Genomic DNA, 1113782 nt, shown 5'->3' on the forward strand with positions numbered 1-1113782 from the left:
TATGTCCCCCAGCTGTGTGCACCGTCCCGTCTATTGCCAGACGTGGCCGCCCCCGCCCCGAAATGATACAGTTCTCCTCCATCCCCTTCTGTGCTCTGTATCACGCTGCGTATTGCCAAAGATCCCCCACAAAACCATACAGCTGAATGCTGTGCTGGGTATTGCCAGAAATTCCCACCAAAACCACACAGCTTTTTTTTTTCTTCCCCCAGTACTGTGCATAATTCTAGGTATTGCTAGAGCTCCCCCACGAAATCATACAGATTTCCCACCCCCCCAATAGTACACTGGGTATTGCCAGAGGGCCCCCCTCTGCACCCCCCACCCCACATATTTATTTAATATGCATTGTTCTGGGTATTGCCAGTGATTCCCTAACAAAAATGCTGGGTTTCCCCCAGTATTGCACACTACGTATTTCCAGAGAGCCCCCCCAAAGTGAGATAGTTGACATTTTTGCAGAGTCAGGCGAAGGCTGTCCCAAGGCACTCTGCATCCAAACCTTGATCCACAGCACACACACACACCCCAACCAGTTTCTGAGTGATTGATAACTTTGCACAGGAAACAGAAACAGAAAATGGTGTGAATTCAGGATGAGGGGATGGGTGTTTGTACTTGGCATTTCCTGGCGGTGCTGTGGTCTGCTGAAGCTTAAATTTCATTCAGAAGTAGTTTTTGTCTGTTTCTTTGGTAATTATTTCCATTACAGGGATTCTGTTTCAGAAGGGAAAGGGTTTGGCAGGGGTTTATCAGTGCATGCTATGCTCAGCTCTGGCTCTGTCATTTGCTGTGACCATCTCTCCTGCTTACCTGCAAACCTTCCGCATCTGTGGTGTTTTCAGAGGGGAGGAGATGGGCAGCAGGAGGAGAGCAGAGGAGGAAGATTCAGAAGCCATATTTTCTTCAGTGGAATGGCAGTGATTTTCTCTCCCCCTGCCTCAGCTTAGGGATCACTACAGCAGAGCCCTCAGGGCTTGAGTACTTACCACTGTTGTGCTCTGACTTTTCTGGAAGAGGCTGCGGCTTTGAGTCCATCCAGGTTTACCCCACGCAGCACGGGGTGCCAAATCAGTGGATTACACTGCAGCCAAAGGGCTCCTATTTAGGCGGCATTCGTAGGCTTTCCTTTGACTTTCTGTCCACAGCCCAGGTTGTGCCTGCCAAAAATTAGTTGGAAGTTAAAAAGTGCAGTCCTTACTAGGCAAAACTGTTTATCCCAACAGGGATTTTACCAGTGTAAGGGTTTAAGGACCTGATTAGGAGTTCTCTGCCCTTGAGGGCACCACCCTTTGAGGTGTGCAAAGAGCAGAGAAGGCACTTGCGTAAGGATTTATTTAAATCAAAGCAAAAAAATTATAGGCCCTGAAGGAAGTTCTTATCCAATTGATTGTTCATTAAATCATTTCCCAAAACAGGTGGAGTTTGGAGGTTGGTTTCAACTCTCATAAAAACAAAGATAAAACTTCAAGGGCTACATTTCTCTGAATTTTTTGTTCCTATGAAAACCAAAAACCAAATCCCCACCTGCCTTGACCTTTTGGATTCTGCAGTGACATCTGGGCTCAGATACTTATCTGGCTGCTCCAGAAAAACCTGCAAAATATTCCCCTTTCAGCAATTGATTCCTAACTTTACTGATCTAATGCAACGGACAGGTAGGCAGGCTCTCCTCTAGTACTGAGACTTACCTCTTCAAATGATGGCTCCCTGGTATCATAAGAGGCAATCTTAAAGTGAGTCTCAACAGGTTTCATTACATGAGAAAAGTTATTAAACACTATTGCAATCTCACAAAAGAATAAAAGTAATGGATTTTTTTTCAAAGAGAAGTTTGCATCAATATTTTTCTCACTGATTCAAAATCCTCTGCAAAAGCTGATATGTACACCATTTTACATTTAAATTATGTTTTTACAGTAGTTTAGGGTTTACTTTCCTGGAAAATGACAAATCTGAAACTGCCTCCATGTCTTGGAATTGGGGGAATTCTATGTATTCCATCCTCAGAGCAAACATGCAAGTAAGATACAAAACACACAAGCAGAATACTGTGTCCTGAGGAGCACAGATGACTCCAGATCTCTATGAGCTGCTGAGGGAAATTTTAGAATGGCAGTGCTCCCATCACAAACCAGAAGTGTTCAGGCTGGATATTCACAGTGGTCCCCTCAGGTCTGAACTTCTGGAAACAAATCTGTAAAACCCCAATGTCAGCACGGACAGCTTGGTTCAGCATGCTGTGGTACAACGTGTACAATGACCCACTTTTCTCAGAGTGGCAAATCAATCATTGCATTGTCACACATCAGTTTAGGAGCTGTAGTGGGGGAAGTAGCTTTGTTTCACTTTAGCGGTTTGTGTGGGCAGAGAAATGGAAAGATGCTATGATGGAGATCCAGAGAACAAAATTAAACACGGTTAAATGAGAATCCATTTCCTGCATGCAGTATCTCTTTGCCTGCGGCACGCTGTCTATCAACAATACACAGGTACAAATTGGCCTGGAGATGTATCTTTAACTATCCAAACAGAGAAAACTGCATTAGCAGCATGCTGCTCTGCTGGACTGGTGCCATGTGACTGGGGAGAGTGTACATTAGATAGGAGAGCTGATTCTTTCCCAATGACTGAAGTACTGTGGTGTGATTAAAATAACTGCTACTGTATGAAGAAATTGTAAAGGGACATTATAATACTGTGGAGTTAAACCAGATGGGTGTTCTGCAAATCTTGCAATATTTACCGTTACACATAGTGGGCGCTGTCAAGGTGAAAGGGATAGGATCAGCATCTCTGGTTTGCATGGAACAGTGCGTAAAAGATAGCCTTTATCTTTTTTTTCCTCCTGTTTGAACAGGTAATATTTTTATGCTGCCTTCGTCAACATATGGGCATCACTCCTGGGAAAGAAATGAAAGTCTGTTAATTTATTTGATCAGACATGAAGAAATAATAGAAAACTGAAACGAAGACTCACATTTGTCATATGTTTGAATTAGTGGAAAGCTGAAGAAAGCACAAAAATATTGCAAGGAGTTCAAAGATGAGAGGGTTTATTGAATTAGAAAAAATATTAATAGCATTAATCATTTCCAAAACAGGCTTCTTAACATCTATAATGACTATATAAAGGATTGGGGAATAAAAATCAAAGAAAGAAATCAGAAATAGAAAGTCACACTTTTTTGTGTTTAGAAAGAAAGGGATGAGTTTTCACTGATTTACGTCCAGCCAGCCTCACAGGAATGGTTAACCTGTGGGGAAAATAGCAGGTGAGGATCCAGCTCTGAAAGGATAAATCAGCGTGAAGTACAGAGAAGCAGCTGCAGTTCAATTATAAGTGATGTGAGGTATAAACTTCCAGGTTAATTCAAGAGCCCTAGTTCCTGTTTAGCTTTGCATAAAAAGGAAAAAAAAAAAAGGATGCTGAACTTGGAGTTTCATAAATTGTATTATTGCAGAGTTACTTTCTCGTAGCCTCAGGACAGATGCATTCTCGGAGTATGCAGTGAGGCTTTGAAAGTCTTAACAAGGCATCTGAGGATCTGCTGAGAAACAGAGGTGGAGGGCAAGCAAAGCAGCTGTGATAAAAAAAAAATTAAAAAAAATCAATGTAATGATAGCAATGAGCTGTGTTGTTTGATTTATGAAGACATAAAAATGGATTAACCCAGAGAGGCAGTTAAAGCAAAATGTATGAAAAATGTTGATGGGTGATGCAGACTCTAGGTACATATGTTGTAAGGTCAGAGATTACTGAAAGTATTATTAGGATGCCTATCTGTAGCACTACCAGCATTATATGAATGAGAGTATCTGAGCACTGATCCTCCAAGATGTCCTGGCTGGGCAGTGTCCCACAGGGTTTTGCACAGGGTTCTTTCGGAAGACCAATAGGTTTATTTTCGTGTGGTCTACAAAAAGAACCTCCACCTTAGGGTACCCTTAGGCTAAATCATTTGGAATAGACACTTGGTCACATGCTGAAATATCTACTGGAAAACTTCAACTTAATCTTGAAGTCATCCAGCTCTTTTGTCTCCTGAAATGGCCTCAAAATGACTGTGTTCTGTAGAAGTGCATGTAAGTAACTGGTACAGTGGAGGGTCAGACTGAGTAGCAATGAGTTTCTCTCTTTCAAAAGCAGCTGTAGTTCAGAGTCCTGTGGTATGACCTTGCTAGGGCTGTGTGTGTTTAATTCACAAATCCTCTCTTGTTAAAAGAAAAGAAGAAAAAAAAATCTATTATCAGTGTAGCAGTGAGCAGAGCAAGCATGTTAATGAATGGAGCTGAAGGATGAGTATGGAAGACCCCGCTTATTGTCCTGCTTGTCTGTTACCATCTAAGTAGCTCACCAGGAATATATTGTCTTTGCAGAATTTAAGGTGGAAACTAGTGAGACAACAGACTTATGAACTTCTATTGTTGATGAAAAAATTGTTTATAGGCTTCAATAATATTTGGGTTCAATGTATGTCTTGGGAACATCAGTTGCAGAAAAGCAAAAATCTCTTTGAATGGGAAGGCTCTATCCAGAATCTATGTTTTTAACGCTATTATGCAGCTTGCTAGCAAGATAACTGCAACTGTCAATTTTTTTCTACACAGTAAAGTTGACTCAAGGACAGGCAGGTTTTGCAGGCAGCATGAACTCAGGCTGAATATAAGCTGCTGTAAGGAACAGCATGGGTGCAGTAAGCTGGACCTAGACATATTATAGACACAGTTCATAGGAGCAATCTTCTTGTCTCTAATAACCTTAGCTGCCAGACCCATTGTGTTCCAGAGAACTCAGAAAGTCAGCATCACAATAGGATATCTACTTTTTTAAAGGCCTCAAGCATTACAACCAAAGCATCAGACTCTACCTTTTCCACTATAAATAAGTTGGTGAGAATGAATAAATTTATTGAAGGTGGAACTTCCACTGTTCCTTTCCCCCTCTTCCATTTCACTGCTGCTTTCTATCAAAGGAGTTAGTGCAACATGCTCCTGCCTTCCTGCATGGATGTCAAAAGGATGTGTCAGAACCTCCTTGTGAAGGATAAGTCACATGTGTACAGTGGTCTCAGTTGGAAAGGCAATAATGGCTCTATAACAAGACATGACCTTTTAATATAAACCCATTGCAAATGGTGTCCAAAGCCAGACCTCTGAAACTGCTCCACAATGAAGACCAATCCAGCAGGCTGCAAAAAAACTTTCCGAGCCAATCCCGGGAGAGCACTTTAAAGAAAAGAAACATCTGTTCTATAAATGGTAGAACCAATCTCCAAATCTGTTTAAAGAAAGAAAAGAAAGTTAGAGAGGAACATTTGCCAAACCTATATTCTTTCAGAGACAGACTCTTTTTGAGTGCAAGTTATAAGATGATATGCAAATTTGTATGTTCTGTCCACCTTTTTTTGTTCATAATATCTTACAACAGCTTGTACAGATGTGAATAATTACATTCCAGGGAGAGAACGTGTTACAGGAACAAGTAACCTTACTTTATTTTGGGCCTCATACGTTGCAATAGAGAAATGCAGTTTGCAGACTGCAGCATAGTTCTGGTTTTGCCATTCCTCTTTTTTTCATAGATTCGTGTTTTGGAGGGGGGCTTCTTATTATCATTTACTCAAATACAGGCTTGTGTGAAGCTCTCTGGATTTGAGTGTGGACAAGCCGTACATTAGCTAATACGATTCCGTGAAAAAGGGATTCCATAGCCAGTGCCCCAATCAAATGAAGAAGCGTCAATATTAGTAAACCTTCCAAAGAAAAGGATAAAATCAGATACCCACAGTGACCCCACAGACATGAGTGCTAGTAAGATCAATACATATCCATAAGCACTGATGGAAATAGCTAAACAACAACAACATATCTAGGCCACTGAGGTTTGGCAGTACAGCACACCCACAAAGTATCCTCTGTTTTCTATAGTTATGCTTTCCATTCCCTTACTCTCCAATCAAAAATCAGTGTCATGAGCATGAGCTACTTGTCTGAAACCAGTTTCTTGCTGGAGTTCATCTCGTCTTGATGTCTGGTCTAAAAAAGGTTTCTTGGAAGTGTAAAGATGCCGTCCAAAAAGTTGAACAAGCAGTAATCCAAACCCCTGCCAGCTTACATCCTTAATGCAACTGAAATGATTTTCATTCATCTTTTCAATTGTCATCAAATATAGATCCACTGTAGCTGGGCACAACTCCACTGACGTAAATGACCGGGCATTCACTTTCTTGGAACTACACCTACTTGGATCCAAGTCAAAGTTTTGCCCATGCAAGAAGGGATGTGACCGAATACCACAAAAATGCGGTTGTTCATTTCTACAGTGTTTTGCTACTTTGAAAGACTGTGCCGTTATCTTTTCTACCCAGATTTCATGTTCATGATGCATATCTTTGTGCCATCAAGGTCTGGTGGTTACAATGCACTGTGCTCATAGCTACAGTATTGGAGGGTTTAAAACATTTTAGAATTTCAGCATCAGTTTTATGTTGATTTCAGAAGGAGAATGGGAGAAGAAGATGCCAAGTTCCAGAGAACAATAAACACTTCGGTCCAAATTCTCCCTTCGTCTGCACTGTTGTAAATCGGAAGTCTCTCCATCCAGATGACAGGTAGATTTGAGTCGGTATAATATAGGACAGAGTCGAGCCCTTTAATTTGGAAGAATACAATTGCTTCCTCTGGTCCATGCCCAAGAAAATATATTTAAGATACACAATAGATTGTAGAAGAAATTTTAATTAACAGTTTTTTACGGGAGTATTGGGTAAAAGCATTCCATTCCGGACTGAAAACTAGGCTTTCAGAACTGAGCCGAAAAGGGGAATGTTTATCATAAAATGACTGGAAGAGGAGTACTATTAAAATGTGTTTGGAACCTTGAACTGCTCTGTTAATCCACATGAATTTATAATTCCCAGTTTTAAAATAACTAATGATGTCCAAATAGATTTTAGCATCTATTAAAGGTATCATCTTAAGACACATTGTTGGGGAAAAAGGAAACTGAGAATAAAGATGTAAGACTAATTCATGGTAAAGAAATACGAGACCTCATAATTCTTCCCAAAGTATCACAGTTAGTAAAATATTAATTCTTTTTCTACAGCAGAAACACAACAGAACAACATTATTCTCCAGCGGTCAACATTAATTGCAAACTGATGGCCACTTCTGAACGTGGGAGTCTTCACTGGGCCACATTTAATTATGTTAACTGCCGGCATGTCAGCCTGCCCAGCCCCGCAGCCCGGCTGGCTGAGCCGCCGTCTGCGGCACCGGCCGGAGCGGCCGTACCACACGGGGGAGTCTCGCTGCCTGCGCGGAGAACTTCGTGTTGCATTAATCACTCGCTTTGAAACCTGATTTCTCTGTACTGCAGCTTTGTCAGTTTGTCTGAGCGATAACACAAGACCTGCAACACTTGGCAGGGCAGAAAACAAGGCCTAAACCATGATGTTTCTATAAATGAACTGCTTATAAGTAAGGTGGATAGGATTTTGTTGGTGGGGAAATCTGTGTCAAGCACGATTCTCTTTATCAAACACTGTTTAAGCCACAAACTTGCCTGGTATTTCCATATAGAACACTAAGAAGGGTTCAAGAAATATCAGCCATCAGGTGATAAAATACTCCAGATTTTATTTAATCGTTTAGGAAGGCAGGGGGTGTGGCAGGTTCATTGCATGGCATGGCAACACATTATCTTAGCACAGCGAAAATGGAACAACATTGCTGCAGCAGGATTAAGGCATTTCAAGAACACATTTTTCATTGCAGTATATAGCACAGCCTTCTACCATATAGTTACAGGAAAAATGGGCATGGTCCATGGTGTGGGCAGTCTCTGGGTACACCTAGGTTTTAAGGAGCCTGGTATCTTGACAAAACACACCTTTTGTGAAGTACAGGCTATGAGCCGTGGACATACAGGCGAAAATCATGGACATACAGCATGAAAATCATCTGAGGGGGTGAACCATCCTCATTCCACGATTCCATCTCAACCCAGTGATGAGGCTCCTGAACAACGCGCAAAGGGAAGTGCTGACAAAGATCTCTCAAGAGGGCACAGGTTTTCCAGCACTGCATCAGACCATCCTAATGAGCTTTCTCTTGGATTTTTATACATTGTTCTTATGACCTTACCATGCCACACAGGAGACTTACTTTGCCAGCTCATTGTTACCTGCTACTAATACAGACTGCTGCTAGCACAATATACTATTATCCAGCAAAACAACAGGTACTGACAAACACTGTTTAGTGAGTATCGGCTACCAATTTGAGAATGCCAGGGTTACTGCTGAACAATACCAAAAGAGGTCTCACTGGCTTCTTCTCTCTCCTCCATTGAATGAGCTGTTAATAGACAAGCTGTTATAAAGAAAAAGAACTAAATAGTTTACAAGCTTACATTTGAAGGCCTGTGAATTGCATTAGCTGAGCCAGCTGAGTAAGAGCCAAGGCAATCTCCCCACGATTGTAGAAAATGTGGCATTGAGGCATGTGGAGGGAAAGAGAGAATGACAGGGACCAGGTTTACAATATGCAAAGCCGGAATAATTACTGCTTTCTGTGGCATAGAATTTTTAGCTGAACTACGATATGGAATAAGCATCTCCTTTAAATGCACAAGTATGTGTGTGTGTTCATATTTTAATGCTTTCTTTTATGCAAATATTATTTTACAGCTTTAACAGAAACTCTTTGAAGTTAATTTTTAATTTTTCCCCACTGGACCTTTCCCCCTCCTACCTCTCTCTCTATGCACAGGCCACTCTCAGTATGAGCCATGACCATGGTTCTTTTTTATTACTCACTGTTTTCTTTGGGCCTAACAGTTATGAACAGGAATGTGAACTACTTCCAATTCAATTACCTGGACAATTATTTGGGATCAGTGAAACTGGAATGTGCAGCTGAAAAGTTTTTGGAACCCCCTGGTTACCAGCCAAGAGACTGACAGAGTTCTTTTTAATTTTTTTTTCTGTTCTTTAACTTTACCAGAGACGTAAAAGTTTTGAAAAGCAAAAGAACAAGACAAATTAATAATAGAGAAACAGAAAAATTGAAAAGTAAAGAATGGAACCCTCAAATCATTCATTGTAAGACATTCAGTGGCAGAAAAGAATGAAAGAAAGATGAAGGAAAGGACAGTTAAAAAACAGCCACCACTGAACAATGATGATTCAAAATTTCTAACTTCTAAGGAAAGCTCAAAAACATTTAAGGGTGTCAGATTTTCACAGAAAATAATTATTTTGGATCAAATACATTGTTCTAGAGAATCAGGTTAAAGTTTTCAAACTGCTTACAAGTTTTCATCTTTACATTGTCCTCCCAATTTTATACAGTCTTTGGTTAGAAACAAGCCAGGCGACATCTCTAACCTATTGCAATGTCAACAGACTGAAATCCTACAGTAAGAGCTGAGGTGTCTGGTTTAATACATCCTTTACAAACAACCGGAGGAGATCAGGCAATTGCTGAGAGGATATTCAGCAAACTATAGCTGTGGCTTTTGCCATAACCACCAGTAATGGGTAGCTGGGTTTGATACTTCATTTATAGCCCAGTTAAACCAGACAGAAATCAGCCTGACAGGAAATACATTTCTGGCTTTTTAAAAACAGACCTCTCGGTACATTATCATATAAATTGTTCACAAACTGGACTAACCTTCGTCAGTGATCCAGGTAACAGCTTTTCTAGTCAGACTTGAATTTTACCCATTAAACTTTGTCTCAGAATCTGAGTACCTTTACCACAGAGAAACCTTTCAGTCATGCTAACTTAAGAGTACCAGCCATCTGTTGCTTACATCTGAAAGGAGAGCATTAGTCTATCTATACTCATCCAACATCCCTCTACATGAGGTGAGAATTTCTGCCACTGTTTTCAGGCCACTGGCAAAACTCATGTTGACTTCAGAAGGGACAGACTAGTCAGTCCTGCTGACTTGTTAGCTGCTCTCTTTGGCTTCCAGTCCTGCAGTAACAGTGTAGATGAATCAGCTTCTGGAATTATACTCATCGGAGACCAGACCAAGTGGAGATTATGCATTTTCAGATCCTTGATTATGAAACTTTTTCAAGTACTTGCTGAGCAAAATTCCCTTTAAAGGCTTAAGAGAAACCAACCTGTCAAGGGCAGTTTGTTTCAGTAAAAGGCTCAGGATTTATCTAATCAAACGGGTACTGGCCCCTTTTGTTTTGGTGGGTTGGTTTTCCTGAGCTGTTCAGTTTGGCCTCCTGTTGGATCCTTTCATTCAAGTTAGTAGTTTCCTCAGGTTGGCTGATCTTTATTTCTACTTTTAATATTCTCTATTGATTTTATTGTAGTGCACTTACACGCTGTTCAACATTCCCCTATTACTGTAAATAAAATGAGATAAATAACTTGGCTTTCTTTTTGCATTTAAAATGTTTGGCAGCATACAACTCCACCCTTAATGGACCATTTCACCATGTTACTGCCAGAATGCGTGAGGGCAGCTCCTGAGATCTGCATGCCCCTCACATGTCACTAGTATACATGCTAGTTAGATAAAGCTAGCTTGGAGTCTGCTGATATTACTGGCTGGCTTTATCTAGCAAGCAGAGGTACCAGTAGCATCTGTGCATCTGTTGGATGTGCAGATGGGGGCAGCTGCCCTCTGAGACACTGGCAGTAATAGCAGTGTCAATACATGCATCTATGACCAAGCAAGATATTGCTTATCTGCAGTATATGTGAAAGTCACTGAGGCTCCTGTTTTCAGATCAAGTAGGTGTTATTCCTATCTATCACTTACAGACTTTGGCTTAACTGGCCACTTAAATAACAACAAGATACAAAACACAGCTTCATCTTTCTTTCCTCTTGTTACTGCTCTGTGCAGGTGTTCCTCTGCCCTGGGCTCTTTCACTGTCCTCAGGGAAACACCCAGCACAGTCAGAGTATAGAAACTTCATTTCCCTTTGCTAGCAAAAGTCATAGAGCATTCCCAGGACACACACTCCCTTCAGACTTCTTAGTTTTGGTGCTGTTACTGGCACAGTTGGAGGTCAAAGCAACTGCTGACAGCCTGAGGCAGCTTCTCAAGTGGAGCCTGCAGCCTGCGCTGGGATTTGCACCATTGATGTTTGCCGTCAGTGCTGGTGGTATGTGGCGGTGTGGGCTGCAGAGCAGACCTAGCCTGAGACACCAGCCTTGAAATGGGCCTGCCCTGTGAGCAGACACATTACTGTAGCTTGTTCTAGCTAGTTTGAGTATTGATAGCATAGCAGCTGACTTCAGCTGCTTGAATGAGCTTCAGGATCTGCTGGAGGTTCTAGAGTTCTGCTTGAGCCAGCACGGGACCATCTTCATTGTTATTTTGCCCTGCCCAAGACAGATAGGTCTGAGTTCTGCCTCCATGAGTTCCTAAGACTGACTGCACCAGGTCTGAGAGGCTCAGTGTTGATGTCCTCTACCTCTGCCAAGGTTAGATATTTCAGCCTTGCTGCAGGCGATGTTTACTCATCTTAAAGCCCTTGCTTTCACACATAGGTTCTTTCCTGTTTTGTCTGTAAGCTAGGACTGAAGATCAAACCTGGGCAGACGTTCAGATCAACACTGCCAATAGACAGCTTTATTTGATCTCCAGAAATACACACCCTCTTGCAGATGTGTCTTCCTGCTGTGCTTTACATGGCTGCAGCCAATACAGCCTATAAAACAGACCTTCACATGGGGCATGTTCACATCCAGAGATGCTGAAACAGTGCCAACATTTTCTCCAATGTCCAAAATATTAAAGAGTTTAGTGTGACTTTACTGGTTTTTACTCATTTTTACTTAAATACACACCTGAGATATAAAAAAAACTGTGTTCTTTTAAATTCGATCTTTTAAAAATAAATCTATTTCAGTTAGGTATTACAAACCGTTCTGAAAAAAGCTGTGGAATATCCTTGTAAATATTTTGTGAAAACAAGTAATTAAAGTAGTCAAAATAATAAGTAAAAATCCCATTACTTGAAGAAAGCACATAGAGTAATCAACCAGGGTAAAACCAAATAAAATTAATGTAAGTTAGAAACTCACGTATATGCTGTATTGTATTCTTTGGACTGAACAGAAATGCATGCTGTGAAAGGGTGTTCTGAACTCCATTAAAGAGTAATCTTTGTACACAACAGTAGTGCTGTGCAAATAAATGTTGTAAGGCAAAATAAATAAGTTTTGAGAAATGAATGACTTCTGCAGTAGTTTGCCAATTAATTAGAACAAAGAGGGAAGTCTAGCAGACAACACAAAGAGATAAATAAGGAAGACTTCAACTTGCCATAACAGCTTTTGCTATTCTCTCTCTACTTTTTGCAAATTCTCCCTCTTGTAAACTTTGTGGGATTTTCTTTGGAGGGGGAAAGGATCCAAGAGGATGCAGTAGCAATTTTGCTCACTCTTAAAATGTTATCTCAGGGTCTTACCTCAAAAAAGGTTAATTGTAACTTGATCCTTATCACAACTTGTTCTAACAGGGTGATGGAGTGTGAATTGGAATGGAAAAAAATTAGAGAGGATTTAGCTAAGTTGCATATACTCAAACAGCAAGATCTGTTCCCCTACAGCAGTTAAGGCATTAACCAGTGCAATTTCATAATTATTAGTTACCATCTCTTAGAAACTGTGGAGGTAGGTCAAGTCCCATAAAACTGGATGAGGGCAAATATAGTACTTGCTTTCACGAAAATGGAAAAAGAAATTGCTCAAGAAATCATGGACTTCTCATCCTAACTTTAAGCAAGCTATAACTGGAAAGAATAAATTACAGATTTTAACATTTGTGAATGATACCATTTTGGGAAGGACTAGAAATACTATAGCACTACAATTAGAACTAGTGCTCTTGATAAACCTGGGAAATGATCCCAATTCAACAAGGTCAAATTCACTCAAGTGAAATAAAAAGAACTACATATAGGCAGGAGAAGCCAAATTCTCCACATACCAAAGAGGCAGCAGAAGCCTGGAAGATCTGAAGGTGATAACATCCACAGTAAATGAGAAGTGAGATGTACTTGTAAGAAAGCAAATCTTGTAAAATGTACTAACAGTAGCGCAGCTTGTAACATACCAAACTTTGTTACTCTGCTGAGCTCAGAACTATTGGAGATTTACTAGTTTATACTGAATCTGGCTTAAGTACTAAGTATTTTAAATAAAAGGTTCAGTCCCACTGGGCAGGAACAGGAATAAAAAGAAACCTGTAAATGCATAAGCTATGAGAAAAGTTTGGAGAAACTGAGTTCGGTTTATTTACACAACTGAAGGGAGTATGGTAACAGATTTCCAGTGTATAAGAAGCTACTAAAAAAAGATAGTAATTCATTATCCACTGAGGTAAGGTCAAGGAAAACTGCTTTAATTTCCAACAAAGGAGATTTAAATTATCTTTCTAACTATAAACCTAGGTAAGCGCTGGAACAGACTGTCTGTAGAATCTCCATTACTTGGGTTTTTAAAGAACAGATTAGATAAAACAGGTGTCAGCATTGCTGGGCATACTTGACCTGCATACCTCTGCAGAGGTGGACTTACACCACACATCCTTTCAGGTCCTTGCTAGCCCTGTCTTCCTCAGCTCCTGAAATGCTGTAATTGCATAGTTTTGTAGTTGCATATACACCCTAATTTTAACTAAAAACAAAGACACAACAACAACAAAACAACAAAAAGAAACTTGAAAATGTGGATCCTAGCATTTCAAAGATCAGAGGTAAGTCAGTCAAGTCAATATCTTTTTGCTTACTCTGATGATTCCAGATTCAGCTGAGTTTTAACAGAGGTATGGGACTTAGAGGCATAGAAATGCTGAAGGTGGGGAAGGTAGAACTGGGGAATAAGCAATACCTATTCTGCTACCCACCCTCTAAGAGCCTTCCCTGTATCTTAATCTCCCAGAGAAGCTGGGAAGCTCTCCTTCTTTTTTTTCTACTCCCTGCTTTTGCAGGGAGAGTCCAGGAAGGGACCCGATGAGATGCATGATCAATAACATTTTTTGGAGCTGAAAGGATCACACAAAGGGATCTCTTTGATCATCATGGCCAGCATTTCCGTGCTCTTCTCCAGCACCACACAGTCTATGATTCCAGACAGAGGATCCCCAGAAAAGAGTTCAGAGGGTATGTAAAGGTAGCAAGAGAGGACAGCAAGAGAGTGTCTTAGGCAGATTCCTCCCACACACTGGGAGAACCCATTCCCCACGCAGTGGTGTACTAACACAGTGTAATTTGCAGGGACAAAAGTGGTAGATTCAGCAAACATTGGGAGGTAGTTTAATATTGCTTCAACTATCCTCAAGTACTATTTTTTCTCTATGTTCAATTATGTTGTGGATTTATTGATAAATAAATCAAGTCTCTGCTTGCCATTTGCACACTGAGGGAAGCCACAGTTGAGTTGCAGAATTTCAGGAATACATTCATCTAAGCATGCAAAATTCTCTGTAGTCTTTGAATCCTCTTGCAGATAAACTACTCTTACCATATTTATGGTGTACCAGCTTTTCAACACTTAGTTTATAATCCATACTCCTCAGCCCTTTTGCAAATAACTTCTATTTTGCCCTGAAAGGCAGTCTATCTCAGCTCATGCAGCCTATGTGTTTGTGCCTGTCTGCATTATTTACGTCTCCACTAAAGACATTCCTCTTTTCCATGTTCTTATAATGGTGCCTATCATGCAATATTGGGACCGCTACTTGTTGTTGCTCATGAGAGTTTATCCTCTGCTTCCATCTTTATGGTATAAGCTTTCAGCACACAGTTTTGAATTGTTGGCCCTCCAGCAGAGTCTCATTAGCATTCCCACAGCTTCACGTGCCAGCAGCAGAGGTCCATTTCACACATGAGTTATCAGAGGTGTCTGGTGATGTTTTGAGTTTGATCTGAGCTTTTCTGAATGATGCTTTTTCATTTTGAAAACTCATGGTGTCGATATTTACTTCTAACCCATCATAGTTTTCTAAGTTCCATCGAGCAAGACATCAAAGATAGAGCCTACGCCATATTTTTCTTGCTCAGTTACACCGAAATGTAGATTCTCTTCAGACAAGCTGTAAGTAGTGATTCCTAAATATTGACTCTTTAAAAATATCTGTATTCCATAGCTGAGGTAAGAAGAGAAATATATTGCCCTCTTTTTCTTCCCCACTGTGTTCTGACCTCAGCTAAGAAAGATCCTTCCCAATCCTATCCATGCTGAGGCTCAGAGGAGCACACCATGACATCAGGCCAGCACTGGCTACCCATTTCATCTCCTCTGTTAGCTCTGTGACAACAGCTTAGTGCAGGTGGCCAAGCATGCACATGAGAACCACAGGCTGTCTTAGTGATTAAACTGGCAGGAGGCAATAACTCCAAGTCCTCCTGCAACCTCTTATTTTGTCATGCCCTGCAGAGAGATTGTAGCCATATTTCCATTTCTAGCACAGCACCTTGTGGTGAGCTGCTTACACATTAAAGTAATGCCCAATCCCTATAGCAGAATACACCTGGGAAAAACTCTCCTCCCAGGAGTTACAAGGGAAAGGCTCTTGGGTTTTCAATATAAATGTTTTAGTAAGCTATACAACCCCAGAGGAGGAGTTTGCTACCCAATTCAGTCTGTTGGTACTTTTGTCTGAACTAACCAACTCTGCTTTTCACTGTCATTTGTAATTACAGTCTATTAATATTTTATATTACTTTAAAATCAGGTTTTAAAATATTTAAATTAACTGGGGCTGGTGAATTAGATAGCCAGAAATGCAAAACTGAGCTTGTCTAATCCTCTGTGCTGCTTTTTCCAGCTTTTAACTATAGCCCAAACTCTCTCATTTTCTGTAGGATAAACCAACAGGAGATAATTTTACTTGTGACATAGGAATGGTTAGATTCAGTTAGCAATGTTTTATGTTTTCTTGCAATTATTTCAGCTAACTAAAATTGGACTAACCCCTCTGAGTATTCAGGCCGCCTCAGTATGAAGTAGAATGGGTGGGCACCACAGAGGATCTGCCTGAGCCTTGTAAAATTTCACAGTTACTACTGGGATTCATCTGTAAAATGGGAACCTGTTGTGATATATCCTGTAGTCATGCTGTGTGATGTGTCCCATGCAGCACTCCCTGTATTTCCTAAACACTACTTCAGCAATAAAAGGATTCAGTGAATTCTCAGAAGACATCCCTTCCCATACTGTGTCTAGTGACCACAACAGGGCCTACAAAGGATGTTTCCAAAGTATTTTGTATCACAGATATGTCGTGGCAATTGCCAGTATGTCCCAGAAATGTGCTGCATCCTATAGTGACTACTTGTAGGAATAATCTCACAGACTGCATGCTCAAACTTAAGTTTGATAGACATAAAGGAAACTTCAAGAGCTGAATGTTAGTACTTATTAATGTTATATTTCATTTTACCACAGGCTTTGGTAGTGTCCATGGAAGATTTTGGATGTACTGAAATGATTCTGCAGGCTGTTCGTCATAGAATCATGGAAACCAAAACAACAGTTGAAGTCTCTGAGAATTTTAGGAAGAGTAAATAAACCTGTTGAAAGTGTAAGACAACTGTTTTTTCAACAAGTGTGGAAAGAAGACAGCTTAGAGGCCTTGGGTGTAAAAGGTGAGGGAAGCGATAATGCTTATCAAGAATTGGGTTTTAGGAAGTTTTTTCTTTTCTTAAGAAGCTCAAACAAGCCATTGCCTTTAAAAAATAGCTACTAGTCTAAATTTCAAACCAGATACTGTCAGTTTTATTCAACAAAGCTGTCCGTTCATCTACCAGCTTGTGCAGTGAGTGGATCTTTCAGGAGAGGAGGAGAAGAAAACAATCATGGAGGAAGGTACATTCCTGTAAGCTCCATTACCATTTATAGAGTTACCTCATATTCTTTTTAATAATGAAGTGCAAGGTAATATTACAGAAGCATTTCTGGTATGAAACTCAAAGATACTGAACACTAAAATGCAACCGATACCTTTCAATTATTTTTGTAGAGCTTAAGCCGGTGTGAGGCCTGTGCATTGTCTCACACACTTGCAGCTCCCAGGAAAAGAGGAAGTTTTGGGCAAACACATATTTAGGAACTTTTCCTTAAATCCAGTTCTTTCACTAGATTGTTACCTGATGTATTATCCATAGGCTGAAGCAAGCTACAGTTTCCCCTAGCATCTCACTTAAGCCCTAGAAATAGGGTTTATTTCACACACAGTGACTAGATGGGAACAGGGAACAGTATGATTGATTTTCACTGTGACAAAAGCCACCTGGTTCTCCCGGAGAGAGGACAGGGAAGAGGAACCAGACTCCCTCTTAGCTGAGCTCTTCATCTGTTTCTGCTTTACTAAAGATTATCTAAGGTCATTTTTCCCCATTTTGACTCTGCAAGTCATGCTTCGCATTCAAAGGAGATTTGTCTCAGGATTGTAATCATGGCATAAATAGAACTATGCAGGGTCTCCCTGAATCTGCATTCACTGAAAAATCCCATACCCAGCATGTCTATGAGGAACCATTCAACCAGCTGACTAAGTGCATAAAGCATTTGAAAACACTAGCCTTATCTCCTCAAGAGTCGACAGCAAAATGTATGGCCATGTTGATTTTTCTGGCAGCTCTAGAAATAGTGCCTGCTGAGCAAATAAGGTCAGAGTGGGTGGGTGAAAATAGATTGTTCTCAAAATTTGGCACATAAAACTTTAAAAATGCTTTATGAACAGAAATCTTTCTCTCAGGTCTCGATACTGCAAAAGCTCATGTGGGTAGACCTCTCAAGCTCATAAATTCAAATATCTGTTTATACTTTTGCAGGGTGGGGGTTTCGGCTAAATAAAAGAAGGTGAAACTTTAGCCATAGGAAGTTTCGTATTCAAAGGAAGGTATCTGTGCCTTTCTGTTTATTAGTTTTCTTGTGAGCAAAATACTAACTAATATTTTTCATTTGCCCACACTTTCAAAACTTAAGAAGCAGTTCCTCTAAGGCACTTGTTTTGATTTTTCTACTTAGGTATTCTAGGAACTTGCTTAAATCATTTGACGTTTGTGTTAATAACATAAAATCTTAGTGATCTGAAATCTTTATATAATTAAGCAAAATAATACTGCTCCCTACATGGAACTAAAGTAGTTCAGGGAAATTCTCAGTGGAAATAGGGATGACTCATTCCTCAAGCAACACCAACAATTAAGTATACATAAGCTATCAGTTCCCAATTGGAAAAAATGGGGACATTTATATAATAAAGGGCTTTCTTAATCTGTGTGGAAAGATGATAAGGTATTTGTACCAGCTGAGACTGTATTCAGGAATATGTTTACCAGTACTCAAGTTTATTCTCAAGAGCAGCATCCAGTGAATAAGACCATACTGGCGGTAATTTTAAGCCTCACAGATTTATAAAATCATTATGTTGTCAGTCCTTTCTGATGCCAAAGTCTGCATGCTGTGCATTTAAATTCTAGGATGAAGGACTGAAAAAAAAATATCTACATTTAGGTATTTAGAACCAAATAGGAGTTGTGATTTGGGCAAAATCCAAAGAAAGAAAATCTTCTAAAGAAAAAGAAGCCTTAGATGCTATAAAGTCTGTATCTTCCTGGTAGAGGTATATAATTTTGAAACTCTGTATGCTATTCAGCCTCTTCCTTTGGCATCAGCATGCCCACTTCATTTGTCGTGGCTTGAATCTAAGGTCTAATCACAAATATGTCATTGCATGCCTTGTGCTGGGTGATGGCCATTGTAAGCAGCAACACAAACCCTTGGATGCATTTAGATCACCTCTGCCATTTGAGTTTTTGCCTATCTTGCTGACAAAGAGAATCCTGTGTGGAGGAACTCAACAATTCCTAACTTAAAATGCCACCAGGGTTCTGTTCCAAATTAATCATGTATTGGCACCTGTCTCTGCTCCAGACCAAAGCTAATCAGCCAGTTTGCAAACTGAAGACTATGTGGGTCCTTTGTATCCACGAACAGGTGGCAGTGGGCACAAACAGGCTAACAGCGCTGCTTGGTGCCCTAGAGGCCTGTTTTTCCCCCAGCACAATTTGGAATCCCACGTTATTTCTCTCTTGTGGTATTATACCATTTTCCACTGAAACCTCATATTCTTCTCAACAGGTGGGGACCAAGGCTGAAGGAGAGGCAACTAGGGTCACAGAGAACGCCATGAGGGCTGGAACAGTCCTTTGGCTCCTGCCTACCAGATCTCCCCTCTGCACAGTGGGGCAGCAGCATTGCCCCACTGCATGGTGGTGTGAGGGGAAACACTGCACTGTGAGACTTTGAGATACTACAGGGATGGGACTGCACAATGACCAGAGCCAGGCACCTTTTTGTAACCTCTCTACCGCAAGTGCTTACATCTAAGAGCTGCTCAGCTGGTAACAACAGCTTTACTGAACCTACGGTTTTATGAACACCAGCACATCATCTGTTCTTTCATCCTTTGGTTTTTTTAGAGGCAGCTTGTCAGGAAGCACAGTGTCTATTAAACATGCAGCTCGACAGATATGGCTCTCTTGATAGCTAACTTCATTACATGTGTGTGTCTCTGCTTACACAATACAGCCAGTTACACTGCTTCTTTCCTAAGGAGTGAGTTGCTTTTTAAACTGATAGAAGATTTGATCCACTGTGTTTATAGCACATATTGGATGAACCCTAATTTGCAGGAAGTCTTTACAAGTGCAAAACCTTGCTAAAACACATATTATTGAATGGATATCTTGCTGTGCTTGGATCAATGAAGCTTATACTGTGGCTTAGGCCTAATCTTACGACAATTCAGCAATTGAATCCCCTTATGTTAGGCTACTGGCAATGTTGCAGGATGCATTTTGTATCTACTGATTAACTGTGTTCAGTTTGTGCATAAAATGAAAAAGAAATCAATGAAAACACTTAGAAAAAATAAAATAGAGAGAAAGAGATTGGACATATCAAAAAGCAAAAAGAAGAAACAGCCTTGTAGATTCTGTAGTGACATGACAGATTTCCTGGAATTAATATTTTTTTCCTGGTATCCTGGAACGATTCTTAAGTAATCACACTGAAAATTTAATTTTTAAACATTTAGGGCTTTAATTCTTAAAACAGCAGCAGCTCTGGACATGCGGTGGCTTTACATAGGACCACTGCAAAAAGTCCACTGGAAAGCCTCTGGCCAGCAGACAGGACTGTGATGCTTGACAACGTGGATGTTTCATGTTTCTGAAACATGCAATGTTTCAGACAGGTTACCTAGGATCATGCAATTGTGGAGATAGGTACAGGGATGGAGATGTCTAATTCCTACAGCTTTCATACACAGCAGTAGTCAGTGAGAGGAAAGCAGCATCCTTACGCTACTGCTAAGGGGAAAAACCTTCAGTCACATCTCATGCCTTATTAGATACTGGGAACTACACAGAGGCAATCCGAGTGTAATCCACAGAAAAATAGGCAATGGTAGTTCACACTGCTCAGGGAACTACTTGTTATGAATGTGGACTCTCCCTATTTAAGTATTTTGGAAGTGATTTTCACTGGTGGATTCATCTACAAATGGAAAAAAAAGTAGGCGTAGTAGCCTAGATTTTGATCTTGCAAAGCATTCCCAGGTCTGTCACTTGGTTCTTGCTAAGTGGCTTCATGCAGCTAGGGATATATCTTAGCATGTGTATTTAATGCTTTTGAAAGGTTCTTAGCTGACAGTCTCAAAGGATGATTCCTGGGCATATTCTGCCTTCAGATATGTGCAAGCTACTCCTCTTGATATCAGGTTGAACTACCTTTGCTTATGAGAGATGTAGGCATCTTGCATTTTACCCCTGTCTCTCCTCTGTTACTTTGACATACTGGCAACCCTGAACCTTTCCCTTTTTAATTATTATTTTTAATTCTTACATGATTCTTACATGCTTGATCAAAGTGTGCCTACTGGAAGTTAGTGCTGGAACTGCAGCTGCAAGAATGCAGCTTGCTTCCTTGTTTAAATCTTTTTCTTTAGACTAGCCTCAGCATCCCTTGATGATTTCTATAATTCTCCCCCAAATGCTTCTGCTGAGTACATTATTCTGTATTTGTCTATGTTCTTACACCTTGATCTGATGTGGAATTATCTCACATTGGATTTGTATTCTGGTGTCTGGTTTTGTACTTGCATCTCTTCCACTGCTTTCCAAATGTGTCTGACTTGCTAAATTGCTGTTTGGAGACTATTGCTTCCCCTCCCAAAGATCTGGATTTGCTTTTGTTTCTTTGATCTTTGGCCATCTCTTTTTGTCCACAGCTCTAGCCTTCCAGTTCCCTCTGTTATATTCTGACACATGGCATCTTTATTCAGCACCATTCAGCTTGAGCTTGGGCAAAAAAAGCAGGTACCTAGAGTAGCAGTCATTGGTGTCAGAATTGCCAGGGCTTGGCTGTGGGTTGTCACTCTATTTTGCTTAGCCCAGAGCCTTACTGACAGCTCCTTCTGATGCCACAGGAGAGGACAGGGCAGGACAAATGTGGGGAGAGGCAGCAGTAACATCCTCTTCGCTCCTCCCACAAAAGCAGAAGGTTCTGCCTTACTATGCACAAATCTCTCCTTGCTCCTCAGTCCCAGCTGTTTCCTTCAGAAAAGCAAAAATCAAATTTTCCTGCACTTCTGAGAAACCAGGAGCTTTTTTCTGATGCCATCAGACTGAAGCATGTCTGCTTTATACTTTTCTTAATATTCCCCCACTCTGTCCCTGCCCCCTTCCATTCCCATTGCTTAGGCTTTGTCATGGTTTGAATCATCTGCTCTCTGACAGTAATCAGATTAAAATATTAGGTTTCTACTTTTGAGATTTCCTTTCCTGACACTCACAGAAAAGAACTGCAAGATGAGGTGGTTCCTCAAAAATTGCTATCAGAAAGTTCTATATTTACCCAAACTAAGTTGAAATTAATGTTGTCTGTACTCTAAGCATAACTTCCACAGGTTATTTTACTGTTACCCTTAAAAGACAATGCCAACAAGCTCTTCTTATGCTGTGCTAATTTTCTAAATTCTTTTCTATTTAATTTAAGCTTTTAGCCTAACCATAGCCTTCTCACTCTTCAATCTATTGCTCTCTGCCAGGAAATCTGCAAGTGTTACATTTGTAACCTAACACCACACAAATCAGAAAGGATCTTTTGGTTTCCAGAGTTATGCCCAATGGTTAATAACTGCAGTTTGTAGTGCCAGGTACTTTTCCCTCTGATGTTACTGTGAACATGCAAGCAAATTCTGCTTTTCTGACTAGTGGAAAAAATCAGATAACCCCAAGTGGAAATCACAGTAAATCTGCAAAGATGCTAATGTGCTAAGAAGCTGGTCAGGCCTTAGATGATATGAAAAAAGGCTTCTATTTCCTAAGAAATAAAGATGCAGGTGAAGAAGATGAATAAAATCCTGTGGATAAAATGAAAAGTAAAGAGCTTTCTCTTGTTTCCAATAAAGTGCTGCTAGAGGGTCTCCCAAGATATTTCTGTTAGATCATATATTTTAGATTCCTGGAGTTTAGTTGTTTCAGCATAATAACGAAATAACAGAAACTGATGTCACAGCATATTGTTTTGCCTTGGTATCCACTGTCTGAAGTCCTTAATCTTGACCAAGGTACTACATCTCATTATTTGTAGTACAGTTTTGGTTCACTTCTTATCACAGAGCTAATGGATTCATTCAGACTTGCAAGCCTGAGAGAGCTGGAGAGGTGAGGGCTGGCAGCCACCCCTGGCAGAGATCTATGACACGGGTACAACTCAACAGCTCTCCTATAGTTTGATTTTGAATATCATAAAAGCCCATTCTCTGATAACAGATTAGTGCATCATATACTTAGTGTAATAGTGTACAAACTCTGATTAATAATTACTTCTTTATCTGTAAATGTAGCTACATACACACAAATCTGTTTATAAATTAAACAATGCTGACATGAACGTGATTATGTAAGTGTATATGTCTTTCCTTTAGTGCATAAAGAGTAATTTTTATTGTGTTTAACTGCAACAGCCACATTTTTATTAATTGGTTATAAATTCCCTTAGCACAGGACTTCTCAATTATTAATAATTGTTTTTATCCTCGAAGAAACAAGCCCATTAAGCTCCAGAGTGTTGTCTTATTACCAATGTACATCTGCACATAGGTTTAAGCTGGGGAATGGCTCAGCAGTGCTGAGATGACAGGCACAGTCAGCCTGGGCATCTCCTCCATGGTAATATTTATAAGCAAAAAGCCAACAATCAAAAGGTGAAAGGGTAACACAAGGTTTCCTTCAGGGTTGCATCCAAACCCCAAACCACATCAATGGTGGGATCTTCCTCTTCCATTTCCCAAGCAACCTTTTTACAGGTCTTGATTCATGCATGAACATTTTATGTCGGTGAGTTGTGTTAAGTGATAGCTGGGCTGCAGTGCTTCTTCCTATTCTGTTGGGGAGTGCCCTGGTGCAAAAGGGAGAGTGTATTTGCCCCTCTTTGTGGACATCCGACTTGTTGGGTGCAGACTGGGAAATACTATTGCTCAGGCATCCTAATGCTTGTGAAGTCTACAGATTTCTGACTGCCCTGCAGTGTGCCTAATTATTTGCAGCACAGGTACATACAAGGTGGCATGGGGGTGCAGCAGATTTCCTCCTATTTCTCTGTGCAATAGGTAGTAAGTGCTGAAGTGATGTTAAAGTTCTGGCCTTTTCACCCTGTCCAGGCAGTCTTCTGCCACTGAGCATGAAAACTACAATCAGCTGCTGTCCTGCTGCATACCACGCACACTTTTATTTATAATGGTCCCCACCATGTTCATCCACCAGCTGTTGACATCAGTTGACATCAGTTCCTTCTCATTTCTCATCGCTGTACTCTGAGTCTAGCAAAATCTTATTTTTTAATCTCAAAGATGATAGTTTTCAGAAAGGGTTTCATAAGCAAGAAACACTCCTGAATTTTCAGAATTAAGTGATTTCATGTAATTCTCACCTTTCAACTATTGCTTTCAACTTTGCCTTTCATTCTTTTGAGTTGCACCTTGTCATGTTCCAGTTCAGAAAACATTAAGTAACCTTTTCCTAATGTTACAAGCTATCAGTAGAGTTGCCTGCCTGAGTAATGGAAGTGTTTAATTTAGAGGGGTGGGGAGGGGGTGGGGGGCAGGCAGGAGGGGCAGCGTTATCCCCTGAATAATACAAAGGAAAGGAATTATGTCTAGAGGCAAGGTCCCTGGACTGGGACTCAGGGAGCGTCCTTCCATCTCCACTATGGGGATTTTTTTCTACTCTGTTTTCTCTTTTAAGCTTTCTATATCTCATCTACTTAGGCTTTAAGTTCTTTAGGGCAGGGGCTTTACTATGCACCAGCGCAGTACCTGAAATCTATGGGGCCCTGAATTTTAATTGGAATATCTGGGTACTACTATAATTGCAAAGAAAAAACCCCAACAAACCAACCAACCAATCAACAGAAATAGTAATACTGACTAGTAGGAACTAGTTCTTCTGAATTTTGCTTCTAGCTCTAGTCAGTGGCTTAGTGTAGGAAACAGGCAAGCCACACAGCCTCTCTGATCCAGACTCACTCCTAGAGGCACTCTGTTCATCATCTCAGCCTTTTACCACTGTCTGAAGTCGGTTCTTTCTTGATGTTTACGCACCGGTACAGTGTATGCTGAAATTCTCATCTACCTCCTAGGGGTGTTATTAGGTTTAAGACATTAATATTTATAAGTACTTTTATATGCTTGGATGAAAGTAGCTATAGATATACAGTAATGCTTTGCATTAATGTCAAGGCTTAACATTAATAAAGCACTATGGAGAGGGAAAGGGGGCCTTGCATATAAGATACAGCCTCCCTGGGGGCACCATGAGCCAAAGGGGCATCCCAGTCCAGGGACCTTGTGCTAGGCAAAGCCTGTTTTCCTGGAGCTGAATGAGACAGGAACATGCCGGTGAGCAAGGCTGACCATGGTGGGGAATGTGCTTGCCACTCAGAGCTACAAGTACCACATGTAACTGTCCTACCAAACTGCAGAGCTGTAATCATACAGCTACCACACTTCTGCAGCAAGAAGTCTAAAGAGATTTAATTACTCTAGTATTAGAATTGGGTAATTATATCTAGTCAAAGTGTTTTGGCACTGAAGTAATAATTAACCATGTAGTAGTGCACTGGTTCTCCTAACAGGCCTACAGTCAGTCTTTGCAAAGCTTACTTCCTCCTTCTTTATTAATATGCATTTGCAACAAAATCTATGCCACTGACCTTATGTCTTAAGGACCATCTGGGTATAGGAAAAGATGCAAGTCAGAACCCCAGAGGTTAAACGTATCTAACTGCACAGCAAAAACCACACTATTCAGTCTGGGAACTAATTTCAGTTCACTTTGAAAAAGAAAAATCTTCATTACATGAAATGGTTTTTAAATGCAAGATTATCTATTTAGAAAACTCATTTAAAAGATTTTGTTATTTCTGAGTTCCTAGTCTATTCATTTCATAAAAACGTCAGGTGACAACCGTATAATACAGGAACTACATATACGATAACAATTTATTTGTATTTCACATTTCAAAATTTCTCCTTGAGAGCACTATATAATTAAAAGGCCCTGTGAAGAAATTCCCAGTGTAAACCAAGAGTCCGGTTCCTTGAGGCCTGAAAGATGCAGCAATAATATTGGGTAGATGTGGACTTAGGATTTTGAGCAATGTGCTTTGAGAGAATAAAAAGAAAGGGTGAAAGAGAAGGCAGAGTTAACAAAGCTGCTTGTCTGTTTGGGGCAAATCCTGCAGACACAATATATTTGTAAGATGCTTTGTGGTTACGCTGAGGTGGACCCATAGGTCAGTTCAATTAATTTAAATACCTGGGATCATCAAAGCTTTGTGAGGCAAGTAACTTGCATGTGTTGGCTGTGTGCTTACACAAAGTGTTTGGAAAGCACTGAAAGATCAAGTTGAGCACTTTTCTACTAATGGGATCTATCCACTCAACCGTGTTATCCATGTTTTATAAGAGAGACTGCTCTGAAGAAGGTGACATTCAGAAAAATCAGAATTTGAGCAGATCTTAGGGGTTCATGTCACGCAAAGTATTAAATTTTCATTTATTTCATTTCATGTGAGTCTGGATAGGAAGAAAGCCTCCATAAAAAAAAAAAAAAAAAAAAAAAAGGTTTTACAGCAGTTATTAGGTCTCCTGAATCACTTAGAATCCCTTCAACAACAGAACTGGGCCAATCCCAATCTCTTTTGTTTTATTTTGGGTCTCTAGAAGCTTGTAATGAAAAACGGAGAACTGCTCTTATTTCAGCAAGCAATGCAAAACCACACTGAAACCCTCAGCCAGGGAAAGATTAAGTCCTGCGTCCAGGGGTACGAACTCTTTTACTAGAGAGTAACCTGAGGCTGCTGATAACAGTAGTAATTTGTTCTCCTTTAGCAGGTCTGCCAATTAAAGATGGCATTCACGCTGTTATTGCCATTGTCAGAGATATAATATTAAAGTTTGTTTTGTACATGTAGCTGTTCAGAGAGTTGTTCAGAGACTCAAAGTATTCTGAACCTTGACAATGAAATAAAAGCTACAGAGTTAGAACATTCTTGAAATAGCTATGTAATGTAAATATGTTTAGAGAGAATTTGCACAAGTTACGTCCCAGTGTTGCACATTACATTTCTGCTTGCAAAAAAATATTCATTTGGAAGAAGAACAGAAAATATCAGTACATTCAGTGCATTGTTCTACTGAGGAAAAATAACTTATTTAATTAAAGTGAATTGACTAATTTGAAGATGTCTGGAAGCTATTTCTGGACGATATTAAGGTGAAGGGTGAAATGTATGGTTTATAGGAAACATGGCAAATAATATCTTCTCTGACAATTGGCTAGAAGTATTTGATATGAAACATCTGTCTCTTAATGAAATTGTTCCCCAAAATAATGATTATAAGGTGCTTCAGGAAATATTTAAGTCTAATTTAGCTTTATTAATAGTATTCTAGGTTAATGAAAAGCATTCCCTATGCAGCTCCATATTGCCTGCTGTGTTTTTTCTTACTATATATCTCATGGCATAAGAATATTAAAAAAACCAAACCACAAAAAACCAACATGCTACAGGGAAATAATGCATTTACAAGCTGGTGGAACAGTGTTAGCATAGAACAATCTGGCTACCTGCTCCAGCACTCCTCTCTGATGTATGTGACATTAGCAGCAGAAAACAAGTACAATTATTTGTGAAGCATTATCTGTATTCTTATGGAGAAAAAAAAAAAAAGGGAAATATCCCAATCAAGGAGCAGAAACACTGAAGTGCCATTTACCACCATAACTCCTTCCTAATGGAGATTTTTTTGCTTGAAATACTGCATACTGCATTATGTCTCAGCACTTTTTAAAGAACACCACCAAAGGTATCTGTAATGCAAAGGAACAGCCATTGATATGGTAATCAAATGTAAATGTCATAGTAGGTTACCTGAGATTATGTATTTTACAACACAATTACATCCCCATTAAATTAATACAGGAATCTTACATTAGCAAGTCACACTCGGTAGCAAATACCAACTAAATGGTTGTCTGTTACAGTGCAGAAAAATGCAAATTTTGACTGATGTTGAAATGCACTACTTTGTTTTAATAGAAAAACAATAAAATTCTGCCTGATCTATTTTATCTTTCCCTTATCTAATTTCTGGGTTTACAACCTGGGTACCTACTATACCAATCTATATTCCAATATGTGATAGGAAAAAACCCCAACCAATCAAACCTAATCACTGGGAGAAAGTATAAGTTTTCATGTCAAAAGGGGAATTGTTCGAATGATTTATGTTTCTAATACTATGCCCTCTTTATCTGCAGCACACACCTCTAAGTTCCAAACTGAAAGAGTTTCCTGACAGGATTTTGTGTTGAAAATTTTTAAGTGGAACAACTTATTGTCCTGTTCACAGTCTTGAGTCTACCTCTCAGCATGCCACAAGGTTTCCTACATGAATGATTTTTTACTTCCGGTTGACAGTACAGAGCTATGGGCATGTGGCAATGAACTTACCAACTGTAGTGGGTTACTTGATACAAAGGACTGGAATCCCTTTTTACTTTTTCTTCCTGCAGCAATCAAAATTCCTACATTCAGCTTCCTGACTTGACAAGAAAGATGGAGAAAATCCCATATCCTCACAAGAACTCCAGGAGGAATTAGCATTCTAAAGGTTTCCACCCAGAAGCTGTGTCCTTTTTCCAGAACTCTCCAGGACAAACTGGTCATTTGTTTAAATTCATTATGTCTAACTGGGCTCTTTAATACACTGGGACACATTCTCGCTGCCTAACCTTAAGTGCTATTATAAGATGCGCTGGATGCTTTCACCTTTCTCCAGTGACTGAAAAAGAGATTGCTGAAAGTCATGGAGGCCAATACAAAATAAAAAAAAAAATGTGATGGGAAGTTGGGGCCATTTCCTTGGCTGTGGTAGCTCGGAACAACTTTCACAAAGTCAATACCACTACAGTTAGTTAAAAGTAACATTCTGAGCAAAATATTTTGTTCCATATTTTCATCAGCCTTCCCAAGCAATAGAATCTTTGTCTCCTACAACATAGCCTTCATGGTGGCATACAACAGAATTAACTATAGCTATGAAAACAGCACAGATTGATCACTGAAGTAAAAAGCCTTGCTGCTTACAGAGACAGACTTGCATTAAGTATGCACAAATCATAGGCTGAGTCAGAAGAGCCTTTCCTATACCTATTGTCAAAGGCAAAGAAACAGTATTTGTGTAGGTTCAGTTCTCATCATAGATATTAATGAATCCAAGTTCTTTTTGGATTCCTTTCTACAACCACAAACCTTAGGTCAGTCCTTAATCTCATGATTTGACCTCAAACTTAGAAAAAAAGAGTTGGTCGTGTAGCATTTGCAGCTGGTTGCAACATAATTTGTAGTAGAACTTTCATTTCTGCTTAATTTATTGATGGTGCTCACTTATATCTTCTGTACCACGATGGATTGCACCTCAGTAAAAAGGGCCAAACCGAAATGGTATTTGGATGAATTATAAAGATTTAGACCCTGACCTGTGCATATTCCTAAGACTCAATGGCTTCATCATTCAGCCATTGCTAAATTAAACATGAAGAGCGTAGGAAGTTGTGCGTAGCATATGCAAATGTGTTTTATATAGAACATGCTAACTTTGGCTATTTTTTGGTATTGTTTGCATACCCCAAGAAAGTAAGATGAATTCATACATATTCTCTGTGGGTGCAGGAATTGCATGCTCATCTAATAAAGGAAACTATATACATTAAAATTCAGTTTTCTTGGAATTTAACCAAATTTATCTCTGTGAAAAATTTAGTATTTTCATATATATATATATATATATATATATATAATTTTTTCTTCCAAGTACAAAAAATAATCAATCCTCATTACAAGTCCATCTTACGAGAGCCATTATATGAGTTAAATAGTAGCAAAATGCATAAATTGCATGAAAAATTCTGTGGTGATGTACTTGTATGATGAAGACTGAATGTTTGTAAAGCCAAAGCTGAATATGTTTATGAAACAGAGAAAGTTTAAATGTCTGTTCTGGAGCTGAAAAGAATTGGAAAAAATCTCTTGTATGCTGAGAAAGAGGTGAAACAAAGAAAATCTGAAAGTTGCCTCATACAGTAACATTACATTTAAGAGCATCTTCAGAAAGAACCAAGTCAAAACAAGGATTATCAATACAAAGGAATCATCAGCAAAGATAGAATTTTATGGGCCACCTTCCATGCTTAGACAAAGAGAAATAAACTCGTAAGTAGGAGGCTGAGAGATGATTATGACATTAAATGGAATAATTATGCTTTTACTTCCACATGTAATCAAATGGAGAAACAAGCAAGTCAAACTCGACAGCCTTGCTTCTTTTTCCCTTTGTCAGTCACTCTGATGAGGAAATTAAAAATTTACATGTGATGAAAAATAATAATTCATAAGTTATTCCTCCATTCAGTGTCAGAACTGCTAAATTGTGTTTATGTAGGTAATGTGAACATCCGGAGCAAGGATCATGAGCAGGGTCTGGATTTGTGAACACACACAAACGGCTTCCACTTAAAGAAATGTGAACATACAAAAAATGACTGCAAAAAGGATAAAATATATGTGCAAATGGTCATTCATGAAAAGCAACATTCCGTGATGACCACAGAATTGTTACCGTGGCAGTGAACATTGCAGCTCTCATCTTCCTTCACATACTGCTTTTAACCCAATCTTAATTTCAAGTTTCATTGTCCATAAAGCCCTGACCAAGTGTTTCAAGGTGACACTGGAAGGCTTTGTGTATCTTTTCCACCTCTTTTTGGTGTATGTGTGTTAAATCATTTTTAACTTTTGCTAACAAAGAGCTTGTATTTTTTCTATTTCTGTATGAAAACCTAGCTCTCTATTTCATACAAGCATGTACACTTTTACTCATTGTATTTGACCTAAACCTTTCTATTTGTATTTAACACTTTATATACATATATAACCATTTACTATATCAAGATACTATAAGTTAATATAAGAAGCATTTACATTATAATGAAGATGCAGCTATTTCAACCTGATTGACCTTGTTCCAGCTTGTCTTTCAATTCCTTAATTAAGAAGGTGCAATTTTGTTTCTATAAAGCACCTAAGGAAGATGAAATTCTGAGCCAGAAATAAACTAAACCTCTTCTGGAATTTATAAAGAAATCTCTTATCATATTCCAATGTGAAAGGTCATTGATTTACTGCCTCTGACTAATTATAATTCATTTGGAAAACAGACTGTTTCTTGCCTTCATTAATATTTTCCATTAGTATAGGGATAGAGGTCTGTGACTTGGACAAAACAAGAAAGGTCATAAATATAGAGCATCATTCTTTTTCTCTTTTGAGAATCTACTGAAGTCCTGAGAGACAAGGTGCTTAAGAATGTGCTTAAATGTCCCCTATTGGTAAAGCACATCAGCACATTCTTCTGTTTTCTTGGAGATTTAGGTATCTTTTTAGTGTGCTGAGGAATCTTTCTAAATTCTGAGATAGAGCACAATTTGTACTGTAGGAAGACAGGGAAATATAAACACAAATTCCAGCTTTCTCATAAAAAGGAATCTTAGCATTATTTGTTGACTCCATTTTGCAGGAATGAAAACAGACCGGTTATACATAATTGCAAAATGCCTCTTTGATAGTGGTGCTTTGCAGGGAGGATGGCTCATTGATATTTCCTTTTCAGAGTCTGATAACTATGAAAAGTCCACCTTTGCCTGATGGATTGTCCTCCAGTCACTCCATTCGTATGAGTAACTCTGTCTATAAAGAAGATGGTAACTTATGCAAAGAAGCTGCCAGGCTTCCCATTAAAATGGTAACGAGATCAGCATTTCAAGGAGCAAAGGATATGCTACAGCTGGTTTATCTAATCCAACCAAGCCCAGCAGTGTTCAATAGGTGATGCCAGAAAGGTGTTACAGATGTTGTGACAAGTTTAATTGTTAAGGTTCTATTACTTTCTACACAATTTAATAAGCAGTTTACAAAAAGTAATGCAAGGCATTAATTCAAGCATTACAGTTGCAGTTTGAAAATAAAATCGGGACTGTAAGTGATTATGTGTGTTAATAATAACATTACCAATGCAAACTAAGGACAAGCAAGTGTAATGTCACCTGGTGTATGATATTACAGATCTGAGTGAAAGCCCTTAGAAATCAATGGCAGGAAGTCTGTCCACTTTCACGTCAGCTTGCTAAATACTGAACAAATGTGGTTAATTCTGGAGGGTATTTTTGTCTGTTTTCTCCTGGAAAACTGCACTGTGGCACTTTCAATTTTTCCCCAAGAGTCAATTAGGAATGAATGCAAGAGGAAGGACGTTTTGCTGAGAGAAAAGTATCTTCATCTTAGATGATTACAGATTTATTTACTCATTTCATTAGTTGACAGTGCTCTGTACGGATGTAGTTAAGAAAATATCAATCACTGTTTAAAATCCAGTTTCAAGCACTTGTCTGCAAATAGTTAACAGGCAAGATGGATGACAGAAGATGGAGGGGAAGACTGTGTGGCAGGAAGTGCCATGGTTCTGTAAAGCCTGTTTGCAACAAGAGTTTCCATCGCACGGCCCATGCCATAGGCTCTACGCAACAGTGATTTTCTGTAGAGCACAGAGGAGTGACCTTTGCGGTGGTGCTGCACATAGCAATGATGAGAGCTTCCAAACATCATGCGTTTGTTTCTAGCAAAAGGACACCTTGTCAGCCACTGTCACTGAATGACACTGAATGACGTGTAATTCATCCTTGCCACTAGATGACAGCACAGCAACACACTTCTATAAAGTAACCAGTATTTTGCTACGGGTTAAGAATTCCTGGAGAAACAGGTTTCAGGAATTTTAGGACTAGCCCCATGGCAAGAAAAGACTACAGGAAATTTCTATGTCTTTGAACTTTCTAAAGTCTTTGGACTCCATCATTCAACAACAAATGACTGTTGAGAAGGAACTTGGATGACTTCTGTGCTGCTGAGTAGGACAAAAATCCTCACATAAAACTGAACACTCTGCATCTGGATGGTTTCCTTATATTTGCACAGATAAAGGCAGAAAATATGAGAACACGAGGGCTAACAGCTTTCAATGTCAAAACACAAACTTGACTTTTTTTCTTTCCAATTCAAATTTCAATTTCAAAATTCAAATGTCTAAGGTAGATGTTTTGTACAAGAAGAAATAATTTGCATACCTTTCAGATCACACAACTTATATTTTAGTTTAACAGGTCTTCTCTCAATGCTGATCTGGTGACTCCAGTGACACAGTAGTCTATATATGGGAAAACTACAGAAGTCTGGTACTGATGGATGTTTTTGACTGGAAAACACCATTTTGCCGGTAATTCACACACACTTCTTGACACACTCAGCAATTCTGCTAAAATACTTAACTTTTGTCAGTTGTTCTGAAAAGAAATAAAACTGATTGATGGAAAAAATCCATGGGTTTTATTTAATAAATGCCAATTCTGGAGAGTTTACACAAACAAAGGTCTTTCTTCTCTTTTTCCCAACTCCAAGTTATGCTATCCTTCCAAAGTAAGTGTCTGTAGTTTCCAACAAGGGAAAGGAGAGAGCTACCTCACAAATAGGTCCCTTCTCCAAACTGAATTAATCCAGCCCCCTCACTGTGTACGCAGTGCAGGAAGGTGGACTACAGGATCTATCAAGGTCCTTTCCAAGCCCACTTTTCTTTCTTAAGTCATTGTAGTCCTTGAGCTTGAACTAATACAATATTTAGCTATGTTAATCCACTCCCACAGGAGGAAGATACAGGAGTAATTCAATATTCCCATGTCACAAGACAGAACTTTACACCAGACTACCACAAGAAGGGTCTCTCATGGTGGAATAATCTAGAAGTAATTAACTGTTCCTTCAAATGAAGTCTTGGACTGCTCTCCCACACTTGTGCAAACACCCTACCTTCAAGATATTCTAGGGTCACTCCCAGTCTCTTTTCTCCTCTCTACCTTTTCCCAGAAATTTCTGAAGATATTTTTTTGCCTGTCAAAAAATATGGCACATTCCTGTGAAAACTTTTGCTTTTGACAAATCACTGTTTTTCCAGGAAACACTTTGTTTCCAAGTCTTTTCCAATCAACATCTGGAGAGAAGGTTTATGGTTTTCTGTGTGGCAAAAAGAAATATGGATTTAATTTGAATGTAACAATTTAAAACCTTAATAAAAATATATTTTTATCTTTATCTGTCCTATCTTAAAGGCGTACATGTCTAATACTCAATGAAAATACCATTTGCTCCTGCTTACCTCCACTTTCAGTCAATGTCCCTGATAATTAGTGCTACTGCATATGAGTGTGTGTTCACCACATACAGGTTGGAACACAACAGGACTGTAATATATTAGCATTTTGGGACCAATTCTTAAACATGTTTACAATTTTCTTCATAATCCTGCTTTCTTTCAAAGGGCAAGGGGAAATTACAGCCCACTGAGAAAAGGAGGAGAGAATAGCTGTGTGTGGGCAGAGAATAAGTATATTGCAGGATTTTGTGGCTTTTTCTTTCATCTACTTCTTTCTATTTGATAATACAGCTGGTGGATACCATACAGGGAGTACTTTATCTTTGCAAAAAATGTGTAGGAATAAAAAAAAATCAAACATGCCATTAATTGCTTATAAATATATGCTCTCAACCTTAGCAATCAGCCTTCAGGATTTCTAACCTCTAAGTTCTGTTCAATTCCTTCATTTGAATAAAATTATCAACTTATATCTTTTCTAGCATGATTAAACACATTGCTTGCAGGCAGGTTATGATTGAATAGGAAAAATCTGCATTTTTTGAAATACACAGTCTGTGTTTCTCTCTCTGTGGGTGTGTCTATGCATATACATGCACTCATAATCTTACACACATGTGTGTGTGCACATGTGTGCATGCGTGTGTGTATGCATGCATGTCTGTATATAAATGGAGGTGTAGGGAGCAGGAAAAGAGTGAGAGAAAGAAAAGCTAAAGCGAAGTTAGATGGAGTCATCTAGATGTTAAGGCCAGATTTTTCAAGCTTCTGCACCAGTTGTATCCACTGTGACATTCAGAAGAATTCAGTACTGGATTTCTCAGGGAAGTTTAACACCTGAGATGCTGAGCCTTTCTCACTCTTCCAACCACATAGCTTAAGGAGCTCAGCTGGAGGCTGTTATTTCTTACCTAGAAGACTTGTGTTTTAAAAGCAAGTAGGAACTAAAAAGAAACTCTCTCAGCCTGCTGAAAGCTTTTTCTTTAGACAGTCATGCCTTGCATACAAATGGTTGCACCTGCAAACACTATAAGCATATTTGTGCAGGCCTGTTGAAAAGCTGGCCATAAAAGTAATTTTCCCCAAAGCCATGGCCATAAAAAAAATTCCTTACCAAAATGTTACATGCTTTTAAATCTGTTTTATTTTCCTTACTTAATATTTACTGTCATTCCCCCTCCTACCTACAGCGTACCAAGTAACCAATACAGCTGTGCTTGCAAAGAGACATAAACATTCTCTCCGTTATGATCTGACACTGTAATGTGTTCTGATATTGCAATAATAAATGAGAAAATTAAGCGCCTATAATACAACATATCAGTATACGATAGGCAAAAACACAGGCCTGATGGCAGAAAGGAAAGTATCTAATGTCTGCTAAATGGTAATTGGGCTGAGGTGAGCACTGTTGCTGATCGTATGCCTGCCTGTGGCAACTGAGTCTGAACTTCATTTTTCCTTCACTTGAATGCTTTAACACTGACAGAACAACACTGGAATTTCAGCCAACTGACTGGTAAAAGAGGGGGAAATTAACCCTTCTCTGACTACATATCATCCAGCTGATCTTTTCCTCAGTCTTTAGCTTTCCTCTGCCTGTGGCCAGTTAAGTAGGAGACTCCTTGTCCTTCTAGAGCAGGATATTTTATATGGGGTTGCTGTTCATCTTGCAATTACAGTTGTCAATCAGCTTCAGGAGCTACACTGTCAGTTATGGTCCCATAGGGCCGAAATGCAGAAAAATTCCATGTTATCATTTTTACTTGCACTTCTATCATAAGAATCAGAAGTTTATCATGCTAATAAAGTTATGGTAAGAAGAATGTTATCAAGGCATGACAAATTCTAATGTCATGGAACCCACACTGTTAGGCAGTATAGAGTTTCTCTTAATTCATGGATTTGCATTACGCCACTGCTGAGAGACTCTACTGCACTGCCCTGTAGAGAAGCTTGCAATATAAACAGGCAAGACAGACAAAAGATAGGAAAAAGCAGAATCATCATTATAAACAGATAGACTGGGTCTCCATGAAATTAAGTGTTCTACCCAAGGATGCACAAATTGTCTGTGGTGGTGCCAATTTTCTGTATTTCGTAGTCTTTTGTAAACCTCTGTGCTACACAGTCAACAAGTTTTTTCAAGTTGCCTTTTGAGCTGTCTTTCATATCGTGATCTTATGCTTCGAAATAAGACCATGGCTATGACAACAAATGTAATATAAGATAGTATACAAAGCCATTGTAATTCTTTTGGCCTAATTCTTTATAGGACAAGTTCCTCTTTGATTCCTACCCTATGCAGGAAAATAATTTTAAATGTTCCCTAAAATAAGACTAGTTCTCAGAATTTTAGTCTCAGTAAAGTTTGATCTTTGAACAAGGAGCAGATGAATTTCCACAGCTTTCTTTTATACACTCTCTATGCTACATTTCCCCCCCTTTTTTTTTTTTGTTTTTATTAATCCAGAACTACTGCAGCTTTAACTGAAGGATGAATTTTTTAAAATATAATTTGTCAGCTGAGATGCATACCTTTATGTAAGTATGGCTAATTTTAAGTTCAAACTGACATCTATAGTCAGAATTTTTCTCCCTCCATCATGGGACAACTGGACACTTATTGCACACTTGGTTTTTAGCCTTCAGTCTGAAAGCAACAGTATGACTCTCAGGCAGTTCATATCACATATAGTAATAAATTATATGAAATTAATTTTTCTGCACTATATATGTGAAATACCATAGATAACCTGATGCTTAATTTAATCTCAGTAAACAGAACAGGTTTACCTTACTTAGTGATCATGGCTTTTTTGGATCAACAATAAAGCTAGCTTGCAACAGAAAATTTCCACTGTGAGGAAGTTTGATGGCTTTTACAACACTTCCCAAGCCTGGGAAATACTGAGCAGCTTCATTTTCTGGTTCAGCTCCCTCACAATTTTGTCCACCTGGCCTGAAGCACAGTGGAGATATACCAGTTTACTCCCTGAGCATCTCTTCACACATTCTCGCTGGCTTTGCAACCTATTGGTTCACAAGTGTCACTTCTGTGATTCTGTCACCACTTTAAAGGAGTAAATGATCCTTTTTTAGTAAATAAAATTTAGCCATTTTTAATGGGACTTTTACAAAGATAAAAAGAGAGATAAAGTTAAGGACTAAGAGTAGCCTTAAAGATGTATTTGGCAGCAACAAAGCAAAGATTTCAGTAAAGTCATATATGCTGTAACACTGCTGATTTCAGGAAAATTGTGTCAAATAAGTCTGACCCATTCACTTTTCTCTTTATGTGAGGGCTAAGAGATGCTCAGAAAAAGACAGCCAGAAAGGACTATAACAACCATAGATAATTAGGATAAAAGGGACTTAACCACAGAGATGATCTACGGCTGATTAGGAAGTAGAAATGGCTTTAGCTGGATGAGAAAAATCCAGAATTTGGTACTTCCATGGATTACACTCAAAATTTTTTGGAATGGCATCCATAAAGTGCTAACATTCTTTGATACACCAAATGTGTATTTGGGTATGGTGGAAAATCAGTTGAAAGGACTAAGAAAAGGTGGTTACACATATGGGGCAATGCTAGCATGACAGATGGTATTTGTTTTATTTATGTCTTCACAACTGTATTGATGTTCTTTTAAGAAGCTTGTCTGGGTGGAGCCTTGCAGAGAGGTTGTGCAGACTCTTTCCTCGGGGAAGCTGTGGAATATGTTGAGACAGAAACAATTCCAGGCTTCTTGGGACAGGCAAAAGCTACAAAGAATGAAGTTGATGGTTGAAGCTCATGCAAAGACACTGCAGAGTCAGGAAGACTGCAGTCTAGCAAATGTCACAAAAGATGAAGAGACCATCCCAGCGACAAAAGGAGAACGGAATTTACTCAGTGACTTAGGAAGTAATTTTGTTCACTGGAAGGGATCAACTGTAACGAAGTTCTGTCTTCCCCAGCTGTTCTAAGTAGTATTTCATTAAAAAGTTTAATTTCTAGTATTTCTTCAAGTAAATGTGGGCTTTTCTGAACTGAAAACCATTCTGTCTGCTCTGGAGTGAAGGTCTAGGTGCATTGAAAACAGTGTTGTGGCTGACTCACTGTCCTGTCACCAGTCAAAATATAGAAGGTGTTAAACCAACCTATTTTAATGCAAACACCTATTAAATATTTTCTAACTTCCTGAGAAAACAGAAAGCACTGGAATTCCTCTAGCAATAATGAATCCTTAAATTACTATTTTGGTCTTTAAACTGTTTTTCAAGAACAACAGATTATATTTAGGAAAATATCGTCGGTAGATACTGTGCTTCAGGAAGACTTACACTTTCCTAATAGAATTTTATTTTTGCTAGATGTTTTTAGGAAACAAAGCTCCTTTGGCTCAATTGAGTTCTCTCTTTGCAGATAGTTCCATCTTCAGGTAATTCTTTGGAGCAGATCACTAAAATACTCTTTATTCTTGTCAGTTCTTCAGATAACTTAAATGCTCTAGGTGTTTTTTGGCAACTGTAAAATAGAATTCCTTTATGGTGAAAAGATTTTGTTTTTTTCAGGACATTCCCAGGAGAACTGGATCATTCAGCTGTCAGTTTCTGTTAAGTAAGCAGCATATCTTGGACCTGAGTGCAGAAGTCTCTCATTGCTACTACTGCCTATAGCATAATGCAAGCAATTTACACTTCCCATTTATGTTAATAGTGATTTATTAGAAATTCATCAGAACAACTGAAGCTGGCAGAATTCCTCATAATCACTAAATAATTAATAACTCTTCCACAAAGGTGACCTAGGCTCAGCATGCAATACCTATTTTTTTTGGCTTACCATTGGAGTTTCTTGTTCTCTACTAGAGTAAATAACTAGTCTCCTTATGCCAGTGCCAGGGAAGAACTAGGTATCTTTCAAAGCTATGTTGTTGAATAAGATGCTGCCTAACAGTAAATGTCAAGGAGAGAAAATAGTTATTTCCTAATCTCCACTTTTTTCTGACATTTTCGCCCCTCAGAACTTTATAGATGTGTATGGCTGGCTCTCTACTTCAGGTCTCTTTTCACAAAATACAGCAAGAAGAAGTGGTAGTGTTGCCACTACCTTTTATCTAGTTGATCAAGGGTTAGAGTGTGAAGGATATGAAAAATACAGCCTCAAATCTCTTCTTAGCTTGAGCAGATTTTAAGACACATATTCATCTGTTTCCCAGCAGTCTGTTTGATTTTGAGAGTTGGTTTTGACTATTGTTGTTTCCATTTGACATGACCTATCTGAAATAATATGCTTAATTAAAAAATATAAACAGTCATTGGAGAAAGAACGTAGGCCTCCTCACTTCCCAGGTGGAGAGGCAGATTGTAGTTGCACTCACTATTTCATCTCTTTCTATAAACACATGTATTGAATTTTTAATTAATATTCAATTTTCCATGCAATGTGCTACAAATTCAAGAGGTGAGTATTTTCTCTTAGAATAATCAATAATTAGGTTTTGAAGACAACATGATGGAATTGGCAGGGTCAAGTCCTCAGGAAAAGAGAAAACAGTATGAATCAGTCATATCTTCAATTTGTGCAATCAAACATTTCAGCAAATTTGAGACAGACTGAATTGTTCAGTTATGACAAAAGGCATTTCTGATCATGATCAATTACTACTTGACTGTTTATGATCATGATGAATTACTGGTGGACAAGTTTTACATTTATAGACTTCAGGTGGCAACTGAGGAGTGAATCTGAAGGTTAAACGTGATGTGTCTAAAGTCACAGTTAGGTATCTAAGTCCAGTAAAGCACTTTAGAAGATCTTGCTCTTAGTGAATTGTTATCAGGTGAATAACTAGGGCTGTAAAAAGGTGTCATTCTGTGCTTTTCATACTCTCATCTATGAGTAACTTCAATAATTTCAATTGTACCAGTTGACAGAAGAGGGGCACCTTTATTTCAGTTCTATAGAATGGGAATTATAAATTATTTAAATTTTTAATATTTTATATTATGATTAGAATAATGTCTAAAACCACAATAATTTTAATGAACAATGGAGATCTGGGATCTGTTACAACTAACTATACAAAACGATACTTTCTTTTATAGTTGTGCAAGTGAAATAATTTGTGCAACTGGGATTATAAGGTATTGATCAGCACATCTAGTCCTACAGTATTTTACCTTTTTTTGTTTCATAAGTGTCCATAGTCCTTCACAGTAATTTTAAAAAGGAACAATGAAATGTATTCCTCCTTCCAAGAAGTTTGAAATACTAATTCTGTTCATTTGCCAGCATAATAATGCTGAAGGAAGTGCTGAATTTGAGCCTACCACAATGATCAGAGGTTTTTTGGTCTGTCAGACAAATCAATCTTAACAACGTATGTTCATTTATTTCCACAGCCTCTAAAAGTCTATAAGGATGCAATACATATTTTCTTACTCTTACCAACATAATGACAATCACCAAATATATGAAATTGTAATGGTTACACATTTGAGAGGACACATACCTGGCTAAGGGGAATTGGAATATTAAAAGAAAAAATTGTTAGCATGGGAAATTATTGCACAAAAATAAATCTGTTGGGCTGAGGGATGTCATAAAGAGACAAAAAGAGGCCAATGGTGACCTTTTAACATTTAAACCAGAAGACTGCCTTATTTTAACTTGTTTATTTAGGCAGAGGAAAAGAACTCTTGTTTGTTCCTCAGATAACCTGGTTTTTATATGCCTCTGTGACATTTCTATATAGAAATCACAAATAAAAAGATGATCTGTAACTATATAATGATAGAACATACATCTTAACAGTGTGCCATTCATATAATGGGAATTACTTTGAGTGACCTAAATGCTCCTTTAGTGCTCCCTTCATCAGTAGAGTGGCATATGGAGCTACATGGCACCAGGGAGACCAAACAATAATCTGTATCATCAAAAGAGAGGGAGCTCTGTTGAAATTATTAAGTTGCTGTCCTGAGTAAGTTTTTTCCACCTTCAGTCCTTCTTTGAGACTGTGATCTTTAGCTATGTGCTTCTCAGAGGTGTCTGGTTCTCTCTAGCTGAGTACAAAGGTACCTAATACTTTTGGTCACCTTGAATTCTATTCTATTAGACTGTCCTTGAAATCCCCCAGAGAAAACAAACCTAGCTCCTCATAATTGCTTTGGATCAAAGACTCTCATAAACTGGAACCACCCTGAATTCCTGCACTGCACCTTTCTAGGACTGACAGCATCCCATACATAAGGTAATCAAAGCTGACTGCAATACTGCAGATAGAACTAGATTTTATACACTACATCTTTTCATTAGTATTCTATGTCTCTGCATTTTCCACTTTCTATTGATGCATTTCAGCAAGTGTGGGGTTTTTTCCAATTCACTGGGATGATGACTTCAAGTACTTATTGACAATAGCCCTTATATATTCTTTTTCTGGTCAGTACTCTGCACAACTTTTCTATTTAATAAGTACTTCCTAGTTCCTTACACAAGACCAAATTACCTGTATTGTTGGAGACCCTGAATGTCAGTTGCTCCTAATTCAAACACAGTTTATATCCCTTGGTAAAAGCCACTGAATGCCCCTGTGGTTACCCAGCTAGGTAGCCTTCCATTATATGCCCACTGACTCATAAGACTTGCACATCCTGACACCCCTCGTTGATGAGCAAGGAGACAAAGAGGAAATCATCTCCCTTTGTCAAACAATGTCTAGGTCTCAGTGTTATTATTACTGAGCCTGCACTCTTTCTCCCTTGCTGTGACAGGCAATTTTTTCTTTAAAGAAACTAACATCTAAACAGACGAGATAAAGGATGGAGAAAGGAAGAATATATTACCCATTTTATAGATAAGTAACAAAGGTACAGGGAAAGTAAGATACACTCCTGTGGTCACACAGGAGGTCTTTCGCACAGACATGTTCCAAACAAAGCCTTCACTCTTTGGTGAGAAGTCTATGAACTGCGAGTAGCAAGGATGTTAAAGCTCTTTTGTTAAATCTCATTTTCTCTTTTAAGCAACTTACAGCAGGGCTTTTCATGGGAATCTTCTATGATGTTCTAACTAATCACCTTCAGACAAATCATTGCAGATTCAGTACCTGTATTTTCATGGGGCTGGCAGTTGACTTAGTTGTTTGTCCCGTCTTTTGTTGTTTTGTGTACAAGGAAACCCTACCTGAATTCCTCCTGGTGCTTTGTTTTGTTTTTATTAAACTTCATTGTTCCCCTATTGCTGGCCAATGTCCCCGGTTATATTAATACTGTCTCTACTATGTGTGCAGTAGGCACCTAAGCCAACTGGCTTGTGCACATACTGAGTAGAGTTAATGGCTTCTGGGGCAGACTGGCTGGATCTGCACTAAATCTGGGCTAAAGTGAGAGTGTATAGCTAGCTGAGTTACCACTCTGTATTGTGTGGAAGGAATACAACTTGTCTCAGACTGTACTGTGTCTACAGAGTGTAACACCGACCCTTTAATCTATATTGGGGTGTCTCTGTCCAGCAAACGAATTGGTTTTATTCAGAATGGGGTTAGGCAAGAAACTAGTATGTTTATAATGGGGACAATCAGAAGCTTTGGCTTAGAGACAAACAAGTGAATCAACACAGCATTGCAGCTAATGCTAATTGAATCTTTCCACTCGGCACAGGGATTACTTTTGGTTGATTCTAGCATGGCCTTTTCCCTGAGATACTCACAGATGTCTTGTCAGCAGAAAGGATTAGCAGAGGAAAAGCATGGAAATCTGGTGGCACCAATGTCTTTTATTCCCTTCTCAATTTGTTCCAACTTTAAAGCATGGCCTGAAAACTACAATTAGGAGGGACAAACAAATTCCCAAATACCTTAAATAATCTGCATTGTTAGACATCATCTAAGCCTCCAGGGCTTTCTCTATTCAAGAAGCCATGGCTACCAGCATGGGTCAAGACCACAGGTGGACAGTACCATTGATATAAGGATTATTTACTTTTTAAAAGATAGGGAAAAACAAAAAAGTAAGTATCTATAGTGAAAAATAAGAAAGAATTTGAAAAACAGAGAATGTTAGTTAAAGCCTTACAAACAGTTAACAAAACATGGCCTTGGGAGAAGGAACTGACACCATCAATATGTCAAGCTGGGGCACAAGATAAGCTCAAGAGGAACCAAATGGTTAAAGAGGCTAAAGAGAAAATTACTGGAACTGTGTGTGAACTATCATAATCTGCATACTATGAGATCCACCCTTGATCAAAGAGAGCCCCCTGCTAACAAAGCCCCCTCCTCACAGAACATGTATGGTGAAAAAAAAGAACTCTGTACCTTTAAATGGAGACAAGGCTTGTAAGAACCAATGAGAATTCAGTGTGACTAAATGTAATTGTAAGTAATTGTTCAAAGTGTATAAAAAAATTTTCTATATGTTGAGGTGTGCTAGCTCTGTGGATCACCACCTAGTAACCACCTCTGCACAGATGTGCAATAAACAAATATCTCAACTCTGTGTGTGAATCAGCTCTTGCACGCTGGGTGGAGAACGCAGATTTGGGATAACACCATGGACTTGATTCAGAATACAGTTTTATTTGGGAATGGTGAGAAGCAGGGATAAGTATAACCTGTGATATAAAGACAAAAATACGTACAGCTGTGCTTTTCTCAGGAAACAGTTTTTGTCTTGGAGGCATGGTTAAAAATGGGACTAAATTTGCATGTGTGCTTATGATCCCAACAGTGGGTCAGGGCCTTTCTGTACTAAGGAAGCACAGAACAGAAAAGCAGCCACAAAGAGCCTACATAAGAGACAGAAATTACTTTTCTGTTCCAGGATTAAGTGTATTCATCATATCATCATAGATAGAATTTTTGTGGCTTGGTTTCCTTTGTTTGGTTGCTTTGCATTAATATTAAAGGATGATTTGGGGAGGAGAAAGAAGGTCTCTTGAGAAACAGAAATGCAAAGGAAAAAACCTTTTGTTTGCAAGTGCATCAGACCTTATAAAAGTATATAATCCATGGATCATTGGCACGATCAACTGTAATGGCTCCAAAAGAGCCATTGTGTTAATGTAGCTGATGAGCACGAGCACTGCCTCTGCATACTAAAAATCCTCATGAAAATTTTAACAACATGCAGATAGTGGATAAGTACAGCATATAGTTGTTTTCACAATTGAGAACACAGTACTATAAGTTTCATAAAAATGCAGTAGAAAAACTAAAGTATATCCACCAGCAAAATGTAAATCTATTAACATCTATATTTTTTCTCAGATAAAGTAACTGATTTTTGACAAAGGAAATGAAGTAGGTCTCATTTATCTGGACTTCATAAAGGTTTTTGATATAATACCATTTGGGAAATTACTAGTTAAGCAAGAGAAGTTGGGAATAGTAAAAGAAATCTATAGTAGGCAAGGAAATATCTAAAGAAGAGATAACAATTTAAAGGGAAAGCATTGCGATGAAAAGAGCATGCTAATGAAGTTCTTCAAAGACCAATCTAATATTTTCATTAATGAGTGTGACACAGAAAGCAAAAATGTGGTAATGACACTTCCTGAAAACAGAAAATTGGGAGATACAATCATTACAGAAGAGGACCAGAATATCATGTGGGACAACTTAGATGATTTGATGATCTCAGAAATACAAATAGAATGACTTTTAATATTGCACACTGCAAAGTCATGGGTTCGAAGGCAAAAAGAAGAATTTTTGCTTTTATCTAGTGGATCTCCACAAAAGGAGATCTAGGAGTCTTAATCAGCTGCAAGATAACTTTAAGGACCAAGGCAATATAGTAGTGAGAAATGAACACATCATTTTAGGATCCATCCATCAGGAAGGTATGGGAAAGAGTACTGCATTTAGACAGTGATGTAAGACCTTACCTTGAATACAGCAGAAAATCACAGGCTGAAAATAAAGGATTACTAACGTGATTAGAGAAAATGTAAAGAATTTACATGTAAGACTTGTTTAGACAGCAAAACAAAGATTGACAAAGGTTCTGATTAGTGTCTGCAAATGCAGAGAAGTAAACACCAGCCATAGAGAGTAGCTATTTAATGTATTGCCAATCATGGACAGTTTCACATTGGCAATGCATACATTTTAGTTGGAAATTAGAAGGATGGTTCTAGTCATTTAAGGAGTGACATACTGGAACAACTTCCTATAGGAATAAGTGCCAAACACCTAGTGGTTTCTAATACAGTATGTGAACAGTTTGTGAATGGGATGAGCAGGAGACAGTGGTGGCAAGCCCACAAAATAGGAATCGCCATGCCAGAACGTTATCCTATGAAATAATATATTTTGAATACTAACCTTACTCACTCATCTCGGAGTGAAAAGTGTGATCTTGGCACATGATTATGTGATCCAAACAGAAGATTACTAACTCAGACTTATGTCATATCCTGTATTGCTTTCCACAGGAAATGGCATTGCTTTCCGTGAATCTCATTTATGCAGGGACTGAACCTCTGCATTCAAGAACTTCTGTAATTTAAAACAAATGTGTAATTCTAAGTAATTTTATGTGTAGCCCTCTTTTTTTTTCCTTTTATAATCTTTGTTTAACTTTTCAGCTTCTACAATTTTGTAGCTAAATATTCTGTTTTATTGTGTAAAAAGTCTGTTTATTTCCAAATAATCTGGCTTGAGCTTTTTGAAACTCACTAGCTTTTACTTTTATCCAGGAATGATTAAGACTGAATGACATTAACTAAAAAGAGAGATGGACAGAGACAGAATTTACAGTCTCAAAAGAGTATTCTGATGTTGCTGTTCATTAAATTATATGCTATTAATTATATATTTACTGTGTTATTTTGCATGGTAGGGAACAGTGGGAACTTGCTTGCTTGCTTGAAATTCTCCATTTTTTACCTTTTTCTGCTTCCTAAGATTCATCCTTCTTCAATCCTTTGGTACCTAACCTTTCTTCCATGAGGTCTCAAAGATGTCTGTCAGATTCTTCTCAGCCATTTCCTTAAGATCCTTTGGTTGAATATGATTTGGACCTTCTGAATCATAAATATTTAAATTATCAAAATATTCTTTTACCTGCTTTTTATTAATTCTGCTGCTAGATATTCCCCAAGCCTCATTAATATTTATTCCACTAAGCTCCATGCTTCCCTCTTCTTTTATATTAAATACTAGGAAAAAATGTAGATGTTGAACAATTCTTTTTCTCTCTGGCCAGTATCAGCTGACCTTTCTTTTGATTTAGGATGATCTTTGTTTTCTTTTATCCACAGTGTATTTATTTTCTTCATCTCTTCTCCCAGGTTACACCCTTCACTTGAATTTTATTTCGCCTTCTCCCTTCCTTATTATTTCTATTGTTCTGTATTACAGATGTAGCTGCTTGTATTTTTAGCTCTTATCTATTATGTTCTTTTCCTCCTGTCATTTTGTAAATGGACTGTTTTGCCCTACTTATGACTAAGGGACTATGTAGAACTTGTATATTTAAATGTGACTGCTTCATAAAAATACTAAAGTATGTACTTTATATATTTTTCATATACACAGCTATATAAGAATAATGTCTGTTCAGTTTTGCTAATTTAAAATAATGGAATTTGAAATAGTAATTTAAGGAGGGTTGTTAGGTGCAGATGTTTGAACATGAACACTGTGTGATTAAGTGCTGGCATCACTGTAGCCTATCGGAATTTTGCCATCAGCTTCAGCTGGGTTAGGATTTTATTCTGATTCTGCACTTACACAGAGATTTTACCTTAAGCCTAGAACTAGACCCATGGACTTAGTAGAAGTTGCAACGCAGTAACATTATTCCTCTGCCTAAGAGTTTGCTGAATTGGGGCAATATATTCCAGGTAAGAAATATTTTCACACAGAGAAAAAATTATTGTAAAATTAAGGTGTTTCTTATTTGTTGTTAATCTTCATTGATACAGGTTGCTATTTTTTTTTGATTTTGGGGTAATGTGTAACAAAAAACCCCTAAAAAATACTACTGCTATACTATAACTGCTGTTACAGTATATTTGTATATGTATATAAGTTTTAAACAATGATTACTCCAGAGAAACAAAACTTGCATCATGCAGATAGTTGGAGTGTCATCTAAATGTAGGGTCCAGAGAGGTTTGCTAATTGTATGGCATTTGGCAGAAGGTCATGTAATTGATGCTCATGTGTATGTGCAAGTGGGGCTGAAAGCTAAGGTGGGACTGTCACATCATCTGCAGACTTGTCAGTTAAGGCTGATCAAAGAATGTAGCATCTTTTTCTAGTCTGACTCTAATTTATTGCTTGGGAGTAGTTTTTTGAACTGCATCCTGAGTTTTTAAGGATGTTGTTTTCTTATGTTGAGTAGTTAGACATCTCTTTATAGATATGACAAAAAGGGACTTACTCTTCCAAGTTCTTTGTGCCGTTTCTTATTGCCAACTCAATAGACTGAGTTGAAATTCTGAATTTCTTAAAAATTAAGGTTAACATGGAAAAAACAGACACTATATTAACTGCACTGAAGCCAAAGTTCGTTGTAAATATCCATGGGTCCAGCTGTAGCTTTTTCATTGTAAAAGCTACCTTCTTAACTATTTGATTCAGAATCAATAATGATAAATAAAAAAAGACCTTCAGACACTACATAAAAGGACTATATGTAGAATGCATTTCAAAGACTCAGTCTGCTTTTACAGGTTATTAATATGGATTGTGATTACTGTACTTTTGTAATTCAGCTTCCATCTGGTTTTACCTTATGTTCTAGAAAATGCATGTTTGGATAGAGATCTTGAGTATCTGTCTTATTGGCTAAGCTGTTAGAAGCTGTAGAGCCAAAAGAATGAATGTGAAAACTGACTTGCTATGAAGGCTGATAAATAGAGATGCAATAGCATGAAAATTATGGTTATGAATAAAAAAATTATCCTCAAAATCATTATTATTTTATATAGTTTATATCATCATAGTATACAATTTTCCACTGTCACTTACTCCTCACTTCTGAGATTCTTCACAGACAAGTAACTGATACTTTCATGTCAGAAATACCAGCAATTGTTCAATAGCTAAAACAGGCAGTTGCATGAGAAATGGCCAAAACAATGAGCTGGAGCTGCTCATCTGAGATCATTTTGTTTATATTGATGTCTTGCCAGTGTTTGCATAGAATAAAATATCTTAGCCAGTTTGTAGCATGGAAATAAATATAAATGTCTAAGGATGTACTGTCTGTATCCTTTCCCAAATGCTGGTGTGCCAACAGGACACTTTCCAATTTGCTTGTCTTCTTTCTTTAGTATGTAAAAGCCCTTTTCTACCAAAATAATTACAGTCATAAACAGACAGATTATTGGGGCCCACCTAAATATAAAGTGAAGATTGCTAAGTATTTACCAAAGGTTTGTTGCAAAATGCCAGTGATATTTAAGTAAATCAACAAATACGACTGCCATCATTAATAAATAAACTCATATGAAAAACGGACTGAATCACCAGTACTTCTCCAGTGTTGTGCAGCTCTAACTCCACCAGTGTCTCTAGTGTGGCAATGCATTACTGTTACTTGCTAGGTGTAATACTCCAGTAAATACAAGGAAGGCTCAGAGTCTGCTTCCTTCTACCAGACATATGGCACAGTTACCAAACATCATTGAGCATTTGGATGTGTCAGCTAAAGGTCACAGATTACACCTGCTATTGTACCATAAACGGCTTGCTTTGCAGCTTGCTTTCACTGGTTTTACACTAGTGCAACTCCACTGAGTGAACAGTCATCTATGCCAGGTAGCATGAGTTGAATTACAAGCCTGCCAGCTGCCAGAGTTTCTCTGTTCCTGTAAGAGGAGGGAGTGGAAACAAAATGATGCCTGTAATTACTGGGTGCTACTCTGTCCCTATCACAGGCTCTTTGTTAGAGCATAATGTTTAAAACATATGATCAGACACTGTGCTCTGGTTCTGGACCATTTCTTCGCTGCATGTCTCTTCACATCTCTGGAAAGTGGGATGGCTTGTTGTTATACAAAGAGGGGAGAACCTGATGCAGGTGAATTCTTACAAATCATCCCTTGCAGACCCCTATTAATATTGAATATTAAATACAAAGCAGATACTATAAATGTTGTGCAGCAAAAACGTACTGCGCATCATGTTTGTTGTATGTTTGTTTGTAAGTGGAATATTTCACTGTAGTAACAGTTCTTTGTTATTTGATACTATCCATGTTTGAAAACAGAAACAGTATTGGCTTCAAACTTCAAACCCTCATTGCAGCTGCGTTATGTCCAGCTCATTACAAGAGATACTACATGCAACATGCTTCCTATTGTGCAAGATTATGAAAATCTCCTTTCTGCATGAAATTCTTCAGGCTTTTCTAAGTGACCAATATGGGTGACCACATTGGATATTTCAGAGAAAAGTGATTTTCTCAAGTGAGTTGCAATATATACTATAAAAGGCTTCTATATATTCTAGACAGAAAACAAATCTAAACCACTTAAACCTGATCAGAAAAATTAGGTTTTTATCATTCAGACTCCAGTGATATCTTTTTCACTGGCTTGTTTTTCTGAAGATGGGGTACAAATATTTAAACTTACTCTAAATCTTAGAATTTTTCATCAGATTCTGTTCAACTTACTAAAGTTTGTCCTGCACTGCTTAAGTTGATGTCAGTGTAGAGCTCAGTTATGATTTTTCTATATATTTTTCTTTATATTTAGTATTTTCTACAACCTTTGAATATTCACCCCAATTAATATGACAATGATAGCTGCTCTGAGTTTTGACACAATAAACAGCACGTTACAGGCTTATACTGCTATTTTGGTAAATATGTCTGTGATAAGCATATTATTTGGAAAGGAGACAGTGGTGAAACATAACTGGTATTTGTTTATTTAAAACTTCTTGAGGTGGACAATTTGCCGATAATTAGGTTTTTATTTTCTGTAGAGCAATTTTTTCAATTGATTTAAATTGGGGCCCTAATGAATGCCATTATTCCCTGGGCATGACACTCAGTCAAAGGCCATACTAAAGTCAAATATTGACAACGATTTAAAATTATATATAAAACAACCACCTCACTATTGCCTAGGGATTCACACTGCAAAAGCAAAAATCCAGAATAGCTAGTATTTTCTAACCTATCATTCTAATCTTGGTCTTGTGTACTTACACATGGGGAGGTAGTACACAGGTAGTAGGTGTAAAGAACCTTGTCATAAAAACCAGTAATGATCATTCCAATCTAATTTTAAATGATCTTAATTTTAAAATAGATATTTCTGTATCTTAGGATTCTTCAGGTATAATCCTTCATAGCATTCAATGGAATGCCTGCATTTTTTGTAATTTTTTGTAATAGGGAAAATACCTGCACAGGGATAGGCCTTATATCTTATGCTAAATATATTAAGATTCAAATGACATCTTATGGAGAAGAGACTGAAACCAAGAGCCATTTATTAAACATCACGTAAAAAATTTAGAGCAGCCAGGGCTAGATTCTGCTCCCTGTGGAGGTAGATCATCATAAAGTGTAGAAGTGAGAAAATAAGCATTAGGAAAAAACATGGGGCCTTTCTTTTTCAGCACAATAAATTGGTTATCATTTCTCCTCAGTGCCCAAGCATGGGGCTGCACTCATTTGAACATTAGCTTCAAGATGGAATAGTCTTCTACTGACTTTTTATGTATCCTATTATCCATATCCCATTCTCATGCTACCCAGTGTATTGTTATGGTGTTAACAGATCAAACTGCAAGCTACTTCTCTTTCAAGCAAAGAGTAGCTACCTGTGCATTTTAAAAACTGAGTAAGGAATGAGTGAGGACTTGAGAGTCCTTCCCCATCTTACAGGAATCATAAAATATATCAGCTAGCATAAGCCTTTTTGCCTACTCACACTACCTGAGTGGAATGCCAATCTAGGTTAAAATTCTGCCTATAGCTTTTAGCCATTCTCCTCTACCAAAATAAAAGAAATGTTTTCTTCCACCACTTATTTAGGCAAGCATACTACATTCCATTTAAAAGTTCCCATGTGGCCTAACATTTGTGAGACTGGAATTTATCTGAATGTTTTTGTTGCCATTCTGTTGGCAATCAGTCGAGGCTTGCTGTCTTGCCAACTAAGGGATCTTAATGGTACTGTTTCTTGAGTAGCACCATTTTTCTCTCTAATCCTCTACTTGCTTCTCATGTTAATTTTGCTTTGCTTAGAGGTTTCTTGTGATAGCTGTGCAGTTTTGCTTTGTACTCTAATCTTTCTGCCAAAAAGTATGAAAGAAAAACAACAATTTAAAGACCTGTGAATTTCTCTACTGAGTCATTGTATTCTAGAAGACGAGTGATTTCATAATGGATCCAGTTAGGAGGCTTATAAAGGACTGAACCTAAACCCCCAGTACCTTCGTCTTCCTCTTGAATTTAGCAACACAGCTTTTGATTAATTTATACAGTGTGTATTTTTATAAGGTTAGTCTCAGATGATTCAGTTTGCTTCTGGACAATTGCTAGAGAGCACAGAGAAGAAAGCCACAGAGTAACGATGAAGGCAAAAGCAGAGTGGCAGCCTATGGCTAATTACTGTAAATCATCAATAAAATCACATACCTTTAGATTCTCCCTCTCTACAACCAGCAGTAAAGGCACGTTTGCTTATATCGCAGTTTGAAGTGCTTTCCCCAAAGGAGGGATGTTCAGGGAAATAATGTGACAAGACTGCTGAAACTGCGGCATTGAGTACTGCAGATTTTTGTCATTTATTGCACAAGGCCATGCTTCTTCTGCTACTGCCTTCCTGCTTGCAGACTACATGCCCAGATTAATGCCAGACATAAGAACCATATGCTACCAGAGAAAACTGGTCATACTCTTACGTTAATCAGGGACCACCTATTCAAAACTCCATAGGTTTCTTATTGAAAGAAATATAAGACAGGATCTTACATGCTTTGTTAAAACACCCAAGTATTAGCAAGAAGTCATATTACCAAAACTATCATTAACGCTAAGGTATTATGCATATAATTAAAACAAACCAAAATCTCAGCAAACAAAAGCATACTGATATCAGAGCAACCAGTCAACAAATGAGGGTCAGGCTGTAGTTCAACTATCCAGTTAATTAATGCTTAAAGTAATAATTTACCTCTTCTGAACAGTTGAGAAAACTGACTGGTTATAGATGCCAAATAAAGAATTTACCAAATGAGTCTTATCTGTGATTTATACTGGTTAAAAAATGGCACCAAATCCAAGTTTCTTAACGTTCAAATCATAATTCTAAAACCAGGTGTAAAGCTTCCTCTGGTAGAATTCAGCTTATACTAAAATCTGAAATTGTACTGCGTATCTGTACTGTGGTAATTCTGTTGTGGAGGCTTACCCTCCCCTCACAGAAGTGATACTGTGATACAGATTATAAGAACAGCTTGGTTGATGGGAAGGTGAGTACTACTGCTCCCAGTTTGGCCTTGCCTTTTCTGATATAGACAGCATGATGTGTGACCAGGGAGAGACTGTGATACTCTGTGGACTCCTTCGTCCCCACCAGCAGCCCCACAGAAGCAACTGTCCTTGCAACCGTTCAGAGAACTGTCGAGAAACAGTAGTTTGATGACTCCCATTTACCAAAAATTACAGTAATAATATCAGTTCCTTAAGACATCAAAGGTCAGAATATGCTGTAATAAAAATGAGTATGAGACAGTATTTTACTATTGTTTAAAACTCGTTACAGTTTTTTTCTAGCATCTTTCCTCTGTTGACTGCATATGTGCTCACAGAGGTATGTGCATATACCGTTTAGGAAACCTACAGTCACTTTCAGCACCTTACAAAAAGAAATCACCAGAGAAATCAAATAAAGAAGAAATCTAAAAATATTGGAATATCCCTTACCTACTAAAATTGCAGCATAAAGAGGAAAACACGAAACATTTAAGCTATCAGGGGTGTGAAAACTCTTCAGCTTTCTCAGTTTTCTGTGGTTTGGTCAAGTAAGATTGGAACTGCATTTAAATAGCTGCTGGCACAGCTGTTTTCACCACTGAACGTTTTTCATAAGCACCTAGAATTGTCAAAAGATGAGTTATGTGTTTGTTGATACTTTATCATACTGTTCTCAAGGTAAATTTTCTTCAGATAATTTATGGATTCAAAGGAAAAGTTCTAAGTTGGGCCAGCAGAACTTGATTAAAAACAATAACTGATTTAAGTCAGTTTTATGTGATTTAGAAAAAAGGTCCTTAAATGACATTGTGTCACTGACACATGGAAATTTTATAAAAATTACTCACTGCAAGTGAATCCACAGCTATAAGTAGTTCTTCAGCATTTGTGCAATAGCTAATTTAAAATACATTTGAGTAAACCTATGACTGTTTTTGTTAATTCCAGTGACATACTTAAATTTAGAGCATTTTCCTACATAAAATGGAGCTCTAAATCCACTTATCTTATGGAATCTTCAGGAGGAAAAGATAATTTGAAGTTTATCAAGGTGCAACCACTTCACGTAAGAAATTTAAAATTTTGTCTAAGTTCTTTAAATCTGTATGAACCATATTCCTCACACAGAGCTTGTGTGTGAAGACTAGAGCTAGTTTGCAAAAGAACAAAGATTATAAGAATGCTTACCTATGCTGCTTTAAGTGCTGTTAGTATCCCACAACTTTTCTGCCTTTTGTTTCTTCCTTCCTAGTAAAGCAAAACACTTTATGAGTAATATACTTGGTACATTTTAGAACATTTTCTAATTTCTTTTGATATGTGATGTCATGGCATGTGCCAAAACAAAAGTAATTTCCCCTTGATTTTGAAAAAAGTACTCTACTTTGATGTATGCCCTTGATAGCATCACAGTATGAATACTCTTTGCATTAATATTCCCATCCATTGTTTAACAACTTTTGAAGATAACATATGTGCTGCTCAACCTTTACTTCTGTGTTTAATTATTGTAATATGTGTTTTAGTTGCTGTGGTTCCTCACAAAATTGCCTAGCAGATTTTGAAGGTTAAATGAGTTTTCTGTAATACATGAGACCTTCCTTGCTTTCTTTTTTTGTGATAAAGATTCAGTTCTTTTTATATTAAAATTATTTTGCTTAATTTTTTGTTGCTCCTTTAGTTAAACAGGCATCATAGACCATCTTTTTTTCAAGCATTGCAGAAAGAATTACAATGAAACCCAAAACAAACTGAAAATCTTTATTGTTTTCAGAAAGCAGTAATGAACTGTGATGGTAAGAGTAAGGTGAATGCTGAAGTCCTTATGTACAAACCAGTTTCTTTTTCTTCCTTTTACTCTGATATTCTATGAATTGTCTCCTGACAGTCTCTGAGGTTATTCATCACATGGCATCTTTGGAATAGCCCCTCTGTCCACTCAGGCAAGCAGCATTCTGAGAAACCATTATGCTCACAGTATATATACCTCATATACCTGTGATTTAGCTCACTCAGTGTGTCCTTTCCCAGTAGGTTATGATTGCAACATAGGCCAAGTCATACCATTAGTAAGGTCATTTAATAACCTAAACAATTCACAGGCTTTCCCATAAACTAGTGCATCAGTACTACTGATGCCAAACAACTGGAGTTGTTTAGCCTGGAGAGGAGGAGGCTTAGTGGGGACTTTATTGCTCTCTACAGCCACCGGAAAGAAGGTTGTAGACAGGTGGCTGTAGGTGTCTTCTCCCAGGTAACAAGTGATAGAACAAGAGGAAACAGCTTCAAGTTGCATCAGCGGAGGTTTAGACTGGATATTAAGAAAAAATTTTTCACTGAAAGGGTGGTCAAGCACTGGAACAGGCTGCCCAGGGAGGTGGTGGAATCATCATCCCTATAGGTGTTTAAAAAAACACATAGACATAGGGCTTAGGGACATGGTTTAGTGATGGACTTGGCAGTCCTGGTTAAAGGTTGGATTTGATGGTCTTTCCAACCTAAATGATTCTATGACTATACTAGCTTTTTTTTTTTTTTTTTTTTTTTTTTTCTTTTTTCCATTTTACTATCATTCTTGGAGTTATGAAACAGTAGCCTTCTGAGATGTACTTTCTTCTCAAAACTGACAGCTGATATGTGTGGGCTCTTCTTTTTGCATATCACATATTCTTACAGTATCATATTCATGCAGTCCAGATCTTTTCAGGAAGGAGTAGATGACAATGACATAAACTGTGAGGAAAACTAAGCAAATCTTTTACAGCTATAGGCCAGAGTTCTAAATCAGTAACTCTCATATTTTACAGAATAGATAATTTTTTTCCTCTTTGGTTACCTGCTTTAAATATAAGTTCCATAATAAACATATAGAGTAAGTAAAGAGAGGAGGCATAAAGCTTATGCAACCAGTTTTTCCCTTCATTTATGTCCATGGGAGTGATTTTAGCCACATCATCAATCTATGTTTTCAGGCTAGAGACATTTGCTAAGTGACAAAACCTGGGGTTAGAAAGGTCCTGTATGTTCTCAAGGCTGTACAAAATGAATTTTTAAGAAGAAAATTCTGTCTTCCTGAATGGCATACAAGCTGCTTTACTTAGTGCAGAGGTTGGGGAGGGTGCAAATTTGCATGAAGTTCAGTATCTTTATAGATTTATTTGCTACATGTTCAGCATATTAACTCAAACCAGTACAACAGTATATTTCAGGTTTTTTACGTGAAGAAACTTGCTCCCAAGATTTTATACTTGTTTCTTGCAATTCTCTCATTTGACCTGGCTAAGAAATTTAGGCAAGAATTTGAAATAATTAAGCACAGAATGGAAGAAGCTGAAGAAAGCTAAAGAAAACGTGAGTCTGGATATAGCTCTTAACACTTCGTGTCTCTTGTGTAAACTGAGTATCTTCAGTTGCTAGAAATATTTGTGCAAAAAACACATTAAGGAGCTTCATTGCTCCTTAGTTTCCACAAAATCAGTATATCTGAAAGAGAAGTTTCCCAGTACCAGACTGGTCTTTGCTCATTCAAAGTACATTATTAACCATCTGAAGAATTACCTAATTTATTTAGTCTGTACTGATTAACTTCATTCTTGATGGAGACAGCTGCTATTGCATGTGATGACAAATGAGACTCCCTGCTATGCTGCAAAGTTTTCTGACTAAATTGGCTGGTTTCCTACTAGTCTCAATGGCCACAGAGAGCAAGAAACAAATAGATGAAAGAAAGACTCCTAATGAGTTAGAAAAATATTAACAGTTCTCATTTTTTTCCTTCTTCTTTACCAGTTAGTTGAGGGTTTGTAATGTAGGGGTTACTTTGTGGTTTGGGTGGGTGGGGGGTTGTTTGTTGGGTTTTGTTTTTTTTTTTCTGTTCCTACAATCTGAATTCAAGTTATCACAGCACGTCAATTTGAAAATCAGTGTTTATATTTTATTTATTGTATTGTATGCTATGACATATGTCTATGAACCTACATCAATTAACCAGTTTCTTGTTCAAGATATGAGTGTTGTTTGGATTATCCTTTGAAATTTTATTCGTGGCATGCTGTAATTACACCTTGCACATATATTTTGTGAGGTTTCCCGTTGAACTGAGAAACTGTGCATTGCATTCACAAAAACCAGTTTGTTGTGCTCACTGTATTAAGCATGCTGTGAGAGCTTGTCCCTTGCACTCAAAATGTAAATTGGACATAGCTAATTGCATCTACTGCTGGTATTTATGTTCAGTGAGTGCAGATTTCTGGTGGGAAATATGCCTACGCTTCTCCTCATGCTTAGATATAACTGAGTCCTTCAGATATGCGTTCTTATTGGCAGGGTTAGACTTCATTGTCAGTGCTTCTTATGAGAAACAAAAACACTTTGTACTTGTTGATATAAACCTGCAAATGCCTTTCTGTGTTGGATGTAGAATAATTCTCATTACTTTCTGTGCAAAACCCATTTCCCAAAATCTTAAATGATGAAACTCCACCCTTAAAGTAAAACTAACATTACACTGTTTGTAGACTCTTTCAGTCAAGAGAGAGGTACAATACGTAACGTAAAGAGAGGCTGCAGTTCTGTGGTCAGCAGCTGCAGCTGCTGAGGTACTGAAGAAAAAAGTTCATAAAAGGATGTGGTGATCTTATTGAAAATACAGAATCATTTGTGGATGCCTTGTGGGTGCAGTCAGGGGAAATGCACAGGGTGTAAACTCAGCAGACATCTGGTGATAACAAGCTACCAGAGAGGAATTAATGACTGGCTTCACAGAAGGGGCTGTTTTGGTTAGATGCAGTATCGTTGTTACTCTGCCAAAAACATGAATACTGTTCCCAGTTTTGAGGAAAAGAGAAATGACTAACAGTGAGTTAGAAGAAACGGCCAATTGGTCTTAAAGAAGTAGTTGTTGAGTTGACCAGTGGATAATACATTGTGGCTTGAAGAAAATACTTGGTGAGAGCAAACCTGCAGCACAGAAAGAAGTAGCCATGAAAACGGAACTGTATTAATGCCTAAGACCTAGCCTCCTTAAAATAGTGGTAATCCAGAACAGTATATTCTCTGGATTCCATCAAAATAAAATGGAAAGATAGCTTTAGGATTTCATACTAAAAAAAAGAAAACAATGAAAACTTACAAAAGTCCTATGATACTTTGTTACTTTTCTGATGGCTATACACTATGGTCTCTTCTTACAGATGTTTGAGGATTGTGGATGTCATTTCACATAGAAAGAAGAAATAGACACAGACTTTAAATCTCAGAACCCAGCAGAAACAGACTGTAAGAAGAATCACCTTGTTATATGAAGGACAACAAAGCTGCAAGATTTCGATTTACTAATACCATTGTTACTTCCATAGAACTACTGTGTTCCTATTTCTGGGATACACAAGAAACATAAAGGCAAAAGGCAGAACTTTGTTTGAAAATACACGCTATGTAACATCACAGCTCTACGACTTGTAATTTAAGATAAAAACGGTTTCATAATGGAAACCACAGAATTCACTGAAAAATAAACTTTAATTCCCATGCATCACAGAGCCAGACAGTCTCTCACATATCACTTTGCAAGAAAACCAGTTTCTGTAAGGACTTAATATACTGAAACTGTGAGATTGGCAGAGACAAGCTATTAAGGGCTCATGTTTCTGCTAAGGATTAGAGGGAGAAAAAATATTGTTTCTGTATAAGTATAAAGCAGCTCAGTATAAAGGAACAAAGTGAACTGTCCCATTGAACAAGTAAGAAGTAGTGAGCTAAAAGAACGTTTCCCTGGGATCTCTACTCAGCTTTTCTTCAATAAGAGATTTCATGCTCAGTTGAATGTAAGAAGCAGATTATCTAGAAACACACTTCAGTTTTACTTATGCATTGCATTTGTTTTTCTTTGTTAATAGCAGAACATTAAATCTATTTTTGGTAAGCATAGGCTTCTGCCATAGCAGTAGCCCACCTCTTCATGTGCTTTTTACATATTTTAGCAGTTGCAAGTATTTATGTAACACACAATCTCTGGTTACAGACAGAGATTGCAGCTTTAGAAATGGAGAATTATGACTGGAGCTATTCAAAGAGATTAGGATTTGTGGTTTGTTTTCAACACTGTTGAATAACATTCAGGGTGGGTTTTTTTGTTTTGTTGGTTTTAAAACTTTCTGACATTTAAACAGATTTTCTGATGTGCTGCTTTACTGAAGTCTGCGTTCTTTTCAGCATACACTTCAGTATAGTTTTTTGTTTTCACAGTGTGACAACAGTAGTCTTGAGTTTTTATCTTTGTTTTCAGACCTCAAAAGGGAGTGTTTTTTTAATACTATTTTAAAATACCAAATAAACAATGGACAGTACACAATAAAAGGATAAATGAGCATCTTTTCATCAGGATGTGATGAGCACTTAGTCTTACACAGTACCCTTTGACTTGAATGGAGTTACATCTGCAAACGGCAGTTAAACTCTACATAGAAGCCTGACGGTCTTTCCTTTTACTACTGTTATAATCTCCTTAAAAATTAATGGCAGTAAAACATGACATGATGGGAAAAGTAAGATCCTTAGAGGGTAGGATGACCAGAAAAGTCAAATAACTTAAAGGCCACAAAGTGATACAGATTAGGTTTTGAAGTGAAGAGACAGACTTCACTGTCTTCATGTTCCTTAATGACAGAAGTGAGTTAATCTGGGGAAACAGTTGCTGCTACTTGCCTGCTATACTATTATATATCCATTCAGGTCAGTGAGATCAATGATACATGAGGAAAAATACCAAATCAGTGCAAGGTAATAAAATCAATCCACAACTGTGATGTTATTAAAAACACTAGGAATTAATGAAAGTACAAAGTAATCTTCCGACAGTCAAGATTTACTACAAAGAAATTAGCATTCACAATGACCTGGTAATTTGAGGGAAAGGTCTGTCTGCCATCCAGGGTGTAACTGCAGAAGATAATAATTAAGAAATACACACATGACCATGTGTTGGCAAAATCCTTCACTTGTACTAGGTAAGTGAATGGTATACACTATGTTTGCTTTCGTAAACAAAATGAGTGCTCAGTATGTTTCTCAGGACTGACTGGATATAGGAAGAGCAGCCAGTACTGGATTATGAATTGCATAATCCTAGAAGACAGGTGTATGCACTGTAAAAGGGACATATCTAGTGTAGCTTTGCACACAACTGACACAAGGAAGCTGTCACTGTGCAGTGTCACAAAGGGCTGGCAAAATGTGTAACAGCAGGGGGAATTAATGCTGTCACTTCAGCACAGAGTGATTCTTGGGATTAGGCATGGGACTTTGATGTATGCAAGTACAGATACCAAGGCATTATCCATGGCAGTAGCATCAAAAGGCAATAATGGCTCTCTGTTGGCATTAAATAATAATAACACTTGATACCACATTCATGGGTTGGTGACAACAGTGTCTTCAATAAGCGTACCTGATAAGCTATGATATTTGCAGTATTGGTCATTATTTGTGGCAGTGTTCATTAATACAGCAATAAGAGGAGTGCCTTGCATTAATTCTCAGGGGTACTGGCTCCAGCAAATACATCAAACCTGTCTTCCATTTGTTATACTCATTTCCTTTAGAATATAAAATAAAGTTCAAGGTTTGGGCTTGAGCCCAGCATATCTGATTCCCTGAAGCACTGGAATAACAGTGATGTTCAGCAACTTTATTCCTCTGCATTGGATATACATAAAAGCAGTTATGTAAGAGAGCTTTGTTAGATACCAGACTGAAAATGAACTCTCCTACAAACTGAAGCTCCACTAGAAACCTGGCTTTCTACTGTAAGACCTTGCCTTCACTAATAAAAGCTCAGTCCATGTAAACTAAAGCAAGATACCAACCACAATGTTTCCCTTTAGGAAAGGGATGGGGGAAATAAATATTTAATGGTTGAAGCTCTTCACAGTGCTAGATGAACTCTTCTGGAAGGTGCCCGCAGCTGCACAAGGCGATGTGTGAGTGATACTGAACTGAGGTGCTCCAGTATTCACGGCTTGGGCCAGGGGGTTCAACAGGGATGTTACCACTGATTGAAATGAGGCAAGGAGGGATAAAGTCACACTATTGTTATGTAGAAACCAACAACTGAAGCCACATGAGAGGAAAGGTAAAACTGATGGTAGGGCCGCAACTCTGCACCCTGTGTGAGCCATGAAGATACATAGGCAACAGCGTAAGCATGGGACACATACCATGACACTACTTCCCCACTTCTAACCGCGTGATCTACTGGTAATACTGAGTCAAGGGGGCGCATCCACACAAATCTGCGGGACTTTCCTCTACCGGCTCGCTTTACCCACAGCTGAACCCAGGCACAGCAAAGGCAGGCTCCTCAACTCACCAGCTGTAACCTGTAACCTAAGGCTAGCTGAGGGGCGGCCACCGCAGCAAAACAGCCTCTCTCCTCACGATGAGGGAGCGACTCTCCGCCCCTGCTAGGGCCGCGCGCGACAGGCGGGAACACCCCTCTGCCAGCGGCGCGTGGGAGACGCGGGAACATCACCGCACCCGCGCGCACACGTGCCGCCCCGGCGGCCACTACTGCCGGGCTGGCCCCGCCTACCGGCTGGCCCCGCCTACCGGCCCGCCCCCTGGCTGCTGCAGGCCGGCGCGCGGCGCGCCCCGCTCGGCCGGCGCCACGCATGCGCCTTAGGAGAGGGAGTGTAAGTTTCCATTTTGTGTTCTTGTTGTCCTCCTCCCTCCCGGTTGCTGCGCCGCTGAGTGTGCCAGCAGGGAGGGGAGCGCGGGCGGGGGGGGAGCGCTGCGCCCCCCGCCTCAACACCGCCTGCTGCGCGCTCCCTGAGGTGGCTGCCGACGGCGCCGCGCTCTGCTCCCTGGGCGGCCGCTGCACCGGGGCTGGGGCTGGCTCGGCGGCCCTTTCTTCTCCCCTTTCCTCCCGGCTGGATATTGAAAAAGCATCTCGCACTGGTTTAAGTGTTTATTCGCTGGAGCGCTTGGCCATCTCCGCTCGCTCGGGGCTGGCGCTTGGCGCTGCGCGGACGGCGCGGACATGGCGCGGCCGGTGGCTGCGCGCACGCCCGGCTTCGCCGTCCGCGTGGTCCGGGGCGGGGGGGGGGAACCCGCCTTCTGGGCAGAAATGTAGCGGGTTAAAGCAAATTCCTGCATTTTCGTGCTCCAGCAAAACCAAAATAGTTGTAATAGCTTGCCTGTGTTAGGATCACGCTGACTGTGGCCAATCACTTAAAATCATTTTAGGTGCTTTACGCGCTTTGTTCAAGTGATCGATTCGGTGCTCTTACCGCCAGTTCGTAAAGGAATTTTGCTGCACCTGGGCAGACTGGGTGACAACATGATACACCTAGTAAAGGGAGTTGCGTTTTTGTGAGGATAGCGTGTGTCCAACGAACAGATTAATTTTGCAGATTCATCATAAGTCAGTTAGGAAATGAGAAAAATCAAGATGGAGAACTTAAAAAAAAAAAAAATCTCTTAATTCTAGGCAAGAACTGAAAATAATGTGAGCTCAGGAATGTTCAGCTGAAAGTTGCTTTTGAGATGAAGAGCAGCTGATGCTTAAATTATTTTTGTGGGGTGTAATGTAATTACAAATCTTAAATGGTAACATTCCTAAAGAGGAAAATAGAAAGTTCAGTTCAAAGAATAACTGCACACAAAATGTCATCTGCAAGCAGTTTTCTGAGTAATTAATTTTCAAATGTTGAATGCAGTTGATTCAAATAAGATGTTCTAGAGCATGTGCTAAGATCCTGGCTACTTAATTGTAAATTTAATAACTGAAATGCCTAATGGAAAAATGGCAGTAAATACTTTGCATTTTTCCTTAGGGCAAGATGTCTTTTATCTCCAATAAATAGTAGGCCCCCTGATTTCATAACCTGCTTTCATATTTCCTCTCAAATACATTTTTAGATATTCTGAGTAGTTTTAAATCTTTGAATGACAGATGAGTACCGTTCTTATCTTTAAAAGTTACATTCTGTGTGCTGAAAAGAAATTCTGTGCACACACAGAGGTTTTTTTCCCTGTGAATGCTGGGCATAGTGTGCTGGTAAAAGTTGAATTTAGTTCACTTGTCAATTTTGCCACTTATTATGAAACTTTTAGTTGTATATTTTCTGGTTTGTTTATCCCCCCCCCCCCCCCCCCCCCCCCCCCTTGTATCTTTTCTGGCTTGTTTATTTTTTTCCCCCTTTCCCCTTGTAGGAAGTTTGGGCAGAAGTCTTGTTAGTTTCATTCGGTTTGAGCTGTTACATTTCCAAGTATAGCAGTTCTGATGCAAGTTCTAATTAAATCTCTTCAAAACATGCTGTTTATAATTATGCTAATTTAATTGATATTATAGTCTTGAGAAAACTTAGAAGAATTAAGGCAGCAATATGTGAAAACTGTGGTGCCTACTTGTTTTCATTTACTTATTTATTAAACCTTTTTTTTTTTAGTTGTATCCATTTTTCAGATGTTTGTGTTCAGCTTGTAATTTTGTTACCTTTGTTATGGCTTATGGCTCATTCTCTGAGTGCAATGGAAACAGAGTGTTAAACTAAGGGTGTAGCAAGAGTCAAATATTTTAGACATGCTTTGAGTTGTATGTTTGCAGTTTCTATTGACTTCACTAGTGACAAAATTGATTTACGTGTTGAGAAAATTGGAGGATATAGAGAGGATATTGGAAATGATGGCTTGGGTCAACTCATATTCATTGTCTTGCATATTACAGCTGTGTACGTACTGTATAGAATTACCGTTTTTGTGGTTACAGTGTGTAATCCTCTCATTTTGTCATGTCAGAGGAATCCTTTTATGAATTTGTAGTAAATAGAATTATTCAGTTTAGTACATGTCAAAGTCATTCTTTCTTCAGTGTATGCAGCTTTGTTTGTCAATTATGTTTATTTATATAATTCTATTTATTTATCATTCCTTTTCTGCAAAAGTAAAAATATTGCCATGTCTCAACCTTGTCAGTGGGTTTGTGCCTAGAATGTTATTAATGTTTATATAAACAGCTTCAGACAAATTGGTAATGTTTACTACAGAGGCCTCAATGTTACGTCTATTAAATCTGCAAGATAACTGTTATGTTCTATAGCTCAAACTCTTATATTAGCATGATTCTGAAATGTAATTGATTATTTCCAAATAATTTTGTGTTATGTAGGCAATGTTTTATTTACTGCATTAAGATTAATTGTTTTTAAGTGGAATTTAGGTTGACCAGTATCATACCTATTATCTCCTTTTTAAAAAATAATAGCTTAAATGTCTTATTTGCCTTACTATAGATTTTTTGCACTCATATTTAAATTATTCTGACAGGGCTACATGGTTTTGTTGCTTTGTTATTTCCATAAGTTCTAAAGGAAAGGTGAATGCTTTAAAGAAGGTCTTAATAAATTATGTTCATTCTTCTTGTCTTTCTTACTATACCAGTAATTGATCAAATAAAACTGTCAGATTTATTTGGCAGAATGTGTTCTTTCTGCAGCCTTGTAGTTTATAAGTCATGTTTTCTGAATGCAATGGTAAAGTTTCTATGTAACTGGATTTAAAAAAAAACAACAAAAACAAACCAACAAAAAAACCCCAAACCCAGGCCTAACTCAATCTGGGTTTGGTTATTTGGTGATAAAATTCCTGCTGGGTTCCTTTGGGTGGTTGAGTCTCCATGAGGGAAATATGATTATCCTTAAAGCCGCTACAGGGTAATTCTGAATATGTCATAAATACTCACTGTCTGAATTTGAAGCCTTTCATTTCTGAGTGTAAGTTTTTATAGCAAAGTAGTTACCTCTTTATAGAATAGTGTCCACACAAAGTAGAGATAAAATAGGGTTGTATGAGAGGCAGCTTCATAATATTCAGCATTTAGAAAGCTTTACTAATTAAAATAAAATCTTCATTAGATGAACTTGATTCCCATGCTTTTTTTGGTTGTCTCTGTAAGCTGGGTCTAGTCCTGTTTATGATTAACCCATCACTTTTTATGTTGATGCAGTCTTATTGGTGAGTATCCAATTAACATTTGCCTGTTCTCTCAAAAGCCAGTGAGTGACTCAGCTGCTGGAAGAGCTTCTGCAGAAGTCCTTAATTAAGACTGATTCTCCCTTCCCTTCCTTAAATTTCAAGACAAGTATGTTAATTGTATTCCTACAAGGAACAGATTGGAGAGTTGTTAGAAAGAGCACTCCTCTACAAGTGCTTGTGAGAAAGAATTCCCTACTGTAAAAGGACCCTAAGTGGAGGTTCAACAAAATGTCATCCCTCAGGGAGATGTATCAGAGTGGGAGAGCTGAGGTTACCTTCAGAGAGGAGAAGGTATGCAGATAGGTCCCCGCAGATGGTTGTGGTAAGAGCGAAGAAAAGGCTGGTTTTGAATGTGCTGGACTTTGCTATTTTAATATTTTAAATACCACTCCACCCCCAAAAGCAGAAATCATGAACATAAATCTTATAGCTAGACAACACAATGTATTGAAGGTCTATTTTCTGTTTTTCTTGTTTCCTCTGTCTTCAGGTGAAGTACAGGAGACAAACATTGCAAACTTCATGATTATTTTAATGGATAATCAGTTTTACTTATGATGATCTGCTATTGTGATATTCCACCAGTCTGGATATCATTCTGTGGAATTTCACAGATTGGGACAGTAATCAGATGATTCATTAGCTACATTTTAATAGAATTATTATTTATACTGAGCCAGAGAATTTATTTTGATCGGCAAATGGAACTTGAAGGAATCATCTGTAAACCTTAGTTTGGTTAAAATTTAGCTTGAGGTAGTGTTGAAGAGGTTTTTGATGAGCATAGCAATCATTCAAATATAGGAAAGCTGGCATTCTCAAGGCACATCTTACAGTAATCGGGTTGTTAGAATTATGAACAGTATGTTGCTGACATTTCTAAGGAAATGCTTTGTTGACCAGACTCCTTTTTACTGCAGTAGTTAAGAATTTCTTTTTCCTCCTGTCTTGTTTCTTATGTATAGAGTGGTGTCACAGACCAAGTCGAGTTAAAAAAAAAGGCAAGTTTTCATAATGAATAGACAAAACAGCTAACACTATTTTTAAACTTAATTTTCCATTGTTGATGCTTTATCCTTGTTATAGTCATCTGCTGATACTGGACCTTTCCACTTCTACTTGCTTTCTCAGATCTTGTGAGTTTACTTCAGTTTGCTTCTGCCAGTTGTTCTGTTTAAGTTACCAGATTTCAGCTTCCTTGGAGCAGGAGACAGGCCAGACAGTGTTCCCATGTACATTTCAAGTGAAATGTTCTCCTTGCAAATATTTGTAATGAAGACCAAGGAGTAGAGAATGTGTATTTTAAAATACTTAAGGTAAAAGTAAATTAGAGCACTGACTTCTGAAAAAGAAAAGGAAGAGCTTGGTAGAAGGAATAGCTGTATAAATAGCGGTGTATGTCTGTTGGCCCTGGTGTCATCCTTCTGGCAGGAATCCCTAGACTACAGTTTATTCTTGCTTTATATGTACACAGCACAGAAATGGTGATTGTGTTATAAAGATTCAGAATACTGACTTGTCTTCATGTAAGTGAAAGCCGTTGAACACTAATTCATTTGGCAGTATTGTCTTCTGCATAAGAGTCACCAGTACGTTGGATCTTAGAAAAACTGCACAGAAAAACACAGTCCTGTCACATACATCCCCCCCAACAACAACAAAAACAAAAGGAAACATGTAGAAATCACTGAAAACTTAAAATAATTATAATTATCAACATGCAACTCCATAGCAGAGTCAAGCATTGTTATTTGCTGAAAACCAAATAGATTATCATGGCCAGAAGCCCCTGGTAATTTTTGCTTTCTGTTTCTTCTTGGAAGGAACTTGGAAAAGTCAGGTCAGGCGTATTTTAATGGTCAACAGTGAAGAGATAGGCAAAATACAGAGTTTGGATGGATCATACAAAGCAAGGTAGGGATTTAATGAATCCAAGATTGGTCGTTGATAGGTAATACCTGGTTTTCCTATGTTAAAAAAAACAGGCATGCTGCATACTGTATTTCCTTTGGGGATAAAGGGATTGTTTTGTGCCATGAGAAATAAGACTATCCTTGGATGGTAGAGAGGTTTGGGTAATTCTAAATCTGATTCTTCAAAAACAAACCTTCATTCTCAAACATTTGAAATTGCGGTAGAAATTTTCAAAATTATATAGTGCTTCTAAAGGCCTACTTTTTTGGGAAGTGGTGTGGTTATTCTAGTAGTAAACTTGAAAAATGATAAATAGGCCTTGTTAAAAGCTATTTTTAAATTTGTGGGCAACACTAAAGAAAATGTTCTAATTGTGAGATGTAAATACATTTTTTTATTTTAACAAGAATGTATGCTTTTCCTCTCATTAGTTTTCACTGCAATACGGAATATTCCCAGAATAGCTCATAGATTTGCAGTGTAACACAACCAGCTCGGCAACTACACTTACCAGCTTCACATTTTTAGATAATCCAGTGTACAGATGTTCTGTATTGGCCTGTTACTTGATCAAAATAATGTTGTGGCTTAGTGCTTGAATAGTCAAAAAAAATTATGTTAAATCTGAGCATAAATGGTTTTTAACATTAGCATTTGCACAGATGTAACAAGGTCTTTAGTTGCTAAAAATCTAATGTTTTGGTAGGTATTGGCCTTGGGAGGTATTCTGTTTTTTAGAAGCCATTGCAAATAACTTGTTGGAATAGTTTACATGTGTCTAATTTGTTTGCAAAATTGTTTCTGAATTTTTAAAGAATAAGGCTTTAAACTGGCATAGTGCTGACATTTGGCACTAAGCATGCATATTATTTGTCCTGTTCAAGGTTATTATGCAAATACTGAAAATTAAGTACCTTCTAAACTGTTTTGCTGGATTTGTGTGCAAGTCTTAACTGAGAACTAAGAGATAATGAAGGCATGTTTGAAAGTGCTAGGTAACATACAAGGCTCAAATTTGCATTTGGCTTGTATTAAGACTGGGAATCAGTGTTCTGTTAGTAAGAATGATGTAACGATTCCCTGAACTGATAGGAAATCAAGTATTTTTTTGATTTGGAAATGGCTCTTAAAAGGCATTTATGCGTTATTAATTTTCTAAATGGTCACTGAGATGAAGTGGTGCTGCATTTTATGTTGTCTTCTGTTGTCAATATTTTGGGGGTTGATGCTGTACCTGATTCTTACCATCTTCTTGATATTCCACTTTCAAAAAACCCCCACCATCATTATTTTTATATACTTTACCCATGATCTTTGGCATCTCAATTAATCAAAACCAGTAGCTTCATTACATGCTTATTTAATATACAGTAGCAGATCAACCAACCTGACAGTCTTTAGATCCGTATGTGAAAGGACTTTGAAATTACACTTGCAGGGAAATGTATGTCTCCTTTTTATTTCTTGTGCTGGGACATCTGATGATTCCAGGCTTTCAGTCTCTTCTTGAGTGCATGTTGTGTTATTAAATATTTAAGAATTATATAGTTGTGATGAATACTATTTCAGACTAGCAGAATTTTATTCATTGCAGAGAAGTTTTCAGGTCAAATTTGACTTTAAAACATTCAGTTTTAGAAGATGGGGGATGGACAGAAGGAAGCTTGCCTAAATCTAAGGTTTATAAATCTCTTAAGTCATATTTCTTATTAGGCAGATGTTTTGCTGAGGAAAATGTGCAGTCGTGTTTAAAATATGATTAGTTTCTTGTATCTATGGAAAAAACAAAATACAGACAAGAAAATCTTGAATGAAGAGCTAAAAGTTTACACAATATTTCAGTAGATAATTTTACAACCCTGGACTTCAGCCTCCATTGCTATGCAAGCTTTCGTAGAAGCTGTATTTAAAGACATCATGAAACTGCAGCGATGCTATTGTTTTGTGAGATGCTGATTGTCAAACTGTTGTGCCTGTTTGTGTGCTGCTGCATGCAGATTATCAACGAATGGTTTTGGTTCCTTTATCATTACAGATGTAATGATAGATGTAAAGATACACTAGATAGTGTAACAGTAGTCATTGGCCTGTCAAAACCTCTATTATTTATGTAATAGGTATTATTAATGTCTATATTATTTTATAAGACATTATGAATTTGTTTATCTTAACTTGTCCTACTAAGCACTGAATTGGAAAAGGAAAAGTATTCTTGGCAGTTGCACTGTAGCAATTAAACTGGTCAGAGTGGGATGGTAAGGAGTTACTGGTCTGTAACTTTGTAACAAAAATCAGGATTAGTTTTTGCAGTTACCTAAGAGGTTACTAGGTGCAGGATTTAAAACAGGAAAGATTTAGTGGTAGTTGGATATTCATGCAGTACAGTGCAAAGAATCTTAATGTGTTTTTTATTTTGAAATCAGGATACAATTTGAAGTACTGTAATGCTAGACAAAGTAGTGCATTTTAGTATACATACTTTTATGAGTAGTCAAATGAAAAGGGCTTTCTTAGCAAAACAAGTATTTTTAAAGTGTTTGTGTGCCTAAAGATGTAGACAGGTGCTTGAAAATTTGAAAATAAAATATCAAAGTAGAAAGAGGCATCATTCTGTGTTTGACAGCTGTTTTTAATGTATTTTTCTACTGTAATGTTGGTTTTTGAGGTAGACTTAGCATGTATGTGAGCGTTCTTTGTTGGTACATTGAAAATAGGAATATAAAGGCAGCATTAGAAAAGATAAAATCATCCGATGTTATTCCTTGAATGTTTTCTGTTTATTCCAAGATCTAAATCTTAACTAGTTCTCAGTTTTATGTGTTGAGACTGTATGATGCAACTACCAAAAATATTTTCCAGTGTTGTAAGAAACCACCTATTGTAGAGCTGTTAATTCACTAATATTTTTGTACTATACTATCTTTTGAAAACATATAATGGAAACTGAGATACCTTGGGGCTGATGGTGATTAGATGGTCCTCTAAGCATCAGAGGATGAAGTCACATATTAATCGTTCAAATGGTAAGGCTGTGACTGCTGTTGCCAGATCAAATGTATTGCTGCTCTATGGTACTAGCATCTAGAAGGATATAGCCATACAGGCAGCTGAAGTGATAGTGAGTTTTGAAGCTGCGCTAGCATGGATTGAGCCCATGCAGAAACCACTGCAGAAATGTTCAAAGTCAAGGGTGGGAAGAGTAGCTTGGTAACGGGAGTGAGCTACATCTGCACTTGTAAGGCTAGCTTCTTGCTATGTAGATGCAAGAAATACTGAGCTAGTGCTTTAGTGTGGATATAGCAGTTTGTCTAGAGATACAGGGGTCTTTCTAGAGATACTTGTGTAATCATTTAAGTGAGAAATGATTAAAAAAACCCCTAGATTCTAAACTGCTTGCTAACAGCATAAGTACTACTGTTTTGTTTGTTTGTTTGTTTGTTTGTTTTAGGACAGATAAACCACTACAAAAAGGAGTTACTAACAGAAGCTTTAATTTATTTATTTATTTATTTATTTTGTTTTTAGTATCATAACCAGCTCAAGGAATTCCAGGTCAAACAACTCCATCTCAGCTGCTGTTTTCCTTTCCCATGTGTAATGCATTTGTTATACTGGTACAGCTGTTTCTTGGATCATGTGGTGAGTCAGACCAGTGGAGACATCTGAGCAAATTGACTATACAAAAATGGGTTGTTTTCAACCTTGACAAACTTGAAAAGTTTGTTGCTCCAATTCATTCTACAGCTTACAGACAGTTGCTCGCACAAGCTTATGCAAGGTCTGGCGAGAGAAGTGGGAGTTGCTTAAGGTGGAAGAATTGCTAGCCTTAACACCCAGAAAATTGTGTTTGGAAATGTGGTATAACTGAGTGCCTCATCCTCTGAACCAGATTTACACTGGAGTAGTATGAACAAAGTGCTGCTTTATTTGTGCATTGCTACAACTGAGATGAAAAGCAACAATTTCTAAACAACTTGTTTGCACTAGCCATATCTTTGCAAATACTTCCATAAATTCAACAGGTTCATTTAAACCATTTTGATTATAATCAAAAGTTGACTAGATACCTCTTCTATTATTGGATTTCTGTGTTGAAAGGTGGCTACTGCTTCTTAGCTTTTAATGACAGTGGGATGCTTACAGTCAATTTTAGAGATAAGCTGAATGCAGTAATTTCTTTGCAGATACTATTTACAGACTTCCAGCTATATGGGCACTGCATCAAAAGTGGATCTATTGAATATTAGCGTCAAACATGGGTATGGCCGTATTGTAATGGATCAGTAGCTGAGTTGCATTACTGTGTACACAAGTACTGACATAGAAATATACATTAAAATGTATCTATTGACATAAAAATATTGTACAGAAGTTCAACAAAAAAAAATATATTAGTGTGTATTCTGAACAGGTCATAGAAGTTCTGCATTGTAAATTTAACTAATCAAATAAGCATGGATAGATTGTTGGCCTACACTGTGAGCGGATCAACAGAGTTTTTCTTGGATATGGTTTCTGAATAATTTTCCCCTATATACCTTTAGCAGCCAGCACAGTATATTTATTGAATTAAAATAAAATAAAAAAAAAATTAAAAACCCCACTACCTTAAAGCCTACAGCTTGAAATACCTGTCACTATAAAGATTTAGTGTTCATAGGAGAAACGTCTTACGTTAAAATTTGCCTGACAGTTTAGGAGACTTTATTAGAAGTTAGAGTGGATGTCAACAGTGAAGTCTTGTCTCTGCACCCCTCTGTTTAAGGTAGATGTTGCTGCTTAACAGATGTTGCTGTTAGTGTTCTTTCCTATTGAAAACAATGAAACGTGTAGTTGTCCATTTTGATTTTTAGGGATGTTAGAAAAGATCTTGAAAGGTGTAATTGAAAAAAATAGAAGAGCAGTTTTAACTAATAATCAGACAAGGGTGGGGTTTCTTCAGTCTAATTTTTTTCTAAATTTGTTTAAAAAAGTCTTGAAGAAAAAAGCGGGTTTTGACTAATCTTCTCCTGAAAGTGCAGTTCAACAGAGTATTGCATCTCTTTACATCTTTTTATAGAAAAATTATTTCTTCTTTAATGAGGTGAGTGATTGAAGTAATTTTTTTTTTTCCACTAGTCTCTGATGAACATCCTATAGATTGGAGCTTTCCTAGCTGGAAACTGTAGTAGTTAGTGGTAGATGTAGGCTTCCTTCTTCTACCCCAAACAAAACAAAACAAAACTGGATTTTACCTTACAGCAGAACGGTAATTTCCATTTCAGGTAAATAAATTTTAATGCAATTACATGGTCATAAGTTACTTCAATACTTATTTACAAATTTTTCAGCTCCTTTTAGATTACTTTCAGTGTCTGGAAATCAGACCTTATTCAATTTTCAATTTCTCCAGTGTTCATTTCCAAGGGCTAGGTCCTGTATGACTGTTTGCAAGGTCAGAATGCTTTACATTGTCAGACTCTGTAAGTGTCTGTACACAGTGATCAGCTCCCTCCACAAACTCCCTGATAAGCTGAATAAGTTAAACCCCCTTATTGGGAAAAGATGAGGACCTCAGATAGCTGTAGCAAAAGAGAAGCTCTAGGATAGAATCCACTGTGAGCAAAGGAGAGAGAAAAAGACCAAAATAGTCTGGCAGAAGAGGAATGTGATTGTTGCCATAATAAAAAAGGATTGGCTGGCCTACAACAAGTTCAGATAATGAATCAGTGACACAGAAATGGTGGATTGCTGTTCTGGAAAACTGTCCTGTTCGTGATCCCACCTTAACGTGTTAGCTCTCAGCAATGCTTGTTTTTAAATGGTTTACAAACTCTTCTGTTGCTTATTGTCTCAGAGGCTATGTCAAATGTTGATATTTGTTCTTAATGATCTGAGTGTGGATCAGGTGACCACCTAAAATTCTGTCTTTAGAAACACATTTGGCTCACCTTGCTGCTTCTAGAGATTACAAGGGTAGTGGTGGTTTTACAAGGAAACAACCAATATACAAAGTTCATTTGTGAGCCATGCATAGTTAGAAATATGTAGTTAACAGCATTTACTTCGTACTTCCTTTCTGGCTGTTCTGATATATAAGTGGTTTGTTAAACTGAACCTTGTAAATGCTAAGAATTTAAGCTTTAAAACCAACTAGGCTAGAAGTAATTTCAACTACAGCTGTTAGATTGAAGCACATTATTTGACAAAGCTATGTTGTCCTGTTGCATCTCTTAAATAGAGTTTAGTCTTGAGTAAATACTAAATTAATAAGGATATCTGTTCTACTCACTGTTCTTTTCTCAAAAGTACCAAAGCCAAACTAGAGCATTTTAAAAGTGTCTTTGTTTAGTTTGTTATATTTTACTGTCATGCTATGTTTTCCAGCTTGGGCAGAATCCTGTTGTCACTGTCAGTGTGGAAGGTCTAATCTGATAGAGGTTGCACATTCTGAATTTAAACAGGGCTTTCAGCTCTCTGTTAATTCTTCTCATTTCATCAGACATAAGTAATACAACTATTTACAGTAAGCTGTTTTGGAGCTTGCATAAAGTATAAGGTTTCTTTCTTTATTTTTCCAAGTATTTCAAGCGATGGTCAGCTTTGATGGCTGATAAATTGTTTACAACTCTTCTTGTAACATCTGTCCTTCCAGAAAAGAAAGTATTGTCAGCTAGTTTCAACTAAGGCTAATTTGTGTATAGTTCTGAGAACTCCTCTTCTTTGTAGCTAGAGATTTTTACAAGTCAGCACTGCTTGTCAGATTATTTAGGCTGCAAATCTTGATATTTTTTTTTTCTCCCCTCATTATCTCTGAAAATCTAAGATAATCAACATAACTGAGAAGCTTTAAATAGCCTACTGTATGCTGGGTGATCAAGGAGGCAAAGGCAACTACTGGGCACTCCTAGAAAACCCAATTTTTAAAATGTTTGTGTAACTTTAATTGCTTTTTTCTTTTAGGTGTCAGCTCTTCTGTGTAACTGACAGAAACTTGCATAACTGGCAGAAGGGGCTTTTCTCTCTAGAGCTGAATTGTACAGCTTTAGCAGTAAAAGTAGAATTTCAGAGGAAATTCTCTTGAACCTAGGACTTCTAGGGTTGTTGGCTATTTAAAAAAATATTTGAAATGCTTTTGTTTTGGTAAAATGTTGTCTTTTTTTTTTCCTTAAGTAGTTTTGTCATCTTTGTTTCGCTACATGGCAACTGAGACAGACTAACATTGTGCAAATCTGATTAAAATTATCTGTGCTGTTTCAAAGGTCAGGCACACACAGTGAATTTGCTTTCAAATTACTTTGTTTATTCTGTGTACGTATGCATCTTGAGCTCTACAAAGGTCAGGAGAGGAGATTCATTTTGGAATTTAAAGAAGTTAGGTTTTTACTGCTGGTAGCCCTTGTTAGTTTCATTTGAACTAATGAAAGTTGTTTTCCTTTGTTGTTTTTTTTGATGTCAGTTTTGTTTCTGTAGTGGATCTCATTTGTAACTGAGGTCCATTTAAAAAACCAAACAACAGTATTAGTAATGCATGTTATTTTTTCATATTTTATGGGATCTTAAAAATTAAGTACTGTTTGCACAATTAAACAGTAGCCTTATTTGGGTTTTGATTTCTTGGCTTGTTTAATTCATGTGGCAGACTAATATTTTCCTAGCTAGAATAGTGTATTTAAGAGGTACACAATATTTAACTGTGTCTTGTCACAAATGGTTTAATAGGGGTGGTGGTGCAATCCCTTAGAATTTCTCACAGTCCTGCTTATTAATGTTCAGGTTGAATAATATAATCACAAAAGGATTCATGTGTGTCAGTGAAGCATAACTAGTTGCAGTTTTCCATCACAGAACCAATGAAAATTAGTAATAAAGTGGGCGTCTATTAAATAAGAAAGAAACTGCTTCTGTAAGGTGCCTAATTTTTGTCCTAAAAATGGCTGTTATGTAAGTCCCCTTACATTGTACTTCTGTCTGTTAGACATACTGGTAGAAATATTTTTGTTGACTTTTTAAATGGTAACTCATACCAATAAAGAGATTTTCTAAACAATAATAATGACAATTTTTCACTTGAACAGAAGTGCCTTTTCAAAAGTTTACATTCCCTTGGAAAGTCTTGAGTTGTTTAACCAAATCAGATTTTTCTGTGAAAAGTATTCTGACATTCTTTCTTTTCTGACTTTAGGAGATTAAATCTGAATGAGACAGAACATGTTTATTGAAAGAACATAATACCAAAACATAACAAAACTCTATGTTTTAGTGCACATTTTATGCAAAGGATGGACATATTTTGCAGCTATATGAAAGGTTAAAAAATTGTTCTGAGTCTCTTTTTATGGGTAAAAGAATATAAATCTCATCTAGGAAGCTGCGGCTCTTTCAGTAGTAAGTAATAGATGTCTTTCTAAGTAGAGCACTAATCTTCCTTGCCAAAGATTAATTTAGTATATATTTAATCTGCAGTTGCTTTGGTTCGTGTGCATGTAACCAAGCCTGGATATTAGTAGCAACAGATTGGTCTCACAGATTTCTTTTTAGTTTAAAAAATTGCTGTAGTAAATTGGGTATTTGGCCAGGCTGGTTGACTCTAATTTCATATGGCAGACAGTGGACTGCTGGGTCCATGTACTTTGAAAGACGCAGAAAGGATGGTGAGGCCTAGACTAGTAGTGTGTTTGCTTGTGGGCATTTTGCCAAGGTGCTGCTACTGCTTTGAGGCTCTTCTTTTCTTGCCTACTTCTTACTAATTGGTATAATTTGTAAGCTTCCCTCCACTGATTCATTATTGTTGGTAGCAGGCACTGTCTTTTCTGTTTAAATAAGTGTATTCAGTGAGAGAGATTTTTGTGTCAGCTTTTCCTCAGTTTTGCTGTTTCAATCCTAGTCCATTAAATAGCTCTAGTATTTTATACCTATATGTATCCTTCCCAGTGCTGCAACTGAAACAGTAGCTATTAGGCCTTGACAGTGTGATTTAACAAAACAAAAAAATTGGGTACTTAAGAGTATTTTAAGTATAAATTAAAATGTAAGTGTTTTTGTAACATAAACCATACAGAACTATTGAACATGTTTGAGTTACTTGGAACAATTTCTATTAAATAAAATTTTATCCTGTTTTTCACTTTCCCAGATATCAGGAAAAAAATTGCCTTCAGTATTGTGACATTAACGTTTTTCGTGTCATGTAAATTCTGCTGTGTGGCTTGCTTTTGAAAGGCTTGATTAGCTGGGATAAAAATCTCAATATGATATATGCTATAATGGCTCATCTCCAAGTGGTGAGTTTGAGTATCAAAATTAAAGACCAAGCATCAGTATCTAATTGTAGACCTATGTTAGTTCAGCTGAAAAGGGAGGAATAGAAAGGGGGAAAAGGTAGAGTGAACAATACTGTTCTTTAGAGGAAGATTAGTAATGCTTACATTTGAGAGGGATATATAAAGCCTGATATTGCACATAATCAGAATTAGAGATGGATTATTATCCACAGGATCTGGCTTATATAAGTACTTTGGGTACTACCTGCAGCTTCTAAGATTACTTCCTTATTTTTTCCAGAATCACACTGTAATGTAGAACCAAATTCATAATAATATGCATAGCTTTACAGATAAATCCAACATTTGTACCAGTGAAGATCATCTAAACTTTGATATACCTAAAACGATTATCTTGAAATGTTTGGGTTTGGTGGATTCCAGTGCTATTAGGTACTAAGTGTCCAGTGGCACTCCTGTGTCAGTGGGAGTACCTAGAATTAGAGATACTTAGTCCTTTGAACGTTTTTGTTGTTATTTGATACTAGGACTAGAGTAATGGTTTTCTATGCTTATGGCAATTTGGTATATGGGTGTGCAGTCAAATGTTCTGCTCTCTGTGTGCCATAGTGGGCACTGTACAATTATGTACTCTCCTGCTTTTGCACATTTATTGTCATTAGAAAGCTTATATTGGATATTTCCCTTGTGATGTAAGAGTTAATTCCTAGATAGAATGCTGTAATGTCAAATTGGTGTAGTTGTATCTCAAAATAATTAAAAGAAAATAAAATTCTATTTGATCTTTAAGTTGGAAATACCAGTGAAAGACCAGAATATAAGAACTATGGTAGATGCATAAATCCAGATGCCTGTGAAGCAAATGTGAATGTGTGAAATTGACTTGATTAACACTGGGGTTTATGCCAAATAATTTCTTTAACCAAAATGATATTTCAACAAAAGACCTTTGCAGTTGCTTGGAGAAGTAAGAGTTACTGATTGCATAGATTATTATTTCTGAAGTTTCAGTATTTCTTTGAAAGTTACTGCATATTGTCATTATCTTTGCATACACATGGATGTAGTAGGATGGGACTGCTTTGCCCAAGTTACTTGTAGCATTAATCAGCATTTTGAATGGGGAAATAGCAAAACTCTTAACAGTATAGAAGAAGGGTGAATGAGCCGTTGCTGTTTAACCTGAAACTGTTGGCATGTTCTGATGGATTGTCTCAGCCTGTAAGCTTACATTGGTTCCCCTGGGCGCTTCTAATTTATGCAGTATATATACTGCAGGTACATTGTGCAAGCATATGCTGGGACACTCTTTGCTTTCAAATTCTTGTGGGTATGTATTGCAAACAGTGGAAACTAAATATGAAAGCAACTAATGTTTTCTTAAATGCAAAGAATACAAGTGACTAGCTATTCATGCATGTTGCATCTGCACCTATGATGTGAAATACCAGTGGCTGGTATGGTCTTCTGGCAACAACACCCCTGCTTTTGTGCCTGTAAATTTTTGAGGCTGAAAAGCGGCTGTATTCCTACTTTTTTTGCTTCAGAGATGTTCCATCATAAACATAAATAATGTATGTAAAACATGGAAATAAATGATGCTGAGTATGAGCATTACTCATTCTGTCCATATATATTATGTGCTTATGCTGGTATCCGTTTAGGGTTCTATGCTCATAATTACTGAATTAGTTAAACATTTGTTGAATTCTACTTTGTTTTAGAGTATGTAGACTGTGTCTTCAGGAAGTTTGAAGAAAAAGCTGGAGAATACAAAGAATAAAGTATTGTCAGTGTTGAAAAACATAAATCAGAAAAAATCTGATAACATTGTTTAAATAGTTTCTCAGAAATGTGTAAGATTCTCATTAGTCCAACATCAGAAGACTAATGAATATTAATGAATGAGATCAAAGACATTTAGAAATCAAAGCAAGTAAACAACAATTATTTTTAAGAATTATATAAGGTTTTAACTGCACTCAACTGAACAGCTCCATCAGAAGTTTTTCTTGAAAATATTTTTCCTGAAAATTTTTATGTTGAACTAGAAAGGCAATTATGTAATGTAAACAAACCAGAAAAATATATACCTCAAACCCTGAAATATATAAAATGTTTTGAATGTGGTGTATTGAAATACCTATAAATTCAACTGTGGAATCTAATAGGATGGGAATCTGAGCTTGGCCAGAGTCCATGATTTGAGCTTGCCTCAGACTGCTAACGCAGATTGGTAAATATTGAGAAGGAAATTGCTTTTGGATGTCTCCATCTTCTGTTGTTTTCTTCCACATTTCTAGTGCTTTTGGAGGAAAGTTACCTGTGCTGAAACTTAGACATGGTGTAATTCTGTTCAAGAAAATAGTCTTGTATGTCATTGAATAACGATTCTGATGGTCAAATTCTGATCAGAATAAGACCAGAACTATCTTCATCTCAGTATCTGCTTTTCCAAATGTTACCTAGGTCCACCATGTAGCATCATCTATATGCCACAGTTATTTAAACTTTGAACTTTGCATGCTAGTATTATTGCATGTGGTATTTCATCATTACCTTATAATGCAAGTGAATCTTCCAAGATTTAAGGAAGTAATTGGAATAGGTTATTAGATAATACTTTTAAGTTCTCTTTAAATGTGTACTATAATTCAGTTAGTAAGTCTCCTATGCCACAAAAATAATAAAAACAATAATTTCTGTATGAGGTAAACTTAAACAAAATAATAGGTCTAGGCATGACTGAAGGTATATTTTCTTTCTATTTCTGCAATTAAAAAAATTTGCATCTTCTTTAAAAACCTGTGAGGATATTAATCCATTTACTCCACAAAGGTCATAATGGAAATATTGGTCCAAAGGCACAGAGCCCCAGCTGCAACACAGGAGAGTGTTCTGGTCATAAAGTACCCAGTCCCTATGGGCAATAGTAACATGATTTGACAGTTTGTGATTCCTACAAACTTTAATGGTGATGTAGGGCTCACAAGAGGATTCTTCAAATACTGTCAAAGTAACAGTTTCATTTTGAACCTAGATATAAAGCTAATGGTATCTAACAGCTTTTAGTGTCACTGAATCAAATTCCTCAAGTAGAAAGAATGGTTGACATTCTGTTTTAAAGTGACCGTATGTTTGACCCAGTTCTGCGATCGTGGTGTCATCACAATTGTATCTTGCTGCTGAGGCTCTTGGAGTCTGACAAGCGGAACAAGTTGCTTTAGCTCACATAGCTCATCTGTCACACTGAGCAGCTTGCAGATTTCTATTATCTGAATGAAATGTGGAGAGAGTACTTCTCCCCACTCTCTGCCTATCAGCATAATCACCAACCTGCTCACACCCCGAGTAACAGAGTGAAATGAAATGCTAGAAAAATAGCGAATAAAAAAAAATATTTCCAGAGATCCAAATGTAAGCCACATTTAATAATTAAAAGGTTTGTGGTTCAAAAAAAAAAAATAATTGTCCAGGAACTACATGGAGGGCTTCGTATTGTGTGGAAAGTTAATTTCCAAAGAAAGTTTGCCATTACATTATCTGAAAAGAAAGATGAAAAAGCTTTTAGTTGTGTATTTAAGATCCAATGCTAAGAACAGTTTTATTGTTCAGTGGGCCAGTGACAGTCATCTCCATTTTCATTATGAGTGCTTTCTTAGAATTTGAAATGGTCAAACTTTTATGGAGATTTTATTATATTTTCCCCAAATAGTGCAGCTAGAATTTTGTATACTAGGCCAAATGTTGCCATAATCTCAACAGTCTTTGAATTTCTGTGATGATATCGATGTTAGGGCTCTGAGTTTGTGTAGGTTGCTCTTTGAAGCTCATATGTGGCTGGCTTGACTGCTTTACTTTTGCAGTGACAAATTTTTACTTGTCATTTTGAAAGTATTAACAAAAGAAGCACAAAATTTAATGCTTAGTAAATGTTGATTAGAGGTTTTTCTCATGTCAACCATAGCAAGAAGTTTTTCTGGTCCTTTATGATATATATATATATAGTTTTAAAAATACTTTTACTAGAGTAAAATTTCAAAGTACGGTAACTGTTACAAGTTACTTTATCCAACTTAGAATAATCAGCAGTAACGCTCCATTGAGGGTTATTGAATTAGCCATTATAGTAACCACAGAAAGTACATAACACTTCAATTTCTGTTTGCTTATGTTTGGTTATTAAGCTATGATGGAAATTCCATTTAACCAAATATTTTGATTTACAGTAGTACAATATTTAACTTACGTGAGTAAAACTTGAAAAATAATTGTTTCATTGATCCTTGATTTTATCTGTTGTAGCTACTTAATAAATTTTTAGAAAAGTTTGTTGTTCTCAAATTAGAAGATTTTTAGTCTTTTCTTTGAAGTACTGACTAATGTTTTTTACTGTCCATTTTTCTGGTATGAACACTGAAGGTAGATCATATTTAAGTATTGTTAATAGATTTGTATATTTTAGAAATATTTTACAGCTCTCAGATATAAAAACAGTAGTAGTAGCAATTGATAAAGTTAAATCTTTAGGGAAAAATATTATGGGTTGAATTTTAAATGGCATTGACCTGAAGTGTAATAGTTAAGACTTGAAATACTTAAGACACTTATTTTTTTTTAATCATTACAGGTGTTACAATAATGAGGTGATTCACACATAATCACAATATATTTTTTTTTTATAATGAAACTTTCTGCTTTGGTCTAGCCTTCTGAATTAAGGCATTATTCTTCCTAATGCATACGAACATATGTAGTTCCTCAGTACCCCTAATTTTGGTAACTGAAACAATGTGCACATTAGTTGGTAAGCTAGCAAGTTTGTGACTTAAAATGTGTATATTCTTATTGGTTTTATATTTTTTAAATGCTTATGTGAGTTACCTATTCTAATTCGCATCAACTTGCATCCAGTTAGATGTGCGCTTGACTGATATTTAAAAATACTTTAACTGCAAAACTGAATACAAGCGTAATTCTAATATGGAAAAGTAATCTTGCTATATTGACATGGATTTGTTCTCTTGCTGTTTAAAGAGAATTAATTTTCTTTGAATCAGCTGTCTCTGAAAACTGACTATATGAAGTACTGTGCATACTGGATGTAATGTTTACAGACACAGAATGTAATTTCTGTTTAATTATAGTGCTTGTGGAATCCTTATGACCTTTTTATTTAAAAGATTATGCTGATTATGTTTTATCTGTTGCTTCCATAAACACATAGCACCTTAACCAGGTCTGCATTGTGCATGTCTTAAAACGTCCCTATGAGGATAAAACAGGTTTTCTCTAACATGGCAGTAACAGGCTACTTCAGTGGTGGGTTTGGTTTGCAGGCGTTTTCAGAAACTAGACGCATGTTAGAACTGATGATCATTTGAGGGTAATAGGCATCAGTGGAGAATATGCTGTTAAAAGCAGACAAATTGGATCTTTGCTTTAGCTAGTAACGACCACAAACTGATTTCTGTTCTTAATAATAAGAGCAATTGTGGCAGTCCACAAGCAAATTGTTCCATATGTGGCACTGTCCTGGTTTCAGCTGGGATAGAGTTAAATTTCCTCTTAGCAGCTGGTGCAGTACTCTGTTTTGGATTTGATGTGAGAATAATGTTGATAACAAATATTTTTAGTTATTGCTAGGTAATGTTTATACTAAGTGTTCAGTTTCTCAGGCCTTGCCAGCCAGAAGGCTGGAGGGGCACAAGAAACTGGGAGGGGACACAGCCAGGACAGCTGAGCCAAACTAGCCAAAGGGGTATCCCATACCATAGAACGTCATGCTTGGTATGTAAACTGGGGGGAGTTGGCCTAGGTCTGCTGGTGGCTGCCTGGGGACTGACTGGGCATTGGTCAGCAGGTGGTGAGCAACTATATTGTGCATCACTTGGGTTTTTTTCCTCCCTTCCCCTTGGATTATAATTTCTCTCCCGTTCTCCCTCCTTTTCATTCTAATTATTATTATTATTGGTATTTAATTTTTTTATTTTAATTATTAAATTGTTTTTATCTCAACCCTTGAGTTTTACATGCCTTCCTGATTCTCCTCTCCATCCTTCTGGGGAGCTAGGGGAGAGTGAATGAGCGGCTGCATAGTACTTAGTGGCTGGGGTTAAACCATGGTAGGCACATGTGTCAGCATTACCCTCTGGTATTTGAGATAGATAACACTGGGGGAGAAGCCTGTTAATAAAGTTTTATTCCAAGTGATGCTGTACAAAATTATTCAAAAGAAATACACCAGCCGATATTTTCACTGTGGAAATGATGAGGTGAACCACCACGAACTAATCAAAAATAGGACTATGGAATGTATGGCATATGTATGAATTAAGAAGACACAAATATCTTTGGGCTTTGCAGCTTCAGTGGAATAGAAAGGGTCGTTCTGAGGTGATGGATGGATATGTGGTGAATTGCACAAGATCTGAGAAAATGAGGATTGCATTTATCATATCTAAGGGGAATGTCAAAGTGTGTGTCTGCCTATTACCCATCAGTGGTAAAATGATTACAATATGCCTTTGGGAGATACCAATCAATATGACTGTTGTAAAGCTCGACAACAGCTGACAAGAATCCAGCTGATGAGTTCTGTGGATGGCTTAGAGAGCTATGAAACCCCCCCCCCCCCCAAAACCCAAAGAAAAATATCCTCTTTGTACCCCAGATCTGTGTGGGGAAAGTTTGAAATAAGTCTCGTAAAAATGAAATGGGACATAATGTTCTAGGTTTGAAAAATTAGATTAAGATGTTCAGCTGAATTCCGTTTGCCCGGTCATTATAGACAGCACCTGCACTCAATATCGTAGTTCAGAGCATAACAAAGAACCAGAATGACTTCTGGTGATTTTGAAGACTGATTGTAATGTAACTTGCCACAGTGTGGTTTGTTGCTAAAACCATTAGTTGTTAGCTTCCTTTAAAATAAATAAATAAAATGATTCCTTCAGAAAGCCCATTAGTTTGCTCAAAAGAAGTAAACGTAGGACTTCTGACCAGAACGGATCAATGGCAATGTTACAGATGTAAAAAGAATATTCAAAACAAGCTCTGAAGTAAAATGTAAGTGAACAAAAACATTTTTAAAAGTCAGCAAAAGGCTGCTGCTCTTGTAATAAACTCTTCAACATAGGCTAAAGTGTATTTTGTATCTGTTCAGGTTTTTTTGGTAGAAGACTGAGACATGAATCAGATTTTCTGTGCATGAGAGAGGGATTTATGAGAGGATAACCCAAAGGCATGCTAATAAAAACATGGATATACAATTTATATGTGCACACTTAACGGTGTCTCTAAAAATGTTCAACAATAGTGAAGATGTATGCACCTGAAATCTGCATTCCTATTTCCTAAATCCTCTGTTCCTAGCTAATACATACGCAGCATTGTCCCTTCATTTGACCCAATTTTGGAGTGCATATTTTGTTCCTTATATAACCAGATCTTGCTAGTCCAAATAACTTGAAGAATCATTATAATTCAGGTGCAGCTGTGAAGTTAAAAGAGGGAAGATGGTAGAAATGTTTTTTCTCAGTGGAGCAGTAACGAGGTGAACCTAGGAGGTAATTCTCCCTCACTTGATTTTCTTCTTCCAGGAATACTGAAGAAAAGACTCATAAAAACTTGGTTTTGGACAAGTTCGTGTTTTCTTATTGTTCTAAAATAAGATTTAAATTGCACATAATGTTACTAGGGTGATGTATAGATTCATAGTAGTACAGATCAGAAGAGACGATTGAAGTGTTTAGTTCTGCCTCCTGTGTCAGAATGTAAATTTCACTCATTTCTCATGATGGAGGCAAATAACTTGTGTTAGGCTGAAGTGTACCTGCTGGAAAGGCTGTCTTCATCTGAAGAAACTGAGCATGGAGTGAGTGTCCACTTCCTTTGGTAATTGGTTCTACTAGTTTGTTAATAATCTTCCAGATGAAACTTTGGTTTGTACAAATTGATTTTTTTGGCTATGTTGGGTTGTCTTGCTGACAAACCTAGAATCATAGAATCACTTAGGCTGGCAGGGCAGTACCCCTGTAACTTAAGAGGAAATAGGTACTGGCCAAAATTGTTTTAGCCTTGGCTTCCCTCTCTATGTACATGACTACTGAATGATGTTAGTGTTAACAACTGAATTATGGCATCATTCAAGCAGTACGGAGAAGCAACATCATATTAGTACAGACTTTTTTCATACAGTAGTAGCTGAACAAAGTGAAAAAGGTTATTAATATATAGGCCAAATATTCTTTTCTTACTGATAGGCAGGTCCTTACTTTCACATATGCATGTTTATCCTTTATGTAGCCTTGAAGTACGGGAAGCCAGGTGTCTGTCTTATCATACAAAAATCCTGAGGGATAGAGGGATAATATAAAGAGAGGTGACATGCTGAGGCTTGCCCAGTCTTGGAGATTGACAGCCAACTTCTGCTTTGTTCACAGTGGTTAAGTTATTCTGGTTTAGTTATGTTTACGAAGATTAATGCTAGTGTATTTAAAAATAAATGCACTGGTACTGGTTTTGATCCCCAGCTGAGTAATGCCAGGTGGGGGAAAAAGACTAATTAAAAGTGGCTTTTTTATGATGGTTCTGAATTTGCATGAGGATTGCTTATGTAGTAGTATGCATCAAGCCGTTCTACAGAAAGCAGGAAATTAAGGTACATAATACAGCATAGCTGTGGATTTTCTACTGTGTCTTATGTGAATAAATACCTAAAATTTAGGTAGGAGAGCATAATAGATGTCTCTGTATAAGTATCATAGTAATTTTAGTGTTTGCTTTGAAGATAATTCAGCATTCTGTACTTACTCATAAATGTGTAACTTAATTGTTCTTTGATTAATAGTTAATGTAGAAATAGTTTTTTGCTAAGAAGAGGTTAGATAATAAATCAGGCACCATGGCAGAGAGCCATTTTCATCAATAAACTTTTTTGGACCAATTCAAATATTCTATAATCTTATATTTGTTTTCAACAACTTTTTTGCAATTTGAGATTGTCTGTTGTCAGTTTCAGAAATTTGAACTGTGATAATTAAAGCAGCCTGCAACATAAAAGAAAGATTTAGAAATTCAAGTTAGTCACATTATGCCATGAAATTTAAATTGCTATGAATTTGTGGTGTCATAAAATGTAAATCACTATGATCAACTGTTTAAACACTTGTTAAACAACAGATTTGTAGAATGTAGAAGAAACTAATGTATGCTATGCTGCGTATGAATTTTGATTTTTCTTTTTTCTTTTTTTCTCCCTGACCATGTTTGCGTTTTATGATATGGTAAATTAATTTTTAGTATTATATGCATAGTTAAGCTGTTTATAGGTAGATGAATAAAAAAAAGATTGGAGCAAATATTTGCCATGAATAGAAGTATTTTCAAAGTTAAAGTTTTAAGAGAAGCAAGAAAATGTACTTATATATGTGACAGCAGCAATTTGTAGATTTACAGCTGTTTGTACCTGTGTAATCTTTAGTTTAACAGTAGCTATCGCGGTACCTCTGGTGTTGCATGCCATAGGTGACCTGTGAATCAAATATCCTTATTCTCTTTATATTTATCTTTACTTCAGATAGTTTTGGCTTCCATTTCCTATACACACAGAACCATCCCGGTTCTTTCTCCTGTTCTCCTTCTCCTGTTCTTTATTTGGGTACAGAGTGAAGACGTATGTTAGATTCCTTTCAGTGTCTGCATCCCTTAGGTGGCACATCTGCATAGCTGCTGTCAGATGCTATTATGTGCATTAATTGTTAGACTTGCTTTTCCATGGAGGAATACTTGAAGATGAAAAAACTCTGAGGAGAATGTGCTTAATTCTGCCCTAGTAAGAGCAGATTTCTTAGAAACTCTTCACACCGTCACTGTGAACTGGTGAATATGAGCTGCTGTCTCACCCCTTTAGCACTGAGCTGAGGTCAAGCTACTATGACTTGCCCCTCAGCATAAGCTACTAATCTGGATTTGATGTCAGATTAACAGAATCATGCAGGTTTTCTTTGAACTGAAAAGGCAGCGTAGATATGCCTTGAGTATGTTAGTAGGATGTTAACATACAGACTGGCTGAGCAGTAAAGAGTGATGGAGTATGTTGTTGAACCTTGTACTTGGTGGTAATGGAATTGTATGTGTTGGTCTCTGTCTCAGTTGAAAGCCAGATTGCTTTGGTTTTGAGCCCTGAACAGACATGGTGAACTGGATCAATTTGTCTTTTTGTGAGAACATGTGGCCTGAATTCCCAGTCCTCCGAGCATTCTTGGTTTGAACTGCAAGTAGTCTGGAGCTCCAAAGGCAACTGAGAAGAAAGGAATGCAAGTGTCTTTCCTTCTGCAATTCTGTGTTCAGTTTGATAGTAGAGGAGTTGTTAAGAGCTACAACAATTCTCTTTCCTGTTGGTAGGCCAGTGGTCATTTTCTTTTAATGTACGTTTGTGTGTGTGAATCCTCAAATAACAGATTAGAGACACCGCAAAATCAGAAATATTTTTGGACAACTAGAACTAAGAAAAATCTCGATATCTGATGTAAGAAAGGGATTGATAGCGTAGGCAGAATGGAAGGACTATACTTGACAGTGTGTAGCCGCCATAATTTTGAATTCTGTAAGAATTGGCATCCTGAGACAGCCAGGCGTAAAAAATTCAAGAACATATTCTGTTGTGTAAATTTCTATGCCATGGAAATTGTTGAAGGTGTTAGCACACATAGCTGCTCAGCCCAACATTTTAAACCTAAAGATAACATATATTTAAGTTTGAATAGACTAATGAAATACCATTGTAGTAAGAATGTAATGGTGCATAACAGGTGCCATTGGGCTGCTATGAAAATTATAGATGACCCTTAATTTCTTAGAGATGTTGAAGGATTAATGTCCAGCTGCTCTTCTCATGCCATTCATTTAAAAAAGAAGGAAAAATCCTTCAAAGGACATGCTGTGACTAGACTGTTGGTGAAAATGAGTGATGTGAGCAAGTTTGTTTTTCCAGTAAGCGGTGGGGAAAAAAAAAGCCTGCCTTTTTTCTTGAAATATTAAAATAAATAGTTGTAGCCTAGCTAGAAAAGACTGAAGGAATCAAAGGGAAGAGAGAACAATACTATGTCAAAATGGTGTCCGGTGTTTAAGATGCTGGTTATTTGGAAACAAACAATCCTAAATACTGATTTATCAGTACTCTTTACAGGGAAAAGCCCAAAACACATTAGTCAGGGCCACAGGACACCAGATTGTATTCAAATATAGGATGCTGACATACCTAGAATGTATGAGAGGTGGGACTTGTTGTCATGTTACTGAGGATGAGTTCCGTGTACTACCAGTTTTAAAATAGTCTCAGATTATCTAGTAGTTAAAGGAAGTAACCTGGGAAGGACAAAAAAGGATGGAGGAAGTGGTTAAAGCAGGAAAAATTAAAACAAAATCTTAATCACTGGCACATCACTACCTGGCAATAATGGTAAGGCTTATTAGGTGGAAAGACAGATGTGTTCAGGAAAAGCAGTCCATTTGCAAAGCAGCAGACTGTGTATTCACATTGTTTTACTGCTCACACTGCAGTGGATCTAAATTTGTATTTAATTTAATACATTTAAAGATATAAATTTATTTATATATAAAATTATATATATAAATTATATTATATATAAAAATAATATAAAATATATATATAAAATAAATTTAAAGATAAATTTAAGTATCTTTGTCATTGAGAGGCAGCAAAAATTTCCCCACTACCTGTTCCTATATGCTTTTCTTTTAATTTATTGTGGACTTGAAAGTTGGAAACACTAATAGTTGCTCAAATCCCACAAAAGAATGGGAGTAATCCTACCCTGGAACAAAGTAGTAGTGTCCAGTTCCTAGAGGAAGAAAAGTGAGTTCTCTGAATGCGTTTATACTTCAGCAGACTAATTTAGAAATATCTTGCTTAGTGAAAGCAATGAAGACCTATTTTCCAAACTGCATCCATCCTTCATGTATCTGAGATTTCTAAGACAATATTCTGTATTTGTTTTCTTTTGAGGTGATTGATTTAAATATTTTTCTAGGACAGTTGTTTGGGAAGGCATCACTGTTTATATATATTTATTGAAAATATAATTGCATTGAACAGCATGGATTTAATTTTTTATAATAAATTATCTGATTTTGGAAATAGCTGACTTTGGAAACCTGACTGTCCTGTAGAAAGTAGCATTATAGAATTGGACTGTATGGTTAGTATGTCCTTTTTAAAGAGGGAATATTTATAGTAATAGAATGCCAATTATATTATTGATGCACCAGAAGAACTGAAAGGTGATTGCTTGAATTAAGGTGACATTGTGTGCAAGCGTGATCAAATTTAGATTCCCTCTTACCAAACACAATTGGTAAGCCCTTAGAATCTCCACATAAATACTTGTGCTTTAAGGTCAGTCCAGACCTCATGGATTGCTTTTGCTTTCCCTGATAAAAGCAGATGCAAGCATGCCAAATTGCTTTGCTCCAGCTTAACCCTAGCACTGTTTGAATTCATAAATGCTACAAAAGGAAAGCTTATAAACGCATACAACAGTGAAGTGGAAAAATGTCATGCCTACCTAATCTATTTCCTGGGAAGGGAGGAAGAATCTTTTTATTCTTTTACTGAGACTTGGGGAATAAAATGAGGACTGGATGTTATGCTTATAATCAAGAATTGTCTTTCATATTTTCTGTTTGTTTCCAGCATTTTCTGTTGTCTTTCTGGTATATTGTCTCTGAAATGAGACAGTAAAAAAAACTTTTTTTTTTTTACTGTATTGGACTAGAACAGTATGCTGGATTTAAATTGTTTTTAATTTTTTGTACTGTTTTATACAATAGCTATTGAACAGCAGTTTTTCCGAAGTTCTTGATATAAGGATAAAGTGTTCAAATGATAGCACACCATTTACTTGATGAAACAAAGCAATGCTGCATATAGTAACTAATCTACAGTGGTACTAGAAAGGGCATCAATGGGAGCTTTGCTGTAAATGATAACAAGTAGTTAGTTTTAAATAACCTGGTCAGAAATCAAATGCTCCTAAAAGAGTGCTTGAGGGAAAAGCAGGTTTTCACATTAAGAGGGTTCATTGAAAAATGGGGGGGGGGGGGGGGGGGGGGGGAATTATAGGGAAAAGAAGAAAAAAAGTGAATCATTACATTATTTTAAGAACACTTGTCCATTTGCTGTCCGTGGTTCTTGTAACATCAGTAAGATGAACTGTTGAGAAAAGAAGTAAAACTGAAGTAGGAGCAGGTAAAGTTTGAGGCATGTTGGTACTGCATCTTTTTGTATGGATAAGTTTAACAGGTGAATGAAATATTTTTTTTCCATTATTAGTTTCTGTAGTGGTTTTCTTATATCATATTGTCTTAAATACTTTAGATACAGCCAGGGTGATACTGCAGTCACATGTTAATTTTTAATTCCTTGTTCACAGTTGAGGACTGGTGGGTTCTGAGTTGCTTCCTCAGTTTTATGTATTATGGAAAAATATTATTGACACATCAGTCAAAAGATGTGCAATGCCTTAGTCAAGGACAGCAGTGATGTCATGTACTTTCTTCCTTTATAGAAGAGAAGAAAGATTTTTATCAAAACCAGAATATAGCTGTATGTAGTTTTTTTACAAAGATTTCCTTAATATTTTGCATGCAGTGTCGGGATTTTAAAGATGTAAATTTTAAATAGGTGAATTAAAAAAAAAAAAAAAAAAAGGTTTTTCCACAAGAGCCAGTGGTTTTTGTCCCCTTATGGAAGAGTTCTTTCTTATTTCTCAGTGTTGGTATAGAAGCAGTGCTTGGAAGGATTTTCTGGTTTCTCAACTAATCATTTTTGTCAGTGCATTTGCTGCATAAGCTTAGCAGGCATTGCTCTTCAAACTTCTGAAGATTAATGCCTTTTACATCTTGAAATTTGGGATTACAGCTTTCAGGCTGTATACAACATAGATTTCTAACTTTAAAGGTTTTCAGCATACTACTTGCCAAATTTATGTTAGAATTTAAGTGTGGATTGAGAATGAGATAATAGCAGTGGCAACCTGGTTTCCAGGTGACTGTATCATACAGTCTTAAAATTCTGTATATCGTGATAGGACTAAAATATGGTGGCTCCATACAACCTGAAATGTGATTTTTATACTGCAAGTCAGATCATGTCACATTTCTGATCTGGGAGGTTTAGATGATACTGAAAATGCAGCTGTCTCAGGATTACTGTTCCATTGTTATACCATTATTTCTTGGCTAAGATGGAAATATTTATTGAAATCGCTTATGGATGTTTTTTTCGAAGTGAAACAAAGCAGTTAACCTTCATAAGTTGTAATTCTGGGAAATGTGTTCACTTTTTCTGAAGGTGGTTTAGTGGTGGTGTAAAAGCCTACTTGTTATCAAGTTAGTTATTCTACAAACAGAATTTAGGCAATAATATGTTCCTCAAGTTTTAAGTGAGGATAACTAATATCTTGTGTCTTATCAATGACTTACTTTATTTTGTCATAAATATAATACAAAATGACTTCGTCATAGAGTTGAACTTCAGTATCTAATGGGTGTTTAATCATTGTCTTTTGGAAGGTGGTACTTACACTGGAATGCCTCTCATTGTAGTTCCAAGCCTGAAATAGGGCAGGTAATTCTTAAGTTAAAATAATGTTCCAAAGGCTATAAATTCTTAAAAAATATAATCAAAAGCATTTTAGTAGAGAGTCTGTCAGCTCAATGAGATATCAACAGGATTTTATAGGATGCAGATGGCAGAGGAAAACCTAGTATTTCACTGCTAGCATGCATTTTTCATTTTCTTTCCAATGACAATCTGGTTATTAGGTTGCTTGTTTTCTCACAAAACATAACATGTTGCTACCTAATTAGATTGCTTTAAAGCCCATTGGTAATGCTGATGTACTTCTCATAATCCTTTTCTCTGGGTTGCTTTTGTTAAAGGCTAACTTCTTGGTCTTGGGGAAAGAAGCCTGTTCACTAGGCTAAACATGAAAGATGCATTATGCTTGATGTTATGCTTGATGTTCTTGGTAAAAGTATAATGTGCAACAGAATTCTCTATACTAGGTCTCTTGAAGCCATAGCTTCTGGGCAGAAATGGCAAAAAGATGTTCAGATTACAGTTAAAGGGATTCCACTTAATCATAGTTGGTAAGAGATTAAACTTTAATCATTCAATTAAAGCTTTTGGCTTAACTTTTTTAACACAAGAAGATCAGTAACAAAGCTTGGTCTGAGTTGCTTGACACTGCAAAACAGTATGCTATTTGCACTACCTTGTTGAATGTTTTGTAAAGGAATGGTTTGTATTTAAGGTAGTTGAAAAAATAACATAATAGTAGTTTACTTTTTTTTTGTATGCCTAAAAATTGTCTACTAATGAAACCTACATTGTCAAGGTTTCATCCAATGGAAACTGCTGTACAATTTTACTATTTAAAAGTTAACTATCACACATCTGTGTGAGAGCAGCGGGACCAAAAGGTATTATAGGAAATTGTTTATTTTAAGGTGCTCAAACTCAGTTGCAGAGAATTGAAGTCACCAGGAAGATTTAGCAAAGAGCTTTGAATACTTAGCAGGAAAACTTGACACATTCAAGTCCCTCCATTTCACCTACCCACAGGGTAAAGACAAAACTAATGTTTGAAACCAGTCAACTGCCTTTTGAGTAGAAGCAGACCCAAAACTGAACTCAAAAGCCTAGATATGGCAGGACATCATTTGACAATAAGCATGAGAAAATAAATTTTTCCTTTTGTAGGAGGGTCTTATTTTCTTCAACTATACTTTTTTTTTTAAAAAAAAAACAACACCCAAAACAAACAAAACCCCCCTACCCTCGGCTCTATAACCTCTGGCATGTATTTATTGTTTTATTTAAAATAATTCTGAAGGAAAAGCCACTGAAATACATCAGCCTGGCAAGGGAATTTTGTTAGGAATAGAAACAGGGATAGTACATGTCAGTGCAGATGTTAGGCACCCTTTAAACTAATTCAGTTAGGAAGACTGTCAAAAGGTTAATGCAAATCAATTTTTAAAAAAGACATTCTGTATCAAGCACTTCTGAAATTGCGGTTTTGAACTCCTAGTAGAAATTAAATAAAGATTCTAATTTTGTCTTTCATACTGTATACTGTCAACATAAAAGGCTGACTTAATTCAATGAGGGTTCCAATTTATATCTAAAAGTTGTAATTTTCATTATTGCTACAGAGCTTAGGCACTATTCCTGCTTATCCATGCTAGATGTCTATAGTACCATTGTTGTATGATGATAAAGTTTAATATCTACATAATCATACTACTGCAAATGCACAGTATTGTATGTTACAGTATTTCCGATTTAAGAATAGAAATTTATAACAATTTAAATCAGTTGCAGTATTTTTTATCACTAAATAATTCAGTGATTTAATTCTATATTTAATTCAATAATTCTACATTTTAATTAATTAATCTTTAATAAATTACTCTTAAATAATTTTCAAGAAGCTTCTGATTATCGTCTTTAAAGCCACAGCATATTTTGTGTCTGAAACTGTTGTCCTCCATCTTCATTTTCAAATGGAAAGAGAGTTTCTTGGAATCTCTGCTAATCATCTCAATGGAATAAGATGAGCAAACTGTTCCAGCTGTTCTCCTGGAAGACCATGTCTGATAGCTGTCCCTCCCTGCCCTGGGGACACATCTCAGGTAAGCTGAGGTGAGCGGTTTCAGTGAAGCTGAGTGGTCAGGAGTGGCTTCGCTGTAGAGAAACTCAAACTTGGGTTCAGTGCTACAAGGTGAGGATGTCATTTTGCCATGTCCTTGTAATGAAATGTTGTAGTCTTTATTTTGCCTCTCAAATGTTGTTACCAATGGGTAGAACTAAGCAGCTGTGGTAGCTAATTGATTCCTCTTTTCCCCCAATGTTAGTGTTCTGTACTCTGCATGAGGGAGCATAAATTCACATGTATGGTTTAAAATATAGGTAAACCTGTTAACCTGAAGGTAGGGAAACCTTATTTTTATTATAATAAAAATGAGGTGTTGGGTAAGACAGTGGTAATATGAACTTATTGATACGTTTTATGCTATTTAACCCAATGTTTTTAGAAAAATTTATTTTAGTATTTAGTAGAAATTTAGTAATTTCCTCTAGGTAATGCTGTAGTAATGCAAATCTCTGTTGCTGCTGTTCGAATAGTTTTACAAACTGAATTTTTTCCAGGAAAATCTTTGCTGACTTCCAATCCTGGACAACACTGAAAAGTCCTAAAAAGGACTTGCCCTTTTCTTATATATTTAAAAACTAATTACAAGAATAAAAGCTTAGTGATGAATACAATATTTTAAATTAATTGGAGAGTATTATCATGCATATTTTGCCTCTCCTAACTTAGAAATGTTTAATTTTTTTATTTTTTTATTTTCCCCTACCTGACAAAAGCTACTTTAATTAAGCAAACCAGATAACACTTCGGAAGTGTACAGAATTCTGTTTGGTCCTATTTAATATGAGTATTGCTCCCTGAGTGTGTCTCGACTTCCTCTCATAGGACTGATAGATGCTTAAATGGGAGATTCTGTTTGTAGTGGGAGGCAGTGACACTGATTCAATTGATTAGGTTGTTGGTTCTGTCTGATCTTGTCCCTTCTAATGTCACAGAACAAATCGCCTTGCAGAAGAAAAGAAGCATGCCCCATCTGCTTTTATTGAAAGCTGTTTCTTCAGATCTGTCATGTTATGGTATCTTGTTTGAGCGGTTTTCTTGAATAATCTTGTTCAAGCCAAACTTTCAAAGCAGTTTTACATTGCGGACTGATCTTAAACATGGTGTTTGACTGTGGATGAGTATCAAAGGGCCTACTCACTACAGCGTCAAAGGGTCTGTCTATTGCTACTAACACGTGTTAGATTAAGTTACACATGTGCAGGTATCTTACGTTGGCAAGAGTGTTTTGTAACAAATCCCTTTTTTCAATCACCAGATGAAAAACCTAGCAAACTTGTCTTGTCCCATAAGTGAATTAAAGAAACAGGTTTAATAATGGAGATAATCAGAGTATTTAACTCATTCGCTTATTTAGAAGTTCCAACTTCCCTTTATCCCAAACTGTGAAGAGGAACATTCTTTTACACGCTATATTTTAGGCATTGTATTTTATGGGTTTTTGAATTGTATGTTGTTTAGATTTTAAAATAAAGAATTCTTAGCCCCAGCCTTTTTGGAGGGAGAGGTTTACTAGAAACATTCCGTAGCATGCTCACAATATATTGAAAGAGAGAGTGATTAGCTATAGCTTCTTCTTTCAATTAAGTACTACTTGGTTTTGTTAGTATTCAGAAAATGTGACAACAGCTTTGTCTTATGAATCTTTTTGTGGTATTTTCCCAGTATGTTTTAAATAAGCTGTATTGTAAATGATATAAGGACAAATCTTTTGTTAGAGGTGGTATCTTCTGTTCCACTGCTGACCCTTATGGAAAAGGTAGCTTTGACAGTTTTTTCTCATTATCAGCTAAGTAATTATTTTCCTCTTCCCACAAGTAATACATTGTACCTTTAGAGTCATTTTAAAAAAGGGAGGGAAGGGAAAATATGCTTTTGATACTATTGGTCTAGGAGTAAGTGTTGGGAGATGAAATCTCCTCTCCAAAGGAAAACATCTGGGGAAGAAGTGTTAGCAATTTCAAAGATAACTTTTTGAACAAATAGATGTATAGGTAGCCCTCTTTGCTTGGGAGGGATCAGTGTGAGTGAAAGCTGAAAAAAAGGATAATGATCTATGGACAATCTGTCCACTGAAGCATGGTGCAGAATACCATGCTACGAATTGAAGTTCTCAGAGCAAGCTACCATGTGGGTATGAGGTGTTTACTTTTATGAGAACTGTATTCTAATAAGAGCTTTTCCTCAGTTTTGTAGAATAAGTAGGACATACTTGGGATGTAAAAATGAGAAGTTGGTTTGCTTGGGAATGCAACTATTCTGAGCACCCTTGAAGGGTTTTTTCATTACAATGTCAGTGTTTTTTAGTGTTCTGGTAGGCACAAACAGGTAGAAGGAGCAGAGGCAGATAACTTTGGCATTGATATGAACTAGAGTTAATAATATATTACTGTACATCAAAAACTTTTTTGAGAATGTTTTCAGAAGATATTTTGATGAGTTCAGGGAGGAGTTGGTGGTATCATTAAATAAGTTGACAACTTCTGTAACCAGCTTTTTGGTATTATAGCTCAAGGGAAAGTCAATAAACTTTGATTCTCAGCATTAATCAAATTTTTTTTCGTGGCTCCTTCTGCAGAAGGCTGCAGTAATATAATATCAGATGGCCAAAAGCAATTCAGAAAGTCAGTGTCCCACAGGGTGACGTACAAATGTAAAAAGACTGGGGGTGGAATAAATAATTTCTTCTGATCTTGTTAGGGATGAAATTATTGTGGAGAAGCAAATGTAATTTGCTGAATATTCTAGGAGGAAGAGAAGTATGAAGCCCCTTTGATTACCAAAGGTACTCTTTTTAGTGTTTTCCTCTCACGTATTTTCCTCACACAGTTTACAAAGGTGTTCTCATTGCCACTTGGTTTGATAGTTGTAATATACTACTGTAGGTCAGCTGCTACTCATGTGTTTTGGTTGATTTGGGATAATCAGATATTAATCTTCATCTTCCCCTGTCCTTGACCTACTGAGAAATTACTTTAAATGTTTCAGTAAGGAAACTTACATTGTCTTTCTGATTATTTGGTTATTCTGATATTAATGTATTCAATTTCATGCTCCCATGAGAGAATATGAGTAAATCATAATAATATAAATGCCTTGTGGAACAGTATAGGCCAAACTACTTGCAAATTGACCTTAAAACACAAAAGCTTTATCAGCTTCCTGTGAAAACACTTTTTCTCTGGAAAAAGAAAATTAAAAGTTGGTGTACTGAATCTTTAAAATGAGACCTTTCCATTGGTAAATGAAATGCATCTTGATATATCAGTTGCTTAGAAAAAAAAGTGAAAGTGGAATACCTATATATACACATATCTTTTAAATGTATTTTGGAAACCCAAGTCTTATAAAGTAGAGAATCCTAGAAGCCTATAACCTTTTCTCACCCTTGTTTGGAGGATTCAAAGAGTAACAGTCCTGAAAATGGTAGCTTTTGATGTGATTTGATACATTTTCTTCCCTTTCATTTTTAATATTTTTTTTTCCACTGGGATGTGCAAATACAAGAAAATGATTTGAAATACCTAAACTTCATCCTTAGAACTTTATTGGCAGAACTGTAGCAGTGATTAAAAAAATACAAGCCCAAAATGAAGAAAGAGTTGGTGTGCTGCCTCTAAACAGAAAAGAATGGATGAGTTGTTTAGCGCACATAAAGAGAGATTCTTGCCTGGCCCAAGCAGAAAATGCTGGAAAATGTTACTCTTCCTGTACCTCTACCGCACAATCTGCTACTGTGCCAGTCCCTCTGGGAGTGTGCAGCCTGTCCCAGGATGGTGCTGTCTTTACGTAGCTGGTTTGGGGGTGGTGCTGAAGGAGGTTCTTCACAGTGTGGTAGAAGTGACTGTTCCAGACCCAACCAAAATTACCTGTTGGCTGTAAACAATTTTTGGCAAGCCCTGCTGCTGCCTAGTGCCTTCACCTGAGAGCTATGCTATCTGTCGGTTGACCCAGAAGTCTTTTATTCTGCTCCCCAACCCTACTTCTGCTGGCACAAGCTGTGAATTATAAAAGCGCAGTAGAGGCAGTATTCTAGAAGCATTTTGTCCAAAGTGAGATTGTAAAGTCTCTAGAATATCCTGTTGGAAATGTTCCTAGCTACACAGCTTCCTACCAAAGACTGCAACATAAAATCATCATCTGCACGGTTATTTAAGGCTGCCCAACTACATTCTGTTCAAAGTGTCATGTAGAGCAGTAAAGCTGATCAGGTGTGATTTAGCAGCTGTGGTCACATAGATCTGCTTCCAGTCACTTGAGCAGCTAGCAATTAGCAGCCATTGCAGAGAGTTAAGTTTTAGTTTCAATGTAAGTCTGCCGTGAGGACTCAAACACTAATAACTATAGGCACATACAATTCTGTGTAATTCTCCAACTTTCATAATGTGGGGTCTGATGTGCGGTGTTTTCTAGTTAAAGCCTAAAGTTGGTTTGAGCTGTCAGTTATTGTTATGGAAGAATAATGTTCCAAATGGTTGAATTTAAGGGTAAATCTTTCAGATATACCCAACTGACTGAAGTGCCTAAATTCCAGTTTTGGAAGAGGCTTCACTTTCAGTAAGGTTAACACTTTTACCTCATGAATTCAGTGGACAAGAGACTGAATTTACTGCTTGGTGGTTGGTTACTCTGTGGTCATTATTCAGGTAAACATTTGCAGAGCAAGCTAAGGTAAGATGCTTTTGTTTGCACTTCTTCACACTTAGTACACTCTAGGAGACATCCAGAGAATTAGTAGATTGTATCACGATTATTCTCACCTTTGTTTATCAGTAATTTCCTGGTGAAGACAATCTTAGAAGCTCATTAGAAGAAATGTTCTTCTTCATTAGAAGAAACACATGAACCTGTTTCACAAAGCAATTACAGGTTTAGATGATGCAGCTGAGCATGTCTTATAATTCCTGCTACCTGCCTTATTAGATGTTTGAGAGTTTGGTGACCTGCAGTAATTAGATTGTGTGATCTTTCAAAATGGGGATAAGGCCAGTAGGTCACTCAGGTGCTTTGGTAAATGGTACTTTGTGATGTTTATCTTGTAGAACTGATATTTTCTGGCATGTAATAGAGAAAATCTTTTACTACATGTAAAACTGAACCTAAACGAGGTACTTGGAAAGTTTCTTCCTTGTGCTTTGTTCTTGTTTTTTCTTATTTCCCTTTTGGTAGAAACTGGTAATCAGAATAGCAGACCTGTGTCTAGTAAGAGCTGTTTTGTATAGCTGTAAGCAGTACTACGCTTTGAAGTGCTGACAAGCCTTGCATAAACCATGATCTGATTTTTCTTGCCTTCTGGCAAGAAGGCAAGATCATGATGCTTTATTATTGAGGCAGGTTCTTGTGTAGTGTAACTAAAGGATGAAAAATCTATCACATTGTTCTTAAATTAAATTTCTATGGGTTTGATAGTCCCAGGCTGATCTGGTGATTCTCTACCGCAGAGGCTTCAGTGCGCTGACTCACAAGTGTATTGAGCCAACATGACAGGAAAATGCATAATTGTTTCATGCCTAAAGAAAACGTGAAAGTTAGAATTAGAGGCGCTGACTGAAGGCAAAAGTAAAGAAATAAAATTTACCTCACTTGTTGATTTTACTTATTACATAGTTGTCCTGCCGAAATTCTGTCCGTGATAAAACTGTTTGTGTTAAACTTCTGTTGTTGTGGTGGTTTGGTTATTTTGTATCACATTCTTAGAATGTTTTGTTTGTTTGTTTTTTCCTGAAGACACAATTTCACCTTTCCCAAGCATGTATTTTACACTTCAAAGTGACAGTTAAGAGTATATCCTTTGGAAACTTACTTTATTAGAGCATTAACGATGTAGTTGAGTCATTGAAAAACGTGGGAGCCATGGGCACATGGGGCTTGCCAGCTAGGATTTTCTATTTAGTAGGGAGTAATGGGATTTTTTTAGTGCTCTTGAGGCAACTGTTGGTAATGTTTACCTTGGCAAAACAAGGTATTGCAAGTGAAATAAGCCGTAAAGATAGTAAGTAATGATGTGAATGAAAGTAATCATTAATGGTGCTTATTAGTAGATGACACAGTTGCATGTGAAACAGATTGCATACAGAACTGTCCTGTATACTATACTTCCGAAACAGCTGATGTCAGTTGATATGTAGATAATTAATGGGTTTAATGACTTCATGCATGCTTTCTTGAAAACTGACATGAGAAGTCTGTAGTTAGAGTTAATAGTAGAATCAGAGAGGATTATTTTGCGTAGTGACTTATTCCTAGGTATGTATATACAGATCACTGAATTCCTATTCATGGTGCAAATATTTGTGTAAGTTCAAAATCCTGAATGACCAAGCAAATAGTTTGAAGTAATCTTCCACAGGCAGTTGGCAGTATGACTAATAGAATTACATATGCGTAAAATTGCTTTTACTGTAGGAGCCAAAATGCAGAATAATAGCTTGTCAAACTGTCATTTGCAAGTGAGATCATAGATTTCGTAGTCCAAATTAGGTTGTATTCTTTTTCTTTTTGTCAGGTCACATTCTAATAACCATATTGTGCATTAAACCCTGTGATTATCTGAACACTTGACAGATGGTAGGATGTTAATTTATATGTAAGAGACAGTGATTGCATGTGCAGTAATGGTATTCAACAAAATATAAAATGTCAAAATCCACTTTTTTGTTGTGTTTTTACTTGCCTTATTTCAGCAAGGTAACTCTAGCAGAGTAACTTCTTTTCATAGCTAAACATGATTCTTTTACTGGTGTTAACAGGTTTTGGAGTTTAAAATCTTTTATATTGAGACATGTTTGTGTGTTGGTCTAGACTACAAGAAAATTGTAAAGCACAGTGAAAATGAAAGAATATTACGTTTATGAGTCTAAAGTTTTTCATATATATATCGCTCAATTTAAAGGAAAATTAGATTAGTTTTAGGATCACTTAAGAATTAGCGTCATACTGATCAATTGGTTTTCTGACAACACAACTGTCCTAACTAGTTCAGAGTTCTGTTAAATTGTTATCAAAATGAGTAGTTAGTTGCTCCTAATATCTTCCTTAAATATTATCTTAAGTCATTTGTGTTGTGGAAAACAATCTGTTTGAGCCCAAAGGATTTTAATGATGTGTTTTTGCAGTTCGCTTGTCTTTGGCTGACAGATTATTATTATGCATTTATAATCGATCACTGTTGTATTTAGGTAGTCAGTAAGTCTTGACTTATGGAGGAATAAATTCCTTATTAATGTTCCTTAATCTCTAATAAAATTAGTTTTCTGTGAACTGTGTTTTAGTAGGCGGAGAAAGGAGTCATCAAGCCCTAAAGAGTGATAATTGCTTTGCTTGTATTTGTGTCGCAGTATTGTATTGTCACTCTCAGTGTCTGTGTGTGAAGTATTAAAGGCTGTGAGTTGGTACTTCAGGAATGGAAACAGCAAAGATCATTTTTTATCGAGTGTATGAGTTATAGGAGTGTTTTTGCTGGCTTCCAAGCTTGGGGAAAAAAGTTTGTCATCAGTGTCATTAATATGCCTTATGTAAACACTTATTCTAAAAAATGCTAGCTCTGAAGCATAATATTCTTTAGGAAGAAGGACATGTACAAGAATTTTATAAACAAAATAGGTTGCACTTCTCTTACAAGACTGATGCTTTTCTCTAAATGTTCTAACCTCTTAGACGTTACGAAGGTGTGTTCAGCCATGAATGCTTGTGACATTTTAAACAAACTGCAGAACAGTGTAGTATGTGATGATATGTATGTTATGTTATAACAATATTTCTTGTAACCTTTTCCAAATACATGGAAAAGCATTGCTTTTCTATTTTGGTAATGTTCCAAGTATGTAATGCAAAAGAGAGAAACTGAAATTTAAGTAACAGCATTGTTGCAGCCATTCAGATTTTCTGCATTTTTGTCTGCCGTTTCCTATAACAGCCCTATTAAGGTATATTTAAAATAGAAAATGTAATTGCTAAGATGAGGTTTTGCAATACTAAATAATAGACCTAAATGTACTGGACCTGTTTCTCAAGCTAAGCTTTTTTTTAGTATTTCTTTTTAGAAAACATGCTCCTTAATTTGAAGTAAAGTAGTAGTGGCTTCTTTGGTAGTTTTGTATTGTATTCTTGGGCTCAAAGGTGTTGGCATGTGGTCAAACAATTATTTGTATATTTTCCATTTCTGGATAAAAAAATATTTTAATGTGCCATCAGTGAGCTCTTAGAAGAATTTGCTAATGGTTTTGTGGCCTTAGTTACTTGTTCTCAAGCCTTTTGTCATAGTTATTGAAGCACAGGCACAAAAATGGTTGCTAGAAGATACCACAGAAATACTTGGAAGTATTCCCTGAATTAGAATACTTGCATTCAATAGCTGATTAAAATACGTTATGTAAAACTTTCTCAAAAGCATTAAGAAAAAGAGCCCATAATATGATAAAGAGTAATTGTATGAAACACATTAGCTAGAGCTTTAAAGGTGTGCTGGTAACAATGTTTATTTCAATGGTTGTTGACAATGTAAATACTCATATTTGTACTAGAAGTGTTGCATTTTGTTTGGGTTTTTTTGGTACCTATTTTCTGCAAGACTGAATACATTCAGGAACTTTATTTAAAGCATACCACCGTAGTTGTAACGTGGTATTTTAATACTGTCTATTTTGTCTATGTATTTGTCTATATACAAGTGACAAAGTATTGCCATTAACAATATTATTGTTGTTTGTTGTTGAAACTTTTGATACCAGGGATTGTTATCAGAAGATTAAAACTTCTAACAAAGGCCAAAGTATGAAGTTCCCACAGACTCTCCTTTTGAAATTCTTGAACAAAATCTTTTTTTATTTAAATAATGAATCATTCTAGATGCACTCTTCTTTATATGAAATCACCTTCCATTAAATTAGCTTTAGTAAGGATGTCAAATGAAGTATTAAAAATGCACTGAATGATCTACATTCAATTTTTGTATTAGCAATTGTTTGTGCGGGTGGGGGAATTATGCATACCTAGTGGATTATAGACTTTTTTCCAGTCCTTAAATGTTTTAGAGATTGTGAAGGCTCAATGAAACATCAAAGTTGTTGGAATATAATCTCTTATGCAGCAGCAGCTTGTAGTTATGCAACAAAGGAAATAAAAATCGTTGTTCTTACTGAGAATATTAAAAGAAAGAAACTGAATATAAGTGCAGGCATTAATGACTTCAGAAGCAGAAGACCATGATTTAATTAAAAAGAGCAAGCAATCTAAAAGTAATGATTTACAGGTGTTCAGGGGAGGAAACTTGGAACTACTTTTAAATTTTATATTTTGCAGATTTTTTTTGTGGCAAAACCTATTTCCTTTTGAGATAGCTGAGTGCTTGAAAGTCCAAGCATGCTGCCAAGACTTTTCCAACGATGATGGCTGTAAGAAAGAATGTTGGTCCTGGAAATGCTGCATCTTTTCAAAATCCCCTTTCTACCTGAATAACTTTGGTAACCTGTTGTAATGACTGCCAATTACCTCATCCATTCAGGTTTCATATCTAACCTCAGTTCTTGGAATGAACTATTTCCTATCGCACTCTTGTCTTGAAGGAAGGTAAGAATCAGGGGGCTACATAGTATGTAAAAATAAGGTACAGTGAAATGTTTTAATATTTGCACGGAAGCTATACTGGAAATGAGCTTTACAGCTTTGCAGTCAGAACTAGATTCTGAATTGAGAAGAATTCTGGTGCACTGGCAGACTCTGAGGAACTCTTCAAAGTAAATTGCAATGTATGTAGTTACAGCTGACAAGTATCTGATGAGCTCTATAAATGCATGGTAATAATTCTATGCACAGCTGAAGGAAAAGACATGTACTATGTAGCCTTTTTGTTATTTTGGTTGTGATTTGATATCGTGTTGAATATATTTTCAGTGCACCTAAAGTCACTCAAATAGTACTTATGGATTGACATTTTACTTGACAGAGAGGTGTGTTTTCAAATAGAAATTACGTTTTAAAGTACCATTTGAAATACTAAGCTTGTTTGTATTTCTATAGTATATCCATCTAAGGATCTCACAGCATTTCATAAGCATTAATGAATTAAGCCTCACTGCAAGGTAGGTATTATCCCAATTTCACAGATTGCAGGGAGGTTAATTAACTTGCCCAGAGTCACTCAGTGATCTGTGATGAAATTGGTTTCTATTTAAAAATGGATTTGCAGTCTTGAGCTTTAACCATTAGGCTGTGCTTCTGAAATAATTTTTGTGCTTGAAAATCATGTTTGGCTTATTATCAAGTTATAATAAGCTTTGTCTATGCACAAAATAGAGTTGAAGTGACCATATCAGTTTTAAATTTATCTAGGTACTTAGCAAGTTTTGAGTATTGTCAACTGAATGGAGTTGCATTTGAGCTGGGTTTAAAAGAAACTCGTAGTAGATGAATAAAAAATAGTCTGTGCAATGTGTGTCTATGTGCAAGTTTGTGCTAGTTTATGTCAAAGGATTTGTTAAAACTGGCGTTCCTGTTTGGTCTGAGTTTTTAATAGAAATGTTCTAATTTCACTTAATCTAGTTCAACACAGATAACACATAAATTGAAAACTGAGGGGAAAAGAAATCTGTCAAATAAAAAGTCATACCGTAATATGTTCTGTTGGTTCTAATTATTTAAGTTGTATAACCAACACTTCTAATTTAAAAACATATAAAAAATTATTTCCTGTTAAATGCTTTCACACATTAATGAAAGGTACAACTTCAGCTGAAGAAACTTATTAGAAAAAAATTTATTTCTGGAGGAATCCATCTCTGTAGTTTTTCTGGCTTGATAGGAAGGATAGTAATTTGGGAAAGAGTACTTTATTTTCTTTGATTTATAGCCCTGTTTTTCCTGCTCTTATACTCAACTATGCAGATCTAGTAGTAAAAGTGATGATGTTTGAGTCTTGAGAAACCTGCAACTTCTTCAGACTCCTGGTGGTGGTTTTTTGTGTCCTTTTGACAAGTCATTTAAACTCCTTTTAATATAGTTTCTGGATTTGCACAATCTGCATAATAATTGTAAAATGCTGTGAAAGTTTGAAAATTGTTCTGACCAGGAAAGTATTATTTTTACTATAATAGTGTTAGAAGCTTCTCAAAATAAAATAACCTTTATTTCAAACTTTAGATTCAGTCTAATAAATCCTAGTTAAATGCAATTTTGTTTAATGAACGAGGCTGGAATTAATCACTCATTCTTTTTAATTAGCAATGCTTGACTTTACGCACCAAAATGTCTGATTTGTAAAGTTATTTCTTTGCAGTTAACAAATAAAATAAAATTAAGGCATAAAGGTTTTTTTGAAATGCCATATAAATTTCTCATCGTGATTGGTGATTACCAGTAATGCAACACCTAGGTAGGGCATATCGTTGTGGCACAAGATGACCTTTTCTTCAAGCATTGCTGCTTCTAAGGTAATGATAAGTGCATAAATGAGTACTAAATTTTTAAATAGGAAAATCATGTGATGTGGCATTCTCATCTAATTTAAAAAGATTTTTACAGCTTCAAATGCAGTAGATTTTTAAACATCCAGGTTAATATGTTCAGAAGATTTCTCTTTTTCAGAAATAAGATGACCGTTGAACCTTTCGATACTTCCTATTCTCTGTCTTTGCTTTCCCATACCTTGTTTTTGGTTCAAGACAAGCATGTATTTGTAGTTCACCAACTCTATACTGGTTTTCCTGGAGTTCTTTCTTTATTTTGGTCCAAGCAATAAGAAAGCTTCTAAGACTTTTCTTAAAGTAGTGGTCTACTTAGTGTTAACTGCAAGAACTTAAAATCTGTCTCTTCACTTTCTAATTTCCATAATGGCACTGTGGCCTGTAAGTGCAATATAATATAAATAATACAACATGCTAACCAGGACAAACTGTTGATTTAATAAATATTCTACCAATACATTAGTCATTCATTGCATATAATTACTTGGCCATACAGAATAGGGGCAGCTGTGATATGGCTGGTGTTAAAGTTAAGATTTTTTTAATAATGTACTTCATAGCTTACTTTTTCAGGTTTCCTTCTTTTTGTATGCTGCAGAAAATTACTTCAATCAGAAGTGGATTGACTAGGAAATGTTTAGTCTTGCTGCCAGTCAGGCTTCTGAGAAAGTAGATTGGGTTGTTCAGTTACACAGATGTAAAATTAATAGCTGGTAAAAGCTTCCTGTATTTATTAGACTATTCTTATTCGAATGTGATTGCTGCTTGAGGCATGGAACCACAATGAGAAGTGGCTGTACATAAACACAAACTAACTTCCCAGTCAAGTGAGAAATTTCAAGAACGTGTTGCAAACAAAAACAGTGCCAGCCAAAGGTATCCTCCAAGATTTGTCTAATTATATTTGTACTATACTAAATAGAAGAAAGAAGTTATCCATTGCACCAGAGTATTTAACCTTGTAGTATTGGTAGTCTTGGTCATATACTACGTTCTTGAAAACATAAATTTGGGTCACTTCTGGTATGTAAGGCTACTTTGGCAAACGGGATTGATTTCTTTTGGACTTGCAAACTGGTATAGAGCTGATGCACTTCACTGTTGAAGAAAGTGTCCTATCAGATAGAAAATTGTTCTCAGTATTTCTGTATCCCACAGGCATGCTTAGAACAATACTAGCAGGGAGTAGCACCCAGCTTTTCTGCAGAATGGAAGTTCAGTTTCTTCAGTTGATTTATTTCTCAATAGAAATAGATTTTACATTGTATTCTCAGAAAAATTAGATGCAAATGTCCAGGGAGTATATCTCAAGGTAACACTATGATTAGGACAGTATTTATTAGTTGTGTATTATGTAATAGCAGAGGCAGGAATGTTCTAGTCAATTTGTTCTCTTGGTATTATCTTCAGATCTTTTGAACATTGAGGTGTTATTGTCTATGCCATAAAAATAGGACTTCATACTCTAGATCACTTAGATGCTGTTGAAAATTTACCTGAGGTTTGTGTAGACATGTTCGTATGTCTGTTCAAGTCAGGAAATGAAGATTTTTTTTAACTTCATCGAATGAAGGTGTGTTCCTTGTGTTTTGGTGATGGGTATTTTTTTTTGGGGTAGGATTGTCTTGGTATTTCTCCCTAAGTGTTTCAGACCAGACTCAAATATACATCGCAGGCCTTGGGTGTGAGTGGGTACGTATTTGTCAAGCTGGAAAACAGTGATGGCCAAGGGGCAATTAAAACAGCCTAATTTTCTTGTAATATGTTGGCCACAGATTCTGACAGACATGTTAGCCAAGTAATGCTGAAGCACTACACAAGTTGTTTTCATGTAGAATCTGTCATTCTATAAGTATTGCAAAAAATAACTGAGGCTGTAATTGAGATTTTTTTTTTTTTTTTGGGTAGATCTTGGTAAGTTATTTCACGGTTTCTTTGTATTTGCTGGTTAAATACCAATGGTCCCAGTTTCCTGGGATTTATGGGCTAAGAGTTCAGGGACAGGGAAGAAGTTACCTTCTTCCCCTGTGTTTGCAACAGCCTTAGGGTTTTCAAAGGTACTTGAGCCTTTCCATATTTTTTTCTTCATGTTAATGCCTTTCCATTGGTAAATAAGACTTACTAGAGGTAGTAATGCAGTTCATCTGAGCACTTGGGCTTGGGAGAGCCTATACCTAGTTTCAAAGGGGCAAGCATCAAAAGAAACTATGGGTTAATGCTAACTCTGAAAGTTTTTACCTTTTCTCCAGTTAATCTCATTTTGTTACATGCCTGTGGATTGTCAAATGCCTAAGAATTTTTCACTTAAAAATTCTTGCATGTAATAAAGGGATTTGTTTTATTAATACTCAAATTTGTTGTGGTTTTGTCTAGTGACTCAGAAATGATTTTATGACAGGAATTACAAAGCATAAAAATCTACTAAAAAGAGGTTTTGACAATTGAGAATTTTGGAAGAAAACTGATTTCCTTTTTTCTTTATAAAAGTAACTAGGGAAAATAGCAGAGTTCATACTATAACTGAAGGGCAGAATGTGAAGCTTCTGAAGGTATGACTGCTCAAATGGCTGTTGAAGACAGTAATTTATGAACAGGAAAAATGTTTAAAAGGTTTTTCACTGACTTGCTTTGAGCATAATGTATTACAGACAGCTATAATATAGGGGGTAGAACATGTTACTGCCTGATTTCAACATGTGAACAAAAAAAGTAGGAAAAATTCTGGGTTTTTTTGTCATGTCCCCCACCCTTTTTTCCATGGTCCTTGCTTTCTACGTTGCTGTTGTGCGCTCCATCAAGTACTTTAGTGAAGTGCTCTGAGATCTGAAGGCAAAAAAGTGTGGATTTTGAACTAAATAATGAAAATAAGGGCTGAGAAACATCTGACTCCTACTCATGTTTATAGTTGGAATATATTAATCAAGTGTATCAGTGACAGAAAACTCAAAAGTAAAAGGGAACAAAAAGGTGCTATTCCTTGTAGTTTGGCTGTGCATCTAACTTAATGTAGGAGTTATTTTGTGTTAATAAGAATGTTTCCTGCCTAAAAGTGGTGTTTAACACAAATGAAAACCCCTTCTAACTATTAACAACTATGTGCTTCAAATTAATGTTGGCTTATACCAGCTGTTACTGCCTCTCTGTAACAGCCTTCACAGTGCATCAAGTTGAGTATATACATAACTCTTTGCAAGGCTGTAGCTGTAGCTTTTCAATAAATGCAAAATGGTGAACTTTTATAGTTCTAAACTTAATGTTTTTGTAAACCAATCTATAATTTCATTATGGCAGGGGAAATTGTTTGAATTTTATGATAAGCTGTATAAATAATGGCATTTTCTAAATCTTTTTGAGGAGAAGAGATAAATTTGGCTTCTGCTAGCACTGAAATAAATCTGTTTTGCTGTAGGTTTTGTGGGTTTTTTATTATGATTATTTTAACAGAGCTGGGTGTATCCCTGCATACCCTGACACCCTGTAATTTGAGAATGTTCAATGAGGATCTTGTGTTGTTGCTGCCTTTCTCTCCCTGTACTTTTGGTTTAAAGGAGTAAGGCATCAGCATAGGGGGGAAAAACGCTTGTTTGCTTACAGGATCTTAGTAAAAGACAGCGACTACGATTATCCTACCATTATTCTTACTTTGCCATATGGCTGTTTTGTAACTCTCATCTATCATGTCATATCTTTTGATCAAGCCTCTAACATTTTCTCCTCTTTCTGGGCACATAACTTAGCCTGGTGAGTTGACTAATTGTCCTTGGCCTCTCTTCATATTCAGAAGGGGGGTGGGGGTGGGGGGGAAGCTGATGCGGTGTGTGACTTAGAGGATCTCCAGAGGAGCTAGCAGGTCTCTGCTGCCTTGGAGGCTATAAAAGACAGTTATGCATGACTAAAGCTACAGAAGCTGCTGACATACTTTAATGTCACAAATTTCACTTTTGTTAGAAAGCAAGGAACATGAGATTTTTAAGACCAGGCTCAAACTCTTACAAGTTTTTATAACAAGTCAATACTCCTTTGTCAAATAGTTTTTCTAGTTAGAGAAACTGCTTATAAACTTCAGTGTTTGAGTTCACTTGTACCCAGATTTGCTGCATGTTTCAACTTAATGTATGTATTCACATAGTAGACATGGTATCAAATTTTGCATACTTGAGAGACACAGAAACTTGTGAATTGGACTTGAGTCCTGGCATTTCACTGAGGATTTGCTATTCTGATATTAAGTTATGATGCATATAAGGAGATAAAGTTCATAGTGAATGTTCAGTGTAGTAGAGTATAAAAAAAGTAAAAAAACCAAAACCCCCCAAACTTCCCAGTGATGTTTAGACCTGTTCTGAATGTAGTGGATTGGTGGTTATTTTTTGTTTGTTTGTTTAAGGAATGATCCAGCTTTTTTTCTTTAGCATGACTTTATTTTTGGAAGTCATAGTAGGGAGAAATTGGAAGCATGCAAATTGAAGCAATTCCAGTAATGCATCTGAATAGCAACGTTAAGATATATAGTCGTGTATAGTTCATCGTCTTACCTGGCAGTGTTGAAGGATGGTAGTCTTCTGGGAGACTTACTTTAAATTAGTAAATTAGCAGTGGGGTTTCTGGATACTTGCAGATAGCAAGATGTTAATCCTGGTGGGTTTCTTCTTGTGCATATAGTGTCATTCCCCCTCCACCCCCCGAAGAAGAGCACTAAATAGAAAAGCATGTCTTTTCAGTGATTGGTGAAGTTGTTGGTCTGAAGTGAAGACAAAATTTCTCCAACTTTAAACCGAGTGATATTAATAGCCTTTCTTTTGATTGGCAGGAAATACTTTGATCTGTCATAACTTCATTAAAAAGTGTAAGACTAAAAATGAAATTCTAAATGTTGTAACTTTTTTTGTGCAAAGACTGAATTACTGATGATAGAATATACCAAGTATTTATTTTGAGACTAGAAAATTAATTGTTTTTGTTAAATTCTGTTGGGACTAAATCTTACTTGAAGTTGTGGTACATGCAGTTTTCTAAGACATATGTAAATGAACTCATTAGTGTACAGTCATAATGAAATCCTATTTTGGCCCTGGGATAATTTGTAATTTCAAAGCACAACATGCCATTACTGATTCTTAAAACTATTTTTCCATTTCTTTAAACATGATATTATGTCTGTGTCTTCTTTCCATCTTTATATATGTAACACCCAACATAACTAAGGTGTTTTCTTTTTCCCACTTTATATTTTTAAATAAATGTTCAATCAGACTTCAAAGTTAATTTTGCAGTTAGGCCAGTGGAGAGAGAAGAGTAATCTATGGTGAGAGGCAAAAGACTAAGGATAGAAAGCGTACTCCCACCCCGATGCTGGTACTATAGAATTTATGGCCTTATCCCAAGGGAATTACTTGGGTATCTAAATATAAGCAAGTACATAGCTACTTGCCAAATCGGCAGTGAAGTGGCAAATAGAATATTTTAGGTGGTGCTACATTCATTTTTATCAATTTGTTCAAAATAAATCTGAACCTCCTACCTTCATTTTAGATTTTGTTGTCACTAAAATAAAATTTCAATGTATTTTGAAATCTGTACTTGGCATATAACATATAAAGTTTGTTTGCTATGTGTATACTAGTTTTTTTATGGTTTTACAGAAATAGTTGTACTGAAACATCAAAATTTGTTTTTACTATTACCCTGCTATAGGACTGTGATTTTATTTACCTTTTTTTCTTATTTCAAGAAAAGTGTCAGGGGAAAAAGGTATCTCAGTAGCTTAAGAAGCAAAACTAGGTACAAATGGGATGCATAAACTAAGTGTTTCACAGGAACTTTTGGTTCCTGCTGCTGCAGCTGTGGTGTATAGGATTTGCTTGTACAATATTTGCTAATATTCTAGAGCAGATCTGAAGTAGCAGAATGCATGTCTTTACCAAAGGTGGGTTTTAATGTTTTAAGGTACGAATATAAGGGCAACTGTGTCTTACAGTTTTTGCTTGTACTTTTTCCGTTTACCTGTATTGCTGCTTTTTACAAATGTATGTGTGAGATAATCTAATTTATGTAATTGGAGCTCACAAAAAGGTTTGCTGTGTCTTACTGAGAATATTAGTGTGGGGAGGTTTGAACCAGGCTTTAAGTTGATATGTGTTTAGCTTTCCTTTTGTTGGCCTACCTTGAGCTAATGTTGCTCTTCTCTTTCTTCTTTAGCCCTTAATTACAGGGTTCACTCTAAAAACTAACAGAAATACCCCCAAACAAAACCCCAGTTGTGACTAGTTTTATGAAGTCATGCTAATCCAACATTAGAAAAGAAAAAGAGGTATGAATCAAATTCAAGACTTGAAGTCAGTGTAAATGATCAAAATCTGTAAATATGGATGCCTTTTATCTGTTCCTTATTCTATCATTATATACACAAATTGATCTAGAATTATGATTTATAATTATGGTAGGTATTGGGTTATAGAGAACCTTTCAAGACCATATATTTTCCTGAAACTTGCTACATTAAAAAAAGAAAAACAAACCAAAACCCTCCAAAACCCCACCATCACCTCCAAACAGCCACCCCACCCCACCCCTGAAATAAACCCCACCCCAACACAATTATGAACTATTTATTTATTTGGAAGCAAAGAAACAATTGAAGTATGTACTGCAATCTGTCTCATTTTACCAGAGGTCTCGACCTCTCTGGTGTAATAGTAATATCAGATGCAAGATTCTTTACAGAAAAAGCAAAAATTAAAAGCATTACGTATCTTGTGGTTCAAGAAATGATATTGACTGGCATTAAAATGTTCTTTGCAATGTGCAACTTTGTTAATAAAAAGTATTTTCATGTGTCTAGTGACCCCTGGATAGCAAGTGTATCTCATATGTTACAAATATCCTGTGTCAGATCAAGAATAAGCAGCTGTTTTATTTTAGTTTGCATTTACACAATTTAAATACTTTAACCCTGCTTAAACAAATGATGAAGTACAAGTTGCCAGTGATGTTCATAAACTGTAGGAATTTTTACCTTGTGTCCTTAAATCATCTGTTTGTCTCCCTTATTTAAGTAGCTTATTAAAGGTATATTATTAACTAGAAGCACAGCAAGTATGACACAAAGACAGCCAGCCAGTCTGAATACTCGTCTCTTGTCTAGGCTATATAGGCTCAGCTTTAGAAAGGAAAAGGAAGAAACCTTTGTGCCAAATACCCTGTATAAATCTGGGAAGAGAATAAAATCTGAAATGACTTGAAATGCCCCCTTTTTTTGGAAAAAAAAATAATTACGCTTTCTTCAAGGTCCACAGTGTTTTGATTTGTGATATTGCAAATGGGATGTGATTCCACGCTGAAAATCTCTGAACAGGATGAATAGAAAAAAATCTGTCATCTTGACCTTACACCTACTTTTCCTTAATTCTGTGAAATACAGTTGACTCTTTAAAGGCAACTTGATTAAAATAACTATTGGAATCAAAACTGGGAAATCAAACACTGAATTCAGTTCCTGGTTGTAGTTCATGTTACTTGTAACCCTGATGTGGAGGCCAAATTCAGCTGTTCGTGTCTTTGAATATGTGGTAATAGATGTTTTAGTTTAAATTACTAAAGTGTAAATAAAATTAATAGTGCAGAGTAGTGTGGTTTTTTTAAGTATATCTAGAGTGCTGGAAATGAAAGGGCTTTATAAGATGAAATATTCACATAAATGTTTTAATTTCCCTTGTATTTAAACCTTTTTATTTTCTTATTTGCAGTAGTGCATGCTGACAAACTCAGTTACACTGTATAGTTTACCTAGGAGTAAATATCTGCAAAATATAATAAAGTGGCATCAGTCTTATGACTAAAACTAGAAATGATTAGAAAACACTTTTCAAGATACTTGTGTGCTTATTACAATTACTGCATAGAGCTTAGAAACTTCAATAAAAAGGTAGACAAATTCTGAATTCTAGCAGGTTTTCTGTGCAGTTGGGCTATATGAAGACAAAGTTGTGAGATGGATTCCATTCTGGGTTATAGCGTTTTACTGCCTGAATTAGTGTGTGGAAGCCCCATAGCCATTTTACCAATTCTCTGCCTTTTATCTTCAAGAAGCCACTTACTGTTTTTCCAAACTGAGACTTCTCATATATAAAAATGTAGCACTTCTTATTTCATTAATACAAGATTCAATATTCTGTCTTGCCTGGATTTCACACAGTAGTGAAAACTCAACTTTTTCCATTTGGTTTAGATCGGGAGTAAGGAAAACATGACTGTCAAACTCCACTGTTACTTCCTCTCTCCTTTTTCTGCTCAGCATTCTTTCCAGGGCATGACTGTATATCTATCTATCTATCTATCTACAAGCTCGTCTTTGTTACTGTTTTAGTATTCTAAGAGATTTGACCTAAATGTCATGACTTCAAATTTGTCTGGAAAAGACCTAAAAGGTTAGTTATATTAAGTAACTATACCTCCAGCATTCAGTGTTGCAATTTTATTAATACTGTCATTTTGTGGGTTTTGTTTAACTGTAGTTTATGAAATTCTAGATGAATCTTTCACTAAGAACTGTGGAACATAAAATTCCTGATCTAGATGGGACTTTTTATATGAATGAATGTGATTATACAAATGGCTGTTGATGAGACTGGACTCAATTACGTATTCTAGGAGGTCCCTTGTGTTCCCGAGTTGTATAAGTTGGTCTCTTCTGCCCTTTATTGTGTTAACATAACTTTGTTGTTCTTTGCTAAATCACATACCCTATGTAATTATGCTGTGTTTCTATCAGTCCTCTCCAAACTCAGGGATCAACGTCAAATAAATGTGATGATGACCTCAGAGAGTTGAGGTCCTGTGAATTTTTGTGGGCATGCACTTGACCAAACATCATCTACTTAAGATCATAACCAGGTTTTTATCCTGACAATGGTGCATATTTGTCTGTGCAAGGAGCTGATACCCACAGCTGTTTGCAGTGATGGCTCTGAACCATCCTTATCTGCTCTCTTTGTTGGCAGCTTCACAGCATGAAGTCTTGCAGCCCTTCTCATTTGGGCAGGGTAACCACCTTGAGGGAATAACCTCTTTAGTTCCATTTTGTGCTTATCACTCCAGGTCTTGATTGCTTCTAGGTGTTTGATTGCTTCTAGCTCTCTTCAAGGGGACTTGCCTGTAATTGTGCAAAATTGGGCAAAGAGAGTTGAGTGTTAATATGTTGAGGTAACGTTGATAAATCAGTGCTGCCTTAGCAACCATTGTTGCTCAAGTGTTTTATATTTTAAAAAAATAAGTAATTAAACGTCCAAGTAGCCCTTGGACAACTATAAAAGCATCAGTGGAAGAAAAGTAAGTTGAATGAATTAATGAGTTTTTCAAAGTTATCTGAAAACTTTTCTCTGTGGAGTGCTTGCGCAATGTGACCACGCTGTAGCACCCTGCTTGCCCGGGAACAAGGTGACACTTGTTTCCTCCTATAAGGTCACCCTCACTGCCATAAGAGTGTGTCCTCAAGTGATTAGGTATAAAAGGAGTAAGGTATTCTCTTGGGGCTTCCAAAGTTATGTGTGTTAACAGGCTGGGGGAGGAGGAGATATTTGAACTTCACAATATTTTTTTAGTTTACAATTTTTCTGTGTTTTTTAAAAAAGCTTTCGTGATTAATGGACATTTTACTTGTTACTTAACAGGAGATGGATGTTGTACTTTGCACTGAGGAACAGTATACTTTTAGTGTAATGGGAATCAGTTTATAATAAAGCTTTTTTTCTCCCAGGAAAGTTCTTAGCCTTCAACAAACTTGTAGTATAATACTGATTATTTTTTTTTTTTTTTATAGTACGATTTAGGTTAAGCTGTTTAAAATGAGGGTTGAAAGTAAGGTTTTTGTTTCTTGAATCCAAAACATCCAAGTCTGTCTTGTGGGAGGAAGCTTCTCTCCAACTGAAATCCTGATGCAACTAAATTTAAGATTTGCAAGTAGCTTTTGTAAAGCCAGTCCAGCTGTTGTGGTTTAACCCAGCTGGCAGCTAAGCCCCACGCAGCTGCTCACTCACTCCCCCCTGGTGGGATGAGGGAGAGAATTGGAAGGGTAAAATTGAGAAAACTCATGGTTTGAGATCAAGACAGTTTAATAGGCAAAGAAAAAGCCCCCCCCCCCCCCCCCCGCCCCCGCACACACACACAGAGCAAAGCAGGGAATTCATTCACCACTTCCCATGGGCGGGCAGGTGCTCAGCCATCGCCAGGACAGCAGGGCTCCAGCACGTGTAACGGTTACTTGGGAAGACAAATGCCACCAATCTGAACATCCCCTCCCTCCTCCTTCCCCCAGCTTTACATATTGAGCAATGACATCATATGGGATATCCCTTGGGTCAGTTGGGATCAGCTGTACTGGCTGTGCCCCCTCCCAATTTCTTGGTGCTCTGTAAGCGCTGCCCAGCAATGATGAAAACATTGGTGTGTTATCAACGCTGCTTCCAGCACAAACCCAAAGCGCAGCCCGTACCAGCTACTGTGAAGAAAATAAACTCTACCCCAGGCAAAAATGGCACACTATCAAACTCGACAATTTCACAGCGGTTGAAACAGAACCTGGGGGAAAAAAGATACCTAGAAAGAGGCATTCTAGAAGGTGGTGAGGTTATAGATAAGGATCAAATATTTCAGATGCTGAGGTTCCAGAGTAGTTAGAATTAAAGGTGCTGTATATTTTTTTGTTATATGTATAGTATAGGGTTTTAGTTTAGTTGTGCTGTGGTTGTAGATTTTGCATTAATTGCTGTGTATAATGTTCTGGTGTATTAAAAATATGGTCATAACACTCCTTTAATGTGAATGAAATTGCATTTCAATTACCATGATATTTTTTACCCTTTTTTTTTTAATGTATTTCTAAAATCTTTCAATTTAATGTCAGCAGCCCCAAAGAAAAGGGAGTAACTTTGTGTCTTTAGAAATTCTTGATTAAACACTCAGGCTTATTTTAATTTCACATACAGAGAACTATTTCTATAGGCCCCAGCTCAAGTAATCTCAAAGTGAACAATATCTTTTCATAGACTTCTATTGGCTTTAGGTCAGTTTCCTATAGAACCTGTTTAACATGCAGTGTTTTGCTTTTGGTTTCTTGGTTGCTCCGCCCCCACCCCCCAAAAGGGGCAGACCACCTTTCGGTATGTAGTTTATTTGAAGAAGTGTTAATAAATTAAAATGTATGGCAGGGTATTTGGTGGGTAGATTTTCTAAAGCTGTATGGCATCTAAACCAAGATATTGTTCAGTGCAAAATTATATGCATTTTAGTTTCTCTTACGTGACCATTATACTGTCTGAGAGTTACCTCCATGTATTGATTTGGGACATATGCCAGTCTCTAATTGTTTCTTACAAATAGCAATTGTTCAGAGTGCTGACTCCATTCTAGTAATTCTTACCCTTCAGACTGCGCTGTCCTTTGCCATATTCTGACAGTCTCCCTGAGCAGTTGGAGGGGCTGTCTACTTGATTAGTCCCAGTCTTTTTCCTACCAAATTCTGTCTTGTGTACTTCAAGGATTTTGAAACAACTTTTCTGTTGCTAGCAGGTATATTTTTTTACATCTTAGTCTGTGTAAGCATGTTGTGGATATGAGTTAAGTATTTTAAAACTCTTAAATATCTATACCAAGTGGAAGCATTCTATATGTCACTTTACATCTGAATCCTCTTGTGTACTGTTTTCTTTTTGCAGTCTAGCAGTCCCTCACTCTTTTGGACATATTTATGCTGTTCTTTTACCTGGAGGAGTTTTCAGTTAAGTTTTATGCTGGTTACTTGTTTTCTCATCACTTTGCCCTCAGCACCCCAAAATAAGGAACTACTTTTCCCCCAATCCCTAAATTTTCTTCTGCCACAGCTCACACTTTTCTGTTTTCGTTCCGCTTTCATACCGTTATTTGCAAATAGTTAATTTAAATGTGCATTAGTTAGGAGAAAGTCTTCTTATTTCATAAATCTCTCTATATGCTACATATATATATACACACATATATATTAACGTAGTTTGTTAGAAGAACACATTTAGATGACTTGTACAATTCTGCTTTATGTTATGCACATAGTCTGGGCTGTGGGTTGCTTCCCTCACACTACCTGTGTAGATATTGATATAGGTGTCTTGGTCCAGTAGATTTTGATATTGTGTTTGGCTTGTTTAGCGAGTCAAGAGCCTCCTTGTTCAATCAGATTTTTCAGCCATTGCCTTGAGAATAGACACATAACTCTAAAATAGAACTTTTGCATTTATTGATGCCAGACACTGTTTAAATTGTACTTTTCTCTCTGTTTACTGCCACAGGTGGGACTTGAAACTAATTTACATTCCAAGTTTAAATTGGAAAACTCTGTTCTGTGTGAAAGGGGAATAAGTGAAAGTTTCTCAGGGAGACTTAAACTGTACCACTGAAAGTTAAACAAAAGTTTCTCTCAGTTTGGCTTGGCCATTAGCACTACTGGTAATTAAAGGGGTTAGGGTTTTGGTTGTTCTGTTGTTTTGGCAGGGTTCTTTTTTGTTTTGCCATATTCCACCCCCACCCCCCTTAAGATAAAACCTTTCCGAAGAGCTTTTAACTCAACTGCAGAAAAATTTCTTCTTTGGTTAAGTCTAACCTAGATTCTAGAATACATTTCTTCAATCAAGTGTGACAGACAGCTGTTTTAAACTGAAGATTATTTCTAGTCTTTAAAGTAGCCATGGAGTTGCAAATATCACAGTAGTGCTGAAGAATAAAGGAAAGATTGGGGTGATAGTAGTGGATTTAAGTTCAGCAGCTACAAGCTCAGGTCCTGGCTCTTGCTCCTTACTGACTTCCTGCTTGGCACAAATCATTTTGGTTTTGTCCAGTAATTTGAGGATTTTTTTCATAAATCCCAGTGGCTTTCAAAGTCAAAGGAACTTAGATGTAGAAGTTACTTTGAAAAATCTTACCTTTCGTTCTTCACTCCCATTTAGAGATGGATGATGATAACTCCTTTTCTTTATTTCCTTTTTTTAAATTTACATTATCTTCACTGGACATGGGAACTGCACTCCTGCACATGGGCAATGACCATCCCAGTAGGACTGGGACAGTTTGAAAGTTCCAGAACTCATAAAAGGCTATATGGGATTCATTCATGGAGATGGACTATGGTATGTTAAAAATTCCTTGAAATCTTAAAAACAGCAAATGAAAGACATTCGATTTTTTTTTTTTAAAAGCACATTTGTATACATGTATAATAAGTTGTTATTGTGTCAGCAGATTTCTTAGAGGTATGCTGAATATTAGCATGGTTGAAAAAAACCCCAAAAGGACTTAAAAGTTTGATACATATGCATGAAAAATGTCCTGGCGATTGTCATCTCTGCATGAAAATTTCAATGAGCAGGATTTTGTTTTAGCTCTTCTCTAGAAAATTAGAACAACAAAATACAAACCAGCAACAAGAACTAAACTTGTCTGGTTGAAAAAAGTATAATAGTTTTTGTAAGTATTTGGTTGCCTTAAATGTCTTGTCAAGGACCTAGCCAGAATTGGATTTCAGTCTAAGTTAATGGCAGCACTGATAATAAGAACTTTCAGCAAGGAGCAATAGTAATAAGCCTGATTCCTTGGCATGTCAAGAATTCCTGGAAGTACTGTGTTTCTCTGAGACATAGTGACTCCTACAGTCATACAAAAATGTATTTGGTGTCCTCGGAAGACTAATGGGTTCAAATCAAAATAATCCTGTATGATGCATAAAAAACCCTGCAGACTTGAAATAGCCAGCTGGTTGCGCCAGCTGGAATGGTACAACTTTCAGCCGTGTACCTACCCGTCAGCCTGTGCTGTTCTGTTTAAAAAGATGTCTTCCCAACTGCTTTATTTTTAAGGCAAAATAGATATGCACTTTGCTTGTTGACAACTATAAAATCACTTTAATTTATTTTTCAATGTAAAAGCTATTAAAATTAGATAAGGCTTGTAAGGTTTTTAATAATGGGTAAAGAGATTTAAAACATCAAGGCTTTTAGCAACAGAACAAGTAGAGGTCTTATTTATGATGATGCACAACAGCTTTGTTTGTCTTACATTGGCTGTTTCTTGGGAAAGCTATAGATTAGGGTATGTCTGCTGTCTAGATTATGTGTGTGCAAAAATTAGTAGTACTGCTGGATAATGCTACAACCTCTTGCTAAAAAGCCTGAAAACTTATTAGAGGATTTTAATAACATGGAAAACTATCTCTTGGCACCAGATAGTAAGTTGATTGTAGTAATTTCAGGAAATGTATTATTTGTAGAATTATTAGAAAACATGCATTCAGTCAATCTAGCTCAAAGCTGTAAAATGCTATAGATGTCACCAAAAAAATGAAGGTTAGGAAGGTTTTCTTTTGTGGGGATGAATAGCAAAAAATCCTGCTGGAATACTGTGTGTGTAGATTCCTTAACTGTTATATGCAATGAACAGTTAAATAAGTTGCAGTGCCTATGCAGCTTTGCTGTCTGATTTATAGTGCATTTAATTTAATTCACTAAAGGTGACCTTTTTGTATTTCACTACAGAGACTCAAGCTTTTCTGGCTCTGATTACTGAGGCTTATGTTGGAAATTCCCATGGTGAAAGGGACATGACTATCGTACCCACGTCATTATATGACCAGACTTTTGAGCATTTATTTACCTAACTTGACACTGTTTTGATTTTCTCATCAGAGCTGCTCACTTCTAGGGGCTTGAATAAAAACTTAGCCACATTTTTACCCACTGTGTGAAGCTACCTTAAATAACAGCTGCTGCATCAGCACAGTGCAAAAATCTTTTGGACTGTTGGTGAGGACACAGGATAGTGAGTTGACGCTGTGCCACTGCTGTTTCTTTGGATCTCTGACTCTGATCTACAGAGGAATTACTTTGTGATATACATACATACTCATAGCTTTGAATATATAATGTGAAACCTATTCTCTTGGGAGAAACAGAGGAATGATGACTTGCAAGTGTCAATTTTTTGGAGTGCATTCAGTGGGTAGATTTAGGAACAAACTGACCCTTTAGATCATTCTCACAGTGCTGCAAGTTAGTCCTTTTAGCAGGGGAGTGTGCAGTGTTAAGGCTGTATCTGTGCCTTTTGCTTTTTTTTTTTGAGTGGTGTGGTGGTAGTGGTAGTTGTTGTTGACAGTCAGGTGTCTTGAGGAAGACCTGGAAAAACTTATCCCTCCAGAAGATTTCCTAAGGGTTGGAAATTAAATAATTACTTAGACAAAGAGGGCAAGGCTTCTTTCTTTTTGTCTTTGCCCATCTCTCATACTTCAGGATGTAAGAAAGAGAATCAAGACAGATGAGCCTTTGACTTGGACAGACCATCTCCTGTCTAGCTCTAGGTTTTCTTTGTCCTTCCTTGAAGTCACAGGTCTTAAGTCAGTCTTATTGGAAAGATTTATTGAGTAAAACTGAGTTACTTTTCCTCAATACTAAATTCCTAAAGTAAATCTAGGCAGTTACTGTCAAATACTACTACCTCTTTTTTTTGTTTCTACATAAGTTGTCATAGAATAGCACTAATTTTGTTCTGTGTTGAGCTCAAATTTAGTATTAGAATTCAATCAAATTGACATTTTTCAGTTTCCCAATAGAAGTTTGACTCCCATTTGATGTTTAGACACAAGTTCAATCTGTGTCTTTGCATATTAATAAGTATTCTAGAAAGGAATCTGATTTTCACAGCAATAAATTTTAACGACTTCTGTTTGTACAGCATTAGAAAACATCTGGTGTTATCAAAACTCACAGACAAGATGAACTTGCTAGAGAGAAGACTGTCCTTTTCTGCTCATAATGGCCTCAACTGTTTATTTTACCCTTAAATAAAAACACTGTTTTGTGTATGTGATAATATTAAGACCCCTGCATTATTAGATTTTGGTATTACATAAAATTAGAGGAGCTTCTTTTGCTTACACAATGATTGGTGATGTTTTTTTTGGTTTGTGGCAAATAGACATCTCCAAGTGAAAAAGTGCTGTGTAAAACCTGTTTCTTTTAATATGTGGGGAGCTCTTCTAGTGTATTTTTATAGCTGTTAGACTGAAATGCGTCTTGCAAAAAATATCAGAGAAGCATAACAGTTAAATGCATAGAGGTTTTTTTGGAAATGCCATAGATAAAATTTTGGAAAGTTACTGTGCATGTTTGCACCCATGCAGTCCACCTGTTGATCTCTGTCACCTGTGCTAATTTGGTTTGTACCTCTCTGATTTTTTTAAATATGTACGAATATTTAAAGAAGCAGCGAATAGGAAACATCTGATTCTGAAGACTCTTTATCATGTGTGCCTGATTCTCAGTCTAGAGTGTAACTGTCTGTCTCACCTTTGAAGAATGAGGATTATAGTGCAAATTCAGATGAGAAGCAGGATGGTCGTAAATAGGGTTTAATCTCCTTCAAATCCACCTGAAATAGAAATGACTGCAAGGAATGGAAGTGACCCTAGGGGACAGAAGTAAAAGATAAACAATGTAGAGCTATACACCTCTGCATAATGGCACTCCTCACAGTAGTTCTTTCAAACAATGGTTACAGCTTTTCAGAGTAGCATCGTCTTCACCAGAATAAAAGAGATCTTGGGCTTTTTCTTTCAGGATGTTGCTCTTCAGCTTCCACAAGTAGTGAGCTAGGTTTGGAGCAGTGGTGCTCTGAAGCTGGTGCACTGTCCCCTTGCTCCAGTGGTTAGCTAACAACCTGGCCTTGCAAGTTTTCCGTCAGAAGATGATGATACAAGTCAGCTAGTTCTTTGGTTCTAGCCTCTTTCTAGTAAAAGACACATGCCTCTCCAGCTGTGAGTGCAATAGCTTCAGTAAAGGAAATCCTTGGTTGCTATTTCCAGACCTGCCTCCCTAGGTTCACGGTGTTGTTTTCTGCTCTCTTGGGTTTAAGCTCGTAATTGCTTTTTGGCCTTTTAAAGTTGTGGGTTTTGTTGTTGTTGGATAGGGTTTTTTTTGTGGTTTGTGGGAGGGTTTTGTTTGACATGCCCCCACCCCCCCACCCCCCCTTCTGAAGCATCGACAAAGCTGCAGGGTGTTAAATCAATGAAATGCCCCAGGCTTTACAAAAACACTTCTACCACTTAAAACTTTATTATTTTACAAGAGTAACTTCTAGCATAGGCCTTTAGGAGTGATCCAGCGACTGGTAAGCAGCTTCTGCTGTTTCAGCTACAAGTGTATTAAGGAGCTTAAGTGCTTATACCATTTAGGCAAAGAAAGTTGGCTTAGTAAATTAATATAAAAATAATCAAGTAAACATCAGCAAATCACACGAGCTACTTTCAGAGCCCGGCTAGTAACATTTTGGGCTGTACAGTAACTTTTTATGCTGTACTTTTGCAGAATAGAAACAAACCAGGTGCTGTCTTTGGAAGTGAATGTGCTCAGGACTGTTGAAGCAATTGGTCTATTTTTGGAAGAAGCATCAGTACCTTGTGCAGAGATACATGGTGAAAGAGAGCAAAATGGTAATTTTCAGAAGAAAATCCAAATGGTATTTTACATAATTTATGTATTTTAAAATTTATAATAATAAGAAAGTATTCCATAGTACTTTTTTTTTGCAGAGATGAAGATCTAAAATTTTATTACGGATACAGCTAATGTTAAAAGAACTTTGTTCAAGGAAGTCTTCATGTTTTTTATTGAGCACTTAGACTGACATATCTTGCCTATTGTTACTGTTAAATTAAATTTCATTTTGACAGCTGACCACCATGTCACTCTTTCAGGGACTATTTTGTTCTTAGAGTGAATGTGACATAAGGAAAATGGTTTATCTATGAATATTATTCCTTGTAGAATTTTTGTTCTTACAAATACGCTTTAACAGGCTTCAAGATTCTAGGGAAGACTGCTTTTTTCATTCTCTTGACATTTTTTTCACTGTGAAAGTTGTGAAGTGTTGAAAGCATAGATTTTCCTTGATTAATGTAGCCTTTGAGATTCTCAGCTTCTTGGCAGCATGTCCCTAAAGGTTCTTTTCTTTTTTAATTTCTGCGCCTCCCCCTCCCCCCCCCCCCCCCCCCCCAAGATACAGAGGAGTAAACGGGTATATACTTCCCAGGGAAAAGAGATGCTTGAAAACAGCAAGGAAAACTAGTCTTATCCCTAGATTTAAAAATAAAGTTGCTCCCCTCTGTTCCCCCATCGCTATTCCCCTTCACTCACACATTTTAATGGACTGTTTCCTTGTTAATAGAAAAAAATGAATTAAAATACCCATATATCAGGGAAGCAGGATGACTGTTGTCTGTGTAGGGCATTGTCATAGAAGAAGTTTCTTGAAAGAGGAAGAAAAGTGGAGATGTACTGGTGCTGAACAGTTGAATAAAAATAATACGTTTACTGACTATGAGGTATTTTTAATTTTATAGCTATAAGGAATACCAGATCTGTGAAGACAATGAAACATAATTACAGAAACTTGATTTAGTGTAGCAACAGTTGAGTCTCCATTTATGTGCTCTTGATTCTGACTTGTCTGTAGACCTTTGCATTTAGAGTGGTTTTAAAAGATGAACCAAACTTCACTGACTTAAAACCGTGCCTTTTTGCTTTAAATTAGGAAGCAAACGCCAGTATCTGTTCTTTTTGCATGCCGAATAACATGCATATTATCAAGTAAAATGATGAAGACAGTGTGCGTGGTCTGTTTTTAACTCGCTTTAGTTTGTGAAAGATGCTTCAAGTTCTAGTTTGCACTTTATGGGTTTGACTGTAGGAATGCCTAGTGTTAAGCCAATGAGTATATACTAAAATACTTTCAAGCGAAATGCGCGATGTTTGATCTGCTTGTTTGAAAATATGCAGTAGTATTTAGTTTGAGAGCTGTAGGTGTGAAGTGTTTCATGTCAGGTGATTTGTGAGTAATGCTGATGAGGAAGCGAGAGCATTTGGCAAAGTATTTCTTAAGCCCCTCTAGTGAACTGCTAATAAAAATAATTCTTAGCTATTGTTGCAGGATTAATTCAGCTTGTTAGATACCATATATCATTGCTGTGTTGAAACGAGCTGATATGGTTTCTGTGGCACTGATAGTGATATGTTTAGTAAACGTGACTAAGAATTTAATTGTATAGGGCACTGAATTTAATTAGCCAATAAATTTGTCCTGATAGTGTCTTCCATCGTAAGTATTTAGATGGTATTTATATATCTGACCTGCGTTCAGAGTTTCCTCCCAAATTCCTTGTCCCTGAAAGATAAAGTGTACTAACATATTTTTTATGCAGAATTAATCTTGCTTCAAGATTTCTTTGGTAGTTAGATGGTTAGGAAGTGTTTGAGCTTAGGCCTGAATTTAGACCTTCCTTGTGCAGGCCATTGCTGCATACAGACTTGCAGAGAGCAGCAAACGTTATCAGTACCAAAGCAGGTATAACATCTATTTTCTTGAGTCTCTTTTTCAAAGCACTTGGCTGTGTATGAAGAGAAGCATTCAGATTAGCGGCTTTAGATAAGTGTGTGATATTTGGGTGAGGATCTCAGCTGCAGAGAGCTGAAGCTAATTGCTGGGGGTGTTTGTTAACCAGGTTTGATTAAGAACTCATTCCTCTTCAGTACTGCCCAATTCACACAAAGGTAGATGGCACGTGGATGAGCAGCAGATTGCCCCACAGATCTCTTTCTTTGGACATACTTTTCTGGCATTTGTTGCTCCTTGGGCAAGAGAGGCAGAATGCTGGAGCAGGGTGGGTTTCTGATGGCTGGCTGATGTTGCGTGGATGCTCATTTTCAATACCTGGAGAACGTACGATGGCAGGTTTTTAAGCTGACTTGGCCCTTCTTTCTTACGGTTTGCTGTCCTCTGCTACTGGGTAGGCAGTGAGCCTGACAGGGAGAGAAACCTGTGCTGCAATCCCAGCAGGGCTTTTGTGGGAACAAATGCAGTCCTGCAGAGCCCAGCAGCAGTGTGGGTGGCAGTCTATTGTAGGGCTGAACTGAAAGATAAAGTTTAAAGGAGGAAGCTGTACTTTCTTATGATACTGTTCAGGCTACGTGTAGAATGCAATTATCACTGTTTTGATCTTTCAGATGACTTAGTTTTATGCTTTTAAAACCTTTTGTCAGTCAGGTATATTCATGCTTGGTTTTGATTTGCTTTATTACTGTCAGTGTAGGCTAAAGGATGACCATTACTTTTACTATTAGAATCAGCAGTGCAACTGCAGAGAAAAAAGCCACAGCCATCGAATAGACATTAAAGAAATGTTTCTTGGTTTGATGTTCAACTTGTTATGCCTTTTTTCTCATTGGGTCAAAATCTTCCTTTGTTCTTCTGAACATTTTAGGAATTAGGCTACATAGAAATGACACTTGCAGCTGAACATGGGGGTACCTGACTGCAGCTGTCCCCGGAGTAGAACTCACCAATGACATGAATAAATGAGGAGGCTTTTCATATCTGTGAGGAGCTTATGAAGCAGCTTGCACTCTCTGGCAATTGTTGCTTAATTGGTTGAGATTTAAAGAACCTTAAGACAACATTTATTTGTAACTTTTATACCCCAGTTTTCTTTTTCATACTTCTTACCTGAGAGCATTCTAGGATTAATACACTGATGTTCTGAAATATAAATAGATGTGTAAGAAAATCACTCTTAGGCAAGAGCTTTTTATATATATGTGTGTGTATATATATATAAAAATATATATATATGCAGAGGGTTGTGTATATATATAAAAAAGAGGGAACTAGGTTTATTTAAGAAAATCTATATCACTTCAAGTTTTGGAAGGGAGCAGTTTGGGGCTTGAGTCTAACTGAAGTCTAAAATTCAGAAGCTATTATTTATCATATTCATAACTGCCAGTCTTTTAAAACAGAGTTCTCTTATAACAGATTATATTTTTTTTAGAAATAGATTTTTTGAGAAGTATATATTTTTTGTAAATAGATCCCCCACCCTTCAGTATGTAATGCTTTAATGTAAACCTTTATCTGTATTCGTTTTTTATAGATAGGCTGTATATTCCCCCCCCTTTTTTTTAGTAGCTAGGATGATGTCATTGTGCTGGAGCATGCCTTTCCTCCCCACCCTCCCCCCTTGTTGGAGGCAGAGATTTGTTTTGTCTGCAGGTATCATCAAGTGATTCTATTTGCTCTCTACAGAGCCTTATGTACTCTACATAAGTACTTTGCCTCTATAGGCAAAGACCCTCCTTGGGGACAGGAAAGTTTGTGTGGTCTGTGTGCAGAAATGTGTGCTTAATTTGCCTCAAGATGTACAATAGAAATTCCCCAACACTTTCCTGTGTTAAGGTTCCATCACACACAAGTGCTTCTAAGTGTAAGAGATTGTAAAAGGGGGGAAAAGAATTGTATCAGAGCCCCTGTACACTGGTAGATGAATATGAAAAGTAATAGGCATTAGAGTATGTTTAGTATGTTTTCTACTTGTGTCTCGAGTTACTAAAGCTGTTAAGTAGGGTTTTTTTCCAAACTGTTCTAGGAAATAAAAAAGTATTTTAAGAGCTCTTATGTAAAATATCAGCTGTGAAATAATGAGGTCTGAATAAGTCTGTTTCACAAGCTGCATTTCTCAAGGTTTCTAGAATATTGTTATGGCTGATGGATAGGTTCTCTCTTAGCAGAGGACGTGATAAACCCTCCTCTCTTGGTCCCATTTCAGTGTTGGTTAATAAGAACACAACTAATTCATCCTCTTTCTACAGATTTCCAGTAATCTGTTATTAATGTTTGTATTCAAGTAAATGTAACTAAAGCTGACAGATGTAAAACTTGTTGCATCCACATCCCAATGATGCAGTGAGGTGTAAAAAAAAATGGCTCAGAACTGTAAAGTATAGCCTTTCGTGAAACCTAATGACAGTGTCTAACTTTTTGATGAAAACACATTATTGTGAATGTCAGTGCACAGAGAATTGTTTAGACAGACTGCTATGATTGCTAAAGAAATATCAAAAGCAATAAAATATAGATCAACAATCTTCCATTGGTTTTTTTATAATTTAAGTATGTTATCACTTGTATCATTTCATACAGAGAATCACATTCAGTATGACAGGCGATTCATTAAAAAGAAGTCATGGTAAAAAGGTTTGCTTTCAGTATCTTAAAGACTTAATACAGATGCTGGCATATATTTTGTCTCTAAAACCCAATATTATGGCAATTTGAAATGGAAGAAACTTTGAATTAGTTAAACTATTCTTTTTTTTTGTGGGTGGAGTTTGAGGCTCCAATTAACTTCCATTAGTAATTAAATATCCATTTCTGAACAGAATTGATTTGGACAGTAATCATACTTAGCAGAAACACTTTATTAAAGGGAGTGTCTGGTTGTATGTATTTTGCTTCTGCAAATTAAGCAAACCAAAGGAGGCTGCTTTCTCTTCATCACCAATAAAAAAAAAAGTTTGCATTTATGCATACTGATTATTTCTTCAGGATTTTTTCTCAATTCCATTTAAGATATGTTAAAGTGCTGTTTATCTAATAAATTACAATACAGTGTAATTATATTTTTAGAAAGGAGAAGGTTTATTCCTTTAAAAATAATAGGTCACTGTACATGAGTTAGTAAAACTCTTTGAGCTCCATTGAAGTGGAAAATAAATTGCAGATCTTTGATCTCATTCATTTAAGTTGTAACTTCACTAGCAAATCTCCGTTAAGAGGTTAGTAGGGTGGAGTCATGCAAGCTGCACTACTTAAGGTCTGTACAAGGGAAGGAAGTGTTGAACGATCTTGTTTGCACGTATTCTGTCTAATCAATGACTCTTTCCTGAAGCCTTGAATAGAAGGTTTGCAGAAATGTCTGTTACAAAGGGTGTTTAGAGATAAGAACATCTCTGGATGAGTTCAGTAATGTTGACTTTTTTGGGGTAACTGTTCCCCATTGTCTGCTGCTTTGTCAAGAGGCACTTGTCCTATTATTGATGTCAGTGTCTCTCCTTGGTTAAACAGTGGTATTCTCACTCAAAAAGAGAAAGCAGAACTCTAGGATCAAACTGACTGTTCAGAATACAACAGACTTGTTCTAAATATAATTATATGAGAAATAGGGAATGTTTACAACCTGTTTGTAAAATCTTGACAAATTCTAGTAAGTCTTTCCTGTCTTAGCTCCATCCAGTACCCCCTGTCTTTTCTGAATGAGTTAGGTTATCAGTAAAGCAAATGAAACAACTACATAATTAATTGGTCTGTTCTGCTGTAGAAAATGAAATGCTGCTTTAAATAATAAGCAAAAAATACTATAGGATACCAATTTTAACATACTGTTGTTGTTATTTTTAAAAAGGCATTTAACACTTCCATTCAGTGATAAGTTTATGGTGGGACAGGAGAAAAACTGAAAAGAAGTTTGAGCCAATCAAATTCTATTTTCTCTTAAGAGTTTAACATAGTGTAACTGTGGATTGTCTTTTTGTGACACAGTGTTGATTAGAGTGTAGTTGATTTAAGTTTTCACTGTGTTGCATCTGTGGAGAGACAGAGATGGCTGAAAAGAATATGAAGAATCTATTATTTTATTAGTTCTTTTTTTTCAGTGAAAGTGCTAGTTAGGCCCTTTGGCTGCCTGAACATAGATGCAGAAAACAAAAAGAGGTAGTGCAAGAAAAAGAATTTGTGTATGGGATTTCATCTAGTGAAATACAAAAAAACTCTGCATCCACTTCCCTGCTCTTGCAAAACCAAAACCAAATTCATGAGAGGTAAATAACAGTAAAATCTTAAAAAATTAGGTTTTAGATGAGATTTTACATTGGTTATGTTGCGTGCTGCCAACAAACGATGATTTTTTTTTTGAATATTCAACTTTTATAACTGAGTCGTGCACAGTACTTTGTTCTGTCATTTTGAATTTGTGTTAGTCTTCAGTTCAGTGAGCCCTTTCTAATGTTAACAAATGGGACTCAGTATTGTGAAATACTATGAGAGTATTAAATTTGAGGTGGTGGTTTTATTTTCAAATTTCACTTATGACAGGAAGCATCACTCTCATATACAGAACTGTTGGTTTGTGTTACTACTTTTACGATAAGCATAATTAATGAAACACATTAAGTCCAATCCATCTGAATGCTGCTGGTCCAGTCATCTTTTGTTCTTGCTCCCTTCTCCCTCCTTTCCTCCTCCACCTTGCTTTATCTGGATAGCTCATTTTCGTTCCAGTCAGTTTTGCATTGCAACAAGGTCAAACTTCTCATTCTTGCTTTTAAGACTGGACTGTGTATGTTCATAGATAGTCTCTGTCTACATTGATAATCCCAGGTTTTTTCCCATGTTCTCCAAAGCCTACTTTCCTTACAGAGGCTGGGAAAGAGTTCTGAAGTTAAGTCAAATACAAATTTGTATTTGTATTTTTTGTTAGAAAAGTGGTCACAAAGAAATGCTTTAAAAATACAAGTTCTGAGTTTGGCAAAAATAATCTGCCAACAGAAATAGGATATGTATTTTTTTTTTTCCTTTCTTCCAGATGAACAGGGTCTACAGAATAAAGCGTAATAGGGGAAGAGGAAGGCTGAGGCCACCAGCTCACCTGTGCTCTCCCATTTAAAAAAGCAGTGACCTCTAATTCTTCCTGGCTTGGATAAACAGTAATCACTCTCTCCTTTTTAGCACCTGCCTCACTTCTAATTTATATTGAGTAGGGGCTACATATTAAGTACATGAAGATTAATACTGAAACAGAGACTAGGGATGTGGTAGGCTTTATCTGATGACTGTATTGGCCTACCTATTTAAATGCTGGTACTTGTTATGTATTATTTCATTATTAAAGCTATGTTTAAATAAAAAGTAAGTACTTGTCTCTAAACCTATTACATGGACAAATTCAGCTAAACTACAGAATACTACAACATACTTTTCTGTATTCCGTTTCTTTAATAGCTCCAGAGAACTTCCCCATGCATCTTAAAATCTGTTACTGGATTGCTAAAATGTAGCATTCTTAAATTCTATACTTGTGTGGAAATTCAAATTTGAGAGAAATATTCACTTTCAGTTTGTGTGTGACCACAAGTTTATATGCAGATATTGTGCACTCGGATCTGGTTGTGATGATTCCCATCCCTTATATCATCTGACTTTTGCTTTTGTGAAGTTCTACATTTAGATATAAAGTGGAAGCCTGCACAGTACTGAACACAGCACCCAGCTGTCTCAAAAGCAGGGATTATTAGAAACATGAAACCTCCATCAATACTTCTGTTTCCTCTGTGAATATTTTAATGCCTGCATCCTATTTTTTAGGTTTTGTGCATCAGTATGACCCTTAATATCCAAAAGACTTTGTTTATGTTCAAAACCATGGTTATTGACACCTTCTGCGGGTTGTCAGCTGGTAGCAGAAAGTTCTTCATAAATACAACCCCTTCTTTTTCTCTCTGTTATTTTAAAAAAACCCTTTCTCACATTTTATATTTGTATTTAAAACCCCCCAAATTCACAACAACAAATTCTGTCTCCTGGTGATAAGGTCAGAAATGACTGCTATCACACAAAGAGCTTGAATATTGTTGAAGGGAGCCAGAAAAAGAGCTTGCATAATGAGAGAACAGATTATGCCTTTAAAGGGTCAGTGAAGGAGACTTGCTTATTTTTTCAGGATCAGAGAAAAGGTTTTAAAAGATAGATGTGGTGGAAGAGTAGGCAGCCAGGTGAAGGGAAGCTGTAGAAAATGAAAGAGGGATAACTCTGTTAAGGAGTTCAGATGTTAAGGAACGTGGAGGAAGTTCTAGGCTAAAGTTATGTATTGGAAGCTACAGAAAAGATGCATTTAATGTAGAAGGTACGGTAAAACAGAGTGCAGGGATGATGATATGCCATTTCTAACAAGTAGCTTGCACTTGTGTTCATCATTGTACCTGTAATCATTGAAAAATCAAAACTTTAAGGACAAAATGTTCAGAAATAACCTTTTGTATAGGTAATAGTATGTCTTGTCGGTGAGCTGCCACATATATGTTAAGCTTACTATTCCCAGTGTGACTTCCATTAATGGAAAGAGGAGGAATGGCTTTCATGAAAACTGTCATCTTTTCAAGGATGTATTGTTTTTCTCATTGACAAATGTGGCCTTTGGCATTCACAAGTTGCACTTTTCATAAACACAGTTCATTGGCACAGTTAAATGTTCTGATGTTTGTAAGAAGTAAGATGGTATCGGGCAAACTAACTTCAAGAATTACTTGAATTCAGGATACCGTAGACTTTCTGTAATGCGAATAGTGTTTTCTAGACAAAAACATCATCAGACTTTTTTACTTTTAATGGAAATGTTTCATTTTGGAAGCCTAAATTGTATTTGATATGTTAACATTATTTTCTGCTTTCTTCTACATGAGCTTCCTGCTTAAATTGTGATTAGGATGTTAGTTCAAAGATACAATTCATAATGAAGGCTGCTCAGCATAGTAGATAGGAGGCTAAAATGCAGCTCCTTGGCCCCAATTCAGCAAAATTTTGCTTTTAAGCTGCAGTAACTGGTATTTGTAACAGACTATTACACAGAAGTACTTAGACTATAGCAGATTAATTATAAATAGATTATTATAGCTTTCTGAAAATCTATTAATTTAATCTGATATTGTTGTAGATAATTCCAGAGGAATATATTATAAGCCTGTGTTTTGTTCTGTAATAATATCCAAGCAGTAGCATCTACTGTTGTGGCTATTATTCACTGGCAGGTAAAGTCATTCGACTTCAAGGGTTGTGCATTTATTGTGCTTAAGAATCTGTGTTTATGGGGGTCTGCAAGCAAATTCTGTCTTTTAAGTGAATATTGGCAAAATAAGCATTCCCCAGAAATGCTAGATATCTGTCATTGTAGACTTGAGATGTGCGTGTTGGAAATAACATTTTACATTTTTGGAGTAATGCAGAAAGGGCAGTGGGAAATAGGGAGCTCCATACTGTGTGTTGTGTTTGTAGAGTTATTCTTTTCTGTCACTGTGGGTGAGAGAAGCAGGAGATATCCATAGGGATATTTTAGAAACTGTATTTTTAATTAAAAATGGATATGTTTCTTACTTGATTCAGTGTGGTGTTTTTGAATCCTGTTAGAATATTTAAGATGAGATGTAAAACATTACCTTGTAAATAGCCATTCTGTAGTCCAGGGAGAGATTGTCCTTGAGGAGCTGGCTGCATAAAATAGGGGACACTTTTTAGGATGGAGCTCCAGTAGGGCAGAGAACATTTTTTTTGGGGGGTGGGGTCTCAGGATTAATTAAAAAAAAAAAACAAAACATTTTCTGTGCATATGTTTAACAGCTGAGAAGAATCAAACACTTCATGTGTTGTGGCAGGAGTGATGATGCTAAAGAGTTTGTATTTGATAACCTCTGAGAATTATGGAAGAGAAGGCACAGTCAGGTCTGTCCTAGGAAAAGGATTGCAAAACAACGAAAAAGGATATGAGTGGTCAAAACCAGCTGGAGACTAGGGAAGACACACAGAACAGGAAAGAGCAAAGACTGGAGGAAATTAGAGCTGTGGATTGGTAGAGGTGAATGAACAGTACTGCTGTAGAACAGGGTATGTTTGCTTAGACTACAATGATTAGCAGTTGTGTGACTGGCAGCAGAGTTTACTCTTGTCTGTTTTAGAAACTAAAGGCAAACTCCATTCTGAAACAGCAGTATTAAATAATACAATTTTGTAGTTAAAATGGATTCACAATTTCTTCGTCAAACTTTCATACTAATATACAATCATAGTCAAACAGTAAGTTAGGTATATTGCTTTCTGCAATGTGAAATAACTGTTATGAAACAAATTACCATTTTTGGTTTTAGTATTTATTGTCTTGTGAAGTAAAGAAAGCATGCACTATGATTAAATGTGAGAGGGTATATTACTGGATTTATTTAGATGATCATCTGTAATATTATTGAATTAAATTTGGTGTTGGAATACTGGTTTAGGTCTCACTGTAGGATTGCAGTTTATCCTTTTTGTCTAATGGAAGTTAAAGTTTTGGTGATGGTCAATGTTGACCTGCAAGCCCTTGGCTAAAGTTTGTGCTTGTTTGTTACTTTTATGTTTTAGGGATCTTGCAGTCTTTTTCTTCTAGTTTTCATCTTGTTAATTACAGTGGTGTCATAGTTTTCATGAACTTGTATCAAATGAAATTGTATTCCTGATTTTTTGCAAAGGTCTTTATTTTAAATGCTTTTTCTTCTACTCATGTTCCATTTGCATTACAAACACAAACAGGCTGCTCACTGTTAGAAAGCTATCAGAGAAAGAAAATGGCTGCAATGGCTTTAGCCTGTGTGATGCTCATGAATTTAATGTTCTTTAGCTGTCACTGTTCATTTTAGTTTTTGATTACTTTGTATATTGTCATCGTTATAAGGTAGTGCATAATAACTTAATGTCACCTGCAGGAATACATTTACAGGAGTTAGTTTGTGCTTATTTTATCACATAGGAAGTTGCAAGTAACATACAAAATAAAAAAGCATAAACAAATAGTCTTGAGTTTCCATAACTGTGGTAGTTTAGTTGAAATAAAATGGGTTACAGTAAAAACACAATTCTCCGCACACACACCCCACCCCAAAAAAACCCCAACAAAACCCCCCAACCACCACCACAACAAAACCCCCACAAAAACAACCACAAACTCCACCTGTTCAGTTGTATTATTGTATTTTATGTATCCAAATATATACATTTTGGCATTAGTACATAAGGTGTTGGATTTCAGTTTAGCAGAAAATAGCACTGGCCAACCCCTCCTGTCATCTTTTCGTAGGTACAATTCATAACGTTTGTTATGAAAGGAAGGAATCTGAAAAATGAACAATAACAGCCAGCAGTATGAGTATATTTCAAATTACTGTATTGAAATTACTTAAATTACCATATATTTTAGATAGGGAATAGTTGCCTAGTTTCTTTTATTGTACTTAAAATCTTTGTGCCTTCTCAAAATCTCCAGTGGTTTCTGAAAATCTAATTTACAACAGTTTTTAAATGACATTCTTAAATCCTCAACTTTTATGGACACCAGTAAGACTTTAATGGCTATTGACTACTGAAAGTGTATTTGAATTCAATATTAAATCTTCTGTTTTAGAAGGACATTTATGGAGTGAAAAGAATACTCTGACTCCTTCCCTCCTTATAATTAATAATTTTGTCATGTGCCTTCTCTGTGCCTCTTCAGTAACCATGACTCACCTTAATACCAGTGTTTGACATTAGAAGCCTCTCCAGAGAGGAAGAAAATCATTCAGAAATGAGCTGGATAAAGGTTATGAAACCAACACTTAAAATTCTAGTCCTGCACATTTTCCTTTACCCCTAATTAAATGCCAAGAACAGCAATGTTGAATTTTCAGTATATTCATATGCTGAATATACCTTTATCAGAGGAAAAGTGCCTACAGGGAACTGAAACTTTATTCCCAGCAGTCACATCCTCTTGCTTATATATTTGGAACGTGGTTTTTCAAAAATGGGAAGAAATCTTGGACACTGAGTGTCCTGAAACTACATGTTGAAGTACATATGTAATATTATTCTTCTCTTACCCTTTCTTGTATGAGTCAGGTTTTTAGCTTAAGTTGTCTTATTGAGTTCAGTGGTACTATTTGTATAAGTAAAGGCAAACGGCATGAGTCAAGTTTGTAAAGTTCGGTCAATACTGCATATATGCATCACTACTTACAAACTTCTCATTTGTCATCTCCCCGAAAGCTCCAGGACTAACTTGAATATCAATCTGAATGATACGTGGAACAGTGTATTAATTTTCTAAATTATAGAGACCTTTGAATTGTGGGGGGAAAAAACCTTTGCACCCCAACATTCTGTCTTATCTTAAGCTCTTCTGTTTCTAAAACTTCTACAAACTATGTAGACTGGGAAAAAATACTTTTTAATCAACAGAATGTAACGTGCTTAAGTTACATTCTCTTTACAGGTAGGAGACACTAGCATCTGCAAAGCAGTGATAATTTGCAGTGTTATCATTCTGACTCGCAGAGCATGACCCTGATGAGGTCAGGTCCCTTCAATTAGCAAGATGACGGTGTTAAATCCCATGCTGTTATGCTCTTGTTTCCAGGGTCTAATACTGATTTACAGAATATTACATAGGTTGGCCATTAAAGTCTAATTCCTTCAATAAAAATTTAACACAAAGTTCTTTTCCTAATTTATAAAACTATCTAGGTCTTTTTCTAACATTTTTTTCTCAGCCTTGTGTGTGTCAAATTAATACTTCATAAAAGTATAAAAGGTCTCTGGATCTTTGGTCTCTTGTGTTGGCTTTTTGGTGAACTTTGAATAATAGTTTTTTAAATGATTTTACTCTCATGAGTGGTAAACAGGTAATTCAGCTTAACTGAGTACAGGTGCTATTTTTGATATTTAGTGCTTACTGGAAAATTTCCAAATTTTAGCATCTCTAAAAGCTTTAGAATCCCCAAAGTGCTGTAAAACTCTGCTGGTACCTGTCCAGGATAACTAATGTTTGTTTTTTTTTTTCTCCTTTCCTGTGAGAAATCCAGGCTACCCTGTAACAACAGAGGACTGGTCAGTTAAATGAAGATCACTGTACGCTGCTGCTTTTGTTGACCATTTCACTCGGTAGTACTGCAGTGATGATGATGATGAAGAGGGGAGCAGGTGGGGGTTCAGTATTCCTTATTGATGTCTGAGCAGTGGTGATGGTTCTACAGCAAGTAGAAGTGTCTGCCAATGAGCAATTTGTTCTCTAGCAGCCACGTAAAATCTCTGAATGTATGTTTTACTTCAAAAAAAAAGATATTTTTTCTGTAAAATCTCTGCTTTCTTCTAATGGTGTATTTTAAATTAAAAAATGGCACAACAATACAGCAAGCCTACATAATCACAAAATAAACCGTACCTGCTTCTGTGGAGACACATCTCTATAGCAAGGGCTGTGGCTATCAAGGATTTATAGTCGTGTTCCTGCTATGCTTTTTTTGTGATCTTTGTCCTTGCATTTCACTCAAGTTTCTTGACGTCATTCCTCTGCTGCCACCCTTTCTTCACATCTCTATGCCCTAGAGTTTGCTGGGTGGTCTGCTGTGATTCCCACATCATCATTGCCTCTGGTTTTGTTTTTATTTTTGTCTGTCTGTCTTTGTTGGTCCCTGAACATCAAGACCTTCTGACAGTCTGTTTTTAATTCATTGTTGCTCTAAAAGGAAAAGAAGTGTCAGGAAGAAAGGTTCTGCTCTGAACGGTGGAGTGTCTCTAAGAAAGTGGTATGCTATTTTGAAAAAAGGAATTAAAACAGTTAAAAATAAGAGCTGTCGCACTGAATCTACACCTAATGGACCATTACTGCAGTGATGATATTGGTGCTTCTGTCTCATAAGGCATGGAAGAAGAAAGCACACTGACCAAAAAAGATGTTTCTGAATATCTCTATGGTAGAATTTGGATGGAATCAAAATAGTTAGCACTGTATGCAAAGGAAGAAGAAATATTCGGATCATATGCTAAGTTCTTTATCACTGGGTGTTTAGTAAATTCTTTTCACCCATTAAGTCAGAGGAAGCAGGAAGGAAATTGTTAGGATTTTACACTTTTGTGAAAGGCCAGAATTTTCACATTTCATTTCATGTAGCTGAATCCTGTTCTGTTCATTAGCAAGCTCTTCATCCAGAACAAGAAAAACATATGCATTTTAGGAGTAGAATTAGGTAATACTGTCTGAAGAACTTTTGTAGGATACCAGGTGCTACAAATGTGTGTATCTCCCATCATGTAGAAGAGCTGCTGTTGTATGATTCTCTTCTTATAGATCAAGTGCAGATATTATAACAACTTTTTTAGTAAATGGAGTATGACAGAGCAATGCACTGTGGGTCACAGGGCAAGTAAAAGATAGAGCAAGCATAGGAGGAAATGGTTTCTATACATGTACTTCCTCTGTACAACTTTCATTTTTGAGTTTATTAATGATAAAATTCCTGTATTTGTTGAGATCAATGACAGTCACATACTTAAAATGGAACCAAAGTTAGCCTTCTAAGTAAAGTTTGTCTTTCTGTGAAGGGCCCTTGAGTATCTCTTCTGCAGGCTCAACCTATCTCTCTTATGTCCTGAAAATTGCATCAGTTTTTAGGATCCCTTATCTGTCCTAATATTACTTCTCATATCTCATTTCCTCTTGAGATGCTAATGCTGTCTCTGACGCCAGCTTCTGTCCTGTACTTGCTTAATGCTATTCCTTTAGCCTAACCAATTATTCAGTTCAGAAGTTATCAGAAGAAAAGGATGTTAGAATTGTTAGGAGTAAATCTATTTACTTGCAAGGCTACAGAATCTGTTTTCCTTAATGCACTAGGAATTGAAGAGACAACTTTGATTTGCACTTAGCTTCAAGCTACCCTTTGCAGTCACCTCCGAACCTGAAAACCCTGTCATTTAACTGCTCTCAGGATGCTGCTTTCTGCATTTATTATCATGATGTTCTTAGCTTTTGCACTAATTCATAAGTACGTGCTTTTGTTTCTTTGACATAGAAAGTTGAACATGGCTCCATGAACAGTAGGTGTACTCAGATCTACTGACATTCTCAAGAAATTGTCTGTATGTTAGTGGTATAACTTCTCTGAACTCCTGAGGTGTTTACAAGTGTGAATTAGGAGTGGTAACCTACGTTACTCCATACAAACAAGTATATTAGTCCTTCTTTGGTCCTATGTGTCAGCTCAGCTCTGATGTCCACTAGTTTTAGTGAAAGTTAAATTATTATATAGAATTAAATTTACTGGTAACCATCTCTTGTGCTTTTGGTCATGCTGCCCTTTGCACTTGGTAGTGACGCCCCTTAAATGCATTTATAGCTACTGAATTATGTATGGGAACTTGACCATATCTTTTTAACTGTGATATCTCAAAGATTTTAACAATTAGGTAGGCTTCAGGTTTTCTAATACTAGTGCTTGTCTGCAGCAATGATGTTACTTCATAGTTTCCATTAAACTTCTCATCTGCCTTTTGCAGTCTCTTGAGTGAGCTGTCCTGCTTTGACCCATGTTTATAGAGTATTTATTCCCTGATAAGGTTTATGATACTAAAAATAATAACATGGCACCCCAAAGGCAAATTTTAGTCAAAATAAGAATTTCCTAAATTGATAGAACATCTAATAGGAAGACTATTTTCAAGAAACACAAAAAGCCATGATAGAAGAAAACCTTGAGAATTATGAAAATTTGGGAAATCTGTTGGTTGTGGGTTTTTTTTTTTCCATAGGCATGGTTTGTAAAATAACAATTTCAGCTTATTTCTCAGTTCCTGCAATTCAGATAGTATTTGACAATAATAAATTGAAATAGCAAGGATGAAATCACACTCACCTAAATAGATAAGTCAGAACAAGAGGCAGTTATTGTAAAATTATGCTGTATGTACAAGCTTTTTTCTTTGCATGTACACAGAACCAGTGCTATTTTTTGTCTCCTTCATGGTTTGGTTTTCAATTAAATGCCTATTAAAACAGGTAGATAAACTGGGCAGACACAAATATCCGGGCTCATGTCTTTACTTGGTTTCCCAGTTATAACATCTATGAATACAAAACCCAAAATTTTGGGGTTTTAGCCAAGTATACAGATTTTTTGTTTTAAAGGTTTCTCTGTTTCTCGATTCTATGAATACATCCACATTTTTTTAGTTTTTATAAGCATATTGTAATCCTAATTTGTAAATTAAATCACCCTGTTTATTTTGAAACACCTTGCCCAAGTGTAGTTATGATGTTCTGCCCCTTGTGTCATTATTGTTCAGTGCAGTGGGAGTGGTGCAGCATTACTGCTGCTCTTTGTCTCTTAAAACTAATGTCATTTGCTTAAAAATCAACTCTACTGGTACATGAGAAAGGAGGACATCTGTCCTAAAACTTATTAATGCTGATTTTAGATATTCTTATTTGAATATGTGTTTCTTTTCATATTGTTTTACTTTTTGGTCAAATGATGAGAAAAGAGCTATACTGCAGTGTCATTGCTATTGATACCTTAGGAGTGTTTATACTCAGTTAAAATCTGAAAAATCAAGAAATAACTCTTCACCGGCTAATTGAAATACATTTTTAATGTAAAATTTGAGAAAGGCTTTGATTCTGCAACTAGTGCTCATATTAATGTATATGTGTATCTGTGTTGTGTTCCAAATTTCTTTCTGATTTTGCCTTCAAAATTAGTAGCATGTCTCCTTATATTTCTCTTTTTCCTACTGGATATTTTTTGGCTTACCAGAAGGTGTTTAATTGCAAATTAAGCCTCTCTGGCATGCAATAAAGTAGAATTCTTTTTATTATTAAATCTTACCCTTTGATAATGTAAAAAGACCGACAACAAACAACTGTGATTATACACATCTATAAAGCAATCTTTTAGTAAGATGAGTGAGAGGTGAAATAATGAAGCGTGAGAATGTGGAACAATTTTCAAACCCACTTAATTTCATTAAGTATGTACAAGAAGGAGGAGGACGACAAGGGCTGGCATTTTATGCAGAATAAGTATGAGAGAATTTTTTCATAAATCTTAACAAAACATGGATGGTCAGGTGCCGTGTATGCTTAAAGATAAGGAAAAACCCTATAGCGTTTGTCTTTTAAGCTCCTGTAAGTGATTTTGAAGAAGTTGGGGGAGAAGTCAAAGGGGAAAATGCTGAAATTAGCCTTGGGGAGGATGGGGGGAATAATGATGAAAAACCCCTGTACTAATTGATGGTGTACGTGGTGGGGAGGGTGGGAACCCTGCCACTGAGGCATTAATGAATTGTGGAACTAACTTGACAGAAATTAGTGTGTATGTTCCCCATCCCCCTGCCTTTTTAGGCTGTATTTGAGGCAGTTTTGTGCAACTCGACTGGCTTTTAGGCAGCCCTTTCTCCAGCAGAATTTTATAACACGATGGATTTTAACAGTCTTTCACAGGGTTATATGGTGAAAATCAGGCTGTGTCCAAGGGTGTGTGTAGAGCTACTGTGGAGTAACTGATATGCAGTGGTAATGGTACCACAATTTCTTTGTTTCTTAATTCCTCTTCATATTACTGGTCATGTGAGTAATGCTGCTGATTTAAATTGCAGTCTTGCACAAGTAGACTGACTAGCCTGGCAATAGTTTAAATTTCTTAGACATAAAAGGTAGTAACAGTACTTCTTCCCTGAAAATCTGACATGCAAGTTTCTGCAGGATTCCCTTCCACTACAGCTGAATAGCCAGTGGATGTTATGGCTTGGTGATGACACAAAAATGAATGAATTTGAGAAGTTGATATAGGTCAAATCAATTTTTTTTCTCCTCTTTCCTCCAAACTTCTCTTCCCTCTGTGATCCTAAATAGCAGAATGAAGAAAAGAACGGAGTATTGCATTTGATTAAAACTCACAAAGGTTATTCTGTTTGTGGGAGATAATCTTTTATGATGTTCTACTTATACAGACCATGATATGCTTATTTTAGTGATTCTAAGATGTCTGGATACTTAACATTTGCCTTTCAGTATTGTCTTTTAAATTATTTGTGTAATGACAGCTGAATTCCTCACTGTTGCTTGTATGGCTTATCTAATTTTTGTGCACACAGGCACACACATAATTGTATTTTTATCCCTGTTAGTGTTTCTATTTGTGTTTCCTTTTTTTTTTTTTTTGGGAAGATAAGTTGGGAACATGCAGTTATCAATTTTTATTCAAGAGTCCACACTACTGCTGCTATCTTAGAATCTGTTGATCTGTAGTGAAATTAATAGAGTAGATTTAATGAGGTGAATTAGAAGGTGTATTAATTGAGAGAAAGAAGCATTCTGATGCATGATAGATGCTAATGCAGGTGTTACCAGTACAGTTTTTGCCCAAATGATTCCTGTCTTGACAAGCCTGGTGGATGCGTTGTTATTTGAATATTGAGAGTACTACGAACTGGCAGTCTGTAGGGTCATTGATATCTCAGCTGGCCAGGGGATTGCAGCCTTTCATTTTCTAATGCTGGTTTATATAAGCTTCTGTAACTTATTTATGACCTGGTTGTTTGTAGGTTTGACTGTTTTAGCCTATCCTATCCTCTGTTTTAGGGAGAAGGGAGGAAAGTTACTTCTAACAGACAGTCAAAGCATAAATAGTGTCATGGCCCACTGGGAACCCCTGGTTCTTAAGCCTCAGTAAGGGCTTTCAGTTCCTTTTGCAAGACAGTCTTGATTCTTAGTCTGGAGTTTAGTTATTTGAGAGTGTGACTTTTATATCAAATCTCTGTGAGATGAGATTCATTGGGAAGCATGCACAGCTTGAACTTCAGTCAAAAACCTGCATATATAGAATTTACTCCTTTTCATAATCACCTACAGAGCCATAATTTGGAAGTGTTTTGGGGACAATTGATTTGTTTAATCCTTTTTAAAGTCATGTTTTAGTTTATAAGAAAGAATGTTGTAACACAATTGTTCTAGTAACTGCTGTATTGATACCTGCAGAAATACTGATTCCATTTCTTGTCTTAACCCCAAATTTTTCTGACTATAATTAAAGTTACAATACACTGTGTATCTTCCACAGTAATTCAGGTGCAATTAGTTTTCATATGTGCTTTCATAATCTGCATTATGGCATACAGGAGTGAATCTGTTTTACATTTGATCAGTAAATCAATAACTAGCACTGAATCACTTCCATAATTAAAATCCTGTCCTTTAAAAAAAGTCTTATCAATTGTGTCTATACACAATCAAAGTGTGTATTGTGCATTGAGTACTTTTCTCCCCTTCTCGTATGGTAGTAGTAATGGTAAACTGACAGATATTCTAGACGAGGCACAGAGTCTGATATAATTAATGTATGGTTGCTTTGAGCTTTTTTGCAAAGAAAACTTGGGCTACTAATGAAGTCTGTTCTCATCATGTAGAGAACATTTTAGTCCTCAATTTTTCTACTCCAACTATCTATCTATCTATCTATCTATCTATCTATCTTTTCTCCTCTTTCTCTTTCTCCTGCACTTTCTGGCACTCTCCCTCCTCCCTCCCTTCCCCCCCCCCCCCCCCCCCTTATTTTTTTTTTTTGTAAAGCTATTATTGTTGGAAAGGTGCTGAAGTGTTCTTTATGAAGCCATTTGCAAATGCCTTTCCATGAATTTGCTAGCAGGGTATGAATAGCAGTGCAGCTGGTGGTCTTCCTACCCCCTCCAAGGCTACTGTTGCTATTTCAGTTTTAATAGTCTTAAACAACAGCATTCTATTTTCCATCTTACAGTGCAATAAACTCCAATTTTGTTATAAAGCTATAGCATTCCATTAAAACTAGTTATTGTGAATGCTTGCTTAAACCCAGTTTGGTAAAGCAGAAAATTGTTTCTAAATCAAGTAAATCTCTGCCAGCCTGTCTCATTTTATCAGTGAGCACTTGAGAGATTTAGTAGTTTCAGGAATGTTCTTCCATTACTTGTACAGATCAGTGGAGTTGCAGCAAATTGATATTTATGCTGGAGTGGGGATGTAGGTGGAGTCCTTCCTATGGTAGGCACCGGGGATGGGGGCTGGCTATGGAACAATTGGTTATAAGCTCTTTCTTTCATTACAATACTAGTAGAAACAAGCTGCATTAGTATATAGTATCTCTCCTACTTGATTTGAAGTACTTAAGTCATTTTTAGAAGAGGAACTTTTAATTTCTTGTAATAAATATTTTTTGGCGTTTTCTCTTACCTTTTCCTGTACTTACCTGTTGTAAGAAGTCTGGTGGCTCTTTCTCCATTTGCCTGATTTATAGGAAGAGATTGTATGCATTTCTTATAGCCAGTTGGCACACAGAAATCAGAATTATTGGTTGCTTTGGGCCATTTTTTAACATGTCTTGTATAACTACTGAGTTTAGGAATAACAGTTTAGTAGTGGGGAGACGTCCCTTTTCTATCTAGCAGAGAGCTAGAACATTTTCTGTGTTTAATTTGGTAGTAGTTATTCATAATAGGAAAGATATATATGACAGACTTTTCTGCTGGAACATTAAGAAAAACTAGGAAAAGTAAATAACAAAAGCATACTTAGAAAACTTCTAACTGTAGAGAATAACTATTGATGATTATGACCAGGGCAAAATAAAAAACAACCCTCCAAAAATACAAACCTAAATTGTGGCTGTTGGTGTAACTGATTGTTACTGCAATAAAAGGAGTGGAATGATTACTTTTATTAGATGGACAGTCAAGTAACTGTGAAAAGATGAATGAAAAAAGGAATTTCTTTAAAAAAAATAATTAGCATAATTTATGGAATATCTTCCATTAAAATTGTGTTACTACTGCAGTTTGGATTATCTCAGTTCATTGGTATTGCTTTGTATTTTCCACGTTCTTTACTGTGAAATATTCTGTTAGAATAATTATTTTTTTTAAAAGTCCCATGTTTAATCCCAAGCAAAATCATAGTACATTACAGATAAAAAGGGAGAGAATGTTAACTCCAGGAATGCAATCTATAAAATCACATAAAAGCCAGTATAAAATGCAGTTTATGTCAATCTCTTCATCGGTAATACAGGATCTGAATACCTAAGGTTGGCTTGTACTCTGAGGTTGTATTTGTGGGATGGATACCAAGGCAACCTTTGCAGCCCTCTGCCAGGCAGGATTCTGAGGAAGAGAGCTCAGTGCTGAGAGGTGCTGGACAAATAAGTCTTACTGAAGCCTGTGTGAACAGCAGCGATTTATCATGTAATGGTTCCGATTTTGAGGTGCTGATGATCCCAAAAGCTTCTTGGATCAATGTCTTGTAACAGCAAACCAGGCAGAAATGCAGTGCAAGCACTTGGTTTTGAGTGCATTGTAGCATTAGGGTTCAATAAGAGGAACATAATTTTTAAAAGTATCAGATACTAGCTGATTTTATTTTAAAATAATATTAAAGCTTTATATTTATATTGTGTGACTTGCCAAGTAGTACTGAATATGGTGCTTCTTGTTTTACAGATTAATTATACAAAAAAGTCTGTTAAGAAGTCAAGGTCCAAGGAACTGGTAGGTGGAAATGTGTAACTTTTAATGTTCTTGTTATTTATTTCCTGGTTTCTGAGCGCTTAGCCCAGTTGGTGTCAACTTTCAGGTTTTACTCAGAGAAAGGAGGTGGAAAGTAGAATTTTTAAATAATGGAATTATTTTAAAAAGTTTGGCTATTTGGTGTTTAAGAAAAATATCAAGGATTACGTCCTGCTGTACATTTGTGAGTACAATGCAAATTCCACAATGTTGTGACTTGTTTTTGAAGTCCTTGTAAAGATAGTGCTAAAAATAGCCTCAACTGTTTTTTCTTCGTATTTGTCATTATCACTCAGATAAGTCACTCTGAAGTAGCTATTGGTGTGCTGCCTCGTGAGGCTTTAATGATGACTTTCATTCAGTGTAAGCTGTCAGTAGGTCAGAGGTGCTTCATATCATGGATGGAGTTATGAAATTTCCTGAGTTTATTACCCTATTAAAATTAATTTTAAATGTCAAAGTTCCTAATTTGTACAAGGAAATTTAATTTAGGAGCGTCTTCAAAGTAAGACACAATTTTCTCCTTGAGTATCAAGTGAAGTATCAGATAAAAATCTAAGACCTTTACAGCATATTGTATTCATTTATTTATGTGTTTTAACTTCTGATAGTTTGCAGAAGTGGGTGCAAGAAATAATAATTTTGTAGTCTTTTATGACTTGACTTTTATCTTTGGAGAAAAGGTCTATCCAACTTTAACCAAAAATACTGATTATTTAACAAAAAAAAGCACCAACATTCTCCGCAAAGCCTACCTGCCATTTTTTTCCCTAGAAAATTGTACTTTACTATCCGCTGAATGACTCATTGTTTACTTTGACCCAGTTTGTACTCCATTCTGTAATATTAATTTAATTTTTCTGTCTTACAACATTCTGGCCTGTCTGCACTAGCCCTTGGCCTCTGTGCTGGTGTAGTACGTATTAGTTCATCTTCTTAGTGTATCGAGTGTTTTCCTGGTCAGGTGTCTCCTGAATGAATGTTTTACAGCAGGTAGAGTATTACAGACCAATTAGATGGCAAGGCTAGATGGTAGTCCAAGTCTAAAATTGTCCACATGAGGAGGAAGGTTATCAGCTAATGATCAAAGGAAATGTTTTTCTGAGCCCTTTCAGTGTGGTTCTGTTTCTGAAGCTGGACCCACAGCTGCCTGTAAAACCTAAAGCTGAAACTTTGATAAATAGATTTTTCTTAATACTAAAGAAACGCATCATTAATGATATCAGATAGCATAGGTATTGGTTTATTGCTGTCTGATTAGTTCCTTGTGAGGGAGTATGAGATTAACAATGAAGGACAACAGACATGGTACATTAGTTCAGTGTTAAGGTTTGAGGGAGAGTAATTGGGAAGTAGCTTGCTGGTTTGTGAAGTTTAAATGTTAACCTCCCTCACACAAAATAATGGTTGTCGTCTTTATATCCAGTATTGCTAGATCACCATCGAGTTTTGAAGATAACTAATGTAAAACTAACGACAGTGCCTGTGAGACAAATAGCATGTATAATGTGTCTCAAATATTCAGATATCATTTGATATCACACAATTTTTATTTCAACAGGAAATTACAGCAGCATAGGAGAAAAATAATTTAAGAGGGTTTTAAGTCACAATGAATTTTGTTTGAAACAAACCTCTTAGTGGTTCGTACCTGCATCATAACTGAGATATGTAATGCTCACCAGAGTCCCCTCATTACTGTAACTTTCTATCAGTGCATATTTACATGTCTACATACTCACAACCCACGGTGAGCGGTATCATTTTCAGAGATGCTGGCGTGTATCTCACATTGATCATTGCTATACTTATGGGTCCTCAGTAGCTATGCAGAAGCTCATTAGTCTATACTAGATGTTAGAATTCTATATCGTATGCCAAAATCCTTGTTAAAACAGACTCAAATTGCTTATATAAAAAAGGGAATAATGTTAATGGTAATAAAAATTTGATTACATCATACATTTATTTAGAATTTAAGTCACTGATTTATTCAGCCACTTAAACGTTAGCCTTCTCAGCTGAATCTGTTCTCTGAACAACTGTTCAAAAAATACTAGTTTTGCTTGTTTCTTGTGACCCCATGGGAAAGAGACTCTGGTTTTTGTTCTACAATGTGAACAAGAATGCAAATTATCTTAAATTCAGGTATTGGTGTAAGAGGAGTTAATATTGGGAAATTGAATGACTTTCTTGTGCTCCAAACGTAGGTTTCAGGACAGTTAATTTCAGAATGGCGTATCTCAGCAGATGTGTAGAATTTATAATAGATTCTGTCTTCACTATGAGCCATAATATATGGTAATATAAATATTCTAGAAGTGTCAAGAAGAAGGGAAAAATTCTCAATGCCAATCAATAACAATTTAGCTGTGTTTCCAGATCAGTTGTATTCTGTGGCTTGTAATTTTTCAATAAATAGACAATAATGCTTTACATAAGCATTGTCATTTCTTTTTATATTGATTCACCTTAATAGTTCCTTCTAGTTATTAGCATTACTATTATTTGCTTGACAGTACCATCTAGCGAATATGGCTGTTGTCATAAGATGCAGTGTAAGTTTCTGCTTGCACATATAAGGTACCTTGCCAATAATACTAGAAGAGGGACAAAATATTATCTCTCTTTTACAGATGGCATGCTTAATGTGAGCACCTACTTTAGCTTCTGGGCAGAATTGTACAAATGCTGAAAACGGTGCTGCTACAACTACATTGTCACTAATACTTGCAACAGTAAATTTGAATCCATTTGGATTATATATATGTAAACTGCAAAAACATCTCTTACTTTCAGTTGTAAGCATACTGTGTTGCAAACAGGTTCTATCATCAGACTTGTGTTATTAAGAGGTAGGGACAAAAGAATCTTCCAATTTGTGTTTTTTTCATCCTCTGTTCAAAACATCGCAGGTACATGGATAGTTAGAGCCTTACTTTAGTAGAAGGCTTTATGTAGGAAAGAGTTGAGTGGAGACGTCAATAGTTACTGCAGAAGCCTAACTCCTGTGGTTAGAGTAGCTCATACTTCCATTTCTCACTCTTCCTTCTGAGATTTCTTTGCCACTTATTTTTTTCGTAAATCTAGTTGTTGCTCTCTTTATGTATTCCCAGAGGTCTGTCAACTTTTAGACTTCTGAGTTGGTAGTAGGTTCTTAAAAGTGAAGTAGTGATTGGTTTTGGGTGGGAGGTGTTGAGTTTGATGGTGTATTGTTTGTGGTCCTTCACTGCCCTGTGTGTTGCTGGGTTCTTTATGCATAGCCTTGATTGTCTTTTTATCTAGTATATGAACAGCAGATATTTAAATAAGTTTTCTGCCATAGGATCTCATTTATTTTTGGAGTTGTGCACCAAGGTGTTTCAACACAAGTCTAAAAATGGGAAAAGGAGTTCTGCAGGTTGAAACATGTTTGGACTCTTCCTTGGGGAGTTGTTTTCTTTTACCTTTGTACTCTGCTATGGAAGAACTCAATAGCTAGTGACAGGTAAGTGAGCTGAGAAGAAACACAACGTGGAGGATGATGAGTGATTTATCTCTGTAAATCCATGTTTGGAGTGTTTTATTCTTCTGCTCCTGGTCCTAACCAACAGGAACTAGAACTGCCTCTGTTGCCTCTTCCATTGCTCAGGGCTGACCATGCTCCTGCCTTCTCAACAGAGGCAGCTTTTTTTCATTGAGCCAGCCTGGGAGTAGCCTAGTGCTTGGCAGGTTCAGGGCAGCTTAGTTTGCTCCGCTTCTGCTCTGAGCGGTGATTGCAGCCAAGTGGCATAAAACAGTCTTTAAGATTTTTTTGGGGGACTGGATGTAAAATATTAACCTTTCTTATACCCACTCAGCAGGGGGTTATAGCTTGAGCTATGACTCTCTCTGAGGTCACAGATAATACTTTGTTAATGTAACTGAGCTCCTGTCCAAGGACAGTATCTTTGTTAATTTAAGAACTTGCCTGCTAATCAGAAAAAAAAAATGATGACTGGCTTTTTATTCATCAGCATCAAAACTGTCCAAAATATTTCTGAATGAGTACAGTGTGTGTACAGTTTGTTTGCTTCTTTGTACATTGCTCAGTGTACTTGTGTACTAAGTATGACTTGCAGGCGTCGTCCATCTTTCTTTTTGAGTTGGGTAACTGTCTGCAGCTCTGTTGATTAGTAGTTGTATTTGTGAGACTGGGTATTGTGATAGCCTTTTTCTGTCTTGTCTGTCCCCAGCTCTGTTTATCTTCCTCTCTCTTCCTACCTCCCTTAATCACGTGTAGATTTTTCTCAGCTGTGTTTTAAAATCATTCCCTGGTATTCAAGTTGTTGGATTAAAAGGTATAGTGATTAAAGAAGAATATAAAGAATAAAATTAAACTAGTCAAGGAAGTGACTACACTTTATACGGTGTATTCACACAGATAAAGACAGACTGTAAAAATTGCTGTGGTTTTCCTGACCACTGTTGCGATGTCCTGAATTTTGTTGATACAAGTAATTGTATCTTGATATTGAAGGGCAAGTATTACATGCTAGCTGAAACAACAGATTCTTTTGGTTTGTTCAGTTTGTGTATTTTTAATATTGTTTAGTATAGGCTGAGTGAGAACCTATACTCTTAGGGGTGACACAAATTAATTCTACTCCCATCATGAAATTTCTCCATGGATTTATCACAAATTGCTGCAGCTGTGAGTGTTTCTATGCCTCTCATGAGAAGTATGAGATTAAATTATGTCACTACTGTACTATTTTTAATTAATGTAACCTCCAAACTAATAATTTCCCAGTGCCGGTTTCTCTTTCTTTGGTCAGTAGATTAATTAGTTAACGTCAAATTAATTAGTTAATGCAGTCAATGTTTAAAGCTTTATAAAAGTGATAAGAATGAGTAGTGCAGATTCTGTGTGTGTTATGGAAGTAGAGGTTTATGTTTTTAACAGGAAAACCAGAAGTTTCATTTTCACATTAGTCACTTGACTACTACTTGTGATTTGAATATGGAACGTGCTTAGCTACAGCAGCAAGGGTGAGTTTAAATACCATGGTACCAATAGTTGGATACTGAAGTGATATTTTTCTACTGATTTGGAGAATAACAAAGGGAAACGGGAAAAACTGACAACTGAAAGGAGTTGAACTGTGCTGGGTGCTAAGGAAGGAGCAATTCTATTTCTTTTGGAAATCAGAGGTATCTCATATCTGTAGTCTTTCATGTATCAATAAGGTTAGTACTGCCTACTGTAATGGCTGGAACCTAGGGGTTGTAACAGAGACACATTAGATTGATAGATCCCTCCAAAGAAGCCAAGACTGAGTCTGAATGCTGGGGGGGTGGGGTAGGGGGTGGGGGAAGGAACAAAAAAGAATGACTCAAAACTACTTTCTGTGAGAAAAGAAACACTTATAAATGCTGGTTTGCTTTTACACTGTCCAAGTCATAGTCATATGATGTTCTGAATACTTACAAAACTGTCAAATACATATGTAAACTCTGTGCTCTTACCTTACTTGAGAACAGTGCTTAAGTGTGTTCTCTTGTAATTTCTGAAAATATGCCAGACTTTAAATACATGTCACTAGTAAAATTTGTCTTTATGTCTAAGTGCTTAAATTAAGACCTCTAAGCGTAATGGGATAGGTGTTCACTCTGTTAAATCTACAGTACTCTGAGGCCCCTGGAGATTAATTTTGTGCAAAATGATTATCACCACCAGCAGCAGTGCTCTTAACTACATTAGCAAAACCAAGGTAATGAAACATAATGCAGATTGATTTTAATAGAGGAAATAACATGTCTGGAAACTTTCATGATAACATGTTAGTTCTGGATTATGAGATAGGTTATTCAACTTTTTTTTTCTTCCGAAGAGCTGCGTTTACTGTTCCCCACAGTACTTTCTAGGGGAAAAAACCCCAAAATTTGGGAGTAGGGGGAAAGACAAAAAAAGGCAGAAAATATACTGCAGCAACGTATGTTGTTTACATTTGGCATATAGATCACCTGAAGAATAACCTTTACTCGGTGTTGCAGAACTTGGAGATTATCCCTGCAAATGTAAATATACTTTTGACAAACAATTTGTGTATGAGCTAGTTGCTTCTACATTGCACTTTGAAGCTGTAAGTTGTGAGATCCTCTGTTCATCTAATCATCTTAACAGTCTTTCTCTGCACTTCACTTTTCTTCAATTTACCTGTCCAGGACTAAATGGAGTGAGTGTCAGAAGAGCTGACAAATTCTGTAACAAATTTGCTCTCAAACCAATTTTTCCCAATCTTTCAGGGTTTGAACAAAGTGAGTTCTAAACTCGTTTAAGTAATGTTTTTTGGGTATGGAAGATTTCCGCGTACTTCTAATTTTGTTTCTGTGCTAAAAGAAGTTAATTCTATTTCTTGTTTACTTGGTGTGTGAAGTGACATGTATGAGTTTAGTCATGAGTGTTAAACTGATTTATCTAAAGAAGCCAGGTAGGCAGAAAGGATGAATCTTCTGTGCTTAGGGTTTTTATTTGTCTTGCTGTCTTTCAAAGTCTTACAACCAGATTGTTGAATTAATTCACTGTTTTGAATGATCTTTCTCATCTCTGGGCCTCAGTATTAACCCTGCCTACTGTACCAGAAACAGAAAAGAAAGGAAATTTTATTAGTTGTTGCAGCGTTGCCATTTTGCTTGTATTGAAACTCTTGCTTATTTTCTATGCTTGCAGCTGCTGGCTGGGCACTGCAGACAGCATTATTAAATTATAATTATTGCTCTATATTATGGTACAATGAGATGCTGTGTCAGAGGTGTTGATCACTGAGAACATTTTCTCTTCAGACGTTGGCAGCAATGCAAGTCTATTTAGGTAATTGGCAAAGTAGTGGAGTTTTTTGTAAGTATAAGTAATTGTTGTATTGCTACTAATCCCTGCTTGCTTAAAGAATGACTTCTGAAGTAAAGAAGTTCAAGACTGTGCTGAGGATCTGGGTCTCCTTTTGATATAAATAATGTGAAATCTTATTTTTACAATTTCTACATGCGTTTACAAAGTGATTGTTGCTATTTTAAAAGTTGCTATGGTCTTTTTCTATGTTGTTTATGAACTAATGAAGTAGCAAATTAATATTAAGTATTACATTTACTACTCTTAGTATACTCTATGATAGAGGCTTTTAGAGCATTGGTAGATCTTTCTGAGCTCTGAGAGTGAGAAGCTGTGTAACTTCAGACAGAAAGTTGTCACTCCGTATGCTAAGTCAAAGCTCTCACATAAAACTTAGGCATTGTAGACCTTGTGTAGCTAGCAGGTATTGAATTGGCATATTTGTAAGCTTAGCCAGGGACCAACCAGGTTCAGTGGCATATCAAAGATTACAAATAATGAACTTTATGTTATGCCTGGATCGTAGTCTTAAGTCCTGCTCAAGGTAGAGCTGACTTTGACTTCAAATGAGATTCTTAGAGCCTTGTCCACTAGGTGTAAAAAATATCCACAGCTGGGAGATTTCATAGCCTGGCTGGGCAGCATGTTGCTTGGAAGGGACTTCTATGTATCATCTAGTCCAAACATCTGCTTAAAGCGTAATTACTGCCAACAATAGATCAATTCAACCAGGAGTTTTTTTAGTTCAGTTTCTAAGGATGTTGATCTACTACCATGCTTAATGCCCAGCTGAAATCTCCCAAGATAGAATTTGTGACCATTGCCTCTATTATTGAACTTATTCTCAAAAACCTCCAGTGAATGAAATTTCCAAACTGCTTGGGTAGTTTTTCAACCTCTAAAAAATTACTTTCTAGTTCTTGAATATCATCATTTTTAGGAAAGACTTTCTAGCCTCAGGAGAGGGCGAGCTGGTGCAAAAGCTCAGAATATTGTACTCTTTCACCAGCTCAGGAAATTCTTCTCTCACTGCTTCATTTGCATAAGTATTTTGCATGTTTTAGAAGACTTAAGTAGAGATTTATGCTCTATTGCGTGTATATGAAGCTGATTCTAATTCAGTTTGTGTTTAATACTTTATTGAATACTGTTTGTGTCTGAGGTCAGTTTGTATATAATTCAAAGGCTTAAATACCTGGTTTGATGTTCATTAGTGTTGCTTCATGTTCAATTCTGTCAGCTAATAGAGACATTCTTCCATTTATCTTGGCTTCTGTTTATTCTAAGTATTACTGTTTACGAGTATTTCTGAATGTAAAATTTTTCTACCACACAGAAGTATTTCTATGGAATTATTTCATTTTTTAAAAGTACCTTGTAAGTGCCAGTGCCCAGTGGAGAGGGCTATATGCTTGCACAGTGCTTACATGCATCTATTCTTCGAATAGATTATATTTCTTTAAAAAATAAAAGAATTTCTCCAGTGATAACTTGGGTATACTTTGAATTTTGTCAGTATTTCCTGTATTTCATTTAATCTTTTCAAATGCTATTATCCATGTGATGTATTATAAGCTTCCAGGGAGAACAGAACATTATAGTTTCTACATGAATAACTTGTAAGAAAATGACTAAGTGGACTTGTTTGTAGACCTAAAGCATTGGATTTCAACTCTAAAAAGAATATAAGAACAATGGATCCTGGTTAACATTCTGTGAAAGTCGGCAGCTTTGATGTATGTATTTGCAGATGTCTGCAGAACACAGATAATCAGTATTTGGAAGAGGGGTGCAATTTAAAGATCTACTTGACCAGTCATAATTACAGCATTGTAAGAACAGAGTGGCATGGAGAAGTAATAAAATGGTCTTTAATCTCTTACACTGTCAATTATAATCTGCTTGTCGTTAAGAGAAAATATTTTGGCGGCTTTAGTATACTATTCATAAGACTGCTAGGTGGGCTTTTCTTAAGTTATAGACTTTACTCTGAGATAATAAGCATATACTGCTTAGGAGTTTCTTCAAAGAGGAAAACCAGCTAAAATTGTGCCTTTTTTCTTGGTTAGAAGTTCATCTGTCACTGGGGTTTGGCTGTTACTCTGACTTCCTTTTTTTCATATTGAAAGCAATTGGGGTTTAATGCTTTTTATTTTATGATGTTTTAGCTGCCTGCATTTTATTGAAATACTACAACGTCCTGTGTAGCATTTTAAAAATTAACACGTTTGTCTTTTACTTTAGAGAAAGCCTCTCCATTTGGTGGTTGTGCCAGTTTTACCTAATTACTGCTTCTAAGAACTCTGAAGAACAATAACTGTACTGCATTTTGTAACACTGCTCTTCTGTTTTATTTTTTTTTATTCTCCAATCTGATTTTTTATTAATTACACTGAATAGAAATACCTAATTTTTCTAGTTTTTAGGGTTTTATTTGTATCAACAGAAAGTGTAAAATGTCACATTAAATGTTCAGGAGAAAGCAAAACTTACTAAAATGTTCTAGAAGGGAAAATAATGACCTTACAGAATGGGACAAAATCATGCACTATACCATGAGACCTACTGGTAGATTTTAAGTTGTTTCACTTTCCATTACACAATGAAAGTGTTGATGTTCAGAAACACTGTGTAAATTCCTCAGCCCTTTACAAGGGAATACCAAAAGGTAGCATAAAGCAACAACTTGTAATTTTTTCTCTGTATAAGAAAACCAACTCCAGTAGAGCTTCATGTATAATAAAACAGGTACTTGACATGTTGTATGAACTATGTAGTGCAATCAGAGATTATTTTCTTAAAGCAGAAGATTAAATTTACATATTACTGCTAAGTAATTCTTCTCCATCGTTTTTGTTTTCGAAGGAAAAGTAAAATTCATAAGTTGCTGCCTAATACCACCTAAAGTGCCAGTTTCTTCAAAGTTAATTGTGAAATTTGCAAGTGGCTGTTTAATGATGGCCATGGCACTGTTCCTTCTTTAAGGGGTAGTAAAGCATGTATGGTTAGGAAGAGGCAAGTACAGTCCAACGTTGCTGACTGTGATGTGGAAAATTGTACTACGAATGCACCCTGCAGGAACAGTCATGGCAGCAGCTGTGGAAAGGGGCAGCACTGGGGTTTATTCACAGGGGTGGGTACTCTGGCTGTTGATGCACATACAGAAATGTTGAGTGTCCTGGTTTCAGCTTGAATAGAGATAATTTTCTTCTTAGTAGCTTATGCAGTGCTGTGTTTTGGGTTTGGTGTGAGAATAATGTTGATAACATACTGATGTTTTCAGTTGTTGCTGGGTAATGTTTATATTAAGTTGAGGACTTTTTAATTTCTTAGACCTTGCCAGCAAGAGGGCTGGAGGGGCATAAGAAATTAGGAGGGGTCACAGCCAGGACAGCTGAGCTGAATTAGCCAAAGGGATATTCCATACCATACCATGTCCTATAAGGCTGAGGGAAAAAGGCGGAAGCGGGGGATGTTCAGAATGATGCCGTTTGTCTTCCCACATAACTGTCACGTGCTGCAGCCCTGCTTTCCTGGCAATGCTGAGCACCAGCCTGCTGGTGGGAAGTGGTGAATTAATTCCTTGCTTTGTTTTCTTGCTTTGCTTATGTGCACAGCTTTTGCTTTGCCTATTAAATTGTCTTGATCTCAACCCACGAGTTTTCTCACTTTTAGTCTTCTGATTCTCTTCCTCATCCTGATGTGGGGGGAGTGAGTGAGCATCTGTGTGGGGCTGTGTTGCTGGCTGGAGTTAAACCATGATGCTGAGGATGTTTATCACACAGTGAGGATCTTCTACCTCTTGGACCAGTTGTTTTTTATACTTTGAGGTGAGACCTAGACTTGTGAGACAGTTCTCAGGCCCTCTGGACTATGTCCATAATTCAGCAGGAGTAATGGGAGCCATAATTTCCAGTACAGTGAGTACAAGTAAAGCTAAGTGGAACAGAAACAAGTTCTGTCCAGAAAGCTGCAAGAGTTAATTACATGCAACTGTTAACACAATTCAGTATTTTTAGTCTGCTGGATATTCTATTTACTATTACTGTTTTCTCTCTGATTAAATGAATAAATAATTCTTATGCCGATGATTCTTTAAACACTTTAATGATAATTTTGTCATGAATGATATTTTCAGCAGCTCCCTGCTTTTATAACAATTGTGGTAATATAGATAGCACCATAACATAGTAAAGGAACTTCAGTATTTATGAAGAAGATAAAGTGCTTGAAGTCTTAATAGCTGCAGTTTAATTGCGCTGATAGTAAATGGGGAATATTCTGAAAAGCGTTTTGAGCTAGAAACTTAGCAAGATTGGGAATTACTGGTGGGTTTTTCCTTCTCTCACTTAAAGAATGACTTTGCTTTTCCATTTAGTTTGCTTTGTTTCTACATAGGCCAAATACACTGAAAATTGGGATATGGTGGGATAGCATCTTGTTTTTTGGTTTGCAATTCAGGCCATCAGTTAAATATAAGCAGTCTTTAAAACCTCATTCAATTTTAGTAGCTTTTACAGTAATGTGAACAGAACTATTGTCAGCACCTTTGCTGTGTTATTTAAAGCGCTGACACAAAGGAAGCCTGGGCTAGATCAAATATAGATTTTTTTTTTTTCTTTTTAAAACTGCCATTCTCTTGTTTCTATCATACTTTGATCATTATAGTGAAATAGTTTCAAGCATATTCTTTTCATTGACTGACTTATTTTTCTTTCAGATACAGTTAGTTCAGTTGCACCAGTGCTATTCAGGAAAAGATGGACTGATAGTAACTCTTCCATGTCTCTCTTGTGACTGTGCCAAAGCACTTAAGACCTTCCTAATCTTGCACTGTGAGATAAAAGCTTTAACTTTCTTTGCTGTTGCCCTGATGCCAGTGCAGCTACCTCACCCACTATTTTCATTATATCGTTACTCTCTGTTCCCTTGCTGATTTTCCTTTTCTCCTTGTGTCAAATTCAAACGTCTAAATTCTTTATATTAATTTCTGGTTTGCTGTATTTACAGCTTTGTTACTACTTGCTCTTCTGCATCCTAAGCATTTTGGGCTTTCTGCTGTTGCTTTATTTCTCTACTTGCATTTTTGCATTATTGTCTTTCTAGATAGTGCTTTCTAAGTAGATCTTTTATGTTGCTACTTTTGTCACAGTTTTCCTCACTATCCAGATTTTTTCTGTTGAACTCTTACTACAGTAACCATTTTAGACTAATTATGACCATCATAGTTATGATGCAGTGGCTTTCCAGAATCTGTGGTTCTCAAGTGGAACCCACTGTTATTTTTTGAAATCAGAGGGTAGTGGAAGTCTAGATGAACTGCCTGCTCAAAGTTAAAACTAAAACAGATTGTCAGGAGCTTTTCCAGTTTAACTCTGAAAATCTCTAAGGGTGAGAAATTCTACAGCCCCTCTGGGCTACCTGTTGCAGTACTTAATTGTTCTTGTGAAAAAAATCTTTCCTTACATGATCAGAATGTAAGGAAATAGGTTTGTACCTATTGCCTTTTGTCCTTGCTTCTTCAGGTGGAATTTGGAGAGTTGCTTATTGTCATTGCATAACTGCATGAAAAAATGTGTAACACAGGATACCCGTTAATTTTCACAGATAAATCTGTTTCCCTGTTTCATAGTTCAAGCCAAACAGCAGCGAAGTGATTGAGTGCAACCTAGTTTGCTAATTGAATTATTAATTTTGCCTACTTTCACTGAAATAAGATCATTAGCAGATCTAATAGTTGTTGACTGCAGATACTAACAGGTTGCAGGGAGTTTTCTTATGGCACTTGCAGAGTTGACTAACAACCAGAGACACAAAAAAGAAACTTGCAAAACCATAAACCATTGCTATGAATTAATCTTCATTTTATTGGATAACTTGAAAAATATGTGAAAAATAATTTCAAAGAATCACAGAAAGGTCAGGTTTGGAAGGGATCACTGGAGATCTAGTCCACATCCCTGCTAAAGCAGGTTCTCCCAGAAGAGGTTGCACAGCCTCATGTCCAGGTGGGTTTTGAAAGCCTCCAGAGGAGGAGACTCCACAGCCTCTCTGGGCAGCCTGTTCCAGTGCTCTGTCACTCTAAGGTAGTTTTCTTCATATTCAGATGGAACTCCCTGTGTTACAGTCCGTACACATTGCCCCTTGTCTTCTTCCTGGGCACTACTGAAGGGAGCCTGGCCTCATCGTCTTGACACTTGCCCTTGAGATATTTCAGGAAGAAATAAAAGGCATACGTTCTTGTTATCATTTCTTCTTAAACTTGCAGTTGTATGTGAAATTATACCATTTAAGTTGTGAGCAATTTCTCAGTATCTGACATTCAGGCTAGATTTTTCATTCCATTGATTTCAATGGACTCTGACTCAAACCACTATCGGTATGAACTTCTGCCGTGGTTGTACGTATTTCTGAGTCCTTTGGTGTATATCCCCAGCAGGATATCTGTTGTTCATGCTCCCCAACACCACCTCTGGCCTCCTTACTGTGATATTAAGTCCAGTTTGGAATATTTTGAGTGGCGTTTTGCCTAAAGCATAAGCATTCTTTATTTACTGTAAGAGTGATTTCAGTGATTCTTACTATCTGTCTTGATCTGAATGAGCACCTGAAGAGTCTGGTAGTGGTTAAAATGGAATATATGTTCTTAATTGGTGATAAGGGTTTATTAGCGTCTAAGTAGAAGTTTACTATATGTGTACAGATAGCTTTTGCCAATTAATTTAAACCAATTTACATACTCCATCTGACAGCCTGGATACGTTACGTTGTTGTATGCTCGTTCTCCATACATTGAAGCCTGTTGACACTGTCTTGCTAAAAAGTGTCACTGTAGCAGGAAAGCCTGATGGAAAACAGAAAACAGCAAAGAAAATGCAGGTTTCCCTTAAGGCAGTAACTTTTTTCTTTTATTTAGAAGCCTTTTCTGACAGGGCACAGAATGCTTTACTAAGCTTTCAAGTTCCTTCTATTTTTTCTTCATGTGACTTCCCATGTTCCACACAAGGCATCCAGAGATATTTATGTCTTTTTCGATTTCATTAAAGCACTTCCTTGGAGGAATAGTTCCTTTTCTTTTTGTCACTCTTTCTACTTGTCTTATTTTATATAGAATTACAAAGATGGGGAGGTAGGGGGGGTGAGGTGTTAACACTACTACTTTTTTCAACAGGAACAAAATACGTGTTTTTTCAAGACTCCTGTACTTAAACAGGATCAGAAAATGTAAGTAAATTTGACACCTACAGTCATTTGGTGTATAGACAAGCAAGACAAAAGCCTTGACATACTTTAACATGTAAATGCAAATATTATCCTGAAATCTGATCACTCATAAATGTGTGTTGATCTGAAACATTCTTCAAAACTGTAGAAACTACTTATTCCTGACTTTAGTGCCCCCTTAGAATGCCTTCATCAGAATCACTCCAAAAAGAGAGTCTCTTCACTTTGATATAACAACACAGGAAACAGGAATGTCACTGGCAGGAGTGGTAGACCTATGGTGTTGGGAAGATAAATTAGAAGGCAGTGTTACTTAGACTAGTTTTATTTATATTATGTAAAGATTGACTTCCATATGTATTTATTTTAAAAATAAGTTCCCCTCAAGAGGCCATCAGTAAGGATATGATGAATTTTATCATTTGGGTGGTGGTGGTGGTGTTTGAAAAAAAGAATTCTGAAGTGGTGCTTCAAAAGAACAAAAGACATTAAAAATATTAGTAATAAACTTAGAATTGTATACTAATAAGCCATTCTAACATGCTTGTCTTAAGGCTTTTTTTGAGATGGGTAACTTTTGATTAGTGTTGAAAAATATGTGTCTATACAACATTTTTGTGCTGTTCTGTCTTGTTCCACAATACAATGGCATGATTCCTCTAGACCAAAGAAGAAATGGTGCACTGGTGTGACTATTTCAGAAGTGGTTTTCAATTCTAAATTTACAGCATCAGCTTGAAACAATGTCACCATAGGGATTTGAAAAGCAGACCAATAATTAAAGAAATTCAAACTGCTTCTGTCATCTGAAACCATGTGAAATGTGTGCACGAGAAAAGCTATCTGAAGCTCAGAGATCAGCGGTATTCTAAAGGCCTAAGAGAGATACACCTCTGAATTTTAATGCAGTGGTTTTATGTATGACATAAGTTTGCTGGCTTGGAGGATTGTTTTTTTATAATGGATAGAAATACTTTCTGTACTCTGCCTGTGACTGCAGATATGTTAAAATCCTGTTTGGTAAATTGATTTCGGTGCTTTGGGTGAAGGCCTGTAAGTGATTCCAGGTTAAAAGGTTTTGGCTGATTTCCATCGCCAGGCCCTGGGCTAAAAACTTTTATCATCCTTTAAAGTAAAACAAACAAACCTGTGAGTGCTTTTCCAAAGAAACTAAATCGTCAGTCCACTGTAGACATAATTTGTTTTGCAAATAATTTATTTATTCTTAAATAAAAGAAATGCTAGTTGTTGGTAAGAAGGCTGCCTAGACAAGGATTTCCACTTATGGGATTCTTTTTTTGTGTGTGAATTTAAATACATATCACTGTTTAGAAAATATCAAAAGTGGCAAGTTTACCAGGGAAATAACAGAATGTAGACATAATGGCATATGTAATGAAAATTTACTGAACAGTAAAATAGATATTGATAACAGATTTCTTTCCGAAAGACAAATGACACATGACATAATGGAAACAAGAAATGATAGAGTTTTGTGTTACAAATAAACAACTCCCTTGAGAAACTTGAAGAATCTTGTTAAATGTGGGTATTACTTCTGCTGTATTGAAATGCACATTTTTACTACTTTTCTTCTGCTTTTCTTATGACAGCATATTTATATTAGGAAAATGTTTTCTTTGATTCTTCTGAATGCAGCTACACCACTGAATATTCTTATGTTGGTATAATTATTCTTCCCTAGGTTTTACTATCCTGTAATGCTGATTTATGTCAGTAAAAAGTAACTATTCTATGGCTTTTATGGATAGGATCAAGTTAATACTACATCACTAATTAACATATTTCAACTTAGAAAACTCTTGAATTGTTTGCCATTCTGTTGGTGGGTCTGGATAAGGGAAAGTTTGCTGCAATAGCACCCATAAGATAAATGCAACTAAGAACTGTACTGTTGCTGCTACAGTTTATTCTGTCCATTACCTGTATGTAGAGTGTGCTGTTTGTGAAAAGACAATTTTCCTCGTAAAAATTCTTGCTGAGCTTAGAAGTGTGGTCAGTGGTTGCACCTCGTTTCTCATAACTGATGTAGTTGGGCCAGTGCAGACCTTGTTTTATGTATATACAGTTTATATAGCTTGCCTGAACATCAACTTTGAATTCTAGCCAAAACTAAGGTTCAGCTCAATTCCCTGTGTTCTTTCTTAAGCTAGACTTCTAAGCCTACTCATTCTTGTATCACAGCTTTAAAAAAACAAGAAACATTTAAGGTAAAAGAGGGTAGCTGAGAGAAAAGGCTTTGGTCATAAAGGTTAAGAAATGTTTAGAAACACTCAGCAACGTCTAATTTGAATAATTTTGAGAAGATGTCTAAAAGCTTTCTCCTTCTACAATGTTTGCTATTTCATTCTTGTTCAGCTTGGCTCTGCCAAGCCTATATGTATTATTCCTAGAATAATACATTTACGCCTAATGTATGTTGTGGATTATGGGAAGTTTTGAAAATATCTTAGGATAATTTTGCATTTGCTCCAAAGTTCTGGAGTTCAAGATCGTGTCTGTGACAGGATCCTCAAGAGCTTGAGGAATACTAAGACCTTCTGCCGTTGTGTTCCAAGAAAAAGGGAGAAAAACTACATCATCTCCAAGCACACTTCAACTGTGACTACTGGGCTGGTTTAAGCTTACCAGCCATAGACTTGTAAAATTATTTGTGTAAAATCTGTTTGTATAGGTACTTATATGTCTGCTTGAAAGCCATGATGTAATAATTATCTTTGAAACATTTGGATTGAGATCCTAATAAGGGCAGGGAAACAGAAAACGAAGGCTGCAGTGTTGGCCTTACATTACCCAGCCGTACTGCAGAACAAGATGTTAAGTGCTGTTCAGATAAGCTTTCAGTGCAACAGCAGAACTGCCAGAGGAGGTAATAAGTTTGCTGAAGATCTTGACAGCAGACTATAGTAAATGGCATAGATGGTGTAACATTTCACTGAACATCTGTCAGTGTTTTAAGGGAGTGGATACTTCCATGCCAAATGGGTAAAACATTTTTGTCTCATCTTAATAATAGCATGTTTCCTTCTTACCAACTTGACTGAGAAATTCTGAAAGGTGGCTTTCCTTTATTTAAGGTTTTGTGCTTGTTTTAGGAATGCATGGCAACTGGGTTAGCTTTACAGAATTGTCAGGCATATACTTTTTTCAAATTATTTGAGCACACTGCGCTTTATGGTGTAGAAATTCAGATATATGGCTTAGACATTTGTGTATTTAATGATGTTGTATATCATATAGTGTTACAGGTGTCACAGTGATCTAGGGGAACTGGCTCATACAGGCTTCCAAAGTTCTAGCAGTAAATTCATGCATGAAATGTTTTAAGATTGAGATAAGATTCCTCTCACATTAAGATGTCATGTATTGTTTCTTTTTAGTGTCTGATCCTTACTTTTGCAGATCTTGGTGCAAAATGCCAGTTGCTTAGTAGAGGTTATTAAAATACTTAAGTCAAAGTCAACATTTTCCTTTCCAACCACACCACTGTAGGTCTTGCAGTGGTTCACAGAATATTATTCCTTCTTAGAAAAACTGATTAGACATTGCTTTAAGCTTGCATTGCATCAAAACACTTAAAAGATGTAGTTATCAGATTTCTGTGAAATCTCAGTTTGTTTACAGTTGCCGATGCATAAGATGTAGGTGAAGATTAATGGAGAACCAGACTGGTAGGAATTAGAAGTGTCTAGCATTACATTACAAGCACGTTTACATTCTGTGTTATTCCCACAGAAGATACAGTAGGCATGCTGAACAAGTAGAACAGTTGAAAAATATTCAAACATGCAAAAACCAATAAAATGCTGTGTGTTTTTTGCAGAGAGAAAAATCATGAGGTTCCATGTTTAGACTTTCTAATTCTGCATTTGTGTCTGAAGAGCCTCAGCTGTTCTGAGAGTGGTTTTGGCTTTCTTCAGTTTTGGGATGGAATGGAGCTCCTCCCTAAGGAAAGCCCTTTGGATCTTCTTCAGGAGAGATTCTGAGTTGATATCCTGGCCTTCTGTTGGTTTCAGAGAGCCAGTTCAGGTAGAAGACTTAAAGTATCTACCACTTATTACCTACCTGTTCTCCTAGTTCATTAGCTTGCATACGTGGACTGTAGGATCTGTATTTCCCCTTTGTTCAATATTAGTGCAAAGTATTTTTATCCTAAGAGTAAGGTGGTGCTTTAGCAGTGCTGCTGTTATTACTAATAATGCTAAAGTTTCTATATGAAAAAAAAAACAAACAAAAAAACCAACAGGAAATTCGAACTGTTTGCAATATCTTGTGCAGAATCCAGTTACTAAAAATCAGCTATTACTCCAGCCTGCAGTACTTAATTTTTTCATAGCAATTGCTAAGTGAACTAATTTAATCCATTTCCCCTTGCTTCCTCTCCCTCTTCCCCAGACTGGGCATCTTCTCCCATCTCATCTTTGCTTGACATATGATCTCTGCTTCTACTCATCTTTGGGATGACAGATGTGATGGACGTGCAAGGAGTTCAGAGTTATTGCCAGGCTTTAAGTCTTTTTTGGCTAAATATCATGCTTTAAAACACTTCTTTCTTTGTAAATTATTCTTCAAACTACAAATAACAGCAATGAAAAGGTTCATTAAATAGTTTGAAAATGTGTAACACCAGATCATGCTGACTTGCTACGCACAGGATTTCATTTTCATCTAAAACTAGCTAGGAGTTGAGTAACTTACAGATTTTTCTTCTGTATTTTAATTATTATGATCCATGTTTAATGTGTCTCATCATGCCTTTGCCAGTAATGCAATTTCTTTTTGTTTTTAAATGACCCCTTTTATACACTGTGCTACTGCTGAAGGAGCTCAGTCCTTTACAGGACGCCTGCCTTGGGAACAAGTTTTCAGTGTTCTCTTTTTCATTCTCTTGCTGACAGGCAATGTAGACTTCTGAAATATCTTGGTAACTTGTTGTGTGTTGACCTTTGGTTTGTAATGTAGGAAACGTATTGTTTCTTAGCCAGGCAGGTAAGCCACACTACAAAGGAACAAGTGTGTAGCAAGTGAGACCCAGAGTAGGGACCTAACACATAAGGTTGGCCAGTTCTGTGCTGCCTGTGTGCAGAGCTAGTGAGATGTGTCTGGTCCCTGCTACCTGGAGTAGGATTACTGGGACATATGTGGTGTGGAAATAGCCAGATGAAAGTAGTGTAGCTTGGAAGGTTGATGGCCACTGCTGCAGCCTGTTGTGAGGAACAGTGGTGGCTTTAGCTGATGTGGAGGAGTGTGAGGGGTTGCAACCCTTTCCATACATTAAGAAACAAGCCAGGAACCTCTGGTCTGTGCAGCAAATGGATGTGGGAAACTAGTGGGAAACTATGGTACTTCTGGGTTGATGGGGGAAAATACATTTGTGAAGGATCCTGAAAAGTAAATCCTGTTTTTAGTGGCTATCTATGTATATCATTTATATCTATAAGGACTGTCAAGATCAGATCTGTTGCTTTGACCCTTAAGATAGATTTGGAAAATTTCCTCTTTTTTAGTGTTCGTTTTAGTTTTGTTGTGGCAAATTTGTCTCTGTGTGGGGTATTTATTAAGAGGAAAATTGGTTCGCAAGTTTATCTGGTACAAAGAGGTAAATCGATCTGCTTTTCTCTTTGACTACATGTTTACATAAGGTTAAAATACAACAAAGAATTAACTTCTGCTCCAGATGGTCAAAGTGCCAATTCAACATTATCTTACTACTGGACATTTCTGAATCTGTTTCCAAAAGAAGTGATGCAAATAGGTGATGCTAATGTAGTTCAGGCAGCTGAATAGAATGCCTTTTCTGTGTGTAAATGTGGGTTTCCGTAGTAGGTGATAATAGTGCTTTTTGCTCACTGTTCCTTTTTGCTGCATGTAAATGCCAACTGTTGTTATAATGGTTAAATAAATAAATAAACAGTGGCCTTCATGTCAGTCCTTAATACCTTGCACTTGCAATGGATGCTCCTTTTTAAAAAATGCATGATATAATGTCCTTAATATGAGAATATTTTTCAGTGTTCTTATTAATTTAATGTACTTTTACAAATACAAGAAGCTTACTATTCCTATAACTGATTCTCAGCAATGACAAGTTTAAACATGCACACAGAAATTTGATTCAGTTAAAATTTGTCCTTCTCTTTTGTCTGTGACCTACACAACTAACACCAGCAAATCTTTTCCAGAGAATCTGTGTAACTGAAGGATTATTTTCTTTCATCTATAAAACTTATTTTAGATTAGTAAAATATTAAAATTCAGTTTTTGATGCATTGAAATAAAACAATCACCCTTCAGTAGCTGAAAAAATTATTTGAATGTTTTTTATGGGGTTTTGTGTGTCTTTGATATTGCAAATAATAACACAGATACATATTTCTTAGATTGTTTGTTTTTACATTGGTATTTGTGGAGGGAAGAGGTTATTTTAGGCCTTTTCATGTTCAAAGCCCTGTAAGTTCTGGTGTGCATTCAAACCTTATTTTTTAAATCCTCTAGGGTTGCAGGCATTGATGTAAATTTGTACTTAACATGTTATTTTCGTTCTGAAAAATAGCAACTGCTTGTTTGGACTGCAATAATGTTCTGAGTTTGCGAACGGCTGGAAAGCCTCCAGATGCTAGTGAACTGCGGATATCCCTGTGTTTGCCTTTTTCCTCCTTTTCTACTCTTGACATCTGAATGCTCTATAGCCATCAATGAACTGGCCCTCATTACAGCCACAAAAAGATAAAGTGTTGTGTGGAAAAACTAGTCTTGAAGTCTGTGACAAAGCAAAGTGCTGAACTCAGGTAACATGAATCTCAATCTAGTGACTACATGATAAAATTATGCCTGCTGAATAAGGTCTGGAAAGGAATTTTCTGTGAAATGTAAACTAAACAAAGTTTTTTCATGGTTTTTTTTTTGTTTGTTTTTTTTTTTTTTTTCTAAGCAATTTCAAACCTCAGAGTTATCTGTAGCATGAGTCAAACTTTCTGCTGTGAAAGGGGCAGTTCAGGAAGCAAATCTCTCCAGGGATGCTCTTAAACAAAAGCATTAAGTACTTGGTGGTTTCCCCCCCCCCTCTATTTTTGGAAAAACTGTATCTTTGTTTTGTGTCATTAATTAAAGGAATTAAAAGGGGAAAAAAATCAGAAAAGGAAAAAAAAAAAAAAGCACAACTTGAAGCAGTCACTGAGGAGACTGTAATTTATATTGAAGATAATTGTGGAAGGTGGTAGAGGAGAGTTCTTAAAGATTCGATGCTACTGCCTGTTTTCTCAGACTTCCTGCAGACTGCTGATGACAGCTGCTTCATTGAGATTATTGGTTGTAGCTTTTATTATGGAGTTTTAAAGCTACTTTATAAATAATGTATGAACACACCAAATGGTAGCATATCTATATCTGTGGTTTGTTAACAGGCTTATAGGAATATACTGACTTTACAAACTTACAATACTTAAAGCTAATCCTTAATGAAAATCTATGCAACAAATTTCTCCAAATTTCTTTGTCTCCAAATTGCACCTTGATATTCCGATGTATAGATTTGGAAAATCTCCTCATTTTTAGTGTTTACTTTAGTTTTGTTGTGGCAAATTTGTTTCTGTGTGAAACTCCTGTGGGTGAGTTTTCAATGGGAAGCTTTGCACAAAAACAATGGGAAATAGGTGATGTGGCGAGAATCTCCAAATTCCTTGGGTATTTTTTAAAAAATAAGGTTTTGTCAAGTGAATTTCTTGTTTTTACTTCAACTTGTACTCCAGCTGGAAATTCCTGTACTTTTTGATTAGGTGGTGGAGACAAGAACAGCACAGCTTCAAGAGAATTTGGTGCCACTTGGTTCTGGTAGCAATGCTGTCTTTCTATGTGGACTGTTATTCTTTTTGTTTGGCTTCACATATTTCTTTTGTTCCTTTGTATATGTTTGTGTCTTTGTGGTCTCACTTGTGTAATTCTGTACCTTCAGGTCATTCATGTTCTTTGTGGGTTTGTTCTACTGCCAGTTAACTGTATAAAACTTAGATCTCTCCTGCAGTTGCAGTTGAGCGAACCATTGTAAATCTTTTTTTTTTTTTTTTTCTTTTTTCAGATGTGAATTCCTAGGTATAGTAATGTTGTTTGCTTCAGTTACAAATCCATTGGATTCATAAAATGTGAACTCTCCATCAGCAGTTAACCATGTTGGCTCACTGTAGGGTGCCTTCCTGTTAGTGGGCTGGGAAAAGTCTGTTAGGATTAGATTTAGGTCTGTTTTCTAAATGGTAAGTATCTCTTTACAGCTATTTTACATCTTGAATTTAGTGTCTGTTAAATGCATAGGATGCAATTAGCTGTGATTTTTTTGTTGTCGCATTCTGAAAGGTGTGTAACTCCTCTTTCTCCTTTCTCCCCCTGTCCCTGTAAACCCCTCAAAAACCATATAAACACCCTAAACAAACTCTAAACTCCCAAGAAGATAAAAGGACTTTAGACTTGGGACGACTCTTAGAAAAACTTATTCTCAGTATCTTCTTTACTGAAGATAGGTGCAATCACTTGTACAGTATCATCTCCTATTTGCCTAGTGCAGCACGGTTTCACTGATGTGGAAATGTCTGATGGAAAAGAAATTCAAGATTGTTGTCTTTTTACTGCATTGAAAAGTGCCTAGACTTTTACAAAGCTTTCAGAAAATTATTTGCAGTCCATTTAGGGAAGCTGGCAGAGCTATCAATAGATAAGTCAGGTCTTTGCTTGTCTGAGGTATCCTTGAAAGTAAAGAATGTGAAAGGCTGAATTTTCTACTTGAGTTTAACAGCTGCAGTTGTTCCAGAGTGAGCACTGAAAAAACTGCTGCATATTTTTATCCAGATCTTCATTGCTGAAATGATAATGAGGGCTGCTGAGGGCATTTATTTTTTATAACATAAAATGATAATTTTACTTTTAAGATAACACATTGATTTAGGGACCACTTCCTGATCTGAGCTTTCCTTAGTTACTCTGCCTCAAAAATAACAATATTTTCAGCTTTTGAGACTCCAGGATAGATTAGATCTTACCTCTTTATTTTCATGATCAGTAATCAGGCCCTATATTCCCTGTGGCCCTGGAGGGAAGGGAGCATCTTAAACTCTGGGCCTTACAAGTTGTGTGGATCCAGTGGTTAACCCCACAGTAGGGAGGGAAATGTGTGTTGTGTTCATGTAAGCACGTATCTTATTGTGCTGGTTTTGGCTGGGGTAGAGTTAACTTTCTTCACAGTAGCTGGTACGGGCTGTGCTTTGGCTTTGTGCTGGACGCAGCGTTGGTAACACACCAATGTTTTCGTTACTGCTGGGCAGCGCTTACAGAGCGCCAAGGGCTTCTCTGCTCCTCACCCCCCCAGCAGCGAGGAGGCTGGGGGGGCACAAGGGGTCGGGAGGGGACACAGCCGGGACAGCTGACCCAAGGGCTGTCCCACACCATATGGTGTCATGCTCAGCATGTAAAGCTGGGGAAGAAGGAGGAAGGGGAGGGATATTCTGAGTGATGATGTTTGTCTTCCCAAGTAACCGCTACACGTGCTGGAGCCCTGCTGTCCTGGCGATGGCTGAGCGCCTGCCCGCCCATGGGAAGTGGTGAATGAATTCCCTGCTTTGCTTGCGTGTGTGTCTGGCTTTTGCTTTACCTATTAAACTGTCTTGATCTCAGCCTGTGAGTTTTCTCACTTCCAATTCTCTCCCTCATCCTAACGTGTGGGGCATGAACAGCTGTGTGGGGCTTAGTTGGTGTTGGGGTTAAACCATCACACTTAAATGTTGGCCTCCTTCCCACTAGAAGGTCTGTTATGCAAACTTGAGAGCTTTGTGTTGTGAGGAAGGGAAATTTGAGGTTTTGTGCTGCATTTATCACTTGCATATGTTCTTTCTCATTTCTAATTATAAAAGGCACAAATGAACAGCTGAGCGCCAGGTGAAGATTTCAGATGATTTCAGGCTTATCCCAGATTGTATGTCCATCTTTTAAACCCTATGGATTAAGCCTTGCACTCTATTGGGAAGCCACAGAAGATTAAAGTTTTGGCCCAGACTTCAGTTTTAGCAGGGCACGATGAAGGCTGTTTCATCTGGCTGCTTTTTTCTTATTTCAAGTAGACCTCCAGATACTTCTCTGGGTAAAAGATGAGTGTGATTTGTTTAAAGGTTGTGGTGTGGAATTATTTGGTTTTTGAATTTCTGGGTTTATATGAAAAAAAATTCTAATGTAATTTAGATTGAGATATGATCACCCTAAAAGGAAGGACAAGCATGGAAGTGTATGGTATGAATTATGTATTTCCATGAAGTTTTTGGTTTAGGTTGGACAAGGCTAATATGCTTCAAGTTGCTCAAAGATCTCTTGCCTTTGGACAACTTGATTATCTTAACTGGAAAAGTACAACTGTGGTGAAAGGTCTGAGATTTGTAAAACTCTGTAGAAGATCCTAGAACAGATATATAAGAAGAGATAATGGGAATGAAGTATATTGACCCTAGATTCTGCTGGGGAAGGTGTCTGTCTAGAAATTGTCAGTCAGTGTGGATTTAATTCCCATTAATCAAGGTACAAAACACTGCTTAGGGGAAATAAACTGGAAGTGTTTAATCTTCAGAAGAAAACCCCTCTTCCTAAGATGGACAATTTAAGAAAACTATTAAAATACTGTCTACTGTTCAAATGGTCTACAGGCTTTATCTTCAGTTTAGATAAAGTAGAAGTCTTAGGAGGGGTTGCAGAACTTTCTGTTGTGTTATCCGTTACCATAAATTCTAGAATCCCATACAGAGGTGTAATGAAATCAACCCCAGCTGAAGTCCACTAAAATGCTTAGTAATTACCTTCATCTGTTCACTTTCTTCAGTCTCTTCCCTACCTTTATTTTTACTTTTAAACTTATGTGAATTACCAAAGTTCAGTAAGCTTTTTCCTCTTCTTCAAAGTTCCAGTTTTAAAACTGGTATTCCTCTGGTTTGCTTCATTAGCTTTTTGGCCATGAGTTTGCTTTTCCCTGATCCAGTGTTATTTCCCATTCCTTATTTTACATGATCTGAATTTTATTAGATTAGAGTGCCCTCATTAGAACCTGGGTTCTTCTCATGTGTGGTTTCTCGTTGGCTATTATGGTATTTACTGGGGTGATGGCTTTTTAAAGGCTCTGGATTTCAGTAATGTCCAGAGACTACCTTGAGGTAAAGTGCTACAAACCATTTTGCCTCTCGATTCTTCTCACCCAAAGCTAATAGTTAAGTGGGTGAAATGTGAAAGTGGACTGTAAGACCTCCCCAAGGATTTTGCAGAAATACAGGGAAAAAAAAAGTAGGATCCTTATAGTGAAAAACTGTTAAAGATTTGGAGTATTCCCCTCTTGGAGTGAATGGGACAGCTTGAAGGATGGAATGTAGCAGATATAATAGTTCATGTGTCACCTGTTTCTCGAGTACAATCCTGAAAAATGGTGTGCTTAACACGCTTTGTAGTTCTTAATGTTAAATTAAATAACCAACAATGATGTTACAATTTGCGTACAGGTTTCACGTTGGTAGGAAAAGGATGGACCAGGAGTATAATAAAAGTTGACACTGCTCTGCCTTCTTGCTCTATGAGATGTCCTCCAGCTGCAGGGCTACTTCCATTAATGTGGAGAAATCAGATGGTATCTTTTTGTGCTCTGCTTTTGGAGTTTTTACTTCTGTTTGTATTCATATTTTTGCTGGATTTCATTCTTTGTTTTTGCATCCTCCCCTGCTTTCCTTCGTGCTATTTTTTTTCCCTAGCTGTAAAATATTTAATGATTCTTAAAGCTGAGGACAACTTTGATTGACATAGTCAATGCAGAGTGCTAACAAAGTTCCGAGAAGTTTGGCAATGGTTAAAAAAAGCCTGTGTGGGTGAACAGTTTTCTGTTACAGTTGATGGTATTGCCACTGAGAAAATAATTGGAAAGATACTCTTTTTAGATATTAGAAGTAATCAGATGTTTTGGAACATCTCTGCTATTGGAAGTGTGGGGGAGGAGGGCTGATCTGCACCACTTTCTTCCCTTTGTCTGTATAAAGATAATGTAATGATAGCTCTCACTACCACGTCTGTAGCCAGTGGGAGAAGATGGTAATGTGCCTTTTGCCCAGAAGCCCTCCAAGTACAGTTATCATTCAGTGTTTCTGATTATTTCAGTGTCTGCTCATGCTTTTTTAAGTACGCATGGGAGTAACATAGACTTTGAGAAATAATGCTGATTATTTAAAAAATAACTCATGAGAAAATATCTCTTTCTGGGAATTTGTGTTCCAGTAGATTAGCATTATTGATCATTCTTCTCTCACGTACTCTACAGATGATTATAGAAATCTGAAGTTGTTATTCTTTTCTTGTCTGATGCAATTACTAGTGTAAGGAACAATCCAATTAGAAGACAACAAGGATGCATTCTAATTGTTCTAATGAATTATGTTAATGCTTTATGCTTGCAGTCAGGTTTAGTAAGAAATCATTTGACAAAGTGACAGCTTGTCTTATAGGGCTAGCAAATATAACTTCAGTTTTCTCTAACTGAAGTCTACTGGCAGTAGACATGAAGCCCTGTGTTAGGTTTCCAGGTGCACTGCAGATTGTTAAAAATCTTTTCCCGTCTAGTATTTGTAGTACCAGTAAACCGTTCTGTGTTTAGTTGTCAGGGAAAGCAGGTGACTTGCTAACTTATCCCATGCAGTTCCTAAATAGTGTAGTAGGACAAGAAACAGTCATTCAAGCAATCAGACCACTTCTGAGAGACTTAGTACTAAAATATTTCACTTTAACCTAGCCCATCCACTGAGTCTTTTCCAAGATATCCAGCTGTACTTGAGACAAGGCGCACTTGGATAGTGCGCAGATGTTTAATCTCTGTTCAACTGTTTTTCATCCTTTTCATGGATTTTAGAGCCATGCAGGACTGTGGAGTTAAACCTCTGCAATAACCACGTGCATGCTTCTGATGCCTATGGAAAACTGTCAGTGCCCCCCATTTACCTAATGACTGGGGTGGTATTACTGAACACAGTGCACGTTACCATGTAAGGGTCACAAAGTGCCTGCAGACCTGCCAGGCTGTAGGATAATTAACTCAGGACTGGGTTCTTTGCTTAAAATGAGTAAGATCGTGCTTATGGTAACATGAGAATGACCAGTATACATTAAAACCACATGAAACAGAGCAATTGATAGTGAGAATGTGGTTGGGGAAAGAAGGTGTCAAATGGATTTTAAGTATATTCTAATCCTCATATTAGAAATTTCTCTCCCCTGCATAACAGCCTTTCATCTGTCTGATGATGTTTTCAATTTATTTCCTTTTGTTGACAACATCTTCTGGCCACTTAAATCTAATAGGTGATCTCTCTTTCTCCAGAAAGCAATGGAGTATTCAGTTCTCACTAAACTGATGTCTGCATTCACTCGTAATTAGATGAAGTACTGAAGATGGCACTACTTTTTTGTATTATTATTGTAATTCTTGTTGTTGTGATGATGATGATATCTCCAGGTCATAGTTGAGTGCCTGCATGATCTATGATGAGTAGCGTTCAGGGTCTATTTTACTTCTAATTGTTGGTAAAAAAGGGTAGCAATAACTCAGACTATTAATAAAGGCTTTATGATATAATTTAGAAACCTTTTGCCTAGACTTCTGCTCTTCTATTTTTTATTTTTTTTGTTTAATGGAACACAAAGTATACTTAGAATTATTTCAGCCGTGCCTGAGCTGCTTAGGGTTAGTAAATATGCACTAAGTAGTTTAAGACTATTAAGAGATTTTAAGATCATTTAACTTCTCTCTAAATACTCTGTGTTCAAACTTTAAACTTGACAGTTGGAAGACCTGCCCTGCCTAAACAGAACTAATTTATTTAAAGAGACCTTTAAAAGTTAGAATGGGGTGAAAGTTTGAATGGCAGTGAGTCAAAATAGAAATTGTAGTTACCCTATACCAGGTTATTTCTATGCATTAGCTATGAGATAGTGTTACATATAAGAGGGAAGCTATTTAAGTAAAACCAATATTGGTAAAAGATACATCTGTTTTTCTGATGGCTAGATGAAAAATTGCGCTAGGTTACTGTCTGTCTCTATAAGCAATGTGGCACCCTGCTGTTAAGTAGTCTCTAACTGTGTATGAAGAGATACCTTGCCCTTCATTTGCTTAATCTAAAATTCAAATGCTCGTTGCAGTGTGCAACTGCATTAGCAGTACTTAGACAAATTAAATGATTCAGTATGGTAGGTCTGAAGAATCTAATTTCCATGTGGGGAATCATTTTTATCATCTGGCAAAAAGACAAAATGTGAATTTTACGTTGGCTGCTTTTTTGTAACATTTGTGTTGCGTGAGGTTTGCTTTATTGTTAATCCAAACTCAAAACATGGACCTGTAATTTAGCTCATAAATGCTTAACTAGTGTTACAGATTTTAAATGTGCATAAGATATTAATCTGTTTACTCTGTTTTGAACTTCTTTGCACACATGCTACTCTGAGCTCTGCTAGAGCAATTCTTGTATTGATGCAGTTCAGAACCATGCTTTTATTTGTGATTTGTACCTAACTACCTCTGTAGTCCCATTATGGTTTGTAACATAATTAGGCATGTGCAGCATTAAAAAATATATACATGGTAGATATGGTACCTGAAAGATACCTGTGGTGTATTCAGTTTTTCAATAACTTTTTTCTCATAGTCTTCTGTTGCTATGAATATTTATAAAAAGACTAATTTATCCCATGAAAAGTTTTAGTCTATTTCCAGTAATGAATCAGGCCTTTCATAGTCTTTATTAATATTGTTCTGAAATCCTGAAAATTCACAAACTTAAGAATATGGTATCTAGGCTGCATATTCACCTATCAATAACGAGTATTGACTAGTGGAGTTGGGTGAAGTTGCTTCTAGGACAGAAGTGAATTCTGTGTGTGGCTGCCAGCAGGTCACTGCCTCAGGCTCCTTGGGTGGATGAACGTGGGCTGTGAAGGAAAGCTGCAGGGAGCTGCTGGTAAAAGAACTTTCCCCTTTGTTCATATTTTCTATGTAACCTTGAGAACCTTAGATGTCATTCTTTTACTTCACTCCTTTTGGACAAATCTGGGCTGATTTCAAGTTAACAGAGGCTTTGCCACTGATTCTAGGAGATCTGCAATTCATTGCTATGTGTAGCCTGTTAATGAATTTAGACTGCAGAACAGTAGGTTTTCTGGTTTGTTGTTTGTTTTTTTTTCTTTTTTAATTAAAGGGAGAATAAGGAAAAAGTTGATAGCTGCTTTATGCAGAGCTAAATCTGAAGTTTTTTTGCAGGCATGCAGGGAGGTGATCAGTGCTACAACATGATGCCAACAACCTATTGTAAATCCTTTATAGGCTCTTAGAAGGCTAGTGCGTAATTAACCTTTGCTTGAAATTATTCTCTTAACTAAAGAAGAGACCTCCCCAGATAAGCATGAAAAACATAATGGACATTTCTAGATGCTTTTTTTCCTGAACATTTTATGGATTATTCCCAACAGGAATTGAAAACCATCAGGGCAGCAGCAGCCTGCTCTGGGAGGGAACTGGCTGATAGTGTATTTGAGGCTTTGGGATTTCTGTACAACCTTAGATTTATTTATTTATTTTTTTTTGTTTTGTACAGGCCAAAAGTGTGTTTGCTACTTTATATTGTGTAGCAAAATACAGTCTGAAATCTCTGGTGTAGCCAAGACATGCTTTTAGCTAAAGAAACGTTTATTCAGGAAAGAAAAAGCATGAAAGTAAAAAACCATTAGGTAGTTCCAGGAATGGGATTAGAGTAGTGGGTGTGGGACCACATGCTGACATAAGCTATATATCTGTGAGGTGATCAAGTTATTAACCAGAGACTTCAGTTGTAGCCTTTGGGCAAATATTTGTTGAAACATAAAGGTTTTGTTGTGTTTAGCCTGGTTCCTTTTAGCCCATTGTAATCTCAGTTTTTCGTCTGGTGAATTCAAGCCATCAGCACTTTCAGGTGGTTTTAATATGTGGCTCTGGGCTTACTGGAAACCATCCGAAGTACAGGAGAATGTGACTTGTTGAGGTTTTGCCTTATTTGGCCAGGATTCTGAGCATTAGTCTTGTTTTAAAACTCACATTTCTCTCTACTAGCGGAGGTATAGCTACTTACTGAGCTAGACTCAGCAGGACTCCTAGGAGCTATAGGTTCAAAGTTCAGCCTACAAAGTTATGGTGGGAAATGCTTTCCTGCCGTGGCTGTGTATGCTCAGGGTGCATTGTGTAGGGGGTTTTGAGGGTGGGGCTTTTGGTGGTGGTGCTTTTTGTCTTTTTCTAAAAAAAGGTGTATAAAGGTGGTGAGAGAATAGATAGAGGAATTATTTTAAAGAGGGTGAATGGAATTGCGGGCCTTTCACATGAGAAGCAAGGCATGTCCCCAAAACTGTGGGAAGATGAGAGAACAGGGCATGGTTATGTCTCAAGGTGATAAAACTTTCATGTTTATTTTTCTTTGGTTTACTATGTTCCCTGGCTATTGGGCTTGCAGCAGACCTGGGGATACAAGTAGGTCTTCAGTTTTATGTCTACTTTTTGGAGAAAATGTTCTTCCACAAGTACGGTCATCTTGCAAATGCTGCAGTTTGATATCCCACCTATTAGGAAAATAATGGTCCGGGAAGTGCAAGCGAAGTCCTGCCCTACTGGAAACAAGAGGAATGCTGACTGTTTTCATGGGCCAAGCTTTACATCGTTCTCACAAATGAATACTATAAGCTCAGTAGCCTTTTTTTGTGTTGTTGGCTTCTCTTTACAGAAATTTCTGAAATGCAAGAATTGAAGATGAAAATCTAAAAAAGCTGTGCCATAATCAAGGCAAGGATCAGACCAGTTCACTGGCCTAATCTGTGGGGGCATTTTTTGTGAGTTTTGCTTTCTTCAGTATTTATGGACTATTCAGCACAAGCTGAGTACCTTAAACAATGCACTGTTGAATATTGCAACAACACTCAAATTTGTGTTCAACAATTTTCAAGAAATTTTTATCTTCCCATAAAAGATTTTTAAAAAATGCTGGGGAAAAAAGGGTAATACTGGAAAAAATGTTAAAGGTAGAAAAAATATTTATTTGCTTTTGTCCTGCAGACCTCTCTAAATCTTAGGTTTAAAGATTATGGATGCAGACTGTCTTCCAAAACTTAAGTGTTTTAATATTCCCATCCTTTTGGAATTCCCTAAACACTCAGTTGCAAAAAGTTGGGGTTTTTGTGGTGTGTTTTTTCTTTTTTTTTTTTTTACTTTCAAGGATCAGAATGTTATCATAGTTTCATAGTGACCATATAGTCATTGTGTTATAAAAAGACCTATCATGAAGCATGACAACAAATTATTATGAGGTTCTTCCAAATGGTTTTGAAATTTCTGTATCTCCCAACTTTCCTAAATTTTGCCCAGATGTCTGATAAACACAACATTTCAAGCAGTATGCCAGACTTGGCAGACACTAAATTCAGCAGAATGTAAATTACGTTTAATGTGTTTATATATCCTCTTGGCATTTTTCTCCTTCCTCAGACTCAGCACACTGTTACCCCAGTGAGTCCCATTTACTAGTAGGCTGGAATTCAACTTGATGAGATAGTTTAAAAAAAATCTCAAGCAGCTTGCTAGAAACTTTTGATATTACAAAAATTACTTGCTACTTTATTTCTTTATGATTTTCTTACTTTATTGTGTATTATAGTTGGTTTTTTTCATGTCACTAAACTGTGGCAGTATCTGTTAAAGTATCCATCCTAAAGTCTGCTCTAGTGGAAGCTGCTCTTAAATGACTTTTACTGGAAGCTGCTACTTTAAGGCTTGTGTGCATAAGGATTTTTTTAAAAATAAAAGTTTCAGTTTTCAAACAACTATTCTGTGTTTTCAACTTGGTCTAAGCTCATCTCACTCCCACACAATGGTAGAACTTTACAGATATTTGAATTTCTCAGTGTATTTTAATTTTTCACATGTTAGAGAGCATAGGTTTGACAAGCCACATAATCATAAATTGAATTACTGTAGCGCTGAGTAATCAAGCTGCAACAGGACCTGCTTTGAGAGCTGCCTTACAAAACTACAAGGAAAAAGTTCTCTGATCCAGTCCTCTAAGTGGAAGGCTTGAAACAATCAGTCCAAGAGATGGGAGTATGGAAGCATAGAAATAAGGTGTTTGGCGTGCTGGGCAGTTGTCTTAAATGACCAATCCCTTAACTGCTGCTAAGGTTTTTGTAGGTATGTAGGCAAAGTGAACTTAAAAAAACTGAAGAGGAAAAAATTATTATTTTTTGTAGAGCTATTAAGCAGCGCTAACCCCTGAATTGCACTGTATTCTTGGATACACTGCAGGTAATTCTCTCCTTTAATGATTTGTGGACATCACCTGAACAGAAATGAAGGTTAAATCCTGTCTGACTAGCTTAACTAATACAGACCCATTAGCTGTCACAGATGTGTATGATTAGTCTTTGGTTTAGCAATTACAGAAAAATATTAAATACTCCCATTTAGTAAAAGCAATTTGAAGTGTCGTCAGGTTTTTACTGCTTCATTAGAAGAATGTAGTTTTGCATATCTTCATAAAAAAAAAGCAAACTCTGTAACTAACAGAATGACTAAAGCATACAGTAAAACTGCTTCTGTAAGTAGTCTTTGGATTTCAGTTTTCTCAGAGCAAGCTACAATTGTGAGCCTTTTCTCAGGAATGAAACACTGAAAGATCTCTGTGGCTAAATTTAAACCTTGTAGCTGACATATTTGCTGTGCATATAGGTGATGGACTAAATAAATGTCCTGGATGGGTTTGGTAAGTTATGTTTGCTCCTACCTCACAGTTAGGAATGTCTGATTGGAGTAGGGAGAAGGTTATATTTTAGGTAATGGTAGTGTTTTAGTTGAAATTTTTTGATGCAAGATGTAGCATTAAAATAGTGACAAGTTCAAAAGACCGATTCATTATGAAATATTTCATAAATCAGTTTGGTTTTTTTTTTTTTTTAAATCATCTGTGGCAGGTAGCATGACAGGCTTTCAGGATAGTTTTTAGCCTTTAGGCTCCTGTCTCATACTTCTGTACATGTTTCTTGGTGTTGTGGAGCTGTATTTGTTCTTACTGGGACTTAATAAATAGGATGCACCGATGTCAGTAGGAATTAAAATCAGTCCACATTGAAATTCAGATATCCTAGATATAGAATATATCTTACTATAAATTACTGGTAGGAGTATAAATCTTAATGTTATGGATGTGTCCAAAGGATAAAAATATAGATGCTAATTTTAAAAATCTACAATACTTTGAACAAACAAATCCTTCTTGTTACTGCATTTTTTTAAATGATGGAATATCAGTCCTGTTATGTAGACGTGCTTATGTAACAGCTTATAAATAATATATACAAACTCTTTCATAAAGAAGTTATAGCCTTTATTCCACTGGTCTTAGTAACTTGCTGAGAAGACAAATTTAGGGAAAAAAACCATATACAAAGATAAATGAATGTCTCCTCACTTCAATGTTTCAAATGCCAAATCCATCTAAAAAGTTCCTGATAGATATATAAAACTTGTGCTTGCTGCTTTGATTTTTCTATACTTTTTCTTTAAGCCCTCTTCATCCTTGAAGATACATGATTATTAATGATAATTACTAATTTATTGCTCTAGTTCATGATGAAAAACCCACCACAAGAATCAAGTTTCTTGCTACTTCTTGTTTAAAAGGCTGTCCTGGGTTTTGCCCTGTAAACCTGAGCTTATACCTTTGGGTTTTAAATCCTATGTTCTTTATTCCAAAGAATCAAAATGGTGGGCACTGAAGCCACGCAACAGAATAAAAATTCATGGAACTGAGAACCAATGGAGTTTTAATATCATGAGCTGAAATCCTTCATGTAACCTTTGACGGTTACTTTTAAGTATCTTTCATGTGTCTATCTGCTTTAGTCTTAAATAATGATTCTGAGACATGCTGAGGAACAAACAGGTGTGATATCAAGGAAGGTCAAATAACTGAAATATTAGTATATTTCTAAAACATACCTGAAATATGTTCAAGTATAAAGCTTAATTAGTAGATGGCTAGGCTTTTTGTTAATGTTCGTCAGTCTCTTTAAAATGTTGGCTTGACAACTAGTGTTTATACCCACAATATATATGTGTGTGTATATATACATCATATTTAAATTGGCCTCTAAAGTTGCCTTTATACTTTCAAATTTGTTAGCTGGAAAAATATGGGTATGCTTTTTTGCAGGATAAAGAGTAGAAGGTTTTTAATGGGATTAATAAGGAAGATGAAATATTTTGGTGTTTCCTTTTATGTGGTGAGGATGATTTTTTTTATTAAGATTTCTTTTAACAGCTTGGATTCTATAATTATAATGGCTTTTGAAAGAGCAGTATTAAATCTGCTAGCCATGAACGGAAGAGGAAAAAAGTAAGGAAATGGTAAAAGTAAACAAAAAAAAATCCAGCAAAGAACATGCACGATAATCTCTCCAGAGATCTGGCGCCCTGTAAAATGATCCCTTTCTGTTGGAATGGGTTTATTAGATATCTCCTTCTAGTTCAGAAAAAAGAGAATCAGCATTTATCTTCCTTCCCTTGTTCTTGGCAGTGGTGAATATTAAAAGCTACATGTGACTTGGTATTTGTCCCTAGTGTTGGGCCATGGAGGCCCTTCAGGGCAGGGCACATGGACTGCGTTGTATGCACAGAATATTTGGGACAGGAGGATCCATTCTTGCTTGATCTTTAGCCACTAAGACAGTAAACTGTTGAAGTTTCAAAAAAGTAAAAGCAGGAGTCAAAAACAAGCAAACAATTGCTCTGTTGATGTTGTAATTCCAAACGTTAATGTGGTGATGTTGAAGATGTGTTCCTGAAGAAACCTCTCTGTCTCAAGGAGCCTGTCCCAGTGTTCTGACTTTCTTTGAGGATTGCTGCTGGAGTGATTGGTTATTGCAGCTTCTCTCCAGACTTGGTTTCACAGAATTGTTATGAAATTATCCATGAATTAGTTTATTCTTATTTTTCCTTGGAGTTACTTTTGTTACCTTCTCAATCTTGGGAAGATTTTTTTTTTTATTTTTTTATCTTTAGTACAGATCCCGGTTTAAATGTGGTGCTCAGAAACTGCTGAAACTTGTCAGCTGAGTATTTTGCTCTGGCATTGCTCCCAGTAGCTGATATTAAGGCAGTCCCAAGTGGTCATTTCAGGGCATTGTAACCCAAACTCTGGGTGTCAACTCTGACATATGGCAGTTCTAATCCAGGTACCAGTGCTAGACTGAACATTCTAGGGTGGTCATGAGTAGTCAAAAAAAAAAAAAAAAAAAAAAGGAAGGAGGCCTTGTATTCTAAAATACTGTGTCCCTACCAACTAGAATTTATGCTTTCCTAATACCTAATGTTGTGCACATTGTTGCTAACTTTTTGTTTACATTTGAGAAAGGTGCTTTGGAAGAATACAGAACAGTGTATGAATTCCCTTACTCTTCTGATTCAACAAAAGTTGACCGTAAACACTGGAATTACATTTCTGAAAGAAAATATTTCCTCTTCATAGATGCTTATGTTACTTTTATGAAACCAAAATAATTTTATTGGATCACAGTAAATCATATTGATGGCAACAAAAGAATAGACAAATTACTGATGAGGAAATGACTGTCCCACAAAGTGCACACCTGGATAGATGGATTTAATGGAATCAGTGAGTTACTAGGTAAAGCAATTTCAAGTGTTGTTAAACGCTCTGTAAACTGACAAAATGCCACATTAGGTTAATTCTGTTCATGGTGGCTTTGTACTTATGCTCAGAGAAACCTTCATGTCACTAATTTAGAGTAACAGTGTGGATTGTTGCACGTACTAGTCTCCTAAACATTGGCATATTTCTTACCCCAGGCTTGTATTTCCTAATAACTCATTATCAAATCACATTTGAGAAAGGGACTGCTGAATTACTTAGCTAGAATACAGTCATAGGTTTGGCCTTATTCATGACCTTCACCAAATAATAAGAGGCAGCTGCATACATCTTGTGCATGATGGGAATGTTTAATCTCCATTCTCCTGTAATGGAGTAGTGTAATTGAGAGTGAAATGCATAGGGTCATATTGTCCCTTCCTTGCACACTACAAAATCACTCTGATCATCGTCTGCACTGAGCTATATGGTATGGATTTTTTTCTTACTCTTGGAGCTAAAATACTTGTGTAGCTAAAATAGGTCCTAACAAGGAGCTCCTAGTGGTATACAAAAATGAGAAATATCCTTGCTTTTCTAGTCTCCAGAAAATGCATTGGTTTACTCTATAGCAGTGGGAAGTTAATATTGTTTCATGTAACCCTTTTAGAAGATTGATTAGTTCTAGCTGTGCTATCTGTAAGGATAGAGTTGTGGCTTGTTCTGAAGAGGAGATCTAATTAAAATTCAGAATTCATCATTTTTGGGCTGATACTTAAAAGAAAACCTGAATGAAAAGACATAATGTTGAAGCTTCTCACCAAACAAACATTAGTTTTGTCAAGGTTTTGCTTTATGGTGAAATTTGTGTATCTGAAAATACGTGGTATTGATTGTAAAGCTTTCCAATTACAATACTGTTTACTAAGTAGATATTTTGGAAACTGGAAATTCAACAGGTAGCTGATAATTGATGCTATAAATGTTACTGATTATTGCATTTTTTTTTCTTTGGTGGTTTTGTGGCAGAAGTATGTACTGCAAAGTAATGTACGCTTTTGTAACTATATGGGCGGGGGAAGTCAAATAGAAATTTAGGTGCTCCCCAAACTGAACTATTCTGTTCTGAGGAGTTCAATAAGATTCCCATGGAGAATACACCTCTTCCCACACAACAAGCGCTTGTGGATTAATATCTCCATTGAATGATTTTGCGAGCCTCTCTATTAAAGACCTCTAATTTATGTTTTCTTTTTTCAGGTAAAGATTAGGCAATAGAAGAAGCTTCCTGCAACCTCCTAATGTAAGTGTGTGTTTCTCATATGAACATCCTGCTCTGTTCACTGAGACATGAGACCCATCAGTGATTTCTCCTGACAGCAATGAATAACGAATAACAAAATCTATGCAACACATATCCATTCCAGTACCTATTTAAAAAGTGTTTGGAAACACCTTGGGGCAGGGGGTGGGGAACCTGACCCCAGAATCATGTAATAGGAACCTCTGTGGGTCTCTAAACCTACATGTCTTGTCTTTGAACTGGGGGCACAATTTTGTGCATCAGGACTTGTTAAAAACAGAAGGATTACAGTAGATCCAGTAATGTGAAACAGCTTTAGATACTCAGGACACAGGCTATATATATGGCTTTTTGTTTGAATAAGATTAGGCTGGAGAGTCCAACCCCCAGCAGACAGAGTTGGGGTGAGGGTTATTTCGTGATCTGTGATTGACCTTATTCCTCTGTATCTTTTGCAAAAATGTTTTAATCCCATCACAGCAGGAGATTTTATGAAGCCAAGAGGCTTGGCATTAGTAAAGAGAGTACCCAGCTACGCACCCTAACCTCTGAAGAGAGCTTGACTTTCTGCTGAAGTGTATTGTCAGATATGCTCAAATACAAATCTACTCCTGCTCTCTTCTGCCTTCCTTTCTGTAGCCTTCTGCATCTTCTAATTCTTCACCAAGCTAATGTTATTTAGTGCTGAATTATGCAGTTGGTGTGCCTATGAGAATTCTAAAATTAAAGTTTAGTCAAACCAGAGTCTCTCCAGACACTGAAGCCTTCAATTTTTTACATTCAAATGTATGTGGCCATAATAGGACCCCAAGTGGTCATGCTAGTGAGCTGGTAACTTAATAGTAATTCCCTAAAGAAATTACGTAGTGAAATCCAGACCTTTCAATACTGAACTGTTAGTTTTTCAGGAAGGAAAAATCTCAATGGTTTTAAAGCTAAGAGAGAAATCTTAATATTAAACTGCCTTCACTTCTTACAAGGAAACCACCATGATACCTCTGATCTGGGAAGCAAAGAAGGTTCTTACATTTGGGTTTCATTAATCTTATTATGGTGCCCCTCTTTGATAGGATTGTGGTTTGTTTTGGTGGAGTTGGAAATGATCCAAAAAAGCTTGAGGTAAGAGTATGTGGCTAGCAGTACAATGTATTGAAGTATCAAAGCCCTGGGTATCATCAGTTAATCATCTATGGACCCAGCTATTGGGGGTGGGGGGAAGTATGCTATATTCCTACTCTGTAAATAAAATTCTTGGCTAATATAGAACTGATCTAGTTAAAGAGGAGTCTCACTTGATTTGTCATTTCTTGAGTACTTTTCAGGCTCCAAATCCCTAAAGATTGAGGTGGTTTAGCAATAAAAACCCACCCACCCACCCAACCAACCAAAACCCCCACCTCCCCCCCCACCCCCAAAACCCCCCCCCCCAAACAACAACTCCAAAACCAAAAAGCCCCCAAACAAGCCTAAACCAAAACAAAATACCCCACCCCCCTCCACCCCCACCTCCATAAATGACCATTACAAAGAGGGGAAATTTTTTGTGTTGGTTGTTTTCCACCCCCCAACCTAAACAGAACATCTAAAACAGAACAGACTGAAATTTAAACAAAGTTTCGGGTTAGGTAAGAAATACAGCAAGGCTAGTTAGGCACACAAATGGATCCAAAACTCAATAATCTTCCCATGATGAACATGAACAGGTTAGGACAAAACTTCTTCAGGCTACCTTGCAGTTCTTTGGTTCTTTGATCATCTTGGGTGAGTAAAACAGAAATGACCTGGGTTTATCCTGCCGTAGGTTGAAAATATGAACTAGATAATATCTAGAGATACTTGCCCTTTGACTCACTGAGTGGCATAAACTGCACATGCTGCAGGAGAGTGGGATACTGAACTTCTTCCCTCTTCCATTTGTATTTTTATGAAGACAAAGAATTATCATCAGTCAGTTTAAGAATAAACCTATTATTAAATGTTTAACATGAAAGGAAAAATGGTTCATTTGAAAAGCAATGGATATGTTTTGATTGATTGTTAAACATTATGTAAAAAATTGTTTTGCAATTGCTACTTGTGCAGTAGTTTAGCTGTGGAATGAGCAACTCGAGCAATTGATGCATTGGTAGACACATGCCTAGTAGAAGAGTTCTAAATTATTTGCTGATAACCAGCAGCTCTCACACGTATTGATATTCATCCCTTTTCCCTTTATAAAGCTGTAGATTGTCATTATCAGCTCTTGAAGTAACTATAGCTTTTTGATGATAGGGAGAAACGGCTTTTTAATTTTGTGCTTTATTCAAGGAATTTCTGTTTCTTTAACTGTGACCAAGATTTTTTTCTTTTTTAAACAGGTTGCTTAGAAAAAATAAACTAAATTTGAAGTTATTCCCCTTTCCAGAAATCTTTTTTTCTTCTGATTTCCCCCTGTAAGCTATGCTTTTACTCTAGAGAACTGAGATCTTGTCCAGTGGAGGGATACTCCAAGCTGACCAAATAGCAGGAGACATTTTCCTTTTAGTGATAGAGAGGAGCAAATACATGTGTATTCCCTGATCCCAGCTTTACAATTACAGTGGGAAAGTGGCAGACACTAGAGACTGAGTCTGTTAGAGCCAGCTTGCTCCCCAAAGGAGACAGAGACACAGCTGAATTCTAAGAGTAGGATGGGTTGGTTTTTGGGTTTGGGGTTTCCCCCTACCCCTTCCCCTTTCCCATGGAAAGGGGCTGGAAAGCGATACAAGTACCGTTTGCAAATGTTTTCACCATTTACAAGGCAATGCTGGTCACTGGCATTTCTACATTTATGTTGGAGATGTGCAAGGGTCAGGGGCCTCTAAGATGAGCAGCAGCAGATTTTCAGTGAGCATCAATATTGCTTTGCCTAAAATACCCAGTGAATTCCAGATAGCCCAGTGTGTTTGGTTTAGTCTGGATTTTGAATGTGTGGATATGATGGTTCAAATGAAGTGGCCTAAAGTTATTAATCCATTGAAATGATCCTCTTCAGCTGTCTTGATCTCAAAGTACTCTTGACAGATAAGAAATGTGCTATTCCTTATCTTATAATCAGATAATCTCTAGGGTACATCTGGAATAGTTGTGTAATATAATAATTTTTTCTATTTATATAAACTTTAGAAAATTTACTAAACTCCTGATACTTTTTTTTTTTTTTAAGTCAGAAAATGATGATCGTATCATTTTGGATCTTTGCAGTATACTGTACATAGCATAATGCTTCTGAGACAAAGAAGTTATAAATGAACATTAGAGATTTTAATACATTATGTATTTGACATCAGTTTAGTGAATCAGATAAGAGATGCTTGTGACTACAGCTGCTTGCTGAAAATAAACCAGCTGGTATTTGTTTGGGAAATGTTCAGAAAACACCCTCTTGTTAATGATGCGTTGCACGATCTGGCATCTGATAAACTAATTTATTGTCATCTTTATGGTGAAAGTCACCACAAATCATTAAAGATTTTAACAATCATTCAACTTGTTAATACTTTCTAAAATACACAAATTATGGTAAAAATTGTTCTTAACTACCTCATTCAATGATGGTAACCCAAGACCAATCTCATAGTAGAATCTGTTAGCACAGACAGTAGTAAATGTTAACTTCCAGAGGTAGTTTCCCTCTTAAGCAAGCAGGTGGCCATGGTTAGTGGAGTTTGTTTTCTGTATTGTGTATAGTAGGATACAGCGGAGTTACTTTTTCTTTTTAAAGGAATCCTGTAATTTAAATTATTTTATTGATCCCTTCACTAGATAACTGAGGATCTGGAGCCACCTTGACTTGATTGTATTTGTTTCAGTGAGACTTCTTATAGTGAGAGTTCTTCTTACTTTTGAAACTGTATATGTATGCCCTTGAACATTTGATAAAAATTATGTCAAGCTCCTTTTGAGCCTTCCTAAGGATACAGTTCCAAACGTAGCTTGGAGTTCCTTAGAGGCTTGTCTGCATGCCAACATTTTCCTTAGCCTATTCTGCTGTTGGTCAGGACTCAAAAAGTAGTATTCAACTGTTCTTGATATCTCGTATAATTGGTAAAAATAATATTTTTTTTCACTTTTAAAGATGTGGGATTCAGGGTGATGTCCAGATGACACAAGATAAAAATTCTAAGTTTTCTAACATACAACTTCATTATACTTGTGATGGATAACAACTTAAGATTGTATGTTTGGTTTAAAGCACCCAAATTATTGAATCAAAGCCTGTTAAAGTGGAAGAATCATTAGAAGAGAAATGAAGGCTCTGAAATAGATGGGACAAGATTTATTCCTTCACTGAAATGAGTTAGTTCAGGCAATAACGTTTGGAGATGGAATCTCTAAGTCTCATTTCAACTGTCACTATCCTCTTGTTAGGTCCCTCAGTTCAGTTTGGTGTCAATTTTCTCTTTTAGTGGGCTTATGAGGCAGCAGATAGTGATGTAATGCTGGTGATTTAAAGACGGATGGATGCGAAGCCTATTTTTGGAAAGGCCAGACATCTCTCTCTCCGTCTTTCTATTTGCACAGTAACTGTCTTTCAAATGCCTGTCACCTTTTAAAGTTTATATCACTTGTTGCAAAAGTTGTCATAGTGGTTTATTTTCCATCGTAATTATTCTCTGTGTAAAGCATTTCTTCCAACATTCTCTTTGAAGATGACCTTTCTTTAGCTTAAATTCATGCCCTTTGTTATATTTGACACAAGCTCCTGTAGCCTCATCAAGTATACCTTTTGTTCCTTTATAAATTGGCGAGATCTGCTCTTAATTTCTTTTTCCAAAGGCTAGACCTCATTCCTCTAAGGTGTTTTTTTAATTATTATTATTATCCCAGATCTTCCAGTACGTACATGACTGATCTATATTTTTATTTTCGCATACTTCTCATAAATCAGTAATTGGAAATGTCAGCATTGTTCCACATGGGCTTTGAGTCTCATATATATGAAATAGATAATGTTCCTCTGACTTACAAATTTTTGTACATGAAACCATTCAAAATGATATAAATAAGTACTATTTGTTGCATTTGAACTCACTGTACTGTAAGGTTAAATTTTCATTATTTTTTTTTCCTGGTAGCTTTTACTGAAAAGATTTTTCTGTATAATTGGCACCTAAAGAAATGATCCCATTTATGGGCATAATCTGCACTAGAAAAAGTCAGTTACATAGCAAAGGCAATCTAGATTTTTTATCAACTGAATGGCTGTACAAGTTCATCTACCTGCTTTAAATGTATCTGCACAGAATGGTAGTTTGTCAAGGTAAAACTGTGTGAATTTTCTCTCAACTTTGCAGTAATTGGTTTAAGCTTTTTTTTGGTTCTGTAGGAATGAATTTTCTGTAGGAAGAGTACAAAATAAATCTTCAAATTCTTTGTTAGAACTGTTGCTAAAAAAACTTTTAAACTATCTTTTATATTTGAGGGCCCAGTTAGCTCTTGTTATAAGGAGTCCTGATATAATACATTCACAGTAACTAGATGTATGGTGTCCCTTCTTCCCTTATGGTTAATACTTTCTGTAATATCAGAATTGTCTATCAGATTACTGGGAAGTACTTTTATCTTTGGACTCTTGGATATCTTTTAATAAAAATATTTATTTTTTCCTTATTTTTTCCAAAGCTTAGCTGTCTGGACTCTTGAGAAGGTTGTGTTCTGTAATATAAGCTAAAGCTGATCAGGTTCTGATAATGTACTTTATGTAGGACGTAAGTCATCTGACACTGACAGGTTACTTTAACACTTAACTAAGTAATCATCTTAATAGTACTGTTACCACTTACACACAGTTTATTAGTTGTAGTGTATTTTCTGTGCCTTTATTACTCCTTTAATGTGCCTCAGAATTCTATCTGTATCTATACAATTTCATTGTTTATCTTCTGAAATCAACTCAATAAAATTTTCTTGGTTTTGATTGTGCCTTGCTGCAGGGCTCATTGCAAGCATCTGTTGATTTCTTTTGCCTTCCTGTAATGGAAGGGGCCAATTTAATAATTGCCACATAAAATTAAGTTTTGCACTGTACTGTATGATAGAAAACAGGCTTTTAAGCAAACTATGCTCAAGGTTGATTAGATAATCCTATTTTATTTAGAATTCTTTGATTTTTGGAATAAACTGTATGGAAGGATTATGGACTTTATTATAAATGGTTTTGAAACTTTTAATAAAAAAATATTGTTAGTATCTGTGACACATACTAGTTTTATCTTCATCAGCTACTGTAGAATTGCGGTAGGTTGACCGACCCTGGCAGGACACCAGGTGCTCCCCAAGCCGCTCCATCACTCCCCTCCTCAGCTGGACAGGGGAGAGAAGATACAACGAAAGGCTCCAGGGTTGAGATAGGGACAGGGAGGTCACTCAGCAATTACCGTCACTGGCAAAACAGACTCAACTTGGGGAAAAGTTAATGTATTTTATTACCAATCAAATCAAAACAGTTTAACATGAGATAAACCCAAACCTTAAACACACCTTCCCCCCCACCGCTCCCTTCTTCCTGGGCTTAACTTCACCCCTGTTTTTCTCTCCCCGCTCCTCCCCAGCGGTGCAGGGAATGGGGCTGGGGTCAGTCCATCACACTCTGTCTCTGCTGCTCCCCCCTCCTCAGGGACATCAAGTCTATGGCATGAATACTGAGAATGCAGAAGTACTGTTAGTAGAACATCTTCAACATTGAACCACGTTGTTATTTTCTATTTATGAGGCACTGAATTTTACTTGGATGGTTTGAGCAAGTACTGTCTGTCAAACCTTGGCCTTGAACAAGGTACTTTATTTCCGTGTCCATTGTTTGACTACATCTTTGTATATGAATTCTGTGCATCCATGAACGTGAAGTTGAACATACTACTTAATTACACAGATGTATTGAAAAGGGAGGTAATAATGCATTTTACTTTTTTTTTTAATGCAACACTGGATCCCATATCACTGTAATTTCCTAGTTCTGTGAATTAAAGGTCATTGTCAAAGTGTACTGTGGTGAAAAAGTAACAGCATGTAGGAGTTAGTAATGCCTCTTTTATGGAACGAGACAATAACATAAATGCCTAAGGAAAAAAATGTCCATGTTAAATACAATAGATTTAAGGATTCTTTCTGAAGACGAGGAAGAAAAATCTTGACTCCAAAAGTTTATCTACACATACACACATATGTGCACACACAAAACGAAAGGTTAATTCTTAGATCTTGCCTTCATCTGTGGCATGCATTTGTGCTGCTAATGCAGTAAAATTCAGTGCAGCTTCTGGTGTATTTTTGTCATAAGGGTCTAAATAGGGTGGAATGAAGCCATACTGGAACGTTGATTTGTGTGAAGGAGATAATAAAAAGTCATATGAGAAGTTTCCCTAAAATTTTGTTGTTTTCCAGTATATAACAATCTTCACTGATTTTGACTAAAGCTTTGTAGTTTTGCCTTATGAGAACAAATATGCTTTCAAACTATGTTAATATTAAAAATATTTAACTTTCTAAGTCTTAGACCATACTTACCTGAAATCTGGTATCCCTAGCATGGATCATTTTCCTGCATTTGCTCACAAAAAACAGCTGGCAATACCTCTCTGAGCAGAGCAGGCTCTGAATACAAAATATTAATAAACCAGAAACATTTAGTTCCAAGACAAGCAGTTTTTTAAAACTGCATTATGTATACTTAATGCCCAACTGACCTTCTCTGCTGTTTCTTAAATCTCTTAAAAATTCATCTAATTTCAAAGCCAGAGTATTAGCCCATTTATATGTAAATTGCCTTTAATTCTTGCATTGATTTGAAAGACTAATCCGAAAGATCCTTTACCACAGGTGACCTTTTTGACACTGTACTTCTGGGAAGACTGTAAAGTGGTTTCTTACGACCTCACATCCACCTGTAGCATAACATATGCCTACTTCAGTCTGTATAAATCAGTTATAAGAGAGTGGTTTTCAACCAACATTGAATTATTAACAAAACTGTCCTGGTTACAGTTATAGTTAAAATAGGTCCTATTTAAACCAATTATTATTTTCTGCTGGCGTTCTTATTTTAGATGTTAAACACAGTTAGGGTGTTCACTGATTATGCCCCTTGAATAATAAATAATAGTGTAATCTAGCTCTCAAATGACAGTCTCCAAAGACTGTAAATTTCAAAAACCATTTAATATTTATTATTTGCCAGAATTTCATGTCCCCACAAGAGCTGCTAGAACAAATATGCTAAAGCTGGCTTCTTCTGTTTCCTACAGTACAGGTGAAATGTTTCCCTTTACAGAAGAGCATATAGAAAACTGGGATTATGATGTATTAAGGATTATAAATATTTTTTCATCCATTCAAGTTCCAGAAAGTGACTCTTGTTCTACATCTGCTGCAGTATACATTTCACTGCAGAGAGTAAAGGCTCCCCTGGCTTGATGGTCAGTCTATTATTTACTGTTTTCTCACTGTGGCAGGTTATTACCAGGAGGCTCCATAATAATCCTGCTGAATTACTGCAGCTCTTTATTGCTAATATAGAATGTTGAAGAAAATAAATGCTATTTTTGTTTCTGACTTCTCTTTTCAAATATTTTTTTCCCATCAATTAAAGCTTCAGAAGAAAAATTATACAATGATATAACGTTAAAGATTTTTGCCTACTTGCATAGTCATCAGTAAGATAAAAAATGTTCTGATGTTCTGACGATGTATTTTAGTTCAGTTATGCTGAATCTTTTAGACTAAGAAAAAACAAAATCTGCCTTTTAAAATCAATTTAGGCAATGAAGTATACCAGACAGTGCTTTTATATATTATTGTTGTACAATACGTGAATTTTTTCTTGTGTTGTATCCTTCATATACGAAGACATAAAGTACTTTTACACTGAGTTATAATAAAGGAATAATGCTTTGCCAAGTTACATACAGTCATGGAAAATGCAGTAACATTAACAAAACAGTGTGGGGATAATGAGATCCAAATTGGCCTCTGTCTATAATTATCACATACCTTTTCAGTCATATCAGGATAAACACATATTAATGGTCTTTGTGGGAGGACTGGCCTATCTGCTTTTTGATGATTATGGTGGTTTTTTTTTTTTCCAGAAGAATGAGAACAACAAGACATCAGAAGTGGTGTTTTCTCAGTTGCTTTTAAACACACAAAAACCCCCAAACCCACCTACCCACCATGGCTTGCACGATAACGTAAATTGTTTCAAGGAGAACCTATGATAAAACCACACACTAGAAATGGGTGCTGGAAACAAAAAAACACTTCCTGAGAGACATTCTTAATAATTAAACTACCTACTTACCTGCTGGTTTTGCCATAATTTGTTAATTTTATCCTAATTTGCCTTGGGGAGATTCCTACGATTAATAAGCCATCCATCAGTATTGGGTATAGGGTTTTTTTCCTTCTGAAATATTGCTCAAGCATTTAGTTACCAGGAGTAAATAGTTTTATCTCAGAATATAATGATCAAAAGAGGTTCTATTTAATATAAGTAAACATGCGGGAACACTAGCAGAACATTCTTGGTGGAAAAAGAAATTAACATTTTGATAAGACTTGGAAAGTTTGGTAGAATTGAACCAATGTATGTTGAAAAATGTATAACACACACACTGCCAAAAAAAAAAAAAAAAAAAAGCCCCCAAACCAGCTACCTGAAACCTCAACAGCTGATGGGAGAACATCCTAACGATCTTGTTTTGTGTTGAAGGCCTCAGTGGCAGTAGCTGTGAAAATTACATGCACAAGGGAAGTGGAAAAGGATATACATTAGTATCCTTTTCTAGTTTGTTTCTGCATGTGGTTACCTCTGTTATTTACTGTGGTAATACACTTGTCTGCTCCAAAATTAAAGATAACTAGGTAATTAATGGAATAGATGTAGGAAAGGCTACTGAAAATTAGCTGCTCCTGTTGACAGATGTGGTGTTTGTGGCTGAGCCAAGACCAAGGACTAAGATGTCTAATCTGAGATTGGTAATTCTGGAAATTTTTCTTGGTTTGAAGACACTCATGAAAAATTTGCAATGGTAGTGTTGGATTTAATACCAAACCCAGAAGGTAGTGTCTATGGAGAGGTTACTTAGTTTTCCTGTTGTTATACTTTGGTATGATAAAAAGTAAGACATTATTTACTGTTACAGAATTTGTCAGCTTTTGGGTGGATTGAACAGAAAAAATGTTTTAATTTGTCTTATGTTGGTGTAAATACAAACCTAAATATATGTATGTATTTATGTATATGGGCTTATTATCCAGAGAGCAAAATGCAAGAACAGTAGTATTAACAAGTGAATAAGAGTAAGGGGGGAAAAAGGGTTTTGATTAGTGCTGGTATTTAAATATTCTCATTATCTATTTACTCTGGCTGCTTAACTGTACTGTTGATATATTGTCTTCTGGAACGTACACGAGAAGGATGGACAAGCAAAAGCACAGAAATACACCAGCCTCTGAGTGTTTTCCGAATTAGTGAAAAATGTGTTGCACTATGATGAATGGTAATACTTTTATAGCATTATTACAGTTTATTACCACTATGAATCCATACCGCTATGAATACCGCTATGAAAACAGCATTTCTGAAAGCTATGACCATTTTCCTTCCCCCAGCTCTGGAGCGGGGCTCTGTTTAGCTGATAATGAAATATCTTGGATTTTGATAATCAGGTAGCAGTGCAGAGAAAAAGATTTTAATTTTCAGCTGTTTCAGATGGAAAGGATTTAGCTTTATGTTTATATGGATGCAAAGATTTATAAGGTCTAGCTATTGCACATGCAAATGCTTGTCTCATATTTACTATGTGCCAAATATATAAAATTAACTTTATCTTTTTCTGTGATTATTTCATTAGTATTTCAGTTCAAGTATAGAGAGGTGTTCTAGTGTAAAAGTGGGAAGTGGTGTTGCACTATAAAATTAGATACTGCTTTGAACAGATGTGAAAAATCAGCTGGAGCTTCCAGTATCCATAATTTGAACTCCTTGCATCCCCACTTGACTGTTGCTGGATGGCTCTCTTCACCACAGAATAAAACAAACATGTCTCTATAGTGCTACTTTCAAGTAAAGTCTGTGTTGCAGCAGGTAGCATTTAATGGGGTGGGACTCAAGACTTTATGGAAGTCAATTCCTGAGGAGTGAATTTATGTACAAACCTGGGAGGATCAGGGAGATTGATAATGATATATTCACAGGGTAACTGTCAGGAGGGACAGGACTGCAATACCAGGGATAAATGAAGATCTTGGCTCAGCAACATAATACTTCACAGCGTGATGGCAAAAATAAGATGACAGAAAAGATTTATATTGATCAAAAGAAATACTAGCCTTGGGCTAAAGGAACAAAGGGATTAGCGAAAGGTGATGCAACTGGCATTCAATGACTAAATTTGGACATGATTCAGTGGACATACCTTGGAAAAACTGTGAATTCATGTGTCAAGGAGAGGGTTTGATGGTTGTATTAGTGCTGAACTATTCTTCAACTGGATGTAAACATGAAAGAAAAAAGGGTATATAAAGGGGCATGTGAGATTATGTGCTGAGCTCCTTTCCAGTTTTTCTTAGATACTGTGATGGTATCTCCATTGTTACAGGTTGAGGAAGGGCTGCATTAACTTCTGAGTGCTGTGGGGACAGCTTTCTTCTGACTGTGCTGTGTGCATGTAGGATGGTGTCATGGTTTAACCCCAGCCAGCGACGAAGCACCACGCAGCTGCTTGCTCACCTCCCCTCACCCAGAGCGATGGGGAGAAGAATCGGAAAGGAACATAAAACTCGAGGGTTGAGATGAGAAGAATTTAATAGGGAAAGCAAAAGCCACACACACAAGCAAAGCAAAGCAGGGAATTCATTCACTACTTCCCATGGGCGGGCAGGTGCTCAGCCATCCCCAGGACAGCAGGGCTCCAGCACGTGTAACGATTACTCAGGAAGACAAACGCTATGATGCTGGATGTCCCCCTCTTTCTTCTTCTTTCCCTGGTTTGCATACTCAGCATGACGTTCTATGGTATGGAATATCCCTTTGGGTAGTCCAGGTCACCTGTCCTGGCCATGTCCTCTCCCAGTTTCCCGTGCCCCTCCAGCCCTCTCGCTGGCAGGGCCAAGAACCTGAAAAGTCCTTGATTCAGCATAAACATCACCCAGCATCAACTAAAAACATCAGTGTGCTGTCAGCGTTGTTCTCACACCAAATCCAAAACACAGCACTGCAACCAGTTACTAAGAAGAAAATTAACTCTACCCCAGCTGAATCTAGGACAGATGGCATGACTTACTGCCCACCAAACGTATGGCTGGACTTGCCTTCATAAAAGATTTGCCTTTTCACCAGGTTTAATGTGCTATGTTAGTGCGCTTATGTTTTATGAGAGTTACAGACATTACAAGGAGAATTGGGGCCCTTCCTATAAAGACATACATTACCATTATTCCTACAGTAATTTCTATGGCTGGAGTTGCACCTTTTTACAATAGTAATTCGCTAATAAAGTGGGGAATGTATTTTTTCCTTTTGGAGGAAAGGGACAATCGTATCCTGTTGCATCACCTAGGCGTGTAGTGCTATGATGTCTTGGCATTCCTCAGCTGTTGGGTGATGGATGGGGTCAGTGCTTTCTCTGGTCATTTAATAAATGAAGTAGTACTCTCTGCTCCCTGTAAGTGTCTGAAATGAAGGGCTCAAGACTCTGTAAATCATGCTTTCTGACTTCTGCTATGTATCAGAGGAGCAACAGCAGCATAGTAAATAAGTGTATCAAAGATAAGGTTTAGCTAAATTCAGGCAAGTGAGCTGTAGGTGAACAGCCCTTTCATTGCTGTTGGATAATCAAGCCTGAACTGTGGCAGGGAGAACATCAACATGGGGATGAGGAGAAGATTGACAAGTGTGTTTGAAGTAGTCTTGTTCAAAGGATACTCTGAAGTGGTCTACAGGATGTATAATTTGGAAATCCATGCAAAGTGAGATTTGTCTCTAAGCTTTTATTGCACTGGAATTTCTGTCCTTTTTTTGGTAGGTTTTTAGAAATTTGTTTCAGAATTTGGTGGGCTCTAAACACTGAACTCCCCCGTTTTCTACATCAGCTTCAATAGCAATAAATGAATGAAGCCATGTTGGTATTGCCCGAAGAGATCTCCTCTAGCAGAGGGGAAGTCTCTTGTGAGGGGCACATCTCCAGTACCAGGTTTGTTTGCATATCAGGTGAATGGCAGTAAGAGATGGGAATGTGGAATAGAGCTGACCTGTAGCTTCTTGAGGGGTTGTCTTTTGTGAAAATACCTTTTCCAGTCCTGTAAAAAGATACGTATTTCTGAGGTGAGAGTTGGTCTAATGATGGTAGTTAGATCTTAAGGCTTTCTGAACATTGTCCAAAAACATATCAACAAGCTTTGAGTATGAAAATTTTGTGGAGCGAACTGTTTCATGTTTTGACTCCCCTTTGCCCCCATGCCCTCGCTTTTGTTTCCTTGTAGAGTATTTAAATTGAAAATATTCCTGCTTGGAATTTTCTTTTTCCTAAGTTTTACAGCTTCCAGAGTCTTCAATACTGGCTTTGTTTTATCCAGTTCTTAATTTCTTCAACACATCTATCTTCCTGTTCAAAAGTAATCACAGGAATTTTAACAATCCTTTATAGACCTTATGTTAGGTGATGACTGATGGTCTGGTACTTCTGGTCTTTGCTGTACACAAGCATTCAGGAAAGGACCTTTGAAATGTTACCTTTCTAGTTTACAAGAAATAGTCTTGGAATCTTGATATGTTGCATTTCTTTTCCCATTTAAATTTTGGTACTAGATCAATTGCATTGTTTTTTGATGACATTCCATTTGGAGCCTTTTTTATTATTCTGCAGAAACTTTCTTTTCATGACAAGTGTATCCGATTTTCAAGTTTTTGTTTTGGTTTTTTTTTTTTTTGCTTCTTCTTATAATAGATAATCCAAATGCTATGCAATACTGGGAGAATGTTTTTAGCCTTCTGCAAATAGTATTTACTTGTGTGAATTCTGCAAAGTAAATTGTTTTGCTTGTCCAATTTTTCTTGTGTAATATGTAGTTAAACTAAAGTTTAAGGGTCACTTGTTCTTCCCATCTGCAGCCTATTTTATAGTTTAGATATAGTAGCTAGTTTTGGGTTATTTCTCAGTATGTATAGAGCTGTAACCATGAGACATATCCTTGTCTGATTCGTAAGTTCAGTTTATCTTTTTCTTGTGGAAACGAAGAAAAATACAATATTTACTTGTTTATATCTCTAGTTAAATATTTTCATCTTTCTTTAACTTGTGCTCTGGCATCTTTTAATCATTCCTGTATGGTGTGCTGGCTGAACTGCAGAAGGAAACCTGTCAGACCGGTCTAATAAAAATAACTTGATACTATTTCAGCCTTATCCCAAACATGTTTAGCTTTACCAGGCTATTCTGCATTACATGTAGTTAGGAGATTTGGACTATGTTCCAAATCTTAAAGATATGGTTATCTAGCTCTGGCTGAGCAGCAGTTTAGTCCTGGGATTTGGATTGTAGGCAAGGTAGCTGTCACTAATTAGCTATCACTAATTGCAATAAAGCTGCTTGGGATCAAGGGAAACACCTGCATTTCAGTGTCTTTTTCTTTTGGTAATAAATCTGACCCTCACAGTCTGAGAATAGATTTCTGGTTTGATTTTTTGTGTTTTAGTATTGTTGATTTTGTTGTTGTTGTTTTGGTTTTGGTTTGGTTTGGGTTTTTTTTGGTGGTATTCATATCTCGTGGTATCAGTTTCTTTTAATAGTAAATGTTTAATGTCTCCACTACTTTGATATTTTTTTCTTCCTTTTGATATGATGAAGAAGAAACATTGCAGTGTCTTTACTGCTTTCCCTGTCAGGCACTTTTTTGCAGCTTAAAATTGGTTTTCCTTGATTGCATCTTGTTGGGTGATATTTGGGTTTGCTGTGGCAGAGGGAATACATGTTTCATAAAACTGTTTCCAGTTTTATTCTAATGTTCACTGATGATGGAGGGCACGCAAATGAATAGTTACACAACCCAGCATTGCTCTGGTTTTCTATTAGGCATAAGGGAGGTTCAAAGTAATCAATGTCTGATCAATGGAGAAGGACCAAACTGGCAGAAAAAAGACATTTTGAACAGCAATAAATGAGACCATTGTCATTGTAGGAAAGTAAACCAAATAGAAACTAAAAAAAAAATAGAGTTGTGTCCTTTTTGTTTGAGCTCTTTTTGTTTTCCTCCATGACAAATATTTATCTGTTTCTGTGCTTTGGTATGTTAAGGGGCTAACAGTAAGACAGGCAATTTTGCTCATATGTGTTTTAGAAAAGATTTATTTGTTCGGCATTTTTTTCTTTTGAAAATCAGGTTTTCTAGAGAATCTGTAAAAGGTGGACTGGTTAAAAGGAAAATGTCTTAAATTCAGATCTAATCCTGTGGTGGTTCATGGCCAATTGAAATCATGAATGTTCCTTTGAGATCTTAAGCTGTAATCTACTATGGAAAGTCTTTCTCATGTTGTTATGTTTTGGTACAATGCTAGGTATAATCTTGTCTATACAACTCAATTTAATTTTTTAGAACTACATTGCCAATGAAATAACATTAGCTATAAAAATATTTTTAAAATAACAGATGTTTAATTCTTGTAATCTATTCCATTTCTTGAAGTTTCGAAACTGAGTAATTGTCATTGACTTGCATTTAAGGGGAAGTTACCTGGGACATCTCGGCTGTTCTAACAACTCCCCACCACTTGCAGGGGACCTGTTACTCTGCTCTCCCCGCTCTGGCAAGCGCTGAACCTATCTCTGAACTAATTCAACTTGTAATGGAACACAAAGTGCACACTATGCTGGCTCTGAGTGTGCTTTCTGAAGGGCATGCTGGCTGCCAAAGCTGAGCAGAGGGAGCGAGTCTGGAAGGTCGGGGACATGGAAGAGGAATTCCAGAGGCAGAGAAGGATTCCCCTTTTAGAGGCAAACTGAGTTTGTGCAGCCATTCTTTGTAACTTCATTCTTTAGCTGTTCAAGTAATGTTGGAGTGCAAATGTGGATTTGCTAAAGGTACTGAAAGGCAAAGGACTTCTTGTAATACATGTTAATTTCTATTTTTTCTAAATATGAAATTCCATTGCTCAGTTTTTCAGAAAGCTGATGTGATTATATGTAAGTTGTGGGTCGATTTCATTTGACACTATCTGTTTAAGAAAAAAATAATCATTTCCTTGCTAAAATTAATTATTGTTTCCTGCTTTTTAAGCTGCTGCTGAGCAGATTAAATCATGTAATTTCTTTTAACCTTTTTTTGCAATGAAGACAATCTAAGTGAATGGATAGTTGGAGGGGAAAAGGCTTTCTAGACTCCTCTGTCAGTGTTATCTTGTATTCATTTCATTCTCCTCTCAATATCACAATGAAACTACTTCATTGTGTAATTTCCATGCACCTCTTTTTGCCTTTTTTCTTCCCTTCCCCCCCCCCCCCCCCCATTTCTAATACGTCCTTGCTGTTGTATTACGAAATAATCAAGGAACCAGTGTATGTCCATGAAGGATATTTTAAATTCTAATGTTAAGGGTCATTAGTCGTTTTTGTTGTTATACCTGTAAAGCTCAGTTTCTGCATACAGGAAAGACTGTGGGGCAGGAATCCATTTGGGAAAGAACTCTTTCAAATTAACCTTTTGCTTTTCTGTAATTTGCCAAATGCAAATTACAAAGAATACTAAGTCAAAATAGTTCAAATATATTTGAATTTTCTGCATCTTCCATAGCATTTGTTTTGAGAACTCATGCCATAAACATTTCCCACAATTTATATTCCTTCTATTTTTACAAACCTTTTTTCTTCAATTTTTTTTTAGTTTTCTGGTTGCACATTTTTTATGGAAAATTACCTTTAAAGCCTTTTTTTTTTCTTAATTTTTAAAACAGATATTCATATGTCTGCCTATCTAAATTAGTTATCATGTTTTTTTCCTGAAGGCAGAAATGTATTTGTTCTCAAATGAAATTAGACATTACTTAGTTAATCACTAAAAGGAGCTGCATGCATGAAAACTTATAATTTACTATTATTACTGTATTATTAATAACAACAACAATGCCACAGAGGTCAGTTTGTCAATGTCATGAATGGTTATAGATTCTGATGTTTTTAGTAACATTAAAGTTTATTAAATACAACTTTCCTGTTCTTCAATGCATTCACTGTTTGCTTGGAACCAAGTGATGTGGATTCCTCCTGCATGCTGCTGTTAAAGGTTAAGCTGTTTTATTGTTCAGTTATTTATCTGCCTGGTTAACTGCTGGTGGCTGTGGCTCATAAGTGAACAGATTGCAGTTTCCATATTAGCTGAATAATGCTGATGCAACGTGATGTTTTGAGTGAGGAGCGAAGTTTCAGCACAAGACTTGGTCATCACCTTGTAGCATTACTCCTGTCATGGACTGAACCTTGCTCTTTGTCTCTGCTGGAAGTCAGGGTGGATGTGTACTAAGACTGGCTGCCGAGCCACTGACTCTTCTCCAAGTAGAGAAATTAATACCTTGCAGTCTGCCTATATTCAGGGCCAAAAAAAGAGACTTTTAAGTAAAAACTCACGTATGTTAGATAACTGTGTGTCTAAGAATAAATGTTTACATTTACATTTTTCATAGAACTCTAAAAATAAAAATCCAACAGGAAAAAAATCTGTCGGAAGTCTTCAGTCTAGCTTAGTAAGCAGGAAATTTAGTAAGTGGTTACAAGTTAAATATCTGCTATAGTATAAGCTATCAAATGTAAAGTAGTGTATTGAGCATTAATTGACCTTAATTGCTTGTGAAAAATCCCCATACATTCTTTTCAAGCTATATTAGCAATTGAGTGCTGACTACAAGTTTACTAAACATAAGAGGCAGAAGAGAAGTGATTTTATAGGTAGGCAATGACATTTTATTTTGGCAATTTAAAGGAGAAAAAAAAAACCACAGTTGTGTGTAATACTCTCCAGTTCTTCCAATGGAGTGGATTAGCGTCTTTGTGTAGTGGACAATTGTTAATTTGTGTTGAAAGTTTACAATATTAGGCATTTGCCTGTATCTACAAACGATATTACTGTTTTGCTTCTTGGGTACGTAAATACTTCACAAAGGACTTGATACACCTAGCTACCATTTTGTATTCCACTGTAAATAAAGGCATGTTATGCTTAATGTACTTTGCATTGTGAAGAATAAGAAATAGTATAGAACTATAAAAGCGTACACTTTTTGTAAGAGGTAAAAATTGCAAATGTTATTTTGTTTAAAATTGGTTAAAATTATACAGAGATAATATGAATGCATAGCTTTGATTTGTGGAACGTGTATTTAAAAATACAGTATCAGACCTCAACATTTTAATTCCTAATTTTGAAGGAATATGTAAGAAAGGGATAATATTAATATGAATCTGCTGTAAATAAATTGGGCACTCATTGCATTTGCTTAGTCTTTAATGGATGAAGCCAATATCCTGTAGAAATAGCAAAGCCTTGCTTTAATCTGTGGACCAGTATGCTTTATGGAGATACTATGTCTTGGTTATTCCAGTTTGCTAAAAGATATGGAAAGCTGCTTTCCCCTATTGTGTAATTCTACTGCATGGAAAAATTCTCATTTTAGAGTCACAAAGAATTAAAATAAGAATTCCCATCCTCTTACAGCAATTTCTGCTTTAAATGTCCATCTATACAGTTTCCTCTTAGTGAATTTCTTAGTGTCCTTAAAAATGGCAACTCTCAGATCCTGTTCTCTGGAAGGATCATCAGTATGAACTCCTATGAATCAGTAGAGCCCAGCATGGTGTTAATAAAACAGTTTAAATATTTATTATGTTAATATTAACAACTTATTCTAGTATCACCTGGTTTTACTTGAGAGGGCCTGACTGCATTGTGATTCTGTGAAGGTCAGGACTTTGGCTAAGAAGGATCAAAGAACTTGCTGTGCTCTTCAGATGTTGAACAAGAATAAACCCACTAGATCGTGCTAATACTTGACATTTTTCTTCCTGAGAAAGAGGACTCTTATCAGAAAACACATCTGCCTTCATACAGTCTGAAGCATAGGAAGACTCTCTTCATATTGATTATGTTGGTTTTTTATTGGTTTTTTTTTTTTTTTCCTTCCTTGTTACTGATTGCAGAATTTGTTTCTTGAGGAAGAGAAAATCATAAACTTTTCCCTGTATTTACCACCTGAACATCTAGACTACTTAGAGTTTCCCCTTCCAGAGGATTCTTCAGAGCACTTCTGGAAATTGTAGCTAATCACTTTGGTAGTGTTCTTGCAGTAACGTGATAATGTGATGTAAATAGTGGCACAAGTAGAAGTTTTATTGACTTAAACATAACAACAACAACAACAAAAAAAGAAAATTCAACATTACACTCATTTTGCAACTTTTTTCTTATTTATTTCTATGGCCTTTTGATAATTTATTTTGAAACCAGTGAACTTTGGATCAAACAAAAAGTTATTTGCCTTCCATCTCATCTTTCCTCCTGTCTAAAAAGTGTTTCTTTCCCTATCACTGATGATCTTTATGTAATTTTATATACATCCTATCCTATTTGAGCAAAGTCCAGAGCATCTCGTAGTGCTGCCTAGGGAAATTTTATTAGCATCAGGATAATATTAAGAGGAGGAATCAAGCAATTAATTTATTTCAAGGTAAGATCAGCATATATGACTGGATATTATATTACTATGTGTAGCAAAATTTCAAAGTTAATTTAGACTATATGAAGTAAAGTCATCCTTTTTCAAATGCATGAGGAGAGATGATTAAATTCCAGATTCCAGTGTAAATTAGCTTCTAAACATAGAGGTTTGCAGCTTGAATTGAATCAGAGTGTTTCAGAGGTTCAGAGTGTTAACTATTTGCTGATGGCTTTGCTCGATTCATTTCTGGAAATGATATCTCACTGGGGCTGTCCAATTCACAGTATATAATGGATTAATGGTTTGGAACTTTATCTATAATTCTTTGGCTTTATGTTTAAACAGTTCATAAACTCTTGATATCCTTTTTTCCCTCTTGAATTCATTAAAAAAATACCATAAAGGAAAGCTAGCCCTTTCTTTTCTTCGCATTTTATTATTTAGAAAAATTCATGGTTATATCAATATTCTAAACCACTGTAATGTAATAATTTAAGGACTTTGGGGAAGGAAGAAAACAGAAGCCAGTCTTTTGTTGAGTTTTTTTCTGTTAAGAAGAGCTAATATGGGCAAATTCATCAAATGCCTGATGGATAGGGTGGTTACCTTTTAAAGGCTTAGAAAGCTAATACGCCTTTCCTTTGCAGCTCTTGCAGACCATGTAATACTGTTACCATGGGTATGGCAGGTGCTTGAATACTGTATAGGGTAACCATAGTTTTTATTCTTTGACTTATTTCATTAACTCCTTAATACTAACCCTAATTCTAAAATGTATTCTATGAAAACTGTGGTGTCAGTATTTTGGGCTTGACAGAGCTAGGTCTGTCCGTGTTTCCTGCCATCAGCTCTTGTCGAGCGATTTTGTATGATTATATCCACAAAGAATTCTGCTTATCTGCCAATGCAGTGCTTTCCCTCTTTATGCCCTCACCTTTGTTAGTCCTTATTTGTTGTCATATCTAACATTTCTGTTTCAATTCAGTTGGCTTAGATTATGTGAAACAGCCTCCTTCATGAGCGCAGTGGTACATCTAGGACAGCATTCTGTCTGACAGCAGTAATTTGAGATGCTTTTTAGGGAGAGTACCTGGTCCCTGTCTGTAGTCCATACTCCTTGTCCTCCTAGCATCTGCAGTAGTCATCTTTGCTCTTTTCCTAGCAGATCTAATTCTGGTTCTTAAAATAATCAAAGCAGTTTCTAGTATTTTAAAAATTATCTTTGAAAATTCTAACGTACCTTCACTCTTTCCAGTTCTATTGGTGCTGTGTCTTCTCAATGGCAACATACAACTTTTCTGCTGATCAGTCTTTTGTGAACTTATTTTTATTGGTCAGTGCTCTCTGCTTTCTTCCAGGATGCTTCCTACTCTTTCAGATCATAAATAAAGCAGAGGAGTTAAAGTATGGCCAACAAACCTAAATGTAAATGCTTTTTCTATGTGGTTAAGTGAGAGGGAATGGGTGAATACTGAAGTGGGAAAAAAATGGCAGGAAGAAGTATTCCATTTAATTATTCGTATTAGGTACACCAAGATAAAAACTTCTTAAGCATAGAATGTGTAATCTGCATTCCTTTGGAAAGCTTTACCTCATTGTAGAAGGTATTTAGTAGCTCATAAGTACTAATAAACATTTTGAAACATTTGACACTTCCAATTTTCATGTTCCATACCTCTTTCTTTAAAAAAACAACACCCCCCACCCCCCCCTCCCAAAAAAAAATCCAAAACAAAAAACACCCCAAAACCCAAGGGCAGCTGACTTTGTCCAATATACACCATATTTCCAACATCAGCAAGCTGAAGACAAGTGCCATATCTGTGGAAGCAACTCTTGGAATATTTAGCTGTTGGTGTGTAAGTACATTAGCTTCAAGCCAGGGAGGCAAAGGGCCAACTGTGGTTTCCCAGCATTCCCAAAAGCATCAGCTCTTGTAAGGCAGTAGTTTTTGGCCTCGTAACAGCAAGTATGAGCTATTCAGTGGCTTTTGTGATCTTAGTTTTCAATTCTTGAAATTGTACTTTGGCAAATAATCTCCGTCATTAAGAAATTAAGAAAAAAAAAAACCAAAAACCCCACGCTGGATATATTTTTCTTAGGTCCAAATTAATAATGTATTTATCGAAATTCTCTGTTCAGAGATATCTGCGTTTCACCAAGTAATTTTTACTTTTTACTCAAAAGCTGTATAGCTTTTTTTAATTCTTTTTTTCCCTCTTCAAAATTCTAAACTGCTGGGAAACAATGTGAATAATTGATGCCTTTTATTACTCATTGTTCATTGCTCTTGCATAAAGAAAAAAATATCTTCTATAGTTTGCTCTCCTGTGTACTAAACGGGCTTTAGGCATGCAAAAGATAGCTGCTATAGAGACTACCATTTCTGAGGAGGCTTTTCATTTTCTGAGTACCTTGATGTATCTGCATTTTTAATTAACAAGTCAACAAGCACTAGTGTGGCAGTAGTAGAGCTGAGGTGAAACACAATCAGCCAAAACCATTTTAATGAGTGAAATCTAGAGATTAATCTGTCTTGATTTAAAATGAAAGTGCTGTTCCACTTCCTTTAGAAGATTCGGCTGTTTTCTTTCTGAAATGTTTTAGAGACACTTTAGAATTTAGATGTAACAAACTTCTATGCTGGGAGCTTAGTCAATATTTGGGGTTTGTATCCAGCACAGATTTGATGTCAAATGAAGCATAACATAGGGCATTGCAATTCTTCTTTTCAAATGTATTAACACTAGTTCTGGTTCCGCATAAGTTAATCTAAAAAGAACAAGGAATTGATTTTAAAGGCCAGCTTGAGACATTCCCACTGGCATGTACTAGAACCTGTTCAGTGATGGTTTTGTAGGCTGGTGTCACAGTATTTTTAATACATTTTAACTTTCCTTTGGCACAAAGATACCCTAAATGCTAATAGGTTTCGTATTTTCATGTAAATAGCAGGATAAATATGAAGCTGTGTAACCTTGGAAGTAGAATAAGGAACAGGGTGTCATCTAAATTCTGTCTCCAGCTTTGTCACTGTTAAGGCTTTTGCCATGTTATTTATCCTTTTCTGCCTTGTTCAGTAACAAAGGGATAATGATGCCAGCTTGGTATTGTAAAGTGTTTTCAAGATGAGAAAGATTTATAATGTGGTGGCATTGCTTTTCTAAATGTGTTACTGGTAAACTTCAGTTCTGAAAACAACTTTTGATTTTTTGGGAGGAAACATTCTCAAATCTGCATCTTGCATGCAAGACTTGGGGAACGACCATACTTCCAGAGATTTAATTAGAGCTCTATTTAAAAAATACTGCTACTGCAAGACAGAGGGTGATCTCTCATCACATTGCAGTGAATTAGTCACTGGTCCATTTCTTTTGTAATGCTTTTTAACTTTTAGTGATATGTTAAAGATTCTGAGAACCTAATGTTGGATTAATTAATCATACAAGGTTTTAGTTTGTTTAAAGAGAATATAAAGGAATTTTAAATGTAGCTGGAGGTGGCTGTTGGTGGTTGGTTACTCCCTAGCTTGCATTTGTCTCTGCCATTCTTTTTCCATCTTAAGCAGTGATATAATATTTTGCTTTTAATGCCAAGTGGTATATTCTGGAAACGGGAGTGTCCTTTAATTTCACAGATACATTTATAGTTTAGAGAAATGCTTTACTTGTGAAGAGAATGGGTAGATGGCACTTACCCACAACTGTTAGTTCCAATTTAACAGCAACATCGGAATAAATATGGTTGGATACCATGAAGAAAATATTGAAATGCTTGGTCAAGTTTTTTCTAGATCCTGATAAAGATCAGACTGTGACAGTTGAGGACTGTGATTTGAGGTAAGGTGGCAAAATTCTGTGCACGTTTAAAGCCTTTGAGCCATTCAAGTACTTTCTTCAGTGACTTGTCTTTTCCCCATACACATTGTTCAGATAATCTACTTCTAGAGGAGAGTGAAATAAAAGCATAACATATAAGACATTTGAAGTTTGTCACTTGGTAAAGTGAATACATCTCAGCATATTTCTGTAAAATATAATCCCAAACATTAACAGAAAATAGACAAGACGTAGCCACTATAAAATGACATCTTTGGTTGCAGCAAGAAGTTTGACATAGTACGTTAGTGATTCCTGAAGTGGTAGAAATGGAGTACAAGAAAGTGTATTGGTATAGCGATTTTAATAAAAAATACTATTTTTTACAGACAACAGAATTCATGTGGTGCTTTTTTTATAGGGTATCCTTCGAGTAACCTTTCCTGTTTTACACTTCCTGCTGCCAGTCTCAGTATTGTAATGTGTTATGCCAAACAAGGCATTCTCAAATACCAGGTATATGGATCCATAAAACCCTAGAATATCTCAAGTGGAAGGGCCCCATAAGGATCATCAAGTCCAACTCCCTGCTCCTCGTAGGACTAGCTAAAAGTAAATCATATGACAGACACCTGCAGGGCTGTGCCTCCTAATTTGTACTGTTCTTTTTTGTTTTGAAAATGAAATTGTGGTGAACAACGAAGCTTCTGTAAGATCAAGTGTTTCATGGTGTTAGCACTTGTGTTCAGTGCCCACAGGCAAACTTTATTAGACTCAATTAAAAGAATAGAAGCCGGAACTTGGGAATTAGTTGTTTTGCAGTGGAGTTAAGTCTGTTTTTTCCCCACTTTATGACTTTGTGGAATAATTAAGTAAAACCCAAATGCTCAACTGTGATGCATTGGAAATAAAAGGCACATGCACAGAAAGGAGAATGAACAAACTTAATACAGCATAAACACAATGTTATCCTCATCACACAATGAGCTTTTTTTTAATGTCCTAGACTTTACCAGTTCATTCCTATCATGGGAACACAATGCTGTTATCAATGCAGCATTCCCTAGCCTTCTTTCCAGAACATCTCAAGTTCATTATTCTCCGTTAAGATATTTAGAAGCTAAATTGAGCAATGCCATTTCATTATGAAATATAATGATTGGAAAGAGGACAAATGGTCATATCCTGAATCTTGTTTATCAGTTCATTCTTTATTATAGTATAGCAGCAATTGCATATGCAAAGTGGAATGCTAATTACATTCTGCAAACAGTGTAGTAGTTTTATCAATATTATTTAGCTGCATAATGCACACAGCCCAAACTGTGGTACAGCAATAAAAATAATCTTTTTAATTTGCTATTAATAAATCTACAAAATGGAATGATATTAGAATTTTCAGAACAAGTGGTTAATTGCAAACATAATTTGTATGTTACTGCTGTATTTATTTGTTGACAATGGTTACAATTTTTTGCAGAGTTTCTCATAGTGTGACATGCCAGGAAGCTAGTCTCAATCTGTCTAGATTTTGGTCCAGATATCTCCCTTCTTCAGCATCCTGCACTAAGTTGGTTGTGAAGCTGTTGTCTGGTTTTGAGTCTTTTTTTTTATTTTTTTAATGGGTAAGTAAAGAGAAGAAGGTGGAAGAGACAGGGTAGGATGTTGCTTTTTCCCATGCACTAGAAGCGTTGTTTCATCTGCTTTCTAGCTATAAAACAGATTAGGTCTGAAAATGGTGATTTATCAAAGCTCATTTCTCTTGCATCTCTTTTAAGAAGTATTTTGCTGTCATGAAGCACAGTGTTTCTGACAGTGCAGCAATTCAGCAGTTTACTCATGCAGGCTGTTTTTCATGCCGGCTTTTGTGGGAGGAGCAAAATGGAAGAGGGCTCTGAAAATCTAATCAGTTGGTAAACAGAATGAGGCTTAATTATCCAGTCACTGTGTGTTTTATTAGGAAAAGAAGCTAGGTGGTAGTTAAATATACCTGTGTCCTGGTTTCAGCTGGGATAGAGTTACTTTTCTTCTTAGTAGCTGGTTGCAGTGCTGTGTTTTGAATTTGGTGTGAGAACAACGCTGACAGCACACTGATGTTTTTAGTTGATGCTGGGTGATATTTATGCTGAATCAAGGACTTTTCAGGTTCTTGGCCCTGCCAGCGAGAGGGCTGGAGGGTGCATGGGAAATTGGGAGGGGACATGGCCAGGACAGGTGACCCAAACAAGCCAAGGAAGAATTCCATACCATAGAACATCATGCTGAGTATATAAGCTGGGGAAAGAAGAAGGAAGGGGGGGGACATCTGGCATTATGGTGTTTGTCTTCCCGAGTAATCGTTATGTGTGCTGGAGCCCTGCTGTCCTGGGGATGGCTGAATACCAGCCCACCCATGGGAAGTGCTGAATGAATTCTTTGCTTTGCTTTGCTTGTGTACGCAGCTTTTGCTTTCCCTATTAAACTGGTCTCATCTCAATCCACGAGTTTTACATTCCTTTCCAATTCTTCTCTCCCATCCCTTTGGGTGAGGCGGGGGGGGGGGGGGGGGGGGGGGGGGGGCGGGGGGTGGGGGCGGTGAGCAAGCAACTGTGTGGTGCTTGGTTGCTGGCTGGGGGTTAAACCAAAACAACCTGAAAGACTAGTAGCAGAAAGCTCCTCCCCCAGTTCAATCACTGCCTTACTGCATAATAAACCACAATAGAGAGGTGAGAATTATTCATTCATGGCCAAGGCTTTGTTCTGCAAAGGTAGCTGGAATCAGATAATCAATATAATTGTTATTGCCAGATGTTATCTTGTTAGGGAAAAGTACAACTGATTAGGTCTCCTTTGTACACAAGGAAAAATTTATTGCTAACTATAGGAAAAAAAATTAAGTTTTAAGGCTGCAGTTCAGATGTGTTGACTGTCTCTTGAAAATAAGTGGCAAATCATCTCTTTATATGTGTTTTTGTCTGCCTTTGAGCTGACATTGCTTTCACTGTAACCTCAACATTCCCATTGTTGTTTTTATTAAGCTCGGTGACATTCTCTGCTGATCATCATCTTTGAATACACTCTCCAGTAAGGCAAACAGAGCAACAAGTGTTTCCTTTTCATCTTTTACCTTTACGTGGTTCAGCATCTTACTATTTTAAAACTACATTGTATTGACAATAAGCTGCTAACCTAAATAATAGTTTACTTAAATAAAGCTGAGCACCTAAATTACCTCGCTGCTTGTATGTTCATCTCTTCATTGGTAACTGAATACTAGATGCCTGAGTTAAACAATGTATATCTGGGCTACTTGCATTTCTCTCACTCCTGTTGTTTCTGGATTGAACAGTCACAATATGTCAAACTTTCAGTCTCCACCTATTCTGGCCTTAAATAGGTATCATTTAATTCTTCCGTTATAGTGGTTCCTAGGGATAAAGGAGTTTTAGTATAAACTGTAATTGCTTAGCAGGTCTGATGAGGTATTGCGTACTGCAGTTCTCTTTTGATAGCTAGAAAAAAAAATGTAGGAAAAAACAACATAACCTGTGGAAATAAGAAAACAAAATTGTAGATGACAAGTCACTGTGTATCAGCTTCAACTCGAGGGACAAATCCAACTTACTTTGGCTACTGTTCCCTGTGCTTGAACTGTTAAAAAATGCCATAATTTCTTTTATGATCTAAGGCTTCTCCTTTCCTTTGTTTTGTACCAGGCGGCGTTCTTGGTTGGAGATTTCAAAGATAATCAGTTATCTACAATGTTATGGCTTAAACTGGTGAAAGCTATTAGTTGCATGCTTGCATTCATGTTTTGCTTAGTCATTACATGTGTACTGTTCATGCCCAATAATGCTTTGCCTGTTCTATCAAGAAGAATATGCAGCAGCATAGGTAAGGACCCATAGTCTTAATAGTCCTTTGCCTGGTGTCAGTCATCGGTTTGCTCCTGACATTACCTCACTCTCAATGGAGTTAGCAAGCAACGACATCAGATATTTTAATCCTATATCTGCATTCTTGCTTCTTGATCATTTACTAATTGTTTTTGTCTTGTTTGTCATCTTAGAGAGGAGTTGCAGTATCCTGGGGTTTTCAGTTTTTTTCACATGAAAGGTATATATTTGAGGGTTGAAAACTGCGTCTGCTTTACTCTTGATTCTCACCAAATCTAATGCTTAATTGTGCTGAAGTTGTACTTCACATGATTCAGAATTTAGTTATCTTGACTGAAACTATTTTTTTCCATCCTGCTTTTTCTACTCAGATAAACTGAAGATTATTGCTGTTGAAATGTGTGTGCTTTCTGTTAAGTCACATGAACCCACAAATCTTTTTGCTAAGGTTTGAAAAGTCAGACATTAAGAGGAATCAGAGAAAGGGTACTGGCTGGTCAACAGAAAGTTTATCCAGATCAGTCTCATGGTTAGGCTTATTAGGCTTCCTTCCTGCTTTTTTGGAAGCAGACACTGCAATTTCTTTTTATTTGCTGTGGCTGTAGACTCAGAGAGAGTACATGCATTAACCAAGAAAATTATCTGTATTCAGTTTATGAGTTTAATCCATAGTTTTTTTCTTAATGTTACTACATGAGACTTCATATCTTTTTCTTAGCAGAACTAGCATCTTGCATTCAGTTGTCTGTTGTGTATCTTCGAATTGATCCAAATTCACGTATGTATATTTAAGTGTATATACACGCCTGCAAATACATCTATAAAAATAATAGTATATTGCTCTGACCATTCCAAGAACGAACCTGGTAGGGGGGGACTCCTAAAAGTTTTGCCAAGGGTCATAATTTTATTTTGTTGCCTTCAGGTAAGACTTGATTGTATCATAGGGTTTCTTTGCCTTACTTACTCTGACTTTTCTTCCTGGTATGCCTGGATTTTTTTATTTTTTTTTTAGTTTTTAAATACTGGTAATAGTAGCATTTGTGGTGAATGGTTTCTCTTGAAGGAGAAATTCCTGTCATGAGCAACACAGTGTAATCAACCTGTAATGGATCTGGATATTGGGATTTATTTAAAGAACAAAAAAGACCAGAGCTTTTACCCTCTTTGTTTATCACACTTGTTCCCTGCTGGCAATGTGTTCACTTGGTCTTGACATCCCTTCCCAGCTGGGACATCACTGCTGCTCTGAAAGGTTGGACAGAAAGTTCTGAGTTACTGGTCTTGGGCGTTACTGAGCAAGGTCCCTGGGCATCCGCTGGCATTCATATCCATGCACCTGTCTGATCTCCAAGATCTTCTCTTGCCTCCAGAATCATTCCTCAATCCAGGATCTTAAGCTTCTTTTTCCCTGGCCCACTTCTGAGACCACTGCTTCTTTTTGGGAACCCTTCTTTTCAGCTTCCTCTAGTTTCCAGAACTTCAAGCTGTCTGGTTTTCCCAATCTAAACATAGGCATGCAAAAGCATGTCTTCAGCCTTTTCACTGGAGGTGAGAGAGTATCCTCTAATTAAGAGAGCTCACATGTAGCTCTCTTAATTAGAGGATTCAGGACACAACACTTCTATTCCACTATTTAATAAAATTTTGAGCCAGTTCATAATTGTAAGTTGTTGTAAGTCACAAGTGTCAGGTTCCTGCTTGACAGTTTAAAGTTCAATTTTTGACATTCACTTCTCAGAAACATAAGACATTCAGTCATCTGTTGCTTGTTAGCATTCACAGTGGAAACTGTTTTTTCCACACGCAGAAGTTCTGTATTTAAGTTGGTAAATCATCATTTTCCCAAAGCAAGTTAGACTTTGCTGTTATTTTTTTGTTGTTGTTGTTTGGGTTTTTTACTTTTTCTTTTCTGTCTCCAGAAGTGCATATCTCCATATGTTGTGTTGTTTTAATAATTTCCAAACAGATTGTAGTGGAGGGCAAAATTTTTCCCCTCACTTTCTGATGGCTTTCATGAATGATAAAATATCTACACAATCCCACTTTGTGACTAGGGTTTGGGGTGAGATGGGACTTTTGTATCTTTTTAGGCCAAGACTGCAACAACATAAGTATTAACTGGTTAGACCTGGGGTGGTTTTACATATTGATTTTTCACATTGCAAAAAAGACGCTAGTGTTTGTATTTAAGAAAGAATACTTGCAAAATATGTAGAAAAATGGGACCACAGCTGACATAGAAGAAAGATTAATATTAGCTACGTCTGACTATTTGGTATTCCATCTTAGCATTTCATTAACATTGTAAGGTTGTTTTGCATTTGGTTTCCTAGGGAATATGAAGCTTAATGTTGAAAGATGCCTAGTCTGGCAGTTCTGTCCTTTGGAGAGCTTAGAAACTGCTTTTCCTGAGCACTGACTCCTTTCAGGGTCCCTGTTTTTGGTCCTGTGGTGATTACTCAAACGAAACTTGCTTTTCCTTCAGCAGCCATCAAGATAGGCAGTTTTGCCTAATTTATTTTTTGAGGATTTGGCCTGGAAATAGAGATGACCACTTGGAAAGTAAAAGCTTTCTGAGTTTCATCCATGCTGTCCTGCATTAGGCCATCCTTAAGAAATGACTCTTTGAAATAGAAGTTTAAAATGGACACACCAGAAATTATTAATATTAAACATTTATTAATGGAAGTATTCCAATATCAAAATAGTCTGATGTTTCTACTTGGGCTGCTCAGTAAATCTGTGAGATTTAACTTCAGTTCCAGAGAATGTATTTGACATTATAATGCGGATGAAGGTAACCACTAAATGTAAATGTTGTAGAATTCTTTTAATCTTTTAACTTGCTCTTAATTTTCCTAAGTATTTTACCCTACAGGTTGAAATCTAGCATTCATAAAGTCCCCTGAAAATGCCAAGCGGGAATTCTGTTGCTGGGGTTTTTAATCTGAAAAGTATGCAGAAGTTGTGAAATACAGGCAGGTTAATATTCTTGTTCTAACATTCCCATTTGCTAATGTTGTTAATTTTTGTGACCTTGCTCAGCTGATAATTTATCTGTGCATTAATGTGACTTTTGCATTTCACTGTGTGGGCAATGGACAAGAATTTTGTGGTGCTGAAGCCTGTTCACATTGGTAGGACTATTAGATTTCTGAAAACAAGAAATTGAATGATGTAGTAGGTGATCCAATTCTGTTAGGGTGCTGAGCAGAATAATAACCCTAAACTATACTAGAAGCAACAGCATTTAATCCATTTTAATAAAGCATTTTCTGAAGTGCTGAGCATCTGTTCTGTTAAATAGTAAGTTTACGAAATTTAGTTCATAACGTACTTTAAGTAATGACTGTATTCTTAAATCATGATCTCAGAAAAATGAGGGAAGTTGAAGAAATCCACTTTTTTGGGGGCAAAATTTATAGCCCTAGTTACAAAATACTGGTAATCTTTTAGTATAGGATCCTCAACCTGAATAATCAGATTTGTTTAAAAAACCCGAAATTTTATCAGATAATTCAGAAGTATGGCAAATACTTCCTGCTAGTCTTTGATTTGGTACTTGATGCTGATACAATTTTGAACAAACAGTGTATATCTTCCTTGCCTCCCTTTCACCTGTTTTTAAAGACAAGGTGGTAGCAGTCTGTTTTGGGGATTTTTTTTTTTTCTTCCCCAACAGTAAGCTTATAAACAAGATAGATAGCCCCCTGGTTCAGGATTTTAGAATAACAGAAATTCTTTGTCATGTAGGTAAATTTTGATTCTTCTAGAGAATCTGAAGTCTGAGAGCAAATCTGCTAAGGAGTCAGTTCCCTCCCTTTCCTTAGAACTTCATTTAGCTACATCAATGGAAACCATATATCCCTGAGCAGCTGAGTTTTGGACTTCAGTCCACAGTTAGAAAAGCATGGGCTTGTGCTTTGTGGTAACCTTGAGTCAACTTGTACCTCCTTATTTCCAACAGTTACATTTAATTAAAAGACAGGGAAATTATATCAAATAGCTTGCTAAAATTACTGTCCAATATAAGCACTTGCAAGTTATTATATACAAGACAGAGCTGTGTTTACTGTTCAAGTAATGGCAATTTTAAAATAAATTGACTATTTGTGCCCTTGATTATTGCTGAGGCAGCATCAAGCTTTTTGTGTCTCAGAAGTTGTCTTATAAAATACGTACTTTCAGAGAATGTTCTACAATAGCCATCAACTGACCATGACCTGACAAGGTTATAGAATACGAATCTTGTAGTTTTAAAAGAAGGAAATTTTTCAGCTCAGTAAGTTTGATTTTGAAGTCTGAGCAGCTACACTACTTGCTTTAGAGCAGCTGCCAATGACTAAGGAATTCTGATTTCACTTCCTTCTTTCTAATTACTGATACTTAAAAACTCACAGCAAAGTAAGCAAACCAGAAGAACTGCAAGTTCACGCAGAACTGCCGGAGTTTGGTCTCATTGGTAGAACAGCTATGTAGTGGGGTGGTCTTGTGACTGGAGGGCTGAAATCTATGGATACAGGATGAACAGACTGGAAAGAGGTGTACAGGGGGAGTACATCCTATGGAGAGGCATGGACTGAATGGATGGAACTCTGCTTTAAAGCAGGTGATGAGCCAGTTGAGAGCTTTTTAGGTAAAGATCATTCAGTAAAATGATCATAGGTAAAAAAAATCTTTCTCCTTTATAGTGTACTAATTTGAATAATAAGAACTGGAAATACTCAGTGTCAGTGAATTGTTTTTTAAAGCACCTTTTTTCTCAGCTCCGTTGAGACTAGGAAACTTTAAAGGGAGTAATCAATATATTATGAAGTATTTGCATATAATATTGAGCAACCCATGTACTAGAATTTAGAAGACTAATGTAAGGTATTGCTTCCCCTGCCTCAATATAGCTAAATAACAGGAAAAAAAGAGTAAAATCATAGAGATAGGAAAAAGCATATTCACTTCTAAGAACGAGAGATGGCAACAGATAAATTAGAACAACTGTGCTCCTTAAAAACTGTTTTTCATTGTATGTTAAAGGAGGGAAAATGTGAATAGGAGTGACTGACCAAATAACTTCATGAGGTCCAAATTCCTCTTTAGAATTATGCTATCTTGACTTGAGAAGGGATGTTTTGGGGTTTGTATGTGAGATGTGCTTTGCCCATTTGGAAAAATGTCCTATAAGACTAAAATATTTCCTAGAGACCTGGTGGATGGCATCTCAGAAATAAGAGCTAAGTGTTTGTGTTTTCTAAATTTTGGCCAACGTTTTTAACCTCAGGTGCACAAAAGATCTCGTGTCATTCTGTGCCTTCGTAGAAAGGATATTTGACATATGACAGGTCAGAACGCATAGAGTAGCAGAATTAATTTGTGTTAATATGCAGGAAAGGGGCTTTCTATATTGCAGATAAGTAGATTTGTAAAATGCAGGTTATGTCAACCAACATGGCAGAATTTCTCAATATACAGACAGAATAGGTGGTAAATGCATGCAATGCAAGCAAAGATTTGGATTTCAGAAACTTCACCTTCAGCAGTGATACTGAAAAATAGCATGCTGGTTGGTGGACAGAAAAGAACAAATTATTATTATTATCCTATCAGAGTGAGGGTCTAGATTTTACAAATCCTGAAAAATAAGGTGCTAAAAGATACCAAGTTACTACATGTATATTTTTCTAGTTAGTACAGAGGACAAGAAGAGGAAAAAGTTTTGTTGTTATTTTTTGTCCATTTTTTTTTATTCTAAAGCCAGTGGTCCTATGAGGAACATAAAGCGGCAAATGTGCAGCAGTAACACTGGGAAGTCCTCTTTTCCTCTGTGAGCAAAGGACACCATAGCTGTAGGGAGATTCTTCCCATTTTGAGTCATCCAAGACTAATTGGCACCAAAAATAAGTTTTCCCTGATTATAAGAGATTGCAGGGTTGATAAGGTCTACCGCATCAGTTTTCTAGGCGCTGGAGTTAGCTGATTTTGACTGCTTAATACTTTGATTTTTGGGCCAGATTAAAAAAAATAATGTTAAATGAAGATTAAACCTCCTGTGTGCTCCTGTGAATCAAATGCAATTTTCAGAAGTGTTCTGTATCCAGTAATTCTCATTAACGTTCTTACAGGTCTCTTTCAAGAAAACATGGGAAGATAATCTGTACTCTGGAATACAGCAAGCTGGAAAAAAAATAGGTTTTTTAACATGTTTTTAAGTAATGAAATACACTTGCTTTATCAAAATAAACAAAACAATAATAGATAGAGGCATGGCTAGTATTTAAAAGAAATTACAGGCCTGTCTGATAATAAAGAACTGTTCAAGAGCAATTCATCCTTGGGAAATGATTACCTCTGTCATCCAGCCAAGGTCAGTGGCACATTCAGTTAATAGTTACATCAAAGACAGAAGCATAAATTAAAAGAATAGCTCCAAGTCAGTTTGGACAGAAAATGAAAAAATGTGGGTTTAGGGTCTCCCTTAGCCTTTTCAGTTTTTCATAAGGTTTTGCAGTCTTTTCTGTGGCAACTTTTGTTGGTAATAATTCTCTCCCAAATTGCTTCATGAAAAGCCCAGAAAAATCAAATCTTGGTTGAATTCTAGTAATTCTGAGATGCTGTAGCCAGTAGACAAATGTCTGATTTTGTGCACACGGTATGTCGGTAAGCCTGGAAATAATCCTACTAAAATGAATTTGCCTACTACTAGTTAATACTAAGTAATAGAGGGAATTTCTGTCCTCAAAAGCAGAACATTTGCAGTGCTGGAAGCATGTACACGTGCACATGCCCTGGCAGTTGGACAACTAGTGCTATCACAGCCTATTTATACATAAATGAAAATAGTAGTTTTATTTGTATTTAAACCACAAATGTTTTAAAAGTTAAAATATGAACTTGAAGGGTTTAAATGATGCCTTCTCCTTTTGTGCCCTCCTGCCCCAATAGTCAACCACAAACCCTTACCACTGCTTTTCTTGCAGTTTAATTTATAGGTTCTAAGTAATCTTTCTCAGTAGGTTTTGCGTTGAAGTCTAACTTCTGAACTTTAATATACACTCCAATACTAATATTGTTTCATTGGCGAACAATTGGCTGAGACATGGTAATTTGATTTTAAAACTGTTTGCTCTTGCCTAATTTAATAAAAAATGCAAAATAGCAACAGAAAACGTGACTAAAAGAGGCCTGAATGATCTTAAGGCAAAATGATACCCTTAACACATGAGAAACATTGTTTCGTGTTGCATGGGACTGTTGGGAATGCTGGCTCTGTCTGTAGTCTTTTAAGGAAAATAGACTGTCATGTTGACTTCACGTTGACTAATGTTTTCTGTTTCTTGGCAATTGTCTATGTTTTCCCTTTGTCTTTCTGTTGTAGCTATTAAAATTGGAGACAGTCTGGGGCAGAGAGCATGCTGCTTTTTCTGTCTAGATGTAATGTAGTGACTCTAGACACCTGTTCAAGTGCTTAATGTAATAATGTTTAATCACACAATGCAGGCAGGGGCTTCTTCCTAGCTATAGACTTCTCTGTTTTATGTAGCATGACTTGTGGGGAGAGTAAAGTTTTAGGCTTATTTTCTATTTGCTTTGAATTTACAAATAGGTGTTTTTTAGAAGTTTCATGAACTTTATGAAGTAGAATGAGGTTTTTTTTTTTTTTTATATTACAATGGGTATGATATAGGGATAGGAAGGAAATGCAGCTACGTTAATCAAAGCTGTCAGCTCTTGTTACCAGAGCACTCTTTGTATCAATTTTTAAAGTATTTAATAAAACATAAGGTCTGTTTCTCCTCTTTCTAGTCTGTACTCGTCTAACTGCACTGAAGTCAAGGGAAGGTACTTTTCATGTATGCCATGGTAATGAGAAGAGAACGATAGATTCTCTTCTGCTGAAGGTTTCAGCATCTGGCAAGTGATTTCTTTTCCTAGGTTGAAAAAGAAATCAGCAGTAGGTAATGGCCTCTCTTTAAAACTCTTGATGCACTGTTGGCAGCTTTTCCTGGCTAGCTCTAGGGCACTGATTATCTTTGATATGAATTTTGGGCCAAATTCTATGTACATTTATTTCTGTGAATAAGATACGGCTCTAATTCGATTTGCTTCTTTAAGGACTGAGAAGATAATTTAGTCCCTTGGTTTTATTACATATTCTCAATTTTCAGTTTCATACGTGTGTATTAAAAACAAGTGAGATTGCTTGGGTTTGCATGAGGCTAGGAAATGCAGTGCCATCCTTTCAAACCTCTGAAGTTTATGTTGTGTACTAAATACATAAGTATTTGTGCTGGGTTTGCAGGGTGCAGTCCTTCCTGAGGTAGACTTTGGCAACTGCATAATTAAGACAGCCCCAGAATGCAGCAGTTAGCTTGGAAAACAAGCAAGAATATTGCACTGTATTGAAATGGAAATTATAAGGGTGCACCTTAGCCAACTCAGGCTATCTGACTACTGTAACTACAACAGGGAAAAGAACTTTGTAGTTCTCATGGAGGAAAAATAAAACTTGTTTAACTGTGACTCTATGAGAAGACATTGAGTACAGGCACCTCTAAAAATTAGTACTGACAACTTTGCAGGAAGAAATAGAAAAGTGTTATGGAAAAGAAATAGGCAGGAAACATTTTAAAACTAATTAGAATGGAAACCAGTTTTGAAGTCTGACGCAGAGAAGTGGTCTGCTGACCTTTTTTTTTTTTTTTTTCTCCTCCATTTCCCGTTTATCAAAGAGATTTTTCATCACACTGCACATCTGCAGCCTTTAGAACAAATTCTGGCAAGGGTACCGTGGTGGGTTGACCCTGGCTGGATACCACATGCCCACCCAAGCCACTCTATCATTCATAATTCACACATAACTTAGAATAACACATAAGCAGGGACTGAAAGATAATTATCTGCATAAATGATATCATGAACAGGGAATGGATACATTTCAGCATTAGCCTCTGGATCCAAAGCTCAGGTCTAATACTTAAATTTAAACATTTCAATAATTAGAGATGTATCCTCGCTCAAAGAGAACATTTTACCATTCTAATTTTTGTAATGTGAAAATAAAAGTTAAACCAAGCACACTCTTTAGCTTTTCTTACTGTTTTTTGTTCTTGCCTTGTGATAGATAAGGTCAAGGTTTAAGCCTTGCCTAAAGGGCTGCTAATCTGTTTGCTCTTGATCTCTATACCTGATTCCAAGAGGACAGAATACTGACTCTAAGGCTGATAGGTTTCTAGGTTGTTCTTTTCTTTACTTTTCAATCCCTAAAGAGTACAGGGCCTCCTGCTAAGACAATTTTTTTTATATTTTATCCTGTAGTAAAAAGTAAGCTGCATTTTAACAAGATTTCTCTTTTTAAACAAATGAAGATGTGCCCTGAGCAGAGGTATTTATACAACACTGTAATCATTATAATGTTTCTCTTCATGCAAAGGGAGACATTTTAAATAAGGTCCTTTCGTATTCAAAACTATGGAATCATTAGAGTGGGAGGCTAATAAACTTCAATTTTAAATTCTAAAGGAGTGTGTGGGGTGGTGTGTATGTATGTGTTAGGACTCTTGCTAGTCTTTGCTGTTTTGCTTGCTAAATGTGGGCAAACTGTTTTTTTGGCTCTCAGGAGGCCTGCCACACTTATTTTTTGCTGAAGTGGTATTAGCCATTGGACAAATCATCTCTCACTCTTGGGCCTCTGTTTAGGAATCCATCTCTTCAGCTTGTGGAATTAGATAGCAAATTCTTTTTCTCTCCAGTGTTTATGCTGAAGCTGCTGCCTAGCATTTGTCATTTGTCTAGGATCTTAGTTTTGGTTTAAAGCGGAGAAATTACCTTTTTTGTCTCCGCATCCTAATGAAAGGAGCATAAAGCAAGCAGGATCCATGTAGTATTCTTCTGGAGATGGCTCTCTGGATCAGTGGACTCTAATTTTTCCTCCAAAACTTAAAGCTGGATGTGAGTAGGTAGGTGACAAAAGAGGCATGTAGGTAGTAAGACAAACAGTACTCTGCTAAGTGCTGGTTTCTAGCAAGAGAATTAGCAAAGCTACTTCTGGTTCCCCTTTAAGGGATTTGGAGCCCACAAGCTTATATGTTGTTACTAATCACTGCTAGCTGAAGATATTGACAGTTTTCTGGATTGGCAGTATAACTTCTGTGTCTTATCCCAAAGATGGCTACATTTCCAGAATCAATGAAATTATTCCCATGTAAATAACCTGTAAATTGGGTTTTATAGCTTGTCAAGAAAGTTGGGTTATTTGGAGGTAATAGCCTCTGCTTTTACTATGCCTTTCTTGTTGCAAGGATTCCTATCAGGTAAATCATAACTGGGCTATGAATGTAAGCTTTTTCTTATACGAAACTTGATTTTCCTTTTAGACTTTTTAGACTTATCTCAGAATGCATTTACTTACACAGATCTGTAAGAATTGCATGCAACTTTCTTCCTAACCAGACGTAGAATGTATTTAGTATATTCTAGCATAACCTTGTAGTAAGGCTGTTTCTGGAGTAACTTTCTCTTGAGATTCGTGGAGGATTTTATTAGACTTTTGATAGGACTTGCACCAGCCCTGTAGTATGTGGAAATGCATTTCAGAAGTTGGCAAAAACACACTTTTATTGTGTTTCTTTTTTTCCCCAGAATCATATACCGGTGCTCTAATGGAATATAAGTGAGCATGCTTTGATCTACATTAAAGATCAAAAAAACACTGCACTTTTCTGTTGGTTCTGAGTTGGCATGTCCTTTTTTAAAATTTTCAGAGGTTTTCTGTTTAGAATAGTGCTTATATTTTAGATGGCATTGAAATTCACCAGAAGTCTCAATGCAGGCAATACAAGGTTTGACTGTTGTTGGGAATAGGAATGGCTTTTTTTAAAAACAAACAAATGAACAAACAAACATGCATAAGTGCATTTCTGAATCAATATCTGAACTCTAGAAATGTCACTTTCTCCTGCCTAGAGAAACACTGTGACATATATGATACTGGCAGTGGCAGCTGAATCTCTATGAAAATTTAGAACTTGTATGAATTTCAATGGGAATCTAATCTTGAAAAAGACAACTGGAAATGGAAGGTCACTGCGGGTTGTGTACATTCGGAGTTGTATAAACTCTCCAAGGATTAATTAATTTTTCTGGTACTGGTAGTAATTTAGTAGCTGGTAACTTGATGGAATACCAGACAATACAGATGTTTAACCACCACCCTTGTTTGTTTTCTCTTGAATAAGCTTTGTTCTTATCAAAATAAATTCAAGCTAAATAACTTTGGAAGAGACTGAAGAGAAAAAAAGCCAAATCTTTATTTACTTATTTACAAAAATATTGAACTTAGTTTTAAGTATTGTCTACACTGTAATCAGCTTTTTAAACTTCATTTTATACCTGATTGCAAGTACAGACATATGTATGATTAGGGATGACCAGCCTTCCAACAGCCATCCTAAACTCTTTAAGTTATATTTTGAAAGCAAATGTAGATCACTGTTTTTCTGCTTGTGGTGGCAAATGTTTCTGGCACCGAGAAAAGAGGCTGCATACCATGATTTTGAAAAGGTACAAAGATAATGTTGATTAATGTGGGTTATTATGTGAGTACTGGACTAGCATTCATAACAGAATCAAAGGTGTAGCAGAAATTAAACTTGCATTTAATTTTAATTACAAATCACCTTATTTACTCAGTCCTCTATCACACCTGTCTGCTTAATGATCATTATTATGACACTAAAAGCACCAAAATATTGGTGAACCTGCTATGTACAGCAGTAAGATTGTTAAAGGAACTATTTCTTAGTTTAGAGAGGTATGCACCAGTGTGGTCACCTTACTCTGGCTCGTAGAGTCACTGGACAAAGCCATACGACTTCCCCAAATTAATTCATGGTTGAATTAGATCATTCAGAAGAGCATCCGACCTTTATTTGTTAAAATTACTCTTTCTTTAATTTATTCAAATAATAAATTATTCTTAAAAGAAATACAGCAAATAAAACATGCACTTAATTTCTAATCTGATCTTTTTTAATAGTTACCACTTTCCATCAAGAGAAGCTTTTATACCTTTGTGTTCCTAAATTGTGAAGATCTGTGTGGTTCGTAGCTGCCTTTGCACTCAAGACACTCATCAAGCTTCCTTTCAATAAATGAGAGAGATGGAGTTGTATGCCCTTTTGCAAAGTGTGTTTTCTAATTGATTTGTTGTGTTTGTCTCACTTGAATATTCTCTAATATATCCACCTGATTAAAAAAAAATATATACCAGCTGTGGCTGTACCAGTGCCAAATACAGAAAGTAATTTAACATCCGTTTATGTGCTTGGGATTTCCCTGTGTGCACATCCAGTGATGATGCTGAAGCTTTGCTGCAAGGTCTATGAGATTAATTCAGATGACTAGGTCTCTTCTAAACTGCTGATTCTCAGCGTAGATTTCTGATATGCAAATATCACAACATACTTTTTGTTAAACTTTATGTTTAGCACAGCCTCTACTCTTCTTTGCTCAGCTTTCCCAGTCAACCCATTTTCTTGCCTAGCATTGGTGTCCTGCATTCTAGACCATTTTTCAGTCTGTTACGCCCAAGCCTTATCTGTAATGGATTAAATTTCCTTTTAAATACCCGTCAAAATGTTAGTATGGGGTTAAATGCCAAAAGTGTTCAGCTAAAACCAGATGATTCTTATTTACAGTTATTTACTGATGTCTCTTAATGATTCTTTTAAAAAATACATTTTGTGTATTTTATGTTGACTTTACATAATTCCAATTTCTTAATGAAAATTGCGTGGGCTGCTAAGTTGGTTTTGGAAACGTGTCATTTTGAAGATGTAGCTTTTTTTATCAGTTAAGCTTTCAAATGCATTTAAAAAACCGCAACTAAACTAGATTCCAGATATCTGACTTTATTTCCCACAAATCCATCTCAAATGGCATTAGTTTTACTTTATTTAAATTGCTTATTAGTAAAGTCGTATATCAACCATTCCAGTATTTTGCCATTAGCTGATTTCAGACTAATAACAATATAATTGCCTGACTTGCCCAATTTGTGGATTTTGGTTTTGTGTTTTTTTGTTTTTTTTTTTTTTTAAGCTTAGCAATGTTATCTTTTTCTGACACTCTTGATGCTGCTTGGCTAGCTGTCTCAAAATTCTGGGATGTAAGTTATCCAGATCTATTTAATTTCAGCAACTGTTAATTAATTCTCTCCCTAATTATTGATGTAGAAAGCACCTCACCTTGCAACTGCATCATCTAGCTTTTTCCTGAAGACTAATACTTAGTGAATACTCTTGGTTTTTTCTGTATTATTTCCATTAATGCTTTTGCCACAAACAATTCAGATATACAGCACACTTATAAATTCTGTGTTCTCAATGAAATCTTTCTTATTGTCCAAAACTCTGCTGACCATTTATTTTTCTATATTTTTCTTTTTTACCTGGTCAGTTATGCAGTTTCTTAGTTCTGACTCATATGTATTGCTGGGAACAGCTTTTCATTTTTCCATTTGTTATGTATCTTTTACTACTCATCTAAACCACATTAGTTTGGTTTTTTTTAAAATCAATCTGAGCTAGTTTCTGTTTGACTTATGACTTTCTGTGAGCTTGTAACATATGCCCGACTTAATACACTCCAAATCACTTGGTCTTAACTGACTTTTGTAGTGAATGATTTACACATTTTTTTAAATCCAGGTTTCTGTAGTTGCTTAGTGTAGTGAAGATTTACTTGGTTTACTCTCACCATTTTTTGTCCTCTTGCATCGTGTATAGTTTTGTACATCTGAATCTTAACTTCACTTACAATTTTGGAGAAGTGGTAAAGGCAAGATGGTGATGTTTTCTGAATGGTCTTCCAAGAACTTTGTTATCATATTTCTTTCTTTTTTTTAGTCTAGGATTAGTAGATCAATCTATTTCTTTGACTATAGCACATTTATTTCCATTTCTTAGCTTCTTGAACAGAAGTGTGCACAAATATATGCAAATGAAAAGGACTGTTAAAAGTTGGGCTTCATTTGAGATGTTAGTATTGCCAGGCGCTAGAAGATCACAGAACACCATGGATCATCTAATGGAATGGAAACAGTATAAGTTCAGTGGAGCTGGTGTATATGATGAAGGACTCAGTTTCCTGTCAATAGTTTAGAAAAAAATCATAAGAAAATAACTGTAACACGTCCTTGTGGACAGACCTTCCAGTGCTTAGGGAAAATATTTGTGTATATTCCATAGAAAGAAATCAGATTTTATTAACCAAGTAAATAAATCTGGTATAGTCTACCTTGTTTCTGCTGTAAAGTATACATTTGATTTTCATAGAAAAATGGAGTTTGATTTGGAGGTGTATAGGTTAAGCAAGGTATTATTAATTTGTACTAAGTATTTTTGGCCTAAGTATTCTAAATACATTTAGAAATTTATTTATAGTGTCAAAAAGAAATAAATCTAGAAATCTATTTATAATTTTTTGAGAAGACATGCCTGTTAGATGAAGTATTCAACTGCTCTGATTTGGAATATAGATTTTGAGGTAGAAGTTGACAGACAGATTGAATACTGGAACAATACTATCCATAGATTGTGAGTTTGAGTGTAAGCTTGATAAACATGATTATTGTATGATTCTTTCCTCACTTGAATAATTGCCTGAGAAGAAACTGTTCCTGGATCATTTTGGTACAAAAGGACATTTGAGGATAATAAGGTTTTGGTTTAGAGAATATTTATTTTTATTTTTCCAACTGATACTTGGAGACACAAAATTTTTGCTTGGCTTTGGTCTTGCTGCTCTTGTATATGAACATTTTTCTGCTATAAAACTCATGTAAAACATGCTGGCTGTAACAGTGAAAGAGTATACATATTGTTGAAAGTTCATCAGATGACATAGAAAATTAACTACTATCATCTTAGGGTTACTTTTGATTGCAGAAATCACTCTTTGCCCTGAATAGGCGGTTCAAATAAATTATGCAAATAGATTATGAGTTAGTGGAGTAAGTAAATTAGAAGGGGATTAGTAGTGGATGCCCTTTATTCACCAGAGGAATGTCAGAGAACTGTATATACCACTTAAGTATTAAATTTTCCAAGTTCCATGTTATTTCATATTGCTGTTTTGATATAGTCAGGTTGAAAGAACAGCATGAATCTCAAGTGTGTGGGTTTGAACGGAATAGGTATATGCATATATAATACACTTTTCATTCATCTTCAAGTTTGGGGAACTTATACGTTATTAAAATCGGTTAAATCTGGGTCAAATACTAGTTTCATGTCTAGGAGATCCATGCCATTGATGGATGAAATACACAAATAGGATATAAATTCTTCCAAATAGTAATAAATTATGGAAAATTCACCTAGTTTAACTTTATGTAAGTGAAGTGGCATTAAATGATAGCAGGGAAGACTAGATCTACAATATTGATAAGTAGGATTTCTGCAAACATATCTTAGGTCGATTCTAGTGTGATGGAATTTTTTCCTTCCAGTGAAGAGGCTTTGGATTGTGCCTTTAGTAAATTAAATCAAAATAAACCAAGAAATTGATTTCAAACAATGTTGATTCAGAAATAAATAAGTATGGCAACACATATCTAATGCATTCAAGAATTGTATGTAAATACATACTGAACTTAGGCTTCCCTGGTTATTTACATATTATATACGCTACAGTATAATAGTTTTAAATGTCTTTAAATGCAAACTGCTGCTGAGGTTTGATTACTGATTTGAAATAATACTTCACTTGTGTTTGGAAAATAAATTCCTCTGGGGAAATCAATATTTGTCATGTCAGATTCCATACCTAGGTTTTTTGGGGGGCAGGGTTGCCTCTGGGGAAGAGCTGATCATTCATATGCTACTGTATTAGCAAGATCTATTTGTGGAATAAAGGATTGCTCAGTCCAGATTCATCTATCATCCTGCTCTCTTCTGTCTTTTCCCTGAACACCCTGCACCAGGGTGGGTAAATTCTACATTCTGAACTTGAGAAAGTAATAGCTCTGGCTCCTGGTGCCTTGGCTTGTTTCCTATGTGCTCAATAAATGTTTGACTGTGTTTGTGTTCAGTAGGGATAGGGAATACCTGTGTATGGGAAAGATAAAGGGGATTGTAACTAGCTGGAGAAACATGCTTTACTGCGGTTTTTCTCCAACATGGAAATAATGACAAAATGTGTGCAATAGAATAGCCTTTTTTTTTTAGCTTGTGTTGCTGAGTGGGTATAAGCATATATGTGTGTGCACCAAGTGTCAGTAAAATAAATATTCTAATAACATGCTCTGTGTCAGAATTGTCTCATGAAGTATGATGCTCCAAATAATTCATCATACATATTTCTTCATTAAATAAAAGGATGTTTTGCAAATTTAGCCAGATTTTTTTTTCTATGGACATGTAGAAATTGAAGGAAAAAGAATTTACCCTGCCCAGTAATTGACCACACTATCCTAGGGTAGGCATAAGCATGGTTCCTTCATTGTGCCTTTCAGAAGGTGAATCTCCTGCAAAATGAGGTTATTGCGCTCTGTTTACCCCTATGTACAGAAGTACGAGTGTTCACTATGGGGCAATGTGGCTGCTCCCCACATTGCTTTTCAATTTGAAATCACATTTCAAGAGATGCAATTGCTTCAGGGACTTCTTGTGAGTGTATGTGACTCTTTCATCCAAGATTACTGTTGCTAATTCTGCAGAGCTTCTCTATCAGTAATGCAGAGGTTCCCAAAAGCGTACTTGCCTGCTCTAATAGTGCAAATGTCTGGGGCACAGGCACAAACTCAGAAGCTGCATCTGAGGAAATCTAGAGATGTAGTATCCTGTGCTGTACATTCTGAAGAGTTGTGCTTATCAAAGTCCTTTGTAAAAGTAATAATTTTGAGTAAAGTATTCAGTTGTAGGAATACAGATTAGCCATTGTGATAGCGACCTGTATACACTTAGTTAAACATCAGTTAGAACAATGAATTACAAAATACCAGACCTACATCTTAAAGAGTAAGGCCCAAAATTCCATTCTTTAAAGTTAACATGTAGGTCACAGCTTGGAACGCGTGTGTTGCACATAGAACTGGAATATTTTGGTACATGTTTCTATGTAGCAGTTGAGTTTCACTTCCCATTTACCTAAATGCAGTAAGAGTGTGTTACATGCAAGCAAGACAACAAAAGAAAATCTCCAAGTGTTTTAATCACCTGAAACATCGTATTTAGGAAATGTTCAGCATTTTGGAGGTGGGTTTCTGTGCTTTAACGCTATAGCAGTATGATGCTGGAAAGTCAACTCCTATGTTGTATCACTCATGCAAGGGCTATTGAACAGGTCAAAGGGGAATGTATAGAGTGAATGTTGGATTGCTAAAGGGTAGAAGCTTCACTCAACTTGTGCAATGCAAACTTCATGAGCATATATTAAAATAAGAATAATTTATCAAGATTAATGCTAAATAACCTGATTTAACTCAGGTTAGATTGTTAATACAATTACTTCAGAGTTCACAAGAATAAGAATTAGTTGTTAAAACTTACTGTCAAAGAAAATCTTCCTTTGGAAGTGATTACCTATCAAATTACATTAATTTGTGAAGTTTTGAATTTTTGAAGGTTTAACTGATACAAGACACACAATGATATGTCTGGAAATTCGCATCTGTTGATACTTTGTTTAATCATATAGCAAAAATGAGCTAGTTTACCTATTTCTACTGCAGAGAAAGGTTTTCCCAATACCATTATAAGAGGCAAGTTGGGAGAACTTGATTGTGACAATATGAAAGGAGCTTTCTTCAGTGCACTTGTAAATACTTTCAGTGAAGGGCATGTGGGTACTTATGCTTGTGCTAATCATGCAAGGAAGCAGTGGAAAAAGATTGGAAGTGGATGGGGGAAACACAACCTTCCATATTTCTAATGATTATTAGAAAGCCAATGTGTGGCAACATGCCATCTAAGAAGTTAAGGGAGTAATACTTATCTAATATTAAGAGCCTGCTGCCCCATAATGCTTGCAATGTTTTTGGTGGAGACCTGATGATTATTTTTTTTTCTTCAGTGATCTTTCATAATCTACCTTTTTTTCCATATTGAAGAACAAGTTTCTGGAATTGGTTGTGGAATCTCCATCCTTGGAGATTCAGCTGCCCAAAATCATGGCTAAAATGATCTAGTGTTTGCCATAGTTACACTTTTGTGCCAAGTTTGTATAGCTACTGCTTCTCTCTGCACCTTTGACTAACAAACTTCTCATGCTGGGGGTGAGAGGGAAATGCTTGCTTCAGCTGGTTATATTGCTGTCAGAAAAAGGAAAATTATTAGCTAATAGAAGTTTGAAGGTAAGGTGTTTTTTTTGTTTTGTTTTGTTTGTTTGTTTTAGCCATGTTTTCATTTTTGGTTTTATGCTTAATGATGAAATTCTTTGATTTCATATAAGTTTGACTTTGGAAAGGGAAATACACTGCCAGGTGATAACATCTAGGTTTGAACTTTTAAAATGTCTGCAAGTCATAACCTTGAAATATATTAAGAGTTCTGTAGTGCCTTTTTATGTGGTGTTCGTGCGCTTGTGTATTTGTCGCCTTTTATTGAAATTTGGTTTCTTGACAATTAAGTACTTATTCAACACAGAAGAAAAATAAGAAAGATTTCTATGGATTTTTTCCCCCTTTCCTTTTGTCCAAAAGCTCATAAAGAGAGAAAAGCATGTCACTTTATAGGTTTAAATATTTTTTTTCTTTTCTTTTCAGTAGAAAATATTAACTAATTTTAAAGACTTCTGGTTTCTGGATTATTTTTTATCTCTTCAAGATGCCAAGACTTAGGTTTCTCAGCTACAATTTATCTTTATTGCCATGACCAGATATTATGTGACCCTGTACTTCAGTACATTCTAACAGATTGTAAATAAACCTTTTCTAAATTAGTGAAAGAAAATTAGAAATTTTCCAGGGAAATCCCTTGCTAGATAGCACATGTGTCAGTGCATTTCAAGCTGGAGTAATTTTCACCAGCTTCCATCAGCGTTTTTGTTCAAAACTCAAATAAAATGTGTGCTAAAGGCAAATACAATTATTTTAGGGCACATCTCAAACTTTGATCAAGTACCAAATATTCCACTGTTGAAACTGTAATGTCCCAAATTATATCAACAATGGACTAGTTAAATAAAAAACTAAAAGAAGCATCTGAAATGATGCACAATAGTGTGAAAACCTCTGGAGACATTCTGTAAGCAAAGTGAAATAGAAATGACTACCCTTTCAAGTACTGATAATATGCAGAGATGTTTGTCTTCATCACTAGCTGAAAATGTGGCATATCACTATATCACTATGTAAATTTGATTTGAGTCCTAATTAAATATTTAAAAGATGTTGGCTTTCTGTTGCCCTTTTGAGAAGATGGAATATTCTAGGTACAACATCTTCTGGCTTCATATTACATATTACTGTAAAAATTGTTATAAATATGTAAGATTTGTTGACGAAGTATAGTGAATGTTGATTTGAACAAGGAATGTCTTCTAAGTACTCTCTGAAGACATATATGTTGAGCTGGAATATAATAGATTTCCCTTGATATTTAAGACCATTGATAATTTTACATAGATGCAATTAATTAAAAGAAAATATTATTTTCATAAAGGTTTTTTACCATTAGCCTCTCGGGAGTCTAATTTTTCAAATGATCAATAAATATACGATCACTTTGAAATGATTTAGTATTCAAAAATTTCATGTTAATTTGTATACATTATGCTCTTTCAGTACTTGAGTTGTAGGAAACTTCTTGAGCTGAAACTTGCAGGATCTGGTGCTGATCTTCTGTCGCTAGGTGTAACTCTTCTTGCTTTTAATAAGCCATGTACCCCTCATCTAAATGAAATCAGGACTTCAAACTGTCCAGCTTCCCAGAGTCTACTGTCTCAGGTCAGATGGCAGGGCTGTTTAGGGCTCATTCTGTAAGAGCGGTGCTGTCGGAGGGTGATCGCAATGGTCTCCCTTGCCACGAGAGTGTATGTGTGCAGTCTGGACAAGGAGGCAGTTTTCACTGGAAAAGAACTTGCATATAAACCCTCACAAAATGGGCCATCACCTCCTTCTACAAGGTGCAGAGGAGCTCTTTTTGGAAGAGGAAGGCAGCACTGGAGAGCATGTTTAAGAGATATTATTTCTTCTTGATCCCCCTGCGCGTCTAGCTTAATTTCTGCCTGATTTATTTTCACAGGAAGTAGCAAAAGGAAAATGTCAGCTGCTGTTATTGTTGAGAATTAAAATTGAATGCCTGTGTTAAAAATTGAAAGGACAGCCCCTTGATACATTTTTCCCTTCCCAAGTCTTTTATGATAATACATAGTGAGTGTTAACAGCAGTAGCAGTTGGACCATTTCAAGCAATTGAAGAGAAAATTCAGTAGAAGCCCTGCTGAATTTACCAAGCCTAGGCAAGCTTGGTATTTTATTTTTCTAATGGAATTTTTTTAACCAAGCTTTGTTCGTTAACACATGTGCATGGAAATCAAAGATTCACAATGAGATCATAATTCATTCTTTGTATATAAATGATACACCTACAAACTGCATGGAGAGAACATTATTAACAGCGCAAAAGCAAGCAGTCACATGAAAAGGGTGTTAGTATTAAGGTTGGTATCTCAATCGAAACTCAGCTTCTCTTGTGCATATGCATTATGATGAAGTCTTTAGGATCACATAATACTTTTCCAGAAGATTTCTTCCTTACTCAGTACTCAAGATGGACAGTACTCAATTAATGAGCAGCTATTCAAGATGTTGTTTTTTCCTCAGTGTTTGATATGTGACCCTATGTCTTATTTACAGCGCATTGTTCAGACCCTGTTCGGAAGTCAGAATTATTAATTTTCTCATAGGCTTTTCTGTGCTGCTCATCACTACTGTATCTAAGTGCTTCACAGGTTTTAGATTAAATTTATCTCTACAAAACCCCAGTGAGGAATGCGGTATTATCTCTATTTTACAGATGGAAAACTGACAGAGATTAAGGTCAGAAGAATTCACTAAATTTGAATGCACATTTTAAGACATAAGATTGGATTTTTAGAGCCCTTCAGATCATATAGTACATCCTGTGTTCAGAAAACAACACTCGCTACTTCATCTTTAGGTGTGTTTTTCTTGTGTCTAGATATCTTCCCCTGCCTCTCAAGTGTGTAAACTGCAAATCTACATGGCACTCTTGATCGCTGAGGAAAAGTTTGATTTATACCTTGTGTAGTATCACACAGGAACTCTGAGCTTTCTCTGAAAAGGCAAAACTTCAGTGAATCACCTGCAGAGAAGAGGCAGTGGGTCCTGTTGGAAACTCTAATGTATGATTTTGTTATTAAAGACTGTTCCTTAATGTTTGCATTTAAATTTGGATTATACAAGCTATCTGAATTCTCATCCTTGTCAATTTGATTATTTGATTTTTGCAGTGGAGAAAGATTAATTGGGAATATTGAAATTTGTGATCCAGTTAATTTGGGGAATAAATATTACTTGAGAAACCATATTGCCTGAAAGGTAGTACCATCTTTTCTATAATAAATTATGGTTGGACTTGATGATCTTAAAGGTCTTTTCCAACCTAAATGATTCTATGATTCTATGACATAGTAACAGGATCTTTGCAAGTGTACTTCCATTTATTTTCATCCTATATTCAGATTTCTTTCCTCTATGAAGACATTCCGAATAGCAAAAGATTCATGAGCAAGTCTAGCAAAATATTACTCCTCTGTTTAGGAAAACTTTAATTGGTGATCTTTATGTGTTATGTCTACATTTTGTGTAGCAAGTACATTTACATGTACCTGATTTTACTTGTATTTTCTCTGTTGGCAGTTTTTTTTATGCTAGTTCTTTTAGGCCTGCTGGCTGCTAAAATAGTAACATAGATAATTCAAGATAACATCTTAGTTCTTCATAGTCATTTAAAACCAGCAATATGGATTTGAACAAAGGCTAAATATATTGAACTGTGAGTCTTTCTGTTAATTTTGAAGAATTTTAATTTGACTAGTTTGGCCAAGAAAAAAATATTTTATTGTGTCCTTTTCTGGCAATTTTTGCTCTCCTATCTGTGCTTTGTTTTCTTATCCATAAGGTGAATATTTCTATGTATTTTTCCAAAGCTCTTTGAAATCTTTAGCTGACAATAGAGAAGTGAAATCTTTCTTGTGCTCAGTGTGGTTCTGCCTATCAGAACAGTGGCTATGTATGTCGTAATTGCCTAGCTAGTTATAGAAGTACTTTCTTTAAATATCTTTTTAGCGTTAGCCTACATTTAGCTTCTTATTAGACTACATTCCTCCTGTTGTGCCAGGAAGGCTACTCTGTGTATAGGAAGTTGGGAGGTTTTGTCCTGGCTATAAAGTGCACTTGAGTAAGCCAATACATCTGTTATAACAACAAGAGAAAATTAATTTTTCAGTAGTTTCAGTCAAAATCTCTTTTGTTTACAGTTGTAACCGTTTCCAGGCTGCTTAGAACCAGCTATTCCCAGAGCTTAATGGTATTTCTGTAGCATTCATTACAGAACAACTGCTTGCTGTTGAGGAAAAAATGACTGTGAGAACTTTGCTTGGCTATGTATAATTATCTATTGGGTAGCTTGTGTTGTACATATGTATCAAGTAAATGACCTTTTAAATAATAAAGACCAGGCAAATTAAATCAATTATTTAAGAGGTGCAATGATAATCTGAAGTTTTCATTAGAAATAACCAATTTATGCCCACCTTCTGTGAAATATTTGACATCGGTACTCAAGCTGTTAGGCCTGCAAAGTAGAGGGCTGTGGAACCAAGTTAGCAGTCTGTTTTATGAGTTATCTGTCCAGTGGAAACCAATGCACTCTGAGGAATTCACAAATAAATCAGAGCTTCAGGTTTGACAAATGGCAACCAAATTCTTGAACCTACAGAGGGATCTCCATTTCAGTTCTCTGCCAGTTTGCTGCACTTCAGCCTAAACATTCATCCTGCAGACTGTAAATTAAGATTTAATCATGTCTGTAGATTCCTAATTACTCATGAGTATCTTACTAGAAAATCTTGCTGGCAAGGAACTCCAAAGCACTTTCAGTAGATTATACAGAAATTTGTTCCAGAATTAGTTCCAGACCAGTCATCTGGCACCCAATTCTGATTTAAAATGTTAACAGGTTTACTGACAAATGGGAACATAATACTGTCTTAGTTATTCCAGTTTACTGTGTGACCACAAATGTGTGGGTTTTTTTTTAAATCTTGAAAAGTTAAAAGCAGTAACGCTAAAACATTTTTTTTTGTCGATGCCTGAAGTGATGCAGAGTTGGAAAGGAAGTCAGAAATACAGCAAAAACATACAAAATTGTTTGCTTATTTTATGGCTTGATTATGTGACTCATGCAAATTGTGTATGATGAGACTAGGTCAAAAAACAATCATATAGGCTATTGTCTAAAAGAAAAAAATCAGGAACCTTAGGGTAGTTACAGATAGATTAAAATGAATATTTTTTCAGGATATATGAAGTAAAGAGCAATCTGGAGAATGATATGCATTTACTGTTAAATCTTATAATTAGTACATGCTATGTAACGTACTTATGATATATGACCATTAAAATAATATACTTGTAGAGATTCTGTGTGCTTAAAAGTTTTCCTGTGTTTAAAGAAAAATTTTAAGGAATTCTTAATCTTTTACAAAAGAAGATGCTGGCCATTATATTTAAAAATGCAGGTTTAGGCTCTTTACAACAGCATCTTCCCCTCTGGTTTTGGCTTTTCTGTATTTCTGCTGCAGATATTACAGTAGAGAAAATACCTTATTACATCTATGTTTTTGAAAATTGATTTTAAGAATATTGAAAATATTATCTTTGACTTCTTTTGTTTGTCTAAATTAATCAAAAGACCAAATACTGGACTGAAGTCCTGATTCTGAAAGTAACCTACTGAAGCTAGAAAACTGTATGATACATTTTAGTGGTTAATTTGCTAAGAGCTCATGTCTACAGTGGAAAAAGACTCATAAAGAAAGCAATTTAAGGTGAACATATTTAAATATAACATGTGCTTGGGAGATGCATGCAACAATGATGGCTATTTCAGCAGGTAGTGTAGTAGTCATTGTCCTACTCTAGATAAGGCTTATTGTAGCATTACAATGTTGCAGAGAAATTATTATCCTCTGTTATTCCTATTTGAGAGCCCAAGTTTCACTACTGTTACGTCAGGACACAACACTAAGGCCTATTCTCCAAAGTCCAGATGGTTGAATACAGGGAGATGGATTCACTTAGACCTGTTGCTGTAGCAATGTTTTCTAGAAAACATCAAAACCAAATTCTCCCTAGCATGATTGTGTCCATGGCAATGTTCCCAACAAAAGTTTAGGCTGAAGTGGACAAAGCCTGCATTGACCCTTTTTTTTATAAGCATCTGTCACGTATGTTTTGAGGTCTGTGTCCATTAAAGGCTCTGACAAACCTCATGTTGGCTTTACAAGGAAATTCTACTCTCTTGGTTGAGAAGGAGAGGAAGAATAGTCAGGTCTTACTGCTAAAATCTAAACACAAACCTCTTAGGGTTAGGATCTCACTGGACTAAATCTAATGCATGTGTGTATTAGATGACAGGAACTGCAACCCACTTTTTCTCAGCAGAAAGTATCTTATGAAAAGGAGTCATGTTCAGTAAATAGATGTATTTTGATATAACCCTAGTAGGGTCGATTTTCTGCTACCAGAACATCTCCTGAAAAATAATCACATAAGACTGGCTTATTTTTGCCTACATTTAGTTAAGTCATCGTGTTCAGAATTATCTAACCAACCACAGTAAACTATAAGTAGGTTCCCATCATGCTTTATTGCTGGTTTAACAGTGAGTTTGGTCCCTGTTCCAAAATTTGCTTATTCTTCCAGCTGACTTGCAACCAAGTTATCACTCAAGATTACCATGCTGACCGAGTACCTCATAGGGCACTGTACGACAATGCAGAACGCTATGATCGCTGCCACAGGTATCTTTGACAAAGACAGGGAAGCAGCCAGAAATCCGGAATGTTATTTGCCATTTTTGGAACATATGGTCAAGTATACAGAGGGCATTTGTGGAAAATCAGAGGGAAAATATGTGCAGAGAGGGAAAGCTAAACCTAGAAAAGTGTACAACCTCCTTCTCTCAGACAAGTTCCTTTCCTCATGACTACCTTTCTTCAAATGGTTTACTAAACTATACAGTCTTTTTCTTTTCTTTTTCTTTTTTTTTTATAAAGAGTTACTAACCATTTTGTGCATTTGCAGCTATTTTCTCTTTTCTTTCCACCATTGCTTGCTTGCAGTTTGCAGTCCTACTGGTTTAATTGAACCAGAAATAGTAAGAAAAAGTCATGAGCACTTGCATTTTGTCAGTGACTATTGTACAAACATTTTTTTTTTTTTTTAAATCTAACAAATTTCAGCATGAAAAAAGCACTTCATCTTTGAATTCTGTAGACTGTTGTTAGGTATGTACGTGTACATGGTGGTCATAGGATTAGACTGTACAGTTATAACAGCCTTGTTTTGGGCAGTGGCCTTGACCTGCTTTATCATGATGGGAGCATCTTTTTCCTGTCAACTGTTGGACATGTTGCTTGTCAGCAGTCAACGTGCACCTCTGGGCTCGCAACTCATCACATGCAGAAATCTCAATTAACCACAGCACTGCTATTACTTACCCGGCTGGGATACTCTTAAGGGCCATGGGGGAGGGCTCTTGTTCTTGGGTGTTGGAGGAAAGATGGCACCATAAATCCTTTGAAGCAAGGCTTCATGAATGCCAGTGCCCATGGAACAACCTGGTTTAAATGGCTTTATTTTGGAGAGCACGTACATATGTAGGGTGGTAAAAATGAAAGCTAATGGAATGTCTTAAAGATTCCAACATCGAGCATTAGACATAAATGTAAAGAACCCACTATCTAGTATTATTAACTATATATAAATGTAAATCTAACAATAAATTTTCACGAAATGACTCTCTTCATCTCTATGCCTAAGGAATTGCTCAGTAAAGTACAGTGTCTGCATTTTCCTCTAAATGTTTGTGTTACATTTATTAATTCAGCAAGATAAAATGCTTCTGGAGACACTTGGGTATCACAGGCATTGCTCCAAATGTAACAAATTTGTAGTATTACAGAGGCAAATCCACAGTCTAATATTAATATGTTGCACTCAGAATGAAATTAAGTATGGTAATGCTAATCCCAGACTTTTTCTTAATGTTTGTGTCTTATTTTTCTTTACATGGGCAAAAATTCCAGTCAGAAGTCATTGTATATGTGTGGCTTTTTTCTTTTCTTAGAGTTTTCAGAAGTCTCAACTGCCTCAGTCTTTCTGTTGATAATTTTCTTTTTTAGTAAGGCTGGATTTCTTTTAACTGCAGTCATTTAACTAAAGTAGTTTCATCTGAAGAGGGCAAAACTTTTTTGCATCTTTCAGTTTCCCTGGTGGTAAGTATCAAAAAGTTTAAAGGACAAAAGAATAAAATACAAAAAAACTGATCTTCTAAAGTGTAAAGTGAATGCATAGGGTTTTTTTAAGTGACGCACCTGGTTTCTCAGTGGCATAACTTAAAATATTCTGGATTGTGTCTGGAAACTCACCATGCAACATCTTTTGCTCATGGCACACTTGCTGTCGTCTCACCTCGTGCCAGCCCAGAGCTGTGTGGACCATCCTTCTGCCATAGCACACTCTGTGCTCTCCCTTTCTGATTGTGCTTTGGTTTATACCATCACAGAATTTTGGTAAGAGCCATTTCTTTCTTCTCCCCATGGACTTTTACTCCTTCAATCTTTTCACTTAGCTCCCTGCAGCTTTTCTGCAACTCTGTTGGGCCCGTTTCTTCTGTCCAATACTATAGATGCCCAAATTGCATTCACTCAAAGGAAATAGTAAGCCACTTCAGGGGAAGGCTTAGTCTTGGTGTGTATTTCTAAGCCCTATAAAGTGGCTTTATGTAGTGCTATATAAGTAATAAATAAGAATGCTAAAACATGACAGCTTTTTCTTCTCTCCACATTTTTAAGGCCACTTTTTTCCACTGAAGGGTATAGCAAAAGAACTTTCCTAGTTGTTCCATCATGTCAGCTCTCTTAGTTTGTAGCCTCAAAAGAAATGAGCTTAAGCTCAAGTGTTTCAATGTGCAGTGTGCTAGTGTCTATAGCGACCTTCCTCCCCCATCTCTCCTTTCACCAGTGTAGTTTTCCTTACACTTATATATCTCAAGAAATGTCACATTCTTTTATTGTTCCTTTAACATGTAATGTAGCCCTAGGTAACCACACTAGAAAAAAGGATTTTCATAGTATAATTTCTGCCATTTGCTGCATACTGTGTAGCATTTTTTTAAATTTTTCCTTTTCTGCCTTTCATCTTTCTGCTTTAAAAAATGGCATGATTGATATTAATATTTTTCCCTGATAAAAATGTATTTTCCCTTGATCTTAGTGTTGGTAATACATTATTCAGTGTTCCTTCTTAATAAAAGCCATTGGTTGTTCCATTACTCACAGTAGTTATTACAACTCTAAAGGTCTCATTCATCAGAATGACTTGCAGAGGCAAAACCAAAACCCGGATTTCTCCATGCATCAGGATAATAGCTATGGTGCATGCAAGTTATTAGACAATGTTTAAAATATAGTGTGAGTTTGTTTTGATTTTTTTTTCTAGGAGATTAACACTAAGGAAAAGGCCATTTATTGTATTGCATATGTACATTTATACATATTTTGCTCTTTCAGTAGAAGTCAATGAAGGGGTTAACCCAATGATTGTATCCCTTTTCATAAAATGTCTTCCTTAAAATCACTTAAAATCACTGATATAGTACATGCGTTTTGAAAAATTCATAGTTATCAGACTTTTCTTTGGATTCATGTCATCTTGAATGATGGTGGAAGGAAGAGTTATAATCTTGAATCATCTCTGCTAATATGAGGAAGACAGCACAGACATCTGGCAGAAAAGATTGTGACACTCTAGATCAAGTCTTGGGGTTTTGATTCTGTTTGAAAGGTAGCTTCCGTAATATTGTGGTGTGTTAAGTTCATGCTTATGTGTTCTGGCATAAAATGGACATAAAACAACTCCAGTATAATGCAAGACAGGAATTTTGTTTTATGTTAGTCATCATAAAAGTTTTTTTGAAAAAATCAAAGTTGCAGGTATAGCTAAGTTGTCAAATAGCAAATAAATTATGAATGTGATATTTGGAAACACGTCCTAGTATATATAAAAGTTGAGCTGTTACTTGAGTGCAGAGGGACAATGAGCTTCCACTGGCAGAATTATTTTCTCTATATGGTTAAATGCTATGAGTCATCTTCTAGTGAACATGATATACATATGGGCAGTTGAAGAATGAAGAGTGTGTTTAGTGCTTTCATGACTCTTCTAAGGCCTCATTTTTCTTTGTTTAATACATTACACAGTTTTTTTTGCCTCTACAAACCTCTTCATTTATTGTGTGTAACTTTGCACTCTTTACCTAAATTATAAGAAACAAACAAGTTGGCCTAATTTGTATTCTAAAATGCTTGCTATAGAAATGAATTTGACAACTACTTCTACGGCATTTAAAAATATTTATGCTCTCTACATCTGTTATGGATGGTATATCTCTTTTTGTATCTAGCTTGATACTGCATTTGTTGATTAACTTGTCAATGTGATTACTTTACAGTGTTGTTACAGAGCTGTTCTCTTCCTTTTAGATGTTTGTATCTTGGTCAACAAAAGACCTAGGTGTCTGGAAGTTTTAATTGTTTTGGGGTGGGTTGGGGCCTTTTTTTTGGTGGGGGAAGCTGTTTTTTTGGGGGGAGTGTTTGTTTTTCGGGATTTTGTTTTGGTATTATTATTTTTTTTTAAATGAAGATTTTAAAAGTCATGGCAATGACAGAAAAGATGACTAGGAGAGAGGAAACGGAGTATAGGCTTACATACATGCACCTGTGTGTACCCACACATTAGCTTATCAGGTGCAGTAGATAGGCTGTTAAATGCTTGAAAAAGAACAATTTTGAAAAATAATGTATAAAGTTTACTTTAACAATAAATAAATAAATAAAAGGGAAAGGGAACCAAAGCAAATGAAGATCCAAAGGGAGGTAACAGGAAGATGTTTCAGTAGCATGTAAGGCTCCCTTTAAAAAGTAACTTGTCTATACTGGCATTTAAAATGGATCTGAGTTTTGCTTTATTCTGGGGGCTGTAAGTTCAGATCCCAATACAATTACTGTATGCTAGTATTGTATTTTATCTGTAGCTATTAAATACGCTAGGAGTGCTCTGTTTTCATTTTTTGCATCTTCCATTTTAATATATGATGTTGAGGGCTAGACTGGTTGTGCAAAGGGTGTTGAGACAGATTTAGAGGTATGCAGCTTTACCATCAGGCACCACAGGTGAAGACATATATCAACTCGGTGGTGGTGGACAAAGTGGGGAAAAAAAAGAGGTCTTGTACAGGAATAGTCAAACTGTCTGTTATCAGTACGGTTTTAGTCACAAAGCCAAAACACAGTACCACACAGGCTATGTGAAGAAAGTTAACCCCATCCCAGTCAGATCCAGTACAACTAGGAACAGACCCAGTAAGATTTGGAATATCTAGTTTTCATCAGGCCCTACTCAGGCCTCCTTCACATTCCTGCTTGAAGAAAGTTAACCCCATCCCAGTCAGATCCAGTACAACTAGGAACAGACCCAGTAAGATTTGGAACTATCTAGTTTTCATCAGGCCCTACTCAGGCCTCCTTCACATTCCTGCTCATGGTGCTACTGATGTGAACTCGAGCGTGCTGTGCTCAGGGTTGGGTGCTGCTTGGTTGGTAAGCTTCGTGTAGACACGTTCTTGGGTCCACTAGTGTAACCCAAAAGCTACAAACAAGCAACAGGAGAAGAGCGCAAAGGAAGGGATGATTCTCCTGGTGGTCACAGTCACACCCTAGGAGACTCATCCATAACAGCAATACCAGGGCTTTCAGGTGCAAGGCTGTAAGATCAACACTGAGAGAGCAGAATGGAAAAATACTGTCCTAGAGGGACTGGGAAATGCTGCTGCAGCTTGGGTGAAAGGGACCAGCTGCAAGGGGAGGAAGGTGGGCTATGGGATTGAAAATGCTGACCCTTAGCATCACACGCGTTAAGGTGCTGAGGTACTATGCAAACAGACCACAGTCTATTTTACTTCTGGGTATTTTAGCTTGATTGACCATGCTAAGAAAATAGCAATATATTTAAACAGTAATAATTTTGATGTTTTGTTCCCTGCTAGATTAAGCAAGGGAAGCCACGTGTAGTGAATTCAAGTCCATCATAATCTGTATATGACGTGAGAAATCGGTCCTTGTCAACATCGCCAGGACTGGTTGCATGCATCACATTTAATGGGCTTTCTGTTCAGTAGCTGCTGTGGGTGGCGAAAATGGAAAATAATCCACACAAGCTTTTCCTTTCAACCCCATGTAGAGCACTTAATACCATCCCCATGGAGAGAATCTAGGCTATGGCTGTCAAAGATACTTGAGCACCTTTTCTAGTTTTGTAATTCTTCTTGGCTTTTTCAGTACAGAAATAGCAGTAGTATGCGATAATTTGGCTCACTGAAAGGGAGAGGGATTTTTTTTTTTTAATTAGAGGCCATTTTCTGAAACTGGAAGAACTCAAAATAAGTAGTTAAATCTTGTACAAGGGTGGGAGGGGAGAATGCTGGGCGATAAAGTGGCTCTAGGGACAAAGGCCTAGTAGAAAAACTGAGTGATTTTAGAATAAAATTATTTCTTATACTTTGATCAAAATGGAAAAACCTGGCTGCTAGGAACAAGGACATTCATTGCTATGTGCTTGAGTTAAATAAGTAATATCCTGAATTGTGTAGATTTCATCCTCACAAAGTGGCAGTGATGGGAAGGAATGAGTGAAAAATAATAAAGCATGAAGAGAGGGGAGATGGCATGCGGGGCAGTTCTTCATTGTACCATCGCTTCTTGAATATGGTGCAGAATTCAGCTAAGTAGAAATATCACTTTCCACATAATCAAACCTTTTAGAGGGAAAAATGCCAAATGTGCATTTAAGGATACAGTTTTGTAGGATAGAGAGCAGCTTAGAAAATGTGATTGAAAAATCTGAACTTGGCCATAAATGTCATTTCCTGGCGAGTTACTTTGTTCCCTTAACTACAACGTGTGACACAAGTTGTCTTACCTTGCTAATAAATAAATATGCTAATAAAACAAAAAAAATACCTTTTTTTTGTAAGATGTTAAAAAGATCAGCTAACTTGTTTTCATTTTGCCATATAAATTTTCACAGTTTTTACAGTGACAATTGAGTAGCAGAACCATAAGTGTCAAAATCAATGAACGGGTGACGTTAATATGGTAAAATGACAAACTAAAATGTAAGAATACTCCTCGTAATGTTTCTAAAATATTCGTTTATATTAGGACAGAGATATAATGGTATTGTAATTGTTTTTCTTGAACATACACGTTTTAAGTTAGCAGCCCATTTTGCACTGTCTTGTGTTAGCCCCTTTACTATTGGATTTGTCGCTTTCCTAGAACCAGTGCTCACGTGATTGCTCAGCAAAAGTCTTGAGCTTGGTTCCCAGCGGGTGGTGATCTCAACACCTTGTCATTAAGACAAGTAATGGCATGATAAAGAGGCATGTTGGAGTACCAGCATCATCTCAATTAAGCATCCAGTGGGGAGATCTATGGAGGCAGGAAGACAGCCTTTATAGTGCCATCACTCCTTACAGTCAGTACAGAAAAAGTAGTTCCCAACAGTATTCCAGGCTATTGGTCTCTGACTCTAGAGATGACATGTAACAACCAGACACCTACTCTGATGTCCTAGGGACCTGTTTTCAGGTGATCTTAATCTTCTCTTCAGAGTTCTCCCTGTGTATTTGGCAGCAATGATTCTACAGCTTACGTTATTTAAAAATTGAAGCACAGAACAAAACCCCTAGCCCCCAAACCCAAATAAACTTGGAGAATTGAGAACTGTGTTTCAATTTCTTCTCAAAAACACATTAAATGTATAAGTAGTAATTATAAAGGCTAGGCAAATGCAATGTGCCCAGTTTTGAAATTTTACAAAACTGTAAAAATATGTGAAAATATTTCAGCGTATCTCAACATTTTTCTTAATTTTAACAGTCTTATTTTTCAGGGTACAATGTAGAATGCCAGTGTAATATTTTTTTTCTAGCACAGGTTATACAAATTTGAGATCTGTTCTGGCTGTAAAATTAGTCTACTTGCTGTGTTAGCCTTTAATACTATATTCCTACCTACAACTGCAAGAACACAGCTTGAAGGAAATTTAATTAGGAAAATGAGGCAGATGAAATAGGCAATGTAATGTATATGTGCAATACGAAGAAGAGTAAATACACTTTTCATCTGAATAGTCAGAATAGCAACTGTGTTAAACTGGGCTGAAATTTTACCAGAAATGGATTTCTTTCATTTTCTAACATTAGTATGTAATTGTTTTCCTTATTACTGGGGATTAGAAAGACTACTATCATTAAAGAAGGAGCATCTTTCACCAATTATATTTAGTTTCCGTTTTAGGTGGCAATGACCTCCTCTTTATGTGAAAAATGGAAATCCCTGGAGGCACAGACTTAGTGAGGCGATTTCCCCAATCAGCTGGGAAAAATTGTGCGAACGCTATTTGCATCTTATGACCTGCATGCATGCATCTCTACTGTATTGGTTTCTGCTTGTTTACAGGCCATTCAAGCAATAAGCAGGTAGTATTCATATGACTAAAAACTTGCTCTGCTGGTAGCAGTTTCCTGCCTCGCTGCACTCTGGAATATTCCAGCCTTGCTGCAGTGTGTTGCTGCACAGACACAGATTTTTCAGCTGTACCCATTACTCATTTCCCTAATATATTTTTTAGCATTTGTATTGGTTCTGAGCACAGATAATCATGCTTTTCAGAAAAACACAGAGGATCACAAGGGCAGAAAACAGCTTAAGTAATATATAATAGATCATGAATAAATGTTTAAGAAAAAAAAATTCCCATAATCCCTTTTCAGAATTTGAGAGAACAGCACTGGAAACCCTGCAATATTACATAGCACAACCAATACAGCTGACACAATTGTTTGAAACACATGCTGTACTTAGTCCGAGTCAAGAGATAGTAATACATTATTCAGATATATTATTGTATAGGAAGCAAATAGAAAAGGTTATAATGTATTAATTAATCCTATGCGTGAGATCTAAAAATGTTCTAATAATTCCGGGTCAACCAAGTTGGGCTGTAACCTGATTCTTCAAACTGTTGCTTGGTGAGGTGTGAGGCCATTGCTTTTACTTTACTGAACCTTTCTGGACTTTTTTTAACAAGATGGCAGTGAAATAAGAAGCATGTGGTAGGTGTATTATGAATACATAGATTCTGTGATGCACAGAATCTGTGTATGGATCCATTTAGCATTTGCTGAAAATGTATTTCTAGTTGTTTTTGAAGCATTGAAGATATTCATTGTAGTAGGTTTGCATGGAAAGGTTTTAGTAGCGGGAAGGCTACAGGAATGGCTTCTGTGAGAAGCTGCTGGAAGCTTCCCCCATGTCTGACAGAGCCAGCACCAGCCGGCTCCAAGACGGACCCGCCGCTGGCCAAGGCCAAGCCCATCAGCGACGGTGGTAGCACCTCTGAGATAACGTATCTAAAAAAGAGGGGAAAAAACCTGCGCAACAGCAATTGCGGCTGGGGAGAGCAGCGAGAATATGTGAGAGCAACAGCTCTGCAGGCACCAAAGGCCAGTGCAGGAGGAGGCAGGAGGGGCTCCAGGCGCCAGAGCAGAGATTCCCCGGCAGCCCGTGGTGAAGCCCACGGTGAGGCAGGCTGTGCCCCCAGCCCAGGGAGGTCCAGGGGGAGCAGATCCCCACCTGCAGCCCCGGGAGGGCCCCGGAGCAGGGGGATGCCCGAAGGAGGCTGTGAGCCGCGGGCAGCCCGCGCTGGAGCAGGGTTGTGGCAGGGCTTGTGCCCCCGCGGGGACCCCCGCTGGAGCCGGCTGTGCCGGAGGGACCCCCGCTGGAGCAGGGGCAGAGGGTGAGGACCCTGTCCCTGAGGAGGGGGGAGCAGCAGAGACAGAGTGTGATGGACTGACCCCAGCCCCGTTCCCTGCACCCCTGCGCCGCTGGGGAGGAGGAGGGAGAGAAAACCGGGGGTGAAGTTAAGCCCAGGAAGAAGGGAGGGGTGGGAGGAAGGTGTGTTTAGGTTTTGCTTTTTAGTTCTCATTATCCTGCTGTGATTTAAATGGTAATAGACTAAATTAACTTTTCCCCAAGTTGAGTCTGTTTTGCCGGTGACGGTAATTGCTGAGTGATCTCCCTGTCCTTGTCTTGACCCTCGAGCCTTTCGTTCTGTCTTCTCTCCCCTGTCCAGCTGAGGAGGGGAGTGATGGAGCGGCTTGGGGGGGGGCACCTGGCATCCAGCTAGGGTCAGCCCACCCTATCCATCCATCAATACTGGAGAGCAATGATGACCTAAACTCTGTGGCTAATAATGTTGCACATGTTTATCTTGGCAAATGTTTAATGTATTTATACAGGATGTCAACTCAACTGACATTTTTTTTTTTAAAATCTGTCTTGAGGTATGAAAAAGCGTGTATGGCATTCTTCTGATAGGGCCATCAGATATGCATTTTTCCCAGTAGGGTTAATTTTAACATAAATCATGTGATGAAATTATGGTCAGTAGCTGGTAGGGTCTAGATGATGGTGAATATCCTCAAGAGACACTTCTTATTTACGGTGTTTCTGTGGATTGCAGACATATTCTCTTTAGGTTCATTGGAGGTTACACTAACAGCCTATGGTTATATAGGGATCTGTAGAGTCGTGGTCTTGATTTCCAGTTGTGAATAAGGTTCTTGGGCTGAGGGAATTCTGCCACTTCCTTGCGTGCCACAGGTTATCTGCTGGAGCAGTACCTACCAGCTATAGTGCTGTGCTCAACTTCAGGTAAACTCAAATGTCACTTTTGGAGTTTGGGTTCCATTCCATCATTCTGGTTCATTTTAACCACTGCTTCATGGCACTAGCTCTTCCCATTTTGAGATATTGAAAACTTTCTCATGAATTTAACATCTTTTGTTTGCAGATGTTGAATTGAGCTGTTAAGGCCAGATTAGTAGTCTGCCGTTAAATCTAAATAGGAATCCAAATTCTGAGCGTTAAAAGGGGAGAGAGAAACAAATTTTTATCATATGGATAGTAGGATATTGGGTAGGATAGCAGGATGTTTATATATATAGTATAATATTTAGGATATGTAAATATTTAAGTCAAAAGAAAAGATCTTCATATTGGTTTTCTTGTTCAAATAAAAATGTGGTAATAATAAGCTTATGAACTCTCCAGTATGGCCCCTTTCTGTCACAAATCTACTACTTGCAGTGGTGTTTTGACTAAGCAAAACTTTTACCTCAGGGGATGCCCTTGCCCTTAACATGAAGCCTTTAACACAGCTTTAACCTTGGATCTTGTAATTATCAATATTTGTTCCATTCTGAAACTAATTTTGCAACATACACTTTAGAGTGGGATTTGGTTATTTTTAACAGTGAGTTTCAGAGTCCCCATTAATCTGATAAAGACCCATAGGAGATCCTAGTAATTTTAGATAGATAATTAGAATAGAAAAACATCAGCTCATCAATTTTCAGCTTTCCTGGAGTCTAAGTTGTTGAAGCATGGGACCGAGGCCTTATTTCCAGTGTGATCAACCTTATCCTGCTGTGGTTTATTGTTTTTTGCTTATGGCAGCAAACAGCACTTGGTGATTATCAAAATCTCAGGTTCTCTGCCACCTGAAATTGAATTTCAAAGCATCAGATTTTAAAATCAGCATCTGTTATTTTGAAGCCTTGTTTCTGTGTTTAAGTCTGTTCTGTGTCTCTAGACAGTGCTTTGAGTTATCGGTAGCCTGGAAGACAGAAGAAGAAATGATCATTAGTACTTTTGTTTCTGTCCAGTGTATTGCTACATGCAATGGCAACTGCGGTGGTACGTTTGATTTTCCAGCTACCGGAGCAACTAGCTTACAGTTTCATCACTGGATGGTAGTCCTGGCTACTTAACGTGTTTCGCTCCTTTATCAGAAACACTTCATTGCAAAGAGACCCATGTCTCTCTATGGTATCATGTAGAACCATTCTTGTATGTTTTAATCAGAATGAGAAACCCCTACAGGGGGTGTTGCTGATGGACTGCTTAAGAGAAATGAGGAAGATTGGTTGAAGTTTGTAATAGTTATTTTTTTCAGACATCAGCACAAGACAGCAGGTGTTTCCTCTGGTAAATGATTCTTCCAGTAGCTAAAGAGACTTGATTTTTGTATGTTGTTGCTTTTCAGGTTTAGTGTATGTTAAGGGACACATCTTCTCAGACATCTAATCTTCTGTTGACTTTATGGGAAAGAATAATTATATAATCTTTTCAGATCTTTGAATCAGGGATGGTTAATATCTCCCCTCTTCTATGGTCTGTTCAAGCATTTCCTTTCATCTGTGATTTTCAAAAATAAAACAAGACATGGTGTCTGCTTAGAGAATGGTTATTGCTTGAATATGTCATCTGACTGGTTACTGTATCCTATACTAATTTTATACATGGTTTTCTGGTAGAAAACCTGGCTAGATGCATCTGCTATCCTTAATCTAATTTAGTTAAGTTCTTCTGTGGAATCAGATTGCTAAAATGCCAGAACTTACTTCCAATGAACAAGCACTTCTCAGACACTTTCAAAGTGTGTGCACTTAGAGGGCGTTGTTATATGTATGCCCTTTTGTTGGAGCAGATACAAGGAGTGGGTCCTTAATTATGATAAATCTTTTAGACTAAGAACAAAGTTTGTGTCTTACCGAACACAGTAGGCTTGCAAGAAAAGAACTGCCGCAAAAGATCCTCCATGACTTTAACAGTATCTTTCCTCAGCTGAAGCAAATTATAAAACTGAATTTTCTGATTAGTCACTTCGTTCAAGTGAGGTAGTGTTAGTGTAACGCTTTCGATGTGTCTGAAGTATTGTCACATGAAATCTTTGTTACTTCATCTTTTACCCTGCAGTACCTTGGATATTTCTGATTGATGAAATACTTTAAATACTCTAGGGCTTAAAGACCTAAAATAGACACTGTTAGGATTGTGCCTTAGCTACTTAAGAAGGATTTTTATTCTCATCAGGACGAGTGAAAACTTCAGTGAATGAAAGTGGAAATCTTTGGCTTTCTTTCTGTAAGAGAAAATGTTGCACACAACTATTGATTGTCTTCACATTTCAGTTGCTCGAACTAGAAAGCATGCATGGAAAATGAGTAAATGTACTTTCCTTAATTTGTCAGTATTTCTTCAGTTGAGGTATTTAGGGAGGGATTGATTTAGAAAATGTGCCTTCTTTATTTTGTAAGTCCTGTGGGCATTGATTTGCATTGTGGCAAAGGGCATGTGGAATACTGTTCATGCTTCTCCGAGAACATATGACCCAAATGTATACAATGCAGAACAAATGAAAATGAGAGGGAGAAGTGACATCCTCTGTATAGAATTTTGTAGCCCTGCCAAAATGATGAGAAAAGGGTTTAAGAAATTATACGTAAGAGTTTTTCTTTGGAAAGAAAGCCTTTTCCACCACGCCTTCAAAGATGTGATACTTGTAGGAAAGCCTTGCCAACCCTTCCAAAACACCCAATGCCCTGGTGAGCCCAGGAGATGCTTTCTTTCAGAAGCTGCCTAAAACAATTTGGCTGTCTTATTCCTGTTGTTTGGAAAGGCAAAGTGAGTCCCTTAATTATCTTAACTATTGTCTTTTTCAGACCCTGAAGATTAACATTTATCATGCTGAGATTTGGGCAGCACCTCATTAAGCCCTCCGTGGTCTTCCTGAAGACTGAGCTCTCCTTTGCTCTGGTGAACCGCAAGCCGGTGGTCCCAGGACGTATCCTTCCAAGCAGCGCCTTGATGATGGGTGCCGGCGCTCTGGGGAAAACGGGCAAGCTCGGTGCGCTTTGAAGACCAGGTAGGATGGTGTGTGGGTTTATTCTGAAACCAGGCAGTGGAACGTAATACACTTGATCGGTGTTGCAGAATTGCCGAAAATGGTTGCTTAGCAACTGTGACCTCAGAGGTGAATTTCTATTGACCTTTTCATCACAGAAGATGTATAAACAACCAGGTGCTACTAAAAGCATTTTAAAGTGTATCTGAGAAAGTACTGTTTAAATTTCATATTATGCTAAATAGCACATCCTGCTTCCTTTTTAATAATGTCACTTATTTTTAGATGTGGTAACTTCTTTACAGCAGATTTTCGAATTCTCCTAACTAAAGGTACACAATTTGGCAAATGGCAGCACAATCCTGTATAGACTCATAGAATCCTTTAGTTTGGAAAAGGCCTTTAAGGTCATCGAGTCCAACCGTTAATGAAGACTGTTATGAAGACTCTTATTTTTTGGGGACAGATTGATTAATTTAGGTAGGAATAGATTAAATAAACCATCTGTATAGTGCGCACATTTTCTCAGGAAAAAATGAAGCCTCATGTTGCAAGTAAAGTTCTCATTAGAAACTGTATAGGAACTTGATTCTGCAAGCTCCTAAATGTACCTATTTAGTGTATTTTGTAGTGTGGCATGTTATTTTCCAGTCAAAACTTTGCTGCTGTGTAACTTGTGCTGATTTCAGTGGCTGGAGGTGGAATTCTTCAGAAATACTCAAGGCTGAACATTTCCATTGAGATCCATGGTAAAATTTTAGTAGGGAGTCAGTTAGGCAATGGCTGAATGTATTTTGGGAAAAGAAGAGTCATCTGAAGCTTATTAGAAGCTTTCTTGTTCTTCTGTATTTTTATGTTTTCTTTCATAATTTAATGTGTAATTTATAATTTGTAAGTTTTAATATATTTTGTTAGACCCGTAAATGTGTTTTGTCTAAAACGTGAGACCTTTCTCTTCTCCTGCCACTTCTGTAGATTATAGTTGTTTGATACAGAATCAATATAGAACTTCTCTCTACACCTGCTTTGAATGGTGTCTGTTTGTACCACTAGTCAGACCACCTTTTGGTTATAAGGTCTACGCATCTTTATGCATTTATAGAAACTTTAAAATATTCCTATCTTACCAATATATTGCAGTGAATTAAGTGAACAGTTCTTCTCAACTTCATGTTTCTGAAGTATCTGATGTAAATCAATGTCATTTATAGATTTGTCCTAAAAAAAACCCCAACATTTTCAAAGCTTTCTAAAGACGGTATCACATCAGTGACTCTAAGATGCAGAGCCTGTAAACACCTGAGCAGAATGTTGGTATATGCATTGTCCAGATCAGAGAGTAAATAAAATGTTATCTGTACTGTGTGTGGAAGTTTGAAGAAAAAAAAAAAAAAGTTAATGATTTTTTTTAATTAATCAGTTAAGTGAACAATTGAAGCTGTTGTTAAAAATAAGAGTTATTTCAGATGAAAGATCCTTGTTTTAAAGTTTTGTGAGCACCTGGCAATGACAATTTAAGGAGCCTATAAAACTTAATTATTACAAGCTTCTTTCCTTCTTAAATAATTAAAGATTATAAACTCTAGTTGTACAGCTATTGCTGTTTGGCAGATAATTTTTTTTGCTCAGGTTTAGCTTTGTTATCCCATAATGAGTACTGCAGCATATTTTATAGTGTCACATTGTTTTAATAGCTCATGTGTTGTAATATATGATGTAGTCTTTGTTTCTCCATTGAGTAACTGTTCAGGTAATAAAACCCCAACCCTTTCCCTTTCTCATTGCAGTAACAAAAAATTAGAAAAGATCTTGATGCAAAGGCTACAATACAGTGTGTAAAATAGAGCAATTTGCAGTTGTAAGCCTTTAAAACGTCTGTATAATGCAGCATTCATCTTGAGACCTGGCAGTAACAAGTGTATTTTCTTTGTTTTATTGCAATAATTTTATCTGCCTCATCATTGGCACACTTGTGACATCCCTTTTCATTTCTTTATTCAAGTAGAAAATAAAATTTTAATGTGTGTGAATTAGAGAGACAAAGGAAATCAGTTTGAAAGCCAGCTCACTCCAGGTGGTGGCTTTAATTAACTGGTAAGGTTGAAATTCCATCTTGAAACAGAACGTAGGATTGGAACTGTGAATTTGCTTTAATAGTTTTAAAATAAGGCTATACTCTGGAAAAAAATCAGTCAAAATTGTCTCGTGGAGTTCAGTGTTTGTGATTTGAGCAATGCCAAAGCATGCTTGTTCAGTTAACACATTACAGAGTTTTGTTTTGTTTATCTCCAGCTGCCAATCCCATGCATTCAGCTTGACACGTGAAAGTCAAACTGTGCTAATAGTAACTAAGAGCAGGAATAGGAATAACATGCTATTCATGGTAAGGGAAGAGTTCCCCCATTCCCGGTGAGAGCCGCCTCATTTGCCTCAGCATTAGACTTCTGTCTAATGAGTTCATGGATACAGGAACTTGTTTGTAATGAGATTCCTTTGAGCAGTTTTTGCAGATTCTTGAACAGGAAGCAACTTGGTTCTCACTATTGAGTAGGGGATAGCTGGCATTAAACTGGAATCTCTGCTGTGTAAGCAAAAATACATGCATGTGTTTGACAATAGTAGCAAACTTGTTCACCTCTTTTGGCACTACCAAATGGAGAGGGACAGGTACACGTGGTCAGGGTGCAGGATTAGTGCGTGTTCCCCTCAGGACATCCAGTCCCTTTGCTGTCACCTAACAGGGAAATGGTTAAAGGCTCAGAGATGTCTGACCAGAGTCTGTCTGAAGACATCAAGTCACTCAACAGAATGAGGAATGCATACCTGCCCTGTTCTTGCACGTAGGTCAAAGGAGAAGATTGGGGCTTGCCTGCCCCTTTCCACTTGTCTTTCTTAGACTGGCCAGGCATGTGGTATTTGAGACAGTCTTGATTAATGATATATTGGATGTCGGGGTGTGTTTTTACATTCGTTTTCTCTTTTGTACAGAAATGGTATGATTTTGTTTTATTAATGCCTGTGAACTGTTATGGAGCCAAGAGTCTAGGTGGGAATACTGCATGCAGTGCACATCTTAGCAGTCAGCGTGGGAGTGAGGAGGAGGTGAGCTGGTTATTCTGTAAGCTTGCTGGGATTTGTACACTTATGCAGGTACTAATAACATTTTCTATGAAAAGCAGAGTCCGTGTGTCCTCTAAGCTCTTTTACCTTGCTGCTTTGCAAAGAGTGATTGTGAAAGAAGTCATTTGTGGCTCCCTTGAACAGCTATGTAGTTGTTTCAGAGGAGATAGGTATTCACTAGCTGGAATAGGGCAGGGAGGGATGTATTTGTAGTCAGCAAATGCATTGTTTCTGTCACACAAAAGGCACAAGATAAACCGTATCATCTCATGTAACCAGCATGAGCTAAGCTTCTACTTGTTTTCCTACTTATTTCATTCAGAGCCTTGCTGCTTCCATAGTTCAGAGCAGAACTGTTGTGTCTTTTAAAGAAAATCCATCTGCTCTTTGACATGGACTTTTTGCTCTTTAATACGGTAGAAAATACCTTGTGAATGACCTACTTTATTGTTGTTTTCCTCACCGTATGCCGTAACTTTACATGGCTTTGCTCATTTCTTCAATAAGCATGAACTTTCATTAACACCGCCTTTCTCATTGCATTGTGCAGGATACTTGCTTTCATCTTGTGTTAAAGATGAAAAATTAATTTGAACATTAGTAGAATCCATTTGGGGACTATGACTTTTTATTATAAATACAATTATTCATTTTTTATGTCCATTTTTTTTTTTTTTTCAGTAGACAAGGTATTGATCTTTAGATTTGTCTTCAGGATGCCAGAAGAAGAACTAGCACAAAAGGAACACGGCATTTGTAAATTGATTGAATGCAATATGTAATGATAGAGACAAACATCAGATCTATGGCAATACTATATTATACAAAGCATTTTTCTACAGTTTATTGAACTGGTTATTAAAAAGAACAGGCTTTCCAGCTGGGAACAATGAGCTGAGGGTTATCAGGACCAAACAATTTTATAGAAATTTGTGGTGAACAGTTTGGCTCCTTCACTATGTGCACATATATGTGTGTATAATAAATTAGAATAAACATTTGACAATAACTTTTCATCTGGGATTGATTATGAAAAGCTTTTTCCAATCAAAAAAGTAAAACCAAAACAAAAAACCAACTCCCCCCAAAGGCACTGTTTAACTGTTGTATACTGAATTTTGCTGGACTGTGTGGTATTGCTATTTCCACAGAGATCTAGTGTTTCTCACCAGAAAGTACTCTGGTTGTGGGAACAGACCATACATAAAAAGTCAAAGCATGTGATATTTTCTGGCAACTTCATCACTATATGAGGTTAATGGTCATAATTTGTTGCCGAGACAGCGTACTGTATTGTGAGTTACTGCAGCTTGTTCCTTTTATTAATGAGTAGAGAAAACATTAGTTGAACCAGATGCTCCTTCAAAGACTTGATAACACCCTATGCTGCCATGTAATTGTTCTGGATCTGTTGCATGGGTGGGATGGGATCCAGGGTCAGGCAATATAAGAATAGCATCTGCTTTGCTGTACGATTTGTCTGTTTGTGAGCTTCCCTGTCATATGCTGTCAGAATTGCTGTATTACTTGAGACTGACATATTCTGTATTGTCACAAATGTTGTGACAATGCTTTTCTTAAAAGATTTGCAGTTAAAAAGAAATAATCCTTTTGATTAGTACTGTTTATTAATATATTTAAAAAAAATTAATTTAGTTAAAAGTCCTGACAAAATTTCCATTGAAGATAGCACACTGGCTCTGGAAACAACAGTAGTATTCTCTTACAAGTTTGGTTGGAAATCATGTGGTTTAGTATGTATATGAAATTCTAATTCTTCATAAAGTTACAGAGCTGCTTTTTATTGTGATTTAGGTATTTTGTACATTGCACATTTATCACATCTGTATTTATGCTATGTAATTATGAATTTTATAGTTTTTAGCCTAAACAAGTGTTAATATTTGCCATAAAACTAAGATTTAGAAAATAAAATTCAGTTATATTGCAGAATATGTAAATTTTCATTTACATATCGCAATAATGTACACTGCATTGTTACAACTTCACATTACAAATATCAAACCCTGTGGGAAAGTACTCTTTAGCGCTTATTACAGAAGCTTTGTATGCCTTACTATTATTATTAGTTTGCTTTAGTGCAATGCTAAGGAGCAGTCATGCTTCTTTTAGCTCTTTATCAAAGAGCTAAAAATAAGGGGGTTTGGTAAAGACTCTGTAAGCTAAATATGATGCTAGAGATAGCCAGGGTCTCACGTGGAGACAGAAAATGTTTGTTACCCTGTGGAGTGAACTACTTACATGATTTTCCCAAAATGTATAGTTAAGTCTAGAAGACAGTACTAGGAAGAGGATAAAGTACCTTTTCTGGTGTAGAAAAGACCTCCTGAATGGAAGAACAAATGTAAATGATGGATCTTTTGTGAAAATGTGGGGGAAGTATAGACTTTATTTCTTTATCAGGAATGCTAACAGATTCAGACTTACTTTCTATATTGTCAGTGTTTGCCAAATTCTTTGTGAGATACCAGTCTGAAGCTGTTGACCATCAGTGGAAGGTCCCAAGTTTTTTTTTCCCCCCCTCAAATCCCAAATAAAGCTGTTCCATAACTTTTCCCTTTATGATCAGTCCTGGTCCCTCATCTACTTGCACAAATGAGAGTAAGAAAACCAGTTCCTGTGCTTAATAATTTTTCGCTAAATTAAACTATATTGTGTAGAGGGTAAGGAGTGGGACTGGACCTTGGCAGCAGCCAGTGAGTATATCAGCTTCACTTCTCAAGCTACCTTCTGGGAAAAAAGGTTCTCTTCAAACAACCCAAAGAATGACTGCTCGGCTCTGTGTATGCAAACCACTTGAATTTAGTGGTGATAGAGAGGCCAGTTAATTATCTCAGAGCTGCAGTCATTTTGTTTGCGGTCTACAAACAAAGGCATGGTGGTTGACTCGCATTAAGAAATGCTGCTTCTGAAGATAATAGATTCAGGGCTCTGTGCACAAAAGCTTATCTGTCTCCCTTATTTGTGGGGGTGAAGTTCAACTGTATGATTTGGTCTGATAAAAATTCTCTCCCTTCCGATCTTGTCTGACTTGAAAGGTACTCACTGTTGAAGGAGAATGTACTTCACCATAAGGATTTATTTATTCTGTTTGCATTGTTACTGTTGCGTTAAATATAACGGAGTTGATGAAAATCCCATTCTAAATGCTTTGTGCCAGTTTTTCAAATGGAAATAAAAAAAAATAATGAAATCACAACTAATTTTTGCTGAATTGCAAATGGAGTAAGTTACCAACTAATTTACTCATTTGCATGCATTCCAGTTAGCGATAAGAATTTCTCAGATTGTAGCACTACCTACACTGGAAGAGATATTAAAAAGCTGTAGCAGTAGCTCCTAGGCTGGAGCATCTTACCAAAGGCCATGGAGGGATGAGCAGTGTCTTAGTGATGTGTTCAACTGACCTTCAAACCTAGCTGTATGGATAGTAATGAGATCTCTGAAAAATAAGCTCGTAAACTGTGTGTCATAATGGGTTCGATCTGTGCAATTAAATTTCTTGGCTACTTTGCTAACACATGCTGAAATGCGGCTAAAAAATTCTAATTCCATTGTCATCTAATCCTTTTTATTCACCTGTTTGTCATCATCGTTATTTGGAACTTATAAATGACTTAAAGAAAACCATATTATGAATGAACCTCTCCACCGCTTTGTGTGTTTCAGGGGCACTCACGGTACAATTTTGAGGGTGTGCTACTCATGTGTGTCCTCTAAAAGTGGAACTGCTTGTCCTCACAAGCTCCAGGGACACGCAGAAGAAATTTTGAAACCTAGTCCATGAGTCCCTTCATTGTGGGGGGTTAAGTACATTCTGCATACTTACACTGTGCCCATAAAGAACACTGTGGAAAGCCTGTTCCTGTCATCGTGAAAAAATGTAAACCATCTAAATTTTAGATCAGTTGACTGATGATGGCTATAGAAGATCAAATTTCACAGAAACTGCCTACTGTCTTCCCAATGTTGTGATTTTTATTTTTATGACATAATTGTTGAGACCCTATTTTGTATGAAAGCAGCTGATTTTTTGATGGTTGAAAATACTTGCTTAAATTTACATTCATATTTCACTGAGTGTTAGGTTAGTTACAGCCTCCCATTTTGTCATTTTTACCTTCATTAACAACTTGCAAAGCATGTTAGCATTTTCACATTGACTTAAAGCTATAGTTTTGTAGTAACTGACTTAAGTGAATTTACTTTGAGGTTCCTCTCACTGGAGTGACAGAGATATCTGGGAAAAAAGTTTACCCATTCTTATTTCAGCATAGCAAGAGACCTGGCTAAATGTTTAGTGAAAAAGCCTCATCCTAAGGAGCTGGAAGAAGTCAAGTTTAAAAGACAGGGGCAAAGCTGTGTAGAAGGAAGTAAAATAAAAAGGTAGCAAACTTCTGTATGAAAAGTGGCAGGGAAACTGAGGTAGGTTTCAGAAAAAGTAAAATGTTTCCTTTGAGATGTAACACAATAATTGGCATTCTTGGTTATAAAACTGTGAAGTCCTGTTCATAAGTAATGAATATTTTTGGTCCAGGAGATGTTTTCTAGTCTAGTACAGAGCAAATTTGTAATTGGTGTGGTTATGGAACGAACCTGTAATTTTATCCTTTTCATCACACCAGGAAACCCAAACAAACTCAACAGCCATAAATGGACAATAGATAACAGATACAAAGGAGGTGATTGCTGCTGTTGCTGTTTTTCCACTATAGAAAATGTAAGTGCTTGCATCAATAGCAGATAGCCATGTGCTTTGCATTCAGGTACCAACTACCATGAGCTTTCTAAAAGAAAGGAATAAAAAGATAATTTTTTTTCCTCAGTACATAACTGGATTTAAATTCAGCTTTTTTCACTCTTGTTTTAAGTAGTTTCTGGGTAATGAAGGGGGTGACAGTTACAAGCCATTCTCGTTACAGTTTGTGCATGCCTAGGACCTTTTGTCCTCAACAGAGCCATCAGAATGTGGTATGCAGCACACACACAGTTAACTAAGTCTGGGCAAGGTATTGCATGGATTGCTCTTATGGCAGAATATAATTAAAAGAGATGATTGGAATACATGGTTATTCATAATAGATGTCACACAATTACCATAAGTAATGCAATACATCCAAAATCTCCATTTGTAATGAAAATAGATTTGCTGGAAAGTCAATTGGAATTTTCATTTATTGCTTATTGTTTCTAGCATATTGGAATATTTTGTGCTACTCAGTGTAATACAACTATGTGTTTTTTTCAAGTAAATAGTTTTCAGAGGCATCTGATACTAACGTCCTTCTGCAGCTCCTGAGAGGAGATGTAGAGATACAATGTTAAACTGTCATCTCATCTATTTGCTGTGAAGAGCCTAATATGTAGCATTTTTCTTGTGAAACATACCTTAATATTCCCTGGTGTACCATAATTATAATCTAATGAAGATATTTCATAATTTCAGAAGTAATCATCATCATATATTTAAAGGACTTGTGTTGTGGTTTAACACCAGCTGACAGCTAAGCCACCACTCACTCATTTCCCCAGTGCGATGCAGGGGAGAATGGGAAGGGCAAAAGTGAGAAAACTCATGGACTGAAGATAAAGACAGTTTAATAGGCAAAACAAAAGCCATGTGAACAAGCAAAGCAAGATGAAGAATTTATTAGCTGCTTCCCATGGGCAGGCAAGTGTTCAGCCATCCCCAGGAAAACAGGGCTTTGTTATGTGCAGTGGTTACTTGGGAAGACAAATGCTGTAACTCCGAATGTGTGGGCCCCTCTCCTCCTTCCCCCAGCTTTACATGCTGAGCATGACGCCATATGGTGTGGGACATCCCTTGGGTCAGCTGTCCTGGCTCTGTCCCCTCCCGACCCCCTGTGCCCCCCCAGCCTCCTCACTGCTGGGGGGGGTGTGGGGTGTGTGTGTGTGTGAGGAGCAGAGAAGCCCTTGGCGCTCTCTAAGCGCTGCCCAGCAGTAACGAAAACATCGGTGTGTTACCAACGCTGCGTCCAGCACAAATCAAATCCAATCCAGCTGTATACTAGCTACTATGAAGAAAATTAACTCTGTCCCAGGCAAAATCATTGCAATCTCCAACAGTGAAGAAGGGAAAAAAGGGCATGCCATGTAAATGAAAAATAAGCAGGAATGCTCGCTAAACATATAGAAATGAAGGAATAGTGTGCTGTGGTGTGCCTTCCTCATACCTTCACCAGGGCATAAATAATGCCATAGGCTAATCTCTTCAGACTACCTGGTGCAGGTGTCAGTCCTTTGAGAGGAAATCCAATTTACTCTATTCTCCCAGTAAGTGCAGACACAGAGGTCTGAAGAGAGTCCAGTCACCAATACAGATTTATTAGGAGGCAGCTTAAGGAAAACTGTTCACAAAAGGAATATTTTGAAAACAATTGCTTTATTCTGAAGCAGTACTAGACTTCTGGATACACATGCAAAATAACTGAGTTATGAGATGCAAGGCCCTGACTCTGTTGAGCTTTATCCCTTCTTTTATCTGTTGTTTTTTAGAGTTCTTCCCCTTCTTTTCCTCCTCTCCACTCCCGTAGCAGTTAACTCATGCCCAGTGGTGTGCTTTCCTTCACTGCCTGCTCAAGGAGGTAGCACATACAGTATCTCCCACTTTGCTGCATGCTCAAGGCTGCTTGGTTGTGCTCCTTCAATTGTTTAGGAGATCTTTGCTAATTGGGTAAATTATGTATTAATAATTTGTCTTGTGTAAAGTTATAGATGAACATAGTAGACAATGGAGGCTTTGTTGTAAAATGATGCTACAGTAGGAAATGAATGCATAATTCAGTGATACAGGTGTTTTCACTTTATCTCTCATACAGTATCTAGATTTCTAAGGTTGCACATGTGTGTAGTCTGCTGTTCATTTTCTAATGTATTTTGCTTTTTGATGTTCCTTGTAACCTGTGACTTCTACTGTTTCTGATCAAAACAGCAGAAGTCTTAGAGTGAGCTCTTGAGCAGATGTTCATGTTGTACAATAAAAGTTGAGAATTCCCCTACTGATACTCTTTAGTTTAACATCATATTGTATGCAGATGAGTGACCTCTCTACAGAAGCTGCTAAAGAACAGTTAGTTTTAGTTCAGAATTTATTATCTTTATCAGTTAATAATTGGAAATGCATTGAGATGACCTCATTGCTCCTTGTTTCATAGAATTAGAAATTGTGTGTGACAAGTATGAGTTTGAATAGGTGAATCTGGAAATTCTGCTTTTTAGCGCAGTCTGGTCTGATGAACATGTAGCCAAATACAAGGTTTTGCTCTGATGTGTACGTAAAAATGCAGCTATTTATGAATGTTTTTTGAAAATGTGTCATTGTGTGCTTCTGTAGTTCTTTGTCTGCCTCTCCCAGGTAGAATTTGCCTGGTTGCAGGGAAAGAATATATGGCACAGATTATATATTTATATCATGCCATAGAAATTAACATTGCCAGAATTCAGGCATTGCAGTTGAATCACTATAAGTGCACATTTCAGCAACACTTTCTTAGGCTCAGTTTTATTAATCTCATTTGGTATTTAGTTCACATTGCTCATTCATACTCTGAGGATAAAGTTTAGCCAAAATATTGTAATGATATAGTTGAGCAGATAAATGGCATTCCAAGTCAGGAAGAAACCCAGACCTCAGTTGTGAAAACAGTGCATTTCTGTTGATGCTATTGAATTCAAAATCATGTGTGATATGGGGAGCAAGAGGAAGAAGGGAAAAGCAGAGAAAGGGGAGAGAGAATTAGATTTATGTTTGCCATCTTAATTTTGCCCTTTCAGGTGCATCTGGGTGCTGTTTGTATACGGTTACACAGCTGCTTCTTCGGCACACGTCTTTTTTCTTCATGTTTGGTGGTGGTGGTGAATAAGCTCATGAAGAGTCTTGATTTCAGAATCTTTAAGAGCTCAAAATGTAGTGAGACTTGTGATAACATTACAAGGAATATAAAAGAAGTTGTCAGAATGATTTTGCCAGAGGAAGCTGAAAAATGACTTGATCATATGTCTGTATATAGGAACAATTTTTCCAGCAATATATAAAAGTCTTAGCCTAGCAAAGGCATTAATAGGAGATGTAGCCATACATTTAAAGCTAGAGATACATGAACTATAAGCAGTGATTTTTATTTTATTTTTTAAGTATTGAGAGTAATTCAGTGACTGAAAGAAACTGCTGGAATTGAGGTGCATTTATTATTATTTGGTACTTTGAAATCAAGATTGGACTTCTCTTTAAGGTTAATAAGATGCTATTATCTTCATGGAGGAATGATAATGATGGAATCTGTTAGCTGGAGGATATCAGAATAATTTATCTCTTTCTCACTGGCTGAATGACATGGACAGTTCATGGGACAACAATGAGCTGTGACTTTTTTTTCCATTCTCAAGTCTTCAAAATGAAATCTCATCTTCCTTACAAGAAAGATTGATATAAGAAGGAAGGAAAAGATTTGCGTTAGGAACTGAAGTCAAGATATTTGGATAACCTTTCACAGAGGAGGTGGGTCTTACTTTTGAAGGGATATCATTTAACTTTGAAATCAGTAGTAGAGAATTACAAACAAAACAGCTTTATTGACCTGCAACTTGAAATTCCTGCCAGGAGCTTGGAAGGGAACATAAAGTTGTGTTGTTAACTGTCTATTAATAGCTAATTTAGAATTTGTTACACGTCTGCCTAATTTGTGTATTATTGGTTGTACTTCTTTACATCTACACACCTAATATAACTTCTGTTAGCTGTATCCAGTGTGTAGCAAAATTGAATTAATTTGAACTGTATCTGAAATAAAGATCAACGTTTTGGGATTTTAATTTTGCCTATTCATGAGGACATAGCAGGATACCTCTGCCAAGCATTACCTATCTGTTGAATGTCTGGGTACAAGGACCGCCCAGCAATGTTGAAAACAGCCTGAAACTTCCTTGTTAGAGCCAAATGCCTTGTGTCTCAATGTTCTATTGACATTTTTGGCAGAAGGTCCACCTATCATGTTTGCAAAATGAAATTACATGGTATGCCCCCATGTCTGCCCCCAATTACTTTAACTCCAGGTAGTGCAAATGAAAGACAAAATGAAAGCAAATTTTTTAACATACTAAATTTTGCATAGCCCTATTGTGGTGGAGGGAAATTATGTCAGGAGCAAGAACTTTATAAGCACTTTGGAATAAGTTCAATGTATTTTTCAATGACTCTCCTTAAAAAAAATTAGTGAGAGACTTCAGACATGGCTGCTTATATAGAATTGCAGAGGAACTAGTAGAGTATTGTGAGAATGTTTGTTGTTTAGGGTATTCTCTTTCTGCAGTCATTTTGAATGAATGTAAAACATAGAATTGCCACCCTTCTTAGGTAGTAGGAAGACTTTAGAAAAAAAAAAAAAAGGCAAAAAAAGCCAACTAATTGGTATCCAGTCATGTGGAAGGATGCTAATGACATCTCTGCTCAATTAACGTTTCCTTACTATGACCCTATCAATATTAATAAAGTAAGTTATACTTGCTGGTCTTTCAAAAAAAATTCTGAATCTGACCTGGAGAACATTCATCACAAAAATATTGTGGAGTTGTATAACCCTATTTTTATCTTACTCTGAAAACTGTGATGTTAATGGAACACTGCTGACTCAGCATGATATTTCGGTGATGTTATTTTAGCTTAGCAAACAGTGAAAGTCTCACTTTTTTCTCTCCAGTTCCTTAACAAAATAAAATGCAATGCATTTAATATCGATTATGACTTGCTTATAAATACCATATGGTACTGAATCATTTTTTTAAATGTGGAGAAACATGCTTCTTACATGAAAGTTAGGCATTAGCTGAAAGGAACCGGTGCAATCAGATGTTTGCAGAAAGCAAAACCAAGAAACAGCTTACAATAGCTTTTATGTATTCAGTTGAAAGAGAAAAATTGGAGAGAATTTTGAACTAAACTGAACTGCTTTCCTTAATGTTTATAACATCTGGCTTGGTTTTTATCACGTGGCTCAACTAGTAATCTATGCTTGATTTTTACACCATTAAAAGTTGGAAGAAATATTTTAGTTCAGTTACAGTCGTTAATAATAATGGAGTTGGTGCAGATCTTATTCAGACTGGAGCACCATAGAAAAAAAAAATAGGACTGTGCATGTTAGAAAGCATATCAGGCTCAGGTTAGCCTCTGAAGATGGGAATAATGCATGGAAATAATGAATTTTATTTAGGGAGCAAGGGGCTGTAGCACTGTGTGCAGATATGTATTTCTGTGCTGTGCTCCTTCACTTGCATGTAAAGGTCTCTTCTGATGATTTTTTAATAACATTTGTTACTACTTTATATATAAATCTTAAACTTTTTTGATCCAATTTGAAGCTGTGGGGGCACAAGAAGTCAAGTTGAGATTTTTTTTTTCCTGTATGTGTGAATGGTACACCTAATACAAACCTCTAGTAAGGGTCTAGGTCAGACTTTATTCATCCTTAAACAAGAAAAACCTGATCCATTTATATGGCGCTCACAGCAGTATTGTTTGTTTTAGTCTAACTCTGATATGTAGTGTGGATTCTTTATTCTAGCTGATGACTGTATGTTTTTCAACAGTCATCACTCTCTTAGAAGCCCACGGATGTATCTGCTCATTCGTGTGTTTACAGTGCTTGCAGAGTAGAGGATAGTCTGTAAACCTGACTAGAAATGCAAGGGGGTTTAATACTCCTAAATTAAATAACAGGATGCATAATGATGAGTATTTTGATGTGAAATTGATGAGTCTGACACTGCTAAATGAAAGAGAAAAAAAATAGTATTTCAACCAACCAGTAGAAATACAAGGGCCTATTCTGTGCAATGGTTGGATTGCTGTTGTGCCTATATATATTCCAAAAAGTACAGCTTTTGAGATGTTCCTTTAATTCTCTCAACATTTGGAGGGTGGGGTCAGGGGAAGGGCAGCGATGTGCGGTCCAGCTTTGAGTATGTTCTTATATCCTCCTTAACCTTTAACTGTCACATTGGTGGTACCTGAATGAATCTAACTTTGTACCTCAGCTGAAGTGTTGTCCATAGGGGATCATTTTATATTGCCTACAAGGTATCAGAGTAAAGAAGATAATGTGATTTGATGATTGTGTTTTGTCATGATTGAAAAGGCACAGAGCGATGCTCAGTTTGTCTTTTTACATAATGAAAACCGAATCAGAATTGTCATCTGATCTGTCTGAGGATTCGGCAGCAATAACTGTCTTCCGTCTCATTACTTCCCCTTCCCTTTTGAAACTTTTTAATCTTTGCAAGAAAAATTGGGAAGTGTTATAGATCTCAAGTGTTTGTTGTGCCCATTTACTTACTTATGCACAACTAAAGGGTACATACTTCTAAAATCTCTTCACTGAAATGGTGATTTTGTGAGGAGATGAAATGGTTCTCATTTGTCATAGAGACCTCCTATGTTCTTTATCACTGCAGATCTGAGGAGAAAAATAATGATTTACCTAATGTAATTATGTCTTTAATTCATATGGTGGCTTAAAATGGTCAAGTTTTTTTAAGCCATTTATGGTTGATGGTTTAGATTTTAAAAGCCATTGCTGAGATTATGATGAGTGACTCCAGTGATGATTGTTTCCACTTGCAGGTGTGGGGAGGGCAGTTTCTTTAACTTAAAAACCATCAGTATTTGTCCCTTTGTAAGCAAGATGTGTATTCTTATTCCTTATGCTGTACCAGTTGGTCAGTAGTCACAGACTGTTGTCCATTTCTACCCCCAAAGAAGGTAGCTTAGCAGTAATATATTCTTAATCCAAAGGAATTTTATAGTTGGAATCCAGATATTTGGGATTAGGAACATATGGCATGTGAAAACATGTATTTAAAAGTGCTTCATTTAAAATCCAGTAGATTAAAAAAAAATAATGCCAGTACGAATACTGGACAGAAAAGGAAGAAAAACAATGTGGAAGTATAATGTGTTTTGTTTTTCTCATGAGAGACAGTGCGTGTTTGACTGTCCTACTGTTCTATGGCTGAGAAGGTTCCCATGGGTTCCTTAGTATTAAGTGCACTGAAAGCCAGCAGACTCATAGAAACCTAATGTTATTCCAAATCTTGAATCTAATTTTTGTTCATTGTCAGTTGAGCTGCTGCACTCTGCAAAGCTTCTGCTGTCAGAGACACAGAATTCTGAGTATCTGTTTAAGAAGGTCCTCTGTGACTTCCTAATTATATTTCATGACAGTCCTGCTTTGTTGAGTACAATAATGAAATGGAAAACTTTCAAAATTAATTTTAATATAAACTATAATATACACAACACAGTGATAAACCTTGAAAAACTGCCATTCACACTAATTAAATATCATTACCTTTGCTTACTACTACATTGTCTGTATTTTGTTCGTTAAGTAAAGGGAAGCAGAAGTGTGCTGCATATACTGAAAGCAATTCAGTTTGCCCAATTAGCAAAGTTTAAGATTGATTTCAGAGGCACATTTTATCTTAGGGTTTTATTTGTTTTGTGCCTTTTGATGTAAAAATGGTAGCCTTAAAATGTTTTTCCCTTTTATGTTGTTGAGACTTAATTTAACTCTAAAACTTTCTATGCAGATTCAGTTGAAATTTGTTTTAAATAGCCATGCCATAGAAAAACAAAAAGGCAGTCATCATCTTTCCATTATGCTCCTTGGAATTAGTGATGCTAGGCACACTGAATACGGAGGATGTAACATTGGGTGCTGTTTTCTTTTAGTGCCTTGAATCTGCTCTGTTAGAAACTGATGCCCAGGCCTGGCCTTCGCTGCTGTGCAGTATTTGGTAATGGGGATGTGATGGTGCATTTGGCACTGACAAAAGGAAGTAGAAAAGTAATTAATTGGACTTGACTCTGCAGATGACAATGCAGTTCAGCTCACTTCAGAATATAAAAATACCCCACATGATGGACGTTTGGAATTAGTTTCTAAATAACTTGAAAATGTCTTTCGCTGGAGCTGTAGAAACACTAAGGAATAACTCCAAAACTGGAAGGCTGTTATTCCTTATTTCCCTGTTCCCTCCAATACCTTTTGGCATCTATGAGAGATTCAGTACAGTGAAAGAACAGGTAATCTGAAGGAAAGAATATTTTTTTCCCAGTTCTTCAGAAAACAAAGATAGATAGCTTAGTGAAAGGAAGATAATTAAACTTAAACTCTTTAGATTATCTAGGTCTATAAGATGGCAGTTATTAACCCAATTAACGTCTGAGTTTGTTCTCCAAAACTGTATTGATATGGTTGTTTCAACTATATTTCTGTAAATTAGCGGTGCCAACATACATGCTTTGCCCTATAAGTGAGGCTAAGCTAATATGCAATACAGAGAAGGAAACCCTATTATTTATTCAGGTCAAGTTCAAGAGAATTCTTAAAATTTTGCTAAACTAATAATTCAAATAAAATATTTAAGAATAAGTAAGTATTAATTGCTTTTTTGAACTGAACTTCCAAATCTGTTTTCCACCTATGAAGTCATCGAACTTAGACTGTGAATTCACAATGACATGTTCTAGGGGGAGGAAGGGGATATGCTTTTTTCCTGTAGTGTTTTGTTGCTTCTTCAGTTTCATAACTGAGTTGATTTTGATTGTTTAAAGTTACCTTGCCCATCAGCGGTTCAAGCTAGATAAAGAACTCTGCTCTCATGAAACCCCACCTGCAGTACTGTGTTCAGCTCTGGGTCCCCTACTTAAGATGGTCATGGACCTGTTGGAGCAAGTCCAGAGGAGGCCATGAAGATGGTCAGAGGGCTGGAGCACTTATTCTGTGAAGACAGGCTGAGAGAGTTGGGGTTGTTCAGCCTGGAGAAGAGAAGGCTCCAGGGAGACCTTATAGCAGTCTGCCAGTGCCTAAAGGGGAGCTAAAGAAAGCTGGAGGGACTTTTTAGAAGGGCATGTAGTGATAGGACATGGGATAATGGCTTCAAGCTGTAAGAGGATATATTTAGACTAGATATTGGGAAGAAATGCTTTACCGTGAGGGCAGTGAGGCACTGAAAGAGGTTTCCCAGAGAAATTATGGATACCTCATCCCTGGAAGCATTCAAGGCCAGGTTGAATGGGGCTTTGAGCAGCTTGGTCTGGTGGAAGGTGTCCCTGCCGGTGGCGGGGGTTTGGAAGTAGATGATCTTTAAGGTCCCTTCTGACCCAAACTGTTCTATGACATGGTATGTTTTAACTGAGGAACACACATAGCATCTGGTGAAATCTAATTAATTTACTTCTTTTCCTGTACATAAAATACTGTAATGAATTAAAGAGAATCTGATAAAAAGGTTGGCTTGGTCTATTAATATTAGACCCAAAGATTCACTTAGGAAGCAGCCAATTTGTAGCTAAGAAGAAAGTTGCATTTTTATAAGGCTTTTGTAAGCTGGTAAACTTCATTAATCTAACAAAGGTCTTGTCCCTACTTGGATTCTTTGTGGATTTTAAACATATTTTTCCTTGTATTAATCTTTCCACTTCTCTGCCTATTGTGTGTGGCTCATTTAGAAGATTGTGGTTGAGTGAAGATGCTCAGTACAATCACAAAGGCTATGATCTCTTTAAAAGTCTACTTAAATCAATACATAGCTTCTGATGGCTACTTAATGACTGCCTTAGAATCCCTTATTATTTTTCTTTTTCTTGTCAAGGAAAATGGTTTTGATGGGAGGGGAAAAATAAGAAACTGTATTTATGCGAAATAAGTCTTTTAGATTACTGGCCATAGGTAGCTAGTTAGTAAATATTTACACTGATAACCTGGGGTGACCATAATGTTTTTTGAATATCTATGAAAAAAATAGTACTCTTTTAATGTCACAGTTGAATATGCTTCTTTCTTCTTTCTTATGATGGTTATGATCCACTACAACAGGTTTTGCATTGTGTTGAGATATACTTTAAATTGTGGCTTTGAAGAAGAAAATATTGCTGACAACAAAATTTCTCTTCTTTTTTCCTGCCTGTTTTCTTACATAAATAATTTATCTTCATCTTGTGTATGGATAGCTCTAGTCAATAATCAGTTTCTTATATCATTATGACCCTGTATTTGAACCCTTCATAGGAACACTGAGAAGTAACCCATAGTAATGCAGTAGAAAATATGATAACTTTCTTAGGCTGTGAAGGAACATTGTGTTTAGGTGTATCAAGTAAACTCATTTGTACATCAGGATTTGATAGAGCTAAAAAAAATATTGTTTGAAGTTTCAATGTATTTCATTGTCATGAATGTTCAAAATCGTGAGCCTTCTTTTAAATGGAGATGCATCACATAGACTCTAAAATCTAAATGATATGTGCTAGTTTCATTTGGAAGTATAATTAAGGTGTATAATGTCATTTAACTGTTTAATGAACTCTGCATAATGTAATGGAATACAAATATTTGACCTTCCTGACAGTGACTGATGGATTGAAGTTGCACAGCATGATATCATTAGAATGTCAAATAATATCATTATTCATGATTATCAGGAATTATTCAGGTGAAATGGCAAATGTAATGGAAAGCTATTATTTGTGTGTGGGCCGCAGATTGACTTTCTTTGTCAGTGCCAGTCTCTTGATGATACAGGGGGAAGATACTCAGATTTATTGAGCTACAAAGAATTAATGTTATAGGTTAAACAAATGTCAATAATATCAGAAAAGTATTTTCAGTAGGTCAGGTCATGTATTAAGTCTCTAAGAGTAACTACTAGTGATAGTTTTTACTTCTACTTTTACTTCTGCTAAATACTGAAAGCATCTTAGGTTACAGACTGTTTGCAGCATAAGAATATATATCACTAATCATAATTTTCTGAGTGATTTTCTGATTAGTAGAAAGAAAACATATCATACAGACTGTTTGCAGTAGAAGTTACATTTGACTCTCTATTCTCAGAAGCCTAAATGCAGAGTCCAGGCTTTTGTTCCAAGAAGTCGTTGGTTAGAATTTAAACTAAAATCACAACTAGGTATTTTTCCTTCACTAAAATCCACAGCAAATTGATGGCCTAGGTCAGGAACTACCATAGACTTTCAAACAGGCCATCCAGACACCTAAAGCTGAGCACACACTTACGCAGTTTGTTGAATTATGGCCTATAGAAATAAATGATGAGTAACCTGCATTGATTTGGATAATTAAGATCTTACACCGGAGACATGAATGAGCTGTGAAAATGGATTTTGCCTATCAGGACAAAAACTGTAATAATGTTTTATGACATTCTTTCTGCTAGGTCTGAGTCATACCAAATGATAATTTTGAGGTCCTGACCTGCAGATACCAGCCACATTGTTCTTGCCAGTAGGAGGTGGCACACTTAAGAAGGGCCTGAAGGATCAGCTGTTATGTTCACAGTGAAAACAGGATGAATCTGCAAATTATTTGACTGACTGCACAGGACAGCTAATTTTCTCAGAATTCCTGGAGTCGCCATAGGATTTGTAGGGGTCAGTAATGTGTATTTGGTATACAAATAGGCTTTTATCAGTAAGAGGTAGCCTGTAGATAGGCCAGTGCCTGCAGCATGGTATGGCCAAGGACAGAACAAACACGTGGTGAACAGGAAAGCTGTGCAGTGAGGGCTGCATGCCGTGCTGCAGGATCACACACCACTATATCATTTTTATATTAAGATGGGGTTGTACCGTGGTTTTGGGTTGTATGGTAGGTGTTCATAGCTTTAGTAAGGGATAGGTGTCCCTGCTCACTTCCTAGCACAGTTACTTCTATGCTTTGAAGCTTTAAAAAAGCCATGATGGACCATGGTAGATGGCCAAGACTAACAACCCTCCTAATTCCTATAGACACTTAGGTAAACGCATGCCATCTGAAGATACCCAAACTACTGTCTTGGTGAAGTACTCTTACAGTTTAACCACCTACAGCATGGAGTTTTGTAAGATTGGCTTTTGTCTTACTTCACTGTTGAATTTTGCAGTTTCTGTTCAGCTCTGTACAGCCTCAGCTGAAATGTCTCTTTTTTTTTTACTCACCCCCCCCTTTTTTTTCTTCTTCCCTATAGACATACTCACAGTAATTTGAAGTGCTTCTTGATTTGTGTATTAAACCTAAGTCACAGTCATAACAATCTGATTTACCTTTTGGTCATGATGTATAAGTTGTAAAACCAGGCTGAAGATGGCAGCTTGGGAATTTCTGTGGAAGCATGGTTTCTCTTAAGTCCCTGTACAGAAGGCCAGGTGATTTCCAATACTTATTGTCAGAGTGTTAAAAACTTCTGAATCCTGTTTTGTTCCCTGCTGCTCTGGGCTTCTACCTCAGTCAACAAGTTTTCAATCTCACCAGAACTCCCACTTCACAAGCTGTCAAATGACTGCTCGAGTGGTAAATGGAAACCTTAAACATGTATGTGTGTGTGTGTGTATGTGATTTGAAGTATAACTTATTACCAGGGAGCTGAAAAGTAGCCTAACCTTGAATATGCAAAAGATGGTGAGACATAACCCTTCACCCATTATGAAAGTCTGGCAATGGGGAGGAGAGACGTTATTGTTGCCATCATTGTTTTCTTTTTAAAAAACTAGAATGCAGTTCCAAAGTGATGGAGTGTGCCAGTTGTTCATCCTTCCAGCAGCAGACAGGGTGGACAAGTGTTTTTACATACTCGGGGAGCTGCATGTTGTGGCTTTGTAGCAGAATGGTAACAGTGTTTATCAGATGCTTGCAAGTTATGTTGTGCATATACACAGTGTGTTGCTCCTCCAAATACAGAAGATCCTGACTTTGCAAAGCAGTTCCAAAAGAAAAATTCCAGTGCTAGCAAACTGCAGAGCCTAGGGCTCTGACCCCGGTCATGTATACGATGTAAACAAATTCCTATGCAATTTTCAAAATTGTGTTTGGTTATCTTACTGCTCTTATCTTACAGAAAAGAATAAAACAAACAGAAAGAAGCAGTAAAGGTGGTGCTAATTTGACCTTTGTGTACTGCGGTGAATGGTCCTTATTAATTTAAGCTCTTCCTACTGATTCAAATGAGGTCACGCAATAAAACTAGCTTTGAGTAAAACTTTGTAGGAACAGACAATGTATTTATATAACAAGAATAACATTTTAAAGTTTTATGAAATCATAATAAAAAATCTTACTACATATTACTGTCTTTGGTTGCACATTTAAATCTTCTAAATAAAAGGAATGTCATATGTGTGGGGTCAATAAGTTACAGTTTCAGAGATTCAACTGTCTTTCCTAAGAGTATCAGTTTAGACTAAATTTGCAAGTAAATTAAGTAGAAAGCATTTTGTATGTGAACAACAGTAAACATTTACCATGTATGTATCATGATAACATTTAAATGTTATCATTAATCTTCAGGCTGGAAAAGTTCTTTGCCCAATTTTAAGCAGATTTGGCAGAGTGGCAGAGTGTATGTCAGATGTAAGTAGGCAGTAGAGTGGAGGAGAGTTACTAATGATGATCCAAAGCAAAGATTTTACAGGGTCTTGCCTTTTATAAGGCAGTAAAGAGATCATGCTAAACTGATTCCCCAAGGCATAAATCCACAGGAAATCAGTTTGATTTTGTGAGGTGGGGTTTTTTTTAATTATTTTTCACTGCTCATAAAACTCTTTGTTTATAGTATCATTAATGATACAGAAATGAAGAAAGCATGTTCCTATTTAGAGATTAATAGTTCTTTTCTCTTGAAGTCTTTGAAGTCTTTGAGTAATACGTATATAATATTGTAATCACACTATAGCTTAAAATATACCTGTATGTGAATGTAATTAATATATTTAGGTGCTCCTGGTATTATCAGGCATATGTTTTATTTTTGAGAATCTACAGCACTAGTACAATATAATTTGATTTAGCCAATTCCATTCTCAGGTTAGTTTTTTGCTTTAGTCCAATGCTTGTGCATATGCTATTTTGCTTGATGAGACAGGGAAAATTGAAATGGATTAAAGTGAATTGTAATGAATTATAATTACCTGTATTCATAACATGTATTGAAGAAGAAATAGCTTTGTGAGCCATTAGAGTTATAGGAGAAGATCTGAATTCTATAAGGGTACAAAATTTATATTTAGCTCATACTGAATGATAAGAGAAACTGAGTGATAATATGAAAAATAAGCATGAAAATTACTTTTAGTCTTTTATCTTTTCAAGTGCAAGTGACTGTGGTTTTGCATAGGAGTATACATTTGCTCTAGACTTTACTTGAAAGAAGACTAATCATGCCCAAGTATCCAACGTTGTGTCTTTTTATCTCTTTATGCTGAGTCTCTTAACTTCTTTTCCTTTGGCTATGCATGCCAAACAAACAGCAAACAAAAAGAATAGCCCTAATTTTATGATTACTTGCTCACTTCAAAACATAGTAAGATAAAAATTGCATCTCATCAATTCTTTGTGTATATTATTAGAGTCAAGCCATGTGTTTAGCACGTACTTTGTACTTCAATTGTTAACAGCTATGGAAATTAAATTTTTAACGTTACATATGCTTATGGGTAGGACATGAATTTCCCACTAGAAACTGTTTCTCAGAAAAAAATTTATGGATTACATGCTTATTTTAAGGTTAGTAAAACAGCTTAATTAGAATGAGAATTGTCATTTATAATCACAATTATTTTTTTATTTCAAATCGGTACCCTGTTTCAAAAGAGCTCTTGTCCCAGAAAGACAAGACAGATTCATATGTTTAAAAAAGAAATGGCAGAGCCAAATAGGTCTTGTCACTTTCATATGTAGAAATCACTGACCATAAACAAAACTGATGTCCTTAAGGCTGTTAGGTTTCAGCAGGTGGAATTCTTTTTAAAACTATGCCTGCTATGTCCCATCTTGAAGTCTTAGTCTTTTCTACTGTCCTGTAGGGATTCTCAGGTCATTTATAGTGAATTCCATTGAACAATAATTAGCTTTGATCTAAAGATGTTGTTTTCCTGTATAATAATAATAAAAAAAATAATCTCCAGTCTCCTAGGACTTACTTTCTTTAGTTTGCCTTCCTGCCCTACCATGTATCCAAGTAGAAGTTTCAGATACTTATTACGAGGCTATTTATATTCATGACTGTTTGTTTCTATACAGAAACAAGAAAATGAACTTTTGAATAATACCTTCATTAAAATAAAATCAAAATAAACTTTTAACAAGTCCGTTGTTTTGATGTAAATATGGAATAAGGAGAACACTGCTTCGTCTTAAGGATGCTGGTATTTTAATTCAACTTTTTTTCTTTGTCTTTAGGGAATGTTGAATTTCCAGCAGTGTAGGACTGTGTATTGTAGACATGAAGAAATATTAGAATGATTATGTATGTAGTAGTTCTCATAAACACCTTTTTAGTCTAGTTTGGGCTTTAAAACAAGTACTGTTGTAATGGCACATGTAGTTCTGTTCCTGATGTAGTAAATTTTCAGAAAATCAATAACAGCATAAAGACAGAATTAGTAGCTACCTCAAATGTCTCCATGTGAATGTAAAGGCTGTCTTATCTGTAAGGAGCTGATGGCTATAAAATGAAATGCGTTTAAATACATGGCTGAAGATGATTAAAATATCATACAGAACCAAAGCACTTCAGCTGTAGATAGTCATTAAATTGACCATTAATAACTTGTGATATAAAGGAATATTACTGTGTTCATAAATTTTGTATGCAGATTTTATTAAGCTGGCATGTTATATGAATTGATTCCCTGACATCATCTAGCTGTGGCTGCATAGATAATAGTGTCTCGTATGAGTTTTCTACAATCTGGGAATTCTGACTGATTGTTTCTAGCTAGAAATTACGATTTTGTTCTGGATGGCAGATCTTTCAACCAGCTGGCAATCAAACCCCGTAATGATAATGTTGTGTTTGTAATGGCTATAGTTTTAGGTCAGTATATGTGTCACAGACTCCTTTTTTCCAAGGCTTATAACCTGGATAAAAACATGTTCAGACCTGACCAATACAGTTACTATATTTTTAACCTGCTAATTAATCTTTCTTCCCTCCATTCTTTCCTTTGCTCATTGAACTATGGGATTCCATTCTGTACGTAATATTTATTAATTAAAATGTTAGCTTACCAGGCCCTATATTAGAAAAACATATCAATAACCCCCTAGCATTTTAGAGCTTTTTACTGTCTATTTAGTAGTCGATCTATTTTAGGGAAGACCATGTCATAAAAAGTAAAATTTTACAGGGATTCGTTACTCTAGCATGTCCAGATAATTTCTCTAAAAGCAATGGAGTATGCCTGTGGATGCAAAACTTGAGAAATCTTGTCTTCCCAATTGTCACTGATGTAGTATCATTATGGGGAAATCAAGGGAAATAAAACAGATGGGTGTAGTGTAGGTTCAATGACTTTTTATACAGATGCTCTGTGCTAAAGATATGTCTTTAAAAAAGGAATCCTAATAGGGGTATCTTGTAGCTGCTTGATTTTTACCAGCAAAAAGGTATTCTGGCATTTCTCTCCTTTATATCAGCAGTAGAATTGTTTTTATAAAAAGATGGGCCTGTGAGCTTAAGCATGACTCAATGTGTGTCCAAACAGGCCCTTCTGTGATAATAGTAAATGCATTTTCAACAAGCTAATGTATTTATTGCAAAAGTCTGGTTATTCAAGAAGCTGCAGTATAATAAAGAATGGATAATGAAGCATCTGAAAATGTATCTTGTATGCCAGTTTAGTACTAGTGTTATTATCAGACGTATTTTGCTACTGGTGGGAGATCTTGTGTTTCGGTATAATGAAAACTGAAAATTACAAAACATTCACTATCTGTTAAATAGAAAGCATCTCTTTCATTTTTTTCAAAGTTAGTTATATAGATTATTAACCAGAAGTACACTATTGAATGTAATATAATGTACAGTGATTTATCTGTGTTTATTCTGAAGGTGAAATTTAGTTTTTCCTTAATAATATGTTCAAAGCAGCTTCGGTGTGTCATAATTATGAAAATTTTAACCATGATGTAATTTGTATCAGTGGTTCTGAGAGAATAGGATCAGTAAGTTTGATGAGGAAGTTGAGAAACAGAATTTTGGAACGCAGCATTCGATATGTTTTAGACTTGATGTAGTTAAAAGTAAGGATGTTTCACATATTGGAGGAAAAAGAAAGCTGAGAAAACACTAAGGGCTTTGTTCATTAGAGTTGTATGCTGCTGCTCATGCTTGACCTTTTCACAAGAGAAATATGAAATAAAAGCTGAAAATAGGACTACCATACCCACTTCTCTTTTTCTGCCTATTGTTAAAACACCTATCTCACCAGGCTACTTCCAACAAAATGAGCTTTCCTTTGGTTATTACAGCTGCTCAGAGAAGTGGGTAAGCTCCAGGCTTTAATTATTGACTCTCAGTCTCTGAAAATAAATAAAGAAGCCTTTTCTATTAGCCAGGACTTTATTGCCCTAGGTAGTATCAGGATTTCCTATGAATTTTGTAATTAGACTGGAAACATTATGTTTTAGAAAGCATAGATCTGAAAAGGACATCTTATACCACTTAGTGGTATTGGGTTTGTATGGCAAGTTTTGGTATCGGGGGGCTACAGGAATGGCTTCTGTGAGAAGCTGCTGGAAGCTTCCCCCATGTCCGACAGAGCCAGCACAGCCAATACGGACCCGCTGCTGGCCAAGGCCGAGCCCATCAGCGACAGTGGTAGCACCTCTGAGATAACGTATCTAAAAAAGAGGGGAAAAAACCTGCGCAACAGCAATTGCGGCTGGCGAGAGCAGCGAGAATATGTGAGAGCAACAGCTCTGCAGGCACCAAAGGCCAGTGCAGGAGGAGGCAGGAGGGGCTCCAGGCGCCAGAGCAGAGATTCCCCGGCAGCCCGTGGTGAAGCCCACGGTGAGGCAGGCTGTGCCCCCAGCCCAGGGAGGTCCAGGGGGAGCAGATCCCCACCTGCAGCCCCGGGAGGGCCCCGGAGCAGGGGGATGCCCGAAGGAGGCTGTGAGCCGCGGGCAGCCCGCGCTGGAGCAGGGTTGTGGCAGGGCTTGTGCCCCCGCGGGGACCCCCGCTGGAGCCGGCTGTGCCGGAGGGACCCCCGCTGGAGCAGGGGCAGAGGGTGAGGACCCTGTCCCTGAGGAGGGGGGAGCAGCAGAGACAGAGTGTGATGGACTGACCCCAGCCCCGTTCCCTGCACCCCTGCGCCGCTGGGGAGGAGGAGGGAGAGAAAACCGGGGGTGAAGTTAAGCCCAGGAAGAAGGGAGGGGTGGGAGGAAGGTGTGTTTAGGTTTTGCTTTTTAGTTCTCATTATCCTGCTGTGATTTAAATGGTAATAGACTAAATTAACTTTTCCCCAAGTTGAGTCTGTTTTGCCGGTGACGGTAATTGCTGAGTGATCTCCCTGTCCTTGTCTTGACCCTCGAGCCTTTCGTTCTGTCTTCTCTCCCCTGTCCAGCTGAGGAGGGGAGTGATGGAGCGGCTTGGGGGGGGCACCTGGCGTCAGGTGTCAGGGGTCAGCCCACCACAATTCTTTATTTGGGAAAAAGTATATGTGGATGTATGCATGCACACACACAAATGAACACACCCTTAATATTCAGAGAATTTGTAATACCTACCCAGAGTAGTCAGGCCTTCAGTAACATTTGTTACTTACATAGCAACTAAGAGCAAATTTTATGAATTATAAAATAAGGACTATCTCTAAAGTATGATATCAGTGTAGAATGCTGTTAACTGTTTAGGGAGAGATCTTGGTGTGAAGTAGCAAGACTATCGTATAAAATATTATCTTTATTTTCCGGAACAGAAACCTAGGTTGATTTCAATTGGAGTCACAAAAATACAATATTTGAATCTTAATAAAAATACAGTTTCTGTGGTATGAAAGTATGATTTATGTTGTATGAAGATATCTCCTGCTGATGAATTTCATCTTTCATAGAAAGTATAAGTGTTCCTTAACAGAATTGTTTTAATTTTCAGAAGTACTAAAATAAAATGAACCAAAATTTTAAAGTTTAGATGTTTTAAGCTTATTGTAAGGTGAAAGTTCATTGGACAATTTACCTGTAGGAAATGTTATCGAAAGCAGCATCTTGAAAATGTTTTCACTGTAATATTGCTCCTTTTTTGCAATAAGAAGTTTGTAAACAAAATAAAATTGTTAAGGTTGCTTAGAAATAGCAGATTTTCAGAAAGGTGCTGAGGAAGCTCCAGCCCTTGTCAAAAGGCCTTTCTGTCAGTGTGCCTGTGTGCCAGTTTTCTACTTAGATGTTTTTCTATAAGAAATATTCTGAGTTATTTAAAAGCAGAGACTTGTTATAGAAACAACTTTTAAGGTGCAAAGCAGTGCTTGCTTAGCTAGACTCATAGGTAAATAGTTAAATGTTTAAATCTAAATCAAAACTATGATACAGAACAGGGCCATTTTAGAGGGCAGAGATGAAAACTACAGTGAGATGGTACGGCAGTAAGAAACTTTCTACACGTAAGCTCTAATTTTAATTATTTTCCCATTTTAGACTTACCACATTAGCAGTAGAGGCTGATCGTGGTGTTACTGATCACTGATCTGATCGCTGTGTAACATCACTTTGAGTGCATCGGTGGGTACTCAGTGTACGCAGCTCAGCTAGGGGCTGCCGTCATCATTGGGTGCTCTGGGTGAATGGGGGTGATACGGTGCTTTTGGTTTTGTACATCAATTATTCATAGTTGTAAGATGCTTAACGAAATTAAAAAACATTACTAGTGCCAACCTCCTTGTATAATTTGGCTCTGGGATGCAGGCTTTTTCTCCAAGCTTCTTTAGCCTAAAATAGACTAAACCTTCTTATCGGCTCACTTTGCTCAATACAGAATTTCCTGACATCCAAGTACACACAGAGGAACGCTCACAGACACATTGCCATGGCAACGCTAAAGTCACCTCTCAACTGACTTTATGGTGCTTTTCTGTCCAGTTCTTTCACACTAGTATCACTAATAAATAAACTGAAAATTAAAATACAGTTTCTCTCAAAGCATATGTTTGGTAGGTAATTTGTGTGTTGCACAGTCACCCTGTAAGAATCTGCCGGACTCTGCATTTGTTTATCTAACTTACAGTTTTTAATTTAAATATGGTAAAGTACAGTCATCTAGTGAGATTAAACTACAAGAAACTAATGAGAAACTGACAGAGAACACTTAAATTCATAATCCAGCAAACAAAAATTTAGTTGGAAGTGAATTAAGATTGTTCAAAGTTAAAAATGAAAATATAAACCCCAAACACTCTTATTCTAAGTCATAAAAGCGAGTAAATCATTAATGATTGGGAACCTGTACCACCCTACACATGCTTCCATACATTTATCATCTGTTTGACAGATACTGCCCCACCTTGTTAAGGTTTAAGTATCTATTGTTGATTATATAATTATATCTGCATTCCTAAAGCATGTCCTTATTGTGTATTGATGGAAAAATTATGAGGCTGGACCGCTTTCATACTCTAGTCTGAGTAGCATACAATAATTCTGTTCTGTGTTTCCCAGAGAGTCTGTTTTATGTTTTTCCCATAGTCCTGGTAGGAAAATGAATGAGCTTTGGAAATACGGGTGTTGGAGCATTGGCAATATTGCCAGACTTGTGTCAGGGCACGGGTGAGGGGTTGCATGCAGAGGTCTGCAACACGTAGGGACTTTAAAAAGTTGTCCTAGGAATATCTCTTGCTTTTTGGTGAAGGCTTGCTACTTGTAATGTTCTGGGGGAAAAAAATAATTAAAAAAGGAAAAAAAAAGTGGGCTCAGCAACCAAGAATTATGAGTTTGTATCAAACTAAACCATCTAGAGAATCTACTGTAGTCAGTGATACAAATAAAAAAAGGAAAATATCAGGGAACCATCACAACGTTTTGGATATATCTGAATGTAGAAAAAGCTGCTGCTTGGTGTTACAGGGTTTTTTCCCTCAGCTGTATTCTTTCTTTCATACCTTTCCTCTTGCTTCTCTTTCCTGGAAAGGAGCATTCACACGCTTGACAAACAGTACACAAACAAGTCCCACTGAACCCAACAAGGTTAGGCAGGGCTTGTGAAAAGGATTGTGTGCATTACATATTTTTTTTTCCCAGGGTTGAGGTGGATGTTTGTTGTGTAGCAGCTCCAGTGAGAAGGTTTAGATTATGCCACTTTGTAATTGGTAAAAAATGCAGCTCTCTAAGCTGTTTTGATTTGCTCTTTTCCTTTCTTTAAATGCTAAGGGAACTAAATGCAGCAGTGTTGAAGTGTTTGTCTTGGAGTAGTGCATGAATAGTGCAGAGTAGCTTATCTCGCACTGGTGTGACTGGGATGCTGAATCCCATGTACTCTCCTTATTGAATATTAATCACAGAATGGAAGGATTATGAAGATTTCCAAATAGGGCAAGAGATACACATGTATCAAATACATTTGATTGAGAAGCTGATAAATATTACAAAGGATGACTGTAATTTTTCATTCCTCTGATGTGCCAGAATGTTTCCTGCCATACAAGTTGTCTTTGATATATTGAACTGATATCAGAAAGTCTTGTCTAATCCTTTCATTTATGTTGAACTTTGCAAGTAGAAACACTGAATTTTAATTTAAATTAGCTCTTTATACTCTCTTAAAAAAGCCACAGCTAACTAGCTGAACATGAACTAGAAATTTTATTTTTGCAAACCAAACTGATGTGTCACTTCAAAAAATTATTTCTTGTCAACAAATCATATAGGTGTCAGAAAGTCAAAATTTGCAATTTGTTTGATAACCTTTTTTGTTCAATATGTTGAATTGCAGTTGTGGAAACAAGCATAAAAAGGTTTGGGAGCCTGTCACCTAGGGTGGTGTTTTCTCTTGCTTGCTTATTTTTGCTAATTCAGCTAGCCGTCTGGTGCTCTGTCTAGCTGTTTGCAAAGCTACGACTGAAAAGCCAGGAGATGTTGGACATGAAAACAGACCCAGTAAAATACCTAGACAGAAAAATGGGATGACTGAAAAATTCAGGGACTAAGACAACAGTAGCAAAAATCCTGGTCAGACCCTAGAAAGTAATGTTGAATGGTGGACAACAGTAACCATGCATGTAGCTTAAAATAGTTGACTAGAAAAAGATATTTTCCTTCTTATCTTTTTACTCATAGAGAATAAAATGAAAATTTTCCGAACATTTTTGTTTCAATTCAATCAAAAGGGTTTGCTCTGTTCTTGAACATAAAATAATATTTAAAGTAATAACACAAATATAATTTAAATTTTAAAACAGTTAAAACATTTATTTCTGAAAATTCAGAAATATTTTGTTAAAAAACATTATTTTAGTATAACTTTTCAAAGAATGCTTAAAACCTCATCTCCTTGAACTTTTCCTTTTTCAAGAGTTTTCACCTCCGTCCTTTGCTGACAGATTTCTCCAGCGAGTCATCTCTGATGAATTTCTATTCCTATATCCTTGTGCTCTACCTTTTTAGCATTTGTGTCTGTAGATACCTGTATTATTGCTGTTGCATCTGCTCTGGAGGGGCTCTAAGAACGTTGGCCCATGTATTCTCATAAATACTGGGAGGGAAGGGGAGAGAAAACGTACACATCACTCCTTTTGGAGTGGAAGGAAAAGAAGAGATGTTTTCCCACACAGAAGCCGTTAATCTTTCTTCAAGCCCATTAATGGGAGAGAGATGCATTTTCTAGATGTTGGAAGGGCATTGTGTCTCTAGAGTAGCAGAATCCCAGGAATAAGAATCTCAAAATTGTTTCCATCCTTCCCAAACAATTCATGATGCTGACAGTGTCTCTTTGAGCATTCCAGCTGGAAGAGCATGTTTGAGTATCATTAAGCTGAATTGTGCTAAATCTCTTGTTGCCTCCCAGCAGATAGCAAAAGGCTTCGTGGTAAATTTGTCCAACACTGCTGTGTATGCCTCCAGCAGGTTGTTACATGGCTTTGATAGATAGGATACAGGTAGGAAAAATCACCATAACATCTGGGAGAGCAAGAATACAGGCATAGATACTCTTCTGGAAGAAGGTGACCACCTATAGGTGCTGACAGATGGTGAATAAACAACCTTGTCATGTGATTTGATCAACTCATTATGGTTTGGACTGCATAGTGCGGTGATACCAAGCCAAAAGCAATCTATATTTGGTGCTGATTTGAGAATACCTGGTATGTTGACTCAATCTCCAGTGTGTAACTTGGTCTACTTCAGCAGTCATGAGGGATGGAGGAGAATGTTGTTCTGTTTCAGACGTTTTGTTGTCGTACTGTTACGATGAATATCAAAGCGGGTGAGGCAATGAGGTTGTTCTTTGAGGAAAGGTGTACCTTACAACCATCCTGCCTAAGACAACAATGGATTGCTGTGGAAAGTTCAAATACAAAATAAAGTTTTATCAAGTCATAAAAAGCAATGTGATGGTTAATAAGAAGGCACAATGGGGAGAGAGAAAAAGCATCAGCAGAAATCTTGACTATCAGAAAGATGTACTGTCAATATCTTTATACTCTGTTATGTTTTGTATATTTAAAATTTAAGAATTAAAAACAACTCTGCAACATAATAGGTGAAGAGATCTGTGCTTATGGAGAAGTTCTATTAGATGATTTAATAAGTATTTTTAAAATTTCTGAGAGTCTGACATATGGGAAATGAAGGCCGGAGGGACCTCATACCTGAACTCTTCAATTCTAAAAAGTATTCTTCTTCTACACAGCATTTTTTACATGGCTTATTGATGGTAATAAATTAGACTTAATAATCCTGATTTATCTACTTTTCTTGAAAAAGCAAGACTTTACTGTCGGTTTTAATAACATGCACGTATTATTAATGACACTTGCTCTACATAAGATAAAGAAAAAAAGAAAGCAGCCTTTTGTCTTGTATGCTTTAGCATTCAATGAGGTGGATGCTAGATGCCACTTTTGTGGAGGGAAGCAAATAATATTTATTCAAACTACTTGGTTTTCCTGCAATTTATGAGATATGATAATTGCTGCAATTTTAAGATCAAAAAGCCAGTCCTGTTCATTTGAACACTAATGTGTTTGGGTGTGTGAGGACTTTCTATTAATCTGAATTGTACAAATGCTTTAAAAAATCCCAAATTTTTGTAATATGTTTGAAGGAGTGCATGCAATATGATGGTTCTCTGTGTGAAATTAATATTGTGGAGAGTTTTGTCAGTAGGAGAGAATTAAGCACCCTGGAAATCCATGAATTGCCAATATTGGAACAAAAGTATCTATGTGCTGAACTTCACTTTATTGCATCTGAAATGAAGAGGATGTATGCATATATATATAAATATGCAGTTAGAGATTAAATATGCTATTATCAAGAAAAAAACTATTAGAGTATTATAAGAAAGTTTCTAATTCTAATGAATGAACTCTAACATGCTGGTAATGCTGCTTCATTGAAATTGAAAGGAAAAGATGATAGGAAGAGAATATTTGCAAGTGGTATCCATGGACTAGAAATAAATGCAGTCAGCAGTAGCGCTGTACTTTAATCTTTGTATTTTCAAGAGTCTGCTTTTTAAAATGTCTCTCCATTGTGGGTGTCATACAGACATCCCATTGCTATATCCTGAAAAGCAGAGAAGGCCCGATAGTTTCTCTGCGGTGCTGGGGGAGTGCCTGCAGTCCCTGGGTGTGTTGCTGTGCCTGTGAGGCCACGCTGGGTACGAGGATGAGGGCGCGCTGGGCGTGCTTACGCTGTCTGATTTGGTGACAACAGCTGTGAGAAATGCTTTCTCCTCTAGCTGGTTCTGAAGTTTTATCAAGCTTGTGCTTAGGACAGTTTACTATTGCTAGCTGCTCAGTGCATGCCACTTCACTTCCCGAAAAAATGTTTTTATGCTGTGATTGATCCAGTCTTCCCTTTGTGAGTAGCTTGCCATGAGATCTGTTGCCCAGTCCACAGTCTTGCTGTTAGCACAAGGCAAACAGACTCTTCAGGGTGCACATCTCAACCAATATTGTGTGACTTCCCGGCACCTTCCAAAGGGTTTGTAAAGCTACTGGGTGAAATAGTAGTTTGTGCAGCATGGCCAGTGACAGACTTGCTAAGGTGATGTAGTTGGGACTGGAGTCTGTGCCCCGGGTTGCTGTGGACCATATATACTGTACTTTGTCATCAACACAGTCAGACGATAGGGCTTTTGCATATGCAGGTTTTTACGTATCTGCTTTCACACAGTCTTTTTTACTATCTAACCATTATCACATGGGCTATAGCAATGGGCTATTGAATACCTTTAGTAGTATTCCCCCTAGGAAGTGCTTTCACTATGGATTAGGTCCATAGACTGTTATCCTAGATTCTGTGCCTGTTAACGTTTGATCACAATTAAATATCTAGAAAATGAGCCCCACTCAGCACAATCAGATTATGGATTAAAACAATAAACTACAATCAGACAAGAGTGAAAGCATGTGCATCCAAGTCCTTGTACAGGGATGTTTCTCTAGATCATTCTGCAGTAGTTCACAAACTAGGTTCAAACATGACAAATTAGCAACCTAAATTTATAACCCATTTGTTGATTGCAGTTAACTACAAATTTTCCACAGTATTACCTCATTCCCATCTGCCTATTTGCCAGTATATTAAAATATCAACTGTGTGAAACTACTGTAATTTTCTGGTGTCCTTAAGCAGGAAGACTACAGAACTCAAATGCCATTCATGTTTTTTTCTGAAAGGAAAGCTCTTAATTGGTGATAATAAAACCTGGAAAGGTCTTCTAGGCTGAAGAACATTGTAAAAAATAACTAGGGCTAATCTGGGACAGAAAACATCACAATGATAGGACCCCAGTAGTTGTATAAACTGGGTACCAAAATATTTTAATATGCATAGGTTTACTTTTTGCAGATAAATGAGGCATCTTTTAATGCCATAAAATCAGGGGGAAAAGTCCTGGGAAAAAAAAGCCCTGGGAGGAAGAGAACATATCTGCGAGGCTTCCTATAGAGAAGCAACATCTGGTAGGTGTCATACTTTGGATAAATTTTCTAGGAAGCTGTGTCACTGCAAAGCAATGGCAAATGGGCTTTCCTATGTATAAGAATTTCCTTTCCAGCCTGAGATAAAGCCTTACACTCCAATCTGAAGAAAGAAAGAACATCTGGCAAGGTTTAAAACTTGGGTAACATAGAAACTCTGAGGAAGGAATGGGTTAACTTCCTACAGAATGCATCCAGGAGTTGTGGCTGATATGTAACACCATTTTTCTGGAGCACATGCAGTGATTCAAGAACATATTTTTGTCCCTCTTCTGTATGTCATATTTATTTCATGCATCTATTGTATTTATGCTTTATAAACTGAAGTTATTGGTCCATGTTTCCTTAGTCATTCTGATTTAAGAGGGTTACATATGGGTGACTTTTAGAGACAGTAAGGCATGAGAAAAAGTGAATAAACATGTTCAGTAGTTGGTGTTGATTTCTACTATAAAATCAATGAGAAAGAATAGAGTCTAGAAAAAAGGCAGAGAAAATCTGGTTTTGATAATTGAATTCTCCTCAAAGATATGCGCAGATCATGCAACTAGTAAACTGTTATTATCCAAGATGAGTATTCAAGTTCAGTGGCTTATTGAATTATATCAGTTCACTGAATGATTAACTTCTCTGTTTTATTACCAGTGCATGGCATAAAGCTAGTATACAAATAAAAAAAATCAAAGATGCCATAGAGGTGATGTATTTCCTCATTTCTCTTTTGTGAACTTTATTGTTTAGGTAGAAAATCCAGTAATTTTTCTTTTGCAGCTGCAGTGATTTTGGGGAAGAGTTAGAGAGTTCCACTTGAATGCGAAGATTTTTATTCTCTGGTGGGAGGTGGCTGTTCTTTAGAAAACCAACCCAGAAACTTTACCCAGTAGGTGTCTTGCTTCCTCTCCTCCTTTAGAACGCAAAGAACTAAAAAAATTACATCTAAGAGATATTTTTATTGCTACTGCCTTATGTATGAAATAATAACACCTTTCCTAAGACTCTTTAACAAATGTGTGATCAGGTAGAGGCTGTGCTGCAGGGTGTGAAGAAATGAAGGAGTGATGATATCAGGAGGTAAGTCACAACCCAGATTTCTTGCTGCCTCGTGGTTTTCTTACATGCTCACTCTCAGTGGATTCCTGCACTGATATTGAACTGAAAAACTGCAGGAATATAAGCCATAAAATATTTTGTGTGGATTTTGAAATTGGAAAGCATTTAAGATCAGTTCTATTATGTTCTGCTTTTTACTTTAGAAGACATTTCTGTAGTGCCATATAAATATTTGAAAAATACCAAGTGGAAATGAAGTAGTACTGGCACTTGGTTTGAGACTTGTATATTCTAGAAGACGAAAACAGCTGATCTGTATTATGAACTGAATTATATTTTTCAAAAATCTTATGTTCCCTACTATCCATGTGGAAGTAAGGGTGAGTGAGTTATGACTGTGACCCTCAGTCTGAAGGTTAGTCCCTGAAGCTCCATGCTGGCTATTCACAGCATTCGTTTGGGGAGCCAAGATAATAAGAAGCAACTTGTGGTCCCAGATTGATTCCTGGTCTTGGGAATCTGATGCATCCCATTTCCAGCTTTTTACAGGCTATTTCCTCAAGCATTCTACTTCGTTTTCTTCAAAATGAGATATAGAAAAAAGAATTATTGAATTGCCATTAATATCTTCTTGTTTTAATTTCCCTGAATCTCTCCTGTAACTTTCATGGATTACAGTTATCACACACCTTCACAAAACAGGCTGTTATGGCTATATGTAAGGAACAGTCTGGAAATTTTGCCTGCGGAGCTTTTGACAGATATTTCAGGAGAGTTTTTTGATCTGTGTGACAGTTAGGAAGATGTGTGGCTCCCTCTTCTCTAGTCTCTTCTCTAACCTTCCACACACCCCAAATTTTTTAAACAATAGAATACATTTGTGTCAGCAAAAATGGAATAATCGAAGAGCTGACTGGCCAAAGAAGAGATGTAATTTCTGGATAAAATTTTGTATGGTTTATGTGGTTTAAGAAAATAAGATATATCCTAAGGAAGATAATTTTAAATCTACTGGGAAATGGCCACATACATCCTTTTTTAATTGTTTTTTCAAAAATTATGGTTCAAGCATAATTCCATGTACTATCAATTAAAAGAGTGGAAAATGACGAATTTGCAGGGCTGCAACTGGGATGGAGGAATGAGTACTACTATTTGCAAGTAGTCTTTAAAACTGAACATTTCAGGTGAAGTCACATGCTTCAAAGTTAAATGTCGAAACCTTTCATCTCCTTAGGAGACATAATTCCATACAGAAAGCAATGCCTTTGTAAACAGAGTTGAAGAAATCTGCTTCACCCTAGCAATACAATCAGTGAGTGGAATTAGAGTTGTAACGCAATGGCCTAAGAGAATTATTGTAGTATAATTTAGAAAAAAACTAAACTATAATTTCTTTTAATTCTCTCATAAGAGTCTAATTAAAGATATTTTTTTCTTGAAACAGACCTACTACTGGCAGTACAGTAGGAGTAGAATGAGTTGGTGTGAACATTGCGTGTTACAAAGAGCAAAACATTTTACATTTTAAAAAAGTATAAGTTTTTGTGGGTTTCTCTTTAGTTGTTTAAACAAATTTGACTTTAAAAAATTAGTGAGTTTTGAGAACTTAGAAGATCTCAAAATGTACTGGATTTCTTAAAATACCAAGTTACAGGTATCTCATTTGGGTGGTGGAAATCTCATCTTTTACAGTACTTTGATGAACTATTTCAGATATGACCTTAAATTTGAAAGAAGGAAAATAAGCTATTTTGGTGATAATAAGGAATGTGGTATCAAAATACACAGCACTTTATTTTTAGCCCATTTCTGTTTGATAAGTATTATTGACTTTAGTGTTGAAATTAAAGCAAGCAAACAGTTCAGTAGTTTGAGCATTAATGCCCAGTGGGCCCGTGACTTGTACTGCGTGTGGAGTGCGCAGGTATGGGGAAAGGTGTTGGTTTGGTTGATTGTATGGAATGTAATAGATTTTTATTAAAATTCCATTAGCTTACTGCTGTTTCCTTGCAGTACAAATATGAGGATCTCACTTTTTATAGGACTTTGTTTAATTTCTGGTGTCTTTTGCGCTTTGTTGGGGAAGTTCTTGGAGGATTATTACCATCCCAAGCATGACTGTTGTATTACTGCAGAGAAGCAAACCATCTGAGAAAGTGATCATCTCATTATTAAGGCAGGCGATAAGGTCTTCAGAAAGCTTGATTCACTTCCCAGTTCTGCTGCTAATTTCCATGTCAATTTACCCTTGTCCCAGGAAATTGGGAATTGTAGTGCTGTTCTCGCAAGGCTGTGCAGATATTTTCTGATACCAGAATGTTTGTCATTTGACACCTCAAATAGCATAGGAACATTAATGCTTGTAAAGACGTTCTGAGATGCTCATTACTACCCACAACATTGTCATTATAAGCATTCTTAATTAGCAGGAAAAAAAAGATTATAGAGTTAAAAATAGCATGGCACAGTTTAACTAGAAATATGAATGTTCTTTGAATCCATTCTTTCAACCAAAGCAAAATCAGAGAGAGATGCAGATCGTGAACTACCTTATGATTCATCCCCAAAGCCTAATATTAATAGTGCCCCATGTGTTGTAATTTGTTCAAACTTTGCTTTTAGAGAAGAGAAAATATATGTGCGGGTGTTAGATATGTTCTGCTGCTCACTGCAAAAATGGAGTACTCTGGTTTGTATTGGTATAGTTAGGTCAGTTCTTATTCTTAGATCCATATGGTACTCTTTTAAAAATTAGAAATATTCCTGAAGAGTAACTTTTAAAGTAAACTTTCACAGATGGGTTTTGGTAAGATGTCAACAAACATGACCTTTCAATCTCTAGTGGAAATGGCAATAAAAACCTAGCCTATCTAATCTGCCTGCAAATAGCTGTAGCTTCACTGATCTAGTCTAATCAAAGGAACAAGCCCACAGGGGTTTAAAGGATTTCTTGCTGTTGCTGCAGCCATTAATTTAATTGCTAGAGTACAGTGAACTCTCAGAGTACAGTAAATGTTTGGATCTGTAGGGAGATAAACAGCTGAACCCTTAGGAAAAAAAAATCTAAAGCAAATACGGTTTTCTCTGCAATTAGTGTTGTCTTAAAGTATGTTTTAAAAGCAGGCCTCAGTGGAGCTGACATGAGTTATCATCTGCATTTCCATGTGATGTACCTCTAGTTGTTCCAACATGTCCTGCAGTAATTCCAGTGAATGGGTTGAAACTACCAAGTGGAACACTGAGGTAATTTGTGCCACTAGTGCACGTGGGGTGGGTAAGGCTCATTCCATCATCTGCCTTGCTGCTGCCGTCCTCCTCCTCTTAAAATTAGAGTTTGAATTTTGAGATGCTTTTCCCCCAAGAATATATTTTCAAGAGTGCTACTGCACTTTTAATTGAATTTAAAGCTTATTACTAGACAGGGCTGTGCTTAAATTATTAGTAGAATGTAAAGAACTGATGATATGGAGAAAAAAGGACTTCTTGTTGAACGGAAAGTACTTAACTGTGCAGGTCTCAAGTAATTCCAGCTTGAGGAAGGTTTCTGGATTTTAATTTTTTGTGGTGCTTCTCAAAGCAATCAGGGTTGCCTTACTTTCAGTCTCAAAGATACTTTACTTTTGGTATTAATATTAATAGAAACATGGCTTTAGCAATGGTTGTATATAGTGTATTTTTTGTTTAATCAAGAACAGAAAATTAATGTTGTTTTCAAGAAAAAATGTTCCTATGTAAAAGTTTGTGAGCAATTTACTGGTCATCATAGTTGGGTGCTTTCCTTTTTGGCAATGCACATTCCCACTTATGGAATGATGAATCTATTTCATTTAATAATGAGAATTGGCTTGAGGCAAAGCCAAGCTTAGAATAAAACAAAAAAGATTCTTGTTGGGTTTGAGTTTAAATTGCCCTCTACCTGCTCTCCATCTCTGCTTTAACATGTCTCCTTGTTTTGTTGTCCTGCTGGCAGATGTAGGACTTGGGACAGCTACTGTCAAGCCTGGAGAGTTCATGTGGCAGAGGAGGGTAATATTTGGATGCAAATATTCATCTGTTCAGTAGGATAGTTCACCACCAAAATGATTAGATTTTAAAATCATTTGTAGGTGGAGATGCGGGATCCCCAGTACAGTTGTAGATTCTTCACATGTTTATGTGTGATTTTCGGATGGTTAGATGAGCAAGGGTTTATTTTTAGTGTGTGAAATATGGTTGTGAATTCTGATTAATTAAGGAGTTACGCATACTGGAGATCTAACGTAATTGTAGCTTGCAGTGCTGCAAAATATTTAGGAGAAACGAGAGTTTTCATGATACCTTTTTAGTGTGAGAGTACAAATGTATTAAGGCATGCATCTGTCTGCTTTCTTTTTAACGGAGAATTGAAGACCTGGTTTTGGTTTCCCTTTCTCATCCAGAAACCCCACTGGCTTTTCCTGATGATGAAGGACAACCAGTTTAGTGCTCCCTCCTAGCTTCGCAATGTCATACAGATCATTCCTTGCCGTGTACCTTAAGCAATTTTATGAAATGTATTTCTCACTGGGCTTGGCTAATCCAGTGGAAATGCTAATGAGAAGGTTTAAAAAAAACTTAAAAATTGTCGAGTTCATTTATAGATCCAATGTGACTACTGAAATGCAGGAAAATTCTAGGAAAACCTGATATTGCCTGACTCTTAACTGTGATCCAAATTACAATCTTTTGTGAATGTACACTTGAAAGAACTCCCAGCTTGCCAGCAGAACTTCCACACAGTGCTATTGTGGAGCCTCCATTGAATCATGCACGTTTTTCTTTAATGCAAATGACTTTACAGTTTAGTTATTCAGTGAGCAGCATTGCACCAGTGCATCCCAAAATGGGGTTTGGAAGCTTTCTTTGCAGTACGATGCAGTCCTCAGGGGAACATGCTTTGTGTATCTGATGTGTCACACTTCTATAAAAATATGTAAAAGCTAAGGGTAGGCTTTAAGAAGTGTTTAGAAACTAAAGATGCAGCTGACTGTCCAACAACAACTTCAGAATTAATTTGGTGCATATATTTTTAATGAAGACCTTTTCTAGTTCTGTCTGACCACAGGCAATATTTTCTAAGGAATAAAAGAAGCACTAAGTGTCATTTAATGCCTGTTAGCGACTTCTTAACCCATAATGTGTACTTGCTTTCTGTTTCTGTTGTGCTGCTTCAGAAGGGAATTAATTTCTATATGCTGACATGGCAATCTAGGACTACAGTATCAATATACTTAAAATCAGTCAGGTATAGAAGTAAAAAAATTCCAACAGTGACCTCAAATTTAAAACAAAAGCTTGCTCAGGCATACGCTAATTAAACTGTTCCTGACTGTATGTAATTACATCATTATGTACACAGTCCTGTTTCTGTAATTTGGATCATTGGAGGGCAAAGTGTCAAAATCTCTGTAATGATGTTTAATTTCATTTTAACATTTCCTAGAGGAATTGCTCTGAGTGTATTTTGAAACCACAAAAATTAGAAAACCCCTTGAAGTTTGTGTGAACTGTGTAAGTTACAACTACTTTTCTAAATTGGTTTCATAATGCAATCATTAGTTGCCACACCTTCTGATCTGTCTCTGATTCAAACCAACATGCAGGACTTCAAGTAACCTAGTTATTTGAAATTTTCTCAGTACTATTAGGAACCTAAATGGGATGAATTTATTTCATTTTTCATGTGAATACATACTTTCACGCTTCTAGTTTGTAGTCACTATACAGAAATTTTATGTGTTGGTGTGAGTTTTTGCTTTGAAATACAGTATAGGAAGTGCAATTTGACCCTTTATTTAAGTCTGTACAACAGTCTGTTGCGGCTTTTAGTGTCCATGCTGTGCTCTCATTTGTTCAGTTCAGAGGGCGGTATTTGAAAAAAATATGTACCTTGAGAGCTATAAATATACATGTGTTTTTTTCCCTCTCAGTCAAGATTTTTTTTTCACTTTGCAGGAGTGTTTTTAAAAGTAATCATAATCCTTGAGTGATAGTTCTGAAAGCTCGCGATCAGTTACTACTGGACTACTATTAAATCTTCAGATATTTAAAGGTACTCTTTCTTATACTTGGATTCATCATGTGAAATTAGTAACTCCACCGTTTTGGGTTTTGTAATAGAAGATTTCATCTCTGTCGCTCACATGAGTCTGACCATTGAATTCAATAGGCCTTCAATCAAGATGTAAAATAGGATTAAAAGCAACACTGAATCTTACCAGACATGAGGTCAAGTCTCAAGTCTTCCTGTGACTGTTTTTGACCTTGAAAATATTTTTGCCTCTTCTTACCTCATTATTTTTTTTTTTGTTTTAGCAATAGTGAAACGATAATCACAGTCAGTAGAAGTTCCAAGCACTCAGATTTCACATAGCTTCTGAAACAAAGCAGTGGAAGAAGAGCCAATTTCTCCATGGATGATAGTGAGCTGAAAGCAGCAGGATTGTTAGCTAGGCAGAATCTAAGCCTCTGTCTCTGTTTCTCCATATAACAGGACAGAATAATTGTTTTACTTCCTTCCCATGCTTTTTTAAAAACATATTCATTAAATCGTAAGCTTTTTGAGACAGACCCTCCTTTATTATGCATGAAGCGTAAGAAGGAGCTATTTGTAGTATAAACTAATATATACATTAATAAATAGATTTGGTTTAAAAGATGAATAAAACCTGTTATTTCTTTACCAGACATGTGCTTACTCTGGAAGCCAAAGAGATGGTTTAAAATTTGTATACAAAGTCTTTGTATTTCAAAGTGTGTAGAAAACTGGTTGCGGTTCTCATCAAGAAGAAAAGTTACCTAACGAGTCAGAATACAAGGTAGCTTTGATTCCTTCAAGAATACCGCTAGCTGGCCTTAGCTCTGTCTATAATTGACCTTTTGGGATGTCTTTTTTCTTGTTTGTGTAGTGGACGGGGTGAATGTAATGCCAAATTATTAACTAGCACAACAAATGAACAGACCAATAACATTTTAACTAAATAAGTTTTTAAAAAATAAAACATGATCCTTTTCACAGGCTTGATAATAATATATGTTCATTGTAATTTAGTTCCTAGGGACGCAGACTGGAAATCAGGAGTGATAGTGTATTAATTACAACATAGACACAGAACAAGATGTTCCTGCCCCAAAAAGTTGAGAGTGCAAATTGCATATAGTTCCTTTAGTAGTGGTGTATTTGAACAGTAAATGCCCATTGTCCCCTGATCTTTCTGTATATGGAGATTTGCACATAGAAAGAGAGGAATGGAAAGAAAATTACTTTACCCTACCAGATTAGAGACAAACCAGTGCTTATGGGAAGACAATTTATAATCTAAGTGCCAGGAAGACGTCTTCATTTACTAGAACACAGCATAAAAGTGGACAAGAGATACTGCAGGAGAAACAAGGCCTTCCAGGTTCCTTGTAAACATACTGTACAATGTCCTAGTAACTTGTTAGATCAGAGAGGACTGCAGGTTTCAAATGTGAAGAAGACAATGAAATGGCTATTAGCTAAAGGGAAGGCAAATGAAATAACATGGGCTTTTAAAACTTAGAAAGGTTTTGACTGCTAGGCTTAGAATAATTAAAGACTATTTCATAGTGAAAATACTAGTAATACAAGGAGGCAGGAAAGCTTATAAAGACTTTATAAGGAATATTTAGCACAAAATGAGGAGTAGATGAGCCAAGTATCCCAGGATGAGAATAATTAGAAGAAAGCCAGCAGTCTAAAGACAAACAATTGGAAACTGGCATACGTCCAGCTGCTATAAAGTCAGGTTATTCTATGGCAAGAAACATACCACTGTATTCTGAAATTATAGTCAGCTTATCTTAAGCAGCAGCTTGTATCCAGGCAGTGTCTGGTGTTCTGTTGTGAACAAATAGAAACCATATCTGACTGGCAGAAGAATCAAAGATAAATTCATATGCGAAGGTGCCACTCGTCAGGAATTATTTATTTCAACAGAAAGATTCTTCAGGATGCTGATACTGTATGTATTGGGGTGGGGGGGAGAGAGAGAGAGAGAGAATGTTGGAATTAAACACCATAATCTTATATAGCTTCTTCAAGAACAGGCTTTGTAAAAATGTGGAAATGCTCTGCAAGAGGAAATCTTGTTTTCAGCAGTGTTACCAGCCATAGAGTATTTGATGGGTGTTGGGGGAAGCTGGCAACAACTTCATACTCTTTCAAACTGTACTTAATGAAGTATGTACTTTTAGTACTCTCATACAGAAGCTTATTATTCACTTGAAGAAGAGGTTCAACAACATGAAAGCATCTCTTCCTCCTCTGCTGCTTCCAGAGACAGTTTCTGGTGTGATGCTTCCAAATATATTTGGCCTTTGACCTCAAAGCAAGACTTACATTGCTATTCATATTGTCAAGAACATTCTTGTATGGCTGTGGGGAAGATGTGAAGAGTTATAAGCACGTGGTTTCAGTTGTGTTACAGATAATACAGGCTGATCTGACATACTGATCTGACAGTGTCTCAATAGTCTTTTCCCAGCTTGTTATTATTTCAGTTCTTAAAGCATAAACATCAATTTGGAATACAGAAGGGTGGCTGAAACAATCAAGTTATTAAAGGAGTTGCCTAGCAGTAATGATCTGAAAAGAACGGGACATTGCGTGGTGTAGAGGAGGAGGCTGAAGAGAACATGATGATTTACAAAATTCATGAGAGGCATAGCAGGTTTTAAAGAGAAAAGCTAAAAGCACATATTTTCCTTTGTTTACTTCTTGCTAAATATCTGTATTCACAGCCTTTCCTCTAGACTTTAACCTGAATGTTGTTATATGGTGCTCTTGGAATATGTCCTCACACAGCGTTTCAGATCATTAATAAATCCACAGTACATGTTTTTTCCTGTTTCCTACCACCCTCCCAAACCCCCTGCCCCTTATCCTTTTGTTTCTGTTCTTCCAAGTAACACCAATAGCAACATTTTTTACAAAAGGTTCAAAATAGAATTGTTCCAGGGGTATATTCTCGCTTTTTTTTTTTTTTTTTTTTTCTTCCCTCTTTAAAAAGCAGTTGCTTTCTGCAAAGCATATCAAGAACAACAAGCTTGCTGTCAGGTATCAACATTCCCTCGCTTTGTTAGTTTTGCAGCCATAGACAGCACATATTGGAAAAGCACATGCCACATCACTGAAATGCCTTACCTCAGGGCCAGCTGCAATCCACTTTTGCATGTCTGAGCTTGTTTTCAACTTGTTTTCCTTTCTTACCATGATTATTTCTACTTCGCATGACATCCTTACAGGCATTACTTTAAAATATAACACACAAATGCACCATTCTCAGAAATCACTCCGGTTTTTAAGAGTGTTTTATTCAAATATGACAATCCTATCATTATTTTCCCAAAATGACAGCTGCTTAGAGTCCTTCTTTCTCCCGTGTCAACTTTGAAAGCTGTAATTATAATTTCAGCAGCAATAATCTTGTTCCAGTACAGTCGATGCAAGCATATGTATCATCCTGTAAATCACTTTAATAACAGTGCTTTTTTGTTTAGAGTAAGTGAAGCTATTATTATTATTACCAGAAAAATAACGGGTCTTATTTGCTGGACACAGCTTGTCATACTGTGTGAAGTCCAACCACAACTAATGAAGTCTCCAAGGGAGTGTTATCCTTCCAAGATAACTCAATCTCAATCTATATTTCTATAAATACAGAAAATCTAGAACATAACTGAAATTGCAAAGCCAGTCAGGAATTAGGAAATACGAGAATTAAGGTAAATTGTAGCGGTATTTTTCATTCCTATGTATACGTGCCATCTCTAATTACATGATCACACTATTTCTTTTTTTAAGCTCTCTGCATCTTTCAGTATGCAGAAAGAGTGGCGCTAGCTTCAGGAACAGCTGTTGAGAGTTTTGCTTTCTTGCATGATTCACTATATTGCCTTAGTTTTTATACACTGTACTAGGACTATCTGCAGTATTATTTGCTTTATGGACTTTCCGTGACACCTAGCACAGCTGTATGTATGAACTTCACAAATGTAATGAACTTCTGCTCATGCTGTCTCTGCTGGGAAATGATGTGATGGTGTTTATCCTCATTTATCCAGGTGGAGCTGAGGAAGAGTGGGCATAAACATCAGCTAATTTGGGAAGCCAAATCTGAGCCATGATTTTTTAAAGCTCTGTTTTGTGCAGCCTTTTTACCTACAAAGTTAATCTCTTCCTTTATTTGCAGCTATGAGAAAAAAAAAAAAAGCAGTAGTTCTGCAAATTAGGACTACACCAAACTAAGGAGTAATCAATGAGAAACCAAAATGAATTAACTTATTTTGCATCACACCCTGCAGGTCTAGATTCTGTTGCCCTTTCCTAGATAGCATGATCCTCCTGTCCTCTTCACTTTAGGTAGTCCCAATCCTTTTCTCTCACGGCCAGTTGGCTACCTGACCAGTTTTTTCTTTGGTTGATCCTTTTCAAAATCTTCACGCTTAACTCTTTCCCTTTCTTCACCACTAATTCTCTTGGTCTCTGAGCTCTTTAAGAAAATAAAGCAGCTTAAATATATTTATTTTTTGTACTGAAGTCTTTATCCATAGGTACACTTATACCAGTTAGTTTAATTCTCCTTCCTGGTCTGGGCCAGTTTTTAGTGGCAGTAGAAACAGTACTTAGGAGTTCCTCCACCTATGAGGACATGTGGTGAGGGTAGCATACAAGCGGTTGTATCTCATGAGAGGTATGTGAGGAAGAGGAACCTGTTGGTCCTTTGTAAGAACAGAGCGGGCCCTTTCATGTTAGCACTAAAAGCTGTGGAAGCATCAAGCCTTAGCATATAGAGGCTGTATGGTGACGCTGTATTTGACTGAGAATGGCACCTCAACTGGCTTTTGCACATCCAAATGTAGAGGGATTTTTGACAAAGATGCCCAGTGAGCTGCTCCTTCCCACTACTTACTCCTAAAGTGCAGGAGGGTAATCAAGGAAAAGGTCACCAAACTTTTGTAATAGGTAAAAATACTTATTGACCCCAAAGCCCGTTGTCCGTCCAAAATGGCTAAAAGGTTGGTTAAATGCCAGCTGCTCAGAAACAATGGTGTTGGGCATTAAACGAGGATTTAGCTGGATAATGATCCACATGCAAAACAGAAGCACATTTCTAACAGCTCTTCACTAAGGAGCAAATGTTCAATTTTTTTTTTTATTTTTTTTTTTATTTTTTTTTTTTATAATAGGATTGTAGGGGAGGGAAAATTACTTTGGGGTTGAGACTGGAAAAGTCTGGGTCCATTAATTCAGGGACTCACTGTATAAAGAATGCCTGCACTTCCAATGACGTATTAGAACTGTAAAGGTAAATATTTTATTATAGCATAAAATCTAGAAATTGGTAGTTTAAGGAACATAGTCAACTGAGTCTTGAGCTTTTTTTGGCATAGGATTAGTATTATAAGCATTAATTTATTAAAAAGTGACAGATTTTTTTGTAAGCACAGTTCTGCTGAATGTGTTGAGTAGTACTGTAACGGTACATGCTCCTTTAGAATCGGTATGTGAATCACATTTACCAGTAGCATAAAATAATCCAATTAGTGAATGTATACAAATATTCCATTTTGCAAAACAGAGCATATACAACAATGAAACCTGGCTTTAATCTATTTGTTGCAGAAAGCACACTGTTTTGTCTGTGCGTATTGGACATTAAATCAATGTCCAGCAAAGATGATCTTAGGGTTTTTTTCCCTGCAGTCACTGTGATATTTAACACCCAGTATGTGGAGAGCAGGCAGCCAGAGTAACTTGGCTGAGCTTCTGCTAACTTTCTCTGTAGCCCTTTGTGAGCTTCAGTGCAAGCTCATGTGTCCATTGGCATCCCTGTGTATGTGTGTGGAAAAGAGGGGAGAAGAGTGTGTGTGTTTGTGTGTATGCACGTGGTAAATTTTCAATATACCATGCAGTGAACTGGCAGTATTATTTTGATAGGAAAAAAAAATTCTGGAAAAATACCAGGACGGTACTTGGTTTCTAGTGTGACCTTGGATTATTTTACTTAGGTTTTCAATACCTAGTTTTTTTTCAATTTGTAAAACTAATAATTCTAGTACGCTTGCCCCATATGTGCTTGCTTAATAAAACAGTGGTTTTCTTTCATGTGAGGTTTGTTTAATGTGTTCATAATGGTTCAAGCCCACTGTCGCTTTGCATATTAGCTACTCAGATCATTGCGATATGGAAAATCGAAAACTTAGATTTTATTTTCTGATTGCATAATTACTGCAGGAAACAAATTCTAAAGGGCATTTTAAAAGTAAGACACTATTTAAAATAAATTTAAAGTCAAATCACTGATCTCAATTGTCATAAAAATACCTGCTCAAGTTACAAGATGATCCTGTGTAGGCAAGCTTTGGAATTTAGAGCTTCGGAAACAATGGAAAGAATTTACAGTCAAAACCAAATTTTGGCATTTCCCTCTGTCCTTTTTCCAGTGTGGTTGCCTATTTTCAAAGCAACTGACCGGAGGGCTCATCTAGAGACATTTCATTAGATGGTAACTAGGGTATTGTTGTCTGTGTTGTATTTATTTGGTACAAGTAATGGAACATTAATCAAATATTCTTTGCAATTGACTGTCCTCCATGGTGGGAATACTGAAGAAATAGCAGGATTTGGGAGCAAATTGAGATGATAAATTAGTTGAATGCTTATATTGTCTGCCCTAGCCCGTTATTCTAAGTGATTCTATGTGATTTTTTTTATCTTTAAATGAGGTAGGATTGTTTTTACTGTTTCTGCAGATGTGATTGTCTTTGAGAAGAGCATCTGCATTTATTTCTTACAAATTGCTAGTCACAATTTTTTTCTGCTCTTGTAGTTTTGCATATAAACAAGTTTGGGTTTGGTTGTTTTTTTTTTTTTCTATAAAGATACAATAACGTATGATGCTACTTGTCAATCTGTATTGTACAAAGAAATATATCTTTGTGAGCTTCCAACAGAACAAGCTAAATCAAATTACTCTGTCATGAGGAATTTTAAGACAGTCTTAACTGTATTTGCAAAAATGTTTCGGAATTGGTTTTGGTTTCAACTGCCCAAAACAGAACTGCTACACATATAACATTACTTCTTAAAATGGTCAGTTATTAAATTTACCTTCATTTGAAGAAATGTATAGATGCAAGTTAGAAAATAGTTTCGTAGTTCTAGATCTTTAACATAAAAATAACAAAGTCTTTAAATGTTGTCAATATCTTTAGAAGATACTTGTAACATTTTCCTTCCGAGTGTTTTCCAAGTTAGAGCATATATAGTGTATGTATATATGTATGTTTTTCTCATTACTTGTTTTTCTGTGAATGAAGATACATATTTATAAGCTCTTGCAGCATCTCAAGTCCTTCAATAATGGCAAAAAACCCCAACATTGCTACTAAATAAATCTATAGAAAGCAATGTTTTACTTTCTTCTTTTGCTTTAATAAGATTGTGTACACTCTTTGAAAATCCCTATAGGATAAGTTTGGAGTGGTGTGTAGCTGCAAGCGCTTCAGACCATTTCAGGGAATAGTTCTACAAGACCTCTGCTGGAAGAACCCGAGTCCCTTCCTTGGACTGAGTGCAATAATTATTAAGCTGAAATTCTGCTTAAGTAAATACCCTAACTATTTGAACACCTTCGGTTCCTTCTGGAGGTGTTTTGTTTGGCTTGAAATACTGAAGTAATCATTTAAGGAGAGAGAAAGAATAACTTCTTATTCCATGGAGGATTCCTGGAGTAACTGACTTCCTTCAGTGAATGCAATAGAACAGCATTAACTGTGAGACTGAGAATACTCCAGCAGCAGAGTAATCTATAATACATCTCCAGGGAAGTAAAGCGGAGGAAGATGAACACAGACCTCTGGGCTCATGGAAGGGCATTTTAAGCTCTGAATTGTACCATTAAAAGGGAACTGGCTCTACCTTCAACTTTTTTGAAGCACGCTCTTGTTTTGCCTTTGCTTTTCTTACAGATATCCACAATAAATATTTTATGTCAGGTTGAATTAACCATCTTGTGCTGAACTGAGAAAGTCTTGTGCTGTTTCATTGCAGTCTGATGGGGAAAAAACAGGATAAATAATGGAATAGCTTAATCAAAACCAGTTTGGGGTTCTTTAGTGTGTTGTCTGCTTGTTTTTTTTTTACTTTCCAGTTTCACTGTTCAGCCAGAAAATCAATTATTCACACTGTTCCCCTTATTATCGAAACATGACCCTATTCATGACCCAGTTTACTTGCAAAGAATCCATTCACAGTGGTACACTGCCCAGCAACCTCCCATGTATTGCTTGTGCCATAAGTAACTTGTGTGGGAGAGAAAGCAGAGGGCACGTAGCTGTTGTAGTTAATGCTGTGTTGCTATGCTTTGTGATGGGAAACATGGGATCTTACTTTTTTTTTTTTTGTTTTTTCCAAGCAGGCAAAATAGTAACCTGTAAGCTGTAATACTGAAATCCAAGATAGTATCAATAGCAGTGCCCAAATATTTTTTTCAATGCGGTGTGTCAGGCAATATCAAAGACATTTAAAGAAAAAGGTGAAACTTGTCTGCTGACCATAATAAAGTCTGTTGCTATCAGGAAAATGAAAAGAAACATGATCACCTCAGTGTATGAGGATGTACAGTCACTCAGTGTACTTCAAAAATGTTCTCTCTGTCTTCATTTATCATCATTATAAAGCATTTCCAAAAGAGTGAATTTACCTTTATCAAGTTGTGAAAGGCATTTGCCTTCATGCATCCTTACCCATGTAAATTAAAATGTTTTACTTTGGTATTTTGAGTTGCACATGTGCATTATTCTTCATAAAAGTTTAACTGACAAAATATGGGTGCAGTTTTTTTAAACTAAAAATAAAATACTTTAAACATAAATGAAAGGTTTGTATAAAAAGACTAGAACAGAGGGAAAAAGTAAAATGTTGGACATGGTACATTAAATATAAAATAATGGTTTGCGTTATGCACTAGAGTTCAGCACTAGGAAAGGATGCATATATAGCTTTTAAATAATTTGCACAGTTTAAGAAGATATTTTTACTAAAATCAGTATCCAGAGTCCCAGCGGGTATAAATAATTGTCCTTCCATTAACCTTGAGGTATTTATACCATCTGACACTTTAGTGATGCAAGAAAGGAGCTGCTCTTGACTAGAAAGTGTTTGATAGCAAGGCTGGATGTATTGGATGCCATGCAGCATCTTATATATGACTGGAGTTTTGCTGGAACTGTTTAACCTACCAGTTTACCCTGACATCCATCAAAATATAAGGAAAAGGGTTTCAATTCTTTTGGACACATTTTTATATTCTGTACGTTAAGTTTGGTGTTAAGTAGCAGAAGGTGTTTGTGGTTTGCGTGTCAATCTCTTGTGGGCTTGGCAAGAAGCCACATGCAAGCTGATGAATCCTGAACTTCAACAGAAGTGATAAACAATCAAAATAAACCAAAAATGCCTCTCTCTGCTCAAGGAGCTTCTTCATACAGAAGGCAAATGATAAGTGGTGATATTTCTAATCATTATGTTTTTGCAGAAGTGCCATTGATTAAAACTAGGCACGGAAGTTAGGATAGATACGAAGTAAATTGCTTGTTTTCATGTCCTGTGGATGCCTGCGGGCAAAAGTGATTTTTTTTTTTTCAGTTTGATTACTCTTTTGCTGCTTGTGTAATATAAATTACAACTGCAAAATGAGGATGCTGCTAAGGTGAGCAGGTACATCTTCAAAAAAGTGTTCCAGTTGTAAAGTGAGCAGACTGGGTTATATGAATTAGCTGACTGTTTTGGTCCTCTCTTACACATAACTGCAATGGGATAACCATATTCTGGTGGGTTTTCTCATGTCTTTATTACTAGTTTTCCATTTTCTTTTATCTTCATAGACAGCTTTGTCACCTTTGCTCTCAGTCTATGTCTTTTCTAACTTTATGGTCCATTCAATGAAGTTTCTATTTTCCCCAACAGATTTTAATGGCGTTTGGAGTTTATCTGGCTTCTCCAGAAAGGAAAAAATACTCTTTGTTTTCTGTAACTCGTGTGCATATAACATAAATCGTATGTTTATTTTATGTTGTCCTGCAACATTTAGGTGCTCTTGTGATGTTAGAGGCATGCTGTGCCTCCTCTGCAGTAGATTAGTTCTAACTGCTGCTTCTGCCTCATGGAACAGTTTTATTTCATTAGTTGTTTTCAGTATTGAGACTGTTTTTTTAGGTTTGGTTTTGGGGTTTTTTTTGATAACTCCTTTGTTTGCCACTTTCTATTCATAACCAGACTTACACTTTGTGCATTGAAAGTGTAATTTATATGCCTGGAATTTACATGATTTTCACTCAGGTAAAATAAACTTAGATGAATGTCCTTAGCTTGCATTTCCTTTCCTGTTAGCCCCTCTGAAATCCTCACTTTGAAAGAATGGTGTGAAGGACATGTAGCTTTGGTAGAGTCTGAGTGTGTTCAAAGATCAAGACTGATGCTAGGGAGCAATACATCATCTTCCCCAGTGTTCATTTTTGTTAAAGAAACTTCCTCCCTCCTCCCTTTTTTGCAGCTTCTTTATCCTATTTTTCTGCCACTTTTCCTTTGTCCTATGTCCTGTAAGGCTGTTTCAGCCTTTCCAACAGGTTACAGGAGAGCTTGAGAGTTCCCATCGCATTGCAAAGCTGAGACATTAGATGAACTGTACTCTGAAGAGCTATCAGTGTTCCTTTTGCTGCTGAAACGAGTTAGGTATATCTGATGCTCATAAATGACTTTCAAAATTGTGTAAGGAAATGAGAGCTCTTTTTCTAAAAATGAAAAATAAAATAAAATAAAATATGGCAGCATTAAACTATTTTTCAGACCATTGTTGTCAGTTTTTCCTGCTTTATAAATGTATATATTTACTAATGAACTGGGTGTTTTTTCTACTAGTTCTGTCCTCCAACTAAATCAGCATGGTCCTTATTTGTCTCTACTTTCTTTGAAAGCAACATCTTTATTCTACTGTTTGCCGTTTTCCCTTTGTTGTCTCACATCTACTAGTGCAGAAATTGTCACATCCCCTAATCAAAAGCAAATTTTAAGCCCTTTTCATGCAGTGAAAAAGGTAAATTTCTTTTTCTCTCTTTTTTAAAAAATTCAAAATATATCCATCTCATGTAATGCAGAAAGGTAAACTGGAGGATTACAAGACATCTTTTCTGGCATGACCAATTCTTCCCTGTTTCTGCTATGGATTCAAGTTGAATATTACTTATAAAATTGCTGCTTCCTGTTTCTTTCACAGAGGCATAACAATGATGAAAAAGAGCTTTCTTTATTTCGGTATTACCACTACAGACTATTTCATACCTCTGTGTATCTATACAGAGAGATATATGCTGTGCAACAATTAATACTTTCATAAACATGAGGACAAAAAGAGAGTTTATCATGATTCAGAATGAAGGATGATGACTGAATGCTTGGCAACATTTTTAAAGAAAAAAAATGAAGCAAAGATGACAATGAATGTGATGATGTCTTTGTCAGGCTAGCTAATGCATGTGTTTTCAGTGTGAACCTCGTGGTAGGAGGTAAAATAAAAGGTGACATTTAGACTGGTGACATGATAATTTCACTCCTGCCCCTAGAGCTTGAAATTGCATCTTTTTATGTATCTGTGATCCGTTACTTCTGAAAGAAACATGTCTTGGAGTATCATGCACTGTCACGAAAATCTTGCTGTAGGTGTGAAATGAATGTGTATGTCTGTATTTACAGAGAATCTATAAAATTATTCTTCCATTTTATAACAACAGGCTGGAAGCATGAGAAAAAGTGCTTAGTTTTTGAAGGGACAGCAAATGTTCCATAATGGAGATAGCTAATATTTGATAATATCAGGATCTGAAATGTTAAATCCCAATTCTGCATCTTGATGTGATACAAGAAAGGGAAACATAGACATGTACTAGACTAAAGATGTTGCTTACAAAGAAAAAGAATAATAACAAGTATAGTGCTGCTCTAGCTGAGGGACGGAACTGATTGAAGTGTTTGTTAGTATATGTATTTATACAAAAAGTACTATAGAAAGGGAAAAAATAGAAATGTTAAGCTGAAAATTATAATCTGAATAAAAGAGGAAAAGCTTTTAGTGACTTTAATACTGGCTGCTGTTAGGAAGCTTAGAAGAAATACAAAAACATACGGCTTTCCAGTAGTAGTGCAAATTATTTTGCTTCCTGTGTTATATCCTCTCAAATACAGTCCTTCCAGGGGGAAAAAAATAAACACCTAAAGCTAAAGAAGCAATGGGTTTGAATTTATAGAGGAAATCCACATTCTTTAACTGTTTTCTATCTGTTCAGCTGGTATAAAAAAATATATCATTTCAGAAATGTAGAAATTTGTTTTCTTTAATATAAGCAAAAATAATTTCTGTACCATGTATGAATATAGATACTGCAATTTTTTTCCCTTCCTTACAGCCCATATTAACCAGTTGTTTCATGCCCTGAAAAATGCACACAAGGCAAAAAGAAAGGAAGAACAAAAGATTTCTGATTATAGCTGGGTCGATTCCAATAGTATCAGGGGGATGAAGTACATGAAAGGAGTAAAACGGATAAAAGTGATTGGATATGACATCTGGGATGCTAAAGAAGTGCTAGAATAATTATAAGCAGTGTAATGGTTGCAAGAAGTAAGGTCTTGCTGGGGAAAAAAACCCTCATATTTTGAGACAAAAGCATGTTTTCAGCTCTTTAGTTGTGGTTCACTTACTGTTATATATGTCCTGATTGACCTGGTATGCTGTTCTCCCTTTTTTTTTTTTTTGCACAGTATCATTCATCTTTTAGTTTTGTTTGGAAGTCTTTCTGGAGTTCAGTCTTAGGAAATGTGGTGGCTGATTGGAATAAATATCTAATTACAAACTGATTTGGCTGCTTGGTACCAGATCTTACAGATATTTTTCTCCTAGATTTTGCGTGTGTTGTCTTAAAATTCACATGAACAGATTGAGAAATCTCTTCTCAGATGCAGAAATTTCTTCTGTTGTTAGGATGAGTTAAGATATTTTGTCTTTAGAGATTTTGTGGCCCATTAACACTAAATGGTGCTAATAATGTAGTTTTAAATCTCTCCTTTCTGTCTGAGGTACAGTGGTATAGCATGCTACTGTAACATCAATATTGCAATGTGCCAGTTCCTCTAAAAGGCAGTTAGTAGGGGAATATTTGGACTTTTGAAAACTACTGTCTTTTTCACTTTTATGAACATGATCTAAAATTGTCATGTCTACTTTCATTTAATGAATTTTAAAATGGTAAAATGTCTATAAAATAATGTTTTCTTTGCTTGTTGACTGAATACAGAGATTGTACTAAAGCTGACACTCCTCCTTCAAGTTACTGTAAGGTTTAGTATGATTATAAGGGAAGAGTTGCAAAAGATGCAGCAAGTCAGGATAATCTAATCTGTATCTGAAGAGTGTTCTTAAGTTGCCCAAAGTAAAAATGTATATACTGCTTTTAGTCAGTCTTATATTTAGGCTGTGTCTTCAATGACTTTAGTGCACAGTGCCCCACTGTTTGTAAAAAACTACTCCATGGTAGACTTGCATATAAAATTAGACACCTACAAGTATGAGGCTAGTGCCTAGATACTGCTTTTGAATTTTGGGTCTAAGCAAAACCACCTTGCAGTGTGGAAGAATCCAGATACAAGCATTTGTGCAGAATGCAAGGAGACATATCCATTTGTGATGCTGTAATTTTAACATTTACATCATGCAGTAGAAGGACGTTTTGGATGTAGATTTCTAGCAAATAACGTCAGTGGACATGAGTGTACAACGGCACCTGCGCAGCTGAGGAGGTGCCCCGGGGTGGAGACACGTGAAGAAGAGCGGTGGGTCTTGCTGATACACACAGATCTGAGCTCTGAGGGCACGAATATCAGACAAAAGATGTGACACGCCTCATTTAATGGCCAGTCACCTAGGGTGCTAAAAGATGGAAGATGTGCAAGGAGGAAGCAACAGCAGCCCAGAGGAACATGTTGGCAGTGTTTCCAGGGGCAAAGGGAATTGGTCTTTGGACAGAAATGAGGTTCAGTGATAGCACTGAGGCTTGCTTGGAAAAGAAAGGAAACGACTGACATGGTCTATACAGTTTTGTACAGTTTTATGGAAGCAATACCTATTTAGTGTAAAAGTGGGTATAATTTACTGTATTACATGTTGCTACACATCTGTAGAATGGAGTGAAATGACTGCCACAACATGATTTGTTTCACCAAAACAGACTATCAAATGCTGGAAAACAGTCTTTGGTTCATATCGTGTGATCAGCTGTCCAGCCTACTTAAAGAGCAGAAATCATTGTTGAGGAATCAGTGTCCTATGAAACACTGTGCCCACCAAACCCACAATCTCTTAATTCATGGACTGTAGGAGTTATTGTAGTAGAGCCTAACACAAAATTTTATTTAAATCTAGAAAAGTACTAAAACAGGTGTGAAAACTGAGTCTAAATAGAGTGATGGTGTCAACTCTAGCTTCCTAAGCAGCAGAATTCATAACATGTATCTCTATTGTATTCAGCACCTGAAAATATCACTTTCTGGATTATGTTAGGGAAGTGGTGTTTGCCCAGACACAGAATTTTGAATTTGAAATTAGAACATTTTTTTGTTTGGCTGCCATGACATCTGTTTCAGCTGCTACAGTACACATGGCTATAGTTTATTGCACATTGTTTGGAGACAGTTTTAAATTGTAGGGCAGGTGTGTATTTGGAGCATTTTAAGTCCTGTTGTAAAGCTTTCCCTGCAGGTGTACATCTGGAACTATGAAGCAGGTCATATGGGTGCTAATGGTATTCTAGTTAAAGAGGTTTTATTATTGTTTTCTGGGAGGTATTTTTTGGTGCTGCTTCACTGAGACCTTGTGAGAGGAGACAAACATGTAAATGAAGTCAACTTCTCAGACCTTTGGGATCTGTTACAGCATGAGTTACTCTTAACAGATAATTAGCTGGGGCTGTTAATCAAGTTTAACAGGTGTTGAGTAATGAACTGAGACAGGGCATCTGCTGTGACCGGCCTTTCACTCTAATCTGTTTAGGGAACTTAATGCCAGTTGGAGCCCAGAATGCTTTATAGTGAGATCCAACATTGCATATTCCTGATGCTTCCACCAGTTATATAATCATCAAAGAATGGTGATATTTGCAACAGAAACACATAAGGAATCAGTCCAAGATTCCCAAAGAGGAAGCTATTAATGAATACAAGTTCTTAATTTTCTTTTTTTCTGAAAGCATTTCTTTGCCTGAGTTGAGTAAGCAGCTAAACTATTTTTCGTGTTTATATCTATTTGCCTTCAAAAATGTCATGAACTACATTTTAGAGTACTGCTTAACTCAGATCCCACAGAGCACTGTTGTCAGAGTGGTAGCTAAAGATTTAGCCTTCTTTCCAAGGCCTCTTTGCAACCAGAACTTTGCAGCTTCATACTCTGTTCTATGTTAGATGATTTTAATCATTTAAGAGATCCAGGCTTTAGAATTCATTGTCACCAAGTAGCAGCTTCAACACTTTCACCATTGTATAAGCCTCTACCTTGACCATTAAGCTGCATGGTTTTGCCACCAATCTCGCTGCAAAGTGGGTGGTGTCAGCTCTGACACAATGACAGGTTTGGGGCTGATTAACAGGGCTGCTTGTCAGAGCACCCTCCAGGCCAAGGAGATGGTTGGATGGGAGAGGAATCCAGCGCTGTCGAGTGGGCTCTGGGAGAAGCACACAGTACGGAGAGCTCCTAACGTGCCATGTCTGACCAAGGCACCTGTGTGAGTTGTGTGTGTGTGTGTGTGTGTATGACAGACACTCTGTCACATCTGCCTCTGCCCTGTACGTGTCTCATGGTTGATGTGAGACAGACAAGAAGCCCCAGTGTCCTTCCTGGAGGAGCAATGACAAGGGCTGTCATACGGGTGAATGAGATCCATATGCTATCTGAATAGGGAATGAGTTCGCATGTTTTCATGTGTTTGATACCACTCTGCTTGGGTTTAGTTGATGTAGCCTTTCACACCTCTTCCTGACCTTTGCCCAAAAGGAAAACATAAACCAAATTTTCATTTCTTTCCAATTAATAGATTAATCAGAGATGCTTCAAGCAGGAGTTAAAGCTGGCTCATATTGTTGTGAGTATTGCAATTCTGTGACTCTAACAAAGTCTGAGGCTTTTAGATCTGTTTTGCCATTACATGTGGTTGTACTTGTGGCTTTTTTGCCCCAGGGGTCTTCTACACTTCTTAACTTGTGCCGATCATTATGTACCTTGCTGATCAAATTCATAGCAATGTTTCCATCTATTAAGTAGTTAGCACAACGTGGACTTGTGTATCAATAATAATTAATATTATGCAAAGAGTAAGTATGCTTATTACATTTGGATGATTCAGACTGTGTAACCCATGCTCCTGGAAGAGGAAACAGCAACACTTTCTACTGTTGGCCATGTTTGGCACGTGCCTTTTGGTTGGTGTGAGAGATTATGGTGCTCTCATTTATATAGGACAGATTTTGATCACAGATCCCTGAAGTGATCATGGGGATTAGAAAATCCTCTGCAATGTTTCCTTACATGAAAAGTAAAATTCTGATCCAGTGGTCTCAGCAGCCAGTTCCCACTAACCGCAGGAGATTAGGGTCAGGGGAAACTGAGTTGAATTGATACAACACAAAGCAACAAGTGAGGTGCGAAACAAGCACAGAATAAGTACATGGGAATTCAGAATGAGGGAGATGAAGATATTGCACAGCTATAGAGAGAGCAGGAGGAAAACTGAGTACAACCAGAAATCGTGCTAGGAAGAGGAGGGTCACAAAGACCACAAAGTTTAGGCAAATGGAGTCTGGAGAAAATTAGGAGAGGAATATGGACTAGCTAGTAAACTGGGGATGGGGAGAAAGCATCCTCAGTGTTGTAGGTAGTGGAGGACCAGAAACAGAGCCAAGAGGCAAGAGAATCTGCAGTTGCTGCTTTCTTTTCGGTAACAGGCTTATATAATATCCGATGTGTAATTTTGTCTTCTAAAAGTTTGCCAGTGTTGAATGGTGCTTGGTTATTTTATTAGAGAGCTAGCTTTCTATATGTTTTTATTAAGGACATATAATTTTTCCTAATGGGAGCCATTCCTTTCTATTATGTGCATTAAAAAGTATGGTAAAATTCCTTGGGAAAGCTCTTAATATACATGCAAAGTAGCCATTATCCAGAGTAGCCATAACTGAAACATGGGTATCTGATATTTCTCTTTTCCCTACCTTCAAAACTATGAAAAGTGATTAGAGCTTCTTATAAACTTGTTGCTTGACAAATTTCATTTGAAGAATCCTGGTTTGTAGCTCCATGATCCACCACAAAACCCTCTGGGAAATTGCATGTAATCTCCTGACAGGTGTGATATTAACCTGTGCCATTATTGCAAGTAACAATTTGTAGGGCTGCTGGATGTGTTTTTGTGGTCTCTAGTTCATCTTCAGACCTTGTCCATCTCTCCTGCATTGCCCTGTTTAACCTGAGGAAGGATTATGGTTCTGCATAACTGTTTTCCATCTTAATCCATCTGGATAAACATGTGTTCATTTAATTCTGCTAGTAAGAACCTTTAGCTTTCAGAAAGTACAAAAATAATTTTTTGCATTTTTTTCTCTCATCTTGGGGGGAAAAAAAATTAGGAATAGGTGTCAAAGCTTGGGATCTCTCTTCCTTGGTGTTATTTTTACCTACATATATAGTACAGGCTCTGTGGACTCCCTTCCTGCATTCAAAATTAACCTGTCTATTCCTCTGAGCCCTTAACCTTTCCTCCAATAGATAAATCACTTCCTGGAAATGTCTGAAAAGTGTTTGAATGTTTTTCCCCCCTCAGCCAATGTCTTTTCTACAAATGCTTTTGTTAAGTAAAGGAGGTTTTATAATTCAGAGGTCTGCGATTCTTTGGCAAGTCTTAAATGATTAGTCACCAATGCCATTTGCTTTCCCTTGTTGGGTTCTTTGCACTCAAATTTTTGTTGCTTTCAGAGTGCTTTAATAACAGACAGTATTATGTGATTCCTGTCTTCTTGTGAATGCATAGTGAAATTGCTTTTGTAAGTAAAGTCAGTGTATATTTTCCATCTTATTTCTTACAAGATAACATGCAGTTTCTTTGAAGTTAGATGGTACTGTGTATCACTGGAAGGTGTGTAGACTCCAGAAAGTAGTTTTTGTTGTCCAGTCATTGCTGCTAATTAACCTGCTGGTGGAATAGAATACTTAATGTTGTATTTTTTTTCATTCATAAAGCAGGAGGCAGCTATAGCTGTGTTGTATTTCCTTCAAATTCTGAGGTTTTTGTGGCAAAGACAGAGCTCTTCAAACTTCTGCGGGTTTCTCCAGAAGGACTTTGACTTCTTTTGTGTTTTTTTTTTTTTTTATTTTTTATTTATTTGGCTTTGATATCTTCCTGAGAAGTATGTAATGGACAAAGTACAAATGATATAAATGTGTAGTAGCAGGTTGTCATTCTGATCCCAAAAGGCAAACTGCAGTGTACATAAGGATAATGCCTTGGTCTAACAAGGCTATGAAAACAAACTGAACTTCTTTTGTATTCCCCTGGATTTCTAACGTGTATTTTTGATTGTGCTAGTTCTGTCATGGAATCAGAACAGTCACAGGAAATGCTATGACGAAAGTGCTTCCATATAAACTTTTCAAGTATTATTTCAGTAATTTTAGGAGTGTTCCACTATTCCCACTCTTTTTTGGAGGCGCAGAGCTGCCCAGTACCAGTCAATGGCTCAAAGGAGCAACAAAGTATGTTAAATTAACAGTGTTGTTTCAGTCAATAATTACAACATTGTATAACCTTGTGTAAGTTTATCCATATGAATTTCTGAGCTGATATCTCAATATAGATATAAGCGCACAGAGCAACCAGCCAGAAAATCACTTTCCTTTCAACCAGTATCTGTTGCTGCAAATAATGATTTTTAGTTTGCAAAGTTGGTCGATTGGAATCATCTGACTCTAGGTGGAAGATGCAGGTGTTTTTTTCTAAAGGTTTCTGCATTACACATTGTGTAAACCGAGTCTCAGTGACTCTGTCATTGATGGTAGGAGTATGTGCTGATTTGTATGGTTCCATCTAAAATGTCTGCATTATCTGATTAGGTTGAACATCTGATGGACAACTGGAAGCACTGAAAACCCCAGGCTTATTTAGCAACAAGTGTTCTGCCAGTGGCTTCTTGTATAGAGGAGGAAAGTGTAATGGCTGTAGCTTGGTTGCAGTGCAGCTTCTGAGACTCTGGAAAAGAATCTTTTTCAATTAAACTGGGGCTGAGCAAAAGGATCTTTTTTCCTGCCTTTAAGTTGATCCGCATCTGACACGTGTCAGCTTCAAAGCCAAGATAAAGACATAAAATCTTATTTTGGAAAGTCTTTTGGGAGAAGAATTCTTGAAATAAATATTGGATAGGAAAAATAATAGTTGCAGTGCTTCAGCCAGACTTGAGAATCCATAGAGCTTGACGGAGGAAAATTGGTGGTAGCTCGAACCGCTTTACTGAGCCTGCTTTGAAGTAATTGTAGTTGGTGGGCAGTCACAGGAGTGCTGACTAGTACTGTAGGTATCAAAAAGATGCCTCCATTTCTTCTACTATTTACTGTATTTATGTTACTAATGATCTTTGACACTGCAGAGTTTGTTTCAGACTGGTTTTCTGGACTGCCTTGAACTCAATATCTGCAGCTTCAGAAACTGTCTCTTTTCTACATAGTTGTGTGGAACCGAGTGTATCCTTTTGCAGTGGTTAATACGATGCCCACAGCAATATTCTCCCCACACCATGTTCAGCTTATTTGTACTCAAAAATGAGTTTACAGTATTCTTATTTCTTGCCTCCCGTTCCACTCCCACTCATCAGCCAAATCACTTTTACTTTGAAGCCAAGCAGAATCATAACTATTTTAAAACAATGTTTTAGTATTTTGAGACCTTGTTCAGGTTATGAGAAGATGGGGCAAAATTTGTAACGTAGGAACTACTGTTAATGACTGCAACACTAGTGTAGGTTTGTTTGGCTTTTTTACATGGCAGATTTTGCTTGTTTTAGTGAAGCGAACCATATTGTATTTTCCAACAGGAAGGAAGTTTCCGTGGATCTTGTTTTTTATAATTCTTATAATAGCATCAAACTGAACATTCTTACAGCAGAGACATCTGTTTTTCACAGTTGCCTTCTGTAGGAAGAGACTTTGTTTTGTTTTTAAATTCTTAGTTCATGTATTTTAGCAGATGATCATATTTAAGCCAGATTCTGATTGTCATCAGTATAAATTGGGAATTAACTCAGCTTATTTCACATCATCTCTCCCAGTTTATGTTAGTGTAAAGGAAAACTGAATCTAATTAATTGGCTGTTCTATTTCTGTGTTTAATTGTGTTGTCAAGCATTATTTTAAGAGAAATGAGACAATACAATTGCATATAGCTCAGAAATCTCCAGTATTCTGACAGCTTATCAGGTTTTATTTTTCTGTCTGAAAAAGTGACTAGAAGACTTCACTTTGGGTTGACAAACAATATGTGGTATTCCAGACTTCCGTGTGAAGCCTTGAGTATGTTGACAAATTCTTCCAATCCAAAAAGATCTTTTAAAAGTTGTTATAAGATTTTTTTATTTCTTCTCTCTGGTGGTCAGTTCCTTATGGACTTCATAAAACACTCAGGTTTAATTTTAGGTGGAAAAAAATCCACTTTCCAGCATGTTGCAGCTACTGCAGTATGTCTCCTAAAATGCGTATCGGTTGTGCTTCTACGGTGACAGTATGGGGCAATGTGTGTACTCTTAGAAATTATATTCTTTAATATGTGCAAGCAAATGTTTTGACTTCTGAACTTCTTCAAGGCAAATTTGAGAGTCATGCTTGGTTTCAGTGTGTGGAAATGGAACTATATACCCAACTGTATTGGGCTCAAATTGATCTATTTCTCTTTCTGGTTTTATTTAGCTCTTGGAATGGAAATAGATGTCCCTAGTAAATCCTGAAGCTTTTATAGCTCTAGTTTTATCTCAGACAAATTATTGGAAAATGCACAATGCCATTGATCTGACTAGAACTAATAGGAGTTTTAAATAGCAAAGAAAATAAGACCTTTAATGCTGAAAACCTCTTCCTCTCTTCTCTCTTCCCTTCCTTCCTGCCCCAAAACATCAGCAAAAAGAGCTAATAAATGCAATTGATTTATTTTGAAGTGCTGATTGTCTTTTTCACTTTTCTTCTGAATAGCAGCGTGTCTGTGGCAGCCCTGGCTCCAGATGTCTGAGAGACAAGCTTTAATGTGTTTCAGAAACTCCCTGTTTGATTGCATTTGTCTGGGGAAAAACGTGGAATAAGCTTTGTCTTAGCTGCTGAGAACAACCTCACAAGGAAGGAAGGCATTTCTGAACTAGGATTAACAAATCTTTTTCAATATATTTGTAGTAAGCACAGGCAGCATTGGTTTTCTGCAGCACATGCTAATTAACATCCCTTCAGTTGTATCTTTTTACTGCAAGTGCTTGGGTAATATAGCAGAATGCAATAAGCCATTAAGTCTGGGTTTGAATAGCTCTCTGTCCCAAACATGTTACATAAGAACTGTGATGTTTTGCTCGCATAGAATAAATATTTCAGGCATGAAATATTTACTTGGTGGGCTTGGCTATGTCTACGAATGCTGGCATTCCTGTGAACTTGGAAAACTGCACCCATCTTTTTTGGAGTTATCCTTGAAGATTTGATTATAGCAGAAAATCGCTTAAGGCCAAATGCTAAGGTGCTCCCGTATCGTGTTTTCATTTCCATTTGTATAACACTTTGCTGGAACCACTAAATAGACTTTAACAATAAATGTGACGCTAAGTACAGTGGTCAGTGGTGCAGTTCAAACTATGCATGCATACCTGGGACAGAAGGTAAGTATCCAGCACCTGGCAGTAGTTTTTCTTGGATGGCCTGCAAGGCATGGGTCAGTATAGAGTGATGCTTTCCCCTTTAGTACATGTTCCAGCTCAAACCACCAGTGATTTACAGTCTTCATGAGTCTGTGAATTATGACAACATTGTCATAATCATCATCATAATAATCACAGATTACTTATTCTCCATGATTCTATTTAATTTCTCTTTGAATCCATTTATGCTTTTATCCTACACATTGTTCTGTTGAGTTGTGTTCCCCAACTTAATTACATGCTGTTTGAAAAATTTCCCACCAATATTGAGATAACAGCTTTTTCATATAACGTTGTCACTTTCTGTATAATGTAGAGCTTTGGGAAAGATGTTTGGGTCAATGTTCCTGCTTGTGTGCAGATCTGGAGAACAGAGGATTAACCTTTCCTTCTCTGATTGTCAATACTTTAACTTTTGAATAAATCAATTTTAATTTAGGCTGCATTTCTATGCTTTACTCTTCTATATGCATTATGAGACATAGTGAATGACTCAGAGGAATGATGGGGGACATAATAGTTGTAGGTAAATTGTTAAAACTCACAGTCAGGTGAAGGGTAATGAAGGGACAGTTCCACATGAGCTAAAATAGTAGTTTTGGGTGGACATGTGAGTAGTGCATCACTACTGATTCACTGTGGATTGTGGAGGGGGATGTACGCCGAGAATTCAGTAAACTGAGAAAACTCAAGGCATATAATGGGTAGCATGATGTGTGAGTGCTTTTCTTTCTGGCAACATCCTTTAAAGCACTTTGAATGGAAAGAAACTGCAAAGGATTCCACCTGTGATCAATTTTTCAAAAAAAGGACATTCATAGCAGAAATTGTCTAACCTCACCAATCTTGACTTTGCAAGGGAACAATTTATTATAAATGCTTTTTAAGGTTAATCTTGTTCATGTGTGTCAGGTATAATCTAACTAATTCTGTGTCTTTGGCTTATGTGCCTGCCACATTTAATTGCAGCAGTTGGAATGGATTTCAGGAAACCATATTCCCAGTGTCAAGTGGGTTACTTTTTCTTGTTTGTTAAAAAAGAAAAATCCTGGGAGTTGGATCTTGGCTTTAAGAGGATCAGCTGTATTTTTCCTGCACTGTGAGTTTCTCCCAAGGTGGCTCATTTTATTTGTCCTTTATTTGATTTTCAGTAGAAATTTAGTCAAATGTACCCAGAAAAATTAAGTCAAAGTTGCTAAGGAGATTTTTATAGATATTTGATAAGATAGTGGAAGGTATGTGTGGATTTGCATTGCAGAAGAATAGCTACTGGGTGCTAAGCCTCTAAACATGTTACAAGATACAAGATTTGATAGACTTGCTTTCCTAGAAGCAGTTATCTTGAAGAGTTTGCTCACTGTTTTTTCTGAGGCAAGTAAATTTTTAGATTGTCTGAAATGGAGGGACTGAGGAGAGGGCAATATGTAGAGGGGTGATTTCTGTATATCTCTGATTAGGAAAAGCACTGATGCGTAAATGTAATGACTGAAAGCCTGCACAGGACCTGATTTGTGATACTGAGGAACCTGGAAAGATCAGAAAAGAGAGGTTTATTCTTCTTTATTATTGTTTTTAAATCAAACCTCCTAAGTATTACCCTTAAAGCTAGAACATGTGATCACAAACATGTTTAGAATAACTATATCCTTATAATTATTGAGATAGTGCAGCTTCAGAGCAATACACTATCTTACCCTGTTCTGCATGCATGAGGCTTTTCTCATAGGTGGGTTTTGTCCATGTACTAAGTGAAGAGATGCATAATCTTTACTGCTGGATGGCTTAGATTTTGATTAGGCAACAGATAGGAGTGTAATCATGGTCTGCCCCTGAGCTGTATCACAGGAATGGTACAGGAATGGTACAAGAAAATTGTCTTAGTTTTCATACATGTTTGTCACAAGTCTTGATTACTACCTTATTTACTCACTGTATTAAAATCAATTTAAATTTGCTTTACTGCATATGGACTTTCTTTGGTGGTTTATAAGTGACAATTCTTGAACCATATTCGGCGCTGGCTTTCAACCTGTGCCCAAAAAATTCCAGTTTTCCATGAAGAAATCTGTATGAATTTTTTAGCTAATGTAAGAAAGAAATATTCTTTCTTTTGATACAAAGCTAGTCAATGAGTCTTGTTTAAGTAATTGCTCCTAACTTTCAGCTTTTCCTCTTTCATGTTTTGGTTTATTGGCACTGTAGTAATAATTTCTTACCTCCCTTCTCACCCAGATATGAATGTGGTTCATATGACACTGTTGTGACTTATTCAGTGATGTGTAACTTACACCACTCTGTACCTTGTTTCTGTGTCCTCTGCTCAGAGGCTTCCCAAGGGTCTTGTTAGATTTTTCCAGTTTAGTGATATTGGTGTATGATGTACAATCAGCAGTCTTTTCTGGGTCTCTCCTTTATTGAAGGAGGTTTGCTGTCCACGCTTCTGGATCTTAAGGCCTTGGAGAACCCATTTTCTTGGTATTTTTTTCTTCTTCTCTCTAAATAATGGCTTGTATTAAGTGTAGGTGCAGAGGAGAAATAAAATTGTTGTATGAGAAAACTGGCATGTTATAGCCCCTGACCTTTGCTGGAAGTGAAATACTGCAGAACAGAGTAAATCAAAGCTTTGGGAGGTGAGATATGGAGAGAAGACCTTTCCTGGCTTATAAAATATCAAGGGAAGTAAACAAAAGCATTTTTTCCTTGCTATTGAAAGCCAGAATGTCCTTTTTCCATTAAGAGTGTTTTGCTATTCTTTTGGAAATCTCTTTTAATTAAGGCTGTATAGTATGTTTCCAAGGATATGAAAGAAATAATTCACCATGGCTCCAGCAGCTACTGTTGCTTTCTGATGAAGAAAAGCAAATATTTCTTATCACTTGGAGAGGAAGCAACGATTAGAAATAGGCTATAGTTAGGAATCAATTCATCTTTCTCTGGGCAGTTTCAAAATACTGTTGACTATTTTGCTGTTTTATCCAAGGGTGTGCGGATACTGTACTAAGGTACCATGGTCCTCACTGTGCTGGGACATTTCTGGCAGGAGCTGTCCAGCACATAAACTAACAGGCTCGACTGAACCCTTTGAAAGGTTTCTGGGATGCTACAGGCATGTTTGCAGTATCATCGCAGCACTCAGTGTAGTCTATTTGACACAGAGTAAGGGCATCCAAACAGGACCAGAATTGTTATTAACCCCCCAGCTCATACAGCTGCCCACCAGCCCAGAAGCAGTGTCCGTGTGCTTTTATCAAGAATGAATAGAGTCCAGCTTCTGCAGTGTCAGATTGACAAAGAATATTTTTAGAGCTTCCTGTACTAACATAGGACTCTACCTGGAGTAATTCTTGGCCATTCCTTGCCCCAGACAGAGCAGGAGGTGAAGTGAGAGCCTTGACTACTGCCCCAGTGACCCTGGAACTGAAGAAGAATCTTGTGTGTGCTCCTCAGAAGTACAGCAGGGTTTCAGCTCCTGCCCATGCTGCTCCAGGACCTGATAATGCCTGTACAGGCCTCTGCCTGAATCACAGTCTTCCCCTTACCTCACCTTCACAACCCGACCTGAATTCCTCTGTCTGCTTTTTGGCGATTATCTTCGTCCCCTCCCCAATGTAGGTTCATCACAGGGGAAAATTGCCTGAGAAGAGAGAAGGTGAGCTGCTAAATATGACAGTGCTAGAAAGTCAAACAAAAAGAACCTTTTTGAATTGCAAAAGGTGACGTCCTTGTAAAAGGCTTCAGTCTGCTTTTTGTTAAACATTTCTTTGAAGAACTGTCCGTCTCATTCACTTTTTCACTGCTTACAAAAAGGAGCAATGACAGCACAGGCTCCAGGTGTCTGTCAGGAGAGCAATAAAAGTTTCAGCTGTACCCAGCGTGATTGTGTTTGATAGGTAAAAACAGACAGATGCTAATTCCAAAACTTGACTTTCAAGTAGACATTTCTTTGTATGTTAAGGAAATGAGAGGTATATGTGGCTTACAGAAATAAGTCACTGAGGTTTTATATCCTTAAAAGTATTAAATTTATCTTTCACTTTATAATGCTGAGCAGAATTTCTACCAATAAGGCATGTGCATTTATTTTCTGCAGACACTGCAGTTTTACTGTCTCCCTTCAGAACAGAAACGTTGGAAATGAGTCAAACATAATTCACTGTACATATGATGACTACCTTTGAAATAGCACTAATAGCTCCAAGAGCAGGATGTATCTGGTATCATCTCTGATGTAAAGACCCTATAGTCAGTGGGGTTAAAGTAGACATAATCCAAGCTACTATGTCTTTTCCTCTGTTCTCCTTCTCTTGCTCCTGTTATTTTCCCTTTTACATTTTAACTTGTGTTTTAAATGTGTTCTGAAGCTGCTTTTGTCAGAATTATTGCTTTATTTATATAAAGGTTAGGCACAGGACTGAACACAGTCCCCAGTTGTTGCTTTCTCTTCAGGGCTCCAGGAAAACATCTGTCAGGAATTGATGAAGAACTGCTGGACCAGGTAGATTCAACAAGTGTTTGGTGTGAATATGGCAGCTAGTTTAATATTTGAGATGCCTTATTTGTAGTGCAAGTAGTAAACTTTAGGACCATCCTCAAGTGGCAGAGTGAACTGGCCTTCAAGTTCTTGGTGGACCACTGTTAATGGCAAAAACCAATGTAAATAAAATATCTCAACAGAGAAGTAATCAGCTTGCATATAACTAGATGAAGTTATTTGTTTACTTTTAAGGGTATTAAGAATTAGATATGAGAAAAGGCAGTACTTTTTTTCCCAGAATGTACACTTCTTTCCCAGCACTATGTGAACTGAAATTATGCTATTCTGTATCATGTAATTGAATGAAAATTTAAAGTTGATAACTGGCAATTACATTGATTCCCTTTCTATTCCTTGGATATTCTTCAAAATGACAGTGCTTGTGGCAAATGTCACTTTATTAACCACAGTCACACAGCACCTTATTTTCAGTTATAAAGCATCATGAAAGTAGTCAGAGAAGCAGATAAAAGATCCGAAGACTTGTTAGGATGGGCAACTGCAACACCATCACCATGAAAATTACCCTAAATTCATAGTATAGTCTAGGTATTTTAATTAGTTTGCTGGTGAAATAAATGGGGACATATGTTGCCACAGGAAAGTAGCAGGAGATGACAATCCTTTAAACCCTGACAGGTATTGTAGGCGTCAGAATGAATAATGAAAAAAGTGACAGTAATTAAAACATGTTTACTTAAGATGACAATTACTTGAAATATGGTTGCATAGTAAAGACCTCATTATGATCCAGACTCCATACATAAAAATGATACTTATGTCAAGGGGTAATTAATTTGCTTTGGTAGGTGAGTGATAGGTCACTTGTGGTCCTGTCTCACCTTGTTTACATTGGATGGTTCTAGTAGTGGATATGGTATTCTGCTTTGTATGCTTTGAGATTCAAGATGATAGTTTTATTTCTGTTTTTAAATGGAAGTTTCTTTATGTATTCTAATCGAAGACATGGTCAAGTCTTGAAAAGTATATGGACTTTCAAACAATGTGTTCTCTTGCATAAATTAGATTTCCTATAGCTGAAAAAGTTGTTGCCATCTATTTGCATCTCCTGTTTTTCAGGTTTTATGTTGGTAGTGTGGAAATAAGAATTATAATTGAAATATTAGAGAGTTTCAGGAGAGCAAGGTTTTGAGTGATGTAAAAAACATCCAAGAAAAGTTGTTGATATGTTTTATCTTCCCTTAATAGACAGTTTGCATTGTGCTTGCACTCAGAGAGGAGTTCCTATGAAGTCTAAGTACTTTGAGGTTTGTCCGAGACTCATGGAATCACTGGACATGTAACATTTCACAGTGTTCTAAGAGTTCCAAGTATGATTAATTTTTTTAAGACTTCAAACATCAGACATTGCTGTGGTGGCTATCAGTCTTTAATGTTCTCAGAGCCTTGTCTGAGGAGGCGACACAGATTTATATTAGTGAAGAATCTCAGAAGAGCTGAAGATCTTAAACTATTTTTACATTCACTTTTGTGATGTCATTTTGGTTTTTTACTTATTTGTAGGTGCTTAAAAAAGCATAAAAAGCCAGATGACCACTTCATTTCCCTCCTTTTCCCCCATTCCTACCTGCCATCCAATGTAATAATTTTCTGCTGGAGTTTAACTCTTCGTGGCTATAAAAGGTTGGTCATGTGCAAAAATTGAACCTTATTAAGAATCCCTAAAGAATTTTTATTTTTTAACACATTTGAAATACACTGTGTATCATACAACACAGTACAATAATGATAATATGCATTGCAAAGTACAGCACAATACAACATAGTAACTGTATGATGCTCATGTGTTTAAAATTTTGGGGACACTGCAAAGATTTAATGCAGTTCATGTCATATTGCAATATACTGCCTTCATTTAACAGATGTGCCCATGTGACCAGGAGTTGTGTCTTCTCAGTGATAAATCCTGACAACAAAATTAATTGTTGTTAGGGAAATAACCTCAATAAAACCTCTTTTTATACCATTCAAATCTAAGCGTGTTTTTAAAAAGAGTATCTGGTGCTAAAATAATATGTCCTCCATTCCAAATGATTAATATCTTATTTCTCACTATCGCTTAGCAATGAAAGATTCTGAAATGCCAAATTGGTATCAGAAACATCTCTCCTGCTCAGTCTATAATGTTGTCTCATTTCTCTTGTGTATATTAATTGTTAATCAGTCATGGTAGTGTGAATTCTGATAAACAAATTGAGCTTTCACTGCTTCAGTGAAGAACTAACAGATCCTTTTAATATATCTTGGGAATGTAAGCATTGCTTTACAGTATTATGCTAGTGGTCTATCTTGTCCATTCTCCTGTTTCTCTAACAGTGCTGAAAATGAAATGCTGAAAGGAAAATGAACCAATTAACTTACAATAGCATTTTGGAATGACGTGGTCCTTGGTAGAGGCTGGGAAGAAAAATTCTAACACTGTGGCTGGCTTATAGCTCTTAAAATGTATGCACATACAGTTCTTCTCCTCCTTACTGTCCTGGCTTTAGAAATATCTAATCTGTGTTTTGTTTCTATCAAGTTACTGTACCAAAATTTTGAGACCATATCTTCTATGGGCTTTTTATGCCATGGGGGAGGGGAAGGGGAGAGGGTGTCTGGGGAGGATCTCATCTAGTAATTTAAATAATTGTTCTTCTTTAATAAGAAGAATGCATTAGGAACATCTCAGCTATATTTTATGACCTCTGACTATGTCTTAATTATTATCATCTTAATTAATATCTGCACTATTTTAGACAAATTTTGACTGAAGATCATACTTCTGACCCTTCAGTACTTATTTTCCTTAATAGTCTTTTGTATGGGACTTTGAGGAAAAAAATGTATTTTCAAATAATTATTTCAAACCATGTTCCTTCACGCTAGTATCCATCTTTCAGATATGGCACGTTAGTTGTACATTTCTACAAGCTTTTTTCTAACATGGTAATAACTATAACTTCATAAACAGAGGTAATTGCCTCCGTAGCATGACTTTCATGAATACAGATTTTAAGTTCTGACTTGTTCTGTTCAGGCTTTTGTTTGCCAGTTTCCTGCTCTATTATCAATTGTTGCAGGGAAGAACAGAGTTTTCCTTCACATTCCGTGCCATTTGAAGCAGCCTCTACCTCCTAAATTGAAAGGCAAAAATTGATCCCAGGATAAAAGATAACACCCTAGGTTTCCAGGTCTCTGAAGTTGACTGTAGCAATGAGGGTGGAAGAATGTTGTCACCTTTTATCTCTTCTGCAAGGTGCACAAAATACAGGGTAAGGACAGGGGCAAACCAAAACGGTTGGAAACAGAAGTCATATTTTTAGTGCCAGAATATGGATTACGGATTTCAGTGTTTTGTGAATTTTTTATATAAGCTTCAATATCAGCTTTTCCACCAGTGTCAGGTTATTTGATCTGACTGCTTACTAATGTTTCTAACACTAAACCATTCTTTCTGTATGTGTATTTTAAGGATGAACAAAAGACAGCATATATATCATTCCTATTCTGGACATAATTTCAGCAGTTAATAGAATAGGTTAAGCTTTTATAATATTTTATGCAATTTTAAAAAACAGTTTTCTTACTAAAATATTATTTCTTTGATAGAATTTTATACTTTCTACCTCAAAGTGACAGATTTACTATAGACAAAGCTCACTGTACTAATATAGACAAAGGAACAACATTTTGATCTTAACATAATAACAGACTTTCTGAGCAGTTTATTGCGGGTATAGCTCATATTGATCAAGCTTGCAGTGCATTTTCTAATACTTTGTGAAATGTAAAGCTAATGTTTGGTAGAACCAAGTATTAGCTACGAGGGAGTATACTATGATCAGTACTTACCCTGTTTCTACATTCATTCCTATTGATTTAAATCATTTAGTTCAGAGATTTTGAATTCCCAGAACTACTCCTTGACCTGCTATTGAAGAATAGGGTGGATTTGTCTTGGCAACAGAGTTGGAGTTCTTTAAATACCCATTAGCTTTAGGTTCATCCTCATTTTACTTAGACACATGTATACACATGGAGTAATTTTTTCACTGTTAGCTTACATTTTCTGGATCACATCTACTTATAAAGATGTTCTTACAGAAAGCAAATACTTCTTACTATCGCACTAATTCCTCACTAAGGTCTAATTGATTGGCTTGTAGTTCCCAAGTCTACATTGCAGAAGGTTTTATCCTATTAGAAATCATTCCATTTTCTAGATGGCAGTACTAGCTGGCAAATTGCTTAACTCCTGTTGCGTGAAAGGGAAAACTGTCTTTGATGAAACTAAAATTATTGTGTGACATGCAAAACTGACTTTAATAGGATATTAATCCTCTGTGATTTTATGATTCTTTTTATTTTGGTTTAACTTCTTGTGCTTGGGGTTGGGTTTTTTTGGGTTGCACCACCCCACCCCACCCCTCGCTCCCCAGGAATAAAACAATTCTTCATGGCAATTCTTAGCATTAACAACATTTAGTGGGCTTGATCTGATATGAAAAAGAGCCAAGTCTGTCATTGAATGTTTTTCATAGTGTTAAATAAGCAAAATTTCACAGTAAGCAAAATCAGACATTTGGCCCAAAGTAATATTTAGCTGTTTTCAGAGACATTCTTCATGATTTCCACAGCCAGAGCATGGCTTCTGGGAGAAAGAAAGGAAAGCTCAAATTGTTAAGCCTGTGTTTTCGTGGAATCAAGAAGGAAATTAAAAATAAAATCGGCACTAAACCTATTTTTATTTACCAGTTTTAAAGGCAGTAGGATTTGGGTTCGACTTTTTTTCCTATAGCTTTACCAGTCATTTACATTTCCTATTTGAATAAAGACTCTCAAGGGCATGCACAGATCTCGGTCTGTGTTTGAGATTCCCACTGACAGCAGTGGGAGATCTGTGTGTGAGCCAACAGTGGTTTATGGCCTGTAGTTACTCTGTGCCTTAAAGGCACAATACACTTCTGCCACTTAACATTTAATTTACATATTCATAGTACATAGGGTTACCCAATTCTTTCCCATAATAGTTCCTCAAAACATGCAGGAAGGGAGACTAGCTGCTCTTATAGTGCCCTATTGACCAAATCTACAGAGGAACTTGGACCTTCTGATGCTGAGTTGTCACAGTGCTTAATTGGCCTCTGGACTTGATGTAAGTTAATGTTCGGGCTCCTACAGTGTTCTGTGTGGGAGAGAAGGATATAGCAGCCACTGTCTTTGTGAGCTGAGCTTATTCATGCTGAACACTGAAGAAAAAGTGTTGTTTAAATCCTGCTTTGGGTACTTAAACATTTTCTCATGTATTAGGTAATGTACATACTTGTGACAGAGAATCACAGACCAAAACCTCTTGAAGTTGAGCACCCATAGCATCAAAGGCTGAACTGGGAATGCCCTCTCTTAGAAAGCAAACTTGAAAGAGGGATAGCAACTCCTCCACACAGCAGAGGAAGGGCTCCTTTGGGATGTTGGGCTTTGTCAAGCTGGTCCATCCTCAGCTCTTGTGTCTCAGGAATGTTCTCAGTTTACCAGAACATCTTCTGTTCTACCAAGAAGGCATGCTTCACTGTTTCAGGTGAGTCTGTGCCTTTTGAAAAGGAAAAAAAGTGAGGATGTATTTATAAATTTATGAATATTTTCAAGCTCAGACAACCAGAGAGAGGGAATGGAAAGTCTGACACCATAGTCTAGAGATTGGAGAATTTAGTTATAGGCAAGAATCCCAGGATCCAGCCTCCACTCCAAGGACTGCCTATGCATTTTACATTAAATGAGCACTGCAGAAAATGAAACTTCAAGTGATATTGCCTGTAACATTTAGCAGCATCTGCTTTTGCTGATTCACAGGGATTTGATTGATGTGTTTTAAAATTGCTTTGAGGTAGCAAAATCCACATGGAGTAGGAACGCAATAATATTAAACAGAAACTTGTGGCCAGCTTCACATGATGGACTCCTAGCTCTGCAGATATCATTCAAAACTGTTCTAAAATTACAAAATGACAGTTTTATACATGGAACTGATTTAGAGATATCCAAAACATCCCATTCAAACATCTTGTTTTCATTTGCTTGTAGCTTTACCAGGTATTATTTTCAGGGCTAAACTCTCATGCATGATACAGACATATTTTAGATCTTAGGCTGAACGGTTTCATTGCATGTTTCCCCTTTTTTTTTATTGATTATATTACAGAATTAGGAGAAGTTATTAATCTATTTCCAGAAAGAATATTACGAAAAATGTTGGGGTTTAAAATGTTCTGTTGGCATTTCCTTTGGAAAATCTTTCTAGGCTCTGTGGAATTCTGATATTGAGCTGTGTCAGCATCTCCTAAGGGACAGATTGAGAAAAGTCTTATTCAGGCGTTCACACCCCTCATTCTGTTTGAAAATAAAGATGCAAAAGGAGGGAGTGAAAGAAAGAGCACTGAAATTAAGTGTAAGAGGAGTTGAAAACCTAATCCATACCCACTGCATGCCTTTGGCTTATAGGCGAGAAGAGGTTTTCTCACTGATGGAAGAGCTAGAGTAACACAAAGCACATAGGAGCTGTTTTAATTTTCATGCAGTCCTATTTTTTTTTCCTGTTATATTTCCCTGCAATTTCTGTATGTTTTCAACCTCTGCTAATAAAATAACTTTCAGACCCCATGTGATACTTCTATGGACAGTCATTGGAAAAAATAGCTGGTTAATGGATTTAGCTGTGAAAGTCACAGTATTATGGAAACCAGGAATATTCATAGAGCGACCTGCCAGATAATTTGTTAAATAGTAATGGAAAATTACAGTCAGCAAGGTGGTCTCATTATCTTTGGTACAGAATTAAATCAAGCATCTGGCAGCAACAACTCTTCCAACTCTGTTTGTTTGGGATTTTGTGATATAGTTCTAAAAGTTAATGGTGAAGTTTCATGCAGACAGATACTGGAAATATTCTTTAAACAAATGACCAAGACGTTTAAAACAATGCTATGAATTTTCTCTATATATTTTAATTATTTGAGCCTTACTGATATAGAAAGTATATCTTCAGTACTACAAATGACCAGTAATTCCTTTTGCCAGAGGAAAGTGAGAAGAGGGATGTTTATATTTGAAATAGAAAGTGGGGAATGGGGAAGGAAGAAAGCCCTACCAGTCAGTGGTTGATTCTGACTGGGGAATTGTTACCCATTAGTACAGTTTCCACATGCTGGGGAGTCTGGTTAGAGCCCAGCTTTACTGACGCCCTGGAAAGAGAAGGGAAGTGTCACAGCACTTTCCAAACTACCAGCTGCAACAAGGTCTCTTACTATCACATACCAACATACTCTTCATGCCAGTCCCTCTACTGCCTTCTCCTAGTCTCTCCTCATCCTCACTCTTCTCTCTCCTTCTTCCTTGGCTGCCTAACCCCTTACCAGAACCAGCCACAGCTGCACCTTGTCTACACCAGCCAACCCACCGCCCCTGAAGCCAGCCCACAGCTGTATGTTATCAATATTAATTAACCCAGCTTCATTCCTCTACAGGGAGATACAGACCTTAAATGGGGAGCAACCCTGAGCAGAAAGCTATTTTGTCTATTCTTTGGTAGAAGTGGCTATGTACCAACTTCCCTGGACTTCTCTTGCTTTTAAGTTGAATCAAGGAATGCTGCAGGCTCTCTGGGATGCCCTGAGGATCTCTTGGGAGCTCTCGGTCTGTATTGTTTTTTCTTTAAATCTTGAGCTCTGCTCTGCACGTTGTTAGAAGGCCCCCTTTGAAACAGCTGTGTGATAAGAGCATCAGTGCTTGGGATCTGTGTCTTCCAGTCTTTGCCTTCCTTTGATCATTTTGCTAATGCTTGCTTACCTTTAATGATCAGCTTCTGGGGCTCAGCAACATTGTGTACCAAGATCTCCAGATCAGTGGTGAAGCCCAAGCTCTGAGTAGAGACCCTTAAGGAGAGCTCTGCTACAGGTAAAATATAAACTGTAAAGGTAAACCCCCCAAAATAAAAGCAGAATCAAAGGGTGGGAATCATAGTATGGTTTGGGTTGGAAGGGACTTTTAAAGATCACTTAGTTCCACCCACCCCCCCTGCCGTGGGCAGGGACACTTTCCACCAGACCAGGCTGCTCCCAGCCCCATCCAACCTGGCCTTGGGCACTACCAGGGATGGGGCACCCACAGCTGCTCTGGGCAGCCTGTGCCAGCGCCTCGCCACCCTCAGCATAAAGAATGTCTTCCTTATTTCTAATCTAAATTCTGCCTATTTCAGATTAAAAGTGTTACCCCTTGTCCTGTCACTACAGGGCATGGTCAAAAGTGTCTCCGCCTTTCTTATAGGCACCCTTCAAGTATTGAAAGGACACAGTAAGGTCTCCCCTTCTCTAGGCTAAAAGAACCCAACTTTCTCAGGCTTTCTTCATAGGAAAGGTGTTCCAGCCCTCTGATCATTAAACTGTGACTGCATCTGTGATTGAGGCATTTCTTGAGCCTCTGGGGAACCGTGACTCTTGGGAAAGCTATGAGCTTTCAGTACACAGTAAGCCCTTGCTTCTCATAAACATCCAGCCTAACGCTAGGGATGTGATTTTTGACTGCTGCTTGGCTGGCTTTCAGGAGATACTGTTGCATGTGGCAGCCTAAAGACATGTCTATTCTGATAAACAGCATTTGTATTTCTTTATGACTATGACATATTCAGCCTCTGCCAGCCTGTAGAAAAGGGAATATGAGTCTTGTTTTAGCCTCCCACTATGGCCCAAAGTAGAGCACGCTGTATCTGTGACACTTGGTACAGCCAGGAACAGCGAGTGAGTTTTGAAACAAATATGTTTACAGCCAGCTTTATTTGAGATGAAACTCATCATTGACACAACATAAAGCTTGCCTGTGAGATGTCTTTTATCCAGTCCTTTCATCTTGTTAAATATAGTTCAGTGTTTTCTTTTTTCCAGTGAACAGATGATTGCATTAATTTAAAGAATAACAGTTGGCACACCAGACATGCAAATGGAGCAAGACTGTGGAGATAAAACAGGGAGTAATTGGTCTGTTAAAAGAACTTGATTTTGTCCATTTAAGAAACTTAATGTTATTCATTAAGTATAAGCTTGTAGCCACAGGTACTGTGTCTTTCATTCACTTCTATACAAGCGTGCTTAGAGATGGCTTGGAGTTGTGCTTTAGTAATGAATGAGACAGTCTTCAGTGGTTTAAAAGTAGATATATTAGAGAAGGTGGAAAGTTTTCAACTTTCATCCTCTGCAATCTCTGCCTGAATGAGTTCAGTTTAATGAGAAACTGATGTTGTACTAGTACAAATATATTTAAAAAAACCCCTGAAGTCATGCTAAGTTTAAGTCAACTCTAATTTTTTCCCTGTAGGAATCTGATGAAAGGCAATGACATCAGCCTTGCTAACAGCCCTTCCTTCAGCTTATTGTTAATGATTGCCATCAAAACAAATGCAGAGTTGGTGAAATTCCAGTGGCTTATAAAGTGCTGTACCAGAGATAAATTTTGCCCAGTTTAGATACCAGGAATACAAGCACTCAGGCCCATGTCATGTCCAGTGAGCCACTTACTGCACTAAAAGATGTTTATTCTTGTTAGGGCAATGGGAATTCAGTTACTCTGTCCTTCCCTCTTAGAAACAACAGTACAAATTGACAGGTTTTACTAATTTCCTTTGGCAGAAATAGTACATCTGTAACATGCCTTTTTTTACCACATTTTTAACGTTTTGCCTATGCCAAGAGAAATCCACATTTTGCGGGAACATCACTGTGCTAAGTATATGTTGTAGAAGTAACTTCCTGCTGGGGACACATCTGTTGGCTAAATAAGAAAACAGATACAGAATGCTACCTATTCTACTGCAGCGTACTATAAACAGGTAACAATTAACAAAGGCTAATTAGTTGTATTTTACTCAGGACATTTTACACAATCATAAAACTGCCTAAAATTATGGAGAGCCCAGTAACAATGTTACTAAGAGACAGTACTTGGAACAAACAACATCCATTTTCCTGATTTCCTTTATTTCCTGTTCTACAAAGCAGGGAGAAAACACTTCCCTGGCCACCTGAAAGCATGCTTAGATTCGTCAGCTGAAATTTGTTATTGTGATGTTATTGCTCTAGTTCAAGCTATTATTGTCACCTGAAGATGGCTGATTGCTGATGGGGAACAGGGGGGACTGAGTGTGCACACAGGTGGGAAGTCAGATGCATTGCCCTCTGATCTCTTTAAAGTGAGTGTCCTGAGTGAAGGAGAGTCAGAGATGCGGTTTGGTCAGCCTGAGGGGGATCCAGTTGCTGTCCCCCACCACCTGGATGGGGCTGGAGAGAAGGTCTAGTCAGACTTTCCTCAGAGGAGTAGCTTGAAAGGACAGAGGACAACAGGCACAAGTTGCAGAGAGGGAGGTTTTGGGTTGATGTCAGGTAAAACATCTTCCTCAGTAAAAGTGGTTACAGACTGGAACTGAATCTGTGGGATAACCATCCCTTGATATATTCAACGCTTGGGAAGGCACTGAGCTATGATCTAATGATTATTATATTGTTTCCTTTTTAGCTACTACAGTATTTGTCAGGAGATTAATCAGATGAACTCCACAAACAGCTTTTGTTTGCTGTTTGAAATTAGGAGGACTGTAGGTATTCTTCTTGTGAGGAAGGTAATCCTATAACTGGAGCCTGTATTGTAATGCAGGTGTGGAAGATGTAGAGTTAAGAGATCCTGAACTCTGGAATTTCCTCATCTAAGAATGCTTCACTTTGGTATATTAGTGTTCTGAGGTAGATTTCTGCAAAATCTTAGAAGTTGGGGAGGTTTTTCATCCCATAATGTTGAGGTGAGATTGAACTGTGTTACTGTTCTGTTGCAGAATTTTATTTACCATCCTCTGAACTCTTAGTTCATTTACGTGTAAGTAATTTTGTTTGCTGTAGTGCTCAGTTCTCAGGTCTTTGTGTCTATTTGATGACAGTGCACTGATTAAACAAAAAAATCATAAAGATTATAAAGACAAAGCAAAACTTTTTGTAAATTGAGGTGCTTACATAATTACCACAGCTCACAAGTAGATTTCAAGCAGCAGAGCTGTCACACCTGTGTATTAAATAATTATCTACCTCACTTAGCAATTACTGCAAATATTAACCAATAGTGCTTTCTATAAAGAAAAGGAATGCTGAGAATGACAGTAAATAGGTTCCTAATGTATCTTAATTGACAAACATTTTTGAAGTTCAATAACCTCCTTGCAGAAAAAAACACCTTTTGGTTGATTTCATGCTCTGCTTTGTAAGCTGTTTGAGTTTACAGCTTATGAATAGTTTTGTTTCTGATGTAAGTTTTTTTAAAACAAATGACATAGATTTCATATTTGACAAAATGAATGTGTGGCGGTTTGAGTATTTTGAGAAATAAATGTTATTGTTATGCTTTTCACTTTTTCTTTTTTTTGTAACACCATCTGTTTAGTAAACATCAAAATGGATTGATATGAAACTTAAAAAGTTCATAATGACAACAAAATAATGCATGACAGATTAGATAAGAACAAGTCATTAAAATGGCCTATAAAAGGACAACCATCTGTAGCACTAAAATAATCTTTCTGTTGATGACAGTAATAAATTTCTAAGTCAGTGGCAATTTTGGATTTACAGCATAAATAGTAATCATATGAACCAAATAATTGCAATGTATTTTTTGTAATTAATGAATACTCTTTTCCCCCCTTATTACCCTTATGAAAAAACAGATTTTATACAAAATATGTGTGTATGCTTAATAATGATTTGTATATTATCTCCCAAGCTCACAAAAAGCAATTATAAATTCATTAGAAATATTATATGTAACTCTAAGTCTGGGGAAAATAACTTTATGTTTACAGAACATGTGTCTAATGTCCTCTGTCACTGTGAAAATCTTAACATAATGCAAGAGTGCAAAATGCTGAGGGTGCCACTTCGGTTACAGATACAGATGCACTTTGATTTCCTGTTGGAGAGGCCAGTGGGTGTTGTCTGAGCAGAGAACAGCCAGCATGTGACCCAAGAGGGGAACATCTCTGTGTTATTTTAATTAAAAGTGTACCTGTTCACAGTGGTTTGATTATTTGACCTCTTCAAGGGCATGTTATAGGGAAGTGTCTACTTTTAGTTGCATCCTCTGTCTGGGAACCAGCACCGGCTCCTCTTGCACCAGGATGCTGTGGTCAGCTCTGATGATTTGTATCTTGCAGGAGTTCTCCACTCCCTAACAGATCGATCCTGTTGGGCGTTGATTTAGTTCCTTGTACATGAAAATTTATGTTCTCAGACTTAAAGCAACACTTGTCATTCACTTCTGATGCAAAAAGGCATTCACTGAATAGAAAGTATTACTTCTGCTTCTTTTATTAGGCTTATAGTTAAAGCTTTTCATCTCCAAAGTACTTTAAAAATGCTAATTAACCTTTACAAAACTTCCCTCCCTTTAATGGTAGGTGGCACATGAATGACTCCCTGCAACATTATAATCCAGCCATTTTTGTAATTAGTTTTGAAGTATAGCGCATGAACTAATTAGAAAATTGTGCAACTACTAGACACCTGTTGGCTACAAATGCCTGGGAACTATCCACAAATGTTGCATAGTTTCAAGTGATGTTGTAGTTGTGTACCTCATGGAGTAATTAATTCTCTGTATGCCTTGAGACAGGTCTCCTGAAGTCAGCAATGCTAAGAGTGCTCCTTGAAAGCTTTTCTCTTTTTCCAATTCTCCCCACGTCCCCCACTTCAGCTTTTTCTCCTTGCTGAAGAGCTTTGAGGTGATGGCACTGGAGAGCTATGCCAAGCAGCAGTGCATTTTATTAATCTTATATGTATTGTACACAAGTAAAGCTGTGTCCGAGAGCCTTGCCTGACTGCTGACAGAATGAACTGATGTCACAACTAAGTGGTATATAACTAAGTAGATCCTACTTGTTTGTCTTGGGCCAGATCACATCCCTGCTTTTCAAGCAAAGATAGCCTAAAGCCACCAAAAAGTATGTAGAAATATAAGCATGGATAGACTCTTTGAAGTTTATCTTTCTGTTGTATGAGGGAGGTTTTACATTTGTATAAAAGGAGAAGCACTGTATGTTCGTGTTGAGTACTTTTTGCCTGTATTTTTCTTCATTCTCAGCTGTAAAGCAGAGATGAAACTTGCAACAAATACTGAATGCTTAGAGTGTGTGTGTACCTATGTGTGCATGTTTGCATATGAAAAAGGGCTTCACCCTGTCTATTCTTGCTACTGAGTGTACTCTTTACTTTTACAATAAATCTCCTTGGTATTTCTCAAAGACTGCATTGCTACCAAACCACGGAACTCTAATTTCAGGTCAGAAGTCCATTTGAATTGACTAAGCAATACCCTTCGTTTTGTGACATAAGTTTAATTAAAGACAACTATCTCCAATCAAATAGTTCTAGCCCTGGAAGACAGAGCAAGCAAACCTTGATTCATGTTGGGGGTCAGAGTCTTCAAGGACAATAGTCTATTTCTTCATGCTTTTCATGTTTTCTGTTCAATGCACAGCCAAGCAAAACAGCCTGAAACTGGAAATCGAATGTTTCACTTCTTCAAATTGGTTTGCTGCAGTGTCACAGTCCCCCTGTCTTACTGACACTTTCAGAGTCAGTGATGCTGTGATTTTTAATAGTTTCACTTTTATATATCAGACTTTTAATAGCATATAAGACAAACTCTGTTGTACAGATAAGCACAGCTGAATTCCAGTTACTTCCCATGGTAGGGGTGATGAAATTGGTTGCCCTTATCCACACTGCGGTATTGTGTACAGTCTCTGCCTGGGAGAAGTCCATTTATAGCCCTTAGAAGTGTGTGGCTCATGACATGCAAGAATGTAATATCACTTACTTTTGTCTGAGTTGAAGTTAGTAACCTCCTCTGATATTCTGTCCTTTGAAGAGAGACCCAATTGCCTCAATTTTAAATTTAAACAATTTTGTTTAATCATGTTTGTAATTACTATGTCACTTCTAGGTAAGTCAGCATACGATTGTATGCAGCACAGAACTATCATTTCCAACATTTTGATATTACCCTTTTCTTTGCTGTCCAAACATCTTTCCAAAACTCCAGTGACAAAAACTAAATCCGTAAACAATATTATTTCATACTAAAAACAAAGTCATTGCCATTCTCTTAAAGACAGAGGACTAAACTGTTTAGAATTTGTTTTGAGAATTTTTTGTGTCAACTTCCAACAAGTTTGTTGTTTTCCAAATAATTTGAGTAGTTTTGTGTATCAATGAATAGCTGTGGATGTTGCATCCTTTCAAGCATACACTGAACCAGTTACTCAATTTTTGGAGTTCTTTGAAATTTTGTTATTTTTTTCAGCAAAGGAGGAAAATCCCCATTCTGTGTTGGCAGAATTATATTGGCATCTTTAGAAGATGTTCAGCTGGGTGACAGAAAATGACTCGAACACTTACCTGCCAGTTTGTGTAGAAGGATTATGTTCTCCTGAAATTCTCTATTTCACATAGCAATCAGGCTGTTCCTCTACCTTCTAGCATCAATTCAGCAGAAGTTACTTGGATTTCAGGAGCTCCCCAAACTGGTAAAATCGTGCTGCTGGGAGCAGTACTTACCCTGAAGGTAGAAGGGTTTGCTATTATATATGGTTTTATTTTTTTTAATATAATGATTTTCTTAAGATGGTGATTCTTCTGGCTGTGAAGACTGAGGTTTCCTGTACCTGTTATATAAATTTGCTAAAAAATTTTTGGTAACTTAATATTTCTGTGTTTTTGGTTTCCATACCTTCAAAGGAAAAACCAGTATTTTTTGCCAGAAAATCAGACTCCAATCTGCATTCCCCTTAATCATTCACTCTTAACATTGTTCCACAAAGTGTTTAAACTTGTCCTCATCCTCAAGAACTTAAGGATCAAAATAAATATTGAAAATACAATTTTTTAAAAACTTGAAATAGTATTTAGTCCCATATAGCTGTACTTATTCACACAATATTTTTTTTTAATAGTGTTGAGTGCCTTGGTCTTATGTTGGTCAGTACATTTAAAAATATTATCTTTTGCTTAGATAGACCTTAGATGTATTTATCATACTGAAATTATAACTGAGTAATTTTTTTAATCTTGTCACTACCAATAATGAGCTGTGGAGTATATTAGAGATGTGCCACAACAACAACAAAATTTCTTTTTTAGTAACTGTAATTTTTAATTCTCACCTGCTATGGCTGCACTAATTTAATGTCATTGAATTATGGTTGATTGAAATTGTAAACTTTACCATAGAATTTAGTGCTTTAATATTATTAATGAATTCAGTATTGGATTTTTCTAAGTACTCACTGGATGAGTGAAGCAATAAATTAAGAGCTGTTTAGTATATTTCTTCAGCAATGACTTTGTGGAGGGTTCACTGGAGCTGATTTTTCAGAAAAGAGTTTAACTAAGGTGAATTCTTTTCCTTTCTTGTTTCCTTCTGTTCCTTAGAGATGAGCTATTTGCTGTGTTGGTCAAAAAGGGCAGGATGATAATGCTAGGTGTTCCTTAGGAAAGTATAAGCATTTGAGAAACTATGAAATCTACTGGAACTATTGTTAATTCAGGATGTAAATTGTCATGGTCCCCTTACTATATACATGTTGTCATTTTTGATGCCCAGCAAAAGTTGCAGTTTTTTGTGTTTGTGGGTATTTTTATTTATTCATGCCTAAATTTCATTAGCGGTTGTGATTGGAATTACTTGAATTTGTTTTACAAAGTTTTGTGGCTCGATCTCCCTGCTATCTAATGTATGTTTGTGTTTAATGAATTTTTCAAGATGACAAAACCATGTAAAAAATAGTGCATTTGATTTCTTGAGAATGTGCATCCTATTGAAGTGATATACAGCTTGCTTGTTAAATGGGTCTGAATTCTAAATTCATATGATTGATAAATGAAGTTATATAAAACTGGTGTGTTCCAACACATTTTTTTTTAATGATGCTTAGTAAAACCCTGCCCTAGGTATTCATGGCACTGAAAATGGAGGTAGTACTTGCTGGTACCTGCAGACAGTACTCGGCCTGTAAACTCAGGTCATACTCAGAAGTTTCTAATACTTTGTTCTTTCCACCAACTTCTCTTAAAGGCTTACTAGTAAACAGAATTATAGGTACTTTTCATATGGTGAATCTTGAAAGTGCAAGATCAAAAATTGGCTGATTTTTTTGTGTTACGAGTAATCCTTTAGCATTTTTCAACACAAGTAAATGTTATAGGTAAGTATCACTTTTACTAATTCAGTCTGTAGTATATTTGCAATATGAAGCTTATTAAATTATAATTTAGTTTTGCAAACAGGTAAATTAATGTAAAATAAGAATTTGTTCTTATGCAATTTGCTCATATCTCTAATCAATCAATTTAGGACTCTCCTCAACTGTTTTTCTACAAATTTTTGTGGTGCTCTGCAGTCTGAGAATTCCTTTTTTCAAATGTGTGCAGTCCTTGCTTTGACAGATGTGCACAGAGGTCACCATGCCCTGTGTTGCGTACTGACTGGGATTTGCTTACTCTAAAAGCTGCCATTTCTGCAAATATGCAGGTGCTGACACTCCACACATTCTTGGGAACTTTTTCTTTAATTATGTTGTTATTCAAAGAAAAAGATTAATCTGCTTTAGCCTGAGGGTAGGCTCAGTGAAGATGGCATGATCAAACTGGGTCACTCGCTTACTTGCTTGTTTTATTTTTTTCTGGGTTTATTTATACAAAGACCCTTTGGCATTCTTGCGCAGGCTGAGATCCCAGTTCACCCATTAATTTTCCTGAGACAAGGAAGCTCAGGTCCGAAGCCTGATGGCAAATGCCTGGGGCAGCTGCATGCCAGCCTGGGTGTGCAGAGCAGGGCTTATCTAACCCCAGGCAGAAACTGCCCTCACCTTGCGCATTTCCTAGCCAACTAGTTGCATTAAGTGGTAACAATTTTTTTCTTGTGTATGATTGCTGTTTTCCTAAGACATACGAATCATGGCATATTTTTTTATTCTCTTGAATACTAAACAAACAAAAATCCCACTTACTGATTTATACTCATTTATCTTTTTGCCTACACTGTCCTTTAGCTTAACAGCTCTTCCTTCCTTTTGTCGTCTTCTATTCCATCACAATCACTTATGTTACAGGTATTACAAAACTGAGATCTTTGTCAACTTCTATTCTTGTACACTAAACAAGCCTGAGTTTTCCAATAATAAGATATATTGAATATATACTTAAGTATACAAGAATAAATTAAAAAATCAGCATTGCTCTTTCCTAGTCTGCAGTTAATGTTATCTTGTGTATATATTGGAAAGTCACTTAAACTTCCTTAAACACAATGTCAAAGGCTATAACCTCTGTCCTCACTGCCCCCTCCCCTTAAAAATAAAAAACATATACAACATTTCTTATTTGATTAAGCAGATGTTTCAGTGTAAAATAAAAATGGAAATGCAAAATACAACTTCCCAGTCTGTGGAAGTCATTTTGACTAGTTTCTATACTAGTTTAGAAGCAGTTGTTAGAAGAAAGCTGGGTGTCAACATACTTTTGTTTGGTTTTGGTTGAGTTCTTAGAAGTCTCTTGTTTCTTAGAAGAAACAGAATTCATCTCTCAGAAGGAAGACTTCTTTCAGGGTGACTGAGCACTGGAAAGGGCTGCCAGAGAGGCTGTGGAGTCTCCATTCTTGGAGACACAAAAAACCTCTTGGACGTGATCCTGGACAACCTGCTGTAGATGACTGCTTGAACAGGGAGGCTCAGCAGGGGTGGATAAGATGTCCTCCAGAGGTCCATTCCAACCTGAACTGTTCTATGATTCATTGATAGAACATCAGGTCTAGCTTTTCTGCATGTGCATCAGCATTGTCCACTGCAGTGTGCATCATACAATCTGATAGCGTGCCTGCATCTGCCCTGAAAACGTTGATTGATTTCAAATCAATGCAATATGGTGGGTTTTTTTCTGGCCACAAAACCTGCCTGTTCCATGACTGGTGTCAATATCAATGTTTAATTTGCAGGGCTGATAAAGGTTCATAAGGAACTACTATACCTGTCAGGAAAATTTCAGAAAGGGGTAAGTTCTCATATCTTAAATTCAGGCTTCATCCGTGTTTGGATGATGCATTCTTACTGCTTGAACTCAACCAGAAGACTTTTCCACTTCAGAGATGTTTTGTTTAGACTTAAAAAAATAAATTGTGAACTCTTGCAATGCTTCTTGATTTGGAATTTTAAGTGAATCCAAATTGTTCTGCCACTTGTAGAAAACCTGTCACTTAACCCCCTATTGTGACAGTACACAGCTATGACTTCAGAAACACTTGTACTAGCTCTCCAGATTTCTGTGCTCACTCTGTAGGAAAGTCTCTGTCACTTGTAAAAGTGGTTTTCTGGTTTGGATGATTTCCCTCACCGCTGCCTTCTTTTTTTTTTTTTTTTTCTCCCCTTTTTATTACTTTCACTAGTTAGTGCATACTCATGTGTGTGGAAGATCTTACCAAAGCAAATGTCAAGACTCCCAGATATCTCAGATATGACCCAAACTATCCACAGGAAGAATACATAGATTTCCTATTAATTGCTGTTGTTTAGCACAGTTTATGATGAGTACTAAGTATAGTGTAGGGGTGTAAGAGAAAGGTCTTTTTTTTTTTTTTTTTGAGAGAGAGAGAGACTGGGACTAAGAAATGTGAAAGGCAATCTTGAAACATGGCAATATTTTAACAGGATAGAACTGAAGCCCATTTAAACTTTGCCTTTTGCTTTCAGAGCAAATCTGAGTTTTTGAGCTGAGCACCTTTTCCAATCTGGTTCTGATTATAAGACTGCTAAAAGAGAGCTTTGTAATAGGAATTGATTGCAGCTTTAACTCAGGAGCTGTTACTTCCTTTCCGTAATGCTCTTTGCTCTCCCCTTCAGTATACTCGTTATTAAATCATTCTATCATGCTCCTCGTTTGATGCAGGCACAGTTGTGTAACTGCTGGCCCATAACAAAACATTTGTGGCACAGGTGGTTCTGGGAGCGTAACAGTTCCTCTCAAACAGTCAGCTGCTCTATGTTTTGATGTCTGGAAGACAGCTTTCTTAATTTCATTAGATAGGAGGTGGTCCAGAAAATTAAAGGTGCTGACAATTCTAAGCAGCTGATTATAGGCCAGAGTTATTATTCCTTGTAGATTCATGACAGCAACGATTGTTTACATTTTTTTAAAGATTAAAGATTCAGAAAAACAATGAAAATCAGTTAGAGCATTTAATATGAAATGAAGAAGGCTTTTATGCTAATAACATTCTTTATTCCTTTTCCCTCTAGTTAAGCTAGATTTTATTTAAAAATCACCAAAAGCAATATTCACAGTCTGGTTTTAAGAAAGAAGAGGAATATATTAAAATGGAGTAGAACTGTGAGCACTACAATTTGCAAATCTGATTCTTCTTTGAAGGGAAGCAGGCTCAAGGGAGCAGAAAGGACCAGTGGGTGCAAGGAGGACAGGCTCCTGTGCTGATTATTTCTTCCTGTCTCACTGATGGAGAGGCATTGTTGGACTAATTAATGCATTGCTTTTAGCCTTTCTCATTCTAATTTTTTTAAGAGAACTGCAAAGGATGTTATCCTGTGTGCTTGAACCTGAGACATGAAAAAAGATCTTTGAGAAGGGAGGATGATAAGGGATGCAAAAGGAAAAGGCAGTCACAGCAGGAACTGATGTCTTGTGCTGTGGTTAGACCTGGATTTTTACCTGAAGCCAAGTGCAAGTGGTTTGGCCAGGATACCTGTAAGGCTGAGGATGGTGAAGACCTTGTAGGCTGTGGTGCCATTCAAGGTGGAACAAACAGCTGGGACAATAGAGCATCCTTCTGTTCAGTCTATCAGTTTCCCTCTGTGCTACTGAAATATAGTTTTAAAGACCTCAAAAAGGTCCAGCTGAGGGGCAGAGAGGCCCATTTCCTAGTCACTTTGTCTAGTCTTGACTTCTGATACATTATTTCCATCTCTGAATGTAAGAATGGCTAAACCACGTGAGATCTTGGGTCCATTCAAGCCAGGAAACTGTCTTTGAGAGTTGCCAAAGCTGGTGTCTGTGGAAGGGCACGAGGGTATGACAGGCTGCGCACCTGGTGGTACTTACTCCAATGCTCTCTGGCACCCAGCTGATCACAGTCTAGGGACTTTGTGAGCCAGAGTACGTCTGTATGTGTTACAGCTGACAATGAATTTCTCTTCGATGTTCAGGCACTCCTAGAAGTCACGATAGCTTTTTACAATCTTCACTATTGCAGGACAAGACTATCCATAGCTCAGCCATGTGGAACTGCTACCTAATAGCTTAGCATCTCCCCAGTTCTTGTGCTGGAAGTTATCGTGAACAGTTGAAATCAATCTTTCCACACCTCTTACAAGTTCCTACATGTCTGGTGTATCCTCACCCAGTTGTCTTTTTTTTTTTTTTTTTCTAAGCTGAAAAATCCTGATGTTATTTAGTAATTCTTCATAAGAAAAAGGTTTTATACCTTTTTGCTTTGTAGTCTTTAATTTTTTTCTAGTATAACTATGTCCTGTTGCATTTGTTCAGCATGATTTTGGTATCATCCTTTTATCCCTATGGTTGGACAAATCAGTTTTCCCCCTATTTCTATTTTCATCTTTTCTGTTTGTAACTATCACAGTAAATAAGTATTATGCTCAAGAATCTTCACCCGCATTTCTGTGGCTGAATTTATCATAAGGGAGAAGTTATGACTCTCTAGTTATCACACCAGCATGTTTCTACAACCCTTGCCTGGTCTACTGGAAAGGCTTCTGTTTCACCATGGAAGCCTGTGGACATAAGGATGCTTATTGCTTCTGCAATAGTGTGGGTCATCTTTTTGGTTGCTTTGTTTTGTGTTTCATTGTTTTGGTTTGTTTGTGGTATTTTGTTTTTTTGTTGTTTTTGTTGTGTGTGGTGTTTGGTGTTTTTTTTTTAAACACAGAAGGGGATGACAATATTCATAGTTTTCTGGCTTTAGCCTAAGGGACTCTTATATGTAACCTTTATGGTGCTTTATGAACTTCTATATGCCATACAGACAAGCACACGCTCTTTAGCAGAGCGTGTTGACCACAAGTCTGAGGACCCTTGATTCAAAACTAGTTACAACTATTGTTTAATAAGTTGCATGAACAGCCGTCTCTAAGCTTCATGCCCTGCTTTCTTTATGGTGTAATATATTGGTAAACATGTTTCTTAACTTCAAAACATGTTTGTTCTGCCTCATTTATTTGCAGATAACTTACTGTCTCTTGGATCTTTAGCTTCTTGTTCTAATGATTGCTTTGAAATATTATTTTAATGAACCTATGAAACACATCATTGTATTCTTTTTTTTTTTGTGGTTGGACTGCTAATGATAGTCATCCATTAAGTAAATGGTTTTGTAAGCAATACAAATGTAATAAATAAAGTTAGTCAGTTCTTTTTTACCACTTTTCTGCTGATAGGCATACCACATGCTGGGAAGGTAATGTTTCATGACCAGAATAGTTCAGATTGTAGGCAGCCTGGGAATCTTTGTATTTAGGTTCAGTTAAAGAGCTTCAAAGAACACCGCAAATTATAATTTATATGCTCTAGAATTTAAAATTTTTAATCTGGTTGACTGAGTCCCTTGGGAGGCAGCCCTGAAGGGCCAAGGAGCCCAGGCAGGCTGGACGTTCCTCAGGAAGGAAATCTTAAAGGCTCAGGGGCAGGCGTCCCGTGTGCCGACAGACAAGCTGGTGGGGAAGACAGAGCTTGGGCTGGAGCTCAGGGAACAACAGGAAAGTTTACAACATTTGGAAGAGGGGGCAGGCAACTCAGAATGGCTATAAGAATGTTGTGAGGTTATGCTGGGGGAAAATCAGAAGAGCCAAAACCCAACTAGAACTTAAGCTGGCTACTGCTGTAAAAGACAATAAAAAAAAAATATCTATAAATACATTAACAACAAAAAGAGGGCTAAGGAGAATTTCCATCCTTTATTTGGATGTAGGGGCAAACACACAGTGACAAAGGCTGAGGTACTCGGTGCCTTCTTTGCATCAGCCTTTAACAGTAAGAGGCCAGTCTTTCTCTGGGTACCCAGCCTCCTGAGCTGCGAGACAGGGACGGTGAGCAGAATGAAGTCCCCATAAACCAAGTGGAAACGGTCAGCGACCCGCTGTTCCACTTTGACACGCACAAGTCTATGGGGCTGGATAGGACCCACTCAAGGGTGCTGAGGGAGCTGGTGGAAGTGCTCACCAAGACACTTTCAATCATTTATCAGCAGTCCTGGCTAACCGGGGAGGTCCCAGTTGACCGGAGGTTAGCAAATGTATCATCCACCTACAAGAAGGGCCAGAAGGAGGATCTGGGGAACTACAGGCCTGTCAGTCTGACCTCAGCGCTGGGGAAGGTATGGAGCAGATCATCTTGAGTGCCATCACACGGCACGTACAGGACAACCAGGTGATCGGGCCCAGTCAGCGTGGGTTTATGAAAGGCAGGTCTTACCTGACTAACCTGGTCTCCTGCGACAAGATGGCCCACCTAGTGGATGAGGGAAGGGCTGTGGATGTTCCCTAACTGGACCTTAGTAAAGCCTTTGACACAGTTTCCTACAGCATTCTGCTGGAGAATCTGGCTGCTCATGGTTTGGATGGGTGTGCTCTGCACTGGGTAACACACTGGCTGGATGGCTGAGCCCAAGGAGTGGTGGTGAATGGCGTTACATGCAGCTGGTGGGTCATTGCAAGTGGTGTTTCCCCAGGGCTCAGTGTTTGGGACAATTTCATCTAATATATTTATCAGTGATCTAGACAAGGGGATTGAGTGCACCCTCAGTAAGACTGCAGATGATACCAGGTTGTGTACCCAAGGAGGACTGGAGGTAGGAAAAGGCTTCTGTTTCAATGTTTGAACCCCATCTTAAACTGCTGAGAATTAGTTTGAGACCTTCAGTGGAGGACACAAACTGTCTTATTTCAGCATGTTGCAGTGATTCTTGCTCTTCCCTATAAAACATCTGGCAAGGTCATCATTACACATAACACGCTGGATAGATAGATTGTAGAATATAGCTGGCCTGGCACATTCTCATCACACCCCTTATAAATGGCTATAAATAACATTTATTTGACCTGCAAAGGTTAGCATTACAGGTAGATACTTTTTTTTTTAATAGAGGTATCAAAATATTTGGGTTACAAAGAGTTTAGCATTAATCTGGTTTTCCATTGCCTTATTTTAATATTCCTAAAATGAGCACTTAGAGAAATAATATCAAGGTGGATAGTAGAGATGGATATTTAGAATAAAGCCATAGTCTCTGCCATTAGAATAGAGCCATAGTCCCTGCTGTCCTAAATGGGGAATTTTTTTTTTTAATGGATAAGTGTTTTCTTTGATTTCTTGAGAGATCAATAGTAAACGTCACTATGCAAAAGTTCTAGGGATGTGCCAATGGCATAAAAAAATCAAGCTAGTTGTTATGTTATAAGGGTTGCTTGACCTAGTAGAGACAATTCCCTAATGAGAATCACATTGCTTGATTTATTTTTTTAACATATTTTAATTCTCTAAGGATATCAAAATTCTATAATTTACACCTCTGGAATGTAATCAGACTTAGTCATGAGAAGGCCAGGTTTAGCCACGCATATGGAAATGACATAATATTTTACCAGGTAATTATAACTGGATAATTTGGGTTGAAAGGATAGGTCAGAAGTCTTCTTTGAAATGTTATTAATTCACTGAAGAAATGAGAGTTACTATAAAAATTACTGTTTTATCTCTCTTGGAGAAAGTAGTGCCTTTGCACTGCTCTGAGTAGTTCATTAAGACTTAAGCCAGACAGGACAAGCAAGAGTTCACTTCCCCCAAGATTTTGAGGGCACCTGCCACTGAGGATGAAAAATGAATTTACTAGTGTTTTATAAGGTCTCCTATAATCAGTGCTAATTTTGAAGTAGATAAAGGCAAGCGTTGACAGCAAGCATGTTTCTACTGCCCCAGCTGTTTTGTTTTTTTTTTAGCAGCATTTTAAAATTATTGCCTCAAGCATTCATTCAGGGAAATAAGTACAGAGGTGAAGGAAAATGGAGATTTTCATGACTTCCACACATTAAGATGATTTGGGAAAATTATCCCATTTTCTAAATGTCCCACCATCATGAAATGCACAAAAGATTAGGATTTGCTTTGATTGAATAGCATTTTTCTTAGGCTTTGACTGTGTCATGCACTCCAATGTCTGCTTGACTGGGGACTGAAGTAGAGTGCAGGCTGCAGTTGCTGTCTTGAAGTTTTTGAATTATGGAGATTTTTTTTTAAAAAAATCTTCTTTTAGCTTTTAAAATTCAGGTGTGTATATATTGGCTTAATAAAGTTAAATACAAATCTGAGGTGGCATTTTGATTTACTTTCTACAGGTTGATGCAAATTAGATTAATATGTTGTTCTGAAACTTCTGTATTTTGGTGAAGAGAGAAATTAAGATGAAGTCAAGTTAAAACAAATCTGATAACTTTCTCGTGTACTGCATGGAGATGTTAGGTCCTGGGCATGTCCTAGTAACAAGAAATCATTCAGGATCTTATTCATGGGACATGGATACAGGCTAAGCTCACAAGGCAGAAATTTTGGACTGGTTAGGAGATACTTGTTGCTGTGTGAACTTCTGAATCACTCAGTTGTTTTGCTGCAATCTGTGAAACTCAGATTTTTATTTATTTATTTGTTTGTAAGTACAGCATATAATTCAGATTCAGAGAGATTACCCCAGGAGGTGTGTTAATAGTGGACAAGTGTCCTAGTCACTGGATTCAAACATCTCTAGAAAAAAAAAAAAACAAACAAACCAAACCTGGAGAATATTAAGATACCATTGAGCACTTTTTGCCTTGGGTTTTAGAATGACCATATTTCTCTGATTCAGTTGAAAACTACTAGCTTAGAATTGACAGCAGTACAGGGACATGTGTGCAGAAATGTTCAGTGTTTGCTAATAAACTGGAATGCATGAATACAAGGCAATAAATGCACTTCACTGAAGACCTTTCCTAAATGATGATTAATTATTCTTTTAAGGTGAGTTCGGGTTTTTTTTCTGGAGATATGCTGAACTACTCAACAGTAATTTGAAGTTGGCAGACCACAGACACTTTCCCGTCTGCCCTTCTTCTGCTGGCCAGCTTTTGTTGGAACATTGTGGTTATCCCATTTGGAAGTGAAGTGGGAAATGTTGTCCTTTAAATTCTAGCTGTCGTGTCAAATTAGGTCAGACTTTACAGCATGTCATAACACAAAGTGATGCAGCATGTTATAAACAGTGTCTGCTAAAAGTGTGAGCGTTATATTGCCAGTTGTACATTATTTGAGAATGAAAGTGACTTTCCACTTATAAATCTTCATTGGATTCATAGCTCTTCTGAAAAGATGAATAGTGGGAATTACTGGGTCCTGCAATGTTGCAAATCACTTGTGTTGTTTGACTGTTCTGTTGAAAAATCTATTGCAGTCAACAGCACCAGTTTTCTAAAGAGGGTTGTGGTTTGTACAGAGCACTGAATCACTTTATAAAGTAATTTCTGTGCAGCAAAGTTAAGCATAACACAGTTTGAAACCCCAAAAATATTGCAGGTGGTTTTACTAGTTTACTGAACTACAGAAATGATTGAATTTCTTTAAAAAAGGTAAAGAAAAGGTAGGCTTTTTCTTGCTTGTAAGCAAAGGTAGGCTTTTTTCTTGCTTGTAAGCAGAAGATTGTGAAGGAGAACTCCACCCATTAGAAAAAATGAGGTATTATATTACCAGTCTGTTAGACCAATCTGCTAGGCATGCTGGCAAGAGAAATCAATAACATTGCACTTCTGAGCCTGGAGTTCTGTTACAAGAAAAGCCGTTCACAGTGTCAAACCTGGGGAAATGAATTTATGAGAAAAAAAATTTTAAAAAAATAAAATATCTTGTTCTATCTCTCCTTAAGCATTCATGAGATGAGAAAAATGGATTGATGTTCATTATCTAGAACTGTTTTGGCTAGGTTTTATACAGAAGACTCATATACTATACAGCTGACTTTGAACAGTATTTTTTTTTTTCATTCTTCACTAACCTGGATGTGAATTGAAGTGTGAAATCTGTATCCGGGAAAAGGACCAAATGCCGTGCTGCACTTGAGGCATGCAATCCTGATGTGTAGGTCTCCTGTTAGATATGGAAAATCGGTCTGATATAGTATTAGTTGGGATTCTTTGTTATCAACCGTACGTTGTGCTGCATGCGATACAATCACAGGTAGTGCCTGCCACCAGAAGCTGGTCAGGAAACACACAGTGCAAGAGGCAACAACATGAGCGTGCGAAGAAATACCAAGGCCAATGGAAGAGTATTGGTCAGGGTGCTCTTGGTGTGCTCAAAATCTGGAGTGCATAATGCCAAATGTCACAAAATATTTCATGAGTGAATAATTGTGCTTCAGTGTTCCTGGCCTGCCTTGGGTGATGGCAGATGACCCAGCTACAGGTACTCTTCTTCTTCTGTCTGGCAATAGACAGCGCAACCTACTGGCTTAAGCTGCTTGAAGTGCAGCTGAAAACTGAGAGCCTGTCTACTTGTTTGTCATGGTAGTTTAGATAAATTTTAAAGATAACGTGACAGGATTCAGAATAAGAGCAGATAAAGAAGTTCTGGCTAACAGCCTCTATCACTTAATACTCCGATAAACCAGCAGCACCGACTCACAGCTGGAGGTCAGGCTGCTGACTGCATGATGCTGCTGTTTACCCGGCAACAACATTTTGCTCTACTTCAGAGTGCCGCTTGCCACTAACGGCTGTAGCCATGTCTTTCCATAATATGTCTGTGGCACTTCTGTACCTCAAAAAGACTGTTATTACTGTTAAAGGGGAATGGAAATGTGTGTATATGAACCAGACAAACCTGTGTGTGCACCCACGCACATACACCATGCACTGTAGGTGTCATTCCATACCGCAGACTAAGGAACTGTATAATATACTTTTTTTTTTTTGTTTTCTATTTTGGACTATAGTTTCTTTGCATCCCTCTTTAGCCTAGTTACAAAAGGAAGAAGCTAGCCCTGGAAACGCATATTATTATTTGTATAATGATAAAGTTTAATGGTTCAAGTATTTGAATTTCATCACATTTAAGTACCTGGAAGGAGATTATCTCATGCTTTGAAAATCATACCATCTAAAAAAGGCAAAGTTCATGAAAGACTGTGAGAGGAAAAGGCAGATTTAAAGGGTGAACAGATTTCATCAAGGTTAAAGAGCAGCTTCAAGACCTTCATGGCTTAAATGAAAGGAAAGTTCTCCCAAATACAGTGAATTTCTCTGATTTCCATGCAAATCAAAGGCATTTAGAAAGAATGATTGTTTGAACTTATTTAGCTCAAGATGTGCTTTGTTCCTGGCTCCTGTTTCCATTGAATTTTCAGCTGCTGCTAAGGTGTGAACAGCCTCCATGGACAGTCTTCAGAGCTTCCCTCCATCAGGAAACTACTGGCTGCTGACAGGGCTGTTCAGTGAAAGAAAACATGAGTTAGTCCTTTGGCAGTTTTGTGACTTTTAGCCTTGAAAATACTTTGTGCAGGTGATACTATTAGATAAGTTTTATCTGTTATGTGCGAAATGTGTGGAAGTGACTCAAACAACATTGCTCAGCAAACTCACCAAAACCAATTCCCTCTAGCTCTACTTGAGACAAGACTGGACAGGTAGGTAGGATCAAAAGGTTGGAAAGATAACAGTCAGCAGGTCAGCTTCATCTGCTAGGGACTTCTCTCTGTTTATTTTCTTGGCCAGACATAAATGGCTGAGGAATCCCAGCATTTCCTCTGTTGACACTTCCAAGTGGCCTCACTCCATTTTGTAGCTTTATATGCCAATACATTCCTTAATAGATTCACTGAGGAACAAGTAAATACTTCAGCCTTATATTGTGTTTGTGGAACCATAACTGTTTAAGAGTAATGTTTCTAGGTCCAGTAAGCCAAAATCAAAAGATTTTTGAAACAAGAGAAACCATGCTTGAACTGGAATTAAAATACTTGCATGAAAAATCACCCCAAGGAATGTAACAGTTACTTGCAGTAACTGATTGGCAGTGCACTACTCTGCCTTTTCATGAGGAAAACATCCACTAACCACATTGAGATTCCTGTTCTTAGACATTCCAAATAGAGTAACAATTTGTTAAAGTTAAGAGCTACAATGAAGAATAAAGAGATGAGAAGGTAGAACATCCTGATCTTCTTAAGTTACTGGTGGGTGGAATGGAAGATCTAGGGACCTTTCCAGATGCATCTGTTTGACAGCCCAGTGCAGATAATTTCAGCTATTCATGTGATTTACACCTGTTAAGAACCAGAGAATCATCTATTGATGTGTTGCATGCAGATTTGGGTTGGGCTTTTTTGGTTTGGTTTTTTTTATTATTATTATTATTGATTTTATTTATTTCATTCAGATAGGATTTTTCCTCTTACCATGAACCAGAAAGAAAAGAAAATTGTAAGGAACTGTGAAGATATGGTGTGAGCTGAGAGAGTTCAGTGTGCTGTGGTTCATGAGTAGAGCTGAATGTTGAAGGAGCCACACAGCTGTTAGAAAAAGACTGCTGGCAAGCCTTGCTGAACTTTGAGAGAAAGGGCATAACTGTAACCTGTGTGCTGGAGTTTGGGAAGCTGCAGAATGTGGATGGAGCAGAAGATCTAGCAGAGCTTGTAATTTAGTGTCTTGAGTGTCTTATAAGCAGGTCACAAGCATTCTGTTCTTTCCCACTAGCAGATAGGGACATTGGTACCCTGTGGGTTTAAACACACCTTGACTCAATTTTCTGACTAAACACAATGACCCAGTATAGATTTGCTTTGAAATTGTTGAAGATTTTGTACTGACTTAGATCCTGTGATTTTTCCAGTGAGGTATCTTACCAGTATGTGGACTATTTACTCTTCTGGAACGTTTTTCTTCTGCAGTTCCCTGAACTGAGAGTAAGGACAAGAGGATTTAAAAGAAACGTGGTGTGTGGTTTTTTGTTGGTTTTTTCGTTTATTGTTTCTTCTTTTCTTTTTTCTTCTAATGCGGTATTTGTATGAAACACTAAGAGGAAGCCATGTGTGTTGCAAGCTGCCAGCTCAGCCCTGCTACGTTTAAAAAAATTGTGAAAGATCTTGCTATTCTCTTCCATAATCATAAACGAGAGAAATGCAACAGAATGTGGCATGTCTGGGAGAGAGCCAGCAGAAGCTCCAGGGAGGGGTTTTGCTCATCTTTCATTGCACTGTACAAGGTTTCTCTTGCTGTGACTTGACATGAGTTTGCTTTTTTGGTTAATTCATGCTGGCCCTAAGTAACTGTTTATCACTCAATGGGATCAGACCTTTTATGAGCCATATTACTCACAAGCCAGAGTTATATGCCCTACATGTACATGCAGTATCAAGCCAGACCTGAGGTATACTATTTTTTTCCACATTATAACTCACAAACCTTTTTTCATAGAACATTTTATGCATATTTTGAATCCAGAATTGGCATCATCGTTGAAAGCAGATATTTTTATGTAATTATTACACTTTTAAGCTGTTCCATTTATCATATTCTAAAGTTACGGACCAGTTCAAAACGTCATCATTTCAAAAGGCTGTTGCCTTGGAGAATTCATAGCTTACCACATAATACTAACAGTGTACCCAGAAAAATGACTGTTTCCTTTTCATCTCCTCAGGATCTGAGATGTAGTGATGATATGTGATTCTGAGGCTGAAATGAATATAAAAGAGAATTAAAGGTGTTTAATGAGCACATCTGAGTAGGAAAGAAAAAAGGCAGAAGACTCTATTCACCTTGCAACATCTGAAGTAGGATGGCATTATCCAGTTAGCTGTCAGGAAAGGCTGCTATTGAACATGCAGCTTGTAGGCAGAATCTTGTAGTACCTAAGAATTACTAAAGACCCCTTTAAAACCTCTGAGTTTCATAAGGGGAATGGTACCTTTTGTCATGCATTTGATCTGAACAATTTTAACGTGAAGTTGATGAGGAATCCAAGGCTTCCAGAATAAAGTAATGGAAGGATGAAATGAAAGATTCGTAGAGTTGCTCAATTTATTTGGTTAGTGAAATCTTTTTTGTGTGTGTCATATTTAACTTGGAACTTAGATTAAAACTGAACTGTGTCCCTATAAACATCGCACTACAAACCCCATTCATAGTCTCTATCAATAAAGATGCCAAAGAGTTTCCAGCTGGAAGACATTCCCAGTTTTTACCATGTTTTTAGTGCAGATACAAATGCACAGATTGCTGCTGATTTAAAGCATGTGGAAAAAGCCCATGGAGATTTATATTTCTTTCATGACTGAATGCTGGTACTTGGTGTTATGTGGAAAAGCAGTCACTTGGTTTAATAGTTGCACAGCTGGTGTTATCTGAAAAATAATCATTATGATAGAAAGCACACATTTTTCATGTTTTTTTGTCAGGTCGGTCAGAATATGTTCTGTGCTAAGTCTACACACTTCATCTGACATTCCTTAAATTAATATATTAACATATAATACTTTTAAGAATGTCAAAGTTATAAAATGTGACTGTAATTGAAAATATAACAGAGTATGACTGTGTAAAACAAAGCAATTTGCAGGACGCATAAAGTGAGAAAGTCACTATGATCCGTGTTTAGAAACAACATGACATTATTGTCTGGAAAGCAAGTGACAAATTGCAAGAATTAAAATTACGCATAACCAAGTCAGCTTGGTAATATGTGCTGATTTGAACATCTTTAAATTACAGTGAATAGGAAAATATTAATTTGAAGTGCAAAACAGCTTGATTACCAAAGCTGGATTTTTCTTTGCTCCTCTGTACCCTTTCAGGCCTTTTAAGCAGGCAAGGAGAGACAGATCAATGAAGTCTTTAAATGAACAACAGTCTCACTTCTGAGGATCTGGATAATTGTTGGGTGTCCATTATTTCTATCTGCAGTAACTGGACAGTTGATCTTTTTATCTTCTTGCTGCTAGAGGCAGGGGTCGGACTGCGAAAGAGAAGTTTATTTTGTCAGCCTTCTCCTTTTATTATATGTTACTGGACAACCGACTAACACATAATTCTGTTCCCTGTGGACTTCCAACAACAGTAGGAAGGATAAGGAGAACGTTAAGTGTGAAAATAAAATGATCAGAGCAGTGACTGATGAAGTTATAGGTGGTTCCTCCTCTTGTTACTTTTTCAAATGGAGAGGTTTAATCTCCCAAATAAGGGGATTTTGTGAGATCCAGAAGGAAATGTTTCTGTATCTGAGTTTGAACTATATCCTCTTAATCACATCATCTGTGATGTGAGTGGCTCCATGGTGGATTGAAACTCCTCACTGTTACAGATGATCCTATGTCAGCAAAGGAAGGTGGCAAGTTAAGTTCCATGTGCTGGGTCTGATGCTTTCACCTTGGCCATTTCCCATGCACAGTTCCTACAGGAAACGAGATTTTGTGGAAGGAGAGGTCCCATAGTGTAGGAAGTAGCACACTAATTCTGTACTCATAAAACCCTATAGATTTTACCTGAAGCATAACCCTTGATGTGTAAATGATATTGAATATAATCTGTTACTATCAGAAAATCCAAAGATTTGACTTATGAAAACTCATAATATTTATATTGCTTGCTTTTGCGTTGCCATGACATTTTAAAGCTCTTCCCAATATTTAAAAGCTTAACCCCATACTAAAGAGGTTGCATTTTTGCCATGAATATTTCATACCAGAGAAGAGTACAGTAAGCTCAATTCAAATAGAATAATTCAGGATTTACGTGGACGTGCTCCAGCATATGTTATTGTTCTACTTTAGTTAGCTGCTTTAGTAAAAATCCTATGGAAAAATCACCTTTCCTGACATTAGTAGAATTTTCCATGCACTCATAGCTAGGGTTCTTTCAATAAAGTAGCTGTGACTACCTACCCTTACTTTTCATACAGGCAGCAAAAAATAAGGATAATGGTGGAAGACAGAACTTGTAAGTTGCAAGACTGTCAGCTATCTTTAGTTCCCCACAGTGCAGCCAGGAAAGCAAGTGTTCATGGTACGAAATGGAAGAACTCTTGAATGTGTCTGTAATACTGAAGACAAATGCATTCGTTCAAACAGTGCATTCAAGAAGTCCGGTTTACAGAGATGGCTCTTTTATTTTAGTGAGTGTTTCTTTGTGAAGATAAATAGCATTCTGCATTACTAAAAAAAAATGGTGTTCAGTTGCCATGGTGGCTTCGATTTTGAAATTGGGTAGTAAAAGGCTAGCTATTTGCAAATGTAACTCTGTCTTCTCTCCCTCTGCCCTTGCTCCACTACTTAACAATTTTCAAAGTGAATCTGGCTATAGAGCTAATTGCTGATTTTGCATTAGGGTTTTTTTTTACCATGTCTAGTTCACCCTCTGAGATGCTACAGACACAAATGGAAATGGTTTGAAAGGGAAGGAAAATTCATCAGAATTAATTCTGATTTGTTTAAGCAGTCCTTTTCAGCAGTATTCATTCCTCTTGTGCTGTTTGTATTAATTAATTTGCCTTTTCATAACATTTTTCAGTGCCCTTCACACCCGTTTTCATAAAAGTGTAGTCTTAATTGCTGAGTACCAAGCCATGATGAACTGTGCAACTCTGAGCTGCTCTGGTCTGACAAGGTAGATGCTGTGGTTCTCCTTACCCCTAATTCTCATCTCTACTCATTGGAAATGGGGATGATTTGGCTTCACCATTTCAATGGTCTGCACTGTGGTATGCCCTCCTATAGCATAGAACTATTTCTCTGAGCTCCAGGCAGGAGCCTGAAGGAGCTGATGCCAAGTAAAATGCAAGTGTGTTAAAACAAAGTTGTTACATGAGAGAAACCAAGCTAACAGACTTCATGCTTAAATGAACGGATGTTTTTGAACAGCTGCTTTGTTCCTGTATTTATTTTAGGGTTCATGTTTTTTAAGTCTTTTATTTTTCTTGTGTTTTTGCAACACAGCAATATCCTGCTATGCATGGATCAATCTGAAATACTGTTATTAGCCAAAAGAAATGTAACTTGTTTATGAAAAGAAACTTGTAAACTTAATGCACTGTTTTTCTATTCAATTATAAGTTTACTAAATAATCCCTCAGTGACACAATGAAGTGCATGTTCATTTGTAGTATTTCTCAAATAAAATCTCAAGTGAGCATATTTTGTTTATTTATTTTCAGGACACTGGGCGTTCATATACATGGAAAATAAAGACCCAGTGTTTTAGTTTCATATCAGAAACAACAGGCATCAGGAAAAAAAACCCTGGGTAGAAAAATATTTTCTCATTTTAGAATGACTGTAATCTCTAATACTGTATGTTTTCACTGTGGTTTCACATGCAAAACTCTTCTAGAATTTTGCCAGAGTTTTAAGGACGACCCCATGCTTTCCACCTTCCCAGTTGTTAACAAATGTATTCAGCTAGCATGGATCCAGGTAGCAAGTTGCTTTTGCTTGTATCTGCAAGATGTCAAGAGAAGACACTTCCCATGACATGATGTTTATTTACTTTGCAAAGGTAAGTACATCCCCTTGTCCCTTCTTGTTGTGTGCTCAGCAGCATCAGCAATAGGATCCCTTCTCTCGCATCCGATCCAGGACCTCAGGCCTCCTTTTAGTCGTAGCATTGGGCTTTGCACTAAAGCTTTTTATGCTTTTAAAGTGAAAGCTGGTTTCTTCCGCTGTATTTGGGGCCTCGCATGCACTAGAGAAAGAGCAGCATTTTGCCCTTTTGTGTTTATGTGGTGCATTTTGTCTTTATAGATCCTAAACCACTTTACAAAATTCATAGGCTGGAAGGGACCTTGAGAGTGTATCTATTTTATCCCCCTGCCAAAGTGATGCTCAGCTGAGCCTAAGTTATACCAGACTGATCCTTGTCCAGCTTGAACTTCTGCAGCATTTCTAGGCTTATTATTGCTGGACAATTACAGGTCTTTTCAAATCTGAGGGTTTTGGGTATCTTTTAAAATTTCTTCTGCATTTTGGTGGGGGTCTTCACTGTAAGGATAATCTTCCTCCTCCTACCTGTACTGGTTTAGGAAATGAAGGTCCAGACCAGACTGGAAGAGAGCTACATGCTCAGGTTCATTCTTATACGTAGTTCTTTTTCAGTAATTCAGGTTACACAAATACTCTGTAAATCAATCCAGAACTTATGAGCAGTTAAGTCAATCCAAAACTTGTGTACTTTGCTGGACAGGGCTTAAATATCCAATATTGCAATCCTTTTCAACTCTTATTAAATTTTTAGTTGTGTATTATTAGCTGTATATTATTTTCAGAGCTTTCTGTCATGGTCACTATGTATATAACTTTATCTATTATTCAGTAAGGTCACTGAATCTGTTTACACTAATCTGTCTTGAGTATTGTAAAAAGGTTTCAGATTGCTTTGGGGTTATCTGGTTTTTGTTTCATACGCAATAGTTTATTTCTTTTTCATAAAATGTGGGGGATTGAAAACACAAATAGATTGATATTCAGGCCTGTTTAGTTATGGGTATTGATCAGATCCAAGGTCTTTTGAAGAAAAGCCTCAAGAAGTTTAGGATCAAGAAGCCTGTGTAATAACAGCAAGGGCCATGTGAGCCTTGTTCCTCTTTGTTGTGCTGCTGATACTAGTGTTGAAAACTGATCACAAGTAGCTTGTAAAACCCCATTACTGAAGTACAGCTTCTGATTTCATTTATCCTGCTAAAAGCTACTTTGCTTTATGCTTTAGCGTTTTGGAATATAGTCACAAAATTTTCATCTTAAAACAGTTTTACGTTAATAAGATATTTTATCCACCTGGTATGTAGAAATGTATTTTATATGTTCCTGAACTTTCTGATAAATGTGCAATGTGAAGGAAATTTGGTTTAGAATTGAAGTGATAAGAGTATCTTACCTGTTTCCAGACAGAAAGAGATTGAGGCCTCTGAGATATGTGTTTGTGTGAAAGGAGCTGGTGGGTGCTAAGCACAGCTTTCTGATGTGTAAGCAGTTTTAGGCTCATGGGAGTGTCAGCCATCGCTCAGGGAGGCCAGGCAGAAATTATGTTTGTGCTTTTCAGTGGGGAAGCTACCTGGAGCCCACAGATGGACTGGTTGAGCTACTAGACCCCTGGTAATTGCAAAAGGTTTTGGGCTGTAGAGGTTAACTGGGCTTCCTGGAGACTAGGTGCATAGGCAGCACCTGGCTTGTTTATTGGTTTGCACCACTGCATCCCGGGATACATTAGCACTGAAATTACCCAGGAAGCCAAGAGAAAACTAGCAGACAGTGAGGGAAGGGTTGTCATGAGTGAAAACAGAGATATGGATCCTGTAAGGACTAGAACCAGCTGGAAAGGGAAGGCTGGGAAATGTTTTTGGTATTTTTTTCTTTTTCAGTAAGTTATTTAGGTTGCAGACTGATTTATATCACTGAGGCTTTTTTATCCTCATGGGGACATGACATCACTTTTATGTTGGCTGACTCATTTGCTGGGAAAAAAAAAAATCCAGTCTCAAGTTTATACCTGTGCATGTGCAGCTAAATTAGTGAGGAGCTCATTCTGCATGCTACAGTAACCCAAGAAATAAATTATCATGTGTTGAGCTTTACTCTAAAACATGATCTGAACATAAAAACCCTAGCTGCTTATAGCAGGTCAGAGATTCTGAGCTAGATTAAATTTGCGACTGTATGAGTATGGGATTGTGTGGATTTAGGATGGTATAGGGAAAGGGAGCAAACCTTGTGTGGAAGATTTTATAAAGCCAGTCAAGCCTAATGTTAGATTATTACAATCCTTTTCTAGTGCATAACAATGTTCTCCACCCACCCACCCCCCTTTTTTTTTCCATAGAAGCATAATTAGATATGAAAACAGTACAATAAAAACATTGTGTCCCAAGCTGCCAGGATTGTGTTAGGTTTTCATTTCAAGCTTGTAGTGTATTATAGCTGCCTTGGTTATATGCCAGGTTAACTGAACTGTTGCATAAGCAAATATTTTTAATTATTCTTAGCATTTCTAGTTGTTTGAAGACTCTTTCCTTTTTTTTTATGCTTAAAATTAGGGCATTGAATCCTGACCTGTATTTCTAGTGAAAGAATTCCAAAATTCTGGAGTGCTCTGCCACGGTCCCAGTTCCCATACTCAGCAACTGGGTACTCTGGTACCCCTCTTCTCTCTTCACTTGAGGAGCTTAAAACCCAAATGGCAGTGCCTGACTACTGCACCCATGTTTGAAAATGTGAGTCTACATTAAAAAGCAGTCATAGTATAAGGACCACCAGCAGAGTTTTGAGAGTGTCTTAAATTACCATCACAGCAGTTATGATTAATATATTTGTCTCTTTAGGGTTTTTGTGGCACTGATAATATTTGCTGTTCTCACTAAGACTCGATTAAATGAGTGCCTAAGACTGACAGGGAGTTTGTCTGTAATGACAAGTGCTTGACTGTAGCAGAAAATGATGAGCTGCCCCAGGGAGACATCACCACCCACTTGAGCGAGATCCATGAAGGGTTTATGACCCGTTTGAATCCTGATTGAGCATCACTGTCTTGACCCTCGGGGAGCCAATTGTCTGGAATACTTGCTCTGTCAGTCTGAGCGATGTGCTCAGAATCCCTCTGAAACCTGTACGTCTTGATTGTGTGTAATACACACACTGAATTATCAAAATGGTATAAAGATTGGGAAATGCTTTATCACGGGGTATCGGTATGTCATGGTTAGAGAGCACGCTGTTTTACTTGTCAAGTAGAATGTACTGTCAGCTTAACCCTTTCAGGAATAAATTATTTCAGATCTGACATTTAACATATGAAGGGTTCCTTTGAGGCAAACATGTCTTATAGGTGATTACGGAATGCAATTGATCTCTTGCGGGCAGAAAATCTGTGCCCAGAGCTCTAGGGAAGCTTGAGGCAAAATTCACTTCTGGGGGTAGTCAGGACCCCTCTGCAGAGCCCACGGCAAGGCCCGGGCTGGTTGCCAGCTTTGGCCTGTTGAGCAACTCTTAAGTTAAAGCCAAGCTGAAGGGGGTGGCAGCAGTCAGCATGGCCATGGCCTTTGTGGGTTTTCTAATCATAAACAAGGTTTTGTAAGTCCACGGCAAGAGTGGAGCTGGAATCCTGTCTCTGCAGTGGGGAACCTTGGTAAGAGGCAGTTCAGGAGGGCTCTGTAGGCTGAGCGTGCTGTTGTAATCTTTCACCCAATCGTTGCAAGCAGACACCAAGGATGGCAGTGCCGTCGGTGCAGGTGCTGTAGTGTAGCCCCTTGGGTGCTCAAGCTGGAAGCTCCTGTGTTCTTACAACAGTGCACAGGCAAATGACAGCTGGAAATTATTTTCTCATTAGTAGCATTAACAGTGGCTGCTAGATAGAAAGCCAAAAGCGCCAGGTTGGGTGGTTGTTCAAAGTCTCTGACTTCTCCAAATAATTTTTTAACTTTCAGAAAAATTGTCTTTGTGTTTAGTGGAATACTGAAGAGTTTATTGGGGTTTTTTGGTTTTTGTTTTGTTTTGTTTAATCTGAATTACTTTCCTTGCTGCCTCTCCTTAACCTGCCTCTCTACTGTGTCTGGGTAGGACAAGCCTGCCATCACAACTTCATCGCAACTTGCTTATAGAAAGACCAGGAAGCTATTCAGGGGTAGTCTTTTGCTCTTATTTTTGTCATTGGCCATTTAAATCTAAAGTGCTCTTGCTGTACCAAACTGAGGGTGGTCAAGTTTTAACCTCCTGTGAAATAGGAGGGTGGTTCTCTCTTACTAAATAAACCATTCCTCATCTGCTAGGCAGTCTTTAGATTATGTGTACATGTTGCAGGGAAAAGGAAATAGTCTGTTACTGCAAGGCTTTTAGAAACAAACAAACAAAAGCCAAGTAGACCCAAAACCCAAGTAACAACAAAACTTGAAAAAGAATCTTTCCTTCATTCTACTCTCATCCTGCAAAAGCAGAAAACAACATCTCGGGACCAGAAATGGAAAAAAAAAAATCCTCCTTTGTTTTATAGTTAGTATTTCACAGCTAGCTAATCTTTATTATTATGGCTATTGAAGCAATTGAAGAGATTAAACAGGATTAACTGTTGTTTTTCTACTAATATAAAGATGGCTTCTTAATTTCTAATGCTCTTTTCCCTATGTAAATTATACTTTCATACCTAATTCCAAGAAAATTGTGGTGGGGTATGCATTTATGTCTGTGAAGGTACTGTTGCTGTTAGCAACATTTTTTTAAAATGACCAACTAGCATATGTAACTAAAACCATGTTAAAAAACTCATTAAATGTTAAAAAAGGTTAGATAAATTAAAGGAAGTAGTAGCAGAACTCTTGTATAACTCGGTACAAGAGAACATCAATATTGCTCATTGAACAGTCTATTCTTCTAATTTGAAAAGAACAACTATTTGTCATGGTTCCTGTCCTTGGGCTGGCAGTTATCTAATTAAATGCATATGAAATTCAAAAGCCTTTACTGAGGGACAGTAATTTTCCTTGGTTGTTTTTAAAGTCACCAAGATGAAAGAAGAATTACATTGAACAGATAATGGATGAATTTCTCCATTGTGCATTAAGGTCTTGGATTGACTAATCATCCCACAGTTATTAATCAATGTGTTATCTTATAGTTTGAAATTAAAGGTTCTGTTCTCATTATTGCTGACTGTAGGTAATAGTACTTCCAGTCCTTGATTACCATGACACTACAATGTACTGCCTTGCAAAATACCACAAAACTAATCAAAAATAGATCAGATCTATAAAGAGCATTCCCAGTGCATTATATTTACATGACTCTTCAGTATTTTTCACTCTACTATTTTCAGAACACTCTTTGTAATGATCCTGTAATGTTTTTCACATTTATATGTGTATGTCCCTTTTCCCTTACCATCCAAACACAACATGCTGGTTTGCATTTGATGATATCGAAAGATAGAGCCACTGCCAAAAATTTTTGCTTAAAGGAGAGGATTCCCCCGGTTATGCCAGCATAATTGCAAGTGGTGGATTGTTCCAATTGCCCAGTAAGTGCATATGCAATATAGGTAGTAAATTAGCATTTTAGAATTACGCTTTCTGCACTGAATATAATGCAGTGATCAAAAGGAGCTCGTAGGTATGAATTAGCTACCGATGTAACTTGTGAAGGTAGCCTGGCAAATTGAAAGATAGCAATACGTGAATGTATATATTTCAGTACAATTAAGCATATATTCCAGTATTTCTGAAGACCCGTTTTTAAGCACTGATTGTACATAAAGATGAAAAGACATTACAGCAGCGGATGCGAGGATAGATTCATGGCAGAGTTATGTTATTTACACCCCCTTAGTGGGTTCCTGTTTCTTTACTGTCTCTTGCCCTTACTTGTGCCCTAGAAGTGGAAATCCTGTGAAACTCCAGGCGTAGTGCACTTGAGAACCTTCTCTTATGTGACTAAAACTGAAGTTATTTTAATTAGAGAGCAAAATAGTCCCTGATTCTGTAATTGAAGCTTATAGGGGCATCAGACAGATGCAAAGATCTGACTATTCATGTGCAGCTGTGGAACTGGGATCTTAGAGAGTGGGATGTTATGGTTAATTGCAACCGAAAATAGCATCTGCAAAAGGGCAATGGCAACAATAATAAAAACTGTACTGAATCCTTATTTCTGACCTAAAACAATAAAGTTAAACAAGCCTTTATCTGTAGCACAATTATAGTGAACAATCCAGAGGGTGACGTTGGTTTCTTAGCATATCTCTGAGATTCTTTGGTTTGAATTAGACATTAAAAAATACAGTATAAAATGTTTCTCATCAACTTCAAAGATAATACGCTGTTTAAGGATCAGAATGCTGTTTCTAACCCAAATTATCATTTAGTGAACTGCCAATAATGATCTCTTCTCAGGAATGTTTTAGTATTGAAGCCTTTTGATGGCAGAATAATTCTGCTGGTAATAGATTCCTAGTCCTATTTTTGGTTTTGTCTGCATCAGTGTCATGTTCAAAAGCAGTTAAATAATTCTAATTTCCGGACTTGGTGTGAATACACACTTCCATTCCTTCTTTAAATACTGCGAAAGGGCATTAAAAAGTCTTTTCATGAATAGCGGATGTGCTTTAAAAGCTAAATATTTTAGAGTTCTAGCTTTCAACAAAGGTGAATGATGATAGACTTCGTATGTAAAAAAATCAAGTGTCCATTGCATTGGAGGAAGACTGGAAGGAGCAGGTCATTATGCACAATCAAATGTAACAACTTTTTTGTGTTATATTGGGATTTGTATCATCTACTTTAGTAGGTAACTGATTAGTCTCTGCTGTGTCTTAGGTTATTTGCTGTAATTAAATCACAAAAAAGTGCTCCTTCTTTTTTCTGATTTCAGTGGTCTTTCACTTGCTTATATCCTGGCTGTGCTTGAGCCAACACAAACACAGAAAAAGCTTTGAAAGAAAGTAGTTCCCAACACACCAGAGCTAAAAACTCCACAGTATTAAAATTATACTCTGCTGGAGTCTATAATGTCCTAGAGAGATTTCATTGTTTTGTACACTGAAGTTTGTACTGAACTCCAAGTTCACACATCTGATAAAATATTAAAGAAGGACAAATGTAGGGCTTGCCAAGCTCAGTTGCTGTAAACTTGTCCGTGCATATTTGGCCTTTCACGACTTATTGTGCATCTTTATTTATCGTTTCTGAATGAACTGTATTGTCATGAAGATGACATTGTACTTGGAAATATCCTATCAGGCAAAGTCAACCCCTGAAATAAGTGTTATAATAAATATGCAGAAATGTCATTCTTTACATTAGCCCAAAGGTTTTGTATAGCTTAAGGATATGTGCAGTAAGCTAACTATAAAAATAGAAGCTTGACAGTGGGGATGAATGTGTGTGTCAAAATAATATTACTCTTTCTGGGAGGATGGCAGAAAAAATGACACTACATCCACCAGCATGATTTTTATAGATCTGCCTCTTTGCCAGATGTCACCTTTTATAAACTACTTTATAAAAACATGACAGCGTAGTGAAGTAGTGTGTTTATAGCTTGATAAACTTTTGTAATAAAGTTTGGATTGGCTGAAAATTAAAGCCTTAGAACCTACTCATTAAGCATTTGGGAAGCTTGCTCTGACTTAAAAAGAAAAATATTAAAGAAATATGCAGAATGAGTCAGTAGCAGTAAGTGGCCGTTTTCAAGAGAGTATGGCTTCTGGTAGTGTTTACCAGTATTGCCATGCAATAACCTATCCAGATATATTACTGGGATTTTAGGGAATAAACTTGCATTACTTTAAATGTAAACACACATAGACAAAATATACAGTGTGTATTAAATTATATGTTTCCAAAGAGTACTATGAGGACATACAGGATTATGCCATAAATATCTCCCCAGCACACAATTGTTTTATTACATAATAAAGGTCTGTATATTACCCTCTGCTGCACTATGCGACACATAATTCAGATTTTTCATGACACGTCTAATTTATACAAGCCTCTGGCTCTAGAAATCATACAGGAATAATACCTTATACTTAAACTGTTACTAGCCTGAAAGACTTCCACGCTGGAATTGCTCTCCCGGAATGAACACTGGTCTGTCGAGGCTGGGGTCGATGCTCTGCGTGCCTCGCTAACTGCAGTGCGGAGAGAGAAGTCCCCTCCGGTCTGTAGGAAGGTTTGACGGGCACCTTAAAGGCAGAGATGCAAAGACCTCCTGCGTATGCTCTTACCTGTTAGAGAATTCCTGTCATACCTCCTTCCTTGCCTCTGCACGTGGGGAAACTTTTAAAGCTCTTCTGCCAAACTTTAGTTCATACATATGGATAGGTGGTGAGGAGAGGCCATTGGCAGCACCTGCAGCTGTGTTTTGTGCATCAGCTGCCATAATACAGAGGCTCTCATGAAACAATATGAGGTGAAATCCTTTGTGTGTACATAGTTTGCTTATAACTGGAAGTACTGATGCACTGAGAAGTAGAAACGTGACTGCTTAAAAGAACCCACGCTTACCTGGTCAGCTGCATTCTTTTGAGAGATGCAACATTACATATAAATCATCCTGTAACATACAGGATCTTCTGTATGAGATGAGCCATAAGCAAGCTGCTTTTTCACTGATTATTTCTATATCTGAGAGTTTTGCAGCACTGTGAAGCATGTTCAAAGCAATGTTGAAACGACGACTATCTGCTCAGCTATGTTTGAAGTTCTTAACCTTTCCCACTTCTACCCACCCAGAGAAGCACTTTCTTTTGTATCTCGAAACTAAAGGCTGTATTTCTCTTAGGCTATGTAGGTTTGCCTTTTGTGGTGAACACACACACACACAAACACAATTTAGAATCATAGAAAAATAGGTTTGAAGATCTCTCAACGGGTCTTTTAGTGTGCCCCACTGTCCCAGGGCAGTATCAGCCTGTGTTGGGTTATGCTGATGCTCTGCATCTCAAATGTTTGGTTAACCTTTTTTTCCCCTCCAGATCTTTGGTGATGGAGGCTCCACAACACCTCCAGGAAAATTTGTTGCAGTATAATACTATTCATCTGGGGATGTATTGGGGGGAAGGTTTCTGGTGTCTAACCAGACTGTCTTTTCAAATTTCAAGAAACTATCTATTTGAGGTTGTTTGGGGTTTTGTAGTTGTTGGTGTGTGTGTGTGTGTGTTTTGTTTTGGTTTTTTGTTGTTGTTAAATAAGCAGCTAAAAGAGAGAAAAATGTACTATCAGATTTTACTATGCATGTTTTGTAGTTCTCAGGTACCCTGAGTAAATGTGCAGTGCGGCAGCTAAATCACAAGTTTGCTAAACAACTTTAAGCTAAAGTTTACTCCAGTATTTAGTATTAAGAAAATTAATCTAAACCAACCTTTTGTTCTATAATAAGCAGTCAACAAAATATTTCCCTGAAGCACATTTTACCTAAACATTTGTAGCAGTGAGGATATGTTGCTATAGAAAACATTAATTTAGTGTGGGTTTGAAGCTGGTGGATACTCTGATTTATTTGTACTTAGACTGGGAAGGCACATAATGTGGTGCACACTCTGTGCTTGCTTGCAGCCTTCTGGCACTGAAACATTGTCAAGGATGATACCTGGCTTTGGGTAGAATAATGTAGAACTGCTTTTATTGATGGTAATTTTTATATTGTCAATTCTTCCTGCGTAGTTTTACTTACATGCACTGTGAAGCTCTTCAGTATTGAGATCTCCATGTTGTTTAGCCCCCCAAAGATAGACTGTAGATGAATTGTTGAAGGCGGCATTGCAGGTCAATGTGCCAGCTGAAACCCTGGCCGAAGCCACCCTTTTTTGAGTTGGTTTTTGGTTTTGTGCTGTGGGGTTTTTTTTGTTTGTTTGGTTTGGTTTTGGGTTTGTTTTATGTGGTTTTTTGTTTGGTTTTTTTTTTTTTTTATCTGATAAAGGCTCTCCCCCATTTAAAATACAGACATCACAAGTTTCTAGCATCCTAATGGGTGAGAGTTCTGCTTTGGATTGCATAATAGGACAAGTGCCTTTCTTACATTATTGAAGGTCTCTTGCAGGTGTAGTCATATGGTAGGTGCTTCTCTAAGTGTGAAAGGTCACATGGCAATATGGAGGGGACAGGGTACTGGGCTTTCCCAGGGAAATGTTCCTTACAGCTGAGCCCACATGAGCACAGTGTCCTGCTGGGAGATATCATCTGTTGTGCTATGTACACGGTGGAGAAGATCCCAAATGATACCCACCCCAAAATGCATGTGACCCATCAGGTAAGAGGGGTTGCATTGCTAATACCTAAGATGCAGGGCTTGTTGGGAGGGGGAGCACGGCAAAAGGTTGAAATGAAGGAGTCTTATAGTTTAGGACTTTGCTCAGAAAACAGCACAGAGACTTCCTTCTGCCCTTCTTCTCAGTCAAGAGCAGTCACAAGGCAGGTAGGTGGTTCCAGGGCACATCCCTTCTGTACTGATCTTCTGGACCCCTGGTCTATTGATAGCTAATGTGTCTCAGAGTACTGCTGAACATTTCTCATCTTAGGAAAAATGTAGGTTGTGCTAGAGACAGTTCTATTCCTTAAATTCTCTGCCCTATATAACTTGACTGCACAGATTTTGACAATGGTAATAGATTTTTGGGGAAGACACCTAGCTGTCTGGGCCCAGTGTCCCTTATCTGTCTGTGTATATATGTTGTTATTTATGCAGTGCAGTAACTGCTCACGATACTTATCAGACAGATAAATAACACGGCCTCTACCTTAAACAGGCAAGTGTCTGCATTAATGGAGAAATATGGGGTGCTCTAATAAATATCTAAGTAGTCATTAATGGTTGCAATAAAAATAAAGGAAAACTACGGAATTAGAATGGGTTAGATCTTAAGATATATTTTTAATGTGGTGGGGGTTAGTTTTGTTCCTTTAGGACTTCATATAGCTTTAAACATGTGATCTTAGAATTAATCGCTGATCCTGAGAAGCAGCTGGGAAGTGTTAGAGGCTAGTTACTAGTTAGACCTTTTGGCTTTTACTAGAGCGACACCAGAATTATAAACAAGGCTGGTCTCATCCTTCTCTTGTTCTGGTGATCCAAGCAGAATAAAGTATGATGCGGGTGGTGCTCTTTTGGAAGCAGTGTGCTCTGAGCAAGGCTATGACATGCAGGTATTCCAGCAGGGTGGGTGTTGTGCTGAATGGAGACTGATGTCTTGTTGCAAATGGCTGGGTGGATGTTGGAGTTCACCTACCTGTGCGGCAGGGCATGGAGACTGGAGTGCATACAGCTGAACTGCAGTACTGCAGGTGACAGTCATAGTGAATCATTGTTATAAATACAGTCAGCACAATGGAAGCGTTCAAAGGTAACTTAGGTACGTCACCAGTGTGAGGCACTGGACAACCATACCTGACCTGGCTTTGACTGCTAGTCCTGCACACCTGGGTTTTGTTTTATCCAAGTAGCTGTGGTAGCATGGAGCTCACTGTGGTCTGTGCAAACAAATATTCAACTAATTCCCGGTGCTGAGCTTTGTGCTATTGTGGCCAAATATAGCTATCCTGAAACTGGATAGTTCAAACTACACCGGGTTTTTTTGGCTCCACTGGTTTTCTGCTGATTTAGTAAACTCTGAGAGCTCCCTGAGGAGTCGTATCAGCAGCAGGGTCAAGTGGCCTGTGTATTCTCATGACAAATTAGTGACTGTACAATTATATGCAAGTTCCAATATACCTGTAAATTTCTATATTCAGACGCTGTCACTTGTAAATTAAGGGCTTTCCAGATGCGTGTGTTTTACTGATGGAAGGAGCTTCTTGTGCTTCAAATGAAGTGCTTGAGCAGCACTGCCTATTTTCTTCTGGCATACTTGTCTTTTCTTGATCCTTCTTCTGTCATGTTGCCTGTTGTGGGTCTTAGAGTCTTGGCATAATAAAATCCTTTGTGGAAAATGTCATGTTTCTATGCATGATTCCAAAGGGACAAGACTGCTCAAAATTTGCTCTTTGCTTTGTTTAGTTCTAAAACAAAAACAAAAGAAAAACGAGGGGGGGGGGGGGGGGGGGGATTGGGGCAAAAAAAGCCTGTGATAATTGTGAAAACTGATCAAAGTTACTATAAGAGCACCAAAATTACACTATGGATTATGTAGCCATTTCCGGGATTCTGTATGTATATCTTCTTATGTGTGTTAATTTGCATGAAACTCAAGCTGAATGCATATAGTGGGGCATAGGTACTTCTATAAGCATGAGGTTTAACTCTGGTTCTATGTGAGTTTTGGCTCCCAGCTGTTCCCTCTCATTCTACTCAGCTCCTGCAGTCCATACCCCAGCAATGCAAGTGTCTCACAGAGACTGCAAAATGCCCCAAGACGGGGCTTGACCTAGTGGGTTTGTTTCCAAAGCTGCATTTAAAGCTCAGGGGAATTCAGCAGTGTTTTATTTGGCTAATTCTTGTTCAAGATATTGGCTCCCTGACAGCACTGAATGTAAGCTGTAAAGGTAAGGAGTGATTCTGCATCACATACCATGCACTGTTTTGTTTCATTCCATTTATTCAATACATTGTCCTTTACGTTTTCACACTCTGGTCCTTGATGGTTCCTGATAAAGCACAAAGTGAAGTTTTGTAGCTGATTTGGGAAATGGAATTAGGAATAGTTCCGTCAGTTACATGATATGATGATTTGATCTTTTAATACATCTGCTACTTCATTTCTCCAAGTTTATTTTTTTTAAAAAAGCTGAGATTTCTTCAAATTCTACTTACAAGTTATTTTTAGATTGCTTACACTCAGAAATATGAAATAATTATAATCATAAAATGCAGTGAAATATAGCAAAAGGATTATATAGCCTTCCGTTGTGTGCCTAAACATTAGTCATAAAAGATTCAAGCCAAACAAAATATGTACACATCCATTTCCTTTTTCACATGCTGAATTTTTTAAAATTCAGTTTTATTGCGTGTGTCTTAAAGTCAGTTTTGAAAACAGTAGTTTTCTATGACTTGTAGCCAATGAGACCTATGTTTCTGGGTCATTGTCAGGTAGGCATGCTCCACTTTTGGAGTTTCTTATGCTGAGTAAGTTTCTTCTGAAAATTAATGGGACAATCTACCTTTGTCTGTTATAAATATGTCACAAAGATACTTTAAATGCAATTCATTTTAACCCACAAACTTCACTTGTTTCCCTCAGCAGAAGAGTTCACTCACTCTCTTTGTCTTCTCTCAGTTTTGGAGATTTTGTAGAGAGAAGTTGAGCTTGAAGGCATGGAAGCAATGCAGCAATGAAGAAGTGTAACTAAAGGTCGCAACTCTTGGAGGGTGGGGAAAAAGCAAGCAAAATTTAAGGTTTTTCAAGATGCAAATATAGTTTATATAGAAGAAAGGTGCTTGATTATCTTTATTAGGCTTAGCATCTGACCCAAAGTAGGTCAGCAGTAAGATACTGTATGGAAGTGTGATGAGATTATAGAGAATTATCCCCAAAGCAGGATAATCTCTGAATTAGAAAAGCCTATGAAGGAATGGATTAGGAAGGGGTGCAAGTAGAATGTTTCTCAGAATATTAATAATAAAACATTTTAGATTAATGTTTCTGATGAAGCAGATGATGTTCTTCTCAAAAGTGAATAGTTTTTTTTCAGATGAGTATTTAGTGCTTTGTGGCAATAAATAATTACTTGGTTGAGAAAATCCTGCCAGAAAAAGAAGGATATTGTGATAGAGGGAAAGCTTTAACAAGTGATTCATTCACCTTTTTCACCTCTACTTTTACGGTTAGGAAACTTGTCCCAGGGATGCTGTTCTCTGACTTTGTCATTTTAGGAAAAATTTGAGCGAAGATTACAGAGATGAGTACAGGATTATGTACATACCATGTGTTATGCATCATTTTTTCTTACTGGTTTAACAAATACTATTTAATGGTATATATATTAATGAAAAATACAGCCAGCAAAATGCTTCATCTTTGCATCTTAACAGTAGCTGAAATAAATAAGCCTTGTTCATGTTACAAAGATCTAGGCTCTTCTGTTTTTGCATTTTTTGGCAGCTATAGACCGGGCTTTCTTTTGAATACAACTGCTTTAAAATAAGTAAATAAATAAATAAATAAATGTCCAGGAAGTAAAAGAAGCCATGTTAATCATGGCTGTTTACAATTTGAAAATCTGAGGATCTTGGCAAATAACTTATTTTGACTTCCAATAGATTTTTTGCTTGTGCATGTGTCTGTCTTTTTACAAAGAAAGTTAGGTGCAAAAGATCAAAGTACCAATTTTCATTACTGTTGTTTTCCTGACTGCCCCCAAATGATGATTGACGTATGTATTTTAACAGCTTTAGTTGAAGGGTCCAGTTAACTGCATCTGGCTTTTATTCTATGATGGGCCAAGGTAAATCATCTTTTTCTTGTAAGTATAGCCTATCTATTTTTTATTTATTAATTTATTTATTTGTTTTTAGAGGTGTAGGGAAATTTACTTAAAATTCCAGTGGCCATGTTCAACCTATCTGAAAATATGAACCGTGGACTTACCAGACCTATTCACCATAGCTTTCACAGGAATAAAACAAACACCCGGCGGTCTCCATTTCTGCTGTGTGTGGTTATTTCAGATGTTTAAACTTGGCTACATGATACAAAGACCACAATTGTTTTCCACAGTGAAATAATTGTTTTCTGTTAATGTTATTGAAAGTGATGAAAACTATTTTACTCATGGGAGTGTTTTTTTCCTAAACAGCAGTAACTCTGTTCTTTTGGAAATATCTTAAAACTGAACTGTAGAAATAGCAAGCTATTCCAGTGTAGGTGATTCCAATGTTTTTATAGGGTCTGAAAGAGAGCAACAGGGTACACTTCATGGACTTCTTGTAATTTCAGGAATTTTAGTTACTGAAATTAGTTTTCAGATAAGCCCAAAAGAAATATAGGCAGGGGGAAGCTTTCTGACTTAGAAGAAAAAGAGTTTGTAATTCACCCCAGTAATAGGAAACTGGGCAGCGGGCTAGGAGGAACATTTAAGAAGGGATGCAAGCCTCTTTGGTTTGCAGTTCAAGTAACTGTTCATATAAGAGCCCTGGAAATCCATCACAAACAGATTTGAAAGGGAAAGTTAAACCGTCTCAACTTCAACCTCAGACAAAATGTTTCTTCTTAATCATTATGAACTCCTGCCATTAGTGCTGAGGTGGGTGATAAATAGCCTGTCAGAGGTCTCTGTCCAGCCGTCTGCCTTTATATCTTTGGTATTGCAACACGTTAAGTTTCCAATTCTTTCTGGGGAGCCGTGAGACCATAGATAATCTGTTTGCTTAAGTGGCATTCGTATTAATTATATTGACAGCAAAATGAAGTATCTTAATTTCCCTGTATCGATCTGAGGATTCTTTGGAAGCCTCCAGGGCTGGGATGGCTTTCTATTGGACCTGGACTTCATGCTGGAGGTCTATAAAGTGGCTGATGGTACAGCCTTTTGCTGTCCTCCTTATATGTTCTGATTTCTCAGTTGATAGATGTTCTGTGTGTGGACCAACACTGGTGCATGACTTTGTGTGTTTAAGGGGTGATTTTGTAAGGCACAAAATAAAAATTAACGCATTTATATCAACCTCAAATGTCAGCCAAAATCTCTTGAGATACCAGTGCCGCTCAGTGTTTGAAAGACTGTGAGGGAATCTCCAGAAAACTACTCAACTGGCCATGTGTGTCAGACTTCCTTCCCTGAAGGTAGGAGGCTTTCAAATATCCCATTGTTAGCAAAGTTCTTAGTTTATTTGTAGTTAATCATGTGCTGCTGTTTAACAGTACATAATAGACCTAGAAAACAATCATGCAGAAAAGACGACAACTGTCAGTTAATACACTGATGAATCAAGTTTACCAAAGGTGAAGCAACTTAGACTTCCAGTGGAAAAGTATGAATTACATAGCTTCTGTGCACAGAAATTTCATCCTTTTGCATTTCAGATCTGTGGTGTTTTGTTTTCAAACAGTGGTTCCTCATTATTCTTGCAGTTTTCACGCCGGTACATGCTGATGCTGTTCTTTCACATATTTAAACTTTTAAAATGTGATTAAATTTTACCTCTGTGGCTCAGAAAACCTGTTTATTTATTTTAGTCCAAACATGAGAGGAATTTGAAACCAGGGCTGAGCTCGATTCAGCAGTGTTTTAAAAATTATTCAGATGTTATTATGTTGTTACTATTTTCAACAGGGTGAGTTACATAATACATGTGGTGCTGTGCCAAACTTTACCTGTAGTAAGTATTGCTAATATATGACTGCCAGGCAGATACATATATGTATATATATTTATATTTTTTTATTATTATTTGCAATTCTGCTGGTACTTGCAAACGAAGTCCAAAATGTGTTTGGATATTTTTGTTTGCAATTCAGTGTACTCTGCCACAAGTAGGTGAAAATAAAAGTCTGAGACACTTCCATTTAAGAAGCAGTCACTTGGCAATTTGGTATTCTGCCTCAAGGTTTTGGTAACCCATATTTCAGATTTCATTGCAATGTGCTCTGTGATGTTGTTTCACATTATTTTTGTTTCCTGTTAAAAAAAAAAAAAAACAACAAAAACAAAAAAACACTGCAGTATTTTTGTGAGCCTTAAAGGTGTCTTTCCAATAAGAGCTGGCAAATCTTGGCTCTTCGCTGGAATCTAGGCATCGAAACCTATCTTTTTGAAAGTAATCCCATTGAATTGGCATCAGATGCACTGTGAAAAGGATGCAAAGACCAAATCTATGAAAACTGTCAAGACAATATATCACCCTGTGGGCTGGAGTGTCCAGCAGTGCACAATTTTTTCCATCTCCATGAGGAAGCAAGGCTGTGAAATGCCATATACATGCATTAATCTGACTATCACTTTATGGTTATTTTCAATTTGAAAGCTGTTGCAAATTTACTCCAGTGTTTTGGGTTGAGGTGATTTCTACCTTCAAGCAGGATTTTTCTTTTTTGTTTGGGTTGGGTTTTTTTGTATATACACATAACATCTGAGTGCAGCAGCAAACCTCTTGGAGTCAGGCCTTGTGGTTAATTTTATCCACAACAAACTCACACAAGAGGTCCCCATACCAAAATTCTGGTAGTGCTGCTGCCAGTTCATAACTTTCCCCTTTTCTACCTGCATTAGCCTGCAAGTTTACCTGTGTTTTCTGTTTTACTTTGATGTCATCTGACTGGGTGATACGCTTTTAAATTCAGAATGGATCTCAGATGGATTGCTTTTAAATGTTAGAGAAACAAAGTGCTATCTTCAGCCAGACAAGAAAATAAAATATATCCTGGGGCAAGTGCTTGAAGTACCAGTAGGAAGCTGTATGAGAAGAATCCATGTGCGTTTCCTAGGCCAGTCGTTTTGGTATTTTCAGTGCCCTGGAAACAGGCTGCTGTGAAGGAATGCTGGGGGAGTTACCCTGGTGGTTGCTAGCTGTGGGGAGAGTGGTCAGCAGTGAAACCCAGGGTGTAGTGCTCTAGCAACTTGTTCTAATTACGGTTTTCGTTTTGTTTCACTCATTTTATATGAAATGAGGTATCTGTTATACTTGGGGTTTGTTTTTTTACCATTTTGATGCAGAACTTTCAGTGACGTGTAATTATATTAAAGGTGAAAATTACACCTGTAAAGTGACACAGCCATTAAAATTGGCTTGTAAATTATTGCAGGAGGAGCTATCCTCTAGGCTTTGCTTAGGAAAATGACATGTGGTTCAAGAGGTGCCCTTGTTTGATAGTCTTAGCAAACTGGCTTTTTTTCAGACTGCTGTTGTGTGTATTAAAACATTTGGAATTAGCTTTCGATATATGTAAAAAAAATCAAGTAAAGTTTGACTATATATGGTATATTTTTGAGTAGTATCCTTTAAATATTATACTTTTTACCTGCTTTAAAAGTAGCAAAGACAACAAAAAAGTATTTTAATATAAAATTTTGTTTAATTATCTATGGGGATACCACTGAAAAAGTTGAAGACACAGCATAAATAGTAAATAATGTTGCTTTACACTTACATAAGTTGCCTTGTAAGTTCTTCACCTGCTTAAGGCATTTGGCAGTTTATTTCTTATTTCCAGAATATTTCAAGATGTGAATTTTTTTAATGTTCAGAAGAAGAAGGGGCATAAAACATATTGTTTTGAAACTCCAAGATGAATGGAAAATTGGAGACATTGTTCCTTTAAAGCACCAGCTGAAAGACTCCATTAACTGTGTGGCAACAGCACACGGACCCACACGGAGCACAAGTGCCAAGGAGATAGCTGCAGCCTGCAATATTGTTATTGGCAGGTTTCTGAATAATTTCACAAAGGCTCTTCAGGCCAGGAATCTTGTTAGTGGAACCTGGTCTCACTTCAGTCTTTATATCTCCAGCATGTAAAAATCAGTTGTATCCTCCTAAGACTCCGAGTATTATTTTTTTATTCAATTCACTAGCTGTGATTGACAAGGACCTCTTCATGAATATGTTAAGAAAGAACTGTTTCCTGGATATTATGTCCTTTCATATCTGTCATAACTAGAATATTCATGATGCTGTTTTTAACAGGCCTCCTATTTTAAAAGAAATATCACGGAAACATGTTCTAGTTTTTTATAAAGTCCAGGGAAAAATGAATGCCTTAGGGGCTGATAGGTAAGGGGTTTTTTAACAATTTAGAAATACAAAGTGACAGCTAGCAGAATATATATCAGCAAGCAGAAAGCCCTTAAATATCACAGTCACGGACCTAGAATTGGTACACTGATAGGAGTTTTCTATTTATTTTTGTGTTTTCTGATGGCTGTAGTTTCGTAATAAATGTGTTGTACATTTTTCCATTTAAAAATGCAATTAGGAAATCAGGTTTTCATCATAATTTTTATTTCTGGATGCTGACAGTAAGGGTTTTTTTTTTCAGTCAAATCCTGCCAAAATTTAGACATGCACAGGCATACATCTTTGTTGTACAGGAGCACTGGGCTGGTGAATGCCAACTGCTGTTTGATGGTTCAGTGCTGGCATCTCTAACAGTGGGTTTATAGAATAGAGGAGAAGGCAACAAAATTGAGAGACTGAAGAGCAGCCACCTCTTCCACACAGAAAGAGGCATATGCAAAAAAAAAAACCCTCTGGTTTTTTAGAGAAGGTTGATTTTTTTTTGTGCAAGATACTTTCTAAACAAAAATATAATTTTGTCAAAACAACTTTTCTATTTAATAGAAAATATTTACTCAGTCAAAAGACTACTAATAATAAATAGAAGATAATATTTTGAACGAATTTCATTTTGACTTACAAAGTACTTGAGTTCCAGTTTTTGAGACTAAAAGACAAAATAAGATCCCATTTTATAGTCAGAATTGCAGTTTTGACTTACAATTCTGTAAAATTTGTATTTTTGTTATACTACTACAAAATAACAGTAAAATATGACTTACAAAAAGACATGCAGCTTTGACCTCAGTCTAAAGTAAATGCATTAGCTTTTCAGATATGTTAAACAGTTCCTACGGACAAGTCTCTCTTATTTGTCTTCCCTGAAAAATGTTAAAACTTTTACTAGGGAAAAGAAATCTTTTTCTAGGTGATTCTGATGATTTCTAGTCCAAGAAACGTTATCTGTAACTGAAGAGTTCAGCTGTGCTACATACATTTGTTAATTTTCATCCTGGGAACTTGCAGTATATTTCCAAATTGGTAATGTAGACGCTTAGAAATGTGTTACACAGTTATATGTAAATGAGGGAGTGATTTTCTCCATTGCTGTACCTGAGGCTGGAATTGTTAGGGTCTTACTCAGCTCATTATTTCCTGAGGAAAAAATTGGTCTAAATAACGCATACTTGCAAGTAACTCTTTCCCAACTCCTGGGTGCCATTAGTTTATTCAAAAGACATTGTTATCCTTTTTAAATAAGAAAAAAGAAACTTAATGTTTGTAAAAAGCCCTGAATTTGTGTTATTAGAGAACCACTCTGTTTAGTTATTCTGTGGCTAATCATAGGCATCATTAGCCTTTGGCTGGAGCAGGCCATCTGCTGCTGTGCCGTGAACAGGTTCTTCTGGGCTGCAGAAGTGGCTAAGGCTCTGTGTGTGCCTGGTGGAGTTGCATCTGTCACCACGATTTCACGCCACAAATGGGGCAGCCCTGGTGGGTCCTTCTATTAATGTAATAGGAACGAACCTGGGAACAGCACTGTTTCACCTAGGTCTCTTGCACAGCACACGTTGACATTTAGCCAGCAGGACCTTGCTTCTCCCAGGAGCTGAGTGCTCCTGTCCCCTGCCGAGCGCCCCGAGCAGTTCCTGGGGGTCGGCAGGAGCGGAGGGCAGTCGCTGCAGAGCGCACAGCACGTTGCAAGATCAAGCTTCATAAGCTGGGGTGAAATTGAAGACGCTGACCTACAGGTGAAAGGCTCTGTATCCTATTAACAATCTTAGTATCATACAATCCCCCAAAGTAAATGATACCTGATCACAAAGCATGGAAACAGCCCTTCTGAGAAGCAAGTGCAGGCTTCCTGTGTGGATCAGCAGGCTTAGGAAGGTCACGCCTGTCTGTCGTGGGTGGTGAGTTTCACTGGGTATTGTCTCTGTCAGAATGAAAAACGTCTTTTGCGAGGAAAAATGAGATGTATGTACCCCACATTTTTGGTTTGTCTTCAGATATTTTTTTTCTCAAATCTTTTGTTTTCATAGGACAGTTGTGTGGCTTATGAGAGATGGTCTGGTTCACTTTGAATGTACGTTGATCCCTGAGCAATGGGAATTGCTGTAGGAGGTAAAACACTGGATTGTGCTTTTTGCCTCCCAAGAGGTTTCAGGTGGGATTGTTCTTACACCTGCCCATAAAGTAAATACATCGCAAGTTGTGGAGGCTTCGCTTTGCTTGACTCAAGTGATCCAAGCAACACAAGGGAAATTGTAAGTGCTTATGTTTGATGTGTTCCCTGTGTGGACAGGTTTTCCACCCTCATGTTAAGCAGGATCTGTCCTGGCATAAGCTGGATGAGGTTGACCCGGGGCCTGCAATGCAGTGTGGATGTCTGAAGGATGCTTTTATCAGAGATATTAATATTTTTATTTCTGGTAGCTAATGGTCTTTTAAAGACTTTATGAACATTTTACCCCTTTATGTCACTGTTTTTGCATCATAAGTGACTGGTGATTCATTGAGATATCAGCACAGGTTTACAAGACACTTCCACAGGCGTCATTGAACTAAATATTAAATTACCTTTTCTTTGCTCTTTGTAACCTCTGTCTGTAGCTCTTATGGCTAAAGGGAAAATGGCAAAGCAGAGCTTGGATGAGTTAAATCTGGATGCTGTCTGTCTAAAACATGATTAAGTAGAAAAAAAGGAAAGCAATCAAAGTGGTGTTTTAATGCCAAAAGCAGCAAATAAAGAATGTTTCTGGCTTCTGTCTTAATCCATAAAAATCCCACAGCCAGAATGTATATGGAATAATCCTATATGAAAGAAACAGAGGAAGAGAGGGAAGCCACATTGGTTTATAACAATCCATGGGTGTTAAACTATGTCATCAGCACAATAAAAAAAAAACACCCAAAGACAGAGAAAACAAACAAGTAAAAAGCCCAACCAAACCAAGTTAACATATTTACTTGCAGTACTGTATGTGTGGACTTCTTTTTAGGTCTACTGCAATAACAATTCTAGTTCTTGACTGACATGGCAAAAGTTTGATAAATGAAAAGAATTTTGAACTTGTGTACTATTGCTTCTGGTCTCATTTGAGTTAAAAATTTTCTCCTGCTTTGAATAGTTAATATAAGCTAGTATTAAATGAGTTGTATAGTAATGAAAGAAATAAGAATGATGAGGAACTATATGTTTTTGTGAAGAGACTGCAACATTTGGGCACTGAGCAGTTGTGGAGGTGTAGGGATAAAACAGTTTCAGTGGTGTCACAATACTTACAAAAGATAATTCACATTCCAGGTAATACAGGCAAATGCCCTTTTGTTGTGTCTGCAATTCACAATGTTTATATGGAATGCCAATACTCTAGCATTTGTATTTATTTCTTCTTAGACCTGTGGTTTTCTGAAGCTGCAGACACCCTGGTGCAGTATCTATATAAAGACATATAAGCTAATTAGAAGTCTGTTTGACAAGTCTGTGTTTGAGAGTATGCACACCCTAGATAGTTAAGAAGTGCTGACGTGAAGGATGAGGGAGGAGTGAAGCTGGTGGTTGAAACAGGAGAGACCTCATTGAGACAGCACAATGGTGGGAACAGGAAAATTGGGAGTTGGGAAGGAAGGAAATGCATTGAGAGCTGTTGGGAATATGAAAGGGAAAACGTGATCGAATCATCCTGAAAGATAAAGCTTGAAAGGCTTTTTGGGGTGGGGGGCTCTTTTACTGTGTAGTAGCTCTTACTGAATTGTGCAGACCCTGTTGGATCATGTCTTGCTGCACTCCCACAGTGACCCCTACATGCAGTTGGGTGGATGCTGTTGGAGAGAGGCTAGATGTGTTTGCTGCTGATGCTCCTTTCCATTTTGGATCTGGAGGAGTGACCCAGAATGATGGCACAGTGTTCCTGCGGGATATAACCCAAATGGTTTTGAATGACAGTGCCTTGCATCCAGGACAGCTGGACCTCACTTCCCAGCAATATCTGGGTGTCCATCCTGAGCCTGACTCCAGGAAGTATTCCAGTGCTATATTTCTGAAAAGAGATGGAAACATTTATTTTATTTTTACATACTGCAGCATTTTCCTAAAAATAATTATGCGAGACGAGCGGGGTGGAATGTGAGCAGTCAATTAGAGTTGAATGTAGCATACGGTGATATCTCCCCTGTTGTCTCTGAATAGAAAACAGGAAAACATCTCACCAAATAATTTTTATATCAAATGATGCAGCTCATCAACAATAACAGTCATTCCATAAAATGTTCACCTAAGTCTTATGTTTTGCTAGCTACCGTTTTAGGAGATGTTCAAGAAAGAGTGTTCTGTATCTTTTGTGCAGCACCTACAATTCTGAATAATTAGAATAGAAAGACTTTCAAGTTGGCTTCAAGTTTTAGGTTGTTATATAAATAAGTTCACAGGAATCTCAAATGCTTTACATAAATCTGACAGCAACTATAAAAGGCTTTTGAACATTTTTGTTGCCAAAGTCCCAGGGATTGCTGGAATCTTAAATAGCCTGTTTTAAGCTTCAATTCAGAAGCTTTTTGTCATGTTTAATAATATGGTGAATAATTCCTTTTCTGTTCGTAGTTTCCACATTTATAATCCACAAGGATCTTTGCAGCATGGAATAGATGTTTTCCCGAGCTCTGTTAGGGGTCTTTCCTACCCCAAACTCAAAACTTGCTTTTCAGGTTCTCTTTGCATTAGTCTTTCTCTATGTCTAGCTTCTTCTAAAGAGCTGTCATTAGAAGATGCTAAAATGAAAAGGTTGTCGGTTGTCTGAAGGATCTGTATTTGAAATATCAAAGTATGAGACTAACGGTGATGATAAATACATTGTAAAACCAGATGTGCAACACACAGCTTTATTAGAGAGAAGTCTGCAAACAGCAGAATGGTGGGCTCTGTGTCTCAGACTCAGTCCAGGGAGCTGAGCTCCACTGAGGTGCACCAGTACATTTTTAGGGTGACTTGTATTGTGATGCAACATGATAATTAAAAGCCATGTACGTCCTGGAAACGCAAAGTACAGACGTTCACAGAGGCTCAGAAATGCCAGTGCCCGTTATCCGCAGATGACACGGGATGTTGTTACTGCTGTCACTGTCAGGCTGGTGGTTCTTAGAGCTGCAGGGTCAGGATCTCATTTCAGTTTAGTAGAAATGAGGGGAGCTTTGTCTGTTTTAGATACATTTTGTAGTGCCATTCTTAATATGAGTAACACTGTTCCTGTGCCTCAGCCAGGTCAAATTTAAAAATTGGCCTTATGCTAACTATTGCAGTTCCTTCAGTTCTGTGCAGGCTCTTAAATTGCATCAATGTGTATTTGTTGCGCTCCTAAACCAAGTTGCTAGATATCATAGATAAGCAGATAGGTTCTCTATATAATTTTCCTCTTGAAATTTGATTTGCAAAGATAGAGTTCTTTGAATATTTGTGCCTTGTTTGTAAGTTCTGGGAATATTAGGATTTATGTGTTTATGAAAATACATCTATATTTGAACTAAGCAGTTTTTCTTTGAAGTTCCATTTCTTCCTCTTCATCGCTACTATGAAGAAATGTTAATTCTCAGTGCACTGTGAAGGAATCATTTGTTAACAAAATCATTTCAGAAAGTATCTTGCTGTATAAATATGTGGAATGGTAAATGTTCATAAAGGCATATCTTATTAGGGCTGTACACACCAAATGGTTATTTATTCCTGATAGCTGAAGTCCACGCAAAAGCTTTCTACAAACCTTGGAAATAATCATTCTAGCAGATGTGAGTATTCTGAGTAGTGGTTTTAATCCAAAATCATGTAATTTGCCACAGGCATTCATTTTGTAATCAAAAACTGTAAGAAATCTTAGAATATTGAAACATATATTTTTAAATTGCTCTAAAAGAGAAATGTATTTAATTAGAAAACATGGAATAAATGGAATTCTCATTTTCTGATTGAATAAAAAGGTTTATCTGTACTATTTTGATGCCTGTTACTGATTCTGCCTCGGTGATATTAATGCCCCACCTTGCTGAGCTTTCATCAAAAGACACAATAGGGTTGTTTTCTTTTTGTGAATGGCTCTGCTGTTTTGCAATAAAACATCTTTCTGCCATTTGTCATTGTATTCACCACTCGCCAGTGTAACTCTTTAATAAGGTTATTTTATTTGCTGTTGCACACTTTCCGGGAACAATTTTTCAGGGAAAATTTTGGTTTATTGTAGTTTTTCTAATTTCCTCATTTGATTTTGCAGACTCAGCAGACAGTGAGGTTGTCTTTCTTTTCTTCCCATTTTATTGTATGGCCTTCATATTACATGGTTCCTATTATTTTATGACACTCTCTGACTTCACTTTGCAGTTATTTCCAACAGATTTAACATTTAGCTCCACATCCACTTTATGGGCCTGTATAATGTATGGATGGAAATATTGTCCCATTAATTTTTAATGAATTGGCTCTTTATCCAGTGCTATCTAATAATCAACAGAGTGCATTGTCATACTGCAGTGCCCAAGAAACTTTTTAATATTCCTTATTGCATATGTATATTCCCACATTCTCTCTTACTCGCACGTAGTATACATTGGCTCGATCACATTTGCATTATTTAGTTGAAGATTTACGTTTCACTCCTAATACTTTGCGGCTCAGGGTGAGCAGTAAATTGGCAGAGGGATGTAAAAAATTTTAAAAGTTCCAGTGAACAGTGGATGCTCACTACTGTTTTGTTCTCTGCTTTTTTCTGGAACTGAGAATTACTAACTCAAACTGAAAATTAAACCAAATCTGTGCATCTGTGCTGATTTGTTAAAGTCTTGGTGTTTCCAATTATTTGGCTTTCTTACTGGAATTCTTCTGATGTCCACCAGTTAACTGTAAAATCTGACACTGTGGAGGAGGCAAAGTTTTGCTGAGTTAATTGTAGTTCTGCAGATGTGTAGGCAGAGAAACCTTGAGTTCAGGGTAAATAACTGTTCACAAAATTATTTTATTCTGTCTGGAAGCTCACTGCATCTGCCAGCAATGAATGAGCTTTTTTTTTTTTTTTTTTCTCCTCAAAAAGGGAATATTTTAAGTTCTTCAGGTATGTAACCCTTTGTTGGGCCAGAAAAAGGTGGTAGTTCCCACTCTGCACCTATGTGTACATACTCTGTAGGCCTGTGCAGGTGTAGGTTTAGTTCTTTTAAAAGGTGAGAACCAGCAGTTTTGGAGGAGGAACTCTCCAGTGGCAGAACCAGCCAGCACAACTGCCAGCTCTCTGTGAGCACGCTCCGTTCTCTTTCCAGAGCCAGTTTTCATGAATCTTGCTTAGCCATGAAACTGCCAAAATGGCTAGTGATTGCAACTATGCTGTAGACAGTTGTCCATGAGAACATGGGGTGAAGCAGGGAGTTAATTAACAGGGATCATACATATGCCCCCAGATGGTCACAGCCTTCAGTCACTCCTGGATTTGAACCAAATATGGCAATGGAAGCATTTATGTTATACGTATTTGATTTCTGCCAATGCACATACAGTAAATGTAAATACCCCATTCAGGTTTCACGTTGAGAATAGGTTGCCTTTTATAATTGGAGTTGAAAAATAAGTATTACAATGTAATGTACTGCTGCCAAGTCCCTGAATTCAGTCTTGCATCTTCTCTCTCCGCTCTGATTTTGGTAAGGAAAGTAAATTACTTCAAATCTAAGCCTTTAGTGTATATAATTCAGTGTGAACGAGTACCTGCTGCATCAGCTCTTAGACTGTTCTTATGCTGCTCTCACAGGCAGTGAGATGAATCTATAATTATTAATAATAATTAAATAATAAGTAATTTAATTAATAATAATTAGATTAATAAGTAAATTCTTAGCCTTTCTTCCATAGCTGATCTGAAGGCAATCTCAGTTTGCTCTCCCATGCTGCTGTGGACTGCAGAGCCCTGTTGTCTCATCTCCTCTTTGCATGTTGCTGAGGCATGCTGTGCTTCTGGCTAGCAAAAGTAAGTGGCCTTGAGGCATGCCCACGAGGGTTGTCACCCCCCCTCTTGGTGCTGATGGCAGCATCTCAGCATGTCCCACTGTGTGCTCTCTTTGCCCATAGTGGAGGTGCAGGGCCATAGGAAGTGGTGCTGTGATTTGAAACCCTCCTCTGACTGTTGTGAGCTTGTTAAAGAAATAGTTTGATTTTATCACTGTAAATTCTATATGTAATCATGTTCTGATAATCATGGGATTTGATAACTGATCTTCAGATACAGACAATTCTCTTGAGAATAGAGATATTAAAATTACCAGTTGGGTTCTGAATGTTTCTGAGAGGTATTTGTGTCTGTTTCTTTTGTAAGAACTAAAGTGCCATCTGTGTGTCACTGTATATATAAAGTCCTTTCCCCGTTAAGTAAGTGGCTCTTAAAACTCAGGAGATAACATTATTTTAATTGCTGCCTTGAATGGATGCCGACTGTCATGATTAATGTTGACTGGATTCACAGTGCTATTTGAATCATCAAAGCGCAGGTTTTGTTGCTTAAACAAAGGCTTTTCAGTTCTAATTTCCTAAAATGCTTTTTAATGCTAAGGTTTCTTTATGAAGAAAATAACGACGAGAAGAAAATTACTTTACTGGTAGATTTTCTATGATAAAAATATCTATACCAGTTCCAGCTAAAGTTGGGAACAAAGATAGCTGTGTTCCTTAGGACACATGGTATGTGGGGAACCCTTTTGGTAGTGGCTCAGGCTGTCAGAATTTGAATTACTTTTGGTTTGCCCTTGTGTTCAGAGAGTTTTGTGCTCTTTCAGGACACTAAGGTAATATGAAATGTTGCTGAGGTTTTTTTGGTATCTACTGTTAAAATAGATATCACAAAATAACATTCAGCTTCAAAGAACAGCTTTGTAACTGAATTTTGACTGTAGGAACGAGACAATAGCAGCTGAAATAGAAAAAACACAAAAGTAGTTCATGGTTTTCTGGCCCAAGAGAAACACAATCTCTCTGGATAGATCTGTATTGCAGTCACTTCTGTAGCTTGCATAAGACCTATATTAGCTTTAGACTAGTTAAAGAGAACTGTCATTGGTGTGGCTTAGGCAAGAACATAATAAATCCTAGGAGCAGTGGTGGGCAACCCTCGCCGGGCACCCGGGGAATGCAGCTACCCCAGGAGAGTGCCCAGCCCAGGCAGGCTGATGAGCTGCAAATCCTGCTGGCGATTCACGCATCTCCCTTTACAGTTGTACTTTCACAGCTCCTTAGCACGTGGCTTGTATGGTTTTATCTGGCATCTGCTGTTTCTCATTCCAGTTTCTGTTCCTGCATGTAAATCATTCAGGGGAGCAGGCAGAAGGAATGGGGAACCTTTGCAGTGATGTGGGGTTACATCTACTTCTAAATTCAGAGCTAGTCCAGCATCTGGAATTTAAGAGCAAATCTAAAATCTGCAAATTTATCTATGGTTTGTCTTAGGGTTTTTTAGAATGAAAAAGAACAACCACAGCTACTGCATATTGGCTGTTTCACAAAGAAACAGTTCTTTCCAGCAAAGCAGATAAAAGAAAACTCTTCAAACCCACTGGAATACATTGTCCCCTCCTAAACAGAATTGTTATGCTATCATTATCCTTCCTGTCTCTCCCATTTTGCCTAGTTAGGCATCTGCTGCTTTTATATGACCAAAAAATGAACGTCAGGTCTGTCATAATAGCAAAAAATTTACTTGGTATACATGCCTGTATATTAGAGTGAATAAAGATCCTTTGAAGATGGTATTCTTTCTTTGAAATTTTGTTTCATTGGCCAAAGAGCTGGCAGTCATAAAGGCTGAGATGACAGTGAAGCTCTGATAATGCAGCTATTGATTTCAGCGGGGCTAGGATTTCACTCCAAGAAAGAAGAATTTGGCTATCATTCTCAAAATGGGATGAACATGTGATATTCTCCTGCTGCTTAGTACATAGTATGCTCATGTTGTACAAATTTAAGCCTGTCTTTCCTGGCTTTATTTTAAATTAATCTATCTCAAGGTTTTAAATTGTTGTATGCTCTGTTATTATCTGAATGTTTTCCATAGAAAATCCAAACCAGCATGTCCTTAGATTTCACGGAGACTCTGCAACCTCTATTTTCGGGCTAAAAACTGTTTTAGGGACTGTGACTTGGTTTATTTTTTGGCATTTTGGATGGAGGCTTTATGGTGGCATTATTTCTGTTTCAGAGCAATCTGCTTGGTAAGTACCTGCTGTCTGGTTTGTGTCGAATTTCTGCTTCCTAAGGTTATCCCATTAGCTTAACTGTTATCCCATCAGAAGGAAAAGGACAGTTATTGTAAGAAGCTATGTGGACGCTGTATCTCTCTTTAGCAAAGAAAACAGTATTGAATGAGAACGAGAGAGAAGTCCCTGAGAATACGTAGCAGCCATTTCTGACTGTATGCCTTCCCATGGGGGGAAGCCTTTATCCAATGCAAGTCCTTTTTAACTCCCTCCTGGAAGCCATATTTAACTAACTCACAAAAAAATATTAAAAAATAATTAATAATTTGATAATTGTGTCACCAACTCGACAGTTTTCAAAGTGAAGACAGATGATTTCATGAGAGATGTAAAAATCTCAGTTGCATATGCTTATTTTCATACGTGATGCTTTATTTCTTGTCTTCCCCATCCCATGATCTCCAACACCAATGATGTTTTCCCAGACAGCACTAGTTTCAGATTTACAAGTTACAGTAAGGAACAGCCTCCTTTATTGCTTTCTTAAACTTTCTTTTTAATATGCCCCATCATCCTAAGAATGCCTGTAAAAACTATGGCAGGTTGTACAAATTCCTTTTAAAAAGAAGAAATATAAGAATTCCTTTTAAACGGACTCAATTTTTCCACACGTGATTACTGGAGGTTTTGTGTGTCATTTGCGTTCACAGAGGCTAATTGTGTATGATAATGTATCATTTGCCCACTTGCATATGCAGTTGGTGGTAGCTAGCAAAATTTTAACTCAGATATATTATTTTTGAGAAGAATGGCAAATCTCCATTTGGTCTCACGAGGGCATGAGCTAGGCTGTCGATAGGCCAAACGAAGTTTTGTCCCTGGCTCTGAGGGCCACCTGGATGTTGGCAGGTCCTTGGGGTACAAGCTCCGTGCTGGGGTGCAGGGTGGTTGTAAATATCTGCCTGCAAGCATCAGCTTATGCTGCCTCAATTTAAATTAGTACAGTTTTCAAATGAGCTGGCAGCATTATTTTATCAGAACAGCTGTCATTTTTCTTTTTTTCTGTTGCATATACAGACATTTATCTTTACTCTGGAACTTTGGCTCAGTTTGTAAATTCTCAGGAGGCAAGCAAACCCAGAAACTTCCAGAGCAAGGGTGTGTTGAACCAGAAAAAACAGGACCTGCAGCTTTGAGAAACTGAATCTCTCTCTTGATAAGAGCTGAAGCCCTGGGGCATACATATATGTAGCCAAACCCACAATAAATATCAATGCACAAATGTGTCACCAGAAAAGGAACTGAGAATTCATTCTAGGAGAAAAGATCTGCAAATCAATAACAAAGGGGGGGGAAAGAGAGATTTAACAAGAAAACTAACTGCGTTTCAACACCACCCCTGCCCCAACACTGATGACCAGGAACTGGGGTTTACATTAATAGCACTAAAGAGATAAGTTGAGCTGCAGCTTGCTCATGCTACCTCTATTTTTCAAACTATTTAAATGCTATGAATATAGAATTATCCTAATGAAAGGAAATTATATTTGAGCCTGGATAATCCTGCAAGTCAATAGCTAGCACAGTGGCAGAAATAATGTTCTGTTTCTCTTACAGATGGGTATCTTCAGCACTATGCTAGGTTTTAATTCAGCGGGGCTGCCTGTTGTAAAAATCACCGTACATCTGCTGTCATCATTTCCAATGGTATTATTTATAATTTGCATGCAATTGAAGATTTGACAGATGCTTTACAAACAAGTATGTTGAAATGGTTGCAGGCATGTGTAGCTTATCAGAGCTGACATGCTGAAGGGAGATGGAGAAGCCCGAGCCAGCAAATTCAGTGATGGTATTTCCTTGTGGTTTCGTAGTCCCAAATTGTTGGGTTTATTAGTTGAAATAGGAAAGCTAGGTGCTTTTAGAGAAGCTTTGCTTGGGAAGAGGGGAAAAGCCTATGCAAAAATGGGGAGTATCTATACATATATAAAAAAAATAGCGTGAGCAGGAGAAAGTAGAGACCTTTATGAGTATGTAGCTGAATTATATGGGTCAGGAGGACAGGGGTGTGAGAGCAAATGTGTGAAGGGAGGGAGGTGATATTCAAGGAAGCGGAGTGGCCCACATGTTGAGCAAGTGCAAGTATGTAAATGGAGGGAAGGCAAGTATGTATTTAGAAATCAACGGGTGTGTTGAGGAACTCAAAGATTAAAAAAATGCAGTGTTTCTTATAGCCTTGGTCTAAACTTAGGCATATATGTAAAATAGATTTAAAAGAGCTGGGGCCGATAAAGACAAAATGAAGGTATCTTGCTGTTACTTGTCCTAGGAGAGGTATTGCATATGTCTGTAACCTGGTCCTCTGTTCCTACAGAATTTCCTTTCAGATAAGTGTTATATTGGGATTTGGGATCAGAAACGCACTGGAAGGGCTCACTCGAAAGGCCAGCTTCCAGACACCACATTAGTCTGGTTTTCTTATGGATAATGAGCTTGCAAATTGTAAATGCTTTTGTAAAGGTCCTGGCTTTGTTGGTGAGAGAAGTGGCCACAGTGGACGAGTGGGCTGGGCGTCTTCCCCCTCTGTCCTTTGTGGCTGCCTTTTAGGAAAGGGAATGTACATCTTAAAAAAAAAAAAAAAAAAAGTTCTAGATTTGCATACTATTTTACATATATGCTTTTTAAAATTGGATGTGCCAAAACATTAAACAAATTATGAAGAACTCCTGGGCTGGAATGACTTCTCATGTTATTCTTTACTGACTGCTGCCTGTGTGGCCAGAATCTGTATGCAGCCTGGGCACCTCCCGAGCCTGCCAATTTCTGCACAGACTATTCGTGTAACATTGCCTTTACAAAGGAAACTAGGGTTCTGCCTTATTTAAGCGCTTTCCTATCAGTGAAGTACTATCAAAGATCAAATATAACCTGATTCAGGATTTCTTCTGGTCATTGTAACCCAAGATTAAAGCTAATTACTTGATAGTATCAGTCAGTCAATCAAACAAGCCTTGTAAAAATCAATGCAGCTCGTAACATAATAATATCCCTTGTCCATGCTCTTTATACATCGTCTGCCACCTTAATTGGTACTGATGTAGAGCCACACAATGGTTCAAATCTGGACTGATTTGTTTTAGCTGTGACACTTTACCCAGCTAATGCAGGGTCATTAACATCATTTTTCCAGTTACTGACCCTGGAGCAGCTGTTCCTAGTTTGCTTATGAAAATTGTCATTACCCTTTACTTGTTTTTATTCTTCAGCTTCTTTCTGGATTACTCTTGACAAGAAGCATCTAGAGCTAAGTCTTAACCAATTGGTGAGCTTATTTTTCTAGCTGAATCTGAATTATTTTGCAGCAATGAAGTTCTTATGAAAACTAAGCAAAATTAAATTTCTTGGGTGTATGACCTACAAAATGATGATACTACACTTCATAAGGTTTATAGATCAGCAGCAAGTGCCTGGAAGGAGACTACTGCTTAACTTATTCACTTCTTTGTCCCTATAATGCATATTAATACAGAATCTGATAGTAGTTGTGTGGCCATTCAAAAAGGTGGAAGAGAAATTATTTTAAAAAATCCTCATGAAACCCTTTGCATTAACCAGTTTGCCGTCACCCAGTGTGCCAGGCGATTGCTCAGAGTATAGCAATAGCATTCTCCAGACTTTTCTGTGCCTCAGAAATTTATAAACTCTGTCACATTTAAGAGATTTCTCTTCCTGCAATATGAACATTACTCCAGGGATTTACAGACTTAGCAAAAGCTTTGCAAATAAATGGGATAAATTCCTTAGGCCAAATCCAAGTCTTGCTGAAGTCAAAGGAAATTGTGACAATGATTTTGAGAGACCAAAATAGGGTTTAGCATATAGCTGTACATACACTGGGAGCTGGTGGCTACTGAAAGAGGGTAAATGAGTTTATCAAGAAAAGTGAAGATATATCTGATTTATGTTGCTGCACGAAGATTAGATGGTATCTGCCATATTGACAAAATGGGGACTGGCCATCAAATATATTTCTGTAGAATATGAGCTGAAATAAGATACTTCATGCTCTGTGAAAACTCTTTGCTAGTTGTCATTTAATACAAGACATGATGTTAAAGGACAAGAAGTTGTTAATTAAATATATTAGCTAGGTCTTTTTTATTCAGTTCTTCTAAATGATCTTCCAGACAGAGCCACGTATTACCATTGATCCCTTTTGGTAGCCTTTTGTTTTGGTAGCATAGTGTTTTAGGTTTTGGGGGCTTCATTTTCTAAGAAAATAAGTGTATGTCACATTAAAATGATAGATGACGTCTTACAGAGTCTACTGAAGGTTGAAATACTGTGGTAGTTGCTAGTAGGGGCGGTGCTTATACAAGAGATCTGAAACATTATTTAAATATAGATATACATAAAGGAGTTTTCCCTTTAGATTTCTTTAAATATCTGTGCCTGCCAGTTAAACAGTATTAATGACCATACTGGAAACATATGGCCCTCAGATCAGTTCGGAAAAGAAGTGAATGCAGAGTGCAATGGACCACGCTGTCAGCAGAGCTTCCAGCACCTCCTTCCATGCCCGCAGGCAGAAGAGCTCCCAACACACTCCCATAAAGCAATGTTGGTTCTCCTTCAAAACTCTCCTTAAATATCTCCTTTTCTATGGCATATACACCAGAAATGTAATGATTTCAGGTTATTGAGAGAGGTGGTTAATAACTAGAGACTACTGTAGAAATGCCAGACAGCAGCTTTTTATTCTGAATTTCCATCTATTAGGGTTCTTTGCCTTCTGCTGGATTATAAGATTTTCAAGCAAGATGGCTTTATATTTTGCTTAAACTGTGTGTAGTCTGGGGGATGAGGCCCATGACTTGGCTGCCACATACTGTGTTAATGTGAACAGCGATGGTGATGGATAATCTTGGGTCTGTCACTTCAGTGCCTCACCTAACTCAGCCTTTGAAAAGGATGGCATAGGGAACCTGCTAACCCCTTCGTGAGGATTATTAGCAGTGAATCCTGCAGGAATGTGGTGAGCTGCTCTCTGTGAATGCTGTCAGGTTGCATTAGGACCTTCCTTTCCCCCCTCAGCCTCAGAGAGTCACAGTCAGGGGGTTTTGCCCCTTGTAACAAAAGGATTGAAAATTACAGTAGTGGCAGGGTGGCCATCCTCTGTCCTTCACACTTACTTGGTGGAAGCAACCAAGGGGATTTGTTTCTTTAGATATGCACAGCACAGTCCCAAGATTTAATCATGAGACATAACAGGGAATAATTCCATTAGATACCTGCCTTTTCTCGGATTTCGGTCTTACTTCATCAGGGTCTAATAATTAGGTGCAATTTACAGGCTTTAAAATAAAAGTAAATATAGCTGGTATTAGTTTAGCATTTAGCTATCTTAAGTAAAGAAAAACAACCTCAAAATAACCTTCCTTTATGTCTCCCCAGGCTTGTCTACCACATTTCATTCTCATATTTACACAGGACGGGAAAAAAAAAAAAAAAAGCCTGCTTCAAAACCTTTTCATCTGAGTGTCTCTCAGCATGTTATTCACCATATCACAACAGAAATGATCACACCCCTCAGATTTAATTGGCAAATCCCATTGTTATGAGGCCTCAACATATACTAAAGTATCTCTATTTTGCAGTGAGCTTGCAATGTGCTATTCTCTGTTGAGAACAATGAATATTTATATTCTACTCTTCTCTGGGAGATTCAGGATTGTTTTGTGGTAGCTGCATCCTTCGGGATGCTTTCATTTTGTTTTTCATTTGAAGCCTTAACATTTTCAATGATTGTGAAAGTGTGTCTCACCAGTTTCTTCTGTCACTGTCAGGTCTTGGTTTCTAGACTGATGTTTATGGTGTCTTTCTGGAAAAAAACACCTACTTTTTCTTTGATATTGTTGTTTAACGTAATGAGAAACTGGAAGATGAATGGTGACAACAACGAAAACCATCTTAAAAAGTAGTAATTTTTATTAAGTAGCACAAAAATAAAAAGTTTAGTTCTGGACAAATGATATCACCACCTCCTACCAATGTTCCCATAGTGATTTTCACAGCTGCTTGCTATCATAAGTATAATTTAGAATCTTGCCATCACTGCGTGATTTGTGAAACCACTTTGGTAGAGTAAGTGCAAAGAGAAGATACACGTTTTACCTTAAACTAATCCCAGAACTTTCTTTTAATAATGGAGAAAAAAAAAGTGCAATGTACAAGGTATCGTACAGAAAATATTCACAATAGTCAACTACATCTTTAAAGAACCTCTGTATTGTGACTGGGAATATAAGATTAAGAATAACTCAGAAGTCATGTTAAATACTGTGCAAATGCTAGAATAATCCCAAACCTATCTACTACAGACAATTCCAATTTTATTTAAATTCCTATTTGCACATAGATACCATTGTCCTTTCCAAGGGCTACAAGGTTTTACTATTGATTTTACGGGTGGGGTTGTCAAGAGTATTTGTAAAGCTTGAATTGATTTAATGTCAAAGTCCAAATACCACATTACTCCTCTGGAAATCTAATTAATTTTAATACATGCCATTTTAACATATTTGTAGCGAATGCTGTTAACTGATACCTGTAACTTATAGTTGAGCTGCATTTCCTAGGGTAAAAGAAATGAGGTTGTCTTGATAATGGCAAAGAACACTTTTTTATTTGGCTCAGGATTTGCAGTGATTTTGAGTTTTATTCTTGTGAGTACTTAAGGATGGAATTACATCTGGATACTACATATTCATAGTGTCTCTTTTCACGTGGATTGCACAGCATATCTTGCTAGACTGTTTACAAAATAGTATTTGTATGTAGTAAACCTACTCTCCAATTAACTAGGATGAAAGCAGGAAGATAATAATTTGTGAATGTGTTTGATAAAGTCAATTCTGGAGGAAAGCTGCCAAATCTGAAGAAAAATGTAAATACAGATAGTTGACAGAGGTCAGTGTCTCCATATTACTATTGTGGAATCTTACGATACAGGGACTGGAACTTTGTTTGAAAGATAGTCAACTCACTATAGTTTATTGCATAAATACAACATAGACCATTGGGTTTTGAGACTTGTTAGAGAAAAAGATCACAGTAAGACTGTATTTATATCAGAATCCTTGTTTCAAAGTGAAACTCTGAAATTAGTGCCTAAGTAGAAATTTTCAGCCTTATAGTTTTTGTGATGGCAGTTGCCTATGGACATTTGATGCATAATAACAACATAGGTGGAAACCAAAATAGAAATTTTTAAGATCCTTCTTCCTGGAGCTCTTTTGTATTTATAGATTAAATATCACTGTATTTTCTAAAGTATCAAAGTTGATCTTTTAGATTATCCATTTATAGTCATTAAGACAAAATTTCTGGTTTGCCACAAAGTTAATTATAAGTAGATTTTTAATTACTCTGAAGAATGTAATGTGAAATACTTTGAGGCAGAAGGTACCATGCTTAAAAAAATAATAAAGCATTTGGAAAATTTAGACATGTTTTTTCAGGCTGTTGCATCTAAATGGCGTACCTAAATCCCACAGGCAATTAATGGTGTTGTCTGCCTACTTCTCATGGCATGCTCTGAAAATGTACACCTCTTGCATAATGATGCAGAGATACAATAGTAAGCTGTCATCATCAATAATATTTATTTTTTCTTTAGAGCTGATCATACATACTGACAATTAAATGATTTTTCTTGGAGACTCCATGCTGGTGGAAACTATGTGTGTATTGTTTAGTTACCTCATTGAGAAAAGGTCTGCATACATCAATATTCATTACCCTGCATGCAGCAGACCCCCATCATCAGCTTTGGTTGGAAAAAGTAGATAATTTCCTTCTTTTGGCCAACATAAATTACACCGAATGGGGGGGCAAGAGAGAAAAATACTTAGTTACAATGTTGTTACTTTGAGATGAGTGCCCAACATCACAGTCCTCTAAAATGTATTCCTCTGTTCCCACAGTGCTCAGCTACTGTCGCTGGTGCTGATTGCCTAAAAGTGAGAGTGGAGCGGTGCTGCTGCCAGCGTCCTTGGTGCTGCTGTGCTTGGTTAGCTGGTCACTTGTGACCTCAACAGATGCTTTTGCTTTTTTGGGCAATGGGAACTTTGTAAACCAACCCTTCTCTTTCTAGTAACAAATAATATAACAAAAACAGCTGAAGCAGATCTTTTCCTGTTTGTGGCGTAAAAGTCACTTTCTATTAATATGACCGCATTTGCCAACTCTTTGTTTCTTTGTGGTTTTAATCTCTTTTTTTCTAAATAACATCATCAGGCCCATCAAAATCTTTTGATTTTCTCCATATTGAAACAAGGTGGCTTTAAAATAGTGCATATAAAATTTCAAATGAAATGTAGATCTCATTTCCATATCACTGTTTTCTTTACTCTTTTTTTTTTTTTTTTTTTTTTCCTTCAGAAAATAGTCAAGGAGTCATTATATTTTCCAGCAAGCTGTCTTGTACACCCTGAAGGGAATATTATAAGATTAAATGCAGAGTAGCATTCCTCTAGCAAGGTGAATGTTTCTCATTACAGAGATCCCTAGTTGATCTCCTAAATATAATTCCCTGTAATAATGTGAAACTTCTGAATTATTTATTGTTTCATATTAGATCAGGAGTATAATTTCTGAAAATAAATTTATTGTCATGAGCAAATCAGCTTATGAAGGTTATCTATAACCAAGGAATGAAAGAGAACAGATGCTGTGTTTTTCAAGAGTATTGTATCTACTTTTTGGCTTTTAGGAGGAAGCTCTAAATGTGGATTTAAAAATTGATGAACCATGATTCTGTTAATGTGCGTGCTTGGAGTCATAACACTCTGTCTTTACTCTTTTATTCGTTTGAATAAAAACTTGTTTGAGTGAAGATCCACGATTGTCTGTGACCATCTCCTCCTGTCCATGTTACAAGGATTGCCTGGGCATTTGGAGATGTAAATGACAGCACAGAAAGTTAACTTCTAGCACAGCGCTCCTAATGCACCAGCTAGAGACGGCTTGGTGATGCCACTGATACTTTACAGCCAGTGAGGTGACTGTGAGCTTTTAATCAAGTCTTCGCAGGAATGACAGGCATCTTTTACTTCATGCAGTCCCCACTCCTCCAAATGCAGAATGCGGTGGGTCAATGTGTCCCAAGCTTCCAGCTCCATCAGACGTTCCCTTGCCTTGCTGGTGCGCCTTCTGCTGGGATCCTTGAAGTGGTCTTTCTCGGGTGGGTGCTCCCCACGGTAGTTCCTGTTCAGTGCTGGATCTATTTCAAGTGCAGCTGAAATAACAAAGGGGAAATACTGCTGAGTGGCAGGGCACTGGTCTTCATAAAGATGGAGGTTCCCATTTAGCTTCTCCCGGTTACAGAAGTCAAGGTGCTTAGGGAAATTTGAGCATTGGAAGGAGCATCTTTATGATGGGTACAAACTCCTCTCTTGTTTTCCCTTGGCCGTGCTTTTTCCCCAAGATGTTTACCCTCTGTTTGCATTTCGGTGTACGTTTTCAGTCTCCCCATACCTGAGGAACGGATGAGCGAGCAAACAGTGTGATTCCTGTATGCTGGGGGAGGTCACAGACTAGCACAGAATTTGGGGTTCTCTTTGCAGAAGCAGAGCTTGCCCTCTGTATGTGACTCAGCACTAGCAGCCTGCATTGCATTGCGTTTTCTCAGGGTGTTCCTCAAAGCAGTTAATAGCTGCTTGTTAACAAGTCACAAGTACAACTCCTTCAGCTCATTAGTAAAATAAACAGTGGTGTGCAAAATCAAACTGTTTTTTGGGCTGACAGGCAGCACTGAGAAACCTATAAAAACTTCCACAGACTGAGTCCTACCACAAAACCTCAGCTATTTTGCAGATCAGGCATTTACTGTTGTGTATCTGATCAGACACTTAGGAAAAAATGTTAACCCTGTTGGATTGAAGGACTCAGCAGGTAAAGTGTCTGTCTTCTGTCTGGGACGAGGTTTAAGTCACAGCTGAAGTTTCAATTAGTAGGACCTCGTGGTTTCCTGCCGTGACTCTAATAGATAATGGTTCACATTAAAATGAACTAAACATAATTGAGCACATTTTGGTGCAGATGGCTGTCTTTGTTGAGGAGATGGCCACCTGGTGACTGTATTATTTTTCACCCCTGAAGAATGGTTGCTGAGGTCAAGTCTTCAATCATTGGCAGGGATGTGGAGAGGCACTTGTGCTGTGACTCTGTGTGCCACCTGGCCTCTCTAATTAAGGACTACCATTTTCTGCTTTGATAGCCCCTCTACCTTGGTATAAACAAAATTCAGTATGATTACAAACATCCCAAACTAATGAATGCTTTCTGGATCAGAGAAGGAAAACGTGGTGATTTTTAGCTTTGTTCATTCTGTTTTGTAATTAAAAATACAGAAGTGAAGAAAAAATGTTTTGTTGTGCTCCTGCCTTGAAGTATACTTCTGGGAATTGATATAAAGTTGAAATCGTGCCTGAATCATTGCATCCGAGCTAGAGCAAGCAACTGCAGAACTCGTGTGTGCAGCAGTTTCCTTAGCTGACTTTTAACTTACAAAAGATACTTCCAGGCCATTCGTGCAAGAATTTTGTTACAAAATGTTTTAATTATGAACAATTAAGTAGTTAGCTAAGAGTCAAAAAATGCATTCTTTCTTGTGCATCTAATTTCTCACTCTGGTAAAGCTTTGAGTACAAATTCCAACAGAAGAGTTTACATAATGCATGTGAAAGAACTTTCTTTTTAATATTAAAATACAAAATTATAATTTCAGCACCAAGCTGGGAAATGATTCATTATTTGGATAATCAGAGAAACAAAGATGCGCTGGCTCGGTTGTATTATGATCCCTTTTGTGAGATTCATTAAATGGAGCCCCTGACTTCTAGAATCCATATCACTGTTCTCTGTCTTAGGGGGATTAAACTCTGTTATAGATTATATTTCATTCAACCATAGTGGATTAGTTGCAGTTTCTACCTTTTAATTAAACAGCTGCTGTAACTAAACACAAATTTGAATTATTTAAGAGTCCACAGTATTTTAGTCAACTCACAGTGCTTGGATTTTTTAATTATATGGAGCTATAAATTTTTTATGATGAAGGCTTTAGTCAGATCAATCGACAGTCACTAATAACACACCCTTTCTAGAAGGCTAAAGTGTTTTCCCAGAGCTCAAAAATATTTAAAGTAAATTAAAAACCAAGGCTATCTAAGAAAATGTCTGTCACCTAAATTTGCTGTGTGCCTTTTGACAGAATGTTAGGGGTGTTTTTGTTCGTTTTAAAAGTATTCAATTGCCCTAGTGTGTTGTCCAATTTACAATGTCTGTCTCATTATATCCAAGTGTAAACACTGCAGTAATGTTTAAAAGGTGGTAATTGTGCTAGATTAATGAGCATCATGCTCAGATCAAAACATTACGATGCTGGGGATTTCAGTGCCAAAATTAATATACGTTTAGGAGTTTTGCATTGTATGAATAACTGCAGTGAATGCACAGAATATTTCTTTATGACATAATTAAAACAAATCAATCAGTCAAGTATCTGTTATCAACAAGAATTAATTTGTACAACTGAGCTAATTCCTTACACATGGTTAAGGTTTTTATCTAAGCCATTACTTACTTTTTCCTTTCTTGGAATTAAGAATGGCTAAATAACTCAAATTACACTTGAAGGCTGTATATCCTAAAAAGGTTCTTAAAGCAATTACAGAAAAACTTACTTTTTTTTTTGCTTTCCATCATGTAAGCTTATGCTACAGATTGTACATCTGTCTTTAATTTGTTAAGACACTAATTGACATGAAAGAGGTTCATGGCTGAATTTCTTGGACTAAAAATACATGGTGTGAACAGTATTTCACCAGTTAAAAGGTTGGTATAGAAATTCCTATGTCTGTGCACATATATTAGCATTTAATCTTTTCAATCCTTTCCGATGGTGACCAGCAGAACGAATGGAAAGGGATGTATGCCAGTAGACAGTTGATTGTACATGTCTAGAAAGACTTCCATTAAAGGCAAAAATGTCTAACTTCTAGGTAGCAGTGATGCCAAGAGCATAAGTGGATCTATTTGATCAATGTAAGGAAACTATCGTGCAGCACTTGAAAATACTATTGACAAAATGTGATAAACACCATTGAAGCCAAACAGAACGTGCCTTAGTTATATACATTACCATCAACATTTGTGGTGTGTTCATCAGTCGAGACTGAATGGAAGTGCTCATAAAGGAATTTATAAGCTATGGTATATGTTTTTAAGCTCAACGAACTCTTAAGAATGGTTTTGTTGTCACCAAGGAGAATAATAGTTAAACTTGGGTGTTCTCTGGTTATAGTGCCTCGCTTCTACAAGGCATGAGCAGAATTCAACCATGAGACTGCAAAGAGTCACTGAAGTTTAAGAGAATGTAACTTGCATTCAAGGAAAAAATCCTCAACATGTGTTAAGCATTATACTTAGAGCAAGAGCCAGGCTCAATTGTTACTTGGATGGGAACAGGAATAACCAGAAAAGGAATAAGAGAGAGATTGTTAGAATAAATACGAAAAAGAAACAAGATGGTTCTTTTTACTAAGTAGTTAAGATTGAGATAGCTGGTTAATCTTAACATGAAGAATGGTTGGAACAGGTAAAGTTTTTCTTAATGGCTAGTAAATGAATTCCATTTAAAAAAAGAAAAAAACAAAATGGGTGAAGGTATGCAACTCTTGTATGTATTAGGATTTTGGAGATTACACAAAATGCTGAACTTTAAGTCTTACAGTAAACCAGAAGAAACCTTATTTTTAGGATGTGAAGTTAATGCTGAACTGAGTGTGGATAAAGAAAGCTATCAGAGGTAGACACAGGGAACATGCAGGCGATTGAGGGGCAAGCGTGAGTTAGAGGAAACATCTGAATATTCAGTGATGAAATTTTAATCAGAGCTGCCCAGAAATGGTTCTCAGGAGGTGTCTTGTAAATAAAGATGAACAAAGAGAGAAGTAGCCGTAAACTACAGATGGTTGTCTATGAGTTGGTTCAAAGACAAAGTGGGTTCTCATCAAAACCAGTTGTGTAGGTTGGAGAGTGAATGGGAAGAACTGTGCATAATGAGAATAGTCCCTGACCTTTGTGGTGGGGAGTCTGACCTTGCTTTGACTGGACACAGGCAAATCCCTATAGTAACCAAAAGCCTTATTAATGTCACTGGATGGGCAAATACTTATCTGAGGTCTACAGCTTGAGCAAGCAGAGCCTTTATCAGTTGTTGTTGCTGAAAAGGACTTTTGTGTCAATGCAAAGTGAGAAGACAATGAAAATAGGCAACATTTGCCTCGGTTATGTTTTTTAATATACTTCTTATTATTGTTTAATGAGTGGGTTTTGCCCTTGTTCTGATTACCTAGTTAATACAAATACATCTATGTTCTAGTAAGATATGAAGTAATTACTGAAATGTTTGCCATTATTGCTGTAATATAATTTAATTTATAATTTTTAAAAATTCTTTCACGAACCTAGCAGACAGTTTTCATTTTTTTTCTCTAGCATTAAAAGGAAAACAGAGTAGCAGATGTGATGAGTATGATGAACTACATTCTTTACAAGTTTATTTTTAATACATAAATCTCTCAGAAGAGCTAAAAATAGCAACTAAAAATCCTTCTGTTTTGTACTGGCTTTTTTATTTTTTTTCTGAAATGCCATCTTGTACAAAACATGTCAATAGTCTGTTGTTTTACAAAAGAATAATAATATTTCTGTCAGGCTGAGATACTGTTTATTCAGTTTTGTCTCAGAAAGATAGATTTCAGACAAATTCTCCAGTTTCTGCAAGGTGGACTTTATCATAAAATGATTGTGAAGCCTAATGGTTTTAACCTCTATTAACCCTTCAGTATTCTGAATCGAGAAGCTCTGGAAGGGGGTGCCTCATGAAGGTCTGGGAGGATCCAGCCTGTGGGCTGTGTCACTGTGGAATTACAAGTAGTATGTGCTCTGTTTCTTTAACTTCAAAGAATTACGAAGCCGTATTTTTCGCATCACTTCAAAATCTTAGTGACACACCTTTGCTTATACCACCCACCCACCTCTTCTTGACCCAGTTTTACTTTCTGTAGTTTGTTGAACTTGAATGTGCTCCGAGGTCCCGGTAAAGTTTAACTATTTCATCAGTGAGGGATTCTGTTCTCTTCAGTTTTACTTGCTCGTGTAGTAGAAGTTGTAAGAAGGCAAATGAGAGGATGTTTCAGGACAAAAAGAAACGGGGAAATTATTTTGGGTTTCTGCCATCAGGCGAGGAAAAGTGATTGCTCCAGGCTTAGTTATCTGGGTTCTTGACTGTTTAATGTATGTTATGTCTAGAAAGAAGTTAGAAACTTATATGGCCCTATTTGGAAAGCATGTACAGGTTTTTGACTACAAAGTAATTTCCTCAAGAGAAAACCTCTTACTTGATATTCTCAAATGGTTCGAATGTTTTTCCGTGTCAATTTGCTGATACATCAGAAAGTAAATGCAGAGCTTTCTTAAATCGACATAGAAACTAATTTTATTCAAATTAGTTTCAATTAATTTCTGTCAAGAACAATAAAAATCAATAAATACTTGGAATATTAAAATAAAAAATGTCATAATTTTCACCTGAGATTACTTTGTGGTTGTGACGAGAGAGCCTGGAGTTTGAGTTAAGGGCTTGAGGGCTGTGCAATTTATAAAATTCCCTGGCAGTTCCTTGTAAACTCATAACTGTAGGGAAATGAAACCCAGGGTCCAAAGAGTGAATTCAGAGTTATCAGTTCACGTTGCCCTAGCATGGGGGGTGTCTGCACACTTGGAAGTTTATGATTTCTATGCTCAAGAACCTCAACATGTGTGTGGTCTCTTACAGAAAGGTGAAGTTTAGTGCTTGGATTTTAGTTTTTTCTCCTGTTGAAAAATGAACACAACTGGGGATGCAAAGAGTAGAATAGTCACTCTCACTCCCTTTTTATCTACCAAAAGGGTTTCCACTTTCTCTAGAACCAAAGGGAAGGTATTGGCTTTCTACTTGAAATGCAGATCTTCCTCTGTAATTCAGAAGAGTTGTTATTGAAGGATAACAATAGAGGAACTGAAAAAAAAAACCAACAAAGTGCTTTGGTGAGGATAACTACGAATTCAACCAGCCTCTCTGTCTTTTTGGAAGTACATTATCTTCTGACCCTCTGACACAGGGGATGCAGAGAAGACATGCATCAACTGTGACCCAGGAAAATTAAACTAATTTCTGTGATATCCTTGCAAGATTTCTTGCATTTCTTTTAATTGAACCTAATACTGTGTATGTGCACTTACATGAAAAGCTCTTTGCAGCATGGACAAAGTAGCAATTTAAGTCCTCAGGAAGTCACAGACTGCTATTTCACCCTGGTTTTTTTTCAGAGACACGCTGCACTATGGTGCTTGTGACCTTGTAGATTTGTCCTGTCTTCTGGCCTAATCCTCATGGATTTTAATTGCCCAAACTCTGAGCATTCCCATGACAAAAATGCGAATGTTGCTGTGGTTGTTGTCGAAGGCAGAATAATCTTGAAATCGTGCTACCTACAGCTCGGACAGTGTGACAGTGTTTTTGATCTTGAACTTTTTCAGCTGGGTATGAACATGCCACATTTACATTTAATGGCTGTGATTTCTGGCTAAACTCAGCTGATGCTCACTGCGGTGTGGTTTCACTGGTGTCAGAGCAGCTGTGGAGAAGCTGCACAGAGTGAGCCAGCCGCACCTCATACATGTGTGTATTTTTCTTTAAAACAGTAAGTGCTGAAGCCTTCCTCAGTGCTGTAAAGACTGCAGTGGCTGGTGCTCAAGCTAGCTGTTCAGTAGTTCAGTTAGGGTTAACCTAGTGCATTACCACAACAAGTGCATTTTGAAAGGAATGCCAGAAAGAAAAACAAGAGAGAAAGATGACTAAATATTGTTGGCACTTGAATAAAACAAAAAAACATAGAGTAATAATTTCATCAGTCCCTGCAGTCATTCTTGAATTTTTAATATTGCGCTGTTTATTCTACCTTTACATTGCAGTCATGTTGTTTACCAAATAATTTCAGGCCATTGTAGCTGAAGAATGATGGCTTCCCAGCGTCACATTTTCCAGGCATCAATATGTGGTAGGAGCTTCTGGCTGGGTTCTGTTCCTGGTTGATTCATTTGATTGTAGGCTGTCAGGTTTGGGGGATGTTTTAAATAGTTTTTTCAATTGTGAGGTTACAAATGAGTCATTCTGAAATGTTTCCCTTTTGGTGTTTTTAACATCTGGGAAAAATAAACCTAAAAAGGTCTTTATGGTTTTTTTCCTTACTCTTTCTATTACCAGATCATAGAAGTGAAAGTCCTTTTACAATTATTTTCAAGGTGTCATTAAGGCTCTGTAAATCAATTTTTTTGGCAATTGTATAAAGTACAAGCTGTACAGACATTTCAAAGGCAACATCATATTATTAAGCTTGGGTTGTACGCCCTCATTGAGGCAGCAGGACCCAGAGAAGCCTGTCTGAGGCTCTCTTCTGCCTGAAGGAGCATAACTGAACCAGGACAGCCATCGGAGGTTCATCTGGCCTGGCTCTGAAAGAGGCCAGCAGAACAGGGCAAGTAAATAGTCAGGTTTCCCCACAATACTCTCCAACTTCCAGCATGGACCTTTCTTTAATCTAGTAGCTGAGTTATTTATGTTGTTATCAGAGAGAACAATAAGGACCATACACCATACCTCTGGAAAAAAAGGGAAAATTGCACATCTGTGTTCACAACAGGAGGAGATGCCTAACCAAAGTCACTGATCGTACCCAATTTAACTCCACTGTCTTGATGGGAGACATGATTCCACTTGTGTCTGTATTAGACACTGTTTTCACTTAGTTGCTCTTGACACTTTCGCTTACATTTCAAATGTACAATGTGTGTAGGCTGTATTTTATGCTTCTGCTGCAGTGTCTTTTGCTAAGAGAAATCAGAGTACTGTGGAGATGGATAGCTAAACTGCATAATCTCCCTGTAGCATACTGTATCCTGCTACTTGTATACCAGGTCCTATGTTCCTTGCTCAATTTTCACAGTCTTTACAAAAGCAATTTTCCTTTGACCTATATAGGTGTTTGCTTGAGTGAAAAAGGAGTTCAGATGCCAGATTCAGCTCACTCGTGGCTAGGATGACAAATAGACTGAGAATGCTATTACATTTGGGGTTATCGTGTGGGAAAGGTACATTCTCGTTTTGCTTACATATTTAATTTGTGAGCACTCACATCTAATTTGAAGAGAAATAGATATACGTTAGCTGTAAGGAAAATAAGCATTAATACTCTCCTTTCTGAGTATGCATGGGACTGTGAAAATGATGCTACTTCAGTAAGCTTTCTGTGGAATCCATGGATCAGGATAATTTGCTGGAATATTTTTGACCACCTGTGGCAAGAACCTCTGGACTGTTGGCTCTGTGCTGAGCATCCTTTTATAATCGTGAGAGCAGATAGCTATTCTAATATCGCAGTTGAGTCTTAGATTTTCAGAGTAGAAAGAGCCTTTAAGATAAGGTAGTCTGTTCTTTTGTGCAACACAGGGAGTGGATGGATCAATGTGTTACCCTTCAAAGAGAAACTGCTTGATCTGAGTTTGTTTTCTAGGCTGCAGCACAGTACAAAGCATCTCTTTAGATGAGTTTTTGGGCAATTTGTACTTAAACTTTTGTGAAAGAAATTATGCATGCAAGTAGAAATCTATACACTTTGCCTATGTAATTGGAACAGTAACATAAAATTACATTCAAGGAGGAAATTCATTATCATGCAACGTAATCAGGTACTGCAAGCTCCTGGTCATTAGTTTTAACATTTAAGATGGAGAAATCGTAGTTCAGGAAGTTGCACAGAAAGAGCAATCTCAAAGAGGGCTTAAAAGTATCTGCAACTAATCTAGCACAAAGAATTAAGTGTTTCTCAAAAGATATTGTATATAAAAAAGTGAACACTGCAAAGGAGTGATGGACAACAACCAGGCATGTAAGTCCATCATGAATCCCCATGATAGCAGAGAATCATCCCTAAAAGAACCTTAAAGGTCATTGATAAAAATCTTAAAAATCAATTTTTTGAGCGTCATGGAATAACTGAAGGAAAATCAAAGTGTACTTAATATGCTGAGGTTGCTTAACATTAGATAAGGCTGTTGCACCTGAATATAAAGTATGCTGATGTCTGACAGAGGAATATTCCTGTAAACCTGCAAATACATATTTAATAATCAAGACATGGTGTTATACATTTACCGTATGAACAAACAGCTGCCACATAATGTCCTCGGTACTGCTGAAGGGAGCCTATGAATTCTTCTTCATCTTTCTGATTAGAATGAAACCAGACATAGTCATTATAACTGTCTGCAAATGAATGCTTTTAAATATACCTACACTTTCTCTGGCTCAGATCTTCTCTGGCTTATTTTCATCTTTATCCATATCTTGGTCAGGCAGAATAAGGATTTTTTTTTTTTTTCTGTGATAGTTCACAAGTACTGGGGACCCTTTCAGCTTAAAGAGGATGGACTGACCTAGTTTATAGGATGTTATTTATCTCTAAGGGATTTCTCCTTATTTGATACCTGCCATATTATGAAGAATTCTGTCATATATGCTATACTTTGATCAGAAGTCACAAAAAGAGCATAACATTTGTTATCTTTTGGGGAGAGACTGGAACTTTTGTTCTTGTGAATAATGTAGGTAGTTAACAGTAGAATAACAAATACTGGATATAGCAGGAAGCTTTAACACAGACTATAGAGAACCACTTAAAGGAAGAATCATCTTTCTGTCAGCATCTCTAGGCATTTTAGGCCTCAGTTCATCAATTCAAATGGCTTAAATATAGGTGATTTCCAGTTGGAAGAAGGCCAGTCATTAAAAAAATATTAAGCATAAACAATATTTTGCTTTGTCTACTTCGAAATATTTTATGTGTTTTTCCTAGGGCAGTAGAAGCTACCTTGTATAAAATCTCTGGTTTAGCACTGAACATTAACACTTCTACTAAAAATATTAGAGATTTATGAATTGCCTTATCTTTATGCTTGAATTCCAGATGGAAATGCAAAGAGGAACGGATAGGATCAGACGTTGTCCTCATGATCTTCCTTTCTTACTTTTCTTTTTTACTTACTTACTTTTTTACTTTTCTTACTTTTCAGAACTTGCTCTCCCTTGTTCTATTTGAGCCAACTCTCAACATTTTAGATAACCCACTCCTATTTTTTCCAGAACTATCAGAACTAATAGCTTCAGGTACAGTCAATACAGTGTCTTGCAGCTCCTCTGGAGACCCTCAGTTTTTTAAAGAATGGTGCAGTAAGTAGTTGCCTTGATACAGTTCTGAACAGACTCTATGCATAATCCATGAGGTTTTAAACGATCCTGTATTTTTTGTTACCGTTAACTATTTTGGCTATCCCTGCTAGTCATACAGCTAGTCCGTGCTCTCTGATTGTGGTTAAATTACTTTTTCAAATATGCCTGTTGGAAACTTAGCTGGGCTTTTCAGAGCGGGGCAGCAGAGCCAGTGCAGTTTCGCTGTGCCGGTGGCACGGCTGTGAAGCTGTGTTGTCTCCTGCCCTGTGATGGGGAGACAGGTCCCTGGAGCAACACGTGAGCTGATGTTGTGCCATGGACATTTTTTCCTTCTACAATACGTGTTGGGGAAGAGATATGTCTAGGTATGAAGCTTCTTTTTTTGCTAAACATGCTAGCTTGATGTTTGAGCCATGCGTAAATGGGAAGTTTGCTCCTGGGAGAATGTGTTACTTTTTGTTTGCCCAAGCATCAAAGCTGTTTGGTGGTTAATGAAGTGCCGTGTCAGCAGGACCTTTAGGAATGGGAAGTTTAGAAACAATAGTAACTCTGTTGGTGCGTGTTCTCCTTGTCTCCTCAGCTAAAACAAGCTTCAAATGAGTGATAGCTATGGGGGAGGGGGGGAGGAAAGTCCATTTTTTACCCACCGGTGCATCTGGTGGGGTCAAACACATGGGAGCAATGGAGGTTGCCAGAAAATTCATAAGCTCAGAAACACCATATATATCAGGAAACAGTTAATATTAAAAGTATCGAGTCAGTCATTGACGTTCCTTATACCATACAAGTCCTCAAATAAGTGAGATATGGAAAGAATTTAAAGAAAGCAAAATAAAACACTGGTCCATTAGCACATGTAACAAAGTGAGGAAAGTTATGCTTTTGTATTCACCTGTAACCCTATGAGGGAATGCCAGACAATAATTCATCTCTAGCTGCCACATAAACATATCTTCAACAAATATAGTGTTAGCTTCCCAGAAAAAAAAAAAGACTAATCTTTAAGACAACAATAAAAAAGGGCAAGAAAGAGAGAAAGAATGTTGATATGAGTAACGTGCAATGTATTGTACATGCTGGATTTTAAAACCAGTTAGATAACAAAAGGCATATATACCAAAGCCAAGGTTTTCAGGAAGAGGAGCCGAAATCCTACTTGTATCTCAGAGTTTACTAATAATTGCTTTGTGCTTCTGAAAATCAGGCAGATACCTGAGTCTGTATTTAGGAACTAAATTTTAGGGTTTATTATATTTTTTTAAGTATCATGGTCTTCATAACTCCACACATTACACCTCTGTGTAGCTGATACAGAGGACTCATTTGAGTTGAGCACTGTCAGTGGCCTGTTGTTGTGGTATTAAGCACTTTGAATCATAAAAGAGATGGAAATTCCTGATGAAGTGGTTATAAATGTGTCTGTTTCAGAGATTGAATGATAATGAAAAGAGCAAGAGAAAAAAGTCAGGCTGACCTACAGCATAATGTCAGGGTAACTCCGTGCCAGACTGATGTTACATCCAGGAAAGACCCTGGGCACATCCATATGCTTTCAGGAATGTAAGTGGCGTGAACAGCTTAGCTAGGAAACGTTTCAGGTGCTTGGAGTACAGTTCTGTTTCTTTTGATGTATCGTAGTGGTTTGAGTATTTAATATGGGGGAAGTTCAAGAGTGCGCACTGACTTCCCACTACCATGGATGCATTGAAAACTCCAGCGCTCATCTGTTTCTTTTCACCCCCCTGACAGTCATCTTTCCCTTCCCTCTGGTCCGGCCTGTTGCCAGTCCTCCTGCATGGTTCAGCATATCATCTTCTATTTTATATCTTCTCATCCTCTGCATCAATGAGAGATTTCTGAGGTATAAATTTTTGTCCCCTTTATTCAGCCAGCTTGATGCCTCCTGTGCATCAAAATGTTGGCAAGAGCCTCAAAAGTAAGCAAGGGGCTGTTGCCAAGGGATTCTCTTGAAGAAATTGGCCTGATGCTACCAAATGTGTCACACTGGTATGGTATGCAGGCATGCGTTTAATAATACATGTGTAGGATAAGTATTTACTCCTTAGATTTGAGATATTTAGTTACCCAAGTTTATTGTGTGTAGTCATTTGCCACCAGCCACGTAAGTATAACACAGTCTGTGCCTATTTTATTTTATTTTTATTTTCTTTACCTCTGAGGTGTTGTCCTGCCCTTTCTTGCTTAGCTGTCATTTCTTGGCCTTCACTCCTACAAACAGAAAAGCCTTAGTCTTCCAGGTGTTACTGACCAAACCAGTTACTATTGGTATCCTGAAATTTTTCTAGCAGCCAAACCCACGCTAACCATCAGTAAGTACTCTTTCTTGCCACATTCTATGCTAACAACAGTGCCCCACAAGTGGAGGGTGGAGGAAACTAATTCATATCACTGATTTTGGCTGTTTTCTTATGTGTGCATTACAATCCCAAAATTTCTCACTACGTATTTCACCATGAGCATGGAAGCAGAAGTGTTTGCAAGAGCAGAGTGAGAGATGCTTTAGTGCAGGTGTTGCTCTTCCATGGTTTCTCAATCTCATGTTTTTACCACTGATAGTAAAAATGCTGTTATTGCCATGCCCAAGGTTTCAGCCGGAGCACGTGACGTCTTGTTAGTTGTGCGGTATTATCACAAAGTGACCCTGAATCCAGCGCAGAGGCTATCGAAGAGCCTGCTTGCTTTCTGCTCCCTGCTACAAAAACCAGCCGAGGTGTGCACCAGAGCTGCCTGTCCGGGCTCCACAACCTTAAACCGTTTTTGCCAGAACAAATGCTCTATGTTAAGGTTTTCAAAATGCATCGACTTAAGGAGTCGTACCTAACACTGCTTTTTTCTTCAGAAGAAGCCTGTAGAAATGCTTTTTTAAAGGAGAAATCTAATGATCTTATTGCAGGACTTTGAAAGATAATAGAGCTGTCTACCGTAAACTAATGTCTCTTATCCAATCCTGTTGAAAGATCACAAATCTTTATTCGATGTGAGCTAGTTCTTACGTAAATTGTAGTAAATAATACATGAACGTATAGTCCAGCTAATGTAGGACTATGCAGTGTTTGCTTTTGAAGAATTGTACGCACTTCCCAATGCAAAGGCACAAAGGAGGAAGGAGGAGCAGTTAGTATTTCATATCCATGCATTGCAGGAAATAAAAGTTAACAGCTCTAGTAAAATTCATATGCTAGACAACTGTAGAGCTGAAGAGACAGAGAATCCCAGAGGGTTAACTCCTCCTCACCTAAGCAAAGTAAATTATTTGACTTTTTGAAATGTCTTCTGAAATGTAATAAAATCTGAAGGGGGTAAGGAACTTCATCTCATTAATACAGGGTCCCAGCAAATGTCATTTTCTAAGCTGCTTTGGGAAATGGGATTCTTTTCAGATTTCAGCGAATAGTTCACAGTCACAGTGTATTACTTTAGCAGCACATTTCTCTTCCTCACACATTACATGCAGCACAGTTTAAACAGTAGAGTGAGCTTATTTTGGCTTCATTCCTTTATACGAACAGAGAGAATTTTGATTTGCTATATATTTCACTGCTACTGTAGATACCCTCTCCATCTTAAACGGTAGTTTATTAAGATTAAGTGCTTTCTTATGTAGATGTATCGAAAGGACCTTTGATTTGGTTTAAATTAAATTTGATTCAATTAAAATGTAAGATAGATTGAAGCACTTTCGTGAAGAGAAAATGAAAAAGGCTCTGTGAAAGAGAACCAAAGCTACAATAGACATGGAATCAGGAGATTGCTATCAGGTAGGCAGGTTTTGAAAATTGGATACCAGAAACATTACTTTCAATGAAGAGTCTAACCTTTTGGTAGCTGGGTGGTGTACACAAAGGGTGAATCGCATGGCTTGTACCCCAAGAAATTATCCAAAGTTACTCACTGACTGGGTCTGCTCTCGTTAGCATTCAGCACCACTGCTTGGGCATGAAGAGAGAAAGAAGGAAAGAAAAGAAACATGAAAGGAGACATTAAAGGAGGGGAATAAGACAGGGAAAAAAAGAAGGATTTGTGAAGCATTATGAACCCACTCCATCTTTCTTTGTACTCTCCTCAACCCACATTAAATCCATATACCAGGCCCCTAGAATGTCCTCTGGACAGGGCAGAAGAGGATGTGCGCAGCTAATCTGCACTGAAGTCACTGCTGGAGACCTCTGAAAAAGCTGCCTTGTTACTGAACCTTTGAATGGTCTTTCACGCTCACCTGGAGGGGTTTATGAGCTGCCATCAGAGTATGGAGCCACTGTGAACATTTCACTAAAACAATGGTTCACTAAATCATTTGCGTCAAGCGCCCCAGACTGTGCCAAGGGTGTGTTACAGCCTGGAGAAAGGAGCTGAGCCTCCCCCTGAGCTGGCCCTGACTTTCAGCCCTGGTGAGGACACTTTCGCAGGTGGGAGTCCTTATCCGCTGCTGCAAAGCCACCATTTCTTCCCACACAGACCGTGTCACATTTAAGCAGCTTTTGGTCATTTCCAACGTAGGCTGAATTTAAATCAGCAGTCTTGAAATAGGAAGAATTTTATTTTATTGTGAACAGCCAGAGCTGCTTAGCCCTCTGCAAAAAGTTTAGAAAAGCTTTTCTTTTTTTAAGCCCCTTTTTTGTTTTTCTTTGCATACGTATGCGTCATTTCAAACCTGGAATTGTGTAAAGGCTTTTGCATTCAGTGGCATTATAAATATAAATGTATATATATAAATGTAAATATATATATGATGCTTAACCATAAGTCACTGTATGCTTATAAATCACTATGATCAACATAACAGTGACTTTGGTTTAGCAATACAATACTAATAGGCCACCAAAGAAACAGTTTGTTTTGTCAGTTATTTATAAAACTTTCTCATTTACATAATTGAAATTCTTAGAAATGCTTGACTATTTTTCTCAGACTGTCAAAGTTAAATATTTAAATTCTCAGCACTGCTTTAAAGATATTTTTTTCTTCTTCCTAAAGGCAGAGTCACAAATATCAAGTTTATTGTTAAAATAGTGATCTGTAAGAAAGCCAGTTTCAACATTTTGTCTTGATTTAGTGAATCACATTTAGGTATTTTGCAGTCTGTTTGTTGTGTGATATTACATATCAAGTGTAATCATCTGATCATGTTGGCTTAGATTTGACATTTTTCACATTTGTCATTTGAGCTTGCACAAGTTTTTTCTTTGTGCTGCTGGGTGCAGTTAATAAGGGTTTTCCTGTAATTCAGCATTAGGAACACAGCATCAATTTAGTGCCATAGTTAAAAATAGGTATTTTAAAAGAAACACAGTAGGATTTTTACTCCATTAGCAAAAGGAAACAGTAAAATTTCATTTTAAAAAGGAGTCGCTAGATTCAGTTACATGTAGATATGCACACTGTTCTTGGAATAAGTGCACAGATACATGTCTTTTTTAGGAAAACTCCTAGTATGTTTTCTGAATGTACATTAGGAAAAATAAATAGACTGTAGAAAAATGTATTAGGTATTATATAGGTCCATAATATATAACGCGCGCTTCTGTTAATTGATGTAGCCAATCTACAGTATAATAGCTGCAAAGGAACTGTTACGGTGCATGCTGTGAAGGCATATTAAAACAATACACAATAGTAATTTAAATTCTAATAAGTCCTTTAGCATAGAGCAGTATTGGATCCAAGAGTATCTCTACAGTTTTTGTATCTCAAAGGGATACATTGTATGTTTTAATTCTGCAGTATTAGTAGAAAAGAAATTATGAGCCAAGTACTGCTAGAATATGGACTATACTATGTGTGTGCACATTGATTTGGAGCTGGATAATATGAGTTTATTTTAGGTTAAAGCAGGTTGAATAATCTTTGTGCTTTTCATATAAACATCTAAACAGCAGTTTCTGTTAACAGCACCATACTAACTAATCTGAAGAGTCTTTGCTGATTAAAAAACAGTTGTGTATGATTCTTTTAAACAACTGAAAACCTACTTGCCCGTGTCATTCAATGCATTTCAAAAATGTGAGATGTCCACAGCTGTTGACCTCAGTAACACTAGATAAAGAATTTTTCAATTACCAGAGACCAAAACTCTGTGGCTAGTGTAAAGTCAGACACAGTATGTCTGGCACAAAAGGAAAAATGGGCACTGAACAGTGAGAAAGAGTTATAAACAAAGGTAAATATAAAGGATGTTGTTTCCCATGTATAATCATCTGCACAATAGCGTGTCTTAAAGAATGTGATGCCTAGAAGCAGTGATCACAAATTAATCAAATATCACCTGAAAGGTAGAGCTAGGTCTAAAAAGGACAGAGCTAATAAAGCAAAAGGTGAGATAAAAGGAAGGATTGCATGGGAAATGCTGTTTGTTGATTGTAATACAGCAATAAAGATAAGGATGAAGCGTGTTTTAAAAATTGCAGTAAGTTCATATCTCACAAAGAAATACTGTGATATATTTGTTGTTCATACATTAAAAAAGAAAAAGAAGAAATTTCTCAAAGAAGAAATTTCTCTTTAGAGATTTACGCTGTAAACCCAAAGAACTAATCCTTTTACAGTAGCGCCATAAAGGAAACCTCCTAATCCTTGTCCATGACTGTGTATCCCGTTATTGTATCAGTTCAGAATTTTTTTACAAACTCCCCTGCAGCCAGAGTTGTGTTGGAACAATATAATCTTGAACATCTTGAAACAGGCCATAGAAAAGATGCTCTTTCAGCATATGAAACACTGTATAGACCCTTTGAAAGTTCATCTAATGACTTTCATTTTATACTGAAGAACTGTTGCTACTTAGCTGTCACCTCCCATTTGTCTTGATTTTACCACAGCAAAACTGAAAGTTCAAAGGTGTGTATCAGAATTTAGAGCAGTGGCAATTCTTTGAGCTGTTTCAGGTGAGATTTACAGATGTGTTTTCCTGGAGCTCAATTTTCACACTCTTCAAATCATTAATAATTAGGTATGTTGTCTGTGAAAAGCTTAGTTTCAGAATAATTTGTGGAGCAGATGATCTTGCCTGTATTTGACTTCATTTTGCTTTTACTGAGTGGGAAGAGTTCAGTTAGCTGGATCAGTTTTAAGAGGACAAAAGATAATTTGTGCTGGAGCTCGAGTCCAATCCAAGGCGACAGTTTCAGAGTTCTACTCTGAAATTAAATCTAATCTCCATATTTGATTTCACAGGAAAACTGGCCCACATCTACTGGAAACGTGCCCTAGTAGTAGCAATCCTGGACAAGAATTTTGCCTAGCTTGAACAAGCTAATTTCTGAGCTATGATATTTGCGTCAGCTTGGAGAGAAGGGAAAGGTCTTTGCTGGTCTCTCATGGTGCCTGTCACTTTCCCTTGCATGCCTTGTCTTTCCTTCTACAAACTCTTAACTTTTGATAGGAGCATTTTGAGGGGATTGACAGAAAATGTGTTTTCCACAAATGCTGAACGCTGAGCAATCCTTTGTGGTGCCTTTTTGTTTCTGTGCTGGGGACAATCCACAGCATGGGTTGTCTTTCTTATGTTTTAAAAAAAAAAACCAAAATGCATCCAAACCCCTTTGCAAGTTAAACTCTGTTGGGCCATAAGAGAAGGGACAAAGGAAACAGCTATATCTGCTTTATGCTGCCCTGCTGCTACGCCAGCTGCCAAGCATTATCCCCTCTGCCTCTTAAAAACAGCTGATAGCACACCTGAAGGGGAACGTGCCAGTGCTGTCTATCTGGTGAGCAGCAGAATGGAGAAGGGATCACCATGGCAGCAGTGTTATTAAGTGCAAAGCCTCTTTTCAATCATTTTCACTTTATACCAGCTCCCCAACAGTATTCTTTTCCCCTGAAGGTGGCAACTGTATTGCAAGCTGGCTGCAAGGCACAGATGCCCAGGTCAGAAGTGCGTTGCAGAGTTAGCTTTGAACCCAGTAAAAGCCCCGTCTTGTAAGATCTCTGCTGCTGGCTTTAGGCTGGTGCGGTGAAGGATGTGGGCACAGTTTATGGGACTGGTGTCAGCGTACATGACCGTTGGGTTGCCTTCCCCACCCACGTAATGTGATGTTTTTTTTCATGTCTGGTGATTGCCAGTGCCTCTTTTTTTCAATGAGACACAGCAGGGAATAAGCTCATGAGTGAGACACCTTAGGAGCTAGCTACATGAAATGCACTTAGATTTCTCATAAAGTCCTGGAACTGCAATAGGTTTGAGATAATTACACCACTATTATGCCTGATTCCTTAAATATACTTTAAGATTTCATAAACAAGCATAGACTCCTCATGAAATAATAATGAAATAAACATGGCAGATGCATATTTCCATTTCAAATTTAGATGAGGTGCCTTTGATTTCACTTCGTCATTATTTTTACTAAAATACAGTATATGTAATTTGGCTGTTTAGATGCAACACGCTTCACTGTACATTCTGGCCTACTCTGTATATATTGCCTGAATGTTACTCACACTCTACTCTTTGTGTCTCATTGCACGTTTCAGGAAGACTCTGCTGTGTCTGCGCGTGCATGTCACACTGCTGTTTCTTAGTTACTCTTGAACATTTTATTAGCTCAGACTTTAGACTGAGCAACCTAGGGGATATGTGTTACCAAATCTACAGGAATGATTGATCTCATCCTGTCCATACTTCCATACCGTCACAGCCTGTACCAAAGTACAAAACAATGGGCTGTTTGGCTCCATCCCTTAGTGGGCTTTTGCTCATTAATCAATTTTTTTATTTGAGCTCGACTAATAAAAGAACAGGAACTCAGCAGTTGCCTGTGTTGTTTTCCTCTTCAACAGGTTCTGCATCTGTTTCTATGTCTTGATTTCTTCTGTGGTAGTGAGTGCTGTGAACTACTGCTGGAATTTAATTTTGGCACTGCTCTCTGAACCAGAGGACTAAGTATCTTGGGGACTGTAAAAGGGAATATAAAATGCTTGGAATGCCTCGTCCTCTATTGGCTAGGGTACATCTTTCACCTAATAGTTTTAAAGGTGGCACCATTGTTGAGCAAAAAAGGCAACAAATTGCATAATAACACTACCACAAGCAAAGCAGCTCAGTGCTGGTCAGACAACTCAGATTCAGTATTTCCATGTGATTCATCTTAATACCCGAACTGAAGCAGATAGAAGGAGAAAATGTACTGTTGTTTCTAAAAATGAATAGTACTGTAACTATTTGTATTTCAAGGAATGAATAATTGCAGTAGCTTAGTGTTTGATAGCTCTTGGCAAAAGCCGTTTTCTTAAAACAGTAACTGGTATTGCCCAAGGAAAATAGAAAGAAGTTTCTGAAAGAACCTGCTGAAATGTACCTGTTGCTCTAACAAACTTTCTGCGTATTTATGAGTAGAACAGAAAAACTTATTGGATGAAATTTCCTATTAAAAACATGGCAATGGGATAAGCAAGTATCCATCACCAGTAAATATTTAAGTAGCTCAGTATGCAGTGCTCCTGTCAGAATCATGAGGCATGGAGCTCACCTAGGGATTCTTTAGATTTACTAGTGCTTGAGAACAAAAAATTACGGATAATTTTCCTTTCATCTCTTCTTCCCCATTTATATCTCAAGGTCATCATCATCCCCTTAATATCTCGACCTCTCCCTGCAGCAATATGCTAAGATTACTCTTATTTTCTTGGAGGTAATGCTATGAAATTACCTACAGTCTTTTGGTAATCCATGCAGTCCTGTGGATGAAATCACGTTTTTCCTAGATAAATTGCTATCCATCAGTACACTGCTTTTCTGCCATGTTGCATGAGGTTTACTGAAAACTCTCTACAATTTCTTTTTTATTGTACCGTTAACTTAGTTTTGTTTTTTAATGTATTTTTATGTATAGTTATAAGCTGTGTCTAGTTGTCAAGTATCAGAGATGGCTTCATCCTGTGAGGACTGAGAGGTCTTTAAAACAAGTTGCAGTAGGTTTAAAGGGGGGGGGAGAAAAACACTCAGTTTTTTAGTAAAATTAGCCAACTCTAATTTCACATTTTAATAGAACAATTACATCTAGTTTTCTACCCTCGCAATCAAAACAAACAAGTTGGTGCCAGTATTTAACTGGCAGATATTCACATAACAATTACAAAATGCTAGAGAAAGTGCTCTTCTTGTTAGTCGACGAACAAGGAGTTCTATTAGAATATGGAAAACATTGTCCTCTGTACAGCACATTCTGCACCTCTTTCTTTACCTTCAGGATTTCCCCCCCCCCCCCCCCCCCCCCCCCCCCCCTTTATCTTTACTGATTTCCAGCACTAATTTCAGGAAAAGTATGTTTAACCTCATGAATAAATGGGTATTCATGTTTAATAATGGGTATGAGGCTATATATAGTGCCAAACAGCATGAAATGCTTGTAACAGGAAAGGTTAATGAAGACACAGAGATATGAAGTTATTTGCTAATGTCACACAGTAAAGTTTATGACAGAAGAAAGAAGTTGAAGTAAAATCTATTAATTTCCTGTTAAATATCTTAATCATGGGATTATTTCTTTTCTTTTAGGATGTAACATAGATCATGTTGCAGTAACATTTTTAGGTATTGACTTTTAGGTCATTAAGCAGTTCATGTTTTTGGAAGGGCAGAACAAAAAGCACTCAGCTGGCTTTTTGGCATCCTTAGTGAGAGCCAGCCTCAACACTTGTAACTGGAACAGAATTTGTTTAGACATACAGAAGCATGCAAACCATGTATCTGGGTTTTCCGCCCATCAGGAAACGTATGTCAGTCTCCATTCAAAAAATTCCTCAGAACTTTGTGAAGAGGCTACTTAATCACGTCTTGTTGTGGGCAACAGTGCTGAGTTCTGCTGAGTGAAAGCCAATTGCACTTTGTTACTTTCTTATTTTGTATTTATAATCCATGACATTGATGATTTCCATTACTTGTATGTATACACATTCTCTCTCTCATTTGCACGCATACATGCACACATGTATACGTTCTATGTTACCGCACTCCCTGTTCCTAGTCCTCTCACTTCTTGCAGGTACCAAGGTGCAAATGGATTTTCTGATGGTCTAATTATCCCTGGTTTTGGTTCTCCAATATCTTACCAACCTGCCTATTTCAAGAAATTGCTGTGAATGGAAATTAGCATGATTCTGTGTAGAGGATCTCTTTGTCAGCCCAGGCAGAAGGAAGGCATGCTGGTTTCTTTTTAACACCCTGACCCTGCAAATTTAGTGATGGAAGGCACTCAGAATAACCGAACCGGGTGGGTGGGAGAGGAGGGGGAGTTAAACAAGCTGGTAGTATCTTCCCATGCTGTTTTACAGGTTGCTTGTTACGTTGGCCTTTCCCCAGTTCTAACGTGACATGGAGGATGTGTGTCCAGAAGGTAGTGTCGTGGCTGCCTTTTGCTGTGCTGTTTTTAAAGAAGCTCTTTCTTTATTATTCTTTTCCTTTTTTTTCTTTTTTCTTTTTCAACTGGAGAATCTTGAGGCCCTGTTTCAGTTTTCAAGGCACTCTGAAATGCCTGGAAAGAACCAACTGAGAAAGGTCTATAGTGGTTCAAGTTGAAATATGTTATCTAAGTGAAGATCGTAGTTGCTGTGCTCTTGCTACTTTAGATAACTTCTTATTTAAATAGACTTAGTAGGTTTTAATAGGCTATTTTGCTGCCCTTTCAGATTTTTACTTTACTGCAGGTTAATATCTCATTTTAAAAAGTGAGTTTACAAATAAAGTTGGCTGATTCCAGAGCATCTTTGGCTCGCTTCATGCTTGGTAAGCCATCAAAAAAAAAAAAAAAAAAAATTGGTCATGTTTCCAGCAATGTCATACATTTATATGACTGCCCCTATAAAAATATGATTAAAATGCTTAATAATGCTGGGGGTTTGCCCAAAGCACAGAATTTCTTTGGCTTAGCACATCTTCACAGTGACATATTTGGCTTTCTCATGGTATCCTTTATGCAGACTAAAGGTAAATACATCTTAAGTGATTGATCAGATGGAATCTGTACTCTTTGAATGTATAATTTTAACAGCTGTAGTTCAGCAGCACGTGCGTGTATGTGTGTGTTGATATACGTGTAGGCATTTATAGATAGCACACACGTATGCTTTTCTGTATGTTCTCCTGATGCACACATGGTAGGTTGTATACATATCACGTCTGACTGGATATGCTTCAACTTTCTGTCTGGTAACAGGCTGTTTCAGGTTCTCTTTAAAACATCTGCCTGCCACAGAGATTTCATCGTTTCACATCCAAGTGAGGGATTTCACTGCTCAAAGAAAATACTGAATCCCAGTTTAAGGTACAGTGTTTTCCAACACACCAGATCTTAGCTTGAGCTTTTCAACGCTAGTATCAGAGATTTCTGAACAGCCTTTCTGGACCTGGCAGGTGTGGAGAAAAGGGACTTTAAATTGTGATATTTCCATGTAAAGTGATTACTTTGAGTCCTTCCTTCACAACCAGGCATGCTGAGGTGAGAACAGGCACAAAGAACCATTTTCCCAGAGGCTCCTGTTTCAGCGTGAATGGCCCACAATGGCTTTGGATGAACATAGATCCACCATACCAAAATCAGCATAAGCAGCTGGTAAGCTCTGGTAAGATCAAGAGTGCAGAATAAAATAAAGTAAATTTATGGGTAGCTTTTGTGAGCTACACCTTTCAGGAGCTTCTGACAAACTGTCTAGCCAGCACCGTAGCTTGCTGCTGGGAGGTGGGACATCCTGCTGGCCCATGTCCCCCTGGAAGGCTTTCAGCTGGTAGAGCCTCTCTGAACACAGCTGGGAGCTGCATGGGGCTCCCCAGGACCTGGCATTCTGGGCCCCGCTTCAGCAAATGCTGCTGAACACTGTCAAAGGTCCAGGTGAAGACAGCAGGAAATTCAGTGTTAGAAAAACACTCCCAGATTTCAGTGTTGTAATGCTTTAAATATATGCTTACCGCATCAGTGGGGTTTTTTAACAAGAGATGCAATCCTACTTTAGATGCAGTCACACCAGCTTAAAACCTCGGGGGTTTTGTTGGATGATGCTCTTCCTTATGTGGAGAAATGTGATATTTTAAAAGCACGTACCGTAGAGATAGGGTGTATTCTCATTTACTCTCCTCTAGCTACCAAGCAATGCACAGTCAGAACAGCCGGAATGTCTGGTGCTAAACAAGGAGCAATGTGGTTTCAAACTTTTGGTGATAAAGCATTCTCACTTCATCTTCCTTTGCTCGCTTCCTGAATCCCTGTAGTTCACAATGTATTCACAAAAGAACGGAGGTTACACGGCCATGGCTGGAAGCTCTGGGGATTAATTGTGACGAGCAGCCTGTGTATTTGTTTTCCTTTGGAGCCTCTAATAGACGGTGCTGCTCAGACCCTCTGAGCACCTCCGCAGTTGACTCTGAAGACGTGACTGTCACCCCTGCCATTGCTGTAACGTGCAATTGTATAAAAGGAAGTCGACAGAAGTAATTTGGACCTTTTCCCTAAAAGATGTCAGCTGGCAGTCTTTGTTTAAACAGTGTGAATGTTATTAACCTTGGTCTTTATTTCATTTGTAATCTTAAAATAAGTCCAACTTTGAAGCAATTTTCATGGAGAACTGAAGATTAGGTCTATATCACGAGTAGTCAAATTGGATATAATCTGCTGAGTGGCTTGTAAGGCGGTTCAAGTTCTGTGTGGTTATTAACCATGTGGGTTTTTCATCTGGATCATGAATTAATGACTCTTAACAGAAATACACATAACATATATGATATATGTGAATTGTCCTTGGTAGATAAAATTTGGTCGATGCAGGTAACACTTGTAGTGCTTTGTCCGTCTTGCTAGCAGTTTTAGGAGGTTATATTGTCAATTGGCACAGAAATACCAGAGCCTTTCACAGAAGATTCATAGCAGCAGCAAGGTCCATGTTCTCACTTAGCACTTACAATGGAAATTCAGTATTGCAGAGGTCTTGCAGTGTCTTTTTACAGAGGCATGAATTTTCATCCTGTGTCTAGTTTATGTAATGGTGTAAGCAAAGATTAATTTGGCATGTCAGAAGTGGAAAGGATAGCTACATTTAGGACTATAATCTTCTCTTATAACATATTAATGACAGTTTTATATCTCTGTCAGAAGGAAAATGTACCTCTTAATACTCTTAGTAGTGGAATATATTTTATTTATTTTATTAGTAAAACAAAGAACACAAGATGTGAATTGGAATTTCAGCCAATTGTCTTAAAATTACATAGTGTAAGGGTATAATTGTTACCTTTAAAAAGCTAGCTGCACTTCTTAATGATGCCTAAAGGTTGTGGTGCCACTTGAAGCAATTACTATTGTGCCTTTTGCTGCTGCCATTTGGCATTAATGTAGCAAAAGGCCTAAGTGCAAAAGTCAGAGAAAAATATCAATGCATTAAATAGACTGTTTCTTCAGTTGTAACTACTGGGGAGGTAACTGCCTTCTTTATGAGACAATGGGACTCCAAGACCAGTCAGAATAAAAAAAGGCTTTCATTTCCTTGTTGGAAATCCTTGGTTTTCTGTATTAGCTTGACTTCCTACAATAGGTGGTAAAGGCCAAGATAAAATCAGTTGTTAAAGAAATATTTGCTTAACACCTTAATGAATCGATCCACATTTGAATATTACAGATGAAGGCTATTGTGAAGGTTAATCCTAAATTGCATTCAGGGTTTTTGAGAAGATGTAAGGTAATTTCATTTATTTTTTAATCAAATCTTGGAGAATTCTAATATGGCTGGCTGGAAGACACCTGTTCCAAGGTGCACAAAAACATGATATTGTGAAATCAGCTTCATTTTCACCGGAATGAAAAGTTCTTTTGAAAGGTTTTAAAAATACAGGAGCAAGTAATCTGCTGCACTTCAAAGTTACTAAGTGCTTAGGGCATTCATTTGGCATGAACCAGCTTCAAGCCACTGAAGGAAACAGTGTCTGGGTTTGAAGTTAGGTTTTCTGCATCCCAAATGAGTGTTCTTAATTTTAAAAGGTATACTGGTCTTTTTTTTTTTTTTTTTTTTTTTCCCCCTCTATGTTGTCTATGTTGTCTGCTTAATAAATTTGTTCTTCTACATGCTGAGCATAGGCAGTTAAAGAGGTAGTGCTTTCTTGTTGCTGGTTCTTTTGGTAACAGTCAAATAAGTTTTTCAAAGTGAAGCCTGTTCAGATGAATGGTTTTTCCCATCCCTTGAGGGATTTTCAAGCTGACTTTGTTGACTTTGTTTAGAAGACTTCAGTTGCCACACTGCCATGTGTGTAGTGTTGTGGACATCCATAATAATACAATAGCTTTGTTGAGGAGATACTGATTCCCTTTTGCTCCTTCAGCTTCCTCAGAAGGTCTCTCTGAGCTAAATTTTCTTCTGGTATGCCACGCTGCAAATACACGCAAGTAGCTGGAATACCATCTCTTCATTCTTTTGGCCTTGAACCAGAGTTTCCAAGCTGTTAGGGAAAAAACACCAGGGATGGGATTTTTTTGAAGCTGTCAGGAAGCAAAAAAACACCCATCAGGAATTATATTCACTCTATAGCTGAACTGTATTTTTTCTAGGGTGTGAGTAGCCTTCTGCACTGCATAATGCTGGGAGCTGGGCAGATCTTCAGTGTGAAGCCTGTAATATCAACTAAGCTGGAGAATAGTTAAGTGTTACAGATGGTAGCATCCTTACGTGAGCTCTTTTAGGTTTTTTTCCCTTTTCTTTGTGCTACTGCCTTATGTGATAGAAGATGGCTTCAGAAATAAGTCCCTTGTAAATACATATTTTAAAATCCTGTCTTGTTTGGTTCCTTTCAAAAATAAATGGAAAATAGTCAGTAGAACACTTGACAAAATTTTAAGCTTTCTATTCTTAAAGCTTTCCCCAGGCTACCTTATGATTTCTTAAGTGGCATAGTTCAGTGCTGATTATGCTACCAGTTTTGCAGTACCTAACTTCTAACAGAGAAAATTTATTATATAGCTGAAAAAAATGCATGTGGGCACTGCTTTTAGCTGCCATATCTATCACACAGCTATGCCACGTCAGTTTAATATTAACTCCTAGTAGTTCTATATTTTGTGTATAAAGTGCTGATAGCAGAGAAATGCTAAGCTTATCAAGGTTTTTGTGTTGCTTTATCAACATTGCATAATGTCTGAGGAAGGAGAAAGAATAGGTCAGTAAGAAATAGGACTGGACCAAACCACATCATCTGGACTAGGCAGTGTCAGGGTTATTGGCTGTGCAGGGGGAAGCCAGGGTATTGCACAAAAGTGCAATCATGGGACAGGTTCATGCAGAACATGTGCATCACCCCCTCTGTCGGAGCCATGCCTGCACTCTCTTTGGTCCAAGTCAAAGCTGGAAATCCACTAAGCTACATGCTACACAAACAAAAAGTGATTTAGAAGAGACTGGAAACTAAGCATAAGAAGTAAACATAGCAGGAGAACGGGGCATGGAGGTAAGATGTCATTTGGAAAAGAGGTATGGCACACGAATGGCAGAGCTGAAATAGACTCGGGCATCCTGACACCCCCACTAACATCCAGTCCTTTTCACTGCATTGCTTGTGAAAATAGCCTGCTCTGAAAAATGGCAGTGGGTGCATACTGAAGTAACCTGTGCCAAGCTAGATGTTTCATTTTATTTTCATTTATAATTCAGGAAACACGTTTTGCAGAGAAATGTCTCAATGGTAATAGTCATTACAAGCAGTGTGCGCTGTAGGATTCTCATTCTGGGCAGAGAAATACTGTGCTTGCACTCTGAATCTTTATTCCACTAAACAACTGACTTAAGTCAAGCTCTGAATTGAAATTTGAGATTACAAATTAGTTTACAAGCGGAAGAGGCCAGGTAAATGGAGAAAAGATTTCCTTTCTACAGGACAGGTGATGCCAGTGCAGTCTAAATATTCAGAATTCTTGCTCTGATATGTTCTTCTGACTACAGTGACACCTGCTGAGATTATATTGGATTCTTATTTTACAGTATCCTTTTTTCTAAATTAATTACCTATCTCTAATCAGTCAACCATGGCTGCTTTTTGTAAAGAACATCTCCTATACGAGTCTGAACAAGTGAATTAATGCCAATTCATTTCCAGTTATATTATTTAAGTGACAGAATGATAGTTGGGGCAGTAGTATCTCTCTGTGTCTTTATGAATAGTCTTTTTTGATCCTTGATGTCCGGGGGGGGGGGGGGGGGGGGGGGGCGGGGGAAGAAGCAGATAGTAGGAAGGATGCCATATACCGTCTGTAAAATGTTTTCTTGTGATTGCGTGCTCTTCTTAGGAAGGGAAACTGGAGTACTAGGTGTCAAGAGGAAAATTTAAAGCAGTAATCTCATGGGCTTGGAAAATGAGCATGGTATACGTGACATGTAAAGGCTCCCCTTTGAATGTTGTCTCATTACAGGTATCCTCGTCTTTGCAAGTAGGTGTTTTAGATATTTTGAACTTTTCTATATAAAATAGTTTACAAATCATTACTTGCAGATATTTTTATTCCTATCAGGATATAGTCCAATTTGCAGAGGTTTTATTTGTTGCTGCTTCTAAAATAGGGTTTTGAATGGGGCAGTTGCTACCTTTTAAGTCCAAAATGTGACCTGTTTGGGCACAGCTGGATGCACTGCTGCAGAGCCAGCCAACAAATGAGGCTGTGAGTGGATGGCTCCACCTGGGACCTAACCAGGGCAGCGAAAGCAGAGGTGTTAGGCTGTGCTGTGTTAGGAGCACTGCCAGGAGGAGATGGAGTGGGCTTGGGACGGGGAGGCAAATCAATAAGAAACAAAGCCTTACTGCTGAGGCTGTACAAATAATAGAAAGTGACAACACAAGGTGATGAAAAGGAATATACACACTTATGTATATATAATTGTAAAAAGCCTTGTTAAGAAGCTGGAATTTATTGTCATGCTGCCACTAAAATGCACACTTAGAATTCAGAACAGTCCTCTTGCCAGCAGAAATAAACTGTGCTCTGGAACAATTAGACCGTACTTTTGTGTTTAGTATTTACAAGGCTGAATTAAGCTGCAGAATTAATGCTTTAACATTTTACCTTATGGTAGTTTAGTCTAAAATCATAAAATAATCGCTGGGTTTATACTTTTTTAAATTTCTTTTTCTTTCTTCTTTTTTTTTTTTCCCCCTGGCTGTGTAAAAACAAAGTGAGAGGTTTGCTTTGTAAATGCTGATATGCATATATTCATGTCACATTCATACTGTTGCCCATCAAGACATCTAAGACTGGAAGAACATCAGTATTACCATCCGAGACCAGTGATGGGTCAGGTAGGACTGGTTCCTTTGGGGACATTTTCCTTTCCTGTCTTCAGAGGACATTCTGCATTTACTTCTTATTCTCACAAGCATTGAACACCCTTCTGAACCTCTGTGTCTGGTGGAATGCTTTGCTTACAAAAGGTCCAGAAATTGTTATCTGGATAGAAACCATGTATAGAAACATATAAGCCTGTGCAGAAAGACAGATTTATTTCTTGAGCCACGATATTAAGTGAATTCCTATTTACTATTAAAGTTAAGAATGAAAGAGAGATATGAATCTTTCCCTGGGAAAGAGAAGATGTAAGGAGAACTGATTCAAACAAACTGAGGATAAGGCTGATATTCATTCTGGTTCTTACTTAAATTAAAAGTAATACTTGGGAAACAAAGTTTGAACTGGACCTTTGTGGGACTGTTGTACTAGACACAGAATTCTGTGGCATCTATTTTACTCATAGATAATAAACTATTCCTGTAGTATGGTGAGTTTTAATTTACTACATATGTCTAAAAAACCACTTGTTTTCAAAAAAATATTTTAGACATGTTTTGTTACGTACAGCTTTTTTTTAACAGCGGTATATATATTTGTGTGATGGTATTTTCCTAGACAGACCTATTTCCTGGTTTATTGACAAGGTATTCTTTTTCATCAGTCTTTAATATGCTGACACATATGTATCTCTTGCTCTATGCACCAGCTGAGTTGTTCTATCTAAATGTAAAGAGTTTTCCTGGCTAGAATACAGTGTACAGGATGAGCTAAGTCTCTTGGGTCTTGCTCACAATCATAAGCTGACACTGATAGCATTTTGCAGATGGTGCTTGGATGGACAAAAGAAGCGAACATATACAGATCTAATGAACGTGCTGAATTGGTTTCTGTTCAGCATTTCTCACTGGACTACCAGAGAAAGGAAATTAAATCAACTCACGACAGCTATCTTGCACATCTCACCTGGGAAGGTATGCATGAGGTAGGACAGGCACTGCTTAACATTAATCAGTCTCCTGAAGTCATTACATTCATGAGGAAATGTAATTCACATGTGATTACTTTTTAATTTACTCTGTAATCACATTCCAAGTGAACAGGGCAAGCTTAAAATGAAATTTAAAAGTCAAATACTGCTTTGTATTAAGAATTCACAATTTTTATATGCACTTAGGTTAATAAAGATTTTACAATAACCATTTGTGACTGAACATGTAATTTTTTGATAGAAGCTGGTGCCATACTTTAGATAAAATGTATTTGATTTTTGTCCAAGCATTGTAGTGGACCCTAGGAGTTTCAGGATTATGTTTCATGCTAAATTTTCATCTTGTTTAAACTTTCTTTTTTAAATAATAGAACAAAACAAAACGGCTGTATCCCAGATCTCAGTTTGCATGAATTAATGCATTTTTAATTTCTGCTTTGCCTTTGAGGCAAATTATACATTTGTTGTTTCCATCATCAGCAAAGGCAGGCAAGATTTTGTTACAACAGAACTGAGTTTATAGATTAAAAACGTGGATGTACAATCACTTCATGGTTCCTCAAGAGTTCCTTAAACTTTTGTTTTGATCCTAATTTCAGTGAATCAGTTATGAAATTCCTGTATGTCATAAATGGAGCTGGGAGCTTTTCAGAATAACAAACCCTCTTGAAATGATCTGAACTTTTCAGTCATTCTTCGTTCTATGCTTGTCACTTTCATTTCTACGGAATTTTAATTTAACCTGAAGTGGTCAGAAGATAGTTCAGTGTTACTGCATCTGAGTATTGCAAGCTAGGAAGATGTCTGGGGTAAATCAAAGCCAATTTTCCTTGGCTTAGTTTGAAAGGCAAAGTGAGTTCTTTCATGTAACGCTGGATTTCTGCTCTGTTGGTGCAAACCCAGCCCTCTGTCCCAGGCAGCCCTGCGGTGGTCTGTGAGTGACCTTGTTAAGGTTTTGCAGAGTGTGCAGAACGTGATGGTGTGTCCCAGAGAGCCCTTATCTTCTCGTTTCTTTGCATAGAGTAGGGGCTATGTCAGCAACAGAGAGAGGGCAGAAACCATGAATTCACCCGTATACACTCACCAAGCTGACGGTTGAGAGCTAGAGCTCACCCTGGCAGTTGCTGTGGAGTTGCTCCTTTGAGCTTTTAGGTCCAGAAAGTTAGGAGAGGCACACTCCTTTAAGCTGGACTATCCAAGCTGTAGGTGAGAAGTGGGCTAGAAGGGTCCTTAGTATCGGTAAAGCGTTGCGTTTATTTTGTTCTGGTTGTGTCCCTTAAAGGAATGAGAACAAAATCCCTTTTTTTCTTCACAGTTGGCTCCGTGAAAGTGATGATTTGATACATATGTTCTAACTGATCCCTTGGCAATGAAACACTATGCATTAAAAAAGGTAGCATCCACCTACATACAGATACATGTGATATAGGATTTTGCTTCATTTTCTTCTACTAATGGCAGAATACTTCCTGCACTCTATTTCTGCATAGAGGGAAAGGCAGATTATGAATTAAGCTGGAGGAATTTCCGAAGCATGTGGTACTGTTGCCTCCACCTTTCATGAAGCAAGAAAGGATGTTTTGCCACTAGAGCTCACAAATTTCTGAGTATACCAAAGGTCCGATGCCCTTTGGTTTGCTTAGCAGCATCTTCTGAAGTGAGAAAACTAAAAGCTAAACCTCATCCTGTGGGTCCTCGCTGGTTTGCTGTAGTCCTAGGCCTTGTCATCAGAAGATGCTGGCTCTCTCAGAGCATCACTTGCTTCACTGGGTGGTTTGCACACCCTGTGTCACTTATGACTGTGCCAGTGCCTTCACATGTATCACTCATAAGGGAGGTATCAGAGTAATTGGGGATATTGCTTAGACCTTTTAATGGGAGTGAGGCTAGTCTGAATATCTCTCTGTTGTTCTGCTTGCTGCTTACTAGTGGTTTGCGGGTTTCTGATCCCAAAGGCTGGAACACATCTGCAGAAAGGAGACAATGCTTCTAACATGTAAAATGTAACCACAGATTTTTATCTTGTGAAGTATTTTAGTCTTTACCAACATCCATATAAAATAGATCTTTTGGTAGTATTTTTTAGTTGACTAACAAAAACCTATTTTGAAGGCCCAGGATATAATGTGGTCAACCAGGTAGCTAAGAACTGGTTTAAACTAAGATCTTTAAACTTAAAGTTTAAACTTAAATCTACTAAAAAGCAAAATAAATTTTTACAAATCCTGTGTTTGAAAGAGAAATGCATCCATGCTTGCGTGACTCTTCTTGTACTCTTGAAGTCTTTGAGTCCTTCATGTTTAACAGCACAAAGTCATGATAAATGGGCCTTCAAGTCAACTTCTAGGCCTGAACTCCTTGGGAAGTTTTACTTTCAAAACAGAGACTGTCAGTTAAATCAGACACTTTGTTGTATGTGGGCATTATCCCTCGCTGGCTGTTCATGTGACTTATGCTATCATGATGTGTTACAAGCTTCAGTAGTGAAAAGCTTCTGTAAAAGGACAAGTAGAGGCTTTATATATTTCTAAAGCAGATAACCTTCATAAATAAGAGCACGGAGCATGCTGTTGCTAAATTACTTCTAAAATATGGTGAGATAGTTGGAATTAGGTTTCCCATGTGCTTGATCTCTGCCCAGCTCTTCGTATGGGTTTATGGAGCATGAATAATGAAAGAGACTTGTACACTAACATCTGGAAAGTCATAAAAGTATATTTATCACCACCCAAGATAGCAAAGCTAAAAAATGTTGTAGTCCTTGTATGAGTAGCAGTAGTAACTGAGGAGGTGAGTTTAATTGATAAAGCTCTCTAGAGTATCTTCTGAGCTATGTCTCTTGTCAGATTATTAAAACTGCAATTATAATCAAGATAATTATTGTGGGGTCTTTTGTTCTCAAGGACTAGGTGAAACACAGGTCATTTTCTGCTAGTCTTAGTCAGGACAACCTCTCAACTGATCAAGGTGGGGTGTGGGGCAGGCAAGAGGTTTTACAGTAGCTGCTTTGCTCATCCTTTCTAAGGAAAGAGATGGAAATCTTTCAGCAGTGTCCAGTAATATGTAAGAAATGGGAAAAAAGCCACCAGCTTTTATATAAAAAATAAGGTCTGCGAGGAGTTGTGGTCAAAATGTAATTGGAAAGCACCTAAAGTGCCAAGATGCCCATCCCAGAGATTATATGAATTACCATAGAAAGTAAAGAACAACAAGTCTTCAGGTCCCAGTTTTTGTGCCAAATCTCAGTCCTCAGAATGCCTCTGCAACACCATATCTTTGCAGTGAGATCTGACATATCTCAGGGGACATGGGGGAATGATCACCTACTGAATCACCAGGGCTGAATCACATTACCAGTGCTTTGTCAGCCCTGGTACTGCTGTGCTGGAAACCTGCCTTGAGATTTCTCCCATTCCTACATATGTATTGCACTCAAAGTGAAATGGGCTTTGTTTGTTTGGTTTGGTTTAGTTTTGTTGGGTTTTTTTTTTTGTTTTTCCTTCCCATCAGTTTCCTGGGAAATAGTTAGCTAGAATTGAAGAGTTTGAAAATATTAACCACTTATTAATTGCAGGGGACTTAATGAGAGTTGCATGACTATGGCACTTTTTGTTTTGATGAATTTGGAGCAGTCTTCTGCTAACAGTGGAGCTGATAGAATGATCTCCTCCAAAGCCTTCCACTTTCTGATGCACCGCATCAATGAGGCCAGTGCTGTGGTACTGTGCTCAGCTCTGGTGCTCACAGGATGATGAAAAATAGTAAGACTGCAAAAATCACTTTTTTTTAAAAAAAAAAAAAAAAAGAACAATAAAAATGAGTCAAGAAATGGAGAAAATGCCTAAGAGTGCAGAAACCATTGTTCAGCCTGGTCATTTAATCAAACGAAGGCTGAGAGATGCTGTGGCTACCGGGTGTAAGTGTTGTTGTGAGGAGAAAATATTGCATGCTAATGGGCTTCTTAGGCTTACAGAATAAGGCAGACAACTTACAGGAATGGAAACTAAAGAACCAGCTTCACTGGTTGGAATTGTCCCGCCAGGGTTGTTCAAGTTTAAAGCTGAGGGTAACAAAACCCAAAAGTTTGTCCCGCAATTAGCTGAGAGACAAAAGCAACAACAACATGGTTTCTTGCCAACTTAAGCAAAAATACACAGGCAACTGAATTTGTTTTTTCTTTTTTTCACACAAATAACTTATCTGCTTCTTAAAATAGTCAATGAAAAAAATGTTTCTGTGGTTGGCATGAGCAGCTGTAGGAAAATATTCCTTATATTTGACATGTTAAAAATAAATCTTTTGGATTTTTTTTCCAGAAAAACATTTTCTTCTGAAATCAGTCTGATTTAATTCAGCAAGGACTATCATTACACATGCAGCACCCCAACTTGGAAATCATTTAGTACAGATTGAAGGGGACAGTTCTGATTGACCTAATAAAAATGTGGTGTCATGTCAGATGGTTTGGCTTGGTTTTTTGCTTTTGTTTTAATTTAAAAAAAAAGCTTTTTGTTTTATTATTTTTTTTTTTTTTTACATTTTGGCTTGTTGTGAAGTTATAGGCTCTCTGCTTGTTTCTCTTTTTTTTTTTTTTTCTGTTTAGCCAGTGATCTCAAGAATCAACTATTTAACAGCTCTAGACTTCCCTTTCTTGTTTATTTTAGTTGTAGAAAAAAATAGCAGAGTAGAAGATGAATATGGATATCAGCATTTTCTCTAAGAGTTTCACTGTCATTCGTAAGTAAAATGTCAAAAACGTTGCTTTCCTGTTTCCGCTGGCCTGCCTGGGCTGCACTAGCCGGTATGTACTCTTTCCACTGAGATTAAGTAGCTGCATTTCTTTTGGGGCAGAACACCATATTCCCTAATAAAAAACATCTGGTATAGTTGAAGGATAAAGCATGAGATGACCTAAATGTGGGCTGAAAGTGCTCCTGAGGGGATACTTCTTCCTTTGGTCCTTTTGATCTTTTTTAAATCCTTAGAAGTGGCAGCCCAGCTATATAAATAGTTCCCACTCCTAATTAACAGCTCTACCTTGAGGATGCAGGAGTGTATAGACTTTGCTAAGTCTTAAGTGAGACGGTTTTGTGTTTACCTTTCATTAGGTCAGTGCCTCTTTCCTTCACAGAAACTCTTTTCTTGGAAGGAACAGTCACAGGTAAATGTCAGTTTTTTAAGAAAACTCTTTTCATGCAGTTAAATTTGATTAACCCAAATCTGCTTCAAAAGGGCATTTTCAGTGATTACTCCACAGCTTGGCAAGGTGTCCCCAGCAATAGGTCTCTCCCAGTTGTTTGACATTGCTGAATCCTATCAGATTTATATGCAATCTAGTTATATAGGGTACCGGAACAGAGAGAGGAGCAAAGTTGTGCTGCTCAGCAAAACTGTCCAGAACTAGGAAAAAAAAGCTGAAGTGATTGATTGTGTGAAGATTTCCACAAATGATACCAAAATTAAAACATTAAGCTAATGACTTTAAAGAAAATTGCATTGCCATATGCAATTTATTCAGTAAAGAGAAAGCAAATGCGGTTTTACTAATAGCGCAAAAAAAGACTGAAATCAAACTGAGCAAAGAAACCTTATTTCTTTCCTTCTTTCTCTGTCTCCCTCTCCCTGGAGCTTCAAAACTGAGTGGCTGTCAGAGTTTTTCATCTGTTTGACCTGTCACAGGAGAGGTCAGCACTGATCAGTGACTCTACTTTTTAACAGACGGAGGGCTGTAATTGAGAATAATTCCTCTGCAATTTGGTAGGCAGGGGTTGTTTCAAACTGGCTTTCAAAGGCAGTGCTGGAATGGAAATGTTAGAAACTGTGGAAGGGAAGCAGATTTTATCTGCAGGCCTGCAAATTTCTTTTTGGTTTTGTTTCTGTTTTTTTAGCCCTTACGAAACAACTGCAGAACAGAAGCACTCCCATTTTACACAGCAGTGTTTCTTAGAGAAATTACTTGAAGTGTAATTAATTTTTACCATCTCCTGGGGTGCCCTGTGGCTAACATGAGAAGGAGCCCAGAAATGTAGTATTTGCTCCGAGTGACAAAGTGCTGATTGTGCGGGCTCAGATGCCCTGGGCTGGACATGTGGTACAGGCAGCTGATGCACAAATGACCAAGCAGCTGCTCTACCATGGGCTTATGCTTAGCAAGAGGAGACATGGCTGCCAAAGGAAGAATTTTAGGGCTTCTCTGAAGTAGTACTTGGAATAAATGAGTTTATTGGTTCAGCACTGGGAGCCCAGGCAAAGCTAGTCCTGGTGCTTCTCAAGCACAAAAATGGCATCAGCACCACAGCAGAGGCAGTTGTGCTGACAGGGTGAAGGGAACTGTGAGACTTTGTGGAAGATGATGCTTCTGCACTGGCCTTTGTCCAGGGGTGAGTCTATGGGCACAGGTGGAAGTGCCCTAACCCAAGGGCTGTAAGAATTGCAAGTGAAATGCACAGATCAGCGGTGAGTGCCTTGTCCATACACAGGAGGTAGACAGCAGCTGTGCCAGAGTTTCACGGTGGCTGATAAGAAGCCCGGGTTTCTGCTCACTCAGGCTTCTCCGCACCATGCTCCATCTCCTTGGGCAGCGCAGCCCTTGGCCAGGCATACCCTGTATCCCAGCCAGTCCCGTGTCCCACAGCCATCATCTTCAACTGAAGGCACTCAACTATAGTGGCCTGTTTAAATATTGATGTGATTTTTGGATGGCTTTTTAGATGATGAGGTTACAGTATCTTCAAGAGTTCTAAAGGACACATTCAGCTAAACAGCAGTCTATGGCTTTCTCATTGTCTAGGGAAAAAAAAACAAACCGGCTTTTCCTTTAGTTAAGAATCTACAAAACTTTGATGAATGGAAACATTCAGGTTGCTCAATAATGCAACAGCTCTAAGGTCCTTTTTTTTTAATTATTTATTTTTATTTTATTCTAAGTACTGTAATATTAATTTGGGTTTTTTTTTTTTGTTTGGGGTTTCCACAACAGCTTACTTCCTCGTGAGAATCCTGTTCAGAGTGGCTGTGGATGTTGAGATGCGTATTCATTAGTCACTGTCTGATCAGGCACAAAGGAATGTTAAAGAAATACAAAGTAAAAATTGGAATGTTTGATTCTCTTTAATCTTTCTCCCAATCCCACTTTATTCAGCAAAATAGATAAGTTTCTTCGCCATGTTAACACTGTGGAGAAATTTTTCAAACTTCAGATCATTTGAATACAACTAGTAGACTCCAAATTCTGAATAAGAAATATATTTGTGCTGCAGTTATATACCTTTACTGTATTTGAACTTGATTATGTAAATTAATACATTCAACTTGATTATGTAAATTGAGTTGATTTAGATCACAGCCTAGGCTGAGTACAATGACTATTTAGGGTTATTTGGCACGCTACAGTATTATTCCCTTCCTCTCTGCTGGATATGACTGCATACTCCCAACAGGCCAAAGCTCAATTAATTTAGAAACATGATCAAATTTTGCAATCATTACCGGATGTTGTCCACAGTCTCTAGAGACCACTGATAAGAACAACAATAGACTAAGACATGGTAGTCCTCCCATCCAAAGTCTAATTACAAAGTTATACACTTCAGGTCTCAGAGGACAGCCTTTTAGCAGAACTTCAGCATCTATGCATTCTCTTTTTGCATTATATCTATAATTTTATCCATCTGTTTGTCTTTATTTTAGAAGGCATGAGAAGCAGAAGTGAAAGGTATAATATCTTGAGTCCAGTGTGACAGTATTAAGGACTTATATCATTGATGGATTGGCTGGTGTGATTTCTGTGAGTGTGTGGGTGACTGAGAAATCTTTTTTATCATTTGTAAACAGGCACAGAAAGGACAAGGAAGTGGTTCAGAATTCTCACCACTTCATTTCTGGTGGTGCCCTCGGGACAGAAAAACATTTCTTTGACCTTGTCTAGGATTTACTTGCTTCCAGCAGACTCTAATTATGATCACTTTCATTTTTTTTTTTTTATTGAATAATAATAAAAAAAAGGCAGCCAGAGCTCTGGGGCAGATATAGACCAATATGATCACATAGCTCAAATAAAAGGAGAAGCTTTACTCTTAGAATTTGAGAAATTAGCTGAAATCACAATTTAAATATCTGCCACCTCTGAAGTATTAAGTTCCAGGCAGCCTTTATTTATGTTAGTATTTTGTTGGTTTAAGGACTTCTTATTGATGTGTGATAAAATTCTGGTTTCCTTAAACCTTAGCATTCGGAATATAGTATACTATTTTTAATATTTGTTATCTCTAAATTGTCAAACATTAATTTATACCAAATTTATTACCTGTCTTCAGTACCACTAGGTATGCCAACCTTCCTCTAGATGGAATAATGACCTGAAAAACAACCAAGTTATAGTTATTTCTGCTTTTTTAGATGTCTGTGATCTTCTGGAAAAAAAACAAAACAAAACAAAAACCACAAAAAAAAAACCCAACTGGTACCTGCATGCAGAATTTACACATTTTTTCTAGAATTTAGAGGTCAAATACGAACTAGTCCAGTCACTGCAGCACAGGCATCTAACAAATATTTACACAGTCTGACTTCAGCTCCATCTGCCCTGGTTAGCAGGTTGGACTCCGTGTTGCATACATGCTTTTCTGTAGAGCGATTCTGGTAATCCATTCCATAGGAATAGGACAGCCTAGGAAGGCTGAGTTCCCAAAGAAAAAAGTGAGTTAGCTTTCTATGCATTGGCATTGTAAATGCATTAAGATGTATGCGGAGGATAGAATATAGCAGATTTTGACTGTCACTTCTAGCAGGTTTATCTGTATATGAATAGTTGCTTTACTGTTCTTATATTCAAACTATGTTCCAAGCTCCAAAATATACCGTTGTTTAAAAATTGATTAATGACAATGAATGTAATTATGTGATTTTTCTTTTCACTAATGAAGTAAAATTGATTCAATTTTTTTCCATTCTTTTTTCTGTTTTTTCTCTAGGTTTTGGGGAAGGATTAGGCAGAATTACTGTCCTGTAAAATGACGCATCCAACTAAATGTGTGTGCATTCATAGGAGAGTTCTGCTGGTAACACAGACTTAGCATACATTTCCATCAGTGTAAATGTAGAAACAACTGGGCTACCCGAAATACATAACAGAAGGAATGGAGCAGAGCTTCACTTGGCACAAATGCCAATTAGTAAATTTTTCAATTTTAAAATTTATAAACAAAACAAATTTTGAAATATTTGATCTTGTCATTTTCTAAAATATTTTCCTTTTTTAGAATAAGATTTCTTTTAAACCATTTCCTTAAAAGTTACCCAATTTCTTTAAGTTTGAGGCTGAAATGTAACATTTTAATTTTGTCAGAAGAACTTTTTTTTCCTATTTATGGTCTGTCAATAAATTTTAATCATTATTTTCATTTTCAACTGGAACTAATTTTGGTGTTCTCCCATCCACCCCTGTTTGTTTTTTGGGTTTTTTGGTTTTTTTTAAAATTTTTTATGATCTAAGTATCTGCCTTGTTTTTACTTCTGATTTCTAATGTGTGAGAGTTTATTTTAGTATACACATAAATTATATTTGCTCTAATTAAGTTCCTTTCAATAGCTTTATGAGAGAAAAATTTTCTTCTGGGGAACATGTAAACACAAACCCTGTGGATGCCTAGTTCTGAGGTCCTGCTGTCATGGCAAAAATGTTGGTAAATACAAAACATACCATTTGGCCCACCAGTATCTCCAGAAGGCAGAGAGACAAATGTGTGGGATGTCAAATCATCCTTGGGATTTTGCACTGCAGCGTTAGCTAAAGCTCTGTTATTTGTTCTAAGTATTTTTATTGGTAAAGCCCTACACAGAGGTTTTATTTATAGTTTCATCATCTTTATGCTGAAGCGTGAAGGAACACAAGCAAAAATAATTTATGTTAATCTTCATAAAAATCTTGGCCAGTGTGGACATACCACTGATCTCGGTGTTATGGAGGGGTTTGGTTTGATTATTTTGTTTTTCCTTCCCCCCAAAAGAGGCATTAGTAAGAAATGATAGCTACATTTCCTCGGTGGTTATATCCTAAAAGGGTTCCACTAAGTACTCTGAAAAAATAAAAGTTGTTTTTATTTCATTTGTGGGTTTTTGATAGTCATTTTAGGGGAAAATTTGCTGAAGTCCTATTCCACTCAACTGACTTCACAAGTTAAGCTGGAAAAGAACTCAAGATACTACTTGAGCCATAAATGCAGTCACTCCTGTGATGCTATTAAAAAAGTCTCTGCCTAAAGAAATCCATTGATGCACTATATTCTAATTTACAGTTCTCTGACTCACATTTGTAGCTATCAGCACCAGCTGCCAACACAGTCAAATAAATTCCAGCAATTCAGGGTATACTGATTTATGATAAGATCCCTTAGAAGGATGCTCAGGAAAAGATACTGAAAAAAATAAATGTTACTGTATATTGCAAAATGATCTTGTGTTCATTCCATTTTCCAAATAAGATTACCAAATAGGCAGTAAAATTATGTCAAGATCATCTGCATTAAAATGGCTATTAAAAGTTAAAGGTGCCAAAGTACCTTCTATAATTTTTCCCTGCTGTTTGTAATAGCACCCTGTGAGGCTTGAAATTGGAATTGGATTGTCATCTGAAATGTTACTGTCTTCTCGTGGTGCTTATGAATGCTGTTGCTGGGAAATGTGTTGAAAAAGACATACTGCAGTAAAATCCACTCCTTTACAATACCATTGTGCGTGAGGCAAAGGCAATGGTAGGCCCAGCACCCCTTCCTGTTGAGATGCGTTACAAAGGGTTTCATCAAGTGGATCTGTCGCTGTTATCTCTGATGTGTACACCAAGAAACAAAATGTTACAACCATCTCTTTTAGAACTGAATCACTGTTTTTTAGGGTTTGTGAATACAGTCGTCATAAAATGGTTTCCTTTGTATAGGAAGAGAAAACAGTGGTTGCAGGAAGGAAGGTTAGATGAACGAAGGTTGGTTAGGTAGACAGCAACGTGCTGAGGGGGGGCAGCACCCTGTGTCCTGAGCAGGGTGATGCACAGCAGGGAACAGGAGTTCAAGGTGCTTCATGTTGCAGTTCAAAGACTTTCTTCCGCTGAATCAGCCTTCATTTCTTTTAGCTGTGGCACTTGTAGTGGTGAGATACCCTGAAATATTGAAGGGTTTATAGGCATAAGAGTGGAGACGAAGTGAACCAGTATCTTCCAGTATGGCCATTGGTCATAGCTGTTGGTGGCCAGCACAGTGCACGGCACGAGGAGGTACAGGTTCCAGATCTGTTCATTTTGGTAAGAATTGCTGTGGTGACACTGGTGAAGCCAAGGCTGGTTTGGTCCTCTGTTTCCCGCCCCATACTCCCAAACAACAACCTGTTGTTATGATGCTGTTTGAAATAATTTTTTAAATGTTATTTTAGACTTCAAAGGAGTTATTCCATTTTTGCTTATTCTGATTTGTTGTTTCCAGTTTAAAACTGTTTTCCAATTGCTCGTTGTAAAAGAAAAGCTTTTTGTAAAAGACAAAGCTGAGGTGTACAGCCTACAGTAGCACTGATCTGGCATTTTCCTCCAACACTCGTTTTCATGAGAATAGGCTGGACCATTCTGAAATCTTGATTACTGAAGGAATATGGATCTGTTGTGCATTTAACACAGGCAAGATTTGATCTTCCCCCTTATTTCCTTCTGCAGGGTAGTTTTATGTATTTCCCCGTGTCATATCCATCATACCGTACTGGGAGAGTTACTTGCTTTTTCCACATTTTATACTACAAAGTTGCTGCACTAATATGGAATTAAAGGCTCTGTGTGTGGGAAAGGCTTTTCAGTAGGGCTCCAATTCTGACTGAGAGTTGTCTGCTGCTGTTACTATCAACAGTGAATAACAGCTGTGTTATGGACCCATGTTCATGGGTCTAATTCTGCAGAAATTGAGATAAATGCTCAGGTCGGGTAATTTGTGGTACTTAAGAGTGTTTACCATCTTTGACTCTTTGGTCACTAGATTCATGCCAGTAAGTTATCTGAGACCTAACCTGTATCCGAGGGGTTACTCGTGTGGGAGCATTTGCAGGATCAGATTTTGTGTTTGTGCTGTGAAGTAATAAATCTCCTAGGGAAGAGTGTCATTTTTTCATGGTATTTTAGACATAAAATCTGTTTGATGTTTAGGGTAGAAAATTTGATTAAAAATCGGGAATTAAAAATTTTAGTACCTCATAATTTGATGGTACCTGTCAACTTCCAGCCCAGGCTATGCATTTCAAATTCATGGGATGTTTACTTGAAAATAAATGACAAAATTATGTCGTGTGTGGGTTGGTTTGTTGTTTGGGGTTTTTTTTGGGGTTTTTTTACTTCAGAATGTAGCTTTTGTATCGCTTTATGGAATATTTTTACCAACTCCTGATAGCCATCAAAAGTGGATTTGTGTGTAATTGGTTTAACTGAAAAATAATATGCTAAGATGGAGATGTAAGTTGTGGCTTTCCACGGTAATACCTCAGTTATATCGCTTTGGGTTATTCCTCTGTTTACAGAGTACTTCAAAACCACCTTCCTGACTCTGGTTTCTGAACTTATTTTTGCTTTTTACGCTATATGCATCAAAGATATTTAAATGCCACTTAGTGCTTTGTAAGCCAACACTAATATTTTGTGTTTTGCAAAGGCAACTGCGAGGCTACTTATTTTCCTTTTTAAAGTCTTTTACAGTTTCTTTACATATATAGTCTTAGAATACTCCCCATGTTGTCTTCACCACTGAAATGCTTCTGCTACCAGTCTGACCATTTTAAGCTCAGCTGGGCTGAGATGTTGGTGAAATTACTGACCAGAAATAAAAACTGACAGATTTAATACATTTAATGACACTAGAACATCCCTGCCCTCCATCATTAGGCACGGCGATCTTAATATACAACAAATGGTATCATGACAGGGTCCAGGTGGAGTAATTTCAGCTGAGAAACTGCCCTTGAGCTTGCCTGAAGACAAGACAGTTGTCCTAACCTTTCTGCATTACAGCTGAGGAGGGATTAGCATCCTTTTCCCAAAAAGTGAAATCATGTGAAAATGCGTATCAGGGCTGATAGCAGCCTCGGCTGGGATTTACTGCTCCTCTCATAAAGGAAATCATAAGTATGTCTGGGCTTTTCCAGTGCAAGTCACAGCAAGGTGGTCTTAAATAATTGAAGATGATTTAGGTAGAAGTATTTTCCTTTGCACTGAGGTAAAACTGGTTGCTTCACATGCCCAGTTAGTGTGTCCTAGCTGAAGGGATGTATCTCACAGCTGGACACTAACTTCCCAGCCTCTGCCTGAATAGGGTTATTACCCCAAGAAAAAGTGGCTGCTACAGTGACTCAGGGAAAATGAGAAGCTTGTAGAGCAAAATGGTTCAGCTGTACCAGGACAATGCTGAAGATGGGACTTACCAAATACCTCTATTTTAAAAGTTCCTGTAGAAATGTAGTTTTCAGCAATGTAACGTGGTGCTTGCAATGACAGTGTACAAAGTAGCAGAAATTTTTATAAACCCAGTCAGTCTAATTTGCAGCACTTGCAGTTCTTTTTCGTACATTTTCTCAAGTCACACTCTAGAGAGGAAATGAGGGGAGGAGCAGTTGGGCAAACCAAAAGCTCTGGTGTCATTTCATGAGGCAAGTGTGAGGCAGAAGGTTGTTGGTTTTTTTTTTGTTATTCACTTTCTTAAAAACAACCCCCCATCCAACTTTCTTTTATGCACCATTTCCTTTCACTGGGCCTTGACTGGTGTAACGATATTCTCAAACTTTAATTAAAAATTAGAATTAATATTTTTGAATTAGGCTTTTTAACTGATAACAGTGTAACACAACTGCAATTAAGCTTCTCCTGCTGCTTTTAGCTTCTGCTTGTTTTAAAAAGGGTTTCTTACAGAGTGACTCAATTTATATGTATCTGAGTGCATGCTCTGTCAAGAAAGGCCTGGCAATTTGATTTGGTCACTACATTTCTGGTATGACTCATTTTATCACCTCTGTAAATTCCACTGAAAGGCTTTGCATTGGTCATATACCTGTATTTACTGTGAATACAGTATACCCTGTGGCATTGCTCTCTAACCCATCAGCTAAGAGCAATTAAATTATACCCTGAAAACAGGACAAATAAACAACATGAATATGCTTCATCTCCCAAATCTGAGAGCAGTTGCTCTCCTGCTGTCTTACACGCTCACGGCATAATCTGAGAAATCTTTTTGGCTTTTCAGCCTATTTTTAGTGTGCTGTTTGTTTTGCATTTATCTACATAACAAGTGTGGGAGATTATATAGAAGAGAGGAACAGAGCGCCTTGACCTACATTAATTCGAAGCTGGGTAGCAGCAGTGTTTCTGATTTGATCTGACAACACCTGGTTAAATTGATGCATTATCTGTTCTAGCTGTTACTTTCTGAGATGATGCTCTGTGATCTTCCCTACCTGTCAGTGCTCTTCCCAGCCTCAGTTGCTCAGGGCATATTTTTTCTGTGGGAGATAGTGGATGACTGTTTAGGCCCATGACCCTTCCCCAAGCTATGTAGAGAAAGGGATTCTAGCTGATCACAGGCAGAAATAATTTCCTTTCTCAAGTAGCAATGCCACCTGTGTGAAAGCTTCTTTTCTTTTGTATGAACTATTCTGGAGCTTAAGACAAAGCGAGCTGAGAAAAGCTGCGTAGCTCTGCTGTCCTTGTCCTTGCTGTAGCGATCTCTTTGACTGCGTAGGCAAGAGGATGGATGTGCGCCTCCCTTTGGATTCTTCCTGTATCTTTATCCCTTTCTGATAAGGTTTGCTTGCTAGCCCTTTTTGAAATATTCAGATACTAAGTCTATACGCTTCTATGTTTCTTACTATTCAGCAGCTGTCCTTTAGCCAGCTTTATTTTGGTCACACTAGCCACCCATAACCTGCTTTGGAGAAATGGGGATGTCCATGTTGGCTCTGCAAGAACCCTAGTAGAGTGAAGCTTGCCACTGGTTCCATTGCCAGAAAAAAGAGAAATAATCTTCACTGCTTATATGCTGGATGGGCTGTGGTCCCAGCCAAAGATAAGATATAGGCAGACAGCTGAGAGTTACAGAGATGGATTATATAAATGCCTTCTTTCATAAGAGATAAAATGCATGTTCCCAGTTCTGAGGAGTCACCAGGTTGTGAGCGCTGCCCTTTGAGAATGAAGCTCAACATTTCTTCTGCAAGTGCTTAAATAGACAGTGTATCAATCTTAATCTTGCCCTAGTTTAGCTTTATGTGCCTTAACCACATTTGATCTGTGTGAATGTGCTGTTTATTGCTCTTAGAAAAGACAAGGATAGCGTTTGCCTTGTGTTGGCATATCCATGTACCTTTGACTTTTAAGATGTTCCTAGTTTGTTTTATAAAGCATCTGTCTATGCTATTGGACTCCTGTAAATGTAAACACTACACAGTGCATCATATCAGATCAACACCCTCCTACACAGTATAAAATACTGCTCCATCTTAATGAACAACTCTCCTCCTCATTTCACAGCCTTCACCTAAAACTACAGCAACAGATCAGCCATATAGCATGTCTTAAAAGTCAGTTGATGTGGATGAAGGGATTGGAGGGAGAACTGGCTTTCAGCATTTGGTCCTTTACTGCAGACCTCCATGTATGCTCATGAACTTTCTTCACCCTCCAGAAAGTCTGCAAACACTTCTGCCTCTTCCAGACCCTCTGCTCTCTCTGTGTGTCTGCTATATGTCTCATTGCCTGCTCTTTTATTCCAGATGAATGCCGCCTCCTCAGCTCTTTGTGTGTTTCTCCTTTCTACTTGTGTGACAGCTTCTGGCTCCTCTGAACACCTGTCTTTGTAAATCTTCTTTTTCCCTACAAAACTCTCCTTCCACTGATGTTCTGCTCCTATCTGTTACCCATCATTCTGTACCTCTCTCCACATATTTATTTTTGTGCTATACCCTTTTATGTATCTCTCCTCTAATCTGTGCAGTGAAAAATCCAGTGCTGCTTTTTCTATCGATAACTGTGAAAAGAAGTGAAAACTATGGAGAAATAGGATAACAAGTGTGGGGATCCTCCTCGCCAGTCTTGATCTGTTGCCCTTTTGCCGGTCACATGGACATCTCCACTGTTGATAGCCTTGACACTGACCTAGTTAAATCCAATTCCCCTTGTAAACATTCTGTTTCTCTTGTTTGAGTTTATGTCTTGGTGCGCCTCTTTTGGACAGCTAAATTTTCGACTAGCAAAGACCTTTGTCTGAATGTAAGTTACAGCATTTGTCTGTATCATACATACACACATTCTCCCCACCGCACATTCCCCATCTCTTGCCCACAAATGGACATTTTCCTATATGGCCTTAGGGAGCTCCGTCTGCCTTCCCAGACGTTTCTTCTTTTCTGAGATGCATTGAAAGTGTGTACATGCTGCTGATTGTCAAGTGGCTGCCTGAGCCTTGGGACTTCAGCGTAAGTCAGCATTACTTTCTGTTCAGCTATTGTGCTTTGGGCAATTTCTAGTGCTTTTGGTCCTTCTAGGTTGGTTTTGTCAAAAAACATCTTTGGGTTCTTCAATAATTGATGTCACAAGCTAATCCTCCTGTCTTCAAGATCGGCTGCCCAGACTACCTATTAATACAGTAATCGCTGTCCTGGCCAGGCATGTATTGTATTTAAACTGTTGTGCAATTGATAGCAGCTTAAGGCTATGCTAGTTTGTGTCTTGCTGCTGCAGCTTCTTGAAAGATTTGTTACCGAGAATATCAACAGCTCTCAAACTTTTAATGAGGCTGTACAGTGTGCATTTTTTCACCCTGCAAATTTTCAGCCCAATGTTCCTTACCATATTATCCTCAGTACAGCCTATGAAAGGATTTCTTTATATTAAATCCAGTCCCCCTGATCTGAGCTATGCTGTGTAATTTCACTAATGTTGCAGTCAGATTCTCTAATGCACACTTAAGGTGATTAGAAATAGTTTAGTGTTCTTTCTCTGTCTCTTACCCTCTTTATTTTTTCTGTCACTGTTACCCGAAGGAATTAAGAGCAGAAACTGTATGGAAACACTTCCCTTGTTACATCATTGCTTCACATCATCAAATTCCCTTTATAATATATTCAATACCCTGTAATTATTCCCACTGTAACAGTAGGAACACACTTTTGGTAATTCCAGTGCTCCCTTTCACCACTAAAGTAACATTAGTTTTGTATTTAATATGACAGTATATCTAAGTTTAGTGTATCCCACAGTTTTACAACATTGGCATTCAGTGTGCTGAGATTATCCATTTTCAACTGCTGCATATTAATGTTGGCTTTGTGTGTATGAACTTCTGTTTTATGAACATGCTGCAATGCACTGTGCTGAAATTTGTAGATAGGCATAACATAGCATTTTGGCTATGCAAGATAAAATTTGAGAGCGTAGTAATAGCACAGCTTTCTGACAAGTGTAAATGCTGCTTGGAGAGAGTGCAGCAGAAAAGCTGAGGAGACAACCGGGAAGATTTTTCCCAACTGTTAGGGGAGGTCAGCAAAAGAAGTCTTAATCCTCGTGTCACACACTGGCATTTCTTCTCTTAGTTAAAGGAATTGCTAGGAGTGCATACATCTGCAAAGACTCCTGTTCAACCTGTAGTTTCAAAGTACTGGTAAACATTTAACCCAAATCCAATGGAACAACAATTATCCTGTGACAGCGCTGTTCAGAGCAATGTTGTAAATCTTGCTCCTTTTCAGCAGCAGCCTAGTGGAGTCCAGTCTATGGGAGGGATGCATGGGTATCATTAGAGACAGCAGGGTGTAAGGAATAAATGTGCCTGGGGTTTCACTTTCAACTCAATACATCACTAGGTTTCTTCACCATTTGTTTTCTCAGAAAGTGCCTTTTCAGTCTTTCACATGTGGCAACTGTTGCAGAATGCTGAGGAGTTCAAGCTTCTCCGTGACTTTCAGTCTAGTAGAGTAAATGAAGACCACCTGGATTCCACTAATTCCTGAAAATTGCATTGCTCTTCTTGCTAAGCCTGCTGAACGTTACATAATAAATCTGATATCCTGGCTAACTTGCAAGTTTCAGGATTACATTCTGTTTTATCTAATTCTTCCTCCTGCACCATAATTACTGTGTTCCTTTTTGCTTCCCACCTGAGAATATACAGACTGGGTTTTTGGTCCTTGTGCTGAACATTTCTAGCCACCATCAGTGAGATTCTGTAAGCTCTGTGACAGTTACTCTTGCCGACCCTAGAACTGGCTGAGGGTATTGTGGTTCTTCCATGCACAGTCTGCAGAGCACTTGCAATCAAAGGTGTTATGGAAATGTAATATACCCCTCAGAAATCTAAGCATATCTATAAAATTGGTACAATTTTATTTTTCAATTCATTGATAGGGTATAATTCTGGCTATCTTTGCCTATATTTCTCACTAATGGCTCTTTTGGGGCAATACGACTGGAAAAAGACAGGATAAAAAAGCAACATCCATGCCGTCATCCACCTTGTATTGGTACTGTCTTGACTACCAGCCTAATGGCACACGCCAGGCATGTTCCCTACCTTTCTTGTACAGAAGTGGTCTTTGACATTTCTAAAGGTTTTCAACCACTTTTCCCACCCAGGTGAGTTGTATTGCTTTGGGGTGAAAATTAAACCATGGAAAAAATAAATTGTAAAATTTGATTGACAGAGCTTCCTTTCACAGTCCCCGTGTTTCCAGCTCCTCCTCGCAGGAAGCAATTGTAAAGAACAATCTCTACCTGGCACTTAAAGACCTAGAAGCTATGTTTTCACCCTGACTGCAATTTCCAGTCCAGGTTGCTTTGTGGGATCTTCAAATCACATTGTGAAGGCTTAGATCACATTGGCTAACCTCAAGGATGTTCAGCTGCCACAAAAGTTGATTTAACAATTTTTCAAACATTTCCCTGATGCTAGCCTCCTACTAGAGAGAAAATGACATCTTCTCCTTATTAAATCTGTGCATTCCCTTTCCTATCTCTTTCCCCTTTCTGTGTAAAGGTAATGTCTAACATCAGCATGGGCAATGTATTAAGCGCTTTTTCACACAGGGCTACTAAGACCATTTCACTGTTTAGGTCAAATGCACACCTTCACCTGGTGCTAAGAGCATCCTGGCTTATAGTTCCAAGCACTACCCGAGGGCCTGATGTCTGATAAAGTTTGCTTGATGAATCCTAATGTGTCAAGATAGTCTTTCTGGTTTGATTTCTGCACGGCTGTTGGTGCTCTTCCTTAGGAGCTTTAAAACAGCATGCACTTTTTTTCTTTTTCTTTCTTTTTTTTTTTTTAAAGCAAGAGGAAAATATAACTGTTCAAACACAAGTGTTTTCTCAGAGAACAGTATCAATTGTTAAAGAAGCACCCTCTGACCTTTAAGCTTCAAATGAGTTTGTGTCCAATTCTGCCAACAAGCTGGAGAGTACAGATGTACGGAAGCTGAACACAAATACTTATTTTGGTAGGGAATAGAATAATGCGTGCAATCATTTTGTTTTATTTTCCCTTGTTATTCTTGCTTTTTTAACTGAACAGTCACTAGTTACAACTACTACTAAAACAGTACCTTTTATTGGGAAAGTAAGCTGGACCTGCAAAACATTCCAAATGATATGATTAGCAGAGTGATCAGCTGGAACACCTAAAAAGACAGACAAGAGGATGTCCCTTTGTTTTGGGTATGGAGAAAGTATTGCTGGATTCAGGACTGGCATTGGAATAGATTTGGAGGAGAAAATACCTCATGTGATACAGGTGGGGTTGCAAGCTAAATGCTTTGAAAAAATATTATGCTAGGAATTGTGTTATGGTGAATCTACCCATTGGACAGTGGCTGGAAGTTGTCTCTCTGGGTGTTTGAGATACATTAGTTTCTTATCAGCCCTTGTACATTTCTTAAAGTGAAGATCATGGCTTGTGAAAAGTTCTTAGAGTTTGGTGAAGTCCAGAGAGCTTGAAAAAGACATTTCGAAACAGCTAAACTCAAAGGTGAAAGAGTGATTTCCCAATGCATATAAATAGATGTAAACATTAATTTTTTATGACTCTTGGCAGTAAGGTCAAACAGGGTTTCTTACTCGGTGTTTCGATTGTCCGCTAAGTTGTCAGTTCTGACAAAGAAAAAAGGCAGCTGGAAATGAGAGGAAACAAAAAGCAGATCTTGTCTTAGCTCACTGACATTAAAATGAAAGGCATGCATCCTGCAAGGGAAAGCAGAGCTCTGCTACTACCTTGCAGGCTGCTGAGGTAAGTTGGGAGCAAACATCACTAAAGAATGTTTATTCACCACTGCTTGCAGGTAGTTCTCTGGAGGACTTTCTGTACAAGGTGTAAAAATCCAAGCAATATGACCTTTCCTGAGATATCTTCACAGAGTACTCTTCAATATAAGCTCTAAAAGCAAAATAAATAAATTAAAGGAATCCCTTAACATAAGCAGTTCTGCACCTGCTAAATCATCCCCTAAATCCCTCCAGGGCACAAGTGTTGGCATACATTACCATGTCTATCAAACAGGAGTACCTAAGGCCTCTGTATGGTTTCTTCTTAAATTAAAGCTAGTTGAGTCACATCACCACCTGTGTTTATAAACTTCTTTTAAGCGTATTTTCAGATATATTGAACACTTAATGCTTGCAGTGGCTGCTCAGCATTAAAAGGTTGCATCTTCAAGTCTTTTTGCAATTCCTTTGTATTAAATGGACCCTTGTGACACAGTCTAGTAGAAATCAGGAAATCCAGTATGGTAAATGTTTGTTAGCTTTGCATTTATTATTATTCAGAAAAGTTTGAAGATAAAATAAATACAGTGCACTGCTCTGAACTTTCGTATCTCCTTTCATCCATGCACATACCTGCAGTGACACTCACACAGTGTTTCTCTGAAGGTGGTCTCCCCTTTGAAGTTAACAGAGGAGCTCTGTGTACATAAACTCACAAGCTGTTATCTGCACTTGCAAATGACTGATTTCTGTGGCTTATGGGATTGGATCAGGGTTGTAAGTGAACTGGTTTGGGGTCCTATAAAAATGCATGGAGGAGACTGCAAATATGAGCATCTTTGCTTTGTGCCTCTTTTTAAGGAGACTGCTGCCCTTTGGAGTTCATGCCAGATACCTGTGCTGTGCCTGAAGGCAGGGAGCAACAATCAGTGGAGCCAGAGGCAGTTTCAGTAGGTCTACACAGGACATGCCTGTGGCTCTAGGCTCTCTCAGGACACAAGGAGCAAAAGAGGTCTTGCCCTGAGAAGCAGAAAGCAAAAGCACAAGTTCAAATATGTTGAGACTAAAATTACTTTAAATTGCTGTTTCCTTCCCCAAAGAAGAGGTCAGGTTTAAAATGTTATGCAGTTTGTGTAAAAAAATAATAAAAATTGTTGTAGGACTTTTATTTGGAGTGGATGGAGCTGTGTATTACGGGCACCATTTCCACATGCACTCACACATACATGTCGCCATGAAAGTAGAGTGAGCATTCTTGAAATTCTGGCTTAGTCTTGTTTTCAAGTGTTTTCTAGAGCTGTGGAAGTAGTTGGGTGAAGAGTGTGTGAGTCTTTTAAATCATGGAGTAGAGAAAGAAACAGTATTAGCTACACAGTCTTCTGCCCCACTCTTCAGTGTATGGCATAAGGAGCCAGCCCAGGCTCTGAGAGGGCTGCACGACTTCTGTCCTTTGCCAACAAAAATTACAATTAGATTGATCCTTGTTAGAGGGATGATACCATCTCTATGGTAGTTCGTATTTCCCATTGACCTGTTTCATATTTGTCTTTGTATGTAGATTGCAGACTACAAAAAATGCAGGAATTGTGTTTTTCTGTCATTTGGTGCCTGACATGATGCTTTCTCCCACATCAGGAACAGCAGGGGGACAGCAGAGGTGGAACGGCAATGAGCAGGGCTGTAAAGATGGGATGGCAACAGGTTTTATTTGCTTCTGACTTGCACTAGATTGTGTCCCACCAGGTGAAGAGCTGGAAACTACTTATGTGTATCCCAGAAATATTGACTCTCTTGCATTCATTTTCTGATATATTTAAGGTAGAAGCCCATATAGGAGAGCACAAGAAGTCCATTAAATCTTTCTCCTCCCCTAACTCATATAACAAAATCAGACAACTCCATTAAAATCAAACTTGGTTAGGAAAAAGTAAAAAAAAAAAGAAAAAAAAAAGGAAAGAACTTGAATTGTGATTGTGTGTACCAAGTCCCAGCCTAGAGCAATTTTGTATAGTTTAATTATAAATCCTTGCAAACTGGGACTAGTAGCATAGTAGCAGTGATACAGCCTTAGCTGTGGAACAGGAGCATGAACAGTTTCATCAACATAAATAAGAGCAGTTGAACTAATGGAGCAAGGTCATAGTAGACTTCTTTTACTGAGTCTTTCCTTTTGATCACTGAAAAATACTAAAGTACAGATGGGATGCAACCTATTTGGCTGAAAGCACCTGTATTCTAAATAATTAGCGTGACATTTACAAGAGTATTTGCTTACTCTCTTCCTCTTTTTTCTTTCTTTTTTTTTTTTTTTGACCAATTACTTCCAATAATGATAGCAAGTAGATTTCTACTCCTGACTGAGTTAGTGATTATAATGTCAAAGGGGCTTGTGTAATGTCTTCTGTGTCTTAATAAACCTGTCAGCTGAGGTTACATTGCTTTCTAATTTTTACAGTGCAACATGCTGCTACACAGCTGGGGAGAAATGGCAGACTCACATGCACGCAGCCTGTTGTTGTGTGTACTTTATTATATGATTGTGTCCTGATCAAAACATACAAAATGTTTAAGCTATAGTTTACAGATTAATTCTACACCTTAAACATCAGTCTGCTGCTGCCTTTTTTAGTGCTTAGTTTTGACTCTTTGATCTGTATTGTCAGCCTTTTGCATCTTTTTTTTAGTTTCCTTGGTGGTGCCTCATTTTAACATGTGGAATAGAAATTCCACTTGCAGCAGGGTGAAAACAATTACTAATCATTAATATTAGCAGATGGGAAATCCTAATGAACTACTATGGAATATGTATATCTTGATTTGTGTCTCTGTGTGAATGTGCTGTTTTAGAGCAAGCTAAAGCAAGAAGTTGTGGGAGGAGAATCCATAGTTCTGCAGATGGCTGGAATGAAAAATCTCATTACTTAGGTGGATGCAGTGGGAGCATTAGATTAATGGTTGTACTGTGAGTTCAGTCCCTTATATTTACTGTACGTAATGATTTGCTTGTATCTAAGTGAGGCCTTGCAAACAGGTCTGCAGAGACAGTGCATTCAGATAATAGTGGTTTCAACCAGGCAACTCTCCCTTTTACTGAAATTTCCAGATCAGCAGGGACCCTTCAAAGAGGAATCCTAGGCAACTGTTTTCCAGACATCCTGTACTGGTGCAACAGTTGCATTTCTCAAGTTTGTGTTTTAGAAGCATCTGCAAAGGGGAAAAGCCATTCTCAGGATTGCTTGACTCTTCTTGCTAAGAATAGAGCATGACCGAACCACTGTGGCCTTCCTCCTCAGTCGTGGGTTGTTGTGTATTGAGAAGACCTGGCCCTTTCTGGGCCTTTGTGGGTCCTCTCTTCAAGATTTCCTATGGCCTAGGCCCGTGGTAGCAAAACCTTGCTGGGAGCCCTTGTTGGATAGACTAAGCCCCCTTGGAGACCCCTCAAAACTACTTTGCAGGAGCAGAAACCATCTTTTTGTTTTGAACAGTGGGTAACACAGTGCACTCCTGAGCTGTCAGGAGGGTGTTGGGATGCTTCAGAATGGAAAATGCTAGCAATGGTGAAGTCATCTGTCCTGGAACAGGACCACGCAACAGATTCACTCTGAAGCTACCAAGTTTCAGCCATCTTGTTCAGACAACTGGTAAAGCATTTGTCCTGCTTTTTCTACTGTAAATGTAGTGGTATGTGCACATGATACTATCAGACTGAACGACTGGAAAAGAATAATTCTCCTAAATGAAGAAACAAACAACCATCACACGCTGTTTTCCCTACTGAAAATGGAACACAAAATATTTGCTGTGCTGTCTAATGCACAGTCGACAATGATGTAAACACAGTGATAAGAGAGTGCTGAGTCCACCTAGCACCTGGACAGGCTGGAGGGCCACAAGTTCCCAATTCGGTCAATACGCTGCTGCTCAGGACATCATCCTACATCCTGCATCCAGGATGTTTTAGTATGCCTCCCTCTTTTCATAAGCACAGTTTCTGTTTTCTCCTGGCATGTTTTTTTTCCCCACATTCCTGCCATTTATGGGTTTCCTATTTCTTTGTCTTCTCCCCAGGAGGGATCACCTTGCCTGAGGGTGTCTTCTCTCCCAGGCACTGAAGAGAGAGGACCAGGTCCTCCCCATCCTCTGCAACATGCATCATTTCCAAGTTAGGATTTAATTAGCCCACGGGAAAGAGCAATGGTACCTATAGCAGGGAAGGTGCAACTGAGTATATGACGAAGGCTGATATGACCCAGTCCAGGACGTGCATTCAGCCTGCAAAGGGGGCTGGATTCTGCACTTCAGTTATTTGTGACAAATGTGAGAATTATTTTTCCCTTCTTATTATTACATTTTCCAATTTGCATTGCGCAGAGCTAATCAATTATTAAAAGTGGTTCAAAATCTTCTCAAGACATATGGGGATTATTGGCATCTGTGTGTTTAAGTAAGCAGGTATTTTACAGCTTGAAAATAGCATGTGTCTAAGGTTTTAATGTAACAATTTAGTTTTGAAGAGCTGCAGCAGCAACACAAGTGTCTGTAACTCACCTACCATATGCTGTGGTGTGAGGGGACAGCAACAAACACTTATGTTTCATATCCTGTTTCTTTACTGGAGCTGGCTAAAAATGCGTATTGAAATGTGTTTGGGTTTTTAAAATGGAAAATGATATCCGTTTAAAAATAGTTTAATAAAAATCACCATTTTAGCGGGCTGAGATTAATATAGAAATGCAAATTGCCATGGTGTGTACTGTACAAGCTGGGTTAATGTTCAAAAGCATTGAATCCAGTGAATGCCACCAGACTTCTATACCTCGGTCACTTAAGCACTACTGGCAATTCCATCTGGAAGCCATTATTCCATTTTCTATGTTTTTCAAGGTTTGTGAGTTTGCATACATCGATCATGATTTAAAGTATTTGTCCTTTATTTAGTTAACAAGAAGGCACAGCTGTTTGCTTGCTTCTCCCACCAATCTCTTTTGCAGCATAGCTGTCTCAGAGGACTAAACTTACCTTGAGTCTCTCTACTCATGTAATTCACCGTATGTTTCAGGAAGGCATTTTCCCAAACATTTGTGATGGGCAACTTTCTCCTAATTAAAAAACAAAACAAACAAACAAACCCAACAAAAATAAAACAACCCACCACACAAAAAACCTCACACACAAATAACAGGGTATACCACTTAAATAAGGTCTGCACCAAGAGGAATTTAGGGGTTCATTTTATCTGATCTTGCCAGGTTGATTAGGATGTTGAAGGCAAAATTGTCCAGTTTTGACTTGAAGCCTAACATTAAGGTATAAATGATGCCATTTTTATTTTGGTAATTTATTTTCCTGCTTCTTTCTTTCCAAGTAAATTTTTGGAGAATTTTAAGGGCATTGGCCCAAATACGCGCAGCTTAGCTGTGACTATAATCTGCTTCTTAGAGGAATGCTGGCTGACAAAGGCTGCTAATGTGTCACCTTCTAATAATCTGATAATTATAAATGATGCAAACACGAGCGTGGGATAGTTGAACAGCAGCACACAGCAGGCACTGCCTGCCTGATGATTACAGCACAAGAGGGCAGGGGGGTTGTAAGCTGCAAGTCCAAAGGCCACCATACTTTAACCACCTGAGGCATGCTTTAATTACCCTGAAAGGCACAGCCTGTCATGTTTTATTGCTATTATGAGTATATTATGGGAATAAGGTGTTATTTATCCATCAGAGAACTCACTGTAGATTATATTTTGCCTTTTATGAACTTAGAAAAGAGGTTGAGTTTTGTCAGTAAATCTGGTGTTCTAGTCTTTCAGGGGGAAAAAAGTATAATTTGTACTTTAATTAACATTTTTTTTTCTAGATTGCAGCCTGTTTTGCAACTAAGAGAGTGTTATTGGTTTGGAATTGATTTTGGTGTCATATGTTGTCATTTGACAAAAAACAGTTTTACTAAGCTGTTTGACATTAGAACAGCTGGTAATGTCACTTTTGTTAATGTCTTTAACCACATTTTTAACAAAACAGCAGATGCTCATCACAAAAGCCATTTTCCTCTTCCATCCAAATGTGTAAAATCAGCTAACTTACTGCTTCAATTAAAGCTGAGCCTTCTAAGCAAGGGAACTGACCTGAAAACAGACAACACTTTCATGAATGCCCTTTAGATATGTATCTGGTTAACATAAAGATCACCATTTACACCTATGAAATTTCTTTTTTTGGAGAAATATCTTCTCCAGTACATATGGCTGCTGCAAAGGGACCTCAGATTTGTTATCTCTGAATTATGAAGGATCTGTTTCAGTGCTGAAATATTCAGCAGCTGCAGAAAAAAACTTGCCATTTCTATGTATACAGAACTATTTTTTAGCATTATTGTGTCCTGTTTATTAATGTAAGTAATATTTACAAATGAATAGCTCAACGGCTAAGAGAAACTGTAATCTGGGATGTTATATACCTCAGATTTTAACATATGTAAAAATATTTCTGCTTATAAAAATATGTCTGCATTTTGTCTGGTCACATAAAAGAGGATTTCCAACCAGAGCTGCATGTAAGTGCATGCTAACAACTAAGAACTGTCCCAGAATCTGCTCATTTCTTTTGGTGAGTGCAAATTTTATATCTGTTTTATTTATGGTGAAAAACAAAGGTACTATGCATTTAGCAAATACAGTGAATGTAGTCCATTTTTTATGTTATTCTTTGAAATTTCCCAGACATCAAAAGTTCACTTACATTAGGTTTCAGTTTGCCTTTTCGTCACGGTTTAAACCAGCAGCCAGCTAAACACCACACAGCCACTCACTCACTCCCCCTCCCACCAGTGGGATGGGGGAGAGAACTGGAAGGAAAAAAAGTATAATTCATGGGTTGAGGTAAAGACAGTTTAATAGGACAGAGAAGGAAAGGAAAATAAATAATAATAATATACAAACCAAGTGATTCATAATGCAATTGCTCACCACCTGCTGGTGCTGCCCAGGCAGTCCCCAAGCAGTGGCTCATGATGCCATATGTTATGGAATATCCCTTTGGCCCTCTGGGGTCAGCTGTCCCAACTGTCCCCTCCCAGTTTTTTGTGCCTCCCCAGCCTACTCACTGGTGGGGTGGGGTGAGAAGCTGAAGAGGCTTTAACTTAGTGCAAACACTGCTCAGCAGCAATTAAAACACCGGTATGTTATCAACAGTATTCTCATCTGAAATCTGTGAAATCTGAAAACACAGCACTGTACCAGCTGCTAGGAAGAAAAGTAACTCTATCCCAGCTGAAACCAGGACACTTTTGCTGTCAAGGTGACAGACTCATCCTGTGTGTCATGTTTTAGCAACACTTCATAAAATCTTAGCTTGGATGGTGAAATGGGAAATGGCTTAATAGGTGAATGATTTAAATCTTCCAGGCATTTTAATAGGAAGAAGCTGAAATGAACCTTTAGAAATGGTAGCACGGTAATTTTAAAATAGTTTTATTTTTTTAATATAGGAATGTTATCTTCTTCTTTCTTTTTTTTTTGTTTTAAAATATTTTATTTTTAGCTGAAGGTCAGTTCCAATAATGTAACTGTTACTAGGCAACAATTAAAAATGTTATCTCTACAGCTTTTAAATTATGTTTATTACATAGAATATGTTAAGCTTACACATGCTTACTACAAAAAAAGAAAGTACTGGATTCTTCTTGGATGTATGGCGATAGCAGAAGAGACAAACACCTCACGACCAAGAGCCATATAGTTCGTATTCTGAAATATACCTTCCTTTTAAAAAATCTCTATATTTATAACAATCCCTGATAATATAAACATGTTAAACTTTGTTACAAATTGTTGTTGACATAAATAGTAAAATTATCAGAGGTTCACTTGAATGCTGAAAGCCTTTTTCTGTTTTATTATTTTCATGATAATCTTACAGATTCAACAGTATTGGCCTTGTACTAGAGCTGGTTATATTGTGCTCCAAAATTTCTGCTGCTGTTTTCTTCCATTTGTAGCCAAGTTACATCCCTGTCTGCCTGTTAGCTTTCTCTGATTATTTTAATAAATGCATGTGCTAGACAGGCCAGCTGTAGAAAAAAAAAAAAAATATTTACCAGCTAAGGCACAATACTTACGGAAAGGGGAATTTGTATTCCTAAAGGTGACCATTTAAGCTTTATGCTGGATTACAAAATATACACATTTCAGTTAAAGAAAATTTTCAGGTGGGCTCCAATTGAGTGACCAGCTGCAATAAACTGAGCCCAAATTTTGGGTTCTGAACACTTACTATGAATTTTATCCAAACCATCTACTCTTTTACACTCTAATTCAGTCCCTGAAAAATTATACCTGTTCTATCCTTTGAAGATACCTTGCTGAGCAGCTAAAACTATAAAGCTAAATGATAAACGGCTGATTTAATAATGTCACAGGCAAAATTACAATTGATTTACTGTGTTTAGAGTTTCACCCACTTAGACAAATGAAAAGTAAAATGTTTTTGGCTGGATTCTCTGTTTATATATTACCTTCTTATGGATTTTCATGAAGTAGAAAATACTTCAGCAAAATTCCAACTACAGGTAAAGAGAGTTTGTGTTGATCAAAAACTGGATGTTTAGTACCTCTTTGGCTATTTAGGGAAGTAAAATACCAAAATATGCAAGGTGAAAGAGTTTAATTTGGGGAAGTTGCTGTAAATTACATGTATTTCTGAGATTTTTCAGAAACTGCAGGTCTAGCCATAGAACTTCAGCAATTCACTCACCCTTTACTTTATTTGAAAATTGGCTACATGAAATTAAGAATTGGTCAGTTTTTGTTCCAGTAGTGTTTTGCTACACTGTACCGCTACTCTCTCTTACTTTCAATGTGTTCTAAATGTTTTATGAAGTAGTGTGAAAATGCTCCATTTACTGCAGGTCATGTTTCTTTATGTGTATGTGAAGAGCCTTTAAGTGAAGGGCAAAGTGAAATAATTCTTCATCTAATAAATTACAGATAGTAGCCTGTTTCAGTGGTTATACAGTAACACAGAGCAGGTGAAATTTGAATGTGTGTTAGCAGATTTTGTGTGACTGTATTATCAGTTTATCAAATTATGGTCCTTCTGGAAAGAGTCTAGGGCCCCTTATTTTCACATTCCTCCTCTGGAAAGTTTCCCTCAATAGTTATCTTCCTTACTGAGTACAGTTTATTCCACTTGTGTCCAGACTATTATGGCTCAGTTCTTCATCTCGTCTTTCTCTGGCCCAAATAATAGCCCTGAATGCTGAACAGTTTTTTCTGTTCAGTAGAGATCACAGTCATATATACCTTTTATACCTATCTTTTCTACACAAAATGATATTCCCCTAAACAGAGCACGTTTAGTTGTTCAGTGATCCTTGAGCTGGCTTTCCTGAGTAGGTTTTTCTGCTAGGTTTTAGGGCCACATAAATCACACTCTTCTTGCTCTTGGAGCCATATCCATGACTATTTTCCTCTGCTGCTTTAATTAATTTGAAGTATTGGGACAATCACTAGTTTTCAGCCAATTTCCAAGAAACACTTCTTGTTCTTGCTCTGAAATAGAATTTGCCCAAAACTTTTTAGATGATGCTATGGTGTACGTGGTAGCTCTCACTGCTTCCAGCCCCTGTTCCATCCTTTTTTCCCAGATAAAGGATAGTCAGTCTGTTCAGGTAAAGAATAGCTTCAAGGTACCCTTTAACATTTCCTCCAGCAATTTAAGGCTCCACACACTTAAAATATGCAAAATGTGTAGTGCAGACCTATGCAGAGGGAGCTAGATATGGATTTTGACACACTGTGGCCATTTTACTATGCTTTTGTTAAAGAATCCCTTTCACTCTCTAGAGAGTATGACCTAAAAGTTAATAATAATCCTTCCATTGACTTCAGCTTGTGCCAGATCAATTCCTGATCACTATCTATATGCTACAGAAAAATCCGATTGAGTTTAGTGATGGGTTTTAATTTCAACATCAATATTTTTCTTGAAACCTACAAATAAACGGTATTTGAAAGTGGGAAATGAAATCCCTAAAATACATCCTCCAAAAAAGTCCTTTATTAGTATCATCTATCTTTCGGTAATAATAGTGACTCAGAAGTCATGATATACTGAAGATTAGTAGGCCCAAGACAACCTTGAATAATGTGTTAGTTCTATTCAGAGTGGTTATTGAATGCAAGCTGACAGAAAGTCAAGTTAAAATTTGCCATACATGATTGCCAATGTTTTCTTTTGTTTTCAAAAAGTTTACCTTTCTCTTGGAAGTTGAAATCAACTGAAGTTGTTTCATTGAATTTGGATGATAATTCCTCTTTTAAAAGTAGTTCCTTGAGGATAATTTGGGTAAATAACTGTTAAGTATCTAGAAAAAAGATTTCTGTAAATTATAATGTACATGCCAAGTGTAGTTGTCAGTAAGCACTGTCTTTCTGACTGATTACCTATGCTGTGTATAGTTGAATCATTGAACTATTAAAACATATCAAACACCAAAAGCATGAGCTTGGTTCTAAAAAAAATTATGTAATTTACATAGTGCAGAAAATTATTTTAAAAGCACATACCAAAGTAGCAAAGTGGAGTTAGGAAATTCTTAAATTAAGGTTGCATGTGCAATTGGCTGGAAAAGACTTCCTCTTGTTCACTACTTGGATCCAAATGCAGAATGGAAGCAATGGAGAGTGTGGGGAGTCCCATTTTCCTTCCATTTGGATGCAAACCTTTCATGGCCTATTGTGGTGGGGTGTTGCTGCTGAACAGGATGACCCACACAAAGAGGTTGCTCTTGCAGAGTTTGTAGTAGATGAAGCCGCAAAATTCCAGGAAGTGCCTACTGTAACGAGCATCAAGGAACAGACTAGACAACATTATTGCTGTTAATTTTGTTGCTTAATATGCTACTGGGAGAAACTGGTCTGTTATATGAATAAGCATTGCATTAAAATGGTATAGCATGACATAAATGACCACAGCTAGGATTTTAAAGAAGTTCAGGTTAGCTGAATTTGAGCAGACATCTGTATGGATGGCAAAAGAAAGGTCCTGGGCAATACTGAAGATGTGGGGTAAATGGAGTTAACAAAGATTTCTTGGAATCTTCAAATTTGTGCAAAAAAACCACCCCAAAACAATACCAAGTAATTTTCCTTAGCTTGTTCCTCAGAAAGACCTTCACCATTATGGCCAAAAAACTTTAAAAAACAACTAACAAAAATCTCAAGGCATACAAATTAGAAAATATCAGTCCAAATTAATAAAACTTGTTGACATTACAAAGTAACTGCAAACAATGTGGAAACTGGCATTAATAAGAAGAGATGTTCCCAGCTAGAGGTGCCTTAACATTACAGTCTACTTTCTGACCTGATAGCAGGTATCCAGTCCATGACAATAGATGTGTGATGGAAACAGTGGTATAAAGATTTTTACGACATCAGTCCTGAGGAATGTTTTGTACTGCAGCCCTCAAAAAATGCACATTTGCACAACTGGAGTAGAGGCATGGTACAACAGGGTGGTGCGGGGATAGACAAGAATTGTCAGCCACCATTGCAGCCAGAATCTTCATACTATGAAACTGTGGGTACAGACAATGACTGTGTGGAGAAAAGAGACAGCAAATTCAGGAAAGTCCATAGCTCCTATGTAGGCACAAGGTTGAGTTTCGTAGAGTGTGTAGGAAGGAAGGAAAGAAAATGGTGGGACTGCATGTTCCTAGTGCAGACTGGGTGCTCTATCAAAGAATTAGATGTACTGATTTGGTCTTTCTTCATACCATTTCCCTCGCAGGGAGGGTGCATGTTGCAACGCTATCTGTTGTGTACTGGGCTGATGTGACTCCAGGCTTGTGGACTTGAAATGCTCTTGGGGCTCCTTTCTTTGGAAGACTTGAAAAGCAGTGTTTCCCCAGGACCCACATGCAAGCAAGCCAGGGCTCTTTGCAAAGAATATATATATGTTGCTTTTCAGGCTCCAGACTTCTTCAAACGTTCATAGCCATGTCAGTTACTGCTTTTAAGAAGTTATTCAATCCATCCTTTTCAAAGAGTTTCTATTGCAAAGGTCTCTATTAAAGGTGACAAACATTTTCACTTGGTAAAAATGCAACAGAAACTGTTATGAGCAGGGCAAACTGAATTCTGAATTGTGATAACATGAACTATACTGGATGCTGTTGTGCATTTGTCATGACATTTTTGTGATGTTCTGTTTTTCTCAGCAATAGCTAGACTTAGTGCTACACTGAGGAGTGCAGAGAAAGACAAATGCCTGTGTTGAAGATGGTAGGGCGAAGTGTAATGAGTGCTGCTTGGGAAAAAAAAGGGGCAAAAATAAATTACTTTTCTGAAAAAATATGAATATTTGCATTATTGTGCAGAAAATGGCAGTGCTAAGGTGATATTTTACTCGTCACCTAAGAGAAAATTTATTATATTACAGCTGGAACTTCCCAGTCACTCCAAGTAGAGTGCTGCTACATGAACATACCGTATCATCATTACCTACACAGTTTAGGCCCAATTAATATCAAATTTTGCACTTCCGTGTTTACAACCTTGGGTATATCAGAACTTGTTAATATGGGTCTTTGGTGAATGACACAACAAATAGCTTCTTTAGCAGCTTGTATAGCCAGTCTGTATTTACTGTCTAAATCTTCAGTATTTGATTCAAAGTATTTTGATAGATTTAACTGATAACTCAGCCTGCAAATGCTCTTCACTGAAAAGACAAATTCCCTTTAACTGCTCAGTTAGCAGTACCAGCAACAGCTTGCTATCCTTCTGTACTTCAGGAAAGTAAAATAAATTACATATAATTTTTTTTGAGCTGAAGTTTTCCTTGATCTGTGTGAATTTAGAGTTATTTTGTGAAATGACAAAGTTGAACCAGAAAATACCGGTTCGTTTAGCTGAGCGCATTTGAGCTGAAACCTTCCTGGTTCAATGAACTTATCTGCATGTGCAGTGACACTGGAACTGTCTGATCTGGCTGAAAAAAATGTTAACATCGCTTTCCCAACTGCTGCTGCCTGTAAGCCATAACTTTAATTTTTGCCAGCTCCAGTGCAGATCAGAATCACATAGAATCACAGAATAATTCCAGTTGTAAGGGGCTTCACATCTTCAATGGGATCTTCAATTTGTCTAAGCTTCAATGAGAGCTCTTCTCTTTCTAGACGGCAGAGATCTAGGAGTTGAAGGAAAGGATGTTTTTCATTTGTCCTGCTGTTCATGGCATGAATTGGGGATTTGTGGGTTTTCTTTTGTCTTCACCCAAGAATTGTGAGTATAAGTGATGAAGGGAATGAAAGACTTGTGACACCCCACAGGAACAGGAGATAACAGGGTTCCTGAAGAAGGAGGCAGTACATGTGTACCTAGAGATGAGTTGGAGTCAAGGACTGAGAGATCCTGGGATGGGCTGGAAGGTGGTTTGTGTTGAGGAATGAACATTGTCATCGGCACAGGGGAGAGAATAAGAAACCCTTCCTGGTGGCAGAGAGAAATGTGAAGCTGAAACATTCCTTGGAAGGAGAAGAGGAAGACAACTGAAAAGGCAGAAGGGATACGAGGGTGTTAGGGACATGGTGAGCTACCTCTGTCCTGGGAAGGAGCAGAGAAGGAGGGACAAGCCATTCCCCAGTTATGAAGGAGGGGTTGTAGACTTCATGCAGTGTGGGGAAGGAGGAGCTGACTAGTTAGGAATCAGCATGGTGCAACGGATGGAAGCACAGAGGAAGCTCTGGGCTGAGTGAACTCATTCTGTGGAGCTAAGACTCACTGCTATCCCATATTTCTTATGATAACTTTACTAATAATGCCAACCCCTTGATACTGTCAGGTGAACCCTAATATACCATATTCATTATATTGAATTTAGACCTTTGAATCTGAATTCATGAGTGTATTACTTCCTAAATCTAAAGCTGGTGTCTTATTTTGCTTGAATAGCACATAAGACATTTTTGCATAATGTAGCTTTCTTGTTCCAAGCTTTCAGCTAAATGCTGCAAAATAATGACAACAAGAAAAGAGTTTCTGCAAAGAAGCAGAAGTATTTTATGACAAAAGCAGCGTTTGGAGTAACATTCTAGAAGAGCACAGACACTTTTTTCCCCCTTGTCACTCTCATTAAGGCTCTGAGAGACTTTTTTGTACCGTGTCTCACTGTTGGAATACCTGTCTCCAAACAGCTTTCTGTAGTGGAAAATCCAATTTAATCTCAAACAGTTTTATCAGTTCTGCACTACTTTTTTCTCCTATAGGAAAATAAAATAAAAAGATCATATGTCAACTTGACTACAAGGTGTAAAGCTTCTGAGCTTGCATTAATAAATTTATGCATCAATTATATGTTTGCACATTAATATATGTGTAGCTGAAGGCAGCCTCTTTGTAGGCTAAGGTTTATTTATGCTGCATAGAACATATTATTCCAATTTCCAGCATTCTTGAAAGGCAGATTTTTTTTCCAGAGATTGTCCAGCTTTTAGGTCTTCATGAGATGAAACTTAATTTCTTTTTTAGGGATAAGCAACCTGAGAAATTAAATAAAATGTCTGCCCCGTAATGCTGTATACATTTATTTACTTTAATTCAAATGTTAACTCATTTTTTCACTGTGTGCTCCAGCTGATGGAGAGGGGTTGCATATGCTCACTCATGCTTTCTACAAACTAGGGTGGGGTTGGAGAGCCCAAAGGCAAAGGAAGGACTTGTAGAAACCTTTTGGTTTAGCCCTGCAATTCAGAATATATTTAAACCGGGGGGATCTGAAAATTGCTTCCTCCTGCTTCTTTCTGAGTTGAAGACACAAACACACCTGCCAAGGCTCTTGCACACATGTGCAGCCATCCCCAGGGCTCTGCTTGTGCTTAATTGCCCTGACCAGCGTCACCTGGGACCTCTACCAACACCCCCTCAGCTTGTTGCTCTGAGGGCTCCATTTTGATCTCAGCCCTGAGTCATGCTGTGTGTGCCTGTCTCTGGCTTTGAAAGGGTTCTGGATGATCACTTGCTGTTTCCAGGATAGCTGATGGACTCTTGGAGGAACCTGTGTCCTGGGTGCTGTGTGAGGGTGAGGTCTCTGGAGGGGCCCTCACTTCACCCTCACAGTGGAATGGCTGCTCCTTGCTGGTTATACTGGCCTCGCGCCAGTGACTTGCCTGTGGTACCTTACTACCTTCAAGCACATCGCGTCAGCTCCAGATTTCATATCCTTCTCAGCATCCTGGGTCAGGTATGTCTGTTGGCTTTGCAGGTTTCTGTGCAGCTACGCTTGCCCCTGTGTGCTGGGGCGGTGCTGCAGAAGGCTGGAGGGGCTGCCGGAGGAAAACCCCTTTGTGGCTGCTCGTGGGCTGGTTTGGGGGCAGCTGTGGCACCTCTAGGGCTGGGAGGTTGGTTCTCATCAGGGTGAGTTTAAGAAGGAAGGATGGGCTGGTAACGCAGCCGTGTAGTCATACTCATAGGAGAGAGAGCTTACCTTGCTATGAAATAATGCCCATAGCTAAAAAGCTTTTGGCATTGTAAATGATCACATCTTTCATTTCAAGGTATTTTCTCTTTCCTTCGGGCAGTGTTGTACAGCTCTATTCCTCAAAAAGTGATGCTAGTTAATACTGCATCAAACACTTGAAAATAGCGCTAATGCAGCTTTAAGAATGAAAAGTACCCCAAAGTCAGGAAATACCAAGGGCCTCGCTGCTTCTGGAGCTGTTCACTTTGCTATCCTGTATGTTCTTACATATTTTATGATGTATTGAGGTAGCACGCTGCTAACATGCTTGATAAGATTGTGAAGGAAAGAAAAGGGAACAAAGAAAAGCATGTGAGGCTTTGGTTAAAGTTTTGGAGCTGCTGGAATTTGTCAGTTCTTGTAATAAATCTTGCACCAAGACCAAGTTGTTTTATGTTTTAATCACCTGTTTGGAAGTGGATACAAGGCTTTCTCTGGAGCAGCTGCACAGCCTCGGAGCCAAGGCCGGCAGTGCCCGGGGCTCCGCTTCCGCAGGCTGTGGGGCTGGCATGGCCATGGCGGGAAGCGGCCGCTGTGGGGGGACACAGGCCCTGCCCAAAGCTCTGGTGAGTGTGAGAGGAATGAGCCCCGAGAAAAGAACTAAGAAAATTTTCAGTCCCAATAGTGAGTGTCAGAAGGGGCCTGAAGCATGAGATTGATTTTTTTTTTTTTTTTTTTTTTTTGTCAGTTTGCCACTGGTGCCTGCCTGTTAATACAGAAACTACCAGTGGCCTGTGCTGGTGTTCCCTCACTGGGCTTCCCCATTAGCAGGCTGAGCCGAGAGCAGGAGCAACAGAACCTGACCTAAATAGTGGTCAAAAATGCTTAATAAAGTGAGCTTGGGGCCATCCCAGGGATGTGGGAAGCTGGCTGTAGGGTGGATTATAGCCTCTGTGGTCCTAGACGGTGCTGGGTTTCTGTGCTAAGCCCAGCTGCAATGGTGGTGCATGCCTGCAGCTGTAGGAAAAAACCTCTTACGTAGATTTTTGTGATTTTTTGGTAACCTGGGGCAGGGGATTTTGCTGTGCAGGATGGCTGTGGAATTGTGCATTCAACAATGGCACCCCAGTGTCTGGGTTGTGAGGGGCCTTTTCACGCAGGAGCCCGGGGCTCACCTGCAAATGGCGCCCTGCGGGTTGCATCTGCAGACTGGGCAAATCCTGTACAGCGGTTGCCAGGAATCGGAGCCTTCAGCTGAGTAAGGGTGTTATGTTATTTTCACTTCGATATTAAACTGATAATTAGTATTCTGTGTGACCATGTCGGCAACACTGGATGTACTGCATTTGCTGAGAGTCCTTGGAAACATCAGTGGTCTTTTAGTTCATAATCTGAACTACATTTGAGGTAAAGTGATCTTTGCCTGTGATACAAATGTTTATTTCCTGCCTCTACTGTTTGTAAATTTAATTTATAATGATCTGCTGGTGGTTATTATCAAGTATAATGTGCTCCTTTGTAGAAAATAATTAGAATAATGTATTAGGGTTAGTTGTGAGTCTTCTTGATAATGTGCATGTGGGCGTATAGTTAGTCATTGGTTTTGATACAAAGCGAAACAGGAGGTTAAAACAGCAATGCAGATGGTGCAGGCAAAAATACTCAATGAGGATTAGTTGGTTGAATCTTCACATTATTTTTTTTTAAAATGCTGCTGTAAAGCATGCTGTGTGTTAGAGATGTGCTTTTACATATCACTCTTGAATGCAGTGCCCGATTTGAGAAATATGTATACGTGCCTAAGCTGCAGAAAAGGCTATCTGAAATAAGGGCTGGTGACAGATAGATTTGGTGTAGTAACAACCTTGATTTTCACAGCTTTAATGGTAAATCTACTTCATTTATTGCTATAAATACTGTGTATGTTAAATGATCAGTTAGGAGACTTCTAACATAAGAGCACTTTACAGTTCTTTAAAGGTGATCTGAACCCATAAAGTCTTTGAAAAAAAAAATGGTTTAAGATGTTTTGTATGATTGAAGGGACTAAGCAGAATAGCATTCTGTATGGTCCCTGAGTAACAGTACTGTTTTCATGATGGTAATTGCCCAGTTGCTGGGTGTCGCAGGAATACATTTATTGTCCTTTGACATATATAGCAGAAGTAGAAAGCAGCCATTGACGTGGATGATATAATTGTGTTTAGATGTCACATCTGAAAAAGACTGAGTCAAATGAGGGGCCTTAGTTCAAGGAAATGCATCTGTATGTGTCTACAAGTAAATGTATATATGTCAGCTTCCTTTTACTCCTTTGGCCTTCACGGTCACCTGCAAACTTAGGCTGTGATCCTTCTCCCTTCTCTGCATGGGTAGATTATAGAGACATATTTCACAGGAGCAGATCAGAGCCCCCGGTGGTATATCTTGGTATATTACTGTTAACACAGTAGACCTTATTGCCCTCTTGTTTCCTGTCTCCTGGTAATAAATGTTTACTTGATTGACTGAAATTACACTTAAGTAAAACTTATAGTAACTAAAGTAAAAAAAAAACAAAACCAAACGCAAAACCTCACTGTCAATTGGCACCTATTTTGAGTTTTCCTGAACTCTTTCAAGTAATATATTTATTTAAATAAAGCCATAGTTTCTTCTTCTCTTTCTCTGTTCGAAGGGTTGATATCTTTCTCTTTTAGCCTTATAAACATTTGGTGCATTGGGAAATGTAATACACTTCAGTGTTTAGGAACATCAAAAGAGATGTGTTCGCACCAGTGACCAGCACTGAAAATCAAGTAGTATTTGGGAAAGAATCTGGCATATCCCTTGGTGACTTATCTGGGAAGTGTGAATGGCATTTAATAAAACAGATTTTCTAGCAAACGACAGGCCAGAGCCTTGAAGCAAAATGTACTTCGGCCCTATGTCAATCATTCACTTCCCTCTAGCTCAGTGATTTATCCTATGTAAAAATGTTCTTGAATTTAAAACTGGTCCACACTGCACCAATGGTAACATGTCAAATCCCTCACTGAAGCAATATCATAAAATTTGAAAACCTGAACACTAACCAGAGTTGGGTTGCTCATGACTGCATGGCCTACCTGCCTTCCTGCAATTATTGGCAGACATTAAGACTAGTCTTGATGAGATATTACTTTGGATCTTCCTTAAGGAAATAAGGTGGTTGTTTCAGTTTGTGGAGTGGTGGTGGTGTTTGTTTTAAAGAAAAAATATCTAAAACCAAGTAGTCATGCCATGGAAGTTGATGGCAAAGTTTACTTTGACTTAACCTGCCCATAATTTTGCCTGAAGACTTTTGCACAGGAAGGGTAGCTCTGAATTTCAAGTTTAGTCTCCTGTATAGTGAAAGACATATCATTAATGCAAAGGGTTTGTATATCCATAGAAAAGTTCTCTTGGAAAACTGAACATGCCATTTACTGTAGGAAGAGAGAAGTTGTGATAATTTCTGCTTTTGTGGTTTGATCTACTTTGGGCATATCTTTCCTTTCTGGGATTGCTTTGAGTGGGGTTCTGTCTCTTTAGCTGTATTCCCATGGAAATCCACAGCCAATCCAGAAACATCTCTTTACCTTTGCTGCTCCCCTGTGCTTACTGGTTTTAGCCCTTGATTTTTAAGTTCATTGCACTTACCGCATTCTCGCTTATATTATTCCTAGTAACAATAGGCTTGTTGTCTATTATACTTCCAAGCTTAAAATTCTAGTGTAGACAAGATGCTTTTGAATTTTAGTAGGCACTGTGCACTCTAAGAAAGCGTTAGTAGTCTGTGTACTGTTTGCTTCAACTAATGACATTATAATAAAACCATAGTTTGCCTTATCTAACCTAATCTTTAACACATTGGATATCTATTAACCAGTGCGTTCCTTTCTCTTTTCTCCAAAAACTGTTGTTCACAGAACATACTGTGAACTACTACATAGCTAAGTGGGAAACCATGCTTCCCATTTTAGCTTTCTTTTTGACATAGCCCTCAATGTAAACATTGTTCTAAACACCTTTTCAGGTTTTAAATCATACTGCTACTTACATCAGCATGCTCTATCACAGAAAATAACACCTTACTCTTTCAAGATCCTATGTTTTTTTACAGATCATATTCATTTTCTGTGGAAAAAGTAATGCATTGCAGAATATTGTGACATAAAGCAAGTTCAGTTGTGTTTTGCAGTTGTTAATTACCCTTACAAGGTGGATAAGAAGTCTTTGGGGAATTCCTTAAAAGAGAAGTGCTTTGCCCTTGGGATGTGTATTACCATATGGAAAGCAGGCTTATGTTCTTAGTTAATTATCTTTGTTGTTTCAGTTCATTTAAAGGAAATGTAATAATTTGTTGGTTGTTAGTACCTGTGTATTTTAAAATGGGAAATTGTTAGAATAATAAAGACCCCAAGGGGTTGCTTATAGTACTCCAGAAAGACATTTTCAATTATTTCTTCGCAAGGCATTAATTTTTCTAAGTGGAACTGACAAAAATATTAAACAAAGGTGATATACGGCATCTTTGGGAAAGTGTGTTTCATTATTATTGCTATTTTTGTAGGTGGTTCAAAACTTTTCTCCTAATAATATTCGCGTTCCTATTTCTTCTTTCTGCAAGACTGGAATCACACTGAATTTGATAGTTTTGAGCAACAAATATCAAAGCAATAATTGAAAGTGGGTAGGGTGATAGTACTTAGTCTTGTCTCATGGAAATGTGAAGGTCATGGAAATAGGCAAGGGAAAAGCTGAGTATTATAATAAACAAATGGATATGGGTATGATCCTATTGAACAGAGAGCCTGGGATTATTCCACCTGGCTGGTGACAGGATACTGCTTCTGTCATGGTAAAATAGAGTTCTTTGCTTTATAAGGTGTTAGGAGGCTCTTTGTTATTCAGAGGGCAGTGCACATCCTGCAGAGCTGTGTGGGAAGCCAGTGATTTGTTCTAAAAGGCTCACATCTGTGGTCAGGACTGAGGCTACTCTTGTTTTGCTGCTCCTGCTGTAATTATTGCTGCAGAGTTCCATTAACTTTTGGCAATATGTGGAAAAGCTTTAATTTTTATTCTTTAAGGTAAAATTAGGGTAATTTTTTCCTCTCAGTCAAACTAAAATTGTAGTTTATTATTATTTATAATTTGTAGCTTTTGCTAGTCAAGTATTTTTATATAAGCTTATGAAAACAAAGGGTCAAATTGAAGAGGTTGTTCCACTGATTTCAAGTAGTTGCTTTGGATTTACCTCTGTGACTGAAAGCAAGAAGCATCATCTAAATAAAAGAGTGATTATTTCCAAAGCACTCAGAAATTAGTAGGTTTATTGCATTTCATTCTCTAGAATAAAACAAAATCAGCTCTAAGCATTTATCTCCCAAGCATTACCTTAAGAAATCATTATGACTCTCCAAAGCTGAAATCAAGGATGGTTGGGAACCTACTACATAGATCGGAGATTTGTATACCTACTCCAACTGACAACTGCATTGCAATAGAAAGGATAGACCTCATTTAGGAGGAAAGGAATTGAACAGTTGGCATCTGCTGCTTCCATGAATGCTAGGAATCTATGAATAAGATGTTCTGAAATAGAAATAAAGACTGAAGGGGAATTAAAGCACCCCATTACTTTCCATGTCACTGAACAGGTAGATTGGTGCTGTGCACTCTTTAGTGGTCAGTCAACTCCTCTGTACTGGGTACTGGAAAAACAAATAGACCCTTCTTTCAGCATTCACAGGCATGAGTAAACATGTTCAAATGTGTTCCCAGGGGAGTTTCTTGGAGTTTGCAATGGACTTAATCTAAAAAATCCTTACTTAAATTCTCTTTTCAAATTGCAGCAATTTTTTTTCTCTGCTTGCTACAATTAGCTTGCTACAGACATTGCTTTAAAGTGTAGATCAAAAAAATCACCTAAGAATGTCACCACCTTTGCCAACAAACCAGTCTTGTGTGTATCCTGAGCCAAGCATGCTGCTTTTGTCACATTTGTACTTGCTTTGTATTCCAGTTAGCCTCACAGAGCTGGGACTGCACAAGTGTAATTGAGGGCAAGATTTGGTCAGGAGAATCTTGTTGCTGCTGCTGCCTCTTCAGTGTGAACCAGAAAGAGCACAGATTGACTTTCATATGCCTGAGGTTTAGTTTGCAGAAAGCTGAGCAAACTTGCTCTGGAAATGCCAGTCACCCTCCAGAGGAGAACTGTTATCTAATTTGGTGAAATGGCCGGTTCTGACAGCATTAACTAGCTTGGGTCAGATAGTGTCTAAAGCCAGCATCCCTTTGCAGTGGCTGTTGCCATTAGGAAACTGTGCCCTGTGCCAAGGCCAGCAATTCTCATTGACCTTTTTGTGGGGATGCTTTTTTTCAACATTTGTATGGGCCTTGCTTCGTTGGAGCAAGGCTGAGGTGGGGCGGTACAGGTGTTTCACTGTAGATATGGGTAGTAAGGCATCTTTAGTGAAACAAGTTTTACTTGGTGTTTCTCCCCTCTGATTATTTGTCACATCAGGTTACTAATATCCTTCAGAAGAGTGCAAATAAATTTGTGGAATGGAGATCATTCTGCTGTCTTTATGAAAATGGATGTGTGTGGTAGTATAGATTACGTTTATGGAAGTTATGTATTTCATGTTCCCAAATCCATGGCTTATCAAACTAAGATTTTGCCAGACTTGTGGGGCAGGCATGTGAGCTTTATATCTGAAGATAGACACATCTGTGGTTTTCTTCTAGTCTTTTAATTAAGTGTCTTTACACACCAAGAAACATACTGGTTTACATTGTGAAGCTGTTGCTTGCATGATTATATTGCTGCTCAATTTCTGTAAAGTCTACTTTTGAAAAATCAATTGAATGTAAAATTATGTCTGTATTAGACATGATTCTCACTTGTCATGAGCTCTGATTTAAGATTGACTGGTGGTCATTTTACAGTGCTTTCCAGATAAGGTGGCAAAAGATAAATATGCCTTCTGAGCTGTTATTTCAAGCATCACAGCTACAAGTGAGAGTGACAGTAGCTTGCAGTTTACGTCACTTAGTACATTCTAGCTTGTGTGTGATAAAACAAGCGCAGTCTGAGGTTAAACACTGGCCTGCCTTTCTGACTTGGAGAGAGCAGCCTATCTTGGTGATTAAAGATTAGAAGATCTCAACTTGTCTAAATAGTTATTAGTCATCAGTTTGGTCGTTTTATAATCCTTTCTTCTCAATTAGGAGAATATAAATTTATTTTCAAAAATTATTTGGCCTCTTGTTTAGAAGTTTGTCAGGTGTTTACTTTGACCAAGATGATCTCATTTGATCTGTACTAATGTAAATGGAGAAAATAAGGAAGGAGAAAATGGAAACAGCATGTTCATTTGAATGTGGCCCTAACATAGCAGAATGGAAGATGGGTTGGGTTTACAGCCAGGAATAATAAAATAGGGATTTTGTTTACTGTACTATTTAATATTTCTCCCAGGTAACGTAATGGGTTGGTGTGTGCCTCTGGTCAGAAGCCAGTGATATGCTGAATGATGCCCAGGCAGCAGTTACATAGTATAAATGCTTCTCCGTAGCAGCCGCCTTCTCCCCAGTATGGCCATAGCTGGTAGGTCTGTCAGGATCATTACTGCTGAAGGAAAATGTAGCAAAGTAGCTTGTTGGAGGTCCAGCTGTGAACAGCTTGGGCTACTGGTTCAGAGTGTGGGAAGTTAGTCTGAGGTGAAATGTAGTCCTGGGTAGATACCTAGCAGATAATTGAGCACATAATTAGCAACTATATGTGTGACAACTTAAACTTTTCTATAGGCCAGAAATTGTAAATAAGCAGTGTATGATATTTTTTTCTAGCTCTCCCTACAGAGATGAGGTCTCCTTAAAGGTTAAATGACACTTAGTGTTGTTTGGACTGGCATCACCTGGAATCTGTCTGATGTTGGAGGCAGTGGACAGAAGAGAAGGCAATATAGCCTGTCAGCTTTGCCCTCAGTTGAGTTCAAAGAGTGAGATGGAGAAGATGAGTGTCACTCAAAGGCATCTGGCCGCTTATCTGTGTGGACTAGGGGAGCACAAGGGTGTCCTTGCTGTGTGCTCAGCTGCCTCTGACAGCCTGCAGGTTTTTCACTTTAGAGCAAAAAGCATAGTAGCAGCTCCAGGAATTAACAGTTGAGAAGTTGGTTCTTCCCACCCCTCCTTATTTTCTTGGCAGATTGTCTATAGGAGGGGGAGGATTTGGGACAAAAGATGTATCTGAGGTGTTAAGCTGTATCACTGAAAAATGGGCAGGAAAACACCTCAACAAGCTGTGTGAGGAACTCAAAGGCCATTTAGCTGGAAAGAAGCTGCAGGGTGTTCTGAGCGCAGAGTACATAGGAGCTGAAGAAATACAATGAATTAGACTTTAATGAGCATTACACAAATCTTCCTAAAGTATTGATTAACTAGGCATTGGGACTTTTGAACCTTAAATGCCTGCAAAAGCATGCAGGATTTAAAAAACTCGTCACTACTCCACAGAATAAGAATCAGGTTCTGGGTAAAATGACTGAATACGGCAAAGTCTTTGGTACAGCTATTTTGGGCTACAAAGAACCTTTCAGTGCTCAACAATAGCATCGATGTTGGAAGCCCAAGAAGAAAAAAGAACAGAAAATCCATATATTCTGAAAATCATTTACATGGTGTTTAAGCTTCGCTGGGAGAGAATGAAAAGATCGAGATAAAACATGGTGCTGCACAAGAAAGCCTTTCTCTCATTTACATCTTCACCTCCTATTTTGAGAGATGTTTTAGAAGCTAGGACCATGAGAAGAAAGAGACATAATGAACAATATGCATGCCTAGTGTTTTCAGACCTCAGTACTTCATGTTCTTGGGGCTCTGATGATTTTCATAGGCTTGTAGTACTTTCCCAGTCGTGCAAATGTGCTCAAATCAACGGTGCTCATGTCTGGTGATGAGTGGTGTGTAAAGATGTTAAGGTAGTCCCACTGAAGAGACATCAGGAGAAAGCATTTTTAAGGTCATAAACTTAGTTCCAGCCACTAAATGATTTTGGTTGTTTTTACAAGACTTTAAGAATTAAGACAAAGGAGATTATTTATTATTTATTATTTGATATTTGTTATTTATTATTATAAGATTATTTAAAGTAAATTTATTAATTTTGACGTTCAGAAATTCATATAAAGTTATAGATACATATATATATCTGCATGCCACACACCAGGAAGTAGGAAAAATCTACAGTGGATGTAAAAGAACTGAGTGCTAATTAAGAAGTCTATGACACCTTGGCCAGAGAAGACTAGCATCAAAGATAGATCAATGTTTTTTGAATTTCCAAACACTAATGAACAAGTCTTTTTCTGCTTCAAATATTCACATGACACCTGTTACATTTAGAAATGTTCAAAGAGATGGAATGAGACCGAAGTCTAAAGGATACAATTCTGAAATAAAATATTCCCATCATATGAAGAAAAGGAAGAAAGGAAAAAAAAAAACAAACCACCAAACAGCAAACAACCACATAACACGAAAGAAGATTGAATCAGCAACAATAAAACTTTGAAGAAAGTGAAGTAAAATCAGCAGAAGGTGAACCCATACCTGACGGATGGATCTGTCCAGTGAAACACTGCAAGGCTTGCAAAACATGCTTAGTTTAACAAAGAAATGCTGGTACAAGGATAATGACTTGGGATTGGCCCAACACTGGAACTAATGATGCTGGGATAAAGTGTGCTTGAAGCCACAGTTTGCATGGTTAGTATCTTTTTGATCTTTTTATAAGCATCAAATTGCCATATAGACCAAATATTGTGTTTGTGTTTACAACTCCTGTACACTTAGGAAAATCTCATTGCTGGTTGAATGTCGTTGATCTGCTATTTCACCATTGATTAACTTGGCCCAAGATGTGTATGTGCCTGATGAAAATTGTAAGATAAGTAATCATGAGAAAATATAATCTTGATTAATCGCAAACTAAGCAAAAGCAATTAAATATTTCTTTTTTTCTTAATTCTGTCTCCTCAGCACTTCACTGAATATTCAGGGCTTTACTGTTAGTTTATTCACCTGTAAGAAACTGCACAAAATGAGAATCACTGGATTGTCCAACAAAGCATTAGCAAAACATGTCCATGCTTCTGTGTGACTTGCAAATGTCTTTTTCTGGTGTGATTTGCTAGGAAGGAGACTATGACAGGGATAGTGTTCCTAATGTTGGAGTATATTTGCAATTAACAGTTTTCACGTCTAACTTACATTCTATCTTTCCATGACATTTATTCACCTGCAGAAGACACTTTTTCACTTGTATATTCTAACAGGAATGGTATCTTTTAATTGTAAACAAGCAGAAGTGAATTACTAGCAGTACAGAAACTCACTGCAGCGAACAAAAAAGGATATATATATATATATTCAAAAAGTTTCACTTAACAATGCTTCTTCATCTCTGTACTAGACCTCCTGTGTTTCAGCCATGCTCACTTTCTCCTGGGAGCTTTTGAAACTGTTGTCAGTCTGTAAAATTAGAAAGGAGAATGAGTTAAAACTTATGTAAATGCTAAAATTTTCCTATTACGAATCATCTCTGCCTCAGTGGATTATCTACATATCCATCCGTTGCCAAATATTCAGAAACCTTTTCATCCTGTCACACTTTTATTCTCATACCTCTTTAGTGCATTTAACAACTGGGAAGTTTGCCTGAATAGTGCTGCATAAGAGAAAGTAAATTCTCACAGAACAGATGGAGAAAAGGTGAAGTATAACAGTGTCTGAGATGTATGTAATGTTGATGTGCAGATTCAGTTCCTACCCAAATAAACAAATGGCTGAATTGAGGTAGTGAATGGGATATTTTAGCAGATGATTAGATTATTATAATATTCAAAGAATAAACACTCCTACTCTTCTGCATGTTTGAGCCTGTCACATTTCACTTAGGATGATATTTGGGAGGATGTATGTATAGGAACACACAAGTTATTGAAGGCCAGATTCTGCAACAGGCTCCAGGATTAGGCCTGCAATTTATTAGAATAAGACAAAGCCTTTCCTTTAGAAATGTAAATTGTTTCATAAGAAGAGGTAACAGAGCAGCTCAGCAATCCTTTTCCATTAAGTACAAGTCTGGATTAGTTATAGCATATGACAGAGTGTAGAAACAAGTAAAACTCTGTAGAGGTGAGAAATTAAAACATCAGACCTTTGCTGGAGTCTATTTATGAGGATGATTTCTGAGCAAGAACAACATAGGCCAGAACAGTAAACCTTCCAGTAAACCATACTGCTGGGACTTGTGCTGCCAATATTTTAACAAGGACTAGACTATCACAATAGTGTGAATAAATAAATAAATATCCTGTTAGGACTGCATCTCAGGGGAGTGAAACAGTGAGGTGGTGACGTATTGATTCAATTATTTTGCTAATTAAACAAAAATTATTGCAGATAACTGCAGGCAAGGAAAGAGACAGCAGAAGTGCCCTCTGTGGAAAATGGTGACACTTTGCACGATACAGATGTTGAATGTCCCGAGGGTGCTACGTGACATTCATTCAGTCTCATCTGTGTCTGTTCCATGTGTGGGTGAAATTCTTGGGGCAGGGTAGGGGACAAGACATTTTGTTTGCTCATAACTCATAGCAAAATAACCATGAATTTACAGGAGTATTTTTCAGAAGTCTTTGTGGCCAAGATTGCTAAGCAGAAACATTACTATGACACAGAACTTGTCATGAGTACACAGTTAATGTGGATGGCAGTTCTTTCAGATATACACTCAGAAAATGCCTGCCAGGACTTTATTCACCAAGAAATACTAGTCACTCATTTAAGATGACTCATTTGTTAAACGTGTATTTTAATCTGCTAGGGTATTTAAAGCAGTAGTACATTCTAGATGATCAGGCAATTAATCGTCCTTTCTCACAGTATGTTTGATTTTATATAAAGAAATGTTGTTAACAGTGTAACAAAATTCAGTTTCTGTTGCTCAGCATTTGAGTGGAGTGTAACGTTTGAGTTGTGTAGACATTCTAACTTAGGACTGCACGTTTCTGTCCAAGGAACTGATCTATACATACCAAGTACTGAAACATACTTTTTGAATGGGGTTAAAGTGTGTTTTCAGCAAACCTCGGTGGGTTTGCTACATCACCTGGGTGTAGGTATTTTTGTGCAGAGACTTGATTCAAAGCCCATTGGTTAGTAAAAAGCTATTCTGTCCGAGTGTGGGGCGAGATGTATGTGTATAGAGAAGTGATCCTTGTCTGTGCATCAAAGAGGTACAAGCAGGTCCTTGTGTGATGTGAATTAGCAAGCCTTGTCCCTTTTCACAATCAGATATGCTGTTGCTGTTGTCTTTTAACTAGGTAAAAGCAGTACCTGGCATACATGCACAGTGCAAACATCAGTCTGTGGGCATGTGGAATTGCTACAAAAGTAGAAGACATTTTCTACTTGTTTTCAATTCTCTCTTACAGTGACATGCTTGAGGCATATTTATTTTTTTTCTACATGTAAGGTGTGCATTTTCTGTACTGGTGGCAAACAGCGTGGCAGCTTTGCCATAATGTGCCTGATTTGTCTTAGGACATAGTAGTTATTTTCTTATCAAAAGATAATTCATGTGTATTATTAAGACAATGGATTTGACTTTTCAATGAGTTTATGTCTTTAAGATTAGTTTTCAGAGAATGAGTCAGCCATATGTTAAATCAAATTTAACATCCATTATGAAACACTGAATCATACTTTATATCTCTGTAATGATAATAAATTATCATCTCTCCCATGTTCCCCTCGTTTGTACTACTACTCATCAATCTTGCTAATATCACAAAGATTTATTAAATGAATAATCTTCAAACTATAGCTATTCTAATATTAATAGCTCCATTTTATGTTGTTTCTCTTACGATAATTCCATTTGTGTTTAAGCATGCTGACTTTAAAAGTAATAATCCTTTTTATAGTGAAATTTAATGAATAGAAAACCAGTAAATCAATAATAAAGTCCTCCTTAATGAGATTTTTTTAATTATACCAATACATTACAAAATACAGTAAAATTCTGAATGCCCTTCATGTGTAGGAAAATCACAGAAGTAACAAACTACAGAATAAAAGCTGAGTTAGTTCTTAGAGGGAAGAGATATTGAGATACAATTGTGAATAAGTGCAGCTGAATAAATAAATTCATACTATGTCTAAGAGTATCCCAAGACTGTAGTGTGATGCTCGGTGAGTTATGACTCAACTCACTTTAATGTAAACCCTCTGTGTTAAAGATACATGCTGGATGTTTTGGCTCTCATGATTGCATTAACATAGAAATCCTTGTTACATTGGGGTCATATTTGGCCTGTCTTAATTTTTCTTCTCCAAGAGTGTTTAATATTGTTTTGCTATATTTCCATGCAGACTGAAAGTAACTGTACAGTGACTTTGTAACTGTATTGCCAGGAGATGAGTGTGGAGCCGGAGCAGGTTTGCACAACAGCTGAGTCTTAAGCCATCTAACCCAAGGGTCTCCTGTGAACACCTTCTCTGTGGCTTCCTTCAGTAGGGAGCGATAGCTGCAGCCCTCTGCTAATAGAGAAAATTATCTGCTCTGTATTTAAACCTCACAGCTAAGTAATGTTTTAAGCTGTTGCGTGATTAGTACAGTTTCTCACTTTACATAAGTTTGGTTTAATGTCGAAATGGTAATTTATTATTTTTTTAAATAAACAGTTCTGGTTCCAAACTAGAGAGCTGGGGTTCACCCAGGTGAATTAGGTGATGTCCAGGTGACCTGCAGCATTTTCCTTTTGACAAAATAAATAGATCTGAGTAAATGAAGAGTGGGTCTATTGGTTAAATTTGACAGGAAATCCTTAGTCTCTGGGACAGTGTGAAGGCAAATCTGCTTTCCCCATGGATGTCTGATGTGCAGAGTGCCACACAGCACTCAACAAATCCTGAACCTCTGTCTGCCCTGTCATTAGTAACCAAATAACACCCAGAGGGGCAAAGTCTATTTCTTGGGTATGCTGCTGGTGCAGGTGTGAAGACCTAGTATTAGAGTTGGGGTTGGGAGACCAGAAGTGTATTTTACTGTCCTGCCTGAGGTTCTTGTTAAGCTCTCAGCATGGGTGAAAGGGGCTGTGCTCGCTGGCAGCTACTTATTCCTCCAGCTTCAATATTTTTGCTGTGTTGAAGTTTCTGAAGCAGCTGATCTGGAGGGCCTGTGAACAATGTGTCTCAATAATCCAGCTGAGATGTAATGAAAGCATGAATGAAAGCCTAGCACCCTCCTGAGACAGCCTTGGTTGTAGCCTTACTTACTATCCTCTGCAGATGTAGAAGTTTTTGTCATGTAGCTAAACTGAGAATCAAAAGATGGGCTGATATCCAAGATGACCTCGAGGTCATGAACCTTCAAACCAGACACACTAAAACTTCCTTTAAAAGGCACCACAAAGGATAAAGTGTAATTCAAAAGGTATCAGGCACCAGCCAAAATAAGCTCATCATTCTTTAAATCTAATTGCAGGGCATGTTTTCCTGATACCCGCAGCTAATGGTCATTTAGGTGTCTCGTCATACAGGAAATTACTTCTCTTGGGTCACCTGTTATAGGAAAATAAACTGTGGCCTTATCAGTATAACAATAGTTTCAAATTATACTTCTCAGTCATAGTTCCTAATAAAATGCTAGAAGCACACAGCAGACACTTGTGAATTTAGGTCTGAGAGTCTCCGTAGCACATTTCTGCAGGGAAAAAAAAACAACCTCAAAACATCTTACTCTGCCTGTGTCAGTGAAAACACCAGGAAGGCAGTGTGCAATAGGGTAGTGCTGTAGTGCGTGAAGATAGAAAGGAGCAGTAACAAACTAGTCAGAGACCTCAGGACCAAGATTCAATTCCCTGATCAGACAATAGACTATATATGTCTTAAAGCCTATGCTACTGTATACTTTTGCTTTTCTTTTTTAATTCAGATTTTAATGAGCAAGTAACACCAAGTACAGTGTGGCTGTTATCATGGCTGGAGTCTTCCAGTTATATTATTGTATAAATTATAAAAAGAATTCTTCTCTATGTGTTAATCTTGTTCTTTTAGCTTTATGTACTCTCCAGATAAAAATGTCTTCATAAAGGTAGACATTTTTCCCTTAAAAAGGTTTGTATATTAATTCTACTGTCATTACATAATTTTATTCTGAGTGTTAATTGATGAACTAAATTCCCAAGAACTGGGACAATGAGATTATCGTATCATAGCAGTAAATGGTGTGAGTTCTTGTTTTGCGGGGTTTTTTTAAGCAAAATCTAATGGAGCAGTTTGTGTATAGCTTACCTTATAACAAACATAGCAAACAGGCTGCCCATTTCTAAAAGCTGAAAAGCTGCTTCCTTCTTACCAAAAGGAATTTAGGAGCATATAAGGTCCCTTGAGCTGTTGCACTGTATACCCAAGCATTAAAGCTTCTCACTTGCCATTCCACTAGTCTCCCAAGTTTCTCTAACTTCCTGAAATCAGACATTTTAGATGACTTTGGCCTCTAGGGCGCTCTCATTTTAAGAAATAATCTTCCCCTTCTGGTCCTCAGAACTACCTACTGGAAATCTCATCATCCATTTAGTTCAGCATGTATTAAAAACTGGCAATTAATAGTCTGCAGTTATAATCCAGTGAGTCTGTGCAATTAACATCTGGGATTCAGCACATACTTTTGCTGACTTTTTAATTTAAGGACTTGGAGACAGTAGATCCCCTCTAGGAGAGGTGAAACAAGCAAAATCTAACCTATACTTGGAATTCTTAATCAGTTTCCTGTTTTAGAACCTATGCCGTTACTCACTGGCTCTCTAGTACCTTGTTACTTCTGAGCAACCATGGCTGTTTCTCATTTTTAAATGCTTATGGCATTTTAACATGTGGCAGCAAACTTGTTTTAGACCACTTGAGCTGCAGTGGTCTAGTGGAGACAAAGAATGTGGAAATGGGGATTTCTAGGCTCTGTTCTCAGCTTCTTTCAATAGCCAGCGGGTGATATTGGTGCTTTTGTCCTTTTGTGAAATAATCTGAATGCTATTTGTGTCCCTGGTGTGACAGATATAATTAATAAACAAACTTATCCTGAAGACCTGTTAAAGGATACTATGAAGATGAAAAAAACCACAAAACTGACTACTAAAGCTATAAAAGCCTTTCTTCAAACCTGCTCATAGAGCTTAGTTACATATACATTTAGCATTATAGTAATTTCCTGTTAAACAGAAAGGAAAGGGGGAAAAAAAAGAAGAAGAAAAAAAAAAAGAAAGAAAAAACCAAGATTTTGCCCGTGGGTAGTGTTCCATCCTGGAGAATGAGGGAACTTTATTTCTAGTGAACAATAGTGGAAATTGTACCTGATTATTTATTTCATAATAGAAGAGAAAATTATATAGGTAACTCCCTTCCTGAAAGGACTGTTCTAGAAATCACTGTAAATGCCTGAGCAGTCAAGTACTCAGCCATACCTTATCCTGCTAACATATAATCCTGTCCCTTCACATCTTTGAAAGGCAAGAGTACTGCTCAGAACACGGTCCTATTTTTGTATTGTATAAATGCATAAATACATTTAATGCATTGAAGTAAAAATGGACATTTGTCCTTCATTCACTGCGTGCGTAGATGCAAATTGCACCTGTGATACTTAAAATCCTGCTGACTTTCCCACAATGCTCACAATTCGTAAATCCCTTATTATTCAGCTGCAGTGAAATGCAGTGGCAACAAAGTGTCATTTACAAAATGATGCAGTTAAGTTCTCTTAGGAGTAGTCACTGATGACGATTCAGGTTTCTCGGGTTAAGGTCTTAACAGTTTATTAATTTACCAGTGTAATGTGTCTTTCTTTTGGGAAAGTTGTTTAATTTCAGTTGTGTATTTGTAGAGAAACACAGATTACTGCTTGGCATAAAATACACTCCCCACCACCACCACCTTGGCTATGTCTCTCTTGCACTATTTCTTACATACTACATCTGTTTTTCTGCAGGATTTAGCATTGAGGATGGACTCAAGGCAAACTATTTGCAAGGGTGAGAACTGCCAAGTTGCTGTATTTCAGTATGGTTTCCTTCTCTTGCCTGAAATATTCCTGAGCACTGTGGGAAGACCTTGTCAGAATATGTAAAGGCATAATTCAGTCAGCCTTCACGTTATATGTGTATGTGACACAGAATGGAATATGTAAAAAAAATAATCTAGAGTTGGGCAACTACTTACAGACATTCAGTGATTTTACAGGAGTGTATCTAGAAGCTAGAATATTGTATAGAAGGTATGGATTAAATATTTAAGGGTTAAGAGGCAAACTGTATCTTTAGTCTCTCTGCTTGGCTGCAGGCATATGGGTGGTACAAGAGAAGATGAACTCCGGTGGTTTTAACTCTGAGGTTTTGTAGTGCAAGGTTTCCCATGACTCATCTACGTGGGCACAAAGCCAGAGATTCCTTAAATCAGTGTAGAAGGGAGTTGGCTGGAGCTGCAGCGTTGACCGTACGGACTGCAGGTGGGGTCTGGACTCCACTGTGCTCAAAGCCATACCCACTGCTATGGGCTGGGGTTAGGTTGCCCACTGCTGTAGTGACTCTGTATAGAAGACACAACGATGTTAGACAGGTAGTTGATCTCTCAAAGCACCTACCTGTGCAGTCAATTTGTAATTCTTAAGCAGAGCCCTAGAAATAACAGGGAGAGTATATTCAGTATAATAAAATCATTTGGGCTTCCAGTTAACTGGAGAGCTGCCCTTTCTTGGTCAGAGGAAGTCCTTAGCTCAGGACATGATAATTTCTTTGCAAAAGAGGAGCTCCCTTAAGCTATTATTAAACTGGCCTAGTGGTAGTTATGACTGCCTTCAGGTTTTCAAGAAGCATGAGTTGGCCTCCAAAGCTTACAAAATTATCTTAATATAATAAGAGACTGAGAGGAAAGGACTAACTTTGGATTTATTATTGTTTGTCCTTTGGTTTCTGAATATTTTGGGTGTATTAAGATAAATTTTCAGGCTTTTCCTGTCCATCAGGAAGATGGTGTCAATAAAAACAAAAGCCTTTACAGGGGATAATAGAACTATCTCTATCAGAGACATGTGCTTCTACCAAGAATGTATGGAGAAATAGCATCCTTGTAATGACCCAAAGAATGCTGTCACCTGGCTCATTGCTTGTTCTGTTTTGTCTTTCACCTTTGTATTTTAATTAGCTCCTTTTTCCTCTCTTGTTGTGACTTAGTTTACATGCCATGGAACATTGGAACATGCATTTTATTTCAATGTTTGTAACAGCATGGTATGCATGCAAATAACACTTTAGTAGATGGTATCTATTTAGCAGTTGTAGATGTGTGACCCATTTTCTCATCTTAATCTGTTTGGAGCGAATGGATATGTGTAAAATGATTAAGAAAATAGCAACGGAACCATTATCCAGTTAGAAAGGCAGAGGTATTTCAAAACCAGAAGCTTAAACTGAAGGACCTAAGGACCTAACAAATGACCCCTGCTCCTTTTGTTGGCCCTATTATGTTACACATTTTTAAAGTGTGCTGCATAAAAGAAAACCTGCCTTTTAAGAAAGAACTCAGTGATTGAGTTGTAACACCTTCTGCTTATGCATAGTTGCATATTTTAAAGGACTGAGGATGAGGTACAGTTTTTAAAGGCTAGAAAGAGAAGGGCTGGCTGAGCAGTATTTGCCTTGGAATTTAAGACTGAAACCTCAGATTTATAACTTGCTAAATGCAGCATCTAACCTAGTCCCTTGCTTTAACTATTTACGCAGTAGCAAGGTGATAATATAAGCAGTTTTTCCTCACCCTTTCCCTAGATGTTAGTGTTTGTAAGCCACCTTCAGCATTTACCTCTTTGTTTGGACTAGACAGAGAAACACAGGGAGCTTGAACTGAGGTCAAGAGCAAAGCCCGTCAGCATCCGTTTTCATGATGGGACCAGCATTGAAGGAAGGAAAGTTTAGCTTGTAAAGCAAAGTATTTAATGCAGCTTTGAGTCTCTGTAGAGAAAAGTAATGGTTTCCATAGCATCACCAGAAATCCCTGTCACAATATGAAAGAGGATGTTGAACTCTAGGCTCGGGGTTCATCTGGCTTAGCAGTGGGCACAGAGCTAAGGCACTTCAGTCCATAATGCTTTCTCCATAGACAGTGGCCAAAAAGACGCACTTCCACAGTATGAAAGGGCCTCTTAGACTATTGAGGGATGCCGGTGTGAAAAGGCTTCTCTTAGGTGCCTGATTTTAGAGGTGGAAAGGAGCGGGCAGTTTTATGAGCATATAAAAAAAACTCAGATGCAAACGATGCTACGGTGTTTTTGACTTGTGCTCCTGCCACATGGCAGCCTGGCTGTTGAACTCCTTTGCTTCATGGTTTTACTGAAAATGTACCCAGTTCATTTCAGTTGAGCTGTGGTTTCACAATTAGTGGTAGCTTAGTGGTTTCTGCCCTTGATGTCCCCTGGCTCCTGCTGTTAACTTCATGCAACCCATTGTGCTACAGCAGCACAACATGGTGACCTGGGTAAAGGGACTTCCCTGGTGGACTACAGGCCATCATGTGGATACCCAGCCTCACAAATACAGGCTCAAAATGCTTAGGGGATTTTAAAGCACTTTTTAAAAGGACAACTGTGTGAGCAAAGAGGGGTAGATGAGGAACCTCTCTGTAATGAGAGGTGCAAGTGGGTAAATTGATTTCCAGGGTTAGCTGGCAGGCTGGTGGCAGAGCTGACAGCAAATCTTGGTCCCTGGCTGTCATGGCTTCACCCCATCTGGCTGAAACCAGGACGATGGTGAAATCTTTCTTCCTCCAGTAACAGGAATACGCAACTTTGTATTTTCATCATCTTTGACATTAGCAGTCTGTATGAATAGTTCTGGTTATTCTCTTTGCTTTTCTGTTCGTGTTCTGCAGAACTTTGAGAATGGATTGGAATATCTTTTCAGTTTAAAGTGACTTGTTCTCTGTAAATCTCTGCTCAAAGGCATGCTGTGAATGCTAGTTAATCTAACATTTCCTTCTGGCTAGTGTGTTTTAATTACAAAATGCAGAGCGCTGGAAGATGGTTTAGGATAACTCTGATTAAAGGGTAATTCTGTGCATTGTAGCTTCCATTAGACAAGCAGCAGGGCACAATTTTGGAGTGTCATAACCTTTTACATTTCATCTGAACTGATCGCTAATGTAGATATAAAAGGTCACATAAGGTTTGACCTCTTGAAATTCTAAATGTAAGAACCAACACCTAAGTGCCTTTGTTCTGAACTTTTTAGTAAAAGATTAGTTTGTGAGGTACCAGTTAGCTCAGTGGTGCTGCATCAGACTGCAGAAGGAATGAGAAGGACAGAGCTAGCACTGTTGGGAACATGAACTGCTGAGGAGCAGGAGGGCTTGAAGATGCACAGAGGACAGCATCAGGCGTAGTTACTTTAAGGACTAAATGCCAGCCTGGAAAACTGCTACAGACAGAAATAGAAATAACTTTTTAGCGGTGCTGCTTTTTCTTTCATTCTTTTTTTTTTTTTAATATATATATTGTCTTATTATGGTATAAATTCATGCAGATTGTAGTGTGCAACACAGAGGATGTGTCATTGAACTGCAGGTAAGCATGAGACTAACCAAAGTACAGGAGAAGGCACTTGGGTTGAAAACCTTATGGCAAAGACTGGGATTCTTTTGTTGGGGTGTGCATGCACCTGCCACAGTAAGACATTTTTAAAATTAATTTTTTTAGATATTTAGAAATTGCAAGAAAAAATAGTAAACAATTTTTATTTTGCAGCTGATCTTTTTAAGCCCTGCCAGTAGCAAAGGCATGAATAGTCTCTGGGAAATGACTGCTGTTGATAACTTTATCCCTTTCAAATTGCTTGTGGTAGGGGTCAAGCCTAAGGTCTGGAATCTTATCTTCTGGGGCCCCTGAAGGAGCAGGTGGAGCCAAGCCCAGCTACTGGCCCCTCTGGCAAGGGAGGAGGTAACAAGTTATTGAACCACCTAAAGGGGGAGGAACAAAAAGAAAAGGGACATTCTGTATGTTCATTGATGTGTGTGGATATGTGACATGTACATACAAACCACTAGTTAGTGTCTCGTTGGGTGTTGCTCTGTGGCCTTTCATTGAAAGTAGTCATTTAATATTTTTCCTCTCTGGAAAATCTTAGACTTGTTTTATTAGTATGTAATTTTTGATTTATCAAGTAAATATGTAAATAACTGGAACAGATATATTATTAATGCAGAACACTTACTGTGTAAGTCACTGAAAGTCACAGATGTGTCATAAAAATAGATGGCAATCAATAATCACAGGAAAATGTTATTTGTTTTTTGCAAAACTGCAGCTATAAACTCCTTTTCCTGCCAATAACATGTTATTGCCAAAGCCCTGCATAGGTAGCTCAGAACAGACAGTATCATTCACAGTTTTAAAGAAATCGACTTCAAGGAGCAGACTTTCCAGCAAGTACAGTACTGTCCTATATTACAGAATAGGGCTATTTTAAAACAAACCAGAAAAGGTGACTGCGCTCTGAAATAAGTCCTCTTTGCATGGAAATTAATATTGCCTTTACATAATGTATATACATCTTTTGGCCACTGTTTTCATTATTTTTCTCATATAAATAAAGGTAATGTAGGACAGAAAAGGGGATTTACTGGAGGTTGCTTATTGCTGTACAGCTAGAATTCATTAAAGCAGGCTTGCAAGCCAAGAGGTATGTGTGGTATTTAAGTTACTCTGTGATTGCATCATTTGGTAACTGGAATAGCATTCAGAAAGCTCATCTACGTGGAAGTCACTTCACCTTAATTACAAAGAACAGATATTAAAATAATTCCCTTTAGCAAAAAGGAGTCAGTGTTACAACTCTCGAGCTATTTCCGTCTTATGCCTGTGCACCTATCTGCAGATTTGAAACTGTCCATCTTGTGACTGTCCTACTTTCCTCAGACTCAGTGCCCTAGTCCAGTATTGATAGGACTCCTATGAATACATTAACTAAATATGGTTTTTGAACATACTGGCTTGACTCAGTTGACGGCTTTGGATTTTCTTCTGTTGTTTTGGGTCGGCTTGTCTGATGCTCATGGGTTCTTTGTAAAGAAAAGGGAGCTTGGAATTTTGGTATGTACTAGGAATCACAGAAAACAGGTGTGCAGGAGACCCCAGGGAGAAGCTGCAGACACAGCAGATATGAGGTGCTGAGTTGGGGCATTGATTTGGCCAGGCTTCAGCAATCTCTGCTGCCTCTGTCAACTTTACCAGGTGAAGCAGAAATTTGCCACTTTCCAATGTCTTAAGTAGGTTATTCCCACGCGTGGGAGTACGCAGCCTTCTAGAGCATGCCCAGGCAGGACTTTAGGGTTTGACCCAGTCTAACTTTCTGCCAAACAAGAAGTGTTGGCATGTAGCTGTCACCTTGTTTTCATAGGTATACGGTTTCTGTGATTTACAAATCATGATGTACAAAAACAAAAAAAAAAGCTGTTGTGATGTTCTTCTGGCATCTTATTTCTTTTCACAGATTCCTTATTACATTTTGACAGGTGTCTGACAAAAGAAGCTGTCAATACTGTGATTTAACCTCTGTGTACCACCTTCAATTCAGTGCCTAGGACTGTGAAACAATAGATCTGAGCTGAGCTGTTGAAGCTTCAATAAAGTTGGACTTAATTTTATTTTTTTTAAGAGAAGCTCTGTGTGTAGGATTTTTTTTTTTCTAGTGCTCAAGATAGAAGCCAAATTTGTTCATATTTTCTTGATTTGTAGGTTTTATGAGAAATATTCTCCAAAAAAAGTCAGCTCAGACCAGCCTGTCATCTTGCAAAGAATTCATTAGAAGAGATACAGTTGTTTTGCTACTTCCTTATGTAACAGTAATTGAATTCATTATGAATATCTAAGCTGTTGATACCAAAACAATATTATGGAATGTTACATGGATAAATCTGAAGCCATTCAAACAGGTATTTTTTTAGACAACGTAATCCCTCAGAAACCTGCAGCGAGTTAACTCCAGCGTACTTGGGGTCTGCAATTTTCTTTTATTTTGTCCAAATAACACAATTTGTGACTAACAGTGTATATGCATTTTGGTTTGTTTATCACACGCTGGGAAACACGGTAGTGCCTCCCTGCCCCTTGAGTACCTCGACTTAAGGAACTGTGCAGAACTGTTGCTCTTCTGTGCAACGTCAGAAAGATGATGTTTAGGAGGGGCTCAGCAGCCTATGTCACAGCCAGAGTCAGGAGGGGGACTATACACTTGATAGCTGCAAAACTAAGGTCCTGAGACTTTCCTGTAGTAGAAGCCTGGTGGTATGAGACTGAGTCCAAACCCAGCAAGTGTCTGGCTCAGATTTCCAACCTAACTTCCAACGTTACTTCCCACAGAGTGCAAGGCCCTCTGTGCTGATGGAGGAGCACCTAATACAAGTCATTAGCATTCCTGGAAATGTGATACCTGCCAAACTGAAGTCTGGCACTTCCAAAATATGTTGCCCTATGTCAACTCTAAGGTATCAAAGATGATGTTGTTGTCACCCGACAGTGCTGCTGGGTGTTGTAGAAGGGGCTGTCATCTGGGCTTCATTGATCACACTAAGCAGCTTCTTTACTTTCAATTACTCGTGGATGTCAGGAGGAGAAAGAGAACACTAGAGAGGTATTATATGTAGTGGCACTTCAAAGGTGATTACTCTTTCTTCCTATCAATCATCTTAAGGAAATTCTCCTAGTGCACTTGATAATCCTATTTTCCTTTGAAGAAAAGAAACAGTCTTGATTCTAAGCTAGCCATAGAATTAACAGTGTCATTACACATTTTTGAACTCATTAGAGTATACTTAGTATGCCTGAGATGTAATAGATTTGAAAAGCAATTTCTCCAGTGATGATATAAAGTGGATAACAATTTTTTTCCAAAACAAATTGCAGATCAACTCATCATTCTTTTTTCCCTAGATTCTTATGTTCAAATGCTTCACAGTTGTACAGTTGTGTGACTCATGAGGGGTTAAATTAATATACAGAAATTATAGAAGTACACAATATAGCAAATAGCATACATAGCATATATTTTGATTGAATGCAAATTTTTAAAGATGATTTCCTAGCCTGTTGTGGTGATACGGTTTTCTATTGCTTAAATCATGGTACCTGAACACTTAGATTAAATTCAAAATCCATAGTACAGCCAATCTATACAGAGAGTTTTGTTTACTTTGAAATCAATATATTTGATAAGTGTGGGGTGGAGAAAGATTTGAATCTTAATAAAGATAAGGGATTTATTGTCAGCCCTTCCTAATAGGCTATGCCTGTTTTCCTGATGTTTTTCAGACAATCTGCTTTTTTGAGAGAGACAGCTGAGTTGTCTCCAGCTAGAACATTCAGGTGATGCATGAGGTGCAGATTGAAAAAAAACTTTGCAAAGGACTAGTGATTCCGATTTGATGGCTCTTTTCTTACAACAAATCTCAACGGAGGCTGCTGGACTTGCTGCAAAAATAGGGTGCCTCCAGCAGACCTACTCGGTCATGTGTTCCAACTTTTCTCCCCTCTTCATTTCCTTTATTTTACAATGTTTTCTCAATTTATTTTACAAATCTCAGAAAGCATGAGCCCCTTGGGCTTCGTAGAGACCAATGATGACTGTGTAAGTGAGCCCATTTGATTTCCCCTTGGGCTTGAGTACTCATCTGACAGAGCAGAAGCTTCCCAAGGGGTCAAGAAGTCTGAGAGGGAAAAAAACCTCGGACAACACAGAAAGCTTCAAACAAATCCCCTCCACTTCCATCCCCTGGGCAAAACATGCAAGTCAGCAATGTTCTGAGATGGAAAAGGAGCAGCTTCCTTTGAGAGATTTCATTTGTTGTTAGTTCCTTCTCAGACTCTGGGAGGCTTGAACACTACAGTCAGGATCTTTTACTAAGAGTGTTTGCTGTTCTGTCTGAGTGCAGCTGCTGGGAAACATTTTCTTATTCTTGCCTCAAGGCATTAGTAAGCTGATGGAAAATACAGCTGACTGTTCCATGATATGACCAGAATCACCAAGATTGCTAGTTTTGCTGGGATACCTAATCTGTCATAAACCTCCATCTGATTTACATAATTTATCTGTAGAGTGGTACCACCCACCTGGCCCTTCCTTTCTAAAGTCTGTGATTGCTTGCCTTTGTGAGCAGGGTATTAGTATATCAGACTGACATGCTGAGACACAGAGATTAGGTGGGTTTCCCAGTGTCATAGTAAGGAATTGGAAAGGCTGTGACTAGCACTGAATCTCCATCCCCTGCTTCAACTGTTAGATGTAAAGTCCTAAACAAAGGACAGTGTATGGAGAAAAATCAATGAGCCAGCATTCTTGACAGCTTTTGGTTGTGACGTGTTGAGCTGTTATAATACGAGCACATCACACCCGTTGGGCAGAAATGTGAGTGTGAGATCTGCAAAAGGTTGCAAATGTTCTCAGTGTAGCATAATTATAGCCATCGCAGTGTTGAACTACAGTGAAAATACAGGTTGCATAACCTGTAAATTCTCACATATTCCCTATGCTGGGGTAGGTTCTGGGTAAAAATAGGATGGCACAGGATAGAATGAAGGTATTTGGATTGCTTCTCTCCTTGGCAAGCTTCTATTTGTGCTTTGGTCAACTAACAACAGTCAGAAGTCAGGCTCAAACCCTTGCTGTTGATGAAATGGCGAAAAATGCCTTAACCACTCTCTGATGCATCCTCTAAATATCTAAAATCCATTGTTTTTCAAACTGTTTCATCTGCCTCTAATTGCTGGGAGCAGCCCTTCCTCCAGGGCTGGGGACAAGGTCCTGCACCCAGTAATCAGTGGCTGCAGTAGCTAAGACTTATTCTCTGTCCCTGTGATCTGCTGCTAGAAGTGCCTAATGTAGATTCTTCGAGTCTGTTTGAATTCTTCTGCCTCTGTCTGTCTGGGGAAAAACTTAATTTTTCCATGGTTTGATAAACAATGAATGAATCTGTTGGGGCTTTGTTAACAGGTAGTTGGCACTGAAGGTGCGTGGGGTTTAGCAGAGAGCCTATTCAGCCCATCTGCTGATCAGTGTTCCCCCAGCTGCCTCTGCAGGAAGCGGAGGAAGATGCTGAACATCCTGAACTTCATTCATTTGTCCCATTGGCATATCCCATATTAGCAGACCCTTCTGTTACTTAGGGTGATCATTCCTGGCTATATGAGTGTAGGTAGAGGAAGTCAGACTCTTGGCTTTCAAGTATGTTTAAAGCTGAAATCTTACGTACAATCTTTAAACTTCTTTTAGAGAGATATGTGGATATTAACCATGAGTATGTACCACAAGGTAGGTAAAACTACCTACCTGAAGAAAATGTGATTCTGTGATAGCCAGGATAATGATCACCTCCATCTTGCTTTGAGCAATTAGTTAAATACTTCGTGGGCAGTAAGCCCACAGAGGGTTCGTTCCTTGCTTCTGCAGCAGTCCAGAGATACACGACGACAAAGTATATAGTAGTAAGCAAATGCCTGTATGACCTGCCATCACATCCCGCGTTGTGTTGGAGTTATTGCCTAAATACATATGAAAATATCTGTCTCTTGATTGGAATTGGAATTTCAGAGATAATGATTACTTGCTGATCACAGGCTAATAGACTAGGGGGAAAGCCCCTGCTATTTAAAGTATCAAGTGTTTGATACTGCTTCAAATGATGGGGAACACACGTGATCAGAATTACGTACTTTGTTACACTTTGGTGTTCTCGTCCCATTGAGACAGGCACACAAAAGTATATGTTTTTCTTCTGTGCCAGTGCTGAATACACTGCTGTTTGCCCTTTCTCAGCAAAAGGTGAGAGATGCCTTAAAATAAAGCACTTAATCATGGGCCTTACTATACAAAATACTGGTTTTATCTCTTCTTTGGGTCTTTGGTACTAAAATAACAGAGCTTACAATTGGTTTGGGACAACTGTTTCCAGAATAATTATAGTTGCTACCTTTGCTGTTAAATTAATGCTTTCTCTGAAGCTGTGACTATAGTAGTTTCTGGTTTAGGGTTAATGAGAAATCACATTTTAAAAATATCAGAATAACTTTTTCTTCCTATATTTCACATTTGGGAATTAACCCAGATTGTATTGTCAACATAATATATCATTAAAATAATGACACTAAATGATAGTTTACAATGTTCAGTACACACTGAAGTGGAAAAATATAATTAGCACATCTCTGCTGCAACTCTTTATTAGTTGGTATAATACCAGCATACATTCTGGTAAAGACCCTAAATCGCAGACTGTCAATGAGCCCTGCTGCTGGTAGATAGTTGCAGCCCTTGGCTGAGAATTACCAAGTTTTCTGTGCCACTCACTTTCCCCCCCCCTCATAATCAGGGGTTATATTTTGCTGTGACTCCTTGATGGCTAGAAAATGTTGCAGGATTCAGGGGAAGCCATAGAAATGAGTTATAAAATGTGGTAGCACCAATAGTCAGCTTTTTTCGCCATCTTTACCCTTTTTTTTCCTTGTCTCTTCACCCTTGAATTAGTGCTTATTTAAAAGAAGTGATAGTGGAGTGAGAGGGTTGGGGGGTTTGGGACAAGACAAAATTGACATTTGAGAGCAGATAAATAGATGAGGGATTGAGTAAAGGAGAATGAATGGACAGAAATGTTCTGGACAGATAGAAATGGAAGAAAGAAAAGGAATGGAACCAGAAAGGAGGAGACAGGATAACATCTTCAAAAATGAAATTAAATAAGGCCGCCTGCTCCCATGAGCCTCGTGGTGCCCCTGAGCTGCCAGCCTTGTGTTGTTATTTTACAGAGTTTATTTGTGTGACAGGATTCACAAGTACAGGTCTGACCCCAGTCCTACAGGAAGCAGCAGATTTGCCAATGAGCTCAGTAGGACCAGTGCTTGCCTGGTCCTGATAGATAAAGAAACTACCTTTTAAGACACCATCACCTTGCATTTAAGCACAGAAGTGACATTTTTCACTCCTAGTATCAATAACAACTTGCTACCAAACCAGAAGGAAATTACTTGTAAAAATGTAGTTTTCTCTTTTCTCTTATGCATTTGTCATTGTGCAGTGAGGTACTTAAACACAATGCGTAGGCTTAAAATTAGCTTTAGGCATAAAATTGGTACTATTGCTGAGAAGGTACTACTGAGAAGGTAAGCCAGCATTTGGAGTCTAGTAGACTGTTTCCTCAGGGAGGAGAAGCTGATGACGCAGTCTGCTGTTTCTTTGCTACCATCAAGTTTATTCAAGAAGAAAGCACCCTGTGACCTGATTCCCCAGACACCTCAGGCAGCAGATAACAAGACTACTTTGTCTATGGGGCTTCTTTCTTCATTAGTGCTTTTCTTAAAGGCTCCATTTCTGTTCTCACAGGGCAACTTTTCCAGTTCTGTTCTTACTGTATAATTTTTGGGATGTTTCTCTCTAACGCTTGAAAGGTTTAAGGTGTTTCTGTTCTCTTTCTCTCTTTCTACTTTCTACATACATAAACTTCTCATAACAGTAATATCTAACAAAACGTTTTTGTCCATATAGGCCAGTTCCTAAATAAGCTTTCCTGAGGTTTGGATTTGGGTGGATGAATCAGTATTGTTTCAATTATTCCACTTTCTTACTGCTGCTTACATCTAGTCCAAATGAAATGGAGCTGCCGAATGCCTATGTCTCAAAGAGGTTTCACACATAACAGTAGTTTGCTGACTCAGTTCCTAGGTTTGTTGTGTAGAGGGAGGCATTTTCTTTCTAGCAAAGTATCAAACAAGAGGCGGGAATCCATTAAAGTAACAGAGAATATAAAAATGCTAATTTCAAAGTGTATTACTTAGAAAGAATTCTCCAAATGGCTATGCTTTTGTAATGAATCCAGCAAAAAATCCCACAGCAGGATGATACACTAGTTTGATGTTATTTCTGTTGTTGAGAAGCCTGCTTATGTCATCTTAGCATGGAGTTTAGGATACAAGCCTGTGTTGGTTCAGATATTGCTCAACTATATACTGCTTTTCCTTGATGCATGTGTGAACTGGGCCAAAACTCAAGTTTTGGCAACATCTATGCGGCCACTTTTGTGCATTTTCAGACAATGCAGAAGGAGGTGAAACAAAGCACAAAAACTGGCTGGTCCTGTAATTACATGTATGTGACAGGCCTGGATTGTGCGTCTGTTTAGTATTTTGCTACAGCAAATCAGTCCTGGTGTTCCCATATCCTCTTGCTGGTTTTCTGTATCTCCTAAAAATCACTGAGCTGGAAATTTGTTGCTTCCATGTTACTGGTATCAAAATGATAGCACAGTTACAAGGCCTGTTTCCAGCCATGGTTGGGCATTTCTGATTTAGCTGAGGTTATTTTCATGGCTCATTAGGACAGTGCAGAAAAAGACAGATCCTAAAAACAAGCATAAATGCTTATATTCAAATCAATACTGTGAACCTGAAGAGCCAGTAAATATGTTGTTCCTAATAAGATGACCCTGAACCTTCAGAAATGAGCTGGAATTGTACAGCCTCATTTTCTGTGTATAATAATGGACCAGAAAAGCAAATATATTGCTCAAGTCTCTTTCTGTAGCTTGATCACATCAGACTATCTTTCTTATTTTCCCTTTTGCATTGCGGAAAACTAATTTGAAATATAATTATGTTGCCGCTGGATATCAGCGTGGCTGTTTGGCTCCCTATGAGCACAGTGATCACCATTTGCTAGGTGACATTGTGCAATATTATCTCCTCATCTATCACGGTCTTTTTCCCTCTCATACTTGCACAATTCAAGCTAATATCCCAGCATCTGCATGGTGAGCCTATGTGGATAATGATAGTTGTAGGTCTATGCTTCTTTGTTTTTGTTTTGTTTTCTTTTCATTCCAGGTCAGCAATGATTGCACAATGCTACCTTAATACATGAAAAAGGACAAACGTTTATAATCAACCTGTGGTTTTATCAGCACAGAAATAGGAGTGGTTTGGGTTTTTTTTAATAATGCTTTTAATATTTTATGGAAAGGATTTTTTAAAAAAATCATTTGAAAATGAAAGCTGGCTTGTTTTATTCCTTTTTTTAAAAAAAAAAAGTAATGCCAGCAATGATGGAGGGATATCCCATTTTGGTCTGTGAAAACATAACTTACTTGGCATGCTAAAAAAATAGACTTTTTTTGTTTTAAGAATGTAACTTAGTGACATCTGTCTATGCTTTCCTGTTTTCTTTTCTTACTTTATTACATGTAAGCCTTGATATTTTAGGGTTTTTTTTTCTGCATACAGTGCTCCATGACTGGGAGCTTGCATGAGGACCACTTGCTGTGCTGGTACTGCTGTGCACAAAAAAGCAGCTAGATGGTGTTGTGTATGGAGCATTGGTAGCAGGGAAGAAGGCTGTGAATCAGGGGGTTTCAATGCCTGGAATACATTAACATATGGGGTTCCCCTCCTCAGTTTCCAGGGTTTCTTGAGAAAAACAGGATATATTTTCACTTGAAATGACACTTGTTTTGTGTCCATGCTTCTGTTTGAAGAGATTCTTTCCACATGATTCTCATAAGTGATTTGCACTGAGTTTAGGATCTTTAAACGCAACTTTCTCCTCCTTCTCAGGAGATGAAAGCCATGCTTGAAAATTCTGTTTTTGAAAAAGAGTTTCTGCTTATGATGGGTCACTTGATATGGTTACCCTAAGAATCAGCCAAGCCTGTTCTACAGACTGAAATTTTACCTTTCTGAAGTTTCAAAAGTATGTCAATGTGTGTACTGAATTTTGCAGTTGGAATAAAACAGCCTGCTACTCTAGGCCTTTCTGGGTCTCTGGGGAAAAAAAAAAATAAAGACCAAACCCTCAGATAAAATCATGGGGAAGTCTCAGGAGTACCAGCCTGTAGTTCATCCTCTGCCCTTGGCAAAACAATACTGGTTGTCTTGGCAGCTCTGTGTGCACAATGTGTCCAATGATGAGACCCCATCTGGGCCTCATTGCCACAGATGTTTGGTTTGTATCTAGTTACTCCAAATTATGACCATTGTTCACTGGAAAATGGAACACCTTTCCTTCTGAATTCTGCTTCTCCTTAGCATCTGCTGTTTTCTAGAACTCATCCACACTTGGTATAGGAGCCATTCACAATGGCTTTATCAAATATCACAGCTTCCCTATCATGATGACTGAAGCATGTTCTTGTGTCGATTATACAAAAACATCTGAAAGACTCTCAGAGGTTGTCTAATCTGTTCCCTGCCCCAGGGCAGAATCACCTATGACTTTATCACCAGTGCCAAGGTCCCACAGCCTCTTAGGATCTACACCCGAGCCCTACTGGGCATCCCCCAACAGAAAAACTTTCCTTTCTCCAGTGGCTCCTTCATGCAACAGTTCAAGCTCGTTATGTTTTCTGGCCACCAGACATGGAGAGAACGGTGCCTTCTGTTTGCAATAGATAAATATATATATATATCTCAAGACTGTTGTGTTCCTGTATTTTCTTCTTTAGGTTCCTGTAGCCCACTACCAGTAATGTCATTTAAAATTTTTATCTAAGGCCTCCAGCACTCTCCTTGGGCGGAAAAAATTGTAAAGGTCTCGGTGGTCACTGATGTGTGATGGCTTATCATAAATTAACATCATCAATATAGATGTTGTACATGCTGACCAAATCCTGATAAACAGAAGAAGAAAAATCCCTTTACTCTCAACTTTATTTATTCTGTCCTCCCCATTAAAGATTTAAATGCTCACATCTTCTAGACCTTCTTTCATATAGCATGAAAGAAGTAGCTGCCCTCACTGCATTTTCTTTGCCAAGTGAGATTAAAGATGTGCAAGATCTTTTTAATTTTGCAATAAAATCTTTCTAAGCTCGTTAGGTCTTTCTGTGGACAGCTGATATGCGTTGGTTGCTTCAGTTGTGCCAGGCTTCTTTGCTTCCATTAGCAGATGTATGAATTGAGAGCCATTTCACTTTCACTAGTGTGTATCTTCTACTTACAGGATATCATGCTTATTTGCTGTAATGCAACTGGAAATCTTTCCAATCACAAAAAACAGGAACAGTAACCTACTCTATGCAACTCTCTGGAATGTTTGCTGCTTCAGTAACTAAGTAACTTAATAGTAACTTAACACTTTAACTTGCACCACATCATCTGCTGTATTTCCTAGTACTAGCATCAATGTTTTTTCCACGCCTCACCCCATCCCCTGCCCCAGTACCAAGAGAGGATAATGTGCTGTCCTTGCTGTTCTTGCCAACAGCAGAGTAATTTCAATATGCCATTCTTCCTTTGGCAGAACAGAAATAGATGACACCCATAAACCAGACCTCTGCATCAGTCCTGAGCCTTTCTCCTACATCCCTGGCACCAATAAGATTTATTATTCTTCTAAATATCTCCTGGCAGGCTACTCAGAGTGTTGGAAAAATTGTAATAAAGGTTTTCAGTCTAAGCATAGACAGCATGCTTCACTGCTCAAGAAGAGTGAGGAGTTAGGCAGAAACACAAAGGAGAAATGTATGGTAAAATTATGGATAAGCAAGGTGTTGTGTGAACCCTAAAGAATGATCAACAGTCTTGGCTGAAATGGCCAGCAAACCAGTTTTCTAAACTAGTGCAGTATCTCTACACTCCCTAGTTATTACTGAATGTCTCATCACACCGTCTCTGTGGAGTCAGAAACAGCCCATACAGCCCAAGGAAGACTATATGTAGGACAAGTAGATCGTGTGATATGGTATTTAGTGCTCATCTCCATGTCTGTCCTCTGCACTTTAACCAAGAGATCTTCTCTTTTCCCTCTGCCATTACCATGTTGCTCTGTTACTAAGGTTGTATTTTTACTTGTTGACAAGACATTATTTCTTTTATTTTAAAAGATAAAAATCATTCCAGGAAGCATCTGAACTTTCTATCAAGAAAAAGTAATTACATATATTCTTGGAGGCTCTAGAACTTCCAAATACAGATTCTGGAGCACTCCAAGCAAAATCTCAAGCTGTTCTTGCCAGCTACTTCTCTAGGTGCTGTTAATGACAGTTCTGCTGATAAATGCAGTGCTCCAGAGCTGTTATATAAGTGGAGTGTGTAAGTAAAGCAATTTTGTAGTCCTTGAGTCAGAAATTTTGTCAAAATTTAGGATCTCCAGCATTTATTTCACTTAGAAGTTAAGATTGGTGCTTGATCCAGTGGATTCTTTGTTCCATTGCAGATTACTTGGGGGGGGGGGGGGGGGGGAAGAGCCAACACTGCACTGAAGGAATCAGCCAGAAATAATTTTGCTGTTCATGCTAGTATGACCCAAAATTTTTTCTTTTGTTTCAGGTTCACTGAATCTGGGTTAGGTTGTGCTTTCCTTTTAACCTGTTTCTGACCTCTCCCTCTTTCTCCCTCTGTGGATGACAACAGATTTAACTAGTTTTCTAAATATAATTTTTTTGTTTTGGTGGAGGCGTTCAAGGGCTGGAACCTGGTACATTTTTTCCTTCCATGTCTGTAAGTAAGCTCAGAGATCCCCCACAACTATCCCAAATGAAAGGCAGCTATTGTGGCGATAAGTCTCAGCAAGGTTTGCCACAATGTGCCATAACATTAATAGGTTGTACTCCTGGGTTATTTTCAGTACTACTGACACAACATTGGGTTAATATATTAATTTTATGGGACTCCAGAGGGAAATGAGAGAGAGGATGAGAAAAACCTTAGCAAATATGACAATATGTTTGTTCCCACTAATAAACCTCTTTTAGGTAATGGTATTAGAGACTGTAATACTCTCTCTGCTGAAATAAAACAGTTTTCTTGTTTCCAACTGATGTAGCTTGAACAAACGATGTAGCTGGGAGAGCTTCTCTGACCACCACCAGCTTGTAGGCCAGGGGGTGTCTGATCTGCTCAGAGATATTTGTTCAAGAGTGCTGCAACATGTAGGGTCTCTTTTTTGTCAGTGTGAAGGGAGCTAGGACATACAGTACTGTGTGAAATCCAGTAGGGATAAAATAAGGTTTCAAGGGGTGTGCAAATATTGTCACCTTTGTAAGGCAGTCTTCAAGACAAGCAAGCATCAGTGAACAAACAGCCAGATGTTTACTGCAAGCTGCAGGCTCCCTGGCATATATGATTAATGGGTTCTGTTTTAGAAATTACCTTGTCGTGTGTCATTTGAAGGGAAATCATAGAGGGAACAAGACCTTTAATAACACTCCTAATTAGACAGCGACTGTAGCTTCCAGTGTTTGGGAGAAGATGCATCCTATTCTCAGAAGAGGAGTATGGCAACGTTTTGCCTATTCACACATCTTCAGTTTACTCAGAAAATATGGATGTTCCTATTCTCCAGTGGTGTTGGGCATTTCTCTGTGGATCTTCACACTCCCCAAGTTAGTCACGGCCCTCTAGGCACTTGTGTTGGCTTCTCCCATAGCCAGTATTTGTACAAGGGGGGAGTTTGAGAAGGTCCTTCTTTGATCAACATTTGTATCTCCCCCAACATCTGTTTGCAGCCTGAACCCTGAATTGCATGCTTCTCAGAGAAGCTGTCTGTTCATGGATGGAGTAATACATGTCTTCTCGCATCCCATCATATGTTTTCTCACATCCCAAATGTGCCTGCAAGTCATGCAGTCAAGTGGTCCCAACAGCTCTCAGAGGCTGCAGCTGCTGAATGTCCCTAGCCTTTCTCTGTGTGGTGTTATCTCCAACTCTCTCCTCTCCTCCTATGTGCTGATTTCCTTGAAATAGCTATGGTATTTTTTTTTTTAATGTTGAGACTTCCTAGCTAAGGTTTATCAGACCCCATTGCTCAAAGTCAAAATGTTTGGGGATGGGAAAGGCAGGGAAGAGAGGCTGGTGCCCAGAGCAAGGGACACAGAGCAAGTTTATTGCCTGGGCTTCCTCCCCAGAGGAGATCAGGAGACTACCACTTCTCCAAAGCATCCACTTAGCAGTTAGATCACATAAAAAATTCACATGCGACTTACAGTTTAAGGGAAGCACTTTAATCTTTTTCTTTTCTATTGGGCAAATGAAATGGACTCAATACTTTAAGAAAATAATGCAATTCTAATGAGATGCAAGCTTTTATTCATGTTTCTTTTGTGTGTAATACTAATAGCCAGTGTTCAAATCTTCCATAGAACTTTTTTTCAGAAAAAATTCATTTATTAGTAGGACATGCATAATTTCTAGATAGCTGTTATAGTTTTCCCAGTTCAGTTTGTTGAAAGTGGTGTCACACTGCTCAAGGTGGAGGAAAGGCTGAGGATTTTTCCCTTGGAAGTCAATTCTTCCTTAAAACATATTTACGCTATCTTAAGAATATTAACTATTTAATCATATTTCTTAATTTTGTCAAAAATTTAAAGGGAATTCAACTTTTTAATCATATAGAAAATAATCCTGGGTTCTGCAGTTTAACAATATTTAAGGTCAGGGCTTGGGAAGTAAACATTTTGTCTGCCTTGAAGTGCAGTGTATTTAATACTCTTTGAATTGAAGAAATGCTTATTTAGAGTAAGACACAATTTCGATTTGATTTCAGTGAAAATATGGAGCTAACATATAAAGTAGTCCTGAATTAGGGATTGCTTTCCAACTGTGTGGAAAAAAGTGTTGTTTGTTAAGGGGTTATTCTTTCTGTGCTAAGAGAAGCTCAAATGTTACAGTATTTTCACTTCTTTTAGCCCACCCTTTATGAAGACAGCCCATTTTGCATGATAATGTAGGATTGAATATATAGATTTTTCCCAGTATACCCTGCTGGCATCAATATGGAGAAACCTCTAGAAGGAACCCAGCAGAAATAGCTTATGTGCTGTGATTTGCCAAATTCCTTTTGTAGTATAGAAACATAGATTACAGGGATAATTCAGATATTGAAGAGGACCTTCTTTCTATTAGAATATACTGGTGCACATTTCCCAGTTTCTGCATTTTCTCTTTGCTTAGTATCCAGCCCTTCACCTCCCCAAAGAATTGACTCAGAAAATGTTATACCTTCTGTGATACCTTAAAGATGCATTATGGAAAAAACAGAAAAGTATAAAAAGTAAAAATAGGTAAAATTAACACCTTTGTTGTCCGTCCCTGAGATGTGTCTGTATTTGCTCCTCTGTCAGTGGCAGCTGCTTCCCTTAGACTGCAGTGCAACCTATTTTCCTTGGTGAATATCATTGCAGCTTGTTTACAACAGGGTTGAAATCAGTGGCACAATGGTATAGAGAGCGTGCTGAAAAGCTTTGCTGTGTGCTTTTAAAATGCATGGTAGATATTGTTGTTTAGGATGGAAGGAAATGACAGAATAGAGCAAAGCAACTATGGCACATTAGTCATAGTTACACTCCTTCATTACTGCTTCAAATTGAAAAATGCCAACCACTGCACAGCTCACTGAAGTAAGTTCAGAGAGAACTGCACACATTCAAAGGTCAGAAAAAGGAAAATTATAAACCATATTGTTTTACTACCTCCACATAATGATTTATTTTTTCTTTGTCTTACTTTTGAAGTAGAAAAGATAGTAGGATTGTGCTAGGGAATGATTTTTTTAAAAATTAAATTTACTTGCAATGCAACAGCTTTTTTATTTGAGTTGAAAGCTTGTCAAGCAGGGCTGTATTTACAGGCATCCTTTGGGAACTGTGTCTCACAAGGTGAGACTTGAGAAGCTTTGGAGACTGATTTCTGGATATAAGGCAGGATAATTTAGCAGGATAGTTTGAGTATTTGCCTCTCCTAACTGCCTTATTTAATTTACTGTTTGTTTTTTTTTAAAATAGCTATAAAGCCCTTTCATTTTATGTCTTACATGATTTCTGTGTTGTGGGAAGTCATTAATTTGCACTCTTGGAACCTTTCTAATTTTATTCTAACAAATGTGTTACAAAATTCCACTATCTAAAATTTTTTCTGATTTCTTGGACTCTTGTGAGAGTGTTTTTTCTTTTTGTGCACGTTCTGTTATGTGGCTGCATGCTCTGGGAATGGATCTGCATAGAAACCTAAAACCTATATATATGTGTGTGTGTGTGTGTGTATATATATATATATATATATATATATATATATATAAACTGTCCAAAGAATATTTATGAACTAAACATCAATTTGTTGTTTTGGTTTGGTTTTTTACATTACATTCTTCTGGTGAAAATGTTTTGGCTTGTGTGAACTTCATAGTTAATGGGTCTCTGTAATTTTGTCTGAAATTTGTTATATATCAACAAGTTTCTGTTTGTGCATACAAAACCAGAGAAACATAAAATGCCTTCTCTATTTTTGGTTGAAGCTGTTGTAATAATCATGACTGTGGCATAGTCTTGACTTATACTCTTCTGACTGAAGCAAAACCAGAAGATTAAAACATGGTCACTCATGGACAATATCCCTGTGAGGTTCTGATACTGAATAAAATAGCAATAACTGTTATTTCAGGGAAAACAATATGGGTAACAAATGGTTTAAGCATTTTGAGAGATTCCTGTTCAAAACCAGTGCATATAACTTTATAAGGTACTTGTCATTCCTGTGAGTGTGGTAGATTTTTAAGTGAATAGCTTTTACCATATTTTTCCTTAAAGTGTAGCTAATTAGTCAATCCTGCATTATTTGAATGCTCTTGGATGGATTTAACTGAACTGTGCCCTGGTTTTTTCAGTCGGGGCTGTTCAGACCTGAATACAAGAGTAGAACTTTTTTGGCAAGGAATTGGCAGGGAAAAGCTGCATGCTTTGTGGAGATTCAGCTTATTTATGGAGAACAGGATTTGTTTAAGTTTAATATTGTTGTCAGAAAAGCCTCTTCTTGTTTACCAGTCTCACCCTATTTAATATTTTTTGAGTGTAAGGTGCAAAACAGAGAAAAAACATAATCTAGCATGATACAATTTGTTAGAAATATGAATTGTGTGGCAGTGCTCTCTTTATATAATGCAGTAGTCACTGATAAAATAAGGAATTGGAACACACAAATACAATGTAGTCAGTTTATGGGTTTTTTTAGCAGAAAACAGTCAAGACAGTTGTTTTTACAAAGTAGAAATATATAGTGAAAACTTTTCACAGAGTTTCTTCGACTAATTTTCATTTTAAAATCTACTTCTGTGTTAGCAGAAGGTGTAGAGGACCAGTTAACATCAAAACCCCAGAAAGATTGAAATGAGATGACAAGGAAGCAAGCATGCATTTTATATCTCCAGTTAAGACATGAAGCCTATGAATTTTGTAACAACATGCTCTCATTTTTGAGATGATTTTAATTCATAATGTAATTTATTCAGCACTGAATTTTAATCAGTACACAGTTTGTTGATTCTTATTGTGTGAATTTGTAAAAATAACAAGTAATTGTGTGCTGCATAGTAAAAGGACGGTATTTTGTTGGATCAATAATGAAGGATTCAGTGATCCTTAGTTAATCCCTAGATATCGATTTGGTGATCTAAAGTCATTTTAGGTTGATTTTTCTCAGGCTTTACTGGAGTGCTGTCCTCTGAAATCTTGGTTGTACTCCTCGTGTTATATCAATATGTATTCTGCATTAAAGATATGTCAAATGAATCAAGTAATTTAAGTGACATTTGATTGCCAAGGTAGTTGTTTGGCTTGGGGTGGTTATTATTTCCTTCTAATCATAATAATTAATTTGCTATGAAGTTTTATCTTTTTATGGTTCAAGCAAGGTATAGAGCTTCCAAGAGTTATGTTGCAATTTCTTGTTGCCAGTGTCTGTCAACCATAAATAATTGTGACTGTCTTGATTTTTCTTTACACATCTAGATAGATTGCCCAGTGGAGCAGAGAATACCAATTTAACACTATTTAGGACAGTATTGTGAAGTATGTCTTGAGCTGTGAATTATGACTCAGGAGATGCCAGCTAAGTTCAAAAAGGATGTTTATAAGATTGTGAATTTCTTAAATACGGTTTCTGTGTATCGATCAGTTTGGTGCAAAATGGAAAGGTTGCATTTCTTTGTGGCCTTTCAACAGAGCAGAAGTTTTCCATATGTGAAAGCTTGTTAGAGCCAGACTTCCTTCTAGATTCTGCCTGCAGATTGAAGCAGTTAAGAATGAAAGAGTTTAAAAGAAGAAAGTACAGGGTCCCAAAATGTGAAATAATCAAATTGGGTTTTACAATGGGAAAAATACTAGCTCAGGTTAAAACCAAAACTGAAGAAGTTTTGGGGTGCCTGAAAGAAGAAAGATTGGACACTGACTTCTGGAAAACTTGTGCACAGCACTTTACAAAATGCAAGTCTGAGGTGTCTTTAAATGAGCCCCGTAAGTTATACAAGTGCTTCTCAAAAGAGTTTTCATGGTCATAGCTTTGACTCACAATGCTGCTTTAGTCAAGTACGCTGAAGCCAGTAGCTTTAATTCCAAACAGTGAGTTACCAATTACTGTTGAGTATGGTTGCATGAATTACCTGCTCTCATTAGGTCCTTAGAAGAGGCAATCCAAAAATATTTTTAAGGTACTATATAATAGGATTTCATTAGTTCCTAATGCTCTGAAGGCATAGTAGGTACCTTACGGAGGAGACATGAAGACCCACTTCTTCATCCTTACTATTCATAGTGAGGCTACATCTGGATTACAATGTTGGAACAAGAATGGCAGCAAACATAGTTGTGGGTGTAACAGTAAGGCTGGAGATGACAGTTGCAGCCATAATATGTACGCAGGTTGGTTCTGATCCCACACTGGCATTAAGTGGGTATGGTTTGTCTCGCCATTTGAGTGGTTATGACTAAAAGCACATAGAGATTCTCGCGCATGCATGTTTAAAATCATCAGACTTAATGAGCAGTATCTGTGAAAGGGATTTTGAGCAGCGCCTCAAGACTGATTGACTGCTAAAAGGATACAAAGTTCCTACTTCCAGAAACTTACCAATTTGAAGGTATTAAAAACTTGGCCTCTGTAGTATACGAACAAGTTATTTTGCTTATTTAGTCAATTGAAACAGTCAACCACCTATACCCAAAATGGCTGGATTTTTTTCTTGGAAACATTGTATTTACAGAATTATCAGTCTAGTTTATGTTGCTGCTATTACAGTTAGTGCAACGTTGGGTACATAAGAGGAAATAGGTTACTCAGATATACCTTGGAAATGTGAAACTATTTAAAAATAGTTTGTATCTTTATATTTTACATGATCTCTACAATTTCATTATTCAGATTGGACGTTCTTGCTTGAGGGAGCTACTATAAGCAGCTGGGTTGTTAGGAGTATAAATAATACATATATAACTATCTTTTGTGAATTATCTCTTTGATCACATAAAGTCACAAGATTTTGAGAACTAAGATATTCTCTACCTTACCCCTAAAATTACTAGGTACCGTTGCCTAGTGTGAACTCTCTGTAGTTTATCTGCTGCCTGGAGCTGTGCTGGTTTAGTTGAAAAAGCTCCATAGGACCTGACTGAAAACTCAGGCAATTCATTGAAAGCCTTTCCAGTGACTTTGGAGAACTCTCAGGAAACACTAAGCATGATGGTAAATACTCAAGTTTTTTAAAAAAAAAAGTGCCAAAAAACCACACAACTAAAAAAAAACCCCAAACAACCAAAAAACAAAACAACAACAAAAAAACACACCAAAATGAACAACAACAAAAAAAAAACCCAACCCCAAAACCAAACCCATAGTCAAGCACTAACTAGAAAGCCTAGTCCAGGATATTGGAATCCAGTAGTACTTGAGACCTGTACTTATATATGTGTGCAGGGATTCCACTGTTGGGAATGACAGTGTAGTACGAGAAATCAAATGGTCTGGTGCTGTCAGGAAAGCCCCAGCAGTCCGAGACAACTTTTCATTAACTGTTGCCCAATAGACATCTGCTGAGCATTGCTTGTTTAGCCTGATTAAAGAAAGCCTTGGGATGATATTTGGCTATATATTTCTGTTTATGTGTAAATATAATGAAATGGTAGAAAAAAATTAATTGCTTTTTGGCCCACTTCCCATTTTTGTGTAGTCTTTCCCTGGCTCTTTGAAGTCAGCCTCGAGACCTAATACTCCTACTAGGGAAGTATCGTAAGCTATAGATTATTATTGCTGAAAGAGAGACACAAAAAGTGAAATTAAATTAAATTTCATTAAGATTGGTTCTAGAAATTCAGCATCTTTAGCTATAAGCTCAAATCAGTGTCATGTGTTATCCATTACCATTCTATTGGTTCAGTTAAGTTTTTGCCAAATTGTTTTATGAAAAGAGAATAAAGAATGTTTAGATAATTGGTGTCTCATCTTGAGAAACCCACGCTGAGTCTGTGAGAGATAATGTGATGTCACATGTTCTTGACTGGAAGAGCATCCTGTTTAGTTTAGTTCTGAATTGGATGTCTTGGCATAAAAAGAAATCACTGTCATGCCAAGGAGAACAGTGCTGAAATTAATTGCCTTTCAAATCAAATCTGGATTTGGAGATGGAGGTCACATTCTGGCTTTAGATGTTCTGCAGACCTTTAATACTATGAAAGTCTCACCAAGGTAGGACTTTTTGTAAATTCTTGGAACCTACTCAAATCTATTACTAAAATATCTCACTTCGCTTTCACACCTGAAGCTGAACACCCTTCAACTCTTCATGGAGTTACAGATGATTGAGCCTAGAGTGTATTTTCTCAGTCACCAGATGTAATTTTGTGCTGGCTTGAAGAGGAATGGGGAACAAGGCATGTTCAGGGACACCTGTCTGACATTTTGTATGTTATGGGAGGGTATCTACCTATTCTGCTCTACTCATTGCAGACTCTTACAATATTTGGATCCCAAATGTTCCTGGCAGGTGCTAATGTGCTTGTTTGATAATTTTATTTTTTTTTTAATTCCACTAACTTTTTACTGTGTAAAATCCTAGACCATGTAATAGTTTTAACTTTTGCTCATGGACTTTTAAGTTGGATTTTAGAAATTCTAACTCGCTTCTAGCTTTAAGTGATGGCGCAGGGTGGTGAGATGAGATGTGGCAGATCTGAACCTCTGTCTGGGGAAGGAGGAATGCTGTTCCTACTCAGAAGTTGGATTCACAAGTGATGAGGCAATGGGGAACTTAGGGTCTGATCACCGAGGTTTGCATGATGGGCAGAAGAAAAGGCTGCTGATTGCTGATGCTGGCATCCACCTCGTTCTCCCATGCACCTGTACAAGTGCCCTGCATTGCACATTTCTTAATGAGTCACTGACAGTTGTTGCTTCACTGGGGCAGCAGCACATTATTTAGTAGGCTCCACTCTTTCATTTGCTGCAAAGGAAGCTATTTAGGGTGCGCTGCATTTTCCATAGCAATGAAGGGTTGCTAGGACTCTTACTGCCTTCTGGTGTCTGAAATACAGCTCCTTGAGCTGGTAACTGGAAAGAGCTTCCTTCACTGCCTGGCATGGCTGTACATGTGCTGCATTTGGATATAGTTCTTCAGTTTTCTTTTCTGGGTAGTATAGGAGTTTAAAAATGCAGTCAGCAGAAGACCAAGCAGGCAATTCTACAAATCCCCAAGATTTACTGTGTGACATACACATCCCATGCCTGAAGCTGTCTTTGGCTTTCTCAGTCAATTTGCTGACCAGTGTTTGTAACCATGTTTATTCTATCTGTCTCCAGATTGCCATTCAGTGTGACTAAACTGCTTGAATCCTAAGGTAGGATCTGGTACTGAAGTCCCAATCGATGTTTGTGATCCCCTCCACTTTGGGGGCAATTTTTTTCTGGACATCTTTTACTGTGCACAGAGAAACAGCAGGCAGAGCAGATGTAATCTGAGGACACATCAGCTATTAAGTGCAAAATACACATATACAAGAGCTAGGACAAATGTGCTGCATGGCAACACATTGTATTTATGTACAACATATGTATTTATATGTACATATGTATAAGCACAACATAATGTATTTAGCATTAGTATGCTTACTACGACCAAGCAGACACCGAAGAGTTTCTGTTGGCCAGGCAGGAGGGAAGGGGAAGTGTTAAGCTTTGTTGTCTCTTGGTAAAGGCTGATCCTCAGTCTTGCTGAGTTGACACCTTCTCCTTTTTAGCCCATTTTTTTTCTTATAGTTTTATATATTTTCATGGCAATATTTTTCACTTCAGTAGCCAATAATTATCAACTCAACAGTTACGCTTCAGTCTTTTTACTCTTCTTACCTTACAGCTCTTTAGTTCATGGTCTCTATCCCAGCTCTGCAACAGTTTTCTCAATAAAAGTGGACCAAGGTCACCAAGTGGTGTTGTACCAAAGTAGTCCTGGGCCACACAGGTATTTGAAATCCAGCCCTAGGTTACATCTTTAGCTGAAAGAAATATCTGGGTAGCTGGCTGGCTGGCTGTGTGTGTTCTGTACGCCTTCTGTGCTGGGCAGGGCACCTTTCTGTCATATAGTTAAAATATCTCTCATTAGCTGAGTTTCTGTTCTCAAGAGTTGGTTCTTTGTTCTGGAATAACCAAAACTACCTGGAAATGAGACAGCCTGTAAGTGCTGAGAAGTTGCAGATGTGTTACTGGAGAAGGCTGCACAGAGTCCAGGCAGCACAGGAAGGTGCACAAAACTGGGTTGAGAGTGGAATTAGAAAGGCTTGAGCATAAACAGCAGCTTTGCCTGTGGTCAACCTGTCTAGCTTTTCAGTTTCTTTGTGAAATGGTTTTAATAATATATATATATTACAGAGTAGACAGTGAGGATTATGAGATTAATGTTTTGCTTATTATTTTGTGAATGCAAAGTATCATCTATCTTCCAGATGAAACTTTAGGACTAATGTATAAACCTGAAGAGTAAAGATGCTCTTACAAATTTGGTATTAGCCCTCATCTTAACATTTTAATTCAAAAAAAGTAAACTTAACTGTATATAGATTTGTCTTCTGACCACAGTATTTAAAAAGCATAGAACTTCATACCATGTCATTCTAAAAATTGTTTATGCTTAAAAATTTATTTAATGGGTTCCAATCATGTAACATGCAGCTGGATGACAGTTTTCAATCTTTTGTATCAAGTTTGTATTTTTATTTTAAGATTTGAAAACTATGTCAAAGTTTTAACATGTTAATTTGCGGGAGCTTTAATTTTTGTCTGTTCAAGGTGAAAACTAGTGGTGAACTTCTAGAATTTCTCCTAAAAGGAAGATTTCATTTTGCAACCCTCTTCAATTCTTTTAAACATTTAAATAATTGTGATGCCAGAACTGTCCTGTCTCCCTGTGACTGACAGTTGAGACATGTAGGTAGAGCAGGTCCATAAAGATTGCTTTCCAAAAGGCAAGGTGAACTGCTCTCAATGTTACTCAGTGTGGAAGGAAGCCAAGTGGTGCTGGAAGCAGTTTCTTGTTTCTGTGCTGGCCATAAGATATTTTAAAGCCAAAAGAATTGGTAAGGCAACATAAGCCTCCTTTGTACCAGAGTATGGGTATTCAATAAACAAATACTGTTTATTTTTTTACACTAAGTATCAGTGAACTAGAAGCTTATTCCATAGTTATTATGATATATTTCCTGGGTGTTATGGATATCACCAATGTGTAATTCTACTTTTGCAAAGTTTTATTTGTTCACAAATAGTCCACTTACTCTGTAAGTAGATTACTTTATGCTTAAGCAGCTACTTTTAGTATTTGTGTAGAAGAAAAGAAACCTTTAGAGTAATACCACTGGGCTTTTGAAGATTCATAATCAATGTGGAATATTATCACTGTGCATTACTAACCAGGTTTCTTATTGCTTTTTCTGATTAGAGGATTTGGTTTAAAAATACTCTTTTCCATCTAGAGACTCATGTGTCTAGAAGAGTGTTTGACAGGATTACTCCCCCCCCCCCCCCCCCAAGGAAGGGTAAAGTGACAAGGAGATGCACACTAGAGATGTCAGTTCATAGCATCCTGAACCTGGAATTGCTAATGAAGTCTCTTCTGTGCCTCATAGACGATATGCCAGTGCATTTCAGCTTCAAGAGGATAGAAGTACAAAGCAGTCAAGGGTACCTTCCTTATCACATAAGAAGAGAGGTTAAAAATACAAAAGAATGAGACTGTAATTCTGAATGGGAGTGTTCTATTATTCATAAAGTATTTTGTTTCTGTAGAGAATCATATTATGAGATGACATTCAGATCTTATTACTCTTTTGTTACTGTTGTGCTATGCAGCTGTTCCGCATTAGGGGGCTTCTATTGCTTTGCAGAACAATCCCTTTTTAGTATTTATTTATATTTTTAGGGTGTGGTAAGAAAAGAAAACTTGTGCTCCCTTGGATTTTTGGCTGTTTTTTAAAAAAAATGCTCTACTTCTTCTTGAGTCACTAAACAATGTGATTGGATATAACAAATTAATACCAGAATTGAAGTACTATTGTAGTAAGAGATATATAAAGACAAAAAATGTTTTCCTTCAAAGTGCTGATGTGCTATGCATTTATAGCACTCTTCATATGTTGTTATACCATTCTGCATTTTAATTGTGACACTTCAGAAGTATGAATGTTTTCCACAGCTCATTTGTATGCAGTGTAATATTTCTTACTATGTCTTCCTAACTGGTAATTCTTTGTGGGACTTGTGTTTCAAGTGGGGCACAAAAATCGCCTCTGTACAGTTGTATGATGGCAATTATGGCTTCCAATTAGTAAGGAGAGGTTTTCTGCAAAAAAATCCATTTTTCATTTTGTCTGAAGGAAATTTGTTTCTTCTCAATCTGATACTGTGATTACCCACTGTATACCCAAGTAGAAATTTGGACAAATACTTCTGAGCTATAGTGCCCTGCAAGTCAGTACAAAAAAAAAAGATAATGATCTATGGAGGTGACTGATTTAGATTCACTTAACAGTCCTTAATGGGAAAAAGCATACCTCAAATTTTTCTCTCTAGTGCCTGTATCAGCATTTATTGCAGTGCTATTTCAAAAAAAATGCTATTTAATGCTTGGTGGCAAACAAGACCACACAGCAAGTCTCTTTGTAGCACTGGTGAATGAAAAATAATTAGTTTTAGATATGCTTTCCTTCCCTGCGAAAGAAAATGTAACATTCTCAACGTTGCATTACCTTAACAAATTTACTATGAAGGGTCAAAGGCTGCAATGCCTGTGATTAAGCAAAGACTGGCACAGGAGGAAATAGTAGCTTCAGCTTCTTCATGCCACTTAGTTTTTCTGCAGAGAAAGCTTCGTTTATAGTCCCACTGGTGAGCTATTTGGATACAAGCAGGGCAAATCATGCATAAATGCATGATTGTGGGTTCAAAGTTGTGTGGATGATAGAAATAGCAAGTAATAAAAAAGGCAGTTAAAATGCTGTAAAACACAGAGCTCCTGCAAGTCTTTTTTTACATATGCAAACACGTAGATTATCTGTCCCAAACCCAGAGATTTTGTCACATAAGCTAACAACTGTGATCTCTGTGTGACATTAAATAGCCAATATTTACAATTTATCAGGCTACTAGAAAGGGGTACGTTCTTACACAAGAGTTTCAAGCTTGTAAGTGGCATGGCCTGTGTAATTGACAGGTTTCAAGAGGAAGAATTTCCATGCTGCAGTACAAACTTTTAGTGTTTGAAATGAAAAAGTAACTTTGTGAGCCTGTAAAAAGTAAGGTAGGAAATACAGCATGCATTTTGACATGGACACTTGCACTTGTAAGTACTGCAAGATTTGGGGGGGGGGGGTTAAGATGCATGAGTGTTTACAGGATCAAAGTCTAAAGTAGTACAGGAAGAGAAACAGCAATTTTCTGAGTCCTTGTGATCTCTATTAATAGCTCTCATCCCTGATGAGTGCAGGGATTTACATAACAGAGACAAATACACAAGAATCTCTGAATAAGAGCACAATATGCCCAATCTGCAGTCCTCTGAGAATAGACACTAGACTAAACAAGATTTTACTGCATGCAGTGGGCCATAAGACCCTTGTTGTTTGCCACAATGTTTAATTTGTTTCTTTCCATCTCCTTGGCTGATAATTGAAATACTCAACCTATGACTTTTAATAAGCTGCCAGTCCCAAGGTTAATAATAGATTGAAGTTCTGTAGATGCTTTGACTTCTTGTGTTTGTAATAGTCTGCAATAGAAAATGTAGATCAAGACCTCAGAAATCAAATTGACTAATTTTAGAAAGAAACAACAGCAACAGAAACTGTTATTTACTATTACTGTTTCTCTTCGCACATTTTATCTATCTTTTTGTTAGGTAAATGTCTATACAGACATATATTTATCAATCTAGACATGTGGGTAGTTCCTACAAATATATCTGCTGTTCTGCTTGCTTTCTCGCGTGTGCGCTTTCCTCGCCTACCACCACCACCACCCACCCCCCCCCAAAGCTTTTTGTCCTAGAGATTCAGAATGTAGCTAGGTGTCTATGGCAACTTCATAACTTCAACATTTTGGGGGTTTAAAATTTAATTATTTTCTAAAATTAAAATTATGGCCTGTGACAAAATAATTGGGGGGAATAAAATTCACAACCTGTTTCTAAGTTTCATTAAACTTTAAATGATGCCCCAAGTGCTCAATCCTTTGGTGTAAATCAGAAGCTAAGTCTTGTAGAAATGTGATCCAGGAAAGATAGGGACAGAAAGCAAGCCTGACAGTGTTATTAGTCCACTTCTGCATGAAAATGATTGAACAGGAATTAGAAGTTAGGAAATTAAAAAGGTGTAAAATAATTTAGTACTCAAGCAAAAGCCAGCCATGATTTTTTGTTTGTTTTCAATTATTACATGTAACGTGTGGCTTACATTCTTGAACTTTTTAAGAGTCGACCATTACTGTTGACTTAATAAGACTCGGAAGACTGTGCAATTTAGAAGACTAGAGCAAATCTAATGTTTTGCAGCTATTTTAAAATTGTAAGTTTGACTTTTATGATAAAATAACAGAGCAATTGATGTAAAAATTAATTAATAATGCTAAAGAAATGAAAACAAGGTAATTCTTATCACTGTAAGTTTGCAGCAAAGGTTCTTATGAGACTGGTTGGGTGGACTTCTTAAATTTCATTCCAAGTTGTGCTGCTAAAGCTGATAATACCGGTGTAAGGTTTCCAGGTATCCTTCAACTTGGTATCACTTGTCACTTTTAGTATTTTTATCAGTAGTCAGGATGAAAGCACTAGATTGCTACTGTTCAGCTTGGCAGATGATGCAGACCAGGGTGAGGCAAGTAACAGAGAGGATGACTTGCTAATGCTGAGCAATCTAGACACAATACCTAATCTAGGTGTTAGAAATTAGAACCTACTCCTAGAATTTGTACTGCCTTTGTAAGCTCATGCTGTGGTTTAACCTCAGCCAGCAACCAAGTACCATGCCAGCTGAGAGCTAACCTGCACTCCCCCACACCCCCCAGTGGGATGGGCAGGAGAACTGGAAAAAGGTAAAACCGGTGGATTGAGATAAGGAGAGTTTAATAATTGAAATAAAGTAATAACAATAACAACAACAAAAATAACAAAAAAGAAAAAAGAGGAGAGAGAGAGAAATAAAGTCCAAGGAGAAAACTAACAAGTGGTGCACAATACAATTTTCACCACCTGCTGGCTGATGCCCAGCCTGAGCAATGACTGGCCCCTCCTGGCCAACCCCCCCAGTTTATATACTGAACATCATGTTCTGTGGTATGGAATAACCCTTTGGCTAGTTCAGGTCAGCTGTCCTGGCTCTGCTCCCTCCTGGCTGCTGTGCACCTCCTCGTTGGCAGAGCATGGGAAACTTGAAAAGTCCTTGACTTAGAGCAAACACTGCTCAGCAACAACTAAACCGTCAGTGTTATCAACATTATTCTCATACTAAATCCAAAACACAGCACTGTATCAGCTACTAAGAAGAAAATTAACTCTATCCCAGCCAAAATCAGGACAGGCAGTCATCTAGACTGAAAAGAAGCAGATAATTCCAGGAAGCAATTTATCCTGGTTACCTGAGACAGCCGCCACAGGAAAATTGCGTTCTAGAGAAGACTCACTCTTTCCCCTGAGGATAGCTTTAAACTAGATTTTAACACATTTACACTACCCTAATATTAGATGGCTGAAGTTAGGTGAAGTGAGCCCAAGGTATAGCAAGAAATGAGCGAGGGAGTTTGGCTCTCACGCTATCATATTTAAGGCCCAGGAAAATTTGCCTTGGCTCATCCCAGAGCATTTCTTGGATTCAAGAACAAAATAAATGTTTTCTTTTTTAGCCTTTTAAGAACTTCTGTTTGCAGGAAGCTTCCTGGGGTGGTTACTACATTTTCAAATGGCTGTTCTCAGGTCCTTGCCCTGCCCTCACTAATATGAATAGGTTTGCCATTCCAAGTGCTACTTGGGCAAGACTTGCAGTAGCTCTTGACCACTTGCCCGTATTACTGTCTGTGACAACAACATTCTCTGATAAGAATCTACGTTGCCCCAGTCCTTAGATGCCCATAACAATTCCCAAAGAATATTACCCAACAGGTGCATCTAAAGAAGATATAAAAGATAGTTTGCCTACTCCTAAACCTGTGGGTTTCTTTCAAGTAGTGTCTAAAATTCACTGACAGGAAACAGGTTTTAAAATTAACTATTGCGACCCTGAAGGAATGGCAAGGAAACCTGTTTTTTTTTCTAATCACAGTTAGGCATCTGGCTACTTTAAATGTCTGCCCCTGCACACGTGGCTCTACTCCAGAGTAACTGCTAGTCACGGTAAAGGCACTGCATACATTGATGTGTTTGTATCATCAGAAACACAGTGAGTATGATCCAAATAAAGAAGCAACTAAGAAGCAAAGATGGGGAACTGTACTTGGAAGTTATAATTTTCTTTCTGTTCTGATCCCCATGCAATTTATTCTGAAGTCATTATGTAAAGAAACTGCAGGCTTTCAATCAGAAAGGCAGCTGTAAGGAGCATTCATTAGAATAGCAGAAAGAGTAGTGACACCAAGGGTATTTGCCTGCCCTTCTTCTTTCCTCCCACGGAGAGCAGGAGCAAGCATGCCTGTGGCTGGTTCCTACCTTACACCACTTCAAAGAAGATTCTTTGAAAGTCTGTAACACAAGTCTTCTGTAGAGAGCTAAATATGCAGATAAAAGTTAACAGAGTGCACTCTGTAACACAGAATACTGGACTCTGGTGTTTATTCTACAAACACAGAAGCCCCTGGGAAGCAGCAGCTAATGCAGGTGGAGCACTGGCAGCCAAACCAGGAAAGCCCTGGCCACTCTTATGGGCAACGTTGGATCATGCTGGATGGATGCACAGCCTCTGGCGTGAAAGGCTTTGGGGAACTTTTTACTGTTAGCTTTTTGTAACAAACTTCACCGCTTCTCTGAATGGAGCAGTTTAGAGGCTTACCAGATGGTGCTGTGGAGTGGTGGTTTAATTCCTCTTGCCCTGAGCTTTCTACCAGTTTCACACGAGCTGCCTTTCATCAGTGGGGAGCTCCAAGTATGAACTGCTTTTGTGGGACAGCAAGTGATCTCTACTTCTGTGTAACAAGAAAAGGGTGAGGAGGGTGGGGTGGTTCATGGGTTTGAAAATGAAAGGCAAGTCCATGGCAAGATGGAGACTCAGTGACCGCACGTAAGGAGGGGAGGTGATTACATCAGCATGTGGGGGTTTCCAGACCTCATTGCTATACAGTAATTTTCTTTCCTTGAGCGCAGGCTAAGTCCCTTGTATTCACTGAGGGCAGACAGTGTGTACTTGTACAGTTACTGTGAATCAGCTGATGTGTGGTAGCTTTGTGTGAGACTGTAATTATTTGCTGTTTGTATGTTATAGAAATTCAAATAATGAGCAAATATTGTATGGGTCAAGGTATAAATGTTTTTTAAAACTCATGTTTAGTCAGCCCTTGATGCTAGGTAGTCAGGCAATCCAAGTAGCAGTCAGGTAGAGAGGTGGCAAGTTGTGCTGCCCTAGAGCCATGTAGACTTATGTGAAAATGTCCTACTTATGCAAATGGATCATAAAAAAAGGACAGAGTCTGGCCTCTGGCACATTTAATAGCATTCTTAGGCTTTGCCAGGCAAGTGTTGCTTCCTGCCTCGTGCTTTTGATAGATGGAAAGATACTGCTAATGCATTTTTAACTCAGTATTGTAGTGAAAATGTCACTGACTGAAATGCATTCTCTTTTCCATGCATGTTGGCTTCCTTAACGTGTCAAATGCTGCTAAGTAGATAAAAGGTGTGTCTGCAGTGAGATTAATCTCCTCCTATTGTCCTGCTTATGGACTTGGTTCTTTCAGTGTCCAGCACTTCAGTTACCAAGTAATCCATTGTGATGCAGATTCTCTGTTGTGCTAGAGCTTAGCTTGACTCTTTGAGGGGCAGAAGGGACAAAGGTTAAAGCTGGAAAACAATACAACTCCAGGCTGTGGTGCTCTGGCTCCCCAGACTCCTCTAAATTATGCACAGCAGCAGAGGACCAGTCTGGACTTGGGGATAGCTAAGCAACAGCACAGCGATGCACATACACAGCAGCAGCCTTTAGAGATAGACCTCTAGTGCCTCAGTAATGCTCAGGGCTTCCAGTGGCACTGCCCAGGGAGGGTTAGAGCTGCAGCTGTGAGAAATCAGCATGGCCATGGGACCACTTAGCCACATCACTGTGACATTGCATGGCTCAATTTGGGCAGGTGTTTGGGGTAAGCACCCCTCTCCACGCCCGTTCTGGAGGTTTGTGTGACCACACGGGACCCTGTGTGCTTAGGGATCTATGCTGTTGTCTGCTCCCCGTTGAGCTTGTGCTGGGCATGAGCAAGTGCCTGTGATCTGTGTCGGTGCTTTCCTCTGTTGTGTGTCCTCTGTTTGGTGTTCCTGACTTTATAAAAATGTGGGCTTTTTTTTTCAAAGTAGATAAATATGTTTCTAAATGCATTTCCTATTAAACATCTCCCTGGGGATTATTTAAGAACCTACCCATCAAAGCCCTGTTTATCTCCTTTCTTGGGCAAATGTTACAGTTGATTTTTTTCTGCATACCTGTGATGTGGCATATTTTCTGCAGTCTGTCCTTTTCCTGCTTAAGTCCTCACTTGTGTATCACTCACAAAGATGTTTCATTTATGAAAATAAAGGCCTTACATCCCTGGTTTAGGGCAGACATCATTCTGCAGACCCTCCCAGATTCACAGCACTATACCAGCACTACCAGCTTTTGATTTAGCTGTAGCAGAGCCTGTCTAATCTACTGGGTTGTGCTGTCACGCGGGGGCCTTGTGGGGAGCAACTGTGGGGAAAAAAGGCAGGTGATGTGTGAATATTCAAACTTAAGCATTCACTGAAGCATTTTCTTGACTCGGAGCCCTCAAATCTCAGAGTATGTGATCTGTGTGCTGTGTGCCAAGCAAATATTTACTATTACTCTGCTGTTTCTTGGAAAACATAGAGAATTCACACATTACAAAAAGTAGCATTTTTTTGGGAAGAGTCGTCGCTGAAAGATGTGCTCTATTAGTAGAGAGGTATGTTTTATACTGTTATAATTTTGTACCAGTTATATTAGGGTTCAGCTCAGAGAACGTTTTCTCAGTAGCCTCATGTTGATTGAATAATCACCTATGAAGAATATTCTGAGCTAAACTCAGGTTTAATACTAGCCAATTTATTAACGTTTTATGAAAACAGACTTCAAGATGTCACTGTTTTAAAATTAATTTGCCTTTCTAGTTACTGATTTCAAATATCTTCCTTCTGCGCTTCTAGTATCTTTTGTTTAAGCATACAGTACAGAGTGACACAACATGTTTCTGACATTATCATCTGATGTAAACAGCTAAACTTTGGTGCTGATTTGCTTTCTTGCACTTTTAAAATGAATCCACATGGATAGGGTTTACATTGCAAACACTACTGGGCTTTTCAGTCATCTGCTGCATATTTTGCTGAGTGAGATTGTGGCAGATTTTTAGCAAAGGATCCTTAGGAAACGATGTTTATATGCTTGTGCTGTATATCTGTTTTGAGCATGTGTTTTATTTCTTCTCCTTCTGCGTTCCTGTCCCCTGTCTGCCCTGCATGGTTTTTGAGCAGGGACTATTTCTTACTTCATCTGTGCAGGACCTAGCACCTTGCCTCTAATTTTGCTTTTAGGGCCCGAAGGGATTGGTATTTTATAGTGGAGATAAAAATAACTGATGTTGATAATGAACCATCTTGTCCACCTTCAAACCAAGGGAAAAATTGGATTCAGATCCAAGCATCCCCTGGAGCCTGCCCGTGCTTTGAACCTGTTAACCAACTTTGACAGGGAAGTGGTCTCAAGTGGTGGGAAGGGAAGGGGGATATTATGTTCTCAGGGGTTCCCTGATAACTGAATGGAGACATTTGGGTGCAGGAGGCAGGCTCCAACTGTCCTCCGTTATTTCCCCTGTTCTCCCAGGGAAGGTTTGAAGCCTGATCTTACAACAATAAACCAAAATCACAGAGTCCTCATGAATGAGGACCAGACTTGAATCAAAGTTTGCAACCTCGGGCACAGCAAGGTTGGCAGCTGTTGTAATGCAATCCAGAGAAGCCAGCCTGCTCCTGTTCAAGCCTACCTTGAATCTGCTAATAAATCAAACTTGGGAAAATTCTTTCTCAGTATAAGGAAAAAGATCTTTTTAGTAATCTATAAAGAAATTCCTTCTTCCCTTTGCCTGTAATTCCATAATAATTGGTACTTTGGAGGAGGGTCTAACCTTTAAGTGAAAGCAAGCCTGTAGTGATTTTTAGGAGCACTGCATACCTGCTGAATTGTGAAAAATACAGGGATTACTATACAGGTCTTAAACCTTAGAAAAAAGCTTTGGAGTTGTATAGGCAGCTTAATCTAATCTAAAGGCTGAGCATGGTTCTAAATGTATTTTCTAGTGAGCTCTGTACTTCTAGACGCAGTAGAGAAAATTGCTTGACCAGCTAATGGGATTAGTCAACCTCATTCAAAGGGTTACAGTTCACTGTGGACTAGGTAATCGAGTAAGATGGATATTTCTAATATTCATTGCTTTAATTTTTATGTTTTATTAAGTATGAAAGGCTCTGTGGCTGCTTGGAAGAGAGCTGGAAGGTCTCCCGAGGGAAGAGTTGTTTAGGGTATAATGAAACAGAAAGATAGTAAAAAGAGGCAGAGAAGAAAATATCTGGAGAGCTTCTGTTGTGCTAGGGGCTTTTGTGCATCTATGCATATTACTCAGCTAGACAGTATTATCTTACTGCGATGGTGTCATTGAAGAAGGGGGCAACAGTGATTTAAGAAACTAGAACAAAGGTTTATGGAAATAGTAATTATTAGAATTATCTCAAAATACAGCTGTTTTTCCCTATTTTCAACTGTTGTAGTGCTTGGGGGAATATGCCAGGTGCAAGGACCACATGCTGAATATTCCTGCATATGATTAAACCAGCCTTTAGGATTAGCAGGCTTGTTGTCCTGCCCCTTCTTGCTTCTTCTCCACCATGTCTTCTCTATGACCTTGGTGTCTGAACAAAATGGAGGTGTAAGTCTGTCTGTGTCCTTATTGCCTCTGGCATGAGTGTCATTTTGCAGTGCAGGTGATGTCAATATTTCTCTGCAGGGCATGTGACTGAAATTGTCGTGCTGCCCAGATTGTATGGAGCCAGCTGAAAAAGACTTGCCCTGACTCAGCCAGGCTGTATGACAGTCATTGATATCAGACTGATATCCAGTCCTGAGCTGTCAGTCCTGCAGTCCAAAGTATTTTAAGTCTTTTTACAGTTTGGTAAGCTGTCAAGGTTAACACCCATTTGGACAGGGCTAACTGTGAGTGAAGAGAAGAAAACCCCATATATAAAATGTTTCTTTGTCCTGATAGCAGTATCCAGAGGGGAATAAACCTTTCTCATGTATGCAGTGGGGATGGCCAGAGCTGTGGGAAGTCATGGCAGGCCTGCAAGGCCAGAGGACTTCTTTGCAGTTAGCTGTCTCTGTGCCTTCCCAAAGCTTTTGGGTGGGAAAACACCTGTGGCTGGCTGAGCAGGAGGGCTGTGTGTGCACTGAGGCACTTGTGCAGTGCTGAATGAAGCAGGCTCCCAATGAGAGAGAGGGCAGACAAAAATGTACATTTGGTAACGTCTCCAATGGAACCTTATCCAAATAAGAATTGAATCAAGCTTGCTGCAAGCCTTAGGGAAAAAGGAAACAGATTTGAACAAAATCTGTAAGTTACTGTTAGCCTTAAAGGCATTAGAAGTCACCCTGATAATGAATATAGAGAAGTTTCCAAAGATAGCGAGGAATTAACCCCATTAACCTGAAGGGAGAAAAAAAAGCACGTGTCAATAAATATTTACTCTCCTTCTGGTATTTGAAAGTGTTCTGATTTGCACAGCCAACTGAAAGCATTTCTGTGGGGATTTTGTAGAAGTAATATTAATATTAACTTTGTGTCTTTGTTGCTTTATTTTATTTCTTTGAAACAAGTAGTAAATTTACCATTGCAAAATTGAGATTTTTTTTTTTTCAGTTGTAAAATTTATCTCAGCTCATTTTTCATGAAAATTTGCCCCTTAGGACTAGTTTGAACAGTATCCCAGGTGTTTAATGTTGTTCACCTAATGAAGGCACAACTCATGAAAACAACTATTGAACTGTGGTACACTTCATGAATACTGAGGAGGCATTCAAATTTAAAATGCATGTAGTAGTAACTGGGTCTATAAACTGCTGCTCCTGAAGCCTCAATGTTCTATGCATATTTCTCCATATGAACATTTTTCACTTGCATGTTTTTCTGTTTTCAAAGACAGTTTGTATGTCTCCATTTAGCTTCATCAAGCCTGAGAGAGTACAGTTATAATTAGTTTGGCCATGGAGGGCTTGGCAGATTTTTTGTGAAAAACTCTAGTTCATAACATGCCTTACCAGTCACATTTCTGTCCTCATAAATAAGAGGAGATGGATCTTAGTGGGATGCAAATAACGTAGGAGAAGAGCTAAAGAGCAAAGAAAGAAGACTTTTATATCCAGGTGTTGGGGCCTGCTGAGCATTATGCATTGTTAAAAGAGCACATTATGTGAAGATGAGGCAGGAATATGGTTGGATTAGGAAAAACCTGCTGAAATGTGTCAAAAAGGAAATTAAAAAAAAAAAAAAAAAAAGCCTGACCCAGTTGCACCCCTGAGAGGGAAAGGGAACAAAATCAAGGGATCTGCATAGACACTGAGCACTGCACTGTCAACCCATCCCTGGGGGAACAGCTTCTGTCGAGGCAGAAGAGCAGTAGATCTCCTGCACAAATGTGATGTCAAGGTGCTCCAGCAAAGCTGTATGGTCTGGGAAGAGAGTATGACTAGTGTGCATGCCCAAAAGATGTCTTGAGGTGAAGCTGCTGTTGAGATGAAGTGTCACCCTTACAGGAGAGCTGCAGTTCTGTCAGTTATAGCCTAAAAAAACCAAAGTCTGTGTTCTAGATTACTGAAATGTAATAGGCATGGTTGTCTGCCACTCTGATGACAAACCCACTTTGTTTATTTTTCCCCGTAAAGCTTCATTTTGCGATGCCTGGCCTACAAGCCAGGGTGGGGGGAGTGGGGGTGGATTCCACACTCTTCACAGAGCTGCTGTTGCTTAGCTCTTCTAAACATGCGTATCAGCATTTACCAGATGCAAATCATAGTTCTTTACAGATTACGCAACTTGGATAATAAAAGCCAATGTTTTTCACTTTCTGTCTGAAATTTAAAACAGAAATTTGCAACTTGCCAACATAGCAGGAAGCATTAGTGTTCTCATTTAATTTGCAGAATTGTTAAAATTAGGCATATTTGCAAATTTAGGCTGGCCAGAAAATAAGAGTTCTGATCTAGGAAAAAAATGTTTGATGTCCTGCTATTTGTTGTTACTGACATGGCTGTTGAATTTAGTTATTAAAAATCACTGTGAACATGTAACACAGGACAGAACAGTCAGGATACTCATAACATGAGACAGATCTTCAAATGAATGCTCAAATCACCATACTGTTGCCTGATCTGAGATCACTTAGATACTGGAATCTTTAAATTATTATTATTGTTGTTATTATTTTAAAACCAGAAATTGTCTTGTAACCCTGAAAAATCTTTTTTTAGTACAGCAGTATTTGCCTGTGAATAAACACCAACTACAGAAGAAAAATAAAAAAAGAATGTCAGATAGCTCTACTTTCAACTTTTGCTAAATCCCAAAATAGCTCCAGACCTCATTCTGTTCTGAGATCTGCAGTGCACATCTCTGCTCTGATACGCTGCTCTTTCTGTATGTCCTGTATTTTTAGTGAAATCGGTGGGAGTTTACAGTACGTGGGACTGCAGAATCCTCGATCTTCCTTGCTGACCTGAGACTAGGTTTGGTTTTGTTTGTTGCTTGGTTGCCAGCTGGGGTTAAACCATGACAGGTGGTTTTTTTTTTCCTCTGTGTTGAAAATTAACGTGCTGCTGTGATACTAAAAAATGGCTGTGAAAAAATTCATTCTTGGAGTCTGGTGGTCAAAGATGAATTCCTGATCTTGGGTTTTTTTTTTTTATTTTTGGTTTTATATTGAAGGCACAATGTATGAGCACTGTAGATGTGACAATGCATTATGTCACCCCTGCCGTGATCCCTGTGGCTGAGATACAAGCAGATTTTTATTTAAGGAGCCCAGACTTTCAGATTTGAGATCCTCTGGACAGCTATAAGTATTTTGTGCAATATGTTGCAATGGTGAAATGCGAAATGGAGAGTTGGTGAAGAAGTCTTTCTTACAGATTAAATTTCTTAGCTGTTGTGCTTGAAAGCTAGACACTTAACATCATTTTAATGCAGTTTTTTGTCTGTATTAATATTATAAATGTCAACGTTGAATAGCATAAGGTCACATTTTACTACTCTGACCAGAAGTGTAATCTTCCAAGATTCAGTTTTATTACTGTTATAACAGTCATGCTGGATAAGGTCACCAATATTTCTTTCAATATGAAGTAATATATGAAAGCATAGTTTATACCAACTTTATTCTCTGCAATGTGGATTTGTGCTATAAGATGTATTGACAAAGATCTACCTTAGATATATTTGCATGTAACTCTGGAGCTGGTGTAATAGTGTGTTGGTTATGCTCATTAGGGCCTTAGTCTTTGCAAAGAAATGAACCTTTGAGGCTTGTGCTCTCCGACTTCAAAAGAAAAAGGGCGTTTTCTTCAGCAGTATAGATATTTAGTCTGAAAGGTGCAGCTACACACAGCACAGCATGACGAAAATGATCTAGCTTTTGCATACGTACGCTTCGGTTGAACAACAACAGTCACCAGCAGTGCCAGATTTCAAAGGTAAATACATCAAGCATATATATCAAAACCTGTGTGCACCCTGCCTGCTTATAAAGAGATAGACTGCACCAATCTTTAAAGCTGAATTAATTGGACATATACCTGAGTATTTACATTGCCTGACTTGGTGTTACAACTGCTTTTATGGGTTTTCCAAACTGCATTTGTAAAAAAGGCAATAGATACCCTTGATTTTTCTGAGTGAGGGACTGTGCTCCAAGTGAGGCCATCTTTCTTGCCCTCTGTTGAAACTCCAGCACTAATGATTTTCTTCTGTTTCGGATTTCTCTGTTGTTGGTTGTTTGGGTGTTTTTAAGAATTCTTTATGAATTTTTATCATGTGAGGATGAAATGATACTCAACTTATTAACTTGTATGCCTTACTTCCTTAGAGAAAAGTCACCAGGTTTTGTGGAAATTGAGAGAGAAAAAAAACGCAGAGGTCAAATGGTTTTGCAACATCCAGTGCTGTACTAAATTATCTAAGGCAAAAGTATTAAATAGTAATATATTCCTTATTGCACAGAGCCTGTTTGGGGATTATATGGAGCAGGATGGATGGATCCCAAGGTCCTTTCTTCTCTACCTTTTTGGTGGGATTTTTTAGCATTCTTTTAGCTAAAAAAAGTTCTTATCTCAGAAAACCTTTTTGCTTTGCTTTATCTCAAGGGTTAGCATTTCTGAATAGTAAAACTACCTTGTAAAACCAGAAATCCAGAACTGTTTCTGCCTTGTGCATGTTTGTGTGGAAAACAGAACAATATCAGTGTGGCACTCCTGCCATCAGTCAAGATCTTTAGCTGTTGCAGAAGATTTGTGTGCCCCATGCTGAAGCAACTGGGTTTCAAAACTTGTTTGATAACTCTAAAGGGGCTTTTTCTGTGCGTGCATCTATTTCTGTAGTTAAATATACAAAATGTAGTATGTTAGATTTTTTTTTTAGTTGCACTTTTCTAATGGCATGTTTTTTGTGCTATGAGATAGCCCGTGAGCACTGGGAGGATACACTAGGGTACTGGTAAGGTATATCACACAAGGTTGAGGGCTGCATCCCTGCCTTGCTGCATCCTCCTGCCTGCAGTGGAGCTGATGCATGCCATTGACTGTCCATGTCTCTGCTCCCTGGGCACAGCCTCCCATGAGTCAGCAGTACAACCAGCCATGCTTTGTGGGTTTTTTTGCATGTGCCCAAAGCAAAGTGAGTGATCCAGATGTGCTATCACCTATGCTACCTACACAATAGATATGTTGTGGGAGAAGGGGGGTGCAAATGTCCCAGCTGCTCAGCCCAGCTTTTTGTCCATCAGTGTTAAGCTATATTTCAGAAAAATGTTTTGAAGTCCTGCTTGAGGAAACTTAATCAAGATAAAACCATTTTCTTGACATCTACTTCCACAGTATTTTCCTTGCCATAATGTGCAGATATACTGTTTTGCATTGTGCTTGCCATTGTGGGAACTTTTTTTATCTGATGTGTTCAAAATGATGTTTAATTACTTTAGCCTTTACCTGTTTCTGGAACATCTTTATAGCATGCAAACACAAGAAACAGGTGTGTACATGTAGGTAAGTAAGCTAAACCTCCAAGTGAGTGTTCTGTGGTTGTTGGCAAGTTTTTGTTGTTTGGGGTTTTTTTATAGATCACTGCCAGTCTCAGAAATGTTATCCTCTAAAACACAACTATTGTGTGGCTATATGAGTTAAGGCAAGAAAATATTTTTTTAAAAAATTATGTGTTAACATGTTCACTACTCTAGCAATCTGTACTGCTTTGTCAAAACTAATTTACTTTTGTCCTGAAGGTTGTCCTAGAGTACACTTGGGGAGCTTGTAGAAGTTCTGATATTGGAGTTCTGAACAAGGAAACACACTTTGAGTTTCAACGCACGTATACATCTATATATGTATAGCTTACACAACTTTAAAGGAAATCAATTAGCAATCGACTATTGCAGAGCAATGGTGATAGCATCTGGAAGTCTGGATAGTTTTCTGAGTCTGAGCAAGTCTTTTGAATTTTCCAGTACTTATTTAGGTTCAAAATTACTGGGAGAGGAAGAAGCTCCTCCTTGCAGGATTTCATTTTTGCAGGATTTCTGTAAGTGCAGATAAAAATGTAGAGTGTGTAATTAAAAAGAATGGAGGGATTATCAAATGTTTCCAGATCTAAGACCTGTAAGACGGAGTTGCTGACGTGTGGACCCCATGGCTTTGAGCTCTGTCTGATCTTGTTGACTTTTAAAGTGTGCTGGAAGACTTGTCCCTTCCCTGTTGCTTGGGTAGGGAGGCATGGCTACTGGGTTCAATTTGTAGTACTTCTTTCCTGCTCTATCCTTGCTGGCTAGAAGGGTCAAATGAAACCATCCAGGACATCCAAGGGCAAACACACTCTTCTGAACAAACTGAAAGAAGGCTAAAATGTAAAATGACACATCTGCCCATTCTTTCTTGGAAGCAACTGTGCTTTTATTCTATTCAAACATTGGCTCCCCATTCCTCCTCTCACTGGAAAACATTAAATTACTGTAAATAATATGTGTTTCATGCATTTTGTAATGCTTCTGGTCATAAAGGCTGCCAGTAAGTCTAGTGGCTTACTTTTAAATGTAGGCCCCTTCATGTCTTGGCTGCTGCCACTGGAGGCTTAGGTGTCAAAGTTGTGCTACATGTGTGGTGTCAGCTCTGCCTGTGAGCACAAGCTAGAGCTCCATTCTCCATTCTTTTAATTGGTATTAAAGGAGACAGCAGCAACCTTGCAGCTGGCATCTCATTTCATCAAAGCAGTGATAAACTTTATATTCAAAAAAGCTCTCACTTCAAAATCCTTTAGTTTTGGTGACAAATGCTGGGGTATATTTGCATACAAATCATTTTTTTTTCCCAGAAAAGGCTGATTTTTTTTTTTTATAAAGCTTTCTAAACGTAATTTGTCTGAAAGTTTTATGAGCCAGTTCTTTGTTTTCATATGCAGTCTGATGAGCTTCTTCTGGAACAGAAGAGACTGAATCAACATTAAATTGCTTTTCGGTTCCTCTTTTGAGGACATCCTGAGCATGTTTTGCTACAGAACAATTTCCCTTCCCTCATATAGTTCTTTGGCTTCTTATCTCCATTGATAACTGCTAATCTTGCACTTAAAAATTAGTAGAACAAATATAAATGGCTCTGGCGTCATGGCTGCAAAGGTGTAGGTTTTTTTAAATTGTTCACTGTTTGTTTAGGGTGTTTTTTTTTTTAAGTTTGATTTAAAAGATTGAGGTTTTTATTTAGTTACTTTCATTCCCGTCTTAAGAAAGTGGTAGTCAAATGGAATTTTTATTTACTTTTTCTCTTTCTGATGGAAAATGTGACTTAAAAGGCCTTAAATTCTACCCTACTGAAAATCTATCCTATAGAAGCACTTTTATCTCTTGGTGACTATTTGCATGGCAAAAACATCTCAGCCTGATCTATCCTATTCTTGGACACCATTTTATCTCCTCTGCAATCTACTGTCTGTAGTGGAACCAACATTCTTTTTATCACCCAAGGTCTGATCTTCAAGCTTTCACCTTCAAAAGCACAGCCATCCTTAGGCAGACTGGTAGCTCAGAATGATTTATAACTGAGGAGAACTTTGAAGTTCCTATAAACAACTGGAAAGCAGTGTTTTCTGCCTTTTTTAGTTATACTGCTTTTAGTTTGCTTGCTTCCACTTAGGCATCTCTTGTGTCTTCTGTTCTGTATCAGTGACATGCAGCCAGGAATGACTGTGCCACCAGTTTCTGACTGGCCTGATAAGAAACATAAGATAGCAATGCAAAGCCCAGGAAAAATGATTCGCAAGTGTTTTTCACACCAGTGGTAAGTAGCAGCATGGGGTTGCATGTGAAATGCAGACAGGCACATTCAAGGAGACTCTGTAGAGAACATGTGTTTAATTTCCAGAGCAACAACCATGCACATCGCTTTTGCAAGAGTGAGTTTTATAACAGTGTACACAGCCATCACTGACATGTTGAGAGGTCACTGGGTGATTCACATCCAGCAGCTTAACAAGAGGAAGCTGAACAAATGACAGTGGAGATGCTTTCATTTGGAGGAGTACCAAATGTTCCTGCTTTTTCAGCCCCTAGATATGGGATATCTACTTTGTGACCTTCGGAGAGAGAAAGACATCTATGTTTCTCAGCAAGACGGCTTTGATGGTGGTCATAAACCCCCAAGAACGCTGTGTGCTTGTAATTTAGAGAAAAACCTGAGCGATCTACAAATTTACTTACTGGAACAAAGTTTGTGATACCAAATGCAACATCAGTTTTTTCCCTTGCATCAAGGATGCAGTTGGAGTACTGTCATCTTTCTTTGGTTTGGCTTTTTCTTTTTATAAACTTACTTTCTTTTTTTAACATTGAAAACATGTCAGATTTAAACCATTTTTTTTCTTCACTCCAGGGAGCTGTCTGCTAGCAACAAGGACAGTGACATACTGTTGTTATCAGCTTATATTATGATGACACTGAGAGGTCCAAACCAGAGATCACAGCCCAAATCTTTGGGGGTATGTAGGCGTGCTGTGAAGTGCTAACAGCTACTCAGACCTTGCTCCAGGGAGACTTTTAGGCCTGTGATTAATTTGGAGTGCACAGCGGTCTTGCAGATTTCCCACACTAGTTCCGACAGTGGCAAGAGAAACACCTATTAATGAGGGTCAGGTAGGATGTCAGGGTTTAAGGGCTGTAAAAGCAGATGCTTGCCTTGATGGACCTCAGCCTAAAGCATCTGATAACCTTGAACCCTGTCCTCACACTGTACAGTGCTCGGGGAGCTTCCAGCAGGTATTGAGGTTCATGTGGATGTTTCTCTTTGGGCCTGTGCAACTGTGTCTCAATAAATTGGAGGAGGGAGTGGAAGGGAGAAGAGCAGCTTCAGGTCTCTACTGACCAGAAACTCACAGAGGGAGACATAGGAGATTTCACTTCTGAAAACATCTTTTCATACCCCTTGTTCTGTTGAGTTTTTTGTTGATCTCAGAACTGCAAGACATTCAGGGTCTTCCCTTGCCAGTTCTGAGACAACACCCACTTGCTTTGGAACATTTGTTTTTCCCAGCACTGACCCTGGACTAGGGATGAACATCTTTGGCTACTTTCAGTAGTATCAGCGAAAGAATCAGACATTGGTGGCTTTTACTAGTAACTGACATGCAGCAGACCATTTTGAGATCTATATTTGCTCTTGGAGACTCCTGTTTCTGCAGAGCACTGGTCTGATTACTTGGCTCTTTGTGTGTGTCTTCTGTGCCTCCCCACAAAGGCTGACCTCTGTGAAGAGCAGCAAAAGAGGATCTTCATCCTAGCAATTTGGTGAAGGTGATGGACTGATGTGGAAATGCTCTTGGCAGAAAGCCAACGTTGTGTCACACAACTCCCTGCTGCAGTCAGCCCTGCAGGGATTTTATCATGCTGTATGTGATGGGGTTCAGTGTTTATGGAGTGCAAGGGGGCAAACAAGACAGGAAATGCCTTCTCCTGCTCTCCTCCTTGAGCAACTGTTAAAGAGCTAAGCGTATGCTGGGTCTGGATTTGCAAATCATTATAATGACAGACTGTGACAATAAAAAGACCCATGAAAATAGATCATGTAAAGAAGTCCTGGATTAAGGAATCCCCTGGTACACTGGGACATGATAAAACCCCAGTAAGTCAATAATCTGTGCATTAAGAACTCCTCTGGTTATGTAAAGGAACTAAACCAGTCTGGTTTACTCAGTGAGCCAGAGGAAGTGGTAGCTTGGGTGTGTAATAGCATGATAAAGAGTGCTTGCTCTTCAGTAGCCCTTACAGTCTAACTTGATTTACAGATTAGATCTCTGTTATGACAGCAGAAAGACTGTAATGATGCCAATGACCGTGTCTGAGAGAGTCTCAGTTGTGTCTTTATTCCAAGTCCACAGAAAGGAAATAATAAAAACAGATAATCACATTAAAGTAATGGTTTCAGATGACACTCACACAAAATAAGGTTATTCAGAGTTAAACTGCTAGTTTGTCTTCTTCATTCTCATGTTCTTGAATATTGCAAGAGTCCTGGATGAGGATATGAATTTATGTACTGTGCAGGCTGAAATGCCTAGCTATGATGCACAGAGCTGGGAACAATGAGCGTTAATGACAATGATAGTATTAGAACAACATCTACAGAAGCAATCATGATTCAGGGCCCTGTTGTTATCCAAGAGGGCTTATTATGCAAGTGAAAAACGGCAGGAGAACTGCTTTCTGATTCTCTTCTCCTTTATAGCTTTCATTGTCTCTGGTGCTTTGTAAACTATGTTTTACCATTTCTGCTTGAGTTTTATTTTTGTATTAAAAGGAGGGCTTAATATCGGTAGTTCTGTGATTAACTACTCTACGGCTGTTTTACATTTCCTCAGCCTTTAAGTATGACTTATCCGAAGACTGAGTCCCCTGGCAGGTGAGGGAAAATGCACCTCTGGGAGAATTTTGCCCTAACACATGCACTTTCTATGAACGTTCTTATTGATATCAAGCTTTTTGTGTTAAAGCAGATATGAAATAAGTTGTGAAAGTTAAGTAGCTAAAGAATAGTGGCTTAAAATAATTTCTTTTCCTGTTAGACTGCCTCTGAGTCTCTGTTTAAACACTACGTAAGGTCTTTGGTATTTCCACCCCACCTTTCTCTCTGCTGCAGCTGAGCGAAGGCTGATTCCCTGCACTGCTACACTGGTTGTTTTAATCCCCAGATACATAAACTGCAGAGGCTATTGCTATATTCCTCTTCATTTTGAAATACTTCTATCAGTCCTCAGTTAAATTTCCCTTGTTTACCTTTTCAGGTAAACCATTCACCAACTATTACTGTTTCGAAGGGTCAGCACTTCTCTCCTGAATGCATGGAGGGTTATGTGCATGCTCCTGGGCTTTACTGGTGAATAATGTAGAACTTGGGATGTCAACAGTACTGTTTCCAGTAGGTCCTGCTAAACAGCAAAGTAGCAATAACATTTGCAAAAACAATGATAAACTTTCACTTGCAAAGTCATCTTTCTACTACATCTACTTCAACTGTGTGTTAAATGTTACTGCCAATGCAGAAAAGGTAATCATCTAGGTTCTTCATCATGGACTTCTTCAATTTTAAACATTCAGAGGAACTGATGGAAATACACTGAGAATTATTATTAGGTGCAGCAACAAAGATGTAGTCTTGCAGGGCGAGGGCACTACGATTTGCCTTTCTGCCATGCAAATGTGCTCAACGGCTCTTTCATAAGGCAGATAGAAGGTTCTTTTGTTTTCCAGACTGTTACTAAAGGTGCTGATGTTATTACAGAGGGCTAAGCCGTTCCTGCAAGAGGTGTAGAGAGCATTTCTTCTTTGCAAGAGAGTTTCTTTCTCTTCTTTGTAATTTAGGCCCATTGTATTCTGATGGAATAGTTCCTTGGAACAGCATAGCCCTTCCTGTTGCTTTAGAAGCAATTTCAGTAACTAAGTGTGCAAAATATGCCATGAGAGCTTCCAACTTAAGGTAAACACAGCTCTCCATTAACTTTATTTGGAGCAGTTGTCTGAATGCCCTAACAGAACTAGGTAGAAAACCACTTCAAAGGAATTAATGGGAATCAGGTGGTTTATTCCATTTACAAACTCTGAAAATCCCAGCATATGTTACAATATTCTTTGAGGAATACACTTAGTGTAAACCAGTCTGAATTATCCAAATTCAGTTTTCCAGGGCTCCCTGTTATTCATGTTCCTCATTATCTATCAATTACTTTCAAAATTACCTTCATTACCTGAAACCTTGATTATCCAAACATATTCATTGTCCCCTGTGATACTCTGATAATTGATCTTGTACTGCATTCCTCCAGCTGATGCTCCACTGGTTATGAAATGAAGGCACTGTTTGTCTGGCATGCGCTACCACAAGCTCATCTTTCTGTGTGCTGTTTGGCATAGGCTTAGTGCAGAGCTATAAAGAATACGCACAAAGCTCTTGCTCATCTGCCATCAACAGGTAGCTGGAGAAAGTGGACCTGTTATCAGCTTCCCCAGCAGTAGGTCCAATGGAACCCTCCTTGAAATAACTTAATTCTGGAGAAAACAGAATAGGATGGGAGGAGTGATACTTCCTAAGCAGCGAGGTACTTCAGCGCTGCCATGAAGTACTGCCTTTTCACAGTTCCAAATCCAATGGTTTGCTCTGTTGGTCAAACCAATTTATTTTCAAAATTAAGCAAGATAAATCCCAGGGAGGTTCACCAAATATTTATCTGTTGGGTTGTGGGTTTTTTTGGTGTGTCCTGCCATAGATGCCCAGAGGAGCAAAAAAGATTGTGCTTTCAAGTACCATAGACAACAATGTCAATAATGCTTATGGTTTGTACAGAACCTTAATTCCCAACGCATTCTATGGTGTCTTTCTACCAGGTTAAATCTTGTTTCCAATAAAACTTAATGCCTGGAATATGGCATCCAATGAATTACAAAAAAGTAAATTTGTCATAACTAATATTTAGTAATTAATTATTCCCTAACTATTGTTCCTGAATCATGAGCTAGAATAAACTTCATAACGATCACATTATTTTTTATATAAAATGATGCCACAGCTTTAATTAAGATTCAATGCTGAAGAATTTTCTCACAAGTTGCTGCTTGTTCTCAGGTGCAGAGGCTGGATCATGAGCTTACTTCCTCTGTTTGAAATGAGGCTTTCCAATGACATGTTGCAATTCCAGCAGGGTTAACTTTGGTAAATTCAGTTCAGTGCAGTCTTCTGGTGGTGCAGATCATTTGGACAAGACTTGTAGCTGCTGAGCTGCTTTGCATGAACGTATTAGTTTCTATGGCAAATGCCATTGCTCCAATGTTTAGGCAGAAAAAAATGCTCTTTGAGTGTTGCACCCCAGATGTTGTTGGGTGTCTCCTGTCAGCTTCAGGCATGGCTGTTTATTTCAGCGGTCTCATACATGTATAATTGGTATATGTGCATAGATATCTTCATGTAATTATGAATAGTTTCATTATATACTTAGAAATATGATATATCGTCTGGAGGAATATAGACATAGTACTTTTGGGTTGTTGTACAGACGTATTTCTTTTACATGATCTTCTCAGATCATCGTAGCAGTTGTAGATGAAGTCCTTTTGTATTGTAACTTCTACATTTCCAATTCAGCCACTGGTTATTGCTTTTGAGTCTTCTAAGATCAAAAGCTTAACGTGATTCTAGAATGTGATCATGATTCCTAGTACAAATGTAAGTTTAGATCTGCAGTAAATTTCCACCAAATGAAACTTGGATCAGAGGCATGTTTCTGAGCCACGAATTCTCCCATGGCTATTCTCACTGTGGTTCCACTTAGGCACCTGCTGTTGCCCAAGGCTGCCCCTGAGGTCACTAGCTAGCAGAAAAGGATGAATCCTACAGTAAAATACCACTTGCTATGAGGAACTGAGCTTTCAGTTGACCTACTTGACATACCCTAAAGGCATTTAAAGGGAATATCAAATATACGAAAGACTTGTTTAAAATGAAAAGTGAACAGTTCCAAATCCCACATTTCCCTGCTGTGGCCCTCTGTCTTGTGGAGTAGCTGTGCTTTGAGTAGCAGTACTTTGTACTTTGGTGTGCTATCTAGCATGGTTTAGACTATAAGCCATTTCTATATTTAATGTATTGCCTTTTTTTCTACAGAAAAAGTAAAATAATATTTATTGTTCCTTTCTTGGAACTATTGCATGTTTCATTGACATGAAGAGCTATTTTAAGTAGCTTCAGTGGGGTGAGAAGATCAGGTAGAGTAAAAAACCATGCTATATAAAAGCTGCATTGTGGTCTTAAAACTTATAGTACAGAGAGATCCATGTCAAAGATTTATCCTGATTGCTCTTGGTTCCACTGGAACCACTAATTCTCTGTTTTATTGAATAGATCTGGTCTTCTGTATTAGTGTAAACATGTACTGATCTGCCTTATCAAGATCAACTATGTTTAGATAATTTTCTTGTCTTAATGACTTATTTTATTAATGCTGAGATGTGCCATAGCAATATTTAAAAAATGCAGTGTATGTGGGTTTAAGAGTAAGAAGCAATTTTGAAGTTTTTATTGTAATTTCATTGCATTTTCATTGGTTCTTAATCATCTTTATTGTTCACAACTAAGTTTTCTCCCAAACTAACAAGTTCTTCCTGTATTGTACCAAAGCAGCCTTCTAAAATATATTTAAATCCAGTTCTACATGTAAAACTCATGGAAGAGTGGTCCTCCAACTTTTCCTATTATGAGATGATCACTCTTAATCCAAATAGCCTCTACAGATTTCCTTCCAAAAGTGAGTCACTCTGTCCCAAGTAAGATTTGTCCTGGGGGGTAGACATCAGTTCTTGCATTACTACGGTTTTATGTATCTCCTAATTCAGAGGGTTTAGTGGGGACTGAACGCATGTCTTGATGTATTGTTGCAGAATATGTATTTGATTAATTTTTAAAGGCTTTCTGATGTCTTGCATGTGTATACGCATGCACTATTTCAGCTGTTTTCACTTCCTTCTTAACTCCTCCTATAGGCAGTGTCTGTGGAACCATGATTGTTTTCTTCGTATAGAGAAATTTCTCCCATAGCCTTAAAAATGCGAAGAAATGTTCAAGGGCAGAAAAAAAGATAAATGACTGGCAGTTGTTTTTCATTTATATAAATTTTATTACTCATGCATTCTCCTGTGTTTTTTATGAGCTGTGGGACTACTTTCTGTTAGCAATTAGAGCTTTTGAACAAAGAAAACTTCTGCTTAGATGCAATGATGAATTCGATACCCCTGCCTACACTCCTCAGTTGAATCTGGGGACAACATTGTGGTGAGTTTTAATACCTGAAGCTTCATCTGACTGATTTTCTCTGCTTGGGGCACTTGATGCAAATTCATGTAAAACAGAGTGTAAGAAAAGAATAATCCCTCATCCAGTTCCCCACAGTGCATTACTTCTGCATTCCCATCAACTAGCTTATGGATGTGCAGAAGGGGTCTTTCATACAGACACATGAGATGGTTAGAAATAATCACTTATTGCAGACTTCTGCAGCTGGTTCTTCTGGCCTCTGAGCTCCCAGCAGCCACACCAAGGTACTGTCTTCACACCTCAGTGAGGGCTAAACTGGACACTGAGCAGCCCTCTCACTCAAGGGACACCCTCTCTACGTGTCTCTCAAATGCTTCCTGCTGTTAGAAAGAAGCGGTCGTGGTATCCATGGTGCTATAGTCTGTACTAATCCCAAAATGAGCAAATCTCTGATCTCCAAGGTGGGACTTCTTGGTGAGAGTTGCTTTGTAAATGATTAGGGTGTTTTCAGCCAAGATGCTGCTGTGCTTTGAGTTACTCGCCCAAGCTTATGAAATACATGAAGCAATATTAAGTATCCCTAGGTACCATAGTCTGGGTCACTTTTTTGTTTGTTTTTAAAAAATGTGAACCAGTTAGTCAAAATATTAATACAAAAGTCAGTTTTTATGAGTTTCCCAAACTTAATTTATTAAGGAAAAATTTTATCATTCACTAAACTGCTTTTTGTATAAAAATGTTAGAATGCTGAAACAGGTCAAGAGTTTTAAAAGTTTATGAAATCTTATTTACTACTACTAATCTTTAAATTATATTTTTCAATTATTTTTGTTGAGATTTTTGACTCTTGTGCTGTTGTGAGAGGGAAGACTTTTTAAAATCTTATAAAAGATCTCCTGAACAAAAACAGTATTTTCAACCCAACATGAGCTATGGATTCCTGACCATGACACATTGAAAATAAATCATTTTCCTAAGTTAAACCCTTTTGTAAAGAATAGTTTAGAAAACTAACAATATGGTCAAATGCAGGAGCTTCATAAAGAAGTAATTACTCTTTCACTTTTAGATATTCTGCCTTTTTCCCCTTGTATTTTGTTCTTTTAAAGCCTCACATATTAAGAAAACCTGTCAATTTTAATGTTTTTAACTGGTTTCTCAAAAAAAAAAAAAAAAGAAAAAGGAACTTTATTCCTATTGTTAGAATGTCAATACCTGGAGAGCTTTTAATTTTTTTTCCTTTATAAATCTTTGAATTGTTCTGTTTGAAGTTCAAACTCAGAAATAAAACGAAAGTCAAAACCGAAAGTGTTTTCTATATAGCAAACTAATGCACTTAACCAAGAAAAAGCTGTGTTTTGTTCTAAAGCTTGTCACATAAAATGAATTTTGACTTCTTTTGGGTTTCCTTTTGGTTTTCTTACTGTTTTTTTACTCCCCCAATGGCCACTTTTCCAATGTTTCAGAACTACAGAACATGTGTACCTTGATACCTGTGTGTGAAAATTTATAATGGGCATCTTGTGGGGTTGATCAGAATCCTGTTGAAGGAAACACAGAGCCTGGATTAGACCTTAAATATGGAATTACGATAATATAGGCTTCAAAGTCAAAATTTGTGTAAAGCAAATAAAAATTGCTGCTGTGCCTTGGAGTTTCAGCCTCCACTCTGTATTAGTGGAAGGAAAACTGCATTTGAAGTAGTCAGCTTGCAAATGTTGGCCTTGTGTTTTGCTTTTCTTGCAGAATCTGGGCCCTCTTTGTCTGATCAACTTGAATTCATTGTGTGGTTAACAAATGCTCACTTTTCAGTAGTGACCCATAATCTCCAGTGTGAGCATATCCTTCAATACTTGGATGTAAATGTGTACAGAAACACATTGCAATAAATGCCTCTGAATGCCACTCTCAAAGGGCTCCAGTTACTATGGTCTAAAAAGTCAATGAAAGAGTGAAAGAGCTTTACAGAAATGTGTGCAGCCTTGACTGTTGGGGGCTGAGAGCTGGCACGTGTTTCATCATCCTTGCTCTGCTGGTGTGTAGAAACTTGTCGAACTGTGCCTGCTTGGCCTCTAGCCTGAACTTTTCCAAACAGGTTACAATCTTAACAGACCAACAGGCATGGCTGTTAATTTGAAATATGGATGAGGCTTACAGGCTTTGGTGCATTAATCTACCTACCCCTGGTTGTGCAGGGAGTAGTCTATTGTGCCAAATATATAAGAACAAGTGATTTTGTTGAAATCGTAGGTCATCCCTGGGTTTTATCTCAGTTTGAGGGTAATGGGTCTGATCCATTTTTGCTTTACCACTACTTTATGGTTATGCACTTCCACTAATATACCTGCAGTTCATCTACTATCTACTGGTAGTCTTTGGAAAATACTGACATTTCTAATTGTTTAATGAATCTTTAATGGAGCTTTTAGTGCATATAAGGGTATGTATATCGAATTGTGTAAGCATATTTAGGTATTAGGAAAAAAGTAAAGCTGATGAGAGACTCCTGTAAGACTTAGAGAGGAATATATGATCACAGATTATAACAAGGTGTAAAAGTTTGCCACACTCTAAAATGGAGAAGTTGATATACTAAATTGCACATACTCTAATGATGTAGACTGACTCGGGAGAATCTGAAGGAAGTAACAGCTGTGCACATCAAAGCTTAAAAATAGAAACTTCATCAGTCAGTAACAGTTCAGAATGAATGAAGAAATCACAAAATTATTAATTATGATGGTTAGAGAAAGGAAACAAAGTTCAAATTTTCTGAAGGCAGAATGCTGTCTTCAATCATGCAGCATGTCTACTGGGTATCAGCCCCTTGTCTTGCTGAACCACCCTGTAAAACTGGGATCTGTTGCCCAAACATAGGCACCTACTGCAATTTCAGATATCCTAAGTTGAGTCAGGCTTCCCACCTGGTTGACAGATATGACACAGGGCATACGGAAGACTTCTGCCCTTCTGGAGTGTCAGCTGGATGCCCTGAGGCATCTCAGATGGCAGTAGATGCTTCTAAGGAGTAATTGCATGTAGACATAAGTACAGAATCACTTTCACTTGCATCTTTAATACACAGTCACCTGAAGCACATTGGTAGTTCATAGCAGTGTTTGCAGTGGGTAATTGCAGAAAGCAATGAACAGTGTATTTAATTTTAAACTTAGGAAGAATTTTGAGGTTCTTAGAAAGAATAGAGAACTTAGATTAAAATCTGACCAGGCTATAAAGTTAAACACTATCCTAATGTTAAAAACTGTAGTTAAAAGTATAATTTAAAGTTGCAGCAAATGGTTGTTTTCTTAATGACCTCAAATCCATGGATTCATTCTAACATTTGCCTTTTTATATATTCATAGTTAAATATAACTTGAATGTTGTCCTAATTACATTCTCATGTTAATTTAGCTCTGATTCAGAATTTCTATCATTATTCTTTGTAGAATTATTTTGAAATGATGGAAAGTTCAGTAAAGATGCTCTAGTGTGTGATTGTGCCTTTGAATTATTTATCGCATTCAAAGACAGAAATATGGTTAAAATCTAGTTTTAGTTGTAAATGTGTCTTGCTAATGTAAGGAGGAATTGAAAATCCGTTTTTCAGAACAATATGGTTTATGGGTGCATCATTTGATATTGCAAGAGTGCTTTGTGGCCCCACATGAGAAGAAGGTCTCATGGCTAAATAAGAAAACATCCATTGTACCAACTGGCAAATGCTATCTGAGCAGATAAGACAGATAAAGTGTGGAACAGGAGAGGGAGAGAGAGGTACAAAGACAACTTGCCTAAACGACAGAGCAGATTAGTGACAGAACTAAGAAGAGAAAACAGATCTCTTGTCTTGGTCACAACCAGCACTTACACCATGCTCTCTCCCTCTGCTATGTTCTATGGAAAAAAAAGCTCTTGCAAGCAGTGTTTAGCCCATGTTTTTCACAATGCATCACAGTAGCAAATAGCACAGTGTTAATATAGGGTTATAGAAACCGTGATTAATGCAAAAATTCATACTTGTGGCTGTGGCCCTGAGCTAGGTAGAGAACAAACAATCGCTGGTGAGGCGTGTGCAAGTCTGAGAGTGGAGAAACTGCTGGGGAAAAATCCTTAAGGAGAAAAGGAAACTTGTCTTAATGTAAGCAGCAGTTTTGCTAGAGGTAAGTGAGGGGAAATTCTTCATTTATAAATGGTTCGTTGACCCATGATAATAAAGCAGTGCTGCAGAAGAAGGATAATTATCTACTTAAGTATCAGATGCCCTAAGGGTAAAAGCTTCCCTTCTCTCCTTTTGAAAAATGAACTCAGATTAAACAAATGTCCTTTTTCCTGTTTTAGTGTTGACATGGATTTTCTTTTTATGAGTAAAATTAATTAGTTTTTCTATTCCTTTATTCCTGGTATGGAAATCAGGTCTGCCAAGCAAGTTTCCAGCTATTCCCTTGGGCCCCAAGTTCAGCCAACAGCATCCTTTATGGAGGTGCTTTGTACAGTGTGCTGGGAAGGCACAAATAAATTACAGGAGTTTTATTATGTCCAGTAGCTTGCCAAGAGGCACAGCGTTTTAGAACTAAAACCCCACAAAACTAGGGTTTTTGTTCCCATCCAGGATTGGTTTATTTCCAAGTTCTTCCTTTCTAAATATATATTTCTCCTTTCTTAAATTTTAATACTGTAAGTTGTAATAAAAGAAAAAGAGAATAGTGATGGTATAGCTGATGCTGTACTGAAAACCCCTGAGGGCCAGATTTTCAAATTAACACCTTCAGCTGGGGCCAGTCTTCCCTTGTTCTGTTGGGAGCTACTAGCTGTGGAGCTTGCTTGAAAAATCTGCTTCTGCTTTAGCAAATATCCATTACAATCTTGTCTGTCCTCGTCTTGACTCTGAAAAATGGTCAAAACCTGCCCCTACTTCTTCCAGAAAATGTCTGGTTTTCTCTCCAATTGGGATTAAAAATGAGATTCCTATGATAAACTTGGTGAATGTAAACATGTTGCCTCTGTTTATGGAAATAAATATTTTTCACATGTATTAATCTTTATTTCAAATGCCTCATGTGGTTCCTGAAAATCAGGTTGATGTAACCTTTCTGTGAACCTGTTAACTTGAGAACATCTCCTAGTTACCTTTTCTGAAGTATAGAGAATATTCTTGAATAACTGCAAACTTCAAGATGCAGTGAAAATAAAGATTACTTTAATACAATGGCATGGAACTTTAGTTTCTTCAAATAGTCCTTTGAACACTCGATTCAATACTGAAAAATAAGAAGTTGTTAATTTTCATAGCCTTTGGTCTTGAAAATTCAAGTGGTGTTAAAGGTGATTTTAAGGTCTTTATTCTGCAAACACAATACTGTACATCTGAGAAAAAATCCTGTCTGCAGGGAATTGAAATAAGAATCAAGTCCCAAGTACTTGCTTGTTGGATTTACACAACTGAGTCTCTGGCTAAGAATTCTGGACCCTATTAATAATGTTACGAAACTGACGTTCAAGTGAGGAATCATAGCAAATGTTAGTTCCTGTGAAGACAGCAGATCAGATGACTGTGAATAGTGCCTGTGTATTTCCATTGTTTACTTTATAGCTTCCTTTCACTGACTTATGAAGAGCAGTCACCAGGGTAGAATAACATCAAGGTATATTTACAGTGTGGTGAACACCACACTTAAAAGGAAATAGTCTTAATTATCTTAATGTATTTCTAAAAACATGTAATATTTATAACAGGTGAGCGTTCCTTGTGATTGGTAATTAATGTGATATAGAAATAAGCATTCTGCTACTATAAGCATAGTGTGAGCTTTTCACATTTAGGTACCTAAAATTAGAGGTGTAAGAATAACATTTTTGAAAATACATACCACATATGCACAAAAGCATTGCAAAACTGCTGTTTCAGATCACATACCCAAACCCATCTTAAATTCCTTTGGCTTTCCCCCATTTTTAATCACAAAAGGAAATGTTTCTGACATTCAGAGGTCTTAAATACAGGTATCTCTCCATCAAAGTGGTAACTCTGAGTCTCTGAAAACTTTGCTTTCCTTTAGATGTCTCAGTAGCAACCTAAATTTAGTTATTTTGTCCATATCTGAGGGAACTTCTGAACAAAACATCATATGATTATCCGTATTTAGCCTTATATTTTAGTTGCTCTTGCTGTAATCCTTGGAGAGGAAGAGTTTAGCCAGTTCAAAGGTGATCAGAAGCAGGTTACAGGCTAGGGACTGAGACCCTTGTCCTTCTGGACCACTCAGACTTGCATTTGTGCCTTGACAATGCCACCTTCAGATGTCCTTGTTTGTCCTCTCCGGCCAGTGGAACGTTTCCGTGACTTGTGTCCTGAGGAAGTCGCCGATTTATTTTGTACAGCGCAAAGGGTTGGCAATGTGGTGGAGAAACACTTCTGCAGCACTTCGCTCACCATTTCAATTCAGGTTCGTAAACCAGTCAACTAAAAAAGGTTTAATGGTTTGTTTTATCAAGCTTTCAACCTTCTTCCCTAGTCCAATGACAAAAGGACTTTCAAACTTCAAGGGGCAATAAATGCAAAATAATAATAATAATAAAAAGTAGTACAATAACTGCATTGCAGTCTGCCAGATTTGCCATTGAAAACTAAAACACAAACCAGCAGATAAGTGTGGATAATTAGTAAGTGCAAGATTTTGGAATAAGCCTGCAAATTCTCCCAAGCACGATGCTTACTTGTGCATATTTCAGCAAATACTCTTCATACTCTTTCTTCAAAGAAGTGCTTGCAGGATTGACCTAGAGAAGGCAGCCACATCACCCCATTCAGCAGGTAACCTACTGCTTGTGATAGAAACAGGTAATTCCTGCTCACAGCCATTTATATGCAGGCAAAGAGATGTAGCCATCTAAATCTGTTATCGGTCTTGACCTTTCAGTTATTTGTGCTGGGTGTTTCTATACCAAAAAAGAGCTCTGTTTAAAGCAAATCAGGAATCTAAGCTCATTTCATTAGAATAAGAATTTAAGCAAGCCTGCTTTGATTAAATTCTCACATGTCTGGTTTTATATTCACAAGGATCAGAAATCTCTTGCTACCTATTAAAAAATATGATCTGAAAGAATAAAAAATAACATCTGTCGGTTTTGTGGTCAGATAAAGACAAGTTTCTAACATTGCCGTGGCCTTATATTGAAAGGCGTCTTGTCCAAAAACTGTGTTGAATGGTCCCCAGGAAAACATGTTAAATTAGCATACAGTGAAATTGGATGTAAATGATTATTGAGTAAGATTTCTGAATTGCTGCATGATCCTTGTTAGCTTCTCTAACCCAAGACTTCTCCCTTTGCTTACAGGATGGCCCCGAAGCTGGACAAACGGTGAAGGTGAGTGCTTATTATGCAGAATACAAATTAAGAGACAATTAAAAGCACTAATAAAAGATCAAAGCTAGTCATCTGCAGACCATTGCTGTATTGTTATTTTATCCCTGAGATCAAAAAATCCCAAGTGTACAATAACTGTAAATACTTTTTATTGAAATTGCACAGGATAATGTTTACAAGGGTTTTTTTCTAGGTAAAAATTTTCAATCATGAAAATATCTTTTCTAAGCTGCTGGGTGTATTTATGCAAGGAAAGCCTTGGAAAAGAGGCATCTGTTTAAGTTTTTTTGTTTGTTTTATGGAGAAAATATTGCCCTTCCATTCATAATCTCTTTGTTTGTCTTTTTATTGCCTAATGAGTTGTAGCTAATTATAGCAACAGTTAAACTGAACCACATTATGAAAATATACCTTTTGTCTATTCCTTCTCTCTATATATTCATATCACATTCTTGTTGCTGAAGTTCAAATGTAATGGAGCCAGTGAAGCTTAAAAACAGATTTTAAGTGTTCTTCTAAAAAAAAAGACAGTGGGGTGGAGGGGAAGAGAAGGATTTATGATTATACTCTCAACTTGAGTAATAACATAGATAACATCCAAGATGGCTCTCCAGCCATGTTTCACTACCTCATAATGCAAATGCGTGTGTGGTTAGATTATATGCCTGAACATTAGACAAAGGCTATTTTTTACATTTGGAATCAAAGGAAAGTCAAATATGGCTATGGGTTAGCACTTTGTAAAATCAAATTAGATGTCTCAAAGCTGCTGTTTGGGTTGATTAAGGCAACTGTAACAACCAAATGATGGCGTATAAGAAATATTTTACTACTTTCCAACTTGCTGTATTGACCTTATTTTTCTTACTCCTTTTTGTTGCCTGCTTTGAATATTTAACAGAGAGGTAATAAAGAGACGAAGAAATTAGAAAATCCCCAGCCTTTGGGAAGCTGAGGAGTGATGAAGGAATGTAATGCAATTCAGTTCTGTACTGTGACAAAACAGATTCCTCTGCTTGTGACTTAGAGTGCACTGGGTGGGTTTCACTGGGAATGCCTTTTGATAGGTAAAATACTAAGTTTAACTACTTTCCAAAGCAAATTTTGTCATTAACACCGATGTGTTTTAACTAGTAGATCACAGGATTTATTTTAATACTTTTGGCAATATTTTTTTTCTGTGTAAAGAAAAGGTTTATAGGGATGTTTACCTTAAAATATGAAAAAAATTACTAATACAAATAAGCAAAACTAGATGCAAAACTCCCATCTTCTGTGATTGTGACCAGTAATGTACACTCATGTAGACCTTAAAAAAGCAAGAAAATCTGTATCATTTTGTATTTGTACTGGAGACAAAGTGCATTAAGTGTTAATCTATCCAATATATTGCAGGATGGTAGCCACCCTTCATGCTTCCTTCTCACAGTTTTAATAAGCAATGAGATGAAAATGGCCTGCTCTTACAGCTGTGAACCCCTAGACTCTGTAATAAAGAGTGTGTATTCATAAATCAGAGGTTAGCGTTTGCTTTTCTCTACTTTTCTGCGTCATTGGTCAACGCTGTAATTTATCATCATCACTTTGGGATGCTTATCATCCAAAAGTGCCAACAACTATTTTCTTCAGAGAACTTAGAGCTTTCAAAACTTGAATTAGGGAGGAAATTACTATGATCAAGATCTTCTTTAAAGTGAACAATAAGGTAGATACATAAATAGCTGGTTCCATTTAAACTGTTGTGAATCAGAAAGTTTGAAAAAAACACCTATGTGATCTACAAATAATTTAGGAACCTTAAATTCAATGTGTCGTGTCTTTCTGTATGTATTTTTCTTCATGTATCAGAATGCAGAATAACCCAATCTTCCTGTAAGGAAAGTTTTAATTAAAATTTCTGGAACAGACTAAACATTAGAAAAACATTCTAAATAGTAAGACTAGCAAAGCATCACAATAAATATCCAAGGGAATTTGTGGAGACTGTTTCAGTAGGGTAGGCAAGCATATGTCAGGAGCTAATTAGGTGTAGCTGATCTTGCTTTGCACAGGGTCACATACCAGATGGCTTCAAGAGTCCTTTTGATTCGTATTTTGTATAATTTTGTAATAATTTGTACAATTTGTATAATTTTGTATAATTAGTACATAATTCTGTATACCTGTATAAATACAGGCTACTGTATCTGCTATGTAGGAAAATAATTACAGGAAGCAGGGGAAGTGTACTGGCTGTAAATGGGTCAGTGCAAAGCTTTACTACAAAATGGGAGGAACTATTAGGCTAGCTGAAGACAAAAACTGACTGAGAAATTTTATCTGAAAAAGATTAGGAAATTTTCTTTCTTTGTCAAGAAGGAGGAATGGTAATACATGTTCAAGACTAATATTGGATCTCAGTTTGAGTATGAGTTTTAGGTCTTTCTTTGCTATGGAGATGTCAAAAAATGTTATGCGTAAAGCATGCACCAGGTTTAAAGATTACCCTTTCAGTCTGATTTTGGATAGAAATCAGTAAGATTGCCTACCAATGTTACATGTTCATTGTGCTGGTGTGAAACCTGCTGACGTGTGCAAGTTTCAGTTAGATGTACCAGGTACTGTAATGTCAGGATACTTCAGTGGTGCCTCTTGGACTGAAACCTTCCTTGTTATCTAATGGGAAGCTGTTCATAGTCTAAAATGTATCTCCATTATTGCTGTACTCTGATCCTTGTGGATACTGTACTCCTTTGAATCTAAGCTAGCAAAGCCTGCAGGACAGTGTTCTAGGGAAGCTTATGGTCCTTTCAAATTCCCCCATTTGTGCAGCCTGTGTGTTTGCATTGGATGGATCTTTGGAGTAAATGATACCTCACCCTCAGCTCACCAACATTTTGGAAATGTAGGTGGGTCTTTTCATACCTGTTAGCAGCTGGAAATATACGTTTGCTAAGGAATTCTGAACCATGTCCCAGCTCTCAGACCATAAAGTAATACAATGTATTGCTGCATAATCTTTTTCATAGCCGTCAACAGACTATGCCTATTCCAGCCCTGTCATCTATATATGAGAGGGAGAAATGTCCCTCTCCAAAAGTGATCACAGGCTTTTCCACACTGTGTTTTATGATGAGGTACTTGCACCAACTCACAACAAAGAACCTGAGCATCTCCGAGTTGTGTGTCAGCAAGTATAACCACCTTCCAGCGTTAAAGACTCTTTGAGCACATTTTACCTAAGAAAGGAAGGAAATTGTGCTTAAGTTCTTGAAGAATATTTATTTCTGTAATTTTGAGCTCTGTTTTTCTTGGAGAGCACAAAACTTATGGTGTCCTTGTGCCAGGAATGGAGGGTACGTTTCGTGCTGGTTATGTTTGAGAATGCCTTAAATATCCAGGTAATTTCATGGATCAGGGAAATCAGCTCTGCATCTTAATGCAGGGCTCTTATTGCTATGTCAAGTGAGTGACGTTTCAAGATTTCCCTGGTATATTTTATAGCCCTCTTTTTAACATCAAGTCAGCAAGTGCTCTAGCTGCCTTGGTGGATGTATAGCGTAGTGTAGAATAAACTTTCAGGTTTACCTTTTATGTGAGATTCAATCACAAGAAACTCCATGTACTCTGTACTCTGTAAAAGCCAAACAAATCAAGCTGGCGGGAGCATGATGCAACTAATTTATCTGTAGAGACAAGATAATATTGCACAGCAAGTGTCCATTGCACAAACACATACGAACACATACTCTATTTTGCAGCAGTGTCAAAGTCTCCAGCAGCTCAGCACCTCCACTGTTATCCATGAGTAAGTGCCTGTTTTCCAATTACAGGTTCACGTAAATAAATGAGAAAGCGAGGCTGAGGGTGGCAGTGTGGGTATATGTGCAGAAATTTATTTTATGTCAAACATTCCACTAATTATTTTACACTGAGAAGATTGTCTTACGATTATTTTTTGATGTACATGTTTTTCTTTCCCAGATGGTTTTTTAATGCTGTGTTAAATCAATCCACCTGGCTTACATTCTTTAGAAATCTTAACCTGAACTGTGGAGTCTAGGGTTTATTTAAGCCCACAGCAGACTGCTTTTTCATACTATTTGTCTACTTATCTCTGGACCTGAAGTACTAGACTTCAGGTCTGAGTCTTTAAAATTAATCAGATTGCATTGCAGACTGATTGCATCAGAAGGATTAAATTCACTAACTGAAATACTTCTGATGCCTCAGCCTGATTTCCCTGCAAACTGGCAGATGTGAGTCCTTGTTTAATGAAGTATTGGAAACCACCTTTTGCTCTCCTAAAAGAACAAAAACCTGACATTTGAGAAATGCAAAGATTTTTCTTACCTCTAAACAGATATAAAAATTCAAGTAGGAAAGAAAGAGAAACAAAACCATGGAAGAAAGAAACAAGGTTATGAAAACCAGATTGTACTCAAGCATGTGAACAAATGGTCTTGTTTGCTTTACTCTGAAGAACCATGATTGTCTTGAAAGCTTGTGGGATGTCCAAAAATGATTTGATGAAGAACAGCAGTCTTTTTTAATTGCTTTGAGAAGCACACTAATAGTATTTGATTAGAGAATATGTAATATTGCAGATAGGTAATTGGTACAGCAAATTCAGTAGTCTCAGTGCTGCTATGTCTCTTGAGCTCATGATTTTCTCTCTGTTTTTGTACGATACTTAGATTGGGATGGGTTTTGGTGGGATGTTAGTGGTGTGTATTTTCAAAGCTAGGATTGTACTGGTGCTTACAGAAATGGTGAAGCAGCACAGGCATGCAGATAGTTTGTCCCTCCTCCCTTGAAACCTTTTGCTAGCTGTTTTCTACTCACGCTAAACAAAAATTCTTGCCCTTTCCTTCAGGGCTGTCTTCAAAATCTGCCTTGTGTTGGTCTAATTCTCCATTCAGTCCCATGGCCAGACCTATGTTTTCTGAGATGCACTTAGTATATTATTATTATATAGTAGTATATACCATATAGTAATAGTATAACCCTAGAGTCCCAGTTTCCTCTTTGCTTTGTCAGGTTCTTACTCCTGTTTGTTATATTTAACATTCAGGTTTTGATTGAACTCTAAGTTTTCTAGGAAAAGCATTGTATTTCTTTTCTGTTTGCCATGGTTATACTCCAAAGAGGCACTGGTGGATTTGTAAACCCTCCCTTAATACAAATAATAACATACAGGACCTAGAATGAAAACAGTTCTTAAGGCCCTCATAGTTTGTACAGATCAGTTCCTGTGCTTAAAACATGGTAACAGTTGACGAAAGTAAGAGTGTCTGTGTCCAATATACACCCATGCAAAGTTATCAAGGTTTTTCGAAGACTGAAGGAGATGAAAGAAAATTGGGAATGTGGAAACAGCTTAGTGATTGATGGACGTGGCACTATCCTAGTTGAGAATACCAAAGGCTCCAAGGCACTGATAAATTGAAATGATGACCTGGATAATGAAGTCTGGTCTAGAAATATCAGGTTGTGAAAGTTCCCTGAAGGGATGGGAACAGAAATTTTTGAAAGATTCTCTTTAGCAGTGAATTATGGTTCTATACCTGGATGATTTTGGATTTCCAGTAGTGAATGTCATGACATGCTGTACCACTGACTTGTAAAGTAATATCATTCTCTGTCCCTGGACAAACACAGAATATTCTGTATGCACTAGAGTGTAAATAAAAAACTCCAAAACAAAACAGGATTACAAATGTGCAACTGTAAAGGAGGGAAGTAAAAGAAACTTCAAAAGATGTAAGTTGAAGAATGGTAATGAGAAGGAAGACTTTACTGTTGCATGCTAGCAATTCTACACTTCTTTCCTGCCATATGGATTTCTTAGATGAATATTCTCTTTATACAGTTTAATTCCAAAAATACCCCCAGAGCTAGTCAGAGTTATTGACACTGTCTAAATTAAACTTTAATAAGCAAGTAAGTGAGCTCAAATGCTTGTTTAATTTGCTTTAGTGTACAGATATTAAAAGTCACGTGTTGGCCACATCCACTGTCTAGTTCTTCCCTTGCTGGGCACAATCCCCTTCAGCAGCAGACCTTCAGAGCACTGGCTGCTGGCGCTTTTGTCCTCCCAAAAGTCAATGGGTGAGAGCTAAACTGTGGGTAGCACATGCAGACCTGCAAGGTGCTTGCATGTCCGTTACGTGGAGAGTGTGTGCATTTTCAGGAACCTCCGTGGGAGCACAGTGGCGCCTGCCCCAGTCCCCAGCAGCCGCATCATGCATCAGCAGAGCCCTGAGGACCTGGGGAGGGCTGGGGCTGCAGGTGGCTGTGCCAGCAGCTTTTCCAGTGGAAAGTGAGCAGTCACCCCATGGAGCCCTGCTCATGCTGACACAATGCTTTAGGCTGCCCACAGTGACCTGACTGATTACTGCAGGGAAGGGTTAAGCAATGCCAAGGCTCCCCATGCTCTGCCCTTCTGTGCAGTTCCAGGAGTGCCTGCTCCTGCTTTGACAAAAGCATTTCAAATGTACTACTTTTTTTTTTTTTTTTTCCTTCTTTTTCTGGTATGTGTTCAGATATTTACAATTTTCATGACAGAAGAATCTTGAACAAATCAGTGATATTTTTTATAAACATTTAAAAATGAGAATATTTTTAGCAGAAAGGTGGAAAAGTTTTCCTCTGAAAATGTTGTAACAGGGTATTTTGACAACAAAAATGTTTTCTTTATGAAAACAAAACCTCTTTTAGAAATGCTTTCTGTTTTACTGAATTGGCATTTTTTTGATAAACCCCAAAAACAATACAGGGAGGGGTGTTGAGAAATCCATGAATTGCTCTACATGTTGCTCTTAATTTGCCCCACAATGACTGAGATTAGGATCAAAAATCCCATGTTTTAATTAGAAAGTATCTTTCACTTCTTTGTTCCCATGTTACAGCAATATGTTTTGCATTTAAATTATTCTCTGTCTCAGGGTATGTACAATCAATCAAATGCCACTTTTGAGTACAGGTCCTACAAATGCACTATTGTACTGTAAATGTAAAACCTCTGGAAATCCCAGACAATGTATGAGGTCTGAAATCATTAGTAGCACAGTCAAGGCTGTCTGATTAATTTTTGTGTGGTTACTGTATGAATTTCTTTCCAAGCTCTATCTCATCCATAATACTTTTTGTCAAGCTCATATCTTATAAACCTCTTCATTTAACAGGGAATGCTTTCTTTCCTTTCTTTCTTCCTTCCTTTTTTTCTTTCTTTTTTGTTACAAAACTTTGCTTTCAACTAGAGTGCAACACACCAAGAAATGTGCAAAAGCTTTCCTGTTTAATTCAGATGTGTAACTTGCTGCTGTTCAGTGGTTTTTAGTAGGTGAAAATTGTTTATTAAGCAAGTGTGGCAAAGTTAGATTTCAATTTAATAAGTTTCTGACTAACTCTTTCTAAAAATTACTTTAATGCTTTATAACTGGTTATTGTGTGCCTGTGCTCTGACCTCATATGATTTTGCACAGTTGTCTTTGTGTTCTTACCTACCAACTACTGCTTTTGCCTCCTCCAAAGAGCTGCCATAAATTTATTTGTATGCCGGTGACAGATTAGAAGGGATGTCAAAGGGTCCTGTACAAAACAGGTTTCTTCATGCCAATGTGTGCCTTCAATAAGCAGGCATTTAACCACACAATTGAACTGTTTTTTGGTCGAGTTTATTGGGTGTTCTTGCCCAAAGGCATCTTCAGTTGACTGATCTGTGTTAACCTGTTGTGCCTCAGTGGTCTGGTTGGATCCAGAGTCTCCCAGGGAAGGGCAGGATCACTGTGCTTTGCTCGTGTTAATGACCCAGTATCAGCCAGACAAAGGGAACCTGTTTATTAGAGTCCTTGGCTGCCTTCTCAATGCAATAATAAAGAAAATGTGAAGCTGGCTCCATTTTTTTTTTCCCCTTAAAGTCACCTCCCCTTCTGAAAATGAAAGAATTGTCTACTTAAACCTGTCCCTTCAGCTCCCCAGAGAACCTGCACAGCTTGAATGAGTTTGTTGTTAAAAAATGTCAACAGGGAAAGAGCGTATGTAATGTTTTTGCGTGTGGTTAACAAGGGAATGGGGGCCTTTCCTAGCCCTGTGTTCCTTTATCATGTGAAAGAGTAGGTGGTTACACTGTCCTGTAAGCTACTGAAATTCTAAACACATCTGAAATACAAGTATATCTGATCTAGTCCACGCCTTTTAGTCTGTTCTGGCAGCACCATGTTAGCCCATGGAGGACTTCCTTTCAAAGAAAGAAAAGCCTGTGCTGAAATGATTCAGAAATGGAGAACTAAGGTTAAAATAATAGAATAAAACTTGCTCAGCAAGCTCCAGACAAGATGACAGGGTGAAGAGTATATAATATTTTTACTGGTTTAAAAGTACTAAAAGAAAAACACATCAGTCATTCTGGATACTGCAGTGTTGTGGTTTGTTTTTTTTGTTTTGTTTTGGTTTGGGTTTTTTTTGTATTAAGCTCATTACAAGCAAGAGCTTCCTGCAAAAGAAAGCAAAACCCCTCTCTCAAGCCTCAGTTCCCCATCCTCCTGAAAGCTGCTTGGGTGCCCTCTGGCAAGACCACTCATCCACAGGGCTCCTGCTCTTTCCATAATGCGAAGCTGTAGTTTGAAGAATGTGAAATATGCCTTTAAAATCACTCTCTGGGAGCTTTATCAATGGCCCCTCCTCATTTGCTTAGCGGTAGGAAAAGCACATGCTGTCTGGTGATGGAAATATTGCTGGAGTAGCAGTTTCTGAGGTTGAACCAGAGCAGATGCCAGTGCACCTCTTGTGTGGTGCTCACCATTTTACGTTTTCCTTTCACTTGCTTTAGTGATGGGAGCGAAAACCTGCAGCTTATGCAGTGCTGCTCACGTGGTGACTCCGCAAGGCAGTAACTCAGCTAGTTACGTATTTCAGAGGTCTATGACTCCACGCTGCTGTTTTCTGTTTTACTGTTTCGGTGACAGCTACTGAGCAATGCTCTGCTGCTTGCGCTGTGGTGCTTTTTTAGGCAAGTGTTAGCAAAAGCTAAAGAAACACTCTATACCTTCCCTTTTGCAGAAATCCGAATGCCAATGTCTCTGGATGGTTTGCATGCACATATATGTACCAAATGTTAAGAAACATGTCTTTAAAAAGAGAAAGGAATAATCATGAGACAAAGTATGATTCTTACTTAAATGTAGGCTGTTATTTCGTAAAATCGGGTTGGTAGGTTTGTGGGTTTCTCAGTTTTGGATCACATAAAAGAAATTGGCATCCACGGATGCAGTTCAGCACAACTGCCAGGCCTTTCTGGAGAGAAATTCTCTGCTTCACTAGTAGATAAATTCCCAGCGAGGATTAAGTGGTTTTTTTAAAAAAAATTATTCTCTTTCTGAAGTAGCTGCTGCTGCTCATGATTTTCTTTCAATACATAAACACTCTGCAGCCCCTTCATTTTGAAGGTAAAAAAAATTAGAATTGCAACTTCCAAATAGAGAATTCTGTAAATAAAACCATTTCTGGGTATTTTTTTTAAATTTCTTTTCATATGTTAGTATTTCAGATTTCTAGGAATGATACCAGAGTTAGCATAAATTGGGGAAAACCAAATGAATCTCTTAACAATTACACTGTCCCCTTATCTGAGATTACAGACAGATTTGAGGAGAGAAGCTTAGATTCCCTGCTTTGACACAGTTACCTACTTTAGACGTAAACTGTTCACTTTCAAAGGGGAAAATTCACCTGTAATAATTAGCCCACTGAGTAAAATTCATCCTGAAGCTTGCTTTTTTTACCATTAGGTCTACATACATATTCTTCTTTTCCATCACAGACTGTTTTTTTCTGGAGTCTGAGGTGCCTCGGTGCCCCTCAGGAGTTTTCAGTCCTTTGCTAGGTGCAGTACACTGGTAATTCAATTTTACCAACCAAATTGTTGCGGCAAAAGTGATTTAAAGAAGGGCCAAGTCATTATTCCTCTTTTGTTGAGTGGATGAAGAGGCTGGGGTTGGTAATGGCACTGTCCTTTAGAGGCAATGCCCTGCTCTGGCCATGCCAGGAGAGCTCACCTCTGTGCACGACATTGTGTTCTTCTCAGAGCTTTGCATTTGCACCATCTTGTTTCTGTCCTGAGCTTTTCTGTCTCCTGTGACCTCGGACATGGCTCCACATGCCCAAGTGGAGAGCCCTAAGAGACTGGTTAGTTTTTCATCCTTGATGAAACCCATTAAGGTTATGTCTACATGGACAGATGCAAACAGGCTGAGGTTGTTAGCATGGGGCTGGGTTCAGGCTAAGAGGCTGCCTCTGCTTCTGGACTGGGAATGATATATGCAGTCAGAATAAATTTGTTTCTGCCTATACCCATGTGCAAGGACCAGTGCTAAGTGTGGTACGTCTGTGCACACATCTCTTCTAAATAAATCCTGCCCTGTAGCACTTCAGAGCAAGGCTCTGTGGCTAGGAGCAGCAGAAATCCACAGCCTGTGGTAAAGGTAGAAGTTTGGAAAGATGTCCTGTGTTGTTTGCTAGATTGCTCAGTTCTTTCAAAGGACAAAAATGGTTTCTCCTTTGGTTAGCTCCTAGATTATTATCTCTGAAAAATCAAACCATTTTCTTTTCCATTTATTCTTTTTGTGAGTTACCTCCTTCATTGCTATCATGACAATCTTCATTTCATGTTGTCTGCCTAGCATCGCTGATCCAAATTCTGTGAGAGGTTGGAAGAAAATAAACTAGACTGGAGGGAAAGCGCTCTTGTGAATGACTGTCTTGATCTGTCTTGTAAAAATGTTAAAATCTGAAACGTTTAATTTCTCTATCTGGTTTTATGAATGTTTAATTTCTCTGATTTCAAGTCTAGTTATAAATATTTGAAGTGAAGATAATGCCTAGAGGTAGCACTTGGGTTTTTTTTTTCCTTTTTTTTTTTTTTTTTTAAATGGATCTACGAATGAACTGTATTAGTTATCCATTGGGAAGGTATAGAAAGGACAATAATACAGTGAGGTTTTCTCATCTGGCCTTCCAGCACAGCTCAGCTGGAGAGAAGTTATCATTAGCAGGTGGTTGGTCTGCCCAGATTAAGAAGTGGATCAATTTACACCGTATTTAATGGATGCTTTTTTCTGCAAATAAGTAATCTCTGAACTCTATAAAAGCCATTCTTTCAATTGTGGCCTTTTGGTGAGGCCATTCTGAGTTACATTTAGAAATATGATCTAGCAGAATATGAATCTGTAACCTGTCTTCAATTCTCTGAGTCCCATGGAAGTAGAACAACTCTGGTGTCTGGAGCTAGATTATTCTCTGGTATAAATGGTTCCGTTCACTTGTGAAAATATGTGGACTCAATCAATAGAGCTTTTGCCATTTCTACACAAGCATTTTTGACCCTACTGGTGTAAACAACTCTTTGATTTCACATAGTTTATAATTTAAACCTAAATTATTAGTAATATGTATAAATCTAGTAGTCCCAAATGCAAAATAGTATTTTGAGACAATAACCTATGAAGCACAATTTGATATAGCAGTGGGTGTTTTTTCTTTAAATATTTTCCACTTCACCTGAAGAAGTTCACTGTTACAGTAGTAACTATCAAGTTTACAAAAAAAAAAAAGATAAAAAATACCAGAATTTGTTAGGTTCTAATAAACTCCCCTCAGTGCATATACATTTAGTATCTTTCATTAACATTAATGAGAATTATGTATGCATCCTGGGGAGAATAGGCCCTATTGTTTTATTTCTTTTCCTTGTTTTCAGTGTTAAATCTTGTCCTGCAGTTAGTTCTATAGGGCAGACATGCATTCCTGCTTCTCCGTTATTTGTTCTACTTAATATATACAGTTTGAGCACCTCCTTTTGCATAGTAAAAGTATAAAGTTCATAAATTAAAAGAAAAATCTAGCAGAATCTGTGGACACATGTAAAAACAAGGGATATGCAAATTAATGAATTAATAAATTGCTATTGATTAACAGTAAGGCCTAATTAAATAATAAATTTCCACACACACAATTACTTGTTTCATGTTATTAAATGATCAAATCCATAACTAGTTTGGAAGCTCAGCCTCTTCGAATTAAATGAGGTGTTCAGGAGAGCAAAGTTGTGTTTTGGAGCAACAGAGGCAGGGCCTAGTTACATGGATTTATGATTTAATTTTCTATGTAATCTAATATAAGGTAACTATTGAGTTTCTAAAAAAAAAATAACTTTGATTAGATTTTGTTGACAAAAATAAATACAAAATATAGGATAGTTCATTCATTATCTGTAGCATATTGAGAGAAGTGACTCATGGATATTTCTGTACCTGAAAGGCCCATTTTTTCCCCATTTCCTGTGCTTTTAACTATATTCCACAGTAGTCAGTCATCCTCCAGCTCCATCCAGGTGTAGTACAGTACAAAGATCCAAAATCCGGAGGACACAGAATTTAATTAATTTCATATAAATAACAACTTCACCATTCTGCATTTCTGAGGTAGACATCAATATTTCATAGAGAGCATTAAGTATGTGAAGGTCCTGGGAAAAGCGCATCGAAGAAGGGAAAGTAAGCAAATAAAGCTCTTCAGTTTGACACACTTCCACTTAATTGGGAGTTTTAAGAGCAGATCATGGGAGCAGGAAATGAGTCCTTCAGCTAATTCTCTTCCGCATATAAAATGCTACGTGCCAGAACACTGCTGTCCCAGGCAAGAAAACTCTTTGGGTGTAATTCCTCAGCCCAGCACCTTGCCACAGCAACACCCTGGCAGCACCTGTGGCTCAGGTGTTGCCTACCTGGTTGGCTCTATAATTAAGAGAAAATTGCAGGACGAGCAATGGCATCTCATTCATTAGCTGTTAAAGCTGCGTTTTGTTTACATTTGCTGGACTAGCCTGGCAGCAGACTGAAGCAGGGAGGCAGATTCCTTGGCTTGTTGTAGGAAGCGCTGAGCCTACCTGCGCAGGAGTCTGCACATCTGTACGGACCTGGGAACGCATTTGGTTGCAGTTGTGCTGGGGAATGCTATCGCCAAGCCAGCTCACTGCAGCTAGGCTAGTGGTAGGACTTTAGAAGAGCATATTGCCTTGGGCAGAGCATTATTCTAGGTTGGCTTTACTTGATAGAGCATCTTTGTGTGATGCTTGCAGTTACAAATCCTGGCCTTCATTTGCCCAAAGCCAAACTGCTACTTTTGTGGCAGAGAGCCAGCTGAGCGCTCATTCCCCTCCCTGCGAGGACAGAATGCCAGTTGGTGCTGTACACTTGGTGACACGCAAAGTAACAGCCCTGGCAAAGTGGAGTGACTGTTTTGAGGTACGTCGGTTCACTCAAAACTCTCTGAGCTCAGTGCAAGGATTCAGGACTCTGGGGAGTTTGAACTAGTTGTACATTGGAAGAGCCAAGGTTGTCCTTTCTTAAGAACTGGAAGGATTTCCTTTGCTTGTTCATTACATAAAATGCATGGACCTATATTTTAAAGCCCTCTTCCAGTTCTTTCCATTTTTTTATGATTAACATGTTGAATTTCCGTATGAATCTTTCTAAGTGTTTGTGAACACCTGGATACATAAGCAAAAAATGTTGTTCTGTAGTTGCCTGCCTGTTTGACTCTATATGTAGCAGCAGATTGCAATGAATGACATCCTGTTCCTTAATGGTTAGGGCTGTGTTTTGCTTGTGTTGGGTTGACTGGACCTCAGCCGGTCCGGGCTGGCAAATGGATGTCAGTTCTGTTCAGCAGGATATCTTCTGATCGCTCCAGTAAAACAAGATGTGTGTATAGAAGTGAAAGGCAGAATATTTGCAGTAACTGTTGAGTGGAACATGCAAACAAATTCCAATAGGCAGGCAAAGACAGGTTGCAAACCCTGTTGGGAAATGATAAATTGCTGTTAAATGTTATAATTATCCCATGACATTCAGGACTGAAACGTAACTAAATTTTGCTGAAAACTTAAAAAATAATGGAGAAAGGTAATATGATTTAATAAATTAGCCACAGAGTAACTGAAAAAATGAGAACACAACAGGAAATTAATGTTTATCTTATACCAGTATGTAACAGGCTTTGTTAAAAAACGTCTGAAAGTGAAGAAGAATTTGTTAGATAAATTATAATTTTAATTGCAGACGTAATTGATTATACTCAGCATGCTCATTAGGTTAAGGGAGAATATGAGTCAACTCTCAAGGTCATTACAGTAATAGATATTGTAGGCATGTAATTTGTGATAAGCTGGTTCGTGAACATCTAATTGCTCATTCATGGCAGTGTGTCTGGCACTTTTACTCCCCAAACACCTCTTTGTCCAATTTATTTAACACCCCTTAAAATATTCCAGGGTCAAATTTACTACAGGAGGCATCAAGCAGTGCATTTTCAACCTCCAAATTATTACACTGCTTTACCCTTTTTGTGCATCAAAGACAGAGCCTGCATTACTAAAAATTAGCGGTCTGGTACTAAGCTGGGTACATAACAAGCAGAAATACTGACCCACAGAGACAAGTTAGAATTTCTTACAGAAAACAGCTGTTCCCTGCCCTCTCCAATGGCAGTTATACACTGGAGTAAGATGGCAAGAGATGTTTTAAAAAATGCGCTGAGTAATCAGAACTTTGTATTGTTCCTTAAGAAGAACATACAATAATAGTGTTTTGTGAACTCTGTCATTATTATTTCATTTCAATACTTTGACAGATGTTCCTTAAGAAGAACATACAATAATAGTGTTTTGTGAACTCTGTCATTATTATTTCATTTCAATACTTTGACAGAAAGTCATTAATATTAGCTGTCTCTTTGGCTGAAAATCAATTGGAATGTCACTTAATGGCTCTTACAACCAGACAAAATAGAAAAAAACCATTTACAATGTATGTCTACTGTAAGTAACTAGTGTACCCCACTTTGTTATAATGGTTTATATTCTTAGCTCTCAGAGAGTGAATTATTGTCCTCATTACTGAAATGCAAATAGTTGGTCGCTTGTCCAGGACCAAGCAACAGCGCAAGGGTGGCTCTACAAATGGAAGCCAGATGTCCTGAACTGCAGGTCAACACATTTTCTGCCCCATCTCTAGAGTTGTTTCATCTTAACACAGGATCAAACTGTTCTGGTTTATTAATCAGTACTATCACATTACATAACATTGCAGAGTGGTGAATGAGGTGCAGTGGGCTGACCCTGGCTGAACGCCAGGTGCCCCCCCAAGCCGCTCCATCATGCACCTCCTCGGCTGGACAGTGAAGAGAAAATATAACAAAAGGCTTGAGTGTCGAGACAAGGACAGGGAGATCACTCAGCAACTATTGTCATGGGCAAAACAGACTCAGCTTGGGGAAATTAGTACAATTTATTACCAATCAAATCAGAGTAGGATAATGAGAAATAAACCCAAACCTTAAACACATCTTCCCTCCACCTCTCCCTTCTTCCTGGACTTAACTTCACTCTTGGTTTCATCTACCTCCTCCCTGCAAGCAGCACAGGGGTGCAGGGAATGGGGCTGCCATCAGTCCATCACACTCTGCCTCTGCTGGTCCTTCCCCCATAGGGGGGGGAGAGTCCTCACCCTCTGCCCCTGCTCCAGTATGGGGTACCTCCCACAGGAGACAGCCCACCATAAACCAGGAGCTGCTCCAGCACAGGTAGTCCATGGGTCACAGTCACCTTTCGGGATGCCTATGCTCTGGGGCCCTCCTGGGGCTGCAGGTGGGGATCTGCTCCCCCATGGGCTCCATGGGCTGGGGGCACAGTCTGCCTCACCTGGGGTCTTCACCACAGGCTGCTGGGGGAATCCCTGCTCTGGCATCTGCAGCACTTCCTCCCCCTCCTTCTTCTTCACTGGCCTTTGGTGCCTGCAGAGTTTTTGCTCCCACATATTCTTATTGCAATCTCTGGCTGTGAGTGCTGTTACACAGATATTATTTTTTCTCCCCTCTTTTTAGATACGTTATCCCAGAGGTGCTACCACCGTCACTGATGGGCTTGGCCTTGGCCAGCAGCAGGTCCATCTCGGAGCCAACTGGTGCTGGCTTTGTTGGACATGGGAAGCTTCCAGCAGCTTCTCACAGAAGCCACCCCTTTAGCCCCCCAATACCAAAATCTTGGCACATAAACCCAAAATATGGGGGAAAACAAAGTCCTTCCCATTAGTTCAGTCTGCAGTGTAAGGGGAAAATGCAACTTTTCAATCATATGTCTTTGGCTGTATTCCAGGAATGAAGGATTTGGCATTTTTTTCAGAATTGCTTTTAAAAAAAAATAAATAATAAGGTTCTTGAAGCAGCATAGCTTTCCTTTATAATAATTTCATTTTTTGCAAGATATTATTTTCACTTGACATGACACAGTCTGTAATTATCTATTGCTTATTGCTGAAGAATGCAATAGGTATAGCCATAGCTATTTAATTATGTACCAAATGAATTTTAATATGATTTCACAGCCATTCTTTGTTAATATTGCTGGAAGATTCAAAGTTTCAAGTCCCTCTTTGAAAAGTGATTCTATCTAGAAACGTCAGTTTCAACATACTGGCTCTACTCTAATCTTAGTCCTTGGTACTACAGTTTTACTCTTTAAAGAATTGTCCTTAATGGTGTATGTTCACTAAACCTCTCCTTTGCAATATAGAAATTACTATGTTCACTGACTGTCTGATTGATATTGCCCAAAAAAACCTCTGCTTACCAATATATATCAATCCCTATAACCACCTTGTAGATTGACCCGTTGAAAAAAATTGTTATGCAAACATACTGCCATCTGTTGTGTAGTTATTCTTCAGTAATAGAACATAAACTGGATATAAGTCAAAGTAATTTAGTAAGTCGACAAATGTAAAATGAGACTTGGTAAATATAGTGCATTACACTGAGTTTTATTAATCATTGTCATTGGGAGGAATATAACAGGTATACCAGTCTTTTCAAAGCCCTGCTTGTTCTGTTTCATCCATCAAATGCTGATGTCAGAGTTAGTTATGAGGAACATGATGTGAATTACAATAATTAATTTTAAAATAAAGATTTTAAGAATTTTGTGGTTGATAGAAAGCCCACTAAAAATTCTGGGAAGATCTAAGCAATTTATAAGAATGTCAGTAAGTCCTAAACATCTTAATTTAATGAGGTCATAGTGTTCATTCATGTTTATACTGGTGGTTGTGCTGCATCTTCAAGTACATGTGGAGTTATCATTTACTTCAGAAGTGGAGTTAATGGTACCCAAATAAAACAGGTGCCTCCTAGAACTAGGTGCTATTTTTGACGTAGAGTATTACAATAAACTCTACAGAAGAATGAAAAAAATTATTAGCTGGATTCTTGTTTTATAACTGTACTTCTCAAAATGGTGTTTAGACATCCTCATAATTAATGAAGAGGTGTTAAATGAAGCATTTTCTAGTATCCTATCTCTTTGCTAATTTCCATTTTTTTCATTAAGAAAAGATAAATTGTATCTAATTGTTGAAAATTATGTAGGTCATTATCATGAATGAAACTGCAATTAAACTCAGTTTTCGCTAAGAAAGAAGAGGTTGTCTTGACATAGAGTAGGTGTTCGTGTGCCTTGCTTAGCTGGTCTCCTGCCTTCAGGCCAGTATTGTATTAGGGTCAGGTCCTACATCAGACTGAAGAGCTGTATTTGACTAGGACTGTGCTAAGAGACTTTCAAGTGCTCTCAGGAACTGGAGTCCAAATCACAGTGGTCACAGTCCAAGTGTATATTCACTGTCTGATAGCAGTTTTAATTTAAACAATCAACAGGGAATAACCCTTTTATCCTAAGCCGAGATTACCCTTTCCCCATGGAGAAAAAACACAAGCCCTGGCAGCTGGCCACGTGCCACTGTGGAGTGGAGATGGGATGATCTGTTCCCCTGAACCAGCAGCTCCCCAAAATGCTGTGGGATCCAGAGCCAGCCTCTCGTCTGAGGCTGTGCACAAAGACCCAGGTTTTATCCCAAAGGACTGATAATTTCACTGCAAATGAGAGGTGACAGTGGTGAGAGAGCCCTGCTTCATCCTGCCCCTGCCCCTCCTGCTGCTGGGAGTCATTCTGGGCATCTCTCCCTCCTTGTGCCAGCAGCCTGCCAGGGCAGTGGGCAGCAGGGTGGGAAGCTTCTGGACTAGAAAGAGAAGGGAGCCCCACAGTGATCCATTAGAGTAGGGAGATAAAATCCCTGAGGAGCAAAACTGTGAGAAAAGGATAGGGAAAGACAATGACCCTGAAGAACAGGCTGAGCAAGATTCTCCTGTACTTGCTAGGTCTTCAATTTGACCCCAAGTAATATTTTCCTTTTAAAACAAACAAAGCCAAACAAACAAAAAACTCCCAAAACTCCCATGCAGACCAAACCCTCAGTGTCAGCACAATGATACTGGCATAAAAGCAGTTGTGGGAAAGCAGCTCTGATGCACCAAAAAGCTGAAGAGCTGATGTATGACCAGGTGTGCAGTCACACATGGTGCTCACCAGCACGGCTTTTGGCTCAGGTGGGAGCTGTGTTCACCCCGCAGCTCTCCAGCTCCGGGGCTGCTGGCGTTTCTGTGTGCTTCATGGAACAGGTCAATTTTGGTGAGAATTGAAGAGGGCTATGGGGAAACATTAACTTCTTACATTACTCAAAATGCTGTATGTGAGAAAATGTAAAGAAACTAAATTTATTCTATTTTCTAGTTAAAATAAATAAACTAATCTAACCTTTAACTTATGTTAAACTACATTACAGTTTTCATATTAGTTTCACCTTAGATTTCACTCTGATTATTGCAGGCTTGGCTGCACTCACTGGTATTTTCGGCTTCCCATCCTTTTCCAGAAATACATAACGTGAAGTGTTTTGCACTTTAGACTTTTTCCTATTTATTGTTCACATCCAGTTGGATGTACTAATAAGCATTAACATACAAATAATTATCATCGAGATTTAATATCTGTAGAGAACAAATGCTAATACATCAAATATGAAAGAGGCTTTTAATTCAAAAAAAGAAAAAAGATTGAAAATATTAGCTTTTTATATATAAAGCATTTGTAGTGATTATAAATTCTATTGAGCTTTGAGTTTGCAATATCTCTCATTAATGTTTAGCCTCAAGGAAGAGTTTATAATAAAGGGACTTACGCAGACAACAGATAAATAGAAATGATACAGCCAAGAGGGTTGAAGAGCCCTGGGTGTGTTTGTTGTCATTCTACCATGCTGATTTCCATCAGAGGTGCTGAATATGCTAAGAGTTGTATAGAAGATGAAGTGAAATGCAATATGCATTGATAACAGCTAAGGCTAGAATGCCAGGAAATTATTTTCTTTTTTATTTTCCTCTAAGTTTCTTTTTCTTGTTATTACTTCCCGTGGGATGGAAGAGGTTAGCCCTGATCCTGCAAAGTCAGCTGGCTGGCCTAAACCTGCAGATCTCAGTGGAATGGTAATTGGGAGGAATCTAATGTGCCGTAAAACAGAGGTCAGTGCGGGTAATCTAATGTCCCCTGCTGTAAAAACTGTGAGTATCTTCTACAGATTGGAAGGAATTTTTATCTGTGTAGGCACTGCGTGCCTCATGGCTTTGCTGCTTCTTTGTACTGGTATCCAGGTCTCCCTGTGTGCAACTGGGACTTTAACGTGGAAGAGGGATAAAAGTATATCATCTTTGTTTCTAACAGGCAGGATGAGCTGATTGGTTTGCTTTAACATGGTAAAACCACCACCACCACCCCAAAAAAAAAAAAAAAGACTCCTCCCCTTGCTGCAAGCAGAAGAGTAATCTATATTGGGCAACAGATGCTACAAGAAGTATGAGTCTTGGATGGGAAAAGGCTTAAGGCACAGTGAAGAGTGGTACAGGGTTGAGGATAGATGGGAAAGGCTGGCATGATCCTGTCTACAGATTGGGTTGGATGTGGCACAAACTCAGCAGAGAGCTGCGGAGGTGGAGCTGTGGTATTTGGGCAAGATACACGACCATTTTAAGCCAAATCCTTAAGTAAGCTAGTCCTGGGATGATGGGACTTGGGAATGCTGTGTGCATCTGAGTTGAATATTCATCCCTAAATAAAATCTGCTAAAAGCAGTCCTCAAATGAAAAATGAAAATGCACCAGAAGTAAGAGCAATATCAGCACTTTGTTTTCACAGTGTTTGCAATAAGTGCTTTCAGTGTTCTGTGGCTGAACTAGGAGGTTTTTTTCTAAATAGACTATTTTTTTTAACAGCCCAGTCAATAGATGCTAGTAACCTTAATCTCTTTCCTGAAGCACCATGCTATTTTATGAATTGCTCATAGAAATTAATCACTGAAATATTTAAATCTTAATTAATTAATTACACCAGAAATGTACAGCCAATGCAGTGTGATGTCTGTTAGAAAAATGACTTAATAGGCTTTCAGTCCTGTCATTGTTCTAGCTTGTCAATGGATTACTTATGTGTCATTTGTTAAACAAGATAGGTCAATAAAGTCCTTTAGTTGTTTTTCAGAGAGTGAGCATTATTTCCAGATAATGTATATCTAATACTCTTTTCACTTTAGTCTATCTGTATTGGCTAGTGTGGGTTATTATTAATTAGCCCTTCATAGCAGATTAGGCAGGAAAGATCATAATGCAGTTATAAGTAAAGGTTCACAGAGGCAAAATTCTCTAATTAGGAAGTATGGCTTAGTGGTGAGCAGCATCTTCAAATGGATTGCCATCTGTTAAATTAAAGCTGATTTCCTTCATTTGCTTATATAATGTTTCTAAAGAAAGTGGCTCTTTTTATTTATGGAAATTATATATTCCCTTTCATTATTTTCTCTTAATTGATTTTGCATTCCTGTAATTAGTAAGCAATGAAAACACACAGTGCAGGAGAAGAGCCACAGTAATGGACAACATGACCTCGTACTAATTGCCATATGAACTGTGGAACATCATTCTGTTTTAAGATGTTACTTTTGATGTATTTAGATTAAATTAATGTAAATTCAAAATCCTGTTTCTAGGGGAATAATCTGCATCGGTTTGTGTCCTTTTTTTCATACTGGTTACAGCAAACTCTGGAGTAGGCCTAGATATGTAGCCTTTTGCATTTTAACCTTTTAGACTAAAAGACAAAGGTTCTTGCTTTTGCATCTTTTCAAAACTTACTGATTTGGTTTGTAAACGAATGAAAGAATTAAATCCTGGGTTATTTAGGTAAGCATAGCGTATTGGGGACCAACATAGGGAAGAAAATTCTTGTTAGAGAAGTAGGTCTTTGTAAAAATTTCCCCAATACTCAAGGATGTCCTTGGAATCTTGGAGATTTCTTGACGCCCTTGGAGTCCATAGCTTTGCAGGTTTGTTCCTTTGCACAGGACTTTTATTAAAAGAAAACATATCTAGAGAAATTCTCCTTGAACTCTGCAGTTCTGAAGCTGGTACTCTGTATTTTCCACTTTTCTCTGATTCCTCTTACAGAAGCTATTTGGTCCTGGGGGTAAATGACTGTAGAGGGAAGACAGTTAATACTTAGCATTTGATAGACTGCAATGGTAGCGGTATAGACACGCCCTTCGTTCCCAGGGAAGGAAAACACTGATGTTATTGTCAGTGTCTGCAGTAACGAACTCAGAAGTTTGTATCTAGTCTTTGGTAGCTTCTGTTTGAAGAATAACATCTGTGGTGGCACTAGACAAGTTACAAATTATAGTTAAGTCAAAGATTATATCTCCAATTTCTGCACCTATCAATTGTCATGTGGAGATATAAAGAAATCTTTTTTCCTCCCCCGAGATAATATAAATCATTAGATGTACTGTTAAGAGGGATTCAGCTTCTGCTGTGGCATCTGCCAGTTGCCAGTCCCACAGCAAGAGATTGGCCCTGATGGATTACTTTGACCACTTGGGCAGGTGGTGGTACTACTGGTATGGAGGGTGTCATAGGGTGATCCATTTCAGGGAGCTGCTGTTAAGATGGGGCGTGCTGGATGCCTTTCAGAAAGCATAGAAAAATGAATTTCATTAAAAAGCTTACCTTGTGCTAAAAATTCCCCAGAGCCTCTTCCACTGCATATTCTATGGTTTCATGTGGGCTTTCCAGTGCAACCTAGATATGGTAATTTGTGCATTATGTATTGAGAAACAGATCAATTAAAAACATAGAAATAGAATTAATCAGATGTTCACTTTATTTATGAACATATGTTCTGTGTTATATTTCCACTGGGATATCTAATGAAACTAAGTCAGCAAAGAGCAGTTCCTAACATGCTCCTTAGGTGTTCTCCCCTTTCTGTGATTTAGTTCAAAACAACGTTGTTTCTACTTTATTTGCATTTGTTTATAATGTGGTACTTGGAAAAGTTGTAATAGGCAAGGTGGAATATGGATAGAGGAACACTGCAGAAGACTCTGCAGAGCTCACAAACATTTCCTTCAGTGAAAAGTTTGAAAGGAAGAGAAGAAAAAGACTTAGTGAGTTTCATTTAAAAACTCAATATATAGTCCCTGAAGGTACCCTCAAGAGGATAAAGGAATCACTGAGAACAAGTGCTAGATTGCAATATAAAATTATTCCACATTTATGTCATCTCACCACATCAGGGTCTTTAAATTGGATCACTGAAGTTAGGCCTGTTTCAACCTGTGGACAATGCATTAACTGCAGATTCTTTTTTTTTTTTCTTTTTGGGTTTTTTTTCTTCTTCTTTCTTTCTTTTTGTGTCAAGATTTGATGGGGGGGAAATGCAGAGACCTGATACAGAACAGTGGAAACATGTGAAAAGGCAAATAAAAAAGACCTTTCTACTGGCAGTAGAAAGAATGCATAAAAATATGAGTATAGTTAGTATCTTCTCTAACACTTTTCTCAATTCCAAACACCCTTTGCCTTTGAAATAGGCAAATGGACCAGAGAGAGAGAAATATACTGTAATTTTCTTCTAATAGCCCTAAACTCTTCCTGAAAATGCACAGAAGCAACTCAGCAATTTTAGTGCCAGATGGATTTAAACAAAAAATGCGTATTAAGCTTTCTTTGTTAATTAAAAACCAAATACCAAGGCTTAGGTTTACAAATGTCTCCAAACAGGGTGGTGTCTTGGGACAGGGTGCTGCTAATGCACTAAACATTGGCCTTATATATCGTTTTGTATAGAATGTTAACAAGGCAGTAATCACTGATGTTATACAAGACTGAAAAAAGATACAACAGCACTAGGTAAAACATCTCAGCATGTATTGTAGGGAACAGTCCTGGAGGGGTAGGGGTCTGGACAAGATGGTTCAAGAATTGTGTTCTATGTCTAATGCTTGAGCTTGCTATTTGAAGTCTATTGCATTTATGTCAATTTAATGATGCTTAAGCTTAGCACCCCAAGCAAGAGGTACACTGAAAGTGCTTGCACATACAGCAAAATTCAATTAGGCTACTTTCTACAGTCCACAGCCCAACATATACTGCAAGGCAAAATCTCTGTTGGATTTGCATGTGAGCATCTCTGTAAAAATTATTTAGGTGAGACATAGTATGGGCTGCAACACTTAACTGACGCTCCTCATCTTTCTCCTGTAGGCCCAGAAGTGTTCAAGGTGATAGAAGTCAGAGCTGCCTGTTTGCTATATCTCAGATAAAAAGAGGAAGCTATTTGATCAAAAGGAGAATTCTTATCATGACACATCACTTGTTCTGTTTGTTTATGTCTCTTGAAAATCACTTAATGGCTTTGTTAAGAGTATTGTGTTTGCCTGCCAAGGTTTTTGTAGCGGGGTGGGGGCTACACAGGTGGCTTCTGTGAGAAGCTGCTAGAAGTTTCCTGTGGGTCCACCAGCAGCGCCAGCCGGCTCCAAGGCCAAGCCCATCAGCGACAGTGGTAGCACCTCTGAGATAACGTATCTAAAAAAGAGGGGAAAAAACCTGCACAACAGCAATTGCGGCTGGCGAGAGCAGCAAGAATATGTGAGAGCAACAGCTCTGCAGGCACCAAAGGCCAGTGCAGGAGGAGGAGGCAGGAGGGGCTCCAGGCGCCAGAGCAGAGATTCCCCGGCAGCCCGTGGTGAAGCCCACGGTGAGGCAGGCTGTGCCCCCAGCCCAGGGAGGTCCAGGGGGAGCAGATCCCCACCTGCAGCCCCGGGAGGGCCCCGGAGCAGGGGGATGCCCGAAGGAGGCTGTGAGCCGCGGGCAGCCCGCGCTGGAGCAGGGTTGTGGCAGGGCTTGTGCCCCCGCGGGGACCCCCGCTGGAGCCGGCTGTGCCGGAGGGACCCCCGCTGGAGCAGGGGCAGAGGGTGAGGACCCTGTCCCTGAGGAGGGGGGAGCAGCAGAGACAGAGTGTGATGGACTGACCCCAGCCCCGTTCCCTGCACCCCTGCGCCGCTGGGGAGGAGGAGGGAGAGAAAACCGGGGGTGAAGTTAAGCCCAGGAAGAAGGGAGGGGTAGGAGGATGGTGTGTTTAAAGTTTGGGTTTATTTCTCATTATCCTACTCTGATTTGATTGGTAATAAATTATACTGATTTCCCCAAGCTGAGTCTGCTTTGCCCATGATGGTAATTGCTGAGTGATCTCCCTGTCCTTGTCTCCACCCATGAGCCCTGCGTTATATTTTCTTTCCCCATCCAGCTGAAGATGGGAGTGATACAGCGGCTTGGGTGGACACCTGGCATCCAGCCAATGTCAACCCACCACAATTCACAATTTAAGGCATTCTTTATTTTTCCCCATGCAACTATGTACAGTTTCATCTACTGAGATTTGTCTGCTCTGCAGTCTCCTGCACAACTTAGAGCATGGTTGACAGGCTTTATGCCATCACCTGTAGTGATAAATGTTAAAATTATATCTGGTAAATATGGCACCATGTGGTACCAGTTCAGCACTACCTTTATTTTTTTCTTCTATAGAACAGCTAGGTGGAAAGAGACGAGCGGTTTGCTTATGTTGCAGCTGCTCCCAGGTGATGGCTCTGTTACCACCTACCAAGTGTAACAGAGAACTGACAGAGTGACTGTCACCACACTCCTCAACAGGTAGACAGCAGTGGATTACTGCGGTTTTTTTTAGAACAAGGGCAAAATCCAGAGTTAAATTCTGCTGTTAAAGGAAATGCGGGTATTTTCTACTAAGCTATATTGTATAACAAGAACAAGGAATAAAAATCTGTCATGTAAGAAGTAATGCAGAGTTATCCTCTATGTGCAGCATAAAGATATTCTGTAATACAGATTCAGTAGGCGAAGTCTGATAGTCATCCTCTGCCTATCTGAGATTTCTATATGCCTAGCTCATGTAATTTTACCTGTTTGAAAATGTTGGCAGTAATTAATTTTTGACTAAAATGCATAAGCATATCCTTTTGCTTTACTTAAAAATTAAAATGAAATTATTACCAGGCATTGCCTCTGTCATAGCAGAAGCGTTATAATCATGCTTGCAATTGAACAAATGTCGTCTTATCTTAAAATAAAGTATTTAAACAGCATAAGAGAATGCGACAGGCGAGTGCAATTGGTGCTGGAGGTAGATCTCTGTTGAAGGAAAAACTTTAATGTTTGGTGAAATCAAGAAGTGACAGTGAGATAATGCAGGGATGCAAAGAGAGGTAAGATGGCCAAAATAACAGGCTAAGGCAAGATCTTTACAGGGCCTTGGGGACAGGTGTAAGTGGAGGAGATTAAATTTGCCATGGTCTTGGACAATGCCCCAACCCAACAAGACAGGCAGCAGTTGCTGTCTGGTGCAGAAACATACCTACCGCGTGTCCTCTGTTAGAGCGGGTAGCAGCTGGGGTGCATGCATAGGATTACCAGGGAAAGGGCCACAGTTCCAACGAAGCTGTGAAGAAGAAATGACAGAGAAATTTAAAGTTTTTCTGAAGGCAAACTGAAAAGATCAAAAAGTAGGAAGTAACCCAAGAGAAGGTAGTCTTATACTGGCAAAAGAAGGGCAAGATTTCAGAGAGCCACACAGACTAGGAAGGAGATGTTATTAGGAAAAGATGGCTAGAAATACAAGGGTCATGCTTCCTTTTCCAAGAACTCTTCACATAATCATTTATGTAACAACAAACTGTGTTTGTGGCCAGAAGGGCTTTTTGGATAGCCTGTTGCTCTGTAGGTTTGCTGAGATCTTATTTTTGCAGATGGCTAAGCAGGAACATGTCCCTGAATATTGCATTCACTCCATAGTGTCTTAAAGGCTTTTGTAGAGAAACCGTCACAATGTATGTCAGAAAACTAACTACACCAGAATGTTTTTAGCTTTACGCAAGAAAATACGCTTTTTGATTTTGCTACACATAAAAAGAGGAAACATAAGCCTGTTAGTAAAAGGAGGAACAAAAAAAAGCATGAATTATTTAAATATAAAATTGTAGCAAAAATTCATTTGACAATAGAGCTAACTTAATTTGCTAACATACGGAAATAATCCACTCTTTCACTTTTTCCTCTAGATATTTTCTTGCAAAGAGTGTTTTACATTTTTAGTTTATTATTATTATTATTAAACATTGCCCATTTGTTATAATAATATGTCAGAACTTTTATCTGCAGCTATTTTTATTTTCAGATTTCCAATACTGAAATTTAAAATTCCAGTCAAATTAATGATATGCTGAAGGTTGTCTAACAAAGGGTATTCCCTGATATTTTTTCCAGAACACTGGTATTTCCAAGGCAAATGTGAGAAGAGAGATTTGTCTGAATAGTCAATTTATTGTTTCATCTTGTCACTAAAAAAATTGGCAATGAGTATATTGCTAGTCCTAAGTGCTGCGTATTCACAGAGGACTTCACGTCAACTGATTTTTAATGATAGAGCAATCAATAACTTTTTCTGGTTTTGCTGATCTTGCAGATAGTTCACGCTATTGAACAGATACCTACACTCCCTATGGGTTATTAATGCATGCCAAGATAAAGTAGTTTTTCACCTCAATAACAACATCTGTCTGCAAAGCCTTCGTGGTTCATCTGTGTTCTACTGTTTTGTTACTTTATGGATTTTTAAGTTAATGTCATCTACTTGTGTCCATTTGAACCATTCATTTCACATGGGCTTGATCCAAGTATCTGGTGATTTGCTGACTTTGTGGAAGTCTTTATACTTAATTTCCATTCTAAGGTAGTTTATAAAAATCAAAATGCTAAAAAATTTGTATTGTTTCCTTTGTTCACCAAAAAAATGCCAGTCTTTTCTGGGTTGTGAAGCCGCTTTGTAAGTGCTATGGGAATGAAGTTTTCACTCCAAAATTCTCTAGACATTTGTCTAGAGATTCATATATCAGTTTAATATTGTGTATATTTTATGTTGTCTTTGTGCAAAAGTGAAGAAAATTAAATAACATCAGAAAACTGGAGCCCACATGAAAATGTTGGGCTTTATTCTGTATGTATAAAGACTATCAGAGATGGGTAGTTCTGTCACATTTATGGATTGCACCCTAAAATCCTGGAACAGAGTCTTCTTTCTCTGCCATTTACAGCTGGTGGTACCCTTGGGAACTTACATCGTTAGCAGTAGCAAGGATGAATTTATCATAGTAGCTTCAGAAGGTCAGTCTTAATCCAGAAACTGGCTGTTTCTTGCTGCTTCTTCATTGCATGCACAGCATGCCCAACAAGTGACAAAAGACAGAAACTGGGAAAAGATCACTAAGAAATAACATAGGAGCAGTGTGGTGACATGTACAGCCAGGTTGGTTCACACCAGTGATTGATTGACTGATTGATTGAAGTCTAGCAGTTTCTCACCAATAATGGCCAATCTCATGTGCATCAGGAGGAAGGTCTATAGTAGGTAATAATACACTAGTCAGCCTTCTGGATATACATTCCTTTACTGCTCTTTGATGTTGGTTTAATCTCTAGAGGGTAAGAAAGTTACCACCGTGGTTCTTTCCAAGCAGTTTCTGGTTTGCAGCCGTGGCTTTTGGGTTGGTTGGTTTGCTTTTTGGGTTTGGTCTTTTTTTGTGTTTCAAGGTTTTTGGTGTTTTTTTATGTATGTACTGCTACAGCTCTTAGCGCTGAGGTTATAGGCAGCCTTCAGGTTGGGATTTTGAAGAAGATTGAGAGATTTAGATGCACGAATCTCATTGGGAGGTATCATTGAAAATCCCAGTATTAATAAATAAGCAATACTAGGAACAAAGTTGTACCAGGACAGCCAAACAGCTTTCTATGGGTTGTTTTGTTTGGGGTTGGGTTTGCTTCTCTTTAACTTCTGAATTATCCCACCACACTAGCACTGTGGAGAGGATGTGAGCAGGTAGTGTAGCACACGATAATACACTGCTAGTGGCACATCTGAATTTGTTTCTTCTCTTTCCCATGTCCAACACTGGGAGGTCCCATTACCTGATTCATCTGCCTTCTTATAGAACAGATTTTTCTGATATAGGTAATATTTTCAGTTAGGAACAGAAGCCTGGGTGCTGAGATGGTTCCAAGCAACTATGGGGCAGAATTACTGCATTTCTTTTGTCCTTCAGTCACTTACTAGGAGGAGTCAAACAGCCTGACATCCAGCAAGCATTGCACTGCCTGCTGCATCCTTGGGAAACAGGAAGAAATAAGTGATGCTCAAGCAAACATTATGTTGCAGTGATGCAGTTGTGCTGTAAACCTCTTCATCTGTCCTGTGTGTTAATTACACTGCAGAGCTCCCCAGCGAGGCAGGTCAAAACAATATATAAAAATTATTCCATCTGTCAGAAAACAGAGCCACATCTTTGGAAAAATACAGTGCTATCATTTAAAAGCACCATGTGAAAATGTAGTAAGAAAAATCTAATGGCTAGTTAAAAGATGGGGAAGTAGGGTGTAAATTAGCTGGGCCGATGTTACTTCAGTTGCAATTTGCCCAGGACCTTGGTGCCAACCTGTCTGCATATACAGAACAGAGGTCTGGGATGTAATTTGGGATGATCAGGAGTCAGAACTTCAGTCTTACGGCTTTGGTGATGGTTTCCAATATCTTTCTACCTTTTTAGTTGTAACTATTACATTTTACATCATTCACCTATTAGATGTTACTGTGCATATAAATCTCTGAGTAGAGAGCTGGGTAACAAATGACTCTTTCTGGTTCTGAAGAAAGCTGGATGTGACCGATGTTTCACTTCCAGCCACATTAGGATCCAGGGGCCTTTCCCACTCATTTCCAGGTTTTGGGGTTTTTTTCATTTGTTTGTTTGTTTTTTTATCGCTTGTACCTTATCAGTGCCATATGTAAGCTCTAGGGATGTGTAGCAACCTTTCACCCGCCCTGCCATCCTTTTCAGGGTGAATTAACATTGTTCTGCATGAACAGATGAGCTAATGAGCCTGAGTCTTTCAGGAGTGGTGAAGGTGATCGAGCAGTTCTCCATGCTATGTTCTTTAATTACTGCAGACTTCTACATTTAGTCCCCATAAGCACTAATTGCTTCTTATGCCACTGAGACAGGCACGAGTGAATAAATAAATGTATTTTTGGCCCAGTTCAGGCAAACTTGCAGCATAGTAACTTTGTTACTATGAGGGATCCCAAGAAATTCGATGTGCATCATGTGACAGGAATGAAAGCTGGAGGAATTGGCCATCTCACAGGACAAACCTGTGCCACTGATCCACAGCTATGGCAGCATATACTCCCTGTAACCCCGAAAACCTAGTAGCTTCTCCTCAAGGTTTCAGTGCAAAAGCATTTGAGATGTGATGGGTTGTACAGCTGCCATATAAGATCATTCACGGCAGTGTCTATGAGAGGGTGACGGAATTCTGTGCTCCAGGGGCCAGGATGGGGAGTTTGGCTCTTTGCAGCAGTCCCAATGACCAGATTTCTATTCTTGGACTTCATGGTGGCTTGTTACTTGTCCTCAATCAGTCAGTGGTTAGTAGTGTGACTGTGGGCAAGCCTTTTCACCTTGTTATTTCCTCTCCCACCTGTTGTCTGTCTTGTCTGATTAGGCTGTAAATAAAATGTTTCTTCAGGACAGCAACTTGTCTCTTAGGATATATTTGTTCAGCAAGTACAAATAAGATCAAGGCCCCATGGCTGGGGTTCTCTGTGCTCCCACAACATGAATAATAAATAATAGCAGAGGTAAACTGATTGTGTTAGTACCATTTATGTGCAGAGGTATTATTGAATAAGACAATAAAGGTATTCAGTGGGAACATTCCTGAGCATTGAAGTAGTATATGATGATTTCAAAACATATTTTATTTTGGATTTATGGGGCAGATGTCTTTTTGCAATTGATGCAAAGATTGCTCTTCACACTGCATTTGTGTGGTAACAGCAGTGCATTTAATCTCACATATGGAAATGCTGTTGTTACTATTTTAGCAAAAGTAAAAAAAAAATATAATTTTTTTTTGACATAAACACAAAAGGACTCCTCACCATCCAAGAGGGTTTGACAGTAGTCAAGATTTAAACTTTTGAGTATTGTGAGTGCTATCTGCTTCCACAGAAAGACTGCCTTGTTTCCCTCTGGGACTCCTGATCCCAGCCACACACTACAGCTATGCATGGCTGGATGTTAATGTTGCTATGTACAGGCTTTGAAGTGATTGAACTCCCACCAGAACTTAGATTTTAATCATCGCTTTGATCTGTGGCTGTGCTACAGAATCAGTTACAAATGTGTCTTGAATCTCTAAACCTAAAATTGTGCAGGCATACTGTGTGTCACCTATTTCAGAAACAGTGCAAAGATGGTATTTATGAATCAAGGTAAAATACAAGGGGAAATGCATAGAAAGTTATTAAAGACTCTTAAATATTCTCTAATCTGTTTGTTCTGTACTGTTTCTTAAACTAGAAATAAGAAAATGCTAAAGACATTGCCGCTTTTCTATATGTTTACTTCCAAATTAAGAAAGAAAAATTAAGTTCCTCATAGGACAGCTGTCAAAGCATTGATATTGTTGAGTATATTTACTTTTTTATAAAATAAGGATTTTTCTCCAAGTGTTTATCATCAGCCTGTGTCCACTTGACTGACTTCTGCAATCAAACTTCCAGCAGTAACTGCACAAACTAAGTTAGTTCAGTACTGATTATTTCCTTAAAAGCTGCTGTAGTGTTCATTCTTGTCTCTACAGAAATACTTGCCAAAGACACATTTGATGACTTCAAGGAGGTCAGTATTTTACTATTTTCCACCTCCACTATGGCTGATGAGCCAAGTGAAAATTTGATATCTGATCAACTACAGTAGAGAGTGAATGATGTGCTCAGGGTATTGCTCTCTACACAAATAAAGCCAGGACAAAAACATATTTTCACAAAACTTTTCTTATTTACAGTAAGCATGGGTATTACTTAGAACTGCAGCAGGAAGAAATATTTAAAACAGACTTTTCAAATTAATTCTTTTCTTGGCAAATTCAGTTATTTGTTGTTACTAAGCATATTTGTGTTTCAAACAAAAAGATTATTATTGCATGAAGGAAATTTCATGTCTGTAGTTGAAACAAGGTGGAAAGACATGAAAGACATGCTCAGCAATATGGTAATGTTATTTGTTTTCAGAGGTTCCTTGAGTCATAGACCAGAGGCCATTCTGGATGGTAGACAAGCATGCAATTTAACATTTTAAATAGGGTTATTTCTTCCTTCACAAGGTTTATAGTCAAAAGCCATCAAATGGATAGATATGTTAAAATTTAACTCTTCTGTAAATACTGCGATGCACCAGTGAGGTGAAACAAATAAACAAGGGAGGAGAACAGAAACAGGAGGCTGGATACACATGCGTCTACTGAACACACCTGACATACTTTAATGAAGCTGGGTGACTGCTGCATGAAATCAATAGCACAGTCCCAAATGGCTTTAAATGAGACACTGGTTCAGCACTTCTTTTCAAGATAGGAATTCTGGTGTTGTATCTGCATGTTCCTTTACTGATTTCTCTGAATCAAGCTGGTTTTTGAGGGAAAGAAAAAAGATTGTTGGGCAGCCAGAATATCTGTGGTATAAGCATAGACCTGTACTGTGAGACATCCCTTCTGTCCTGTTTAAAACTAAATCCTGAAGTTAAAAGCGAAAGGAACAACTGGTTTCAGTGTACTCTGAAGAACACCAGAGTAAATCCTGTCTAATTCTGTTGCTTTAGTGGATTTATTCTGGATTTTCACTGCTATACCTAAGAGGCAAGACCAAATTTTGGGCCACTCACTAGGGCTTCAGCTGAAATACTGGCCACAGCAAAAAGAACAGAATGAATATTTCAGCTGGTATCAAATAAGCCTTCCTGTTTTTTAATATGTATTATAGTTCTTTTGTCTTCATCTTAATAGAATTGGCATTCCTTTAGTTAGAGTTTTCATCCTTTATTTTGCTAAATACCTTTATAAGTTTAGCCATATCATCCTTGTTGCCCAAGTGAAGAGAAACCAGTTTTGAGCATATTCACTCATCTGATTTTGAAGAGAATGTAGCATCATTGTTCTTTAGCTGAATCTATTTACTCTATAAAAGGGGGAAAACAGAAATAAGGTTCCTCCTAGCTGTGATACTATCTGGCACTATGTGCCTTACAGTGTTCGTTTATTTACTCAATATATTAATCACTGATTTCTTTTTTTTCAATCTTCTTCACTAATTGACTTCAAAAGAATGTTTCACTCTCCACTATAATACTAGAAAAAGTAATAGTTGGAAACCTGATCATTATTAAAATTTCTGTTAGCATATTCAAATACAACTTGCTTTATTATTAAAAAAATATTAATATTATATTAATATTGCAGCAGCATTTGAAATCACTGTATGTGCTGTAGAGACACAGCTTCAATTCTTTTGAATGCTCCACTCCTATATTGAGAAGTACTTTGATGAAATATGCAACTATACTTAGACTTGAGCTTGAACAGGCAAAGGATGCATTGTTATCTTGCTTTATGAAGAGACACTGGGAGAGAAGTGACACGCTGAAATTTAAAGAAGAAGCCACAGGCAGAACTTGAAATAAATTGATACTCCAAAGTCCTGGCCCAATGCTATGCACTGCATGTCTTGTCATCCTTTCCAGATTCACTGCTTCTTTCACTTTGAAAAACCAATTAGAGCAGACCAAAATAAGTTGCTAAGATCTGTCACGTGGACTTCTGCAGGACTGACTTTTCTTTGAGTGTCTCCCAGTGACTGTGAGAGCCTCCTAACTGAGGACACTGGATAACTGTAGGGGTGGGAATAGCTCTTGATATTTATCCTTCCTCATCATGTCAGAAAGACTCTTGTTGCCCTCAATTAGACCCCGATGTATCTGTGCCACCGCAACCAGAGAGCGGGGTTTCCTGGGGAGGTGGTGCAGCTCCAAGCTGTGCTCACTTTTCATCTCTAGAAATTGAAGTCTTGCAGCAGGAAGCACCGCCGAGTGTGGAATTTTGTTAGTCCTGCTGCACCTATTGCAAACACAGCGGGGGAATGATCTTGGCTGTTGTCAGTACCCACATAATTTTGCTCTTTTCCAGAGACCTATAGGGAAGACCATAGGGCTTATCTCTGGAAGGTGAAAAGTTCACCATTTTCATTAGAGAGTGAAAAAAAAAAATACCATTTTGGCTACTTTGGCTTAAATGTTTTTCAAAAAAACATTATACCTAACAGCAAACTGTCAGTGGACAAAGAATTCAGAGGGCTTTTATCTTCCATAATTTAATTTCATTGTATTTGTAGACTTGAAAGTGGATTCTGGCTGCTAAGGATTGAAAGGCATTGCCCTAAACTTGAGATAGTAAGCTCAAGAAGTCTTTCAAAGAAAACAAACACACATGCACACAAAAAGCAATATAGTTTAAAGGTTAGGATTTCTTCTCAATTTCAAGGTTTCTTTGTATCTTTTCCCTAGCATGATTGTGTTCCCCATCTGCCAGTGTTTACTGCCCAAATATTCTGCTCCTATGAAAGTCATCTGGCCTCCTCAGGTTGAGCTGGCCTTTCACAGATTCAGGTCTGATGGACTTCATAAAAGAACCCTGTTGAAGATGAAAGAAGAGAGGCTCTTTAGAAAGAAAAAAAACCACCCACCAAACAGGCTTTTGCGTCCTGGTTGGTCCTTTGTTGCAGTCAGCATTTCAGCTGGCCCAGGCAGCGTGCACAAAATTGTAGGATCTCTGCAAAAATGTGGAAAAGAGCAAATATCAGGAGGTGTCTTGGAAAGTAAAAAAAGTAAAAGAAAAAAAAAAGTAAAAAAGAAAGTATATTGCTCATTTGGGCTGTAGTTTGGTACAATCTGTCCACCTTTGCTCTCAAATGTAACTAGGCTCATTGGATAGCATGCTGGACACTAAAAGGTTGCTACCAAGTGTTCAGATTGGAAGCTGATCCTTTACAGTAAAAATGCAGCTGTGCATGACAGACTGAATTTGTTCACTTGTCATAGAGAAGGCAGCAGTTGTGTTACAGTTTCCCATTCTGTACAAATAATACCTAAACAACAGTTAGTCACGTTTGTATTCAGTCAAATACAATCAATAGACATCTGTTTGTACATGAATGATTGTACACTGGTACCTGTTTACTGCTAATTAAGCTTCATTAGTGATTAGTTTGTCTTCAGAAGGGGAAAAAAACCCTCTGTAATTAAGGGCTAGCATATTATGTGGTCCCATATTTCCCTTTTCAGAACTTGCATTCTAACAGGACCATTAGTCTGCAGTACATTTATCTGTATTTAAGTGTAACTACATTTCCTTGAAAAGACCATCTGTTCATAAAGACCATCTTTTTCAAGCTCCCTGCAGTAAACTTTAGAGAGTGGTAGAATTAACAAAGGACTGTATTTAAATGAAAATATATGTGGATTGAGACTAGGTAAAGCTGTTCTGTACACATTAGAATGGTTCTGTGTTGGAAAGATTGTAATTATCTTCCTCCTTTACTTTTACAGAATTTTTAATCTGCACTGAACTCTGCCACCTTTGACTGAGTAATTCTTTTCTGTCTACCTACACCTCAATGGAATGTACCAAGTGGCAAATTACTTGAGCAGTGATTGTGGTGAAGCTGGGTTTACTTTGTAGAAAATGAAGCACTTTTTCATTTTGCTTGGGTTGATCATAAACACTCACATTATAAACCTGCAGTGTAAAGGTCTGGATTGCACCCTACCAGAGTAACAGAGTGCTGCTTTATTCTACAGATCATCCTATTGTAGTCAGGTGCTATTCAGTTTTAAAGTGGTCTGGATGAAAAGCAGGTTGGTCTCCTTTAAATAAACAATTCTGTTCAATTTAATTCTATGCATAAACTGAAAGAGTAGACTAGACTGAATGTCAATGAGACAAAACTCCATCACATAAAGATATCTGTGAAAGAATGTGAAATGCCCCCAGTGAGGTTAGCAGTATAAAAAAGGCACAGAAGTGCTGTAAATGGTGGTGGTGTTTTCATATTACACAAAACAGATTGAGTATTCCTGCTACTTCAATGTAGATTATGCAAGTACAGCCTTTCATGACCTGCACAGACATAACCATGGCAATAGAGAGCAAACAAGATAACATTCTTATCCAGAATTCAGACAAGAGGATAAATGTTAACTCCACACAAGAGTTTAGATAAACAGGGTTTTTTTGGTGTTTAACGTTTTATTTCTTATATCAACCAAAGCATGTACACTAGGCTTTCTTAGAAACCTAAGAAAAACACAAAATAGCTGCAACCAGAAATAATGAACTGAGCAATGCTGACGTACATGGAACGTGATTATTTTTTTCCCCAAAGATGAAAGAAAGATTACAAAAGAAATTCTTGTCATTAGCTAATAGCTTTTTCTCAAGCAGTAAAATCAGTGTAACCAACACTAGGAGAATCCTCTGGCCATTAGCTCTATTGAATTGTCTCACAGAAGTGAATTACTGTATGTCAGACAAACAAATTGCTGTTGTATGGAGCAGCTAAGTGACAGCTCTGTACTGTGGGAGTTATCAAACTTTCAATATCAATATGACCTACTGTATACTCTTATCATAAGCATATGCATCTGCTCTGTGACAAGTTACCTCTGTATGTCAGAAAGACTGCCAAAAAATTTTATTGTCTCTGTTCTCCACATACTATTCTCCAGAGGAGCTTCACATAGTAGATGAGTTATGCATAAATGCACAAAGAGTTTCTATTTTATTTGGAATTATTTCTTGCAACAAAATATGCAGTGTTAATGAAAAAAAGACCTGGGACAACTTATTAACAAATAGTATATCTCATTAGATTTTATGTGGATTGTGTTTTTACAGGCTCTTTTCAGAATATTAATATGGATATGATTTTTCATGTGAAAACAAAAGACATTAGTGTTATGGTGTCTGATCCAAAGCTCTGGTATGATATCCAATAGTCTTTTGTAACATTTGAACCGGATCCATGCTTGAGCATACCAAAGCACAGTTGATATAAAAGTTTGCTAAGGGCAAAAAAGGCCTGTTTCATGCTTCTAAAGGAGGAAGCCACAGTAAGGGTATGTAAAGATTTTTTTCCTTAGCTATTTGTGAAAAGTACTCTGACAAATAAACAGCTGTAATTCACAGTCATGGAAGACAGTGCAAGCCCTTTAGCTACCTGTTCTTTGAGGTAGTTGCAAGTGAGGTCTGCTTGAAGGTCAGGGGAATGCAAAGTAGCCTTGGTCCAAAAGCCCTGAGACTGTGGTAGCATCATCGTGATGCAAGCTAATAAACCCAGAAAGCTTGGGCCATCTACCTTATGAAGGTGGTCCTGGTGCTTGAATCCACACTGGCCTTCTGGGCATGCAAATGATGAATTCCTGTCTGCCTTCAAAAGACTGTAGACAGAATCATAGCTGGGGGGGGAGGGATGTTCCAGGGAGAGAGGCTCTGATTTGTCACTTTTATGAGTGGCAGGAGGTAATTTTGCCCTTCTGAACTGGGACCGTTTTCAAAGGCTTCTTTTTCTCTAAGTGGTTTGTTAAGCTATGGAGTATGGTAATTGAAGTGTATGTTAATGAGGTGCTATATTGCTTTATATATTAGGCTAGAGAATAAACCATAATCACTCTCAGATTTCCTCTGATACCCTCCACCTGTATGTCAGTAATATGGCAGGAATGCAGAGATCCTAGCGTTGAAGAAACAGTATTAGGGTCTTTGGATTTGTTCAGATTTTACATTTGTATTCTGAAGATACATAAACAAAGACATGGAAATTGGAAATTATTAGGGCTTTTTTGTTGGTTTGGGTTTTTTTTAAGAATGGCATAGTTAGATCAAAAGTAGAGAGCACAGGGTAATGATCCTTAAGAAGTGCAGATGAATCTATTGAACTTAGAGAAACCTATATCTGAGTATGCACTGTGGAAAAGCCCAGGGAGTACTGAAATGAAGAAGTGTATGTTTTTGAAAATTCAGTTAATTGTGAGGTTGGTAGGTCCAACTGTGTATGCTGTTGTTCAGTCTGTGCCTGCAAGGAGTGTGTAACCAAGTGAGGTTTAGTAGGAATGTGTCCTTGAGCTTGATTTCAGTTGCTCAGCATCACTAAAAGCCACATCCTTTTTCTGACATGAATTACAAAATCTAAGTTGGCTTATACTATACAGCCTTTATATCAGTTATCAAACTATTTGTTTTTCTTTATGGTGCTGTTCTGCCCCATTGTGCTGTTGATGATCTTGAGAGCATTTTCAGTTGTGTCTTTTTTTGCCTTCTTGGTTCTTCAGACTCGGAGATAACATTTGCTTAATGTTTCTGAAGTCCTCTGTCAAGTGGCTCTGCCTTCAACTACAAGTGTGATTCAGTCAAAGATTTCTTCACACTTGACTTATTACAATTCCCTTTTCAAAAGACCCCCTGTTTTTCTGTATCTTGCCCAAATGGGCTGCTCAACTTACACTGCTGATTTTCATGCTGTTCACATGGTCCAGTGTTATTCAGTTACACTGTCCATTTAACTCAAGTCTAATTTCAACAGTCTGCAGATGGCTTTTAATGCCCACTAGATAATGGAAACACTCTATTTCTGTTCTCATTTCTGGGCATTTCCAGGTATTTGCTTTATTTGTGTGACAGTTTGTTGCTGGTCTCTGCAGCCTTTTTTTTTATTTATTTTTTTTTTTTCCAGTTAAACATCAAGGGTGGACATCTTATGGAACTGTCCCTTGCAAAACAGAAGCAAGAGCATGTCAGAGTCGTTGAAATGAATGTTTGCAATGGTTTGCTGTGGGTGGAAGCTGTGGTGCTTGTGAGAGTCACTGTATACATTAATACTTTATGGTAATTGTTGAGTAGATGATGCTCAAAGGTAAAACAGCGTTTCTTACAGAAAAGCATCTGAAATCTTCATGGTCAGCACTAATGATCTTAAAGCTCGTTTCCAACCTAAATGGCTCTATGATTCTATAATATTAGGCTTCTAGGTTGTTTTTATACTTGTGAAGGACAGGACCTGGTGCAAAGGAGACTTGTTTCTCTTCTCCAGATGCCCAGGTCTTTCTGCTCTAATTTTGCAAGCCAGTCACCAAAAGAAAGACTATCTCCAGGAAAAAAAACCCTTCCTATTCTCCAATGGCCATGTGAATGTTTCCAAGACATTTAACTCTGCAGCCTGCCTGGTAGGACTTGCAATTACGTGGCTCTAAAACATCACCACCAAGTTAATCTTACACTCGCTTACGTAGAAGTTCTCCATTGTATAAGTAGGTGCCCTTTGCACCTAAACAAATCCTGTCCACCTTTTGTGTTTTCTGTGAAGTAGTAGTGCTGTTGCTCAGAAAACATCACCTGTAACAGGAAAATAAATCAATATGCTATCAATGCAATCATTATTAAACTCAGCTTCTTAAAGTTAGCGTGAAATTAACTGAAATGAATCTGAAAGTTTGATGCTGGTGTCCTAAATCAAATTAAAATCAAGCTAGAATATAGCACAGTGTAAAATCTTATTTATACAAGTAACATTCAGTCAAATCTTATCTTATTAGTTTAATCTTACTTGATAACACTTCAGAATTTCTAATTTTACAAAAAAGCCCAATGTTTTTATTTAAAGAATATAGCAATTAAATGTAATGCTGTGTTGTTGTTAATGGGATAATTTCAGTAGAATTTACTGTGCTAGTATACTAGATGTAAAACATTCTTGCCAGAGATGGGTAAACTATTACTGATGTGCAAAAAGGTCTGTCTTTAAAGAAAGTTAGAACTGTAAAATTGGACTCTGAAGGATTAGGAAAAGATAGAATTAAGACTGCCTGTATAGCTTTAATTTGGAACTTGAATGAGATACAGTCTTAAAGACTCGATCACAAGCTGCTACTTTATCCTGTGCGCAGGGTGGACAAGATCAAGTGTTTATTTTTATCTGCATCGTTCAGTGTGAAGTTCCGGTGCTTAGATGCCATCCTAACTCTGCCCTGAATACAAGGTTATTAATGTCTTCTGAGCTTTCAAACGGAGCCTCTCAGCAGAGTATCTGAAAGTCTCTGAAGCATTAATACGTATATTTTATATTTTAAGTAATGCTCATTCTCTTTGGGTGACAGCTTTAGAGCTTGATTTCTTTTGCATACTTAGCAACTTAAATGACAGATTCAGCTCATGGCTTTTAGAGACTACAGTTGCACTTGTCATCGCTCAGGATTTTTGCAGACCAGGCCAGCATGTTTCATGTGGATGCCCAGAAGCTGACCAACTGTGAGGTGTTCTGGCTGAGGTGACTTTCCTAGCAGTACAAAATCATGGCAAAGAAAAGGATGGGCTCAGTTCTGTAAAGTGGTGTTTGATTACCTTATCCATGGGTTTATTCTTAACTTTTTTCTTGTGACAGTCTTATGCAGTCTTAATTTACTGTGCTTTCTCAAATGTCTCTACCAGAGCAAGGACCATATTGCAGAAAGCCTCACTTAACCTCAATCTGCTGCTAGAACCCTCTCTTGAGCTTTAAATGTTATCACCCCTTTCTTAGAACAATATTTTCACTGCTCTTGCTTTTGACTAAATGTTTAACCAATAATTAAGCAGCTATATTGTATTGCTTATCATCATATAGACCGATGTAAGTTTTTCCAGAGTAAAGCTGGTGCAAAGCCAGTGGGGATCCTGGTAGGCAGAGGCTCCTAGGAATAGCCCTTTTACAAAAACCCCACAGTGTGCACCGCAGCTGTTGAACTGGATGCTAAATGGCCTACAAGGCTTTCTTGAAAACCTGCTCATCCTTTGTGTGAGCATGTTGAGGACCTAATACTCTGTAGGATTGCCTGCACCAGTCTAGACCTCTCTAGAGGTGTCCCCTTCTCTGCAAGGTGTCTCTAAGCCTGTCGCAGTGCCTGGCAATTTTCTTTTTCAGGCTGCTTCCAAGGGTTGATGGGCCTTGGATCACTGTGAAAATGTTGTGTCTCTTGCTCTTTGGGAGGGCATAACCCCTTTGGCTTGCTTTCCTGCCCACATGTAGTGCAGGGCTGTTGCTGGCTAGTTTGATCTATTGCACAGCTCGGGGAACTGAACTGAGGGGCACATTTTTTCTGCATTTCAAAGGGCAGGAGAAGTACAGTTAAAATTTCCTTATGCACTCCTTAATGACTGAGGAAGGGAAAACTCCAGCATTGTATTTGAGAAGCCTTGGGATTAAATTATGTCATTTAAGAACTCATTAGCCTGTCTTTCAAGTATATGCACTTTGGGGAATAATCATCTTTCTTCTCCTGCTTTGCCTTTGAGTTGCTCGCGTGTCATATCTCTCATGCCTAGGAACTGCAGCTCTATGGCACTTTGGATTGGATAAACCTCCTTAGCTTTGAAATGTTAAATCCTTCAATTAGTTTGAGTTGAAGACTAAAGGCCAAACGTTTCAAATGTGAGCACCTGAATTTGACAGGAGCTGCAGGCATTCATCACCTCTGAAAATCAAACCAATCATTTAGGTAGCTAAATTTGCACGCAGGTACCTTGCTTTTGCTAGCTCCATTTAATCACCAGGTCCTGTAGTATTACTCTGGATCATATGGTCCTTCCCTAGCCCTTTGCACTTCTGTTGTGTTTTCCTTCCAGGAAAAGCCTGGAATTTATGTTTACATTTTCATGTTATAACGTCCTCTTGACTCTCCCAGCAAGTTGCTCCCTAACCAAAGGATCCCTTGCACTCCTTGTGCTGGAAGCACCTATTAGGTTCAGCGGTCTAAAGCAAAAGTAGGCCCTAAAAAATTGCTTAGAAAGGTCTACATTAACTTACCAAAGACAAATACCAGGCTTCCATTTTTTGTATAAACTGTGACCTCTTTTTTTGTCATGAGCCACTATCCCTCAAAGCTGTGCTTTCTGGCTACCACAAGTGCATGTCTCTTGGTTGTGATGGTCAAAAAACCCCTGCCTTTCAAAACCTGCCACTTGAAATGTATTTAAGCACTATGAAAACTATTATCCTGCTCGTAAGTTTTGGCTTACTCCATACTTTTGAAGGGGGATAAGGGATCAAGTGAGGGTTGTATAATTTGGACACCTGCTTTTAACAGCCTATACACATGGAAGGAATTGATCTTTTTTAGCTAATTTTTCTGACTAAGGTAGCAAAACAAGTACGGAAAATGAGTAACACTGACTTGTGCCAATTTAGGTGTTTACTGATATAACTGCCCAAAGAAGTATATCCATGAGCAAAGAGAATTTTCAGAGATTTGCATTCATAAGATGAAAAGCTTCTGAAAGTATGTAACAACTCTGGGACTAAACTGCTTTTCCATTGCCATGATCTTCTGCTTCTCCTTATTGTGAATGCTGAAAGTCTGCTCTTCTTCCCCAGGGTCCTGATACAAAATTCATTGTCAGAACTGGAAAGGCAGAAAACTAGCAAAGACAAAACCCCAAACAAACAAAACTCTCAAACCCCCAAACAAGGAGAGGAGATCTCTTAATTATAGTTGTACCCTAAGCAGATGTTAACAAGTCTATTTAAACCTTTTTAGACTGTAATCTGCTGCTAGTCTCCTGTCCTCATCTAACTTGGTGTTTCCCTGATTCTGCTAATTCTGCTCTGATTAACATTTCAGAATACACAGGTTTTGTCAATCACCAATTCAGAAGCTGTTTTGGAATACCCCTTTGGGTGGCTGGGTTTTGTGAGCTACAGATTACAAAGGATGATTTCCCAGACTACTCCATTATATTTATTCTGGCTTTGTTTCAATATGAGAAATGATTCATGACATTGAAATACACCACATGGATGGACCTCACACAGCTGCATTGCCACTGTCTTTTTGGTCTCAGCTTTACGCATTATCCTGCTGCAATGTCAACACCAGCCCACTCCCAGTGTCATCCTTCCTCGGCAGGACAGGACCTGTTTCTCTGTGTGAACAACCTCTCTGCGGGGGTAAAGGAGACGTTTCTCTCTCCTGTATCTCCCCATCTCCTTTCACTTGTGGAGGGGGCAGGGATCTGGTTCTGTGCTTGGAGAGGTAGGAAACTGAGCATTTGCTTCCTCATAGGAATGACGGGGGGGGGGAAGAATTTCTTTATTTTCAAGTTGTGGACAAAATTTGGGGAAAACCCTTCCCTTAAAATGCCTGTTGAGTTGAAGATTTTGGTGTAACTGAATTCAGTGCAGTGTTTGTTTCTTTGTGGAGAAAGAGGGTCCTTTTTTTTTCCAGGCCAAGTTTTGTGCATTGCTTTAACAAAGAACAGGCATCTTCTTTCCTTGGTCTTTTGAATATGGACTGCTTTGTTTCTCATGCCGAAGAATATGGAATATTTCATTCCTTTCTTCTGCTGCTTATACTCTCCTTGTGCCAGTATAAAAGTCTTTTATGTCCCTTATAGTATCATGCAGTGCTTCACCCCACACCTCCTGCTAAGAGTCTTCATTGCTCATGGCAGTTCTCCTTGGAAATGATATTCTTATCACCTGATAAAACTTATTTTCCCAGAGTTATCAAGGCTTGTTTAATATATATTGGTCTTTGCTCCTTCTCTCCACTAGTACCAAGAAGATGTTTATTTGCTTGACTGAATTTGGTACAATATACAGGTAAATGTTCCTAGCAGCTAAGTTACCAAAGTAGGAGTCTGCATAGTGCTATTTTTAAGTTTAAGTTTGGCTTCATTTTACTTGTCTAGGATGAATGTCATGTGATGATACAAGATTTTGTGATAAACAGGCATGATAGGATTGATCGCAGTTTCTTTACATTTTTTTTATAGATTGAACTAGAAAATAATTCCCTGTGCAAAGGACCTTGACATGTCTTCAAAATAATCAATCTTAGAATTGCTTCTGAAGTGCCTAAACACCATTTGGAAAAGACATACAGGTAGAAGCTTTCATGAGAGCTTAACATAGATGAAACAGGGTTTTCGGAACTGATTGGTGATAGTACAGGTGGCTAATTTATCTGAAGCATACTGAATGTTGAAGTGCTTTGAAAATCTGACAAGAAGTGTCAATGTCACAGTAACTGCTAGTTGCAGAATGACTTCAGAAATTTGGCTTTAAATTTGGATGTTTGAAGATCTGGCCTAGAGAGCAACAGTTACCAAAGAAGCAAATAAACTTTTTTTGGACTTCTTTTCAGGTGACGTGCCTAAGGCAAAGCTCTTAAGTGAGCATTTCTGATGTCTGAATTTCTGATTTTGTTTTCAGAATATAACCTTGCTCTCTAATTGTCACTTTGCACACCCTAAGTTCCAAAATACAGGCTAGTTGACTTCATGTTGTTCAGTAAATTCTAATGTAGTAGGAATGTCAAGGGCATCCGCTCTCTGTGAGCATAGCTTTTACCTCAGGTTCCTCCACTGATTAAATTTTTAAGCTGAAATTCAGGTTTATTTTTATGTTTACAATCTGAACTACAATGTTTGTATTTATTGCGTTCTTATTCTACTGAGATGCGAAGAGACTGCCATGATATGATTCACACAACTAGGGTTCTGCTCACTTGACTATGTCAAAATAATAACAAAGATCAAGTTCATCCCTGATGCACCTCCTGGAAGTGAGGACCATTCTGCTGAGGAGTGAATATAGCTCATTAGCTGTATCCCTATGCAACTCCTGCTGCTGCTGCTTATTGAAAAGTCAGAACTTATGCATCCAGAATAGGATCCCAGGACTGTTACTCTTCACATTCTAGAAACCTGGCCTCATGTAAAAACCGCTCAGCTCTGATCCACAGTCTTGTGGGTGGTATTTTGGCATCTGACTATAAGGAAGCGCACTGAGTTTCTGATGCTGAAGAGAGTAACAAGTAGTCAGCACCTCTTTAAATTCAGGCCTTTGCTCCTGGTAGGCTGAAAGAAAACCAGACAGCAGACTGATCTGGGGAGCGTTCAGATTCTTGGAGATAACAGAAAGTCTGAGAGGAACTTTGGATCAAGTCCTGTCTTATCTGACCTGATTTGCTTATTCCTAGGCAGCACATATCACACTCTGAACATCCCTTGTTAGGAGTGCAGGCTACATTTCTGGAGCAGCAGCTTCACTCTGTACACTTTTTTTTTTTTTTTTTTTTTTTTCAGTCTGTAACTGGCCTGAAAGTTGGAGTGGCTAACTCTGCTAATTATATGAAACTCTTTAATATGATGCTGGAGGTGTTAAACAATTGTACCTGCATTAAATATGCTGTGCTTACGCAAATGTGGCACACAGATTGCAAGTTCTAAAATTTATCAGGCAGACTAATTATTTAAATGTGAGCTATAGGTTACATAAATAAATAGCTCTCCCTCAGTAAATGGCAAGGTGTCATGGTGTTAGCCACGTGGCTTGTAGCAGAGTAGAATTAATGTTAACACTTATATAGCTTGCCTTCTCTGATTAGTAATTCTTTCAATGTCGGTAGATGAGCTGAATTTATGAAAGTTTTGCCTGCCCTCTAGGTCTCTATTTTGTATTCCTTGTGCATTGCAGCCTGTTTTTGACTCTGGCAGCAATGTTGGATACTAAAACTACAAATAGCTCAGGCTCTGTGCTCAGCTTGTGGAAAGAGGCAGACCCAACCCAAACTGGGAGCTTCCCCTGGGGCAAGATCTCCACTCCCCCAGCTCCCCTAACCCAGTCTTCCAGCTACAGAAGCAGCCCATTTGCAGTTAGCAGTATGCATATCATAGAGCAATGACATCAAATTGCATATGCCAAGAGATCACTGTGGTAATGAATAAGGAATTAGCCAGGGTGAGCTCCTTGCATTTTGCTGTTATATGTATGCTGCAAGAAAGATGCATGTATGTTCACACAGAGGCACAAAGTAATAATATGCTACCTGCCATTTTTTAGGATTTTTTTGAGTGCAGAGTTATAAAAGCTCAGAAAATCCTATATGAGAAAAGCTGCTTTAGCTAGTCAGAGAGAGTTTCATTAAAGTTTCTTGCTCTTATTAGTTTTAAATTCACTTATGTCTGCTTCAGTTTCATTTCCGGAGGCACCTGCTCTGGTGGTTTTCTGGCAGCAATGCTGCAGAGGGTGGGGAGTGGTAAGTGACTGGTTGTACATTCCTCCTCGGTCTCCTAGAAGTGGCTTTTTTTTCCTCCAGTCACGCTAATTTACATGCAGCTTTCAAAATGAAACTTGAGCAGGCATCTTCCTCTCCTTCCCATCTGCCCCAATTCCCACTCCTCCTTTTCTGCTGCACCAGCCTAATTGCTTGATTTCATGAAAGTGAAAACCAGGTGAGTGTTTCACTTACTCCTCGCTTAAGGGGAATCTGTGGGCCTGATCCTGCAACCTTCAATGGCTGTTCCAGCAAACAGCAGAGAAGGTGCTCAGCACTCCATGGGATGTGCTCAGCCATTTGCAGACTCACAAGCCTGGGCACTACCGAACCCTCCTGCAGCACTGCATTGCAGGGAGGCTCCTGCCCATCCATTTCATGGTGGATTTAGGGGGAGGAACCTGGTTTCATGGCAGTCATTCAGCAGCAATGCCTGCGTTAGGCCCAGTGGAAGCAATTGGATCAACTCAGTTAGTGCGAGGGATTTAAAAAAGCCAGATGCTGTCTTAATGGACAAGCATAAGGCGAAGTCGCACACTTGGCCTTTTGGGGAAATTGAAAGCAGTTTAGTTCAGGTTCAGCTTGGAGGGTTAAGAAAGTAATTGTCTATTAGTCTCAAACCAGGCTGACAGTGCGCCCACACCGAGCTCGCAGATGCTCGGCGCCCGCCAGGCAGAGCCGTGCATTGACCTGCTGGCGACGCTGGGCACGTCCTGCCCCTGGCAGCCCTGCTCAGCCTGGCGGAGCTGCACAGGCAGCAGCCAGAGGTCACTGAGCCGCTTCCTCTGAGACCACCTCTCAGACTAGCACAAGCGGAGCACGTCTGTACAATGTGAGGTCTGTTCGGTCCAAAGCAGGCTCTACAGGGCTGCTGTTTGCTCCTCATCCTTGTAGCAATGGGCTGGAAGGTGAGCAGGGGCAGGATTCGGTCACCTTAGCAAGCTCTCGGCCAGCACTTCTGGAGAACGCATTGCACCACTTTTAGGCCAACCAGATATTTTCCCCAGCCCCGCGAGGAAGGGGAAAGAGGCAGGCAGGCTGTGAGCCTGAGTTATAGCTGGGCCTCCGCTCTGATCCGGGACAGCAGATCAGCATGTCGAGGCTGGCGATGACACTGCTGTAACCCTTCCCGGGTAACCCCTGCGTTCAGTGAAAACGGACAGTGCTTAGCTGGTCTTTTCTTAGCCCAAAGAAAGGGAACAGACACTAACAGTGACTTAAGCTCCTTCTGGTTTCATTTTATTCTGTTAACAGAGATGCTGGTGAACCATGAAAGCTGCTGTTAACGTCCAGTTTCAAACCCTGCATAAAGTTACACTGTTTAAAATTATTTAAATTCCTTCACTGCTAAGTATTTCCTGGAAGCACTTCTTTCTTCCTTCCTTTCTTTCTTTCTTTCTTTCTTTTTTTTTCTGAGCACTTTTTATATTGCCAAGGTGTTTAGCTGCAAGCTTGGAAGGCCATGCAAATAAGACCAAGCCAGCTGCACAGATCTTGCACACTTTAATTAAGTTGTAGGACTTCAAATGAATTTGGCTCCAGTTTCTTATGCTTCCATGCCCCGTATTCTGTTCCAGTGTGGATGTTAAATCGTGCAGAAATGGAGCGTGACCTAACTTCCATGTCAGTTGATCTGGCTGTAGCTGTTTTTGTGTAACTAATTTAAAAAGATTGATTGTTGGTTAATTACATTAATGAACTGAACCAACATGGGCACAGACCAGAGCTCAGCAGTCTCCTAAACAGTCATTAAGAATAGACATCTATCTTTTCACCTGCTTGTACAGCCTCCTGTTGGGTGGCAGAGTATGTTGAATTGCAGTTCTGAAGGTTAAACGACTTAGGGACATAATCACAAACTGTTCACCTCTGCTACCATTCTGCCCATATGGCCCTGCTAGTCACAGTCAAAGTCCATTTGGACAAACTGTCTGTTGAAAGGTCTCCAGGACAGCAAGTCTGGTGGTTTCAGCTGGGTTCCTGGCAAACACTAGTGAGCATTACAAATCCACCAAAGTTCCCTCGTTGAAAGGATTTTGTGGATTTAAACAATTTTGAAAGAACTCCTTTCCCAATTAGGGTAATTCATGCTTGTCAAGGTGAAAGTGTACTAAGCAGAACAGTTCACTCTTCACTCTAGCCAGCTCATGAATATGAAGAAAGATTGAATCAATAGTACATTTCTGTAATTAAATTGGTTAAGTTAAAATGATCGAGTTCTTGTTTTAGCAAACAGTCAATGGAAGATGCATTTCTGTGTGTTTATCAGTGTTGGCCTTGTAGCCATTCACTACTCTTAGGTGGCAGATGGGCAAATGTGGCATGCCATGCAAGGGCTTACAAAAGAAGTACTTTAAGAAGTTTAAAAAATGTTTCAGAAAGGGACATTGGTACCTTTTCGAATCTGGTTTCAAAACATTACACAGTGAATAAAGACAATGGAATGCATTTTATTTTATTTTGAAGTTTAAGGACATAGTATTGTATATCCCTTGCCTTTATTAGCACGTCTGCTTGACAAATCTCTTCAAATCATGAAGGACTTAACCTAAAGTTAGTAAGAGTGCTGCCACTGGCCTGAGCAGAAAGGGAATTGGAGCACGGCTGCATATTATGAAAAGTGGCAAGAAAAATCCTAGTTACTTGGGAAACCAAGGAGAAAAGTACTTTCGCGCTGGTAGCATGGGAGAAGATACTACCTTGTATAGGCTGTTGTCAAAATCTTCAAAAGTGACTTGTGTCAACGCTGACACTGTGGTATTCTGCAAGGCCTGATCCAGTAGCTGCTGAGACTGGGGAGTCGTTATGGGGATTTCAGTCACCTTTGGGTGATGTTGTAGGTGACCTATGAAGTCTGATTTTCAAGGAGGCCGTTTACTTCCACAAAACCATTTTGTGTCCCAGATTCAATGGTGTGTGTGGGAAGTAAGTCAAAGAAAAGTATGACCAGCAGTCATATAATCCATGCCCAAAACCTGCTTTCTGGATTCTCAGCTTCCTCACTGGATATGCCATAAAAATGGTTTGAGGTGACATGAGAGGAGACTTACTCCTGTGGTTTGCTTGGAAAATGGTCCTGTTTGTCACCATCCCAGAGACTTTGGTGGACTGTTAACGGGTGAACAGCTCAGCAGCTGCGTAAGGGTTTCCAGGCATTGCTTCATGATAGCTTAAAAATACTTCAGATGTGAGGTGAAGAAGCTGTGGAATGATACATATGCAAATGCAGTTAAATTATAGTTTTATTTAAGATCTTCTGTTTCAAGCTAATTGAAAGACAGAGGCCACTGCTGCAGGAGGAAAATGTGAAAAGAAAACTATACTGAAACATAAAAGTGTTTCTGATCAAGTAAAATTCTGTTTCTGTTGAATGTTTTATTTTGTTCCAGTCACATAAATTACCATCTTTGTAATACTAAAACTCCCACAATCAGCTTTTTATAATAGAAAATAATTTACATTTAAAAGGTTTAACTGAAGCAGCTAAACCTTAGTGATGAATGTGCACATTCGGCAATACAACAGGGAAACAGCCCATGTTTTGGAACCCATGCTGCTATATATAATTTTAATATTATAAATAACTAAATACAGTCTAGTGGGTGCTGTAGGTATGCAAAGAGATATTTGCCAGTTCTTGGGAAATGTATTCTTAAGGGTATAAAATGCCTTAGAACTGACACAGAGCCTTGGAAATCTCCCTTAGCACTGATAGATACTGTGATGGAAAGCACCGTGGCTTTCATGCATTTCATCCTCTGCAGAAAGTTATGAGTCTCAGTTACGTTACTGTCATCAGAAACCTTTTCTTTTGCCTTGTAGTACCATCACTCTTCCATCTTGTCGTGGGTTGACCCTGGCTGGATGCCCTGCAGGTGCCCCCCCAAGCCGCTCCATCACTCCCCTCCTCAGCTGGACAGGGGAGAGAAAACATGAGAAAAGGCTCATGGGTGGAGACAAGGACAGGGAGATCACTCAGCAATTACCATCATGGGCAAAACAGACTCAGCTTGGGGAAATCAGTATAATTTATTACCAATCAAATCACAGCAGGATAATGAGAACTAAAAAGCAAAACCTAAACACACCTTCCTCCCACCCCTCCCTTCTTCCTGGGCTTAACTTCACCCCCGGTTTTCTCTCCCTCCTCCTCCCCAGCGGCGCAGGGGTGCAGGGAACGGGGCTGGGGTCAGTCCATCACACTCTGTCTCTGCTGCTCCCCCCTCCTCAGGGACAGGGTCCTCACCCTCTGCCCCTGCTCCAGCGGGGGTCCCTCCGGCACAGCCGGCTCCAGCGGGGGTCCCCGCGGGGGCACAAGCCCTGCCACAACCCTGCTCCAGCGCGGGCTGCCCGCGGCTCACAGCCTCCTTCGGGCATCCCCCTGCTCCGGGGCCCTCCCGGGGCTGCAGGTGGGGATCTGCTCCCCCTGGACCTCCCTGGGCTGGGGGCACAGCCTGCCTCACCGTGGGCTTCACCACGGGCTGCCGGGGAATCTCTGCTCTGGCGCCTGGAGCCCCTCCTGCCTCCTCCTGCACTGGCCTTTGGTGCCTGCAGAGCTGTTGCTCTCACATATTCTCGCTGCTCTCGCCAGCCGCAATTGCTGTTGCGCAGGTTTTTTCCCCTCTTTTTTAGATACGTTATCTCAGAGGTGCTACCACTGTCGCTGATGGGCTCGGCCTTGGCCAGCAGCGGGTCCGTATTGGCTGTGCTGGCTCTGTCGGACATGGGGGAAGCTTCCAGCAGCTTCTCACAGAAGCCACGCACTGCCAAAACATTGCCATGCAAAGGCAATACACACCTTTAAGGAAAGAGGAGATAGGGCAGTATTTCAGTCCCGTAGGCACCTTTTCACCATCATAGAAGAAGTTGCAACAGTTGTCTAGAAAGGGAATAAGCACAAAAATTAGAGATAATGTGTTCCTTCTCAGAATAAGAGTAACTGGTATGTAAGGGTTGTCCTCCCCTGCCACATCCATTCCTGATTTATTGTCTCTTCTTATCCCCTACCCTCTGCTTTAAAGGGAGAGTGGGCCATTGCTGCTATAGTGCTCTTATTCCCTGTGAGTGGAGAAAAGATATATTTCAGTTTTATGCTCTCCTCAAATGTACTCAGACACATGGAAGAAATATCTTACAGGTGTTTGTATCATTGCAGATACTCCAGAGAATTGAAAACCCTCTGTATTCCAACAATAATCTTGCCCTCAACCTTAGTGTACTTTATATCTCAGCTGGGGTGCCGAGTCCTGCTATTATTGGAGTCAGGGAGAAAATGGGTGTAAGTTTCAGCAAAATGGGGATGAGACCCTGGGTGTCAATCGTGGGGCTGCAGGGCCGATGTTGTGGGATCAGCTGTACGCAACTTCATACACAGCAACACTCAACCCCCCCTGAGGGAGCTGGACCTTAACTGACGTCTACAAAATTTGCCTGGGGCATTGAATCCTTACTCTTATTAATATCAGAAAGTAAATTAGCGTTATATTGCCCCCCATATCAGACCTTTCAGAAGTCTCCCATCCTTTTCATTTAGACTGGGTCTCTGAGGAAAAAGAACTGTAATAACACACCGGTGTGATAATTAGTAAGCACATTCTACATAATTACAATGTTAGCATCTCGGGGGGAAATGAAAGCTTATGCTGTCCCTTTAACGGGACAATTTGATAATCCTCTTAGCATTTTCTCTTTTGGCTGATAATATTTCACAGAATTTTACTTTGTAAAATATTCCTGAAGGGAGGCTTAAGCAATAATGCACAGATTATGGAAATGACTCTCATTAAATATAGGGAGAAACTTCGGCAAAGCCATGAACTGCTTCGAAACATGTAACCCCCATTAGGAGCTTCATTTAAATGTTTATTCACAGAGCAGTAAATGTTTATTATAGAACATTTTATTGAAACATAAATTAAAGAACCCTAATTATACGTATCACAAGTGTTTAAACAATATGCGTTTATCAAGACTTAACTAAAGATCAGAGGTGAGGGGAAATGCAATTGTGCTTTCATTTGCATATCAGCAACACCAAACTTGCACAAAAACACCTGGGCAAAGTGACCCTGAGGGAAGGCAAAGGGGCAGGACCTCAAGGCAGGTGCTCTCCAGCTGTTCCTAAACCTGCACCACCTTCTCAAGCAGCTTTAGCAGCACCTTCGTTGGTTTGTGCATCAGCCTTCCCATCTGTAAAATGGAAGTGATACTTTATTCAGGGGTTTCCAGGGTGTCAGGTTGTTTTTGCAGTTCTTTGGTATTCAGGGGGTTGAAGATGTTGTACAGGTCTCTCGGTGTTCCATTTGTGGTGTTGCTGACATATAATCCAGGAAACATGGTATAGCAGTTTTCTCATCAGGGTCCTTGGCTGGAACAAGGTGTTGTTCTTCCTGTTGATTCACACAGAGTAATGGTTGATGCTCCTGCAGGTCTGCCTGTCCCATCCACTGTGGGTGCTAGACAGGGGATAGGCACTGAATAATGGCAGGTGAGAGGAGCTGGTGATGGTCCTTGGCCTGACCTTCCTACCACCGTGTGTGGACCCTTTATTCCTAGAGTTGTGGACCAGATTAGAAGTCAGGAAATATCAGTTCAAAAGCACCATCCCACCCTTATTTCCATTTAGTTTATTCATTTGTTGCCTTTTAGAGGATCCCATAGGAGATGTCCAAATTACATTTGGATCACTACTTCCAAAAACCAGGCTAATTACCCTCATTATCGTGCCAGTTTTCTTGGGTTTGGGGCTGGAGGGGGGGGGTGGGGGGGGTGGGAAGGGAGGCTTAGCAGTTCTTGCAAACGCTGAAGTTGCCTTCAGCTGTGGAAGTTATAACTGCGGATCTCAAGTGGGTTTAAAAATCTTCCTGCACATGTTTTCATTAGGTCTACATCCCTTTTCTAGCTCATCTACAGCTCATTTCTTTAAAACTTTATAACAGTTGACAGATGCATTATTTATTGAGGATGCTGAATCTGCACATTTCTCAATCTACATTTTTGAAGATGTACTCTGCTGTAAGCCCCCCCACCTGGTTTGGTTTCTGATATATTTGCAAATTCTCTCCATTCTGTTGCTTTCCAAAGTACGTGTCCTCTGTGCTGAGCAGGTACCTTGATACTCACTCTTCCAGAGACAAATCCATAAAGGTTGGTAGGGAGCATTGCAGAGCTTTCTTTTTTCCTTCTGAGGGTATGTGTACGGTGCAGGGCCATGCCAGGTGTACGCAAGTGTCTCCTGAAAGGGCCCTCATGTTCCAGCTTGGTACTGTGTGGTCAGCCTGTGTGGCCTCCTCTCCCAAGACTTGTTCCAGTTTCTTCTGTTTTCTCTCTTTGCACCCTCTTTCTGCACAATTTTTTTAGTTCGCAAAACTTCCACCACTATCTGTATCCCATTAGTAGCTCCTACCATTCCTGTTCTCTGGTGGCTCTTCTAGTCTATTCCCACCTGTTTCCTCTGCTGTTGGCCTAGGCTTTCTGAGACAGATGTGGATTTCCCTGTCCTTCCCTTCCAAAGCATCCCTCTGTCCCCCTGCACATACCGCTCTCCAGTCTGGCAGTCTGTGCCGCTCCTTTCCATCTGTATCGCTTCCTTGTGTTTCTCATGAAGGTAGAAAACCAAGCCTCAGTTTCGTGTTTTAATAAACTGGGGCCAAAGCAAAGGTGTTAAAGATGCATTAGTCTGTGCAGCCTTCGAACCTGTGGGTTCAGAGCCACCCCCACAAGCAGAATGCCAGAGCTGCCATCTGGGGAGGAGGCACCGAGTGTCTGCATCTGTACAGTCTCATGCATGAGGTTCTAGGGAAGCTGGAAAGGAAAATGCTGATTGCTGGAAATGAGGCATTTTTGTAGGAAAGGAATTGTTTCAAGTAGTTTCCTGTCATGTTTTAATATTTCACAAAAATTAGGTCTTTCAAAGCGGTCTCTGCTTCGTGTAAATAGTATTAATGCTGGAAATAATTTTAAAGGCTGTGAAAACAGAATATTTTAATTGACCAAAACTCTTCCTAGTGTTGGATAGGACGTAATTTAGTTTTTAATTTGTTTCTCCATCCCAACCTAATTCATGACTAGGAAAAACGTCAAGAACTCATAAGTACTCACTGAACAGAAATTGCTTTCCCATGAAGATGCCTTTGCCAGGGTCTGCAAGTCAAGGGCCCTAGAAATCAGCTTTCAGTGCCTAGAAAGAGCGATAGTACGAAGTGTGCTGGCGCCTGGGTAACGCCATGTATTTTCAGGGACGGCAGAGGGAGTGCTTTCTGTTAATGAGCTATGGATATACAGGCAGGGCTTTCCGTGGAATAATTTTGTATCAGGGATAATTGAGCAGTTAATCAAGAATAGCAAACAAGGGCTCCATGGAAGCCCAGTTTACAGAGAGGACAAAATTGCCCTATTTTTCATGTGGCTATCTCAGTATTATTGTTGATTTTCTTTATCACCCACTAACAGTCTTACTTGGAGAATGGTTATTAGTTTGGAATTTCTACAGTTAATCTGGTAGTTTAGAAGAAGCATTGCCACAGCCTCCTGTAAGAAGCCCGTGTCTCTATAATGGACAGGGGACTGTGCAGCAAGCAAGGTCTTATCTGCGAACCACGATCCTTTTTCCCAGTGAACTGGCTGATGGGGGTCTCCTGGCCAGCAAGTCTTGCTGCCTGCAGCCACTAATGCCCTTCCTACCATTCCTCCTGCCTAAACACAACAGTGGAAGGGACGTTGGGGTTTACTCTTCCTGGCCCTGACGTCCCTCTGTGCCCCACATCACAGCCTCTCCTGATCTTGCTGCACCATGAGACCATGGAAGCTCATAACTGCAAAGCTTTGTCTCTGTAAAAAGAATGAAAAGTAATGAGGGCAAGGACTGAGCTGCTGAAAGGCACCTGGTTTTGCTGTATGAAGGCACATCTCGACCATATACTGCTTTTGCAGGTGTGGTGGGAACAGCTCTTCCTCTACCGACTTTCTGGCAGCCCCCTGTCCTCAAGGTTGCGTGACGCGTTGCCAGTTTTTATGTATTCATCTTATAGCAACATTTATTGCTAATAGACCCTGAGTGCATGCTGAGGAACTCTTGTACAGGCTATTATCTCCCTTTCTGTGGGAAGCTGAGCTTTGTTGCTCTGCTAACCAGCACAGCAGCTGAGCGAACACAACATAATGTTCATGAATTATTGCGGGCAACGTCCATGTCCTCCCCAGTGGTGTGTGGCAGGGTCATCTGCTCTTCACTATTCTGATCTACCCAGGAAATCTCTTTCAGTGTCTATTTTTGCCTAGTATTTTTACTTTACATCCAGTGCAGTGGTGACACATTGGTTATTCAACCATAATTCAGTATATAAAACCAGCTGTAACTAGGAACATTGCTTTCTGCATGGCCTTGAGTGCTGAAGCAAAACTCACCTGACCAGAATGGCTGTTTTTGCAACAAAACAGGCTCCAAGTTTTTTGACTGAGACTTTTGTGAGCATTTTGCAGCCCTGGTTCACTGGAAATCAACTTCAGCCATATAATCCCACAAATGCCTGTGCTGCTGCCAGATTTCAGCAGCAGACGGATGAGCGTGCTGCAGAGTGCCCAGCAGCAGCCCCATGCTCCCAGTCATGCTGGGAATGCCACAGGGCTCCAGGGGAGGATCCTCTGGCTGCAGTGGGAGGTCAGAGACATCACTCTGGCTCTGGCTTATGATTTCCCCATGGCACTATAGATTTGTTCCTTGCAGTACATTTTCTAACTATTCTTGCCATTCTGGATGTCTTGAAAAAACTTATCTTAAAAGTGATTTTGCATCACTTTATAATTGTCACCATTGGGTGTTTCTCAAACTGCAATTTCATTTGTAATGTGGTAGCCACTGTGAAAACAGAGGAAGCTGCAGTCCCAGCCCTGGAAAACTCTCAGGCTAATAATTTTAACTTTGAAAGTCCTATAAAATTGAGCTCCCACAGCCTCCTTTCAGCTACTGCTGCCCCAGACCCTCCTTGGCAAGAAATCTTGTCCCCAGTATCAGAAGCAACTGGTGGGGCTCAGGCATCTTTGACCCACATGATGTCCCCTAGCTGAGGGCATACTGCTGTGTCCTCATGTTGTTGTACCCAGTGTGCCCACCTCCTCCAGTTGCATGCAGCTTTCTCCATCAGTGTCTGACAAGAGAAGGGAAAGGTAGCTAACACTCTCAGCAAGGCAAGCGTGTGCCTGCATTATTTTCTACCCTGATGCAGGTGACATTGATTGGTCCATTAATGTAAATGTCTCGGCTGTTGTATGTTGCTTTTCTTGCTTATTAATCAAAATAATGCAAAATGAGGGGAAAGCAATTTTTTAGGAAAAAAATGAAATACTATCAACTGTGATTGAATACAGCCTGCTGGAATGTGATGGGGCTGTCTGCCACCCACCAGACTTGAGGATACCCTCAATAACTGGAGAAAAAAGTTGAAATGCTTTATTTTGACAGTTTGTATACACAATGTTTGGATTTTTTTGTCTCCGAGCAGTGTTTTGAGGGAGGATTTGCCTAAATCTGTTTGTTTGGTTAAAAAAAACAATGCAGCCAAATGTTTTGTTTGCATCAACTGACACATTTCAGTCAACTGCAAATGTCTTTTTTTGGACGTGCAGGTTTTTGTTTTGCCTGGAAAACAAACTGGAAGGAAGCAACTGTAATTTGCAGGTACCTTGAGGTTATTTCTGCTACCACTAGTTGGGGAGACCTCCCTGTAGCCTATGCAGCGGACACAAAGCACAGACATATACATAATATCCAGGATGTGAATACTCCCACTGAACCAATTCACAGGCTGGAAATCGAGCTGGTGCTTAAGTGCCTTGGTGGATTGAGGCTTTAGCAATAACAAATAGCACTAAGGAGCAAAAATGATCAATTAAAGAACTCCTAATAAATCAAAGTATCAGCCTCCCTGAGCTGGGAAGGCCAGAAGCTGAAAGGCAGATTAGAGAAGGTGTGAAATCCTCTTGTTCAGTGTTTCTTTCTCTGTGATAGCCGCTGCTCTGTGCTGCTTGTATTTCCCTGCTTTCTTGGTAAAGCTGAAGAGATGGAAACTGCTTGAGACTCTATTGCTGATCCCATTTGTTTCTGTTACATAAACAATAGGGAGAATCCAGATATATATTTATGCTGCGTGCACAGAAATATTTTTTTTTAAAAAAATTTGGAATGTCTGGCAAAAATTACTGTCTTTTAAACTGATTGTAGTTACCTCAACCCTTGGAAATACTAATTTGTTTTCTAATACAGTTGACGGATTTTGCTATGCAGCCTGGTGTTGTGTAGGAACATAATGCATGTAGTAAAGGTGACTAACCCCTGGGAATGTCCTCACTGATGCCAAGTGGCCCATATGCTGTCATAAACACTTTTTCTTCTTTTATTCATGCTGATCGCAAGAGCCCATTTTGGGTAGAAGATCACATTAGGCTCATTCATTACCTGCTGTGCTGGTCTGTGCATCTGCAGTGCAGCATCTCTGCACTGAGCTTTGGACTACGTCCCTGCGTGCTTTCTGATATTCCAAATTGTCTGTCATGGGTATACTGATCTTCTGTTATGTGCATCCTGGAACATTCTGCCACAGAGATAAAAAATACTTTAAAGGTGCCTGAACATTTAGGGGGTATGGTTGTTGATAGCTGGTATTAGGTTGTATATACATGTATCATCAGGAGAAATTCCTGAAAATTGATATTTGTAGCAAAACTCTCACTCCTAGCAGTAGAAGAGAAAAAAACTGACTGGCGGATTAATCCCTATTTTCATGAGTAGATTTAAAATCTAACAAGAACCACAAGTGTGACACACTAGCAAAATTTTACAGTACCACTGCAAACTTTAATCTTCACTTTTATTTTACTTGAAAGTCTTTGTTCAAAAACAAAATTTCAGGCCCTGGGCTACTGAAGACCATCTTTAAACTTGCCTTGCGATTTTGAGCAATACATCATGAGAGCAGTGATGTTCAGATGATACATTGCACTAATACATCACAAGAGCACTTTCGCTCTCATGATATATTAGTATAATACACTATCAGAACACTATCACTGATGTATTACTCAAAAACACAGTTTTTGACCCTCAAGAATCATCCTCATCTCTAGGCTGAATACACTGAAGGCTGTGGATAATGATAAGAATAAGCAATCGCATATTCAGTTTCTCTAGGGTAAAGTGAGAAAAAAAAAGTGGTATTCGGAATATTTCATTAACTGAAACATCCTTGTGATTTCATTTTATTCACTGAGCAAATGTTTTTATGGATTGAAGCTAACACAATATAGGTGTGTTTGAATTTTCTTACAAATAGCCTAAGAAAACCTTTTTTGATTTTGGATTTCATTATAGACTTGAGCCGTGTTTTGAGAGTGTTTCAATGAGGTGCATGAATTTCAGCTGATTTCTACCTCATCAAATTGAGTCAGGTGCAAGCTATCTAAATTTTATGTGAGGCATTTGGTGCTGTTTCTGATGCAGTGGGTTTTTTTAAAGGATTTAAGCCCCATCTAAAAAGATCTGGAGATGCATGAATGTGATCTGTCACTCAGATCATTTGCTGCCTCTCCTCAATGAGGTGCTGTGGTTTTTTTCCTGAAGAATTACTTCTCAGTTGTGGTGTGGATTTTTTTCATCAAAAGAGAGTGAAAGAGAAAGGGAAAATGATAAAGGAGTGCTTTGCAATGTAATCTGAATTTACTGTAGAAAAGCAGATAGATGAGTGTTTGTTTAATTTCCTAGTAGAGTTTGAGTCTTGAGAATCTTGAATTACCCTTCCTATGTCGTATCAAGAGACAGTCATAGTCTCTTAAGAGAAAAAAAATATAGTAACAACACAACATCAAGTTGGCAAGGTGGCAAGTAATATATTTGCTTTCTTGTCCATATTTTTGTGTCTTTTCTGTCATCATTTGTGACAAAAATACATTGCACCTCCTAGCCTCCCATACTGGGTAGCTCAAAGCTGCTTGTGCAGCTTATAGTCCTTAGCTCTTCTACCCCCCAAGCAATGGCCCTGCCATCAGGAGAGTGACACTTACGCTTCAGCCTCTGCAAAACTGGGCTCATAATTCTTGTGCCTCACAGGTTTGGTACCATTTGATACACTGCAGCCCATGTCCCTGCAGGCGCGTGCCCCCAGCACACACCTCATGTCACCGGGGTCTTCAGTCTGTTGCGTTCAGGCTATGAGCTCCTCGAGGAAAAGCAAACCATTAAAATCTTTTTAATCTTGCAAAAGACATTGTATTAGCCATGCTGTACAGCCCAGTGAGTGTCTTCTTCTGACAGCCCTCCTACCTGCGTGGTCTCCGCTGTATACCATTGGTTCCTCTGTCCCCCGGCCCGTGCAGCACAGCACTGAGCCCGGGGCTGCCTACACAAGCCCTCTGCTCACACCTGCTACAGCCAGGTCCTGTACCAGCACCTTCTTATTCTTGTCAGTTCAGAGGTACATTGTCATTTCAAAGCTGAGGCTAAATACGTTCCTGAATGACAACTATGAATAATTTCACAGAGTCCCTAAACTTCCAGGCATTTCACTCTGAAGCTCATATAATACAGCAGAGCTGCTCTCTCATGTTTTTCCTTTTATATTCTCTGAAGACTTGAGATACCGTTATGGAACAGGTTAATGTATTTTTCTCTGAAAATAATGCTGTGGGAGCCTGTGCATGGTTACTTGTGTGTGTTGAGAATAATGCTGACAATCCAGAAAAGAAAGTCATGAGCTTGATTATCACCATTATTTTGTTTCATGTTGACAGCATGTTCATGTCCACGTGCTTCCAAGGAGGGCTGGAGACTTCAGCAGGAATGACGATGTCTACGAGGAGGTAAGGGCTGCACACCATTTCTTGTTCAGAGTTAGTTTTGCTGTTAGAAGATCAGCTTAATGATACCAGCCCTGCCTTGAATGGAGGTAGGTAATGGGATCTCTGCATCTTCCTTGGTTGCAAAGACCCTGTGATAGCACCAAGACCTATACCGGGATTTCCTTGTGAGCTCTGAGTCAGGCTGTGGTCACACAGGGTCCCAAGGGAGGATGCAGTCTACATCTTTGGTACTTCAATCTGTCACCTCACAAAAAGTGAGGTGACATTTCTACCAATAGTTGTGTTCTCCTATTTTGAAGGCGTGGAGAAAATCGGTGACCATGCAGTTAGCCTGGCATGCAGAGAGCATGTCCTACCCCAGCTGCTGGCTGGGGTGCCAAGCCTTCCTTCCAACAAGGGAAAACACAGGCGGCTCATTACAACTCAATCACAAATTGCCTTCTGGTCTGCTTTCTGTAGGGTTCTGCTCAGGCTCAGGACAAATCACACTGTAGCCTCAAAGATGAAAATTAAAGAGCAACTATGCATATAGATGTAATATATGCATGTGTGCAGATTGTACGGCAGAGCTGGAGACATAAGCTGTTCCAGTGTGACTGAATTCCTGGCTTTTGTTTAAATGAACAATTATACTGGCATTAACAAAAAGTTTTCCCTAGCTTGACAGCTGTCACAATGAGTTAATGGAAAAATTTTGCTGTTGTTAGATTTACTGATGATACTTAGTAGGTTTGGTAGGATCCTCTATCTCAAATATGACACGTCCTTCTCTTTCTGAAAGTAATTAATATAAACTTGTTCATTGCTACAGCATTACCATCTGCTTGAAGGAGAATTAATGACATTTTCTGCTTTTGTATTTTTTCCTTTGTAATATGTATCCCATGTAATCACATGATGAGAACTCCCCACTCACAAAAAAAACTGTAGTGTATTTTAAAGTTTTCTAATGACTTAAATATGCAAAAGCTGTGGAAAAAAAGTTTATTATTGACCAGTTGCATGAAGCACAGAGAATGAGAACCCCACTACTAAGGGTAAAACCTTGTAATGACACTGCTGAGCAAGAAGATTGAATGAAAACATATGATGGCCATTTTATATGCTGCTGTAGATAAAAGCAGTTAAGTGAGGCACCTTGGAATTAACACCGAAAGGGCTGTCGAGCACTGGAACAGGCTGCCCAGGCAGGTGGTGGAGTCACCACCCCTTGGAGGCATTTAAAAGATACATAGATGTGGACGTTGTTTAGTGGTGGGCTTGGCAGTGCTGGGTTAATGGTTGGACTCTATGATCTTAAAGGTCTTTTCCAACCTAAATGTTTCTATAATTCTGTAATTTTTTTCCTTTTCAAATGTGTTAAGTGATTTTAATTGCTGCACCAATCCATGAACTCTGTTTCCATTTTTGTCATACTTACAATTCCATTTTCTTCTTTTGTAATGCATTTATTTTTCCCTTGTTATACATTAAGTATAAACAGGCGAAACTGTTAATGAACTAGATTATACATTTACTGTTGTTAAGGGCAAAAAGGTGACAAATTGGTGAAAAACATTTTTAACTTGTTATTTTTGGTTATAGTCGTTGTAGATGTTGCTTTTAGCAGACATAGGAAGCAAAAAACAGACACAGATGTGACAATGTATCTTTTAGCAGAATGTAGAGCCTCAGAGTCTAACTAGTTATTCTTGAATATCACTGAGCTAACTTACGCTTTTGCACAGACTGTAGCTGAACAAAAATTTCATTCTTTTAGGATGCCAGGGAAAAAAACCACATTTGATGCTATAAAAAGTTTGATGCAAAGTTCTATCACTGGTGGGATTGGAGGATGGAGGGGATTAAGCAGTATGCTGTCATAAGTGGATAAACCTGTTTTGAAATACATGAAATGGGCAAATTATTGAAAATACAGCTGACTTTGGGAATCATTTGGAGCTTATGTCAGTAAGGCAAAAATCTTTTGATATAATACATCTCTGTGTTGTACCAACAAAACATATCCCTTTGTCAGGAAGATCTTTAAAAAGATTTAGGGATATGTAGATCATGGTGGGGCAACAGGCTGAAAATCTACAAGGGATGGAGCACCACTGAGTGAAGTGTAGGTGCTGGAGAGAGCTTTAAATCCGTTAACAATGAAATTTGTACATTTGTACCTGGGACAAATCAAAACCTGTTTGTTAAGCAATGCTTCATTTCCATATATTTGACTGATAAATAGAGTTGTAATTTAGGCAGCAAACATCAGCTTCCAAAATCATACCAACACCCTTTTCCTTGTAGTATGTGACATGGAGGCTGATCATCCTCCCTTGAACAGGCTAAATTCTGCATATTACGGTGCCTGGTTTAACTACCACAGCTAAAGGCTTTACAGCTATTGGGCACAATTTTCACAGATTCTGGATCGCAGCTCTGGTTCAACGTATCTATCGCAAACCCCTATCTCTCTGTAAATGCCTTTGAGCTCTCCAAGCTTGGCAGTTGTCATCTGTATATGCTCAGCAGATTGCTGACAAATCCCATTGCTCTGTGAGTGTTTGACAGCAAAAGGAGTGCCCAGCTGTTGAGATATCAGTCCTCTTAGGAGACTTTCAGAGTTGAGACAGCTAGAAAGTACTTGCAGTCTCTTACAGTGTGCTTTATTTCTCCCATTTGGTTTGGGAGTGACCGCTCATCTGACTGAATAGAGAAAAAAGTGTATCAGGTTGATCCCTGCTTAGTCTGTTTGCTGGGCTTTGGTATCTTCAGGCTTTTGGCTATGAAGCTCTGACACAGCCTCATCTAAAGCAACTTCTAAGTGTAAAGAGTATATTTAAAGGTAACTTATATCTTTAGCACTTGTATTTTAATAAGGTTGCTGATGGATACTAATGTCTGCTGGTTTCTGGATATATATTTAGAACTTCAATACTGGAACATTAATTGCAGAAGGGATAAAAGAGTGGCTGACGCCTCTTTCACAGCACCTTCTTTAAGGCAGTTCGTGGTAGAATATGTTTCTGTACCTCAGTGCATATGAAAGAAGTCACTGTGTGATTTTTCTGAGTTACAGAGAGAATGACTAATAATGAGAAAAAAATCCGCAGTGAATGTTTTAGATTTATTTCCTCTGCATCTTTGTGGGACTATTTCTTGGGAGGGTATTTCCCAGGAATGGTTAGCTATCCACCCTCAGGGCTCACTCTAGTAGAAAGCTAAAGGTATAGTTTTTCAGTTCTTACATTTTTCTGCAATTATTTGAAGCCTAATCCTGCAAGTGTGAACATGTCAGAGTTAAATTGGTCTTACAGGTTTTGTTATAGGTTCAGGTCCTTCACGTTTTACTATTGCTGGATTACTTTTCTCATCTACATCTTGAGTAGTTCTTGTTCATTGATCCACTTTATTTCTTGGACAGCCAAAACTATAGCAGCCAAATATTAGGAAAACTTCTCATTAGAATATCTCCTTATTCCTCTATGTTTTCTGTTCAGTTTGAAATAGATTAAAATTTTTACATTTGTTAATCAAGGCACTTAAATACCTTCCTATCAAGGAGTTGCCTGCTTTGAATTAGATGAGTTTCTTGCTATCATAAGGCCATGTCAGGGCAACTGATAGTAATTTGGTATGAATGAACATCCTTACTGTAGAATGGCACCCTGTATTGTTACAGTCAGCACAAGTACTGCAGAGTTGTTGGAGGTCATCGTGTCCAAGGCATTCAAGAACATTATCCTGAAATGTCTCAGCAGTTTCATACGCTCTGCCATCTGTGGGCAGTCCTCATTCAGTGTGTGAAAAGTCCATAGCACAGCCTGTCCCTGGTCTCCACTGAGTGGTTAGCCATTACTGCAATATATATAAAATTCATCATCCTTTAGGTTGGCAGGTAATAGCCGTACTGGGCCAGAGAGTATGGGGCTTTCTCAGAAAGGAAGACTGAATCAAAAGCCCGCGATACCGCTGTTATGAGTACTGACCTCAATAATTTAAATTTGAGGTTGACAGACTCGGACGGGTAAGGGCAGCCTGGCCTCTCAGTGAAACCCTGTGCATCCCTGGCATGCAGGGATGTGTTTTGTGGTGCACGCCTCTGTTCCTCCATGAATTCTGTTTCACTTGGTGGTTGCATCCTGCTGTAACACAGGCAGCTGCAATAGTGGTGCTCGTCCAGGGCTGTGCATGCAGGGCAAAGAGTGCTTTGCTTTCATGCCCACCTCATTTCCTCGCCTGTCTTAGTTCCCAATGTAGACTGAAGAGCACTGAAAATACTGCAAAAGGGCAGAGTGTGAACAAGAGAGGTTAACCCAAGCATCTGTGTCTCCATCCCCTGGCTGCCTGCCAGACCTATATCATTGGCCTCTTGTAATGAGTCTGGGTGAAACTTCCTAACGTGAATTCTTCAGTAACTGAAAGATTTTGTAAAACGCAGAAGCCAGCAAAAGAATTTGCTTCATGCTGTCCTCCTTCCCCTCTGGCATTCAGGCAAGCAGCAAGAGAGTCACTTAGGGAAAGATATTTTGACTTAGTGATCTCATTCAACATATTATGTTAAATCACTTCAGCAAGAATACCTATTAGTAATCATTTCAAATTCCAGGGGGGATGAAGGAGGCACTCTGGCATGTGACTCAAGTAGCCTGCTGGGCTGCTTCTTCAGGCTGGCAAAACAGGGGAATGATGGCGAATTCACAAGTTTAGTTAAACAAGCCTGAAGTTTAATTCTCCGTGAGTGGCTTTGACTGTGACATGCCTTCACTCCAACCTACAGACAGAGTCGCGCAGGCTGCTGTGCACAGTGCCTGGTGGAGGGCTTGAAACGTGCACAGCTGCACTGAACTGTTTGGGCTGCTTCTTACTTAAAGATAAGGTATATAGTGAAAAGATAAATAAGCCCTAATCCAGGTCCTGCGAGACAAAATGGAAAGATGCCCAACAGCTTCTGTGAGCATTGGATTGAACTATTCATGAAAATTAATGGCATGCAGAGCTAATAGGCTGTTCCTTGGCCTCGGAATTATATTGCACCTTCTGGGAACATATTGTAGCCTGCTGGTAGATCAGTCTGCTGCATCTGAACTCCCTTGGGGCCAGACTCGGCTTTCTTTGCATCCTGCATGGATAAACCCATGGAAAGGAAGGGAAGCAGCACAGAATCTAAACTGTTGTGCTTTTTTTTTTTTTTTTTTTTTTAAAAAAAAAAGCTCTTTTTTTTCCCAGTTACAAGTTTATTTCCTTATCTTCTTCTGATGCAGCAGCAAGTAAATCCTTCACAGTAGGCTGTGGATTTTATCCTGGTGGATTTTCTCCTGGTCTTGCCAATGTTGCTCTTTCTGACTGAGAGCATCAGAGGAGGTTCTGCCAGCCAAGGAGCATAAGCCTTTCCCAGCTGCTTCATGAGTCTTGTGATATTATAGCGACTCCAGCAGGGCAAGTCAGATTAACTGTGCATGAATATTTCCAGTGGAGAGTATTGCGGTAGAAGCTAGAACTGTCCAAATAATTATGTTTTGGATTTGGGAGCTGAACAGACAAAAAGTCATTCTGAGTTGACCTGAAAGGTTTTTTTGCCCCCCATCAAATGAATTTCCTTTTTGAGTTAAACAGGATTATTTGTTTTCTGGACCATGATATTTTATCTGATTATGATTTGAAAGCCCCTGGAGACTGCTAGCATGCCCTGCAAGCTTCTTGCATGTGCCCAACCTACATAAGGCAAAACTGACAAATTTGTCACCAGCAGGAATACTGGGAGACATCCTATCATCACATGTATCTCCCTAGATGGAAACCGTACTGTTCGTGGTACTTTCTCCCTTTTCCAACCCTGTGAGGCATTTCTTGATACCTGAAATCTCTGACACATTCCTGTATGCTGCATACATTGCTGCACTTACTTTAAGATAGCCGGATATCATAATCAGATCTGATTAAGAGCCATTTCATTCACTGATATCTTCCATCAGATCAAAAGAGTTGGAATCAGCTCAAGTATAGGAGCAAATCAAAGTGGTTAGAAGGGTTCCCATTAAGGCAGCTATCCCTCATGGTCACACACATGCCCTTTACACCTAGACTTTGTCTGGAAGGTAAGGTACATTTGGCATTTAGCATACCGTTGTGTAAACTTATTGCCCTTCTGCCCACCTGCCTCTCTGCATTCTGTCACTGCTCTTGCTGCTTCTTACCCTTTCCTGCCTCAAGGTTTCTACAATTGTTTTCCTCATAGGTAAAAAAGACTTGCTTCCAAAAATCATTTACACTTAGTCTATAATATAGCAGACACAAATTATTATGACCATTACAAAAGATCTCCTGACCCCTTCTGTAGGATGTTTACTGTGTTTAGCTCATGGAGTATTTGCTCTTTTGTGTCCTTGATGGTAGTTCATTGGCAAACAACTTAGTGACAAAGGGCCTCCAACCAAAACAAGTTGCTGTGAAGGGTATTAAGCAAACATGGTCTCTCAGGCCAGTGTACTTTGTCAGTGCTTGGACTTGCTTAGCTGCTCAGGTGCTTCTTGTGTATTCCCAGTCCCGGAGGTAAAACTGTCTCCCAACCTCCGCTTACTCTTTGATGCACAGTGAATTCATGCTAGTGGGGAGAACATGCCCCATTAGTATCCTAGATACCTGGCTTTTTGGAATTGATGAGTTGGAAAGTAAACAAACCTATCCGGTAGTTGGCATTTTCCAAAGAGAGTTTTTTTCTTTGCTGAACTGGAATGTTGCCATAAACGTAAAATTAAATACAGCCTTGCATTCTGTTTAAGGTTCAGGCTATGGGAGCAGCTAGTTCATAATCCACAAAACAAATAGCACTAAAATCCAGTGCTCTGCACAACAGATTACTTCAGTGATCTGTTCTGCAATAGCAAGAATTTGGAGATTCTGATACAGCGATCCAACCCTCTGACCCACATGCAGCTATTTAAAGATGCTGTGGTTTTAGCCTGTGATCCCACAAGGAAAGAGCTCTTTGTACCCTGTAATTTGGGGCAGTTTCTTTGCTGCCTTGCAAATATGGGTCAGATGGATCAGCTTTGACCGGGTACCTGGGAAGTGATCATCTCATAGGAGACACCATCTGAACTGGTTGTTGCTGGCAGTTTTGCTGGCTTACCCAGCATTGAATGACCAGCTTCAGTGATTCGGATGCAATCCTATCTATCACTTTCTTTGTAAATGAAGGTGGTGGTATATTAATGGAGCCAAGTGTTCTTCCTGGTTGGGAAGTAAATAAAAGTCTGATGGGATGGGTTTGCCAATATCTGAAAGGTCAAGTTAATTTATTTTTTGAGTCAAAAGAGTGAAAAAATATCTAGATATGAGAAATAAGCTTTCCAGATATGTGCTTGTATTTTGGTTTTGTTTGTTTTGTGAGGAGAAAAAAAGTATGCTTTCTTTTTCCTCTATATATTTGCCCACTGTTTTCTTTTTTTTTTCTTTTTTTTCTTTTTTTCTTTTTCCTGGGGAAGTAAAAGTGTAGAAGGAAGCTGAGCTGAAAGACAGTTAAAAAAACCCTATCAATAAGCCTAAACTGGAAAACAGAGAACTGAATGTTTGTGGTTTTCAGAAACCAAAATGACATGCTGACAGTTCAAGTTGAAACAAAAATCACTAAACCTCTTATTTAAGCACTTTAAAATATGGATTTTTTATTAAAATAAAAGTGAAAATTATAAATTATGAAGAAAAGTACTTTGTTTTTAATAAGAAGGTATTTATATATTTGTATTTATATATTTGCATATATACTTATGGGCATACACTTTATGGACATACACTTATAGGCTTACACATATAGATAGAGTGGAGGGCTCAGGAGCATGGCAGTATTTTTGTTCCCCTCTAAGATAAGGAATAATGCTGCATTTTTGCACTTCCTATTGTAGCATGCTATAGACGTGTGTTTGGGGTTTATTCATAAACAGTTTGTGGGAACTTGTGGACTTTCTGTTTTCCACAGAAATGTATGGGGTTTGAGCCATCATCTACATCTCTGAGCAAAATCTCATTACATCATGCCTTTGCTCAGTATTTCTGCAACAAGATCTCCAGTGAAACAGTTAGCAACATTGAAATATAAATTGCCATCCTTAAGGCTCCAGAGTTAACACCTTTCTGTTCACCAGCTCACTGTTATTTCACAGTTAACACCTCACCTTTCTGTAGCAGAGGACACTTTACAGTTTGTGGGCTAACAAAAATGCTAGAGTTTATCAGTATGTGGTTTAACCCCAGCCCCAGCCCCACCCCGTCACTTGCTCACTACCCCCCACAGTGGGATGAGGGAGAGTCAGAACAGTAGAAGTTAGAGAACCTGTGGGTTGAGACAAGGACAGTTTAATAGGTAAAGCAAAAGCCACACACACAGCAAAGCAGGGAATTCATTCACCACTTCCCATGGGCGGGCAGGCGCTCAGCCATCGCCAGGACAGCAGGGCTCCAGCACGTGTAGCGGTTACTTGGGAAGACAAACATCATCACTCAGAATATCCCTCCCCTTCCTCCTTCTTCCCCAGCTTTACATGCTGAGCATGACACCATGTGGTGTGGGACAGCCCTTGGGTCAGCTGTCCCGGCTGTGTCCCCTCCCGACCCCTTGTGCCCCCCCAGCCTCCTCGCTGCTGGGGGGGTGAGGAGCAGAGAAGCCCTTGGCGCTCTGTAAGCGCTGCCCAGCAGTAACGAAAACATCGGTGTGTTACCAACGCTGCGTCCAGCACAAAGCCAAAGCACAGCCCGTACCAGCTACTGTGAAGAAAGTTAACTCTACCCCAGCCAAAACCAGCACACATAAGCACATCTCGGTTTCATGCATTTAAAACAGTAGCTGAAGAAATCATTGTGAAAGATAGACCAGGCCCCATTCTATACAATTATTGTCATATTTTAAGAAGGACCTAATGTGCACAAAGGGCAAAGGCACAACATTATTTTAGGCCAAATACTGCAGGAATATGGCTTCCCTTTCTAGAAACATTTGCTCAAAATTATTTTATTCTCTTTCGGGCCCTGACGATGCCAGTACAGAGGCCAGTTGCTGGGCTGGCAAGGGCTGAGGCCTCCCGTGGGCAGACCCGGTGAGGGGATTAAGCCCACAGGATATCAGGAAGAAAGCTGATGATAAAATGAGTACAGAATGAGAGTGGACATTAGCTTTTGTCTCAATGTTTTTGCCATGAAAGTAGTCCAAAGAGACCGCAGACCTGTTCCCACACTGGGAAAGAAAGTGTTTATTTCAGTTTCAGAAAGGAGATTTTAACAAATCATTGCAGCAGAGTGAAAATTCAGTTTGACAGAGTGTCAGGATAATTATACACAATTTGGTTTTGTTTAAATACATTAAGCACCATTGTTTCTTTTTCATGTTAAGGATTGACTTGAGTGCTGGGTTGCTGCAGTTTTCCTTAATTGCTTTAATCCTTGGCCTTAAGAAAATGAATACTTTAAATTTACACTTGTTAAGTACACTGCTAATGAAGAAAAGGCTTTAGCAATCTTTGGCAGACCAAAACTATATCTAAAAAAAGAGAAAGCAAAGAGAAAAAAGAGAGAGGGAGAAGCTAATCACCAAACCATTCTGCTAATGCTTATTTTAATCATCCTTCCTGCCCTTCCTGGCAGACAGAGCCATTAGGCTGCAGAGGCAGGAGGCGAGCTATCACCGTCAAATGGCGCTGATGTTGAGAATTGGGCCCAGGAGTACAATTTGACTTGTCAGTTTATATAGACATAAAGCTTCATTGTTGTGCACAGACACAACTGGCTTTTTAAAAGTCTATTTCCCTCCTGATGATGTGAGAATCTGCTCCCCTCTCTCCTACTGTTCTCCAGCCCTCAAATTTATTAGATAGCGTTTATAACCCTGCACAGGGTTTATGTGGTACTGCAGGGACAGGAGGGATTCAGCAGTGCCACCAGCAGACCACAGTGACCACTGCTCAGCTTCGAACCACAAGGAACATTGGGGTGGGGGGACTGAAGAGCTTTAACTCCCACACTGGGTGATGTCTCTCTGCAGGGAGCCTTAAATGCCCGTATGACTGCAAAGACTTCAGAATTGTTAATTCTCTGTGGAATTGAATGTGTGTTTTAAAACACGCAGGATGCTCAGAAGAAGAGAGGAGCTAACAGCGTTTCCCTGGGGGGCAAAAATGAAACATGTCCAAAATCTAATTAATTACTTGAAATGTATGATCTGTTTCCAAAAACAGCTAGTGTTTCTGTTTTCCATGTATAGGAAAACTTTTATCTTTCTGACAACTAACTTGTGTGCTAACAGCTTCATTTGGCTGAAAATGCCTCCCATGTTGCAGAGAGCCACTGAAGGGGTTTCAAGTAGCGCGGTGCAGCATTTTCCCCAAATTTCAGCTTTTGTATTCTGCAAAATGGAGAGTGTTTATTGGTGCCCATGCTGAGCAGCATCATTTACTGCTTCAAAGTCCTGCCTGACTGGGTTGCAACCTAATTACAGCTATCCAAGTGCAGGTAATCCAATAACCAGGGAAAGCAGGGAACCAAGGCAGCCTTTGTCCCACACTGCCCAGACAGTCGCAGCGTTGTGGATGGGGCTGGCAAAGAGCACCTTCCTGTATTTAATTGCAAAAACTGATCATGAGTTTGTGGTAAACATTCACAAAGCAAATCCACCTAAACATTTGTATCTCCCTTGTGCCTACACAAATTACTTTTGTGTACTGGCAACTTTCTTCTAGGGATTGTATTCTCTATAGAAGTGGGAAGCTAATGCAATAAATAGAGTTTTTAATGGAAGGCCTATTTTTAGAATTAAAGATCACTTTTTTATTTCTTTTTGTAAGGAAAAATCTAGTCTTGTTCATTACATTACTGTCTTTGAAGTGGCAAATTCACACAACTGCCAGATCACGTACAGCATGGGAGTTATGCAGGTTTTTCTTCAGCTGAAGCATGATTGTGAGCAGTAATTGAGATTAGCTCCCCAGGAGAAGGGACTCTGCTCTTTTCCTGTTTTTTTTTCTCAGTAAAATAGTTGCACTTAATGCATTTACGAGTAGACTCTAAGTGCTAACATACTTTCTTCCCATACCTCTGCCATTTCTGTGGCAGCCTTACTGAAGAAATAACAATACATAAAGCTGCACAAACACTTAAGGTCTTCAGTGTCTGCTTCCACTGACACTTTCAGATTTTCTGTTTGAAGATAATTTCATGTCACACTTTTACATCTGAAGTGCCTGATTTTGGAGACCTCAGAGTATTCTTTTTACTTATGTTAATTAAGTTTCCTACCAGCTCTGTGAGTGTGTTAAGTAATAGTACTTGCAAGTGTGGTGCAGAGAGGCGAAGGGACATTGTGAAGTTATGGAGCGAGTCAGGGTAAAGCCGCTGAGTGCCGATACATCCATGAATCTCTGAACAAGGAAAAGGAGGGAAGTGAATTGATGACCCATCCACAGCTACATGGATTAATTCAACACCTGAAGTTCATGCTTCCTTGTAGGAAACTATGACCCTAAAGCAGCTGATAGATATGATGGGATGTGCCTCTTGGCTTTGAGCAACATTGAAAACTTGGATGGCTCTAAAGAGCTTTGCTTCAGCTTTTTTTCTGGAAAATAATACTGTTGGCATTTACAAAGCCAGACTGTCACCTGGGAGTACACTGGCTTAATTGAACTAAGGCCTGTGAGCTGTAGCAACTGCTACTCTCCGAAGGTGGACATCTCAGGTATTTTAAGAGGTGACATGTTCACCCACCTGTAGGTAAGAATGGTTTTACTAGGGCTGGGGGTCTGCCTTCACTGGTGTGATATCTCCTACCAAATGCTTAGAGAAAAGATGATAAGGATGAACATACATATGGTGTGTCCCATCTTTTTGTGCTCCAGAAAGGCACATCCAGGGAGTCCTTTGCCATAAGTGGGTTCTCAGGTGGAGTTTTTTAAATGAAGATAAGCAAAACAGCCAGGGCAACCTTCAATTCAGATGTCTAAATGCCTTAAAGACTTTTGAAAAGCCAGACCTTTATCCTTCTGTTGGAAGGTGGTGAGCAGTATTGACAGTAGGATGTTATTGGCATATGATTTTCTCCTCTTATCTTGCACAAGGGCATGAGGCAGAATTGCCCTCTGCTGCATATAAGCAAAGGAGCTTTGGACTGGTGTATCAGCACTTCATGTTTCTGTGTTGCTGTGTGGACATGTGCAGAAGGAAGGTAACAGTAGGACAAGGGCAGTTCCCAGGTTAGATAATGTGCTCCATTGATTAACATCCTTTACTCTGTTTGTAAGTGTGGTAAACGTAATGAAGCTGAGAACAATCTGCTGGTTTTCCACCACTTTTTGCAATCTGTTGTCATTTTAAGGTGCTGATATTTCTTCTCTGGTACTACCTGGTGTTCCTTATTACCCATTTATTACTCTTACTTCTTCTCAAGAAATAAATTTGCTGAGAGTAAAGAAAGTTGCTCATTAGGGCAATGTAATTAAAGGAAAAGTAGACATCATGCCAAGTTCCGTTTTCTCTACAAAGCACCACCTTGGAGATTGCCTGAAACTCAATTACTCGTTGCTATGCTTATTAGGGAGAACAATGTGCTCAAAATGAATAACCTTGTTTTCTACATGTGAATCATGTTAATACTTTTTTCTTTAGTGCCTTAATCGCCATGTATAAAATGGGTCTGTTTCTAGAGGGAAAATGTGAGGGTGGGCCGCTTGGTGGGTGTTCTCTGAATTGCCACTCTCCATGGAGAGTTTCTTGTTTCCTGCTGGTCTGCAGTCATTTTTGTTTGTTGTTGTTTTCTTTTAATTACATGGAACAGCATTTATTAACAAATCGTATCTTGATAACCAGTTTTCCTCTGGTGAAATGAAAATGTTCATCCTCTGCCTTGCTCCCTTCCTTTCGGGGAGGGAGCATGCAGTATCTTCCACATCTCAGTGTCTTCTGCCTTATCCCATGGTTTCACCAAACCAAATAACCTCTGCAACAGAAAGCTTCCATTAACACTTGCTAAACAACCTTGTTCCGGTAATTAGTCCAGTGCCCAAATTTTCTCCCCAGCATGCAACCCACTGTCCTCCTAATAGGGTGTCTTCAGCTTCTGCAAACAGGCCGTTCCTATGGCCCCAAAAATCCTGTGTGCCCCTGCAGCGGGCTGTGTTACAGGGACTTGCGAGTAACAGTCTTCTGTCCAGGGCTTTGGAAGAGACCTGAAGCCATGAAGGAATCATGATGTACTCCCATCTAGTCCACAACATGCATACCCTCCTTAGCTCTCTGTTCAAGCCTACACCTCTAAATGCACAGACAACCCCCAATAAGTGGATATTCCAGCAGAAGTGAAGGACAGAAAGCTTAACGATAGTAGTAAGTAGGGCCAAAACTGTCATGGGGCCAAAACTGTCATGGAAACATGGGGAAATTGACCGAGGTTCAAGCCTTGTGGTTGCCAAGCTCATTTGAGTACCAGTAAGTTCCCCTGAAATTCTTGGTCAAAAATGCCACAAGCAAATTGTGTGCAAACCTGTTTTGATCAGAATCGTGGACAGAAGTGGCTGAATATTGAAAATACCTAAGGGAGAGAGGGGAAGGTCATTTGTTCCTAAGCAAAAGAAAGATGGGCTCGATTGAGAAAACTTTCCTCCCAGTGTGGAAAAGACTGGAGAAATGTAAGGCTCTTCTCTCATTGATGCATGTCCGTGCATATGAAGAGAGGACTAGTCCAAATACCACCAGTGTCTTATATATTGTGTAAACTACCAATTATATGTTATATGAATACACTGTTCCTAAAAAATGCTGTTTTCATCTTAGAAGGAAATGCAGAGCTGTATAATTAATCATTCCTTCTCCCTCTTTCATGTCAGAATATTTCAGCCTTTTTATGTAGAGTGCAAGAGGACATGATTGAAAAGGAAAGTCCTACCCTTTGATGTTTATTTGTTGCATTATCCACTTTTCATGGCTCTATTATTCCAGAATCCTATTGAGCCATTCATCGCTGAGTGGAAATCTCCACTGCTGTCAGTAGGGAATTTCTGCCTCTAAATCACATAATTTGGCCCCTGTTACTTAACTTGGGGCCAGATTATCAAAAGTGTTGAGTACCAGCTTTCCAAAGCTTCCCAAAGGCTTAGCAGCTCCCACTGAGGACAGATTTTCAGAACTGTTCAACACAGAGCAGCTCCTGTTGTGACCCTTTAAGGACAGATTTGCAAAAGAACTCAGCAGTTCCCTTTCACCAAGGAGCTGAGCCCTTTCCAAAATCTGCCCAGCTTTGTTTAGCACCAAGCTGGAAGATGAGGACTTCTGAAAATACAGCTTTTAGCAAACTCTCTGATATGGAAAACATTAAATTACAAACATGGGAAGAACTTGAAACAAGTTTTTAAGAAGAGACAAACTTTCGTGTTTCAAGATGTGCCAATTTTTATCAACCGATAGAGGAGCTGGGAGGAAATTTTGGATCTGCACAGGTTTTCCCATAATTGCCCACTAGGAGGTTTCCTGCATATTCCCCTGCAGCAGCTGCCAGGCAGGGTGCTGGAGCAGAGCACTGCTGTGCTGAGACAGCATGGCAATTCCTCTGTTCCCAAAAATGCATTCACTTAGCAAAATGTGATTTGCAAGCAAAGTAGCACAAAGCAGCTATTATTCTTCCACCAGCCTTCCCGGGGAAAACAATGAAAATAAATTAAAAAAAAAAAAAAAAAAGAAAAAAAGAAAAAAAAAGAAAAAATATTTGTTTGCACCTTATAAAAACAGGTTGAGTTTTTCTTTTGAAATTTTAAACCCAAGATTCCCCTTGGATGCACTGTGCTGCCATGTTCTCCAGAGAGGCTTCCCCCCTGATGTGGCTAGCAAGAAAAATCTGTGCAGAATAGTCTGTGGAACCTTGAAAGCTTATGGGTTAAATCGAGTGTTAATTCTTGACCTGGAATTTATTGCAGGCAGGTGGCAATGGAGAATGTGATGGGGAGAGGGTATTTCAGTGTACAAAAAATGCAAGACTTCAGGCTTTAACCCTAGGTAGCACTTGAGCTCCTTGGAAAGTAGCTCTGATAAGCTTTTGTGTTCCAGTAAACTGAAACTGCACATCTTGCACATGTCTGCTGGAAAAGGTGGGTGTTTCACTCCCACATGGGAGTGGGCAAAGGAACACTAAAGCCTTAGCAGCCAGTTCAGGATCTGGCACATTTCAACACAAAACAGCCATTTGTTTTTGATCTCTGGAGCTGCACAAAACACATAGAGAGCCTTGGCACGTCTTGCCTTAAGTCCTCTGAGCCTCCCTGTGAACTTAGGATGAGCCTTTCCTTTGGTTATCCAGCCCCACTTGCATTTGGTTTTACTTCGACACAGGCACTTTTTATGAAAAAGACATGAAGCAGAGGAGAAGGAGCAGGCTTGGTAAAAGCCTTTACGTTGCTACAGGACTGTGCAGCTTCTGTGATTATCCCCTGCCTTGTTCAGCAGTGTATAATTTAATGATTGCATCCAGGGCATGCTATTAACTTTCTTTTCTACTTCTGCGACCCCAAAGCTCATTAATTCTTTTTACTATTCCCCACTTGATGCATGTGTATGTGCAGGGGTAGGGCAGTGGCTAAAGAAGTGTTGGGGATTTCATATCTTTGCTTCATCTGCCACATTATAGCAAATGACAGTTGATTAGGTCTTTCTATAGATCATTACCAATTGTTTTCTACCTTGCAGATACTGCTATTACGACAAATCTATCATATCCTAGAGATCCTATGCAGCTTGTTATTTCTGCTTGATTTATTACACTCGCAGTAGAAATGTTGTTAGCGAACATTGGGGAAGCAGTGAATATATTGAGAAATATCAATGTATCCTCATGTTCTGGCTTGCAGTGACAGTCAGTGATCCATCTCACTGACACTTACCTTGTTAACATTTTGATCAGATGGCAAATTTGTCATTTTTCATGGTAACAAGTATAAGTTTGTACAAGAATTGCAGAAACATGGGGAAGATAAAGGGCCCCTCTTTTAGTTTTTCCCAGTGTGATGTAATCAGTAATCTTTCTGGGAAATGAAATAATTACTTTGTGAAAAAGCTTACCCACTGGAAAATGTGTCAGTGTTAGAAAGCTCAGTTTTCTCTTCGTTTGAGGATTGAATGAGTTCTCTTTGCAGCCATTACTGACACTTTGATTAACGCGCCAAACCAACGTGAAATGATAATGTAGAACAAAAAGGTTTACAGTCAGATTTCCTCTCCTTGATTGTAGTGGGGAACACAAAGATCTTCCAAATAAAAGTGAAGGCATTATCTCTGGGAACAACGGAGTACAAAATATTGCAAACACGATGTTGCAAATTTCTTCTAATCCTCACAGTCAAAGCTTGCTCTCAGCTCGGCTGTTGGCTCTGCAGCTCTCCCGTTCCAGAGTGTGGGCATGAAAACTGTGCTCAAAGCACAAGTGGGCTATGCAGGGGGAAAATACAGCTCCTAATGTAACAGAATCGTCTCAAGGTGCCAGTGACTCATCTGCATAGCCCACAAACACAGGGAATGGGGCAACAAAAAGAGTGGGACGTTGCCTCTTGGAGCAATATAGCTGTTCACCGTCTCTGTACAGCTTTAGTAAGGGTTTGTCCATGCAAAGGTTTGTATAGGGCAGCACTGATACAAAATCATAGAATCATAGAATCGTTTTGGTTGGAAAAGACCTTTAAGATCACAGGGTCCAACCACTAATCTAGCACTGCCAAGTCCGCCACCAAACCATGTCCCTAAGCAACACATTCACATACTTTTAAAATATTTCCAAAGATGGTGACTCAACCACTTTCCTGGGCAGCCTGTTCCAATACTTCACAACCCTTTCAGTGAAGAAATTTTTCCTAATTTCCAATCTAAATCAGCCTGGACAGAGGATGTGTGCCTGACTCAAGCTTCACATCAGGATCAAACCAGACTAAAACCAACAGAAACAGCCCTTCTTCCAGGACTTGCATGAAAGTCACTTCCATTCAATTATTCTTTTTCAGTTTCATCCATTGAAAACTTGTTGGCTGCATTATTTCAAATATCAGTGAACCACGAATGGCAAGTGTCAGATGTAATCTCTCAGTCAACATAATAGGAAGAAAAAAAAAGGCTAAACAAACAGTTCTTCATTTTAACCTGATAGATTAAAAAATACAGACTAGATAGATCTTGGGAGTACTTGGACTAGAGTTTCATTGAAATGACATAGCTTTGCATTCTCATCTTCACCTACATGACTAGGGAGATCCTCGGCTGTGTTCCGCTTTATCTTGTTGCTGTTTTTCTAACTTCCTTTATAATGCATTGTCAGGATGTAAATGTTTTGAACGTATTATTAGAAAGGCTCAGACTGTATTCAGAGAACACACACAGAAACTGAAAACTGCTTCAGTTGTGTAATTTTGGTCATAACAGTACATCTTTGAATTATTTAATTCTTCTAATGTTATGCATAGCAATGCAATAGTTCAGGCACCAGAGAACTTGAGCAGCGAGTCTTAATGCTCTGCAGCAATTTGAGAAAGCACAGTGTCATCTACTAGAAAGTCTAATTGTTATGATTAATATTTAGCATAGGGAAGTCTATGTGGAAGGGCACAAGTTACATCTGCTTGCTGAATTGAATGAATTACTGATTTTTCATTTCCTTTTATTTTTAGCATCTTGTTGAATAGCGAAAAATGTAAGAGTACGTATTTGCTATAGCAATATATCTTGGACTAAAGGCTCTGCCTCTTGAAAAGCCACTCTTCAGATGCCTGGGCCAATGGAGCAGGTGGGCAGCAGCACATTTGCTGCTGACTAAAGTGTGAGCTGAGGATCTTTAACTGGAGGGAAACTTAGGTGCACCAGACGTACAGCTGCACAGGAAAGCAGAGACCAGACAGATGCAGGAATAGGGCTGATGAGGTGACAGAGGACAGGAGTGAGTACTGGCAGGTGGCAAGGGGTGGCTTTCCTTCCTGAAACCAACCATGGCAGGGCATGTCACTGATGTATCAGGGCCTGATGGCACAATCTTTCTTTTTAATATTGCCACACCATAAATACAACTGCCTAATAATTCTGGTCACTTAATAAGTGCTTCTTCTCATTGAAAACAAAAGGACTTAATTAAAAAGGAAGAAAAATATTTAATTTCCAGCAGGTATTGCTGAAGGAAGTTGGCAAAAGGTTTTCTGGGAGAAAAAATAATAGTGAAACAGGTACAATGAAAATAGACATTGAAGTAAGTTTAAGAGAGCTGGTTGACAAGATATTGCTGCAATTTGTCTTTAAGACCACACAGAGAGCTGACAGATTTCTCTAGGTCTCAGTGACATTCATATAAAAAAGTTTCCTAAATCACCAGCTGAAATTTCGGACAATGGTTTCTGATAAAGGGACGTCGGAAATCTTCACCTTCTGAAATTGGTGACTCATTTACCATTATCTCCATCGAACAGCTGAGATCTTCCCTTTATGAAGAGAGATGAAAAATTATCCTCTGAATGTACCATATTGCTCCTGATTCCAGAGAGGAGAAGGGAATTAATGTTGAAGATGCTGCTGCAGTAATTAGTTTCAGATGCAATGGGCTGAGAGTAAATCCCAACAAGCAGCAAGCAGGGGATTCACCAGCAGAGCAGCTGGAGTGTTGTACTTTTTTTTTTTAGAATATGCAATCAGTGTTGTTCATCAGTGTTTTGCTCCTTAATAATTAGAGCAAGATTAAAAAAAAAAAAAAAAAAACAACCAACAAAAAACGAACAGATTATTGCTGGGAACTCATTTATGGCTGTATCAGGAGTTAATGTTAAACTCTGAAGGTGGTTAACACTTTTGACTGAGATAGCATATGGGGGTGGTTAGTGCCTGATCGTGGGAATGTGGACCACCAGCTTCTGTTCAGTGCATTGGGAGCTGAGGACATCTGTGCTCACACAGGCTCCTTGGGGTCCAGTCCTGTTCCTATTTAAACCAGTGTGAAGATATATTAAGCTTGATTGGCATTAAACTGGGCTCTTGAATTAAAAATTCTCCAGTGAGTACATACAACATAGCTGAACCCTCACTCTCCTCTTTAGCTAAGTGATGGAGCTCCTCCTTTTGGGCGGTTGGCATGTCTCTTTTGCTGTCATTGATACAGAGGAATTTTCTGGGCCTGAGACTAGACCCTCTTTTGCACTCTATTTTATCAGCCCATGAGGTCTGCTCATTCTTAGCAGAAGAGTATACGACCTCTGCATTTGCAAAGACTTTTCTCTAGATTGGACACAGTTCTTTTAAGAAATCTGGTTGAATGCCTTGCAGTTTCTCAGTTCAGACCCATGTTTAAAGATGGTGTTTCTCCTCACCCTCCTACCTTGAGCATTTGTAAAAGGGAGAGCGAGCTGGGGGCTCTAGCAGGTAGCTCTGCTGGCTTTTTTGAGGCAGCAAGGTCAAAAGATCAGCCAAGACGTGGTTCCTTGACTTCAGCTCTCAGGCAGTTTGCTAGGGTCCCTGGCTGGTGGGACTTCTTTCCTTCTTTGGCTACTGAAGCATTTACTTCACAGTAAGGCTGGTTTCACCTATTCATCAGTATGCTAGAAATGCTATGACCTCCTTTTTAATTTATTTCTTTTACCAAGGAGTGCAAGATAAAGATTATTTCAGTACAAAACTGTAAGTTGCTAGATTTCTGTGGTTTCTCATCCTTCACACATCCTCAGCCTTATTCATAGATACCAGACAAGGAAGCAGTAGCAAGTGTGAAAACAGTGTATCTTGCCAACAGTAAGGTAAACCATCATCAGAACGATGTTTTTGTATATGTGTTTTTATTTTTTATTTCTGGGATCCAGTACCAGTAGAGGGGGGTTAATCTGAAGCAGAAAAAGCGTGAACAGGGTGTCTGAAATTCAGGGTTTTATCCAGGTGAGTCAGAAGAACACTGAACTCAAATAAGGCTATAGACAAATAATTGAGTTCTATTCATTGCAAGTTTGACAGTCCACTTACAGCAGTTTGCTAGCCTTCGCTAATAGACATTTGGTAATGTCCTATATCTCTCATAGCCATGACTATTTTTTAACGGATTTGAGGTTGCTGTGGCTGAGAAGTCCATACATTGGCTTTTTGCTAATGGTGCTTAACATTTCTATGAAACTTAGTTGTGTGCCTTTATTTCTTTATTAAGGGAATATTACAGTCATGGCACTGCTGAAATGAGGATGTAACGCGCCTCCCCCTCTCCCCCACCCCCCACCATTTTCCACTCCTGAGAGAACCTTCACATGGGAAAGACAGACTTCCTTTGTTGTGGGCATGAGATATATAACTTGGCCAGGATTCACAAAGAAACAAAAATGGTTTTGTGGAACTACTGTGGGTTTTATGTTTGCTTTTTTTCTCTTTGTGGTGGGCTGGCAACTCTCAAGCACGAGCTGAGTAGTTGCCTGTGTCTGTGTGGTACTATTTGTCTGCAAATGCCAGATTGTCTTGTCAGGAAATCAAACCCACACAATATACTTCCATTGCCAAGAATTATGTAAAGTTCTTTTTGCTTTGTTTTATTATATTTTTTTTCTAGAATAGGAGTTCTACTACTATCTTTGCTTTGCCAGGATCTCTTACTTCCATTTCTGTTCTGGCAGGACCAGCCTGACTTTGTTTTGCCAAGAATAATATATGTCGCTTCTGCCAGGAAGCACTGACATCACTTCTTTCTTGCAGAGTTGTTATCTGAGTTTTTTGACAACAGGTGGGGAATGTTGGTGAATCTCAGGTGCCCAGTACATAGGCTGTGTCTGTGGGTGCCACAGACAACCTCCACACTGCAGGTCTTTTGGTATAAAACTTCAACTTGATTCAGACAGCGATTTAAACATGCATTTGCTTAGTGTAGAAATACACAGATTTGTCCCATTAGAAATTATTTATTTGACGTGCTTGAGACTGTTCAACTAAGATTTTTGTTAGGCATTTGGTGCTTGTTTCTTTGGTGTCTTTATGCTTCAGGGTTAGCATTCCAACGTACTGTAATGAGAAGTAAATCCTCTCTGCCATCACTGTTCAATATATTTACCAATAGAAGATAGTACCTCATTTTAAAAAATGATGCTGGCTTTGCATATCAGAGTATATTGGATTCAAAAGATATGTAATGTGTACAATGGAAAATAAGGGGTTAAGGCAGAGATGTTCACTCTCACTGTAATTATCAGGATCTCTGCCTGCATACCAAATAAATGCCCCCGACTGGAAAGATTTTAAATAGAGTGGACTGGAGATATTTTTAAAAAAAAAAAAAAAAAAAAAAGAGATGAACTGATGGGAACATTTTGTCAGGATGATGGACTGAAAAATACAGCAGGTATTTTCTGTCTTTTAATGTATAAGGCTGTGTAATGCAGCTTGGGCTCTCCCACCTGAGGAGCATGCGTGCCAGTTGGCACAAGTCTCCCCTCTTGCTTGGCATGGTTGCCTTTCTGGGCCAGCCCTACTGAAGGAATGTGATTTGCTATGAAAAATGTGTTGATTGGGCTTGACTTTGTGCCACCAGGCAGATTAGCAAATTGCTTCGTCTGCCTCCCATTGCTTTATCCCAGCCAGCAACATCTAAGCCTTTATGATTTTGCAGGTCTTCATTAAAAATAGCTGTTTCTATATCTGATTACGAAGCCCCATCTGGGGAGAAACGAGCCTTTCATCTGTGTATTATGAGGCCATATCTGAGCACTTTGATTCCATAACACAGTAAAACCAGACAAACTTTCTGTTCAATTGCTTTTCCAGCTCATCTCTGAGTTCTCTATGAGCCCTGTCCCTGTTCCCAGCCATAATGTCTGGGGTTAGGGCATTTTTTTGTTTTTAATTGCCCTTTTACTGCTAAATGCAATTTTTGTAATTGGTTACATAACTCCAGGGTTTTATTTTAAATTAATCTAACTTTGCAATCATTCTACATATGTTGCTTTTAACATTTGCCTATTATTTGGATTAATTTCACTAATTTATCACCGCTGTTTAGATATGCATTGTTTTTACAACACTTGCAACTGAGTTAAAGCACACTTGTCAGGCTAAAGGCAAAGTTTGCTTCACTAAATCAAGCTGCTTTCTTTTCCCTCTCTGTTACTATATATTTACTCAGACAGATTTTTCCCTGTGCGCTCTGGTAGTCCACTGTAAAAATGGCAAATATTCTGGTAAATAAATTCCAATGATCTTGATTATAAAGTAATGGTCAATGCTGGTATTTTCTTTTTTTTTCTTTTTTATCTAATTCTAAATTATTCTTTAATACTTAAACATCTAATTAGCAGCCAACCTCTTTCACCTAAGGTTAGCTCTAATATTTGGTGGTGGCAGTAGTGAAAGGAGTACAACTAATGATTAGCTCATATTACTAGTTGGTGCCTGGCCTATTAATCTCCTGTGTCTAAAGTCAGATGGTCGGATAGGAATAACCCAAAAGCCAGTAGGGTCTGTCATCCCGAGCAAGAGCTGCGTCATCAGGTGCCTTTTTTACACACAGAGCAACTGGAGATATTTAATGGTGGTGCTGAGCTCTCATCTTCTGCTTTTCCCACTAGTGCACTGTAGAGACCAAGCAAATACATAATACAGGAGTTATGGGCAAATTACTTTCTTAAAGGAAAATTTCCTTTGAAAACGGGCTTCTGCTGTGAACAGGCTGTACTTCCATGAGTACAAATACTGAAAGCGAAACAGAAAATTGAAATATTTCACTGGATATGTACTCAAGCTGTCTTTAGGGAAGTGGAAGAAAGGCTTCCTTCTGAATGCTTGTGAAGGGAACAGCACACAATTTATTGTTCAGCAGCCCTGGCCAAACTCTTTTTAAATGAATACCTGCATATATTTCTGGTATTTGGCATGTGAAAAACCCTTGTGGGATATCTCCTTGGGTATGCTATACTATTAACATATAACAGATACCGAGACCAACCTTTTCTCAGCTGAATAACTCCTCCATTGATGGTCATACTGCAAACAACAGAAATATGAGTTAAAGATTTCGCAGATATGCAGTAGAGAAGGTAGCTCAGGTTTTCCATTTACTTTTAGCAGGGAAAGAGGATTTACATAGCTACAAAAGGATACAGGCTAGATTAATAAAGGACAACTCACATTCTGTCTAAAATGAGGAACAGACAGGGTTTTTCTTATAGCTGATCAATTCAGTACATGTGAAATGATCTTTTTAAAAAGAAATAAAACTGGTTCCCTTAGATTCCACTCTTAATCGCATGTAATACACAGTGAATTTATTTTGCTATAGTGTTAACAGAGATTGCATATAGTTATTTTTCTTCCAACATGTGGTGCTTTGATGATTTCTCACAAATTACAATTTTTAATCTTAAATTGAAAATGTGTCCAGAAATTTAACTAGGCCCAGGCTTGCACTGTAGAAAATAAAGAAAAGGATTGCAGCTCTCATAAACCCTTATCCATGAGTAATTATCTTGTTATGTTAAAGTGGTTCTCCTGAATATTAAAATAATTAGGACCAACAATCTCAGCAATACTTTCCTCAGATGTTGTAATTGGCAGGGGGTGTTAACTAATTAAATGTATTTATATTGCTGGCTGGCTAAAGAAAAGGATGAAGCACTTGTAATTGCTGGAATTTAGCAAGAGCACATATTTACTACAGAGAATAAACATATAGATTACAGTATTTGCGATGGTCTAATAGCTGCAGACAGTAATCCAAATGCTTCCTGTGTACATTTCTCATTGCTGGAGGGGAAGTTAAATAAAGGGGCTTTGGCAGAGGGAGTTCTGGTGGATGCAGGTGGGAGGGGGCTCTCCCCAGTGACTGCAGTGGCTCAACAGCAGCTGCTGCAGCTTTGGACATTGCAGGATGAATCCTGAAGCCACAGGGAATTGCTGTAGGGTGAAGGGGAAAGGCATGTGCCTCTCTGCAAGTCTGCAAGGGGTAAGCTCGTGATGGAAACAGTCTGGGAGTCAGTCAAGGCAGCCAGCTGGCCCCAGTTCCATGTTTGCGTACCAGTACTGGGCTAAAAATACGCCCTGCGCGCTGTACCCCTGGGATCTCACTCTTGCCCTGGGGCAGCAGGCACCACATGCAGCATCAGTCTATGCTTCATTCCCCTCCTCTGCAAAGAGCCACTGCTGATGTCTCAGAAAGCCCTGTGTTCATGGTCACTTGCTCTTATTGCAAAAGTGTTTTCTTCTCTTTCTCTTTTTTTTTTTCTTTTTTTTTTTTTTTTATGTTCATAGGAAAGACTTTTAAAAAAATCACTACAACACTGGCTATTGTCTTATCTCTGAAGTAATCAGTTTCAGATTCAGCCCCCTGTAGCAGTTTGACATTTCAGGGTCAGCAGAACAACTTTCTGGCAGATTGAAAAGTTGTGTTTCTGGGCTCAGGTTAGGTTAGAGTAAAACCAGGCCAAATAAAATGAGGCTTCAAAGCATCTCACTTCTATTTCACTGCTATTAGAAAAGGCAGCAAGGGCCATTTTTAGGAAGCATGGATGACATAAACCTTGCCTCTTTCCCCACTTTTCTCTCTCTCTCCTTCCCCACATGTACTCCCCCTCTTCTTTTGGAGTAATCCCAAGCACAGCCATCACTTGGGCTACAGCAACACAGCTCAGGCTGGATCTGTCACAGCTCCTCTCCGAGGGATCCCTAAAAACACACGAGGGACAGTCCTTTTGAAGGGGTGGGACATGAAAGCAGGGAGACGCATCCCCCAGCCCCAGCCCTTTTGTTGCCTCCTCTCCTCCTCCTGTGTCTTCCTTCACTTCCTTCCCCCTTCCTGTCTCCTAACCCTCCAGCTTTTTTCTCCTCCATTTTTTCCATTCTCCTGCCATTTCTTCTTGTTCTCACTGCCATCCCTTAGTCCACACTCTCATGACAGCACGAAACAACAACAGTCTTTTTCCCAGCTAGGGGCAAGCAAGAGCCCATTAGCTGCCTCAGACAAAATCCATCTCCCCTGCTCACTCTTTATTTTTAGCCTTCTCATAAATGAAAATTCAGTTCACTAGAAGGGACATATGTTTACAATCCCACAGCTGGTAGGTACATGTGTACCGGGAGTGGGTGCCAAGGTTATATAGGCACATGTCACTTTTATCCCAGAATCCCATTTTGTGCTTGGGAACATCTTCATGCTGTAATGCTGTGGAGGTCATTACTACACCCTGTAATCCTCCATGAAGGTTTTCCGTTTTCATTTATACACAGTAATAAAATACACATCTCAGCATCAGGCATTAGGATTAGCACTGACAAGGCTTAAGCTGAAATGTTTTAAGGATGCATTTCCAATGTGAATAGAATAGGTAGCACACAGCGTGCAATTATGCGGGCTTCATGGAGGGAAGGATTTATGCTTCAACACTGTTAATATCACAGTGACACCGGCAGCATGAAAGGAATCTTCTTTAAAAAAATAAAGATTGAATTAATTTTTCATTGTAGTACTAATCTGCTATTATTAATTTATTTTAAGTTTCTAACATTGATAACCCACCAGAAATGTGAAGAGTAATGTCCTTTCCAATTTCGGCACCTCTTCTTTATTTCTTCGAGAAAGTTGAAACTTTGGGAAGCTGTGAGGTGGGGTTGGCTGGCTGGGTCAGAGCAGGGAATGGTGTTTGATGGCTCTGGGCAGAGCTGCCTGGGGGCAGTGGGTGCCTGGGCAAGACCCTGCTCTGAGCTTGCCTTTCTTTGCTGATACAGCAAAGCTTTTGGCTCTCTGTGCTTGACTGTCATTGCTTCCAACAGGGTTTCAGCCCATTCCTAAATGTGTGGGAGCACAAGCACACACCTTGCTGACCTAGTCCCTGTGCTTTTAGAGCCTGGTTTTGCTTGCTCCAGGCAGGTCAGGGTGTTGATCCCCAGTGAAGCTTGCAGCCCCTGCAGCACAGGCTGCACCACAGCTGTGCACTGGGAGGAGGGAGGGAGAACCACATGCTGGGGGAGTTGACCTCTTTCCTGTCTTCCTTCTCCCCTACATGTCACAGCCTGGTTTTAGCAGCCAGGAGGGAGTTGTCCTCTCCCTGTCTTCTTCTGCCATCTGCTTCTCCTCTCCCTCAGCTGTAGGAATAATTCTCTGGAGCCTCCTTGGAGGGTATATGAGGACTGGAGGAGAAGGGGATGCACTTCTGGTGGCTGCTTCCATGCAGCAGATGGGAGTGACAGCCATCACATTCCTGCCCCATGGCCAAAAACCAGGAAAAATTTGAAGTCAACACAATAACATGTAGTGCATTGCCTGAGAGGGAGTACTGCCTTGGGAAAAAAACCATTATGTACCTCAGTCTTAGCATCAGGAGGCTCTAGACCTTTCCTGCCCCATCACTTCATCATGGAGGAGTGGGCAACCTCACAACAAAACATAAATTCCTCCTGCAAAACAAATGAAAAGAAGCAAACAGATCCATTACAGGCAACAATCTTTTCCTAAATTGTTTTTTTTTGAGTGCACCAGTTACTTGTGGGGGGGGAGCCTGGACAAGCATGGCCACTAGGTTATATATTCACTTCTAGTTTCTGGCCATTCCACACTACAATAAGCACAACTGGAGCCCAGCAGGTTCAGACTGCTTTTACATTGCTAGATTTACAGTAGCTGGCATAGTGGAGATATGAAGAATTGAGAAGCAATTTCATATATTGCTGTTGCCACTGCTGGCAGTTTCCTGCCCTTCAAGATATTTGTTGTGATAGGAGGGAACCACCCTCTCCAAAGGAAATATATTTAAAAAGCCCAAGGTGCTGAAGGAATGCTGTAGCTCGGTGTTCTTGCCTGGGTTTATGTATATATGTCAATATTTTTTATTTGCTTTTCTAATACATTTTTGGTTTTTTTAATTGCAAGCTTAATTCCCTCTTCATTTTAGCAGAAATAGAAAAAAATCACTCAGCCTGTCATAAGAAGGAAAACAGATATGGCCTGAGGAAACCAGATGGTCATTACGTCCATCTATTCTTTCCTGCCTTTTTGAGGTGAAAAGATGTAATTTGTTGCCTTGCAGGATGGGTGCTATTTTGACGGAAAGGAATTTGCCTTCTCTCAAAAAAAAAAAAAGCTAAAATGCTAAAACTTAAATACCTTAATTCACCTGCGCTTTGTCTTGTGAACCCGAGAATGCTTTGGTGTATTTTCCTTTACTAAAGAGAAACTCAAGTAGTTAAGAGCTAGGGTGGCAACTACGTTAGATATCCCTCCATACCAACCTGCCCCACACAATGCGATGGTGCTGGGGGCTGTTAGCAGAAACTTACTGAACAAGACTTTAAGATGTGGTGGGGAATAGCCATCAGACAGACAACCCTCATGCACCTTTCTCCGTGGCTTTTGTACCGAGCGCAGCCCAACGAGACCCAGCAGCTGGCTGGGTCAGATGGGGCACAACTGACCATACTGTCATGGCAGTTGTATTCTGTAGCTGCATAATGCCTTTTACAAAGCACCAGGCAGCAGTGTAATATTTTGTGGCTGATGGGAATTCAGTCACTGAGAGGCCAAAATAAATGTTTTTCAGATGTGGTTGTCTCAAGGCAGACACTTAAATGGTGCAAAAACTTGTTGCAGCTGGTGGATCAGGTCTCTAAGTAACATTTATTTAGCTATTTTCCAGTAAGGCATCAATAGTATTATTACACTGTAATGTAATTATTGCATATTGCATTATTGTAGTGGGGAAACTCCCAGATCCTGGAGGGGACAAGGATGTTGGTGTCTTGGTGTCTGTATGAAGAGCAGGGAGGCAGGGGCAGCCTGACTCCACAGCAAGCACTGGCAGTGTCCCATCATGTCCCTGTACACAGTCCCCTGTCTGTGCTCCTGCTGTCCTGCACGTTTCTCTCATGTTCTTTTCCATTTTAGGGCTCAGATGTAATGTCTCCCTGTGTTAGATCAGAGCCATTTCTCTAGCTAAGAAAGCAGTGGTGGACACACATCCCCTGACACCGGACAGAGCGTCTGTGCTCACGGGACTGACACCTCATATGAGCTGCCAGCAGCTGCTGGCATCCTGCATCCTGCTGCTTCCCTCAGACACAATTTCTGTGGATTTCAGGGAGTCGTTCCTCCAAGGACCAAGTACCCAGACCACAGGACCTTTGCACTTTTGAGAGAAAATGTAAACCCAAGCACACAAGCAGATCACTGTCGATCGTGTGTACTTCTGAAATGTAAGGATCAAAAAGCACCTTATCATTGCAGTTCATACTAGCGTTCTGCATGTCAGCTTGTGGTACAAAGGAAATCTGTGAGAAATATAGTACAGCAGGTCCCTAGCAGAATGAGTATTTTCCTGTTATACAAACTTTTCATGATGAAATGGTCTCATCTCTGTGGAAAATCATTGTATTGCCCCAGCTGTTGTCAATAATTTTTATGCATTGACTGCTTTTTCCACTAGACAATATTTACACTTCTCTACTCACCCCATTGATCTTCATTTTTGCAGGAAATTTTTTGGGGGTAAAATATAACCAGTTTTTTTTAAAAAGGTAAACATCCAAGAATTGCACTCAAGGGAAGATATACAGTGTAGACTTAGTGACAACTTAATAGCTTGTAGTATATCAGATGTCTTCCATGCTGCTATCTTCTTGGGGAAAGTATTTCTATACCATGTATAATACTATGCACATAGAAAGCTATATACACGCCCTCATTTTTTTCTTTCTCAGGTGTAAATGTTCTTGGCACTGACAGAACACGTGCAGTGCTGTACAGGAACAGCACAGTTCCTCTGCTGCAGGAAATGGAATAAAACATTAATTCTATTGCTCAAATATTCACAACAAGCCTGTAGATTAACTGTCCTTTCACTGAATACTGTTTACTCGTTTCGTAGAAAATGCATTATTTCATTGATTTAGCTTCTATTTGGTATGCTAAAGAAATCAAATTTCCATATAGAGAAGTATACACAAAGGATATGACCTTTTAAGTTTAGCAGAGAAAATAACTGAGTGCAATGTAATTAATGTGCCATATAAATGCCAACAACAACATTAATGCACCATAAAACCAACACAGTTAAAATGATATAGTCTGGAAATGAAAAAGTTAAGTTTCTGTTAGCTTCATTAATTTGCTCACATGGTATTTCTGTGAAAGAAACACAATCTCCTTATCTAAACCAGGAGAATAGATATGCAATGAGGATATGCATTTTTGTTAGGAGGAAGCTGGAACTTGTTTAAGGCTTGACCAAACTCCTAAGAGTTGTCAACCCTACTTAGGTTATAGTGTAATTTTTTCCAGTGTTTATACCCTTTAAATTTTTCCTAATGCCTCATGAATGTCTCAGATGTGAAGCCTGTCCACATCTGTAAACCAGTTGGCAGTAGTGTAGTAAAATACTTCCATTGCAATAGTTATACCATTGTAATGTAGCTCTTCCTAGACTAAATATTTTTTCTAAAGTAGTTTGCTCATGCAGGGAATTTCACTGTCATGGTTATAGTCCAATTTCCTCCTGTAGGTAAGGTCTTTGCAGGGGATAAATGCTTTCTAAGGTTCAGATGGCAGCTTGTACCTAACTCTAATAAAGAAGGCTCCAGGGGAAAAAGTCTAGGGGTTTTTGTTGTTCTGGAATGCAAAAATAACAGCCAAATTAATGCCTCAGCTTTCCAGGAAAAAGTTGCTGGGGAGGCAGGCATCAGCCATGTAAAATGTGACCCCCACAGTAAGCACATGAGGATGTTACTCAACAGCTGAAACTTCAGTGCAGGTTGCTCTGCCACCTTTGTACTGGAGGCTGGCAAATGCTTCCCATCAAAACAAGGATGTTTTGTGGGTTGTTAACACCACTAAGGCATGTGTCCAGCTGTTAATCCCTTGTTTTAGTCATTAGAGGTAAAAGGAACAGGGTGGAAAAAAGAGGAAAAGCTTTACTTTAAATAAGAAGGGATCTATTCTTCCCTCTGTATGTGCCCAACTCCTATTAATAAGAAAATGTTAATCATAGTTATGCATTCACATCAAAGGCAGACCAAAGACTTTCATCTCAGTTAAATCTTATTCAAATAATTAATGGAAGTAGTTGTCTAGGAAAAAAAATAAAAAAAATAAGTAATTCCTTTGTAGAGCATTGCAAACTTTGCTGCCCCTAGGGAGCAGCTCCTAGAATTGAGGACACTAACAAATCGCATTTAAGTGGGTCTGTCCCTGCTTCCCACCAGCCTTGACTGCATTGCATTCTAAAAAAACCTGTGAAACATGTTATTGGCATTGCAATAGATAATCCAACCAAAATCAAATCAAAAATCCCTGACAAGGACTATGTTATGAAAATAATCATAAATCGTATGCTGTGGTGGTAGCTGTGTGCACCAGCATTAAGCATTCTGCTCAGGCCTGTGTCAACATAAAAAAGAAGGGGAAAAAAAAGTTGTTTGAAGTTCTCAGATCAGCTCTGCAGCTGTCCTCTTCTTCTGTGCACTGCTGCGGCATGTCCTGCCAAGCAGCGCTGCCGGCTGGCCCCTCGCTTTGGTGCATGGGCACAAATCTGGAACTACTTTCTCGGTTTCTATGATGCAAAGAGGGATAAACCCAGTCACAGCTCTCATTAGCTGATATTAGTCAGGTCTCATTTCCAATGTGTTTTGGTCTTCCTGCGAAGGCTGAAGTGGCCCACTGAAACCCGTGCTTCTGGGTCTTGCAAGGGTTTCTGTTACGGGGTTGCTTTCGGTGGTGCTGTGCAAAGGGAATGGAGGTGGAAATGTGCAGTGTAGAACAGCAGCCCAGCTGGGGTGATGCTCCAGAGTCTTGCACGATTGCTCCACATTGCATATCCCTAATACATCAGCCTTGTGACTTGGGAAAAGCTGTCTGCGTGGGCTGCAGCTGAGAAGGGGCTTGGAGGCAGTTCCTGCCAGAAAGAGCTGCCTGCTCCTAACAGCTCTGACGGTACCTGCACAGCTTCTCCGTTTTCAGTTTCACTTTGGCTTGCATGGCGCCCAGTCCAAGAGAAGGTCCTGAGGCTTAGTGTAAATACTGCTTTCAGGAAGAAGGTTTGTTCAGTGTTTTGGCAGATGTTTGGAGCTTGCTGCTGCCACCCCTGGAGCACTCACCACCACAGCTCGCTGCTGTGTGTACAAAGCCAGAGGGGCTGGGGTTTTGTTGGAGGTGCAGAGATGTGGCCCACCAGGAAATGCTTCCTGCGAAGTTTTCAGTGTAACTGTTCTTCACGTGTTAACACACTTGTGCTCTTGCCTAGATTGAAGTGGCAGGAAGCACTCTGCCATTTCCTATCACATTGATCACAAGTGACTGTATGAAAGTGTTGTGTGGGTCACTGGAGCTGGGGGGGCACGAAGGAACCAGTTTCTGCACTAGACGCTCATTGCATCAGCTGTCCTGGTTACCTGCTTTTGTTTCCTTTTCAATATTCATTAGATATTAATGGGATAAGTAGTCTGAATGTGATGCTGCTGTGGACAGAGTGTAGTGTCCAGGGAGGCAGCAGTTTGGTACTTTGGCATGAATTAATCCACGTCTTATTGATCCCTGCCATGTGGAAACCCTGGCTTCTTTAGATCTGTGACTTCCACCAAAAAGACCTTGGAAATAGAGGACAGTAATATATTTTAGTACTTTAGAGATCAGAAAGTTTTTTTATACATAGATGTGCACCATAGAAGTGCCTATAAATAGATATTAAAACATGCAATTTATAGCCTATCATTTCATGGCCTTTCAAGGCTAGAAATAAAGCCATATTCCACTGGGAAAATGAGATTTGTAGTTTTCCATGGCTTAAAGCTCCTGTTACTAACCCTGATGGGCTGAAAGATATTGGACAAGGTACCTGTCACTGGCCTGGAATATATATAATATATACGAATGTATATAAATTAGGGGAAAATGATGAAGTTTCTACCAGTAAATGAACAAGTTAGGAGATTGTAAGATAACTTGATGGTGCCTGGGGGAGATATTCCCAGTGAAAGTAATTTTTTTTTTCCTCAGTAATGATAACTTAACAAAGGCAATTAATCCACTCTCCCCAGCAAACGAAGTCAATGGCATGGTAACCTCCTAATAGTGCTCCGAGGCAAAATGAGCTCCATTAATGCACTTCTGAAATCATTTTGAAGCTGCAGTAAGTCCCATGGCAGCGGTGAAAGAGACCTGCCCGGAGGATCTGGCTGTGAGGTTTGCTCGCTCTGGTTCCATTGGACCGTGGTGTGGGATGTGCTCAACTTTACGTCAAGCTCTCATGCTTTTCATGGGAAGGAATAGCCAGCATAACTGCAGAGCAAAAGATTAAATAACAAAATGAGGGACAAATAAGCAAGGGGCTTGGTTTCATCTGTATCCCTGTTTTGCATTTATTTGTCTCTGAGTGTTTCATGGGGCTGAGTGATGTGTTATACTAATACTAATCCGTACAAATCTGTTCAAAGTGGGTAAGTGCTCTCCTCGATGGAAGGGACCTCAGCTTGTACTGATTGCGGGGGGAAGGGTGATGGACCATGTCACTTGAATTACGTGCCTAAAGTCAGATATCTCACTTGCTGTCCTCAGACCTCCTCCCATCCCTGCCTCTGACTTTTATGTGGAAGTCTCCAGGATCTCTAGACCCAGTTTCCGTTGTAAAAAATTAAGTTTTGAAAGCATGTGTGAACAAGACATAGCTCGGTTGCTAGGAATTTAAGTAAATAATTTAAATAACTTATTCAATGTATAAAGCCCCCAAATGCCTAGCAAGATTATCCCTCTTTTAGCATTACATATTTATTAAAACAATTTGGAGGTGTAAATTATAATCACTCATACAGTGTCTGCTCTGTAACCCTGAATGTGAATCTTTGAGCTCTTGCCATCCCTCCAAATTAGTTTTAAAAATGTATGATTTTCTCATCATCTAAGGCTAGCAAGAACTTTTAATCTGAAGTAGTTTAAAATATAACTGCTCTGTCCCAAACCAGAATTGCAAATGAGATTCTGTCTTTAGCTAAAGCATAGTTTCTAGTCTGGGCATTTATTTTGGTGAGATGCTAGTTGCACAAGTGTTAAGTTCACTCTAACTTTGTAAGATATAATAGTTTCTAAAAAAATATTCTTGCTAATTAAAAAAGGGCTGTGGAGAGAGATACGTGCATTTGGACTGTGGAATAAATGAAAATTACCACGTTGTGGTTGGGACACACAACAAAGATGTGAAATTGCAGAAGAAACTAAAAACATTTTTTATATAATTCATGTTGAAATGCAGCATCCATTATAATCTTCCTTCTCTTTTCTACCCAGAACTCACAGCTTTCTATAAACAAAAGCACCTCTTGGGCATATTGCATTTATTGTATTTGCTTTCAGTACACTATTGAATTTTTTGGATGTAGGGAAATTTCAGTGAAATGTGTTTGACCAAAAAGCTTCAGGAGAATCCGCATGACTTCCCCAGGAAGGCAGACTGAGGGTTAAGGTTCTCCAGCTGGAAAAGAGGCAAAGAAGGAAGGAAATGCAGAGGTCTATAAAAATCATAGGGTAACATGGAAAAGGTGACTAAGAGATGGGTTATTCACTGTTCCTCCAAAGAAAGGGCAGAAGGGAACATCTCATGAAACTTTGAAGCAATGTATTTGAGACAAACAATAGAATTAGGTGGTACACAGTTGAACGGTGAAGTCTGGAAGCAGTTTTGAAGCTGTGCTGGCCCTCCTGGCCTTTGGAAATGGCAGTGGTGGAGGGCTGCGACTGGCATGCTGGTGAGGGCTCATGTTTCTTGCCCTATGGAGCTGAGCAGCTTCAGCAGAGCACTGGGGGTGGCCACATCGGGGTCTCACTGCCCTTCAGTTCTGGAGAGTGGGAAAACAGGCCCCACTGAATTGCAGACTGATCCTTGAACTAGTGTCTGCTGTTTTGATTTTGATTTTGAACAGCCGAAAGAGCCCAGACTTTGTGTCTGGGCTTGAGGGAAAATCCCTGGCCCCTGGGTAACGAGTGCTGTCTAGGAAGCAAAGCGTTAGATGTGGGGACAAAAGCAACAAACCCCACTTTTTGTTAATAAACTCCATTAAGCCTGGGAGAGGAAGCAAAGCAGTCTCCCAGAGGAACTTTTGTGTCAGGCATTTGTCAGCATTGGCAAGGACAGATTCACTCTTTTTTCCAGAACATGTCTGTAATTGAGCTCTTCCCAGATCCAATTTTTCCACGGTGCTCTTTGCCACTGCACTGCCATCGCAAGCCAGGCTGGTGCGGCTGTGCCTTCTGCTCAGCACTGCTGCACGGGGGACCTGCTCATGTACGACAGAGGCACCACACTTACATTCCCTCATTGGATCAAAGTGCCCTGATCTGCAAGAGATCTGTGAGGGAGAGTTTTTAATTGAAATATTAAATTTAAAAACTTTGCAAATTATGGGCACATTTTCAGTTTCTGACCTCTTAGGTTAGGGTGCTTGGTCTGGGACTGCCTCATTAACTGCAATAGCTCAGCCTCGAGGATCTCCTTACTGTTTGATGAGGCAGATATCACATCTTTCATGTAATTTAGGAGGAGATACATGCATCATTTTTTATCGGAGGCCTGAGGTTCTCTGGTGTTAGACTGCATCTTAATTTCACTGTAATGTGGTAACTCAGCAAAGTCACAGGACTCTGCTCACTGGATGATTGGTAGCTCATGGCTTCAGAAAGTTTACTTATGAAGCTGGACATTATGAACAAAGGTGGACGTTGATAAAGGGATGTATTTGTTGTCTGGAAACTTCCTAGCAAAATTTTCGAATGAAAACATTTGTCTATATGTGATGAAGGCTGACTATTTTCTCTGGTTTGGATGGTGATAGTCACCCTTCCTCATCATAATTCGCATGGAAATGCTGATGGCCTTGTGTTAACAGTTACTGTTACTATTTTCCCCCCCTGAAGCTGGAATTCTTCTGTCAAAGAGAATTTAGCTTAGAAAACTTCACCCTCACACACCATGAGCGCAATTCATTTCCTCACTTACAGATACATTTCTCTGTGTGTACACATACATATTCTTTAACAGAGGAACACAGACAGTTGCTTATTGGGTGGCATTTTTTGTATAATTCTCACATCCTGGAAAGAAAATCAAGCACTACAGAGATGAAATACACTTAAACTGGCAAAGCAGTGTCTGGAAACCTTCCATAGTCATGTCTTTTCAAAACTGCTGGGGTAAAAAGTACTGAAAGCAGAGGATGAAAAATTAATCTCTGAAATTGCAGCAGCACCAGGAGCAGCGAAGCAGGGCTGGGAGACAGAGGCTCTTACGGCTCACCCGGACAGACTTTGTACCAAAGAATACAACTCACAAGTCCAAGCAAATGTCTTAGATGTATGAAGGAAAAAAAACCCCAAACCCAGATATATATTTCTGGATGCTGTGAGAGAAGCTGCTTCCAAGGGGGGAACTCCTAGAGGACTGACTGCAAAGGGAAAAACAGAAAATGGACCTGAGAGACTCAGGAGCCGCAGTCCCGCCTGGAGTGGGAGTGGACAAGGACCTGGTCCAGCTCAGCAAATGCAAAATGAGACCCGGGACTATGCCATGTCTGCAGGGGCACAAGACCAGGCTCAAGTGCCTCATCTGGCTGAGCCATCATTATTAGAGAGTGTTTGAGGTGACCGTTATCACAGCTTAGGGGGTTCATTCCCAGCAGCTGGTGGTCTTTTGCAGGATGGCAGCACCAGCTGTGCCCATCCACAACACCATCAAGGTGCTTCATCATTTTCAGGTGTCTCCAGAACTCACTGGTCCCTTTGAACGGCAAATCACCATTCTGCAGGCCCATGGCTGGAGGTGCCGAGGATGGGGTATTGCAATGACAGGGTGCACACATGCCTATGTACTCACATATTCATGTTCAAATTTCTAACCACAAGAAAAGCAGGCCTGCTCTAAACTTTTCTTATTGAACTATGTTTTCTTCAAAGCATAATATTTATGCATTTGCATTTAAATTAATGTCCTCTCCACCCCCAAATAGAACTCAAAGCTGAATAAGTACCAATTAGAAATATGTGATATGTAAATAAAAGAAGGTTGACTGCAAGCAGCCAAGCAGGTGGCATCTCTTTTTGGTCAGAAAGCAAAGAAGGAGCATGTGACTATTGGGTTAACTGTGTTGCTGAAGGTGAAGGAAGTAACTTTCAAAACACTTTTCCAGTTTTTAGATCAGTGCCTTTTTTCCCATCATCATTATTTCCCCAGCATTGTTGAACCTGAGGTCGTGCCTTGAATTCGACTGTGATACTCTGTTTTGCCCCAGAATATTTCCTTGCAGCTAGCTCCATGGCAGTAAATCTTTACTTCCCTCACTCAGAATGCGTTTCAAAGTGGAAGTCCCAAGCATGTCCAAAACCTGTTACTAGTAAAATTCTGAATTAGTTTAAATATTTCTATCTGCTCTTTCCTGTTTGTTGCCTATTGGAGAAAATAACAACAACATTTCAAGTATACATGGCAATTGGGATACCTAAACTCCCCAAACAAACAAAAAGCAAATTTTCACTTTGTACTCAGAGCTGAAAAGACATATAATTAATTTACATGTTATAATCAATCTATTTATACTTTACAGATATACTAAAGACTAATTAAGATCTGATGTTAGCTGAGAAACTTCATAACTTAAATTATTAACACTTCCGTTTAGATGCATAATTTATATATAAATGGAAAAAGTAATTTAGTAATGCAGTTTAAATTCTAACTGCAGTGTGTGTGTGTGTATGCTTTGTTGCTATCCATTTTAAAAAGGAGCTCTGATAACTATGATTAATCCATGGCCCTGCATTAAAGCTTTTTCCCAAACTCATGTTTTCGCAAACAGTTAATAAATGATGTGAATCTTCAAGGAGCCAAAGAACTACAGAAGATGCAATACAACCTCACCATCCCACAGAGACAGATTAGGATTTATAAACTCAACAACTGCAAGGATAAGAGTGACAGGAATGAATATTGAATGTACGAGGGGTATGCCAAAACAGAACTGAAGGTGTAAAGTCTGCAACATATAAATCAAGTTTATCTCTTGGTGGATAAATCCCACTGCAAGAACCTCCAAATGCTGGATGTTCCAACCGTTTTTGCTGCAATATTGTATGTAAATAGGTGATAGGCAACATGATGGAAATGGTGTCAGACCAAGCTGTGGCTCCAGTAGTAGGAAAGGAAGGCTTTGAGAGAAAAAATAAAACACTGATTGAATGAAAAGTACAATGAAAGTACAGATAGCAGAAGCTAGTGGTTGGAGCACATTTATAACTGAATTCCTGAAATTTGCAAAGAATTTCAGGATCTTCAGCAGCTGAGAACTGGATTGTGAAACATGTATTGGCAAGCCACGTGGTGGACCTCTGTAGATAGCTGAAGTGTCTGATATAAAAAGTTAGCATCCCGGTTGCAGACTTATGGCTGGAGTCTCCCAGAGTAGGAGTCGACATTAAGTTAAATGAAGATGAGTTTGGGGCTAGTGAAAGACTTAAATTTGAAAGGAGTATGGGTTCATGTAGGGGTGGAATTGGGGTTACTTGGAATTGCAGCAGGCTGCAGCCACTCATCAAGGCAAGAGCAGAGGTGTACTGGCCCAGGGCTTTCGGCTCAAGCAGGCAGAGTTTAGCCAGCAGCTGAATTCAAAGCTACACCTAATGCCATACTGAGATTTGCAGAAACTCTGGCAAGTTCCTGTGCAGGCTTAGGAGAAAGAAGAAAAAGAGATTACAGGAACATTTGTTATGGAAAGAGGCAAGGTCTGAGAGGGAAGTGAATGGTGATAAATGAACCTAGTATGAAGGGCAATGGAGCAGCCTGCTTGCAGACCTGCAGGAGGATTACTGTTAAACGGTGCAGATTTTTAAAGATAAACCAGAAGAAAATGTAGTGAGAAACTCAGTTCTAAGAAGTGATGTAGCTGACTTACCAGCTGACACACTGCTTCCAATGCAACGGGCACAGAAACATCAGACTACAGGGAAAGAATACAAAAATCGCAGGATGGAAGGAAACAGTGGACTTTTTCTGCTATGTATGTATGTAAACATTTGTATAAACCCCAAATATCTTCACAGCATGATTTCCTATAGGTCAGTGCTGAGATGAAATAAATACTTTCAAAAATAAATTAGAGAGCTTGAAATGAAATTTTCATTAGACAGTGCCAATCCTGACATAGAGATGAGAGAATGGTTAAATATTTCCAGTGCCCAGCATTTGGGGAAATACCAGTGTGCCACAGCAGTGCAGCCCAGTGTCTGGGCAGTGGGGCTGTGGGACTCTGGAGGTGGCTGGAGTTGCAGCAGGGGCAGTGCCAGGGCTTTTGTGCCTGCAGAAGTGCAGCATCATTTACAGCCACAGAGCTACATCCTTAAGGAAACAGACTTGATTCTGTGATGAAGAGGCAGAGGAGATTAGCTGCTCTTTTAACAGCAAGCCCATCAGAAAGAATAAATATTATAATTTTTTTAGTCCCCTTTTTTAAAATCACCACAGAGAGCAGACCCTTTTTTTGTTTTGTGGTTTGGTTTTTATTACATCAAAAAGATTATCTTGGGCAACACAGACATACTTAGAAGAGATTCTCTGCAATACTGCAGTTTGGGGATTCAGAATCTGCCAAATTCTGATAAGTGTGTGGAAAATATGGGATCTGTAAGTTGGTTGTTAACTGGTCTTATTCAAGGACTGGTTGTTCTGCCTTGCAGGCTGAAAATCAGCAAAGCTACACTATGATTATATCTAGAAAACCACACATGGAGATTTAAAATCTTTAATAATTTTTAACTTCATCAATAAGTGCCTCCAAACCATGCTAAGGAACAACTCTGATTTCAAGCTAAACCATACTTGTTATAAAAGGATTTTATTCTAATAGGAATAGCATATTTTATTGAAAATAACCATTTTTAAGTGTAGGCTCTTCAATAAACATCTTAAAAAATGGAAGTTGTTAGTTTTCCCATTGTTAATCTGTATATTTTAATGTTCATTGAGTTCACACTCTCTAATATTTTTCTGATACACTTGAATAATCTGTTGCAACAAAACTAATACAGGTACTTGACTTGTTCTTTAATCTTATTTTTAGGCATTTAAGTAAAGGAATCAGTCTTCCAAAATGCTTATTACCCAGAACTTCTATTGCCTTATAGAACTCACACCAAGCATCTAAACAAGCGTTTCCAGTAGAGAAATTGCCAAAAATATGCAGAACACTTATGTAAAGGAATTTCTATAGTACACGAATGACATCTTATGGTCCATTCTTGTCAGTGGGAAGTTAAAATCTATAGGCCATTTCCCCATCCTCTCTTGCTCAGAAAAGATGTAGCCCCATGGGTCTTTTCTTTCTTTTTAAATAGTAGTTGCATATAACCCTATGTAATAAAAGTCCAATGCTAGGTGTACACAGCTGAAAAGGTTCTGTTTGACCCCTGTAAGGTACTCAAGAAAACAAAATGGAATTGCCTGACTCTTGATGAAAAGTAAAATAAAACATGGAAATAAAAATGGACAGGATCATGCTTGGGATGAAATTAATGGTTTTACAATCAAATTATTTTTCCTATGCCTTGTCTGACCTCTCTCCAATCTGATATATACAGGGGGTAATTTTTTTTTTTTTTCTTCATGTTCTGTTGTCTAGACTGTTGGTGCTCGCAGAATTTACACTGATAGAAATAGTGTTTGCAGATGTGCTGTAGGAAACTGAATCTCCTTTATCCAGCGTTTTGGATACTTACACCATAGTCTTCACTTTGCAGTAGAAATGAATACCAGCTCCATTAGTTGCTAATTGCGAGGGAGTGGGAGAGATCTTATTTCAAGGTTTTCCAGGGTGCTTAGGAATGTTTTTCAATCCAAGTCAGCCAACCTTCCATCTTGCACTAATTTGGGGTTTTCTGTTAATTATTTTGCATTAATTACAGCAGAGACTAACTGCTCTTTCATTGCAGTTATTTAGTAGTAACAATAAAAGATGAGATGAAGGCAATGGTTACATTACTGTGTGAAATAGGAAACAAATTTTCTCTCTCAGAAAGATACCACCCAAGCCCATTGCATACGCTGTGGTTTAAATAAGCAAGCTGCCCATGTCAGTCCACCTCAGTGAATCAGAAAATGCATTTCAAGCAAATAAAATGTCACTCTAGTTTCTTGCAAGTCTTGAGAGCTATGATTTTATTTAGCTGTAAATTTACCGAAGAAAGATTCCTTTAATATTTTATGACTCTAGTGGATTAAACCTTGTATAAATCACCAAATTAGCAGTCACACTATATTTACGTTCAGAAGAGGGCTAGGGAAGGTGAAGGCAAGATTACTCCTTCCTGGCAGGCTGACCAAACTGAAAAGCTAAATTGAATGACTTCGGCATGCTTAGAGCAATGCAGAAGTGAGGTGAGGATGATAAATAATACACACTGACTGCAGTTAAGGCAGGTGCAAAGTAGGAGTATTTTTATTCTTCTTTGAAGTTTTCTTTTTCTGCCCTTTTTGGTGTGGATCAAAGACTTCTCAGTTTTGGTGAGTTCTTTAGGAACTCAGATAAAATCCATGAGACAGTGACCTTCAGGTGACTTTTTCTGCCCTGATATATATACCTATAATCAAATTTTCAAAAATGTTGCTTGTGATAGTTGGCCAAAAAAAAAGAATCCAATATCTTTAAAATATTCAGAGGCGCTATGCCTTCTCGTAATTTCTAAAGTTTGCTTCTGTTTACATGAATAATTTAAGTCAGAAAAGAAGTGCAGATAGATGAAAACAGGTGCTCCAAGTGCGGAGTGGGCTTTGGAGACTTATGTGAAACAGAGGTAAATGGTCTTCGGCATCTTGTGAGTATGTTGAATGGTTTTATTGTACTTTCCACCCACCAGTTTGGTTTCCTTCCTTCTAAGCAGCAAGGTTGCACGATGGCATAGGAGTGGCTCTGTGGTCGGGCAGTGGAGCAAACACCTTCTGGTGAAATGCTGCTGCCGTATTCCACCCTCCTGTTACAAACGTAGTGCGAACCCGCACATCTGAGCCTGTTCCAATTCATTTTTTTTGAGATCCAAAATCAGAACGGCACCTTTGGGAGAGAAAACCTGAGAAAGAGGTGTGCTTACAACACATGAAAACATTTGAAATACTCTTAAAAATTCAAGCCTTAAGGCAACTGGTTTTCTGAAAACAGAGTATCCTACAGTTGGTAGTTTAGAAAATTAATGCAAAAACACCATCTGCTAAACTTCAGATGTATGAATACTATTTGGTCTATAGAGAGTACAGACTGTACAGGAAACTATTGATCCCCCATCTGCTTCAAAATGATCTTTTAAGCATTTCTCTCACTGAATCAAGTACTACATTAGTACCATAACATGATAGAGCACAGCATCCCAGTTGCTCTTAGAGGTGTAGTAAGTAGAAATGTACTTCTATCATCCATCAGCCACCATAACACAGAAAAATGCTCTTGGCTTTCTGCATGTTTATTTCCTGTGCAGCCAAGAAAATACTGTATAAATCTCAATTAAATGCCCTTGTCTGCAAATATCATGGTTTTGGATATGCGCATTGTCAGATATTCCTGGGGGTAGGCCATACCTTACAAAGAGGTACCTTCCTTCATATCTTCTATCTCCTAATAAATAGATAATATCCAGATGGTGAACCATGAGGAAGTCTATTTTCTGTTACTGTATTTCATGCAGTTCTTGTCCCTGAGTGCATTGGGGCCGAGATTTGTATTCTGAACCTTCAGCCCTAAAACAAATACTCCAACTTCAACTTGTGCCAATGGAATCAAGCGCCTCCCTCAGCCGGTGCCTCCCTGAGCACACTGTGCCTTTTTCAAAATCCAGCCCTTCTTTATATGTAAATCCCACCATATTTCCAGACATTTTCGCTGGCCGTCTCTTGGGTAGCTATCAAATATCTAGCATCCTGTTTTGAAAAGGAGAAAATAAGTTCTTTGTGCTTTGTAGTAACAGACTGCATGTGATTAGGTGTATTAAAGAATATTTAGTGTAAAATAAGCATAAAATCATTTACAGAAATATTCCCCACCCCACCCCGAGAATGCTCTGTGTGTGTATTCACAAGATAAGTAGACACTTAAGTTGTGTAACTTGAATACTATTTTATTGTTGAACCAAAAATACATGGGTTCAAAAATGCTGAGTATTTCTGTTGCTTTACTTCTTCTGGAAAATGAAGATCTGTGCAGAAACAAAAATAGCAGATTTTCACCAAGACCTCAGGTTAATTCTTATTTTCAATTTTCAAGATTTTACACAGTGAATGTTGGCTCAGGTTAACAGCGATGCCAGCATAAACCTGGAACTCCGGCTTTCCACCCTTTTGGGCCAGCATCCATTTGTTAGTCCTCATAACTTCTTAGGGATAGCATTGCAGCCTTAGAAAGGAGCATTAAATTAAAAATACCCAAGGGGCATCATGTCTCTGTGGACCAGATAGGGTTTCCAGCAAGAGCTGAACAGACGGTCAGTAACTTGTGAACCTTAACTTAGGAAATGGTGATGCAGAATATCAGTCATTCCTTGTAAGATTCACAGCCCCTTTTGCAGATCAAATTGGCTACACTCCATACTGAGTTCCATTTATAAATTAAAGGTTAATATATTCGTGTTAGCAGTGATATATTTGTTCATCAGTAAGCCAATTGTTACACGGCCCCCACAGCTTCAAAAAACAATTATCATGACTTGCGATCATCTCTAAAACCTTCTTTTGTTGTATTTAGGACGACGCCTAATTCATAATACTCATGCCTGTATACATATATATACATATAATGACTATTAACAACTTATAGACTTCTATGAGTAATTATAGAAGCAGCCTGGTTCAGGAAACTCAAGAGTTTTGAGAAGAGTTTGGGGAAGTGTCAACATATGCTCAGTGTGTTCTTTTGTGCTTTCCTTGGGACCCCCAACTGCTCAATGATGGAGACGAGTCCCAGGCTAGAGGCACTTGTGGTTCAACCCCTTCCCCTGTGGTTTTGCCCAAGTTCAGAGCAGGCAGTGAGAGGTTAGTTTTCTTAGAGCACACATGAACTAAGCCATTAATTTGAATTCTTTGGTTCTCGCACCCTCCAACACCCTGTCAAAAGAAAGTTTGTTATCCCAGCCGTTGGCTAGCCAGCACCTGGTTTTAAATTAATCCCAAGAGAGCGGTTGTAGGCATTTTTGTAAGAATAGTGTAATGAGTTACATATTGCAAAATTTTGCTATTGTATTCTATCTTTCAGAATTCATGGTGTGTGGATCCCAGGTGTCATACTGGCACGTTTCTCCTTGCAGTCATTCTAGGGCTGAGGCAGGTTTTCAGAAGCAGTTTACATCTTCACTGTATCTACGTGTCTTTGCATCTAACCACACTGGCCCAAGATCATCCAACCTAATTCCAAACACCCCAGGTCTTGTAGTCGGGGGCACAGTTGCCCATGCCCATGAAAAGCCTGGGACCCTCAGGCACCCACTGTCCCTCTTAGGCAGAACAGGTGCTAACATTGGGCATTCCTTGTATTACCAAATGTCAGGTGGATGAACCCAGACCTGTGTGATGTTGAGACAGTGGAAAATGAAGATCTACAGCTACAGTTACAGCAGAGTGAGTGGGAATAGCCCTGGATGAACTGATTTTACCTCCCAAGTATTTTGTGTTGTTTGCTGCATACCTCAGGCACTTGTTTCTCTGTTAATGAAACGCTAATCAAGACCAGAAGCCATCCATTTGAACAGGTGTAAATACTAAATAAAAGGCTCAAAGTACTACACCACATGAAAGTGTTAAAAGTGAATAAGGTTGATGGTTCCACTCGATCAGAAACTGTGAGAAATTAAATGCTGTGAAATGCTTATAAACCTAGGGACTGGGGTGCTCAAAGACAATTAGCAACTAAACATTTCATTAATGAAATAATGATTAATTATAATTACTAATTAAAATTCAGGATTATGGTGTTGGTTTTAAGCATTAACAGGAGTAATGACATTACCATTTTTAATGAAATTCCAATAAAGAAAATTATAATACAACTTAAAAAAATAGGTACAGCCAACAGCAAGATTAGGAGTTATTGTTAAGCCCAGAGGCATAGAATTTTCCCAGCTGGTGAACTTAAGTTAAGTAAGTTTAATGCACTGTAATTTAATTACTAATCATAGTTTTTGTTCACAGTGGGAATTGATACTAGGTTTATATTTTACAAGGACAAAAGACAGAATTTGAATACCTGCTTTGTGATGGGTGATGACATTGTGCTACAGGCTACAAATAAAACAGTATTTTGCAGACTTCTGCATAACATTTGGATTTAGATATAGTAGAGTATGATTTAAATATTATTTAATTAATGATTACTGGATTAGAAATTAAGTAGCCCCTATAGATTTTGTAATACAAGTATAATGCAGCCTTTGTGAAGAACATACTCAATACAATTTTGTATATATATTAAATATGTATTATTTGAATAATTCATACAGGGACATATTAGTAAATGTCAAATTCCCACAAGAAGATGGAATTTGACCTACATTAATAAAGCTATTTAGGATTCATTAATTGCAGACAGATTTTTTAAACTATTTGCTATTACTCACCTTTTCATGCATAATGCAATATGTTGGCTTAAATACAATTCCTAATTTACATATTGGTGGCTGTGTTGCCCTTCTCGCTATTCACTATTTGACTTCTCTTAACCTTGCTGACTCATAGGTCCTCTTAGTAATTTGCCATCCTGTGAAGTTCTCATATGTCAAGGTCAATTAGAAGTCATGCCACAGTTGGTTGTAGCTGAGCAATGGATGAAATTTCACCTTTTCCTGAATTTTCTGGGACAATAAAAAAGGATTTAATGAAACAATTCTAATGAGACACCTGACTCATGTTTCCCTTGGTGGTGAGGGATTGTTATATTGATGTCACTGATGGAGGACAACAGATCCCACAAAAGGAGATTTTGTTCAGTGGGATGTGAATGTAAGGAATATAAGCAAATCAGAAGAGTTTTACCAACGCTCAATAATACATTTGTAATTCTTCAAGCTGAGATATGGAAGCCACATATATGCTAAATGTATGTACATTAAAAAAAATGCCTTGAAGGATAAAATGTTTTTTATTGTTATTTATATTTATAATTAGCTCTTTGTCTTCCAAACAGATACTACATCCAAGACAGTGAGCAAATCGGCACAGAACATGCCTGAGGATGTACAAGTAGATATACAAATGGCTCTGTAGGGTACATGTGGATACAATCCAGTGAAAGGATCAATGTGGTGGCAGCTCAGGAATATTAAAATCTGATCATTAAACTAGTCATTAGCTCTCTGGGCAGTTTTGGGCGTACTCAAGCAGCAGACAGACTTAGAGATGAGCCATTCTCTAAATGAAGTTTGATATGATGTTGCTGTGGGAGAGGCTATGTTGTGAGTTGCTACCCTAAATGAATGGTGATGTGAAAGCCCCAGGTATGCTCTGAAAGACAGGCTTTTGAGGAATGATGCTTCCTTCTTGTGTTTGGAAAGTAATCAAATCTTCCTGAGAGCGATGGGCTTTCTGTCATAGCCATGTACGTTTGTGCTGGAGAGTTAGAGAGAGATCCTGTCTCAAGAGGTGACAACGAAACCTCAGTTTCACCATTACTGTTTTTTCCTTTTTTTAATCTTTTCTTCTGTTTATTTTTGTATCCTAGGTAAAATTCGAATCAACAAACTAATTGTTGTGATTTCAACAGGCAATTAATTTGAGGCAAACTTAGCTCATTGCTAGCTTTTCTTCCTGATGGCGCTGCAAATACCGTCACTGTCCTGTTTTGCTGTTTCAAAGAGACCCAGAAACTGAGCATATCTGTTACCATGATAAAATATCCCTCATATTGTTAAGATACATAAAATAGCATGGATAGGCAGCAAAGGAAGCCTAGTTTTGCAAAGTAGGCTCCTAGGTTTTGTAATTAGTCTACAGCAAAGATGAAGCTTGACAGTCTTCCTCTAATATTGCTCTCTGGGGTACAAGTGCATGTGTAGCTTTCAGAGAAGAGCTGAAAATCAGCCAGTACCTGGAATACTAATCTGTTATTTGTACCCTTCTGAATGAGAAAAATGTGCCTTATGGCAGACTCAGAAATGCATTGGTTTCATGCCTGTCCTTTGCTTAGTGGTGATATACAGCGGGTACCACAGAGTACCCGATACATCAGTAGTTTCTCCTCACGTTAGCATTTTTTAATGAAAAAATTGCACAAAGGCATAGACTACTGCTAATATCTGTGACATTAAATATCAGCTCATTCATATTCTTCTTCTGTCCCAAAAGTCCTGGTCAGGCTGGAGACACTAGCGGTAAGATTTCAGAGAGAAGGACATCTGAGCCTCAGAAAAATACCAAGTAACGGTGATGTCCTGTTGTCCTCACTGAGCTATAATAGTCCGTCAACAATAGCAGTTGTGTAGTATGTGCATGCATGTTTGGCAGGGTAAATAAATACAAAAGGATCTTATTAATTCATAGAATGGAAAACTTACAGTATGTGCTAACTGCAAAACCTTCTAATTAGATATAATTATAATCTTCAAAGCATGTTTAACAGGGTAGCATTTGATCATGTTGTTGACCTTTTCAGTGTACTTTCAGGAGAAACCCTTAGAAATAAGGTGGTGTAAAATTCATCAGAGAGCAATTAATTTGTGCAATTAGAGGAATATAATCTGAATTAACATGTATGTATATATCAGAGGATTAATGGACTTTAATGTGACTGCAAAGGCTTCAATTTGTAATGAGAATTCATCACATGGACAACTAAGAGAATGCATGAATAGGACATTCCTCATGTGAGACAGGCTCGGTGGTAGTCCAGGTGTAAATGGAGAACCTGTACAAATTGTCATTGACTATTTGAAACTTTTTTTCTGATATGAAAAGGTAAAGCAATCTATTTGCTTAAGCCCAAGGTCTTGTCAAAAGACATCAGCCTTTAATATTTGTTTAAAAATATGAAGTTTCTGTCTCATTTTACAATTTCCAGAGAGTAAGATGTCCTATTTTCCTTTGGTCTGTGTGAATTGAGGCCACTATATTCACCACTTTAAAACAGGGTAAGAAAGAGCTAGCTAAGGCTACTGCTGCTGGTCCTGTGCCTTTGTCTCACAATATCATTAAATAGATAGCAAAGAGCACACCAAAACTAGAACACTGCATCATTCATGTGACTCAGTTCGCTTTAGAGACTCAAATCCAATCTACAGGCACCATCTCTCATTGCACTGTTGCTCTTAGGTATAAATTTTGCTTTTCAATTAAAGGACAGGAAGAAGGATATGAGATAAAAATTGCATAAAGCTATAAATAAGGAGCGGATGCTCTCATGAATCTGTTTTTCCTTTGCATCGCTCTCTGGGAAAGTGTTTTCTATTACTGCTAACTGGATAAAAGACACAGATTGGATGTTTTTTTCCTGACACACGTAGTCCAGAAGCAGAATTTGAAAAATACATACTAGTTTTAATTCCAACTTGATGCTCCTAGATTTTTTTTAAAAAGAATGGGTCTTTAGTCATTAGATATTCCTTTCATATTATAGTTTTAGATAATCTTTTCAGCCTGCCATACCACTTATTTTTAATTTTACTTTGTTAGCTGTCAGTTTCTGTAAAGTGTGATTGTTCCCCAACATTGGGTATAAATCTTTGGTATGAGCCTAATGTGATTTCAAACTCATCAGCTGAAATGAGTGCACATTGGACTTCGTCTCTGCAAGCATCTGACACTCCTATTTATCAGATTGTGTATTTTGTAAATTACTGAAGCATAGCTCCAATAAATAAGCCTACCTTAAAATCTGTGCCAGTCAAAATATTTTTCACAGTTTTATGTGAAGGCATACATTGTTTTTATGCAGCTGTCTCTTTCTGATCTAATTTTATTGCCATACATCAAGCTTTAAGGACCATCTTATGTGAAACTTTGCCAATGCTTTAATGGGCTTAAAGTGCTAAGTATTCTTATTTATTTCTGTGTATTTACTTATAGGCACTGTAATGACAAGCAAATGTACGATCAGTGCTACAGAAAGCGGTATCTTCAGGCTGAACATGCTGCATATCAGCATACGCATGCTGGGTGTAAGGAAAACCAAAGCCAGGGGTAGCCTGTAGCTGTCTGCTTCTCCCCCATTCTGCAGGTTGTCATCTCCTGCAGGGAGGAAGAGCTGGTGGACCCACAGACCTGCTCCCAACTCTCACTGTAAACTGGGAGCCTTGATGCCCCAGCTCTAAGCCCACAAAATCCCACACAGCTGATTTAGCCTGATAGGGGTAGAGTCTGTTCCTCTTCCAGGTGACTGATGAAACCAAAGGGCAATTCTGGCACAGGTGGGGAGCATCAGCCCTGGCACGCACCCACAGCTGGAGTGAATCAGGGGCTAAGCTGCCTTCCAGCCTGGTAACAACAAACCTGAGTACCACAGGATTGTTTTCACCCAGGCTGGGTAATCAAGTCTGTGCTGCAGGTGGGTTAAGCCCAGCAGGATCACAGCTGGGTCGAGAGATAGCTATTTAAATCCTCCCTCAAACAGCCTTGAGTTTTTGCTGCTGCTCTCCTGCTGCCTGAGGGGTGTTTCACTTGGCCACGGCTGAGTAAGTGGTTTTTTTTCCTTCCCTTAGCAGCCCAAAGTCAGATCTGAAAGTCTCTGCTTCAAGTGGAGGTGGTGCCTGTGGCTCCTGCCTTGAGCCTCACATCCAGCGTTGATTTGATATTTGAAGGGGTACTGTCCTGGTGGGTGTTGTATCGTTGCAAATGGGCATTTCGAAGGAGAACAGCAAGTGCATGAGTAGAATTAAGTTGTTGAGCCATTTTGACTGAAGGAGGAAAAGGGTGACTTTGGACTGGTAGAGCTGCAAAAAGCTGTTTTGTGCATCTTGGGAAGAGGAAGCTCCTGGTCATGCTGCAGAGATGTCCCTGGTAACCTGAATGAGCCCAGGGAGCCAAGCTGAGATATCTGTGCAGTGGCGTTCCCTCTGTGGACAAGGACTCCCTTTCCCTCAGGGAAAGGTGTTGCACTGAGCTGGAAGACAGCCTGATGGCTGAGGGCTATTGCATACCTAGGGTCTCATTTAATATCTGGGCCAGGGAAATAAGATGTCTAGAGGGCCTGATAGGCAGAAAACATGGTCAGAAGGATAGTTAAAAAGAAGCTGGTTTTATCTGCTAAACAGCAAGATTTAAAGCTCTGCTGTGGGTTGGCCAGTATGCTTGTGCAGAAAATGGAAGTGGGGACATGCTCTATGGTGAGACTGTCTTGGGCTGACTTCACCTGTAACTCTCCATGTTGGAGTCAAAGGTTTCTCTACTCTCTGTTCTTTCTTGTACCTGTACAATATCTATATCCCTTTTCTTCTCACCCTTAAACATCTTTCAACATTTTCATTGCATGTCCAACTTAATGAGAAACTTTGGATGTGCCTGGAGCTGTATCCAAGGCTGTGCTCAGATGTTGAAATCGCTGCCTGAAAATTGGCTTCCCAGGTAATAACCTAGAGCTCAGTGTATGAAGGGAAGCGTGTTGTAGATGTTCTCTCAGTGCAATTTCTTTGAAGAAATAAATTACCACTGTGTTTTGTATTGGGAGAAAGAGTGTTTTGTTGTTAAAAGTGACCCATAAAGATAACAGTTCTAGAATTTGGCACTTTGCAGGTCTTTTTTAATAGCTTTAAAAAAATGATAAAGGTTTTCTTATTATAAGGGTCTCCGGATTACTTATCTAAATTATGAGTGAGGTGGATGTTATCCTTCAAAGAATAAGCTTTCTGCTTGCTGTGTTCTCAGACAAAGTATTTTCCAGCAATGCGGTCTTCAGTGTTTGCCCATTTTTGCACTATAATGAGATGTATGCTACTACAAAACTGCATTAAAAGACTTTTTAATGCAGTCGGGAGCCACAGCTAACAGGCCTTCTATCAATGGAAGTGCCATAGCTCAAACTGATAAAGAGCTAAATCCCTAACAAGCTCTAAGTTACAGCATGGAAATAGAAAGTAGACTTTCTCCGTGCATGTTTTAAGTACCTCATTAGTTCTCAATATGTCTACATGAGCTGAAAGTAATTGATCTCATTACTGTGTATATAAATGTGGCAAAATTTCTTAAATTTTGCAACTTAGCTCCGTTCAATTAACTGGTTTGTTAAAAAATATCTCTTCAATTAATTGCAGGGGTGAGAGCGTGAAAGGGAGTATATGCATATGTTGGGGTCTAGAGGATGGAGATGTTGAGTCTCATCCAAATCTCAGCCATGGCATTTTGGGATTTTGAGCAATCTGCTCTCCATGGAAAGCAGCAGACAGTAAGGGCTATTTGGTGCTGAGGTGGAAGAGCAGTTGTGCCCTACAGTTTCACGTAAAGAGGCAGACTTGTGAAAGCTTCAGTAATGCCAAAGGTTGTTCTCTGTATTATTCACAGCATTAATCATACTTTGTTTCTCTTCTGAAAGTTGTCTGACAGAGATGCTTTGAGGACTAGAAGAGGCTCACAGGGCCTGTAGCTCTCTGCAGCACTTAGCCAAGTCTGTATTGGTGTGCTTAAACTTTTTGCTTTGGTGGGTCTTTAACATGCACCTGTGGCCCAGGTGCAAGAGTGTTGCTGGGTTGAGATCTTTGGTGCACATGGGATATGTGTAATGAGCAGGCCTTGTTTACACCCTCTGCTCAGAGCAAAAATTCCTTTTCTGCATCTCAATTCTGTAAAATGGCCACAATGCCCCTGGTGCTTTGTTAATTACAATAAATACCTCTCCATCCTCTGCATCTCTGCAGTTTCTGCAGCCCTGGGTCTTAGATATTTCCCATCCCTTCCAGAACAGCCCAGCAAGAGGTGCAAGTTGGCCTTGGGGTGTGTGATGGGATATGCCAGAGGTGTGGGGGACTTGTTTTCATGCAGTGTGAGCCCTGAGCAGAGCTGCTGCTCTGCCTTGCAAATGGCAATGTCTTCTGTGGAATTCATACCGGTCAGTAGCAGGGCTCTGGGCTGTGAACACACATCTGGAAGGATCTATGCATCTAGGACAAAGTCCAACCCCACAGCAAAAATGGGATAGAACAAATAAAAATAGTTTAAAGGGGAAAAAGTACAGTAGTGCAATTTCTGGGATACTGGAATAAATGTGAAAAGGCTGGAAATCCCACAGTGGAGCCTGTTCAATACAGTTTTGTAGAAGAAGATCTGCAAATAAAACGTAGCTCTGACCAAGGAGATTTCTAATAGTCCTTAAGGTCTTATTGGTTATGTGATGCTCATTGCTGACAAAATGAGCCATAAGGATGGAATAACCAACATAGTGTTTTTATTTTTACCTTCAGGAGTTCTTGAGCGTACCTGGACATCACATATTAGTGGCTAAGACTGTCCTTAGGCAAAGCTCTCCTTGTCTGCAGTGGAAACCTTGCTATGCTCAGTATTACAAGATTTAGCTTTGTGGTTGTTTGCTTCCTCCAATGTTCCTGACAAACCGTTTTCCCCTCTTTAGAGCTTGTGACTTCTAAGAACTTTTTTAACACAGTGATCTATTCAGTTAGTTACACTACATAAAACATACCTAGAAATATTTGGTGTGTGCCCTGCTACTTTTTCTTCAGTAATAAAAAAGCATGTGCTTGTTCTATTAATTCTAGCTTTTGGAGGGCAGGGGGTTATTTGTTTGTGAGTAGTTTCTGTGTGCGACTTTACCCATAAACCAGATGTTAATACAAGACTCCACATGTTTGTGATCATTAGACAATATTAAAAGCTATCACTCAATCACCATTTGGGAACAAGAACGTTGGGTGTTCTTCTACCTGTGAAGCAATAAAATTGTCTGACACATTTACAATCCCAAAACTAGCAATCCACTTTTACATGGAATAAGGTGTGTTGTTACAATGCAGTGTCTTGCTGAGCTGTTCATATATAATACTTGCATTTGATAATTTAATTTAAATACATAGAGCACAGCTGTAGGTCGTCTTTATAAGAAACTGAATGAGATAACATTCAGATAGGTACTTCTGTAAATAATTGTGTCATTCTGATTTATTTTTTTTACCTGTTTGCTATTAACCTTTGCCATTTTTGTCAAAGAAACTAGAAAAGGCTGGATATTTGCAAACACTTGAGAACTATATTTTTCTTTTATTTAACCATTCTTTTTAACACAGAAACAGTATCAGCATATTTTCCAGTTTCCAGAGGGTTTTGAAAAGAATGATAGGAAACCATAAAACTCCTGAAAGGACTTTAGCTTGGCTGAAGACTTTATATATAAAGAGATCAATTTTCTGATAAGATTCTCTGTAATGAAAGGACATTTTGCAATTTTAGCAAACATGAATACCAAAACTAGGGATAGCCACTTGGGACCTGGAGCCTGATACAAACCTTGTTATAGACTATGAAAAGTTTCCTGGAGCTTTTATGGCCTTTGGATCTGATCCTTGCATGTGTCTGGTAAGGTAATGGGTGAAATAGTTTCCAGTGCTCTGCTTTGTTCTTGGAATGTTAACGTACTGCCAGTTTCTGTGGAAGGGCTATAACTCTCTGGCAAGCTATTTTGGGGTGGGGTGGGGAAATCTTCCACTTTTGGCAGCAATTATGATGTGGTATGAAACCTCTAACAATATCTATTCCAACCTAATTTTGATAACAAGAAGCAAAATCTGGTTATCACTATTGAGTCCATAATGGCCAATAACTTCTGTATGATCTGCTGTTTGCATTGCGGTAAGTCCCTGTTTGCATGACGTGACCTGCACAAAAGAGATGGGTTCTTGGTAAAAAAACCTTTAATGAAGGTCCCCAGTCTGGGAGCTGTGCTGGGTCTCATGGCAGGCTGTGCCTGCCAAACAGCACTCTCATGGCAACCTTCCGCTCACCCTTATGTGATGGAGGTAAGGGAAGTGTGGGTGTCACATGAATTTTTTTGCTCACTTTGGAAGGCACATGCATGCATTACCCTGGTGTACAAAACAGTGCTGGAAATGCCTTTTATAATCTGCTCTGACATGTCAAGAAAACGTACTCTTCTAACCAAAGACGAGTGATGATGTTCATAGGCCAATAAAACTCCAAAAGCATTAATTTCAATTGCCCACATACAGTAATTGGATATTAAATATACAGTGGCTTCATCAGAAATTCATCAGCTTTGTAATTTAGGAACAGAATTGGAAGTCTACAGAGTTCAACAGGAAGGTAAACTTGCTTCAGTACCCTTCTGTCAGGTCAGGGCTTCCCTCTTCTCCATAAACCACCTGAGAAATGCCTGGGTAAGCTCAAAGCAAAATTTATCTGTGGTTCTGTGGGGTTTAGTTCTAGGCACAGGCTCCATGGCTGCTTTTGGCCTAAATAGCTATATAATAATATGCTTTCTGCCCCCCTCCCCCCCCCCAATAAATTAAGGATGGTGTCCAGATCAAGTTTGCTTCTTAGTCTGGGTTTCCTCTAGCTGTGCAAGGTGCATAGGACTTCTGAGGGAATTGCGTTGGTGAGCCTGGAGAAAAGGAGGCTCAGGGGAGACTTTATTGCTCTCTACAGCTGCCCGAAAGGAGGGTGTAGCAAGGTGGGGTCAGTCTCTTCTCCCAAGTAACAAGGGATAGGACAAGAGGGAATGGCCTCAAGTTGCACCAGGGGAGGTTTAGATTAGATATTAGGGAAAATATCTTCAACAAAAGGTTGTTAAGCACTGGAACAGGCTGCCCAGGGAAGTGGTGGAATCACCATCCCTGGAAGTGTTTAAAAGAGGTGTGGATGTGGCATTTAGGGACATGGTTTAGTGGAGGACTTGGCAGTCCTTGGTTAACAGTTGGACTTGATGACCTTAAAGGTCTTTTCCAACCTGAGTGATTCTATGCTTCTACCCTGTGAGCTGGAAGAGTTTGCCAAAAACTTTACTCCAGTGCTATGCTTGCTTTTGCAGGAAGTGCCATTCCCAGCACCTTGAATGCCATCTGCATCTTAAACCATGACGGTCTTCTAAGGCTCACACTGAGCTCATCTACATTGCCTGGTGGGTGTTTTAATCCTACAGGCAAGTACTCAGTCCAATTGAAATATAAAGCTTTCATTCAGCTCCAAATGTGCATAGACCATCACTAAGCAGTTAGCCACAGAAATAATTAATACAGGATAACCTGGGATAAACCAAGGGCATGATTGTAAATGGTGAAATGCCCAGGGAAACACGGTATGAGCAGATATCTGCTACAATAATTATTTGTTTTGTGGATCACCCAGATATTTTTGTTTGTTTGGGGGGGGGGGGGGGGTTGTTACTTGGTTGCTGGGTGAGTTTAATGCTTTCCAACAAGAATGGCTCTTGACAAGGAGGTGGATTGTATTGCAGGTCTAGGTTCTGGATGGCAGCCACGCAAAGTGGTTTAGACAGAGAGGCTCCGAGTAAGTGCTACTGTAGTTGCAAATTGGCAGATCTTCTGTGCGTGGATGCCAGTTAGCCAATTCTGACTTCATGATGTTGAATAATGCGTGTTGTTTCTAAATTTTTTTTAAGAATAAACTCTGTTAAGATGCTTGGAATGTAAATACTTCCTCTTAGAGAAAGTAATGCTTTTATTTCTTTTTAATTCTAGTATTAGTTCTGTTAATAAAAATGTCTATTTAAACTATTTAAGACATCCACTAGAATTCTATAATATTAATTTTATGGACAACTTCCAAAAGAACTCTATTAGTTTTTCCTCCATTAAGGTAACATTATGGACTTTTAATAGAGCTCTTGGCTACAGCAATTTTTATTGACCTAGTTAATAAATGAATTGATGTTAGTCTGTGTCTTCAAAATATTTGATATATTTTAAAAATTGAAATAAATAAAAGCATTTAGTAATTTCTCCATTACAACTACTTTTACCACCCCTTGATCAAATGTGTGTATGCACTGGGTGAATTATAGGTATGATTTAGTTTTGCTTAAGACTTTCTGGGCACTTCAGATAATGATTTTTAGTGTCTGCATAACCTTATTTTTTTAGCAAGGCAGAAAAATCAATTCTTACATGATCTCACCCACCAGTTGGTTCCATACAAATAAATTGCAGGATGGGATGTGTTAATTCTTTTAATAATGCTTTTTCTGCTCAATCAGATTTAATAATTGCAGCTAGCTTACCTGCCGTGGATTATTTGTGATTGGTGTTTTTTTTCCAAGTTGTGCATGCACCTGGCCATGATCGTTTGTATCTTCCTTCTAGGTTTGATAAATATTATACTTTTTCTGTAGCTTTGGATAGAGATTACTCTGAGTTTCATAAGAAGCTACACTGTGTTCTTGCCTATGACTCAGAGGAAGACCTAATCCTTTTCAAAGTTCAGATCTGGACTGCTCTGACAGCCCAAGATCCTGCTTAGTCTGGGGATCTCAGCTGGCATATCAGCATGATGTTCCGAGTAAAGCATTGTGACTGACAGTATCCTAAATCCATTATGAAAACATACAATTCTGGTCATGGGGTTGTTCTGTATTTGTTGCACGAGCATTGGACACACATGACATTTGCATGCTCTTTAAAGCACCATGCCATTAAATATTCGATTCAGCGGTCTGCTAATAAGAACTTTATCTAAAAAATAAATGCAAAAAAAATTAATGATATGTGTATTAATAGTTAAGTGAAATTTATTTAAATGCCAAGTTAGGTTATAGATGAATAATGCAACTTTTTTCCAAGGGCTATTTCATATAAACCAGCAGTGTCCTGTCTTCAACCTGAAGACTAATTATTGGTTTGATTTGTTTTTTAGTGCATCCATTCATATTGCATTTCATATTTTGGACTGTCACGTTGGTAGGAGTATGACCCAGCAGCACATCATACAGCATTTGTGTAATGCAAGCTCTTTGTAATGACCCATCATCCTCAAAGCTGAGCATAAAAGTATCTGACCTAAAATAGTTTGAGTTATTTGAGTTGGCTACCCATAGCTGATAATGCCAAAATGTCTAAAGCATCTGCTGTTAAAAGGAAATGCCTGAGTTCAAAAGCTAGGAGGTAGCCAGGAAAGTGAATCTATATTGCTACCAATCCTTTGCATGCTGTTTTCTTTGGGTGCACTGGATAGCTTACGTTTACTGCCTTCCAAAGCTGACACTAGAGAGATGGATGTTTAGCCACCATACAGAGTCCCACCACTAATTCAGTAAGTGACTTGGGCTTTTTCTGTGTGCCCTCTTGAGGGCTTTTAAATTACCTGTAAGTTATTTACTGGGTTTCTGCATGAGAATCGATCTCATTTCTGGCCACTGAATGCCCAGATGTGCCAGAGTGACTGATTCCATGTTGTAGGAGCCAGTGGTTTAGGTCTTGATCTTATAAACACTTGCTACTTAATTTACCTTTATTCCTAGGCACATAGTCCTTTCCATTTCTTTTCATTTACAGCTCTATTGAATCTGTCTGATGAATGTTAAGTGCAGCATTTATATGTTTGGGTCTTCTGAGGCATGCAAGACCACGTGTACAAGCATTGTAGCTAAATCCTGTTTTGATATACTAGGGTCTTCTTGGGAGTTGACTGGCAGAGACTACAGATGTTGGGCAAGGAAACAAAGCTGGATATGGGAAGGAGATGAGCAAGATTTAAATGTGTCACTGCTGTCGTTCTCGGCTTGAAAATGCCACTGTGGAAGCCACGTGTGAGCACTAGACCTTGCTAGTCTGAAAGCCTAAAGGTTGTGCAGGCTTGTTAGTGGAGGTTGACACAGGAATGTTTATTTTCAGCACTGTTCTCACACTGACAACTTCAGAGTGAAATGGATCCACAAATATGTGTGCTTGGTGATTTCAAGTAGCACTATCATCACTTTTGCCACTTAGTTCAGAGCTGAGTAAATTGTGGCCAACACATCTATGCCAGTTTGCCACTCATGTATTGTAGCTTCAGGCCAAAGATCTAAATTTGAGGATTTGTAATGTTTGTTTATTAATATTTTTAAAACAGTGTAGCATAGCACAGTTGTGTTTGACTTTTCAAAATATTAGACAACATGGTGACACTAGTGCATCATTTCAGTCTGTGCTAAAATCTGTTCAGGTAGCAGGGTATTTTTATGGATTGACTTCTCTGCACTTTACATAAAATGTGCCCAGCCATAAGGCGAATCTACCACATACATAGTAGTATATATCTAGTGGTTACTATGGGGATGTCAGGTCAACCATACCTTTGGGCAAATGTTTTTTTTTATACAGTGTGTGTGATGTATATGAGTAATTCCTTGTGCACATGTGTGTGTACTCATTGCGTGGTTTCATGTAGATGTCTGTGCCAGTTGTTAAGCAGTGGTTATCTAACTGGTAACATGTTCCCTTCAGACCTTTGTGTCTGCAGATATCCCTGCTGTGCCATAGAGGCTCCTCAAGCACCAGAGCTAAAGGACCCTTTCACAGCCATAATCTCAGGTGCCTTTGTACTTTAAGCAATATGACCATACTCGGAATACATTCTTCAGTCTTTTCAGGGTCCTTCCTTATTTCAAACAGCAGTGACTCATCTCAGCAATGCATGCAGCCCCTGTTTTTTGCTTTCTGTCTTTTTGCAGACTCTGCAACCACCTCATGCTGCTTTGTACATAGTCTTGCCACTCTGGTATAGGAACCTTTGCTGTTGTTTCTACCATCTGGAGCAGCCTCCGTGTATCTTTCTGCCTCATCAACCCTCCATCTCTTCAACTTTTGTCTTTTTTTTTAAAGTAGATTTTCTCATCTGCATATGCCTCTTAATTTTTTTTTCTCACTCTTTTATTGGCCTTATGGCTCAGTGCTTTAATTTATTCATCATGCAGTGTCTTTACACCACTGGTTTCTGTAATTTATACTGTATACTGCCTGCATCCACTGCTTCCTTGTATTTAATTCAGTTCAATGTTTGGGAATACAGTTGGTGTGAAAGGCAGTATATGATATAAAGTTGTATTATATTGTACAAAGATACAGCAGCATCTGCTAGACATATAAATATTCTAACTTTGCAACACTTCAATAAAGCAAGTAATTTGTGTTAGTTTTAAACAGAAAAAATATTCTGTGATAACAAGTATAAAATGAATTTCAAAACAGAGCTTAGGACCTTGATGAATCAGGATTAATCTCCAGCACAAGATTTATTAACTCTTGTTTTTCATCTAAACATAAATTTGTGTGTGTATATATACACTTTCTTTGTAATACAGCATCGTTAAAAAAAAAAAAAATCTCTGTTCTTGGAGCTATGTGATCAAAGGAAGCCACAGCTTGCTTTTCTTCCTTTGGTTCATGTTTTTGACAATTTACAAAATCTGAGCTCTCCCCAGGAGAGCTTTGCATTTGGCTGCCCTGGCTCACAGGAGTGCAGGCTTCCTTTTACATCTGCACTTGTGTATGGCAGTTTGCTGTGGGAGCACCATCCAAGCTACTCTGCACCGAAGCTATTTGCATTTCTTTCTTTGCAGGTAATCTGAAGTCCTCCAGTTAGAAGACAGAATTGAGAAATGTATCTCATAAAACAAATACTGGTGGCTTTAAGGTAGTAGAATTAAATTCAAAAATTGATTTGCAGAATTCTCATCAGTCAAATAACATTGCTAATATTGTCACGACCTCCCAGTTGTACCTTCCTGGGTCTGAAAATCCACCTTTTCAAACTTCTGAAAGCTCAGAGGTCTTCCAACACCTGCAGGACTACACAACCTGAAAGTCAAGCATTCTCATCTAGTGGGTACCTTCTGCTGGAAGAGACCTGCAGGACTCTGCAGACTTTCTAGGACCAATCCATGTCCCAAAGTTGAGGCAACCTATATTTAAGTGTTCAGCTGACAAAAGCAGTTGAATGTGTGTGATTTGTGCTTAGGACTGGCAGTAGAATTCTCTCCCAGCACTATCCCACAATGTCAATCCCAAAGGCTTGTTGGGGCACAGCTAAACATGATTTTATTTTAATGATGTAACCAGTACGCATTGATTCTGTAGGTTTTTTTCACTTATTTAATTCTGCATTCTTTGGCCAAGCTGTTGCTGTCAGAGCTTCCTTCATGAGCTGAACCAGAATAACAAGACACAACTATTTAAAGGAAATAATTTAAACATGAGGGTGTTAGTAATAAAAAGAGTTCATGTGTGCAACAATATTACATTTGCTATTGTATTTGATTACTAATGAATACAGAGTATTCATCTTAGCAACAAGCAGAAAAGGGGAGGAAAAAAGTTTTGTACTAAATCAAGTAAATGATGAAGTGAGTCAGCAGAGGCTGCTTTAGTGTTCAGTATGCAAAATGTGCAGCTCATAACCATGAAATTTACTGTACATTTTATAAATGTATTTTGATTGTAAATGCGTGTGTGAGACAACAAAAGCTTAGTTTTTATGTTGAGATGGACAGCTAATTTTTCGAAAATTATGACATTAATGGCTGGAACTGTAATGCCCCTGTTATTCAATCTTAAAAAGTTTGCTTACAGTTCACTTCTAATGGCTCTTTCATACCATTATCAAATGACTGATAGTCATTGCAAGCATTTTAGCAGCTTTCAGATCTGTTACATTTTTAATTAAATTGGCTGTGAATTGCGTGAGTAGCAAAGGTTGACAAACTAGCACTCAGTGCAGCATCACTGTTTCTTTGTGTAGCTGTCACAGGACATTCGTGGTCTTCATTTCTTTAAACACGATGGTTCTTTCAAACTGTATCAGATGCTGACTTGGAACAGTGAGTAAACAGCTCTAGAGAGCAGGATAGGTTATTGCAGAAATACCCCTGAGCTGCTTTGATGGAAGCAGCCTGGTTTAGAGTGCAGGGAGCTCTCTGACCTGCACACTACCAGCAGAGGCATGATGGCTGTGGGTCTGTGGAGAATGTGATGTTCATGCTGAAGGCCAAAAGACGTGTGTAGTGTACATGTGCATGCTGCTAACACCATGCCCTACTTTCTAGCTGGAAGATGTCAGTAAGGTCTCTTGAGCTTACTATCAAATGTGTTATTGCAACAGCATCCATGGTTCCCCCAAGGAATTGCAGATGTCCCTTAACTACCTGAAGGTTGGTACTGTAGCAGCTGCTTGCTTGCAGGAAAAGGGGATGAAAAATTAGAGGCCTTACATTATATTCCTGTGCTATTTATTTCAAAATATGTCCCTGTGAGCACTATCTTTGCTGCCTTTGCCTCTTTATGACTCTTTCTGCTAAGCCCTTCTTCCAGTTCCAGACTGGTAGAGCAACACTGCAAACATAGGAGAATGTGGCTCTTATGTTAATTTTGAATATCACCTTGCAAATCAGCCTTAGACAAATTATTTCAGCCTGCCTAAAGCCACGGGTAGCGTCAATGGGAAATTATTGTGATTTTAAGTGATTGGTAAATGTTAAAGAAAACCTAATATTTGATATTTTGTATTCAAAGTGCAGGTGATCTAAGGATGAGAAATGTATGAACCAAATCTTGAAGGCCTTTTAGTCTGTCTTGACTCGGGCAAAACCATATCAGAGTAAGAGGCCTGGGAAGAGAGATCCAGACTGGAGTCTGGTTGGTTTTGTTGGTTTTTTTTCACACAAGAGGTCACCATTCTTTTCCCATATGCTGCTATGTCCCTTTCTGTGCTGAGCGTCCTAAGAAAATGTAACATTCTTCTGGAAGAAACAAAAAGCTGCAATTTTTAGAACAAAGAGCACGAAAAAAAGGTGCATTATTTGGATTCTTGCTTACTTTCACTGAGAATAGCAAAGCACACCTTTGTGGTCTTCAGCACAGGAGGAACCCCTGGCACTCCTCCAGCTCTCCTACCATTCTGTGGGCTGCTGCAGTTAATGCAGTTACACACAGATAATGTCAACTGCTGCTGGTTTGTCTTGCTGTAGAACACAATTCCAGTTTCAGATTAATTATTTAGACTGCTCTCAGTTCATACTGTTTTTCCTTCTTCCACTGTTCTTCTGATCACTCAGGCTTTCAGCTGCTACCCTATAAACTATGGGCTTGCCATGATGATGGTCTTTTTAAGTCAAAGTCCTGTTGATGAAGCAAGAAGAAAATAAGGGATTCTGGAATGGGCTCAGCTTCACTGTGCATTCAGTGTTAAAAACATTTAAAGCAATAGCTATGCTACCATGTATTAAACCTGCCTGTATGGGGAGCTTCATGCAGCTTCTTTGCAGTCCAGAGGCTTTGTTTAGATTGAACTGTCTGTGTTGCTAACTACATCCACTGCTGTATCTGAACATGTCCTCGTGTCCCCGGCAGCCCTCCTCTCCCAGAGTGGACCTAAACCCTTTTCTTCATTTCTGTCTACCAGGATGCTTGCTTTTTTAGTTTCTGCTGTTACTTGGCCCTTCTACCTGGTGCTGCTTGGCACCACCAGTTTGCTTGGGGTTTTGACCAAAGAATGGTGATATTTTCTCTATGTGCTCAGCAGGCACCTGGCCAGCTTCTCTGTTTGCCCTGGGGTGGGGGGTGGTGGTGCAGTGAAAGGCTGGGTGCTCTCCAGTGGTTCGGCCAGGAAAAACAGCACTGGGGGGGGGAAGTTCTTCAAAGTGCTACTGTCTCGCAGCTTTAGTGCATTCCTGTCAACCAGAGGCCTGACTCAGAACAGCAATGAAAATTCAGGCCTGTGCAAACTTGTATGTCACTGAAGAATAGAGACATTCGAATCTAAATTCAGCCTCTACAAAGGTTGGCTTCAGCCGATGGGGTCAGACCACTCCCTACTTCAGAAGGGTGGCAGTTTGTGCTTAAATGGATTAGCAGCTATCCATGTCCTCTTGTTAGCATTGCAATTACAAATTAGTATAACATAAAAGCTTGGTATAATTGTTCTGGAAATGAAAAATATCTCTTTATGTTGCATACTTCACAGCCACATTAGACTTGCAGAGCATTGTGGCAATGATTACTTTTTGCTGAGGGGGAGAGAAAAAGATAAATGACTTCTAAATCACCACATGACTCAGCCTGCAAGCTCTGAGTTTATTTGTAAGACATTTATCTCCTTGTATACTCACCAGGAAAAAAATTATCATTTAATTAATAAACTTAATAGCCTGAGGTATTCTGATCAATAAAAAATAGTATGAGGGAACAGGGTCTGATGCAATGAAATATTGAGTTGTCTGCAGACAAAACCCAGTATTTTCTTAAAAACTGATCCTGCTGCTGCCTAGTTAGTTAGGGGAGGCTGCATGGTAAGATGCATTGCTCTGCTGAAAATCAAACTGATAGGCCAGCCTGAACAAAAAAAAAAATGAAGCAGCTCCTTGTGCCTTGGAACAATTTCCCCTTTATGTTTTCTCTATGTGACCTTTCGAGCTTTTTTTCCCCTCCCCCAGCCCCACTGCTGGCACTGAAGCGCTGAACGAGCTCCCAGTGAAGCCAATGGGTGTTTTTCCACTGACTGCAGCAGGCCCTTGGCTGGGTCAAATTCTGCCGCAGATGGGGCCTGTGCCTGTTGTGACATTAGATCAAAGCCCCATTACAGCTCTGCAAATCCAGAGTTACCAAGCCGGCTCCAGGGCTTATCCCGGATAGCTCACAATAACCACCGGCAAGACGTGCCCCGGCCTCCTGCTGCCCACCCAGACGTGAGCAGCGGCGGCTGCCTGGCAGGACGGAGCTTGTTCGCTCTAGCTGCGGCTCCGCCGCCAGCCCCGCTGTGATTTTGCTCCTTGCCAAGGACTGATCTAATGCAAAAGTGGCTGCTGGGGGAAATATGTAAAAGTGTCATTTTTTTCATTCAATCTATACTAAAAATGTGTCCTTAAAGAAAAAAAAGAACTATGGGTATTGGATACTTTCTTTATAAGCAGCTGGGATTTTTCATCTCTGCCTGCACAGCAGCTTTACAGCGGCACAGGAATGCAAGTGATACAGCTCTCCTCGCAGACAAATGCATCAAATTAGAGCCACACGTCACTTCTGACATCACTGTTAAATGGTGTACAGGGTTTTAATTTGAATATGCTTTTGAAACAGTCTGTTAGAAGAAAGAGTGCTGTGGACACCATGACTTGAATGAGAATCAGTTCTCCTCAATTCATGCTCCCTGCATTGAAAATCCCAGACCCCTCTCATTGTCCACCCACCGTCGCTGGGTTAGGCATCTCCTGCAGTCACGCTGGGTACTGCACGGCATCTGGCTGGGCATCAGGTTAAGTTGAAAGTGAGAGGAAAAACAACATGATGGAGGATGGGAAAACACACAAAGGGGGAGGATGGCAAGGATGATGGTGTATCTCCTTCAATAGCAGCAGATTATAGTCCTGACTGGAACAGAGTATCTGGAGCAAAAAAGCAGCACCCTCCCCACTTCCACAGGAGCTTGTTTCACCCCTCTTCTCGCACTACCTCCTTTTGAAGCTCCAAAGTGAGAGGGAAATATTAGAGTAGGCATTACCTTATTTTTTCACGAATTCAGTGTAATTGTGGATGTGCCAATTATGATCTACTGCTAATTTTTTATGTGTTAATCACTATTCTGGGTTTACATACAAAGCTGTCTTGTTAGGATGAATGCAGGCTCCTCCCTTTCTGTGCTGTTTTTATCAACAGCGATCGTTACAGGTTTCCAGACTATCATGTGAAACCTTACATTTTCCTGTGCTGAGCTCACAATTATGGAAGACCTGCAGACCCCAATTATCACAGCAGGTCAAGGGACATGCTAGTGAATGAGAACAATACTTATGAGTAAACACTGCAGGATGTGATCCTCCCTTGCTGGGTCTCCTTTTACCCCTTAAGTGCCATGCATGTTTTTCTATGTTGAGGCACAAGAATACTGTAGATAATATTAAGTGTTCATTAGCCACGATTGAAACGTGATGGTGAAGAAGTGTCATAACAGGAGAAGCTTCTGAAGATGCAAGAGAAGAGATGCTAAGAATGAAGTGTTGTTTTCCTAAAATTTGTCAGAATGTTTGACTGTGAGCTAGCAGATAACATTTTCATGAAGGATTTCAGCAAATTTGTCATAACTTTTCCCTAGTTTCAATTGACCTCTGCATGTGGTTTCTGACTCACACTGTGACTTAATTTCTCATTCTGTACTGTGCTTGCTGTCATAATATGTAAGCATTCAGACATCTTCAATCACTTTAAAGCAGAAATTCTTACCCTCAAATGCAGACAATGAGTAACACACAGCCAGCTATGCTTGTTAGGCTCAGAAGGTTTTTTTAATTATATATGTGCCTACTGGTATTTAGTGCAATCCCATTTTAGCATTTAAGCAAATGATCAGCTTAAGTGAGTTAAGACAGATCTTAAGCATACATTCAGTATTAAGAGAGAACTTAAATGCACTGTTGAATGGGGACATGAATCAGCTTCTGATTTACTGACAAAATTGTTATTTAAAGAAAATTTCAATCCTTCCTAGGATCTTGTTAGATGAGTTGGAGATAATAGCCTTTTCCTACAGGTCCCAAAAACAACACAAAATCTGTCTTCACAACGTAAGCAAAAGCTTAATGCAGCAAGCTGATACAAACTATTTTGCTTTTTTAGATTATTCTCAGCCTTTCCCTCTTCCTGTATTAAAGAATTAATGAGATGCTTCACAATGTTAATTTTCAGGAGACTTTTTAGTTGTGAACTGGGACAATTTTTATTTCTGTGATGACTGATTTATCCAGATTTTTACTGGTGCCCCAAAATGCCAGATATGAGTTGGAAAGATGGAAAGTCTTGACCTGATCTGTGTCACAGAGATAATCCTCAACACAGTATTTATAGCTTTCCTAATGTTCTCAAGGCTATCTCCTGCAATGTCTCCAGATGCTTGGCATTGACACCTAAAATAAACTTTTAAAAGAACAAGAAAAAAAAAAAAAAAAAAAAAAACAAAAACCACCCAAAAGGCATCAGTTCAGAGGTCAGTGCCAGTAAGCTGTGCTGGGAGGCGATGAACTGTTACCCTGTCGGCTCAGCCTGGCTGTAAGGCAGCTGATAGTCCTACCAGTGCTTTTCTAGAAGCAGGATGGTCCTGACTGGGTTCCTAACGCATGAGAAGATGTGGAGAGAGGTCTGGAGGGTGCATTAGCTCTGGTGGAACTCCATGCAAGGGTTTGGCCCTGGACGCTTGCCCAGGCATAAAAGTGCCTCCTTGATGTAAAGAATTTCTCCCTGACTTGGCCGAGTGGACCAAAGCCATTCCAGGAGCCCAGTGACATTTACAAAGAGCATGAGTAAAAGCCGGCTTGAAACAGGTTTTGAAATAAGAACAGATTCATGCATAAATGCAGTGTGGTATTGGTTATAAGTGGAAGTAGTGGAAACAGGGTGATAGCAAAGAGTTTATTTTTAACTGTTATTTAGACTTTCTAAAGTGTAGTACACTATAAAAACCAAGAGCTGGTAAAAATTCAGGTAAGGGTAAAATATTAGAATATTCAGTATTCTCCAAGGGTAGATAAAATACTACTGAGAAATAGTGTGATAAGAAAAAAAAACCTCACTCTATATAAAAATGTTGGTTTAGCGAAATTAAGCAGTTACTGGTTATTAATATGTTTTCCTTTCACTGGTTTATTTAATATTTTTTTTTTAAGCTTTCAGAATTTGCTATGGGGTGCTCTCAATTTGAGTGGCAATAGTGAAAGACTTATGCTCTGTAGCATGCTGGCTGTTCTGCCAGCAAAGTAAACAGCACTTCAGATAAGATTCGGGCTTGCAGCTTTGCTTAATGAGAACATAGTCTTTCAGGGCATGAATTTGCTCATATAATCAAACAGGCCATGAATATCCCTATTTGTTATAAAAATTAATATGAAAAAATACACTCTATTTATGTAGCTATGTAGGCAAGTTATATTATGTCTGTGTCTCTGTCTGTGTAACTTCATTATAACATTACTCAGTAGTTCAGAGAAGAAATGACAGTGAAGCTCTGTGGCATCACATGGATGCTTCAGATGGAGAAGAAAATTCAACAGTCCTGATATGAGGAGGACTCATGTACTATACCCCCACGTGTCTCCACCAGCAATGCCCTCCACAGTGAGCTCTGGCTGATGTGCAAGCACAGAATGCTTTGCTCTAAGGTTAAAATCAGTAAGGAATAGAACATCAGAATTGTACTGCGTGGTATCTGATGATAAAATTAAATTGGATGCTTGTAAGAAGAATAACAGCTATGCCATATTGCTGCGTGGATGCTGCTATCTACATGTGTGTTCATTTTTCTTAATGCTAAAATAGTGCTGCAAACATGCAGTGAAAAGGAAAATAACGTCAGATTTATAATCTGTTCAAGAATGCTGCTCCTTTTACTGCAACCCTGGTGCAAAGCAAGAGCTTCCTCACCATGTTTCTGCACTAAAGCAGGAATGATATTAAATGACACTATGTCTTTTTATACATTTCACAGAGGAAACCAAGTAAAGCAGAAGGAAAGAGTCATGACATCCAGCAGCTGCGCTGCTATGCAGATAGGGAAGCCACTGACCAGTCTCAACCTACCTTAGAGGCATTTGGTAACTCTGAGATCTGTCATTCTACCCATGCCACATAAAGAACACTAGTATAATACACCTTGTGCGTTATTTTACAATAGCTATTTGTGTACTTGTAGTTGCATAGTGCAAGAAGGCAGTGTGCTCTCCTTTCTTTCTAGGCTTATCGATAAATTTGCACTTTTTCTAATTTTTTTTAATTCAAATTGAGTTTTCTTTCCTAATATAAAACATTCAACCAAAAAACCATTCTTTAAAAACTCTAGTGATGGAAAATGTAAACCAAGCTTTAAAATTTGCTAATTGTAAACCCTTTTGTCTTGGAGTACTACATAGCAGATCGATTCCAAGTAATTATTATGTGAAAAATGCAAGACCTTTTTGGTTCATACATATATCGAAGAGATGCAAAGCCAATATAAAAAGAATTTTAATTGGTTTGAGATAGTAGCAGGAAATGATTTTCCTTCATTTATAGAATCAAAAAAAATTAAGGTATCTCAGCTATTAAATTTAGGAAAGGAGTGCATATTTCAGTACTGCAGTTACTCATGTGTGAAATACAGAAAAATGTTAATTGAGGTAGGCTTGTAAAGTGAAATTAGTTGCAAGTGGACTGTAGATGAGCAAAGGGATTCATAGGATGTTGCACCTCAGCCATACTTTGAGGTTAATTCATTAAAGATAATTGGAATGTTAAATAGTTTCCTATAAGGAATCGCTGCTTAAGTGGCCTAACACTTTTAGTCTGATTGAATCAAATGCTAATCAGTAATATTCAGATTTTTGTTACGCTTATTTATGTACTGGCCACCCTGATTACTTCCTTGACTGCTGGCAATGTTTTCTGTCAAGGGTGACAGCCCTTCAATCACCTGAAAATAAGAGCTTGGATGAGGGGAACTTCAGCAAGAGGAACTGCCTGTTCCTGTCCCTGTATCAATAAAGTCTGTGTTAAAAATAGGAGCAGTTGAACATCCTTTCAGTGTTTCATAGCTGATTAAATCCTCAGCAATAATTCTAGAGGAAACACATTGGTGTGGTTCTTTGTGCGACTTGACAAAAACAGATGTACCACTGCACCCAAAATTCAAACAAATGAGCTCTTGGCACAGGCATAACATCAGTGGGGTTGCAACCCAAACTGTGGTCTGGGTGCCTGAATGTGGCCTGCTGGACTCCAGTCAGCAAGAGAGATTCCTGGTCCTTGGGAGCAGGGAGAGGAGGTCTGGTCTTCCTGGCTCTGCCCCACCTCCCACTGGGTAGAAGCCATTCAGTGTGGTGGGACACAATATCCATGCCCTCATGCAGGAGAAAGACAAATGAACATGGGATATGTTCTCCATCATAAAAGCACAATACCAAAGCAAGTTGGACAGAAGCGAGAAGAAATTTTGGTTTACATCAGAAAGCCAAATACCAATCTATAGCCTTTTACAGTTGTCTTTTGCTTTCCTTGATTTATTACTGTGACATGTGTCCTCTGCATCTATTTACTCTTACTTGGGGTCTCAGGTTTGCATATTTCATTTGCCCAGATGGCCTGCATCACTTTGTGAAGGATGATCTTTCTGTGCTGAAAAGGTGTGTGTGCCAGGTCCCATGCATGTTATCACTTATTTATTGCCTCCCTGGCGGCATGCTGTCGCCAACAGGCATATAATTAGACTAGCTCAGGCTGGAGACCCTTGGAAAGTGTGAGTACTTTCATAATTGGCCAGTAAGCACGTAGGTTTGTGCTTGAATCCTCTACAATTTCTGTTATCGTAAGCTCAAGTTTCTTCAGTGATATTTCTCTTCTATTCTTATAAAAAGAGGAAATTCTTGCGTTTTGGATCTGTTCTCATTTGTGTTGACTGACTTGATGACTTGTTATTAGAAACAGCCGGCTCTTGCTTTTAGAGAACTTTCCAGTCATTTAAATAGAACAGCAGTCTCTTTCTTCTTGTACTCCCATCCTGCACAAAGGAAAAAGCAAAAGGAAAAATTGAAAAGTAAGACTAGGAGAGAAATGTTATCAGAAACAGTTAAGCCAACAGCACAATCTGCAAGTTCTGCGCATACTGTTATGATATCTGAAACATAATTATCAAGCTTAAGTTAATTAGACTAATGCTTAGAAAATCTGGCATGGCAGATTGTGGTAAGTAATTATATATACCGATTAAAAGATGTAATACACAGTGAGCAAAACCAAAAAGAAAACTCCATTTGATACAGCCAGTGAACACAGACAATTAAGAAGTCAAGTAGATGAGCACTGACAAAAATACTGAACTTTGTGGAAGATGATGGGCAAGATGCCAGTTTTCCAGTGGAACAGATTTTGCATAGTATCAGTCAAACTTTTGTTTTGTGAAAATCCATGCTACTGTTTCCTAACTGAAATATATGAAGGGCCACTTGCTTTTTTCATTAGGATTAGCTGACATGAATACAAGGGTATGTGCAAACAAGAACATGACATTAGAGTACTAGTTTACATTATATATAGAAGTCATGTAAATGGCTTCTTAAAAGCAATTCACAAGATGTCATGTGAGAAATAAAGCTGTGAAGACAGTGTCTTCTGCAATTAAATGTAACGTAATGATGCTTATGGGTCAGAATGAATGAGGAGAGCTTGTGTGCCTCTGTAGACCTCAGTACACCTAGGTACATGCATACAGAAAACCCTGGAAATGCAAAATGAAAATGTGATTTATTATTTTTATTATTAATAATTTTGTTTAAAGGCTAGTTAAAAAAAAAAAAAAAAGACAGACATAAAGAAAGGAGAGAAAAATGCAGCAATAGACCTTCTGTGGAAGAAGTTCTGCTTGCAAGGTACCCTGCTTTGACTTTGAATTGTGTCTACATGAATAATATTATTTTGCAAATCCTCCCCAAAGTGTGTGACTGTACAGCTTATGCCCCAGTCAGCTCTCTCCTGAAGAATGAATGGGGAACCTGCAAATTCCTAGTCTGGCAAATTGGGATGAAGCAAGCCCATGCTAGATTCATTCTCATGGCATTTAATCCACAAGTATTTGACTGAGCTTCTGGGGTAATGTACAGCCTCTTCTCAGCTGAGCCATGTGTTTTATTCATATCTGCTGGAAATTGCTTTCATTTCTGTTGATCTCATTGTTTCCTAAGGCATGAACAAGCTGATTGAACTGAAAGCAAACAAAATTACTTTTTGTCTCTGAAAATTAGGAATATTTGGGTTGCTTTTCCTGTCGCCATACCCTTCCTACCCTCCAACCCCCATGCTCATGTGGTCGCCCCATCCATGCAGTGTGGGATTTTCTGTATCTCTGAAGCCTGTCCTTTGAATTGTAGTAAGACAAGGTGGTGATCTGCTGCCAGGGTATCATCACAGGAACAGAACTTGCAAAAATATTGCAAACAAAAAAGTTCCTGTGACTCTTCCTGATGAATATTTCTAAAATGTCTGTGCTCAAATGTTCGAATGTTAATTCTGTCCAAAAGCAATGATACTGAAGTCTACATATTGAATAATAATTGTTATGCAAATGCTATCAATTCATGATTCCTATATAGAAACTTCAGGATGTCTGGGAGGTTATAGCACGGGTAATGGCAACTGTTTTTTTCCCAGGCAGTTTAATAAGATTTTTCAAAGTATTTTCATCAAAAACACCTTCCTACTAGTAGAAGCTATCAGCCTTAATTAACTGCAACATGTATCCAGCTAAAATTAATTCACCCCAAATTCACAGTCCCTTCACTGAAATTAATTGCAGAATATTATATTCCCAGCCTATTATACTGTCCCTGTTCTTCAGCGTGGGCTTTATGTGGGTACAACTGTGGTCTTATTCCCCAGAAAAAGAATTTGAACAGAAGGCCAACATTGCAGCTTGGAAGAGGAGCAAATAGATTCCTCCTCCTCCAAGTGAAGTCAGCCTGTGCCCCTCCGCCCACTGAAAAAGCCCCTGTTATCCCAGTCTGAGTTTCACCAAGTAAATAAGAGCTCCTGTATTGGGCCCCTTGCCTGTGACATTTTGTTCCCATTTGATTTAGTGTATGAGTTAAGAAGTTTATCTGATGCATGAAGGAGCCTGCTTGAACAATACCAAACTGTTCCTCATTTTCCCTGCTCTTCCCTTGTCTGGGTCTTTCCACTGCTGCTGGGAAGGCAACGCAGGGACTTCTTGCAAAGCTTACTCCTTCTGCACCCATCCATCCCAAATAGAATCTTGGACCATATTCTGCTATGGGTAACATATCTTTGTAAAGGTTGTACAACAGGAAAAAAAGAAATTGGGTAAAAATCCCGTGTTGATGTTTCTTAAGAGAATATCTGCATAAGATTTTTGGCTATATTAACTGAAGTGGGAAAACCGGAAGAGGTGACTGACCATCTGAAATCTCCAGTTCTGTTCCCCTATCTGTGTCTGGTGCCATCCACTTCCATCATAACATCCAGAATTGCAAGCCTCCACTGGTTTTATAAATATTGTAGACATTGAAGATATTTTTTCCCACTTTACTGCTACTTTAAAAGATGAATTTGCAGACTCTGGGGCATTTGCCCTTGACAAAACTTGTCTGGTTCTTATGTCACTAGGTCAGTGGAATATCAATAGATTCTTAATGCAGTCGGTCTTTTAGAGTTTCTTTCATTTTTCAGAGCAAGAGTAAATGTCATTCATATTGGCAGGCTATAATGGGAACATTGAGATACTAATTTATAAAAATATACACAGCTTCTTTTAAGTAGTTTGGGTCTCCCTCTTGTGTGTCTTTGGTGTGTCTATACAAATTACAAGGTTAGATATCCCTTAAGATCATAGAAAAGGTCATTTTTTTTGTCTTTTCTACCCCATGCCTCGGTGAAGTATTCATGGTATGGCTCAGGTATTGGGATTGGGTTTAATGTTTCATGGCATCACCATCTGTTTTGTTGTTGCACTTGTTGTTGTTTTTTCCCTTGGTGGGGGGTAAGGGAGCATGGAGGCAGCAGTGAGGGATGCTGGCATATGGGTCCAGACCTGATACAGAAGATGAGCACCGAATATGCAGAAACAGGGTAGTTCCTCTGATCGAAGCTATCTTTTTTTTTTTTTTTTTTTTTTTTAAACATTAAAAGGCTTTCTGGTGAAAATTTGCCATTATGCATGTAGATCATCAGTGGCGGATAGTCTCTGTGTCTCCTCAAAGGCTATGAAGCCACATTAAAGTAGGCTTTTATATTATATGTAAAGTTCATTCATATAACTTAGCACAGTCATTGAAATAAAGCTCCTCACTGAGACAAATGGCATTAACAGGTTCCAAGGACGTATTCAATAGTTTTCCAGAGTATTGCGGTGGCTCAGTGGCAAAGGGCAGCATAGAGAAAGGCTAATCATGCAAGGGAAGGCAGAGCACCAAGAAGGCTTTGCTGCAGGTGCCCGAGTCCCTTGGCCAGCTGGTGGTGGCACCTGCTCCTCGGCCACTGGACCTGGGGACAGCCACAGTGACACAGAGACCTGGGGGGACAGAGTGGGTTTCTCTACAACAGGTTTCATATAGATGAGTTTTAAGCTCTCTTGTGACTTTATTTTTACTATAATGAGGCTGTTTAGCCCATAATGTTTCGCCAAGATTTTTCAAATCCTTTTTGATCATCTTGCTCTTTTTCAGCATTTCCCTCTTACTGCTGTTGATTTAAATGTCATGACATTTTAAACATGACTTATTATAACAAAACAGTATATAAAACAATATGCTGCATAATAAATGCAGCCGTATTTTTTGGAGTGAATGTTAAATGAGAGCAATTTATTCCTCAACCTATTTTAGTACCTACCTACTAGAGGGTATTGGCTGCTTAAATCCCGGGGAGGCAATCTCAGAGGTGAGGTAGCCTGGCGTGTGCAAGGCTGAAAGCTAAAGAAGTATTTGAGGGATGCCTGGGGGAAAAGCCTGTCCTGAGGATGTAGCTTCATCCAGGAGCGCTGTGATCCTAAGCATCGCAGGGAAAGCAGACAGGGCTATCCTAGGAAGATCTGTTGGCTGGTGAGGTGTCCCCTGAGAAGCACACGCAAAAGCAGCTTTGAAACCCCAGTGGTTTGCCTCAAGCTTGCAGTATGTGTCATTTTAGACAACTGAAGTCTCCTTAAAATCCTCCTACAGTCAGCAGAGAGAGTGACTCAGAGTATGAGTTCCTCCAGGACACATTGACTGAATGTTTTCTTCTTAATTTTAGAAAGTGTTGGGAGGGGGTGGGCATTTGTTTAATATGAATAGGCTAATTCCCCAGAGAAGAAATCTGCTCTCTGCTGTGACCGTTGTGGGCTTTCCCTGCATCTCCGAGAGATGTGGTGAGCAGGGTGGGTGAAGCTCCCCCCGGGAGATGGGGCCATGCTCTGCATGTCCCTCTGCACGCTGAGTCGGCTCTGTGCCTGCGCTGTAGGACTTGCAGCTGATAGCCTTTGTGCTGGCAGAAAAATACAAAGAAAACAAATAAACCAAATCAACCTCCCTAACACATGTGTCTTCCTTGGCATGTCATGAATCTTACTGAGTGTGCTCAGGGTATGGCAAATATTTGTCTAAAGTTAAGAAGATTAGCAGGGGAAGTTCTGACTTTGAAACTCCCTGCGCTGGGAGCCAGAATACATCAGCCTGATACAGATGCCTCGAGGTTATCTCTGCTCTTGGAGTGGGACATACACATCGCTCTGCAGCTCTGACCTTTTGGGAAAAGGCTTTCAGTCAAGTAATACATGCACCTGCATGAAATTTTTGAATCACTGACTCTATCCTTGATTAAAGTGCTTTTCCTTGATTAAAAATAGCCTTTTTCCAAATGAGTAATGTTGCATGGCAGGCTATGCACAACAGGGTAGCATTTCCTCCAACATTATCACATTGATGACATTGCCATTTCTTACCTGGCTCTCCATACAACACATTTCTCTTGTGTAGGCAACCCTCTCTAGCCAATGTCATTAGGAAGCTCCCCACAATCATCTACCTTTTCTTCCCAGGTGAGGAGTACTGCAGAGGTCTTTCTAACATTATCTGATAACTAGGAGGATAATGGGCACAGTGAAAATATATTCAAACATCTCTATAGGTTCTGTCCTGGATTCATATCAGGTTGTGAATAGCAGTTCTCCAAGTCTTTGGCAGGACTTTCTTACCCCAGTGAATATTCCTTCAAGTATCTCCTTTGTAATATGTTGACTTTCCAAGGATTTTTATCTTAGTTGGAGCCAAACTGGAAATCTGTCAAGATTTGAGCTCTTCAAAGTGCAATCTACATATTTTGCCGAATGGTAAATGTGTTTTCTATACAACCGTCATTCTGCTTGTGGGCTTGCTTGTGTCTCATACTTTCAAAAGAAAATTTCTTAGGATTCCTTTTATATTTATTCTTTTTTGTATGCAGAATTGTTAGAAACTAGTGTTTGCAGAGTTTATTTTAGCAAAGCACTTAAACACATATGCTTAAGGGTTTTACTTAACCTTTACGTGTTTCCACAAAATTCTCTTTGAGTGCTTTGCTAAAAAGGGTGCAGTTACTCATATGTCCACGTGAAGTGTGAGGTTCAAGTCTTTCCCCAAAGCACAACAATAAAACTGAAAAAATATTTGCAGCCACTATGACAAAGAGTCGATAGGAGAGGAAAAAAACACCACTCTTTAAAACGCAGCTTTGAAAAACTGAGGTTTCCAATGGGATATATGCTTTGCAGCAATAATATCAGCAGCTGTGAGGTAGCAGCGTATTTCATGCAGAAGTGGTGAAACAATTGGAGGAGGATTTTCCAGTAGATAGTTAAAAAATTGTGTCTCATATAGAATGCAGGCAACTTGAGCTTCTTCTCCATCTCCTTAAATAACTCAGATTTAACGCAGGGAGTAAAAACCACCCCAAAATCAGAGATTTGTGATTTATGCAAATGCAGATATTGGTATGATATAGAATCTTAAGCAAAGTCAGCAGATGAGAAAATTATAGGATGTGGGTTTTTTCCTGCAGTGTTCACTGTAAATTAGAGCAATTAAATTACAGCAGTCTTGCAGCAGTAATTAAATATGGAGATGAGCCCAGAGATGCAGAAAGCATTGAACTGCCTGAGCTGCAGAGTAGAAGCAATGGTAAAAGGGGCTTGGAAACTCATCCTGATCCTGTATCAGCAAGCCAGGCCTCTTGCACTGTATTAAAGCAATATCTTGTCGGTGGTCAAATGGGAGCATGCAATGCTTTTTCTCTGCCTGTATTTTTGCCTTTCCTGGGGCCCTGCCCGGAGCAGTTGCAGGGGGGAATATCCAGCTGGGCCATGCCCACAGCTGGGAGCTTCTGCGGTGATTACCCCCAGGTAGGTAGGATTTAGAGCCATGTGATTGCAGCATCCCTGAGAAGCTGCGATTGCAGCATCCCTGAGAAGCTGCTTTGTGAAACTTCTGTGTTTCATTAATTATTCTTTCAATTTATGTTGCTAGTCAAGTTGAGGCTCAAACCACAACTGTAGGCAAATGAGGTGGAGACAGAAGGCATGGGCTGGCAGAGGAGGCTGCCCACCAAAAAGCCCACACTTCCTTCAGCAAGACAGCAGAGGGAGAAGAAAGGCTAAAGCATAGCAGGAGGGTACAGATAATAGAAGTAAATATCACAATTGTATTATGGGAAGGGGTGGAAATGAAGTTTTACGATGAGGATATAAGCTAAATATAAAGAGAAGTGAGAGGAAAGAAAGCACAGGAGAACAAGACCAGGGACAAGAAGGCAAAGGAGGCAATTCAGGAGTTAGATTGATGTAAAAGCAGTAACAAGAGGAGGCTCAGATGACTGGAAGTTGCCACCAGGACGCCCTTAGTATCACCAAAAGGCTGAGGAGCTATAGCCAGCTCAGTTGTCACGTTTTCCTCCCATGTGGTGGCATGCTCTGGATGAAGCCCCACCACAGCTGCTCGCTGCAGCGCAAGAGCAGGGGGCGAGGATGTGCTGGGGGTGTGTGTTCATCACAAGATTCTGGATCCATGAGGGAGTTGGAGGAAAAACTACATGTAGCAGCCCTGGGATTCTTTTTGTCTCCCATCTCTGGAAAAGAGTTGCCACTGGAGACAGGGGATAAGACATCCAGCCTCCTCATGGCTCACATGTTGATCTGATGAATATCTGAAATGTCACTCTGCAGATTTCACCCAAGTGTGGGAAATGTGTGGAAATGATGCCTGGGTATCCCAAGGTGCATTGGTAATAATGCATACCAGCAGCTGGGTAATGCCTAATATCTGATCCAAACTGCTGGCAAAAATTTGTTCTTGTTCTGTTTTTTTTGTTGCTGTTGGCTGCTGGGTTTGATAATACTATATTTTACAATTGCTGAAGCAGTTGAGCTCTGTTGTGTTGCTGCAGTTTGGCATAGCTATTCTCCATCACTGTAATTTTTCTTTTAGTTAAATGCATTGGAGGTTATAAACTCTTAACTATCAAGCAGTAAATACTCATGGGCAGTGAGAATAGCGCTAACTACCACAAAAGCTTCTTTACCAACACTTTTGGCTAGTGCCCTATATTGACACGGGTTGTTTTTCTACTGGTATTATGGCATAAATAGAACAAACCATAATATAGATGTTACTTCAAATACCAGTCAGTCATAGACCCAGGTCCCCTGTAGTCTGCTGCATTGAGCTGGGCTTCTCCACAAAGGGCAAGAAGCAGAGGTTCCCCAATGTGAATGTGTTATAAAACAATATTGTGTTTCCCTTAAGAATTGCAGTGATAAAAACATAGACCATTCTGCAGCACTAACAACTTTAATAAAATAACATAAAGCACAGCTGTCAGGTCTGCCAGCATCTCACACTGGGAGACAGGAGTGAGAAAATGAACACTTTTCACAAGCAGAAATATTCAAAGAGCTCCACTGTTTACAAGTAATCAAGACTGACAGTCATAGATTATTGGTGGAAGAGCATTTTCTGCTTGAGGTGAAAGAAGAGGATAATTTATCAGGAAGCCCAAGAAGTCAGACATCAGTAATGATCTGCTTGAAGAAGGGCATATCTTAGAAATAGCGTGTTTATTTATACTGCAAGGCAAGAAGATGTACTAAGTTATAAACAAGAGTTTTAGTGCTTGAAGAATGTTGAGCAGATACAGTGTGTAATTTGCTGGGCAGCTGCGATTAGAGAATTGACTAATGTGTGTCTCGGTGCTTGTTCAGCATATTAAAAGAAAAAGTTAGCATAATAGAGATTGTCTAAAAGAAATACTGGTGCTCTCTCTTCCTATCCTTTCGAAGTTATGCGAGCTATGCCAGTTTGGTTGCTTACCTTATTTTTAATGGTTGTGCTTCTGAGACTCCTGTAATACAGCAATGGGTTTGGCTTCAGAGAATGTGGGGCTTTCTGAGTTTTGCAGTAGAACATCTTGTCTCTCTGGTGTGGTGTTTTTGCATCACCCCTCTTCTGTGAAAACAGGCAACGTACCAGCAGTTTTAAATTGGTAACTAGCTTGGAGTTGTACAGAAAAGGTTTTACGGACTGTGTGTGCCTTGGCATGCCCTGTGGCCTGAAGCAATGCAACGCTGTGTGTAGGCAGACCCCCACCTCCCAGCCCTTGTGCCATGTCCTGCAGGAGGAGTTGCTGTCCAGATACCAAGAAATGCTGCTTCCTTCCTGGCATGCAGCCTGGAAGGGAAGGATTGGCTTAGAGTTAGAAGATTGAGCTCATGTCAGTATAAACCACCATGCGGATCCATCCCTTGTAGTTTGGTATTTGTTGTCTCCGCTCCTGCCAGGCTCGCCTGAAGCTTATAGCTTTTTTTTATTTTATTTTATTTTAATTGTTATAGCTTCCTAATTATTCTTTCTTTCACTTATTGCAGAGATTGTAAATTTTAGTCTGTGTTTGGCCAGCTTTGGCCAACATTACCACAACATTGCTGAGGACAGGCTGTGCTTCCCCGCACTTCTGCTCCACATCTGAGGGATCTGGGTTTCAGGGAAGACAAGAAGTCTCCAGCTATCCACCAAAGAGTGCTTGTCAGGAGAGCCTGGCGTGCCAGCAGAGCTCAGCCACAGCCCCTGGCAGTAGCCCCATCACCCCATGGATGTCCCTGGAAGACCCTGAGCAAAATCTGTCCCCTTTGCTTCAGTGTTTTGCACAAAAGTGACTCTTGTAACCTCATCATGTGCTACCTCCATGTCACTTGAACTAGCGGTTACTTATCACAACTGGAAATGCATACGTTTGCTTGGGAAAGGATTCTGAAGGTGAGCAGTTTCTTCTAGAAGCGTTTATTGCAAGAAGGACAATGGTCGTTGTTTAGGAGTGTTTGGGTAACACAGAAGCCTTGTCCCAGGAACTGTAGAGAAGGTAGCCAAAGTGGTTTTGAGACACTGTGGATCAGTCAGTCCCCACCACTGTTCAGATTGTCCAGGGAAACCCAGGCGAAACATCTTTCACAGAAAATAGTGTCAGGCAGATGATGTGGGGCTTTGGATAAAATTTCATTTGTTTTCTTTTCAGAGTGTGCAGAAGTAGAATTGTTCTACAGAAATTATCACAGACTTCAAGCTAGTCTGTGTTTGAATAGAAGAGTAAGGATGTCGGCTTAAGTTCTCGGGCTTTTTCTGTCCGACTGGGCAGAAAAGCAAGGGGAATCACTGGTTTTTACAGATGGATAGCTGGCAAAGAGAGGGGTTTTTTCCCCTTTGAGCAGAACTTTGGAGTGTTCTCCAGGTGTGAGAGAGCATTGCTTCCCCTGTAGAATCCAAACTTTCAATAGCATGTCAAATGTTTGCAAAATGCACGGCTGGGACTTGGGTGTGCATGTGAATAGAAGCACACTCCAAGGCACAGAAGTCCCTTAGAAACAAGTATCGACTGTTACATGTGTCTCCCACCTGAATTCTATTTGAATACAATTTAATATGGAAATATGTATGTTCTTCTTTCCTGAATGTTGTTTTACAACAGCCAGAATACTAGGGAGACTGGTTTAGGCTCTTAAAAAAAAAAAAAAAAAAATTAAATAAAGTAGTTTTGCTTACAGAGGTCTTCACGTGGAGATCTGAACCTGTTTGAAAAGTATGTTACATAAGAAAACATGAAATAGCCAGGTGAGACCAACTCCTCTATGATCACAGATCACCATTAGCAGCTGCTAAGAGAAGATCTGAAGATCTGAAGAGAAGAGAAGATCTGAAGAACTGGGCAGATGCACGGATGTGCCTCCATTGTGATTTCCAGACTCCATTAATTTGTGGCATGTAGAATCCCTGAGCTAGAGGTGGTATCAGCAGACCTTAATTTATTTGCCTTTCATCTATTGGTACTGTTAATCTTAAACCTGCATAATGTTCGGCATCCAGAACATCATCTAGTAAAAGGTTATCCGTAATTTAACTATTTGGCTTCAGAGTAGCCGGCTATACAGTTTGGCTTGTGTCAGAGCTGCAGGGTGGTGGGAGAAGGGTAGGTGGCCACTGGAGAAGTCTTCCAAATGTCCACAGTGGTGGTTAGATAATATCAGAGACTAAGTGGCATTGGAGTGCTAATTGCTTATTGCACTTCAGAAATTACTGACATGCTAAGAGGGTTGAATTCAGAATAGTTCTGGGATCCTGTTAGGGTAGACACAGCGCCTTCGTAGTGACATAATATCGTCTATAAGTCAGTTGAACCATGAATACATTGGCCGTGGCAGTGATTTAACACCGCAGACTGTTGTTCGCCATACCCAGTGTGCCCACAAACTGTGGATACGTGTTTTCAGTAAGGGGCGCGTGGCCGCGGCAGAGCGCGGTGAGGGGTGTTCGGGCGCTGTTGTGCCAGGCTGGGGCAGGCTGTTGGGACTGCGGGCTGTGCACCCGGAGCCAGGGCTGCTGGAGTTGGTTGGGTTTGAAGGCAAGTTTCACAGAGCATTGCTGCTCCCCATAGAGCAGCTTAAGGTTTTAACCTTAAGTCAAAGATTGATTATCTTGAAAGGTTAGCAGTTATGTAGCAAAAGAAACCCTCTCCTTTGCCAGCTTTGAGAAGTCACTATGGTCTGTGACTTCACACAGTTTTAATTTGGACAACAGCAGCCGTTTCAGGATATGCCTTCTAATTACTGTTCAGTTTCTTTGAACAGGAAAAACAAAAATAAAAACTACAAGTCAAATCCCCGCTTTACTGGTTTCCTCCTGGAGTCAGCTCTCACCTGGGTTGCACAGAAACAGGATAGCAGGGGAGGGCAGCAGCCAAATCACATCACCAAAAGCACTTCTTGCAGGTGAAACAAGGAGGCTGTGAGGAGCAGGGGCTGCCCTCCCTTGCCTGCTAGCTGTTGCCTGCTGTATCTCCTGCTGGTGTTAGGTCTAATGAGCAAGACATTGGTTTTTTAGAAAAAGAGCTCACACCTCAGACAGACAATTGATTTACCACCACTCGGCTTGTCCTGGTGCATCCTCTTGTGAAGTGTAAGTGCTCACAGGCCGTGGAAAGTACAGGATGATGTATGCTGTTTCTTATAACTCCCTCTCACTGCCAGCTCAGATGAGGTACCTATACACCACATAGGTGTGTACAGTGGGGGAGAGCAGGCACATGGACGCAAAGGACATGGGTTGACAGTGTATACGTTGTGCCAGTTCATGGCTTTCAAATCTTTCTCTAATTCTGTAGCATTATTACAAGATGGATTTATAACACACCTAGAGCTAACGTAACAATGAAGATTAGTTCTCTACTACGAGAACAGTAATACACTTTAATTTGCCTGCAGCTACTGTAAAGTATTGGCATGAAAGGAAATAGCTTTCTAATGCAGCTTCATCTGCTGAGCAGGAAGAAATCTGTGCTGCAGAATATAAACCTACATAGGACTATAGCTGGCAGCGAAATTCAGAGTAGGAGAAACACAGCACAAATAAAAGCATTTGAGTTGGATGTATGCTAACAATCCTAGTTTATTGCTAAACATGCCATATACAGTAATGCAGTTTGCTTGGCAGGTTCAATATTGCTTCATCTTTGGTTTTTCACTGCTTCACCTTCTCTACTAAAATTTGTACAGGAATAAAAGGTATAAATTCATTAGTTTCCAACTTTGTTTGTGACTTTAACAAAAAGTCGATACAACGTTCCTCAGCAGCAGTGATACTGTTAACACAATCTGTGCTGTGCTCTGTACCTAGAGACGCACTAGAAATCTCAATACTTAGGCTGTTAATGCAAATGTTTCTGCTCTAAATGTGGCCTTCCCTTGAGCGTCAGGGATTCTTTGAGTGGACATGTGTACAAATAGTCACTCAAGTGCTGTCACGTTTTATTTGCCATAAAATAGAATTCCCTTCTTCTGGAGAGCAGGAAAACAAGCAGCTTCTCCCTTCTTCTGGAGAGACAAAGGATGTGTATTTAAAATTGTCATGCTGGAAAAATATTACTTAATACTGCATGTGGGCTATAATTTATTTTGTGGGCATATTATGCAACCTAGATGCAAAAATTGTTTCGCATACTTTTGATCTTTTTCCCTAGTAAATCATCAATGAAATATAGTTTGCTTAAAATAACAGGGTTTGTTTCTAGACCAGGGATGTGCCTCGCTCTCAGCAAGGGCAAGGAAGGACTAATAACTTGCATGCAGGGAGGGAACGTATCTCTTCTGAAAACTCCTGATATAAACTGCTGGTGGGAAAGAGCTGCAACAGGGCCTTGTTATAACAATAGGACTTTGATGGGAAAGGTGGCCCCATGGGCAAGGGAAAAGCCAGAGAGAAAGTTTTACATGAATTTCTGGCATGGTAGCTTGTGCCTAGCTCACTCCACTGATGTCATGGGCACCTCAAAATATCTGAGTGCGTTGGTTATCCTATTAACTTACCTACCAGCTTTGCATCAAAGACTTGCAAGGTATCTGACCATCAATTCACAAAGGTGAACTCTGTCAACTGCCTACAGTTCACCCTGGTACCTTGCGTTGTCATAAATCCATCAGAGCCAGTTAACTACTGTCACCACTCTAAACTAGTAATCTTCATCTCTTCATCATCAGGGCCCTCCGTCCCACAGACATGTGGATAGTTAGATTGGTTACATACAGACATGCTCTGAATTTAGGAATAAAACTAGAAAAAAGATATCAACTAACTGTTCTTTTTTCTCTTCTTTCTTCCTCAAAAAAGTTGCAACGACATGACAAAGAGGATTCCCCTGACAAGTGGAGGACAGAAGAAGAAATGGCAGCTGAAGCAGCAATACTGAAGAAGTATTTTCAGGAAAATTAAAGGTAAAGTTTTACATATTGACTTATTCCTGCAACGTCCAAAACTCTGTTCAAGCCTCCACAGGCTTCTCGAGGTCAGAGGGGGAAGATGCAGAATAGAACAAAGCAAACCAGAGCTCTGCAGTTTGTATTGTTTCCAAAAGAACAGAACACTCCCACAGTGGCTGAAATAATGTTCTCCTTCTTGAACAAATCAGCATCATCCTAGAGCATTTAGTTTCCAGACAGCAAAAAATAACAAATCTGGAAATTAGAATCATCATCAGCTGCTTAAGAGGAATGTCTAAACTAACATATCCTCCCTCTGGTTTTAGAACAGAAAATAGCCTTGGTACCTCTATGAAGAGCTAAAAACTGGTGTGTCTGTGTACACCCAGACATGCATATGCACCTATACATACAAAATCCCAGAAGAATTCAGACTAGAGAGTGATTAAACAAATGCTAACTTCATCTGTCAAATCTTAAATCATCTGATCAGTTCAACTTTCAAAATTATGCCTGCTGGAAAGCTGCCTGTTCTGCTAAATTTTCCACTGGCCGTAGAAGCAAAAGAGGTTTGCAGGGAGAAACAGAAAAAAAGAAAACACTTGGCAGGCACTAACATTGGTGCTCTAGAAATTGAGAGTTTTTCATTTTGTACCTGGAGTCCCAGAAGCCAGATTCTTCCAGTAGAAGTGAACTGGCCCCCGGAGATCAATATGAGTTACGCTGGGACGTACACTGCAGCAATGATGCCAAAACCTCCCTCTCCCTGTTCCCCATATGTCGTCTGCCATCGTCCAGCACTCTCATTTCTCTGTCATTTGTGACTGTTTCATATTTTTTTCCTCTGACGAACTGAAATGCCATAAATATCCCTCCTCTCTGCCTGTGACTCACTGCTTGCAGCTCAGCTTGAGAAATCTTGAGCTAAACTACACAGTGTGCATGTGGCAGCTCTCATCTCCAGTGCCATTCTGGCATCTCCATTTGGGCTGGTTCATTGGACTCTCCAGGTTTTTTTTTTCTGCATGATGACCATGCTCTCATCTTCTCCAGTTAACTTAGCTGTGCCAACGCTTCTGTGGACTGGCACAGAGAAAGCTGTGTAACACACACTGTCCCATCTGTGAAGGAAGTTTGTCCTCAGCACCTGGGACCTAGGGTCCTCCAGGGCTTGGAGCAGCAGGGTTTGGACTACACAGGCAAGTTGCCACAGTGGCTGCTGGATTTGTATTTAGACACTTTTCACCTTCTTAGAAATATACTTTTCAAAAATTATTTACTCAGCCAGAAAGAGCATATTCTTAGGTAATGCATATGTAAGCATTCTTTTCTACTAACAGAGGCATTATGTAGTGCTTCATCAATGGCGCAGCAGCAAACGAACAGCACTTAGGATAAAATGGTACATCCCTATTCCAACGTGATGATGTTCCCCATTATCTATTTGGTGGGGTTTTTTTGGTCTGGTTAAAAATGAATTTGCAATGATTTTCTGCAGAGATTCTCAAAGGGCTTAGGATTAAATCCCCACATATCAATAAAATGTTCTTAGGCTCTTTTGATACTAAACACAAAACTGGATAGAGGGTTTAAATTCATTCCTGCAAGCAAATTCATGTGGCTGGACTTTTATTTCCATTTATTATGAAAATAAATCAGTGTATGTCTGCATGAATGACCTCTTGATACTGGTAAATTAAATCTTATTGGCATCATTATCATGAGAGTATTTTGCCTAGTACAGGCAGTCCTTCCAACCCTAGATTCCCAACACAAGGCACCACTGTCAATCTCTCCCCCCGACATTGTTTTGCTTCTGAGGTTTAAGGCTCTGAAACTAAGATAAAGGTGTATCTGAGCACCTTCTGAATTTCTCAACCTTTGTCTATGCTCTTAACCTTGCTTCTGAAGTAATGAAGATTGAAAACATTTGGCAAATTAACAAGGCTATATGCATCCTTCTTCAAAGCTATTTTTGTTTTTTACCTACAAAGGATTTATTTTGCCATTTATAAGTTTACCTGGATGCTATTTGACTTGAGTTCTTTCAGGCGGCACAGGGAAACTCAGAAAGAGCTGAATGTGGGTGTGCTGGAGCCAATAAATAGAAAATTTTAAGGCCTCATGCATTATTTTTCTACTTAAGTGTTTGGTTCCAAGAAGCCCAGCTCAGCTGGATTAGCCTGGACAGATTGAGCTGGGTTTCAGAGCTTTCCCAGTTACTCTTACATTTATCACAAGTCTTTCACCAACTGTCACAACTGCTGTATGTCTTGACCAGGTACAGTAGCGCCTTTTACCTGTATTTGTAGACTGTCTGTTCAAGAAGGATTTGCAGGTGACTTTTCTTTTTCCTAAGAAATACTAGAACAAGGCAGGAAGAAGCTCTTGATTCTCTCCCTACTAGGTTTGCTGGTGCTGATCCCTCTTGGCAGGTTGGGTTGCCACAGCTGAGTGCTTCTACACCAGTCTCCAGATGATCAGAAATAACCAGCCACTTGCTCAAAGAAATGAACCCCATTTAGCCTTGCTAAGTTTGCACGCTTGAGAAAATACTTGTCTTAAAATAATTTATTTGTGTGTGCAATTGCCTTGAGTGGATGAAACTGAAATCAGTGAGCGAATTTGTGGTTTGTACGTGTTTCTAGTCTTTCACTGCTTGTGCCCATATCACTGTATCCTATCTCATTAGAAGGACTTCTCACTTCTTGAACACCCCCAGCAAGTGCAGACTCTGTGGAGCTGCTCGCAGGACTGTGTCTGCGGGGCCAAAGTTCAGCAGAACTTTATGTGGCTCTGGAGGAGGACAAGAAAAGGAAAATAAACTTTCTGTGGATGGGGTATTTAATAAATAATTGCCCCAGTTAGTTGCTCTTTTGCTTAGTAACACCAAGATTTGACCTCTTCATGAGCCATTACTTGTTTAATATCAGCTGTCGTATGGTCAGCTGTGTTTAGTAACCGGTTGCTTTCTGAGGTGGATCTAGGGGGAAAGAGTTTTTACTCAAAGAGCAAGATTTGATGCAGCATCTTAATTTCCAAGCCTGTTTTCAGAGTCACTTTTTAAATTTTCTATCTGTCTGTAGCTGGATAAGTGGTTCGATAGTCTGTTTTGTGCATTTTAAGTTACATATGCTAGAAAAAAGGGTAAAGATTAAAAGAGTTACTAACCTTCAGATAGTATATGAAAAATGTTTCTCTTCAAAGGCAGTTTCACTCTGTGTTGTTGTTTCTGAAGAAAGAACCAGGCTGTACAAGTTTCAGTAGAAGTTTTCCTATTTTATGTATAACTGAAGTAATACTTTTATGCCATTAGAAAACCAGTCAGTCTTAAGTATGGTGTCAAAACATCCCTTTGCATAAAGGAGTTGACAGTGATATTCTGTTGCCTAGTGCTTGCTGAGTTACAAATATTCAATAGCTTTTAATTGCTTAACCATCTAAATATTTTGTGTCATTCAACATGCAAAATTCATTTTAAAATCTCTCCAAATAATGCAGGCTGTGTAGTCATGCAAGATTTCTGAAGTCAGTTCTCCCCTTTATCCCCAGCCTGGCAATATTTCTAGAGAATATAGTCTTTTCAACTTTGTCAGAGAATATAGATTATTTTTTTTTCCCCACTGTGAAAAAGAGACAATCTCATTCTTTGAGAGTGCTCCTTCTGTCTCACAGTTGCCTCTTCTGCACCAAGATCTCAGTATGTGTGGAAAGATGCTGTTCTATTGACTTCAGCAGGGAAATAACCACTGTTAGCAGCAGCTGACCAGTGGGAATTTAAACTGGTGTTTTGGCTTGCATCTGGTTTCGCACTGGCATCTCTAACAATCCATGCTGTATGCATGAAAGGGAGTACCAGAGCAATCCCATCGCTTGCCTTACATTTAAGCAAGTACAACAAGATGGCTTGCACCACCTTTCTTTGGTTGCTTTACTTTAAGAAAAGCCCTCCTATTATTTCTGGTACTTTAAACTGAATAGAACCATGAAATAATAACTATGTCTTGGAGTGGATCCACAGAGTGGAACTGGGACATATGCCATGCAGTGAGGACACAGTCTGCCCCAGAAGATGCTGTACCTGCAGCATGGACCCAGCACAGGTTGTCCCCTGGGTGGGTGCCACAGTGATAACACAGATGTGGTCAGAGGTATTTTCAGCAGTAGATGCTCCCCCGCTGTAGGCAGCCTGTTGGCAAGAGTCCCCACGAGTCACAGAAAATACAACATGCTGTGGACTCTGGTATGGGGAATGGGAGAAGAGGAAAAGGGGTACAGCAGGCAGGGACCCCTCAGTTTCAGAGCCTCATTTTACAGGCAGGGGAATTTTTGGAGTGCTTCCACTGGAGCCAGACTCAAGGTGGTGTCTGGTCCTGGGGATTTCTCAGAGCATTGCTGAGAGCTGTTCATGGCTGCACTTAGGGCTGTTTGTGTATAATCCCTAAGTAAATACACATCCTAATAATCAGCTATAGATTTCTCTTGCACTCCAGACTTAAGTGCTATTAATTATATCCCCCACTCAGAAGCCTCCAAGAACCATTAATTAGAAAGCAGGAGCTGACGGTTTCCGTGTCTGTATGAAAGTGTTATGACCTGAGAGTGAAATATAAGCTTGAAAAGAAACCTTTACAAAGGTCACCTTGGAAAACATCACAACAATCTGTGAGAGGAAGCGAATGCAGCACTCCAAGTGTGCTTTTCAGTGTGACATTATGCTTTAGTAGTTGGAAATAGCAAAGAGAAGATGGATCATATCATAGGTTCTATGCTTTTTTTCCCCATTTCTGCAGTAAATATATATAAAGTAATCTTTTTGTCATTTCAATGGAATGCAAGAGAAGTTTATATCAACACAAATCCAGCAGACAAACATAATCTGGCCCATGCTGGTGTTTTTAAGTGTAAAATCCAGACCCACCACCTCTGCAGCAGGGAGAAGGTTTATGCACAGGAATTAAGTTATCTCTTCAAGGGAAGATGTAAAAAGCCAAAAGAAGTGCAACGATTGTGTACAGCAGTAATACCCACTCTAGAAAGCTCAGGGCAAAAGGCTTCCCCAAATAAATGTGGTGTGCTAATGCACAGCAGCCTCAGCGTCGAGGCTGATTATTTTTCTGGTTGAAGCATGTCATTATTCTTATGAAAACAAAGCTGCGATGGAGTTAGCTATGATTACAAGCGAAATGTCTTTCTCTTGTGGGAGGCCAGCATAAACATAATGTCCCCCTCATATGTATTCCAGGGCTTTATTTTGAGGCTGAGAGTAGTACCGTGCTGAAAGCTATACACCTCATTTTCTGGACTCCCAGTTCCCTGTAGGTGGCCATTTAAATCACCTGTAAAGAGTACATGAATCCCATACAGCACTGCTCGGATCCTGCGAGTATAGCTACAGTAGAAAAGTCGTGGTCAGAGACACAGACAAGATTGTACCCTATAAAGGCAAAGCAGCAAGTGCATTACTGTTAGCAAAGGAAGCTGATAGAGGGCCAGATGTTCTCTTAACTTGCACATCCAGTGGTCTGGATACTTACCTGGGCTGTCTGTTAAATGCCAAGTATTTTCAGTCTGATCTGTTCTTGGTTCATCATTAAGCTTTATGTATGTTGCATTGTATGAAAGGAAAATGGGGAAAGCCAAGAATAACTGATAGACATCGTGTCCCAGGACCTGGGATAAAAGAGTCAAGGTACAGGATAATGCTGAGCTTCAAATAAGGATAATATCAACTGTGGTCAAGTACTTTTATACTCAAACCTGTGCTAAAATGGTGCTAATCTCTTGCCCCCAAAGCTGCAAAAGGATAGTAAACAGCCAGACCCTCCTTCAAGCAGATTCGCAAAACATGTGCCAAGTAATTTCCAGGCTGCCATCAAACTGCCAGTCAAGAGGGGCATACAATGGAAACTGTTGCTCAAAATGCCATCGAAAGGGGAAACATATGTTTCAGTGAGAAAAGACAATCAAACAAAGAAGTGGGCGGCTGGGGAGTTGCAGCCGCAACAGCAGCAAGGATCCAAGCCTCACACACAGCCCCGGGAAACGAGTTTGGGGGCCGTGCCCTCGTGTAACATTTGAGTAACAGCTTTGTATTTAATAAACTGAAATAATTTTCCAAGTATCTAAGCCAGCTCTAAACATGCTTTGAAGTGAAGGTACAAAACTGAAGATACCAAGCAAAAAGCCCACTCCACGCTCAGTTATTAGCAAAGGTTTCTGTTGTGTTATCCTATTGCTGTAGCTGGTGCATAATAGAACTGTCCAGAGGAACACTCCAGCCAGCGACTCAAAAGTGACCTCAAAGCTTGAAAGCTTCCTTTGTGTGAGTTTTGATATCTAGGCTGCGTAGGTGGAAAGGCATTAATAATTTCTCCAGTAAGTAGTTATTTGAAAAAGGAAGCGGGTGATGGACATTGGAAATATATTGAACTGAGCATACTTGAGGCTCCCTTGTTTGCCAGGATGTCAATCTCTACCCAAAAGGGCAGGTATGTGCCCGGTAAACCCAAATGCCCCACTTGTGTTAATGTCTGGGGCTGCTGCAGCCCTCCAGTTAGCACTGCAATAGCAACTGTGCCGAGTTTGTGCAGGGATTTTGCACGCCGTTTTTGCAGCTGCAGTTGGCTGCAGCTATTTCTATTTCTCTGCTTTGGGGACACCATCTAGGTCTGTCGTGGCACCTATTACAGGTCTTTTACTAGGATGGACCACCAAGAGAGTCATAAAATCAGAGCAGGAATGGGAAGAAATACCCCATTCATTCTCCAGTGTGTGAGACTTGCAGCATTTTCAGGCTGATGGTTCCAAATGACTGGTGTGTAATACCTTGGCATCAGGTACAGTCCCGTGGCAGGGTCAGCCTAGATGAGGATACATAAGAGATGATGATTTTGAAAGAGCATTTACAGGGAGCTTATATAAGCGATCATGCACCCCAAAGACTCTTGCATGAGGTTATTATAGCAAAATTGATTTGAAGAGTAAGAAACTGGATTTGATGACACAAGATGCCCTTTCTAATCCTTTGTTCCTATGACTAGCGGTCAACAGAGCTGGGGACTGTGCTGTCTTACTCAGGGACATCAGAGAGGTGGCTTCACTTCATGTTTGTTTTTTGTAAAATGCTGCTGACCTCCTTTGGAGGGTGCTTTGTGAGTTAGGAATGAAAAGCGCAATGTGAAAGACAGGCATTAGTTTTATTTGGAAGTGAACTTTATTGAAAAAGTAGATAATAAATCAAACAAATGGTCCTCTTTCTTGCTTTGATATATAATTTTAAAATAGTTGTGTGCAAAGATTTTCTCCTTTCTCTATTGCACAGGCTATAATAGGAGCCAAAATGTGCTGTGTGTGGATTTAACACCGAACATTTCCTTTTGCCTGTCGCTGTCAGTGTTTCCTGTTGGAACATAGTAATGAGCACCTAAGTCGTTAGCAATAAACAGCCTTACACTTTATCTTACTAACAAAGATTAGAGATACTGTTATATGTAACTATCTGTTATGTTTGGTATTTCTCAGGTAACAAAGTGTTTGAAAAATATCCTGTGACATAAGAAACTTCCCAGAAAGACAGACCTCATTCTCCGGTTCTCAGTGGCCCTGGAGCTGCAGCTGAGCAATTTTATTATGTTCTACAAATATGGGATTCTTCCATGAAAAATTTTATTGGACCTTTGGATATCATCAAGGTTGAATTTCAGCTAAGACAACTAACAGCACTGATTCAAAATATTGCTCTGAGTAGTAACTCATATTTTTCTGAATTGTGTACTTGGGAACGAATCTTTTTAAATTGTCCCTTGGCCTAAATTGAAATAAAGTGCTAGCAAAATCAGGTAGCTACTGTGTTTAGGTATATTACAAAGCATTTACTCTGTGTTGCACTTTTTGATTCAGTTATTGTGTATGACAGAAAAAGTAGATTTTTATTTTTTTAGCAGTATGACAATTCATAAAACCTAAGGCTTTGTTACAGACTAGCCAAAAGAAGCTTGGAGAGCTACCGTTTTGTCAGGTAAGGTGGTATAACATTTCCTAAGATCTTCCCTTTCTCTGTTCCTTTTAATTCATTGTCACAGTGCTTCTGGAGCGTAAGGTGGTATAAACCACCTCTGCAAATCAATGAATATGTAAAGGTGCTAATGGCATAGTAATCGCATTAGGGTTAGACTGACACTAATGTCCTGCTTGCAGCAACGAACAACACGAGTGGGAGCCACCCGTGTGGAACACTCCGGCAGGAGGAGATGCTGCGCTCAGAGCCCTGCACAGAAATATACCCACCACGCGTGTTAGTTGTTGATTGCTAACGTGTAATAAGGGAAAAGTAGTCAAACAACAGATGGAGGAGAGAAGAAACGAGACCGTGAGATATGCATGAAAAGAGCACCTGTAATCTTGCTCTTGAATCGCAGGGAAGTGACAACTGAAGCTTTCTGTGTCCCCTGAGCCAAGCCTTTCAGTAAGAGCCGTGCTGAGGGGAGCTGTAGGGCACAGAGTCTGCTTGAAGGCTTGTGAGGAGGTCAGGGTCAGGTCCAAACCAGAGCCTGGCAGTGCTTTGCATGCCTGACAGCACAGTGTGGTCACTGACCAGAACAAATAAAAATGCTCCACAATAGTATGTCCTAAAGGGTTGCAGCCTGACCTGAGAAGTATGAAAATGTGCAATGGATGAACTCTCATAATTTTCCCTAAGTCTTTCTCTGCTATATACTGCAGAGGAATTCAGTCCTTTGGTCTGAAGTCTTTGTGCGGGTCAAATATAAATAGAAACACTAAAACAAAATCACTGATGTTTGATTCCAGATTTTATGGTGGTGCTGTTAAAATACTGCTCCTGAAAAGCCAGTTTGTTTCAAAGATTTACCATGACCCACTGTGGCCACCGATGTCTTTCATTAGCCCTTTTAAAAACTGTAGAGATTGTAACACTATCTTTTTTTCGATGCAGAGTAAACGAGAAGTCCATTTTGATGGTGTCTGCACTTTCTGGACCCTGAACAAGGACTGAATAAACAGGAAATGAAGGTCAGGGGGCAAGAAGTGACAGAGGAGGAAAGGTGAGCAGGCAGGGTGGGCAAAGATGCTGGCAAATGGGCCCGACACAAACAGTTCTGCTTTTGCACTGTAATATTTAAAGTAGCTGTGATTTCACATAGGCAGAAGACAACAGTGGCACTGCCAGCAGAGTGCTACAAGGAGAAGCTGAGCATCCGTTACGTGTGCAAGGTATTTCCAAACCTGATGCTCAGTGGCTTCCTACTAAGTATGGAATATTCTGTATTAATTCTGTGGCTTGTGATGAGTGGGCGCTGCGCCAACCATTTTGCATGGGGGCTGCTGAGCAGATGAGTGCTGAGCTGTATGGAAGATTTCATTTGTGTAAATGAGGAGGCCGTTATCACAGCACTAAAGGACCTGTTTTTTTTAAAAAAAAAAAGCCGCCTGTGGCATTATGCACAAAACAACCTATTTATGCAGCATGAAAATATTTATGTGCTTCACTCCAGCTTAAAAAGGGAATTTGCAATAGATGAGGGACATGAGAAAGGATTGGGGTGAGAGATAAGGCGAGATTAGAAAAGGCAGATCATGAAGTACATGACATCCTGCAGCAGTATGTGGCGTAAACCCTCCCTTTTTATAAGACTTGAGTCTCGAGGATGGTGTCTGGATCATTAATACGCTTCCTATAGACTTAATTTTCCACAGGCAGGGTGCTGCATACAAAGATGCAGTTGCTGGAAATGTGAGGATATGCTGTGCTGAAGGCATTGATGGTCTTTGTAACCAACTTTGTCCTTTAAAACCTTAAATAATTGCCTTTGCTATGGTCAGGCCCAGGGCTTGCCTTTGGGCTGGGGGATGCCTCAGAGTGCTGAGCTCCTCCACCAAAAGCAGAAAACAGGAGAAAAATCGCACATGCAGGGGCTTAGATGGATGTGGTGCAAGTGGAGTGGTCCCAATGGGGTGGCTTCGTAACAGGACAGAGCTAACTGTGGTTGCTGTTACACGGCTCGGATTCTTCTTCCCTGTTCTTATACAGAAGCAAGACTCCCAGACTCTTTTCATTGCCAAAAGTTTGTTTTGCTGAAGTGAGCATTTCCTCCAAGGGGGTGCAGTGCCTGTGGCTGTGTGCCTCTATTTTCATTAGTAAACCAGCTGCGGTTCCGCTACAGTGCTCTTCATTCACTTTTGTAGGACCAGGCTGGGAGCAGGATGTGGCTCCACGTGCCCTGTTCCCCTGCCTGCCTTGAAACAGAAATTGCAGAAGAGCTGTCCTGGGCATGGTTAGTCCTGCGGGCAGGAGAATGGCTGGGTTATTGGGAGCACACAATCAGCCAGTGCACCCGGTCCCTGCCCTGCCAGGCAGCCCGGGTACCCGGTCCCGAGAGAAGGCTACCTGGCAGCCATCGGTTCATGCATGTACATTTTTAGGGCTGGGCAAAACCATTAGGAATGGTCCCTGAAGGCTTTGGCGTGGCAGCAGCGTGGGCCAATGCTGTGCAAGGTCGCAGGCACCCAGTTCTGGATGACTCTACTTGGCTTTCTAGTATGCTCGCCTGGACCACAATTATGGTTCTTGGTGCACAAAGAGAGCTTTAGACAGTCTAGTTGACCTACAGCAAATCTGCTTGCACTAAGGCAGGCAGGGATTCTACAGTGCTTACAACAAAGGTGGTGAGTACAGCAGGAGGGTGTTTTTTAATTGCCATCCAGCACCAGTCTTGCTTCAGCCTCTGCTCCTCCAGGGGACAGTCGGTGCCACTCCAGGTAGCTCAAAGGGGCTTGTGTGTTGACAGATCAATGGTCTGGGGACGTGCCCCATCAGCTCCTTGGAGTCTTTGTGCAGTATTTCCAAAATCAGCTCCGTGCTGCTTCTAACCCACTCCAGTACACACGCGCCCAACCCCCCCAGGTATCATGCTCTCAGTTGATCCTGTGCTCAACTAACACCGTGTTTTGTTTATAATTAGTGGTGCAGAGAGGGGAAAATGATTGTTTATTCTCTGTGGGAGCCTGACTTGGCTGCAGACTCAGGACAATGCCTAAGACAGAGGCTCCTGGCTGCGACGGGGAGAGTCAAGGTCAGCTCCTGGCTTGTGATAGCACCCTGAAATGTGACTGGGGACTGAGCAACCCCTGAAATAAGAATACTTGAATACATGTGGGATCTGGGGGTGATCTCACATCCTAGCTGTAAAGCAATAAAAATTATTATGTCCTAGTACCCATGGAGCTAATGAAAAACTTTCAAGCCCAAATACTCACATAGTGACAGCTGTGAAAGTACCTAAATCATTTCTATCTCAGCTTTCTGTGTCCTTCTACCCACTTTCCATCTCTCGCTGTCACTGCTGTCGATGGCTGCTGAAAAGTCTTGTCCGATTCCTGCATCTGGTTGCTAATGCACAGGCCAGCAGCACTGTGAAGGAGAAAACGCTGCTGCTCATGTAAGCTGTCCTGTGTGTTGGCAGGGCTGTGAGTTTCAGAACAGAGTGATGTATTTCAGCTCTTGTGAAATTTCTGAATAATCAGCTCATCAAAAAATATCATGCAGAGTTCCCTTGTAGTCCTCTCCAACTTGCCACCTCTCCTGCCAATAGCTCTGTAGGGTGACCACAGCTTGGCATAGCCCATTAGCAGAGCTCTGCACAATCACTCATGAATAGAGCTGGCTGGAAAATACAATTTTCCTTCTTGACAAAAGGGGGGAAAAAAAAAAAAAAAGATTTGGTGGGGCAGGGGGTACTTTTGGCTTGGCATGTCAGGGTGAACATTTTCTCCACTGTTCCCTCAAGCACCCTCTTCTGCTCTCCCCTGCACTCCACCCTTTTTCCTCCCAACCCCGTTTTTTTGAAAGTGACTCCAAGAAAATAAAAATTTAACTTAAAGTGGGAAAGTAATTGGATGCTGTGTTTGATCTGTTGGTGACCTCCTCCTGGCCCCCAGGGTAAGGAGTCTCGCTGCAGAATGGGCACCAACCCGCTGGCACCTTCTCCAGCTGGGTTCCTGGGCAAGTTGCCCTTGGACCTGCACTTTTTGCTGCTACTTACCACTTATTTGGAGTTTCGTGAAGTTATTCCTCTCCTTGAGCAGCTAAAATGTGCTGTTTAGGCGTCTAGGAGCTGGCAACCATGTCTGTTCATGGGGAGATGGTAGGTGCTGGAATGGCCTTGAGATAAACCTGACCAGCAGCGCTGCAGAGACAAGGGGCCGAGCAGCAAGAGTCACTGGCCTGCCTTCAGCTGCTCCTCTTGGTTCTGGGTTGCCTCCAGGTGTGTCCCCCTGGGCTTTCCCCTTCCTTTTGGACATGTGTTTCTCGGTCATGGGTGATCATTGCTTTGGCTGGAAAGCGCAGACATCCTCGCTGTGTCCTCTAGCGTTGCTCAGAGCTGAAACATAGGGAGGAGGCTGGGCTGGTTGCAGACCCTGTCCTTATGGCAGGTGGCAAATAACAAGTGCTGTGGAGGGAGGAGGTGCAAAAATCAATGGTTAGTGCATTAAGGATTAAAGCTGTGGCATAAAAGCCTTTTACAGCCAGGATTAATTTTTTTTAGGCCTGTGGAAGCTGCATTGACTGTTGCACTTGGTATAATGAGGGCTTAGTACTTGTGTTGTTTGCAGCCCTGCGTGCACAGGTGGGACACAGCTGCATCCCTCAGTGAGAGGTGGCTCCGGCGCAGTTTTTGAGTACCGTGTGTTCCCTCCTCAGCTCTGCTCCCGAACCGGCCACAGCTGCCGAGCATTTGCTCTGTCCCTTTTTACTTGTGTCACTCTATCTCTTTCTGCTCAGGCTTTTGTCATTTCTTTTGTCACCATAGTGACAGGAGAAGAGTGATGATTGCTGGAGTAATTTCCCATATTAGCTAGCACTGGCCTTTCAGCCTAAATCAGCGCTTCATTTTCCCCAGGCTCCGGCTAAGCCCCAGCAGAGCGGCATGAAAAAGTGGTGGCAGAGGGGCCCCGGTGCATCGCAGTGCTGCCAGAGCTCCTCCTGGACAGGCTGGGCAGGGACAGGACCTTCAGGTCGCTGCATGTCCCCACCTCCACACAGCAAGGATGCACAGAGAAAAGGGGAAGAAAGAAAAATATGCACTTTTGCAAAGGTTTGTCCATGAGTGCATTTGCTGCGAGTCTCCTGGTCTGTAAAACCAGGAACTCGGGGCACTTCTGTCTGCTCTGGGGCACGTGCATGGCTGCAGGCTGCATAGGCAGAGCTCCCCAGAGGTAACTGCTGGCTGCAACCCATGCGGCGAGTTGGCAAAGACCCCCCCATGTACCCCCCGCCTGCAGTCCCCACTCTGCATGGCCTCTTGCAGCACTGGCTGTTCCCAGGGGGCTCAAACCAGGGCTGGGACCGAACCTGGGCTCATGATGGGGCAAGGGGTTAGCTCAGTACAAAATACTGCTCCCTCCCAGGCTTTTGTGAGTCGTCGAGTGCTTCCGAGAGACCCACAGGATATGCACACACAAATACATACTTAAAAATCAAGATCATTAAGTACGCAAATATGTTTAAATAACAAACAAGCTACTGGAAAGTGGAGAAAGGTCAGAAAATGTGAAATGAAAGCTGCTCTTCTGTTCTCCGCTCCGGCAGCGCCAGTCCCTGCCACAGAGGAGGATATATTAAGAAGAGTCAACCTTCATTTCAAGCGTGCTGCCTTTTGTCCTCATATCACAACATTAACATTATCCCCACATAATTTTGTGTATTTAATTTTACAATAGACTGTGCCAGCGAGCACTGCCTGTAAATATTTGATCACCACCGTTCCTCTAGGATTATCTTATCAAGAGTAAAGATATTAAAATAGAAATCTTGTCATGTTACTGCCTTTATACTTCCAGCCTGAGACTTGATTGACAGAAAATGAACTGCCTGAACTAGCTCTAAAGTGTCTTTTCACTGAGAGCTTTAATGCCAGAGGCTATAGAAAAAAAGGTAGCTAGTCATCGGAAACTAATGCCTTGCTGTAGTTACGGAGCTTTTGTACTGAAGATTAAAAAATATGAATCTACTAGGGGTATTTTTACAAGTGTAAAATGGTGTTGGTCTTTTTGTATCTTTTTGCCATCTCTAATGAGCCTTAAAAAGGGCCTTCCTGCACTTGAATATTTGATGCAGCCTCACCGCAGCTCACAGACACAGGCTGAAGTTTTGCAAGAGTAAGCTCTTGACTTGTCTAACCTACAAAATTTCTTTTTGGTGATAAAACAGATTGTGAGCCAGGACTGAATGTTCCTGCCTAGCCTGGAATATCAAACCACTATAGACAAGTCAAGGTTTCTATTTATGGCCAGTTAAAGACACACTGGTAATGCTGTTTTAATGTTACAAAATTGCCCTGAAATTGTCATGTGTCTGAAAAGAACCGTGCTGCAAATATATAGCCAGTCCCCGGGGGCTTACTCAGCCTGTGCTCCAGCACAAATCAATGAGAGTTTTTGCTGGAGTAAGGACCCAAGCACCAATTCAGGAAAGTACCTAAGCACAAGCAAACTTTAATCACAAGCTCACGTTCCGGAGAAATCAATAAAGACAGAAGCTGGCTGGGGCGAGGGGACGGTGAGGGGGGTGGGTGGCACATCCCTGCAGCGCCTGCACCCGGACCGGTAAAGGGCCAGCATTTCCCAGCATCCAGAATAAATCTGGCTTTGTCCTGTCATGATCCTGAAGGGCAGGGGAGGGTGGTTAGTTCACAGATCTGTCCCATCCCAATGACAAACTGTAGCCACCAGCATTAAATCACCCCGAGCCTTCAGGGCGGTAACAAAAGTGTTAGTGCAGGATGGCTGAGGCTGGTGTGGCCAGAGATGCTGCAACCTGGAGCGCTCTGCTTTAGCCAGACCCTTCCTCCCACTTTTTCCCCTGCCAACAGGAACAATAACTCTATGAAATGAAAATAATTGGACATTAAGCAGCCTGTTGTTGAGCTGGCATGAAAGGGATTTACATGGGTGGCTCCCATTAACAGCAGTGGGTGGTCCCCTCCACGCTCTCCCTGGGCTCCAAATGTAGAGGAGCTTGCTCCAACATTTCACTTACGAGAAAGGTCAAGAGCTGCGGTTTTGTTCAGCGTGCTCAATATATTCAATTTAAATATACTGGCATGTTCATCAGCTATTAACTGTCTTTGCGATAGCTGTAATTAAACAGATACTTACCTGTGAAAGGAAATCTTTCAAGGCAAACTGACACGCTGGAGGAGAGCAGGAATTTCCCAGGTCTCCGATGTGGGTTTGCTTTGTGTCTCTGCATGAATCCCTCAAACTGCTGGGAGTTTTCCTTTCCCTGCTGCTGGAACGAGGAAGGTTTCATGGCCCACTGACAGCCACTGGTTTCCATGTAGGTAGAAGGCAAGGGGCTGGCCAGATCCATCTCCTGTGTGTCCCTTCCCTGGGCACACTGGGGGTGAGCTGAGCACCAGCAGTGCCGGGTGCTTGGCAGCCCTGGGGGAATAAAAGCAGCTGGGCAGTTTTCTCAACCAGGCAATTCACTTGCAGAAACACCATTTACCAAGTTCCACTTAGAGCCTCAGGGATAAGAAATAGAGAATGAGAGAGAGCTGGCTGCTCAGGAGGTTTTAGGAAGCTCTGAGGTTTTAGAGGGTTTAGAGGCTTTAGCAGCTGGTGGCCTCCAATTCAATGGGTGGTAGAGTAAAAAGCCACGCACCCTGCTTTGAAAACTTCTTCCAAAGAGCCTGAAATGAAGAAAAACCCCAACAAGGCAAACCAGTACAAAGCAGAGGAAGGAACTGAAGGAAGCAAAAAGTAATTACCTGAGCCGACTGTTCTAATTATATACACACAGCAGACAAACGGTGATAGCAATTGTTGGCACTCTTAAGACGGATAGAAGGGAAATAGAGATACAGTAGAAAATAACACATATTAAGGAATTAGTATTCATTATGCTAAAGAAGGGGGAGGGTATTTACATTAGTCAGAACTCAGGCATGCAGAGAGATGGGTGACAGCAAGAAGAAGCATAGCCAGAAAACCCAGAGCACAGCTGTGATGGGTTTCCCTGGTAGCTGTGAAGAAGGGGGTTGCTGAACCAGGCGTGATGCCACCAGCACCACTGCTTTTCCCTAGAGACGTTCTGGGGCTGAGCAGCACATGCTTTTCCCAAGAGCAATGTTCCCATCAGCCAGTTTAGTCTCCTGTATGTACCTTCCTATATGCTGAAATACAGCGTTTTCCCAGGAGGCTCTGGAGCACCAGGTGCCCATCCACCACAACGGGGTGTACCCTGCGCAGGCAATAGTTGTCCACTAATGGACAGCCCCAGCATTACTCACAGCTTTGTGCAGCTAGTGGCATCCAAAATGTAGCTCCGTCTGCTGCCAGGAAGGCCAGCACCTTGGTGCACGGCTGCAGGAGAGCACACCACATGTGTCAAGCTGAGCGTGCTCCCTCTTGCCACAGGGCCTTTGGGGGACAACAGGGTGCCCTTGACCATGTTGTACCAGCTGGTTGCAATCTCCTGTGTACTCACAGTCTTCCAGGTCCTTTCGCTAAAATGTTCTGAAGCTCCTTGTGAGTTTGTGCCATCCTCACCAGGTACCATCAGCAAACACCCATGCTGAAGGAAGACAGACAGTCCTTGAAAAACTTCTCCTTTTACCATTACTTGGCCCTATTAGCCAGTTCCCAGCCCATTTCTGAGGTATTCAGTTAATCCACATCTTGTCCAGCATGGCTTATACTGTTAGATATTCAGAGCACGAAGGCAGGGGATCACTGAAATCCTGGAGGAGGAGAACCGTTGGATTTCTTTTATCTGCGAGATCAGTTAGGGATTTCAGGTTAATCTTGCTTGGTAAATCATGTTGCATTTTATCCCATTTGCCTTCCTGTCTCTGTAAATGGTCTTTCTCTCAGAAAAATGTCTCCAAGTTCTGAGTATTGGACCCTGTACACTTAGCAAGCCCCTCTTAAATAGATGCACTACATTTGCCACACTCCATGTACACAGTCCCACCCCTGAGCTCTTACACTTGTTAAGCACCCACCTGTGGGTCCATGGGCCAGATCCTTCCAAAGTTCAGGACAGAGACTGCCCACTTTCTGCTGTTGGGCACCCAAGCCTGCTCCCTCGGTGCCTAAAAAAACCCAAAAAGTATGTAAATACCTAAAAAACCCAACCTGTTGCAAGTTCCCACTGGGTAATTGAGTGTCATAAAACCTAACTCACTGTGGGCTGTTGGATTTGGAATTTTGTTTCTGCATACCCTTCTTAACCTCCTGTTTTGCATTCAGTCCCTTTGCCATGTTGCCTTTAAGCCCATGCTCCAAATCTTCCTTCTCAACCAAAAGCCAGGCATTGCTCCCGCTTTGAGGAAGACAGTACAAAACATGATGCTTGCCCCCACACTCCTGCCCTGTGCTAGGAGCCAGCAGCGCTCCAGTCTCCTCTTGCCCTGTGGTTGTAGAAGTTGTGCATTTGAATAATCGTTTGCAGGTCTGCCTAAGCAAGTCTCCCTTCATCCCTTCCTTTCCTGACCTTGCTTTGTTACAAGGGCTTCCGTCTTCGCGCCACTCAGATTCTGCTAATTCTTGGTCTTTCTAAGAAGACATTTTTTCATCCAATTCTGCCTCCAACTCCTTCCTAAAAGTTTTTTTCCCCTTAAACTGAGAAGCACTTTCCAGATCTGAAGCAGGTGGCCTGTCCCTGCCTGCTCGCTGTGCAACGATGCAGATGGTAGAGTGGCACAGCTCCTTGGGTGATCAAGCGCTTTATAAATTTCAAGCCAGGGATATAAAATAAAATGGGGGGAAAAAAAAATATTAAAAGTCTTTCCAGGGAGCACGAACAAACACAACAACTTCAGCTAACTGCACGCAAGGCAGAAACTCGGCACCGCCTTAAGCCTGCACAGATGTTTGTGCCCCAGCTAAACTGAGTTTTCCAGGTACCGCCCGCATCCTCAGCCTCCTCCAGCAGCGCTCACAAGCCCCCCTGAGCCCCATAACCAGAAGGGAAGGGAACGCTGGAATCCCAGACCTCTCCTGGCATAAACCAGGCTGCAGATCATAAGCAAACCATCAGTAAGTACCTGTACTAAAAACACTGAACAGACGTTTCCAGTCAAATGCAGCAGCTGAGAAGAAAAGCAACCCTTTCCACCCGTGGTCTCCTCTCCTAAGACCTACTGTCACTGCTGGCCCTGGAGCAGGGCTCTGGCTCTATGCTGGCCTCAGCCACTCTCTGCAGTGACTTTTGGGGTAGGTTGAGGCAAGGCCTGTCAATAAAACAGGAGAGGAAAATGAACAGTTGCAAGACAGTGAGCCCCAGGTGCCTGTGTGCACATGCACATCTCCCACGGGCCAGGCTTCTGCACACTTCGTGTTTATCAGGTCTAAACACAGATGAAATGTTGGTCAGGGATGGGGGCAAGCAGATAGAGATCCCATCCTTTCCCTGCAGGGCAGCATGAAGGGACAGGGAAACAAATACAAATACTCTGGTGCAAGCTGAAAGCGAGATGCTACAGGCAACTTTGCCGTGCTTTGCTGGGCAGGGGGGGCAACAGCAGCAGCACCGGCGCTGCAGAGCCCACGGGGGGCCGGCCGCTTCCCCCGGACCTCTTGGGCAGGTGATGTGGCCACCACCGAGCACAGCTGTGCCAGGCACCGGCGCCGCAGCCCTCCCAGCAAAATACATGCGTTAACTAGGTACACATAGACAGATTTCAGGTAGTTGTATATAAAGGTCTTTATAGAGCTGAAAAAGAAATTCTGTTTTTAATATATAAAATGTGTATATATGCATTTCTATATGCATATATATATATGCTGGTTGTGTATGTATCTATAAAGACCTTTAAAAAACATTTATATATATATATATATATACATACAGACGTATGTATTTACACATATATACACCCACATATATAAGACCTTTCTATATATACATATACACATATAATATTATATATACATTTAACATATTTATTATAGACCTCATATAAATATAACCATATGAAGGTACTTTAGAAGGACTTTATATATAGATATGTGTATATTTGTTTATATGAATATGCATATATGCATATAATATAGAATGGATATAATGAATAAATCTAACTATATATACATATCTACTTATCATCACGGTAATTATATGATATACTACTAATAATTATATAATATACACAATTATATGAAAACAATATGTTATATTTTCGTGCTATTCATTGGGTACATTTATACTGTTATAATTCTACATATATTTTGAATGTACATTTTTTAAGATCTTTAAGGTCTTTATATATAGGTATAATTGGTGTCTGTCTACATATGTATACAAATACACATATATATATTTATGTATCTCAACTTGTGCATATGAATGAATGAAAAAATAAAAGTAAAACGACAGAAATGAGTTTCTGGCATTTGAGTTGCAGCCCCTGGGTAGGCCTGAGGTAAGGTGAGGAGATTGCTCAAATAATTTGGCAGCCTTGTAATGAAAACTATTCTCCAGCTGCTTTCATTTAAGCAGCCCTGTTTTAATAATACTTGCTTATTGCCTGGCAGACACAAATGTGAAAAGATTTAGGTAATAACCTCTAATGATCCAAGACAACACTATATATATACACACAGGCGTATGCACGGACATACCTATACACAAATACACAGACAGACAGAGCAGCTTGTACTTATCTCCGGGAGCACCAGAAGGAAAAGCTGCTCAGGTGGGGCTCTCCGAGGCTGGGCTGGCACAAACAGTGTAGAAGATCAGCAGCCCATCACCGAAGATTATACCTAAATTGTAGGAGAAGAGGAGTAATATAGAAGAGGAGGCATAGAAGTAATATAGAAGAGGAGGAGAGCCCTGTAGCCCTGCACAGTTTTATACATGAAAAGTGTGTATTTGTAAATGAAGTCAGGTGTAACTGGATAAAACCCCTGCAATACGTACACAACATGCACACCATTGACTCACGAGAAGCCGTGGGCAAACAGGAGCCGAGGGGCCAGCACAGCGCCCTGGATGCGTGCGGCATCCTCCTGCTTGGTGCCTGGAGAGGCCACTGGAGCGCGGACATCCCCCGTTTGCACATTTCACTTTTAAATCTGCCAACTGCTGCTTTGGGGCCTGACAGATGCCCTGACACCTCCTTTCCTTTCCTGGCACCAGCCCGGCCAGGAGATGTGATGCCTGTCTGTCTGATGTCTGCCTGCCCATCCCTCGTCTGCCCGGCCGCTGCCGGAGCCCCTTGCTCACATGCGCAGCCCTGGCTGGGAAAGAGGAGCTGTCACGCCGCGGCACTTCTGTCCTTCTGCAGCAAAGACATCCTGCTGAAAGAAGGGAGGAAATAACATCAAAACCACAGCCGGGGGCTGACAAGCAAACTGACATTTAACTAAAAAACCAGGTGAGGTGGGAGGAAAAGCCCGGATGGGCAGTTCAGTGTTTGGCTGTGGTTGCAAATCTTTTGGGTGAGCCTTTCTGGGTCACGAACATAAAAGCATTTTCAGGCATGTTCCTAAAAATCCAGGAAAAGTTTTTTCCCCTCCCTCTTTTCTATCTCGTGAGCAGCTCTCCAAGAACTGCCCACACCCAGCAGATCAAGCATTTCACCATCAGCTCCGGCAGAAGCAGGAGGAGGAGGGCAGGCAAGGGTTAAGCGACAGCTTATTTAGGAGAGATGAAGGTGTGCAGAAGCCTGGAAGATATTTTTTTCCCCAATTTTCGTTGGGTGACAGACACTTTACAAGCAGTTCTGCTGTCCCTGGGAATGTCAGTGTGAAATGGAGATCCGGTGGCATTTACAGACTGAAGTTTCTCCTTGTACTCGATGACAGAATAAAGGGGGGAAAGGAAAAAAAGCCAAACCCACAAACGTTCTTATCCGCCAGCACCTCCAGCCTTGTTTTATGCCAGCTCTAACTCTGGCTGGTTAGACTCACTGCACTGCTTCAGGGAGAGGCGGTTTGAGCTGCTGGTGGACAATGCTGTGTTCAGCTCAAACTATTTCTCACTCGCTTAATTACATCCTGCACTTACAGTTTTACAGAGAACAGATGCGAAGGCTTACCTTGGGACAGATACATTATGTATACAGCATTAACTTCACACCCGTACAGTCCCCATTTTAATTACACAGCCAGTGGGGGACCCGGGATAGTTTGCTGGCAGAGCAGTTGGTTTCATTAGCAATTCCCAAGACCTCAGCTGTCTGCAAGCATCCTCACCCATGCAGGCTGGGCTGCAATGGAGATCCAGCCCATGGCAGCCAAAGGTGAGCCATGCACTGCCTGACCTCTGGGCTGCGATGGCAAGCCCCCTGAAATCACCAAACGACCAGCTGCTGGTGCACATCTACGAGCTTGTGCAAGCGTCAGCCTGAGATTCACCTTAAACACAAGTACTTTGGAGAAAAGCCTTAATGTGACATGAAACGTGAGGCCAAAGGATGTTGAGAGACAACTTGGATGTACAGTGCTGTAGTAGTTTGTCTGATCTCTGACCCCTGTCAGGGAAACATCAGTATGACAGGTCCCCACAGGCTGCATCGCTCCGCTAATAAAAGCCTTTTAGCAACACTCAGAGAAGGGGTTTGATCACAGCCTCTTGCTGGGCTTAATAGGTGGTGAAGCACAAGCTAGCATTTGGTTTTGTCACTCCATTTGACACATCTCTTTGTAGTGACATAAGCAATGCCCTTATGTTTTGTTCGCTTCACAGGAACTCCAAAAATTCCTCTAAATTTTAACAGATCCAAAATTGGGCTAAAATTTTGCTTGTGCTACCATAAAGCAGGGAAAAGGGCTCTAAAAGAGCAGGATTTTCTCCATCAAACCTGCTGCATCAAAGCCAGGCAAGGAGATGGTTTCTGCATTTGTTCCTTCCCAAGGTGAACAGAAAGGCAGGCCATTTTCCTGCTTTCCTCTTTACATCTTTTCCATGTGGCAAACGGCTCCACTGAACCCTTTCCCCACAGCCACCTTTCATTAGCCGGGCTGCCCTTCTCCCTGCCTGCAGCACAGCTGCACTGTCCTCCGGTTCCAGCCCGGGAGAGAAATCATCCATATACGTACGTCAGGTGAAATTAAAATTGTCCCTGTGAGTTATTCTATGACACAAGATAGCACCAGCTATATTAAATCCTATTAATTAATATTTAATTAATTCTTTTCCTTGCTTATAAACACAGAGTGCTACTGCAGAGTACAGGAGCAATTATTATCTGGGGTTCTTCAAGGTATTAGAATTTTTAGAGTCACAAAAGCTGCATATTTGTTAGAAACAGCCAGACATATCTGTCACTGTTAAGAGCCACTCTACCAAGACTAGAAAAATCCTGAACAAACTGCAATAGGTCAACAATTTGCCAGAAATACCAGCTGAATCAGGAGCCTGAGGTTTCATCTCACTGGAACATTACTTATTATGTGCACAGAGAGCCCTGCCTCAGCAGAACGCTGCACATTACTTACCTAAGGGCCAGCAAGGCATGGCTCCTGTTTCGCTAACTTCTACTCATTCAGGCTTAATTCTTTGCTTCGTTATTATTCATCTGCTTTCTGAACTGGTAAGGAAGGGCACGCAGCAGGACAGGCAGACTCTGCCTCTTGTAGCACAGAAGACCTTTGCAGTGGCCCCTGATGAAACACAGCAGTGGGCAAAACTCAGCTGAAGCGGTCGCTGAAGCGGTCAGCTTTCAGCAAACATGGTGCTTGCTGCTCATCATTCACTTGGAAGTGATGAAGAATGTGTGAGAGCGCTTTTCTGTTTGTTGCTGCTTGTGGGGAAAATGCTCTTCCAGCCAGCAGTGCCTTGCGGGGGGCTGCACGGCAATGTCCTTGCTGTGCACTACCCCCATGGCTGGCATGGACAGGGGGATACAAGGGGTTGGGTGGTGGGAGGTGGTGAGCATCCAGGGCTGCCTTATTCCTGCAGGATCCAGCAGTGCTGGGTCCACACAGGGAATAAACTCACCCACCGGCTGCTCAGTATGTCTATGCCTCTTGAAGGGGAGCAATGCCTCTGGTCTCCATCCTTACCAGAGTGACTGCTGATGACAATTATTCAGGCGGTAACTTTCTCAGTGGCTTTAGGCGACCTGGGAGGCAAAGCTCCCAAACAAAAGCCTTGGTGGCCTCTTGAAAAATCCATCTCTCTGTTTCCCTGCTGAAAGTGGAAGAGGAAAAAAAAGAAAAAAATTACTCCTTTACTGAAGTTGTTATGCAATGAGTCATTTGCTGCCTGACAGAAGATGGGCCAGCATCCCTCTCTGCGCCGCAGTGATTTGACTAATTACTTCTATCTGCTTCAGCAGAAGAGCAGCCTCCTCCAGCCTTTCTGCTGTCTGGGTCTTGTCTGTCAGCAGCACAGAAGTGGGCTGCAATGGGAAACAACATCCTTCTGGTTTGGGCGGTGGCATTTTGCCTGTTCCTTACCTCATCTGGGTGGAAGGTCTCAAAATCAAGAGCTCCGACTCAGTGGAAAGCCGAAGCCCAAAAACCCAGAACTGGGTAGATCAGCCTGTAGGCATTCGCGTCTTCTCAGCATGTCATGGTCTCCCATTTTGCACGAACCAATGTCTCCGTGTGCCTCTTGGCTGTGTAACTGCTGGGGCGACAGGTCCTGTGGGGACAAGGCGGCTGCACAGCACAGCCTGCTGCAGCACTCGCAGCGGTCGAGCCTCCCTGGGAATTAAGCACAGTGCAGACGCTAGTTAGACTCAGCCATCAGGCTTCATGGGAAACAGTATTGAGTTTTAAGGTGGTATTTTCTTTTGGCTTGAGGCTGATGAGTTCTCCTTGAGGATCTGGGGACTGAACTGCCATAGACCTGGCTTGAAAACGTTGCCCACTGCAGCTGGGCAGGGGGCGAGGACAGCACCCAGGCACGTGCAAAGTGCTGTTGTCTCCTCTGAGCTGCTAAATGAGGCCCGGGACTTCCACAATCGTTAATTAGAGGCAAATGTTATTAAAGTAAATTAGAAGAAAAAGGCAGCTGTGAATGCAAACTTATTATATTTTTACACTTGTTTAAAATCACAACTGTGATTTTTAATTATAGTGGATCAAAGAAAATAACCACATTAATCCAATGTAATCACGTGCGAGCTGAATTGATAACAACATTGTATTTAATTGGCAGTAAGCTCAGGCAACGTTAAATACAAATGAAAAGCACTGACACATTCTGAAGACTAATTAATATGACAGACTGGTAGCAAATGCATTGTTTATTACTCCTAATTTCCAGTAGCTGGTTCAACACCATTTTGTTACCATGATCCCCAGTGCTGTGTCCATCAATGCATGATATTTAGAAGGAAAATTAAACGTGATTTATTTTAAGGAGGAACAAAGGAGTTCAAAGATAATTAAATTATGTATTTCAAATACCAAGCTGCAGATAAAGAGCTTTAAAATACAGGGGTTTTCTCTTTCCGACTATAAGCCCCCTTTATATGTGCACATAATTCACGTTAACGTGTTACGTCAGTGACAGAAGACACTTTTTTCCCCACACATCTTAATGCAGCTAACAAATGGTGATATTTCCAGGGGCTGACACAACTCCCAGTGAAGTAAACAGAGGGATTACCCTCAGGACCCTGCCAAAGCCCAGCAACTCACTGGAAGAAATTCCCTTGGATCCAGTGGGCTCTCAATCATATTCTAAGCTTTTCGGATTGGGGGCTGTTATCTTTTTTTTTTATCCTTAGAAAGTACCTAGCAGGAATGAAGAACATTTATTCAGGTAAAGTCTTTTAAATACAGTGTCCTGAAAGTTTCCTAAAGCTTTCCAGAGAGTCGCACGCATTAGAATTCTCCTACCTGACTGCACTACCTTCCACAGTTGGTTATGGACTGTAATGGCATATATTTGTCACACCTTGTTACAGCCTTGGTCAATAGAATAATGGAATAATCAATCATCTATATTTTAGTGTGAGACATAATAAATACAGTGCATAATAGTCAATCAGATCTTCACCAAGGAAAAGTTGAACAATTACAGTGGTTGTCAATGGTAAACTGCCTATGATAAGTATGCAAACATTGACCCCAAGTGTTACACTGAGAACATGGAAATTAAAATCATCTATCTTACTTGATTCAAAGCCTCCCAGATAACAAGGATGGTATTTAAGGAAAACCTTGGTTGGACTCAGATTGCTTCTTTCTGTTAGATTAAAATTAAATTAAGTCAAAATTTAGAAAATACTGGTTTAATTAAAGATACTTCACTAGCTCATAAATTATAGCTTCTCTGTCCTGTTGCGAAGTGTAAGTTTGATGTTAGGTGTCAGAGCTGCAGAGGATTCCTAAAGGTTAGTTCACATTTACATGCCATCCAAAGCAGAATTCTAGAAACAAATGACTAATTATTGAAGTTCCCAAATTGCTACCCCAGTCTGCTCAGCAAATGCAGTCTCCCTGATTCCAGCACAGGCAGTATTTTCTTCAACGGCTTAGTCCAAATATGCAAAATAAGATGGCCAAAAGAGACCTTGGCCAAAAGCAGACGTGGGCATGGAATCAAGCATGAAAATATTAATAGATAATCATCCAGAAACTAATTATGAAATGTAAAAAGTCCAGCTATCTTACACAGACCACTGCAAGGAAGAGTGTTTCAGTTTCATTAACACAGCAGCAGAAGGAGAATCTTTGCAAAGTAGTTATCTGAGCTTCTTAATGCTCTTTACCAAGGTACATTTGTTAGCTAAAGCGACATTCATTTAAATTAGAGGAGTGAAAAAAATAAATAATTTAACAGCGAAGGTGATAACTCACTGAAACATACTGTAGATAAAAGTAAGAAAAAAACCCACCAAACACAGGAAGATCGAGACTGATGCCTTCCTGGAAATATGCTGGAGTCCAGTGCACATTACTGGGTCATCTCTAGGAAAATGGGCCAAAATAAAATGACTGGTGATACAAAGCAGGACAGACTGGAAGACTTGGTGACTTTTTCTGAAAGTCTTCTTCTTAAACTTCTTCTTAAAATGCACTTGGTCCAAACAGAACTAAATGGAGTGGCATTTAAGCAGACTCAGATTTAAGCCTGAGGCAAAAAACACTCCCTGGACTCTTCACCTTTCCGTAGCTGCGGCAGCAATAGCACCGAGCCCTCCTGGCGGCATCGCCACAGCAGCAATGGGTTTGTCCCAGCACACGTGGCCATGGCAGGCATTTTCCTTCCTAATTGCAAGGCTGGGTTACAAAACCCAACCTTACCCTAGAGGGAATTTAAGCATGTGTTTAACTTAAAGCTTGTGCTACCATCCTGCTGACTTTGCCCTCCGCATATCCACGGTGGTGAGCAGAGGGGAGCAGCCGTATCCACCATCAGTGCTTACACTGCTATCTGCTGAATTGACTGCTGTACTGTAAAAGCAGCCATTACAAACCAAAAGGAGCCTGACAAACACTCCCTTTGAGACTGGAGCTATGCTGGGTAGCACAGATGCTCATCGTCGGCTTGCTACCGGTAACAGTAGCGGTTTCAGTCAAGATCCCTCCAACACAGACTTGAAAATGTTTGGCACCAAGGTAGTGGGTAACAGATGCCCATTACTACTGAAGAAGACTGCTGAAGATGAAGGCAGGGGAGAGGTAAAACCCTTGGCTCGAGGGAATTTGGAGAAAAACTACAGACATTATTGATTTGCAGCATTGCCGAGAGGCTCCCTTGCTGTTAGGCAGTGCTGGCACTCAGTAAGATGCAATCCTGCATCCAAAGAGTGTCTGTGATTGCCTGAACCAGGGCTAAAGACACATCAGTGCATCCTGAAATGTTTAGAAAAGCCTCTTATATACTGACCTAGCCATTAGCAGGGTGCTGAGCGGCAGAGCAAGGAGCGAAGCCCTCTGGCACGGCTCTCAGCTGCATTGTACCACATTTCGGAGAGCTTTGCAGAGCTGCCAAAAAAATCCCTCTAGACAGTTTAGAAACCCCAGAGCTGATTATTCAGATAAGCCACCATGAGATAATCTCTGATATCATCAGAAAGGGTGCAAGGCATTGTCACATGAGGGAGAGAGATGGGAAGGATGTGAACTCTATTTAAGCGGTCCCACGGTAAAACAGCTTGCAGCCAGCACACAACTTACTGTCAGCTCTCTTTGAGCGGCTCCTTTGATTGTGCTGCTCTGTGAAGGAGCACTTGTCACTTTTTATCGAAGGAGAGGGGAAGAAAGCAAGGCAGCCTGTTGCCAGGAGAAAAGATGCCACTCACTTTAAGTTAAAATATAGACAGCTGCAATGCCCTGGCTGCTGGTGATCGAGGACCAGAAGAAGTGTGAAGGAAGTATCAATGCAGGGCAGGAAAAAGAAAACAGCAAGAGACTGGAGCAAGTGCAGAGTGGGGAGGGACGGGGCTCCAGGCTCCCTGTTTGCGGCTGGTGGTGTCTGAGATGCCTAAGCATGCGGGGGGAGAAAACAGCAGCGATCTGCCCTTCAAAAGTTGGCAGCCGCCTGTCAGGCGGAAGCAGCGTTGGTAACACACCGATGTTTTCGTTACTGCTGGGCAGCGCTTACAGAGCGCCAAGGGCTTCTCTGCTCCTCACCCCCCCAGCAGCGAGGAGGCTGGGGGGGCACAAGGGGTCGGGAGGGGACACAGCCGGGACAGCTGACCCAAGGGCTGTCCCACACCACATGGTGTCATGCTCAGCATGTAAAGCTGGGGAAGAAGGAGGAAGGGGAGGGATATTCTGAGTGATGATGTTTGTCTTCCCAAGTAACCGCTACACGTGCTGGAGCCCTGCTGTCCTGGCGATGGCTGAGCACCTGCCCGCCCATGGGAAGTGGTGAATGAATTCCCTGCTTTGCTGTGTGTGTGGCTTTTGCTTTACCTATTAAACTGTCTTCAACTTAACCCACGAGTTTTCTCACTCTTAGTCTTCTGACTCTTCCCCCATCCCACCTGGGGGGAGTGAGCGAGCGCTGTGCAGGGCTTAGCTGCCAGCTGGGGTTAAACCACAACAATGGCCCTTGTACCCAAACAGCCACGGGACACCTGGGCTGGGATAAAAGCACACTCGGGGTGACCCACTGTGGAGGAAGGTTTTAAGTCTTCTTATTATAATAGAGCAATCGGCTGTTTGGCACTGCCTTAGCGTGCGCTGGTTACCCCTTACGGCAAGTTATCCTCAACACGCGATGAGCTCTAATCAAAAGCAAGAAAAGCTGCACAGCACAGCCTGTCCTGCAGCCTCTGCCTTCCCACATCATCAGGCTTGGAGCTGTTCAGTGAAATCCACCTTGGGGAGCTGGAAATCCCTCGCTCCTAAGCAAGAGTATTAAAGTACCGTGATTGTATCTTTGTAACCCAGCAAGCAGAGGAAAACAACCTGGGGAAGGTACAAAGGCTCAAGCAATGTGAGCGCCCCTTCTCCCCCCCCTCGTTTGTCAGAATTCTGCTTGTTCAAGATAATAATCAGCAAACAGAAAACCCTGCACAAAAAGGCTCAGGCAGAGAAAGCCCAATTTCCCCTCAGCCTCTGGTGCTTCTGCTAGGAGTTACTTTGGCATATTAAAAGGCACCAGAAATGACAGCAGTAACTGAAAAAATGGAGGAAACAGCTCCGCAGACATAGAAAAGACAAAAATGCAAGGCAATATTACAGTATCCCGGTTACCATGGGGCAAAGCATTTCCCATTGAAGCTGGGAAAGCTGATATTTAACAGCAGGATCCTGCAGACTAACCAATTCACTTCCAAGGTTTTTGTTGCTTATAGCAAAGCAGAAAATATTTCTAGCTATTGTTTTCCTAAATTCAGCTTCATCCTTGCCTGATTTGTCTACAAAACCTGTGCAATTTCTGACAAGACTCTCTGGCAGCACTTGCCCATGCACACTTTACAAGGTATATTGTGTTTCCCTGTTCTAGTGCACTGGCAGTGAGACTCCAACACTTTGTCCCAGCTACCGGATTTTGAGGATCACATCCCTCTGTGCAACTAAGATGGGGAAGGGGTTAGAGCACAAGGCTGATGAGGAGCAGCTGAGGGAGCTGGGGTGGTTCAGCCTGGAGAAAAGGAGACTCAGGGGGGACCTTATCGCTCTCTACAACTGCCTGAAAGGAGGCTGGCATGGGGTCGTTCTCCCAAGTAACAAGCAATACAACAAGAGGAAACGGCCTCAAGTTGCACCAGGGAAGGTTTAGATTGGATATTAGGAAAAGTTTCTTCATCAAAAGGTTATCAAGCATTGGATTCCCATTGCTAGAGGTATTTAAAAGGTATGTAGATGTGGCACATAGGGACAGGGTTTAGTGGTGGGCTTGGCAGTGCTGGGTTAATGATTGGACTTGATGATCTTAAAGGTCTTTTCAAACCTGAATGCTTGCAGTAGGTTGACCATGGCTGGATGCCAGGTGCCCCCCCAAAGCTGCTCCATCACTCCCCTCCCTCAGCTGGACAGGGGAGAGAAAACATAAGAAAAGGCTCGAGGGTCGAGACAAGGACAGGGAGATCACTCAGCAATTACCGTCACCGGCAAAACAGACTCAACTTGGGGAAAAGTTAATTTAGATTTTTACCATTCAAATCAGAGTAGGATAATGAGAAATAAACCCAGACCTGAAACACACCATCCTCCCACCCCTCCCTTCTTCCTGGGCTTAACTTCACCCCCGGTTTTCTCTCCCTCCTCCTCCCCAGCGGCGCAGGGGTGCAGGGAACGGGGCTGGGGTCAGTCCATCACACTCTGTCTCTGCTGCTCCCCCCTCCTCAGGGACAGGGTCCTCACCCTCTGCCCCTGCTCCAGCGGGGGTCCCTCCGGCACAGCCGGCTGCAGCGGGGGTCCCCGCGGGGGCACAAGCCCTGCCACAACCCTGCTCCAGCGCGGGCTGCCCGCGGCTCACAGCCTCCTTCGGGCATCCCCCTGCTCCGGGGCCCTCCCGGGGCTGCAGGTGGGGATCTGCTCCCCCTGGACCTCCCTGGGCTGGGGGCACAGCCTGCCTCACCGTGGGCTTCACCACGGGCTGCCAGGGAATCTCTGCTCTGGCGCCTGGAGCCCCTCCTGCCTCCTCCTGCACTGGCCTTTGGTGCCTGCAGAGCTGTTGCTCTCACATATTCTCGCTGCTCTCCCCAGCCGCAATTGCTGTTGCGCAGGTTTTTTCCCCTCTTTTTTAGATACGTTATCTCAGAGGTGCTACCACCGTTGCTGATGGTCCATCTTGGAGCCGGCTGGCGCTGGCTCTGTCGGACATGGGGGAAGCTTCCAGCAGCTTCTCACAGCAGCCACACTGCTACCAGAACCTTGCCATGCAAACCCAGTACAATGATTCTATGGTTATATGATTTTAAGTGTAGGAATCACAAATGGTGTATCTGCCCTGAACTGATGATGGATAAAGTCTCTAAAATCACTTACCCACTCATTTTAGCGGCATTACGGCATGATTAACTTTGTGTGCTGCAGAGGGTGGATAAGTGGAGGTCTGATTTTTCAGATGGTTCTAGATGTCATCAGTCTGCTAGATTTCATAAAGTATGTTGCGTACGCTCATGCTGCATTTTTCCTTTAATATTAGCACAGGGGCTCGCTCTCAGATTCCATACTTCTGTTGCTAATATCAGTCTGTGTCTCACGGCAGCACATAGCCATCCATCCCGGCAGTGGAGAGCAATCTATAAGAAATTACACGTACATTTGGCAGCAGGCAATACCAATGTCACCTTCTAAACAGGCAACCAAGGGATGCAGGAGTAAACAGAGCCTTTTCCCTGGAAGCAGAGGAAGGTAGTGACTCCAAGTCCTGCAATACTGAGTTATCATCTGGACCTGGCTACATTTCCCTGGGACTCGCTTCTCTTCATCATCTCAGCCTCTAGCGGATAGGTGACATATGGACATCTTCATGCTCCTGGCCATCTTGCCAGAGGTCACAGTCATTTTCTTTTCCCTTGGTAAATTGGGGGTGGTTCCTGGAAGCATCATGGACTCTTCCCATCCCATCAGCCTTTTGAGCTCATTAGCTCTCCGCTGTGCACCAGCTTTGCGTGGAAGGACTTCAGGAGCAATCCTGCCAGCTTCAAAACTGTTGGATCTTTTCAGGCAGTAAAAACCCCATCGCTGTACAGGGCTACATCGTGCCACGGGCACTAATCCCCCACCAGCACAGGGCTGCTTGGATGCGGCTCTCTGCACAGAGTGCCGAGGAGCACAGGGGACCCCCCAGCATCCCAGGGATGGACAGGCCAAGGCAACAACAGAAGGAGCAAACACAGCACAGGGAGCAGTGCCGCAGTCTGCAGGGACGGGCCAGCACCCATCCCTGGGGACGTGCCACACAGAGCCCCCGGGACACGCAGCCAGAGCCATGGCACGGTGCCTCAGGACACGGGGTGTGCATCACCCATGGGGCAGTCCTGAGCTGAGACAGCATCTCTGCTGTGTAAAGAAATGAAAATACTTTTTTGTTGTCTTTTCAGGATTTTCCCCCCTTTTTGTTTTTAAGAGGGAAGACCACAGATCTTGCCTGTCCCAGGAAATATGTTATAAAACTGTAATTTGCCTGTCTTGGCTCTCACACCCTAGCATTGACCCTAAAGATGAACTCCCACGAATAAGTCTAATCCTGTTTTTCATGTTTCCCCAGGCTAATGAATATTTATGAATCGTTTCTCCAGAGGCAAAGTATGGCCCTTACAACCAGCCATGGTAGTTCAATTTGTTTTCTTGCCAATTCTTCCAATTGTTTTTTTGTTGTTCTTTTCGAAACTTTGGGGGGGGTGGGGGGTGGGGAGAAATATCTCATTCCCAGTTGGTTCTTATCAAAGTGTGTAGGGTTTTTGTTTGGTTGTTTTTTGTTTTTTTTTTTTAAACTCAACTGGTGCTTGGAGACTGTCCAATCGGCTTGAATGATTAATGTGGTGCCACTGACTTGTTTTGTGTTTGTATTAAAAACCCAAAAAAAACACAATTCATGTTTTCCAAAGAGCCAGTTAGGTATCTCAGATTGACCATGCCATGTAAGTTTTAAATTGTTCTTTGTGTGCACAAAACGTCTGACAAAAAGGAAGCATTTCCACAGAGATGAATGGAACATTCAAGGTTAGAGACACAGGCGAAAAAGCAAAAATACCACCTCTCAGCAAGCTGTGTATTAGCCTATAATCATTCCAAAGCCACGTCTTAATATCTTACATTTGTTTGAGGGAGAAGATTTGTTCTTTTGCCTCCTATCCATTTAGATAGTCTAAATTCAGTTTGAATAGCAAAACAGCTTTCCCAGTTTAGCTGCTTTACGAAGTCAAGGTCATTCCCCTCAGAGAAAGATCAAGATCCTCTATAAGGGAAAAAAAAAAAAAATTACTCTCTTCCTCGATTGATCTACTGAACATCATTAGCAGAGGGTAAGAGATATCTAAACACGCTCTGTGGTCCATTGACTTGCACAGGTGCTTTTTGAGCATGAAACAGAAGGAAGTTATGCAATTACCTTGAGGAAAAAAACGTTCCTTTACTGGTATTTGGAAACAAAACAGCATTATGAAGGGGGGAGGAGATCCTGAAGGACTCTTACAAGCTGCATGTTTGTGAGTCAAACGGCAAAGGAATGCAGCTCTATTGATTTGCATTATGTGCTGCTTCCCAAGTGAGAGTTCAGCCTTTTATAAAGTTTTTCATCCAATGTTTTAATAATTTCTGTAGAAGTTTGACAGCACTTAATAGCACATATTTATTTAGAAATAGTAACTCTTTGTGCTTAAACTCATTAGAGAAAGACATGCCATTGTAATCCTATCACTCAGAGCCTGCTTGGTGAAGCATGCAGGAGCCACAACCAGGGAGTGCAACTTTCACACCAGCCAAAATATATTGCATTATAAAACCCCGAACAACAAGAACTATGGCATTCGTTTTCATGATTTTATCCTTATGTCAGGGGAAAAAAAAAAGGTCATTTTAAAGCCTGAAAGTGAAGGGTAGACTTTCCCAGTTTGCTTTACTGCAAGAAGAAAGCCCATTACCAGGGACCCAGAAATTGTTCCAGGGGTTAAAATTACTCACAGCCTCCTCCACACGCTCAGCACTAGCCGGGGTGGGGAGACAGGCAGGCGGGCTCAGCTGCGGCATGGTGGCCAGGGGATGATGCTCCCCATCCACTGGCACTGTGGGCTCCCCCCAAGCACGAGCCACTTCCTCCGATTTATTTGGTAAGACAGAGGACAGACCCCCCAGGGGTCAGCGACCATGAACTTTGGTTAGGGCAGCACTGCAAACAAGAACGGGGCAGCAGTGCCGGTGCCTGTGGAGGCTTCAGCCAGAGTGCCCCGAGGAGGTGCTACCACCAGGGTGACTTACCCGCTTGGACTCCCAGCCTGGTCCGTACACAAGCCCTGTGCTGCCAGCCTCGAGCACACAGAGACATCTCAGAGCCTCCATGGCATCCCTCCCACCCATGCATGCACGCATGTGTGTGTGTGTAGATATAAAATAAACATACACACATCCCTCAGTCCCTGCCAGCTAAACAGCAAGAGCCCAGAACTTTCCCTCGCAAAGATACTTGGAAATGTCCTGCGAGGGCTCAGTTACTTTTAAAGTTCAGCTCCTTTTTTGTCCACTGAAAGTTTAACCAGTGATCTCTTTGAAAATAGCCTTTTTATCCACAGTAAGCTCAAAAATCCAGGTGGCTCAGCACCTTCAGAGGACCAAAGGTGGTCTTGCTGTCTCCACCGCACTCACAGCCAACAGTGCCAGCTCTGCTGGCCCCAGCAGGTGTTGCTGGGACAGGGCATCACTCTCGGAGCTGCTCAAGGAAGGACCAGCACATCTGAAACTTGCACATCTGGGAGACTGCAGTGCTTGCTACCAGTATCCCAAAGAGACCACACCACAGAGGCAAAACAGGGCTAAACCAGTCCCTTCTGTCTCCCTGCCTGACCACCGCCTAGGCCAAGGGGAGAATAACCCTATTAGGGTCTGCAAGTAAAGAAAAAATAAAATAATAATAAAAAAACCTTTTCTTTTTTCCTGCCTCCCTCGCCAGCTCGCACAGATCACTGATACCCCAATTCATAGGGTGCAGCTCCCCACACCCACATTCTCCCCCACCACTAAAAACAAGTCACTGGGCTCACATCACCCTTCACCCATGGCTGGAGGAGACGCCCAAAGAGAGAGCAATGCTAAACAGAACCCAAACCTTAATGACCCATTAAAGAAAAACCTTGCAGAAAGCCCCATGAGGTCCCCGCCTGCTCCTCCAGCACATGCATCAGGCAGCTCTGTCAGCATATTTGCTGGTTATCATTGCTGTAAATCAAAGCAGAATTAGCATAATTGTTCAGGTCTGGGGTTTGTTTTTACTGAGGTCATAAACAAGCTGATGACACTGGGGTGTTTTTTTTTTTTTACACCAGCTTGTAATTATGCTGGTAGCCTAATTTCCAACACCCTGCTCACCTGTGCTCAGTCGCAACAGTGTTAAAGGCAACTTTCTTCGAAAGAAAACCAGTTGTTCCAGGAACTCATCTGAATTCAGCAATATTTCTGTCAATCCAGTGGGCGGCCTTTACTTCTGCCTTCCTCAGGAGACAATCATTGCCTGCTGAGACTTTATGCATAGATTGCTAACTTGCTGTGCATATACTGATGCAAAGAATGAGCTTTGTAATTTAAATAACAGACTGTGGAATTGATGACAGACACAAATATGATCATTCACCCAGCTGCAGAAAACTGCAGCTAAGGCTCCAGCAGGAAGGTGTATGAAACATATTGCTTTTTCAAGGACCAGAAACACAGCTTACAACCATGGCCATGAGATGTAGGACACCGTATTTATGCATGCAAAATAAAGCAGAACATAGTGAACAGCCCAAACCCAGAAGCTTTTACCTGGTATACTGCTCTGAGCAGACAGGCCTCTCTCCATTTACTCACCTGACTGGATCTTCAGTCCAGCGCTGCTGCAAAGTGGAGATGTTTGATCTTGCAAGGAGACTGGGGAAATAAAGTGGGATTTGGTAAAACCTTGGTGGAGGCTCCGTGGTCTCTGGGAAGGGCAGTTGGGAAACCCCATCAACATAAGGATGGAAGCACCTGTGTGCTGGACAGGGTCATACCCACCAACACTGCCTGCACCAGCAAAGCAGAGGCAAGGAGCTCCCTCAGCCTCCAAACTGAGATTTTGCCCCTGGACACACTGCAATTTACCCCCAGACATGGGCTCCCCAGCTGGCAGTGGGTCCCACAGCCACCCCAGCACCTGCACTGAGCATCCTGGGGACCCACAGCTGGGCCGGTGCACTGGGACCATCCCTGAGAGACAGTCCTGTGCAAGGGGGTCACATTGCAGATGAAGCTCTGAGAGACCCTGTTAGCAGGCACAGTGATGGAGGGCCCCTCTGAGGGTGGACAGGGCTCACAGGTAAAGGAGAAGAGGGTGTGGGTGGACACGAGCACGGGCCAAGGCTGGGCAGAGCCACAGCACTGCGTGAGAGAGCTGGTCCCAGTGAGGATTCATCTTGCAGAGCAAGACAAGGGCACTGCAGTCAAGAAAAAAAGACAACAAAGGTACAGAAAATTATTGTAAATACCTGTTCAGGTAAAATAAGCATCCTTAATCTGGTGTGTCTCATTCGCATAACAACAAAGACTTATTTATTTTTTTTAAGGGTGATAAATACATTTTCTTTTTGAAAAGAAACAAAGATTCTGACAAGGCCTTTAATCATCAAATCAGTATAAACAACATTATAATACATTAGACTTGGAAATGATAAACTGTGATTATGCTTCAACTAATTAAATTAGTACTGACAGCTTTCAAAGAATAGGAGAAAAAGGCAAAATATATCACTTGCTTTCAGGGATGATTTTTTCCTAGAAGTGGTGAAGACAGACGAGCTGTAAGCTTTTTCCATCTGGGAATGAGGATCCACACAGAAAAACACCCACACCTGAAACACAACCTGTCTCAACGCTTACCAGGAAACCCATTTCACAACTGGGAGCTGAGACGGGTCAGCTGTGAGTAATAAGCAACAAGTTAAAGTCCTCCTTAAAACGAAATCCAAGAAGTGTGCACTGGAAAAGACTAATTACAGCCTCTGTGCTGCTGAGTGACAGCTACCAGGCTTCTGGCAGTAACTTGAGTTTCATTGTTTGGGGAGATGAAAGCCTTCACTCGGCTGGGGAACGGCATAAAAACAATTCATAAACAGGAAAGAGACAAACTGTATTTATTCATGAGTAGCAATAATACCCTTATAATAATTTAGAGTTGCTATGCAACACACAGGTCCAAACCTGATTCCTGTAGCGGCAACAAAGCAGATCATCTGCTGGCTTTGGTAGGACCTGGAGAGACCCTGCACAGCCACCGATGACTGCGTCCAGCAGGGTATCCCGGCTACTGGGGCTAAATACAGCACAAGCACCTTGACCACTGCTGCACACAGCTATATTTCCATGCCAGGGAATAATAGCAATTGTGGAAACAGGAACCCCTCCCAACCCAAACTCTTGTCATGTACAACACTTGTCAACTTGTCAAAATGTTACTTTCTATAAATGAGCTTAATTTACATGTTAATATCACCAAAAACGATGGTGTGAGAGGGAGAGAGGAGACTGAGGAGAAACTGGGGAGAAGACATCTGAAATTTCCATTTGAAATCTTGTCAGAATTGGGAATTCTGAAATATTTCAATAAGCTCAAAATAGAGTCCATTCATTAATTTTATTAGCATATCACAGCAGGACTCTCCAGTTACACACCAGCTTTTAATCTTCCGGAGACCTGCAAATGGCTGCATTTGGCTCATGACAAACTTTGCCTGCTTTGGTTTTGCTTTTTTATCACTGAAGTCCCACCTGTGCCTGCAAGACCCAAAGATGCCACAGAGTCAGTGTTTCACCCTGCCGAAAACCCGCAGCACGGTGCACGGCAGGGCAGCCCGCAGCCTCACCAGGGCTCGCAGGAGACACGCTCGCTTCCCAGCACGGAGGAGGTGGCCGGTTGCAATTAGAAAGTCAGTGTCTAAACGCAGTGTGGGGAAAAGAAGCAAAAGTAGAAGTGCTGCTCTCTCAGCTGTGGGAGCTGGAAAAGAAAGCGTCACTGCTCGTGTTAGCAGGGCTGAGGGGAGCGTGTGGCGGAGGATCAGGCACCATGAATGGAAAAGCAGCTCTGGGCTGAGCATCGCCAGCACCACTGAGGGGTTTCCAGCCCCCATGGATGGATCTGAGTTGCCCTTAGGCCGATGGGGTTGTGTCGGTGACAGAGAGCTCCTGCCGTGTGGCAGCCACACCGACAGCTCCCAATCTGAGTATTCCCACTCCCACCACAACCACCGCTTTCCTCCTCCTCACCTGCACTTACACCTCCATGTAAGAATATAGCAACGAGTCTCAGCTGACCCAACCAGCCTTCCCCTTTCACAGCACAGATCTGGGATTTTCAGTGTGTTCTCGCTTATCACCTTTTGCTTTCAGATGCTGAACCCTCCCTTCCTCGGAAATTTCTATTCAGTGGTGCAGGCCCATTCCCATGATAACTGGGCTTGGGGTGAATATATGGAGAGAACTGGGTGGAACAAAGCCAGTCAGCTATGTGTGTTTATCTGGGAAGAAAGCTGGGGAAGGAGGGGAATCGCATTGCTAATATCCGTTCAGCATCAAAAACTAAAACATGAGAAAACAGTTTGCTCTGCAAATTGCAGCAGCCAACAAGCTCAGCCATCCCACATTGCCACAGGTCTTTGTGCTTTAGCTGCCCATCCACAGCACAGCAAAAATCAGTAAAGCTTGCAGGATTACTCCATCAATTCAGTTTAGGAGACAGCAGAAAACAGTATTTTCTGTATTTAATTACTTTGTAATAATGGCCTGTGTCATCAGTTCGGTATTTGTGCTTTCCACAATGTTCCACTGTCAGGGCTGAAGTAAAAGTAAAATTAAAGCTTTCTTCTGACTCTTTGTACTTGGCCACATCACATCCTTGCAAAGATGCCTAATCAATTCATTTGTGCGTGAAAGGACAGATAGAGCATCCTTCCCGAAGGGGCCCTCCTAGCACAGTCAGCATGGGAGCAGAGGTGACTTGGAAAGGGATAATTAAAGGAAAACTTACCCAGGACTTGCAGGTACAGTTGCGTACCTTCAGAGAACTGTGGGCAGAGGTCCTTCTTCTTCCCTGTCCCCCTACCCAGGGCTCATGGCTGGGCATTTTGAGCAGCTGTGCAGCCCCAGAATGGGACACCCAGAGATACCGCTGAGCACGGCCAGGGATGTGGTCTGCAGACCCCTTTCCCTCTGCAGTGCCCTTGGCTGGGCCATGAGGGGACGTGGACCCATCAGCCTCAGTAGGTACAGAACACTCAACTTTAAGAGCCACTGAAGTCAACTTTCTGTCCTTCTAATACACATCAGATAAACAAACCATTTGTAGAATAACAAAGAAGTATAACCAGTGCCAGAAAAATTCCTGCAGCCAGCAAGTCTCTCCTGCATATTTTATCTTATAATCCACTGCACTAATACTTAACCACCACACCAAGCAGGTGGAAGTTTGAGGGCCATTGAGCACTGTGAATTTTCCCAATGCATCACAATTACTAAAACACCTGTGCTAAATAACTTTGCGCTGAGCCACTGTGAAAATTCACAAAGTGCTCAATAGCCCTTGAAATTTCTCATTTCTAACCAGCAGCGGAGTGGCTGAGTGCTCACACATCACGCCGCCGCACAACCTACCTAAGGACACCGGTTCAAGACCTCGTAAAGGCCCTTTTCTCCTCGGCTGGAAGTTATGCTGTCCCTGTGATTTTCAGGCTGCTCTGACTTTGTCTCTGCAATTACACTCACTTGGAGCTGGTGAACTTCTGTGTGAGCAGACTCACACAGGAGACAGCCCCAAGCTCCCCAGCAGCTCCTCTGTCCCTCCTGCCCAGCCCAGCCGCCTGTCTCAGGACCTTCCTTTTCTTTTTGCATAGCCAGGGTAGATGCCAAATTAGAGGCACCAAAACCCCTTGGGCCATGACAGGCTGATCCCAAGCTCAGGACTGGCTTCTTTGCACTCTCCATTCCGTTCTTATGGGGACACCAGAGAGGCACTAAGGGCTCAGCCTGACCCTGGACACAGCAGCAGCTGAGGAATAATTCAGCCCTGGGATGCACAGAGCAGGACAAGGCTCAGCGGGTGCCCAGAAGCTCTTTAGCCATGGTAGAAGGCACGAAAGACTGCACAAGACCCTGCTGCATCTGGCTGGAAAGGAGGATGAGAACAAATTGGAGGGGTTTCAGCAGACAGAAGCAAGAAGAATAGGAGGTTGATAAACCTCACTTACAGAGGGGAACTACAGACATTCAATCCATTTAGTCTGTCCCTAGGAAGGTTAAGAGGTGACCTGAGAGCGGTCAGCAAGTGCCTACACAGTAATAAGTAATAAGATGAGGCTCTTTAATCTGACAGATGAAGGCATCTTGAGATCCAGTGGCTGGAAACCAAAGGCATTTCTACAAAGAAATACAATTATTCTTGGTGCAGAACATTTAAGGTTATTAATTAACCACTGGAACAATTTACCTGAGGATGCAACAGATTCTCTGTCACTTTAGCTCTTTAGATTGGACCTCTATGGGTCATCTGAAACTTTGCCAGAGTGTCTGGGTTTTGAAGACTGGTGGGGAGAAGGCGAGGTCACGTAGGAAAAATCACTGGTACAGGCTACTGGGGCCTCCTTCGGCAGGGCTGGTGAGGAACTGGAGATCTTTGGAAGTCAGAGAGCAATAGCAGCCAGCTGCTCCTGTATTAGCTACAAATACAGCAGGGAAGTAAAAGCACAGAGAAGTGAGAACCATTTGGAAAATATAATGCATCTTATTAGATGTCCCTGGAGCCCTACAGGGCAGCCCAGGGCTGTGCCCTGCCCCTGCTCTCTGCCCCTTTGCTGCTCAGAAAAGAGCAGAGCAGAAAACCATCTGCTCACGGATGGAGGCTGAGCATGGCCCCTCCGTATCCCAGTCCTGCCATTCCCACCAGGGGTTATGAACTGCCCACAACACAGCCCGTCGTGCTGGGCTGTGGTTTCCACACACCGGCTGCTCACCAGCCACTTCCAGCTCATCCATGGGACTGGCAGATCATCACTTTGGTCCGGCCTCCGAGGGTAAGTGAGGGTAAGCTCCTGAGGGACCGCTCAATTCGGCAGCAACGCAAGGTACAGCAGCGTGCGACTGCAAAGGTCCTCAATCCTTACAAAGACAAACTGAAAGCGAGAGTTCCAGTTAGAAATGTACATTAATAAATTGGCCTGGTTTTCCACAGACAAATGCAATGCGCTTCACATTACGCACCCCCACATCCTCACCTGTAGCTTCTCAGTGCAGCCCATAGCACAACCTCAGCTTCTCAATACTGCCCTACCACTTGTAGCAAGCTGCCACGATAACAAAGCTGAACTTCTACAGCCAGTCTGTTGATACAAGTCCTGTAAACCTGATTTTCAGTGTTGCTTAGCTCAGTCACTAAAAGGTTTGCTGCATTTCTAGCAGCCTCCAGCTGAAATCCAGATTATTCTTTAAAAGATGACCTTTTAGAAGCCTTAGGCTTTTATGTTACTTTTTGTATTTTAGAAAAAGCGTGTTTTGGAGACCTTGACAGAAATAAGGGGTGAATTTCAGTGGTTCTAATTTAAATGCAGTTTAATGTTATTGGTGTTTAAATATGATTTTTTTTTTTGGTACATTAGCATAGGAATGTTGGCACAAAAGCCCAATTTTCTTATGTGGTTTTTTACTAACTAACACTGTAGACACTTCTGATTATAAAATGATACAAATACATCAAATACAGCAATACAAAGTAAACGTTAAAAAAAACCAAATCAGGAACAAGTGTATCACTTACATGCAAAACAGCCAGGAAGGATTAAAATATGGCTGCGCAGGCACATCATGCCCACACCTTTCCCTATGTGATCTATCACGCACAGAGTCATCAAACCAGAGGGCAAACAAATTGAGAAAACCATGTTCTGGAAAAATAACTTTCTGCTTAAACCACAATTAATGAGGCTGGCTGAAGAATTCGCATCTCCACAAAAGTAAGTGGAAAACCCCAAGCCCCCCAGGCAGCGCACTGACACCCTGCACTGAGGGCCAGTGCCCCCTACCTGCCCCCCAGCTCCCACTGCTGAGACCCCCCCCCCTCTCCCGGTGGGGATGCTGCATGGCCATGCAGGCTCCTCCTCAGGACACACACAGCCTGTGTGGGGGCCAGCAGCACGGCCAGCAGCCTTCCCCCAGCCTTGCTCTCCTGCGGCCACAGGCGCAGTCGAATTTGCCTTTGCTCCCTGCAGCTGCTCATCCTCAGACAACAGGACTGTGTGACCTCACGCTGTGCTGCTTCACAGATTGTAAGGCAACTACCCAAGCAATAACACAATTTAAGCTTTTCACATACGTCGGTGTATTTGTTGTTAGCAAATAGCAAAAAAAATACTACCTTACTCTGACTACATACAATTTCACCAATTGCCCAGCCTTTATTTTTCTTTAAGCAACTCTAAATGGGTGGTGTTGTTATTAACCATCAAGTAAGAACAGTATTGCAGCCAAAGACTTGTAGACCGTCCAGAAGTCTCATGACTTTGCTATGACCACACAGAAGGCATAATCAAAGTCCCATTGTAATTGTAACAAATCCAAATGACCTGAGCCATTAGGTCAATGTCAATAGAAGTGTCTCTCAAATGTCTGAATTGGAAGGCTTCCACAGATGCCATTCCCTCTCCAGGAGGGAGACACCACTCCGAATGTCAGTGGAAGGTTGCTTTGCTTTTAACTGGCACCTGAGTTTTATTTGGCTGGCTTCTAAATTATTCCCCCCTCCTTTCCGATTAGGAGAGCATTCAGATCTTCCACAGAGGGCTCTCAGGCTCTTTGCTCTTCAAGACTTTTTTTAATTAAAACAACAACAACAAACAAACTCACACAAAAAAACCCTCTCATCTGCAAACAGAAACGCAGGAAGACAGCCAAATATCAGATCGTGAGCATTAACATTTAACTATCGCTGTATTTCACTGTGTGCCTTGTACAAAGGCAGACACCCTTATGCTCCGTGTCCCCTGGAAGCAGGCAAGTACACATGCTCTATTCATAATTAATGGCCCAGCTTTTCCAAAAGCACTAAAAACTGCATCTGCTTCTGTCTGTGGAGGATCTGACCCTCAAGGTTTGGCTTCACCAGACTAATGCTCTGCCTGCAAAACTGCCACCTAGGACACTCTGGAGCCAGGCTTTATCACCTGGATCCCAGATGTATCCAAGCCAGCAGTAAACATAACCACATGCATCCTCTAAAATAGGTGCTGGCTTTGCCACCCATTTCAAGGGCAGTTGGCTTGCCCTCCAAACACTCACGTTTCCAAGGTGCTCTGTACTTAGGATCAGAACTAAGACCTCCTGAAGCCTCAGGCGAGATGAGAGTCCTCAGCACCCCGCCAGACTGAATTACTACATTATTTCAAGCCGTCACACTGCCCAGAGGACAGGCAGACACACACCACTGTTAGTGCAGAGCTGCGCCTGCACCACTCTGTCAGCACTCCGGCTCTCAGCAGGGCTGCAGCGATGGTCCTGGCAGGCAGGCTACTACCAAAAGGCATCAAAAACCACCTGGAGATGGGCTGATTGGTTTTATTTGCTTGTTACCTGGCCCACAGAGTGAGATATACCCTGAGTATATTTGTTTTGCTGAGGCAACCAGAAAGAAAGCCTCCCTAAAGCAGGCTCTATGCTGCCAGAGGACTGACTCCAGTGAGATTTTGGTTTTTAAGAGGAGACAAAGTTGTCGGCTAGTGTGGACTCAACCTGAAAAATAACTCTCCATTCCTTTTTCTGATGGCTTTTATTTATGCTTCTCTTCACGCAGCAAGGCAGACCCCTCTCCTGCTCCCCTGGGAAGCTTTTCAACAAGGAACATAAAAGTCTGGCTGCACCAGAAGGCATCAGGGGCTCTGGATTTGCCCTCTGCACCAGGGCCTTCCGCAGCTGGTGGACCAAAAGTTGCTGCAGACACATTCTGGCAGCTGCCCTCAAAAGCAGAGACAGCCTTCAGCTCAGCCAGGGACATGGCTCACTTCTGTACAGCACACCCCATCTTCACCATTCATCCTCCAATACACAACCTGTTATAACTCCTTAGTGAGATGGGACAAAAAAAAAGCATAAAAAATAAGGTATGTCTTACATCCTCTTCAGACCACCTCCCTGCTCCCAACGGCTACCATTCCCTGGGTGCCCATGGAAGTCCACCAGAAATATAATCTAAATGTCAGGCTCTGTAGATCACAAACTGCCTCTAAGGTGATTCCTTCTGAGAATAGCTCTTCATTGCTGGGGCACTGAAGGCCTAAGACAGATACTAACAAAACAGCCCGTCTGCTAAAGCAACAAGTTGCAATGTGCCCTGAGACTTGACTATAACCTCTAAATTTTTTTTCCATAGTTATTCTTCAAGTTTTACTTTACTTTCCACTCATTACATGAAGTTACCCTCAGCAGCAATGACCGCCCAGACATGCCAATCTTTGCTGCTTCAGTTATGGCAAAGCATTTTGCAGAGGAAAGTCCCCTGAAAATAACATCCACAGCTGTAGAAACCAAGCTTCTTTGTCAAGATGACCCCAAATGGGTCCAAAAGACCTTGAGTGAAAGAATACACCCTGGTACCCTTGTTATGCTTTTACCTCTGTTTCTCTCTCATTTTCGTGGTTCTTCCTTACTTTGGACTGATCTGTGAAAGCCTCTAAAGGGATCACAAAGCTGGATAAAAACCTAGAGTGTTTGCCAAACTGACAAAAAAAAAAAAAAAAAAAAATCCTCAGAAGAGAAAACATCAAGCCAAGCCAAGTCAAACATCAATCTACTTTTGTGTGCTTTGTTTCATTAAGTTTACTTTATGATTCATTTGTAACAAACTGGGGTAGATAATGAGCACTTGCATCATGAACCTCTGTGTGCTTAAGTAATCACTCACGCTCCACAAGAAAGGATTAGATAACAGAAACAGCCCTCTCGTTTGCCACAGTGTTTGGTGGTCTGAGCACAAGCGGAGATCTCTCAGTAAGCTCCAAGCCGATAGCTCTAGCAATGAAGCAGTCACGTCACCGCCAAAGCGTTTGAGCCCTGTGAGGACAGTCCAGCCCATTGCGTTCAAGTGTGCCAAGATGTCCTGAAAGCGCATCACTGGGCACGCCGTGGCCCTGGGCAGCTGCTTCCCAGGCAGAGGGTCCAGGAGACACCCATGCGTGGATGAGCTGACAGGTCTCCCAGAGGACACTGCCAACCCTGTCTTAAAAGTCACGAGATGGCAAATGCCTGAGGCTGCAGAAGTCTAAGCATCTAACTCATTGGTCTCGGTGCGGTGCTTCAGTTCAGCATCAGGTCTAGCTCCCCCAGAGATTACCTAGGCCCCTTTCCACATTGCAGCCCAAGATCTCCAGGCTTTACAAACACAAGAAAAACATACCCTGTTGCAAGCTGCTCACATTTCGGACTGAATGTGTCAAGTGGACAAACACAAAGGGGAAGCAAGCACAGGGTGACATCATATTAAAACAAAACATGCTTTGCAGGTGAGTTCATTCCCCATGCAACAGTAGCCTCTTATACTGAGAAATTCCAGCATCTTTCTGGTTTACTTAATTTCCTTAATATTTCACTCTTAAGTGATTCTACAAGGAGTCAGCTCATTATGAAGACATTAGACTGCCTAAACTTCAGGACTTCTATGTGCTAATTCCTGGCTGTGCCTGTCACCTGTCTCCTCCAGCCAGGATCACAAAACGCCCACGGGAGGCACGCAGCAATTGCACTCCCCTTCCTGCCGACTTGCAGGAGCTGCTTCAGTAACGATAACCGCTGTGCTGGAGAGGGCATCTCCCACATGACAGGCAGCTGGAAATGAGCTGATCAAGCAAGAAAAAAGCACCCAGGATTGAACTGCAGGCAAGCTGCAGGTGTTGTGATAATTATGAGAGTTTGGCAAACCACGGGAACAGCACATGTTCCTAAAACAACAGCACAGGCTTTTATACTTTCATTGCACATCTGTGCATCAGTGTCTCAGCCCCCCTCCCAGGCATTTTGAAAGTACAACTTTGGGTGAAGATCCAAACACTCAGCAAAGCAATAAACGGGAAAGCGTCCCTTCCCATAGCAGCAGGGTTGCAACTAGATCTTTAAGGTCCCTTCCAACCCAAAGCATTCTATGATTCTGCGATCAGAGCCCACTCTCCTCCCTCACACTGACTAGACCAGCTGTTGAGGGTGGGCATGTGTTGCATGGTGAGAGGTGACTTGGGGATGCTTCATGGTACTGTGTCCATTACAGAGCGGGGAACCTGTCCCTACTGAACACCTTCAGTGATTTTGCTTGGTGAATCCCTCCAGCTATGCAGGAGAGGCAGCACAGCATGCATCTCATGCCTTTTGCAAGCTAGGCCTGAGGGAATAAGCAGCCAACAGGAAAGGTTCCCACTTCTGCTGACTCCAACTCCCCCTCGTCCTTAGTTTTTCAGGTGTTTTTTTTCTTTTTAAAAAGCATTTTCCCCCATATTTTCTAACAGTTTCCCATTTTGCAAGAACTTAAGTGAAAGAATATAGGTTATTTTCCCACTATAAGGCCCCAGAAATAAGCAACATCCACTTCAGCCTGTATTTCCCCACCTCTCCTGAAGCAGAATTCTCCTGTGGAAGGGAAAGGCATGCAAGTTTACCAGCTTTCACTTTTCTGTGCATCCTGTTAACACACATTACAGTTTCCCACTCATTAATCCTGCAAAGGAGCATTTACAGTGTATTTAAAATGGTTTTCCTCCTTTACTAGCTCCCTGTGGTGCCGTCCAGTTTCTGATCTGAAGAGCAATCAATAAATAAGCTCCGCCGTCCGCCGGGGTTCCTGGCTGCCCAATTAGAATAGCAAACCCCAACGTGCTGTTTTATTATACGACGACAGCAGTCGGCTTTGGCGCAGCTCGCAGTGCCTAATGCTGGTTTTAGATGTTTGTATTTGAGTAACAAAGCAGTGTCGGCCTGGGAAGTCAGTAGGGCTGTTCTGTGCCAAACTACATACAAATTCACTCACCGAGGACTGTGAGTTTCCATCGCAGAGCATTTTCGCCAACTGGTTGCGTGGGGGTTGATGGCCATGTCATCATTTTAATTGCTTGAAACAGTGAATGGGTGGATTTCTGGCTTGTGGAGGGCATTGTGCAGAAAAGAGACATTATTAATCTTTCCAAAGCCTAGCTGGTGAGCAGGTCCTTAAAACAGCTGAAGAGCCAGCAAAACGCACTCGGCAAGTGGGCAGCCTGCCATGGTGAGGGACAGCATGGACCATGGCTCAAAGGGAAGGTGCTGCCGGCTGGTGAGCTCTTCTCAAGCTGCTAAATAAATAACATTTAAAAGCCTGGCAAGAGGGAGCATAAACAGAAGATGCTGCTCCGTCTCATATAGTTTTGAGAAAGAGGGATATGTTTTCCTGGGGCACCACAGATATACTTTGTGGACCCCTGAACTGGCAACATCTGCAACTGCTTGTGCCAATGTGGGGTCACCATCCCTCCCTCCCCAGTGCCTGGCCTGCAGGAAACAATGAACATCCACTGATGCTACCAGCGAAAAGAGCTGCTTGGCTGGCACAGATCAAGCCTGAAGATCCTCCAGAGAAAGCAAAGACTGTGTAGATGGGCTCTGCCTGCCTCTCCCACAGCCACAGGGATTCCTGCTGCCTGGCAGATCCGTGCTGGCAAGCACAGCAGCTGGTGGGAAAAGAGCAGGACAGGATAGAAAGAGCCAGCTTGCAGGTAGCTGAGAAGAGGAATCTCATCTTGCCAGACTGAAGTTTTTAAACATATCTGAAATGAAAACCAAGCTAACTCCAAAGGTGTTGGCAGGTGGGGACTGTATGTCTTTGCAGGGAAGCACCACCCGTGAACCAGGATTTCTTCTTATTGCCTGGTTCCTTGGGCCACTGAGCTCCACAGAGAGCTTCACGCGCTGCAGAGAGCACACTTCCACAGAAGAGTAGTTCAGTCCACAGCGTTCCTCACCACACTAAGGAAGGTACCAGGTTGGAAGAAACATTTTCCCCAACACATGCACACTGGCAGAGGAAGAGGCAGGAGTCCCTGAGAGACAGAAACGTCCCCATTTTCTCAGCCTGTCCTCACATCACCATTTTCCTGCCTTTAACAGACTCCTGCAGGGTCTAGCCAGCAGCTCAGCCGGTGAATCTGAGCCCAAGTTTGCCTCACTGCACTCCTACTGCTGGATCCCAGCCTCCTCTCCTTGGCCATGACAAAACCACTCAGTCAGCTACACCACTCCCCCAAAACAGTAACTTTTAAACTTAAAATCAGATGCATGGCAAAAGCAGCAGCATGTTCAGCCAGCACAGCACCTCATAGGCAACAAGCAGGCTCTGCTCTACCAGGCAGCAAACCCAAACAGTTAGCAAATGCAGAGTCCCTTCCCAACATATGTTCTCAAACAGTGGATTAAAATACGTTGTTTTGTATTTGAAATGCAGCCTTACAGGGGAGACCTGCAGGTCTGAAGAGCTTGAAGTCCATCTCCCAGCACTGCCTTACCCGTTGCAAGGCAAGTCCCTGCCTGGTGATTCATTCTGCTCCTTCCACCCCTCCCTGAAGACACCCTACTCCAGGCTGCAACCACTACAAGTTCTTCAGGAAAAGAATTGGTTTTGATGCTTATGGATCTACACTAGTGAAATTAGTGGCAACTAGTAATTTGTTTTCAGATTTCAGAGTTGTTTTGGAGGGGTTTGGTTTTCTGTTGTTTAAATTAAAATATATATAAAAAAAAAAAAAAAAGAAAAGAAAAAAGGAACATTATCAGAACTGAAATCATTGAATGTTCAGTTGTTGGGAGCAGAAGGGACAGCATCCTAGTACTACCGTAAACAGGTTTGGCAACTCCAGTACGGACCACAAACAGACATACCTGTGATCACTGTTTGGATGTTTCAGCAGTGCAGAGCTCAGACCAGCACCCAGAAGAAAGTGCATCACAGAGCCAATCCTCTCCCTACTTGAACACTGCCTTTCCCTAACAGGCTTAAATCCTTCTTAAGCACAGGAGAAGCAGCGGATTTGAATATAAAGGCTGATGATGGTCCCTCAGTAGGGGACAGCATCATCCCAGGTAAGTGTCCCCCAGGAGTGCAGCAGACATTATTAGAGAACTCGTTCGCCCTTATTTAAGCCTCATCAACTCTACCAGGAGCCCAGTTGACCTGCTGTTATCTGGTGGGTAAGCACAGATACGGGAGACTCATTACCTTAAGCTAAGGTATTGCAGGTCACTGTGACTCCTGAGAAGTACAGGGACAAAAGATTCCAACTTTGCCTGCTTCCTGAGAGCCACAGCTATTTTGCACATCCATAAAGCAAGTCTCAGCTGAGCTATTTGCCTTATGCAATAAATAGCCAGCACTAACTAGCTGCCAGCTTAACGCTAGCAAAAATATTAGATTTCTTCTTCGGTCCTATTTTTTAACCACTGACATTAGAAGGAAAGACACAAGAGACTTAAATCTGTGGGAAGTCCTTAAGAGAGAACGCATGTTTTTTCCACCTGCATGTTACAAATAACACCCTAAATTCCCAGCTTTCCTAATTAATTCCTATTCATTTTTCTACTGTACCACCCACCCGATGAACAGGATACTAGCAAAGACTAGGCAGAGCTGCAGAGACCTTACACAGGTAGCTAAAGCATCCCACAGATGAAGGCTTCTTTTCAACAACTGCCTTCCAGCTCACTCCCACAGCTTTGCATCCCTCTCTTAAGTAGCTAAGTGCTTCCTCCTGGTCTCCCGAGTGCTGAGCCTTCAGGTGATGGACTTCACACTTGATCTGTCTCCATTAGCAACTTAACTGCTTCTAATAGATGTTTGTTTTGGGTTTTTTTTTCCAAGATGCAGAATGGCAGCTCCAGCCAAGAAACGGTCCCAGAAAGTGGTAAGTGGGCACAGAGGAGGTAATGAAACTAAAGGGTGTCCTGGTACAGTAGAGCGTGCAGGAAAACCAGGCAGCTCCATCAAAACTGCTGCTGTCAGCCAAAGATCTGTCTCAGGGAGGAGGGAGATGGCTCTAACTCTTCCACACGCAGCTGTGAGGATGAGTGGCTGCCCTCCTCGGCTAGCATTTGAAACAGGGAGACCTTTTTAGAGTTTCTCCTTGCAATCTCTGCACTCTACGACTGTGCTTTGCTGTATTTTCACTTGAGACAAGGCTGATGCTCCAGGCCAAACACTGCTGCCAGGAAGTGACACCTCTGTGTCAGGCGTAGCTGTTTGACAGGGCTCTTTCACACCTCCCTGGGAAGCAGCTGGTGCTGCCTACGCCCTGAGAAAGGCTCCCAGAGCACATGAATCACTAGCTTGATTATGCCTGGCAATTCCTGCCAAGTTAGACCATAACAGACATGTGAGCTGGATCCAGAAGGTGCATAGCAAAGCCTGGGCATGAAGTTTGGGCTAGACCACACCAGAGGTTTGTAGGGTGCAATGCCAGCTTGAGTCTCTGTCCCAGTTAGCGTTGTGGTGTGCTAACACCATTTCACAAGAAAGGGCTCCCAAACTAGTAAGCTGGTTATGGTCACTGGTGAAACGGCCCCAGGACCACCCTGCTCCAGGCCCTTGCTGCTCCCAGGATGGTCCTTCTCATTCACAAGCCTGTGCTATCACTCCCCTTCCTGTGTATTGCAGCAAAGCAAAAGGTGGAGAGTAACCGAGCAGCCCCTGCAACAAGGGGCTGCACCTGCCCAGTGTGGCTTGGGCTGGGTGGGCCCAGTGCCCCCAAAACCTGCACTACCAAGATTCCCTCCGTGCTGCCGCAGCACCTGAAACTCTCATGGTGGCTGGATCTGGTGGTGGGGCAAAGGGCATCCCGCTGCCAGTGGGGCTGGCCCCAAGGCTGGGCAACAGGTTAGATAAATACCGAAGTGCCGTGCTTGAGAGTACCAGTACAGAAGTACTGGTGGCTTCCTTTGCTGCTGAAATAGCCTCATCTCCCCAACTCACATTAAGCCCAAGCCCCATGGATGTGAATCTGCTGAATGGAGCCCTAAATAAGTAAATCAATCATTCTCCAAGTGCATGATCAGTCACTGCCTGCTGAGCTGCCATTCCTGCTTCCCCTGGCCTCTCTCTAATAGGTTCATATTGACATTTAATGGTGAATGCTACAGATGGGAGCTGCTGCCTGCGAGTGTCCCAGAGGGGTCCGCAGGCCCTGCAGACAGCACCCCATAGCGCTGCACACCAGCAGGAGCCTGCGGATGCGGCACTCCACACCGTGCTAATGACCACGACAAATCGTTGATGACACTCAGCTGGTTTGCATCAAGCTGCTCTGACACTGCTGGTTGACACAAGCGGTGATGTGTTAGTGACAGGGAAACATTAATCATCCCCAGTCCCCAAATACCAACCAAATCCCTCGTTGCCCTGATCCTCTGCCTGTGGTGCAGCTGTGAAAGGGAAGATTGCTCTGTGCTGCTGGGACCACCTACTAGTGCTGAACTGAGAAGGGCAAGAGAAAGAGGAGGGTTCTGGGACGCAGCAGCCTGCTCCCTCCAATGAAGTACCACCTCTGTAGAGACCAAGCCACCTTGTAGGAATACTTCCTCCATGATTCATGGGCTGCAGACAACCACTGTAAAGAACTAAGCCACATGCATGGAAGTGCCATTATACCCCTCCGCCTTTCCCGTACATGAATTTCAAATACCACTTCAGCATCCAAATTGGCTGGAGCAAGAGCTGTCTGCTGTTAGAAGCAAGGACCTGTCTGTGCTAGGGGAACATGATAGGCATTGAAAGCAAAGGCACGACACTGCCACGTGTGAAGTCCATCCTACTCTATGTGCAACCTAAGCTTATGCTCTGAAGCAGACCAGACTTGCTGGGAGAGGGGGGGGTCATACCAGGGGCTAGGCCAGACTATGGGCTGGCAGCCCCACAACTGTGTGGTGGCTGTGCATTTACTTCCCCATAAAATTAGGATCTAAGGGAAACACCAGCTTACAAATTCTCCTGACCCCTGGTAAGACCCCACATGTGCCTTGCTTGTTTGCTTTACTCTCTCACCCTGTGTGACGTGTATCAGCTTTTTTTATTGTGGCTACAATCACATTATATCTATGTATTAATTAGTAAGTCATAAGTTTTCCTCTGTGTGAGTTTATAGGAGTTAATTCTGGATCTATGAGTGTTTCCAAGGCACAGAGGAAAACACAGTACTCTGCAGGAGAGGGAGAAATATCTGGCTGGTTGGCTGAGCTCCCAGTATTTCACTGGACACAGCAAGGAACAATCCAGGGAGATGTGTTTTGTGGCTTTTTTCTAATGAGGTCAGGTGTCACAGTGTTTCAGCTGCATTAAGGGTCTGCAAATCACACACCTTGTCTTCAGTTTTCATGAGTTGCTCTCTGCTGTGTAGGGCCCGAGGCTGAATCAATCGCCGCTGTACTGGGGCTTCACCTTTCGCGCAATTAGCTCAACTTTTCTGGAGCAGCATGGATGGCCTCATCAGCGGGAGGCCTTTACACATGTCATTAACCAGACCTTGGCTCCAAAGGACTGGGTGACAGGAGCCCACCACTTTGGGCTGCCACAGGGACCTGGCTCCAAGAGCTCAGGGGTGCAGTGCAAGACAACTCCTGCCCACGGGGACCTGGCTGTATGTCAGCATCAGCAGGAGCCTCCAGGAGGGTTTCGATGCCAGCTCATGAGAGAGCACCCTGCAGCATGGAAATCTCCCCCAAAAAATGAGGGGAGGCTGCTGTGGGAGGACTGGAGTCACTCATGCTGCAAAGGCAGACAGTTCCCCTTCTCCCTGCCCCATAAGGGTTTCTGCCCCAGGGTGAACCTAGGTCATAAGTACATGAGAAACATAAATTCTGAATATTCAAGAAGGAGAAGGGAACTGGCCTCTGGAGCTTTGATCTGAGATGGGAGATGGAGCGACAGGCATCCAAGAAGGAGGGATTTAAAAGAGGCAAACTGCAACCACCAAAAAGCAATTTAAGCTCCCCACCCCACACAGCTCAGTGCAAGAGAGCATCAACCATTTCTAAAAATCCCTGGAAGGAGCAAACTGGGAAGGGGCACAAAGAAAACGGCTTGATGACAAAAGCATGATATACACAAGGGAAGAAGGCACTCACAGCCTCAAAGGCAGCTCTCATCATCTCACCCCAACCTGCTCTCCCTACAAAAATCTGTGGCAAAGCGCTATGAAATGCGGTGTTCTGCATAAAGTTTTTGGAGTCAATACAAAATAAACTTTCACGGAGGAAAGCTGCTTTAAAAGTAAGAGGTGACTCAAAGGATGACACATCCTTAGTTCCTGCTGAGGAACTCTAAGTGGAACCCCAGCTGAGGAGCTCACTGCATACTGAAGTGTGCTGAGCGGCTCTTGCAGTGGTGTTTGTGCACAAACACGCTCCATATCACAGGATAACCTTAAGGCAATAGCTTTGAAAATCTGGAATTAGATGTTGCTATTGGACATTACAAGAGAAGAGATGCTGACTTTTAACGTTGCTTCCACCCTGAGACTGTTTTTTTCAGATAGGAAGGAATGTCATGTTTGTTTGCATTACTCACCAGGAGGAAAGACATCAAGGGTGTCCACAGACAGCACGTTCTGCCTTTCATGGGTATGCATCAGCCTTTGCTGAACTCCACCGACAAAGCTATCGACGACACAGGCAGCCTCTGGCCAGCGCTACTGCACATTGGTTTGCTAAACAGCAAGAAAAATCTGAATTCTAGTGCAAGTTGTGACAACAGAGAACAACCAGCTCTACTTATCTACACAGCAACTTCCACTGTGTACACCTCTGTCCCATGCAGGATAACCCCCGCAGCCACTACCCTCTTGGTAATAGCAGAAAGCAGAGCATTATTCCAGGAGATAAACCCATGTTTGTTCCAAGATGGGACATGGTAGCAATTTTTAATCCCAGCACCAGTTTCAAATATGTAACCTGCCGGCAGATGACAAAGGGACTGTGGAACCCAAAATCAAAGTGTCCCTACACCCATTAATTTACATATCACACTGGAGGTGAAAGCTGTGCCTTATTCGACAATGTCAGAAAAAGAAACTTAGACAGAAGAAAAGGAAAAAAACTTACTCCTATGCCAAATTATCAGACTGCCAAGGAATAAAACCTTGTCATACATCATTCATGCACTACATACAACCACCTCACTTCTGTAGCCTCTTCCTTCCTCCCTCAGATCTCTAAGCTGTTTGCAAACATAAATGAATAAAACCTCTCACCTCCCATGCAGCAGGTAATTTGTTTTTATTAATACATAAGTGATAGAGGAAATTAATTAAGGAACAGAAAGGGCAAGAGGCCCAAGATCACACAGCAAGAGCACTTTAATCACTACATTCTGGCCACTTAAGAGTAGCGCTTGCATGTTAATGCTTTCCTGCTTGCCAGCAAGCATTCGCAATGGACCACGTTTCCTCAGACTAAGTACTTCACCAGTCCCGGCCAGTTTAGCAACTTTGCAGCATCAGGGACATGGAGTTTTTCTTCACATTCACACCATCGCACCTCTGTCCCCTGGTTTAATTATTATTTATGCTGAATATAAATAACAAAGGAGATGATCCTAAGATGAATAATGAAAAGGCAACAAGAGACAAAAAAACTGCTCCAGTCAGCTAGTATCCTACCTGCTTTATATTAAACACGTCTTAGCACTGGATCTCTGCATACTAGAGGAGGAAGGGTGAGTTTTAGGGCCATTGCACAATATGAACTTCCCCAATGTATCACAGTTACAGAACCTCCTGTGCCAAATAACTTTGTGCTGATCCACAGTGGAAATTCACAGTGTTTAACAGCCCTTGAAATTTCTAATTTGTACGTTCCCATAGAGGACTGGTGCAGTGGGTGCATTTCTTGCTACTGTACTGAGCACTGGACGCGGGATCAGGTACTCTTTGGTGCCTGACCACACTCCCTGAAATTTGTGGTTCTGTTTTAATTATTAAGCAATGCATATCTATCTGCTTCCCCATTTGCATCTCGCACTGTTAACAACAAGAAAATACATCTTTTTTAAACGCTAGCCTAGTAAGAGATGTTAGGAAAAGTGAAAGCTATTACATGTGCAAATTTCAGAGCAATTAGTCACAGAGGCAGAAGCACAGACACAAGATTAGTTCTCCAGTCTCCACTCCTGTCTGCTTCCCCACTGGAGCCAGCAGCTTTGCACAGACCCAGGAGGTGAAGGCTACGCTCAGCACCACCACTATGTGGGACTGATTCCCCAGCACCCACCGTACCATCAGCAAGCTCAATGCTTCTCAGTCAACATCTCCTACAGCTTTGCAAGGCTTTGACCTGGGCACAGGCTGGCAGAGAGACTGGCCAAGGGGCAGGACTCAGAACAGGTTTAGACAAAAGTTTCCTTTCTCCATTTACCTGCAGCTAGCATGATCCCACTGAAGAAAATATCCCCTGTGGATAAAATACTAAGTGCATGGAGAAAGGGAACGCAAATAGCTAAATTCTGTTCATGTGAAGATTTCTTCCCCTGACAGTGCTATTCTAGATGCATCACTGCATATTTGCAGTGGAAGATGGAAATACTTTTGGCATTAAAGATAGCGACATTCTTAATTTATCTCACGTGTGGGAAGGTGCATGTGGGAGGAGTGTAACTCACAGAAATACGTCCTATGTAGTTTAATAAAGAATAGCAGACATTTCCCCTGGGATTTTTTTAATAAAGCTCAAAATTGTAATAGAAGATTCTTTGCAAGAGTTTAGCAAAAATAACTAAAGGAAATAAATCTCATACAGTGCTCCATCACGTAGGATTTTTGAGTAGTCTCTCTGTGTGTGTATATATATATATAAAGATTAAATTATGAAAAAATGGAATCCATATTATTCTGTTTTTACAACACTCCTGAGCACTTACTCAAGTCTGCCCTCTCATCTGAATATCTTTAGATTTTGGATTGTTCCCAGTCTTGAACAAATCTGTGACTACAGCTGTGTTGTAACAATGAAAACCTATGCCTGAACAGCCTGTGGGCTGTGCCTCCATTCCTTGGAAGGGACCAGAGCTGGGGAGGACCCACCATCCCAGAGACTTCACACCCAGATCCCTACAAGAAACTGGGTCTCCCAAGAGGGCGAAGAGCACTGTTTAATGTGAATTTCTCAGACCACCTTCGCTGAACACTCTTTCCCTGTCTACGCTACACCACGGTCTGCACCCACGCAAGCTGCATCTTTTCCCTGCATGGCATCAGGATCAGCCTCCTCTCCATAGCTGGAATGCTCTGGCTGGGAGCTACTGCTCCAGTACCTGCTGCAAGAAGCGCTGGTCACCTGGACTGTGTAAGGCAAATGCCTGCACCACTGACCTGTTCCTAAAATAAATGAAACCTCTGGTTTTCAGCATCTAAAGGGACTGCAGCCCTGGGGAGGTTTGCCTTGCCTGAGCGCTGGCTGCCCAGCAGAAACAGCCACCCCTGCATGAGCACTTCAACAGCGTCCCACGGCTCCAACCCACAGCTCCAACCCAGGAGTGCAGCTCAGCCCAGCCCCGCACTGTCGCTGAGCCACACGGGTGGGCAAAAACATTCCACGGATGGGGCAAGGCTCCCAGCTGCAGGTGAGCACACGCAGAATTGTCTTCTCATGCCTCACGGGGAATTGCAGAGTAAAGGTGCCACAGGGCACAGATGGGGGCTCCAGATCCGCCCCCAAATACAAGAGCTACAAATAGTCTATTTTCCTCCGGCTAACAATACATTAGCAAACCTATTTTTGTTGTTCATAGATGTTCACAGAAGAACTAAAGATAGACTGTTATTGTCAACAGAAAATGCAATTCAATTCCCCCAAAAATATCAGGAACATGGGCTATGAAGAATTTGTTTCTCCCCAGTAATGCACTTTTTCATTATTGCCCTGGATTAAAATTAAATTGCTAACATAAGGACAAGCAGATGAATCCATGGTTATGATAGCATAGAAAAATGTCAATACAATGCTTGTACACTGTATGTTCCTTCAGTATTTAAAGATTCTTATCTCTGGAATAATATATACTGAAGCACACTGTGAGGATCTCACTATTAAATGAAGCAATGCTGCTCGTATTGCTTCACTTCTGGGTGCTGTCATCAGAGAGGTGATATATAACATTTCGCAAGGAGGTTTCAAGACTGCTTTCTGGGTTTGCCCACACAGGGAGCCAGCCTAGTCATTGTTCAAAAAGAGAATAGGACTGTGCTCTTGTGCCTGCAAACCCAATCATAACATTGGCAAAATGCTGATAAAAATTCTAAAATTGTATACCAACCCTAATGAAAACAAGCCCATACCAAACCCTGGCTCATAGCATCTTTGTGGCAGGAGCAATGCGTTGTCATTTTTTGGTGTCAGAAAAAAATAGTGATTAAAGTTCTGAGACATTTAGTAGTATAATGATGACTTAAGGGGTCAAAGGAATTGTGTGATTTTCAATTCCGTATAAGAACATAAAAGTAATTGAGAAACAAACCACTGTTTCAGAAAAGGACACATTCATACATTCTTCCAAAAGGCTTTATGAAGACAACCTTTGCTCGGAAAATGCCTTTTCCCTTCCCAGGGTGGCAGCACGCTGAGCTGGAGGTCGCAGCCAAATTCCACTGGATTGAGTTGAACCTTACTGTGCCACACATTTCCCCAGAACAAGAGCTGGTGCTCACAGCCCCGGCTCCCTTTACAGACCCTATTTCTGCCAGTCACTATTCTCCTTGGTTTTCCTTTTTAGCTGGTGAAGAGTAACTTAATTTGAAAAATATATGTTTTTGCACTCGTTTCAAAGTAGTTTCATCACTAAGCTAAACATAAATACATGGGAACAGTGACCGACAGAAGGTGGCTACCAACAACAGTCACCTTGAGCCAATTAATTGGGAAGCGCTTTCAATGGAAGTTATCAGTGTATATGGCATTTCATTTTTTCTTAGCAACCATTTTCCCTGGGATTATTCCCAGGATTCTGTACAGATGCACTTTCCCCCTGAGACCACTGGCTGGTACAGACACTTGGCAGTCCCCAAGAGGGAACTACCATGACAGCAGGTTTAAAGTATGTGAAGCCGCATGAAATCAGGCTCTCAAGGCTCTGAACTCTGTGCAATCCCCACATCGTACACACCACGAGCGGCCCTGACAGCCCTTGGGCTCTCTCAGGAGATCAGAAAGGAAACCACAGCTTTGTTCTAGGAAAAGCACAAAGGGCTTCAGAAGTCGCATTACCAAAGAGCTCTGCAGGCACGGGCCAGAGTGCAGCATTTTGTTATCTAGTCTCACCTTGTTGGAAACACGCTGTTGGCTTCTAAGGAAAAAGAATAGGGGTTAGGTTTATTTCCTGTAAACTCGTCTTTCTTTCTTTACTTTCTGGCCAGCTGTTGAGGCTCATGCTTCTAGATATTGTTGCTTGGAAAATATTAATCTAAAACAATATGGACAAATAAAAAAAATAATCACCAGTTGCTTGAGTCTCAGGGAAGCACAAAATGAAAAAATAATTCTGGACAATTTCTGCTCTTCTTGTAATGAAAAAAGTAAATGGAAGTATCAAAGTGACTCCTCCATCAATCAGAATTAAGGAATCAACTTCTCATACCTTCAGTCACAACACTGCAAAAAAATTCTGACAACACCAGTTTAGAAAACTGGCACAGGAAAAGTAACTCATTCATTCTTCAGTGCAGCCTTTTAATGTATAAGCATCGGTATATTATAAAAACTAATATACCTACTGAATTTTACTCTGGACAATTCTTGTCTCACTTTTCACTTCCATGCTTTCACTAATTGAGCTTCCGTCCTTTGTTATTTGTACAAGAGTCTCAGGGGATCCTCTTGTTCTCTTTGTGAAAATGTAACTTAAGTGTTCCCACTAAATAACCATGTCTTTGTATTACCTTGTATTAATGGGTATGCTTTAACTGCATAGCTAGAACATTTAAAAATATTGGAGAGGACACACAGAGTATATAGAAAGCTTGCATAGTGTTTACATAGTCTTCCCACATGTTTTGCAAAAACTGTATTGCTTCAAGTCCTGTGACATGATAAACAAAAACAAATTTGAGCACCAACAAGGGCAAGCCTCTAGAACAGAAACATGTAGTATGGAAATGCAAGTGTTATTTACCATAAATCATATGGCTGAGATCTTTAAAAGAAGTGCCTCTCCTATAGGCTCTTGATGTTACTGAAAGGAGTCACCCTTCACGATGTGATACTCCCTGCAGGAGAGCTGAACATTAATGTTCCACAATTATGCTTCATGAGCCCTCACCATATGCCACACACAAAATACACGTACTTTAGAAATCAAGGCTCTATCCTGCAAGCAGCTATGCAAAAGCTCAGCCGTATTCATGCAAGTCCTGACAAGTAAAGGAAACTGTAAAATTAATTACGTGAGTTGAAATTTATGGGCTCGGGTATTTACATAATGATTACAATTAGCAACGTGTTTATCTCCATTTTTACCCTTCATCTATGTGTTTGACATTTATATCAGTCATACAAATCATACATTTGAGAAAGGAAAAGGTAATTCAGGTCAGCCAGGAAAAGCTCTCTTTGGGATCAAACTGGAGCAAGAGCTGCCCAGAACAGAAACCGTCCTTCAGCCTGGCTGGAAACGCAGAGCCAGCAGCAGACTGATGTTCCCACCACATGAGGATGCTGATAGCTGAGAACGGGCACATGCTATAGAGCAAAGGTGGCATCGGGTGGCAAAGGGCTCCCAGGTAGACGGACAAACTTACCCACTCAAAATGAAACCTGTCCTTTGATTGCGATACACCTGGAGCCACCCTCATTGCTCCATGGGGCATGGAGCAATGCTCATTGCAATGTGGACAGCTCTGGGACATTTGGTGGGCAGAAGTTACCTCCTGACCACATGCCACACCACCTGGGTGCTGCAGCATACCCACCTCTGTGGAGTATGGGGTACCCAGCTGCTCGCCAGCTCAGAGCAAAACCTGCAGGGGTGGCAGGTAAGACCCTATGAGTCACAGAATCGTTTAGGTTGGAAAAGAATTTTAAGATGAAGGCTGGGGGGCACCAGATAGCACGGGAAAACACCCATTTCCAAAAATATCCTCAGAGGGCGGCTTGCTCCAAAGTGCCACCAGAAGTCACATGGTATGTGCTATACTCATTCCAGTTCCCTCCGTATGCACCCTAATCTGATCTTTTACTTGCAAATGAAGGCAAATAGATGCAATTGCAATGACAGACTACAGGGTTTCACTGTGCAAAGTACACTCCGTTTACAGCTGCTGCTGCTGAATTTTAAATTAATAATCACAGACACAGCCTCTTCGGAAACAAATAGTAAGAAAATACCTTTACACTTTCTGCCCCTCTGTGGAAGATTCAGAAGGAACTCATCCCAGCTGGGACTGTAGCGAGGAGGTCGTGCCCGCGCACATGGGTCACAGAAGTGCTTTGTGCCATGGCCCTGGCACAGGTCCTCACAGCCCCACGTGCTCTGCTTGCACGTCCTCTTCTGGGACATGTTTCTATGGGGCATTCCTTGGGTTGCACTCATCTTTACATTGCAAATGAGCATTTTCTTTCAAAAATCAGTTCTTTACACATTTTGGAACCTGACCTACACATGGCACATCCAGTCAAGCTGTATTACACGTTAACGCTGTATATATATGTGTTATCTGTATACATACATGCACACTGTATTGTTTTTTCTGAAGTCTGTCAGATCGCTACATTATTACAGAGAGGCTATTACAGACAGGTTTAGTTAGCTGTGCATCATTTCACACCTTCATTACAATCTTTACTAGGAAAATGGATTGCTTTTGAGCCTCTCTCCATTCTCATTAAACTTCCACTCTTGTGAGGTGTCAGAATTGTAAAACGCCTAATACGGCCAGTTAATTATAACACTGCTCACTGCTTTAGCCTTTTCAATTACCCACATTTTCACTGGCTGAAGTAGCCAAGCTCCCACCAAGGGTTAGTCAGACCAAAACTAAGAGAGGAGACCAAGCGGTGGCCAGCAAACAGAGGACAACACGCTCCGCTGGCCAATGCAGGACCTGGGAGACCATAGGAAAGCTTTCTGCCAGCAGGAGATGGCATTTCTCAGAAGGTGGGATGGGAAGTCTGTGCTCATTCAAGGCTGAAAGATGGAGATACAGCAAGTATCAAGTTTTCAACTTCCTTTGTTAATACTGGTAACTAAAAGTCCAACGCTATAATTATTATTAAGGAAGCTGTCCTTGGAGTTGCCCAGGGTGATAGTAGCACTTGTCAGAACAAGAATTGGCAGAAATTAGCCTGAAATGACATAAACAACTTCGATTTCTGCTTCAGGACACAAGCTGCCAGATAGCTAGGAGTTACCTCTCTCCTTGAGCACCGTCACATTCTTGCATGTATGATGAGACCCGCAAAAACACCGGCTGATGGCAGCTCCCAGGGATCAGACACTGGAAGTCTCTTCCTGGTCCGATGGGGTCACTTCCACTCCCTCCTGCAAATGGGAGAAGTGAGGGTTTAGACAGTCTCTGATGCTTATGCGAAACAAACTGCTCCCACGGCACCAAATTTCTAGCGAAACAGTATTTTGGGGGTGACATGAAGTTTTCTGAAGTTTCTTAACTTACTGTGGGGATCGGGAAACCTGACATTTCTTCAACTGTTGCCTCATGGCTGGATGAAACACTTCTGGCCACCCCATCCAACTCCCCTGACAGTGCCACCCTGCAGCTCCCACCTGAGCTGACACCAGCCTGCTCAAAGAAAGCTTGATTTATTGTTTTTCATAGCAGCAAACCCACTAGGAAACAAAGCAAGATTTTCTGAGGATAAATTACCCTCCTACAATGCAGGCACGGCATATACCCACACAAAGGACACTATACTTTTTAGCTCTTTTCTCTTATTACAAAAACAAAGCAACTAAAGATTGCCCAAGTCACACCCTGCTGTAAAAATGAATATTTCATTTTTAACGGGGAATAATTTTTAATGTATTTATGAAGAAAGCATCCTTGCTGTAAAGGAACACCATGTTCTGGCAGAGACATCCCAAACACAACTGAGAAAGCCATCTCCCTGATGAGGGATCAGAAGATCAAAGTTGTGTTTTATTAGTTGTATAAAAAGTATCTTTAGCTCTCAGTTGAAAGGAAAAATTTGCATTTAAATAGAAAGATTAATAACTGTAATACAGAGAGCCCACACTGAATAATTTTTTGTAACAGAAAATAATTCATATTGTTTTATATAAATTGTGCACCTTAAGTCAAGCCACAAAAAATGATAATCGTAATATTTTATGGAACAATTTTAATATAATACAGCTTTGTTACATTATTATTCTCTGTTGTAAATAATGCATGTCTGGAGCTTTGGGAAAGGCTGGATTTAAAATACTTATCTCTGAAAATTCAATAGGGCGTGTGCTTTTTGGCGTGTTTACACTATGCATGAGTTTTACTTACTAAATAAATAAATAAATAGATGAAAATCTATCCGAAGGATAGGAACAAACCATCCCTCCTGCAAGGACAGACCAGGAGGTGATGCCTATGGAGACCTTATTGAATTTTTTTGGAAAGAAAGCTTTTTCTCTAGAACACATGGATTTGGATTCACTCAAGTATTTTGAAATGCTATTGAACTCTTGAGTTGTTTTGGTCAGGTTAAAAACCTGACCTTTAAACTTTAGAAATTCCATTTTGACATTCTTATAGCATTGAGAGGCAGTTTTTTATTTTATTTTGAAAGGATTTTTCACTTACAACTACATTTTTTAAACACTGACTCCGGGCCACAGGAAAACAGCCTCCCTTTTCCATTTCATTGTAACCAAGTCTTTAAAAAAAAAAATAAAATATATTGATGTTACCGAGAAAACTTCCAAAAAATCCCTTAGGATCAACCTGACACATTTCCTTCTCTGTCTGTGTGTGATTTGCTTTAGTGTGTTAGTTTTTTGCCCATCACCGAGGTGATCAGCTGGGAGCAGAGGGTTCTGTCTCCAGGTTATACCCCCTGGACGGTCTCCTGTAGCTGTCCCGGCAGGGCTGTGGGACCTCAGGGGTTTAAAGGCTGCAATTTCTTCCTGCTCCATCCTTCTGGGCTGCCAATCTCCTCCCTGCTACCCACCCTGCTTGTCTCCAGCCCGCCGTGAGGGATGTCAGGTGGAAGCCTGAGCTGCTGCGCTTAGGCAGAAAAGCTGCATCTTCACCCTGCGTGCCGGGAAGGAGGCCAGTGCAGCCCAGGGGCTGCAGCAACTGCTTTAAGCAGCTCTACTATTGCTTTTTAACTGCTGGAAGAAGGCAGTGCCTTCGCCTTCCTCTCCTGGACTAATGCCAGCAAAGCCCTACCCTGCTCAAATCATTTATTGCACCTTTGCTCACGGGACAGCTCCTACGTCCCGCGGCTGGTTCGATAGTGCTGGGCCCTGTCACTGGCGTCTGGGTGCAGAAAGCACGGCAGCCTGTCTCCTCGTGCCGAAGGAAGCTGGCTGCTGCTGAAAGCACCACAAGCTCCTGTTTGCAGTGGGAAAGGAGCAGTTTCTTCGCAGGCCTGACTGCGAGATGCAGAATCTATTTCCTGCTGCAGCACGAGCACAGAGCAGGGAACTTGCAGCATTTAATTTATCACTTCTTCATATATTCCAGTCCTTACGCAGAAAAACCTTTTAATTAGAGAAGGATCAGGAGGGAGTTGCCTGGCATTCCCCCAGTGCCACATGGATAATAGAAGAAAGCAAAACCCCTTACTCTGCTCGGAGCCACCAGCACCACTAATTACCCTCCCAAAATTCAGCTCAGGTTCCTTTCGCTGCTCATTTAATCTCCGTCACTCTTGCTGCCTTCCGTTTCATTGCACAAGCACCGAGCAACAGGCACAGACATAATCAAGGAAGTCTGGAAGAGTCATTGCTGGTGTACAGCAGAGCACCCAGCACTGCTCAACAGCAGACAATCAGGAAAAGATGTGCAGATGCTCAAAACCACAGCATGTGCCCATTAGGGAGCACAGCACTCTCTTTAGGCTCTAATGCATCTGGACTCCAGAGGCTGCTGGCTTTGCTGTTGCTGCGATATGTGCTACTTGCCTGTGGCAGCGCTGGTTGGATGCTGGTGCAGGGATTGAGATCTTCATCACCTTCCTGCTCTCACCCCAGTACCACAACACACTTAAAGCCCACAGCCTGGGTGCCACCAGCAGGGCTGCACTGGCAAGGTTGGCAGCTCCTGGGGAATCCCTCTCCATTGCTATAATTACAAAGCCAACACAAACCAAAGGTGTGCAGGGACCCACATCATTTGTGAAATGCTGTACAGATGCAGATGCACGAAAAACCTAATTAAAAAGTCTCTTTTAACACCCCAAGTGAAAAGGCAAAGTCCTGGACAACAGCTAGAGGAGAGCACATGGAAGCTAATGAGGAAGAGCCCCAGAATTAGCAGCATTCCACTGGGACAGCAGGTGAGATTTGGGTGAGCAAAAGCTTGATCTGCCAGTGTTGTCTGGGCTCCTCCTGGCCCGTCTGCTCCCTTTGCTTTGGGAGCTCAGCCACTCTGGGGGATGCAAATGGATAGCAAGAGCTCAGGGGCAGCCCTTCCCCCATGAGGGAGCTGAGTTCGAATTTGGTAAAGGAGGTGATTCCTTCAGGAGATTTGTGCCAGGGTGACAAGGCGGCTGCCAAAAGATCGCAGTGACATGAAGGGCCACCAAGCAGCAAGCCTGATGGGCAGACACAGCTGGAATTACAGCTGTCCTCGGGAAAAGCCTGCCTCGGGACCTAACAGTGCAACAGCGCAAGCAAGTACAAACCAAAGCATAAAACCCTTTTTTCCCTAAAAAAAACCGAAGGCAAACCTAAAAAAAAAAGAAAAAAAAAAAAAAGCACTCAAGTATGAATTTATGTTACAAATTTCCCGTTGTCAGAAAAGGCTTTTAGAACATCTCCACTGCAGCAGGGCTGGTTGAGGGACCATCGGGTTGGTGCTGGGGGCTGGGAGGCTGAGCTAAGCCAAAAGACAAGTCATCCACATAGAGACAGGGCTCATGCTGGTCTCTCTGACCCCAGCCCCCACACCAGATCCAGAGCTTGCTCTTACCTCTGCTTCCGAGAGGTGATACAGCTTTCAGAGTTTCACAGGAGTTCGTCAGCAAGAGGCAGGGTGACAAGGTCTGGCAGGGAGCTGCTCAGGGTGGAGGTCACTGGTAGGCGATGTCTGCTCCAGGGACGACGCCAGCAAGGGACTAGCAAGGATGACGAGCAACCGGCCTAAACCTCAGTTCTTACAGCAAGATCCCAACACACTGCTGTTTACACAGTTTGTCCAGTGGCAAAGATGGGCTTTGAAAGTCCACAAGCATAGATTTACAGGTGCTGCTGAAAGCTTTCCAACTTCCACAGCTGCAGAGTCAATCCCTGTGGCATCAGGACCAAATTTTCCATAAGGATGGCTGAGAGACTGCCTATCCCCAGCATTTTAATTATTTACCCTCAGATTTAACACCAGATTTCAAAAACTAAACTGTGTAGATGGATGTGATCAAGGAAACTTATTTGGAGCCTTAAATGGACTTGACAGGTTGCAATCAGTCATCTGAATTCTGTTCTGGTCAAAATATTTTCACTGCTTTTCCCTTTCTGATGTGAATGCGAACTAAAGCACTCCTTCAAAAGAGCACAGGAAAAACAGAGAGGTTGTGAGCCAAAGCCTGCTTATTTAGGACCAGCAAGACCACGTCCAGTCCCAGGAGTTCCTGTTGGGCTCCTCAAAGACTTCGGTCCCATGCCAGAGTCACCCAATGCTGTCTCCTCCACTCAAACTGATCATTCAAAGATCATCCTTGCTATGAAGACCATCCATTCATCTCAGCTGTGGGATGCTTTTAGTGTCAAGACCTCTGTTGGCAAAAGTTGGAGAAAGTCCTCAGATCTGGGCACTTCAGGCTTACTAAACCATGGGGCTGCTTTGTCCCACCTCTTTGATGGGGCTCAGAAAGAAGGGGATGAGTTGCTGGATGCTACAACTTCCAAAAGATGGATTCAAAACCAGAAGGAGTGTTCTGCTGCCCATGGCCACTGGACACCTCTGCAAGTACAAAAAAAAACAACCCTTCCTTCAACAACTGTCATGCCTTCAGGCAGCTTTGCAACAATTTGTGGTCTAGTAACTTTTTCCCCCATATTGAGGGGGCAAAGATTGATCAATTTTTTTTCTATTTAAAACAGCAATAAAAGCAAACAACCTGGTTTGTAAAGACTACTTTTCTTGCACACATCAGTTAGCTTTACAATATATTGTCATCTATTCCTTGGCTACTTGGTGTTACTTCTTGAGCTTCTGAATGCAATATTTCCTGACAGGGAGAAGGACGAAACCACATTATTTTTAATCTCAGTTACACATACACATATCCAAAGTTAACAAGTGACTCCCCTGTGTAAAGGATTTTCTACTTCCTGTGCATCCAAACTAGCAGCTATGAAAATCCTTGTCTATTCTATAGTAAGATAGTTTGCTGCCTTTATTTTTCTGACCACACATATATTGTACAAACAGAGGACAGAACCTTTTATGTTGTCATCCTGCTGCCTGGGAATCTCATTCTGCAATCTCTGCTTTTTCATTGCCGTTTTCAGATGTTTAATGAAGTGACACATGGATATGAGATGCCGCTGTTATTTCCTTTGCCCAGTCTCCACCATTTTCAATCTCAGAGCTATTGATTAAATGGATATATAGTTACCAGATCTGTTTTGCACTTCCTGAACTAAACCCCCATTGGGGGCGATGAGACATTTGGGTAAGGGAGACAACGAGATCTCCTTTTTCTTCACGTTGCCTGTGTGGAAGAACATAAGAGGAACCTATTCACCGTTCATAGGTCTTGTCTGCTTTTTAGACAAATGCTGCCATTAGAAAAAGGTGTTTTCTAAATAAACGATCTATGTCCACACCCACCACAGCCACTCCTTTACCTAGTTGCCTTCTCCTCTGAGACCGCATGCTAGTACCAGCAGAAGTCCAAGACATAAATATGTCACACTCCTCTGCTCACCGGTGGGGATTTGCCCAAGAAAGCTGTACAGAAAACCGATTTCTCACCATCTCCAGCACAGAGGTGCACCACCGACCTTTTCTTCGCACATAACCATCCCAAATGACAGGAATGATCAGGCTTCAATGCTGAAGGTCAGTTACATCAACCTTGTCCATTTTCTACTTGAGCACAAGTTCGCATACATCCTTCCGCTCGCCAGGACCACACTCAGCCCACTAGTCTGCGAGAGCATACATTATAGGGAATTTTAATGACTTGAACTCGTGCTGAACTTCCTCTTTTAGCTGCTGTTTTAGTGATTTGTTGACTCTCCAATGCTCACTCAGGACTTTTTTTTTTTTTTTTAAGCCTTGACAGAGTAGATAGAGTAGACATGGATTTTATGTGCCAGCTTTTCTGTGTTTTTGGCACTCTACTCGTCACATAGCAGGTCAGTGAAATACAAGTTCAAGCAACAGAGGATGCCTCCCACGTATATCTGTGGTGTCTCAGAGTAGCCTAAACTAATCTTTCCTCTCTTCCCCATTAGCAGTGAAGCTAAGCTGGAAGCAACGGCTGAGGATGCTTTAACAGCCACACAGAATCTTAATAAGATCTGCTTACATTTGTATTGTGCATTTCAGGCTGGCTGGCTCAGTTTCCTTAGCCACAGCCTCACAAAAGGAGCTGAATAGACTGGTTTATTTTTGTGGGCATTTTAATTATTTTAGCATTGTCTCTGATTTTTGTATCAGCCATCTGCAAAGTGAAGCAGGATGTGTGTAATCTTCTATGGCACATGTTGTACTGTCGTATTTCTCCATTATTATCAGATGGGAAAGAAAACCAAAGTTAAGGGAGATTAAGGTCAGCATACTCTCAACATCCAATCGCTGTATAATCCACTGTGTTATCACTCAGGAAGATTATCAGCCTCGATAGGACCCATTCTTTGAGCCATTCAGCTCTGTTGAGGCCCAGTTCTCCCACAGAATGGTATTTCAGTTCAATCTGAACAGAGGGAAATCATACATAAATTTTCCGCTACATCCCGCTAATGTGTAGTAAGTGATTGTCTGTGTGCAGGACACAGGGAAGGTGTCTCACCTTACAGCACAGCTGTACTCTGTGCTGCCCCAGGCCAGAGCAGAAAGGATGCTAATGCAGCCACACTAGCAGGTTGGAGACAGTCCCCCCCTCCCCGGCCAAAGCCTTCACCCCAGCTGATTGCTAAAACACCACGGGGCTGAAGGCAGAGAGAACAAGCTGCACTGCCCAAGGGGCTTCCTCCTGGACAGGAAGGTGTTGCTGGGAAGGATCAGCTCCCCCGAGGCAGAAATCACATTCTGTTTCTTGCAAAGATGTTAACATCTTGTTGATGTTAAATGGTACAAAGAATTATTTGGGGAGGGTGAGGCACAAAGTATGGTGTGCTTGGGTCAAGAGCGACTCCATGCCCTGCCTCCCCTCTCCCAGCAGAAATGTGTGACATTGCAAAAAACCACCCTGAAATCAAGAAAATTAATGCGTTCTCTCCTAGTAGGAATAATGCATCTCTCTCTAGTAGGAGTATATCTCAACAGTTATGCTTCAGCTATGAAACTTCAGTGAGGCTGGGCCCCGCACTGCTCCCGAGTATCACCGCATTTAACCAACTAATAGTCTCTGAGTAGAGTCTCCACTGTGTGACAAGTGGAGAGCAAAGACAGGACTGAGCAGATGCTGGGCTTTGCCACACTTTGCATGGGTTAAACGCACCCCAAAAGAGAGAGGAGGGGGGAGGACAGCAATACTTACGCACAGTTGTAGCCCTGCTGTGAAACATCCAAACAATCCATTGGAACAAGCATCCTCCAAGAGTAACCAGAATATCCCAGACTTCAGGATAATTTCCCTCTGTTTGCAGTTGATGCATGAAGGGAGAAATGTTTTCGAATTACTTTAATTTGCAGTTCCGTATCCACTCCCAACGAGTTAATGACTGTTGCTTCTCCAGAAATCATCTCTTAGCAACAAAAAGGCTCAGCAGCTTGGGGGACTCCCTCGATCCCCAGACGCTGGGAGTTCAGATCGGACGTCAAAGGCAGGCAAGATGGAAGAGCAGATGCTGACCTCGGGCAGGCAGTATTCAGCTCCAGGAAACTCAATGTCAATTATCACATTGTGTGCCAGTGAATGGGGAATCTTCCGCTCAGTGCCGGGAGGGGACAGAGAAACAGGCATCGTCTCTTTCCCACAGGAAGATCCACCGTGGGCACCAGGAGCTAATGTCTCACTGCAAGCCTCGGCTGCAGAATCTGCTCCTTACAAATCGTTGCAGGCCTACAGGAAGCAATGGCTGCGGTTCGGGCAGTAGGAAAATGTTAGAAGACAACTTGCAATTCAGTCTGACATACTGAACCAGCACCTCACTTTGTTCATGGGGCTTTTCAATCACTTGAAAGTTACCTGTGTTGCACCTACCCCTTAGTAGTCCAAATTCCACAGCTGCTTTCCATGGATTTCCACTTATTTCTTGTTTTTAATTACTTGAGACTGAAGTACTCATCTTCCATCCCTATTCAGTCCCTGCTTGAAAGGGCATATAGTGTGGCTACACATGGGGCAGGAATGCAACCCCCAAAATTGATTGATTTGGAGCTGACCAAATGAGCACCCAAAGCTAATACTGCAGAAGGAGTCAAAACAACAGAGTATCAGCAAGCTGTGAGTAAATGTGGGGAAAAAATGATAAAATATTTCCACTGTTGGAAAACAAGAGGCAAAGAATCCAAACACACCAAAGTGTTTCATTTTTAAAAAGTCAAAATATTTCATTTCAACATCTTCCAGATGAAGCTTGCAGCTTTTTCTCTCCAAACCATTTTTGGTGTGTAATTCAGTTTTGAAAGGAAGAAAGCAAGTTGGTTTTTTTTTGAAGGGTCAGATCATCATATACAATGTAGCCATGACATCCTTTGGTTGATTCATAAATGATTCAGAAACTGCAACCATGGGATCCTCTTTGAGACATAAGGGTCGGATCCACCTCATGAAATGGAGCAAGAAGCAGCCGATATCCTGCTGAGGAGGACATTCAACTGGGGGGGGGGGGGGCACACTGAAGCCCACAGGAGAGTGGGAGGACTGGGAGAGGAGGAGGCAGGCATGCACAGGGCAAGTGAGAGATCCTGAAGAACTGCTACGACATGAGCTTCTAAGTTACACTAAAATCAATTAAAACCACAGACATTTTGCTACATTGCTTTCCTGGGCAATAAATGACTGTAGCGGTCACGGTGAAGGCAAACGAGTATGATGGCAGGGGAAGCAGGCGGTGAAGCAATGTAAAACAGAGGCTTTCCCCAGCAGCTTCAGAAAAAGTCTGTAGAGCTGAGAGTCAGGTTCTCCCCATGGTCCCAGGAAAGCTCTGCTTTTTGCTCTAGGGTTTCCTGCAAGATAAGAGGTCATCGTTAATCCCATAAAACATGGCACAACTCTACTCAGGAAGCTGAAAAAGAGCAGTCAAGGCTGAGAGGTGCTCAGAGGACACATGCTAACAGGAACTGCGTGAGCACCGGCCTGGTCTCCAGGACAGGTTTCTCCTGAGACACTCCCTAGCAGAGAGGAGCTGACCTAGTCCCAAGTGAGGAGCATGTTTGGTCCAGTGTAGGAAACCTTTCTGGTGCCTAATGAAGTTTCCAGCTAGGGTAAGGTCTTCGTTCTGATATACTTTTAATGTTTTGCTTATAGCTTTAGTATTGCTGTATCATACATAACTGTACTTTCATGCTCGGGTAGCAGCAGTAATAGGTGCTTGCTATTTCTTGCACCTATCTCAGGAGGAAAAGTTTTATTAAATCATTAAATAAAATCATCATGTAGTCTGCCTTTACAAAATAAAAATTAAAAAAAAGAAAAGGTCAGCTTTAGAACAGAAATACAAGTGGGAAAGAGTGGGAAAATAGGTGTTGTGAACTTTATACCAAAGTAGATGAATTAGCTGCTTATCAAGGAGGAAATAAGAGTGCACGAATTTAAGACAAAAAGAGAGAAAAAGAAAAGCAAAAAAAGATCCTTTTGAATTAAGCCTTTTCTCACCTCTAACAAGGCTCTAGAAACAGCACTAATCAATCCAAATGACACTTTAGTGTGGAGATCTATTATATTCCTCGATGATCATATGGCTTTATATGTTATAATTTGGTTCTGAATTATGGCCTACATCAATTATAATTGAACACTGCTTCCCACTCTACAATCAGACTGTGATGAGAACAGAAAGGCAGTGGACATTAGAGGATTACTATCAGAACCACCTAATTTAATTAAGGAGGAGATTTATTAAAATGGTAACATTAACAGGTGTTTTATGAGACTAATAATTAATAAGGTTTCTGTAGAACATTTGTAAGAGAAATAGACAATATGCAGTGCCAGCAGAACTCCCTGTAATGGGATAACAATAAAGTATTAAGAACTGTAGATCAGATATTATGATAATAATCTGATACTGTAAATTATGGTTTGAAGAGGATTAAATGCCATTACTGCAAATGAGTATTTATTTAAGCTCCAGCAGGCCTTTGCACACCGTCTGGGAGAAAGGTGGGCTGCAGACAGGCTCCCCAGCACAGACACTTGCTGTCCTGAATGCCACCACCACCGTGGCTGAGAAGCTTGCGAGCTGCCCACACAGCAGCGATGCTGACAGGGTCCACCTGGAAAACCGCAACGGGACTGCAAGGAAGCACTTCGTGATGGTGAACCCCAGCAGCTCGTTTTCGACCTTTTTGAAGTTACCTTCAAGCAACTGAAAGCGGGCAGCCTCACGCCACTCCCCAGGTGGCAGGCTCAGAGGTGTCCCATGGGACATGGATCCATGGCATCTCCCAGGGTTCCAGCCACCTCCCAGCACACGGGACAGAGAAGGGTGGGAACAGCAGTGGCTGCTTTCTCCCTTCCCGCTGCGGATCCAGCAGGCACAGCAAGAGGTGAATCTCAGGAGCATGAGCAAAAGCAGAAAGCAGGGTGGAAAACCAGGAGGGAGAAGCATGCTTTCACAGCAGGGAGCAATACCCCAGCTCCCTAAAGGAAGGAGTAGCGAGAAAATAGCCTCAGGGCCTTTTCTGGAAATGAGGGTGCTGAGGGACTTTGTCAGAGTTACTTAGCAATTTACAGCTTGTGTTAACACCTGGCACTTTCTTAGCTCTAGGCTTAAAAAAGTTTTATCCCAGCCCTGGTCCCAGCAGCCCCCCAGGTAAGAGGAGGGAGGCAGCTGCGGAGCACACTGCGCTTTCTCTAAACCAGCTCCCATCCCTGACACAGTGATGGAAGAGGATATTAGCAGCGGGAAATTTTTTCAAGGCCAGTACTTTAATGAGCTCCTAAATAATGACTTTATCTTAGAGGCACACTCAATATTCATTCAGTATTACACCCGAAGAATGCCACTGCCTGACTTCAGTCAACAGCAAACAAGTCCAGAGAAACCAGCCCTCCACTTTGGGAAGCAATGATGGCACGGGGCACTCATCCCTCACTGGGACCCGGGTGAGAGACCTTCCCGGTGTGACAGAGGGTGGCATGGGCTGTGCTCCCCTCTGTCTGCTGCTCCTGGCTGAGCTGATAGCACTGCTACCTTCCATTCACCCTTCATCGAGGCAAAGATGCTCGTGCCCCACCACAGCTCAAAGGGCTGTTCATGCCACTCATCCAAGGCCTGAGCCACCTTTTTTTTCACTCTTTTAATTAGTATCTGATATCAACAACAAGCACAGAGCTTACAGAGTAAACGAAACTGCCACTTAGAGCAAAAGCAGGTGCCGCTTCCCCTCTTGGGTGCAGAGGTGCTGGTTTTGGACCAGACCTCAGCTTTTTGTTCTTTCAGGGGTGGGTTTGATTTGCTTTTTAATCAGGCTGAGCCAAGGGAAAAGGCCTTCAGCTTTGCCTCTACACCCAGCCCCTACAGAGGCTCTGCCACAGTCTCTTCCACAAATCGCCCCTGAAGGGTTTGGGGTTACTTCAGACGTGCCCATTAATCGCAGTTCAGTTTCTGTGAATGGGTACGGCTAGCACATCTAAACCGGGACAGTTCTGATCAAACTTTCTCTGGCTTTCGTTCCCAAGTTTTAGGCCACAAACAACTTGTAGATTTATACCTACCCCAACATGAAATACTATTTCTGCCAGACCCTGGGGAACTCCTCCAGGAGACTATTTCCATTAACATTTCCCTAGTCCAGAAACAGACTCTGGACCATGGCTTTTTTATGGTTCTGGCACGCTCATGAGAGCAGATTAACCTTTCCTGACAGAGAAACCAGTTACCATCCAGCTGCCTCTAGAGCTCCCATATATCTGCTTTTAAGTTTTATTTCATCTTAGCATTCTCCTTCACTTGTGCCTGTCTGCAGGGAGCAGAAACCCGTGCCAGAGTGCTGTGAACACACCACTCCCCCAGCCAAATGCCTCGTGGGCAGCAGAGACCGAGAGGTGCCTCTCATCAGCGCAGGGTTGCATACTCTGGAGGTTCACAGCATGAAACAAAATCTCCATCCCATTTCCCATGGGCAGGCAAGGATTCCCAGGCACTCTGAGGGACTCCCATGCCCAGCTCCCACTTCACTGCTGGGTCTGTGAATCCAAACCTCACCAGGTCCTTTGAAATTCCCACCTGTAAATGGCAGAGGATTTGTGACTGTTAATTAGCCAAATTCCTTCCATTTCACAGGAATGCTCTTCTCATTTTTTTTGTATCATGGATCACATGAATAGTCTGGGGGTTACATTTGAACAAACATCAGTTCCATACCCTACACAAATAACTCATTGCCATCTACAACCCAGATACTCATACTTGCTTTTGAAAGCTGTGGGCTGCACACAGCGGTGCCAACAGCAGGCGCCTTGTTGGCTTCAAGGGTGTAGTACAGGGCTGGAAGAAATACAGATGATACATTTTCAAAGGGGAAAAGGTACACAGTCTATTCCTTTCCTGAAAGGGAGATTCTCTGAGCCAGTCTGGGCAAAATTTTTGCAAAAACAAAGCCTGCTTTCTTCCCTGGTATGGCTGTTTAAATCACTTCTATGGGGCACCACTGTCAGTCACTGAGTTTTATTATTACCACAGCAGCATTACAGAAGAATGAGTGCTGAATCAATAAAAAATTAAGGAAATACAGTCTTTACTACACAGTGATATTAGGAATGGATCCCTTAGGCTTTCCAGTCACCTCAGTTTTGTTTTATACGCCCATGGATGGAGTGTTGTGCAAAATAGTTTGAATGCAGGAACCAATCAGTTGTAATCTAATTTTAAATGGACCACAAGCAAACTGAGAAAATAAAGACAGGCAGGGGCATCATGTTGACAGATGTGCCTATGGTATATTGTATCTCTGCTCTGCCTAACTAGGAAAAATACTCTCTTAAATTGTTTTATCTATGTACAATGCCAATAACAAGAACAATAGGGGGGAAACTTGGTTTCTGCAGAACATGAAGAATAAATTTACAGAAAGAAACGTGAAAAGAAAAAATAATATTACCCCTTCTTGGTCTCACTTGAAAAATGCTAAACTAACAGCCAATAAGCATATGAAAAGCATAGAATAAGCAGCATGGATGTTTTACTTGTTCAAGTTAACAAGGATTTCTCTCTGAGGCCAAAATCCAATTGTTCCTCTGACTCCTCAAGCGAAGGGGCTATGATTTGCCTCGAGGAATTGTGGATGAACAAAGAGATTGTGATAATCAGCAGGTAGTTACATACAGCACTGAGCACAGCTTTCTGCAACTTCACCTCACGCTGCAGTCCTAATTAATTTCAACTGCTTTCACCTGCTATTTGTAGTGATGATTTTCTCTTTCATTTCTACCACCATGAGCTCTTACAGTTGACCAGTCCCTCCCCTGCTTACTCCAGCTTGCATTGCTCCATGAAGCAGCTCCTTAAATCATGCCCTCCTCATGCCAGTGCCATGAGACGGCAGCGCTGCACTGCCAGCCGTGCTCCCCACAGCCAAAAGCTGAGTTCCCCCCCCAGTAGCAACATCCTCAGTCTTGGCTTAATATGTTTGAGTACTTACAGCTTCACCTTCTGCTCGTTCCCCTGGGAGAGCTAAAGGTCTCTGTAAGGGGTGCGTCTTCCACCTGCCAGCCCATGAGGGTGATTTGCCCACACATCAGAAATTCACTTCTGTGCCTTAGTGTGCCTTTAGACCTGACCCATCCTGCATCGGCAGCTTTCTTGGGTCCTTTGCTGAATATGTACCTTTTATCTCCTTATCGAATCACCCATGGCTGTACTTCCTGCTTTTCCTGACTCAAACTGCTTTATTTGCCTCCTAAACACAAAGAAAACAGAATTAGAGGCTTGTCTATAAATTTAAGACCCAGTTAGTATAGCATGCCACCACAGTGCATTAAGAGCCATTTCTCTGAGACCCCCTCCAGACCTACTGAAATACATCTGCCATAATATGCAGAAGAAGTTACATTACCACAGGGGTTCAACTTCAGGAAACACTTTAGAAACCAATATTTTTCTAACACAAAAAATATAGCAGTTACATTGAGGTGGTTCAGTAGTCAACCTCCCTGGACGAAAAAAATAGATAAAGAGGACAAATCACCTAACTAAATATTCATCATGGCTTCACTACTGGTTAATCACGACCACACTTCATCTTTCTCTGCAGATACTGCCTTGACCATTAATGCTGACTACTGGTTCTCTGAAAAACTGACAAGCCAAAACAGAAACTGCAAATGCTTTTGAGGCAAATAAGGTGTGAGTGAATAATATCCAGGACATAAGGGGCAAAAAAACCCAGACCCAAACAAAAAAAATACACCACCCTACAACCATCAAAGAAGGTTTATTTAGTTGAAAAGGAAAAAAATCTAATTCAAACGCAAGCTGTAAAAATAATTTCAGAATTCAGTCAAAAATGGAAAAATGATGGCTATGATCTCAAAGAGTATAAATCAGCAACAAGGAAGAGTAATTTCAAGAAGGAACCTAAAGGTATCAATAGACATTCTATGACTTTTAATATAATAATATCACAATGGAAGTTTAATATAATAGCATGACCTTAAATCCTAGTAAGTTTGCAGATTTCATAATAGATGAATGGAAAAATTGTCAAACATCATGCAGAAAATGCAGAAATAAACAGCAAACATTTTTGTTCTGTATTTAAAATGATGGAAAATTTCGTCATCTTTTACAGCAACATTGCAACACTTTCTATTCCAACAGTAACAGATTTTAAACAGACATTAAATGTAAACATTTAAGTGTGAGATTGAATAATTTTCCTGCCAGACTATTAAAACAATTGACAAAGATCCCTCTGAAACAGCCACGTTCTTTTTGAATCATCTGCTCAATGAGGAAGCCTCAAGGGAACCTCAAGAAATTCAGGATCACCCCAGTCCTGAGCAGGTTTCACAGGGTGACCACAGCACATACCCCGCTACACCCACAGGCTGGATTCACATCCCTATCCCTGCCTAGATCAAGGGGAAAAGGCATTGCTGTGTTATTTCTTGGCTTTGAAAACTTTTTGCTGTCAATTTGTTTGATCTCCCAGTTCTCCAGCCCACCTTGGAGAATGCTGTTCGTGAAAGTTTGTGCATAAATTTTGATTGGATTTGATTATCACGTATAAACCTCAGAGTACTTGGGCTGGCCAGGGATATAAATACAATTATTAGTAGTAACAAACGTTAAGTGAAGCTGAACCGACTCACTGCAAGATGCTCTTCAGGTCTCCACCAAACAACCACTTTCACTTTGCTTTCCTGCCCACCATTTGTGCCGTGGACGCTCTTTGGAGGAAAAGCTGTACCACCTTCACCCAGAGGCCAAGTTTGACTTTTCTAGACATTTGCCCTCTTGCTTAAGTTATGCCAGCCCATCTGCAGGCACAGCTAATCCTCTCGTTAGCTAGCAACTGGTAGCTCAGCTCTGCTCTGCTGTGCTTAGCATTATACAGATCAGCCAAGTATTGATGTAGCATCACTGAGGAGAATCTAGATTGTCTTTTTTTCCCCATGCTTCCTTCTTTTGAAACTTAAAATACATGCTGGAAATAATTTCAAGGGCTGCTGAGCATTGCCACTGGGGGAATGCAAGCGGCTTTCAACATTAAAACTAAAAGACAGTTGGAAATTTGCAAGTGGTTGCCTTTGAAATTAGATTTTGAGGCTAAATTCAAAGAAGCCCATGTAGCTTGTCCCGCTCCCTGCAAATACCCGTGGCACTTCTGACAGAGGGTAACAAAAGCTCTTCTCTCTTTCTGGGTCCAGCCAGCCATGTCTCATCCCAGAGCCTTGGCTCAACTGAAAGCACCCAACTGACAGGCTGCCGGGGGGGCTGGCATCGGCACTGGACTTGCATCAGCCAGGGGAGGCCAAGCCAGCGCTGCAAATTCACGGCAGTGCCAGCAAAGCCACTCCAAGAGGATGGTGCAGTTCAGCTCACATTTGCACGATGCACAAACTGAAATCCAGATTTCTTCAAAGCCAACTCACCAGAAGAGCCAGGATGGGGAGAGTTCACCACCTACAGCATCTCTGCGCCACCAGGTCCTGGATCACTGGAGACAACCACAACCGCCAGATGCTGGTACACATCATATGGTGTTACGTACCATCTCTGCTTTAGTAGCACACAGAGGTCTCCAACAGGAGGCAGACCTGCCTCTGCTATGCCCTTTTCACGACAAATCCTTCCACAAAGCACTGGCACTCAAACTAGCCAAAGCAGACCAGAAATATTACAAACCTAGTTGGTACAACAGAAAATAACGAGGAGCTTGCTCAAGTGCACAGAAGTCTTCTGTGGCAGAAAGAGAAACTAAAGCCAGATATTCCAGGCCCGAGCTTCAAGCTCAGACACTCCTTACAATCCATTTATCCGACTTTCCCTGTGCTCCCCAGACCTCAGAGACACGACAGTGTCACACTTTCTATTAAATAAAGGGAAGCAGCACTGTATCAGAAAAGGAGCTGGTAGGAATAGTCTTTGTACAGCACGTTGTGTTTCACTCTTGGAATTAATTTCCATTCATGTAATGTATTTTTAAATGAAAAATTTCCACGTTTCATCTTCCTGTAACCTAAATGTAGCTTAGCGACATCTGCTTCCATGCCACCTCCACTTTCACACAACAAGTGAAGGAGACGTGCCAAGCCATCCTCGTGGAGAGGTCACTTAATTTTGGTTTGTAAAGCCAAATCTCCTGTGATTTCCATAATTACCAATGAGTTTTACATAAATAGCAAATTAAGCCCCGTTATTCTCATTTACCACAAAATTAAAGGAATTAATTAAACATGGGAAAAGTGCTGATGTCTGCCAAATTGTTACTTCCAACAGATAAAAACAAATTCAGGAATGATATGCAGACAGGAAAAGAAAATCAGTTTTCCATCCAGCAACTCAGTGAACTATTGCAAGGAAGACTGTAAATAACAATCAGTACAGCAGGCTTCTCTATCTGAACACTGGGACAAGACAGGCACATTCTTTGTTATAGAGAAAAAAAACAACTCCAAAACAATCCCCTTGTTTTTGTTTCTGCAAAAGAGAAAAGGCCCTGGGGACTGGTAACAACAGGCTTCAAACAAGAATGGCTCTTTCAAACTTTGATTTGTCAAAGGACTGCTGCTCTGTAATTATCATGAATGGTTTTAGCTAAACATCTCAAAGGAACAAAAGAGGGTGCAAACATTTGGAGACAAATTGTGACCATGGGAAATCTTCGCAGGTGGCTGATTAATACAGGGGAGAGAGACTTCCCAAAGTGCAGGAGCCAGGGTTGGAAAAACAGGGAAGAAACTCAACTAAGCATCGAAGAGCTTTGAAACTCCAGCATCTTCTCCTGTCCTAATGAAGATACATCAACAGGCTGGTTCTGAAGTTACAGTCACAAGACAAATGCATTACTGCAAGCAGTGTTTGAAAGACACTTGCAATTACAGCTGCTCTGGAACAATGAAATATATACTGTTCCTTAAATAAACTGAAAAAATGATAACCTCTTTTAACTGTCGTGGTGTAGTAGAGAGATCTTCATATCTTCCTTAATGAGATTTTTATTGCCAGTGTAAATTTGTCTTGAACTGAATTTTTGTCTTGGGAACTCTGAATTATGTTATACCAAGTTGTTCCTGGTAAGCATGCAGGCTTGCACACATTTTTTGCTGTAAAAATGGCTCCTTCTGGCAAACTGAAAGCAATTGAAGCTCAATTTAATTAGCTGCCTTCTGTAAATATGCCATTATTCTTCTAGCTCAGTGCTGGAGTTATATTTACAAAGGGAACAGATAGCAATAATTATTTTGGGCCGTAGTTAGTCAGTATTAGTTAATGCCTGAGTGTAATTGAGAGGAAATTAAGAAAAGTGTAGTCATTGTGGGGGAAACAAAAGAATATATCAGTCTATAGCAGCATAGACACTGCACCTGTATGTTCCTTCTCAGGCTAGAATACACAAAGTTTTAGGTAAAAAAGGAAACATTTACCCTGTGCTGTGGAACCAGAGAGGGTTAACGATAATCACCTGACATTTTCATTCATAAAAAAACTTGGTGGACTTTTTAAATAACTCTTACTAACCATCACCTTTGAGTTTCTATCTGCTTTTCAAGTTACAGTCCCATGAACCAGCAGCCATTGCCTATTACTCCTGCTGAGGAGAGGAGCACTGAACCAAGCAGCTCAGAAAGTTGCATCAGAGGATCCACAGCCTGAGGAGTACAAGTTGCTTGGAAAGGTTTTGCAGACAGTGTCTGAGAGCCTTTGCATGGCTCAGGACAGGGGCAACCGGCTCCAATAGCATTTTCATGGATCTCTGAAATAAGCTAATACTTTCCAGTGCCCATTTTAAGAGCAAATATGATTCTTCAAACTAAGCAACTGCCCCATAGCCTTTTTCATGGGTCTAGATACATTATTCAAATTAACTCTCAGAACAAATTAGGTTAATTGCATCACTCTGTAGATGCTTCTATTCAGAATTAAAGAGGCCTTAATTCAATTTACCTTAATCCACTTTCAAAGTAAATTATAGCAAATGAAGACTTCACTAATTCTGAATGATTGTTCACACTTAGGTTAAATGCAGTTTAACTAATTCTCTTTAAATGTATATATCTACTTAATTTTCATTACTTTTCCTTTATGTCACCACAACACATGTTCCCCTTTCTTCAGGCTTGCAAGTGCCAAACTGTAACAGAAATACTAAAAAATAATGATTCTGCATTCCTTTATGTAGCAAAAGTTCTTGAATAAATTGATGGGATTTTTTTTTTTACAAGGGTTAACAAATTGGGCTCGTTGTTTCCATGCTGGAAGTTGTTAATTGCACGTTATAGGGCAAGGATGGTTTTGAGATTAGGTTATTGCACCAAGCAATAGCAGACAGTGTTTTGAGATTCACATTTCCAAACAAAAGCTCTGTCTATCATACTGGACAAGCCCAGTGGATATATGATAGCTGAGAAAAGTGCCTGGGCCACCAGCATCAACCTTGCTGGGGTCTTGCACTGGCAGCTGCTGTGCTAAACAGCGCCTGGCTCCAGGGCTCACTCGCTTCCTTGTGTTGCCTTGTATGATGGAGAAACTCCCTGCCTGGTCCTCAGTCTCCTCTAAGAAAGGGTCAGGAGACACATGTTTCCAACTGCTCACTGCCCACCCACGTCACTGGCTCAGAATCCTTCAGTGTGGTCACGCACAACACAGAGAACAGCGGGAGCCCTGGGCCACGATACACACACGGTGCCTCCCCACTCAAACACAGGGTGCCAGCTGTCCCCCTCTCCCCCCAGGCAACAGAAGATATACCAGGGCTCACAGCACCCTTCTCCAAATATGCTGTTGTCCACTACCTTCCTTTAAACTTGCCTGGAAATCACGGGTTTCTCACTGCGCTTAATGGTTGGTGGATCAGCATCGGTACAAGCAAATGCACGAAGTCACCTAATCTGCTGGTTGCAAGTTAATGGGTTTGAGTAATGAGGCACTGACAAGCCAGAAAATACCCAAGCTCCATCAGTGCTACTAACTCCTGTGCTGTTTCCATGCCATACAGAGCTCTACAGCAAATCAAAGACCCCCAGGGTACCTATTCAACAAGGAACAAATTCTCACTTCAGCCATTATGTAAATGAAATGCTAAAAATGTTCTTTTGTTCCTCTGAGGTATTAGTACTACTAATGTGAAGTGCACAAACTTCATAATCAAGTAAAATATTATCTTGTGGCACTTGCAAAGTGCCAGAAGTTTATTGACTATGTCTCTGAAAGACTAGCAATGCTTGCTGAGCTTAAAAGTTCAGGCAAGAACTGGTTTCAGAATTTAAAATCCTGTTGTAAGGTGGGATGGGACACCTTCATGCATCTGGCATGTAGCTACCTAGAAATGAAGAGTTAGTACAATAACAATAAAAAAAATATCTAGTGTATCTGAGCATGCATGATTTGTTCTTTGTGTAACTTATGATTTCAAAGCACCCTGCCAAAGCTGAGCTGAACTATGAATACCAACTATTTTATTCTTCAAGAGTTATAGTGCAGGAAATTCACATCTCCGTACTCTTTCCCCTAGCTGTCACTCAGGCTGCTTCTTGTGAAAGATCCGAATCCAAAAGCCAGCTTTGGACTTTAATTTGACAGCAGATGGATCAGATAGATTGGACCCCCATTCTAGCAGTACAAAGCTGGAATACATTGCCACGGTGTGTGCTGAATTGCTGTAGCACCTGATTTAGAGCATAACAGCCCCTGTTTGCCTGGCTAGTGGCCCCGCTGCTCCATGGGCTGGTGAGGGTCTGTCCCAGGGTACTGCAGACCCACAGCCTCTCACAGATGCGTTCATCTGGATGGGTGATGGGCACAACAGCCATGCTCTGCAAAGAGCCATAGGAAATCAGTAACAAGTGTCACTTTTGTCTAAGCACCAAACCCCAACCCAACAGCAGACTACACAGCCTCTGAACAAAGTCTCATCTGCTCTCATGGCTTCTACCTGCTGACAAAGTTGATAAAACATCCAAGGCAGTTCCTCGGAGAAACAACTGGAACTCTAATTGGATCATCTCTCCCCAGAAAATACATCTATCATACCCAGAATTCCACTAATTTAAGTTTCCTCCCTGCACCCAACTGTAACCAGAGCACTTAATAATAACATCGAGTGCTGCAGCTGTGCTCAGCAAGACACAAAAGCAGTCCCAAGCAAGTGATGTTGACCCAAGTGTCCACCATGTCAAAATGCTACAGTTCACCAGCCACAGTAAGAAATTTGGCTCTAGCCTCCACAAAATCCTACTGATAGCAGGTGTAAGATGTTCCAGCACTGAGAAAGGAGGTGCAGAGACTGGGGCACTGAGCGCAGGAGGAAGGCAATCCTATTCACTGCAGGTGTGTGGCGTCTGTTCAGACTCAGGTGAGACTCCAAAGAGGAGGTGGTGGTGGTAAAGAGTGGAGCACTGGGTCCAAATGAGATACCTGAAGATGACAGATACAGATCATGTCTCCCTGGGAAGACGAATGGCAGCTGGAGGTGCAGATGAGGCTAAGGGGCTGGGGAAGGAGAAGGACATGGGATAAGGTTCCCAGAGAGCGAGGCCAGGACAGAGTACAGAGTGGCTTTCAAAGTCAGGACATAGACCTGGTGGAAAGATGAAGAAGGGTTTTGAGCATGCAGTGGGTTGACCCAGAAACAGCAGAGGCACAAGCTCAACCTAGCTGCCAAGCAAGAGCTGTGAAACAGCAGACAGGCGGAGAGCTGATTACTCCTCCCAGCTCAGTGGCAGCTCTTCCCAAGCAATGCAGCCACAAGAAATGCTTCTTTCTGTACCTCCGTAACTAGAGCATTAAATGGTGTTAACACAGGAATAAGTAGCGGTGGACTGAGAATGGCTCCCGGGGCAGTGAGTCCAGGCTCCTGCAGGACTCACCCCCACAATACTTTTCACACCCTGAGGATGCTCCTTTGAAAAGTCAGCTCTGTTTTTTTTTGCCTGACTGCTCCTACCAAGTCATTGTCCCAGAACTGCCCTCACCAGACACGAGGCAGCTTCCAGCATCCTAAATTAATTAATGACAAATCTAGCCCCTTTTGTTCTCCTGCTAGCTTTACCCTCAGCTGAAACAGCTCTTCCCCACCCGCTTGGGCTTTTGCCCCTTGATGTGTTCATAGGAAGCAACCTAATCGCTTCCAGCTTTTGTTTTTCTTGGCTAAGGAGGTCAAGCTGAAGTTTAAATCTATTTGTTAGCTATGACTTTATAGCAGTTCCCATTAGATTTTAAATAGAACTAAAATAACATGATAGTTTTTTCCTGCTACAGGCACAAAACTAGAAATACAGGCACCAGCCAAATGAAGTACGTACAGGGTGGTTAACACAGCAACTCAGAGCACACTTCTACTGCTTACCTTGTGCAGCCAGGTAGGATGGGTGAACAGAAGCCAAATGTAACCCTCTTGAAATGGAGGGAAGCCTGCCAAACAGACATGTCTCGCTAATGCAAAATACCTGTATTCAGAGGAAGATATTTACATTCCTGTTAGGTCTGCTCTGCAGTTAAAAACTTCTGATGCTTTTGAAAAGCATTGAACACTGGGTGTCTTGGACACAGAGACAGACAAATGGACAGCAGGATGCTGTAGAGGGATATCACAGCAGTGCAGTCTCAGAGGGGAAAATCAGAAGATGGCCAAAGGACATACAGTGGAGTAAGAAAGTTTGGGAAGTAAGCAGAGATGCACAAACACTAGCAAGGCACAACGTCCAGAGGCAGCTGGAAGATGAAGCTATTGCCCCATCAGTGAAGTCAAGAGAGGACAAGGAAACCTAAAAAGGGCTAAATTCCCATCAGCCTGCAGGAGCCAAATGCTGACCTCTTTTATTTGAAACTTACCTGGGTGCATTATCTGTTCTGGACGAGCAGCAGGTAGTTAAGGGCAGGCACAGCCGGATTCACATGGCAGCACAGCTGTCTCAGCTCCACCACTGTAACATAGATGAAAATGTGCTATTAAACATGTTACTCTGCTCAGCACTGCCATATATAAAAATGTTGTTCCAGGATACAATTCACTACAAAAAGAGTTGAGTACATTTCTCTGTCACAGCAAGAAAAAAAACAACCATATGGGTAGTTAGGTTTAAAGGAGAAGAAAGCATGTGCCCTGCTTTCTGACCCTGTTTTTTGTTTATTGTTTGGATCCTACACCATATTTTTCTCGTTTTTTCCTTCAATTATTTATCAAGGAAAAAAAAAGAGATGGAGAAGGGTTCTCTGTGCTTGTTTGTGCCACCGCTCATGGCTGCTGCTGTGGGAATACTGCTAAAAGCAGCTACTAGTGTTTTATTAAAAATAATAAAGTATATCGTTATCATAAAATAGCAACGTGATCAAAAGGATTATTCTGTTATGCCCTTGTCTGAGTTTTAACTGTAAATTAGAGCTCAGGTAAAAACAATCCACTGTAGAGCATATAAAGTTTGGAAAAGCCGATATATTTCTATATAAACTGTTCAATTAATCTTATATATATATATATATTACAAAACACACAGCCCTCCCCGAAACTGGGAATCTCACATATATTTTTTATACTGAGCCTTTTATTCTGTGTTTTATAGACGCACGGGGGGCCGATCGGCTTAACTCTCCTGGCCCTCCCGGTGCTGCTCTGGATCCGGCCCCCGGCAGCGCCAGCCCTCCCCCCGCCAGCATCCCTCTTGAACAGGAACACTGCTCCATCTGCTGGGCTCCCGCACAAGGGACAAGGAAAGGCTGAAGGCTGAAGGAATATTCAGCGTGAGCGATAAATTCGAGGCATATCGACGCCTGGCACCAGGGCACTAAATCTTTCAAGTCAGCCAAAGCCAAACGCAGGGAGCGTGCGTTGTACATCTCCTAAACCAGGCACTGCCCTTCTGGCAAGCACTGGGAAGCAAACCACGGCTTCACAAAACCCACGGCTTCACAAAACCCACGGCTTCACGCACACAGAAGCATTGCTTACACAGAGAATCATCCACAAGCCCTACTCGATGCTCTGTGCAAGCGCACACACCTGGGATGATGCTCCCGAGGTACAATAACGCATTACGGGTTCCCTCTCATGCTGAAAATCACAGCCCCTGTGCAACAACTCATTTTCCGACTGTCCCCTTCAGTTAAAACGTTGTTGCTTGCTTTTTTATTTTAAAACGGTTTTTTCTTACTTTCAGCCCACAGCACTGATAAGTTCTCAGCTATTACTAGTGACTCCTTTCTGCTGCCTGGTCTCTTCCTTAGCTTCCCATATGGATATGGATTGCATCGTCACACCAGACCTGAGGCACAGCCAAACACATCTTTGAGCTCTTGGTCTTTCCAACGCAGGCCAGCAGTGAATCTCCCTGCCCCCTACGCACTCATGCTCCTTTAAAAACAAGGGTGAGTTAGATGAATAAAACGGTGTCTCTCTCCAGCAGCGTAACATGGCTTTGCCTTGAAATAATCTGTTTAAAATCTCTTATTTAAAAAAAAAAAAAGGTCCTTGTCTTGATTATTATTCAAAGCATATTCAACGATTCAAGTAAAAAAATATTAAACATTTGCATTTAACTTCTTTTTTTATTACGTCTTATTCTCTTCCCGCATTTCTAAGAGTGCAAAATATAGGACCTGATTTCTCGGGTTTGTTTGTACTCTTTAATGTATCGTCACTTTATTGTCAATTCACTTTGGGGTCCTTTTTCATTAACATAAAGCAGCAAAATCTGGATTGCAAATGCTTCAGGGCAATGCTCATTTATGTAAAAAAACGTTCCTGCTGAAAATAAAGAAACGAAAGAACTTCATTTATGGAGGTGTTTTTACTAACCCAGCAGCTAACAGACACTGAGAACAGTATCTAAACAGAGGGACAGTGTGACCTGGTGACCTATCTGTAACACTCATGGATGGGTTTGAACCCAGAAGTTTGGGATATGAATACTGCCAGACAAATTGTTGGGGAGAACCTCTTGCACAGCAGGAAGCATTGGCAGAAGGCTCTGCTGCTCACCTTCAGCCAGCTCAGGCTGCGGGCGAGCTGCATGAGCTCTGCCCATCACACCGCCACAGAAAGAGAGATTATCTGGGAGCTCGCTGATCCACAGGAGGAGAATAACAGGTGGCAAGTGAAGGGAGCTCAGAGATGATGAAGCGAACTGTTTTTATGTATCCAGGATGCATAGTAAAGCAGCAGTCTTAATACTTATCCCCTAGCATTAAGCATTATATTGATGGAGTGACTTTTTGGTCAGAAGCCATCTGCTGTTTCTGTGGGTGAGTCTAAAAGAATTTGCAAAGCTGGCTATCAAAACAGGAAAAGTTTCCTTTGGCTGTGGGTGTTGTCATGAGGCACCAGACCAGCAACAACATGGAGACGCAAAATAAATCCATTACTGAAATAAATCAGAGGGCACGAGGCATCCTGCTGCCAAGGCCCCAGGGTGACAGGGAGTGACATTTGCTGGTGTTGGCTGCCCTTTGAGGTGCAGAAGGCAAAGGTCTGGTCTTTCTGGGGCAGCTGGAATAATTCCTGGTGTTTCCAGCTCTGAAATGGGCAGGGGTTGGGCTTGCTGGGTTTATGGATTTCAAATCTGGTAAAGAGAGAAGGGGAAAGGAGAGAGAGCAAGTCAAGGACAGCTTGGAGGGGAAGGAAAGATGGAGCAGGGGAGGAAAGAAGGGCAGCAGAGAAGGCAGGGGATGCGGGTTATGAAGCGCTGCCAGTGACAGCAGCAGCAAGAAGCCAAGCAAACAGTGTCTCCCAGCCACTACTGGCATCTGAGGAAAGAGGCGCCGGGGGCCAAGGCACCCCAAGGACCCTCGAGCACAGCTGCATCCTGCCGCTGCATGGCAGCAGGAGCACTTCTGGCAGAGGAGGGGCAGGGTCTTGTGCAGGTCCTCTGGGGTTAGACTGCAACAACAGCCCCTGTGTCTTCAGGACAGGTCAGGGTACAGAGAGAGAGTGATGTGCTTTCCCCTGAACAAGTTCAAAACTAACAGACATCACTGCACCGACTACTTTCATGTGCCCCACTCCGTTGGTCTCTTCGTTTCAGAGCAGTAAACGTGCCATGTGCCAGCTCTCTGTGCTCCTGACTGTGCTGCAGTAGCTGGGACTTTGTCGGCATCCCCAGTGTGTCACACAGCCAGCTTTAAATGCCACGAGAAGTGCTCAGCCGTGGAAGGACACAGTCAGCACGAAGGCATACCCCGGAGCGATCACCCCCACCAGATGCCAAGGGCATTTGCTCCCCGCTATGCTCTCATCCCCACCCGTGCAGTCACCCCAGGCAGAAGCAGCAGCAGTGTTTAAAGGTGAAAGGGTGTCTCGCAGAGACACTGTTAGGTAGCCCCGGAGCTGGCAGAGTGAGATAAGAGCCCAAGTCTCAGGTAGGAAGGTGGGAAGCCTTTCAAATTTTCAAGAAGGTCAAGGCAGGGGTGGAGGGAGGGTGAAAGAGGGGACAGCCTGGCAGGAGCAGCCAGGGCTGCTTCTCTGCTGTCACTCCCCTGGCACAAAGCAGCCAAATCCCTTCAGTTGTCAAACGTGCACTATGCTATTGTTAATGATGCTATTACTTACCATATGTTTAGCAGTATGGCTGGGTTTATTCAGTTTATTCAAATGTGGAATTGAACATTTCAGTGTAGCATGCAGCCTCAGACTCAAGGGGGGTTGAACTATGGGAGAAAGCAAAAGCTACTGCAGAGGAGAAAAATGTTAGTTACTTAACAAGGTCAATAACATAAATTCTTATTTTGTTTACTTCAGTGAGCATAGAAGCCAGTGTTTACACCCTGTTTCTGTTAATTACTTTCAGAGTAGGCTGTAAAATCATTTGCTCTCCTACCTAAAATTGTGCTTTATGCTGCTAAAAAGAGTTTTCAGCCATTTCACCCAGGAATGACTACATGATGTAGACAGATAAACTGATTCTTTTATATCATCATAGATGGGGTCAAGCTATAATACTCAAGAGCCAGTGCTGGCAGGACCTGTAACATGGGTTCAGCAATTTGAAAAAGTAAAGGTTATTCGTAAAATTTAGATTCAGGTTCAGCTTTCAAACTTGTCCAAACATTTGAGTTATCCAGTGAGAAAAGCTTGTCAAGAGCTGGCTTGCCTTGGTTTATCTCTTAATCACAGGCATTCAAAACCTGTAGCTCCCATCAATTTAATATAAACCTGTGTTCTGCCTATTCAAAAAGTAAGGCTTGGTAATTGCTGAAAGCAGTACAACGTTCAGAAAGTTTGTAAATAAAGGCTTATAAAAATCATATCTGTTTGGAAGAAAAATAAACCCAAGAACTGTCTTTTCTCCCCTTGCCTTGTCGCTGTGAAATAACGTTAACGTCACGTATCTAACCTGTACAGTATTCCCATTGGATTCTTACCCAGTACAACCAGTGTAATTCCTGAGATCTTCCTATTACCAGAACTTTTTTCTCATAACCAGGTACACCCAGCTTAGAATCTCCTGCAGATATGGCTGCTTTCACAGAAGAATGCAGCACACGAGCTCTTATACCCCTGCCACTATCATATTTTGCCTCTTCTTCAATGTATCAAAGCACAGCTCTAAATACATCACCAACCCAAATTCTTATTTTTATTCTGGCAGGCAATAGTTGACAGAAAGTAAACATCTTCCAAAATTATCTTTAAATTACCATTTTATAGAGAGTCCTTTATAAAATCAGTAAAACACAGAGCTTGTATAAAATGCAAATGATGCCAGCTGATGTGTAGTTTGACTGGGTCACCTAGTGAAGAGGAAAGGAAACAGAAAAATTGCAGAATAGTAACAGCAAGCATATTATTTTCCAAAGCAGCAAGAAACCTTGCAAGACCTCTCCAGCTATTTAACACCAAATATCCTTCCAGACACTAACTCATCGCAGAATAAACTGTACTGGTTCAATGCCCATGAACTACGCCTTTACTGCCCATGGTTTCCAAGGAACAGACATGGCAGTAATTAGTGGGGCATGAAAATCAGTTCTGATGACTCAAAACACAGTCTGTGATTGTGGAAGTGACAGTGCCTGGAAAAACAAGGAATACACTTTGCACTCAGGATGAGACAAACTCTTCCTTTGACTACAAGCACACTTAGGCAACACCGTTGTTTCAAACCAAACAAGTAGTAGCTCGGAACCCAGCTACTACACAGAACCACCAGGTGAAACACCATTCTTGAAGAAGAAAAAAATGCATGCTGAAATCAGTGCTGCAACACCAGCTGCTTGCCTGGCTTTGGTGAAGCTACCAGAGCTCTGCTTTCACACCCAAGACTGTCCCAAACAGCACATTCCTGGCCCTGTCTAACATGGTAGACTTGCAGCGTGCTATCATTCTGCCCAAAGAGGGAGATTGAAGATATGGCCCTTGATCCCTCTAATCATCTGTTTGCTTCTGTTAAGAAGGTGTAATAGGGCCATACTTGCCTACCAGTGCATTGACAATACGGGGAACCGAGTACCCACCTCATGCAGAGTAACAATTCAAACCAATTCCAGTTACAGGCCTGGGAACATGATGCCTCAACGCACACTAGATGACAGGGGACTACATCATTCCTCATTTTAGTGGATCTTCAAAACAGAAAACCCATCATCATCTTGAAGACTAAAAGGTACTTTGGCAGAGAGGAGTAGCCATCAAGCACATTTGCAACAAAAATTGTGAACAAACCCAGCAAGTTTCTTCTGCAAACATCATATGCTCTCCATAGATAGCACTGTAATTTACCCAAAGCATCACTAGCCCAAGCTGAGAGGCTCCTATTTCACAAGAGCACACAGCACAGGCAGCCCTGAGAGGCACCTAATCAATGGATAGTACAAGAATAGTTCTTGCAGTACCAGACCTTGGTTAAAACAGAAAATGTGTCTTTTTCAGAGTGGCTGCAAGGCCAAGGTGTTCTGTATCGTATACAAAACAGTAAGTAACTGGATGCCCTTACTACTATGAGCCAATACAGCACGATCATTAGCAAACATCAGTAGCCACCTTCATTACTCTTGCCTTTGCACTCGATGCTGCAGATGTGGGGCTGCCAGCATGATGCCAAGTATCAGAGAAACAAATCCTCAACCCATTTGTAATTCTGTTCGTAACAGCAAAATGTCCTCAAGGGGACCATGAAGGGAGCTGGCAGCTTGTTTTGGTGCCCCGGTGCTGCTGGCACATCGCTCCTCAGCCAGGCAGGACCAGCCCCGTTGCACAGACTGGCCTCTGACCACGCTGCTTCCCTGCACTGCTCTAAGCAGGGCTTCATTTCCATTACAGCTGGGATGTAAAAGATTAATGGCATAAAGAAATTTCCGGTATAAGGATATCAGAGTAAGCAGGGAAATAGAAATGTACTGGTTATATAGAACAGGGAGAGAACAACAACACATGTAAAAAGAAATTTTAATAAGACATTTCCTTTGGGTCAAGATCTAGGGCCTGGCTTAGTGAGGTAAAAGGCACGAGGAAAGAAGAGTAACAGATGCAAAAGCATCTGGGACTGACAACAAAACCAAAAAAAAAAAAGAAAGAAAAGAGAGGGGAAAAAAAAGAAACATTTCAGACCTTAAAGTAGAAACTTAATAGTAGCAGGCTGTTCTTTAGCAAAAATACTGCTTTGATCTGTCACAGTTCTGCCTATGGGTGTGCTATCCCGAGCATTTCAAAGAAATCTCTTATCATTGTGTACCTGCCTCAGAGAAATCATACCACTGAAGGAACAAAAAGGTTGATTGTTATTTTAATTGAATTTGTTTTCAATTTATTTTCAAGCTGTCTGGGGGAAACCTTTTACACGTGCATTGTTTGATTTGTTTTTAACTTTGGTTCCATTACCCTAATAATGAAGCTTTTAAGGCATTTTAAGAAGCCTGTTTGTCAAAAAAGTTACTCACATGGATCAGATCAATACCTACGAAAGTGCCTGAAAGCAGGAAATAAATATGGATTAAAAAAAGCCAGCATTATTTTACAGAAGCTGGTTTTGTTGTGACCTCAGATGCTCAGCATGAATTGCTGACTTGATCTCTGCCAACATACACATCCATGAGCTAATGTGCCCAAGGATTATTTTCCAGCATCCTTTAATGCAGGCTACCTGCATGTGGTTTCCTTTTCAAAGGTGCTGAACACTTCCAGCTCACGCTGCTCCCTGCATTAATCTCCGGGGACAAACCAGGACAGGACAACTCCTTGAATGAGATTAACAGTAAAGCCAGGATTTGTGCTACAATAGGTTAATTAGTTTTCTAGGTAGTTAGCTAATAGCTCTTTCCAATTTTATAACAAACCAGAGGTGTATGAGCTGTGGAGCTGCAGGAAAGGGCATGCTGAATGTGGAAAGGGCTGTCGGGCAGCTGTGCTCTTCTTCTGCAGACTCCAGCAGATTTAGGGATGAGGCTCTGAACTGCAACAGCTCTTCCCACGCAAGCCCCTTAAGCTGCCCTGAAAGCACAGAGGGATCCTATAATCCCCTGCTCAGGCCAGGGGCATCCTCCCCTGCTGCCCTGCACGCTCGGACCTGGGGAGCTGCACTCTGCTATGCTGGACCTTTTTGCAAACCCATTTCTCCTGCGATGCTGGCTGGCACAGCGGTGCCAGGGGCAAGGCAGCAGGCAGCCCCCGGGGCAGGGGGTGGCTGACTGGCATCTGGGGTGGCTGTGTGCCGCGGCACAGCATCGCCTGCTGCCCAGGGGCAGCTGCCAGCCTGCAGCACCCCTGCGAGCTTCTACCTCCTGCTTCTTCTCCACATCCACTGCCGTCAGGTCCACATGCAGCTTCCTCACTACTCGCCTCCCTCCCGCTCTTTGAATATATCAAATTAGGCAAAACATCCTATTGCACAAGAAATTGGGGGTCGGGGGGGGTGTGTGTGTGTGTGTGTTGTTTCTTTAAATTGTGCTTTTGTGTTAAGACAAAAAAGTTTTAAAGTTGATCTTTTCGTATCTGAGCGTTCTTCCCCAAGTAATAAACTCTTCAGGTTTTAAAGATGTTTGGAGTTGTTTTAACACTTGGAACTAGTTTTCGTTAACGATAAAATAATCTCAGCTACTCTAATGATCACTTTCCTCATTGTGGTTTTAGCTCAGTTAGTAACTGAGTTTGCCTGTGTTGCCTGGTGCAACAGCAGCAGCTTATAACCAGCTCTTACATTCACTTTTTGCATTTATGAACGAAATTCACTGTTTCTTTTTGATGACTGTAAAACAGCTGGGTGGCATTAGGCAGACAGGCTTCATTTTATGTTATTATTTCCATGCAGATCTATTAATTCTTCTCAATATGAAATTTCTTGAAAAGAAGAAATGAAAGGACCAAAAGGACATGTAATGAGTTGTTTCTGTCACTCCCTTCCCTTTCCTCTAGCCCCCAAAAGGAAACAAACTGTCAACACCATTATTTTTTTAAATGCCATTTTGAAATTAATTATTAAGCTAGGTTTTTAAAAGACAGGACAGTTTTAAGAATTAAAGAACAGAGAGGTAAACTAAGTATTTTTTCAGAGTAAGGAGTATTTCTTTTTGGCACTAAAGCATGACTGCTTGTTCTACCTAGCCAATTTCTCCCTTTTACTACCGAACCAAAATACCAATGACCTACCCAGCTCCATCTTCGCCTAGGTGGCAAACCAGAAGTTTTAATAATCTATTTAACGTAAGGTCCTTAGGGAAGAACCTGCCATTAGTCACGTGTTTGTTCAGCATGAAGTTCAGATCTTAGTTCACCACGAGACCATATTGCGACACGTGTAACAGGACTGCCTTACGGCCGTGGCATTCATTAGGCAGCCGGCACAGGTAGGCATAAAAGCAGAAATGCTAAGGTAGGTACCCTGGGTCAAATCTAAACCCAGGGAAAGACACCAGGAAAGTTCATTTGAAGACACAGGGCATCTCTCAAAGCTGCAATAGCGTTGCTGTGAAGTTGTGCCAAGGAGTGACCGCAGCTCAAGTTCTGCATCCAGCTGCCCACCCGTGCTCCGGGCAGGTCTCAGCACGTGTCTCCCCCAGGCTCACTACATGAAAAACAGCCCCAGCTTCCTTTGTCACAGGTTTTTCATATCTCCTTATGAAAGCACCAAAGCTGAGGAGTGTTATTACTGTGTCCTTAGATTACACCACCCCTACCCATATCAAGGAGCACTTTACTGTTCAGGCAGTCCCGCTGAGACGGATAAAAGCCTCAAGAAGTATTAGATATGCAGGAAGGAGCAGCCTGGCCCAAAGTAAATGCCACTGTCATACATGGGTCCTTTGAACAGAGAAGCTCTATTGCTAGACCTGAGAGAGTAACTCCATTAGCCTGCATCTGCTCTGGCCCGTATCAGCCTGCTGCCAGCAAGGCAAATCTCCGTCGGGATATATCGGTGTGGTTGGAGCCAGCACCAAAAAGACGATGGAGCCATACTACCCCTGCGCAGGTCTGGGGGAGCAGGGACGTGCAGCACAGCTGTGCAGGGACCCTGTGCTACACCCTGAGGCTTTGGTAGACCCCAGACTGAAGGACTGGCCAGCCAACAAGACCTGCACCATTGATGTCCACAGGCTCTAACAGTTAGTCTACCGGCTGGTATCTCTGCTCCTCCAGCTAGAAAACCTTCATGACTCCCCTCCTCAATCACTTTTAGCAGCCAACAAAGGAAGGAGGACACATGGCTCTGACCTCCCTGGGTGAGGGCTACCATCACCCTGGTCCCTCAGTATGTGCACAGGGCACTGCCGTGGTCCCGCTCCCCCGCTTGGGGCCAGGAGCAGCACACCTGCATGCCAGCCTTGCCACTGTCCTCACGGACTGCTGATTTCGATGCCACCACCATTGCCCTCCCACTTCTGCTTTAATTTCTGTTCCCTGCTGTTCACAGTAGTGAACAACGATGCATTACAATTTTCAGGTGCCTAAGGCTCAGAGAGCTTTCCTAGATATAATCAGCAGAAAAGAAGGATTTTGCACTGAAAGCCAGTGCCAACATCCCTGCAGTGATAACCATCCCTGTATAATTAAAATGAACATTTCATAAAATGTCATCTCCAAGCAGCATATTTTAGATTAAAAAATAAAAAACATTTCCAAGATCAAAAGAAGAGAATTATAATTGGGAAAGGGTGGAGGTGGGGGAGGACAGTGTGACAGCCCCAAGAAGCATTACTATTATTATGAAGCAAAGTTTGCTAAAATGCCAACTGCTCGCCCACAGTGAAAGGAAGCACCAGTTTACTTGTTAATCGCCTTAATTAATTAACTGGCATTGTCCTGGATTTCCTGAAGCTGGGTTTACTGTGGGAATCAATTTTAAAGAGCTTCCAGAAAGAAAATTTAAATTTCTGCTTAAAGACTTTACAGATTAGTAAACAAGAGCCTGCTTCCAAACCATTTGGACAAAACCGCAGCTGTGATTTATGGAGACACCGTCTTTTTTCCCATAGAGTCTGTCATGATCAGCTATATTGACCTGCTGCACAGCACAAACTTCCCTGAATTAATCCCTCTTTGAACTGCAGCAGCTCTGTTAGAAAAACACCCATCCTGATTATAAAGTTGGCAGCAAAGCAGAAGCCAACATCACCATGGTGTGCTGTACCAGGGGCCGGCTCCCACTGAAACCCCTGCTTCTTTCCACCACCAATTTGTTCCGTTCCACACTCCACCCACCACTGGCCTTCCCTTCTGCTAGGATGAAGGGCAATTTGGCAAGCCCTTGCTCCCTGTACAAGCACTTACAGATGGTGGCTGAGTTTTCATTATCAGGGCTGTGATCTTTCAGACTTTCTCATTCAAACGGGTATGGAAACAGGCCCTGAGCTTTCTCATGGTCCTCTGAGGTTACTCCAGTTCTTAGCATGCTTCTCAAACTCCAGGCATAGTTGCACCCGGTGCCAGATATTACGGCAGCAGCATCTTTCTGAAAGTCGTGTTAATAAACACAGTTATCTGCTCTGCAACGTCTGACCACAACATCACATCAGAATTTCTCCCACCCCACAGACAGTCCAACCTGTGCTCCAAGTTTTACGTTAATCTCTGTTTCCAGGATTAGCAATTCCCACTCTGTAAACTTAACTACTGATCTCTGTTTGGCCGTAGTAAAATGGACCCATAACCTGAAACGGTAACTATGGAAGCACACACACAACAGTTTTCACACCCTGAACTTCAGTTTTCTCTTCCCACGTTCTTCAGGCTCATATCTCCCCTGGAGCTCTGCAGAAGCCTTAGTTATGGGATGGCACTCACCTTACTGCAGACTTGACCCGTTGAGGCCTGGCACCCAAAACGTCCTCTGTAATCACTGGGGAGAAAGAGGGGCTTTTAGGGTTCATTTCATTTCACTTGTCTTACACATCTTTTTGGACAATGAATGGCACCTGTAAAGTACCAGTTTCCTTCCACAGACTGTACCAGAAGCTGTATGTGTCTAAAGACGAACACATCTACATCAGGTTAGGTGACTCTCACACTTCGAGTCTAAATAATACACTGCAAATAAATATATTATAATATGTATAACCTTATTAAAGTGCTCCAGTAGTAAAACACCCATCACATAAATATGGAAGTGCATACTTCTTTAAATAATGGATTTTAAGCGCTAATTTTTATGTCAAGATTCTGCTCTTATATGCACATAGCGAAACAAGAGGGAGTAAGGGGTTCTCCCAGCTCAGTCCTTGTAAAGAATAGCTGGGTAGAATCAGCCCTTTCCAAAAATAGGCACATAGAGATGGTTGTTCCCTTCTCCAGCACGGTCAGCACCACAAAACAGGGGTGAAGAATGCATACCTCTCACCTATATATTAACATCACAGTCGCTTTCTGCCTAGGGAGGCAGGAGAGTATCACAGTCCAGCAACATTCTTCTTCTCTTTCTATTTCATGGAATGGCTCATTCGGCCATAGCAAATTTTTTGTTGAGAAAACTATATCACTTGGAAGAAGGGCTCAACAAACCCTCAGAAAGCCTCCAAAGAGAACACTGAATGGAAAGCTCACATTGCCATTTTTCATCAGCTTTTTCTAATGTGCAAATACAACAGTTCTCCACTCCTCCTGGCAGGAGAAGAGGAGCAACTAATGAAGCAATGTTGACCTCCCAATACCAAAGACCTCAGAAAATTCAAATGGAAAAACTGTGCCGCAGCCCACTGCCATGCTCACAGCTTACACTAGGTAACTGGTTTCTTTACCCTGGCCAGGCACACAACAGAAGCTGCAAGGAAACTGGTAAGAGGTGCTATAAGGAAGAGCTGCATGTCTCAGCCTCTGAACATGCACTTCTATGCAGGACTGACAGCGAGAGAGTCCTCCGTGCAGTGGTGCTAGTTGTGGTGTGAAATGGGTCCTCTGGCACTGAACAGGGATTTACATAAAGAAGAAAAATATTGGATAACACACCAGAAACTCCATCAACTGCAGAGAAATTTGGCCAGTCCTAAGGAAAGACAAAATACACAGTGTGAAGGGAGTGGGGAACAGAGGGAGAGAAGGAAACAAGGTGGCCTCTAGAGGGGTGACCTATGCTTTAAATTGGCTTACCACCCTGCAGCTCCACTCACCTTAGAGAGGACTCCTTTCTCAGCACAGTTCTTTTCTACTTGTCTGACTGTGAAATCCTCTTGAGGAACCTCTTTAAGGTGGAGTTGGTCTCAGGGCAGTGGGGAGGACCAGGAACGTGGCAATATGGATGCAGGGCAAGTGACCTGTGTGCTGCCAGGGGCTGTTCTGGCACTGGCAATGGGAAAAGGCTGCACAACACTGCAGTTTGATGTCTTTGGCCCATCTGGAACTGCAGCAGTCCTGGCACAGCTGGACAGGCTTCAATTTGCACCCACCCACACTCACAGCAAGCGAGCCTGGGCACGCTACAGCTTATCTGCAACAGCCACTTCTCTGAATGTCCAGCCACTGGGTATTTCCAGAAGACCATTGCATTAACTTTTTTCAGGATTTGACTGAAACTGCGCAGTGAATCCTGTGTTACAGAGGACATTTGGTAATCCCTAGCACTAGTAATTGAGTCTTCGTTGCTCAACCAGGTGACCGATGGAGGCCAGGAAAGGAGCGCAAGAGGCAAAAGCGATAGTAGGAGAAGGGGACTGGCAGATATTAGGGAAATACTGGGGTCCCAGGCAGAAACATCAAAGAAGCCCACACTCAAAGTGCACTGAGGAAGGACAAGTCTGCATAGATCAAAACAGGGAAGTTCATTATTTTTTTGATGTGGGAAATCAAGTTGCAATGATGGGTGGTGGGTAACCTTTCCCTGCTATCAGGGCATGACCCCACACCATGAGCAGCTCCCACCCTCTCTCACCTCTGAGACAGGTCCATCTTTCACGGGGATGGAAGAGGCATTCAAAAAGTCTTTCTTAACACTGAAAGCTCTTCTCATTACTGAGCTATTGGGCTAGATGATACCTGAATAATCCTGGACAGCAGGGGAAATTGCTGCTGGACAATTAGCAAACCACTCCAGCGTTATGGGGCTTTGTGTAACTTCATCTCCAACAATATGAAGTTTCACCTGACAGTTTGGCCTTTTCTCTGCAAAGATACCCTAGTACCACACAGAGGCATGGATAAGTCATGCACTGGCCCATTGCCCAGCTTAGTGCTTGGTTTGGCTTCAGCAGTTCAGCTGACACACATCTTTCTTCAATTTCCTTTCTCCAGTCTTCCATTTCCCTAGTGTCCCTTCTCCTCCTGCCCCACCGCTTCCATCACCACTCAGCCCACTGCACATGCTCTCCACTCACAGGCATTGCTGCATGTGATGCCCTACTTGGGTCACACAGAGCTGTCTGGGCTGCGTCGTGCCTTACTGGGCAAGTTATCAGACACAAAAAAATTAAAAATATCAACAGAGCTATTGAGTAGGGTACATTAGACCTGACTGGAAAGTACAAAACAGCCCAGAGAAGAAAGTCAGCGATGATATAGTTTTGTCACATCCAGATTTTTTACATAGCCAGGTACTGCCTCCTGTAGCGATCACCCAGCCCATTAAATGCACTCAGCCTTTCTTTCACCTTTTTAGCCACCAGTCATTGATAAGCTGTGCCATTAGTGTTAGGTTTACAGTTGGACTCGATGATCTTAAAGGTCTTTCCAACCTAACTGATTCTATGATTAATCCTACCTGTCACTAAACCTGCAGCATACCCGCACACTGCAATACTGTACAATAGCTGAATATACTGCATAAGAGCAAGAATCTTCTTAATGGACTTCTGCAGTGAGAGTGGTAAAGGGGGGTGTTCCCAGCTACATATATCCTAGTGAGAGGTAATGAACAGCACTCCCATAGCATTTTGCTAATAACCTCAAATCGAGTGAAGAGTTCAGCTGGGAGGGGTGATTCTTTTTTTTTTTTTTTTTTTTTTTTTTTTTTGTAAAAGTTTGATGGGCTTTCAGAATCCAATATTTCAGAGCTTGCTCGTTGCTAATTAAGGGTTAGTATACTAAATTAGCAGTAAATTAACATTCATTTCTCTGCTAGTACACTAGAGCTGCAGGAAATTACCCAAATTATTCAGGTAGTGACATTCATCACTGGGTGGAATGACTGTAGCTTAAACAAGATTTAGTGCTACTCTGTAGCTAATATTCACAGCTGCAGTAGCAGAGAGGCAGGCTCCCTCATTCACAGTAATTTTGACAGTGTAGGTGCCAAGATAGGGTAAAATGTTCATCTGAGCTGTTGATTATTGAGGCAACACGACATGACAGGCCATGCATTGCCGAGAGATCACTGCATGCTTGGGGTGCAAATGGGGAGGCACCTGGCTGGTAGCCGCAAGAGACTGAATGTTGCTGTAAAATGAAAATATCACCCCAAAAATATTTCCGTGCAGTTGCTGGGGATAATTGATGCTGGTGCAGCATTACTTCAAATCAGCCATAAAGCTCCATCTGTAGCTGCAGCTCCATAGACATTTCATAATTATGTTTAATATTGCAATCCCCTATTTCTATGGAGGATTTGAGGATCTCTGCGCATTTGTCTAAGTGATGAGTGTCTTATGTAGGTGTTAGGAGCTTACTTTCTTCCTAGGGGGAATAGATGGCTCTGGAAGTCGCTGACTGCCTTCAGTGCCCTCCTCCACCTCCTTTTAGGTCAAACCCAACTCAACCATAGCAGCCTGAAGAACCTACCACCAGACAAGCTTTTGATGGTCTAGGAAAAGGTAGTGGGAACCTTAATGCAGCCATAGGCTCACATCCAAGAAGACACCTTTTATGATTCACCCATCTTCAAGGAAAAGGGTATACTTGAAGTGCTGAAGCCTGGAGCTTGCTATGTTCCCAGGCCAAGTGGTACCTAGTTGCTTTAACATTTATGAAGAATGTAAAACTTGCACATTTGGACTTCCCTGGGCACTCTGTGCTTTTGAGCAGGTTGCAAGAAAGGTGTGTAGGGAGGGCAGGTCCCTGTGGGAAGAACAAGGACTGTCCACACCTTAGTGTGAATCAGCTAGAGGGAGGGAAGCAAAGAAGTTACATGAGAAGGAAGGTGGCAAAGGGGGAGATAAAGACTGAGAACAAAGCACTGCTGTTTTCTCATTCACTAAGACCATGTGTCAATAATCAAAAGCTCTTAATACTCGAGGAGGAGCTCTTCAGGATACCATTTTACCTCTGACTATTAAGAACACAGTCACTTTGTAAAAGGCATATGCCTGAATAGACACAGTTACACAGACAACAGGATATATCCCATTTGATCACACGGAAGTCCATGTGCTGTCTGACGCCTTGTGCAGAATGACAGCAGAGGTCTTTACACTCTATTTTTAAATTTTCCAGCATTCATACTGGGGGAATGAGCTGTTCCCTCCTGCAAATAAAGTCCCAGTCTAAAGCGGGCATGTTTTTAAGCTCACGGATGGAGATTTCAGATGCCACCACTATTAATTTTCACTCTTCTGGCTCTGTTCCTTGTCTGCTGCTGGCAATCACAGTGGGATCAAGAATGAGTCTCAAAACAGGAGGAAAAGACAGTTGTCTAGTTGCGCTTTTTACATTCTCTCACAAGCAGCCCAAAGCAGGGATGATAATGCATATCTTAATTAACTAAGGCCCTCCACAAACTGCCTGGGGCAGGTTTTTATAGATACTGGCTTCTGGCTGGACAACTGGCAAGCAGGCTTTTACTGCCTGGAAACAAAGGCATTACAAAAAGCCAGTAAGTTAAATCAATGTTCTATTAATTCATTTTTAACGTCTCACAGGAACATAGTACTCTTTGTCCAAAAATGTTCCAGAGCTTTAACAGCTGCACTGCTAGCACAAGAAGCAGAAGAACAGGCTTCTCAGATGTCCGTGTGTGCAGGGACATCACTCTTTCCAATTTAAAATCCACTAGGCTTCATACAAAGCTGGTTTCAACCCACTTTTGTCACCCAGCTTGCTCTTTAGATGGAGAATCACCAGATTGCTATACTGGGAGGACCTACTAACATGAAAGAAGCAAACCTCTAGTTTGTGGGGTGGAGGGAATCCCCTCCAAAACCCCACAGTTTCTGTCTCTTCCTTCATTATCCTTCATGGCACAGGGTCCTCACATATGTGCCTCGATGCTGAGCAGTGGCAGATGGAACAAGTCCCCTGTCACAATTTTGCAGCCACTCCTTGGGGGAAATAAGAAGAATCTGTTTACTTGCTCCTTTGTGACCTGCAAGGAAGAATGCATTTTGAACAGTGCTCTCAAGAGGAACAGCCACTGTCTCCCCCTCCCAAGGGGATAAAGTTTGCTCTCTCTCAGTTTCAGCCTTGCTCTGCCAGGCAACATGGAGAGGACAGGATGGGAACTGAAGTCCCCTGTATCTTTTTCAGTGCTGTTTATGCTCGGGAGGTGGAAGGTGCAGGACCACTTTTCTCATTAGCTATTGGCTCATCCGAGCCCCTCAGTAACAGTTGTCTGCCCTACAGAGCCCCTCCTGCAGGACCTAGTTACTGAGAGCCTCGGTGGAAAACAGCACTCCCAAATGTCAGTGGCTGTTGAGGGAAATATGGAATAAAACCGAAGACTACGAGAAGAACAGAGAAGCCCAGATGTATTATTTAGGATTGAAGCTGCGTGATGATGCTGTGTGGGGCAGGAAAGCTCACAGCACTGGGGCACTCCGCTGTGTGGCAACTGCAGCTCGACCTGGCCCCATGCCCAGCCCCTCCTGGAAAGGAGAGGTAATCAGCTCACCCCCCCATTTAGTACCACTGCTCCCCAGTAGCTCACAGAGCCTGTACGTGGGACTGGAGGTTCACAATCCCCATTTTGCAGAGGGCTGAGGTTTCTGCAGTGACTTCCCTAAGCTTACCCAGGAGGGCTGAGCAGAGCCAAGAGCAGACCGCAGGTTTCCTGCATGCCAAGTTACCAGCTCGACATTAGGCTAAACTGTCCTACAAGCATAAAGCGCCTCAGAGCACAATTTTTGGGCACGGAGTAGGAACTGCACAGAGCAGAGCATCTGTGCCGGCGCTGTACCCCAGGCTTAGCCTGCTCTGACTTTGTCTGTCCATCTGTACCCTCCCCTTTTCCCAAAGGGCTCTCCACAACCAAACACCACTGTACATTTTGGAAGGATTTCCATCCCATGGATATTTCATATGTGTTTTTAACTTTCCACATTCTCAAAAGGAAAAAAACCCAACAATGCTTTTTGTCATTGCAAGATATTCGTATGCTGTGACATTGGAAAACATACAGCATCTTATTAACAAAAGCTGTAGAACTAGTCTGTTACAGGGACTAAGTCAAAGTGCCAATTTTTTAATGCTGTTTACCAAATCAAACAGGCATTCTGCAGTCCACCTGTTCCTAGTGCCGCTGACTTCACGATAGCCATTTTCTGAAGCCAGAGAAATAATTACTAGACCAGTTTATTGATGGCAGCTGGTTTGGAGTAAAAAAGTCCAAAATGTGCAATAATTAAAGACTGTAAAGGATGCAAGCTATTAAAAGGACAAAGAAAGTAAACCAAACCAGTCCAGAATGGGCAAATAGACATCTTCCATGGGAAGTAAAAATCTCTCCTCCAAGCTGATGTATTCACAGTCAGCTCATAGGGAAGTCAATAAATCTGGGGAGGGGGAAAATATGAACAATCCAAACTTCTACACTTATGGGGGTTTTATCCAGGAATTATAGCCCAGTCCTTATCACTAGCACAGGATTCAAAGTGCTGGAGCCGAGCAATAGCCTAGAGACCAACCTGTGCCAGCTGCTTCAAAAGGCACTGTAAAATCCCATAATGGAAGATTATGCACCAGTATGCCTGAGGGAGAAGCTGTGTTTAGCATATGGCCAGACGTACAAAGGATGAAACTCCAGCCCACCTAACTGTAGATGATATTGCTAATCATACAAATGATGCCAATCTGTTGGTCTCCATATCCTACCTTGTGGCAATGAGTCCCATAGGCTAATTAAAACTTAGGTTAAAAGTGCTTCCTATTAAAGCTGTTCAATGCACTGAGTTCAAATTTAATTTGATGTCTCTTTTTCTTATCCAAGAGAGGAAAAAGTCATGGCGTTGTTGTTGTTTTATTTACATCCATCATAGCCTGTCTTTCAGTGGCACATCCCATGTATTGTTCTCCCTAAAATAAACAGACCTAACCTTTGCAGTCTCTGCCTGCATGCAAATCTTCGCGCTAAAGTATTTTCCATGCCTCTGATTAGGTTTGTTGCCCTTCACTGCACCTCTTCTATTCTATCATTTTTTAATTAGGGTAACCAAACCAAACATGCCTCTCAAGGTGAGGCCACATCACCATCTTTAGAACAACACTGTCATATTTTCAGTGTTGTCCTCTATTCAGCAAATTAATGTCATGCCATTTCATATTGATGCTTTCCTGATCACCGCTCAGACCTGAGCAGATGTTTTCCATTGAGCCCTTCAAGATCTCTTTCTGTTTTGAAGCTTACCCCATTATCAGATCGACTGTTCCATCCAATTATAGTAATTTCCTTTTACTCACGTTGCGCTTTTCTACCAGTCTTTTTATTAATATAGCTTTGGTAAATTCCAAGAAAACTCTTAATCATGTTTAGATTTCATTAAACTTTGGAGCATTAAATGTCATCAATTTGTTACTTACTGTCTTCTTCAAATGATCATAAAATACTGGGTACAGGCTCAAGGGGTGCCTACCATACAAATGACTGCGTATGTAATTACTGGTGCCCTCCACAGAAATAAAATTTATAAAGAATGCACATATTATAACAGAAATAAAAGCCTAATTTATTTTTAAAGCATTTTCAAACCTCATCTTTCTGCACCTGCACCATAAGCCCCCAAAGAGGGAAGGAGGACAGCAGACTGTCGCTTCCCAGAGTACGTTCTCAGGCACAGCACCAAGCCAAACAAACCTACCCCTCTACCTGCTCTAACACAATTTTCAAGAAAGGTGAACAAGACAATCTTCAAACAGATTTTAAACAAAACAATGTCAGAAAAGGCTTCATCACCCTGTGTACCATACAACTCTATAGCCTGTGAAAAGAAACACCCCTCTCAGTGAAATTCAGACCACATGTGGTTTCTGAATGCAGAATGTCTTTTTATAATGATATATTCATGCTCACTGCCAAACTTCCTATAGAGTAGATGCTTTTCCCTCAAAAAAAAAAAAAAAAGTGTTGATTTACTTTAGTGGGAATCAAGTTTCTGAACATCCACAGGAGGAAGGAGAGAGATGACTGGAATCTTCAGCAGCTTCATATCTAAGTATAAGACCCTTTCCAAGGATTTAGATAGATATGGTCTGGCTAGAGAAATATTCCCAAGTTCTCGGCAGCAGCTTTCTGTACCCATGGACAGGAGGCATTTTGCCTTTCAGATAGCTGAAGAGTTCACTTCAAATGACCACTTAGTATTGTGGTTGTTGGCAATGGCGTCTGGGATGTTATTAATTACAGCAGATGATTTAAAAAGAAAAAAAATTTCCCCAGCATATCGCATAGTAAGTTGTCACAAGTCACTTACATCTAATAAGAACTTCTCCATATTAGGTAGGAGTCCAGAAGCATAGCTGGGTGTTATTCAAAAAAGCTATATTTCTGCTGGGAAGGAAAAAATCATCACATTTTCCAGAGATCCGTTTTCTAGAAAAGAAAAATGGCTACTTTCCTTTTAGGACAAAAACAATAGTTTCTACCTCAGCTAAAGAATCCCATCTGCTGTGGGCTCTGAGTCATCGGCTTATTAGCAAAATTGTCTGAGGGAAGCATAAATCTGATCCGCTCAGAAACCAAATCTGCAGTTAGACAAAAATCACAGCCTGCCACCTCCCCCTAAATCATGCTCCTTCCTTGTCTTCAGTCCATTACCACCACGACCGGCAGCACCTGCCAGCCCACCGCCGGGCAGACACTCTCCCGTATCTCCTGCAGCATTTGCCTTTCACTGCCAGGCTTTTGGCCAGCGCCGGCCCCGAAGGGCTGTTGCTTCCCTCCCCGGCAGGCACTCCATCCACATGCCATAATTTGTGGCTGGTGGCGTTTATGCTGTGATTCCCTTTTGGCCATATGTACAGAGCAACCCCATTTGTTTTGCTTTTTCCTCTCTCCGCCTCTCTTTATCTTCTGGATATAATATGCTGTCAGAATCACGCGTTGGTTTGTATCTTTCCACGGCTGTCACCACTCAGCAGCTCACTCCATGTTTTTCTTTTAACGGCACATTCTCCTCTGCTTTACACTGAGCCATTACTACTGGGATGACCAATGCTACACACTTCTGGGGTCAGGTGTGAGATTGTAAGTTTGCTGGGGTTAATTTCTCAGTTGCTTTTTTGCTGGTACTTAGACACGCTCTCTTAGTAAATCATTAGAGCTAATGGGGGAGGGAGCCTGAGGAGGACGACAGAGGCATACTTTACAGACTATGTTTATAGCTCTTTTCTTTTCTCCATCCAACCCTGTCATCTGGGGAGGCAGCACATCCTGATCTCTACCCATACAGGAGCAAAGCCTTCCAAGGCTGTCAGAACTCTAAGCCTGTCGCTATCCCTATTTACAAGTGTTTATTTTTAGTATTATTAATTTTAACTCATCCAGAGCAGCCACACGGGTAAGGACCTTATCCCACTAAACACTGTACAAAACAACATCTCTCCAAAGAGCTTACAGTCTCAGGAGAAGCTTGTAAGCCAGGAGACGTTTAAATGCTCGACTTCATTCAGGTTGATTTGGTGTAAACAGAAACATGCCAGGTCATCACACAGAGTTTAGGGCCCCACTTCTGTCGGGGTGAGACAGAATTAGGTACCCAGAAGTCCTTAACGACTAGGCTTTCGGTCCCCGTGCACCTGGTTTCAGTGGTAGCTGACAGATTCTTCCTGGAGCGGCAGCACCCTGCACAGCCGTGCCTCACTCGGGGCACAAGCAAGTACCGTAGGGTCCCTCGTGACAACCTGCACCAGCACCTTGACAGCCCAGTTCATCAGTCACGGAGGTAGCCAGCTCCCCTGAAAGCAGCAAAGTGCTCAAGTACCTGAGGGATTTAGGAGCTCGTTTCAGTTTGGCAGAGTAATTCCCGAGGTGCGAGGTGCCACGAGCACAGAGCCATCACGTTGAAAAGCGCAGAGCACTGCTCACGACCACTTCTGTGATAAACGGCAGCAAAGGAGATGTGTGCCAAATGCAGTTGGAGTTTTACGGTTGTTCCTTTAGCACCTCTTCGGATTTTGTTTAGTTCACTTCTGCGACAACAGCTGGGAGCAGTATTTCCTTCAAATTACAGAAAGATTTAGTGTTATCTTAATGTGATACAAGTGTAGCCTGAATTATATTTAGGAGGAAGCACAATATGTGCTAATGAATAACAAAGACTGTGTACAAGGGTATTAGCCTGTCTCCCACTGCTGCTGCTTGAGCCAGTTCTCACCTTCTTAATAGTGTTAGCAATTCACAATGGCTCTGCCACTCAATAGCCTCCTCTCAAGGGAACATAGTGGAAACATTCTCCATTTTGTACAGTTTCAGCTGGAAAGAGGCACCTACTTCCAGACGTAACAGAACTGAGCTGTTTCCCCAGCTAGACTTTCCCCTCTGTTAAAAATCGCAAAGGCAGGATCGCCGAGGCAGCACCCAGGGGTGCCCACATCCACGACGTGCAAATTGACAGTTACACAAAGAGTCTGGGCAACGGCTTGGCCCCAGCTTCACTCCAAAAACTGACAGCAAGTCAGGGACACCGTCCTTATTTTGCCTTTCTCAGTTTGTCCATCTGCAATACAAATGGGCATTTTACAGACCGTTAATGTCTGTATCACAACTACGTATGTGTGGCTGGTAGAAAACTGAAGTTTAGTGTAGTCAACAGTAAACTGTCAGCTGCAATCAAAAGTAGCACCAACATGGTTCACTGATTATCTGAATTACTTCAGGGTATCTTAGCAAATCCCTGCAATGTATCACAGCCACCAAAGGAACACATGATTTTATGCAAAGAAGAACATTTTAAAAAGATGCTACAAAAAAATCCACTGATACAAATAGCTGAAGTGCAGTGCTAATGGATGTTCCTTTCTTTCTGCATTATTTATCTTTCATAAAATGCTACATAAACACACTTTCTCCTACAGCAAGAGTCAAAAGCAACATATTTGACTTATCTGTTTAGGAAATAGTGACATGTGTCAACCAAATCGTTTCAACATGGGATTCTTCGGTTTCAGCAACTGTCAGAGGGCTCCTCTATTGAAAATAATCAATGCCTTTGACAGATAAAAAGAGGTAATAGTACCTTATTGTGATACAACCTGACAGGAGTTTTTGACAGTAGTTTTCACTGTCAGTCTATCGGATTTAAATTTTAACTGGGGCCCATGAGAAATATGTTTTTGGTCTTCAGTACTGAATCCCTGCAAATCAAAAGGGCAGTGGGAGTGCAGTACTACCTGCTTTTTATTAGCCATTATCTATCAGTCTTCAATTTTAATTACTCATTTTTAATACCTTTCCCAATTTTTATACTCTTGAGATGTCATAATAAGGCACATTTAAGCTATACTTTGCTGCTCCCTTGGCAAGAAGGGACATTTCACACAGCCAGACTTGGAAATGGAGCTATTTTCTAATGTCACCGTGTTTGGATTGACAGTTCAGCTGCATCAAGAGCTCATCTGTTCTGCTCTTAGGAGACTGCAGAAACTTAAAAGAAGTTATTAATATTGATTATGAAATATTCACACACTTGTCCATGCAGGAGCTTGTGGGGCTAAAGATCTCTTCATTAAAATTCTTTATACAGAACACATCTTTCCATTTAAAAAAAAAAAAAAAAAAATCAACAAAGGATTCAGATCTGAATTCCTGTAGAACAGAAACAAGGCATTTGAAAGAATCACTTAAATTACAACCAGATCCTTCACTGCTGCAAAGCAGCACTGCCCCACCAAATAGATGTTGAGCTATAGGCTCACTGTCAGCAGACATTGCCCTCAGACAAAGAGGTGGCTGAGGCAGACTGAAGATGACAGAGGGAAAAATCCGAAAAATCCTCATTATTCTATATTTTGATAATAGCCTCTTTCAATAATTATCATTTTGAACAAGTTCTCACACTAAGAGGTCAGGCAGAATCCACTTGCTCTGATCTAAATTGTTCGTCCCTGGCTGCAATTTCCATGAACATTGTCATCACATCATTCATTTCGTCTTTGATATAAATATGTGACCTTGTAGTGTTTGGTATCTAAATATTTATTTGTTTCCAAGCCTAAATTCACAGTGTGATGTGGGAAAATTCCCTTTGGTATAACAATGCTCAAAAAGACAAGGCTGCAAGATGACTGAAGGTACAAAGGTGCAGGAAATAAAAGGGCTCGTATTCCCAACTCATCATTCCATATACTGCTTGAGACAAGAATCACATCCTGGCTTTTGATGTATTGTTGTTGTATATGTTGAGAGCTCGGTTATGTTTAAATGTAGTACTTCAGCTCCTTTGCTTAACAACACCTGCTAACTTGCTTGACATCTCAAAGAGTTTCTTAAAATATTCTTAAACCTTTGGCATCTCTTCCTGCCCTGGGCTTCATGAATAAAACATTTATCCAGTCAGCAGCTTTAGCAAAGAGGAACAGCCAAGTTCCATCCATCAACGTCAGCAGCTGAATTACTGAGTGATTTCAGATCCTTTAATAACTCTGTTTCTTTATGACTATGTTGGTAAACAATCAAATAGTGCTGGCACCTGGCTTTCAGTGAGCATTAACTTTTTTGCATTATCAAATACTCCTAATACAGCTTGTTGCTGTTATTGTTATTTCAATTAAAAAAATGCCCACAATACTGTCCACCTTCATGAGAATGCACTGAGGTTTATTCTTGATTTGTTATGAAGGTCATAGAAAGCTACTCACATTAAACCTGCTGGGACTTTAAAAAAAAGAGCAAGGATAAATAGAGCCTTTACTTCACATATAATGTGCTTCATTTATCATTGGGATCTCCAAGTAGTAATACACTGCCCTTTTTGTAAGGTTGTTAATAGAAACTAAGCATTTTGGGGTGAAAAAACCAATGATATAAAGCTTCTGTTGTTGAAGCCCAAAGGAGCTTGGAGATCCAAGCACTGTGAGGAAGTTGCCTACAGATATTCTAAAGGAGGTTCCTGGTTTCAGCCTCTGTGCTAGGGAGGAGGGGGAACGGGGAGAAGGAAAATCAGCTTGCCGAATTGAAAACCTAGGCTGAAGGTGTCCAAGCACATTTGGTTTTAATTAAATGGATATTCAAGATAAAAATCTTTTCATAGCACTTTACACTGGCAGAACAGTAAAAAGAGCTTTTCCACACTCTTGGGTACAAGCACTGGGTTAGCCTCTAACCGGGGTATGCAAACGGGAAGCCCTGATAGTGAATCCTCTAACCTCTCATGCAGAACTATTCTTGGGCATATAAGAATAACACATTGAAGTTGAAAAGATCATCTAAACAAGGATGACTGGCCAGGGTATGGCCCCTGGTCTGTCTCTATTCACCAGCGGTTTGTGCCTGGAACGTAAACAGCAAATACCCCCAGACACACTGATATGAGCATAACTTTGAATATCTGATCCTGCAAAAATGATCCTTCCCAGCTCCGGGAAAGAAACAATAACCAATATTGAATTTGCAGAGCATGAAAACCCGGTGAGGTCCCAACAAACAAAAGAAGAGCACAAGCCTCTCTAAGGCCATCTAGACTTTTGTTCCTAAGCCCTCCGGGTGCAGCTGAAAGGTGCTGCTGTGGGATCATCCCAGAGGCAGCTCTAGGGGTTACAATATTCCCTCTCCCCTCTGGGGAGACTCTGCTCCCAGCACAGCATCAGCAAGAATTTGCGTATCAGCTTGCTCTGCTGAACTTTCCTGGGCCAGTGCAATGTGTGCAGAACACGGGAGGGTCATTCTCACCTCCCAGCGCATGTTCCCAGCTGCAGAGCAGTAGGAAACCACAGGCTGGCTGCACCAGAGAAGACACGTTTCTTCCAGGTTCCTGCAGGTTTAAATGAGCTCTCTGCTACTGACGTCAGGGGGCACAGGTAGGGACCAGCAACGTTTTCATTTAGAAGCATCTTAGAGCCTCTCCATAGGAAAATAAACAGACTCCTCAGTAAAATTACACCCAATTAAGCCACAGGTAAATAATTAAGCCACAGGCTTCAGTATTTAAGCACTTCCCAGTTGCCTGGAATAAGTGAAGTGTCACCATTATGGATTAAGCTTCTATACTCTAAGTTTTCTCTGTTGCATCTTAAAATAAAAACCAACACTTAATTATACCTAACTGAAGACTGGCTCTGACTCCTTTGTTGAAATTAAGACAGGTGTTGCTCCTGAAAAGCACAAGGTATTCTGTTCTTTGATTCCTAGGAAGGGTGATGGCAAAGATTATTAACCATGAATATGCCGGTTTGATAAAACGAAAACTCATTGGCAGAAAAGACCAGCTCCAGACCCTTGTCACACAGCTGGCTTGCACAACGGTACATGCTAAACCATGCATGTATTTTCTATGGCTTGCCATGCCTACCAAATCCATCATCTCTTTTTCTCACCTGCTCCCAGGTATCCAATTTTCAGCCCGTCTCACATCCTGCATGCACTGCAGCCCCCCTGGAGGCAGCCCTGCATTGCCCAAACCCTGCACCCCCACCCCCATGGGCAGCTCATGACCCTTCACTGGCCACTTCGGGGACCACTGCCACTGGCCAGTGACAGGGAGGAGAAGTTCCCATCAAGATCTTCTCCCAGCTGCAAGGAGCAGCCCCGCAAGGCTAGAAGAGGGAGAGCTGAGAGCTAGGTGGGCTTTCCAGTGAGATGCTGTGTGTCCTGCTCTCACTGGGAAAGGTTTGGGGACAGCTTCCCAGAAATCTGCCTCCCCAGTCTGAGCCAGAGATAGGCAGTCCACCTCCACCTACTCCAACACATGCAGGGCTGAGGTGAGTCATGGCTTTGAGGGTTGTGGGTTGTTTTGGGTTTTTTTTCTAAATTTCTTTTAAAATTTGCGGTTCTTCCTATGCCCTGTTGAAGTAAAAACATAGGACCCAACAGAGGTCTTTGCATGGCACTGGAGCAAGCCCCGTGAATTTCTATTTTCAGCTTAAAAAATAAAACCAACCAAAAACCCCAAACTTCACTCTGTTTCCTCACTTGATGCCCAGGCTCTGAAGTTGTAAATACAAACTGCACCTCACTCATTTGAAATCTGCAACCTGTCCGTCATAAACCAAACTCCAGAGCAATTAATTACTACTTTTTGTGGGTGAGATTGTTTTGCATTGTTTATCTGTTTAACAGTTGTGGATTACATAACCAAATATGTGGGTATCTTTTTTTCCTTTAGAAAGAAAAAAATAAATAAATAGAAATACAGTCCCATCTCACCCATATCGGCAGCAGCTGCAGATGGAATGCCCAAGGCCAAAAATCCTTTGTCCTGAGTTTTTTTAAAAAAATTCTGGTTTTTCCTGCCCATATCCCCACTGAAACATGTTTCACTCTTAGCTACTGGAAACATACCCTACAGACATTTACATCACAGGCTTTGTTATTATAAGTCAAAGTAGAAGACAAAAGGAACAAGGTTTTGTAACCAGAGGGCAAACATTGCAATTGCTAATTTGTTAGGGGGTGACATTTCTGATAATGCTGCTTTAGTCGAGCTACCATTCCATATTGTGATTTCATCATAGCATCCGATCACAGCACTTAACAGGAGAGATACACATCAACAGATCCATTACCTAAAACAAACAAAGATATTAGGAAACTTCTCGGGACTGAGTTGTACATTGACTTCTGGTCAGGACTTCCAGAGAATTTCATTAAATTTATGTCATCAAAAAACATAACATATGGACCTCCTGAACAGGAACTCATACCAGCAGGAGTAACACAATTGTTTTTCCCCATTTTGTTATTTATCATCCATTCCATTACATGCTACACAAACTGTCATTCTTCTTTAAATGTGTTTGATAAAAGAGTTCTTGTTCTACTAGGTCAGGTATTATTATTCACCAACATTATGTACCAACAAGCATGAACACAAGCAGCAGCTGCAGAGCTGTCACTGACTATCAGAGTTAGCACTGGGCTTTTCCCTGCCATACCCTGGGTCCCATAAAATGGGGGAGCAGCTGAAGGGGAAGCAGCTCCCCATTCCCTCCCTGTGCAGAGCAGGGCACATGCACTTTCACAACCGACACCACAGCAGGAGGCTGCAGAGCGTGGAAGACAGCCATGCCTTTCCACAGCACAGCCCATCTAAGAGATTCAGAGCTACGTTTGCTCCCTGCCAACCCCGGTAGCAGGTTGCCACTTGCACAGGTCTGTGGCTGTAATTGCTCCGTGTCAATCACCCTCTTGCACCCACAGCTGAGACCTGCCCTAACCAACTTCACACGGACTTTTCAGGGCTTTGCAGCACAGCGGTGTCAGTGGCACTGCCATGAGCATGGTACAAGATGTGCCCTTGCCACCCAGCAGCTCCCATGCAGCTGAGCCACCAGTACACACAACAGTGGGGCTGGGGACCTGCCCTTCACATCATCTGTGCCAGCAAGGGCTTCCAGCCCTGTGCCTGTGAGATCACTGTAGTGGAGTCCAACAAAGGCAGGAGGCTCTCCTTGCACTTCTTGCCAGTTCTTAGATGTTCCCTTATCTGCTCTTAATTATCCAGGCTATTTTTACACTGTTTCTTCCCCCATCTCCTAATTGCCCGAACTTATTTTCCTGATGGTTTTCTGCTGAAGATGAATTTCAGGAGCTCAGTATCTCAGGCAATTTCAAGACATAATTAACACCACCACTCCCCTCATTAGTGAGTGGCCTACTTTCTCTCCAGCACTACCATCCCCCCTAGATGTTTGGAAAAAGTCCTTAATATCCCCCGTAGCTCTTGGACTAGCATTAACTCCTTAGGCTCGCAGGGCTGTCCTCTCCCTGCCTGCAGCTGGGAAATGCCTGCACATGTTTCTGCACTGGGTGGTTGTAGCTCCCAGTCGTGGATCAAGAGCTGTGCTGCCTGTCCCAGCATAAAGTCCCTTTTTGCCATCCATCAGCAGTCAGGGTATACAGCTGACATTGCTCTAGGTACTGCTCAGACACATAAGGGTGTCCCCAACCCCCAGGGTTTGCAATCAGTTCAGAGAAGACAAAGAAGGGTGGTCATTCCCTTGGAAACTTTGGGTACTGAGGCACAAAAACACGCAGTCTACAGCAAGCTGGGCTTTACAGCTCAGTTGCAAACCACTTTATTCTTTTAAGTGCCCAAGTATATCTCTTCTTCTCCACTTGAGCTGAACTTCTTTTGACTTCTATTGACTTATTCAGTAAGAAGAGCTGATTTGGCACAGCAGCAGACTTTTCCAGGTCCCCCTTCCCACAGTCCAACATCCTGGTACTGGCACGTCCTACAAACACATCATTTAGTAAGCAAAACCAAAGGATTATTTCCAAAGCTAACCCATCAAAAGCTCACACAGGAGGCTAAACTTAATTGTCTGTGGCTGTAACAATATCATATAACCCCTGCAGAGATAAACAAGCAGACTTGGGAGATTAATATTTTCTTTGATATAAACTTTGTAGGATGCTCTGTTGTCAAAAAGTCCACAGAGATTACTTGTGTTGTAGTAGGTGGCACTTCATTTTCCAGAATCTATGACCCAGCAGAAATTACTGTCAGCTCCCTGACCAGCCAAGGGGTATTGATTCCCCTGTTACTACAGCAACCCATTAGTTATTAGATCGTGTCTCGTATGCAGTGACTAATCTGCCTCAGCGAGGTCTTGGATTTTGACACTTTTTCATTCTAATCTTTAATTAGTTTATTGGATGCGGCCTGCACATTTTATTTTTATACTAAGTAGTTATTGAAAATACAGTCAAACTGAGCAGAGATCAAAGGAGCAAAACCAGTACGCTGTCAACTAAACTAGTTATGCAAAATACTAACTAAAAAAAAAAAAAAAAAGTAGCATGCCATATCAAATGCGTAAGCCAGCTTAACTCAACAGTCCTAAAGTTGCCTAAAAATCAGCCCAGGACACTCTTCCATCCCCAGACATCACTTGAAATGTGAGTGCCCCTGATACATCACCTTTTCTATCACCTCCACTCTAATAATTACACCAAAAGACTAGGAAGCATTGACCAGCAACTTTATAACCTTCCTTTGATACTTGGCTTCTTGAGGATGAATACACTTTGACAGGTATCTTCCCTTTACATCAAAATAACCAGAGACTGGGTACCCTTTTGCAGCTTGCCCTCTCCTTGATGGGAGGTGGTGAGCGAAGGTCCTATCCAAACCCAAAGCGCGCACCCAGAGCCAGCGTGGTTCCTGTCCATGAGATGACCCAAACCTGGACGGAGGAGCAGTGTACTTGACTAAGTTCCACACTTAGATTCTTACAAACCACTGGACACATAAAACTGCAGGTTTTGGCCACAAACTTAAGCAACTTTAACTTTACATCACAATCACTAATGAGCCACTGTGTCACCCAACAAAAAGATCCCAGTACTGAAAACAAAAAAAACTCACACTAATTCAGGAAGTTATTCATATTCACGAAGAAATGGAGAAAATTCAGTACCAAAAGCCAGAATGAAAATGAAAATGAAGAATTCATGTTTAACTGAGGTGCCATAGAAACTTCTTATATCACCTTCAGTCTTCTTGAGTTGTTATTAGTTGAAAATAAAGTTCTAAGTGGAGTCTATCCTTTACAGTTTTCCTACAAAACACAGGATACAAAATAGGAAAGCAACTTCATTCTCAGGCAGCAAAATCCAGTTATGTCTAACGACTGTACAGGAAGGGCAATTGCCACGTGTTTGCCACAGGAGAGTTTCATTACATCCACAGTCTGCATTCTGATAAGATCTCTCAGTATCTTTCACAGAAACCGTACACCCCTTGCAAATTTGTATAAAACAGATGAAAACAAATCAATGTGCTAGGTCTGCTGTTCTACTGAGTATCAGCAGAACATCAGGCATAACACGATCAGTTACTGAAGAGGAGATGGTGAGGACTGCCAGACTAATTGACTTCGGAAACCACTGCCTTAACATGGAAAGGACAAGCTCTAACTTGCAGGAGCGGGCTGGAAACCAGGACCATGCGTGGCAATCAGTTAGCTGAGGGGAACGTGCTCGAGCTTGTCTAGACAACAATTAACATGATACAGAGCATAGGGGAGTGGGGTACGGATGGCGCCAAGGAAAGGTAACATCCACCAATCGGGGATTGCCTAGTATGCAATGCTTAGCTTCAAGAACCAATCTGTTTAAAACGCGCAGCTTCTGAAAGTATATATAAACTCATGCTTCTGTACAATAAATTGACATTTGCTTGCATCAAGCTGTCCCCCATCTCTTCATTCACCACACTAATACCTTCCAAGTAATGCCTCCCTTTCTTTTCACCTAGAAAGGTTTAAGCATAAAACATCCAGCAGATTCTGGTGCACTTAAGTGGACAAATGTGTCTGTAAAACCCATGTCCCTCCGTAGGTTTTGACTGTGCTCCATTTCTAGATGTCTGGGCGTCCACAGCTTGCTGCTTCAGCTGCATGCTTGAGCTTACACAAGCAAGATGCATTTGTACAAATTTAGGAGAGGGATGGAAAAATTGCCAAATTATGCAACAAGGAGAGGTTTTGCTTTAGCTTGATTTGATAGCATACTATGGATTCTTGCTGTGGCTTTTCCACAACACTGATTCATCAAGTGGAGGAAAAGGATCCCAAAGTAGAAAGGCTTAGGGTAAGTACTCAGACATCTCACTGCATACATTTCCATTGCTTGGTATTATCACCAGGCTGGAGGGCAACCAAGTTTGTAAATTCAGCCTAGGGACTCTCTGCTTCACCAGTATTCCCTGTCCCACAATTTAGATTTCACAAAATCAAAGCGATGCAAAGGGAACATACAGACCACTCACCAGTCCCAGGTCATTCCTTATAGGACAATATCCAGTGCTTCATTCAGTTTTAAAAGTCTCAAAGAGAGGTGAAATGTGAATAGACTGAAACAGAACAGAATATGGAATTGCCTCGAACTACGTGATACAGTGTGGGAATGTATGTACATGTGTGCCAGCAGTTTTCCAAAACACACCCATTTGATCCATTAGAAAATTGACCCAGTACGCTCAAGAAAGTGTCTTGAATTAGCCCAAGAAACCCATTTGTGTTATCATCCATCTTGAGCAATTTTCTGAATGTAATTCACAGAACTGCGGACCAGCTATTAAATCAGAACACTGCTCTCCAGAGACATCTAACCCAGACCCTGAGCCTGTAACAGCAAGAGCAAAGTGCTCCACCTAGAAGCAGCCAAGTCAGGCATACCCTATTACATAAATGGAAACTTGTAGGCACAGTGGATTCGGTAATAAACTGCACAGTATTTGATGTATTTCATTGGAGGTGGGCAGGAGCATTAACAAAATGCAAAAGGAAGTCTCTTATCACTGGTGTGAAGATGTAGTAAAATCTTAAGGTAAAAGCAAGATGCAGTTGCATAAATAAAATATCACTTAGAAAATTCAGGGGCATTGGCAGTTAGTAAAATTGGGCATACAGTTAGGGAATGTGATTGACCAATAGAAGCACCCAAAGAGCAAATTCATTGCTTCTTGTGTTCTTCATTAAGAAGATGTGGAGTCAGAAGTGATCAGTAATAATACACTACCAAAACTGTCTGCTAGGCAAACCTACGCTTTCTGAAAAAGTATTTCGTAACATCACACACACCAACTTCACCACAGATAAATTATAAGTTGAATATTCTAGTTATGAGTTACCCAGCCTCATGTGTAAAAAAACACAATTTGAGGCCTTGATTTGGGGCATAGAGCAAGATCCTAAGTCTGCCTCCATATTCCCAAACAGACCCCTAACTCCTGTGCCCCTGGCTGGTTTGGGGAGCAAGAACCGGTGCTCCTGTCCTCTGAGATTTCCCTTCCAAAAGCCTCCATTTCATCCCAGTGCAGGCCAGGAGAAGCACTCCCCCCCAACCTTTTCTTATACTAAATTCCCTTCTCAGTTTGGTCTGGAGTCAACAGGAGCACAGTGCATCCCACAAACACCCTAGGAGATCACAGCTCCCAGCCCAAAGGCCAGCCTTGTTACCGCTGTGCAGCTGAACACAAGGCATGTCAGGCATCCCCTTAAAGTCTATTTTATTTAATTACCACTGTCAGCTGTCTAAAAGGATGTTAGCTAAGAAAGAATTTTAGAAAGGTAAGATGGAGAAAAGAAGCAGTGCTAGGAGAGGAGGCTTACCAATTATAAGTCCCTTGTACACTTGGGGTTGGGGATGAAAGAGAAAGCAGAAGAGACGATGCAGCTGAGTACCAGCTCCTGACTTTATACACCATTACATACCCAGTTACCCACAAATAAAGCACATTCTGTGCTCCTCTCCACATCATATTTCACTCTAGCATATGAATAATCTGATATGCCTGTAAGCAGAGCCCAGATTCAAGAATATTAAGAAATTGCACAGATACAGTAATAATGAAACAAAATTCCTAAGCCAGAGAAAAAACAGCTGTGTGTAATTCATTATGTCACAAGACTGTCATGTTGCTCAACAGAAAATTATGCCTTTTGCCTGGCTTAGATCAAACCCCTTTGCTGCCGGGAATCACACTAAACCTTTAGCAAGAAACAAATTGTGCTTCAGGATATCATACATTTGTCTTGCAAACGTAACCTAACTTTAGGCACTTCTGAGAATAAAGCAACATGCAACGCGAATGTACATACACTGTCAGTAAACTGTCAAAACTACAGCCGGACACTACAAAACAGGAGCACAGCACCTCCCAAGCACAAGTTCTGGCACCAGCAGCAGCAGGCATGTCTATGGGCCACATCCTCCACCGATACCGATTAGTGTAACTCCCTTTGCTGCAGGGCAGCTGTACAGAAAAGCACCAGCTGAGCATGTGGTTTAACAGTGCCTGTGTGCTGAGGACAAGAACTCGTAGCAGCTAGTTTATCATATTTGAACCAAGGACTTATTCCTCTTATATACTGCCCTTCTCAGCTGCTGTGCACCTTGGAGGCATTTTCTTTGCTCGAAAAAAGCTGTGCATAGTAACTCTCGCACCTCCTCCTAACGGTGGCTGGCTGTGATCCGATCACTGCTGTACGTAGCATTAAGGTCAATACGCCTGTAACCATAAATACCGAAATACATTTTGCTAATGATCAACGATCGTCACTGAGCAAAGACAAATGTGTTCACCGCAAACTCTGAGAGCACCATAGCATTGCTTTTAGAAGAGGAAAATGCACTGAAGAACCTGGACTTCTTGTCCCTGGAAATAAGCCATGTCTTCATGTCTTCATGGCCTAGTCACCTCTATAAATACAATGAAGTATGGTAAATACATCTGGGATTACATTAGACACGGAGCAATTTGGGAAGATTGGTCGACTGTGGAAATCCAAAATGATCTCACTAAAGCAGCTTAAGTGGTACTAGCTAAGCAGGTTTGGAGCCCACATTTCAATGCAGAATACCATTTTATAAGAGAACTCACTTTGCAAAACTGTCTAGGCTCAATGTCCATTACTAGACTACTTGATGATTTATTGTGTCATAAGTTGGAACTCCTCCTAGTGCCCTTTGTGTTGATGATGTCATTTGAAGATCACTTCTCTTTATGGTTGGTACATGCAGTAAAAAGATTTACAGTGTTCATATGTCTCCATCAATGGTTCTTAGGCACAACCTTTAAGATCTGAACACACTTAGAGTGGGATTCACCTCACCTAACCAACATCCCAAAGTCAGGCAGTCAGCCTGCTTTGTTATATAGCCTCTTTTTCTATAGAAAACAGAAAAGGAAAAGGCATCTCCAGATCATGAGTCTTCCCACCTAGCTCAACCATCTGCTTGATGAATCCAAGCTAAAATGAAGTTACATACTTATCTGGTGATACATCTACATGTATAGATATGTTCAGTAGCACAGGAGAGATTATCCATGCTGTAGAGCACTAACACCTTTGCCCTGGAAGCAACACAACTTGGGGGGAGGGATTTGGGGAAGTCTATTAAGATGACACATGTCCACCTTATGTATATATCTGTTTTAGTCCAATTTGTATGCTGGATCAATGAGATTTTCCCCTCCAAATTTCTTATCCTGGCAACACAGTGAAACAAAAATAAGTGAAAAGACCTGAATTCAAGGCATTTGTGAGGCTAAATCACATCACAGTTCTCAGGTTTCTGCAGATGCAAGCCCCGTAACAAGCAGAGAGAAGCAGCAGAGGTGGATTAATCCCAGTTCTTCCCTGACTCTATATGTGCACCACTCCTGCAAAAGTGCCCCAGAGTGGGTTTACCCATTTTCATGCAACAACAGAGAGTTCATCACACACATGATGAAAACCAAGCCACCACATCCTGCAACAGCCACTGAGCTCAGCTTCACCCAGCAGTGAAGCATCTCTGTCTTCACACCTCTCTGATTTTGCAGCTCTGCTCAGCATGGAAGCACTTGTCTGCACAGCAATGCCTAGCCAGGCAGAGCAGAGGGGAGCTGTACAGGCACCAGTGCCTTACGTGACCCAAAACACTGTCCCAGTCGCATTACTGGTGGGAAGGGGAAGGATATACAGCAACATCTACAGCAAGCCCCAAATTGCAATTCCTCCCTTGGAGAATTCAGTAGGGATCTTTGCATTATCTGGAATTGAGGGAGGCAGAAACCTGCACCATGACAGCACCAAGGGCATCCCAAAAGCGTGCTCAAAAAGCCACTTTAAAGATACCAGAGGACCAGAGCACTTGTGTCAGTGTAGAACGCCAGGTAGGGTAGTGAAAGCACCCTCCACACCTTCCCTGCATGGGCTCAAGCTGGTGTCACTGCAGGCAATGGGCTTTTAGCCTCTGCTGGCACTGGTCAGCAGCCTTTCTCCGCCTTTCAGGAACATTTACATCTCCCATCTCATGGGACGAACATGCAATGCAGACAACACAGCAAGCAGAGATAACCACATATTGGGTGCTGGGGCATCTCTCTTCCCCAGTGCCTTGTGGGACACCAGCAGGAGCACCAGGCAGCATCTTAGCCCTTGCATGTCCAAGTCCAGCCTCTGCAGCCACAGCAAAGATTAAAAGAACCACACAACCATGCCCACCTCTTTAAGATCCTGTTGCCAAATTAGTAAAACATGCAGCTACTGTATGTCATTTTTATTGTATATTAAAAGAACCCATTACATTTATTTGGTACTTTTTGTTGCTGTCGTGAATGCCTAAATAATCATTCTGTGTTTAGAAACAAGCCACTGGGGACCAATGAGATACATTTATTGTAATTACATGATTCTTCTAATTAATTTTTGTCAGGAAATTTCAAAGTAAAAATCTCCAGCTAAATGTGCCCCCTCCTTCCCTCCAGCCAATAGACACATTCCTGAGCCTTGCTTAAAAAGCTCATTTCCTTTTTGCCTAGTTGAAATAAAGTGGAATTGTTAGTAAGAGTGGGCAGAAAGGAGAGAACATTGTCATTAGAGCACATTGTTTAAATCAGCCCATAACAAGCATTTCATTTTGTTTGGGTCATTAACTACATTTGAGTGAAAAATGTAGTTTGCCTGGCAAATTGGTTGGTGGCCAAATGCCTCCAACAAGAGATTCTTCTGGGTTAAAACCGAAGATTGCAACAGAGACACAAATTTTACAGGTGGGAAACTTAACCATAAAAAAACCATGCTTCAAACAAGCATCCAAAGAAGCGGATGCATATCAAAAACACACAAAAAAATTATATTTGCTGATTTATGAGAATGTACAGCCTGAGGCAGTATTGTTGTAATTTATTCTATTCTCCACTGTAACACAGATCACTGAATGTCATAAAGTAATTCAGATAAGATAGTCTGTAATTAGGGGCTAATAATATCAACTCTGCTAGATGCACAGCCACTTCTGACATACGACGCCCAAGTGATTTCACTAAAACAGTATACCGCATCCCTGGATAAGCCTCAAACAAATCTATTTGAACAGTCAAACCCCCTTTTCCGAGCCACACTGGGCTTTGGGAATAGTTCACTTACTTTCTCTCTTGCTGCAGTCATTTGCAGAGTTAAAAAGCTACCGCCTCATCACATTTTTTTCCATTACCTCAAATTAAAAAAGCCCACCTCCCGAGACCTCCCACACAGCACATGCCCACTCGCCCGGCAAGGCTCCCTGCAGCTCTCCTTTGGATCGCTCCAGCTCCCCATCTTCCCCACAGCTCCCCACACCAAACCCTCACGCTCTGCTCAAGCCCCTGCCCTGCTGGTGTCGGGAAGGTGAAAGGCACCTGCCCCTCTCCCATACGACACCTGGGGTTATCAGTCTACAAGTGGAAGTCGGTTTGTTTTTTCTGCAAGAACACACAGTTGCTCACCCATTTGGTTTCTGATCCCTGATAAGCCTTCATATCCTTTTCTGCCATACTTTTTCTAACACGGGCACCTTGTGCCTCTGCTACTGACAACTCAAAGCTATGTACAGTGTGTGAATATACATATATTCACAAAATATATATATATATTTTAACTGAACTGCTCTCTGATCATTTCTCAGTTTTTCCAGTGACACTGAATTCTAATGCTGATCTCCAAGGTGACGCCACCTTTCTTAGGCTGGTGTCACCTCCAGGCCCTGCACGTAGACTCTTAACTCCGCTGCCCAAGTCACAAGTGCAGTGTCAAACAGTCCTGGACCCCTGATAGGCACCATGAGGTACCTCACCTAAAGCCCTCCCCAGTCTGACAGCAAACCACTGATAACTTCTCCTTGCACACAATTTGCCAGTCATTCACAGCCTGTCTTAGAGACTCAGTTTCCTTCTATTGCTTTGGAGATTGACATGGATGGCATGAAAAGCCTCACCACAGCTGATCTGACACCCCTCCTTCCACCCTGTTTGTGCTGTCCCTGACAGTTGTGCTGGCTGTTCTTTATCACCTGTGATGCTCCAGATCACTGGATCATTTACCCCAGCAGTGAATTCAAACAGACCAGTTTAGACTGGCCTGGCTTTTCTTTTCCCTCTTTCACAGGCAGGTGCTACCCACATCTCTTCTCTTCCCCTGCAGTCTCCCCAGACCTCCTCACGCTCTCAAGGATAACTACTAATTGGCCCTGAAAATTGCTCCAGCCTCCTCTCAAAATATTCCAAAAGCTGGGAATATTCAGTTTGCCCCTGTATCCTAATAGCTGCAGAAATTTGGAAATCTATAGTGTCTGCTGGTGCACTCATTTCCAGAGAGCAAGAAGGAGATATTTTTTCCTCAGGGCTCAGGCAAGCCCAGGGGCTCAAGCCCTACTGGTCTCTCTTGCTGTCCCATAGACCTTATGGGTCAATCCCAAATGACATTGCCTTTCACAACCGTATCTGCATTGCTTTTTACCTTTTCCCATTCCACCCTTGTGTCCCCTTTTTCTTCAGAAATGCTCCTGCCCAGCCAGTTACAAAGCTGCTGGGTATTGTGTCCTGCTGTGTTTCTCTTTCCAAATCCTACCATGTGCTACGAGTGATCTGACCTGCCAGATGCTCAGCAGCAGCTCTGTTCACCCCATGTCTCTGGTGGTCCGTAGCAGGCTGTCTGACAGACCGCCTGTTCCCAACAACCAGCGCCAGGAGCCTGCAGCAGACATACCGTGACTTCAATCTGAGCATCAGCCTCTCCCACATGGCCAAGTCCTCCCTGAACAAGCTGTATGCTCTTCTATCAAGACTCTAGCCACGGCCATTTTCTACCAAGCCTCTGCTATGGCATTTAAATTATTACATTGATTATACACAAGACCTGAAGTTCCTCCTTTTTATTCCTTGTGCTGACCCATCTAAAACTTTTGACTGATGGACCCATTAATTTTGTTCTTGTGACAATTATCCTTCAGCCTCTCCCAGTTCTCACTCCTGCCAGTGGTTTGATGCACCACCGTCCTCCGTCAATCCTATTTTAAATCCTTCCTCAGCAGCAGCAAATCTCCTCGTTGTCTGTTTCTGTGCACTTGGTTCCACTGGGACAAGGTGTAACTTGGGGACAGTGTCTAGCATTGTATTTGGTCCCTGCTACTCTCAACTCTGGTCCCCTGCTGCCTGTCATCTTAACTGCAGTAATGCTTATTTGAAATAACAACAAGCTCAAGGTATTCTCTCCTATCTTCCTGTTTATGGAAAAGCACTGATTAACCAGAAGTAATTTTTTTTAAACCTAAAAGTAATTTACATTATATAAGAAAAAAAGGTCAGGTAGATACTTCATTTATCACTATTACAAAGGGCTGTAACACAGTGATGAAAAGAAAGAGAAATTAATTACAAGTCAGAGGCTGCAATAACTCTCTCTGTAATTGTGACGAAAAATTTAAATTAACGTTTCTGTCACCAAGAGAAGTTTGATTAATTTTACAATAGTGGAGATGCTATCACCTTAATATTGGTGGGTAAGGAAATTTTACTATTTGCAATTTAGATGTACATCATTTCTTTAAGACTCAAAAAGTGCCTGCGAGGCACCTTCACACTTTATTAACAGCTCAATCAGTGCCACGCTAGAAATAATTAGCCAAGAAACCACGTAGTAAATATATCTAGACTAGCAAACCTGCAGAATAAGAAGTATGTGATAAAATCCAGACCCCTCCAACAGAAACAGCCTCTGCAGTGCTCTGAAGTGACTGCACTGCCCAGCTGCCTGCTATGCCACTCTGCCTTCAGGGAAACAACGCAAATACCAGATCTTCTGACAGCTTCGTTTTGTTTTCTGTTTTTAAGCCTCAGCTTGGCTGCAAAGCCAGAGAGCAGAAGGGTTAGATCCAAGAAGCAGTGGCCAGCAACATTGCGCCCCAACGTGGCAGCAGCCCCGCACCCTGGGTGCTGTATGAGGCGCTGGCTTCCCTCCAGGGCTCCCAGGTGCAGGAGGTGGAATGGTAAAGGGCTGCTGGGGGAAGATTGCTGCTGACAGAGGCGAGTGAAATGCAACAGGAAAGAAACTGAGGCAGGCAGAGATTGCCGTGGTGTAGGACCGAGGCCTCACCCAGTCTGCAGCAGTCACATCTGAGGACAGCACCCAGCAGCCAGGCCAGCCTCCTGTTCCCAGCCCACAGACACCAGTTACCTTGTTTGGGTTTTGGTTTGCTTTCTCCAGCTTTCAGTCTTCACAAGACCCTGACCAGAGCCAGAGTCTCGGACAGGACTCGGACATACACAACCACTAGTACCCTGGTACACCAGCAGGCTTTAATACTAACCACCCCACAGACAGACCCCAACCAGACCCTTCTCCCTCTGCATCTTTAGTCTCCTGCCCACTCAGGACAGTACTGAGCCCCATGTGGGATGGGCCAGGATCTGGGCAGCCTTTCCACTCTCACTGGGAGCAGCAGCACCCTTTGATCTCAAAGTTTGCATCTCCCTGTTTTGCAGAGCGTAGCGTCAGAGCAGGAAAGGACAGCGCTGCCTCATGATTGCCTCTGAGACCACTCGTGTTAAGAGTGTGCACTCCCCTGTGCCCTCCAGGATGCTTGCCGTTACTGTCAGCTCTGTGGCTGTAAACAGAGAGGACAACGTGTGTATCTTTGTCCCCTGAAGACCTTGCCCACCTCCAGCACGCACAGGAGCAGACAGGGAGGCACAGTGAGGGAGTGCGGGAGCCCATCAGCCAGGCTCTGCAAGCGATATCAGCTTTTGCTACCAGAACAACCCCTGCAAAAGCCAAGGATATAATGCAGGAAAGTAAGGATCAGACCAAAGCCCTGGGAAGCCTTCCCAGTTCCTCTCTGCACTATTTAGCAAGGGCCATTAATTTCCTCCTTTCATAAACACTATGAACGATGAAAATCTGGAAAATAAAATGAGCCTAATGAAAATGTATTGGTTCTAAGGCAATCAATGCCATTCGGCTTACAGAGAAAAGGAAACACAGCTCCCCATCTGTACTCTGCTCCCTGTAGTCAACAAGGCTGACTATTTCCAGCATGGATCAATGAACCATTTGTTGGGGAAGTGAACCTGTATGAACAGCATTCATCTCTCCCCTCCAAGATCAAACAGACCTGCATGGGAAGTTTCAAGACTGCTCTCAAAACTTCAAGTCTAGGGAAAGTTGGAGCACTCGAAGGCAGACTGCGCATTAACAGTGTCTAGTAAATCCCCACCCTTGCTGCACCCAGAGACTGAGCAGAAAGAAGCTGAGACTGCACATATGGAAGCTGGATCATCTCCTCTGCAGAGCAGAGGCAACACTGCACCATGGGTGCAGGGGCTCATGAAAGGCACTGGGTTGAGCAGGGGGGAAGGAGTTTTCCAATACTGTCAGCTTGTAAGCAATATAAAACAGCTCATGCAATCTTCTTTTTGATTTCTTTAGCTATAGTGATGTTAAAGGAGGAGAAGAAAAAATGAAAGGATGGAAGGAAGGAAACTGGTGTAACATAACCAAAGTAATCTGCATCATTCAAAGAACATAATAGATAGGGATTTGACCTAAAAAGCTGAAGATCCTTACAAGGAATGCTATGAAGACCTGTTTCCTCCAGCAGTGAAGACATCCCCCAAAGCAGGCAGGAGCTGGCACTGCCGCAGTCTGCTGCAGACAGCTCTGCAGCTCCAAAGGATTCGTGCTGGAGGAAGAGATGGAGGTAACCGTTCTGTCAGGTGCAAGGCCCTTTCCTCAGATGTATCACCATAACATCTGACAAATGGTACCTCCAGGACAGCTGTCAGAGGCTGTCATCAATAGTGCACAAGTAGCCAGTGTAATTCAGCGTGACATTAACTGACATGGGACAGCACAAGGTCCACAAACCACACTGGTTTAAATAACTAGAAAGCCAAAGAAAGCACAGCCTGGCCAAGGAGGTGAACTGCAGCAGGCACATAAAAAGGAAAATGTTTATAGCACATGGCTAAAGAAAGGCCATGTTCCTTCCTCCCATTGAACTGACACAAAAATTAATGGGAGATCTTTATAAGGACAGGCTATGGAAAGAGGCACTAAAGGCTGTTTCCAATGACTTTAAGGCATTTGGAAATAGGCAACAATAAAAAGAGGAAATTATAAAATACAGATGCCACACTGGCTGCAAAACAAAGGTGGCATTTCTTCATGTTCTGAATATTGTTGTAAGCCATAAAGAAACACTTAGCTGCCTTCTGAAAAACAGCTGGAAAAGTGAGATATGGAAAGCAAAGTGAGTGTAAGAGGATATTGCCATGGTAGCAGCATGCACTGCAGCCTGAGCTACAGCTGACAACAAAACAGGGCCATCCCAGACAGCCCAGCACTGGGCACAACTACAGCAAAGCACAGCATGACTCCGGCCACCAAAAGCATTCACCCGTACCACAGGGCCAGTATCACAAGGCAACTAAAAAGAGTTTTCCTTAAACTGCTCCAGTAGCTTTATGGCTGAGCTGCCTCTTGGGACCAGGCTCCATCAATAACCTCCAAGGAGAAAGAGCTCCCAACCATGCAGTGATAATCCTGCTGCCAAGACATATTAGTAGAGCTGTTCATGTACACCAAAACCTGAAAATATCCCACTTTAGAGCTTTTCTAACATGCAGCGGACAGAAGGGAACAGCCCCCTGGGGACACCATTCCCTTCCCACCCCACGGGTGCAGCCATACGCTGCAACACAAGGGTGATGCTGAGCCCAGGCTTTCCTCTGTGTTCAGCTGCACCTCCTTTCAGCACAGCCACTTCCGATGCCCCTTGCCTGCTCCCTTCCCAGGGCTGCACTCGCATCTTGGTTTTCCTTTCTAACACTTCCCTCCTGCCCATTTCTACAACGAGCATGTACAGATCCATCTCTGCTCGAATCGATGCCTTTTCCCAGTAGCTGGGCACTGCCAGAGTATAACATACACATGAAGTAGTAGTTCTCTGATAAGTATTTGACAGATTAAACATTGCCTTGAGCTTTAGTTCTTCAGCAGAGTTATGAAAAATAACTTCCACTGGAATTTGCATTTCATGATAGCTTGCGAAGCAACTGCCTGCCCATTGAGGCTCCACTTTGGAGTGTGCCTGTGCTTGGCAAGTGATTCCTCTCACCCATCAGCTCTATCTCCTGCTCTCACAGCACTGCAAACCAGGAGCCAAAATCTAGTGCTCCAGCTGCCCTGCAGGGATGACTTACTGAGAACAGGGCAGGCTCCAGAGGGATGCCGACGACAGACGGCTTGTGGAATACAGAGGCCAGTTCTGATGTTCTGGAACTAAATATTACAGCACGATTGGAGTTTATCCTAGAGGCCTGATAGAGTCATCCCCAAGGACAGAGAACAGCAAAGGGCACAGATGCTGTACATCTACCCACATACTAATTGAAAGAAAAAAAAGTAGGAGAAATATTATGATTCTTGTTTTGAGAGCTAAGACACATTTAAGAACTTTATGAATCACCCAGAACAGCTACACACTTGTGTGACCTGGCAAGATTTGAGGCTTTCCAAGCAACTTACTCTCTCTGGACAAACAAATGTCACAAAGTACCCAGCTTCACTATTACATGTTTTCTTCTTTCTCATCCCCAAGAAGAAATAGATGTTCAGCTCTGGCAGCAGCCACAGAAAATCAATTGGACCTGTTTATTGAGAAAATATTTTCAAAGAAACAGTTGATTCCTTATCAGGAAGGATGCATTCAGGAGCTATGCAGCATCTATGAATTAGATCCAAAAGCTCTCTAAAACGTCATGTCTTTGAATGGTAAAACTTTTAAGAGGAAAGAAAAAAAAATTAAAAAAGATACCCAGGTCCAGTAACATTGCTAGTAGCAGTTTACCTCTGACTACTGAAGGAAAAAAAAAAAATCATTAAATGTATCTCTCACAGAGTCTGTTTTACAAGCTAACGTCACTTTGCTTTGCTTTCAATCAGAGATTAAGGTTAATCTCCAGAACTACTGGTGCACACGCAGACACAGTGGAAAGATGTAAATAACTCCAGAGGAGGCACAGAGAAAAAAGCTTTTCACCAGAAATCTATTATTCTACATTAAAATGCATCAGCTGATTTACAATCCCTGTTGGATACTGAAGTGCAGCTGGGAACAGGCAGAAGATCTGAGCCCAAAATACAGCACCATGAAAGCACGTTACAAATGACTGTGTGTGTATCTGTGTCCATCTGGTGGGGGGGTATGGGTGCATATTTTAAGTACGTGTCAAACAGTGACCTAAGCACACCTTATTTTCTGTCCGTTGTAAGAGCTCTGACATCAGCCTGAACAAATACAGATGGATCCATTTGTGAAGATACCACCCTCATGGTGTCCTGCAGCAGAAACTAAGGGAGTACTTCCCAAGCCTTCAGTACAGTGGTCTGACTCCCTGGGGGTGAACAGGAACCCCCAACAAGAAACTAAATGATGCAAAGGTATTACCTCCTGAGATTGCTATATGCTAGACACAGCCCCCCACACCAAGGGCAAACAGTTACCAGCCCCCATGCTAGCAGGAATAGCTGTGTCTTGTGGAAGACAAGCATGAATTCCAGGATTGCATCAGTATGTTTATCCTGAAGATACTGGCAGCTTTACCCCAGGACTGGGCTCCCAGCAGCATCCTTGACAAAGGCTGTCTACGAGATGCTGTCAATGTCCTAGGCACCTGCCGGCAACTTTATTGCAAGGTACTGCAGAGACTGGGTTACAGTCCTCTTAGATAAGAGAAGTGCAGGTCCTAAAAATGGATGGATTTGAAAGGGATGTGCCATAGGTCAGATATACATGTTGAAGGAAACACTAAGGGGCAGGAACTTCCATCTCTCAGTGTCACGGATTTCCCACGATAGTTCAAAGTTTCACTGCCCTGCCCTTCAAAAGGCTTTCAGAGACCATCCTCAAAAACATCTCCCAACTGGTCTGGCTTCTGTTGTGCCCTAAACTATCCCATTACTGGAATGTGGTGCTGACACCACCCTTTGGAGGCTTCCCCCCCCGGCCCTTTATTTCTCTTCCTCCTCAGTTTTCTTTGCTTGGTTTTGTCTGTGCTTAACCAAACTATGACTTTGCTGGCCACAGCTGACCTGGCATTTCACTGACGTGTCAGTCTATTGGTGATTCTGTTGCTGACAGAACCACGTATTGCTTCTTTTACTTTCCTTTACACCTGAATTTTCCCCTTGCAGACCTGTCAGCTCCTGCTGGGAAACTGGCAAATAACTGCTTTATGCTACAGAGTAATTCCCTATCCCCAATCTCCTTTAAAACTAGCTGTACTTCCACAGCGCATCTACCTGGGTAGAAGCACACACAAGGTGGAGCAAAGCCCCTCTGGGACTGCATGAAGACGACAATCTGGAAACATGTCAGCAAGGAAAGCCTGAGGACACTATTTTGTAAAATGTGACTGAAAGCTGTGCAAGGTCTGTCTTGTAGTCAAGACCTCATCATTAAAATTCAATTTAAAAAGGCAGTAGAACCTTCTAAGTTAAAACACTAAATAAAAGGAGATCAAGATAAATAGCAAATATCATCTGAGCCAGTCATAAGAATGACCGTGCATCAGTCTCCAAAAAAGTCACTCAAGATTGATAACACCAAAAGACAACATCTTGATAATCAGTTTTGCAGTGATGGATTGAAGGAAAGCTTAATGAGGCAACTACAGGATTGGAATTTCATTACAGACTTTACCAGAGCTAGAAAAACCTGTAAAAACATAAGAAAAAATCTGCCTTGTAAAATACAGGATTGCATATATTTCTGTCCCTGCAGTGAATTATCACTTACATTTGCATCAGGAGGAGTTTGACTGGGATCCAGTGCAGAAAAACCCCCACGTCTCCCAGAACTATATTATGCCTACCACTCCGAAATTTAGCTGTTGTGAGAGCTGAGCTAACATAACGTGTAATTGTGTTTTAATGTCTTCTACGAGTCTAAGACTCATTAGTCATCTTCTAAAGAGAAACACAAGCAGAAGTCACATGTCATTATGCCAAGTTGTCAGGCATATGGTGCTCACCACCATCTTCACACTAACCTTTAAGTCAGACTCTGCCAGCAAATGAGATCTGATGGGAGCATCCTTAGGATGTGAAGCCTTCCACATTAGCAGGCGTGGTTTAACCCCAGACAGCAACTAAGCCCCACACAGCTGCTCACTCATTCCCCCCAGGTTGGATGGGGAAAGAGTCGGAAGACTAAGAGTGAGAAAACTTGTGGGTCGAGATCAAGACAGTTTAATAGGTAAAGCAAAAGCCAGACGCACGCGCAAGCAAAGCAGGGAATTCATTCACCACTTCCCATGGGCGGGCAGGTGCTCAGCCATCGCCAGGACAGCAGGGCTCCAGCACGTGTAGCGGTTACTTGGGAAGACAAACATCATCACTCAGAATATCCCTCCCCTTCCTCCTTCTTCCCCAGCTTTACATGCTGAGCATGACACCATATGGTGTGGGACAGCCCTTGGGTCAGCTGTCCCGGCTGTGTCCCCTCCCGACCCCTTGTGCCCCCCCAGCCTCCTCGCTGCTGGGGGGGTGAGGAGCAGAGAAGCCCTTGGCGCTCTGTAAGCGCTGCCCAGCAGTAACGAAAACATCGGTGTGTTATCAATGCTGCGTCCAGCACAAAGCCAAAGCACAGCCTGTACCAGCTACTGTGAAGAAAACAAATGCCATGATGCTGATAACTACCCCAGCCAAAACCAGCACAGCAGGGCTGGTGAAAACCTATCCCATGTTTCTTGGGTCAAATTCTCATTTTATTTAAAGCAGCAAAGTTACTCCAGATTCAGTTTATCTGTGCAAGATAACAGCCTTTTTTTGAAACAGCCAAAAGCTAGACCTTGATGCTAAAATTGCATCAGTAGAGAAGCATCCATGTTCATTAAAGTATACTTCGTCCTCTTTACAGCATACGCTGGTGGCACTCCTCTTCTTGAGGCTTGCTCCTTCATTTGTTAATCCACTTGGCCATTTGCCCTACTTATCTGTGTAATATAACTCAAAATATAATGTAGCATGCTGCTTCAGGAGCTGAAATGCTAATGGGGAGCTCAAAACTCCCAACTCATAGGATGCTGCAACATAACAAGAAGGTCCCAACTTGGTTGTTTTCAAGCAAAAATCTAACTTTCATTCTGAGAAAAGGTAGTTTTTCCCTGTTGTTGATCTAAATGCCATAAGCAACATGAATGCTAATATCACAGATACACAGTGATTATCAAACTCTCTAGGTGTTACATTAAGTATGTTGCCAACAGCATGTTTTTGTCTGGAAGGCAAACTCATTTTGCGAGACTTTTTTCTTTTATGGCTGAAAGATTTTCCGTTATTACATTAAAAGTGTACAATGATGATCCAGTAACAAGAGCATGACAAACAAGAGCATAGCCCTTTGCAGAAGCTATCAGTACAAATTAATGACATGGGCAGAAACACCAGGAGAAAAGTTCAGCTATCAAAATAGTTATCTAGCCCCTGAGTCTACCTAGAAGTATTAAAATAGCTTATTATCCCTTTTGTAGGATATCTATTTGTGAAAAAAATTAAATTTCTCATTCCTTAAAAATGGATTATTAATAACAACAAGCACATCCTTGCCAACGAAGTCCTGCCTGTGTAATCCATGTGGAGAAGCAACTCTGCAAGGTGCTTCAGCCTGGTGCAGGCACTGATGGCAACAGGGCAGCGCTTGTATCTGCAGCCACATGTGCACTTCAAGTGCTTTACTGAAACAGACATCCCAGACCACGCAGCTCATCCAAGCTCCTGCCTCAGTGAGTGCGGGGCAGCAGACAGACAGGCAGCAGCTCCCCACCTCAGCAGACAGCAACAGGCAGGGAGAAACCAAGCCCTGACCTAGCCAGGCAGATAACATGGCCAGGGCACCCTAGCAAACAGCCGGAGGCACTCCTCAATCCTGGGACAGAGATGTCGAGCTGGCACAAAGGTCAGTCCCTTCCTCCAGGGACATTGGCCCGACGATGATGCCCAGTTTGCAAGAAGAGGACCAACTCTATTCCCCAAACTGAATCTAGTTAGAATTAAATGCAAGCAAGCCTGTACCACTTTCCCCAGAAGCCACAGCAGTGCTGGGCAGCTCACCCTTTTTGCAATTTCCACAAAGGAACGTTATGTTCAGGGAAGAGGAGAGACCCTCTGTGCCCCTGCAGGGTTCCCACTGCCACCAGACCTGCCCACAAGGTGAGTCTAGCAAAGGCACATCAGAGCATCGGTGTGTAACTCTCCAGCAAGAACAGGGCAGGGCAATTTTTATTTTTTTTTTTTTTGAAGCTGTGACAAAACAAACATATTCAACAGATACTGAAGCGAATACCTCTTTGGAAACCTAACTGGCAGACGTCTGGGTCTTCCTAAGTGGATAATTGATCACAAGGCTATGCCAGTGATGTTATGGTAATGAAACAAAAAGGGAACTGGGATTTAAGGATTCCAAATAAGCCTGTCAAAAACATGTAATAATACTGTCAGATCAATTTGCTGTCAAATACAGGTGTGATGTGATGAATCCTCAGAGTTCTTAGTAGATTATATTATTGAAGCACTAATTTAAGAACACCTTCTAGGTAATAAATTACAATAAATCAAACTTTAAAACTTGAAAGCATGCACCAGAAGACATACAGTGTATGATATGAGAAAGACAAGTAAATTTAAACCATATTCATAGGCTGGAATAAAGCAAATCCAATTGCTTTAGAAAGATAATGATCAAAGCCTAGTTTTGTATGAAATCAATAGATTTTGCAAAGTTATAAGGAAAAAACGTGCTAAATGCTTCTGTCCTTCACCCTCCTGTGTTTTTAGTGCAAGCATAATCAAAGGTGAGAAAGGAGAGCAAGAGGATGACATGATCTCACAAAACACAGTGGTCAGTCCTAAGTATTGCACAAATACAACAGGGTGGCATTTTTAAAAGAAACAGTTTTCCGTAAGAAAAGTTCAGTTTCTGTTAACAGCATCATTTAATCAAAAAACAAAAATATCTTGGGCAGTGCCAAAATGCTATATGCTCTCCTAAAGGAAAACATCTGACTTTTATTTCAAAAGTGTGGGGTTTTCATTAAAAGGATGTTAACGTCTTCAAATTTACCCCAAAGCGAATATGTCTATAGCTCACAGTCCATAATTTACCTGTTTCTGTCCTTCAGCACAAAAAATAGGGATGGGAAGAGAAAGCTTGGACCAGTCACAGCTTGGACCAGATGGGAAGAATGCCATCAACTGAGTTTACTGACAGCACAAAACAATTAGGACAAGTACTTAAACTTGTCTTAATTACTTAAGTACTTAAACTACTTAAACAGGATGCAGCCAACCAGCAGGACAATATCATTCCTTATATTGCCTTAGTGCCTGTCATAGTTTAACCCCAGCCAAGCCCCACACAGCTGCTCACTCAGTCCCCCCAGGTGGGATGGGGTGAAGAGAAGACTAAAAGTGAGTGAGAAAACTCGTGGGTTGAGATTAAGGCAGTTTAATAGGTAAAGTAAAAGCCACACACAAACACACACACAGCAAAGCAAAGCAGGGAATTCATTCACCACTTCCCATGGGCGGGCAGGTGCTCAGCCATCGCCAGGACAGCAGGGCTCCAGCACGTGTAACGGTTACTTGGGAAGACAAACGCCATGATGCTGAACATCCCCTCCCTCCTCCTTCCCCCAGCTTTACATGCTGAGCATGGTGCCATATGGTGTGGGACATCCCTTGGGTCAGCTGTCCCGGCTGTGTCCCCTCCCGACCCCTTGTGCCCCCCCAGCCTCCAGCTCTGTAAGCGCTGCCCAGCAGTAATGAAAACATCGGTGTGTTATCAACGCTGCATCCAGCACAAATCCAAAGCACAGCCCGTACCAGTACTATGAAAACAGTTAACTCTACCCCAGCCAAAACAGCACTGTGACAAAGAAAGAAAAAGTACAATTGATTATTGGAATGGTAGCTAGCAGAGATCAGGGAATAAATGAATTGCATCTAGATCAGTGGAAAGAAGTTTCAGCAGCCTTCAGCAAAGGCCTTCCAGGAAGAGATGTTTCCTAAAACCAGATTATACCTCAAGCTCACAAGTTATGAGATTATTGCTCCTATGTTTTCCTAGTCAATCCATTTTGCAATTAGAGCCAATTTTAAATTCTAAAAGAAAAAAAGAAAATACTGATACCTACCTTCTTCCACTTCTCAACACATTCATTATCACATAGCATCTCTGCAGCAGGCATTGTAGTTAAGGGGAGAAAAATAGTGTGAACTGAGTATGTAATGTATTTTTAATACCTTTTTAACACAATTGAGCACCTGGAGTCCAGGATCCAGCAGGACGTGGCCAGCTAGCACTCTCTGAAAAGGGATCATTGATTGCTTTACACAGGGGAATATTCTTCCAGCACAACAGGAGAATTCAAGCTGGAGCCTAGCAGTTAACATTCCGCTACCCAGGGATCAGAATCAGCAAAATATTTCCTCTATTACATTTTAAATAGGTTTTCTTAGAGAGAAAGAGACAGAGAATATTGTATTTCTCTGCCTTTGATGAAGCTCCTTTCCCAGCATTTGCCTCAGGTTTTCCCTTTAGAATTTGGGTCATAAGAAGCTTTGCTGACTTAACTTTCTAGTGCAGTATATTTTCCTCTGAAAAGCAGAGCCCGAGAGCCAGGTCAGTATTAAAGCAGCGCTCCTCTTCCTGCTCTGAGCTGGAACTGTTCCACAAAGATGTGTAGATATCCAATTTCTGTCAGGGCTTGCACTTAAAATGCAGTCAGTTCTCATTTCTCACATTACCATCTCAAATGGGCAGAAAAGGACAACTAAACTGGCAATCAGCTTCCAAAAAAAGAAGGTCAAAATAGACTCTCTCACATGAAGAGCTGTCGGCTGTCATGAGAAGGCCATAATAGCTGCAGCCAGCAGAGCAGTGCATTTAATGTGCTCACAGTAGACCTGTCCCAGGGGTCTGAGCATGAAAAGCACATCATTGAAGATGCCTCCGAACAGATCTAGCCCCCACGCAGTTCTGCATTGCTGACTGAAGTTATGCACAGAATCTCACACAAATGCATCACCCACATGAAGAATTTCTGTTGTTTTTCTTAAAACCACACCACAGTGCAAAACTACACACAGATGCCTGTTTAGCAGGCACCGAGACCAGCTTCCCTCAAACCTGGCCACAGGGCACTCCCAAAGCTGAAGGGCCACAGAGAAGCGAACACAACGACACCAGACATTAGCAAACAGCAAGCATGAACCACACCAGAGTATGGGGATACTCCAGATAGGTAATGACTCCACATCATCTACACAAAAAAAAAAAGAGACATGGCATTTTTCCCTTGGCTGGAAGCACCATCTCTGATGAATAAGACACCCTGTATGAGAGGCTGAGCTTCAGTTCAGCCAGTAAGAAATTCTGGTGTTCAGTAGTTTGACAAAAGAAAGGATTAAATGGAAAATAACCCCTTCCTTGTTCCTGGCTAGAAAGCATGAAATCAAAACAGATCTCTGCTTTGCCTGTTTACTGAACACAGGATTAGCTGGTGCCCCGTGTTGTACCAAACAGCACTTAGTCTAAATTTTAGGAAGCTTAGTGTTGTCACAGACTTCATCAAGAATTAAAAGCCAATATCTGTATCCCTCTCCCCACCCAGAAGGTGAATTGATATTGAATTGATGCCTTCTGCTGCTGCAACAAAATAAACCCCTAAAAAACAGGAGTAAATGGAAAACAGTGCTTTTTACTGGTTGTGATGTTTTCAGTTAACTAGGTTCTGCCTGTGGCTGTCCCCCTGCAGCACATGCACACCGGGGGAAGCGCTGCACTACTCCAACCAATAACTTTTAGGAAATGGAAAGCTGCGTCTGTTTAATAGATGTTTCCAATTTCTTACATCACCATCAGTATCTATTTTAGTCACTTGACAGGTTTTCTATAGCTTCTCAGGCCCAAGCAGATTTCAAACTCATTTGGTAATGTCCATGTGACTTCAAGGTTTAATGATTCATTATTTTTTAGACCTGAAAGCATGAGAACATGCTATTTTTTTTTTCCTGCATGGGCTTAGTGGTTTCCTTCTGGTTTATTCACTCTATGTAACATTAAAAAGAATGGCTGACAATGAAAATAAAAAAAAAAATCTCAGTGAAACATACACAAAAGAGACTTCTTTAGTTTAAAAACTATTATAAGCACTCTACCTTTTATAACCTGCAGAATTGTTTACAAGAGTAATAGTCCTCCATGCGGAATACCCTCTCCAGGAATATTAGGCTAGTGAAACCTCACCACTATATCCTTAGACCAAGCTCACATGCACACATAAACGTTTGACACATGCTATAAGATTTTGAGCTTTGTTCCTGCTCCTGCTAATTATTAAACAGAAAAAAAAAAAAAAAAGAAAAAGAAAAAAAGAAAAAAAAAGAAAACCAAACAACGCGCCAGCAACATGCCACCTTCTGAGATAATTAGTCAGCAATCTGTAGCACTCTGGGTGAGTTCTGTAATGATTTGTCTAAGGAATGCTTTTAGCTACAACCTAGGCAATGCCACAAATGCTGAGAGTGTCCCACATATCTGGAAAGTTCTTCCACAGCTGCTTCTAGATCCGCACACCTCACTGGAGTTTGCTTTATACCCAAAGGCCTTTTCTGTGACATCAAAGCCAGGAGCGGTCCACCAGGTACCACCTTGCATTTCTTTTCTTCTGCTCCACAGAAGCAGCAACCAACGAGCCACCTTGCTCAGCAGGCACATTTTGCAGGGACTAATCTTTTCAAGAGTAAGCAGGAAAGAGCTACTTTCTAGATATCCTCTGAGAAATGTTTCCAGATCCCCTGCCACAAGTCATCCTGGCAAATAAAAGATTTTTTTTAAAAAAAAAAAAAGATTTCTTCCTTCTTACAGTTTTCAATGATGATTGTTGCTGGCACATAGTCCAAACACAGGGCCAGACACCTGTTCCAGGATTTCACTATATACACACCAGAATTTAACTAGTATTTGCTGTTTATCCACAACTGCCAGAGCCTGGAGAAGGAAAGATGGCTGGAGGAATTAATCCAGAGTTTCCTTTCTCCCCATCTTTGCTGTTATATATGGAAGAAGGAGAAATCTGGAAAAAGAAGAATTAGAGGACTGTGACATCTCTGGAAATGTGGTGTGTTTGGCTGAGTTGGCACTAGTCAATACTTGCCTCTAACCAGCTCAAGCCTCTCACGTTTTTCTAGGGCCAAGAAAGCACCAGAAGTTGCAGGGGGAGAGTTCAGAGGGCTTTGGGTGGGCAGCCTGGCCCCACAGGGACACAGGTAAGCATTGGGCCACAGCCAGTACCCCCACCCTGCGCCCCTCACAAGCCACCCGCTGCCTCCTGCATCTGCAGAGAGCAGGCACAGTGCTAGATGGCACGGATGCACGGGGTACAGGTCAAGCCAGGGAGATGATGTTCTTTTAAAGGGATTATTTTCCAAACAACCATTAACATCTGCTCCTTCATGAGCAATGTCTTTGGTGTCTTGGCAGCAAAAATACACCCACCGTTAAGATGCCTGCAGTTTCCCCCTCAGTATTTCAGCTTCTGCATGACTCAGGAGCTGGTCAAGGGTTTTTTTCCTGCCACAGGAATCAAGATTGGGAGCTGAATGCTCCAGGAGCAAGGCAAGATACACACTGGCCTGGGGGACACGGAAAGGGAAGGAGGAAAGCATTTCAATCAAACCTTCCCTAATTTGAAGGGAATGTACTGGTTTCAGTGCAGGTAGGGAGGGACTTTGAGCGGAGGCTGGGCTGACATTTCCTCAAACTGCTGTCATCCATTGCTTGTAGGAATTGGAAAAACTGCAAGTGGCCAGACCCAAAGGCGCCTGGTCCGAACGATTTCCATCGTCACCAGGGCTGAGTGTGTCGCGTGGCTCTGGCAGGGGAGAAACCCTCCCACACAAAGACATTAACATGCTGAATACGCCGCAGCTAAATGGCCTCATTCAGCCCAGAATGAAGAAGCAGTTTCAAAGAATTTAATGACTGATTAATATTCATTTAATAATTCTTGCCTAAAACTGCAGCAAATGATTTTAAATTATACCGTTTGGGAGACAGAAGACTCAGTTCAACAGGAACTGAGCTCAGACTGTGCAAGTCACTCTCTGGATTATTTAGCTCTTCCTTGCCTTGCCAGGTGACTGGCAGATGTCTACCTTGCCTTTCTTTCTCTACTTGTTTCTGCCTTGTTCTCTCTTCTTCTTTTCTTCTTTTTTTCTTTTTCTTTCCATGGTTGTTTTGAAATGCATGTGGCTCTAACAGGATACCTAGAGGAACTGGCTACCAGAGTGAGTCAATGGCCCTACTGTTCTCAAAAACCTTTGGAGACAGCAGGCTGCTGCAAACCAAGAAGGACAAGCCATGCTTGATCTGCTGCCAGCAGACTCCAAAGGGAGCAATAAGGAGAGCATGCAGGGTAGAAAACAGATCTGAGCTAGCAAGCAGCACAGCTTGGGTCTGCTCATGCTCTGCAGGAAGACTTGGATTTTAATGGCATTTTAAAAAAAATGCAAAACTAGAACAAAAATTAAAGTCTGAGGGGTGCCTGAGCACCTACCACTCAGCAGTCTTAGGACAAAAACCTGCACCCACCGGTCCACAAGAAAGTCAAGGGAAAAACAAAGCAACAAAATCCACATTATCCTAACTTCAAATCTGTCCTTGGGGACATGGGTCAGTGCATTGTACAAGACAGGAAAGTCAAGCTCTTTTACAAAAAACAGAGCAGCAACCTCCAACACAATCGCCTTCACCCAAAGCACGCACCAAGCCCCAGTGCCCCACACAAACTCCAGCACAGGCACAACAAAGGGGTGTCCAACACTATCTCTGGAGGCCAGGGAGCCACAACACTACAAACAGAGCCTATAGGCACAGCAGTATAGAGGTGCCCCAAACCCAACACCTCACCCTCCCACTGAAGCAAAGCCCAGGCACCGAGCAGTCTGCCTTGCTCCCATCTCTGCCTCCAAATGCAAGAAAGCTGTCGAGGTGCAAAAGCAATGGTGCAGCAGCCCCTCAAATCCCAAAGAACACTCCCTCTCCTGTTCTCCCCATGACCCTCACCAGCGTGGACAAGCATCACCTTTTCGTTTGTATACTCTGCCCTGGCAGCATGCTCCCCCATATCCAGAGCCAGCCCTGCCCATTAGAGCCTGGCACCCAGCCGGATGGCACCTTCACCTGAACCTTCTTCAACACACCTCTATCTAGACAACCACAACTCCTCCTTTTCAATTTCAATTTTTATTGATTTTTGAGGCACTCGTTTCTGAGATGTATGGTATCATTGGATTATACTGTTTAGCAATTTATTTGTGTCTCTCTTTATGGGCTGGATTGATTCTTTTTTCCACCAAGCCTCAAAGGAAGATGCTGCCACTGTTGTTACTTGGCTATCACAACAGCTCACGTAGCCCTGAACTATTAGGCAGTGCTGCTCCAAGATATTTTGTGCTGAGGTAATTTGGAGACTAAATCGAGTTTTATCACTGAATGAGGTTAGTGTATATTAATGGGAAGGCAGAAGTTTGCACTGAATCATTAATGTGGATAAATGGAGAGCACCTGTTTAATACTTTATACAGCAAGCGCTAATAATGCCTGAAAACAGTGGGGAAATATTGCAAGTTGTGTTTAAACACAGTAGAGAAGGAGCCCTAATTTGACCTGTTCTGGTACATTAGCTCTGACTATACAGTGGGACCCTTCGTTAGCCTGAGCCATCTCTCCATGCTGCCCTGTTGTATTTCAGTGTCCAAGCCCTCACTTTCAGCAATGTTTAGGAGTTCCTGCACCTCAACAAAACAAACACAGATGCAGCTGGGACAATACATATTTGAAGGAAATTGCTGCAAACAAACATTTCCAGGCACTTGAAATTTAAAATAATTTTTTAAAACAATGGAAATTAACTAAAAAAAAAATAACAATTAGAGACAAGTGTGACTGCCAGAACCTGACCATCAACTACATGCAAAATGATTTCCATACAGGCTCATGCATACATCAGTTAGGTTGTTCAGAAGTGCTCAGAGATACTGTGACCTTTGTGTGCTGAGCAAGAAGCAAGTCTGGGCTGTACAGCCTGAACCGTCAGTCTAACACCCAGCACTTTCAGAAGCCTCTCTGTGAACGAATGCATGGAAAGCATGAACCTAGAGAGGGATGGACAAATGCAGAGCATACTTCTGCAGCTGGTTTAATCGGCCAGAGCAATGCAACACATGGAGCATTCATTTTACATGCAGGAAGAAATTCAGTAATAGTGGATGCATTTGCCTGCGCTGGGGTGCACACCACAGCTCTGATGCTGTCAGAGTTTACAGAAGTCCTGCAGCAACAGGCACAATCACTGCCAAGCAACTGTCAGCCCAATTATTCCAAGGTAATTCACACTAAGCAAGCAAAGCGAAGGTACATTATCAGAAGCAGACACACAGGTCCAAGGTCACCTGCTACATTAAGGAACACGCAGTCTCTGTACACAGGAGAGAGCTGCAAGATGTTGGGATTATAGAGAAAAACTGAAGTGTGCTTACTGCTAGCAAAAGTAACATGGTAGTCTCTATTTCCCAAGCTAAAACAACTGCTCAAAGCTTACCATTAACCTCCCATAACAGTAAGAATGAAGCTCAGCAGTAGCCACCAGCTGGAGAAGCAGAGACCACAGCCAATTATAAACCAGCACCTGCTAGGCAGCTCCCCCAGGTGTGAAAAGCAAGCCCTGGAAAAGCAAACTGGGGTAAAGGCTCCAGGAAAATGGAAGCCCTGTGGTAGGATAGTTAAAAAAGGACTAGTAAGTCAAAGAGGTACTGTTTGAATAGGGATGATCCATGCTGTTAGAAGAGCTTAAGTTCCCTTTAAAGCAACTAAATGAAAAAGCTAATATGTGAAAAGAGTCCCCATAACCCAGCAAAGGCTAAGCACAATAAAATATTGGCCACAGGTGAGCTGGGTATGATCTGCCCTTCTCCAAATACAGCTGATAAATAAGCAGCTGATAATTAGCTAATGAAAGGGCTCTCACTATCAGAGACCATTTGCTTCTTTATTGCCATACTGGTCACAAAGCTTCTGGTCAGCGCGGAGCCCTTTGCAGGAGCATCCTTAGCACTCTACTATTCTAGGCTACATTTCCAATGGAGTGCAACGTTACTAGTTCCCACGATATGTTTTACAGTTCCTAAAATTCTTCTACTACTGCCTTCTACACCTTAATAGGACATGGAAAGCCTCAGGTACCTCCTGATCTCATCTGGGTGCAACTGGTGCTCTGTTCCTGCAGGCAAGGCAGGTGGGTGCTGCACTGTTTCCAAAGCACAGTTTGCAAACCGATCTTCTGAGTAGAACAGGAATGCTCTGCAATGTTTAGTATTCATTAGCCTAAGTGAGCATCAGGAAAGCAATTAGTGTGAAGCTGATTTGGGGGCTGCGCTTGAGGACAGGGAGTTTGTCTGTCACAATTGCAACTGGAATTTCAGGAGAGTTTTCTGAGCTGACAAATCTACAAAAAAAAAAAAAAAAGACATTTGGCGAGCAGGCTTTCAGAGACGCATAGGCTAATATCTGATGCTCCTATTTGATTTCTCCTCTAGGATTCAGGCATATCTCAAGTATCCCCAGCGTTTTGTATGATATTTCATTGCAGGCTTCTCTGGCTGCAGTTATAGCAGGTTTGCTTCTGCATTAGAGCTCTACCTGGCCTGCACAAATTGAACACGCTGCTGGGAGCCCTCATCAAGAATCTTTAGCAGAAGGCTAAAACTGTGGGGCACCGTGGTGGCATCCTCTTCCAGCCAAGGAAAGAGGGAAACACAGAGCTGCGAGCAAGTCTAGTGGGGACAGTGATTCCCTCTTGCTCTGCTCCATGCTCCCCACTGGTGCAGAAACCAATGAGACTGTTCCAGGGAGAGAAATAGTGAAGGAATACACCTAGATCCACGTAGGCTACTTAATGCACATTGTGGCTGCTAAGTCAGTTATTTGTATAACTGTCCTACTGTATATTTGTCCTACAGTTAAGTAAGCTAACCACAAGTGTGATCAGCAAGAGACATGACGAAAGGCTGTGATTACCTGCAGGGAAATAGCGATCCCAGCCATGCTAAGAACTGCACGGTACCTGCAGTGAGCACCCCACAGCAGCTGTGAACCTCTGCAGCTACCGAGGGCCTGCTTGGGGGGCTGCTTCCCACTGCAGACTCCCCTACGATCAGAAAATTCAGTCAAATTTAGTTTCTTAGGAATAAGGGGTTTAGCTCAGCTGCAATTCACAGATCAAGTCATGCAGCTGAAGACCTACCAATTCATTGGCTTTTCCAAGTAATAAGCTTCAGATATCATCATACTTTGCTGAATGCATTTCACAGAGTGAATTCTGAAATGTAAAGTCAAAGCCCTGCTGCTAGCGTGCTGTCATCAACCTTGTCTAAACTGACCCAAGTAATTCCCTCTCTAATTCTGATGAAGCAGAGTGCAGTAGTTGGCTGAGAGGAAAGGGGCTATTTCAGGAAGAAGTGACTAAGTTAAACCAAGTTAGACTGTGCAGGTGAGCTCAGATGTTCTTTACAGCTCTGAGTGCAATTGCAATTCATTCACGACTTCACAATGAACCTTTCTGGTTATTTAAGAAAATGCAGTCTATTTTTATATATATATATATTTACTGAAAAGTACTGGCAAGCACAGAAAGAGTTAAAACAATACTAACAGCTAAATCAAAGAAAAACACGAGTAGTGGAACATCACATAGCAACGAGAGAATTGTGATGGAGAAATGATTGCAGTGTAGAAAGGGCACAAAAGAACAATATAAAAGACTAAGTTATAAAAAGAATTTCACAATTTTATGTAAAGGGAAAATATACATAAATAGGGAAGATGTAGAGAGCTAAAGAAAATGCTTTTGAAAGCTCAAAATCTTTGTGTTTAGCACAGAACTATAATATTTTACAACATTTTGTTTTACAAAAACTTTTCAGTCCTGAAAATTTCTACAGATAGAGGACGCAGATGTTTATAGACCTTATAGTGGATCAAGGACAAAAGAGATACTTAAGGATTTTTTTTCTGGTTTGCTCTCTAACAGAACAACAACTGGAATTTCATTTTGTGAGCCTTTAGGAGATATCCCTGGTTGATTCGAACACCCCACTGGTGGCAAATCTGCCACTGCTTCCTTTAAACTGTTTCAGTTATTAATTACACTCAGTTAAAAAACTGAATCTTATTTCCAATGCAAACTTTGCTGACTTTTTCTATTCTCTGCTATGAAATCAGACTCAATCTACTAACAGGGTAAGTAAATTTTTTAAGGCACAAATTATTTTTTAAAAATATTCTCTGAACTTCTTTTAAAGAATTAAAGCATTGGGAAAATGGTCACAGCTTACATTAATTCAATACAGTTCCATCCATTATGAGAGTTTTGGGGAGTTTTGGGTGGTTTTTTTAATTTTATTTTTTTAGATCACATACTCCAAAAGGTGTAGAAGGGTGTTGCTCACTCACACAGCTTTCCAAAGCTTCTGGAACATCCCAACAGTCTTACACTTCCCTGAAGTCCTTGGATTATCCAGGAGACTGCTGCCTATCAGGAATAAGGGGTGAGACACGGTGAAGGACCATCACTGTTTGGCAAATTCTCACTACCAGTCTCCACATCAATCCCTGCATTCAGAGATAATAGCTAGGATGATGTTAATAAAGTATTTTCAAAGTGATTTCCAGCTTGCATTAAAAAGACCTCACTGCATCTTGATTATCTGATGAGGCAACTTCTAGGAATCTGTTTTCTGGTCTCCTATCTCTCTTTTTAAATTCTTCCCTACTTAGTTCCAAAAGAGAAGAATTCATGTTTGGAAAGACAGGGAGCTGGGGAGATAACTGTGGTGTTGCTGTTGGTGGATTTCCTGCACTCAGACCCACAGTGCACCAGGGAAATTGTGACTACTGCAAAGACAGTAAGGGCTGAAAGCTGACTGGAGACAGGGATTAACCCTCATGCTAGGATGTTCACCTCAAATCCAAGCTTCAAAGGTTAGGCTGGATGGGTCCCACAAGCTAAAGGCTTCCTACAGAGGTGGGCAGTGGACTTACAGCAGCGGCACAATGACCCATAGAAGCTGCATCTCCGTGAAGGAGAGAAATTCCCCCCCCAGAATTAGGGATTTAAAAGTCAGAATAATCTCTTTAGCCCTAACTACAAATGAACCAATTTCCAAGGCAGTATTCCTCAACCTGAAAAGTCTCTCTTTTTCATAGAAAATAAATTCAAACAGAAATGCTACGAGGCAGGGGTGAGGGGGGAACCATCTCAAAGAAAATAATTATTTAGAAGTCTTAAAATCTGGGAGGCACATTTATTTTGAAAATATAAGTTTCTACCAAAGCAAACGTTACGCCTCCAGCAGCTCCCTCCACATCCTCCCTTGAGAGCATGCAGGGTGACTGCAGGAATGCTGCAGACAGTGGGGTTGAAGCCTGGCAGAACAAGAAGTCAGAGAGAGCGTATTGAACAATACTGCCTTAAGTTAAAAAACTTACATTTGCTTATTGTATCCCACTGAAGATGTAAGTGCTTTTTCCAAACCAGCACATCAGTCCATAAACAGATGGAAGTCCAAGACTCGCCCTCCCTTAACAAAGCACCATTCCTGTCGTACAGCCATACAATCCACATAAGCAGTGTCTGTAAAACAATCTTCTATTATGGCCCAGGACGTTACAGCTGCAAAAGAGTTGCTATCAAACTCAACCCTTTTTTGTGCGGATGTACAGACAACTTTACCACCACCATCTTACCAAGAGACAGTTCCAGCTCTCTGGGGGCAGCCAAGGGCTGCAGCAGGACCTGCACTGCTTCTCAGGAACTGGGGGAATGGCAAGGGCAAATCTGCAGGAATGTGGGAGACATCATGGGTCTGGGAGCCTGATGAGGTCTGGTCTTGATGGAAAACTGCCATATGAAATAGTCCCCCTCTACACCTTCCCATAGAAAATCCAGTTCCTGCTCCATTATTCTCCGTTTTCTGTGTTACCATAGTTGCACCACTAGAAATCACTCTCAAAGGGATGGTTCTGCTGCAGACAGGATGGAGTAAGGAGGCAGCTGAAAAAGGGGCTGCAAGAGGGGAGATCTGCACTCGCCAAGCAGGGACATAGCAGGGACAGGTACAGAAACCAGCTGAGCATAAAGGTGCATGGCCACAGCCACCTCTTGGTTTCTATTTTACTTCCAGGGCAGGTCTCCACCATAGGCAACTGGCTACCTAACCTGTGCCTGAAGCCCTGGTAATAGGGCTTGTCTTGTGAACTGTGGCCCTAAAAAAAAAATCCTACAGGGTGACTGTTTCCCTTGAGGAATTGGTTAGGGAGCATTTCCAGAAGCTGGAGAATGCACTGAAATCAATCAAATTAAATGGTGGTATATGAGAATAGGAATGAATAAACCTCGAGGGATGTCATTTGTCATTTACTGTACTTGTTAAAAGTTACAAAACAGCAGTTCGGCAGAGGTTACAGAGAGGACAATGCAAGAATACAAACTTTCAACCCATTTCCAAAACTGTTACTGTTCCAGTATTTTCCAGGAAGATGAAAAAATCATAATGAGGTAAATATTAAGGATTAGAATTAGACTTCTTTTTTTCCCCCTAATGTCAGAGTAATAAGTTATTCAGACCTTTCAATTGCCAGCAGCCACCGCTTATAAGGTGAGAAATCCTGATCCGGTCATCAAGACTTTTTGGACAATAAAATGTCCATGAACAAACACACAAAAATGATAATAAAGAAAACTGCACAGCCAGAGGTCAGACATACTTTATACTAGGAACTGAACTCTGATAATTCACAGTAGATTAAATTCAGCAGCAGTAGAGGCTTAGCAAGAAATTTGGATGTTAGGAAGATTTAAGCTGGGAATAGGCCTTATTCTTATTTTACCAAAGGCCAGGCATAGACTCATACATGTTTATGAGGAAAGAGCACAACTGACTAAATTTCAAAGAATGGTCTGCGTAGAAAATAGTTTGGTCATATCAGGGTCTATGGAAAATACTGTCAAAAGTTAGAGGGCAATAACTGAAACTTTCATCAGCAACTTTCAACTTCCAAATGTCAAAAGCCAAAAGCCATGGCTAAGAATACTAAGTACAGAATGGTTTTGAGCACATTCTTTTCATCTTCCAATGTGAAACAGGATTTTGGAAGAAAGCAAGTGTTTACGATCACGAGTTTTGTTACTCAATATCAAGCTTATGACTTAAAAATGTTTTGAGGGATATATTTCATGTATTATGCTTTAAAGTCCAATTCCATATCCCTTGGAAATAACACAATGTCTTTGATTATAGAGGGTGGCAGAAATACTCAGAGTAAAGCACGAGACTCAGTAGCTCCGGGCTACACTGTGCCACCCCGGGTGAAGTCTGCGTGGCATAGCGAGCAAGGCATCAGGCTGAGGACCCAACAGTAGCATTCTCCTAGGTTTGCTGCAAAGCAAGTGTGACCCTGTGCTCATCACTGCCTCCTTCATCCGCCTCACGTGCTTATGCTACATACACTTCATGGCACGAGACCATGGCTTGCAGAGCTGCTGCCATGGGCTGCTGAGTCCCACACAAACCATCAGAGCACCCAGATTTAGCCGTCAGGACACAGACTCGCACAGAGAAGCCTGCATCTCACAGCGGGGAATTTCTTTTGGCAGTTGCAGACTTCACATGGGAGAATCCATCTTGGCATCTACTTTGAAATAAAGTAATTATTCATGGGCCAGGCAGCCCCTTCCATGTGGCAGAGCCCTGTAGCCATTCCCATACCATCGCATGAATGGTTCCAGGATTCTGTAGAACGTTCCTGCGCAGAGGAATCACAGGCTGAATTTTTGCAGTGATGGAGGGAAGGGAATTTGCAGGGCAGTGGGGCAAAACTGCCTGTCATTATTATTAGCAGGTGACTACTACTGTAGTCATGTGCTGTCAGAGTTAAATTACAGCCTGCCGAGATCTTTAGTTATTCCTGTCCATAACCTATTCTTGAGAGGCAGCTGCTGTTGAAGAGACGATATAATTTTGATACCTGCTTAATTTGTGTACCTATATCCTGCCTGACAGAATGATTTCTCTAGCTTTATAAATGGATCCATGTTCCTCTCAATTGGCATTCACTCCTCTTGCTGCAAGAGCATCCGTCTGCCTGAAATCTTTAGAGAAACAGTTCATAGGGAGCAATTAATTGTGATCTCTCTCAAAAAAATTAGTCCCTATTTTTCCTCTGACAAATGAAGACGTTGTTCCAACAATATTTTCCTTCTCCACTGACAGTGCTAAATATTTATATCCTGTGCCTCGTAGAAATGCTAGTCTCCTCATGAATAAACACCAGGCTAACAACGAGCAGCTTCCAAGGAGGACGCAGGGTGCAGCTGACCTGTTCACACTCCTTCCCCATTTTAAATACCAGGTTCCCCATGACAGCCATTTAAAATCAACACTGATCCTGATACCTGACCCAAGGTTTTTTGTGTTTGCCAGAAAACATACTTAAATAGGCCCATCTTGGCACTAGGTAACAAACAAGTCCAAGTCTCGCATTGTAAAATGTTACAACCCAACCCATATATTAAAAATGCAGAAATAAAAAAAATGTGGTGTTGGGAAGCCTTGGTAAACCTGTCCCATTTCTGCCAGCTCCCGTTTCATTGTGTGAGCAAGCATCGGTGTGCCACGTTCCCCTTTACTCTCCTGGTCTGTGCAGGTTGACCTCTTTAGCACAGAGGCTCTAATTGGAAGGGGAAGTTCCCCTATTAACCACCATGGCCTGATCCTGCAGACAGCCCATACTCCCCACGAGGAATAGCCTCATGACTGTTGAATGTGTGTTCAAAACCCTGCACTCTCCACTTTCCAGATGTTCTTTCGTCAAAGCACATGCTGGGCTGGGAGCTGCTCAGATTTCCAGGTGAGGCAAAGCTGCTGAGCAGCCCTGGGCGCCCACCTTCAGCACCACCAGCCAGCAGTAAGCCTTCTTCCCCAGAGCAAAGCTTTTGCTGCCTTCTACATTTTCACTTCAAGTTTGAAAGGAGGAGCAAAGGAAGAAAATAAAGTTACGATGGCTGCTGATGTTGTTTTCACCATTTAGCATTTTACTCTTCTGCAGTTTAGGATTATCTCATGCACCAGGAAACAGACGCATCAGCTCTGCTTCTGCCCAAGCCCTCCATCTCCCCAGGACTCCACCTACAGCAAGGCCATTTACAAAGATGTCAAAATAATCATACAACTACATTTATGAGGTTTCTTTGTTGTAAAGCATATCAGAAAGGCAGCCAATTTACAGCAGCAGAAGAAGCTTTGTATTCCAATTACTGCAAAGTAGGACTCTAGCAATAATCAAACTAAATAGGTTTTCTCTTCTGGGAGGTGAGTATATGAGCTGATGTGAGGATTTTTGTTACATTAAGGGACTGGCCAAACTATTGGCTGAAACTACAGAACTGTTCCCAAAAGGGGCAGTCCCACACTCTCTACTCATACGGCTATTCAGTATTTTTCCACATTTTAGGATGATTTTCCCTTTTGCTTATGCAGCTGCTAGTTGTTCTCATAGTTACATCACCTCTTCTTTCTCCTTTCCTTCTCAAACCTCCAATTATTGCGTGCCTATCATAAGCCTTCATGATGTTCCTCCCAGCTTCTGTGTCTGTCATCAATACCACACTGCCCTCTCCTTCACAGGGCTTTTCAATCCTCAAAACCCACTTCCCTCTGGAAGAACTGAGCAGCCTGCAGCAATCTTTCCTTCAGCTTTGGCCCTCTTATTACCACGCACAACTCCCACTTGAAATTAGCCCATCAATATTTAACTTCCATCATTACATCTGGTATGGAAAATGCACACTCCCATCCCTTGTTTGCTCGCTCCTGCCAAGCCCTGCTGGAAATTATTCCTATGATGTCAGGTAGCAAGAACAAGCCCAAGTAAGGTAAACAAAGTTCTACATAGCTTCTCTTAAAAAAAATGCAAAAATCTCCCATCTTTTCTGCACAAGTAATTACAATTCCTCCGTATGACTCCAGAGAGGCATGTTTCTGCTGCTAAAAAAATTCCTACACCTTTGCTTTTATAGATGAACTAGCCTATGCATGAGCCAACCTCTTCTAAACATTTCCCTGAAAACTGCGTTGGCATAAATTAAGTAACCCACCGAATGGCACGAATAGTCCAAAGTCCATGGAAGGCCACTCACACAGAGCCCATGGCAGGAGCTTGATTCTGTTATTTAAAAACACTGAAAGCATTCAGCTATTGAGTTTCATTTCTCGGTACTTCCAGTACCGTTTTCCAGATGGAAAGGCAACTGAACACTTCATGTTTAAACAATCACTTTATTTTGATCCCAATAACACTTACCAATGAACAAAAAACAACCCAAACACTTCTTTCCTCTGGACAGAAAATTTATCAGGAATTACCTACCTTGCCAAGGTCCCATCTGCACAACATTATTTGATCATGTGTAAAGAGGAATCCAGAAACATCGTTCCTAATAGTATTGAGATCTCAAATAAATATGTTTATTTATTTTCTGAAAAATTAGCTTTTAAATCCTCGCAGTTGCCCGACTCTTCGCAACAGCCTAGGAGAGCTTTTGTTTTATTTAAAGGTCTATCACCACCTGTCAGTGCAGCATCAAGAAAATGCTAGAATGTGCCATTAGTCCAGAGCCTGGGTAGGACAAATGAGCTTTTTTAGTAGCTGTAGTGTATTAATGCCTTGTTAGAGTTTCTTATATGTCTCCTGCTAATAGGAATAACCTCTGGAGCAATAGCAATTTATCCATACATCTAGCTCACACCGCTTGTCACAGTTAGTAACAGCTGATAAACCTCTTGGGCTGCTTTTCATCTTCCGTAGAAGCACTCTCATTCTAGAATACATTATTTTAACCTGTCAGAGTATAAACAGGACAATTACTTAGACCAATGTAGGCTGAAAGTGTTGATAACTAAAGTTAAATCCAGCATTGTCACTCTAATGTGTTCGTGTTAAACTAAGCACAATGAGGCAGCTTGCCTTCTCAAATGAAAACATTTGTCAAACTCTCTAATTCAAAATCGACCTAGTGCATATCTCTTGATTTGCACTGCTTGCCGACAAGCCTAGGAAAGCAGCAATGGAAACAACGAACTGGGGCAAAGAGAGAAAATTATCGAGTCGGAAGAATCATGTTGGCTTGTGTCCATGAAGAGAGAACTCATCAGGCTCCAGGAACAACGACAGCAACCCACCCACTGCACATGGGTTTTGTACAACTTGCACAAAATCCAAGCCTGCTTCTGCACGCCTAAACACTCAGGAAAAATATCTGGTCACTGGGTATTTCTGAGTCTACAAAACCGGCTACAGCTGCCTCTGCACCCTTCTCTAACCTGTTTCCTACCAGCGCACACAGCTGTGTTAACAGCAACATCGCTTTGCTCAACAGACCGCCTGCCGTAAAACTCCAACCCATGCACTGCATGCAGCTCACCTGCTTTTGCTGAGCAATTTCTTCAAAGAGAAAGGGAAAAAGATGTAAACACCAGTTTCTTCCCCACATCCCACCACATGCCTCGCTTATCCCATGGGCACAACATTTCGCACTAACCAGAGTCAACAGTAATGCTGCTCTGTAACCTTTCTGCTTTCTTCTTCAGGGACTGCCTCAGTGCCTTCTCTCAGATTTGACCTTATCTTCCTCCTCTGGCTCCTTCTTCTCCTTCTCCAAACCTAACACAAACTCTCCTGAAATTGCCCTCCGTGAAGTCTCTGCTGACTAGACCTGGGGATTTGTTCTCCATCTGCAGCTTCCTTAAACATTCTGCTGCTTTGACACTATTGCCTACAGTTGCCTTCTACATAAGCACTATACTTCACCTATTTAGGCATTAGTCTCTGTTCCAGCTCTGTTCAGACTGTGTTGAGACCTTGTCACTTTGTCCTTCTTGACAGTTTGTAAAAAGTCCTTAAATAAATGTAGATCTAAACGCCCTACATCTGCCACATCCCACCTGCTAAAAGCAATCCCAAGGCTGTGTGGTGTTCTCTTTGACACTAGTACTCCAGGAAGGAACAAAGCAACACACTGGTTCAGACCTAAAAGCAATATGAATATAGTTTGAGCAAAAACATGATGTCATTTATATCTTTGTATAAAATCCTCACAAGATAGTCCACATTGGTTAAAAATTTTATGCAAAAATTCAGAGGAAGCAAAGTGATGACTTTTTCTCCCCAGGATGGACCACAGCAAAACAGCAGAATTGCTCAAACTCTGGACCTGGGTGGGACCAAGATGAATTTTGCATGACACCTTAATATATGTTATGCTGTGCCTAAACCTACACAAAGATACCCTGAAATTTGGAAATGTAAACATCTCAGCTGGAAATAAATTAGCATCATTGATTAGATTCCTTTTACATACTTGGCATAAGCACGTTTTCCTGTAGTACTTATCCCGGTTTTTATTTCCTTGTGATTGTACGCAAGACAAAGGTTTGCTTATAGCGATCTAATAACTAATACAAAGACTTTAAATTAAAAAACATCTCTAAACTTATTCCTGATTGTGTTCCTTAAAGTTTTTAAATGGCCATCAGTTATGAATTTTTTTATGAAATTATATACCTTTTATCATTCCCTTACGTTTATAGCATTTGTAATTATTTCCTCATTTTATTTCAAATTGGCAACCAGTCTTTCCATTGCATACCTGTACCCTTCAATCTAACATTCAGTTGGTAACACATCCTTTTATAATAGTTTGGGCGAGTAATTATAACAACAAACATATGTGCAGCTAATTGTTTGCACCTCTGGATTAAGCCTTTAACCCATGCTTTTCAGTAAGACTGTGTAACTGGGAAAACAAGAGTGAAAATTAATGACCTTAGAAATGCCATATGAAAATAACTGGAGACAGGAGATCACACATAACCAGCCATCAAGGCAGAAGAACTGGGGTTCAGATATTTTCAAGCATAAGAAGGAATGAAACGTTGGTTTGGTCCCATTCAACGTTAATATTATCAGTACCCCTCCATGATGAGACTGACAGAAAAGATACAATTTAATAAGCCACAGTCCATTTAAAGTCTCAGGTTTATTAGATGTGGAGGCTAGCAACATAAATGTTTAAAATGCAATCAGAAAAGTTATAGATGGCTTCATTGAATACTTCTGCAAAAGCCTGTGCCACAGAAAATGAGGAAATATGTAGGATTTTTACATATAGCACAGCCTCCTACTGCACAGTAAGCCGAACGCTTAACACAAAGGTTAAGTTAATATATCCTTCCAGCTTCTCTTTGCACAGTTCTTCTCTCTTATTAAGCTTATCTTTGTATCATTTCTCTTCCTTTTCTAATTTGTAAACACAGTTTCAAAGTCTTAATTTGTTTCGGTCTTCATTCAAGTCTCTGCTACAACTGGTTCTTTAAAAGGCCAAAGTCCTTATTCATCACTCTGTTCCTCTCAATATCTACAGCTTATTCTTTCCTACTGTCTGCTTCTTTATTTCACTAAGGACTAAACCCAAAAGTAACCTTTTGACAAAGGGGAGAATATATTTTCCGCTGCTGTGTTCTTCCCACTCTTTTGAGTACCTCTAAGGGTTTCTATGTTCCATCTGAAATTACAGACAGTAGTTTAGCAAACCAGGAAACTAATCCCCATCCAACCTCTGCAGCCCTGGTATCTCCTGATCTGCAGGCTGTGGGCCCACTGAGAGATGTAAATAACCTGTATACCTGTCAAAAAACTCACCAGCATACCACCACTACCATTGTACTGGGTAACTGCAGCAAGAACATTCTTCTTTAAACTAAAAGAACCTAGTTATTTCCATTTAGCTCATGCTTATGTCATTTTACAACAAGAAAAAAAAAAGAAAAAAAAAGTCATTTTCTTCTTAATGCTTACTTTTTACTTTTGATGATAAAACCAGAGGTATTTATTTATTAAAAAATATTGCTATGTAAGATCTAATAGAGGCCTAAGCACAATGCTGTATTTAATATAGCGTTGAAGGTCAGAAGTCTTGCTATCTTACTTGGGTCTATCTCACATGCAGCATAATGAAGAACACACGGATGACAATTGCAATAAAAGCTTGAACAAGCAATCTCATTGTGGCATGAAGGGGTAGTGAAAGTAGTTATAACAGGGGGAAATGCCAATAAATATCAAACGTAAAAAGAGAGAAAGTTGGCAGCAATACACTAGAAGTCAGGAATGACACAAAATTAATAAGGGAAGCAAAAGGACAACTGAAGAAATCAATGGTCAATAAAGCTAAGGATAATAAAATGAAGTTTATAAACTGTGTTGTAACGAAGAGTATCTAACCAACAGCTACTGGTCCGTTACCACTATGGAAATGATAACATTGTCAATAATACTGCAAGAAAGACAACCGTGTTCAATAAACGCTTCTGTTCCGTGTTTCAGCTAATGCCAGTGATGTAGCCTTACAACAAACAGATCAATGCTGATTAAATACTGCGTTTTCCAGTAATAATTAATTGATAAGGATGTTAAACACCACCTCTTACAATGAGAATCTTTAACCAGCAATACAAACAATTTATATCCAGGAGTTTAAAGGCTCTGGCTGAATACTTCTTGTGTGTCACAATATTTAAAAGATTTAAGCAAAATGAATTAATTGATTATGAGCTTCCAAGCAAGAAACACATTTGTAAAAAAAAAAAAAAACAAACAAAAAAAACCCCAAAGAATAGATTACCTGGGATTTAGCTGATAAGAAACTAGCAGAAAGTACTTCAAGCAAACACTAAGCACTGACAATGACCGTTAATTCAAGGAAAACAGACACTTTTGCTTTGTGTTATATAAGATTACAAAATCATTTAATAAGGACAATAGCCCTGACTAAAAAAGAATTTTCCTATCCCATTTGGCATGGCCTCCTGCAGCATTTTGGCAAAGAAAACAGAACAACTCAAACCTACTGAAACCGACATTAAACATGTCAAAGAGATGCAACCACCAACTGGACAAACTCTTAGACCAATCTAGCACAAACACTGCCCTACCTATGCAGGTCACATCCTCCCACCCTCCTCTACACTCTCTTGCTATCATCTTACTCAGCTTTGCTCCATACAGGCAGCAAAAGCTGTGGATCACACTGAAGGAAATAATTGGAAATTCAGTGCAATGCAGTTAAAATACAGCAGGGCTGAGAAAACATTCTCTGAGCAACACCGAATTTATGGACAGGGCATTGGTGAAGTAAGAACAGAGGCTTTGCTCTAGGACTTTGTGGATCAATGTACAAATTGTTATTCTCATTGTTCAGTAGAACAATTACTAAAATCCATTTGCCGGTAAATGTGCCTTGTCTTGTAAATCATTGGGTCATTAACCTTAACAATGTCAGCGTGTTGTCACTATCCAATTCAATTAAATTACTGACCAAGGTAATATCTAAAAGCACATTTCAGACAAAGGGATCTACTATTATATTATTATCTATGATGACACTTAGCAATATCTTAATTTTGTACCTGGAAATAGAAATATATCCTAAATCTCAGGTAATATATTCTAAAAGCCAGGTGAAGAGATACACAAACAGGCTGAACAGAAGAAATGGGAATGGAAAGGTTAGAAAAAAAGGAAGAGGGGAAGAGAGAGAAAGACTGGAAAATGGTACTGAACAATCACCTCCAAGGGGTCATGTGCGCACTGTTATGGTGCTATATTTCAATGCTCCTTGAGGTCAGAAGACAGGGACGTAGAATTTTCTCCTGCCCATCAGTTATTAAACCTGGCAACCTGCCTTAGCAAATGTCCAGTGATGCGGTTTCTAAAAAGGGGCACTCTCTCCACCATGCCAGAGTGAGGAATACAGCAGTGTATGGAAAGGGTGAAGAAAGTCCCTGATGACCTTCCCAGGCCAGCAGCAAAACAGAAGCCCAGCAGTCTGTCTAACTTGAAGGGGAAAGAGCTGATTTCCAGTTTCATTTGGAAAAAACACAGCTGTAAGTACAATGCATGAGGGCTGGTAAGCTGCTGTCTCATTCAGACGTCTTTCTGCTGCATGCTTCCACGCATATACTCTCACATTTCAGGCAGATTCTCAGCCCGCACTTCAGGGAAGGAAAATCTTCCTGGTTTTTTGTTGGGGTTTTTTTGTTGTTCCCTTTGTTTTCCTCCATTTTCCTTCTTACACTGAAAAAAACATAGGCTGTATGACAGAGAGGCACAAAGAGGCAGGCTCAGTGAGGTAGCTTGTTACTACCATTTATACGACTTCCTTGTCCATGGCCCAAGACTTTGCCACACTAGATGCTATAGAAGGCACAATAGGAAAGGATGGCCTCTGCCATCAGCGAGGTGCCAGAGGGTTGTGGGCAGATGGCTGGAGACATGTGGAAGCCAAAAGACCACGTCTGTCAGTACATCAGGCAATAAGCAGCCTAGGCACTGACAGGCTTTTTGTAAACTGGATGGCAAACAATATTGTCTTACTCTGGGGTATCTGGTCCAGGCATTGAATTGCAACGGACAACTCTGTTCCATTTGTTAAACCTCAGCCATCCTGGAGAGCATCCTTACTGGACATTTGCTGTGGTAGGTCTGCCAAGGAGGAATGCTTTACCTTGAATATGTAATTTCTAGATATCCCAAATTATGGAGAGCTTCCTCAAGGATGTTCTTGTGAAGCAACCACACAGCACCATATTAAACTAAACCAGCTCAGTCAGAAACAGCGGCCACCAGCTCTAGAACTGCTGATTTGGTGGCACCTATGAAAACTGTGCTCTTGCCTTAGCAAGTTTTGAGCTAGGCCATTGTTTCTCCTTGGTTCGGAAGGATATACAATTTCAGGCTGAATCAAGAGCTTTATAAATGCTGTATGCACAGGGAGCCCTTGGTGCTATACAAAAATGACACATAATGCCATGTGTGTTCTTTGTATTTTACAGAAAAGAGCACCTCAGCTCTCAAAGGTGAAGGGAGGAAAACCGAATGAAAGAAAGTGGGGGGAAAAAAAATCAACTTGTAATTTTATATAACTGAAAATTTTGACCAAATAAATGCATTGTACTTTCAGTACAAGTTTTATCTTGAATGGAAAAATGAAAATGATTCTATCAAATATTTTCTAAGAAGTTATTTGGGCTACAAAGAAAATAGAACAGAACTGGAAATGAACTAAATTAAATCACCTGCAAAACTTCTATTTTTATGGGAGACATGATGGCAGGAATAGGCTTTAAGCACAACAGCACACACAAAAGGCAGAGTGCAGCTTTGTTAATGGGGCTGCACTATGGATCATGAGCCGAATGGATGCAATTTTATGTGAACTGCGCACACAAAAAATTCCCTCAATAAACATATGGAACACGAGGCTTCTTTTCTCCTTACTTTAACTAGGCAGCAGGGAAACATTACGACCAAAGAGTAGATACCAGTATTAGAAGACTTATAGGGTTGCTTAAATGGGAGTTCAAAATAAAATAGAAGGCAGGCAAAATAATTGTTTGAGCAACATAAGTGATTATTGTTTTCCTTATAGGTTTTCTCTTCTTTCAGGAAGTAGTAACATGGGCACACACACATTTTTGAAATTATATTTTCCTTTTAACTGCAGAAGTGTCTTCTAGATGTATCAAAAGAACAATATATCCTATAGAGCCTACTATGAGAGCTAGAAGTCTTTGAGGAGGTAAATCTATTTCTATCAAAGGAGCATAGCATCTAAATAAAGAGACAAAAAGCAAGGCTTAAACAACTCTTCAGTGATTTTCTCAAGTAACATATAATTAACTAGAAACCACTGACATTAACAATATTGGACTTGTATTACTTTCCTTGCTTTGGAAGCTGGATTTGGCAGCACACTTAAGAGCTTTTCGGAAAGCTCCTGTTGATAAACTATTAGAGTGAAATCCACATCCCATTTGCAGTTAACTATCCTCATCAGATCATCTTTTAGTAGTCCCAGCTTGCAACCCTGCTGGCAGCAACTATTTGTTTTTAAGAGAGCGTCTCTTTTTAAAACTTACCTGATACTAAGACACTCATTATGTTGGAATTATGGGAAATAAGGACAGCAGTTCTGGACCTAGAAAACACTGGCTGTCATTGCTCTCCTGTTCCCAAATGCCAGGTCTCGTAGGGGTGATTGCAGTGCGATCCTTAAAACAGTTGCCTTCATCCCTCAAGCCTTGCAAGGGAGGATTTCAGCAAGATCCTAAAGCTTGCTAAGAGACAATAACTCATCCAGAGACAAGTGCAGCAGCTTCCAGAGACAGATTTTCTTCACAAAACTTACATGGACACTCCAAGTGCTTTATTGCTATTTGAAAAAGAACACCCAAAAAAAAAAAAACCACCAACCCACCCACCCCCCCCCCAAAAAAAAAAAAAAAAAAAAACCACCACTACAACACTCAGCTACTGCATTTTCCGAACCCTGCTTTTAGAATTCTCTGGAGAATCAGTATTTTACTGCAAAACTCTGTGCCCTTTTCCCAGCCCTGAGCCTCATTTTCAAATTATAGTATCTCAAAGGTCTGCCTGGAATGACTTTGGGTTTGTTCCTTCTAGTCTGATTGCAAATTTGTTAAAATCTGCAAGGCTTCACAGTAGGGAATATGAAGGGTGATACAGGAATGTGAAATGCCAGTGCCCATAACCTGACAATCTAGACGGGCAATTTAGTGTAACAAGCATATAGCCCTGAAGAGCAAATCTTGTAGTTCTATGATGTATGTTATCAAACCTTTTAATTATTTAGAATGCAGCTATTCTGGCTCACTAAATGCTAATGATTAGAGCCAAACAATTGGAAGTTATTGATTATTGCAGAATTCTCCACACCATAGTAGCACTGACATGCACGTACCACAATAGCATGGCTGTGAATACCAACAGCCATAATCTGCCTTGCTTATTCATAGTGCATTAACTGCAACAGACCACACAGACCTCACATACTTCATCATCCTGATAAGTTCTTATCGCATGAATCATCTTATGGATTAGCTTTCAGTGCTTGTTCTGATCTTTGATTCTTACACAGTCACAGCCACACTATGCCACTCACTCACCAACAGATTCCACATCCCATTCCCCATCTTTCCTCTGTGCTTGCCGTTTCAAATAGCACAGGGTTTGCAGAGCAATCAATGACTGCAATGATGCTGAAATGACTTCATTCACACCTGTCTCGCTTTGCCTCTGATACCAGGGACCCAGTGCCCACACTCTTAGATCTAAAAGAAGTCCAAAAAGCAAGGTTTTCCACTGTTCAATATTCCTGCTTTGGGAGCGCAAAGCAACTACAGGGAATTTTTAGTGTACCTCAGCTTCTAAAAAGCTTCAGAAAAAGTTCATACTTCCCTAACTTGCAGCTGGGCAAGTCTACTGAATTTTTAATCATGGATATCCAGAAAAACACTCTGAAAACAATATGGGGAATCCTAACACAACCTTCGAACATCAACACCTGGATAAGTTTCCTTGCCGCTGTGAGGGAAGTCTTGAGCTTACTGAAATGGCATTATCTCAGCTGAACCACAATTGCATTGTGTTTCTGCAGGGCTCCTCTTCCCAGAAAGACTGCTCTTGCTCAGCAACAAATTTTTACTACCAAAAAATGAGTGGCGAGTACTCCAAAATCCTATGTAAGCTATAAGTACAGCGTGATCTGTGTCCAATGTTGCACAAAAGACGTAAAGCATACACAAGCAATTAGGAATGTTGCTCCATTTCATAAATATATTAGGATTAAACACATATCAGCAGTTCAGTCTTATGCAGAGGTGATCTGACAGTACTTGAGAACCTCAATTGCACATTCAAGGCAATTCTGGGAGCTTGCTGTTGTTCGCAGTATAATAGTTTTCCTTATGCATTTTAACCTAAAAAACTTTTAGCAAAATTGTACTTATCTGTAATAAACATGAGCTCTAACTTGGCATAGATGTATCAAGTGAGAAGAGAAATGACCACGGTACATTCCCACAAGGTGACTCTCAAGTACACAGGAGGGCAAGGCTCTGCGTGACTGTTGATGCAAGACTTCACACATCGGCCCATCGGAGAACAACTGAAGACCAGTGAAATGCCATCCCCAGCAGTGCGCACCAAACAACAAGGTATGTGTACGTGTACAGCTGCCTAGGAGACCCAGACGCTGAGAGTAGAAGGGAAGCACAAGGGTAGTCCAGAAAGCTCAGCTCCACTTGCCTGCTGAGCTCTGCACACAGGACCTTCTCTTCCTCTCTCCTGTTCATGTTTAGACCCAGAAGTCCCAACCCATGACTGCAGACAGAAAGGTGAGCAAGAGGAGACCATCAGCTCCATTCCTGAGCTTACAGGTTGCTAATTACAGGGCAACACAAGCGATAGCTAGATATGCCCAACAGAAAAGCCCATGCCCAAAGCCCTATGTTTCCTTTATATCACAGTATTTTGAAATCTTTAACAGTAATAAGACATCCAGCAGAGAAAAGAGTTAGTATATAACAGCATCCATTTTTGTCCCAGGAACAACAGAGTTAAATCATTCCAAGCACCCGGCAGCACTTTTTCTGAGCAATGGCTCAATATAACCATTACGGAGGCTGGATACACAGGTAGCAGCATAGCTCTGAGTGCTGCTGTATGGTGCCCATCATATTTGCCTCCTCCTGTGGTCAGCTTTCTTGTCCTGATAAAAGAGCAGTTAGCAGCTCTTTGTTATATAAATGTCAGCAGAGGCAAACAGAGTGGAAATTTGGTGGTCAGGTGTAGGTGGCCAAACACCACTAAAAAAGATTAAGTAGCTGATAGGGAAAGGTATTTACCAGCTGCATAAGATGTGAGGTGTTGTGGAAAGGTTTTGTTCTCACAAAAATGGCCTGAAATAGGTTCCTTTTGTTTCCCCCAGGATTTTTCAGCTCAGGTGGAAAGGAACCCGCTGATCTCCACAAGACAAAGAAGATCCTTGAAATACTTTAAAGCTGGGCTGAACCCTCAGAACCTCTCTCACAGTTCCGCTGCACAGTGCCTTTGTGCTGAAATCGAAATCGCAGAAATACAGCTTTCCTACAAGAAGTGAAATCAGCCATCACTGACTCAAGGATCGGACCAAATTCCTCAGTTTCTCTGAAGGAGATTTATCAAGTGTTTGTAATTGTAAGTTGCCTGTGCTGCAGATCGCTCCAGATTTCAGTGGAGCTCAAACACGTGCTCTTAATATTACAAGCCTCCAACAAAAATGCAAGAAACCCCAAGCATCCTCTGTGCAAGCCTTCAGGCAGGATAAATTACAATTGCTCTCTCTGGTCAGCAGAGCTATGCTGATTTACATCATGGGGAGGTCTGCTCACTTGTGTGGGACAAGTATAAAGGCGTAAATACATTGTGTCTTGCTTGCTCTTTCTCTGTCTCAAGTCTCTAGTTAAAAACATATTCCTTGATTATGTCAGGATGACTTTTGAGTTTGTGATTATTTGGTCATGCTCTGTCCTCTGACATGGGTGTGGAGTGCTGGCAGAGCCAGCTGCAGCACTGCTGCAGTGGGGAGCAGGTAATAAGCTGCTGAGTGCTTCTGTGTATTGTGGTTTCGCTAAGCACTTGGGTTTTCACTATAGCAGGGCATGCCCTCACCTGTGTGGGGTTCAAGCCTGCAGCCCAGTTCTTTGGAAGTAGTCAGTCAGTACATATACCCACCCAGGAAACAATCTGGAGCACCCCAATGACAAGATCCGTGCAAGAACTGCAGTAATGTATGTCTGCAGCTTGTGTGTGTTGTATAAACAATCTGTAATTCTGCATATGGATGCTTGAAAAGGCAAACATCAGGGGTTTTTTTGAATGGACTGCTCTGGGGACCTCCAGTTCTAAGAGCATTAGCTGGTATAGCTAATAGCCAATTCACAGCCAGGATAGACTGGTGAGGCATCACGTCTTGATCAATGGGTCACATTTCTTCTTTACATGACATTTAATTCCTTACTAGGGCTTGTGACTGCCCGAAATCCAATATGAAAAAGAATGCATTCACATAAATGCGAACACACTAATAATTACTTCAATAACATCAGGCACCAGCTCCTCACCATGAGGATAGCTGGTAACTAATTAAAAACTTGAATGAACAGACAAACCAGGAACCATCCTCACGCTTTGTCAAACAGGCTCAGGCAGCAGGCAGTGTAAGGGCAGCTTTTGATCCCGGGTGCTCCAGTACTAGATAGGCACAGTTCGTGTCTGGAGAAGGCGAGTACACACCACTCAGATCTAGTCCCTCATCTCATCCACAGGCTCATGACTCCTCTGATGACACCCTGGGGATGCAGAAGGGCCTTTCCCAGCCTGCAAATGGGAGATTTTGGGATGGGGTGTTACTGGAGCCAGCACTTTGCTCTTCCGTGCTCCAGAGCAGTTCTTCAGGTATAAGTGGCAGCAGGAGGAAGTCAAAGCACCTCTTCAGTTTTAAAAAGTTGCACCCCAGAGAAAAGCAAAGTTCCCATTTTGCTGCAGCATGATGTGAAAACTGCTTGAGCTACCACTGACAAAGCTGAAGATCTGGCCCTACAACAAGCCCCAACTCCACGATCAACATATTTTTGCTGCTCTTTGTCACTGTTTTTAGTTCACTGTTTCTTAAAGATCATTGAAGTGTGACTCTTACATTCAAATGACTGGTTTGGCAGGCAGAGGACACAGCACAGATTTTGGTGCATGCCATATGAGCTTGTGCTTAGATACTGCATGGCAGAAACCTGACCTGGTGCAGCTTCATCACTTATTATAATTAGCAATCTGTGGCCTGTCTACACATGCCAAGAATCACACGTCACAGCACAATGCAAACCTAACCTATCTTAAGAGTCCATACAGGGAGTTTGTACTAATTTTAATTAAATCAGACTCCAGAACAACTTGACTATATTTCTTGTGTAGGCATGCCCCAGGAGCAAAAGCATTATAAAATTTCTCACTCTCATTTATTATTGATTTCATGTTAACAATTGTTCTTTCTTAAGCCTGAGCTCCTGGAACCATGCTACTGCCCTGGAAATTCACTTATATATTTATTTTAATCATGTGTCTCAAAAAGTGCATGAAAAGATATCCTTGTGTCCCATAACTACCCAAAACTTTGCATGCAAAGTATCCAACCTGCATTGCTCTTCCTTTTAAATAGCAATAATTTATATGCCAGTCCCATGATGTGCAGGAGCTGTATACTCAGGATCTTTGAACCCATGAGTAAATGGTATGAAATTAGGAAAAAAAGGAAAGGGACTGCAGAGACACTCAACTGAAACAGCTGCGTTATTGGGCTGTTAGCTCTAGGATCTTAAAAATCCCTGCAAAGGTTCAGGAACCCCAAGAAGTGGTCCTGATCTTGGCTGTACTGGATCACCCCTTGGCGATACCTCTCCAGCATCTACTTGAAAAGCCCAGGAGCACTCTATTAAAGGCTCGTCATGAAGTAGGACAAACTCAGCCTCTGTACATGCACAGGGGTGACCCTGCACATGCTGCTGCCCTCTCCCAAAGCAGGCAGCAATACCAAGGCAGGGACTTCAGCATCCCTCATAGGAAGGCTGAAGTCCCTCCCTATTAAATATCATGAACAAGAACTATTCTGGGAACACCTGCGCTGCAATCACAGCTGCAAGTACAGTTTCTCTATGGTCTAGGGGACAGCAGGACTAAACCTGTAAAAGGGGTCCTGCCTCCTGGCAGGGCTGCTGCCTGCCCACAGGCCTGCATGCCTGTGATTCCTCCTCCTTTATGAGCCCAGCTCTCACCCCCATGACACAAACTCTTGTACTGAATGGAGGGAAGAGCATCCTGCCAGACAGCTCTGAATGATCTGCCATCCCACCCCAAAACTGCCAGCACAAAGGAGTTAACAAAATCTGTTTGAGCTGAGAGTATTTATGCTTCAGCAGTTCCATTAATAGGTATTAAATAACGCTCCTTTAAGCTACAATGCTGCTGCATAGGTTTTCAGCCTCATCTTTATGGATGCCTTGTCATCATTTCTAGAATTATAGAACTTCCTGCCATGCACCTACATATATCTGCAAAGTTACAAAATAGTCAAAGATTATTTTTTCTGCCCAGAACTAGCAGAAATGACTTTTCATTAATCAGGATCAGACAAGATGAAATTAAATCAATTCTTCTCCCTAAAGTTTGAGATGTACAAAGAAGGAGAAACCAACTCTTCTCAATCCTCAGTTCAGGAGCTGTGAAGTGAAAGGTACATTGTCTGTGGAAGGAATTGTCGCAACAAAGTAGGCACTGGCTTCTCACCACCTCTCTGCTACTTGTCCCCCTCCGCACACAATGCTCTTTTATACAAACTAAGCTTCCAAAATTCCCACTGGCTGGACACTTACCAGCAAAAGAATCAGAATGTCCTTAGCATATCCAAAACTACAAGATGGTCTAACCAATATTTTCCGATCTTGTGTATTGGGTTTTGCTGGCGAGGTTTTGGCAGTGACGGGGCTGCAAGGGTGGCTTCAGTGAGAAGAACATCGAGCCAGCTCCAGCTGGCTCCAAGATGGACTCACCACTGCCCAAAGCTGATCTTGCCAGTAATGTTGGTAGTGCCTCTGTGATAACATATTTAAGAAAGGGTAAAAAATGCTATGTAACAGCAGCTGAGAAAGGAGTGAGAAAACAGGACAGAAATGACCCTGTAGACACCACAGTCAGAAGGAGGAGGGGAGGAGATGCTCCAAGTGCCAGAGTGGAGATTCTCCTGCAGGCCATGGAAAAGACCATGGTGAAGCAGGTTGTACCCCTGCAGCCCATGGAGGGCCACGGTGGTGCAGAGGCACCGCAGCCCACAGAGAGCCCACAATGGAGAAGGCTCCTGGCAGGAGATGCTGCCAGTAGAGAAAAACCCACACAGGAGCAGGTTATCTGGCAGGACCCGTGCCCCATGAGTGACCCACCCTGGAGAAGTCTATTCCTGAAGGACTGTATCCCATGGACAGGACCCATGCTGGAGCAGTTATTGAAGAACTGCAGTCTGTGAGAAGGATTCACATTGGAGAAGTTTGTGAAGGAATGTATCCCATCAGAGGGACACCATGCTGGAGTGGGGAAAGAGTCAGAGAATGAAGGAGTGGCAGAGATATCTAGCAATATGAAATGTACACACCTGTTCACCTCTATGTACTTCATATGCGTGGGACTCGTGCAACACAGAAGAATTCATGGGATGCATATGAGGAACTACACCATTAGGTGATCCTCTTTATGTCATTCACTTATTACCAAAAACTCAACCACAGTCTAGTCCATATGTTTCTTCTTCTACATTGTACATCACACAGTCTCATTAGGCATCATCCCCGAAAGGACCATCCAGGAGATACTGTGTACCACATTCCTTTAGGCAATTCCAAATTTACCCAGAGCAGGTGATGAGAAGGCAACCGCCTACACATGACAAAAAATGTAGGAGAGTAATGAGAGGTACCAGGTATGGGAATGTAATTGTACCTTTAGAGGGAGAGAAGTTATTTGGCTTCACTGTGATAATGCAAAATTTAGATTACATACTGACTTCAGAAATCCCACTGACCCAGAATCTAGGCTCAGATCTCACATATATCTCTTCTAGTGTTTGTATGTGTGCATGCATCCATAGCAGAGCAGGGGGCTGGAGAAAAAAACATGAGTCTGCTACTTCTCATGCTGAAATCAATGGATGTTCTGGTTACAACCTTTCTGAGTATCCCTGAGCACAGCGAGATATTTGCATTCCTGGAGACAGCATATTCCAGGACAGAGCAAGCCTTGCCGAGCACCTGTCCTCACACCCATTTATCTCTAGATGACATTGGAGGGATGCTTTCAATACTGTCAGAGCCCATTCTGCCCAGCCCAAAAGCATCCAATACAGTTCTCAGAGCCTTCCACATGATAAACTGGAAACTTGAAAAAACATGGGGGAAGCACATCAAAGCCCAATAAAATGAGATGACATCCTCTCCTCTGCAGAGGCCAAGACAGATTTCTGACTGAACTGTAGCAGCAAACCAGCATGATAAAAGAGCTAAAGCAAGAGGTTATGATATGCTTGAATCACTCCAGAGAAAGCAAGTGCTGTGTGTAACTAGGGAGATAAATAATCAGGCAGACAGAGTACCACTGCCCCCTCACTCACTTAAATCAAAGCAGCTTCTTTTGCCACCACTCCACCCACTTGGAACTGGCATCAGGGAAGTTTAAAAGTTGTCCTTGGGAGGAACAAATAGAGAAGCGCAATTCTGGAACAGAGATGTAAACTCACAGGCAAAAACAATGCCCCTGCGGTTGTGCTGAGGCCATCGTGCAGAGCAGCTCCCCTCAGCACAGGCAGTGCAGCTGCAGAGGGCTCCTCACCTGGCCACCCAATGCCTGAAAACATTCCCTGCCCTGACAAGGAGCTCAGGCATGCTTGGCACAAGTCCTTTTTCTGCGATCCCAATGGCAGGATGTCTGATTAGTTGGCAGTATCTGGCCCCTGACTGACTGATGCTGCTATTCAGCAGCTTGGATCTGACCCTCAGCAGGGTTTACGTTCTGCCTGAAGAGCCATGCATTGAAATCAGAGGGCCATGTGAGCATGTCCAAGGTCAGGTTTTCCTGTAAGTAATACCCTCCACCTCAAAAGCAACTGCATGTTCTGACAATTATTTGAGAAGGTAATTGAACTCGGCTGTTTCAAATGTGATTTCCATACAATGTGCACTGTACTTTGATCCTAAGTTGAAAAAAGGAATAAATAATCCTATTTTAACCTTGACTTGACATGGCACTTACTATGCAAACACCCTGCCTGCAGATCACACAGCCCAAGGAGGAAAGAATGTGACATTCTAAAGTGGGGGAAGAGCTACTGTTTGATATTTCTGCCCTTTAGCTGCCGGTGTCAAAAAGCCATCTGAAAGCTCACAAAACAGGTAAAAACTTGAAAGGAAAAACCTGCTTTGGCCTCCCGCTGCATTCTTGAAAGGGGAAACTGAAAACTGCACTTCCCACAAGGAACAGGTGCTTAATGGTGGAAGGAGGAGCTTCAGTTCTCTTGCATTTTCTTGTTGGTGGGTGAAGCCAGTGTGTTTGCTGTGCCTCACAATAAGAACTTTTTTTCCTTACTGTAGACAAAAAACAAATTTCAAAAATGCATCCTTCACGTTACAAGCATGGCTGAGGAGGACCAGCTGTGAGAGAGAATTGTGTTCTTCACAGGCTGTGGCAAGATCACAGCAAGAATATTAAGGAACAAGAAAGAAGTTTCCATGCAGGCAGGACTCCAGTGAGCAACCCACCCGTATGACTGTACTCACATGGCTCTCCCAACACAGTCACAAGCATCTACAAGTTAGAGAAGTGACCTTATTCTCCAGCTGGGAGCAAAAGCAGAGAGAGTCCAAGAAGCTTGAGGTGGATCAGAGAGCTGAAATCAACTTCAAGCCAGCTGAGCTATCTGAGCATCCTGGAGCAAGCCTGGTAAGAGTAGAGAGAAGAGAGTACACAAAGATATGCATACACACCGACCCATCCACTTGGTCCAAGGGTTAATTTCACGTGTAAATTTCAGTGCAAAAGTACATGCCTCTCTGCATGCAAAAAGTGAGACCATGCCTGAGAAGATCTAACTTTTGGGGTGCTCAGTGTCACTGAGCTCGCCTTCTATGAAACATGGGTGTTCCAGAAAGTGCAAGATTTGGGAAGGAACATAGAAACAGGCAAAGAAATATACCTAAAAAGATGGCAAAAATGCAACATTACAATTTGAAAAATGTCTTGAGAGGACCAGCAACAAACTGGGGGCACAGCTTCCCTCGCAATATCAAAGGAAAACGTATATGTCATAACTGCAGAACACAAGCTAAGGTACCAGGCAGGCTCAGTAGCGTGGAAAGTACTGACAGAAGGTACAGAGGCAGTGATGGGACAGTAACTCACAGATATTTGCATGAAGTTGTTATTTAAATATCCACGTAGCTTTGATCTGCTATTCTTGCAAAGAAACCATTCTTAGGAGTCTTTCTGATCTAACCCCTGTAAGCTGCTCTGTTTACCCTACTGACATCACTGCAAAAATGCATCAGATACAGTCATGCACATATGGGTGCAGGTGTGTCCATGCACATGCAAGCATATGCACAGGGTACAGGAAAGAAAAAATTGTACATGTTTTTTATTTAATACACAGGACAGAAAGCATATGTCCTTTTCATCTTCCACCGTGCCTGTATCTGACTTCAGCAGAACCATTCCAGAATTAAATACTGCTCATGGCGAGTGAGACAGGCAAACTCCATCTCTGTGTAACAAGCCACTCAGAATACACCAAGGGATTCACTGAGTCTCTACATATGCTTCCTTTCAGCATGCAGGTGTAAGATTTAAAAATCCATATTTTTCTTCAATAAACTTAAAAACAGCTATAATACCAAGTACCAAAAGCACCATCTGTGCTGCACATATAGTGATGATGTTTTTTTCAGAGTTGATGCTGTTTCTTGGTATAGCTTGATCCTATTTTGTCAACTGCATCATGAAAAGTGCAAAGAACCCCTGTGGATCCAAATGGCTCTGAAACAAGATGCTTTAACAAGTGCATACAACACCTTTCTGCTTCTTTAAGGCACTATGTTGTTGACTGACGTACACAGTGACATTTTAAATTGTGGAAATGTTCAACCCAGACACTGAAGTGCGCCGCTCACTGAAGTGTTCCACACACCTTGGCAGGCTACCATCACATAACCCATCATCACACCACCAGATAACTTATCGAGGGAGCACTTTTTAGGAATGTATCCTGACCTGCCTTCTCTAGAGGTTCTTCTCACCATGACTTCCTACTTAAGTCAGCATGTCAAATGAGCAAAAAATCACAGCATTTCATTCGCAATCTAATACCATGCATGTCCTTTGAATATTCAGATCTATTTGTTTTGACCTGAACCCATTTGTACAAGTTCTCTCCTGCTGTACTGCAGGAGACACTCCTGATGCATTCTCCTCCAGGCAAGAAATACTGCATAAAGCAAGAATATAACAACAGACATCAAACTTCATTCCCTACTGGTGTTAATCAGCATAGTTCCACCCAAGTCATTCTAGTTTTCCCAGTTTATAACAACACAAGACACGTCCCTGCATTTCTCTTCAGCCTGTCACTTGTTAATCAGTTTGAATGACAGTCATCCTATTCATATTTCCTAGAGTTCATAGACACTACTTAGCAACATTGCTTGAATGCTGATTTTTTGGTACCACACTTAGTAATATATCTATTTCTTTCATAAGTCTTTGCAAACATATAAAAAAAAAAAGAGATAATAGAAATTATTTACTAGGGAAGCATATTAACATTTAAAACCAATGGCCAATTAGAGATTTGAGAATGTCTGAATAGACCCACTATTCAAAATGCCATCTGGTCTCCTGATTATTCCTTCCATGTACTTCCTCATGACAACAACACAAAAGAAGATTTGGGGGGGGGGGGCGGGGGAAACACCACTATTCAAAAGATGATCACTTCTACTGTACTTAGCTGCTGTCAGTGTTGGGGCAGGGTAAACAATCAGCTTTCAAACAAAAATGTCTAAAGTGAGGTTAGCAAATCAGACTTTTCTTCCACTATCTTTTTGAGCAGTTTCCAACCAACATCTACTGACTTACAGTGCAAAGCAGCAAGCGTACCTAAAGCTGTACTCTAAATTCACCCCTATTATCTTTGTGTTGACACTTCATCCTAGAAGATATATGCTGAGCTCCAGGTAGATCATTTGTAACCCTTATAATGATGATGGCAACAAATATAGCACAGTACCCTCCAACTGACACGGAATGGATACTCAATGCTTCACTATTTTGCAATGAATAAATTGGTTGTCAACATACGTGCAGTAGCAGTTTTTCCCCCAATTTAATGATCATACAGCCATAGCACAGCAGATCTCTATGTATTATAATGATCAGGAAAGCTTGATTGAAAGATTTGGAGAATGAATTTCAAGCCAAAGCTGCAACTGCTCTGGAAAGCAGCAATATGAATTGATTTCTGGGTTGGAGAGATGCCGCACAGCAGTTTCACCTTGCATAGGGGTGACCTTCAATAAAATATAGTTGCTTTCTCAGAACAATAAAAGCTCTCTCCAATGAAGCACCTTTAAAAGGATACTCAGATGCAATGCCTATGTCTGCCCATAAATGGAGCATTTGTCCCAGCAATTGGGTGACTGAACAGGTAACTGTGTAGACAGTCATTACCTTGCAAGCAAAGGAGACATGCATTGAGGCACCCAAATGGCATGCTGCGGCAATTAGGTTTATGCATCGATTATGAGCCATTTCCCTTCTTCCATACAGTTCTGTGTAGGAAAACAATCTGTATAGGTCTGTACAGGAAGACCAACACCTCCTGTATTATGAGTGTTTAGAACTTAGGAGTAAGATGCTTCGGTGGTCACAGGAAATGTAGACAATCTGTGGAAGAGCAGACATGACCTGCACCCATGTCCCTGCTGGGCACCAGCCTCAAGTGCTCAGCTCCCTGCAATGAGGCAATGTTGCCTGTCTCTGTTACCACCCAGTGCCACACTGTGCTTCCAGCACAGTTCAACAAGAAATTCAGTGGATATTTTTCAGTAAGTAGGAAAAAGTAGGGGTTTTGACAAGTAAAATGCTCACTGATGGTTCTTGCCTCTTTTATGTATTCTTTTTATTTTTCTCAGGTATGCAATTACAACTCAGTTTTTCATTTCCTCCACCACCCCCCACCCCACCCCACAACTAATCCGAGAACACTCAATCTTCTCGGGCAAAAAACCCCAAACAACTCCAGATTTCAGATGTCAATTTTCAGTTTTACTTTTTCAGCAAAACGTCAAATATTTGTTGGAAAAAAAAAAAAAAAGAAAAAAAAGAAAAAGACAGACATTTCAAAAGGGAAATCTAGACACCACTAATGAGTTCCATTTCCCAGCATGTACAGATCCATCTGGCACACAACAGCAAATTGCTCATGACCCTCTGGCAATGCCTTTAACATCAGGGGACTCTTTAATCCCAACTCCTCTTCTAACCAGAATTAGTAGAACAGAGAGGTAAGTGGCCCTTTACTAACATTACCCATCATCATTATGCATTTATGACTACTCTAAAAATTCACAGAAAGCATTATATTTTGAACACTGAAGACAAAAAATACATTGGGATGGACTGATAATTATAAATTCTGTGTTAAATTTAAGATTAATCCCTGTGAAAAAGGCACAATTGTTTGAATTTAGGGATTTTCCCCACAGAAATATGTGAAGAAAATCAGCAAGTGAATTGCTTTCCTTTCCCATTCATCTCATCAGCTGTTAAAGGGAAGAAAGTGCTTTAAAACTGAAGGGTTTTTTCTTCATTTTGCTAATCTTTATAGACTTTTTTTTTATTCCCTTCCTGCTTCCCAGCATATACTTATATATACATGCGCATATGCACACTTCTAGCACTGAAAAGCAGTATTTTTTCCTACTACTTTGTTTACATGTCTCTGTTACTGGAAATAAGTTTATTCAAAGTGTGACTTTCAGCTCTAAGGTTCTCATTGCTTTGCTCTTTCTTAATTCTTTCCAGTCAAGAAAAAGTCAAGCAAATGAGGATAAGTCATTTTCACCTTTCTTTAGTTTTACCAGTGGGAGAAAAAACAAGGACTCTAGATGTGCTCTGGAGTGCATCAATTAGCATAGCAATTAATTATGGTATCCAGTACCAATGAAAATTTGGTTCAGTGCAACAGCAACACCATGCGACATTGTCTCATATTCTGAATACATTTATTTCTTCCCAAATTACACATGCAAGCCTAGAAATGTCTCACTTTTTTAATTAGTATCTCAAACCAGATGGGATGACTGAGAGTGAGCATTTAAAATTCACGTTCAAAACTTTTCTTCTGCAGGAGCCTATAATGACACCTAATGACATGTGCCTGTGCCCTTCTCCAGCCATGGGACACCAGGTCCTCGCTTTCGGGGACATAAGCAACCTAAAGAGAAACAACACATGTGACCTCAAGGCAGCGCTCAGGGCCTTCCAGTGGTAGAGGCTTCACTTGCCTTCTGTATTCAAGGTGCCATTGCACAATTTGAACAGAATAATTTCTGGTTTCAGACCAACTCCTTTGCACATGCTCAGAACTGAGCATCAGCTCTTCAGCTCCAAGGCAATAATGCTGACAAAGGCAGATGAAGGCAAGATGAGTCATTTAGCAAATCTCAAGCCAGGGCATGAACTGACATGGGAAGCTGCAGCCAACCTCCTCTTCCTCCCTCACCACACTGTTTTAAGGGGCAGCTCAGCAGCTACTCTGCAGATTTCCCTTCTGCCTTAGCTGGGGCAGCAAATTCTGAACTAGCGTGCAGCTGTTACATTTCTGCACTTTTTCAAATTACACTCTTCCCTTCAAATATTTCCTTTAAATATTTGGAAGATGCAAATTTCTTTATTTACACATGCCTGAAAAAACTCCAATTCTGCTGTGTTCCCTGGGTAATTCAGTAATTCTCACCAGCCTCCTTTCAGTTAATTACTCTGTAAGACTGTCTGGTGAAAAATGAATTCTGCACGATTCCTCTCCTGAAAAACATGCAGAAGGGGCAAGTCGCATAAACTCTTGCTGCAACAGAGCAGCGCATGGAACGAATGCAGCATGTGAAACAAATCAATATTGTAATCACCAATGCAACCAAACGAAACTCCAGGATCAATCAATACTGTATCTTCCCAGATGACAACTGTGGAACCGAAGCTTTTAATACCTTTCCAAGATAAATCTCTTCCTCCACAATGTGAGACACAATTTGCTAGTGAGTTCTGTAGTTAGGGGAAGATTTTCCTCGACTTTAGCCAGACTGCAGATTAAAGCAGCCAAACCTTTCTGCATTTGAGAAGATCTCCCTGACACCTGTCCCTTCAGGGACCCTGTCTATTTTTAACAGTAACCCTTCCTGCTCTTGTATTACAATCCAAGCAATTCAAACCCTTCACTTTTGTCACTTCAGGAGAGCAGATCATTTCATAACGGAATTGTATCTGCCAAATTAAACACTTAATAGCCCAGAAACTCTTCTTTAGCACCATCCAACTGTGGTTTCAGCGACTAGTTTATGTAAAACACATATACCAATGTGTTAGTGTTAGTATTAGATGATCATGGTCTATCTATGTACTTATTCTGGGAATGAAACCCATCTGTCTCAGCACTGCGCAATGATTAATAGGTTTTTATCCCATACTACTTCCATGATGCAGTAGGCTATTAGACCCCTTTGACAGAACCAAGACACAGGGAGATTAAGGGTATAACCTGCACAGATAGGTGCAGGCACACACACACGCTCTTCTGCCTGTACCAGCTGGATGTGGATCTCTTTGGACCTGGAAGCCATGAACACGCTGCTGTGCTTGGGCCATGCTCAGCAGAGCCTTTCTCTCCACCACAGCACCATGCTAATGGCTCCCAGACTGGGAGCTGCCTCATGCTGACCTAAGCCATCCAGAAAGTAACAGAGGGGTGAACTAGACCAAAGCCTGAGTAGCCAATTCACTAGATCATTGTTCCTATCCCTCATCTGATAAACTACACATTAGGCACAGTGACTGCAAACCAATACCTCAGGGAAAAGGAGGAAGAAGAAAAAGGGAGAACATCTGAAGGGTGCTCCTTCCATCCTAGCGTTGTGATCAGGGTCCAGGCAGTCAAGGGGATCACTCATGCGAGCACAGCAAATCAAGGGCATGTTTGCAGCAGGGAAACTTGCATTTTGCTGCTTTTTAATTTAAAAGAAAAGCCCTTTGGCATCTCCAGGAGCATATCATAGCTGTGAGCAACTGCTGTTATCACCCACTGTAGAAGGACAGAAAGAAAAAAAAAAAAAAAAAAAACCCAACAAGTAGTTGTCTCTATAGAATGGCTCAGGTTGAGATTAACTGGGTATGAATCCTTAAAATACACCTGCAGGTGTCCAGCCACAATTCTGGCACTTACTCTGTGCATCAAACCTCGTACCTTGCAGAGGTCTCTCTTTAGAGCAGAGAGGGACACGTGGAGAGCATCAGCATGAACTACATTTTGGAAAAACGCCTGTTTATAGCAGCTGTCATTAAGGAAGAAGAAGGGAGCTCCCTTGGAAAAAAGCAACTGAAAGATTGGTTCTTCGATTAATTGATGTTCAGACCATTAAGGACCTTTCTAGTCCTCTCACTCATTCGCCTGTGTGAAAAGTCAGGGGCTTTTCCCAGAGACCGCCAGGGCTCTGCTGGAGATGATGAGGCATCCATGGGGACAACCATCTGCCCAGACGGTGCCAGTCTCCAGATCAGAGCCTCAGTCTAGCAAGGGCCAAATCTCACAGCCTGCAGACATTTTATTTTCAGTTTGGCATCCTGCTGATTCCATCAGAAGTGCTGACTGAGAAAAGACCGCACGTGGACACTGAACCAGGATATGGAACAGACAGTGATTCTTTTTTAAAGCATTTCCCTCAGCCTTTTAAACACCATGTCAAGTGCTGTGGTTCCCTCTGCCCATGAGACACTGTACCAAAGCTTCTTTTCCTTAGGAAGCCTTTCAAAGCCTCTGATGTGCACATTTTATAGAGAGAATCCTAAAATGAAGATGACAGTCCCGTGCATCACTCTATTCCTTAGCATTTTTTCCTCTCTTCTTTAACTTTCCACTCCAGCAAGCGAAGTTTAACAGAATCAATTTGTCTATATGTTCAGTAAAATCCTCAGTGGGAGCCACTGCTCTGTAGGATTCTTTTAGTTATTTATTGCCTGCCTCCCGCATACTGCATATGTTAAAAGATGTACTACCAGCTTAGAAAACAATTAATCCTATTATTACTTGGAACATGGATGCTGCAGAAGCAGTAACAGCACCAAAGTTAACTGTGCAGAGGGACAGAGTTCAAATCAAAAGGTTGGTTCCAGATGAGGAAATACTTCACCTCATGCATGGCACAAAGGAATTTTCTCTACATGCTCTTAACTACTTGTATTGTCAAGATCCTGGAAGTGGTTTCCAGTCCCAGCAGTAAAACCCAGAGATGTTTTGCAGGTTACATTTATCAGCAAACTGCTGCAGGTACCCTGACTTCCCAAAGCTTGGTGTTTACCTGAAACGTGACAGATTTGGGTTGCACTCACCTGACAGACCATCAGCTGTGAGCCTGAGCTCCAGACATCCTCTCCCTGGCAATCCCCTCACTGAACCAAGCACACCCCTGCTCCCCATCCTCATTCAAACACATCTGCAGTTGTCAACAACAATATTTTTTCCCTAAACTCAGTCATCTCTACTACAAGTCTCTCTCACTTCCACTGACCTGTTAACAGAAAAAGGTTGCTCTGTACGTGGAGATGAAGTCAGGTCTCAGTGCGTCAACTTGGATGACACAGGTCTGCCTGAGATCACCCTGCCCAAGGATGTTGGTGCTGCCACAGCTACAGCCTTTCAGAGGACATAAAACAAGATCTCAACCCTTGTGGCCAGGAGAGATCCCCAAACGCTTTGTGCTTTAGCAGCAACATTAGCAGCGTGCCCTGGCTGAGCTCCACACCGCTGTCAGAAAGCTGGCCGCTCACCAGCCACGCAGCACAGAGGGTGCCTGCAACCTGAAAGACAGCTTGCTTTGAAAGATAAAGCCTGTGTACAAAGCACGGGAGCTATCAGACTAGGAGGAGGGCAGGCTGTTGCACAGCAATGCCCAGTACCAGCTGCTGCAGACTCAGGGCAGAGCTGTGAGAGACACCTCTGTGTGTTTGCAGCAGTGTCAGCAAGTGAACCCCCACCCCAGAGTAAAAACAAACATCTTGATGTGTTTGGTGGACATTAGGCAAAGACCTGGTTCTTGCTTGTCTGGAGTATTGTGCTCTCACGTTTGCAGAGATGATTGGACTGTGACCATTTTTAGCTCTGTCTCAGTAAATCAATTTATCTGCAGGTTAAATCGAGTCATCTCTCTGCCCTCATTTCTACATCTATAAAACCGGAATAGTCTCAGCAGCCTTTCTCTTTGGCAAAGTATTTTAGGATCATGATGAGTATGATACAAGAGCTTGGGTTTATTATACAGTTACTATGTGCAATTATGTTATGCCACTACTCTAATTCCAAATAAAGGCAGTGGCGGTGTGAAAAGTTTCAGAATTTGCATTTTTGTATCAAATTAAGACAAAAAAAACCCATATCAAATGTTGAAATTACATTCCTCTCTCAGAATCCACAGCACAAATGCTGCCTATGGACCCCCACAACACAGAGCAGCAAGTCTGTGCTGTGGAGTCCAAGAGAGGAATGTAATTCCAACATTTGATATCATGGGAGCGACAACCTAGCTTGGCAAACAGACATCCGTGGGGCCTCCAGCTACAAAAAGTGTGGGACCCTGTGATGGCCCACGATGTGACCAGCTGAAAAAAGACAGAATGCCTTTATCAGATTTTCCCAACTTAAAAATAAATCACATTGAACTTTCCCAGCAGAAAACTCTATTCCCCTCTGACTGCTTCCAGTGAGGAACCAGTGTGCGGGACGGATTTCACCTGCTCTGGTCCAGGCTGTCACAGCCTCTGTACACTTCTGGCCATCCAAATCTTATGTATTTGCCTTACTTTAACCCTCTGCCCTCCTCTAACCTTCAAGTCCAGGACATCTCCCTTTCTTTCCCCTGCTTGGGGTAGCAACTACTCTAGCTGGAATTTTATGGCATCAGGCAGGTGATCCTTCAGTCCTGGTACTTACCAGGCTGACAGAGCCCTTACACCCGAGCACCCACCACCGACCTGCTGCTCCTGCAGGTCAAGTACTGCTCACGCTCCTCCGTCAGATGCCGGCTCTGCACGGTGAGCAAGGCTGCGGCTCCAGGCATGGCTGGGCCAGCAGAGGTTGACGTGCTGCTGTAAATACCTTTGCTCTCAGGTAACAAGTTTGCTACTGCCAGCACTTCTATCCCAGGAACAAGAAAAACTGAAAACCCATCCCCGCTCTAAATTCCTTCCTTTTTACAGGAAAAGTGAGTCATTCCTGTGCAGTCTAACACGTCTCTGACGGAGGCTGCTGGGCTGTGGTTTCACGGCTCAAAGCACTGCTCCATCTTCTGGGTGTTGCTCTCAATTCTGAATTATTTAACATTCCCTGGACAGACTAGTACCCCTCTCCCAGCTTTCACACCCATCCTGCTTCTAGGCAGAATCCCCACAAGTATTCCCTCTGCTGTTCTCCCTGTCTCTGTGGCTATTCCCCCAACCTACCATCTACTATTTTTCCCGTGTTAGTAAACTTCTGCCCTCAGCCCCAGCTCTCCGTTCCTTGGGGCCAGGGAACTTAGCAGCCCTTCAGCCATCACACTTTGACACATCGACCAGTGTCAAAGACTCTGCCATTTGCTCACACGGCCCCAAAGGGACAGTCTGGGCGCCCGCAGCTGGAGGCATGCCCCGTCCCTGCCCATGGATCAGGGGCACACAGCTCCCCCTTCACAGCTCAGGCTCCAGGGGAAATGTTTTCGATACTAAAAGCTGATGCTGTCTAAACATCAGAAGGCAGAAAGCAGTGGAATAGAAATTTAAAAATAATGAAACAGCTTGGTAATACAATTCTCCACCCTGAAGTCCTCCAAAACAGCAATTCACTGCTTGAATTATGGACAGAAGTGCTTGCTGAGCAAACCTGGCCATTGCTAACAGAAAAGGAGACACAGCCTCTCTCTCTAGTTTTAGCTCCAACCCCAGCCAGTACTAGAAAGTGCAGGTGAATGAGAGGAAAAAGCAATGCAGGAAAGCAAAGGGAAGGTTCCCCAGCTGGGAATGTCATTGCCCAAATTCTGGTTTGGCTTTAAGCTTCAGTTCTGGGCAGTTGTGACTTTGACTTACTTTATAATGGCTAATATTTAAAAGTCTACTGCAAATTCCGTTTATTTACAAGCAAATTCTCTACTTAGCTCTGATCCTTAGTGAGAAGACCATTAAAGACAACAGAAGTTTGTCTATGGGCTCTTGATCCCATTCCCTAATTGCAAATAGAAACAATCTGTCCACACCAATTTAAATCAAGCACTGCCAGAACATTTACAGGAGATTTACTTGTGAATTTCTATTGTGTACATTTCTGCTGCGCTGCCAGAACATCAGACGTGAAAGAAGAGTCTTCTTTAGTAAGGGATGGCTCTAGAAACACAATTCACATTTTACTCCTCCTTTAGGCAGGAGCAGCACCAAACTCCCCAATAAGCCCCAGGAGTCAGCAGCGGATACAGACAGCCAACGCCACCGAACTGAGCGACTTGCTCTTGCTGCTTAGGAGGTCTGGATCCGGCCAGGCATTATCACATCCACAAAACTGAGTGGGCTGCCATCCCCACTGCTCCCTGCAACACTGATTCTCCACCCACAGTCATGTATGTCACACACTGAGGAATTTCTTCTGTTTATAATGAAGGTTTATTAGCTCTGTTACAGGGGCTTCTGCCACCGTGTGAAACACCTAAGCCTGGCACCAAACTCCCTCCGATGGTTTTCTGGGTGGGTTACTACATTCAGAAAAATACTGCCAATACTCCATGCAACTTCCAAAGTATTATTAAACCAATATTTTTTATATTATTACCAAGGTCTAATACTGTTTTGAATTTGCTGTTATGGAGTTCATTTTAAAGCACTTGATTATACTCTGAGAAGGAATAGTCTTACAGTACAAGTCATTTTCTCAAGTACACTTGAAGAAAGGATAGTCTATGGCTCAGTAAATACAACAGTCTGAAAAGTTATGAGCTATCAGACTAAGCTGAATTGACTTACTGATATTACCTGCAATGAATGAGTTTTAGATAGCCTCTCATAAATACAAGGCTACAGAGCCTATGATTTTATGGATGTCTTGTACTTATCAATATATATGAGAAATGATGCTGTCAGGCTTTCGAGGGGATACTATGTGAACCACACCACTGTCAATTTAATTTTTATGATTAAATATTTGGTGCTGTTAAAGGTTATTTAACATTTAATATAGCTGCTCTTCTACATAGCTGATAACTGTCATCTTTACATAATACTGAAGCTGAAAATGGATAGGGAAGGCATATTTTTTAGAAGGTTCCTATTTTTTTTTTCCAATTTACTGTTAGATTTGTTCCAGTAATAGAATAATATTAGGTGAGTTTAAAAGGCTTTCAATATTCAGATGTTCAAAAATTTAGTCTTAATGCCAGCTGTAGCCAGGTTCAGCGTTTGCTACTGAGGCAGCTGAGTTTTCTTCTGTGGTAGAAAAATCTCTTCCAGGTTGTATTGCAGGATGGCAGCTGATCCCACAGTGGGGATCCTCATGGCTCATATTCAATCTAATCAGTTTTTCTATCTTTAAGAGAGATATCATCTACTTAAACGTCACCTTCCTGCTTGATCATTATTTTATTTTTTGGTATCTGTTAAGATTACTGTAGCTGAAAGATGAAATATTATTTTTGTGTGTTTTGCAGAAAGTACACTTTGCACAGTGACAGAATGCTGTCTAGGCAGGCACAGGGTCGTTCCCCACCCCCCCCCCCACCCCCAGCCATCCTGCAAACATTTACAGTTTTGAGAGAAAAATGCAACTGGCTTTACCCAGGCAGGTCTCAGCTGTTAATAAGACAACTCACATGTATTAAAAGGTAGGCACACAGGCATACATTTCTGAGTTCTTGCATGCAACAGCATATGAAAAAAATATGAGAACAAGAGAAAGACATCAATTCCTAAAGCCAAAGAAATTGTCAGTAAACTGTACAGACTTAATGAGAAGATCTGGTGCTTATATCACGCTCCACTATTTTTTTTCCTTTTGACAACGGACCATGTTAGCTGTGTTTCCTAAGCAGAACCCAAAACTAGTCTTTCTTTTTCCCGCACTCACACATCAAAAAGATGGATTTTTTTAAACACGTAGAGGCAGAAAATAAGTATCCCTATAATTAAAAATAAGACAAAAGTGTATAACAATCACACAACTAGATTGTAGAAACAGATCAGTTCAGGTCTTGATCCCACTTACATTTTCTGTCAAGTGGATCCCATTGTGCAACAGACTTTGTATTTCTTTCCTTCAGTAGCACTTACTAATGGTACATTTACAAAGAAATCTTTATTACTTTTCAGTGACTGAATTATATTTTTGTGTAATAAAACCCTTTATGTGGGCCTCCCTTAGTGAACTATTAATGTAAAAATGCAAGCCTTCTTAATTTCTAAAAGCTATTGCTCGATTTTACTACAGGTTAGGGTCTCTGAATGTGCTGCCCTGTGTCCTATGGCTAAGGTCCCATCAGCTGGTTTCCAGGCTTCACCAACACATCCTAAATGCATACATAAATCATTGTTTTACAGTCCGTAGTATCTTTCCTGTAACAAAGCTCATTAATTGTGACGACAGCCCCTCAGCAATGGAGAAACCAGAGCAGAAGTATCACTTATCAGTGACATTAAAAACGTGCATGGGGCTGTTCCTGCAGGAAAACACATGGGCAACAAAAGCGCTGAGGCACAGAGGGTCACTGGGCATCAGTTACAGCACTACCGTTCTGCTGCCTGAATGCAATGTACAAGGGTGGATATGCTTGGAAGGAGCTGCTGCACAATCCTGCCCGCACAGGCAAAGTCACCCACCAAGGTGCAGCTGGAGGTAGCCTGCCGTTGAGACGCGCAGCTCAGAGGTCCCGTGGATGTTCATTAGGCTGGCTTCACGCACATCCCACTTTCAAGCTATACGCAAAACTAAAATATAAAGCCAAAAAGGTGATACAAGCACATACAAATGCATGAGTTTGGGTCCCCAACACCAGCTTTGAATGGTGCCATCTCACATATATGGGGGGGGGGGGTGGGGGGGTGGTGTTTGTTTTGTTTTTTTAATTGAAATTGCTTATATCTCCTTCAATACAGAAGACTTCAGCAGAGACAAAATTTTAACCAATCTGAACTGCAATGACCATATGTAACTGCTTTATATTTAACTTTAGAGTCAAGCAGTCTTTGAATCTGTTGGTCATTGAATTGGGGGGGGGGGGGGGCGGGGGGAACAAGCATTTTTCAAATGAAACTTCTCATACACCTACTGCTCCCTTTCAGGGCAGTAAAGCAAATTCAGACATTAAATGAAATGGGCATATTTCAGATATTGAAATTAAGTTTCTACACCCCCCAATAAAGTATATTTCATTGTGTCAGGTCAAACCTGCAAAATAAATAGGGCAGAAATACAGATTTCCATGTTACAAAAACCCTGAGAAATTTTCAGTGAAAATTCTCAAACACTTGAAAGGCCTCTTCTATCTCTTTGCAGCAGAGGTAGGGAGGGCAGAAAATTATGACACAGTAATTATTATGATGGATGTTGAGCCAGTCCTTTATATTAGATACACTGCTTATGCAGGAACCAGCACTACAGATTGCATACTTCACTAAGCAGGACACTCGAGATTATAATGGGCAATATAGATTAACAACATTAGGTTAAAGCAGGATAATTCTTCTTTCTCATTTCTATTCCTTTCCCATGGACCAGCTTCTGCTTCACATTTCTGTGCTCCTGGCTCCCAAGCCCTAATCTGCACATCAAGCAGGCATTTTCCATTTCAGCTGGTCAAAATCCAAAGTAACTCAATGAAAATGCATAAAATTGCACTGGTGTTAAAACTCAACTACAACTAATCAGACCTGTCTGCTGTGACTTAAAGGTGATGTGTTTGCTTTTGCTGTGTCATGCAAACAGTGGGAAAGATTCATGTAAACCAGCTTGAGAATTCAAGAGAGGCTCATCTCCACTCAGTGTAAATAATCAGCATACTGTTATAAAAGGGCCGATCCGTAACTATAGCAATTATTCCAGTGTCAGCGTGAGACCGACGCAGCGTAACACTTTGCATGTAGGCAGGGGCTGAACACGGTCCTGTGCTCATCCCTCTCAGATTTGGGTTTGCCACCAAGAAAAAGCAAAACTGTGCTTCAGCAGTTATTTTCCCAAATGTAGCCACATTCCTGATGTTCATCCGGCATCAGCTAAACATGTTGCAAAGCTCTGACTCTGGTCTTTGCCCCAGCTCACCTCGAGCCCCTCCGCCTGCTTTCAGCCAGGTAGCCCTGCAGAGCTGCAGCAGTCCAGACCTAAGCAGGAGCTAACTGCACACAGCATTTACCCTGCTCCTCCTCTCCTTCGCTACCAAGCTCTTTGTCAGGGCAGTTGCATTGTGAGTGTTCTCCAAACTAGTTAACAAACTTAAAGATAAACTAGCCTGCAGGATCATGGTCACACCAGGGACAGCAAAGCAGATGTGACCTTTGTTTCTTTGGCCAAAATTCTTTTCCTTCTCGGGTAACTCAATATTCAGGTACTAAACTTTATCCAAGAAAAGTCTAGGTGTCAGAGGTGCTGGGCAAGCACAGTTTCTATGCAGCTTCAGCTAGTCACTCCAACCAGCATTGCCCCATTTCCATAAGATAATATGGCACAGACATTTTTCAGTGCTTTTAATCCTTATGTTCTAGCTGCTTTCTGCCATGACCAGATGCATCTCCATGACATGAAAAAAAGATACAGAAGTCCTCATCACATCATTAATTCATACCCAGTTACACAACAGGAAAGCACAAGCCAGGCAGTTCCCATGATGGCACACTGCTTGCAGGGCTGAGCAACTCAGCATGCCTCGCTCCACAATTTATGCCAGACAGAGACTACATGGAAAGCTAGAACGTGGTTTCTTGGGTCTGCAGACAGGGATGGTAAATTGTCCCAGTCCTGGCAGCAGCAGGACAGTCAGGTGCATTCCACTGTCCCGTTCCTTACAGAACCTCAAGGAGCCCTGTGCCTGTGGGGTGCCAAGGCTCCCCTGCTCAGGCAGGCTTTGAGTCCTGGCAGGGTTGCTGGCATCGTTGCATCCCCCACTGCTTGTTCTACACCAATTCCTAAAGGAGCATTTTGGCACACATTGGAGCAACCCCTTCCAGCATGCTACAGGACAGGCTTCCAGTATGGCTCATGAGGAGACCTGTTAAATGTTTAATGTGAGCTGCAACGGAGAAATGCTGTAAACATTTCCTGTAATGGGTCTGCTTTAAAAATTGATTTCATGTGAAAAAGCAAAGGAAGCACCACCCTGCAACTCTGTGGCTTGGGTGCTAGCAAGGCCCGAGATGTAAAACTGGGAGGGAAGGTGCTTTGCCATCTTTGCAGTACTTCTCTGCCCGTGCGGTCTGGAGGGCAGCCGTGCCTGTCCCCCCAGCAACGTGGGTGCTGCTTGGCCCTCAGCCAGGGCTATAGGGTGAGGCAAAAAGGTGCTGGGGGCTGCACACCAAGCTGCAGGAGCAGCGTACGGGTCCTTACCATTTCTCTTCTGCTCAGCTCAAACGCCTCCACTGACTGGAGGAAACGTAGGGACGATCAGTGAGCATCTGCAGAAGGGGAAAAGTGAAGCAGGAGCATAAAGAAGGGAACTCTGCGACTCGAGTGACAGACTGAAAGGACTGGAGATTACTTGTGCTATGCGTTATCAGTCCTTAGGACTGGAGATAACAGAGATGATAATACAAAAGCAAGCTTACTGCGAATTTATGAATTGGCAAGTCACTTCCTTATAGCAGCCCACAGTAAATCACTGTTTGTTCCTACATTTCTGGAAGGTGTTATGCATTCCCCACCTGCTATCTGGCTTTATCTCAGTTTACTTCTTATTTGTCAGACAAAGAACTCAAGATTTCTCCTAAATCAACTTAGAAAAAAATTCTGACATTTTCAGTCCTCTTGATTCTCAGAAAAAGGAGGGGAAAGTGGTTTATTCTTTCAAGTCTTCATTCATCTAGCTTCAATTCCTGCTGGGTCTGGTTAGTAATTTTCTGACATTGAAAACAGGTGGGCATCGCTGGATCTCTGGGTTAGGAGAGAGGAATGGCCCCATGTGCACAGGTGTAACACAGGAAGGCATTGCTCAGCTCCTGGCCCTAATGTTCAGCTTTTTGGTAAAGGCACAGCCTCCCTCCCCTCAAACAGAGCCACTGAGCAGGGAAGGTGTTTCTCTGTGTTCAGCCACTGTCCGTGCAGGCAGAGCATTAGCTCTTTACAGTAGGGCTTTCTACTGCTGTGAATATATATACAATGTCTTTGATCCTGTTCAACTTGGTGCCTCTCAGTGCCATAAAACACAGATTTCAATGTCCCTTTCTTCCCAGGATCTACCCAGCTAGAGTGGGTATTAACTGATTGTTCTGTTCATTTCGTTTTGCAGGATTTCCCCATGGTATTATCACCATGACAGAGACAGTTTTCTTGCTTATAGGGGCTTATGTTATAACCTTTTTCTATCTTTTGAACATTGGCAGTGTCACCTATATTTCTGTAGAAAAAAAATAATCCACAAAAACTACTTTTTACTAAAGTCTGTTATTGTGCTGTGTTCCCCATTCATTCCCTGAGTGCCTGTCACTTGCACTTACTACTTACATAAGAAAATAATTTGTCCTGTCAAAAGTTCTGTTGCTTTTTAATAAGGAGTAATTAGGTATGGAAACAAACAATCTATTTTCCTCTAGACTCATAGATTGATTGGCTTATACTTTAGCTGAATATACTAGACAGTTGTCTGCATGTGTGCAAATGAGCAAGTGTGTGTGCAAGAGAAAGGAGGAAATTGCTGGGGGAAACACAGCTTAAAGAAATCAGGTTTGCACTTAGATTGATTTCTGTCCTGAGGCCAGGCTGGCATAACTTAAGTGAGACCAAGGTTGCTAGAAGTGACTTCTGAGGCTGGGCACACAATCCGAGACAGTCCCAAAGGCTTTGCTATTCACAACCACTACAAAAAATAAGCTATTAAAAAAAAAAAGCCACAGTTTTGACATTACAAGCCTGATCTACTCAAAACACACTTTTGAAAATTCATCGCTCAGACTTGTTGCTACCACAGTTTATGAAGTGTGCGAAGAACAGCATCACAAACACCAAACCACGTATCCACACCTTGCAAACACAAAGCACTTCAACACGAGTGGTTCTCTCCTTTCAAGGATCAGGCATGTCTGGACAGTCTCAGTGTTTTATTTTTTCCAAAATTACATCAGTTCTGATATCTCACAGAGAAATTCAAGAATTAAACCTTCCCAATCAAAATGAATAAGATATTTTATAAGGTATTATGCATGCCATATTGTGATTTATTATTAACATCACAAAAGAAATCAAAATTCCAACACCCCCCCAATTTCTAACTTACACTTCCTTGAAAGTTTCAGAAGGCTTTCTGTGTACCAAACAGGAAGGAAAGCACATAATGAAATTAAAACATTTCCTAAAAAATAAATTCAGAAGGTCAATTCATTGCACTTCTTATATAGTAGTAATTCAATAACAGCCATAATCTGGTGCAACATGTCAAAGAAAATTCTCCAGCTTTTAACAACTATTGTCTTCAAGCTATTTTTTTATTAAACATTCAGACACTATTAAGACTCTTACAATGACCCTTTTGCTGTCAGACTATGGGGCATCCCATAAGGAACTGTAATACTGACAATGAGTAGTCATATTCTTCTACTATAGGTCAAGAATATTCAAGAGATTTTGTAATTTAAGCTTCTGAAGAAAGGAATAATTAACTGGCCCAAGGATTCTTGTGCTGCTGCAGAAAAAGGCCTTTTCTTGTTGGATTTCTTGGTTTTTCATCACCACTTGCTGCAGGGATTAGGGTAAGCTCTTTTCATTTACAAGTAGAGTTGCTGAGGAAAAGAGGAGCTTGCTTTCTTTTTCTTAGATAAAAGCCCTAGCTTTATGTCCTTTTAAGTGGAATTGTAAAGGAAACCCTATTCCTAACACCTCTCACATTTCTCCATGCAAGAAGTAGTCGGTACACCTTTGGCTTTCCTCCCCAAGCCATAATTCAAACAGTACACTATAAATTACATAGCTATAATTTATATACGAAGTAATAAATAGTAATAAATACATCTTACAGTTGACCATGCAAACATCAGACTCTTGGAGAAGAGCTTGTAGTGATGGCCAGTTGCAGTATCAGCAAGACCAAGAGGGGCAGGAGGGAAGTCCAGGAGGCAAAAGTAAACCTATAGGCACACAGGATGCTAGAGAACCCAGAAAAGCTGTTTATTCCATATGTGAGATCGGAAAGACCAAACAGGTAACATCTAGTTGAGAAAATACTTACAATGAAGTATTTACTCTGAAGTATTCCTATGAACTGAAATGACAAACATGCATAGGAGGAACTGCAACAATATTCTTTACTATGTAACAGACAGTGGCATGATACAGAAGATTAGATCTATAGTAATGCTTAACTCTAAAAGAAGAGCTATCTAAAAATTATTATTTCTAGGAAACTAAGGAATTGCAGATAAAAGGTCAAGACATTTATGGGTGGCATAGGAACTATTTAGAAAGCCATAGAAGATGTTCAGAAGAAACATATGTCACTCATCCTTTCAAAAAGATAAAATAAAGGCTGATGTGGTCAGATTGGGGGGGGGGGGGGCGGGGGTGGGAGGGGTACTAACAAGAAGTCCTCACTTAAAAGTGGAAATCAGGTCCAGACAGGTAAAATGCAAGAGCTGAAACTCAGACACATTAGATAAGAAGATTAAGAAAGTAGGGGGAAGAAAAAAAAAGTAAAAGTAGATTTTGAACAATCAAAATGCCAAAGACACAAAAAGTAAATAGCAAAAACTTTTTCAATCCACATCTCAGAAAGGAATCCTCCCAAAAAGCCTGCAGGTCTGATAAGAAATTGAGCTATTAAAGATAGATTGAAGGAAGATAAAACCATTGCAAAAATCAGAAAAAGCAAAAAAAAAAATCCAACCCTAACTGCATTCTTTACATCAGCTTTCTTCATGGAAGAGATTAAGCATGTTCAGATATCAGAGAGGTTTTTTGTGGGGTTTTCTTTTTCTACATAGAAAATGTCTGAGGAATTGTGTCAAACTGAAATGTATTAGGAGAAGTTTCAGAATAAATGAATAAAATTACTAGTAACAAGTTACCAGCATCAAGATAGTATTGGATATGAAATTGCCACAGTACTTACTGTGGCATGTACCCTATCGCTTACACTCAGCTCAGTATTAAAGACAGGAAGAAATGAAAAAATGACAGCAATTTTTAAAAGTCTTTCCAGAAGATGGGAAGAGCTAGGTCCATTAAATCTGACTGCTGGGTGGAACTACAATAAAAAAAAAAATTAGCAGACAAATAAATATGAGTCTATGATAATGTGCCAGCATGGCTGTTGACAAAAGAAGTCTTGCCTCAAATATACTAGAGGAATGACCTAGGTGGAACATTGCACTCTCTCTTCAGAAAAGCTTTGGGTCATACTCCTCATGAAAAGCTCCTAAAGAACTTCACGTGTCCTGGGATAAGGCAAGATGGTACTCCTGAGCCCACTGACAGGGTCAGAGGCAACCAACCCAGCACAGGAACTGACAACCTGTCCCACGGGATCTGCTCACTGCATTGACAGGTAAGAGGAAAACCGATGTGAATCCTCAAGTGGTAAATTTCACTGAATATACAAAACTGTTCCGAATACCCAAAAGCAAAATCGGCTGTGATGTAACTTGCACATAAAATGATGGGGTGACAGAATGGCAGATGAAACTCATTGTCAAGAAATGAAAGTCATGAAAATGAAATACATGCATATCTATACACACATTATCTTCAAATTGACTATGAACACTTAGATCTCAGTCACTGTGAGTACCTCTAGAAATACACTTCACTGTGTAGCAGTAGCAGTCAAAAGAGTGTAATGCTAGGACCTAGTAGGAACACAATAGTTAATGTAAGACAGAAACAGCCTTTTGTCACTATGTAAGTCAATGTGTGCTACCTCTGTAGGTAACACCAATCCCATCTTTCAAGATTGGTGTATCAGAATTAGAGAAAGCAATGGAAGGAGTAACTAGCATGATCAAATACGTATGAAAGACCCTAACAAATTTACTTCTCAATATAAAAGATGAAAGAGGTAAAAATTAAAACGCCAGAAACCAGTCTGAAACAAAAGGAAGGCTCTTTTCACAAAAGGTAGAATTATTTCTTAAATCTCCTTCCCACAAGATGTTGTATGTACCGGCTCTTCATATAAGTTGAGGAAAAATTGGACAAGTTCATGAAAGAAAGATATATGTGATTATGAGAACATAACATCCAACTTACGGAATTCCCTAAGCCGCAACTGCCAGAATCTGTGAAAACATCTAGGGGAAAATTCACAGTTTATTGTTGCCTTTTTATGCTCTTTCCTTGAACAGCTGCTGTTGGGCACCACCAAAACCAGAATGAGACTGAAAAGACCTGGATTAGACTGACTGTGGCTGTTAATAAGTTCCTACGAATACAGAAAGTGCGACGTATGATTGTAAGATATAATTACATAGAACTGTGATTAACTGGACACAATAGTGATTTCTGATTATTTCTTTAAGACTCTTTGGTAAAAAAAAAATCTTTAAAGTTAATGGAACTTTAATATAAAATGTGTTTGTGTTTTCTAAGTATTTAAATAAGAATGATTTGATTAGATATCTTCATAGCATGTGGCCTTGATGGTAAGTTAAATTAGTTTCCATTTTTACAGAAACTGTTACCATTCTGAAATGTCTTGTCTTTGCTATTCATTTGGGGGGAAATGCCAGAATGCTAAATTTTAATTTGAGAATTTTAACAAAAAAAAATATTCTAGTGGAGTCTTATTTGTAGGGAAAGTGTTGTCATTATAAGAGCCCTTTTCAGAAAAAAAAAAAAAAAAAAAAACCCAAAAAAAACCCACTAAAAAAAAAAAAACAACCACCTGCTCTGATTTAAAAAAAAAAAAAAGGAAAAATCCATCCTCACTACTAAATCCAGATACACTTTGGCATTGTTGCTCTGGTAATTCAACTTGATGGGTTTTTCATTGGTATGCACGCTCATCACTCAGGTCGCACAGCAGAGGAAGACAGCCTATCAAGATGAAGGTACAAAGTCTTCTGTGCATTTTAAAGCAAACCAGATCCCACTATGGTTTAGTCCAAATTAAACTTCAAGCATCCACCAACACTGAACCACAACAATCAGCTTCTTCAGCTGGTTCATACAGTATACACCACCTTGCTCCTCTCTGAAAAAGTTACAGCTGCCATTTAACAGCCTCTTTCAGTCTCAACCCAGGCTCTGTTTTGTATTGTATCACCAGTCTTGTTTATGAGACATTGTCAGCTTTGGGGTCTCGAGTTTGTGATTTTTCCTTCACTTTGTACAAAGCACTTCCCAGAGTAACTCTCTCAAACAGCCAGGGAGTTAAATAACATGTAACAAGGTCTACTGTGCTCCCAAGGACCAGGATTGATGTAGGTGGAGGAACAGGGGGACAGTGCATCCTTGCTGGAAGAGCTCTTAATCTTGATGATCTCCAAGAACAGTGATCAAATTGCATAGCGAACCCAAAATACACAAGCATAACTCAGTCCCGAGATTCATATCACTGCCTTTCCAACAGCACTGGAATTTAAGTGGTTTTTTGGGTGCCCTAGCTCAGTTCACTAAAGGGAACTACACCAGAAACAGCATTTCAAAAGGTCCTGTGCCTGGCCGAGTTCCTTGTAATGGTCTATAAACCATAGCAAAACCAAGATATATTACCCTCTGAAACATCCCTTTGAATAATTCCCCAGAAGTTAGGAAAGATGAGGAGCAGCCTAGGCAAACTGCTTTCTTTTATTCTCTTCTAGATGCAGAAGCAGAAGCACAAACCTTCCTCATTGCATTTTCATGGTTTTCAAGCTACGTAGGTTGCACTATCACCGATATTACACAAACTTGCTGAAAAGCTCCTAACTTGAGTGGCAAAAAACACTGAGCATATGCTGAAGTTTTCACTCACTGTGGATTAAATACCTCTTCATCTTTTACTGCTAATAAAGAACACTTATCATTTACTTTCAGCTATATGTAAAATTGTTATTGATATGTACATCATTGAATAGTCTGAAAAGCATATAAACACAAGGTCTGTGCAATTATGCTTGCCAAGAGTATGGCATATTAATCTAATTTAATATTTTGCCTCAGTCAATTTCATTTCAGAATGGAAAGTAACCTGTTATTGTTCTGAGATTTAAAAGATTTCCACCTCCCTCCTGTGTACAGGGCTTTGGTGAAGTAGCCAGCGGGCAACCCCGAGAAGCCCCCCGTGCTGGAAGTCTGTATGTCACCTCAAACCCTCTGTTTCTTTGTCTCTCAGCTCTACACAGCTCCGTTCCCAAGATCCTTACCCAATTTCCTTTCTGTTTTAAAGCCTGAGAGGCTACTTTCCACAGAGTTTTAATAGTTCTTTGCCCTGGGTACAGTCCCTGAATTCCCCCCTCCAGTAAATCCTTCACTGCCTTACCCCCGCTGCTCTCCTGAGCTCTCTCACTATCAGGAGTAAGTCACAGTAGCTCACAAAAAGCAAAATTGGCTCTTAAATAGCAACTATAGAAATCAGCTTCCTCCAGTGAATGAGGCTAACCTGTTTGTTCCCTTTCTTCCTAGGACTGCAAGGTGCAATCTCTTGATCCTTATCCTGACTCTCAGCCTACGCCGTCTGTATGGAAGTGATCAATGAAAAACACATTAGGGAGATGGAAGGGACTTGTCTTGCTCAAACTGAAAGACTTGTTGGAGAATTTCTGCAAAATTCATTTTGAATTGATCCAGCACGTTTCATTTGACCCAAAAGAAAATAATCTTGACTTCACTATATGGATTATTTAACTTTTTGTTTGGTTGTTTAACCTTCAATTTCAGGTCACACTTTTCCATGAAAAATGCTATTTTAAAACAAAAGTTTGGAGAAGTTTTCCTTGATGCAGTGTGGCTGTGCAACACCAAAGAAATCCCGAAGTGAAGTGTCTGATTTGAATAATGTGAGGAAGAGAAGTGCATGGGGATGCTGCACTGGGATGAGGTTGCTGCCACATCACCAGTCTGAGCCCCCATCTTGAGCTTGGCAGCGCCTGCAGGAAGACAAAGGGCTTCAGCCATCTGAAAAAGGGCTTCAATATATTCTAAATTTCTGTCTCTGTTTTAGTATGAATTGATGCCAGAACTCAGTCTAAATTCAAACACAGTGTACATCCCACCACCAAAATCCTTGTTTTTAAAGCACACACTATTCACCAAAATACCACCCAGTTCCTTCCAAACCTTCTGGCTTCAGGTACAAGAGTGCCAGCGACACACCTGAAATTACTCCCAAACTCTGTAGCGCTGCATCCCGATGAACAACCAACCCTGCCCAGCCTCTCTGCTCGTTGGCACGTTCCCAGCACACTTCCCTGCTAGACCCAGAGGATGTTGCCAGTGGGCTCCGGCAACCACAGATGTCAGCTGTATGAGCTTACACATGTATTTCCATCCACAAGACCTTTTGCAAGCTGCAACAACATGAAACACTTCATAGAAACAGTTCCAAAATTTTATATCCTTCATTGTGTATCCAGTCCTACCACCAGAATTACAAATCCCGGGAGACACCACCAACAGTACTCACTGAAACAAATAGCAACCAAGTCACATAGCACACTCGTGAAATTAGAAAATTTAAGTACTGTGGGACAACGCATTCCCTCCTCCAGCCAGAACACTCTCCTATTTCTTCCAGCAGAAAGCCACATTCTTTGGCAATGGTTTGAGTTTAAATATCTCCGTTTCCACTCATATACCTAGACAGCTGTGAATCAAGGAGTTAGAGCCCACTTATTCCCCTGTGTCTCCAAGTATTATTAAGTAATTCCAGCCAAGAAAAGAACCTGGGTTTGCATCTTTATATTTTTGCTACTCTCAGCTGCCCCCTCTTTTCAATGTGATTTACAAGTGACAGCCCTGCAAAAAAACACTTTTAACACAATGCACTTATAAATTATGAAAAAACAGATTTACAATCCCATCTCTTCACGTGCAGAGATGTGTATAAAATAAATTTTTAGCATCTGAAACCTCTGTAAATGTAATGTATGCCTAAGAAACTACAGTCCATGTTATCATCATTAGAAATTGTGTGTTTTTTCCTCAGTCCTGCTACTTATGTAAGCTAGGGACAATCTTATTGTAAGAAAATGCAATTTTCCTAGCATGCTCTTCATTAGTTCAAAGCAGCAACAGTCCACTCAAAAAAAAGGTTAACGGTTGATAGGTTGATTTTTCCGACTAGTGTCTACTCTTTAGTCATCAGCTAGCACAATGTTTACTCCTATAAAAATATCTCTTTCCCAGGGATTATTAATCATAGTTTATTGAGAAGCCATCAGTTATATAGCTGAGTTTCCCACTCCTTTAGAAAATTAAAATGCTGAGATATTCATTTTTGCAAGGAATATCTATCCAGTAATTACCATATTTACTTTTCATTTATGGGGGAATAATCTGTTTTAATTAAGCCTAACTGAAGAACTTTTATCAGATGTAATTATCCCTTTCGATAAATATGTCTCCACTAATTACATTTAACCATGGGATTTATAGCTCTTAAGTCATTTGGTGGGAAACATAATAAATCTTTAGTAATACATGCTAAATTACTATAAATTAATTCAGATCATTAACATAATAAACAAATTAGGATAATTTCACTTAATTAGTTTGGGTGGTTAACTCAAAATCCCTTGTAAAGCTTCATGGTAATCAAAATTTTACCAGTATTTTTAGAGATAATTTTTTGTAACAAACCTGTTAGAATATTTACAGAGAAATTAGACTGCTGCTGGAACACAGTAAACATATTCCTCTTTGATAATAAAGCCATTTAGGAATTGACACTGGGTACCTTTTTAAATGCAATTAAATGTGCCTCCCAGATGCAATGGTACAAACCTGAAAATCGGGAGAACCTACATGGCAGTACAGTAAAATTTAGAATCTAGCTCCTTCCTCTCTCCTCCTCCCCTTCCCTAGCTTTTGGTAGTCATCAAAAGGCAGGTATAGACAAAGGTACCAAGAGAGTACTCAGTGGTCAAGAATAATGGGATTCCACGGGGAAAGTAAAGCGGTTTGCCATGGCAGAGGTAGATGGCCAGCCCCCTATCTGATGGCTTAACCCCCACTGCCTGCTTCCCTTCTGGCTCAGGGGCGATGCACCGGGGGATGCAGTTGAACTGACAGGCTATAAGGGCAACGACGCAGCCTCTTCCAGAGGCACACCCCAACGTGCACCGTCAAACCATCAGATGCAGGCATCTCCTCTCAAATGATGGCTTATGCCCCATTCCACACATGGGCAATGCAAGAACGGTGGGTTCATGAACTGACACCACGCATGTAACTCACCCAACGGTTATTGGAAATCCCTCTTCCATGTCCTTCTTGAACATGGTGTATTGGTCAAAGATTTTCCTGCAGTGTGTCCTGTTACACCGGCAGAGTTCTCCCCCTCTGCATGGACTTGGGAGCAAACTCTACAGAATATCGCTGTGCTGGCACACAAACAGTTTCTGACTCCTGCTGACAAACGTACCATGTCAGCAGTGTTTCCACCTCCTGCTAGCTGGAGATAAGTCTTGAGCTTAGTTCAGCCAAAGTCAAAACCCATCTATATATTTATACAGAAATCAGTCATCAGATTACTTGTTCAAGGTGAGGAATAAAGATGAAAGCGGATGAGCTTTTTAGTCATGAACTTTTGGAGCTTAATGTTCTTAGATGAACTCAGACAAGCAAAGAGCTTCCCTGCAGGCAAAATATCCCTCAGAGAAACATACTAAGTCTTTTTCCTCAAAGCGTTATTGGATCTTTCTGGTGGGACTGCCACCTTTATTCCATGCTGTCCTACCTTGCCGTGCTGATCTGTGAGAGGCAGGGGGTGTTTGGTTTAATGGCCTAGGCCAGCTGGGGGGTTCTGCTCTTGGAGTTGCAGCTTGTGTGGGTGAGGGGAATGAGAGACAACTACGTCTCGGTACCAGGTCTCAGACAATTCACTGCATATAAAGCAAAATGAGAAAGACAGCTTTGGGGATCTTGGCTCGATTTTATGTACCAGTTTTGTTTTTAGTATTTTCTCCTCTCCCTCACTGCCTAGAACCAGTGTCTTGGCCCTCTGCAAGGACAGTTCTGCCCATAGTGATCTAGTGTCTATAGCCAGCATGTATCCTCTGCCTCTCCTTCCTCCAGTCCCAGGAGGTGGGCAGGCAGAAGGTGCAGCGATAGTACAATGCCACAGCAGCTCTCGGGAGCACAGGGCTGGCACAGCAGCAAAAACAAAAAGAAAGAAAAGAAAAGCCATGACTTTAAGCAGTATTTTTTTTCCCCAAGAAACAAAGCATGACTCTGTCACATCTCTACATCAGTCTGAAGGCTGGAGAAACTATTCATCTAATGCCCAGCACTGCTTATGCTGTCCCAAGACAGAAGAGTCCACATCATACCCGCTCATGGGAGGCATGGCAGATCAACCCTTCACTAAAAGCTTTGACTTCAGGATCAAACTCTTGGGGGAAAATTCACTCTTACATATTATGTAATACCCAGGACTAGAGCGACATGAGGCTTGCATCATGCATGGAGCTGGAGCTGTCCTTCTGCAAAATAATGAATTTCACCCTAAACTGAACTTTTAATAAGTCAGGAATTGTCTATCCTCATACTTTATTTTCTAAAGACGGATGGTGCAGATGTTTTATTTGACTTAACAAATAGGAATGAGTTGCCCAGCATATTTCCAAACTGCCATGTTAACTTTCCTCCCATTTTACTTAACTCATTTTTTACCTTAGTCATATTAATGGTTATGTAATAATATTAGACAGTGTTCGCTAACCATTAACTCCAAAAATAATGGTTGTGCTAAATCAGAGTTAATTACTGTGTCACAAACTACAGTCCTAGCACAGGGTGATGACTGAATGAAAAGAATGCAATGTCACTTCACCAAGAATTACATATACAATTTTAAGAGGTATTTTAAATATTTTTCTTAATAGCTGTCAGCAGAAACGATGGGATGTGATTCTTTAGAGAGCATTGCTCTTTACTAAGTACAGGCAAGTGAGCTATCACCAGCCTTACGCTGGCTGCAGAAAACAGAGTTAACATTAATTTATGAATAGCTGAACTTTTTCTCTTTAATGTTTAATAGTGAATCATGCTCTAAACCCTTTATATTTCACTGCACATCAGCAAGGTTGTCAGGAGCAAAAGATCAGGATAACATAATTCTTATGGCTTGTTCTCATGCACCCCTCATTTATTCCTGAGGCAGCCTGAATCACCCTGAAAGTAAGATACATTGGGTGGAAAAATTTAAATGTGAAAGGAGTTGCTCTTTAAGGACCATCAAGTTTTTAAAAGCATAACTTCCACCTGAAACCATCCGAGTGGGATTCATTCTCTCACACAGACACCGAGTCATGCACATTCATTTCCAGATCCCATAAGCAAAGGAAGGTCAGGCCACTGGCTGTGCCTATGTACCTGCATCTCAGCACACATTATGGGTAGGAAGAAAACGCAGATGGCAAAGGCTCCCAAAGTTCAGGGTATTCACCCTTTTAAATCTCCTCTCTAATTCATTTAATACCATGAAGAAATCATATGCAGATACACCACTTCATCAGTGCATCATGAGTCACGAAGCAGGCCTGCCAAAGCAGTTACTTCTGTCATTGCTGTCAGCAGATCACAGCATATTATGGATTCCACACATTTAACTCTCCAGTGTAGAGCAGATACATCAGATCTTCACATACAGTGGAAAATTACATGACTGCTTTGATGATCTCCAAGACCAGATTCTTAAAGCTTAATTTTACAAGTGTAGGAAAAGACACTTAAAACATGTTCACGGCACTTGCAGAATCACAGTTTTGACACTGGTTTTCACTCTTAACTCTCTCTTGCTTTCTACATTTATGAAACATTTACAAACATATCTAAGATCTGATATCTCTCTACTGCTAATGAGAAGGTAAAAAACATTTCAGGGCTAAAAGACCTTTTTATAAGAGATGCCTTGGCAGACTTTTTTTGTTTGAAAGAAAAAAGAAAAAGTCATCACCAAAGGCCTCACAAGACCAGGAGAAACTGTGTGATTCTGTTGTTAGCACTCAATGCAGTCTCTTGGCAAAGTCTGCCCCACCCTCCTCCCAAAGCTTCCCATGCAGCATGGGATGAGGAGCACCACCACAGCAAAAAAATAAAAAACCCACAATTCACTCAGTCACATCAGGCTGGGTTTGTGGTTTGTTTGGTTGTTTCGGTTTTTTTTAACTTCTGTAGATGTCAGCACCACCCCTCTTCCTTCCCTTTCTGGATACTCCATCTCTAATCTCTGTGGATGACAGCTCCTACAGAGCCTTAGGGTTCCCGGAAAGCACCGAGGCAATCTCAGTCTTTAGCCCTTCAGTGCAAATGGTTGCAAAGAAGCTCAAGGGTAAATAACCACAAAGTGCCCTTCCTCCATCTCGATTATGGTGTTCCTGGACATAAGCACAGAAGAAATTTGCTGTGAGTAGTATTTTTTTCTACATGCTATGCTAAATAAGAAATTGAAATGCAAGAATTCATTATCATTTATTTAGATTAAAATGGGCAGAAAGCTGTTAATTCCAGGTTCTTGGAAATCTGGACATCAGTTTAGTATTGCCCATGTGTGCGGACAGCCAAGGCTTCAATCTCTAGGAAACAGGTTCCAATTTAGTTTCAATCCAAAAGCCAACTAAGACCAAGGTGTAAAGTTATCAATACCTGGCATAATAGTCAAAGATGCATGGGCTACTGCAGTACTACTTTCACTGCTGAGCTTTGACAGATGAACTGTGTTTATCATTTGAGAAACCTGAGGTCCTTCAGTGAGACCCTGCAAGAGTGACTCTCTAACACCTGATGGAGGAGGAGACCTCTGGTATTAAGATTATTTAGGAGGACAGCAAGTCCTCCACAATAACATCCACGGGACACTTGGTAGGAGGAGGGTATTCCTTTACTAAACAGACAATGGAAGAAAGAAGGTGAAAGGCTTTTGTGTAAAACTTTATTACTACCACTACTACCTGGATGTTCTACCTACTCAAAATATCTCTATGATCTCTCAGGTGTGGTGAAACACCAACTAATGCTAAACATAGATGGTTAGCCTCAATGATCTGAGTAACTTGCAGCATTTCCTGAATAGTTGGAAACTGTCAACAGTCTGCTGCTCTCTCCTCCCCAGGCGATATTCTTAGTGACAGTAGATACATCCAACTCTACCGCTGTATCACCTCTTCAAGTGCTGCTGGTACAAACCATTGATTATAATTTTATAGTCATAGAGGCTGTTAAAAAAACCACGGAAGGAAAGTGAAGCCTCGGGGTGTTACGGTAGCTAACAAACCTGTCATTAATTACTGTGGAAAAGCTTTCTGCCTTTTAAATAATTTATGCAACTAGATCTACAATAGCAAAAGATTAACCATAATTAAAATGGCAGCTTTAAATTCCAAGGGGCAGGCTGACTTGAGGACTCGGCCAGCGCCAGCAAAGCGCAGATAAGGACCACAGCTAATAACAATCATGCCCTTAGGCTAGCACGCAGCACTTCGTGCATTCACTCTGGACTGGGATTCCCTTTATGAAACAATCTCAGATAAAGACAGACCTGCTAATCTCATAAACTTGCACATTGGATTCCTTGCTTAAGCACTTTATCCCTATGACCAGCATATCTTTGGAAGAGTTTCCTTGTCTTAGCCTTTGAGGTTTAGTGAAGGGTAATGTCGTCTTCCAACACGGTTACTGCCCTCCTAGGTTTCAATTTAACTGGGCTGTGCAGTAGTTCAAGTACTATGTACATTCAAAAAAAACCTTTGGGTGAATTCAATCCATACAAATAATATAGTCCCCTAATTGGCAAAGCAGTGTGCTAATGCACTCCATGCCTATTTGCATTCTTCTTTCGCAGGGAACAGCTTTTATTATACTGTATTTTAAGATTAAGTAAAATGTAGCAAAATATTCATCTCGTCATTATACTTCATTATAGCAGCACTCACTATATCTCCTGTTATGTCTGAAAAATAGATCGGTGTTTTCCCAGTTTTCAGAACTCCAAAGCTTAATATGAGGATCCTTTTTTCCTTTTCAGTCTGGCAATTCAGGTATTCAACAACATGTATGCATCAACAAGTTCTCGGACTAAATCCCTTTGAAACTTGGATACTTTAGCTTTCAAGAGAAAATCTGGAGTTCTAAAGATCTGTCCTTCTAGCAATGTGTGGAAAAATCTGCATATACGTGTATGTTTATATATACACACATATACAGTATGTCCAATTATCGTAACAGAACATGATTATGCTAATCCTCAGCCAATGCAATCCCATCAGATGGACTTTTGTTGTAACTCTGCTGTTACCTCCAAGGGAAGAGGTTTTCTCTTCAGTGCAGATTTAGTTTTTTTCTGGATATATCCAATATTTTCTTTACATATGAAAATAATTCCAGCAAGAGCACCACTACCTCCATTTTTGTCTACAGCCTCTAGTCGATACCTGTATTGCTTTATCTCTCTCAACAGAGGGACCACATCATGTAGTATATATTTTACAGTGCAGTTACTGTGTTCTTCCTTAAAACTGCCTATAAGTAACATACTTTATTACTTTTCAGTGTTAAGGTTATCTGAAAAATGTTATTTGACATAAGTAACCCCCCATTATACTGAGTATTCCCCTAACACCACAATGGTTAACCTACATTAACCACTACATAGTTGAATTAGCCTTTCATGTCTAATTATGCCCTGTGAAGGGATATACTGGTTCCAACCCTCGCAATCATAAGGGACCTGTATTTTCAAGTGACCTCTATATATGGACAATAATCCAAATTAAAAGAAACTTCAAAGAAGGACCACAGCCTAGACATGTAGGATTTTCTACTCATTTCCAAGGTCAGTTTAAAGATCTGAAGAGTCTGGGCACTGTTGTAGTTGGGAGCTCATGGAAAATTAACCTGTTTGAAAACTGACATCAGAGAGTACTCAGCAAATAACCAGTTTGCGCGCAGATTAACTTTCTATCACATGCTTGTACCCTGACAGATTCATGTGCTGTCCTCAGCTAGCAATGCTTACTGTACTGGAGAATATACAGAAGCACTTTGAAATGAGCTGATGGGTTTGTCTGAACAATAAACTGTTGCTATCTAATTGTTATACAACAATCAAGTTGGCTTTTGATGCAGAGTTAATTTATGATTTCGCAGGTGATGATCTTCCCATCAACTTGCTGTTCTCATTTATCTGGCCTAATTCTGCTGTAACGTGTTTTTTTGGCAGTTTTGCTAAGACTTTCAATTTGCATTTAAAATAGTGTCAGTGTAACTTAATAAAATTGTGTCAACTAATCACTAAGGAAATGTTAGATTTGTACTAAATAAACTTTGCTCAAAGCAGATCTCAGAGGAAAAGACAACTGCTTTGCATACTGGACAAAGCTGTTTAGACTGGAAGTCCGTGGAACCAAAGAGAAGAGCTACACGAAACTGAGTCTTAAACCATTGCTGTACACATTTCTGCATTTGAAAACTTAAATACATTGAAGCCATGTGGGTCTTAGTGTTAGTGCTTTTCCTCACACATCAACTGTTCCTCACCATGTCCCTCCTAAGGCCACATTTCAGTTGTGCAACTGGGCATGAGCAGGATGAAATGGATATGCTAGGAACACTCAGCCAAAAATCAAGACATCTTGTGTTCTTAATGCTCAACATCACCAGCCCCAAATTGGCTGAACTTTGTGCAGCACTTCAAGCAGCTTCTCTCTAACAAGCTGTAGACTCTAAGGGCATGTCAGGTGGAGGAAGAAAATATCAGTGCCAGATGATCTTCAGCACAACAACAGAAATTAACTCGTGGCTCCAGCAGAGAATTGATGCCTGAAGTTCTTTTCTCGGGCTGTCATCTAGAAAGACATCTGAGAGAAAGTGAGGTTTGCCACTGGCTCCACTAAGGTAAGGACATTACCCTTTAGACAGAAGTCATTCTAAACGTCCAGTGAACCCTGAAGAGAGCGTTTGTTCAAGCAGGTCAGCAATTTCCCACACTTCACCCAGTGCTTATGCTGAAGTGGCCCTGCAGTAACCACCCTGCAGCGCTGCACACCAGCTCAGCAACAAATGCGTCTGATAGCTGTGATTTTATGCAATCTGTATCTTATCCAAGTATTTTTGGCCCTTGGAATATACTTGAATATAGAAAAAATGTTGTGCTAAACAGTATTAATCTCCTCGCTGTCCTCTTACCTCTATGTTCAACTGTCATATGCAGTAATACGGCATTTGGTTACTGGTTCAACCTCCTGAATAATGCACTGAGTGGCACTGTGGCATTGCTCTTAGGAGTCACCCCCTTCCACAGCTGGCAGTCATTGTATTTACACATCCCGCCGTTCACTTGGATTTGCTCTGCAGCAGGCTGTCTTCTCCCACACAGCTGGGAGCCCCTTCCCCACTCTATACAGTTAAACAAAAGTTCAAAACCCCTCTTGCATTGGATGGTCACCTGGCCAAGAAAAGCAGAGATGTCTGTGCCAGCATGGAAAGCTGTTACCTGCCCTATAAGGGCACAATCCAACAGAAAATTACAGCCAGGACAGGAAGCAGAGTATGCCTGAGTAACCCCCGTCTGTCACGTTGACTTACACCAAGGGGCACTTCCCCCCCGCAGCCCTCCAGGCTGCATCCTGCTAACTCCAACTCAGCAATGAAAATGCAGGATGACAGACCTTTGCCCTGTGGTGTCTTCCCCACCAGAGGGGTTAGCATTTCCGTACAGTCAGTTCTGCCACAGACCTCGTAGAAATAACAAAACCCACGAAGTTCAATCTTTTCTCCTGCTCAATGACAAAATTATACTGCAGCAGATCCTCAGCAGGTACAAAGCAACACAGTCCTGTAGGATGGGAAAGGTGCTGAAAATCCACAAAGTTGTGCCAGCTGTCACCAGAGGATCTAGACCACTGTACTTAATGAGAGTTGGCTAGGGATCAAGGCACTACTAATATTTAGTGTATGTAAAGAGCTACAACTAATAAAACATTCAAAACAAGCGGGGGAAAAAAATACCTAAAAGGAGAGAAGATGTAATTATGTACTATAATTTCCTAAAGTACTTCCAGCACCCACATTGCAGTGTATGAATTTTATTCTTAATGACTTAAATGCATAAGTAAAAAAAAAAGACTATGCTACCATTTGCAGTTCATAATTATGCCACATTTGTCTGCCACCACTGATTCACTAATATTAATTTTGTTTAACATACACTGTGTTGAGAACTGTACAGTAAATCTTGTGATATAAAGCAATAACATCTCCCAACCCTATCTATGCGAATTCTCTTGTCTTACCCAGAATACAGTTCATCTTTTTCATATTTTCTATACACAGTTTTAGGAATTAATAGCAATAAATGCATGTTTGTATTGCATAAAATGTGAATTATAGTAGAATTGTATTTTCTGAAAGGTCAGTACTGAGAGCATCTCACCAAACATGGTATATCAACTGGGAATCAAAGGTCTAGAAAGTATAAAATGTATTACTAGTGGAGACAGAACACAATCTAATTTGGCATTCTTTTCAAATATACACTGCCATGGAAATATTTCACTTGTCAGTGCCTTTCTCCATTTGACACATATCTTCCTTAATATTGATACAACACAAAGATAAATTTTACCATTTGTTCTCTTCAGCCTGTAACCAGATCCTTTACTGCTGTATATCTGAATAATTAGGCTAGATTCTATATTAATTTTCACAATGGTCCACCATATTATTACAGGTTTTGTTGTCGAATTCAATATTCAAAGTTACTTTTATGTTCTGAAGTTTCTGTGCTTCTGTAACTAGAGTGTAGACAGACTGTTTTATTCAGAGCTCCTACAGCAACCCCATGAATATTATAGTATTAGTCTAAAATTAACTTTTATGTTCATTTTACGGCAAGACAGTTGAGCAAAGAATACAAATACAGTTTAGTCCAGACATAGGATGTCTTCTGAACATCTTTTGGAGACAGTCAAAACTTTATACATTCAGGTAAAAAAAAAAAAAAATAAAAACTTGTTTTACAGAGTACTTGGTTTACAGAAAGCTTTAACAAATATACTCAGTAGAGGATTGAAATCCAGTGCTTATTCATTGTAAGAGATTAGTACTTCTTGCTGACTTTTGCAAGACACTGAGGACCAAATATAACTCAGAATTTGTGAGCCACAACATTCATTACATGTGCAAATGCTATGGATATAGTAATATTTGCTGCACTTCTATCCACTGCAATTGATTTTTAGTTGACTATGCTTATTACTTACCTATGGAAGATAAGGCTGCTCTTGGACAGCTCTGTGGCTGCAAAACTTTGCCCATCAGCTTCCAAATAACACCAAAACATCAAATATTCAACACCAAAACATCATCTTGAGGTGGTAGGCAAATTATTTATTGGAGATAACAACCCTCGTCAGAGCTTTGTTTTTTCCTTTTTTACCATCCTACCAGTACAATTGTATCTTTAAAGCAGTACAGCATGGCCAAGCAGGATTTAATGATCCACTTAAAACCCAGAAGTGGAAGTGTGGTTCGCACTTCATCTACTGCTTATTTACTCTAGCTCAAACCCAGGAAAGCGGCGTAGCAGCATTCAGCTCTGGCTTCGTTCACGGTAACGTCACAAGCACGCGCTTAACTCTAATCACGTCATTGCTCTCATCCTGGACTTAATTGCTGCTTGGCTGCAGACGCTTTCCAGAATAATGTCTTTATGTCAGTCGTTAAGATTTATATGCACAGATTTAATGGACCAACTCCAGACTTTTCTCACTAATGTCAATGGAGGGAAACGGTCACCCGAGACATCTGCGCACTAGCAGGACCGTTCCTGTACTTCTGAAGCCACACAGCCTGACACTACCAATTCCAACTACACTAGACAAGTTCCTTCTCAGGCAAGCAGTCCCTTTCCACACAAGCAGCAGCATGAGGAAGAATGACAGTTCTGCCCTGGAATCAGTGCTGGAAAAGGCAGGCACACCCAAAAGCTTCACTGCACACACCAAGATAAAGACCAAACAAGCCCATATTACTCAGTCTAAGCAGTATCTATTCTTCTAAATGTATCTTCATCTATTGTTCTGAATATTCTGTGAGAAGAGTAAGAGAATATAAGAAGCATACAGAAAATTATCTTGTCTCTAAAAGATCTAGGTGGCAATTGGCCTTTTTGATCAAGATGCCTAGCTTCCATAGCCTTTCAGAAGGGTGATAAAAGATAAAACCAGGTTATGTGAGTGATCTTTCTGATGCCAAGAGTCCAGCCTTAAACCATATCTCTCTCTCAAGAAAGCGCAACAATTATCTGTCCTTACCCAACATACAGCATTTGATCTGTGTTGGGAAGAGGCACAATAGCGTATTTAGATTGTATCACACAGACGGTATAAAGCTCAATGTGAAAAGTACTTCCTGCAGAAATCATTGCCATCACTGTTAGCTATACTTCACAAGATACCAGTGATATGCTCTCTGCTGTAGAAAACATAGAACATGATTTTTTTTGTGTATCAAGGTGTGTGAACTCAAATTAAGGAAGTTGATAACATCATGCATTGATTTCCAACCACACCAGGACACTGGCTACCATTTAACATGTTCAAGCTGGACTCAAGCTGAACCAAATGCAAATATTCATACTGCTGGTTGCTATCATGTGTAGAGTGGGTAAACTGAACAGCTCAACAAGTCTTGACATCTCTATTTCTATGAATTCCACAACAACAAAAAGCAGTGTTTTTTCTTTAGCAGCCTAAATAGCAACCAACAAATTATTGGACAGGTCCCATAAGATCTATCTTGTTTCAGTGCCACGTAGTTCAGATCTGTTTACCCAAAATTACTCTTAACTATACTCTTTTCTAAAATATAAAATGGTCAACTGTGATCTCATACCGAGAGAGTACAGAGCAATAATTCTCCTTTCATACAGCCCTGTGCAGGCTGAACTCTGGGGTTGGGGTTTGTTGGGTTTTTTTCACTTCGTGTAACATTTCTCCTGTAGATCAGATGTTTCTTTCCTATATTACTAATACATTAGAGATTTCTGTGGATCCAAAAACAACCAAAAGAACCTAAGTAAATAATTGAGACATAATTTCCAGATTTATTGAATACGCATTTCTCTGCGCAGAAATAATTAAAACACTCAAGCACTAAATTATTCAAAGTGCACCAAAATGGTTTAAAAATATGATATTCATGGCATTAATTTTCTTATAACTTCATCTGAATCTGCTTCCTTACACTCAGACTTTTTTCAGCTACATAATTACATTCATAGAAAAAAATTATTTGCAGTTGACCATTAAATAATTTTCAATTGTTAAATAGCAAATGAGGGAGGAAGATGAAAGCCTTTACAAAGACAGAAGGGCCTTGGCTGTATACCTTGGTATTTGACTTTTGGCACAATATTTATGTAAGAATACTGCTCCAGCTAATGAAACACGTGATACTACACACCCATGCTATTTTCCCTTGATATAGACTTAGCACTACACGAATTGCAAAATTTCAAGTTTTCACACAAACTCTATAAACTGACTATGCAGTGGAAAAGCTGAAACGCTTGCCAAAACCCTCCGTGAAGTACGGAAACTCAGGTTTATACTTTAGCATTTCACTATAAACTCTGAAGTCCAAGCAAATACACATTTACATCAGTCCTTGGAGAACGTGGAAAGGGAAACGTAATTTTGACACATGGGAATTTCTGATTCCTTGGGTAAGAGAGAACTTGGAAGAAACTAGACTCTGCAGTGACACAGCTACTCTCAGATGCACTTCTGAATATAATTCAGAGATAAAAAACAGCAACTGGAGAATAATCCCGTCTTGGAAAGATAACCCGTTCTAGTACTGCAGTTACTGGGCATATTTTCATACATCAGCAAGCAAAGAGGTGGTGGAGAAGCCCCCCTCATTCTTAAGTCACTGACACAAACCTGGCACGTGTAAGAGCCATGACAAAGTCACTGCTTGGGCAGCCACAGAGGAAACAAAGAGGAAGCCTGCACTCTGCTCCTAGCAAATGAGTTGTTGGAATCAGAAAACTATGGCCATGACGTGAGCCCTTTCCCTTCTAGTGACAAGCTCCAGAATGGCATAAAAGCCTGCAACCAGTTTCATGTTCAGCTGTCATGCTTTTGGCCCCAGAGACCTTTAGTCCAGTTCCCCTGATACGTGTTCACTGCCCAGGAATAGGTGGCTGCATAGTGTTGTATGTGGATTTCCTTTGCAAGACCTGTCATCCTGGCACTGTTCACAAAACACCAATGCTTTTCTACCCTGATGACTGCTTCATTGCTGTGATGAATGAGCAGTAAACATGCCACAAAATTAATTCAACCCTATGGCAGATTATCATGAGAAGCTGAAAGTTACAAAAATACTCATTCTCACTACAGCTTTAAGACCGATAGATAAATCTCATTCACAAAAAGAAACCATAATGACATGAACATAAATGTTAATGTGAGGTTCAAATGTAATTTTAAATATTTATCTTGCAGAGGTAAACAGCCACAGTGAATATCTGAAGAGTAAACACACATTAAATCAATTCAAGTGCTTGCAAACTAATCTATTCTCAAATACATTTACTTAAAGGCAAGGAGTCTGCATTGCCAAGAACCCAGACATTCACTGATGTCAACATACTTGAAAGGCAGCAGCCTCTTGTGAACAGCCATCTTCAACAGGTCAGTTTTCTGCCCAGCAATCAGATTTCTTGGACTCTCTCATCACTAATTCTCAGGACAGTTTTGCTCTCTTCTTTAAAGCTGAGATTGAATATTTTTCCCAGAAGTGCACACAGGTGTCAAAAAAAATTTGTAAAACCTCCAAACATCTCCTGGCTGTCTTTGAGATGGAAAGGAGTTTAAGAAGCCAAAATGTGTATCCACATTCATACACTTTTTTTTTTCTTCCATTGTCAAAATCCTGGACTAGAACCCAATTGCAGCAGCTGGTCTAACACCCAGGAAACTCCCACAGGCCAAGCAAGCACCATGTGGAAACGTTGACTTTTCAATATTGAAAAATATTCAGTGAAAACTGAATTTATTTTAATGGTTGATACCCAAACATTTCACAACTTACAGCTTTGGAAACATGTATTTTTGCCTTAGCCTTTTCTGAACTGTAGCTCCAGCATGCAGATGAAATGCAATAGAAAGTTTCAAGTGTGGTGGCCTTCTCATTTAGCATGACTAGCAAATGTAGGGACAGACCACCACTGAAGACAGCAAGACCTTCCGAAACCTCCACTTCACTTTTCTAAACAAGCACGTGATTAGCTGGCAGTTGGTATTACATTCTAAGGACATACAGAGAAGTGGACCATATGGGAAACTGTTTTCTTTTCATAAGGTAATGATTATATTTCCATATCGTAAAGCCAGTGAGGTTAAGATTGTACCAAGAAAAAAAAAAAAAAAAAAAGCAAGCAGTTAGGAACTTTCAGACTGCTATGTCACTCATAACTTGGTTTATGTATCACTACTTAAAACTACAGAAAGGAAAGGAAAGTAATAATAGCCCTCCTTTAAATGAGTACTTTGGACTTTTAAAACAGGCACCTTTTAAACTTTCAGTAGCTCTCAAAGACAGTAATTTCACACATTGTCAGAACTGGACATTACCTACAAAAGAACAATTATGACATTCAACAAAGATCAATTGGTCTGAGCTCTTTGTAGTCCGATGACAGTATAACAACTAAGAGCTGGAAACAAGGATCTTTTTTTTTGTGTGTCCGCATAATGTAACTAATTATACAACAATTCATAGATTAAACAAATCTTGTACAAACATAATGCATTCATTTGTAAGAATTCCCTCAGTTTAGTTAAGCAATTGCTTTTCTAATTCTTGAGGTATCATTAAAACCTTCCTAATTTGAATAGAAACAGATGTGTATCATAACACCATTGTCAAATGTAACCCTTGATACTTCAATAAATAAATGAAGGGGAAATTATATTTTTCTCATGTGCTACTTAATTACTATGTATAAGAGAAAACAACAATTGCTAATGACAAAATTAAGGGTTTCAAGATGTAGTTTTATTAGGCTTCAGCATACAGCAACATTTGTCAGTGATTTCCCATTCGTGTGGGGCGTAATGTATTTTTAAAGGAAGAGAATCTAAAACCCTAGTATATTATTTATACTTGGTCACTTCCATAAAACAGCAGTAGATTCCTCAGCTATGATACTAAATGATGCCCAGATATGGAGAACATTGACAGTTCAAACTGAAGATGAAGGCAGCTAATAGACTAACATCAGATGTTCTTAGATTATGAAGATGCATATTTTACAGGATGTTATTATGCTAATATATTGGAAAGGAGCTTACAAGTCCCTGGCTTTAATGTGTTTACCCCTGAAGACCATCCAAAACCTGCTTTGTAGGCAATACTCATGAATTATTACAGACCTAAAAAACAATTATTGTGTTATCATCTGTTTCAGCTTTCAGGTTGTACACACAGTAAAAAACAGCGAGCAATCTAGTAGAAAACAGATCACTTGCAGAGAATTTGATAGTGTAAGACTGATTAGATAAAATTAGTTAAAATTAAAGTCAGTTAAATTAAATAAACAGACAATTCCACCCCAAAATATGAGGCTTTTTACTCTAGAAACTGGGGAGTGTTTCGTAAGCACTGGGTTGAACAACAGCCGCTGAAGTTCACATCTAATTCAGCCAGTCACTTTCTCCCTGTTACTGCCAACATCTCACAGCCAGCTGCTTGGTACCTTCAAGCCTCTAGCAATGCCACCTCCCTTTTTCATTCCCAGTTGGTTTTTTCTTGCTATGAGAAAAGCAAAACAGAGTAAGATAGACAGACCAGCCCAGGTTGGCAGCCTTCTCTGGAGAAACTAATCCAAATCAAAGACTCTTAGCATCTGTTTACCAGGTCCCTTGGGGCAATGGATCTCGCTTGAAAACGCCTGCCTGAGGACATGTAGCCTTCACACTGCGACAGAGCCTGGGTGTCCTTAGACAGGCATATGCTTCTCGTTCTCCTGCCACATTACTCTTAATTTAACAAGTACAGCTCTCGTCAGACACCGAATGCAGTGCACAGAGTTCGCAGGTAACTGCGCTAGCTGCAAATGGTGTCATTTTAACAACAGGCTTTACAAAAACAAGTTCGAAGGTACCTTACAACCAGCGGTCTGCTACAGCAAGAACTGGACCTAAAAGGCTGTGCCTGGCAGCAGATGCAGGTTTTGATATAGCACTGCTAGGCACAACTTATAGCTATAATTTTAAAATTAAAGTAGTACAAAGCACTGAACTGAAAAGAGCTCAATTAACATCCATGAGGCCAATCTTCCTGCTGATATAATTTCTCCAACTTCAATGGAACTGGAACAGAAGTGAATCTGGCTCATTATTGCCTATTCTTCTGAAGACATACAGATGATAGTTCTCCTATTATCACAGCATGGAAGGAGCTCTGTAATAGTGACCACTAATGCCATATGCTGTGGGAAAGATAAACGCTATTTCTTGCTTCCAAACAATGAACAGGGAGATGGTATCTGGTCTCACATAAGCTAATATTCAGTGTAAGCCCTTACACTACACCATGATAACTTGCATGCAGCCTTCTGAATGAGCAAATTAAAATTTTTTAAATACTGTTCTCAGGCAAAAGTAAGAAAACTTAGGACACAGTCCAAATCCCACTGCAGATGTGGGCAATCTCACTACTAGCAATAGATTTTTTTCTCAGAGTTCAGACTCTACTCAGGTATGTGGTGACATCTCATACATAATTCTTTTTCTTTTTTATTTCTAATTTCAAAACTGTAGCCTATTTTGCCTATCCTAGGGTTAGGATTTAACACACTTTGATCTTGCTTTGCTGATATTTCCTAAGCTGCAAGCTGGGCTTTCAAAAAGGAGATGAACTTGTCCCATTAACTCTTTTTATGCACAGACTTCAGTCCACACACATTCCTTGTACTTGCCCTGCAAACTAAGGGTCACAATTAAAGAAATATTTCCTGTGGAGTGGAACACCAGAAAAACAAAAGCATGTTACTCTGTGCTTTTATCTTCAACCATTTTTTTTTTTTTCTTATGCAAACATTGCCACACAGGTCTAGCCTATGAACGAACACTGTATGTAGCCCGGCCTTCTAGCACTTAGTCCTTTCCCTTTGAGGCAGTAGCAACCCAAGAGATTTCATTAGTCTTATTCTACTCTAGTCAAACATTCCCACTGAGGAACAGCAATTAATTAAACACATGAAGATTAATGAAAGATAAGAAGAAAAGATACTGCAGTTATTAAATTTAAAATAGCTCCTGTGCCACTATTTTGAAAAAATTATATATCAGATTTCATTACAGCCTCATTTGAAGAAATGGTAAGAATTAATATTAACAGCAAATCTTCATTTCTTAGCTAGTCACTAGCCGTTACAAGGCCAAATAACTGGCAGCGCGATGCCTTCCTTTATTTCTATGGAAAATAAAACACAGTTGCAATGCTGGACCAAGATGATAAAAGCATGTCTCAAGACATTCCCTGCAAAAACAGGCACTGTTAGAAGATCACACTGGTTCAGATTTCATGGGTAGGTCATGTTCTGCCATCTGCTAATAGTATCACAGAGTATTATCAACTGAGACAGCACGCACAGTTGCCTGACGAGATACTAGGTGGCTATACAGCTGCCTTAGAAGAATTAGCTAGGACATGTCAATTTGGTAACCTTACTGTAATGAAATGATAGATGACCAACTGGTGGGAGAGGCCACAGCTTCCTGGATCCATGCAGTATTACCTTCTGAATCAAAGCTGACACTAAATAAAACCAGAATCTCTCTCCGCAGGTGAACAAGAATTCAAGGAAAGGAAGCCTAGGCTCTTGAAATAAATGTGTAAGTGGAGGCTGAGGAGAAACTGAGCTCCAAAGAAAAGCTTTGTGTTTAAGGAATCTCAACATGTCCTGAAATGTTTCTTCCTACAGCTTTTTGACAACTGAAGCAACATCCTTTCCTTGCTGAGAGTGGCTTAGAAGAGTAAAGGAGGTTTGCTTATGATTAAATGCATCACTATCCAACAAGTAATGGCATTTACATAATTAAATTGCAATTACTGGTGCTCTCCCATCTTGCAGATAAGTCCAACATGTATTTCCAAGTGTATGCATGCACTCACAGATTTAAAACATTTTTGCCATGGCCAAGGTGCTACCCAAGTGTTGCACTTCATGATTCATTTTCTCATCTGCTTCTTACTTCCCTCATGCTGCATTTTTGCTGGAAAATGGAAGGGCAGCCTTTTTTAAACGTTCTGTTAAATTCTGGCCTTCAGATTCCAACTTCCTTGAAGCAAAAAGTAGTTTGGCATTGAACTTTGGATCAGGCCATGATTTTGCCATAAGATTGCAGATGCAGCTACAGACTCCATTACATTTTGCTTGTGCCTTTACCAGCATTTGGCTTCTAGTGCGGCTGATAACACAATCAGTGAAAATTCCACTACTCACTATCCCCACTAAATGCATTAATATCCCAATGAATTAATGCTGCAATTATTTTTCTCCTACCTTTGCAATATGCTGCAACCGGTACACAAATGGCTTGTATCCTTGCTTCATATCTCAGCCCAAATAGGTTCACTTTAAAAACTATTTGCTCACATTATGAAGGGGCAATGCCTGACCCTAATTTTCTTGGGAGGCAGCTGGCTGCCTTGGCATGCCTAGCCAGATAGAAGCACCGCAGACACTGCTGTCATGGAATATTCAAGACTGCTGCTAAGACATTTTTTGCAGCAAGCCCATAAAAATACCTGTGATGTTTCTGGCTAAATGGGTAAGAAAAACAGAATGCTTCCTGCATGAGATGAAAACAAGAAGGGATAATAAAATCAGCTCTCTACACTGAAACAACACAGTAATGGTTTCTCTCACTCAGTCAAATGCACAAAGTTCAGGCTGGTCTGACCCGATTACTGGAATCCAGGATGACAAAAGAAACAACCCAGTAGAAGAAGAAATCACTCTCTGGGCACCTGATGGAATGTGGTTCTGAACAATGGGAAAAAGCAGATACATCACAGGCTCATCAGGATATCTGCGTAGTAGGTGCCACATACACGTGAGTCACGTCCTGTTCAAGGTACACATGCTCTGAAACCTGTTTGTTACAAACAGTTCTCTTTAGGAGCTGACTACTGGAATATGTTGAGAGTGGGCCTACATTCAGGGCTGCTGGGACAACCACAAGAAATTGCTGCTCAAAGTTGGCCTGGAAGAAGAGGATGACCATACGTATGGCCAAATGCAAATTTTAATTATTTTATTAATTTATTTTTTTAATGGCATGCAGAAAGTCAGACTCCTAAAGCCAGTCACGCACACCCAATGGGAACACTGAGCTGCCATGGTGTTCACTAAACAGTTCTCCATGCTTCAGCTGAGCCTTGCCTCTGCTCAGGAGAATGACAGTAAAAATTGCAGTCTACCTGTTTTGGACAGTATTTTACTCTGAGCTCACTGGGGTGAGTAACAAACTGCTGTCCCCTCAGAAAACCTTATTTTGCTTGTCATCTCCTGTGTATAGCATAAAAAAAAAAAAAGCTTGAGCTGTTACTGTCCAAACACTTCGCTCTCAGTTTCCTTCTAATAAACTGCCAGTACAGGAGACTTAGGTGGCATTACAGAACTTCAGCTGGCCTTGTCATTCTTAAATTCTGTAGAACTAAAACCATTTACACTTGTTGCCACCAAAGCCAGGATAGAGCAAGCACAAAACAAAAAGATGTTAAGCTTCGACAACTATTTTCAAGATGAAAAGTTTAATTATATAGCTACTACATCTGTGGTACAGGTTAGTGCATGAAGTACATTGCTTGAAATAACATAATTTGTTTAGGGAGATTCTTCTTTTCTTCCGTCGGGGTAGACCGGAACATAACCGCTAAATAGTAGACATGTAAAGGGACTTTGCCTCTTGTGCTGTGAAAGATATCAAAATGTTAGCTGTAGCATCACTGGTATGTTCCTGAATAGGTACATACTTTCCTTGAACACTGCATTTAAATGCTCCAAGTATTAGACTTGTCTCTATTACTTGCTTTCATATACACAAATAGCAAAAATACCTAACATAAATACACAGAAAATTGCTTAAAGGAGCTTCCTGGACAGCGTCATGCAGAGTATCAAGTAGACCCTTCCAGACTTGGAATCCAGGAAATAGTAAGCTTCTTGCTCTACAGCAAGAGAAGGGGAAAAAAACGAAACACTAAAGAACCTAAAAATCTCCTTTCACTTTTTTTCAGTTACACAGGAATCACACTATTTCTCTCTAGCTTGTTCAGGTTTGGCCTCTGCCCACATTCATACAAATGTGTTGCTTAGTAATGCTGTTGCTTGTATACAGTCTTATACTACTTATGGAGGAGAAAAATTACCATTAGGGTACAGCAACAAATCTGCACTCGAGCAGACTGTGTATTGTGCGTGTTAGTTAACAAGGTATCTTTATTATAGCTAAACCGTTAAATATTGACTATGAAGTCGGGCAAGGGCACAAATGCTTTATCTAAATTACCTTTGATCAACTGGTTTGAGGAGGTTGCTGAGGATAAAGTAGTCTACAGGGCTTACAGGAAATCAGCCCATGTACACACATCTGCTGTGGAACTATCAGCAAAACTCTTCCAAGACAGATTACAGTCTTATGACCTAGGACTTATGTGCTACATAACCGGCCTGTTGAAATACATGTTGAGCTACAGTACCAAGCAATACTGCCAACGTACTATTATTTGCACAGAAAAAGGACTGTATCTACCTTAACTCACTCACTGCCACAGGATCACCAGAAAGAGCAGAGACACAGGAGGGAACATGGGATCCTGAAGTAATGCCACGCAGCAGAAATTCAGCTTTGCTCTTTATGAGGAGAAATAAAGGGCAGTGCAGAGATTCCTGCTGGTCCTAGTTGTCTCTCAAGCATGTGGCATGAGCCTAGCAGGTATCCATACCAGGAGATTTCCAGACACTAGATAAAACAGGGAGGCATTGCAGTATCACCATTCGGTAGGAAACAAAAACTAAATAAATTAATTTGATTTTTTTTTCCTGATCTGATCTTTTCCTACCCATACACACACACCCTCTCCAACACATACATCAGGGTCAGACCAGCCAGAGAGGCAGAGAGCTCTGGGAAGGTTCCAGCTACCCTTAAAGTAGATGTTGTGACCAGCCCTCTGTGGTGCCATCAGCAGTACGCTGAATTTGAATGTGCCATCTGTCCCCGGCCACCAACAGACCTGCTGTTCAGCACCATGCAACAAGGGACTGGCGGTAAGGGGACACGGCCCAACACTGCATGGTACAAGAGGGTGAGAAACACACAGGGAGAAAGCAGCTACAAGCATCTAACTTCTAATCCGTGCATTTATGACTGTTTACACACCCACCCCATTTGCAGATGTGAGATTTAAACAAAGGGAGGAAGAAAGAGCAGATCTCTGCTTTCACTAGACATGCTGTGTTGTGCTGAAAGATCAGACCCCTCCCAGCACCATCCCTGGAGGAGACTGGTGGCATGTGCTGGCCGCTGCTCTGCTCCAGCACCGTAGCTCCCATGAAAATGGAGGGAAGCAGAATGCTCCAGTTACCATGGCACCCCTGACAGCAGCCCTCCAAGTCTTCAGCTAATGAGTTTGGAGCCTGACGTTTACATGCTTCGTTTAAAAGTATAACTATTTAGGAGTCTGCAGGATTACATCAGAGCAAGAAAGGAGCATTTTGCCTCTAGGCTTTCTTTAGAAATTAGACATATCCCTTTTAGATATGCCCACTAGCATTTTAGTGTACCTTTGAGATGTTTCTGCACTGGTGTGACATCTCAGAAGCTCAGGAAGAAGAAAATGCAGGACTTCATCTAGACCGTAGGAGGAGAGGTAGAGGTTAGAGTCCCCAAGGAAATGGCTGGGGGCTAATGCATGGAATCACTTTGCAATTCAGACTTTCTAATAAGACTCTCACAATAAAGGCTCCTAAATCTCCCTGCCTTTTGATTGATAAAGTAGGAGTATCCCTGGGCAGAACGAGGACAGCAGCAAACCAGTTTTAAATTAAAGGGAAAGCAAGCTGAGCAAGGTGTGACCCAAAGAGGCGAGTGACAGCGTATAGGCAGCGTTTCTTCTCCAAGCCTCAGGGAATTTACTAGGCACTGTTCAAACACCCACTGCTGCATGCAGAGGCCCTGGAACAAGAGACACTGGCAACAATCATAATCACAACTTCATACTTTTTTTGCACAGTACCTCCTAATGTAGCTGAGCCAGACAGACAAGAGGGACCAAGCAGAAGCTAAAATTACCGTTACAGCTGATGTTGCTTAAATGTCTAATTTTCACCATTATATGGCTTCAACTTTCGAAAAAAAAAAAATGTTTCCCATAATTATTTCAAGGTTTTGGCCCAATTCCAGCGGAGGCTTTAATAGGACTCATTCTGACAAGATATAGGATATTGTCCCAATAGAGTCTCATTTGGATATAGGCCACCAGCAATTACCAATGAGCAGAGCTGTGCAAGATTAAAAGCACAGGCAGTATAATTTCTACCTTGTGTCCCAAGCTCTATGGATTTGTTACTCATCCAGCCTGTCCATCTGGGGAGCAAACAGCATGTACTCCTTGATGAGAAACTCTGGCCAGCCGACCAGCTGTGAAAAAAATAGATTACTCTTGTCATTTTTTTTCTCCTAGGTAATTTGCTGGGAGTAAAAATATAATTTCTTTGAAGGTTTGCAGTTAAAGAAAGATCCAAGGGATGGGTCTTATTTATATTTAAAGTCCACCATGCTTATTTGCTAAATCCAATTTTGAAGATATATCACCGATGGAACAGTTTGCCCTGTCATTTGGGACCCTGAAAGAGGGAATTTCTATTATTCAGAGTACTGTCAAAAACACAATGGCTGTTAAAGGAAGAAGTTCTTATAAATGCACTACCACACTCTATGAGAGAAAACAGACATTATTAAAAAGATACTAATAAAACGATGGGGGGAGAAGTAAAAATCAGATGTTCCTGCTGCACCCAGGAAACCAAACAGACAGTCTTTTCTTATTCAAGAGGGGTTTGTGCAAAATTCTATGGTGGTTCTGAAATTTTAAGTTAACAGGTCAGTGACCTAGAACTCCTCTTAAAAGCCAGACTGCAAGTGGCGGACTAAACTAAAAAAAAATTTTGTATTATAATATGAAAATTATACTCTTTGGCTTATATTCAGTTGTAGTCACAAGACTATCAGATAGTAGCTCAGACGTCACGCTCACTTACAGGTTTACTGCTTGAGCCTTAGAAGCAGAGGGTTTTGCTATAGCTTCCAAGACTTTCTCTAAAAGACATCACAAGAGGCCGTCAGAAACCCCTTCTTCCCTGTGACAGCGTGAGAATCCAAGTAGGTCCAGATAGTATTGTAGGTTTTAAAGGTATACAAGAGATTTCTGCTCTGTGCTTTTTAGATCTTGTATCTGATGAGACGAGACTACTTAGATACACATGTAAGGCTACTCATCTTAAAACTTTAACACATTGTCCCAGCTACCAAGTGATTTTAGGAAGTTATTGGTGATTAGCCATCAGCAGGGACTTACTACTCAGCAGCTGCCCTAAACTATACCACCCAGTTGTTATGTATAGATTTAGGTCTATCAGTGCAAGAATCACCCTTTCAGGGACGCTGATTCTGTGTGCATAAATCATGTCATACAGACTTAAGAGCAGCAAATACAGCACAACCCCACACTACATCATGAGAAGTAAAAAGCTTTTATATCATCCTGTCATTCCTCACCACCTGCCACAGTTCTAAAATTAAAAAAGTTAATCCTATTACCTTTTTTATACCTGAAGGAATATGAAAATTGAAGAAAAGTACTCCAAAATAAAGCAAGTACTGTTCTCCTTGATGATTCCCCCATTATCTCTGCTCCACATGGTATAAATACCCTTCCTTTCCATGCATACTGCACTTTCTATACAATGTAATGGAAAGAGATGGATCTCAGTAATTATGAAGAGAGAGAAGCCACAACAGGAAAATCAGCACTTGCTGTGTGTAATGCAGCAATTGCTAACCTGACCTGACTGGCAGAGGTCATGCAGAAGGTGTGACTTTGGTGCTGTCTGATGCCTCTGACTTAAGCACCAAGCTCCCCCAGATAACTCAGAGCTAGTCAGAACAGCATCTTCAATGTTAAAAGGAGAGAGAACAGATGTGCGCCCCCCGATTGAGAAAAATCTCTGATAACAGCTGAGCTGTCAAAAGGAGATGATGGCAGCGAACCTGCACTACAAGCAACCGTACAGACTACTTACCTCTATGATGTCAAAGACTGAATATCTCAGGGGATAGCACTTATCCAGCATATGCAGTACTGAAACAGAGACATGCTTCAGCAGAGATTATGTCAAAAAATTAAACTGCTTCTATTATTGTATTCAAAAATAACCATTGATGTAAGGAAATGAGAAACATGCAAAAAAGCAAAGTTTCTTATCTCGCCTTTAACATTTGCATATTTCAATTTACCATAAACAGTAACAACAAAATTCCTGGTGGCTTTGAGTACAGAACAAAGTCAGATGGACCAGTTCACCTTGTAAGACTCACCTAGTCTCGATTCAAGTACACTTTCAGCAGAAATACCAGTGAAAAACACCTTCTGATGACTTCATAGAAATTAGTAGTAAAAATTCTACCATTTTCAAACACTATTCACCCTAAACAGTTACACAATTCTTCTAGTTTTCCTGTATGTATGAAAGCAGCATGGATGCACCCAAAGATATCCATTGAAGTAGTCAAGTTCAACATTTGGCCTTTCTTCAGCAGAAAGAGTCCTTTCACAGCACCCATAGGAACAGAGTTCCACAAAACAGAACAAATCCTAAGGCTCCTTGCTTTATTTGCCTGAAACTCAGTCAGTTATAACAACCCACACTAAGTCATGTATAATCCATACATGATTTTAGGTACTGTTCCCAACATGGAGGCCGATACTTATGTAAATCATGTCAATCAGGCTGAAGTCAGTGAGCTACACACTAACTAAGCTGATATGTTCCAGTGGAAAAATGCAAAGGCGGCATCAGTTACCTCAGCCTTTTCCTCATCCCTTTGCAGCAAAGTTCCCCCATTAAAGGATGGGGATTCTCCTTGGCCCTCCTTTTGTTGCTAATGTATCTGTAGAAACATTTTTTGTTACCTTTCGTGGCAGTGGCCAGCCCGCATTCTAGCTCGGCTCTCACCTTTCTAATTTTCTCCCTGCATAACCTCACAACAATCCTTGTAGTCCTCTTGAGTTGCCTGCCCCCTCTTCCAAAGGCTGTAAACTTTCCTGTTGTTCCCTGAGCTCCAGCCCAAGCTCTGTCTTCCCCACCGGCTCATCTGTCGGCACACGGGACGCCTGCCCCTGAGCCTTTAAGATTTCCTTCCTGAGGAACGTCCAGCCTGCCTGGGCTCCTTGGCCCTTCAGGGCTGCCTCCCAAGGGACTCTGTCAACCAGACCCCGCAACAAGCCAAAGTCTAAGGCAGCAGTTCTGCTGACCACCCTCCTTACTTCTCCAAGAATCAAAAACTCCTCGTGACCACTGATGGCCTCCAACCGTCACACCACCCACCAGCCCTCCCCTGCTCACAAACAGGTCCCACGGGCACCTTCCCGAGCTGGCTCCCTCACCAGCTGTCAGGACGGTCTCCCACACACCCCAGGGACCTCCTGGGCTGTTCCCTCCCTGCTGCGCTGTATCGCCAGCGGACATCGGGTAAGGTGAAGTCCCCCATGAGAACAAGGGCTAGTGATGGTGAGACTTCTCCCAGCTGCTTGTAGAATGTTTTGACTGACTATTTATACACACACACACCCCCCATAATACACACTGAGGAATAAATATTTAAAATTACATATAAGCATATATGAAATATATGCATTTCCTACCCAATAACTCAAGTGTATGCTAATCAATTTATCATAAATACAAGACTGAGACTATTTTCCATTCATGATATAGACTGCTGTGGTGAAGATTATAAAATACTGACTCAATATAGATTTCAGTGCAGTCAAAAGAAAATAAATGTATCTAGTAGTGAATATCTCCACCACAAAGCGGGTCTGACACTGGATTAGGAGCAATTTAAGCCTGAAAAATTAGTCTTTAACAGGCCTGTGCACAGAAGTAAGTTTCACATAATGAAGGCAACACGATTCAACTGCGTAAGGCTATGTTTTAAGTAAAACGGACAGAAGGCAATATGCCCAAAGCCTACAGTACTCTGCTGCTACATGAGATAGGAGATACTTAGCCAAATATTCTGCTGGCATATGTCTGTTGACTTGGAGTCTAGGCAGTCATATAGGTACAGAATCTGCCAACAATTAACTATATTCATACACATAGAAATACATTGACATGAATACGCATGCACACACATACAAACTTATTCCTCACTCAGTTTCCATATTAGTCATCTTGTGGGTACAAAAAGATACATGCTCATATTTTATACAGTACATTTGAAGTTTGAGCTACAAAAAGATTCCTGCATGTAAACGTATGGGTACATTTCCTCCGAGTGGAGAGGTATGTCAGGAGAATATGATTTCACAGCCAGATCTGTAGCAACCACCCCCGAGATAACCCCAGAGGCAGTTCCATGGCCAGCTGTTCAGAGCTCACAAAGAATTCAGGCAATAAGCCAGAGCCAAGCCCAGATGCTGCTGTTGGGAACTTTCCAAAGCTTTACATCTGGATGCCGCTTCTGCCAAATGCCCCATCTGCCTATGAGGTGATAAATTCCACCTCTCTGAGGACAAGTAGCAAGAGAACACAGCAGGGAAAGGGAGCATCAATGGCACCAAATTGATAAGACAGTTAACACTTGGTTGGAATTTAAGAAAGTATTTTCTCAGTATTGTCCTGCTCCACATTCCTATACCAGCCTTCCAAAGAAGGCCCGAAGTACTGCTTTTCCATAGCCCTCAGCTAGCGGGACACCAGCTATCCAGGAAACCTAAAGCAACAAGGCATATGCCAAGTGTGCAAGGACAAAACAAGCGGTTTGTGGTGTTTTTCCCACCAAGATATCAAGAGAAGGCTCAGATAAGTCTGAGGAGTATAAGGAGATGAAGACTGAGAATCAACGTAGAAGTATCAATATATGAGGCTGCCAAGGGGCAGGAGTGTCCTTGAGAAGGGCTATAGGTTTTAAAAAAAGATAGGCTGTTCAGGAGGAAGAATTAGTAATTCTAGAGGGAAAATGTAGTCCTTTATGCTCATGAACAGCAGGAAGGAAGAGAAAATTGCACAGGAACAAAATACATATCTACTAGTGGGGCAACACAACAGGTTTTTGCGACTGAGGACAGTATCTCAGCAGCCAAAGAGGAAGAATACAGTCTGTGAGAAGTCACAGAGGACATTCTGTATCTGGAACTGTACAGCAAAGAGATATATAAAAAAATACCGTGAAAACAGTTTTACATGCTTTAGGGTTTCTATTGCACCCCTTTTTGGCACATCCTCCTCCAAAACTGGCAGTAGCTCAAATCCCTCTGAATTTCACAGATTTGTCAGCTCTTCTCGCACACTGAATTGCGGAAAACTCAGCTTGGGGTGGGATCCTAAGTGAAAGAGCTTCCCTGAAAAAAATCCATAGCATTATATAGCTCAAAGCCTTTGTAGCATCACTATTGTTAGCAGCAACGGTTTGTACATCAGCCTAGAAAACTGCAATTACTTTTCAATAGGGCTAAGCATTTGAGGAAGGCTTACATGGCATCCATGCTTAAAAAGGAATTAAGGGCCAAACTAGAAAACAACAGAGCTGTAGCACAGGCAAAGATCCTAAACTCCGTGGTAAGGCAAAGAACAGAAGACTATTCGAACAGGCTGCACAGTGAGTGGTCCAAGAGGATTTCTAAAGGGAAGGTCAAGCTCAGCAAAAAGCTTTTGTGAGCACAACAATGAAAAGCTGTCGGGACTGAAGCTAGAAATACAAGGTACTTGACTCTACGAATGCTTCTTATACAGTATTATATAACACTAGTATATAAAGATGAATAAGTATGGCTATGATGGTACAATTCATAGACAGGAAAATGAGCTCAGTACTACGTCTAAGGTCAGTGATTAGTAATAGATGGGTTCCATTTGGAAAGGAGAGAGAGAGAGAGATAAGTGACTTGTGTTGTAATCCAGCTTAGTGCAGGGCCCAATTAACAAGTAGGGCACAACAGCACTGTGGAGGAGGCAATGGAGTTTACTTCTTGCCTATACATTCATAGTTGCCTGAAGCATCTATCAGTCCTGGAAAAACATCACAAAAGAAGCTGTAGATTTAAAAAAAAAAAAAAAAAAGTAAATGGCAAGCCAGTGACACATACACAGTGATAATTTGATGTTAAATATCACAGAGAACTGTTCACCTGGCTCGAGGTGAACATGCTTTAGCAGGGGGTTGGACTGGATGGTCTCCAGAGGTCCTTTCCAATCTCAACCATTCTGTGATAATACTGCTTATAAGCTAATCGACTTAATAATCCTTTGTGCAAGGTACCATGCAAACAGAATAAATATCATCCCCTGCTCCAAAGGCCTTACAACTGTGAAACAAAATAGAAAATACACGATACAGTGGGATCAAGATTTCAAGAAGGTATAAGCCTAAGAGCAAACATGCGAAAGATATCACAGTGAAAGTGGTCCAGAGAACAAAGGTGAACAAAAACTGAAAACCAAACAAGGGTCTGGCAGGCAGAAGTTATGGAAGCAAGCAAGGCTGAGATCAAATGCACATGAGCAAGCCAACCTCCTCAGAATGTTCCTGCAGAAAGGCTAAAAAAGGTTCTAAAGACAGGAGCTAGAACAACAGAAGGAAATATAGATAGACATGTATAAGTATACACGTATGTATGTGTATATAGACATATACAAACAGATTAAAAGGATTTGACTTTCCTGGAGACAAGCAGAGCTGTGAGCTCACAGAGGCTGCGGGGTAGGATCGTGAAGAGCAACTGTATATGTGATCCTTCAGCTGACCAACTCCCAGCAAAGCCGAACTCTCACAAACTGCCCCACAGGTTGCTGCATGGGAACACTCACCTCAGCCTTGTTCTGTGCAAGTGCCTGCTGAAAGTTGTGGGCTGCCTGTAGCTGATGGTATCTCCCCCACATCAGCCAGCTCTCCCTCCCTTTCTGCATGTACACACACTATTTGTCTTTTCTGTCAACACACACATTTGATCTAGTGGAAAGAGACAAGAACTTGTCCAGCAGGCACCATGGAAGAAACAAATGAAGAGTGTCTCAGGTCAAACCTGATAATTCTAATAAAAAAAATATTTTTTCCTTAAAAATGGCACAGAAACCAACCCACAACTACACAGAATAAAATATGCCTATTTAAGTTAAACTGAGGCTTTGAACAGCAATGTAAAAAGTCTTACCTCTGTGGGATTAGCTCTGGGTTCTCCCCCAGAAAAGGATTTAGGAGTTTTGTTCACCCATCAGAAGTCTGTTTTTTTTTTAATCAGTTGTAATGCCCCAAGGAAGGTGTATGCAGAGAGACTGATGACACATCCAGTAGCACCAATCATATCTTTACTCTGAATTACTTATTAGCAGCATGCTGCAATGCTATTTACCTTTGTCCAGTATTCATTAAGATTGCACAGCACAGAGCACGGCACCAGCCTTAATTCTAGCAAGGATGATTTCTTTAAACACACTAGACACCTATACATTTATGCAGCTTGACCTTTCATACAAAACTGCTACCTTTTCCTAGAGAAGTATTAGAAAGATCTAATGAGAAACCAGCTGGGCTTGAGGTTTGCAGCTGGATGCAGGGCACATGGTTGATGGCAGAAATGGGGTTTATGTCCCTTGCCCCATGTTCACCTCATAACTACAACAAGAAGGAAATGTTGTGAGTATTAAGGGCTCCCTGGTGAAAATAAATAAGATGCTTACTGCATCTTTGTGAGACTGCTGCTATTGTGATGTTAGATGAATGTTCAAACTCCCAAATACATACCTGGTTATAGTACCCTACACACCTTAAAGATTACCTGGCGTTTCTGCAATACTTTTGACTAATACTCTGTACAATTCAGCTTCGCAATGCAGTAACCTAGGGGAGCAAGAAAAGAACTGGACTTTCAGCACAGAATTTGATACAGCTGCATTCCCTCAAGTCCTTTTGGTTTGAGGGACTACTATGGGAGATTTTTGGTCCTGATTGGTGCTAATGACCTGCACTGTCTTCCAGTGTTGAAAGGCAAAGACTTAACGCACATCAGTAAAAAAATCAAAATGTTTCACAAGTAGGCAACAGCACAGCATGTTGCCAAAAAAGCAGAGCTGCTTACTGCCATGGCTGGAACGCATTTCTGCAAAGGACTGAGCACCACTTAGATTTAACGGAAGAGCAATGCTGCATTTCTGTATATCAGCCAGTGTAAGATTAACGCCTTCTGATGTGAGACTACTGCACACCAGAGAGAACTGACTGACAGAAGCATTAACTAATGTTTGTAACATGATGTTTTTACAAACAGCATCCTCATATCTTTTTAACCAAGGGCTCCTATAAAGCAGTAGGCAACACCACATGTCATTTTAATAAGCCTCTAAAACCTAAATTCCAAGATCTAGCCCTTCGAGCACACAGGTATACATTTGTGTGCATATACACATATACTCTGAAATGTCTTTTAAGATGAGTGCTTATAATTACCGGTAAGGAATTGCACAAACTAAGAATAATTATTGCTTTTTAATGGAAAACAGCAGCACTGTGGAATTAAGAGTTTTCCAAGTTGTAGTGAAATTATTTGTGGCCCTAAAGGTACTCCAGAGAACTCCGCTTTATTTATGTCATTTTATAGCAGGGTACACCAAGTTGGTACCTGCCTCATTGCCAACCAGTAGTCATGTCAATTTACAGCAAACTCAAATACAGCTTACAAGCGGGAAGCCCAAACTGCAGCTTTGATTTGTCCTTTACTGTAAAAAGCGAAATTGAGCCATTTTGGGGTTAGAGATGAAAGAAAACAATGTGCTTGTAGACTCAGGCTCGTTTCTAAGCAAAAGCAAAAACGAACAACAAAATTAGTATTCTGAAGCCTGTGGTGAACTCTGAGCTGGAGACTTCTCATTTATCCGTTGCTGCTTTGCAAAACTTAAGACATGTGCCCAGCTTCACCAAGACTAAAATCAAAACTATTTCTGCTTTTCCTCATCACTAATGCAGATTAATTCATTAAGAACTAAGCAAAGACCATCAATCTAGCTTCTAGGTAATCAATAATAAAGTCCTATAGATTCAGACCAACTCATCTCTATTTTCACTGGAAAACAATTAGCGGGTTGAGTGTTATTAGAGTTTATTGGACCAATTCCAACAGAGATGTAATGAATGGAATTAAACTGATTTAATTAACACCTGCATATCAGAAGACATACAGAACAGGCCCGGCCAGAAATCTACAAGAACTGTGATCCCCATCTGAATCCTCTCTTCAAGCTGCTCTCTGGAAAAAGAGAAGACAGCCCTGCTCTCTTGACTGCAGTCTCTGTCCCATTATTTCACTCTGCAGCTCCCCCTTGATCAGGGGCAGCCTGGGAGGCTCTGCAGAAGTCAGACCATAAAGAAAGGTCCCTTTGCTGTACTCTTATTTACAACAGGCAGAGAAGTAATATGAAAACACAGCCAGTCAGATCAGTCTCACATGACAGCATGCAACCCTGATACAGTTTGTTCTACCGACTACTGTCCAGGCCCTGTGGAGTAGAGTCAATGTTGGAAAAAGTTTAAGTTTTTTATCAAATCCTTCCCTCTCCTTATGGATTTATAATAGAAACAAGTAGATCACTAAATTGTTGTAGTACTATTTTGCATCCACTGTTATAGCAACCTGAACTCTGTGAGAGCTGCAGACCCCAAGACAAACCACACAAGGATTCCAACATAAATTACAGCAGAAAGGAGAACTCTCACACCAGCAAGCCCACACCCTTGCTTGTGGGACATTGCTTCAGTTCTATACATTTAAAGTGTCATCTTCCCATCTTCGTTCATATTTTTGCAGGTACATTCTCTGTGTTTCAGCCAGATGATTTTGTTTTGGCATTAATTTCTCACTCACATCCCGTTGTCTTTTTTTTGTTTGCACATTAATAATAAAGCAGGGTTAAAAAAAAATAATGAAGGTTCATTTGACAGCAATGCATTCATTCTTTTTAAACTCAAACACTGACAACAGCTCAAGCAGCTACCTCGTATCACCAGGTTCCAGCAGACTAATGGAAGGACTGATAACCAGCCCACAAATAATTCTATGCCTGTGAACACATTAAATACAGGGTGTGTTTCTCTTCTGTGCAAAAGAATCTCTGTATTAGCACCCTGTTTCTCCTTAAGACTTTTCTACTGCTGCTTTTATGTTTCACTTATAGTGGGAAGAAAAAATTAACAGATTTCTGTTCATCTTTCTCTCTATAGCCACAGTTCAGAAATGACAATAGAGCAGGTAATATGTTTGACCTTGTGGGAGTGGTGGGGGCCTCAGGGCACCATGCTCTTGTGCTCTCTTCCTTTCTTTGGGACCCTGCAAGTGATGGACAGAGGATTATGAGGAGATGAAAAGATTCCTTTTAAGTTGCTGTTGAAATTAACTGATCAGACTCTATCATCTGCAGGGTCCTGCTCTTCCTTTTCTTCTACTCTCCCTGCTGTGGGAACGAAACTCTGCAAAGAGTGCAAAAGTGTCACTCAATTCAACTAAAAGAAGTTCTGTGAAATGGCAAGCTGTTAATGTACATACTAAAGATCATCTCCCATTGTGCTTGTCAACCAGTTTGCCAATCATTTAAGCTAACATTATCTTTTTGCTTTATCTTAAAAGTCTGTGAGTTGCCATGACAAGCCTAGGAAAAAAATTTTAAACACTCCTTCATCTGGAGGATAATTGATGACATGGTAACTGGCCTTTACAGACCCAAGTTTAACAATTCCTGTCCATCTCAAGTCAGCAAGGTATGGATGCTTGGGGAAAAAGCTCTTCAGAATTCAGACGAAATCTGGATACAAAAGAACAGTTAAGGAAGTCTTCAGAAGTTTGTATCGAGGATACCCTCCATCAATGAGCAATACCTGCAAGGCTACTGGAGTAGAAGACAAACCTAAGGACAACATTCCCAAGTAACTCATTTGGACAATAACCAAACTTACGTCACATCAGTTGCAGAAAGAAGTTAAGAGGGACAGACAAGTTCTCCAGTATCAAAAAAGCAGCAGACAAATATCACAAATCAAGACTGTCAATGTCCTGTGTGAGGGTTGTCACCTTTAGGTGAAACTCCTAAAATAATGGAGTCCTGACCTTGTATTAGGGTATGCAGGAAAGACTCAACACCTCATCAGCCATAAGTTAAGTGGTGGCATTGGAAGTCTTTTGGTTAAGCCAGTAATGCCTCAAGGAGATGCTTATGATAGAGAAGTAGTTTCAGGGTGGAACAGTAAGTGTCATTTTCTGCAGGTAAGGGGCAGAGGGGAGAGGGAACAAGAGAAAAAACAGCTGATGAGCTAGGTATCTCTGTAGAAAAGCTTTATTGCTACAATTTATTTTTTTAAAAATCTCAAGATCACCATTAGAAACACATGCTTCCCATGCAAAGCTGCAATCCAGCATAAATCTGGTGAAGACTATGGTCAGATCAATACTCATTTAGATTGTAAAAAGGTGTCACGGCCTAGAAAGCTCTAAAATTACAACTGTTGTCAATAGAGGAAGGTCCATTTGCAGACTCTTAGATTACATTACCTAGTATCCGATAGCAAAAATGTTTATAAGAGCAGTCTACAGTGTTTGGGAACTTCTGCTATTTTTATATTAAATTTGACAGGTGAGCTACAATACTTCAACATGTGCATGTACAGTGTTTGTGCAAAGTGCTTTTGACCTGAGAGGATTTTAGGACACTGAAAATTCTCTTCTTCTGCATATGTACATATGCAACACTACCTGGGAATGCACAGGCACCATAGCTTTGAAAATGCCAGGACCCCTTTGTAGCAAAGGCAGAAATTTTCTACTCGGAGCTACTAGCTCTTTAGAGAATACCTTCCTTTAAATTATCTCTTCTTCCATTCATCAAGATCATTAATTGCATGTGTATTTGCAGTGCTGTCTGCGACAGGTGTCACATATCTTTGCCCAACTCATTTGATTAATTGCCTCCAAAGCATGCCTCTGGCTAGGGGGCATGCCACCTTTTACTACAATCCCTGCCAGTCACCAGCAATTTATTTGTCACATGTACCATACACAGCCCTAGCTAAGAACACCAAGGATCCATGCTACCGTGCCCATCTCATTCAATTAATTGCTTCAGTGGCAAGCCCTTGGCCAGGACAAATTTGGATAACTGCAGTGTTAAATGACCCATGCAAACGTTTTCCACATATATACTAAATTCATTTACTGAATTTACCACTCGCCCATTTTCTGCCACCATACACCCCAGTCCTTGTCACTCATTTGAAGGTTAAATATCACATGTACAGGCTTGGCTCAGACTGTCTGCCTTTTGCCCCATGTTTCTGGGGCTAGAGTATGTTAGGTAAGATACTGTTCTTTCCAGATCTGAAGAATCCATTAGTTGGAAAGCATCAGCATTAAGAAGCCTGATGGTATAAGATTTATATTACGTCAAATCTATACTTTGTGGAATTTACCTACATCTCCTGCTGTTTCACAATACCCAGCTACCTGAAGCTTACACCAGGTACACAATGACCAAGAACTTATCCTTGCACAATCTAAAGATTGGCAAAAGCCAGGAAGAGGAGCTCCAAGACTCCCAGCTCAATAAACAGCACATGTCATTCAGGCCAATAGAAGTATTAGGTCAGAGTATACATGTCCATGAACTCTGATAAAAGAGATAGACACTATAACTGCAGTTGTGACCGATGCCTATGCAACGTGAAACAGGCACAGGCATGACATTAGGGAGAGAACATACTGCTGCAGGTTCATAGATACAGAAGATATCGGATGAGATCCCTTCAGCAGAGCCCCAACTTCACAAAATCAGCGGGAGTTCTGCAACTGCCATTAACTGCAGCAGGATTCCATCTTACTCTCACACTCTTAACTGATTTTACAAAGTCAGAATTGCAACCGGTACACATCACTTCTAATTTCTTCATAATGATTCATAACTAAACTCTCCCTCCCTCAAAAGTTAACCAGTAATGAAAAAATGTCATGAAAACTGCATTATAAATGTGTCTGATAAACAGTTCAGCCTGACTGCCAGTGATTATGAGTTCATAACACATTACTCTAACTTCAATCTGTACATTAGAGTCAGACAAAACCATCTCAAGTATTAGCGTAAGTAATTGATGGGGCAGGAAGTAACATTTCAGAAAAGAAACAACACTGGGAAAATCCTGCTGGTCTGGCAGATGCTGCGTATGAACCCTTCATATGTGACAGTTACTCACACTGCATCTCATCAGTCATGAAAGCACACATGCTGTCCTCAGTCTGAATCAGGTAGAAGCTACACGGCGAGCCGTTATCCTCCAGGTTCACAAAATTGCACGAAAACTCAAAAATACCCTGGCCATTCTTCATTTAAGAGTCACACACACAGCCACGTGTGCACAGCAGATTTATACACCAGTTAAGCAACTGCTGTTCATTCTGGATGCAGGACCATGCTCAGACTAACTACTGCAGTATAGCTGTATGCATTGGGAATGATACTATGATTTCTCTGGATATCAGCCACATTTATGGAGCCTTATTTATTGATCTAGCAAAGGTTTCTGATACAGTTGACCGCACATTTTTGTTACAGCAATTTAAGCGTGACACAGATTTTACTGTAGCTTGGTTTAGCAGCAATATAATTGGTCACTGGGTATTATGGGGAAGCTGGCATTGCAACAGCTCTGCTGTATCTGTGCTGCAAAGAAAGGACATTCTATCCCCCCCAACCGTTGGCCTAGCATCTTTTCAGAGCATGGCACATTCACTTGCCACAACCTGCATGGATTCCCCTGCAAAGTTTGCAATAAACACTATCACTCACATTCTTTGAGAAAAACCTTGCAGCCTGGGCAGACAAAGAGACAACAAAAAATTTAAATACCCTCTTAAATACTCTCTTTGCTCCTCTGATCTGAGCAACCTCAGGACTCAGGCCCACAGTATAATCTTCCTGACTTTCCCCCTATGCTGCAAGATCACCCAGTATTTAGTATTGTTGTCTCTCTAAGCCTTAGCCTAGCAGATATCCAATTCCAAGGCTTGCAGAGGAATGTACGAAATCCCCTACAAACTGAAGCAAGTGCTCTTACTTCTGGTGACAGCAGTCTATGTTGATATGTATGTTGTTTTGAAAAAGTACATAGAAAAAGTGAAAGAGTTAATTCTGTCAAAAGAAGCATTTCTTGCTTTTACTGTGTTTCTCATCTACCTCCAAAAGAACGGTAATACACAAGAGAATCTCAATTACAGAAAATCTGCATAGTATAAAATTAGTTTCTAGGTAATATAGCAGTTCTGGTCTCAGAAGGCTAGTAAGCTGCATGCAGAAGGAAGAAGCCATGGCAGCTTCATTACAACTCCAGCATCTGTGCAAACATGAAAGTCACCATTGCTGGGCATCATAAAACACCAGAGGTCTTAATAAAGAACATGGCTTGAACCTGCTACTCAGCCTGAAAATGGAAGGTAAGGAGCAAACCTGTGAATATTTCTGGGCAGGCCCTTTATCCACAAGGCACAGTAAGAGAAAGCAGACCTTTATTTTCCTCAGTACTCAGCTCAACATTTGAAAAATTACTGTATCAGCTCTTTCATTTTAGGGGCTTACCTGATCACCTACCAGCTCTAACAAAGAATTTATTTTCCTCCCAGCTGAGCAGATGTACTTGAGTTCTTAAGATTCCTCTACCTCCAGTCCTAAAGCATCAGAGATCAGCTGTAGTATGTAGGATGTGGTAAACAGAATTTTCTTCCTCAGGCACCCACATGTTCCTGGGTGCTGCCAGCACAAGTGGGACGCATACCCCTCTTACTCTCCCTGTGTCTCAGATGACACACATCTGCTTTTTCCAAAGGCTAAACACTTAAGTCTAACTAAAATCACTGGGCTGAAAGTGCAGACACATCAGGAAAAGGTACTAGTACAGAGTTTACTTAATACTTAAGATGATACAGTGCCCTCATTATCACCTTTAACCCTACAATGACAGTATCTTAATAAGCATGCATAGCAGATTAAACTTGAGGCTCAGCAGAAAATACCATGGCATCTGTAAACTGAGCAGTTAACTCACATTTTCCTGTTGAATATAAACTAAATTGGACTTTGAATGCTATATAGCACTCCAAGATTATGGCTCAGATTGTCTTCCCCTAAAATTTCTTAGCCAAAGGGATGAATTGTCCAAAAAGCCTCTCACTGGAGGAAGGCAGAAAATCTGCCTCCACAAAGCCAAAAATATAGGGAAGTGACCTCTTATCCCAACAGATCCTGGAGTCCATAGCACAGTTCCTTGATGAAACTTCAGACACGGCAATTTATAAGTGTTACAGCATTAACGTGTAAAGCTAAAGAACTTCTGGCCACATGTGTTTTTCCCCATGAAAACAGCTGCTTGCTTGATTCCATACAGTCAAAGTCGCTGCATTTTCCACTCTACAGTATGTTTTGTTCCTATTCCAGTTCATCTAGGATGTTATTTCCATACCTTACATGAAACAGTGAAGCTGATCTCCCCTTTACATTCTAATTAAAGATACTGGAATGCATTCCCTGTACACTTACACAAAAAATGGCTTAGGTCTTATTCCAAATTGTATGTACTTATTGAAATGGGATCCAAAAATGGATAGAACTTGAGATCACACATTTATATTAATTTTAATGTTCTCAAGATTAGTCAGAATTTTTTAAGCAAATCATTCATTTACTTGGATCCCTGTTTCACATTAGAGAGGGTGGTTGTACCCAGATTTAAAATCAATTTTGGAGTCTTTTTCTACTGAGAATTAAGCTTGATGATTAAAGGGACTTCATGTTAATTTCAATAAAATTTCGCTTCCCTTTTCATTCACTATTTTATCAATTCAGTAAGAGAATTTGGCAGTCTCAGAGCTCAGCTCTTGACATCTAACACGACAGTTTCTTGGTAGGCTGTTCTCCCTTTCACATTGACTATGATAGAGGACTTTAGCAATGGTGTCTCTCCCCTTTGACACTAACCTGCTGAAAGATTCCTAATGTCCTCCTTCCACCTCACTGTTCTCACTCAATATATTTTGACAAAAGATCAGAAAGGTGAATGACCACAACATCCCCCTGGCTACTGTGGGTTACCCTCGTAGCTGCTAAAGAGAACAAATACAAATCACAGTCTATGCGCAAAAGCAAAGAATAACTCACAGGCAGCATTGCTGGTGCCTTAAGAAAGCTTTTCACACAATAATGAAAATCCTGCATACCACTAGACAACATAAGAGAACAACAAACCAACTGTAAATTTCAGCCCCAAGCTACAGCAACTGTTAGCAGAGTCTGAATTACGATAGCCCTGGAAGTTCCAACCTAAAAAAAAAAAAAAAAAAATCACACAAGAAAGGGCAGGAAATGGCTCCAGGGTCACCAGACCCATTCCCTACCCCCAGACAGCAACAACATGCCTAGTTGTTTCACCAAAGTGTTTGTCTTGCCTGTTCAATAACCCTGCCCCACTCTGGGTCTGCACAGCCAAAAAAAGAACAGTCCCTGCACCACAGCAGTTAATAGCCAAGAACAACAAGAACAGAAGGCAGCAGAATTCGTTCTTCCCTTGTTACTGATGGGAAAGAGGGGCTGGCCCAAGGTCTAGCCTCAAATACTTGAGATAAACAGTTGTCCCAGCACAAGGGACAAAGCTATCCTTCCAGTGAGATGATAACCCAAAATGCAGCCCTGCACACCAGACCCACATGCTCTGCGTGCACTTAACAGCCTCCAACTTCAATGTTCCCACAAGAGTCTGGCTGGGACCTGGGCTTCATTCAAAAAGCACTGGCCCTCCAAGTGCTTCATCAAACCAGGTGCACAACTTAAATACAGAGCCAAGACTGATGAAGCAAAAATATAAGGAGATCTGGGAAGTCCCAGGGAATGACTAGAAAGACTGGTCCAGAAAGCAAAAGCTCCAAAGGCTTTTCACCTAGCTGGGACAGGAGAACTGAAAAGAGATGGGCATCAACACAGGAGTGTAAAGCAGTTTGGCCTTATACACAGAGGGATGAGCTAACAGCCTTTCAAAAGAACGTATATTTCTCCCTAACGTAACACCAATCAGCTCTGTGATGCAAGGCCAGTAACCTCCCCAGGCAGCACCCTTCCCTTCCCCAATCCTTACTGGCTTCATCAGGAGTTCCTCCAGGAAGGAACAGTCTCCCAGTACACACGTACTCAGTACTCCACACCAGGATGTCATGGGCTCAGCTGGGACCTCTGCTCCCTTTTCTCATGCAACAAATCCAAACAAAAAATAAAGATGAGCAGTGACTGCTTTTGACAGAATAGAGAAATTTTCTTTACACTGTGGTAATAGTAACATTCCATTTATTTTCTTGGCATATTGCTTAAAGATTAGATTTTGCTAATTATAAGATAAATATTCGCAAAGACCCAAAATTTCATTTTATCTTCCCTTAAAAAAAAATCCCTTCAATAAAAACTGATGGATTTTTAAATAGTCTTTGTCACTGTGAGTTCCATTCTCATCAAGTACACTTGCCAAGTGCATAAAATTTGTCCAGTTCCAAACACAATACCAGCTTTGCAGTCAAAGTACTCAAGGTCAAGCCAGAGGTCAAATAGCTCAACAAATGGTGAGGGCTGAAAACACACCCTTAGCCCCATGATCCCTTCCACAGTATCTTATTTCTGCACCACCTCATCCTTTTTGCTCAGTATGTGGATTCAGCTACATAACTGACATAGTAAAAATAGCCATGGACAGGATGTAGGTATCTCAAATCTGTTGCAAGTCTCTCCCTCATCCCTTTTTGAAGTAAATCTATCAAGATCCTTCTCTCTGTAGAACATGGAATTTTTTCCCCCTCAGGAGATGGGGTAGATTTAAGACCCAACATCTAATGATTTAGCAGAGCCAGGAGAAGAAGCTGTTTAGCAGCAGAAAGGGAAGAATTTTAACTTTTTATTCTGACAAGCACAGCATTTGCTTCTTCCATAAATGTTCGCAAGAAAAGCGTGCCTAGAAAAGAGATCTGAAGTAATTTTTTTAGAGAACTTTATGCTCCCAATGAGCCCTGTGCCTTTGGCCTCATGCCAGCACTGAAGGATTACAGTGGATTCCAGCCATTCATTCTTCACCACATATATCTCAAATTCATCAGATAGGAGTGGTTTGTTCTTCCTGCTTCCAATGGAAATTGCCAAGCAACAGCAACACATGAAATGTTTTTGCTTAGGATGAGGACAGGCTTCGCCATGGCAAATAGTTTCTTTAGCCCTCCTACCTCTGGTCATGGACCTCTTACACCAGTGCTCACCTTTCTTCCCAGGGTGTGGATTTACTGGTATCTCAGAAACAAGAGCACCTGGGCCTCAGCCTTTGGTTGGTTGTTCCCCAGGCTTCATCCCATGTCTTCTCAGCACCCATTTCACTTGCCAAGGGAGCTGCTTCCTCTGTTCCTCATCCTCTCTCACAGCAAATAGGCAGAAGCTGCCAAGGGTTAACAACAGGCCAATGCTATTCTCTGGTTCAACAGGCAGGTTCTTGGAATCTCCTTTTAATAGGAAGGTGCAGACGAAGTTGTTCTCTCCCCTCTTCTCTCAGTTCTGCTTTGCCCAAGACCTAACATCCTTGTAGTCATCACATTCAAACTACAGGGCCCTTCCTTCTCTCTTACAGAATACCGTGGCCTAACCTAATGTCCCAGGGAACTACCAGGCAAGAAACCAACCAGGTCTCTCAAACAGCAGTACAACACCCTCCACATACCCATCAATGTACCCTTAGACAGTTCTGCTCCTTAAGATGAAATCTAGAGGATGCTATGCTGACCTACTACTCAGTCCTACTCTAAAATTCTCACTCAGGCTGAAAAAAAAAAGGGTAGAGAAACCATGTTGCCCGATCCTTTAGGTAAGCAATGATTCTTGTATTGCTGTCAGCAGTTTGATTAACGTGGTTACTGCTCAGTACAGACTCCAGAGCTCCTTTAGAGAGATATGTAGGTGAAAGGTTTGTCTGAGGAACCCACTGGAAGCAGTCTGGGTTTAAAAAACAGTTTAACATGCTAATGTGACCATTAAATGCACAGAAGCTTATGGCTTCGTTGTGGTTGTAATGCAGAGGTGCTAGAGACCACCTTCAGTCTAACAAAAATATGAAAATTCTTTGCATTCATCTAGGGTTTTTTTGCTGAGCCCAAGCTGAGGCCAACAGTATATTTTTCATGGTACAGGGTTCTTAAGATGCCTCTGAAGCTTTTATCAGATATTTCAGCACACAGTTATTGAGCACAGGTGCCAAAGCACAAGAGTACTTCCATCTCCGTCTGCACTCCTTGATGGAAGAAAACAGGTTTTCTGTTCTGTGCCACTGCTGCCATCCAGAGACGGTACGAATGGCTGTTTTTTGGAAGTCTGACTCCAGCAGTAGGGTATCTGCTAGAATTTCATGCTGCAGCATTGCTAGATTTTATTTGCTGCATTTGCAATGCCATTCTTTTTCCCTTTAAATAAATTGACCATTAGAGAACATCCTCTGTGAAAACAGCTCAGAGAATGCTGGCACTTTGGATGTTATGCTGGAGGATGATAAATTTGTTTCTTTTGATGGAACAAAGTCACTGGTTTTACTTTGCTGTCGCTTTTTGTTAAGCGTGTGTCCAGCTTCATTTACATGCCTGTTAACATCGCTTTTTTCTTGCTTAGAAACACAGAGGCCAATACCACAGAGCTCACGTTGGAAATGGAAACACAGGAATGCATCTCTATATTTATACACTCACAGCCCTAATGTCAATGCCAAGAAGAAAAATGCCCCTGCATTTTAGCTATGACAGACACTCAAGGACCAGCTTTTCTGAATTTGGTGCCAAAAATATGCAGATTTTGTGTTCTAAATAAATAAAGCAAGTATTTACCATGCACTCAGGGATTTTTTTGTTGTTGTTCTTCACAAGGATATAGAGGTGAGGAAAAGGGGAGGTATGCATCCTGCATTTTACTGCTGGATCCATTACATGAGTCCTGTCCACTACATTCTGTTCTCTTCTACTTTCCTAATTAAGACAGCTTCACAGCAAGCTCTCTTTGGCATAAAATTTCCTGCCAACTAATGTCAGAAATACACAGTACATTACAGTTTTACATGTTAAATTTCGTTCCCAAATATGTCAGAGCTATGCTTGTGACCAGAGTGGACACTGGTGTCAGCATCTGCAAAACTGTGCATGTAGCAGAGGACGGTCACCTGAAATCAATCAAACCAACCCCTTTGGGTAACATCGCACCAGGCAGAAAATGGGTGAGGCAAGGGCATTTATAGGATTTAAACACAACAGAGTCTTTCAATATATGTGTATGAAATAATGCAGAAAACGGTCTGATAATATGCAAATGATGCAGGATTGCATCCTAACCCAGCAGCCTAACCCAGGTGGTGCCTTTGAGGTCACTCAAACCACTATCTGCTGTTCACCACTATCTGCCATCGCATAGGATGTTCCTTCAGAGTAGCAGCCCAGTTCAGCTACACAGACTCTCAACATCACTGCCCTACATCAGCATTCCATTAAAGTGAATAGGAGCATTTAAAGACAGAAATAAATATTAACAGGGCTGAATTAAAGGGCAAATATTCAGCCCATAACGGCTTCAAAAAATGTTAAGTATTTTTAGGCAGCATGGGGACTGTTGTATCAAACTGCTGAATGCGGTAAAGGCATTCACTTACTTCCACAAGATGACTGCCTGTCTCAGTCATTTCGGACTTATCTGACTGTTCTTAGTAGAATCAAGTATTTCTAAATTCAGAAATTCAGCAGGGAATCTCACTTTGTTTGTGACTTTAGGACATCACCACCTTCTAGACAAGTTACTACTAGAAGTGCAATTCAAATTTATTTTTGTACATCTCAGTACTAATAGTAGCAGAAAATGTATCAGACCTATTTAACAGCAGACAAAAATCATTCTTGCTATGATTTCCAAGGGCTGTATTTTGCACTGGCATGATGATACACTTCATAAAATCAACCTTATGCTCCAGAGATGAGTATTTAATTTATTATTTTAAACCATGATGTACCCTGTGTTCTATGTGAGAAGTAGCCAGGGCATATGCCTTGCCTTAAGACCAATTCCATTTCAAGACGACACACATTCCCTTTGAGGAGAAAGGTGTTGGGATGGGATTCAGCAGGTGGCACTGTTACACATAATTTAACACCTTCTTATAGGAAAGGTGTACATTTTGATTTGGAGATGAGTTATGCCTTTGTTAAGTTTTTCCAGCGAAGTTTCTTTCTGAAGAGCAGAAAGGAGAGAAGGACAGCTCTTCCGAAGTGTAGGACGTTCTCTCTCCACTTAATGTCTTTCATAGGAGTCAGCAGTTGGAGCAAAAGTTGAGGTGTACATTGGAAATACTGTGAGTCACGACATTTAATTTTAAGATCACTCCTGTTTCAGGAATAAGGTGTACTTTTAAATAAATCTCACATCACTTGGAAGCTGAGTAATACAGATGTTGGCTGTCTTCAAACAGGGAGTCAACTCAGAAGAATCGTTGAGGTACAAAACCTTCACATCAATAACATTCACAACATTCAATAGCATTATCAAAAAATAAAATGTTGACTACCTAATGCTATTTCTTATGCTGAATGTTACTTTATTGTACTGAAATTGGTATGCTCCTCTATATGAGCACCAGCAGGTCTACTGGTGTTAACAACATAAGAAATTTGAGTATACTACTTAAACTCTGCCCCATTCTCCTGCCCTTGTATTTTTTCTGGGTTAACTGCAATCCAGGTCAAACAGATGTGAGAAAGGATTTCCTTTCATTACTGCTGCACCTTGGCTTGGTGCCCTCTGCCATAACTAATCCCACCACTAGATGCCCCAAGAGGGGATACACCGATTTGTAGTTCCTCACCAAGGAAGAGTTAGGCATTAGGAGAAGCTTTCTAACAGCAAGGAAAACCAGTTGTCTACTGTTTGGGCATATTCATCACTCTCTAATCTACTCTCCAAGATCACCAAGAAACTCCCAGCAACGTATACAGCAGTATTTGAATTAGTCTTGAAGGTGGAAAGCTGGTCTTTAGGCTCCAGCCTTGTTTTCCTAAATCTTTCCCACTCACCCACTTCCAGTCAGTCATGACAGAATCAGATACTGGTCTGCTTCCAGTCCACTTTCCATAGCGTAGCTGGGTCCACCTACTGACTGCCTATGAGCTCTTCGCAATAATTTTTAAATGGGACTTCAGTTTCAAAAAACTGGTTCTTTATCACTGTTGCTAGTATTGCAAGGAATGAGATTTTGAATCTGTGCAATTTTGCTGCACAGCCAATGATGGTAGCCAACACTTTTGAATCAGATCTAGTATTTTTTTCCTATCTACTTGTGTAGAATTCACTAAACACAAAACAAATTAGCTTTTTTTTTTTTTAAACCATATTATTTAGGCTGAATTGTGCCAGCATCAAAAGCTTTGAACTTCTATCTAGGAGGCTGAGCAAATAATAATAGATACTGCTGTCTAAGCTTTTGGGAAAGGCAAGGATGTGGAAGCATCAGAAAAGACTTATGGGTGAGAAAAGTTTTGTCTATTTTGAGGCAAATCTATACTGATAATAAAATAGCTTTTAAAATATTTGCACCAGGAAACTACAGGTGGAAAGAGTCCGATGTCATCCTCCTATGAAGGTTAAAACAAAATCAGGACAGAAGATCTATAAAAGACAGACTGGTATCCACTGCAGACACTGAAGCAAGGGGCCTCCTTGACAGGTGCCACATAGGAAAAAAATGGAGAAGTTATCAAAGAAAAAAGGAATTACTGGATTGCTCTGTTTTACTTGGGGGCATGCTTATTTCTTTACTGAGACAGTGGTCAAACACTGGAACGGGATTCCTAGAGTTGTGGTTGATGCCCCAAGCCTGGCAGTGTTTAAGAGGCATTTGAACAATGCCTGTAACAATATGCTTCACACGCTGACATTGGGTCAGCCCTGAATTGGTCAGGCAGTTGGACTAGATGATCGTTGTAGGCCCCTTCCAACTGAACTAGTCTATTCATGCAAGAATAAATGGAACAGAGGAACTCGGGCCTCTGTGTATGAACTGTAGGGACAAGCTATAAGCCTACAGTGGGAACAATTCAAATATAATTTGTTCCTGGATACCAGCAAAGAGACTGTACTTCCAAAGACATGTCTACTGCTTTGAGTTAGCATTTGCCTTTTGAACTCACATTCATTTGTTAAGTCAAGTCTTTGGCACCAAGAAGAGCATCAATGCTATCCAGAAGCTGCCTATTTGGAAATGAAATTTCCATTACCGAGGTTCCAGTGACCTTCACAGGACACAGCCGATTTCTATGCCTGCAAGTTATTCTGATAGGAAACTAATATATGCAATTTAAAGATGGTATGTAAGTTAAGAAAACCAGCAGAGAAAACCCAAACCAGTATCAAATGGGCTCAAAGAGACTTTCAGTATGGCAGGACATGCTGGGCTATTCTCTCCGTAAAACAATACCATCTGTCTTCCCCCTTTAAAAATTAAAATTCAAATGAAAGCATAATTTTGACTGTTTCAGCCTTTATCAAACTCAACTGTTCAGCACGGCATTAAATAGTATGAAATAAGGACTCTTGGAGGACTGTGCATACTGCATGAAAGCATTCATTAAGTCTACGCTATGGTTACTTCTGCTGTCAAGTCAACAATGCACAATCAGTGGTGGCTAAAATTTTAGGCTGGTATGTTAGTCTAACAAATAGCTTTTGAGCCTATATAAATTTCGTTTCCTGCTAATGAGGACAAATTATATGTCACCACGGGATTAATTTCTTTCTTTGCACTAAACAAAATAACAGGAAGAAACTTCTTGCAGATACAACTTTGTAAAAGCCTGTCATGATTTTTGCTAGAAACAGCACTTCTGTTTTCAGCACTTCGGTTCAACATAACAGCATACAAAGATGGGGCATAGGCAGTAACTAGAAGATTTGGATACAAACACATCCAGACTTCGATGAGAAAGAACAAAAAAAAAAAATTGAAATTCACACCTATACATGATTCTGCAAGTGCCCCATGTCACAAAGGTATTTGTGACATAGATTCACGTGAAAATTAAGCATCTCTGAAGTTCAGGGTGCACTGAATCCAAACACAGAGGTTATGACTAGGACCATCACTGTTAAGAGTATCATAGGCCATCATCTTGAGCAATTGAAGTTCATAGGCTGCTCTTTGTTGGCTTGACGAATGCCAACTCAGTTGTTCAAATCAGCACTGGAAAACAACATCCCAGTCTCATTTCTGACTGGATCACCACCAGTTCCTGTAATCAACTTCACAGTAGGCACAAAACCTTGTCTCTCCCACTGGGCCTGCCACAGCCAACCTCCACAGTCTCTCTGATAATGCTACTGATACCTGCCCAGCCAAGGCTGCTGGCTCCCATCACCTCAGATTTTTTTTTTTTTTGTTTTCTCCCTCGGTGCCCCATAAAGCTTAGAGAAAATCCAAATGAACAATCGACCTTCCCTTTGCTGTGATGCACACAAAGCACTTAACAAGGAGGCTACTGTTGCAGTCTGGCAGCTGCCTATCACTCTAACCAGGACTGTCTGATTAACCACAGGCGTTCCCCATCTGCCCACATCCAGCTGCCACCACCTTTCTTTTATTCCTATTATCTTTTGAGCCAGTTGCTTTGCATTTCAGTACCTACCACAGCAGGACTCCAGCCCAATATAGAGCTACTCAGGTGTTACTAGAGTGTAACAATATGCTATTACAGGCATTATTTTCTCAGCTGGTCAGCCAGGCAACTACACCAGCTTGCTGCCATCAATGCTAGTAGCAGGTAGAGGAAACTCTGTATGCTTTGATGAAAGAACAGACTAAAGAACTAACCGTGCATCTGAAAAAAACATTCATCAAATCAAAACAACAAGGCAAACCAGTGATAAGAGATCCTAGATGCAAATTAAATATATATCACATATCCTAAGATGGCAGTGATGCAGTTTTAGATTATTCTAAGTTTATATTATCACTTTAATACCAGCTAAACTACTAGCATACCACGTTTATGTTGCACTCAGTACCCTCCAGGCAGGACTGCTAGCACCGAGAGCTGAGTTTCACAAGTTTTTAAGATTTATGTAGAAAATGCTAGGTATATGGTATTTAGAGTAGGAATTGGGAATAGCACCACTGGCCACATCACCATGGATCACAAAAGAGCATATAATTCCTCATAAAGGATAAAGCTTATGCCTCAGGGACAAAAAAGGAATCACACAAGCATTTCACAGTTAGTATGTTTCCGCAGGATCACTAAAACTAAAAATTACATGTTTTCAAGTCCAGACCGCACAACTGAATCAAGACAAAATACCTCTGTAGAGCTGTACTCTGCCAGTGGACAAAGCAAGCTCTGTATAAGGGTTGTAAAGCAAACAAGTTGACTTGCATAGAAGAGAAAGGCTGGTTTGCCGTGTAAAAGATGGTAAAGCTTCTCACATGTTGTTTGGAAGAAAACATAAATAAAAGAATAAACCTACCTTAACCTTGTATTGCACTAGACTGAAGAAGGTTTGCACAAAGCAGCCCAACAACAACTTCAGTTTTCATTGTGAGCTACAACCACCACTACCCCTCCACAGACTGAAAACATCTGAAAGCATTCAGTTGATAAAGGCAGTTTAACCTCTGACCCTTAGCACATGTGCTCCCAAGAAGTGTAGTTCTAGGTAGTTAAGTGACCACACCTGTGAATCAGAGTGAATTACACAATGTGATTTCACAGGATTGAATTTTCACACATTTCTCCTACAAAGCCAAATTAACCTCAGCTCAAGTAAAGGAGTTCAGATAGAGTTATCTTGGCAAATGGTTCCATACATTTTATCATGTTTATTGTTCTATTTGATAGGAAGTTCAACAGACTGAACTGTGTAGGCTTAAATATTTTATATTAAGTCTTCTAGTATTTTTAACTAAAAGATATTTTAACCATCTTTCCTATTTCTCCAGGAGCAAGCCTGTCAGTCTTTGATTGACTGATCAAATCAGTCAATTGATTCCTGATTTCCCAGTGCCTCACAAGGATGTCACCCACTCCCACCCACCCGTTTCAAACCAAATCCTTTCTAGTATTTCAGAAGACAAAAATAAAATCATCTACTCACAGTTTTAGCCATAATAGTTCTGAATAATTTATAGGTAGGAAGAGATGGAGAAGAGATGTACAGCTTATGACTGATCATATTAGCACAGTACAGCCGGATTAAATGTTTTCCAGAAGAAAGGCAGTTTAGTTGCATCTTCGTAAATTATACTCTGAAAACTGAACAATCACTTTCAAAATGTAAATATTTCTAATGAAAGAACTGTGTACAAGAGTAGATTCTCTTATATTCTTGCATACAGTAGATACTGATTTTTTTCCCCCATAAGAGCAGAAAAGAATTATTTGACTGTTTATCAAAATTCCCATTAGAATAGAGGAAGGTGCACTGAGGTATGGGCCTGAGAAGCATGAATTCTGGTCTTATCTATCCAGCTCCCTGGTCTTTCAGAGGCAGTGATGGATGGAGCATCATGCCAAAAGTCAGAAGACAAGTTCTGTTCACAACTTTGCTAAGTGATCCCAGCCAAGACACTTGCCCTGTTTAAAAGGCTATGGTCTTCACAATATAACAATAGACTTCTATGACTTTAACATCTGCCAGACATAAAAAATGTGCTAAGTTTAGTGAGACAACAAAATAAAAGAGACCTGGTACTTGTTCTAGCATGAAAGAAATAGTGAACTGGCAGAATAATTACATACAATTACCCACTCCAGTTAACAAAACACACAAATTCTGACAAACAAAACCCACAACTCTCAGTCAAAATTTTTCTACTTCCATGTGCCTTTATAGGTTGGCACGCCAATTAGTAATAGAAATTTCCCAGCATACACCTACTATAGACCTTACTAGGTGAGTAGTCCCTGGGAATGGGAATAGTCCTTCGCTCTTCCAGCACAGTGATACAGGTTTAATGAAATGGGACATTTAGAGTTTTATCAGGCTCAGCAGTTGAGGCATATTTTACTCTTTGTCTCTACAGTATTCCATGACCGTGGATGCGAAATGCCTCCCACCAGGAAAGGAAAAGTGGGGGGATTGAGAAAGATTTCATGTACTGTATGCATACAAAAAACTGCAAGCGAAGAAGGTAATGAGAAAAAAATGAGTGAAATGACTGAAACAAGACAAAGCACACTATCATTCACATGTTACTGTATGCCCACCCCTCTGCTCCCTAATAACATCAATCATGATGGTCACTGGAGTATACATGGGGAAAGAGTATCTTTATATATTAAGAAAACCCTTTCTACCATTGGGTCAGACACCTGAGAGAGGAAACAGCACAAGAGCCACAGGACCAATTCCCTGGGAAGGTAAAGCATTCCCTCTGAAATTTAGTCCATAGTGACTGCTCTTCCTTTTCTCTCGCTCTCTTCTGAAGCTGTTTACTGGGAAGTGACAGCTTCCTCACCCTCATCCTGAGCCCCACTTGCAAAGTGGTTTGTCAGGAAATAAAGGTGCTCAGCTCCTATTCGGACAAGGCTGCTAAGTGTCAGTAACCCCACACAGCAGCCAGAGCAGGCTGTATTGAAGTGTCAGATCTTAGCCAGTACCAGCTTAGAACACTGGCTTAAGGGAAAGCACTAAGCGAAGCACTCTGCTTTCTCTTGTGTCTCTGTAATAACAAAAACCAAAAGTAAAATTTAGTAAGTCAACAGGAAAAAATGAACCCAGAATTGATATTCAAGTTTTCAGAGGCTTTTTGCATGCAAGGAGGTTTTTTCTAATCACCTCTGATACTTCTTATTTTCCAGACATCCCAGACACTGCCATGAGGAAACAGGTAATTGATTGAGGCCTCAAGACTTAATGTATTCACTGAACCTCCGTCTACTAACAGCGCATATTCATCTCAATAAGAATTGAATCAGCAGGTCACACCATGCCACCAGAATAATTACAGACAGAATATATGAGATTTTTTTAAATCCACTTTTTTTTTTGCATAGTTTTACTTTATATCAAGCATGGATGACAAGGAATGTCCAAAAGGTTATAGCAAATGCTTAGCACAATAAATGGACTAGAATACTATGATACTCAGACCAAATCCTGCTATCTTTAGTGAGTCAAAATACACTTATTTTCAGTTGAAAGATTGTTTTTTTCAGAGTTGTTTGCCCAAATAACAACTGCAAGATTTGGCCCTATTCACATCTGAATTTAGAGGCATTTCATTACAATTTATAGCGAAACTCAGAGAGCAAACACATACTTAAAAGTATTTATAAAAGCAATGACTTTTACAGTCCACAATTTTCACACTTCAATTTGGATCTTATTTCTTCACATTTTGTTATTTACTCAGTAATTTCTGTTTATCCAAGAGTGCACTTCTCAGATGTAATATCTTGCCTTCAGCAAGGCCCTGCTTCTTACCTAATTTTTCACATCTAAGTTCACTGGAGTAGAAGAAAGTCAATAAGCAAATCTTTCAAGAGTCTTAATATGTAATCCAACTATTTTATGCACTTTTTGACTTGACAATGTGAAGGGCTGATAATAAGAGACTTAGATAGACACATTGGAAATATGTTGGAGGCAAACTCTTCTGGCTCCTTGGTCTTTGGGTGCTGGCCATTGGCCAAGTTACAAGACTCTTATTCATCCTTACCAGGAATAGTTCCTTTAGGAAGCACTTACATCCATTAAGCTGCATCTCTAGCCTAATGACTTTAACAGATCTGTTCCTGCGTCAGTTAGGTACCTGCACAACTTTGCTGAATCATGACCAGGACCAGCTCTGCAGCAGCTCTTGTGGAGCTGCTGGTAAGTACTGACATTTCCATTGTGCATATTGTTATCATGCTGGCAGGAGAGATGATGCTATCAGAGTATTAGAAGCAGACAGACACTCCTACTATTACCAGGTACTCACAGGTATTACGGAAAAAGAACTTATCCCTGAAAAACAGTGTTTGATATAACTTAGACTTTAATGTAGGCAGACAAAATTCTGTTTAACAATGGGCCAGTTGACCAGAGGTACATTCTAAAAGAATCAGAACTCTACCAACAATCTTACTTTCACAAAAGCCTTATCCCACAAAGCCACATTTAATAAACCACTAGTTAAACTATTCCTTATAGTTGTGTTATCATATGGTCTAGGGTTTTTTACTGAAGACCAGTATAAATGCAATTATGCAGGTGAAAGTTAAGTGACAAAGTAAGGAAAACGGTCAGTGAATCAGGACAGAGAAATGGCTTCTTGGCTGGTCAACAGTAACTCCTGTTGAGTTTGTCCATTGCTACCAAGCAAAATCAAAATACCCCTGTAACCTCTTTTCATCCAGAAAAATCACTGCTTATCCAGTCTTTGGTCTTTCTGAAGGGAAGATAGTCTTTTGCACATAAAAACTGCGAGATGTATAGTCAACATTGACATGTGTAAGGTTAAGATCTAGACAATTATTCTGATTCTTTGTGCAGCTGAAGGCTCAGGTTCAAAATCCCATATTTCTTTTTAACTTAAAGATTTTCCAAGGTTCTTCCAGCATGCAAGTATAGCAATACTTTTGATTTATCCTGTCTGGTCAAAGTAACAGAACGATGAGCAGATTTAGAGGATTAAAGGTAGGACTTTGATGTTACTGTAATAGATTTAATGGAGCTGAGGGAATACTATGCAGAACTCCCACTTGCTACCCTTTTTCCTGTAGTTGAATGGCCTTCTCTGCTGAAGTACAGAACAGTTTATTCTTCTTCATGACTTTAAATAAAGGTATGGGAATTAAAATTCCAAGAGACCAAATGCCACACGATGGTAGCTTTGAATATACATTCAAATCCAACCTCTAAAAAACTTATAAATGCATTTCTTAGACATCACTATTATGCAGTCACTCTGCTGATATTTCCAAAAGAATTTTCCTTCCCGCTCCACTCAATGTATTGCTGCCACATAAACAGGATGCACCCTGGCAGACGCTGGCAGTACTGGAGTGGTGTCAGTAATAGCTCTGTGCCTGGGGAGGTTACGTCTTGCTGGGCACATGTATGGGAACACAGCCTTTTCTGCAGAAATGACAACTCAGTCCCTGTAGTGGAGCATCATAAAAGTATATACCTCAAACTCAGTGGTACCACACAAGCATACAACAATCCCTCTTAGGATGGCTAAGGAATATTTGACTGGTGTCTTGCTGTGGGAAGGCAGGTGTAGTAAGTGGGACAGTCTGGGAGGGACATGGAGATAGATTCAAGGACAGAAGTCTGATACTACCTCAGATTAACAGATAGCAATGGCTGTTTCAGTCTCTGAGAACTACGCACATCCCCATGCCATGGGAACAAGGGCTGTATAATGAGATGAAATCTATGATGCTGTGATGGCCATAAAAAATAAAAAGTAGCAATGATAGGATACAGAAAAAGGGAACAGTGAGGTTTAGAACTGGGCAACCTGAAGTCTCTCCAGTGACCGCAAGAAATGAAGGAGGCCTGCAGTAATATGAAAAATCTACCTACTTTGACTACATCATAGGGGCCAAGAAGAATTCTTAATCATGACAGGCAAGCCTGGCCAGCTTTTCTCCAAAGTAGTGTACCTGCATTATTGCAGCCTGTCCTCTGTTCATAGTTGATCCAGAACAGAATTTCCTTTGAATATTCCTTCTTGCCAAAAAACATTGTTTCTAAGTCTTGGTTAGGGCCTGAAGCCATGTCTGTTATCCATGTGTGTGCAAAGATGCTGAGATTTTGTTATAATTTCATATCTTCCCTCAACTGTTCACAATTTATATGTGCTAAAAGTCCTTGTGTGCAACATTACTGCAGCTGATGACAGGAATTCAACACTCCACTATACTACCTGAGGTTATAGCCACATAAGTGACAAAAACATCCTCTTCCTTTTGTTCTTCTAAATTGAGTAACCATCATATGAGCCCCTTGCTATGTCTGGAAAACCAAAAATAATAAATTATGTGGAGCTTTCACTACAAGCTAACATATATTTTAAGGGAAAAGTTCTCTACAGTCAAAAAGCAAACACACTGTGCATTAGCTCTGTGCTGGATGCCTTATTCAAGTGTCTCCTGAGGCCATTAAGTAATTGACAATGTCTGCTGAAAGTACAGTGTAGGGGAAACTTTATCTTGTGTGGAAATTTGGTAAATATGCACCCCTTATATATATTTCAAGCACATAATGTATGAGTTCTCCTCCAGAAGATATTACATATATATAATAAAAAATAAGGTCTAGAAATAATTTCTCTGAAACTCTTCACAGCTGTCATATAATAGCTGAAGAGGAACTTCTTTTGTTGCCCCAGCCTCATAAAAGACTACAATGAGAAAGACAATCAGCCAGAATCTCCACTGGTTTAACAATCAAAACAAGAAGTCTGCTGCTCACATTTAATTAAACAATACATTAAATGCTGAGAAACAATTTTCAGATGGGAAAATTTCAGGTCATTATGCTGCAGCTTGGTGTTTGAAAGATCCAGGATGCAAATATGGTTAACTTGGTATCAACCAACAATAAACTGGCACAGTTAATCACTGTCAAAGTAACTAAAATGTTATTAAAATTATCATCATAATACTTAGGACTCACAGTCAGGCATTACAAGTCCTTGATATTAGACACCAGAAAGACAGAACAGAAAGACAGTACCTACTGTGAAAAGCTTACAGCCTCATTTATTATATGAGACAACAGAAGAATGGATACAAATAAGCAGGAAAAACCACTCACTGAAAATGTGTAAAGCTTATAGCAGAATGCTCTGCAGAGCCCCCCAAGCTTGCTGGTAAGTTCACACAAGAAAATTAACCCAACTCCTGATCTAGGAGAAGGGCTATGGTCCTTCCAGCTGGGTGTTCCCACATAAGTCCACAGTACGTGTACTGGGTATCACGCATATGGGAAGTCAGCAACTTAATCACATCAATTCACTGCACACTCTTTACACTTTCAGAGTGCACATACACAGTATATCCCATGCTCTCACTGGGACAGTTCTTCCATATGCCAAGAAATGTCAGTAAAAACTGCATTTTCCAAAAGTTCATCCAAGATTATGGCATGTCATGGTTTAACCCCAGGCAGCAACTAAGTACCATGCAACAACTCAATTACAGCCCACCCACAGGGGGATGGGGAGGGAAGCTGGAAAAAAAAGGTAAAACCTGTGGGTTGAGATAAGAACAGTATAATGATTGAAATAAAATAAAATATAATAATAATAGTAATGAAAATGGAGATGATAAAAAGAAAGAGAGGAATAAAACCCAAGAAAGTGATGCACAAACTACTGCTCATCACCTGCTGACTGACGCCCAGCCAGTCCCTGAGCAGTGATCTATGCCTCCCAGCCAACTCCCCCCAGTTTACACACCCAGCATGACGTTCTGTGGTATGGAATAACCCTTTGGCTAGTTCAGGTCAGCTGTCCTGGCTCTGCTCCCTCCCAGCTTCTTGTGCAACTCCTCATTGGCAGAGCATGGGAAACTTGAAAAATCCTTGACTGACAGTAAGCACTTCTCAGCAACAACTAAAACATCAGTGTTATCAACAATATTCTCATACTAAATAATAACAAAAAAATAATAGCACTGTACCATCTATTAGGAAGAAAATTAACTCTATCCCAGTTTAAACCAGGACCAGCAGCAAAACATGACGCATCTAAGAGCAAGCAATATAGTTCTGTTCACATACCAGTGATCTCTAGTAAACAAGTCCCAATGCTCAGGCATATTAACACAAAGGTAGCAAAATGTAAATAAGGTCATACTGCTCGACAACCCGTATTAGTCTGCACTCATGCAGGGTGAACGGCTGCATTTTGGTCAGTAGAAGCCAAGGCGCCAGCAGAAGTTAACAGTTCCCATTCCCTGCACCAGGAGAGGACTTCACTCATAAGTGGAAACTCAGCTGGACTGCTGCCAGCAGTTCAAAATCAGCCCACCTTCCTTTGATACATGTGCTGCAATTGCTAGCACATGCCCTTGGCTGCCATTAGTGAGTTAGGTCATTATGATTTGTTGCTGTAATTTCTTTTTCTGAGACATTTTTAAACAGTTTCAACCCTAAAACTTCTCCATTTCCTCCTTATATTGCAATTTTGGGGTGTCTACTCTAAAATTGTCATGTGGTGGAATACTACAGTGTATGTTGGTGATTAGAGATAACCAAACTCCATGTGCGGTTCAAAAGTTCAGCTACAATTTGAATACTTGGGAGTAGAGAGTAATAAAACAGCGGGGGGGGGGGGGGGGGGGGGGGGGGAAGGAGGAAAATATAGGATGAAAACTGCAATTGAGAGGAGGAAAGAGAAAGTTGTACATGAGCACAGAAGCAATTTAATTACCATATACAGCACACTTGTCAAATGCTACATTTCCCTTCTGTGATGTCTGATGTACAGAGGAAAGTTGTTTGCTATTCCTTCTGAGGCAGTTTGGTTTTGCTTTAGTGATTCAGCAGATACCATTGGATTCTCTGCTCTGGACTTCAGTCAAACATAGCCCAGGGAATTTCACCAGTGGATTCCTGTACAGAGCTAAATAACTTCTTGTTGAACTGGGGCATATCTTTTAGGAAGACAACTGTTCCTCACTGGATCCATAGGTGAGTTGTTTCAATTATTAATTTCTTTTGCTGTTAAAAAATTTGCACTTTATTTCCCATTTGAATTTGCCAGCCTCTGTTCTAACAGTCACAGGTTTGTACCCTGATGACAGCTCATCTATCAGTTCAGCATTAGACAATTCATATGGGCCAACACGGTTATTGGGAAGGGGACAATTCTGTCTTTGGAAAGACTTTCCTTTGGAAGGGGCAAGAAAAACAACCTTTAATAAAAACTCCTCAGCAAGAAAAACAGCCTTTAATAAAATCTCCCCTGTAACTAAAGAGCGAATCACAAACTACAGGGAGAAATGATACAGGGAGCAATCAGTAATAGCACTTGAAGCTAGAGTGACAAGCTTGACTGTGTGCAGCCTGAAAGGCAGCTGCTGATGCAAAACTAGAACACCCTCTCAATGATTTTTTAATGACTCAGTGGTCTTGTGTTGGACTTTGCAAATCATCCCTAAAATGGAAGGGATGAGCTGCCCAAAAAATGTCTATCTTTATCAACCAGACAAACTCACTGTAGCAAAAAGTTACCATAGTTACTCCTTAATGACAGCAAAGGGAAGTTTTAGAGTAGATCACCATTGCTACTTTTAACACCTATCCAATGTTTGTTGCTACTTGCAAATATCTAACCACCACTATACACTGGCTGCCCAGAACAAAGAGCAGTGCTAGGAGCAAGGAAGCGACTGTGTATGGACTCAGCGTAGCACCAGTGGCTGAAACTCAGCTGGCTGAGGAAAACAGCTGTGACCTTTCCGTAGGGTTAACCTGCTAATGACAAAAGGGCTTGGCTCAGGAACACTATCTTCCTAAAGCTAGCTTTGCAGAACAAAGAGCTTTGAATGAAATGGACAGTCTTCGAGGACACAGGTGACTGTTTCACACATGTGCACCTTCTGAATCCATGAGGACACAATGCAATTATGGGAAATAGTGTACCAATTCTGCCAAATGCCAGAGGGAAGAGAATAGATAACTACCGGGGGGGAGGGGGGGGGGGGGGGATCAAAATTTTTATAAGTAAGATTAAGTATGAGAGGGAACAGTAATATTGGCCAGAATTAAATTTGTAACAAGACAGCAGAATCCTGTCTATACCCTCTAGGATCTCACCATCTTGACTTTCCCAGTTCTTCATTGATATACATGCTATGTGCTTTTCTAAAACCCAACCTGAAATCCTTGTGTCCATTTATTTACTCACTTGCAAGCTCCACATCATATTTCTCCTTCTGCTACTACATACAGATACACAAATGTATATACTACATATATATAGTAGGCATGTATGTATGTACTAGTTTAATTGTAGTCAAGACAGCAGTTACTTCGCATCAAACAAATATGTTTGCTTGCATTTTCTGCCTTACACACACTCCTTTTACTAGTCTCCATTTGAGTTTTATTTCAAGTCCACCTTTCTAGTTACCATTGTTTTATATTGCATGGATGGAAATGTCTGAAGCAAACAGAATGACTACTTTGTTGCTAGAATCGTGTAGCAATCTGACCCAATGTCAAGCAACACTCCCTATATATTCCCCAGTTCTGACATTCTTAATCTGAGGGATGTAAATGCACACATGAGATGGAACACCACTTTCTGACCTTGCATGAAGAGCAGACATAGAAGTGATTTTCAGCCAAAACAGTTTGCTTTTTACTCTGTGTATCAGGCATGAAATTAAAAATCACCAGAGCCATGTTTCAAGAACTAAGTTCAAGTTCTTTTGCATGCATCTACGATTTTATCTATGAGAGACTGGCAGGTATATCACTGAGCACTGGAAGGGCTTGCATCGATATATGCTTCTGACTAACAGATGGCCAACCACATAGTACCAAACTACTCCACAAAGAGCCTCCTAGATGTTGTACCAGAGCAGCTAAGCAGCTATTCAGGTTAATGTGGAAAAACAAAACAGAAAGGCCAAATGTGAAAAGCCATCTATGAGCCAATTACTGTTCTCTCTTCTGTGGAAACCCTCTCCAGAAGGTATGGTAGACCATGTAGGACATGTGCTGGATTGCAAGCAAACTGTTGACTTTCTGTGTGGGGAACACCAAAGCAGGTTGAATGGCTATCATACTGCAGTTCAGCTTCTGCTCAGAGCAGTTGTCAGATTGTGCTGGCTCACCCCGATTCAATTACGGACAAGCTGGCTTCCAGGAAGATTCACCATGAAGTCCAAATCAGTTCTGTCAGATGAAGGGTCAGTGGTGGAGAGCCAAGGCTGATGAATGGCAGGCAAATACTGACAAGCACCGTATGTGCTTGTTTTATGCTGGGCTCAAGGGGGATTATGGACCAAGACAGAACATGACAATGCTGATTATAAGCAGGGAGAAAAATGCGCTGATCACAGATTGCCAAGGCATAAGGGTCCAACGCTTTCAGTATTTGTTTAGGAAAACCACAACCACGAGTAGGAATGTGTTGGACTAGCTTTTGAGGAGGCTTGGTTGAGCTACCAGTTTTAGACAAATTAGCAATACCATAGCATCAATGCAACATGGTAAATGACCTCATTTCTTGAAATATAGAGTGTGAGCTGCAAGGCCTTGCCTAAATGGTTGCACCATCTTTTTTTTTTTCTTTTTTCTGTCAGATTTGGGATGCAGGTATTACTCCACAATATTTCAAAGATAGATACATCATCTTGAGATGGAAGGAGAGCAACCTCACAGAGAGCAATCTCAGCACTGGCCTTCACTAGCCAGTATCTTTCTCAGATTCTCCCCAGTCATTTGTCCTTCCATCTGACAAGTAGGGAAGTTCTGGACTGCCCAGCAGCTCTAAGGAAACCACAAAATACTTTACACTTATTTTGCACCTCAGAAAATGAAGAAGTGTTCAGGATTTACTTAATCTAAAATGGGGAGCTCACCTGCACTTCTGTGACAATGCAAGAAAGTTTCATTCAGTTTTAAGGTAACTAGCAATGAAATGTACTGCACAGCAGAAAACATGTCTCACCTTCTCCCTGGTTAAAAGGAGTTAAAGGTTAAACAAGGACATACCATCTAAGGCCTATCCTATTTGTATTATTTTATATGGCAGAGCTGCATCAAAGTCATCTCAACCTTATGATGAATATCAGGATTTGCTTTTGAATTGCCGTAGATTTGTTTAACCTAACAGGTTAACACAGTGCTCAGCTGGTGGAGAAGTGATGCTCAGTACCTGCCACATAGCAATCCTCTTTTTTTACCATTCCCACTTGCAGATCTAAGCATGTGCCCGCTTAACTGTTCACTTTTCTTGTGAGAGTTTTGAACAACTGTGCCAATTCTGAAAGTCTATTACATCCAGATCAAGTTTTCCACTAGACTGAAGGTGCACAGAACTGTTTTGCCTACCACATTGTAAGTTATGATGTTGTTTTAGAGCCAAATTTATCAGCTGGAGAAATTCTACTCCAGCTCAAGCAATATTCAGATAGTTTTCTGAATACAGTGGTAAGACTAAGTGATGACACCTTGCAACCTGTTGATTTTATGCTCACAAAAGCACTAATAATGAAGATATAACTGATGGGTCAGGCACACTCTCCAGATGTGAATGCTTTACTACCTCTTCTATAGATCACATTTAACATGGAAAGGGGAAGAATGTGTGCCTAAGAAAGTGCATCAAATACATACAAAAGGCATGCTTGTGCAAGTGTCACTTACTGGCTAACCTTTTCAAGACCTTAACTGTGAAGGGTAGCAATGGAGTGGCAACACGATAAAACGCATAGGATGTTTGAACAGAAAGGATATGTCCTCGGATAGAAAAAAGGTGGAAAATAGAAGACAGACAGCATCAAAACCAGAATGCCTGAAATAACGAGACTTGTGAACTAAAGAAATGCTTTGGAAAAACTTACAAATAGCTCAAATGCTGTTAAAGATACCCTTTAGATTAGAACTTTAAGAGTAACGTATTATGCGTGGATACAGTGCAAGAAACTGATTTAAAAAAACAGATGTTTTCTCCCCACTCAGCATGTCTGTAGTTGATAAGCTCCCACAACAATTCTGCAGTGCCTCCTCACCAGCAAGCTTTGCTTTTCCCCAGACATACACTGATGTGGATTCCCAGACCAGAAGAAAATTCTCAGATATACCATGTACTGCTGCATACCTACATATTTTTAAAATGAATCATGAACTTGATTTAGAGAAGAAAAACAGTTGGTTTGTGAAAGCTATAATTTAGCTATCACACACCAAAACCAAGACACAGGAATTAATGGAAGGATGCATTCTCCGTTTAGGAATCTATTCCTTTGTCTCAGCTGTCAGTTCTGTTAACCAACAGAAGCTATGAACACACTTCTTCCTTTTCAGTTCTACCCAACTGTCACATTGGGCTCCAGAGTCAGTTACTGTTCTTCCAAAATTTAGAAAATAGAAATAGAATTTTACTTAGTAAGTAGCATTAAGTCTCTTAGAATCTGGTCCTTGTGTGGCTGCATCTGTGTGAAGCTTTGTACATTCAAATTTTGGACAACAGCAGTTTACAATTTAAATTAAGAAGTACAGCTGGGATAAGGTAATAGCATATAATAATGTTATCAACTCTCAACATTGCATCCACAATAGGTCTGAAATGCCAATCCTCTCAAATATTTCTGAGTTCTATGGAGGCAGGAATTTCATTGTTAAAGTCAATTGACAATTGTCCTATTTCCATAGATTCTTTTCAAAGCAATGGTGATGACTTTGTCAGTCATTAGCAATAGAAAATAGAAAATTATCTCTTAATTTAGATATCACCTGCCCTAATCAATGTCATGAATCTAATATGACTGTAACCACCAGGAATGTGAGAAAGTATTTGATGATGCTGAAAGTCTAGAAAACAAAGGCAGCAATTCTATTTGCAAAACAGGTAGCAGAAGAGAGATTCAACCACAAATAATTGAAAGCAGCCCTTAAGATAAGGACCCATTCAAAATTCAAACATTAATTATCTGTTAATTTAGATATCACCTGCCCTAATCAATGTCATGAATCTAATATGACTGTAACCACCAGGAATGTGAGAAAGTATTTGATGATGCTGAAAGTCTAGAAAAAAAAGGCGGCAATTCTATGTGAAAAACAGGTAGCAGAAGAGAGATTCAACCACAAATAATTGAAAGCAGCCCTTGAGATAAGGACCCATCCAAAATTCAAACTATACCTCTTACTGGCCAATTTTGAATTTGGTACCCTTCTTCAAATGTGGTTTTTAATTTTTAACATTGCTTGCCAATTCTTTAATTGTTCCCACTGTGGCTATAATGTACCATAGAGCCATTGCCATGGTATGCTCAAGAGGATTCAATGAAGGAAGTCCTATGGCAAAACTTAATTTGATAGCACACCTACCGAATAATTTCAAGCTCACGGACTCCAGGTGACTCTCAGACTAATTTTGTGCAGTCACATCCATGCATACCCACAAACTCTAGCTCACTTCATAAATTAATTCAAAAGTTACACGGCAACTGACAGTCAAGCTCAGCAAGATATGCATCTTACTAGTTTTTTAGTTGTTTCCTAGTGTGTGTAGGTTATGATTATGATTATTGCTGCTGTTGTTATTGTAATTATTGTTGTTATTGCCTATCACTACTAAATTCTGATGCCATGGTAATACTTACAGGGTACATTCAGAGCTATGCTGTGCTAGCTGCTGTATGCATTTGTAAGCAGCTCACCCTGGCCCAAAGGACATTGAACCAGAAATCTGGATCTTTCAAGGTTTGTCCTTCTCCTGTATTACCTTGGTTTCACATTTCACTTTGCATTGGCTATTCCATCATTTTTCAAATCTTTCTAGTTATTCTACCTGTCAAGGAAATGTGCATTAGCCTTCAACAGGAAAAGGCCGTGTACCTGTAAGTGAAAAGCAATTAAGTTAATAATGAAAACAGTCAAGGTTTGTGTAGCTCTGTCAGAAAACTGAGAGATTTATTAATGGCACATTGGTTGGGAAAGAGAAACATTAACTCCTGTTTAGTTAACTTGTATATGCTTTGTACGCATTTTGCTTTTGTAAGAACTGGGGAATTAAAGTGTATTAATAGATGCCTATTAAGAGGGCAGGTTTCTGTTTACAAAACCTTTGACCTACCAATCAATATTCACTAGTCCTAACTATGCATTGATATAAATGGAGTGCAAGCTTTTCCTGTTGCAATGAGAGAGCACTTAGATCTATGAGCTGTGAAGGTTTAAATGGGTTTATGGCAGGCGGGGGAGAGAATACGAACAAGTTCATTTACAAGCAGCAGAAGTAGGCTTGAATTTTGTAGATTTGTGTCAAATAGGTCATAAAATACTCCTGCTGTGGGCAAACTTGAATACTTGAAGATACTGGAAATCTGGATTCCAGGACTAACTTCTTAGGAACTGACTTGTCATTGCCATTCCCAGACTATTTTGCCCAGTATCCTTACCCCATAGCAATTTTATAATACATCCTCACTTCAGTTAGCTTGGGTGTAGCTCTGTGCTAACAAAGTTATACATCTTTTTAGCTCTGGAAGGCAACTTCTGTTGTCACTCACAGGCCCCTGAGACATGTTTTCATTGCAAGAAACTTCTTTAGGCTAGCAAAGGAAATAACACATATATTGCCTACGGCTTTCCTAGTTCCCTTTCAGGTTCTAGCACAGGGCTTGCTAGAGGCAGGGAGGAAAAACCTGGGGTGCACCGCTTACTGTATTTTTTACCACTGGAAAATATAATGGAAGTTACAGGAATCTTGAATGCATGCCAAAACAGTCTTGAAATATCTCTGGCTTGTTGCAAGTCTTATAAGTATTGAGCTTTCTCAATAAAAAGCAGTGCAAATATGGCCTATAGCCGCCTCTTCCTTTCTGCCCTTGATTTCCTTTCTGACTTCATTCTTACACTGGCACAAAGAAACAGGGCCATGTTGCTGAAGTATTTATCACAATTCATGACCACCTGAAATTAGAACTGACTAATAAATAAAGTGGCACAGGCAGATTTGGGGTAAGCATATCTGATTTACAGACTACAATGTTACTCACAGAAATATCCTTGATTAGTAGCCATCTCAATTTAGTAGCTGCCTACTTACAGCACAGTTTATAATAGACTTCGCCTTCATTCATTAGCTGCTCTTGTTTAGCATAATATTTGCTCCTTTTTCACACACACCTTTAAGCAAAGCTGCAGGGGAAAGCAATTAAATGCAATTGAAGCAGTGCCTTCTAAACAAAGATACGCAGGATGTTCCCTCTGCTAACATAGCTGAGGGCCATGATTATAATTTATAACTAAACAAATGCCCATATGTATGACATTACAAGCTCTGAAGCATGATGTGCAGGTAATGAAACCGTACAATCCTTATTTATGCTATAAAACAAGCTGTTACTTTTATTGCAACTAGATAAACCCTTCTTCTGTTGCTGTGTGCAGGTGCAGCTCACAGTGAGTCAAGCAGGAATTGCAAATGCACCACAGTGGCAGGTAAGGGCTGCCGACTGCAGTATGCACTTCGTTTTTAAGACCTTATAGTCACGGAAGATATCAAATTGTCCTAAATACTTATCACCAAGTAGGGCATATTGGTTTGAAAACATTTTATAAACAAAACATATCCTTATAATGCATGTTTTTAACCTTCCTTTATCACACTTGGCCCACTAGTGAACTGTGAAAGAAAATGTTCAGTCAACTTTGTAATGCACTTCGAGTTCAAGGGATACCAGGTGCTAAGTACTGTGATACTAACAAGCAGTTGCATTACTAGAAATTGATTTTCATTAATAAGCACAAACATTATTATTATGAGAAACCAGTACTAGAACTTTCAATTGGGTGCAGCCTATCCCGCTGCAGTATCTCCTGGTTATAGCTACCAAAGGGCATGAGAAGTTCCCTAGGCCACCCCAGTTACTAAATCAGAGAAAATGTAGAAAGATTTTTGTCTCTGCATTGTAACCACAAAACATGTGACTAAAGGAAAACAGGGAAAGTGTCAGGCAGCAGGGTTTTCTTAGCCGCTTGGGAATGCTAACAGCTGCATGTTGGAACAGCCCTAAGGTCTCTGGGTGGCAGGTGGGCTCCTTGCGCACTGGTTTGGGCTTGCAAGGAATTGCAAGGAATAACTTTATGCTCTTTTTGTAAGTCTTCAACCAGAATTGTCTGTGCCTCCACAGCAGCTAAGAACATCACCTTGTGTTACTGTCCTTTAGTTTCAGCTCCATACCGTCTTGTTACTCCCCCGTCCACCCCTGCTTCTATGGCTGGCACTTTAATAATAATGAAACCTACTAACACTTTTTTGATGTTAACTTTAATTTCAGTTTCTGCAGAACAGGTGTCATGAGGAATTAATACCACTGCATTTAGCAATTAAATTAATAAAAGAATATTAAAATTACAGTAGTAATGAGTAAAGAACTATTTAAACTTTAGCAGTGTCAGAACTCCCAAATTTCAGTAAAAATATGAAACCATGATGAATTAATATTAACCCTGGAGCATGAGAACAAAATTTGAATCCTTTGCCATCAAATCACAACTCTGCTCTCAGCCTAACGATTTATTAATAATTTCTCTGCTGGTGATTAGGGCTATTTTGTAATTATGTTTCATCTATTTCTAGTAGAGCAAAGAGGACATGTAGTTTGATTTCACATTTCATCTCTACAGACATGGGTAAATCATCTGTGGATGCAGGATTTGAGCTTATGACATCTAAATAAATTATATTCTCCTGTAGAAGTGATAGTAAACAAAAGTCAAACTCTTACTGATCTTCACCTCACATTCACCCCATTGGATCATAGAATTGGCATCCAGAATCTGAATGTAAAATACATATTTTTGTAACTGTAGAGCTAAGCCTGAATGTTGACAGGAACAAAGATTTGACACATTTACCTGTCAGCATATGTGGACAGTTTGAATAAAGGTCTAGAGGTGTCAGCTGCTCTACTCTTCTCCTCAAATGACAGCCAGGTAGAGACCACAACTCTGCAGCTGTACCATGTGTTAATTATCCAACATGCAAAATACAAAGGTTTTGTTATGAGAATCACCCTGCCCCTGGCATGATGTCATATGACTGCCTGCTAGACCCACTTGTACTTGGTTCAGCTTTCTATCTTTCAGGGAGAAAGATCTGGAACACCTTGAGGATCAGCTGGGAGGCAATGGAGCAGCCAAGAGGACAGCTCATAAAGCAATCTGCAAGTCATCAAATATCTAAGAAAAAGGAGACATCTGTTGGACTTCTCAAAGAGCAGAATTTTAGGAGACGGATCATGAAGTTTTGTAACCCATTCCAGGCAACCCAATGTGCAAAAATAATGGCTGACAGAAGCAATCCTTTATACATTTTACGTCAGCTACTGCTCTCAAGTACGGGACTGTAGGTGTACATGTGTTGGTGACACCAAGAAAAGGTGAGAAATGCAAACACACCCTGCTAAGAGGACAGTCTAAGAGAGTAAAACATTCTGCAATTACTGATATCTAAGGTAGGATTGAATCCTGCAGAATGTGACTCAGTTTTGCCACAGAGCCTTCACTGAACTTAGCAGCTGCACTTGAATGGATTACAAGATCTAATTAATTTATGTATTCACTTTAAGATTTTTTTAAATATAGGTAAAAACACATTGAGTAAAAATGCCAAAATACAGCTCATTACAAAGTGCCAGTACTGGTAAATACAAGTGGTGGAAAGTGTGTTTTGGAATATTTCTCCACATCCTCACACCTCTTTGGACTATGTGTGGCAAAAATATCAATTATTTGGTGCAAAATCAAATTAATAGAAAATAGCAAGGATTTAGAAAAATACTTCCCATCAAAGCTCAACATTTCCAGAGTACAGAAAAAAATTTATATGCAATCATCTAGATTTCTTTCAGTAGGAAATTTCCCACTGATAGTCATGGAAGCAAGACAGAATCCTGATTTATACAGAATATTTGCATTCTTAATTTTAATAAATGCACAAAGTTCATCTGTTTGACCAAGTGTTGACAAACAGCCATGAGAATGAGGTGACCACATAAAACTGATGCCAGTGAAGACTGGTGCAGTCATACATGATTAGCATTACTATAATACACAGCCAGCAAAACTGTCAGTTATTTCAGACTCCCTGCTCTTCCCCTCAAATGGAAAAAATCTACTTAAACACTCAGGAAAGGAAAACGGGATAGTAATCCGAGCCAGTTGAATAAAAGATCTCTGGAACCAGATTTTTAGCTCTCATGTACCAAAGTCAAGACATACTGAGGCAAGAACCACCCCAAGGGATAGCGTTTTAAGCATTGAAGAATGAAAGGTTCACAGACAACTGCATGTGCATTGTATGTAACAGCATTTCTGAGCAGGGGAACTGGATTCATGCACATGTGATTCATCAATCTAAAATGCAAGCAATGCTTTGTCCACCTTCAGAGGCGCTGTACTTTCACAGGGCTTATCTTCTGTAAATATCTTGGACCTTCAGTGAGATTTCCAGGACACTGTTTTCCTCAAAACTGTTCAGTACTTCACCCATGCATCACCCAGGAATTAGTTTCCTTAAGCAGCTTTATGGTAACTGGTGCCATGACCTGACTTCAATGAAATTAATTCTATTGCCCTTTTTAACTTAATCCAACAAAAACCTACTCATCGCAACATGGACTCATGGATCATTTTAATATATACATTTATGCTAGTATAATTAGTTTTATTAATATAAATTAAATGAGAATCCTACCATTTATTTTACACAGAATAGTGATAGAATAATTAAAGCCAGTCGACATTAGAACTGTACAAAATATATTAATTCTGATGTAGGTCATAGATATTTTATAAGTATATAACCAGATAAAATTTGTTGACTTAAAAAAAATTTACTTTCTTCTTGTTTCATTTCACATAAGTAATGTACTATTTCCACATGCTTAAATACATATGTAGAGAATGGTTTACAAAATAACACATTGTTAAATCCCCACAAGTGAAAATGAAAATCCTTAATAACAGATGTTTCATTTCCTTAACCTACCTATATACCTGCATGTCTCCACTCAGCCACTACTTTTTCTGATAAACTAGTGTATGTTGTTACTACTCTGACAGAGACCTCCAGCAGATCACTGTATGTCTGTATTACCAGACACATGATAAAAACTATCTGTTTTGTCCTGTATTTAGTACCTACTTAATTAACAGATTGTCAAGTTCTTTTTCAGCTGAAAGAGGATAGATTTGTATTAGATATTGGGAAGAAATTCTTTATTGTGAGAGTGGTGAGACACTGGAACAGGTTTCCCAGAGAACCTGTGGATGTCCCATCCCTGGAAGTGTTCAGGGCTGAGCTGGATGGGGCTTTGAGTAACTTGGTCTAGTGGAAGGTGTCCCTGCTCACGGCAGGGGGGCTGGAACTAGTCGCTGTTTAATGTACCTTCCAACCTAAACCATCCTATGATTCTGTGATTCTATGTACCCATCTTCCCTGGAAAAGCTAGATGCCATTTTTCCAGTGCCTCCAGACCACACGTCTACAAAAAGACAAACTATATTTATGTGGATTTTTTTTTCCTCATTTTTAAGGGACAACCATGCCTTCTTCACTTGTCCGTCCAATTACCACTCATCATATAGACCTTTCCTTCTCTAAAAGATGATCTGAGGGCCACCTCCCACTTCAATGCCAGCAAAAGGAGTAAGTCAGCAGCCATGAGGAAGGGTGCAGCTTCTTTATAGCACAGAATAATACCTTCAACCACTTTCAACTTCAACAAGCACAAGGAACAATGTGGAAAATCATAATTTATTTTAAACAAAAATTCAGATTTACCCAAGTACGAATTCACTAAGTTTATGCACCTTGGGAAGTTCAAAGTATTAGTCCATTCTCTCTGGCAAAAAGTCTAAAACAAGGCACTACATTTTACTCAAAATCCATTTTTATTTCATGTTAATTCCTAAAATAAGAATAGCTTTATTTTAATGGGACTCCAGAGTAATTATCACACTTGAAGACTTACTGCATTTTCTGTATAAGGTAAAGGCTCAATTCTTCATTTAACCTCAAGTGCAGACCCTAACTATAAAATCACCACTAGTGCTTTTGGAAATCTGTATCGACAGCTTTACTCGTGTGGAAAACCACACACTATTACACAAAAATTAACATGGCCAAGAAAATTGTTAGGTACTTAAAATAGCTTTCTGCGTAAACTGCAGCATCTTTGTAAGAGGTGGAACTAGAACAGCCCTTCATCTTAAAGCTTTTGTCGAGAGAAAGGACGATTAAGAAGTATGATTTCTTTAAACCAAAAGGCAAGTACAAATATCAAATAACTGATATACCACAAGTAAGTGATAAGGAAGAGTCCTTCCTTGTCAAGTACTGTACAAAATAGCGGTGTTTATATTAGGGACAGATATGTCTCAACAAAAAAGGTACCATTTGATTACATGAGCAGAAAAGATTCATCTCACAGATTAATTATTTTTGAAGCAACAGCAGCAATGAACTGATTAATACATGGAGCTCTCTATGCTTCTATAATGGTCACATTAAGTAAATTCCATTTCCCTGAAAAGATTCAGACTTACTGAAAGCTCTTTATGTACTTATAAATGTGTCAACAAGAGACAGGGAGGTAAGGGTTTCTAAGAGGTATTACTGCAATGTATATTTGAGAATGAAATTTGCTGGTTAAATTAGACAAAGAAAAATTATAAAGGACTAATGGGCTTAGTCTACCATTCAAAAAAGCACATATCTCCAGTGGTAGCAAAGATATGATGGATGCTTTCTACAATGGAGTATCAGAACTAGCAAGGACAGCGATTAATTTACCTGTTTGCAAGTGAGATATTTTTACAAATCATTTTGGCCATGAACATGAATGAACTCTTCTCTTTGACAAGCCAATCCTGATTACCATAGTCACCAGTTTAGAAAAAAAAGTCAGTCTTTTGTCTGGATCATTGCAACTTGTCCACTTCATGAATCCTGTACTTGATATTCACAGAGGGCCACCAGTGACTTAAATCACAAGGTATTGATACTGCTTTGATCCCTAACTGGATTATTGAAACTAGAAAGTGATAAATAGCAAACAAACATGTCCATTCTGAACATTTGGATACTTTAAATTTGTACTGAAACTAATTATATTTTAAGATTTGCAATTACGGTGGGTATTTGCAGACTTCTGGGAGCTGTTCAGTGTGCACACATGGGAATATTATGTCCCCAAAATTAATATAAATCAAACTCAAAGCGTCTGCTTACCAAAATAACTTCAGATCACTCTTTTCAATTAGTTGACTAGCCATATCAGCTAAACAGTTGTAACACAGTGCTACCTATTACAGTAGAGAGCTGAGCTGCCTAAAAGTGGAAATCAAAATCGCTAGGATTTAAAGATGCAGAACATTGGCAAAGTTGTTTGACCAGCGCTCATTCATACACTTAGGTTATATGACTAGTGTTACCATGGTATGCTATTTAATATGTGTATCGCCTTTTTTAACTCAGAGCTCATTGTCTAAGAAAAGGAAAAAAAACCTAGCATGAAGTAGTAAAATGGCAATGGTATATTTATGTATGTAAGCATCCTTCTCATGAAACTTCTCATCAAACAAGATGAATAACAGTTCATTCTAAACTTGAGACAAATGATAAAAATATCAGAATATATTACAGCTATGCAATTATTTTCACCTGTAAGAAGCCAATCTAAAGGGATGGTGTGAAGTTGTGGAGGGCTCTGGGACAGGGTTTCTTTAAGTAAATATGGCCCATATTCTGTAGAAAATTACCTTACACTTCAGAGTTCTATATTAATATAAAATCATAAAAAAAAAATGTAAAACTTTACTGGTATGTTAATGGTCTTCATCTTCAAATAGGTGCCAGATTTATATTTCCTCTTACAAAATACAAGTCCTTTCAGATTCCTTCTGAGGTGAAAAGAATTAATGTTCATTGCTGGAAGTGTGAGAAATTATGCTTTACCTGTAAATATAATATCTTTACAGATTCTAGTGTGAAATTAATACATCATGACTACATGAAATGTATAATTCATTAACCGATACCCAGTCAGATGTAGCAGCCATGAAAACTGAGGCATCTGCAAATCATCAGCATACACCAGGAAAACAAGTGATGTCACCAATATGATAAAGGTAGAATATGCTCTTTTTAAATATAAAAAATTTGCACTGCATCTACCTTTGCAATGTAAGATTTAAAAATAGAGATAATACTTAGAAAATAATATGCAATTTTTTTCTGAGAATAGCCAACAAAATCATTACCATGTATAAACAGGAAGCAAATGAGTTGTTACAGACTAGAAAATCAACAGCTATATATCATGAATCTAATTATTGTGCTATTTCTTGGAGAATCATATCATAGGGGCACATATTGAAACAGTGATGTAGATTGTAAGTGTTGCTGAAAGCAGAATTTGGGAAATCTACAGTGAGCAAGTCAGGAGCTAGTGAAACCCAGCATAGGCAGACCCTCAAAACTCACATTTACTTTGAGTCCTTTTTGTTTTGGATCAGAATGCGAAGGCCAAAGCATCCTCCCTCTGCACATTAGGGGTGTTCTGAATCACAGATAGGGTCACCAAGGGCAGATTGCAGGGGTGGTAGAAGAGTGATCTGTTGGACAGATACAAAGCAGCAGCAGGAGCAGCAATATCAGCATTACACTCCTCAAGTTTTTCAGACTTCACCTACATTGACAATTTCAAGGGTAGAATGGGGGAGCACTTCACATTATTGCTTCACTAGCTTATATCCTTAATTTCTGTCCTAAAACTGCTGAAATATGCTTTCTTTAGCATCACATAGGATGAGGATTACTGGTTTGGGGGCACCTTATATATAGAAATTTCAGTAATATCACTGCCACATGCCAAACACATTTATTTGATTCAGCATTTACAATACATCATTGTATGAATTTTCATCTAATTATCCATTATTTTAATTATTGTTCTGTATCAGGAATACTTAATTATGCAATGTGAAGAATTATAAGTGGGTTTATGGTGTTGTTTTTTTTTAAAAAAAGACATTTTAAACAGAAAAGAACCTTGATTATATATCCTAGATGCTGCTGATGCTAAGGAATGCTACTCTTTTAGACAAAGTTTCCAAAGAGTAAGTTCCTTGCTGAATTCCACTTGTTGGTTAAGATTACTCAGTATTACAACCTTTCCTTCTCAGGCTTTACAGAACTTCATCGCAGATATTCAAATATTTCTTCTGGTAGAATATTTGATTCTCATATATTTAAGTCATCTGCCCCCATCCCCTCCAAGATTTTCTAATGATTTATTTAGACTTGTATAACTCTCCTAATTCTCAGACTACTGTTAAGGTCTCCTCAAGATCTTGTAATTCATGGTAAGTGCTTCTCTCTGACAATGAGACTGAATGATCAGCGTCCACAACTCTAGGAGCTGGGAAGCTGGAAGGAGAAATGGAGCTGGGCTTTGGGACCAACCCCAAAGGAGAATGGCTTGTCCTGCAGGCCCTGTTAGCTTCCCAGTGACACCCTCAGGTCCTCAGTGATAACCTCTCCAGGGCTGAATCTGGAAAAGCTCTACCTCTACCCAGAAAAAAATCAGACTCAGAGTGACACAGCCACAACCTGCAACACTGTAGTTTAAAATGCACTCTGAAAGACTGCTTTCTTCTGGGCAGATGCACAATCTCGATGTGAGGATGACTGAACCCATGGAACATGCATCATGAACCACAGAAGCAAAAAAAGAGCATATAAATTTGTGGGTTAGCTTAATTGTCAGTAATTTAAAAAATGCAAAGCTAGTTATCCTGAATATAATTTTATAAAGAAAAAAAAAAATATCCAAAACAAGCCAGAAACTGTACAGCATATTTATTTGGAGAAGGAACTGAGTGGATTTAGAGAGAGTGTGTAATAGGTATTCAGTGTCTGATGTAGCAGATATCACAGCCATAGACTGAAAATGAGGGAACAAAAATGCCTTGCATCTGGCATGGCTGGAGTGACAACATGTAGAGATCACAGCAGGAAAAGCAGGACAAGCCAGTGCAAAATGCCTCTTGTTTTTGTAGCTCTTTACAGAGATCTCTTTCGCATTTCAGCTCAGTGCCAATGGTCCCACATAGCCATTCAAAATATGGTCTGAAAGGCAATAGACTTTGTTGACTGACCCTCAGAGTATTCCCCCAAAGCATTCTTACTCATCCTGAGGCGAAAACGCTGGCACGATTTGCAGCATCTCACACAGAAGCCACAGGAGACAGAGGTCTCATTCTCCTCTCGATCACCTAAGGCTGTATCAAGAAAACCCTTCTCATGCCCATTGAGCCTGATGCTGCCTTGCATGCCAGCTGCCGTTCACTGTCCTAATGGCTTCAAGCAGCCCTAAAGCCTGTTAGCCAGTCACTGGCAAGCAACCTGCCTTTCAGATTTTACATTACCCCAGGAAATGGGACGTTTCCAGTGCACCCTGAATGTGCTGCAGTCCCAAGCTGTCACATAGCCTCTACAGACACTGGCAGACAAGATGGGAGGTGAGCCTTCACTAGGAATTGCAGCAAAAGTTGGATGGCTTCAGGGTACTTGTGGCATAAAAGACAATGTGGCATAAAAGACAACTTTTATGCCACCTTCACATGTATCCACAAATGAGGTTCTGGCTCTTTACATGGGACTGAAACATAAAAAAAAATGTTTTAAAAGGATACAAAAGCAAAGACACATTTTGTACTGGCTTGTTGTGTTCTCCCTGCTGCGATCTCCGCACATTGGTACACTTCCCTTGACACATGCACAGCATTTTTTGTTCCTTCTCTCTCATTTTGCAGTGATGGTACACACTACAAGAAACACCACAAATGTATTAATCAATTACTCTCAAATATTCAGCTCCTACTCAGAGCAAACAGATGTCCCACAAACTTGTCACTGCATGTGGCAGGATGTCTTTGCAAAGAAAGTTGCTTAGTTGCTTTTATTTATATTAAGTAAAGAATTAGCAGTAGAAGTGAGATGTAAGGTTGGAGAAATACACAGAACTTGGTATCTTTAGGTAAAAATAATTTACCAGGCATCTTTTATATCTTTAATAGAAAGATTCATGTATGGTTTAACACTTTCCCATCTTTTTACATCTATCCAAGATCAGGTGCTGATCAGGTCTTGGGCTCTTAATCCCAAGAAATTAAGAGACAAATATGCAAGAAATTGAATTGGTATACTTTCCTTAAGAAAAAAGACAGAACCCCTTGGAGTCTAGTTTGCTCCTTATTCAAGCTACCATGTCATAATAGCCCTTGTACATAGTTTTGTCTTCAAAGGCATTAGAATTATTTTTGCCCCCACATCTCTCATGGGAGAGGTGTTCCAGAATTTTACTTCATTGACAACTAAAAATGTCCTTCTAGTTTCCAATTTAATTGTATTCATGATTGCTTTATACTCATTTGTCCTTTTGCCAACATTGCTCTTTAGCTTCAGCACTTCTTTTGCTTCCTCAGTCATTTCCCATACTTCAGCTTGCAACTTGCTAGTCTCCAAATGCATGACCTTGCAGCACACAGCAGTGAATTTCATCTGATTTTGACTACTCCAAGCTCTAAGTTCATCCAATTCTTCCTATCTGACAGGCTGCTCCTATTCAGAGTTCTGTCATCTGTGTATTTTACGAGTACACATGTCCTTTTTGGGACAATGGTATTAAGAAAAATACCAAAAAAGATTAGTCAGAAGACCAGTCCTCAAAAACTGTACTGTAACCTACACCTTCAACTAAAACTTCCCAGTGTTTCCTGTAGTTCTCAGACCTTTATGTAGTTCTTACTTGCTTTGCAACTTTCTTTCTGATGAGCATTATCTCTAATTTCCTTAAGAGATGCCAAATCACATACACAACTACAGTCCAGCTAGAGAAGTCCAATTGCATTTTGTCATATAGAAAATGAGTTATCTTATCAAAGATGTCCCCATGGATTTATCCTCAATGTATTCCATCAAATCAGTGCTGAGCAGTGGCCAAAAAGACAAGTTGCTGAAAGATTGTTTGCGAAAATGCCAGGTGTTGTATTTTTTTATCCAGCCCAGTTCACCTTCATTGGATTATATCCAAATGTCTATTAGTGGCAAATGCGACATCAGTGCCAATGTTTGCCTGTGCCAAGCTGAACCAAATTCCATCATCACTTGGACCAGAGTAACCCTATTTATCTCAGCAGCTAAACCAGGGCCAGAGAACCTCCACATCTTCCCTGTCTTTAGATTCACATTGTATCAAGGAGCAGCATATTCCATAGCAGTCAGAAAATTCAGTCTTTACCAGCAGGCTCCAAAAAGAAAAAAAAGTTCAGTCAGGAAAGGTACAGTGTAAAAACATGATCTCTTTTCCCGGGTTCATAATGACATTCATGAAGAACTGAGCCAATAGAGTTTCACATCATCGCAATGTTGCTGGTGTGCAGGACTCCTGTGAACAGTTATCTCCTGAACAATGCCCATTTGATTTGTACTAGGTACAGTTGTTTCTTTGTGATATATCTTCTTGGGAAGAATTTAGAAATATAGAGGAATGAAGTGATGATGAAATGTAGTGTTACCATACACAGTGACTGGCATCTCAAATTCTGCTGACCTGTGGCACAGCCTCCTGAGTTGAGAAGATGCTCCATCTCTAAAATCACTCTGATCTGTACCCCAGATTTCTATACAAGCCAGGGGTAACACAGCAAAAGTTGAAGAAATTGAAAAACTTTTCCTATTTCAGCAATTCCCTAAAGCCTATTTGTCTACAGTTACCACGTGTTTGGCTTTATTTGTAACGCCTAATGATGAAAGCATACAAACTGTATTAGCAGAGTTCTGCTAAAACCCTATGAAAGCTCAAATCACCAGTGCACACAAAAGTATTATGTGCTTTTACCTTAGCAATGCATACTGGTAAAAGGTAAACAAATGTACCTCTCCACAAACTATCCTCTATGAGGGTGTCTGCTCCTCCACAGGTAATCCACAGCACTTAGTTCATTAATTTAAAATGAAAGTTAAAGTAATTCAAGTTATGCTGTTTGTTTTCTTTAAGAGGAATCATTTAAAATCATACAGAATTCACGCTTTGGACGGGAGCAATGTATTTATGTTACATTGCCTACTACAAAGTCTCTGCAAGCGAGTATATGAACTTATAAAAAGGCATGTCACATTCATTTTGGTAGGTTTGGGTTTGTTTATGCTCCCTCATGACAAAAGAATGTGTCAGCTCCCTCTTAGAAATGTATAGAAACATCTGTTTAAACTTGTTTAAAACAAATCTAGTAAGAAATTACCTAAGACATGGCCCCTGTCCTTTCCACTCTGCTTACAACAGAAAATAGAGCTGACTGTATCTGAAAGAGGAACACAGCTTTAATCTTACCCATGTTGGGGGTTTGGATAACCAACTACTCAGTCATGACACAGTAAATATTGATACATATTTCAGGTCAAAGATATGAACAAAAGACCATAGTCAGCTTCCAGAATATACTGTATTATGTAGAAATGTAAGACATTAGGTCAACAACTCCCCACAAGTACTCAAAATCTTCCTCTCAAAACCTGTGACCTTTTTTAGTCTTACTTTACATGGAATATCCTAAGATACTAAGTTCCTGCAAGTTTTATGAAAATCAACAGCAGGGTGGAGAACAGATGTTATTAATGCTGCCATTAGTGAAAGGTGGGAAGAAATTAAGCCACTATTCATTTTCTTTGGCAGCAGCTAGGCTAATATACAGTTACTGGCTGTCCACTCAGCACATCTACTGCATTGGACAAACCACAGCACATACTTTCTTTTCTGCCTGCTGAGCAGAAAAAGCGCATAGAGGATTTGGACATCTGGGAGCTCTGCACTGGTGGGAAAAGAGTTTTAGGAAAACAGAAACGGGCCAAGATACAGGACAAATGACAAGAGAAGTAGGAATGCGAAAATATAGAAGAAAAAAGAAAGACAAGTGGGGTTCTTGTTTTAAGGGAGTCACAATAGACGGAGGAAGTTGAGGTTGTTAGACTAGAGAAACTTAGGGCACAAATCTGCATTAAATTTTTCTTTGTGAAGAACAATTTAATAAAGCCAAAATGGAGAATGCTGTATGGAATCCATTGCCTCAGCCCAAAGGGAATCATTGAAAACTGCAGATGCTCAGTGTTTCTTGAAATCTTGGATTTGGATTTCTAGGTTTATCTGTATTCCAAATGTGCAAAGAGTTTTATTTGAAAGTCCTTGTATTTCTGCAAAACCAACATTAATTAGAAAAGATTCATTTAAGAGATATCACAACAGAGGCATTTATACGCAGTTCATACTGTGAGAAATCTTATACCTTAACAACATGAACAATAAACAAACGAAAAAAGTATCAAAACACTAAACAAGAATCTGACAAGTTGGATGAGCAATGTCAAACTATATATCGACTTCTTTTTCTATCTTGTCAGTAAAAATAAAACAAAAAGTGGAAAGCAAGCAAAAAACCCCCACAGTAATCAGAACAAATAAAGGCTCTGTTTATCCTGTCTCAGCACAAAAGAACACAGGAAATGTCAGAATAGAAGAAACCATTTTGACCCATCGCAACTAATATCTTGCCTTCTAATACCTCATGCCGCTTCAGAGGAAATACTCTATGGCATTCTCCTTCATTGTACAACTGTGTGATGGAGAGATGAAGAAATTCCTCAAAGAGTCCAGATAATCGTCCATTTTAACCCTGAATCATGAGGCTGCTTGTGAAATTGCAATTTTTATTCTTGTCTCTGAAAGTTAGTAAAACTTTTTGGGCATGATAAACCATCTAACTTCAGAATGTCCCAATAATAGCTGATTACAGTGGTTAAAATTGTGTTGCATATATCTATCACAATCAAACTGATAAAGGTCATTGGCTCATTTCAGAGGCAAAATCCTCTGCAGTACTGAGACTAGTGTGGACATGGTTTCATTCTAAGAATAGCATGAAGATGTTTTCATTCCAAACTGAGAACACTATCATCCGATTTACAACAGATTATGTGCTGAGTGTATAATACAGAAAATGTAAGATGATTTAAGAAATCATTGGCAACTCTAATTGTATTATAAAAATCAATAGTTTATCATTTAATGGCTTTACTGGACAGAGGAGAGTGGCTATGCTATTTAAAGTTCCCACCAGTCATCCTGAGGCTGTTTTTCTTTCAACCTTTTCAAAAATTCTCTGAATCAAAGAAGCATGAACAAACTATAAAAGCCATTAGACAAAATCTCTTTCTACAATGTAAAGCTGAAACAAAACAATCAATAGATTGGTATAGTTTGGGGTGTTTGAAGACTATACTATAAAGCACAATAGCAGGTGCAGAGAAATTTTTTCACTTTAACTAGCCAAACTTAAGCACAGATTTCTTTAACCTGTAGCAAACCATGGCAGGTTTTCACTTTTCCTGTACACTTTCACTGTTATTACATAACTTTAATGAACTACTCAAAGGAATGAAGGGCATTAGCACATATACTACATAAAGCTGATGGATCTTTCAGTTGAAGAAATTTGCTGCCTTTTTTCAGCTGTTGCTGCATTTATTTTATCTGTAAACAGATACCAGTTGCCCTGTATTAAACCAAACAAAGCAAAAAAAAAGGAACAAATTAATACTTTTTTTAGCTCTGTCCTGGTTGTCTTTCTACCTCCAAGAATACTGCTTAACTAGTTAGACATTCTAATTAGATAAATCTTCATGATTTTGAGGATTTATATGCCTGCTCTGAACTGAAATTTGGCCAACTGATCACATGGTTGAATTCCCATAAAGCCTGGTAAGACATAAGTAGCCAATTTTCCAGTTTCAAGTATTACTGTCTGAGCACTCATTGCTTTCTGGAGTGGTACAGCACATTTACTTCACAGAACGAATATGACTTTTTGCACACTTCATGACCAGAATTAGTCTGGTGATAATGGGATACTAACGCTTTTGCTCTCATCTCAGCACTGTCCAGTGTGGTGTAAAGAAGAGACAGATGCAGAAGACATGCGTGCACAGCTTTCCCATTCCTACTGCAGCTGCACCCAGCCCCTCAACAGTCCCTTTGACCATGGCCCTCCCTGGAGTTCCCTTCCCAGTCTGAGCAACAAGACTGCATAGCAATGAGAGGAAACCTGATGAAAGTTTAATCTTGGAAGGACACGCCACAGAAATTGGCCCAACTATGTTTTTACATAATTATCCACAATCCTCAAATAAGGATTCTTACAGATTATCTATTGATGAAGTATTTGGGGGGCTTAGGAAATAGGTTGTGACCTGATTCTCAGTTTAAAAAATCTACCCAAGAACCGTCTTCTCCAAATTGCTATTTTTTCTGAATCAAAGGTGTTACACCATCCTTCTGAAAGAAAAGCCTTAAGCTGATGGAGAGATTGTATGCATCTCTCAGCAAAATTATTCTATTCTACACAATCAAATACAGACATCCAGGATAACAAATGAATTCCACTATTTTATTTATTTGAACAGTATTTGTATCAGAAAACCACAGTACAAATTTAAATGAAACTAAATTCAGAGGGCAGCTACATGACTGAAGAAGGAAGAATTCTGCTGGAAAATTCACAGAGATCCACAAAGATCAGTGGATGCAATGGTGACCACACAGTTAAATTACCCTGTGTGATGTAATCTTGCACACTCATAGGAGCACACTCATAGGAAGGTCACTGGCTGAGGAGGAATGCTCAAAGGAAATTAAGATCAGCCTGATACTGGGGCAAATGTGCCTCAGCTCCATAGCAGCTGTTACCAAGTGAAGGCTAAGCAGGCAGCAAGGCATACCATGTCTCCCTTCCCTGTAAGTCAAGAATGGCAAGAAGGATCTACAGAAAATAGGATGTCTGAGTGTCATCTTTCTTAGCTTAACTAGTATTTGTAAGTTATATAGCTCTTAAAATACAACATGGTATTTTAAAAAATACAGTATGAACTAGAGACAAGAGATTTCCAAGCTACATGAACTGACAGCCTAAAAAGGCATAAACCCAACCAGTTCAGAACAACACAATACAGAACAGACCGGCAAATGGTCATTAAAGCTGAAATGGAGCTTTACACAGGAGGAAAGGGAGGCCACTTGCCATATATCAACTAGTAGGCTGCTCCAAGTGTGAGCAAAGGTATGCAATAAGGCAAAGTCAGGATGGATGAAGGAAATTACGGTACTATTCCTACAGATATAAACGAGGCTATGTCAGTGGGGGTCTTTTTAAAATGGCTGGGTTTAATATCACACATCAAATATCTAGTGCACATTGAATACTCTCCTAAATAAAACCAATTCAGTTCCCAGCATGATGCTACTCACATCTTGGTGTTTTCATTTAAGACAGGAGATCGAACCACACCTTGTGCTTAGGGCATTTCCAAGAAGGGATGTTCATATGTTCCCATTTCCTACTCCAAACACAGTAAAAATCTCTTCACTGAAATATGTTGTAACATGTAAGGGGTTAAGTTCACAATATAGAAGGGTTGTATCAGAACATAAACATATATGAGTTCTCACAATTTCCCCAAAATTATTACCAAGCACTTGCTGGACACTCATCATACCTTTCCAGGACTTTTTAGTAGATGGCCTGAAATGTTTAGTCAAAGAAAAATACATAACCCAGCAGCTCAGGTACCAAGAGCAGCTGATCTACAGATACAGCCTTAAAGAAGTCACTACAAGAAACATCTCGATTGTCTGATCATCACTTTTACAGTGTTTGCCATATTACCATAATTCCAAACCAGACCTTGGAAGTACGGTAGGGTCAGGCCACAGATGGGCTAAATTTAATGACGCAGGGTTCCTTGCTAGTTTTGCATTACCTGCCATGTTTGAATCATAGCGTCCACAACAAATGACATGGGTTTTTTTCCTGTAAAACTAGAAGATGAAAAAATTCCCCTTGCAGTGTATCTAAAACCAGTTTCCTCCAGCAGCTGGCAAAGGGGACTCGTGCGGCCCAGTTTGCCCTGAGCAGGCAGGTAGCTGCTTCCACACATTACACTCACAGCTGGCTGCTTTATATACCTTTATAACTGTAGGCTCTTCAGTCTGAGTCTCAGTTTTTAACTGGAATTTCTTAACTCCTCAGGCCTCAGCATAACTCCTGTCACAAAGGATTTGGGCTTTTTAGATACAGTTACGTGTAACGAATTTCAAAATGACTTCAGGTTAAACTATATATAATGAACTATGTAGTTTCTGTTGGCTACAGAACTCCACAACAGCTTTTTAACCTTTCTTTGGCTATCATCATCTCTTTTTTGTCCTTGTCCTTTTAACTGTTTTTATTTAATAACCTGTAGCTCAGTTTTAGTATTATTGTTTTCCTTATCTCCAGCACCCAAGAACTCTAATCAGTGTAATCCAGTGTATGATAAAAGTACACCGGATGTGATTTCTTTGAAAATCCCAAGGTAAAATCAGAAAGCTAAATACATCTTATAATTGATTTAACTCATTCCTTTCCTTGGCAAACAGTACCTTTCAGGAGCGAAAGCAAGGAAGATGAACAGAGTAATGGTGGGCCAAGACATGGAAGCCCCATCAATGGCCCAGCACTGTCACTTCAAGTATTTTATTATGTTGTAATGGGTTACAGGGTTCTCAATAATTGTTCTTTGTATAAACATGTAGAGTTACTTTAAGGAAGAAAACCGTATTCTATTACTTTTTTGTGAAAAGGCTACGAAGTTTCACAAAGAAATTGTGTGTTCAAAAAAACAGTCACCTCAAGGAAAGATCTTTTTCGGCTGGTATCTTGTTATAAAAACCAGGATCAAACTGGTTCTGTATGACCTTATTCCCAGAGGTTTTTGAAGCCATCAGGAGGGGTTTGGTTGTTCTTGACAGTGATATTAAACTAATGGAGCTGTCCTTCTCATTTCCTTCCCTCACAGAAAAAAGCCAGACGTACAAGTCCACTCTAATTCCTTAAAAAATGAGTATTTTGACATGGCTGCTCTGGCTCATAGCTTCCTACATCCTTCTGAAAAAAGAAAACCGTAACGCTTTACACAATGGATGCCTTAAGGAGGAAATGACAAACGTGGTTCAGGAGTTGAGTTCTCAGCAACATTTGCACTTGAGACACCTCCACAGGCCCTGGGTGACGCAGCGCCATTTCACAGGGCCACGAACTGTGTGTGTGCCCCAAGGGCCAGCCTGAGGGGGCCAGCACAGCCTGTGTGGGGACCAGCCTGAGAGGGCCAGCACAACCTGTGAGGGGGCCAGCATAACCGCCTTAGCCAGGTTTCAGTCACATAGTGCGGGCCGGGGAGGCCCGCGGGCAACCAGCCACCGCCAGCAGGCCACCGCTCCCCTCACCCCCTGAACAGTCGCGGACCATGAAACCCAAAGTGACGGAGGAGGGCGCAGCTACACGCCCCCTCCCCCCCCTCCCCCCCCCCCCGCGATGGATCGATCCAGCCACGCCCCGCCCGCCGCCATTTTAACCGGTTCCCGCCTCCATCTCTCTCTCGCCTCTAGGGGAGCCTGGGCCCGCCCTCTGCGTAGGTGCGGCCTGGTCCCCAGCCACCCTCGCCCAGGTGAGACGCGGCGGGGGCCCAAGCTCCCCGGGCTGAGCCGCCCTCATCTGTGGCGAGCGGAGGGGCCGTGGCGGAGCGGGCGAGCCCCGGCGGCCCGGCCGGCCTCGGAGGGGCGGGGTGGCCGGTGCGGCGCAAGGGGACGCGGCGTTGCTGCTGTGGTGGTGCGGGGGAGCGAGCCTGCGGCATGCCGGTGCTTGCATCGTGGGGCTTCTGTCAAAGCGTTTCACTGTCGAACTTTTATAAAAGTGAAAAACTTTTTTTTTTTTAAATTGTCTTGTGTGTAAAGGCAGGCTCTGCTGCTTTTCACATAGGAACACCGGTAGCCTTGGTAGTGTAGTTTATTAATGGTCTCTCTACCCATTTATTATGTTAACTTGTATTTTGAGAAAATATATAGCAGTGTTACAAACCCAGCTTTAAATATTCAATATGTGGAATTCATTTGTCTGGAAGATACTAAAACCCTTCATCAGTGATTAACTGCTTTCTCTGGTATGCCCCAGCCTGCCATAAATCAGCACTGGCTTTGGGCCTGTGATGGTGAGTTATATGGATTCACAGTCTTGGGTCTAATCCTATGTTCCCTGCCAAAACCAGCGTATTTGTGTAATTTTTCAATACAGATTAGCTGTAGGTGCAAATTCACTTACTTTGCTTCACACTTTCAACTCTGGAATAGAAAATCTTAAATAAACACAGCTTTTTCAACACTGGGGTGTTGATCAGAAAAATGTCTTTGTATACTTGCATAAATGCATTTCTAAGTCTGGGGGCTAACCATGAATACAAAGGTTTTCAGGACTCAGAGTCTGTCCATCCCTGTCTCCCTTGGAGTTAGAACAAGGCTTAATACTGAGTAATTTAAAAGATGCGTGAAGGTCTGTTTGTGAAATACTCTTTCCCTTGTAACTTACAAGGGGCCAATTGTTTCCAACATGGGGCTACATAAATGCAAAATGTTATTGACATACTTGAATGTGCAACATTCTAGTTTGAAGAAAAAATAAACATAAGATGTCATAGTATGGAAATATTTTTGGAGAGTACTCGGTGGTTTGTGTGAATGGAAGGATTAGAGAGCCCTTTGGACTGCTGCTGTTTTATTTTTGGTGTAGGAAACACTGTGAAACTAACACTCAAAGTCAGTGCACAAATCAAGACCTCACAAGGTAAATCCTGATAGGAATCTGTTCTTCCAAAGATAAATATCTTTCATTGTTGCTTAATTTTATAAACTACATTCTTGATGCTTTGTCATTGGCTGACACTTTAAACCTGTATTTCCAGTTGGACAGATGTACTAAAGTACACAGTTCAGGGCAATAAAAAAATAAGTTTGATCTGTGACTGAAAAATGAGAGAAGTGCTACTTTATGGCATTCTATAAAAATGTCGTAAGATATCTATTTGTTTGAAAAATATGCAAAAAAAATGAGGACTTATATTTCAAAGTGCTGTTGATTCTTCTAAAACAGACCCTCTGGATTTTAAGCACTGTTGATTTTTAGGATTTCTGGAGAGGCTAGGAGGGAGATGGATGAAAAGGGGAAAAGTACCTATCTAAAATTCAACGCAACTATCAATTTTCCAGACCATTCTCTTGTTTTTAAGCACAGGTTACTATAACTAGAGACAGTAATACCTGATACATAATGATATATCTCAGGAATTACATGAAAAACATGTCATTCATGTAATGGTTTTGGTAGCTATCAATCTTAATAGCAAAGGTAATTTCTAGTCTTCATTTGTAGTAACTTAATGGAAATTGAGAAGTTACATGTAAGCAACGTGAGCAAAAATGTATTATAGTATACTTGGAGTATTTTTTGTCTTTATGAAAAACAAACTATTTCGCTGATGTGTTTACAGTAATCAACTCTCTAGTATGAATGAGTTGTCCTGACACAAATGCTTACAAACTTTGGGTCTAGCTTACCTTTCATTGATGTTAGGAAGAACCATCTTGTTATGAATTTGATAGTTAATAAGGGTCATCAGTTCTCTGAGTCTGTATAAAATTATGTTCTGTGAATTAGTAAATAACCTAGCTTGCCCATGTGTATGTTACTATAAAAAAACTGCATTACTGACAAATTGTAAGCCATATTGTAAGAGTGAACTTTGTTTGATAATTTGAAGATTTCTAGTGATGTTACAAAAGCTCCAGTCCTTCAGTAAGTGTTCATCATTCCAGTTTTTGTATTTGTGTAATACCACATATTTCCCAGATGTTATATCTTCATATCTACCCTTCCTGTGATCCATTATGAAAGTAATTATGTGATCATCTCTTCTATCTTAAGCATAGCATCTGAATGAGAACTTTTCAGTTCAGACACATGCTTCCTCCACTTAAATTTGACTTAAATAGTAAGAGAAGGTTTTTGTGTGATATAGATGTGTCTTTGTGGTGGTTTACCAGAGCATATGGGTTCTTTCTGTGTTTGGAGCCAACTGGTAACTATTTCCATACAACACAGCATGGAGATGGATTAGTGATGTCAAGCCAAAGCTAATAATCACTGCTGAGAAGCAAAGTGTATTAGCATAGTATTGAACCCAAGTTAATATATCAAGATGGCTTCTACTCACGCTGTATGCAGCTGTTTGCATCTTCCTTCAAAACCCTGTGTGATTTGCCATTAGTGGACTGGCTCTTATGAAAGCCAGGTATACTTTATGAGAAAACAGTGAAGAAAACAAATTATTACTTTCAATGTCTTATGTGTGCAAATACTGTAGCTGTCCAGCTTGCTAAGTAGCTGTTAGCCTTTCCAACTGGAAGGATGATATGGTGATGAAGATGAGACTTGGCTTCTACATACTACACACTAAATGTTTGTCCCAAAACATATAGTATGATTATAGTCAGCAGAAGTCTTCTGACCAGAGTACTAGTAGTAGTTTCTGAAGGACATTAATTATTTTTTTTTCAATGTCAGAACTTCATACTTTTTACGCAGTGACTCGTCAGGATCCATGACATTTATTTAGTCTTAATATTTTTCCCTGAGATGTAATAAGGCATAACAGAACTGCAAGGTATGTGAGGGTTGTGTTAGGTGCCTGATGCTTGGCAGATGAAGAACTGATTTATAAGTAAAAGTGAAAGGGCTTTGCACCAAGGCAAAAGCAGTGTCTTCCTTTGCACCTCCTTCACTGAAAATTAATAATAAAGTAAAACTGGGGGATACTGAAATCCTTAGTCCCAGAAGGACAAGTGTATCACCCTGTGAGTTATGGTAGTACACTCATTGTAAATATGTACTGTAGCAGGGCATGACTTCTGCCTCTCACTGCCTGTCCTTCACATTTAGCTCTGGCAAAGGCGGTCAGATCAGTAGGTCACTCTGAGATTAGTTCCATGGTGCTACTATTTCGCACTGAGACATGGATCATGCAATTTTGAGTAGTTCTGGCTTGTTTAAAGGCTGTAGATAATAGCAAAGATAGGGCTGCAGACAAAGTGAGTGAACAGGGATTTCCAAAATTATTGCTGTATATGTAAAGTGAATATACACAGAAGGAAGAAGTTACACACTTGCTTTAGGAGTGCATTCTTTAAAAGGCATTTCTAAAATGTCTAATTTGTAATTCAGAATAGTTCAATATAGCAATTAATGTAGTCATTCTTAAAAAAAAGAGTGAACGTGAACAAGTGGGAAATTTGTCTAAAATGCAGAATAATGCAACTGGTGTTAGGTATGCAGTGGCAGTATTAAAGTAATATGATCAAAAACTAATTACAGGTTTTGATAGGCTCGTTAAAAATGCTATGGTTTCTAAATGTCGTTTTCCTTATAATCAAAGTTTAAAATGAACTAATGTTTCTGGCAACAGCATGGGATAAATATGTAATATCTGATTTTTTTTGGCCGTTTTTATTTTATTTACAGGCAACTTCAAGAGTTAAAATTTGTTGCTGATCAAAACGATTGGTTAGACATCAACAGACTTCATCTGAAATGAATTGTTACATGCCTTTTAAAATAAAATGCTGCTCTAATCCTTTAAATGCATACATTCTTTATGAACTCATGCATATTGTCACTGAATTTCTAGTTCATTTGCAGTTATATATCTTTTTATAAAAAGAATTTGAACTTTTGTCACCTGACTGAGAGCTAAACTGTTCTTTATGAAAAGCTGTACTTATATTCTGGTGAGCAAATTGGGTTTTATCTGTTAAGAAAATGGTTTCAGGCTCAAAAAAAAAACCCAGTAATTAAAAATAATTTAATTCTTTAAGTGATCTGTGCCTGAACTGAAGCAGTGAATGTAAACAAAGTATATCAAATGAGACAGTCTTGTGAAAGGATTTTTCTGTGTTTACAAGCACTTTCAGTTTTCACAGTGAAGGTGTGTGTTGTCTCTTGTGACTGGTTCTATCTGTCTTTGGTGATTGACACCTGCCTTTTATGTTCAGGGTCCCTTCACTTTCTGTTGACTCCAGGTGAAACCGCAGACACTCAGCATGATCAAAGAGGGATGTGGGAGGCTTACAGTATCAGTCCTTTCACTTTGTACTGTTACAGATTCTCCAACTGCAGACATCTCTTAATTCACATTGACTTTACCAGCCCTCAAACAACTGAAGGCTTGGTTTGACTCTTACTAATTCTTCTCAAAGAAGAATGCTGAATGTGAAAGAAGATATCTCTCAGATGTCTCTGCCAAATGTCTCTAGATGGAGTGGTTTCTATTGCAGCTGTCCCATATGTTTCTTTCTGTATTAAATGTTAAGCTTCTCTTTAATGGAGTCTAATGTTTTCCAGTGGGCGCTTGATAACAAAGAATATTTTTTAAGTGTATTTAAAATGGTTTCCAAGGGTTTTTAAAGCATGAGAAAGCAGTCATTCTTAGAAATAAGGGCTGACATAAAATTACTAGTTTTACTTGTAATGTAAGGAAAGGCAGTCCTGGGTACTTGATGCATGAAGAGAACGTTTTCCAAGACAGTGTCAATATTAATATTTTTTGATCTTAATTCCTTTCTGGTAGCACCCTGATGTAGTTGATATACATTCTGTACTTGTGAAAAGTATTTCATAATACTATTCTATCTTTTAAAAAATGGTTGGAGTTTCATTGTAAGATTTTTTTCATGCTAAATCCTACAATTTTTTGTTGGTTTTTTTCAGTGTAGTTTGTGTCTTTACTGATTGAGAAGCTGAAATTATTTTTTGCCTGTGAAAGCTGGAAAATGTTCAAAAATCAGTATCAGGTAAAACAGAAATAGTTCTATTGTTTTTTACCCTCTTTCATTTCACATCTGAGAGAACTCAATTAAAATGGCTTATTCTGGGGGGCAAAAAGTCCAGATACAGAAATGTTTTGGGATGTTTCATATTCAGTATTTTATAGAAATGTTATGAAACAGTGGGTAGCTGCTGATGCTGTCAGGTCTAGAACAGACACCACTGTGGTGTTACCAGTGACTTTTTGTCTGTCTCTACCCTTGCAGACCAGGGAAGGCACACCATCTGCTCCCACCTGGTCATGTAAGCAGGCCCAACTCTTACAGTATTGTCAGAAAAAGGAGATTGTTTTTTTTCCTTTTGTGACAACACTAGTCACATCATTTGCAAACCTTATTCTCCCTGTTACTGTTTCCTGGCCTTCCTTTCCACCATACTGCCTTACTTTCTCTGTGCCAGTCCCGTCCTGAGAGAGCAGCCCACCCCTAATTACTTACTGGTCCCAGATGTGTACCCAAAATTGGTATTTCTGATGCTGTTACCTAGGCTATCTCAGCTTTATATGGCATTTCTGATACCGTTGCCCAGCTGCTGTTGGCTTTGCAGGGTTGTGCTCCCCAAAAGATGCCCCATGCTCTCCTCCAACTGATTGTGGAGTTTGACAGTTTCTTGCTTAACACTCCCCCTTCGCCACCCATGAGATGCATCATCCTCCACAGCACTGAGTAACTTGTGTCAGCTTCTCATGTTGGTGTTCAGCGCTTTATCATGTCATCATCAGCACGGTAGTTTTCTGTATCCTGTTCAGTTAGTTTTAAACTCAAATCATGGCCTGATTAAGGGCTGCAGTATCAACAAAATGTGTTTGTAAATATGGGAGGAAAAGCCACTTATTTGCTAAATTTTCTATAAGCACATACAACTTGTCAGTTAATATTTTTTAACTTTTTGAGAGCTTGATCCTGTCATCCTTAAATAGGTCAGATAACTTTAAAATTTATAGTATGCCATATTTTGAATTTCTTGATCCATTATAAATTTAAAAACTATTTTGTGTGGTTTATGGAATGCCATTTTGAATCTCCTTAGAACTTAGTAAATCCAGTTGCTGGGGTTAGCCATGTGACTGGAAGCTGCCAGATGTGGGTAGGCAGAGTTCTCTGAAAGCATAATTTGAACAGCATTTATTTTGCTGGCAAGACTTGCTTTCCCCTCATGCTCATTCTGACTTCTGTACAATTGTTTGGGCAGCTGAACATAAAGAAAATTGGGGAGTGCAGGCAACTAGGAATAAGAAGGGAGCAGCAGAGTTGTAATAATTGATTAGGTCAACCATGCTGCTGAAAAAATGCATATCAAACTATAGACTGAGTACATTAGATGTCATGGTTTTGGTGACATCAAACGGGAAAAATATTGAAGTCATTCCCTAAGCAGAGGTGATAAAGCCTACCTGCCCAAGAACCTATGGTTAGATTCTTGCATGTCTAATAGGACACATGCTCTGTGTAAGGAGTTTTCACCTGGCAGGGGCATTTATAATCTTTTTCCAGTATTCTCTGATGCCTCATGAAGGCTGCAGCATGAGTGAAACCCTTACCTTTTTATGGTGATACTAGTAGGATCAGTTCTACTGTAAGGCTGCTTAATTCGCTCCAGAAAAGATAGTAATTTTTTATTAGTTTCTCAGACTGTTTGGTCAAATCAGGCTGGAATTTGGTAACTAGTAGAAGAATTACTGGGAAATGTCTTTGACATGCTTGCATATGTAGACAAAGCCGAACATATTCACATATATAGACAGACTGTGTAATCTTCATTTCCATAGGAAATCAGACAAAACAGCTAATCTGTGACAGCTTTTATTTTTTTAGCAGTATGTTTTAAAACACTTCATTTGGTGAGCTGTAGAAATAAACCATATCCAAATATAATTTACTAATTTCCTGCATGTTTTTAGAATTTTTGCAATAATCTTGCTTTTTAGAGAATTACATTATAAATAAAACAATTTAAAATATTCCATTATATTCCTTCAGTTATGTTCTGATCCTCTAGTAAAGCCAGATACTGACTATGGATTGCTATATTCTAGCAGTCTAGAAGCTGGTTTTAATATTCTGCTAACTGATTAGTAATACTGACTGTGGTAACAGTGTGATGTAGGGAGGGATTGTTGTTATGTATTCATCTTGACCATTGACGATTCATTGCTGAGCGTTTGGTTGGATGACGTATCCTTAAACCATTTCGTCACAGGGTGGTCCATTTGTTGAAATATTCAGTGCTCAAGGCAAGAACCCAGGAGCAAAATGGAAATTCTTGGGCAAACCATCAGCTATATGGAAAGTAAGTTTTTAAAGAAACTTCTAAAACCTAGAGCGTAACACAGAAAAGTGTGAATGAAGCTTAAAATTGGAAGGTAATGAGGGCTTTGACCTGACAGTGGAGCTGTCACTTGCAGTTCTGTCATTATGACAAACTAAATGACTAGTTAAATTAGTTCTTTATGCCTGCTTGCAGACTAGGTTGGTCACAGTGTAATTTTATAGTTTAAATATTTAGAAAGTAATTTTTCTATTCTGATAACTAATGGATTGAGTTGGGCCCACTGGATCATGACTCCTGTTTGTCAGCATTATTTGTTCATAAAACATGCAAGTAAAGGACATTTCTAAGGATTATATTATTATATTTGTATTTGAACTACTGTCATACTTACAGTGCCATCTGTCATTCATAATTTTTTTAAGTAGCTTTGCATGTTAGTAGCATGGTTGGTTGAGAGGAAGGAAATTCTATGAGGATGCTTATGTTTGTTTATTCTTGCTTTTTGTAGGAATATGATAAAGAAGTGAAAGGCTTTGTTTTTATACTTGAAGGAAGCAGTCAAATCAACAAAATGCAGCTACCAAAGGAAACTAGACAAACTTGTAAGTGTCAGGCTTAAGTGTCTATGATGTTCTGATTATTGGATCAGTTTCATACTATCATTCTCCCTTATTTTGGGTGTAATTCAGCATTAGTGAAGTGATTTTTCATAAACTTTTTAGCAGGTCAGTTATAAATAAGTAAAAGGTGTAGAAATGCCATATTAAACTTAATGCTTAAGGGAAGATCCTTGTTGGTACGTATTGTCCTAGTGCTGCTAGGTTCACTTTTGTACCTGATCCTGCTACAGGCTGATGTGTGGCAAATTAACTTCTGACCCTATTTGGCACTTACTAAAGCCAGTAATTCTGTTGGCATCACAGAATATGAAATAAGTTCCTGTCCCCTTTCTCATTTTACATTTTATAAAGTATTTTTGCTTTTATGTGTCAAACAAGCACTAGCAGCACAAGAAAGCTATACTCAAATTTCAGCTACATTAATGTAATTAATGTAAAAATTGGGTAGAATGGCATGTTTCCTTAGGTTGTCTTATTACCTGCACCAGAATATACCACAGCAGTCTGTTTCTCAGAATTTACAGCGATCATAATTTATGCCTTCGACTCCACTGTAGGGTATTGTACCTTATAAGGCTTGTAGTAATGAATTGAGCTGGTTTAGAATTAACTGCTTGCTTTTGGAGAAAAATTGAGATGATGATTTTAGTCAAATGAAACAGGAATCTTCTGGTATAGTTTTCATGCAGGGTATATAATTCCAAATCAGTTTTTCCAAACAAACACAAAACAAGAGATTGCACAGTCTGGTCATGCAATAGGGCCTTGAAGCATAATCTGATTTTTATAAAAGAAACTTACTGTTATCTTCATTATAATAAATATTAGTCTAATGTATCTTTCTGAGAAATCCATTATTGTTTACTGCCAATGTTACAATAAACAATTATAGCCTAAAATGAGGATTGAGAATTACTGTTGTAGATTATCACTGCTAAGAATATTTTGGTTTTAAATTTACTTTAGCTACTGCTGCACTATTACAGTCAAATTTCCATCTGTTACCATTCTGTTTCCCTCTGGTTCTTCCTCTCTTGAGGTGTATGTACCTCAAGTATTTCACTTACGTCAGTTATACAATTTTGTATTGTAATCTTTGAATTATCTTCCAAAATAGAAGATGTTATATATACAAATATAATTTGAATTTTTTTAAGTGTCATTTAACCCACAAAAGAAGAAAGTTCTGAACTGGTGTTCTTTAGAAGAGGAGTTAATGTTGCTGTTGAGACTTGTTAAGTCAAAGAAGAGCAACCTGTACCCTACCTGATGGAATAACTAAGAAAACAACGTGCGGTTCAATTCAGACAGCTTTGTGCTATCTGTTTTCCCTTGATAGGGAGCTACTTGAATCCTAAAAGATTTGTTGTATTTGTTCCCTCAGTTAAGCTCCTCTGCTATTGTTCTAAAAATCAGAAGCCTCCACTGAGCATTATTGTCATGATCTGAATTGCATTTTTACCCAGGGGGGTTTTGAAGCTATTTAATAAGGTGTACATTGTCACAAACACGAGCACAAGTTTCATATGACTAAGATAATCTTGATAGGAAATTATTACTTTGTAATTTGTATGGGATATTTGATGTTTACGTGCTCTTGGAATGCAAGAATTGTAAGTTAAAAAAAGGTCCTTTTATTTTTATGAAAATTCCACCGAAGCCACAGATGGGACTTTTATTGCAGTTTGAATTGGTTTTCTTCAGGGTTTTCTTGTGTTCGTATGTTCTGCAAACCGTGGAAAATAACGTTGCAGGAGCATAGCTGTATGGTACAAAATTTAAGTACTTGATGGTGAAATGTACATTGGCACACGCAGAGCACACGTGTTTATTTTTTTTCCTGTTTTCTAGTGGGATTGATCCAGCAATTTCTGACACTTCAGATTTTTGTGCCGTTGGGACGAGACTTCTCCACTGAGTTACTGTAAGATGCATAAAACTTCCTTGAATACTTAATGTAAAATGAATGCCCGATTGCAGCCATTAATTGTGGTGGCAGATTTTGCATTACAGCACAGTGACTTATCAAGTCAATAAGAAGTAATTAAGCTAATACAATCATTATTTCTTGGATGTTTTAAATACTGACATTCCTTTAAAGACAGAACAGACTCAAAATCATGAGTGAAGATAGAGGAAAAATCTGAAGAAATGAGACAGAATTTATCAAACGTATGAAGATACTGGCTCATGGGGGTTTCCTGAAAATTCGTAAGATATTTATAAATAACTATTGCAGAGCCCTTTGATTAAGGGCAAAAAGAAATGTGTCTTCTAATAACTGGGGGAGGAAAAAAACGGTTAAAACTAGAACTGGAGTTCTCAGTTGGTATAATTATGGCCATACTGTAAGGGAAGAGAGGTATAGCTGAAACAGACTTTTTTCAGTGGTTCTGTGTGGAATGATTTAATAGAGTTTTAAACTCTGGCAATTGTCAGTCTTTGGACAACGTTTCCTCTCAAGTTGCACCAACTGTTTATAACCAGCGCAATTTGCTGAGCTTTGTAGCCAGTAGAACACCTAAGATTTGGGCTAACAAAAGAACTGTTATGCCATTAGAAACCCTGCAAGAAAAGATGGGTTGAATGATACACAATTCAGCTGAGTCAAGTCAATGCAGAATTTTGTTTTTGTTTGTTTTTCTGTAACTTTGCATTCATCTGTACCCATAGGTGTCAGAGGTTTTTTGATTGAAGTCCCTTGTGTCTGGGGTAAGGGGAGGCAGCTCTGATAGGTTTAAGTCAAAGAGGACAAAATGAGATGCTGAGAAAATACCATTCCAGCTATACTGTAGTAGAGAAAACAGTGTTCATTATAATGCAAAGAATCTATTTCATGCAATTAGGATGGTGTGCTATTTTATGTTGCTGGGAAATTCTGTTATCTTCTGTGCCTTCACGTAAGTAGTCATCTTGGAATATTTTGTTATTTTAACAAAGGATGTGCTAGTGTGAATTGAGTCATATGTATTAAAATTCCTCAGTGGATTTATAACAATCCATGCAGGTATTTTAGTCTGTGGTTTGAGTTAGCGGGCTTTTATAAGCTATGTCATGTTGGTAATATACTTTCCTCTGTGGCATGCTTAATTTCTAACATAATTTTAGAATCTGAATATTGAGAAAATCTTCAAAGGATAAATTAACTTAGCAGAGATCTTCCCTAGAGAATATTTTTGTTTCTCCATAGAGCATGGAAATTAGAGAACAGCGGGCTCAAAGTACTTGTTTTAAAGACAGCTTTGATCAATGCATTAAGATCTTGGTGCAGAAAATAGTAACATTTCACTAATTTAAAGTGAGAAACTGTTGGCAGGAAAGCTGGTAATTGTTTAATAGACCAGAAAACTGCAGGTTTTCAAGCAGCTTCCCTTTCTCTGTAATTTTTCTTCCTACCACAGCCTTTATACCTTTTCAGGTTTTTTTCCTTTCAAGGTAGTTCGTATTTCTTACTGCATTTTGAATATTTTTTTCTTAAGATATCTCTGACATAAGCGTACCCAACTTTAAAGCTACCCATTATTTTTTTCCTGCAACACAAAGAGCTGCTTTGTGTGTCAAATCACACTGACTCTCCTGTTCTTTGAATTTTCTGAGTGTAGTTCTGGTAACGCATTCTGCTCCTATGGTATTAATTGATGCATTACTTCTAAAGCGGTGTAACAAAAAGGGCCAAAACAAACAGGGTGTGTCATCCAGTAAACAGAAACAAAGTACGTAGGTTTGCTTCTCATCTGTGGACAGATGGCAGATGCTTACGTGAGATGAGCAGGAATTCAGATTTTCTGTAGCATCATACTGATTATGATTCTTTGTGGTACTTGCCACTCATCTATACCTCTTAACAAAAACCTCTTCTCCACTTCAACTGAATTTATTTTTTCATTGCTTTTTTGATAACCGAGAGTGCTAATTTTCTACCTGCTTTCCCCCCTTTCTTTGCCCTTTCCAGCTTGTATCTAGACTTTGTTTTCTTGATCTTTTCTCACTACTTCCCCTTTCCACCATTACTATGTCCTTATAACAATATGTTTACTTCTATAATATTCTTATGTACTTCTGTAAATTTAAATACATGTATTTTGTATTTGCTATATATAATTTATGTAAACATTTACTATATAAATTTGCTATATTTAAATAGTTATGACATTTACTTTTCACTTCCTAATTTTTCTCTTTTTTGCCAGCTTTCGTGATTCTAAATTTGTATTATCAGAGAGTCTGATACAAATCCTAATTATCTCTCCTTCTCTCATGTGCGGTGATTTCAGTTTCTATGTGGGTGAAGTAATCTCACTCAAAACATTTCTGTATACTTTTTACAAAAGAAGAAAAGTTTAATTCAGTGTAAATGTTTCGTTACTTAATTACTTATTATAATCACGTCATGCTTATTCTGATAATTATGTAAGTTCATCAGTGCATACAAAGTAACTGGAGCTACTTAAAGACTAAAAAGTGCAATCTCATTTATTCCCCGCTTAGTGCAACTGTATGCAGAAGTTAATAAAACTTTAAAAATAAACTTAGTACTAAGTTCTGTATTAGAAATCAACTGTAATTTGTTGATGTGCTAATAAACTTCTTCAAGACTTGCAGAATAGACAGTGTATTTTATCCTAGCAGACTCATGATAATCCATTAAATAATGGAGACAAGTCCTTGTTTCATGTGTTTCCCATTCAGTTCTTTTCATTTCAGACATTTTGAAAACAATCTCTTGCTTGTTTGTGGACAGAATATTGATTGTGCTGTTGCTTCCTGGAGTTGAATGTTCGAAGAAGTTTCTTACATAATCTGACTACTTACTACTGAATCATTGAGTAGCTTCAGGTGCAAATTGATAGCATACCAAGCCATCAAATTTACTTTATGTAAAAAACCATGGCAAGTTTTAGAGTAGCTGCACATGATGTTTTGTTACATTTCTTCTTCTGCTATTCTGCTTAGAGATGGAAATATGAATTTAGTTTGAGCCTAATCCTTTATTTAGCATTCTGTTCAGTGATTGATCTGATCAGCAAAAAATAATTTCTTCAAGGCCATTCATCATTGCTGGCATCAGCTGAGCTAAACCTTCTGATAACTTGCTATCAAACAGTCATGTGGGATTCTGTCATAAATACCTAATGTGCAACCTGTTTAAATTGGCTGGTTTGCCTTTTCTTTGGAAGAAATTTAAGTAGAATTTTTGGATACTTTGTTAGGTGGCATGACTAGATGAGTATTGCCCCATTAACAAACAATTTATTGATCTGCCTAAAAACCTGTAAAATAGATGTTGGATGAAAAACTTGGTGAAGCATAATAAAATCATGACTAAGGTAAAGAGCATGTAATTTATGCAAACTTTCTGCAGCAAATAGCAAAGCTATTAGTACTGCTGAATATAGCTGTCTGTTGTAAATGTAGTAGCCAGTTGTTAAATCTTCAGTATTACTGATTTTGCTCCCTTTCTGAGAAAGCAAAAGTAGCTCAGTCTTTGAAAAAGTATTGGTGTGTAAAAGAAAACAGCAACTGGCTTGTGTTGGCATTCTTGGTTTAATTCCCAACATATGGACATGTGCAAGTGCTAGCACTTCTGCTTGGCATTTTGGCAAGCACGTGAACGTTCATTCATAAATTACTATAATGCCAGTCATTGTCATACTTTTATTTCTGGTATGTTTATTTTCAGTGTTAGGTACCTGTCACTTGAAATTAGTACATCACATTATGATGAGTTTTATGGCAAATAAGTAGAGCTGTTGATGTGAGAAAATAGACCTTCACGTTGTACCATAGCCTCCAGAAAAATAAAGTAGTGGTCTGAGGCACAAACAAGGAACAGAAGCTTTACTTCTGGTTATGCACTGAAATATTTTGTGGTCTTGTATGAGTCCCTGTAGGTTGCTCAGCCTTTTCTCCCCAGTTCTGTCATATAAGTTATGGGAGTAATTTATCAGTTTACTTCGAAAATATTTTATAAATATATTTATAAATATTATTATAAAGAGTTAACGAACTCATATGATACTTTTAAATAAATGAAGTGATAAAAATAGAAGTTACAGTAAATCTTAAAATCTGGTGGTTGATCAAGTAGGCTTTCACTGATAATGTAGGCTAGCGTGTGCTGGCAGTACAGATTTAATATTTGATGGTTTATCCTATTGCTGAATAGAGGCCAATTTAGGGAGGTAGTGCTTTTGGTGAAAGAAGTTTCCCAGTTTTGTATTTGGGCATCCAGACAAGACGGGATAGTAACAACAAAATGTGTTCAAACTAATATGTGAAGTGATCCAACAAGGTTAGTGGCAGAACCAGATATGGTACTTCCTGATCCCTTGGTGCAGCTCTTAAGTCATGCTGTCTCAGTGATCACTGGACTCATGGTGCTTCAAACTACTTGTTTAAATCTTTGGATGGTGAACAGCTATAAATCACGTGGCATACTTGGTAATGTTGAAGGTTTGAGATATCATATGAGATGTCCTCACCTTTGTGACATGAAAACCTGTACAGCAAACATACTGTCAGTGATAGCTGCTTCTCAGTCACAGAGTGTCCTCCTTCCATAGCCCAGAATTTGATGCCGGATTTTAACGTGCCATGGGACTCTACTTTGTTGCCACTTCCTAGAATTACTTTGCCTTACAAAGTGTCTTCCTAGCATGAATGTGCTGAGGATCACAGCATGGTTGCTCATTCCCTTAAATGTTAAGTATGTCTCTCTTATTTTTCATGATGTTTCAACCTTTTTTTAAAGCTCAGCTGGCAAAGAACTTAACAATTTGCTCAGTAAGTATCCCACTGTTCATAGTCGGATTAGCTTGACTTGCCACTAGGCTTCACCAGCTCCAGAAGGCATCAGCGCTTGTTATACTCTGAGGGGAGCACACAACATTTTAGAAATATTAATAAGGAATCATTTTTCTGGTAGAGACTAATCTTAAAATATGTGCTGTAGTCAATTATTTTGTCAGAGATGGACTACTTTGTAACCTTACTTGTTTCAATGAAGTCATCATCACAGGAAAGCGAGGGTAAAAAACTGTTGCCTGCCCTCAAAAAAACATGTAGTAGTATGGTTTTCACTTTAAAATATGAGATGATTAATTAAAAGTTATGTCCTATAGTATGAACTATAAATACTCAGCTTTTTTCAGTAAGTTATTTGTCACATCTTGTGGCAGATAATTCACTTGAGCCATGTTATTTCAGTATTTGTTCATCTTTCCTTATACATAATCGCCATTTCACTTGAAACATGGACAGAGAATGTTTTTGTTTTCGTATATGCAATTATGAATCGGGTCTTTTAGATGGCTGCATCTGCAGAGTTAGTTCAGTAGATAGCCAGATGTTTTTTCTGTTCTATTGTCACTTCGCAGGATTTTGTCATTTATTTCTGCTCCTGTTATTTGCGAAGAAATGGAATTAGGAGTGATTACAAACACCATCCAAAACTCTTAGATCTTCCTTTCTGTCATAAAGAGGTTATCTGTCTGCATTCTTTGCAAATCTATCAGTTGAGTCTTATCTTTAATTTTCTGGCTTACTGTTGGGTAGAAATAAAATATTACTGTATTTCAAGTTCCAAGAAAAAACTTTTTTAAACCCAAAATGTAATATTACTCAGTGCTTGTTACAAGTGTGATCTTTGGTATAAATAGTTTGGATGCAGAACGGTCTTACAATGAAAGGAAAGAGATCTTGTCCAGATGCTAATAAAAATATACGGGGTAGAGATCAATTCCCATTATAGTAGTGCTTCATTCTGAGTGGCAAATTGGAAGAATGTATAAGTGAAATTTGCCAACAGTACCAAAGAATAAAAACTGTCCAGCTGGTAAGTAGCTGTAAAAAATTTATCCCACTTTGGCAGGGAAGATAAACTCACCTGATGGCTTCTGATACTTATTCCTCTTTAGGACTATTGGAATAAATAGTCCTGTAAAATAAATTTGTTTTAATCAAATTACAATTATTTGGCTTCATATCTAACGTGCTTTCATTAGTCAGTGGAGTTATTCCCACAGTTTTATCCCATTATTAGTAGCTTCATGAAAATACTAAGGGTTTTCTCTCTTCCATTTTTCTTGCAACCATGTGCTGGCAGGAGAAATGTAAGGACAAACTGCAACCATTCACAGAATCAGATCATAGCTGAGGTTGGGAAGGACCTACAGAGATGGTCTAGTCCAACCCACCTGCTCAAAGCAGACTCAGCTAGAGCAGCTTACCCAGGGCTCTGTCCTGTTGGGTTTAGATCTCTGCAAGGATGGATACTGTACAGTCTGTCTGGGCAACCTGTTCAGTGTTCAATCACACAGGAAAAAAAAAATCATATGTTTAAGCAAAATCTCTTGTATTTAAGGTATTTCAATTTGTGCTCATTGCCTCTTATCTATTCTTAGATACTGCTGGGGGAAGTCTGGCTCAGTCATCTTCATTCCCTCTGATGAGGTAGTTATACACATTGGCGAGATTCTCCCTTGAACCTTCTCAAGGCTAAAGAATCGCAGCTGCTCTTCCTAAGTTAGGTGCTCTAATCTCTTGATAACCTTCATTATCCTACACTGGACTTGGACCGGTGTGTCCATGTCTCATATCTCAGAGCTGAGCGCTGGATGCAGCACTCCGGCTGTGGTCTTACCAGGGCTGAGTAGAGAGGAAGGACCACCTCCCCGGACCTGCTGGCAATGCTCTTTGTAATGCAGCCCAGGATGCTCTCAGCTACCGTTGCTGCAAAGAAGTTTAGCTGGCTCATGGTCAACTTGTCTTCCTCCAGGATACTTGGGTCATTTGGTACAAAGCTGCTTTCCAGCCAGTCAGCCCTCAGACTGCACTGATGCATGGGACTAGTCCTGCCTGTGTCAGGACTTTGTATTTTAAAATTAGGACTTTGTATTTTAAATCTAGTTTAGGTTTGGGTTTTTTTACTTGTTGAAATTCATCAGAGTTAAGGCAGATGCTTGCTTTTTGTTCACCTGTGGGTTTTTTTGCTAGGGAGAAGAATTTCAGAAAGCTTGGCAATAATCAAACACAGTTCGCAGGTATTAGCTTTTGAAAGTTTAGCTTTTTCCTAACTCTCTTTGGAAAGACATCTCAGAATTAGCATGGCCTGAAACCACAGTTGTGGCTTATTTTTACTCTGTGAGGAGTGATGTGTTTGATCATACATGGAAGCTTAGTGGGTTTATAACACAAAGAGATGCTCTTGATTTATTGAATAAATGGGAACTCTGTGGAGTTTCACACTCTGGAACATACCTGATAAGGTTTAAGAAGTTTTCTGTCAAATTTTAACTAGTTATGTATAGAGGAATCTGCAGGAGGAGAGGGCTTAAAATGTCCACGCTCCTAAAGTAGTTGTACTTGTTGATAAGAAATTTTATTGCAAGGCTTGCGAACAGCAGAGAATATAGATTGTTGTACCATATTTCCTTTTTCAAACAGTTGTTTCTGTAAATACAGGCTTATTACTTTCCAATTTTTAATAAGCAGAACATAGTAGATTTTACATGCATAGCTAATTTATTCATTGACACCGTAATAGTTTGAATTTGTGAATCACAGGCTATCATAATTAGTCATCATTTTAGCTTTGACAGATATGATAAATTATTCATGTTAATCTAAAGATGCAGCATGTCTTCAGATACAGAACAATAAAAATATGAATCTTGGTTAATCTTGCAAAACTTCAACCAACCTTTTAAAATTAGAAGCAGGACATAGATGCTAATTCTGTCATGTAATTCTGTGACAGTATTTGAAGATTTCTGATAGAGACTGAAGGTAAACTTCATTGAACAGATCTAGCTGGAGACAATTTTTAAAATTCTGATGATTAATAGCATGAGGCTTGCTCCTTGAATTTTTTGTGAAGCAGGAGTGAAATAAAGAAACATTCTTAATTATTAGGGTATGTTAAATTCCGTAACTCTGGAAGGAGATTAACTTGTATTTGAAAGTAACCACTTTTTAATAACTCTTCCAGTCATCACTCTCACTAGAGTACCAACACAGCATGGGTGGTAATTTAGGAAACAGATAACCAAAAAAAAGGTACTCATGAACAGGGTGTCCTGCTTCCAGATGTGAAAAAGGATTCATGCATTTATTATAGAACTGATAACAAAATACACAGTCCTAGTTTAAAATTATGTTGCCAGTTAGATTAGCCACTTGGTCTGAAAGAAGATAGGTATTATCTTTCCCCCTACTCAGGATAAATGTATTACCCTTGTTCTGCAAGTACTTCTGTTTGCATTTGACTTTCATTGCTTCTGCAGCTCTAAAACTGTTCAAAGTCGTCTTGTATCAATGACTTCATTGCTTGTTCAATTAATCAGTATAAAACATCAGGCATAGAAAAAAACTTCCTCAGGTATTTTGTAGCTGTGAAACAAGAACATTCTCAAGAGGGTGGTTTCCTTTTTCTTCAGTTATGGAACAGGAGACCAGGAGACATCAGAATAACTTTCTCATATTTTTATAAGAAAAAAACTTCTCTTAAAAACTATGGGCTTGAAATTTGTCAATGAACACATTTACCAAGGTGAGAAAGAAATGATGATGGTGGGGCTGAATAAGGGTACTGAAACACTGAGAAAATTGCTCACATCTGGAGATCCAGGTGGCTAAACAGTTGAATGTTGTCATCTTCAGTTATTTTGATGATAATCTGTTTTGTATTATCTTGTGGGAAAGTTTTAAGTTAAAAAAAAATAAATCACATCCTGCTAGAGTTAAAACAGAAAAGACTAGCATGATATCTAATTCTGCCCAATACATAAAATCTTAGATTCTGAATAGCCTATAAGGGTTGTGAGCTGCTTGAAGGAGGACAAGAGAAGTTTTGATTAGTCAACAACGTAGGTAGAGAAGAGATTACACTTCTCTGAATGTTACTGTGAGGCCGGTCTTTTCAGACTCCAGTGGCAAAGCAAACCATGAGCTTTCTGCCAAGTTAATGCTTCAATAAGATACAGTAAAAAATAAGTATGTTAATTAGAATATCCTGTAGTTGCAATTACACTGAGGGTTTAAGGAGACTGTCAAATGTGGTGTGAAAATGTACTTGAGTCAACCCTTCAGAGTACCCTTTTGATCGATTGGAAACTGTTACTGTTTGTCTTAATGTGACTGTTCATGTCTAAATAGACCTCATTTTTTAATTTGCTCACCTTAATTATAGATAGTTGCATTTGCATAGCGAGGTATTTATCTTCACCCCTCTAAGGAAAGGAAGGGAAGTATTGGTGGAGCCACTCCTTCTCTTTTTCAGTTCAAAGTGATAAGGAATAAGGGTTGTTTGTATGAAGAATGCTGCGGGCATGGGTGTGATCTGGCACGCAGCAGTAGTGATCGCGTACAAGAACAGAGTTAGTGGGGTTCACAGTGACTTGAGGGTTTCCAGCCTCATGCAGCAGCTGTCTCCGTATAGGTTTTTTCTTATATTTGCAATTACCATTTTAAGGATAACATTAAGACTTCAGTTTATGGGAAAAAAATAATAATTCAGGGATAATGCCTCAAAGTTTCATCTGGTTTGAGATTTATTCTTGATAGGAGGTGTGGATACTTACATTTCAGCTTGCCTTTCTGGAGAGACTGTATACAGGGTGTGAAGACATTGAAGAAAAGGACATGATCTGTCTGGATCCCTGAAAGCTGTCCTGTGTTCATAGCTGCCAAAGAGTGGGGCATGGCACTGTTACAGATGTGGTGGAGTAAAGCAAGGTAGTTAAGCAGGCAGGTGATTGCATGTAGCAGTAAATGCTCCATAATACAAATAAAGAGGCAGATTCTGCAAAAACTTCAAATTTAAATTGGAAAGATGGGAACTTTTTTCCATGCCTTTATTCTTACCTTAACTGTGTATGATCCTTTTAAGGAGGAAAAAAATCCCCTATAGTTGGTCAGAATGAGGATTCTTTGTATTGTTTTGTCAGCTCTTTATTGGCGGGCTTTCACCGTGAGCTCTGTACGGCTGATGATCTTTCCATAAACCTTGCCACTAACATTGAGAATTTTTTGTTCTATTTTAAATTGCTAGGCAAAACCATTTCACTTGCTCTTCTGACCCTGAGATGCTTTCATTCTCTTACTAAGTTCAAAAAGAGATCAGAGCAAAAACAGAGGTAAAATTAACTTAGTGGAATACTGTATCAATCTGTTTCTTAAAGGGAGAGTGCCATGGGATTCTAATGTCATAGACCTTGATGAAAATGATTTTGTTACATCCTAGAAATTGAAGGTTATTGGGGTAAAAAAACCCAGCTTTTTCACTGTAAAGATAAACTAAAATTCTAATTTTAGATAAAACTATTACATTCTTCTGAATATTTAGTGACAAGTAAATTTAGATCTAAGAAGGTATACTCAGTCACAGACTATGATAATCCAAGTAACATACTTCATTTCAAACTAGAAAGGAGATGGTTTGAGTCAGATTCTGGGCTAGGTAACTGATACTACAGAATAAATTACTGTCTTCTAGGACTTCAGAGAGAAGAAAAGTACTAATTATGGTTGGTGGGTATTTGGTTGGTGGATCAATTTAAGTAACATGGAGTAGACAATCCTGTTTGGCTGGTTGTTAGGGTTTGTTAGGATTTTCATATGCCAAAGTAAATGTATAATCCAGTATTAGCAAGAAAACTTACTTTTGTCTTTCTAAAGGGCAGACTTCTTAGCAATTCTTAGTAATTAGAATAAATGGTTTAAATGTGAGAAATATGGCTGTACTTAAGAGAACTGTTGCACAGAGCAGGTGCAAACATAACCTTTTCCTGTGTCTTTGTAAATGTAAAAGGACAGATTGTCCCTTTAGAATAGATAATTCATGGAAAGAAAAATGAAGTGGAAAGAATAGCAGCCAATAAACTAAAGAAAAGAGCCAACAGAATTAGTTGCAGGCATAAATAACTGCATTATAAGGGTAATTTGTTTAGATTCTTGAAATGTAGGCACTAAACTTTCCACATATTAATACTCATTAGAGTACTTCGTAATGAACAAATTAAAAACTATTTTCTAGAATTACGGTTTTCTAAACAATTTGGCACAGTTAGCCATGCTTCAGAGGAACGTACAACCATGCCTCAAAATAGAATTTACTAAATACCTGAAAATAAAAGAAAGATGAGCTCATTTCAAAACAAAGGATGTTAAAATACTGAGAAAAGTTTCTACAGTGTTATGAATATTAATGACCACTTCCAGAATCATTTTTGAAATGTGAAGTTCAAAGAGCAATGAAATTTTCAGAACAAATTATTCTTGACCAGTGAAAATACCAGGTCATTCTTTCAGCTGGAGAATTGATTGCAAGTATGTCTGTCTTGTAGGGAGAGCTCAGGAATCACCATATCTTTGTTACTTCTCATATTTGGAAAGTTTTTCTATTCTGGCAACCAGATTTGATGATTCTTTTTTGCACCTGCCACCTGTATTTCTGCCTTTTAATGGATACTGTTTAAGGGGACTTTGTGTTTCTTCCTTAATTCTCTCCAAAAAAACATTATGAACAGAAAATTCAGGTATATAAAAATCTGATTCTTCACAACTTGTTCTCTAGGTCTGGCTGACACATCAGTTTTCCGTATTTCTTATTTTGTAGAGATTTGATTGATCTTCAACATAACTGAGTCTGTTTTTATGAGAGCAGAATACAGTGCTCTGGACTTAGATGATCAGGCAGCCAGTTCAATACCATAGTATCTCCTATGAGACCAATTTATAAGCAGCGAATAAAGTAAAACGTACATGAAGTACAGACTGCTCCTGAATAAGGAAACTTAAGAATTTGTGAGCATATCAAATAAACTGACCATTGGTATTTCTTTGGTTTTCTGTCTTTAAAATGGAGATGATGATACTATCTAATGTTTCTGAAGCATGTACATTTTATGGAGAAAATGGCACTACAGTTGCTAAGTACTAATATACTAACATACTAATAGTTAAGCTTTCGCAGAAGATTGTCTGGATTTTGACCAGGATACAAAGAGATTTTCATTAATAATAAATTGTATGGGAGTTGCTCTTTGCTTAGCAACATCAGTGAAATACCTGCTTTCATGTTTAGTGAATTTCCAGTTTAAGTCATTTTATAAATGAGAAAAACACTTTCATTTTAAGAACAAGTGAGCCTGATAAATGAAGCATCCCTTCAACAGTCCAGCATCATTTTTCTTAAGTTCATGTTAATCCTTGAATTGAACATTAACAAATGGTTATAAATTATTATACGTACAGAAGCAAAGTGAATAAGTAATCTGGGAAGATGAGTTTATCTGTGCTCTTGGGTAGTTGCTACCATTTACTTGCAATCTCACTATAATTACCATTGTGAGGAGAATAGTCAATCAAAGCTGAAGATATAAAATAAAATTGAAAATTGAATTGGAAGGTAATTTTACTTTCAAATGGTTTGCAAATGTAGATGTTAAATGTGAAATGAATGCACTTAATGACCATAGCTGGGAGAGTTATGCACCTGCTGATCACAGGAATATTATTATAAATGAGGTTGATTTTCTTGTTGACTGCCTCATTTTTCTCAACGTGGTCTCATTACTTTTCTATCACATGTCTGACCCTTAGATATAAATACTCAAGCACAGACATAATAAAAATACATTAACTCCTATATAGATTTTTAAATGCATTTTTGAAAATAAAGATGTGTGCTGCAGATGTTTCTTTGTAGGTTTAACATAGGTCATGCTTTTTGATAACAGAAAAAAAGAAGGGTGAGTTTCACAAGTACGTGAGTCATTTTATGTCTTCTAATGTTCTAACTCCTGCTGTCTGAATTATTTTAGAAAAGTTTCATCAGACCCTTGTTTTATTTTTATTTTATAAGAAGCAATGTAACTGAAAAGTCTGAAAGTTATACCAACTCCCAAATAATTTATCTTCTCCCAGTAAAAAAATTATTTTACAGAATTTTAAGCCCATCTTCTTTCTCCAATTTTGCCTGTTCTTCGAATGTTTCACCTACTTTTGCCTGTAGGTTATAAATATTTTTATTGTTTAAAATTTATTTACTGAAGTAAATTGTAAACTTCTTTCAGTGTGATTATTATCTAAAGTTTACTGCTTCTTTACAGCATGCATAGCATCACAAAAAGCATCTTACTTTAAACTTATATGACAGTCTAACATTAATGTGTCTATTTTTATCTAAACGAATGCATTTAGTATTGCACTTCAGAGTATAACTGAGCTGTACATTTACTAATGGCCTTTTTATTGCTAAGGTACCTAATTTTTTTCAGGAGTGAGAAAGATAAAACTATTCATATAAAAATAAATAATAAAACTTAAACGTATTGAACTAATACTTTAAAGTGAACTTAAGTTTTTATTGCCAGTTATTTGGATATATGCGTGACTTAAGTCTAGGTTTCTACTGCTCTGTCATAGCATCATTTAAAGCAACGTTCTCCATTGAGAATTGCACAGTTTGAGTTTCAGCAGGAACAGTATTTTTATGTTTCAGCACTTAGATTACTGCAACTACCTGGTTGCTTAGCTCTGCACATAACCAGGAGATCTAGGGGCGTTTCAAGAAACCACTGCTCCAATCCTTTGGAGTTCTTTGGTGCCTCAATTTCTTAGCACTTCTAAACATCAAGATTTAGAATAGAGTGGAGAGTTTCTGAAAACTACATCTATAGATTTTTTTCATCAAAGTGTGTATGAGAAGCAAAATGATGGATGAAACTAAGCCTTGATCTGGGGCACAGGCTTAGCTGTGTGGCTAATTTGCTCATTATCTTGGGCAAATTATATCTTGCCTATATTTCTTCAAAAGTAAGACCAAGCCCAGGACGCTAGCATTGTAAGACACTGAGATCTTCTGATTAAATTGCTTTCCAAGGACTTGATGGTATTACTCATCCATCCATAAATATATATGCAGCTGATAGTGAAATCTGCTATGTCAAACGATAGCAGTGGTGAGGATATAATGTTCTTCCCCTGGCACAGTAGTGAATTTGCTGCCTTTGAAAGTGCATGTGATTTATTGAGAAGAACTGGTAGTCTTTCAAAATGAAACAGCTAGTAGACTCTTCCACTTTCTTTTGATTTGCCCACCCATGTTATGAGGGTGAATAGATTAAAGATAAATTGTCTGTAAGGGAGAGGAAAGAATCACCAAGTTTTGCAAAGCTGACGGGCTTTGTTTGCTTTGCGTGGTGGTCTTAATGATTACCAAGAAACTAGCAGGTGCTTCTGTGTTTTTATAGCCCGTACTAGTAGAATCTTTTGATGTTTACATACTTGCAGTGTGGTTTGTACTGTCCTTGGTTGAACTCTCAAACTGCCAAAAATAGCCAAAGTCTGTAAGTTGCTCCATTTAATGCCCTCCTAAGCTGGCCTAAGGAAACCTAAGAACATTTCAGGGTATTTAATCTGTAAATTTTGGGTGACAACATTGCGTTACTTAAGCTACAGGTAGTCCTTACTCATGAAAAAGATTTTTCAGTAATTTAAAAATAAATAAATAAATCTATGGGGCAGTCTCACAATTTTAAAGTAAAACCCAGCATTTAAATATGATTATAAATAATTATTTTCAAGAACACTAAGTAGTGACAGGAAGTTGTTTCTTGTAATTATTTGTCATCTTCTTGGAGGGGCTGCTGATTACAGAGTAATACCCATCTGTTAGAAATAGGCTCGTTCAAAAATAATAGGCAAATTAACCATTATTTCCCCATACAGATTGTAGCCTTTAAAGTAACGTGTGTTTTCCAGTATAATAAGGTGGGGCTGCTGGGGAATATCGCAGTTGTGCTGCTGCTGCGGTTTAACCCCAGTAGGCAGCAAAGCTGCACATGGCCACTCTCGCTCCCCCTGCACTAAGGGGCGGTGAAAGTGCAAAACCTCTTGATACCTGGTTGAGATCAAGACAGTTGAACGGGTAAAACAAGAGCTGCATGTGCAACCAAAGCTAAATGAGGCATCTGCTGCTTCCCGTCGGCAGGGCTTCATCACGCCTAAGTTACTTGGGAAGACAAACACCATCACTCTGAACTTCTCCCCTTCCTCTTCCTTCCGCACAGCTTTTATTGCTGAGCGTGGCATCCTGTGATATAGGTTGTCCCCTGGGTTGGTGGGGGGCAGCTGCCCCCGCTGTCTGCCCCCCGCCTGCTCTCTAGCGGGACAGTGTGAGAACCAGAAAGGCGCTGACTGTAGGCACGGCTCAGCAGCCACTGGAGCAGCCCTATGGTATCAGCACGGTTTTCATCACAGATGTGAAACATAGCAGCATGCGAGCTACTCTGAAGAAATTTAACTCTAGCCCAGCCAAAACCAATATAGATTTGAAGGAAACAGAGCATAAAAATGAGCCCCTTTATCAGTTTAAAGGAAACCTAATCTTTGTTATCGTGGCTGTGGTCTGAATCTATTAGAAATGTTTAAATCCGGTGTCCTTGGTGTCATTGTGTGATGACCTGAATAGTGAGCAATAAACTGCTGTATTACAATTCACATTTGAAGAGATGTGCTCAGGAAGTAAAACAGACAGAAAATGTCTTGTGTCTATCTTCAAGCTGACAAAAAGTCTATATAAAATGACAGAGGCATTTTTAGGAAAAGAAAGCAAATAATGTTTTTCTAGTTAGCAGGTGACAGTGTGTCCCAAGGTAACACAAGCTTAAGGGGCAGAAGCAAGTGTGATTATTAAAGGCCACTGGCTTCTCAGTTCGTACAAATTGAATTCTTTCATAGTCTGAAGGGCTATGGAAATCTAGCAAAGAATGTAGACTGTTGAAATAAAATTAGCATGTAAAGTGATTTTATATATGCAGGAATATAGCCACCAAGTTTGAATTTGAGAAGGAAATCTCATTACTTATCATGTAAAAGAAGTAATTCTTGAATTCCATATTTGTTATCACTGACAAAGGTTCTGCATATGAATAGGTTTTTTGTGATTGCCCAAAGATACTGGATTATTGAATTGACAAAGATCTGTTCCATCGTCTCCTGCTTTTTCTTTTATAGGGTAACTGATTTAGGAAATATTAAAAGAAGATTGTATTTATCAACGGTCCACAAGGAGTTGTCTGTAACCCCTCTGCATGCAAAAATTCCTCTGTTTACGATCAAGCGCAAAATAGTAGGTACTTTGGGAATATTGCCTGAACTGTGGTTGAGCATGCTTTTTTATCAGAAATGTTTTATGCAAGTTTATAGATGTGTTGAAATTACCATGTGTGTCCTTTCCGCTGAACGGTATCAGAACTGCCTAATACTACTACTCTTCTACCCTTCTTTTAACAGTAGGAGTTCATTCCCTTTTTCCAAGATTATGCTGTTTGTGATGTGTTTATCTCTTACTTCTGTCTATTCAGCCCCTCCAAAGTTCTGTGTCCCAGATAATTCTTCATTGTAGTGCTCCTGTTCATGTGTACCTTTTCCTGTAGTGGCCTTTTACTGTGTTCACTGAAGCTGCAGGTAGGCTGTGGCTGATGGCTACTTTCATGTGCTTCAGGTTCTTCCAGATTCTGGTGTATATATAACATGTATATGTATATATAAAACAAGGCACACGTCAAACTGATGCAAATAAAACAATAGGCATCATCTCTCCGTTCCCCTCTCCCACACCCAGCTACAACATAATGCTAATAGCTCTCAGGATACAAAACCTAATGGTTACCATATAACCCTGTAAAGACTCACATCTCAAATACTGCTTTTGAGTATCATTTGGAGATGAGATTACTTAGATTTCAAATATTTTAAAATATAACTATGTACTAAGAGAACTAGATAACACTTAGTGTAGTAAGCAGCTGTGGATTTAAGGCTAGACATGAGAGAATATTTCACAAAAACGTCTGAAGTTATGACTTCTTTTAAGATAGTTAAGGTGAAGGCAGCAGTGATAATTCTAGATTTCTGGGGGGGTTGTATTGTGGGAAGAAGTGGTTGGATTTTATTCAAATAATATATGCATCAGATCATACCACTGAAGTTGCTGTTAATTCAAGATCCACTGAAATGAAATTATTTTTTGAGTATAATTTTAGTTAGTTGGTCTTGGTGTCAGGCTAGCACAAATGTTTCAGGATTAAACTATGCATTAATGTACACCACGTTAAATTCAAGCAGAATATAAACTTCAGTTATGTATCTTAATTTAAATAATAAAATATTAATCAGAGATCTGTCTAAATGCTCTGATCAGTTATAATGACAAAACATTTTAATAACCTTAATGCTTGACCAACCTTAAAGAGTAGGTCTGTATTTCTTAGTATATCTGAATATGTATTTGTCATCTTCTAAATGGTTACCTGCCTTTTTATTGTTGCTTTTACTTAAAGGAGGAAGTATACTGCTTTCAGTGATGAGATAGATCTTTTGCCTGACTCTGATAGTTTAACTTAGGGTATACACAAGCTGATTGTTATTATCCTCATGATTGGTTGTGAATAAGGATTTTATATGTTGTTTGTTCTATCAGTAGAACATACTTCACATTTTCATATGCTAGCTTCCTGTATTCTGTTCTTACAAATGATGCTATTTTTCAACTTCAGTAATAGAAATATCAGTTATAATTATAAATACTGCATTTTGCATTCCATTGCTTGGTGTTTTCAAAACAAGTATCCCTTTCCTTCCAAAATTTCAGACAGAGGCTGAATAGTAAGGTAGGCACTTAAATTTTTTCTCAAAAAATATTTACTATTTGGCATTTAGAAACTACTACTTTTACTTGACTTTACAAGGAAATGAGGTATGTGCAATCATTATGTCTTAGTAAATAAAACTCAAACCCATTGGTCAACTACATTTACACGTGAGTAATCATATCAGATATATTGCAGTTCTGCAAACTTAATGAAAATGGTTGCATTTCTCATCAAGGCCATCTCTGTTTATTTCCTGGTTACAGAAGATGTGTTAGCATCAGCTCATCCCTCACTAGATGTTCAGAATCTATGAGGAGAATAATTGTTAGGAATACTAGAGCTATGAGCACATGTGTTTTTAAACACCAGAGACTCAAAATGGAAAAGATAAAGCCACGAGAAAACATACTTTGTTAGTTCTTCTGCTTGTGGTATTGTTTTATATGAAACTACTTTTCTATGAAACCTGTTTTTCTAGAGGCTAATGGAATTGTAATACGATTCCCATGCAAAGTAGATACCTGTAAGTGTTCATTTCTGTATTAAAAACAGAAATACACAAGTGTTGAATTAATTGGAAAAAAATGAAACTGAGAGAATTTAGAGCTACTGGAATAGTGCAGGAGAGTGTAGCACATTGATGTTAGTGTTTTAACAGCATTTCCTGAAACAAATGGAATAATCATTTAATGAGAATTAAAACATGTATTTAAGTAGTATCTTTCACAACCTAGGCAGTTCTCATTATCTGATTTGTCTTTTGGAAATGTCTTATCAGGGGTGGATAAAATTTATTGTAAACAAAAAGTAGTTTTAAGATTTTATGATACACCGGGGTCTTGACCATGCCAGAAATTTGCCTGATAGTTTTCAGTGTGGAAGGGATGCAAGCTTTGGAGACGTTCTGCTTTTTATGAATCTCAGAAAGAAATAATCAAAGAATCTCCAACTATAGCCTTTGGAGCACTTAAGCTGCCGAAACTTTTTTCCCTAGAAACCTTCAATAAATACATTTTCTCACAAGTTAGCTGTGAAATATATTGGGATATGCTAAGTAATGGAGCTCACTTGGGCTGGCAGTCACTGGGTCATATGTACTGATTTGCTTGTATAAATAATTGTTTTAAGTGCAAATACAGCAATATCTTTTTTAATATCAAAATGTTATGCATTGTGAATCACAGCCTGTGAGAATCGAATACTCCACAGAGACTTCATTGATAGAGAACGATACACTAATACTCTTCTGCAATGATTAGTGTTCGCATTTTATTAAAGAGGACTGTTTCTCTTTTCTAGTGGTGCAATATGTGTATTGACTTGGTAGCATTCACCAGTGAAATATTCAGAGGAGCTGGCTTCCGGTCGTTGGATGGAATTATTATTTCAGCTAACTGTAAACTGAGAAAGATCTTCACTTTAAAATCCAAGCCTCAAGATACAGCTGAGGAAGGTGGTGTGTTACAATTACTATGTAGACTTAATCATAATCTGTTCATATTATAAAATCAAAAGCTTCTTAGTCATCAGATTGGCAATCTGAAAGATCATATGATTTCATCAAAATTAAAGTGGTAGTACAGCATATTAATTCTGTTAGCGTTGGACTTTAGGCAACTAATGAAATATATGTATACTCCTCTTGTTTTAAACATTGACTTCCTTAAAGGTATTCTGGCAAGTTTTATCAAGTAGAGAGCTTGTTGTAATGAGAGTCTCTCATGCTGATAGAAATCAGGGTTTGGCCAACCTGACTGTCTGAAGAGGAAAGATAAGTACTTACACTTAGCAGCATTGGCTGTTTGTGTTCCTGATTTTGGACTTTAGCAGCTGATGAAGATTTTTTCTGTAAATAATCCAAGATGAAACTGGAACAAAACAATATTAGATGACTCGGAGCTCTGCAACTATCATAAACACCTCTCGGTGATCTCTAGTCCATTTATCCTAATGTGTCCTTGTTCATTGGGAAAGTAATATTGGTGGTGAGCTGAAAAATGATTGTATTACTAATAGAGCATTGGTCAAAGGTTTACCAGTCTCCAAACTAGAATCATAATCCTGAATCATTATTTTCCAAGGGAGAGAACTTTATTCCTTGCTGAAATTTGCAGTAATAGAGAGGAATTGAAAAAGCAGAGGTGGCACTTTTGTATTTTAGAGGAACCTTTGGTGTAATTCAGCTTCAATTTCATTCAAATATTCATTTTGTGAATTTTAAAGAACACACCTGAAAAAACTGTTCTGGTTTCTGAAGGACGGATAGTTAGCAGTATTATAACTGTAACAAAACATAGCTTCTATTTGGAAAACCTAAACAAATAGGGGGAAATATGTGATCATTATGCTTATGCTTCTTTTTGTTGATGAAGTTGGAAAAAAAATTAATTCAAAAAATGTCTACAGAGAGAATCTGCTAAATTCTCTGCAGAAACTGCAGTTAGAAGCCTCACTGGCTTTAATTTAATTCCATTGGTACATTGTTTTCTCTCTTCCATTCTAAACAATTTGAAATGTGTGTAAATGTTCTAAATGAGTTCCAGAATTCCAAAATGAAGTTAACATAATGAGTAGACAGCTTTAATAAACTGTATGCATGGTAAAATATTGCACTTTTAATTACTGGATTATCAATTCTATGATTATTACACAGCTGATGAGCATTAGTATCTTCTGTATGCTTATGAATTTCCTTATCTAGGCAAGTCTTAAAATTATGTTCCAGCTCAAGGTTTGGGTGTATAAAAATACCTCTACACTTCATACGCAATTACAGAAAAACAATAGTAGTTTTTTGTTATTATTAATTAACTTTCAGTTAACAATCATGATTTGATAAAGCTTTTTTTCCTCTCAGATGATTGGACCAGTTAGTCGATCTCCACTGAATGCAATGAGATTGCAACTCATAACGAGGGTTGTCGTGGTTTAAGCCCAGCCAGCAACTAAGCACCACACGGCTACTCACTCATTTCACCCCCTCCAGTGGGATGGGGGAGAGAATTGGGAGTAAGAACACTCATGGCTTGAGATAATAACAGTTTAATAATTGAAATATAATGATAATAAATTGTAATGAAAGGGAAAATAATAAAAAGAGAAATAAAACCCAAGAAAAACAATTGCTGTGAATTAAAAGCAATTGGTCACCACTGACCAGCCAATGCCTAATCTGTTTCCCAAGCAGTGGCCCCCTGGCCAGCTTTCCCCCTAGTTTAAATACTGAGCATGGCATCATATGGTATGGAATATCCCTTCAGCCAGTTTGGGTCAGCTGTCCCGGTTGTGTCCCCTCCCAACATCTTTTGCACCCCCAGCCTCCTCGCTGGCAGGGTGGAGTGAGAAGCTAAAAGTCTTTGACTTAGTGTAAGCAGTGCTCAGCAACAACTAAAACATCAATGTGTTATCAACAGTATTTCATACAAAATCCAAAACACAGCACTGTACCAGCTACTAGGAAGCAAATTAACTCTATCCCAGCTGAAACCAGGACAAGGGTTGAGTTCTTTGCTTAGATCTCCTTGGTGATGAAAGTAGTGATTTCAAGGTGCTGTATGTGTGTTAGTCTTTCTTAGTTGCTTATATACAATATGTTTTGCATTCTTAAAATGATAGCAAGTGCAAAGGAGAAACCACATATACCGAGAAATTATTTCTGTATGAGATCATTGAGATAGAAGTGGAATGAATTAATCTTCTCTGCCCCATGATATTGAGGCATGCAAGCTTGATATATACCTAGTTTCTGGTTTCCATAGTAATCCTGAGGTTACATATGGGGTTCTAAGTCACTAAGTATTGTCTTACAGCAGTAAATAATGTATCAGCTTGGTGGAAAAAATGGTTGAAAAGATATGTCCACTACTGAAATATAACATGGGATACTTGAACTTGTCTGTTAGGAGCTCTTAATCCATTATTTGTGTTTCATTTTAGGGCTATATTTTCCTCTTTTTATCCTTGGAAAAGAGGCTAATATCCATTAGCTTGCTATGTTCAAGTCTATTGAAATTTGGAATTAATTTACATCAGAACATCAGGAATGTCTTACTCTGGATACTTTCATAAACTCAGTCTATATTGTTTATCAAAGAGAAAGCAGAGACAATCAGATCACATCCTACTAGTGCCTGGTGTCACAAGAATAGATAGATTGACAGTGTTTAAGTTCATCATGAAAGTGTGATGCTGTCCAAAGTTTGGAATTAAAGCATGTCAAATTCTTTATTTGCACATACAGGACTTCTCTATTTGCCACTTCAGTCCCACTGACATCAGTACCATTTTCAGATGTTCATTTTGTCTGAAAATCAATATATCAGTATTAGAATTAAAGCTGAGTTGTAATAAAAATTAACAACATGTATTTTGTGATTCTGTTTTGCTTTTTCACTTGCCAAATCAAAGAAGTTGATTTACTATGGCAATTCCAAACACTGGTGCATATTTCTTAGTTTAAATGTAATTAATTTTTTTGCCCTAAAAAATACACAATATCATTTTAAAGTTGTCATGCTTATAGTCTTAGAAGTGAATAATTGCAGCGCATTTTTTTTCAAATTACTGTAATCTATTGAATTGTTATAACCACATGAACTAAAGTATCTGTAATCTAACAAATAGTGTAAGTGGAATTTAATTTCATTGTGTCATTTCAGTGAAGTAAAGCCCATGTTTTTTGATTCTAGGTATGTGTTTTCCATTTATGCCAAATGAGCCCACAGATGTTATTCCTCGAACCTGCCAGCTGAATGCAGATGTGCCACAAGTTACACAGTTGCTGAACCTGACTAAAATTCACAAGCCAGAAATAAAATGCAGGAGATGCCCGGTAACAGTGCAGGAAACAGGTATTCTATTGTATCAAAATACTGTGAATATGATCTCTACAGTATACGTTCAAATAATGATTTTTTTAAAAAGTGCATGTTAAGAGTTCCAGTGTCTTAAAACATGACAACTTTTACCTAGCTGTTGTGTCATGAGCACATAAATACGTCAGTTCTATAGTTTCAGAGATCTATGTGCAGCCTGAACAATTCTAATTCAGGCATGGAATTCGTAATAACAATATATGAGGTATGTCTTCTGAATGTACATTGAAGTGTGGCTGTTTGGTTGCTACACTTCTTTTTAAAGTATGTTTACATTAATGTAACTCTTCTAACAATATGACCATGTATAGTCTCCTCAGCTTATATTTTGAAAAAGGACATCTTGTCTTGTTGGTGTCTTGGAGTTACTTGAATGTTTCTGTAAGATATAAGATAATAAAATATGATTTAGGCTTTCACAGCATTGCATAGAAGAGATTTATTAAATAAACTAAGCAGTCATGTGCCAAGGTACAAACTATTGACTTGGATAAAAAATAAGAGGCAGAAAGCAAACATAGGATCACATTTTAATTTTTTGTTGTAGCTGAGGACTAACAGCAGGAGACCTCAAAAGTTTTTTGTTCTAGGCTCTGTATTGTTTATTATAGTTATGAATAATCTCAAAAGTTAATAATGTGGGAGCAAAATGATACGGATACTAGGCTGGTAGAGTGGGACTTCAGAGAGTTTTAAACTTGTAAAGTGGGCAATCCCCTTTGTACTTTTAAATGAAAAACTACGGAGCAGGTAACACGCAGGAAACATTTTGCTAAACAAACTTTCAGTTTACTCTTTTTATTTCTTGTGGCCACTGTGTTGAAAAATTATGAGCTAGGGACCACTGTACTAGGTAAATGTGTGATGTGATACTGTGTAAAATCTAGCATTGGAAAATGCAAAGGATTGTACTTGGGGGAGAATGTTAAGCTTTAAAGGGTCAAAATTAAATGACTTAAGGAAGGAAAGTTATCATCACCATAGCTATAGCTCAGTGGAATTCTCAGATTAATATGTAGCTACATTTAAAAAAACCTAAGATACTGGGTAGCAGGAATTTTAAACTCATATGAAATGGAAAAGGTATCAAACCTTTAAATCAGTTTTGCATTATTATAAAAATACTTTATACATTATCAGTTAAACTATCTCAGATTTTACACGCAGAGAAGTGATTCAGAGAGAAGCAGCATGAATGAAACACTCTCACATGAAGATATGCTGAAAACATTAAAATTGTCTAAAAGGATTTTATAAAGTAAAAACAATACAAAGAAATTTCAATAAAAGCTACTTTTCCTATCTCATGGTACAAAACCAAGACATCATGTGATGTGATGATGCAGTTAAAAATTAAAAACTGATAAAAGAAAATACCATGTTTAAAATGTGATTATGATTAAAATGTGGAATATACTGTTACAATAAGCTGGTGAAGTAAAGAAATTTGTACGATTCCAAAATCGGTTGGCAATTTATAAGGGTAAGAGTAATATACATGTCGTCATACTTAGCACCTGTAAAAATGTGAAGGGAAAATTTTAGTCTTGCACTTCTAGGTTTTTCCAGCCTTACTCTAAGAACTGCATTGAAGGCAGATTGTTTCCTAAATCCCTACTGAAATTACCTTGTGCCATTTCTGAAGCATTTGTATTTGGCCATTGTTTGAAACTGGATGTTGAACAGATTATTGGCCTGTTCTAAATAGCACTTCATGTGTTTTGATATTTAAATTGGCATGTCAGTCTGCATAAGATTTGTAAGCCAAGAATCAGTAGAAACTGAACTGTAGAAGCAAATGCTAAGATTTGAATGTGAAATTGCTGAAATAGACTTGGGTTAGACAATTAACTGCTTTTTACTAAAGATGCTGGTTTGCTTTAAAACTGTGTATTGTTTCCTGCCTACAGTAAAGTCAGTAGCAAAATTTCACTAAGGCAAATGTCTTTACAGTCCTTAATGTTTTGATTCAAAATAATGAATATCTCTTTGTAATGAAATAGATCATCATTAAATAACAGTAATAGAGTAAGAGACATGTATTGTGTTCATTAATGGAACTCTGTAGTTGTAAAATTATTCATAAACAGTAGTGGTCTTAAGGTAACTATGTAAAGAATGAAATAAATTTTTCAGCTGTTGACAGGGGGGATTTGTGGGTGAACAAAATCAGGGAGTTTTGGATCAGTTTTGGGGTTTTGAAGATGTCAGCTACATTTCCAATGAGGAAATAAATCAGTGCAGAAAACCCCCGTATTTTTCACTAGTAGTGCATTTCATTGGTTAGAATTCTAAACATATTAAAAATAGAATTTCCTCATTCCCAGGTTATTACTGTTTTTGTAAATCCAGTTGCACATAACTAATCTGTACTCTTTTTTTTTTTTTTTTTTTTTAGTAGAGTTATTCAGTAAATCCATTTGCGACAGTAAACATCCTGGAATATGTGCAAGCACTTCTTAAAAAAGAGGGTGATAATGGCTTTTAAAATGAGAATATTTTGTAGGCTCTGGTTTATGTCCTTCATGGAGAAGTGATAATTTTGCCCCTTTTAAAACGTTGAGTTGATTGTTATTTTCAGCTTAAACTTGAGAAGTACATAAACTTCTTGCTGCTAAAGCTTAGAAAAATACACAGGTGAAATCTCTCTCTACAGGCACCCTCTTCGCTCTTTTGTTATGGTATTATTGGCTTCTGTACAAGACACAAGACTAAACCTTTCATTTGGCCCATATAATAATCACAGTGTCTTACTGAAGTTTTTCATTTTCCCCCTACTCTGTATCACCTTTTATGAGTCATTGATACATTATACTAAAACAGGGCAGTAGAACGTTTTTTGAGAAGGAAGTAGGTCTGAAGTAGCTTAGAAGTGCATCTGAACAAGCAAATTACATAAAAGAATCCATTTCCAATGCATCTTCATCAGTGTAGGCAATGTTAGAAGTGGTGCTGTAGGTAAGGAAGATACATTTTTATTCCACTGGTTTTAGTACTTTCTCAGTCTTGAGGATTCTCATCTTTGGTGTTTGAGTTCAGTGAATACTCATTTCCACCATTTCTAATAAAATGCTCTGGAAATACATGTGCAAAGTATTGACCAAAAGAGTAAGATAAATTACAGGGAATGATAACTACTGGTGAAGTTCAGTACTATGCAAGACACGACTATGACATTCAACAATAGTATTTAAGGTGTAGCATCTCATGAAACTAAAGAAAAATAAACTTTGAAATAAGTATTTCTTTGAGAACAACCTTGATAATTTGAAAGGTTTAAGAAAATACTTTATAAACTTATTTTCTTCTGCTTTTACAAGAATATGAGAAAAACAACTCATAAAGATTTTATCATCCACACTAAAGCTACCATGCTGACGCTTTTTCCAAGTTGTTAACTTTTGTTGTCTCTTGATATACCTCATTAGTAAAGGCAGCTTTTTTCCTACAGCAGCTGAAATGGAGGGGGTAAATTTTTTCCTTAGAGTAAGACCCTTCATACATTTATTTATCTAAATTACATTCAGCCTTTTCCACATGCAAGTATTGTTTTTTGTGGTATTAAAAGGAAAATAGTATTTTAGAGTATTATTACCCTACAAGTAGTCGAGCCAAAGTTCTGTTTTGAAGTTTGATTATAAATTTCTTTTTGAAATAGCAGAGGAAACTCTGGAATTCAGTTTCTGTGTGACTGTTTTCAAAACCAATGTATCTTGGCTGGATTGTCAAAATACGAGGGACTGTAAAACTTAAAAAAGTAAAATAATGTGTATGATATATCTAAACAGAAAGATGAATGTTCATTTAAAGCATGACTCGGGTTTTACTGTCTGGACTACAAAGATATATAGCCCTTAGGTATATATAGTAAAATAATTAATGATAATGCCCCTGACCTGCATTAAAATTAAATTACTTCAGTTTAAAGTTTGATCTTTATTTTTAATCACATCTTATGAACATGGCATGTGTTCTTCCAGACATACTTTTCACATTTCAGAAGCTGGTCTTCTTGAAAATGGAAACTTTGGTATGTTTAACTACATTTTAATAAGAAAACGTTATTTTTATCCACTAAACTTTTTGTTTATTTGATAATCAAAAGCCCAAATTATATTAAGTATCATCCAGTTTTAATTACACATATTATTTCATTATGCCATCACACACTGTTAGGTGTAGATGTAGGTAATTAATTGCAGTCAATTAATGTGTTAGTAAAGAGTTTCATGCAAATCTGCTTTTACAATTGGAGCTAACAACATCCCAAGGTAGTCAGCAAATTAAAGAAATTGATATTAAACCAAGACAGGTCATCTAATCTTGTGAAATGGCAGCTGTTAGTAAGCAACCAAATGTCACATCAGGAAAAGGGGAAGAAGGTAATGCAGAAAGTGGCTTCTTTTGTGCGTATTAGTACAGTACATTGTGATATTTGGTGCATGGTCTTTTTTTCATTTCCTTGATGACAGTGGAAATAAAGCTGATCTTGAAATAAGATTAAATGATTCTATGAAAAATGCTTAGAAGAATTGAGAAAATGTTTTTTTTCTACTTTATTGCTTTATGAAGGTGTCAGATCTCTGAAGTGAGATAGTGATTTAACACTGAAGTTGCAGCAAGAAAAAATCTTTGAACATTGTAAATTTTAACTATAAATTAATGTGAATATACCCTGGTTTATCATCTCTGAAAGGAGAATTAAATCTCTCTTGGAGAATTAAAAAAGAGGAAAATAGATACCACATGCAGTGCTTCAACTCTGGTGATAAAATTAAGACATAACCATTTTACTGTTCTTCCCTTTTAAAATTTTTTTCAGAATATTCATCTGCATTCGATGTATACTTTTTGTTTGTCTTGCAGACTGCTTGGCATTTTCTGTGCTTGAAAAGAATTACAAAAACATATCTACATTTTAAGCAATTAAAAAAATCATAATGAAAGGGGTAGAATATTTTAACAGGAATAGAGTATGTTTGCAATATTAGAGCTCAGCCCTGCTATAACACAGTAGATTCGGTAATTTCAAGAAGCAAACTAAATGTAAATAGTTCTTGTCTGAGCTGCGAGTTACACCTTGACAGTCTTGTATCAGTTTTCTTGTGCTTTTATTTATTTATACTGTTACTTATTAATTAGAGGGGGGATTTCTTCCTGTCAGAAGTTAAATTTTCATTGAAGTTCTAAAGAAATCATTCAGACCATTCTTTTTTTCTGTTTATAAAGAGCCCCTTTTTAAATAAATCTTTAAAGCAAGGAGATTAGAATATGTCTATATAATAGACCAAAAGTTTCTTGCTTCTATGTTGACACACTTTTATAAAATGTGCATTTGCTATTCCTGCATGTTTCTTGGGACTGTGCTATAAAGGAACATAATTTTTGTGTATGTTTAGTATTCACTGTTCATTTCTGTCGATGTGAAAAAATTACTAATCTTTATTCTTTGTATGTACTGTAATATGTTTTTTAAACTATTATTTTTATTTACAGGTAACTTGGTTAATAGAGGGCAAGGCAATACATGCAGCAATAAAACTCAGGATGTATCACATATTGCGTTTGGTTCGAAGATCCTTGGGCCACCTCCGTCTTCAAACAGAAGAGTAGGTACAAGGGCACCTGGCGAGGTAAGAAGGCTTAAATTACAACAAAACTGCCAGCACTGCTGCAGAGGAGGAGGCTGACAAGCAGAGTCACACTTAAGCTTTTTTCCAGAACTGATGTGAGGCTGTGTCCGGACTGCTGTGCGTGGTTGTGGATGCCCAGTGGACGGCAAGGAGAATGGTTGGGTGGCTGCAGCGTGGCAGGGTTTGTTCAGCCTGCAGAAGAGAAGGCTGAGGGAGAATCTAGTTGCTCTTTTCAAGTAGTGCAGGGCTGTAGAGAAGACAGGCCCAGTCTTCTAAGAGGTGCAGTGAAAGGACAAGAGGCAGCAGGCCCGAGTTGCAAGGAAGCTCTGGCTGGGTGTAACGATGAAGTCAAGTCATTCAGTACTAGAACAAGGTTACAGGGAGATTGTGGAATTTCAATACTTTCAAAGGTAACAACTTGGCTGGAGCAGGCTGATCTAATTTCAGCATTAGGCTTACAGACGTCTCTTACTACTGAAATTAATCCATGATTTCTTACCATTCTTTTTTTTTCTGAATTTCTTCTTCTAGACTGCTGAAATTGTGTGTGTGTGTAAATATTTTTCCTTATGGTGAGAGCTATGATGCAGAGCAGAAACTGCACCACCCTATGCTCCAGGAGGACGATGGTCAGCCATACAGTAACTCATGTGCTGCTGTCAGTCAATCGCAGTGCCAGGGCAAACAGCCAGCACACAATATGCAGGCTTTAGGAATCTGGTCGGGACTACAAACACCATGAATAAAGGATTCAGCCTAAGGAAGTAGACTCTTCTGTAGAAAGTCAGTTGAAAGCTAGACATAGAATGAGATTCCTTTCTCCGAAGAGGAAAGGACTCCTTCTGAGGTCTAGAATAGCCACAGGTTTCACTGTCTTTTTATCCAGATCGTGAAATTTATTTTTTTTTGCCTTTTTCTTTGCTTTGTTATCCTTTCACTCAGTGAAAAAATCCTGCCTGTTACTAGACACTAAATATTGAAGATACTACCCAGAACTGTACCTGTGAACTGTAAAGTTTCCTGAAAAGATTTTTAAATTAAATTAAAGGATTTTTAAGAAAAAGAAAAAAAAAATTTGAAAACATGTATTTGAAAAATAAGCTTAAATCAAAATGTGTCTTTACCTTTGGGTATTTTGAAAGCTGTTATTGTTGGTTTTGTTTTTCGTTAAGGAAATAATGTCTTTCAAGGTAACGAAGACCTGGGGTAGCAAAAGTAGTAGATCATGCCAACTTCAAAGTTCAGGAAAGGGAGCTGAATGTCAAGAAGACATTGAGAGATTGGAGCTATCATTCACACCATGCAACGATTCTTTAGATCAAGGATGCAAAAGAAATACTCACCAAGTAACTAAAGATGTATGTCAAAATGGTAAGAGCATAAAGCAAACAAGAATATGTAGAGTTCACAAACTGTCAAAATTTTTGCATCATTCTGACTTCAGAATATAAGACTTCATTCTCTCTTTTTCTAGCCCTTTATTTACCTTTTAATTATGGAAGACATTTATATTAAATCATGGCTTGTTCTCCTGCATGACCTTGAATAAATGCTCATTCTCTCCACAGGTATTTGTAATGTGTGTGTTTGAGCCAGGGATCACCACCTGCTGGCAGTAGCCACAGGTTATACACATATTCCTCTTTTCCTCATGCTGTATATATAACTGGACTACTGTAGTGTTTTTTTATTATTTTTCAGACTTTTGCAAGCCTGTTTTTTATAACTTCTGTGGTTTGCCCTTCTTCAATACCTAGTGTTAATTTTTTATTTTCTTTTAACTATCATATTCCTGCTGCCCTACAAGATTCCTGTGCTGTTTGGAAGATGTTTGTATCCAAGGACAATGCTCCATATGCAGTTTTTCCATGCCTCAAGTAAGGAAAGCACACAATATGAGTGTTCACAAGCATTTCATAAGCTTTTGGGTTGTATTTCAGACCGTGCAGTTCAGACTCAGAAAACCTCTGAGAATGGAAGAGCAGATTTTCAACTCGCCTCACAAGGACCGTCATCAGACAAGAACAGTCATAGAAGATTATCTCTAAAAAATGCAGCCAAATACACATGGGAGATAACCAGCGGTATGGTGCTCATTTTATGTTATTTTGCATCTCAGTAGTGTGAGGGACTATCTGTCGTAAATTTCAAAGGACCCAGAAGCAGTTCACATAAAATATAAATGTCTGTGTTGTGGGGGATTATGGAAATCAAACACCCTGCAACAGAATTGCTTTTGAGCATTGATAAAGATTTGCAGGATTAAGCAGAGTACCAGAGCAGTGAATGAATAAAAAAAAGAAAAATTCCATGCTCTCATGATTAAAGGGAAAGAACTAAAAATAATTCTTTAACAGACTATTAAATTTAACGCTAAAGACTCCAAAAATCAAATATATGAGAAATTTTACTTGTCCCATGTAAGAGTTTAGGGTGTTAGTTACAATACCCATGTAATATCAGCATTTTTTGGTTTTGTTTTTGAAGTTCAGTGGTGAATTTTCTTTCTTATTTACAGAAAGACACCTTAGTTTATGGGTTTTTTCCCTTTCACAGCTATCTGCCAAAAGGTGTGGATATTTTTTGTCGTACAGTGTCAATCAACTTTGCCTGTGTCTGGAAAATACGTTATTATGGTGAAAATAGCCCTTGTGTGTATGAAAAAGCAGTGTTACTTTCTATTAAAAGGCATAGCCACTAACTTGTAAAGTGTGCAGACTACTCAAATCTGCTCAAGATTGACCATATATTTTTTTCTTCACATTGTGAGTTATTTCCGTTTTGTTTAATCTTTGGGATGTTTAGAAGCAATCACATACTATGACAATGTCAGTAATCTATAATTGCTATTATGGGTTTCATAATTTGACTGGAAAAGATGCAGGGTACTAAGGCAGGTGGAGCCTTCTGGAGAATTTTTAAATTACTTCCTATTTACCCGCATTTTGAAGATTCTGAGGCAGGAATCCCTGTCTTACTTGTTCTTCAGCTAGAATACCAAAATATTTTTTTTCCATGTTTTGATTGCTTGGCACCGGTAGTTCAGTTTGCAGATTCCAGTTTCTTTTCAGTGCATGAAGATGTCTAACTATACGTAGATGACTTAATGGTTTTGGTATTGGATTCATCTGTGTTGAAGAGCTTCCTGTAGGCAGCCTCTTCATCAAGGGAAGTCCTCTTCTATTCTGTGTTCCAAACTTCTCCAAAGTTGGATAAATTTGACCTCAGAGAATGATAGGCACTCTTTGAGGAAAGGTTCGCAGAGAAGGGGGAGAAATTTGAAAGCAGGAACAGCTAACAAAAAATTGGGAACATAATAACTTTAAATAAAATTACACCATTCAACATACACATCTGCATGAAATACTGTACAAATCATTTACAAAGGAAAGTGAAGTGTACATTATCTGTACATACACTGACATTATCAGATGAGAGAACAAAAATGCTTCTACCCATTTCTTCCCAAACTGTTTCACATTTGCATTCACATTTTAGACACAAATACTGTTCTAATAAAAGCAAAAGAATTATTTCTATGATAACTTGTGTTGTAGCTGCAGTTCATGCACACTGTTGGGATCATAACCCCATAAACCTCAGGACTGATGTTCTAGTCAGGAAAGGCGCAGCGACTGATCTTGCCCCATAGTGAACAACCGCAGGCTTGGTTCAGCTGAAAGCATAGTCCTGACATACATAGGATGTATAGTACATACAAAACCACATTCACCAAGTAAGTGCACACTTACGTGGCTTCTGGCTCCTTGTTAGGCATTTAGTGCTCTTGCGCCCTGTGCAACCATATCCTGTGGTGATCTTGGAGCAGTACTGCACTAGTTTGGCCATTAGCTTGAGTAAATATTAATTTGAATTTTATAGGGGAGGGGAGCTTTCATAAGTGGCTGTCATTATTACCTTACACATTAGTGACTGCTATTTATAATATCTTTTAGATTTATTATAACCCTCAAATCAGCATGTTGTCTGTAGCAGGTGTGCAGTATTTACCAAGGTAAATTGTTTTTAAGCAAGGGAGGAAATAAAATGAGTACTCTTTATAGTTTATCAATCTTATTTATGAAACCTTCATTAAAATGTTAGGCTGCAATTAGAAGCTTTAGCGTAAGTTTGACTGCGTAGAAAAACTAGTTAGATGTTTAGGTGATCATTGTTGCATTTCCTTGTTTGTGCAATGTTGTGATTACATACTAGTTTGCATATTTTGCTAAGATAATACTCCAGGTTGTTCGTTACACTTGATATGGGAATGCTGAGTTAAAAGGAAAATCCAGTATAGTTTGTGGTGGAGAGATAATGGGATTTAGTTTGGTCCAAAACTCCCTGTATCTTTCTACTTGTAGACTATTAACAACATGCATACACAGGTTACAGAAGCTGCTGAACTCTGTAGCCAGCATAAAATATCATCTTAAAGCCTTACAGACTTTTCTGTCTCCCTCCTGCATATTTCATTAAGAATAAATACTGTGGTATTCAAACTAATATTTGCGTTTAACTTATTATTAACCCAAGTATATTTCTTCAACATCTCTGGAAACTAATGCTGTTCTTTACAGAGAAGTTTAGACTAAAAAAGCAGAATATTCAGACTAAATATTATACAGACACTAAATCTATATATTTCTGAAGTACTTTTGATCTGGGTAAAGACATTACAATGGTGACTAACGTGATGCATAAGATGGTTTTGGATGTCTGTGGCAGAGGCAGGAGTGTAAGTCAGGAGTTTAAGCTTCTACTTGCCTTCATAAACACTTGGCAAAAACTGTTACTTATGATTTCTCTTTCATATTTTTTTACTTCATTCAAAATCAACTTAAAATCTCAAAACATAAGTGTTTTAACACCTTTTTTTGCTTCAGAATTCATTATAAAATTTTATCTGTAATGACCTCTGCAAATGAAACCAACAACTGCTTTAGAAGTCATTCCAGAATGAGGGTAGAACAGGTGAGACTGCAGTTAGGGAAGCTGGCTATTATTAAGACAGTAGGCCAGAATAAAAATCAAGCCACTCCTCTCATTCGCAGTTCTTTGTACATAAAAATTAGCAGATTCCCATTAAGCGATTTCTACACTAAATGTACAACCATACCATAGAGGGCTCATTGCAGTGATCTGGGCTATTAGTGCATATTTGAAACCTGCAAAGACAGCATGATACATGTCAAATGTAATTTCATGATGGGAAAAGGCCTTCTGAATACTAAAGAAGTATATGTTATACATCTTGGTCTTAGTCAAGCCACTGCCATTGAAACCTAGTAAATTATGTCTAGCTTAAACTGTGGAAGTGTGGGTGCCAGGCTGGTCAGAAGACTGCAGAGTGCTGACAGGAAAAGCTGCCGAAAATCAAAAAAATTTCTTAGCTAGGTAACTTTTGAAGACAGTTTTTGTTTCAAAATATGCAGCAAGTTGAAAATTTTAATATCATTGCCTTAACAATTGACTTAGCATCCAAATAGGTGCAGAAAAGATGTCTTTACATACAGGAGAGTTGTCCAGCCAGTTGAAGTTTGGGGATAAGCAACATTTTTGTGGCATTTCTGCACAGTACTTTCTGGAGTTCCAGATGTGGCAGCATCTCCAGGGCCAAACATATTCAAAACAATTTCAGGTTTAGTGGGCCAGATTACTTTTGGACAAATGATTGAGTATTTTAAAATACTGATTTAGTGCAAGAGAGTTTTTAAATAATGTTAGGTGACAGAATCAGGTTGAAGAAAAAAGTTCCTAAGTCTTTGTTCTCAAGCATCCTAATACTGTGTTCAGTTTCATGTGAAAAGTTAATGAGAAGATCCCTCTTCCATTTTATTTTTATAGGGGAAATGATTACTTTAAAAATGTGGCTGATATAGATAGTAAAATACAGTAAAAGCATAAAAACTGTGAAATGTGAGTTCATGATTAATACTGGTTTGTCATGATTTCAGTTGTTTTATTCACATACAGCCTTTCACATATAATTCCAGTTGCCTTACTAAGAAAAATGTTATCAGAAGAGTGTGACACAATCTTGAGTGATCAAAGACAGAATTCTGCTCTAGTATCCTCCTTTGAAAAGCTTGTAGTTATTGATCAGGATAAAAGGTCATTGGTTTTACACAAATGAAAGCTGGTTCTTAAAATTTTGACTAGTCTCACTCATTCCTTGAGGCTTTTGAAAAAACTAGTCCAGAATATTTGTAAAATAAATGCATTACCTGCTCATCTTTCAAGTCCTACTAATTAAAAGCAAGGTGAGATTTCTATGAACGTACAAAAGAGAGGTTTTTATGTACAATAGACAATGATCTACTAGATTGTTTTAAACCAGCATGATTATCTAATATAAAAAGAGTTTACTTGAAATGGGTGTAAGCCATGAATATACAGGCTGTGTTAAGTCCCTACTTTTCACTGGTTCCTAGTACAAACTACTGTTCAGGATATTAATTGGAGTTCAGTAGCTTTACTAGCTATCTTCAGTAAGCTGGAAAAATCACAGCAACTGAGTAAGAAGGTAGTTGTTTCTCCTGGTGTCTCATTCTTCTTTCCTATGCCTTCATTTGTGGTGGTTCAGGCTTTGGGTTTTTTTTTCCCCCAAAGCTGCTGAATCTGCCTGCAGTGATGATAATTTCTAACAAAACTAAAAAGAGCAGAATACCATAGTAAACTTACTGTCTTCTGTGATGGCAAGCATTTTATTATTGCAGTGCTACTTTATTATTACGTTTTTTATTGAGGCTTTTTTAGTGTGGTTGGTGGTAACTTTGTTTTATAAGCCAGAAAGTTTCAAGATCTAGTGAATAATCCACACCACACTACCTTTAATGAAGATAAGGGAGTATTGCATACTTGAGCAGTTCTCCTTTTTTCAGATGCTATTTGAGATTGGTTTTAATCAATCAAATTGACATTTTTTTCTATACCATCATTCCAAACAGTAAAATATAAGTTAACAATAAGAGTATAAAAATGGCCTTTTCATGTTTATCTGGCGCACTCAATCTTTAAATCCATTTCTGTAGTTTATTGTTTGTTTTAAAATTGGCAGATTAGTACTGCCTGTATTCAGGGAAACTTGGAGAAACAGATATCTTCATACATTTTTCATGTCACACTATTTTTCATCAGAGCTGTAGTTTGAAATTGAGATTTAAACCACAAGTTCTGGACATAAAAGAAACTGTAGAATTTCAGCAATAAAGAAGCAGCAGATTGTAATATTACGAACTTTCCACCAACTATGTGTGATTATTTCTTTTAAATGTCAGCCACCAAAAATGCCTATAGAAAAGGATCAATAGCCAAATGTAATAAAATTACGTTTTCCTAGAATTAATTTCAGTTGAATAGTTTCAAATCTTAACAGCTAGATAGTTTCAAATTGGCAGATTGCAGGCTTGTATGTCATATATCATAGCCTGCAGATTTTTTGAGCTTTTATCTGGAAATGTTTTGATTAACCTTGCCTCACTTAGAAAGCAGCCTGATATTTTTCTTTGCATCCTTGTCACTCTTCCAACTGTATAAATCTGGTAAACAGAATGTTTCTGTGGTAGAAAAACTTGTTTTGCTGTACAAACGAGGGTGAGCAGGGTAACATAGAATTGGCGTATTTGGCATTAAAATAAACATTGTACATTTCAGATGAATGGGTGTTTCCAGAAAGTTTCGCTGAGAGGGTTCAGTTGGATGGGAGTGAGCAGTTCGTAGCTACTGAGGCATCAGCCTGCTGTAATTCAGCCTCACCACAGAACGCTTCTGTTGAACATCACAGCAGTGAAACAGGTGATCACCAAGTGGATAATAAAGAGATTTTCACATTTTCATCAAGACCTCGATCAGCTCCTCATGGGAAGTCTCCAAATGTGTCACCAGAATGTTGCATTTTCCCTTTGGATTTGAAGCAAGACAGTAACGGAGTACATGGGAGAACCCAGATTGAAGAAAACTTTCAACGAACTGACAGTAGTGAAGAGGTAAGCTACTTTGTACATGTAATTCTTGATAAAGTAGTCTTCATCCTAAAACTCCTAGGATGAGATTCTGTCTTCAAGCTAGACAGAGGGGATAAATCATCTTTTCCCCATGTACCTACAGGTAGATTTGTCTTTGTCAGGTTGCTGTGTATAACTGGATATAGGAGTGAAAGTGCAGGTGTACCCTCTGAAACAAGCGGACAAAAGAAACCTCTCTGTCAGCCCCTGTGCTAACAGAGATGTGAGTATTGTGCATCATTACAACAAAAAAGATTTTAGGAAAGCCTTCATCATATATTTGAGTGAGATGTAAGTCTTTTATGGTGGAGCAAGAGTGCAGTAAATAAGGCTTCATTGTGCCTTTTAAGACTGTGAGCAGGGACTGATTTGCTCACCAACATTGTCAGAAATGAATTAAGAAATCTTGGCTTTTTAACATCACTTGATGATTGGTATTTCTGCTTTATATCCTGTCTGAGCTGTGTCAGCATCACCAACTTTAATTCTTTTGCAGTGTGGAAATCTTTCAGCAATAAAATTAATGAAAGAAAAGAAATACATTTTTTTTAACAAATGTTTCAGCTGATACTATATAGAAATTCAACAAATTGTCAATGCAATGAATACTTGCATTGTGTCATTACAGTAACTGCTGAAAGTCACTACCTTTATGAGCATTCTAGAGTATTTCATTTTTAATTATATGTTTCTTAGCATTCTAATCTGTTGCTCATAGATGAGAAAATGCAACCAAGTTACATAACAGCAAAATATCAGATACTGCTCTATATTCTCTATTTCTGAGAAACCAAATTGCCAATGCTAATTATAAGAAATAAAGATTTTCTCACTTTTTTTTCTGTAATTGTGGGGGGAGTCCTATTATTTATTAACTTAAAACCTTAAGACTTTGTTATTTCATACAAAGTTCCAGAATTTCAGAATTAAATCAGGTTTTGTCAGGCTAATAGTTCATGAGCAGTGCTATATGGGATGCACCTCTGAAGATGTAAAATTGTTGGGATTACAAAGAATTTCTTTGTCTGTTATGCTCATGAAAAGCCAGAGAGGTTACTGTAGAAATTAAGGAAATATTTCCATAACATAAGAATTATGGAAACTTTCTAGCACTGTCATTTAGTCAATTTCAGAAGTTTCCAATTTGATTGCCTTTTTTTTTTTTTTTTTTTTTTTGGGCGGGGGGGGGGCAGAGCGGAAGCAGAGGTGGCAGGGAGAGGGATATTTGTGAAAGATACGTCTCCAAAGCAGTGTAAAAATGCCAAACGAAAAGTTCTGAACAAATGGTAAAGGCTGTGCTGTGCTAAATGAGTAAAAATAAAAGTATCTTTCAAAACACAGTGCATACTTAGCTGATGAACTATAAAGCAAGACAAATTTATATAAATTAATCAAAAGTGAAATTAATCATTAAATTTTGCTGGTACTTAAGCTTTTATTGAGGAAAATAACTAACCTTCTGTGCCATCATCCTACATGGATCCCACAGGGATCCAGTGTCAAGTACAGAAAGAGAAAGAAACCAGTAGCCAAGTACTCCTGCTTTTGCAGCAGCAGAACATTGAGGCACAACATTAACGGCCATTCTAGAGGTGCAAGAGTGACTTGATAGAGGATGCCCATCTTCTTTAAAAAGATTTAAGGTATTATATAAACTATAAACATTTCTTCAACCCAGAGTGTGCTAGGGAACAGCCTTTGTTCCATTCATTATCTTTGGATGCAAACTGCACTAAATAGTATCAGCACTGCAGCTGGAGATGCATTGGACTTACAAAGCTAGAAGATATAATAAACAAATTTACAGCATGCTAACAAATTATCAGGAAGTTTTTTTCTCCATCTACTACCTTAGTAATTCATAGTTAAGCCTTTCTTTCAATGTGAAAGAAGTCACTGAACCAACAAATTACTTAGCAGTCACATTTTGCCCGTATTCATCCTCTTCCTTCTACAGGTACATTCTGTATTGCTTCTTGAAGTCAGCTTTATACTGATAGTCTGGATACACATTTAATATTCAGATTGCTCTACTTTGCATTATTGAAGTAAACTAGAAAACAGTTTTATTTCACGTACTGAAAATACAGAAAAGAGGATCCTGGAAAGGCTGTGATAGCTGAACATAAGACTGCTAACTTAATAGTATCCACTGTAGCACAGTTTAAGGTATCTTTGCAAAATTACCAAAATTCTTTAGCCCAGCCATAACATGTTTTCCACTTCACATATTTGACAAAATATTTATTTGACTAAGTTATGCTGAATCTTGCAGTACTTTTTAAAATTACATGTTAATCTTACATGCTGAAATAACTACATTGTTACAGGGTTTCACACTATTATTGTTTCTCATGATCGTTGTATTACAGCTTTCACTGAAATTCAAATAGATTATTTTTGTGTATAACACATGGATGTGTACACGCTCTTGAACTGTATCAAATAAGATGGGTGTCTCAACCTACAGTTTAAGTAATCGCATGTGAACATAATTGCCTTTCTCCTGGAAAATGCAAGTAAGACGTAGTTTTAATTAAAAAAAAAATATATATATCTTTGTAGTTTAAATGTCTCGGACTGGTAAAAAGTCCAAAATTTCCAAAAGTTTTCTTTGGGATTTTTTATGTCACTGCATCATGAATTAAAGATCACAGTTTAAGGGGCTAAATCCCAGTTTCATCCTAGTCTACATTTGAAGTCAGTGGAGCTACAAAGGAGAATTGTGTACCTTTTTACTAAATCCATGGAAAATCAGTAATAGCCACCAAAAATATTTACTCGATTGTAAAATACGAGAGACAGGTTCTGCATCAGAATAAATTCAAATAAGTGAACATTGACTCTATGTTGCATATACTGAGAGCCATAAGATATGCACATTAACTGTGCTAGAATTTTATGGTTTGCTTAACTTTTGGCTTTTGGGGAGGAAATATTTCAGCTTGCAAACTGAAAACAGCAAGTATTTATAAATTCCTTTTAGTGGTTACTAATTAGTCACTGAAGTAATTCGGTGCTGTTATTCAATTATCAGAGTCAAATAATAAGTAAAGGATTAAAATAGTTGCGTCTTTTGGAACTATTCTCCATGAAGTGACTTGTTTTGTAATTATATCAACGTCCATGCTTTCAGCTCAGATTTCTTTTAGAGACTTTGTATAATTAAACTTCTCATGGCAGCATTTATGGATTCTGTCAAACCCAGAGCAAAACCAAGAACTCCTGCTGATGGCAAGTGTTGTGCCTGTGGCAGGTATGACCACATAGTGCTGTCGAAAATGCTGATTTAAATGTAACAATCAAGTTCATCGCTGAAGCCTTCAATAAAGGAATTGAGAATCTTTCTGTCTTTATGCAATTCAAAGAATAAAGGAATAAAATTAAATAAGGTAATGTACCCTTACATGATAGGTAATTTCACTCTGATATGTCTGATAGCATTAAAGCTCGGTGTACAAAGGGACTATGTCCCATCTGCTCCTAGTAGGTGGCCCTCTAAAGTTATTTACAGTGATGGTCTTAAAATTACAACCCAGTAAGAGCAATCAGCTTTATGTATCCAGAACTGCCCATCTGCATGTTCTTTCAAGGAATACAATACGTCAGTGGAAGTGCTCATTCTTCAGAAAAATCATTCTCATCTTCGGTTTACATATGCTGCACTACAGTTAATCAAGCAAACTTTATTGATGTTCGCGGCACCATTTCACGATTTGGTATTTAACAAATTATTCTAGAACCTAAATCTGTACGGCTGAACAGAGATGGAAGGGTGGGAGGAATGTAAGCTTCAGATAAATCAGTTACTCTTTCATCTCTAATGGCTGGGGGGGGGGGGGGGGGGGGGAATACAGTGTTTTCTTTAGCAATCTTTCATCTTAGTTTAACCTAACTTAATATGGGTTTCCAGCACAGATTTTAAGATCACTTACGGCAAATAATAATCCATTAAAAAAAGGGAAATACAGATTTGTGTTTCAAGGAAATTACTAAGTGTGGGACTAGAACTATAAATTTCTAAAATGTGTATCATGAATAAAATTGAAGTATTATTTCTGGAATGTGCATTTCATTCTGTGTAATCCAGTCCTGGACTCAGTGCAGTCAGTAACAAACTCGGATCGCTTTCATTTGCAGTAGGACTGCACCTTGAGGACCGCTCTGTGAGAGGCATGATGAAGATGGTAACTCAGTGTCTTACCGAATCTTAGAATAGATCCTGCCTTAGGTCCAATGTGGTCACATACGGCAGAGGACCAGCATGATGAGATGAAGATGAGGCCTCTCTCATCCTTTCTTCTTTGACAATAAGAATGTTGAGGCAAACACGAGATGTGCTTCCCCATTATTATTTCTTCCATGTGTTCAGATTTGCTGTTTGTTGTTGAGATGGGCTGAATGAACGCTTGAATCATGGGGTATTTTGCAGAGACATTGTTAGAAATATGAACATAAAGTTAACAAATGAACCTCCAAAATTCTTAAATTATATTCAGATAGTACTGAGTATGATATTGAATGATATTACCAGAGGTGAGAGAAGTGATCTGGCAGGACTTGTTCCTCTATGCTTAAGTTGGAGATGTGATGTGAAAGTATGGGATATTAATAATTCAATGGGAAGACATCGCTGTCACGGACTTTTTGCTTGCTTTTTTTATTTGAGATTTAAGAATATGTTTATGGTATACTCAATGAAGTTGCCAGGAAGGGCAACAGGTTTTCAGAAACCTTGCAAGTTTAGAGTTAGGCAGCAGAGATTAAAGAACCATTTTGAAATTTTAAGGTTATGTAGAACTGTATTGTGTGATGCTCAGAGGGAATCACTTTTGCTTTATTTCCTAAATTTAGGATGACAGCAATGAATTAATCCAGGGTACTGAAAACCTTGAGATCAGCCACAGCAGGCAAGGAACATCTGATTCAGCAGTTCTTAAAGAGATCCCATTACAGAGCATGTCATGGAGAAACGAATACTGGAAGAATAAGGGACACGGCAAACAAAACCTTGAAGACACCATCTTACCAAAACCAAAGAGTTCCACTGTGAGAAAAACAGATTCTATTAGCTCTCAGAGAAGCTTAAAGCCTACCCTTTCTCTTTCTCCAACTGGAAGTAAATCTGAATTCTTTAAAGTAATTCCAAATCAATCTGAAAAAACTGAAAGATATGAAGGAGCTTCTGGTCAATTAAAAAGATCCATCAGTAAAAAGTCTTTCAAGAAAATCTCAAGAGAAAGCTCATGTCTGACAACACAGACTTCTGTAAGTGATTTTTACTTTGAAATAAAACTATTAGATTGTATAGAGAAGCTATATTAGATATATCCGTATGAAGTAAGAAATAATAACGTTTTTCATGCAAATATATTCTGGTTTCATCAGGACAGTATTTACTGAGCTCCATCTGTTGAAAGTTGATTTTGTAGTTTTTTGTGACACACAAAATAGTACTCCAAATAAAACAGAAATCGCAGAGGTTTATAGATGAAAAGAGGTGTCATTGAGCAACTCAGACTTTGGAAATATGAGTTATAAAATAGTTTTGGGCTGAAATATTATAAAGGAAAATAGAGATACTTTCAACTGATATATTAATGAGTGACCTTGTAAAGAGCTTTAATCTAGGTACTTCATAATCTCTCTGCGACAGCCCTGAAAAATAATAAACTATGTGATTGAGGGCCAGCAGTAAGGCTGTGTCAGAGGCTAAATTGCCAGGCTACTAAAGGAATTGTTATATTCACCACAGTGGTATTTGATTCCTACTTTTTTCTTCCTGTGTTCTCCATATGAAAACATGCAGTAATTCAAAGAAGTTTGTCTGAAGCTAATTATGTTCTTAAATATTTCCTAATAGCTAATTCCTGTCTTTTCCATTTATAATGATGTGCTTTGAATTGTACTTTGAATCAGGAATTGGAGCTTAAGAATCAGCTGTATTCTGTAAATCACAAATGAGACAGTATGTTACCGTTCCATGGTTTTGGATAGAATTTTTTTGGACTTACAATTACTGCAGATCCATATCTTTTAACATGTGACCTCTTCTCTAAATGTGTTATGAGTAGATTAGATTTATTCCTGAGCATCTGAGAGTGGAACAGGCCAAACATCTTCCTCAGGCTTCAGAGATCTATTTTTCAAACATCATAGATACATAGCCATGATCTTATGATCTTATTATCTTACTATGATCTTATGATCAAAGACTTACATAGCCATAATGTTCTGTCCAGCAGCCATCAGTTGTAGGTGGCTGGGGAAAAAACAGTGCAAGGACAGAGGAAGCATCCAGTGATACCTCACCAGCATGCCCTGCAGGCTTCCTGCCAGTGGTCGTAGCTTAGCAATGTCATCCCTGAAAGGTGTTGTCTTTGTGGTGAATAACTGGTGGTGGAATTCTTTTCTACAGATGTGTGTAGTTGCTTCTTGTATCTATATGGCTTTTGCCTTGTGATGGTGAATTTCAGAGATTAACTATTCTTCGGGGGAAAATAATACATTATCTCCTTTTATTCAGTGCACTGTCTCATTCCTGGTGCTTTCTCATTCTTTTGTTTGTTGTAAGAAACAATACATAATATTTTTTTCTTAATTATCGTTCTCACCTATGCCACTATTTGAAGGCTATGTATTGTATTCCCCCACAATTGTCTTTTCTACAGGCCAAGGAGGTTTATGGTATTTAGTCCACAGACCGATGTTTTCTGAAAAAAATCAGTGTTTAATGCAGTGATCAACTTTATCCTGTAGAACATAGCTAAATGTAGACTACCTAGCTGGTTTACGATTAAATTTTTTAAGTGTTCAATATATTTTACAACAACTTTGTGGTATTTTATTTTAAAAGATGAAGGAAAAGAGCTATCATGTTTCCTCTGCTTGATAAATAGTTGATTACTAAATTAGACAGTAGGGTTATTACCATACAGCACTTGTAGCTGTAAATGTACTGCACATGTAATTTGCTGCTTGTATTTTTTGCAAGGACAAAGCCTATTATCAATGTGTAGAAACTCAAGAGTTGCAGACTTTGTTTTATTGTTACAAAATATAAATGAAAGTATCTGGCAGATTTAGCTTTTATACTTGATTTGACCAAGTAATAAAGTTTTCCCATCCATAACCCTTTCCTTGGAATTCTTTGATACTTCTTTTTGTTCTAGACCACACTTAAAATTTTAAGCCAAATTTGAGTGCCACTGACTGTCTTTCAAATAGTGGTTGTTTATATTAGAAAGTATGTTAGGTGAGCACTTACTTTATATTACGGATTTTTGTATTATAAGTAGCACATATCAGAATAAAGTCAAATACCTATTTTTATTAGTTTTTTTTAAGAATGTTTCCAATTATTTTGAAATTAATATAATAAGCTATTTGAATATGGCTTTTTTCTGACCTCTGACATATACATAAAGCTTTTTTGTATCTTATGGAGCAGTTCTGCAGGAAGAAACTTGTATTGTAAGTCCCCACAAGTTTCAAGAAAAGAAGTGCTGATACATAATATTGTTAACTACAGCGAGACAATACTAGATTTTTTTTGTTGGCTGTGGGCATGTAATTATTTTATTTCTGTTTTGAAACACCATTCATTGTTTTAAGACTTACGTATGAAAAGAATAGCTTTGCATGAAAGGGTATTAGAGTTTACAGAGAAGTAGTCTCTTCTAATCTGCTCATACGGAGGACTGGTAAAGAAAAAAAATGCTTAACCAACTCTTCCTGCAATCAATTTGCTAACTACTTAATACACTTTAAGGACCTGGTTGCTTGCAATGTTTTATTCATGTTTTAATAGAGTTCTCTATTATTAAGTTCAAATATTTTTAATTAAGAAAGAAGTACAGCCCTCTGGGTAATATTGCAAGCATGTAGATAGCTGGTAATTAAAGTTTTCCGCACGTATAACTACATTCAAACAATTCTGAATAAATCATTTGAACCTAGAAGAATGCAAATGTCATTATATATATATATAAAAAAAATCTCTTAAACAACAGGTTTTGTCAATCTAGCAAAAGTTTTAAGCGCTTAATAAAAATACTTTATGATAAGGAAGGATATACAAAAAGCTAGATAAGCTTTTAATTACTAAATGAAATACTAATTTTAGACAAATTTGAGTATTGCAAAATTACTTCTTACATCAGAAGTTTCTCCTCAATTACAAAGTGAACTTAATTTCAAATTTAGCTACCAAATTCTCTCTTTGGGAAGTGGCTAAGACAATATAAAATTTGTGAAGAGGCTTTTTTGTAATAGTCATCTGAAGCTACAGAACAAGTAGTCCAAACTATTTCTCCATTATTACAAGGAGTTTATTGTACAGGATGGTTAGCACAGAAAATTGTCATGACATCTATTCTCCTTTCTGAGTATGGTATTTCTGGAGTGAGACCATTACAAGAGAGGAAAAAAAAAAGAAAGAGAGATTGACAATCTGAAATAAGCTGGAGGGGGAAAAAACAGCAAATGTTTTGAATTGTTTTGTAAAAATTCCAAAAATCTGTGCATCTTTCTTCATAGACATAAAGGAAAAGACAGCAGGTTTGGGCAATGTTTTGGCTGTATCAAAAACAGAATAAGAAAAATGTTCTTTCTATCCTTAGTGCTTTTATTCTGCACAGCCCTAGTTCATGCTGTCGGTTTAATGACTGCATGCCAAATGCTTCTTATATGAAGCAAGAAAGATAAGCCAAAAGCTTCTCTTATAATAATCAAATAAATGCAGAAGATTTCTCTATAGCAAAATCAACAGGAAATCAGCATCTTCAGTAAGATCAGTAACAGTTATAGTAGCTGTAGATCTGGTAGAGTGCTAATATATTGGAGCAAAGCAGACTTTCCAGATATAAAATAGCAAGTTTCATATGAAGTGAACAAATAACGAATAGTAACTGAGCTAATAACATATGTTCAGTAAAGGATCTAGAGAAAACGTCATGTATTAATTCAGGATTAAAAATGGTAATAATAATCTCACTATTCGGGAATGAAACTTGGGCCTCAAAAGCCAGAGGTAAAAAAGGGGTGACAGCTGTGCTAACAGCTTCTGTCATCTTCCTATCCATGTACAAAGTGGCAGACTCCATTTATCTGGGCCAAAAAAGTAGCCTTGGAGTACTTGAGGTGATTCCATAGGAAAAATGGTTGCAAAGACATTTGACTTAAGAATTTGAGATACATAGTAAAAAATCAAAAATGTTTGTAGTAGGCTGAAGAATTTATTGTCTTTTTCACAAAGATTTGCGTATTTTCACATGCAGCTGTTTCTATGTGAGTGCCCTTCAGTCATAAATCCTTTTTTATGTGATAGATTTACCTGCTGATTGTCAGCTTGTAGGCACACTTCCCATCAAAGGTGGTTTACTTTGTTATTTCAGTGCTAATTTTGACTGGTTGTTTGCAATAGCTGGCTTTAAGCGAAATCTAATATCATGGTAGTCAGAATGAAACATCAGAAATCTATGATGGAGTTGCTACTCCAAAAACTTAATGTTGAGCAGCAGTCTTTACTGAGTGGTACTTAATTTCTTAACTAGAATGAAAAAAGGAAATGTTATTCTACATACTATTGCGACAGTAGCTGTTGATTGCTTTCATGGCACCCATGAGGAAATAAAAATATTCTACATTTTTTTATTCTAAAACTATTTTTGCAAATACACGGTAAAGTATTCTAGATCTTGAGGTGAAATCAAGGTTCTGTTCATTGCATGGTGCCATTATGTGTATTATTAAAAGGGAAGGGTTTCTCCATTTGTCCTTGATCCAAAATTCCCTTCCAGTGTACATCATATTGCACACCCTGTACTTGGAGTTCAGCGCTGTGAATGAATCTATGAGCATATCCCCAGTTAAACTTCTGGAAGGGAAATAAGTAATATATTATCCTTCATTGTCTGGCTTTGCTCCGATCCCAGGGACAAAAAAAGCTGGCAGGCAAGGGGGTCAGATGGACAACAATGCTTTTCTGATTCCCAGAATATACAGTTTTTATTAAGGTACATGGAACTCCCTAAAACAGAATAAAGTATTGTGTGTCACTGAATATAACCTCCTTTTTCAGCTGTGTCATACAACCTTTCTAGTGAACACGAGCACTTTGCATGTGAAATACTAAGCAATACGTGTGAAAATCTAGGATATATACATATCTTTCTGCATGATTTCCTTAAAATAAACACGTCTATGTCCAATATGTAACATCTTTTGTGGGCTGTATACATCATACCTTTGTGGAGCTGAATAATAGAACCTATATAATTTTTTATTAAACACTTGCATATATTCCTGAGTGTTTTTAAAAGTGCAGGTTTTGTGTGGCGTCGTAACCTGAAGGTATTGAAAGTTGCTGTTCTGTTTCTCTTCCTAAGATAAAGCTGCAGTTCAGGTTTTCCTGCGTCTCAGGTGTGACCAGTTCATGATTACAAGCCACACAGAAGACTGAGACATGTGTCTTGTATACATAGGGAGGAAGCAGAGGAAGTTGTAGTAATAATTCTAGCGTGTGATATTTCAATGTGTCTTCTGATGGTAAGGTGACTTTTGTACCCCCTAAAGACACTGAATTGTTACACGCTGGATTTCATGGCAGGAAAAGCTAGCGATGTTCGTATCACTAGCAGGGCTGACGTGTGTGTGTTCCTGATGTCTTCAGTTACCCTGTACCTCCCCACAGCAAAACAGACTGTGAGATTGCCCCTTCTACCAGGAATATGATAAACTCCTAGTCTAAAAGCACTGTTCTCTTCACTAGAATCAAAGCACTGTCCCTTTTTGGGATACTCTTACATAGCATCTTGCAGCCCACTGGCCGTACTCCCGTCATCTAAAGCCTCTGAAGTCCTGGTCCCTACTTGGATTCACTTTTCAAGCAGAAATACTTTGCAGTTCCATTCAGAACCAAAACTAGAGGCCCTGAGTATTAGACCTGTTTCTTTGTGAAACAGCAATCTATGTAGGCCCTTTAAAGAAGGGAAAGATCTTCTTAAAGAAGGAGTTCTTTGTACAAAGATGTTGCCACAGCAGGTTGGGTGAACTTAAACAATCTTATCATGAGGTTTTGTGTGAGCTGTGAGTACAAACTCCAAAACACTTCATGTATTTTTTTAGCTTTTGGCCTGTGGATCAAGTTTGATACAATTAGAGTTACATTAACAAGTCAATCAATGAGTACAAAGACAAATGAAAATACAGTGATGTTTATTTAAAAATCTATTCACAAGCAAGTTACCAAAATAACTTAAGATTTAGTGCTGACATGTAACTTTCCAGAGAAATTTTATGCTGTGCTTCACAAATAACTGAATGTTATGTTGATGGTGTTTATGATACTGTGATAACTGTGTGATTGGGTTTATTTCAAGATTTGCATTTAATACTTAAGCAATTTTAGCTGCTGGATTTCTGAACTTCTGAAAGCTTGCTTTTGTCTTCTGTTTTTAATTGCATTGGAACAGCAAATTCACTAAACACCCTGGATCCAAACTGTGTCCGTAACTGTGTTTGTGTTGTTCTTCCTTCCTGTAATTATGTGTGGATATGCTTCATCTTCATAGCTGAAGAGAAGTCTGATAACTAATATTTTCTAGTAAACATTTTGTTTCTCTTTTAGTTTTGTAGCTTCTTGTAGATTCCCCAAGAGATTCTCCAAGGTGTTTGTTTCATTCATAGATTCTGTTCCATGATCCTGTCTAAACTGTTGACTTTTCCATTTTATTTCACAGGAGTATGACTGGAAAAACTACCAGTCAAGTAGGCTGAGTTCATCTGAACTACAGATGCTGGCTAGCATGAAGAGACAACAAAATGAAGAACTACAGGGTACTGGGATCTCACATGGGCTGAGCGCATCACAGATAGGTAACTGCAATGTTAGCATAAGTACAAGCAGTGATGACACAGCAACCTGGAACTCTGCTTTCCCACCAGTAAGTCTAAACCCACAGTATTTTCTCTATATGGTTCCTATCGATTCTGAGACTCAGGGGTCTTGCATATTAAAATCTCTTTGAGTAGCTTTGACATTTAAGATATTGTTACCAAATGTTTTTTAGAACTTACCAAGTAAAACACGCAACCAAAACACATGCACTTCCAGCAGGTTTGGTAGTACCACTGTGGATAAAGAATAAATCTGTTATTTATATTCCTTCTTAGAATCCTGAATAATCATGTAGGCTGTACAGCTTGTCACAATAGTGGCTGACAGCCTGCAGGTATGTGATATAGTACTTAAAAATAGTTCTGAAATGAATGAAACCCAGATATACCAGTCAGCAACTGCATTGCAGTGTTGGTAATGGGGAATAATTGCTTCTTACAATGATAAAGTCTCATTACTGGAAAGCTGTTTAAAAGACTGAAGCAGGGGAACAGTGGCAAAAAGCTGCAGTAGTTCTGAGCACTTAGCCAGTGATCCTTCTATATTTTACACCTTGTATCATTATTTTTCCTGGTACAAAGCAGTACAGTATCATGCACAGCTGTGCTATGTGCTATTGTTACAAGAAGCAAAGGAGTATTTGTTACAGTCTACCAAAGAGTATTGACTGTATGAAATCACAGAATAACGTTTCAGCAACTATGTAAAGGTACTTGCAGGAGCTGCTGTAAAACTAGGTAACCTTATACTCTGTATCTCAACAACATAGTCCTTACTTTATTATAGGTGAAAAAATAATAAACAATCAGTATGGCTTAAGTAAAGCACACAACACAACTCTTAGAAGCAGATCCATTGTTTGAAAAGTAAACACTGCTGTGTTGCCCCAATATAAAGTATTGTAAATGCTCTAGAATGTTAGGTGCAAGTTGTCTGTAGGGATCTATAGGGCCCAAGTAGAGACTTGTAGTTGCAATCTTCTGTAGTGAATGACCAGCACAGCGTTGGAACTTCGTGGTACGCTGATAAACGGAGATTTCAAATGAGAAGAGATCGATCAGTGTGTAGATAATCATAGACATAAGAACTTGGTTCAAAGAGCAATATTTTGCAGGATATCAGAGAAACATTAGTTGGATTTAACTATTTGAGATACATCAACATTACACATTTAGTTGATTTATCTTATTTCCAATACATTTTCTCAGTACTCACTAGACAGACTCAAACATGGTGTAACTGCAAGACTGGACAAACGGAACTCAATTAAATAAAAAGAATAGCAGTCTCATTAATTTTTTAGTAGTTTAATTATAAGGAAATTTATAAGAATATTTAGACACGTCTTGTTTGGTTAATACAAATTACATGAGTAAAACAAAATGAACTTTTAAAGTAAAATGTGCTGCTCCAGTATTCAGTGAAGCGCAATGTGATTGCAAAGACAATTCTTTGATCTTACTGCCTTGATCAGCTTCTGAAGTTTCAGACTAATAGCATCAGTCTAAAAAATTATTTAGATATAATAGGTTAGTCATTTAAATTTTAATTTAATATAGCTGTAGTTTTCCATAACAGTCCTTTGTCACCATCTTCCTCTACATAGATCAAGTATAAAAGGCAACAGGTCTTTGACAGAGAAATTTTTCAGAGTTCATTCAGTTGACTGAATGTTGGTGTGTTTTACACATATGGCATTGTCAGGTTTCTCCTCTGCATTTTGCAAGGTGAGCACTGAGGTTTTAATACTTAATGTCAAGAGCCTCATTTCCAGGAAGAGATAATTCAGAAAGCAAACCTAATCTTTCTCAGATAAGAACTAGCAACTTAGGCCCTCACTACAACAAAGACTGCTGAGATTCAGCTTCCACACACTTTCCTACCCGTGTACCTTTGCCTTTACACAAAGGGACTCTGTACCAGTGCAGTGTTGGTTAGTCCGCAGTATCTATCGATTCACTTTTTATTTTCCTTCCTGAGATAGCTGCCCCAGCACCAGCTATTCATGGTATGAGTTTTTGGAGTATGGACTTCTGTGTTTAACACCGCTTGATGTCACTCTGTTCCAGTATTTGGAAAAATGCAGAGTATTCATGTGAGGGTGGTAATTCATTTTTTAGACCTTTAGTATCTAACAAGGCTATAAACAACATTTATTAGTGAAGGTGATTATTTAATCACCCTGAGTTGTTTTAACACAGAAGCTCTTAAGAGAGTAGTTTGGGGCATTCTTGGAATGGTGGTGTTAACTTTTAGTTTATTTTGATATGTTTGCAACATTTCAGAAGACTTTGAGAGTAGTGATGCTGTGCCAGTACTCAAACGAGTTGCTGAAATGAAATAGTGAATGTAGACCAGTTTGTGATCATTGTCAAATCAGTGAAAAGTCTGGTGTGGGATTCAGTTAACAGAGATTTACAGGGTGGTGATATGGTTAATGATAGTCAAGATCATTTTATAGAAAATACGTTCTGTTCAAAAAATCTAATTTTATTGATAAAGTTACAATTTATAAGGGAACTGCTCGGATGTAACATGCTAAGACCATTGTACATACTTGTTTAAAAAGGAGCAAGGTTCCATACTAATAAAGCACACCTTGAAAGAATTTAGAACTGGTCAGCTGACAAGTATCAAAAGCAGTCAGAGGGATGGACTTCATGGTTCATTCAGTTTTAGATCTGATGTTGTTCAGTGGTTTCTATTGGTGATGTAATTAAGTAGCCTGTGATATGCATATGATCATGAATTGATCTCATTCTTCCCTCTGGCTTTCAAATCTATGGATCTGGCAGATAATTTCATATAGCTGTTTTCAATGATTCCCCACGCATAGAATACACACGTGCAGTGAATGTGTTGCTGTATGCACAGGCAGTCATAACTGAATGATCAGGATACAGCACATGCAAAGGTTGCTCCTGCTGGATTGTAGTCTTCTGCCATGCGTGGTCTTGCTGTAAGACCTAAAATTGCAGTATCATAAAATAGTTTGGGTTGGAAGGGAACTTTAAAAGTCACCTAGTCCAACCCCCCTGCAGCGAGCAGGGACGTCTTTAACGTCCTCAGAGCCATGTCCAACCTGACCTTGAATGTTTCCAGAGACGGAGCATCTACCACCTCTCTGGGCAACCTGTTCCAGCATTTCACCACCTTCACTGTAGAAAAATTTCTTCCTCATATCTAGTTTAAATCTACCCTCTTTTAGTCTAAAACCATTACCCCTTGTCCTATTGCAACAGGCTCTGTTAAAAGGTTTGTCTTCATCTTTCTTGTGGGCCCCATTTAGGTGCTGAAAGGCAGGAAAGGTCTTCCTGGAGCCTTCTCTCTTCTCCAACCTGAACAACCCCAACTCTCTCAGCCTGTCTTCATAGGAGAGGTGCTCCAGCCCTCTGATCATTTTTATGGCCTCCTCTGGGCCTGCTCCAACAGTCCGTGTCTTTCCTCTGCTGAGGACCCCAGAGCTGGACACAGTTCTCCAGGTGGGGTCTCATCAGAGCAGGGTGGAGGGGCAGAATCACCTCCCTCAACCTGCTGGCCATGCTTCTTTTGATGCAGCCCAGGATACGGTTAGCTTTGTAGGCTGCGAGTACACATTGCTGGGTCATGTCCAGCTTTTCATCCGCCAGTACCACCAAGTCCTCTGCAGGGCTGCTGTCAATCCTTTCATCCCCCAGCCTGAGAAAGTCATTGTTTCTTCAGCTTCCAGTTTTTACCAAGAAGTGTTCTTTACATGTATATTTATTCCTTATATGTATTATGTAAAAAACGTGTAAAATAAAATCAAATTTGGGTTTATGTCTCTGATCTTTAGTACCACCGTCATTTGAGTCAAGAGTATTTGCATGCAAATGATCAGTCTTCCCAAAATCAGATGTACAAACTGTGGAAGAGTTCATATACATATATATCTATAGCAGTCTTGCAGTTGTGCAGGCAAATGATTTTAGCAGTGCAGTCTATAGAAAAGAAACAAAAGTAATCCTCATATTGTAGTTTCAGAAATGAAAGACAGCTTGAAATTCTTGTCATTATTAAACTTTCATCCTTACATGTGTTTCCAGGTTGTATCTTTCTGATTATTTACATCAGTAGTATCTATTGCCTTCTCTTATGTTCTTCAAAGATAAGTAAGGAGTATTTTTATTGCAAATTTTCGTTCATTTTGTACATTTTTTTTCCCTTAGTGGAATCTATGGCAACAGCACCACCAGAAGGCAGCTTTTTGTGTGTCTTTCATTTTGAAATACCTATGATGTTTTGCAAGGCAGGGCAGGATATAATCATGCTAGATAGTGAACTTATGTATCAAAGTAATATTTTATATATAAAACACATTTTTTGTGAGGTTTGGGGTTTTTTTCATCACTTGCCTTTGTTAGTCTGATTTCCAGATTCATTGAAAATCTCATGTTACTAATGAATCTAAGAAACCCTTCTGAATATAAAGGCACATAGATCAATCATATTGCTAAGCTGTGGTTGGAACAGATGTCCTTAAACAACCATAAAATACAAAAAACATATAAAATACTAAAGCTGTATTTTTATATCCTATGATAGTTTACCAAGAACTGAATATATGCTGTCAGGAGAAATCATTGACATGTAAGTTGTTTAGCAGCTGCTGTAAACTATGACAGCCAAAAAGGAATAAAATAGCTTTGAATATTATACATTACCCAGCATAGCTATCCGTTATAAATATGAAAAACTTCTACTTTAAAATTAATTTATTTCAAAGGAGAATTGTAAACCCTTGTAAAATGTGCATGGGGCACAGTTCCAAATCAATAATATGGGTATGTAGAACTAAGTATTTTAAAATACTTTATTTGACCATCTTACTTGAATGTTTTCTTCTATCTTAAGGTCTATGAAATTCCATGTTAGCTTTGCAACAATATGAAAGAGACAGTTCTGTGGATTGCGGGGTATAATGTGAAGTGTATACCCACACATATACACATTATCCAAGAAAATCTGCAAAGTTTGCAAAATATTCTTGCTTCAATGCCTTGCTTTATTCTAGAGATCCAGTTAAGACCTTCCTGCCCTGTCAGGGAAGTGGCCTGTTCAGCTTCAGCTGTTTCTACAGTTCAGACACCACTTTAGATATAACACAAAAATTTTGGAGAAAGGTCATATGTAAGAGAATTCAGCATATGGTCCCTGATTCTTAGTCAGAAATGCAAAGGAGAAGGAAGGTTCCTCTGGACTGCTGGTTGATATATCATAGAAGCTTGTACGGGTATAATGCTTCATTAGCAGAATCCAAAATATGCTCACCACTAAGCACTAACTTTCAAGTAAGGAGTACTCACAGAGAAGAAAGACTTCTTGTTCCCCAATCAACTTTCTAAATATAAATTCAGTCACATAAGACTTGATCTGCAAAATATTTGGAAGAGTACTTCCAGGTTCATACCCAATTTGTGGAAGGTCTTCTGGCCTCCTTTGTGATGTTTCAGAAAAGAAAGCCACTTAACACAAAAATGGTCTGGCAGAACTGAAGTCTGACAGACAAGAGGAGTGATATTTAAACCCAGAATTATTCCAACTGAGAGCTCAGTTTGACAACCCCTGGAGGGATCTGTTCACATCAAGTCAAATTGCAAAACTGAGGCAGACTATTCTTTACTATGAAATGAGACTTAAAATTATTTAGACAGATATTCTGGTTCATAGACTGACTAATTCACTTTCTGTCTCATCCTCAGTCTTCCACTAGCCGTCATCTGGGAATTGCACTATCCACCACCAGGCAGTGACTCATATTTGGCAGTAATTAGGATGTCATTCATCCTCAACATATATTTTACAACATGCCTCCCCACTTCCTGAAACCATGAGAACATAGTCATTTTTATATTGATTTCCATAAAAAACCTGCTTTCATAATGCTTAATATTTATTTTTAGCCTTTCATGTAATAAATTGCGGAAGTATTGTTAATGTAAACTTTTATTTTCACTTCTTTTGCATTTGCTTCAGTGATTTCTTTAGAACTGGTTTTGGGGGGTGTGAAAAGGGTCTTTTCTGGAAGCACTACATACATACTGAGAGCAAATTTATTTCTGAATTTTAGAATTCTTGAATTTTTATACCAGTTTATGAATATTGATCTATCTTGCAAATAACTGGGTTTAATGCCATAAACCAAATGTATTTTTAAATCTTCGAGGCACGCTTTGAAGACAGGGGAAACTCTTTTGTCTGAATATTCATGCAGTCCACCATTAGCTACCCATGAACAGCTTAATCCAGGTTTCAAATTGGCAGTGCCATAGAGAATTATACATGCTTCTGCAAACTTCATTCAGGACTGCTAAGATCATGGTGCTTCTGAGGAGAGAGGAACCCTGCCTGCCAGCCCAGTATCTCTGGCTCAGTGTTGTCGAGTCTTAAGACCAGCTGGTTCTGCACAGATCCTGCTGAGTTCCTGCACCACGCTCCCTATTCCTGTGCAGTCCAGACTTCTCTATCAGACAAGACTTTGCCACTCTTCCCTCTCTGAAGTTTCCTGACTCTGTCCCAACACTGTCACAGGCAGCAAAGAAACGACCAGGTGGTTGACTCCTTAATTCATACATATTTCCATCCAGACAAGAATTATCTATTAAGTTGTACTTTTGCACCGTTAGGATCTGAATATCCCTTTTTAATTTCACAGATAAGAAAAAAGACCGTAAAGTTCTAATATCAGAAGCTGCAAATGTGTATGCTCATGAAAGATCTCATACATACTTCTAAACATTCTGAAAGAATATTTGCAAAGTTATTTTCTCACTATTATTTTTTATTTTCCATAGCCCGTCAGTCAGGAGCATCACTACCAGAAAGAAATGAGCCCGCTTTCTCATTCCAACCCACGGTAAGATTCCATTTATAGCCCAGGCAGTAAGGATTCAGTTAGAGTGTTCTGAATATTAAATGTGACATTCTTTGATTTAATCTTAAATCTCTTTTCAATTGCAACCTCCTCTCAGAGGTCTTTACTATTACTCGTTTTAGTCATTGTCTGCAGAATGTCTGCCTTGTCCTGGAACACGGAACAGAATTCTGCATGTTTTGGGTGTACTGCTGCATATTTAAAGTAACTGACACAGGCCTTGCTCCTACATCTGCTTTGATGCGTGATTCAGCAAATCTTCCTCATCTGACATACACACACTCTCATCTGTTTCTTTCTCCCTCTCTGCTTTGAAGGCTTAGAACTAGAATTCTGTATGTGACTGTAGGTGTCAGGGAATCCATTTGTTTCAAAAGATTTTAATGTTACTTATTTAAATGGGGTTTTTCAGTAGATAGCCCAGTCAGGAGAGGGTGTTACAACACTGTGGGATGGTTCAAAGGGATCCTGTCTACAGCATATTTTGGCTGTCAGGTTTTTAGCTTGATCTGTTTAGCTTGGAATCGGCAACAAAATTCCTGTGCCTGTATTATAAGATGAGGTAAAGACAAGGGGAGAGTGTGGCTAGGGAGAAATAATCAAATGGAAACAACCAAAATTCATTTTCCCATTTCAGAACTTCCTTGTACCTGTGAAACTCCTTCACTTTGACAATTTTGGAACAGCCTGAACAAGAGGTGTACTTACTTTAAAAAGTGCTCCTATTTCACTTCCACTTGGTGTCGTTAATGGGGATTTTGCTTGTCCAAGTTCTAAGTGGACAATGTGTGTGTGGGTTGGGAGGGAGGGGAAGAGAGAGCGTTACAGATACAACTTCTTTATCTTTTATCAACAGTCTGAAGTGTTTTATGATACCACACTGCCAGTCAGTTGCGCAGGTTAATATGCACTTCTCCTCACACAGATGGTTTCAGTCACTTGTCTCATTTGCCATCCACATTTTTATAGATTTAGAATCTTCTTGTTAGATTTTATGAAGTGAACACTATGAAACTTGCTGTGCAAGTTCATCCAAATGCATCAGTTATTGCAACATGCAGCCATATGTTTCCTAGTGCACACAATATATTACTGGAGTTAAAGTATAATTCTGGATTTCTGTTCCCTTTCACATGTAAATCAAAGTGCTTATGTGGGTGTTAGTTATCAAAGGAACCACCTCTGTCCTTAGGAATTGTTACAATGGATGAAGTGGACAGAGACACTTGACTATAGTCCACAGAGTAAGATATCAGGTACCTTGAGACTGACACTTTGGACTCTGTACTCCAGAATCAGTTTCATAATTCTGGTGGCATTTGAATTGCCTATATTTTAGTGCAAGCTACACTGTTTGTCTTCTTTTTGCCCATACATTGGTTGAGTCAGTTTTTATTAAGTTATTTGTATGCATGTGCTAAAGCAATTTGGTACTCAGTATATTATATGTACTGAAAAACAGAATAAACACCATTATCCCTGAAAAATAAAGCATTTCATCATATCAAGCTAATATGATCAACAATGAAAACTTGTATTTCCATATAATAAAATTTAAAACAAAATAATATAAATTACAACTTAGTTCTAATGCTATTTTAATCCAGTACACATACTAGACTTAAATTTCTCTAGAAATCATTTTCGAGAAATGGAGGCAAAGTATTCGTAAAATACCTGACTTGCAAGTGCCTCATAAATACAGTAGCCCTTGTGAACTGCCAGAAAAGCATTATTGGGTTGTAAATACAGAAGATGAAAAAATTATGAGGTCAGTTTGCATCATGATATAAAAACTGGAGGTTATGTGACTTGAATACCATTATTCATATTATCGCCTGTCATTTATAATGGAAAGCCATGTAGTGTTTTTCACACTAGGTGTGTACCTAAATGAGGGGGAGATGAAATTAATGCTAATTCTATAACTTAGTTCCTAAACTGTTTTTAAAGCCGATTTTAACAAGTAACATACGAGCAACTGGAAAATGTCTAAATCTTTGTAAGCCTACCATAGCTGTATAGGGGAACACACAGAATATTTGAAAAATTGATACATCCTATGTAGATGACTGGGTACAAATACCGCAGCATGAAGACAGTAACGTGATGCACTTACTGAAACAACAAATAGTTTGTTGTAAAGACTGATAAAGAATTTGACAGGTCTCAAGTAACTTGAAAAAGTGTAGCAGTGGTATTTTCTGGGAAATGAAAAGAGAGCAATGTGGAAGCTATTGTCCAGTAAATGTAGCTTCTGTCCATAATAAGATAAAAGAACAAGCCAGCAAAGAAAGCACCTGTGAAGATAATGGAAATGCAGTCAATAAAAAGACCCAGCTAGACTCATTTTCCATTGGTTCCACTGGGTAAAGGTCATAAGTCTGCCGAGAATATTGGTACTGCAGTACAAATCACCTCCACATCACGCTGCTTTGCAAGGCGTAGAACCAGTTAATGAAAGGAGACAGGCTGACTGCAGAGGCTGCAGAGCCAGATGAGCAAGATGATGTTCAGTGTTTCAAGCCTTAGCTCTGCACTTCCCACTGACTGATGTGCTGTATGGTCCAAGCTGAACTTCAGAATTGCTCCTTTCTCTTCAAATATGAAGCTGTAACTGTCTATGTTACTTCTTCCTCCAGTGCAGGGACTGGAAATTGCTGTGTACCGTGCATCTACTTAGTAAGCATTTGTCCTCCAAAATATTTGAGTGCCACAAGGCTTGGCAGTTTCCTTAAGGAAATGCTGAAAGAAAGTAAATATTCTAGAGGAATTTCAGCCATGCTGAACTGCAAAATGTAGGGCTGCTTTCTGAAAAAGATCACTTGAGCCTAATTTTATGAATAGATTTTCTGAACTTCTACAGATGCTCTTCAGAAAATTTCTGATAAAAGCTGATTTTTCTGTCTTTGAGAGAGGGGCTTTTTATAAGCCGAAACCTATTTTTATAAACATTGCCTCATTAGATCCTGTCTTGGCATCCTACTCAACTCTTCCCAGGCTACCAAATAAAATTTGTTCCTCTGAAGTTCAAACAGCTGTTCCCCAAAAACCACACTAAAGTGGGACACAGATATTTCAGCATTTCATTGGGTATCTTCTCACAAGAAGTGTGTTTTACTGAAGTAATTTTATACAAAATGTACACAGCCAAATTTTCAGTTAGGTTTTAGCCAGACATTTAACTTTACATGTTAAAAAAAAAAAAAAAAAAAAAAAAGTATTCCCATAGCGAATTGTGGGCACAAAGATTTAATGAAAGTAAACATCTGCCTGATTTGGACTATAGCCAAGAATATAAGATCTACACATAAAACAGAGACATCATTTTATGAGAAAGTCTATTGATCAGTGGTCTCAAACTAAAGAATGAGTGATCAAGCTGTTTTTCATTCACAAATGAAAATAGTGGTTAAACTGAGGTTTAATTTGTTGTCCCTGTTAGTTGCTGGCAGGTTTGGTATGTTAACAGCTCTAAAATCAGCAGCCTTCCCAAACTATATATGTGGTGCTGACAGCTTTCCAAAGGTGCTTGGAACCTACAGAAGTTAATTGGTATATCAGTCAATGAAAATGATCTTTTGAAGTATTGTCAGTGCCTCTGCTGTGGGCTTGGTCAGGGTTACCGGCACAGAATTACCAGGAATAACCAGAGTTTTACTCCCTTGTTAGCTCCACCTCTGTCTCCTCTGTGCTGCTAGAAGCTGGTGCTTGCCCGGCTGGTATGTGAAAGTGCATGTGCATCAGTATATAGTGTACTCTACCATTCAGCCCTATGTGTTGGAATTCACCCTGCCTGATGGATGGTTATGACCCAGCATGGGGACAGGAGGGGAGTCTTAAGCCTCCTTGGCTGATACTGAGAGTCCATCTGTAGCTGATGTAGGTTATCAGCCCCAAAATTCCAGCAAGAACATAAAGAAGCAATGAGATGTCATTTTATCAGGCTCCCATCTGCCCTTTCCAGTGTCTTGTTCTTCTCCATGATCCTCTGACCTGCATCCATGGAGATATCTCCATAGGTTTTGCTATGAAAAGTGAGTGTTACAGTTCCTCTGATGTGTTAGGGTTAAGGACCATCCTCGAGCCAGTCCAGTAGCTGACTTGTAAAACAAGCTAGATTTTTCTGCTCTGCGTGTGCAAGTCTGTAGCTTCTTCAGTGTGATTTTTTGTGTTTAAATTAGATTCCATTAGTGGGTTTGCTGTGAATAAAAAAGAAACCTTTTAGGACTAAGGAGCATACAAGGTCCCTAAAATTTTAAGGAAAACCAGTATTAAATATTTACTAGAATTGCTAAATGGAAATATGATGCATTTCAGGCCAGCATTTTGTCTAGATTTGTATTTATCTATAAAAAGTGTCACCACTGTAGTGTGGTTTAAGTCCTTTGTAGCTTTGCCGCTTGTGGATGTAATACAAAGTTCCTTGTATCTGTAATTGGCTGATAAGGGCCCGCAGTCTTTGACAAATGATTAATAGTCACTGACCTCACTTCACGTGGGCTTGGTACAGGCTGACTAAAGCAAGCTGTCCTGTCATTGTAACCTACATGTGTTACATTAGACTGATCAGGTGTTATCATTCTTTCCTCTACAATCAAAAAAAGCCCACCAAACCCACAAAAAGGAAAAAAAAAAAAAAGAAACCACAACCTAAAAGAAGCTAGTAACATTTTCTTCCGTTTTATGGTAAAGATATCTCTCCAGTTATGGGAAATATTATAGATTTGAGATTTATCATCACACATTGATGTGGAGATTAACATGTTTGAGGAAGACAATAACTATAACTTTTTGGAAACATTATAGGTTTTACCTTAAGAAAAAAAAAGCAGAACCCATATTCTTAATTACTACTTTATCGAACAATGTGATTTTCTTATTTTTCTAATGATATGCATGCACAGTAGTTTTGATGATGAATCATGAAATGGATGAACATGTTCCTTTAGCTAAATGCATTTTTAACTTATTTGCAAACTTGATTATCAGTAAAAATCTGGTATATTAGCTAAATGTTCCTATGAGTAACTCTGAGCCACTCTATTGATTTTAGGAAGTAAATTATTTCTTTCGTTTTCTTTAAAAGTTTCTGCTGGAGAAGTATTTTTTTAGAGCCTATTGTTGCCATAACTGCCATTATCATGGCACCTGAAATTTCAATAATATGTCAGTGATCCCAGCACAGAAATACATCCACTGCAAACTCACAAGTATTAGAAGCATGTTCAGCTTTGAAAACTTAAGTGTTCTAATAGCTGATGCATGTGTTATTATACCATTGAGAAATGTACAGTAAAAGAATTGTAGCTATTTATATAACATACATTTGCACGACACCAGAACTTCTCCAACATGCATGCTGTGAAAGTCAGACACAAAAGGTCTTTGTGTCCTGTATCTCCAAGCAAACGCTTAAACAGCAGAAGCTTAAACTTAAAGAAGCACATTTAAAGATTGAGTTTTGCAAACAAAGAAGCATATTTATTTTTATGATTCATTACAAGATCAAAGCCATAGAACTCCATTACTTCTGCAAAACAGACAATATTAAATTATGAAGTATTATAAAATTACACAACAGTTGTCAAAATAAGTGAACAAGAACAATGTATCACAAAATGTACTTTGGTTTTTTATTGTACTTGTTCAGTAACTTTATTCATCCACCAAATAGAGTAATTTGCAATAGATCTCCTAGTCGTTAATCTGAATTAGCAAAGTTCTGCTGCATTTGTCGGGCTATAATATGCATGAAAAAGAACATGACAAAAGGAGAAAATGGCACAGGAAACATCTAATTGAAAAGGTTAATTTTTTTAATCATGATGTTAAAAAGCTTAGCTGCAGGAAGGTTGTTGAGAACCAAGTGGCTAACAAGTAAGAGCTTGTTAAAATAATCCAAAAATGGCTTTCCCTTGCATGGGAATCTGAGAACATGAAAACCTAGCAGCATATACACTAAGAGGTTGAATATAAAACATGGTAAATGCTTTCAAACATGCAGTTGCGTCTATGTTAATATAAGGAAGTTTGTATCTTTCTTGTAGCCTCAGGACTTTGAATAATTTTTATTGGTTTCACCCTTTTTCTGAATATTCCTGGGCCATTCAAACAGTTGTCTTGGCTGTGCTTGTGTGTAGGAATGGAGAACAGGCAGTAAGATATTTTACACGCCTCAAAGGTCTTGCAAATCAAAAGGAAGAGGTAGGTGTTACCTGGTAACAAGTCCAGGATTACCTCTTCACAGTCTTGCGATGTCTCCTTCAGTACGCAGCTGAGTACACCTTCACCAGCATGTCTTCTTCCAGGGGATCTCCCCTGTTTGCAGATGACAAGACACTTTGGTCCAGCCATAAGCCGGTATCTGAGTCCAGCTTCTGATGACTCAGAGCCTTTCAGGGTAGTTCACAGGGCAGGCAAGCTTCTGAGTACGTTTGTACCAGTTGTATTGTTCCCTTTTCTGGAGAGAAAAAGCTTACTACCAGTAACCCACCCCCCATCATGGAAATATGTATTTATTCCTCCATCCTCCTCCTGAACTGGAAGCTGATTTAATTACAGACAAATCGGGCTCCTTGGCTGACATCCCATATGCATATAACATTTTCTTATAGAGCCAAACTGTCTGAGTTTCCAAGGGCACAACTGCCCACGCCTCCCTTCCCTGCTATTCCAATATCATTTGTGCAAGAACCTTGGTTTTATTCCTTTATGTTAATTTACGTTTGATGTTGACAAAGCTTGATGTTTTTAAAGAATTGAACTGAGGTAGCATACTTCTCACTTTGTGGTGACAATTAAGTTTCCAGCTCCATGCTGTACCATTCATTCCATTAATAGATTAAAAGGTCAGAGTTTTCATGCATACATTTGGGTTTTTACTTTTCTGAAAAAGAAAGTAGTTCGCACAGACAAGGAACATTCAGCAGCAGCACCTTTAACAAGTCTGATAATATTAAAGTTAGTGCTGTGTTGAGTCATATCTCTCCATTGATTTTTAAAAACCCTCTGGCTCCATGTCATCCATTAAGAGTTAAATGGGATCCAGTCTATGCCCAGGATGCAGAGAACAGTGAGATGCTTTTGGTTACTGACTGTGGAGAAAAAGTATGACTTCAATTGCAACAAGACTTATTAGGTACTAGGTACTAGATTCCAGTGCTACCTGAACCAATGGAATATTAAAATATATATTTTTTTAATGTTTTATTTAATTATTTAAAATATGTAAAAAAGGAAGCACACCCTACATAATGGCCACTTCATTAAATGTGGAAATCCATTTGATTCACTGATCAGTGAGTATCTGCTGTAGTTATTAGAATTTACTTGCTTAAGATTAGATTAAGATGAAAGAATTTTAACACACCTTTGCAAATTCATTACTTTCAATTTATACAGCTGATTTTCTGATAAACGAATCAAAACTAGCAAAGAAGAAAGGGCTAGTATTTGACTTAAATTAGGTGATGAAACACTGTTTTTTTCTACTACTGTCATTTATATTGCTAGTGAATATTGAAACTATAATCTAGCCACCAAGCTAACATAGTGATGAACTATGGGTTTAGTCTTTAAGTAAATTCCAATGTTACTGTCATTGAACAGAAGCTATAATAGAAGTTTCATGTATTTAATTACAAAGCATTGACCAAATAGCACAATATATTAATTAGTAGAGCTGTTAAATCTCCAAATTCAGGTCATTCGTGGTTTTAGACTGATGTAGATGACTGTATGTTTTTAATAACCTGAAAAAAAATATCATTTCAACTATGATAATGAAAGAAAAACAAGGTGCCATTAACAAGTCAAACTTTCAGCTAATACCAGTCAGCGTGATTATACTGTACACACTTGTCACAGCACCTTACACTATGAAATATCTTGTTTAATAAGTAGAATTCACATCTCCTTTGTTATCCTTGAATCTAATCTAGCACCCGTAAACCAGTTCATTTGCAGATTTAAGACTTTTAAGAGCAGTTTCAAGTCTTCCATGCACAGTTGCACATGTACTTTTTATGATCTGATCTCTTTTTTAGTTACTAATTCATTGAAAATTAAAGAATTTAGTTTTTAAGGAGGTCTCGCTGCCTCCATTAGAAGTGTGGTATTTGGCAGGCTGGACTTGCTGAAGTGGTTTGGAGGAAGGAAAAAGGCATTCTCTAAATATGCTTGTGATTTTGTAAATCTTAGTGCTAGCAAAAAAAGAAAGTTCCAGTAAGGCATACAGTAAATGAAGATGTTATGTATTAGGGTTGGAATGAATCTGTCACTTTGACGGATTGTGAGGCAAAGAACAGATTAACAGATTACTCATAGTCAGAATGCAGCTCACTGTGAAAAATGTGCAGGAAATGATAAGTGTTGGTTTGTGCTGATTTAATGATATTTTGAAACTACAATAACACTCCAGCAGAATAATACAATGTAGCTCATGCCTTGCATTTTTTAATCACCAATGTATTGCCAGATTGGCCTTAAATACTTCTTTAAATAGAGCTTTCGATTTCTGCAAAGTCATATGGGAATGTATATTTTTGTTATTTTTCAAGATTTGTGTTAAAATGTGCATTCAAAAATCCTTGATTTGTATGTATAAATATACTCTATATTCTTTTGGTAGTATATCTTCTTCTGTATACTCACTCAGTTTTCCATTTTAAAGATACTGTTTTTCCCACCTGGAGCTGAGTAGCACTGAACAGTTATTGATGTATAAATCAACACTGAATGTTTCTTGGTTTATGGCATATTTATGTAAAAACTTAAAGAATGTTCAAGAATTGAAGTTGTTTAAACCATTTTAGATGCAATAATGGACAATTCAAGACTCATATGACTTCACTGTTATTACAGACGTATGTCTGTAGGACCTGAAATTTTATTTCAACATTTTTTCAGATAATATGATTGCATTTTGTACATAACACAAACAGATATTATTAATAGCCTACATAAGTCCTTGCTTCACTACTGAAACTATTATTGAAGGGTTTATTTCTATGTAAATAGTTCTATAAAAAAAACAAACTCCCATTATACATACTTCATTAATATATTACAAAGCAGAGCCCGAATAGGTGTGTCTAAGTAATCTGATTTAAATTAAGTTACATGTATGAATGAAGTTCAGCAGATACGTAAATAATTGAAAATTTAGATCTGCTAATCTAGAGGAGCCTAACAAGTAATGCATGCTCCAAAAAAGATGTAGCAGGGAATAGGTGAGGGCTTTTACAAAGCTAGGTTACTTTTTATTGATTTATCCAAGAACTGAGTTAGTGTCTAATAACCTTTCTTAAATAGATCTAATTAAAAATCCAAACAAGTGAGAAAAATAGGTCTTCGTCTTAGCTGAACTGAATATTTAAGCTATACTGAACCATACTTTTGATATGAGCTGGCACTTTGCATTCAGTGGATCATAGTAAGGTATTACATACTCACTTTGATGATTAGGGAATTTGCTTTATGTGGTACTAAATATTACTAATACAACGGAAGTATGTGCTGAGATTTTAGCTGATAATTGCACAAGATGTCAAGAATTGGTCTTTTTTTCCTCTAAAATATTTTCATACTCTTGATTCATACATTGGCATTCTCTGGCCCTCCACGGAGTTAGTCAAATTATCCATTGTAAAAGATAATTCAGCAAATGTGCTCCTCTTATTAACCCTCAGGCACAAGCCAGTTCTTCTGTCACATTCGTAAGATTTACTAAGTAGTTTATGCAGTTAAATGCCATCTTTTGTGTTCCTTATTGATTGTAGACTTCAGATGCGTAATAGTCTGTCAATGTGATGTGTTCTTAATGCAAAAACAAATGTTTTTTAATTCCCTGATTTGATATAATGTAGCCTTTCCCTTGCATTTTTAAAGTATACTACCAGACTGGCTGAATAGTTTGAATATTCCTTTTAATTCCTGTATAGAGTGTTGGACAAAACCATACTAAAACTTTGAAGCATGTTAATTTTGTTAATAATGTGGATTAAATGATCCAATTGATTTCAGTAATACAGATTAAATCTCATCCAAAAGAAATGTAATAAAGCATGCTATCTCAATTCACAGCAATGTTAAAAATCTTTATACTAAGTGATTTGCCATTTTCTCAGTCCAGCTAGTAGGATAGACTAAAAGGCAAAAATATCTGTAAAAAATCAAAGTATCAAAGGTGTTCATTAAGATTTAAAATAAAACCCTCTGATTCTTCGGATTTCTGTTGATAGTAATAATTTTGATACATTGTCATTGGTAAGTGCTACTTAATGAAGCATCGCTAATATTCTTAACAGATTTTACTGATGGATCTTTTTGCCATCTTCTGCGAAACTTAACATACTGTCAAAAAACAGAAAACAATGTTCACAAGTCCAAAAGATTCTTTTGCTTGCCATCACAGTTCAACTATCATGTGATATTTTAATATATGACAATTATTTTCCAGAAGATTTTTTTTTAAGAAAAGACCATAAGGTAACAAGTTTATGTAACATTTTTAATTATATTATGGTATGGAGAATAGCTTTCAGAATAATGAAGAGTTTCAGTGTGAGCATTAAAGGTGCATGATACTTTGAATGTGTGTGGAAGCTATTCTGAGCCTTAATACAATGCGATTCGCAATGTCAAAAAACAGTACTTAGCATTCCACATTGTTATCAGGAAAGCTCTGGATAGTTTATTGCATGTTGATTATATTGATTACAGCTGGAGGCATTGATAGCATAAATAGAGTGCCTTTAATTAGTCAGAATGTGTGATTAGCTTTTCTGTTTTAAGGAGATAAAGTAGCATCTTCAAGAAGTTCTCCAAAAAAATATTCTTTATTCAATCAGAATAAAACCACGACAAATGGGAACATAGTCCACAGTCTGCATTTCTCAGAATATTCCTGGGTTTCTCCATGCTGAGCTCCACTTTTAGGCAAGGTCTACCTACAGATTTTTCAGGATTTTTTATTTGTTTTGTTTTGTTTAAAATTAGCTCACACACTGTCTCACACACATACACGCTTTAGTTGCTTCCTAAAAGCAACTGCAGATTTCATTGTGGAAAAGTCTGTCTTGACTGCAAGGCTACAGCATCTATCAGAATTACCACTGTAAACCCACTTTTCAGAAGTTTATCAATCAACTGCTGGTATTTACTCTCTACTGCCGTTTGGCCAAGAAGATTTCAGCACACAAGAGATTCTTTAACAATTTTTTTTCAAGATTTTACAAAAAGTTAATCTAGACATTGCTAACCTGTGGAAGTAATAAACCAGGTTTTCGTATATTGTGTAAAATGTTTCAACCTTCAAAGTAATATTAAGTCAACAATGAATCCCTGATACTGTAGTGTATTGATTACTGAGTAATAAGAACTATTACTTTAACAGCAATACTGGTTTAATGACACATGATTACCTTGCTCCCGTAGTGTTCTTTAAAGGAATTGTCTCTTTTCCACCGGAGGTAATTGCCTTATTATCTTTCTTTCCTTCTACTAACATCCTCTCTGCTTTCCAGGTGCCAACTGTTTTCTTTAGAAATTCTCTGATATATATTTTGTATGAAAAACACGTATCTTTAAACTCTTCTGTTTTGTGCCAGACCTGTAGAACTGCATATACTCTGAAGCTTCTTGACTTTTCTAACTATATTTGTTGGTCTGACTGAGATAATTCTCTTTAGAAGCAAGCACTGTCTTTCCTCTGTCCTTGCACCACTTTTTGCTTCAGCAATCAGCACTATTCTAGTTGTCTGGATCTCAAACATCACTGTCTTTTAAAAAAGTAGCAGTGAATTTGCAAGAAAGGGTAGCTTGGGAAACAGAGAGGTAGATTAGCTCTAATAGTTCTTCCTTACCTTCTCTAAAATTGCCGCAGTTTCTCCAAGAGATTGCCTTTGCTGAAGTTGTGTTTCAGTGCAATTGTAGAGAATCAGGTACGTGATAATGCTTCGTGTTCCCAGACCGCATTCTGTGAGCAATGGTCAGATTCTCACATTAGGCTTATGTGGGCTGATTCTGAGGCAGCACAAACCACACACGCAAGTGGCAGAAATGGAGAATATATTCTACCATGCCACTGGATAGCACAGCATGCATTTAACTGTTATTCCTAAAAACGTTTGAAGCTTCGGTGTAAATAAATGGTCTTTGGCTGTATCCAGGGAATGCGAGTATGGTGAGCAATGACAGAGAGCACTAACAATGAGATGTCTAGGCAAGCATATTGCTGGGTGGATTAGTTGTACCAGTTCTCACTGGAACTGAGCTGAGCAGCAGAAGAGGAGAAGGATTGGTTGTGAAGTTTGCCATATGTGTGAAAATAATGATGGTGTAAAAAAATTTTGAAGTATATTTTTACATATTGAAATAATGGAAAATTCAGCATCTCTTCCTTTAAATCTGCTATACCACTTGCTGGATTTCTACACCAGCAGTTCTGTTTCCTGAGGCAGAAAATTAGTTTTTTCCATTTTGACTGCAAACAGATAGGTGGTTGTCCCCTGATTCACCCCAGATCATGCGTACATGCCAACAGGAGATGATGTGGAATCAATAACAAGTCCAGAAGTATCAGTAAAACTAACCAAAAAAAAAAAATCAGATGGCCTGTTTTAGCAATCCTAACACATGACTGAGTGTTGCCAGATTTCTCTGTCAGAAGCAAATCGTACATAAAATCATCAAGGCTTTTCAGAAGGTAGAAGTCCATTACTGTTTACTGGGTGTTGGACAATTGAGTTGAGACAATTACAGTCTGGCAATGTAATCTGTCAAGCTTGGGAAAAAAAATCATCCCTTCCGGACAAAGCCATGGATGTTGAAGTTACCTCTACAGCTCAGGCTAATCTCCCTGGCCTCTAGCACAGGTTTGCATGTGTGATGTTTTTGTGAGATGTTGGAACAGGCATGGCCAGGCATAAGTTGAATCAACCCCAAACCAAGTGTAATTTACCTTGTAGAGCTGCACTGTTCCCATGAGCATGAAGCAAACATAAGGGAGTTTGAAGACCCTTTTCCCCTTCCATACCTCTTGCCTTGCAGTGAAATACGTTGGTCAAAAAGGATGGATCTGGTTCTGTCAAAATTAGATGATTTACTGGCCTCCCTCGAATTCTGTGTTCAAGTGTTAACTTCCAATTATTTGGTCTAGTTAATGGTTATGTGGAAGCTTTAACGTGTTACAGCTGTTACTGTTGGAGAGATGGGAACTTACGGAAACACTAGATGCAGACAGTGGGCAGGGATTAGTTTCATGTATTAAAAGAACTACAAGACGTGATCACCTGCACAAGGGATGTCTTGACTTTGTGACTTAGATGTGTCCTTCCAGGGCTATCTTTCTCTGATTGATAGTATAATATGAGTAACTTTTTCAGCGGAAAAATCTGCAGTTCAGTTTGCGATAGAAAGCAGTAACAATGACAATAAAAACAACTGTTCTGTTTCCCTTTCCTTGAGCTATAACAATCAAAGACAGTGTGTCGTAAAGTGGGGTTTGTGAAATGAACATTGAACTTTGCATGAATGTATGATAACGTGAAAATGATTTTTAAAAGCTATCACAAAGTAGTGTTCAGGAGAGATATAAATTGCCTCTTAAATTGAATAGGTGAAGAAGGTCTGTACTCCTTCCTCTATGATAAAGATCCCATCCAATATTTTTTTTACAGAAGCAAAATAGGTATGTGGCAGCCGTGTTAAGGTGTCTTGCAGTAGCTAAAATCATGTTACGCTGAATAACTTTTTTTGTATTTATAATATATGTTTATAATGTATTTACCCAACAAAGCTTTTTTCCTGTATCAACGATACTATCAACAATAACAGCCTGACTCATCCAATCTTTCCTTCTTAACAACACTAGAAAACAGTTAGTATAATTATTCTTAGCTCTGATCACTAATTGCATCCCTTTATTGAAAATTTTTAAATTATTTAAATTTAAATTAAAAAAATGAGCTGTCCCACAGTTCATGACCATGAGTTGGTATCACACTGTTAATGCACCCACTTCATGTGCTCAGCACCATTTAGAGTGCTCAGCTCTAACTCACCAACCATCCACACTGTGGGTGACGGACCACTTGCTAAATCACCCTGTTACGGGGAACTCCAAGCAGTGCCAAGCTGGTGGTAACTGAATACATCTCTTGTATATAATCTTAAGCCTTTTTCCTTAGAAGAGGGTCAGGATTTTTAATCAAATTGACCCCCACAGTCTCGCATCAAACACAGCTTGTTCATCCCAAGTCTTTACTCCTCCGAAAAAGATACTCATGAGTCCTGTAGGCTTTCAGCGTGTAGCTCTGTGGGTTATGGGTCACACCTCATGTATGCCTTTTGCTGAGAGAGCAATACCAGCTAAAATCTGCAAAGCAAACCTGTCTTAAAACACAGATTTCAGTGTGAACAGAGCAAGTGAAAAGGCTAAGGAAGGAGGAAGCCTTAACATTTAAGAACTGTATTCACTACTAGGTTTATTTCTATAATAATAAAATCTAGCTTGATTTTGTTTCATCATGCTTGACAACCTGCAATTTCCTTTGAATTTTTTTTTAATAATCAAAAGAATTAGAACGAATAGGAATGCAAACTGTGCTTTTATGAATGACATTTTGATTTGTGTTTTTCAGGGACTGGTTGAACGCGTTCAGTCCCCCCATCATTCCTGGAAGCCAACAACTGGAAGAGCACACTAAATCTTCAACAAATCAGAGTATTCCAGGTAGGAATTCATGAAGACAATGAAAAGGATCTGGGTAGAAAGACATTTCAAAATGCTGTTTCTGTACTGCTGGTGCTGCCTTTTTGTAGTTTTCTATACTGCTACATTTTGGTTCCAAGTTCTCTTACTTATTATTCTCAGCTCAAGCTAGCAGAGTTTTCCATGCAGTATTATTTGCCTCTGATCAAAGAATAACTTAGTTGCAGTTTCCTAATATTCTGGCTCGATAGAGGTTAACTCAAAAAAAATGCATCTTATTTGTTTAAAATAAGGAATTTGTGCTAGTGGGGATTGAAAACCTACGAAAGAAAGAACACAAAGACTGAACATTCGGAAGCATAATTGCACTTACGTAAGTGATACTTCTCTTATGAAGAAAAATTTCAGATTCAGCCTTAAATGAAATCTCAGCATGATTTCCTGAGTAAAGACTGTTGTCACCAACCACCTAAAGTGTTACAGGTTTTTGTTTATTAATAGGGTTTGCTTAAAGAATGGCAAAGAACTTAGCTGAAACTGGAAAGTCAACAACGATAGAATGAAACAAATACCTATTTTTCTTCAAATGCTCTTTTTTCTTATCAGTTGTCTTAGGAAACAGGGTAGATATCTAAATTTTTCCTCTAGTCTGGGGAATTCCGTGTGAACTCTCATAAATCTGACGTGTATTTTGACTGCCCGAGGGATGAAGATGTCTCAGTGATTTTCTGTCTAAAATAAATTATGCCACTCAAATTGGGAACGTTTTCATACATGTATATTTGTAATCATTTCTGACAGCAAAATAGAATTTTGCTGTCAGGAATGGACCTTGCTTTGAAGAATCAAATAATATGTTTTCTTAAGAGTCCTAAGTAAGCCAAAGAGAGCTGGACAGTAATCCTTGAGTTAAAGTCATGTTGGATATAAATCTATGATAGATCCCTGAGAATTTTTCTATGTTAGTATTATGAAATCCAAGGCTTGCTTCAGTTAAGATAGAACTTCTGTAAAATTTAAAAATTGTATTATTATCTTTTAAAAGTCTGATGGATTTCTTGTGTTATTCACACTAGGATTTCCAAACTGTTTTGTGAGTTGTTTCTAAGCTCATTTTCCTTTATGCTGAAATATTTTACATCATGTGTTCATGATTGCATGTTTGGAGAACAGAAAATCTCTATATACCATAGCTTGGGGGTTTTTTCCTTTTTATTTTTGTGCCTTTATTCGCTCAGATTAAATTATGATTCATGTACAGGTATGATACTTGTAATTTTGATAACTCCACACAGAAACTTTTCTACAAGCCATTTTCTAATATTAAAACCTAGAATACAGTGGAAATATATTTATTTGAAAAGGAAAACTATTTTGGTTTTCCAGACCATGGTGACTATGTATAAACAGTTAACAAAATCCAAGTACAGTTACTTGTATATTTATTTCATTGTTTAGAAAAAGCTGCTACATGCCTCCTCCATTCGTTGTTATCCAGATTCAGACATCTTGTGCAAAAGCCTTTCTCCATAAAAGCAATAGCTCCCCTGAGTTCAGTGGGGCAGTATCTCATTTAATCTGACAGATATTCAGAGGTACTAACTACCTTCAGTCTTCTTGCAGCTCAGAACTAAAAAATACTCGTCCCTCTATAACGTTCATCACAGACTTCAGTTTGCATTTAATATCAAGTTACTTTCTAGCCTGAAATACTGTTTAATTTTATAGTGATTTAAGAACAAAAGCTTTGATTTTGCTTTCACCATGCTATTCAAATTAAACTGCCAAGAGTTTTATTCATGCAATCCTGAGCAGCTCCAACCCCAAAAGTGTGGATGGTGGCAGCATAAACACCTATGGAAATTTTCTTTGAAAGTGACTTGTTTATCAGCTAATTTGGCCATGGACACGTCATTCTTACATGCGGTCAGGTTGTACACAAACACCATTTGAAAGTAGAAGGATGCCTTCTAACACAACCATTACATGTTAGTTGAGTCTTGTAGAAGAGCGTCACTTACGGTAATGAGTACGTCTTTTTAAGAAGTAGAACAGAGGTGAGGTTTTCATATGTTTTTTTTTTAATCTGGTCAAACCTGGATACTCCATACGGCCATTGCAAACATGTTGCAACATCTAGAAATGCCTTAAAATGCATTTGGGGATATTGTGAGATGCTAAACGAAAGAAGCCTGACTTTAAAAACAAGATATATCTAGAAAACCATATATATCTCTTCTTGTTCACATAAAAACACATGCAGAGAATTGTTGCTATAAAGGTATACATTCAGCTAGTCCTGGATGCAATTGTATTCTGATTTGGTGTGAATTCAAGGCATACAGGGAAAGAAGTATACCCCTGATGAGTCTGAAGAATTTCTTACTCCTAAATCAAGCCAGGGAGTATAATGAGAGGCCAGTTCCAAGGTAAAGAGGGAAGGAGGTTAAGCTTAGGAAAGAAAAGAAAATAATTTTGAAGAGAAACATAAGCAGGGAAAAGCAAAATAATAAAAGGAAGAATTTGGTGGAAATAACAGCATGGTTTCAGGTGAAAATGTAAGGCTGTGGGAGGGAATGGGGCATGAATACCATTTATTTGTGTACTATGATCTGAAGTGTAGAAAAAGACATTCAGTTCTATGCCTTCTTTCTGCACTGCATAATTTTTCCCAAGAGCTATCCAAACAAAATATCTCAGTTAACCTCATTTAGCTTACCAGGCCTGACGAAGTACCCACAACAGGGAGGGCAACAATTTAGCTTTACATTTTTTACCTTTGGTTACAGTAAAAGACAGTTTCTTTCTGATGGCATTTGTTAAGGTCACTGAGGAAACAAAAATGAAATCTCCTCCGAAACAATAAAGTGCACACTTCTTTTGTATGCATTAAATGCACCAACCTACTTTCTGGTCTCTAGATAATGTAACCTATATATCGTTGTGTGATCCTGGCTGTAAATAGATTCTGAGCATTGTGAAACTGCTGCTGTTAGCATAACAGGCCATTACTTATTATGAAGTGTTAGGGCATACAAAGCATTCCGTTTGTATTAGCAGTCTGAGAACGAGATGAACATTTATGATGAAATTCGAGATACAGATTGCGTTCAGCTGTGAATTATTTCCTATCAAAAAGCCATGGGTCATATAACTTAGATTTAGTTTATATGAAAGACAGACAGGTTTAGAAAAGGAGCTACAATATATAAAGTGTCTGTAATAAAAGTCTGTATGGCTTTATCAGTGTATTTTAGGCTAAGGATTCATTTCTGTTACCTGAAAACAGTCTTGCATTTTAAATAACTCTAGATAACCTAGATTTAAATTTTTTATTGTCTGAAAGAATCTTATTTCCCTTCTGATAACAAAAGCTCTTTCGTACATGTTTACCTATACTGAACATTTAGGTGGCATACTGGATACCAGACATTCAAATTCCTACATTTTTACAGGCCTGAAGTACACACCAACAGTCTTTGTTCATGCTAAAACATTATTGTTTAGGAAGTTCATTGAGAAAAATATCACTTAGGAATACTTTGATCCTCTATCAGTAAAGGTACTGCCGGTGAACTGCTCCATTGGACTTTGTAAAGTCTGGTTGTTAAGCAAAATCTGACTGACATCATTTCACCTCATGTAAATACAAGTCTTCAGAAATATCATAAAAATGTGAATTGCTGTTATCTTGAAGGTAACAATTCAGAAATCGAAAGATTATACACTTTAAAGAAAAAGTCTGTCACATCTGACAGAAAGGTATTTCCATGTTGCTGGCTAAGTGAATAAAAGTGATTTATTCTTACTTTCCCCACTTGACACAGGTGAAGATGACCTCAATGCTGAAGAAGAGGAGGAAGTTTTGACTCTCCTGTATGATCCGTGTCTGAACTGTTACTTTGATCCAGATTCTGGGAAGTACTATGAATTGGCATAGTCAGATCATGAGAGGATGTTGGTTTGTATTCAGAGTAGGTTTGTCTTTTAACCCTTTGTAAAGTGACTGAGCTGTGTAATTTATCATGCAACTTAAAACTTGAATTAACCAATAGTTTTGCAAAAAAAATGACTATATTTTGTAAATAGTGTCTTATTTTTATGGGTTTTGTGTTAAGTTTTAATGCAGTGGAAAATCACATAACTTAAAAGTTCCTTGTGACATTTATTTGTTAGTGCAATTTATTTCCAATTTCAAAGGTTCTGTATGGAAACAAATGAAGTTAAATCAAGAAGGTTTGTTGTGTTTATCTGTAAATTATGGTTTTTCTCAAATAAAAAAATGTCATTACTTGCTTACTGTGTATTTTAATTGGATCTGAGCTATCTTATTCTTTGTACTGCAAGATATACAATGTGTTGTTCAAAGGCCTCCATTTCATAAGCTTACTCCCTCCCTTTAGTCATCAGAGAAAGCAGTATTTTCCTCATCTTCAAGAAATTCTCTGGTGCTGCATATTACAGTAACGTGACGATGTTCAAAACTGCAGGGTGGCACAGTACATGCACGGTGCACTTCAAGGTGTGTGCATGGGCAGTTTATAAATCTAGACCGTAACAGGATAAATATGGCAGGCTCCGGGACTGCCAGCTGCTGTCTGCTTTACTGATGTAATTTGACATAGGACTGAACAGCGGGAAGAGTTGCTGCTTCAACACTCAAAAACTGGAGCCTTATTTCAGGTAAGGCAAAAGGGGTGCGTGTGATTCACATGGGAAGCTGTCTTCTGAGTACAGGCCTTGCGTTTGTTTTTCCATTACACTTAGCAATAAAATAATGTAATTTATTTAACCCATCAGTATCGGGTTTCAGTGCAGTTTTCAGTGAAGGTCCTAAAGTTCTAACTTAGAGTTTTAAATTGCTTGCATCACTGTGCAATTTTTTTTTCCTATGGTACACAAAATATCCCTGTTGTCCATGGAGAAAGACTATAGAAATAAAGTAGACCATACATACCCTTTGAAAATGAAATCATTGTGTGAAATGAACAAAATATGGGGCATGCAGACATGTCAAGCTTTGTCTGCTCTAAAAACCAGTTAACCTGGTCCTGATGTTTCTGCATTGCCGTGGCTGCTACTTGGCTCCAAGCAGTGTCCAACATTGCCAGCCCCAGAGCAAGGGGGATTCTGTAGTGCTGTGCAGTGCTGCTTGCCACTAGTGTCCTCCCCAACCCACAGGACTTGCTCAAGAGGTAAATAAATCATTAAAAAATCAGCTGCCTGGTATTGAAGAAAAGGTGTCAGGCAGGGGTTGCCCATGAAACAAGTCCGTGGAGCTGTGTTGTAACAGAGCTGGGTTGTAATGGAGTTCGGTTAGCAGAAGGGCTTTGGAGTCCACCAGTTCAATGTGTAACAGTTTTCTGGGGACAGTTGAAGGGAATGTCAAAATCACTTGGCAAGTGTGATCTACAGGCATTTCTGGTGATTCTTGTTCTAAGTTTCTACGTGATTATAGCCAGTGCTATTCCACTGTAATTATTTGCAAGCTGATTACTCAGTGAATTTTTAAGAATAATGTATTTGAATGTCATAAAGTGAGCTTAGTAAGCTCACTGGCAAGTGATTTAAAATTCTATGTCTGTAAATTATATGTAATTATGGATCCCAGTTAATGAATATCCTAGAATCAATTGAAAATGCAGTTGTTAATAGTGACTTGGCATACGATCAGATTGTGTATTTGGCTTCTGTGGCAGGTACAAACATATCATCACAAATTGCTTCAAGTAAGAGTAGCACTGAAATCCACAGGAAGACAGATACTGTGCTGAGATAATTTACTTACCCTGCCTTAGCCTGTTTCTCCCAGAAAGATTTGTACCGGTTCTTGCTAATGCCATAATCAGTTTAAAAGTTCAATGAAATCATAATTTTGACCTTCAAAAATCAGGTGCTAGCTTGTGCATATCTAATGGCTTTCTCCTTAGCATCCTTTAATGATCAGGACCATGCTCTGGGTATCTCTGGTAACGGCTGTTTGAAATGTGTTAATTTTCCTTTCCTAGCTGCAGGTCCCACAGGAGTGGCTGGATGTCCTAGGGCACCACTGTGAATCCAAACTGGGTCACTGATGCTACTGAGATAACTGCTCACTTTGGGGGAAAAAAAACCCAAAACCCAACCTAAAAAAAGATCAACTAAATACTGGCTGCAAACTGCTGTCTGCTGGTTACAGGGTCCATGGATTATCTGCCAGTGCCTGTCTGGGTGGAGGCGCTTGTCCTGGGCTCACAGCCGGCAATCACTGTGTCTCATAGCAGAGCCGACTAGCGGACATCCAAAGGTTGGACAAAAGGGAGTCCTTGGAGAGTCCGTGCTCTTATCCCCACCTTTAATGAGATAAGGAGGCAGGCGGGTAGTGACACCAGGTTCAGGGTGAGGCTGTTGTTCCAGGCCAGATACACTCTGTTTTCCTGTCATTACCACGGTAGTATTTTATAGGTAAGTCCTGCTTTTCAAAATCAGCAGTTTGGGATCCTTGCCCTTTGCATTCTAGTTAGCAGCTTTATGTCCTCAACATCCATGGGGATTGATTACCATGATGCTGTGAACACCACCACTGAGCTGACCAGCACAAAAGGCTTAGCTACAAGGACTCTTGAGTCTTGCTCACAATGTTTTTCTTAATCATCATCCTGTGAACCTACAACTAAAGCACTGCTGGCACACACCATGCTTTTTGTTTAGCCAATTTGTCCCATGCTTTTTGTTTAGCCAATTTGTCAAAGCCAACATTTATGGCAAGTGATGAAGAATACAGAGATTTTCTCCTAGAAGTCATTGCACAGTGGTTTAGTCCACGAGAATCACATAGTTCTCACCAGAGCGTGTTTTGCAACAGCTAAAAAGACTTGTGTCTGGGCATAAAGTTTCAGATTAATGAAACTGCAGGGTTTTATTTCTGCATACCCATCATCAGTTACAATTTTGGGGAACAGAAATTTTGAAATGCAGTAAGTTTTAGTAAGGCTTCATTAATGTTTCTTGGCTGTGCGTTGAAAATAGGGGAATTGATGTTTGCTTGGTAGAGCTGCTGGAGTCAGCAGATCACAAATCAGTTGGTCTCTCAGGGGTTCTCTCTATGTTCCTTACACACAGAAGGTGTGCCAAGACATCTCTGTTTCCAGTTGCTAAAAAACACAGACGGACAGCTTCCAGGTAGTTCAGGAGGAAGAAGAAACCTTTAAAACACTTTAGCCACAACTCAGAGCAGTCTATGTCACTGGGATGGTTCTCCTCATTTCTCCTTTTTGCCTTGGGTCTGTCTACCAAGGTTTTCTCCGAAGCCCAACCAAATACCAAGGTTTCAGTTTTTAGCTCTCCATGGATGGCAGCAGCGTTGAGTTGCAGGTCACAGACAACCTCGTACACGTGAGCACCAGCATGGACTCCTCCAGCTGCTAGGACTCTGTAATCTTCCATCTTTCAGTACTGTCACTTGTACCCAAGTGTCATCTGTACGTCTGAGCCTCATTATGCCAAACAAAGAACACACTCTGTCCTAAGGAGCTTACAGTAGGACATCAATATTGATTTTTCCCCTCTGCTGCCGTGGTTACTAGGTGAGAAAACATGAAAAGTCATGCTTTATTATTCACATATCCTTCAGCCATAAAGCATTCTGGTTAGCAGCACATCCTCTAAACTCCTGGTCAAATGGCGAGGTTGCAGAGGCTGAAAAATCTTTGAAAATTATTTTGCATAATGCACTTCATATTCAAGTTATTTTTTCCATGGTATTTATTTTAGAAAAGGGCTTATTTTTTTAAGCAATGGGCTACATGTAAAATGAAAAGACAATCCAGTCTGTCTTTTCTATGTAGTATTGCTGATAATCACCACTTTTCTCATGGTTACTATAGTAACTTGGCATCCTTATCTGCCACCTTTTTTGGCACCTTGAAAAAAACTATTTAAATTCAGTTCCCTGATAAAACTGAAAGCTTGGCTTCATGATACCCATGGGAATATGTAAGTGTAACAACAATACTTGTCATTTTTTCTTATTCAGTGTTTAACTTGCTTGTTAGCAGCTGTACAGGCAGTTCTAACTGTGATGTTTTGGAATCTTGCTGCAGGCGTTATAACCAGCGCAAATGCAAACGCCCTGGATGAAACCCCAGAAACAGCCGTCAGCTCCCGAGGGGTGACACACAGCAGCCCACAATGTGAAGACCTGAGCAGGATTTTGCTCTTACCATGCCACTCTAAAAGCAGTTCTGTTTCCAAGCTTGACAGTTTTCAAGAGGAAAAATAATCCGTGGACATTAAACTACACGGTAAGAATTATTATGAAGGTTCCTGTGGTAAATCAGTGGTGAATCAACAGCCTTGTGATGCTTTTAATCCCCTTCCAAGTGTGTGTCATCTAGTCTGTGTGGCAGGGAAGAGTGGACTGGGGCTAGGGATGCTGGAGGGCCAAGAGATATTTTTGGAGGTGACTTCAAGGCCAGTCCAGACAGCAGGTGCCCCAGCTGAGCATGGCTCCCCAGCAGTTCCTCCTCTTTGCTCTGAGGGCACCAAAACGGTGCTTGTGATAAAGGTTGTTTTTCTAATTCTGTCAAAATGTGGCCCAGATACGTCGCTCTGCTCACGCAGCCGCTTTGCTCGTGTCCCTAAACCTCTCATCACTGGAAGAGGAGACAGCGACACCTGAGCAGCTGGTGTTCGCTCCCGGCCGGCGGGTATGAGGGGCTGGGCATGCTGCTGAAGCCAGAGCATCGGTGATCCGTCTCTGCCGCTGGGGCCCCTTCAGCACACCTCACAGGGGCTTTTTTTGTTACCATGATCTTTTGACAGGAGTTTAGAAGACCAGACAGGTTTGAAAGATAATGTGGCTGCAAAGCAACACAGGAAAAATGCTATCAAGAGCCAGTAAAAAATAAAAAAGGCAATTTTACTTTTGCAGTGTGGCTGGCATGCTCCTGGGGATTGACAGTGTGTCCTCATCCCACTCCTCACAGATACCATACCTGGTCGCTGCCAGAGAAGAGACAGGGCAGCGGGACCTCTGCACTGACCAGGTACAGCCACAGTGAAATACTTCTCATAAAGAAAATCAGCTAGGCTGCTGGTGCAACCGTTACTACACCAGTAGTGCTAGTGCACTTCATGTTTACATTACACTGCTTAGGGTTTTTATCTATTAAAAACTTTATTATTGGATGATTGTGCATTTTATCTGCGTGGGAGACCAAAAAACCTTAGGTCACAGAAATTACAAACGTCGATTTAGAGCGCTGCATATTTATTAGGCCATCTGCTACTGCAGCGCTCAAGGCAAAAATCTTGGTACAGGCAATCTATTCACAGCTACTGTTTTACCACCTGATGTGCAAAATATCAAAGCTCTGGATGCATTTATTATTGTGCTGAGTAATTTTCTAATGAATTCATAAAGCTCAGGAAATGTCCCGTGTGAGAGTTTCCTTTACATTAGACTGCTGTTTTCTCACTGGGGCTTGGGAGGGCCCTTGAGGAGCAATCCCATCGTGGCGGTAGGTTTGGTGTGCTGGGCATGTGGCTGGGTGGCACTGCATTTTGTCATTCCAGCCTCGGTAAGGCGGATTCTGGCTGGAGGGTCTGGCAGACACCTGTATGGCATTTCCCATGTATCCACGTGAAATCCAAATTAAAAGAGCTGCTGTTTTTCCAAGAAAAGAAAAACAAGTAGCTTTTCAGAAGCAGACAGTTCCAAAGTAGCATTAATGCCCAGGCAAGCTGCGTGACATTCAGAAGACCGGCAGATGATTCAGATTTTGGGTTCCCTTGTTCTTTCTAGGAACCGGAGAGGCTCCACGGCACATGCCCATCCACAGCCCCGGAGCGGCACACAGCCTGGGCACCACTGCAGCCCCTTTGTGGCCCGAGCGCCTTCGCCCAAACATATCCCCATGTCTTCTGGGACCAAGCCAGGGTCAGACCAATAACAAAAATCACCCTCAATGCTGAGGTAAGTGTCCTTTGTTCAGAGACATGCAGATCATGGCATAGCTGCGCGAGAGGTTTGGCACCGCTTTGCCCACTCAGAAATACAGCGCTACTTGTCCAGGCACAATCCAGCCATTCGCCCCATCCCAGCTCAGGGGTTTCAGCTCTGTTCTCCCACTTGCAACTGTAAATCCCTGGGAGCAGGAGCGCTGCCCTGTGCCTGGCCCCCACCCTGCACCCCAGAGCCTCTCCACCCTACACTGTCAAGGGTCTGATGGTGCTTAATGACATCAGGGCCAAACTGCTACTGCTGCTTACGCTTTTGCAATTAATTTGCAATACTGTGTGGTGAATGACGGATGGTGAACTGAGAGGGCAGGTTCCTGCTCTGAAGTGTTAGTGTGGTAAAATACAGGCATGCCGTCTCTATGCACACGTGTAATGCACACGTCCCTGCTGTCCATCCCCGGCAGACCACGCTGCTGGGACGAGGCAGAGGAAAACAGGGATGTGTGGGAGAGCCTGGACACCCATGAAGGGTTCCCACTATTCCCAGCAAGCTGCTGGTCCCCTGCAGTGCGCAGGGTACCCAGCCCCAGAGCTGCCTTCTCTGGGGTGATACCGAAGGGGCCAGGGCTAAGCATTTGCCTGGCTGTGAGGCTCCCAGACACAAGCCCAGGGCACCGTGTCCTGGGCAGCGATGGCAGATGTTATTCAGAGGGACATGTTTCATAAGACAGTCTCTTACAGCAACAGACTCTTCCCTGCTCTGTGCACACTTACAGCAAGGCTGGGTCTCTTTACACTTGGCCCCATGCAAAACATTGAGAATCCTCCATCTCTGCCCTGAAACAGCTCCGTCCCGCCCGTGGGTGCCTGCCGCAGCAGCAGCCGAGCTGGAGGTGAGGGCCTGGCAGCTATTGTGCTATTGATACATTACTCTGCAGTGCCCTGATCCCTTGCAGAGCATTACACCTTATTTAATATGCTCTATAAATCCTCACGTGCCAATAGAAGGAAATGTCTGGTCAGTCTTTAAAGTGCTCAAAGGACACATCTTTCACTGACGTCTTCTGTTAACTTCCAGCTCATGAGCAAAGCCAACACACACCAGCTGCTGAGACACCCGAGAGGAGCATGTCGGCTCGCATCGATCCATCACGCTTGTCTCCTGCTGTCTTCCCCTCTGGAGCCACCTGCAAGCGATGCGCACGCAGACAGAAGGTATTTATACCTTCCTCCAAGTGAAACATGGGACCTGATATTACTTTGTGCACTGATCACACTAAATGTAATCGTGGGAACACTTTGCCACTGTTACAAGTTAATGATGCATTGTTGAAATGGGAAAGAGATGTTTATAGTCAAATTTATAACTGGAGTTGTAACACTGAACCCCAGGCGCAGCCCTGGCAGTGCCGAGCCATGGCAGAAGTGCCATTGCTCATGGCAGAAAAGCCAGGCTCAGCCCCGGCAAGGCTGATGGCCCAAGGGAGCTGCTGCCCCGGCCCCGCTCCGTGGGACACGCTGTGCCCTCCTCAGGCTCTGCTGGCCTGGGCCCTATCCATGTGTCCCCCAGAGCACCCACAGCCCAGAGATCCTTGGCCACGGGGGTTTGCAGGTTCCCACACAAACAGCTCCAGTGCATCCGGAGCCACCCAGCGAAATAAGGATAACGGTGCTAATTCATGGATTTGCTTTCCCTTGTTGGTCCTCTGATACCTGCAGCTCTGCAGTCATCTCAGCTGTAAACTCAGTGCCATGAGATGAAAACGTACAACTATGTGACACCTTGTAAACCACATAAATACGAACTGGCAGGGGCCCTTAACAGTGAAGGATTTTGCACAAAATCTTCAGGTACTAAGTCAATCTCGGGGCTCTCTTTCCATTGCAGTGCGTATGCAGTGCCATTATGAAACCTTGACTGAATTATGACCTTTTATTCTTTTAAGACATCTTTTTTTCTATCTCCAACAAGGTTTTATTTTGACCCAATCATGAATATTAAAAGCGTAAGAGATACAAATGCCCTTAGTGATAGATTTGTTTTCACTGGAAAAATGTGCGACATTGTGATGCTAATAAAAACAGCTATTAATTTGGAGGTTATTTTAAAGCTAATGGATAATTATTACGCTGTGGAATTTTTTTTTTCCAATGAAGAGTTTAGTTTGCTGAACAGTCCCTTTCCATTTGCAGCTCTAACGTTTCTCTTTCCCTGCATTAACACGTTACCATTCAGAATGAATGGCTGTGCTTTTGGCTTTGAATTTTTCTTCCACATTTTTGACAATTGTTTTTTATGTCTTGTATAAATCACTGTAACACATGATAAAGTCAAACACATTCAATGCCTGTGAATAGTTAAGTTACTGTTTCTCCTTTGTGCAATAGCCCGTAACTGTATTTTAAAGCAGTTAGTTACAGTCCTTTATCAAGCATGTATTATTGGCATACTTTTGTAACTGGATTATTGAGCATACTCTAACAACTCTTAAGCAGCTCTCACAGACTATCATGTAAATCCTTCTAAATTTACGGTTTATTGACCACAGTGGTTCTGGATGAGCATCTGATGCCAATTCCCTCCTGTGGGCAGCGTGCCACCTGCTACCACGTCGCCATGGAAATTCCCAAAGTTCTGTGTGTTGCAGACTGTCACGACTTCCATAGGAAAACCAAGCTGGAGAAGTCGCACCATTTGCAGTGAGTTGATGAACGGAATAGCCGGCAGCCAAGCAGATAGAAGCCCCTTAGTCCTACTGGCACCCCACAGGCTCGTGGGAAAAGCCTCAGGCTTGTGTGGGACGAGGGAGCGGGACCAGCCTGTCCCCACAGGCAGGAGGGTCAGGTCCCGGTGAGGCAGGAGGTGACACCCAGCACTCGGGGACAGTTGTGGCTGTAACCAGCCTGATGGCACCCATGTCTGCAAATCTCCCGGTGTCCCAAATCAGCGTACAGCAACACCCAGGAAACCATTTGTTGGCACAATCTGCAGTCAGTGTGGGTGGAAGGGGTTTGTTTTGCTCATTTTAGGGGCTGATTTATGGCTTGTTTACCCGGATGCCTCACCCACATTGCTAATGTTGTAATTAAACCTTGTTGAAGTGCTCAGCCCCCTCTCAGGCGTGTGGTGCTACATTTTTCCCTCCCGAACAATGATTATTACACAGGGGGGAAAAAACTGTGTGGTGAGGAATGGTGTCAGGCAGGCTTGTTTGTTATAAATACCTATTTAGCAGGCAGAGGATGTTTAGTCCTAAATCAAATTGTATATTAAAAGTGAAAATTGCTGAGATCGGTGTTTACCTGTGAAACCAAAATTACTTCATGGAGAAAATAATTATAGACACAGGCTCTCTAAAAAAACCAGTTGTAAGCCTTTATTAAATAGTTACAATCAAGATGCTGCTGTGAAGCACAGCATCAGCACATCATGCGTGGGTTGACTGGAGGGATCTCTGTGGCAGAAACATGCCAGTGGGCTGTGTGTGTACATGTGCCATAGAGCTCTATCCCACGTTTTTCTGGTGCATTGCAATGCCTTCCTAGTATAAGGTCTTCTAGGAGATAACAAACCCCATGAAGTAAAGTTAAATCAGGTGAAACAGGGCACAAGGGAGGAATCTTATTACCCAAAAAGGCTAATGAGTTCAGGGCATTAGTGGGGAAACAATGAAAATTATATTAATAATAGTTGTTTATTACCTGTAACGAGGCACCAGGCACCCTAATGAGGGAGTACAGAGGCTCAGTGCTCACGCATGGTCGCAGTGCCTGTTTCACAGAAACCCTCCCCCTTGTTTTAAACCAGCTTCAGCTCAGCTTCACTCAGCGCTGGATTTGCTCAGGGACTTCTGTTCTGAGGCAGACCCAGCAATTACTGCCAGGCAAAGGTATCTGTAGGATTGTGTCTATATAGATAAGTGTACAGCTAGGTGTGTGTGAGTGTCAGTGGGCCAGGCAGGAGAGCCCCGGGATGCTCTGGGAGAACTGCTGGGCCACACGTTTGGCACTGGAGAAGAGGTGCTGGTGGCCAGGTGGCGGCACTGACAGCCCCACAACACCCTACAAAGGTGTATTGAAGGCTCTCGCAGGGCCAGGGAGCTGCTCGCTGTCGCCTAAACCTGCTGTCCCTCTGTGGACACAGAGCCAGGAACGGGGTGACCCTTTCCTGTAACTCTCCTCCGGCGCTGCATTATGAGACGGCTCTTCCAGGAACGCTCTCCTCGTGCTCAAGCTTTACGGCTGAAGCGTGCTGGAAGCTCACCAACGACTGCTTGGATGTGGGCTTTATTTAGTCAACCCTGTCCAAAAGCAAAGGCTCTTGAAATAGTAGGTGTTCTTCCTGGAAGAGTGGTTTAAAGCCAGATCTGGACGAGTCACTTGAAGGAGAAAGATGCCGCCGAGCCCTGGGGAGATGGTTTGCTCTGGACCCGGCGCACTGTGTGTTGGTGCAGCAGCCACAGCAGCAGTGCGCGTGTGAGCAGCACTGCTCCCCAGCACACAACATCAATGTGCTGGGGCACCAGTTACTCGCCAGCAGTTTGACAGTGTCTTAAAAGTGACGTTCTTTGAGAAAGAATTGTTGAGGTGTTAAAAAGAGCAGCTCACCACAGTGCACGCAGCGTAAGGGGCTGGGGTTCATGAGCTGAAGAAAAATGAGTGTCTTTAGTCTGGATGACAGAGCTGTGGAGAGGGACCTGTTGGCTCTCACCCAGCAGGGACACCTTCCCTCAGGAGCTGCACCTCTTCTCCATGCAGCTCCTGGGTGGATACTGAGTGACTGTTGGAGGTGGGAAGGGGAAAAAAAGAAAAAGCTGATTTTCTCTTGCGGAGCTGCATGAAAAAAATTCTTCATAGGGTTTTTCAGGCCATTAGCCAGCGGTACCAGATGGCATGTGGAATCATTCCTAAAAATGAACTGGTCGCAGTGCTGCCCTACATGGAAGTCAATCGATATTAAAGCCACGCAGTTTTCAAAGAAATGCAGAGAGAAGTGCAGGCAGTTTGCAACCTGCTTGGCACAGCTATACATCGTGTGTGTGTGTTCACTCATTAAGGAGAGCCATGAGCTTTGGCACCAGTTCTCCAGAGTCAAACACAGGAGACCAGCTGTAAGGAGAACCCAGCAGTGAGCTTTTGGATGCTCTAGGAGTGCCATTTATTGATGGGAGAACAGCATCTTGCGCCACCCCAGTCATGAGGGAATTTTTTTAACGTGTGTTACACAGGTGCCCCTCATGTTTGGCCAGTCTGGCTAGAAAAACTCTAGAGGAATTTGCACCTTTGCAAATTTTTATCACTTCCTTTAGTAGTACCGGCCACTCCCTCCAGGACCAAACTGCTGCTGTGATGGCTTTCAGCTGCTTCGCTGATGAACATCCTCTTGTGTAAAGCAAACCTGTTAGGGAAACATAAACTGTTGAAATATAGCAGGCAGAAGAAAGACTTCACCCTCTAAACCCATAACGCTTGAACTGTTGGTGCATTTCATTGTAAGGGACCCTGGGGCTGCAGCACAAGGCTTCGTGCTCTCAGGCACCTCCTTTGGAAAGTGAGGAAGGCAGCTCCAGCCTCTCGCTCATCAAATCCCTCAGTGTACATGTCTTAAACAAGAGTAAAGGCTAAGTAAACACATCTAAACAACTGAAAAGCACATCAACTTCCAACTTCAAAATAAAATGCAGTGAAGTGTGAAATTATACCTTTTATTCCATAAATCTCCAGCAACCGGCACAGTTCTGTTACTTGTATCATGCTTTAATACTGGCAGAATTTAACACACCATGCAAACCCCTTAAAGTAATTACATTTCATCTCAACAAAGAAACAAAATCCCAGCTCATTCAACCCCCTCCATCTGAGGAAGGATTATAGACAATTCAGTGCATGTCGATTTTTCCTGGTGATAAATCCAAAGCAGGTCACCAATGAAATGCTAATGTGGGTTCCCAAGGCAGCTGATTTACAGGGGAAAATAGAGATGTTATTTGGTATCCTTCAAGGCAGTGTCACCCTGCTTTCTGAAAGTTCCTGAGGTTTATCCTTTACTTAAGAAGCTTAAAAATGTAAAACTTACCTTGAACAGACCATTTCAGTGCTTGGCAATTGCCCCTGTGCAAGCTGGTTATGTGCTTCACACCAGATTCCCATTCAGCTTTTAAAGAGTTATTTCATTTCACAGTAAATGAGGTTATGTGGGTGATGACGATAATGATGATGATAGAAGGCCAGCAAAAGACACTCACAAGTCCACATCTTGCAACATCAAGCCCCCAGGGTTCAGGCACTCCAGACCCACAGGTCAGGCTGGAAACAGTTGTCATCAGAGCATGTGTTGGCTGCCCTTCTGCCAAACCAAGGGTATGTCTGTACACAACAAACCACAATTAATTTAACTAATTTATCTATTAACTGCCCTCAAAAAAAGCCTCCAAACTTTAATTAGACCATTGTGATTAAATGCAATTAAAACGCTTAAAGCAAGTCAACAAGGACTGCAGGCACTCGCATTTCCAAGGCACAGCACAATGCTGCAGACAGGCACAGGGACGGGTAACTGAGGGCAATGGCAAAGACATTTTTCCCCACCAGGCACAAAGCAACACGGCACCAAAGGCTTTCCACCATCCCTGACTCAGCCTCTGCAACAGGACAAGACCTTGGGAAGGAGACAGGACACAGTGGCCTCCTGAGGGATGGGGAGGAGAGGCTTACAAGGCCTAAAAGGGGAGAGGAATACAGTTGCCAGCCACGGTCTGTGGTGGTGCATCAGATCAAAACACCGTCACAACCACCACCACCCCAGCAGCACTGACAGCAATAGGGCTCAGCGATAGGGCCGGCACAAGGGAAACTTGCAAGTACCCAGGTTTTTTCCTTTATTCATTTCAAGCCACTGGGCATCAGTTTGCTTCTCCTACCATGTTTGTTATTTGTACCTCTTGTCCGGCCTTGCTTCCTTGTTTCTGACCCAAGCAGACTCTACAATAACGGTTGCAGTGTGATGGAAAACATGGTGGGGGAAAGCCATTGCAGCTTCCCAGTGTCTGGTCCTGTTGTATAAAACTCAAGGCAGACAATGCAGAAATAACTTGCACAAGTGTTGCTGTGCTTCTTCAGCTGGTACATCTCATTAACACAGCTCAGTTCCCAGTTCACTCCAAGAAACCAAAGGCTTGAAATGGTGCATGCAACTGTATTGCCATAGTTGATTCTTGTGCATGAAGAGTTAGGAGGGATACCAAGGCAGAGCGAGCAACACTGGACAGCAGCAGCAGAGGGGATTCGATTATGCTAAGCATCACCTGAACTCAGAGCGAGCTTGGTGGAAGACATAAAATTTGATGGAAATTTTTTTTATCGAAAGGTGCACAACCTTTCTAGGAGACTGTGAGCAATGGAAGACCAAAGTGAGGCCAAAAAAAAAAAAAAAAAAAAAAAAAAAAGTAAAGCGAGCACTAGTCAAGTTGCACAGGGCAAAAAATTTGATAATACTATCATCAATTATGATGAAATAGGAAGACAAAGCTAGAAAGAACTCTGAAAGGACAGGAAATGTCAGTGGGGTGAGGGGCAAGAAGGAGATGAGCAGTAAGCAAGAAAAAAAAAAATGAGATTTCTATGTATAAACTCAAGCCAGGTCCTCATTCCAGCTCTGGTCATTTCTTTTGCCCTTTAAACTTTTCAAAAAGCTGACACTATGCTATAACTTTAACAACCCCAAATCATTCCTCCTAATGGCACCTGTATTCAGATTTATATTCTGTAGTGAGTTGGAGTAAAAGGAGAGCTGCAATAGGCACCCCGCGGCACACCGGCCACCGCAGTTCAGTGTCTCTGCGGCACCAAGAAAAACCCAGCAGGTGCAGGAGAGTTCCCTGGGTTATTTCCTATTCTCCATCTAGCAATAAAGACACAGTTACACCGGGTGGTAACACTTAGCAGATGGTGACTTTTTAAAGTTGATTGCTGTGTAAATGATACTTTCCGAGTTTGTTCCTTTTAATTCAGATTCTCAGTAGCATGTTCAAATGTCAGAGCGCATCATATTTCTATCTTCTAGTTCCTTTGTGAGCCAAAATCATCTTCAAGAAGTCTAGGAATTACAGCTTGGGAGAGAAGATAGACTCTCTCGATAGAAGTGATCTACTTTACAAGTGTTACAGAATACAATAAAAACAGTAGATGCAAAAAGCCCCACTGGCTTTGCTCTTGGCAGAAAGTTTTAATTTTTACTGCACTTTTTAAAGAGCCATTTTGTCTGCACTGTAGTGGTTTACTGGCTCAGCGAGGTCCATCAGCAGCACAAAGGCAGGAAGGATTTCCTCTGCTGCAAGCACAGGGAGGCTGCAGGAGTAGGGGTGGAAGTTATCCAATTCATCAGCTACTACCGTAGGCAAATAAAAGTAACAGGACAGCTGAATGAGCAGCTTATTTACCCCCCAGCTGCCTTGTGGTCCCAAGCTGGGGTGGCTGTGTGCCAGACCCCCGCAGCACGCAGGGCCTTTGGGGCTGCACATGACCTAGACGGGCAGCCAGGGGCTGGAAGGCTGTGCTTTAGCACTAACCAGATTCAGGGAGACCACGGTCAACGCACTTTGGCTCCGGCTGCAAATCCAAAGCCTGTGCAACAGCTCCCGAAGGCAAAAGGGCTCTTGTAGTGCTCCAAGCTACCTACCACCTATGGACGGTGGGTTGACCTGCTTACCCACACTTCTTTACTCATCCGAGCAAGGTGGCAATTCCCTGCAGTCCTGAAGGGCTATACCTGTACTTGGAAGCTGCAATTAGAAGGCTTTTCTGGTTTTCTGCAAGATATACATACTGTCTTTATAATTTAATTTATGTTGTAATTTTATGTAATTTAATTAATGTTGTATCTGGAAACTGTATCCCCCACCTAATCTTTGTAGCAATGGATGGTGTTCAACGCAGCATGGGCTGCCTACACAAAACTCATGAGGATGCAGTGCTTTCCCACAAAGAGGAGTCCCTGTGAGGACCATGGGTCAGTTCCAAGGGCTTCACTCTTCACCCCAGCAAATCTGGAAAGATACATCTGTCAATAACTACAATATATTTTATGGAAATTTGCTGCCACCACTGCCAGCACGAGGTGCCAGCAGCCCCTACACAACCCTGTCACATACATCAGACCTGGCATGGATGAGCTATTCCTGGAGGAAGCATAAAGGAGCAGATGAACCCCCCAAAGTGCCCCCCAGCAGCGAGTAAGCATGCTGGGGCATTCCACATCACCCAACCAAGGGATCCCGTGGGGCTGAGAAAGCAACCAAGGGCCCAGACAGTGTCTGGCCCCCTACCACCGCAACCCCACCTGTGGGCTCGCATGCTGGACATCACCATGTTTCCTACTGCTAATCCCTGCATGAGGCAGCCCATAATGGCTCGCTCTGCCTAATTACAGCAAATAGCAGGCAGTTTTGGAGCATTCATTCAGATGATGTATCCCCGTAGTCCTGCTCTGCCATAGCTGATAAGCAAATCTGGCCAGCCCGGCGTGCAGAATTACCGTATGCTCCTTTGAATATTGCTTTTCAATGACACAGACGTATCAGAAGTGGCCACAAATAAACTCACCCCACTGACACAGCACCAAGGACTCTCACCTCCTGCTAACATGCGAGTACTCTGGAAAAAAATGGAGGTGAGACATAGATGAAACACCTGTGTAATTTGTACTACTGCAGACACCCCGCCACCGTGGGACAGCCCCCGTGTCCCCAGCGTGGGGAAGCTGTACCAAAACTGGTGCCATTGGGGTGAACTGGGGAGATTCAAAGGGCTTTGGTGCAACCACTGACCTGCCTTCTGCACTTCACCTCCCCTCGGAGTCTGTGTCTTAGCCCATTTATTTATTGCACCTCATTGGCAAAAGAGGAAAGACATCCCCTGGCCAGAAGGAAATGTCTCAATTAAAAAGCGAACGACGTAGTAAAACAGCAGAGTATTCTTGAGAGCAGCGGTAAAAGCAGCCACCTCTTGTCCTCAATTTATGCTGCTCCCATCACCCTGGGCATTATATTTATGCTGACAAGGATCAGTTTAACCCCTGCCTGCAATCCAATAAAAAGCTGGCATGGTGGAAGCATGCCTAATCCTTCTTCAGTGTCCTAGGAATGGGTGCAATAAAAAACTGCTGCTGCTGCTCAGTGGCCGCAGCCCCTGCCTTGGAATAAATAACTCCCTGCCCAGTGCTGGCAGTGGGAAGCACTTCAGACCAGAGGCTTTTCAGACCCTCATCCTTCTATAGAATCGCTTAGGTTGGCAAAGACCTTTAAGGTCATCAGGTTCAACTGTTAACTTAGTACTGACAAGCCCACCGCTAAACCATGACCCTAAGTGCCACACCTACATGTCTTTTAAATACCTCCAAGCATGGTGACTCCACCACCTCCCTGGGCAGCCTGTTCCAGTGCTCGACAGCCCTTTTGGTGAAGAAACTTGTCCTGACATCCAACCTAAACCTCCCCTGGCGCAACTTGAGGCCTTTTCCTCTTTCCTCTTGTCCTACCGCTTGTTACCTGGGAGCAGAGACCGACCCCAGCCCAGCCCAGCCTCCTTTCAGGCAGTTGTAGAGAGCGATACGTCCCCCCTGAGCCTCCTCTTCTCCAGGCTGAACCCCCAAGCTCCCTCAGCTGTTCCTCATCAGACCTGTGCCCCAGCCCCTTCCCCAGCCCCTGCCCGGCTCTGGACACGCTCCAGCCCCTCAGTGTCTGTCTGGGAGTGAGGGGCCCAAACCTGAACCCAGGGTCCGAGGTGCGGCCACACCAGGGCCGAGTACAGGGGGACGGTCACTGCCCTGGCCCTGCTGGCCACACTGTTTCAGGTACAAGCCAGGATGCTGTTGGCCTCCTTGGCCACCTGGGCACACTACTGGCTCAAGGTCAGCTGCTGTCGACCAGCACCCCCAGGACCTTTCCCACCAGGCACCTGCCCAGCCTCTTCCCCAAGCCTGCAGCGCTGCGTGGGGTTGGTGTGACCCAAGGGCAGGACCCGGCACTCAGCCTTGCTGAGCCTCACACAATTGGCCGCAGCCCATCAGTCCAGCCTGCCCAGACCCCTCTGCAGAGCCTCCTGCCCTCAGGCAGAACAACACTCCCACCCAACTTGGCATTGTCTTCAGTCTTGCTGAGGGTGCACTTAATCCCCTCGCCCAGATCCAGCAACAAGGACATTAAAACAGGACTGTCCCCAGCACTGAGCCCTGGGGAAACACCACTTGCAACGACCCACCAGCTGGATGTAACGCCATTCACCACCACTCCTTGGGCTCAGCCATCCAGCCAGTGTGTTACCCAGTGCAGAGCACACCCATCCAAACCACGAGCAGCCAGATTCTCCAGCTCTTCCACCAGTTCCTTCAGCACCCTCAGGTGGATCCCATCTGGTCCCATAGACTTGTGCATATCTAAGTGGAGCAGCAGGTCGCTGACCGTTTCCCCTTGGATTATGGGGGCTTCATTCTGCTCCCCATCCCTGTCTCGCAGCTCAGGAGGCTGGGTACCCAGAGAAAGACTGGCCTCTTACTGTTAAAGGCTGATGCAAAGAAGGCACCAAGTACCTCAGCCTTTTCCTCATCCTTTGTAGTAATGTTTCCCCTGCATCCATTAAAGGATGGATGTCACAGCACTCTCCAAACTATCAAACTGCAACAAGGTCTTTTACCATCTCATACCAGTACACTCTTCATGCCAGTCCCTCTGCTGCCTTCTCCTCATCCTGCCTCATCCAGGGCCCACTCCCTCTTCTCTTGCTGCTCCTTCTTCTTTTGCTTCTTCCTTGGCTGCTCTCTCTTCATTGGCTCTCAACCACTTAACCAGCCACAGCTGCACCTTATCTACATTGGCCAACCCACCGCCCCTGAAGCCAGCCCACAGTTGTATATTAATCAATGTTAATTAACCCAGCTTCATTCCTCTACAGATGGAGATGCTCCTTGGCTCTCCTTTTGTTGCTAATGTATTTGTAGAAGCATTTATTAATTGTCTTTTACAGCATTAACCACATTAAGTTCTAGTTGGGTTTTGGCCCTTCTAGTTTTCCCCCAGCATAACCTCACAACATTCTTATAGCCATTCTGAGTTGCCTGCCCCCTCTTCCAAAGGCTGTAAACTTTCCTGTTGTTCCCTGAGCTCCAGCCCAAGCTCTCTGTTTGTCTTCCCCAACGGCTCATCTGTTGGCACACGGGACACCTGCCCCTGAGCCTTTAAGATTTCCTTCCTGAGGAACGTCCAGCCTGCCTGGGCTCCTTGGCCCTTCAGGGCTGCCTCCCAAGGGACTCTGTCAACCAGACCCCCCAACAAGCCAAAGTCTAAGGCAGCAGTTCTGCTGACCACCCTCCTTACTTCTCCAAGAACCAAAAACTCCTCGTGACCACTGATGGCCTCCAACCGTCACACTACCCACCAGCCCTCCCCTGCTCACAAACAGGTCCCACGGGCACCTTCCCGAGCTGGCTCCCTCACCAGCTGTCAGGACGGTCTCGCACACACCCCAGGGACCTCCTGGGCTGTTCCCTCCCTGCTGCACTGTATCGCCAGCGGACATCGGGTAAGGTGAAGTCCCCCATGAGAACAAGGGCTAGTGATGGTGAGACTTCTCCCAGCTGCTTGTAGAATGTTTCATCTGCCTCTTCATTCTGGTTGGGAAGTCTATAACTCCCACCATGATATCTGCATTGTTGGCCTTCCCCATGATTCTTACACATGAATATTCAACCCTATCGTCACCATCATTGAGCTCCAGACAATCCCAACACTCCCTAACATACAGTGCTACCCCACCACCTCGCTTTCCTTGCCTAACCCTTCAGAAGGTTTTAGCAGCACTCCAGCGGTGTGAGTCATCCCACCACATTTCCATGATGGCAAATATGTCATAGTTTTCCTGTTGCTCAGGGGCTTCCAGCTCCTCCTGTTTGTTACACTGTCACAGGCCAGGGTGGGCAAATTACATCAAAATAGATTAAAATGCCAGAATTGCTGTAAGACCAAAGTGTCTGCAGTGGCTCAGGAGCCCGTGGCTGGTGGCAGGGAGCCAGCAAGCCCCTCCACTCCTCCTCCTCCTCCTCCTCTCCCACAGCCATGGGCGCACAGCCTAACACCCCAGCACATCTGTGAGCGCAGTGCGTGGCTGGTGGCAGTTGCCCACCATCCCTCGGCATTTACTAGTGGCAAAGCAAATGAAAAAGTTATAACGGCTCTGCCATCAGTAAATGACAGGATCTTTCCCCCTCTCGTCATTAATTGACTGAATCAGTGTTGCAGAGCTGGCATTATGCTCCGCTACGCTTTGTAATGAAATCACTGCCTGTGCATAAGAAACAAATTTAATGATATGATACTAATAGGGTTAGAAATTTCCCATGCAAATATTAATGATTTATAACTATACTTATTTTTTTAATATTACTTGTAGCCTGTAACAAGAAAATACTGAGGTCTACCAACCCATCTCACAGATCTTGTCCAGGGAGAGCACAGTCATTACCGGGCTGGAGACAGAAGCCCCCAGCACGATTTCACTGAAGGCGCAATTTAGCATTTGGAAATCATGTCCTGGCCTGCAACCCTGTTTCAGAAAAAAGATGATGCTTAAAACATGAGCACTACTTGCATGGCATCAACTGGCAACAGGAGATGGATGGTGAGCTTTGGTGCTGCCCAGGCCCCTTCCCACGGGCATCCCTGCAACACCCGCGCTGAGAGCCAGGGCTGCTAATTGCCTCTGCAATAAACCCGGGTGAAATGAGCTGTGGCCCAGGGGTTACGGGTCACATCAGGCACCTAGCGGTGTTTTGAAGCAGCCTGCAGCAAAAGGAGCAACCTTTGGACTGCAAGCCAGAGGGAATTGGGGACTGGGGTGGGCAGGCATTTTGTGGTAGAAGTAGGGAGGGATTTGTGTTAAATGTCTTCTTCTGCAGCAGTGAAGAAGTACCTTAAAGGAGGGGCAGTGACTGGGGACCTGAGGGGTTGAAAGAGAAGATAACTCTCTCGGACAGGCATAATTGCTACAATTCAGAATGCTAAAAATGTGAAATTAGGAATAATCAATGGCTGTTTATGATCTGTGTCTGTACTGTGAATTCAGCTAATACGGAGTAATTACACTCTGCTAATTCCCGGTATTTGTCATCATTCAGTTGCAGAGGAGTCCTGCAAAACAATAAAAACAGATTGGCTGCTCTGGACCCGCAGACTGGGGGCTTAGCACTACACAAGCTAATTTCTCTTTTAATGGTAAAAGCACTTACGATTTCCCTTATTTATTTTTGTCTCCTAGCAGCAAAGCCCCGTCAGTGAGCTGCGCTGCCGGGATGCAGCGGGCGCAGCAGATGCGCTACACAACAGCACCCCCAAAAGCCGGCACCGCCGTGCTGCCGGGCGAGACCGCAGGCACACCAAGCCCCTGGCCGGCCAGCACCACCCTGCAGCTCTTGCGAAACCGCTTTTTCACCTTTTTGTCCAATACTGTTATATCATTCCTCCTACCAAACTTTGCCCTCACACATTTCTTCTTCCAGCCCATCTGACACAAGGTAACTCCAGCGGCGTTTCACTCGGATGCTCAGGCTGTGCTCGGTCACAGGATGCCAGTGAAACCTATGGGATGTGTCATCAGTTTGCTGGCACGATTCACCCTTCGGTGAATGAAATACTGCTGGTTATTAACCTATGCAAAAGCAGGAGAGGAGAGGTGAGCAGGATGGTTTATTGATGGGTGGATAATCCCCCTTGGCAGCACACGCGGGAAGGTGCAGACTGCGGGGACAACCCTCGCCCTCACCCACCTCCGGCAGGTGGTGTGCAGGAAATGCAGATGGTGTTTGACACCAGATCAACAGAGAAGTAACGGACTGTTCCCTTTTAAAGGTGCTCCGTTTAACACCTCCAGTACCTGACTTAGCCTGGCATGAACAATCTGAAACGCTACAGCCACCGCACTTTTCAGGACAAAGTTTGCAAAGTAGCAGTGGCCAAACCTTTCCTAAGAGTATTTCTCATTAATTTATCCCACCGAGCACCTCCCTGCAAAGCAGCGTGTCCCAGCAGGCACTGCAGAGCCCCGCAGACAAGGGATCTGCAGCGGGGAGCCTCCGGGTGCTGAGCTTCATAGGAAACAGCTCCTGGGAGGGACAGTACTGCAGCCACTGGGGCTTTTTGGCAGGAGCCACCAGCGCCCCAACGCTCCCCACCACCCACCGAGGTCTCACACGGAGCCCATGCACCCAGCACTGGCACAGAGGAGGAGGAGGAGGAGGAGGAGGAGAGCAGCTCCTCACCCGCCAGCTCGCTCCTGCTGATCCTACCATGGCGCTCATTGCAGCGCAGTGACTTTGCACCACAGATTATTCACTCCCCAGCCTATCAGCTTTTTGATACCACATCTATTATTTTTTTCTTAATTTCTTTTTCTCTATCATGCAGAAACCTCCCGGGGGGAGCCTGCAGATGAGACTGATGTAATTCTGTTGCACTGCACCAGTTAATTATTTGCTGAGTCGAGACCAAGCTGATGCCCTGTTCCCAGCACTTGATGTGTTCACCAATGTTATGTGTGATTTAAAAGCACCTTTCTGCTGTGTGCCACAGTGGCTGGGCAAAACCTGGGCTCCCACAGGACGCAGGGACAGGACAGGAGGACTCTCCACACCAGCACCAGTGCTTGGGCTGTGCCGCAGCCACGAACCACCATAAAAGCGTACAGCTCTCCATTTTTCCCTGTGGTTTCAGGGAAAGATCCTGGCTGAAACGTGTAGTTCCAGAGAGCAGAGGCATTCCGTGCAAGGTTTCTTCATTGGGATGACAAGGCCCCTGGCCCCACTGATGTTTTTTGCTCATTTCCTCTGCAAGCAGAGCAATGTCTCTATCTCCATAGAGGACCTGGTGGCGGTGGGGGTTGCGGGGGGTGCTCAGGTCCCTTGAAGCAGGAGGAGAAATTCATCACAAAGCAGGCCTCCCCCAGGGCACTACAAGCCCCGTGCCATGGGCCAGCTCCTGCGCAGGTGGGAAGTAGGGAAATGGAGCAGAGACATGCTGCAGCACACCGGGGCCTGGGGCGCTTTGTTATTGAGCCGAGCCAGTTATTGCCAGCAGCTAAACAAACTAATAGGAAGGATATTTCCCTGGAGAAGGAGGAGGTTTCTGATTTAGACTGCGCTGTTTAAGCTCAGACTCTCGCCACAGCTAAAATTTCCTTCCGAGGGCAATAATTATCCCAATGCAAAGCCCAGGCCTGTGTTTGCTTTTCTGCTCCCTGTCTGGAAGGTTTTAATATACAGACTGCGATTTCCTTTTGGGTACATCCAGCACCCCCTGCACCCAGGCTGCATCCTGCACCCCTTGCCCAGCACTGGGGACCTGAGCCGGGGGGCAAGTGAAGGGAAGCTCAGTACATATTTTTATGCAGAGAGCACCCTCAGCTGTCAACTTAGTTACCAGGGAGCAGCATCAGTCCCGCAAGAGCTCTGCTCCAGCCCTCTGCAAGCTGCAGTCCCAAAGGCAGGGCTGTCACTGCCGGCCCTGCATCTCCTTCGTGGACTCTCAGGCAAAAATTGTTTTAAAAGCTCCAAGAGAAGCTGTCTAGTTCTTCTAAGTGATGGGAATGGAAAAGAAAAAGGAAAAAGGAATGGGAACTGTTTTGTTCTTGGCTGCCAGGTAAATGAGGTTCAGCTTTGGAAAATGTATAGGGCCTCTCATGCTAACTGCAGGGCTGGAGTCTCCAAGGAGTGATTTCTTCCTTCAGAAACATAATAACAATAAATGATTTAAAAGAAAATGACCTAAATCTATATCTACAGTTAACTCAGGACTCCTTTGGAGTTCAGGACTGTTGCTGGATAAATAAATGCTTATTTGAAAAAGGAACCTCCAGCCTCCTGCAAACGATAAGCAGCAAAGTGGCGCTGGGGGCCAGCCCACACGCGTGCAGCACAGCCAGGGGGAAAACCCACCAGACCCGGTTATTCTGGATTTACTCCACGTGGGAGGACACCAGTCCTGGCTCCGTGCCCACCCGCCCCCGCGGTACAGCACCCTGCCCCAGCCACGCTGCCCGCTGTGCTGGTTCTCGGCCAGTGCAGAGGCTCAGGCTGGTGCCCACCCGGGGGAGGTTTTCCTCTTCCGATGTGGCAAAAAAGTGAGTGCCAGAGCGGAGAAAACCTCCAAAGGAAACACGAGCTCACAGCTGCAGGAATGACTTTTTTTTTTTTTCCCCTCCCACAAGACAGCTGCTCCCAACCGCTGCTGGCTACTGTGCCCCATGGGATGGCACACCAGGACGGCACACCGGAGCACCCAGCCCTGTGCAGGGCAGTGACATAAGGCTCAGGGAGGTGCCATGAGTCACAGAGGGCCAGGCTGGGCTGGGCAGCCGCACTGCTGCGCTGCCAAGCACATGGTGCCCCAGCTCCCCAGATGCCCCGGCACCCACGCAGCCTGCGGAGAGGGACAGCGTGCCCCAGCCACTGAGCGGTATGTAGGCTTAGTGAGGAAATGGTGTTTCTAGAGCATGGCTGAAATAATGCCTTTCTGCAGCACTTTTCTTCTGACTTGGCTGGCAGGTTAGAGGGTCGCACAGGGAAGGTTTTAATTGTTCCTCCTTCTCGTAGCACAGAGGTGAAGGGGAAGCCCCATGCGCTGGCATTCTTTCTGTGAGGTGCAGCTGTGCTGGTTTCCTAGACAGAATTAATGAACTACCTGTGTTAATGGCAAGGGTTAAATCCACATTTCCCCTCATTACGGGATATATGGTGGAATCAACTGTGTGATGTGTGGTTCAGGTTAAAGGCCTTTACCCATCGTGGCTGTGGATGAATTTGTGGGGCTTTTGCTATGCAGAGTGCGGCTTGTCAGAGGCCAAGCTGCTGTTCAGGATACCATCTGTTTTCTTTTGCACTGCTGAAAGAGCTTGTGTAGGGAACAGGCCTTGCTGCCCACACAGCACCTGTCGGGAGGGCATTATCTTCTTTAAAAAGCCGACGGCATCAGCTGGACATCTGAGAACCCAGAGTAGATGGAAGGGTAGAAGGACATGAGGTACCAACTGCTTTCTGATACAAAGCAGCAAACACTGGTCAGCTGAAAACCTTCTCTGACATGGTAAGAAAAGCACCCCCATCTCCCAAGAACAACCTCTGCGTACTCAGAGCAGCCAGGGCTCGGCTGCGCACAGGAAAATCAGACGAGTAAGCGGGAGACCTAAGCAATGCTCCAGCCCAACTGCCAGGACACCTCCGAGGCACTGACCGGGAGCCCTCGGGGTGCTGGCAGCCAGGGCTTTGCTAGCTGACGAAAATTCATTTTGGGTCCTCCCACACATGTAATCATGCAAAACCAGAGCCCATCCCCACAGCCCAGTGGAGGGACCAGTGCATGGCCCATGCTTTCCCTGTGCTTTCAGCCCCAAGCAGCACCTCTCCCCAGCAGACAGCCCGCTGCCAGCCCTGAGCACCAACACTTGTGCCCCTCCTTTTGCCTTGAGGTTTAGGCATAACCCTCTTCGGTAAAATCTGCAATCCGCCCAGCTGCCAGCCGCTGTTCCTGTGCCAGAGAGGATTTGATTGCTCCCCTCCATCTCTCACGGCTGCTGCAGCTCTTGATTCATTGCTTGGGTAAACCTCACTGGAGAGGCGAGCTCACAGTGATTTAGCTTTGGGCTTCATGAGATGTACTGAGAGCTGGACAAGTGGCCACCAGTGACAAATAAAAGAGCAAGAGACAGAATCAGTGGCAGCTGTGGATGGGCAGTGCTCCTCTGGCAGCCACAGGCAGCGGAATGCAGGATGGGGCCATGCCTGCCCCGCAGCACGCAGCAGGCAGGGGTGCAGCACGCAGCGGGCAGGGGTGCAGCACGCGGCAGGCAGGGGTGCAGCACGCAGCGGGCAGGGGTGCAGCGGGCAGGGGTGCAGCACGCAGCGGGCAGGGGTGCAGCACGCAGCGGGCAGGGGTGCAGCGGGCAGGGGTGCAGCGGGCAGCGGGCAGGGGTGCAGCGGGCAGGGGTGCAGCACGCAGCGGGCAGGGGTGCAGCGGGCAGGGGTGCAGCACGCAGCAGGCAGGGGTGCAGTACACAGCAGGCAGGGGTGCAGCATGCAGCGGGCAGGGGTGCAGCACGCAGCGGGCAGGGGTGCAGCACGCAGCAGGCAGGGGTGCAGTACACAGCAGGCAGGGGTGCAGCACGCAGCAGGCAGGGGTGCAGTACACAGCGGGCAGGGGTGCAGCACGCAGCGGGCAGGGGTGCAGCACGCAGCGGGCAGGGGTGCAGTACACAGCAGGCAGGGGTGCAGCATGCAGCGGGCAGGGGTGCAGCACGCAGCAGGCAGGGGTGCAGTACACAGCAGGCAGGGGTGCAGCACGCAGCGGGCAGGGGTGCAGCACGCAGCAGGCAGGGGTGCAGTACACAGCAGGCAGGGGTGCAGCACGCAGCGGGCAAGGGTGCAGCACACAGCGGGCAGGGGTGCAGCGGGCAGGGGTGCAGCACGCAGCGGGCAGGGGTGCAGCGGGCAGGGGTGCAGCACGCAGCAGGCAGGGGTGCAGCACGCAGCGGGCAGGGGTGCAGCACGCAGCGGGCAGGGGTGCAGCGGGCAGGGGTGCAGCGGGCAGGGGTGCAGCACGCAGCGGGCACCGAAACCAGGCTGTTCCCTTTCACCGGCCCCAAGCCCGGCTCCCCCAGCAGCACCTCCGGGTGTCCTGTCGAACCTTGGCTGCCGTCCTGCTCCCGACCCACAGCCCTGCCCGCCACTGCCGTGCATCCTGTTTGGCTTCTGCTTCAGGATCAGGGCCTCACCCCAGTTAACTATTGACTTGTGCTGGGGGCAGCTTCACTGCAAGATGCCCTCTCCAGCCATCTGGTGGATGCAGCAGCTGGCCAAGCATTTTTACGAGCTGAGGAATTCATAAGCCCACCTGCAGGCAGTGCTCTCCCGTTCAGTAACTTGGTAAAGCTCAGTTGGATCGACTCCATTTGAGACTAAAAAGATTTCTGTGCCCCTGCGTTCAGTTTTGCAGGAGAACCCTGACTTCTGGAGGGTGCCTGGCTGCACATGGGCATGGGGGACATCTGGCAGCCACCCTCTTTGGAGCCACATCCCCACCCCGCAATAAAATGATGTCTCATTTACGGTCAGGGACCTGCTGGGAGAAAGAAGGACCTGTGGGGCTCTAAAGCCCGGGAGACAGGGGTCCAAAAAAAACACAAAGGCAGGAATTTCTGGAGAAGCAAAGTTTTCCCATAGCACTGGGAGGAAACAGGAACATTCACCCGCTGCATCCTGGAACACCTTCCTGCAAGGGCAGGGATCTGCCTGGGTTTCTTCTTGGCAGCAGGCATGGAGTGCTGCCAAGCGGCACTTCAGACCTGAGCCAGCTCGGGGTGGAATCTTTGTCTTACAATGCCACAGGCATCTTTAGCAATATTTGTCTGAGAACCTTTTTGTTCCCGCAACATTTTTAAGCAAATAAGCTTCAGGTTTATTAGACAAAATAACTTCCTTTCTCCCTCTCCTGCAAGTTCTTTCTGGCAGATGCCAGAGCACAACGGTCTTTCTACCCAGCACACGTTTAGAAAGAAAGAAAGAAAAAAAATTAATCTAAACAAAAGAGAATATAATAGAAATCCCAGGACAGGGCTACCCTCTTGTAACGGAATCAGTTTCCAGTAATTTCACCACCTAGAGACTTTGCCCAATAAATTTTACCTGGGATTAAGGTGAAGATAAATAGCCCAAATAAATACACGACTTCCCTACAGCACTAGCTTTTATTGGTTTGTTTTTCCATTTCTCTTCCTCTGCAATGAAATCAATATGTGCATAGAAAAAAATACAAATTTGGTGAAGGAGAGCACTGTGCAATGGGCCCTGCTGAGGCTGGCTGGTGTCCCCTGCAGCAGCAGGGACCAAATGGGGATGGTTCTGCAAATCCAGTGGAGTTTTGCTCCATTCACTGTGTCCAAATCACAGCCCAGTTCCAAATCCGCACCAGCTGCAGGCTCCGCTCATGGCATTCGGAGGGGGAGCTCATCAAGCTCCAAAAGCAAACCAATACCAATTCTGAAGAACTTGTAACTTGCCAAGGGGGATTTTAAGGACTGCTTTTCTGCCCCCATCACTGAGCAGGCATTGGGCTGGGAAGCCCAGCATGAGGAGAGGGTCTCTGCATTTCAAAAGCAAAACTTCATGCTGAAAGGAGCAAAAGGCAAGAGCCCAGTGCTGTCGCTGCAGATCCAGCCACAGGCAGCATTTCTCCTCCAAAATGTTTAAACTGTCTGTTTTCAGGTTTGTGGCTCTTCCACCAGCTCGTTGAAATGGGCTTGTTCATGCCAGCTCCGACACAAGTTTAAAATCCATTTCAGGGATGCTGTGCCATGGGGTGGGGATGGACCAGGACAAGGTGTGGGGGGGAAGGTCTGTGGGCATCGCAGACCCCTGTGCCACCTTAGTGGTGGCAGAGGCAGATTCCTGCTCACGGCCACCTTCCTCTGGGAGGAATAGCTCCAGAGAGGAGTGAGATGCTGCTGGGAAGCCAGTGTGCTTAGCTGATACACTATCAAAACCACACTGCCATGATATGTGAGGGTACACACATACCTTCCAAGGCTTCCTCTGAAATGCAGATAAGCCATGAGGCCAGTCTCCCATGGGAAACCACTAGCTTCCTGCCCAAGCAGCTTCAGCAGCTCCTCCTTGCCACAGCCTTATGGCAAATGTGGGCAACATGGAGGGGTCTCGTGGGGACCAGTGCCAGGCTTTGGACAGCTGAAACATCACTGTGGGGCTGCCACTCTGGTCGGGCACTGGCCACCCTGGCCTACTGCAAACCGCCCACTGGGGTCTCGGGCCAAGCAGGAACACAACAGCTTTCCTCCTGCAATGCAGATCATTTCTCTTCTTGCTTTTGAGGCTGCCTAAAGGCCCCATATGGTGATGCTGCAACCTACCCCAGGGTGCAGGGGAAGCCAGAGTGGTGATGTGGGGTGCTGGGTGCATCTCACCCAGGGGGCCAAGGGAGAACGCTGCACCAAGGCCACGGTCAATCACACTGCCACAGGCAGTTTTGCTGAACTCAAGTCCTGGGAGGGGACCCAGAGCAGGGCTGGGCAGGAGACAAAGCTCTTCTTTCCTTCCTCATGACGCAGCAGCCTGAAATCAACTTGCAGCCCAGCCCTGCTACAACCCGCTGCTCCTTATTTACCCTTCAAACAGGAAAAGCAACCTCCAGCACAGCTCTTCTACAAATTTTCTATGCCAAGCCTCAAGAAAGGGCTGCTTTCGTTAACATTAGGCTCTTTAGCTCTGAGCACACATCTTGTAGGTGACAACTTGACTTAGGACTCCAGGGTGGTTTACCAGGACGGACATTCACCAGACTGCAGCCCCGAATTTTGAAGGTAGGAGTGGGTCCCCAGCCCCTGGAAGCCCGGTGTAGTGGGGTGGCAGCAGGAGAGAAGGGGACAGACAGACTCGCTTGGGTAGGAAACAGCTCATTCTCCAAATTACAGCTACTCCCCATTTGTGTGGGTGAAGATGCTGCAGGGTTTGGGCAAGTGGAAATACTTCTGTTCTTAAGTCAGGCGTCCCCCAACCTGGCTACTCTGCCCAGCTCAGCGGCCCTGCTCTTTTACCCTTCCCTTTCCGGTTTTAAGGAAGACAAGCTTTTTCCCACAGAGCCCCTTGCTCGGGCAAGGCCAAATCACAGATTGTCCTCAGATGGCATTTTGCAGCCCCTAATATTTGAAACCTGCTGTACGTTATCCCAGAGGGAAATGCAGCAGAGCCATGATCAAAAATATGCTCCTTGAGCTCATCATTATCAGCAGATAGAAAAGCGTGATCCAGTGCTGAGAAAAGGACATGAAACAGAAGGACACGGGGCAGCAGCCGGTCACAGTGAAGAGTTCAGAGGCTTAAAAATGAAGAAAGCTCAATTAGTGCAGCATGCTCCGTCATACAAGAGCCAGGATTTCAATACCAGGGTGGGACTGAACACACGTGCCCAATAGGAATTTATACCTCTTTGGAGACCCTTTATTGCAAATTTTCCTAAACATCGCAGTTATTTTTTCATCTAATACCTGCCTGGCTTTGGTGGGTTACAGGTATGCTTTATGTATTGCCTTCTTTTTCCTCAGGGTGACCTGTGACTGTCGGCCACCCCCTCGGTCGTGCTCTCTCTCCCCACCACCATGCGGATGACAAGTAAGGAGGGAGAAAGAGACTGACTTTTCTCTGTCCATTCTTCTGCAGTTTTTTCCACCTCCTTTTCATTTACACGACCTCTTCCAAACCCAGCTACCCTGACCTTTGCCCCTGCCAGGGGTATGGGAAAGGGCCTTTGTATAAGCATCAGGTTTTTAAAAGATCTGTGTAGATTTCAGCCTGTTGTATTTTTCCCAGTGAAACCCTCTGCGGCTGGGAAGAGAGGGCTATTGAGACATTCATGGCTCCATAAGAGCCATTCAGCTGCAATAGAAGTACATTTTTCTACTCTCTTTCCATGCAGGACTGGAACGTTTTGCTCCGATGAGCGCTGCTTTAAAGCCAAATGCCAATCACATTTCTATTAGCAGCTGCTCGGCTGTAGCTAGTGACTAATTGGGGGATAGCAGCCTTCCCAGCACTGGGAACATAAGAAATACTTGGATTTACATAGCTTTCTGACTAATTATCAGATTTACTTTAATGCAGAGAGAAATATGAATAGTGCCTCCCAGTAGAAGGGTAATGCCTATCTGAGCATCGCCACACGCTCTAGAGACATTAATTAAGAGATCAGAGTCCTTTCAGAGGATGGAGGAAGGAGTGTTAGCTGCCTTTCCACACCACACAAGCACTGGCTGTCACCCTGTGCCTGCTAACCTGGGGACACATGGACCAAGCCCCCAAGAAGCCAGAGGGATGCTCCAGTCCCCAACCCATGCTGCTGCTCACCTGGCTTCTCTCCCATCCCTCGCAGGCGTGATCCGGTACGTGGCACTGTTCATCACACTGCTGGGCACATGGTTCATTGTGCAGACATACTTCGAACGGAGCTGGAAAGCCATCAGCGTGCGGAGCTGGCTCGGTGAGGCACCAGCGGGGGTCCAGCTGGGTCCAGAGGGAGAGTGGGGGCAGCCCCGTCACAAGCCAGACCCCAGAGCGGCACATAGCTGCCCTACACATTTGCACTTGCAGTCCTTGGCCAAAGCTATAGCCACCAGCTCTGGCCATCAGGGCAGGGAGGGGACAGCGTGGTGGGAAGCTGCACAGGGGTGGGTGGCTCTGGGGGTGCTTGCAGCCATAGAGAGCAGTTTCGGAGAGCTGGTGCCTGAACAGCTGCTCCTGGATCAGGGAAGAGCCAGCAGCTCTCTGGGGTGTCTAACCCTCCTGCTTGATACCCACAGGTGGCACCGACAAGTCCAGCAGTGAGTACCGCTCTCGACTTCATCTCCATCACACAACACAACCCTGCTCCAGGGCTGCGAGTGATGGTGGAAACGTGATAGCTGCTCTCAAGAGCCCCTTTCCTGAGGCAAAAACCACACTCTGCCAAACACAGGGGCATTTCATTATTGCACACAGCAAGAGTGCCTTTGGCAGGCTCTGCAAGCACACGACCTTCATGCGATATCCCTGCCCCAGCAAAAACACCCCTGGGCTACAGCACGGAACAGGTCACACGCCATGCCCGGCAGTGTGGCACAGGTCCCTGCCCCAGCCAAGAATGGGGAAGCTCCGGGCAGAAAAGCCTCGAGGGGTTGGCTCTGAGCGAGTGCCAGCTCCAAACGTTCCCTGGCACACACCCCTCTGCAGTCCCCATGGCACCAGCTTGCCATGCCGCTGCTCACACCCTGAGTGGCACCTGGCACCCTGGCCAGCTCGTCCCACCCACCCCCGCCTCCCCGAGCCTCAGGACCATAAACCTCAAAGAAGCAGCTGGTCCCAGTCCCAGGAAGAGTCCTTCATGCAAGAAACTGGTCCAGGTGCTTTCCTCTCACTGGGCCACCATGCCTCAATGCCAGCCCTGGTCAGCCCCTCATGGACACGGCCAGAGTCCCGCCATGGGGCCAACGCCATGGCTCGCAGCTCCGCTCCTCCCTTGCAGGTGAGCAGCTGCCCCGGCACAAGTGCAGGAACCAGCAGAGCTGCCCCGAGAACCATTTTGCCTTCAAGATCATCAGTGGTGCTGCAAACGTGGTGGGACCCTCCATCTGCTTTGATGACATGGTGTAAGCAGCACACAGTGGGGACGGGGCAGCCGTGGCTGGCCTGGGCTTGCGTAGAGTGAGTTGGGCCTCTACCGAGCATGTCGATGGCCATCACAGTGCATCTGTGGTTAAAAAAAAATTGGAAACAGTTTTCTTTGCTACTGCTTCTGGGGACATTTTGCTGTCTGCAGCCACTTCACCCCATCACAGTTTCACTGGCACCAGCATCTCCAGGGCATCCCTGCACTTACTGGTGCTCTCTGCTTTCTTTTCCAGCCTCATGAGCAGCGTGAAAAACAATGTTGGCAGAGGCCTGAACATCGCGCTGGTGAATGGTGAGTCAGGCGAGCACTAGCCCCCCTCTCCCCACAGCCAGGGTCCCTTCCTCCCCCAGGAGGGAAGAGGCCACTGGGGACCCCGACCCCGGCACCATGGCTGAGCCAAAAGCACACCAGTCCAGCACTGCATGGGGTGCACAGCCGCAATTATGGTTACAAGCACTGCCAGGGAGATGGGAACAAACCCACCTGGGTCATGCACGATGGCTCCATGAACTCCACCAAGCAACATATTCACCATTGCAGAAAATACAACACACTGAGGGAAGGGCAAAGCGTTTTGCAGCAGGAACTCCAAGCTGGTGGCCAGGCGAAGTCTAGAGCCACCCCAGTCAAACTCACTGCCCTCTGTTTTGAATTTTAACCTTTCAGGAACAAGTGGGCAGTTCCTGAAAGCTGACACATTCGATACATACTCTGGAGGTAAGCTCAGTCGCTTCGCTGCTTGGTGCTTCCCAGCCAGGGTTCCCACTGGCACTGCTGGCTATTCAGGCTGCTCCTCTGTCATGTATTTAACAATAAAGTTGAGCGGACTTTGATCAGGATTGCCAGCTCCAGAAGTAAAAGCTCAGCTTTCCCTGAGGCCACTGAGCCTGGAGTCCTCATGACGCATGTACATCCAAGACTGGCTCTTGAATCCTTTTACATGTGCATAATTGCCTGAAAAACATAATTCCATAAACTGAATAAACCGGGACACTTGAGACCTGAGAGAAGCTACTTTCTGAGATCGGGTAGTTACACTAATCCTTATATTCTGCAGCTTTCAGCTCAGTTTTTGAATGCTGGTGGTGGCTGAGCAGCAGCTCGTTTCCCTGCCTTTTGCAGGAGGATAAATGAGGCACTCAGAGCATGGCAGGAGATGCGGCTCCCAGCCCCAGAGAGGCTGGGCACATGAAGCAGAGCCTGGTGGCAGGAAAGACCACGTCCCTGCGCTTGCTGGCTTCAAACAATCTTCCTAACAGCAAAAAGATGCCCTGAGCCAGGGCAGCACCCGCTCACAGCCTGGCTGGCACTAACCTGCAGGGTGCTGCATGTCCCACTGGTGCTGCAAAGCTGTACCCAAACCTCTCCAGAGTTTTGGCAGGACTCCTCAAAATCACACGCTAAAACCGCTCCTATAGTGCTTTTGATTTACCCTTTTCTGTCTGAGCCTTCTCCAGGGATCAATCACCCTTTCTGCTTTTTGGGTTTGCAACCTGTCCTTGGTAACTCTGGAGTTTTAAGGAGAAACACCAGTCCCATGAGGTTTCCAGCCGAGCCTGCGAGTGAGACGCGCGGTGGCGGGGGCACTGGGAAGGCGACAGTTGGCTCCTGTGCCACTAGATGGGGCGTTGGACTCGAGCATCCCAGGGATGCAGGATGAGGAATAATTCAGGCAATGTAGCTGAAGGCATGATCAGCTCTGCGGCTGAACGGGTTCATTTCTTGTGTCGGGAGGTAAATTCACATAACTAGATTTCACAGTCAGCCAGCAAGGTTTAGAAGCAAATTCCCCCCTGCGGTTGTACCGGCAGGAGGAAAGCACCAGCCCTGGGTGCTGCGGGAGAGCCCAGGCGGGAACACAAGGTGGGGAATGCAGCATCTGGGAGCCCGTCCTTCCCCAAACCCATGACTCCAAATCCTGGCTACCACCAGCACAATCAGGATATTTCCCACTGACCCAGAGGGGAACATACCCGCCAGCTGCCATGCAGCACTCCCTGCTAAATCCCTTTTTCTTTCCCTGATGCTTTTCTCTCCCAGACATCAACAAACTGTATACCTTCCTCCAAGAGATCAAGCACGGCACCATTGTGCTGATGGCCAGCTATGATGACGCTGCCACAAAGTGAGTTTGGCCCCGGGAGCAACAGGTGGCTCCCCAAAAACCCACACCTGGGGGGAGCTGAGGTGCTGCTGCCAGCAGCAGAGAGGGGACAGGAGGGAAGGGTCACCTGCCTGTCACCACACTAACACCCTCTCACCCTCCTTCAGAATGAACGACAAAGTCCGTGCATACTTCACGGAGCTGGGCAGCAGCCACGCCAGCAATCTGGGATTCCGGGACAACTGGGTCTTCTTGGGAGCGAAAGGGCTGAAGAAAAAGAGCCCCTTTGAACAGGTACATGTCCCTCCCCTGCCACCAGCTCTGGGGACTCCCATCCTCTTCGTAGCACCTCTCGAGCTACATCCCACCTGTCTGCAGAAGACATGGGCCAGTGACGTTATCCCCCACGTCGAGCCAAGCTGGAAGTTTTGCCACGTTTCAAATTTGCACTGTGCCACCAACCTCCTCATTCATTCGCCTTTTTTTCTTTTCCTGCAGCACATCAAAAATGATAAGGACACAAATAAATATGACGGCTGGCCTGAGCTGCTAGAGATGGAGGGCTGCGCCCCCAGGAAGATGGATTAGCTCCAAGCCCCCAGCCTGCCACAGAGGGCAGACACCACCAGTCTCACAGAGATGCCAGCCCCATGGCGGGGAGCACAGCCCCACCACACCAGCCCCAGCCCCCCCACCGCCTGGTCCCACAGCCCAGCAGTGGGTGCGTTCCCAGGAACCAGAGTTTCCCAGCAGGGGCTGTGCAGGGACTGGGGAAGAGCTGTACCAGTGCCTGCAGGGCCTGAGCGAACACCCGGCCAGGGTTCAGCTGAGCTGTCCTCATCTATGGGTCAATATAGAGTATTTTATTTTTCTGTCTTTGAACTAAAAACGTTGTAGAAGTTTTTTCAGAGTTCTTAAATAAGACCTAATTATAACACAACTACCTTCTCACTTCCATTTTCAAGCATAATCCATGCTTTTCCCTGCAGATGCAGCACACCATGTTCTCTGCCACCAGCCAGGTGTCACCATCACCCATCCCATGGCACTGCACACGGGTGCTCCCCCTCCCCACATGGCACAGGGCAGAGTTATCCCTGGGGATGCTCAGACCTTGGTGGTTTCCCCCTGGAGCTCCTGCCTCCACCCTGTCCTACAGCCACAATAAGGCCAGAAGGCCACAGGGACGGCTTGCAGCAATGTAGGTTAATGTTTGCAGACCAAAGCATTTCCCTCACCTGGTTGCATCTCTCCTGGGTTAAATCCAAGCTAAATCTTCTGTGGCACGCCCCCGTCAAAGGTCAGGATAAGGCCGGGGATGTGCCAACCTGACTTTGCCCTCAAAGAGGGAGGGATGGATGTGCATGTTGATGTCCAGGTGGCTGAAGTTGTGCAGCATAACCAATAGGTGGGAGCCTTTTACCGGGAGAGCTGGAGTCAGCATCCATCTGGAGCATACAACAGCCCAGGCTGCACCCACCGCAGGCACCCGCACACCCGCTTTGCTCCAGGAGCAGCACCCCAACCTGGGGCCAGCCAGCACCTCCAGGAAAGGAGGGATCCCTGCCCAAACGCAGGCTGGCAAAGCCCCACAGACCTCCTTCCAGGGTGGTTCCCATGCTCATACCCAACGCCAAGGAGGTCCTGGGGGAGCATCTGCCCCCCACTTGTGTCCAGCCCCATCTGTACCCAAAACCTCCCCGAGCACCAGCGCTGCTGAGATCAGACTGCGTGGGTGATGGCCCAGGCTTATCTCTCATCATGGACAGGGACAAATTTGCATCATATACAGACTTCAATTTCCGACGACTGTATCTGGTTTTTCCCCATTCTTTAAAGCAGACCAGCAGTTTTGCAGAACGTGAGGGTGGAGCATTTCTGTTGGAGCTGTGCAGGGTAAGAGGCTGCCCTGCACAGCCTTTTCTGCCTCTAACAGCAGGGTTTGCCCCAGTACAACACAACACTTTAAACAGGCAGTTCACATCGGTTATCTGAGCCCCCGAGGCACCCCAGGGGAGCAGAAGTGAGGAGCATTGGCAGGATAAGGCCAGGAAGAGACACAGCCTGTCCTGCACCAGCCACCTTAGGGATGAAACCCCGGATCCCAAACCCAGCACCACTATCCAAAACCAGCAAGGCAACTGGTTTTCCCTAAACAAGGAAAAATCCTGAAATCAATTGTGTAACACCTATAACAACTCCCAAAGGCAAAACTGGAATAAAACCCAAACACAGCCATCACAGAGGAAACCCCCAATAGCTCTAGTATTTTATCCCAGCTTATCCTCCTGCGCTCTTAACGTGCACCTGATCCCACCAAGGGAAGCCTCCACCATAAATCGATCCCTAAATCTGCTGCAACAGCAGCGGTTAATCCCAAGCGCTGAATCATCCCTACCCGTGGCAGCAGCGAGAAATAACACAACGCAGCAGACACAACAGCCCTCACATCACACAGTCCTGCCGCACTGCCAGTATAAATATGCCAACTATTTTAAGCCCCCTCAAAGGATCTAGATTCGCTCGTAAGCCAAACTGAAAACAGCCTAAGAGCTGTAAAGGCGGCTGCATGGGCTAAACCAGCACACAGCATCAGCTACAGCCCAGAAAACAACCGGCCCCTTTTAGCCGCAGGAAACTCTTCATAGCCCTTTGCAATCCACATGAGAAATTTGGTTTAAAGCCAAAATCAAGGAAATTTATGTTTCAGCACACTACAGACAGTTAAAATTAACTATGAATCCATCACAAAGCACCTACTAAAGGTACATCACAATTTTCAATAAATAGGAAGAGCTAAAAGTGTAACTCCTGTGCAGGGACCTTAATCAGCAGCCAGCGTTTTGAAGAGCCATTCCTGCCAAAGCCACCGTGTCCTGATAAATCAATTGGAGCATTTCAAAAGTCCAGCATCTGGGAGGCAGGGGTATAAATATGGCATCAGGAGTCAAATTTAACTTGCTTGGTTTTTAAAAAGTTGTGAAGAGGGTGGTGGGTGCAGGCACAGTAGTCCCCAGATGAGATTTTTTAGTGCCTTAGCATTCGGAAAGCTGTATTACTGCAGAGATAGGCACCTACCTGGCTGGTTTTCACCATGCGGCATCTCCCAGAGACTTCAGCAACCACAAGCAAGCCCTGACGTGCCCGGCCTCCCAGGACCTAGCTCCGGGTAACCTGGGCTCACCCGGGGGCCATGGTGGGCTCCAGCACTGCAGCAGCAAACAGGCAGGCTGGGGTGTTTGCAGGAGCAAAGTTTGCAAAATCCAGTGCTGTAACAGGAGCCAAGAGCCACAATGCAGACGGGTAGCAGAGGGATAATCCTCTTTTATTTGGGGGTATGGGTTTATTTCGGCAAAGCACCAAAGGAGCAGCTAGGAAGGATGCCACAGGCAAGGACCAACGGGTGCCGGGGCCCCGCAGCTGGGCGAATCCGCGTCCTGTGACATCTTGCCCTGTCAAGTGCAATTACTGTAATCTTCCACAGCCTCTCAAAATACGGATCCCGGCTTAGAAACTGGGCATCCGCAGCATGAAAGCTGCCTTTGTGCCCGGGCAGAGCCTGGGCGTGAGCCAGCCGTTAGGTGCATGAAGAAAATGAGTTCTCCACGTGCTGGGAGAAGGGAGGAAAAGCAAGCTTTCCCGCCCGACCCCGCTGCAGACAGGCTGGATTTCACCCTCGTCTCCCCACAGCAGCTACCGAGGGGCCAGGAGCTGCACAGCCACACATCTGCCTGGGAGTAAGGGGGCCAGCGACCACGGAGAGCCAGCTGGTCCCACACCCCGGGTGAGCAGAGCATAGCTGATACGTCGGACCATGGGGGCAGCTCACGGGAAAAAGGTAACGGGGCAGTTTTATTCAGGGCTACTGAAGCGGTGGTGGGATGATGGAGAAGGCACCATCTGCTTACACGGTGCTTGTTTTGCCCCATGCAGGCTCAGGCAGCTGATGGCAGCAAGAGATTAGAGGGAAGGGACCCACTCTTGGGTGTGGGTGTCACTCCTCAGGGCTGAATTAAGTAATTCCACCTGATGGGCTCAGCATCAAGGCCTGCCGGGGCTTTCCAGACAGCAAGGAGGGGATCAGAGCATTGCATGAGGACAGGCAAAGTTTGGCTTTCTGAGGAAAAACATCAGGCTTGCTCCGAGCATATCCAGCAGCCCGTGGGCTGTCTCCCACAGACACGGTACAGAGTGAGCCCCAAGTGTTTCTTGGCCTGTGAATTACTGCCACCTCCCTCCCAGCACGGGGAGGAGCTGGGTCAGGTCCCATGGCGTCCTCGTGCATCTCCCTCTCCTCCAAATCCCCCCGGGAGAGTGGTCAAACAGCTCCAAAAGGAAACAGGGCTTTACGGAGTCAGACTCGTGCAGAGACAGCTAAAGATGGTTGTGCTGTGTGTTAGATGTCATTTTGCTTTTATGGCTGATGACATCAGCGCCTAGAGATGCATCATCACTATCCAGTTGTGATGCCCTGATCCGGTATTAGGCTTCTGTACCTTGCCTCCCGGCTCTAAGAGAAATGCACTCGCGCACCACACTAGGTCAGTAATGTCTATTGCAATGGGGACAGCAGTGACTCTTTGCCCCAGGAGGGACCCCGCATGCTCAGCTGAGCATGGTCTGTGGCCTTCAGAGGGGCAGGCACACCCAAACCAGGTGCCTTTCAGATGTTCGGAAATCTGCTGGGCTTTCTTGCAAAACCAGAGGTAGACACTGTTGCACTAGCCAGTATTACCAACACCCAGAAGGAAAATCTGGGCCGATGTGGGACTAGTAAGCATTAATCTCTTTTCCTAGACCTCAGAGAAGTGCCCGGTACAGGAGGTGCTGCTCCCAGCCAGCCCCCTGCTTCTCTGACACCCACCCGAGGGGCCAATGCCACGCTGGCTCCAGCCCGCAGTGGGCTCAGGGCTACGACAGCCCACTCGGGAGGAGCCATGCTCTGCCCACAGCTAAACCCCAGACCTTTACTCACGTGGCCGTGACCTTCAGGCCTTGGCACATTTGTAGGGGCATTACTCAAAGCAGAGAAATAAGCTGGTTAGTTCAGGCTCGGCTCAGAGCCACCCAGTTCAGCCCTGCTGCGTACAAAGCAATCTATGCCGGCCTCCCAACACCGGACCGCTTTTGGACAGCTTTCCCCATTGCTCCCTCTTTCCAAAACAGCACCGCCCCACCGCAGCCCGGCACTGAATGATCTGGCTTTGAAACGCTCCCGGGAGCTCAGGCTCTCCCGTCACACCAGCTTGCTGGCAGCCCCAAAAAGCTCCGAGACAGTTTTACTTCCATGGGCACCAAAAGGTCAGATACTTCACTCCCATTTCAGCCTCCCAAATGCTGCCTGGGTTGACAAAAGCCTGTGCCACCGCCCGGCTGGCACCGAGCAGGGACATCTGACTGGCAGCTCCTGGGTCGGTGCTTTATCCTTAGGCTGAAGCTGATGGGGGGGGGGGAGGGGGGGGAACAAGACAGCTCCTGCTGCCGCATTTCCAGCGCCGGCATGACCAGCAGGCTCCAGCCCTCCCCAGGGAGCAGGCTGGGTCCAGGTGGCAGGCATCCAGGTGGCAGGCAGGAAAGTTCTCCTTCCCCCAGCCCTTGCAGAACCAGCCCAGGAGGGTCTGCCAGGCATGACTCCATCCTCCACCTATAGCCCAGAGAGGTCCTGCACAGGAGCACAGGGTGGGAGGAAGGCTCAGCACCTTGCCAGTGCTGCCTGCATTAGCAGTCTCAGCTGCACCCCTTTTAAGTTTAGACCAGAGCAGCACTCCAAGGGGATTACAGTAGTGGATTGTGGAGTGCAAGGCAACCCCCAGCTCCACAACAAAAGGGACCGGAAAGGCTGCCAGCATGACTCCATGGACACTTCCACTCTCAAAGGCTGCAGTTGCTCCCAAAAAACCTGTTCTGGTATCACCGCCGTCTCGTGGGTCCAAGCCAACGGCAGGGCTCCAGCAAGACAGTCCCCTGCTGCAGTACCCTTCGCTTCAAGGCAAGGACTTTGACGGGGCTGGTTCAGGGGTACTGCAGAGCCAGAGCCAATTCCCTGCCGAGCCCTCTGCTCTGCAGAGCACCAGCCCCACTGGGCTCAGGAATGCAGCTAACATCCCTCCAAATCCGCAGCAAACCACTTCCAAATAATCCTGCAAGCACAGCCTCCCAGGCAGCAGCTCCCCAGGCTGCCCAGGCAGATGCTCCCAGACCCCCAGGCAGCGAAGGGGGTTGTTTCCAGGTGGCTACAACTCTCCACTGCTTTTCTCCCCATTTTCTCAAGGCAGGGTTTGCATAGCGGCAGTCTCCCCAGGGAAAGTTTTCTGTCCCCAAATTCCCAAGAGTGTCAGTTTACACTAATGTCAGATGAGCTGAGATTAGCCTTGCTGCTGAGCAGGGAGCTTTGCTCTGTGGATGGTTTAAAACAACAAGAGGCAGCACGCCAGCACAAGAGGCTCTGCTTGTTCAGGCAAACGACAGTACCTGGCTGCCCATGCTGAAAACCGGGGCTTTGAGAGCATCCTTTAAAACTCTTCTGTCTGAGCACTGCAGGAGAGGACCAGCGCTTCTGGGAGATGCTGCTAGGATTTCCCCACAAACCAAACCCAGCCCACTGGCGAGGGTATCCCCTCGGCCTGGCCAGAGAACTGCTATTGCCTGTGTCCCAGCTCACACAGGACATACTCTCTGGTCTTGCATCCACTCTCCTCTTCAGGGCACAAGGGAGGTGGCCCAGGACACACAGTGTCCCTCAGCCACCCCAACACAGCTGGCCCAGAGCAGAGCCCTATTTCAGACCAACTCTGGCTGCGGCCAAGCTGTTTCACCAACACACTTAACTGCACTTCGTGAAGTTTTCTCACCAGCAACCACACACATTATTCACACAATGAAGGAGGTGAAGGCTACAAAAATCAACACTTCAGCTCCAGAATGAAAAGCAAGTCCTAAAAAAAATTCCTCTGCTAACGGGTGGGAGGAGGAGGCTCTCAAACAGGTAAATAAGTGCCACTGCACTTCCAACAGCTCTGCTGCAGGTAATAGCGGGGTCACGTTCCTACTGAGCATCTGCGTAGAAGTCGGTCATCTTGTCTATTAGGAGAATGGTCTCAGTCTCAAAAAGGCATTCATCTGCTGGTGTCACAGGGCAGGGAGAAAATAAGATAAAAGTTGTGATTTTCAAGGTTTTCCACCCGTCCTGAAGGAGGCAGAAAGCAGCAGTTGCATTTTCCCAGCACCACTTAATGCTGAGCAAGGGACTCCCTTCCCCAGACCCCACGCACAGGTGAACACCCAAAAGCAGACATCCCTCCCATGGGACTAACCATTAACAGTTTAGCTCCACACACATGCATCCTGCTTGGCCTCAGCCCAGCACCAGGTCCATGCATGCAGGGTAACTCCAGCTACAGCAGCATCCACCACGTTCAGCATCATCACTTTTCTTGACCAGCACCAGCTGCATAAACCACGGTCCAACAGGGAACAGAGTGCTAAAACACCAAGGCAACATTTATAGGGACACTTAAAACGGTCTATATTATTAAATGAAAGATCCAGATTGACCAAAAAGCTGGTTCTCATCATTCAAGAACTTATAAACTCTTATCCCGACTACAGAAATCCTGGGCCCTTGTTTTGGAAAGCACAGGAGCAAGGCAAACAAGAGGAGCTGTGTCTTTGGCTGGCAGAGGAGAGGTTTATAGTGAGAAAGAAAAGGGCTGTTTCATGCCAGTGCAGCAGAGCACAGGGAAGAAACTGCCATGAAGGGACCAGGATGGTGGCTGTCCTTGTACAGGGATCACACAATGCCAAAGGAGGCAGCCCCAGGACCTGTCATCACCAGCATCTTCCATTCAGCTACCAGCATGAGCAGCAGCTGGAATTGAAACCACTTAAAAAATGAGATGAGGAATAAGGCCCAGATTGCTCCCAGAAGCGATGGAAGAGCTCAATCACAGAAAGACAAAGAGGTATGAAATGCAGCAGCTTGTGACACCCAGAAGAGGCCCCATGGTCCAGCAGCCCCTCTACATGAGAGGGGACGTTACAGGGCTGCAGCCCCCAAGGCAGCAGGCTGGGACATCGCTGCCCCATCGTGCTCTGCAGACCGGCAGGCACAGCGGGATTTTCCTGGCTCTCTGACAGCTATTTCAGAAAGCCGGTAGCCAGTGTCCCTGCCAGCTCTTTCAAAGCATCGCTGTGCCCAGGAGGCACAAGAGCCCTCTGAGGGACCCTGTCTGCTCTGCTGCTGGAGTATCTGCCATCCCACCTCACCAGCCAGGGCTGCCGCTCTGCTTTCAGCAAGAGGGGCTACAGGTGCCAAGACCCACAAGCATAACAAGTCCCACTGACAGTCACAAACGTCACCAGTTGTTTGCTGCCACTGGCCCTGGGAGCAAACCCAAAAATAATATGGCAACTGGGTACCACAAAGTTTCAGTGTCCTGGAGCACTGCACTGCTTGGGGAAGGGTTTGCTGCGTGCTGCCTGCAACAAGCCCCGGTTTAGAGCAGCAGGAACGAGAGCTGATGACTTTGCACACAAGGGAAGTCCCCAGGTGCCTCACAAGATTGGGGAGATCATCAATGGAAAGCCCATTTCTGGACAAAAATATTATATGCCCAGAAAATAACAGGTCAAGCACACAAGACAGCAAACACCAGTATGTCCTCTCACCTGTCTGACACAGCAGAGCCCAGAGGGGGAGAGCTGGGCCACAGCAAGTCCCAAAACCAAAACAGAAGCCCTCTAAGGTGACCTTATCCTGCCTCTTCTTGCCTTCCTCCTCTTCAGCCCTTTAAAGTCCCACAGGTGGTGACTTTACCACTCCAGACTTTTGTAGCTTTCAAACAAAGTAAAAGAAAATGCTGTAGCACCCCAGTTCTCATAAGCTAAACTTGTTACAGTAGGCTGCTCTGGCTCCTGGAAAGAGATCACAGCTTTATTGCTAACCTCCCCATCCCGAGTATCCAGACAGCACAGACAAACCAGCCCCAACACCTAACACAACCCCCTCCCTCCAGAGATACTGATATCTTGGTCTTGAGAGAGCTTAGATAGGCTCAGTGCAGGCAGGGAACTAATTTGGGCACAGCTGCCCCAGTTTAAGGCTCTGCCTTCCCCAGTCTGCACTGCTGCTTCTGCAGCTGCACTGGATCAGCAGCCTGTGTGCTTGCACCCTTCATCGCGGTGCAGAACAGCTGCCATGATACCCATATGGACTCTCCAGACAGCTGAGTGTGCCCTGAAGCAGCACAGGGGTGCGCACACAAGCAGGACATGCAGCCCCCGTGCCAGCAGGGCAACTGAGCACATCTTACCAGTCGGTACATGAGAAGATGTGATACAGGGGGTTGATCTGTGGTTGAGGGTGCTGGGCAGAATGCAGAGGAGCATGCAGCCAGCCCCTCCAGAGGAAGGGCAGAGGCTGGCCAGCACCGGCCAATGCTGCCTGCAGCATCTGGGGCTGCAAGGGGACCATGGAAGAGGGCTCAGACTGAAGAGAGGTCCCTGACGCACTTGTGGGGAGAGCAGGAAGATCGCTGCATGGAAGATGCAGCAGCTGCCAGGGCTGGGATGGCTCAGCACTCCTCAAATAAAAATGGATTAAAGCAATTAAAGGCTTCACTGCTTTGCTCTGCTCCTGGGGAGCTTGTTCAAGTGGCATCTGCTGCCTCCTCATGAACCCTGCGATAACGGGGATACTGCCTCCTCCATTTGCAGCCTGTGGTGGTGGGCAGCCTGGTGGGTGGCATCTCATCCCGGATAACAACAAAACCTCCTTCCTTTTGGCCCCTTTCTTTTGGGGTCCCACTCACACAGGACCCAGCCAGCAGCCACCGACTCATGCTGCCTGCAGGGGACAGGCCACCCCTATGAGCAGTGCCTGGGGCTGCCGGGACATTTCTGCCCTTATTTTTCACAAAGCCCATTTTTCCAAGCTAGGGACCAATTCTAGTGACCCTGGACAGGTAAAGAGCACAACAAGGTGGTGTTGGAAGAGCAATATCTGATGGCAGCACTATCCTTGGCCCCTAACATATAGTCCCTAGTTGTGAAATGCACTGATGATGCCACTGGAGCCTGGTGGCTCTAGGACAGCGTGGTGCAGTGCCAGAAAGAAATGCCGTCCCTATTAATCATGTGGTATAAGCCTCACTTTTTGCAAAATGCAATTCTTCAAGGCACTTTAGAGTATCTTAATGGTCTCTCTGCAGCATGACAGCAATACACTTCAAAACTGCTGGAGCTCTTTCATGCCAGTGACTGATGCTCTTCCCATGCAGTCAGCAGTATCCACAGAAATAGTGGAGCAGTCTTTCACATCATCAGTGGTACCACACCTCCAGCACAGGGCAAAAATAAGCTCCTGAGACAGGTAAAAAATGGTTTATCCATAGCAACAGCTTAACTGCTGCTAACAACATTGATGTCGGTGATGCAGCTATTGCCAACAGATAGCAGGGTGAGAATTTGACTTTGTCCTGGCATCCAGTGGCATTATGTGCTCTGCATATTGCAAGGGACCAGATTAAAAAGCACTGAACGGCAGGCGAGGATTTCCTTAGGACCAGGGGAGAATAGCAGGTCCGTTGGCACCACGCCGATGGATGGATGTGATGCCCTGGTTTGTGCTGGGGAGCTGCTGGGGGTCTCCCCAAGCACTTCACAGAGGGATGTCGGGCTTTGCAGTCAGCTTGAATGCTGACAAATGAGCCTTGCACACCTGTTGCCGTGGGGCTGAGCCCCGTCACTGATTGCTCTCATTAATCTCCAAGAAATTTTCGGCTGAGCTCCGGTGCATCGCCCCGTGCAGCCAGGGAGCATTTGCTCAGCCCCAGTGGGGAGTTCAGCAGGGCTCCCTGCCCTGGGGCTGGCAGCCCCAGCAAGCTCCCCGTCCCATGCTGCTGCTTCCACGCTTTAGCTTTTTTCGCACTTCTTCTTGGGCAGTCTATGAAATCAGACTCGATTTTCCAGCTTACGTGGCTGCAGGAGGGCTGTGCTTGCCTTCTGGGGCCAGCCCCGCCACCAGGCTTTGAGAAGGGAGTGGCACTGGTGACAAAGGCAGGCAGAGGTCAGCGCAGCACTCATCTGTGTCAAATTGTGTTTTCTTTATGAATAAAATAACACCAAGTGCTATTTGAAGCATTTGCAATTTTCCACTCGACTAGGCAGCAAAGTGGCCACCTGGCTGGTGCTCCCCAAGAGCGGCGCGGGAGCTGCAGTGACGTGAGCCTGGCCCCGTATCTAGCCTGAGAGCCCGGACCCCTTCTGCAAGCCTAAATTTACAAATTGCTGTAGCCAAAAAATCCCTGAGGCTGCTGGTTGCCCTCGTGAGAGTGGCCACAAGCAACTGCCCTCAGCTCTGCTTTAGCCCAAGATGTGCTGCAGACTTGCAGAGGTCAAAAGACCGGTAACGAAATGTTACACCAAAAACTTGATATTACTTAAGAGTCCTTTGCAATATGATAGTGAAACGAGCTATGGCTGTGGCCGAGTGCCAGGAGTAATCCAAGCTTGCAGCTTCGCTTGAAAAACCTGCTCACCACCAGGCAGGTGTACATGGAGGGCTGGACAAGGGCAGGCAGCTGGGGCCGGGGAGCGATGGGGCTGGGCACTGGGCTGGAGCAAGCACTGGGTGCAGGGGTGGTTCAGAGACCCTGCTGAGACCCCTCCCCACGACAAGGGAGCAGATTCCACAGCTGCTGGCTCAGGAGTGCCGGAATGTGCCTGGACACTGACACCTGGGTGCCTGCCAGTCCCAGTTGCAAAACCTGCCAAAATAACAGTGTCCCATCATGAGCTGGGAGCAGAGGAATGTGCACGGTCAAGCTCCCTGCCAGGCAATAACCCTCCCGAACCCAGCATTGCTCTGCTTTTGCAAGAGAGAGGAACCCACAGTTTCTCACAATAGCCTTGATAGCAGCTACATTGTGACCATCACCGGGAAGGCAGAGCCCAGTCTGCCAGCTCCGGGGAGGAGCAAGGTGGTACACTGCCTCTCCTAGCCCTCAAGAAATTTGGGAAATTCATCCAAACTCCAGTACTTCCTCCCATCAAGGCCAGTGGGGAATTAGCAGGGGTATTAGGCACTGGGACACGCTGCTGATTTTATCTGTGTTTCTCCTTAACAAGAAAATGGTATCATCTCGGCAAACACGTGCGCCAGCTTGCTGAATCAAATAAGCCTCAACGCCTCACATGGCAAGACTTTGCAGCAGAACAATCAGGCTGACAGATTTTTGTGCATTGACATCACAGATGGGGAAAAAGTCTTACTAATCCTCAAAAGTTTCTTCCAGTGGATGATTTCATTGAGATCTCTGGATCAGTTCCAGCTGCAGCAAATGAGCACAGATAGACCAGAATGGGCAATAACACAGGAGATTTGGGCAATAGCTTAGACAGTATCACAGCATCCAGGAGCATATAAGAGATATTTCCATACAGAGCACCAGCAGGAGCAGCAAGAGGTATTTGGGGCTAGTTGAAGGCAGTGGTAGAGTACAGTTTGGCTAACCTCTAGATCGCATATTTTGTGGCTTCATCACACACAGAAACGCCAGTTTCAATCTGCCAACCATCAATGCCTTGTTCCAAGTCATGGCAACTTCTTTCAAAACCTCTGGGTTAAGCAATTAAGACTATTTTAATCAAGGGATGTGGTCATTCATTGAACACCGATGTCAGCAGCTGCTGCAGCACCTTACGGACAAAGTACCTTTCTCTGAGCCCATCTACTCCCAACTAGGTTAGGCAACTTCCAACCCTGCTAAGGGTGCCTCCCTCACAAAACCAAGCCTGGAGGAGGTTCATATCAGGTCTCAGCCTGGGTGGCATTTTGCCCACTTTAATATCTCTTTATCACCATGATCTGATTGCAGCAATTGCTTGCTTAATTTATTAGCTCAGACTTCGGCTACAGTGCAATACAGACGCTATGATACTGCACCTTAATAGCACCTGTATTGATCTGAACCTGCCTGAAGCCATCCTCGTCACCCTTTCCATAGCTCAGGCTCTGACCATGCTGACGGCTCATTTCCCTAATCACTTTCATCAAAGCAAAAGCATGGTCCAGAATTACCAGCTATCAATTTTGCTGCAAGTAAATATTAAAGCACCCACATGTAGACAACACTGATTAATGGTTTGTACAGGGAGGCTGGCTTTAAGCTGCACTAGGAGCATTGTCCTCCCCGAGCAGGGAGCTATAGAGGAGGATGCCTGCTTAGAGCTGGTGGTTCAAAGCAGCCTACACCTGTGAAACTGCCTGCAGACATTTGCTGCAGGAGCTCTTTGCTGTGCATCAGTCAGGGCCAGGAATGGTCCTGCTGGGATGTAATGATGCCCAGGATGTTTGAGAGTAACATAGAACAGTAAAAGTACAGCATGAAACTACTTACTATTTATACTTTGTGTTCCTTTGTTGCATTTAATCCCACTTAATAGCCAGGCTAATTCCAGCTCAAGTGGTAGGTGTCCTCACTGACATGGTCAAAGCGGGCTGGGGATCCCATGCAGGAGCTGGCCTGCAGATTGGAAGTCGTACCTGCTCCCATCAGCAGTGTCTCCAGGATCCTCCCTCTCTTGCTGGAGAAATTCCCTGGCCGAGGCCACTGCAGGCTGGTTGCTGCTGCCATTGATGGAAGCACCAGATGGGCTTGAGGCAGCTTCTCCTTCATCTACCCGGCACACGCGTCTGTCCTGCTCACCTGCAGAGGCACATAGTATTACTATGTGATGCCAGATTTTATCACTACTTCTTACCCCTGGCAAGATGCAGTTGGACGGCACACAGAAGGGATTTTCACATGGAAAAAGAAATTTTGGGGAAACAGTAGGCATTTTCTGTCCATTTACTGCAATACACCCTCCCCATCCAAGCCCTCAAGGTGACAAATGAAGCCCTCTGACTCCTGTGGTACCCATCCCCCTGCCCAGCTGGGTCGGCTCTGTCCCCTGGGGAGCAGGCAAAAGTCTTTATCATCTGGGAATCATTAACTACCCTCTGTGAGCGAGGAGGTGCAAGAAGCCATCCTGCTCTGCAAACACACTAACGGCTCAAGCAGAGATTAGCAGGAGTGTTTCCAGCCACACCGTGCCACAGAGGTGATGGGGTATCAGGGACCAGGCAGAGCTCTGACCAGCCTACAGGTCCCCTGCCCTTGGCTTTGCCACCACCAAGGTCACTGCCACAGTGCAGCCAGCACGACTTCTTAGGTTGTAATGGGATTGCACGAAGTTTGTGCTGGGGGCCGGGGCGCACAGAGTTCGAGGGAGGGCTGAGCTGCCCAGCCGGTCCCACCACCACAAGCGGCACCTCAGCCAACATCTAGCATTAACCCAGTGGAAGAAATATTTAACCAGCCTCCATCACTGCCCTGCCGTGGGAAATGAAATGTTATCTGCTTTCAAGTCCCAGCCCCGGGTGACTTCAGCAAGGACAGAATTTTGTCTGTAGATCGGGAGCCCAGACATGACTGGCAGTGACGCTGCACTCCCAACCCTGTGCTGAGAGTGGAGATTTAATAAAGATACAGGCAGGCAGGGCCAGGCAGAGCTGCCTGCTCCGTAATTCACAGCATCAAGGCTCCCCAGCGCTGCGGCCAGCAAGCCCATCTTGGCAGCAGCGTTATCTCACTGTCATTGCAATGTCAGCTGTCTGCATTACACAACCATGGAAAAGCCAGTATTTGTGTTGGGCACTCAGTTGACATGTCTGGAGTTTTTTAATACACAGGAGACATGTCCACACAAGAAAGCTCCTGGTGCCACAGCAATTGCCTAGAAAAATGACAGCCAGCAGCCAACATCACTAGCAAAGTAAATCAGCGGCTACGAGCCAATCTGATGTACAGCCCTAGCAATGAGGACTAGCTGTGGGCTGCCCCAGAGCCATCTTCCTCTTTCCAGCATTATGAATTAACCATACGGCCATCCATCAGTGACGCTCTGGGTGCACATTCGGCACAGTATTATTTTCTCTCCACGTGCACGTTGAATAAAAAAAAAAACCACATCGCTTCCTCAGCAGGGCAGAGTCCAAGTCCCAAGAAATGAACCCTCTGTGGCCACATGTGCTGGAGAGCTGTGCTGGAACCACGCTGGAGCCATGCCAGAACCATGCCGGAGCCACCTGGCTCTTCTGCCAGCTGCTGGCATGGGGACTCTCCTGGGCTGTCTTGTCTGGGGGTGATACCTCCAAACAAGACCCTCACCAGATTCACAACAACACGGGGCACAGGAGACACAAGGAGTGATGCTGCAATGAGCTCTCCATGCCACCTTCTGGGACACAAAGCCACTTCGTAAGAGACACAGGGGCACTTAACTGAATGACGCAACCCCTTGTCAGCAGGAGCCATTCCAGATAAAATTATCACCCAGCAATCAACTGCCATCACACAGGAACCTTCAGGGAGCTACCGGGGGAATACAAAGGCTTTTTGTTAATCCCAAAGACTCATGAGCAAAGGTTGAGATTGCTTACTAATTTAGGTAGCAAAGAGAAATGTTGTGCAAGGAGCTTCCAGAAAAACAGCTTTGCCATGAAAAGTCTTTTGGTTCGAGACAGGAGGTCCCAAGCACCCCTCAAACCCCCTTCCCTGCACAGAGGAGCCCAGATGTGCAGCTGGTCAGGCACTAGGGTGTATTGGACAGAAATACGTCCAGAAATTTTAACTGGCCTTTTTCCAATTTTGTTTTACTCAGTCAAAAGCAAGTGTTGATGGATCACAGCCCCTTCCCACTCCTGCATCTACCAGCCATAACCACACTCACCTGGGAGCTCAAACAGGGTTTAAATTGATGCTGTTTTCCCCTTTTGATGCATCACCAGTGAATTCAGAGACCTATTCAAAGGCACCTCAAGGAAAGTAGTACAGATGTACAGCTATCTCTTTTTCAGTTCAAAATTGAGCCAGATGTGGGGCTTTTTAAGTGTGCAGTAAGCAGTCAGGCTGCAGGGCAATGGGTGACGTGAGGGGAATCTGCACAGCCACAAAAAGCTCAGGGGGCACACGTGGGCTGTGAGGCAGATTGCAGTTTGAGCAGACAAACTGCACAGCCTCCCCACTTAAAGCCCTCTCCTCCGCCACAGTCTTGGTCCAGGGGCAAAAGCTGCGTGGGAACTTCAAAACCCTGCCCACGTCTGACCCAAGGCTGGTCAGCTCGGGCTGACCGCACTCACACAAGCACATGTAGGCACACGCCACACACAGGGGAATGTGGACCAGCCTGCCTCTCATCTCCTGTATCTGATGCTCCACATCAATTAAATTTAATAGCTCCTGGTCAGGAGGTTAAAAAAAAAAATAGTAAATTTTTTTAAAGTGTCTAGTAGCAAATGACTGGCAACTCCTCCTACATTTCATCTCCTGTAACAGAGCAATACCTGCACAGTCTTTTCCCACTTCTTTCTTGTCTTTTCTTCCAGAAAGAATATTCCCTGCAGCCCAAGTATCCGAGTGGAAGCAGGAAGCCGGGAGGCAGCAGCTCGGGTGAGTGCCAGTGCCCCATGGTGGGCTTCGCCAGGCGAGCTGGGAAGGGCTGGGGCTTCTGTCACACCCAGCACTGCTGAGCCCTTGGCTTGAAAACACACCTGGGGTGAATGCTGGGATGTGGAGAGGAGCAAAATGTGGAGAGGTGAAGATAAGTGAATAAGCACCTCCTTGCCCATGGCAGCCTCCCTTCTTTCTCCCATCCTTCACGGAGTCAGGAGTGTCAGGCCAGGAGGTGGCTGTGATGTGCGTGCCCCCATGGGTGCTGCAGTGTGTGAATGTGGCTGGGCACCACAGCAGTGCCCCCCCGGCTTCCCTCATCCCCTTCCTCTGGGTGGGAACGGTCTCTCCCCATTCCTGCCCACCTCCTGGGACCAGAACCTGGGCATCTGCAGGCTGGCACAGGGTGACCTGGCCAGAGCTGGAGGGCAGCACCCATCTAAGAGCCAAGAGGAGCTGCTGGGGTGGTCTAACTCCTTCTTCTCCCCCAGCTTTGCAGCCTCTGGTTTCCCAGGCCATGGCAATTCAGGGACAGCCAACATGGTACTTCCAGCCACAGCAAGGATGGGGATGAGGGACCCAATCCAGGCAGGGGATGCATCTAAGCAGGATGACTTGGGGCAGCAGGAGCCTGGGGCAGCAATGCAGTGGCACCACACAGCCCCAGCGCCACCAGGATGCCTGTGGCCCCCATGCAGGGGCTGCTTTTCCCTCCCGCAGCCCTCACCCGCAGGGTGCAGCAGCTGCTCCCCCTGGACCATGCAGCAGTTGGTAGATGACAGGGTGTTGCAACACGCCAGGGAATAATCACGATAACTCGAGCGGTTGCCCTGGTGCCGGGCTTGGCTGTTGCAGTGGTTGCTAAAGAGAGTGGGCGTGCGGCTTCCTCTGGGGCGATCTGATTTCTCTGGGAGCGTGGTTAAGGCACACTTAAGAGAAATCGTCCTCGGTGGAGCAGGGATGCGACCTCTCTGCCAGCAGCAGCAGCTATGCTGAGCAGGCTGCTCAGGTGCCTGGGCATGCATGGAGCTGTTTGCTTTGGGGGGAAAAAACTATTAGCTTGTTCATCCATCCTGGGAAAACATCATCCGGCAATGAAGAGCAAAGGGAGCAAGTTTTCAGGGTGGCAGAGAGACCTTTGGGACCAGCACTGAGGAGCAGCGAAGGCCACCGGCTGCTGCCGGCTGAGCTGCAGCCCCCAGTGGGGTCCCTGTGGGGTGGTGAGAGCAGCGGGGAGGGAGCCGGTGCAGCAGCCACCTCCACGTGACCCTCCATCCCTGCTCCCACCGAAGAGACCTGGCAGGAGCCAGGCAGCTTCGTCGGACCCGGCCAAAAGTCACACAGGCGCGAGCACAGCCGGGCAGAAGCAGCAACTTCAGCCCCTGCAGCCCCATGTCGTGGGACACGGGGCAACACCTGCCCCCTGGGCTCCCCAGGGCCACGCTGAGGAAATCAGGTAAGCCCAGGGCCCCCTGAGCTGCCCCGGGGGGTCCCTGCTCCTCTGCCAGCTCCCCGCTGCCGGGACGGGCTGCTGAGCCCCCCGGGATGCGTCTGCACTGCATACGTGTTTAGGCACAGGTGACTTCGGACCCTGTTTACAATTTTGAGATATCATGTTTGCTGTAATACTTTGGTCGCTGGTTGAGGAGCTGCCCTTCTGCTTCTGCCTTTCAAAACAGACCTGTATCCCACAAGAAATTCCCAGAGCAAACCTATGCTGTGATTCAAACCTTCTTGGAGCGGCATGGGGCTGGACAAGGGGTACTTGCTAATACTATCCCCACAAATCAGCGTGGAAGGATTTTCTCTGTATTCAACAAAATACCTTTGAGCTACCTTAAAACATTCATTAATGATTGATGTGCATCGGTATCATAGGCAGGCAAATGCACAGAGCAAATATTTGATGAGATATTAAAAGTAAGTTTGCGATTATCAAGAAAGACTGTTAAGCATCTGTCACTGCTTAACAAAACTAAACAAGCCGCTCCACATGCCGCTTGCAAAGGCACCAGGCTGACGTCCCTTGGTGATTGCTAACAGAGTGGGATCCCAGCCTTGTTATCTGTGTTTATCACAGTCCAAGGTAGTTAAATGAAATTATTAACCAGCACACCCAATCCTGCCTGTGGGCAGAGGGGAGCTTGTTGCTGCCTGACTGTACAAACATTTCTGACATTAGCCAACACAAAACAGGGAACCAGGAACTTCTACGCACCCAGACAGCTCAACTAGTCCCAAACTTGCCGGGATTTCTCTCTTTTAAATACATGTGCATGAGTGCAAAGCTCAGCAGGTGACCGTGGTGACCTGTGGGGTCCTTTACACCTGGGGTGATCACAGGTGGGGGCACGAGAGCAGCCTGGGCTGAGCCCAGAGCCCACTCTGTTCCCCCCTTGGGCAGGTGCGATGCTGGTGTAAAGGGGGGACCCGGGACCTGTGGGCTGTAGTGCTGCCACGATGCTCAGCAAGGGTGGGCAGGACCTGGGGCACAGGCTGGACTGGGGAGACTAGCTATACTGGTGGGAGAACACTGGCTGTACTGGTGGGGAGCACTGGTTGTACTGGTGGGCAGCCCTACCCCCAGAATGTGTTCAGCAGAGAGGCAGATTCAGAAATGGTGGTGACGTGGCAGATGTGCTGGGAGCTGCAGGACTGTGTCCCCCTGCCCTGTTACACACTTCTATTAGTTTTCTTTCCCGTTCTGACCCTGCAGCCTCGTGGGGTTTATTCCTGAACGTCAGGGCTGAGCAAAGGCAAGGGGACCAGGGCATACGCGCCTGCTGCCCCGAGGCAGCCACCCGATAGCTGCATGCTGCTTCCCACGGTGGCCACATCGAGTTACATTCACCCTATTGCATTATAAATACCAGAATTAGCCTTGCTTAATTATTTAAAACTATAGATTAAAAGCAGACAAAGGTTCTTTGCCTCCTTTCCGGAGCACGTGTATCATTTATCGGTGATACGGTCGCCTGGTGACAAGCAAGGTGGAGCGTGCCAGCTCCATCGGTATGAGATGCTCCCAAGCTGCCGGCACGGCAGGAACCAGAGGGGAAGAAAATCACAGTGAGGATGGGAGCTGGTACCACCTCATCCACGAACGGTAACGGTTAGCATCTGCCAATCTTTGGACTCACCGTATCAACATTATAATTATTATTATCATTATTATTATTGTTATTACTATTATCATTATCATCATCATCATTGTCATCATTAACGTCATCATCATCCCTCACCAGGGCAGTGAGCCACAGCAATCATTAAGCTAATGTGAAGGAATGACAGGTATCTCATTCCCGGCTCAGCTGCCTAACGATGGGTAAGCGACAGATGGATTATTTGGGGCATTAAGGTGCGTTTTGTGGGCTCAGCTGTGGGGACCCACCCACCAAAGGGCTTCCAGGCACTGGGCACCCCCCCATCAGGCAGCACCCACACCTGGCTCAGTAAAGCTGGTATCTGGGTGCCTCGCTCTGCCCTGAACCCACTGCCCATGCAGAAAGTGGCTTCCAAAGGCAAGTGCCCAGCTTGTCAACATGCTTGTCCTACCGGCAGCAGATCCTCGGCAACTCATCTGCACGCCCAAAAGCTGCTCTCACCACACAAAGCTTTGGGGCACACAGAGACCGACACACGGTTGTGTCCCTGCCCCATGATGCCATGAGCCCCAGCTATACTGTGTTTCTAAAATACAATTAATTAATGTTAGGAAAACCATGCAAATTAGCAAATGCCATCAATTCAAGAATCCAAAATGAAAGAGAAACTTTCAGCTTCATTCTTTGTAGGACTTAAGATACAGCATGATCTTTTCTGCCGTTACACTCACAGGAAAATCTGTAGGGCCAAACTCCAGCTCCACTTCAGACAATGGAAGTGCATTGACTGAACATTCATGCTCTAAAATGAAAAAAAAAAAAATAATGTGGACTTCTGGTTAATAGGTAGAATTGTACGTGTACCAGTGCTTGAAAGGAACTGAGGCTAGTGTCAAGTGCCTGTGCACCTCCACCTGCATTGCCCGCCATTGCAGGGGGTGAGGACATGCCCGCTCATCTCAGTCTTCCCAAGAGGGGTGTGAGGGATGGTACCCTCATCCTGGGGAGCAGATGCCATCGGGGGCCACAGCCCAGAAAAGGGAAGGTTCCCCTTCATGTTTGCAGTGAAATGCGTCAGAAACCCACATCATTTCCCAGGTGCCAGGTTACTTGCCAAACCATCCTGGGTGTGTTGATTTTGCAGTCACCTTACTCGCAGGATATGTATGACCAGCTTCTTTCAGCAGCCCTTCGTTAATCTGTCAGTTCTTCTAAAAAGCTGCATCCATGAACAGATCCCAGGCATCCAGAAAACCAGTTGTTCTCCCCTGTAGCCACAGTTTTAAGTGATCATTTCTGCCCAGGAAACGGTCCCTTGGGTCAGCAGTTTTTACAAACCCAGATCCAGGGCTCTGACCCTGGGAGTCCTCAGGTTTTTGCCCAGTCTCATCCGTTCCACCAAGTAATAGCGTTTCACAGAATTACAAATAGCAATATCCCCTGAGCTTGGATCCCATTCCCAGAATAATGCCTTCTGCCTGTTTTTATGTGGATGGCATTTCGCAGAGGCCCGTTCTCTGCCCAGAAAGGGATGCCCACACAGTATCTTTAACAAAAGCAGTTTGGTCATCATCTGCCCCTATTGACAAAACTCTCCTGAGACGCTCTAGTTGGAAAATCAGCTCTCAAATGACACAGACAGCAGAAATAAAAGACTGCGAACTACATTTGCTCGATAGATTTCAGCTAAAGCTAAACACTGAGCTGTGTTGCAGAGGAGAGCATTGACAGCTTGGTGAGTTCAGGATGCTGAGAACCAACAGGGCATCATTGCAGGGGACAGGGCATGTTGCAGAGCGGAGCTGCTGACAGCACTGAAGGACGAGAAACTCAGTTTGCAGGTGGCACGGAAAAGGGCTGAGGGATGCACAGGGGAAGGGTGAGCAGGTCGCAGAGGGGCAGGATGGCGAGGAGAGCTTGGCAAAACAAAAGCCAAGGGGAAGGAGGCATTTCATGTGAAAACCTGCAAAAAGCAGCTGGTGTCCTGCTGCACCCTCCGTTCTCTCCTATACAGTTGCAAATCGAGAGGTGCTGGGGAGGTGCCCAGACCTCCACCCTACAGCTTTCTATACCCAGTAGCTACACATAATTTTCTTTTCAATTTCTCTTGGTTTTCCCCTTGCGAAGAATGGCTGGAGCCATGCAGGCAGCCACAAGCAGAGCTGCACCCCTCGGGTTACCTGCCCTTTCCAGGGCCGTTAATCCCCTTAACATTCCTGGGGATTATTTCCATCCCGACAGGACGGTGAAGCAGGCTGCCAGCGGCAGCGCAGGGAGCAACACACGGCACGCGGTCCCGAGGGGCTCACAGGGCAACCCACCGCTGAGAGACAAGCCGCTTAATCCTAAATAAATGCTCTGTGAAGGGCAAAAGGAAGAATAGCTCAGCTCGGGCCAGAGCCGAGCCCCTGTGTCCCACGCCTGTCCCTGGGCATGAGCCAGTCCTCCTGCTCCTCCTCTCCAGGATCAGGCTAAAACCTTTCTCCTCACCCTGGGCTGCACAAAAGCCACTCAGCACCCCAAGCAGCACACCGCATTTTACACTTCTAGTAGGATGGATTTCATTTATTTTGTGCAACATTCAGGTTTTCAAAGGTGTTAAACGTTGCACCAAAACTGCCTGATTCCCCGTTTCCCAAAAGATTTGGACTGAGCATAATCAGAACTGGAAACAGTTTGCCCCAGGATTGCATACTGGTGATTTTATCGCAAATGTCCCAGGAACTGGGGGATTTATAAGCATTTCTAGGCAGTAAGAGCAGGCATTTGGGCTTTGATTTAGGTCAGAACAGACCAAGATACTAAAATGTCATTTTTCTCCTCCAGTCAGTCCCACACCCTGGGGCAGGAGGGTGGCTGGTCTCTGGGCCATCTCAAAGATGCTGAATATTGCCTGTGGAGTCTCCTAGAAAACTGGGAGTTCATTTCACAGCTACGGCTGGGAGAGGAGATAACGCCATGTGTGAAGTCCAGGTATCTGCCAGTGGCCCTGGCCTCCACACCCAGGCACTCTTGCTTTTTACTTACAGAAAAGTCACTTGGAAATGTACCTTTCCTAGAAAGCCGCAGGCTTCTAGAAATGAGGAAAGGGAAAATATTTAAAAGCAAGCAAAAAACTGAGCATGCTGAAGCAAATACAGCTAGCTTTTTATGAGCAATGCTCCAAAGCAGACCTATTTAAAAGGTCACACTGTCTTTCTGAGCACAGCAGAGGGTATTAAAATGAACATGTATTTTTTTGTTTATATCTTGCCAAGAACAATATAAAAATGTCTAGCACCTTTTGCTGATTTATGGTGGTGGCCAAGGAGGTGTCAGAGCAGAGCCTTGTTCATTGATCTATGGCTGAATCATGCAAAAACAGACGTCCTGCTGTAAATCCGCTGCAGAGACCTGGCTTGATTTATACCTCCAGCACTATAAATAATGGCAAAAAGCAGCCTGATAGCAGTCAGTCTCCCCTTACACGGGCATGAATTACATCAGGTCTTGAAGACGATCAATCTACTCCATGAGAAACATTTTGCACTGGGTCCCTATCTGCCAACCTGCAGGAGAAAGGATGCCCCGTCCTTACTCCCAGCATAACCCCAAGCTCTGTTTCAGGTGCACCAATATTTTTATGCTCTCATTTTTCTTTTTCTGCTCAATGCAAATGAAGGCATTCCTTGACTTGTTCCAGGCCAAGGTCTTCTGAAGGTTTAAAGTGCTGTTCACGCAGTGAGGTTCAAGCCTCCTTCCAGTCCCAGTCAGGGACAAGGTCAGGGCTTTGATTTTGTCCCTGGGGCAGCAGTTCAGACACCCACTGGAAGCCAAACCCTCGGGGTCAGTGTCTGCACACCACTAGGCACATCTAGTGCAGCGAAAACCAAGCTCAGATCTACCTGCCGTGTCCTGGCCCCCGCAATGTTGTTCAGTCAAATTGCACTCGTTATGAGGACTTCTGCATGCTGATTTAATAGCCCCCTGGCCAGAAAAGCTTCCAGTCACTTTCAGTTCCTCCCACTCCTTCCTTCCCAGTATTTTCTTCATTTCTACTAGTTTCAGGGAAAAGTTCCCCATCTGCCTTCAGTAAATAGGTTACTAAATCGCTGCTTCTTTGCAAGCCTCAGCTATGCAGTGTTTGATGGCTGCAGTCTGGAAATAACTATATCAGCCAATTCAAAACCTCCAGGCTCGCTGCGGTGCTCCCCCAAAATGCTGCATAAGCAGAGGGTCCCCCAAGGTGGGGGGTGGGGGCCCTTCCCAACCATCCTGGGCATCTGTAGGGTGGAAACACCACAAGACCAAACTGAAGGGCTGGGTGACACTGTGCAATAGCCTTGTACGCTACTGGGCGTTAGCCCTATGTGGACATGGGGACAGACTGCCCCCAGAAAATCTCCCGGGATCTAGGTCTTGGAGGTAGGGAAGAAGAGACTCCCATTCCAGAGCTGCAAAAGGAAACCCATACATCACAGACTCACGAGGAAAAAAAAAGTACTTTATAAGTAACAGTGCTGCACCAGTACCCCAAGAGCTAGTTCAGCTTAGCAGCAAGGCCTGAGAGCTACTTCATATAGAAAAAAACCATGAAAGTCACTAGAGTTACGGCCATTTCTGGCATCCAGGTTGGTCCTTCAGGCTTGGTTGGCCACATAATCCTTCCATGCTCACTGCTCACTGCATTATCCCCTAGCAGAGCACAACAGGTAGATTTAAGATGAACAAATCCAAGATCAGTATGCCCCAGCCCTTCTCCTGCTGTGCCCAGCACACAAGCAGGTGTGGGCATCTCTGTCACTGGGAGCGGCTCTGGTCTACATGACAGCACAGGAACAGCAGGGAAAGGGTGACAGGACGACACAGTGACACTGAGGCTAGTGTATTAGTATAGCTATCCAAAAATGGTGTCTCCATTAAAAACACCAGCGTTTTATTTAGGTTACTCCATGGAGAGACTTTTTTGCTTGAAAAATGAAGACTTTGCTTTGCCTTTTGAAATGGGAGCTCATCCATTTCATTCATGCCAAAACAAACCTTTGCTTATCTACCTTCCTTCCTTGTCTTTTGTCTGCCTCCTCTGTGAAAAAAAGACCAAAAAAGGGAAGAAGTAGAAGAAGAAAAAACCAAAGCAATTTTACCCCACTGAAAACCTGGCAAGTTTTCTCACTGTTCGAAACCTGGCTGTCATCTAACAGAAATTAGCCATGAAATTGTGCTGCCTTAACCCTTGGCTGTTCTTCAGTCCCTGCATCTCTCTGGAAGGCAACGCTGAGCCCCCAGCTTCAGCCTGCGGAGTCCAGCCCCTGAGGGGTTTGAATCAGCCTGGCACTTGCCACCAAACAGCAAACCACACCACCTTCCCTTCTGCCAGCAGTGATGTATGATCCTAGTGGAAAATAATTTGATACAAGAAATCACTGGTTCCAGCTTCCAAGTGCCCTTTAAATATGTACCAAACTATTCACCCCAATTACACTCATGTAATGGGCGCTGATTTGTTTTTCTTTGTTCCCAAAGCAGTAGAGCACGGGCCACATTAACATTCAATGAGAAGTTGTTTGATATTGAATCATTTCTTCAGCAGTATTATTCCTTACACAATTCTGTTTGATTGCAATCCACTCCACATTTGATAAGTACTTACTATGAAAGAATGACCTAGCTTGCTTTCCCTTGCCTTTTTTTATTGATTTCTCTTTTAAAAGGGTTTTATTCCTTTTACACACAAGATTGCAAAAAGAGAGAGAGACAACATTACTGAACAACTGTTTTCCTTGCTGCTCCACCAACCCATCTAACTTCACACTAGGCCCCCAAAAATACTGTAATAACAAGATACTTAGAGGCACGGAGCTGCCTACACCCTTTTCCTGGGACTTTTTGTTCTTACTGGTAAACTTCCAAATTGTTCAAGTGAATAGTCAGGAATAAATTGCTCTTTCTGAGCCCCTGATTAGACCGTACACTGAATAATTGCAGGCAGCCCCACTGTGCTCCGCATTTAAAGACACAGCCCGCTGCGGGCTGTTTGTCTGTAACTTGTGCTTTGCACACACTTCGTATAGGGTTTTTTGTAAAGGGGAAATGTAGAGCACTAGAAAAATACCAACAGCGACCATGCCCTGTGGTTTGCCTGAAATCCAAGCTGTCATCACTTCCAAAAGAGTGGGCTCTTGTTCTTGCATCCAGAACATACAAATTATTACAGCACGACCACATACTGCATGGGCGAATTATGCTTTTCTTGGCATTGGGCTCGATCCCAATTGTTAGGCCAGCAGGATATCAGCAAAACGTTTCCTTGACAAGAGGTTTCAGATACAGCATCCCTTCCCCAGGCCTGTGTTTTGGAAGCCCCTCAAAGCCCACAGCATCCCCTCGTGCTCAGGGACCAACGGCTTCAGCCAGGACGGCCAAAGCAGCCACTCAGCACAGTCCACATCCACAGCTGTTTCCAGTTTTAGTTAGACCTGTCTTGCATTAATTAATCCTTGGCACTAAATGCTGCAGCCACTGAAACGAGCAGCTGGCAAGTAATTTAAATGATCTAATTAATATGTGTCTCATCAACAATGCAAAGGGATATTTTTGAAAACCCCACCAGCACAGGGAGGCATGTGTGCAGAGACAGCAGCGCGGGTGTCAAGCAGCTGGGGCAGGCACCATCTCTTCTCCTCTGCCTTGTCCAGGGGAGGAGAGCTCCAGCGAGTTCCCACACCACAGCAGGGTGAGACTTCTCACGCAAACACCCCTCTTTCCTTGCAGCATCGATGTACACTGAAATACAGAGGGAGCGACCAGATGGTGGGAATATCCTGACTCACCCAGACTACATAGATGGAAACCCAGACCTCATCAAACCCAAAAAGCTCCTAAATCCTGTAAAAGCCTCAAAGAGCCACCAAGAGCTGCACAGAGAGCTGCTGATGAACCACAAAAGGTAAGAGGAGGTCGCAGCCTGCTGCTGCAGAAGTCCGGGAGGTGCTGAGCTCAGCAGCCAGGGCACATATGCCAGCAATAGCCTGTGAGTTGGAAGGGCACGATAAACCCCTTCACTTGCTAACAAACACAGCATAAACCTTGCTGTGGCCCTTTCCTCTTTTCTCTGATGTGACAGTTTCTTTTAAAACCAAAGCAGAACCAAAAGCCCCCTGCTCTGCCACCCTGGAGCATCATCAGGCTAGCACTTTTTGGAGCTGCTTGCCATTTCCACTTACCTCGAGCTACAAGCGCCCAAAGATGCAAGGCATCCCTACAGCCCCTTTATAATGTCCTACACATGTTTTCTCCCTGGTCCTGGTTTTTCTGTCTCCATCACTGATTTGCCAAGTCCCCAGCAATGTACAGCATTCCTGTGTGCTTTAAGGTCAACCCAGAGGCAGTAAGAGGTGCAGGCTGGATGGAGCCATTGAAAGCTGGGAAAGCACCATCTGTACAAGGAGAAGGCTAATCATCGTCTCCCTAAGAATTAAGCAGGTGAAGACAGGCTAGAATTCACATTCCTGACTTCCTCCCCCATCACCCCAATATAACTCTTTGGGGGTACAGATACAACATCAGGAAAACGACACCAGTGACTGAGAACCTATAACCACATCATTCCTTTGTCTGAGCGTGAGTGCAATAAAAGCATACTCAGTTCAGAGGCTTTTAAGCACAGCAAGAAATCTGATGGCTTTACACTGACATTTTCTGAACACCCTGAAATATTCTGACACGATAGCACTTTGGCTGTCTAATTAAAAGGAGCACAGCCCTGTTCAAAAGGACCACAGTCATCAAGAGAATCAGACACATATTAATTCGGCAAACAATCAAGCCTGCCAGCAGGGAGCATTAATCAATACTGGCACTGGCTGGGCTTGGGTTTGATTTGATTTTCGCAGAATCACGAGGAATTACAGGGATCAGATCCAGGCTGTTTTCGAGCATCAAGGCAGAAGTAACTATAGCAGCCAGATTTTTTTAATCTCTCTGGTTTGAGAGTGACCATATCCTGCCTACTGATACTGCTCAATTTAAAGGCTCACCTACCAGCACCGGCTTTGATCTCACAGGACTTTATTCCAATCTCACCATGATGAAACCAAGAATCAAGAAATCCCTGCGACAGAGGTAGCAGAGATGGATGGTAGCAGATGGGATACAGACCCCACGGCACCAGACTGAGCTGAACTTCAAACTGGCGAACAAAAAGAGTGTCACCACTTTGTATTCCAGTTCTGTGCCTGCCACCATGTTATATCCACCTGTGCCGTGAGATACTGGCAGGAGGCAGCTTCGCTGCAGCCATCCTGTATCTCCTGATGCCTCTCCTTATAGTCCTGTACATCTCACCCAGCAGTGTAAACCTACTTTGGCTCTAGCCTCCTCAATATTTTTCAGCAAACACATGAAACAAACCCTACTGCAAACAATAATCCATGGTTGCTGGTTTCTTGCCACTCTCAAATCCACCACTTTTGCCTCCTGCTACACGTTACAGTAGAGGTAGAGAGGGGAGAAGGGGAGTGAGAAGCATCTATGACTTGCTCCTGTTTCTGCTTTGCTGTTGGTTTTTCCAAGCAGCAAGGAGAAGCAACTCAAATTAGCAGCTTGTGCAACAAAACCCTTATCTTAGTCAACACCTCCGGGTACTAACAACACAGGCTGATTAAATCAAAGAGTGGTAACAAATAATCCACAGCAACATTGCAGGCTGTGTCTCCAGCAAGCCAAGGCAGATTTGCCTTCTCTCAAGCACTGGGAAAAGCATTTCTGCAGCATCCAAGTTCTTCCTGCCTTGAAAAACCATCATGAAAGCTCTGGGGCAAAGGCTACAGCTACCCTCACTGACGTTGCCGTGAACTTTGTCCTGTCATAAAGCAAGAAAAGAAATTACAATAAGAAACACTGTTAAACATGCCACTGGAAGGATGCAAGCACTGGTCCCCAAGCCATGTTGTGACAGTGCAAATGTTTGCTGCATCTGGAGAGCATCTCCCTCTCCCTCCCATTCTCCCTCTCCTCTCCCGCTGCCTGCCAGTTCAGTTTCCCATGATGTGAGATACCACCTCAGCACCTGCCACTTTGCCAAGAAAGCTCTGTAGTCCATAGGGTCTGAGGTCTCTGCTTTCAAACAGCCTTAGCAGAGTCCAACAAGTGTTTGGTCAACAGAAACCTCCCGGTGCTGAGGAGCTCTGCATTAATAGTGCACCCCGACCCCCTGTGCCCTGGGCAAGCCCTCAGCACAGACATGGGGAGGTCCCCTCCTTGTCTCAAAACAGACCTCCACCCACAGGAACACCAAACACCCCACACATTACAACAGGACTTGTAAATACTCTGAGCGTGTTGATTTAAGCAACTGTTAAACCCAGCCCATGAAAGTGGTGAGGCCCCACTCCTTCCCCATGTGTGACAGCTATGAGGTCTTCAACTCCTTCTCCTCAAAAATACAGCTTCAGTCAACTACTTCTAGTCCTGTCTTTTCTTGCAAGATTACTTACACTCCAGCTGCTCTTGCAGAAGATAGCCTGCATAAATGCAGTCTTGGCCACTTCCTAACTACCTGTTCTTCAGCGACACGAAGCTCTGTGTAGTTGCAATACAGTTTTCCCTGAATTCAGCAAAAAAAGAAAGTCACCCAGCAGCTTCAGGTTTTGCCTCTCTGGCTAGGGCTTGGTGGGGCAGAGTCACTGCTTTTAGTGATTTAAGCCAGGAAGCTGATGGATTTTACGAAGGCAGATTCCTTTTGGCACGGAAGAGATGAGTTGGTCAAACCACTACCCTAGAAGGGCAGGAAGCCTCCCACAACCACACAGGAGCACATCGGGACGTGTTCCACATTCACCCATATCCCCACTCATCCATACCTACTCCCAAGCTCCCAGCGGGGCAGAGGCTGGTGGGAAGGTGGCCGGGGTCACCTGCAGGAGGTAAATCTTAGTGTCCAAATTCAGGCATGTCAATATTCAAAGTGTTAGGTTTCTGGAATTTGTTTGGAGAACTTCTTTCATCTTTACACCACGTAATTATGCCTTGGCTGCTTGTCCTTGCCATGCCTCTTTTCCCGTGATCAGACATGGATCTTTTCCCTGACAGAACAGGGCTCGGAGCAGTCCCGCTTCATCTGAGATGCTTCGGGTGGCTGGCGGAGAGCCAGGCACCTGTGCCATCCACAACACAAACACTCGGCTTCCAGGGGAAAAGGACATTTCGTTTTGGCCCCTTGACCCAAACCCTCCGTGTCAACAGGGGGGCCGCTAGCCCTCAGCTGTGTAGCAAAGCTGGGATGCAACTGGGAGGAGAGGAACTGCCAGGACAATTACTGCAGATCAATGACTACCCCTGCTGGTGGAAAAAAAATAGGCATGATTTAAAATGCCCTCAACGCAGCTGAATCCATCACCGACATCATTCAAACTGACAGCAGGAGCCAAAGGACGGTCCCACTTCCACACCCGTCCCAGAAAGCTGTAGCGCTTCAATGCAATGGGATGGGCAAACCCCCCAGCACCACAAGCCCCACACACGAGCAGCAGACACTGTGCCCACCCCAGGCACCCTCCCAGCAGCACAACACCCTCAAAACTGTGTGGATGGACTTGTGGACCAGGATTGCTTTGTGGACCAGGTCTCCCACGCTTCCATTTAGGACCGAGAAGAGTTTTGGGGTTGCTGGGCTGCCAGTGATTACACCCCAGCGGGTAGGCGCTCTGGCCCTGATTTATCTGCTTTTTATCCACAGAGGTTTGGGCATGGAGAGCAAGCCAGAGCTGCAGCGGGTGCTCGAGCACCGACGGCGAAACCAGCTCATCAGGCAGAAGAAGGAAGAGGAAGAGGCAAAGAAATTGCAGTCTCCTTTTGAAAAAGAGCTATTAAAGAGGCACCAGAGGCTGGATCAGGTAGAACTGAGTTTTCAGCCATTCCTGGCTCATCCTAACCACCCTGTACAAGGCACAGACCACAGGGGAGATGGGTGAGCTGAGGCTCAACCCAAGGTCTAGCATTGCTACCCCTGCATAAAACAGGAGCCACAGTACATCCCTCACTGCTGCACTATGCAGCTGCGGCACCCTTATCCTCACAGGATCCACCCCGTTTGTACCATCTCACCCAGGACCTCCACCACACACCACTGACACCACATGGTGTCCCTGGAGTGTGCTTTCCAGTTCAGAGCACCCCAAATAGCATGGGGGTTGCTGCAGCACCCACCATGGGGTTGCCTAGGACCCTGGGGTGCAGGGTGAGAGGCTGCACAAGTGCTGGAACATGCAAACACTGCTGCAATCGCACCCAAGCTGCTTTTGGGAGCAGTTCCTGGCATGTACCCTGGCCAAAAATATGTCTGGGGAAAACAATATTCAGCACGGGTACTTGTCAGCAGCACAGCTGTGCCCCAGGTGCACTGCCTCTGCCCTCTTACCCACACCGGTGCAAGCAGCAAGCAGGCTTGTGGCCATTGAAAATACTGTCATTCCCTGTCCTACTTGCCAGTATTTGCACTGCAAATGGATGATTTTTTTTTATTTCATTAATGACACAACAACTCCCTTGCAAGCCTATCAGCCAAGCTGAGATCACTTGAAAATCAAAGCCCAGCACTCTCAAAGAACCAGGAATACGAAACAAGGTGATTCAGGGACAGATCCATAAAGACCTTGCATATAGAAGTGAGGCAGTACGATGACTTACACCCCCTTAGACAATAAACTAATGCTGAGAGCTTTCCCCAGGCTCACAGGCCTTTTTTGCTGGGAAGGATTCAAACCTCCTCCACTCTTCTCCATGCCAGGTCTGAAGTGAAGCACTCCCCTGCTTTTCTGCTGGAGATGCTCCTCCCTGGAGGATAAAAATAAATAATTTAATTTTTCAGGAGGCCAGAAAAAGAGACTAAGGGTGAACATGGCTCTGGCATAATGACTTGGAAAAAGAGAGCACCGACATGTGCACTGCACACACTCAACTTTGGGCAATAATAACTGGACACCCAGCAATAACAAAGCCCACCGTTTGAATGTCGCTGACGCACTTTTGTCCTTCAGTATGCACAAATTAATGGTGACTCTTCTTTCTTACAGCTGGAGAAAGAGCAGGAGAAGCAGGAAGACCATGCACCAGAATTCATTAAGGTCAAGGAAAACCTGAGAAGAACATCAACGGTGACTGGGGATGAGAAAGCAGCGTAGCTTCTGCCAAAACTCAACAGGGATCCTACCAAGGCCGGCGCTAACACACACACGCTGACATCTCTGTACATGGTGGACATTCACACCTGCACCGTTGGGGCTGCTTATGGTTATTAACACTTGCTCCAGTAAAGGCACAAAAAAGGTTTCCCCAGCCCAGTAAGGTACCACTGTGGAAAAGGTGCAGTATTCACCGAAGAAGTACTCACACGGGGAGATGCAGAGCGAAATTATGTTCTTTTTTCCCCCCAGATCGTGGGTGCATGCTAACCTCCAGCTAACTCTTGGTTAACCCTAGAAACACAGCGACTGTTTAAGCCAGGGAAGTCTGTGGAGGGATGGTTTGGGGGACCCCTGCTTCTTCCTGGAGGCAGGCTCACCAGGCACTGGGTGACAGGAGGGCGGCTGCAGCTCTGGAGAAGTTCCTGGAAACCTGGCCTGGTAACTAAAAGGGACAATCTGTGTATTACTGAGAACAGCCCAGGCGACCATAATGGCTTTCCCAAGGGTCACTGGTATTGCCCCAGTGTGCGAGTCAAGCCTGGCTGAGGCTGTGTGTACCAGCAGCACACCCGTACTATTAGAAAAATCAGCCTCTGTGTGCCCGTACCAATGCAGCAGAGGCAGGTGCAACTGTTATTCACAAGCATCTTTAAACTGCTTTTCAAACCTGTTTGAAAACAGCTCTTTAGGCAGTTCCATGCTCAGGCAGAAAATCCATCGGACCACACCATCAACACCCCAAGCGGGAGGCAAACGCTCTGTGCAGAAAGCAAAGGCTGGGTGTTTTCGGCATGGCTGTGTGTGGAAGCGCGCAGTGACCAGGCAGCAGGTCCCTGCAGATGCAGCAGACAGGCAAACTGCTTCTTGCCCCTGGACGACTGAGCTTCAGCCCCTTACCCAGCAGCCAGACATGTGACTGAGAAGTGTCAATGTGGTAATGTCATACTGGTGTCCTGGTAGCCACCCTGCACACAGCTGGCATCTGTAGGCACCAGGGGCTACAGGGCATGTATGTGGTGATGCAAAACCCTTTGTCAGTGCTTTTCATCCCCTTTTCCAGAGGTCAGAGCTCCCTCATTGCAGCCACCACCTTGAAAAAGTAAAAATCTTCTTGCTGCTGGTATAGCAAAGCTGAGATAGATCGTGTGTTTGCGCCACACATGGACAGAGCCTGCCACACGTACGGAGCACCCATGCCCTGAGGTGTCCACATCTAGAGCTGAAATTGCACCTCCAGGAATATCTCAGCTTCTTGCTTCCCACATCAGCCCTGACACAAAGCCTAAACAGCACAACTCACCAACTGCCTTGGACACCAGCTCTTGAATGGCAAGCCTCAATGGACCCAGTCAGCTGGGAAGGTAATACCTGGATAAACAATACCTACTATCCACATCTGCAGTGGATCCATATGTAAATTAAGGGAAACTAAGCATTTATCACATATTTATTAAAAAGTTACTAATCCATTCCCTAGTCTCCCTGGTCCAGTGGGGTGCTTAATTTTGAGGGCTGTTGTTCGACCTGGCAGCCTGAGTAAAACATCTGAGCCACACCACATCACGAGCAGTGACAGGTACGAGGCTTCTGCGACAGACTGGACATAAAAGCCCTTCACTCCATTTCAGTCCTGGAGAGCCCCACCCCACAGCACTGTCTCTGCCGTGAATTTTAAACCCCTTGCTCATCACGCTCATTTTAAAGTTTTTATTTCAGAAATCCAGTGCATATGGTCACTAAGGGTCAAACAAGATCTAAATGGATTTATTACACCCCTCCCAACTGAGAAGCTTTTCATATAAGTTATGATTAAAACCATGAGGAAGAAGCAGCATTGACCATTTTTTCAGGGGGAAAAAATAGCCAAATTTCTCCAAGAAAAAAAAGGTGTTACTAAGGATGTTTGTACACAGCTGTAAAGAATGCTGTATGATACTCCATAGGTAACATCAGTTTAAACAACAAGCCAGAATTACTGTGCTGGGGGTTTTGTGAGGGGTTCTGGCACAGATTAAGTAACCTTGATCAAAGAGCTCAAAAAAAATTCAGCAAATTAATTTGTAATTTTGCCACAGATGGACATGTACTCCAGGAGAGGCAATCTGTCACTCCATATGCACCAGTGTTATCAGCTCACCCGGGCTGGGACAGGGGCATTTATACAAGTCCTTGGGTTGAAGCCATCCGGTAAGGTCTGGGTAAGCTGAGTGCTCAGATCAGCACTGAAAAACTTGCAAATATTTTGCTGCGGTCTTCCTGAGTACGCAAATATTATCAGAGTGAAAAAAAATGAGTGTTTCCCTTAGATGCAGTGCCCACCCAGCACAGTGGGGCTGCACACCAGTGCACTCCATGATAGCTAAGGGGCATCTGGCTCATTCTCAGCAGGTGTCCAGAAGGGAAAGGGAGGGCCAGGTCACACTGTCCTAACTCAGGCTGATCTAACAGTCACAGGAAGTCCTTCCAGCGGTGGAGAGACAGCAGAAAGCCCTGACCTGGCAGCTCACCAGGACCCTGCGGGCTGAAAGCCGGCACCCAGCTGCACACCCACACCAAACCCCAAGCAGCCGGTGCTGGCAGCTCCCGCGGGGCCAGGACAGGCTGGAGCATCCACATGGCACACAGCGGGACACACGGTGCTTCATCCACGGCAAGAGCTGCAGGCTCCAGCCCTCCATGATGGCACATGGGAAATGATGCTTTTACTGTTCAATGCTGGCTTAAAAATCACAGCATCTTCCAACACAGCTCCTCACACCCCTGCGAAGTGGTAATGCCTCCCTGGCTGGGCTCAGACCCAGAGCCTGGGCAACCTTCACCAATGCTCTTGTGCTTCATGGTGTGGCAGCAATGGAGGTGGCACCCGAAAAAGTATCAGTGTAGGCATCAACAGGAAGATTTTGGGGTATCTTTGTGTCTCTTTTTCTTTTAAACGAATTCTTCCCTATGCCCTTAAAACGCATTCCTGAATAAACGTGGTGTATCCAGAAGACACAGATTATCAGAGTATTGACGGGGACAATTTTTTGCACTGTGTATGTTGCCTATGTGGTATATAGTCTATATTCTGTGTTGGTGTTTATACATTTATATAAAAATATATGTCATGCAACTCTACTTAATTAACTCATACCTTTTAATGTGGACATTTCTGAAGAAATAAACTAAAAGATGATTGTACATTTTGCTCTTTCTACAAGGAACTGAAAAAGCTCCAAGGATGCAAGCAGACAACAGCCAAATAAACTGAATGAACATAAAAATCAGTGAAGTCTGACAGCAACTCCTTTGTTAGTGCTGTGTTAACTTACTCATCAACGAGCTGTTTTCATCATCCGCACCCAATGCTGCCTCTATTGCTTATTCCCAGACTTCATCTCAATTTACTGAAAGTTTAAGGGCACAAAAATTGTGGAATCAGGCTTTGTACACTGAAACTTCCCATATGTTTGATTTCTAACTGGCCAAAAATGCCCACCTGCCTGGCAGGATAAGACCCACAAAGCCAAGGAAACACATTGCCCTTGGATTTAATTCAAAAACTCCATTTTGAACTGAAAGGTAATCCTCACACTAGTCAGCTCACCTCATTATTCTAAAACATTTTTAAAGAGATTTAGCAGCAACAAAAGACCACCGATTAAATAGATAAGAAAAAGAGAGGATGCTTCACACATCCAGGTCACACACCATGGTCCCCGAGAGCCAGGACTGAAACTAAATGCAGTAAAGCAAATGAAAAGGACTTCTCTGTCTCATTAGCAATACCCTTAACAGCAGAGACGCCAGCTCCCCACTCAGAACAAGGCAGAGATGGTGCTTGGATGCATTTCTCTGCCACCAGGTATCCGCTGGGATTGCCACACCAGGAGGTACACAGCATTCCCGGCCCTCCGCACCCTGCGGCACCAGTGTGGGCAGTCAGCTCATCATTAGGGATGAGGGCTCCTTGACTAAACCTGTTCTTCAGGTCAGGTTCCCAAAACATCTTCCTACCTTGTTACCGCTTATAATAGCAGCTCAGTTGCTATCCTGCCATAGCAGGTTGCGGACTTCATTTCCTGGCACAAACCACACAAAGGGAAACACCTTCACTGGAGAGCCTGGCCTTTGGTGAGGTGTGAGACCGGGGGGCTCAGGCAGGACTTGGTAAAATGCTTGATCAACCTCTCGCAGCCCCAGCCAGCGAGGTTTCAGTGGGCTGTGCCCCAAGACTGCTTACACTAATTACACACCTCCTTTCACAAGCAGATGCCAAAGGCAGTCATTCATATCATAGAATCACTTGGGTTAGAAAAGACCTTGGAGATCATCGAGGCCAACCACTAACCCGCACTGCCAAGCCCACCACTAAACCATGTCCCTAAGCGCCACATCTATGTGTTTTTTTAAACACCTCTAGGGATGACGATTCCACCACCTCCCTGGGCAGCCTGTTCCAGTGCTTGACCATCCTTTCAGTGAAGACATTTTTCCTAATATCCAATTTAAACCTCCCCTGGGGCAACTTGAGGCCGTTTCCTCTTGTCCTACCGCTTGTTACCTGGGAGCAGAGACCGACCCCAGCCCAGCCCAGCCTCCTTTCAGGCAGTTGTAGAGAGCGATACGTCCCCCCTGAGCCTCCTCTTCTCCAGGCTGAACCCCCAAGCTCCCTCAGGTGCTCCTCATCAGACCTGTGCCCCAGCCCCTTCCCCAGCCCCTGCCCGGCTCTGGACACGCTCCAGCCCCTCAGTGTCTGTCTGGGAGTGAGGGGCCCAACCCTGAACCCAGGGTCCGAGGTGCGGCCGCACCAGTGCCCACTGCAGTAGGATGGTCACTGCCCTGGCCCTGCTGGCCACACTGTTCATGACAGTGGCCACACGTACCGTGACAGTTCATCTTCTATGGGAGAGAGAAAGAAACAATCATTTCCATTCTTTAAGGACACATTGCCTTTTAGCTATGCACAAACTGCTCCATTGCCTGGATTTTTTCTTACTGCCAGAGTTTTCAATACCAGCTTTGCAATTTATCCAGGTTATGCTGAGATCTCTTTTCCTGTGCACTCCCTCCTGAAGTGCCCTCCAGGCAGCCTCCTGCAGTGCAGCCTCCTCTCAGGGAACCCTTCCATTTTCCTGCATATTTATTTCTTGTTACTGTCTCAGAAATGGCAAATTCTTGTTTTCTTCCTCAAGCTAGCGGTACCGTCACACTGGCCCTGGGTGATTCCCTTCTCAGGAATTCTCTTCTGCCTGTCCAGGTATTTCTCTATATTTAGATAATTTCCCAAAATGATCTAAAACTGCCGTAGAGTGACTGCTTTTGCGTTGATAAAAGCATCGCGTGAAACCTGTGAGTCGGACATGACACCAGGGATATGCAGGCTTATGGAAATGGGGAAAAATGCAAAATTATCAGCAACACGATAACGGTGGTGTGTTCCAACACACCATGACTGCGTGCTCTCGTGGATCTTGTTGGTTCCCACCGCAGCCCATGAGATCTGCGGGCACCCCATGGGCACGTGCAGCCAAGGTGTGCAGGGGCGCTGCCGGCTGTGCAGCTCTGCCAGCATTCCCTAACGCCGGCTGGCAATGACCTACCCGGGCAGCACCCACACCTGCCCAAATACCAGCCTGCATGAACATCAGGGTGCAAACGGGTTCAGGGCCAGGCTTCTTCCAACTTGCCATCCCCTGCCTTTCCTTCAGCAGATCAGGATCCACTAGCTGAATTGCAAACAGCACTCAAGACGCATGAGGCTGAGAGCTTCTGACTGCAGCAGAAGAAAACAGCAGAGTAAGCAAAGAAAGCCCACAAATAACGTCAGAAAGATGCTACTGCCTCCCAAACACTGGCAACCCCGAGCCACCATAGGATGTGATGCTGTGCAGTAGGGACCAGAATACCAAGCAGCACATCCATAGGACACCCTATTGCTCTAATCACCTATTGAGGTACCTATTGCTGTGGCAGGGTGAGAGAGCCACACAGCATCTTTAAGCTTCCAGATTCATCCCTAACGCACCTTCCCTTACCCGTCAGCTGTTCTGACTTGCTGCTCCTCACGGCTGCTGGGCTTGGTTCACTCAGGCTCAGCCTTAATATTACAGTTATGCAAAACTACATACAATTTCTTATCCTCTGTTTAGTTTCTCATGTTGAAGCAACTCCAGGGCACGGTGAGTCCCACCTGTTCCACCTCCTTCCCTGACAAAGCAGTTTCCAGTGAGAAACCAGCAGATCTGCAGCAGCAGCGGCGCAGGTTCGTTGATGGCCGGTGGGCAGCGGGGGGACCCCTCCCGTGGGCTCGTACCGCTGTAGCCAGCGGGGCCTGAGCTGCCAGCCTGTGCCCACTGGGCACCAGCCCAGACCTGGCAGGGGCGGCAGGGGCAGGGGCGGCAGGGGCAGCCCCCCTTCACCCACGGCAGGCCCGGCCTGCACAGCACACCCCTGTGTCCCGGCTGGCAGCGCAGGCCGCAGCAGGGCCGCAGGCAGTGCCATAGCAGCGCCGTAAGGCAGCTGGGAAAACCTTCAGCCAGGCGAACCCGGGGCCGGCTGAAAAAACAAACAAACAAACAAAAAAAAAAAAACACACACCAAAAAAAAAAAACCCACAAAAATGACACATGGGGGCGAAGGGCAGGGTGCCGCTCAGCGGGCGCTGGACGCGCAGCCCGCCCTGCCGCCCGCGCCCCGCCGGCCCCGGGAGGGCCCCCGCGCCCCGCCCGCCCGCCCCGGGAACACCCACGGGCCGGGCAAGGTCCCGCCGCGGCCGCCCGGAGCCAGGGCCCAGCCGGAGGGCGCCCGGAGGAGCCAGGTACGTGGGGGCTGCGCTCGCCCGCGGCGGCCGGGCCCCGGGGCCTCCCGGCGGCTGCGCCCGCGGCCGCTCAAGGGCAGCGCGGGGGCGGTGGGTCCCGCCGTGGGGCCGCCCTGCCCCGGGCCGGCGGGCAGCCGGGGCCCGGGCTCTGAACCGGGGCGGGAGGAACGGCTGACTGCTGACAGGAGCTTCCAGAGTGGAAATCTCTTGGAGTATTAAAAAGTAGTTCAGGAAGGCCGGCAGCCTCGTCAAGGGAAGAGCCTGCTTTGTTTTCCAGATACCACGGGGTTTTTCTTAGTAGTAGTATCCTGCCCACATCCTGCTAACGTGGGAATTACCGGGTCGCAGCCGATGCCAGCCGAGCCCGTGGTTCACGGGGACCCCGTGGGACGGGGGGGCCGGCCTGGGGCGCAGGGGCCAGGCACGTTAACACACACCTGTGGGATACTCCAGCAGTAACTTTTCATAAAATATCAGGAACAGACTGGTTAAACGACAATAGTTATGTTTTAAAACACATCAGAAAACCCGCATTTTGAGCTCTTAAACGTGCCCTAAATTTTCATTGTCTGTATTATTGCAATGGGGACAAGGCAGCACCTAAATATTCACACAACCCCTGTACAGGTACAACACCTTGGCCAACCCGCTGCAAGTGCCGGAGGCACACCCAGCACCCTCGCCCAGCACCCACTGGAAGGTCCCAGCGCCCAGCAAGCCCCGGCCCGTGCTAGAGCCACGCAGCTTCCAGGATGGCTCTGCTGGAGACCAGCAAGTCCTCACTGGGCTCAGTCCTCGGCAGCATGAATCCTGACCTTGCCAGCGAGAGGCAAACGGCCTCCTTCAGCGTGGAAAAGCTCACGGTCTGGCTGGACGGCGGTGCGGAGCACACTCGGATTCGGAGGGCGGTGGGTGAGTGAGCCTCATGAGGCCCCTGGCTGTCCCGCTACTTGTGCTCCTCCTTTGCAGCATAGTGCGCTTTGCGCTGCTGGGTATTTGCTTATCACCCATCTCTTTAAAAAAGTGGGAGTGTGGAGATGGAGTTCCCTGTTAGTGTCAATCAACACAGCTCCTCTGCAGCCACCCCACCCCCCCCAGCTATCTGAAGCTTTTCCCCTTTCCTGCTCCCATGCCCAGTATCTCTGGCAAGTCTGGATAAACTGGAATACAAGGACTGAGGGTTGCACAGGCAAGCGAGCACCTCTGTGGGAGGGGGCTGCACATGGGGGCTAGCGCTGCTGCTCGGCAATGCATGCCAGGCGTGAACTGCAGCCAGTGACCCTCCTGGGCAGGCTCATTCAGGTGGGGAATTCCTTGCATAGGTTGGCTTAGCCAGGCTGAACTGCTCTCACTTACAGTGGGTATCCCAAATTAGGACTGTGTGCTCAAAGGAACAGAGGGAAAAAGAATATCCTCTTTTGTCTCTGTAACTACATCCGTATTATACTCTTTATCAAATGAAAGCAGCACAGGCCACTGGGCTTTGCACACTTCACGGTGCAACTGGAGTTCAGTATAACTTTAAGTAATTGGACTTGGACTCAAGGTTTCAAGGCAGAAAGGGAGCAGCAGGAGTGTTCAGGCTGACAAAACGAGCAAGCCCAAGAGTTGCTTCACAGTTCTGCAAAGGGCTGGTAAAGTCCCGAGCGGGACACCCAGCAGCTCCAGCTGTTAGCCACCCTCTGCACAAAATCCAGCTAACCTCAGCTCTTGCTGCTGTCAGGGCACTGAAACAGCAATTAGAGACAGAAGGATCTATGGCATTTTCTGCCTGAGGCACGCAGTCATCTCCAACAGCCTGACCAGGGACGGTGCCTTACCCTGCAGGGTCACCATTTCCACTCGACAGACCCCTCTCCCAGGCCCACTTGGCTCCCTTCCCCTCCTCCTTCCCCAAACTTGCCGCTTTTCCGACTTCGGCCTGACAGCCATCAGAGCCAGCACCAGCAAAATAAAACTTGTCTGCAGTCATCCTAAAAAGCCACAGCATCACTGTTCACAACCCCAGTCCTGGCCGCTCCTCCCCAGTGGGGCTCGAGGCACTGCCTGCACCTCCCCAGGCCCAGGAGAACCAACTCTTCTGTGTTATTTTGCAGTCGAAGCTATTGAATCTGACCCCGTATTTAGCAGAGAAAACCAGTATTTCCAGACCCAGAATGAGAGGTACGAAGCAGCAGTCAGAAAGGCTGTTCATCTCCAGAAAAAGATGCACGAGATGGGATGGACTGAGAATGGACCTGAATTTAAGTACATTTACAGGTGATTTTTATTAATCTTTTTAATGTACAACTGTTTTTTTGTTAGAAGTTGTGTATTTCAAGAAGAATCAGCTTTAGCAAAGGCTGGGAGAGGCCAACAGTTGACAGATAAGGTTTTGATACAAACGTGCTGCAGGTTTTTACTTTAGCAGCACACTCGGGAAAAGGGAAAATGATGATACATGGCAGGGAACTTCTCAAAGAGCAGCACATGGGTACAGCGTGATAGATCACAGCAGTTCACATCCCCAGTGTGATATTTCCACTTCAGCACGCTCCTTACTTGTGCTACAGCTCTCAGAGCACCCATCAGACATTTTAAAATGTATAAGCAGAATTGGAAGTAATGCTGTTTCAGTTACATTACTGACTTCCACATTAAATTAAAGACATTTTCTCTATCTAGAAAACCCATACTGTATTAAAAACAAAAACCAAAAAACAACAAACCAACACCCTAGTTTGTAGGTAAATTGAATAACGTATTTCTCACAATCCTTTCCTTAAAAAAATTTCTTAGCACTTTGCATGGGGTTGAGGTCCACATTTTAATTGCTTGCCCCTCCTTCTTTCCCCCTTTGCTAAATCAATTACTGGCTTGCTGTTGCCGTTTGGTGGGGTTCCATACCCAGTAAGAAGGCGCAAGTTCAAAAGTGTCACTCAAAAGGGCAATACCTGCACAAATCACTGCTGACACTCAAAGTAACTTCCGAATATTTCTTGGAATCATAGAACCATAGCACAGTACGGGTTGGAAGGGACCTTTAAAGGTAATAATAGTCCAAGCACCCTGCAATGAGCAGGGACATCTTCAACTAGACCGTGTTGCTCAAAGCCCTGTTCAACCTGACCTTGAACATTTCCAGGGATGGGGCATCTACCACCTGTGGTGGTTTAACCCCAGCCAGAAATGATGTACCAGGCAGCTGCTCGCTCACTCCCCCTCCTGCCCCCCACCGAGGGATGGGGAGGAGGATCAGAAAGGAATGTGAACTATAGGGTTGAGATAAGAACAATTTAATAATTAAAATAAAATAGGAGGGGGGAAAATAATAATAACAATTATAATGAAAAGGAGGGAGAAGGGGAGAGAAATAAAATCCAAAGGGAAGGGAGAAAAAAAAAAAAAAATAAGTGATGCACAATACAGCTGCTCACCCCCGCTGACCGGTGCCCAGCTAGTCCACGAGCAGTGATCAGCGGGCCCTGGCCAATTCTCCCCCCCAGTTTATATGCTCAGTATAATGTCCTATGGTATGGAATATCCCTCTGGCTAGTTCAGGTCAGCTGTCCTGGCTGTGTCCCCTCCCAGTTTCCCGTGCCCCTCCAGCCCTCTCGCTGGCAGGGCCTGAGAAACTGAAAAGCCCTTGACTCAGTATGAACATTACCCAGCAACAACCAAAACCATCAGTGTCCTATCAACACTGTTCTCACACCAAATCCAAAACACAGCCCTGCACCAGCTACTAAGAAGAAATTTATCCCAGCTGAAGCCAGGACACCTCCTCTCTGGGCAACCTGTTCCAGTGTTTCACCACCCTCATTGTAAAAAAATTCCTCCTTATATCTAGTCTAAGTCTACCCTCTTTTAATTTAAAACCATTACCCCTTGTCCTATTGCAACAGGCCCTGCTAAAAGCTTTGTCCCCATCCTACGAAAGATTATTTTTAATAATCTTTTAAGGTAGGGAGGTGGGGGGGTTTTAGCTCAGCCTCAAAATGTGACTGAAGTAATCGGGAAAGAAATCCTGTGAAGTAAAATAAAGATACAAAGGGCTCACGAGCTATCAGAGCCACAGGAGCTTTGGAGCTGGGCTGTGTTTTTAGGAGCTCAGCATCTGTTACTCAGAACAGATAATTCCTCCAAAAGCAAGTGAAATAATGAGCTAGCAACACTTCAGAAAACTGCTACAAAAGAAGGAACAAAAGCAGCTTGGAAGAGCACTTTTCCTGCAATACCGTGTTGATGCTGGATGTTGGGCAAGGTATGACAATGCAGAAATCAAAGGGCAGCAGGTGGTACTGTCTGGTGATCGACACCGTGTCACTGCCTCATTCATCACATCCCTGGAATTTCATCCATATAAAAATACCCCTTGTGCCTTCTCTGCAGAGCACTGTCAGGAGATGTCGCCTTTCTCCTTCACCGTGTCTTCATGAGAAGCATTTCAGTGCTGGGCTCCGACAAACAGATCACCAAATGGATTCCTCTCGCCACCGAGTATCGGCTCATTGGAAGCTACGCCCAGACTGAACTGGGGCATGGTAAGGCTGCAAAGAAAACGCGGCATTTCCACAGGACAAAAGGCTTCAATTACCCCAGATTCTTGGGGGATTTCAGGTCGAGCTGTCCCTGCTTCAGTGGGGCAGGGGTGGCTGTGGGGGTAAATGCCACTTGCGTGTTAGAGGTTGATGTCCTCTGTGTTCCTCTGCAAGCTGGCGAAACCAAAGCCAGTGCATCTCCAATGTGGAAAAAATAACAGAGTGAGCATGAAAGCTCATGGTTAGACAACAGGCACTCACCATCGGTGGAGGGGATCAGCCAAGCAGCTTGCCCAAGCTGGTGGTTGTCACCATGAACTAGGCAGCTTGCCCAAGCTGGTGGTTGTCACCATGAACCAGGCAGCTTGCCCAAGCTGGTGGTTGTCACCATGAACCAGGCAGCTTGCCCGAGTACCATGTGGCTCAAGAGATCTTTGCAGGAGATGGTGTGGGGTTGCTGGGAGCATTGTGCCACGGTTCTCATCAGGAGGGTAAACCACAAAACCCTGGTAGTACCCACAGCAGCCTCCAGGGATCCTCCACTCTTTCCATCCTTGTGATACACCAGGAATTCTTCTTGTTTGTTTTTGCTTTTTTTTCTTAAGGAACGTATCTTCAAGGTTTAGAAACAACAGCGGTCTTTGATACCACTACGCAGGAGTTTATACTGAACACACCGAAGATCTCTGCCATGAAGTGGTGGCCTGGAGACAGTAAGTATCACACAAAACATTTTGTTTTTTCTCATTTGCTTCCTTCAGTTACTTGGTCTGCCTGGTCAAGCTCTGTGTTTGGGGGCCAGGTGCTAGCAGAGGACTTCAGTAAGGGATGCACATATTGGGAGGCAAGTGAGACCAAAGGGGTTTGTACAAGTTCAAAGGCCAGAAGGGAGCCACCACCACCTATCAAAAGCCCTTGGGTGGCAGGGCTGGAGAACTTCGCTCAGGGAAACTCCTGCTGCTGCAGGAATCTATCTTCTCTTCTTTGTAAATAAGAGGCAGACAACCAAAAACTGCACGGAGGTCATCAGCATAAAGGATTCAAGTCATCAGCCAGTCTCGACATAAAGAATTCATGTGAAATTCATGGCTCCCTTCAGGAAGGTATTTCACAGAAAATAACTGGAGTTACTCGAACAGCTACAGCACTTCCCACTCTCTCAGCACAGTATGAACTTTAACTATTTATTTTTTCTCATCTGCTGATGCAAACTGTTTATCCAAGCCTCACGGGCAGCAGCAGAGGCAGGAGGATAACACAACATCTGAGAGCCAAGAGCAGGCTCAGGGCACAGATGCAGGCGATTTCCAGCTTCCAGCAACTGTGGATCACACCTATGCTGACCCATATATTAGCAAGACCTAACACGCAATGAGCGCTGCTGTTAACTGTGAAAACCTTGTCTTAAGGGAATGGGGCTGTTTTTCTTCTTGCAGTGGGAAGGTCAGCAACCCACACAGTGGTCTTTGCTCAGCTGTATGTCCACGGGAAGTGCTACGGCGTGCATCCCTTCATTGTGCAGATACGCAGCCTTCAGGACCATTCACTCTGTCCAGGTAAATGACCCCAGACACTGCAGCACTGTGCTCTGCTTATTTTGTTCTTAAATGTTTTCTAAAACATTGAGCCCAGGGAGAGTTGTAACTGCCAAAACCAAAGACAGATACCCAAGGCACAGTTATCATTAACCCCAATTTTTCACCTAAAGGAAGCTTTAATGTATCCTCAGGCATATCCAGACCAAACCTTCTTCTTAACCAGAAGCCTGGGCTGCTCTAACCACCTCTGCCTTAACACCTCAGTTCTGATCCTGGCCAACATCGATAACAGATGGATCACGGAAACAAACTACCACAAGGCATTCAAATGCCTGTTTCATCCCTCAAGCGAGATCGCCCATGCTGGAAAGAGGCAGAGCTGAACGTGCCCTTCCTTTGAGATCCCCAGCCTGACCCAAAATGGGGAGAAAAAAGTTCAAGTAGAAGTAAGCAGGCTATATTTTCTTCTACTGCAGGCATAATTGCAGGAGACATTGGTCCCAAAATGAGTTTTGAGCACATTGACAACGGCTACCTCATGCTGCAGAATGTGCGCATCCCCAGGGAGAACATGCTGAACAAGTTTTGCGAGGTATGTGTGGACTCACATCATGGACTTGCCTGCGAGACTCTCACAAGTCTCTGCAGTTTACCAAGGGCAGGTTACCTGAATCCTAAATGAAACTCCATGTCAGGAATTCCATGTTCAGAGGTTAGGGTTCACAGGGCAGGCAGAACCTATCTGAGCCAGAAGCAGTAAAAGTTTGTCTTTTCAAACGGCTATGTTTCATCCGTCATACAGAAAAATACTTAAGTTTGCATCCATTGAAGGATTTTGATGTCCGTTTTATTCTATGCATACAGATTACACAACAATCCTAGTACTGTGTATTGAAGAAAGCGGCACCTAACATCCTCTCTCTGCTCTAGGTTCAACCAGATGGCACCTATGTAAGACAGGGGTCACAGAAGATTAACTATTTCACAATGACTACAGTGCGCATTTCCCTGATTGCAGATGAAGTTATAATACCTCTAATGAAAGCTTGCACCATCGCCATCCGATACTCCGTGGTTCGCCGGCAGTCCAAGTTAAAGCCTGGGTAATGCCACTCAGGTCCACAGTGGTGGGAAGGGGACAGTACACCATGTTCCCCACACCAGTCTGTATTTCAGCTTTTCATCTTATCTTTCAGCACATCACTGGCTTATGTCCTGGCCCAGATAGGGTATTACAAACATGCTTCCCCATTATTTACATTGAACGAGCTTCAGTCAAAGTACAGCAGAATGTTTACTGTTCCTTCTAAGATACATTTCAGAGTTGGAATAGTTCAGCAGTTCACACAGGCAACTTAATTTTCTTATAACTAGCCCACCCATGGTAATCCCGTAACTCAGCAGAATCCAGACAAAGCAGACAAGTTGCCGAATTCTTAGCCTGTAGCACCCTATGAGTGGGTGCGACATTAGAATACCTTCCAACACCCACAATTCCAGTAGCCACACTGTGACACTGAATTTTATTAGTCTGGTAAGAATCCCTGTAATTTTTATATAGATATTTTCATTTGAATGGATTTCAAAAATTTCCACTTCAGTCTTCTTTCAAAAGCAAGCAGAGCCTAATGAGATCGTGGTTTGGTTCAAACGCAAACCAAACACAAGAGCACAGCATGCTGAACTGCTGCAATAACCAGTTCCATCATTTGAAGTCCTGCATGTACTAACCACAGCAAAAGTGGCAAAGAACATCCAAAAAAAGCGCAGAAAGCTTAAAATAATTTATAGACTTCAATATGTCCAGGAAAACCTATGTACACCCAGGGCCACAAAGAATCAGTTTGAAAAGCAAAAGTTTTTCAGGGTGCAGTGCCACCACCTCCCTTCGAGGGCCTAACAACTTGCTGTCCTTGAAGGTTTCATCCTCCTCCTCTCCCGCAGTCCCTGTTCCCCTTCCGTACCGACTGCACGCACAGAGCCTTTTCTACTGTTAGGCTGGTTCACCAACACAGCAGGAAAAAAAAAACCCCACACTTTTTTTCCTAGTCAGACTTGTTTCTCTAACAGCCTTAGCAAGCTGGGCAGATTTGCCGCCACGACATCAGCTCAGTCCCATTCACACACTGCTGCTTGGTAGTGAAAAATGCCATTTTTCATTATGCAGTAGGTAAACTAACAGTAGCTACGCCTGTCTCCACACTTTCCCTACTTCATCAGCTGTCTTCCAACAGGGAAGAAGAAGCAAAAATCCTTGACTACCAGACTCAGCAAGAGAAATTGCTGCCCCCATTGGCAGCAGCCTATGCCTTTCATTTCATCAACGACTACCTGCAGGAGCTATTCAACAAGGCGTACAGCGAGATCCAGAACAAGAACTTTGACACACTGCCAGAGGTGAGCTGCAGCAGGATTAGCTCGTACAGCATTTCTCACCTCTCAGTATCGAAGTATTTTAGCAAACTGGACAAGCATTCCTCTTACCCCTAGGTAACTGGAGAAAGAGGAAACACTGAGAACAAGCTGTGTGTCCTAGGTCCAGAACCAGTGAACAACAGCATTTGCCTCACCGTCCCAAATTTTCTGTTTTGGGGAACTATTGCAGAGTGAAAAGTCCTTGAAAAGCATGTCTGTTTGGTAAAAGCCTTGTTCCAAGTACCTGGTGGCACAAAGCGTTATTTCACAACTTCATCTATGAATGCACATGCAAATACGCACTTCTGAGCCAAAACCAAAAATGTTACTTTTAGATAGAACATAAGATTTTGCAACTGGAAGCCTGAAATGAAAACACTCTGAACAAGGGTGGCCAAAGCCACTGCTGGTTGAGAGAAACCAAAAATGCATAAACTGACCACAGCGTGCCCAGCATGAGGGTGTGCAGCATCCCAGGCAGAAACTGAAGGTCAAGCTCAGGGAGCTGGGTGCTGCACCAACAAGCAAAGGAGGATCTGACAGGGATTTCATGCCCAGAAATGGCACAAAATTTAAAAAGGAAACTTGATCTGAGGATTACTTTAGAACACTTCCACTATTAACACCCTGCATTTTTTATATATATATTTATTTAATTAATTTTTTTCCCCCCCAAACAGCTCCATGCATTTTCTTCAGGCTTTAAAGCCTTGGTTACTCAGTATTGCACTTCAGCAGTGGACATCTGCCTCCGGGCCTGCGGGGGACATGGGTACTCCTTGCTGAGCGGACTCCCTTCCTTGTATACTAAAATAGTTGCCTCTTGTATTTATGAAGGGGAGAACACCATTTTGCTCCTGCAAACTGCCAGGTAACAATTCAAATGTGTTCACCTAAAAGCCTGCCCTCTCATTTATTCAACCTCTACCACTTCTTCTCCAAAACCAGTAAAACCAGCTACTCCTTTCTCACAGCACCTTCTAAAAATACAGCTCAGGACATAAACTATTCACGTCTTCTGTCTAACAGGCATGGAGGTGCATGGGAATCGGATTATCTCTCTATTTTTGTTTTTGGGACATATGCAGGTGCTGTTCTGCATAACCTCATTTTCCTCTTTGCCTAGTAGGGCAGCAAAAGCATTGCTATACAAGTTTTGCAGTTTATTTTTTGTTAAGCAACCAATGTAACACAATAGCATTACTTTGTGTGCGAGGTTGATTCAGAGAAGGCAAAGTTGTTGGACACAAAGCGGATGAGTCATGCTCCAAGAACACCACTCTCCTCCAAACAAACAGACTGCTGATTATCCAGAGTAGAAGAAATACAGAAGAAAGAAACCACAGCTGCTTGAACTTTTAATAACGCGTGGTTTTACTAGAAGGAGAAAACCAGTACACTTCCCAGGGACAGAGGTGCTACCACATAGCTCTGCTTGTGTGCAGACACTTCTGCATTCGTTATTGCCTCTTCTTGCAAGATAAATAGCAAGGTCAAGAGGTGTCAAAAAACATAAGCGCATGGGGAATGCTCCTTGGACACATGTTTAGCTCCAAGAAAGGGTCTTAGGTTTGTTAACACAACGTGACTGTGTGTTGGAGACCACAGAGGGTAAGACCAAAGCAGCATTAAGACTCAGGCTGCAAAGTTGATATGTATATGATGACTGTGCTGCTGAGACTGCCAATAGCCACAGCAAGTTTCTTCCTAAAAATTCATCACTACAGATTGCTGTACCCTTAAATACAGTAGACAGGCTACCCCTGAGACCCATCACAGATTAGGTTATCGCAAATAACATGCTAAACAAAAGGTCATTACTTGTTTGGGTCCAGTTCTGGACCACTGATGGGGTGGGTCACACCTTGCTGCTCCACACCCAAGCCCGCTTTACTGTTTGTATGACCATTTGCTGCGTGGGGATCACAACCATGCCCGGCTCTGATTCTTACCCTCTTCCCAGGTTCCTGGTTAAATGCTTCAAGGCAGCCAACACTGGCCAGCCTGTTCCGCCATCTGTCACTTACCTGGCTGCAGTGAAACCCGAGAAGTGTCCAGCCAAGAACAAGTTGGATTTTCTCTGTCCAGATATTTACACTAAGGCCTATCAACACATGGCAGTCAGGTCAGTACGGAGGACGGGGGACAGGGTTTCTCTCTTTGACATCAGAAATGTGTTAGGAGTTCACCTTCTTCCTTGCTTTGAAGGGAGGTAAAATAACACAAGTTACACAAGAATTGACACCATCTGCTCCTGAAAGAGAAGACTCACACAGGATTAACAGCCACATCAAATGTTCAATACGAAGCTTTCACATTTAGAACATCAGAAGTTTTTAAGCCATGTGCTACCAAACAACTATAATCCACGGAGCTGATTCTATCCTGAGCTGATGGCACTAAAGTAAATTCCAGACCACATCACTGAGTTGCCATCCAGTAAAACCTTCTGGCAACTGTATCCTGTGCAGTTCTATGAAGTTAAAATCTCATACCTGTGAAACTGATGTTTGTTTTCAATTACCACAGCAAACATAGAGCCTCTCATTCTGCCCATAGCCTTTCAACTACACATTCAGCTACTCAACACAATAGTATCATGAGCGTTCTCATGAGTATTGCATGCACAGTCATGGGCCATATAGGCATCATCTCTAAAAACCAGGTAAATGGATAGGACAACCCTGCTGTCATTCAAATCAGTGTAAAAACAGAGCCAGCGCCATTCTTCCAAAAGCTTCAGTCTCAATGGGAGCAGGGATTTGGCTACCTGTGTAGAAAAGTAGAAACATAATGTAACATCAGTCCAATATTATCACCACTTTATTTTGTTTTGCAAACTCTCCTTACACACACCCAACCCAAGAAGAACTCAGCAGACCCCCTAGTAAACTACTCTGGAAGCTGAGAAGGTAGAAATCCTTCAGTCCAGGGTGGTCTGGGTGCTTCTCCCAGTTTGTACTTAGATTTTGCATAATCTAAAGTTTACTCATACTGAGTGTGGATAACTTCAAATGTCAGAAATGCCATTTTTGCCATTTGATCACACACGAGTATGAAATGACTGCATGTGGGCTACTGTATTCATACACAATATGCTTTTATAATTTTCCAGACTTGTAAGCAGCACAGCAGCTAAACTACAGGACTTGGTTCAGTCTGGAGTCAAAAAGCACGACGCATGGAACCGGTGCACAGTGCAGCTCGCGCAGGCTGCGAAGGTTAGCAAAATTTATCTGTTTATTTGATGCCTGTCTTTATGATACAATATGCAACAGAAACAGCATGATTAGCTTGAAGTCTCAGTGCTGTTTTTGTTTTCTGTTAGTATCTAAGGGACACCACAAAGACCAGGGCACCACTGTGGTCTGCATGCTGGGAAAATCGTAGTAAGAAACAACTCCTGATCTGAAGAATTTGCCATCTGACTAGGCCAGTTGGAAAAAAGACTAAAGGGAGTAGAAATGAAAGGGAGGGGGAAAAAAACCAAACCCAATTAAAAAAAAGCCATGCACTGTTACGGTGCCACTACTGGCAGAATCAGACCTCCCATACCCTGCAACAAGAATCCACCATCTCCAGCTAACGCTTTTTATAAGAACCCAGTGTTTCTGGCTCCCAGAAGAAAGCCTCCCAAAGCCTACTGAAAGCTGGTGGAGGAGTCACAGCAAAGGTGAAGCATGCCTGGTTTTCCTTACATGTACCACTTACAAGGAAAGCTAACTGCAGGGAAAACAACAAAAAAGCAGTGATAAGTGCAATGTTAATTACTACTGAAAGAAAAATCAAATTGAAGTCAAGTTAGTAAGATTCAAAACCAATTTCCAGTTCACATGGATTAGACAGGCAACCAGCATGCCTTCAGCTGAAGCAGGATCAGGACAGCAGCATCTGTTCCACAAAACAAGGGTTAGTTAGTACAGAACTAAGCTGAAAAGAAAGCAAGAGGGGAGAAGAGCCCTAAATTTAAATGAAAACCAAAACCACTGATACTTTAGAATCTCCAATTAGTATGCAATTAAGTGCAATTCCTCTACAATTATGGTGAAGGTCTTCCTTCCTTCCTTCCTTCCTGAGCCGAGGAAAGGAAAATTTTAAACAGATCCATGGGTTACTTTAACATTCATTCAATTTTTAATGAAAAACATCTTGCTGTAATCTACTGTTCAGCCAGAGCCAATCCAAATTGAAATGGACTTAGCAAGAAGCCCCTGACAAAGAAAAAGGAACCCTACCTAACTGTGGTGATACCATCTTGGTGGTTTCATAGTAGGGTATAGCCCCCTTGTAGTCAGTAAATTAGACAAAGTCCTTGACAAATCAAATTCTTTCTCAGCAACAGCAGAGATCCTTCCAAAACCGTTGGAAGCACTAATCCACTCATATTAGTAAGCATGATCATAATCCTTCCAAACAAGAACTCACTGAGTAAGGGAGCAAAGACCTGATCTCAGCAGCAGCATTTTTTTGTGGTCACCTGTCTGCTTTGCGTCACCCCCATTTTCAATTACACAGATTCAGTGGAAGCAGCAAGTATTCAATACTGTAAGCTTGAAAAAAGAGCAGAAAAACTGTGTAACTGCCTCAAAACTAAAGAAAACCACCTATAAAGTGACTTTGTAAAATTACTTTCCTAGTAAATTGTTTAAATGTAAATGTATTTTTAGCGGAATGAAAATGAAGCAAAATTTCAGATTACCTCTAGAAAAGGCTGACTAGTGCTTCTTGCACACAAACCCGAAGAAGCCATTCCCTTCTCCTCCCACTCATGGCTGAGGTCTCCAGACTGAAGAGCAGGGGAGACCACATGTTAGAGGACGAGCTGGAATAGAGCTCGCTCTAAGAAGTGAGAAGGAGAACCTAGACACCGGACTAGTCGGAAAGAAACTATTTCTGAAGATCCTAACACACGCAGAGGGCTGGGTGTAGTATTGTCAGTAGTGACTGTGCTGCTGTTCTTTAGGAAATGGGATCTGGGCCCCCAAAGTTTCTTACATACTTAAGGAAGAGTCACCCAAGCCCTTGAGTTTCCCCCATAACATTAAAAACTTGATAGCCTGCTGCTTTCTTGGGGCACTTCTGTATTTACTTCATATTCCACACCTTCCCCGGAGACTCACCCACACGACTGGCACAGCAGCGATATGAGCTGACGCCTGCCAGCTCTCAGCCGAGCAGCTCAGGCACTGGGTACGGCTTTGCTGCAGACTCCACAAGGATTCATTGCTTGAGCAGACACCCAGCTTCTCAGGCAGGTTCTGCAGTCCACGCTGGCCTCCACCACCGCTTGACCATGCCAGCAAGGAAGAGCTGCAGTGCAGGTGTGCCATGCTTACACCCACAGCTGGCAGGAGAACTAGGGGAGCGAACTCATGCAGATACCTACACCACCAGCCACCCACAGCAATGTCAGCACGACAGGAGTCACCCCCACAAACAGGTGGAGTCAGCCTGCTTCATTTGCTGTGGACCTCAGCTAGTACTCCTGTAACGTGGCAGTTAAGAGACTCTACTAGTGGCTGACCCAGAAATTATCAGTTTACTTAAACCCACAAAAGCGAGAGGTAAGTTTTGTCGTCCTTCTGTTCTGGATGCTTTCAGAGCTGAAGCCCTACAGACACCGAGCCCAATATGACATGAGCCCAAGGTCTTCAGTGGAAGAGTTTTCTCCTGTTGATGTGTAACAAAGATTCACTTGCTATGTGTCAACACAAGCGCATTCCAGTGGTTTCCATCACACAAACTCTTTGGGGTATTCACCAGAAATATTTAGAATTAAGTACTACCATGATTTCTGAAGCGGTTTTCTGGAGTTTACAAATACCACAGCGATGAATATTTACAACCCCAATTCTTCTCTACTGTTGCTGCAAGGCATGAATGCAAAAGGCCTGGCCAACCAGCATACAAAGAATACAGACTGGAAGAGTGCCATGGAAATGAAAAGGTTTTATATTCTTTGCAAGAACGTTTGAGTCACTTAGCCTACTAAAAGTGTTTTGAGGTGCTTTCACTGTTGATTGTGTTTGTTTTCCAGGCTCACTGCCACTACATCACAGTGAAAAACTTTGTAGAAACCGTGGAAAAACTTGAGACCAAGGCTGGCATCCAGAAGATTATGAAACATCTTTGTGACCTCTTTGCATTACACGGGATCTTCTCAAACGCAGGACTCTTCTTGCATGACGGATACATATCTGGAGCTCAAATGGACATGGTCACAGCATCATACCTGGACCTCCTGGCTGTTGTTCGGTGAGCAGCTGCTCTAGCATGAGAGGAAATACACAGCTATTCAGTTTGTCCCTGTGAAAGATATGAAATGGTGCTGCTGTACCGATGGCAACATTTCCAAAGCCAATTCACCTCATTCAGTTTTTGTTTTCGTTGGCTGCCAGCACTAGAAATTGATTGAAACATCTACACAGAGCTTGTTCTCACAGCAAAACAGACCTAAGTGTCCAGCTCCTCTGCAATCTCTAAATTAAAGTTCTGTAACATGAAATCTTAAATTATAGATCAAGAAATCCTGAACACTCTACCACTTGCTGTAGCGCAAAAGCAGGATAATATGTAGTCAGAGCAGCACTGGCAGGAGGCAGCCACAGCAACCGATCATATGCTGCAAAACCTGCTTAAGCCACAGCTAATACAGCCTACACTGTTGCCATGGCTGAGTTGCAACTGGTACCCAAACAATCCTGCCTACAGCTAGTTCAGATGCATCTGCTTGAGACCAGTTATGCCTATGTGAATTCTGAGATATGCTAAGGTTTTAACTCACCACAACACTCATTAAGGCCTTTTGACGAAGGGTTCATCTTCCACTGATCAGTGCTGTTTGTTAAGATTAATTTATGGTGCAAAGTAGTGAGTTGCAACTGTATGTAAAATTCTACTTAAGCTACCTTAGAAAGGTAAAAAAATAAGAATACACCATAACTGAGAGCTGAACAGGACTGAGCCGAACAGCAAGCATTTTCAGAACTGATCACAGAATTCAAGGTTAAGCAATAAGCTTAACATGATGTTTTCAAAAACCCAACCCACTGTTGTCTCTGGAATTCATTGCCACTTCTCTGTGTTAGTCCATGCCTTGTTAACAGGCTTCAAGAATGGAGTGGGTGTTTACTGGGTAATTAAAAGTCAGTTATTTACAATTAGTAGAAAGGATACAAACACTTCCCAGTCTGTAGCAAAAACCCATCCTTTCCCAAACGCCCAAGCAGCCCTTTCCTAAAAGGAACTGGAAGATGCAAACCACTTTGCATCCCTGTACCTCAGGGATGACTGACAGCCAGCATGACTTCCTACACCCAGGAAAATGGGAAAACAAGGAAAAAGAAACCATCTCTTGCTCAGAAGATGCTGTCATTACATACTTGTCCTTACACTCTAGCTATCTGTTGCTGACTGCTGCCAAATTGGCCCCTGGGCTAAATAAATGAGCTGTTGCTGCTGTTCAGGGTTGCTTTGTTCTTACAGACACAGAGTAGAACACCTCGACACCCCTTGATGAGGTAATAGAAATACTTTAGAGTAGATGAAGGCTGGAGATCAGCAAAGCACATCAATCTAGTAGCAACCTTATTCCATTTTGTAAGACAAACACATACAGCATAAGAAAAAAGGAAAAAAAAAAACCACAGCAAAGGCCAAAAGAACTCGCAGTGTCTGCTGAGAAAACATCTGACATGAGACTGAGTCCTAAATTAGGGAATTAGGGATGGAGCCCAGGTGGTTACAAGACCCCGCGAATATACCCATTCAACAGCACAGACAACTCAGGGCATTAGTAGACACACCTCTGAGGAATCGAAACAAGCAGGATTTTCCCTACAGCACAGGCAAGAGGGAAGACTGGCACAGGCTTTTTAGGCTGAAGAACCTGGACAACTGACTTTCAAGTTTACCTTTGACTTATTTGCCGCCCTTACAAAGCAATACTCACTTCAGTAATACAAATGTCATTTATCTGCTCCATAGGAAGGATGCCGTTCCACTAGTGGACGCTTTTGATTTCACAGATAAGAGCTTGAATTCTGCGCTTGGCAGTTACGACGGACAAGTTTACCAACGGCTTTACGAGTGGGCTCAGAAGTCACCGACCAACAAGCAGGTATGGATGCTGGACTACAGCCAGGCAACTTCTGCATTAACCAGAGCAGAAATTGTTTGCTTTTCTTTTAATAAAAGCAATTCAGATAAAAGCAAGTAGAATAAGAGCTTTTAATTCTTAGTATCTCAGTCTGAACAATCACCTGTGATACTCCAGTTATGCCACCTGTAATCTTAACTCAGGCATTTAACCTCCCAGCCCCCAGAGTACTAGAGCTTGTACCAGGGAGCTGGACGGTCACCTGCCACCAATGTGGTTTTAGTTTTTAAACTTATATCACTGAGGTTACATTGTACAAAACAAGGTAACACAAAAGTCTGTTTACATACTTTACAATTATGGAACAACACTGGGTGGCTGCAAGAGCCCCTAAATGCAGGGTATTTTCCAAGAACTGGTACTTTTACTAGTGCAATACTTAAATTTTTCTTAACAGTATGTTTAACCAGAAAGCGTATAAATGTTAAACAAGGCAATTTCATCCCTCATGGTCTTCAGCACTTTACTTTCATTTAATTCGTCCATATTGTGGAGTAATGTAAAATTCTGCATGATGTAAATAACTACTGCTGTGTCTGAAAACTCATTTTGCCTTAAGTGAGATTTTTACTGTAGTAATCAGCAACCCTTTGAAACTACAGCTGAACACAAAATTCGCCTTCAGCAAACATTCAAGTTGAAGCATATTTTTTGAAGTTAAATAGTATGCTGTCCCATTTGGGATGAGTGTTATGTATTGGTTATAAAGGACAGCACATGCTATAGGGAAAGAGATCTTACACATGGCAGAAGTAGCCAGTGGTTTGGTTTTGTTGTGTTTTGTGGGGCTTTTTTAAACAGCCTAGCTTTCTATATTTCAGAGATCATTCTTAAGAAAAAAATTGGTGTTTGCCTTCTTCATTACTATTAATTCCCTTCCACATTCTCTTTCTGAATAGATGAGCCCAGCCTACGAGAGGTATTTGAAGCCACTTCTCCACAACACGCTATCAAAATTATGAAGATCACGATCTAAGTGAACACCGCACATTTCCTCCTGTTCTTTGTGCAGCAGTAGATTTATGAAGCATCAGTAGTTACTAATCAAAATTAATAATCAGTTACTACTTGCAGTTGCAACAAGTGTGAAACAAGATGCTTAGCCAGTCATTTGCATTTAATCAGACAGAAGCCAAAGCTGAGTGGTACCCACTGCTATGAGGCAATCTACTTGAAAATCACCTAGGGTTTGCCATTTTCTAACCAGAAGTGTCCCAGTAGCATCAAAACTATGCCATCTGGCTTTCTTATTCTTTTTTCTAAATCCACTATATGACAATTAAGGAAAAAAAATCCAAACCACATTATGAGCTCCCCTTCAGTGAGTTTACAATTACAGTGTGTGAAACTGTACAGTGCCTTCAAAAAAAAAAAAAACCCAGAAACCCAAACTTTACGAAAAAAATCAAAATTTGTATTACAAAGTACATCTGTTTGGACAATTAAAATAGTTGTTACATTGCTCAGCAGTGGAGTACTCCTGGCTAATGAAGATTCCGAGAAAGCTGATGCCAGCTCCTGCCTGCAGAATTTACTTCCCCATTAATAGTCGCTCATACTGTCTTTCTATAAATCTCAGGCTCCAATAAAGTGTATTATTTGGAATACTGCTTCTCTAATTATTACACTTTGTAATTACAGAAAGGGCAGGCTAATCCAGGCCAGTCATTAATTTGCTAGTAAATGAAGTGTTGCAAAGAACATCTTGTGATTATAATTCAATGCCAGTTAACACAGATATTTCTTACCAAGTGTTGCAGGAAAGAAACAACCACGTTTCCTGAGCTCCATCAGTTCAGCTTTTCTTTCCCTCCTTAAAGGAAGAATGAAGCTCTTACTGCCTCTTACTACAAAAGTCAAAAACCCTGTAATGTATGAAGAGGGGGAGAGAAAACATGACAGAGAAATACACCCAGGGTGGGCCTTTTGAATGAGATGGGATTGAAAGCTCTCATCTTCAAGAACCAGCAACCACCACAGAAATCCAGACCCCCTCTTACATCCCCAAAACGCTGTGGTCTGCACAGCCCAGTGTGAAGCAGTTGTGATAAGGACTTGCAACAGGCAGTTGTGACAAGAACTTCACAGGAGAACAAGATCCATTCATCAAAGTGGGTATCAACTCTCTTATTCCCCAAAGCATTCAAGCTAGAACATAACCAGAA

General features: G+C 40.1%; 5 protein-coding genes and 3 long non-coding RNA genes across 15 annotated transcripts; 6 read left to right on the plus strand and 2 right to left on the minus strand.

The window, feature by feature from the left end:
• Positions 1–60914: 60914 nt before the first annotated feature.
• FHIT (fragile histidine triad diadenosine triphosphatase) lies at positions 60915–675409 on the plus strand. 3 transcript variants are annotated; one of them, XM_056336273.1, is made up of 9 exons: positions 60954–61026; positions 142727–142774; positions 179858–179900; positions 245250–245371; positions 525624–525769; positions 526662–526691; positions 585833–585901; positions 667481–667584; positions 675094–675409. In XM_056336273.1, exons 4-8 carry the CDS (start codon positions 245272–245274, stop codon positions 667580–667582), a joined length of 447 nt encoding a protein of 148 aa, XP_056192248.1. In that variant the 5' UTR covers positions 60954–61026; positions 142727–142774; positions 179858–179900; positions 245250–245271; the 3' UTR covers positions 667583–667584; positions 675094–675409. The 3 variants fall into 3 exon arrangements, with proteins under 3 accessions (XP_056192249.1, XP_056192248.1, XP_056192250.1); XM_056336274.1 differs by lacking the exon at positions 142727–142774 and having other exon boundaries at positions 60915–61026; XM_056336275.1 differs by lacking the exons at positions 60954–61026; positions 142727–142774 and adding an exon at positions 92186–92271.
• Positions 675410–677007: 1598 nt separating this feature from the next.
• On the minus strand, positions 677008–696628 carry LOC130148098 (uncharacterized). Its single transcript, XR_008821471.1, has 7 exons — positions 691000–696628; positions 690604–690730; positions 687515–690201; positions 684597–687357; positions 684080–684166; positions 682747–683031; positions 677008–680039 (listed from the first exon to the last, which is right to left on the minus strand). It is a non-coding gene; the product is annotated as an uncharacterized LOC130148098 (long non-coding RNA).
• Positions 696629–703749: 7121 nt separating this feature from the next.
• On the minus strand, positions 703750–707773 carry LOC130149118 (uncharacterized). The gene is made up of 2 exons (XR_008821797.1): positions 707634–707773; positions 703750–707339 (listed from the first exon to the last, which is right to left on the minus strand). It is a non-coding gene; the product is annotated as an uncharacterized LOC130149118 (long non-coding RNA).
• A 743-nt stretch (positions 707774–708516) lies between these two features.
• Positions 708517–711277, plus strand: LOC130148906 (uncharacterized). The gene is made up of 2 exons (XR_008821699.1): positions 708517–708629; positions 710462–711277. It is a non-coding gene; the product is annotated as an uncharacterized LOC130148906 (long non-coding RNA).
• A 227939-nt stretch (positions 711278–939216) lies between these two features.
• On the plus strand, positions 939217–1023440 carry CFAP20DC (CFAP20 domain containing). Of its 2 annotated transcripts, none has more exons than XM_056338295.1 (17): positions 939217–939306; positions 944451–944533; positions 946767–946856; positions 947347–947440; positions 949310–949382; positions 965477–965591; positions 968416–968569; positions 971805–971966; positions 977487–977623; positions 978796–978994; positions 979564–979707; positions 985280–985611; positions 990484–990897; positions 997371–997574; positions 1004341–1004402; positions 1019066–1019157; positions 1022964–1023440. In XM_056338295.1, the coding sequence occupies exons 2-17, from the start codon at positions 944513–944515 to the stop codon at positions 1023074–1023076; spliced, it is 2406 nt and encodes an 801-aa protein (XP_056194270.1). In that variant the 5' UTR covers positions 939217–939306; positions 944451–944512; the 3' UTR covers positions 1023077–1023440. The 2 variants fall into 2 exon arrangements, with proteins under 2 accessions (XP_056194270.1, XP_056194271.1); XM_056338296.1 differs by having other exon boundaries at positions 978814–978994.
• Positions 1023441–1046441: 23001 nt separating this feature from the next.
• On the plus strand, positions 1046442–1057353 carry FAM3D (FAM3 metabolism regulating signaling molecule D). Of its 4 annotated transcripts, XM_056337098.1 has the most exons (10): positions 1046442–1046573; positions 1052227–1052293; positions 1053051–1053158; positions 1053478–1053498; positions 1054179–1054302; positions 1054558–1054616; positions 1054992–1055042; positions 1056366–1056450; positions 1056597–1056723; positions 1056928–1057353. In XM_056337098.1, the coding sequence occupies exons 2-10, from the start codon at positions 1052281–1052283 to the stop codon at positions 1057015–1057017; spliced, it is 678 nt and encodes a 225-aa protein (XP_056193073.1). In that variant the 5' UTR covers positions 1046442–1046573; positions 1052227–1052280; the 3' UTR covers positions 1057018–1057353. The 4 variants fall into 4 exon arrangements, with proteins under 4 accessions (XP_056193073.1, XP_056193071.1, XP_056193072.1 ...); XM_056337096.1 differs by having other exon boundaries at positions 1052227–1053158; positions 1056597–1057353; XM_056337097.1 differs by lacking the exon at positions 1046442–1046573 and having other exon boundaries at positions 1049412–1053158.
• Positions 1057354–1060138: 2785 nt separating this feature from the next.
• FAM107A (family with sequence similarity 107 member A) lies at positions 1060139–1091367 on the plus strand. Of its 2 annotated transcripts, XM_056337099.1 has the most exons (5): positions 1060139–1060267; positions 1072859–1072922; positions 1082777–1082951; positions 1086741–1086897; positions 1088077–1091367. In XM_056337099.1, exons 1-5 carry the CDS (start codon positions 1060244–1060246, stop codon positions 1088182–1088184), a joined length of 528 nt encoding a protein of 175 aa, XP_056193074.1. In that variant the 5' UTR covers positions 1060139–1060243; the 3' UTR covers positions 1088185–1091367. The 2 variants fall into 2 exon arrangements, with proteins under 2 accessions (XP_056193074.1, XP_056193075.1); XM_056337100.1 differs by lacking the exons at positions 1060139–1060267; positions 1072859–1072922 and adding an exon at positions 1073771–1074378.
• A 3477-nt stretch (positions 1091368–1094844) lies between these two features.
• ACOX2 (acyl-CoA oxidase 2) lies at positions 1094845–1113222 on the plus strand. The gene is made up of 15 exons (XM_056335184.1): positions 1094845–1094986; positions 1095614–1095898; positions 1097083–1097245; positions 1099358–1099509; positions 1100112–1100219; positions 1100943–1101062; positions 1101521–1101636; positions 1101975–1102147; positions 1103279–1103441; positions 1104140–1104330; positions 1105423–1105584; positions 1106575–1106680; positions 1109497–1109714; positions 1111446–1111578; positions 1112517–1113222. Exons 2-15 carry the CDS (start codon positions 1095739–1095741, stop codon positions 1112577–1112579), a joined length of 2028 nt encoding a protein of 675 aa, XP_056191159.1. The 5' UTR covers positions 1094845–1094986; positions 1095614–1095738; the 3' UTR covers positions 1112580–1113222.
• Positions 1113223–1113782: the final 560 nt, after the last annotated feature.

This window comes from Falco biarmicus, chromosome 4 (genome assembly GCF_023638135.1).
Source record: "Falco biarmicus isolate bFalBia1 chromosome 4, bFalBia1.pri, whole genome shotgun sequence".
Lineage (NCBI taxonomy): Eukaryota > Metazoa > Chordata > Aves > Falconiformes > Falconidae > Falco > Falco biarmicus.

Bases quoted from the DNA above. Each gene is read 5' to 3' on its own strand.
- CFAP20DC (XM_056338295.1), top strand. From the start codon at position 944,513: ATGTTCAAAAATCAGTATCAG. The intron at 971,967-977,486 runs GTATTCTATTGT...TTTTATTTACAG, and splicing joins GGTAACAGTGCAGGAAACAG to GTAACTTGGTTAATAGAGGG. The intron at 977,624-978,795 runs GTAAGAAGGCTT...TTTTTCGTTAAG, and splicing joins GTACAAGGGCACCTGGCGAG to GAAATAATGTCTTTCAAGGT.
- FHIT (XM_056336274.1), top strand. From the start codon at position 245,272: ATGCTGAGATTTGGGCAGCACCTCATTAAGCCCTCCGTGGTCTTCCTG. The intron at 525,770-526,661 runs GTTCGTAAACCA...CTTTGCTTACAG, and splicing joins CGCTCACCATTTCAATTCAG to GATGGCCCCGAAGCTGGACA. The intron at 526,692-585,832 runs GTGAGTGCTTAT...TCATGTTGACAG, and splicing joins AAGCTGGACAAACGGTGAAG to CATGTTCATGTCCACGTGCT.
- FAM107A (XM_056337099.1), top strand. From the start codon at position 1,060,244: ATGGGGGCAGCTCACGGGAAAAAG. The intron at 1,060,268-1,072,858 runs GTAACGGGGCAG...CTTTTCTTCCAG, and splicing joins GGGCAGCTCACGGGAAAAAG to AAAGAATATTCCCTGCAGCC. The intron at 1,072,923-1,082,776 runs GTGAGTGCCAGT...CTTTCCTTGCAG, and splicing joins GCCGGGAGGCAGCAGCTCGG to CATCGATGTACACTGAAATA.
- FAM3D (XM_056337096.1), top strand. From the start codon at position 1,052,885: ATGGAGGAAGGAGTGTTAGCTGCCTTTCCACACCACACAAGCACTGGC. The intron at 1,053,499-1,054,178 runs GTGAGTACCGCT...CCTCCCTTGCAG, and splicing joins TGGCACCGACAAGTCCAGCA to GTGAGCAGCTGCCCCGGCAC. The intron at 1,055,043-1,056,365 runs GTAAGCTCAGTC...TTTCTCTCCCAG, and splicing joins ATTCGATACATACTCTGGAG to ACATCAACAAACTGTATACC.
- ACOX2 (XM_056335184.1), top strand. From the start codon at position 1,095,739: ATGGCTCTGCTGGAGACCAGCAAGTCCTCACTGGGCTCAGTCCTCGGC. The intron at 1,097,246-1,099,357 runs GTGATTTTTATT...CCTTCTCTGCAG, and splicing joins GAATTTAAGTACATTTACAG to AGCACTGTCAGGAGATGTCG. The intron at 1,101,063-1,101,520 runs GTAAATGACCCC...CTTCTACTGCAG, and splicing joins GGACCATTCACTCTGTCCAG to GCATAATTGCAGGAGACATT.